At 41.9% G+C, this 869,258-nt stretch overlaps 38 protein-coding genes, 2 long non-coding RNA genes, 2 other non-coding genes and 2 pseudogenes across 85 annotated transcripts; 32 read left to right on the top strand and 12 right to left on the bottom strand.

Moving 5' to 3' along the window:
- The first annotated feature begins 10,865 nt into the window (after positions 1-10,865).
- On the top strand, positions 10,866-18,282 carry TAS2R39 (taste 2 receptor member 39). Its single transcript, XM_081533214.1, has one exon. The coding sequence runs from the start codon at positions 16,172-16,174 to the stop codon at positions 17,213-17,215; it is 1,044 nt and encodes a 347-aa protein (XP_081389340.1). The 5' UTR covers positions 10,866-16,171; the 3' UTR covers positions 17,216-18,282.
- Positions 18,283-44,014: 25,732 nt separating this feature from the next.
- On the bottom strand, positions 44,015-111,647 carry LOC145523707 (uncharacterized). Of its 18 annotated transcripts, XM_081534452.1 has the most exons (10): positions 110,999-111,574; positions 109,110-109,127; positions 107,948-108,393; positions 105,699-105,808; positions 71,230-71,298; positions 67,714-67,766; positions 63,092-63,289; positions 58,488-58,544; positions 57,938-58,021; positions 53,129-55,466 (listed from the first exon to the last, which is right to left on the bottom strand). In XM_081534452.1, exons 5-10 carry the CDS (start codon positions 71,255-71,257, stop codon positions 55,440-55,442), a joined length of 447 nt encoding a protein of 148 aa, XP_081390578.1. In that variant the 5' UTR covers positions 71,258-71,298; positions 105,699-105,808; positions 107,948-108,393; positions 109,110-109,127; positions 110,999-111,574; the 3' UTR covers positions 53,129-55,439. The 18 variants fall into 18 exon arrangements, 12 of the variants coding, with proteins under 12 accessions (XP_081390578.1, XP_081390584.1, XP_081390590.1 ...); XR_014066857.1 differs by lacking the exons at positions 67,714-67,766; positions 71,230-71,298 and adding an exon at positions 44,015-45,624 and having other exon boundaries at positions 55,291-55,466; positions 110,999-111,567; XM_081534458.1 differs by lacking the exon at positions 67,714-67,766 and having other exon boundaries at positions 110,999-111,567.
- On the top strand, positions 82,447-91,491 carry GSTK1 (glutathione S-transferase kappa 1). Of its 4 annotated transcripts, XM_081534447.1 has the most exons (9): positions 82,447-82,555; positions 83,036-83,117; positions 83,319-83,447; positions 84,051-84,151; positions 84,328-84,363; positions 88,853-88,969; positions 89,309-89,402; positions 89,683-89,759; positions 90,598-91,491. In XM_081534447.1, exons 1-8 carry the CDS (start codon positions 82,484-82,486, stop codon positions 89,730-89,732), a joined length of 681 nt encoding a protein of 226 aa, XP_081390573.1. In that variant the 5' UTR covers positions 82,447-82,483; the 3' UTR covers positions 89,733-89,759; positions 90,598-91,491. The 4 variants fall into 4 exon arrangements, with proteins under 4 accessions (XP_081390573.1, XP_081390572.1, XP_081390575.1 ...); XM_081534446.1 differs by lacking the exon at positions 90,598-91,491 and having other exon boundaries at positions 89,683-89,962; XM_081534449.1 differs by lacking the exons at positions 84,328-84,363; positions 90,598-91,491 and having other exon boundaries at positions 89,683-89,962.
- TMEM139 (transmembrane protein 139) lies at positions 108,033-108,876 on the top strand. The gene is made up of 2 exons (XM_081534451.1): positions 108,033-108,265; positions 108,483-108,876. Exons 1-2 carry the CDS (start codon positions 108,033-108,035, stop codon positions 108,874-108,876), a joined length of 627 nt encoding a protein of 208 aa, XP_081390577.1.
- A 131-nt stretch (positions 111,648-111,778) lies between the features above and the next one.
- On the top strand, positions 111,779-130,014 carry CASP2 (caspase 2). Of its 3 annotated transcripts, XR_014066853.1 has the most exons (12): positions 111,779-111,934; positions 115,407-115,557; positions 115,852-116,019; positions 116,181-116,262; positions 116,852-116,946; positions 117,228-117,404; positions 123,051-123,179; positions 123,331-123,421; positions 123,506-123,566; positions 127,226-127,375; positions 127,520-127,629; positions 127,777-130,014. XR_014066853.1 is itself a non-coding variant. In XM_081534436.1 (11 exons), the coding sequence occupies exons 1-11, from the start codon at positions 111,861-111,863 to the stop codon at positions 127,906-127,908; spliced, it is 1,359 nt and encodes a 452-aa protein (XP_081390562.1). In that variant the 5' UTR covers positions 111,779-111,860; the 3' UTR covers positions 127,909-130,014. The 3 variants fall into 3 exon arrangements, 2 of the variants coding, with proteins under 2 accessions (XP_081390562.1, XP_081390563.1); XM_081534436.1 differs by lacking the exon at positions 123,506-123,566; XM_081534437.1 differs by lacking the exons at positions 127,226-127,375; positions 127,520-127,629; positions 127,777-130,014 and having other exon boundaries at positions 123,506-123,570.
- Positions 130,015-133,983: 3,969 nt separating this feature from the next.
- Positions 133,984-171,345, top strand: CLCN1 (chloride voltage-gated channel 1). Of its 5 annotated transcripts, none has more exons than XM_081534473.1 (23): positions 133,984-134,259; positions 137,535-137,655; positions 138,044-138,175; positions 138,726-138,854; positions 139,154-139,287; positions 140,986-141,063; positions 141,478-141,556; positions 149,961-150,086; positions 150,544-150,628; positions 150,849-150,950; positions 151,278-151,362; positions 151,640-151,789; positions 157,695-157,764; positions 157,953-158,063; positions 159,955-160,168; positions 160,420-160,553; positions 164,076-164,320; positions 164,612-164,723; positions 165,063-165,142; positions 165,365-165,403; positions 170,041-170,145; positions 170,243-170,329; positions 170,854-171,345. In XM_081534473.1, the coding sequence occupies exons 1-23, from the start codon at positions 134,080-134,082 to the stop codon at positions 171,223-171,225; spliced, it is 2,970 nt and encodes a 989-aa protein (XP_081390599.1). In that variant the 5' UTR covers positions 133,984-134,079; the 3' UTR covers positions 171,226-171,345. The 5 variants fall into 5 exon arrangements, with proteins under 5 accessions (XP_081390599.1, XP_081390600.1, XP_081390598.1 ...); XM_081534474.1 differs by lacking the exon at positions 141,478-141,556 and adding an exon at positions 142,096-142,174 and having other exon boundaries at positions 170,735-171,345; XM_081534472.1 differs by lacking the exon at positions 141,478-141,556 and adding an exon at positions 142,096-142,174.
- On the top strand, positions 143,385-143,457 carry TRNAC-ACA (transfer RNA cysteine (anticodon ACA)). The gene has a single exon. It is a non-coding gene; the product is annotated as a tRNA-Cys (tRNA).
- Positions 150,441-170,377, bottom strand: LOC145523712 (uncharacterized). Its single transcript, XR_014066861.1, has 4 exons — positions 170,223-170,377; positions 168,596-168,850; positions 168,231-168,445; positions 150,441-151,519 (listed from the first exon to the last, which is right to left on the bottom strand). It is a non-coding gene; the product is annotated as an uncharacterized LOC145523712 (long non-coding RNA).
- Positions 171,346-173,812: 2,467 nt separating the features above from the next.
- On the bottom strand, positions 173,813-182,161 carry FAM131B (family with sequence similarity 131 member B). Of its 3 annotated transcripts, XM_081534478.1 has the most exons (7): positions 182,032-182,161; positions 179,453-179,562; positions 179,107-179,142; positions 178,726-178,819; positions 178,222-178,419; positions 176,309-176,452; positions 173,813-176,125 (listed from the first exon to the last, which is right to left on the bottom strand). In XM_081534478.1, the coding sequence occupies exons 1-7, from the start codon at positions 182,057-182,059 to the stop codon at positions 175,653-175,655; spliced, it is 1,083 nt and encodes a 360-aa protein (XP_081390604.1). In that variant the 5' UTR covers positions 182,060-182,161; the 3' UTR covers positions 173,813-175,652. The 3 variants fall into 3 exon arrangements, with proteins under 3 accessions (XP_081390604.1, XP_081390605.1, XP_081390606.1); XM_081534479.1 differs by lacking the exon at positions 179,107-179,142 and having other exon boundaries at positions 173,822-176,125; XM_081534480.1 differs by lacking the exon at positions 178,222-178,419 and having other exon boundaries at positions 175,345-176,125.
- A 22,203-nt stretch (positions 182,162-204,364) lies between these two features.
- On the top strand, positions 204,365-204,951 carry LOC145523713 (large ribosomal subunit protein uL23 pseudogene; annotated as a pseudogene).
- Positions 204,952-209,899: 4,948 nt separating this feature from the next.
- On the top strand, positions 209,900-218,944 carry ZYX (zyxin). 2 transcript variants are annotated; one of them, XM_081534487.1, is made up of 10 exons: positions 209,900-209,976; positions 210,119-210,332; positions 210,815-211,014; positions 211,178-211,270; positions 211,388-211,882; positions 216,107-216,227; positions 216,387-216,556; positions 216,692-216,870; positions 217,685-217,805; positions 218,351-218,944. In XM_081534487.1, the coding sequence occupies exons 2-10, from the start codon at positions 210,131-210,133 to the stop codon at positions 218,447-218,449; spliced, it is 1,680 nt and encodes a 559-aa protein (XP_081390613.1). In that variant the 5' UTR covers positions 209,900-209,976; positions 210,119-210,130; the 3' UTR covers positions 218,450-218,944. The 2 variants fall into 2 exon arrangements, with proteins under 2 accessions (XP_081390613.1, XP_081390614.1); XM_081534488.1 differs by lacking the exon at positions 211,178-211,270.
- Positions 218,945-219,431: 487 nt separating this feature from the next.
- Positions 219,432-235,276, bottom strand: EPHA1 (EPH receptor A1). 5 transcript variants are annotated; one of them, XM_081534485.1, is made up of 18 exons: positions 235,184-235,276; positions 233,910-233,977; positions 228,766-229,047; positions 227,383-227,788; positions 226,990-227,145; positions 226,327-226,671; positions 226,076-226,203; positions 225,664-225,814; positions 225,127-225,223; positions 224,836-224,903; positions 223,927-224,052; positions 222,875-223,060; positions 222,659-222,720; positions 222,328-222,534; positions 222,009-222,158; positions 221,556-221,749; positions 219,848-219,982; positions 219,432-219,764 (listed from the first exon to the last, which is right to left on the bottom strand). In XM_081534485.1, the coding sequence occupies exons 2-18, from the start codon at positions 233,967-233,969 to the stop codon at positions 219,686-219,688; spliced, it is 2,832 nt and encodes a 943-aa protein (XP_081390611.1). In that variant the 5' UTR covers positions 233,970-233,977; positions 235,184-235,276; the 3' UTR covers positions 219,432-219,685. The 5 variants fall into 5 exon arrangements, with proteins under 5 accessions (XP_081390611.1, XP_081390610.1, XP_081390612.1 ...); XM_081534484.1 differs by having other exon boundaries at positions 222,328-222,528; positions 222,650-222,720; XM_081534486.1 differs by having other exon boundaries at positions 225,127-225,216; positions 225,660-225,814.
- Positions 235,277-265,430: 30,154 nt separating this feature from the next.
- Positions 265,431-268,682, top strand: LOC145522506 (taste receptor type 2 member 134-like). Its single transcript, XM_081531184.1, has one exon. It carries the CDS (start codon positions 267,753-267,755, stop codon positions 268,680-268,682), a length of 930 nt encoding a protein of 309 aa, XP_081387310.1. The 5' UTR covers positions 265,431-267,752.
- Positions 268,683-277,404: 8,722 nt separating this feature from the next.
- TAS2R60 (taste 2 receptor member 60) lies at positions 277,405-279,528 on the top strand. Its single transcript, XM_081534500.1, is given in 2 exon segments — positions 277,405-277,978; positions 277,981-279,528. Coding segments are annotated over 2 exon segments (1,041 nt in total). The 3' UTR covers positions 278,448-279,528.
- A 3,227-nt stretch (positions 279,529-282,755) lies between these two features.
- LOC145523719 (C-terminal-binding protein 2) lies at positions 282,756-285,831 on the bottom strand. Its single transcript, XM_081534499.1, has one exon. The coding sequence runs from the start codon at positions 285,430-285,432 to the stop codon at positions 284,095-284,097; it is 1,338 nt and encodes a 445-aa protein (XP_081390625.1). The 5' UTR covers positions 285,433-285,831; the 3' UTR covers positions 282,756-284,094.
- A 22,058-nt stretch (positions 285,832-307,889) lies between these two features.
- Positions 307,890-310,742, top strand: LOC145523721 (taste receptor type 2 member 41-like). The gene has a single exon (XM_081534501.1). It carries the CDS (start codon positions 308,774-308,776, stop codon positions 309,767-309,769), a length of 996 nt encoding a protein of 331 aa, XP_081390627.1. The 5' UTR covers positions 307,890-308,773; the 3' UTR covers positions 309,770-310,742.
- Positions 310,743-318,392: 7,650 nt separating this feature from the next.
- LOC145522508 (olfactory receptor 2F1-like) lies at positions 318,393-319,068 on the bottom strand (annotated as a pseudogene).
- A 7,352-nt stretch (positions 319,069-326,420) lies between these two features.
- LOC145523728 (olfactory receptor 2F1-like) lies at positions 326,421-329,638 on the bottom strand. The gene has a single exon (XM_081534510.1). It carries the CDS (start codon positions 329,636-329,638, stop codon positions 328,697-328,699), a length of 942 nt encoding a protein of 313 aa, XP_081390636.1. The 3' UTR covers positions 326,421-328,696.
- On the top strand, positions 329,113-679,626 carry LOC145523729 (olfactory receptor 2A14-like). 4 transcript variants are annotated; one of them, XM_081534512.1, is made up of 12 exons: positions 329,113-329,525; positions 399,887-399,997; positions 491,435-491,498; positions 538,501-538,630; positions 547,405-547,546; positions 548,616-548,804; positions 570,556-570,786; positions 573,016-573,120; positions 579,935-579,989; positions 633,808-633,909; positions 656,813-656,942; positions 678,644-679,626. In XM_081534512.1, exon 12 carries the CDS (start codon positions 678,694-678,696, stop codon positions 679,624-679,626), a length of 933 nt encoding a protein of 310 aa, XP_081390638.1. In that variant the 5' UTR covers positions 329,113-329,525; positions 399,887-399,997; positions 491,435-491,498; positions 538,501-538,630; positions 547,405-547,546; positions 548,616-548,804; positions 570,556-570,786; positions 573,016-573,120; positions 579,935-579,989; positions 633,808-633,909; positions 656,813-656,942; positions 678,644-678,693. The 4 variants fall into 4 exon arrangements, with proteins under 4 accessions (XP_081390638.1, XP_081390639.1, XP_081390640.1 ...); XM_081534513.1 differs by lacking the exons at positions 538,501-538,630; positions 547,405-547,546; positions 548,616-548,804; positions 573,016-573,120 and adding an exon at positions 444,615-444,686; XM_081534514.1 differs by lacking the exons at positions 538,501-538,630; positions 547,405-547,546; positions 548,616-548,804; positions 573,016-573,120.
- On the bottom strand, positions 330,532-343,311 carry LOC145523738 (uncharacterized). 2 transcript variants are annotated; one of them, XR_014066863.1, is made up of 5 exons: positions 343,012-343,311; positions 341,552-341,748; positions 341,233-341,413; positions 331,175-331,478; positions 330,532-330,724 (listed from the first exon to the last, which is right to left on the bottom strand). It is a non-coding gene; the product is annotated as an uncharacterized LOC145523738 (long non-coding RNA). The 2 variants fall into 2 exon arrangements; XR_014066862.1 differs by lacking the exons at positions 330,532-330,724; positions 331,175-331,478 and having other exon boundaries at positions 341,053-341,413.
- Positions 347,645-354,824, bottom strand: LOC145522509 (olfactory receptor 10AC1-like). The gene has a single exon (XM_081531185.1). It carries the CDS (start codon positions 348,617-348,619, stop codon positions 347,645-347,647), a length of 975 nt encoding a protein of 324 aa, XP_081387311.1. The 5' UTR covers positions 348,620-354,824.
- On the bottom strand, positions 397,495-414,510 carry TCAF2 (TRPM8 channel associated factor 2). The gene is made up of 8 exons (XM_081534498.1): positions 414,420-414,510; positions 410,765-411,398; positions 406,521-407,506; positions 406,156-406,250; positions 404,645-404,858; positions 404,069-404,308; positions 402,220-402,557; positions 397,495-399,167 (listed from the first exon to the last, which is right to left on the bottom strand). The coding sequence occupies exons 2-8, from the start codon at positions 411,385-411,387 to the stop codon at positions 398,913-398,915; spliced, it is 2,751 nt and encodes a 916-aa protein (XP_081390624.1). The 5' UTR covers positions 411,388-411,398; positions 414,420-414,510; the 3' UTR covers positions 397,495-398,912.
- TCAF1 (TRPM8 channel associated factor 1) lies at positions 430,653-486,322 on the bottom strand. 6 transcript variants are annotated; one of them, XM_081534491.1, is made up of 9 exons: positions 486,166-486,322; positions 454,159-454,792; positions 442,991-443,985; positions 442,642-442,739; positions 441,198-441,411; positions 440,640-440,879; positions 438,815-439,152; positions 436,806-437,056; positions 430,653-433,357 (listed from the first exon to the last, which is right to left on the bottom strand). In XM_081534491.1, exons 1-9 carry the CDS (start codon positions 486,230-486,232, stop codon positions 433,348-433,350), a joined length of 2,847 nt encoding a protein of 948 aa, XP_081390617.1. In that variant the 5' UTR covers positions 486,233-486,322; the 3' UTR covers positions 430,653-433,347. The 6 variants fall into 6 exon arrangements, with proteins under 6 accessions (XP_081390617.1, XP_081390621.1, XP_081390623.1 ...); XM_081534495.1 differs by lacking the exon at positions 486,166-486,322 and adding an exon at positions 479,268-479,421; XM_081534497.1 differs by lacking the exon at positions 486,166-486,322 and adding an exon at positions 479,268-479,420 and having other exon boundaries at positions 436,780-437,056.
- Positions 486,319-717,419, top strand: LOC145523730 (olfactory receptor 2A12-like). Of its 2 annotated transcripts, XM_081534515.1 has the most exons (10): positions 486,319-486,455; positions 491,435-491,498; positions 513,721-513,870; positions 570,556-570,786; positions 573,016-573,120; positions 579,935-579,989; positions 647,110-647,183; positions 656,813-656,942; positions 683,954-684,138; positions 715,124-717,419. In XM_081534515.1, exon 10 carries the CDS (start codon positions 715,175-715,177, stop codon positions 716,105-716,107), a length of 933 nt encoding a protein of 310 aa, XP_081390641.1. In that variant the 5' UTR covers positions 486,319-486,455; positions 491,435-491,498; positions 513,721-513,870; positions 570,556-570,786; positions 573,016-573,120; positions 579,935-579,989; positions 647,110-647,183; positions 656,813-656,942; positions 683,954-684,138; positions 715,124-715,174; the 3' UTR covers positions 716,108-717,419. The 2 variants fall into 2 exon arrangements, with proteins under 2 accessions (XP_081390641.1, XP_081390642.1); XM_081534516.1 differs by lacking the exon at positions 513,721-513,870.
- OR2A7 (olfactory receptor family 2 subfamily A member 7) lies at positions 486,319-830,160 on the top strand. Its single transcript, XM_081531186.1, has 12 exons — positions 486,319-486,455; positions 491,435-491,498; positions 513,721-513,870; positions 570,556-570,786; positions 573,016-573,120; positions 579,935-579,989; positions 656,813-656,942; positions 683,954-684,138; positions 799,634-799,729; positions 801,125-801,235; positions 826,898-826,984; positions 829,177-830,160. The coding sequence occupies exon 12, from the start codon at positions 829,228-829,230 to the stop codon at positions 830,158-830,160; it is 933 nt and encodes a 310-aa protein (XP_081387312.1). The 5' UTR covers positions 486,319-486,455; positions 491,435-491,498; positions 513,721-513,870; positions 570,556-570,786; positions 573,016-573,120; positions 579,935-579,989; positions 656,813-656,942; positions 683,954-684,138; positions 799,634-799,729; positions 801,125-801,235; positions 826,898-826,984; positions 829,177-829,227.
- LOC145523726 (olfactory receptor-like protein OLF3) lies at positions 502,446-506,288 on the top strand. Its single transcript, XM_081534507.1, has 2 exons — positions 502,446-504,458; positions 505,109-506,288. Exon 2 carries the CDS (start codon positions 505,130-505,132, stop codon positions 506,078-506,080), a length of 951 nt encoding a protein of 316 aa, XP_081390633.1. The 5' UTR covers positions 502,446-504,458; positions 505,109-505,129; the 3' UTR covers positions 506,081-506,288.
- LOC145523725 (olfactory receptor-like protein OLF3) lies at positions 516,213-518,351 on the top strand. Its single transcript, XM_081534506.1, has one exon. The coding sequence runs from the start codon at positions 516,644-516,646 to the stop codon at positions 517,595-517,597; it is 954 nt and encodes a 317-aa protein (XP_081390632.1). The 5' UTR covers positions 516,213-516,643; the 3' UTR covers positions 517,598-518,351.
- On the top strand, positions 528,702-532,705 carry LOC145523724 (olfactory receptor-like protein OLF3). Its single transcript, XM_081534505.1, has one exon. It carries the CDS (start codon positions 531,541-531,543, stop codon positions 532,492-532,494), a length of 954 nt encoding a protein of 317 aa, XP_081390631.1. The 5' UTR covers positions 528,702-531,540; the 3' UTR covers positions 532,495-532,705.
- Positions 545,220-546,815, top strand: LOC145523723 (olfactory receptor-like protein OLF3). Its single transcript, XM_081534504.1, has one exon. The coding sequence runs from the start codon at positions 545,220-545,222 to the stop codon at positions 546,171-546,173; it is 954 nt and encodes a 317-aa protein (XP_081390630.1). The 3' UTR covers positions 546,174-546,815.
- Positions 553,749-556,174, top strand: LOC145523737 (olfactory receptor-like protein OLF3). Its single transcript, XM_081534524.1, has 2 exons — positions 553,749-553,840; positions 554,967-556,174. The coding sequence occupies exon 2, from the start codon at positions 555,176-555,178 to the stop codon at positions 556,109-556,111; it is 936 nt and encodes a 311-aa protein (XP_081390650.1). The 5' UTR covers positions 553,749-553,840; positions 554,967-555,175; the 3' UTR covers positions 556,112-556,174.
- LOC145523727 (olfactory receptor-like protein OLF3) lies at positions 573,213-575,479 on the top strand. Its single transcript, XM_081534508.1, has one exon. It carries the CDS (start codon positions 573,213-573,215, stop codon positions 574,152-574,154), a length of 942 nt encoding a protein of 313 aa, XP_081390634.1. The 3' UTR covers positions 574,155-575,479.
- On the bottom strand, positions 578,516-578,588 carry TRNAV-AAC (transfer RNA valine (anticodon AAC)). The gene has a single exon. It is a non-coding gene; the product is annotated as a tRNA-Val (tRNA).
- OR6B1 (olfactory receptor family 6 subfamily B member 1) lies at positions 583,236-585,080 on the top strand. The gene has a single exon (XM_081533213.1). The coding sequence runs from the start codon at positions 583,644-583,646 to the stop codon at positions 584,574-584,576; it is 933 nt and encodes a 310-aa protein (XP_081389339.1). The 5' UTR covers positions 583,236-583,643; the 3' UTR covers positions 584,577-585,080.
- Positions 610,544-616,886, top strand: LOC145522768 (olfactory receptor 2A5). Its single transcript, XM_081531741.1, has one exon. The coding sequence runs from the start codon at positions 613,220-613,222 to the stop codon at positions 614,150-614,152; it is 933 nt and encodes a 310-aa protein (XP_081387867.1). The 5' UTR covers positions 610,544-613,219; the 3' UTR covers positions 614,153-616,886.
- Positions 628,508-629,437, top strand: LOC145523736 (olfactory receptor 2A25-like). The gene has a single exon (XM_081534523.1). It carries the CDS (start codon positions 628,508-628,510, stop codon positions 629,435-629,437), a length of 930 nt encoding a protein of 309 aa, XP_081390649.1.
- On the top strand, positions 644,499-645,431 carry LOC145524030 (olfactory receptor 2A12). The gene has a single exon (XM_081535387.1). It carries the CDS (start codon positions 644,499-644,501, stop codon positions 645,429-645,431), a length of 933 nt encoding a protein of 310 aa, XP_081391513.1.
- Positions 667,213-668,145, top strand: LOC145523731 (olfactory receptor 2A12-like). The gene has a single exon (XM_081534517.1). The coding sequence runs from the start codon at positions 667,213-667,215 to the stop codon at positions 668,143-668,145; it is 933 nt and encodes a 310-aa protein (XP_081390643.1).
- On the top strand, positions 693,655-694,584 carry LOC145523946 (olfactory receptor 2A2-like). Its single transcript, XM_081535190.1, has one exon. It carries the CDS (start codon positions 693,655-693,657, stop codon positions 694,582-694,584), a length of 930 nt encoding a protein of 309 aa, XP_081391316.1.
- Positions 735,764-740,659, top strand: LOC145523255 (olfactory receptor 2A2-like). The gene has a single exon (XM_081533215.1). The coding sequence runs from the start codon at positions 737,193-737,195 to the stop codon at positions 738,123-738,125; it is 933 nt and encodes a 310-aa protein (XP_081389341.1). The 5' UTR covers positions 735,764-737,192; the 3' UTR covers positions 738,126-740,659.
- On the top strand, positions 764,655-766,343 carry LOC145523733 (olfactory receptor 2A2-like). Its single transcript, XM_081534520.1, has one exon. The coding sequence runs from the start codon at positions 764,672-764,674 to the stop codon at positions 765,602-765,604; it is 933 nt and encodes a 310-aa protein (XP_081390646.1). The 5' UTR covers positions 764,655-764,671; the 3' UTR covers positions 765,605-766,343.
- On the top strand, positions 791,411-794,713 carry LOC145523734 (olfactory receptor 2A2-like). Its single transcript, XM_081534521.1, has one exon. The coding sequence runs from the start codon at positions 791,411-791,413 to the stop codon at positions 792,341-792,343; it is 933 nt and encodes a 310-aa protein (XP_081390647.1). The 3' UTR covers positions 792,344-794,713.
- On the top strand, positions 809,794-811,745 carry LOC145524077 (olfactory receptor 2A2-like). The gene has a single exon (XM_081535599.1). It carries the CDS (start codon positions 810,354-810,356, stop codon positions 811,284-811,286), a length of 933 nt encoding a protein of 310 aa, XP_081391725.1. The 5' UTR covers positions 809,794-810,353; the 3' UTR covers positions 811,287-811,745.
- Positions 830,161-840,921: 10,761 nt separating the features above from the next.
- Positions 840,922-843,767, top strand: LOC145523735 (olfactory receptor 2A1/2A42-like). The gene has a single exon (XM_081534522.1). It carries the CDS (start codon positions 842,710-842,712, stop codon positions 843,640-843,642), a length of 933 nt encoding a protein of 310 aa, XP_081390648.1. The 5' UTR covers positions 840,922-842,709; the 3' UTR covers positions 843,643-843,767.
- A 19,017-nt stretch (positions 843,768-862,784) lies between these two features.
- Positions 862,785-864,957, top strand: LOC145523732 (olfactory receptor 2A2-like). The gene has a single exon (XM_081534519.1). The coding sequence runs from the start codon at positions 863,019-863,021 to the stop codon at positions 863,949-863,951; it is 933 nt and encodes a 310-aa protein (XP_081390645.1). The 5' UTR covers positions 862,785-863,018; the 3' UTR covers positions 863,952-864,957.
- Positions 864,958-869,258: the final 4,301 nt, after the last annotated feature.

Genomic DNA, 869,258 nt, shown 5'->3' on the forward strand with positions numbered 1-869,258 from the left:
ACCTCATTAGAACTGATTCGAATGTATTCTTTTTAATGGCTGAGTAATATTCCATTGTGTATATGTACCACAGCTTCCTTATCCATTCGTCTGCTGATGGACATCTAGGCTGCTTCCATGTTCTGGCTATTATAAACAGTGCTGCGATGAACATTGGGGTACACGTGTCTCTTTCAATTCTGGTTTCCTCAGTGTGTATGCCCAGCAGTGGGATTGCTGGGTCATATGGCAGTTCTATTTCCAGTTTTTTGAGGAATCTCCACACTGTTCTCCATAGTGGCTGTACTAGTTTGCATTCCCACCAACAGTGCAAGAGGGTTCCCTTTTCTCCACACCCTCTCCAGCATTTATTGCTTGTAGTCTTTTGGATAGCAGCCATTCTGATGGGCGTGAAATGGTACCTCATTGTGGTTTTGATTTGCATTTCTCTGATAATAAGTGATGTTGAGCATCTTTTCATGTGTTTGTTAGCCATCTGTGTGCCTTCTTTGGAGAAGTGTCTGTTTAGTTCTTTGGCCCACTTTTTTATTGGGTCGTTTATTTTTCTGGAATTGAGCTGCAGGAGTTGCTTGTATATTTTTGAGATTAATTGTTTGTCTGTTGCTTCATTTGCTATTATTTTCTCCCATTTTGAAGGCTGTCTTTTCACCTTGCTTATAGTTTCCTTTGTTGTGCAAAAGCTTTTAATTTTAATTAGGTCCCATTTGTTTATTTTGGCCCAAATTCATGTCCAATGAATCAGTGATGGCATCCAACCATCTCATCCTCTGTCACCCTCTTCTCCTTGTGTCCCAGCGTCAGGATCTTATCCAATGAGTCAGCTATTCACATCAGGTGGCCAAAGTATTGAAGCTTCAGCTTCATGCATATAGACATATATGCAATAGCACCTTCATGCATATACAGAGGAGTCCCTGGTAGCTCATCTGGTAAAGAATCCACCTGCAATGCAGGAGATCCTGGTTCAATCCCTGGGCCAGGAAGATCTGCTGTAGAAAAGATAAGTACCCACTCCAGTATTCTTGGGCTTCCCTGGTGGCTCAGCTGCTAAAGAATCTGCCCGCAATGCAGGAGACCTGGGTTTGATCCCTGGGTTGGGAAGATCCCCTGGAGAAGGGAAAAGCTACTCACTCCAGTATTCTGGCGTGGAGAATTCCATGGACTGTATAGAAAGAGTCAGACACAACTAAGCAGCTTTCACTTTCACGCACATAGTCAGAGACAGACATTATTATAAAGGAGCATTCAGAGGGGAGGGAAAACATGTCGAATTTTAAAAAATTATAGTGAAAATGAAAACACTCAATGGAATGGCTGGAAAACAAAGTCAAGGAAATCTTCCAGAACACAGTGCTAGAGAGATGGAAAAATGTTAAAGGCCAACACTGAACATTAGGAATTCTGAAGAGAGGGAAGAGAGAAAACAAAGTAAAAAGAATCATTAAATAAATGACCAATAGATTGTCTAAATTATAAGATGCAGTTTTCCAGATTAAAATCACGATCCAGTGGGTAAAAAAGGCATGCAGCAAAGCATATCATGAAATGAAAATTCAGGACACTATAGACAAAGGGAAGGTATTCATGATTCCAAAGAAAGAAATGTAAAGTAAACACAAAGGAACAAGACTGGGGTTAGATTCCTCAATATAAGCCCTGGAAGCTGGAAGAAATTCCAAGGGAAAATGTGTCCCAACCCAGAATTCTATTCACAGCCATATCATCAGCCAGGAAGTTAGAATAAACATATTTTTAACACAAAAATTTGAAGAAAAAAAAAAGCATCTCTCATGCACCCTGGTGACCTACTACAAATATTGCCAGTTATTTCTCCAGCAAAAAATGGATTTATTCAAAACTAGCAAAGAATTGGGCTTCCCAGGTGACACAATGGTAAAGAATCCACCTGCCAACGCAGGAGACTCAAAAGATGCAATTTGATCCCTGGGCAGAGAAGATCCCCTGAAGGAGAAAATGGCAATGTACTGGAGTATTCTTGCCTGGAAAATTCCATGGACCAAGCCTGGAGGGCTACAGTCCATAGGGTCACAGAGTCAGATACGATGGAGTGTGTGCGCGCGCGCACACATACACACACACACACACACACACTTAGCAAAGAATTATAATTCAAGGTCTGCAACTATGGTGAGTCATCTGCAAGTCCTCCACATAAATAGAGAGGATGACTCTTTTATAGAGGAGGTAAAGAAAGTTGAGAGAGCTATAGGAAGCCAGAGAGTGGCTTTTCATTGGCTGAGTTGTGACTGTCTCTCATTGATTAAATTCTTACCCAGTAAGAAAAGGAAATCTTTTTTCCTTCCTGTTTGGGCTCTGCTATCATCATGGGTTATGAGAGCTCCCCCTTGTGGCCTCCTGACTCTATTTTAATTGAGGTTTTTGTTCATTAATTTTTACAATCCTTTCTCGGGAAGCTATTGGAGTATGTGCTCTGCCAAAATAAGGGAGTAAATCAAGAAAGAAGAAAACTAGGAACCAGAAAATGGAATTTACCATAAGACAGAAGCAGAGAGCATCAACAGGATAATGGGGATGGGAGAAGTATGAGCAAGACAAGAACGAACCAGTCCAGGTTGGAGCAAGCAGGAAGGATCAAGGGGATACGCCTACAAGATATAGAACACCTGATGTGGCTGAGCATATTGAAAAAATATTTGGAAATTTAGGGTCAAATATGGAATAAATTGGTGACAAATACATTAACAACTAAGAAACAAAGTCTCTTTTTGTTATTCTCCTACTTGATCTAGCAATTAGGATTCCTGGTTTCATGAGTTTGAGCAAGCTCCAGGAGTTGGTGATGGACAGGGAAGCCTGGCATGCGGCAGTCCATGGGGCAGCAAAGAGTTGGACACAACTGAGCGACTGAACTGAACTAAAGGAGAATAAAAAGATGTATATGAAACAAAAAGTAATCACAGGGTATCTCAGGGATCAATACAAATTATATTTGCATTGTCATAACAATGTAAAAATTAAATATCATTTTAACTAGTATTAAAATGTATGAGAAGCATGGAGACTAGAAAGTATGTGTGAGGGTCGTGTGCCTGTGTGTGTGTGTGTGTATGTTTACTAAGCTGGAGTGTAGAGAATGAAATAGATAAAGCCTCATCTTGGACTTCCCTGGTGGTACAGTGGATAAGAATCTGCCTGCCAATGTAGGGGACACGGGTTTGATTCCCAGTCCAGGAAGATTCCACATGCCACGGAGCAACTAAAGCCTGTGCCCCACAACTACTGAGCCTGTGAGCTGCAACTACTGAAGCCCAAGTGCCTAGAGTCTGTGTTCTCTAACAAGAGTAGCCACCACAGTGAGAAGCCTGCATCTGCCAACGAAGAGTAGTCCTTGCTCACCACAATTAGAGAAAGCCTGCACACAGCAATGAAGACCCAGGGCCAACAATAAATAAATAAATGCCTCATCTTCCTAATTTGGAAATAAAAAAAAAACAACCCAAGACTGGGGGAGTGCGGTGGCGGGGGGGGGGGGGGCGCTGAATCAAGAGGTAGCAGAGTAAGTATGTTATTCAGAGGCATGGAGAAAAATATCAAATAAAACAAATAAAGGAGATGCAAATGGACTCCTCTGAGTAGGGAAAATGAGGTGGTAACAGAAAGAAGTTTTTTCCTAAATAAAAACCCATATAGAAATATGATTTTAAATTATGCATACACTGAAAAAACACTATAAACACTAAACTAAAAATATGTGACCTAGTTGCACTATTTTTTGCTGTCAAGGTAACTGTTTACAAGATCACTATCTGAGGTTAGCTGTACCAGGAACAAAGAGGGGTGATTTATGCACACACATACTAGACATTAATCGCGGGCTCACCTGACCAGGTTCATCTAGCCAACCACCGAAGGCAACGTGATCAGTAAACATTCAGGCTGATGCAGTCAGAGACCTACTTAACATGAAACACACATGCCACTAAGAGGAAATACCTCTGATACCTGTGAAAACTTTAAACATTGATCTTTAGAACATCCTGAGGGCAGGTGTGTTTCATTTCTGTATTGTGCATGACGGCATAAAATATGTGCTCAAAAATACCCTACTATGTGCATGTCTCAGCTATTCAAAAAATTCTCAAAGAGGAAATCATAAAGGAAGTTATAGAATATTTAGAAACACATGACAGTGGAAGCACTACACATGAAATTATGCAGGGTTCATGTAACCTGGTACTTAGCAGTAGATGTATATATTTCTTTATTTAAAAAAAATAAGAGAAACTGAAAGTGAGTTTGTTAGGTGCTCAACTCAAGAAACTTTAAAAAGTTGACAAAGTAAAACTAAAGGATGGTGAACAATTATATTAAAGATAATTGGAAAAATTAATTCAACAGGAACCAAAGAAACAATGGAGGATAAACAAAACCCAGAACTGAATCTTCAGGGTGAGGATGGGAAATCGAGTTAAACAAGCAAACCTCTAAACAGAAAGCAGTAAGAAAAGACACAGACAATATTAGAAAGAAAATACCATGTAATAAATATAGATATAGTAGAGATTTACTACGTGAGGTTTACCAAATATTCAGGGGAAAAAATAATCCTTATTTTAAATAAACAGTTTCAAAGACTAAAATAAGAGAAAGCTATCTAACTCATTTTATGAAATAATTATTTCCTAAGTAATGACAGTTCAAGAAAAGAACATTAAAAATAAGTCTAAGGTATACAGATGCAAAAATCTAAATAAAATATTAATGAATTTAATTCATCAGTATATTTTTAAATATATTATGATTCTAGCAGACACTGCTAGCTTTTCCTCAATACTCATTTTCCTTTATCCAACGTAAAAGAATTTTCAACCAGATACACAACTACCTACAGATTGCATTTCCAAGCCTCCCTTGCAGATAAATGTTGCATTATGACTAAAGCCAGCCAGTGGTATGCAAGAACTGCCACTCTGTAGTGTGTGGGAGTCTTCCTTTAGAGTTAACATTTTTTGTCTCTTCTTCTTTGCCCTTCTTCCACACTACCACCCTAATTGCAGATGCCACGATCTTGAATCTGAGGAGCAATGACCTGGAAGAAGTATTGTCTCTGAGGACTTGGTGAAGGAGAGTTACTGTCCATCGTGGACCACTTACCTTCAGACGTAAATATAATATAGACTAAGCCTCTCTTATTTATGAGTATACAGTGGAAGTGACAAATAGATTTAAGGGACTAGACCTGATAGACAGAGTGCCTGATGAACTATGGACAGAGGTTCGTGACATTGTACAGGAGACAGGGATCAAGAAAATCCCCATGGAAAAGAAATGCAAAAAAGCAAAATGGCTGTCTGAGGAGGCCTTACAGATAGCTGGGAAGAGAAGAGAAGTGAAAAGCAAAGGAGAAAAGGAAAGATATTCCCATCTGAAAGCAGAGTTCCAAAGAATAGCAAGGAGAGATAAGAAAGCCTTCCTCAGCGATCAGTGCAAAGAAATAGAGGAAAACAACAGATTGGGAAAGACTAGAGATCTCTTCAAGAAAATTAGAGATACCAAAGGAACATTTCATGCAAAGATGGGCTCGATGAAGGACAGAAATGGTATGGACCTAACAGAAGCAGAAGATATTAAGAAGAGGTGGCAAGAATACACAGAAGAACTGTACAAAAAAGATCTTCACGACCCAGATAATCACGATGGTGTTATCACTCACCTAGAGCCAGACATCCTGGAATGGGAAGTCAAGTGGGCCTTAGAAAGCATCACTACAAACAAAACTAGTGGAGGTGATGGAATTCTAGTTGAGCTATTTCAAATCCTCAAAGGTGATGCTGTGAAAGTGCTACACTCGATATGCCAGCAAATTTGGAAAACTCAGCAGTGGCCACAGGACTGGAAAAGGTCAGTTTTCGTTCCAATCCCAAAGAAAGGCAATGCCAAAGAATGCTCAAACTAGCGCACAATTGCACTCATCTCACATGCTAGTAAAGTAATGTTCAAAATTCTCCAAGCCAGGCTTCAGCAATACGTGAACCGTGAACTTCCAGATATTCAAGCTGGTTTTAGAAAAGGCAGAGGAACCAGAGATCAAATTGCCAATATCCACTGGATCATCGAAAAAGAAAGAGAGTTTCAGAAAAACATCTATTTCTGCTTTATTGACTATGCCAAAGCCTTTGACTGTGTGGATCACAATAAACTGTGGAAAATTCTTCAAGAGATGGGAATACTAGACCATCTGACCTGTCTCTTGAGAAACCTGTATGCAGGTCAGGAAGCAACAGTTAGAACTGGACATGGAACAACAGACTGGTCCAAATAGGAAAAGGAGTACGTCAAGGCTGTATATTGTCACCCTGCTTATTTAACTTATATGCAGAGTACATCATGAGAAATGCTGGGCTGGAAGAAACACAAGCTGGAATCAAGATTGCCGGAAGAAATATCAATAACCTCAGATATGCGGATGACACCACCCTTATGGCAGAAAGTGAAGAAGAACTAAAGAGCCTCTTGATGAAGGTGAAGGAGGAGAGTGAAAAAGTTGGCTTAAAGCTCAACGTTCAGAAAACTAAAATCATGGCATCTGGTCCCATCACTCCATGGGAAATAGATGGGGAAACAGTGGAAACAGTGTCAGACTTTATTTTTTTGGGCTCCAGAATCACTGCTGATGGTGACTGCAGCCATGAAATTAAAAGACGCTTACTCCTTGGAAGGAAGGTTATGGCCAACCTAGATAGCATATTTAAAAGCAGAGACATTACTTTGCCAACAAAAGTCCGTCTAGTCAAGGCTATCGTTTTTCCAGTGGTCATGTATGGATGTGAGAGTTGGACGGTGAAGAAAGCTGAGCGCCGCAGAATTGATGCTTTTGAACTGTGGTGTTGGAGAAGACTCTTGAGAATCCCTTGGACTGCAAGGAGATCCAATCAATCCATCCTAAAAGAGATCAATCCTGGGTGTTCATTGGAAGGTCTGATGTTGAAGCTGAAACTCCAATACTTTGGCCACCTCATGCGAAGAGTTGACTCATTGGAAAAGACCCTAATGCTGGGTAGGATTGGGGGCGGGAGGAGAAGGGGACGACAGAGGATGAGATGGTTGGATGGCATCACCGACTCGATGAACATGGGTTTGGGTAGACTCCGGGAGTTGGTGATGGACAGAGAGGCCTGGCGTGCTGTAGTTCATGGGGTCGCAAAGAGTCGGACACGACTGAGCAACTGAACTGAACTGAACTGAACTGCTACTGCTGTCGTTATTATGTAAACAATGACTTTAGATGAATTACTCTTAAGAACTGCAAAATGTGAAATGTTGGTTTGGGGGGACTTGCTTCATGGTCCAGTGGTTAAGAATCCACTTTGCAGTGCAGGGGGCCCGGGTTCAACCCCTGGTGGGGGAACTAAGATTTCCCACATGCCGTGGAGCAACTAAGCCCCTGGGCCACAACTACTGAAGCCCACGAAGTACAGCTAGAGAACCCATGCACCACAATGAAAGACCCCCCATGACAAATGAAGACCCTGCATGCCACAGCTAAAACCCAAGGCAGGAAAATAAATAAACTTTTAAGCTGGTTTTTTAATAGCATATGTGAACCAGTTATAAAATACAACTAAATGGCTTTTATCTAGGACAAAATGTTCATGATTCTTTCATTGCTTTTACAAGAAATTTTAAAACAATATATGTAGAAATTAGATATATAAAAATACTGAGTACAGTGGTCATTTCTGAGTCATGGAATCATGAGTCCTTTTCATTTTTTATTTAAAATGTTCTACATATTTCATATAAAAATCACTATTATTAATTGATTATTATAATTGATCACATAATATATTTTCATTGAATTCCTATAAATAAACAGAGTCATAGCTTGCACACTGAAGGAAAAGAACACAAAAACACAGAGCTTATTACATAATGAAATGGTCATCACGCCATAAGGGAAACAAAAACCTTAACAACAAGATAGACTATGGGGATCTCTTCAGTTCAGTTCAGTTCAGTCCAGTCACTCAGTTTTGTCCGACCCCACGCACTGCAGCACACCAGGCTTCCCTGTCCTTTGTTATCTCTCGGAGCTTGCTCAAACTCATATCCATTGAGTTGGTGATGCCATCCAACCGTCTCATCCTCTGCCGTCCCCTTCCACTCCTGCCTTCAATTTTTCCCAGCATCAGAGTCTTTTCCAATGAGTTGGCTCTTCGAATCAGGTGGTCAAAGTATTGGAGCTTCAGCTTCAGCATCAGTCCTTCCAATGAATATTCAAGATTGATTGCCTTTAGGATTGACTCCCTTGAGTTCCTTGCAGTCCAAGGGACTCTGAAGAGTCCTCTCCAACACCACGGTTCAAAAGTATCAATTCTTTAGCACTGAGCTTTCTTTATGATCCAACTCGCACATCCATACATGACTACTGGAAAAACCATAGCTTTGACTAGACAGACCTTTGTCGGTAAAGTAATGTCTCTGCTTTTTAATATGCTGCCTAAGTTGGTCATAGCTTTTCTTCCAAAAGCAAGCATCTTTTCATTTCATGGCTGCAGTTACCATCTGCAGTGATTTTGGAGCCCAAGAAAATTAAGTCTGTCGCTGTTTCCATTGCTTCCTCATCTACTTGCCATGAAGTGATAGGACCCAATGACATGATCTTAGTTTTCTGAATGTTGAGTTTTAAGCCAGCTTTTTCACTCTCCTCTTTCACTTTCATCAAGAGGCTCTTTAGTTCTTCTTTGCTTTCTGCCATAAGCAGGGTGTCATCTGCATATCTGAGGTTACTGATATTTCTCCCTGCCATCTTGATTTCAGCCTGTGCTTCATCCAGTCCAGCATTTCTCATGATGTACTCTCCATGTAAGTAAATAAGCAAAGTGACAATATACAGCCTTGACGTACTCCTTTCCCAATTTGGAATCAGTTTGTTGTTCCATGTCCAGTTCTCACTGTTGCTTATTGACCTACATACAGATTTCTCAGGAGACAGGTAAGGTGGTCTGGTATTCCCATCTCTTTAAGAATTTTCCACAGTTTTTTGTTATCCACACAGTCTAAGGCTTTAGGATAGTCAATGAAGCAGAAGTAGATGCTCTTCTGGAATTCCCTTGCTTTTTCTATGATCCAGCAGATGTTGGCAACTTGATCTTTGGTTCCTCTGCCTTTTCTTAATCCAGCTTGAACATCTGGAAGTTCTCGGTTCATGTACTGTTGAAGCCTAGCTTGCAGAATTTTGAGCATTCTGTAGAGTGCAACAAAAGTGAAAAGTAAACCCTTATTATCTTACAATTATCAGTCTAGATGATCATTTGCCTCTGGATTTATAATGATATAAATATAAAGAAAGAAAGACTGGGCAACTTCCTGGCCATCCAGTGGTTAAGACTCTATGTTTCCACTGCAGAGGTCACAGGTTCTATCCCTGTTCCTGGTTGGGGAACTAACATTCCACATGCCGTGCTGTGCTGCCACAAGAAAAAAAAAGAAAAAGAAAGAAAGAAAGAAGAGAACGTCACTCTGCTTTTTACTTCAGGCCAAAAGGCAGCTGAAAGATGTGGCAGTTTCTGTGGCTGGGAACAGAAACCACAGGAAGAAAATGCCCTTTGAAATGCTATGGTGGTTACCACTGGGAAGCATCAGAGCCTCCACTCACAGCAAAATAACTCTGAAAAACTTCCAGAAATTTGGAAGATTCACACTATCCAATTTCAAAACTTATTATAAACTTATAAAATGTATTCTAATTAATACGGGGTGTTATTTACAAAAGGATAAGCACATGGACCAACAGAATGGAAGAAACGGTTGAGAAGTAGACCCACACAAATACAGACAACTGATTCTGGACTAGGGTGCCAAGGCAATTCAATGAAGAACACTTACGTCAACAAACGGTTCAGGAACAGTTGGCTATCTGTGTGCAAAAAGTAAACTGAAAACCTCTACACATTCTCCACATTCTAAACAACAGTTAAGTCAAAATAGATCATTAGTCTAAACATAAAAGGGAAAATTATAAAGCTTCTCAAAGAAAGCAAAGGAGAACCTTTGTGGCCTTGGGTCTACCAAAGAGTTCTTCAATATAATAACAAAAGCATAATTCATAGTATAAAAATTAATTGAAACTTATCAAAATGTAAAACTTTCATTCTGTGAAGGACATTATTAAGAGAATGAAAAGCTAAACCATGGACTGAGGGAAAATATTTGCAAAGCACATAGGTGATAGAGAACTTATAACCAGAATACATAAAGAATTTCTAAAATTCAACTATAAGGTACCAACTCAATTTTTTTTAAACAGGCAGAAATCTGTGAACACTTGTCCAAAGAAGGTATACATGTGTCCAGTTAGTGTATAGACAGATGTTCAACATCACTAGTCATTAGGGAAGTGCCCATTAAAATCATGATGAAATACTACTACACATTGGGTTGCCATTCCCTTCTCAAGGGAATCTTCCCAACCCAGGGATCAAACCTGGGTCTCCCAAATTGCAGGCAGATTCTTTACCATCTGAGCCACCAGGGAAGCCCAAGGAATTTACCCAAATGAAATATACACATGTATATGTGAATGTTGATAGCAGGCTTATCAGTTAGCATTGCCAAAAATTGTGACTCAGATGTCCTTCAACAGAGAAAATATTCAATAGATAAAAAAACGGGTTTATCCAGACCATGAAATACTACTCAACAATAAATGTAGCTATCAATTCACACAGCAACATGGTTAAATCTTAAATACATTTCACTAAGCAAAAGAAGTCAGACTCATAAAGCTATATAGTGTACAAATTCAATTATATGGCATCTAAGAAGAGCAAAATATTGGGGCAGAAAAGGTAGTGGTTGTTAGAGACTTGGGGATTGGGTTGGGTGAGCAGGTTAGACAACTCCAGGCTAATCATGAGAAAATGTGAAACAAATCCAAATAAAGAAATACTCTACAAAATACATGACCAGTATTATTCAAAATTGTCATGGTCATAAAAAAAATGAAAGACCAAGAATCTATTACAGACTGGAGGAAACTAAAGAAACATAATGACCAAAGGCAATGCAGTACTCTAAATTAGATCTTGGAACATTAGTTGAAAACTGGAAAAATCCAAATCAAGCCTACAATTTAGCTAACAGTACTGTAATTAGGCTCTATACCATGGTTATTTATATAAGATGTGAGCATTAGGGAAGCTGGATGAAGGGTAGATGGGAATTCTCTGGACCATCTTTATAAGGCATCTCTACATCAAAAACTACTTCAAAATAATAAGTTAAGTAAAATAGATAGCTAGTGGGAAGTTGCTATAAAACACAGGGAGCTCAACCTGGTGCTCTGTGACAACCTAGAGGGGTGGGATGGGGTAGGAGGTGGGAGGGAGGTGCAGGAAGGAGGGGACATACATATACCTATGGCTGACTCATGTTGATGTATGGCAGAAACCAGTACAACATTGTAATGCAACTGTCCTCCAGTTAAAAATAAATTTTAAAAAATAATCAGTAAAAAATATAACCAAATAAACTGGACTTTTTAAAGTCATTCTCTAAAAATACCTAATGGTTCAGTTTTCTCCATCAGATTTCCATGGCTAGAAATACACTTGAATGTATCAGGATATATTTAGCAAAGTGGATGTCCATTTAGATAGTGGTCCACCAGTACTACTTTAAAAGATCACCTCTTCACTTAGAAATGTTACTTCACCCCACTTCAGATTACCCCTGGGAATTCCCATCAACAATATTCTTGGAACTTCCCTGGACGTCTGGTGGTTAAGACTCAGCACTTCCACTGCAGGAGGTGTGGGCTCGATCTCTGGTGAGGGAACTAAGATCCTGCATGCCGCATGGTGCAACCAAAAAAAAAATTTATTCTTCTTTCCGTTGCAGGAATCAATGCTGCCAGAAGGTATGGCAAATACAGCCTCTTCTAAAATGCCTTTGATGATTGCAGCAACATGAATGCAACTAGAGATTATCATACTAAGTGAAGTAAATCAAAAAGAGACAGACATTTACCATATGATACCACTTATATATGGAATCTAAAATATGGCATAAATGAACCTATCTACAAGACAGAAACAGACTCACAGACGGAGAACAAACTTGTGGTTGCCAAGAGGAAGGGAGTCGGGGAGCAAAGGAGTGGGAGTGTGGTATTAGCAAATGTAAACTATTATATATAGGACTGATAAACAACAAGGGCCTACTGTATAGCACAGGAAACTATATTCAATATCCTGTGATAAACCATAATGGAAAAGAATATTTAAAAAAAAAAGAATGCCTGTACATGCATAACTGAGTCACTTTACTGGATAGCAGAGATTGGCACAACATTGTAAATCAACTATGCTTCAATTTTAAAAATTAAATTAAACATGCCTTTGATGGTGTGCATGGTCCCTGCTCCTGCCCACTACCACTCTGCAAGACCCAACACTGTGAAACCCAGCCCCCAAGCTGAGGTCACTCCAGTCCTGTGTCCTTCCTTTGTCCTCTCTGCCTCCCACTGGTGCTTCTCTCACAGAAACACAAAGAACTGCTGTGTTTTCTCTCAGTCTCACTGTTCCTGTTCCCACGCTTGATTTGGGCATCAGACCTGCAAGAGTTCAAGACTTAACAGGTGGTAGAACTACTGTTTCTCTGCCTGTCTTTCAGTATCAAGAACTTCCCTGAAATTCTGAACTCACTAGTCTGGTCATTCATTCACCAGCAAGTATCCATGTACTGGGGGTAAGGGTCTCTGTTAGGAGCTAGGAATGAGATACAGTTGTTTAAAAAGAAACAATCCCCAAATGGAGTGTGCTAGGTCCTACATCAGCAAACTGAGACTTTAGATATTAAGTCCGCCTCTCAGGAACGTGACCTTTAACCAATCAATCAGCACTAGTGAGGTAACATACCTGATAGATTCCCCACCTTCCATCCAAAGAAAGATGACCTTATCTGAAACATGCCACTCTTATCCAGAAACTTCCTTTTCCTGGCCCCTCTGCCTATAAAATTCTTCCATTTTGTACAGCTTCTCTGAGCTTCTTTCTACTTGCTGCCTGATTCATAAATCACTGAGTAGAGCCAATTCCATTTCCAAATTTATTCAGTTTGAACCTTACTTTTTAATACAGTAATGAGCAAAACAAATGATAAGAGTGGCATTAAACTCTTCAGAGACTGTTTTCCATTATCCCTCACGCTCTTGGAAACCTGGGTCAGCAGAAGAGGAAGAGAATCGGTGACAAGAAAAAGTTTCTTGAAAACCAAATAGAAGGTCCCAAGATGCTACAGACCTACTTATACAAGTGGATGGAAACAAGCAGGGTAGCAGTTGTTTATGACATTGTATTCAAGGAAAGCACTTAAGAGTTCAGAAATAGAGATGTAAAGATGCGATGGTAAAATTCATAACAACATGCCTAAAACTATCAATCAGGGCAGAAAACTTTCTGAAATTCTTTGCCTTGTTTAAAAAAGTCCTGGACTTCCCTGGTGGTACAGTGAATAAGCTGCAGGAGGAAATGGCAACCCACTCCAGTATTCTTGCCTGGAGAATCCCATGGACAGAGGAGCATGGCAAGATATAGTCCATGGAGTCGCAAGAGTCGGAAACGACTTAGTGACTAAACCACCACCACCACCACAGTGGAATACGTCTGCCACTGCAAAAGACACAGTTTCAAGTCTTGATTCAGGAAGATCCCACATGCTGCGGAGAACCTCAGCCCATGTGCTGCAGCTACTGAAGCCCATGTGCCCAGAACATGTGCTGCATAAGAGAAGCCACTGCAATGAGAAGACCATGCACTGGGACTAGAAAGTACCACCCCTCTCCGCAACTAGAGAAAGCCTGTGCACAGCAACAAGGACGAAGAACAAACAAAAATTAAAATTACAAATAAATAATGAAGTCCTGAGTAAAGGGAAAACTAATCATGATGAACATTTTCAGAGACATCTCACCCATCAACCTTCTCTTTACTGGAATTACTTCACTATTGTAGTTATGTACACTCATAAAAGTTAACTGATTCTGAGTTTAGAAATCCATTTTATCATCCCGTGTACCATGCTCACATTTTAAAATCAGAAACAACTTCCCCGAGATAAAAGTGATTCTTTTCTTCATCTCTTTTGGTTTCAAAATTCCAAAAACAGATTACATGACTTGCGGTGCTGTTTTCACCCTTTGGTGATTTGCCTACCTTGTAAAGGAACAAGGAACTCTTCCTTCAATCCTCATTTTCCTAGTAATTTGTTTAAGGTGAAAGATAAACATGTGTTTGTTTGCATACAAGTGTGTGTGTGCAACCATTCGTATATAAATAGATTTATTATCTCTCAAGTCATTTATTGTGTAAAAACATTGGCCTCTGTAAAAAACTGTCTCTGAAAATCAGTGTCTTCTGGCTTTATTATTGTAATATGGTGATTTATAATAAGAAATACACCAGTCTTTATCCCCTTTTCTGGCACAGAATTCCTACAACCCTTGGAATTTCCTAAGTGACAAGATCAACAAAAATGTCTTTTGATAGGACTTCCCTGGTGGTCCAATGGCTAACACTCCATGCTCCCAATGCAGGGGGCCCTGGGTTGATCCCTGGTCAGAGAATTAGAACCCACATGCCACAACTAAACAGAGATCCCATATGCCTCAACAAAGAAGACCCTGAGTGCCTGAATGCCACAACAAAGACCCCGCACAGCCAAATAAATCAAAATACTTTTAAAAAACAGTCTTTTGCTATGTTACAAAGTGACTTTTGGAACACACCCTCAGAATGGGCACCAATTGCCAGGGGAACAAACTGCGAATACAAGGTTGGAAATTCCGGTCCCAATGTCTGGTTTCCAGGACGGAGAGAGGCTGGAGGTTGAATCAATCACCAGTGGTCGATGATTTCATCACTTGTGCCTATGCAACAAAGGCCCCATTAAACCCCAAAAGGACAGGGTTCAAAGAGCTTTCAAGTTAGAAAACATACAAGGTGCTGGGGGGTGTGGCACCCCAAAGAGGGCACAGAACTTCCGTGCCCCAGGTCCTCAACCTCTCTGTATGTGTCTCTTCCATCTGGATGTTCATCTATCATCATATCCTTTTATAATAAATTGATAAATGTAAATAAGCTGTTTTCTTGAGTTCTGTAAGCCACTTCAACAACTGAACCCAAAAAGGGGGTCATAACTCTAACTTAGAACCAATAAGACACAAGTATGGGTGACAACCTGTACTTGGGATGGGCATCTGAAGTGAGGACAGTCTTCTGGGACTGAGCCCTTAACCTGTGGATCTGACATTATGTCCAGGTAGAGTGTGTCAGAACTGAGTTAAATTGTAGGACACCCAGCTGGTGTTGCAGAACTGTTTACTATGGAGGGGGAAAAAACCACACATGTTTAGTGACCAGAAGTGTCCAAAGCGTTCTGAGTAGTAAAAAAAAAAAAAAAAAACAACTCATAGGTGAGGTTTTTTTCAACTCAATTATTCTTTCCTTAGGTAGTGAGGCCACCACAAAAGACCATCAGGATAAAACATCATAGTTAAGACAACCCTGCATCTAGCCTTTGGTGCACACAAAAGGATCCACACATGTAGGCAGTGTAACATAGTGAGTAGGAACAGGGCCTCTGGGGCCATGGGACTTGGATTTGAATCCCAGCTCTCTCTCCTTCTCTCTCTCCCTCTTTGACTTTGGACAAGTTATTTAGTTTCCTGACCTGCAAAATGGAGATAATAAAAGTACATTCTTCATAGGGCTGTTGTAAGGTTCAAATTTCATAATATATATGAAAGCGTTTGGACAGTGCCTAGCACATAAGAACTATATATATAGACAGAGATAGATATAAATATTTGAAGTTATTATTATTTTCAATCAGTTCCCTGAGGTCACAAGTGAAACAGTGAAACAGGGACTTTGCGAACAGATGGTTGACTTAACTGGAGCTATTAAGAAACACAGCTCTCAATTCTGTGTTAGTGATTTATAAAGGAGAGTCTTCTCAAGTTCTCCCCTGGGCCCCACGATTCAAATAACACACCAGCACATCCAAAAATATTTGGGAGGGGACAGGAAACAAATCCTTCCATCATTTGCAGCTCCAGATTTAGAATTTTAAAATAAACAAATGATGTAGATTTGGAAATGTTGAATCAACTGCTTCCTCTTGTGACATGATGGGTGGGAGCTATCACAGGCCCGCACATCAAGCGCTAAGGAGACATTTTCCTCCAGACATCGAAGAAGAGCAACCCCTCAGGATGACCCAAACCTGCAGTTCCTCAGAAAATGATCTGTCACCATCTCTTGTCACTTTGATATTAATAATTATCGGCACGGAATGCATCCTTGGTATCCTCGCAAATGGGTTCATTGTGGCGATAAACACAGCTGAATGGATTCACAATAAGGTACTCTCCACCAGTGGCAAGATCCTGCTTTTCCTGGGTGTATCCAGAATAGTTCTACAAAGCTTCATGATGCTAGAACTTACCTTAAGCTCAACATCCCCACAGTTTTATAACGACGACATTGTGTATCATACATTCAAAGGATGTTTCATGTTCTTAAATCATTGCAGCCTCTGGTTTGCTGCCTGGCTCAGCTTCTTCTACTTCGTGAAGGTGGCGGATTTCTCCTACCCTCTTTTCCTCAAGCTGAAGTGGAGAATTTCCAGACTGATGCCCTGGCTTCTGCAGCTTTCACTGTTTGTTTCCTTGGGCCAGAGTGTGCTCTTCCAAAGCATCGATACTATGAATTGTAACAATCCTTTTTCTCTCCCCTCCTTCAACTCCACTAAGAAAAAGTCCTTCGTGGAGGCCACTGTGATCAACCTGGTTCTTTTCCTTAACCTGGGACTCTTCATCCCTCTGATCATGTTTATCCTGGCAGCCACCCTGCTGATCATCTCTCTCAAAAGACACACCTTCCACATGAAAAGCAATGCCACTGGCTCCAGGGACCCCAGTATGGAGGCTCACCTGGGGGCCATCAGAGCCATCAGCTACTTTCTCATTCTCTATATTTTCAACGTATTTGCTCTCTTTCTCTACATGTCCAACTTCTTTGACATCAATAGTCCCTGGAATATTTTGTGCAAAATCATCATGGCTGCCTACCCTGTGGGCCATTCCATTCTACTGATCCAGGACAACCGGGGGCTGAAAAGAGCCTGGAAGAGGCTTCAGGCTCAAGTCCACCTTTATTTTAAAAAGTAGACCCTAAGATTCACACTCAAAGCACCTACCCCAACCAGCTCTGCCTTTTCCTCATCTAGACCTCTCTTTTCCTACCTTCTTTCTTCCCCAGACCTGATCTGATCCTTTCACTCGGTGTGTTTTTGGTATTGGAGGTGGATCTTCATTTCTCTCTTTTGCTTCATGGGCACAATCTTAGTGCCAGTGACAAATTCTTCACCTGAGTCTTCCATTTCTACCCCACCCCCTTCATCTGAAGCAGTGACTGTGGACATTGGCCACACATCAGAATCTCTAGAGGAAATTGTTTTTAATACCAGTGTCCAGGCTGGTCCCAAATCAATGAAGTCAAGATTTCCAGGGTTGGAACTTAGGCAATTTGTTCAGTTCTCCAGGTGATTCTGATGAGCCTGAGTTGATGTAGCCACCAAAATAAAGCAAGGCTTTGCAACTTGAACTTCTGGCAACTTCTCTCCTTCCCCATCCACATGTCTTTTAAACAGATTTAGATTATTCAGGAAGCTTTCTGAGTAACATCTGGAAATGCATTTTATCTCCATCCTCTAAAAACATAATCTGAGTAATTTGGAATATTTATCAAAATTAATGAACTGTGGTGTTGGAGAAGACTCTTGAGCGTCCCTTGGACTGCAAGGAGATCAAACCAGTCAATCCTAAAGGAAATCAGTCCTGAATATTCATTGGAAGGACTGATGCTGAAGCTGAAGCTCCAATACTTTGGCCACCTGATGTAAAGAGCTGACTCACTGGAAAAGACCCTGGTGTTAGGAAAGATTGAAGGCAGGAGGAGAAGGGGATGACAGAGGATGAGATGGTTGGATGGCATCACCAACTTGATGGACATGAGTTTGAGCAAGCTCCAGGAATTGGTGATGGACAAGGAAGCCTAGCATGCTGCAGTCCATGGGGTCACAGAGTCAGATACAACTGAGTGACTGAACTGAACTGAACTGAATCAGAATTAATAATACATAAAATATCTTTCAGGGCTGCCTTGGTACCTCAGTGGTAAAAACTCCGCCTGCCAATGCAGGAGACCCCCAGATTCAATCCCTGGATCGAGAAGATCCCCCAGAGAAGGAAATGGCAACTCACTCTAGTATTTTTGCCTGGGAAATCCCATAGACAGGAGCCTGGCAGGCTATAGTCCATGGGGTCACAAAAGAGACGCGACTTAGCAATTAAACAACAAAGTATCATTCAACCTAAAAATTATTGTCTAAGAACTTTCCCCAAAGATTTGGTCATATACATACAAGTGAAGAAATATTTGCAGGAAGATTATCACTGTAGGACTATTCACCAATGAGAAAAATCATACCTCTGAAAAGGATACACATGTATTTTTAAAATGAGACAAATGACTGTGTCATGAAATGAAAATATCACCAATACATTGTTAAGTTCAAAACACAAGCAGATATTTTATGATTCCATTTATGTGTTTTAATGGAATATAATGCATATATATATAAAATGTTTCTAGAAAGTGAAGGCGAAGTCACTCAGTCGTGTCCGACTCTTAGCGACCCCATGGACCTACCAGGCTCATCCATCCATGGGATTTTCCAGGCAAGAGTACTGGAGTGGGGTGCCATTGGATGTACCAAAAATGATTTAACATACGATTTCTGAATAGTGACATCGGGTGTCTGGGGATAATGAAATATTTGCACTCAATTTTAACCTTTTTCCATTGTTTGAACTACTTAGAACTTGTGTGCATTAATTTTAAAATTATAAGATTTATGTTGTTTCTTTAATTTCAAGGGTAAAGAATCCGCCTGAAAAGCAGGAGACCTCAGGTAAATTCCTGGGTCGAGAAGATCCGCTGAAGAAGGGATAGGCTACCCACTCCAATATTCTTGGGCTTCCCTGGTGACTCAGCTGGTAAAGAATTCACCTGCAATGTGGAAGACCTGGGTTCAATCCCTGGGTTGGGAAGATTCCCCTGGAGAAGGGAACAGCTACCCACTCCAGTATTCCAGCCAGGAGAATTCCATGGACTATACAGTCCAAGGGGTTGCAGAGTTGGACAGGACTGAGTGACTTTCACTTTCACTTTAATTACAAAGAGAACTAGGGAAATTATTTGGGAAATGGGAAAGAACTATGTATCTTAATTAGTTGATTGAACCTCTGTTTATTTTTATTAAAAATACAGACATCAATAATGATAAATTAAAAATTTCCTATCACTCCTATCACTCCCTCTTATTCTTCACTTTATTAGCTCAAGGGCTCCTATGGAGAGTCATCAGCTTTCAATCCACAGACATGGCTAGATTCTCTGTCCTTCTATTGGCCCCTCCTCTTCACTTTCCTTCATATCAGTTTGGATTACTGGTTAATCATACCCACATCTTTAAAAATGTTTTCAGCATTTACAGGTGAAACGAAATGATATCTGAGATTTGCTTTGAAATCATTTAGCAGAGGATAAAGGAGTAGAGAGGTTTAGATGCATCATATGTTGATAAGTTTTTTCAAACAAGGACTCAGGTGGTTCTTTATACTAGTCTATTTCAGGGTATGTTTGAAATTTTCCCCAATATTCTTCTATAAATGAGTTATAAAACCATATTAAACACTTTTAATTTCCTGGCCCCTGTTTGCCATCATGAATCTTCATCCCCATCATGTGGAACAATGGTACATCTAGGTGAACCCAACTGTTTAACACCCCATATTTACTTCTAAGTAGCCTGCTATTGCTTTAGATATCACATAACTGGATGAAGTTACGTTTCTACAGATTCATGCTCTTCAGCCTCAAATGAGTAACATCATTGGACATTTCCATCCGTATTTCCCTAAAGAGGTCTCCATTAACTACTCACAATGATTAGCTCATTTCTTTTCCTCAGTCCTGAACATCCAGTCTGTCATCTCTCTGCCTTATTCTCATCTGATGAAGTTGCCTTCACATTTTCTTTTTTTGATAGAAGAAAGTCATTAGGAAGTCATTCCTTCACCTTCCCCTTAGCAAATCTACAGAACTACAAATTTTCTCCAGCATTCCTAATGTTTCAATAGAAAGAATGTTCCTTTGTGAACATACATACAGAGAACAAATTGGTGGTTGCATGAAGTGGGGAAGGTGGGGTGAGAAAAATGGGTGAACTGGGGTTTTTTAAGTTTAAATAAAATTTAAAATTCTTTAAATAAATAAATCCAGGCAAAAGGAGATATTACAAGCAGATCATAATCACGAATTTGTATGTGGTACTCAAAATTCTAAGAGCTATTTTTCGATATCCAATTTCAAAATATACATGTTGAACACATGAGTACATTTCTGTTCAACATATAATTAGTAGTGAAATTTCACAGTTAGAGAACATGTCTATCCTCAGCTTTTACAGACAACACTCCCAAACTGTTTCCCAATAAAGTTCATTGCATTTTCATACACAGTGAACCACTGCATAGTACTGGAAGAAATTCAGATAAATCACAAAAATGAAATTTCATAAACACAGATGCAAAAGAGGATAGATGTAACAGTGCATTTTTAACAATGTAAGCACTACCAAAACTACTCTTTGCAATTTTAAGACAGGATATGTGGGGTGGCTATTGTCTGGAAAGAAGTAAAGGGGACTTCTGGGTGCTAATACTATGGTAATATTTTATTTCATGATCTGGGTGCAAGTTACATATTTTTAGTTGTGAAAATTACTTATTTTTAGTTTGAGTTACAATGCAACTTCAATAAAGAGTTTAAAAAATTAAGTGGCTGTAAATGTATATGTGTATTTGTGTATAAACACTTCAATTAAAAGGTTTTTTTTTATTTTTATTTTTTTCATCAATCCTAAAGGAAATCAATCCTGAATATTCATTGGAAGGACTGAGGCTGAAACTGAAGCTCCAATACTTTGACCACCTGATGCAAAGAGGTGACTCATTAGAAAAGACCCTGATGCTGGGAAAGGTTGAAGGCAGGAGGAGAAGGGGATTATAGAGGATGAATTGGTTGGATGGCATCACTGACTCAATCCACATGAGTCTGAGCAAATTCTGGTAAATGGTGAAGGACAGAGAAAGCCTAGCGTGCAGTAGTTCATGAGGTCGCAAAGAGTCGGACACGACTGAGTGACTTAACAACAATACACAAAGGTATAGAAATAAAAACTGCAAATCACTCATTATCCTTCAACCCAGAGACAATTTTTGCTAATATTTTTAAATGTATATATGTGTGGTTGAACAAAATTGGATTTATACTTAATATACATTTTTGTAACTTTTTTTTAACTTAACATCTTGATGTTTATTTCAAATTTTATTAAATTGCTTTCTAAAACCTAAAAAAAAAAATTAAGGTTTATGATGCTCAGTCATGAACATAACTTATAAAAAGTGAGAAATTAAGACTACCGTACTCTAATTTTCACTAATCAGATTAGCAAAGATCAAAAAGTTTGGTAACACACTGTGCTGGTGATTACAGGGACCAGGCAATCTCACAAATTGATGGAAGTGTTAATTGCTACTTCTTCAAACACACTTTAACAAGACCTATGAACATTATGAAGGTACATCAGTCATGAGAAAGACATCCTACCATTTGCAACTACATGAATGGACCTTGAAGATATTATACAAAATGAGGTAAGCCAGGCAGAGGAAGACAAGTACTGTTATGATATTATTTACATATGGAATCTAAAAAAAGCCAAACTTGTATAAAATGGAGAGTAAATGGTGGTTAGCAGAAGATAGGGAGTAGAAGGTTAAAATAGATATTGTTTAGGATACAAATTTGCAAGGAGTAGTAAGTCCTAGAGATCTAATGCACAGTAGTGAATAAAGACAACAATATTATACTGTAATTATTAAACTTGCTAAGAGACTAGAAATTAATGATTCCAAGCATTAAAAAGAAAGGATCATTATGTAATGTGACAGAGGTACTGATTATTGCTACAATAACAATCATATTGAAATTTATAAATGTATCAAATTAACATGTAGCACACCTTAAATTTACACTATGTTATATGTCAAATATAAAATAGATAACTAAAGAGAACCTACTGTATAGCTCAGGGAACTCTACTCAGTGCTCCATGGTGACCTAAATGGGAAGGAAATCAGAAAAGAGGGGATATACGAATATACATGTATATACATATACAGCTGATTCACTTTGCTGTATAGTAGAAACTAACAAAGCCTTGTAAAGCAACTAAACTCCAATAAAACGTACTTTTAAGAAAGTCACATTTCAATAAATTTTCATTTTAAAAAATAATTTATTTAATTTTAAATAAACAAAGAAGAGGAAATGGTAACAAGAAAACATATGGAGGTACATATTTTACTTAGCAATTTTATTTGGGGATTTATCTTACAAATATACTTAAACATACAAAAAGTAATATTTGTTGCAATATTCTTTATAATAGAAAAAAATAGTAAAAATCAAAATGTCCCTCAATAGACATCCATACAAAGAAAGAACAGAGGGTAAGGAGAAGAGAAAAGAAAGACATGAAGGTACTTATATGTGGATATGGAACTGCTTCCAAAAGTCTCATCAGGGCTAAAAAACAAATTCAAAATCCAGTGCCTTTACTCTACCATAATTTATATTTAAAAGGGTATTTTTTTAAAATACTTGAATGTGTGTGTGTTTTCCTATATAAATTCCCTCTGGAAGATTTTACTAAGAAATTAATAACATTATTTTCTTTCAAAGAAGTTAATTGTGTGTGGCTGGCAGACAGGAAGAGAAGGGAAGTTTTTCCTTGTATGTTGTTGCTCTCGCTAAGTCGTGTCCGACTCTTTGCAACCCCATGAACTGCAGCCTGCCAGGTTTTCCTGTCCTTTGCTATCTCTGGTAGTTTGCTCAAACTCATGTCCATTGAGTCAGTGATGCCATCCAACCATGTCATCCTCTGCTGTCTCCTTCTCCTCCTGCCTTCAGTCTTTCTCAGCATCAGGATGTTTTCCAAGGAGTCAGCCCTTCTCATCAGGTGGCCAAAGTATTGGAGCTTCAGCTTCAGCATCAGTCCTTCTGATGAATGGTCAGGGTTGACTTCCTTTAGAATTGACTCCTTTTGATCTCCTTACTGTAAAGGATTCTCTAGAGTCCTCTCCAACATCACAGTTCAAAAGCATCAGTTCTTCAGTGCTCAGCCTTCTTTATGGCCCGGCTCTCACATCTGTACATGACTACTGGAAAAACCATACTTTTTACTGGACAGATCTTTGTTGGCAAGTGATGTCTCTGCCTTTTAATGTGCTTGTCATAGCTTTTCTTCCAAGAAGCAAGCGTCTTTTAATTTCATGGCTGCAGTCACCATCCACAGTGCTTTTGGAGTCCAGGAAAATAAAGTCTGTCATTTTTTCCATTTTCCCCCATCTATTTGCCATGAAGTGATGGGACCAGGTGCCATGATCTTAGTTTTCTGAATGTCGAGTTTTAAGTTTTATCAAGACTCTTTAGTTCTTCTTGGCTTTCTGCCATTAAAATGCTATCATCTGCATATCTGAGGTTGTTGATATTTTTCATGGCAATCTTGATTCCAGCTTGTGATTCATCCAGCCTGGCATTTCTTATGTCTCATCTCTTATGTCTCCTGCATTGGTAGGCAAGTTCTTTACCACTAGCTCCACCTGGGACTTCCTGGGGGCTTCCCTGGTAGCTCAGTCGGTAAAGAAACTGTCTGCAATGCAGGAAACCTGGGTTCAATCCCTGGGTCAGGGAGATCCACTGGAAAAGGAAATGGCAACCCACACCACTATTCTTGCCTGGAGATTCCCATGGACAGAGGAGCCTGGCGGACTACATACAGTCCATGGGGCCCAAGAGTCAGACATGACTGAGCAACTAAACCACCATACCACACCACCACCTGGGAAGCCCTAGGTGGAGTTTGCTTATGTGAATGAAAAATATTGCCTGCCATATTGGTAAACAAAAGATGTGGCAGCCAGCAAGCCATCACATTATGGTCACCCCAATGGTGAGCCCTAAGGGAACTCAGGATGAAAACACGAAGTCCACCATCAAACCATTAGACACTGCAACCATTGTCTAACAATGCACCCTGAAAAAACTCAGGCTGAGAAAGCACAGGATACTGGCCCCAGATAGCTGAGGTACATGTCAGAAGAATGATTTCAGTGAACCCAGACTCCTGCATATTCATAGAAAAGTGTTAAATTTCTTAACTTGAGATATCTGTTTTTCTTTAATCAACAGTAATCTTTTGATGCTCTGACCTGTTTTTGTTGCAAGCACTGCTATATACCCTGGCTCCCTCACCATCTCTTAGAAGCAGTCTTTCTGAGTTAAGCTGTGTCCCAGGCTTAAGTTTTCAGTTTTGCTGCCGAAAAAAACATAACTCTCAACTTTTATTTATTTCTTTAAAGTTTTTTTAAAAATAATTGTATTTATTTACTTATTTATTGGCTGTGCTGGGTCTTCGTTGCTGAGTGGGCTTTTCTCTAGTTGCAGTGAGTGGGGGCTACTCTCTAGCTGCAGTGCACGGGCTTCTCATTGCAGTGGCTTCTCCTGTTGCTAAATACAGGCTCCAGGTATGCAGGCTTCAGTAGTGGCTCCCAGGCTCTAGAATGCAGGATCAATAGTTGTGGTACACAGGCTTAGTTGCTCTGCAGTGAGAGAGTCAATTCCTAGGTAGGTTGATAAGAAGTGCAGGGTCCCCAAGGAGGAGAAAGGGGTCTGGGGCTCTTGAGGAGGAGATAGGGGTCTAGAGTTGTCAAGGAGAAGAAAAGGACAATTTTTTTTTTTCTTTAAGCCCAGAGCTGATGATTATACAACAAAGCAACTCAGCTTATACTCTGTACTAAGGATTATATAACAACAATGTATCCTGCTGAGGACATGTTTCTCCTTCTTGAGAACCTTCTGACTAGTCCTGTCATCTTAAAATGTACATTATGGGAGTGGGTCTGGTGAGACCTTTCTATTGTTAGTTCTAATCTTCTTAATTTAAGATGTATGTTGTAGGAATGGGTCTAGTAAAAGTATATAAGGCCTTGATAAGACTATCGAGGGGGGCACTCTCCCCCTTCTGATGTCTATGTCAGAAGCTTCCTCTGTCCCTCTTCTTACTTTAATAAAACTCTGCTACACAAAAGCTCTTGAGTGATCAAGCCTGGCCCCTGGTCCCGAAGCTAAATCTTCTTCAGGGATCATGAATCCGACACTGTTCACCATAAGCTATCAGCAGCACATGGGATCTTCCAGAACCAGGGATCAAACCCGTGTCTCCTGCACTGGCGGGCAGGTTCTTTACCACTGAGCCACTGAGGAAGCCCAACTCTCATCTTCTAGGCTATGGATTTTTTTCAGTAGACACTTATAAATCTAAAATGGAAAACATCTCTCTGAGTTATACAAAAAAAAAAGTTTCTAATTTACCATCATTGTCAATATGACAAGCCCTGGAAAGCTAGCTCTCATTTCCAGAACATTTGTGATAAAGGCTCATGCCCCATATTGTGTGCTGTTTTTTAACAGAAAGAATTTCTTTTACTCGGCGCTGGAGCAAGGGTAACCTACAGTCAAGTTGAAAAGGATAGACAAAGATACATGTAAAAAACTAGAGATGAAAAAATCAACTGAAAACAAAATCTGAGGAAACAGCAATTAAGACTGCTCAAAGAAGAAAACTGAGTTGAATCTTTTTAAAAATTGGATTAGCTAGCAACAATAGTAGCAACAATGACAACAAAATACCCACAAGTGTGGAAAGTGTAAGGAATGGTAAAAATAGCCTGTTTATCCTTGATCAAACAGTTAACCTTTCTAAATTTTAACTTCGGGAAGATCCTTGGAGAAGGAAATGTCTACCCACTCCAGTATTCTTGCCTGGGAAATCCCATGGACAGAGGAGCCTGGCGGGCTACAGTCCATGGGATCATAGAGTCGGACATGATTGAGCAACTAAACAAGGAAAGGAATCTATAAAATAAGAGGGATAATAATGCTGATTTTACAAAGGAGTCCAGAACAGTAATTAAGATAATTTATACATGGTAATGAATGGTACAAGACAGCCATTTTGTTATTTTTTTAAAAAGCCATATCTGGGGTTGCATCTAAGTTGAATCACCAATCTCCAGAATTTCCAAGATAAATTCACCAAATAAAACTTATTACACCTTCTCTTCCTATTTTGCAAAGAACTAGGTTAAATTACTTCTGAAATAGAGGCACTATTTCTTTTTCATGTCAGGTAAAAGCAGAGGCTTTTCCCAAGGGTCCCATTTTCTGAACTTCAACAGCCATGGGCATGTAAGAAGAGAAAAATAAAAGTAAAGAGCAAAATCAATAAAAACCTTGAAACTCTCAAGCCATTAAAGAAATGCTACAGATCACTCAAAGCTATTCAGAGCAGGTCTAAACTTTAGACTGAGTCATTGCTCATGACCTAGAATGGAAAGAGTTGCTCTCCTGAGAGAAAAAAGGGTGAACTACCCTCCCCCATTTCACAACCAGTCTAGAGGACCATCTATAAACATGGACACCTCAGGGGTATCCTCACTGGGCCGAAGACTTGGCTGCACTGGCCAGCATTCCTCACACATGCCGTCCTTAAAAGCTATTACTAACAGGATTTTTGTTGACACCATGAAAGTGTCCAGGAAGGAACATGACTGGACCATGTTACTATCAGTTAGATGTAATCCTCCCCATTTTTTCCTCCAGAAGTAGCTCCCTCAAAGTCTCTCATCCTCTTATTCCATTCTCAACAAATGGTTCCTAACCTGAACTCACATCTGTCATCATTGGAAATTCTTTCACTGAATGTCTTTGTTATAACCATCAATTGCTTCCTAGATCTCATGTCTTACTCTTTTTCTAATTGAAATATATTTGACATGTAACATTGTGTCAACTTAAGATGTACATGTTAACTTGATACATTTATATATTGTAATATGATTGCCATTGTAGCAATAATTAACACATCTTTCATGTTACATAATTGTTCTTTTGTTAGCAGCTGGAATCACTAAATTCTAGTCTCTTCATAAGATTAATGATTATGATACAAAATTGTTGTCTATATTCACTATACTGGGCATTAGATCTCTAGGGTTTATTTACTACTCATTATAAGTTTGTACCCTTAAACAATGTCTGTTCAATCCCCCTAACTCTCAATCTCCTGGTATTAGAACACATTCTCAAGTCACTTCCTTAGAAAGCTGACCATAAAAAAGTGAATTCTCTCAGTCCTTGAATGGTTGGAAATGTTTCTGGTTGGTTTTTTCTGGTTTTGCGTTTTTGTTTGTTTGTTGCCCTCATTCTTGATTGGTAGTTTGATTAAGTCTCAGCCTAAAATTATGTCCCCTAAGTACCTGGAAGAAATTTCATTATCTGTGAGTATTCATTGTTACTAACTGGAAACCAGGCAACATGTGCCTTTGTCCTTTGTAGGTTTTTGCATTTATTTTCTTTCTCTAGAAGTTTTCAGGATCTTCTTCTTGTCCTGAGAGACTCACTAGCAGGGCACTACATCTGGATTTAACAGAAAGCAACCATATAATGACTAATGCTTCTAACATAACACCAAGTCTAGAGGCTAGAGAAAACACCCCAGGAAGTGATTAAAAAGCTTGGATCCTTCTAGCTTCTTCTCCAACCCACCCTTATCACATTGTTGAACCTCCCATTCATGGTCATAAGGATGGCTACGACATTGAGTTATCTCCTCTACATTACAGGCAAAACTGGGTATGTGGATACGCTCCCCCAGGAAATCTGCAGAAGAAATTATTTTTAACTGTGCATGCTTTTACTCTAAAGAAAACCAGAGAACTTCTAATGAGAAAGAGGAGAGAATGATCCTGGCTTAGGCAGTATCAAATGTTCCATTTGGTGAAAATTATGGAAGACTCAATTCAGGGCTTGTCAATCAAGATACCATGTCTTTGATCAGCACTAAAAAACCTTCTATTTTTAAAAAATAATTGCTTCCTCTTCATTTTCTCTAATCTTGCTCCCTGAAATTCCATTCAGTCAGATTCTAGACCTCCTGGATTAAACATCTGTGTCTCTTACCCTTTCTGTTCTCATTTTCATCACTGATTTTTGCTCTGCTTTCAGAGGAATCATCTTGACTTCATATTATTTTTACTGAAGTCATAGATTAACTGAATGCAATTTTAAATCACATTGTTAATTTCTAAAAGTTTATTTTCATGTTCAATAGCATCATCTTCTTATTTTATGAATACTATATTTTCTCTGCCTTCTCTGAGGATAGAAGTTTGCATTTTTAGGAAGGAGTTCTTTGATCTTTATTCCTTCAGGGGTCTGTTCTGAAACTTTATCTTGGTCTTCTCATTCAAGCTGTGGATTTTGCTATTTCTGATAATCCTTGATTGCTAATTCATGAGGGAAAATGAAAGGCTGTTTTGCATAAGAAATGTTATTCCCCAGGACAGTCTCCTGAATAGAAAGTCTAATGGAGAGCTCTGCTTTGTAACTGGGTCATCCATCCAGTTTGTCAGAATTGGCTTCTGACAAGTGGCTTTTCTTTTAGGTATGAGAGGGAGTAATCTGACATCAGCCTGGAACTCTAAAACATCATAGTAAGAAGGGATTTAATCTATGTGCCAACACCAGCACTAGAAGCTCAGGTTCTGAGAAATGTATTCAATTTCTCTAGAATATAATTGTCAGTATGGGGGCTGCCAATGGTTCTGTGTGCAGTGGTAGGGAAAGGTTGGAAGGGAGCACTGAAGCAGCTACCTGGCAGACAAAATTTCAATGATACCTCTGGTGTGCACCATGCCTCACTATCCAAAGCTGGGAACCCCACATCCAGGGTTCTGGATCTGGCAAGATGGTCAGCCACCACATCCTCAGAGGTCCACTGTGTTGAAATTCTGAGCATCCTCTCCCCACTTTGCCTACAGTACCTTTTCACTGACGATCCACATCCAAGAAACTGGATGAAATCTCTCGTCTACTGTTGGCCATCCCCACTCCTCTCTCTTCATTATTAAGAATTTTCCCCAAATGAAGTCTCAAAAGGAAGTGGGGAGGGGGGCAAATGCATCTGTTTGATCTAACATTTAAAATTGGAAACCTTCAACAAGTGTTTTTATTATACAAGAACTTGGAAGCATATTTCAGCAGTTTAAGCGTTGATGTCTACAATATATTATCATGGACAATCTTGTATTGCCCAAATCTTCATTTTGGATCATAAAATGCCTCCAAACTGGTTTTCTACATGAAATTTCTGAGGATATTTTTGAACTGGAGCACTAAGTCCATTGATAACAAGCTTCCCTTGTTTTTGTTTTATGCCAGCATTTTCTCACCTGTTAACAGACCTGCTAATTCCATTTTGTGACACTGCTCCTTCTTGGGAAAGTTTATCGACCCTTTAAGTTGATGAAACAGTGGCAGTTCCCAATTCCCTTTTCTCAGTAGTTTCATAACAAATTTTCAGAAAGCTTAAATTCATGAAAGCTGATTACTGGGCTGAAGATGAGAAGTTTTATGCATAAATTAAGTCATTAGTTAAATGATGTTTTCCTTAAAGAAAAACATCCATATGGGACCTCTTAGCATGTGCTCTCCAGGACGATGTGTATGTCCCTCACCATTATCTCAGGCGTTATCTCATAGGAGCTTAAGAACAAAGGGAGAAAACATAAAAGCAGAATGCAGGCCACCCAGCCAACTGTAAGTTGCCTGCCAAGTATATAAGAAGGCATGGTGGCTGATTCCCTGAAGTCTTGTGCCTGTATCACCATGGAGACACTCTCCCAGCCATCAAGCAATGGGATTCCATGCAACAAACCTAGCTGAACACAAAGATGGAGCTACTAGTGCCAGGAGAATGAGCAAGAGAAGGGGCCAGCTCAAGGGACAAGAAAAGGTGACATACTGGACATAGGTGTCACTGTCAGAGGAAAGAGGGTGCAGGTAGCAACTCCACAGATGGGAAGGATAAGCAGGTGACTGGACATTTACTTGGAGACCACCTTCTACCTTTAACTAGCAGCCAGGCTCAAAGCAGGAGAGAGTATCTTGAGTGGGATGAGAATAACATGCCATGAGTGCATTTTCTCAGAAATATGTTTTCATCCACCAGGTGCATGGGGGCGGAGGGGACTACTTGACTATTAAACCAATTACTTTTAAAATGTAAGCTGCTTTTTCACACACTCGATTTGCAAATTTTAAAATTCATTCCTACTTCCTGGGGGAGCTCATCTGGGATTTCACATATTCCTCACGGTGCATACATTTGCACATAAACCAGTTCCAAACCCTGGACTAGAATCTGGAATAAAGTCATCTCCAGGCAGGGCCCAGGATCAGTGAGAGGCAAGGAACAAGAGGCTGAGAAGTGATGAGAATAGATGACACGGACCCTCAGAAGGCATTGCGGATATTAGAAATGGGGATGATTTATAATGAGACTTTGAAAGAGAACTCCAGATGCTTGAAAGCCCAAAGCAGGTCCATGTTGCACTTTTTTCTCACTCCCTGAGCAAACTCCTCCATTCTCATCATTTAATTAGACCCTCAAAAAGTCAATGACCTCTAAATCTGTCTGCCTCATATCTTACTCTTGAAACCAAAGCTCTCTCAATCCCCAAAGTCTTTTATCTCCTTTTTGGATCCAGATTTTTGCTAAACTAATAACTCTTCTCTCTATCCTCTGCCTTGCAAATGAAAGCTCTTTCCATTTTAAGAACTATTATGGACTTCATTTATATCTGAGATTAAAAATAACCTTCACCAGGCTGCCTGGAAGATGTGGTTTTCTGAGAACCTGCAGGCCTTGAGAATGCAAATCAGAAAAGGATCCAATTGCCACCAACACTTCTAGAGAAAACTTGCATTTGCATCTGCACGCCAGATCCCACAAATCAATCAATGGCTCGTTCAAACCAGAACCTAGGCGGAGATGGAAAGCTCACATGGAGGTGGATTTGGAAAGAAGAGTGAAAAGGACACAGCTCTGGAAACTGGACTGAATGAGACCAAGTCCCTGTCAGAAGAGAAGGGAGCAGGGCATTCCTCCATGTCTAACCTCAATCTGACTTTGAACTGTCTTCACGCTATCCCTTTAAGTTCAATGGGTGTCATTTGTAACAGCTAACCCTTCATCCAGGGCTTCCCTAATGGCTCAGTGGTAAAGAATCTGCCTGCCAATGTAGGAGATGCGAGTTCGATCCCTGGGTCAGGAAGATCCCCTGGAGAAGGAAATGGCAATCCACTCCAGTATTCTTGCTTGGGAAATCCCATGGACAGAGGGGGCTGGCAGGCTACAGCTCATGGAATTGCAAAAGAGTCGGACATGACTTAGCAACTAAACAACAACAACACCCTTCCCACCCACTTTTGTTGAGGAGAAGGAAGGTTGGGAGGGTTAGCAGTTTCAAAAAACACCCATTGAACTAAAGGAACGTTATCAATACAGTTCAAACTTTCATTAACTATATCCTTTTTAACAATGTCATTGTTGCCAGGGACACATTGTCAGGCTTGGAACAAACAGAAGTCATTTTTCTGGAAACATACCAGTGTACTGTGATAGTAATAGCTCACCACAGGCACAAAGTAGAAACAAAGTCTGGTTTTATCTTGCTTCAGAAAGGTTTTCCTGAAGTCACTTCTGCCTGATCTCAGGTGGCCTCAGCCTGCAGCAGCTGGAATCGGGGTTTCAGTTTCCAGCCAGAGACTGAGTCTGGGCAGCAGGAGCACTGAATCCTAGCCACTAGACCACCAGGGACAGTGGCCAGTGGTGAGGCCCTACTAGCCCATCAGATGTGTAGAAATGAATTTCCACATAGAGACAGAAAGCAGTGAAGCAAGTAAAATGTTTACTAGAAAGTAAAAAAAAAGAATATGTGTGAATAGACACATATTCTGGGCTCAGGAAGAGAGTCACTCCCCATAGTAGTTTGAATCACTTTTATGAGGCATTTCTTCGAGGTTTCCTTTGGTCAATCATCTTCCTTGGCCTGGTCCTGAGTTCGTATTTGATATCTCTCAGGGTCCTCATGTGTGTGTCCACATCTTTTAGCCAAGATGGATTCTAGTGAAGAGGCCTAGGGGTAGTTGACATTACTTACTATGAGGTGACACCCCCTCTCTCTTGACCTTCAAGGAGCCTTGCTGCACATGTGTAGTCAGAGAGGTCACTTTAACTTTAAAAATGAGGAATATATGGATGGCAAAGTTGATGGCAGCCTCCAGGAGGGCTTACGCCAAGGGAGACCTTCCAGGACTACTGCTGCCAGTGCCCCTGTCCCTGTGGTGGACCTCTGCTGACCCACACCTCACAGGAGACCCTCCAACACTAGCAGGAAGAGATGAGCACAAGACCTTCTACTCCATCATCTTGAACTGGAAGCCCAGACTGGAACTTATGTCATCATTATTCCTGACTCTCAGTTCTTTGGACTCAGGCAGGAATTACACTGCCATGTTTCCTTGGTCTCTAGCTTGCAAGGAGAAGACTGTGGGACTCTTCAGCCTGCATAATCACGTGAGCCAATTCCTCTTAATAAATCTCTATGTTTAAAAAAACAAATGAGGAATAAGTGGCCTTTTATCTCTTATCTGGGCAGGGCTCAGCCTCCTCCATCACTTTGCTTTTAGGGAGTTTCTGCTATTATGGAGTTTCTGTCTACAGGGGAGAAAGTGTTCAGCCTGGATCCTAACTCTCTTCTGCCTCCAATCCCCCCCAAGAGATATGAACCCCAAGAAATCTTTATTGGGAAGATGAAGGACAAAGGTCTGTCTTCTGTAGCTTCTTCAGGCTGGCAAGGGGCTTGCAGACCCTACCTAGTTGGGATCACAGAGCTCTCGCCCTGTCTTGTTAAGAGGCCCAGGATGACTTCTGTTATTATTCCAGCAGGATCTTTTGCAAGGGGTGGCCAAATCTCTGCATCACCATCAGATGATCTGGGAAATCATTGTGTCCTTAGAAAGAACAAACTAGACAAGTAGATTAAGAAGGCAGAGGCCAAAGATCAGTAAAAGAATTACTGTAACCAGGGGCCCAAGCAGGAGTGAGAACCAGGTTACATTTCATAGCAATTTTGATCCTGGTCCAAGTAGAGTAAGCACTTGGGTCACCCTGTCCAAAGGAATGGAACCATTTGGCATGTATATGTACAGTTTTTATGTTCTCTTCTATTAGCCCAGTGTGATTGATGTAGGTATAAAGAACCTAGCTAGAAGTAGTTGGACAACCTGAATGTTAATAGACAAAACAGATGTCATTTCTTTCCAGGGGAATAAGTCTGAAACCCAGTCTGGATCTGGTGCTTTGGGGAGACTTGTAGCCAAGTAGCCAGTTGTCTAGTTTTATCTAAGCAGGTTTTACCTTTTGATGTGCTATTAACACAGAGATAACAGGTGCTATTTGTCACTACACATGTGTTTCCTTTTCTAACATATGTTTCAAAGCAATGCCACTGTCTAAAAATATAATAGTTACAAGAGGAGGCCTTTAAAAGGTAAGGTTGTAGTCACCAGTTGCTAGCAGGCATTGTTTTGAGAGTGACTAGTGGCATCTCAAGTCTGATACACCTCAGAAAACTCAAGTCCTTAGCAATACAAGAACTTGTCTGAAATCACAACCATAGTGTCACCTAATTATTTCCTTGACTGTTGGGATCACAGCTACTCCATTTTGACTTTTAATTGTAATTTTCTCCTTAATAGCCAAAGCAGATATCACCATCAATGATGTTAGTGTTTCTCTAGGTATGAGAAAATGCAAGAATTGGGACTCATAAAATCTTCTCCTGAAAATATCTATCTAAAGGCCTGTTCTCTCAGTTTCTTCCAGAGCACAGAGTTCCTCATTCTGATCTCCACCCTGAACTCCTTTTAGGGGATGTTGAAGGTCAGCAGCTGCAGTGGCCATGATTTAACCTTTGGAGAGGTAGATGGCAAGTGCCAGCTTCCAGCTGGCTGACCCCTTCAGGGTCATAAATACGACCATGATTTGGAGGGCATTTCATGATCATTTTGTCCAAAAGTGCTAGGAATATTCATTCTCAGGTCTGAGGAAGATTTCATTAATAGGATACTCAATGTGGTATTACTGGACTAGGCCTTGTGAGTAGCACAATTCTCTGGACCACCTACCTTAATAAGCCTCTTATGGTCCAGGAAAATATTTCCTCTTTTGCTTCTCCCCATATCTAGAGTTACACTGTTACAATTCTTGATCTCATATGGAACTACATATCATCATTTTATCAGAGGCTCAGTCACACATTTGGTAATGTAAGAAACAGCAAGTTTCTCAAACAGGCAGCATAGAAAATAATATAACTAGCAGTATTATTAAGGTCATAAAGAAGAATTTAAGTCAAGAACTCCCATTAGGTGTAGCCCAGTATATCCCCAGTACGACCTGACTTGGTCAGTTCTGTACTAGTTCTTATCTTTAAGGAAAATTATGTATTGGCATTGCCCATAGTCACCCAGCTTACTTTCCTAATGTTACTAGACTGATAATCTTTAGTATAATTTAATTGTTTCCAACACAGAGGAGCTTTTAAGCTTAAATTACCATAGCCTGGGTTAACTACATAAATCCATCCCCTAATTGTGCAAGGTTTAATTTTTCGGCTAAAATTTTGCCTGTTACTCTGATTGAAATTGAGTGAAAGAGAAAAACTCACAGTTATGGTCAAGGTCAAAGCAGGTATTATTAATTTGATGGGTGAGGAGATCCCACCTAGTAATATCAATAGTGACCTAAAAAGGACTATAATTTTTTTAAATTTAATTATTTTCTTGAGGCCAATGAGTTAGAGCCCAGGAGTGGAGAAATCCCCCAAGGTAACCCAGAAGTACTACACACAGGTAACTGGCTACAAACCCAGCAACTGGACTGATTGTTAAAACTAACAAAGGATCAAAGTAAAAGTAGCTCAGTCATGTCTGATTCTTTCCCATACCATGGACTATACAGTCCATGGAATTCTCCAGCCAGAATACTGGAGTGGGTAGCCTTTCCCTTCTCCAGGGTATATTCCCAACCCAGGGATTGAACCCACATTGCAGGCAGATTCTTTACCAACTGAGCCACCAGGGAAGCTCAAGAATACTGGAGTGGATAGCCTGTCCCTTCTCCAGTAGATCTTCCAGACCCAGGAATAAAACCTGGGTTTCCTGCATTTCAGGCAGATTCTTTACCAAATGAGCTATCAGGGAAGCCCGACATAGGATCATGCCTATGATAGAAAAACATTTCATTCATGCGCAAAGTTTCAAGAAGACAAGAAAACATTATAAATCATCATATGAGTCAGCTCAAGGACCTTGGGCAAGCTGTCTACTTCTAATGTCATCTTCTTCTCATCCTGCTGTGAGTGTCATCTCTCCTCTGAGCATTGTTTAAAGGTGATTTTGAGGTCAGCCATCCTCTCTATAGGGCAGTCCAATGCATGGGGCCTTTTGTGAGTGGAAATTAATCCAAGAGTCGATTTCTGTCAGTTTCACTGTGCATGAGGTAGTTAAGAGCACCTGATAAGGGTCCTGCAGTCCAGGTTGAAGATAGTCCTTTAAGTTCAGCTCAGTTCAGTCGCTCAGTTGCATCTCACTCTTTGCGACACCATGAAACGCAGCACTCCAGGCCTCCCTGTCCATCACCAACTCCCGGAGTCCACTCAAACCCATGTCCATTGAGTTGGTGATGTCATCCAACCATCTCATCCTCTGTCGTCCCCTTCTCCTCCTGCCCTCAATCTTTCCCAGCATCAAGGTCTTTTCAAATGAGTCAGCTCTTCACATCAGGTGGCCAAAGTAATGGACTTTCAGCTTCAACATCAGTCCTTCCAATAAACAACCAGGACTGATCTGCTTTAGGATGGACTGGTTGGATCTCCTTGCAGTCCAAGGGACTCCCAAGAGTCTTCTCCAACACCACAGTTCAAAAGCATCAATTCTTCGGCACTCAGCTTTCTTTATAGTCCAACTCTCACATCCATACATGACCATGGAAAAACCGTAGCCTTGACTAGATGGACTTTTGTTGACAAAGTAATGCCTCTGCTTTTTAATATGCTCCCTAGGTTGGTCATAATTTTGCTTCCAAGGAGTAAGCGTCTTTCAATTTCATGGCTGCAGTCACCATCTGCAGTGATTTTGGAGCCCCAAAAAATAAGGTCAGCCACTGTTTCTACTGTTCCCCCATCTATTTGCCATGAAGTGATGGGACCTGATGCCATGATCTTAGTTTTCTGAATGTTGAGCTTTAAGCCAACTTTTTCACTCTCCTTTTTCACTTTCATCAAGAGGCTCTTTAGTTCTTCTTCGCTTTCTGCCATAAGGGTGGTATCATCTGCATATCTGAGGTTATTGATATTTCTCCCGGCAATCTTGATTCCAGCTTATGATTCATCCAGCCCAGCGTTTCTCATGATGTACTCTGCATGTAAGTTAAATAAGCAGGGTGACAATATATAGCCTTGACGTACTGCTTTTCCTATTTGCAAACAGTCTGTTGTTCCATGTCCAGTTCTCACTGTTGCTTCTTGACCTACATACAGATTTCTCAAGAGGCAGGTCAAGTGGTCTGGTATTCTCATCTCTTTAAGAATTTTTCAGAGTTTGTTGTGGTCCACACAGTCACAGGCTTTGGCACAGTCAATAAAGCAGAAGTAGATATTTTTTTGGAACTTTCTTGCTTTTTCGATGATCCAACAGATGTTGGCAATTTGATCTTTGGTTCCTCTGCCTTTTCTAAATCCAGCTTGAACATCTGGAAGTTCATAGTTCACATACTGTTGAAGCCTGGCTTGGAGAATTCTGAGCATTACTTTACTAGAGTGTGAGATGAGCGCAATTGTGTGGTAGTTTGAGCATTCTTTGGCATTGCCTTTCTTTGGCATTCAAATGAAAACTGACATTTTCCAGTCCTGTGGCCACTGCTGAGTTTTCCAAATTTTCTGGCATATTGAGTGCAGCACTTTCACAGCCTCATCTTTTAGGATTTGAAATAGCTCAACTGGAATTCCTTTACCTCCACAAGCTTTGCTCATAGTGATGCTTCCTAAGTCCCACTTGACTTCGCATTCCAGTATGTCTGGCTCTAGGTTGGTGATCACACCATTATGATTATCTGTATTGTGAAGATCTTGTTTGCATAGTTCTTCTGCGTATTCTTGCCACCTCTTCTTAATATCTTCTGCTTCTGTTAGGTCCATACCATATCTGTCCTTTATTGCGCCCATCTTTGCATGAAATGTTCCCTTGGTATCTCTAATTTTCTTGAAGACATCTCTAGCCTTTCCCATTCTATTGTTTTCTTCTATTTCATTGAATTAATTGCTGAGGTAGACTTTCTTACCTCTCCTTGCTATGCTTTGGAATTCTGCATTCAAATGGGTATATCTTATCTTTTCTCCTTTGCCTTTTGCTTCTCTTCTATTCACAGCTATTTGTAAGGCCTCCTCAGACAGCCATTTTGCCTTTTTGCATTTCTTTTCCCTGGGGATGATCTTGATCCCTGCCTCCTGTACAATGTCACAAACCTCTGTCCATAGTCTCAGGCACTCTATCAGATCAAATTCTTGAATCTATTTGTCACTTCCAAATCATCAGAAATTTGATTTAGCTCACACCTGAATGGTCTAGTGGTTTTCCCTACTTTCTTCTATTTAAGTCTGAATTTGGCAATAAGGAGTTCATGGTCTGTGCCACAGTCAGCTCCCAGTCTTGTTTTTGCTGACTGTATAGAGCTTCTCCATCTTTGGCTGCAAAGAATATAATGAATCTGATTTCGGTGTTGACCATCTGGTGACGTCCATGTGTAGAGTCTTCTCTTGTGTTGTTGGAAGAAGGTGTTTGCTATGAGCAGTGCGTTCTCTTGGAAAAACTCTATTAGCCTTTGCCCTGCTTCATTCTGTACTCCAAGGCCAAATTTGCCTGTTACTCCAGATGTTTCTTGACTTCCCACTTTTGCATTCCAGTCCATGATGATGAAAAGGACATCTTCTTTGGGTGTTACTTCTAGAAGGTCTTGTAGGTCTTCATAGAACCATTCAACTTCAGCTTCTTCAGCGTTACTGGTCAGGGCATAGACTTGGATTACCATGATATTGAATGGTTTGCCTTGGAAACTAACAGAGATCATTCTGTCGTTTTTGAGATTGCATCCAAGTACTGCATTTCGGACTCTTTTGTTGACTATGATGGCTACTCCATTTCTTCTAAGGGATTTCTGCCCACAGTAGTAGATATAATGGTCATCTGAGTTAAATTCACCCATTCCAGTCCATCTTAGTTCGCTGATTCCTAGAATGTTGATGTTCACTCTTGCTATCTCCTGTTTGCCTTGATTCATGGACCTAACATTCCAGGTTCCTATGCAATATTGCTCTTTACAGCATCAGGCCTTGCTTCTATCACCAGTCCCATCTACAACTGGGTGTTGTTTTTGCTTTGGCTCCGTCTCTTCATTCTTTCTGGAGTTATTTCTCCACTGATCTCCAGTAGCATATTGGGCACCTACCGACCTGGGGAGTTCACCTTTCAATGTCCTATCTTTTTGCCTTTTTATGCTGTTCATGGGGTTCTCAAGGCAAGAATACTGAAGTGGTTTGCCATTCCCTTCTCCAGTGGACCACATTTTGTCAGAACTCTCCACCATGACACGTCTGTCTTGGGTGGTCCTACATGGCATGGCTCATAGTTTCATTGAGTTAGACAAGGCTGTAGTCCATGTGATCAGATTGGTTAGTTTTCTGTAATTGTGGTTTTCAGTCTGTCTGCACTCTGATGGAGAAGGATAAGAGGCTTATGGGAGTTTCCTGATGGGAAAGACTGACTGAGGGGAAAATGGGATCTTGTTCTGATGGGCAGGACCATGCTCAGTAAATCTTTAATCCAATTTTCTGTTGATGGGTAGGGCTGTGTTCCCTCACTGCTATTTACCTGGGGCCAAACTATGGTGGAGGTAATGAAGATAATTCTGACCTCTCTCAAGAGATCCCATGCATGTACTACTACACTCAGTGTCCCCAACCCTGCAGCAGCCCACCACCAACCCACACCTCCACCGAAGGCTCCCGGACACCCACAAGCCAGTATGGGACAGACTCCTACAGGCTCACTGCTCTTTTCTCCTGGGTCCTGGTGCACAAGGTTCTGTTGTGCCCTCCAAGAGTCTATTTCCCAGTCCTGTGTAAGTTCTGGTGGCTCTGTGGTGCAGGTAAGACTTCCCTGGTGGCTCAGACGGTAAAGCATCTGCCTACAAAGCCGGAGACCCAGGTTCAATCCCTGGGTGGGGAAGATCTCCTGGAGAAGGAAATGGCAACACACTCCAGTATTCTTGCCTGGAAAATCCCATGGGCGGAGGAGCCTGGTAGACTACAGTCCATGGGGTCACAAAGAGTCAGACACGACTGAGCGACTTCATTTTCAATTTCACTTTCATGGTGGGGTTAATAGTGACCTCCTCCAAGAGGGATTATGCCATAACCAAGTCTGCTGCACCCAGAGCCCCTGTCCGTGCGGCAGACCACCACCAACCTTCACCTCCACAGGAGATACTCAAATACATTTCTGTCTCAGTCTCTGTGGGGTCCCTGGGTCCTGGTGTGCACAACGTATGTTTGAGCCCTCTGAGCGTTTCTGGCAGGAATGGGATTTGATTCTAAACATGAAATCGCCCCTCCTACCATCTTGCTGGGGCTTCTCCTTTGCCCTTGGACATGGGGTGTCTCCTCACAGCCGCTCCAGTGCCTACCGACTTACTGTGGTTTCTCTGACCTTAGACGTGGGGTTTCTCCACATGGCCAGTCCAGCAAAGTGTAGTCGTTGCTCCTGACCTTGGACCTACTGTATAGCACATGTAACTCTGCTCAATGTCATGTGGCAGCCTGGATGGGAGGGGAGTTTGGGGGAGAATAGATACATGTGTATGTATGGCTGGGTCTTTTCATTGTACACCTGAAACTATCACAACATTGTTCGTTAACCAGCTATACCCCAAGACAAAATAAAAAGTTAAAAAAAAATTTTTCATGGCTTACTCTTAAAAAGGTAAATAGGTGCAATTTTCCTTTAAGAAAATCTTTACTTTGTAATATACCATTAATACTTTGATGATCAAAAATCTTGATAATTTTTCCCTTCGGTAAACACTGATAAATATATTGGGACTACCAAACCACTGTGAAGTAACTACAATTTGTCTACAACTACTGCATTTTTTTACACTTGAATATGTATTTGTACATTTTAAGAAAACATGGTATAAAAAAAATCATGTAAAGGAAAGCCTCAAAGAAATATGTCACTAATTTCTGAACTGAAGTGACCAAAGACCACAGTAAATAGAAACGTTTCTAAACATGATGTAAACATAAGTGAAGTACGCAAAACATCTAGGCGTTCACATCTACTATATTTCTATTTTCATTCTTAACATATCATTCTACACAGCTTTTTCCTTTGGGAAGAGTACTATAAGTACATTAGTCAGAGCAACAGCAACCTCTTCTGGGGCCAGAGAATGCAGATAACAACCCCCACAAAAAAATTTTTCTTTAGATCAATAAATAAAATGCAAATGCAGGGCACAAGGCGAATAGCATCAAACACCCAGACAGATGGGTGAGACTGAGGCTCCAGGGAGAGAGTGAAGTGATCTTAAAACAGGGCAGTAAAGGAAGAAAGCAAAGGGCCTCTTGGATCTGACTGATTTACGCTCCCAGAGAAAGGCAATTAAGCAACTCTGCACGGAGAATCACGTTACAAGAGTCCCGGAGCTCAGCGGTATCTCATTCCATCTTCATGGTAACATTTCTTACCCTCAGTCACAGAGTAAGGTTGGTTCTACTCCTCCCACCACAAATCTTGAAAATCTGGCACCGAAATAACCTCCCTGCTTCCTCCATCACAACCCATAGCCTTGGTGCTCACTTCCCAGAGCTAAACTGTTCCATAACTTTCTGGGCCACTTTCTGACGCAAATCCGTGTGATGACACCCCCAGCCCACATCTGAAGCATGACTTTATCTCTTGCCTTCTTCCAGCCTTCCCTCCTTCTCTCCTCTTTCCTTCCTACTCTCTTTCCTTCAACAAATCACTTACCAAGAGCCTCACATGTGGCTGGGCACAATCTCCTTAATTTAGAAAATAAGAATTTACCACGTTCAATTTTAAAGTACGAGGCACCCATTTCCAGGAAGGTAGCTAGAAATACAGAGAGACAGAACCCAGCTTCAGCTGGATATTTCTGCCCACCCAGGATTTTTTTTTCTTCATTGCCCATCCTGGGTAGAATTTGGGGCATGAAAACAGCGTGCACCCTAGAGGTAGATACATAAGCAACATCCTACTTCCTATATCTGCCAAGCACCTGGAGTAAAGCTTTAAAAGTTCATTCCTGGGATTCCCTGGTGGTCCAGTGGTTGAGAATCCACCTTGCAATGCAGGAGACTCGGGTTCAATCCCTGGTCAGGGAACTAAGATCCCACATGCCACGGACTGACAAAGCCCTCGAGCCACAACTAGAGATCCTGCATGCTACACCTAAGACCAATACAGACAAATAAATATTCAAAAAAAAAACTTCATTCCTATTTGAACCCGAAGGAAGGAGAATTCTGCTCCACTACTCCCTGCCTCTCCCCACACCACTCTTTTTTTTTAAGATTTATTTGTTTTAATTGGAGTATAATTACTTTACAATACTGTGATGGTTTTTGCCATACATCAGTCTGAATCGGCCATGGGTACACACGTGTCCCCTCCCTCCTGAAACTCCCCTCCCCCTTCCCTCCCCACCCCTTCCCTCCAGGTTGTCACAGAGCACAGGGTTTGGGTGCCCTGCATCATACATCAGACTTACACTGGTCATCTGTTTCACATATGGCAATGTACATGTTTCAACAATATTCTCTCAAATCATCCCACCCTCTCCTTCTCCCACTGAGTCCAAAAGCCTGTTTTCTGTGTTTCCTCTGCTGCCCCCACACCACTCTTGAGCCGTGTTTCTCCTCTCTGGACATGGCGCTCAGCTGAGGGCTGGGCCCACTCCTCCAGCTTCATATTTCCCCAGGCCCTACACTGATGCGGAAGGAACACACTTTGTCTTGTCTTACTGCCTTGTCCTCATTTCCTGCTGCACTCTTTCCTGACTACTCCACTCCATTCAAACAGACATACCAACACCTCTTCTCCTGCACAAAACATGCCTCTTGTTTTGCCATCATCTCCAAAACAGCAACAACAAAAAGAAAACCATCTGACCCTAGACCATTCTCTCTCTTCTTCAGAAACAACTGTTAATATCCTGGTCATTTTTGACTGCTTCACATAGTCGTTATAATCATATATAAACATCCCGTACAATTAAAAAAAAACGATTATTAATGATGTGCACTCACAGTTTTTAGTCTTTGTCCCCGGCCTGGTCCACTGTGTTCCAGGAAGCAGGCTCCTCCAGCCACGAGGAGAGAAACTTGGGTTTCACTGTCTCCTTGATGTCCTTAGGGAGCCCATGAAGATTTCTGGCGGTGGTTTCTGGGTTTGGGCAGGCCATACATTGACGTATTGGGAAGCATGTTGGCTGGGTTAGGAGCTACAGAGGTGTGACCTGAGCCCTTCCTTCGGGGCCACATGCCCCAGGTTTTCCTGCCAACACAAGCTGGAAAGGCTGTCTACTTCTCCTTCCCCCTGTAAATGCCAGAAGTCATCAGTCCAGGTCTTTCCAGCCTTGTCCCACTCTTCTCTCGTCTCCCATCCCCTCCTTCCTTCCCCAAATTTCTAGATGAGAGAAAAACCATCCAGGGTTCCTGGGGGAAACCATGGGCTTCCTGAGGACTCCTGAGCAGAAAGCTCCCCACTCAGCCGCCTCTCAGTTCTAGGAAGAGGGTTCATGGGGTGAGTCGGTAGAATTTTGAAAGCCCGTGTCCCTCAAAATCATCTTGTACTACGTTTCTTCAATGAGCTGGATTCTTCAAGGGACCCTGGGAAGTGATGTACTCTTGCCCCATCACTGCCTGTGGTTTTACAGTCTAAACAGTCCTTTTCCAGCCTTAAGCAACCTTCCAGGCAGACTCCGTGGCTTTCCAGACAAGTCAGGAATTAAAAGAGCATCCATTCAGTTCAGTCACTCAGTCATGTCCGACTCTGTGACCCCATGGACTGCAGCACGTCAGGCTTCCCTGTCCATCACCAACTCCCAGAGCCTACTCACACTCATGTCCATCAAGTCGGTGATGCCATCCAGCCTCTGTTGTCCCCTTCTCCTCCTTCCTTCAATCTTTCCCATAATCAAGATCTTTTCAAATGAGTCAGTTCTTCACATCAGGTGGCCAAAGTATTTGAGTTTCAGCTTCAATATCAGTCCTTCCAGTGAATATTCAGGACTGATTTCCCCTAGGATAGACTGGTTGGATCTCCCTGCAGTCCAAGGGACTCTCAAGAGTTTTCTCCAACATCACAGTTCAAAAGCACCAATTCTTCAGTGCTCAGATTTCTTTATGTTCCAACTCTCACATCCATACATGACCACTGAAAAAACCATAACTTTGACTTGACGGACCTTTGTTGGCAAAGTAATGTCTCTTTTTTTTAATATGCTATCTAGATTGGTCATAGCTTTTCTTCCAAGGAGCAAGCATCTTTTAATTTCATGGCTGCAGTCACCATCTGCAGTGATTTTGGAGCCCCCAAAAAATAAAGTCTGTCACTGTTTCCACTGTTACCCCATCAGTTAGCCATGAAGTGATGGGACCAGATGCCATGATCTTGGTTTTCTGAATGTTGAGTTTTAAGCCAACTTTTTCACTCTCCTCTTTCACTTTCATCTAGAGGCTCTTTAGTTCTTCTTCACTTTCTGCCATAAGGGTGGTGTCATCTGCATATCTGAGGTTATTGATATTTCTCCCTGCCATCTTGATTCCAGTTTGTGCTTCATCCAGTCCAGCGTTTCTCATGATGTACTCTGCATATAAGTTAAATAAGCAGGGTGACAGTAAACAGCCTCGACGTACTCCTTTCCCAATTTGGAACCAGTCTGTTTTTCCATGTCCAGTCTCACTGTTGCTTCTTGACCTACATACAGATTTCTCAGGAGGCAGAAAAGGTGGTCTGGTATTCCTATCTGTTGAAGAATTTTCCAGTTTGCTGTGACTCATACAGTCTAAGGCTTTAGCATAGTCAATGAAGCAGAAGTAGATGTTCTTCTGGAATTCCCTTGCTTTTTCTATGATTCAGCAGATGTTGGCAATTTGATCTTTGGTTCCTCGGCCTTTTCTAAATCCAGCTGGAACATCTGTAAGTTCCTGGTTCATTACTGTTGAAGCCTCGCTTGGAGAATTTTGAGCATTACTTCACTACCATGTGAGATGAGTGCAGTTGTGCTGTAGTTTGTGCATTCTTTGGCATTGCCTTTCTTTGGATTGGAATGAAAATGGACCTTTTCCAGTCCTGTGGCCACTGCTGAGTTTTCCAAATTTGCTGGCATATTGAGTGTAGCACTTTCACTGTATCATCTTTTAGGATTTGAAATAGCTCAACTGGAATGCCTTTACCTCCACTAGCTTTGTTCGTAGTGATGCTTCCTAAGGCCCACTTCACTTCCAATTCTAGGATGTCTGGCTCTAAGTGAGTGATCACACCATCGTGATTATCTGGGTCATGAAGATCTTTTTTGTATAGTTCTTGTGTGTATTCTTGCCACCTCTTCTTAATATCTTCTGCTTCTGTTAGGTCCATACCATTTCTGTCCCTTACTGTGCCCATGTTTGCATGAAATGTTCCCTTGGTATCTCTAATTTTCTTGAAGAGATCTCTAGTCTTTCCCATTCTATTGTCTTCCTCTATTTCTTTGCATTGATCACTGAGGAAGGCCTTCTTATCTCTCCTCACTATTCTTTGGAACTCTGCATTCAAATGGGTATATCTTTTTATTTCTGCTTTGCCTTTCACTTCTCTTCTTTTTCACAGCTATTTGTAAGACCTCCTCAGACAACCATTTTTCCTTTTTGCATTTCTCTTCCCTAGGAATGGTCTTGATCCCTGTCTCCTGTACAATGTCATGAACCTCCATCCATAGTTCTTCATGCACTCTGTCTATCAGATCTAATCTCTTGAATCTATTTGTCATTTTCACTGTATAGTTGTAAGGGATTTAAGTCATACCTGAATGGTCTAGTGGTTTTCCCCACTTTCTTCAATTTAAGTCTGAACTTTGCAATAAGGAGTTCATGATCTGAGCCGCAGTCAGCTCCTGGTCTTGTTTTTCTGAATGTATACAACTTCTCCATCTTTGGCTGCAAAGAATATAGTCAATCTGATTTTGGTATTAACCATCGGGTGATGTCCATGTGTAGAGTCTCATCTTATGTTGTTGGAGGAGGGTGTTTTCCATGACCAGTGCGTTGTCTTGGCCAAACTCTATTAGCATAACCTTCAGTGAAAAGAAAAGTTCAGTCCTATTGTCATCAAAACCAGTATCTCCCACCTAATTCAAATTGGGTCCTCTCTCCAACTAGGCCTGAGCCCCATAGCTGCTTGCCCCAGGGATGCAGGAAGAGAGGGGTGGAGTCTCTAATTCAACCCCATTTCCCACCAGCTCAGCTGCCCCTCATTCCTGGGAGGAGCCAGGAAAAAAGGAATAGAGTCAGCCCTCGGTATCCCCAGGTTCCTTATCCGCAGATTCAAGCAAACTCAGATGGGAAATATTCAGGGAAAAAAATTTCCAGGAAGTTCCAAAAACCAAAACTTGAATTTGCTAGGCTGGGTCAGGAAGATCCCCTGGAGAAGGAAATGGCAACTCACTCCAGTATTCTTGCCTGGGAAATCCCATGGACAGAGGAGCCTGGTGGGCTACAGTCCATGGGGATGCAAAGAGTTGGGCACAATTGAGCCACTGAGCACAGGAACTATTTACGAAGTATTTACATTGTATACTCTGCCTTTTTATACAAGGAACTTGGGAATCTGCAGATAGCTTGGGGCAGGGTGTTGGGAGTGGGGCAGGAGGCATAGAATCTCAAGACCAATCAAGGGACAGCTGTGGAAAGCTTGGATTTAGTCGCTCAGTCATTCAGACTCTACGACCCTATGGATTGTGGCCCTCCAGGCTCTTAATGTCCATGGGATCTCCCAGGAAAGAATACTAAGTGGGTTGCCATTTCCTTCTCCAGGGCATCTTCCCAACCCAGGGATTGAACCTGGGTCTCCTCTATTGCAGACAGATTCTTTACCGTTTGAGCCACCAGAGAAGCCCTTTAGTGGAAAGCATAGGGTATTATTTAACTAGTGTTGGAGCAATCTGACTACTCAATGCCCAAATATCGACTGTCATTGGCAGAATAATGTCTTCCCCAACTATAGCCACATTCTAACCTGTGAAACCTGTGAGTACATTACCTTCCACTTAAAAAAGGACTTTGTGGATGTGATGAAGTTTAGCATCTTCACTTGAGAAGGACTGGCCTGGATTATGCAGGTAGGCTTTATAACAGGGAGGCAGGAGGGTCAGAGTCAGAGAAGGAGATGTGATGATGGTGAAGGAGGAAACAGAACAAGCTCTGTCTTGAAAGCAGGACTCCATCTTGGGCCGGACTGTGGACTTTGAGCTATATGCCCGGTATCTATGGAAACGACATACCAACTGGAAAACCAGATCCCCCGGTTGTAAGAGCCCCAGGGCTCGTACCTAGACTCTCCAGCCGCCTCCAAGAATACCCTAATTATCTGTGTAACCAAATAGAATCATGCATTCTATTATGCTTATTGGGGTATGACCACAGGCCTATTAATAATTGTCCACTGTTAACTACTTAGGCTTAAGGCATATGAATCACAGGTTAACTTTGATTGTATCTTTCTTTTTCCTTTGTTCAGACTAGTTTCAGGGAATTTGGGGAGGTGCGTTTGGGCACGTACACTTAGGATATATAAGGTTTTCACAAAAACTGGTTGGGGTCCTTGGCTAAGAGGAGACTCTGCCTTGGGCCCGCCAGTGTAATAAACTGCACTCCACTATCTGCATTGTTCTTCTGAGTGAGTTTGTTTCCCAGAACGCTTGGCTACAACAATGGAAGCAGAGGTCAGGTGATATCCTTGCCAGCTGGCAGCTGGGAGCCAAGGAAGGGGAGCAGCCTTAAAAAGTTGGAAAGTTCAAGGACAGAAATTCTCCTCTCGAGTTCCCCAAAGGAACACAGACCTGCTTAAACCTTGATCTTAGCCCAGTGAGATCCATGTTGGACGTCTGACCTCCGGAACTATGAGGTCATGAATGGGTGCTGTTTTAAAGCACAAGTTTTGGGTAACTTATTACAGCAGCAATAAGGAACTAATGTGTTGACTCATGGGGAACCTCCCAGACTTCCACAGTGGGATTCCTGGCAGGTACTATATAGCCATGGAGAAGGAAATGGCAACCCACCCCAGTATTCTTGCCTGGAAAACCCCATGGAGAGAGAGGCTTGGCAGGCTATAATCCATAGGGTCACAGAGTCAGACATGACTCAAGTGACTTAGCACTAGCATATAGCCAAGCCACTCTGGGTAACCGTTCCATTGTTCTGTGTATATACCCTGCTCAACCAGTACCTGTTTCTCCTACACCCTACTCACATGACTAACCTTCCTACATACTTGCCCCAGGCCTCAGCTAGTGATTGTTCTTATCAAACGGGCTGTGAAAGGTGTGCCACTCTGCTGATTTCCCTGGTAACCAGTGAGTCAGCCTGACCTTGATTTCCCCATAACTGGCGATTTCTCTCCCTCCACCACCATCCCTCCACTCCCATTCCTTCTATGCCCCACCCCACCTCCCCACCCTGGCGTGTCTGAAGACAGCCCCCCTGTCTGTCCGCAGTCCACGCACACAGAGGGGTGTGGCTCCAGTACCTTGCTTCAGACACGTGTGCTTAGTCGCCCAGTCCTGTCTGATTCTTTGTGACCCCATGGACTGTAGCCCGCCAGGCTCCTCTGTCCATGGGGATTCTCTAGGCAAGAATACTGGAGCGGGTTGCCATGCCCTCCTCTAGGGGATCTTCCTAACCTAGGGATCGAACCCAGGTCTCCTGCATTGCAGATGGATTCTTCACTGTCTGAGCCACCAGGGAAGTTTAGACATGTAAGGTCCACCTCCCATTAAACCATTGATGTCTCTGTTGCTGCCTCTGGGCTCTTTCTTCAGTCTTGAAGCTGGCAGAGACCAGGCCTTGTAGGCCCACAGGGTGCAGCCCAACATGTACCTTTCTTGAAAGCAGTGCTTCTCAACCAGCGGCAATTTTTGCCCACCCACCCCTAAGTTGTCATTCAGTTACTCAGTCATGCCCGAGTCTTTGAGACCCCATGGACTGTAGCACACCAGCCTTCCCTGTCCTTCACCATCTCCCAGAGTTGGAACTCATGTCCATTGAGTCGGTGATGCCATCCAACCATCTCATCCTCTGTCATCCCCTTCTCCTCCTGCCTTCAATCTTTCCCAGCATCAGGGTCTTTTCCAATGAGTCAGCTCTTTGCATCAGGTGGCCAAAGTATTGGAGTTTCAGCATCAGTCCTTCCAATGAATATTCAGGACTGATTTCCTTTAGGATGGACTGGTTGGATCTCCTTGCAGTCCAAGGGACTCTCAAGAGTTTTCTCCAACACCACAGTTCAAAGGCATCAATTCTTTGGCACTCAGCCTTTGTTATTGTCCAGCTCTCACATCTGTACATGACTACTGGAATACTGTAACTTTGACTAGCAAAAGGACCTTTGTCAGCAAAGTAATGTCTCTGCTTTTCAATATGCTATTTTGTCATTGCTTTTCTTCCAAGGAGCAATTGTCTTTTAATTTCATGGCTACAGTCACCGTCCCCGGTGATTTTGGAGCCCAAGAAAATAGTCTGTCATTGGCAGAATAATGCCTTTCCCAACTGAAGCCACATCCTAACCTATGAAATCTGTGAATACATTACCTTCCACTGAAAAAAAGGACTTTGTGGACATGATGAAGTTTAGCATCTTCATTTGAGGACTGGCCTGGATTGTGCACATTGGCTTCATAAAGGGGAGGCAAGAAGGTCAGAGTCAGAGAAGGAGATGTGATGAAAGAATATCACATTGTTTCCATTGTTTCCCCATCTATTTGCCATGAAGCGATAGGATGGGATGCCATGAAGCGATGGGACGGGATGCCATGAAGCGATGGGACGGGATGCCATGAAGCGATGGGATGGGATGCCATGAAGTGATGGGATGGGATGCCATGATCTTCATTTTTTGAATGTTGAGTTTTAAGCCAGCTTTTTCACTCTTGTTTTTCACCTTCATCAAGAAACCCTTTAATTCCTCTTCACTCTCTGCCATGAGGGTGATGTCATCTGCCTATCTGAGGTTAAGTATTTGATAATGTCTGGAGACATTTTAAATTATTGTAACTAGTGGGGGGTGGGTTGCAGTGGTTTCTAGTGGATGGAGCCCAGAGATGCAGCTGACCATCCTACCAAGCACAGGACAGGGTCCTACAACAAATATCACATCCAAACTGTCAGTAGGGTCAAGGCTGGAAAGTCCTGATCTAAAGCAAGCAATGGACTTTTTGGGTACTTAGAAATCTCTCTTCTGTTCAACAGACAGCCCCCATGCAAGAAGGTCCTTTCACAACCACTTGAGATTCACTTCTACTGCCTGTGCCTGAGGTTCAGACATTACCCTTCTTGGTTCACCAAACATTTCCAATTCAGGCAGCCCCAACTGAAGGATCCTCTTTTTTGTAGGCTGGAGGTAGGGGATTGTACAGCTCTGGTCATAACTGATGCCATCTTGGGCCCATACAGTTCCTCCAGTCCTTACACTGATCCTACCTAGGACTGTGCTGTAAATCACCTCTGTGTCATCAAAGGCTTTGTAGTTAATAAACATTTTTTAATAATCATTAGGACTAAGTGACCTTGATGCTGTTAGTCCTCAAACAATGATGAAGAACTTCACTGATGTGTTCCCAACTCTTAAAGACTAGTTAAGAAAGAAAGTTAGTCACTCAGTTGTGTCCGACTCTTTGTGACCCCATGGACTGTAGCCCACCAGGCTCCTCTGTCCATGGAATTCTCCAGGCAAGAATATTGGAGTGGGTCACCATTTCCTTTTCCAGGGGATCTTCCTGACCCAGGAATCGAACCGGGGTCTCGCACATTGCATGTGGATTCTTGACCAGCTGAGCCACAAGGGAAGTACCCATTCATAAATCTTGGCTTAGGAATATACGTGCTGTTTCTTTCCAAGCACATACTCCCATAACCCTTTTAAAAGTAATTTTATTTATATTTGGTTATGCTGGGTCTTTGTTGCCACATGGGCTTTTTTCTAGTTGCGGGGAGTGGGGTCCGCTCTCCAGTTGCAGTACACGGGCTTCTCAGCTGCGGTGCTTCTCTTCTTGCAGAGCCTGGACTCTGGGGCACTCGGGCTTCAGTGGTTGCAGTATGTGGGCTCTAGAGCACAGGATTAGTAGTTGTGGCTCACGGGCTTAGTCGCTCTGCAGAACGCGGGATCTTCCGGGATCAGGGATCAACCCTGTGACCCCTGCATGGTCAGGTGAACTCTTTACCACTGAGCCACCAGGAAAGCCCTCCCACACTCTTTTATATGTAAGTATAAAACTGTCCCAACGGCCCCCCAGGTTTGTAGAGTGCAGCTTCAAATGCTTCTGGATCGTTGTCTGCCAGGCTCACCTGTAACAAACTGATCCATTGATGATGTGGAGCCGCCTGTTTACATGGTATCAGTCTCAAGACACCTTCTCAGTTCAGTGGGCGCTTTTCATTTCCTGTATTCTCCAACAGAGGTGAATGCAGAATTCCCTCGAGATTATATGGTCACTTATCACCAACTGTATTCCACTTGAACAGTTTGGAAAACACTCAAGAGACTCATTTAACATCCTCTTACACACCTTCCTTAAGACAATTAAGGCATTGTTAGAGCTCAGAGACATTCCTGTTAACTAATTCTGCAGGGAAGTATTGTAAGCAAGCATGTCCATGAAATAATGATTTTCATGTCCTGAATATGTCTTCCACACAAATCTGTAGACTTGGAATGGGTGGACAGACACTCTAACATTGTGTATATGAGAAAGGACATATGCAAACAAAAGAAGCAAGGAGATCAAACCAGTCAATCCTAAAGGAAATCAACCCTGAATATTCATTGGAAGGACTGATGCCGAAACTGAAGCTCCAATACTTTGGCCACCTGATGTGAAGAACTGACTCATTAGAAAAGACCCTGATGCTGGGAAAGACTGAAGGCAGGAGGAGAAGGGGATGACAGAGGATGAGGATGGTTGGATGGCATCACCAACTCGATGGACATGAGTTTGAGCAAACTGCAAGTTGGTGATGGACAGGGAAACCTGGCATGCTGCATTCCATGGGGTCACAAAGACTTGGACACAATCGAGAGACTGAACTGAAGTGAAACAAAAGAGAGAATAGGGAACACAGCGGGTTTGTGTGCTTCATTTAGTCATTCATGAATTCAACAAATATTCGGTTCGAGCATGACCTTCCCATCAAAACCTCCCTGATCAATGTTTAAAATAACCCACTATGGGACTTCCCTGGTGGTCCAGTGGCTAAGACTTCATGCTTCCAATGCAGGTGGCCCAGGTTCAATCCCTGGCCTATTTGGGGAACTAGATCCCACATGGACCAACTAAAGATCCTACTTGCCTCCACTAAGACCCAATGCAGCCAAATAAATAAATAAAAATAAAATTACCCACTACCACCATTTGCCCACTTTACACCCTCTTGCCCTTTTTCTTTCTTTTTCAAATTGAGATTTAACCCCATGACAGCAGGTTTTAGTATATTTACAAGATTTGTGCAGCCATCACTGCTATCTAATTCTGGAACATTTTCAACACCCCAATAGGAAACCCTGTTTGTTTAGCAGTTATTCCACATTTTCCCTCCCTAGTCACTTTCAATCACCAATCTACTTTCTACCTCTGTGAATTGGCCTATTTGGGGCATTTCATATGAATGGAATCAGGCAATATGTGGCCTTTTGTGTCTGGCTTCTTTTACTTACCCCTGGAGAAGGAAATGGCAACCCACTCCAGTATTCCTGCCTGGAGAATCCCACGGACGGAGGAGCCTGGTAGGCTACAGTCCATGGGGTCGCAAAGAGTCGGACACGACTGAGCGACTTCACTTTCACTTTCACTTTCTTTTACTTAGCATAATGTTTTCAAAGTGTATCCAGGGATATATCTGTATCTTCATTCCTTTTTTGTGGCTGAATATTTTATTGAAAGGATATACCATATTTTTAAAAAATTCATCAGACATCAGGTCGTTTTATCATCTTGACAATCATAAAAATGCTGCTATGAACATTCATGTTTTGGTACACATATGTGTGGACATATGTTTTCAGTTGTTTTATCCTACCTAGGAGTATAATTTCTGAATCATATGGTAGCGTTGTATTTGACTTTTTGAGGAACTGCTGCACTGTTTTCCAAAGTAGCTGCACCATTTTAAATTCACACGAGCAAAATATGAGGATTCCAATTTCTCCACATCCCTGCCAACACTTGGGATTGTCTTGTATTTTTGCCGTCCTAGTGGGTGTGAAATGGTAGCCTCTTGTGGTTTTGATTTGCATGTCCCTAATGACTAATGGGGCTGCATGCTTTTTTTCATGCACTTAATAGCTATTTGTATATTTTCTTTAGAAAAAGTATCTGCAAATCCTTTGCCTGTGTTTTAATTGAGCATTCTTTTTATTGCTGAGTTGTAAGAGTTCTTTGAATATTCTAGATACTAGACTCTTATCATATATATGATTTGCAAATATCTCCTCCCATTATGTGAGTTGTCTTTTCACTTTCTTAATTGTGCCCAGTGAAGCACAAACCTTTAAATTTTTACAGTTCAATATTTGACATTCTTCTTTCATTTCTTGTACTTTACAGGTCATATCTGGGAAAACTTTGTGTAATCCAAGTCACAAAAATTTACACTTACATATTTCCTCTAAGAGTTCAATCATTTTAGCTCTTACATTTAAGTCTTTGACCCATTTTGAGTTACTTTTTGTGCATGGTATGAGACAGAAGTTTAACTTCATTCTTTTGCATGAGGATAATCATTTGCTCCATCATTTTTTAAAAGACTATTCTCGCCACCTTTAAACAGTTTTGGAACCTTTGTTGAAAATCAATGCTTTATTTTCTCTATGGCACTTATCACCATCTGAAATTATATAATCTGCCCTGCTCAAATAATACCCTCACGCCTCTCCTCCCATATTTCCTACACACACACACACATAAACTAAACTAAGTTTCACAAATTTGTCTCACTTACTGTTTATATCTGATGTCTGTGATATAGTCTGCAATTAATCAACATCTGTTGAATGAATAAATAAAGGAGACTCCTTTTTTTTTTTTTTTTTTTTTTTAGAAAAATAATGGCCACTATACTTCCTAAGTGCAAGGAGTCATTTAATTTAAGGCAAAAGAGATTTGGGTAATGGGTTCAAATGAGATTGCATTACCACTTCCTGGATTGGATGAGAAGAACATAATTAGACAAGTAACTACCCATTGGTACAGAGAGAGCCTGCAGAGAACTTGAGTAGAAATCCAAAGGCAGGTGTAAAGGGACTATCCAAGATGCCTCACTTGATACTCAGCAACATCCTCCTGCCCTAAGGATGCCCACTCATCTTGGAATGGAGAGCTCAAAGTACTATACCAGCTGTCCGGCCAAACTCAGTGTGTACTGGTTTTCCAGTATTCTGATGTTTGGGGTTCTTTAGAATCAGCCTCTGTAGTCATCAAAAGTTAGTCTATTTAAGGAATGTAGTTTTTATTTGCAATATGTCTTTCAAAAATAAATATTAACCAACATGTTAATTAAAAGATACATTTTTAAAAACAGATATGAATTTTCTCAAAAAAGCTTTCTGAAATATTTCTGACCATGAATAAAAAGGTTCAGAAACTGCCCCTAAAAGTGAGTAGGTAAAACTCTTAGTCAACCACCTAAATATAATAGAAAAGGCTTTTAATACCTTCCCGAGGCTCCTACTTAGAAAGAAAGAGCACGTCCTCCCACTAGTGGAAGAATTAAGTAATTGCTTGATTTTCCAAGAAGGCTTCATAGGCTCCATCTTATGGTGAAAAATGTTAGCTAAGCTTTAGAGCCACTGCAAAATTCACTGCCCACAAAAGGACACAAGTTGAAAAAAATCCTTGAAAACTGCAGAGTCTACAAAAGCCAGGAACATAAAGGTCTATGTTGCTGGTAAGAAAAATAAGCCAACTGCCAGGAAATAATCAAACTATTTTTCTGAACTATGACTGCAACCAAGCCACATAATACATGCATGTATGATATTAACAACCGTATCTCAAATTCAAAATTGGGGGGAAAAAAAGTGAAAATAAAAATAGGAATATTTTACTTATAATATTTTCTTTCACAATTCATTGACTTTTATTTTGGTACCAGAAATCTGCAACTTTTTCTTTGGCACCAATGTGTCATTGTAAATCTTGTTTCAAGTCTGATATGAACACAGAATTCAACCTTGACAGATAGTCTTGACAAGAAGTGATGTTTAATAGTGGAAAGGAGCTATTGAAAACCATAGGTATTTTCAAAGAGCTTCAAAAAAAATCTTTGCACAATTGCTAAGATGTTTGCAAGAGTCTGACTTTCCAGTGTCACTATATTAAATTTTCCATCTTGTATGACCCCATGGATCATCTTCCATGTTATAGGTAAGGATTGACAAAGAGGCACAGAGCAGTGGGAAACTGTCTTCAGAATCTGAGATCAATAAGCCATGTCAACGGTCAGTGTATCCATCACGGAATTCAGTCCATCAATTATAGTTCCACCAACTAATTCTAGCACAGAAAAGAGGACCAGATAACACTATGCCAGATAACTGTCTCCATGTTTTATAACTACTGTGGATGGCTTTGCATTTGTTAACCCAAAAGGCCAGTTATGTGGTAACAATCTTTGCTGCTTAACATAAGCAAAGATATTTTTTTTCCTCAGATGATGTGAGTTTGTTTCAACAGTTCACCATTTCTCCTTACCTTCAGCTATGACTTAGCCTCCTCTTCTACCTGCAGGGAGGAGACTGCCATGCTGTGTCCAATCCATCAAACAGAGCTTGACGGTCCAAAGCCTAGGAGGTTACCCAGCTTACAGGTGCTGAGCTCTGTGTCTGTCACATGCTCCATTTTTAACTTCTAGCAGAGAGCAATTCCTGCTGAATAATGCAAATGAGTAGGTGAAACGACTGTGTCCTTAGATAACTTGCAACATGAAACTTACCTTTAAGGGCAAGTTCAATATTAGCATCATCTTCTATCCCCAAAATATCATCAACATTAAATTGTTTGAAAGTCTCCTCTATTACAAAAATGAATTTCTTAATTGCTTCCCCATGTTGTGCCTGTCGTGGGCACACTGTCCAAAATATTTTCAATCATAAAAATTCTCAAACCCACAGTGAATAAATGAAGCTAATTATTACATCTTAGTACTACTAAGTATGTACTCTTACCAGCTGCAATAGCAAATGTCACAATGTTTAAAACTTTTCACACAATTTATCTTTTCATGTCTTAGCCATATTTTCAGGACCTTGAGCAACAGTATTTGCAGTTACACTTATATTTGCACGTGCTTCTATCTTTTCAGGACTCAATTTCCGCTACATTCAAAAGACACTCTTTTACAACTTGTTGTCTGTGAAGAATTTGATGTCCCAAGCATATTTTTCACTTAAATATGCAACTGCTTATTTTATGAACAACCAGAACAAGCCTTGTTGACATTTCAGTTCTTTCAGAAGCCCATTAGGTTTTGATCACATCTCTTGCACATCCCTGGTCTTTGTTCTCACAGTGGTTTATTTCATGGGGCATCTAGACTGTTTTCTTTAATTGCAGCTGTCAGGGAAAGAAAAAAAGGACGCACAATCTAAAAGTCACAGGTTATATTTTATTCAGGGACATTAATGAAAGACTGACCATGGCCTGGAAGGCAGCCTCTCAGATAGCTCTGAGGAACTGTCCCAAAGAGGTAAGGGAAGAGCCAGGGTATATAGGAGATTTTGTTGGGGGAAAAAAAATAGGTAGTTCAACATCAAAAGATTACTGTTACTCTCTCTCTCTCTCTCTCTCTCTCTCACACACACACACACACACACACACACACACACACACACGTACAAAATAGACATCTCAAGTTAATGATATCAGTGCTTTTCTAGTTCTGCAAGTTTAGTCGCTTCAGTCCTGTCCAGCTCTCTGCGACCCCATGGACCATGGCCTGCCAGGCTCCTCTGTCCATGGGATTCTCCAGGCAGGAATACCAGAGTGGGTTGCCATTTCCTTCTCCATTTCTACATATGCTGCTGCTGCTGCTGCTGCTGCTAAGTTGCTTCAGTCATATGGGAAGATGCAAAAGTCTAGGCTCATTGAAATTATTCCTTTGATATGCATCTTAACTATCTAGGGACTTTCCTGGTGGCTCAGAAGGTAAAGAGTCTGCTTACAATGCGGGAGACCTGGGTTTGATCCCTGGGTTGGAAAGATCCTCTGGAGAAGGAAATGGCAACCTACTCCAGTACTCTTGCCTGGAAAATCCCATGGACAGAGCAGCCTGGTAGGCTACAGTCCATGGGGTCACAAAGAGTCGGATACGACTGAGCAACTTCACTCTGACTTTTTTTTTTTAACTATTTAGGGCATATCTTCTTTTCTCCATCAGGAATTTCCCCTCAGGGCACACCTTCGGGGGTGGCTATGGTGGCTGATGGCTTAATGGTGGGCATAATTTGTTGCTTGCTGGAATGGCAGGCAACATTCTTGGTTTACTGAAATGGCAAGCAACATTATTTTTTGTCCATATACTCTTTGCCAAATAAGCATATAGAATTGGCTTTAAGTTTATGAAGAACATTTGACCCTCTAGGTTTATCTTCTTTTTACTCCTTTTCATAGACATGAGAAATATTTTTGCTTTTTAAATATTATACAGTAGAATGATTTTCACAAGCACAAAACTCAGTTTTTAAAAATATTATAATTTTCTATAATTCAGCCTCTTGATCTGATATCCCTCTACATGATGAAGAACTGGCCTTCTTAGTCTCCCCCAGGAAGTCATTTGGTCAATTCCACAAAGATGTTGAGAGGTCAAGTTCCTGTCACCCCAGAATCGACCCTAGAGCCCATACTATAAACCATACAGGAAAGTACCCCTTACCTGTTGCAGTGGTTATTGTTGTTGAGTCACTAAGTCATGTTTGACTCTTTGTGATTCCGTAGACTGTAGCCCACCAAGCTCCTCTGCCCATGGGATTTCCCAGGCAAGAATCCTGGAGTGGATTGCCATTTTCTTCTCCAGGGGATTTTCCCATCCCAGTGATCGAACCCGCATCTCCTGCATTGGCAGGAGGATTCTCCCCAGCTGAGCCACCTGGGACGCCCACCCCTGACCTCCAGTGGTTCTCAACCTTCCCCTGCTCCATGTTAGACTTGCCATGGGGAGCTTTGGAGATGCCAATGCTTAGTTATTCTCCAGAGCAATTGCTCAGAGTTTCTGAGGATAGGCTCTGGCTATGGATTTTTTTATAAGCCCTTCAGGTAACTCAGGCAATTCTGCTATGCAGGCAGGATTGAGAAGAACCGATTGAAGAAAAAGTGCCAAGAACTAAGATTACATGCTTACCTGAAAAGTTGACCAAAAGGTGGAAACACCAGCCCTACTGTAACCAGCCACGATCACAAGAGCAACCCTCCACCTAGGTCTATGCTTTAAAAAAAAAAAAACAAAAATGAGGAGGGTTCCTGGGATCATACATCAGCTTCCCACTGGCTATCTATTTTACATATGGTAATGTATATGCTTCCATGCCAAAGCTCTGTGACAACCCAGAGGGATGGGGTGGGAAGGGAGATGGGAGGCGGGGTTAAAGGGGAGGGGACACATGTCATACCTATGGCAAATTCACGTTGATGTATGGCCAAAACCATCACAATATTGTAAAGCAATTATCCTCCAGTTAAATACATAACGTTAAAAAAAAAAAGCAGAGGGGAGGGAGGGAAGAGGTGGGTGACGTGAGTTACAGGCAGCGCACTGGGGAGTTGCCGCAGGGCCCTCTGAGGCACTCGTTCAGGGTCCTCAGGAGACAGCCAGCACAGGGACGCCTGCTGCCAGAGGCACCACGGCCAGATGGTGTAGGAGGAGCAGCAGCATCCTTAGGGAGCACACTTACCACGCCACCAGGAGAACAGTGAGACATCCTCAGTCCCCTCTCTCCCGTGCCAGGACCCTGGAGGAAGAAGAAAGAGAAACGGGTGTCCCCATTCCCATCCAACCCAAGCAGATGAGGTCTCAGCTCAAGCTGTGCTTGGGGAAAAGCAGAGAAGATAAGGTTAAAACCAGTATGAAACAAAATCAGATTGAGTCAAAGAAGACTAGAAAAGATACAACCTGCCTAAGATATCACTATGGGATTGAAACCGAGCAGGACCCTGTGGGGTCCTCCCAGGTAGGAAAACCTCTCCATGTCCCCTGTTTCTTGTTTGTAGGGAATGGTTTTAGACTCCTAGACCTTTCTCTGAGTTCCAAAGAGCAGATATAAGCAGTTACAGCTAGGGAAGTGAGGGAAAGCAGAAACAAAGGAAAATAAGCCCAATAAAGTTAATTTAAACTAATGTCTTGATTTATGACTCCACACTGCAGAGACTGCATCCTGTGGCTTTAACTAGCTGCCCCAAGCAGACTTGAAATTGATGGCACCTGGAGGATCAATTAAGAACTGAAGCTTCTGAACCATCACAGAAGCTCTAAGTAAATAATAAAATGCTTCAGCCATGGCTTCTGCTCTCTCCTGGAAAGAAGTTGCTACATCACAAGACCATGATTTACTAGTCAGCTTTGCAGGCACACATAGATCACTTGCAATCACCAAGGACACCTCGAATTACAAGACGGCGCCGGGAAGTCTGCGGCTGAGGCCTTATCAGGAAGGTGAAATCACAGAGACGTCTTCTTCTTTGCCTTTTTGCCTTTAAAAGCCTTGCGTCCCAGGCAACCAGATGGATCTGAGATGAGTCTAGGGCTCCACCCTCTGGGTTGGCACCTCCTCTACTAATAAAAGTAGTGGAGGTCTTCCCTGGTGGATCAGATGATAATGAATCTGCCTGCAATGCAGGAGACCCATGTTCAATCCCTGGGTCAGGAAGATTCCCCGGAGGAGGGCATGGCAACTATTCTTGCCCGATAAAGAATCTGCCTGCAATGCAGGAGACCCATGTACTATCCCTGGGTCAGGAAGATCCCCTGGGGGAAGACTTGGCAACTATACTTGCCTGGAGAATCCCATGGACAGGGGACCCTGGCAGGCTACAGTCCATAGGGTTGCAAAAGAATTGGACACGACTAAGGGATACTACTGATAAATCTTTCTCTGCTCCAAACTCTATTTCAGTTTGGTCTCATGGTGCCTCGGACACATGAACTTAGGTTCAACAATAGGATGAGAAAAGATTCAAAGGCAGAGGGTTGAACACTCTGATTGAAGGGAAAATCTTGTTCATGTTTATCCCTCTCACTGAATTGATGCTGCACCCTAAACCAATGATACTTTAGTGTTTTCTCAGTCATACTAGGCTTACATACTATGATTCTAAGATTTTCTTAGGATTTCTATACTCCCTGAGGTGACATATATGTTGCTTGGAGATCAAACAGAGACTTGGAGGGGGACAGGAGGGGAACAGGAGGTGGGGAGTCTCTTCCATGGATGTTCCTCTGTCCTTGCATTGGCTTTCAGCCATGAAATTAAAAGACACTCTTTGGAAGGAAAGTTATGACCAACCTAGACAGCATATTAAAAAGCAGAGACATTACTTTGCCAACAAAGGTCCATCTCGTCAAGGCTATGGTTTTTCCAGTAGTCATGTATGGATGTGAGAGTTGGACTATAAAGAAAGCTGAGCAGCAAAGAATTGATGCTTTTGAACTGTGGTGTTGGAGAAGACTCTTTAGAGTCCCTTGGACTGCAAGAAGAGCCAACCAGTCCATCCTAAAGGAAATCAGTCCTGAATATTCATTGGAAGGACTGATGTTGAAGATGAAACTCCATCAGCTGTTCAGCTGATGTGAACAGCTGACCCATTTGAAAAGACCCTGATGCTGGGAAAGATTGAGGGCAGGAGGAGAAGGGGACAACAGAGGATCAGATGGTTGGATGGCATCACTGACTCAATGGACATGGGTTTGAGTGGACTCCAGGAGTTGGTGATGGACTGGGAGGCCTAGCGTGCTGCAGTCCATGGGGTTGCAAAGAGTCGGACACAACTGAGCGACTGAACTGAACTGAACTGAATATGTGAATGCTGCTGACAAATATGACTCTCCTCTATTAGTAGAAGTAAGATAAGTTAATGACTCTGTTACTGAAAATGCAGAACTTGTCAAAGAATCTTATTTCCTGTCTCTAGCTATTATGAATAAATAGTCATTCATGTACCAGTCTTTGGCTTGACATGAATTTTCATTTCTCTAACCAATGCTTTCTTAATTTTGTAATATATGCTGTGTCTGGTGCTATTTTTATACAAATATGATTTAATAATACAATTTTATAATAAAAGAAAAATCCCTGTATTTGAAATAAAATTAATTTGGGGTTGGGGAAATCCATTTTATTACTCCTCCATTTATATTATAAAAATAGGACAAGTACACTGGCATGAAGCCTCAGGGTCAAGAAGACATTAGGAACTGGTGAATGTGTTAGTTGCTTAGCTGTGTCCAACTCTTTGCGACCCCATGGCCTGTAGCCCACCAGGCTCCTCTGTCCATGGGGTTCTCCAGGCAAGAATATTGGAGTGGGTTGCCATTCCCTTCTCCAAGGAACTGGTGAACACCATAACACTAAAAAGCACATACATGCGTTTTGCATAGACAGCCACTACTCTGCTTCAAACGATTCCCCACGAAGACCCGATAATGCCCAATTTTCTAATTTTTCAGAGAAGACAGATTTTTGTGTGTACATATAAGCAGTCTCCTAAATTTAGATGTTGTCCTATAGGATAAAAATCAAATGCCAGTGAACCACTGCTGTCCAACATCAGGCACTACAAGATAAAGTACAGCTTTAGACCAGATTTGACCCAAGACCCACTGGGCTCCAGCTAAGACCTTGGTTCTCAGTGGTGACTGTGAGATCTCTTAGCTTTTTAAAAACACAGCATGTCTGGGTCCTGTCTCTCTGATTCTTTTCCTCATTTTCTTGTGCTTTATTGTAAATACTTCCTAGATGCTATGTTTTTTTACAAATTGAAGGTTTGTGTAACCCTTTGTTAATCATGTCTATTAGTGCCATGCTTCTTTTTACCTCCCAGATTCTGACTAAACAGATTAGGAATGAGTCCTGAGCATATATATATCTATACACATATACATATAATATTTTATATTTTATTTTATGCTTCATTTATTATATTATACTTTATATTATATTTTATTGATTTATATATTTATGAAAGTGAAGGTATTAGTTGCTGAGTCATATCCGACTCTTTGCAACCCCATGGACTATAGCCCACTAGGCTCCTCTGTCCATGGGATTCTTCAGGCAAGAATACTGGGGTGGGTAGACATTCTCTTCTCCAGGGGAACTTCCCAACACAGGATCAAACCTAGGTCTCCCACATTGCAGGCAGATTCTTTACTGTCTGAGCCCCCAGGGAAGCCCATATATGTTTATAAATATTTTATGTTTTACACTCATATATATGTTCCAGAGTTCATTCTGTTACACAGCCAGGGCAAAGAAGTAGGGAATTAAATTTCAAGTAATGATGTTTTGTCACATTTTCCAACTTCAACACTTTGTTCAAAACACTCTGAATGCTTCCCAAGCTAAGTCTACCTGATTCTGGGCACAAATAGTGACATGGGTCTTGGTAAATTAGCATTGGTGATTAACACACAAACAATGAAAACTGTCATATGGGAGGTTTTTGTCTCTAACCCAAATGACATCCAATTTTGGCTTTTCTGAGTACTGTTTGAGGACACTATAATAGCTAGCTTTTCTGAAAGAAACTTGATTCTAAGTAAAAATGATCAGATATGAGCTGATGGGAAATTCTGACTCATAAACTAACCATAGGAAAAAAGCCTCTAACCAAATAAAGGAGATAACAAAGGAAGCAGAAGAAGGCAGATCGAAAGAATCTGCTCGCATTTTCATGGATAATTTAGCAGGTAGCAAGTCTTGGGAGATAAGAAAAAAAGCCTGTGATTCCTAAACTGGGACTCTTGCCCTGTGAAGTCAGTAAAATATGGACTTAAATAAGGTAGGTAGGTTGGAGAAGAAAATGGCAACCCACTCCAGTATTCTTGCCTGGGAAATCTCATGGACAGAGGAGCTTGGCAGACTACAGGCCATGAGATCACAAAGAGTCGGACACGACTGAGTGACTAAATAACAGCAAAGGTAGGTAAGGTAGGAGGGTACTGGGATAGGAATCTGTCTCAATTTTTTTTTTTTCCAATGAGCTCCTGAAAGCCCAAGACAAATGGGTCTTGATGAAAAATGGAGACAGCCAGCAACCAGATCCTCTCATCATTTGCATTTCAAGCCTCTAACTTGTGGTCACGTGAAAGCAAATGAAGAAAAATTGGCAATAACCATTAACTGAAAAGAAAAAACATAATTATACTGAGTCAGGATCAGACAGTTGCAGAGAAGGTACCAGTTCTTCAGGCAGAAATCTGAACACCAGAGCCAAAGAGGATGGTGACAGTGAACACAGATGCGATGGATAAAGACACAACCAGGTTTAAAATTGTCTTCACCTTGGTGATCTCTGCAATAGAGTGCATCATTGGCATCGCTGGGAATGGCTTCATCACCGTCATCCACGGGGCCGAGTGGGTAAGAGGCAAAAGACTCCCCATTGGTGACTGCATTCTGCTCATGCTGAGTTTTTCCAGGCTCTTGCTACAGATTTGGATGATGCTAGAAAACACGTACAGTCTGCTGTTCTGGGTCATCTACAATGAAAAAAGAGTATACATACTTTTCAAAACCATCATCATGTTTCTGAACTACTCCAACCTCTGGCTTGCTGCCTGGCTCAATATCTTCTATTGTGTCAGAATTGCAAGCTTTACTCACACGTGTTTCTCCGTGATGAAGAGGAAGGTCATGGGGCTGATGCCTGGGCTTGTGAGGCTGTCCTTGTTTTTCTCCTTTTGCTCCAGCTTTCCCTTCTCTAAAGGTATCTTCAATGTGTACGTGAACAATTCCATCCCCGTCCCCTCCTCCAACTCCACTAAGAAGGTGTACTTCTCCGAAACCAATATGGGCAATTTGGTTACCACCCTTTACCTGGGGATCTTCATCCCTCTGATCATGTTTATGCTGGCGGCCACCCTGCTGATCATCTCTCTCAAAAGACACACCTTCCACATGAAAAGCAACGCCACTGGCTCCAGGGACCCCAGCATGGAGGCTCACCTGGGGGCTATTAGAGCCATCAGCTACTTTCTCATTTTCTACATTCTCAATGCAGTTGCTCTGTTTCTTTCCATATCCAACATTTTTGCTGCCAACAGCTCCTGGAATATTTTGTGCAAAATCATCATGGCTGCCTACCCTGCTGGCCACTCAGTGCTACTGATCTTGGGCAACCCTGGGCTGAAAAGGGCATGGAAGCGGTTTCAGCACCAAATTCATCTCTACTTGTAAGAGCAAGCCCACAGGGGACCACAGAAAGTGACCCAATCAAGCTCTGCCTTCTCCTCTCCTTGACCTCTCTCCCCATCCACCTTTTCTTCCCTAATCTGCTCCGCTCTTCTCAGGTAACTGGATTCATTCATGAATGTGAAGCTGAATTTTTTTACTTGAGATTCTAAGTAGAAGTAGCTAAACCACTCTAAGATGGATTTATGAAAGCTCCTGAATCTATGGTCGTCTGAATCCTGTCCTTAGCTCTTCTCTACTTCCTCCCCCACTGAACCTTAAGGAGAGGGTGACCAGACATTTCTGTTTGCCTGGGACGAGCTCTGTTTGTGCCTGTGGGCATTTTTCATCCTTTAATTCCCAAGGATAGCTTGGTCTGGATGAAAAATTATACGGTCACCCTACTTAAGGAACCCCCCTGACCTACAGTCAAGAAAAAGGAAGGCTAGTAACAAGCACGGTGGGCATCTCAAGGGGTAGAAGGGACATCTGAATGACCACAGATAAAGGGGATCCAGGAGAGAAAATCTGTCCCAAATTTTCAAGTGGTGCAGAAGTTTCAAGGAAAATGAAGACTGAAGAAAAAGGCTTTGGACTTGGCTGAAAGAAGGTTGGGCTTCCCTGGTGGCTCAGTGGTAAAGAATCCTCCTGCCAATATAAGAGATGTGGGTTCGATCCCTGGGTCAGGAAGACCCCCTGGAGAAGGAAATGGCAACCCACTCCAGTATTCTTGCCTGGGAAAATCCCATGGACAGAGGAGTCTGGTGGGCTATAGCCCATGGGGTCGCAGAAGAGTCAGACACAGCTGAACAACTAAACAACAACAAAAGGTTAAGGATCGGCTGGCACTCAGATCACAGGAGTTTCCAGAGACGATGCGACGATGAAAACAGTGAGGCATTTTGTAAAGCCCAGTCTTTACAGGAGGCTGGTGGAGGTAAAGATGAAGCAGAGGGAAGCAGATGGGCAGTGGTGGCTGGTCAACTGGATGCTCTACGTTTCTAAATGATGAGGGACAACGCGAGAAGAAAGGAAAAGAAGAACACGGTAAAAAGAGTGATGTGAGCAGGAAGTAGAAAATAGAGAGAGGCCAGACTGGAGGGTCATCTCTTTTGCTTCCCTCCTGGGTCTGTGACAATACAGGCAGCACGGATGCCTCTGGCTTTACCAGTTCTGGGTCACCTGGCAGAACTAGCAGGGTGGGGCAGGGTATCTAGCAGAGGCTGCTGGATACGGAAACACTACTTACTGCTCACTGTCACTCTCCAGAATGAGACCCTCAGCAGAGCCTCAGAAGGCTGATCACAGAATAAGACAGCCCTCCTCCCAGATATCTTGGAACCAGAAGTTAGGAGATTGGGTTTTCTTATATTGGGTATTTTTAAAATTAGAATTACTAAGGTAACTGGGGAAAAAATGCTACTGATCATATCAATCTTAAGAGGCTAAGTGAAAATGTGAGGTCATCGGCAAATGCTAAATTCTGAGTTCCTGGACCTTTGAGCACTTTTTTCAGAGAGACCCTTACCTCCTAAGTGACAAAAAAAATCACACACACACACACATTCACTCACATTCATCCCTTTATAGTTCAAGTAGCTTGGTACTTACTCAACTGGAAAGGAAAATGTTTATAGAAAACACACTCTTTTGATAGCTTTCCTCAGTGAAATTTATTTAAAACTGTTTAAGGTTGGCATGACAGTTATCGTAAAAAAAAAAAAATAGATTTTGAGGTTTCATTTCAATGCCTAAAGAAAAGAGAAATATACATTTTTTCCAAATAATACAAGCACTCATATCTACTGAAAAACAGAAAATGGATTCAAAGTCATCATGTCATTAATATGAACACTGCCAAGAAAATAAACTGTATAATCCCTCTCTGTGCTTATTTATGAAGAAATAGTATCTCATTTGCAAAAGCCAAAGGAGGCAGAGAGCTAACAAGAGCTTTAAGGATGATGACATCCTTATCAATACTGTATGTTGCCCTACTTTAACCAGATCAGGTTCTCTCCTCACCACGCCTCCCTCCCTCCCCTTTTTTTTCCTGCTTTCTGTAGAATGCACCTAAAGTTCCACAATGGGCCAAACTACCCTGTCTTCGAATTTGCTGGCTTTGGACAGAAACTAGATGGGATCCACTTTGCAAACTCTGTGCAACACCCCTGTCCCCTGGGAACAGTTGAAAGTTATGGCAGGAAGGGTTTCTTTACCCACAAAGTCACCGCCCACATTATCCGCCATGTGGAGCAGTCTCTACTGAACAAGAGACCAGAAAGCATAAGGTAACAAGTCTTGAGATGAGCGAGGTGGAGCTGAAACCAAGGGCAGAAATCAGAAGCCATCAGGGAAGGTCAGGAAGAGACACTGCCAGAGAAGGGGGCCCTCCACCCAAAGTCCCCGTGGAGAGAAGCATACTCCTTACAGGAAGATGGAGAACGGAAATTTCTTACATACTCAGAAAGGTGGGTTTGTGGGAAGAGGTAGGATAAACAAAGTGGGGAGCCGGTCCTCAGTATGTAAAAGCTGGGGGGCTCTCTGGACCCCTTCTCTGGACCGAGAGGCACTGCCTTTTACAGGTGACATGATGGTTGTGGGGGAAACGGCCATTTCAAGCGTGCTCTTCAGGAAGGTCACAGGTTACTGGCAATTAGAAGTTTCTAAGAGGGAAGATGGACGCATTCTGGAGCCAGGGACGTGACCCAGATGGCCCAGGCAGGGCAGACTCAGGGAAGAAAACAGCACTGCCGAGGTGAGGGTAGAGAACAGAGCCGCAAGCACTTGGGGAGGGAAGGTGTGAAGGTGCTGAGTTCGGAAGGCAAACTTGGCCAGACTCCTTGGGAGAAGCCCTCTACTGACAACTCCTGCCCGGGCCTCCAGAAAGTGTTCCCACAAACCAGGGAGCAAAACGTCTTCAAGAGCTTTCTAGAGGAACTTCCTGGGTGAGACCCTTCCCATGGTGCGGTGTGGGATGGTAGGGGTGCTCTGTCTGCAGAGCTAGCCTGTCAACCAGCCTCACTGAGGGGAAACGGGTTGTTTTTAAGTTTTTGGTTTGTTTCTCATTTGGTTTTCCTCCTTGCTTTTAGTAAAGGGTCTAAATGTTCTACCCTCGCTCAGTTGCGTCAGGAGAAAATAAGAGAAAAGTGGTTTTGAAGTTACTCCAAAGCGAAACAGAACCAGTAATCCCCTGGGTTGGATTTGGTGCGGGTGTGGCAGAAGCAGTCACAGCGATTCCAAGGAAGGAAACAGACTCATAGGCTTAAGAGAAGCTACTATGACTGGGTGTGGGGGGAGGAATGGTTAGGGACTGACAGTACACACCGCTCCATTTAAAACGGACCCCCCCAGTGACCTACTGTATAGCACTGGGAACTCGGCTCAGTACTATGTAGCAACCTAAATGGGAAACAAATTTGAAAAAGAACAGCTACATGTATGTGTGTAACAGAACCACTTTGCTGTACACTTGAAACTGACACAACATCGTAAATCAGCGATACTCCAATAGAAAACAGAGTTTTAAAAAATAACCAAAATAAAATACTTTTTAAAAAAGGAAACAGCCATAAAATAAAACATTTTTAAAAAAGAATCCCAAGGTGGAACATTCACGGAAAAATCTCACCTCAGCAGCTGCACCCCTCTCCCAAGTCCCACCTTCCTCTCTCCTACCCTGTGGTCCCCAGTCAACATGACTTAAGCTTGGGGTCCTGGCTCGGCTACTTACAGGTGTGTGACTCAGGCGTGTTACTGCGTGTCTCTGAACCTCAGTTTCTATATCTGTAAAATGGGAATAACAATAAGAATATCTACCGCCTAGGATTTTCTGTCTCAGCCTCAGAAATGAGTGAGAGAAAACACCGGCCCAGAGTAAGCTCTCAGGGACCATTGGCTGTTCGTTGTCTAAAGGTGAGGGATGGGAGGCTGAGAGGCAGGGTGTTGGAGGATGAGGACACTCAGAGAGGGCCAGACGTGAAAAGGCCACAGCTCAGACTGAGCCGGATGCACACAGAGGACCAGTCCTGAACCAGGGACTCCGGCAGAACACAGCTTAATCTGTAGCAGCTCACCCGCCCCAGTGGGGAGGGAGGAAGAGGGGGTACCCTGAAGTGTCCAGCTCCTGCACCCACTCTTGACAACACCAGAAAGACTACAGACTAGCCCCTTGGCAGTGATTCAGGCCTCTGTTGGGAACAAAGCAGGGCACTGGGGCAGGGGTCAGCAAACCCTCGGTGGAGCCACACAGTAACTATCTGAAACTCTGTGGGCCCTGTCACAAGCCCTCCAGGTTCTCCTGCAGCACAAAACCCACCAGAGGCAACATGCATGGCTGTCCTCCAGCAACATTTGACATACTGGCACTGAGATATGAATTTCACATAATTTTTCACATGTCAGGAAATAGTCTCTTGATGTTTTTCAACCATTTAAACATGCAAAAAGCATTCTTGGCTCATGAGCTCTACAAAAACAGGTGGTGGGTTGGATTTGACCTCCCAAATCCCAGTTTGCCAGCCATGCACTTAGCACTTTCTCCAACCCAAGGGGGCAGCGAAACCCACCACCAAACTCCACTTATCTTCACTGTAAACCAGAGACACTCGTCATGACAACTTTTGCCATGGCTCGAACACGGCAACTTTCCGAATATTTTTGCCACTTCCAATTTCTCCAGCTTTCATCCACCACTTTGCAATCCCTAAAACACAACCCTTTAATCGTTTGTGAAAAACAAAGACTCATCTAACGCACTGGTCCCGCCTCCCCCACCACTTCCCCCATCACCAGGATGCTGTTAAGGACAGACATACAGGCCCCAAGTGAGTTTTTATCTAAAGCTCTGAGAGGGACCTCCCTGAAGCTATTCAATCGATAACAAGGAGTAAAGGCTGGCAGACAGGTTCCTACAGAGTCCCTGGGAATGTTGTGGAGGCTATGTCTCCGACTCTGAAATGATCACACTCCTACAAACTCCCGCTGTCAGATCGGACACTTGGCTGCCTTTCTCTTCATGGATCTGATCCAGGGGCAGCATTTACATCTCTGCATTCTTTCAGATGGTAGGTAACTGGCTGGTTTATTATACTGTGGCAGGAGAGGCCTAGCGTCTGTGTGGCACCGGAGAAGGACCTGGAAGATCCTTGGTGTCAAAGATCTAGACTTGAGTCTCCACTCGGGTGATCTTTGGAAAGTCACTAAACTTTTCTCAGCCTCACTTTCCCTGCCCAGGAAACAGAGATGATGGGAATATTCACTTCAAGGAGTTGTTTGGAGGTTCAGAGGAAATAATACATGTGTGCATAATAAACCAGAAACTTCCATATGAAGGTAAATGCATTTATTCATTCAACAAAAGTGTACTGTGTATGGGCTACTCCCTGAACTGGATGCTGAGAACTCAAAAGGTTAAGGCAACAAAACTTTCACCTCCCTGAGTTCAGAGCCTGGGAAAGAACAACTCGTTAAACAACTCGAAAACACTTCAGGGGAGGTCTGTGTACTGCGGGGTCAGCGCTGTGCCTCAAACTGCAAAGGTTCATAATTAAAACCCCTTCTCTACAAAATATTACAAGTCCTGATCTTCCTGATTATATCCTTCTGGGCTGGAGAGAGAGGAACTCAGAATAGAACGCTTATCTCTCAGTCTTACTGGCCAGTTAGGAAAGATCAGGGCAGAGAGATGAAATGTCCCGCTGAGCATCCTTGGAGATCCCCATCAGCGCCTAAGGATGTAAAACACAGGGGTCCTGTTACCTGCGGCCCTCCCTAGGGAAAGCTGCTGTTTGCATTTCTCTCCCCCAGAGCCCTCAGAGACTGCAAATAAATCCCTGGTTTATTCAAACCAGATGCTACAATATATCATGGTTGGTAGCCCGGAGTGCACCTGGGACCCTAAGTGACAGAAACACTTCACAGAGAGAGGATGGCAATTCGACTCTCAGGAAAGACAGGAGACCTCACCAGATCTGGTTTGGCTTCTAATCTCGTCTCACTTAGAGGAACGGGCCCTCAATTCACATTCTACTCATCAACACAGTGAGAAACATGTGCTTGCCTATGGATTCAAAGGCCTGGAAAGATGCCTTGTAAAACTCAGACAAGCCATGTGGAGGGCTCATCTGTACAGGGGCCTGCAGCCACCCTCCAGCACTTCCTCCTAGCCATGATTTGGCTTCCCAAGGGAGAACATAGTATCTGTCAGGAGATTGGTGTGGGGGTGTGGGCGAGGAAGCTGGACTCTGGATCCTTTGTTGAGGTTGGAGACAGAAGGAACCGTGGCTTAACTCCTACCCTCACCTGCTCACTCCCTGCCTGCCACCTCTGATCACCTGCCCTAGCAGGGGACCTATCCCAGGCTCCCCACCCCACCTGTGTTAGTCACTCAGTTCAGTTCAGTCGCTCAGTCGTGTCCGACTCTTTGCGACCCCATGAATTGCAGCATGCCAGGCCTCTCTGTCCATCACCAACTCCCGGAGTCTACCCAGACCCATGTCCATCGAGTCGGTGATGCCATCCAACCATCTCATCCTCTGTCGTCCCCTTCTCCTCCCGCCCCCAATCCTACCCAGCATTAGGGTCTTTTCCAATGAGTCAACTCTTCGCATGAGGTGGCCAAAGTATTGGAGTTTCAGCTTCAACATCTGACCTTCCAATGAACACCCAGGATTGATCTCTTTTAGGATGGATTGATTGGATCTCCTTGCAGTCCAAGGGACTCTCAAGAGTCTTCTCCAACACCACAGTTCAAAAGCATCAATTCTGTGGCGCTCAGCTTTCTTCACCGTCCAACTCTCACATCCATACATGACCACTGGAAAAACCATAGCCTTGGCTAGACGGACTTTTGTTGGCAAAGTAATGTCTCTGCTTTTAAATATGCTATCTAGGTTGGCCATAACCTTCCTTCCAAGGAGTAAGCGTCTTTTAATTTCATGGCTGCAATCACCATCAGCAGTGATTTTGGAGCCCAAAAAAATAAAGTCTGACACTGTTTCCACTGTTTCCCCATCTATTTCCCATGAAGTGATGGGACCAGATGCCATGTCGTGTCCTATTCTTTGCGACCCTATGGACTACCGTCCGCCAGGCTCCTCTGTCTGTGGAATTCTCCAGGCAAGAATACTGGAGTGGGTTGCCATTCCCTTCTCCAGGGGATCTTCTTGACCCAAGAATCGAACTTGGTTCTCCTGCATTGCAGACAGATTCTTTACCATCTGAGCCACCATGGAAGCCCTCACCCTACCTGAGATGGTTCTTATAGGCAGCAGCATCAGGAAGTAGGACTGGGTGAAGTCCTCTGTGCTCGTGGAGGCTGTGGAGACAGCAACAGAAAGGAGATAAAGTCACAGGTAAGCTCTGGCCACAGAGAGATTTGAGGTACAAGAAAGGAAAGGCCATGTGATCCAGTGGGTCTCTGGTTGAGCAGATGATGGAACAATGCTCCAGGGAATCAGTACCCAGACAGCTTGGTGGATGAAGCTCCAAGCTCAAGCTGCAAACAGACAGTTAGATCTACTCTCCACACTGCCTGAGGCAGCCTGCTGACAAAGGAAAACCAGCTTCAGTCATGTTGAAAGACTAACTCATCTATCTCTTACCTAAAACCTTGGGCCAGGACCTCCATCACATCACAGCAGAATGAAGGCTAAGCGTACGCCATCCATCAGTTAATTATGGTGAGGAAGATGAGCAAGGAGGCTAAAATGATTTGCTCTGGAGTGTGTTCAGTTACCCGTGCCTTTATGTTTTTTGTGGGTTTTTTTTTTTTTTTGCCTTTATGTTTTATAATGTTTATTTTTGACTAAGATTTGTTCAGCTTTATGTGAGATTTAGGTTAATGAACAAAAATTGAATATCTCCAAATACTGCAAGCTATGGTTTTAACCTTTAGGTGAACTAATCAAATTGTTAATAACTAAAACAGCTTTGCCTCTGCAGTTTACCTTATCATGAATTATTTAACTAATTTCTGTATCTGTATCTTAACATCACTTCATGGGAAATAGATGGGGAAACAGTGGAAACAGTGTCAGACTTTATTTTTTTGGGCTCCAAAATCACTGCTGATGGTGATTGCAGCCATGAAATTAAAAGACGCTTACTCCTTGGAAGGAAGGTTATGGCCAACCTAGATAGCATATTTAAAAGCAGAGACATTACTTTGCCAACAAAAGTCCGTCTAGCCAAGGCTATGGTTTTTCCAGTGGTCATGTATGGATGTGAGAGTTGGACGGTGAAGAAAGCTGAGCGCCACAGAATTGATGCTTTTGAACTGTGGTGTTGGAGAAGACTCTTGAGAGTCCCTTGGACTGCAAGGAGATCCAATCAATCCATCCTAAAAGAGATCAATCCTGGGTGTTCATTGGAAGGTCAGATGTTGAAGCTGAAACTCCAATACTTTGGCCACCTCATGCGAAGAGTTGACTCATTGGAAAAGACCCTAATGCTGGGTAGGATTGGGGGCGGGAGGAAAAGGGGACGACAGAGGATGAGATGGTTGGATGGCATCACCGACTCGATGGACATGGGTCTGGGTAGACTCTGGGAGTTGGTGATGGACAGAGAGGCCTGGCATGCTGCAATTCATGGGGTCGCAAAGAGTCGGACACGACTGAGCGACTGAACTGAACTGAACTGAACTGAAATATTGAAAACTACTAATACAGTTTAATGTTTTGGCACTGATTGTATTCATTGTACCTGATGGCTGAAATTTTTGTTTTGTTTTATTTCTAAGGCTAAGTAGTAGCTGAAGAAAGTGTGTGGCAACTCCTGACCTGAAGAGGTCATTCCACAAAGTCAAACCCTACGGCCTGAGTCTCCTTCCTCTGGGGTCCCCCGTGGCACAGGGCTTTGTGACCACCCCCTCTTTTAAAATTCCCCATCCTTGACTTTAGATCTGTTCAGCTGCCTGGTTTTTCTCTGGTTTCCTTATCCAACAAGCGCCCTTTAAACACAGAGCTCGTCACCATTTGTGCTCTTCATCTGCTACCATCACTAAAGTGACCAACCAGGCAGGTTTCAAAGCTGAACTTCCCATATCTCAGAAAAACCTTCGAATCTAGGCAAACCAGGGCAGTTGGTCACCCTAGCACCACCCAAATGACCAAGGCTATATTCAGATTTCAATTGCAGTCATGATATTCTCTCCTGTTCCCTTCCTTTACAAGCAGATATACACACACTTGAACTTCACAGGCACCTGCTGAAAAGCCTCCTGTTACTATAGGTCTTCAGACTGGCATCCAAAGCCCTGCACACTGCCTCTCAGGCCCACCTTTTCTGACAGATCTTGCTGCTTTACTTTTTTTCAGTCTACAGAATATAATCACCTACAGGGCCTAAAGGCTTGGTTCTCTTGTTAAACTTCAATTATGGAAAATTTCCAACATACAGAAAAGAGGAGAAACAGTACAAAGATCCTCTGTGTATCACAGCCTCAAGTGCTACCAACATTTTGCCAGTACTGTCTATTGAAGTACTTGAATAGGGTTACTCTATGACTTGGAGAAGGCAATGGCAACCCACTCCAGTACTCTTGCCTGGAAAATCCCATGGATGGAGGAGCCTAGTAGGCTGTAGTCCATGGGGTCGCTGAGAGTCGCACACGACTGAGCGACTTCACTTTCACTCTATGACTCAGATGTTTCTAGTAGCCTTAGCCCAAACGATTGTGTGGGTTCTAACGTAGGCAACTGTAGCAACTCTTGTGTCATTTCCCCTAAATGCCATGGCCATTCTCAGTCTGTGTTTTGATTGCCTTCAAATTGCCATTCGTGTGTTTGTCCTATGAATTCTGGCTCTTCCAGTTCTACTTTGCCAGTGTCAACAATGATCGAGCAGGCCCTGCTGCACTCCGCTTCCGTTGCGTGCATGCTCAGTGCTCCAGTCGTGATCAATTCTTTTTGACCCTGTGGACTGTTGCTCACCAGGCTCCTCTGTCCATGGGATTCTACAGGCAAGAACACTGAAGTGGATTGCCATGCCCTGCTCCAGGGGATCTTCCATATCCAGGGATCAAACCCGTGTCTCCTTGCAGGCAGATTCTTTACCCACTGAGCCATCTGGGAAGACAGAAATTAGCCAAGTCCCTCTAAAAATGGTTCTGCTTATTTTTCCTGATTCCTCTGTCTCTTTGGCCATTTGTAATGAGTGCTCAGCCACACAGACCCTGCAACTGTTCTGTTTTCTCATTAAGCAGTTGGGTAATTTCACATTATTCTTTATTTTAAGGAGTTCTTCATTAGCCCTAAACTACCTGTTTCTGTTCTCATATAAAAAAATCAAAAAGGAAAATCTTAAGATCCCTTTGTCCATTTTTTTCTCTCAAAACTAGCCTTTAATTACTTTCCAAATCTCTTTTCCAGCTTTCCTAAAGAAAGCTTAGGACTGTATCTCTGAATTCTCAGACATTCTCCCTCAGGGTATACTGGTAAAGTTGTCCTCTGGAAAAGAAAGGGAGGAAGGAAGGACGGGATATTAGGAGGAAGGGAAAGAGGGAGGGAAGAAAGGAGACAAAGAAAAGAAATCCCTATGTGTAGAATTGTTTTTATTTGCATTGTGCAAATTCACCCATGAATTTCATGATGAAATATGAACTAACAAGGAGATGTCACTGGACCGAAAGTGGGGGGAAGAGATGCACACCATCCATGCCCTCTTGCTGTAGGAATCAACTACAACTGCATACTCTGTCTTCTCGGGCAAAATAGAAGAAAGATTGAACTTAATGATTCCAGAGATACACAACCCAGATTTCAACACAGTACTAGTTCTGTAGATTTCAACACAGTACTAGTTCTGTGACCTTGGGCAAGTTGCTTAATTCCTGGGAGGCTCGATTTCCTCATCTTTAAACTAGAGGTAATAAACATCTCTGTCTCATGGGGTTCCTGATGTAACGCGCAAAATTCTTAGAATAGTGCCTTGCATACCTTAGCCACTGTAACGCGTTTCACGTTATCATTCGGGACTGAAAATCAACTGGTGTTATATAGGCTTACTGCCACTAGGTGGCACCCTCCTCACTTTTGCAGCACAAACCCTTTCTGCAGCGTTATTTGCTATTCGATATGCAAGAAGTCATTAATTCAATCATAAGAAAGAACTGACATTTTCCCCTCTTTCATCTCCCAGTTTAAGCTTCATATTTTCCTTTGAAAATCCATTAGGAATCCAGTTAGTGATCCTTGATTGCAGCCATCTGTAAAACTCCAGACAGAAGTTATTTTCAATCTTATAAGAAATAAAACCAAAGTCACAGTAGTTCCTGTTAGAGAAGGGTCAGCCCCCTGATACTTGCTTTCCTCGTCTCTCTCCTCTCATTCAAAAGAAAAGATGGCTTCAAATGTGACTCCATTTATCACATCACTCGATTCCCTGAAACAATCTCCCAGAAAGGAGACTGACCTAAATCACTTGAACAATAGTTCACTTCTACAAATATTTACTGAGCTACTGTATATGTGAGATACTATGCCAAGCAGTAACAATATAAGGTGAATAAGAACTATATAGAAAGGAACTTACCTATCACAAATTTACTAAATCTTTTTAGAAATAAAATATTAATTTTTAATCAACCCAACAACTTACTTTAAAAACTTACATAGAAGAACAACAGCATCTATGGTGGCACTAGTGGTAAAGGATCCACCTGCCAAAGCAGGAGACGTAAGAGACATGGTTTCAATCTCTGGGTCAGAAAGATCCCCTGGAGGAGGGCATGGCAACCCACTCCAGTATTCTTGTCTGGAGAATCCCATGGACAGAGGAGCTTGGTGGGCTACAGTCCATGGGGTCACAAAGAGTCAAACATGACTGAGTGAGCACTAGACAATAAGGCATACTAACCTCTCCCAGATATGAAAACATGCTAAGTTACAGTTAGACTAATAAAACAGAAAGATGAGCATGAAACTGCACGCATTTATCCATCGGAACTTAAGATATGATAAAATGTGAACCACATATAAGTGGGCAAAGGATAGATTATTCATTAAATGATCCTGCAGATGAGGCTCACTGTTTGGAAGAAAATAAAGTTGGCTTCCTTCCTCTTATTTTATACAAAGGTATCCAAATGGATAAAAGACCTAAATATGGAAGGTAAAATTACAAAATCATAGAAGAAAACACAGAACAATTTTGTGACTAACGGGTGGGCCAAAAGCTCAAAAATTGGTTGGAGTTCCATTCAATGAAAGACACAGATGATGGTCAAGGAGAAGACGTTCACAATATAACAGACCACTAGCTAGATTATACGAGGAAAACCAGGGTACACACACACACACACACACACTCAGAGGCAGAGGAAACTCAAGTGGATATCAGGAGAGGTCCTCACTCTCATTTATAACCAGAAATGTCCAACAATAATATACTATTCTGCACTCATCAGCATGGACCCAAATCACCAAATGTTGGTGAGGAAGTGAAGAAAGGAAAGCTTGGTGCCGCCAGCTGGAGTGTGAAGCTGTACCATCATCCTGGAGAGCAATCTGTCAGGACTTGGTAAAATAAAAGATTCACATATGCTTTGGCTCAGAGTCGCACTCCTGAGGACGTTCCCAAGAGAAACTGTAGCGCAAAACCAGGGGGACAGAGATGAGGATGTTCCTCACGGCACGGTTTATGGAGGTAGGACTCTGAGCTTTCACTATTGGGGGTGTGGTTTCAGCCCCTGGTTGGGGGAACTAAGATCCCTCAAGCCTCTAGGTTCAGGGGAAAAAAAAAAAAAAGGTCTCTTTAAGAACAGTTCCCCAAATTGCATATTGTCAAGCATGCGTGCATTATCCTAAAAGCCTGAAAATACATCTCACTGGTTTGTTTAGAGCGTGTGGTGCTCTTTTGCAATTCTTAGCAAAGGAACAGAATTGACAGCGGTATTAAATCTTGGAAGCAGAAGGGAGTGAAGACTGTGCTGGCCTTTAAAATCAGGAGGAATAACCAGGTAGATGCAAAGGGTCTTTTGAGCAATTGGGCAGTGAAAGTGAAAGTCGCTCAGTCATATCCGACTCTTTGTGACCTCATGGACATACAGTCCATGGAATTCTCCAGGCCAGAATACTGGAGTGGGTAGCCTTTCCCTTCTCCAGGGGATGTTCCCAAACCAGGCATCGAAGCCAGGTCTTCCGCATTGCAGGCGGATTCTTTACCAGCTGAGCCACAAGGGAAGCCCAAGAAAACTGGAATGGGTAGCCTATCCATTCTCCAGCAGATCTTTCGGACCCAGGAACTGAACCAGGGTCTCCTGCATTGCAGGCAGATTCTTTACCAACTGAGCTGTCAGGGAAGCCCTGAGTGGCTGGCTGCCAGTCGGCAAACATATGCCACCATCGACTTATGTACTGTTGGCTACCATAGGCTGCATTAAAAATTAAAAAAAATCCACCAGGCACACATGTCGAATCAGAAGCTAGAATGTTTTAAGGAGATGGTTCTGGGTCCAAGAAAGGGACTTGACCACTGGAGAGTTTAGAAATCCCAGTTGCAAAATACTCACTAGGTTTGTTCATTTTTCTCATGGAAGGAACACAAAGATAAAAATACTTGAGTGGCCTGAAATGTGCTTGGGAATGACCTTGGAAGTAAAGAAGGAAAAGGACATCACAGACATTCTTTCAGGCACAGTTCCCACGGACAGAGCTGAATAACAAGTTGTCTAGCAGTTTTGAAACTGAAATCTGGTCAGGGAAAGGTGATCAGGTGCCCTCTTTGAGAATAATTTCCAACCCAGGACACGGCCACCACAGTTTAGTGCTAAGTTCACAGAGGTCAGTAGCTAGAATGTTATTTTGTCCTAAGGAGCTGGTTCTGGATCCAAGGAAGGCACTCAACCACTGAAGGGTTTAGAAATCGTAGCTCCAATTTCCACAGGTTAATTCCCACCTCCACCACTTACAAGCTTTATGACCTTATGCAAGCTTCTGAATCTCTCCATGCCTCAGTTTCCCCATCAATAAAACAGGGACCGTGGTGATAATAGTACCTACCTGAACAGCCATTTTAGAGGACAGTTTATCAGTTTCTCAACGAGTTGAACATACTGATTGTTAGACCCAATTATTTCACTGCCAAGTATCTACCCATGAGAAATAAAAGCTTTCTCATACTAAAACATGTATGTAAATATTCCTGGCAGCATTGTTTGCAATGGTCAACAACTGCAAATATTCTAAATCCCCATCAAGTAGTAAATGGATAAACAGAATGTGGTATATCCATGCAATGGGGTGACTCAAACCCCTCAGGAGACATCTAGTGATCGTATGACCTCAGGAAGTTCCCCAGTTTTCAGACAGTTCCCACTTCTACTCCCAGCCTCCAGGAGAAACCACTGCTCTGTTTTCTACCTTCTCTGACAACTTCATATAAGTGAAATCACATGATATGGAGTCCTTTGCATCTGTTTTCTTTCACTGGGCATATCTTTGTCACAACTGGAGTTGGAACATGCCTCTGGCATCTAGTGGGTAAAAGTCAGGGATGTTACTAAACATCCTATAATGTATGAGAAGCCCGCCCCCCCAGCCCCCTCCTCAATCCCCCCACATCCCCACCCCCCACCCTCCCACACACACAGTAAGAATCGTCTGGTCCAAAATGTCAGTAGTGCTGAGGTTGAGAAATCCTGCACTACTGGGAAGTGTGAATTGATGAACCAACAAATTGTTCTCTAGACTTGAATTTAAGGATTGTCCTTTCAAATTCTGAGAAAAATCTCTAAATAAAAGTATTTCCACACCCTTTCCCCTTGCACAATTTGAAATTGGTCTCTCTAGTAGTGATATTTTTAAAGAAGTCCCCAGGATGGGAGAAATATCACAGTTATTATATCAGAGGCCCTGTGATGCTCTGCACAGATTCCCTTTCAGACATGACTGCCCCACAGCTCATGCAGTGTTGCCAGCAGACAGCTACAGCTCAGTCAAGGTCAAGCCCTCTTCCCAGGGCAGCTCACACCCTATGACAGCTTTATTGCAGGATTGGGGTGGGGGAGATGGTGAGTAAACAGCAACTTTGAAGGACCATCCTAGCTTCAGAATTCCTTGGAGGTTGGCTGGACCTTTGTTCAGACAGCGTCACAGCCCAGGGATACATTAAAAAAATCTAATCCAACAGTGACAGAAAAATTCATGCATACTAACTTCTAGTGACAGAAAGCCATCATTGGTTATTTTGGGATGGAGGTGGGGGGGTATTGCCAAGAGACACGAGGCACTCTGGGGGTGACGGGTGTATTCACTCTCATGATGGTGATGGTTTCACAGGTGCATGCATAGGTCAAAGCTCATCAAAGATTATACTTGAAATACATGCAGTTTGGGGCTTCCCAGGTGGCGCTAGTGGTAAAGAACCCGCCTGCCAATACAGGAGACGTAAGAAATTCGGGTTCGATCCCTGGGTCGGGAAGATCCCCTGGAGGAGGGCATGGCAACCCACTCCAGTATCCTTGCCTGGAGAATCCCATGGACAGAGGAGCCTAGCGGGCTACAGCCAATAGGGTCTCAAAGAGTCGGACACAGCTGAAGCGACTTAGCATGCACACACGTATGTGCAGTTTATCATATGTCAGTTATACCTCAATATAAAGCTGTTTTAGAAAGAAGGGGGGAAGAAAGAAATGATCAAAGCCTGAGAGGGATTCTGAGAAATTAAGAAAAGTATGTATAATCTCTACTACGGATATTTTCAGTTTTTCCACTGGTTTTTATTTTTATCCATGTCCAGTATGTATGTATTTTATGAAGGTATATGCGGGTTAAGTTGCTTCAGGCATGTCCAACTCTTTGCCACCTTATGGACTGTAGCCCACTAGGCTCTTCTGTCCATGGGATTCTCCAGGAAAGAATACTGGAGTGGGTTGCCATTTCCTCCTCCAAGGGATCTTACTTACAAAGGAATAATAACAGTATATATTAGTTGTTCTCAGCTACGATGTTGTCACACTGGTTTGTCCTGATGACCTGCAAGATGTTCCAACTAAATTTGTTATTAAATCGTGTTGAAAGTACCCAGTTTGCCAAGATTTATTTCTTTTAATATATCACAGCATACCCAAGATTAGAACCACAATAATGTCAGCTTGAGTCTCTTGCATTTGGATGTGGTTTCTTATGTGAGGAAGTTAGCACACAGAGTTTCACATCACCCTTGGCAAATCCTTAGGAAAATGTCAGGCACTGAGAACCAGTGATGTAAATACCCTGTTGTATCTTGGCAAATACAACAGCCTTCATAATTGACATTTTCCTTAAATCAAAGTAAAATATACAAATGCTCATAAATCTTATAAATAAATCTCCCCTCTCCTGCCAGTACAAGTTCCTAAAAGCAAATTCCTGCCTTTTTAAATTTTTCTTCCTACTTCCATCTCTCTGTCCTTCTTTTCGGATTGTCTTCCTTTGTGGGTAGATGATAGACTTACATGAGTTAAAAATCAAAAAGTGTTAAACATTAGCTACAACAAAAATTCTACATTAGATACAACAAAAACTCTCCCCTTGCCCTGATCCCAGGCACCTAGCTTCCCTCCTCAAAAGCAACTGGTTTTATCAATTTTTTTTCTGCCAGTATCAACAACAATATATGTGTGTATGGTATATTCACACACCTAGAGACTATTTAAACCCTTCAAAAAAAGATAACAAATTATTTGCTCTGTTTTACACCTTGTTTTTCCCTTTTTAATATATAGGATATCTTCCAATATTAACACACAAAGAATTTCCAAATTCTTTTATAGTTGAAAATATTATAAATATTGGTTTAATGAATTAGTCCTGTATGGATGAACATTTAGGTAGTTTTCCAATCTTTTGTTACTATAAACAATGTTGTAATAAATAACCTCACAGCTCATCACATTGCATGTAAGTAAACATGTTTATAGTATAAATTCTTAAAAAGGGAATTACTAGGTCAAAGGGTGTGTGCATGTTTAAAACAGAAAGGTACTGCTAAACTGACTTACACTCCCACCACTTACATAAGACAATGGTTTTCCACAGATCCCTGCCAACACCCTGAGTCATAAACCTTTTTGATCACTGCCAACTTGATAGATGAAAACATAGCCTAGTGTATTTTAACTTACAATTTTCATGTAGACAAGTAGGTCTGTATTTGAGAGCCGTCTATTTGTCTGTTTCTGTGAAAGCTCTGTTCATATGATTTGCCTATTTTCCCATGAACTTCTGTTCTTTTACTCTGTTGATTTTTTTCAACTCTTTCTACACTAGGATAACTAGCTTTTTGACTGTGAAACGAACCCAAATGTTTTTCCCAGTCATTTTTTTGACTGTCTGGATTTTGCCAGATTTTTTGTTTTAATTTTATGTAATTGTATTAAGTGTTCTCTTTTTACCAGAGACAAGGATAAGACAGGCTGGGACGTGGAATGGTTTACTGAAGTGCTTCAATGCTTGCACCTAGACACACCTCTCCTGGAGCAACAAAATACAAAGAAACTATATGGGACTAAACATAACTGCATGTATGCATAGAGCAAATTCTGGACAAAAGATACAAAGAGACCAAAAAAACCCAACTGCCACTTCTAAACGGCCTGGAGCAAAAGCTGGGGTTTGGAACCAAGAGCTGGGTACTGAGCATGCCCCCTGCACACACCACCACCTAAAGGGCGGACAAACCACCTAAGCTACTCCTCCGCCTTGATCCCTGGATACATCCCTACTTCACCCCATATTAGGAGCAAGCTTGGTGCTGGGAGAGGAGGGGGCACACTTGGGGAGTGAGCAAGGGAACCTATGGTTTGTTCTGGAACACCCCCTCCCCCCACCCCGCCAGCAGGAGACCCAATAACACCTTTCCTGAATTTTTTATCAGGCCTCTGATCCATTTCTATTGCCTAAGAAGCATCAGTGGTCAAGAACCCACCTGCCACTGCAGGAGACCAAAGAGGCGGCTCCATCCCTGGGCAGGGAAGATCCCCTGGAGTAGGAAATGGCAACCCACCCCCAGTGTTCTTTCCTGGGAAATCACACGGACAGAGAAGCCTGGTTGGCTACAGTCCATAGGGTCACAAAGAATCGGTCACGACCGAGCACGCTCACGTAGAAGTTCGAATGAGGCCAAAAACTCCGGTCAGTAACAAGCCTTCAACAGCTCAGAGAGGTCAACAGGCTTGCCAGAGGTGCACAGCTAAGTGAGAGGCGAGCATCTCAAACCTCGCCCCTTTGCCCCACACTCCTCCCCAGGGCAGGCTAGGGACGCGCCCCGCCCCCGAGCAGAGCGGGTGAGCACACCTACGAGCTCCCCAGGGGACCCCCTCATTCTCGCCCCCCGCACGTGCCCTCGGGGAACCCCCGCACACACCAACCGCCCACTGGACTCTGTTCCGGGGGCGGGTTTCCCCGGGAGGAGGCGTGGCCCGGGCGGGGCGGGGGCGGGGCCGCCGCGCTCTGCAGGAAGGACGCTTGCGCCGCGGGCTTCCGGGGGCCGAGTCCGCTTCGCGATCGCGCATCTGCAGCATGGGGCCCGTGCCGCGAACGCTCGAGCTGTTCTACGATGTCCTGTCCCCCTACTCCTGGCTGGCCTTCGAGGTGACGCCGGGGGAGCAGCTTCGCCCGGGTCTTTGGGAGACGGAGGCAGAGGGAGGGGCCAGCAAAGAGCGCGGGGACCCCGGTCTCGTTTCCTGGCAGTCCCCTACGCGGTTTAGGGCAAGCAGGTTAGAGAGCCAGGACTGAAGGTCACTTTGTTGATAAACGGGACATGATCGCTGGCTCCAGGTCGAACCCTTGTGTCTTAAGGCCGGGGTTTCCCACACTGGCTTGGAAGATGAGCAACTCCAAAGAATCCAGAATATAAGCCCTCCGATGTCAGTTTTGGGGGGTGGGGTGCAGAACAGATAAAAACTGTCCGCAGGAGCAGAGATCCTGGAATCGATAACTAGGAATTGAGAGAGTTTTGCCCTTTCAAACCAAATTTAGGGTATCTTTCTAACCCTTTCCCCGCGCCTATAGTACCATGAAACACCCTTCTCTCCCTCGGCGGTCTTCACTCTCCTCCGCCACTCCCTGCAGGTCCTGTGCCGATATAAGAACATCTGGAACGTCAGCCTGAAGCTGCAGCCGACGTTAATTGCAGGGATCATGAGAGACAGCGGTACAAAGGCAGTGGAGCTTTTGGCGGGGATTTGAGGGAAGACTTAATTTCAAACGTCCAGGGGAGCGGCCCCTACACTGGGTTTCCTTATTGGCGGCAGCAGCTAGTAATATGCCCACTGCCTGAAACCCAGGTAGGTGCATCCCCGGCCTGGGACCCTCAAGTGATCTCTCATCAGTAAGACCAACTTTCTACTTGCAGGAAACCAGCCGCCAGCTATGCTTCCCCGCAAAGCGGTATACATGAGAAGTGACGTTAGACTCCTGAGCCAGCATCTCCAGGTTCCCATCCACTTCCCCAAGGATTTCTTCTCGGTGATCCTTAAGAAAGGTGAAGAGAGTGGGATATGGATAGAGCATAAGGTTTGAGCAGTGGGTATGGAGATTGCAGGGCCAGAAAGGAGGGGTTCCGGTGATTCTGTTAAGTGCAGGAAGCTTTGGGAAAGCTCAGCATCAGAGCTGATCATGCAGAAGGTTGTGGGGACAGAAGCAGAGGGAGAGCAGGATGGATCAGTGATCAGAAACGTGAATGGGAGGCTGAGGGAGATGGAGCACTGGCAGGTGGGGGGCTGGGGGGAGATGCTGCTAAGTCACTTCAGTCGTGTCCGACTCCGTGCGACCCCATAGACGGCAGCCCACCAGGCTCCCCCGTCCCTGGGATTCTCCAGGCAAGAACACTGGAGTGGGTTGCCATTTCCTTCTCCAATGCATGAAAGGGAAAAGTGAAAGTGAAGTCACTCAGTCGTGTCCGACCCTTAGCGAACCCATGGACTGCAGCCTACCAGGCTCCTCTGTCCATAGGATTTTCCAGGCAAGAGTACTGGAGTGGGTTGCCATTTCCTTCTCCGAGGGGGGAGATGAGAAGGAGGAAAAACCTGGTCTTCATGGGAAACAAGCTAGAGGAGCCCCCCCTCCGAGTGCCTCTGCCCCACAGGAAGTTTGACAGCCATGCGCTTCCTCACTGCGGTGAAGATGGAGCACCCGGAGATGCTGGAGAAAGTGTCCAGAGAACTGTGGATGCGCATCTGGTCACGGGTGAGGGCTAGGCTCCAGGCACCCACTTTCGGGGAGACCCTGGATGACTTGGTGACCCTCCCCTAGGCCTAGAGTCCAGGTCCTGCCTTCCTCCTTGTTCACTGACCTGGTTCACTGGCCTCCATCTCACCCCTCACCGTGCCACACCCTCGTACTGACTGTCCTCCTCTTTTCAGGACGAAGACATCACGGAGCCCCCGAGCATCCTGGCTGTGAGTGTTCCCACTCCTCTCATGGGGAATCTGAGGACAGTTGACCTCTGGGAGCAGAGAGGACATCGTTTTATTATTGAGTGGAAGAGGTCATAGTTACTGCGGGAGAAAGGATGTTTAAGAGGCCAAATTACTAAACGGTTGGAACTAACAAAACTCAAAAGAATGTATCATGGGTGAAAAAGGAAATATGTATTTGATGAAGGAAGTCAGTAGGAGAGAGGTCGTACATGTGGGTGCCTGCAGATGGGGAAACTTGAAGTACTGGCAAGTCTTGGCCCTAAAGACTGCAACACAAACCTCACTGTCACATCCAAGAGGCAAAAAACAGGCTTTGAAAAGACAAAGATAACTGACTCAAGCCAGAAGTATTCAGAAGTCCGAGTGAGAAAACTGGAAATAGCTCCAAATGTCAAAATATGTGCCAGCCATATTTAGATATAAAAAAGTTTTTCTTCAGGATTAAATCAGAAATTTCAACACCACATTTTTTCCCCTTAAGTCACAAGGGTTTCCCTTGTGGCTCAGCTGGTAAAGAATCCGCCTGTGATGTGGGAGACCTGGGTTTGATTCCTGGGTTGGGAAGATCCCCTGGGGAAGGGAAAGGCTACCCACTCCAGTATTCTGGCCTGGAGAATTCCATGGACTGTATAGTCCATGGGGTCGCAAAGTGTCGGACATGACTGAGTGACTTTCACTTTAAGTTTACAAAAGATAGCTGAGGCATATTCAAATGTAATATATAAAATGACAAGTCACAAAAAACGTTAAATGTGTAAAGCGTGCCCAGTATATCCTCCTGTGTTTTTATTACTGCAAAGTCTATGCATTGGCTTGCTTTTTCACTTAATATTTAATAATCATTTCCCTTGTCATTTAAAACTGCTGGAGAGAATAATTGTTAGGTTCCACATCGCATTCCATTCAGTGGGTATATCTCTGTTCACTTAACCAGTTCCCTGTTGTTGACCACTTGGCCAGAATACACTTCTCTGATGTAACCGGGTCAAAGACAAGAAGTCATGCCTGACTTTGTATTTTCCACTCCAGGTCAAGGGGGTCAGGTTGCAATACCCGTCAACCCCAGCTGTGTATTAAAATCACTTGCAACACCTGGACACCGCCACCCAGAAATTCCCATGTAATTTGTTCTCAAGGATGATGTCCAAACTGAGATTTTCAAAAGCTCCCAGAGGATATTCTAATCTGTGCAGCCAAGGTTGAGAATCACTGATCCCAACAAACCCCAAAGTGAAACCTTTAACATTCTCTTGAAGCCAGACACTGGTGGCTGCAGCCATGTGCCCTGTCCAGAGTCCTCAGGAAATTCTATGGGAATCAGAGCCCAGCTCTTGGATTCGAGAGCTGAGAAGTAGGAAGGCACGAGCCCCCAGCTTAATGTCAGGGGACGTGGATTCTAGCATTGGCTCTGCTACTAACAAGCTCTTCAACACTGACAAAAATATGTACCGTTTCTGGACTGGAGGCTCCTTATCTGTTTTGTTTTGGCTTTTTAAATATTTATTTATTTGACTGCACCAGATCTTAGTTGCAGCATATGAACACTTCAGTTCAGTTCAGTCGCTCAGTCCTGTCCAACTTTTGCAACCCCATGAACTGCACCGCGCCAGGCCTCCCTGTCCATCACCAAATCCTGGAGTTTACCTAAACCCATGCCCATTCAGTCGGTGATGCCATCGAACCATCCTCTGTCGTCCCCTTTTCCTCCTGCCCTCAATCTTTCCCAGCATCAGGGTCTTTTCAAATGAGTCAGCTCTTCGCATCAGGTGGCCAAAGTATTGGAGTTTCAGCTTCAGCATCAGTCCTTCCAATGAACACCCAGGACTGATCTCCTTTAGGATGGACTGGTTGGATCTCCTTACAGTCCAAGGGACTCCCAAGAGTCTTCTCCAACACCACAGTTCAAAAGCATCAATTCTTCGGCACTCAGCTTTCTTTATACTCCAACTCTCATAGCCATACATGACTACTGGAAAAACCATAGCCTTGACTAGATGGACCTTTGTTAGCAAAGTAATGTCTCTGCTTTTTAATATGTTGTCTAGGTTGGTCATAACTTTCCTTCCAAGGAGTAAGCATTTTTTAATTTCATGTCTGCAATCACCATCTGCAGTGATTTTGGAGCCCCCCAAAATTAAGTCTGCCACTGTTTCCACTGTTGCCCTATCTATTTGCCATGAAGTGATGGGATGGGATGCCATGATCTTAGTTTTCTGAATGTTGAGCTTTAAGCCAACTTTTTCCCTCTCCTCTTTCACTTTCATCAAGAGGCTCTTTAGTTCTTCACTTTCTGCCATAAGGGTGGTGTCATTTGTATATCTCAGGTTATTGATATTTCTCCTGGCAATCTTGATTCCAGCTTGTGCTTCATCCAGCCCAGAGTTTCTCATGATGTACTCTGCATGTAAGTTAAATAAGCAGGGTGACAATATACAGCCTTGACATACTCCTTTTCCTATTTGGAACCAGTCTGTTGTTCCATGTCCAGTTCTAATTGTTGCTTCCTGACCTGCATACAGGTTTCTCAAGAGACAGGTCAGGTGGTCTGGTATTCCCATCTCCTTCAGAATTTTCCACAGTTTATTGTGATCCACACAGTCAAAGGCTTTGGCATAGTCAATAAAGCAGAAATAGATGTTTTTCTGGAACTCTCTTGCTTTTTCGATGATCCATCAGATGTTGGCAGTTTGATCTCTGGTTCCTCTGCCTTTTCTAAAACCAGCTTGAACATCTGGAAGTTCGCGGTTCGTGTATTGCTGAAGCCTGGCTTGGAGAATTTTGAGCATTACTTTACTATTGTGTGAGATGAGTGCAATTGTGCGGTAGTTTGAGCATTCTTTGGCATTTCCTTTCTTGGTATTGGAATGAAAACAGACCTTTTCCAGTCCTGTGGCCACTGCTGAGTTTTCCAAATTTGCTGACATACTGAGTGCAGCACTTTCACAGCATCATCTCTTACGATTTGAAATAGCTCAACTGGAGTTCCATCACCTCCACTAGCTTTGTTCCTAGTGATGCTTCCTAAGGCCCACTTGACTTCACATTCCAGGATGTCCTGCTCTAGGTGAGTGTGAGTGATCACACCATCGTGATTATCTGGGTCATGAAGATCTCTTTTGTACAGTTCTTCTGTGTATTCTTGCCACCTCTTAATATCTTCTGCTTCTGTCAGGTACATACCATATCTGTCCTTTATTGAGCCCATCTTTGCCTGAAATGTTCCCTTGGTATCTCTAATTTTCTTGAAGAGATCTCTAGTCTCTCCCATTCTATTGTTTTCCTCTATTTCTTTGCATTGATCGCTGAGGAAAGCTTTCTTTCTTATCTCTCCTTGCTATTCTTTGGAACTCTGCATTCAAATGAGTATATCTTTCCTTTTCTCCTTTGCTTTTCGCTTCTCTTCTTTTCACAGCTATTTGTAAGGCCTCCTCAGACAACCATTTTCCTTTTTTGCATTTCTTTTTCTTGGGGATGGTCTTGATTCCTGTCTCCTGTACAGTGTCACAAACCTCCGTCCATAGTTCATCAGGCACTCTGTCTATCAGATCTAGTCCCTTAAATCTATTTCTCACTTCCACTGTATAGTCATAAGGGATTTGATTTAGGTCATACCTGAATGGTCTAGTGGTTTTCCCCACTTTCTTCAATTTAAGTCTGAATTTAGCAATAAAGAGTTCATGATCTGAGCCACAGTCAGCTCCCGGTGTTGTTTTTGCTGACTGTATAGAGCTTCTCCATCTTTGGCTGCAAAGAATATAATCAACTGATTTCGATGTTGACCATCTGATGATGTCCATGTATAGAGTCTTCTCTTGTGTTGTTGGAAGAGGGTGTTTGCTATGACCAGTGCCTTCTCTTGGCAGAACTCTATTAGCCTTTGCCCTGCTTCATTCTGTACTCCAAGGCCAAATTTGCCTGTTACTCCAGGTGTTTCTTGACTTCCTACTTTTACATTCCAGTCCCCTATAATGAAAAGGACATCTTTTTGGGGTGTTAGTTCTAAAAGGTCTTGTAGGTCTTCATAGAATCGTTCAACTTCAGCTTCTTCAGCGTTGCTGGTTGGGGCATGAACTCTTAGTTGCAGCATATGAGTTCTAGTTCCCTGAACAGAGATTGAACCCAGGCCCCCTGCATTTGGAGTGCAGAGTCTTCAACCACTGGACCACCAGGGAAGTCTTTCCTTATCTGTTAATGAAGTGGTTGGGAAGCTGGCCTCTCAAGATGCCCTCTGGCGTTAAATTTCTATAATTATGCCGCTTTGCCACCCGTTCTTTCTACCAATCTCATCATTTTGAAGGCAAAAAACATAGCCCCTCTTGGCAAAGATAGACCTCCACTCGTGAGTAGGCAAAAGTGCTGCCAGGATAATGTGGTAGCAGAAAATAAAACGACCAGAGTTTTCTCCTGAGATTCCCACCTGCACTACACTAACACAGACGCACTTGTTTTCCCTACCACATCCCTTCAGGCTGCAGAGAAGGCTGGCATATCCATGGGACAAGCCCAGGAACTTCTAGAAAGGGTCTCAACACCACAAGTGAAGAACCAGCTCAAGGAGACCACTGAGGCAGCCTGCAAATATGGGGTGAGCAATTCTGTACCCACCTCCATGCTGAGACAGAGAATCTTGACCGGGTCCCCAAGCTCCTGTGCAAAAAGTTACTCCCCAACTGTGAGTCCTCCTAGATCTCTAAGATCACTCTCATCCTCTTCCTTCCTTTCCCTGGGCCCAAGGAAAGGAGGGAGAGAGATAGACAGTGAAAGAGGAGACAGAAATCTCCCCTTAGAACCCTGGAACCTCTCATCAAATACCTCTGGCTGCTTTGTGTCTATGACCCCAGACCAGTATTGACTTGCAGCCTTCAACCGCAGCCCTGTAACCACCTGCTCTGTCACCCTCCTTCCTGCCCTGTAACTTCTCCAGGCTTTTGGGCTGCCCATCACTGTGATCCACCTGGATGACGAAACCCACATGCTCTTTGGCTCTGACCGGATGGAGTTGCTGGCGTACCTGCTGGGTAAGTTACACGTTCATACTGACCTGCCCTTGAGCCCACCCCTGCATTATATGAGTTGCCCAGAAGGATGGATTCAAGAATAAAAAAAAAAAATGTTTAGGCACTTCCGATAATGAAACCTCATACAGAAGTAGGTGTGCTTGAGGTGGAGTAGGGAGGGGCCACCTTCTTCTGCAGGAGAGAAGGAAGCCTTCTGTAACCAGCACCCAGGAGCTCTTCCTGGAGAGAACCCCTGGGGGCTTGTGGGGCCAGCCTCTGACTCATGATCTTTTCCATCCAGGAGAAAAGTGGATGGGCCCTGTGCCTCCAGCTGTAAATGCCAGACTTTAAGGAAGCCCAGAGGAAGCAAGATGATTGGTATAAAAAAGCAGACCATCTGCTTACCCCTCCTCCACTGTGGGGCCCTGGGACTCTGGGCTCCTATCTGATAGAGGTTCTTGTCCAGCCCTGGGCTGTGCTGGGGGGTGGGCAGGACAATACACTGTCTGCTGATGGTCTCACAGTGCCTCTGAGAACCTCCAACTCTGCTTTCCACAGAATAAACCTAATGCCACCAGGCATCACGTTTCCGGGTCTGTGTCCTCCCTGGTGTTTATGTGTTCTTGTTCCTATAGCCACATCCTGGCCACTCTGGGTGTTTGAGGACAGTTCTTTGTGTGCCCCCAGCCCTCTGCCCCACTTCGGGGCAGCTTATGTAGAGGGAGCAGGAAATAGTCCCTCTTTCTCTTCTACAGAAGCTTCTTAAGTCTGTCAAAGACAGAAAGCTAAGCCAGATGGATTCTGCAACTAACCGGTTGGGCACTGTCTTCTGACCGGCCGTGGTGCCTGAGACAGGGGCTGGGGCCGGAAGCCCGGGGGAAGTGGAGGCTGGTGAGAACCCAAGCATGGCTAAGCTTGCATCCAGATGTATAAATGGGGTCCAGCTACTCTGACCAGCAGGGGCTGGGAGAGGCCATGCCAGGAGACTGCCAGAGCTGCCAGGGCCTGAAGAAGTTGCTCATCCCCTCGGGGTTCCTTCCCCTCGCCCACAAAGCAGATCCCAAGGAAAAGCCAGGCCTCTCTCCCTGGCCCGCTATGACCCCTGTTCCCTCCCCGACAAACCTATAGCCTTCTCACTCCCCCCAGTTATTCACTGAAAGCCCCTGCTCTTTCTGTGCCCACTGTGTGATCATCAGAATGCCTTGTGTTTCAATAGGGTCTGGACTTCTTTGAGAAGATTCTCTTCAGATGCTGAAACCACACTTGGATGCCTGAGTGGTGACTTCAATGGCTCAGAGGGCTTTCAGGGTTTAGATGCCTCTTCTCTTTGCTGTTTTCTCATCTCATATTTCTGGCTTTCTCATCTCCTATCCCATGTCCCCCTCTTTTCTCCCATCACTTCCAGTCTTCCTCTTCTCCCCCTTTTTTCCATTATTCCAGCGCACTCCAGGACTTCAACTCATCCTGACCATGCATACCTGTAATGTCATGTCACAAGTATATCCCCAAATAAGCACTCGGTTTCTCCAAAGGAGACCTGTGACAATGTGCAACTAACGCAAAACAAAAATATGAGAACCATAAGGGCAAATTAAAATAGAGGGGCTTCCCTGGAAGTCCAGTGGTTAAGACTCTGCACTTCCAATGCACAGGGCGCAGGTTCAATCCCTGGTTGGGGAACTAAAATGCAACATGCCGAATGGCGTGGCCAAAGAGTAAAAATTTTTTTTAAATTTTTTAAATGGAACTTGGCATATACTGAAGTTAAATATATTCAACTATATTGAAATTCTCATACAGTTGAGGGTGAGTAGAGACAAAGCTTTGTGAATAAAGATGCTTGTCTCACCATTGCTTGTTGTATCAAATAAATGTCCAACAGGAGGATTTTTGAATAAATTATGGTACATCCAGGATGTAATGTTTCATATCCATCAAAAATTATATTTGTGAAGAATTTTTAGCAACTTCTAGGAACTTTGGAAATTCTTAGGATATAATATTGATTGGAAAAAATGAGAATGATATGGTCTCAATTATGTCTTGCATAAAGATATATTACAGAGGACATTAATCTGGAATAAATCTGGACTATTAACCTGGAATAAAATATATCAAAATGTTTCCATTTTATTTGTATATGTTTTTGGAAGATTTATTTATTTATTTTTGCCTGAACTGGGCCTTCGTTGCTGCAATAGGGGGCCACTCTTTGTAGGGATGTGCAGGCTTCTCATCACCATGGCTTCTCTTATTGCAGAGCATGGGCTCTAGATGCGTGGGATTCAGCAGCTGTGGCACATGGGCTAGTTGCTCCACAGCATTTGTCATCTGCCCCAGCCAGGGACTGAACTCGTGTCCCCTGCATTGGCAGGTGGATTCCTAACCACTAAACCACCAGGGATGCTGACTGCAGCCATGAAATTCAAAGACACTTACTCCTTGGAAGGAAAGTTATGGCCAACCTAGACAGCATATTAAAAAGCAGAGACATTACTTTGCCAACAAAGGTCTTTCTAGTCAAGGCTATGATTTTTCCAGTTGTCACGTATGGATGTGAGAGTTGGAGTATAAAGAAAGCTGAGTGCTGAAGAATTGATGCTTTTGAACTGTGGTGCTGGAGAAGACTCTTGAGAGTCCCTTGGACTGCAAGGAGATCCAACCAGTCCATCCTAAAGGAGATCAGTCCTGAGTGTTCATTGAAGGACTGATGCTGAAGCTGAAACTCCAATACTTTGGCCACCTGATGCAAAGAACTGACTCATTTGAAAAGACCCTGATGCTGGGAAAGATTGAAGGCAAGAGGAGAAGGGGACAACAGAGGATGAGATGGTTGGATGGCACCACTGACTCAATGGACATGAGTTTGAGTAAGCTCCAGGAGTTGGTGATAGACAGGGAGGCCTGGCGTGCTGCAGTCCATGGGGTTGCTAAGAGTCGGACACGACTGAGTGACTGAATTGAACTGAACTGAAACCACCAGGGAAGCCCCCTTATTTGTATAGTTTTTCAAAAGATTGTTTATCCCAGTAAAAAAAAAAAAAAAAACTTCAAGAATTTCTAGAGTCACATTTGTGTACAATTGTGTACCCTTCTCATTGTTTTCTAAATTTGTATCAGTTGCTTAATCCTGAATGCTCAGTTGAGTCCGACTCTGTGACCCCATGGACTGTAGCCCACCAGGCTCCTCTGTCCATGGGATTATGTCCATTGATTACTCTGGCAAAAATACTGGAGTGGATTGCCATATCCTCCTCCAGGGGATCTTCCTGACCCAGGGATCAAACCCACATCTCTTGTAACTTCTGTATTGCAGGCAGATTCTTTCCCACTGAACCACCTGGGAAGCATCAATTGCTTAACTTAATCCTCAATCTTATATCAGTGTAATGTAGAATAATCTCTTATTTTAGAGGCAGATTTTGCAGCCCTGCCACTCCTCCTTCAAAGGCTCTAGAATCTTATTTTTCTAATCCAATAGCAGAATTTCATCTTCTCTGAAGGAATGAGACAATTTCTAGACTAATCCTTTCACATGTGATCTAGATTACAATGTCTGAATTTATGGCAAATAGAATAAAAATTGATTGTATTAGTGAGGGTTGTCAAAGAATAAAAACAGGATCAATAGGATATTGAACTTGGGCTCTCAGGCCTTTGAACTTAGACTGGAACTAACCCCACCACCTTTCCTGGGCCTCCAGTTTGCAGATCGCAGACTATGGGACTTCTCAGCTCCCATAATCATATGAGCCAGCATTGATCGAGCTAATCTCTTCTGTAAACACTCTGACAGGCACACCCAGAAATTATGTTTTATCAGCTCTCTGGCATCTGTTGTTGTTCAGTCGCTAAATCGTGTCTGACTCTTTGCCACCCAGTGGACTACAGCACGCCAGGCTTCCCTGCCCTTCACTGTCACTCAGAGTTTCCTCAAACTCATGTCCACTGAGTTGGCGATCTGTTAGCACAGTTAAATTAACAAATGAAATAACCATCACAGGGAGGAAAGGAAAAGCCTCCAAATGTACCCATTTTTTTTTTCCAATAAAGGAACACTTCTAATTGAAGCAGTTTCATACTTAATTTCTTCCTTTCCTCATCTTCTGATCAACGATTGACGTACAAAATTTGCAATTAGGTCAGTGCTCAGAATTAAATACTGAACCACTTCCTTGTGTTGTAATTCAAATTCCAAGTTTACTAAATAGTGTTCTGCTTCCAAAATGCAATGTTTTTAGGTAAAGTTCTTAAAAAGGATACTTTGTTTATAAAACCAAAATACAAGTGGTAATTAAAACAACAAAGTATTGCATGCATGTGGTAAAACAAAAACATCCAGAAAACTATGACTGTGATAAGTGAAGTCATCCCTTTCCAACTTTCCACTTTTCTGTATATGCTTCCAGAAATGCTTATGTCTGGGAGAGGCGTTTGGGGGAGAATGGATACATGTATATGTATGGCCAAGTCCCTTTCCTGTTCACCTGATGCTATCACAATATTGTTTGTTAATTGGTTATACTCCAATACAAAATAAAAAGTTTTTTTTAAATGCCCATGTCTTTTAACACAAATGTCAGGCATAATACAGAGATTCCATATACCCTTCATCCAGTTTCCCCAATGGCAACATCTGGCATATCCGGTACAATAATACAACCAGAAAACTGGCATTGTTACAGTCCATCAGCTTCATCCAAATTCCACCAGTTTTGCATGCACTCATTTCTGTGTCTGTGTTTAGTTCCATATAATTTTATCACCTGGAGGCGCATGTGCTGGAGAAGGACATGGCAACCCTCTCCAGTATGCTTGCCTGGAGAATCCTATGGACAGAGCAGCCTGGCAGGTTACAGTCCATGGGGTCGCAGAGAGTAGGATATGACTGAAACGACTTAGCATGCATGCAGACGCATGTGACCACAACCACAGTCTAATGTAGATACTGAATGCTTCCAACTTAAGGACCCCTCAATGCACTTTTCATAGCTACAGCCACCTCTCTCTTTTTCTCCCCACTTGGCTAACCCCTGGCAACCACTAATCTGTTCATATAGTTCTTATTTTGAGGGCTGTATGAATGGAATCAGAATGGCTTGTTTTCATTTAGCCTAACTCCCTGAGATCCACACAGGGTGTTGTATGTATTTGTAGTCTGTTCCTTTTACTGCCAAGTCATCGTGTTCCTTGGTATGGATGTGCCTGTTTGTTTAACCCACTGAAGGACATTTTGGTTGTTTCTAGTTTGGGGCTGAAAATCAGTTTCTGGACCAAATTCCAATGTGTGTGTGTGTGTGTAAGCTTCCTACACCAACCAGCAATTTTCAGATGCCAGCAAGGTGTCCAAGAATTCAACTCAGTTCTAACACTAACCAGAAATAGCATCACATTCCATACGTAAGACCACCCTCCTCTTCAGATGCTAGCTGCAAGTCCAGGTTGTCACTGGTTCTTCTGACAGACTGGTTATATAACCCATGACCCGCTCTTTGGGTTTGATTAATTTGCTAGAACAGCTCACAGAACTCAATAAAGCCTGTTTACTTACTAGATTGTCAATTTATTATAAAAGTATATGAAGGGATATGATTCAAAAGCCAGATGAAGAGATACATAGGACAAGGTCCTGAACAAGCTTTTGTCCTCACAGAGCTTGGGAACCAGCCCAGAGGCATGTGGAAGCCTCTCAGCTTCCCGATGTAGAATGAAGTGAAAGTCCCTCAGTTGTGTCTGACTCTTTGCAATCCCATGGACTATAAAGTCCATGGAATTCTCCAGGCCAGAATACTGGAGTGGGTAGCCTTTCCCTTCTCCAGGGGATCTTCCCAACCCAGGGATCAAACCTAGGTCTCCCACATTGCAGGCAGATTCTTTACCAGCTGAGCCATAAGGGAAGCCCAAGAATACTGGAGTGGGTAGCCTATCCCTTCTCCAGCAGATCTTCCTGACCCAGGCATCTAACTGGGGTCTCCTGCATTGCAGGCAGATTCTCCAGTCCTTCACCAGCTCCTGGAGATTGCTCAAACTCATGTCCATTGAGTCAGTGATGCCATCCAACCATCACATCCTCTGTCACCCCCTTCTCCTCCCGCCTTCAGTCTTTCCCAGCATCAGGGTCTTTTCCAATGAGTCAGATCTTCTCATCAGGTGGCCAAAGTATTAGAGCTTTAGCTTCAGCATCAGTCCTTCCAATGAATATTCAGGGTTGATTTCCTTTAGGATTCACTGGTTTTATCTCCTTGCTGTCCAAGGGACTCTCAAGAGTCTTCTCTACCTCCACAATTCAAAAGCATCAATTTTTTGATGCTTAGCCTGCTATATGGTCCAACTCTCACATCTGTATATGAATACTGGAAAAATCACAGCTTTGACTATATGGACTTTTGTCAGCAAAGTAATATCTTTGTTTTTTAATATGCTGTCTAAGCAGAGACATTACTTTGTCTAAGCATTGAGAATGATAAAGGTGTCTTTTTGTGAATGAAGTGACTTTTATAAGCACCTAAAGGTGGGGGGTCCGGTTGCCAGAAGAACCAACCAAGTCATCAGTGAGTTGTAATTCTCAGTTCTACCCCCTGATTTCTGGGGAGGAGAGAGGAGCCTGAGGTTGAAATCCCTCACTTTTAGGTGCTTCTAAAAGTCACTTCATTCACAAAAGACATGTTTATCACTAGCAATGCTTACGCAGTTTCAAGGCTTTTGGAAGCTGTGACCCAGGAACTATGGACTAAAGCCACATATATATGATAAACATATTTTGGTCATCTGAATATATATATATATATATATATATATACATACACATATATACTGTGCTCAGTCCTGTCTGACTCTTTGAGACCCCACAGACTGTAGCCTGCCAAGCTCCTCTGTCCATGGAATTTTCGAGGCAAGAATAATGCAGTGGGTCGCCATTTCCTCCTCCAGGGAATCTTCACAACCCAGGGATCAAACCCATATTGCCTGTGTCTCCTGCACTGGTAGGCAAATTCTTTACCACTGAGCCACTTGGGAAGCCCTATATATATTATCAATCACAATATCACAGGGGCTACTACAAGTAAAGTTGCTATGAATATGTACCTACAGGTTTTTATGTGCACATAAGTTTTCATTTCTCCAGGATAAATGCCCAGGAGTACAACTGCTGAGTGATGTGGTAAGTGAATGTTTAGTTTTGTAAAGAAACTGCTATATTTTTCCAGAGTGGCCTTACCATTTTACCTTCACACCAGCAATTCATGAGCAGTCCAGTTTCTCCACATCCTCACCAGCATTTGGTGTTACTACAATTTCTTATTTTACCTTTTCTGATTGGTGTGTAGTGGTAAGTCATTGTGATTTTAATTTGCATTTCTCTAAGGACTAATAGGGACTTCCCTAGTAACTCAGGTGGTAAAGAATCTGCCTGTAATGCAGGAGACCCAGGCTCTATACCTGGGTCAGGCAGATTCCCCTGGAGGAGGGAATGGCACCCACTCCAGTATTCTTGCCTGGAGAATCCCTTGGACAGAGGAGCCTGGTGGGCTTTGGTCCACTGGGTCGCAAAGAGTTGGACACAACTGAGCGACTAACACACACACACACAAGAGCTAATAATGTGAAGTTATCTTTTTGCTTGTAGGGCTGACCAGGAAGGGGAATGATGGAACTTTCTGGGTGTTAATAACGTTTCTCATCTTGATTGGAGGTGGGTTATACCAATGTAAGTTTTAGCCAGACTTGTGAAATGGTCCACTTAAAATCTGTGCAATTCATTGCAGGCAAATTTTACTTTAAAAAAAAAAAGGTTAACTGTAAAGTAATATTTGACTCTAGGTACTTTTACGCATGCTGAAGTACCTAGGTGGAAATGTGCTGATGACTCTGCAGCCTACTTTGAAATGAATAAAAAAATAAGATATATTGGGACTTCTCTGGAGGCACAGTGGATAACAATCCACCTGCCAATGCAGGGGACATGGGTTCAGTCCTTGATCTGGGAAGATCCCACATGCCTCAGAGCAATGAAGCCCATGTGCCACAACTACTGAGCCTGTGCTCTAGAGCCTGGGAATCGCAACTGCTGAGCCCGAGAACTGAAACTACTGAAGCCCGTGTGCCCTAGAGCCTATGCTCTACAACAAGAGAAGGCACTGTAGTAAGAAGCCCACATTCTACAACAAAGAGGAGCCCTTGTTTGCTGCAACTGGAGAAAGCCCGTGAGCAGCAACAGAGAGCCAGTGCAACCAAAAATAATAAATAAGTAAATAAAAATTTTTTTAAGTGTTACATTTCCTGGGTAGATAACTTTAGAGATTAGCAGAGGGTGATGTACAATAAACAGATGCTCTACAGTGAAAGAAATCCAGGCCCTGCGACAGGATGGTGGCCCTGTGGTGGATCCCTGGGTCAAAGCTAGGCTGGAAGAGCAGGATGGGAAAGCAGTGATAAGCTTGGGCTTATTTTCACCTTTACAAATTAGAAACTGAAGTCCTGAACGGTTAAGTACTTACCCAAGGTCACACAGTAAATGGCAGAGCTGAGATCTGGAACCTGGTTTGGCCACCTCCAAAAAATACATGATCAACTACAAGGTGTCTCGCTCCAGTATTCTTGCCTGGAGAACCCCATGGACAGAGGAGCCTGGCGGGCTACGGCCCACAGGACTGCAAAGAGTTGGACATGACTGAAGCGACTCAGCAGCAGCAGCAGTCCCTGTTTTCTCATGTGTGGGGACATATGACACGGGACGCTGTTGCTACTATCTGTAGACATTTGTAATCAACACAATGCTTTCTTGTGTCACTCGGCAACCGCCACACTCAATTTCTCAAATTCCAGTACTGCTTTTTGCGGCTTGGTGCTGAAACCTGACGGCACTGAATCCCACCACTCGCTCAGTTCATTGTCAGGGAGCTTTGTACTACATGACAATTAGCTGGTGAGGGTCATATTTATCCTGAAACGTTTGAGGATTCTTTGAAAGTATTTCCGTCCCCAAAATATCAACGTTTCTGATTTACTTCCTGTTATATCATTTAACCAGGGCTTCCGTGGTGGCTCAGTAGTAAAGAATCCACCTGCCAATGCAGGAGACTCAGGAGTCGTGGGTTCGATTCCTGATCTGGGAGGATCCCACATGCCGCAGAGCAACTAAGCCCACGTGCCAAAACTATTGAGCCTGTGCCCTAAAGCCCAGGAGCCGAAACTACCGAGCCCCCTGCCACCACTACTGAGGCCCGTGTGCCCTAGAGCCCGTGCTCCGCAATGAGAGACGAGCCCCTGCTCGCCGCAGCTACAGCAGTCCTCACAGCAATGAAGACCCAGCTCAGCCATAAATAAATAAATACGATTATTTTTTTTAAAAAGATTCTGAGTTTGTTTCTAACTAAAGAAAGCATAGACTTTCTCTGAGCTGGTTTCCTCCTCTGTAACATGAAAATTATAATCAGATCTACCCCACAATTGTTACTAAGGATCAAATGACATGTGGATTTGTTTCCACAATGTTTGTTGTTTCTACCATCAACACCTTGTTAGAAGTCCCCTGCACATGGGGCTTCCAACAGCTCTTCAGTTAAAGTTTTACTTTTTATAATCAGGCTTAATTAGCTCATAAAAGATGAGCATCCCGATAGTGCCTGCAATCTTAATTTCCCAATCTTGCTTTATAGCTCGATAACCTTATTTATCTCCTGATATTCTCTTTTGCTGCCTTTACTATCTGAAAAATTAGTCTTTCCCCAAGATGCCAAACAACAGGGAAAACAGCATCTACCTACTCCTCCAGGGAGGACCAGGGTAATGACCTTAGAAAGTCATAGGAGTTTTGTTAAATTATCATTATCAAGCAGCCAAAAAAAAAAAAAAAACACAGAAGTGTTTAGAGTAGGATGACATAGCAGTTAAGAGCCAGGGGTTCTGGACTGGGATGGCAAGTTCAAACCTTGCTCCCATCTCACCTACAAAATGATATAATGATAGTGACTCCCCCTTATTCCATTATATTTTAAATCACCTAACTTTGTATGTACAAAAGAGAGCATCTGTGCAAACATACAGAGAGCAGTAGATACAAAACACCCCACGTGGGTCGGCCACAAGCACAAAGCAGACCCAGGTTCAGAAATACAAGACTACAGAAACTGGGGTCACAGACGCACCGCAGCAGACACCCAGGGCCCTTCCCAGGGAGTCCGTGCATGTTCTCCACTCCTCCCTCTTCCCCGATCGCCCACGTTCCTGCACCTGCACCCTCCAAAATGAGGCCGCATAGTGGGCCAGCCAGGAGGGGTGCTCCAACCTCCAGCAAGGTGGTTTGCGGAAAGTGGGCACGTAGAAAGTGGAAAGACAACTGAATTAAGTGATAAACTCAGTTGATAAAGAAAAAAGGAAAGTAAAACCTCTGGAAAGGAGTTTGGATTCATGTGTTCAGGGCAATAAAAACTTTCACCTGGCTCGTCTCAATAATGTTGATCCTTAGAATTCAACTGGAGGAAATAATCCAGAAAGAAGGAAAAACTATACCTAAGAAGATAGCATTATTTTTTTAAACAGCTTTATAGACGTATAAGTCACCTTTTTAAAGTGTATAATTCAGTGGGGTTTTTTTTTTCTTGCTATATTCACAGAGTTGTACAAACATCACTACTACCTAATTTGAAAACATTTTCATTAACCCCCCAAAATAAATCCTCCCTCTCTCCAGACCCTAGCAACCATTAATCTACCTTTTTTGTCTCTTAAAGCATCATTTTTGATGACCAAAAGAAAAATTGAAAAAAATATACTTGATGTTATTGAATAATATAAAGGTATGTTAAATTATGATATATCCATTTAGTAAGATATTATATAGCTATTAGAAATCATTACAATAAAAACTATATCAAAAGGCAAACTCTCTCAGTTACAACATTTAAAAAAATATTTTTTTAAAGATAACAAAATGGTGAACATACTCTGATCTCAACTAGAGTATATTCTGGTTTGTGTGTGAACAGATTGGTAGAAATGTGCAGAAATTTAGGATATCCTAATATCCTAGTATCCTAGTATCCTAGTATACTAATATCCTAGTATCTAATATATCCTAGTATCCTAGTATACTAATATCCTAGTATCCTAATATCCATATTAGGATACTTAGATTGTGGATACTTTTTCTTCAGTCTTTAAATATTCTCTGACATTTTATATTTTTTAACAAATGGAATTTTTAGAAAATCTATGTAAAATGATTGGAATAGATAATATACAGTAGGGCACAGCCGGACAGCAGTCCAGCCCCATGAATCGGATGCAGTTCTTACCAACAAATCTTGCTAGCATACGTTCCCACCAGCAACTAAGAGCCCTGGGCCACAGAAGTCCCACCTCACCGGGACTGCCTGACCTTTCACACTGCAGACATTCAGGCCTTCACCCTTTGGCCCTCTTGCCTGCCGGCCAACCCTTCCTGTACCCTCCAATCCAGAACTCAGTCCTTAACTCAGTCCTCTTACTTATCACACATACCAATGACTCGGCCAATTTCCTGCTATTAACATATTTTCTGTGGATCCAAGTCCTTCTGATCCCAACCGTTGTACATTCTCCTTAGGAGCTGAATAGTAAGAAAATCGGTGGAAGCCAAATAGAGTCATCTCTCAGCAAATCCCAAGAGATGGTGAAGGACAGGGAGGCCTGGCGTGCTGCAGTCCATAAGGTTGCAAAGAGTCAGACATGACTTACTGACTGAACAAAAACAGCAACAACAGTATTGGTAGGGGATTGGTTAAGGACCCCCAAATGCTATGAATGTGGAAAAGCCTTCATTCAAAGCGCATCTCAGGGCCTTCCTGGAAATTCAGTGGTAAAGAATCTGCCTGCTAATGCAGGAGACACAGGTTTGATCCCTGGTCTGGGAGGATCCCACATGCCACAGAGCAACTAAGCCCTCAAGCCACAACTACTGAGCCTTTGTCCTAGAGCCCGAGAGCCGCAAATACTGAAACTCATGCTCCCTAGGCCCATGCTCTGCAACAAGAGAAGTCACCGTAATGAGAAGCCCACGAACTGCAACTAGAGAGTTGCCCCCGCTCGCCACAACTAGAGAAAAGCTCCTGCAGCAATGAAGAGCCAGCACAGCCAAAAGTAATAAATAAATAAAAATTTTAAAAGATTAAAAAAAAAGAAAGCTTACATCTCATTAGATATCATAGAGTACACACTGGTGTGAAACCCTATAAACGCTGAGTCAGAGGATGCTCAAGTCTCTTATATAAAATGATGTAGTAATGTGCATATAACTTGGTAATCCTCCTGTATACTTTAAATCATCTCTACATTACTTATAATACCCAATAAATGCTATATAAATAGTTGCCAGTACTCAACAAATTCAAGTTTTGCTTGCTGGAACCTTCTACATTTCTTTTCTGAATATTTTCTATGCTAGCTGGGATGGATCTGAGTGAACGCAGAGCCCAAGGATACAGAGAGCCAACTATAACAAGCAGGTCTCTTCCCACCCCATATTCCCACTTGCTAGAGAGACAGCTCATTTGGACTACCACAGCCTTCCTGTTACATCGATCACCTCCCTCTCTTCTCTGTCAACCAGGAACAGAGAATCGACATTGACACCCCACCACTACACACACACACACACACACAGCCCCAAACACACTCACTCTTTATCCATAACCTCATTCTTGTCCTCCTTTTCTCCCCGCCTCCCGCCGCCACACTCCACACATCCTCTGCTACGGTAGCACAGCCATGCCCCAGGACTGCTCCTCCTTTGGTTGGTCCACTATCAACACTCGGAAGGCACAGAGTCCAACCTTGTCTCCCGAGCAAAGTACTCCTCCAGCCACTCTGCACCTCCCGGCACCTGCCTCACCCAGACTCACCACCAGATCCAAAACAGAAAAGAATAGATCCCAGATCTCCAGTCTGTGGCGAGGCCAGTTGGATCGGTAGCCTTCTAACAAGAACATTCAACTGTGCTCGGTGAGCACCCACCATGTGTCAGGAAATGTGTTGGTTTCACAGATTCAGAGATGGTTGAAACTAATTGCTCACCTTGAGACACTCACAGCGGAAGTGTTGCCCAACACAGGTTCGCTTGCCTGACCCAGAGCGAGGCCAGACAAACTGTGACATGGGAATTTGGGACAGAGAAAGGTTTATTATGAGGGCCATGCAAAGAGAGTGGGCGGCCCATAGTCAAAACACCCAATGGTCTTTTGATGGTTTTGAGAAAGAGTTTTTAAAGGCAAAATAAGAGGTGAAGGTTGTAGGGTGGGTGACTTTCTTCTAATTGGTTGGTGGTGAGGTAACAGGGCGGTGCTCCAGGAATTTTGTTGCTGTTGTTTATCAGTACATAAGTCTGTACTGTACATGTTTCAGACTCTTTGTGACCCCATGGACTGTAGTGTTTCAGGCTCCTCTGTCCACGGGATTTTCCAGGCAAGGATACTGGAGTGGGTTGCCACTTCCTTCTCCAGGACATCTTCTCTACTCAGGGATTGAACCCGTGACTCCTGCATTGGTAGGGAGATTCTTTACCATTGAGTCACTAGAAAAATCCTAGAGCTATTTACCAATCTTTTAGCTCTTTCTCTTCTGCAAACCTACAATTACAATTGTCTAATCTTTTGATTTTGTTTTTGTTGTTCAGTCACTAAGTTGTGTTCGACTCTTTGCAACCCCATGGACTTTAAGGTTGCTGCTGCGAGCTGTGTGCTACGCGGGGATTTGTGACCTTTGGAGGAGAGGATTTTGATCTGGGGTCAGAGACCAAGCTTGACCACAGGAGCTTTTTGCTCCTGTGTTAATAAAATTAACAGAATTTTATTAAAGTATAAGAGAGACAGAAAAAACTTCTAACATAGACATCAGAAGGGGGCAGAAAGAATGCCCCCTTGCTAGTTTTTAGCGAGGTGTTTTATGTCTGTTAGCAAGCTCTTAATCAGATAAGAGAGACACCTCAAGGCTGAGGGAGTTTCACCAGGCCTCTCTCCTACAATATGCATTTTTGAGATAGAATAGCAAAAGGTGTGTCATCCCTGGCCATAAAACAATTGACACAAATACTGGTTTGTTGAGCCATTATCAGCCCAAGGTTGGAGAAAAGGGAACAAGGTTGGTCTTCAGTTCAGCCACTCAGTCGTGTTCTTTTGGCGACCCCACAGACTGCAGCATGCCAGGCCTCCCTGTCCATTATGAACTCCCAAAGCTTACTCAAACTCATGTCCATCGAGCTGGTGATGCCATCCAGCCATCTCACCCTCTGTCATCCCCTTCTCCTCCTGCCCTCAATCTTTCCCAGCATCAGGGTCTTTTCAAATGAGTCAGTTCTTCACATCAGGTGGCCAAACTATTGGAGTTTCAGCTTCAACATCAGTCCTTCCAAAGAACACTCAGGACTGATTCCTTTAGGATGGACTGGTTGGATCTCCTTGCTGTCCAAGGGACTCTGAAGAGTCTTCTCCAACACCACAGTTCAAAAGCATCAATTCCTTGGTGCTCAGCTTTCTTTATAGTCCAACTCTCACATCCATACATGATTACTGAAAAAACCATAGCTTTGACTAGATGGACCTTTGTTGCCAAAGTAATGTCTCTGCTTTTTAATATGCTGTCTAGGTTTCATAGCTTTACTTCCAAGGAGCAAGTGTCTTCATTTCATGGCTGCAGTCACCATCTGCAGTGATTTTGGAGCACAAAAAAATAAAGTCTGTCACTGTTTCCATTGTTTCCCCATCTATTTGCCATGAAGCGATGGGACCAGATGCCATGATCTTAATTTTCTGAGTGTTGAGCTTTAAGCCAACTTTTTTACTCTCCTCTTTCACTTTCGTCAAGAGGCTCTTTAGCTCTTCTTCGCTTTCTGCCATAAGGGTGGTGTCATCTGCATATCTGAGGTTATTGATATTTCTCTTGGCAATCTTGGTTCCAGCTTGTGCTTCATCCAGTCCAGCATTTCTCATGATGTACTCTGCATAAATAAGCAGGGTGACAATATACAGTGTTGACGTACTCCTTTCCTAATTTGGAACCAGTCTGTTGTTCCACATCCAGTTCTAACTGTTGCTTCTTGACCTGCAAACAGATTTCTGAGGAGGCAGGTCAAGTGGTCTGGTATTCCCATCTCTTAAAGAATTTTCCACAGTTTGTTGTGATCTACAGTCAAAGGCTTTGGAAGAGTCAATAAAGCAAATTCCATGGACCGAGGAACCTAGTGGGCTACAGTCCGTGGGGTCGCAAAGAGTTAGACACGACTGAGAGACTAACACTACACTACTTGATGCTTTTCTGGTACTCTCTTGCTTTTTTGATGATCCAACAGATGTTGGCAATTTGATCTCTGGTTCCTCTGGCTTTTCTAAATCCAGCTTGAACATCTGGAAGTTCATGGTTCACATACAGTTGAAGCCTTAGGCAGAAAGTTAGTCTTAGGTGGAACCATTTTGAAGAAAGGTAGCTTCCAAAGCAAATACATAGTTTCATTATCATAGCTTAAGAAAAACATTTCCATAAGAAAAACGCATTGGTTAGCTCAAGGCAGAAGCAGGTGTCATCAACACATAATTAAAAGAAACCTCTTTTAATTTTGTGTAGAGAAGGAAAAAAATGTCTGCCACTTGCAGTTTATTTCCTCCTGCTGCTTGGGGATCTCTGGCCTTTCTACCTGTTACCCTCTCAGACTACAGCAAGCCAGGGTCTTCTGCACTCTCTCCCCGAGTTTCCTTAAATTCACGTCCACTGAGTCAGTGATGCTTATCTATCTATCTCATTCTCCTCAGCCCCCTTCACCTTTTGTCTTCAATCTTTGTTGTTGTTGTTGTTGTTCAGTCACTCAGCTGTGTTGGACTCTTTGTGACCCCATGGACTGCAGCACACCAGGCTTCCCTGTCCATCACCAACTCCTGGAGCTTGCTCAAACTCATGTCCATTGAGTCGGTGATGCCATCCAACCATCTCATCCTCTGTGATCCCCTTTTCCTCCTGCCTTCAATTTTTCCCAGCATCAGGGTCTTTTCCAATGAGTTGACTCTTCCCATCAGGTGGCCAAACTTGTGCTCTGTCTAAAGTTACCATCCTCCACCTAGGTGGGGGCCTTAGTTCTGATAAAAAGACTCAAAGATATATTGTTACTATATCCCTTGAGGAGGAACCAGGACTCTGCTTAATCAAGGAACTATTGTTTCTTGACTGCTCTTCCTTTTACATTCCTTTACTCCCCTAATTTGAAACTGTTTGAAACTGCCCTTTGAAACTTAAGGAAGGTAGTCTGCCATTTTCTCGGGAAGCCAGCTCTCCAAATAAAGTCGTATTCCTTACCTCAACATCTCATCTTTCGGATTCATTGGTCTGCTGTGCAATGAGCAGAGTGAGCTTGGACTTAGTAACAAAGTAGGGGCTTCCTCAGCAGCTCAGCGTAAAGAATCTGCCTGCAATGAAGGACACGCCAGTTAGCTCCCTGAGTTGGGAAAATCCCCTGGGGAAGGAAGTGGCAATCCACTCCAGTATTCTTGCCTGGAGAATCCCCATAGACAGAGGAACCTGGGGGGCTACAGTCCATGGGGCCGCAAAGAGTCAGACACGACTGAGCATGCACACACTTACACAGCACATAAAGTACTATCTCATCATCCTCAATAAAATTTATAGCATTCAAATTTAAAACAAACAAGAGTTAACTGAGCAAAGCAGCATACACACAAACACATCTTACAGATCTTCAGAAAATAAAGAATTTATAGAAATGATACTTTGGTAGGGGAAGCAGGACACATCATTCTGTACCAACAGTAGTGCCTACAGTGTGCAAAGCACTATGTGATACACAGAGATTAAATAAACCACGGTCTCTTCTCTGCTTGTTGCCAAAATCTTGGCTCTCTGTGCACCAATGCCAAACATAAATATGGAGACAGTTATGGAGGAGAAAGAAAGAGTGGCTGGCCACTAAGGAACAGGGGGGGTCTCAAGAAATGTGCCCCACTCCGGGGTGAGTAGGGCGAGGTTATATAGTCAGGCAAGGGTGTGTGATAAGGATCTAGGCAATAACAGTCTTTCCTTCTTTCTTCTGCAAAAGGCTGAGGTTGTATGCAGGGTCTTAGGCAGTTGGGGTTCCTAACCTTGAGCCTCTCTGGTCCCTTTAATCTTGCCTCAGGTGGTTTCCTGACTGTTCCCTCCTTGATTAGCAACTGTTCTGCCCTTTGTAACTCGGAGAAGGTCATGGAGGCTGGAGTTTTGACTCTAAGAAATGGGGGACAAAAAGACCTCCGTGCCCAGGAGCCCCGCAGGGCCTTGCTTGACATCTTGCTCCCAGGCACAAAACATTATTACCTAAATATAAAGTAAACTGCTGGGAATACCAAGCGCCTTGAGAAGAAGGGAGAAGGAAAAATGAATTTAACTCTGATCCAAAGTACAAAGATCACTGGGGGTGAGGTTGGGGAGTACTCTCTCTAGGGCTCTGTGGGGGTTGGGGGATTGGGGATGAAGTAACCAAGAGCCAGAAAAATTCCAGGTGGGGCAGAGTAGGGGTTCAGCCTTGAGCAGAAAGGGAAGGAGGAAGCCTGCGAAGGAATGTAGGGATCTGGGCACAAAAGTGGGTGGAACCAGTGGGCTCCGCCCCGTCTCTTCCCCCCTCCTCCTCCCCCTGCCCCAACCTACTTACTGCCGAGTGCGCTGAGACAGGTGAGGAAGTCCTAGCGCAGGTAAGAGGGCGGGAGGGTTGTGCCTTTGGGGCTGGGGTGTAAGGAGGGCGTCTTGCCCCTTTCTAGAACCTGTGACTCCTTCCTGTGCAGAGTTCAGGGGACTCCCGACAGGCTGCCTGGGGGTTGCTACTGTGTTGCAGAGCAAAGAAAAGGCTTCTCCCCACCAGCCTCAGAGCCCCTTCGGTAATAACTTCAGGCAGGACACTTGAAGTCTGAGTTTACTGAGTTAGGGCCCATAGAGGGTGGTGGACCCTGACAGACATGGGACGGGGAGAGGTCAAGAATTAGCTGGGCCGAGGTCCATTGCTCAAGACCCTTATCTGTGAGACTCTCAGGTAGTTGTGTCCTGTGTCTGTGTACAGTTTTCTCCCTCCGACTGGAGCATGGGCTGACTGGAGGAAATAGGAAGACGGGGGTCAAATAGGGTAAGGCTGAGGTCAGACTGAGGGCTTGGGACTGGGGAGGGGGGGCGGAATTTAGAGGCCGCAAAAATAAGGGGCGTGGCCTGCCCATCACCTGGATTCCTGAGATGCCGTGGAGCAGAGCACGGAGAGGCCCCAGGCAGGGCCTGCCCACTACTGGGACCTGGAAGGCATAGAAATGTGGAGGTGGAAGAGAGATCACAGGGAAGAAAGAAAAAGGAAGGAACTAGGGGTCATGGCGCAGGGGCTGGGAGTCAGAACTCCTGGGCTGGTTTCCTGGCTGCTCCACATATATCGATACCCCAGGATCATTCTCCTAGGTGATCCTAGAGAAAATCCCAGAGCTGGGGGTGGGGGAACCCTGCAGATCATTTCTTTGGGCCATTTATTTTGATTTGAGATGGAAAGAACAAAGCCAGACAGACGTGTCTGATAGGCTTACTTTGAAATCTGACCCAGCCGTGATGCCAACTGCTAGTTTGGACACAACAGCTGTGTGTCTTTTTGCAGGAGCCTGGGGAGGGGCCATGGTGCCAGGCCAGCCATGGGGGAAACTGGAGAAGCCGCTTCTCCTCCTGTGCTGCACCTCCTTCCTCCTGGGGCTGGCTTTGCTGGGGATACGGCCGGACATCGCCCCTGTGGCTTATTTCTTTCTCAGCTTGGGTGGCTTCTTTTTGTTGTTCTGCCTCCTGGCCTGTTTTTTGGAATGGGGGTCTCGATCAGTGCAGACCGAGAGCCCAGGGGCCTCCAGCAATGCACGGTGAGTTGAGGGGTGGGCAGGACTGGAAGAGTACACGTGGACCCATTCTCCCTTTACGCTTCTGGCCTCCAGGCATACAGACTCTGCTTTCCCCGGTCACTGGTAGCAGGGAGTGGAGGGGTCTTTTGCTAGAAGACAGAAAAGGGAAAAAAGAGTCCTTTCAAGAAGCCACTAATGGCCTTATTTCCCACCCACACCCCCCACACCCCCCACTCAGGGACAATGAAGCCTTTGAGGTGCCAGCCTATGTCGAAGCCACAGTGATGGAGCCGCAGTCCAATCCCCAAGAGTTGGACCAACCACCCTCTTACAGCAGCATTGTAATCTCCCCAGGACTTGAGGAGGGACAGCCTAACCATCCAGAGGAGCCCAAGAGAGCCAGACTGGACAGGCGAGTGGGCTCAGAGGGGTCTGTGACCTCAGCAAGTCCTAGAAGACCTCCAGTCAGCCTTCGGCTTCGGTGGTCACGGGCTGCATCCACTGTTCCTGATCTGCAGACCTTGTGGACGCCCCCCAGATTGGAACCTCTGACTCCACCCCCTGCCTATGAAGTCAGCTGTGGTCACTCTGATGATGATGTTTTCTATGAAAACAACTGGACACCCCCCTAAAGGACATTCCGAGGATATATCATCTTTCAGCACCAGACCCACTTATTCTTTGGACCATCGCTTCCCAGTGCCTGTCATGTGTCAGGAACTGTGTCCCCACCTGGACATCACAAATGCAGACTTTGACCCAGAGAGGAGTCGGGCTGTGGTGAGCCCTGCCCGGTTTTGAGGTGGCCCATCCCAGAGTTGCAGGCGGCACAATTTGAGTCTTCAGGCAATATTCAGCAACCTACCCCATATCCAGAGTTACACTGAGGGTGAGATGAGGTGATCCAGAGAATCCAGTGAAAAAAGAAAAGAAACAATATGAGTGACCTTCTGATGCTTCTGTTCCAGGTGCTTTGGCTCTATTAGATCACAAAAAGGAGGTGTTATTGCCCTCATTTGTGAAATTAGGACCCTAATGGTCAGAAAAAAAAAATGGTAATTTTCACAGGAGCACTCTGCTAGTAAATGACACAAAGTCTTGAACTTTGCTCTTCAGATCCCATTGCCTCTGTCTTTTCTTTTTTTTTTTTTTTTGAGTTGTTTTATTTGGGACAAAATGAGGAGTATAGCCCAGGAGACAGCATTTCAAATAGTTCTGAGAAACTGCTCCAAAGATGTAGGGGGAGAAGGTCAGTATATATATATGATTTAAAAAAAAAAAATTTAATTGAGGATAATTGCTTAACAATGTTGTTTTGGTTTCTGCCATACAATGTGAATTAGTCCTAAGCATAGATATAGCCCTTCTGCCTTGAGCCTTCATCCCACCCCTCTAGGTTGTCACAGAGCACCACATAGCAACTTCCCACTAGTTGTTTACTTTACACAAGATAATGTATATATTTCAGTGCTACTTTCTCAGTTCATCCCATCCTCTCCTTCCCCTGCTGTGCTCACAAATTCATTCTCTACATCTGTCTCTGTTCCTGCCCTACAAATAGGTTCATCAGTACCATTTTTCTAGATTATGTGTATATATATATGTGTGTGTGTGTGTGTGTGTGTGTGTATATATATATATATATATATATGCATTAATATGGGCTTCCCAGGTGGCACTAGTGGTAAAGAACATGCCTGCCAATGAAGGGAGACACAAGAGATGCAGGTTCAATCGCTGGGTTGGGAAGATTTCCCTGGAGGAAGGCATGACAACCCACTCCAGTATTCTTGCCTGGAGAATCCCATGGATGGGAGTCGGGCAGGCTACAGTCCATAGAGTTGCAGAGTCAGACATGACTGAAACTATTTAGCATGCACAAACATGCACTAATATACAGTGTTTGTTTTTCTCTTTCTGATTTATTTCACCCTGTGTAACAGGCTCTAGATTCATCTACCTCAGTTTGTATTTTCAGTACAAGGCAACAGAAGCCAGTTCACCCAAGCATCTCTGTTCCTGTCTTGGTCAATGGCTGGTGAGGGGGTGGAGGACCCCCTGTATACAGAATGAGGGACCACTTGTGTCTGCAGACAGGGTGGGCTAAGTGTACCAGGAGTGTGCCAGCCTCCTAGAGGAGCAGAGGGAATTGCAACTGTGATGGTCCCTGTTTCAGAAAGGGAGCAGTTCCTGCGCTGTGGGGCTGGGGTGGGGGGGTTGGAGGGGTCTGGAGTGAAAGTCGCTCAGTCGTGTCAGACTCTTTGCGACCCCATGGACCATACAGTCCATGGAATTCTCCAGGCCAGAATACTGGAGTGGGTAGCCTTTCCCTTCTCCAGGGGATCTTCCCAACCCAGGGACTGAACCCAGGTCTCCCACACTGTAGCAGATTGTTTACCAGCTGAGCCACAAGGGAAGCCGAAGAATACTGCAGTGGGTAGCCTATCCCTTCTCCAGCGGATCTTCCTGATCCAGGAATCAAACTCCAGTCTCCTGCATTGCAGGCAGATTTTTTACCAACTGAGCTAACAGGGGGGCTGGAGAGCAGTTCCCAATGCAGGTCCCCATCTGATGGGGAAGCAGCGGGTTAAATTGCCCCAGGGGGAGGGACTTCTGATTTTCAGGATGGGTGGATATGATCATCAACCCGACCTTCTTGGTGAGAGGTGGTGGAATATCTAAGAAAGAAAGAAAGTGAAAGTTAAGTCGCTCAGTTGTGTCCGACTCTTTGAGGCCCCATAGATTGTAGCCTACCAGGCTTCTCCGTCCATGGGATTTTCCAGGCAAGAGTACTGGAGGGGGTTGCCATTTCCTTCTGCAGGGGATCTTCCTGACCCAGGGATCGAACCCGGGTCTCCCGCATTGTAGGCAGACGCTTTTACCGTCTGAGCCACCAAGGAAGTCGAATAACTAAGGATCCCTCATAAATCATCTATTATATGAGGCACTGGAGCCACTTGAGCACTGTCTCCGATTGCTTCACCCTCACCGCTGCGCTGTGACGCTGGCTTTTACCCCAGGCTCCCTGACCGGCTTCCTCAGATCCAAACAAAACGCCAGCTTCTCCGTAATCACAGGCTGAGCCTGTGACACAGGTTTGAGCCCGAGGGAGCGGCTCAACCATCGCTAACCCACGCTTCTCATTCTGTGCGCGGGGAGTCTAGCGCCTTCTAGCGCTTTCCTTGTCCTCCCTAGCCTGGTCCTAACAGTTCAATAAATTGAAAAGTCCGGCTACACCCATCTTCACAGAGTTCTCGCAATAGGCGGGTGAGGAGAGGTGGGCGGTGCCGGGGAGGAAGCTGTGAATTCCGCGGGAACCGTCAACCAATCGGATGGCCACGTAGGGCGGGGCGGCCCCTCCGCCTAGCTTCCCCTTCCGCCTAGAGCGCTCGCTCGCCCCATTGGTCAGCGAGCCCACCGTGCGGGTTCTGCGCCTGCGCGCGCTGCGGCGGCGGCTCCGGCGAGGCCGGCCTCGCGTGCGGGGGGGGCGGAGCTAGGGGAGGCAGTGCGCAGGCGCGTTGCGCGCCGGCGGACGGGGGAGGGATGCTGAGGACCCGGAGGCTCGCGGTTTGTTTGGGCTGTGGGGGGTGCGCGCACAGCCCGGGAAAAGCGGGAAATGGCGGCGCCGAGCGCGGGCTCCCGATCCGCCCTGCAGCCAGAGAAGCTGATGACTGCTGATAGGGGGCGCAGGTGAGTGGGGAGAGTCCGGGGGTCCTTGGTGGGTCCTAGGGGAGGAACGCGGGTTTCTGGCGTGTGGTCCTCGCGCCTCCTCACCTCGGAGCCCTTGGAAGCAGCTGTATCCGCGCTTCCAGCCAAGGAAGCATTAACCGAGGGGAGCGCAGGCGGGCGAATCTCTTCTGGGCCTTGTCCCTCTCGTGCAAAGACTCCCCAGCCTCCATTACTTCCAACCCACGGGGCTCTGAACCAGGGGAGCTCTTTTCAGTCCCGCCAAATCTTGGCTTCTCTTAAAGATTCTTTTTCTTTTTCCTGGCTCCCTTTTTAGGAACTAAGCTGCTCTCTTAAAAACCAGTGAGACCTGCAGACCTCTGCCTGGTGTGCATTTGTTTTAGGTCGAATAGATCATGATCTTTATTGCACTGGGTGTAATGACCAGAGTTTCAAAGCATTCCACAGAGGTGTTGGGATTTGAGTACTTTGAGACAAGGAGGTACCCACGCATCCGAGTGTGCCTCGGTCTCTGCCGTAGGTAAATCTTTTCATGGCAGGCCCAGAAGATTAACTGAGGGCTTTGGAACCAGACCTGCAGAAGGACACAGAATCAGGACTTTTAAGACTCACCTGTGCGTCCTTTTCTCCACTGCCTCCTCCCTTTCCAGATGTGTCTTAAAGTTCTAAGTGATTGTGGTTACTTCTGAAAAGTCCGTGTTTGAAACTGCCCAAGATATGGAATACTGGAAGGAGCAGGTGTGTGGAGAATGGGTGGTGCTTCAGATTAAACCCTAATAAATTAGTTGATTGAAAATTTAAGTACAGAACTTGGAGTTAAGAACTGAGTGTCGATTAGTGAATTGCGTGAATGAGATGGGACGGGGAGAGGCTTTTCGAGAGGGATTGTCAACCTTTAAGGGCAGATCAAAGGTCCTGTGAAGGAAAATGGGGACCTAGTAGGGAGAGAGGGAAACTAGAGAGAATGGTGTCATGGAAACCAAGGGAGGATAAAGTTTCAAGGAGAAAATACTAGTAAAGAGAAAAAAGTTGAGTAAACTGCCCCACCATTCATGTGTATCCTGAGGAAATATCCGCTATCCAGCTGCAATGTTATCTTGCAACTGACCTATTAACACTTATTTTTATCAGAGTTCATGCATGTCGTCATTGCTACTGCTTTGGTGTGTGTCCCAAGGTGATTCTTAAAAAAAATTATGTATTTATTTATTTATGGCCGTGCTGAGCCTTTGTTGCCACACTGGGGCTTTCTCTAGTTGCCTGTCTTCTCATTGTAGTGCTTTCTCTTGTTGAGGAGCACAGGCTCTAGGGTGCGCTGACTTCAGTAGTTGTGACAGGTCATCTCTGTAGTTGTGGTTCTTAGCTCTAAAGCACAGGCTCAGTAGCTGTGGCACACGGGCTTAGTTGCTCTGCTGCATGTGGGATCTGCCTCGACCAGGAATCAAACTGTGTTTCCTGCACTGGCAGGTGCCAAGGCGATTCTTAATGACATTTCTGATTTCTCTATAGATTGTATTGTTGTAGCAGGTTTTTAATGACTGTGTGGGGTAATAGGAGTATTACGGTAGAACAGAAACAAGAAGTTAAAGTGGAGTTTCAAACATCCCTGTCCCAAACCCCCAAATCAATGAAAGTTGGCTACCTGTAACCCGGAGCCCTGGAGAAGGAAACGGCAGCCCACTCCAGTATTCTTGCTTGGGAAATCCCATGGACAGAGGAGCCCAGCAGCTACAGTCCATGGGGTCACAAAAGAGTTGGACACGACTTAATGACTAAGCAGCACAACTCTGGGGGTGTTTTAATGGCTGGTTCCTCTGCCTTTGCATTTCTTGTGCCTCAGAGGCTCTTCCAAAGCTGCTTTTCCCTCCTCCAATCTAGAATTAAGCCATGGACATTCTACAAATGCGTGGTATTTCACTGATTCTGAGATGCATGTCCCGCTCACCCTCTACCCCCACACAAACACATTTTAACATCTTTGAAATCAAGATGCATTTTAAAATAGATTTTTACGTTACAAACTGAAGCTGTTACTGTATTCCTTTCGTACTGGCATCAGATCCTCACTGTGGTTATGTATTTGGAAACTGACTGAGCAGGCTGGCCAGTCAGGGATTTAAATATACTAGGCATATAGATGGCATATATTGGAAATAGGATTCTTTTAGTTCATCAGCAGAAGCTGATCTCTTTCCAAATGCATAGCAAAACGAAGGAGGCCTTGAAATGAAGGCATCCCTCATAAACTAAATTACCAAAATAATTTAGCCTTTACAGACTTTAACCCTATAAGTGACTTCAAGTTACTTTGATTGTTTCTGTCATTGACATTTATCTGCTGTCACTTACTGTCAGACTTTCTACTTAATTCGGTTCTTATAGGACTCTGATTGTTTCTGGTGTCATTTTGTCACAGGAACTAACAGCTCTAAAAAACCATAGCTATAGTTGGTGTAAGTGGGCTTCCCAGGTGGTGCTAGTGGTAAAGAACCTGCCTGCCAATGCAGGAGATGTAAGCAACACAGGTTCGATCCCTGGGTTAGGAAGATGCCCTGGAGGAGGGCATGGCAACCCACTGCAGTATTCTTGCCTGGAGACTCCCATAGACAGAGGAGCCTGGCGGGCTACAGTCCATAGGATCACAAAGAATCGGACTTGACAGAAGCAAACTAGCACAGCACGTAGCACAATACAGGCTTGAGAAGGTTTGTGTGTCTGATTTATTTTATATTAAAGTTGTCCGTTGACTTTTTGTCATTGTATTAAATTACTTATTTCTCACAAAGGATTATTTTAAACTCATGTCACTGTCAGCAACTTAGATAAGTAATGTGAAATGTTTTCTGAAGTACTCCTTAATTAAAATTGGTCTGTCAGAGGAGTATTCCTTATTGTGAATATGTGTACTTGTGTATGTGTTATTTTTGTCATGAAAGATGCTTATTCTGGAGAAGGCAATGGCACCCCACTCCAGTACTCTTGCCTGGAAAATCCCATGGATGGAGGAGCCTGGTAGGCCACAGTCCATGGGGTCGCTAAGAGTCGGACATGACTGAGCGACTTCACTTTCCCTTTTCCCTTTCATGCACTGGAGAAGGAAATGGCAACCCACTCCAGTATTCTTGCCTGGAGAATCCCAGGGACGGCGGAGCCCAGTGGGCTGCCGTCTATGGGGTCGCACAGAGTCGGACACGACTGAAGCGACTTAGCAGCAGCAGATACTTATTCTAGTCAGAACACAGAGGATGAGCTCAGCTAAACATCCTCCGTAAAGGGTTGTGTAGCATTTGCTTATAATCAGTGTGTTACTGCCTAATACCAATACTTCTGTGATTTTAAGCAGATTCTTAGTTATCGGAAGTCTTAGTTATGGGAAGTCCTGTTCTTTATGTTTTTCCTACCGACGCTTCTTGCACCCGACTCCTCTGTGCCAGATCTTGTATTGACGGCTTTTGTGTCTGCCTTTTATCTGCAGGATGTTGCGAGTGTGTGGCATGCATCCTGACCATCAGGAAGCTCTCAAAAAGAACCGAGTGGTGCTGGCCAAAGAGCTGCTGCTGAGCGAACTGTTAGAACACCTCCTGGAGAGGGACATTATCACCTTGGAAATGAGAGAGCACATTCAGGTATCTGGAGGCAAAAAAGGAAAGCCAAGGAAATATATTGGTGGTCAGAGTAAGAACAGAGCGCGATACGGTGGGGGAAAGATGTCATGCTTCACTAAGGCAGTAAAAATGCATTTCTGCCCTCAAGCATTTGACAGAAAAGATAGAATCATTGAGTAACAGGAAGGAGTTCACACATCCATTTCTCTCTGTGAAAAGGAGTTCTTGAGACGGATGATGATGTTAGTGGGAAGCTCGTCTGGAGAAATAAGATTACAGCTGGGTGAGTAAAGGTGACATGTCTTATTCTTATAGGCCAAGACGGGCAGTTTCGGCCAGAACGTGGAACTCCTCAACTTGCTGCCCAAGAGAGGCCCCCAGGCCTTTGATGCCTTCTGCGCGGCCCTGAGGGAGACCAAGCAGAGTCACCTGGAGGAGCTGCTGCTCAGAACCCTGGCCGGTCTTCAGCCTGTCGTCCCGCCGGTATGGAGCCCTAGGCTGTGTGTGTTGAGAAGGGCTAGTTTGGTGGGAAAGGCATCTCTGAGACAGCGGGGATGGGTTGGGGTAGAGGGACTAGGGTTCTGTATTACTTGATCTGGACCAGCTCCCCTGAGCCTGGCTTGGTGGGTCCTGCTTTCTTACAGCTGAGCTGCGACTACGACCTGAGTCTTCCTTTCCCGGTGTGTGAGTCCTGTGCCCCCCACAAGCGGCTCCGCCTGTCTCCAGGTAAGAATTGATGATGTAAAATAGCGCCCCACCCCGTCCCCCCTTGCAGATTGACTTTCGTTTTCTTGACTGGTATCTGACTTTGCCTAGGGTGATACTATTTTTCTTCATAATTGGCACAGTTTCCTCGGTGCATTTGTTAGAGACCAGCAGGACAGTTTAGGTGGGGTGTAGGTTGGACCTGTTTTCCTTCCATCACAGATGATTATTTTAATGGTGATTGGCCCTTGGAGCAACTGGTGCAGATAGGGGATTCCTGCACGTGCTTGGTCTGTCTCTTTATAAAGCTGAGTCACTTCACAGTGAGGAAAGACTACACTGTGGGCCTCTAGCCTGCCGACTGATTAGCCTAGTGATTAGAAAAAGACTTCTATCAGATACCCTATTCAGTCTTTCAGTGGGTTGAGCACCTACTACTATAGGCTAAGTGCAGAGGATCCCGTGATGAACAAAAGCAAACAGGGTCTCTGTCTCCATAGTGCTTACAGACACGGGGAGTGAGCAAGACCAAAGGGTACTTGAAGTTATATGAAAATTCTAAGATTGCCGGGTAGACGCTAAGCTAGTTTTTCTGCTCTGTGTGCCGCAGATGCGGTGGAACACTCCCTAGACCACGGAGATGGTCCTCCCTGCCTTCAGGTGAAGCCCTGCACGCCTGAGTTTTATCAAACACACCACCAGCTGGTGAGTCTTGGAAAATGGCAAGAGAGAAGGCACTGGGAAGTGAGATACCCTTCCTGGGCGTCTGAATGTAGCTAGCGTGTGTATATCATTTCCTTCTCACCTTGTTAGTCCCAAAAGCGTTGCCCATTGACTGTCTTCTGTCGGCATTTCTGTACTTTGACCTGGTGGGGCTACGAAGAAGAATGTGACGTCTTAGTTTTCTTGAAATGTCTCATTTCAGCGGGGGAGGCATAGTTTCTGTCCTCACGAAGCTGACGGTCTCATCGGGTGTCCCTCCCCAGGCCTACAGGTTGCAGTCTCGGCCCCGTGGCCTGGCACTGGTGCTGAGCAACGTGCACTTCACTGGAGAGAAAGACCTGGAATTCCGCTCGGGAGGGGATGTGGACCACAGCACTCTCGTCACCCTCTTCAAGCTCTTGGGCTACAAAGTTCACGTTCTTCTTGACCAGACCGCACAGGTAGGTACCTGAGGCAGGGCATGCTGACGTGTGCATCAGAGAACGGTGACACGGGGGCCAGACATGTCCGTGCTCCTATGCCAGGTGGGGCTGGGCTTTACTAGACTTATTCTCTCTGCCTGCTTTTTACTTATTGGATTCTGTCTCCCACCTTGCAATCTAGTTTTTAAAAAAGAAAAGAGGGACTTCCCTGGGGCTCAGTGGTAAAGAGTCCGCCTGCCAATGCAGGAGACGTGAGTTCGATCCCTCATCTGGGAAGATCCCACATGTCTCAGAGCAGCTAAGCCCACACAACTTCAGAGCCTGCGAGCCACGACCACTGAGCCCGAGGGCCCTGGAGCCTGTGCTTCCCGACGAGAGAGTAGCCCCCTGCTCTCCTAAATTAGAGAAATGCCCTCCCAGGAAGACCCAGCGCAGCCAAAAGAAATACATAAATTTTTAAAAAAAGAGATCTGGGCCCAGCCAGCTGCTGCAGGGTTGACCTCTCAGGGTGGCTGTGCTCCCTGAGTAAGAATGGTGCAGGGTCGGGTTCTCCCAGCTAAGCAACTTGTTTCCCAAGCACTCAGGAGGTGAGGAGATGCTGATACGCACCCAGCCAACCAAGAAAAGGTACATAAAAGTCAAGACTACACAGGACAGTGACTTCTTGATTGATATTGCTGCTTAGGGTTCCAGCTATTGTTCTCACAATGACGTTGGCAGATAAAAGTTTGCTAGAATTGTGCTTGTAAAATACTGTTTTGTTGCTGTTTCATGAAATAACATGACCTGTTGTTACAAGTTGTGTGACCACAAGACAGATCTTCGGGTAGATAACTTCTGAACTAGATTCCTGCAGGTCATCAGCATTTTTCTGATCAGTTAATCTCCGTTAGCCTCAATTATTGGCTGTACCACTGACTTTTTTACCTTTAGGGAGTTCTGTTTTGAAACCGAAAATAGTCCATTGGTAAATCGATACTAATTCTTTCATTTGATTCCAGGAAAACAGTACTCCTAAACTTACCTTTGGGAATGTCTATGGTAAAATTAAGGTTTCTAGGAGATTCTCTTTGATCTATTGAGGTAGGGTGGTCCCTGTCTGTCTTCAGCATTGTCTGTGGATTTCATTTTTGTTTCTCAGATGTCTTATTTCTATGAGATAGATTACATATTTGCTAAACTTTGGGTAAGGCCAGTTTCAACCTAAATGTTGTCCTTTACATGGTGTTGCCAGCTTCTCAGTGACAGCAGCTCCTACAAAGGAGTAAACTCACCCTTGCTTCAAAGCCATGGCTAGAACAGGTTCTTTGATCATCAGGTACTTTCTTGAGAGTCTGCTGGGCTTCGAGTAAGCGTGGGACAACAGTAATTCTTACAGAGGGAGTCCTATTAGAAGGTCATTTAACAAAATGAATGCTATTTAAGTTTCTTTAGAGGTTTTGGTCTAATCGTTCCTTTTACTAGGAATTTATTCTTTGTTTTCCAAATTTTATGCAGTTGATAAAGGATTTTTTGTGCTTGATAGTTAAAAGATACATCCCTAATCACCAAGTCAGCTGTGGGCTCCTGCTTCTTGGTGACGTTCAGTAGCTGTACATTTATTCTTTGTTTTCCAAATTTTATGCAGTTGATAAAGGATTTTTTGTGCCTGATAGTTAAAAGATACATCCCTAATCACCAAGTCAGCTGTGGGCTCCTGCTTCTTGGTGACGTTCAGTAGCTGTGATGGGCCTATGAGCCCACTTCACAGATTTCATTCCCTGATGCAGATTCAAGGACCTGTTGGATTCTCATTCTCTGATTACATTGTTCCATAACTTGAATTGCAGCAGAGTTCAGTTTTGAGCCCATTATAATGGGGAACTATGTGAGCTGCTAGAGCTTCCCTGAAAGTTCAATGGAGGGTGTGAGACTTCAGCTGTCCTTGGAGAGTGGAAGCGGCTGAGGAGAGAGGAGAGGTGAAGGGGTCTTATACAGGGGGGCACAGCATACAGATTAGAGCTGTGTGTGATGTTTGGGACCCTGTGGTGACCCAAGTGCCTGGGGCCCAGGAGTACCAACGACAGATTGGAGATCGAGGGACCAGAACGCCCAGGGCCTTGAATGTCTTCCCAAAGGAATTAGACTTCCTTGTGTTGACACTCCAACATCATTAGTAGTTTTTGAATAGAAAGGTGATGCATTCACAGTGATGATTCAGGAAGATTAATCTGATACCATTGTAAAGAAGGAAGTAGCTTCCCTGGCAATCCAGTGGTTAAGACTCATGCTTCCAACGCACGGGGTTGAGGTTTGATACCTGGCTGGGGAACTGAGACCGCACATGCTGTGGGGTATGGCCAGAAATAAAAAGAAGAGTAAAGTAGAGACCAGTGGCAGGGAATGCAGTTTGGAGTTAACATATTAACTCCAGGCGTTCCGAACAGAATAGCGGACCAAAAGGAAAAGAATACATGTGAAGAATGGTATAATGGCATGATTATACTGTCAGTGTTTTATAACTGAGTAACTACATATGGAAGAAGAAGGAAAACGTAAGGAATTGAGAGCCTCAGAGGAAGTCAGAACCAAAGATGTGAATTTGGGAACTACTTGTATAGGGAAAAAGACTTTTTAAGTAATGAGAGCCTATGATCTTCAAGAAAGAGAAAAAGGGCTAGGACTGAACCTTGAGGGTATCACACACACACACACACCCCATATCTGGTCCTCAGCAGCTCTGGAGGTGCAGAACAGGAGGACAAGGCAGGGTCAGTTTCTGACAGTGGCCAGGCAAACTTGCAGGCACAGTTGAAACCAGATGACGGCAGTGGGTGTGACCATTTGGTGCAGTGGGCATTTGCACAGGAATACTTTCTTCCCGATCGAATGTCCTCAGCAGGCCAGAGACAGAACCAAGAAAATTTAGATCCTCTTTTTCTCCACCTATTATTCCTTTTTTGCTGTAGAGATAATTTCGCTTAAACATCTGAGATGGTGTAGTCTTGAAGAATCGTCTTCTGCTGATGGAGCTGGCGAGCACGCTGGTGTCCTCCCTGCCCATGGAGGTGTTCGGCGCTTCTGTTCTTCATCAGAGTCTGTTCTCGTTGCTTCCATCTCATGAGGTTACTAGGTCTAGAATTACAGTTTATTGTATGTTAGGCAATGAGATACCCTTTAAAGTGGCAGATTTCTTTTCACCAGGTATTGGTTTATAGCTTGCATTTGGTCACAGATGGTTTTGAGAGTATAGCGATGAGCTATGGGTCATCTCTGGAAAATGCAGCTGCCCATAGGATTTTGTGTGTAGTTTCAGGGAGTTCACAGGTTATTCCCTTCTTCTGTGTCCCCCAGCCAAAAACACATACAAGTGTGAAGAGCCCTGCTATTTATAGAAGCACTGTAATTTTATCAAAAATAGATCTCGAGATCCTATTTTAAGCTATGCTACTTTCAGAAAAATTCCCCCAAATGACTAACCCCCATTTACTCGGTGGTTTAGTCTTATTAAATTTAATTACTAAGCCTGTCTATTCTTACTTTGGATTTTGTTGTCTTCTGTTTACTGATGTAATAACCTCAGTTAAGTTTGAAATGCTCCTGAGTGCCAAACTTACACTTTTATTCCCTTGGAGCAAAATTGACTTCCACTGTTACATGTTAAATTCTGTTATAGTCAACTCCAGAGGAGCAGTCATAACTTATATGTATTCTCTGGAGATTATATATTATTGAGTGGATTTTCGATATCTTTTATTACCTTAAGATCTCCAGAATTATGGTTGGGTTCTGTTTGCTCAGAAAGTATACATGCCCTTTCAACACAGCCAGTTTCTCCATTTCCAGTGAAACTGCAGACTTGCAAGTCTTTTATGAAACCTCAGTTATATGCAAACAGAAATGTTCCGAACAGCAGATAAGTTCTCACATGTTAGCACATCAGACTCACATGGAGGGCTTGTGGAGGCTCAGCTTGCCGGGGGCAAGACTGCGTTTCCTACAGATTGCCGGGTGAGGCTGATGCTCCTCTTTGAGGGGCCACCCTTGGAGAGCCACTGCAGTCTGTTAATACAAGTGGCGGCTGTGTGTGGAGCTGTTAGATACATGTGTACTGAAACTGCTCTGCTGTATAGCATATTCTTCATTATATTTTGGTCAAATTCATAGCAGAATGAACTCATTTTCTCCCTGCTCATCTCAGATACAATCTAGACATTTTGAGTTGTAGAGGGAGATGTAATTTTAACAATTTGTATCACGTTGGTTTCATTATGCTATTGGATGTATTATAACTTTCCATTGGATGGAGCAAATGCTTAAGGTAGAGTGTTACTCATATATGGCAGCCTAGCACAAGATCAAAAAGATTCTTAAGCTGGACTACAACGTTTCTTTGGAAAAATAATATTGCTACCCTTCATTAGACAGGCACAGTATGAAGGCAGATCTTTGCAGTATGTGCCAGGCATAGTGATAAGCCCTTTCTATGCAATATCTTGGGGCTTCCCTGGTGGCTCAGTGGTAAAGAACTCACCTGCCAATGCAGGAGATGTGGGTTCGATCCCTAGGTTGGGAAGATCACCTAGAGAAGGAAATGACAACCCATCGTAGTATTCTTGCCTGAGAAATCCCATGGACAGAGGAGCCTGGCGGGTTACGGTCCTTGGGATCACAAAAGAGTCGGACATGACTTAGCCACTAAACAACAGCAAAGTGCAGTATCTCATTTAATCTTTAGAAACTTGGAGAAATGTACGCTTAATTGTCTTCTTATAAAGTGGATATTAGAGCCTGTTCTAATTTATGAACCCGGGGGTTAAACCTAGGTCTCTCTGATCCACTAGCTCATATAGGTAGTCATGACCCTGTCCAGAATCCTCTGTAGAGTGTATTCTTCTGTGAGCAAAAGCATTCTGTACAGACATCATCACTGTCTCTGGGAACTTCAGTTCTGAGACAGAAAACAGCATAGAAGTACTGCTGTTCTCTGCTGTCATGATCCTCTGAGCCCGTGATCACAGAGCAGTTCTTACAGCTGTTACTTTGTTGTAAGCGCGTTACTTACTCATTCACAGTTTACCTGGCGGTCCCCTTTGTTCCATTAACATACAGGGGCCCATGTGCTGAAGAAAGAGCTGGTTGATGCCTGGAGAGTGGGTAAAGTTAACTAGGGTCTACATGATTAACTTCATTAATAACTTGGCTTCACTCCAGGAGTTCTTCACATATCTCAGTGAGTCTGTGAATCATTATATTCAGTATTTTGTCTAAGTAAGTAAGTGTTAGTTGCTCAGTCGTGCCCGATTCTTTGCGACCCCATGGACTGTAGCCCACAAGGCTCGTGTGTCCATGAGATTTTCCAGGAATGGATACTGGAATGGGTTGCCATTTCCTTCTCCAGCAGATCTTCCCGACCCCGGGATTGAACCCAGGTCTCCTGCACTGCAGGCAGATTCTTTACCAACTGAGTTCAAGGCATGTAGTTTTCTCTTGCTTACTTAGCTTCTGACTTAGTAGAGGACACATTTGATTTTCTAATAGCTTAGGGCTTCAGACACCAAAAGGAAGCTTGCATCGGTGCTGACTCTAGTGAGCAACCGTGAAAGGCATGTTGCTCCTAGGAAATGTAAGAGAAACTGCAGCATTTTGCCCTAGGCATCTTTCTGAAAGGCATCTTTCTCCTAGGAAATGCAAGAGAAGCTGCAGAATTTTGCCCAGCTCCCGGCTCACCGAGTCACTGACTCCTGCATAGTGGCGCTCCTCTCCCACGGCGTGGAGGGTGGCGTCTACGGCGTGGACGGCAAACTGCTCCAGGTGCGTGCCGGTCTGTGGCCGCGGCTGCTGAGCCTGGGCCACGCCACCTCCCGCTGCCCGTCTCTCCAGGGATGGCCGCTGTTTATGTGTACCGGACTCGGGGCTCCCACTGACCACCAACCCCCCCTTCTCCGTTATTTCTCTCCGGCAGCTACAAGAGGTTTTTCGGCTCTTTGACAATGCCAACTGCCCGAGCCTACAGAACAAACCGAAAATGTTCTTCATCCAGGCCTGCCGTGGAGGTGAGTGCCCCGGCGGACCGGCACCTGGGTGTGGCTCCCGGGCAGCCTCCCACCAGCTCTCACTTTCCTGTTTGCTCCTCTCAGGTGCTAGCGGATCCCTTGGGCACCTCCTTCTGTTCACTGCTGCCACCGCCTCTCTTGCTCTGTAAGTGTCTCCCGACGCATGGGGTGTGCTGGGACCCGGGCCGCCCCTGGCTCTCAGCTGGTCAGCTCTCTGTGCGCCGCCACGTCCGCCCCCAGGACGCTCTTGGCCAGTGTCTTCACCTTCTTTGCTGAGAACGCTTCCTTTTTTCCTGTGCTTATTAACCCTGGTGCGCTTTTCTTATCCCTCTTTCCGGTTCAGGGTCTGCCAGCTGCCTCTGCTTCCTCACCCTCTCACTTGATCCTCTTCCTCTGTTTCTTCCTCCACCTCTCCTCACCCTTTGCGCTTTCTCCTCCTCCTCCTCTTCTCACCCACACCCCATTCTCGCCGCCTCCTCTCCGGGTCCCTCCTGTGTCGTGCAGGAGAGCAGCGTGGAGGCCCCATGGCAGCCTTTGGCTCCTGCTCTTCCACCAGCTACTCCCATCCCTCTTGCATGCACTCTCCTTCACCCCTTGAAAAGCCGAGACTCCTTGATTACACTCAGAAGACATGCGGGCGTGCTTCTCATCTCAGGAAAAGAGTTAATGATTGAAAGCTCTAAACGTGGAGTCAAATTCTGCCTCTGCTACTGACTAGTCATGTGAAGTTATAGAGAAGTTACTCCATGTCCCTTCACCTTAGTTTCCTCGATATACAATGTAGGTAATCACATGTCGTAAGGTCATGTTGTTGTGATGGTTAAGTGAAGTGGTTCATATGAAAGTGGTTCGTATTAGCTCAGTACCTGGCTCATAGTAAATCCACAGAATACCAGCTCTGACTGTTAAAACATGGTCTGTGCCCTTAAGGGACTTAAAGTTTGATTTAAAGGTCCCTTTGTCCAAAGATTCAAATAATATATTTTTTACATGGGTATAGCAGAGAATCCTGGAGAAGGAAATGGCAACCCACTCCAGTGTTCTTGCCTGGAGAATCCCATGGACAGAGGAGCCTGGCGGGCATATAGTCCATGGGGTCGCAAAGAGTCGGACACGACTGAGCAACTATCACATAGCAGAGAGTGGGGCTTCCCTGGTAGCTCAGTGGTAAAGAATCCACCTGCAGTGCAGGAGCCACAGGAGACGCAAGTTCGATCCCTGGGTGGGGAAGATCCCCTGGAGGAGGGCATAGCAGCCCACTCCAGTATTCTTGCCTGGAGAATCCTGTGGACAGAGGAGCCTGGTGGGTACAGACCATAGGATTACAAAGAGATGGACACAACTGAAGTGACTTAGCAAGCATGCATAGCGGAGAACAGCAGTGGACTAGCAGATAGAACCTTTCAGGGAAAGAGGAGGAGTGCAGTGTGACAGGCACACCAAGATTAACAGGAACCCCCTTCCCCTGCCCCAAAGTGGGCTGAGCCAGAAGTATGCCTGGTTCTCCATCTGTGTCAGTCACATGTAGTGAGATGTGGCTGACCACATGCAACAGATCCTAGTGATCATAAACCTGTAGTCACAGCTGAGATTTTGGGCCTTGACAGATAATAGTACAGAGCTATTGGGAGCGCAAGTAAGAAACAATTGGATTGTTTTTTTTTTTCCCCAGGATGGTTACAGGGAGCAGTGCTGAGAAAAGAGTATGTGTGAGCAGGAACTTCCTTTTTTTATGTCTCTGGTGTATCCCCAGGCTCAGGGCACTGCCTGATACATAGTAGCACACCATAAATATTGACTGAGCAGATGGAAATTCAGTTCAGTTTAGTCGCCCAGTCATATCTGGCTCTTTGCAACCCCATGGAATGCAGCACGCCAGGCCTCCCTGTCCATCACCAATTCCCAGAGTTTACTCAAACTCATGTCCATTGAGTTGGTGATGTCATCCAACCATCTCATCCTCTCCCTCCTGCCTTCAGTCCCTCCCCTTCTCCTCCCGCCTTCAATCTTTCCCAGCATCAGGGTCTTTTCAAATGAGTCAGTTCTTCGCATCAGGTGGTCAAAGTATTGGAGTTTCAACTTTAGCATCAGTCCTTCCAATGAATATTCAGGACTGGTCTCCTTTAGGATGGACTGGTTGGATCTCTTTGCAGGCCAAGGGACTCTCAAGAGTCTTCCCCTACACCACAGTTCAAAAGCATCAATTCTTCGGCGATCAGCTTTCTTTATAGTCCAACTCTCACATCCATACATGACTACTGGAAAATACATAGCCTTGACTAGATGGACCTTTGTTGGCAAAGTAATGTCTCTGGTTTTAATATGCTGTCTAGGATGGAAATTAGTCTGCCTAAAAAGAGAAAACAGATACAGGGATATTGTGAGAAAAGAACCATTTGTTGATCAATAGATCTGAGACGCAGGGGAGGAGTCCCCTTTCTCTTGAGGGACACATGCAGCTTGGTCTGTTTCCTGTAGGAGGCATCACTGGCAAAGTGAAGTAAACATGTTCATGATCATTTTCTCCTGTATTCAGAGATGATATACAAATACCAGACCTGGAGAGGGAAAGATAGCGCTCTCCTGGGCTAAGCTGAATCTGTTCCCTAAAACCAAATCCTTCAAAGGATGACCAGTAAGCCAACTGTCCTTTAAAAGTCTGAGCTCACCTGTCTTCTTGTGTACTTAGTTAACATAACCGATGCCTCTAAAAAGGACTTCGCCCTGGTTGACTGGCTCCTAAACTGGAGTGTAAGCTCCATGAGGATGGGGACTTTCTCTTCACTGTATCCGTAGGGCTTAAAACAGAAACAGCACCTGGCACGTGGCAGTTGCACAGTAAATTTTTGTCGGATCAATGAATCTTGGTCATTTTCTGCACAGACCTTCAAGCTCCGCTCCCCTTTAAGGCTCTCTTGGGTGTTACATAGAGCAGGAGATGTAAAGAAAAAATAAGCTTACATACTCTGTTACCTTTGGCTTGACAAGCTGTGTGTCCTGTCTCTTTCCTACCACTCCCAAACAGCAGCGTCAGAGAAAACATGTCTAGGGGTAGGTAAGGCCCGGGTCAGAAAGTTGGGCATGTGCTCAGGGGATGTTGAGGATTTACTGCTAATAATTGAATAATAGTGTTCTTTTTACCTTGTTTAAGAGAGAACAGTCGATTATCCCAATTTTAGGTTTCTGTTAAATTTTGTGTGCCAGCTGTAATTTAGCTTATGAAATTAATAAATAATAAGTGACTTAAAAATATCAAAAATACCCTGGAAACCATTGATCATGCTTGGTTTTATAATTTGTTTATCAAAAACAAAATGAGGTTGTGTTTTTCAAACAGCATACTTGTAGTAATTATATTCTTGGTTTATTAACTTGTTTTTTCTTTTTTATGTAGTAAAACTGTCTCATTATTTTATCGTATATTGCAATAAGCAGCACTTTGACTTCCAGGTATACTGATAATTGGACAAGTGAATCGTGGACGCAGATGGCTTTTCTTTCTGTTTACAAGGAGTATTTGATTGAGCGCTTTCCCTGTCTTACACAGAGTGGACAAAGCTCAGACCACATATACGTGCTTGTGTGGGGGCACCCTCTGTGTGATCATTGCATAGCTGGCAGAGGAGTGGGAGTAATGGTGTTTGTTTTGTTTGTTTTTTAGTTCATCAGCCATAGGTTGGAGACAACAGCTGGAAATGGCTCTTCCCCCATCCCGGTTGCAGGGAACTTGGGCTTGCCTGTGACAGGCCCAAGAGAGGTGGGAGGAAATAACATCTTTGTCCACTCTTGTCTGCCTTTGTACAGATGAAACAGATCGGGGGGTCGACCAGCAAGACGGGAAGAACCATGACCAATCCCCCGAGTGTGAGGAGAGTGACGCCAGCAGAGAGGAGCTGCTGAAGACGCGGCTGCCTACCCGCTCAGACATGATTTGTGGCTACGCCTGCCTCAGAGGTATTGTGTGTCCCTAGGAGTGATCCGTCTTAGACTCAGGCTCTGTCACGCAGGGCTCTGACCAGGGACGGTGCGGGGGAGGTCCGTCCGCTGGGGAGGGTGCCCGTGGCCTCCGGTCGGTGCCCACTGCTGCTCTGGTTGCAGGGACCGCTGCCATGCGCAACACCAAGCGGGGCTCCTGGTACGTGGAGGCCCTCACCCAGGTGTTCTCCGAGAGGGCCTGTGACATGCACGTGGCCGACATGCTGGTGAAGGTAGGTGGGCTCCACCCGGCCCTGCAGTGTTCCACCCAGCTTCTCCCTCGCGCTGGTCTTCACGGTCTTCCCCACCCTTCCTCTTGTGCCGGGATCCTGAAAACACCCGATTCTCAGACCCCGGATGCTGGGTTTCTGCCTCGGCAGGTGAACGCGCTCATCAAGGAAAGAGAAGGCTACGCCCCGGGCACAGAGTTCCACCGCTGCAAGGAGATGTCCGAGTACTGTAGCACCCTGTGCCGCCACCTCTATCTCTTCCCAGGCCACCCCCCCACGTGATGCCAGCACCCCCCCAGCCATCCCACCCCGTCACCGGGCCACGTGGAGGCTGCTGGGCCTCAGGAGGCGAGGCAGAGCCTTTCTCTCCAGGATGTGTGGCTTCTGTGCCTCCCCTCAGGGATTGGGACTCCCCCAGGCTCCTTTCACACGCCCACCGTCTCTGCCAGTGACCTCGGATCGCCAGCCCCTCCCGTGTGCAGCTCTCCCGTAGAGCCGGCTCTGGCTGGCCTCCGTTGAGGGACCTGGCGATTGACACTGTGCACGCGGTATCTTGACGGGGAGAGGGCGTGTGGGTTTCCCCGATGTTTGTGTTCCGCTCCTGCCCCCAGCGCTCTTGGAGGAAGTGCCCTGGTAATTGCTTTTGTTCCATGAGCTGAGATGTCTCAGAGGTCACACCTCCCATCTCTCCTTTCATGTCCCAGCCTCATTTGTCCCAAAGTGGGGGTTTGGAAGGTGTTCCAGTTCAACACAGTTTTCGTTTGGCCAAGCACCCTCTGCTACTGTGGGTGGGCCCAGACCTGTGGGTTTGTCCCCTTCAGTTTTCCAGAATGTCTCCCCCGGGGGAAGGTCCATCTTCTCAACTCCGCTCTTGGCTCCTTGGGGCTCCGGGAATTCAGCCTTCCAGCAGAGGTCGGGATTTGGATGCCTTGTGTCTGTTAACTTGTTGATCTTTGCCCACGGAAGCTTCCAAGACCTTTTCATGGGTTGTTGGTGCCCTGAGCTTTGTACCTGAAGTGAGCCTTGCAGGGAGTGTCGGCAGAGGAGATAAGGGTGCTATGCTTGCTCTTGCTTGGCAGTCTGCCACTTTATCCTTGTTTTTCTTCCCGTGAAGTGTCCCTCCTAGAAAAGCTTCCTGGCTGTTATCTCTCAGCTTCCTGTTTCTCCCCTCTTTACCTTTGCCTCATTCTGTTTACTGCAGCCACCAGATCATCTAAAATACAGCTTAATTGGATCATTTGGCTGCTCGAGGATGTGATATAGTACCTTGTTCCGGCTTTCTGCTTCCGTATTAAATCCTCTCTGGATTTTATGTCTCCTATTTCCCCTTCCCATTGTGACTGTCCATTTCAGGGAGGTCAGTGCTCTATATGTTATTTATTTACCCTAGAAGCCACCTTTATAAGCACTTATATGAAGCCTTCTATTCTTAAAGGCCTTCTTTTTTGCCATATGACAATCTAATCTAGATTTTGATTTTGATTTTGATTTTTAAGTATAAATCTGATCCTCTTACTCCCTGCTTGGAACCCTTTGGTTTCCTGTCACACCTCTAGTCAGATCCAGACTCCTTTTGGCCTTCAGGGCCTCATGAGTGCTGATTTCCCTGTAAGCAACAGCTCAGTGGTGTCCTGGGTTTCTGAAACGTTCTGAGGTCTTTCCTGGCCTAGACTGTCAGACACTCTTCCTGGGTCCGCTGAGCCCCACCCTTCGCCACTCTTGGCCCTGGTGGATTCTTTATCCTTCAAGTCAGAGCTCAAATGCCGACCTTTCGTGGAGGGCTTTCCAAGCCATTCTGTCTCTTAAAAATCGAGTGTCGTTTTTAACTTTATTTCTGTGTTCTGTTTAATTCCCTCGTTGCACTTATCACACTGTATAATCACTCATTATATACGTGCGTGCTTCACGTGTTCATTTGCATCTCCCCTTTAAGCTCCATGAGGGCGGAAACCTTGTCTCTCGTTCACTAATACGCACCCAGCGCCTGGCACGTCATAGGTCTTCAATAAATGTTTGCTGAAGAAAGGAAGCAACCCTAGCTAGAATCCAACTCTTTGACGAAATTTCCCTTTTGGCAAAATACCCAGTTTAGTGTTTGTATCCTCCCGTGTGTTTTGTTTCATCCACTGGTATTCGCTCCCCAGGACGGAAGTCACATGCAGGGCGACTTCCTCTGCGTCTCCCGTGGCGCCGGGCACAGTGCCCAGCCTCTGGTAGTTCAGGTGCTCAGTAAACCCTCGTTCTGTGAGCTGGGGGCTCGGAGACTTGTTGCCAAGTCCTGCCCTTGGCTCAGTGTCATCTGGAAGTACTTAGGTGATAGAACCTTTCCAGTTCCCACTGCCAGGATTTTGTATTGCCATCTGGTGCCAAATAAATGCTCATATTTATTACCGGTGTGTGCCTGATGTCTGTAAATAAATCCATGTTGGGAAGCCCACGTATTTCCTCGGCTTCTTAACAGCGTTCCCCACTGCCTCACAGGGCACACCCAGAGCAGGACCGTCTTGTTTGGCTGCAAGATCTTTCTAATACCACGAGGTCCACATTTCAGACAGGCCCACCTCCACTGTCATGGCCACAGGCAACTGCCCCAGATACAGCTACCAGCGCTGGGATTCCTCATGGTCACAAGAGGTGGAAGAGTCAAGCAGTGTTGGTCCTAGATTATTTAAATCACAAGATGGAGGCTGGAGAAACAGATTGAGTTGGAATGGGAGGAGATGCCAAGGATCGTAGAATTCCCTATCTCGCATGGTCCAATTTGGATTTAAGTTTTGCCAGACTGGGTGTAGATGGTAAGAGAATTCTCAGGCAGTGGACTGTGTAACCTGGGGAATTCTTGGGTGCAATATGTCTACACCTGGAGAGGCAGGTGTACACATGCAGGTGGGCTACAGAGGGTTAGAGATGGGAAGTTCTGTGGGAGCTTTGTGGTAGGAAAGCTGATGAGGACCCTGGGGGAGGGAAGCTTGTCTGTGAACCTGGAGGAGGAGGAGCAAAGGGATGAAGTTGAGCTGAAGCATCACCGGGTGGAAGGAGAGGAACTGGCTGAAGAACACTGAGGGCAGACAAGGCCTTAGGAGCAGGCTGGCCCTGGGGACCTCTAGAGGGAAGGGCCCTGGAGTGGTGAGTGGGAGGACGCCTGTGGGAGCTGGGTGTGTCCAGGGCTTACAGAGCAGCATCTGCTGAGCTGGACTCCCTGTCCTCCCCGCCCCGCCCTTGGATAAGGGCGTCAGGTTGAATTTCACAGCTCCATGTCCTCTGCCAGGGGATTCTCTTCTAAAATTAAACCCCCTCCCAGAGCTGGGGGCGGTTCTTTGCTGCCCTCCCCCCATCCCGTCTCCCGTGAGAGAATAACAGGAAGAAACGGAGCAAGTGGGATACTCCGGCAGAAGGGGAAAGTGGTCTGAGGCGAGGATGTTAACAGCTCCAGCCGCCCGAGCACTCTGCGTCTCCCAGGCCCTGTGCCTGCAGCTTTACGCCGTCCTCCCACAAGCCAGGAGGGCGTCAGCGCCCCAGTTCTTTTCCAGAAGAGGGAAACGAGGCTCAGAAACTGCAATTTATACAGAAAAAGATGGAGCTTTAAGGACACAGACTTCAGAATTAACAAGATTTTGAATACTGGCTTGTCCTTAAGGGTTTAGGTACCTTGGCTAAGGTACCTAACCTCGCCCTTATTTAAACACGGGTAAATCGTTGCTGCCTTAAAAGGAGGAAGGATGCTACCCTGTGAGGATGAAGCAGGAGGATGCGCGGTGGATCACTTGGGGTTAACGCGTTACAGATGCTGTTAGCATCTCTGAGCATGAACTTCAGTTTAAGGACACAAGTTAACATCCGGCACTCACTTGGGGGCAGACACTGACTCTTACATCCATTCTTTTCTCCATAACCCTCAAGTTACTGCCTTTCTAAGGAAACGGAGGCCAGGATGGGTAACAATCTGTCAGCTTGAGTTCAACAATTCTGCTTCTGTGACTTTCTTTCTTAGCAAAAAAATTTTTTTTTTCCTCTCTCCTTACTTTTTAGGGCTATAGATTTTCCCCACTGAGTTGTGAGAAGGAGCCTGAGACCAAAGAAAAACTATTCCATCTTAGCCCTTGTTGGGCAGAGAACAGGGGAAAAAGTGTACCGTGTTCCAAAATCCAGAAGAGGGAGAAAGAGCCCTGTCCAGTGTTAGGAAGATGCAATATGCAGGGGAGGGAAGCGACCAGGCCTTTTTGAAAGATCTGGAAGGCAAGGTTCAGTAAGCATAGAGGAGAAATGACTGCCAGTGAGGACAACTACAAAGAGGTGTGTTCAGAGGAAGTTGCAGTTGCCTGGGGGAAATTTCAGAAAGTTGGTGGTCATAGGTCCCATGCTAGGACCATGCTTGATGCGGAGCGGGCAAGTCATGACTAAAAGCCCCTTGAAAATAATATCATGGTGTATTGTCCTAACAGTTGGAGAACCTAGACTTCAAGAGGTGGGAATCCGAAAACAAGGGTGTCACTCAAGGAGAAAGTTCCTGCTTAAATTGATACAAGGATCCCAAGGAGCGGGCTCATTCACAACCTTCTATACCCCAACACACTCCCACACACCTGTGTCCCAGACAGTCATTTCAGGAACCTTCCTTCAAATAGCAATTCCATAAGCCTATAGGTTTTAAGCTTGGACCTCAAGAAAATCTATTAAAACCCTCAAAGAATACATATCTTATTCAGTATACATATCATAGATAAATGCATGGTTGTGAATATATTTCCAAGTTTAGGAGCTTTTCAAAGGACACCCCAGAAACCCATCACCGGCCTTCCAAATGAAAGTATTGAGCCCATGGGGTGTTGGGGTGGGATGGGCACAGTTTATATTTTATTTTCTTGTTCTCTTGCAGGATGATAACCCAGGAGATTTTAATCTTCGAGCTAAGACTCAAGATCCTTACTCACAAATCCTTACCCTTCAGAGCTAGCAGCTGGAGAGCTCCTTGACCCTCCTGATTTCAGAGTCTGGTTTTTAGAATTGCAGCTGGTGCTTCCAGGTGGCTTGGTGGACTGGGAGGGTATTTTCTGCCTGCAGAGAAGGGAGATGTTACAGGAAGTCCAGGCCCTCAAATCACACATTTGTCATCTTTGTGGGTAGATTACAGGTCTTCGGATTTATGTTAGAAAAGGTGCTCTTAATGGTATTCACCTTCCCACCTGCTTTGGACAGTCCCATTTAGCCTGGGACAAATTTCAATTGCAGACCAGATGTTCAGTGTCCCTACCCTGCAGTCCCTGGGACAGACCTCACTTGGTGATGGATCCCAAACCACACATTGACTCATGTTTATAGCTTTCCTTCAATAGTGAATAGTTCACAAGGGAAGGACTGGACTAGGAAAATTGGTCTTAAAAAAAAAAAAAAGCATAATGCCAGATAGAGTAGTTTGGCCTTGGCCAAAAATTATTTATTGACCCGAAAAGGGAAGAATAGCAGAGTACTTCCCTGTCATCTCATGTCTGTCGGGCTCATCATGAGCAACGCCCACTCCCGTCTCTCCTTGGGCTCCCCGATTCCCTCGCCCCACTTCCCCTTCTCCCTCTGTTATCTCACCTGCCCTGACAGCCCTCCCAGGGATGCTCCAAGCTCTAAATGGAAGCTCAGTCCCTCCCGGAACATCCAGGCTGCTGGTGTGGCTGACATGTATCATTCCGGGAAGTAGGAGAAATGCCAGAACTCAAGGCTATTACCCCTGCGCCCCACACCCAGCGGTGATAAAGGTGGGGTCAAGGGTATGACCCCAAAGCATCACTAGCGGCCTCTGGCAGACAAGAAAAGGCAGAGCTGGAGGAGAAAGCTGGGCATCGGTTGGGTTGGGAGAGCTGGTCCGACAGATGAGGACTAAACCTGGGGGGCACGCAGAGCTGGGAACAAGCCCACAGGGGAGGACAGCAGAGAGGCGCTGCTTACTTGCCCGGGTGAGCCACTCCCCACTGTTTCCGGACCCTAGAATCACTCCACCCAGCTCCCAACCCTACCTCCCCACGGAAGGACGGGCTGATGGAAGAGAAGAGGGGGGCAGCTTAGAGGGTGCAGACTCGGGGAGCACGCAGGTTCGAAAGCGCTCAAAGCAGTCTTCCACCCTGATGTGGACGGTATTTATAGCCAGACCAGTGGCGTGGGGCTGGAATCCTCTTCATGACTCAGGAGGGGGACGGTGCCTGTCCTGCTGGGGGAATTCCCTGTGGGGCTGCCTCCCAGGTTCTTGTCCCCACTCCTCCCCCGCACGGCTCTCACACCTGCTTCGACCCCAAGCAGATCAGATGTGGCAGTGGGGGGGTCATGTGACGGAGAGGTGGCTATAAATAGCCAGGGGTGGGCACGCTGCCCCAGACGCCTTGGGGACAGGCAGCAGGACAGGCTTAAGGAGCTGTTCTAGGGGAAGGGTGGGGGCCGGCAGGCCGAGGCCTGGCCAGGGGTGGGAGCATGGAGCCATCGGGGTCCCAGCAGCGTGGGGGCGAGCCCAGCTGGTGGGGCAGCGCCCCCCAATACCAGTACATGCCCTTTGAGCACTGCACCAGCTACGGACTGCCCTCCGAGAACGGGGGTCTGCAGCACAGGCTCCGGAGGGACGCGGGCCCCCATGCCAACGCCCGCCCCACACAGGTAAAGTCCTCAGAGGAGGGGGCGGTGGATTCCAGGAGCCAGAGGAGCCATGGATTGGGGGAAATGGAGAGGCAGGTAGCAAGAGGGGGCAGTGTGTGATCTTTCTAACTTAAGAAAGTACATGGTCGTGTGTTCCAAATATGAACATTCTTTAAAGGTCTGGGTTCAGCCCGGTGGGCACCTTCTATAGAGATACACGTGTACCTGAACACAAGCTTTACTAACTGAACCCCCCGAATCTGGGGGGAGAAGGCAGAGCCACACATGGGTGCCGGTCTGTGCTTACATAACCTACACGAGGGGACTGGCAGAGGAGCCCACACCTCTGTGTGCCTGAGCCGTCCTCACACCCTCACCCTGCACACAGACACCACCAGATTCTCCCTTCCCACCCTCGGCGGAACACACACACATCCACACTTCTGCAGAAGGCAGAAAGGTGGGGATAAGTAGAGAAAATGGACTGAAAAGCGTATCAGTGATCCAAGACAGACCAGTGTCAAATGAGCGGAAGAAATGTAATCAAACTTAGAGGTGGGAGGATTCATCAAGTTAGGACCCACGAGGTGGTGGCACCTGGAGGGATACAGAGCTCTGATCTTGGTGAGGGGGGCAACTAGTGAACTAACCGGGGGTTTGTTGTTGTTCAGTCGCTCAGTCGTGTCCGACTCTGTGCGACCCCATGGATGGCAGCACACCAGGCTTCCTGGTCCTTCTCTGCCTCCTGGAGCTTGCTCAGACTCAAGTTCATTGAGTCGATGATGCCATCCAACCATCTCATCCTCTGTTGCTCTCTTCTCCTGCTGCCTTCAATCTTTCCCAGCATCAGGGTCTTTTCCAATGAGTCCAGGGTAAATATCCTTCAGGTGTTCTAGATGTTGAGGAAAGGGCCGTGATGGTGGGGGCATCCCTGAAGGACAGATTGGGAGCTTGTTGCAGATAAATAGCCTGGTTAAGATCAGTGAGTGAACATGCATGTAGAGGGACAGGATGGAACCTGTCAAGGGGGGACCAGGAAATCAGGATTTAAAAATGTTTTAGCTGATGAGGGGTGGACTGTGTTTCCTTTAGCGTGGGGGTCTAGGAAGGGCAGGGAAGCTGAGGGCTGGGCTGGGGATCTCCATGCTGGGGGTCCAGAGAATCCAGGTCTCAATCCTGAGCTGTCCTGAGAATGGTGGGTGGGGGCAGTTCCTGGAGAATCAGCTGGGGGGCGAGGGCACAGAAGCCAGGGGAGGTTCCAGTGGTGAGTCAGAGCAGGCTTCCTGGAGAAGGGAGCCTGGAACACAGTGCGGGGTTGGACAGGAAGACCCCTCCTCGTGGCCCGGGGCTCTCTGTCACCGGGTACGTGGTCTGAGTAGGATGTCAACTTAGTAAAGGTGCAGTTACAGTGACTTCTGGTGATGGCAAGCACACTAGCATGAAGACTCGGAAAGTCAGGTTGCGCTGGTGCAAAGAAGAGGAGCTTGGACTTATGTTTTTCTCTGCTTAAATCTTATTATGGAAATTTCACACTTATACAAGAATAGAAAGAGTGGTGTAATGAATCTCCAAGTACCCCTTGCCCAATGATTAATTATCAATTGTCAGCATGTTTGCATCCATCCTCCCATCCCCGGTCCTACACTTACGAATCCGGACAATACACCCCTTTCAGGCTTGACTTCCCCATCCCCTCTCAGCCCTGCTCAGATGGTGAGCACTAGCCCAGCCAGCACAGATTTAGCTCTTTTATTTTTATTTTAAAAATGTATTCATTTATTTGACTTCGTTGGGTCTTAGCTGCAGCACACGAGATCTTTCGTTGTGGCTTGGGCTCCAGAGTGCCTGCAGGCTCAGTAGTTGTGGCTTAGCATGTGGGATCTTGGTTCCCTGACCAGGAATTGAACCCGAGTCCCCTGCCTTGCAAGGTGGCTTCTTCACCACTGGATCACCAGGGAAGTCCCCAGATTTGACTTTTTCAGTGTTTCCCAGCCCAGGTTTGGTATGTAGCACCCGCTTCTCATCTCCTCCGGCCTGGGACCTAAGGTGGGCTGAGATAGCCCATGTGCTGGGTGCTGGTCCCCGTGGGAAGTGTCCTCTCGGGTCCGGGGAGGACATGGAGGAAAATGCGGCTCCCTTTGGTCACTAACCTCATCCCAGAGCAGGGTATTAGTGCCTCCTGCTCAGGATTCAGGCATAAACTCGACTGCTCGTATTGTGAAATCAGATCTCTTCCACTCAGGCTCTCCGAGAACCAGCAACGTGGCCTGGCCTGACCCTGGCCCCAGAGGACAGAGTTAGTGTAGTGGAGGTGGGGCAGGCTAAAAGGAGTTAGTATACCTTGCACACATTCAACACCCCCAACACACACACACACACACCAAACATAGACGCTCTACTTTGGGAAGAAGTAGACTGACCTGCCTTTTGGGGGCTGGGTCCAGTTTGTGCCTACAAGCATGGGGAGGGGACGTGGATAGGCCTTCTCTAAGCCCGGCAGGGCATCCGAGGAGCCTCATTAAAGCTAGACACACCAAGGCCAAGAGCCACCAGGAGTCACCTGCTAGCCTGTCCTCACCCCGTCCATGTCAGGGTGAGGGGGGTCTGGGGAAACGACAGAGGGGCCAAGAAGCAGGAAGCAGTGACATATGAAACATGCCATTGACGCAGATGCTCAGTCTTAGCACAGTTCTTGCATCCCTGCTTCAGAGTAGAAATTAGTTCCCTTGATGAAGGCTGCTGTTGAGAGAGATGAATATAGATGGGCAGGGGTGTGGATGGACGAACAAGGGTGAGGAGTGGGAACTGTGTAGACAGACGGTGGGGAGTGGAGGGCACTGATGACCCAAGTGACCCTGCATGAGGCCATCAACACCCAGGATTTTTAAAAATCTATTTATTTCTGACTGGAGGATCACTGCTTTACAATGTTGTGCTGGCTTCTACCATACACCAACATGAATCAGCCAAAGGTGTACATATGTCCCTTCTGTCTTAAACCTCCCTTCCACCTCCCACCCCATCCAACCCCTCTAGGTTGTCACAGAGCACCAAACACCCAGGATTTTAAAAAGCTGTTTGTTCAATTTATCTGTGGGTCTATATGAAGTGAAGTGAAGTTGCTCAGTCGTATCCGACTCTTTGCAACCCCATGGACTGTAGCCTACTAGGCTCCTCTGTCCATGGGATTTTCCAGGCAAGAATACCGGAATGGGTTGCCATTTCCTTCTATATACTTCCTTCTATTTCTTTTGACTCTTCAACGAGACAGACCTTCCTCATCTCCCTCTATCCAGATCTATGGCCATCACAAAGGGCAGTTCTCAGGCAAGGAGCAGGACACCGAGATGCCCACAACGATGGGCTCCAGCGCTTCTGTGGACAGCAAGGATGAGGATCACTATTCTAAATGTCAAGGTGATGGGCACTGGGGAATGGAGGTGTCTGGAGTGGAAAGAGGTACAGGGATTAGGGCAGTAACTCTGAAGACTGGTTGCGTATTTCTGACTCACAGTCCCCATCTGCACACCAAAGCTCTCCTCCAAGGAAAAGTCACGGCTCCCATGTCCTTCTCACGCTACCTTCCCACCGTCCCTCCCACACAGCCCCAAGAAACCAGAGTTTAGAAAGGAATCAAGTAGCTAGAGGGGAAGCGGACTCTGGTGTCTTCTGAAGGGCAGAGAGATGAGGAACTCAGGGAATGAGACATACAGACCAGACCCCTAGGGGCCCTCAGCTCCCAGCCCTAAGCCACACACCCAGAGCAGTGACTGGTTACCTGCTCCTCTGTCCTTTCTTTTCCTAGATTGTATGCACCGCTTGGGACTCATGGTGAGAAGGAAGTTAGGGGAAGACTGGATCTTTCTGGTGCTTCTGGGGCTCCTGATGGCTCTGGTTAGCTGGTGCATGGATTATGTCAGTGCCAAAACGCTTCAGGGTAGGTGTAACGTGGCCCTTTGCCCCCCAGCCCTCCCCATACTGTGGTTGTTCTAGAGTTTCCACCTACGGTAAGCTGGGGGAGCTTCGGGATGGTGCTCAGAGAAGAACAGGTGTGACTCTAGTCCAGGGACACCAGACCCAGATCCATTTTCCCTGCCCCTTTCTATCAGCCAGGCTGTGGGCGCCCCTCTCGTAGGGTGACCAGCTTGTGCTAGTTTTCCGAGGGCTTTGCAGTTCGGGCAACTGGAAACATGTGGAGTCCCAGGAGGCACTCGTGCCAGGGTAACCCCACAGCCTCTAAGGAGGCGCCCACACTGTGGTTCGCTGCACTGCCGTCCACTCGACCTCCCACAGGTGGTGGGAACGTGAATGGGTCGTGTCACCTTCCCCAGCTCAGATCCCCCACGAGTCAAATGAGAATAGAGCCACTTCTGAGGTCGAACGGGGACAGTGGCCACGCGAGCATGGTCTTAGCACAGCTCTCCCTGCTGCGGGCATCGGCATCGGTCCATCTTCATAAGACTGAGCCCGGACGCCTGTCTCCGCAGCCTACAAGTGGTCCTACTACCAGATGCAGCCCAGCGTGCCACTGCAGTTCCTGGTCTGGGTCGGCTTCCCCCTAATCCTCATCCTCTTCAGCGCCCTCTTCTGCCAGCTCATCTCTCCCCAGGCTGTCGGTGAGAATTTCCCAGATTCCACCGCGGCAGGCCATCGCCATAACCCACAGCATCTCAGGGGCCTGTAGACCTCGCACGCCCCTCCTCCCCTCCCTCCCAAGTCTGTTCTCGGCTCTGCCACTGTCCCCCTCTCCACTCCCTCTCCCCGCTCACCCCCCCCCCCCCCACTACCACAAGACCTCTCGCTCCATCCCCATGTTCACTGTCTGGATATCCATCTACCCTTAACCTCCAGCTTAAACTTGCACATAATCTCTTAAAACAACAACAACAACAACAAAACAACAACACGCTTTTAGGCTCTGGAATCCCTGAAATGAAGACAATTCTTCGCGGGGTGGTCCTGAAGGAGTATCTCACCCTCAAGGCCTTTGTGGCCAAGGTAGTGGCCCTGACTGCCGGACTGGGCAGTGGCATTCCTGTGGGGAAAGAGGTAAGACTCCAGTTCCTGTGGGGTGAGCTGGACAGACCTTCCAGCAGAGGGCGCCACGGAGTCTAGAGGGAGCTGGTGGGGGCGGGGAGATTAAGACCCTGGGGATTCCTAGGGTACCAGGGAAGGTCGTCACCCTGGGGCACAATGACAAAAAACATCAGAGCTGGGAATAGCTTAGAGCAGAGTCTCACCTTTGGGGCACTCACTGCTGGCATCTGGGGCTGAGTAATTCTTGGTTCTAGGGGGCCATCCTATGCATTGGTAGGATGATTAGCAATCTCCCTGGCCTGTCCCTCCTACAAGCCAGTAGCAGCCCCAAGTTGTGACAACTGTAAAGTCTCCAGACATCGCCAGATGTCCCCTGGGGGCAGAATCTCCCACAGCTGAGAACCACTGCCTTAGAGACAATCCAGACGAACCCTGTGAAAACTGAGACCTACAAGAGGCTGTGCTTTTTTTCAAGGTTACTTGTAACCTTGTAAGAAGTTACATGTAACTTCTTGCCCTGCTGCAACCAGAGTTATCCTTTCGAAATGGTATCAGGAATAACTGCCCTCCGGTTAGGAACTTCAAATGACTTTTCACTTCTTTTTTTTTTTTTCTTTTGGCCATTCGACATATGGGATCTTAGTTTCCCCACCGGGGATCGATCCTACACCCCTTGTGGTGGAAGCACAGGGTCTTAACCACTGGACCGCCCCCCTCCCGCCCCCCACCGCCCCGAGAAGTCCCTCTATTCCTTTCAAAATGAAGTCCAAACTTATTTCCTGGAGCCTGTGGTGATTAGGCTCCTCTCTGTTCTGGCTTCTGTCCTCCCAGGCTATTCCTCCTTCCTGGTGCTGGAGTGACAAGGCACTTTCTGCCACTCAGCCACCAAGTCTGCCCCCTTCTCCAGGTTCCTGCATTTGCTGTGCCCTCAGCCTGGAACATTCTTCTACTGAGACCCGCATGGCTCCTGCCTTCATGTCCATCAAGGCCTTACTCAGTTGTGACCTTCCCCACCCCACCCTGTCTTTCCTCTCTCTCTTCTGTTGTTCAGCCACTCAGTCATGTCTGACTCTTTGCGACTCCATGGACTGCAGCATGCCAGGCTTCCCTGTCCTTCACTATCTCCCGGAGCTTCTCAAACTCAAATCCATTGAGTCGGTGATGCCATCTAACCATCGCATCCTCTGTTGTCCCCTTCTCCTGCTTTCAGTCTTTCCCAGCATCAGGGTTTTTTCTAATGAGTCAGTTTTTCACATCAGGTGGCCAGAGTATTGGAGTTTCAGCTTCAACATCAGTCCTTCCAATGAATATTCAGGACTGATTTCCTTTAGGATGGACTGGCTGGATCTCCTTGCAGTCCAAGGGACTCTAAAGAGTCTTCTCCAACACCACAGTTCGAAAGCATCAGTTCTTCGGCGCTCAGCTTTCTTTATAGTCCAACTCTCACATCCCTACATGACTACTGGAAAAACCACAGTTTTGACTAGTCAGTTTCTTCCCAGCCCCTAGAATTTTCTGAAATGATAATGTGCTGGGCATCACCTCCCTTCCTCCCTGGGATGAACCTATGCGAAGGCATAACTTCTATCTTAGCTGTATTTCTAGCCCCTGGTACAGTGTCCGGAGAAACCTATGTCTGTCCAAGAATGCCACCAAGCCCCCCCCACCCGACCCCTGCCCCTGACCCCTCGTCCGTCTCCTCTTTCCCAGGGCCCTTTTGTTCACATTGCCAGCATCTGCGCGGCCATCCTCAGCAAGTTCATGTCGGTGTTCTGTGGGGTGTATGAGGTAAGGCTGAGAAGGGCAAAGGAGGCGGGGCTGTGCGCGCTGGCGGCGCGGGGCTGGGCTGCCTTGGCCGTGATGCTGAGCGGGGCACTGCGCTAACCCCGCCTCCCGCAGCCTGCATCCACGTGCCCCCCGCCCGCCTCCTCCAGCCACAGATGCCGCTGTTTAAGCCCTTGCTGGTCCCTTGACGCCCTCCCTCCCCGATCCGGCCCCTGCCTCGGTGGGGCGGGAGGTGGGGGGTGGGGGGGTGGTCGCACCTGGACCGCTCCTCCGCCGGCCTCCGCGTCAGTTCTCCTCCGCGTTTCCCTCGGGGGCCGCCCCGTCCCCTTGTCGTTCCTGGTCCTCCACCCCGCGTCTCGTGCGCTCCGGCCGCGCCCCAGCCCTCCACCGCCTCGTCCGCTCGCTCCTCTGTTGCAGACCGTGCCTGGGCAGCTTGACCTCCTGGTGTCGGCCTGCGCTGTAGGCGTGGGCTGCTGCTTCGCAGCCCCTGTCGGAGGCAAGTTTCACTTCCTCCCTATCCCAGTTGGCCTGAGGGGTTGTGGAGGGGGGTGTTCTCATAAGCTTTGGGGTGAGGTGGGGGTGGGGGGCTGCTCGCGGAAGGGGGATGGGGGTGGGCCTTTAGAGAGTGACCCCGAATCACAGCCTGCATCACTGACTTTCTTAAACCGGAGAGCTATGTGTTCTTTTAGAAGCTGCTGGCTCTTCCTTGCCGATTGTCCAAAGCCCTTTCCTGTTAACACTTCTGGCCCCGATTGTCCCCAGCCACCCACCCTCTCTAGTGACCATTAAGGCTTACCTGCCTTCCGTAAATTTGCCTAACCGGTTCATTTTCTATGTCTGGCTTTGCGCTATGAGATCACTTCCTGTTTGCCAAACTAACTGAGTTTCTCTTGGCCTGGGATGGCACTGGGGAGATGGGGGCCCTGTGATGGATTCCCTGTGACTCAAGTCTCTCCTTCTCTGTCCCCCCTCCTTGCCTGTTTTCCTTCCTCTCCCTGCCTCTCGCCCTCTGTCTGTCTGTCTGTCCCCTAGTAGCAGCCCTATTATTACACTGACATGCTGACGGTGGGCTGTGCCGTGGGAGTCGGTTGCTGTTTTGGGACACCTCTTGGAGGCAAGTGATGTACCCGCTCCTGCATCAGTGCCCTTGCCTGTTCTTGCTCCCAGAACAGTTACTGCCAGCATCCGCAAGTTTGAGTATTACCAGTTGAAACAAGGGTAAAGCAAGACAGCTTTTAGTGAGCATTTACCATGTGCAGGCAGTGTTCTAAAGACTTTACATCCCTTCCTGCCCAGAGCTGTATGAGCTTGATATTAAAGATGAGAGTGACTTGCTGTTAGTAAGTGGGACAACCAGAAAGGAAAACCGAGGTGGCCTCTGTGGGACCCCTACTTATATTGTGTTTGTGTGTGTGCTCAGTCGCTCAGTCATGTCCGACTCTTTGTGATCCCATGGACTGTAGCCCTCCAGGCTCCTCTGTCCATGGGATTTCCCAGGCAGAAAACTGGCATGGGTGGCCATTTCCATTTCCTCCTCCAGGGGCTCTTCTGGACCCAGGGATTGAACCCACGTCTCTTGTGTCTCCTGCATGGGCAGGTGGATTCTTTACCACTGTGCCACTTTACCACTTTACCACTGTGCCGGGAAGCTAGATAACCCTTTGTATTGTTGGATATTTTTGCCCTTCACTTATTACATCTTCTAACAGAGGACTTCTGTATATATATATTTTTGCTCTTTAATCATTCACTTTTTTTTTGTTGTTGTTTTAATTGAAGTATAATTGACATCTCTATATAGTTGACATCTATATGTATTTTCTTCTCCAAAGGAAGATTTATCTTTCCTTGTATGTTGTTAAGGGCATGGGATTTGCAGTTCAGTTCAGTCGCTCAGTCGTGTCTGACTCTTTGCAACCCCATGGATGGCAGCACTCTAGGCCTCCCTGTCTGTCCATCACCAACTCCCGGAGCTTACTCAAATTCACGTCCATCGAGTCAGTGATGCCGTCCAACCATCTCATCCTCTGTCATCCCCTTCTCCTCCTGCCTTCAATCTTTCCCAGCCTCAGGGGCTTTTCAAATGAGTCAGTTCTTCGAATCAGGTGGCCAAAGTATTGGAATTTCAGCTTCAGCATCAGTCCTTCCAATGAATATTCAGGACTGATTTCCTTAAGGATAGACTGGTTGGATCTCCTTGCTGTCCAAGGGACTCTCAAGAGTCTTCTCCAACACCACAGTTCAAAAGGATCAATTCTTCTGCACTCAGCTTTCTTTATAGTCCAACTCTCACATCCATACAAGACTACTGGAAAAACCAGACTTCCCTGATGGCTCAGATGGTAAAGTGTCTGCCTACAATGCAGGAGACCCAGGTTCGATCCCTGGGTCAGGAAGATCCTCTGGAGAATGAAATGGCAACCCACTCCAGTACTCTTGCCTGGAAAATCCCATGGACGGAGGAGCCTGTTGGGTTACAGTCCATGGGGTCGCAAAAAGTCGGACACGACTAAGTGACTTCACTTCACTTCACTTGAGTAGATGGACCTTTGTTGGCAAAGTAATGTCTCTGCTTTTTAATATGCTGTTTAGTTTGGTCATAACTTTTCTTCCAAGGAGCAAGTGTCTTTTTGTTTCATGGCTGCAGTCACCATCTGCAGTGATTTTGGAGCCCCCCAAAAACAAAGTTTGCCACTGTTTCCCCATCTGTTTGCCATAAAGTGATGGGACCAGATGCCGTGATCTTAGTTTTCTGAATGTTGAGTTTTAAACCAACTTTTTCACTCTCCTCTTTCACTTTCATCAAGAGGCTCTTTAGTTCTTCTTCGCTTTCTGTCATATGGGTGGTGTCATCTGCATATCTGAGGTTATTGATATTTCTCCTGGCAATCTTGGTTCCAGCTTGTGCTTCATCCAGTCCAGCGTTTCTCATGATATACTCTCATAAAAGTTAAATAAGCAGAGTGACAATATACAGCCTTGACTTGACATACTCCTTTCCTGATTTGGAACCAGTCTGTTGTTCCATGTCCAGTTCTAACTGTTGCTTCTTGACCTGCATTCAGATTTCTCAGGAGGCAAGTCAGGTGGTCTGGTATTCCCATCTGTAGAAGAATTTTCCACAGTTTGTTGTGATCCACACAGTCAAAGGCTTTGGCTTAGTCAATAAAGCAGAAGTAAATGTTTTTCTGGAACTCTCTTGCTTTTTCTATGATCTAACGGATGTTGTCAATTTGATCTCTGGTTCCTCTGCCTTTCTTAAATCCAGCTTGAACATCTGGAAGTTCACATACTGTTGAAGCCTGGCTTGGAGAAATTTGAGCATCACTTTACTAGCGTGTGAGATGAGTGCAATTGTGCGGTAGTTTGAGCATTCTTTGACATTGCCTTTCTTGGGAGTTTAAGTGGACCTTATTTAGATTAATGTGTGTGTGTGCTCAGTCATGTCCAACTCTTTGCAACCCCATCGACTGTGGCTCGCCAGGCTCCTTTGTCCATAGGATTTTCCAGCAAGAATACTGGAATGGGTTGCCATTTCCTCTTCCAGGGGATTTTCCTGACCCAGAGATGGAACCTATATCTCCTGCATTTCTTGCATTGGCAGACAGTTTCTTTACCACTAGCACCACCTGGAAAGACATTTAGATGAATAGTCAGCTTTATTTTTAAAGTCAGCATGCAGGATCTTCGTTCTCGGACCAGGGATTGAACCCAGCCCCCTGCATTGGCAGTGCAGAGTCTGAACCATTGAACCACCAAGGAAGTGCCAATGGTCAGCTTTAGATGAGGACTACAGATGTGAATTAAAGGCTCATTTTTCCTTGACCGAAATGTAAAGTTGAGTTTAGCTCAACTTTTCAGACTATTTCCTTGTCCTGGATGACTAACAAGGTGTGCGTGGTCAGAGACAGCTGCTGTATCTGTTTATTTACTCATTGATAACAGTTGTAACCAGATTAACAGAGCAAGGATTATATAGATCACTGGTTGGATTCATTGGTGATAAAAAAAGATATCATGTTAACAATTAGAGAAGCAGAATTGCAGGAAAGGCATCTGCTTCATAAATGCACCAGCTGTTAGAGGTAGCTTTCAATTATGAAAATGTAATCAGTCCTTTCATAGAAGAGTCTTCAGGAAACCAAGATGACTTGGCTCAGGAATGATACACAGATAAACATTAACAGTTAATGAAAATGTACCATGCTCACTTGAACTAATGCTAAAGCATTGCACACAGCATAAGGGAGATAGGTTGGCAAACGAGTTAGCTGGCATCCTGCTTGTACTACTGTTGTCAGCTCTTGTCATTAAAGTCAATGTCTCCAGCCGTGAAGGCTAGCCTATTGGAATTTCTGCACAAGTTTAAATGTTCACACTTGCATTTATACCCACTCTCACCTTTATTGAGTCTTTTGCCTTACAAATCCAGAAGGTCTGAAGAACACTTTTAGAAGAGTAGCATTTTTTGTTGTTTTGTTTTTAATCCAGATTCTTTTAAAGTGAAGAGAATATGAATTTTTTTTTTTTTTTGCCTAAAACTAGAACTCCTGGAATGAATGAGGAAGGTTCATGATCCTGTCTAGAGACTGGGAGAGGCAAATAGTTAAGTTACAGATAAAACATAACTGTTGACATACGTTGACCTAAGAAAATGTTAAGCATTGAAAAGTTAAAATGTTTTATTTTTAGGATGTTTGTAGTAAGTGGCAAATATTAAATGAACTTGCAGATAATCTTATTTGATAGCTTTATTTTACAAATATGGATTAATTCTAAAAGAAAAAAATTAGTATTAGAGTAATTTATTCACTCTGTTCAGTTCAGTTCAGTCGCTCAGTTGTGTCCGACTCTTTGCGACCCCATGAATTGCAGCATGCCAGGCCTCTCTGTCCATCACCAACTCCCGGAGTCTACCCAAACCCATGTTCATCGAGTCGGTGATGCCATCCAACCATCTCATCCTCTGTCGTCCCCTTCTCCTCCTGCCCCCAATCCTACCCAGCATTAGGGTCTTTTCCAATGAGTCAACCCCCCGCTTGAGGTGGCCAAAGTATTGGAGTTTCAGCTTCAACATCAGACCTTCCAATGAACACCTAGGATTGATCTCTTTTAGGATGGATTGATTGGATCTCCTTGCAGTCCAAGGGACTCTCAAGAGTCTTCTCTAACACCACAGTTCAAAAGCATCAATTCTGTGGCGCTCAGCTTTCTTCACCGTCCAACTCTCACATCCATACATGACCACTGGAAAAACCATAGCCTTGACTAGACGGACTTTTGTTGGCAAAGTAATGTCTCTGCTTTTAAATATGCTATCTAGGTTGGCCATAACCTTCCTTCCAAGGAGTAAGCGTCATTTAATTTCATGGCTGCAGTCACCATCAGCAGTGATTCTGGAGCCCCAAAAAATAAAGTCTGACACTGTTTCCACTGTTTCCCTTACTCTGACGAAATCTACTTCAACATTTGGCTAAAATGACAAACGTGTTTTTATTTCCATACATGCCCTCTGCCGTGAGCAGAGGCAGCACCTCTGGGTGCTGTGCTAGTTACCATGCTTGCAGGCACCCACAGCAGAAAGGGTAGACAGGAAGGCCAGCAGGCCATCACAGCCCACTCAGAGAAGCATCCCAGTGGCAGCCTGGGCAAAGTGCAAAGAATATTCTGGAGAGAAGAGACAGCATTGCAAAGTCAAGACGTACAGGAATAGAATGTCAATACATGAGCATTGCTAGAGGACACGGGAAGAAATGACAGGAAATGAGTCTGGACAGGTACTTGGGGGGTGATTCATGAAGGTCATCGTAGGAAATGCACAAGAATGTCAGTTTCATTCTCTAGGCTAGAGTTTGCCTGAATGTGTTGTACAGAACACAGTTCATGGTGTTAATAGACATAACATGTAAACAGTGTTCCAAGATCAGATATGTTGGAAAATACTGTGTTGAATAGATAGTTTTTTAAATGGGAAGAGTTCTCAGAATGTTCAGTATGCTGACATGCCCTGTGAGTATCCCACTTGTGGCTCAAAGACAGCATTTCCCGCAGAATCCTTTTTGCAAGGACCCTCTTTATGGAACTTGTAGTATCTCATGGACCCGACTTTAGGAAATGCTGTCCTGGGTGAAGGGGAGTCGTGGAAGAGTTTCAAACAAGGTAGTGACATGGCCAGCTTTGGCCGGATAGAACTGGCCTGTGGATTAACAGGATTTATCCAGGATTAACAAGAAGACTATTGTCATAGTCCTGATGATGCTAGATGGTAAGAGACCGAACTGGGCAGAGGCAGAGGAGATAGAGAACAGGATGACATATAAGGGTGATAGAAAAGAAAATGAATGGGAGCTGGTGGCTGATTTATGTGAGGTTACGAAAGATAAGGAGGAGGAATCTAGGCTAACTTTCAGTTTTATAAGGAGGAACATGCGGTGGATAGTGGTGTTGCAAGCAAAATAGGGAATATAAGAAGTGAAACAGGTCTAAGAGAGTTGATAAATTTCGCTTTGAATACATTGAGTTTGAAGTTCCTGCGACATCTCCAAGTGACGTCAAATAGGCAGCTGGCTTGCTGAGTCTGGAGTCCAGAAACTGAGCTGAAAGCGTGGCTTTGTTAACCAGTCAGTTAGCATGGGGGTGGTAGTTAAAGCCATCGGCATAAAATGAAGTTGAAAAAGTGGATCTACGAGTCGCAAGAGTCAGAGACCAAGGCCCGTGGCGCCAGAGGAGGAGACAGAAAGGAGCCTCCAGGGTGGGAAAGAGAGCAACGTTATGGAACCTAGGAGACCAGAGAGTTTCCAAATGCTGTTTGTGTTTGTAATGCTTTGTTTCCTTTTAGCGGCACATTTTCTGTTTGGCTCAGGCAAATATGAAAATTCACTCTCGTTCTGAAGTACACAGTGACATACTGTTAGAGAACGTGTCCCAGAACTCAGGAAGGGAAATCTAGCCTAGGATTTCAAAAGCTGATTGTCATATATTCCTAAGTTGGATAGTTTACATTTCGACAAATCAGAGCCAGCTTTGGTTTTGTTCAGTTCAGTCGCTCAGTCGTGTCCGACTCTTTGTTACTGGTGAAGATAAGGAGCAGTTTGTTCTGCCTGACGCCCCCACCCCTGACTCCCCAAATCCTCCTTTTAGGCCGAGGGAGCAGCTGCCGGACCTGATGAGATTTGGGGAGCAGGGGCGGGTGAGGGGTGGTTGCCAAAGTGCTGTCCCTCAGATTCCCTGTTTTCTGAAATTCCACTCATCTATGATCTCTTGCTCTTTTTCTTCCTTCCCGTCCCCCACTTCCCCTCCTTTACCCTCCCCTCCCCTCTCATCTATAGGACGAGGCTTTGAGCCCTGATGATGTACCAGACACCATGTTAGATGTTGGGGATCCAAAGAACCTTCAGTCCCAGGGGGACCTCAGAGATGTAAATAGAGAACTACCTCTGAAAGTGCTAACAGGCGCCCTGATGCCCCAAATTCCCAGAAAACAAGACAAGGGAGGGACTGTTTTTACCTGCAGAGGGGAATTGGGACTCCCAGAGAAGGGGGACCGGTTCCCAGAGAAGGAGAACCACAAGATATCCTCTGCCCAAAAGCAGCAGCTGTTCCACATGGGAGCAACCGTTAGGCCACCCTCACTGTGGCATAAATGACTTCCTATCACCACTGACTGTCACCTGCAGCAGAAAGGGCGGGAATCCTGAGAAATCAAGAGACATGGCTTTTGGAATCTAGAACAGCAGGAAGAAAATGGCTCGGATGTGAGAGGCCACGGGAAACGGGAAGCAGGTGGTGGGGTTGCAGGGGCGGCGGGGGGGGGTGTGTGTGTCTCAGCTGGCCAGTAGCCACAGAGGGCAAGGGACAGGAACCTGACCTAGTTCACAGGCTTTCCTGGGGCCAGAGCTCTTTCCACTCATGCAGTTATAGGCTGCATTTTTCGTTTTCCTTCTTCAGCTCTGACAAAGATGAGGCTTAGCCAGGTGTTAGGTAATTCTGTTGTCGGTTTCCACTTTGCATCTAATCACAGTCTTCTCCCCAATTCGTGGTTATGTGTAAAGATTATTTTCTTGGCATCTCTTGAGTCTTTTATGCCCTTGTTAGCTTCCTTCCTTTGTTTCCACCAGCTCTTGCTATTTTTCTGTTTATTTACCTTCTCATTTCTGCTCCAGCTTCTACTCTCAGAAACAGGACAACTTAGGACTCTGAATTAGCTTGCCTTCTACCTCACCCTCCTTTCTTGAGCATAATGGTTTGTAACTTCTTTGAGCTTCTTGGTTTCCCCCGCTGGATCTGGTCCTTTAAGTCAGGTTTTTTACATTTTAATTTCAAAAAATATTAATGAATCCTCTCTTGGAATACTGAGTACTGTCAGCTCTTACAAAGTCCTTCCTTTTTGTTTTTCTTATTTCTTTTCCCTAAACGTTGCCATGGTACATGGCACGTGGGAGAACGGGGGAGAGATTGTGGCGGAGGGAGGGCATTATGGGGAGTCCCCGTAAATCTTGAGCTCTGCTTGGTACTCTGGTGAGCACTCACTGTGGAAGCTTTCCCTCTTGTAACTTTTCTGCAGAAAATTTTCAGACCCCCATGGATATCAGACAACCGTGAATCCCACTCAGCCCTGATTTCAAAGGGGTGGAGCAGGCACAACATCACGTGTTGTGGGTTAAGCTCCCCTCATTTCCCATCTTCTCTGTATCTTGTTGAACCATCTCTCTGGTCTGCAAAAACTGCTAGCATGAGCAGGTATATGGTTTAAAGCATGGCACACTCCAAGAGACCATTCGTTCCCACTACTGCTACCCTTCGTGGCTCAAGGAGCCAAAGCTCCTGGGGTCCCCAGGGTGGGGGTGTGGGAGAGAGCCTCATCCCTGGCCTGCACCTGACCTGACTCCGTTGTCCCGTAGGAGTGCTGTTTAGCATCGAGGTCACCTCTACCTACTTTGCTGTGAGGAATTACTGGCGAGGATTCTTTGCAGCCACGTTCAGCGCCTTTGTTTTCCGAGTGCTGGCTGTGTGGAACAAGGATGCTGGTAACATGGGAAGCATCACTTGGGAGGTGGGACCAAGGCACAAGGGTATACAGAGGGCAAGGGTACAGGTCATGGGTTAGGGGAGTGTCTCTGCCAGTTGTTGTTTAGTCGCTAAGTTGTGTCTGACTCTTTTGCGACCCCATGGACTGTAGCTCACCAGGCTCCTCTGTCCATGGAATTTCCCAGGCAAGAATACTGGAGTGGGCTCCCATTTCCTTCTCCAGGGGATCTTCCTGATCTAGGCATCGAATCCGCATCTCCTGCCTTGGCAGGCAAATTCTTAACCACTGAACCACCAGGGAAGCCCGTCTCTGCCAGTAGTGTTAGTAAAAAGAAATTAAATAGAGGCGACAGTGGGTTTGGAGGAAGCTTTAATCCTTAAGGCTGATGACCTTGGGTCCTTCTCAATGGCTTCTGTGACACTCCCACCCATGACTTTGGCCTTTCCATCTTGTAGTCACCATCACAGCCCTCTTCAGAACCAATTTCCGAATGGACTTCCCCTTTGACCTGCAGGAACTCCCAGCCTTTGCGATTATCGGGTCAGTGGGCTTGGCTGCTCTGGGAGTGCGGGGCCAGGGCTGGGGCATAGCTTTGGATTGGGAAGGACCCAAGCTGGGAAGTTGGCGTGGGCAGGGGTAAGGTGGAAATTGTTGGGGGGGAGGTGGGTAGAAAGGGCAGGTGGGTACCTGGTATTTGTTTCCCTGCAGTGGCCAGGGCCGAGGGATGAGGGTTTCATTTCCGTATGGCTTACACCCTCAGGATTTGCTGTGGGTTCCTGGGAGCCGTGTTTGTATATCTGCATCGCCAAGTCATGCTCGGAGTCCGAAAGCACAAGGCCCTCAGCCAGTTTCTGGCTAAGCAGTGAGTCACTGCCCTACCCGTTTACTCTCTGGTTTCTCCAAGAGTTCCACCCTTTTAATCTTGGCGGAAGGCGTTAAATGCCTTTCGGTGGCTTGTGATAAAATACAGAAGCCCGGATACCCTACTAGGGACAAGCGGTGTGGTTTCCCCTTTAAAGATTGCTTATTGGTGGAGAGAGTGCTCTGTCTAATGGCCGGAAACCACAGAGGATGCCAGGAAACTTTGGATTTCCTGGGAAATCCAAAGGGTCCAGTGTGGCATCCACTGTGGGTTGGCCAAATTAGGATGAGGATTAATTCTAAGCAATTAATCCTGTTTCTTTTCCAGCCGCCTGCTCTATCCTGGAATCGTCACCTTTGTCATCGCCTCCTTCACCTTTCCACCCGGAATAGGGCAGTTCATGGCTGGAGAGGTCAGCTCCAAGGGTGACCTTTGAGGGTGGGGGGTCAGGTCACTGAGCACGTGACTGAGACTAAACCAGGATGGGGCCACGAGGAAAAGAGGAAACAGCGCAGGTGACCCTCAGGCTTCTGAGCATACGTGCTTTTGCCCACGGATGGCATCGCTCCCTGAGAAAAAAGCGGAAAGGGACTCATGAAAAATGAGACTGAGGAATCGGTTCTCTTTAAAAAAATGGAAGTACCGAACATCCCTAGAGAACTGCTCCCTTTTGCTTCCTCCTCTCACAGCTGATGCCTCGGGAAGCCATCAGTACCCTGTTTGACAACAATACGTGGGTAAAACATATCGGGGACCCTGGGAGCCTGGGCCGGTCAGCTGTGTGGATCCACCCCAAAGCCAATGTTGTTATCGTCCTCCTCCTCTTCTTCATCATGAAGGTACCTCTCCCTACACCCCTGGCTCCCTGAGCTTCTGTTTTCAACCTAGGAACCAGGGTTTGCATAAGGGTGTGTGTGTGTGTGTGTGTGTGTGTGTGTGTGTGTGCGCACGCTCAGTCGTATCCGACTCTCTGTGACCCCATGGACTGTAGCCCACCAGGCTCCTTTGTCCATGGGATTTTCCAGGCAAGAATACTGGAGTGGGTTGCCATTTCCTTCTCCGCATCTCACAGGTCTCCTGCATTGGTAGGCAGATTCTTTACCACTAGCGCCACCTGGGAAATCCTTTACCACCTGAGCCACTTTGCAAAGGGGCTCCCTTTGCATAAGGTAGGGAAGGGTAAAACTTGGCCTGGTCTTTGTCCAACCTAAAAAGAAACAACTTGGAAATCAGAGCCTAAGTATTAATAAGTTGCTCATCTAGAGAACTGAACCAATATCTGGGTTAATGTTCCATTCATGTCAACTTCATGATGTTGTCATAATTATTATAACCCTTCTAAAGGTTCCACTTGCTAAATTATTGAGACATCGCAGCCGCTGAGTCAATAGGGACAAGACAGAGCTTAAGCAATACAATAACTGTGTGAAGACCTCAGATAAATTAACCGAATCTCTCCACATATTAGATAATTAGGTACTTCATCTCCAGCATCTGATTATCCATTTTCAGATGATTTGCATATCCATTTTTCCCCCAGTCTGGTGGATAATCTCTTCTCTAGGATTACAAAAAAGATAAAATATTTAAATCCATTTTATTAGTGACTATAAATAATTTTTACAAATGTTATTATTCTCTATTGAGGTAGTGAGGCTGTGAGGATTTTGCTATTCTTAAACCATTTTCTTCTAACTTCAGCTAAGAAACAAAAGCTGACCTCTTTTAATTGGTTCTTTTTCATATCTGCCCATCAAGGATCACATGGTTATAGACTTCTCAGTTACTGCCTTATACAGGTTATTTTTATTTCTACTCCTTGTTGTTACATCTGTTATAATTGCTGATTGTCTTTTTCTCTCTTTCTTGATGATTGCCTCATTATTAGTTGTATGTCTTATCTGAATAGTCCATGATTTTCCTCTATATATTAGGGTTTTCATTTGATTTTTTTTTTAACAAATCCAAGTAACAATTCTATTTTAGTCTATAGCACAATTTTTTACATACATTTTAGTGGGTTTGACAGTACTTTTAGGCAGACTTTAGATGAATCCACAAAAGTTGATATGTTTAAAATAAAATATACACAATAAAGCAAGAGGCATCTAGATGTTCAGAATCATGCATAAGGAGTGTTCTGGTTGGTGTTATCACTGGATACCTTGCCTATTAAGAATTCACCAGCAAAAGGCAGTTCTTCTGTTCTTCATTCCCATATAATTTACCAAAGTCTGAGAGTTCTGTCCACATTGAACGTTCATGTTTATTAAGTTATTCTTTTTTAAAGAGAATCTTTTTTAAAAAAACTAATTATTTTTGGCTGTGCTGGGTCTTCATTGCTGCACGTGGGGTTTCTCTAGTTGCAGCGAGTGAGGGCTACTGTCTAATTGCAGTATGCAACTTATTCTTGATACTTACTGTGAAACTCTATTTCCATAAGATATGAGCCACTATTACATTGTAGTAGCTGTAGTGGGTTCTTTCATCCATTTATTCAATAAGTGTTCTAATTCACCTACTGTGTGTCAAATATGTGATACTTGATTATTGATCTTTGGCCTATCTAATGCTTGTGGTTGGAAAAACGTATTTAAAAATTTCTTCTTGGTTTTATGCTGCTCATTTAATATACTTGTCAATGGTCTGATGATTAGAGATACCGAGTACTTGACATACCAGGTTCCAGCTCTGTCACTTACGTTTTCAGGATTTGCTGTGGGGTTCTGGGAGCTGTATTTATGTATTCTGTTCCTTATTCCATTCCACATGGGCTAATTGGGTCTATGGTTTCCATATTTTGCACACCCACTTTATTAATTAGATCATTTTCATTTCTTCCTTCAATAGATTTGATATTTTTTATCATAAAGTTCTCAGTGTCTTGCTAGGGATATGATTTTTCATTATAGAGTTTATCTTCTCTAATTTATAAACCCCAGCTCCTTGTAATTAGCTGCTGAGCATACAAACCCATCTGCAGTAACCAAGTCCAAGTTTTGATGGCATCTCAGAATTTATTGTTCAATGATAATAATTCTGTTTTTGTGATACTCCTCTAGATTGAACTGTTTCTTTGAGATCATATATATTTTTGAAACATTAAGCATTTGAAAATTTTTGGAGAAACAAAATTGTGTATATATTTTCAACATCTTCTTCACGCCTCGCCTCATTTCCCCAGATATTTCCCCAGCACATCTCTGGATCCCACTTTACAGACCGTGGTTTCTTCTGAGAAACCTACTTGGATTATATAGAAGGACTAAGCTGTATGTCATTCATTACTTTCTTAATTACATCCTCATTAATGTCTACATATAAGAGAATCAAGAAAAGAAACTTGGGGCTTCCCTGGCAGCTCAGTGGTAAAGAATCTGCCTGCCAATGCTGGAGACACGAATTTGATCCCTGGTCTGGGAAGATCCCACACGCCATGGAGCAAATAGGCCCGTGTACCACAACTACTGAGCCTGTGCTCTAGAGCCAGGAGCTACCACTACTGAGGTCCAAGGGCCCTGGATCCTGTACTCCACGGTGAGATGCACTCCACGCATGCAGCACAACTAGAGAGGAGCCTGAGCAGCAGCAAAGACCCAATAAAGAAATCATTTTTTTTTTAAAGAAAAGAAACTCACATTTCTTGGGCTATATTTCAAGCCCAACAGTTTGCAGCAGGCCTGTACTATTCTATAATATTCTAAATGTAAAGCCATCCACTGCTATAAATCTGTATTACCTAGTTATCACTGCTTCCAGCATCTTCACTCTCCTATCACTGGACATATAACCATACCCTTATTATTTCCAAAATGTAGACAGTAAAGGTACCTAGCCACATTAAAACATAAAATTGAATAGAACTATTTTTCCACTGTCTGATTTTAAATTTAGCCCATGTGGTCTTCTGGCAGTATCTGTGTTCACAGACAGGATTCTCAGTTCAGCTCTTTTATAACACTGATGAAGGGAACTTCCATTTTCTTAATATTAAGACATGGAAAGTTATCATCTTGTTGTGTGTCTGGTATGTCTCTAATGAGTATGAATATGATTACAACATCTCCATTTCCTTTTTAACGAGTCTAACGTTATTAGCTAGTATCATTGAGTTCTCAATACGGCCCGTGGCTCTGGAGAATTCTTGCCTAATCTTCCTGTGGTTCCTCCTTGTGAAGCATCTAAATAAAACACAGTCTGTGAGAAGGGGTCTCTAGTTTCCCACTTCTCTGGAACTGGGGGTTTAAAATCTTGGGAGTAATTTGTGTTCCAGATCACTTGCCCGGCTTCTGGATTTTCTCTTTTGTGTGCTAACAACTCAAAAAGTTTGCTAGTCTCAAGTGTCCACTTCTGTGCTGCAGGAGTTGATAACTTTCAGCGTCCTGTGATGCTGATGCTGTTCTTATGCGTATCTTGGAGGATAATCTAAAGTTTATCCTCTGAAATCAGATCCATCGGCCACCTATTATCTGTATTACTGGAGCTTTCAGATTAACCTGAGCCTACAAAATCCCTTATGGCTTTCATGTACTTATTCCAAAGAGGTAGTACAGAATAGTTCAAGAGGTCTCCAAATGTTATGAGTCAGGATCCCTGAAGAAGCTTAAACTATCAGCATCTAGAACTCCATCTCCAGACAGTCCAAAGAGGTAGACTTCAGTGATGTCTGGTCATCACAGTTCAAACAATTTCCCCTGCAAGCATTACTGGTGGGTGTTTTAAGCAAATATTAGCTCTGAGAAGCTTTTCTGCTTTGTATGAATACTGTTTGACCAAACTCTTCTTTCTTTCCTTCCTTCCTGCCTGCTTACCTTACCTTCCTACCTCCTACCTACATACCACCTACATCCTACCTGCATTTACTGAGCACTGTGCTCGTACTGAGAGAAGGCAGAAACAACAAGGCGAACTCTTGTTACACGTGCAAGGAATTTGCAATCTGCAACCCTCTTCATTTATACATTTAACTCTGCTGTTCTCAACTTTGCTGTTTTAAACAGTTCTATCCTGACAATTGTAGAAGGAAATGACAACTCATTCAGGTATTCCTGCCTGGAGAATCCCATGGGCAGAGGAGCCTGGTGGGCAATGGTCTCTAGTGTTGCAAAGAGTTGGACACAACTGAAGTGACTTAGCATGCACACGTGCATTCTGACAAATATGTATTTAGCCTGATCTCAGAGCTTCTGGGACAAAGGCTTCTCAGAGCCTTTATCATTGTCTTTTTTTTAAATTTATTTTTAATTGAGGGAAAATTGCTTTACGATGTTGTGTTGATTTCCACTGTATGTTTATCATTGTCTTTTGAGGTCAGCCCTGGCTCAAGGGAATCTCTCTAAGGTTCAGAAAGTGAGAAACTTTATTTCTCATTAGTTTACAATAAAGTCGGTGCAGTTTTTCATCTTTGTGACCCCATGGGCTATACAGTCCATGAAATTTTCTAGGCCAGAATACTGGAGTGGGTAGCCTTTCTCTTCTCCAGGGGATCTTCCCAATCCAGCGATTGAACCCAGGTCTCCCACATTGCAGGCAGATTCTTTACCAGCTGAGCCACAAGGGAAGCCCATATTCCCAGCAGAGTAGGCAAAAGAACTGAGAAATAGAATGGGAAAAAGACTAGTGATTGAACTTTTGAAATATCTGTAAAAGAAACAAAAATATGCGACATAATATATAAATTAAGCAACAGGTTTACATATGACTTCCAAAATGAGTAAACCAATCTTAGAAAAAGGTCTCAAACTAATTTGGTGAAGGATGACAGCAGCTAAGGGTCAAAACAAATTACCAGGATAAAAATATTTACAACTGAAAAACTGCACCAACTTTATTGTAAACTAATGAGAAATAAAGTTTCTAATTTTCTGAACCTTAGAGAGATTCCCTTGAGCCAGGGCTGACCTCAAAAGACAATGAAAAATGTGCGGCAGAAACCAACACAACATTGTAAAGCGATTATACCTATTACTTTTGCTAAAATCATCCCAGTTCCTTTTGGAATACTACCTTGGCCTTGGAGTTCTTTTCTATGATGCTGGCTGGCTTAGCTGGCTCTTGTAATGTGCTATTGCAGCTTGGTCAGGACAGATCTGATTTTCTGATCTTTGTTGAAGGTGATGTGATGTTAAGAAAAATGTTAAAGCAAATGACTCAGGCAGGGCCATCTTCACTCCAGGTTCCCTTGTGAGGTTTGCTATGTAGATGGCTTTATAAATGACCTTACTGAAGCTAAGTTAGTCACACAGTAAGTCACTATGACTTGAAGGTGTCTGCCACTTGGAAATGAGGCTGTTTTTTAGAAACATAGTCTGGCCAGGAAAAGATATCCTCCAGCTTCAAGAGCTTCAGGCTGCTCTGCTGAGGTGACCTTTTGGGGTTGAGAGGATACAGTGGACTAGGGCCCTTTGGGGGCAGTGACAGAGGAGTCCCCTGGGGCCCCAATCCTTGTTTTGATCACCTAAAGGCAAATATTGTCACTCCAAGTAGGAGCGATTTCGGTTAACTGCCTCTAGGAACCTTCTTATAATGTTGTCTTTGGTGATATCTTAGCCTGAGTGCGCCATGCTTTTTTTGGTTCTGGGGGAAGGTGACAGACAAGATGACTTCCAGAAGGATTGGCTCTCCCAGGATTTCTGTAACTCTTGGAACAAGAAGCAGAAAAGTAGTGGGAAGGGGTGTGTGTGTGTGTATGTGTGTGTGTTGGACACAGTCTAGAGGGTGCGCTGACGCCTCTTTTCACCCCAGTTCTGGATGTCCATCGTGGCCACCACAATGCCCATACCCTGTGGAGGTTTCATGCCTGTGTTTGTGCTTGGTAAGTTCTGATGGGAAGCCTGGGATCTTACTGGTGGTTCAGGCTAGGGTACTGTGAAAACAAGGAAAGGCCTGGAATGCTGGGGGCTTGTGTTCAGTCTTAGCACCCAAGGAGGCATTGGCTCTTAAAAAATGGAGGATAAAGACCTTGAATCTCTCAACACCTTCCTTCCTTTTGTCTCTTCCTAGGAGCTGCATTCGGAAGGCTAGTAGGAGAGATCATGGCCATGCTTTTCCCAGACGGCATCTTATTTGATGACATCATCTACAAGATCCTACCTGGGGGCTACGCAGTTATTGGTAAGACACATTCCACCCTCCTGTAACCCCGGACACCCACACTCAGACTCTCCCATGATATCTGCATTCCAGGCTATACAGTAATGGTCTTCACTTAATGCTATTTAATTCAACTTTTATTTAAATAATCAGCCCTTGGCTCTGACTCTAATTAGCTCTCATTAAACATCTTTGAGCCTCCCTATTTCTTCACACTGAATAGGGATTATAGTGATTAAATGAGATAATAAGGATGAGAACACCTAGGATTGCCTCTGAGTGTTTGGTGAGGGCTTTTTCTTTTTCTGCGAAGAATCATGGAAACAACAGTGCTTGTGACTGGCTTGACTACTCCTACCTGCAGGTCTGCTCATGCTGACGAGACTCAGGAGCACGTGACTAAGAGCTCAGAAACGTGGGCTCTGGTCTCATCGCTACCTCTTGTCACTGGATGACCATGGGGCAGATTACCTGCCTTTCTGCACCTTAGTTTCTTTATTCTAAAATGACTTCTGAGACGTCTTATACTCCTAACAGTTTGAGAATCTGAGATTATCTTTTTCCATTACATGTATAGTCCCTTGCACCCAAAAACCATGTCTAACAAAATGACCAGGATACTCCCTAGAATTATTATGCTTCCTCCCTCCCTCTCCTCTTTAACAAAATCCCATGAAATCTAAGGCCATGCTTCCCTTTGATATAGAAGAATTAATCAGCTTTATAGAACATATGGTGACCTTAGTCCCCCATCACAGTTCTGTACAAAAACTTCTTGCATCTGCTATTATTCCCTATCTTCACGCTTCTCAGATATCCCTTCAACCTCCTTGGTAGACATTTCCCTTAGCATGCATGCGTGCTAAGTTGCTTCAGCCATGTCTAACTCTTTGTGATCCTATGAACTGTAGCCCACCAGGCTCCTCTGACCATAGGATTCACCAGGCAAGAATACTGGAGTGGGTTGCCATGCCCTCCTCTAGGGGGTCTTTCTGACCCAGGGATCAAACCCACATATTCTGTGGTTCCTGCACTGGCAGGCAAATTCTTTACCACTGAATTACCTGGGAAGACCATATACATAAATAAATAAATAAATAAATAAATAAATAAATAAATATATATCTCCTGTGTTAATGTTCTGAAGTATATTGCATGCACTATCCAGTAAAATCATTCCTCCCAATCTTTACCTTTTGTGACTTTTTCTTAGTCCATTTTCATGTATGGCTTCCCCAGCATCTTTTCTCATAGCATATCTTCCCATGTTTAAATAAGAAATAAAGTTAATGCACTAGGGACTTTTGGCTGGTGGGAAATCATAACCAAAAACAAGTAAGACAGATTCTATCTTCAAAGAGCTTATGGAATCATAATGTTTTAGACCTGCAAGGGCCTTAGAACTTATCTAATGACCCCTTTCAGCTTAGAGATGAGAGTATGGGGTTCCAGAAGGATTAAGTTCTTCTCATACAGCTGAGAAATAGAATCAGGATCTCATTGCTCCAAGCCCACAGCACGATTCTTGGGTTTTGAGTCCGCTCATAAATTGTTGGCATCAGAACCTGAGGCCCAAAATAAAATGCTGTAAATGGGTTTTTTAAATGCTCAGTTAAGGGTGATCCAATTGTTTAAAAAGCAAGGAACAGATAGCACATCACTATATTTTATAAATGAAAATTTGGACACACAAAATTTTTTAAGTTGCCAAAGGTCCTATAATGAGATCAAAATGATTTTCTAACAGCTCAGCATTCTAGCCCCTACCTGACACATGGTCATCTCAGGAGTGCTGGCACTGCCCAGGGTCACATCTCCCCACCTTGTTTCACTCCCGTCACACACCCCCACATAGCCGCCATGCCAAGAAAGGCACCCCTAACCCAGGGTGCACGTCTGGGTCTGATTCCAGGAGCAGCAGCGCTGACTGGTGCGGTGTCCCACACAGTCTCCACGGCCGTGATTTGCTTCGAACTAACGGGTCAGATTGCTCACATCCTACCCATGATGGTGGCTGTTATCTTGGCCAACATGGTGGCTCAGAGCCTGCAGCCCTCCCTTTATGACAGCATCATCCAGGTCAAGAAGCTACCCTACTTGCCTGACCTTGGTTGGAACCAGCTCAGGTCAGGGGCACCAGCTGGAATTAGTTCAGATCTGATGGGGTGGGGGTGGAAGTTTCTGAGATTGAGAATGAGGTTAGGGTCAATGTCTGGATGCACTGCTTTGCTTACTTATTTTTATATTCCCATGTACTTAATAATTGTTATGAGTGATCAAATGCATGGTAAAAACCTCATGGGAGGAGTGGAAGGGACAGCCAAGGGACAGGCATATATGGTGGGGCTAACCTCCCTGGTGCTTTCTCCCTCCATAGCAAATTTACGATCTTTGTTGAGGATATCATGGTACGGGATGTGAAGTTTGTTTCAGCTTCCTGCACATATGGGGAGTTGCGAAACCTGCTCCAGACCACCACTGTCAAGACTTTACCACTGGTTGAATCGAAAGGTCAGTGGGAGGGAAGGAAGCAGATTCCTGGGCTAGTGACCTGAACAAAGGTGCCATAGAAATGCAGGCAGTACTGGGGTGTGGGCTTGTCTTTAGGGGCCACCCAGTCTGCCACAGGTCACCCAGCCTCTGCTCCTTAGGGGAACACGATCGATCATCTTCAAGGAAGGAAAAGCACAGCCATAACATGAGCACAGGAAGACAGTTAAAAATCCAGTGAAAGAAATACAGTTGATTCTCATTATTCCTTGTAGTTATATTCTAAAAACTTGCCATGAACACTGAATTAGGGATACTATAATTATGAACCTTGTGGCTCAGCTGGCAAAGAATCTGCCTGCAATGTGGGAGACCTGGGTTCGATCCCTGGGTTGGGAAGATCCCCTGGAGAAGGGAAAGGCTACCCACTCTAGTATTCTGGCCTGGAGAATTCCATGGACTGTATAGTCCATGGGGTTGCAAATAGTCAGACACGACTGAGCGACTTTCACTTCACTGAACCATTGCTCCCAAAGGAAATCCAAGGTGAAGTTCCTGCAAGCCTCTGGTCACATTTTCTTCAAGTAGTCAAAGCAGCATACACTTGTCTTAAATGTGTTTCTCCTTGTGTGCATGCTAAGTTGCTTCAGTTGTGTCTGACTCTTTGTGACCTTGTGGACTGTAGTCCGTCAGGCCCCTCTGTCCATGGGATTCTCCAGGCAAGAATACTGGAGTGGGTTGCTGTGCTCTCCTCCAGGGAATCTTCCTGACCCAGAGATTGAACCCATGTCTCTTATATCTCCTGCATTGGCAGGCGAGTTCTTTACCACTAGTGCCACCTGGGAAGCCCTCTGTTTCTCCTTAAAGACAACTTATTTATATCTGTTGTTAATTCACTAACTTGGAACTCACCACGACCAACAGCACAATAGCTCATGGCTAAATAAAGCTTATCTAACACATGTATTTTCTCCATAAGGCACATCAAAGCCTTCTTGCTTGGGGGCAATTATAAACAACAAAATCACCATCATGAAACACAAAAATACAAAAATCATGGCATTCAATGGATCACAAAAGGAACACTTGTTTATAATATGAAGCTAGAAAAAAAAAGCGTATCATTCTGTTCAGACTCAACTGGGAACATGTGCGTGGGGCAGCTCAGATTTTTTGCTATTTTACTTGTGCATGTGAATGATGGGGAAAGCACAGCACGTATTGATTTTGGGTTACAAATATACTTGAGCCAGTGGGTGAATTCACAAATAGGTAATGGTAGTGGTTTAGTTGCTAAATTGTGTCTGGCTCTTGCAACCTTATGGGCTGTAGCTCACCAGACTCCTCTGTCCCTGGGATTCTCCAGGCAAGAATACTGGAGTGGGTTGCCATTTCCTTCTCCAGGGGATCTTCCTGACCCAGGGATTGAACCTGGGTCTCCTGCATTGTAGGTGGATCCTTTACTGACTGAGCCATCAGAGAAGCCTTCACAAATAGGAAATCTGTGAATAATGAGGCTCAGCTGTAAATCTTACACCCCCTGAGGTGGCTCTCTTTGCCCCATAGCTAAATGACAGCTGTTTTTTAATACCCAATTTAAGGAGCAGATGAGACTGTTCCATGTGAAGGAGTAAACATGTTTGATAAGTAGTGATTTCACCTCCTTCACCATCCTTTCTGCCCACCTCTGACACTTAATCTTGCTTCATATTACTTCTTATTGTGGTTTCTATATCCGTGTCTTATCTTCCTCACTAGATTCGGTATCCTTTGAGGGCTGAGACTATCACATCTGTCTCCCTCAGACTTCTTCCTTATAGGTATTTACCAGATATTAAATAAATATTTGTCTAATGTTTGAATTAGTGTGATGGAATCATAGGGCCGTTTGAAGCCATTTAAATTGTTAGTTCTAATTCCAGATGATTAGAATATCCAAATTACGTTAGTTTTAATATTTTCCCAAATCCCAAATACCTTTCAGTGGCCTCTAAAGCAGTGGCTCCTCATTGGAACAGGGGTACGGCTGATGGGTTGCAGGGTTTTAATAGTAATGACTAAGACTTAACAGTGGTAAAGAACCTGCCTGCCAATGCAGCAGACGTAAGAGATTCAGGTTCGATCCCTGGATCAGGAAGAACCCCTGGAGGAGGGCATGGCAACCCACTCCATTACTCTTGTCTGGAGAATTTCATGGACAGAAGAGCCTGGCAGGCTACAGTCCTTAGGATCACACAGCCAGACGGGACTGAAGCGACTTAGCACAGCACACAGCACAAGACCTAACAGTAAGATTTATCTCAATAACACTGCCTTAATCTTGGGCTTCTAAGGTGGTGCTAGTGGTAAAGAACCTGCCTGCCAGTGCAGGAGATGTAACAGACATGGGGTTCTATCCGAGAGATGTGGGTTTGATCCCTGGGTCAGGAAGATGCCCCGGAGGAGAGCATGGCAACCCACTCCAGTATTCTTGCCTCGGAAATCCTATGGACAGAGGATCTTGGCAGGCTACAGTCCATAGGGTTGCAACGAGTCTGAAGTGACTTAGCATGCAAGCAATCTTATGGCCTTAGAACTCAATGAAAATGTTAATGATAGTAACGGAATTCTAATAAATATAAAAGGACTTTTCCTGGAAAAGTAGGCATTATGTCTATGCCTAGAAGGACCCAGAGTATTTCAGTGACTAAACATCAGATACCCTTGTAGCCTTTTTTCAAAGTATTGGGTTCAAAAAATTCAAAAAGGTATTGGCCAAAAAGTTCATTTGGGTTTTTCCATAAGATGATGCGGGCTTCCCTAGTGGCTCAGATGGTAAAGAATCCGCCTGCAATGCGGGAGGCCTGGGTTCAATCCCTAGATTGGGAAGATCTCCTGGAGGAGGGCCTGGCATCCCAGTCCAGTATTCTTGCCTGGAGACTCCCATGGACAGAGGAGCCTGGCGGGCTACAGTCCATGAGGTCACAAAGAGTCAGACACGACTGAGCATAGCACACAGCACACAAGATGATACAGAAAACCCAAATGAACTTTTTGACCAGCCCAATATAGTCCCATCTCAGTATGAATGGCTTTTAATGTGTCTTCTTTTGGAGACAGAGTTGATTAGCCTATTTTAATACCTAGTTCACCTGTTTGCAAACTGTCTAAGTAAGGGCTGCATCAAAATAAGTACAAATTAGCACCAGTTAATATACTCTCACAGAGAAGGAAATGGCAACCCACTCCATTATTCTTGCCTGGGAAATCCCATGGACAGAGGAGCCTGGTGGGCTATAGTCCATGGGGTCGCAAAGAGTAGGACACGACTAAGCGACTAAACAACAACAATGTACTCTCAGTTGGGTCCCTAAATACTAAATGGGTGAAATAAAAGGGACTGAGTGAGGTCAATCCTGAAAGACTTTGGAAATGAGTTTTTAGGAAGAGAGGGTAAGAGCTGAAAAGAGTTGGGCCCTGGGCTGAGTCCCTGACTCCATCCTGTGGAGAGCGGGGTGAGGGGGTGATCGAGCTGCCCTCAGGCCAAGCCTGGGTCTCCCCCAGATTCAATGATCCTGCTGGGCTCCGTGGAGCGGTCAGAACTTCAGTCCCTCCTGCAGCGGCACCTGTGTCCTGAGCGGAGGCTGCGGATGGCCCAGGACATGGCGAGGAAGCTGTCTGAGCTGCCCTTCGATGGGAAGGTGCGGCCGGCTGGGGTGGGGCGCTCTGGTGTCTGGCCCCAGGGTCGACCTGAGTCCTTTGCCTTTGTGGATGAAGATGAAGATGAGGATCTCTACAGGAAGCCCGAGGTAAGTGGGCTGGGAAGGGTCAGGGGAGCAGGACAGATGGGGCAAAGGGAAAATAGGAAGAGAGAGGGAAGATGCTGATCATTGACAAAGTCTAAGAGATCAGTGCCCCTGCGTCCAGGGACTGAAGGAGATGAGGTTGCAAATTTTGGAGCCACGAGAATTCAAAGAGCTTTGAGGACTTCTGAACTGGAAAGAACAAGAGCATTAGATAGGTTTCCCAGGACACCAGCTGGTAAGGCAGGACGAGGTAGTCTCTTCTCTAGGACTGAGAATTTTTACTGTTCTCTACAGATGCCTCCTCTTCCTCCTCATCACCCCTTTCCTACTGATCCACTGCCCCTCGAAGAGCCCAATGGGCCCCTGCCCAGCCACAAACAGCAGCTGGAAGCACTGGAGTCTACAGGTAAAGATTCTCCCATCGTCCACCTCACCCTTGCCTCACACCTTGTGGGTTATCTCTGTGTGCTCCTCAACCTAAGGGCTCCTATTATGCGGAGGGATAGGCCAGGGGATGGTGGGAGGGGATTTCTATTCTTTGAGTCCATGTTACTGTCCCAAAGTGGGGGGGGGGGGCAAGGGCTGGATTTGGAGGGTGGGAGAGGGGAGGTCCGATAGAGGTGAGGCACCTAGAAATGTGGACCTGTTGTGACAAAGCATCAGGACCACTTGGGGCCCCTAACCATTTCCTCCCAGGATGGGTATTGCTTTGTCTCCATTTCCATCTGCTCACCCCTCCTCTCAGGTCCAAGACCCTCCATCTTTCGGTCCCTGCTTCGCTGCTTGCTAGGCAGAGCTCGCCCCCAAAAGAAGAAAATGACCCAGGTGAGAGAAGATGTGTTGGGAAAGGGAACTTGTCTTTGAGGAGTGAGAGACCCATGATCCTTAAGGTGGGAGGGAAGAGGTCCCACCAGGGAGGAGAAGCTTCATCATATGGAAGGGGTGATGGGATGGAAAGAGGCTTCTGTGGCCTGGCCAGGGAGAGGCAGTTATGGTTCTATGAGGAAGAAAAGGGAAGGAACTTGGACCTATGTCTTTCTTCTCTAGGATTCAACGGATTTAGTGGATAACATGTCTCCTGAAGAGGTAAGTAAAGGAAACAGGAAGCTGGGGTGAATCATTTTTCTGTTTTGTTTTGTTTTGCTGGCTGTGCTGTGTGACATGCAGAAATCTCAGTTCCTTGACCAGGGACAGAACTCATGCCATCTGCACTGGAAGCATGGAGTCTTAACCACTGGACCACCAGGGAAGTCCCTGTCTTGTTAAGTGAAGACATTGTTCTTTTTTCTTCAATCTTCTTCATTGTGTTGTTGTAAGAATAAGACGTGAACCTAGGCAGAAGAGCGCCTTGAGAGGTTGTTAGTGAGGTTTGACTACGGAGTGGTGCTGGGCGCATTGCTTGGAGGTGGGGAGACGTGGTGGTGTCCTCATGGGGACCAGTGTCACTTCACTGGAGAAGGAAGTTTTGAGCCGCTGTGTGTAGATGGGCCAATGGTGCTAGGACGAGCCTTAGAATTTTGAGATCTTAGGGGCGTTCTGGACCAGGTGGATGCTACGTGGAAAGGATGACATTTACCTGCAGGAAAATGGCACTGGGCAGCCAACTCTTAATGTGGACTGAGGTGGAAGAACAGCATTGAAACTAAAATGGGGAAATCAGTGCCTGGTGAGGTTACTATGTTAGGTTGATCCAGGCCCCGAGACAGTGGACAATGGGAAGATTCCAGGAAGCGAGACTGGGAAGAACCACAGACTGAGGGCAAATCTCGACAGTGGTGCCTCCTGGGGACAAATGCCTATTTCCGCAAAGAGGTGGCTGTTGAGTCCATGAGAGAGAAAATCAAGCACTGGCTGGAGCAGGTTGTGCTGAGTGACCAGAACATGGCACAGGGGACAGATTGGGAACACATGGCTGAGCTGTGCAGATCAAAACTACCCTGGGGTGTGGAGAGACACCAATAAAATCCATTAGCAATCATTCCATTTAGTAAAAGAGAAGGCAAGCTTGCTGCAAAGGCTGAAAGGTAGAGCTTTAAAAGTATGTGGCTGAAATATCAGACTTTTTAGCCTTCACAACTATGTAAGCCAATTTCCTAATTCCTGCTCACCCATCCATCCCTCTCTCTCTCTCTCTGAAATTTGATGTTGCTAATGGTTGAACATTTGAATGTACTAAAAGCCACTTAATTGTACACTTAAAATGGTTCAAATGGTAATTTTCATGGGAAATTTATCTCAATATTAAAATATAAAATTAAATATGCAAAATGAGCAAACAACAAAAAGTATGTAGCTGACAAAATACCATTATGTATATTATCTTCAAAGAAACCTCTATTGGATGTCCAGAATTTATGAATCCATGCATGATTATTTGCTCAGTCGTGTCTGACTCTTTGGGACTCTATGGACTGTAGCCCACCAGGCTCCTCTCTCCATGGGATTTCCAAGGCAAGAATGCTGGAGTGGATTGCCATTTCTTTCTCCAGGAGATTTTTCTCAAGCCAGGGATCAACTTGAGTCTCCTGAATCTCCTGCATTCTTTACCACTGAACCACCTGGAAAATCCTATCCAGAATACATATGTGCTAAAAATTAAAAGTACTCAAGATTGGAGGAGGGGGTGGTTAGTGACAAGAGAGAAAGTCTTCCCCTTCTCCCCTTGACAGCCCTCAAGACACACAACATTTCTGGATAAATGACCTGAAAAATCAAATGGATAATCACAGATGAAAAAAATTGAACTATTCCTTCCACCCACAAGCAGGAATCAGATGGGTCATAACTACAATGAAGGAGTGCTTTACTAGGGTGCTGAAACCAATAATACTTTTTTTAATGCACCAAAGAAAGCCAGCTAGTTGATCAATGAGGTTATTTAATAACCGCAGGAAATAAAATGCAACTAGGGATAAAAAGTGGAGAAGGCAATGGCACCCCACTTCAGTACTCTTGCCTGGAAAATCCCATGGACGGAGGAGCCTGGTAGGCTGCAGTCCATGGGGTCGCTACGAGTTGGACACGACAGAGCAACTTCACTTTCACTTTTCACTTTCATGCAATGGAGAAGGAAATGGCGGCCCACTCCATTCTCTTGCCTGGAGAATCCCAGGGACGGGGAAACTTGGTGGGCTGCCGTCTATGGGGTCGCACAGAGTCGGACACGACTGAAGCGACTTAGCAGCAGCAGGGATAAAAAGAAGATAGATGATACATTTTTAGCTGATATCTGTCTCAGGGAAGACTTTAAGCAGCTCCCAACTCCCATGGGACCCACCATGACTCTTTCGAAGGATAAGATACAATAGGAGTCAGACTTCAGAATAGTTTGAACAGCGTTTTCAGGCTGTAAAGAAATGACACCCTTGACAATATCAAGATGACACCTTTGGGAATAGTCAAAGAATTCAATTCTAGGTCATCAAAAGTCCTTGCTATGACTTGTCTAATTCCGCCACTCTGTTAGGAATACACACCTTTTAGAGCCCCAGTTTGTAACTGATGCTTAGCTTTTTAAAGCCGTGGATCACATCAAACCTAGAGCAGATGAAAACTGGGGTTCCTGGGACATGATGGGCAGTCAAGGTTGGAAGCCTACCTCTGTGTAATCTTAAGCATTTAAGGACAAACGCTTAAGCACCCTGTTCCTCCATTTTCTCATCTATAAAATAGAGATAACCATAGGGCAGAGGATTCGAGGAGTGACGCAGTTAGAATAATCTTGGCACAGAGAAGTGCTTGGTGCGTGTGCACAGGAAGTGGTTTGGCTACTGTTGTTCCCCGAGGACAGGGACAATGGAACCAGGGAGGCCAGAAATGATCAGAGCATACTGCAGGAGGGCAGCACCAACCAAACCAGCATCGGCAAGGGTCTAGCTCCCTGTCATCTAAGTAACCCTTGTCTGCAACATACCTGCTAACTGGTCATCCATCCTGGGCCATGAGTGCTGCCCAACTTTGGGTGAACCTTTAGTCAGGGAAGGCGAAAGTTTGGAAGAGGTGTGATTGTAGTCAGGAAAAAGCAGGATGGGACAGATGGAGAGAGCGCAGCCCTGTAGACCAAACACTGGACACAAGAACTGGGGGATAACCTTCAGTGATGTCCTCTGAAGCTTGAGACGTGGAGATCTGGGCAAACAGAAAAACAAAGAAAGTAGAACCTCACTCAGAGGTTGTTGTTCAGTCACTCAATTGTGTCCATCTCTTTGCAATCCCATGGACTGCAGCATGCCAGTCTTCCCTGTCCTACACCATCTCCCAGAGCTTGCTCAAACTCACGTCCATTCAGTCAGTGATGCCATCCAACCATCTTGTTCTCTGTCATCCTCTTCTTCTCCTGCCTTCAATAGGACAGGGTCTTTTCCAATGAGACGGCTCTTGACATCAGGTGGTCAACATTCTGGAGCTTTACCTTCAGCATCAGTCCTTCCAGGGAATATTCACGGTTGATTTCTCTTAGGATTGACTGGTTTGATCTCTTTTCTGTCCAAGGGACTCCTGAAAGTTTTCTCTAGCACATCTGGAGGGGGCTGTCTGAGAAGAGGTTACAGAAAATTTAAAATTCATTTTTGAGAGCCACAGTGATACTAGATTATTTGGAACCTTGGGGATTTGGGCATGCAAATCTAAAATCCAAAGCACAGTTGGACTTTGGCCTTATTGCTTTGGTCACAGACAAAGCAATACAATGTAGAACAAACCAACCAAACACGCACACAAAAGCGGCTTGTTTGAGTCAACAAAGTGCCATGTGACCCAGAACAGCTCTTTAAATCCAATAAAGTTTCACCAAGATCTGCTTTGTAAAAGGTCAGCCTGCAGCCTGCAGGTTTCTTCATGACACACAACGATAGATGCCTCACAGTGCTCTGGAGGGGTTCAGTCCAGAGCTAAGGCAAGTCTAAGATGGAGCAAGACCCACACTGGTTCTCCCAGAGTTTGCTCAGGCTCATGTCCATTGAGTCAGTGATGCCATCCAACCATCTCATCCTCTGTCACCCCCTTCTCCTCCTGCCTTCTATCTTTCCCAGCATCAGAGTCTTTTCCAGTGAGTTGACTCTTTGCATCAGGTAGCCAAAACATTGGAGCTTCAGCATCAGTCCTCCCAGTGAATATTCAGGATTGATTTCATTTAAGACTGACTGGTTTGATCTTGTAGTGCAACGAACCCTCAAGAGTCTTCTCCAACACCACGTTCGAAAGCATCAGTTCTTTGGTGCTCAGCCTTCTTTATGGTCCCACTCTCACATCCATATGTGACTACTGGAAAAACCATAGCTTTGACTAGATGGACTTTGTTGACAAAGGGATGTCTCTGCTTTTTGATACGCTGTTTAGATTTGTTACAGCTTTTCTTGCAAAGAGTAAGCTTCTTTTAATTTCATGGCTGCAGTCACCATCCTCAGTGATTTTGGAGCCCAAGAAAATTACAGGAGTGGTAGAAAATAAGATTGGAAAGATGGGTGGGGAATAGCAAGTGTTTGGGGCACCAGGAAGAAGGAGCGTGTTTTGAGCACCTGAAGCTGAAGGTTGATTTGGGGCTGGAGGAGGGAGGAGAATTTATTGGGGCAAAGGGAGGCGGACCAGCGACCTGGAGGAGCTGTGATTGATAGTTTCACGGCCTATTTCAGGTTTCTGGGCCGGGGATTGGAGGGCGGTTTGGGATCAAGGATCTGGGGTTTAAGGGGGCTCCGATATTGGGTGACGGCCCTCCTCTCTGGCAGATTGAGGCCTGGGAGCAGGAGCAGCTGGGCCAGCCTGTCTGTTTTGACTCTTGCTGTATCGACCAGTCCCCCTTCCAGCTGGTGGAGCAGACGACTCTGCACAAGGCAAGTCCTTGCCCACCTCCCACCGAGCAGGGCTTCCGGGAGGACCGGAAGGGGCGGGGCCCCCGTGCTGACCTTACCCACGGCTTTGTCCTCGCAGACTCACACCCTCTTCTCCCTCCTGGGCCTCCACCTTGCTTACGTGACCAGCATGGGGAAGCTGAGGGGCGTGCTGGCCCTGGAGGAGGTAAGAGCGACGTGTCCCCCCTAACCCCCGCCCCCCCGCCGTTGGAGCGGCAGTGGGAGGAAGGGGTGAGGTGGGGAGGGGGTGATTCTAACATCCAGGAGGTGCTCCGGGTTTCCCACCTGTTTCTCATGCAGAGACTGGAGGGGGTCGGGGGTGGCAGCCCCCCGATCTTCTCAGGATGGCATGGGCTTGGAATGGGGGTGCAGGGCCTGAGTCACGGTCTCATGGGGGTGTGCTGTGGAGGGGCGTGGAAAGAGTGGGCAGATGGGACGGCTGAAGGCGGCCTGAGGGTTGGGGACCGGGCGAAAGAGATCCTGGGTCAGGGCTCTTGAGATTTCACCGCTCTGCAGGTGAGGCTCTTTGTCCATCATGCCCGTTTTCCTTTTTCTGTCTTCTCCCTTGGAGTCATCCCTGCCACGCCGTATCTTTCCCATTCCTTTTCCTTTGATTGTCCGTTTGTCCACTGCTCCTGTCTTCTTTCCTGCCCCTGTCGTACCCTCTCTCCCTTTCCCTGTGCTCTCCAGCTGCAGAAGGCCATTGAGGGACACACCAAGTCTGGGGTGCAGCTCCGCCCCCCTCTTGCCAGCTTCCGGAGTACAACTTCCACTCGGAAGAACACCGGGGTCCCGCTCCCTCCTGCAGAGGGCTGGAGCCTGCCTGAGGACGGAGCTGGGGCCGCTGGGGCAGGGGACGTGACCCCTGCCTCCCCAGAGACCCCCGTACCACCCGCCTCCCCGGAGCACCCCCTCTCCCGGGCTCCGGCCAAGGCAGAGAGCGAGCTGGAGGAGCTGGAGCTAGTGGAGGGGCCGGGGCCGGAGGAGGAGCTGGCCGACATCCTGCAGGGCCCCAGTCTGCGCTCCACGGACGAGGAGGATGGGGATGAACTGATCCTTTGACTGCCTCCCGCACCTCCTCACGAAGGCTGTCCAGGGACCCAGGAGAGGGGGTGCACCATGTGGGAGAGGGTGCTTCCTGAAGCTGGTGGGGATCGCATCAATACATGGCCTCTCCTGGGAGTTTTTAAAAATGTGATCCTTGGAGGAGGAGCTGGAATTTGGGCAGGGGGTAGCCTTGGTCAGTCATTTGGGCCATGCCCTCCCATCCCCAGATAGGCGGTGGATCGGTGTGAAGGGCCCCTGATATTCCAGGGGCTTCCTGAGTTTGCCCGTGTGTGGGTGAGGAATACCTGCCTCTCGCATGCATCCCCCACAACCCGTCCTCCCCCTTCCCCCAGTGTTCCTTGTCCCGTGCCTTCCCGGCCTTGCCCATCCTCCCATCAGTTCCCCAGGCGGTGGGTTAAGGGAGACCCAGGATGACTGTGGTCCTGCCAGTGCCATGTTGGAGGAGGAGACGGGACCACCTCATGGCCTCATGGACTGGTGGCCCTTGAATATAGTTGCAAACTGTCCACAGCGCCTCCTCTGAGAGCCCTCCCCCCTGTCCTCCACTTGCCCATAGCCATTCCCTGAAATTTGCCTCCAGACTCCATTCAGGCTCCTTCTAGAAAGTGAAGTCACTCAGTCATGTCGGACTCTTTGCAACCCCATGGACTGTAGCCTACCAGGCTCCTCCGTCCATCGAGTTTTTCAGGCAAGAGTACTGGAGTGGGTTGCCATTTCCTTCTCCAGGAGATCTTCCCGACCCTGGGATCGAACCTGGGTCTCCCACATTGCAGGCAGACACTTTACCATCTGAGCTACCAGGGTCTGCCCTCAATTACTTGGGCGGGAAAAGGCCATTCCCACTTCCCCCTCCGTCCTCCATTTAGGCAGTGAGACATGGATACAGAGCCTATTCAGGGTAAGAGCCTAGAAGAGGGACGGTCACGGTCACAGGAAGGCTCTGTGTGGAAGGGGCGGTACCTTGTGGCTCAACAGTCACGCGGCCCTAATGGATTTATTTTACTCCCTCTGGCATCTCGCATTACAGCTTCCTCACCCTCCAGTTTCCAGGTCACTCCCTCTCACACTGTCGTCCTTGAGCTGATGTAGCCAGGGCTTCTCCTGCCCAGAACCGAGGCTCAGGGCACTGGGCCACTGGTTCACCCCCACGCTTCTTCGGGGCTGGTCCTTTGTATTCCTCTTCTAGAGGTTCAGTGTTGAAATAGCCCAGCTCTTTGATGCCTCCCACACTTGGGACGTCAGAGACCCTTATCCACCCCAAGCCAGTGACGGGGAGCCTGCCATTACCCTGCCTTTTCTACAAGTGGTCCCAGGTGCTCTTGATCTCACCCCCAAGGCTTTCGTCCCTCCCTTCTTTTCAGTTCAGTTCAGTCACTCAGTTGTGTCCGACTCTTTGTGACCCCATGGACTGCAGCATGCCAGGCTTCCCTGTCCATCACCAACTCCCAGAGCCTACTTTTATGCCTCATTTAATTCTTTAGTTGTGCCCATCCCTGCCATCCTCCTCCTTCCCACCCTGTGCCCAGCCTCCACCCCCCCCAAATAAGACACTCACAGCCAAAGGTGCCACCACAGTGTTTAGTGCCATTAAACACAGCCTGGAACCATCTCCAACAGTACACGCCTTCCGCCTCCCCAGGGCCAAGAGAGAGAGGCTGCAGCCTGGGGAGGGGGCCTAGCAGTGGGCCCTGGAGCCCCTGCTCCTGTGTATATAATCTATAATATTTATATATATATTTATATATAATTCTCTCTGTAATATATGTCATAGACTCTCTCTTGGGCCTGGGGTGGAAATGTCACATTAAGAAAACATGCTAAGACTGGCCGTAAAAATGGATATTTCCCAGACCTGGAAGACGGAGTATGGGATGTACAGGTGGGGGGCGAGGAGAGGTAATAACTCATTCACCAAGATTCCCTCCTTAAGAGGAAGGTGTGGGGGTGGGGTGGGGTAGGGTGGGGGGCGATGGGGGGAGGGGAGGAATGGAAGATTGCGACTTTACTTTAATAAAGTGAATTGAAAATGAAAGTGCGCCCCCCACCAGAAGAAAATCATTTAGCAAGAGCAGTTTCATTCACAATGATATAAAAACAGCCCCATTCTGGGGGCTGTCCTAAAACGTGCTGCACAGCCTTTAACCCCAAAGAAAAAGCAACCCTCCCCCACCCCCAGTAGCCTCTTCCGGCACATGCCCCTCCCCTCCCCCTAAAATAGGCTACAAGCAAACCCCATGCACCCTGCCCCCCAGCACCACAGAGGCAATCCCTCTCTCCAAGAGTCCTAAGAGGGTCCCAGGCCATCTCCTCGGGTCTTCTCCCTCTTCAGAGCGGAGGGGGAGCTGCTTGCAAAGTGCAGACCCCGCCCCACCCGACCTCTGGTCTGCAGCGTTGACAACGCCCCGCAGAGGCTGAGCGCCCCCCACCCCCCCCCACGCTCACATCTGAACTCTGCTAGAGTCGTTTAGAGTTTTAGCCATCTTTTGGCAGGACTGGCAGGGACCGTTGGGCTTCCTCGGGGAAGGAGGGAGGAGAGTAAGCCGCTTTAGATGACCTTTCCTGACTCCACAGGGCCCTGAGCGGAAAAGGAACTGTTGATGAATGAACCCGCTCCCTGGACTGGATGTCCCCTGCGGTCTGGGGGTGGAAGATGGGGCACGAAGCGAGTGAGAGTAAAGAGAAAAGGATGATGCCTTAGAGAGAGGGCAGGGTGCACAAGGTGAGGAAACAGGGACCCCTTGAGAAGAGGAAACCGTGACCCGCAAAACCCCAAGGACCTGCAGCAGGGGGTGCAGGGTGGGGCCAGCAGTGTCCAGTCACGTGGTCACACACAACCCGTAACCGCTTTGGATGAGGTGAGTTCACCTACCTGGGCTCACCCTGCCCACCCGTTTCCTCCGACCGACCTCGGAGGGTGGCCATCCTCCCCTCCCCCGGAAGACGTGGGACGTGGCCTCGGTTGCATTTCAGGGGCACGTGTGTATGACATTGGGGGATTGATGGGGGGCAGGGTCGTACATGGACGGAGCCACCCCAGCGCTCAGCCTCCTCATTCTGCAGCTAGGGGCGGGGCGGGGCGCTGATGCCAGCTCTCCTCGCTACCCTTCAACCCAGCCTCCTACCATCAGGCTCTGTGACAGAAGTCCTGGGGCTTCACGGTCTGCCCAGAGATTTCCCCCCATTCCCCGCCCCCCATAATGGAGAGTGGGTGTGGGAGGGCAAGCAGTTTCAGGGGCTTATGCCTCACTGTAAACCATCTTAGAAGGAAGAATACCGTGTCCTCCTCTCTTCCTCCTCAGGTCTGGAGAGGGAGGGGGGACACCTGTGAGGTCCTCTCGGGAGTCCTGGGAGGAGGTGAGGAGGGGCAAAGGGGGCCAAGCACCCACGCTGCTCCTCAGCCAACACCAACCCCCTCCCCCGCCCCAATGGGGGGGGGGGCCTGACAGCACCAGACCCCTCCCTCCACCCCCACTCAACCCTGAGTCCCCAAGAAGTTATAAAAATGTAGAAAAGGCAAAGAGAAAAGTGTAAACAGCTCCAGAGAATTAGGGCTGGATGGAGGGAGGCAGCCTCATGCTTCCTGTCTGGCCAGGACACCAGCATTTTGTGTCTCCCCTTGTGGGGGGCCAGGGCTCCCAGAGCAGGGGATGGAAGAAGGCAGAAAAAGGGAAGAAGAGCTGGAGCAGCCAGCCCTGGTGGGGGTCCTTTCCCAGGTCCATGGGGTCCTCCGTTCAGCCACAGGATATACTCAAGATCTCAAAGCACGTGGCCCATGTTTGTCCTGGGTCTCACCAGTGACCATCGGGCCCCTGTGCGTCCCAGCTGCCACGTCCACCTCCTCCGCGACCCCTCATCTCAGAAGCCAAGTTACCTATGAGGGCAGACTCTCCACCCTCCAAGGACACGTGGTCTGTACGTTGCTTCCCCCCGCCCCAGGTCCATCGAATCGCATCCTACAGCCCCCCAGGTCTGTTCCTCATAGGAGGGCTGAGCCTGGGCCACAGCCAGAGAGAAGAGTCAGGAAGAGCAAGAGTAACATGGAGAAAGGAGGCCTGCAGACAGCCACAGTGGAGGCTTCTGGAAGACGAGATCAGGGAGCAAAGAACGGCGATCCAGGGGACGGCGCTCCTGTGCTCGGGATGCACACGGGAGCTCCGCCGCCGCAGACCCAGAAGCCTGCAGGCAAGCGAAGTTCCGGGCCATCTCAGTTGCCCGGTCCTCAATTCCTGGACCTGTGGTCTCTACAGCGTAAGCCCAGATAATATTCCACCCCGGCCCTCCGTTTTGCTGGCGAGGACGCCTGGGCTCATCACGGTCTTCTTGCCCAGGTTTCAGGCGCGCTGCTGGGGTAAGGAGGAGGGTGTGGTTGCAGCCAGGCCCCTCAGGCGGGAGTGGATGGCTGGGCGAGGAGTGGGAGGAAGCTAGTTGTTGGCCTCGCCATCCTCCTCATCAAAGGACTGCACGCCTGACGATGTGACGTCAGACACCTTCCGGCTGAAAGCGGTGGACAACTCGGGGTCCTCACGTGGGGAGAGGGACTCCAGGTCCCGGCATCCCGCATCCTCTTCCTCCTCGGGGGCCAGCGGCCTCTTCTCCTCCTCCGCAGAACCCCTTGCCAGGTCCACCCCGCCCACCTCAGGAGCCCAGTCAGTGTCTCCCCCTAGCAAAGATGACGGCTCCTGAGCAGAGTATCCCGAAGCAGGTTGGGAAGGTCCCATTTCATGCAGGCTAGGCTGTGAGTCATCAAATGCAGGCCCGAGATAGGATCCCGTGGCCGGAGAGGCAATGAGGGACTGGTCACTCGCTTCCCAAGCATCCGATGACCCCAGACAGTACATGCCCTGGGACACATAGGAATGAGGCCAGCCATCCATCGGGGCTTGAGCGAGGGCATCTGGAAAGAGAATCAGGAAGGTAGGTGAGGTCCCAGAACATCATCAAAGGCAGTGACAGCAGCACAAAGAATTGAGGGTGAGATGGTGGGATGTGGCAAGCAATAGGAAAGCAGATGTGAGCACAAAGTCTTAGAGATGAATGGAGGTAGCCTCTGGAGTCGGATTCTGGAACTGTTCCTCACCCTGACTCTCCATCAGCTCCTGGTAGTTGTCACTGTAGTTGCAGCCCAGTGTTTCCTGGGTGGAGTTGACACTCATGTCCTCACCATCCATGGAAGACCAGGCCATGAGAGTGGCCTCAGAGATAGCAAACTGTTCCATGACACCTGGGAGAAGAAAGGTAGTTAGCACAAGCCACCTCCAGGAAGCCTTAGACCCATGCCTGGGGCAGGGGGGCATCACTGCGGTGCTGTTCAATAGGAATATAACATGAGTCATTTGTGCAATTTAAAATTGTCTAGTAGCCATATTAAAATGAAAAAGAAACAGTTAAAATTAATTTTAATAATCTTCTTTAACCTAATCTATATAAAACTGTCATTTCAATGTGTAATCCATATACAAGTTATTGAGATATTTTACGTTCTTTTATTCACAAGAAGCCTTTGAAATCCGGTTGATATTTTGCACTTATAGCACATCTCCATTTGAACTAGCCAGATTTCAAATTCTCAATAGCCACATGTGGCCAGTGGCTGCTGTATGGGACAGCACCGGTTTTGTATATGCCCTAAAACAAGGTAAAATCATGGGTGACTTTCCAGGTCAGACTTAGAATTCCTAGGGGAAAGAGTTGGGGGTCTTCTAGTGAGATATCATAAGGGATTAAAATTGAGGATTTCCAGAAGTTTATCTTTACAATTTTTTAGGAATGGTAGCTAGTGCTAAGTAGTCAAGGCCAGAGGAATCTAAATGGGAGGGATTGTAGGTCCACAGTGGGATCAGGCTGAAAGTTTAAGGTCTAGGGCGGTAAAGAAGCAAGGATAGAGTGATGAAGGTGCACAGACTTGGGGTTCACATGCTAGTCAAAGCCATGAGTAAGTTGCAGCTTACTTTGCTAGCTGCCCTGTTCATCTCCCTTCTTCACTGGTATTTCTTCTACTATGCATATCACCAGAGCCCAGATCTATCGTTTTTCCCAAAGTATCTTATTGAGACCTGCCACCAAATATTGGTGGTGTTTAGTTGCTAAGTTGTGTCCAACTCTTTTGCGATCCCATGGACTGTAGCCCGCCAGGCTCCTCCGTCCATGGGATTTCCCAGGTAAAAACATTGGAGTGGATTGCCATTTCCTCCTCTGGGGAGGGGGGAGGGGTCTTCCCCATTCAGCAATTGAACCCACGTCTCCTGCATTGGCAGGCAGGTTCTTTACCCCTGAGCCACCAGGGATGCCCCTGGTTAGTGTTGTAGGTACACCATATGCCTGCCTCCTATCTCTACAGAATAAAAACTCTTCTGTGTATACCCTTTGCTCACCCAGGTCCCTTGATCTTCTGGTGGTTGTACAAGTAAGTTGTCTGCAAGTGAATCCATGACAGCAAAGTGCTGATGGGCAAAGGCTAGAAGAGAACCCCAAGGCTTTTCTTTCTTTTTCATCATAAAACATAGTAGAGACAGAGACTGTTGAAGTCTAAGGCCCCTGCTTTTTTTCCCCCTGTAAGAGGGAATCCAGAGATTGGACAGTCCTGCCATGTGGGAGAAGACATCAGGTGGACCCACAATCTCATGTTAATTTCCCTCAACCTCTGAGATGATAATAAAAAATAAGTTTGAGGGACTTCCCTGGTAGTCCAGTGGCTAAGACTCCGAACTTCCGCGGGGGCCCTGGGTTCAATCCCTGGGAACTAAAATCCCACATGCTACAACCTAAGACCTAGTGCAGCTAAATAAATAAACAAACATTAAAAAAAAAAAAAAAGTTTGAGAGCACTTACCAGAACGAACAAGTCAGAGTCCTTGAAATTTGAGCTAGTTGGGAAATGAAGTCTGATAGTCATCATATGGACAGAGCCAGTCCGCCCACAGGGAACCAGGTTGAAGAGTGGGTGTTGGCCATCCTGAAAATGTGTCTCTCGAGGGGCTGGGGAATAAGTACCTGCAAGGAACCGGGCCTCCTTCTCACCGTCGCTGAGGTCGGAGTAGGCGTCTGTGTCCCTGCGGACGGCCTCGGGGCTGTGCTGCGGCTGAATGGCTGGCGTCTTCCCCCAGCCCTGCCACTCAATCATGTGGGCCACCCGGCCCTGCCCCATGGCTGTGGGCTTTGTCACGTGGTCCTTCATGCTTCTCGAAATCCCTGAGGGGCCAGACATTCCCCACGTCCTCCAGAACATCACCCAAGACCCGTACCAGACTCCCTCCGAACCCTGTTATCCCCACCCTAGCCCCATGGGATGCTGTCTCACGAAAAGGGCAGGTTATGCCCTAAGAACCGTATATGAGGGGCGGCCTGGAGGAATGGAGGGGCTTGACAGAAAAGGCAAACAGGCCTGGAGTATGGGGATGAGGGTGTGTTTTTCAGGCCTGAAGCGGCAGGGAGACTGAGACCAGGAGCCCACAGGTAGTGTCCTATCTGAAAGCATCCCCAGGTTGGGAGTCTCACCTGAGAATGATGACTTTGCCAGGGCCCCAATGCCATAGGCATTCGAGTTTCGCTTAAGCTTCGGAAGGATGGAAGTGGTGTCCTCCATGGAAAGCTGGGAGAGGGGTGTGGGAGGAGAGGCAGAGGGATAAGAGAGTATGGGATGCTTGTATGTTCAGGAGGAAGGATCTGAGCTAGGGCTGGTGATAGGAAACCCTGATACCCAGGAGGCCCATCTCCCAACCGCTCTTGGAAGTTTGGGGGTAGGTGAAGAACTGAGGGCTGCCGGGGCCTGTTGGAACCAGGGAGCACTGTGTTCTATGGCAGGCCTACGGGGGAGAGGACAAGGGGGAGGAGTTAGGGGGGAGGGGGGAGGTCGGGGGTGGGGGGAGCTGCACTCACATTAATGCCATCCCAGGAGAAGTCTGTCCGGGTTTGCTGTGAGGAGAAGAGGAGAGGGAGTGGGTACCCGGGGCACTTCCTCAGAGGGCCTTCCGGAAGTGTGAAGTAGGGAGGGCTTTTGTGAGAGTCACACTGGGAACTTGGGGTCTCGGTGTGGAGCACTGGGCTTGTATTTGAGGAACGGAGGAGGAACGTTCTGTGAACATGTCAGTCTGGGAGTGGGTCTGGGATGTTATCCTGGAATTCAGGAAGATGGCTGAAGGACCGGGTTTCTGCGTGGTGGTTCGAGGGTCTTTTTGAGGTCTTTCGGGAGGGCAGCTGAGCACGGGGGTTGGGGGAGTCTCACCTCCGTGGATGGCCGATGAAGGCTGCTTCCGTGCAGCGAGCTGGTGCTGTCCATGTTGATTTGGTCCACATCCTTCAGGCCCTTCCAGTCCACGGCGATCACCTCATTTCCTGCGGTGGCCAGATGGTGAGGTGCGTCCCTTTCACCCCCCTGTGCCTACCCCGAAGGCCCCTCCTTATTCTCTTCCTCCAGAATTCTGATGCCACAAATGGGGGGGCCAGCCCACGCCCAAAACCACTCTCTCTTCTGATTGCCTATTCCCCTGTACATCTCCCCTCACCCCCAGTTTTTGGCATGAGAGGTAACAATGCTGAGCTCAGTCAAGAACAGCACACTTAGGAAAAGGGTCCCATGAGCTTATTTGTTGCTGTTGTTTACATGGAGGGGCCAGTGGCCGGGTTTTAGCAGGAAAACAGCTCTCCATTCTGTCCCGAGGGATCTCTGAGGGCTTCTTTATGGGAGTGCCTGGGCTCTGTACTTTTCCTCCATTAGGTCTCTACAAACAAGGGCAGCACTTTTCTGGGGCCAAGCTTCCCTCCGTGTTGGCTTTATTACGTGTGAGGTGGAAGGATTGCATCTTCCCTGGTGGACTCCATGAGAGTGGGTGGATTTGTGTGAGAGGAGGGAGATTTGGTGGGGATAGAGGTGAGAGCTGGGTGTGTTCGCCTAGAAGCAATGAGAGCAGAGAAGCAAAGAGACTGGATCATTCTACCTGACTGTGGGAGACACGTGCTAAATGAAAGAGAGAAGGGGGCCAGAGCGAGGAGAGCAGGGGACTTTCAAAAACAGAAACTAAGAGAACAGGAATTCAAGTCAGAGAGAAGACAAAAGACAAGGGAGGGAGTGGACGGAGTTTGACGACTGATGGGGAAACGGGAGGGCCTAGGAGGACAGTCATTGTTCAGCTCAGGCCAGAGCTCCTTGTACATGGAGACTGCTGGTGTGAGGGCAGGGTGTGTCTCCTGGAAGGCTTGGGGAGGAATCACTTGGGTGGTAGATGCTTGGCGTTCAAGCATAAAGTTTTCTGATTCTGAGTTTAGGGTTAGGGGTCCACTCTTGAGAAGGGGTGAACTGAATGTGATCTTGGGCGGCGGCAGTAGGGACTAGGCATGCAACGACATAGATGCTGCAAGCGGAAGGACTGTGGTTGACAGGTTTGAGAGAGGAAGGACTCCTACAAAGCGGGCACTTTCTCCCTGGGGCTACAGGACAATGGTGCCATGGGTTAGAGCAGAGGAGGTGGCTGGGAGGGAACGGGAAAGAAGGACATCTGGGCGAACAGAGCGGGGAATGGGGCAGGCAGGGAACCACCTCTGAGGGGAAGGGAGATGGGGAGGGCAGAGTGGGAGAGAGGGGTGGGGGGAGGTGGCCTTTGCTAGAGAGGGAGAGCTGAGTCAGAGCCGCGGGGGGCAGGGAGGGGGAGGGAAAGAACCCCGAGCAGAGGTGAAAGCAGAGCAGGGGGGTAATCCACGGGAATAAATCGGGTCTCAGAGAAACCCGGCTTTTGGAGAGTGAGTTCGTTTGCAATAATAATACGAATTATTCTCTCGGCCTGAGGTCACTGGGGCATGCAGGCGGGAGAAATTGGGAGTTGGAAAAACTGGGGGGTTAGGGAGAGGGTTGTTGGATCAATCTGGTGAGCTGTGAGAGCGGAGTGGGTGCACGGGGTGGGGGAGAAGGGGTGGTAGCAAGGCAGAGGGGAGAAGACTTAGGAGGCGCCTGGCTTCTTTCCTCCAGCCAAAGGTAAATAAAGAGCCGGCCCCGCCCCGCCAGCCCCGCCGACAGGTGCAGTCGGGTCCCCGGTTCCCTCCGCCGCCGCCCCACGCTCCGGAGAGCCGGCTCCCGACCCTTCTCCGGCCCTCTAACCGCCCCCCACCTCCTCCGATGTCCCCAGCTCGTCCCCTCTACCCTAGCCCGGCCTGGCCCCATTCCCTCCGGGCGTGGAACCCGTTGCCCTCCCGGAGGCACCAGGCTCATCCCGCCCCCGCCCCGGAGGGAAAATGCACGTGAACAAAGCAAATCGGGGGAGGCAGGGACGACAGAAAAAGGCAACGGAGAAGGAAAGAGATGGGGGCAAAACATCCAAGCCGGATGGAGGCGGGGTGCGGTGGGGGGGCGCGTGCGAGAGAGACTCGGGGCTGAGACTGAGGCTGGGGGGTCCTTCGAAGGGGGAGCTGGCTCCGGACACGGAGTGGGGCGAGGAGGAGCTGGGGAAGGCAGGGCCTGGAGGTGGAGGGTGCGGGGACGGGAGAGTAGGGGAGAGCCACGGAGAGGATGCCGGTGGGGTATGATGGAGAGGGACCGCGCCTGGGGGAGGGCGGCGGAAGGAAGCTAGAGGGAGACGGATGCAAAGAGCCTGGAGGGATGCAAGCCCAGGAGGCGCGCGCGAGGAGAGCGGGGAGAGATGAAGGCAGGGACCGCGAGGGCTCGGAGGGAAAGTGAGGAAGCGAGGCCGGACCGGGCGGGCGCGGAGAGAGGGATCCCGGGGAGGGGCGCGGGGCGCGGTGGGGGAGGGGGCCGGAGGACCGGACCGGGCCGAGCCCTGCCTCCGCCCGCGCCCGCGCCGCCGCGGTACCCACCCACGGTCCGGGAGCCGATGCAGCCCATGGCTCCGGGCCTCCAGGCCGGGCCCTCACCGACGCGGGGCGGGCGCCGGGGGGAGCACCGGGAGCCGCGCCGCCGCCCCAGCCGCTCTGCAGCGCCGCGGCCGTCTCCGCTCGGCTCCGCTCCCCCCTCCCCTCTCCATCCCTCCCCGCGGCAGCCTCCGTCGCCGCCGCCGCCGCCGCCGCCGCCGCCGCCGCCTGGCTCCCCCGCCCCGGCTCGGCTCGCGGCGGCGGGGAGGGGGCGGCCCGGGGATTGGCTGCGCCGGCGCCTCCTGGCCCTTCCCCCGACCCCGCCGCTGCGCTCCGAGCCGCACTCCCTGGGGGAGCCACGCCGCCGCTTCCCTCCCTCGCCGTTCTCCAGCCCCGCGCGGGGGGCTGCTCGCCGGGTCCCCGCTGGGCTCGGGGCGGGGTGTGGCGGGGGAGGCTGATGGAAACCCGGAGAATGCCCGCCTGGGGTCTCAAGAGCCGGGCGGAGAGTCCCAGGCCCACCCTTCGGATCTGGGGGATTGATTTTGAGGGTCGGGGTTGAGGATGCTTAGAAAGTGGAATAAGAATAAAGCCTGGATTTATTGGGCCTTGGCCACCAAATTCCGCAAACACTTGTTTTTTTTCCCCGGGGTGGCCTCGGGGACAAACGGGAGCGTGGTTGGACGCGGTTGCAGCTTCCTGTTCGCTGTTTTATGCGCCCGAACAGATCGCGAAGTCTTTGCAAGCGGATCGTGTATTAGACTTCCCAGGGCTCGGCGCTCGCGGGAAAGTCGGGCATGCGGGGACGGTGCGGATGACCTAACTCCAGGTCTGATTGGGGAGGGGGAAATAGAAGATCCTTCAGTCCCATCTCCAGGGAAATAAAAATGTCAGGACCCGAGGCTAGCTAGAAGACAGTTTTATATCCAATGTAACTTTTCTGAGCCAGGGTCTTCTCTGACAAATGACCACAACCGTGTCAGAGGCGGTCAAGAGCCCGGAGGATTGAGGTCTGGCTGGTGGGGTCGGGTGAAGTAGGTACTAAGGGTTTCCTGGGTGACGAGGGTCAATGGGCACTATAGTTACAGCAGGGAAGAAGTGGAGTCCAGAAAAGTCACATGAGAAAGAAAGGAGACCCTTTTATGTAAGCCCAACTCGGTGAGCACAAATGTCAGAAGCAAATGCTAATCCAGGGTCTGCTTTCATGTGCCTCCTGAGGTTGAACAAGGGAGCAGGGCAGTGGACCAGGGGACTCTGGTGTGGGCATGGGACAAGGAGAGAGACCAAGTCTCATGGGTACAATCTTTTAAGCTTTAAATTATGAATGAGAAGCTAAACTTTAGTGTGATAACCACTACATTCTGTGGAATCCCAGATAAGAGATACAGGGAAAAAGATACTAATAATTTAATTGCAGATCTGGGAGATACGATGATGGAGATGGAACTGATCTTTGGTCTCTGCATGAAGAAATAAACTGGATCTACATCTATAGAACCACAAAAGAGAAGACAGAACAGTCAGTGGTCAGTAGGCTTAGATTTTAGTCGCCTTGTGTATTTTGTGGCAGGATTTGCTATCTTAGTTTAACAGTGGAGGGAATTAGAAAGTATTTCCCCCCCTGGTCACCTTTTGTTGGTTATACACAAGAAGGACCAAGTGGATTTTGCCCTCCTGAAGTATAGTGTCTAGCTGCAAAGGAAAGAAAATAGAAAGATGGTTAAAAAAAAAAAAAAAAAGATGAAGAAACAGCCTCCATTACTACAGTAATGCTCGCAAACCCCTGTTGTTTGAACAGAGAAAGCACTGACTCTCCAGGTCAGAAGCCGTGGACCAGGTGGCCAGCTCTGGTCATGGCTTCTCACCTGAAGCTGTTCTTCGCTTGGAGTGCTTTCTGATTCCACTGTTCTCATGAGTACTCTGGTCCAAACATGGATACAAACCCCTCCTTAAGGGCCCTTAGCACAACTGCATAAGGTTGCTGTTGTTGTTCAGTCACTAAGCCGTGTCTGACTCTTCTCGACCCCACTAACTGCAGCACGCCAGGTTTCCCTGTCCTTCACTATCTCCTGGAGTTTGCTCACACTCATGTGCATTGAGTTGGTGATGCCATCTAACCATCTTGTCCTCCGCCACTCCCTTCTCTTTTTACCTTCAATCTTTCCCAGCATCAAGGTCTTTTCCAAGGAGTTGGCTCTTTGCATCAGGTGGCCAAAGTATTGGAGCTTCAGCTTGAGCATCAGCCCTTCTAATGAATATTCAGGGTTTATTATTTAAATCAAGTCGACACAAAGGATCCCATATTCTGTCTTAAAGGTGTATCCAGCATCTGAGAAAAGGAATCTATCAGAGGCACAACACCAATACGCTTCCTTCCTTCTTGTACTGAATCATCTTACTTCTCACCATTTAGAGACATTCTCCCAATCTCTTTGCCATCTTCTAAGCCAAGGTCAAATACTCTAGTTCTGTTATGAACAGGAACAACCTTTCTGGAGGACAATTTGACAGTGCAGATCAAAAAAATCTTTATGCATTACTATTCTTACTATATTGTGACACAGCAATTCCATTTATAGAAATAGTCTAAGAAAATAAAAATAGAATGTGGACAAAGATTTACAGCACCCATCAGAGCACAATTTCATAAGAATTATAAAGACTGTACACAGCCCACATGTTCAAATGTAGGGATGAATTAAATAAATCATACTATATGCCTATAATAGAATATTTTGCAGCCATTAATACTATCTTATAACTGTATTTGTTGAAAATTACTCATGATCTATTGTGATATTATAAAAAAGCAGGCTATAATAATGACAGTACATCAATTTTTGTTTGAAAATCACACACATACACACACACACACACACACACACATAGATTCTTCTCCTGCCTTTTGTCAGGATTGCCATCCCGAATAATTTATGGGATTCCTTGAAGAAAGCCTATGTTTTACAAATGTCCAATTCCACTCATCAGTTACAGTTTGACTCTCAATGAAATTACAACATTAATCAGTCCATTTCCAAAGTCTAAAAATATAGGACTTTGGCAGAATGCCCCAGTAGGGCCCTGGCACATCCTTATTGGTTCCTTTTGGGGCACAGCCCCAAGGTGAAGTGATGTTTCTCTCTTCACTGTGGTTGCTGCTCTGTGCTCCTAATCTCTGTGGATAGAACTTGGACGGAAGGAACAAACTAAGTTTAGAGACAGTACTGCTGAAAATGGGGACTCTCGTTCCGGGATCCATGGACAGAATCCACAGGCCATAACCTTGGATGGGAAAAAAAGGTGTTATGTTCACTAACTTGTCACAGAAATTCTCTATGCACTTAAGTTAGGATTGTAGGCAGATGATTCAGTACAAGTAGTATTAGAAGTGCTGTACTGTGTCTATCAGCCATGAAAAGTGCAGATGCTTCTATGCTGTTGAACAGTCGCTAAGTCGTGTCTGACTCTTTGTGACCCCATGGACTGCAGCACACCAGCCTTCCCCATCCTTCACTATCTCCTGGAGTTTGCTCAAACTCATGTCCATTGAGTCAGTAATGCCATCCAACCATCTCATCCTCTGTCGCCCCCTTCTCCTCCTGCCTTCAATCTTTCCCAGCATCAGAGTCTATTCCAATGAGTCAGCTCTTGCATCAGGTGGTGAAAGTATTGGAGCTTTAGCTTCAGCATCAGTCCTTCCAATGAATATTCAGGGTTGATTTCCTTTAGGATGGACTGGTTTGATCTCCTTGCAGTCCAAGGGACTCTCAAGGGTCTTCTCTACCACCATAATTTAAAAGCATCAGTTCTTTGGTGCTCAGCCTTCTTTATGGTCTGACTCTCACACTCATATATGACTACTGGAAAAATCATAGCTTTGGCTAGAGACCTTTGACTAAATGTTGGCAAAGTGATATCTCTGCTTTTTAATACAGTATCTAGGTTTGTCATAGCTTTTCTTCCAAGAAGCAAGCATCTTTTAATTTTGTGGCTGCAGTCACCTTCTGCAGTGATTTTGGCATTCAAGAAAATAAAATCTGTCACTGCTTCTACTTTTTCCCTATTTATTTGCCTTGAAGTGATGGGACCATATGCCATGATCTTAGTTTTTTTGAATGTTGAGTTTTAAGCCAGCTTTTTCACTCTCTTCTTTCACCCTCATTAAGAGGCTCTTTCACTTTCTGCCATTAGAGTGGTATCATCTGCATAATTGAGGCTGTTGATATTTCTCTTGGCAATCTTGATTCCAGCTTGTGATTCATCCAGCCCAGAATTTTGCATGATGTACTCTGCATATAAGTTAAATAAGCAGAGTGACAGTATACAGCCTTGAAGTACTCCTTTCCCAATTTTGAACCAGTTTGTTGTTCCATATCTGGTTCTAACTGTTGCTTCTTAACCCGCATACAGGTTTCTCAGGAGACAGGCAAGGTGGTCTAGAATTCCCATCTCTTTAAGAATTTTGCATAGTTTGTTGTGATCCACACAGTGAAAGGCTTTAGCTTAGCTGATGAAGCAGAAGTAGATGTTTTTCTGGAATTTCCTTGATTTTTCTGTGATCCAACGAATGTTGTCAATTTGATCTCTGGATCCTCTGCCTTTTCTAAATCCAGCTTGTACATATGGAAGTTCTTGGTTCACGTACTGTTGAAGCCTATCTTGAAGGATTTTGAGGATTACTTTGCTAGCATGTGAAATGAGCACAATTGTACCATAATTTGAACATTCTTTGGCACTGCCTTTCTTTGAGATTGGAATGAAAACTGATTTTTTTCCAGTCCTGTGGCCATGGCTGAGTTTTCCAAATTTGCTGGCATATTGAGTGCAGCACTTTCACAGCATCATCTTTTAGGATTTTAAATAACTCAGCTGGAATTCCAATACCTCCACTAGCTCTGTTGGTAATAATGCTTCCTAAAGCCCACTTGACATCACACTTCAGGATGTCTGGCTCTAGGTGAGCGGCCACACATCATGGATATCCAGGTCATTAAGATCTTCTTTGTTTTGTTCTTCCGTGTATTCTTCCCACCTCTTCTTAATCTCTTCTACTTCTGTTACATCTTTGCTGTTTCTGCTCTTTATTGTGCCCACCTTTGCATGAAATGTTCCCTTGGTGTCTCCAGTTTTCTTAAAGAGTTTGTCAACTACAAATTGGTGCTTGCCAAGGACATTTGCTGTCTGTCTCTGTGGGGACTGAGTCCTGTGCTGCTGCAGCCCTGAAGGGAGTTCAGGGTGGAGAAAGAAGCACTCTGAGCTCTAGGGAAACTGGTGAAACAGGTCTTTAGATAGTTAAGATATTTTAGGAACTGATTTCATAATCCCAATCTTTGAATCTCCTCATATCTAGAAAAACACTAAATCCATTCATGGTGACATCAGCTTCTTGTGACTAGTAGAAAACCTTTTGTAGGATATGTGCTTGACTGCATGAACTCCCCCTTCCCCAAAATCACATGTATTGACCTTCCCCCAGTACCTCTTTGGAACAGTTTCTTAGAACTATCTGAGGTGCTATCTCCCAGACTGCAGTCCTCATTTTGCCCCAAATAAAACTTAACTCAGAACTCTCACGTTATGCATCATTTTTTGGTCAAGAGTTGCGGTGGTGACTGATGAAGTGACCCAGAGTGGACTTCCCTCCTTCGCCTGAACTCTATGAGAAAACAGAGCTTTGGTACCAGCAGCAGCCACTTGCACCCATCTGCCTCCTCGGGGAGACCAGATGAATTTGCATAAGTGTGTCCTGGTCCTCAGATCTGTTTTAGTTGATGATCCTGAGTTTTACTTGGCAGTGGAGCAGGTTACGTGCCACCTTCCAGTTGAAAGATACCGGGGCATACCTACTCATGATCTAGATACTGAGTGGGGCTTGGTTGAAAGACATCAAGGTTGCTCAATTGCAGGAGACTGAGTGGTCTGTGCTGAGTAGTTAGGTAAGAGGCTGATTGGATGCTTTTCCTCAGTTCGGCTGCACACACAGAAATAAGAGCCATTAGCAAACAGCCACTAACACTCCAGCCAGGGCTACGTATGTGCAAAATCAGTACTTGCAAGTACCTATTTCATTGAGGAAATTATACTAAAGGAGATATCAACCTAAAGCATCCAAATTTTGGGTCCTTTTGATATTCCAAAATTGATATTTTTGCATGTACAGTTAGAAAAAGCTGACCATAACATCAGACTGAACAGAATGCTTACTTTGATATATAGAAGATTCTAAAGGAGGAAATGATGGAGTAATTTCTTTGCAGGAAACCAACAAGAAGTTGCTTGAAAATGTATCAGAACTAAAAATGGCCAGTAGCACTGACTCTGCCAGGTCACAGGTCTAGTGGGACTGGGAAGTCATGTTTGGGGGATTTTTGCCACTTGGCTTTTGATTCCTGGGCATCTCTTTGCCATTTGTTTTATTTGGAGTGTGACTTCCAGCTGATGAGGATCTGGCTTGGTTGGTTTGGTTTGGTTACTTTGATTTGAGCACACAGATTGGTTTGAGCACAGAGACATCTGGTCCAAACTGCATGAGTTAAAATGGGAAGCGCTTCCTCTAAGGTTCTATACCTGACCTGGGAGCCTCTTGGGAAAGATTTTAAATGACTGATCAACCTATAGCTATGATCCAATGACAAAGAAAAATGGCTTGAAAATATTAGATCTTCATTGCCACAGGATGGGAAAATGGATTGAAGTTCCCTTATGTCCAGGACTCTTCTCCTGTAATCAACAGTCTAGGGCTGATCAAACTAACACCCACCTCCCCAGAGGGATAATCCCTGCTGGAACCACTCTGCCTTTGTTATCAGGGCCTATTGAGCACTATCTGGTCTAAAATTTTGGCTATGAAACTATGACCACAGAAAAATAAAGATGATTTTTGACAGTGTGGTCACAATATTCTTTAGGCTCCAGAGAAAGTTGATTAAAACTTTTTTGAAGTTGTCCTACTAGGAGAAGATGCTTTTCTCTCCCTGTACCTTGAGACCTTGACTTTCAGGGACACTTATCTAGACCATCTCTAATTTCTGAATCTAAAGGGGAAAAAGGAAGGAAAAGAAGTCTTTAAAAATTTGTCTTATTCCAACTGTTATAAACTAGTGAGCTTTGTATTGTGATATCTAATCCATGGCTAAGTTTAGAAAACAAAGCTATGAGATCTCTTGTTGTTTCTGTTTGGATATATGTATGGTGGGGGAAATATCAACAACCTCAGGTATGCTGATGATACCACTCTAATGGCAGAAAGTGCAGAGGAACTAAAGGACCTCTTGATGAGAGTGAAGGAAGAGAGTGAAAAGGCTGGCTTAAAACTCAATATTAAAAAAACTAAGATCATGGTATCTGGTCCCATCACTTCATGGCAAACAGAAGGGATTAAGGTGAAAGCAGTGACAGATTTCCTCTTCTTGGGCTCTAAAATCACTGTGGATGGTGACTGCGGCCATGAAATTGAAAGACAATTGTTTCTTGGCAGGAAAGATATGACAAACCTAGACAGTGTATTAAAAGCAAAGACGTCACTTTGCCGACAAACGTCCGTATAGTTGAGGCTCCTGAGGTTAATTCGTAAATGAGTTCTATGTAACTGGCTTAAAGAAGAGTAGGCACTTAAAAGCAAATAATTCTAAGTGCAAGAGAAATTAAGCTAAATTTGGATTTCAGGTTCATGTGAACTGGGAAATATTCAGTATCAAATTGACACTTGGTATTAATGTTTGTTTGTTGATGCATATGTGTTGGTACTCACACTGACAGTTGAGATGTCTTTAGCAACGAACAGGACAGAGCTCAAATGTGACACCAGAGAATGCTTCCTTATTGCCTCAGGCTCTGCCTGTGGTGGAAAATTGGTTGAGATTTAATGGACTTGAAAGTACATGCTTACAAATTAAATCTAAATATATAGAAAATTGGCCAAGATAAATTTTAGGACCCATCATATGGGAAATATTCAGTACTGAATTGGTATCTGCTATTGAAGGTGGCTGAAGTGTGTTGGCTTGATTAATATAGACATGTCTAGAGTTATCCATATTAAGCATAATATTTCTGTTGTATGTAAGTTTACTAGAGGTCAAATAAGACCTCATTCTATCTGTTAGGAATTTGTCAACAAGAAAAGTAATTCAATGTGGAAAAAATTTTAAGGAATCTAAGATACGTGTTTTCAGTAAAAGAAGATATGAAGAATATATACACACACACACACATATATATATATGTGTATATATATATAGGCAGATTCTTTACCAGTGAGCCACTGGGTAAAGAATATATATATATATATATATATATATACTGAAAAGAGTTATGCATATCAGGACTTCCTGAGCATGGATTGAATTTAGTTGGATAAATGAACTTTTTCCCCCAGATATGATTTTTTTTTCTTTTTTTTTAAATCTTAAACTTTTGATTTTATATTGGGGTATAACTGATTGACAATGTTGTGGTACTTTCAGGTGAACAGCAAGTGGACTCAGCCATTCATATACATGTATCCATTCTCCCTCAAACCCCCTTTCCCATCCAGGTTGCCACATAACATTCAGCAGAGTTCCACGTGCTATCCAATATGTCCTGTTGGCTATCCATTTTACCTATACCAGTGTGTACATGAACATGCATGAACAGTGTTCCCAAAGTCACTAACTATCCCTTCTTCCTGGCAACTGTAAGTTTGTGGTTCTCACTATGAATTGCTATCATTTTATAAATAATTTGTATTCATTTGTATCATTTCTTCTAGATTCCATATATAAAGGATGTCATATGATATTTCTTTTTCTCTGTCTAACTTACTTCACTCATTATGACACTTGCTAAGTCTATCCATGTTGCTGCAAATGGCATTATTTCATTCTTTTTCATGGCCGAGCAATATTCCATTCTATGTGTGTACTACAGGATTTCCCAGTGGCTCAGTGGTAAGGAAACTGCCTGCAGTACAGGAGCCACAGCAGGCACAAGTTCAGTCCCTGGGTCTGGAAGATCCCCTGGAGGAGGGCATGGCAACCTTGCCCTGCCCTGGCAAGGGCAGTATTCTCGCCTGGAGAATCCCATGGACAGAGGAACCTGGTGGGCTACAGTCCACAGGGTTGCAAAGAGTCGGACATAACTGAAGCAACTGAGCGCACACACATGCATATATGTACCACATCTTCATCCATCCTTCTGTTGATAGACATTTAGGTTGCTTCCATGTCTTGGCTATTGGAAACAGTGCTGCAATGAACATTGGGATGCACGTATCCTTTCGGATCATGTTGTTCCCCAGATATATCCCCAGGAGTGGGATTGCAGGGTCATATAGTAGCTCTATTTTTAGGTTTTGAAGGAACCTCCATTCTGTTCTCCATGGAGGTAAATGAATCTTGCTGAGAGTAAGCTGAGACTTAGATTTGGTTTTTTCTTTCTGTTCAGAGAAAAGTTTTCTTAGAATGCCATTTTTGATAACAGATTATATGAGTTTCTTTGCCTTTAAGGAGGGAATGGAGCAAGCCACAACCTTTGTAAGAATGACATAACCTGGGGACATTACATAGGCTGATTAGAAGCAAATAGGTGGACTAGGCAACTTCCACTAGACCTTGAGCCTCAGTTTACGCTCTTTGTAACACATCAGCGGACTAAGTGACCCACAACTGGGTGGTGGCTCAATTCGATGTAAAGAAACTTTTAGATAAAGAAACGTAAATGAAATAAAAAAAATTTTTTTAAGATAAGGAAGCTTTAAGGAAAGAAAATACAAATAACAGCTTTAGGTGAACTTTTAGAAATAATTACATTTCAGGATCTCTCCAGATATTCAACAAATTGAAAGGTAAAATTGTGCTAACATAAGTTAAGTGATAAGTTTAAAATAAGTTTAATTGAGTAAATGAACTTTGAAAGTAAGCTGGTACAAAACTTCAATATGGCTTTTGTCTCTGTTAAAAAGAGACAAGATTTTAAGTTGCCATTGATAACAGATTTTTAAGTTTCTTTACCTCTAAATGATTTGTTCTGTATTTGCCTTTGTAATCATTTATTGTTATTTTTGGCTAAATGAATAACTATTGTTTCACAATGACCCATGGTCTTATCTGAGTGTCCTAAACACTTTTGATATTTATTGACAAAACTTCCTTAATCAACTTCTAATGAAGTACTTTTGACCTCTAGCTAAGATTGGTATGCTTCAAAGGGCCTCTGAAACATCCCAAAGAGAGATATTAAACTAATTAGGTTCATTTGGTATGTTGAATTGCGTGGGAAGTATTGTGAAATGAGTAATAAATCTCCTCAGGTAATATAGTATGATAAATGTTACTAATATAGATATCCTAGAAATCATATGGAATTCCTAAAATTCTAATATATCCTGGTAAAATGTTATCAGTCATAATTCTAGTTACTATCTTAAAGTGTTGTCACAGCCATAATCAAGTTTCTTTGTCAACTGCATTGTAATCTGATTTTTAAAACATGCCTTAAGTCTTTTGTCATTACTGACAGTTATGGTTTTATTCTGATGTTTTTGCAAAAATGCTTCCTCTTCAAGAAGATTTATAGAAAGGACCTTTGGATAAATACAAGTTTCTGACTTTCAGACCATAATGCTGAACTGGGTAAGAAATAAAAAATTAATGGAAAACCTGATGGCTTCACAAAGATTAACAAAAGGACTGAATGAACTGGTGAATATGCTTATAACTTTCATAGTTTCTATCTGAAAAATTACTGGTTTGAATCTGTGTTTTTCAAGTGTAATAAAAAATCTTCTCAATTTAATTATGATTTACAGAAATTTGGTAACTTACACTTTTGTAAGCAAAATTGAAACATTTATCTTTTCTCTCTATCTCATCTGTCCAGAGATTGGAAACTGTTAGGTTTCCAGTAGGTTTAAGTTAGGATATCTATAAGTTAGGAAGGCCGTCTTCCAACAGGTACAGAAATCTCAAGGAATTTTGGAGACTTTGAGAAGGGAGGAGTTCACCTAGATCTGTTAGACAAAAGCCCTTGGCATTACTTTCCTAGCTCTGAGAGTTTTTTTTTTTAAGTTTAGTCTGACCTTCTTTATAAAAGTTTCAGAAGAAGCAAAAAATAAAATAAAATAAAGTCTATGATCAATTATGGTTATGTAAATCATCAGGTTGAGTTTATTGAAACCAGACATTTAGCAAACAAACTAGTCTTAATTTGGTTATATTTGGTAAAAAACAAGGGTAATTTTAGGGAGAAAAGATGTTTCAAAGAATGTTAAATTCCAGTTTGTTAATGGAGGTGTGTGTCTACTAAGACTCATTTCCTGGATAGTTCTTTGGTCTTATGGTATGTGTGTGCTCAGTCACATTAGTCATGTCCGACTCTGTGACCCTAGGAACTGTAGCCAGCCAGACTCCTCGGTCCATGGGATTCTTCAGACAAAAGTACTGAAGTGGGTTGCCATGCCCTCCTCCAGAGGATCTTCCCAACCCAGGGATCAACCTGGGTCTCCTGCATTGTAGGCAGATTTTGAAAGTGCTGAGCCACTGGGGAAGCCCTGTTATTGTATATTAATGTAAATTTTTGATTGACTTATTAAAGGACACTCTAAGTTTGTTTCTGAAGCTTATCTCAGTAATCTTTGGATGAAGATCAGATGCCTCACGACCCGCAACCAAGACTCCAACCAGGATGGAAAGACCTTTTTATCAGATACTCTTAACTAGCTCATGCACAGTGAAATTGAAGGGAATTTGACTGTTGGGTTAATTCTCACTTCTAAAGACCCCTGCACTGGTCTATAGAGAGGACTGCTGACCTCAAACTCGCCTTAAAATGACACTCAAACAGAAGAAACTATACTAGGAAGAGAAGAAGATGATATCAGAAGTAGACAGCTTAGCCAAGATGCTAGACCTGATTTTTATGATCATTTATAATGTTTTTTTGACTTTTTGACCTTTACATATAAATAAAATGTTTTCTATCATCACAGGATCCTATGTTAGTTTTAAAAATCAACCCAATTGTTGGGTTTGTGACCAATTACCTGTGTCTAGTACTTCTGGGTTGCCTTGATGGATTTCTTTCCTCTAAGCCTCTTATTGGATAGCCCTTAGGAAATTTATTTTAGAAGAAAGACTGTTCAGTCCTGTTTTGTCTATTCATGATATTATTAAGTGGGATCCTCCCACCTGGCCAATTAATAATACCTGCTCTGACCCTGGCCATAGATTTACATTTTCTTTTTTAGTCATTCAAACTCAATCAGAACAATGACCTAAGTCTCAATCAAAGACTGTAACCTTTCATCTATTTAAAGGAAAATTCCCATAATAATAGGATGGATCTAGATGGTTTACACCAGGATGTGGTCATTTAAATTTTAAGACCCCCCCTTTATCTTGGGAGCAGTTAAGTTATACTAAGGATAATCAGCCTAATAACACTAGGAAATTAAACTGTCTTACGAATAGTGCCAATATATAATTTTCCTAAAAGCAATAAAGATTGGTACAGAATAGACTAAGTAAAATGATCTAAGGATATATTGGGCTATACCTAATGGAAGTTCTTGGCTAAATTCTCACTTATGACTTTAATAATACTGTCAGTCATGTTACTTGTATTTGCCAGTTTTACAAGATTGTTGTTTGTTGCAATTACCCTACATGTAACTGAGACTCCAGTGAAAATAATGATGACTAGGAGAAGGAAATGGCAACCCACTCCAGTATTCTTGCCTGGAGAATCCCAGGGATGGGGGAGCCTGGTGGGCTGCCGTCTGTGGGGTCGCACAGAGTCAGATATGACTGAAGCGACTTAGCAGCAGCAGCAGCAGGTGATTTGCAGCTGTTGATGAAACAGATCGTTCTGTATACAATCAATGACTGTAATAGTGTAACTCTAGATATGGGAAGATGCAATAATAGAGAATGTTTTCCTGGACCATAACTAGAAGATAGATGTCCAGAGGTCTTTGGTTATTAAAACGTAGTCCAGTAATAGCACATTGAATGACCTATCAACAAAATCGTCTCCAGAACTAGGAAGGAGCCTTCCTAGCTGTGTGGGACAAAATGGTCATGAAATGCCTTCCAGCATATGGTCAAATTTATAACCCTGAGGGGGCCCTGTCAACTACAAATTGGCACTTGCCAATGGCATTTGGGGCTTCCCTGGTGGCTCAGTGGTAAAGAATCCACCTGCAGTGCAGGAGATGCAGGTTCAATTCTGGGTGGGGAAGATCCCCTGGAGGAGCGCATGGTAACCCAATCCAGTATTCTTGCCAGAAATATCCCATGGACAGTGGAGCCTGGCGGGCTACAGTCCATGAGGTCGCACAGAGTCAGACGCGACTGAAGCAACTGAGTACGCGGGCATTTGACATCTGCCTCTACGGACACTGAACCCTGTGCTGCTGCAGCTGTTGACCTTCGACCCACCCTGAGAGGAGTTCAGGGTGGAGAATGAGGCACTCTGTGCTCCAAGGAAACTGGTGGAACAGGTCCTTAGATAGTTAGATATTTTAAGAACTGATTTCATGATCCCAATCCTTGCATCTCCTTCTATCTAGAAAAGCACCAAATCCCTTCATGGTGACCTCAGCTCCTCATGATTAGCAGAAAACCTTCTGTAAGACATATACTTGATTGTGTGAACTCCCCCTTCCCCAAAATCAAGTATATTGATTTTGAAATATATTTTGAAACAATTATACCCACTGGGTATAACCACCTTTTGAAAACAGTTTCTCGGAGCAATCTGAGGTGGTCTCCTGGGCTGCAGTCCTCATTTTGCCCCAGAAAAACTTAACTTGAAACTCTCATATTGTGCATCTTTTTTAGTTGACACTATAATACAATGGTTGATGCAGATTTTTTTTTTTACAATATCCTTTACGTTTATCACTACTTTGAAATTATAGTAGTATTGAACCTGCCTCTACATTTTCTTACCTAATACTTTTATAAATAAGCAGATATACTATATTATATAACAATTTTATCATAACTATATTTTATATAAGTGGTTCCCTTAGTAATCTATATTTTGTTTTACACATTTAATATTATTCTGAGACTGAAACCATGTCTTTTCCAGATTGCCAAGGGATCCAGGGCACAAAAATGTTTAAGAACTCCTGGCCTCTAAATACATGTTTGGCAGTGATGAAAGTGAAAATCACTTAGTCTTGTCCAACTCTTTGGGACCCTATGGGCTGTAGCCTACCAGGCTCCTCTGTCCATGGAATTGTCCAGGCAAGAATCCTGGAGTGGGTGGCCATTCCCTTTTCCAGGGGATCTTCCCAACCTAGGGATCCAACTCAGGTCTCCTGCATTGCAAGAAGATTCTTTTATAATTTTCTTTCTCTATTCAGTTTTGGCTGTGCTGGGTCTTTGTTGCCGTGCGGGCTTTTCTCTAGTTTTGGCGGCTGAGGCTGCTCTCTGGTTGTGGTGTGTGGGCTTCTCATTGTGGCAGCTGCTCTTGTTGTGGGGCACAGGCTCTAGGGCACTCGGGCTTCAGTAGCTGTGGCAGCTGGGCTCAGTAGTTGGTGTTCCTGAGCTCTAGAGGACAGACTCAGTAGTGGTTGCACAAAGGCTTCATTGCTCCAAGGCATGTGGGATCTTCTCCGACCAGGAATCAAACCAGAGTCTCCTGCATTGGCAGGTGGATGCCTTACCACTGAGACTCCAGGGAAGCCCATAGGCAGATTCTTTAGAGGCTGAGCCTCAGACAAGTGGTGGTGATAGTGGGGGTGAAAGTAAAAGTGTAAGTGTTAGCCATTCAGTTGTGTCCTGCTCTTTGTGACCTCATGGGCTGTAGCCCACCAGGCTCCTCCGTCCATGGAATTCTCCAGGCAAGAATACTGGAGTGGGTAGCCATTCTTCTTCTCTGGGATCTTCCCATGCCAAGGATCAAACCTGGGTCTCCTCCATTGCAGGCGGACTCTTCACCATCTGAACCATCAGGGAAGTCCAATAGTGGTGGTGGTGGGGGTCTCTAATTCTGCAGAGCTAAACAGTCCTGTTAATAGTAACAACTTAAAAGACCAAGCAAGACACTTAAAGATCCCATTTTGAAGACCACGTCCTCAGGACAAAGATATGTCCCTTTTATCTGCAGGACCGAGATGCATCAAAGACATGCCTGCCTCAAACAAATGTAGAGAGAGGCAGCTCTAAAACTTAATAAAGGGCTGCTTTTGTTTTAATGGGAGACATTAGATCGTAATTAAGGGATTATGAAGAGGTCTGAGCAAGAGGGAGAAGGTCAACGTATCAGAGAGGAAAATTAATTGATACTGAGCACAAATTCCTAAGGCAGCCACAGGGATATGAGCAAAGTTCAGGGAGAAAGATTAGGCTTAGTGGGGGTGTCCTGCTCTCTCTTCTGGAAAGAAGCTTGGAGCAGATGCTGGTAGGTTGTGTGTTTGATGTTGGGAAATGAGGGGTCTCTGATGGCGTCTGTTTACTCTGAGAAATAGAAAGTAGGATCTAGGGATGGAGGAGATACAGAATAAAATAATAATCAGTAATATACGAATATCACTTTACAGTTGACAAGGAGTTTTCAGTCTCTTATGACAACAGTCCAATAAGGAAGCCACTGTCTTTGCCTTGCAGTTCAGAAAACTGGGGTTAGAGGCCAATTCACTTTCTTTTCCTCGGGATTACCCAGCTGGAAAGAGAAGGATCTAGAGCTTAAACTCAGCCCCTTGGATGGAAAATTCATCCTGGAGGCCAGAGGAAAAAGGTTTATTTATGTGGTTACTCAGTTTTAAAAAAATAGGTAGTGTGACTTGATTCTGGAAATTTTATTTGATATACATTTTTTTTCACTCATCTTTCTTTTTTAAGGTGGGGCCATTAGCTAAAGAGAGGGATACATTTATCTACATTCCTAAGGTGCAAAATGCAATGAGTGTTCCTCGGGGTGACTTGCAGCCCCTGCTACAGGTCTTGGTACTGTCACAAAGTAGTGGTGACAGGAGCAACTTGGTTCCTATTCCCACTGTGTATCACAGCTGAGTCTGTATCTGGAGACAACAAGGAGGTGATTCAAATTGCCATCAAATTTACTCAACTTGAGGGCAGCCCTTAGTGGCTCACGGGAGGCCCTATTTGCTTAAGGCACCAGATGTAAGCATGCTGGTACTGGGAAAATTCGGTTAAAGGGCTGGGGTGGATTATTTGGCAGAGCTTACCTGGAATAGCAAGGGGTCTGGGTAGAAATCTAAAGACTCTGAGGCAGGTGATGGAAGTCTCAGTCAGTTCAGTTGCTCAGTCGTGTCCGACTCTTTGCCATCCCATGGACTGCAGCACGCCAAGCCTCCCTGTCCATCACCAACTCCTGGAGCTTGCTCGAACTTATGTCCATTGAGCTGGTGATGCCATCCAAACATCTCATCCTCTGTTGTCCCCTTCTCCTCCTGCCTTCAATCTTTCCCAGCATCAGGGTCTTTTCCAATGAGTCAGTTCTTTGCATCAGGTGGCCAAAGTATTGGAGTTTCAGCTTCAGCATCAATCCTTCCAGTGAATATTCAGGACTGATTTCCTTTAGGATAGACTGGTTGGATCTCCTTGCAGTCCAAAGGACTCTCAAGAGTCTTCTCCAACACCACAGTTCAGAAGCATCAATTCTTCAGTGCTCAGCTTTCTTTATAGTCCAACTCTCACATCCATGGAAGTCTGGATTCATTTAAAAGGGGTTAATTTCCTCAAGACCCAGTGAACAGGAAGGCAAAGAATGGGACTTGGGGGTTGGGTTGCTGACACATGGAGGCAGACTCAGAGCTCAGTCTTGGATGGGTCTGTGTTGGGAGTGTTGCTAGTGTGTCAGCTGTGTTTCCACCGGGTAGGAAGTGGCCACAGAATCTGTGCTAGTGGTCAGTGGCACTGCCTTTCCCATGCCCCTATCCCTGATTGCCAGTATCATCAGTAGATGAGGTTCCTGGCTGTTGTGCTGGGGCAGGGTTTTCCTGGACAGAGTAACTTTGCTGAGGAAGAAAGGACTTCTCGGGGCAGCTAGTTATATATAATGACATAGTCCATAGCAGAAATGCTCTACTTTCAAATGAGCCCAAAGGCCTCATTTGACCAATCTCCGCTTTGTTGGACACCGAGGAAGATTAAAACCTTTACCACCAGCACAGGTCATTGTGAGTTTGACTTGTAGGTGAAGTTTGAAACCTTTGCAAAGTATTAGGGATTTAAGGTGAGCTCATTTCAGCGTGGAGGATGATAAAAAAGCTTAGTAGCATGGGCAGTGATGGCAAATTCCCCACTCACTCCTGCCCACCTTGGTGCTGTCCCCAGACACATACCTCTGTGCCTGAGCCAAAGCTTCCGCGGGCAGGTCAGCATGACTGCATCCACGTTACACAGGAAGGATCCTGTGGTTCCCATTCAGCGGAAAAGAATGCTTGAACAAATGTTTCCCTGGTGACTCTCATAGTCTATTCTTTAGATTATCAAGGGAAAGCATTTGCCCTGTCTTTTCTTGGAGAAACAGGACTGTGGGAAAGTCTGAAACAGAATCACTTCAGATTCGGGGCGCTATCCAAACATCCTGATGAGAAAAGCCAGGCCGGCGTTCTGTACTGATGGGCGCAGGGGCATCAGGCTGAGCAGATAAGCTGAAGTCAAGCAAAGAGACTGAGAAATATGGACCGAGGAGATTGAGAAAAAAGTATGAGTATATGGCATGCAGAAAGTCAGGCAACAAACGTTTCACAAAGGAGAGAGCAGACAACTGAATCAAATACAGCTGATACGTCAAGAAAAGTGAGAACTGAGAGCTGTTCATTGAGTTTAGCAATATGGAGGTCATTGCTGACCTTGAGAAGAGTAATTCTGGTGAAGCAGTAGGGGTAAAAGATGACCACAGCAAGTTAAGAGAAAATAGAAGATAAATCAGAGATAGCAAGTATAGAATATTCAAAAAGTTTTGCTGCAAAAATGAGCAGAGAAATGGAGTGGTAGCTGGAGAGGAAAATTTTTTTTTATGGTGGGGCAAACAATTGTATTAAATTAAAAGACACTTTTAAAAGAATATTAAAAGACAAAATTAAAAGATGCTTGCTCCTTGGAAGGAAAGCTATGACAAACCTAGACAGTGTATTAAAAAGCAGAGACATCACTTTGCCAACAAAAGTCTGTAGTCAAAGCTATGGTTTTTCTACTAGTCATGTACGGATGTGAGAGCTGGACCATAAAGAAGGCTGAGCGTGGAAGAATTGATGTTTTCAAAGTATGGTGCTGGAGAAGACTCTTGAGAGTCCTGTGGACAGTAAGGAGATCAAACTAGTCAATCCTAAAGGAGATCAACCCTGAATATTCATTGGAAAGACTGATGCTGAAGCTCCAATACTTTGGCCACCTGATGCAAAGCGCCGACTCTTTGGAAAAGACCCTGATGCTGGGAAAGATTGAAGGCAGGAGAAGGGGATGACAGAGGATGAGATAGTTGGATGGTATCACCGACTCAATGGACATGAGTTTGAGACAATTCTGGGAGATAGTGAAGGACAGGCAGGCCTGGTGTGCTTCAGTTCATTGAGTCACAAAGAGTTGGACACAACTTAGTGACTGAACAACAACAAAATGATAGCTTATCAGTATCCTGATGAGAAGGATCCAGTAAAGAGGGAAGACTAAAATTCAAAGCAGTGCATTAATTGCTGGAGCAACCTCCTAAAACAGGTGAGAAGGAACAGAATCTAACACGAGGGTGGCAGGGAAGGCTTTAAATAGGAATATAGGTAGTTCCTTCTACTGCAATAAGAGGAAGAAAGGCAAAGGGCAGGTGGGAGGGGGTACGTCAGGGGAGCCCAGGCAGTCTTTTCAATTCCTTCAGTTTTTCCACTGTGACAGGAGGCAAGATCGTCGGCTGTGTGTGAGGACGAGGAAGGAGAAGTTGAAAAGAGAGAAGTCTTTCGAAAGAGTGGGAAGTGAGTGGACAGGAGAAATTGGTATGTTTACCGGAAGTAGATTTTCTGGGTGGCAGCTGAAACTCATCATGAATTTCAAATGAGGCTGGTCAGGAGGTCTGTGTGTTTTCCTCCAGCCCCACGGAGCTGCCTGGGTGCAGGTGTGGGGTTGGTAGACTGGAGTTGAACCCAGGCTTGGCTTTGGTCGAATAAGTACCAAAGAGTGAGAGAGAGGCACAAAGGTGCTTAGAGCAGATTCAAGAGAGGCGGGGGTAGGGGGATGCGTCTCCTGACTGCCTAAGGAATTTAAGCTGGGTAAGGAGGACCTGATGGGGAAGGGGGAGAGAGAGAAGGTGATGTGAAGCGTAGGTTTCGCTGGATTCAAAGGTTATTAGGGTTAGGGTAAAGGAAGGGAGTGAACTGGAAAGACAGAAGGAGTTGGTTGGGGAGAAGGTTACTTAAAGTTAAGATTGTGAAGGAGTGGTGCAAGGTCTCTCTAGGACTGGGACCAGTGCAGTAGCCACCAGCAGTGTGTGACTCATCCAAACTGAGACGCACTTACGGTAAAGTTCATACCGAATTCCCTAGACTTAGTGCCAAAGAAAGTGATATATTCTATCAATAATTTAAAGATACTGATTATATATTAAAATGATAATATTTTGGATATATTGAGTTCAGTTCAGTTGCTCAGTCGTGTCCAACTCTTTGTGACCCCATGGACTGCAGCATGACAGGCCTCCCTGTCCATCACCAACATCCAGAGCTTGCTCAAACTCATGTCCATTGAGTCAGTGATGCCTTCCAGCCATCTCATCCTCTGTCATCCCCTTCTCCTCCTGCCTTCAATCTTTCCCAGCATCAGCATCTTTTCCAAAGAGTTGGCTCTTCACATCAGGTGGCCAAAGTTTTGGAGTTTCAGTTTAGCATCAGTCCTTCCAGTGAATATTCAGGACTGATTTCCTTTAGGATGGATTGGTTGGATCTCCTTGCGGTGAAGGGACTCTCAAGAGTCTTCTCCAACACCACAGTTCAAAAGCATCAATTCTTTGCTCTCAGCTTTTTTTATAGTCCAACTCTCACATCCATACATGACTTAAACTGTTTTATTAAAATTAATAGTTTCTTTTCCAGTTTCTTTTAAAATTACATATGCGGCTCCCTGGTAAAGAATCTGCCTACAATGCAGGAGACCCAGGTTCAATCCCTGGGTTGGGAGGATCCCCTGGAAGAGGGCATGGCAACCCACTCCAGTATTCTGGCCTGGAAAATTCCATGGATAGAGGAGCCTGGTGGGCTACAGTCCATGAGGTCACAACGAGTCGGACACGACAGAGTGCCTTTCACTTCACTTTACATGAGGTTCACACCATATTTCTATTGGTCATTGCTGGTTGAGGTATTACTAGGTTCCGGTGATGATTTCATGTCCTAAATAGCCCTCTAATCTATCCACCTTGTCCGTCTCCACAAACCTTCCCATTGCACCTGGAGGTCTACCGTAGCCTCTGAACTGGCCTGTCCACATCTGCACTGGACTTTCCTGTTATTTTCCATATTGTCCCAAGATATCCAACCTTGGGAGGTTTTCAAAGCTCTCAAACCTTTTCATGCCGTTCTTTTCAACCTGAAACTCTGCAGCAGCGCCTCACTCTTCTCAGAACAAAGACAAAATCCTTCAGCATGACCCGTTTCTCTGCACAGCCAGCCACCCCTCCAGCTCTCTGGCAGCCCGTCTTTGTACCTCACTCTCAGACACCCAGGTCACACTTGCCTCCCTCGGTGTAAGCATGGGGCAGGCTGTGCTCACAGCCATCACAGGGCTCTCAAATGCTGCCCCCTCCACAAAGAATGCTTCCCTCTCCCGCTCTGTCTGGTCAGCTCCTCCTTATCTTTCAGATCTCAGCTTGGACATCCCTTCCTTGAGCTCCCCGACCATGACACATCTCCCAGTTATGTGCTCTATCACTTGCATCATCTATCTTTCCCCTGAGGGCCTTGTGACAGTGGCAGTTTTACATTTTGCTTGTGATTATTTGGTTAACATCTCCCCTGGTCAGCTCCCCAAGGGCATGGGCCCTTCATGAGAGCTTACGAGCATTCTGGTATTGCTCAGTATTCTATCTCCAGCACCTAACAAAGTGTCCCACACATAGTAGATCCTCAATAAATACTTGTTGAGTAAACAAGTGAATGATCCAAGATGTTCTAAAACGCCTTTAAAGAAAGTGAAGTCACTCAGTTGTGTCTGACTCTTTGTGACACCATGGACTGTAGCCTACGAGGCTCCTCTGTCCATGGGATTTTCCAGGCAAGGGTACTGGAGTGGGTTGCCATTTCCTTCTCCAAAAAAGCCTTTAAACTTTACCAAATGCAGGGTCTTCAGAAAATGTATATGAGGTTCTGGCTTGGTGGTAGGCACTCTGTTAGACCTCCTAAGCTGCTGGGACTGAGTAGGTTGCTCCGTGGCATGAATGTCTTCTGGAAGCATCTCACACTTGGGTGACAAAGGCCTGTCTCCAATCTTTCTCAAGCATGTTGGGAAGCTTTGGTAAGAAGCCATCTATTGTCCTAGGTGGATCCCCTCCCCCCCCCCTTTTTTTTCTGAAACTGGGGGTCCATTTGGCACACTCACCACATGTCTGGATGACAAGGGCAGTAACAACTAAATGGGTGGCAAGAAGGTGCCCAAGGAAGCTCTTGCAAACTCTGAGGGTTGGCTCAAGGGCACTCACTTCCTGCGTCAGGCCGGCCTGGTGGGTTTCTTTCCATTAGGACCACCGTGTTAAAAGGAGTGCAGCCAGGTGGCGGAGCCGCTAGAGAAAGCTGAGGACTTCTCATCTCAAGCAGCTAGGTTGTCTGTCTATATTTAACCTTCCCACTCACTGACATGTTTACTTCCTGTAGTGACTTCGTTGGCTATTTTCAGTGATAAACAATTGAGCTTCTCGCTCTGGCTCTCTCTGAATGTTGGCTCTCCCTGGGTTCTTGGTGCCAGCAACCTGCCTGTGCTGCTGTGGGTACCCTGGGTCTCTTTTCCTGACTGCCCTTCCCAACTCCCTCAGCTGCTGACTCTTCGCCATCTGACCATCTGCTTTGCTTTGCCCCCCACAACCACCACATATTTCTGGCTGGCTGATGCTTGCAGAGTCTCTGGGTGCCCATCTGGCTCAGACCTAGGGATGTATGGAGACTTCCGTGCCTCCTCTGACCTCTGTTCCCTAAACACCCTATGCAGGCTTGGCTCCCCTGGTCCTGGAATCCTCTCTGCTGCTCAGACCTGGTGGGATAATAGTAACAATGAGGTTTAAACAGTGAGGAGGCCACCCAGCTATTGCAATTGGTGTAGCCATGTGAAGCAGGCACGAACGGGTGGGTGAAAACTTTGTAATCTAATCTTAACACTTTATTATGCTAAAATATCTACTTAAGCTTTTCATGAAGATGGCACCGAAGGCGAAAAAGGAAGCCCCTGCCCCTCCTAAAGCTGAAGCCAAAGCAAAGGCTTTGAAGGCCAAGAAAGCAGTGTTGAAAGGTGTCCACAGCCACAAGAAAAAGAAGATCCGGACGTCACCCACCTTCAGGCGGCCCAAAACACTGCGGCTCAGGAGGCAGCCCAAATATCCTCGGAAGAGCGCCCCTAGGAGAAACAAACTTGACCACTATGCCATCATCAAATTCCCCCTCACCACCGAGTCAGCCATGAAGAAAATAGAAGACAACAACACACTGGTATTCATTGTGGATGTCAAGGCTAACAAGCACCAAATTAAACAGGCTGTGAAGAAGCTCTATGACATTGACGTGGCTAAGGTCAATACTCTGATCAGGCCTGATGGAGAGAAGAAGGCATATGTTCGACTGGCTCCTAACTATGATGCTTTGGATGTTGCCAACAAAATTGGGATCATCTAAACTGAGTCCAGCTGGCTAATTCCAAATATAAAAGTTTTCACTATGTAAAAAAAAAATAAAATAAAATAAAATATCTACTTAAGTGTTTCTACTCTAAATGAAGAATGCTTTGAAGGAAGGGACTGGGCTTATTTATCTTTATATCCTGTGTCCTGTAATAAAGATGTTATTGGTAAATGTTGGTTGAACTGAGGTTGGGGAATGGAAGAGAAAAATGCACAGAGGCTGATGTTCTGATGTCCGGAAGAAAGAAGGAAAAGCGGGGTATTTGTGGTTTTAAGTTCATCCCTTCCATGGCGGAGGTAGGGGTAGGGTAGGGGATGAGGGGTGTGGGGTGTGGGTGCCCCTGGGCACAGCAGGAAGCTGCTCTTCCTTGGTTTTGCCACAAAGATCCTGGGGTGTTTCTGGGGGCTTCACCCTCCCCCATCCTCACTCCCACCCTACCCTCCATCATGCCTGAAGCCCCACGGATGAGGGATTCTTTTGTCCTGACAAGCAAATGCAAGTGGGACCAAGAGAGGAGTACGTTTGGGAGGAAGTGGGAAAGCTGCTGACCACAGTACCCAGTATTCAGTGGGAGGAAACACTGTGACATAAGCAAAAAGAGATGATGGCTCTGCCATTTCTCTTCTTTCCTTTCCTTTTTTAAAATAATGAAAGTAATACTTGTTCATGGAGAAAAGGACAGTTATAAAAGCCTTCTGTTGTTTAGTCGCTCAGTTGTGTCCAACTCTTTTGCGACCCCATGGACTGTAGCCCATCAGCTCCTCTGTCCATGGGATTCTCCAGGCAAGAATACTGGAGTGGGTTGACATTTCCTTCTCCAGGGGATCTTCCCAACCCAGAGATCGAACCCGAGTCTCCTGCTTGGCAGGGGCTTCCCTGGTGGCTCATATGGTAAAGAATCTGCCTGCAATGCAGGAGACCTGGGTTTGAGAATTCCATGGACAGAGGAGCCTTGCAGGCTACAGCCCATGGGGTTGCAAAGAGTTGGACATGGCTGAGTAACTAACACTTTCACTTTCACCTGGGAAGCCCAAACCTTCTGCCTTCCCCGACTTCTATATCCTAACACAAACTACTGTTAACAACTCTTTGAGAAGGAGCTGGAAATGTTCTATTATGCAAACATATATTTATATATATTGTATAATATACTATTATGTAAATATATCATACAAATATATATGTATATATGATATATATCATACAAATATATACATATCTCACATATACATAATGTGTGTGTATAAACACATATGTAGATGGACAGACTGACAGGCAGATACAATTTCATGGAAAAAGAAAATGGTGGCTCAGGGAACTGAAGTGGGGGATGGAGTTGGAAGTTGACCTGAAGAGGTTGTCCATGTACCAGGCTGGGGCTCCCCGGGGAGCAAGCAATGCACCACAAGGGTATAAGTAGGGTGCAGGGGTGTATTCAAATAATGAAATACCTGCATTGCAAAAAAATTTTTGCAGTTTAGGAGGTAGGAAAGCTAACATCCAGCTGGCCTCAGTTGCCTTAACTGAAAAATAGGATAATAAGGTACATTCCTCACAGGTTTATTGTGAAGATTAAGTGGGGTAATAGGTATTGTGCCTAGCACCCCTCCTAAACTTTATCTCAGTGTGTGCTATTGTTGCTGTTGTTATGATGGTTGCTGTATTGCAGGCCTAGCACAATGCTCAGCACATGCTTGATCCTCTGTCCATCTGTAGTCTACATATATTAAGAAGCTTGTGATTGCATTCCCCTTTTCATTTAGGAATTTTTTTTTCCATTGTCCTTTTCTTTTTAAGCAGTAAAGCTTATAACTTCTTACTTTATGTTGTGAGAACTTGAAGAAAATTTTCTGGCACCTGATGGATATAAATCCTTGGAGGTGTGTGGAGATATTTTAGATAGCAAAGGTGCCTGCCCATTTTCTTACTTTCTCTCTCTTGCCTGGCTCCAAGCTGTTGGAAATGATTAGGTGGGAACATCTACTTACTTGCCAAGGGAAGGACTGTTGTTGAAACTGAAGCTCCAATTCTTTGGCCACTTGATGCGAAGACCCGACTCTGGAAAAGACTCTGATGCTGGGAGATTGAAAGCAGGAGGAGGAGGGGGTGTCAGAGGAGGAGATGGTTGGATGGCATCACTGACTCAATGGACATGAATTGGAGCAAACTCCAGGAGACAGTGAAGGACAGAGGAGCCTGGTGTCTTGCAGGTCATGGGGTTGCAAAGAGTTGGACACAGCTTATGACTGGACAAGAACAACATCTACTTACTCACTACACTTTTACACATGCTACCGGAGGAGATCAATTAGAATTGCTTACTTAAGAAAAATACCTAAAACTCATTAGTGCTGCTCCTACTCATTGTGAACATTTTATTTATTTATTTAGGTTGTGTACATTTTAAAAGCATTGACCTTGCAGCTCCATTTGAGACATCCTGACCTAGTGAGTCTGTCCTTCTGAGATACTCTGGGTACTCCTTGTATTTAGAATGCCTGGCTTAAAACTCTTAGCTTTAATGTTCTGCATCCCGAATGCTCTTCGTTGTCAGTAAAACTGAGCCTGCCTACGCACTCTTCTATTCTTGATTTATAAATAGGTTCAGCTGCCTAACAATTAAACAGACTATATTTTGCAACATGCACATTCCTTAAGGAGATAGAGGGCAGATGGCTTTTACTCTTATGATGTTATCTGGAAACCATCCTCCTAACTTTCCTAAGTGCATATGTTTTGAAGGATTGGCAAGGAGACTTTTGCTCTCACAGGAAGTCTAGTATCAAATTTCTAGCAAATCTTCACAGGGACAGGCCAGGATCAGCTTATGCTGGTCAGAGAAGGTCTGTGCTGCATGCTTATATTATACATGGCTACACATGCTTGTGGCTGTGAGGAATACCAGTGACAAAGGCAATAAGACACCAGAGAAAAGAAAGATCAGTGGGATCTGAGGAGACAAAGATGTAGTCCTTAGGTAGAATTAAATATTTGATAAGATTGAAGGAAGGTGAAGGCATGCACATACCAAGGCCCGTGAGAGATGTACCTGGCAACCTGGAAGGGGACCTATGGGGGAAATGGCATTAAGGTACCTGTCAGAACTGGGACTTGAATAATAATACTGGGTATTATACAGCACTTTCAGATATGATATTTATTTTTCCATATAATGGGCTTCCCGGTGGCTCAGACGGCAAAGAAACTGCCTGCAATGCAGGAGACACCGGTTTGATCCCTGGGTCAGGTAGATCCCCTGGAGAAGGGAATGGCTACACACTCCAGTGTGCCTGGAGAATTCCATGGACAGAGGAGACTGCCAGCCTGCAGTTCATAGGGTCTCAGTTGGACATGACCCAGCAACTAACACCTTCACTTTCACTTCCATATAATACAATGCATGCGGTGGTGTGCTAAGTTGCTTCAGTGGTGTAATACAATGAGTACTGGGATTAAGTATCATCACTTTTTTTTCGTGGAGAAAATGATGTGGAGAGAAGGAAAAGACTTGTCCCTTAGTTGAGGCTCTCCAGCTGGGTCTCAGCCCTATGGCCTCATTCTGCTCTCGGTATCCAGGGTTACCCCATCTGGATATAGTGGGTGAGGAATAAGATCAGACGTCAGAGCCCTCAAAGAGACCCAGTTCTAGTCTAGCTCCTGCAGCCTACTGGACATGACCCTGGGCCGAAGTCTTAAGCTCGTAGCCTGTTTTCTCACAGTAAATGGAAGGGGTGAGTCTGGACAATCTCTAGAGTGTAGCCCAGAGGCTGGCTGACAGTAGGGTGTAGCCGAATCTGAATCGGAGGGTCAGGGACTGTAAATACTGAATAGCGTGTGCAAACGGGGACTGCCTTAGATGGCAGTAAAGGCTGAGAACACAGAGTCCTGGGTGAGGCACTGGACTCTCAAGCCAAAGCGCCTCGCGAATCCCGTTTGCAGGTAGTGAGTGTGGTAGAATTCAGTTGGTGATTTGGTTAAGTTTCCACGTTCAGTTGGAAAAAAAAGAAAAAAAGAATGAACAGGTCTGTCCCTTTCCTAGGACCTGCGGCCCAAGAAGGCTGAGAAATCCCGTCGGACCAATGGGGGGCTCCACCGAGCGCGGTCTGCGAATCCCTCGAGGGCCGCCCCCACCGCGCGCAGCTTCCTAGAGGGTCGGTCCTGGTGGGCGCTGAAGTACTTGCGAAGAGGAGTCGCCCGCGTCCACGCCGGTCCTCCCAGCCCCAAGTGTGAGGGGGCCGCCCGCGCCTCCGCCCCGCTTCCCCCACCTCCACGGCCCGGCCTCGCCCGCCTCGACTCCGATCCGCTGGCGGGGGCGCGGGTGATGTGAATTTCTAGAAGTCTTAAGTAGCTGCCCGGGCTCTGAAGTTAGGATCCCCCAAAGGATCGCTGAGGTGCGCACTCACCCCACCCCCACCCCTACCCCAGGTCACAGAGGGCCTGCGGTGGGGGGTGGACGAAGGGAGGGAGAACGTCTCTCCCCGTCCACCTAGGCCAGTCCCATCCCAGTCCTGCCAGTATGGGCTAACCCGGAGGGGATTTGGGGCGGGGGCTGGCGGCTGGGTGGGAAGGCGGAGGAACAGCTGGAGGTGGCAGGTAACGGCAGGCCAGGCGAGGAGGGGGCCTGGCCGGGGCGGAGGCGCCCCCGGGCCCCTTGGGCACCTCTAGGGCACCCGCCCGACCTCCGCCGGCTTAGCCCGGAGTAGGGACGGTGAGTCAGATCTCGGGCACCCGCGGGTCGGGCGGGGAAGGAGGGCAAGTCAGGAAATGACATCAGAGGCCTGTGTTTGGGGAGGGGGTGGTCTGCGCCCGGCCGGGGCGGCAGGGGCGGAGGGGCCCGCCTGGAGGGGAGGGGCCGGGTTGGGGCGGGAGGACCTCGGCGAAGCCCGCGGCCCCGGGGCCGGAGCAGGGCCCCTTCCTGGGGGAGTTTCCCGCCGCGGCCGCCTCCCCAGCTCTCCCCGCCCCCTCTCCGGGCCGCTCCTTGTATGGTCTGCGCGCCGCGCTCTCCCCGCCCTCTCCCTCCCTCCGTCTTCCCTGCGTCCCTCCCCGCCCGGCTGGACCGGGACGCAGAGTCCGCGGACTCGGCTGCGAGGCGGCCCCCGGCAGACGCGGCGCGCACGCTCCGGCCCGCGGTGAGGCGCGGGGAGCCGCCCGGCGGCCGCCCACGGGGTCGGGGAGCGGGGGCGCCGAGAGGAGCCGGGCCGCGGCGCCGGGGCTCGGTCTTCGGCCCGACTCGGCGCTGCGTAACCCCGGCTCCCCCTCCGCCCCCTGCAGCCCGGCCTGGCCATGGCGGCCCCCCGCCCTCCTCGCGCGATCTCTGTCTCGGCTCCGGTGTTTTACGCCCCGCAGAAGAAGTTCGCCCCGGTGGTGGCCCCGAAGCCCAAAGTGAATCCTTTCCGGCCCGGCGACAGCGAGCCGCCTCCGGCCGCTGGGGCCCAGCGCGCACAGATGGGCCGGGTGGGCGAGATCCCCCCGCCGCCCCCAGAAGGTAGGTGGCCGGGCTTGGGGGCTGGACCTCGGCGGGCGCCGGGCTAAGGGGGGAGTGGTTTCGGGAATTCGGGGGATGTCTGGAAAGGTTGCGGCAGAGGGGGCTGGGCGCAGACACCCAGTCCCGAGCAGATGTTCTTAGCTCATCGCGGAGCTCGTGGCTGGGAGCCAGGGCTCCTGGGACAGTTCCAAGTCCCCCCGCCTGGGGGTGGGAGGCGGGAATGTGGGGCACGAATGTTCCCCTCTGGGTCAGTTTTCCGAAGTGAAATGGGAGATGCACCCCTCTTTTCCTGACCCGGGGCTCTCAGGGCGCCCTGCGAGCACTCCCCTCACCCCCTTTACTTCCTTTCCCGTACGCTCCACGACCCTCGAGAGACTTCTTGGGTTAGAGGTTAGGGGTTAGAACTGCTTCTTCAAGGAGGGGAACTTGACGAAGGGTCGGGGGGCCCCTGCTGACCGCCCTCCGTCTCCTTCCAACCCCAGACTTTCCCTTACCGCCTCCTCCGGTGGTCGGGGAGGCAGACGACGCCGAGGGCGCCCTGGGAGGTGCCTTTCCACCTCCGCCGCCCCCGATCGACGAAACGTTTCCCCCCGCGCCTTTGGAGGAGGAGATCTTCCCTTCCCCACCGCCCCCGCTAGTGGAGGAGGGAGGTCCTGAGGCCCCCACCCAGCTCCCATCGCAGGTACGGAGGCCCCGGAGGGGCAGCTACAGTGGTCACATCCCCAGGGAAGGAGAAGGAGGGTCTTTTTCCGCCGACCTTGGCGGCATCTCGGCCCTCCAGGAGGGCGGAGGGCGGGGTGGCGATGGGGAACTGGGATGGGGCGCTCTGACCCCTGCCCCTCTAGCCCAGGGAGAAGGTGAGCAGTATCGATCTGGAGATCGACTCCCTGTCTTCGCTGCTGGATGACATGACCAAGAACGATCCCTTCAAAGCCCGGGTAAGGGGCAGGAGAGCAGGGAAGGCAGGGCAGGGAGGAAGGGCGTGGGGCAGGAACTCGCGCCAATGGCCACAGCCTCCTCTAAGGCACTTCTCTCCCCTCTGCCTCCCCTCACAGGTGTCATCTGGATATGTACCCCCGCCAGTCACGACTCCATTCATTTCCAAGTCCAATACTAAGCCTGCAACTGGGGGCACAGCACCCCTGCCTCCCTGGAAGTCCCCTTCTAGCTCCCAGCCTGTGTCCCAGGCTCAGCCTCAGAGCCAGACACAGTTCCATGTCCAGTCCCAGCCCCAGGCCAAGCCCCAGGCCCCTCCCCAGCCTGTGCCTTTGGCCACCACCCAGCCTCGGGGGCCCCCAGCCCCATCTCCAGCCCCTAAGTTTTCTCCGGTGACTCCGAAGTTTACCCCTGTGGCTTCCAAGTTCAGCCCTGGAGCCCCAGGTGGACCCGGGTCCCAGCCCCATCAGAAGTTGGGGCCCCCTGAAGCTCCCTCTTCCACTGGCACAGGCTCCCCTCAGCCCCCCAGCTTTACCTATGCTCAGCAGAAGGAGAAGCCCCAAGTGCAGGAGAAGCAGCACCCAGTGCCCCCACCGACTCAAAACCAAAACCAGGTGAGGGATGCAGGGAGACTGGGCTGATTCCCCTGGGGCTGGAGGCCAGGGAGGCAGGAATACCGGGCTGAGCCCTGGGGGCTGGAGGCAGGGCTAAATCCAGGATCCTGAGCCTGACTGGGGTGTGGGGTGGTGGGATCGTTTTCAGCCTCTAGGGATGGATGGTGGAGAAAGTGCTTCTGGGGGAGAGCCTGGCAGGGTCTGAGGCTGGGTGGGGCCTGACTGGGAGTAAGGTGAGCAGCACAGACTCTGAGTTAGGGGGAGGATTTGGTGCACCTTCCCTTATGCCCTGCCCCAGAAAGTTAAAGAGAAGGATGAGATCATCAGCAGTCCAACTTCAGATCTTCCCCTTTCTTGGATTCTTGAGTTAATCTCTGCTCTTCTACATGCTTTCCCTGCCGGAGGGCCCATCTGGTGATAAGAGCCACTGGCAATAAACACTGGTAAACACTGGCTGAGGGAGCCAGCTACTGCTCAGTGCCAGGCACTGTGCTCTGTACTCTGGAGGGAAGAGACCTCAAAGAGCTTGAGCCTAAGGGAGTCAGTGGACCTGTAACAGAATTCCTTGCTTACAAGACCCCAGGCAAGTTAGGTGAACTTTGAGACTCGGTTCCTATCTACCTTCACATTCACAATGGTTGTGAGGATTACGTGAGCCAGAGCTGATGCTGGGGGTCTGCATCGAGCACATGAATGCTCAAGGTAGAAAAGTTATCACTCCTGTCTAACCATTCCTGCCTTCCAGTTCAGGAGACTAATCTTCTGGGTTTAAGGGATCTTGCCAGATATCTGGTCCAAACAACCATGGAGTTAACTGACAACATGGATTTCTGTGTGTGTGTGTGTGTGTGTGTGTGTGCGTGCGTGTGTGTGCAAGGCACAGTATAGGAAAAGATGCCAAGTACCAATGAGTTTTGCAGAATTCCGTTGTTACAGGAACTCCAAACGGAGCCAGGGTGGAGGCTGGCACATTAGGAAAAGGCATCAAGGTGCTGGTGTGCCTTTAATGATGGCGGGATTTAAGAAACCAGAGAGGAGAGGGAAGGGCATTACGGTGGGAACAGCAGAAGCAAAACTCAAGGGCACAGATACACCAGGGGTGTCTGGAGGACAGAAAGGGGAAGGCCCCTGGGGGGAAATTGTAGAGCTATACTTAGAGAGGTGGGTGGGGACTTGGGGGGGGGGCAGCGGGGACGAAATAGTGCAGCCAGGGAGCCTGGGGGTCCTGGAGAGGCAGGAATGTTGTCTGAGTAGAGGTGTGGCTGCGTCCGGAGGTTTGGGGGAAAGTTTTTCCAGCAGTGGTGTGGACTAGACGCGGGCGGTCAGTGATGCGTGGGGGTGCGCTCCTGGGTGACAGTAACATTGGCAGAAATGAAAAATATGGCCCAGATCAGAGAGCTCTGACAAAGGAAGCGCCTCCAGGCTCACTAGCTGATAAGCAGTTGCAAGAGGATGGGAGAGGAGTTAAAAAAAAAAAAAAGCCCGGATGTGTTGGGGAATGACAGCGTTGCTGACAAAATAGAGAAGTCCAGAAGGGGAAACGGTGTGGACGGGAAGGGGAGGGTCCAGCTATCAGCATGTTGAGCAACGGGTTCCAGGAGGACCTCCTTTCAGCTGGAACTGTCATTCAGTCAGAAATGGGGGGGGGCGAGTGGCAAGAGGGGGCCAGGACGAGAGGTGTGTGAATGGCTGGCAGTCGTGTGCGGTGAGAACTGCAGCCCAGGGGCTGCTTTCACCGGAGGGGCTGGGAAGAAACCTGGGTGATGCTCCTGTGTGCCTGGGAGAAGTGGGAAGAACGGCAGAAGGAGGAGGAGAGTCACGGGTCAGGGTGGCACCTCCGAAAGAGTGGTGGCCAAGGAGCCCCTTCAGTGGGGCTCCGAGGGGGATGAGGGCTAAAGTAAGGCCAGGGATTGGACAATTCAGGATTTAGAAGCTGTGTCCTTTTGAGGGGCAGTGAAGGAGTGAGTGGGTGGTGAGAAACTTGCGAGTTGCCCAAGTAGCCTGTTCTTAGAGGTTGGCAGGGAAACACCGAGGGAAGACGTGCACATGTGCGTGTGTGTGTGTATGTGTTTGTGTGTGTAGGGTTGACATTAGGGGAGGAAGGCTCAGGTGTGTGTGTGAACCAGGAGGAAGAAGCCCTGGAAGAGAGGGCTTGGGGTCCCTGAGAGCTGGGCGCACTGTTGGTGCCAGCTCCACCCTTGGGGCATTTCCAGCCCAGAGACCTTGGATGGAGTGGCCGCAGGCTTTTGTGATGAGGGCTCTCAGGCTGGCTGGCTTCCAGCTCCCGGGTCACGTAGGAGGTGAGGTCATCTGAGAGCGAGGGGGCAAGGCCGCTGGGGACTGGAGGAGATGGAAAGGTTTGGAACAGCTGCTCTGGGGCAGGCGAGACTGGGAACCCGCAGCAGCCAAATACCAGCTAGCCGCGCCTGGATGGAGGGTGCGCCTGGATGGAGGGTGCGGAGGGCCCCCGCAATGTTTGGTGAACTCCCTCTGCAGTCGTCTCCCCACCTACTTTCTGCAGCTGGGAGGCAGAAACAGGAAGTGGGCAGTGGCTTGGGCCCAGGGTTGAGATCGGACTAGATAAGCGACTGGTGGCAAGGGTGGCTGTGAGAGCCTTGTGGAAATCAATGGTCAAGGGAACCGGGCCTGCGGGGAGGCCAGACGGAAGGGAGCAGATGCAGAAGGCATGTGGAGAGGGTTGGGAGTCAGAGGCGCTAAGGCTTTTCCGAGCAGGTTCCTTCAGGAGGTGAGAATGGGAAACGGGGAGGAGGTGATGGTCGGGAGGTCGAGCCCAAGGTCTTGGAGGTGGTGACCAGTAAATCTCAGGTCCGAGGGGTCCCACCATGGAAGGTGACTGAGCCGGAGGGACATTTGGAGCTGTTGGAGTTGAAGAGGCGTGAGTGCCGCACATGTCAAACCTGGGACATCGGTGCTGGCAGGCAGAGAGGGGGAAACAGCAGCTGGATTGTGTCGTGGAGTGTGGATACCCAAGGGGAGCTGATACTTGCAAAGAACAGAAGAGGCATTTAAGTGGCACCAGAGAGCAAGGGCTGGCTGTGTCCTCTTCCGCTGTCCCCAAGATGCCAGAAGGGGAAGACTGGGAGCGGAAAAGGTAAAGCTTACGTAGAAGAAGGGGCTTGCAGGAGACTCCCATGGTCAGGTAAAGACAGGAGGAGGCTGGAGTCTGGGGGAAATGGCCGAGAGCTGGAACGTCTATAGTGGATGCAGCTCTTGATGCAGACAGGTGTGAGGGTGGTGGAGCCAGGGCTGGGGGCAAGGTGACCGTAGGAAGAGGGGACTGGGTGGCTTTGAGGTTCCCCGTGTTAGGGAGTAAAGGCATTGGCAGGTAGAGCGTTCAGTGGTGAGGCCACGGACCTGGGTGGACTTAGCAGTGGAGACCAACTCAGCATTCCTGGGAGACCATGTCATGGAGATGCTCCTACAGCTCGGATAGCCCCTGTGGGGCCTCCTCCTGGGACATCTCTGAGTTACTGGCACTGCCCACCCCCCCAACTTCCCTCCCACCCCCAATCTCCAGCTGTCTCAGGACCCCCCTGAACAGGAGGGGCGGGCTGGGTGGAGAGGGGCCCTTCTCTGAAGCCTCCTGGGGAAGGCCTGGGGTCAGCCAGGTGGTCCAGGAACCCCCTCGAGAGAGGGACCCTGGGACCTCTGCATGGGAGCTGGGGGCTGGGCTCCTGCAGACGGTGCTGGGGTTTAACCTGACTCCCGCTGTGTTGTACCCTCACGCTGACAGGGGCTGCCGGGCAGCCGGCGGGACGGGTAGGTGTGTGTGCGCGGGGTTGCACCCGCCATCCTGCGCTGGTCTCTGCGTGGGGGCCGTGTCCCAGCATGCTCTGTGGGGCTGACACGTGGCCTGGCGTGCTTGGTGCTTCCGTGACCTGAGCTGCTGTGTGCGTGGCCTCCGTCCACTCAGTCGTTCCGGCCTGTCTGTGACCGCCCCCGGGGGTGGGGGGGCGGGTTCGGGCAAAGCGGGTGGCAGTGTCATCCTCGTCCCCTGATTTGTGTGGTGCTGGGGGGTCAGGGAGGGAGGTTGAGGAGCTTTGGGGGGTCCCACCAACCTGAGTATCTGGGAAACAGGAGACAGGGTGGGGGGCGGGATTCGTCCTTTTCGGGGAGAAAGCAGAGAAGCCAGCTGGGGTGGGTTCTTGGAGGGTGTGACCCTTGAGAGAGAGAGCGAGCATGAAGAAAGTGTTGGGATTTCAGGTGCGCCCCGCTGGGGCCCCGGGGCCTCTGACACTGAAAGAGGTGGAGGAGCTGGAGCAGCTGACGCAGAAGCTGATGCAGGACATGGAGCATCCTCAGAAGCAGAGCGTGCCTGTCAATGGTGAGAGCCCACCACCTCACCTGGAGGGATGGCCCCTCCGTTTCCAGGCCATTCCCAGGCCTGCGGCTCCCGGCCCCGTCTGTCTGATGCCAGCTGACCCTCGCGAAGTTTTATTTGCCCTTTTGCCTGTTTCATCTCCATCCTCTCTGGCCTTCCCAGAGTCCTGTGGCCGGTGTCACCAGCCCCTGGCACGTTCGCAGCCCGCAGTTCGCGCTCTGGGGCAGCTCTTCCACATCACCTGCTTCACCTGCCGCCAGTGTGAGCAGCAGCTCCAAGGCCAGCAGTTCTACAGCCTGGAGGGGGCTCCATACTGCGAGGGCTGCTACACCGTGAGTCCTGGGGTCGGGGTGGGGGTGGGGCGGTACCCGGGGCTCAGCCAGGCTTGGGGCGGGCACAGGGCAGACAGCTGGCCCTGGGGTGCTGGTTCCCTGCCAACCTCCAGCTGCTGCCCACCCCTTCCGCAGGACACCCTGGAGAAGTGCAACACCTGTGGGCAGCCCATCACTGACCGCATGCTGAGGGCCACAGGCAAGGCCTACCACCCGCAGTGCTTCACCTGTGTGGTCTGCGCCTGCCCCCTGGAGGGCACCTCCTTCATCGTGGACCAGGCCAACCGGCCCCACTGCGTCCCCGACTACCACAAGTGAGGACCCCCAGCCCACCTCCGGGCCCTTCTCAGGGTGCCAGCGACGGTTTCTTTGTCTGGGAGCCAGGCTGCCCCCGACCCCAAGACCGCTCTTCAGTCTCTGGGCTTGCTTGCGTCCCCACCTCCTGTCTGTGGATAGCAGGGACCGGTTCATCTGGACTTGGCTGTCCAGTGGCCTTTGGCCTGCCGGCTTGTCCCCTTCCCCAGCCCCGGGGTCTCCGAGGTTTCTTTCGGGTGTGGTCTTGCGTTCAGCGCTGGGCCCGAGTGACTTCATTTCACACGTAGTAGGCTGCATTCTCAGAGAGCCTTTGGAGATCAGCTGTTTGGAGCTCAGGGTTTCCCCTTAGAAACAGTGTTTACAAGGGAGCTGCTTTCTGAGGCCTGCGGCAGGGTTCCCATGGTGGAACCAAAGGACCGGAAAGCTCACACTCCGAGTGTGAGTGGGGTGTAGGTTTCCAGGGCTCCGTATCCCTCTGTGCCCCTCCCCAGGAACCAGGCCGAGCTTAGCGAGGGCCGGGGGTCTGGGTTGGGGTCCCGGATATGAGGCCCTCTGGAAGTGCTTTGGGCAGGGGCTGCAGTGGGCATGGTGGAGGTGGGGAAAGACTTGGCAGCGGTTCCTGGGGAGAGGTGGGACATTCCCGATGAGGACCAGGTATGGCAGCCAGCCTTCAGCCTTTCTTTTGAGCCTCCTCCACCGAGGGTTGTGGGGCAAGATGTACAAAGCAGTCTGCCATCTCATTTCCCTGCGCTTGGGAGGCTCAGCGCCGGGTGCTCCGTCCTGACGCATGCGCGCCGGCTTTCCGCCCCGCAGGCAATACGCCCCCAGGTGCTCTGTGTGCGCGGAGCCCATCATGCCGGAGCCTGGGCGCGAGGAGACCGTGCGCGTGGTCGCTCTGGATAAGAACTTCCACATGAAGTGCTACAAGTGCGAGGTCGGCTGCACCCCCGCCCCGAGCCCCTTGGGGATGGGCGGTTGGTGGGACGCTGCTCACGGGTCAGGCGGTGGACGGTGCTGGCTTGCAGGACCCGGGTGCTGCAATTTTGAGGGTGGGCAGCGGCGGCTCTCACACCCGCCCCGCGAAGATGCGTCCTTGGCTTCAGGATGGCGGTGTGGGGTTCTCTGTGAGGTCACTGAGTGATACAGCAAGAAAGGGGGGCCGACCCACGGGAGGGAAGGGTGCGGCTTTGTCGTGGGAGGTTGGGGGTCTCAGCGAGGTTAAAGGAGTCGGAAGAGCGGTGAGGCAGGTGGGAGACGCCCCACTGGAAGCAACCACTGGCCATCTTGGGGGAGAGTCCTCCTGGACAAAAGTGTGGGTGAGAGAGGTGGGGATAGGAGTTGGGGTCGGCTGTGGCTGGGCGACGCAGACAGAGAGGATAGGGCTGAGCTGTGAAGCATCCTGCCTCCTGATCTAAAGATGGAGGTGGGGCGCGTGGGTGGGGGGCCTCCCGGCCAGCGCGCTTTCTTTGCTCCTCCCAGGACTGTGGGAAGCCCCTCTCTATTGAGGCGGATGACAACGGCTGCTTCCCCTTGGATGGCCACGTGCTCTGCCGGAAATGTCACACCGCCAGAGCCTAGACTGAGTGAGGACTGGCCCCCTTCTCGGACCGCAAGTCCATTCCCCCATCAGCGGACCGCCCACGATGAGACCACCTCCCCTTCATCCTCCCCACAGTTATTTTTTGACGTTCAGCCCCTCCCTCCATACCAAACTCCACCCCAGTCTCCCTCATGCCCTAATCCAGGGCCCTCACGCGGCCTTGGGGCTGCAGAGTCCCAGCCCTGGGGTCCAGTCCCCCCAATCCTGCAGGGACCATCCACCATCATCCAGGTAACCCTGCCTGAGGGGCACCGGGCTGAGCACTGCTGCTTGCACTGCTGCACCGAGGCCCTAGGCCTGCCCTTGAGCAGCCCCGTCCTCTGCTTGCTAAGGGCCAGGAGATGCCCGCACCGATCTTCTGGGAGGCTGGGCTGGGCTCACCAGCCTGGACATTCCCCCCACCTGCCCACCCCTAGCCCCTGTGCTGCCAGGTTGTGGCTACAGCTACAAATAAAAGACAGTGTTTTCCAGAAGGCTCGCTAGTTGACTCTTGTGTACCTACAGCCCTCGAGGATGAGATGGAGGCGATGTTGTTTAATCGCTCAGTTGTGTCGACTGACTCTTTGTGACCCCATGGACTGTAGCCCGCCAGGGTCCTCTGTCCATGGAATTTCCCAGGCAAGAAGACTGGAGTGGGTAGCCATTTCCTTCTCCAGGGGGATCTCCCTGATGCAGGGATTGAACCTAGGTCTCCCTCATTGAAGGCAGACTCTTTACCATCTGAATCGCTAAGTTGTGTCTGACTCTTTGTCAGCCCATGGACTGTAGCCTGCCAGGCCCTTCTGTCCATGGGATTCTCCAGGCAAGAACACTGGAGTGGGTTGCCATGCCCTCCTCCAGGGGGATCGTCCAGATCCAGGGATCGATCCCACGTCTCCTGCATTGGCAGGCAGATTCTTTACCACTGAGCCACCTGGGAAGCCCGAGATGGAGGAGATAGAGGGATTAAAAAAAAAACCCTGGGGTGAAGTTTCTGTTTATTTACAAAAATATATATGTATATGTATATAATATATATTAAGCCCTCCCCCAACTCCCACAATTCACTTTTTTAGTTCTACCCCACCTCCCTTTTTAAAACAAAGAGACTTCAGAGAGCTTCACAGGCAGTTCCTCAGGAAGGGCAAGCAGGAGCAGCACCGAAGTCCTGTGGCAGGTCGAGGGACCTGGGTCCCATCCTTGCTCCCTGAGGACAGGGTCAGGGAGGGGAAGGCTCAGTCCTTGAAGCCCTGAATACTGTAAAGAATGCGCTTCTGGTGTCCCGGGAGCGTGATCCCCATCTGCGCCAGGTCCCTGTGGGCGAGGAGAGGGGCTAGGTGAGTCCCGGGGCTCGATCCCCAGCGGCCCTGCCCTGCCCAGGCCCCCAGGGTCCTCACTCGGCTGTCAGGTCCAGGACGCACTCCATGGTGTCCAGCCCGGCGGAGCGGAAGTGCAGGATGTAGCGCTTCATTCGGATGGACTCCAGCCACTCAGCCACGCTTCGGTAGGGAATCCCATCGGAGCCGCTCAAGCTGGGCAGACGAAGGGTCACCCTGTGGGGCGTGGGGGGGACCCCTCAGTCGCACGCAGTGGCAGATGCAGGGCTTTCCTGAAACTGGGGCTCAGCCTCCGTGCCTGTGTGGCTGGCCCGCAAGCTGGGCGTCTGACACAGAGATTATCTGGACTTTGTGGGTTAGCCCGGCCATTGTCTCTGAACCCATTTCCTAGCCTGTTGCCTGGCAACAGCCCCGGGGCAGGCTGACAGTCTTGCGGCACTGACAGACCTGGGGACAAGAGGCTGCCTTGGAGGTCCAGAGAGAAAGGGAACACCAGCTTGCCTGCACTGCAATGGCCAGCTCTGGGCAACTGATGGGGGCCGGTTAAGACATGAGGATCAAGTATCCCAGCTGAGAGGAAGCAGGCGGAGGAGAAGAACAGAGGCCCCAGAAGGTGGATGTGGCCTTGCCTTTTCTCAGGGTGGCCCCTGGGAGTTCTGGGAGCAGCCCCCTGCTTGCCACCTCCAACCTCCGCTGTTATTCTTGCACTCTGACCCCTACAATACAATGAGTGTTCCTGTCCTGAAGCCAACCGGGGCCAAAAACCATTAGCAAAGTAAATCTGCTGGGGGAAAAATGTCCAACATTCCAGAAAGATTAGCACATGCGGTCTCCAGTGCACGAGGGAGTTGTGCTCCAAAAAGATAGTTTCAAAAGTTGGAACTGGGAGCACGTTTTCTCTCAGAAACAAGGTTATATATGGCGGTCTGATACAGAGGCCAGCACACCAGGGTTGCTTAACCCGATAAAGCACTTGAAGCCGTGCCCATCTCTCCCACCTCACCCCCGCAACCAGTTGATTCTCCGTATTCTGGCACTGTTTTCGGTAAAATGCAATTCTGACCATGTCCCTCCCATGGACAGTTTGAAAAAAAAAAATTGGTCAGGATCAAGTCCAAACTTCTCTGCACCCTGCATTATTTGCAACTGGCACACCCTCAGCTCCCCAAGCCTTGCTGGCTACATGACCTGGGAGCCTTCCCAGACCCCACAAGGCGGCCCCCTCAGTCAGAACACAGATCGCCCAGCTGGCTCTTGTCGGTTTCTCTGTCTTCCCATTCTCAGGGATCAAGCCCCCTAGAGCAGGTAGCAGGCTGGCAGCCGCTTGCATATACTTTCTATCTCAGTGTGCTTGCTTTCTATGCTGTGCTTAGTCGCTCAGTCATGTCCGACTCTTTGCAACCCTGTGGACTGTAGCCCACCAGGCTCCTCTGTCCATGGGGATTCTCCAGGCCAGAATACTGGAGTGGGTTGCCATGCCCTCCTCCATGGGATACCCCCAACCCAGGGATCAAACCCAGGTCTCCTGCATTGGCAGGCAGATTCTTTGCCACCTGAGCCATCAGGGAAGCCTCCATCAAACTAGAGCTATCAAGGCTGAGACACTGCACCTCTTCCATCAGAACAGACTCTTCTCAAAGTGTAGACTGGAATCCTGCCTCTATGCCTGACTCTTGGGAGCTCCACGGGCCCGGCTTGGTGCTCAGTGCATGTGGCTGCTGCCCATTTCCATTCTCCCAGACTTGCCCTCCCCACCCAGCGTGGTTACCTGGGATCAAAGTTGGCAATGGTTCGCAGGGAGTGGGGGTTGGCGTGCAGATGCTCCAGCTGTGCCTTCAGGCGGTGGAAGGGGGGCCGGCGGGCACGGTCGTAGGCCCAGCAGTTCTTCATGAGTTCATAGAGGGGGGCAGGGCAGTCCACAGGCGGGGGCAGCCGGTACCCATCCTCAATGCTCTTCATTACCTACAGCGAGGAGAAGGGCAGGAAGCTAGCCTGGCAGCCCAAGAGGAATACCTCTGTGCACACAAGATCATTGCCATGGAGCCTCTGAACCCCTCTGACCAGGGTGGGCGTGGTCAAGACAACAGGGCATGAAGTGAAGGGGACCAGAGAGGATAGGAACTCAGATAAAGGGGCAGAAAGAAGAAATCAGGGTATTTGCAGGAAGGGGCCGTGGAGACTTTGGGGAGGGGATGGGAGGTGTGAGAAACACCAGGCTCACCTCCTGATTGCTCATCTCCCCATAGGGCTTGTCCCCGAAGCTGAGCACCTCCCACATCACGATCCCAAAGCTCCACACGTCGCTGGCCGTGGTGAAGATCCGGTGGGCGATGGCTTCGGGGGCCGTCCAGCGGATGGGGATCTTCCCTCCCTAATGGGGCACATGGGGCAAAAAGCTGAGGAGTCTCGGCACCGAAGGGCATGGGAAGCTACTGTGTCCCATGAGCATGCCTCTTGGGCTCTGTATGTACTGACTGCTGTACGTACAGCGTGTAGTTGTGGGTGTGAATGTGTATGTGGTAGGCGTATAAGGCTCTAACCTGGGTTTCATAGGTGCCATCAAAGTTGTCCAGGAGGCGGGTCAGGCCAAAGTCAGACACCTTGCAGCACAGGTTCTGACTCACCAAGATGTTCCTGGCCGCCAGGTCCCGATGGACATAATTGTGGTCACTGAGGTAATTCATGCCAGATGCTATGCCCTGCAGCATGGCCACCAGCTGCGCAGGCACTAACTGGTCCTCCTGCTCCTGCAGCAGGGAGTGGGCAAAGTCAGGGGCTGGACCGGGTCTCCTCTTCCCAGAGCCGGGGTCCATGCCTGGGCGGGGCTCTGTGGCCAGTCCCCCTTCCCAGCTGGTCCTGTACCCTGCTCACCCTTAGGAAGGCATCCAAGGCTCCATTCTCCATAAACTCCGTGATGATCATGATGGGTTTTCCTGAGACACAAAGCACACATCACCCCAGCAGCCTCCACCCCGTCTCCACCCAGAACCACACTTCCCACCTCTGACAGCACAGCCTCCCTCCACTTCCAGTGGTCTCAGGCCCCCCCGGACCCCTGCACGCTCTTTTGGACCCCACCCCTCATACTCTTTGTGACCACGCCTTCCAAGTGCAGAATGTGTGGGTGGTTGAACTGGCCCATGATAGTCGCCTCTCGAAGGAAGTTCCACCACTGGCCATCGGGAGATGTGTCTTTCAAGGTCTTAATAGCCACAATCTTGCAATCCTGGCTGGGGAGTCTCAGGGACCCCCGATACACCTCCCCAAACTCTCCTGGGTGGAAAGAAAACAGGGTCACGGCCGGATACACTGTCAGGCTCCCGAGGGGGACAGGCAGCAACCTCCCCAGTCCTCTAGGTCCCTTTTCTTCTCTGGCCCAGAGAATCAGAAACACAGTGTACCCTCCTCCCCGAGACAGGGCTTGGCTGTACTTTCCAGGGCCGGGGGGCCGGGAGCCTGAAACAGGAGTACAGCTCTGTAAACTATGTAGCACTGTCTCCCTACTTAGCACAGTTCCGGTGCTCAGGAGACACTGGGCAAGTGGGGAGTGTGCAGTGGGGCTGGACTGTGTTCACAAAGGGCAGGCTGGTCAGGGTCAGTACACAAGTGACCGGGAAGGCTGACCACTGCTGCCTCTCTTCCGCAAGCTCCTCCAGTCACAACTCGGCCAGCTTGGCCACACAATCAGCCAAGACACTGCTGAGCTTTGTTCTCTGTTCAGATCCATTTCCTCTGGTGACCCAAGGGATCAGGGCAGCCCAAGGACACTGGGCCCCTGGTGGGGTGGAATGTGGGAGGCTCTGAATCCCTCCCATGTTTGGGAACCCTCTGAGAAGAGCCTGAGCCCGGGCACAGTGACCCCTTCTCTTGACAAAGATGATGTGTCTAATGCTCTTTATCAGAAATTCCATAATCACAGAGACAGATGGTGCAGGAGGTGGGGGCTGCTCCAGGACACCTGATAAGGGGGTTATAACGTGAACATGGCGGTTTCAGGACACAAGGTACAATGGGGAGGAGACTCATCTGGGAGCTCCTGGGCCAGAGGAGAGGCCAGCTGGGCTCTGCAGGGAAGGGCCGGAAGGAAGGGGCCTGCTGGCAGCTCTGCATGGCCACACAAAGGGGACCACAGGGCTCACCTTCCCCTATGACGATGTCCACGACCAGCCAGGCTGGGTCCAGCTCCTGGGTGAAGTCCAGGGCTCCCTGGGCAGGATCTTCATATGCCTGGAGGTCGACGTAAGGCTTTAGCCACAGCTTGTCCTCTGCAGGCAGAACAGGGTGGACTCAGCCCAACTCTGGGGGCTCAGGGGTACCAGGAGGAGGGGCCAGCAGACCCAGGAGTCCTGGCTCTTCTGACCCCTGAGGAGCCCTGTCCTGGCTGAAGTGAAAGACAGTCTCCTCCCTCAGCAATGACGCCTCCATAGCCCAGTCACTCCTCCTGTGTCTACATGCAAAGCTCGTGTGTCCTCGCCTCCCAGGGCCCAGGGCAGCAGGCAGGAAGCCAGACTCGAAATGTGTTCACGGCCTCGAGTGACCCAGTCTTCCCGAGGCTCCTTGACCCTATGTCCTTGCCTCCCTCCTCCCCGCTGCTCACCACCCTCCCCCGGTCACTCACAGCTCACATTCCCAGACAAGCCTGGCTGCTGCCCCATGACTTGGATGGGCCCCAAACTCCCCCTTTCGTGGGGCACCTAATGAGGTGACCAGTGGGAAGCCCACATGCCTGGAAGGAGCCTTTTCCTCCCGCCTGGCCTCAGCCCACAGACCCGGCCAGGTGGGACAAGGAAGGTGGCCCAGAGCCTGGGCATATCCATACGGTGGCTCCGACAGCTCACAGGTAATTGCATAGAGCCTCTGGGGGACTATTAGTATGGAGTTAATTAACCAAAATTAATTAAGGAGTGAAACACCACAGCCCCGGAGACAGGAGAGTCCACTCGTGCCCCCAGAGCTGCGCTAGCAAACCTGGGTCCCTGGGTCCCATCCTAGGGGCACCTCCCAACACCCATGGGCACCACGTGTGCACACAGGTGCTCCCGGCTCACCTCGGTCCCCATCAGCGACGCGATCTCGCTGCCTCTGTGGCCTCTGCTGCCGTCGACGCTGAGCTCTCCTATGGGGGTGGGGACCAGAGTCTTCAGGGGCCCAGGACCACCTCAGGGGCCCAAATGCTCTTCAGCTGAGCTCTCCCCAGAAACAACAGGGGGTGGGGGGGAGGGGACACAGGAGCTTTGGGACTAGGGGGTGGGAAGGCTGTTGAGACTGCATTCAGGAGCTTCTGCCTGGGCACGGGGGACCCAGGGCGGGGAGTGGGGTTAGGGGCACAGGAGAAATACCTGGAACGGAAGACCAGCATCCCGAGCAGCAGAGCTACACCCAGCAGCAGCCCGAAGATGATGGCCACGATCTCACCTCCAGTCAGGACCCTGGAAACTGCAGGCCCACAGGGTGAAGAAGTCTGGGGGTGCTCAGAGCCCTCAGGGATGATAGAGGCTAAAAGGGAGCATGGGGGGTATGCATCCCCCAACCAGGAAGACGGGTACGGGTATGGGTGAGAAAGCCTGTGGGAAGGGCCCCATCCAGGGACCATCAGCTTGGGCTGCCAGCCAGTGGACCCTGACCTGAGAGGTTAGGAGACTGGACAGGATGCCGGCTGGCAGTATACGGCATCAGGATGTATGTCTGAGAAGGAGGTGCGGTGTGAGTCTGTACGGAGCTGTCCACCCAGGAAGCTTCTGTGTGTGTGTGTGTGTGTGTGTCTGTGTGTGTGTGTATAGAGGAAGGAGGTCACTAACTGGAACAGGGTCTGAGAAGCCTCAGGGGGATGATGGGTGTGTATGTGTTTGGGACAGAACACAGAATAACCCACCAACCTGGTGGGCTGGTCCGAAACTCATGGTCGGCGGAGAAGGGGCCGGGGCCCAGAGGGGTCACCATGCGGACTCTGACGATGTACGTGGTGTCAGGCTGCAGTTCTGTCAGCAGGACCCTGGGCTCTAGAACCATCTGGTACCGCTCTTCGTCCTGCGGATGGAGGTCTCATGTTATCTGGGCCGTGCCACACCAGACCTGGTGGAGGAGATGGGCAGTCCTGGCAACATGCGGGAAGGGAGACTGGGGCATGGGAAGGGAGACTGGGGCATGGTCAGGGCAGGGCTCTTGACAGGGTTCTGCCCTGAGGCAGCCACACCGGTCACTGCGGCAGTCTTCTCCCAGCCTGCACCCCAGACTAGGAAATGTGTGTGTCCAGGCACGGACACCGGAGATGTTCAGTTGCATTCTCACCTGGTTCAGCACGTGCAGTTCGTAGCTGAGGTTCCCCCCAGGGCTGCGAGGCCGGGACCCCGCCCAGGTCAGCTCCAGCTGCCGTGGTGCCTTCTTCACCAGTCTCAGGGACAAGCCTGACAGGGACTCTGTGAGTTCAGAAGGAGGAAATCACTTAAGTAGCTTCTGCTGGCTTTCCACCCATCAACTTGTCTCCATGGTCCTATGCCCCCCAGCCTTCTCCAGGCCATGCTGGCCCCCAGGCCCCTCACCTGCAGACCCCATGTTGATGCTGAGTGAGGCGCTGGCGGGCTTGGAGGCACCCAACCCCGACACTCCATTTTGGGCTTCCACGTTGAAGGTGTAGTTGGCGTGGGGTTCGAGGCCGTCCACACGCACCGAGGATGCGGTGAGCCCGCTAGGGCCTGCAGAGAAGCGTACACCTGCCCCGCAGGGCTGGCAGGACCCCCCGTCCTGTGCTGCTCCCTGACACTGAGAACACTCCACGTTGTATCTGACATCTTCGCGTTCCCCCAGGTCTGCTGGGGGTTCCCAGCGCAGGGAGAGCTGAGTCCCTGAAACGGAGAAGCTCAGATTTCGGGGGATTGAGGGGGGACCTGTGGGAAAAGACAGGTCATCAGTAGGGGTCAGCATTGCTTTCTCCCAAGCTGCTGGCTCCCAGCCTCCTCCCAACACCCTGATTCTCTAAGTCCTCTGAAGGTCCTGCCAGATTTGATTTCTAGTGAGGAAAAGGTAGCTTAACCGCATCTCTGTGCTCTTCTAGGAGAGCAAGGGTGCGGGCTGAGGGCATTAAGTGGCTGGCACCCTGGATGGCCCCCAGTATCTTATATGCTCTGGGAAGTTCTGACTCCAACACAGGCTTAGCCACAGTCCCGCACCTCCTCACAGACGGCCAGGCCCTGGCCCCGACTCACGTGTGCACGCAGCATGGGGGCCCTCCCCAGGAGCTCGGTAGTGCCCAGTCTCACAGGCACACTCTGTGGCCCCTTCAGCCTCAGCTGTGCTATGTTGGGGGCACTTGAGACACTGGGGCGCGTCCATATCACTCCGATAGGAGCCACTCGGGCAGGCTGGAGAGAGAATGCCACAGAGCCAAGGTTGTCCAGCGTTTCACAGGCAGAATCATATCCCTCCTCCCAATCCTTTGTGCTAGAAACACCCCGGCACATGTCTCCCTAGGGCCTTTGGACACTCAGTGTAAAAGTCAACTGAGATGGAGCATCGGCTTCCTTCCGGCCCTTGGCACCCGGGGGTCCCTCCCACAAGGGGCCCCTGCAGGTTCTCCCCACCTCCTCAAGTCTTCTTACCGAGGCATTCCTCAACATCACTGCCGCCCTCCTCATACCCAGGCTCACAGTGGCACCGCCCCACTGGTACCAACCACTCGCCGTCGGGGCTGCAGTGCATGCGGGGCGCACCCGAGGGGCCAGGGATGATGTGCGCATGGGGCAGGCAGGTCCCCGCCACTTCAGCCAGCCCCCCAGGTCCAGGCAGAGTGTCAGGGAATCGGGCCAAGCCGTGCACAGTCTCAGGGCAGCGCTGGTAGAAGACCCGGACGGACACCAGGGCCACACAGGCACCCGGGTTGTGGAAAGCGAGGTAGAGGCCTCGGCGGGTCAGGTGGCCCAAGGAGCAGTGCTCCACGTTCAGCTTCACGGCTCTGGATGCAAGGTCTCGGACGGTGAAGCTCTGGTCGGCGGCCACCGTGGTTACCTGGGAAGAAGGTAGGGGAAGAGGGAACAAGGCAAAGTCGTGCTTCATTCCCACATCACAGAAGCGACTGCTTGCTTAACACATCACAATTTATACAGCCATCAACGGAGGGCTGATTACATGGTAGCTACTGAACCAAGTATTTTTATGTGCATTAATCCTGCAAGGTGGAATGGATCACCTTCCCCATGTGACAGATGAAGAAATTAAGGCTAAGAGAAGTAGAAGAAACTTGGATAAAATCACACAGCTACCACCTGCTGGGGCTGGGATGGGAACCCAGGCTTTAGGACACTATAGCTCTGATACTTCCCTCTATTTGCAGGTGTTCCCAACCTCAGTGGCAATCAGTTATAAAGTGTGATCAGTTATAAAGTGTGTCATCGTTCATTTATTACTAATAACCCACTTTACAACAGCCGCTCTTTGGGAAAAAATGAGAGTACATCCTGTAATAATATGCTCCCTTTTCTTTCACATTCTCGTATGTTTTCTTGGGTAGGAAAGAAAGGGAAAAGATTAGAGAGTAGCCTGCAGAGAACTGTCTTCTTACACAACTCGAGGTATACTCATGGGTGTGTGTCACACACAGTTGTGGTGAGCACTGATGTAAAAAGTCCAAATACCTCTCCCCTGCCCCCACCATGCCACACTCTTATCTCAATGGATGCTCATAAAGGCCTCTAAAATAGATGAGGCTGGCACTCATTAATAATAATAAAATATTTTTATCACCATTTCAAGACAAGGAAAAGCTCAGAGAGGTTAAGTGACACTCCCTGTGTCGGGACACAGCTGAAAAGGTACTCGAATCCAGCCCTTCTGATTTCTAGTCTCATTATTCTTTCTGTTATTCCACACCTACATCCTCTTCCTGTTTCTGCCACCTTCTCTTTCTCTGAGTGGAGCAGGGTCATGGAAGGGAGGGGGGCAAGGATGAGCATCAGGGCTGAAGTGGCCACGAGGGGCAGGAGCACCTTCTGGAACAGGGGCCGCCGGAGCTGAATGCCTACGTCCTGGTCACTCTCCATGTATAGGAGGTTAAAGGTCTCCTTGCAGCCCAGAGGCCCTGCTTCCCCGGGGAAACTCTTGCAGTCCCGCACGGTAAACTGCAACTCCACGTGGACGCGTGAGGCTTCCTCTCCCCGGTAGATCCAATTGGTGCGAAGCCAGTGGTCAGTGTCTCTGCCTTCTTGCACGGGGCAGTCCTGGTACATGTACAGGGGTGTCCCGTTCAGTATCTGCTGCACTTCACTCCACTGTGAGAGGAAAATCAGAGTCAGCCTCCAAGTCATCATCACCTACGCCCTAGATACTCACTTTCTAGAGTGGAGGCGAGGAAGCTGGTGTCAGAGTGCCACAGGTTCACACTTCTTGTCCTGCTCTCTCTCAACCCCCCAAGCACCGGGATAGTAGGGTAACTGTTTAGGGTTGGGGACTTATTGGGATATAGCATAAGCAAGACAGCAGGCTTCCCAGGTGGTGCTAGTGGTAAAGAACTCGCCTGCCAATGCAGGAGATGCAAGAGATGCAGGTTCGATTCCTGGGTCAGGAAGATCCCCTGAAGGAGGGCAGGACAACCACTCCAGTATTCTTACTTGGAAAATCCCATGGACAGAGGAGCCTGGTGGGCTATGGTCCAAAGGGTTGAAAAGAGTTGGATATGACTGAAGCGGCTTTGCAGACGTGCAAGACAATACCTCCTTAACAATCCTGGCCAGCCAGCCCTGGACTCTTCAGTGAGTATGAGTACCATTTTCACCTTTTTCATCAGCAAAGCTGTCAGATACCCCAAAGGCAGATTTTGGTAGCAAAAGCTCATTCACAGAATCTTTCTGCCTATTTGTTTAGAGGAGTGAAAAGAAAGCGAAAGTGAAGTTGCTCAGTCGTGTCCAACTCTTTGCGACCCCATGGACGGTAGCCTACCAGGCTCCGCGGTCCATGGGATTTTACAGGCAAGAATACTGGAGTGGGCTGCCATTTCCTTCTCCAGGGGATCTTCCCAACCCAGGGATCGAACCCGGGTCTCCTGAATTGCAGACAGACGCTTTACCATCTGAGCCACCCAGGGAAGCCCAGGGGAGACTACATATGACATGAAGGCTCCTGACTTTTGGAAGGCAAGAGCAAGCATAGAACTCTTCTATATGAGGGAATCTCACCCTCTCCAATGTTCCTTCCAGTTATGGCCACTATCAAAATCAACAATGGAAAGAGCTGGTTGGACTTCTAGACATCATCCAGTTCACCTTCCTTAACTCTTTTAACATTAAAAAAATGTTTAATCTTAGTAATAATAATGGCCAGCACTAATATAGTGCTTATCATGGGCCAGTCACTATTCTAAGCATTTTGGATGAAGAAGCTGAGTAACAGTTAGGTTAAAGAACTTACTTGCTCAAGGCATCAGCTATTAAGAGGAGGAGCTGGGAGGTGCATCCAGGGATTCTAGGCTCCAGAGTTTATGCTCTTAATCATCATGTTTCTATGTGCTTATTACAAAAAGCCAAAGAATAAAAACCTACATAAAATAAAAAGTGAAATTCTTCTCGTCCATCCACCCATTCTTAACAACTTGGAATAAAATTTGCCAGATCATTTTCAGTGCTTCTATAGAAATACTTGAATATTTTCTCATGTGCATGCTTTTAACATAAGTTTTTTTAAACATATACATTTCATTTTATAACCTACTTTTTGTTTTTAACAAATAGTCTCTGAAAGATGTCCACAACAGTGTATAGATCTACCTAATTCTTTTCAGCAATTCATAAAATAGTATCTCATTGTATGGATGCACCATTATTTATATAATTATTTACCTATTGTTGGATATGTGGTAACTTCTAGCTTTTTAAAAAAAAATTTTAAGTAAATATGTTTAGATTTTTATGATTTCTTTTTTTTTTTTTTATAAATTTATTTATTTTAGTCGGGGGCTCATTACTTTACAATATTGTCATAGTTTCTGCCATACATTGACATGAATCAGCCATGGGTTTACATGTGTTCCCCTTCCTGGACCCCCCCCCCACCTCCCTCCCCATCCCATCCCTCTGGGTCATCCCATTGCCCCGGCCCTGAGCCCTTGTCACATGCATCGAACATGGAATGGTGTAGATTTTTATGATTTCTGTAGAACTACTGTATCAAAGGGCAACTACATCATAAATTTTATAAGATATTGCCAAACTGTCCTTCACAGAGGCTTTATGAACTTACATGTTCGCAGTGCAGGAGGTACATTCTCTCAAAACTTCATTAACACTGGACATTAATGAGCTTTTTACTTCTGGCCAATCTTATGGACAAAACAGCTTCTGGTCATTTTAATTTACCTTTCTTTTGGGAGGAGGTTGTGGGGTTTTTCTTCTGTTCACTGTCTATGTGTACTTTTAAGCAGTTATGTTCTTATAACTTTGCCCAATATTCTACTGTCGTCTTTTGAATCTTCTGAGCATCCACTTGGATAGATTTTTTTTTTACATTACAGATATTAATCATTTGTTTGAAATGTATATTTCATATACTTTCTCCATCAAACCATTTAATTTTGCTAATGATGTCTTTTAAAATTTTTACATAATAACATTTTTTCTTCTTTCCTTTTTCTGTGTTATGTAAATATTTTGCTTGCTCTCCCGTCCCAAATTATAAAGATCTTCTATATTTCTCCTAACATTCTTATAGGTTTGGTTTTTAGATTTAGATTTAAGCTTCCTAGAATTAATTTTTTTGTGTATAGTGGGCTTCCCAGGTAGGGCTAGTGGTAAAGAACCCACCTGCCAATGCAGAAGATGCAGGAGATGCAGGAGATGTGGGTTCGATCCCTGGTTGGGAAGATCCCCTGGAGAAGGGAATGGCATCCCACTCCAGTATTCTTGCCTGGAAAATTCTACGGACAGAGAAGCCTGGCGGGCTACAGTCCATGGGGCAGCAAAGAGTCAGACACGACCGAGTGACTGAGCACATAGTGTGAAGATGTAACTTTACTTCCTTCCTTAAAAAAAAATTATGGACACTGAATTGTCAATTTACCAACTAGGCTATACCTTACACATTGATTTGCAATTCCAATGTTATCACAGACTAAAATCTCAAGTGTGCAGGTTTGTTTGAAGACTTTCTATTCTGTTCCATTGACCTGAATATTCTTGTGCAATACCAAGTGTTTTAATTATAACTGATGTATGGTATGTTCTGATATCTGGTAGGACAAGTTTCCTATTTCATTATTCTTCTTTTTCAAAAGAATTCTCAGCCATTCTCAAGTATATTCTCTGCTAGATGAATTTTTAAGAAGTGCTCAAATTCTATAAAATATTTCAGCGATATTTTGGCTGCAACCCCCTTATTGTATAAAGCAGAGACTGAGGCCCATAGCAAGTTCACTTTCCTGAGGGGTTTCATCGCTACTTGCAGTGTTAGAAAAGGGAAGGAAAAGTGCCATGAACTTAAAGTTCGGGGTGGTGTGGGGCAGGCGCAGAAGCATACGTTGCTGGGAGGCACATATTTTTATATTAGGGTAGGGGGTGCAAAGATAGAACAAGGGGTGTCCCGGCTACAGTGATGGAAGGCAGCTAGGGCCTGTTCTTAGGGAGCTGTGGTGGGGAAGCTGGCATGGAAGGCTTGGGGTGGAGGTCAGGTGGAAAGGTGGTGGGTGGTTAACGCTCAGCTCATTAGCTAGGCCGCCAGGGCTGCAGCTGGAGCCAGGAGAAGCAGATGTTCTCAGCTGTACTTGCTTCCCCTGGTTCCAGCAGTGACAGATGTGGGAGAGGCAGCTGCCTGGGATCCACAGCAAGGATCCTTTCACTTATCACTCTGGTTGCTGGCTGCTGCACAGGTCTGTTCTGGGCAGGCTGAATCCGAATGTGTGTGTGTGTGTGTTTTGAAAAGATGGGGAGGGATGGAAGGGACGCGGCAGACAGCGGAAATGTGCCTGCTGCTGTCTTCTTGCCTTCCTAGTACACAGCTGTTTAGCCTGAGCTGCAAAAGGGGCCTGCTTCCACTCCAGCCCAGTTAGGGGAGACTTAATTGGGTGGGGGTGGCACGGGTAGCCCGTGGGAGCCAGTAGACGGATCTGTAGCCCTCACTGTGGAGCGATGAGCTGGTTTATGAGATGCGGCACCTATTACAGCTGGCCTACTCCAGGATTTTCCGAGCAGCCCCTCCTGTAGGATACCTTATGATTTAGTCTATTAATTCTAATTACAGGCCACTCCACAGGAGAGCCCAGAGTGGAGCCAGGACCCTGCGATCCAGAGGGAAAGAAACCAAGTAACCCCAACACTAGAAATGGAGGCTGGATTCCTACTGCCGTAGGAAAGAAAAGGGGACACCCAGAGACCAGAGTCCAGGGCCAGAGGGAAGAGGCCTGAGGCCAGAGTCCTGGAGGCTGTGGCGCTTGCGGAGGCTCCTGTGGTCCCAGCCCCAGCTCCGCTGAGTGGCAGCTCCGCTCTGGGACTCACAGGCTCCTCCCCCTGCTCACTGGGTCTTTGGAATATCCAACAGGGAAGGGGCTTAGAATGCATGGTGTGCCTGGGCTGGGGAGAACGGAGGGGCCAAGGGCTCTCTAATGGGGCAGCTTTTAACTTTGGGAGAGTCAAAGATGCTTTGAAGAAGGTGATGAAAACTCTGGCTCTCCTTCTCCAGAAAAAAACAAAAAGTCCACATATAGCTACCTAACTGAATACTCTTTGATGAGAGCCCCTGACCCCCTGAAACCTATCTGCACAACTCCACTGGGATGGATGGACCCCAGTTGAAGACACTCTTCTGTGTTTGGGTCTCAGCCCCCAACCATCCCAGGGATGGTCCATTCTCTTCCCAGGGGCTGAAACTCTCATCTTCCTCCAAGTCCTCGCAAGTATTGAGCCCTTCCTCGCTGGGGCAGGGAGAGGAGGAGCCAGGCATTGAAGCTTTCCCCATGGGGTGAATCCTGACCCCCCCCCCCCAACAAGTCCCATTCAGGAGGCTCTGACTCACCTTCCCTCCCCTCCCCCTCCCAGAGGAGACACTTCCAGTTTTTCCAGCTCTTTTCTCCACTCCTCCACCCACCTTACCATCCCATTTTCCAGTGGCCTTCAGCCTTGAGCCACCCCAGATGCTCCCTGACACTCACCCCATCCTCTGGGGGATCCAGGAGCCAGCCCAGCTCTTCCTGTGCCTTGCTAGTATCCATCAGAGTGACTGAAGGTGGAGAGAAAGGGGGCTGTCATCTCTGGGGGAGGCCCACACATGCAACTCACATTCCTCCTTCTGGGCTCCCAGCCCCGAGGCTTCAGCATTCTGTACCCTCACAGCTGTGAGTTCCTGAGGTTTAGCGGAGGAAAATCTCCCCGGAAGGAGGATTGAAGAAGAGCTCCAGGGCTTAGTCTGTCTTCCTCCCCAGTGTGAAGGCAGGAAGGCAGAGTGGGGCAAGGGTTAGAGGGCTGAACCTTTGGCCAAAGTCAACGGCAGGAAGAGCAGTCCCAGAGAGGCCAGACAGCCTCACACTCGGCAGGGACCATCGATGGACACGAGAGAAGCTTGGAAGCTGAGGGTCGCTGAGTGGGTAGGATGTGGACAGGGGACTCTGGAGGGGCATCCTGGGTGGGGAGGCTGCCTTCCCCTGGCAAAGGGCCTGGCCTGCCCTTCACTGAGGTGGTGGAGTGGGGTACAGGCACAGCCAAGAGTCCGGGAATCGGGAATAGCAGGATTACAGAGCATGCAAGTGTCCACAGGAAAAGCTTGACCTCTGCATCCAGGAGCTCCTGCACCTAACCCACCCCCAGCGGCAGGTCCCTCTGTCCCCGGGCTTAAGATGGCATAAAGGGACCTCCACCTCCGACTTCCGAAGGTTCAGATCTCTGGGTTGGGAGCCTGAGGCTGGGACTGCCTGGGAATGGAGAGTCCCCAAGATCGCTGGGGTGGGAAGCTGCTTCCAGCAGAAATTCACTCTTCATCCGCCCCCCACCCTAGGAACAAACTGCTGGCCAGCAGGGAAAGGGGTGAGTGACCCGGGAAAGCAGCTGTTTGGGGTTAAAGGCCAAAGACTGGCCTGGCCAGTCAATCGCCTGGCAGCCGGGCAAAACAAGAGCGCTGGAGAGGGGCTGCGAAGAGAGGGCCTCTCTGGAATGCCGGCTCCCGGAGGAGGAGGGGGTGGGGCGGGGCGGGGGTCGGTACCTTCCACGGCGCGCGCCCCCGGGGGCAGCGGGGCGCAGAGCAGCAGCAGCAGCAGCAGCAGCCCGAGCCCCAGGGGCCAGCGCCGCTCCATGGCGCTGGGCCGGGACCTGGGACCGCGGCCCGGACGGCGGGGCCAGGTCGCGAGAACTGGGCTAGCCGGGCCGGCCGGGCGGGGGCGGGGAGGGGGCGGGGCCAGCGCCTGGGGCGGAGTCCCGGCCTCACCTGGCTCACCTTCTTAAAGGGACAGGAGGGCAGGAAGGAAACTTGTAAAACAGGCCATAAACTTCAAAAAAACCGGAGGCGCCTTGACCGGAACGAGACTGCGGGCGCCGCCTAGTGGGTGGGATTGGGAATCGACTTGGCTCAGTGCTCCTTTGGACCCTAAACCCATCCCTGTCTCCAATCGGCCTTTGGCCTAACTACACCCTGATGTCCCCTCCCTTCTCCCTTTCTTCAGGGCCCAGCGCTGTAATAGACACCGGGAGGGGAAAAGCAGGGTAAAGAGACACGTCTTGATGTTCCCGTCGGGGAGGCTTAGGTGACCATCGTGCAAGGCGAGGTTGGTTGGAAGCAAGTCCGGGCGGGGGCTTGGTAGGTGAGTCTTGAGGGAGGAGACTTGGGTGAGCTGGGTTTTCTGGGTGGCAGAGATTAGGCAAGGCGTGAGCGAGGGCCCGAGGGCAGGGAGCCTCAAGGTGCCTCTGGGAGTGGTGAAGGGACCAGTCTGACTGCTGGGCTCAGGACTGTCGTCCTGGGAACCAGGCGGGAAAGGCAGGTGTGGGCCGGGCAGGGAAGGTCTTGGTACACGCGTGAAGGAGTTTGCACGTTACCGTGCACTTTACAGAGCAATGGGAGAAACTCGTGAGGGCTTCTGAACGGGAGTGCTAAGAGGAGCGACTGGTGTAGACCCACGGCCCTCTCTCCTGTCGGAGGCTTTGTTGTTTTAGTTGCTCAGTCACATCCACCTCTTTGCGACCCCATGGACTGCAGTTGCCAGGCTCCTCTGTCCATCGGATTTCCCAGGCAAGAATACTGGAGCGGGTTGTCATTTCCTTCTCCAGGGGATCTTCCCGACCCAGGGGTCGAACCCTCATCTCCTGCATTGGCAGGCGAATTCGTTACCACTGAGCCACCTGGGAAGCCCCTGTTGGAGAGTGCCTCCCAGTATATTCAACACATGTTTCTTCAGTTTCTACTCTGCTTGCGAACAAGCTCTGAAAGCTTCAAAGAAGAATCCTTGCTCTAAACAAACTATTGTCTGGGGCATAAATCAAGAGCAGAGATGGCTAAAGTGACAGACAGGAGGCACACGTTAGGGCTGACAGTGGCTCCAAAGGCAGTGATCACCCACTGAGGACCGGTGGTCAGTCCTATGCCTGGGGCCTGCCTCTCCTTCCTGCAGCCCTGTCTGGCTCCATCTCATCTGGCTGATTCATTCATAGTTTTTCTATCATTTGAATTGTTGCATGTTTTGGTCACCGTTGGGGAAGGGAGGTGGTGCATTTTAGGTGCTTATTTTGTTTCGAAAAACTAATCCTTCTCATGTTTCTTTTTTTACATACAGATAAGGACAGGAGGAAAATGGCTCATAATTTCCTGGCCCAGACTAGCCTCATTGGCATAAATAAATAAACGGAATCCAAGTACGTTGGTTGGAAAATTCACATGGAAGAGAAAAGAAACAAAGCAGAAAGTAGAATCCTCTCTCCTCCCACCCTCCAGTTCCTCACCCCAGAGTTACCCACCATCAATTGTTTCTTGTTCACCCAAGGTGCTTTCTCTATGGTTTTGTTGTTGTTGTCCAGTCACTAAGTTGTATCCCTATCTGACTCTTTGCGACTGCAGCATGCCAGGCTCCTCTGTCCTCCACTATCTCCCGGAGTTTGCTCAAATTCATGTCTTTCCCCTGTGGACACACCATCATATAGGGCTCTCTCTAGCCTCCTTCCGCCCCCATGGCCACCCTATCCACCGCCCAGCACACACACATGCTTTTAAGAATATATATATACAGAGGGGGCCATAGGATACAGAGGCTCTGCACCAGGGGCCTCTTTCTCAAGTAAAGGACTTTGGGAAGGAGGGGGAGGTTCCTGCAGGCTCCAAAGGCTCAGAGCTTTGTGATTTCAGCGGGGAGGAATGGGCGAAGGGTGCACAGCCAACAGAGGGGGGAAATGGAGCAAACTTTGGACAATCGTGCTAGGAAATAAGCCAGACTGCGGTGAGGTCATGCATGTGCTCCGTGATGTGGTTCATTAAAGTTACAAGACCCTTGGGACTCAAGGGGGGTGGGGTGGGGGCTGCCCATGCAGGGAGAGGTGGAGTCCAGAGGAACCTGGCTTTTGTGGTTGGATTGTTTCTCTGTCCTGAGTCTGGAAGTGTTGAAGAAGGGGAAGGAAAGCCCACATCCAGCTGCATTCAGGATGAACCCCAACTTGACAGTTCCTCATTCCCTTTGTTGTGGGAGGAGGCACGCCTTCAGTTTTGGCCTCTGTCCTTAACTAACAGTGTAGTTTTTGGAGTTATTTCCCCTCTATGGACCTTAGTTTTCTTAGACCCAGATGATCTCTGAGACCATTTCCAGGAAAGACGATGGGATATAGAGTCAGAAGATGAAGGCCAGCTCGTTCAGCCTGTGTGTCTCAGTTTCCTTAGCTACAAAAAGCGATTAATCATGCCCACCTCCTAGGGTGGGTGTGACGATCCCAAGGGGAGAAAGTACAGTACTTTGCTAACTGTAACATACTGAGCAAACATTACTGTGCTTGGAGAATGATAGAGGCCAGGACTTTCCTGACCTTCTCTTACCGGCCTCCCAGGTTACTCCCAGAGAGGAACAACCACAATGACTAAGACATTAGTTTTTCTTTTCTTTTAAAAGCAACCTTATTGCGGGATGCTTTGCATAAATCACACCCATCCCCGAGAGGGTACAGGTCAATGGGTTCTGACAAATGCATATATGCTGGTAAGCACTGGCTCAGTCAAATTACAGAACACTTTCTTCACCTGAAAACATCCATGCCCTTTGCAGTCAGTCCCACCTTTGGCTCCAGGCTTTCTCTTTTGCCCGATTCGAAATTTCACGTAGTCTCCAGAGTCTGGTTTCCTCCCTTCAGTGTGACATGTATGTTATGTGCATCAGTGGTATGCTTCTCCTGTATGGGTGCCCTATGATGTCAGCTGACAATACAACGTGCAGCCCGAACAGTGTTCCCCTCCGAGCCGTAGGCCTTTTAGCGTTTAGGCCTTCCCAAAGGGATTCCTGTCCCTTCACTCAGGCGAAGGGAACCCAAGTTGTCTGGCTCTGTTCTCATTCCGCAATCAGGAAGGGAAGTCTGCATGTCCCTACAGCCTTGGACTTGTGTGCTCTGGCTTCTGTCTTACAGCCCAACCTTAACACCATCCTCTTGAAGCTGTTCCCTGCATACCAGCCCATCTGGCTCCTTGGGGACATTGGCATAAGGTGATATCCACCCAGCCTGGGTCAAGACCTTGGACGTCCATAATGCTCTGGATAACATGCAGCTTAACCAAGAGGGTAACCCAGTAAGCTGCCAGCAACCACTGTGAGAGCATCAGTACAAATTGGTTTATCAGATTAGGATCAGGTCCCTAGCAAGAGCCAGCGTGGATGGGACCAAAGCAGCTTTTGTTTTGGCTGCATGGGGCTGGCCTGCGCCTGTTGGCGGCTGGATCCGCAGACTGTGTGGGCAGTAGGAAAGGGAACAAACAGCCCTCTCTGTGTGGCATTTGAGCAGATTCTGCGCATCTTTGATCACCAGGCTAGTTCGGCCCTTCCCTTTGCTTGTGTCTGAGCTCTTCCCCATCTGTTCTCTGATCCTGCTTTACCATCAGGCAACAGGGGCAGGATAATCATCATTACCGTTTATTACAGCACCTACGCATGCTGCCAGGGTATTTCACATACATTATTTCATTTACTTCTCACACCAACCCTTTGAGGAAGGTATTATTAGTCCCATTTTATAGATGCAAAAACCCGAGGCGCTGAGATTTAAGTTACTCGTTTAAAATCACTCAGTTGCAGAGCTAGTATTTGAACCTAGGTCTGCCTGACTCTGGGGCCCATGGCCTCTACTCAGGGTTTCCAGAAGCAAAGAAAGTAGGGGACCCCTAAATTTTTTTACTTTCCTCCATCCCCCACTCAACCCCTGAAAACACCACGGATTAAGTCTGCCTGTTGCCAACTTCATACAGAGGAACCATCTGATATGTATTCTTTGGTGTCTGAGTTCTTTCATTTCCTCTGCTGTTTGTGAGATTTCTTCATGCGGTTGTGGGCTGGTTCATTCCTCTCACTGTGTGGTATTGCATGTATCAAGAACATCTTATTTTTGAAGACCTCTTGACTTGTGGTTAAAGTACTACACTTGAATTGCTATACTGGGCAACTCCCAATGTTTATCCGGCTTGTCTGGGTGTCTCCGAGAGAGGCTTAATCTGCCCAGAAGGTACTTCCGCTTATGAAGAAGAAGTTTGGCTAGCCTCATGGCTCTTTAATTGATTAAATACATGCAGAGGTGGTCTGTGAGCAATACCACTGCCCCAGTCACCTCCTCTGCCTCCTACTCACCCCCCACCCCTCCCTTCTTCCTTGTCACATTGCCAAGAGGAAAACACCTGATGTTGTTTAAGTAGCTACAGCTCTTTGTACCAGAAGTAGGACTGTTTGGAGATAAAGGCAGTTTGAAGTTTTCTCTGAGATGTCAGGAGCACAGCTGTCTACTAGAAAGTACTAAAACTGTCACTTCATAGTCACGTGCTGTGCTGCTATGCTCAGTCACTTCAGTCGTGTCCAACTCTTTTTGACCTTATGGATTGTAGCCCACCAGGCTCCCCTGTCCATGGGATTCTCCAGGCAAAAATACTGGAGTGGGTTGCCATGCCTTCCTCCAAGGGATCTTCCTGACCCAGGGATCGAACCCCGGTCTCTTGTGCCTCCTGCATTGGCAGGCAGATTCTTTACCAGTGAGCTACCTGGGAAACCCTTGTAGCCGTGTGATCTAGGGCCAATCATCTAGCTTTCCTGAGCCTCAATTTCATCATCTACAAAATGGAAGAAATGGTGATCATGATGTTGGTTCTAAACAGCTACTCCATGGCAAATGAGAGTATAAGTATGATATAGCCTGCAAAAGGTTATTCCTGGAACCATGTAACTTAAGGACACTTCCTTTCCATTTTTACATCCTCCTATACAGGGTTCTTGGTGGCTCAGTGGTAAAGAATCCATCTGCCAATGCAGGAGATACAGGTTTGATCCCTGGGTTGGGAAGATCCCCTGGTTCATAAATGGCAACCCACTCCAGTATTCTTGCCTAGGAAACTCCATGGATAGAGAAGCCTGGCAGGCTACAGTCCATGGGGTCGCAAGAGAGTCGGACACGACTTAGTGACTAAAACAACAAGAAAAAGTACAGGGTTATTTGCAAGACAGACTTAGGAGAATCAAAGGCTAAGTCTGCTGGAGGATAGAGGAGTCTGAGTAGTGTCAGTCCCTGAATTAATAAGGATGGTTGGCTGAAGTTCAGATCTCAAGAAGAGGCAAGAGAAGCATAAAGAAAGACCTGGGAGAAATTGCTCTTGAGCCATTTAGAGTGTGAGGTGCTATGGGAATAAATACCACTCTAACACTTTCAGGCTATGTCGCAATTCTCCCTGCACTTAGAAAAAAAAAAAAAATCCCATCTCTCTCTGCCATGTTAACATACTCCAAAGCTTTCTGTTTGTTTTGGAGGAAAGAAGGTGGTGGAGAAGCTGTGAGCCTCCATTGCACTGCAGCACGGGCCACAGAGAAGAGCAAACTTGAAGAATGGATAGTAGCAGCCACCAAGAAGGAAGTCAGATTATTTCTGGTGCTGATGGGAGAGATAAAGTGAGTGAAATGGAAATTCTCACGGGGCTATACATTCCATCAAAGTGCATACTTAGGTACAAGCTTGACCACACCTTCCTCATTCCCATTCTTGGCTGATCTCACTCCAAAGTAAAAATAAAAGCAATTCACAATCATCCTATTATTTCCTTTTGCTTCTGGAGCAATGACAGGAAATCGTGGAGGGGTCAGTCATATGAAGGGGCCCTGACTCAGAATTCCTTGTATACTCATAAGTATGTGTGTCTCATGAGAAACGGTGGTGCTTCTACCTTACCTTGTTGGCTTGACTGCCTGAGAAACTGGTGTTGCTGACCTCAGAAGTTAATACTCTGCATGAATGCTTGGGCAGGTAGGAGGGAGGGAGCGAAGGAAGAGAACAAATGAGTCTCAGTGAACTGGGGCATGTCAGAAATTTAATAAGAACAAGTCGAGACAAGTGTTAAACCAGAATCCCCTGAGAGAAGAGAGGTAGGTTGGTCTTTGTCAAAAAATGTCTGCAGGTTAGACCGCAGGAAGGGAAGAGAAAGAGGTAAACTGTGTAGCTAGTAGGAGGGAGAAGATCGAAAGAAATTGTCAGATTTGGTTAACAGAGTTGATTTGCAAAGCTTCCAATTTTACTTTTAGCCTAGGCTGGGAGTTCTGGGGAACTAACCTCCAGCAGTTCTGGGGAACTAACCTCCAGATAGTCAAAATCCACAATTATGCTTTTCATTTATTGATCCTGTGGCCTGGAGGCAATACTTATTGCTGTCTTATAAAAGAAGTTATTTGATAAGTATGTGTGTGTGTTAGTAGCTTAATCGTGTCCGACTCTTTGCAACCCCACAGACTGTAGCCCACCAGGACCCTCTGTCCATGGGATTCTGCAGACAAGAACACTGGAGTGGGTCACCATTTCCTTCTCCAAGAGGAACTATAGAAAGAAAGAAAGTGAAGTTGCTCAGTCATGTCCGACTCTTTGCGACCCCATGGACTGTAGCCTACCAGGCTCCCGCATCCATGGAATTTTCCAGGCAGGAGTACTGGAGTGGGTTGCCATCATGGGCACTGTTAATTGAACGCAAATTTGATTCCTTTTAAATTTTGCTTTGATGAAGTTCTTACTAGAGGGGTTCTAATAGGACAATCTACAACATCTTCTAACAAGTTCTAGTTATGAAGTTAATGTTAGAATTGTATGCACATAGAAACATACATGTTTGAACGGTACAGTTACCCATCTCCTCTGTTATAAAAAGTTAATGCACGCTTCTCCAAATACATCGCTGAGTTTGGACGGTACCCAGACCCCAGGCCATAAAATATGAGCGCCACCTGGTGAGGAAAGTGGGTAACTGCCTCTGTATCTTCAAGTATGCGATCAACGGATGATTATTGTTTATAAAATCTTAGAACGTCCTGGGAATATTCATCAACATGACATGAAAGTGACAGTGATGTTTTTAAAAGTTCTAATTATTATGATAATGATAATGGGTAGGCTTTAGGCTAGAAAGTAGCTTTCTTGGCTTGTCCGAATCATCCCGGTAATGATGGCCTCTGAGGAGAGGGAAGGGAAGACCCAGCGGGGAAAGAAAGAAAGGGAGGGGCTCGCAGTGGTGTGATGAGGGGCTTGTCTTACTTTCAGGCTTCAGTTCAGGACGCACACAAAAGAGCAGAAATCAAATTGTCTAGGAGGTGCTGGCTGGGAAGAAGGAAAGACCATTATTTGCAAGTGTCTGTTGATAAAAGCTGGGGAGAGAGGCTTCACCCTGCTTTCACCTTCTTACTGCGAAGCTGCCGTCTCTGGACCGAGAGTCTCTGAAGCAAGACTGAGGACCTACTAAGCCAAAATGGCCGCACGGTTTCTTTTCCTTTTCTTTCTTTCTGCCACTCCTCCCTCCTTCCCTTCTTTCTTTTCAAATAATTCTTGGAAAGTGCTATTTGTGAGACCAAAGTTAAGAGCTGTGCTTATTATCCTGGGTGCTTAAATTAAAAATTAAAAAATTCCTGTATGTTTTTGACAGGCACTGAGGGTTACTGGAAGGGATGTTTAGATCCAGACTGACCTAGTTAGTAGACTTTAGGTCCAGAAATTAGAAAACGCTTGCTCCTTGGAAGAAAAGTCATGACCAACTGAGACAGCGTGTTAAAAAGCAGAGACGTTACTTTGTCAACAAAGGTCCATCTAGTCAAAGCTATGCTTTTTCCAATAGTCATGTATGGATGTGAGAGTTGGACTATAAGGAAACCTGAGTGCTGAAGAATTGATGCTTTTGAACTGTGGTGTTGGAGAAGACTCTTGAGAGTCCCTTGGACTGCAAGGAGATCCAACCACTCAATCCTAAAGAAATCAGTCCTGAATATTCATTGGAAGGACTGATGTTGGAGCTGAAGCTCCAATACTTTGGCCACCTGATGCGAAGAAGTGACTCATTGGAAAAGACCCTGGTGCTGGGAAAGATTGAAGGCAGGAGGAGAAGGGGAAGACGGAGGATGAGATGGTTGGATGTTATCACCGACTTGATGGACATGAGTTTGAGTAAACTCTGGGAGTTGATGATGGACAAGGAACCCTGGCGTGCTGCAGTCCATGGGGTCACAAAGGTCAGACACGACAGAGTGACTGAACTGAACTGAGGTCCAGATTGACCTAGAGTAGAATTCTGGCATTCTGCCTCCCAGGTGTAAGGCGAGGAGGGGTGTGTGTGTGCACTTTTCTTACCCTCTCTAAGACTCAGTTTCCTTTCGTGCACAGGGTTCCTTTCCTTCCAGGAGAACTTCTCTGTGTGTTCTTTGTTTTTTCGGGTGGTGCCCCCAAGTGGAAGGCAGCTCCCTTGAGCCCTAAGGTGGACACAGAAGCAAACAGCCATAGAATACAGGACGTTGATGTTGACAGGAATAATATGGGGAAAGGGTGGCCTTTGCATTGGGCCTGGCAGTGTGACTTCAATAAGGCATTTTGTCATTCACTCAATAACAATTTACGGAGCTCCTATAACGAGAAAGACATCATTTTAGGTGCTGGGGATACACCTGTAAACAAGGGAACAGAAACAACCAACTCTGCCCTCCCCTCACTGAGCTCACATTCTAGGGGGAGAAGCAATATTGCACACAGATAATGAACTATATATGTTTCTTAGGTAGTAAGAAACTCTGGGAGAAAAATTAAAACAGGGTAAGGGGATAGGTAAGGGTGTTATACCAGAAAGTCTTGATTTCATATTGATAAGTGAGTTTGGGACAGAGAGTTGAAGAAGGGGAGGGAATGTAACAGATCCAGATGGGAAGGAAAGGCAACTCACACAAAACAGTGTTGCTGCAAATGGCATTATTTAGCTCTTTTTCATGGCTGAGTAATACTCCATTGTATCTATGTGCCACATTTTCTTAGTCCATTCCTCTGTTGATGGACATTTAGGTTGTTTCTGTGTCTTGGCTATTGTGAATAGTGCCGCCACGAACACGTATGAGTGCTCAGTCACTTCAGCCATGTCCGGCTCTTTGCAACCCTATGGACTGTAGCCCTCCAGGCTTCTCTGTCCATAGAATTCTCTAGGCAAGAATATTGGAGTGGTTTGCCATCCCCACCTCCAGGGGATCTTCCCAACCCAGGGATTGAAGTCACATCTCTTTCGTCTCCTTTATTGGCAGGTGGCTTCTTTACCACTAGCGCCATCTGGGAAGCCCACTATGAACATAGGGCTACATATATCTTTTTGTGTTTTTTTTTTTTAAGTAGGCAAGATTTCTTTTCTTTTTTTATTTATTTGGCTGTGTCAGGTCTTAGTTGCGGCATGTGGCAACACCTTTAGTTGTGGTAAGTGGGATCTAGTTACGCGACCGGGAATCAAGCCCGGTCCCCCCTGCATTGGGAGCACAGAGTCTTAGCCACTGGACCACCAGGGAAGTCCTGCATATATATTTTTGGATTATAGTTTTTTCTGGATATATGCCTAGGAATGGGATTGCTGGATCATATAGTGCTGTGCTAAGTCACTTCAGTCATATCCAACTCTTTGAGCCCTATAGACCCACCAGGCTCCTCTGTCCATGGGATTCTCCAGGCAAGAATACTGGAATGGGTTGCCGTGTCCTTCTCCAGGGGATCGAACCTGCATCTCTTAAGTCTCCTGCATTGGCAGGTGGGTTCTTTACTAGTAGCGCCACCTGGGAAGCCTGGATCATATGGTAGCTCTATTTTTAGTTTTTAAAGAAACCTTCATACTGTTCTCCATAATTGTTGTACCAATTTACATGCTCACGAACAGTATGGGAGGGTTCCCTTTAAGGGAGATAAACATTGTGGCTCACCTTTTCAAGGAGTCACTCTGGGCAGGGTACAGAGAATAGATAGGGGTGGGGTTCGGGAGGAGGGCCAAAGGCAGAATCAGGGTCAAGTTAGGAGGCTTGGTCTTCGTCCTAGGAAGAGATGGGAGGGCTTGAGGCAGGGTGTTGATGGGTTGTGCGGGTGCTGGGGAGAGACAGGTGTATAGCAAGGGTGTTTCAGGTGCAGGCAGGCAGCAGCTGGATAAGTGTACAGTATGGGAAAATGGTGTTCTGTCCAGGAAATGGCCTGCGATGCATTGTGATGGGCTGGGCTTGGGTGAGGAGGGGGAAACCCGAGACAAGCTCAGGAAGGCAGGATGGTGTTGGTTTGGTGAACAGCTTATAGAGTTTGAACTTTCTTCTCTGTATAATCTGGAGGCAGCAAAGTTTCGTACATAAGAGCCACGTGATCAGACAGGGTTTTGAGCTCTGGTGGCCAATGGAGGTAAGACTACAGAGGGAGCAGAGAATTAGAGACAATGGTCCTGGGAAGAATAAGGTCCAGACTCAGGCAGTGAGTGGAAACGATGTATGAGTGATGTGTCACCAGTAGAACAACAGCAAAACGAGGGAAGTTAACCAACTGATATACAGTTGACCCTTGGACAACACGGGGGTTAGGTGGCACCAACCCACCATGCACTCAAAAAGTCCAAATATAACTTTACAATTGGATCTACATACCTGCGATTCTGCACCCGAGAATTCAACCAACCTCTGATGGTGTAGTACTGTGAAAGTGAAGGTGAAAGTTGCTCAGTCGTGTCCGACTCTTTGCGACTGTAGTACATATTCGTTGTAAAAAAGAAATCAACATGTAAGTGCATCTGGGCAGTTCAGACTCGGATTATTTAAGGGTCCACTGTATAATCATTGATGGGGCATATTTTTGATTGAAAAAAAAACATATCTCAGTGTGGAAGCAGGTGTGCTAGAATGAATGCCTGCTCTTCTCCTCCTCTGCCCCATCCAGGTTAAATGCTTTAGGTATAATGGTAATGAATCAGTATGATATTGTAATTTAACAAGAAATATACATTTGGTCTTCATCCCTGCTTCTGGCAAGCTTCTAAGACTCTTGGAATTTCTTATGCAGAGAGTGATTTAAATGTCTTTTGTTATGTTAATGAGGCAATTGGTGAAAAGCCCCTAGGGTAGTCTTAAGGTGGGGGAGGGGGTGGTTGCCAGGAGAACCCATCTAGTGATTAGAAGGTTGGAACTTACAGTCCCACCCCAATCTTTGGGGAGAAGGGAGGGGCCGGTCATTGGATCAGTCATTCATAGCCCACAATTGAATCAATCATGACTATGTAGTTAGTCAGTTTAGTCCCTCAGTCGTGTCTGACTCTTTGCGACCCCACGGACTGCAGCACGCCAGGCCTCCCTGTCCATCACCAACTCCCAGAGTTTACTCGAACTCATGTCCATTGAGTCGGTGATGCCAACCAACCATCTCATCCTCTGTCCTCTGTCCGCTTCTCCTCCCGCCTTCAGTCTTTCCCAGCATCAGGGTCTTTTCAAATGAGTCGGTTCTTTGCATCAGGTGCCCAAAGTATTGGAGCTTCAGCTTCAACATCAGTCCTTCCAATGAATATTCAGGACTGATTTCCTTTAGGATGGACTGTTTGGATCTCCTTGCAGTCCAAGGGACTCTCAAGAGTCTTCTTCAACATCATAGTTCAAAAGCATCAATTCTTTAGTGCTCAGTGTAAGTTAAATGAGCAGGGTGACAATATACAGCCTTGACATACTCCTTTCCCTATTTTGAACCAGTCCATTGTTCCATGTCCAGTTCTAACTGTTGCTTCCTGACCTGCATACAGATTTCTCAAGAGGCAGGTCAGGTGGTCTGGTATTCCCATCTGTTGAAGAATTTTACACAGTTTGTTGTGATCCATACAGTCAAAGGCTTTGGCATAGTCAATAAAGCAGAAATAGATGTTTTTCTGGAATTCTCTTGCTTTTTCGGTGATCCAACGGATGCTGGCAATTCAATCTCTGGTTCCTCTGCCTTTTCTAAATGCAGCTTGAACATCTGGAAGTTCACGGTTCACGCACTGTTGAAGCCTGGCTTGGAGAATTTTGAGCATTCCTTTACTATCGTGTGAGATAAGTGCAATTGTGCAGTAGTTTGAGTATTCTTTGGCATTGCCTGTCTTTGGGATTGGAAAGAAAACTGATCTTTTCCAGTCCTGTGGCCACTGCTGAGTTTTCCAAATTTGCTGGCATATTAAATGCAGCACTTTCACAGCATCATCTTTTAGGATTTGAAATAGCTCAACTGGAATTTCATCATAGTGATGATTCCTAAGGCCCACTTGACTTGGCATTCCAGAATGTCTGGCTCTAGGTGAATGATCACACCATCGTGATTAACTGGGTCATGGAGATCTTTTTGTACAGTTCTTCTGTATATTCTTGGCACCTCTTCTTAATATCTTCTGCTTCTGTTAGATCCATGCCATTTCTGTCCTTTATCGAGCCTGTGTAATATGTGTGCTAAGTTGCTTCAGTTGTGTCTGACTCTTTGCAACTCCACAGACTGCAACCCACCAGGCTCCTATGTTCATGGGATTCTCTAGGCAAGTATACTGGACTGGGTTGCCATTTCCTTCTCCAGGGGATCTTCCCGACCCTGATTCAAGCCTGTGTCTGTTACACCTCCTGCATTTTCAGGCAAGTTCTTTACCATTAGCTCCACTTGGACTGTAAAGAAGGCTGAGGGCTGAAGAGTTGATGCTTTTGAACTGTGGTGTTGGAGAAGACTCTTGAGAGTCCCTTGCAGTGCAAGGAGATCTAATCAGTCAATTCTAAAGGAAGTAAACCTGGGGAATATTCATTGGAAGGAATGATGCTGAAGCTGAAGTTCCCATACTTTGACCACCTGATGTGAAGAACTGACTCACTGGAATAGACTCTGATCCTGGGAAAGATTGAAGGCAGGAGGAGAAGGGGATGATGGAGGGTGAGATGGTTGGATGGCACCACTGACTCAATGGACATGAATTTGAACAAGGTCTGGGAGATGGTGAAGGACAGGGAAGCCTGGCATGTTGCAGTCCATGGGGTCACAAAGAGTTGGACACAACTGAGCGATGGAACAACAAATGCAACCTGGAAGACTGAGTACGTGATGAAGCCTCCATTAAAATGCAAAAGGATGGAGTCTGGAGAGCTTCTGAGCTTGTGAACACTTGGAAATTCTGGGAGAGTGGTGCCTGGAGAGGTAATGGAAATGTTTATTTCTATTCTTGAATTATATCCTTTTATTATAAACCAGGAATCTAAATAACAAATTCTTTCCCTGAGTCTCTGAGCCATTCTAGCCAATTAGTCCAACCTGAGGAGGGGGTTGTGGAAGCCTCTGATCTGTAGACTTGCTACAGGTGTTTGAAGTGGGGGGGGGTGGGGTCTGGACGGAATGAGCCCTTACCTTATGGAATCTGATGCTGGCTCTGGCTAGAAGTGTCTGCATTCAGCTGAATTATAGGACATTCAGCCAGAGTTGAGGAGTCGCTTGGTGGTGTGGGAAAAAACACAGGAATTGGGTGCAGAACCATAGCTGGACCCAGAGTCATTAACTGGGATTTTGCTTGGCTGAGTGGGGTATGCTAGCAGGAGAAACCAAAAAATGGGACTGGCGGTGGCAAGGGGAACCAGAGAAGCCTTGGAAAAAGGTGGCTTGAGAGAGAACAAGAGAGCAGGCAGAGATGTGGCAGGCGCCTTCTGTTACCCTTCTGAGTCAGTCCCAACAGGGTTTCTCTTCTCTGGTGTGTCTTGAGCTGATAAAATGAGGCCAAGTTTGGTTCCGAAGCAAAGGAAAGTTTAGTTTCTGATCAACAATGGAAAGATGCGAGTTCTGCTTTAGAGTACACATGCTCCCCTTACAGGCTGGTGGGTCGGGCTGCTTTATAGGGGTCTCCTCAGTGGGGAAGGGAAGGGAGGGAAGCAGGCAGAATTCTCCTCCTTCCAGTGTAGTGGTGCTGCTCAGGGATCCAGATGTCAGTGCTCCGAGCAGCCTCTCTACACACGGCCCCCAGCCGTCATCTTGGATTGCAGTGCCGTGAGCAGACTCCGTACACGGCCCCCAGCCGCCATCTTGGATTGCAGAGCCGTGAGCAGATTCCGTACACGGCCCCCAGCCGCCATCTTGGATTGCAGAGCCGTGAGCAGATTCCGTACACGGCCCCCAGCCGCCATCTTGGATTGCAGAGCCGTGAGCGGACTCCGTACACGGCCCCAGCCGCCATCTTGGATTGCAGTGCCGTGAGCAGACTCCGTACACGGCCCCCAGCCGCCATCTTGGATCGCAATGCTGTGAGCAGACTCCGTACACGGCCCCCAGCCGCCATCTTGGACTTTGAAACCACCTAGCTGAGGTGTTGGCATAGCCATTACGCAGGAGGAACTCTGTTCTGAAGAGCCGGATGCAAGGGCTCTGCACTTGGCCCCCTGTGAGCACGTGAAGCCAGACTAAGCACAACGGGAAAAAAAGGTTAGGTTTTATCTTATTACCCAGATTCTATTTTTTCCCCCTGGGAATTGTTAGTGGGCTGTGCCAGTGACCCTTCTGGGGCAGAACGCTGGTTAAAAACAGCCCAGATACTTCCAGGGGGCATCTGTGAGGCTGTGCAGTGAGCTGCGGTGGGGATTGCAGCTGCTGCCTCTGTCTCCCCAGAGAGGTTCTGTGGAAGCAAAGTCGTCTTATGGGGCTTTGGATTCAGACCTCAGTTTTCCGAGGAGAGGGTACTGAAGGCAGGTGCCCGGGAGCAGACCTGCCTTTTGTTTGCTCTGCTGCCAGGATCCTGGTAGGAGAATGAAGTGAGTGGATACTGCAGCCGCATGCTGGTATTTTCTCTAATGTATCCTGTTCCTGCTTCTGCTCTGCTGTGAGGCCGTGGCTCTATGTCCCTCCGCCATCCGGCTGGGCCGAAAACAAACGTCAGTCTTCCTGCTCCTTTGTCCTCCAGCTTGCTCCCTCGGGCTGGGTTCTCCGCAGGCTCCCTATGGGTCTGTCCTTCTGCCTAAAGCAGGGATTTGTCCTGAGAGGCACCACAGTTTACTCAGTCCTTTACTTGTCGTTTGCTTACTGGTGAGGATTTGTTTTTGCTCCCTCTTCCTTCGTCACCTTTCCAGATTGAAATACGTACCTCACTGTCATTTTGCGATTCTCAGAATTATAAAGAAAGCCAATAGGAAAATGGCATTAACCTGTTGTTATTGTAATTATCATTCCCTTGAGGAAGCATCTAATTGTATTAACTGGCCCGTGGTGACAACAGTGAACAAGCATAGTTTTCATACAGAAATGCCCTTGGTTCTTGGGCTTCCCCGGTGGCTCAGATGGTAAAGAATCTGCCTGCAATGAGGGAGATCCAGATTCGATCCCTGGGTTGGGAAGATCCCATGCAGAAGGGAATGGCTACTCAATCCACGATTCTTGCCTAGAGAATTCCATGGACAGAGGAGACTGGTGGGCTGCAGTCCATGGGGTTGCAAACAGTTGGACATGACTGAGTAACTTTCACTTTTTTCTTAGAGCATTAAGGGTTTGATACCAAGAACCATGGACACTCATATACAATGGAAGTGACCAAATGTCCTAATTTTGGGGGGTTGATCCTGACTTCTTTCTGTCTTTGATCCCCAGTCTTTTACTCTGAGACTCTAGGCCTGTCTCTTGAGCTCTCTTGGCTTCAAGTAGGGATCATGAGATCTTACCTGAAGTCAGGTGCTTCCCAGTTGGCCTAGTGGTAAAGAACCCACCTGCTGATGCAGGAGACATAAGAGATCGATATTTGATCCTTGGGCCAGGAAGACCCCCTGGAGGAGGGCATGGCAACCCACTGTAGTACTCTTTGCCTGGAGAATCCCATGGACAGAGGAGACTGACAGGCTACAGGCCATGGGGTCATAAAAAGTCAGACACAACTGAAGTGACTTAGCATGCAGGCACATGATGTCAGCAGCAGGACCATGTGATCTCTGAAGGCCCCTCGGTACTAAAATCCCCAATTCTATGAATACTCTTTATTCAAAGGTCCTCAAAACAAAGTCAAAGTCCAGCAGAATTTCAGAATTCCCACTCTCCAAGGAAGCCTTATGAGATAAGAAAACAGTGTTAAAGAAATGAGATAGTATATCCAAATGTGATTGTTGTGTAGTCACTCAGTCGTGTCTGATGCTTTGCGACCCCACGAACTGTACCCCACCATGCATCTCTGCCGATGGGATTTCCCAGGCAAGAATACTGGAGAGGGTTGTCATTTCCTCTTCCAGGGGATCTTTCCAACCCAGGGATCCAACCCTTATCTCCTGCATTGCCGGGTGGGTTCTTTACCACTGAGCCACCAGAGAAGCCCATACATCAGAATACAGTCTCTAAAATGTGCATCACTGCATTGGACAATTGCAGTGGGGGCTTCATAACTCTTTTTCAGGTGACCCTGGGACAGAAGTCTTATATGAACCAGGGCTGTGCTAAGCACTTCATATATGTTGCCATTTAATGTTTAGATGAAACTTGTGTGGTGTTCACATTTAGAAATGAGGAAGCTGAAATCCATGAAATTAACTAACTCAAGCTAAGTAATGGTAACGATGACCTTGAAACTCAGTTGGTCTGACACTAGCGCTCACACTCTAAATCACATTTAATGCTTGTCTCTCTGTGTAGACACCAGGAACCTTATTTATGGAAAGAGTCTGTTAGTGATGGCTAGGTTCTGGGAACTCGTGCATAAAAAATTAAGAATCCGTAAAGAATGTCACCTAACTGGATGCTTGGAAGGCAGAGGGGTTTGGAGAGAGTGGAGGTGTCTGAGCTTTCGTAGCACTCTGGTCTTGCCGTCAGGAAAGCTTTCTCAGGTGTTCTGGTCCTGAGCTATCTGTTTAAAGCGTGGCTAAGGTTGAAGGTTGAAGTTAAGATCATGCTCCTTGGAGGCAGGACCGTTCCGCTGGGAACCGCAGGGTGTGGTGGTGAGGTGAGGACACGGGCAGGCAGAACAGCGGCCGGATGGACGGCAGCAGCGGGGAGCCTGACAGAACCCTGCACAGCTGTCTGGGGGCGTGGAGGCCCGCGGGGCCGGGCGTGGAGATCCACAGAGCAGGCTGGCAGGGCACACAGGGCCTAGTGCCATTGCAATGTGTCATCTGTGTGCCAGGCTGCTAGGACTTGGGGAAATGACTGTTACCCCATGTGCAGATGGATCTGTTATGTTTAGAACATCTTCCTCCCAACGGGCTGTCTAAATGTACTCTTCTACTGCTGTAGCTGCCTTTCCACAAGGTGAGTTCCAAGTTTTCCGTTGTGTTTCGGGTGGACAGTGAGCCCAGTGAACTTTAGAGAGGGGCCTCTTTGTGCTGACCATAACCACCGAGCATTATGACTTAGTCATGTGGCACTGGAGGGACTGATGTTGAGGCTGAAACTCCAATACTTTGGCCACCTGATGCGAACAACTGACTCATCTGAAAAGACCCTGATGTTGGGAAAGATTGAAGGCGGGAAGAGAAGGGGATGACAGAAGATAAGATGGTTGGATAGCATCACTGACTCAATGGACATGAGTTTGAGTAGACTCTGGCAGTTGTTGATGGGCAGGGAGGCCTGGCATGCTGCAGTCTATGAAGTCGCAAAGAGTGGGACACGACTGAGTGACTGATCTGAACTGAACTGAACTGAACTGTGGGATCAGGTACTCACTTTCTTTCTCAGAGGACATTGAGTCCTTGACCCTACGGTGATGGCAGAAGGCCCAGGGGTTCTGATGCTCTTGTCCCCTTCCTTTCATGGGACTGGGGTCTCCTGATGCTTCATTGAGTCTTGGTCTGCAACAGACGGAGGGAGCCCAGTTTGGCTCCATCCTTTCTTGATGACTGCATGAAGTTGGCCTTACTCTCTGGTGTGGAAAGCCACAAAGTCAGGAGGTCTGTGTCAGGGCCTCCTTCATGGCTGATGGTGATCATGCAGTGATGCTCCCTGGAGTGGAAGCCTTTGGATTGGAACACCCATTTCCCACTGGTGCTGGGCTCAGTGGAGGGCTTCTCCTGGGCTAGGGGTGGGACCCAGGACAAATGTCTTCTCTTCTAGTCTCCCATGCAGGATGCAGGTATCTAGATACGCCAGCTGTTGCCAAGGGACCCATAGAGCCTTCAGATTTCCTGGCATGGGTGAAGTTCCTCTGCACGAGAGGCTGGCTCCTGGGGTGGTGGCCCAGCTGTGCTGAGGCTACTCCTGCCCTTGGCCTCCCTGAAGTTCAGGCCAAGCACATGGGGCTGACAACAGTGGGAACTCAAGCATGACTTTTTTCCCAGCAATTCTTTACAAAATTTTAATTTTAGCAGTTTTAAATTATGTAATGAACACCTGCATACACTCTCTGTACACTTTTAAGCTTTACAAAGTGGAAATCCACCTTGACTACCATTCCTGATTCCATCTCCTCGTTATCAGTTCATTTTATAGACTTTCAGATGTTTCCTCCATGCATTTTTTCTCTGTATATACATATATCATCTCACACAGTGTGGCTGTGTAATTGGTATCAGCTGTACATGCTGTGTAAACTTCTTTGAAACACTTTCTTCACTCAACTATCTTAGCAGTTTTTCCATGTTAGTATATGTGTGTTTAGTTGCTGAGTCGTGTCTGACTCTTTGCAACCCCATGGACTGCAGCATGCCAGCCTTCCCTGCCCTTCACTATCTCCCAGAGTTTGCTCAAATTCATGTCCACTGAGTCAGTGATGCTATCTAACCATCTCATCCTCTGCCACTGTCTTCTCCTTTTACCTTCAATCTTTCCCAGTCTCAGGGGCTTTTCGATTGAGTTAGCTCTTCACATCAAGTGGCCAAAGTATCGAATCTTCAGCTTCAGCATCAGTCCTTCCAGTGAATACTCAGGGTTGATTTCCTTTAGGATTGACTGTTTTGATCTCCTTGCTGTTCAGGGGACTCTAAAGAGTCTTCTAGTGCCACAGTTTGAAAGCATCAGTTATTTGGTGCTCAACCTTCTTTATTGTCCAGGAGGAGATGGTGAAGGACAGAGAAGCCTGGTGTGCGGCAGTCCATGGGGTTGCAAAGAATCAGACACAACTGAGCAACTGAACAATAACAACAACACATCCATACATGACAACTGGAAAAACCATAGCTTCAACTATATGGACCTTTGTTGACAAAGTGATGTCTCTTCTTTTTAATACGCTGTCTAGTTTTGTCATAGCTTTCCTTCCAAGGAGCAATCGTCTTTTGAATTCATGGCTGCAATCACTGTCCACAGTTACTTTGGAACCCAAGAAAAGAAAATCTGTCATTGCTTCCACTTTTTCCCCTTCTATTTGCCATGAAGTGATGGGACCAGATGCCATGATCTTAGTTTTTTGAATGTTGAGTTTCAAGCCAGCCCTTTCACTCTCTTTTACCATCATTAAGAGACTCTTTAGTTCCTCTTCACTCTCTGCCATTAGAGTGGTAATTCTCTTAACTATTGCAGAGTATTGCATAATATATCATATTAAGGATACTCTGGACCAATGTTCCCTTTTTATAAAAATATTGGAGAATGCCCCCATACTGACCTGAAATGAAATTCATAAATAATATGTTATATAATATGTGATTAAAAATCAACATAATGTTCTAACTGTAATAAAAGGATACAAAGAAAAACAGTGTATAATGAATTAACATATACTTTGATATACAAATGACTTGGGCACACTGAAGCAGATGACATGATCAAGTAGACAGATGCTGTACCTCTTTATAGACTCAAGTGAGTGCTACAGTCCCCAGTGCAGACAGATTTGGGTGTGATTTGTTGCTAAATTAAATACCCTGGATGACATTGCCAATGACTTCATAATTTTTCTGAGATGATGAACAACTCATGGTAAAGATTCAAACTAAACAAAGTTACAGTGTGTCTCAGTTTATTTGGTGGTTCCATTCTTAGAAATCATCATATATTAAAATTGTGCAAAAATTGATTTGTGTTTATATGTAGTGGAGTTAAGGTTTTGGCTCAGATGTTTTTCACCAACAAGACTGTGGCAGGACACCCAGAATCCTTGGTGGATAGGGAAAATTCTTCATTGCGTGAGATACGTTGTGGCCCCCAACCAATATGTACCCTTAGTAACCCCAAAGATCACGACAGTCAACACCTGCATAAATCTCCTAAACATCTCCTGGGGGGATGGCACTGAGAATCAGTGATTTAATGGAGACATTTATGCTTTTATTTTTTCCTCTAGGTTTTTGCTATTATAAACAAAGTAATAATAAAGAGTATCCTTATATTTTCAGTCTTGTGCATATGTCAGAACAGGTTTTCCCAGAAATAAAAATCCCCAAGTCATTTCAACTGAGGTGCCCTCACAGGTTGGCTGGAGTGTGAAGTGTGACTTCTCTGCAGGATGGCTCTTTCTGTTCTACTTTTTCTCCGTCCCAGGGAACTCCTGGCCTGGGTCAGAGCTGGTTCTCATTCACTGAGAAAATGCGGAGCCATGGCTTCCCCTCCATCTCTGGAAAGACAGCCCTCCTCTGGATCAGCTGCTCTTACCTGTCCTTCTTTTTTTTAAAAAATAATTTTATTTATTTATTTTTGGATGTGCTGGGTCCTTGTTGCTGCGTGCGGGCTTTCTCTAGTTGTGGCAAGAGGTGGCTGCTCTTCGTTGCAGCGTGCAGCCTTCTTATTGCAGTGGCTTCTCTTGTTCCTGAGCACAGGCTCTTGGATGTGTGGGCTTCAGTAGTTGCAGCATGCAGGCTCGGTAGTTGCGGCTCTCAGGCTTAGTTGCTCCTGGGCATGTGGGATCTTCCCAGACCAGGGCTCAAATCTGTGTACTCTGCATTGGCAGGTGGATTCCCATCTACTATAGTGTCAGGGAAGTCCTCTTTCCTGTCCTTCTAACAAAGGCGGCACCTTCATGATTTCCCAGAGTTCGCCCCACTCTCCCCACATATCAGATTCAGAATATGAACAGAGTTTGTTATTATCAGATTGATTTCTGGATGAATTTGATTTCTTCATTGTGCATATTGTTGCTGATGAGTCGCTGTAAGGCATTTCTTGGAGAGAGGGCTAAGTTGGACATTTTTCCAGAGAGACTGATGGAAAAGAAAGAGGTAAAAAGTTCTCCCACAGTGGCTGGGAAAGAGAGAGAAGAGTCAGGAACATGGACTCTCAGGCTGGCAGAGAACTTTGAGGACAGTTCGTCTGAGTCTTTGATGTCCATTCCACGAGAGAGACCCCTTAGGAAGCCTCAGATGAAGCAGGTGCTGCTGAATGTTCTGAGGGAAAGCAGCAGTTTCAGAACCTTACAAAAAAGATCGTGAAAGATTTGAGATTTGTTCTTTAGTAAGAAGCATAAAAGGCTTTTTATTTATTTACTTACTTTAATGAAGAAAGGCACTGGAACAGGGAAGTTGTGAAAATAGGTTTCCCTTCAGAAAAGGACAACAGTAGAGAACTTGAGTTTGCATTCTGTTTCTGTTGTTTTGTCTGCTTCCTCATTTGTGGGTTGTGCTTGTTTTCCTAAATAACTAATATGCAGGCCTCAGCAATGGACAACATATATTTATGTATATTGCCTGGTCTGAAATTCACAAACTTGCTGAGTATGTATTGTTAAATTGTACACGCTGAGGTTGAAAGCGAGGAGGAGATTTAATCCAACGTTACATGTTGAGAAAATGACAGAAGTAAAATCAAGCCCAGGTCTTCTGAAACTTAATTATGTGCCCTTTACAAGAAACTGGCTCTATGTTAATTTAACTTGTAGAATGTTAAGATGAGCATTTATTTTTGTAACTTTCTTTGGAATGTCATGATATTTTCTTAGATTCTCTCTAATGTTTGGGCATATTTATTCAGTGCCCAAATAAGAAATATTATGGAGAAGAGAGACAGGGAGATGACAAAGCACTTGTTAGTTACTCCAAACAGCAATCTTGATTCAGAAATTTGAGATTCAGTCACTGAAAAATGGCAAGTAGGTAGAACTGGTTTCTTTTGGCCCCACTGGGCAATGGAAAACACTGTCAAGCAACGTGGCTTTCTGATTTTCCATCCAGGGTAAAGGCAGAGTTATAGGAGCGTCATAATATTTTCCTGAGGGGGGAAAAAAACAACAAAGGCATAGACAGTGTATCTAATAATAAAGAGCAAAATCTGGAGCACATATGGCATCCTTAAATAAGATTAAATGAGAAAACGCTGTATGCAAACGTGCTTAGCTTAATGCCAGCCACAAATTAGGTTTTCAATGAATGTTGGTTCAATCTGAGGTTATATTGCTTTCCTAGAATTCCCTACTTAATAATCTGTGAATTAGAAAAATATTTCTCTCCTCTTTTTTTTTTGGCCTCACAGCTTGCAGGATCTTAGTTCTGAAACCTCACCCTTGGCAGTGAAAGCAAGAGTCCTAACTATTGGACCACTAAGGAATTCCCTCTCCTCTTAGTTTTATTACTGGTCAGATGGGGAAAAACTATCTAATCCAGTAACCTACCTGCCTGGGAGGCCAGTGCCCATTCCCTACTGGTTCTGCACTCACCTAGTCTTCCTGCCACCATCCTGCAATCCTTCCCTATGTTTACCCAGTTGGAAGCTATCATGGCTGCCAGCTGAAATCCCTTGTTTTCCTTCATTTCTGCAGATGCAGACAAAGTGATGGGAATTTTCTGTGGGGATTGTCAGGAGGAGCTGGAAAATTGGGAATGCCTTTTATCTTCCAGTTTTATTGAGATATAATTTGTGCACAGCACTGTATTAATATGTGTTTAAGGTATACAGCATAATGTTTTGACATACAAACATCATGAAGTGGTTATCACATTAAGTTTAGTGACCATCTGTCATCTTATATAGATACAAAATTAAAGAAATAGAGAAATTTTTTTCCTTGTGGTGAGAACTCTTAGGATTTACTCTCTTAACTTTCATATATAACATACTGCAGAGTTAATTGTATTTATCATGTTGTACTTTATATCCCTAGCATTTGTTTAGCTTATCACTGGAAGTCTGTACCTTTCAACCACTTCTGGTAACTACTTCTGATCTCTTCTTCTATGAGTTTGTTTTTGAACTAGAATTGACTTACGACACTGGGTTAGTTCCTGGTACACAACATAGTAATGCAATATATCTATACATTTCAAAATGATCACCATGATAAGTCTAGTTACCATGTGTCACTACACAAAGATATTATATAATTATTGACTATATTCCCCTCACTGTACATTTCATACCTGTGATTTTGTAATTGGAAGTTTGTACCTATTAACCCTCTCTCACCTATTTCCCGATCCCCACCAACAATCACATATTTGTTCTCTGTACTTATGACTTTTGTTTTCGCTTTGTTATGTTTGTTTATTTGTTTTTGGCTTTTTAGATTCTATACACAAGTGAAATCATACAATGTTTGTCTTTCTCTGAGTTAGTTCACTTAGCGTGATACTCTCTAGGCCCATCCATGTTGTTGCAAATGGCAGCATTCTGTTTTATTTTTGCTGTACTGGATCTTTGTTGTTGTACTTGAGCTTCCTCTAGTTGTGGCAAGGTGGAGCTAATCTTCATTGTGGTGTTTGGGCTTCTCGCTGCAGTGGCTTCTCTTGTAGACCATGGGCTCTAGAGCTCACAGACTTAGCTGCCCCATGGCATGTGGAGTCTTCCCAGACCAGGGATTGAACCCGTGTCCCCTGCATTGGCAGATGGATTCTTAACCACTGAACTACCAGGGAAGTCTGCAACATTTTTTTGATGACTGAGTAATATTCCACTGGATATATCACATTTTCTTCTTTCTTTATCTGTTCATCCTTTGATGGGCACTTTGGTTGCTTTCATATCTTGGCTATGCTTTTTAAAAAACTCTTTCCCTTCTCCATTGAGTTTAAGAGGAACTATGTGAGCTTCCATATCATGTGGGAACACACTGGAAGAACACAGTGTGTTCTTGCCTCTTTATTTTATCCCCCAATTCCCACTAATGGTGGTATATAGGTCAGTACATTTTGGCCTCATCCCAAGAAGTGTTTCACAGTCTCTGCCACCAACACTCCCTTCACCCTGCGCCTCCAGGAAGTTGAATGATGCTGAATGGTGGAGGTGGGGGTGTTCGATGATACGAGGAGGCACAAGATGGAAGGGGGTTGGACAGAAAAAAATCAGGAGAAAAATCACCATTTGAAAAATGGAAATCTTAGATTATGATTTTTTGAAGCAAAATGATTAAGCCATTTTAGAAACATGACTCATATTGACTTCTACCCTTTCTGCCTCCAAAAGATTATGAAAAACACATACTTGGAAGATTTTAATAAAATTATGAGTAATATTAGATCATTTTAATTCCTGTTTATGGAGGACAGCAGTCCAATACTTAATTGCAAGAGGAAAATGAATCCGTGCCTCTAAGAGGCACTGCCATTTACAAAAACCAAGGAAGAATCACTGGCTGTTTTAGTTTATAGCCTTCTACTTATTGTGTTTTCTCACTTTTCCTTAAAATTTCATCAAAATAGTGTGTCTCATTTAAAGAGGCAGATTTCTACCAATTTGTTTTGAAAAATAGTGGTTATTGCTCCCATCTTCTTCCATTCCCCCTTTCCCAAGGCAACTACTTTCACTTCCTTTCACATGTGTGCGTATATGTGTTTATGTGTGTGTTTCTGTCCTTGTCTCTAAACTAAATGTTTGCATTGCTACTTTTGATTTTTCAGTCGCAGGCATTCATTCCACTATGGAATGCCTTCTTTTCTTCATTTCCATGGCAGACCCTTTCATCCCACTTTTCAATATAATTTGTGATGTTGGCTAGATTAGTTTTCAGTGTTTGAAATATTATGACTGTGACATGATAAGAAATACATATTTGGTCCCTGCCTGCAGTTCCTGACACAGGATTCCTAAACCCTGTAACAGGGTTCCTAAACTTTATAATTTCCTGAGTGTTAGGGGTGCTAGGAGCATCTTTTGTTCTCATATATGGTCTTTGATCCCAATTCCTGACAAGGGAGTTTCTAAGATCCTTGGCATCTCTGGAGTGATAGGAGTGACTCTCTATGCTAATGAGAATGGTCAGGTGCACCAGCTTCAGGATGGAGTTGGTCACCAGAAAGACCCAGGCTTGATTAGAAGACTGGAATTTTCAGCTCCATCTCCAGCCTCAGGGAGGGAAGAGGGGCTGAAGATCGAGTTAAACACCAGTGGTCAAAGATTTAATCCATCTTACCCACATAAAGGGATTCTTAGGTGACACAAGGGTAAAGAATCCATCTGCCAATGCAGGAGATGCAAGAGACGAGGGTTTGATCTCTGAGTCAGGAAGATCCTCTGGAGAAGGAAATGGTAATCCATTCCAGTGGTCTTGCCTGGAAAATTCCATGGACAGAGGAGCCTGGTGGGCTACAGTCCACGAGGTTGTGAAGACTTGGACATGACTAAGCACGCATGAACCCACATTAGAGAACCTCCATAAAAACCCTAAATGGGGATTCGGAGGTTATCTGGTTGGTGAACACATCCGTGTGCTGGCACAATGCGGAACTACACTCAGAAGCTGTCTGCATCTCGCCTTGTTAAGAGGAAACAGGTCTCGAATGGAGTCATTGTGTTAAGGCCCTATATCAGCAAACCAAGACTTCAGTACCTAACCTAACCACAGTTACAACCTCTCCCAGAAATGTAACCTCTAACCAGTCAACCTGGAATCACCTGGTCAACAATAATGAGATATTCCACTGGATGGGCCCCTTGTGTTTCCCTTAGGAGGGCAACTTTGCCTGAAACAATGCATTCTTTTTGTTAATAATTTTGCTTTTTTCCTTCTCCTTTCCTCTTTTAGAAACCTTTGCTTTTCTATAGCTGGGTGGAACTTTCTTCTACTGCTGGAATAGATGGCATGCTGTTTGATTCATTGTTCAAGAAAATATTCAATTTTTTGAGTTTTTTCAAAGAACTTTTAAATTATTCAATTAGATCTTAAATTTTACTCTGATGAATTTTGTTTTTCTAACAGTCCTATGTAGCTTTTCGACTAGCTGTTCGTCTGAATCCTTTATAATGAACCCATAAATGTAAGTTAACTGTTCCCTTAAGTTCTGTGAGCTGTTACAGCAAATTTCTTGGTGGCTCAGCTGTATAGAATACACCTGCAATGCAGGAGTCATGGGTTTGATCCCTAGGTCGGGAAGATCCCCTGGAGGATGAAATGGCACCTACTCCAGTATTCTTGCTGGGAAAATTCCATGAAGAGGAGCCTAGCGGGCTACAGTCCATGGGGTTACGAAGAGTTGGACATGATTGAGTGACTGAGCACACAGTAAGCCTGAAGTGGTGGTGTGGGAACCCCTAGCTTATAGCTGGTTGGTCAGAAGTACAGATGACAAGTGAGGAGCAATCTTGTGGGACTAAACCCTTAATCTGTGTCTCTGCACTAGCTTCAGGTAGTCCCTGTCAGAATTCAACTGTAAGATCTCCAGATGATGACTGGGGATGGGAAAACTGGTTGGTATGAGACCCTCTCTAACCACCCCACCGCCTCAATTTGGTGTCAGAAGTGTGGTGAGTGGAGAAACTTGTTTTCTTTTCATGTTTATGTAAACGTTATCTATGATGGAACCATGTATTAAACAATATTTTTTTCCTCTGGCTTTGTGCTCAGCTAGTAATTGCGTTGTTTTGTTTGCTTTTGCTCTCAAACTCTTTATCAGTGGTTTAAATCTTTCTCAACAATTTTGGACTCATCAGATATTCCAAGATTTTATTTGTCTGAGACAGTCTTTCCTGGAGCCTCATGTCCTGCTTCTAAATGAATGTGTCCCCATGCCTGGTGCATCTCCATTCGTTTTGAGATCTGTCTTCATTCATCCTAGTGACTCCTTTATGTCTCTCTTATTTCAGATCTTGCATTGTCTGTACCCCGTGTCTTCTTTTACCATAATGAGCTCACTCGCTCTGGAAGGGTAGTTCCCATAGAAAGTAAATTTTTATTGAGACTTGGCTTCTCAGAATGGTCTTTATTTCGCCCTTGCACTTGAATATCCAGATAGAGAACCTAGGTTAGAGACAATTCTTGCATTGCTTTCTATCTTAAAAAATTCCTTTCAAGAAGACTAAAATCACTCAATTTCTAATATTCTGGATTTGGTGTTCTCTTCCCTCTTTAAAGCACGTAGGATCGTCTCAGTATTCTGAAATTTTATCATGATGTGCTAGATACTTGGTGGATCCTTTAATATGAAGATCCATATTCTTTAGTTCTGGGAATTTCTCTTCACTTATTTTGTTGATGGTTTTCTGCCCTCCATTTATTATTTCTCTCTCTCTCTTTTTTTTTTTTTTTAAGAATTCCTATTACTTGGGCACTGGATATTGTGGACTGGTGTTCTCTTGTTTTTCAGCTACATATTTTTTTGGCTGTACTTTCTGAGATACTTCATAGATTGTATTTTCCAGCTCTTCTACTGAGTTTTAAATTTCAGATGTGCTTTTGATTAAAAAGAGCTCTATTTTTGAAAAATTTGAGTGTTTCTTTTAAACAACATTGCATTATTTTATGTGGTTTTGTCATTTTCTTTTAATTCTCTGGGAATATTGATATTGGGGAGTGGAGGGAGGGTTATCTTACTTTGTTGTTTTCTCCAAGTAGCTGTTTTATTTCTTTGTTTTGGTTTTATCTTCCATCTTTTCCCAGATGTCCCAAACTCCTCATTGTCTTCTCTGTTGAATAAGGGATAGAGAGGTTGGTTGGGAACCAAGCTCATGAATGGGACTTGCTGATTTTCACTGTAAAGTAAGTAGTATTTGTCTACCAAATTTTCCAGCTTTTGATATACCTTTGCCTCATATGTATTTGGTATACACCCAGCTCAGAGATCCTGTTTCATTCTCTCCAGAGAATACACCTCCAGTGTTTTCCTGAGATAGGCAGGAGCGGTTGCCCAGTTATACCAAAGGGGAGAAGAGATCTCAGAATCTGAACCTTAATTGATTTTTTTTGCTAATTTTCGCCATTTTTCTTTGATGGTTCCTGGTACTAAATATCCTGAGTAAAAGATTATTTCTTGACTTTTCCTTCTGCCTACACAGGGTTCAATTTCCTCAGCTCTGCTCTATTTTACCACTCTTCCATCCACACTCTTTCCAGCCTCTCAAATGTTTGTGCTGTCATTATGAGTTGGTGCCTTGAAAATAATTTTTTAACAATTCTCCTACAGTCAATTTAGAAGAGTTTTGGAAGGAAGTGAAAGATGATGTGTTGACTCCATCTGTCTTTTTCCTTTCAGTAACTTTTGGTCTAGAACTGTAGTTTCAAATTTGTTTTTTTCAGTGGAGTTCTGTCTCCAAAATGAGAAACTGTGCCTCTACTTTCTCGCTTCTCCTTTCCCCTTTCACTGCTCTCTGGGGCCCATGGGAGGCATTGCTTGTAAACCACAGATTACAAGTTGTTGAAAATGATTTCTCTCTCCAGTAGACATTTGAGTGAAGCTTATGGCAGTATGGAAGGAGCATTGATTTATTCCTTAAGAGATTAGTTGTATTGATTCCAATTTGCTCAAATGGTGGAAGACAGAAAGAAATATTCAAAAATTTTTGACTTGGAATAAAATTGGACTCTGCACCTCCTTGTGGGCTAAACTCATCATCATAAAAACAACTTTAAAATGTTATTTTTATTTGAAAGGAAACTGTGCAAATTTATCTATATATTAAGCAATGTTTAACTTGCTTATGAATGTGAAAGTTGTTCAATTGTGTCCGACTCTTTGCAACCCCGTGGAGTAGTCCATGGAATTCTCCAGGCCAGAATGCCGGAGTGGGTAGCCTTTCCCTTTTCCAGGGGATCTTTCCAATCTAGGGATTGAACCCAGGTCTCCCACATTGCAGGCAGATTCTTTACCAGCTGAGCCAAAAGGGAAGGCCGAGAACACTGGAGTGAGTAGCTTATGCCTTCTCCAGTGGATCTTCCTGATCCAGGAATCAAACCAGGGTCTCCTGCATTGCAGGCAGATTCTTTACCAACTGAGCTATCAGGGAAGCCCAATTTGCTTATGCTGCTGCTGCTGCTAAGTCACTTCAATTGTGTCCGACTCTGCGACCCCATAGACGGCAGCCCACCAGGCTCTGCCGTCCCTGGGATTCTCCAGGCACGAACACTGGAGTGGGTTGCCATTTCCTTCTCTAGTGCATGAAAGGGAAAAGTGCAAGTGAAGTCGCTCAGTCGTGTCCGTCTCTTAACGACCCTATGGACTGCTTATACCTTTTGTTAATTGAGGATGTTGGAAATTCCCAAATTACATTCAGAGAGCTAAAATGCTGTTTCATACTGGATTGCTATCAGATCCAATGTTTTATCCAAAATTATTTCCCTAAATAGAAGAGTAAAAGGAAGGCTGTAGGGTCAGAAAATTAGAGCTTATTGTGTATGAACAGCATTAAAACCATGCATGATTTAGCTTCATATTTATGTGCAGTCTCATTAAAAGCATTGCTGTTTTCTTCCTTTTCCACCCTTCTGTGGCATAGACCATCAATTACCTGATGAGACTATGGAAGAATATGGGAGTTTTTGCACACTGAGTCATTCAAAGGTCCAGTGGGGAAAGGACACCAAGATTTACAAAACTTGCCAAATAAAATGTGTATTTTCCCATGTCTCTAAGATGATGACTCAATGACTATTTGAATGTAATAAGAAAAAATAAAAAATATATAAGCTAATGAACAGAAACCAAAAAAACTCCTTTACAAGTGTAGACCACCAAAATGAAAGAAGTGCAAATAGATCTTTTCAGAATCACCTATTTGGAATCTGACCTTCCAACATTACTGGTTTGACACTAGCATCATTTCACAGAAGACTCTGGCATCATCTTAAAAAAAATATTGACAACTGTGCTACAAGAAAGGATTTTTAAGTTTCATTTGCAAGCAAGACACTTTTAGAAGGAAGAAACATGACCAGAACTCTTATGAGAAACACTTGGTATTTTGATTACTTTTGTGTATTGGAAAGGTTCTCAAAAACAACTTGAAGTGTTGCTCTACCTGTGGCCTCTTTTGGAGGCAGACCGTGAATGGGATGTCGATTCAAAATTATTCACAACCTAGTGACGGACAGTGAAGCCTGGCGTGCTGCAGTCCATGGGGTCGTAAAGAGTTGGACACAACTGAGAGACTGAACAACAGCAACCTACAAGTTGAGAGTTATGCTTTATTAGGTGGGAGTTTTTAGACTTCACGCCTGGGAGGCAGCTGAGAGAGCTGCTGTGAGGAGAGGGGTGGGGGCAGGGTATATAGGGGTTCTGTAACAAAGGGCAGGTAGTTTGAACATGGAAAGGTTATTGTTAAAGAAAATAAAATATCTCAAGCTAAGGAATTTAACGCTTTTCTATACATGGGAAGATGCAAGAGTCTGGGCTCGCTGAAATCATTCCTTTCATTCGCACCTCAGCTATCCGGGTTCAGTATCCTGTGTTTTTCATATCCTAAGTTTCCTCAGGCCTCCTTGTAAGGAGTGGCTGCAGTCTGATCACTGCTAGATGGCAGGTATTCTTTTCCTTCCTGAGTTTCTCAGGGCTCGCCAGCTCATTATCGGTTGGTGGCTGTAATCGTTGATGACAGTGACATCCTTTGTTCACTGATGTGGTAGGCGGTATTCCATTTACTGGGGACATGGGACCTTTCTAAGACATGTCTGGTGGAGCACTGAGAGGTGGATGAGTAGGAACCTGAAGAATGGTATCCTTTCAACCTTCTTATAGAAGAGTATCGAAATGGGAGAAAACATTCACTTTATGCAGAGTCTTTAATGTAGAAAAGGAGAAGTCTTGGGAACGCATAAGCTTTTTTTGACAAAGCATAAGCTTTGATGACTGTGCAAGTCACATGAAGGTTGCCTGTGAAAGAAAGCACAGGGAACACTTGGTTACATGTGACCGCAACAGGGTGTGTGTGCCATGGCCTCAACTTGCTTCTTGATGACATCATGAAGCTGGCCTTTCACCAAAGGACTCAGAGAAGAGCCAAAATGTTATGAAACATGCAGAAACCACTCATTGCTGCTGTCTTTGAGGAAAACCGGCAAAGAACTAAATCAAGTTACTGAAGTTGTGTTGCAAAACCATTGATCAGATTGGATGATCTGCTCTTTGTCTTCTGAGAAGAATGAAGCAGCTCTTCAAGCAAGTGCCATAATCTCTTTTTTCCCCCCGAAGTCTCCACTATAAATAGTTAACCTTGGCTTTATTTACTTTAAATCTTTTACACATAGACCACTCCCCTGTGGAATCTTGAGTGAGACTATGTAAAGTGGGAAGCAAGGCTATTAGCTATGAGTTGTCTCAGGGCGGGGAGGGGCAGAAGGACCCTGACTCCAGAATCTTCCCTGCTTCTTCACCTATACCTCTGCTTTCTTGTACCTTCCTCTCTGTTTTAATTTCCCCCCTTTTTGTTTGTCTGTTTTTCACGTTCATAGGCATTCTTGCCTTTTACAACCCACTTTAGCTGGATCTTTTTTAATGGCTACCTGAGCTTGGGTTGGCTGATCTGAACCAATGTCCCTTTGTGTGGCTGGCAGTGGCAAAATGTAACATGTGTGAAGCCACTTTATAAATGGCAAAGTGATGTTCTAACAGGTTGGTTGTTATTATCTTCAGCATTGTTATCCAGTGTGGTTCATCCTACAGACAGCAGTCTCTCCCTGAGGGCTCATTCTGAGCATTGTTCTCAACTCCCCTGACCATCCTACCAGCTCTTGCTCCCCTGGCTCCTACTGTAATGTCCACTCTGGATCTCATCTCCCTGTTGACCTTCTCTGTCTTTCCCTTCTTCTCATTATGATATATCTGCTCCCTCGCATATCCTCAGAGGCTTCTTAGGAAATGATTGATTTTGGTTTTCCAAACACATTGACGCTAAAGTGTTAATGGATAGTAGATTTGATGTTAACATGTCAGAGAAACTCGGGTTTTGAGTCGAGACTCCTTGAACTCCAATGTGGAGCCTGCCAGTGAAATTTTAGGCCACAAGAGCAGTCACTGGAGGGGAAACGGAGCCTCTTCTTAGTGTTCCAAGACTTGTGCATAGAGATGGGTCTTGGAAGGGTCAGGGAAGGTTTGTGGTTATGGGAAGGAAACAGGGATAAGGACATCTTTTAAGGAAAAGTTAGGAAAGAAATAGTATAGTGAGAAAGAAACTGCAAAATATGAATATTCTCTATCACCCTTGGAGCCTCTATTCTGTTACCATTTCCCTACATCTGGCTCTGATAAAAAACCGGCAAATACAGGTTATGCAAACAGACAGGATATCATTGAGCCAGGAGTGATTTGCATGCCAATCGCAGGGAACCTCTTTTCAAATCCTGGAGGACTGATGGGAGTGTGATGGGTGTATGGGAGGAGAGGAGGGGGTGCGGTGATGAGGTTTGCTGGTAGCTCTGCGTTTGCCTGAATCCAAGGAGAGAGCCTCTGAATTTGGTTTCAACAGAGTGGCTTGGCCAGAGAGACTGTGCTTTCCTGTGGATGTACCTGGAGTAGAAGCTGGGTCTGAGGAGAGCCTACCTGGAAAAGATGCCCGCCTCGCCCATGTTGATCTTCAAGGTCATCGTTTTCCTGGAGTCATTGGCTGCCATGCTGCGGAATGGCTTCATAGTTACTGTGTTGAGCGGGGAGTGGGTGCGAAGCCGGACGCTGCCCGCCGGTGACAGGATTGTGGCCTGCCTGGCCGCCTCCCGGTTCTGTCTGCATGGGATGGCCCTCCTGAACAACCTCATGGCCTCTTCTGGCTTTTGTTCCAAAATCTACTATTTCAGCATCCCCTGGGATTTCATCAACTCCCTCAGTTTCTGGTTGACTGCCTGGCTTGCTGTCTTCTACTGCGCGAAGATCTCCCTCTTCTCTCATCCCATCTTCTTCTGGATAAAGTGGAGGATTTCTCGATCGGTTCCCTGGCTGTTGCTGGGCTCCTTGATCTTATCTGGTCTGACTGTCATCTCCTCAGCTGCTGGGAATACAATTCTTGCCCAGATGACTGCTGCCCAGAGTTCCCATGGAAAGGACACCCTGACTGGTAGAATACACGCTGTCTATTTGCACTTTTTTATACCTCATGTAATTCTCATGTGGTCAGTTCCATTCCTGCTGTTCCTGGTGTCCACCCTCTCACTCCTGTTCTCACTGCGCTGGCACCTTGGGCAGATGCGGGACCGCAGACCCAGCCCACATGATCCCAGTACCCGGGCTCACACCATGGCCCTGAAGTCACTTGCCTTCTTCCTCATCTTCTACACCTTGTATTTCCTGTCCCTAGTTATCATTATGTACATCCCAGCCCTCCAGAAATGCTGGCACTGGGCCTGTGAGGTGGTGACCTACCCGGGCAACTGTCTGCACTCCAGCATCTTGGTGCACAGCAGCCCCAAGCTGAGAAAGGCCCCGAAGAAGAGGCTTTGGAGAGCCCTGGACAAGGACCAGTTTGCCTCCAGTTATCAGTATCAATAGCTACTATCACCGAACAAGCCCTGAGCGGCAAGAATTCAGAAGGTTTGGGCGCTGTCTTTCACTTTTTTTCATTTCCCTCTTTCTTCACCACTCTTTCTGGGCCCCATTAATTCCTTTTCCACCCCTCTCTGTTTCTACCATCCCTTCCACTGCTCCTAGTCTCTCATCTGGGTCCTGAACCACCTTGGACTAGGATGGTGACCTCATTTCCACACAGGCCTCTCTCACTCTCTGCACAAGGAACCCTAATAACATTATCCAGTCCGTACTATCTTTACAGAGAACTGTGATGGTGGTCAGTTGTTCTGTGGCCAACCTAAAGGGTTTTTTTTTGTTTTGTTGTTGTTTTGAATGGTGGGTTCCCTGGTAGTTCAGATGTTAAGGTGTCTACCAGCAATGTGGGAGACCTGGGTTCAATCCCTGGGTCAGGAAGATCCCCTGAAGAAAAAAATGGCAACCCACTCCAGTACTCTTGCCTGGAAACTTCCATGGATGGAGGAGCCTGGTGCGCTATAGTCCATGGGGTTGCAAAGAGTCAGACACGACTGAGCAACCTCACTTTCACTTTCACTTGAATGGTGACATAGGTTGACCCACACACATCCACTGCCCTCTTCACCCTTTCTCTGAGCTCAGAGCTCAGTGTCTCTACTGCAGCCTAGGAAACTTCTTTCTGTCTCCCCACAGGCTCTTCCCTGCAGCCTGTGGTCTTGGCCTATCTGGAAATTCCTTCCTTCCTTTCTCTGCCAGTCTTTGCCATTCCTTACTTTTGTGCCCTGCTTAAGACTGGTCCCGCTCATGGAACTTTTTTGAACCATTGAAGTCTGAGGGCATATATGAGTTTTGTGCCACTATAGGTCCTGCCTGTGATTCTCTGTGTTTGCTCTATGTTGAATTAAAGCAAATTGTCTGATGTGGCAAAGCTTTTCAGTCTTGGCCAACAGAAGATAGTAAAGGAAAACAAAGGGAATTTGTTATAGTTCTTAATTTTGAGAGTCTTACTCTTCCTGTCCACTCACTCAGGACGTTGGCCTTGGATGCTGATGTCTAGGATGGTAGTCTATAAATTAGGGTGTTTGCATCCCCGAGTGTGTGCAAAATGATCCACTGAATGTAGAAAGGAAAATGTGACAACTTGAATATATTTTTACTCTCATCTTTTTAATTGCAATTTTGATATGTATTTTATGATGTATTAATACATATGAGCAGAGTATTACAAGCATATAATTAAAATAAATAAATATGCATATGTGGAATTCATGTTCATAGTTTTTTCCAACTGATAGAGTTTCCTATAAAAAAGTTTGGAGATCAAGAGACAAGAAAAGATTTGGAAAAGCACCCCACATGATTAACAGATTTATATGTCCAAGCTAACCAAAACAGGAGTAATAAACAACAGAACAGAAATCATTGCATTTATGGTAAGTTTTCCAACAATCATGGGAAACTGAGACCTCGAGACATTATAATACTAGCTAGAGGCTAAAATACAGTGAGAGGAGAGAGAAAGAGGAGCAAGCAGAGATGAGTTAAGAGAGTGAGGAGTTTTCACTTAGAAGAAGATTAAGGCTTTAAAAGAGAAGATCCCTAAATTGCAGGAGAGGAGTTAAAGGATTTTCCAGAGAGAGGGTGAAGCTGGACACAGGAAACTGGAAAGCTGGGAATACCATCAAGAAATCTTTTCCTTTTTTTAAAAAGCAGCAACATGAGTGAGCTGGGAAAGCAATAGCAAATTGCAGGGACTGAACTTTGGAACTTAAGCCCCAGAGGGCTGAGTAGAGGCAGCAAAGACAGAAGCATCAGCGATGTCACTTGGAACACTGGCTTTCCCTTGGTCAGAGCTCCAGAACTTAAATATCTTGGGTGGGAAGGGGATGGTCGTGCGAGTCCCATGTTCTGCAACATTTTCACAGTCTTTTGAGTCATGCCAGGTCTACTGGGCTTATCTCAGGGGTTTTTTAATTGGTTGTTGTTCTCATCCTCCCTTTCCTAGGCTCTAGCTCATAAGAGCCCATAAACATATGGTGGCTCCATCTTGACCAAGTTCAGTTCAGTTCAGTTGCTCAGTCGTGTCCGACTCTTTGTGACCCCATGAACCGCAGCACACCAGGCCTCCCTGTCCATCACCAACTCCCGGAGTCCACCCAAACCCATGTCCATTGAGTTGATGGTGTCATCCAAGCATCTCATCCTCTGTTGTCCCCTTCTCCTCCTGCCCTTAATCTTTCCCAGCATCAGGGTGTTTTCATATGAGTCACCTCTTCACATCAGGTGGCCAAAGTATTGGAGTTTCAACTTCAAAATCATAGGAATGATCTTGACCAAAGACACAGGCTAATATCTTATCCTGACTTTCAAGACATTCTGGGATCTCTCCCCAGTCTACTTTATCAGCCTGATATGCCACCATTCCCTTATGGAAATCCTCTGCTGTAGCCAAACTTATCCCTGTGCTAGACATACTCACACTTCCACCTCCTTTACTGATGTCATCTCTCTGTGCTTTCAACATACAAGGCACATCTTCGCTCTTCCATAATAAAGGGGCTGTTGCTGCTACTGAATCCCTCTCAGAATTCTTGGGATGGAAATAGGATGACACATACATTTAGAACTGCAGCCTGGGTGTCCTCCTTTTTTATCTTCTGAGAGATAGAACCGAGCTGTTTCCTACTCAGGGAATCTACTCAGGATTCCTACCTCTACCACCCTCATGATCATACATATAAAGACTGCCTGTTAGAATTTCAACGTTCTCAGACTTGACTTCTACCAGATAAGAAAGTTTGAATACGAGAAAGCAAAGTGTAACAAACAGCACAAACAACAAAAGAATCACCATAAAACACAACTGTATATTAAAATACAAATGATTATTCACCCTTTTGGATTAACTTAACCTGCACTTAGTATATATATGCCTAGTAAATGTTTGTGGTTTATGATAAGTGTATGAAAACACTTTCAGGGCAGATACTTATTAATGGCTCATTGTTACAGCCTAGTGCCTTTCACAGGGTTGTTACAATATATTAGAGATGCTTACTAATTGTTGTTAGTCGAATTGAAGAATAACAGTGCATCTTTCTCAGTATATGAGCCATCAAAGATGTAGGAGGCAGATGGGGAAATATGAGTTTTCCATATTGAGAGGTTGGTGGCTGGTCAGACTCCAGAGCTATAAGCTCAAAGTTCGCTTTATTGCTCCACGTTTCAGCAGGAAGCAGCCGAATGCCGCCCAGATGAGTGTGGGTTGGCAGGGTAGGGAGCAGTTGGGAACTCTGTCCCATGCAGTTTTGCGTCTTCTCAGAAAGGCAAAGTGAACGAATTACCTAAGTTCACCTCGGCTTTCCCCAGGAAGACAGTGTTCACTGTAGCAACACTTCTGTGTTTGAGGAACAATTCCACCTGGACCTTTGTCCCAGGTGAACTGGGAACTGGAAAGAGATGCTAGTGATCTGCATTCTGTTCTCTCTTGGTGGGGTTCTGTGCTTGGAACTGGTAGGATATGGTGCTGGTCGGGAGGTGAGTGTACTATCAAATACCCCCTCTCTCTCTCCTGTTACTTGATCGTGAGCCTTCACCCCTGCTGTGTTTGACCCAGAAGAATTTCTACTTGCCTTACTCCCTGTGACATATTAACCTGCTTATGCTCACCTGAGTACGTAAGCACTCACCTGATTGCTTTTTTTTTTTGATTCTTTGGATCTCATTCCTATTGAAAATGTGGCTTTTGCTTACTCCACCTTCCTCTAATTAAACTAGATGTCCAATATTTGGTGCCTTGGACCTCTATTGCATCCATGATGCTTTCCTGAATTCTTCTAGGACTACTTGTCGCACCACTGGATGGACATCATTATAATAACAATTGTCATCATCACCTTACTTATTTGTTATGAATGTGTAGAGATTTATAGTTTACATATACACATCCCTATATATGCATATAATATATTCACGTTTATTTGTGAGCCATATTTTACAGGTGAAGGAAGAGGGTTTCAGAGAGGTTAAATGACCATTCCAGAGATCCATAGATAGTGACTGGTCAGTTCAGTTCAGTTCAGTTGCTAAGTCATGTCCCACTTTTTGTGACCCCATGGACTGCAGCATGCTAGGCTTCCCTGTCCATCACCAACTCCCAGAGCTTGCTCAAACCCTTTTCCATGGAGTCGGTGATGCCATCCAACCATCTCATCCTCCGTTGTCCCCTTCTCCTCCTGCCTTCAATCTTTCCCAGCATCAGAATCTTTTCCATTGAGTCAGTTCTTCACATCAGGTGTCCAAAGTGTTGGAGTTTCAGCTTCAGAATCAGTCATTCCAATGAATATTTAGGACTGATTTCTTTTAGGATTGACTGGTTTGATCTTCTTGCAGTCCAAGGGAGTCTCAAGAATCTTCACCAACACCACAGTTCAAAAGCATCAATTCTTTGGTGCTCAGCTTTCTTTATGGTCCAACTCTCACATCCATATGTGACTACTGGAAAAACCATAGCTCTGACTAGACGGACCTTTGTTGTCAAAGTAATGTCTCTGCTTTTTAACATGCTGTCTGTGTTGGTCATAGCTTTTCTTCCAAAGAGCAAGCATCTTTTAATTTCATGGCTTCAGTCACCATCTGCAGTGATTTTGGAGCCCAAGAAAATAACATCTGCCACTGTTTCCACTGTTTCTCCATCTATTTGCCATGAAGTGATAGGACCAGATGCCATGATCTTAGTTTTTTGAATGTTGAGTTTTAAGACAGCTTTTTCACTCGCCTCTTTCACTTTCATCAAGAGGCTCTTTAGTTCTTCTTTGCTCTCTGCCATATGGGTGGTGTCATCTGCATATCTGAGGTTACTGATATTTCTCCCGGCAATCTTGATTCCAGCTTGTGCTTCATCCAGCCCAGCATTTCACATGATGTACTCTGCATATAAGTTAAATAAGCAGGGTGACAATATACAGCCTTGACGTACTCCCAATTTGGAACCAGTCTGTTGTTCCATGTCCGGATCTAACTGTTGCTTCTTGACCTGCATACAGATTTCTCAGGAGACAGGTCAGGTGGTCTGGTATTCCCATCTCTTGAAGAATTTCCCACAGGTTGTTGTGATCCACACAGTCAAAGGCTTTGGTATAGTCAATAAAGCAGAAGTAGATGTTTTTCTGGAACACTCTTGCTTTTTCGATGATCCAGCGGATGTTGGCAATTTGATCTCTGGTTCCTCTGCCTTTTCTAAATCCAGTTTGAACATCTGGAAGTTCATGGTTCATGTACTGTTGAAGCCTGGCTTGGAGAATTTTGAGCATTACTTTGCTAGCATGTGAGATGAGTGCGGTTGTGGGGTAGTTTGAACATTCTTTGGCATTGCCTTTCTTTGGGATTGGAATGAAAACTGACGTTTTCCAGTCCTGTGGCCACTGCTGAGTTTTCCAAATTTGCTGACATATTGAGTGCAGCACTTTCACAGCATCATCTTTTAGGATTTGAAATAGCTCAACTGGAATTCCATCACGTCCACTAGCTTTGTTTGTAGTGATGCTTCCTAAGGCCCACTTGACTTCACATTCCAGGATGTCTGGCTCTAGGTGAGTGATCATACCATCATGGTTATCTGGGTCATGAAGATCTGTTTTTGCATAGTTCTTCCGTGTATTCTTGCCACCTCTTCTTAAAATCTTCTGCTTCTATTAGGCCTATACCATTTACATATACATCCTTTATTGTGCCCATCTTTGCATGAAATGTTCCCTTGTTATCTCTAATTTTCTTGAAAAGATCACTAATCTTTCTCATTCTATTGTTTTCCTCTATTTCTTTGCATTAATCACTGAGGAGGGCTTTCTTATCTCTCCTTGCTATTCTTTGGAATTCTGCATTCAGATGGGTATATCTTTCCTTTTCTCCTTTGCCTTTAGCGTCTCTTCTTTTCACAGCTATTTGTAAGGCCTCCTCGGATAGTCATTTTGCCTTTTTGCATTTCTATTTTTTGAGGATGGCCTTGATCACTGCCTCCTGTACAATGTCACGAACCTCTGTCCATAGTGCTTCAGGCACTCTGTCTATCAGATCTAATCCCTTGAATCTATGTGTCACTTCTACTGTATAATCGTAAGGGATTTGATTTAGGTCATACCTGAATGGTCTAGTGGTTTTCCCTACTTTCTTCAATTTAAATCTGAATTTGGCAATAAGGAGTTCATGATCTGAGCCACAGTCTGCTCCTGGTCTTGTTTTTGCTGGCTGTACAGAGCTTCTCCATCTTTGACTGCAAAGAATATAATCAATCTGATTTCGGTATTGACCATCTGATGATGTCCATGTGTAGAGTCTTCTCTTGTGTTGTTGGAAGAAGGTGTTTGCTATGACCAGTGCATTATCTTGGCAAAACTCTGTTAGCCTTTGTCCTGCTTCATTCTGTACTCCAAGGCCAAATCTGCCTGTTAATACAGGTTTCTCTTGACTTCCTACTTTTGCATTCCAGTCCCCTGTGATGAAAAGGACATCTTTTTTGGGTGCTAGTTCTAGAAAGTCTTGTAGATTTTCATAGAACTGTTCAACTTCAGCTTCTTCAGCGTTACTGGTTGGGGCATGGACTTGGATTACTGTCATATTGGGTGGTTTGCCTTGGAAATGAACAGAGATCATTCTGTCATTTTTGAGATTGCACCCAAGTACTGCATTTCAGACCCTTTTGTTGACTGTAATGGTTACTCCATTTCTTCTAAGGGATTCTTGCCCACAGTAGTAGATATAATAGTCATTTGAATTACATTCTCCCATTCCAGTCTATTTTAGTTCACTGATTCCTAAAATGTTGATGTTCGCTCTTGCCTCCTCCTGTTTGACCACTTCCAATTTGCCTTGATTCATGGACCTAACATTCCAGGTTCCTATGCAATATTGCTCTTTACAACATCGGACTTTACTTCCATCACCAGTCACATCCACAACTGGGTGTTGTTTTTGCTTTGGCTCTGTCTCTTAATCCTTTCTGGAGTTATTTCTCCACTCTTCTCTAGCAGCACAGTGGCCTGCTGCAGGGGCAGGGGCTCTGGGTGCAGCAGACCTGGGTCACACAGCCTGTGACATAAGCCCTCTTGGAGGAGGTCACCATTAAGCCCACCATAGAGCCACTGAGCAGACGACTCACAAATGCAGAACAATTACACCAAATAGTGACTGTGACAAGACTCAGAACTTGGTCTTCTGACTTCATCTGGGGATGAAGAAGATAGGAGTACAAGATGTCCTGCTAACTATGCAAGGATTTCTGGTCCTGGAATCAGCTTGGGTCTTGGTCTTTCCTCCATTTAACTGTGACTTTAGGAGAGAGTTTTAATCTATAACTTGAGGCTTCATTTATTTCACCATTAAATTATTTAATGTCTTCTTTCACTCTGAAAACTGAGATTCTAGTCTTAGAATCTAGTCTTATCCTGTGCATTAGAAAAGATGATGCTTTTCACATCTTACAGATGAAGAAATTGAGGCACAGAGCAACCTACTGACATACCCAGTGACTCAGTGATGGATGGAACTAGGACTAACACCTGCCTGATTCCTAGCCCAGGGTTCTTCTTGCCATAGCACATTGGTGTTATAGCTATTATAGTAGGGTTTCCTACATGAAATGCCTTTTGCAAGTGAAAGTCAAGTTGCTCAGTCGGGTTCACCTCTTTGTGACCCTATGGGCTGTAGCCTGCCAGGCTCCTCCATTCATGGGAGTTTCCAGGCAAGAATACTGGAGTGAGTTGCCATTTCCTTCTCCAGGGGATCTTCCCAACCCAGGGATTGAAGCCAGGTCTCCTGCATTGCAAGAGAATTCTTTACCAGCTGAGCCACAAGGGAAGCCCAGAGATGCCCTTTAAAAGTCACTAGTAAAATATAGTTAAAAAATTCACTTGCACGGGCATTGTGCGCTCAGTCATGCCTGACTCTTGTGACCCCATGGACTGTAGCCCACAAGGCTCCTCTGTCTATGAAAGTTTTCAAGCAAGAACACTGGAGTGGGTTGCCATTTTCTACTCCAGGGGATGTTCCTGACTCCGGAATTGAAGATGCGTATCTTGCGTCTCCTGCATTGGCAGGCAGATTCTTTACCACTAGCGCCACCTAGGAAATCCTTTATTATGTATAATTCTATTTGATAATAATGGTCCCCACAAGTAATAGGATTTGAGTTAACCCAAGTAGAAGTGTTGCTCAGTTTTATGCCTGTCAAAGGAGTTTTCTAAAGTCACCTGCTTCATAGGGTCATTGTGAGAACTAAGGACAACAGAGATCACTTAGAACAGTGCCCAGAATACACCAGCCAACCATGGGTGTGAGCTCTGGATGTCAGATGGGGGTGTGCCCACCAGATTTCCTCCTGGAGCAGCCAGCAGGTGTGTGGTCATGTCTTAGGTGTCAGCTTAGAGAGGTGTAAGTTCCCACATGAGGGATGCTAAATGCAAGGACCTGATATAGTATCCATACCAGTGTTGACACGGGCAGAAAGTAGGCAGAGGAAGGACAGGCAATTTCAGGGACAGGCAGGGGGACTTCTGAAACTGAGCCTTAATGATATTTGCATCTATTCTGAGAAGAAAATACCTCTTCACCCTCCTCAGATAGCCCACATCCTCGACTTTATCCTCTGTACTGGGGCAGCTGAAGGGACCAATATTATCTAGGACCTTCCAGAACCGCCCTACAGGAAGGAGACCTTAAGTCTGCAGGAGAGATGAGTGGAGAGGACATGGTTCCAGGACCTCGGTTGGTTGATAAGACAGCCCTCATCTTCATTATTATTTTATTCCTTTTGTTGCTGGCAGCATTGGTAGGTAATGGCTTAATCATCATGGCACTGGGCGTCGAGTGGCTGCTGCGGAGAACGTTGTCGCCCTGCGATAAGTTATTGGTCAGCCTGGGGGCCTCTCGCTTCTGTCTGCAATGGGTGGTGATTAGTAAGAACATTTACATTTTCCTGAATCCAACGGCCTTCCCATACAACCCTGTGTCCCAGCTCCTGGCTGTCCAGTGAGACTTCTTTACCTCTGCAACACTGTGGTTCACCTGGCTCAGTGCCTTCTACTGTGTGAAAACTGCAACCTTCGCCCACCCTGTCTTCCTCTGGCTAAAGTGGAATGTATCTGGGCTGGTTCCTTGGATGCTACTCAGCTCTCTGGGGTTCTCTACCTTTACCACCATTCTATTTTTCATAGGCAACCAGAGAATGTATCAGAACTATTTAAAGAGGGGTCTGCAATCTTGGAATGTCACTAGGAATGCTGTGAGAACGTATGAGAGATTCTGCCTCTTCCTTTGAAACTTATTACTTGGACTGTCCCTACTGTTGTCTTCATCGCGGGCATGGTTTTGCTCATTACATCTCTGGGAAGACACACCAAGAAGGTCTTCCTTTCCATCTCCGGCTTTCACAGTTCCAGAGCCCAGGCAGACATCAAGGCTCTCTTGGCTCTGATCTCCTTTGCTATCCTCTTCACTTCCTCTTTTCTGTCACTGGGTCTCACTGCCTCAGGTATGTTTCCCTTTGGGGAATTCCGGTACTGGATATGGCAGACTGTGATTTATCTGGGTACAGCAATCCACCCCATTATTCTTCTCTTGAGTAACCACAGGCTGAAAGCTGTGCTGGGGGGGGGGGCTGCTCCTCAGTGCATGGGGCATCTTGAATTGCAATTGATGAAAAGCCTCAGATTCTACTGCAGGAGGCCTGCCTGGATGGAATGGGATGTTGCTTCTTTAAATTTCTTTGCCATGTAGTCACATTTAATTCTCTTTTCTTGTTTGCTGTGTTTCTGATTAGAAGAATAACTTCAGTGAAATAGGATTAAAGATGAAATAGAAGGTACTGAAGTAGTGGCCCAGCATCACTGACTTGTATTAATATTAGCAAGGGTGTAGCTGATATAGTTAATGTTCCCTGTGGGACCTGATGTGGCCAAAGAAGCAGGAAACTTTTATTTCCCTGTGACTAAACTCTTGGTGTTTAAAATTATCCTCCTGGAAACTGAATGCAAGGATCCTGACACATGATTCATTTTTTATCTGTTAAATCAGACTGGAGAAGATTTTTGGAACATCAATTTTCCTTTGACTTCATCCTGTAAAACCATGTTTCCGTTTTCAGCCTTAACTGATTTCCAACCATCTACTGCAATGAAACTCTCTTTCCTTTCATGCAAGAGTTCCTGGTGTCTGAACTCCCTTTACAGAGCATGGTGTAATTTGTGCGTGTCTGCAGCTGTGTGTGTTACCTGGGATTTGTATATTTGCAGATTACCTTTTGAGGACTCCTGAATGCTAGGAGTTTATGATTTATGTACCGCTTATGTTCTCTATTATAGTCCAACCGGTTAGTCTGCTCTATAATGATAAGGTTCATGAGCCAGATGTGACTTCTTTTATGTTGCTCTTGGGACCTACTAAAACTTTTGACATGGAGAGATTCATCTGTATCTGATACTTAACATTTAAGAAAACTCCTGGCTTGGTTTGGTGAAGCATGTAGGCTGCTTTTTTGCTTTCCACAGGTCTTCTCAAACTCTCCTTAAGATCAGTGACCTCTTGAACCAATCATACTGAGATCCTTCAATGTCCCTCTGTTTGCTTTAAAATCTCTCAGCCTCATTTCCTGTTTTTCCTCCCTTTTCCCTCTGTATGAGAAGACAGGTCCCTGTTTTTCACTTTTCAAGGCTAATGTTCACACTCTCCTAGCCTCCTTTATATCTCCTACTCAATCAAGAATTCCCACTCTACCCATCTTCAACCTTTTCCTCTTTATTGTCCTTCCCTTCTTCATTAAATGTGCCCCTTACTCTCTTCCCTAAAAAAATAAAATAAATCCCCTCCATGCTCTTACTGCCTCAAGTGATCAACCTGCTTATTAGTCACTTGCTAAGCGTCCCCTCCCCCTGCTCCTCCCCACCCCTCCTCCACAGACACAATCTTCTGATGCTCCTTCTGTTGAAATGTGTTTCTAAAGGACACCCATGAGCTCCTGATCCCTAAATATGATATCCTCAGCCGCCATCTTCCTATGTTTCTGTAAAATTTGCCCCTCTTAATAAAATATGATTTCTTCAAAAAATCTGATTAAAATATTTTACAAAAAGTAATACCTGATTTTGGTAGAAGGTTTTAAAACAGGAAACTCAGTGTCACCCATGACTGTTTACCCACACATCTTCCTGAAAATCTTTTTCCTCTTGGCCTCCGAGACGCTGCACTGGGTTTTGTCCCCTGCTCTGTGGCTCCTTGTATGTCTTCTTCACTATCTGCTACTCGTCTGACTTGGTTTTTTCCTTAGCCAGCTCCCTTCCTTCCTTGACATGAATTTTCTCCCTTTTCCTTCATGTTTACATCTATTTACATATCAGTAGCTTCAGTTACGACCTTTGTGTGAATAATCACCAAAGTCTTGACTTTCTCCAAGACTCTAAGCCTGTGTTTTCTTCTGCTTGCTGAGCATTTCTATGTGATAGCGCCATGAGCACTTCAGACCTAGCACGTTTGAAGCAGACGTCCCTTTATTCCTCCTCCTCTTTCTTTCCCTCCCCCATCCAGTTGGATCTATTTTTTCTGTTACTGATATCCAATAAGTCAGACTTACCGACTCTGAGTTAGTTTGCACTCCTCACTCTCCACTGAACCCTTCCATCTAATCAGCAACTTGTCTTCAATTGGCAACCCTACAGTGTCTATATTATCTGTTCCTTTCTTCCTGTTCTAGAAGATTCTTAGATTAGACTGTCCTCTTCTCCCACCTGGACTGCTTATGTTTATTTTTCACCACTTACTTTATTACAGTGACCCCCCTCCCCCCCACCAAGTCAAAAGTACCATTAACCAGATTAATCTCTTGACCATTTCACCCACACCCTTTTTACTTCTCAGTGCCTATCAGGTGAAACACAGGTTCATAAATTGGCATTCACCACAATGTGGCAACAGTTTTATCTTTGGCATGGAGAGATTCATCTGTACCTGATACTTAAGATTTAAGAAAACTCCCAGCTTCCATTCTAGTAGACGCAACCCTATGTTGCAGCAATATTTGGGTTATCATTATTCTGAACATGCCTGGAGTTTCTTCCATGATGTACTGAAATGTGCTCTCTTATCCCACACCTACCTGTCAAAATTCTATTTAATTTTTTTCCATTTAATTTTTAAAGGTTAATTCAAATGGCTTCTCTTCTGGGAAGCTTTTTTGAATGTGCCCCCACCTCAAGCTTTGATCCCTTTCACCTTGGAAGACACATAAATGAGATGTTGCTCAGTTGTGACATGAATTCTGCCTTGTAGTGGTATGATCTGTATATTCATTTTATCCTTGTGTGTGTGTGTTTGTGTGTGTGTGTAGTTTCTCAGTTGTGTCTGACTCTATGTGACCCTTGGGACTGTAGCCCACCAGGCTACTTTGTCCATGGGATTCTTTGGGCAAGAATCTTGGAGTGTGTTGCCATGCCCTCCTCCAGGGAATCATCCTGACCCAGGAATTGAACCCACAACTCCTGTGTCTCCTGAATTGCAGGTGGATTCTTTACCCTCTGAGTCATCGAGGAAGCCCATTTTATTCTCAGATTTTAAAGTTCTTAGAGGTGTGGGCTGCCTCATTCTCTTCCATGTGTCCCTGGAAGACTTATAAATTCTTGCTGCATTGAATGGAATGGTTCTGTTGCACCTGGAATCCCGCTGTAAGCACATACACTTTTGTCTGTATATGTATAATCTGGGCTACTTACTACTACCAATTATATTTTTATGGTTATATTTGAGCTGTATGCGCTTCACTGTCTGGCTAGCTTGTTTTTGGAGATCAAACATATCTCCTGTTTCTCTTGAGTTATACACAATGTAGGAATCATAAATGGGTGAGAGAGTAACATTTGCCTGATTTTTTTTGATGCCTTTCCCTTCTTTCTTCTGTGTTTACATGTTGCTAGGCAACTGTGAACCGCCTTCCTCTGGACATTTGCATGAAGTGCCATTTCTCCCCTTTGTTACTGACCCAGTGGCCCTTTCCTAGCACACTCTATCAGTTACTCTTTGTTCCTTCCACTGTTTGTATTGTTAGCCTAGGAGAATTCAGCATTTACCCCAATCTGAATGATCTCCCCACAGGAGAATGATCTTCCTTACAGGAGGAAGTTCCCTTGGAACTTTTTTTTAGCTTTTTATTTTACATTGGAGTATAGCTGATTAGCTATTAACTGACCATGGGGTTGCAAGATTCAGACACAACTTGGCGACTAAACCACCACCAGAGCTGATTAACGATGTTGAAATAGCTTCAGGTGCACAGCAAAGGGACACAGCCTTACATATACATATATCCATTCTCCCCCAAGCCCCTCTCCCATCCAGGCTGCCATGTAACGTAGAGCAGAGTTCCATGTGCTATACAATAGGTCCTTGTTGGTTATGCATTTTAAATATAGCCATGTGTATATGTCCATCCCAAACTCCCTAGCTATCCCTTGAACACACAGAAAAATATAAGAGAGATAATGTTTGTTGTATTTTTAAAATGCATAGTAATATTATCATTAATTTTTTACCTACAGTCTAATTTCATTATGCTTTATGATGGTATTAATGCAATCATTTATGAATGCTTATTTTGTATGAGTGATGGGGCCAGAAAATTTATTTACTTATATGCTTTATACATTGAATTCCTAAAACAACACTGCAAAGTAGAAACTGAGGCTTAGAGGAGTTTACTGAGGTCTCATGGGCAGTGTGTGATATAATAGAATTGGGATGTGTGTGTGTGTGTTAGTCGCTCAGTCGTGTCCAACTCTTTGTGACCTCATGGACTGTAGCCTACTAGGCTCCTCTGTCCATGGAATTCCCCAGGCAAGAATACTGGAGTGGATAGCCATTCCCTTCTCCAGGAGATCTTCCCAACTCAGGAATCGAACCTGGGTCTCCGGCATTGCAGGCAGATTCTTTACTGTCTGAGCCATCGGGGAAGCCCAGAATTGGGATACTTTAGTGCTATAATATGTAAAACAGTGTGACATTGGTGTAGCGATGGATAAGTACATCAGCAGACAATCCAGATAATAGTTACATGAAAAGTTATATTTAATAAGGAAAGCATTTCAAATCAGTGAGGGACAAGATGGTCATTTAATAATGTGGCAGCAAATATAGAGTCATCATTTTATTTTACATTCCAGACAGATGATCTTTTTTTTTTTTTTTTTTTATTACTTTTTATTGAAAACTGCACTGAACGCTAAATGTCCACCTTTACAATAAACAAATACAGTAACGGTAACTCACACTAAAACAAAACATATTTCTGATAGCCATTATTTTTCTTTTTGGGACAGTTTTAAAGGTTTTCTTTTTTGTCACAAAAACAGGAATGTACCTATACAAAGGCTCAAAATAGGCCATCTTTTAAACAAAAAGGCGATGATTCACAAAAGACTATGAATATAACATGTAACTAGTTGATACAAATCTAATAGGATTTGTTAAAATCAGTCACATCTAATAACACACCTGAAGTGTTCTTGTATAAAATATCACGTGAAGAAAAGAAGACTTTATCAATGTCTAAAAAAGTGGGTTTGTTCATAGACAATCTGACAAGTTACCATAAAAAGTGTTTCCTGAGACATAAGGAAATGCAACATTATTCTTCTTGAACCCTTTCAGTTCAAGACTTTCCACTCAATAAAATAGCTGAGGATCTGAAACTGAGAAAATATATTTGAGTACAAACAGCTTGTGAAACTTAATACTTTTTTCTTTTTTTGCATCATCAGAGGGTTTTACTGAACTCACAACCAACTTGCCCGCTCAGTACGCAGTTCAGATGGCAGAGAATTCTCTGTACAGGAGCCTGTGCTGTCTTCAATCCTGTGCTTGTGGTGTCTAACACAGGCAGACAGCTTCTCCCCATTTTGTAGTAATTTAATATCTTCCTATTAGCAAGAGAGGTAACCAGCCCCGTGGACCGAAGGGACTAGAGTCATAGGGTGGGGATTTCCTCTGAATATTTTATTTTGATGTTTGGAACTCTCGATGCAACATTCTAGAGCAAGGTGTTCAGGACCTCCTGTGCCCAAGGGACTGATAAAGGAAAAAGATCTATTTATTCTTTGTGATTTGATGCACAGATGAAAAACTTAACACACAATAACAGAAGTTGGTCGTTAATAAATCACGTCCTAGTCTCTCTCAGCGCTTCCGCAAGCAGACGACGACATCTTCAGTTTTCCCACGTCTCGGCTTCTAGCTCTTTTGTAGTTGTAACACTGCAACTACAATGATGCATATGTCCAGAATCAGTTTAAAAAGACTGTCAAATTCCTTTTCTCTGAGTTTTTATTTTTCACTGTCTCTTGGTCCCAGCTGCATCCGAATGATTAGCTTTTGTCACTCGCTGCTATTGCTCGTTGGGGTGCTCTCGATTGTCCCCGTGTTTCGTGGGCTGGTTGGGAGAGGGAGCTTGGGAGGGGTGTGCCACTGTGGGGAGGTTGTGGGTCACCGGGATGCCTCCGGGGATGATCCCTTCCATGGCAGCAGGAAGTCCTCCCGGAGCCACGCCCACGATGCCGGGCGGGTATCTGTATGTGGCACCATTGAGCTCTGGATGAATTGCTTGCTGATCTATTACTGACCAGGGAGCTGTTGTGACAAAGAATTCCTTGTTCACACAATTTCTTAAGCTCTCTGGGATGCGACCTGTGATGGCCCGGCGGATCTCGGTGGCGGCCGCCTCCCGCATCTCCAGAGAGGCTTGCTCACTATACCAGGCTGTGTGGGGAGTACAGATGAGATTCGGTGCATCTTTCAAGGGACCCTGAGCGAAGCTGAAAGGCTCCGACTCGTGCACGTCGAGGGCCGCCCCTCGTATCCTGCCTTCTTTGAGGGCTTGGGCTAAGGCTTTCTCATCCACCAGTCCGCCGCGGGCCGCGTTCACTAGGAAGGCGCCTTGCCTCATCTGCTTTATAGTGAAGTCATTGATGAGGTGGTGGTTATGTTCGTTGAGATTGCAGTGCAGGGAGACGCAGTCGCTCTGGTACAGTAAGTCCTGCAGGGTATAGACCCTCTGCACGCCCAGGGACCGCTCCGTCCCATCCTGCAAGTAGGGGTCATAAAATAGGACGCTGAATCCAAAGGCCTTGGCTCGAACGGCAACCGCCTGCCCCGTGCGACCGAAGCCAATGAGGCCCAGGGTCTCCCCACGGATGCGCGCGGCCCCCGAGGCGACCTCCCGGATCTGTTCGACGCTCTGCACCCGCGTGCCTTCCCGCAGCGCCTGGTACAGCCAGGTGTTCCGCCGGTACAGGTTAAGGATGTGGCAGATGGTCGAGTCCGCCGTCTCCTCCACCGCTGCGGACGGGATGTTGCACACAGCGATCCCAAGTTCACCCGCAGCTTTGATGTCGACGTTGTCGTAGCCGCTGCCTATCCGCACGATCACTCTCAGGGCCTTGAACTTCTCCAGGTCCTCCCTGGTGAGCGTGATGGTGTGATACATCATGGCGCCAACCGCCTCATTTAAAACCTTCTCGTGGATCTCCTGCGTGGACTGTGCGTCACAGAAGGCCACGGTGGCCAGGTCCTTCAGGATGGGCATCTCCACGGTGCAGTCTCTGCCGTCGAGCAGCGCCACCAGGGGGCGGGGGTGCAGGGGGCCGTTCATGATCTGGGGGCGGATACCTTCGCAAATTCTGTCCAATCGCTGCCGCTTGACTTTGTGCTTATCCACAAGGGCCATTCTTTATCGAACTTTGCACCTCTCTGATTCAAAAGGCAAAGCGGTCCTCTAAGAACTTAGGGGCCCTCGCAGGAGTCTGCGGGCATTACGCCACTACGCGCCCAACATAAATTTGTCCACAAACTCTATAGTTCACAGGATGGGTTGTCCGTCTTTTTTAAGAGAATCCAGCTTCATTGGTTCAAAACCATTTAAGGCGATGAAACCCTCGTCCCGGGCCGCCGGCGTCCACGGCGAAGGGCGCCCACCCGGGAGGCGGCGGCGGCGGCGGCGGCGGCGGCGGCGGCTCCCGCCCCTTCCACCCCACCCGGCGGCGGTGGCGGTGGCGGTGGCTGTGCGGCCCCCCGGGTCAGCGCGGCATGGCTCCCGGCTCCGTCCCTCGCTCCTCGGGCCGCCGTCGGCTCCAGACAGATGATCTTTAACATAAATGTTATTTAAGTTTCTTAAAGCTCCCCATTTTGTATAATTTAATTTTCCAATATTTTTACTCCATAAACATTGTCTTTATATTTTACAGAAATGTTGACTGTTTTCTCCCTAACTTTTTAGGTGTCATTGTAGACTATGTATGTATATCAGCTCCCATGATTCAAAATCCCTGTTTTCATAGGCCTTCTTTAGCCAGACTCAAAATACCGAGTCATAGTGGAAATCATCGTAAATTTGACTACAGAAAAATTTAAGACCTTTTAATAAAAAATTTTTATAAGTGTAGGGATCACTGAAATCCTTTTCAGTTTTAAAGGACAAGTAGTAAAAAGATAAAAGCTAATATCTCTAGTGTATAAAGAGCTTCTACCAATCAGTAAGAAAACTGCAGACAAATTGATAGAATGTTGATTAAATGACAAAAATAGATCGCCAAGTAAGCATGTGAAGTTTATCATCACTATTGACCTAGCTAAACAATGAGACTTCTGCTATGAACACAGCTGCATAAGCCAATGTTTTCCCCCTTCTTTCCCTGGAAAGCACATAAAAGCAACAAGAAAGTTGAAAAAGATTCTGAAAACTACATTTTCAACAAAGCTAAGAGACAGATAATCCAGAAGTTTCAAATTTGCAGTGTCACAGATCAGGTAGAGTCAAGAAAGACGATGAAAAGAAGTATGAAGAGACAGACGTGAGAGGGCCCAGCGGAGACAAAGGAAATATTCCAGCAAAAACACACTCTTCAGAAAAGAGACAACTAGAAATGCAAAAGCCCCTTAGTATGCTTGTGATAGCTATCTACTGATGCATAACAAATTGCCCCAACAGTTACTGGCTTAAAACAACCTTACTACAAACTCGTAGCTCTTGTAGATAAGAAATTGAGGTTTATCATAACACTGTTGAGAATCTCAACTGTATTTTCTGGCTCTGGGCCTCTCACAGGCTACAGTCATTACCAGGCTCAACTGGGAAGGAGCCACTTTCCAACTCACTCACAGAGCTATTGGCAGGAGTCAGTTACTCATGAGTTGTCGGACTGAGCCATAAGGTCCTCATGAGCTGTTGGCTGGAGGCCTCTTTAAGTTCCTGGCCACATAACCCTCTCCTTAGATCAGAGTGATCAAATGGGAAGGCAGAAGGTGTCAGCAAGAGAGAGAGTGCCAGCAAGACGGAAGTCACAGACTTTGTAACATAATTCATTATTTTTCTCATTATTGTTCATAGGAAATAACCAACAGATTTGGTCAAATAAAGTATAAGGAATGAGAAAATTATATAAAATTATATTTATAAAAGTAAGCACTAGAAGAAAAAGCCATAATTTTCTTAGAATTAATAGAGCCACAAACAAAACTGAAGAAACATACAATAAATATAAATACAATACAGATCCAAAAAAAAACCCTTTCAAAAACAGAACATAAAACTAAACATATTGGATATATAATTAAATAAAAATGGGCTTTACACCTAAAAACACTGGTCTTCGGATTATCTAAAGAGCAAAGCTCAACTTTGTGATATTCCTAAGATCCACAAAAAAGAGAAAGAGAAAAAAGAGAAAGTTTGAAAATAAAAGAATGAAAAATAATATGTCAAGTAAATGCCACCAAAAGAAATTTACACCTCAATGATCAATGAGATAACAAGAAAAGTTTTTAATGTTAAGAGACAAAATGCAAAATTAAGATAGAAATGGTATAAATATCTATATGATAAAAAACATAGCAGTCTTATTTATGGGGGCTTCCGTCATGGCTCATACAGTAAAGAATCTGCCTGCAATATGGAGACCTGGGTTCGATCCCTGGGTCAGGAAGATCCCCCTGGAGAAGGGAATGGCTACTCCCTCCAGTATTCTTTCCTGGAGAATTCCATGGACAGAGGAACCTGGCGGGCTACAGTCATAATTATAAGAAATACAAGCAGAATCACTAAAAGACTTCAGTTCAGTTCAGTTCAGTGGCTCAGCCGTGTCCGACTCTTTGCGACCCCATGAATTGCAGCACGCCAGGCCTCTCTGTCTATCACCAATTCCCGGAGTCTACCCAAACCCATGTCCATCGAGTCGGTGATGCCATCCAACCATCTCATCCTCTGTCATCCCCTTCTCCTCCCACCCCCAATCCTACCCAGCATTAGGGTCTTTCCCAATGAGTCAACCCTTCGCATGAGGTGGCCAAAGTATTGGAGTTTCAGCTTCAACATCAGACCTTCCAATGAACACCCAGGATTGATCTCTTTTGGGATGGATTGATTGGATCTCCTTGTAGTCCAAGGGACTCTCAAGAGTCTTCTCCAACACCACAGTTCAAAAGCATCAATTCTTCGGCACTCAGCTTTCTTCACTGTCCAACTCTCACATCCATACATGACCACTAGAAAAACCATAGCCTTGACTAGACAGACTTTTGTTGGCAAAGTAATGTCTCTGCTTTTAAATATGCTATCTAGGTTGGCCATAACCTTCCTTCCAAGGAGTAAGCGTCTTTTAATTTCATGTCTGCAGTCACCATCAACAGTGATTCTGGAGCCCAAAAAAATAAAGTCTGACACTGTTTCCACTGTTTCCCCATCTATTTCCCATGAAGTGATGGGACCAGATGCCATGATCTTAGTTTTCTGAACGTTGAGCTTTAAGCCAACTTTTTGACTCTCCTCTTTCACCTTCATCAAGAGGCTCTTTAGTTCTTCTTCACTTTCTGCCATAAGGGTGGTGTCATCTGCATATCTGAGGTTATTGATATTTCTCCTGGCAATCTTGATTCCAGCTTGTGTTTCTTCCAGCCCAGCGTTTCTCATGATGTACTCTGCATATAAGTTAAATAAGCAGGGTGACAATATACAGCCTTGATGTACTCCTTTTCCTATCTGGCACCAGTCTGTTGTTCCATGTCCAGTTCTAACTGTTTCTTCCTGACCTGCGTACAGGTTTCTCAAGAGACAGGTCAGATGGTCTGGTATTCCCATCTCTTTCAGAATTTTCCACAGTTTATTGTGATCCATCCAGTCAAAGGCTTTGGCATAGTCAATAAAGCAGAAATAGATGTTTTTCTGGAACTCTCTTGCTTTTTTGATGATCCAGCGGATATTGGCAATTTGATCTCTGGTTCCTCTGCCTTTTCTAAAACCAGCTTGAGCATCTGAAGTTCACGGTTCACGTGTTGCTGAAGCCTGGCTTGGAGAATTTTGAGCATTACTTTACTAGCGTGTGAGATGAGTGCAATTGTGCGGTAGTTTGAGCATTCTTTGGCATTGCCTTTCTTTGGGATTGGAACGAAAACTGACCTTTTCCAGTCCTGTGGCCACTGCTGAGTTTTCCAAATCTGCTGGCATATGGAGTGCAGCACTTTCACAGCATCACCTTTGAGGATTTGAAATAGCTCAACTGGAATTCCATCACCTCCACTAGCTTTGTTCGTAGTGATGCTTTCTAAGGCCCACTTGACTTCACATTCCAGAATAAAAGACTTATTCTTTGTCAAATAGAGAAAAAATTAAATATAACCAAATGTTAACTTTTATTGATAAATGTCAAACTGTACACATTCAGAAAACACAACTTCTTTGTAAATACCAGTGGAATAGTTGTGAAAACGAAACTAACAAAAATTGCATAAAGTAATTACAATATGATCTCACTTAAGCAAACAAAATCCTAAAAATAAATTAGAAGGCAAAGTCCAGCAGTACATTAAATCATTATCAAATAGAATTTAATCAGAAGTCCCTTGGCTGCCCAGTGGCTAGGATGCACTCACACTGCCAAGGGCCTGAGTTCAATCCTGGGTCAGGGAACTAAGACCCAGCGAGCTGCCCAGTGTGGCCAAAACCAAGGCAGAACACACAGAGGTTACCCTGAGAATTTAAGGATGATTCATTACTAGGAAATTCTCTACTATAAACTATCTCATTAATAAATCTAAAGTAAAATTCATATAATCACCTCCCAAAATGCTAAAAGGCACTTGAAAAAGCTTAATAGAAATTTTTGATAAACTATTCAATAATACATATATTCAATAATGACACATATATCTATCTCAACCCAAACCTGCAGCGTATTTGACATTCTTACAAAGTTCAAGATATTAAAATAATGAATATTATCACCAGTATTTTCATTTTCATATTATAATACCAAATATAATTAAGAGAAAGAAATTAGTTATAGACACTGAAAATAGGAGGTGAAAATATGTCTGCATAGTTGAAAAATCCAAACATAAATCCAAAAATAAAAGCTACTATAGAACAATAAGAATTTTGTAAAATTGTTGTTGCTGTTCAGTTGCTCAGTCATGTCCAACTCTTTGTAACCCCATGGACTGCAACACTCCAGGCTTCCCTGTCCTTCACCGTCTCCAGGAGTTTGCTCAAACACATGTCCGTTGAGTCGGTGATGCCATCCAACCGTTCATCCTCTGTCGTCCCCTTCTCCTGCCTTCAATCTTTTCCAGCATCAGGATCTTTTCTAATGAGTCAGCTCTTCACATCAGGTGGCCAAAGAATAGTGGGGTATAAAATAAATGCATGGAAATAAAAAATTTCTAATACATACAGATAATCAAAACTCAGAAAATAGAAAGAAAGAAAAGATTCTATTTGCAATAACGGCAAAAGTAAAATACTTAGAAATAAATTTTACAAGAAACACGTAAGACGTATATGAAGGAAAATTCAAATTACTCAAGAGGACATGGAAAAAGATATGAATCAATGGAATACAATACCACACGCTTGGATGAGAAGAGTTAGCACTGTAAAGATTTCAGCTACTCAAAAGTTAATTTCTTAATTTAATATAAGAAGTATAAAATCAAAATTTACCCCCTATTTCTAAACCTATAAAAAGAAGGTGCTAACATTCTAAGGTTATTATAGAAGTTGGAGGAACCCTCCCCACCAAAAAAAGGGTAGATAAGATCTATCATACATTAAAAAGCATGATTTAATTTGCCATATGAACCTCAAAATTTAAAAAAGGTGTGTGACTGTACAATAGTAGAATAGATAGTCCAGAAAGCAAACATTTGTAACATGGGAATTTAGTATAAATTCAGTAGATAAAAATTATATTTCAGATCAGGAATAAATGGATTATTCAATAATTGATACTGAGATAACAGGATAGCCATCTGAAAAAAATTTAAGGTGCTGCCATATAGTGAGATGAAGTCCAAGTGGATCAAATATTTTAAACTTAAAAACAATAAAGTTACTGGAAAAAAGTGAGAGGATGAAGATTCTTTTAAAACCTCAGGGTATGGAAAATCTTTTAAACTCTTAAAAGATCCATTAATTAAAATTAAATTCTGCATGGTAAAAATTCATAAGAGATTTGCAAAAAAAAAAAAATCTTTGAAAATATATGCTACTGCTGCTGCTGCTAAGTCGCTTCAGTGGTGTCCGACACTGTGTGACCCCATAGACGGCAGCCCATCAGGCTCCGCCGTCCCTGGGATTCTCCAGGCAAGAATACTGGAGTGGATTGCCATTCCCTTCTCCAGTGCATGAAAGGGAAAAGTGAAAGTGAAGTCGCTCAGTCATGTCGAAAATATATGCATTCATAACCAAAATTTGGTTCTTTAATATAGAAAGAGCTCTTACAAATGATAGGAGAAAGATCAACAACCCCAAAGCAGGACTTCCTTGATAGCCAAATGGTTAAGATTTTGCCTTGCAATGCTGGGGACATGGGTTCAGTCTCTAGTCAGAGAACGATCCTACATGTCTCGAGCTCACGTGCCACAAGGAAAGATCCTGCACAAGGCAACAAAGATCCCACGTGCCTATGACCCAAGGCAATCAAATAAATAATAAATATTAAAAAAAAAGAAAAGGAGAAGAGTCAGGTGACAATGAATATATAATTCACAGAGCAGGAAATACAAATAGTTCTTAAAAACAGAAAAAGTTGTCAAAAGAATTTATAACAAGAGACACACAAGTTAAAACCATACTGAGATACCATTTTTAACTATCCATTTGGTAAAACTCCTAAACTTTGGAAGTACTTTTTGTCAAGTTATTGGAGAAATATGTTTTTTGCACATTGCTGATGGAAGTATAAATCAGTAAATCTCTATGGAGGGCAATTTGGCAATATCTATCAAATTAGTGGGCCTCCCTGGTGGCTCAGTGGTAAAGAATCTGCCTGCAAATGCAGGGTACATGAGTTCAATCCCTGGGTTGGGAAGATCTCTGGAGAAGGAAATGGCAACCCACTCCCGTATTCTTGCCTGGGAAATCCCATGGACAGAGGAGCCTGGTGGGTTACAGTCCATATAGTCAGGCATGACTTAGAGACTAAACAAGAACAACCAAATTTACTTATGTGTGCACCCTTTGATTGGCAATCTCCCCTTAGGATTTTGGTGTATATTACCTTCTCATGGATCACAGTTAATGTCTTACTCTCTTGGGCATGCTAGGGCTTGAGTCTGGTTATAGTTCTAGAAGTAATGAGGGGAGAGAGAGTGTGTTACTAGTAGGCTCAGTAATACCTTTCAAGGAACTACCACAGAGGCATCCATGATGGGCTCTGCGGGCATGGGGCGACCAGCTTACTCAGATAAGGTAGGAAGAGTCGACTCTATTGATAAAGAAGATTTGACAGAATTTAGGGATTCAAGTTTCTAGCAAACTACACTCCAGATCTTCCTATAGTATCAGACAAAGATGACGCCTGATGTAAAGAGGCGACTCATTGGAAAAGACCCTGATACTGGGAACAATTGAGGGCAAGAAGGGAGAAGGGGGTGACATAGGATGAGCTGGTTGCATGGCATCACTGACTCAGTGGACATGAGTTTGAGCAAGCTCCAGGAGATAGTAAAGAACAGGGGAGCCTGGCGTGCTGGAGTCCATGGGGTCGCAAAGAGTTGGACATGACTTAGCAACAAAGAGCATATTAACCTTCGAACTCCCTGTTTTTTTTTGGTTTTTTTTTGATCTAGCTTCTTCCCCTTGCCCTACTTTATATCTCTTAATTTTCTATAGGTTTCTCCCAAAAGCAATTCCTTAAAAATCACTTGCACAGGGACCTTCATTGCAGGCTCTGATTCCGGAGAGCTTGATCTAAGTGGTTTGATCTTCAGGTTGTATCTCTCTGATCTACATTTGTATATCAAACTTATCATGTGCAGAACTGAACTCTGGTATCTCTCTCTTCGAGCTTTGGTTACTATTTTTCATGTTTCAGGATGTGGCCATTCGTCTAGTTGCTCTGGATAAAACTTTCTACATTTCAGTCATGCAGCAGTTCTATTGCTAAGCCATTTAACCTAGAGGTAAACCTTTTTTAGAGAAACTGCTTTTGGGTTGGGTTCATATGCGATAAGCAGCTCCTTCAGTGCAATCTGCTGAAAGTCAACCCTTGACACAAGGGTTTGAAAAAATTAGGGTTAGAGTTCCTAATTCAACTTCCCAAATGAACTTGTACCATTTACCACCACCTTCATTGCTACCACTCAGTGCAAGCCACTATTATCTCTTGCTTGCTTTATTGCAGTGGCCTTCTAATGGGTCTTGCAGCTTTTACTCTTGTTTGGCTTTGGTCTGTTTTCAACATAGCAGCTAACAAGATCCTTTAAAAATATGTCACATCTCTTTCATAATTCTCCACTTGTTTTTCAACCTGGAGCAAAAGCCTAAGTTTTCATGATGAACTAACATGCCCTTTATGATTTTATCCTCCACCTCATACCTCTAAAGTCATATCCTGCTATTCTGCCTTCCTCTCACACTGCTCTAGCCACTTTGTCTTCCTTTGATGTTTCTTGACTATGCCCGGCATATGATTCCCCATGGCCCCTGTATTTGATGATCCCTGGTTGGAATGCTCTTCCCCAGATACTGGCGTGGTTCACTCCCTCTCTTCTTTCTGGCATTGTCATTGTCATCCAAATTACAATCCTCCATTCCCTGCTCTGCTTTCTCTCTTTAGTGTCATCATTTGTATATTTGTTTTAATCATTTGTTTCCCTCAATCTAACATAAACTTCATAAGGACAGGGATTTGTATCTATTTTTCCCCCACTGGCAAATGGTAAACCATAAACATTTATCAAACACATGAATGCCTTATATTACCATAATTATCTAGATTTCTTTATTGTTGTAAAATTTCATTATTTCTATGCCAGTAGAAGTACCTATGGCTACTAGAAACTGGATCATCAACTGATATTCTCTTATAAAGTCAGACACTTCAGGGATTTTTGCTGGTTCACTAATAAAATATTTAGTCTTCGCATTTTTCTACAGTTGTTAGAGGTAATTGCTGCCATACTTCTTTTACATTTGAACAAGATTTTATTGACCATCTAGACATGTAGATCTAGGTACATATCTCCCTGCTAAGTGAAATGGAGATATGAAAGTAGGATTTAAACATTTAAATCTGTTGTGTTACATACTAAACCAGTTAGAGGAATATAGAATAGTTAAGAACTCAACTGACCATTGTCAAGTACTAGTAGTTCATATAGTAAAGAGAGAGAGAGAGAGAGTTTTCAGTAGAGAGAATTCTAAAATGGAAATTAATGAGACACAGTTGTCTAACATTATAATGTTTAGCCACAAATTTTATTTGTCTTGATTACATGATATTGGGGAGTTTCCATCTATATTTGATAATAGTCTTTGATTTTGACATTTTATACTATCACCAATGGCCTCCTTTCCTGAATTTTTATAGAATTAGAGCCTATATCACTGGCCACTCTTGTGTGATTCACTCAGGTGAAGAGTAATAATCTTGATATTAAAAAAAAGTCATGGGACTTCCCTGGTGGTCCAATGGTTAAGACTCCAAACTTCCAATGCAGGGGGCCTTATATGATCGCTAATCAGGGAACTAAGATCCCTGGCACAGCCAAAAAAATAGTCACAAGATCAAGGGCCTGCATGGGAGGAGAGTTGCGAAGGGAGATAAACAGTGAAATCAGATCAGAGTTGTGAAGCAGGAGTGAGCCAGGATGTGGCTTCTGGTGGCTGCTCATGGGGTTGGCCTCTGTCACAGGCTTGTAATGAATCTAAGTTCCAATGGTTTGGATGGTTGGCCTTGGTAACAGATAAAAGCTTTTGAAGCTGGGCTTTAGCAGCAGGCAGCTGAATGCATTTTGAGCTTTAGTAGGCTAAGCTGACTAACACATCTTTTAACTATAAATAATACTTGTTCTGGACTATAGTGATGAAAACTTAAGGCTTGGGGGGTTGGCCATTGGCAGTTTTTTTCTTTTCCAGACTTTTAGTTTCCTTTCAATGGACATGAGTTTGAGCAAACTCAGGGAGATAGTGAAGGACAGGGAAGCCTGATATGCTGCAGTTCATGGGGTTGCAGAGAGTCGGACATGGCTTGGCGACTGAACAACAACAACAAATTTTCCTTTCAATAAAATTAAACCATTTTAAAGAAGAACTTGATACACTATTTACAGAATAGTATTCATTCTCTGTTTTTCTCAAGATGATTTTTTTTTAATGAGAAAATACTCCTGTGTAATCAGATTATTCTATCACATTAGAACTAAAGTGCAATAAATTTTGAAAGCAACATGGAAACTCTGCCTTCAGGGAGAACTATAGTTTTCATAAGATAAGGGACTAGGACTACTTTTTTGAGGTTGGCAGGTTCCTATCCTGCTGACAGACTCATAGGGAACACTGAGATTTGGGTCAACACCAAAAGTAGGATCTATTCAATCCTGTAGGGATCAGATTCAAGGAGACTGTTGATCTTATTGCTGGACAGTTTCAAATGGAGAAGGAAAATTTAGACTTTTAGATTTGGATTCTATTAATTAAATTTAGATTCTAAATTCAAAGATTTACAACTGGAAAGCATTTGCATTCTGATTGCTTTGTACTGTAACAGAGAAATCCACCAAGAAGCTGGGGGAAAAGCTGCATTTCTCAAGTTAAAGCCAATGACTGTATTTATGGAAGTGAATAACAGTATACTTTCCTTCATCTGTGTTTGCAATTTTTTGTTACATGTATTATTGTAGTTGAGTTTTTACTAACTTGTTATTTTAGGGAAAAATCATCACCAACCTTTAGTGGCAAGACCAGACTTTCAGGGCTCTAACAACTAAGGCTGAAAACATTTTGTTTGTACAACATACGTGTTTCTTCTCAGCATTTCTAAGTTGGCTATAAGCATTACTACTTCTGTTATCATGGCACTTATGTAAAGTCTTGCTAACTCAATCTCCTCAAAGAACCAAATATTAAAGCACATAACAAAATATGCCAGTAATGCAACTTGTACAAGGATGACACAAAGATTATTTTAAAAAGAAAAAGCAATCAAGCTCATTCAACAAATATTTATTTCCTTAGTGCCCACTGTGTGGGAGGTGTGGGGGTTGGAGATGACAGTCTTTGTTCTTTAGAAGGACAACATACCTTTCTATTAGCCCAAAAGCAATGTCTAACATTCAGGCATGCATTTAAAAGACTTTTGCTGTGTCCAAAAAATATTCCTTGAGAAAATACTTTTTTACCATGGTGAGAATACACAAAACATAAAATTTACCCTTTCAGCCATTTAAAGGTTTGCAGTTCTGTGGCATTAAGTACATTCACATTGTTGTGCTGCCATTGTTACCACCCATTTTCAGAAATTTTTCCACCCTCTACAACTGAAACTCTGTGTCCATTAAACAATAACTTCCCATTTCCTTCTCCCTGCTAGTCCCTGGTAACCACTGTTCAACTTTCTGTCTCTCTGAATCTGACTACTTTAGGAACCTCCCGTAAGTGGGGTCATATAGTCTTTTTGTGACTGGATAATATCACTTGGCCAAATGTCATTAAGGTTTATCCATGTTGTAGCATGTGTCAGAATTTTCTTTTCTTTCATTCTTTTTTTAATTTATTTATTTGGCTGCATTTGGTCTTAGCTGTGGCACAGGGATCTAGTTCTCTGACCTACTTTGGGAATGGGGAGTCTTAGCAATTGGACCACCAGGTAAGTTCCAGAATTTTGTTCTTTATTATGGTGGAGCAATATTCCATTGTCTGTATGTATCACATTTTGTTTATCCATTTATTTGTTGATGGACACTTGGGTTGTTTCCACTTTTTGGCCATTGTTCGTAGAAGAATAATCCTTCTATGAACATAGGAATTATTGTAAGTCAGTCTTTGTTGTTCACTCACTAAGCCATGTCTGCCTCTTTTCAACCCTGTGAACTGCAGCACTCCTAGCTTCCCTGTCCTTCCCTAGCTCCTAGAGTTTGCTACAACTCATGTCCATTGAGTCAGTGATGCCATCCATCCATCCATCTCATCCTGTCTCTCCTGTCTCCTCTTGCCTTGATCTTTCCCAGCATCAGGGTCTTTTCCAGTGAGTCAGCTCTTTGCATCAGGTGGCCAAAGTATTGGAGCTTCAGTCCTTCCAATGAATATTCAGGGTTGATTTCCTTTAGGACTGACTGGTTTGAAGTCAGTCTTTAGATTAATATATAACTCTGCATAGTAGTGGTACCTTGAATACTACTACTAGTTCTATCTACCCTGCCTTGTCCTACACTATGCCAGATCAGTCAACTCTTTCTAGTTTTAAATCATAGGGTTTTGCAGGTCAAGGTTCATGTTGGAGACAAAGTAGTTATTTAGTCTCCTTTATTTAAATATATCACAAATTGTTTATTAACTTTAAAACTTTAGTATCTTTTTGATAATATATGATTATTGCAGGAAATTAGACTATTGTAAAAAAGTTTAAAAATCACTCAAACTTAGGCTTCCCAAGTGGCTCAGTGGTAAAGAATCTGCCTGCTAATGCAGGAGACACAGTTTTGATCCCTGATCTGGGAAGATCCCACATATTGTAGGATAGCTAAGCCCGCAACAGAAGAGTAGCCCTTACTCACTGCAACTAGAAAAAAGCCCGTGCAGCAACAAAGACTCAGCAGCCAAAAATAAATAAATAAACAAATAAACATTAAAAAAAAAAGTACTTTGGCTTCAAACCTGACACTTGAAAGAAAATCCTAAATTAAAAAAAAAAATCACTCAGTGTCCTTTCAGACACTTTTTTCTCACGTAGAGCTATATTTATATATATATGTCTCCACAGATATAAGTAACACTAATATCTCAGACATTTAAATAATTTTTGTAAAATTGGAGTAATAAATTTACATATTTTTGTGTATTATGAATACTTTCCTTTTATGCAATGACAGACATAGCCTTTAAATAAATATTGAAAGAGACTTTGAAATTTATAAGTGAAAAAGCATGCAAAATATAATGATTAATATAATGAATAATGAGAAAAGTAATCATTAATTTTTCATAAGGAATCACCATTTCTTTTCATAGATGGCAGTTTTCTAGGATATGCAAATGTTTTGTGAAAAGTATGGCATAGAATATGAAAAAACCATAAAGCTTAGGAGTAAAAATATTTTATTCAAAAACTTAGCTGAATGAGCAAGTTTTTATTATAAATCTTTTACAGTGAGTTTAAATGGAACTAGGACACAATAAACTTGGTGATGTTGTTTTATAATTATTCCGTCACAGTGGTACTCACCTTCTAGCACCCAGCAGGACAGTCTGAAAAGGCAGATTCTGTATATTTCATTGCAGAAAATATTTTTATATCTTCACTTGTTGTTTTGCAATCTAAATTGTGATGACTGTCATTTTAAATGTTCCATTTCCTCCTTCAAAAAGGGAATCATGGGCCAGTCCTACCTAGAATCTCAGTCCGTGTTTTTTGGTGTTATAGTTTATATCCCAAGTCATGTGTCTTGACTTAATATTTACTGTTTTTAGCCACTATAGACCAATGTTATATTCTCTAAGACTGTCCTAGAGACCATATTTATTGTCTTTGCCACTTTGAGGATATTTATTATGACTACTCTATTTTGTATCAAAAATTATCATTGGTTCTCTCTTTCTTATAATTGCAAGTTATGTGTTTATTTATGCTTGTTTTTATTCATCCTGTTGTAGGCACCTATATTTAAATGGTAACATAATAGCTAAAAAACATCATATTGTTCTACCCTTCTTAGTTAACATTCAACTATTTTTTGATTGGCTACAGTCTTTTCAGCTTTACTGAGGTATAACTGAAAAATAAAATTATACTATATATATAGTGTACAACATGATGATTTAATGCTGGGCTTCAATATCATGTGAACCAAGAACTTCCAGATGTCCAAGTGGGTTTAGAAAAGAAAGAAGAACTAGAGATCAAATTGCCAACATTCGCTGGATTATAGAGAAAGCAAGGGAATTTCAGAAAAACATCTATCTCTGTTTCATCGACTACGCTAAAGTCTTTCACTATGTGGATCATGACAAACTGTGGAAAGCTCTTAAGAGCGATGGGAATACCAGACCATCTTACCTGTCTCCTGAGAAACCTGTATGCCGGTCAGGAAGCAACAGTTAGTATCCTGTATGGAACAACTGACTGGTTCAAGATGGAGAAAGGAGTACGACAGGGCTGTCTGCTGTCTTCCTGTTTGTTTAACCTATATGCTGAGCTCATCATGAGAAATGCTGGGCTGGATGAGTTACAAGCTGGAATCAAGATAGGCGGGAGAAATATCAACAACCTCAGAAATGCGGATGATACCACTCTAATGGCAGAAAGTGAAGAGGACCTAAAAAGACTCTTGATGAGGGTGAGGGGGGAGAGTGAAGCAGCAGGCTTAAGACTAAATACTAAAAAAACTAAGATCATGGCATCCACCTCCATTACTGCATGGCATATAGAAGGGGAAAAGTGGAAGTAGTGACAGATTTCCTCTTCTTGGGCTCCAAAATCACTGCGGATGGTGACTGCAGCCATGAAATCAGAAGATGATTGCTTCTTGGCAGGAAAACAATGATAAACCTAGACAGTGTGTTGAAAAACAGAGACACTACTCTGCTGACCAAGGTCTGTATAGTCAGGCTATGGTCTTCCCAGTGGTCACATATGGCTGTGAGAGCTAACCGTAAAGAAGGCAGAATGCCAAAGAATTGATGCGTTCAAACTGTGGTACTGGAGAAGACTCCTGAAAGTTCCTTGGATAGCAAGGAGATCAAACCAGTCAATCTTAAGGGAGAGCAACCCTGAATATTCACTGGAATGACTGATTCTGAAGCTGAAGCTCTGATATTTTGGTCATCTGATGCAAACAGATGACTCACTGGAAAAGCCCCTGATGCTGGGAAAGATTGAGGGCAGAAAGAGAAGTGGGCGTCAGAGGATGAGATGGCTGGACGGCATCACCAATACAGTGAACATGAATTTGGGCAAATTCTGGGAGATGATGAGGGATAGGGAGACCTGGAGTGCTGCAGTCCATGGGATCACAAAGAGTCAGACACGACTAGGTGACTGAACAACAACAGCAACATTGTGAAAGCATTTCCATAATCAAGTAATTAACATATCTCTCACTTCATATATTTACCTTTTTTCTTGAGAATACTTAAGTTCTACTGTCAACAAATTTCAATTATACAATACAGCATTACTGACTATAGTCACCATGTGACTATATTATACTTTCAGATCTTATTAATCTTATAATGAAAAATTCGTACTCTTAGCTTTTAACCCACTCCCAACCCTTGGAAACTACCATTCTACTCTCTGTTTCTGCAAATTCAACTTTTTTTTTAAGACTCCACATTGTGAGTTCACACAGTATTTGTCTTTCTCTGGCTTATTTCAGCTAGGAAAACGCCCTTCAGTTTTATCCATGTTGTTGCAAATAGCAGGATTTATTTTTTTTATAAAAGCTGGAATAATACTCCATTGTATATTTATGTATATATATGTATCTTTATATCTATATCATATTTTCTTAATTCATTCATCCATCAACAGACACTCAGGTTATTTCCATACCTTGGCTATTGTGAATAGCTGGAACGAACATAAGAGTACAGTTATCTTTTCAGGTCAATGATTTAATTTACTTCGGATATATATTCCAGAAATAGGATTGATAGATCATAAGGTAGTGCTATTTTTATATTCTTGAGGAATCTACATACTGTTTTTCATAGTGGCTATATCAGTCCTCCATATCCTTGGCAGCATTTGTCATCTCTTAACTTTTTGAGGTGGCTCAGATGGTAAAGAATCTGCCTGCAGTGCAAGAGAATTGCCTGGAGAATCCCATGGACAGAGGAGCCTGGCAGGCTACAGTCCATGGGGTCTCAGAGTCAGACACAACTGAGCCACTAACACTCTCAGTCATTCTGATAGGTGTGAAGTGATATCTTGCTTTGGACTTGATTTGCACTTCCCCCTGATGCCTAGTGATATTGCGTGCTTTTTCATGTAAGTTTTCTTTGGAAAATATGTCTATTTAGGGGTTTTACCCATTTTTAAGTTGGAGTGTTTGTTTTTATATTGCTGAGGTGTGTGAGTTCCTTGCGTATGTTAGATAAACCCCTTATGGATTATATGGTTTACAAATATTCTTTCCCATTGCATAGGCTGTCTTTTGATTTTGTTGACTGTTTCTTTACTGTGCAGAAGCTTTTGAGTTTGATGTAGTTCTACTTGTTCATTTTTGCTTTTGTTGCTTTTGCTGTCAAATCCAAAGAATTCTTGCTGTAACCAGTGTCAAACAGCTTACTCCCAAAGCTTTCTTCTAGGAGTTTCATGGTTTCAGGTCTTACATTCAAGTTTTAATCTATTTTGGGTTGACTTTTGTGTATGGTTTAAGATGGGAGTCCAATTTAATTCTTTTGCGTACAGCTATCCAGTTTTTTATAGCACAATTTATTGAGAAGGCTCCCTCTGCCCTGAGCCCAGAGATAGCAATGGGAAGTTCTTGTGTGACCATTTAACAACTGTTTTGTTTGCTGCAGTCCTGTGGGACTTGTGAACCCAAGTCACATTAGCCCTTAGAATGAGGTGATTTGAGGGGGTCCTGTGCTTCGGGGGGCAGCCTGAAAAGTTGGAGCATTAGATGTGTGTTCCAAACTCTGTTCCTTTGGAGGAAGCTGGTAGTTGCGGGCTCCCTCATTGTTATAAGGCACTATGCCAGGGATGGGGTTTCTGGTGAGAAGAGTGTCTTAGCCTTTTGAACCCGTTTCCACGTAGGTATCTTCTTAGTCACCCAAAGTGTAGGAGTCATTCAACTAGTTTCTGGGCTTCTTTCAAAGGAATTGCCCCATGTACAGTTGTATATTTGTTGTATCCATGGGGGAAGGAAAGTCAGAGCCTCTTCTGTCATCATCTTGGTGATGTCACCTTAGTTCACTCTCTTTCGCTCTCATGGCCACATGTGCAGTGGTGCCGAGCAGATGAGAGCAGAGTGTGAGAGGACAGAGAATAGAACTCGGAATGAGAAAATCTCACGCAAAAATCTTCCTCTAGTGACCTTGAAGTAGTCACTTAAATTCTTTTTAAAAATTTACTTACTTAAAAAAATATAATTTTGGCAAGATATGCATAACATAAAATTGGTCATTTTAACCATTTTTAAGTGTCACGTTAGTAGGATCAAATATATTCACATGTTATGCAGCTTCATTGAACCTTCCCTGGTGGCTCAGAGGGTAAAAAGTCTGCCTACAGTGTGGAAGACCCGGGTTCGATCCCTGGGTCAGGAAGATCTCCTAGAGAAGGAAATGGCAACCCACTCCAGTTATCCGTGCCTGGAAAATCCTGTGGATGGCGGAGCCTGGCGGGCTACAGTCTGTGGGGCCACAAAGAGTCAGACACGACCGCGCGACTTCACCTGATCCGTGGTCTTGATCTTGTCATGCAGCTCATCTCCAGCGCTCTTTCAGTCTGCAAAATTGAGACTCTGTAACCATTCAACAAAACGTCCTCATTTCACCCGCTTCCATCCTTCAGCCCCTGGCAACCACCAGCTACTTTCTATCTTTATGAATTGAATCACTTTAGGTACTTAATATGTTAGTTACACATTACTTGTTTTCTTGTGATGGGCTTATTTCACTTAGCTTATTCTCAGTGTTCTCTCATTGTATGTCACAGTTTTCTTCCTTTTAAAGGCTGAATAATATTTCATTGTTATGTAAATGCCACAATTTTTTAATCCATTAATCTGTCCATTGATACTTGGGTATTTCTGCTTTTGAGTTTTTATGAATGATGCTGCTATGAGCAGGGGAGTACAAAAATCTTTTGAGATCCTGCTTTCACTTCTTTTGAGTGTATGCTCAGAAGTGGAACTGTTGGATCATGTGGTAATTCTATTTTTAATTTTTTAAGGAACTGTCATAGTGGCTGCACCATTTTATACTCTCCCCAGCAGAGCATACAGGTTCTAATTTCTCCCCATTCTCATCAAACTTGTTATTTTCTATTTTCTACCTTTTTTTTTTTTTTTTTTTGCTAGTAGCCATTTCAATGAGCGTTAGGTGGCACTTCTTTGTGGTATTGATTTGCATTTTCCTAATGATTAGTGATGTTGAGCATCTTTTCATGTGCTTGTTAGCCACATACCGTTGTTAGTATATTATCTTTGGGAAAATAACTATTCAGTCCTGATCCATTTTTTTTCTTCCAGTTTTATTTAAATATAATTGAATATAGCACTGTATACATTTAAGGTATATCACATAATTATTTGACTTATATATGTCATGAAATGATGACTATAATAAGTTTAGTAAACATCCATTATCTCATATAGATATAAAATTAAATGGAAAAAATAGTTTTTCCTTGTGATGAGAATTCTAAGAAGTTACTCTCTTAATGACTTTCATATATAATGTAGCAGTGTTCTTTATATTTATCATGTTGTATATTACATTGGCTCAGTGGTAAAAAATCCACCTGCCGACGCAGGAGATGTGGATTTTATCCCTGGGTCAGGAAGATCCCCCAGAAAAGGAAATGGCAGCCCACTTCAGTTTTCTTGCCTGGGAAATCCCATGGACGGAGGAGCCTGGGAGGTTATAGTCCACAGGGTCGCAAAAGAGTCGGACAAGACTTGGTGACTAAACAACAACAACAATGTGGAACCTGGTTGTCCCACTAGGTTTAAAACTCACTAAGTTTTAAAAAATTAATTTCTATAAAGTGCTTAGAATAGTACATAAGATGCAAGCAGCACTGAGTAAATACTAGTTATTATTTTATCATTTATTATACTAAATCATCATTATATGTCTACTTGTCTTTCCCTCTCAAGACTGCCTCAATCTTTGTACCTCCAGGCTTGGCCTAGCACCTGACAGACAGTACATGCTACACGGTAAATGGATTTTGTTGAATGGACGAGTGATAAACAGGACTTCTCTGTTGAGGCTGTAGGTAAAGCACAGGACAGATGCTAGTTTCAACACTGACATTCTTTATGAACTGTGGGTCCCAACCAGAAGGCCTCTCAAGCTTAGACCATACTAACAGTGTCTGCCTTAGGGCATCTTCCCAGAGAGCACAGCACACAACCCCTGGATGCAGATCACCTGGGACAACTAGAATCTCTTTTGCATATTTTTCATTCCCACATGGCCCTCCTCACTTGTTTGTTTGCCCTCCACTTGTCCCTGAGCGTGAACTCAGGGAATGGAATCCCTTCCTGATATTTGCTTCAGCCAAACCTCTTCTGCTGGATCCTTTGGCTTTCAGCCTCTAAAAGTTGAAGGGTTCAAGGCTTACTCTCAGCACCTTAACTATTTCTGTCTACATTCTTTACCTACATGATCTCATCTGGTTTAATGGCTTTAAATACCACCTAAGTGGTGATGACTCCCAAACTTGTTATTCCAGCCGTAAATCTTTACTGAGATCCAGACTTATATTTCAATTGTCTTCTTCACGTCTCATCTCAGATCTCTAATAGGCATCTCAAACTTAACATAAACGAAACAGCTTCTTCCACTTCTTCTCTCAGTCTTCCTCATCGTGGTTGTTGTTGTTGTTTAGTTGCTAAGTAGTGTCTGACTCTTTTGTAACTCCATGGACTGTAGCCTGCCAGCCTCCTCTGTCCATGGAATTTCCCAAGAATGCTAGAGTGGGTTGCATTTCCTTCTCTAGGTAAATGGCTACATAAAATTCTCCTGGTTGCTGAAATAAAAAGTTTAGGATTTATCCCTGATTTTTTTTCATCCCCATATCAAGCAAATCCTATCAGATCTGCCTTGCAAATATGCCAGCATCTTATGCCCGATCACCACCTCCAAAGCTTCCACTTGAGGACAAGCCCTCTACTTATACTCAGTTTAAGGCAGTACCCTCTTACTGCTCTCTTCCACTCTAGCCTCTTTCAACCCCATTCTTTACATAATAGTCCAGAAGATGTTTGAAAACATAAGTTATCCTGCCTCTCTGTTTAAAACCCTCTAATGGTTTCAGTTACATTAGGATGACATCCAAAATTCTTACCATTGCCCACATGACTTTCTTGATCTTTTCCTTTAAATAACAGCATGTTAAAGGCTGAAATTTCTACCAGGTGCAAAATTTAATGAAAGATTTCACACTGAGTTGCCAGTTCACAGTATGCAGGTGTTCAATGGAAACGGACATAAACCTTTCATAAGTCCTGAAACTCTTTGATAAAATAAGTTGAGACAGTAGAAGAGAGAAGGTTTTGTGAGAAATGTTTAGAACTCCGTATTCCACGAAGGAGGACTAGCAATGTCTCCTCCTTCCCTCACACCTGGTTGTGGTTGAGAGCTTCCATGGGGCCATGCACAAAACTTACTGGGTTATTTCTTCTGTTGGGAAATGGACTAGGGTCTTGCTTCTGCCTGTAGGACTAAGAGAATGAGAAAAAAGCTGGGTGATTTTGGGGACAGAGTCAGGAGCCTATGGCTACATTAGGACTTGGGGGCAGGGTTAATGGCCAGCTGTGGGCCTCAAGAGAGAGAGCTTGTGTGTGAGGGTGTCCTAAGATCTGACTAACAGGGCTGTCCAGTGGAGTGTGGAAGCTCCAGCTGCAACTCTTGGTGGTGAACACCCAGGAACTGAGGACGGAATCCTGAGGGATCACTCAAAATAGAGATTTTTTGCCCCAGCACACAGAACTACAGAGAGAGGGCTCAGTAGGGAACCTCCAGAGTTCTGAAAATTCCCATGAGAGAGAGAGTCAGCATTAAACTTCCACCAGGCCTGGGAAACACAAAGCCAGATTACTTTGGTTCTAGTCCAAAAAAGACCCTTCCTGCTCCTTTACCAGTCTCCATCTGTATCTGCCAATCTCAGAGGGGTCGAAGCTGTAGTTATCTAGTTTTCATCTACTGCATTGAAATGTCCAATTTCTGGCTTGAGGCTGTTTTGTGACTTCAAGCGATCTTGGGATGACCTGTTTGACAAGAGTGAAAAGTAAATTCATATGACATGCTGGAGTTCTATCTTTCTGGCTGGAGAAGTTTCCCTTGCTGAATAAAGTTGGAAGAAATAGTAGAAGAGAATGAATAAAACTATGGTGTGATAGCATTATGAGTACAGCCAGCTCCACATGGCAGAGGCTCTGCTTGTTTGATCCCTCACATTATCCCCTGAGAAACCCTTCCCCAGCCTATAGGTTTAAAGGAGCAACATTTTTTTCTCCAACTGTTCTTCAGCAGTTTTACCCCTCTTTTTTCTTCCAAGCACTGACTACAGTGTGAAAGTATCTTGTTCAGGTCTTTGCTTATTGTCAGTTGTCTTCCCTTGGTTCCATAAAAGCAGGAATCCTTTCTCTTTGGCTCACTGCTATATCCCCACTGACTACAATAGGTGCCCTGTGTATATAAGTGCTCACGAAGTATTTTTTGAGTGAATGAATGAATGAGTAAAAACTATAGGTCTAAGAGTGAGAAAAATGCATATTCATCCAACTTCAATGGGGTTTTTCTTTTTATTATGGATTTTTATTTTCACACAATTATTCATTCATCTTGTGGTGGTAACAACTGTCACATTATTTGTATGACTAACTTTTTTAGTTGATACTTTCATGAAAAAGTCATATTACAAAAGGAAACACAAACATTAAGGAAGTTTTAAATAAAACATGGAGGAAGGACAAATTTGAAGTATTAAACCAAAAACATTTGACTCTAGATCAATTCTAATGTATTTTTACTCAATAGTGTATTTTTACTTTTCAACATGGTCTCTCAAGCATCTCTCTTTACTGTTCGTATTGGAGGGCAGGACACACATATGCCCAGTAAGCTAAGGAATCTCAGTGTGGGGGACGCACTCTAAATTGGCCCCAGGACTCACACCCCTGGAAAGTGCACCTTTGTGGAACTCCCTTCCTATGCGTGTCCATGGTGACTACAACTTCCTTCTATCTAGTAGAATATGGTAAAGGTGACAGGATGTCATTCCCCGATTATGTTTTGGTCCTTAACCCACATCTTTCTAGCCAGCTCTTCTCTTAGGTCCTCTCTTTGCTGGCTTGAGCTGCTGTGTTGAAACAGTTCACTTGGTAAAGACTGAGGGTGCCCACCAGGATCTGAGGGCAGCTTTCAACTGACACCCAGCAAGAAGCAGATACCCTCAATTCCACAACAACAAAGGAAGAAATTCTCTTATTGGAAACATAAACTCCACTTAAACCATTATCAGTCATTAACACTTTAGGGTCCATGAAGGATTTAATAAAAGGTTTGATAGAAAGGTGGATCAAAGAATCTGACCTTGAAAGGGATGACTGCTCATAGGTGACAACAGATCTGTAACAGGAAAACTCAACTGGAAATACATTCCTCCAGCATCACCACTTGCCTAGGTCTTGGCTGTATGAGTTGTTGCCCGTATACTTAATGTCTTTGCAGTGATCCGATGAGGAGAGGTGTGTTTATGGGGCCCAAAGGTGGAATAATAGGGATGGGGTTGTCAATAGAATCAAGAAACAGTGTATCGTAGGAATTGAAAAGAATTTTATTCAAGCCAAACTGAGGACTATAGCCTAGGAGATACAGATTCAAAAAGCACTTGAATTGTGTTCCTCTGGACTAAAATATGGGAGAAGCTTGCATATAGGCAAAATCCACTAGGTTACATAAATTGTTTGTCAAGAATTAAGACTGGAACTGGCAAGTAATAGCGCTTGTTAAGCAAAAATAGTTTGGGCTCTGAAATGGTTGCAAGGGGAAACCTTGAGACGGTTAAGATTACAGTTGGCAGTTGTTAGCAGATACTGTTTTGAAAACCACTGTTGGTGTCCTTTGAATTTGATATAGTTCATAAAATTCAAGTTCTCGGCAAAGCAAGAATGTGTTTGAAACCCCATCCACAGTGGCCACCCAGCTCCATTTTGGATGCCTGAACCATAGTTTTTATCTTATCAGAACAAAGAACAAACATCAAATATGACAGGGGTACATTCCTTCAAACTTTCAGAAGAGGAGGATTAGCACGTACACAGTGAGTCAGCATGTCCTTGGTTCCTGGGAAGGGACCCTCATTTTTGAACAAGTAACTAACATTGGCATCCTAGGAAGAGGGCAGGGCATTTATTCCTATCTTCAAAGTGGACGTTCTAAATGATCTGCTAAATGTACTCTTTCTTTTTTTTTTTTAATGCTTAAAGTAGGTATACCATGCGTGTCTGACAAGCCCTACAACAGGCTGTTCTAGTTGGTATAAATTTCAAGCCAAATCATGGATAAGCCAGAATGACTTCCCCATACCTCAGTACATGAAAATTTCCTCCTTCAGACCTCAGTCACAGACACCCTGAAGAACCCTCTACATTGACACTAACCATGGCCACGTGCAGGCAAAACCAGAGAAGGCAAATGGGGGGCAGTCAGTGGGCCTAATGGTAACTGAGCTCTGGGGGAAATTTGCATCCTCACTGAGCCGAGATCACTTTCCTCTGCAGCTTGAGCATCCTCCTTCTAAGGGAGCTCTGGCTCAGATGCAGAGCCTGAGCTTTCTTTTTGCGTCCCCAGAAAAGAGGGACTCTTCTCACATTCCCTGAAACAGGGACTGTGGATGGAGGAGGCAGGAGGCCAGGGACCAAGGCCCAGGGTGGTGACCGGCAGACGGGCCAAGATGCATCCCGCATTCACAGTCCTCTTCACGCTGCTGTTTGTCCTGCTGTGTATCCTGGGCCTCCTGGCCAATGGCTTCATTGTGCTGGTGCTGAGCAGAGAATGGGTGCGACGTGGGAGGCTGCTCCCCTCTGACCTGATCCTCTTTAGCTTGAGACTCGCCCGCTTCTGCCTGCAGTGGGTTGGAATGGGGAATAACTTCTACTATTTCCTGCATCTGGTCGAGTACTGCAGCGGTCCCGCCCGGCCGTTCTTCGGTCTGCCCTGGGACTTCCTCAACTCCATCACCTCCTGGTTTGGCTCCTGGCTCAGCGTCCTCTTCTGCATGAAGATTGCTAACTTCACCCGCCCTGCCTTCCTCTGGCTGAAGTGGAGGTTCCCTGGGTCGGTGCCCTGGCTTCTGCTGGGCTCTCTCCTCACCTCCCTCATTGTCACCGTACTGTTTTTTGGGGGCAACCTCGCTCTGTATAAAGGGTCCTTCATTAGAAAACCTTTCGGGAACATGAGCTACCATCAGTGGAGCAGGATTCTGGAAATGTACTATTTCCTTCCCCTGAAACTGATCACTCTTTCCATTCCTGGCTCTGTTTTTCTGGTCTCAATGGCTCTGTTGATTGACTCCCTGAGGAGACACACGTGGAGGATGCAGCACAGTGCTCACAGCCTGCAGGATCCCAGCGGCCAGGCTCACACCAGAGCTCTGAAGTCACTAGTCTCCTTCCTTGTTCTTTATACTCTGTCTTTCATGTCCCTGATCATCGATGCTGCAGGGTTCTGCTCCTCAGAGAGTGACTGGTACTGGCCATGGCAGATTTTAACCTACTCGTGCACCTCCATCCATCCGTTTATCCTCATCCTCGGCAACCTCAGGCTTCAGGGGGTGTTCAGGCAGCTGATTTTGTTGGCCAGGGGCTTTTGGGTGGCCGAGGTGGTGTGATCCCCTTAACCAATCCATCAGAAGAGGCTCAAGTGAGGATGACAGAGCCACAGACCATTTACATGAAAATATCCTCAATATCTGTTGGATCATATTGTGGGCTTTCTCCTTTGGGAAGGAGAGGAGGGGAGTAAAATCTGGGAACTCGTTGAGCATAATTTCTTCCTGGAACACTATTAAAATGTGGCCCCAGAGGTCCCAGAGACCCAGCATCATCCAGAAGGTCAGAATATAAAAATTCTGTGTTAACTCTCTCTCTTTGTATCCCCTCTGTTACGTGGAAGCCTTTGGTTAAGAAGTCTTAACTGCACTATCTTTAAAAAAAGTAATTTTATTTATTTCTTTATCTTTGGCTGCGTTGGATCTTTGTTGCTGCACGGGTTTTCTCTAGTTGTAGTAGTTGGGCTTCTCATGTGGGATCCTCCTGGACCAGGAATCAGACCCGTGTCTCCTGCATTGGCAGGTGGATTCTTTACCAGTGAGCCACCAGGGAAGCCCCTTAACTGCACTATCTTATCTCAGTTGTCTGCTGGGAAATTAAGAAAAATCGTGTCTGTTACTGAACTAGTGTGTGGCTGGGGAAGCAGTGACCTCCCTGAGGATAATGTAGTGATCACTATGTGAGCCCCAGAGGACAGTAATTGTGGTGGATAGTGGCCTGGGCTGTGTGATCGAATAGTCCTTCTTTCAATGGAGATTCTTTTTCTCTTACCAAACTTGGATACTTCGATTTTAATTTTATTAAAACTACTAGGTTTCTTCACAACACATTTTCTCCTTAATATTTCTGTTGTTCTGGTTTTGATTTTCTCTCAAGTGGCAGCCAGACTTTTCCCATGTTTATTCTTCCTTTGGAATCACATGTTGTGATTCTTCTTCTTTTTCAGATTGTCTCAAACTTTTTCCTAAAGCAAATGTCTCAAAGTTACACGTGAATTAAATAAATGAATTTTTGTTCTGGAAAAAAAATAAAGAATTTCACTTAGTTTGTGTTCAAAACTGTTTAACAACTTCTTTTTTTTTTTTTTAAAGAATCACCCCATTAAATCTTATGTTTAACTATTTGTTTAAAACGGTTTGTTTCAATTACTATGCAGAAGTTTTTAGAAATAATTTTGGAAAAAATTTTAATTAGAGTTATGTGCCTCTAAGGCAGAATATAAAAAGTTTTTGCTAAAAGTATCAATGTGCATATTTCAGAGACTAACTGCAATTAGATTCCTGATAGAAATTTTAATCTCTGCTGAGAGTAAAAATAATTTCCTTACTGATCAGGGTATATGCTGTTGAGTGGGTGTACACTCATGAACTAAAATCTCTGGGCAAATTATTCCACACTTTAGCTTTAACTACTTTTTAATAGGTAATATGTTTACATTGTTAAAAATTCAAAAATTACTGAAGAGTATGTATAAAAAATCTCTCTCCTACTTTCCCCTTCTGAGGTATTCTTAACGGTTTCAAGTCTGTCCTTCTAAAGATATTTTATTCTACAACAGAAAGCTATGAATACGTAACAAACCTTTCAGCTAAGTTACTTACAAACTACTGTATTCCAGGCGCTATGCTTAGTTGCTCAGTTATGTCTGACTCTTTGCAACTAACTAGCCAACTGAGTTATTACCTATCACCTGTGGCCTTTATACAAACGGTTGTACATGATTCATGCTTCTCTGTACCTTACTGCTTCTGCTTAGCAATACATGAATCTTGGAGATCTACACATATGCACACACATGCATTTCCTCACTTTTTCAGATGTACCACAGTCTTTAAAATTGTCACCTGTTCGTGGTCAGTTACAGTTAATGCCTGTCTTTTGCTATTATAATAATGATAGCAATGGTGCAGTGTTGACTGTCTCTTGTACCTATGTAATCTTGTACCTGTACAAATTAACTGTAAGATAAAGTCCATGAAATGGAGTTACTGGGTCAAATGGCATGTGCATTTTTAATTTTGATGTGTTGTCCTCTATAGGTTTGGATCAATTTGCTTCCTCACTAGCAATTTATGAGAGTGCTTATTTTTACACTTTTCATTTTTTGGCCAGTCAGTGAAAGGTGGCATACTAATGTAGTTGTAATTTGCGAGACTTTTTATGAGTAGGGTTTATCATTGTTTTATATGTGTAGAGCCATTTGTTTTTATTCTCTGTGGAAAGCCTATATCTTTGCTTAATTTTGAATTTGGATTTTGACTTTTTTCTTCTTTTTTTCTTTTTGGCTGGACTGGATTTCGTTGCTGTGTGTGGTCTTCTCATTGGAATGGCTTCTCTTGTTGCTTAGCACAGGTTCTAGGGTATGCAGGCTTCAGTAGTTGTGTGGGTTTAGTTGCCCCATGGCGTGTGGAATCTTCCCAGACCACAGATTGAACTCATGTCCCCTGCACTATAGGTGGACTGCTAACCACTGGACCACCAGGGAGGTCCTAGCTTTTTTCTTATTGGTTTGTAAGAACTCTTTATATCTTAGCAAAATTAACTCTATATTTGATGTGAATGGCAAAACACTCCCCCACCCTCAATATTTTTATCTTAATTGATTCTAATATTAATTTTTAAAAGCATCTTTATTTTGAATAATTATAGACTCACAGAAAGTTACAAAAATTGTAGAGTCTTCTCCAATGATGACACCTTTTTTTTTATCTTATGCAGCTATAGTACAATATCAAAACTGTTAACAGTTTCCACTAATTTTTTTAACATGCATTCATGTATATATGTGATTAAATGCAATTTTTCCCCATGCATAGATTTGTGTAACCACAATCAAGACACAAGCCATTCCATCATCACAAAAGAACTCCCTCATGCTATGACTATGCATCTGTACCTACCCCTCTCCTTACCCTTCATGGTTTCTGTTTTGTTTTGTTTCTGTTTATGCTTCTTACTTTTGCTGGGAAGGATTGGGGGCAGGAGGAGAAGGGGACGACAGAGGATGAGATGGCTGGATGCCATCACCGACTGGATGGACATGGGTTTGGGTAGACTCTGGGAGTTGTTGATGGACAGAGAGGCCTGGCGTGCTGCGAATCATGGGGTCACAAAGAGTCGGACACGACTGAGTGACTGAACTGAACTGAACTGATGCTTCTTACTTTTATAATACCGGGTTTTGCCACACAGAATTTTTTTTTTTTTGCTGAATTTATTCAAATCAATTTTAATAAATGTTGAGATTTTGTCTCAGGAGACATTCCTCACTTTGATATCATAAAAAACTGCCATTTGGTTTCTTCTAGCACTTTAATGCTTTTATTTTTACATTTAAATATTTGATCTCTATGGAAGTTATTCTTATATAAATTATCATGTATAGGTGAAATTTGCTTTTTTCCAAATTATTAGCTTTTTGCCCTAACACTATTTATTGGTCTTTTTCTCCACTAATTTAAAATGTTACGTTATATCATTACTAAATTCCAGTATATGTTGGTTTATTTCCAGACTTTCTATTATGTTTCACTGCCTTGGTGTAATCATGTGTCATTATCATGGCATTTCGACTATTTTAGATTTATGATGTTTGAGTAACTAGTAAACTAATCTTTCTTCACTAATCTTCTTTTTCAGAAATTTCTTGGCTATTATTTTTAAAGTAGTAGTGTCTGATCTCAAACAAAACTTTCTTTTTTATTATTTAAAGTTGACCTTGTTAAACATATACTTTAACACAAAGAGACATACACATCCATGTTATTGAGTCTTCTGTTCAAGAATATGGTATGCCTTTCCATTTGTTCAAAATTTCTTTTATTACTTTCAGTAATGTTCTAAGTTTTTAAAATATAGATCTGCATTTTTTTTTGTGATAAGAATTCCTAGGTATAGTTAACCATTTATGCCTTAGTTTCCTGTACATTAAATTAGGTGGTACTATGTTCATTGGAAGGACTGATGCTGAAGCTGAAGCTCTAATACTTTGGCTACCTGATGTGAAGAGCTGACTCATTGGAAAAGACCCTGATGCTGGAAAAGATAGAAGGCAGGAGGAGAAGGGAACAAGAGAGGATGAGGTGGTTGGATGGCATCACCTACTCAATGGACATGAAGTTAAGCAAACTCTGGGAGATAGTAAAGGACAGGGGAGCCCGGCATGCTGCAGTACATGGGATCGCGAAGAATTGGACGTGTCTTAGTGACTGAACAATAACAACTAATTTTAGAATAATTGCAAAGATTTAATGCGTAATATATGTTTATGACATTAACAGTACTCATAATTTGTTAATAGTATTATAATAATGCATATTTAATGTTATTTTTAAAAATTATTTTCTGTATCTTCATCAGCATGGAAAGAGTAGAGGAAATGGGGTGTGGCAAGGAATTTTCTAGCCACCAGGAAAGACCAGTCTTTCTTTCTCTTTCTCTGACTCTTGTTTTTTTTTTTTTTCCAATTTTTTGAATTGCCAAACAGTGCAAATATGCTAAGTGTGACTGAGATAAAGAAAAAAACCACTTGTGGTGGATAAGAAATCACTGAGAAGGAAGTCTGATGCTGAAGAAGGCCACTGGAAGTTCACTAGAGGGTGTGACTAAGAGAAGAGTTTACTTAAGTAGCATTCTGACATCAGCTGAGGAAGTAAGAAAAGAACTAGAAGTTATTTTTTTCTATTTTTTTCCTTTGAAGAAATAAAGGAGAAAGGATGAAATTATAATGAATAGTGAGTGTTACTATACAATAGCTATTATCCTTAAACTTTATTCTATATTTTATTTTGTAAGATTGCTATGCTATGCTGTTATGTTAAAAATTGAAAAGACTAAAAAAAAGTGTTAGAAATCACGTTAGATCAATGGGAAATCAGATTGACTGGTGGACCCTTGATCATATCCTCTTTTTGAGCAATGTTTTTTTTTAAATGATAAGTTGGATTCTGTGGGCGTCTCAGGTGGCACTAGTGGTTAAGAACCCATCTACCAGTGCAGGAGACATAAGAGACGTGAGTCCAATCCCTGGGTTGGGAAGATCCCCTGGAGAAGGAAATGGAAATGCACTCCAGTATTCTTGCCTGGAGAATCCCACGGACAGAGGTGCCTGGTGGACTATGGTGCATGGGGTCACAAAGAGTTGGACACAACTCAAGTGGCTTAGCATGCACACAAGTCCAATTCTATAATGTCAGGGAAGCTTGTCTAAAACCCCCATCATATCAATCAGTGGCAAATATCACAGCTTACTACTAGAGCTTTTATAAAACATATTTTCTAAAATTTAAAAGCATGTTTAAAACCAGTACCTAAATTGGGATGTGTTAACCTTTTGTGGTGGCCACAGATTCTTTGAGAATATATCAGTTAACAAATATTTTTTGAGTGCTTACATGTAGACAACGCCCTGAGCTGGAGATAAAGTAGTGAGTATCACAGATTAAGCTTCTACCCCATGGGACTTTCAGTCCTGTGGGGAGTTGGGAATAGTGTCTAGTCATTCATGTGAGCATGTCATTACAAATTGGGACAAGTGTGAGGATGAGAACCCATGGTGTCCTGTGAGTGTGTAGCAGGAGGACTCAGGCATAGAGCTGGTGGGGGCAGGGAAGAGGCATGTACTTCCTCATGAAATGATAAAAATGGGATGAGATACCACTTTAGCACACACTTCTAGGGGCTCAGACCCCAAACCTGTCAATGAGTTTCAGACTCAGAAGCCCTGCTCTCTAGTGGTGTTCCTGGTCTTGAGTGTGTAAAGCGGAGAATGCTATGGAGGAGATTTTTTTCTTAGTAGAAGAGACTGGGTTAGTGTCCAAGGAGCAGAAGGTCCTAAAGTCAGAGGACCCTCTGTCTTGGAAATTTCCAGGTGGGTTCAGACAGATGTTATGTTGTCACATCGGTTTGTTATCTCCCTTTTCTCTAAGTGATTCCAGAAATACTCTCTTAATCTGGCTTCCATTTTGGACCCTGAATTTTGTTTTCCTGGGGTTCATGCACTGATTTATTCTCCATGCAAAAAGAAATTGAAGGCTTTCCTGGGCTAGTGCCTTGGTGAGAATCAGACTCATTTTGTGAACCGATATTAGAAAAACAGGCACCAAATCCCTCCCAACCAGGGCAGGACCTGTCTAACCAGGGGGTTGTTGTCTAATCCCGAGACAGAAAAACAGAGTTGTCGTCAGAGCTAACACTTAAATAAAACACCAAGTAAGCTCTGTTTATATTTGCTTGATCTTCAGCTGTTGCTCAGATGGCGTGGTTATCTTCTCCGTTAAAAAAAGGAAAATAGGAATCTCCACACTGTTCTCCATAGTGGCTGTACTAGTTTGCATTCCCACCAACAGTGTAAGAGGGTTCCCTTTCCTCCACACCCTCTCCAGCATTTATTGCTTGTAGACTTTTGGATAACAGCCATTCTGACTGGCGTGAAATGGTACCTTATTGTGGTTTTGATTTGCATTTCTCTGATAATGAGTGATGTTGAGCATCTTTTCATGTGTTTGTTAGCCATCTGTATGTCTTCTTTGGAGAAATGTCTGTTTAGTTCTTTGGCTCACTTTTTGATTGGGTCGTTTATTTTTCTGGAATTGAGCTACAGGAGTTGCTTGTATATTTTTGAGATTAATTCTTTGTCTGTTGCTTCGTTTGCTATTATTTTCTCCCATTCTGAAGCTGTCTTTTCACCTTGCTTATAGTTTCCTTTGTTGTGCAGAAGCTTTTAATTTCAATTAGGTCCCATTTGTTTGTTTTTGCTTTTATTTCCAATATTCTGGGAGGTGGGTCATAGAGGATTCTGCTGTGGTTTATGTCAGAGAATGTTTTGCCTATGTTTTCCTCTAGGAGTTTTATAGTTTCTGGTTTTACGTTTAGATCTTTAATCCATTTTGAGTTTATTTTTGTGTATGGTGTTAGAAAGTGTTCTAGTTTCATTCTTTTACAAGTGGTTGACCAGTTTTCCCAGCACCACTTGTTAAAGAGATTGTCTTTTCTCCATTGTATATTCTTGCCTCCTTTGTCAAAGATAAGGTGTCCATAGGTGCGTGGATTTATCTCTGGGCTTTCTATTTTGTTCCATTGATCTATATTTCTGTCCTTGTGCCAGTACCATACTGTCGTGATGACTGTGGCTTTGTAGTAGAGCCTGAAGTCAGACCCAGCAATCCCACTGCTGGGCATACACACCGAGGAAACCAGAATTGAAGGAGACACATGTACCCCAATGTTCATCGCAGCACTGTTTACAACAGCCAGGACATGGAAGCAACCTAGATGTCTATCAGCAGACAAATGGATAAGGAAGCTGTGGTACATATACACAATGGAATATTACTCAGCCATTAAAACGAATACATTTGAATCAGTTCTAATGAGGTGGATGAAACTGGAGCCTATTATACAGAGTGAAGTAAGCCAGAAAGAAAAATACCAATATAGTATACTAACGCATATACATGGAATTTAGAAAGATGGTAACAATAACCCTGTATGTGAGACAGCAAAAGAGACACAGGTGTATAGACAATCTTTTGGACTCTATGGGAGAGGGCGAGGGTGGGATGATACGGGAGAATGGCACTGAAGCATGTAAATTATCATATGTGAAACGAATCGCCAGTCCAGGTTCAATGCATGAGACAGAGTGCTTGGGGCTGGTGCACTGGGATGACCCAGAGGGATGGGATGGGGAGGGAGGTGGGACGGGGGTTCTGGAAGGGGAACACATGTACACCCATGGCAGATTCATGTCAATGTGTGGCAAAACCAATACAATATTGTAAAGTAAAAAACAATAATAATAATAATAATTAAAAAAAAAAGGAAAATAGAAGGTGCTTTATCTATCATTATAACCTATGTTCAATTATCAACTTCAAGACCTGATCATTCATTTTTATTTCTAACATTTCTCTGTATTGTAAATAACTTCTGGTCTGTGTCCACTAGCTTCCCAATTCTTGGTCTTTCAACCTTATCTTATAATAGTCTGCCCTAAATAGAGGAAGTTGAATTATAAACAGTTGATTCACTTACTCCCACTAGTGAAGCATGAAATGGAGAGTTTGCTGGACTGAAAGAAGAAAATAGTTTGTCTCAATTAGTCTAACAGGCCTGGAGGAGAAGAAGAGGATAATTTCTAGAATATTATATATTAAATGTGCTACTCCCCACTTAAAAAACTGTGCTCTCTTGCTATTGCCTCTAATGCAAATTCCATGGCCTTGTTTTCAAAGCCCTACTGTGCACACCACCCCCACTTTCCAGCCTTACATCCTCTTCACTGACTCCTCAAAATGAAATCTTTGCTCTATCCAAACTGGTTTGTTCACTCTTTCCCAGACAGACCTTGGTGTTTTCTGTCTCCTCACCTGACTTGCATCATTTCCCTGTGAGCCAAGAATGAACTCTCTCTCTCTCTACTCTCTCATCTATCCACGTTCTACCATTTTCTATGGCCATTTTAATTTTTCCTTCCCCATCAATTCTTTTGCAAACCACCTAGATTTTTTTTCCTCCATAAGGGAATTTTGTGAATTCCATGGGCTTTAATGTCTATCTCATATTTGGCAACTAACCAAATATTGCCTAATTGTACTTTGCCATTACTGGATTATGTTGCAATTTCTTTTCAGTATTTATCTCTTATCTTTTCATATAATCTCCAGGTTGTGGGGAAGGACCTCATATTAGATTGGGTGTGTCTCCTACAGCACCTGGCATGGTGTATTGAACACAGTGGAGCTTGACAAAAATCTGTTTACTGATTGATATTTCTTTCTGAGTCCTGCATGGTGTCCAGGGCCCCATGATGTTCTCAACACTAGGAGGGAACCCTGCGACATCCATCCAGGTCACATGGTTCAGCACACAGTGCCCACAGGTGGGCAAGTGCATGGTGACTGCCATCTCCACTACAAAATTAGCCATGCCCACAAACCAAGAGACTGCTGTCAGCCTTGGACTGATTGCTGCTCTGCAGTGCAGGAGGGTGACCACATAGTGATCATAGACCATTGCTGTCAGCAGTGAGAACTTAGTCCCTCCCCACCCGCCCAGGGCCAGGCAGAAGAAGTGCTGGGTACCACATTGGGTGGAGGAGATGGTCTTCTTCTCCAGGAGGAAGTGCGCCAGCATCTGGGGAACCCCGCTGGAGGTGGGGGAGGTTGCCGAGGAAGAAGTGCGTGGGCAGCTGGAGGCGGGGGTCCAGCCGGACCAGGACGAGGATGAGCCCGTTGCCCAGCAAGGTCAGCAGATAGGCGGCCCCAAACAGGACAAAAAGGCCAGCCTGGGTCTGCCGGTCCCCGGAGAGGCCGAGTAGGACAAACTCACTCACCCAGGTCAGGTTGTCCCTCCCCATGGAGCAGGCGGGTCAGGCTGCCTGAGGAGGTGGTGGCTTAAAGAGTCCAGAATCAGAATTCACAGTCTGGGTCTGAACAAAGGACTTCAAGTGAGACTGCAAGTGCTTGTATGTTTTCTCCATTAGACTCTGAGCTTCTTGAAGTCAGGGACATTTTCTGATTTTTCTTTTCATGCAAAGATTTCTAATGAATGTTTCACAATAAAAAACTTTGTGTTGGGGAAATGAATAAAACAGTTTTCAAGTGCTAGTGTTAAGGATTATTATCTGATCCCAAAACACAAGGCTTGCGTTCTGAAACTCTCCCTTGTCCTTATTATTCATTCTGGGGCTGGTGGTTTTCTGGCTTCTCCTGTAGTCCAGGCTGGGTCAGTGACAGAGAAAAAAAAATCCCTCATTTGGTTCTCAATGTACTGATTAAACAAGCTTAGTCCTAGGATGATAAGATCAAGGCCTCACTGTAGAACATTATACCAACTATAATTATGTCCCAACTTTTTGTGATTATGCTATTTCCTTGGTGAAACTGTGGCATTCATTTGAATGCTAAACTAAATGATTAATAAAAGATGAATGCACACACCACTTACTTGCAATAACAACATTTGGAAACTGACAGTGCCCACTGATGAAGTCAGTGAGGGAGTGCCTGTAAAGCCCTTGGAGCTTTGTTATGTGTAAATCTTTCTGTCATAGCAAAGACATGTTTGCCCTTGGAACACCTCCCTGTTTATTTTGCTGGTCTTTAACCTCTATCAAAAAGGTTAAAAAGACAAAGGTCTGTCTAGTCAAAGCTATGGTTTTTCCAGTAGTCATGTATGGATGTGAGAGTTGGACCATAAACAAAGCTGAGTGCCGAAGAATTGATGCTTTTGAACTGTGGTGTTGCAGAAAACTCTTGAGAGTTCCTTGGACTGCAAGGAGATCAAACCTGAATATTCATTGGAAGGACTGATGCTAAAGCTGAAGCTCCAATACTTTGGCCACCTGATGTGAAGAACTGACTCCTTCGAAAAGACCCTGATGCAGGGAAAGATCGAAGGTGGGAGGAGAAGGGGACAGCAAAGGATGAAATGGTTGGATGGCATCAACAACTCGATGGACATGAGTTTGAGTAAGCTCCGGGAGTTGGTGTGCTGCAGTCCATGGCGTCGCAAAGAGTCAGACATGACTGAGTGACTGAACTGAACAGAGGAAGTTTGAGAAGGAAGGAAAAAACTCCAGATTAAAGGGTTTGCCTATGAAAATCCCACAGGACCCATGGTGGGAACCAGAGCAGTGCTTTCCACATCAGCTATACCTTAGAATCACTGGGGTGCTTTGAGAACTCCAGAAGCCCAGACCACACTCTGAAGTAATTAAGACAGAATCTCAGGAGGGTGAAACCCAGACATTCATGTGTTAGTAACTTTACTGTTTCCTGTTAACTAAAGTGTAAAACTTTAATTACACATTTGAGAATCACTGCTTTAGTGGGAACTTTTAACCTTATTTTTGAAAACTCAAGATGTAGTTTTTTGAGATAAAAACCCAGAAGAGTTTTTGAGGAGGAAAAATCTTTGACCTAAACTTCTCATTCTTTGTTTGAAAAAGTTGAGGCCAAGGGAGTTAAAATTATTTGCCTCAAATCCCACTGAACCGGTTAAAAAGTGATCCTGGATATCTTGCCTTTTGTGTGCTGGGTCTCCCCTTAACTTTAGCCTTCTAAAGTGAAAGTGTTAGTCACTCAGTCATATCCAACTCTTTCTGACCCCATGGACTCCTCTGTCCATGGGATTCTCCAGGCAAGAATACTGGAGTAGGTAGCCATTCACTTCCCCAGGGGATCTTCCCAACACAGGGATTGAACCTGGGTCTCTTGCATCGCAGCAGGATTCTTTACTGTCTGAGCACCAGGAAACTCTTAACCTTCTAAGGTCTGGCCCAAAACAAATGTTTTAGAATATCTTAGATCCAGGGGAGAACTAGTTAGTGTCAAATGAGATGATATGTGAGAAAGCTCTTCATAACTCCAGTTCAGTTCAGTTTAGTCGCTCAGTCGTGTCCAGCTCTTTCGGATCCCATGAAGTGCAGCACACCAGGCCTCCCTGTCCATCACCAGCTCCCAGAGTTTACTCAAACTCATATGTCCATCAAGTCAGAGATGCCATCCAACCATCTCATCCTCTGTTGTCCCCTTCTCCTCCCACCTTCAATTCCCTGAATCAGGGTCTTTTCCAAGGAGTCAGTTCTTCACATCAGGTGTCCAAAGTATTGACTGGAGCTTCAGCTTCAGCGTAAGTCCTTCCAATGAATATTCAGGACTGATTTCCTTTAGGATGGACTGGTTTGATCTCCTTGCAGTCCAAGGGACTCTCAAGAGTCTTCTCCAACACCATAGTTCAAAAGCATCAATTCTTCACCGCTCAGCCTTCTTTATGGTCCAACTCTCACATCCATACATGACTACTGGAAAAACCATAGCCTTGACTAGACGGACCTTTGTTGGCAAAGTAATGCCTCTGCTTTTTAATATGCTGTCTAGGTTGGTCATAACTTTTCTTCCAAGGAGTAAGCGTCTTTTAATTTCATGGCTGCAGTCGTCATCTGCAGTGATTTTGGAGCCCCCAAAAATAAAGTCAGCCACTGTTTCCACTGTTTCTCCATCTATTTGCCATGAAGTGATGGGACCGGATACTATGATCTTTGTTTTTCTTCTTTCATTTTCATCAAGAGGCTCTTTTGTTCTTCTTCACTTTCTGCCATAAGGGTGGTGTCATCTGTATATCTGAGGTTATTGATATTTTTCTCAGCAATCTTGATACCAGCTTGTGGTTCATCCAGCCCAGAGTGTCTCATGATGTACTCTGCATATAAGTTAAACAAGCAGGGTGACAATATACAGCCTTGACGTACTCCTTTTCCTATTTGGAACCAGTCTGTTGTTCCATGTCCAGTTCTAACTGTTGCTTCCTGACCTGCATACAGATTTCTCAAGAGGCAGGTCAGGTGGTCTGGTATTCCCATCTCTTTCAGAATTTTCCACAGTTTATTGTGATCCACTGTTATTTGATCTCAGGCCAAACTATGGTGGAGGTAGTGAAGATAATGGCGACCTTCTTTAAAAGGTCCCATGCATGCACTGCCACACTCAGTGCCCCCAACCATGCAGCAGGCCATTGCCAACGCACGCCTCTGCCAGAGACTCCTGGACACTCATGGGCAAGTCTTGGTCAGTTTCTTGTGGGGTCACTGCTCCTTTCTCCTGGGTCCTGGTGCATACAGGTTTCTGTTTCTCCCAGAGTCTGTTTCCCAGTCCTGTGTAAGTTCTGGCAGCTCTGTGGTGGATTAATGGTGACATCCTCCAAGAGGGCTTATCCCATACTGAGGTCTGCTGCATCCAGAGCCCCTGCCCCTGTGGCAGTCCACTGCTGACCTGTACCACTGCAGGAGACACCCAAACACAGTTCCGTCTCCGTCTCTGTTGGGTCTCTGGGTCCTGGTGTGGACACAAGGTTTGTTTGAGCCCTCTGAGCATCTCTGGCAGGTATGGGCTTTGATTCTAAATGCGATTTTGCCCCTCTGACCATCTTGCTGGGACTTCTCCTTTGCCCTTGGATGTCCTCAAAGTCGCTCCAGCACAGTGCAGGTGCTGCTCCAGCGCCACATGGCACACATGGGGTATCTCCTCATCCTTGCTGCAGTGGTGCTTCAGAGCATTTAGTTAATGCTCAAACTTCAGAGCATTATTTAAATAAAAAGGATCTGTATCAGAGATATGTGGGATGGGCCATAGAATCTAATTAAATGGAAATGAAAACAATTCAACCCAAGTCATTCTAACATGGTTTGAACATAGGGCTCTGGCTGGATGGGGGTGAAGAGGGCAGAGCAGCTGTATGCTATCCTCTGTCTTTCCTATCGAGTTGGAACCTACCCACTTCCTTCTTTCAGTCCTTTTGTGGCTGGAAGGTGTCATTGTAGAAAATGCCAAAAATAGAAACTGGCTTTGGCACAATACCCAGCCCTGGCTTTCCACAGAGCTTATTTCTTTCATCAGTGCAGTAAGTAACCAAGCTATGGTCCCCAAATGTGGTTCATGAGTGCCGAGAACAGCAACTAAAATTCTTACCACTGAAGAAAGTAAAATGTACAGTGAGAGTCACAAAAAAGAATAAAAGCTGGGAGGAAATTTTAGGATCATCATCTCAACCTCTATGGTTACAAGTAAGGAAACTGAGGCTCAGAAAGCACAAGTGATTTGCTCAGGATTGTTCTGCCAGTTGGGAGCAAAAATTAAATTGAATCTGAAATCTGATGACCACAATCCCATGTTCTTCCTGTTACATCACATTATGTTACCATTTGGAGCATGAAGAGTGTATCACAGCCACTACTGGGGAGCAGCATCACCATAGAATGAAATGTAGGACAGGTTTGATTTATAGGGAAGTGGGTGTCAGAAAAGATGTGGTGTTTGGATGCTGCTCCTGGGGAGTCAGATGGAAACTTTGAACTGCCATAAAGGGCTCCAGAATCACTGCAGATGGTGACTGCAGCCATGAAATTAAGACAGTTGCTCCTTGGAAGAAAAGCTATGACCAGCCTAGACAAATATTGAAAAACAGAGACATTACTTTACCAACAAAGATCCATCTAGTCAAAGCTATGGTTTTTCCATTAGTCATGTATGGATGTGAGACTTGGACCATAAAGAAAGCCAAGTGGCAAAGAATTGATGCTTTTGAACTGTGAAGTTGAAGACTCTTGAGAGTCCCCTGGACCACAAGGAGATCCAACCAGTCCATCCTAAAGGAAATCAATCCTGAATATTCATTGAAAGGACTGATGCTGAAGCTCCAATACCTTGGCCACCTGATGTGAGGAACTGACTCCTTGGAAAAGACCCTGATCCTGGGAAAGATTGAAGGTAGGAGAAGGGGACAACAGAGGATAGGATGGTTGGATGGCATCACCGACTTGATGGACATGAGTTTGAGCAAGCTCTGGGAGTTTGTGATGGACAGGGAGGCCTGGCATCCTGCAGTCCATGGTGTCGCAAAGAGTTGGACACGACTGAACTGAATGCAGGAAAACAGACTGAAGAGTAGTTTGGCCAGATCAGTGGACTGGTGGTCCAGTTTGCCAAGTACCAACTGACCTCTTTCCATTTTATCTATAAAAGGGAAACATCCACCCCATAGAGAAGTAGAAGGATGGAGCCCACATACCTGGACTCTCAACTTTCTCTGAAGCCAGGAGGTAGAATTGGAAAACCCCCTCCACTAAGCCCAGCTCTTTCACTCCCCTTTTCTGACTTCTAACAAACAAACTGCTTAAAGGATAGAGAGAGTATTTTCTTTTTTTTATTGTGCCCTTTCTAGTTTGAACAGAGACTGGCATATAGAGCTGGTGGACTGACTGAGTGAATGAACATCATTTATTCATTGAGAAGTGGTTTCTTTAAATTTCATTGTCTTATCTAGGAGCTCAGTGTAGAACCTCACTGTTGATGTTTTCACAGAGTTCACTCTGTGATACCAGTTCAAGAATGACTCTAATCAGAAGGGTCTCTTGAAGGATAATACAGTTTTTGCCTCCTGATAGTAAGTGTCCTTTAAATACATTGAATTTCTCTTTAAAGACTCAAAAGGGCCAAAAAGACTTTAAAGGGCTGAAAAAAAAGTCCTAAAGCTCAAATAATGGAGTAGGAGCAAAAAATAGGAAACTAGGAAATTGAAAATATTTTGTACACTTTCCCCCTCTTTTCTAACCTATAATTTCATGAATTGGTATCTTCTTTGGATAAACTACATGTATGCACTACAACTGTGGACAATAGAAACTAAGTTTTATTTACAAAAAATATGTTTTAATTATTAAGATTAGAAGGTGTCAATAGATTATTGTCCCAACTATATCATAATTTGATGAAGAATTATAGCTCAACAAGTATAGAACCAACATCAGTTGACCCCTTTCAGCTTTTAATGAGTCTTTATCAAACCTCGTCCACAAAGTTTGCTCATTCAACTATTTGATGAGCATTTTTGTAGGCAGGTTATGTTTGAAAGTGTAGTAGAATATCACACTGCTCAAAGCTGCTTCCATAGACCTGTGACAAGGGTAAAGGAAAATATACCAAAGTACAAGTGCTTTCGGTTTGTTCTCACTCACTAAGGAGGAAAAACTCCTGAGGTTTCTTTGCTGTAGAAATCACAGACAGCGGGCAAAGGGCAGGCGGATGCCTAAGTGTGAAGGCTTTGGTTGGGGGAGAGACTTTTGAGAAGGAATAGAGAAAGGAAAAGATAATCTGTTGATCTGAGGGGAGAAATTGATAATATAAAAATGAGAAGAGTCTGAAAATGAGAGTTAACAAATTTTTCCCAGGGGGTAGGGCTGGGTGCCTCAGGTGGGAGTGGGAGTGGCAGGGAAAGGGGCTTCCTTAGGTGGCATTAGCATTAGTGGTAAAAAACCCACCTGCCAAAGCAGGAGATACGGGTTCAATCCCTGGGCTGGGAAGATCCTCTGGAGGAGGGCATGGCAACCTACTCCAGTATGCTTGCCTGGAGAATCCCATGGACAGAAGAGCCTGGTCTATAATCCATAGGGTCTCAGACAGTTGGACACGACAAAAGTGACTTAGCGCACACATACGTGGTAGGGGAAAGGACCAGGGAGGGAATTAGGAGGATGAAGGCTGGTGGTCATGGTCTTAGGGGGAGAGGGTAGCGGAGAGGGGCTAAGGCAAGGAGTGAGAGGAAGGGAAGGGAAGGAGACGTCTTCAATAAAATTAAAAATGAAAGTTTTGCTAGATACTTCTCTAAAGAAGATACACAACTGGCCAACACACACATGAAAAGATGCTCAACATCTTTAGTCATTAGGGACATGCAAATTAAAAACACAATAACATGTCATTTCACACACACTGGGGTGGCTACAGTCAAACAGAACATAAATGTTCCCAAGAAAGTGGAGAAATTGGAACTCTAATTTATTGCTAGTGGGAATGTAAAACAGTTCGGCTATGGTGAAGAGCAGTTTGGCATTTGCTCAAAAAGTTAAATATAGAATTACCGAATGACCCAACAGTTCCACTCCCGGGTATGTACCCAAAAGAATTAAAAACAGGTTTTTCTATTAATAACAAAAACTTGTACGTGAAAGTTTATAGCAGTACTATTCACAATAGCCCAAAGTTAGAAAAAACCCAAATGTCCATCACCTGATGGATAGGTCCAAACAATGTGGCTATTTCCATACAAGGGAACATTATTCAGACATAAGAAGGAATGAGGGCCTGCTACATTTGACAATATGGATAGATTCCAAAAATAATATTCTAAGTGAAAGAAGCCAGACACAAAAGATCACATATCATATGATTCCATTTATATGAAATGTCCAGATCAGGCAAATCCATAAAGACCGAATACAGACTTGTGGCTTTAAGAGCCTGGGAGGAGAGAGGAATCAGTTCAGCTCAGTCGCTCAGTTGTTGCTCAGTTGTGTCCGACTCTTTTTGACCCCACGGACTGCAGCATGCCAGGCTTCCCTGTCCATCACAAACTTTTGGAGCTTGCTCAAATTCATGTCCATTGAGTCGGTGATGCCATCCAATCATCTCATCCTCTGTCGTCCCCTTCTCCTCCTGCCTTCAATCTTTCTCAGCATCAGGGTCTTTTTCAGTGAGTCAGTTCTTCACATCAGGTGGCTAAATTATTGGAACTTCAGCATCAGTCCTTCCAAAAGAATATTCAGAACTGATTTCCTTTACGATGGACTGGTTGGACCTCCTTGCAGTCCAGGGGACTCTCAAGAGTCTTCAACACCACAGTTCAAAAGCATCAATTCTTCGGCACTCAGCCTTCTTTATGGTCCAACTCTCACATCCATACATGACTACTAGAAAAACCATAGCTTTGACTAGACAGACCTTTGTTGGCAAAATAATGTCTCTGCTTTTTAATATGCTGTCTAGGTTGGTACAGTTTTTCTTCCAAGGAGCAAGCATCTTTTAATTTCATGGCTGCAGTCACCATCTGCAGTGATTTTGGAGCCCCCCAAAATAAAGTCTGTCACTGTTTCCATTGTTTCCCCATCTATTTGCCATGAAGTGATGGGACCAGAGGCCATGATCTTAGTTTTTTGAATGTTGAATTTTAAGCCAGCTTTTTCACTCTCCTCTTTCACATTCATCAAAAGGCTCTTTAGTTCCTTTTCGCTTTCTGCCATAAGGGTGGCATCATCTGCATATCTGAAGTTATGGATACCTCTCCCTGCAACCTTGATTCCAGCTTGTGCTTCATCCAGTTCGGCATTTCCCATGATGTCCTGCTTAAAGGGTATGAGCTGCCTTTTGGGGATGATGAAGATGCTATGAAACTGTGTAAGCATGAGGTTCCATGACATTGTGAATATACCAAATGCCACTGAATTGTATACTTTAAATGGTCAAAATCTTGAATTATATGTGATGTTAATTTTACCTCAATTTTGAAAAATTGTTTTACTAGGAATTTTCAAAGGTACTTCATTTCCTCCTCCTCAGTCTTTCGATATTTTCTTAACAGACTAAGTTTGAATTATTCTCAATTTATATTTTGTTTGTTTGTGGGTAAGATAAACCAGAGAGCTGTAATATTTAGGTAAGAGATGCTTCATTCTGATTTTTAGAAGTTGTTTTAAATATTTGTCTGGATAAAATATCATGGTCTCACTCTATATTCTAGGATGTTTAGAGCTCAGTCATTAGTTTTTGTGTCAGTAGAGTGAAAGGATCACTAACAGGGAGTTGTGATCCCTTCTTTTTTAAGTAGCCTGACTTACCTCTGATGGTATGTGGCACAATTCTTAACCAAGCATGAATTCTGAATACATCCTTCAGTTTTCATAAGAGCATATCCTTAAGCCTGATTATGTAAAAAGATGTTTGCAGTTATGAACTTTTCACTCTTTGGCCAGCCACTTGCCACCATGGCAAGTTTGAAAGGAAAATGAGCGGCATGATATCCACTGACTCACATGGAGCCAGCCCTGCTCGTCAAAGATTTGCAGATAATTACTGCGACTTTGGCTCCAGGTCCCCCTGTGAACTCCCCACCCTACAGAGCTGAGCGGGACCACTGGTGATCACATGATGACCCTTTTACCTCTGGCCCAAGGCCTGTTTGATCCCATGGGCATGGTGAATCTTTTAAGTCACAACTTTTCCTCTCTTTTTTTCCCACTGATTTCAGAAAAGCTTAGACTTGTGGCTGTAGAATTTAGGAAATAGACTTTCTTGGCATAAATTATGTGCACTGCCCAAGATTTCGATTTAGTCTTCCTTTCTAATTCGTATATGCCAGTATATCTTTTTTTTTTTCATATAATTTTCTGTGGTCTGTATGTATTTCTAAGTGGCTGTAATTTACATTTTTTTTTAAGACCAAGTCAGGGACCAAAAACAGAGCCCAGAGATAAAATTCCATTTCTCTGTGACTTCAAACTGTGGTGCGGGATTGTGGCCCCTCCCATCTGCTCCCTCACACACACACACACGTACTCACATGCCCACACAAGTACATGCACACACAGCAGGCGGCGGGCACGCTGCACTGCCCACCGTCTCCAGAGCGAGGCCTTTGAACGACAAGGTCCCAGGCTACCGTTTTGATTCAGAGCTCCTCGTCAGAACCCGAGTCAGAGCGGCTTTTATCTCCTTGTTCCTCAGACTGTAGATGAGCGGATTCAACACAGGGGTCACCACCGCGTAGAAGAGCACCACCACCTTGTCCTGCTCGGCGGAGGCGGTGGAGCGCGGCTGCATGTAGGTAACCAGGGCCAAGCCGTAAGACATGGAGACCACGGTGAGGTGCGAGGCGCAGGTCCGGAAGGCTTTGCGGCGCCCCCCGCTGGAGCGGATCCGCAGGACGGCAGCCACGATGCGGGCGTAGGACAGTGCGACCAGGCAGCAGGGCGCCAAAAGCACCACCACACTGGACGCCACTATGACCGCCTGGTTGAGGGTGACGTCCACGCAGGCCAACCTGACGAGCGCCAGCGTCTCACAGGCCACGTGGTTCAGCACGTGGCGCCCACAGGTGGGCAGACGCACGGTGATCGCGGTCTCCACGGCCGCGTTCGCCAGGCCCACGAGCCAGGAGACGCCCGCCAGCCCTGCGCAGAGCCGCGGCCCCATGACGGCCGCGTAGCGCAGGGGGTCGCAGACGGCCACGTAGCGATCGTAGGCCATAGCGGCCAGCAGCAGGAACTCGGTGCCCCCCAGAGCCAGTGAGAAGAAGTGCTGGGTACCACATCGGGCGGAGGAGATGGTCTTCTTCTCCAGGAGGAAGTGCGCCAGCATCTGGGGAACCCCGCTGGAGGTGTAGCAGATGTCCACTACGGAGAGGTTGCCGAGGAAGAAGTACATGGGCAGCTGGAGGCGGGGGTCCAGCCGGACCAGGACGAGGATGAGCCCGTTGCCCAGCAAGGTCAGCAGATAGGCGGCCCCAAACAGGACAAAAAGGCCAGCCTGGGTCTGCCGGTCCCCAGAGAGGCCCAGTAGGACAAACTCACTCACCCAGGTCAGGTTGTCCCTCCCCATGGAGCAGGCGGGTCAGGCTGCCAAGGGAGGAGCAGAGGCAGGGAAGGGCAAGTAAAGGACTCTCTTTAGGAGTCTGGGATTAAGCCATGGGCCAGGACTGGAGCTGGAAGTGAGGCACCTCCCCTCAGGTTCCTTAACCTAGATGCTGAGGGGACAATGCCATGAGGCGGTAGGGAAAAGGAGATTTGAGTTCTCACAGTGGACTCAAGGATGAAGTCCCCATTCTGGTCGTCCTTATACATCTAGGATCCAACACAGTTACAATTACATAGGATTTAAGCGATCAGTGTAAAAGGAGAGATACAGGAAAAGGTGGTAGAGAGAAGGGAGGAAGGATGATAGGAAAGAAAAAAGCAAGTAAAAGAGAAAGAAAAGCTAGGGAAGGGAGGTAGGAAAGCCAAAAAGGAGGAAGGAAAGTGGAAGGCAGGGAAGAAAGGAAAGAGTCTCCAGTGTGGGGTGGCCAAAGAAGACACGTGAGACCAAGAGGAGCGCCTAGGGCTCGAGGCCTAAAAGTCTGAACTCATTTGCTCCTTCTGTTTTCTCTGGGGTTCAGGTCTGGGTCACTGCCTAGTCCTCTCACATAGCTCTCGTGCCCAACAGTCTGGATAAAGGTTAAATCAGTATCTCTAAGCCCCTGCTGTGTGCCACGGACTGTGGGAGACATCAGGCACCTGTCTGTGAAACAGAAATGTAGAAGCACAAGTTCTGTTCCTTTGGTTCTTATAATTTAATCAGGGACACAGACTAAATTAATAATTACAAAAATTAATTAAGTATAATTGTGCTAAGTGCCAGGAAGGAGAAGAACAAGGTTACTAGTTAGTTAATTAAATTTGCAGCTGTAATTATGACTGCAGTTGGGCCTTATTTCTCAATAATATGCAATTTATATAGTAAGTTGTGGGCATTTATTTAGGTGTTTAAATGGTAAACAATGTAATGAGAGCATTCATAAACCGTTGATACTTACATGTTTGTACTGAGTTATGAAGTGACTGACACCCGCTGATTTTTTTAGGGGGAGTGAATTCTTTCTCAGCTAAGATTGCACTGGGTTATTTTCCTTCCAGCACATCAACCAGTCTTCTGTAAACATAAATAAATGTCATCAGTTTTTTCTTAATAGAAACAGAATCTTAAGGTGTATTTCTTGCTCTTAAAATAATTAATAAATTAATTAATTGAATTCAATTCAAAATATTTATTGAGTATATGAGGCACTATGCTTTCAACCAACCTCTGGGAAATACTGCCTTTCTTTGTTAGGCGTTTGTCTTAGAAAATCAACAGTGCCACAGAATCAAATAAGAAATCTTAAAAATTGGATCTTGGTAAAGTCTATAAGAATTAAATGAGACAGTGTAACAAAGGACAAAGGCAATATATCAGTGTAAAGAAAACAAGAGTGGAGCCACATAATCAAATACAACAGGATTGAGAAGGGTAATCTAATTTAGAGTCTTTCTGGCTGGTAACAGGTCCTGGACTCTGGTGGAGGAGAGAGCCAAGAGCCTGGATGAAGCAGGCATCTCTTGCCTTCTGTTCAGCCCGGGCCTGCAGTGGCCAGCAGGTGTCACTGTAGAAACTGCGAAGAATAGATACTGGCTTTAGGGTCTCAGGATTGGAACCCAGTTCTGCGTCCGGAGTGCAATAGCTGGTAGCTGGGATTCTGAGCACTGCCCCAAGGAGTCCATGGTTATCCGCAGAGCCTAGTCCTTGGCTCAGTAGGGAAAGCACTTCAGCTCTGATCTCCTGCACTCTGGACGTGCTGCACCATCCAGAGTCCGCACCTTCAGAGTTGCTGTCATGGATTCACATTCCCTCCAGAAGGTCCCTGTTACTGTATGAGAAAGTTAAAAATGTTAGAAAGGAAAGAAACCACAGAGATCAGGTATTGCATCCATTTCATTCTACAGATGAGGAAACCAAGGAACAGGGGTAAGGTGATTGACCCTGGTATCAGATCTACCTGGGAACAAACCTGGAACCAGGCTTAAAGCTGTGCTGCACAGTCTCAGTTCTCACTGAGCCTGTTAGTGAGGGCTGGGAAGGGGTTCTAGAAGGATATGGTCTAGGAAGGGAGACACTTGAGGAATCTTAGATTGGAAACCCAGGACAGCTATCTTGCCATGCAGAGAAATGCTGTGTGATGAGTGGGAAAATCTTTGAATGAGAAATCAAGGGATCCAAGTTCTAGTTAGCCTGCTGTGTGCCCTGGGCAAGTTAGTTGACCTCTCTGAGCCTCAGTTTCTCCATTTGAAATGTGGTAATAATAATAATGCCCGTCTCACTGTATTTTGAGTAAGAACAGATAAAGATATGAATATGAATGTGCTTTGTAAAGTACTAAGTAAACACAAATGGCTATTTTATTATACTCAACAGGTGAGGTCAATTTGCTTGATGATAAGGGTATAAGAAACAATATGAATTTATGCTATAATGGCCAGAAAGTTAACAGAATGCGGGCCATAAAGCCCCTTTGCAATAAATCTTCTTACCTAAGTCACCTAATTAAAAAGATCCTGTTTAAATAAAGTGAAGAATTAAGGTCGAGTCTGTCTATACCCAGTGAGTATACCATGCTTCACATATGGTATAAGCACAATATCTTTTTTTTCCAACAAAAGTTTGGTGTTTTTCAGTTCATTTCAGTCACTCAGTCGTGTCTGACTCTTTGTGACCCCATGAACCGCAGCACGCCAGGCCTCCCTGTCCATCACCAACTCCCGGAGTCCACCCAAACCCATGTCCATTGAGTCAGTGATGCCATCCGACCATCTCATCCTCTTGTCATCCCCTTCTCCTCCTGCCCTCAATCTTTCCCAGCATCAGGGTCTTTTCTAATGAGTCAGCTCTTCACATCAGGTGGCCAAAGTATTGGAGTTTTAGCTTCAACATCAGTCCTACCAATGAACATCCAGGACTATCTCATTTAGGATGGACTGGTTTGATCTCCTTGCAGTCCAAGGGACTCTCAAGAGTCTTCTCCAACACCACAGTTCAAAAGCATCAATTCTTCGGTGCTCAGCTTTCTTTATAGTCCAACTCTCACATCCATACATGACCACTGGAAAAACCATAGCCTTGACTAGACAGACTTTTATTGTTTCTAGATGATGATAAAACATTGATTTTATTAATAGATGGCTTTGTTCTCAGCTTTTGAGGATAATTAGAGAATTTCTTTCCACTTTGTTTGACTTAGTGAATATTTACTGAGCACTGAGTAGAGCCTGGACCAGTGGCAGGTGCTGGGATGAGAAAGGTCAATACAGCCTGTTCTCCATCTCCAGGAACTCAGCCTGGCAGGTGGATAGAGAGGATAAGTTACCATGATCTTATCAGAGAACAGTTGAGTATCAAGTCTGGTAACTGGAGACATCAGCTCAGTTTAGTCGCTCAGTCATGTCCAGCTCTTTGTGACCCCATGGATGGACTGCAGCACGCCAGGCTTCCCTGTCCATCACCCACTCCCAGAGCTTGCTCAGACTCATGTCCATTGAGCTGGTGATCCCATTTAACCATCTCATCTTCTATTGTCCCCTTCTCCTCCTTCCTTCAATCTTTCCCAGCATCAGGGTCTTTTCCAGTGAGTCAGTTCTTCACATCAGGTGGCCAAAGTATTGGAGCTTCTCAGTCCTTCCAATGAATATTCAGGATTGATTTCCTTTAGGATTGACTGATTTGATCTCCGAGTCCAAATAGAGTTGGACTATGTAAATAGCCAGGAAGGTATGTAGAAATACTAATGTAGAAGCAAAGAAGCAAACAGTGCATTTGCTTCTTGAAAAAGTAGATATGGTTTATGGCATAGGTAGATTGGTAGTAAGGTGACTTGGTTTTCAATTGGTATCAATAAACCATCTAGGTATTGTTGTAAGTCACTATGTTTTCGAGCTGTAATTTCTTCATCTGTAGAATGAGTGAGTTAGGTAAAACTAAGATTTCTACCAGCTCTAAAGCTCTGCAATAAATCAATTTATGTAAGCTGCATGTAAGATCAAAATCTTTGCTTTTGATCATCCTAAATATGGGTAGCTAGTGAGACTGTAGGAAATAAGATTTGGGTGACTGAGTTTAGAGTTCAAAGCATTAATATCACACATAACTGTTTGGTGAGGTGCCAATGAATGAGACCAGGTTGACTTGAAAACCAGAGGCTAAGGAAATAGGGAAGAGACAAAACAAATAGAAACAGGAGAACCACTTGGGTCAAGGCTGAAAGACTTGTAGGCTTTAACATGAGTTTCTTTTCAAAGTTGGTCCCAGGTATTTCCTATAGCTAGGTAATTCCTAACACCAGATCAAGGTCCAAACCTGAGAAAAGAAGGAATCCATGTCTATCTTTGGTTCTTATACCAATCCTGCTTTCTCTGTTCCTCTTCAATATAATCCAAATGCCATAAGGCTAAGAAAAGAGTCTTATGTCTTTTGATCTCCTCTCTTTAGCTCTTTGAATGTATGTCTATATATACTGAGCACTTCAGTTTATAGGGGGGATTGGATGACTGACAAATACCAAGGACTTTGTTGAGTGGGAAGAATCAAAGTGCCTCCAACTGCAACCAGTGAGAAAAACCCAGTGGAGGATCCCAGGACAGTCCTGGCTGCTCCCAGGGGTTTGGGTTCTATTTTCTCACCTTCCTCCTCTTCTTCTTGGTGGAGGACTCACCAAGCCTTAGTGCTTACCCTATGCATGAAACTCACTTCAGATGAGGGGGAACCATCTTTCAGGGAGTCCTTGAGGCAGCTGTCCATCCTCTTCTTGGAAATGAAGCTTTACTTTCTCAGTCTTAGGGATAACTTTTCACAACCTAAAAATCCCCAGAGGGCAATTACTTGCTCTCACTGTGTTTTTTCACTCATTCTTCCCCTCCTTCCACTCCAGCTTCATCTCAGCCACCACAGCTCCCCACTGTTCTAAGTTCCCAGTGGGATAAACATTCTGAAAATGTTTTATCCCAACTTTTAATTGTCCTTCTAGTTTCCAAACTAATGAGCTCTTCCCTGACTTTTTTGGGTCTTTCACTGCTTTTCAAGGCTATGACATTGCTGAGGACTTTTGGCAGGAGTCAGGAGACAAGACTGTTTCCACCTCTGACTTGAGGGGGAGGGATTGAAGTTAACTGGGAAGAAGTAGAACTAAAATCCAAGTTTGAACTCCTAACTCAGAGTTAGGATGAATGCATCTTCATTAGTTACATGAATGCATCTTCTCCTCTCCTTCCACATATATAGTTTTAGTGACCAGGGAGTAGTGAGTAAAGTAAAAATTGTGAAAGAGAACCATCATGTCCCTGCCCTGGAAGCCTTCGAGAAGTCACAAGTTCACAGTCATTAAAATACTCCCACAGTCTTCTTGGTGGTCTCCCATATCACATTACTGTTGAGTTGTGTATTCTCATGCTATCAAAAACTTGTCCATTTTTCACTAAACTTGACTTCCCAGTTCTTAATCATCTTCCATGAAAGTTTCAGTCTCTTCACCAGAATTACTCCCAGGAGCAGAGAAAACAGTGGGTCAGTGTGGGAATTTCCCCCTATTTACTTATCCATTTCTACAACAATAGAACATGATTCTGTAGTATGATGGGAAGAAAAAAGAGAGACATGGTTAGCGAGTAATCCATTAGAGCTTTTCTGTAATAGTTGCTCAATATCAGCAAGGTAAATTTTTAATTATCTTGAAGGTTTGTCACGCTAATGACAATGGACTAAAGAAAGCTAGTTTCACTTCCTGCTTTTCCCTTTGTGCAGGACCTGTCCCGACTCAGGTTCACCTCTGCTCCTTCCACCGTTCAGATAAACCCAGGACTCAAAGGATGTGAAGCTTTCCCAGCCTCAAGCTGTGAAAACTGATGGGGCTTTTGGACTGAGAGTTTGAGCCAAAAGTTGAAGGGAGAGCAGAGGTAAAAAAGAAGTCTGAGGGTACCATGAGGGAGAAGAGAAAGAGAGACTGACAACTGACCCGTGGGACTCTTGATGCATACCGAAGACAGACTGAGTTATAAGCTAATATAGGTGACTCAAGGGTAAAATAACGGCTGGGTACTGTCTTTCAGGTGACACAGTGTGTGATCATCTAATAAAAATATTTCCTTGCTGTTAAAGCAAAAATTCATCTTTCATACTTTCGCAAGCACCAAGGTTACAGATGACATGTAACTGGATGAAAAGAAAAGGTTAAAGATAGTAGGTTTAGTAAGGGGACGACAGAGGATGAGATGGTTGGATGGCATCACCGACTCAATGGACATGAGTTTGGGTGGACTCTGGGAGTTGGTGATGGACAGGGAGGCCTGGTGTGCTGCGGTTCATGGGATTGCAAAGAGTCCGACATGACTGGGTGACTGAACTGAACTGAACTGAAATTAAAAAGAATAATACACATACAGTTAAATGTGCATAAAGACAAACACAGAGAAAGAACTGAAAGGATGATCATAAAATGTCAATGGATTTTCTGTGGTAACAGGTTTAGAAGTATTTTTATTTTCTTCTTTTTGCTCATCTGTAGTTTAAAAAATGTCTATAGTAAACATAATTGTTCCAATATGAATCCAAATTACAATTTGAGATTATTATTGATATATCACATTGAGACAGGAATGCTGGGAAGTTAGCTTGCTGGCTTAATGTCCCACACTACTGACTGGCCCTTGGAAAAACGGGTGAGTGTTACTGGGTGGAGAGAAGGAGTAATTAAAATTCTGCCTCAGCAAAGTAGATATGACTACAGGCTTTAATCATTTATACCATGAAAGGTAAATCTGTAAATATTCTATAACAAACACTCTGGACTGGGGATAGGATAATTGGTATTTGCTCTGGCTCCAGTGAAAATAGCTCTATGACTTTGGGCACGTCATTTACTTTCCTTGTTTTACACTTGTGAAACAGAGATTCAGTGAGACTCTAGGGACCCTGCAGCTCTGGAAGTCTGTGTCTTCCAGGGTGGACATTGCAGTATTCTCCCAGATACTGATGTCTGAGACTGGAGTCAGACCATCATGGGATCCAAACTGTGGTCATTGAGAACTGATATTTTATGTACTATTTGGATCCCCAGCCCTTGGAGATAATTCACTTCCCTGCAGTGAATTATCTGTGCAGCCCCAGGCCTGCTGCTTCCCTGATCTCTCCCTTCTCTCTGATGAAATTGCCCCATCACTGCTGTTTCCCCACCCTTATTTCTCCCCCAGGCTATCTCCTTGACACAGGACTTTCCTGTTACTAGGAATAGTTTAGTTTATTCCCAGTTATCTAGTTCTCAGTTAAGCACCTCCTTTTAGTTCTTTCCATTCTTTTTTTTTTTTTTCTTAAAGGAGAGGTCTCTCTCTTTAAAATTAATTGATTTACTTATTTATATTTTTATTGAGCTGCACTGGGTCTTCATTGCTGTGCACAGGCTTTCTCTAGTTGTGGCAAGCAGAGGCTACTCTTCATTATAGTGCGTGGGCTTCTCATTGCAGTGGCTTCCCTTGTTGCAGAGCATGGGCTCTATGGCGTGTGGGCTCAGTAGTTGTGGCTCATGGGTTTAGTTGCCCTGAGGCATGTGGTCTCTTCCTGGACCAGCGATGGAATCCGTGTCCCCTGCTTTGGAAGGTGGACTCTTAACCACTGGACCAATAGGGAAGTTTCCACTTTTTTTTTTTTTTCTTAACCAGGAGTAGCTTTCTCCCATGAAATGTCAATAGGCAACTTCTAGGAAGCAGGTTACCTGGGTTGATGACACTTGACAGAAGCTTCAATAGCTTTGGCTACAATTCATCACTAATTATCTCTGTCATGAGGGAGTCTGAATACTCTGATTCTTACCTCTAACACACTAAGCAATGTAAAATATTTCTGTGCTTTGGTCTCCTCTCTGTGCATAACCAACTGTGTGACTTGAGGGAAACCACATAAGTGGTATTGGCAGGGATGAGAAAGAAACGCTTGACAACTAACATTTAATGAGTACTCAATGCTTATATGAGTCATCTCCTTGAAACTTTATGTAATTTCCTCATTATGTATTAACATTGGGCAGGAACAGTACAGTCCATTTCTAGAAAGGAAGTCTTTTCTTAGTAGATCGCTAGCACACACACGGAGCATGGAGCCGTCTTTACTTCACGATGGCAAAACAACTTTAAATACACTCTTCATGGATGTTAAATGAAAATGCTGCTTCGTTTTCTACAATGATCTTATCATCCCAAGTCTATGTTCTGATGCTTTGTGTGGAACAAGCGGAAAAAAAAGCAAATGATATAATATGGCCTATTAAGGATATCTTTCCAGTAGTCATGTATGGATGTGAGAGTTGGACCATGAAGAAAGCTTAGTGCCGAAGAATTGATGCTTTTGAACTGTGGTGTTAGAGAAGACTCTTGAGAGTCCCTTGGACTGCAAGGAGATTCAACCAGTCTATCCTAAAGGAGATCAGTCCTGAATATTCATTGGAAGGACTGATGCTAAAGCTGAAGCTCCAGTACTTTGGCCACCTGATGCAAAGAACTGACTCATTGGAAAAGTCCCTAATGCTGGGAAAGATTGAAGGTGGGAGGAGAAGGGGACGACAGAAGATGAAATTGTTGGATGGCATCACTGAGTCGATGGACATGAATTTGAGCAAGCTCTAGGAGTTGGTGATGGACAGGAAAGCCTGGCGTGCTGCAGTCCATGGGGTTGCAAAAAATTGAATACGACTGAGTGACTGAACTGAACTGATATGTTAGTTTCCTACAGTATAAACATTATCTTTTGACTAAAAATAATTTTTCCAGGTAAATAATTAATTAAAAGTTCAGCCTTTGATTGGAATGGTTTATTTCTTTTCTCAAGGCAGCTTCTGGGTATAAGAGAAAACTGTTACTATGGGACAACGTGGAATGTGGGATGAGGGTATAGAGTCACTGTGTTTCAAGCTGATCCTGGCACTGGTCTTTGCAGTTGGGTGATGGACAGGGAGGCCTGGCGTGCTGCGATTCATGGGGTCGCAAAGAGTCAGACACGACTGAGCGACCGAACTGAACCGAACTGATCACTCTTATCTGTGCATACACACATGGCTGGTTTCTGTTGCGATGTGGTCAATCTGGATCTAGCCCATGGCATCTGCTATGTCTGTGGCCAATGGGCAGTTTGTTGTCTTGGCTTTGTCAAGGTTCAGTGACAGTCCTTTTGTTGGGATGGCTTTGTTTTAGGGTTTTCTGATGTGATTTCTCCCTGCTTCCAAGAACACACATCACCTCCAAGAACTGACTGTGATTCCTCTTGGGGCCATGGCTTAGAAAGTCCACCTGTAGGCCTTTTTCTGTACCTGATCCTACTCTGGCAGGTGCTCTGGTAGAGCTTTCACCTGCTTTCTGTACCTCTTATTTGAAATGTGCAGGAACTGGGGCATCCAGCCCATGTTCTAGAAGCCAGGAACATGCCCCAGACCTATTTGATGCCCTCTTCCCCTGCTGCACTGTGGCCTCCCTGAACAACTCTCTCCTGCTAGGTTTCCAAATGGGGATCAAGAACACATTTCTACCTTTGACCCTCCCCTACCCCTATTACTTCTCCATCCTTTAATCTCTGTGTTCCATATATATCCCAGCCATGATCTAGCATGCAGCTTCTCCTCCTTGGCCTTTCTCTGAATTTCCAGTCATTCTGTTCCATTCCATTCTTCCATGGGTGATATTGACTAGGACTGTGGAACCATGTGGGAAGAGGAAGGATTGAAGGAATATACCAGGACAATTCTGACCACAGGACCAAGCAGCTACATGACAATCAGATTGTGATCACTAGGCATAAGATGGGCTTCCCTCATAGCTCAGTTGGTAAAGAATCCGCCTGCAATGCAGGAGACTCCAGTTCAATTCCTGGGTCAGGAAGATCCGCTGGAGGAGGGATAGGCTACTCACTCCAGTATTCTTGGGCTTCTCTTGTGGCTCAGCTGGTAAAGAATCCGCCTGCAATGCGGGAGACCTGGGTTTGATCCCTGGGTTGGGAAGATCCCCTGGAGAAGGGAAAGGCTGCCCACTCCAGTATTCTGGCCTGGAGAATTCCATGGACTGTATAGTCCATGGGATCACAAAGAGTCGGACACGACTGAGTCACTTTAACTTTCACTTTCAAGCATAAGACATGTGAAATACTTTGCTTAAAGAGGCTGTTTGGTTCTTTTTGAGAGTCCCTTCTGAGTTCCCCTAGCTTAGTATGGGCTTGACCCTAAAGAGGGACTTGGGTATCTGCCATGTCGCAGGGAGTGAGGAGAGGATAACAGTGTTCTGTCAAATTCAGAGCAACTGTGATACAGAGTCGGCCAGAGCTAGGCTATTTGTAAAAAGCAGCTAAAGTGAAAATTATCATACGTCTGACGTCAAATCTTAGTCTCTTTTCACTAGACCGTGCTGCCTCTACCGTTCTTTTCCTTCTGAAATGAAGGGGTTGCAAATGGAAGAATAGAGAAGTCTCTTCATGCCCTGATGTTCTGAACTTCACTTCATAGAGGTCAGCAGAAGGGGAAGCAGTGTCTTCCTGAGTTGGGATCTTTTCCATGCCCCAGTTAAGAAAACCATGCCTCTCACTCAAAAGAAGCAGAGAAAAGTTCTGGCCGGATGTTTCCTGCTACTCTTAGATACAACTGGCTTCCTGGCTGTTAGATGAGGAAGCTGAAATGCCTTTTTCTCTAGAGTCTTCCTTCTTACTTACAGGCGTCAACATTTGCCTCGATTTTGCCCTACCAAAGTTGGCTATTTTTGATAAACTGAAATGGGGATGTTTAGGGAAATAAAAGTGATTGTGAAACTTTGTATTTTCAATGGGAACCAGGACATTATGCTCCATGCTGTGGAGGTGTGCCCCAAGGGTACCCCACAATGCAGATGTGAGGGTATGGAGGTGAGAAGGAATAAAGTTATTTTCTGCTTATACCTTGAGAAATCGGGATGTTTGATGAGCCAGTTCCTGTTAGTTCCCTTGAGATCCGGGGGTCTAGAGCCTGGGAGTTCCATCCTGGCTGTGACCTTTGCCTAAGACTTTCAAACCTTTTAAAAGTCTCAAATGGACTCAATGTAGCAGAAGTGGTTTTATCTACTTAGCAGACATGAGGTGGCTGGAGGCAGCAAAACCTGGTGGCTAAGAGTGTAAGTGCCTAAACCTGAATGCCAGCATCAGAATCTTGACTCGCCACCTTGTGTATTGATGACACTGGGCAAGTTAAAGCCTCTTTTGCCTCCGTTTCTTCGAATGTAAAGTGTTGAGAATGATAATATCTGTCTCATGTGGCTCTTTTGAGGATTAAGTGGAGAATATATGTAAAGCCCTCAACACAGGGTCTTATCTATGGTGAATCCTCAACCAATGTTATGTACTTTTATGTTTAAAATACTTTCGACACTTTAGAAGAAAGACGCTAGCCAAACCAGTGCTACAAATAGAAAACTACTTTTTCCCCTTCACACATTTACTTCTATCCTGTTGAGCCCTGCAAACTCAAAATTTTCTTGTTTTCTCTTTTGCAAGATACAAGCTGTTCCCACAGTTTTCTGCATCAGATACAGAATGTTTCATGCCACTTTGGGATTTTGTGAGAGATGTTTTGGAAGTACCTTTTTAGAAACGTCACTGGTTGGAACTGATGCTCAAGCTTTGGTATATGTGTAGAGAACTTCCGAGCTCCTGTTCTGTGGAGCTGGAGAGGGCAGTTGGGACTGAGCCAAAGGAGAGGACAGATTCCAGCCCCAGAAGCCTTCTTCTGACCAAGTGGTGTGGGCACGGGGACACTGAAGCCTGAAGGGAGTTCAAGAGGAAAGTGAGTGCAGGGGCCAGGAAGGATTGTTCAAGAGTAGATATGGGTGCAGAAGCTATTCACAGAGGCGACCAAAGCCCTTCCCATCTTGCCTCTGTTCAGGCTGATGGAGAACTTACTGCCAGTGTCCTGAAGAAAGGGTGAGCGGGTGAGGAGTGCTGCCCTGAGAAACTGCCTTGCACACTTCCTCCCTCTCCTTTCTCCAAGCCCAGTGGAAAAAAGTTTAAGGAAATTCCTTTGGCTCCCGGCTCCCGCTCCCGGAAGAAAAATTCCCCAGCTCCGATCTGGCTAGAAGGGCGTCCCTCTTCTCTTTATCCTGAAAAGAGAAAAAAAGAACTTACATTTGTATCATGCTTAATTACTTTCAAGCAATGTCACAGACACCATCTCATATGAGGAAGGAGAAAATTGAGGCTGTTAGGCTACACAAAGTGTGCCCATTATCAAGTATTTCCTGTCTTGCTCCAAGGCTGGTTGGTTGGTTCTTTTAAGAGTTCTAGTGGGAGAAGTACTGTAACCATGGTGATTATTATCACCATATCAGACATATATTTAAAATCCTCCTCTACTAGTTTTTATAGCGTTAATATCAGTGGAATGACTTTAAAGGTGTATTTTCATGCACCTGTTAAGTGAGCCTTAGTTTAGATATGGGCAACTGCCTCATACGTAGGGAAGTTTCACTAAAGACTTAATCAACATCTTCCATGCTCACTTCAGCTTGCTTTCTCTTCCTGGATGACCGTATTCTAGATCCCTCTGTCCATCCTCTTCTGACCAGCTTGTCCCTTTACCCACCTCAGGTGGGGAAGTAGTCATTCGTCTAAACACCACCCCGGTTGGAACTTGCCACTTCAAGAAAAAGGACCTTGCAATCAAAGTAGTCGGTATTTTCCCATCATAAAGATGTTTATACGCTCGAGTTCAAGGCATGGGAGATGTAGCAGTAAGTAATGTATGAGCTCTCTGAGGAAGCAGATAAAGATGGAATCTGGAACCCAAGCAGAAGGATTATATTTGTTCCACACATACAGTCTCAGTTATCGTTTGTCGAGTTTGTGTTTGTATTAATCATGTCTTAAATTTTTCATACTGTATGATGGTCTGACATCTTGGGGGCCTTGCTGGTGGGGGTAGGCTGCCCCCCTCAGAGCTGGCCGATTCCCAGACATTGCAAACCACCTTCCTTTAGCGTCCTTTTCATATGCACACCAGCCAATCCAGGGCCCACATCCAGTCACCTTTATTTAACTCTCAGACACCAAGCTACCATGCTCTATCACCCCAGAGCCAGGTCAACTGGGCTGGACAGCTGGAGACCCAGCCTATGACCCAGAGCTGCCAGAATTACCCAAATTATCCAAGCCTAAGTTTCCTCCAGCTTTCCTACACCGCCTCATTCGTCCATTCCTCAGAAACCACACGAGTGGCTGAGGGTCATGCTCTCTCCCTCTCCTTCTGCTTCCTAACTGACCAGAGCTTTCCCATGGGCCCCGCGTGGTGAGGCCCACCCCCTTCCCTTGCTGTAGTTAATGAACTCTTCTTTCAAAGGCAGTTGTCTCTATGTCTGTCACCTTACCATACTGGAGTAAAACAAATCCCAGGGACAGATCTTAAAAAGGTATCAATGATTTCAGCATTCAAAATGAAAGCCAATGTTACTTCCTACTCCAGTGATCAAACACGATTTGAGTTGGTTTCTTCAGGACTGACTGGAGCCAGGCAGGCCCTGCATGATCTCTGGCTATACAGCATTTCTGAAAGTGGCCTGTGGAGTTTGGCTGCCAGGCCTTTGCACATGTTTTGCTGAGGTTTGTGCAGGTGAGCTTGGTGCCCTTTGGGCCCGATTAGACATCTTAAAGTTATCTCTGGCTCCAGTATCATATTATTCTAGAACTAGAAGTATCATTTAGCACTGTTGATCCCTCTATCCTTGAAATTCTCTTTCCTTGGTTTCCATGACATCATGCTCTCTTGGATTTTCTTCCACTTTTTTGACTGCTCTTTTAAAAAACTCCTCTGTGCATTCCGTTTCCTTTGCCTAGCCTTTATTTTGAAAATATTTGTTGAGTAAATAGTGTATATATGTGTTTAAGGGAAATATTCAAAAAAAAATAAAAGTCTACTCCTCTTCTGCCGCTCAGTTGCCCAGATTCTTAATTTGATTATAATTTGTGTGTGTGTGTGTATAAAACTATAGTACATATATAAGCACACATATGTTTATACACACATGATATTCTGAGTGCTTTTATATGTATATGCTATCATTCCATAATATTTATTCACTTATTCTTTAACAACTTACTGCTGTTTACTAATGAGCAACTACTACATGCCAGACACTGTTTAGGCACAGGGAAGACCATGTGAGTAAAGCAGAAAATTTTAATAGAGTTTATATTCTGTTGGGAGGAACAGGCAATTTAAGAGAAAGTCAGATAATTTTCAGTAATGAGAGATGATTAGAATTTAAAGCATGCTCATGTGAGAGAGGGCAGAGAGATGACAATATATATAGTGTGACTGGGGAGGGCCTCTAGAAGGAGCTAATATTTGAGCCAAGACAGCATCTGAATGACAAAGAATAGGATTTCAAGAGTGAAAATAACAAGGAAAAGGCCAGAATCAAAGATGCACCAGAATTAAGCATGACTCCTTAGTACATACTGTCATGGACCTTGCTTTTTCATTTAATAGCATTTATGAGAGATGGCTCCAGGTCTATCACAGATAAAACTGCTTCATTCTCTTTAGCAGTTGCATAGGACTCCCTTACACAGCTAAACCACAATTTATTTACTCAGTCACATACTGCTATTTTAAACCATCTTTAATCTTGCTGATGCAAGTAATGGTGAAATGAATATTTTTGAATGTACATATTTGCCGACAAGGCAAATACATTGGCAAGGTCAAATTCTCGAATTGACCAAGAGTTATTGGAACAAATGATATGTCTTTTAATTCTAAATTATTTTAATTAATGTACCCAACTGGCCTCCATAGAAAATGAACAAATATATTCTACCACCAACAATATATGGGGGAGACTGTTGTACCTTCCAAACTCTGTGTTCACATTTTTGAGCAGGAAATGCTCTAAATAACATTTTCTAATTTCATGTTGCATTTCTCTCTAGTGAGGTTGAAACTCTTCTCCTATGTTTAAAAGCCATTTGCCTTTCCTGTTCTGTGAACTGTCTTTTCACATCCTTTGCCCATTTTTCTTTGGGATTACGTATTAAGTCTTTTCCTCAACTGGCCAAATTTCCTTATGTAGTAATGAAATGAACCTCTTTCATACATTAGATGTGATCTTCCCAGTTTGCCTTTGTTCTTTTCATTTTATTTAGGACAGTGTCCCAGGAGTAAAGTTTTTGCTTTATTAATGTAGTTAATCAATCACGCATTTTGTTTTATTCAGTCATCCATCCTTCATTGCTGGTCTTCCTCAGAGTCCTGTCTTGGAACTGCTGTTATTCCTCTGCTCACTCTCTGTGGACCATCTCAGCCATGCCAATTGCCACTGGTGTGTTGACGATTTCTAGATATGTTTCTCCCGACACATACTCACTGCCAACTATACATCTCCACAGCCCAAGTTAGCATCATCAGTACTGAACTCATCATTTCAGCTTTGTCCTGCATTCAAACTGATTACTCTTCCCACGTACTCCATCTCAGCGAACCCAATTATTCATTTTTTCCAGATCAGAGAGTCTATATCATCAATGAACCCCTTTTCTATTTTATCCCTAAGCATTCAATCTGCAAAGTTCTATTATATCTACCTTCTAAATAGTTCTTCAATCTGTCCGTTTCTCTCCATTTCTATCACCACTTACCTCAAGTGGGACAACATCATCTCTAACCTGTGTTTCTACACTAGCTGCCTAATAAATAAACTTTCTATCATGTCCTTCTCCAGTTCATTCTTTATATAGTAGTCAAAGTATTCAGACTGGATCACATCACTCCCCTGCTTAAATATTTTCAATGCTTTCTCTTTTTTATTCTTCTCCGGTTCTTCCTACTTTTCTCTCCTTTCACTCCTCTTTTTTTCTTCTTCTTCTTTAGGATAAAACCCAAACTCGTTAACATGGCATACAGAGCTTACATGATCTGGCCCACATTTGTGCCTTTAGCATAACCTCTTAATCCAAACAACACACAGCACTCCACTCCCCATCACCATCAGTAAGAATCAGTCCTCTTGACAAGTCCCTGGAATGAATCATGGTCTCTTACCTTGGGAAATATTTGCTCCTATTGTTTCCTTTGCCTGGACGCTCCTTCCTCAGCTGTTGTTGTCTGGCTCTAGCTATCTCACTTTCCCTTAGATCTCACACATTACTTCTTCCATAGCCTTCTGATTTCTCCCACCAGCCCAAGTCCAGGCAATATGCTTCCAACAGGATCTTGTCACACCATAGTACTCATCGCATGGTAATACAATGCCTATTTATTTGCCTGAATCCCCTAGCAGATTGCCAACTCCACATGGGCCTCACCTTCATTCCTTTAATAATTTAGATTGCAGTGCCAGGTATATAGTGGCATTTTGATCAGAGTTGAATCCTTAACTCTCTAGTCCTCAGCATGGAACCATCATTTAAAAAAACATTTATTTGCTGCACATATGGATGGAGGAATAAATTCTTGAATTTTCCTAATGTAGCCTAAGTTTTGTGCCAGTGTGTTCCCTTTACTATACTAGGATATACCGATGTAGTAACATTGTACAGAAATAGTCACATCAAGGGGATTCATTTACTGTAGTCAATTTTACAAGGCAATGTGGATTAGGAATTCTTCCTCTGAATGTCCCCTCACTTTATCTTTGACAGTAATATTTCCACCAAGCTACTGGTGGATGAAAGCACCTCTGTGCCCTCCTACTGTTGTACTAGATGGGTAGAGTTCCCTGCCACTTCACTCCATAGCTTTCAGGAGACAGCTTTCATGCATTTATCCTGGGGAGAGATGGATCAGAGGATCCCCTCTGATTCACTGAGGGGCTCCAATATTATTTGCCCTAAGTAATAATTTTTATTTGTGAGAGTAACAGCCTATGAAAATTATTATGAGATATTTGGAAAATATATAATCAAGAAAATATAAATCACCTATAATCTCATCACCTGGAGAGCAATGTCACTTCCTGATCTCGGTAGCTCTCTGCAATCTCAAATTCATCCCTCCTCTTGGCTCTCTCCCCTAACTCTAGATTGGTGCACTTGCCTCCTCAGTTACTGTCTTCATCCTGGCCGCCCTTTGACTCCACATGATCTAAGTGGAAACCCCCATCATCCCCCACTTCTCCCTTGCACCTGCTCCTGTGTCCTTTTCAGCAAATTGTCCCACTGTCCACCTGGTGACCTAGGTTAGAAGTGATCCTTAGCGCCTCTTTCTTCCTCACCCTAACACCTAACCAAGACGCTGTAGTTTCCTCTACCTGCATATCGTTTGGCTCTTTCCATGTCCCTTAGTCACCAGCGTCACGACTCTGATCCAGACTCCATCACCTCTCTCCTGGAATATGGTAGCAGCTTCTATGGGTCTCCATGTCTCCAATCCAGTCTCCACACTGCGGCCAGGGTGACCACACGACGAGGGGCAAGCTATCACACTGCCCCATGAACTCCGATCCTTCAGCTTTTTACAAGGTCCTTCCCCCAAATGCCCCCACCCCTGTTTAACCATTTCTATTTGGAGCAGTCTTCACTCTCCTCTTCATCGGGCTGACCTCTTCCCATCGTCCATTTCTCCACTGAGCCATCTTTGTCTCCCAAGAAGCTTCGCCTGACTCCCCTCTCCCCAGGAAAGGTCTGGCATGAGCCCACTCCATCCATCTCCTGTTTACTCCTTACGTCCTCCTCTCCCTGTGAGCTCTCTGGGGCATGCGTTGTGGCTTCTTTGTCACCCCAAGCCCACGATCTTGCCCCGGCCCGGCACGTGGGAAGAACTCGACAGGTATACGTCTGGAGCCGCTAACTGGGGGTCTAGGGTTCTCTTCCACACGGGAGGGGCGGAGGATGGAGCCACTGCTGGGAGGGTAGTCTTAGGCTGACACGCTTCCAGATTCTTTCTTCTTGAATCCGGTTCTTGAGTTCCCCGCGCGCACTCCACAATGCAGACACGTGCTGATGGGGGAAACTTGAGCGAGCAGAGCCGCCCACTCCGGCCTGGCCCCTGCCTGCGATCAGGGCTCACAGAGACAGACCTTCCTGGCCCGGGGTCTGGCGGGGTCGCCAGCGCCCCAGCACCTGGCAGATGGCCGCGGCGATCTCGCGGTTGCGCAGGCTGTAGATGAGTGGGTAGAGCAGCGGCGTCACGTGGGTGTAGACCAGCGCCAGCGCGCGGTCCCGCTGCGGGGAGTAGCTGGCTTTGGGCCGCGCATACATGAAGGTGGCGCAGCCGTAGTGGAGGAAGGTGACGGCCAGGTGCGAGGCGCAGGTGGAGACGGCCTTGCGGCGGCCCCGCGGGGAGCGCAGGCGGCTCAGGGCGCCGGCGATGGCGCCGTAGGAGGCCAGGATGAGCAGTGAGGGCAGCAGCAGCAACAGCAGGCAGGCGCCCAGCAGAGGCAGCTCCTGGGCGTAGCTCCGCGTGCAGGCCAGGTGCAGCAGCGCCGTGATGTCGCAGAAGTGCACCAGCAGGCGGGAGCCGCAGAAGGGCAGGTGGAAGACGGCCGCCGTGAGCCCCACGGACACCGCTAGGACCCCGAGGCAGCAGGCCAGGGCCAGCCGCGCGCACAGCCCGGGAGTCACCACCGCCGCGTAATGCAGTGGGTGGCAGATGGCCACGTAGCGGTCATAGGCCATGGCGGCCAGCAGGAAGCACTCGGCCCCGCCCAGGGCCACGAACATCTGCATCTGCATGGCGCAGCCCAGGAAGGAGATGGGGCTGCCTTGGCCCAGGCCCGGCGAGGCCAGATCGGCCAGGGTGCGGGGCACCACCACCAGCGTGTAGCCGAGCTCGATGGCTGACAGCTGGCACAGGAAGAGGTGCATGGGCGGCCGGCTGGGCGCCAAGGCCACGGCCAGCAGGATGAGCAGGTTCCCGCTCAAGGTGGCCAGGTGCAGGGCCAGCAGCAGCAGGAAGAGCGCCGGCCTCAGGTGTGGGAACTCGGCGAAGCCCTGCAGCAGAAAGCCGCGGGGCAGGGTGGCATTGCTGGGGCTGGCCATGCACTCGCCTGTCCAGGTCCAGAGGCACCTGTGGGAAAGAAGCGGGGCAAGGGGGAGTTTGTGGGCTCCACTCTTCTGGCCCTGCTGGTGAAGAAAGGGCTGGGTGGAATTAAGAGGGTAGGAGCCAGTAGAGCTTCAGAGAGGGGGGCGGGTTGATGTGTCTATTTCCATCTCCCTCCCCATGTGGTTATTGGCTCAGTCCTGTTCGACTCTTTGTGACTCCATGGTCTGTAGCCCACCAGGCTCCTCTGTCCCTGGGGATTCTCCAGGCAAGAATACAGGAGTGGGTTGCCATGCCCTCCTCCAGGGGATCTTCCCAACCCAGGGATTTAACCCACGTCTCCAGCCTTGCAGGCAGATTCTTTACCCTCTGAGTCACCAGGGACATCTTCTTGTCTTGTTCTGAAAATTGGTCCAGTTTTTCCTGCCTCCTGGACTAGAATTCTTACAACTCCCTTCTCAACATGCTCTTTATAAAGATACCTTGATTTGAGACCCTTTCTTTACTTTGCATCTCTCTTGACCTCCACCTAGGAACAATGCCCTTTCTTCAGACTCCACTTGCTTTGTGGGTCTTGTACAGCCCTTCAGCCTCTGCTGGCTGCCCGGAGGCAGGCACTGTGTCTTTAGGCTCTGCTTCTATTTCCTCCTTCCTGCCCTGTGCTGCTATTTCTGAGTTGCTTTTCTTGTGCCGCAGAATTACAAAAATGTACGGTTTCCCTAGTGGCTCAGGTGGTAAAGAATCTGCCTGCAATGCGGGAGACCTAGGTTTGATCCCTGGGTCGGGAAGATGCCCTGGAGAAGGGAATGGCAAACCACTCTGGTATTCTTGCCTGGAAAATTCCATGGAAAGAGGAGCCTGGCAAGCTACAGTCCATGGGGTCACAGAGTCGGATACAACTAAGTGACTAACACTTTAATGCAGATGAAGATCTTAGTCATCATCTCATTCAACCTCATAATTTTAAAAGAGAAAAAAAAAGCTGGGGAGGGACAGGATAAAGGGCTTAACTGTTGACAGATAATTAGAATCAGAATCTGCATTCCTGAGACTGAATCCAGAACTTCTCATGACCCTATATGAGGAGGTGAAGGGTCCCTGGGATTAGTCCGTCAAGCCATACTGATTCAGCTTTAAATAGAGACCCAAGTCTGTGCCTGGCATTAAGGCAGCCACTTAGCAGGCGATGGTTAGTGGAAAGGCCTGACCGGGCCCATCTGGAACAATACATCCTAACAATCTTATTAGTACTCCGTCAGCATGAGAAAAAGCCATGTACATCTGTTCTAACTTGCCCTTCGGAGGTAGCAGTACATTCCAGATCTGCTGTCAGAACAGTGTCTGAGTATTATCCGGTGACACATTGCAGGCAACCGTGGAGAGCATTGATAGCGTGTAGGTTGGCTGCAATTGTTATAAACCTCCGGAGTCAGGGACCATCAAGTGGTAAGAAATTCAGAGCCATGCCAACTAGAGGAGGACATCTGATTTTTCCAATAGTTATTAATGATATCTCTTTTTTAATTAATTTTAATTATAAGCTCAACCATTATTTCCTGTTAGTGCCTCTGAGTCACTGTTTCTAATCAGTGTTGGAAGTGGAGTTTGTTGTTATACTACAGAGTGCAACAGCAATAAAACTGGGGCACTGGCAACAGGTAAGCTGAATACAAGAACGGGAAGGAATGCAAAGAGCTTGCTCTTTGCTATTAACGCGCCTTGTTGAAGAGAGTTCTGGGGATTTATATCTATCAGTGTCAGCCTGTGCTCTTTTTTGTCATCTGAGGGGAATGCCTTCAAACAGATGTTTGCATTGTTGCCTTGATGGTGGAGGAATAGGGTGGGGTTGTGGGTGGGTCTGAGGGATGTAGAATCACTTCCCATCATTCCCTTCCTCTCCCTGCTGTATTCAGTCATTTGAACAAATTTAACAAACCTGTGTTGAGTTGGCAGCCTGGTCCCCGCCAGGTGTTGTAGCTGTGGGTGTGACCAACAGACAGAAGCCTAGTGTCCTGGAGGTTCAGACAGGATGAAGCTGTTGCAGGAACTGGCTCTCTTCACTCTGCCTCTGCTGACCCCCTTGGTCTTTTACTTCTTCCTTTTCATCGCCTTAGAGAGGCAGGGAGTGGAGGGCAGAGAGATGCAAACAATCCATCTCTTTCCCCCTCACGTTCATACTTCACAGAAATGGAGATGTTGCGAAAGGCTGGGTAGTGGCTCCAATAACCCTAAGCTCAAGGCGTATCATGTTTACAAACAAGGCCATGGAAAGCAAGCCAGACAGCTCAGTTCAATCAAAAGGAGACTGAGCAGTGTTTCTCCTTTGTCTAGAGTTTTTAGGAGGATTTCTCACAATCTCTAGGAATGTATGTTAGAAAAGTCTTTTCCCTGGGAGGGAGAAAGAGAACAGACACTTTCACAACTGCAATAGTTTGTTCAAAACTAGGCTCCAGCCTAGTAGGAGAAGCTACAGAGGGAAAAGAAAACCTCACCTCCCTCCTTCAGGGCCAGAAGGGCCATATTCTCACTCTTCAACAACCATAGCTGAGAGAGTATCAGGCAAATGCTTGTACAGACTTTATACATTTAACTCACTTAATCCTAGCAACAATCTAATGAGAGAGGCGAACTCTTATTGTACTTACTTAACAGGTAAAGAAATTGAGGACTAAAGGAGTTAAATGTCATAAAGCTAGTTAGCAGTAAAGCCAGGTTTTCACTAGTCCCTGCTAGTCCATGGATTTATCCACTATAACTGTCTTCCCTCTTTATCAGTCTCCTAAGAATTCTTCTCACATAAGACACACTCTGTCCCTCTACCCACTTCTCTTACCTCCCCCTGCTCAGAAATTACCTGCACCCTCCAAGACATTTCTGTCCTCAAATTTCCCTTTGCCGACATTTCTCTTCAGGACATGTGGATATAAGTAGGCATACAGATGATCTAAGACAGTAGATTTAAAAAGAATTTCCCCTTAGCCTTGACCTTCTTCATTCCTATTGTTACTGTCCTGGCAGGCCTGCTTTCCTGATTGTATAAGGCTCTGTGGAACACTCACAGATTAATGGCTGCCTGGTGGCCCAGGACATCTGTCTGGATGTGGCTGGGCTGGGGACAGCTGGGATTTGATTTTCACTATGTAGAATAAATAAAATTATCTGTAATAATGATGTTTTTAGTTGGTTATTTTAATAGCCAGTTGAAGCACTTCAAAGGAGAGGTTGTGGGGAGATTTGAAAGGCAGACAGATCAGGCCCCTCTTGAAGATTCCATAAAATACGATACTGAACTAACTTGAAAGTCAAATGGTCCACATCTTCATGTTACAGTGAGGGATGCTGCAGAGAGGTCATATAACCAGCCTGGGACCTCGCCACTATCTGTTGGCAGCAGAGCTGACTTGGTTCTGTTTGTTGCCAGAATTGTCTTCCAGAGTAGACCTGAGTCCATTTATCTAGTATTATTGTTTACAAAAACACCAGGGGAGAGGTCGCAGAAAAATCAGATCATTGTCCCATAAGAAATTAAATTTAGAATTGTCAATATGCCTGAATTTCCATTATTTGACTTAATAGCCTGTCATGAGCATCTGGTCTATGAATTTACACAAATTGTTCTGAAATCTATTTTCATCCAGTGCATCTTTTTAGGAAAAATACACACTGTGCATTCAAAGGGCTTCCCAGGTGGTGCTAATGATAAAGAATCTGCCTGCAATGCAGGAGACAAGAGAGGCAGGTTCCATCCCTGGTCAGGAAGATCCCCTGGAAAAGGAAATGGTGACTCATTCCAATATTCTTGCCTGGAAAATTCTATGGACAGAGAAGCCTGGCAGGAAAGATTGTTGTTTTTTTTTTTTTCTTTCCCTTAATCCTCAGTGAAGTAGAAAGACTCCCCACAGTCTAAATTTTTGCTTTGGTATGTGATGCTCAATTTAGGTTGCGGACAAGTTAATTAACATTCTGAAACCTTGCCTCCTTATGTTGAATGGGGGTAGCAAAGGAGGGACACGTGAGGATTCTGTGAGATAACATATAAAAGCTAGCACAAAACCCACACGTAGTAGACGCACAACAAGACCAAAAGCATTCTCATCTCTGTCCTTCATGCCTTGACGAGCTTAGATCACATTTCCTCTGAATATTCATCTTTCCACCATGAAAATCTCCTCACCCCTTGACTGTGTCTTCTCGGGTGACTTTTCTGTCTTTCTGGGATCCATGAAACAAAGGTGTGCATGGTATTCTGGATTTAGGGAAGAATACTTTTCTCACGGGGAAAAAGCAGAGACAGACATAATAGATAAGTCTCATCTAGCTATCATCGTCATTTTTCTTTCCCCCACCTCTCTTTCTATCTTTCCACTTTCTTTTTCTTTGGTTTCCCATCATCTTTCTAAGCCTGCACAGATTTTGGAAGAAGACATATGTGAATTCAAATCCTGGCTCAATCACTTACTAGCCACATTAACTGTGGGTGAGGTACTCAGTTTCCCTGATTTTCAATCTCTGTACATCTCAATGGAGGTAGTGGTGTCTAATTCATAAGCACCCTACAAAGGAAGCTCACAGCACAGTGCTGGGCACAAAGCAGTCATGAAGAGATGGTTTTTAATCCCACTATGCTATCACCCAACTTCTACAGCATCATGTCAGCATATGGGTGCCACCTGCAGAGCAACTGACAGCTGAAATTACTATAATGACTCTTTTTCCTATGTCATCGGCCTTTTCCTTGGTTTATGACAGGTAACATGAACCACATTAATTAACATATATTTGCATTATTATATATTTCAAATTCAGATTTGTGTTTTAAATTTAAAAACCCATTTACAAAAAATCTCATTTACCTTTTTACTGCTTTGTCATGCAAAATTACATTGTTTAGTGTGTGTGTGTGTTTTATTTTCGCATTAATTTGGTAATTTCTTTACTCAAAGGAGCTAAATATCGTCTTTGGTTGTAGAGATTTCACTGTGCTCCCTCCTCCAACTATTTATGATCTCAGCCTCGACCCCTGGGATATGAACCTCCTTTCCAGCGTGATGTTTCTGTCTTGTGAACCAGTTTCTCTTACATGATAAAGCAGTCTACTGAGTCCCCATGACTAAATTTGGTAAGATAGCTTGTCAAAGGCTTTTGAAAGTCTAAATAAAAGAAGTCCTTGCTAGTTTCTTTTTGGCATCTTTATCCCCTAAAAGCATTTAAGTAGATTTAATGGGGAATGTTTGCCTTATACAAACATTCTTGCTTTTCCCCCTCTACATGTTATAAAAAGGAGATGCTCTTGATATTTCCTGTGTCTACTCTGGACCCCTTCTTCAAATGATGGTTACAATTCTGGCTGTCTTAGTTCTCCAGTTCTGGGTCAATATGTTACCTTGGGTTTTGCATTTTGGTCAACATTTTGTCCTCAGTTGCCTGACAATTCAGAATCATGACAATGTGTGCACTTGTGTTAAGAGTTCCACTGCTAGTTGAATAGTTGCCGCTGTTAGTTCTCTTTTCTCCGAAAATCAATAGTGGGATTAGAAATTTGAGTGAAGTGTCATTTCAGGCTTGCTGGTCTCTCCACTTTCATCTGGAGAGGAGCTTTGAACCATACAAACCTAGGAGTCCTGCTGATTTTAGAACCGGCTCTCTGCCTTTAATGCTTTTAAAGAAACTCCCTGTTTGAACGAAGCAGCACCCATTTAAATTAATATCTCTTCCACCAGAGGAAGAAGGATATGCTTCAAAAATGAGCATTTTAATCTTCAACATCAAAATTGTCTGGCAAGGAGACTGTCCCAGTTCTGGGACCATGAAGGTCAGCTTGTCACACACAAATGCATGATCATTGTGCTGTTACATTTTTAAAAAGTATTCTAGGCCTTAGGGTCAGTTACTCTGTCTACTTGAGTAAATATTTGCATTTTCACTCTATAAAAAATCTAATTTGTTCTCAAAAATTTTTTGAAAATCAGCTATCATTTTCCATGAAGTTGGTTTTAGTAGGTTGGAAAGTATTTTTAATTTCCAACTTCATCTGGTGCTACAAAATAGAGAGTTCCCCCCCAAACCCAGAAGACTGTTTCTTGTTGGTCACAGACTGAGAGCTGAGACTAAGAAATGGGGGCAAAGCAACTGTATGGATGAAGAAATTGAAGCTACCTCTCTTCTGTCAGGATATTTTCATGATTCATTAAAATGCAAAAAAAAAAAAAACATGGTTAAGGGAAAATGTTGATTTCCTGAGCCAGCCACCTATCAGCAGACAGCTGCTGATTTCTTTGGAATATTGCCTCAGAAAGTCACAGGCACCTCAGGAAAACCATTATCTGCAAGAGTTGTGTGTGTACTTTTGGCTTCAGGACCTTTTTCCAATGGGACATCCCCTCACCATCCTCCTGCTTTAGAAGACTCCTGTGGTTGCTGAGAAGGAGTAACAAATTCCTAGAGGAAATCAGATAGAAATGCACAGGATTCAGCTAGCCCAAAGGTGGACTCTGATGGGGACCTGGGTCTTCTTCAACGGGAGGACCTGTGGTTGGTGTGTCTGGGGCCCAGGGATTTCGTTCTTTGTCCAGTATGGGAGGTGGCTATGGAGCCTTTCCTGTCATGGCATTGTCAGAGGTCAAGTTTTTCTGTTCTGTGAAGTAAAATGATAATCACCGGTAAAATGTTCTTGAGTACTTTCTTTTCTGCCTCTGAGAGCTGAAGAAATCCTATTTTCTTCCATTCTATTCTTACATGTTATTCTAGAGAACCGAAATATCACTGGATGCCTCTCACCGTGAAAACCTCTGTTCATTTGATAAGACAGAATTCTCCCATTTTTAGGTGAGAAGGCTGAGGCAGAAGAGAGGCATTTGGGCAAAGTCCGTTCAATAAAAATAGAAGCAGAACCTACCAGTCCCGGCATCTGTGGCCACCTCGTGTTTCTCAAGCCCTCTCCCCACCTCAGGTAACCCAGGACTGAAGGGCTTTACAGGAGACAACACCTTGAACATGGAGTGCTCCAGGGTTTACTGCTGTGGGGGCACCAGGTCTGATCTAAGGAGGGGGGTCTTCCTCTCACAAGAAGTGATCTCTCCTGGGCAAACCTACTTGGGAAGCATTTTGAATCCCTAATTTCCATGCTCTGCTCTCGGTGTTTCTCATCCTCTGCCCTCCTACCCCACAGGCTTCTCCTTACCTGGGCTCAGAGACAGGGGTGGACAGGAGATTCAGATCATGGTGCCTGGAGGTTAGAGAGGTCACAGGTAAAATGAAAACAGCAGACTCCAAAACTGCAGCAGGCAGGTGTGGAGGAGGAGGAGGGCTAGAAAGGAGACGAGTGAGGATGGAGAGGCTGCAGAAGGGTGAGTACCCGGAGGGGATTTCCACAGTGGCTTCTGATGAGCTGTATGTGGTCGGTCCTATAACCTTAGCTTGCTTTATATCCCTCGAGAGCTGGGGAAACAGGGAGGAGAGGGATACACTAGTCCCTTCCAGAGGGAGGGCAAGAGCAAAAGGATCCTATGATGAATTCTTTGGTCACAAAATCCCTCCTCAAGGTTGGACACCTAGGAGGGCTTGGTGCACACACAGTGACTCTGCAGCTGTCCAGAGAGAAATAGCTTCCTGTTTCATCCTGACCACCTGCCCAGAATGCACTCTGTCCCACTGGTGCCCACTCACTCCCTGGAGTGTTCCATGCTCCTCTGTCCTCACAGCAATTCCCATTCCCATCTGTGCATGCTGGACCAGGGGGAAGTTCTAGAACCTGTGGAGAAGGATCAGGTGCTCCGTAGGTCTAAGACGTGTTAGCCTGTCCAATGTCTAGAGCAGGGAGCTGGCTGTTGAGATGCATGAATGGATTGTCTTTATTAACTCTCCCATGTGTGCAAGGACCCCAAGAAATTGCACTGGGCCATTTCCACCGAAGGATACTCCTGACTCTGGAGTATGGAGCATGAACTTGACAACACTGGCAGGTCCCTCTAAGTTTGGGAGCTGAAGACTTGCTCTTGATTTTTTGGCTATTATCCCTCCTATCCACATATATATGTATATATGCACCAGCAACATAGGGCTTAGAGGTCATCTGTTCAAGTCCATTCACTCATTCACTTGTACTTTAACAATTTCGCACATGCTTATTGAGTACCTACTATGTGCCAGGCTTCAATCTAAGTGCTGGTGTGTAGATCAAAGGGCAAAACAGACAAAAATTTCTGTCTTCATGAAGCTTACATTTCAGGGAGAAGAGAGAAACAGTAGCCAAATTAGATAAATTAGATGGCATATTTGAAAGTAAGTGCAATGGAGAAAAATAAAGGCAGCTTGAAAATGTGAAGGAGTGACATGCAATTTTAAATAGGATGCTCAAGGAAGGCTTTAGTGGGAAGGAGACATTTGACGCAAAACTTGAAGGAGGTACAACAGTGAATCATCTGGACGTCTGGGGGAACGGTGTTCCAGGGAGAAGAATTAGCCAGTGAGAGATACTGAATGGGGAGCAGGTCTGGTGGGTCTGAGCTTCAAAGAGGAGCCCAGGGTGGCTGGGGTGGAGTGAGGACAGAGAGCGGCAGACAAGGTCAGAAAAGTTGTGGACGGCCAGTAGGAGGTGCCTTGCAGGGAGCTGTGAGAAACTGGCTGAAATAACTGTTATTAAAAAAAAAACAAAAATTAGAAAAAAAAACAAACCAGTCTGGCTGCTGTGCTGAGAATAAACTTTAGAGGGCCAGGTTGGAAGCAGAAATCAGCAATAAAATAATCTAGATGAGAGAATATATGATTTAGATGAGAAAAGCAATAGAAGTGGTGAGACAAGGTTGGGTTTTGAATACGTTTGATTTATTAATATTTTTTATAATTCATTTTAAATGTAGAGGCAGCAGAATTTCCTGATGGGTTGAATATGAGATGTGGAAGGAAGAGAGGGGTCAGAATGATTTTTCACCTGAGGAACAGGAAGAATAGAGGCATCATTACCTGAGATGAGGAAGGCCTCAGGTGGAGTGACTTTGGGGAGAAAGAGTGGTCAGAAATTCAATGATGGGCATATTAAGCTTGAGATGTCGTTAGATGTCCAAGTGGATCTGTCTAATCAACAGCTGGGCAGGTGATCTGCATTTCACAGGACAGGTTCAAGTTAGAGGTGTAAATTTGAAGTCATCAATGGTAGGTGATACTTTAAGCCATGAAACTCGATGAGATCACTATGGGAATGAGCATAGGTTAGAGAGAAAAAAGGAAAGGTCCCCAGACTGATTAAGGGGGTGCTCCAAAGTTAAAGGTTTAGGAAGATGAAAAGAGACCAGAAAGGGAGAACATGGTAGGGAGGCTACAGTCTCCATTTTTCAGCCAGGTAGATCAGATACTCGTGTCTGCTCATCACAAATTTGCATATCTCCGTCATGGAATATTTACATGGAAAATGATTCCATGATACTAAGATGTCTTCCCCCATCGATAACAAGCAATTATTTTAATCTCAACATAATTCTTCCATTAAAGGTAATGTGGAGGGTTGAATGATGGCCTTACAGGGAGCAGGGCATCTTTCCCTTCCCGTTTCCCCTTCTTCATAAAGTATAAGAAGCTACACCAGAGGCTGGAAGTGAGGGCAGAACCCAAACCCTATGGAGAAGGAAAGAATCAGAAACAAAAACTCTGGGTTCCAAAATTCTAGATTTCTTTCCCAAATTTGGTTTGTTTAGCTCAGTATACTTAAGAAGTAATTTACCTTCTCTGAGCCTTAGCTCACATGACTTAAATGTAAGAATGATAATACCTGTGCCTAATTAGCAGAGTTTGTTTGGACATTTTATTTTATTTTTAAATAGTTTTGTTGAGGTATAATTGAAATATAAAAAACTATGCATTTAATTTGTTCAATTTGATGTATTTGGACATAGGCACACACCTATGATACCATCACCATAATTAAGGGAAAAGACATACCTAACAACTCCCAGAGTTTCTTTGGGTCTCTCTCTATTCTTTTTTTTTTGTGTGTGTGTGTGTGGCAAGAACCCTTAGCCCAAGACCTACCATCTTAACAGATATTGAAGTGCATAATACAATGTTGTTATCTATAGGCCCGATGTTGTACAACAGATCTCTAGAAGTTGTTCACCAAACACAAGTGGAATTTTTACCCTTTGAATGACAACTCCCCATTTCCTCCATCCCCCTGCCCCTGGCAACTGCTGTAGTATTTCCTTCTTTTAAGAATTAGACTACTTTAGATTCCTCGTACATGTGTAATTAAACAAACTGATATTTCTCCCATCTTAAAGAAAATCTTTCTTGATCCTGTTTTTCTATCTAGCCCTGATATTTTTGTACTTGGAGAAAATCCTCAGGAAAGTTGTGTGTCCTTGTTGTCTGTATTTTCTCTCCTCTTATTCTTTCTTTTAAAAAATAACACTTTATTGAAAAAAGGAAAAAAAAACAAAAATTTCACTTTATTGAGGTATAATTGACATGTAAAATGCTGTTTGGAGATGAGATCTTAAATGAGATCTTACTTATGAAAACATTTCATAATTCCTAAAATACTCTATAAATGTCACTTATAATTATTATGACGTTGAAGAGCCGCGGTCAGCGTATTTTCCAGTGGAGAACTCGAGCCAGCCTTTCCCTGGCACCGAGCTTCAGCATGTAGAGTGCCCTCCCTTTCTCATTCTTTTGATGCACGCAGTTTCCCTGTAAGGAGAGAAGCAGCTGGGAAAGGACGCAGTCTGGACAGGCCTCCTTAGTGATCAGGACTCACGGATGTGGTGGTATTATTCATAAACAGCAGTGTAGTCATGGTTCAGAATTTTGGAAACAGCGCCAAGAGGCTCTTGGACATAATTTGCGGGATAGATAAGCCCTGACCTGAAGCAAAATTTACCAGTGACAGGAGTTTGGAGTTTTATACACAACATTTTCTTTGGCTGGAGTCTGGCTTTATTGGAAGGGCTGTGTCAACACAGGGATTGTCTGCTTGGGCCCAGGGATTCCTCAGAGTGGCGGTGCCTCTGTCCCTGCTTGGAGGGCTGGGGTGAGTTTTCTCAGACTTGGAATCATGTGGGATCTGTGTTTGAACAGAGACTGGAAATACTTACATCATCTCCACATTCCACAGCTGTTTGTCACCGGATTGCAAATTGACTGGAGGGATGCCTGTTTCCAGGGAGAAAAGACACTGCTGCTTTCTGGCTTCAGCAGAGAAGAGATCAGTTAGGTTATTGATTTTGATTAATATCTATGGCCCTAGGGAGGAAAAGTTAATTTCCTTGGGGGCTTTGCAAAATTTGGGGGTAAATTTATAGAAATATAAGTGAAAGGAAAAGAGTAATAGAGTAAACTTCAAGTATCAAAAATAAGTGAAATTATAATGCTAAATTAAAAAATCAAAGGCACAGAAAAAAACCAGAGCAGATCATAAACAAAACCTCAAGTTGATTGAAGATTATAAGAAGACATAAATTTCTATAATTTTCACCTAGGAAAAGTGACAAAAGATACAAATGAATTAAAAAATGAAAAGGTAGAAGCTAAAATAGATGTAGTAGAGATTAAAAAAAAGAAGATAATATTATTAAAAAGTATTTATGGTTGTAGTTGACACACATCTAAAAATAAAAGGCTAACTGGCCCAAGAAGAAATAATAATTTTATATACAATTATGATCATTAATAACATTGGATTGCTACTGAAAACATAAGCCCTCTGCCTTTCTCACTACTCCCATGGAAAATTCTTTTACTGGTGGATTTTAGCAGAGTTTCAAGGGGATATAAATATAATAATAAATGCAAATAAAATATACTATAAAGTATATAATCCACATTGGGCTTCCCCAGTGGCTCAGCAGTAAAGAATCCGCCAGGATTCTCCTGCAGGAGCTGCAGGAGATTTGAGTTTGATCCCTGGGTTGGGAAGATCTCCTGGAGGAGGAAATGGCAACCCACTCCAGTATTCTTGCCTGGAAAATTCAATGGACAGAGGAGCCTGGAGGGCTACAGTTCATAGGGCTGCAAAGAGTTGGACACAGCTGAACATGAACACATATAGTCCACATATGTTATATGTTTTTCCAGAAAATGAAAAAAGAAAAATTGCCCAACTCATTTTATGATAGTTGTATAAACTAAATTAAAATAATTCTCATTAGTATACTATGTAAAACATATGCACTAATTTTATAGATTAAAACATATTTAAATATTATCCAGGGAAATTTAACTTTTTTTTTTTAAAAAAGCAACATATTTTTACCAAGGAGCAATTGTCTCAGGAATATACAAATGATTCAACTTCAGAAAAATCTATAAGTTCACTCTCATGTTGGTTGAGTAAAGAAAAACAAAGTTATCTCAATACACTTGAAAAAAATGATGAGAATTCTTAGGAAGCTAGAACTAGAGAGGAACTTTATAACCTAATAAAAACTACATATAAAAATTCTACAACAAATGTATTTAATGGAATCTAAAGCACTTCTTGTAAAGTCAGGAATAAGACTTAGCAACACAGTACTTATAATTCTAGCCAATACAAAAGGAAAGAAAATAGTAATTTATAAAGAAGAGGATATATTATAATTATTTGCTGATGATGTGATCAGTTACATTTAAGGTCCAAGAAAATTAATGGGCAAATGAGTCACACCAGTAAGAAAGTTCAGCAAGATTTCCTAATGTAAGATTAACTTATAAAAATAAAGTTAATCTAAACCAGAAATAATCAATTAGAAAATATAATAAAAGTAAGATACCAACGCAGTAGCAACACAAGTCATAAAATATGTAGGAATTAATTTAATGAAACACACAAGAGATTTATAAATAAAAACTATTAGACTTTAATATAGGACAAAAAAGAAAATCTAAATGAAAGTAGACAATTACCAAATTCATGAATGGGTAAAAATGCCTTTTTTCTTTGTAAAAATGCTACCTTTTCCAAATTTAATATTATCAAATGCATTTCTGATAAAAATTATGACAGGAATCATGTGGCAAATTAGTACATTGGTTTAAATATGTATAGAAAAGTAACATAACTAATAAAAATGTAGGATTTTGGACTAAGGAAAAGATTAAAGAGAATGAGTACCCCTTCAGATATTAAGACATACTGCAAAGCAACAATTGGTAAAACACATTGATAAACATTTGTATAAGAAAAAATAGGCATTTGGTGAAAGATTGACATCTCAGAAACCGACCCAAAAATTCACATGAACTTGGTAAAAAAAAAATTGGTGGATTTGACTATATTAAAAATAAATATTTTGGCTAACAAAGGACAACCAATGTAAGTAGAAACAATAGTTCAGGTAGTGATACTTGTATACCAATAATAAAAAATACCTCGAGTTATATAAGGAAATATCACTAATTAATTTTTTAAAAGACAAGAAGAAAAATGCAGAAAGGATATGATTAAGCTGTTCAAGAAGAGAAATTTGAATGAATAAGGAATCACTGAAGAGATTGTCAGCATTGTCTTTAGCCAGAGATAATAACATTTCAGGGACTTCTCTTGTAGCTTAGTTGGTAAAGAATCTGCCTGCAATACAGGAGGCCTGGGTTCAATCCCTGGGTCGGGAAGATCACCTGGAAAAAGAAATGGCAACCTACTCCAGTATTCTCACCTGGAGAAACCCATGGACAGAGGAGCCTGGCAGGCTAGAGTCCATAGGGTCATGAGAGTCAGACATGACTTAGCGACTAAACCATGCCCAATAACATTTAAATAGCCAAGCTGTCCCTCTTTCATCTTTCTCCATTGTCCCTGGATGAGTTGAATACTTGGCTTCATTTTGTCTTCACATCAGCCTCTTAGGATCCAGTTGTCTTTTGTTAAGGAACAAAAGCAAAATTGTCCTATTTCTCAAGGGATTTGTATAAAAATTACTAATCAGAGCAGGTACAATGCTGAGGTAAGACATTAAGAGTGAGGTAGCTGGGTTTACATGAAGGCAGCATCTCACTTGTTTATCTCCATTGATTCCACGTTCTTACTAGGAGACTCCAAGCCAAGGACCTTTCATGGTAACTAGTTACCATTTGGTGGAAAATGTAACCCACTAAAGTTTTTTCCCCTGGTTTTTTTTTTTTTTTCTTTTGAAACTTAAACATATGAGATACTTTTTGAACTATTTAAAAATAGTTAAAAATAATTTTCCCACAGTTTGTGAAATAATCTATTTACCAACTATGAGTTTGAAGCTACACCCCAACCTCAGCCAGATGGCTTAATACATTGAACATCACACCTGCCACTTATAAGATGCTAAACAAACTATTAAATGAAACAAGCAAGTATAAATGAGAAACTCATTTATAGCCATCAGATTGGCAAAAATTAAAATGCCAGATAATATAAGTACTGGTAAAGTTGTGGAGAAATAGGAGCCCTCCTGCGGTGAGAGTGGAGGTATAATTTGTGCAGTTTTTATGGAGAACAGCTTAATGATATTCATAAAGTTGCCTCATGTTCATAGCCTATGTCTTTGCATTTTCACTTCTGAGAATTTACCCCACACGTATTCTTCTATAAAGAGAGGAAAGATAAGTTCTCAGATGTTTACTGTCACATAACTGGAACCAACAAAGGGCTGGTACATGAGTGCCCACTAGTAGATAAAGAGATAGGAAAATGTGCTATATGCAAATAATGGAATACCATTCAGGGGACTGGGCTTTCCTGATGGCTCAGTGGCAAAGAATCCGCCTGCCAATGCAGGAAACACAAGAGACTCGGGTTTGATCCCTGGGTCAGGAATATCCCCTGAAGAAGGAAACGGCAACCCACTTCAGTATTCTTGCCTGGCAAATCCCATGGACAGAGGAACCTAGTGGGCTACAGTCCATGGGATCGCAAAGAGTCATACATGACCAAGTGAGTGAGCACAGAGGCATACACATGCAGGGGGTTAGAAGTAATGAACTAGAATTAAATATGTCTACATTAATAAATCTCAAAATATAATGAGTTAAAAACACTAAGAAAAACAAATGTAGCATAATGCCAGGTATCTTAATTAAAACACACAAGTGAGTACCTGAATACAATAAGAATCTTAAAGAAGAACCTTGAGTGATTGATATGCTATTGTGCCACTAAATGATTCTGGTCAAGTTATATTTTTTGTCTCACTCCCTGAGAAGTAGTTTTTCCCTTGATCCTCTGAAATGAGTGGGAATGGAAAAGATATACTTGTTACAGCTAATTAATATCAAATAGTGATGAATCCTTCCCTTATTAACCAGTCTTCTCATTTAAGCTCTTTGGTATCACCAATTCATATCAGAAATTAGTGTCAATATTGTTAAATTTCTAAGATTACTTTTACTGTCTATGATGATTTCTCATAATAAAGACTATGTAGTGTGGGGATGAGGGCAATATTTTCAGCCTCCTTGCAGTCACTACACGAAGCAATAACATCAAACCTCATCCCTCATTTTCCTGTCCATTCACCTTCTGCTGAATTTTCAGTGACGTCAGCCCTTAAGTTGTACTAACCATGCTTCCCATCGTTGATTATTTCCACCTATTTACTTAACTAGTAGCAAAGAGATGATTGCTTCATGAATATCACCAACACTCCTCTAAGATAACATCTACTAAACCTTTTAACTACTGTAGTTGTACCCTTGTTTGTGTAGTATGACTGGCTGTGCTGTGCTTAATCTCTCAGTCATGTCCGACACTTTGTGACCCATGGATTGTAGCCCGCCAGGCACCTCTGTCCACGGGGGTTCCACAGGCAAGAATATTGGAGTGGGTTGCCATGCGCTCCTCAGTATGACTGCCTACTTATCCCAATTTCATCCAATCCACTAGCTTACTTTCTTTCTTTTTTTATTGAAGGATAATTGCTTTACATGATTTTGTTCTTTTCTGTTAAACCTCAATATGGATCAGCCATAGATATACATATATCCCCTCTCTTTTGAAACTCCCTTCCATCTCCCTCCCCATCCACCCCTCTAGGTTGATCCAGAGCATCTGTTTGAGTTTCCTGAGCCATAGAGCATATCCCCGTTGGCTATCTATTTTACATATGGTAATGTAAGTTTCCATGTTACTCTTTTTATACTTCTCACCCTCTCCTCCCCTCTCCCCATGTCTGTAAGTCTATTCTCAATGTCTGTTTCTCCACTGCTGCCCTATAAGTAAATTCTTAAGTACCACTCTTCTAGATTCCATATATTTGTGTTAGAACATGATATTTATCTTTGTCTTTCTGACTCACTTCACTCTGTATAATAGGTTCTAGGCTCATCCACCTCATCAGAACTGACTCAAATGTGTTCCTTTTTATGGCTGAGTAATATTCCATTGTATATCTGTACCACAACTTTATCCATTCATCTGTCGATGGACATCTAGGTTGCTTCCATGTTGTAGCTATTGTAAATAGTGCTGCAATGAACAGTGGTGTACGTGTGTCTTTTTCAATCCTGGTTTCCTCAGGGTATTATGCCTAGGAGTGGGATTGCTGGGTCATATGGTGGTTTTATTCCTAGTTTTATAAGGAATCTCTATACCGTCTTCCATAGTGGCTGTACCAATTTACATTCCCACCAACAGTGCAAGAGCATTCCCTTTTCTCCACACCCTCTCCAGCATTTATTGTTTGTAGACTTTTTGATGATGGCCATTCTGACAGGTGTGAAGTGAATCTCATTGTAGTTTTTATTTGCATTTCTTTAATAATGAGTGATGTTGAGCTTCTTTTCATGTGTTTGTTAGCCATCTGTATGTCTTTTCGGGAGAAATGTCTGGTTAGGTCTTTTTTCCACTTTTTGATTGGGTTGTTTGTTTTTCTGACATTGAGTTGTATGAGCTGCTTATATATTTTGGAAGTTAATCTTTTGTCTGTTGTTTCATTTGCTATTATTTTCTCCCATTCTGAGGGTTGTCTTTTCACCTTGCTTACAGTTTCCTTTGCTGTGCAAAAGCTTTTAAGTTTAATCAGGTCCCACTTGTTTACTTTTGTTTTTATTTTCTTTATTCTAGGAGGTGGGTCATAGAGGATCTTACTTTGATTTATGTTATCGAGTGTTCTGCCTATGTTTTCCTCTAAGAGTTTTATAGTTTCTGGTCTTACATTTGGGTCTTTAATCCATTTTGAGTTTATCTATATGTTTGGTGTTAGGAAGGGTTCTAATTTCATTCTTTTACATGTAGCTGTCCAGTTTTCCCAGCACCATTTATTGAAGAGGCTGTCTTTGCCCCATTGTATATTCTTGCCTCCTTTGTCAAAAATAAGGTACCCATAGGTGCATGGGTTTATTTCTGGGCTTTCTATCTTGTTCCATTGGTCTATATTTCTGTTTTTGTGTCAGTACCATATTGTCTTGATGACTATAGCTTTGTAGTATAACCTGAAGTCAGGAAGGTTGACTCCCCCAGCTCCCTTCTTCTTTCTCAAGAGTGCTTTGGCTATTTGGGGTCTTTTGTGTTTCCATATGGATTGTGAAATTTTTTGTTCTAGTTCTGTGAAAAATGCCATTGGTAATTTGATAGGGATCTCACTGAATCTGTAGATTGCATTTGGTAGTATAGTCATTTTCACAGTATTGATTCTTCCTACTTAGGAAGATGGACTATCTCTCCATCTGTTTATGTCATTTTTGATTTCTTTCATTAGTATCTTATAACTTTCTGTGTACAGTTCTTTTATCTCCTTAGGTAAGTTTATTCCTAGATATTTAATTCTTTTTATTGCAATGGTGAATGGGATTGATTCCTTAATTTCTCCTTCTGATTTTTCATTGTCATTATATAGAAATGAAAGTGACTTTTGTGTATTGATTTTATATCCTGCAACTTTGCTAAATTCACTGATCAGCTCTAGTAATTTTCTGATACTATCTTTAGGGTTTTCTATGTACGGTATCATGTCATCTACAAACAGTGAGAGCTTTGCTTCTTTTCTGATCTTGATTTCTTTTATTTCTTTTTCTTCTCTGATTGCTGTAGCTTGGACTTCCAAAACTATGTTAAATAATAGTGGTGAAAGTGGACACCCTTGTCTTGTTCCTGATCTTAGGGAGAATGCTTTCAGCTTTTCACCATTGAGAATAATGTTTGCTGTAGGCTTATCATATATGGCCTTTACTATATTGAGGTAGGTTCCTTCTATGCCCATTTTTTGAAGAGTTTTAATCATAAGTGGGTGCTGAATTTTGTCGAAGGCTTTTTCTGCATCTATTGAGATTATCATGATTTTTATCTTTCAATTTGTTAATATGGTGTACCACATTGATTGATTTGCATATATTGAAGAATCCTTGCATTCTTGGAATAAACCCAACTTGATCATGGTGTATGAGCTTTTTGATATATTGCTTAATTCTGTTTGCTAAAATTTTGTTGAGGATTTTTGCATCTATGTTCATCAGTGATATCAGGCTGTTGTTTTCTTTTTTTGTGTTGTCTTTGTTTAGTTTTGGTATCAGGGTGATGGTGGCCTCTTAGAATGAGTTTGGAAGAGTTCCTTCCTCTGCAAGTTTTTGAAAGAGTTTTAGAAGGATAGGCATTAGTTCTTCTCTAAATGTTTGACAGAATTCTCCTATGAAGCCATCGGGTCCTGGGCTTTTGTTTTTTGCGAGATTTTTGATCATAGCTTGAATTTCAGTGCTTGTAATTGGGTTGTTCATAATTTCTATTTCTTCCTAGTTCAGTCTTGGAAGGTTGAACTTTTCTAAGAAACTGTCCATTTCTTCCAAGTTATCCATTTTATTGTCATATAGTTGTTCATAATCGTCTCTTATAATTCTTTGTATTTTTGCACTGTCTGTTGTAACCTCTCCTTTTTCATTTCTAATTTTGTTGATTTGATTATTCTCTCATTTGTTCTTAATGAGTCTGGCTAAAATAAAGGTTTGTCAATTTTGTTTATCTTCTCAATGAACCAGCTTTTAACCAGCTTTTATTCATCTTTACTATTGTTTCTTTCATTTCTTTTTCATTTATTTCTGCTCACATCTTTATGATTTATTTCCTTCTATTAATTTTTTTTTTTTTGGTTTGTTTGTTTAGCCTACTTTCTGATCAGACACGTACCAAACTTTCCCAATACCAGTGCCTGGCTAAACTTCAAGTGAGTTCCTACAGATGCTCGATAATAGTCTTTTTATCCAATGATGAAATCTCCACAGCTTCCCTGTCAACCAACCTTCTTCTGTTCATCTTAAACTTACTTCTGCTTAAACTGATATTTCTTACTGATTACTGCCATTGCTGCTCCTTCTAATTCCACCGCCACTGCTAAAACAATAGCTTAGAAAAGTTCCTGGAATATAGTAAACACTCAGTAAATGTTTGCTGCTGTTCTTACTATCACCGCTCCTACCAACCTATTCAGTCTCCTAGGACCACCATATGTCAATAATTATACATTAAACCTGGTGCCAAGTATTCTACATATGTTATCTCACTTAATACATTTTTACTGAGAACATTGAAACCATTCAAGTAAAATCTTTAGGTGTTTCAAAATTGATCTCCTTAAAATTTGAACTCTTCGCTCATTCTATCTCAGAAAAGAGGTGTTGTCTTCCTCTCCCAAGCCAATACTTCAATATGTATTTCATTCCCAATCCTTGTCTTCACTCCCAAGACCATGTTTTCTTGTTTTCCGACTCCCTAGATTCTTCAGTCTCTCCCTTTCCCCTGGCTCCTTTCTCAGCCTTCAAATATGCTCAGGTCCGCCTAACTTGTCCTGAAACCCCCAAGTTTGAATTGATTTCTGTAAAAGATTCTATCATATTTTTCTCTTCATCATTGTACACATCCTTAGGTAAGTTTTCAGTCTATCTTGCACCTCCTCTTGCCTGAATTCTATGTTCCTGGAACCCACCTCTATCATTTCTGAACTAATCACAGTTGATTTCCAAATTACCAAAACCCTCTTCTAACTACTCATTCTCATAGATTTTTCCAGTGAATTTGCCCTTTTGACCTTTATATCCTTGAAAATCTTCTTTGGTTTGTATGACAGGACAGATTTTTGATTCTCACACACATTTCTATGCACATTCCTGACCTTTCCCTGCCTCTTTAAGGCCAGATGGTGAGCATCATGAGAGGGCATCATTTGAGGTATGTTGGAAACAAAGCATGCACAGAAGGTTAGGGTTGGGGCAGCAGGAGAGTCATTATTCACATTGTCAGAGGGAAGCCAAGAGGACACAAGAAGGCAGAGAAAGCCAGAAGGTTCGTATTCCTGGCATCAGTTGATAGCTGAGATAGCTGAAGTTGGAGGTGAAATATTATGAATGTTTGGGCATGATTGGTCAAAGGGTTTATGAAAACTGATGGAGCTGGAGCAAGGAAGGGCAGAAGGATGCATGTGGTTGCTGGGTAGGTGACAGGGAAGTAGGTTGGTTGATGGGGAGAAGAACAGATGGCGAGCAGGGAAAAAAAAGGAATAAAGAAAAGGAAACCTGGGCACCTTTCACTTACCTCCTCCGGGTGAAATTAATCCTGAATTGGCCTTGCTCAGAGACCTAGGGGTAAGGATAGCATGAAGCAGCAGGCTGAGTGATTGTGAGAGCAAGGTGAAGACCTGGGTTGGTCTGATTATTGGCAGTGGAAAGAGTGGAACCTGGCAGACACACAGATACAGTAAGCAAGGTACGTGGACCGTCACCATCCTTCCTCTTCAGTAAAATAGAGTAGTATTCTGCTCTGTTAGATCCTTCTAATAGATCCTTCATGTGTTCACTATCCAGGTCAGCAGTTATCAACACTTTGCCATTTCAGTTGAATCTGTCTTTGCCCCACAGTCTTTAGATATTTGTTTTAAAGCGAATCCAGAACATCCTATTATTTCACCCATAAATAATTCAGTGCACTGATTTATTTTGTATCTAAGCATCTGCACACACTGGAGAATTTTCTGCTTCTGCAGCTATTCATGTAGTTTCTTCAGTTATGATATTTGAGTACCAAGTGAGTCTTAAAAACGAGTGTAGCCTAAAAGCCCGGTGGTGGTTTAGTTGCTAAGTCAGGTCTGACTTTTTGTGACACCATGAACTGTAATCTGCCAGGCTCTTCTCTCCTAAGGATCTCCCAGGCAAGAATACTGGAATGGGTTGCCATATCCTTCTAAAGCAAATTTTCATGACCCGGGGGTCGAACTTGTGTCTCATGGATTGCAGGCAGATTCTTTACCGCTGAGCCACCAGGGAAGCCCCAAAACCCAGTGAGTTCTGCCAATAACTCACTGTAATAAGGATTCTGAAAGTAGTATGTTCTGTCTCCTTTAAATTTTGTGGCTTTTGAGGCCCCACTAATAACTAGAACTTAGTCCTTAAATTAAAGGAAATTCCAACACAATGGACATGAGTTTGAGCAAACTCTGGGAGATAGTGAAGGACAGAGAAGCCTGCCATACTGCAGTCCATGGGGTCACGAAGAGTCGGACACGATTGAGCGACTGAACATCATCAACAGCTTGTTTCTCAAGCAATCAATTTGATCTTGAAATTTGTATTTTGGGTAAAAAAAACTTTGTTATTTAAAAGTCTCTGAGCTAGTCTTGTAGGCAACCTTAGAATCATTTATAATCAGCCTAAGTTATAAAGCAACTAACTCCAGGAGATAAATAAGTGTTGGAGAAAATAAGCCAAACTAGCAGGAGCATGAAAGAATACAAGACATAACTAAAAATACAGTACTGCACACAGTGCCTCAAATAAGCCGTACAAAACATAAGTGTGCTCAATAGTTATAACAAGCCAACTATATAAATCAGAAATCAATATATGTTATTTAATAAAGGTTTTTTCCTAATGTGTGAATTTACTTACAATAGGAATCTCTCCAAAAAAGTCACATTTCATGCTATATTTGAATCATATTTATTAAGGAGAATAAATTGTATAAACCCAAGGTCATGTAGACAATCTGGGACAAGAGAGCTGAGCACTCAACAGACTTAAGGAAGTTAGAGAAAGATAGTGTCCCACATCAAGTGGAACTTGATCTTGCTTGGTCAGGAGTCAATTTAAAGGCCAGGAGGGATTTGTATAGTATACTAATGGAAGGTAAATTCAGAAAAGGACCTGGAGGTAAGGTGGTGGATGTCATAAACTGTGTTTTGTGGAACATTAGTGCCAAGCAGATGTTCCTAAGTTTCCATCCAAAAAAGTGTTCTTTTCAAAAGTGTATTTTAAAATACTGATTAAAAAATTGTTTCCAGTCTTGATCACATATTCAGGTTTTTAGGTAATATGCATGTAAATGGAGAAGAGATGATAGAACAGGTAGATTTCTTTCTTTACTTTTAAAAAATAAAGCATATATTATTAACATCCAAAGAGCATGTATTTCTCAACACATGGTTTGGGAAGCACCAAGTTAAGGAATGGAGAGCTACAAAAAGATTTTTTCAGGAGACGAAGTGACATGTTACCAGGATTACTCTGGTGCGGTTTTAAGATGGAGTGAAAAGGAAGAAAATGGAAACAAAGAGAAGGCTATAGTAATAGTTGAAAGGTGAAGTCCTGAGGGCCTGGATTTGAGCAGTGGTGTGCCAATAGAAAAATAAAGTTCACCTGTAGGAGATAACACAAAGAATGAACCTTTGTTTTCAATAGATACCCAAATGAGACTGGTGAGGGTGAGGGATAAATCGAGAGCTATTCTGTTTTCCAGGGCAGGCAAAATTTGCAACCATTGACAGAAATGGAGGTGTACACACACACACACACACACACACAGAGCTAGCGGGCTGGAAAGGATGCTGAGGTCAGAACTGGGCTCACTGAGCTGCACATGGCCATTCAGGTGATGAGGCACAACAGCTGCTGATGTGGGTATAAAGCCCAGGAGAGGAAGGGCAGGGCAGGACAAGGAGGCTTGGAAATTTTTGTGACTGGGTTTTGAGTGGTGGAAGGCTGATATTAAGAGTCTAGGCAGACTTTACAGGAAGTGTGGTATGCTGGAAAGAATACAATGTCTGGAGTCAGGAAGTCTGGTTTCTAGTTCTGTCTCTGTCACTAATTCTTTACAACTTTGGACAAATTATTTATCTTGTCTGAACCTCTCAGATAGATAGATAGACAATAAAAACGCCTGTCCCAAAGGACTGTTGTGAAGGTTGAATTAGATCGTATTTGTGCGGTATAAACTGTAAAGAGCTGTACCAGTATTAGTTACTACTATGAGTGACAGGTCCAGAGAGTTAAAAAGCTAGATTCAGAGATCAGTTCCAGAGTAAGTGGGTAGAGACCATTATAGTTCATGTCTATACAAGTGCCAGGATCTGAGAAACTGAACTGGTATGGGGGAGGTACAGTAGGGTGAAAGTGGGCAGGCAAATAGTTTGTAGGAAGAAATTCTGATAACGATTATTAGAGATCTGCTCATCAGGAATCTGAGGTGGACTGGTCCCTGGGTGCCCTATATGAGGGAAGGAATCTAAGCTGTCAGCCTGGGGTGGAAGACAAGGACACTCACTCCCTTGGAATGCCAAGAGCAGTAGCAAGAGTAAGGCTGGCAACAGCCAGAATTCATCTGACACTGGCTTACTTAATGGGGTCCTTCAGTAGTAAAAATACAACAGTAATAATTAACACTCTAGCATTTATTGTGCGCCAGGCACTATTATAAGCTCTCACCTCATAGTGACTGAATCACTTGGTCCTCAGACAACCCTACTTCTTGTTCATTCGTGTATGACTCTTTGCGACCCCATGGACTGCAGAACACCAGGCTCCTCTCTCCTCCACACTCTCTCAGAGTTTGCTCAGATTCATGTCTATCAAGTCTCATCAAAAAATTCAGCCTCGTCACATTAATTCCAAAATACTAAGAAAAACTCTTGCCTTAGACTGCTGACTTTAGGGCAGCATCTTCCAGCTCCTTTCTGTGATCTTCGTGGGAGAGCTGTCCAGCCCTTTGTAGCTCTCTGAAGGCTTCTCAGCAGGGTCTTTAGTTCAGTTAAATTGCTCAGTCGTGTCCGACTCTTTGCAACCCCATGGTCTGCAGCATACCAGGCTTCCCTGTCCATCACCAACTCCCAGAGCTTACTCAAACTCATGTCCATTGAGTCGGTGATACCATCCAACCATCTCATCCTCTGTTGTCCCCTTTTCCTCCTGCCTTCAATCTTTCCCAGCATCAGAGTCTTTTCCAATGAGTCAGTTCTTCCCATCAGGTGTCCAAAGTATTGGAGTTTCAGCTTCAACATCAGTCCTTCCAGTGAATATTCAGGACTGATTTCCTTTAGGATGGACTGGTTGGATCTGCTTGCAGTCCAAGGGACTCTTAAGAGTCTTTTCCAACACCACAGTTCAAAAGCATCAATTCTTGGGTGCTCAGCTTTCTTTGTGGTCCAACTCTCATATCCATACATGACCACTGGAAAAACCATAGCTTTGACTAGACAGACCTTTGTCGGCCAAGTAATGTCTCTGCTTTTTAATAAGGCAGGGTCCTTGGTCCTCTAGAAAAGCCCCATGGGGCACACCTCTGTGGCTTCACCAGTGGTGTCTGGCAAGTTGGTCTGCAGCCCCTTGACAGCCTGCTGCATCAATCTTACCACATACCCTACCTCATCCTCAAGCTCCTGGTTGGAAATGCACTTTTTTCTTTTTTTCAGTTGGAGTCTTACTTTTTTTTATCAAAGTTAAAAAATAATTATGTAAGACTGAAAAAAGTATGTCCCCTACTTTGTCCCTGCCTAGCTCTGATTTCTGCTCCTCAATCCCAACTCTTTTTATTACTTCTTCTGGCAGTGTACTTAAAAAGCAATCTTAATCTATTATTGGTTACTTTTTTTTTTTAGTTTTACATATTTCTCAACTTTCTACTGTGGAAAATGGGACTCTGACTTTCTTACATTCTTCCCCAACACAAACACACACAAGACAAACACATATACTTCCTTTTGCCGTAGAATAATTACATCGTTATCTTGGTATAGAACAATATTCACTTTGTACATTATTGTAATTATGTTAAGAGTATTCAAGGATGAGCCATAGATTATACTGTTATCACCAATTATTACATTTCTTTTCTTGTGAAACTTTCATTCCACCTAGAGTTAATAATTACTTCATTTTTGTTTGTTTGCTTAGCTTTTTCTATGTAGCCATCACTACTTCACCCCCAGAGAACTGAGCCAAAAGTGTAAATCTCTGAGTACAGTTAAACATACCAGCAATATGTCAATTTCATCATTGGCATGGAGATGTGAACCCACCGAAGCCCCAAACTCGTGCCAGCATGGCTAGTTGGTCTTTGCTCACTGTACATCTGTTTTCCTAACGTTGACCGCCCTTCAGCCACGTCCTGGAGATTACCTTCACTTCCTTTGGGTCCCTGTTCCTTGATGCTCAGTTTTTCTCTGTCTCCTTTTTTTCCCTTGTTTGTTGGAGAATATTCCCCTGGAGACTTCCTTAAGAAAAGGAATATGAGAAAATAAAGTTGTTGATGTCTTTAATGACTTATAATGTCTATTTGTCCACAAAGTGGATTCATATTTTTGGTAAGTATAACATCTTGTGCTGAAAATCATTATTTCTCAGAATTGTGAAGGATCGTTCTATTGTTGTGGCTTCCAGTGTTGCTTCTGAGAAGTCCAATCTCATTCTGATTCTCAACCCTTTTCATACAACCTGTTTCCCTTTTTCTTTCTGAAAACATTTGGTATCTTCTCTTTGCTCAGAATAACCTGACATATCATGGCACTGTGCCTTTGTGAGGGTCATTTTAAAAATGAATCACGAGCGCTTTGGTGGGTTCATTCAACCTTGAAACAAGGCTTTCATTTCCAGGAATACTCATTTCTTATGTTTTAGACAACATTCTTCCCTTCACTTGCTTTGTTCTTTTTTTTTTTGAAACTTCTCCTCAGGTATTGAACCTTCTGGACCACTCCTCTTCCATTTTTTTAAAAGTATGATTTTTCTCTAGTTTTTCCTCTATGTCTTTTTCTTTACTATATGAGAGATTTTCTTGACTATCTTCCTGTACTTGTATTGAAATTTTCATTTCTACTGTTAAAGTTCTGATATTAAAGAACAATTTATTCTTGGATGTTTCTTTTTCTTGTGTGATGTTCCATTCAGTTTCATCTGGTAGATGTGATATCATTTGCAATTTCTTTGGGGAGATGCATTATATACATTTTGAAATATTTTTCTTTCTCCTGAGATTCTTTTGTGTGTATATTTTCTCTAATATTAGAGGTTTTTAAAATGACCAGTGCTTCCTAGCTTTTTGTCATATTTATAAATCAATAAAACTGTTTAGAAGCACAATATGTACAAATCTTGCTGATGGGTGGGCTTCAACAATCAACTTGTGCCTCAGCTACTCCAGCAGGGGACCTATAAATATTAGGATCTATAAATTTCTTCTACTGACTTGTCGGTATACTCAGAAAGAAATTCGCTAGTCTCTTGTGGTATAGTATCAGTCTGGCTGCCAGCATCTAGGTGAAAAGGATTTGAGGGTGAGATGGAGAAAAAGCCTCACTCAATGTCCTTGTTTTCAGCATACTACCCCTGTTCTTCCCTGGTAGTTCAGCTGGTAAAGAATCTGTCTGCAAGGCAGGAGACCCCAGTTCAATTTCTGGGTCAGGAAAATCCCCTGGAGGAGGGAACGACTACCCACTCCAGTATTCTGGCCTGGAGAATTCCGAGGACTGCATAGTCCATGTGGGTAGGAGCAGCTCCTTGACTGTATGGATCTGACTGCAGACTTTTAAGCCAGACCTTATGTTCTTTAGCTTTCAAATCCCAACTCTCCCCCAATTCCAGAGACTTTCTAGTAATCTGCAGTATAAATCTAGCTTTTAGAGCTAGTATATTTTCAGCTTCAGTTTCCCTTGGTCTGCTAAGCTGGTTACCATCTGTTGTGCAAAGACTAACATTGTGTTGCTTGCATTTTCACTCCTCTCTTCTTGGTCCTTAAAGATTTACACCTTTTGTAATCCCTCCATTGTCATTTAGTGAGGTATGAGAGGAAGAAGAGGTAAATCTCTTGCATAAATGAAAGTTTCTTGAGAAGCACTTCACCATCTTCTGCAGGGCATGTGTGATTACCAAGTATAGAAGGTAGGTTTTGTTGTTTTCCCTTTTCATTTATTTTCCTTTCTGACAGTAGCCAGATCATCTTAGGATTTAACTCCTTTGTAGTCACATGACCACTGGTCCTGCTCTCTCCTATTCAGGGAACTGGGCACGTGGCCCCTGCTGAGCCTGACTAATTCTTCCTCTTGAGATTTCAGTCATCAGAAGATGTAAGACAAGTCTGAAGACATTTGTCATCCACCCATCCCATCCTTGGCATCCTAACTAGATTTCTTTTTCTATTAGACAATTTCTCATTTTCTTGCCTTCTAGATTTCAGAAATGACATTTATTTCTATTGATTTCAAATTTGATTCTATGGGCTTCCTGTCAATTCCACTAGCTTCTGATAACACTTTAATAATTTCACCCTTGATTTTGTCTTTACTCTGAGGCTGTGTAATAATCACTATACCTTTGATTTGGTAAGAAACTGTTTCATTTTCCAACCCTACACATTCTCAACTCACTAAATTTTTTCTGAATTCTTGCAAACTGAGCAGTTCTTTCCTTAGTTCAGCTCTTTCAGATAGCACCTTAATGTAGCTAGCAGCAGTCAGCTCATCTTTCAACATTCTTCTACAAAACATCGGTTGCCTAATGCTATAGTTTTGTTAGTGACAATTTCTGTCTTACAAATTATCGCAGTCATGGTTTATATCAAATGCCTTACTTCTATATAAAACATACCAGCATTTTTTCAGCATCCACCAACAGTCGCCTAATAGCCTAAAGCTAATGATGTATATTCTAAGTTTTTGTTATGGCAATACCCCACATTTGTGTTTCAGTGTGTGTTTCAGTCAGCTATTGCTGTGAAACAGACAACCACAAATCTCAGTGATATAGGACAAAATTATGTATTCTTCATTGAATTCCTTTTTTCATACCATATGAAAGATAAATTAATCATCTATTATTTTACACTGATTTCTGTGTGTATACTTGCGTCAACATTGCAGTCTTGATTAATGCAGTTTTATAGTAATCCTTGATATGAGGCAGTCCTCCAAGTTTGTCCTTTTCAAAATTGTTTCAGCTCTTGACTATAGCCTGCTATGCTCCTCTGTCCATGGGATTCCCCAAGCAAGAATACTGGAGTGGGTAGCCATTTTCTCCTCCAGGGGATCTTCCTGACACAGGGATCAAACCTTCATCTCCTGCATCTCCTGTATTGGCAGGTGGATTCTTTACTACTGAGCCACCTGGGAAGCCCTATTATACTGCTACTGTTTACAGTTTTTTATTTCCATGGGTCATATATAGAATATACACAGAAACATGATTGATTTTATAATTAAATAGAACTTGCATTGGCCTTCTATCCATTGACTTTGGTGAACTTATCTTCTAGTTCTATTAGCTTCCTTGTAAGTTCTTTGAGATTTTCTCAGTATATAACTGCATCATCTATGAAGAGAAACATTTTTATGTCTTCCATTCCAATCTACTTGTCTTCATGTCTTTTATTTCTATTTCATCTCTTTTGCAGTGAATAGAACTTCCAGTATTATGTCAAATAAGAGTGGTAAGAGTGGACTTCCCTAGCCTTGTTCCTGATGTTAGGGGTAAAACATTTGATGTTTCACCATTAACTGTGATGTTAGCAGACCATTTTGTAGATGCTCTTACTTAGTTTTAAGAATTCCCCTTCTATTATTAATTACCTGAAAGGTTTTTTTTTTTTTTGAATGAATAGATGCTGAATTCTGTCATGATTTTCTGCATCTCTTATGATGAGCATATGATCTTTTTTTCTTTTGTATACTGATGTGGTTAGTTAATTCAATTAACTTTGAAATGTTCAACTATCCTTGCAAGCGAGATAAACCTCATTTCATCATGATGTCTTTTTTTTAAACATACCGTTGGTTTGCAATTGCTAATATTTTATTTAAGAGTTTTGGATCTATGTTAATGAGGGATATTTGTAGTTTTCTAGTAATATGTTTTTAATATCAAGTAATGTCAGCCTCATAAACTAAGTTGGATAGCATTCCCTCCTTTTTCATTTCCTAGAAAAAAATTTGTGTAGAATTAGTGTTATTTTTTGAAATGTTTGAGAAAACTGGATGGTAACTGAAGATCTGACCTGAAGAGCTCTTCTTGGAAGATTTTTAACCACACATTCAATTTTTAAAACGTATATTAGGATATTGAATCTATATATTTCTTCTTACTATTTGTTACATCTTTATGGTTATAAATGTCTGTAGGATCTGCAATGATGTTCCCTTCTTTGTTCCTCTAATTAGTAATTTATATCTTTTCTCTTTTTAAAAATCTTGGTCAATATAGCTAGACATTTAATAATTTTTAATTTTTTTCCCAAAGGACCAGCTCTTTGGTTCATTGATTCCTTCTCTCTCTGTCTCTCTTTTAGTGTTTTTCCTTTTTTTTTTCTTTTCTGCTGCTATTTATATTATTTCCTCAGAATTCTAGATAAATTTCCAGGAATCAATACTCTAGGTCATTGTATTTAAAACTTAAAAAAAGTTATGCCGTAAGAAATAGTCTTTACATTATATCTTATGTGCATAAAAAGTCTACACACATATAATTAAAAACATACCTTCTTGTATTACATGTGATAAATTTCTTTTTCCCCTGATTTAATTCCACTCTGTTCTAGTCTAGCTATGTTCTCTTTTATTAAGAAAAACCTGTTTACAACTTTCTAGCTGTACTCGCTGACCACTAAGGGTTAGTGATATAAATTTGAGAAACTTTTCTGGAAATAATTCTGATAACAGGTCAAACTGGTTGAAACTAGTTACTTGGTGAAACTGGTTACTATTTCTTGATCCATGTCATTGATAAATAAGACAGGATATACTATTTAGTGCTACAGCATGTCCCTAGAAATCTATTGCCAGGTTGAAACAGAGCCATTAATGAATATACTTCACATGTGGTAGTTGAACTGTTCATTCAACAAACACTGAATCCAGGTATCAATACAGCAGTGAATAAAGCAGTCCTTTATCTATGATATTTCTATTTTAGTGGGTAAAGTAGTTAATAAACAGAATGTATATATATGTCAAGTGATAATAAGTGCAATGATGAAAAGTAAAATAGGATAAAGGAGAAAGATATGGGGTGCCATGCTATTTTATTTGGCCTGGTCAGTGATTGTTTCTCTTAAAAGAGAAATGAAGAAATGAGAAGTATCTGGAAAAATGAGTATTCCAAGCAGAGAAAAGAGCATGTGCAAAGGCCCTGGGGCAGGATCATGCTTAGAACTGGAGAGGAGAACATTGGGGGAAGAGGGTGGTAGAGATGGGAGCCAGAGAGGTCATAGAGTCCAGGCCATGGATTGCTTTATAGGCCTTGGCAATGACTGAACTTTTCTGAGAAAGGGGACACTATTGAAGTGCTTTTGTAGATGAGGTGTATGATCTTATAGTTCTCTAGTACAGTATTAGTTGTTCAGTTGTGTTTGATTCTTTGCAACCCTATGGACTATAGCCCACCACGCTTGTCCATGGAATTCTCCAAGCAAGAATACTGGAGTGGGTTGCTATTTCCTTCTCCAGGAGATCTTCCAGACCCAGGAATTGAACCCGGATCTCCTGCATTGGCAGGTTTATTCTTTACCATCTGAGACACCAGGGATGATCTTATAGAGTTACACGCTAAAAGACGCAGACTGCTGTGGGGAGAGTGGAACACAGGGAGGTAAGGTGGGGCAAAGGAAGGTGCTGCAAAGGTCCAGGCAAACGGTGGTGGTGACTCGGATTAGGAAGATAGCAACAAAGGTGGTGAGGAGTGATGGAACTCTAGGTGGTGAGGAATTCTACTTCTATTCTGCAGGTAATGCTCTTCACATCTGCTGGTAAATTGCATGGGTGTTCAAAAGAAAGGAAGAAGCCAACCTTTACTCCCTATCATTCCATTTTAGGTATTTTTATAGCATTAGTTACCATTTATAATTACACTATATATTTTTAAAATATTTTTAAAAAATGATTTTATTTATTTTATTTTTTGGCTGCACCGGGCTTTTATTTTGCACTGGCTTCTGTAGCTGTGGAGAGCAGGGCTTATTCTTCATTGTGGTGCTAGGTTGTGTCTGACTCTCTTGAGACTCCACAGACTGTAGCCCACCAAGCTCCTATCTCTGTGAGATTTCCCAGGCAAGAATACTGGAGTGGGTTGCCATTTCCTCCTCCAGGGGCTCTTTCTGATCCAGGGATAAAACCTGAGTCTCCTGCCTTGGCAGGCAGATTCTTTGCCACTTGAGCCATCTGAGTGCCTATTGCTAAGATGCTCATTACATATTTGCTTGTACAAATAAATGAAAGGAAGGCAATTTGACATCTGTATTGAGTCTTTAATATGTTTTTTGCCTTTCCACTCTAATTTCACTCCAGGAAATCTATCTTGAGGAAACCTTCACAAATACAAAAGCTTATCCCCATAGATACTCATCGGAACAACTGACTCTAATAGTGAAAAATCGATCACATTCTAATTGTTCAACAAGAGGAAAATTTGGGGCACTTCCCAAGGGTTCCAGGAAGACTTTCCCACTTTCAGGACAAAACAGTGGATGGCAGGAAATAGCTCTCTCTGCCCGGGCTTTGGAGCCCCATAGACCTGTGGGCAGAGGACCATGCCAGCTGGATGGCAGGGTGATGTTAGTTCACTTCAAATCATGCATTGTAATTACAACTCTTAAAATCCCGAGGGTTTAATTTTAAAAGTTTTGCAGCAGGCTTTGAACCAGTTCTTGGAACCTCATTATTGTCAGCTGTCTTCGCCATGGGCCTGCAGAGGGACTTAGGGGAAGGAGAGAAGTAACTAAGGGAGGAAGGAGAAGTGAACACGATGGGAAAACCCAAGGGGAAGTGGGGGCAGCACTTTAATTAAAACCCAGCTGGGCAATTTGCATCAGTGAGTTTAACCCTGGGAAGGAGAAGGTAGTCTTTGGGAATGCTATGGGAATATGGGTTTGCTTGGCCTCTCCGAGGTAACGCTTCCCGTAAGCCCATAAACCTTGCAGTAACCGCTCATGGCAGGAACTCGGGGTCTTCCTGTGGGAACTCATGCTTGTATGCTCAGACGTGACACACCGGCACGTACAATTTTACTAATTAATGAAATTTACATTTATTCTGAGTGCTGAGTGCCGGGGGAAAGGAACGAGATGTATGTATTTTCTCATGTCTATTTTTTTCTCACCAAAGAAAGAATCCTTTTTTTAAAAAAAAAAAACCAACTCTGCACATCAGAGTTCTGAGTCTTAGTATTTGATCTTCAGTATATTTATTCCCCAATTAAAGAATTTCTGAGATGAAAGGTAATCTGAGCTATTTTGCCTCTTCATTTTATAAATAAGGAAGCTGATGTCCACAGACTACCTCAAGAAAGTAGAGAAATGAAGAGAATGCTTTGTTTTCTGACCCTTCTTTCAGCCTTCACTTCATGATTCTGTACTCTCTTATTTTTTTTTAATGGATTTACTTATTCAACAAATATTTACTGAACACTTATGTGCAATGAACTGGCTAGCACTGGGGAAAGATAAAATGGGAATTTATTCTATTTTCTAGAGATGTATTCTCTGGATGTACATGCTCTTATACTCATTCTCTCTCTCTTCCCTCTGCCTGCCTCTAATACCAAATTCAGGTGCCTAAGGTTTTGTCATCAGGAGCCAAATAGGACCTGATGCAAAAGATAAAGTGTAGATACTATCTAGGCTTCCAAAGATTCTAAGGTTGGGTGGAATTCTTGGAGGAAGAGGCTGTGAGGTTGGTCAGTGTTCTAGTGGACAGCACTGGCTACTCTAGCTACAGGGTTGAGGGGAAAATATATGCATTTGACCCTTTTAGCTCATGTGCTATAAGGAAGGACAAGATATACCCACAGTTGTGGGTATATCTAGCGTAGCACTCAGGGATCTTGGCTGGAAAGCAATAGGAAAGAAAAAAAAAAGCCTTGACTAACTTCTGCAAGAAAGGAATTTACTAGAAATAATTTGGGTAATTCTTTTAACTGATGGCATGTATGGAGAACTGGGCCTGAATACACTAGGAACCAGCATCTAGATTTTCAGAAGTATGCCAAAAATTATGCCAGAAAAAGTATCTGGTTGGGAGCAGCTGCAGACACTGGTCATTGGATGCCACCAACAGAGTTAATTCCATACTTCACACTCCCCTTGTGTCATCTGCTTGCTATTCAATGTCCCAGTGGACACAACTGACTACTCTAGCTACAGGGTTGAGGAAAAAACTATATATACTTGGCCTTTTTAGCTCATGTGCTGTGAGGAAGGACCTTGTCTTCCACGGAGACTTGGACTACTTGATAAAGACCCCAAACAGAATGAGGATCCAAATGCTCAGCAGCTAGAAAAGGGGAAAAAAACACTAGAAAAGCCCGCATGCCTGTTTAAAATTCAATATAATTGGGTTGAGAGCAAATAGACAGTCTGGATAGTCACTGAGCATGGCGACTACAGCCATAAGATTTAAAGTGCTTGCTCCTTGTCAGAAAAGCTTAGACAGTGTATTAAAAAGCAGAGATATCACTTTGCCGACCAAGGTCTGTATAGTGAAAGCCATGGTTTTTCCAGTGGTCATGTATGGATGTAAGAATTAGACTATGACGAAGGCTGAGGGCTGAAGAACTGATGCTTTTGAACTGTGGTGTTGGAGAAGACTCTTGAGAGTCCCTTGGACTGCAAGGAGATCCAACCAGTCCATCCTGAAGGAGATCAGTCCTGGGTGTTCATTGGAAGGACTGATGCTGAAGCTGAAACTCCAATACTTTGGCCACCTGGTGCAAAGAGCCGATACATTAGAAAAGACCCTGATGCTGGGAAAGATTGAGGGCAGGAGGAGAAGGGAGCAGCAGAGGATGAGATGGTTGGATGGCATCACTGACTCAACAGACAGGAATCTGAACAAAGTTTGGGAGACAGTGAAGGACGGGGAAGCCTGGCTGCAGTCCATGGGGTCGCAAGGAGGCAGACATGACTGAGAGACTGAAGAAAAACAAAGAATCTGGATAAACTTAGTCAGATGTGCATTTCCTCATCCATAGAAGGTTTTTAGGTATGAACTAGTAAGTCTTTTGTTAATGTTGGTTTATCTTACATACCCAAAGCTATATTGTGGAATAAGGTGGTATTATTAGCAGGACTCCCGGATATTTTACTATTATGAAAATAATCCCTGAGCTAATTAGATATGTTTAAAAGAAAAATACCTTTTTACACATTGGTCTCTTAAATATCAAGCATATAACAAATTTCAAATCCAATTGCATTAATAGGAGTTTTGGATGGACATGTATACATAGCCATATTTAAAATATAATAACCCAAAGGGCTTGTGAAAAATAAACAAACAAGAATAAATGAAATATATGTATTTTTTTACCTAAAAAGGAAACCAATCTGGCAGTGCCTTTTAAACTAAATATGCAATTACCACACCATCCAGCAAGTGTGTTCTTGGGTATTTATCCCAGAGAAGTGAAGACTTTCTGTTCACATGAATACCTGTACATGAATGTTTATAGCAGCTCCACCCATAATACCCCGAATAGGTGACTGGTTAAACAATCTGTGCTACATTCACTCCCTGGAATACTACTCAGCATTGGACAGGAGCCAACTATTGGCACATACCAACCCGATAAATCTGCAGGGAATTATGCTGAGTGAAAAAAGCCAATCCTAACCATTGCATACTCTAGGATTCCTTTCACATGACATTTTTGAAATGGAAAAATTTTTTGAATTTATTTTTTAATTGAAGTATAATTGCTTTACAATGTTGTGTTAGTTTCTGCTGTTCAACAATGCAAATCAGCTATATATGTGTGTATATCCCCTTCCTGTTGAGTCTCTCTCACATCATCCCTATCCCAACTCTCCGTCATCAGAGAGCGCCGAGCTGAGCTCCCCGTGCTGTACAGCAGCTGCCCACTAGCTAGCTATTTTAAACATGGTAGTGTATATATGAAATGACAACATTTTAGAAATGGGGAGAAGATGAGTGGTTGCTAGGGTTTTAGAAATGGGGTTACAGGTGAGAGGGAGGTGAACGTGGGTATAGAAGAGACCTTTGCAGTGACAAAACTATTCAGTATCTTAAGATAGTATATAGTTTTGCAAAATGTTGCTCATTGGAGGAAAGTAGGTAAAGTATACATAGCATTGTCTCTATATATGTTTTATTCAAATTGCAGGTGAATCTATGATTGTCTCAATAAAAATTTCAGTTCAGTTCATTTCAGTCGCTCAGTCATGTCCGACTCTTTGTGAACCCATGAACTGCAGTATGCCAGGCCTCCCTGTCCATCACCAGTTCCTGGAGTTTACTCAAACTCATGTCCATTGTGTTGGTGATGCCATCCCACCATCTCATCCTCTGTCGTCCCCTTTTCCTCCTGCCTTCAATCTTTCCCAGCATCAGGGTCTTTTCAAATGAGTCAGTTCTTCGCATCAGGTGGCCAAAGTATCAGAGATTCAGCTTCAGCATCTGTCCTTCCAATGAATATTCAGGACCAATTTCCTTTAGGATGGACTGGTTGGATCTCCATATTTAGTTGAAAATAAAAAAAGAAAATCCCTCTGGCTGACCTATGGATGATGTTCTATCTAATTTCTTTCCTTTAACTTGAAAACTACTTCATAATTTCCTATCAAACTAAATTTAATTTGCATTTTCCTCTTTCAAGCACATGCCAAAATTTCTCACTCCAGAGTGGATTGTTCACATCTTCATCATAGAAATATTCTCTTGCATTTCATTATCTTAAAAAACAACCTTTTCTCTCTGTTATTTATCCCTCCAGTTTTCACCCTCTTTCTTTGCTTCCTTACCAAGAAAAGTGTGTCAAAAATGCTTAGATTATGGACTGTCTCACCTCCCATTCTCTTCAACTTACCCCCAATTTTTTCTGACCCAGCCACCAATTACACTGACAAGGTCACCAGCCGCATCCACAGGGACTGACCCCAAAGTTGCGTCTCCACCCTCATTTTATGCGACTTTTTCACGAGCATTCAGCAACTTGCCCATTGACATCTCCCCCATTCTTTGCTATAAAAAATATTTTCTTTTCCCCGGTTCTGTGATACTGTAATAAATTTGGGCTTTCTCCTTATCTCACCAAACTAGTCTTTCTCAATCTCATTTGTTTGCCTCAAAATAGTGGCTTGGGCACACTGGTGTTCTTCTTCCAGAGGAATTCAGTGTGGCCTAAAGTGCTGGATAGCATCTGTATTCTAATGAGTGCTAAATTTATATTTTCAGACTCGACCTCTGCTCTGAAGTCTAGACTCATCTATCACACTGCCTATCTAATATCTCCTCTTAATTCTCTACTCCAAACCTCTCAAGTCTAGACGCATATATCAACGTATCTCATGTTTTTTCTTAATCTCATGCTCTCATTTCCCACTATCTCAGTTAAAGTTATGAAAAACACTGAGGGCTCATTTGCAGCAACAAGGATGGACCTGGACATGGATAGATATTTCCATATTAAGTGAAATAAGTCAGAGACACATGTATCATATGGTTGTACATGGAATCTTAAAAACAGAAGATACCGGGTGCTCAGGGCTGGTGCACTGGGATGACCCAAAGGGATGGGATGGGGAGGGAGGTGGGAGGGGTGTTCAGGATGGGGAACACATGTACACCCATGGATGATTCATGTCAATGTATGGCAAAAACCACGACAATATTGTAAAGTAATTAGCCTCCAATTAAAATAAATAAATTAAAAAAAAAAGATATGAACGAACTTATTTCCAAAACAGAGACTCACAGACATAGAAAACAAATTCCTGGTTGCCAAAGCAAAAAGTGGGGGGAATAAATTAGAAGGCTGGGATTAATATATACACACTACTATGTATAAAAAAGATAACCATTATTTTATTACTCAGCCATTAAAAAAAATACATTTGAATCGGTTCTACTGAGATGGATGAAACTGGAGCCCATTATACAGAGTGAAGTAAGCCAGAAAGAAAAGCAACAATACAGTATACTAATGCATATATATGGAATTTGAAAGATGGTAACGATAACCCTATATGCGAGACAGAATAAGAGACACAGATGCATAGAACAATTTTATGGACTCTGAGGGAGAAGGTGAGGGTGGGACGTTCTGGGAGAATAGCATTGAAACATGTATATTATCATATGTGAAACAGAACACCATTCCATGTTCGATGCATGAGACAAGGGCTCAGGGCCGGGGCAATGGGATGACCCAGAGGGATGGGATGGGGAGGGAGGTGGGTGGGGGGTCCAGGAAGGGGAACACATGTAAACCCATGGCTGATTCATGTCAATGTATGGCAAAAACTATTACAATATTGTAAAGTAATTAGCCCCCAACTAAAATAAATAAATTTATTAAAAAAAAAAAAAAGATAACCATCAAGGACCTACAGCGTCATTGTGCAGGGAACTATACTCAATATTTTGTAATGACCTGTAAGGGCAAAGAGGAGCTTCCCAGGTGTTGCTAGTGGTAAAGAACCCTCCTGCCAATGCAGGAGACAGAAGAGATGCAGGTTCAATCCTGAGTTGGGAAGATCCCTGGAGAAGGAAATGGCAACCCACTCCAGTATTCTTGCCTGGAAAATCCCATGTACAGAGGAGCCTGGTGGGCTACAGTCCATGGTGTTGCAAAGAGTCAGAGATGACTGAGCACACACATATAAGGGAAAAGAACCTAAACAAGGACATGTGTGTGTATACTATATATATAGTATATATATACTATAAATGCTTTACAGCATATATATATACTATAGATGCTTTACAGTTTTCAGGAACACACATATAAATTGTTATACTGTAAGCCTGAAACTAACACAATATTGTAAATCACTATATTACAATAAAAATTAAAACAAACAGAAAAAAGAAAACCCACTGAGGGCTCAAGCCAAGAGCCTAGATGTCATCCTTGATCTCCCTTTACCTGTCCCCACCACGTCCACGTCATCAGCTGTCTATTAGGTCCACCTCCAAAATATAGAGGGTCATATTTTCTGAAAATGATGATTATTTTCCCCTTGCTCTCCAATTTGTCTATTTTTCTTGTCCTAATGCATTAGTGAAGACCTCTAAAGATATGCTGAAGGTAGAACTAAAAGTGCACTTTCTTCTGTTCTTGAGTTTCATGTGAGTGCTTCTACTCTTTTTGGAGTATAATTGCTTTACAGTGTTGTGTTATCCTCTTTTTGCTACTACTGTTACTACTGTTACCTACTTTTTACTGAGTATAACGCTTATGAAACGTCTCTGCTATGTACACAGTTCGTTATAGGAAGTTTCTACTTCGCTGTGCTGCAAAGTGTTTACTCATGGCTGTGTTTTGAATTTTCAAGCTATTTTTTGGCATGACCATAAAGATCTTCTCTTATAATCTGTAAATTCAGTGAACGTATTAGATATAGGAAAATTGCATCATCCTTGCGTTCTTGTGATTATCTGTTCCCCCAAGCTACTTTCTCTGGACTCGGAGAACTCCTGTGGTCCCTTCTGCTCTGTAAAGCACTTTGCACTGGGCAGGTTCTTGATTTTCTTCTACCTCGTGATACCGGCTCCCCACTCGGGTATTCTTGCCTGGAGAATTCCATGGACAGAGGAGCCTGGTGGGCTATAGTCCATGGGGTCGCAGAGTCAGACACAACTGAGTGGCTAACACACACATACACCATCTCGCTGGGTCTTTTAAGGGGAGCCCGCCTACTGGCTTTCCAGTGCTGCTTTCCAGTGTTAGAATAGATTCGGTCTTTCTAGAAATTCAGGCCCAAGGGTTGAAGACACTGGAGCCTGTGTGTAGTGTGCCATCTTGTGGACAGACAGGAAACGACTGGGTTATTTTGTTTGATATCAAGAGATTTGGGGATCATCCTGACTTAGAGGAATGCCCTTGATCCAGCATTTAATGACATACAGCAGGACTAGTGGAAGCGTTTATTCAGAGAAAAGAACAACTTCTCTGAAATTAATGTTGGACGAAGTTCAAGCGAGGAGAGAAAAGAAACAGGCGTGGGAAGAAGTGAAGACAGAGACCATACAATGTCAGGACCCAAGGAATTCACTTAAAAACTGATTATATCCCTTGAAAGTTTCCATCATAATTCCCCACAAAAATTTTGCTGAAAACATTCTCATAAGTATAGCATCTTAAATATATAAGAGCGCTGGGGAGGAGACCAATGGAAAGTTCCCACACATCCAGTCTGACCACAAATATGACCAAAATTTATGTAGACAGCTATGAGGTATAAAAAAATAGAGGAACAGCTTAAGTCATCTTGCAGCTTCCTTCTACAATAATGGAAGCATTTCTTGGAATTTCAGTAAATATAGGGGTCTGTGAGACGTTCAGTGGGTACAGGTGTTGGGAGTCCTTAATCAATCTTGTATGCCTTCACTGAGCCAAGAAATACTTATTCTTGAAAAACTTTTGATGCATTAGGAGCTGTGCTATGCCCTAGGGGTAAAGCTCTGAGAAATGCAGACTTCAGTCTTGCCTTCATGAAGTGTACAGTCACATTAAGCATGTATTAGACGGGAATGTGATGAGAAGTATCGGATGAAGCTTGGGTGGTGTGATTGCAGGTAAACAATGTGCATGGCCAAGACACAGCTGGGCATAGCATTTCTTCTAAGAAATGACCTTTAAACTGAGACCCAAAAGAGGAGCCAAAGAACCGTTGGTCAATCTTTCTTACCAGACTCCTGTCTTTCCAAAGCTGGAAGAAAAGTAAATTCTTTGTCTATCCTCTGTGTCCAAGTTGAGTTACACAATTGCATCCAACTCTTTGCGACCTCATGGACTGCAGCACGCCAAGCTTCCCTGTCCATCACCAGCTCCCGGAGCTTGCTCAAACTCATGTCCATCGAGTCCGTGATGCCATCCAACCATCTCATCCTCTGTCATCCCCTTCTCCTCCTGCCTTCAATCTTTCCCAGCATCAGGAACTTTTCCAGTGAGTCAGTTCTTCGCATCAGGTGGCTGAAGTATTGGAGCTTCAGCATCAGTCCTTCCAATAAATATTCAGGACTGATCTCCTTTAGGATTGACTGGTTTGATCTTGCAGTCCAAAGGACTCTCAAGAGTCTTCTCCAGAACCACAGTTCAGAGGGATCGATTCTTCGGCGCTCAGCTTTCTTCATGGTCTAACTCTCACATCCTTGCATGACTACTGGACAAACCATAGCTTTGACAATATGGACCTTTGCTGGCAAAGATCCAAAGGTGCTTTTCAAAGGTATTGTGTCCAAAGGTACTTTTAAAAACAAGAATTCCTTGGTGGTCCAATGGTCAGGACTCCACGCTTTCACTGCCACAGGCCTGGGTTTGATCCCTGGTCGGGGAACTAAGAACCCACAAACCAGGCGGCGTAGGAAAAAAAAAACAAAAACAAAACGGAGTGTATGGTTTTAAAATCATGCAATTCTAGAGGCGAAGGCCTTAGTGACTGTTGGTTATCTTCACCATCAGTGGAAAACTGGCTTGTGCTACCACTGTGTGGACTCAGGTTGTACTGCAGCTCACCCACTGTGAGTAGAGGAGAGAGATGTGAAACCAGGAGCCTCTATTTTAGGCAAGTCTTGTGGGAAAAGACAGGAGTCACAATTCTCTAACAGCAAGCTGGAGAGGACTAAAGGAAGGGGGAACTTTTAGTTGGATGTTTCTGATGACAGGTAATAGGAACTCAGCTCAAACTGGCAGAAGCACAAGGAGGAATTAATTGATTCAAGAAACAAAAAGTCTGGGCATTGACATGGAGCTTACAGCGGTACTATATCTAGATTCTTGAGCGATGTCCTTAGGGATATAGATGTTTGTCTTGATTATCATTGTTTTTCATTGTTCAAAAGGTTTCATTGTTCTACAGTCTCTCTTTATGCAAAGATGGTATTGCAAGGCAGCTCCTGGCTTAAATGGCTCATAGAAGCTGTGATCTAAGGAAAAAAATCATTCTTCCAGTAACTTGATTACTTATCAAAAAAGGACACTGCCTGGTTCTACTTAAGTCATATGAACACCCATGATGCAGTCAGCAGGTCCAGGAGATGGCGTACTCTGGTGTCCATGGTTTTGTGCAAACTCTTTTGATTCGAATGCCGTGGTCTCTTCATGGACAACCCCTTCCAATCACAGAGAAGGCAGAGGCAGCTCCCAAGAGGAAGCTTCATAGAACAGATGAAAAAAGTAAACAAGTCCACTAAAGAAAGGCACATGTATGTATTGTCCTTTTCCTCTTTGAGTTTATACTTGGCTCCTGTAATTAGAGGAGGAGTCGCTATGACCATATGTTCTTTCAGTTAATTCATTGATCTGTTTTAAAAGTCTTGCTCGCTGTTTGTTAGTTTTTCACTTCAAAATCTAAATTTCCTTGTGTGCCAATGAAGATTATGTGTGCACACGGTTTAGCAGTACTCCGAAATCTAAGTTTCCTGGTGTACCAATGAAGATTATATATGCACACACGGTTTAGCAGTACTCCATTCATCGTGGCTGTGCAACAATATTCATCTTCCAGCACAGAAGATTCTGATAAAAACTCAGCCACGCGTGCCATGCAAAGCTTTCATCACCATGAATGGAACAAGCCAATATTTCTTTTGTTTCTTTTGGCTTGCCTTGGTCTATCTTTCAGACACTAACATCGAATTTTCTCAGATAACAGACTTCCAATTGTCAGGAAATTGTTTGATTGTTTCCTAAAGGAACCAAAAAGGGTGTTTGGTAGGCTGTGTGGCAGCTCCTATCTGTGGAGGTGACATGGACTGATGTGGTCCTCTATGCTACAGGAATAATTCTAAAGGGTGCTGTGAAGTATAAACCAGTACCTTCTTCTCCATGCATATGGAATATATCGTCATGAAATTTAGCCTATTATAACATTAGAACTTTAATTTCTGGGAGCACATTCTCCTACTTGGAACAGGGCCTGTGATAGTACCTAACACATAGGGTCACTGCAGTCAGGAAATGACCTGGTACAGTTAAAGTACTTACTGGCTAGCACATAGTGAGTTCTCTACCGTTTAGCTGTTATTATTCATTTTAACAAGTATCTGCTGACCAACTACACTGTGTTCAAACCGTGCAGATCAAAGATGTTTGCAAAATACATGAAATGATTTTAGGATAAAAAGAAAAGTGCTCTAAAGGGATCCAGAGAACAACATTCCTGGGGTTAAGTCTTTGGGACTGAGTAGCTCTGGTCACGTAATAAACCAAATGTAAAACACTCAAAAAATCAGGAAAAAAAATCTCTTAGGATTAAAAAATAAAACTAGAGAACACATTGCTGAGTTATATAAAGTACTAATTTTGAAAACCACTGTCTAACTTAATCTCTATCTAGCAAAAGAATTAGGATATTCTGAACAAGATTAAAAAAATAAAGCTGAAATTTGGGTTGATTACATGAGGATTAAATTTGTTGCATCCAGTGATCTGTTTTACAGAGAACATTTCTACAGTTCTTCACTCCTTTCTATAAGGTGCATGTGATTTCGTGGGGTTTTCTTCCCACTCAGGCCGACAGGCCAGGCTGCTAGCCACTTCCTTCTGGACAGGCCAGCCCCAGGCCTCAAAGAACAGAGCCAGATTCTTCTGCACCTTTTCAGAGAACTTCCTCACCCACAGATTCATCTTGCCAGGGTTGTCATTGGGAGTGTCAGAGAGGGTCTGGTACTCAGCAAAGAGCTGGGTGAAGAGCTCCCACCCAAAGGCCTCCTGGAGCTGGAAAAGGAGGAAGGGGCAGAATGAGATGTCTAGTCTACAAAAGCCACCCTCTCACTTACACACATACAATTACATGTAATGCTTGTGTGTGTGTGTGTGTGTGTGTGCACACGCGCACTCAATCCCTTCAGTCGTGTCAGACTCTTTGCGGCCCTTTAGACTATAGCCTGCCAGGCTCCTCTGTCCATGGGATTTCCCAGGCAAGAATAAGAATACTAGATTGGGTTGTCATGCCCTCCTCCAGAGGATCTTCCCGACCCAGGGATTGAACTCAAGATTCCTGCATTGTAGGCAGATTCCTTTCTACTGAGTCACCGGGAAAGCCATTAGTCTACAAAAGCCACCCCCTCATATACACACATAAAGTTACATGTAGTGCTCAGTTATAAGCTACCTTTTAACATTGATTTAGTTCCTATTAGTGGCTCTCTTCTTCTCCATTCCCTTGACAGGTGTCATAGCTCATTATGCCTAACTCCAGTCTGAGATAGTCTGTGCTTGCACTTTGCCTGGTCTATAATGCGTTCTCAATAAGTGGTAGTTATTTCAGTATTATTATTCCTCTTACTCCTAAGCTTAGTGGTAGATAAAGATGTTAGTTTGACAGAAATGAGGATCATGTTGTGTAGCTGAAAAATGGAAGCCTTCCCTTTGAAAACACACAACCACCTAGACTTAATGATATTTTTATTCTGTGTTGAAGATTCAACTCTTGGCAAGTCTGCTACATCATCTTATGGACACGGGCAGGTGTGTAACAAGAATGCATTCTTTCTGGGTAGAGCTAGGAAGAAGGGGCTTCCCAGGTGATGCTAGAGGTAAAGAAGCCATCTGCCAATGCAGAAGACATAAGAGACGCAGGTTCGATCCCCAGGTTTGGGAAGATCCCCTGGAGGAGGGCATGGCAACCCCACTCTTGCCTGGAGAATCCCATGGGCCGAGGAGCCTGGCGGGCTACAGTCTATGGGGTTGCAAAGAGCGGCAACTTAGCACAGTACAGCACAGAGCTAGGACGACTCGGACACGGGGAGAACGAGCGCTCAGAGACGGTTCCTGGATGGCCCCCGAAATGGGTAAAGACTGTAGAACTTTAGAGCTAGAAAGGATGCTGTGATCCTGGTCCACCATTTAGGAATCTACGAACCCTGGAGGAGCACTGCCTTGAAGGCAAGTGAAAGGAGCATCTCAACCAGCACCCCGATCATTCTTTCTTTATTGCTCAGTTGCGATCACAGACTGAGCCACGGGGAGATATCTAACACTAATTATCGTCAGCTTATTAAATTAAACTTCACTAAAATTGAAATTAATTAAATTGACTTTAATTAACTGACAACCTGGGGTCATTCAAACACAAATACAACAGGGGGACTGAATAAATAATATCTCAGAGGAATGTATTCGGGGAAGGCTTCCTAGAGAAGGTGATGATGATTTGATTTTGAAAGATGAAAAGTTTTACTGCTCTATAAAGAAGGCAAAACTACTTCAGGGAAACGGAGTAATATTTGTAAAAGTACAGAGATACGTATCATGGTGATATACTCTGAAAGCTGTAAACAGTTTGGATTTGCTGGAGAATGAGTAAGAAGGCAAGAGCCTGGGCCTTGAGGCAGGAGAAGAAGACACAGCCAGTTACTGAAGAGTCTGGCCATCTCTGGGATCCCACCTATCATGGTCTTTCAGCTTTACCTTCCACTTCCCTCAGTGAGGACTCTGGTTTCCTTAGGAAATGTGAACACAGCCTGTGATTTTTTTTTGTCTCTTATTCTGAAGAACCCCATTTTCCTCTTCCTTTCCCTCACTTTCACCAACTCCCATTACAAAAAAATTTAAACTACTCGAAGGCAGGTGAAAAAGTTATTTATCCTGTGAATAGAGCCTTTTTCATAGAAGGCCCTGGCTAGGGTTGGGGGTGGGGTGGCGCCTAGAGAAACGAAACATGGTTTTGGTGCATTTTGAAGTCCGTTTGTGAGCAAGGATTTGTTGAGAGGCGTGCTCTACTGACTGCTCAGCCTAACTCAACACTATCTTCTTCCAGTTTCCAAGGCTGAATAGAGGAGAAATCTTATCACTCTGAGAAGCCAGGAGGCTTGGCAAAATGTTTTCATTTTAGCACCAGCCCAGACTGTGGATTATCGCAGTTGATTGGTTTTCAAAGTTAAAAGGTCTCATGTCCATCTGCAAGTCTGAGGAAAACCAGTGTATTAAAAAACAAAGACATCACTTTGTTGACAAAGGTCCGTATAGTCAAGGCTGTGGTTTCTCCAGTAGGCATGTACGGATGTGAGAATTGGACCATAAAGAAGGCTGAGCACCAAAGAACTGATGATTTCGAACTGTGGCACTGGAGAAGACTCTTGAGAGTCCCTTGGACTGCAAGGTGATCAAACGAGTCAATCCTAAAGGAAAAGAAAGTGAAAGTGAAAGTTGCTCAGTCGTGTCCGACTCTTTGCAACCCCATGGACAATATATTCCATGGAATTCTCTAGGCCAGAATACTGGAATGGGTAGCCTTTCCCTTCTCCAGGGGATCTTCCCAACCCAGGGATCAAACCCAAGTCTCTCTTCCGCATTGCAGGCAGATTGTTTACCACCTGAGCCACAGGGGAAGCCCATCTTAAAGGAAATCAACCCAGAATATTCATTGGAAGTACTGACGCAAAAGCTGGAGCTCCAATACTTTGACCACATGATTGACGTCCTTCAGTTCACAGTGTCGCAAAGAGTTGGGCACGACTTAGTGACTGAACAAAAACAAATCAAAAGATACCCTAAACCTATTGTGTAACACATGAAACTCTGTCCAATTGTTATGTGCCAACCTGGATAGGAGGTGGGGTTTTGGGGGAAATAGATACATGTATATGTATGGCTGAGTCCATTCAGTGTTCACCTGAAGCTAACATAACATTGTTAATCAGCTATACCCCAATACAAAATTAAAAGTTTAAAGTTTGGGAAAAAAAAGATACCCTAAGAAGGGCAACCCCGAGTGGGAGAAGCTATCGGCTACATAAATATTAATAGCTGACCAGAGTTATCTAACAGAAAAATGCATGAGAATAAAATGGACACTTCAAAGCAAAAACAAAAAAACATAATCTAAATGTTCAATTAATATATGCAAACCTATTTGGCCTCACCAGAAACCTCTGTGCTGGATCTCTGAAATTGTGAGATGTTGTATGAGCTTTTAAAGCAGCCCCTGTTTCCTACAGCACTCTAGCTATCCTTCGCACAAGCCCTGCTGGCTCAAAAGCCAGTGGGAGGCCACTAATTTATGCAGGTCCCCAAGAATTAGGCTGGAGAAGCCTGCCCAAATCTTGAATGGGCTACCTCTAGTTATAAGGCTACTAACTTTTGTATTATTATATATATTAATACTTTTTTCTTAGAAGAGAAAGTGTGATAGGTAATGTTTGCTTTTGGAGGATATTTCTCTGTGGTCTGGAATATCTAGATATCTCTAGGACCCTAACTGTGGTGTTGGAGAAGACTCTTGAGAGTCCCTTGGACTGCAAGGAGATCCCACCAGTCAATCCTAAAGGAAATCAGTCCTGAATATTCATTGAAAGGACTGACGTTGAAGCTGAAACTCCAATACTTTGGCCACCTGATGCGAAGAACCGACTCATTGGAAAAGACCCTGATGCTGGGAAAGATTGAAGGCGGGAGGAGAAGGGGACAACAGAGGATGAGATGGTTGGATGGCATCACTGACTCGATGGACATGAGTTTGAGTGAACTCCGGGAGCTGGTGATGGACAGGGAAGCCTGGCGTGCTGCAGTCCATGGGGTTGCAAAGAGTCGGACAGGACTGAAGGACTGAATTGAACTGAGAGCCCCAAAGGAATATTTTGAGAAGGACCTTGGGCTTGCTCTAATAATCATTTATTTTATGAAAGGCACAAATTAAATAAGTGTTAACTAAAACTTCATATGTGTAATTGATAAAGGCAATAACTCTTCCGTATGCCAAGAATCTAAATCCATTTTAACAACATTGTGAGCTAAACAGTAAATGAATTTGCTGCCATTCCGTTTCAAGCAAATTGATTTGGGTGATTTTTTTTATGGGTATTAAAAGTGAAGATCATATTAAAAAAGTGAAGACCACATTGACCAATCTGTCCCTACATGGGAAGTCACATAAATATGTTTTTTTAATCAAAACTAAGAAACTGAGTTTGCCTCCATTGGAATAATTTCACTGTTATAGTTGATGGTCAGAAGATGCATAGCTCAGTTGGTAAAGAATCCCCCTGCAATGCAGGAGACCCCGGTTCGATTCCTGGGTCGGGAAGATCCCCTGGAGAAGGGATAGGCTTCCCACTCCAGTATTCTTGGGCTTCCTTTGTGGCTCAGCTGGTAAAGAAACCGCCTGCCATGCGGGAGACCTGTGTTCGATCCCTGGGTTGGGAAGATCCCCTGGAGAAGGGAAAGGCTACCCACTCCAGTATTCTGGCCTGGAGAATTCCATGGACTGTATAGTCTATGGGTTTGCAAGGAGTCAGACAGCCTGAACAACTTTCACTTTCACAGGAGGTGCAAGGTTTTCTAGGTGGCCACAAGGGGGAGACAAAGAGTGAGCAAGAATCAGATTTATTCAAGATAGGAATCACTTTAATTCCTGTTAGCAGTGCTTATTATTTCAACAATATTCACCACAAGGATGAGGTTTTATGGTTCCATTTAGTGTGACCAATCACTAAGTCTTTAAATTTTTTTTGGAAATTAACTACCCATCCTTCCAATCAGTTGGCAATATTATGCTTGTGGGGTAAGAGAGAGGTATGGTCCTTTTGATCTTACTTTCTTTAACAATCCTACGGTGATCTGTTTCTTTTGTAAATTATCCAGTTTGCTAGAAGTTTGGATATTTCAGATATTAGATCTAATAACCTATAAGAATGTATGTGCTCCTTTGTCCAATAACTCTCAGAAATGAGGATGGAAGTTTGGGTATCCTTAAGAGTGAGCAAAGGTCACTTAGATACAAGCTCTTGAGTTTAAGACGAGCTTCCTCCTAGGACTCCATCAAGTTGCTACATGAAGCATGGCTCTTTAGAATCCTCCAGGCTAGGTCGGGCAGGTCTTGATATTGAGGGCTGTGTGGCTTGAATGAATGACACTTGTGTGTGTGTGCGCTAAGCTGTTTCAGTCATGTCCAACTCTGTGCAACCGTATGGGATGTAGCCTGCCAGGCTCCTCTGTTTATGGGATTCTCCAGGCAAGAATGCCAGAGTGGATTGCCATGCCCTCCTCCAGGGGATCGTCCCGATCCAGGGATCGAAATTTCATGTCTTACATCTCCTGCGTTGGCAGGCAGATTCTTTACCACTAGTGCTACTTGGGAAGCCCCTGAATGACCCTTATGGGTAAACAATTCCTATTTGAGTAACTAGAAATAACCTGTTTGGATTTTGGTAGTGTTTTTTAAATTATTTTTCATTGGAAGACAATTGCTTTATAACATTGTGTTGGTTTCCGCTATTCATCAGCATGACTCATCCACGGGCATATGTATGTTCCCTCCCTCTTGAACCTCCCTCCCACCCCATCCTACCCCTCTAGATTGTCACAGGGCACCAGGTTGAGCTCCCTGTGTTGTACAGCAACTTCACATTAGCTATCTATTTTACACGTGGTGATGCATTTTATTTCAATTATTTCATTTTATCTCAATTCGTCCCACCCTCTCCTGCCCCTGCTGTGTCCGTTTGTCTGTTCTCTATGTCTGAGTTTAATTCCTGCCCAGCAAATATGGAATTTTGGTAGTTTTCATCTGGTCATCTGGTGAGTCAGTAGCCATACACATAGTTCCATGCGAGGAGAGCGGCAAGTCGTGGCAGACCCAGTAATATCGGTCAGTATGCCCGTGAAAAATTTGGGTCCTGAGCTCAACTTCCAGGGGGGAAATGTGGTTTCTGTATCTCTGCTTCCTTCCCTGAAAGATGGAGACAGCCATAGTACTTATTCTGTCAGACTGTTGTGAGCATAAACAAGTAAAAAGTACTTAGAACAGTTCCCAGCAAATGGCATTTATTGGCAATTCACCAGAACTGCATTGACATCCTTGAGAGCAAGTGTGCTCTGGAATACAGAATACTCGGAGTGTTGCAGTTACACACAATGAATTCTGAACTTAGAAACAGTGGCAGGGACACAGTCTTCCTGTAAGAAGAAGGGTGCTAGATTCCACTCCAGAGAACCTGGGGAAAAAGTCAGGTTTTGTCTTTGTCTCGATGGCAATCTCTTCAACCCAGCTTTATCCATTCCTTTACTCATCCTTAACGTCATGGCTAAGAACACCAGTTCTGGTGTTGAATTGCCTGGGTTCAAATCCTTTCTCTCTCTATAGGGAGGCTAATCACATGCTGGGACAACTGGAAGATCAGGTACCAATACATTTTTGGAGGCTAAATTTGATATTCAACAAAAATTCAATAGTGAGCATGGGATAAGTCCAAATTTGGTTGAACTTCCATTTTTCTAGGTGAATTTTTTTCTAAATGGAAAATTATCCATGGAAGAAAGCTCCAATAGTGTTGTAACCTGCAGCTTGAGTTCACACCATCTCATTTGAGTTTACATCATTCCTGGGGTGAAGTTATACCCCAGCATCCTTCCAGAGGCAGGAGAAAGGACACATAGGCTGGGCTAGGATCTTGAAGACTATCACTGATACCACGTCTGGGCCCAACACTCTTGTTCACTAAATACTCTCACTCAAGGACTGAATGAAAACCTCAAGGAGGTAGACTCTGAAGGGAGATTGAGTTTTCAGGTTGTCCACACAAAACTGGGCAGACAGGTCACTACTGGGCTTGGTGATAGCTGAAGAGCTCCCTTATGTGCATATAGGTGGTGATCAAACATGTTAACCATCATCAAACAATAGATTTTTATCCCCATGTCATGAATAAGAATCCAGACGCACAGAAGAGTTGAGTGACTTTCCACAGAACCAAAGCTGGTTCACAGCCATCTCCATTAGAGCAGCCTGTCTCTCTTACAATCAGAAAGCTTTTGAGAGCTGGAGATAAGAGGTTTGTTCAGGGCCAGCTGGGGTGAGGGAGTGATATCAGATTATAATGCAACCCAGAGTCTTTAAAATTATTGGTCATAAATAGAAGCCAAGAGCTTGCAGAAACTCAAGGAAACATCCTCTGCAGGAGGGTGAGGATGGTGAAGCAAGTCTCTGGGTGGCAGTGAGCATAGAGGCAGAGATACAAGAAAAGAAGCACAGTGGTGTTTTCCTGAGAAAGCTGGTTTCGTTTTGTCTTAGCACCTTAAAGGACTTCCTGAGGACAGGCAGCGAAGGAGGATTCAAGCTCAGTGCACACTAGGCAAGAAACACAGGGAGACAGAGTGGGCGAGTGATCACTCCTGCCCTTCTGTGGTTACCCCTGTTCCAAACACACACCACTGGGTGCCCACTGTTTACATCTCAGTCTGGATGTACGCCCTCATGGGGTTTTCTTTCCACTCAGGCAGACAGGCCAGGCTGGTAGCCACTTCCTCCTCGACAGGCCAGCCCCAGGCCTCAAAGAAAGGAGCTAGGTTCTTCTGCACCTTTTCAGAGAACTTCCTCACCCACAGGTTCATCTTGCCAGGGTTGTCACTGGGGATGTCAGAGAGAGTCTGATACTCAGCAAAGAGCTGGGTGAACGGCTCCCACCCAAAGGCCTCCTGGAGCTGGAAAAGGAGGAAGGGGAAGAATGAGGTATAAGTCTGTGAAATACTGCAGCATACATGTTCATGAGTGTATCTCATTTCTTGTGATTTCTGTATGTGTGTGTGTTAAGTTGCTTCAGTTGTGTCCAACTCTTTGCCATCCCATGGACTGCAGCTCACCAGGCTCCCCTGTCCATGGGATTCTCCAGGGAAGAATACTGGAATGGGTTGCCATTTCCTTCTCTAGGGGATCTTCCCGACCCAGGGATCGAACTCGCATCTCTTACATCTCCCGCATTGGCGATGGGTTCTTTACCACCAGCGCCACCTGGGAAGCCATTGTTAGCTTTGCTTCTTTACTTGCCCCTGTCTCCCCATCTTACTTCTGATCATAAACACAGTCGTGCTGGCTCATTCTACTTCTTGGTCACCAACCCTATACCCTTTGAATCTAACAGGGGGCTACATGAGGAACATAATTGCTGAAAAGAGGTAAATCCTCAACAAATGACGGTTATCTCTGTTTTCCGTAATTTCTTTAATTACAAAAGAAAAACAGTATTCTCAGTTCCTAAGTGTTATTTTGACTTAGGCATCAGACAGGTTTGAGCTCCACTGAGATGGGAATTCAGTCCCCAAATCTGGGAACTTACAATATCTTTCAGACATAATAAAATCTTTTTTTTTTCAAGCCATCTCAGACCTGTGACTATTTTCAAGGCTACTGTTTTTCTCTACAGGATACTGCCATTGGAGCAAAACAAGAAAGAAGCAAGTATGTCACAAGCGGTTCGACATGCGAGTGAACTTCCCTCGTACTTCATAGGGAAGAGCGTACCTGAAAGCCATGGGTAGGAAACTCTTATTTGCTAAGATTATAGAAATTTTTGATTCCCTGGTGGCTCAGATGGTAAAGAGTCTGCCCTCAATGTGGGAGACCCGAGTTTGATCCCTGGGTCAGGAAGATCCCCAGGAGAAGGAAATAGCAACCCACTCCAGTATTCTTGCCTGGAGAATCCCACGAACAGAGGAGCCTGGTGGACTACAGTCCATAGGGTTGCAAAGGGTTGGACATGACTGAGCGACTTTACTTTCACGTTTCATAGAAATTTAGAGCTAGCAGCGATCTTGGGGTTTCCAAGATCTCCCCCTTTTATGGAGGAGAATCCTCTGAGTCTGGGGTATGAAACCACAAGGACAGGTGCACTTTGATCAGCTTCCCTGTGATCTCACGGCTGTGTCCTCACCACTGTGGCCTTGTGAGTCCTCCTGCTCATCTCTATTAATACATCACCACGTTGAACATATTATTACACATATAACATTACAAAACATCTACAGTGTGTCAGGTACTGCACTAGGCAAAAATGATTAAGGGCTCTTGTCCTTCTGGAGGTCACTGGTCAACCGGAGAGACAGACGTGTAAGCAAACAAATTACTAAAGAAGTTGGCTTGTCCAGGAGATGATGTCAGGAGAAAAGGACAAGAGAGCTGAATTCTGACAGGTGACATGACAGGAAACAGACAAGACGTTCAGCATGTTTCAGCTGCAGGAGGGTAGCATGGGGAGACACAGAAGCTGAATTGGCAGATGTGTTCCTAGTGGGAAGCAGCTCCATAAACTGCAGGATAATCAAGGAGGTGGGAAACTGGGAGCTGGAGGTGTTGGTGAAGGTCTGATGATGAAGGGCCTTCGACACCCATCTAAGCGTTTCCCCTTTCTTCTGAATGTGAAGGAGCACACTTGAGGGACTTAAACATGGAATATTCAGATTATTTTGGAGTTGGTGTGGAAGGTGGATTGAAGGTGGTTGAAGCAAGATGGGGGAAAAACTTAAGAGGTTTTCGGAGCAGACAGGAGGATGCTGAGGATCTGTGCTAAGGCAACGGCAGGAGGAAAGAAGGGGAGAAGACCTCCCGCGGGTTGAGAAAACAGAAGGTGCCCATCTGTCCTGAGACCAAGTCTTGGACTCCAGGATGAGAGGTCTCCCTAGAGCTTTTGCAGAATGATACTCAAGGTGAGTGGGTCAGCAGGTAGAGTGGAATTAGGGCTTTGCCTTACACTTCAGTGGCAACTACCATGTGAGGTCTGTTTCCCTGCAACCCTCAGACTGGCTCTGGAAGAATCCAGATCTGATGCAATGAAGTTATCTCATTGACTGGGGCTGTCTCTCACTCAGATCTTCAGAAAATCAACGAAAAAATAAAGATCAAAGCAAGGGTTTGGAAGTGCAAAAGCCTGGCCTTGTCACTGACTCCTGACCGTAGGTTCTGGGCCCATCATTTAAATGTGTGATGTTGGTCAGGATGCTTAGACTCTCCAACTCAGTGTGGTTGTGAAAAGTGAGCCATGACCACTATTTAGAGGGTCATGGTAGACAGAGCAGGAGATCTGACTGGGGAGTGGCTTTCACAGCTTGAAAAGAGTAAACTTCAAAGCAGGATGGGAGAGGAGAAAGGGATTTCTGCTTATTTCGCAGGAAATCAACTCACTTTGAGACTTTGGTGTTCTTCTGTTGGGTTGGTTATTTACTTATTCATTCTGAAGACACTTTGGCTTCAAGTGGGTGGTGGAAACCTGACAATTTTGTCGACAGAGTTACCTCCTAAAAGGTCTTGTGATGCAGTTTCCCCTAACACTATGAAGGGATGCAACACTCACTTGATCCGTAAAACTAAGGTGAGGGAAAGCAAAGAAAGACAATCTCCATTTCCGAGGCACTCATTAGGGGACAAAGGACAAGCCATTGAGTGGGAGAGACATGACTCAGTCACAGGGGTGTCTTACTCAGAGCGTCTGCTCTTGCCCGATATACCCAGAGACTGTATGTCTCTCTAGTTATTTTTCTCTCATAATAGTTGTCATTTTCTCTTACATATACAAAAGCACAGGAGGTGAGTGGGGCAGGTGTCATTATCTGCATTTTAGAGATATTTGAGAGACACCACAATGCAGCCAGGGGAGGTGGTAGGCAGGCTGGTGGGAGTGGAAAGGACTTGAGCTCCTGGGATCTGGGATGCCCATGATGGAGGGCCTGGGGACCCCCATCTCCCTGAATTTCTGCTCAGTACCTGCAGATATGTTTCCAGAGCTGTCCACACTTCCCAGTTGCATAGGGGGGCTCCGTTTTCCAGGTGTATTTTGATCCTGTTTTCCCGTTCTGGAGGGCTCAGAGCTGGGTGGGCCTGAGCCCTGGGGATGCCCAGGACCGTCTCATGCACATAGACTGACCACAGGTTGCAGGTGGCCTCGGTGGTGTGCGGGGGGAGCTCCCACTCCTCCCGCTGCTGGTTGTGGCCCAGCTCATGCACAGGGCCCCACAGCCCTCGGCTTCTCATGCCCATCTCATTGATGAGCTCTGGCACTGACTCCAGGTGGCACATGATGGGGTAGCCCGAGTGCATCCAGCCTGGGAACGCAAAGGGAGAATGAGGCACGGGGGGAGGGTCCACCCAAATCCATCTCCCTTCATTCTTCCCCACTGGGTAACATTTCCTCACCATCCCACCTGCACCTGATGATTCCAGAATCTCCTTGCTGACTTAGAAAGCTGATGCCCCCCTTGACTTGGTCCAAAGAGTGCCCAGCCTCCTTCCCAGACTTCAACTCTGGAGTTACGCCTCCTGCTTTCTCTGGCCCCAAAGAATATTAATTCTTTACATAGCCATTCTCATTATAATTCAGTGGTTCCTTTCATGGTAGTTTCCTTTGCACGCCAGTCTGCAACATTAGGTCTTGTATCTGAATCTGAGATCCTTGAGGCTAGGCAGTGTTATTCCTTCTCTTGTAGAAACCACTGTTGTCCAAATTCATGCTTTTTAACAATTAAAATCTTGCTCTTTGTTAGAAGATTACAAAATAGGGCCAAAGGAATTTTTTCCTTTTTTTTTTTTTTTTAAACAAAAGATGTTCTTCTTTTATCTAAACCACTAAATACTTAGTATAAATCTTTTTACCCCCTCTTTTCATTGCCAATCTGAATTATGGTTGAAGGAGGTATATCAGAGGTTTTAACCTCTCCTTGAAACAACCCTCACCAGCGTCTTGAAATCCTAGTACCAGTTTTTCTGAGACTGTTCCACCCTTCTGTGAATTCTTACCCTGTAGGTGAACATGATTTACTTTTTTGCATGTAAACATCTGTTCATTTCCATGTCTTCAATGTATTTTTCTCCCCTTACTTTACTGATAAAATTATGCCTTACACATAATGGAAATTTTAAAAAGCAAAATAAAAGTCAGCAGAAGGGAAGCAATAACAAAGATCAGGCAGAAAATAACTAAAATAGAGAGTTAAAAAACAATGGAAAAGATCAATAAAGCCAAGAGCTGGTTTTTTGAAAGGACAGTCAACAAACTCTGGCCAGGCTCACAAGAAGAGCAAGTGGACCCAAGTCAACAAAGTAACAAATGAAAGAGGAGAAATACCACAGAGATACAAAAAAAATCCTAAGAGAATACTATGAACAGTTACATGCCAACAAACTGGACAAGAAGAAATGGATGAGTTTCTTGGAGGACTTTCTAGAAACACACAGCCTGTGCAAACTGCATCAAGAAGAAACAGATAATTTGACCAGACCACTCACTAGAAGTGAAACAGAATAGATATCTAGAAAAATACCTCTGTACAAACAAGAAGTCCAGGACTGGATGGCTTCATTGAGGAACTCTACCCAACAAACACAGTAGAATTTATACCGATCCTTCTCAAACTCTCCCAAAAGACCAAAGCGGACAGAATCCACTCAAAGCCACTCTAGGAAGCTGTCATCACTCTGATACCAAAACCAGACAAGGACACTACAGAAAGGAAGGAAGAAAGAATGAAAGAAAGAAAGAAAACTACAGGCCCAAAGAAATGCAAAATAGTAAAGAAAAGGTGTCTACCCACTAGGAGCATCCCTCTGGAGGACCTACCGGCTGAGATCTGCACATCAGCAACAACCCTCTCTGGACGGCGGAAAGGGAAGGGCTGGGCCGCCAGCCTGGCTATAGCCTCCATCATCTCGTCCCAGAGGCGGAGCAAGGGCTCCGGGTCCTCCAGGGCCCGGAGGTCTGCAGTCGGCACCGTCAAGATGATGTTGTCTGTCGCCAGCTCTCCCCAGGGAGCCGGGCTCTCCTGAATACAGCTCCTCCACGCCTCCAGGGATGTCTCACCTGGGAATAAACATCGCCGGAACCTATCACCCACTTCCTCCACCTCCCTTGAGCTGAAAAACACAACTGGAACTCCAGGAGGACACTGAAATAAGGAACGATTACCATGCAGGTCTACATGCTGTGCAGAGAAGGACAGGCCCCCAGACCCTCCCCTCTGTTCTGCCCTGAAGTCTCCATGGACACAGGGATTTTTCACTCCTGCCTCCACTGCCATCTCCAGCAGTCCCTTCTCCTTCTGTCCACCAATCCTTTTGCCTCCACTCCTTGGCAACCAGCCCATAACTACATAGCGTCCCCTGTTCTTCTGCTCCCCTCCACGTTCAGTCCACTCACCCAGCTTGTAATATGGGGCAGGCACAGCCCTCTTGATGGTGACAGACATGGGCCCCAGGTTACAGCCCGTGGGCACGATGACATAGAGAAGGCCGCCCCAGAGGTTGGAGACCAACTGTTCGGTCCTGTCCATGTTGCACTGGTGAGTCACCACAGGGGCTCGAGACAGCTTGCTGGCACTCATCAAGTCATCGGTGTGGCAGCCAATCTGTAACTGGAAAGGCAATCGCACCATGCGTGGGCAGAGCTGGCTGCACGGGCTGTGGGTGTGGGGTTATGTGTGGTACTTGTGTGATGGAAGGAACTGAGAAAACTCCAGCTTCCCCTTTCTGTAAGTGGTGCATGCAAACCATGAGACGGTAGCACTCTAAAAGTCATATGCACTGAACGGTACGTAGAATCATATTTCTAGGGATTTAAACAGCTCCACAGTGGACTGACTTCCCTGGTAGCTCAGTTGGTAAAGAATCTGCCTGCAGTGCAGGAGACCTGGGTTTGATCCCTGGATTGGGAAGATCCCCTGGAGAAGGAAATGGCAAACCACTCTAGTATTGTTGCCTGGAAAATCCCACGGACAGAGGAGCCTAGCGGGCTACAGTCCATGGAATTGCAAGAGTTGGACACGACTTAGTGACTAAACCATCACCACCACCACCACAGTGGACCACCATCAGGCAGACCAGACATAACCCTGAGGCTGATACTGACTAGCGGCTCATGATGCCTCTGTACTAGACAGAACCTGGGCTCCGACACCAGGGATCAAGCCCCTGAGGTGGTTCTGATGCCGGGAATAGGGCAGAGGGAATCCTTGGCTGCCCTTTGTGCACAGACAGGAGGCCCATCCGGACACAGTGGGATACGGGATGAGGACTCGTCCTGGCCTCCCTTCCTGCTCAGACAGATTGAATGCATCTCATCTGGAGGCCTTGGGACTGCTTTTCTCAGGGTTACTGCAAGTGAGCATGAGAAGGGAGACTGACTCCCAAGAGACCCTAACTATGGTAGGAAGTGACCCTCAGAATTGAGGCAGGAGCAATTTTAATTTGGCACCATGGTCTATTTTGTGAGTGACGGGGTTATGCACACCCTTTAGGGATGAAGGTAAAGACGTCAAACCCAGAAAGGCCGTGCCGGGGAAATGCCTGAGGTGTTCCTTCCCCCACATTCCCGTCGGAAGGTGGAGAGCTGAGGGCTTGTCTCAGAGGACTGGGTCTGCTGTGAGGAGCTCTACACAAGCGCTCAGTTGTGTCCCCCTCTCTGCGACCCCATGGACGGCAGCCCGCCAGGCTCCTCTGTGTCCATGGGATTTTTCCAGGCCAGATTACTGGGAGTGGGTAGCCATTTCCTTCTCCAGGGAGTCACTCCCTTAGGCTCCCAGAAACTTAGTTGCTTCATCTGTAACGTGGGTAGGACGATGCCTTCCTGCACTCTGGTCGAAGAGCAGTGAGCTGGATGAGAATGAAAGCGTGAGGCTCTGAGGTATGGTAGTCGGAGGGTCCGAGCCTTACCTTCAGGCCGGCGCAAGCTGCAGCTTCACACAAGGAGACTTCAGTAAGTTGTCCGTTTGGGAGGTAGAGCCCTGTACTCACCCAGGCATCATCTCCTGGGTGACGAAAGGCACAGCAAAGGCTGAGTTCTTCCCGTGCTCAGTGCCTCACAGCGCCTCCCAGAGGTGCAGCCCTGCCCTGCACACCTCAGCTCAGCCGTGCTTCCTGCCTGAAGCCCACCTAAGCCCTGAGCAGAACCCCACTCCTATCTCCTTGAAAGTGCCTGATGGAGAAAGGAATTGGCCCACCAAACCTTCAGCCCCTAGAAGATCCCATGGAGCCCAGGAGCCCCCTGCCTCCCCCACCCCAGGCCCCTGGTGGCCTACCTGGGTTGCTTGCATCGATCTCCACTGTGTGTTCTGATGGGCACAGATCGGAGCCGCAGGACCAGGTTCGAAGCCCCTGTGCCAGCTCGGAGCAGTCAGTTCCGGAGCGCGCCAGCTCCGTGGCCAGGCAGAGCACCACCGCCTCACAGGAGTCACCGGCCACCGGGTTCTCCCGGCTCACAGCTGGGAACCCCGAAAGACGCAGCCGCTTCCTCAGGAGCCGGTGCAGGGAGGCATAGGCAGGGACGCCCTCTGCGGGAATCTGGAGGAAGGCGGCTCCATCCGCTCTCAGTTTTGCCAGCCAGTTCTTCTCCAAGTTGCCACCCTCAAGGTTCAAGGTAGCCTGGAATTCAGACAGCGCCTTGCGGAAGTGGTAGTTCAGGCTGTCCGCGGTAGGGACCGGGAAACAGCCTGGGGTCATGGTACAAGCTAGGATGCTGAGGCCAAAGCTGTTCAGTATGACGTTACCGGGGAAATCAGCCAACGTGGAGCGGCCGGGGTTCTGGGAGGCCCACCACCAGGCGTGGCCCCCGATTAGCAAGCCGCCCCCCTCAGCCACAAACTCCTGCAGCTGCTTAGCCTCCTTGTCGCTGTAAGCTGTACAGCAGTAGACGCACACGTCCCCCGTCAGATGGGGCTCGAGACTGCACTCAAGACCGTGCTCCGACAGCAGGCCGTGCAGTTTTCCTAGACTGGTGTTCACTCCAACTTTGCCTGTCTGGCCTTTGGCCAGCCAGCGCACAGCGTTGAGTAAAAAGGGTCCCAAACTGGGAGCAGAGAGCATGCCCTCATGGGCAGCCAGGACCACCCGGCCCTGGCCATAGCGGGCAGCTGCCAGGAAGCAGCGGAGAGAGGCATCTAAGCCCAGGGGGAAGGCCAGGGCCCCATGCACCAGCAGCTGCGAGGGGAGTCCCCTCGTCCCGATGTTGAGCTCCGATATCCCTTCCAGGAGCTGCTGCTGATCCTGCCTGAGGTCCTCCCCACACCTGGAAAAGGAACAAAGGGGCTGCAGTCAGATGGGGAACCACTGGGACCAGCTCACTGAATACAGAAATCTGGAGGGGCACAGAGGTTACACAGTTCACGCCAATCTTCTCACTCTCACTATAACACTGGAGATTTGAGTCACTCGTGTGACTCGCTTTATTGCAGTGGTCTGGAACTGAACTCACAGTATCTCCGAGGTACATCTATTATTGAATACAGAAGTGAATGAAGTTAAAAAATAGATCTATTCTTCAGAGTAACATTTCTGTAAAGAAGGCAGTATAGAACATCAAATCCCCCTCTCCACATGCTAGCTCTGATCTAGGAATGTGTTACAGGTAAACTCTTCATACTATACTTGAAGATTTACACACTCTTTTCAAAGACCTTCCCAGGTGGTGCCAGTGGTAAAGAACCCACCTGCCAAAGCAGGAGACATAGGAGATGGGGGTTCAATTCTAGATCCTGCCATGCCTGCAGGAGGGCATGGCGACCCACTCCAGTATTCCTGCCTGAAGAATCCCATGGACAGAGGAGCCTGGCAGGCTATAGTCTATAGGATCACAAAGAGCCAGACACGACTGATGTGACTTAGCACACACTCTTTTTAAAAAGTGTCACTTAAATGTGATGACTGCATTTACTACTTGTTACTGAGAAAAAGAAAGCTGACTGCCAAAGAATTGCTGCTTTTGAACTGTGATGTTGGAGAAGACTCTTGAGAGTCCCTTGGACTGCAAGGAGATCTAACCAGTCAATCTTAAAGGAGATCAGTCCTGAATATTCATTGGAAGGACTGATGCTGAAGCTGAAACCCCAATACTTTGGCTACCTGATGCGAAGAACTGACTCATTGGAAAAGACCCTGATGTTGGGAAAGATTGAGGGCAGAAGGAGAAGGGGATGACAGAGGATGAGATGGTTGGATAGCATCACCGACTCTATGGACATGAGTTTGAGCAAGCTCTGAGAGTTGGTGATGGACAGGGAAGCCTGGCGTGCTGCAGTCCACGGGGTCGCAAAGATTTGGACACAACTGAGTGACAGAACTGAACTGAACACACACAGGGGCCTGACTCACATGCCACAGTTTGTCAATCTCTGATGTAGAATCTAGATCAAACTTCTAATTTACAAGAAATATAGGGAACAAAGGAATTTATTCAACTTCACCGCAGGGATTCAGTCAGCAAAGCAGAGACTGTTTTGAAGGAAACACATTCTATACTATGGGGAAACTGTTCAGGAGAAAGTACCTAGTTTCCTTAAGGAAAAAACAGCAAGAGAGAAAAAGAAATGGAAAGGAAACTCAGTATTATGAGACACAGAAGTCTTATCAAGCTATCAAAATATTTGTGTTTTAATAAAAGATCAGTTCAAAAAACTGAAAAAAGACAATTATGGAAATGGATAATGACATTAAGAAATTATTACTTCTTTTAGATGTGATAATGGTACCTTCTGGTTATGTTTTCAAAACATAAACAAAACAAAAGATACTTCAGATTCCGTGGCAGAGGTGAAAAATATAGGCGTAGATGAAGAAAAACAAGAAAAAAGGTTTAGTTTGCTGGATAGGAGTCCTTCGGAACTATTAAGAGGAATTAGTTGGTGAGATTTACCTGTTTGTCCCTCAGACTTAAAGAGGAGTTGGAATGAATCAGATCCACCCTGGTTCTCTGAATAACTCATCACCTCCCAACCCTTTCAGAGGGAACCAAGTCTAAGTGTGCCAGGCCTTGGGGCTGAGGACACTGCTAGCTGCTTTCTAAATATGTGTCTGCCCTTCCTTGACTGGTCTGACCTCCAGTCAAGATCAAACAAGTCATTCCTAAACAAGTCAACCCTGAATATTTATTGGAAGGACTGATGCTGAGCTTCAATACTTTGGCCACCTGATACGAGGAGTCAACTCATTGGAAAAGACCCTGATGCTGGGAAAGACTGAAGGCAAAAGGAGAAGGGGGTGGCAGAAGATGAGATGGTTAAATAGCATCATCGACTCAATAGACGTGAATATGAGCAGACTCCGGGAGATAGTGGAGGACAGAGAAGCCATGTGTGCTGCAGTCCATGGGGTCGCAAAGAGTCGGACACAACTTAGCAGCTGAACAACATGCCCTTCCTTCCAGCAGCATCTTGACTTCCTCAGAGGTTCCAGTGCCCATTTAAAAATATTCAGCCCTTCAGGCCCTCTAGCAGCTAGAGTTGGCCAGGTGAGCTAATTTTGGCCACTGAAACATTACAGAAGTCTGATGGTCAGAGCTCCCAGAAAACATATTACTCTCTGCATTAAAAGAGACATATGCAGCAGGTATATTCATTCTAGCTTATTCTTGCCAAGGTGTAATTATATTGCCAAAAATAGCAGTAGCAAACTTGTAGTCATAAGGATAAAAGTGAAGCATGGAAGTGGTAAAGGGGAAGAGAGACAGAGATAGAAGGAGATTGAGAAGGAGAAAGAGAGAGTGAGGGAGGGACTGAATGAACATTCATGAATGAACCTGGGTTACCATGAAGCAGGGAGTTAATGCCACAGTCCTGATTTTCTGCCTGGACTTTTTTACACGAGAGAAATAAATTACAAGATCAGTCCACTACAGCAAGGCTTCTGTTACCTGTGGCCACGCACAGTGAGTCACTGATTTAACGAGTTACACAAAACCGCAAACATCCAAAGCTTCTGACCTCCTCTAATCTTTCCTTTCCTAGTCCTGTACAGCTCCTTCAGTGGCAACACCCGTCCTTAAAAGCATTTGATCACAGAAATCTTGACTCCTGTCTTCTCTCCTCACTCCAGTTCAGTCCACCAGCCAAGTCTGGAGGCAGGAAGGAGGCAAGGCATGTGTCTCCCTCAAGCTGTGTCTCTGGCCATCACTGTGTCTTCTCTGAGGCTCCAGTTCCCATCAGACATCCCTCTATCTGGACTCCCAGCTCTCCTGCTGAACAGGCCTAGCATAGCTCCAGCCTTGACCACTGAGCCACCCGGGAAGCCCCCAGCAACCCAGGCACCAGATAGACTGATGAATAAGATAAGCACTTCTAACAGACTGATTGCTGCTCTGGCCACAGACAGCAGGAGCAGCGAGAACTCAGCCCTTCCTGGGCTCAGTGCATTACAGTTGTCTCTTCCTTTCTTTGTGGTGGTTCTGAAAAGCAGTAGGAAATCACATGTATTAAAGTGGAAGCTCAGTGAAGAGGAGGATCAGGTTTATTGTGAACATGCATCAGACTCCCAGTAGGGAAACACCACTCACCTGACCTGGAGAGGGATCTTGGGCACCTTCTTGGAGACCTTGAAGCGGCCTTTGTCCCCATAGGTGTCAGTGAAGTACACTCCGGCCACGCTGGTCACCTGGTTCCCTGGGAACTTGGACAGCACCTTGTCACTACCGTGCTGACTGGCCCAGTACCAGGCCTGGCCCCCGATGAGCAAGCCCCCACCACGCTTCACAAACTGGATCAGCTCCGCAGTCATGGCATCATTGTAGGCACTGATGCAGTAAACCTCCAGGGGTTCTGCTGGTTCTGGGTGAACCTGGGCCTCCACCCCGGAGCCCTCCAGGATGTGTGCCAGTGATGCCAGGGATGGGTGCACACCGACAGGCGCCCCAGGAGAGGGAGAGAGCCAGCGCACTGCATTGAGAAGAAACGGGGCCAAGCCGGCATCCATCAGGTAGCCCTCGTGGGACACCACCACCAGGCGGCCTCGGCCATAGAAGGAGGCTGCAATGAGGACCTGGCCTTTGTCGTTCACCATCACTGGGAAGGCGGCCTCTCCAGTAAGAAGGAGTTCACTGGGAACGGGGCCTTCGGGTACCTCCCAGCTTGTCACTCCATCCATGAGGGCCTCAAAGGCAGCTGCAGGAGTTGTCGCCATGGTTCAATGAGCTGCAGGAGAAGAAAGCAAAGACTCAGCTTGGTTAGAATAAATGAAGAAACGTGAGGAAAAAAGAAAGAAAGAAAACTAAATGCATTCAGGCACTTCCTTGGTATTCCAGTGGTTAAGAATCTGCTTTGCAATACAAGGAACAGAGGTTTGATCCTTGGTCTGGGAACTAAGATCCCACAGGCAGCAGGGCCATAAGCCCCCCTTGAGTCCCAATAGTGAGCTGGTAGAGACTATCCTACATGCCACAGCTAAGACCTTACACAGCCATAAATAAATGCATAAATAATGCATTCAGATGAAAACCACTTGTTAGGTTCCCCAAGTGGTGGAAGGCCTGGGGGTTCAGCAAGGAACACAACAGATAAGGTCCCTGCTTTCACGAATCTAATATTTGAGAAGGGGAAGGACAATAGTTAGGTAGACAAGCAAATAAAATGCAGCCATTAATAATATTGTTGGATGAAAATAAAACACAGTGATGTGATGCCCAGCAACCAGAAAATTACTTTAGATGGGGTTCCAGTAAAGGCCCACATGAGAGAATGACATTGAAGCTGAGACCTGAGATTTAAGTTGAGACCTGAAATGCTGCAAGCGAGCATTTTTTTTTTTAACTTTTTATTTTACATTGTATTGTGGTATAGTCGATTAACAGTGTCGTGATAAGTTTCAGGTGAACAGTGATGGTAATGTAACTCAAGCATACGTATGCATGTATCTGTTCTCTCCCAAACTCCCCGCCCCTCTAGGCTGCCACATAACATTGAGCAGAGTTCTCTGTGTCATACAGTAGTTGTTTAGCCATTTTAAATATGCAGTGTGGACGCATCCATTCGAAACTTCCAAACTATCCCTTTCCCCCATCCTTCCCTCTGGGAGCATTTTAACAGAGAGAAGGCCCATGGGGGCTGGAGGAACAGAACCTGAGTGGTGTGAGGGTGGGGCTGGATTCCACAGGAGCAAGAAGATCAAAGTGAGAGTTAATCTGAGATGACTCAGTACATTATTTCTCTGGACAAAAAGGTCAGTTGACCTTTCAGAAACTAAATTTGTTCTGGTAGCTTTGACTAAATGAATTGGGAAACACCTCCCAGTTATTATGTCTGCCCTCACTAGGGAGTTCCCCACCACTACCTGGGGAGCATTCTGAGATTTACCAGAACTTTGAAAATTTGGTGTGCCTAAAGCTGAGTTCATTTTTCCCTTCAGAGCAGCTCCTCTTGGATAAACTGTTTATACGCCGGTCTTCCCATTTGTATAAAGAGAATAGTACATCCCTTGGAGGATTGTTCTGGAAGATGAAGAGAATGCAGATAAAAATGTTCAGGCAAGGAGAACAGCAATCACAAGTGTCTGTCTGTCCCTCTGCTGTACTTTCTGGCCTCTCCAAGCGACAAGAGGCAGGCAGCAGGCGCTCTGTGTGCCCCAGACCACCTCCATCCAGCAACTGCCCTGGAGGACTCTCCGGGGCACTGGGAGACCTCACCTGGGCAAGCGTCCAGGGCCAGCCCTGAAGTGGCGGGGAGCTGGTATGGGGCAAGCTTCCCCTGGGGCAGAGCCATCCTAGGTGCATTCTGGAGCCCCTCACAGGGTTACCCCAGGAATCGGGCCCCAGCTGCCCACAGCGGTAAACAGCTCAGCCTTGCTGGCTTCCCTTCCTTCCTGGTTTCTTCCTCGCCGCGTCCTCACTGGGCAGTTCTGGGCTCACTTCCCAAGTAAACTACCTGTGCTGAGGTCCTTCTATCAGGCTTGGCTTTGGGGAACCACCTAAACTGACAAACGCCAAACCCTTCCTTCCTCCTCCCTCCTGTTTCCATATACTGTCAGCCACCTCCATTTGCCCTTGTTTTTCCCACTTATCAAATACCACTCCCTTCAGTTTACATTCCTATCCAGAGGAGACCAAGCTGGTTTCTGTCCCCAAGATGCATTCTGCATTCTCATCTACAATCTTCCTCAAGCCATCCTACTCACATCTCATCAGTTTCATCCACTCCCCCACGTAAAGTTGAGTGCCCCCCCCCCCCCCCCCGGATTTTAAGCCTGCAGAGTCTGGGCTTTCCACAGTTTTCTAGATTTTTTTTCCTTTCACTTTCTCCACCAATTCTCTAGAAGGTTTGGCTCTTTAAGCATGCCCAGTATTCCCCATAAAACTCCAGCTCCTTTTCTTTCTTTCTTTTTTTTTAAACTATCCTTCCCATCTGAGGGGCTTCCCTGGTGGCTCAGATTGTAGAGTCTGCCTGCAATGTGGGAGACCTGGGTTGGAGCCCTGGATAAAGGAGATCCTCTGGAGAAGGGTATGGCAACTCACTCCAGTATTCTTGCCTGGGAAATCCCATGGACAGAGAAGCCTGGTGGGCTACAGTCCACGGGGTTGCAAAAAGTCGGACACGACTGAGTGACTCAACAACAACCCATCTATCGGCTTATTCTGAATATTGCCCGCAGGAAAGTGAATTCACAAAAAAGCACCAGTCCCCAGCTGGAGTATGAAGCCAGAGGGTGAATGATTTCAGTATGTGGGTTTGGGGTGGAAAAACACAGCGAGAGATCAGGAAGTCTGAGGTCAAGCCTCTGACAAGACAAGCGAGCTCTTTCACGAATCCGAGCCTCCCTAGTTTTACAGGAAAAGCACTAAAAAGCAAACAAAACAAAACAGGAGATGAGGAATAAAGACGTTCTCAAAACTCTGACTACAACTCTGTCACTACGTTCGCATGCATGCACACGCATCCACAAACACCCCCCCATACAATCACACAACTTCTGTCAAGTTCTTGACCCAGAAATGCAGAGGCGAGAGGAAAGCATTTCGAGATAAATGAAAATAGGGAAAGGAAGGGCGAGAGGAAATCAGAACGTGAACCTAAGGAGACCAGAAACACCGCGACTGCCCACTGCCTGGAAAGATCTCCGGCCTGCATCTGGCACCTGGGGGCGCACCGGTCTACCCAGGTCCTCGGCCCCCGCCCGAAGCCACCCACCCCACTCAACGGACGCGCTTGGACCCGCGAACTCACGCTGCGGCGGGGCGGGGTGTGGGACGCGGACCCGAGCGCAGGTACGGATGCGGGGTCGCGGCTGACTCTTCCTGTGCGCAAGGACTTGTAGGCCGGGGAGCGGGGCGGGCCGGGAGGGGGCGAGTCCCGGGGGGCGGGTCCCTTCCCGGAGCCTCCGCCCCGCCGCTCCGCCCAGCCCGCCTTACCCGGGGAGGTGCCCTGGGGGATGGGCAGCCCTGATCATGGGCACCCCTGGGGGTCAGAATCCCCGCTTCCTCACACCCTACGAGGGATCCTGCTGTGTGCGAGGGAGCTGCGCAAAGTTACTGTCACGTTTGATGAGGAAAGCACACGCCAAGTCTCCAACAAGCCAGACTCGGGGCGGACAAGCCAACACCGTGACCCTCGGCCCGGGGTCGGCTTTGGCCCCGCCTGGATCGGGGCCCCTTCCCCTCCAGTCCCGGGTGCGGCGCCCGAGAACCGAGGCTTCCGCGTCGTCCCCACCGGGTTGCTCCTGCGTTGAGGGCCTGTTCCCTGGTGGTCAGTCTCTGGCCGTGCACCGCGTGCCGGGAGGGATTCGCGGGGATCCAGGGAGCTCCATCAGAACCGTCTGGGACTGCAGACAAGAATGTTGCCCAGGGATGTGCTTGCTGGCAGGGAAACGGGCCTGTTAACACCACCAGACACGTCCACTCCAGCTGAAGCGATAGAGGGGCTGCGGCTTGAATTTTTACCCAAGAGGAGTGGGAAGGTCAAAATCAAGGTTAAAGAGGCCCAGATTTGCTGGGAATCTGATTTTGCAGTTTTGCTCAGTCGATACACTGTTTGTACTTTTAAGGATTTTTTGTTGTTTGTTTTGTCTTGTTTGTAGGAGGAGAGAGTGACAGTAGGGATGGGGCAACGCGTGTACTTGAGGTTGATTGTAAAGATGTGGACTTCAGATCCCTATTTTATAACCTGTCTCTCCTTCCGGGCAAACACTGGTGAATCATTGCTCTGTTTATGGAGTTACTGGATGGGTCTGTTTTTCTTAAAGGATCATGACTGTCTGTTTACAAAAATTACTTAAAAGCATCCGTTAATGTCACATCCTCATTGAATTTTCACATGTGCTCGACACTTCACTCATGTTCTCTTCTGTCTCAGATCTCGAGTCTTTGTAAAATAGGTGATACCTCCTCCAGTATCTTCCTATCCAGTTCCATTTTTTTATATTTTCATTTTTTAAATTTATTTCTAACTTCTTTGATAAAGATACACTTGGGCAAACTCCATTTCTTTAAAAAAAATTTTTTTTTTCTTTTCTTTTAGGGTATAGCCTATTAACAGACAATGTTGTGATAGTTTAAGGTGAACAGGCAAGGGACTCAGCCATGCATATGCATGTATCCATTCTCCCCCCCATGCATATGCATGTATCCATTCTCCCCCAAACTCCCCTCCCATCCAGGCTGCCACATAACATTGAGCAGAGTCCCACTCTTCGAGTGGGCTCAACCACCTATATACTCTTCCTCTCGGTAACCCCTCAAGATGAACGGAGGTTGCACGATCTTCCGGAAGGGAAACTGGATGGGCTGAACAGTGGAGAGAGAGAGAGTTAACTCAACAATTCCCTGAGGTATGGGTGGAAGACAACCCCCCCAGGCTTGCAAGACAAGTCCCAGTGGTAATGGAACTCAAACCTGGTACAATTACGTCAGCACCCGCCTTGGGCCTCCAGACCTTGCTAAGCCATTTCCTCTTTACATGACTGAAAAGGACAAGGTGGCTATGGGAGTGTTGACCCAGACTACGGGGACATGGGACAGACCCGTGGCTTATCTCCCGAAACCGCCGGACAGTGTTGCCACTGGGTGGCTGGGATGCTTTCGGGCAGTTGCTGCAGTTGCCTTATTGGTCCGGGAGGCAACCAAGCTGACTTTGGGCCAAGATTTGATCGTAAAAGTCCCGCATGAGGTCAACACTCTCCTGTGAGGGGACCCCCCTAAATGGCTTTCAACATCCGGGATTACTCAATACCAGGGATTGTTATGTGAGAACCCCCCTACCCCGCTGTTACTATTGGGCCTTGTCAGGCCCTGAATCCGGCCACTCTCCTTCCTGTGGGAGAAGGTGGGCCCTCACATGATTGCAAGGAAATCCTAGAAGAAGTTTATGCCAGCAGACCTGACTTGAGAGACCAGCCAATCCCAGACCCAGACTGGGTCCTGAACAGCAAAGGCACCAGCCTGGTGAAACAAGGACAACGACTGTCGGGATACACAGTAGTCACAGAAGAAACCATCGTTGAGGCTAGCTCTCTGCCATCACACTGGTCTGCTCAACAGGCCGAACTATATGCTCTAATCCGGGCCCTCCAGCTGTCTAAAGGTAAGAAGACAAACATTTACACAGAATCCAGGTATGCTTTTGCTACTTTACATGTTGCTGCTGCTAAGTCGCTTCAGTCGTGTCCGACTCTGTGCGACCCCATAGAATATATAAAGAGAGAGGTCTTCTGACAGCCAACAGAAAGAACGTTAAAAACAAGGAAGAAATCTTGACTCTATTAGATGCTGTATGGGAACCTGAAAAGGTAGCAGTGATGCATTGTTGGGGTCACCAAAAGGAAGACACCCCACAAGCACGGGGAAACCAACTAGCAGATAAAGCCCCAAAACATGCGGCTGAGAAATCTGGGGCTGCTGGTGGGGGATCTATCAGAACCTTTGTATTCTCAAAAATGCCTAGTTAACTTTGACTCTCCCAAAGTTTACCCCGGCCCAAGACCAGCTGGCTGAAGCAGAAAGGGCCACCAAAAATGAAAAAGGGCAATTCTGCCTCTGGACATAAACAAAAACCTATGGAATATAGTTAAAAGACACTCTAAGTGGACTTTAAACCCTGCTGACACTCATGATATGTACCTTCTCAGGATTGGGTGGAGGCCTTCCCCACCCGAACTGAAAAAGCAAATGAAGTGGCTCGCTGTCTGCTTCGAGAAATAATCCCCAGAATTGAGTTCCCAACCAGTACAGGATCACAGAGCAGCCCTGTCTTTGTAGCTGACTTAATTCGATAGGTATGTAAAGCTCTAAACATCAAGTGGAAATCACATACGGCATATAGGCCCCAGAGTCCTGGGATGGTGGAACGAACCAACTGGACACTTAAAAGAGACACTCTCCAAGTGGATCATAGAGACTGACTGCTCCTGGGTGGACTTGCTTCCGACGGCTTTGCTCAGACTCAGGATGACCCGACGATCCCATGGCTATTCTCTGTACGAAATTGTGTATGGGAGGCCTCCTCCCGTGATAAAACAGGTGTCAACAAATTTGCCTCAGGTAAGGGGAGATGAGATTTCCCAGCAGATGGAACAACTGGATAAGGTAGTAAATCAGGTAACTAAGTTTGTACAAGAAAGGGTGCTGTTCCCCCTTGGGAAACAGATTCTTGAATTTGTGCCTGGGGATCAGAATTGGGGCAAGGACTGGAAACACGACTCCTTGGCCCCACATTGGAAGGGTCCATATACTGTTGTTCTAACCAGCCCTACAGCAGTTAAAGTTGCAGTTGTCACTCCCTGGATCCACCACACGAGGCTGAAGAGAGCATACACGCAGACCCGGAGGACGCTGAATGGACTACACAAAAGGACCCCACTGATCCCCGTGAAACCAAGATCATCTTAAAGGAGAAAAAGAGATGAAGCTCTACAATCAACTGCTGCTACAAGGACTTGCCGGTATCATCTTGAGACTAACCATAGTTTCAGCACAAGGAGGGACCTGTGCTATAATTAAAGTTGAATGTTGTGTATATATTCCTGATTTATCTGGCTATATATCAGCCACCCTAGATGACATGAAAAGTCGGGTAAAAGCTATGTCTGATGATAATCTTCCTTTTTGGACTTCAGTCCTATCTTGGGTGAAGGGTGATTGGTGGAAAACTATGTTTACCATTGTTATAGTTGCCTTGATAGCTCTGCTTTGTGGACCCTTTATTTTACAATGTATTATGAACTTTGTAAGCCAAAGGTTGGTGTCGTTCTCCCAAATTGGTGGTCGGAGAGCCAGGGTGCAATATATCCCTATGAATGATGCTCATACTATGAGTTAAGAGCATCAAGAGCGGGGAATGAAGGAGGAAACAGAACAGGCTCCATCTTGAAATCAGGACTCCGTCTTGGGCCAGACTGTGGACTTTGAGCTATATGCCCAGTATCTATGGAAACGACACACCAACTGGAAAACCAGACCCCCCGGATGGAAGAGCCCCAGGGCTCATACCTAGACTCTCCGCCTAAAAGAATACCCTAATTATCTGTGTAATTGAGTAGAATCATAAATTCTATTATGCTTACTGGAGTATGACCACAGGCCTATTGATAATTGTCCACTGTTAACTACCTAGGCTTAAGGCGTATGAATCATGGGTTAATTTTGATTATATCTTTCTTTTCCTTTGTTCAGACTAGTTTCAGGGAATTTGGGGAGGTGGGTTTGGACACGTACACTTAGGGTATATAAGGTTTTCAGAAAAACTGGTCGGGGTCCTTGGCTAAGAGGAGACTCTGCCTTGGCTCCGCTGGTGTAATAAACTGCACTCCACTATCTGCTTGTCCTTCTGAATGAGTTTGTTTCCCGGAATGGGTGGCTACAACAACATAATGCTGTATCATTTGTCTATTTCCCTTTGGATCTCTACCAAAATATAGTTTCAGCACTTTAAAGCAGTTTTTTTTTTTTTTTTTAATTCTTTGAGAGTAGGGGCAAGCAGGAATGAAGTGCTGATATTTATTTTAGTATGTTGTGAAATGCTTCTCTGTTTGGCACTGGATTGTGTCTCCCCAAAATTCCATGTTGAAATCTCAATTCTCTGTACCTCAGAATGTAACCGTGTTTGGAGGGAAGGTCTTTAAAGAGGTGACTGAATTAAAATGAGGCCAGTGAGGTGGATCCCTAATCCAGTACTACTGGTGTCCCCAGTGAGAAGAGGATAAGACATTGGGAATGCTCTCACAGGGAGGACAAACCGTGTGAGCACATGGCGAGAAGCTGAGGGCCCTAAGCTGCAGACAGAGTCCTCAGGGAAACCGAGCCCTGCTGACACCTTATCCTGGACTTCTGCTCTCCAGAACTATGAGAAATCAATTCCTGTTCTTTAAGCAAAAGGCAATTCAGAATTACCTAATCGGTAAGTTCTAACTGCCAGTAAGTTAGTGGTTAAATTAGTCTACATCATACAATGTGTCAACTAAAAAAAGATGCACACCGTCAGAGTTTTCAGTTAAGTTTTTAGTTGGAGCAATATGAGAACTGCAGCCCGGGAGACCGCACCTCAGATGGCTCCGAGAAACTGTTCCAAAGAGGTAGAGGGCAAGGACAGAATATATGTGATTCTGGTCAAGGGCGAGTACATGCACTCAAGCACCTATTTTTTGTAGAAAGCTTCTGCTGGTCTCGTGAAGCTTCTGCTAGTCATGAGAAATAATCATCACCAAGAAGGATTTTAGTGCTTTTCTAGCGATGAGGAGATACAAGAATTGGGCTCATAAAATTGGCTCCTGAAAATATCTCACTATCTGAAGACCTGTCCTGGCAGTTTTCCTGGAGCATAGAGTGCTTCGTTTCTGCTCTCCACCCTGAACTCCTTCAGGGGGTGTTGAAAATCAGCAACTGTAGCAGCACATGATTTAATCCTTGTAAAGGTAGATGGCAAGAGCTCACGCCAAGTGCCAATCTGTAATTGACAAGTGGAACCCTTTCCTCCTGTTAAAAGAAATGGAGTAAATCTGCAAGTACTAGTATGAAAATGTTGAAAAGCCTCGTGTTTAAAATGTTTCGGTTATGGGACTTGCTTGGCAACCCAGTGGTTCAGACTCCCCTTTCCAATGTAGGGGGTTGGGAGTTCCATCCCTGGTTGGGGAACTAAGATCTCTCATGACTCACAGTCAAAAAACCCAAAACACATGACAGAAGTAACAAATTCAATAAAAGACTTTAAAATTGGTCCTCAAAAAAGAATCTTAAAAAAAATAAAATGTGTTGCTTAGTGTGTGTAATATTATCTTGTTAATATGTTATTAGAAAAAGATTTTATATAGATATGCAGCTGCTGCTGCTGCTGTTGTGTGGTGTGTGTGAAGAACTTGATAACCATGATTATCTCTAGGGTGTTTGGGAATGGAGAATACTTTTTATCTACTGTAGTTCTTTTTTTAAATATAGTTTTTATTTTTCTTTTGCTTTTATTGAGATACAACTGACATACAGCGCTATGTAAGTTTAGGGTGTGCAGCATAATGATTTGATTTATATATGTTATGAAATGATTATCACAGTAAATTTAGTGAACACCCATCATCGCATATAGATGCAAAATTAAAGAAATAGAAAAAAATTTTTTTTCTGTGTGATGAGAACGGTTAAGATTTACTCTCTGAACAACCTTCATATATAGGGTATGTAATGTGATATCTTTATCATATTGTACATTATATCTCTAGAACTTATTTGTGTTATACCTGGGAGTTTGCACCTTGTGACTGCCTTCATCCAATTTGCCCTCTTCTCATACCTGGCCTCTAGTAACCACAAATCTGATCTCTTTTTCTATGAGTTTGTTTGTTTAGAAGAAATGGAGTAGCCATCATGGTCAACAAAACAGTCTGAAATGCAGTACTTGGATGCAATCTCAAAAACGACAGAATGATCTCTGTTCATTTCCAAGGCAAACCTTTCAATATCACGATAACCCAAGTCTATGCCCCGACCAGTAACGCTGAAGAAGCTGAACTTGAATGGTTCTATGAAGATCTACAAGACCTTTTAGAACTAACACCCAAAAAAGATATCCTTTTCATTATAGGGGACTGGAATGCAAAAGTAGGAAGTCAGGAAACACCTGGCATAACAGGCATATTTGGCCTTGGGAGTACAGAATGAAGCAGGGCAAAGGCTAATACAGTTTTGCCAAGAGAACACACTGATCGTAGCAAACACCCTCTTCCAACAACACAAGAGAAGACTCTACACATGGACATCACCAGATGGTCAACACCGAAATCAGATTGATTATATTCTTTGCAGCCAAAGATGGAGAAGCTCTATACAGTCAGCAAAAACAAGACCAGGAGCAGACTGTGGCTCAGATCATGAACTCCTTATTGCCAAATTCAGACTTAAATTGAAGAAAGTAGGGAAAACCACTAGACCATTCAGGTATGACCTAAATCAAATCCCTTATGATTATACAGTGGAAGTGACAAATATATTTAAGGGACTAGATCTGATAGACAGAGTGCCTGAAGAACTATGGACAGAGGTTCGTGACATTGTTCTGGAGACAGGGATCAAGACCATCCCCGTGGAAAAGAAATGCAAAAAAGCAAAATGGCTGTCTGAGGAGGACTTACAAGTAGCTGGGAAAAGAAGAGAAGCAAAAAGCAAAGGAGAAAAGGAAAGATATTCCCATCTCAATGCAGAGTTCCAAAGAATAGCAAGGAGAGATAAGAAAGCCTTCCTCGGCGATCAGTGCAAAGAAATAGAGGAAAACAACAGATTGAGAAAGACTAGAGATTTCTTCAAGAAAATGAGAGATACCAAGGGAACATTTCATGCAAAGATGGGCTCGATAAAGGACAGAAATGTTATGGACCTAACAGAAGCAGAAGATATTAAGAAGAGGTGGCAAGAATACACAGAAGAACTGTACAAAAAAGATGTTCATGACCCAGATAATCACGATGGTGTGATCACTCACCTAGAGCCAGACATCCTGGAATGGGAAGTCAAGTGGGCCTTAGAAAGCATCACTATGAACAAAGCTAGTGGAGGTGATGGAATTCCAGTTGAGCTCTTTCAAATCCTGAAAGATGATGCTGTGAAAGTGCTGCACTTGATATGCCAGCAAATCTGGAAAACTCAGCAGTGGCCAAAGGACTTGAAAAGGTCAGTTTTCATTCCAATCCCAAAGAAAGGCAATGCCAAAGAATGCTCAAACTACCGCACAATTGCACTCATCTCACACACTAGTAAAGTAATGCTCAAAATTCTCCAAGCCAGGCTTCAGCAATATGTGAACCATGAACTTCCAGATGTTCAAGCTGGTTTTAGAAAAGGCAGAGGAACCAGAGATCAAATTGCCAACATCTGCTGGATCTTCGAAAAAGAAGAGAGTTCCAGAAAAACATCTATTTCTGCTTTATTGACTATGCCAAAGCCTTTGACTGTGTGGATCACAATAAACTGTGGAAAATTCTGAAAGTGATGGGAATACCAGACCATCTGACCTGTCTCTTGAGAAACCTATATGCAGGTCAGGAAGCCAGTTAGAACTGGGCATGGAACAACAGACTGGTTCCAAATAGGAAAAGCAGTACGTCAAGGCTGTATATTGTCACCCTGCTTATTTAACTTATATGCAGAGTACATCATGAGAAACTCTGGGCTGGAAGAAACACAAGCTGGAATCCAGATTGCTGGGAAAAATATCAATAACTTCAGATATGCAGATGACACCACCCTTATGTCAGAAAGTGAAGAACTAAAGAACCTCTTCATGAAAGTGAAAGAGGAGAGTGAAAAAGTTGGCTTAAAGCTCAACGTTCAGAAAACTAAGATCATGGCATCTGGTCCCATCACTTCATGGGAAATAGATGGGGAAACAGTGGAAACAGTGTCAGACTTTATTTTTTGGGCTCCAAAATCACTGCTGATGGTGATTGCAGCCATGAAATTAAAAGACGCTTACTCCTTGGAAGGAAGGTTATGGCCAAGCTAGATAGCATATTTAAAAGCAGAGACATTACTTTGCCAACAAAAGTCCATCTAGTCAAGGCTATGGTTTTTCCAGTGGTCATGTGTGGATGTGAGAGTTGTATGGTGAAGAAAGCTGAGCGCCGAAGAATTAATGCTTTTGAACTGTGGTGTTGGAGAAGACTCTTGAGAGAACCTTGGACTGCAAGGAGATCCAACCAGTCCATCCTAAAGGAGATCAGTCCTGGGTGTTCATTGGAAGGACTGATGTTGAAGCTGAAACTCCAATACTTTGGCCACCTCATGCGAAGAGTTGACACATTGGAAAAGACCCTAATGCTGGGAAGGATTGGGGGCAGGAGGAGAAGGGGATGACAGAGGTTGAGATGGTTGGATGGCATCACCGACTCGATGGACATGGGTTTGGGTAAACTCCGGGAGGTGGTGATGGACAGGGAGGCCTGGCGTGCTGCGATTCATGGGGTCGCAAAGAGTCGGACATGACTGAGCGACTGAACTGAACTGAGCTATTTGTTTTAGAAGTGATCTACAACATTATGGTAGTTTTCTGTTATATAACGTAGTGATTTCAAGAAAAGCTACAGTATTTTGTGGGTAAACTTGACACCTGGCTTCCCAGGTGGTGCTAGCAGTAAAGAACCCACCTCCTGAACAGGAGATGTAAGAGATGTGGGTTTGATCTCTGGGTCAGGAAGATCATCTGGAGGAAGGCATGGTAACCCACTCCAGTACTCTTGGGTGGAGAATTCCATGGACAGAGGAGCTTGGAAGGCTACAGTCCACGGGGTTGCAAAGAGTTGGACACGACTGAAGCCACTTATCATGCACACACACCTACATTTAAAATAATCACCTTGATAAATCTAGTTGTTATCTGTTACTGTACAAAGGTATTACATAATTACTGACTATATTCCTCATGCTATACATTTCATACCTGTGACTCACTTATTTTGTAACTGAAAGTTTGTATCTCTCAATCTCCCTCACCTATTCCCCCACACACCTTCTCTCCCCTCTGGCAACCACCTATTTATTCTCTGTATCTATGGCTCTTTTTTGGTTTAGTTGTGTCTGTTTATTTATTTATTTTTTTTGATTCCTCATATAAGTGAAATCATACAATATTTGTCTTTCTTGTCTAATTTATTTTAGTTAGTATAATACCCTCTAGGTCCATTCATGTTGTTGAAAGTGACAAGATTTCATTCTATTTTATGGCTGAGTAAGGGAATGGCAACCCACCCCAGTATTCTTGCCTGGAGAACTCCATGGACAGAGGAGCCTAGCAGGCTACAGTCCAGGGGTCACAAAGAGTTGGACACTACTGAGCGATTGAACTGACTGAGTGTGCAAAACTCCCTCCTACCAAAGTGCAATCTCCTTCTCGTAGAAAATGACTCTTCTTTCTTATCTTAGTTCAGTCATCACTTCCTTAGAAAAGACTTGCCTAATCTCCAGACTATACTAAATCCTACTCTTGATACGCCTACACTAAATACCTGTGCTTCTTAGATCTTATCCAGGCTGTAATTTTACATTCATTTGTATAATCATCTGATTAACATTATTCTTTCTCATTAAACATTATTCTTTATTTTTTTGGGCTCCAAAATCACTGCTGATGGTGATTGCAGCCATGAAATTAAAAGACGCTTACTCTTTGGAAGGAAGGTTATGGCCAACCTAGATAGCATAGACATTTGCAGAGACATTACTTGGCCAACAAAGGTCTGTCTAGTCAAGGCTATGGTTTTTCCAAAGGTCATGTGTGGATGTGAGAGTTGTACGGTGAAGAAAGCTGAGCGCTGCAGAATTGATGCTTTTGAACTGTGGTGTTGGAGAAGACTCTTGGGAGAGTCCCTTGGACTGCAAGGAGATCCAATCAATCCATCCTAAAGGAGATCAGTCCTGGGTGTTCATTGGAAGGACTGATGTTGAAGCTGAAACTCCAATACTTTGGCCACCTCATGAGAAGAGTTGACTCATTGGAAAAGACCCTAATGCTGGGAAGGATTGGGGGCAGGAGGAGAAGGGGATGACAGAGGATGAGATGGTTGGATGGCATCACTGACTCGATGGACATGGGTTTGGGTAAACTCCGGGAGTTGGTGATGGACAGGGGGGCCTGGCGTGCTGTGATTCATGGGGTCGCAAAAAATCGGACATGACTGAGCGACTGAACTGAACTTAACTGATTCTTTCTCGTAGGCTTGTATGCTCTGAGTGTAACATCTGTCTCCTTTTTGCCCACCATTGAGTCTGTTTCATTTCTGGCATGTAGTATCTTAATGAATACATTAAGTGTATGTTGAATAAACATGTATATAGTGAATGTTCAAGAAATGTCTGTTGAATTAGTGAATAAATAAATCTTTTGTCATTAGTAGAAACCTATTTGGCAGAGAACCAAATGCAGTCAGGTTTCAGAAAGAAAGAACATGCAGAAACCTATACAAGGAAGACAATCAGATAAGACAGATGGGAATTTCTGAATACTTCAACTTGGAAAGCAGATGTCAAGTGGGGTTAGTGGCATTCTTGATCTCATACCAGGAAACAACTGAGCTTTGGGAAACAAAGTGGGAAATGGACGCTGAGGGTGGTCAGGCAAGTTTTATGTCAGTGCTGAGTTCAAGGTCTCTTTTGTGAGTTTGTTCTCCTAAATTTTAACTGGTTTCTACTTATAGCAATCTCAGTCTTTATGGTGAAGTACTATATTTATTAATATTTTTACCATATTGTTCTTAAGGGCTAATAAGAATATTGTGGTGTTGATCTAATAGAAGAAAGGGTTTCAAACAAAGGTGGTTTTCCAGGGTCAGAGAGCAGAAGCAGGCCCACCATCACCAACGTATCTACCAATTGGGAGCAAGGCTTCCTGAAGAATGGAAACAAAGTGACACAAGGAAGAATATAAGGATCCATTTAAAAAACTGGGAAATGAAGGATGGTGCCCAGCATGGGTCCAACTAAGTCATGGGAAGGTGAGGCCCCTCCAGCCTTTCCTCCCACCCAGGAGAACACAGAAACTGGTCCATGAAAGCCAGCATCTTCTCACTGGGCACATATTCTGTGACACACTCTAGGAGATGGAGATGAAGCTGTGGCCAGTTAAGTCTAGGGAGGGGAGAAGACAGGAAACTATGGTGTCAGATGGATTTGTCTAGGTGCTGAATTGGCTGCAAATTAAGTGCAAGGGAACAGAAAGGAAGAAGCAATTATTTCTAATCAGGGTATCAGAAAAGAACTTACAGAAGTAACACTGAAATTTAGCTTTGGAAAAATGTGCATTATGATGTGAAGCCGTCATAATCCACAGCATGAAGGCGTGAGTGTGGAAAGCTTAGTTTGAGAAAAAGAAAATGTTCATTGTGGAGGAAGCTTATTAACAAGACGTATCCATAGTGGTAGCTCTACAGAGCTGGGCCAGGTTTTAAGTGATTTGGGCTGGTATGATAATGAGTTTGGATTGTAGCCTCCAGTTTGTAGGAAAAGGTTTTTAAGAAATGTCATGTAGGAAACACTGAGGTTTCCTCTTCAACATCTATTTCCTACCTCACCTCTCTTGTCCTTTCTAACCCAATTCCAATTTTATTCAGATAATCCACCTCTTCCCTGCGAGATTCAGGGGCATATGAAGCTAGTTCCAGTTCCAAGGTTAGATATGAATTTACTCAAGCCAAGCATGCTAATACATATCCTTTGCGCCTCAATGACTGGCTGTGTTGGGTTATAAATAATATAATACTTCATTGTCTAGCATATACAATAATTGTACACAAATCAGCATTGTCATTATTACTAGTGGCAGGTCAGTCCATTTCTGTCAAATAGAGGGAAAAAAGCTCTGCAGTAATTCCAGTTTCCCACATGTGCTTTCCAACTATGGGCTAGCATTAATAGTCACAGGCCTCCTGCTTCGATTATTTTTGGTTATGAGTTAAACTTAATGTGGTCCCATGTATTCTTTCCCTAAAGGGCCTCAAGGATTTGGAAAGGCTTAGGCACACTCTAATTTAGGAAGAAAGATGGATGAATCCACCTATGTGCATTTACTGGTATGAGTCACTGGAGAGGTTAATTAAGTCAATGAAATGATCCAGAACAGGTGTCTATGGCTGTTTTAAGAACGAGTGCTTTGATGGCCATGAAAACGCACGGCTCAGATCTCCGACTGCAGGGAGCGGGTATGCAGTTGACAGACGGCCCCAGCTGATGTGTTCTAGAATCCTCGGTGCCAAGGCCACACTGCCCAGGAGCTTCTGCTGGTCAATGATTAATTATGGTGGGGATACTAAGGAGGGGGGCTTCCCAGGTGGCTCAGGGGTAAAAATTCTGCCTGATAACAACTTAGCAACTGAGCGTGCACACTAAGGAGACATGGGACGTATTTGGTGGGTGACTTTTGCTCAAGGATTCTCCAGAGGCCTTGACAAAACTTTCTGAGACCTGCACTGCAATGTAAGTCATTCCTTCCTTCACTTTCTCCTTTACTGAGGTTACAATGACATCATTGTCTGATGGCCCTTCCAGTCTCTTCTGGCTCCCTTTCTATTTTCTCTCACAAGTGTTTCCATGAATAAACCTTAATAAACCTCCAGTATACCTGACCTTATCTGGCTTCTGTCTCTTGGAATACCCAGGCTAATAGAAGTAGTTGTATCTCCTAACATTAAAATGCTCAAGTGTATTTATTAAAATTGTGTTGTATTCTGAGTAAAGGGCAAAGTCATCAGCTTGAGAGTATTTATGAAAGACTCATCCACTACATTTTTCTTTCTGTAGTACATGTATGATAACTTCTATTCAAATTATGGGGCTTCCCTGGTGGCTCAAAGGTAAAGAATCTGCCTGCCAGTGTAGGAGACTCACATTCAATCCCTGGGTCGAGAAGATCTCCTAGAGGAGGAAATGGCTACCTGTTCCGGTATCCTTGCTTAGAAAATCCCACGGACAGAGGAGGCTGGTGGGTTATAGTCCACAGGAGCCTATGGCTACAGTCCATAGCATTGCTCAGACTGAGCGGCTTGAGTATGCACACATTCAAATTATAGCATGGTCTATTTCCAAGGGCAAGTTTCTTCCTGCATATTTATTTAAAGCAATGAAGCTAGAGTTTGCTGGCCATCTTGACAGGTGGCCAGCCTGAACTCAGAGTTATAAAGGTTTTCATATTCTCTTTGGTCTATGTGTGAAATTGATACAGGCTTATATTGGCTCCTGTTTAAATCACAGAGACTTCACAGATAATAGGAGTGGGCATAGGTACAGGCTGCTGTATTGTTGATGAGGAGGGGAGGGTCTTCTATTTCTCTGGGTCCTCTTCTTAACTTGAATGTTTTTATATTGCATCCTTGATCATTTTGCCTTCCTTCCCACCCTGTCAGCACTGTCTCAGTTCTCAAATTATTCTAAATGATTTTGGCAATCTGTGAAAGTGTATTTTATGTCCAAATTTAGGCAGTTCACGCAAAGAAATGTTTAATACCTTCATGCATATATTTCCTAAATAATTATATATGAGTTCCTATATAGTGCAGATGAATGGAATTAACTTCCTGGTGGCCCTGAGGTGTACATATTTGTATTGACACCATCCTTAGCTCGTGACACTATCATCACTTGTCAATGCATACCTTACTTGTATTTTACTTATTTACTTATTCTATTTATTTCTGATTTGAGACCTATGAAGCCAACCACCTAACATGACACTAGAACATTGGAAATAACTTATACTGCCCAAGCTTTTCTTTCAAAGAAATGCTTCTCTTTATAGCATTTAAATCACAAGAATCCAAATAAGCGACATTTCTATACTGTCTGGAATTAGAAGTGGAATTGTGCTTGTGTAGTTAGATGTCTGAGAAGTTTAGGATCACCCCACCTCTTCTCAGCAGCACTTGGAAGACTGACTCCAATCATGTGGGTCAGTGAAAGAAATCTGTTTCAAAATGGAAGCCAAGCAGGGGTCCAAAATCTTTGGACGAGTAAAGAACATAGGCATGAACGAGTCCTGAAAGTGTTACTTTTGTCAGCAAAGTGGCGCTACTGGTAAAGAACCCATCTGCCAAGGCAGGAGACATAAGATTCGATCCCTGGATCTAGGAGATTCCCTGGAGGAGGACATGGCAAGCCACTCCAGTATTCTTTCCTGGACAATCCCATGGACAGAGGAGCCTGGTGGGCTACAGTTCACAGACTCACAAAGAGTCAGACATGACTGAAGGGACAGCACACACTCAGGGCAATATTTGATTACTTACTGGCCTGTTAAGTACATACATGAGTGAGGTTGTGACCTTGAATGGGGACATCAGGTAAATCAGAGAGTGATGTTATGAGAGGAAACATGAAGAAGACGACTGCCGGTAAGGTCAGTACTCATTAGACTGCTCCAGTGACCTTGGAAGGTAGATGATAGAAGGAAGTAAATGATGAAGAAGGAAGAGCCACCGAGAGACTAGGCATAGCAGCAGACGTGAAACTTGGGAGCCCGAGGATGTCCGCTGGATGGCTGACTGTTTCTCTCAGCTGCAGGGATCCAGTGGTCAAGTATGGATGCAAGAGTTGGACTATAAAGAAAGCTGAGCACCAAAGAATTGATGCTTTTGAACTGTGGTATTGGAGAAGACTCTTGAGAGTCCCTTGGACAACAAGGAGATCCAACCAGTCCATCCTAAAGGAGATCAGTCCTGTGTGTTCATTGGAAGGACTGATGTTGAAGCTGAAACTCCAATACTTTGGCCACCTGATACGAAGAGCTGACTCATTTGAAAAGACCCTGATGCTGGGAAAGATTGAAGGCGGGAGGAGAAGGGGACGAAAGAGGGTGAAATGGTTGGATGGCATCACCGACTCAATGGGACTGAGTTTGAATAAGCTCCCGGAGTTGGTGATGGACAGGGAAGCCTGGTGTGCTGCAGTCCATGGGGTTGCAAAGAGTCAGACATGACTGAGCGACAACTGAACAGGGTAAAAACAGCTGAAAATCAATTGTAATGTTGAGGCAACAAGGCAAAGAACATGCCAAAGAGACTGACAGATGAATAGAAATCCTCTGATATCATCTGGTCTCATATACAACTAAAACTTATCAAAACTATCAAACAATAGTTCAGGAAAGCTTACATCATGGTCTTGAAACACTCCTAGATTAAGAGACAAACATCATGTACCTTCTTGGGAAAAACACTTGTTGGCAATTCTCATGAACACCCTGTTGAACATTCATTCACTTAACAGATACTTAATCAGCAGACACATGGTGAGTCAGGGACAGGCTTTGTTTTCTGTGGAACACCTGTAGAAACAAGAGAAGGGGAAGTGTGTCTGAATAGTTGGAGGGTATTTAGTGTGGTTAGAACTAGAGAGTGATCGGCAGATGTGATGAGCCTGGACACCTTGGGTGGATCCAGGTACTTGAGGGCCTTATAAGCTGTTTTAAGGGTTTTGATTGGATTGTATCTTAGTCAATATGTAGCCATGGAAGGATTTTTATTTGAGTTTATTAAAAATTTCTCAGAGTAATACATGCACAAGGTAAAAAATTAAATAGTACAGAAGGACTTAAAATGAAAAACACAGTTTCCCACTTCACCCTTTTAATACTAGTCCTATACCCTAGAGGTGATGCATTTAACAATTTCTATTTTTAGATATTCTGTTAACTAACTTCCTAACATTAAATAATATGTTTGCACAATAATTTCTTGACTTATTAACTTTAGACAATCTTTAATAATTCCCCATTACAAAAGATAAGGATTTAACTTACACTGTTCCCACCTTTCATCTGCCTATCCTTCCCCAGTTTTTTGATAGATGTCACTATTAATGCTTCTATTGGTTTAATTTATAATTTTGAACAGTAACTAATCCTTTAGTCCTTGTCCCATTAACTGTAGACTTTTCACCCCCTATTTTGAACAGACAAGTAATTCTACTCTTCTCTCCACCACTCTTCCCTCAATGTATTCTCAACCTCTTTCTGCTTTCTTTTTCTCTTTGTAAGATAGGTTACTTTCAGTTTCATTTCTGGATAAAAGATTAGGCCTCTCACATTTTGTTTATAGGCTGATCAGAGCACTGAATACCAATAAATAGTATCTACATTATTTTGGCTTTGTAAATACTGTTTACTGAGAGTTGGTGACTCAGCAGTAAAGAATCCGCCTGCCAATGCAGGAGACCTGGGTTTGATCCCAGGGTTGGGAAGATCCCCTAGAGAAGGAAATGGAAACCCACTCCAATACTCTTGCCTGGGAAATCCCATGGACAGAGGGGCCTGGCGGGCTACAGTCCATGGGGTCACAAAGAGTGGGACATGACTTAGCGACTAAACAACAACAAAGTAGAAGCTAGGATATTTTCTTCCAAACATATCCAATGTCATGATTCCTATGTCACTTGAAATGAAATATACCTACCGCCAATGACAAATCCAGTCTCTTCTTACATTCCATGAGTAATTTTTGTTATCATCATCTCATAATTGGACTTGAATTTGACATATTTTTGTTTTGTTTTCCTTTGTGTTTATTAAAGAATGCATCTCCTCCATTTCTCAAACATTCCAACTTCTTAAGGATAATGTCTATGGCACAGAATCAGAGTCTGAGACCATGTACTCTCATGTGAAATGGGTCTCTTGGATAATGGTCACTCTGGAGTGAGCCTTCCTATTGGATAATGGTCACTCTGGAGTGAGACATCCTGGGTGAGGTTCACTGTCTTCTGGCTTCCATTTCTTCCTCTTACCTGATTTTCATCCTCATTTTGCTGCAGAACTTCCTTAGCAGGTGAGAGAGAACTTCCTTTCCAAGTGCAAAGAAGGTAGATGTTCTGAAAACTTGCATGTCAGGAAATTTCCTTCATTTGGCTTGCTGTGAATTTGGGGTACAGAGATTTTCCATGTGTGAAGACATTCCTCTATTGGCCTATATCATTGTGTTGCTGGTGAAAAATCTCCGAATCTATTTCGCATCCCTTTTTAGTTGAGCTAATCATGATGGCCTAACTTTATCTTTTCTCTTGGCAATTCCAATATCTTTGCTCCATCCTTAATATTCCAAAATTTCACAAGATTGTGTCTAGATGTAGGTTGTATGGGGGTCTTCTCAATTTGGAGACTTAGTTATTTCTGTTCAATTGTTTTTCTTTTTCTTCACAACATTTCCTATGTTCTCTCTTCTAGAAACTCCTAACCATTAGATACTGATTGTCTATGTCTTTTCTCCCCCCTCTCTTAATATTTCCTATTTCATTTTGCTCCATATCTAGGAAGATTCCCTCAATTTTATCTTAGAGTCTGCTACTAAATATTTTTGGCAGCCTTATTTCAGTTTAAGGGTTCTTCTTATTTTCAAGGTTTTCCCTGTCTTTGTAGCATCCTGTTTTTAACCTTACAGATGCACCTCACATCTCTCCAAAGGTACAGATATTTTAAGTCATTTTTCCCAGGTTAACTCTGTTTCCCCCAGAATTTGTTATATTTTTCAAATCTCTTGAATCCGTGCTGTTTTCCTGGTCCCTTCCCCAACCTCTCCCCCTAAGGCTCAATGTCTGGGAATTCCTAGCTGACCATTTTCACTGAAGAATCACTATGACAGTTTTCTATAGAGTTGCTTGGGCTCCCTCTGTAGTTGTGTGGTCTGTCTGCTTCTGCAGGATGTCTTTCTGTGACTGAAAGCACTTGGTTACTTGAGTAAGGGATCTTGGCTGTCAGCAGAGAATTAGCTAATAGGCTAGGGTCTCCTTTATTTCCATAAAAGAGAAATTTACTTCGGAGCACCAACTCCTACCTCTCCTCAACCAGTTTATGTGATTACTTTACACAAACAATACCAACAGAACAACCACAATAACAACAGACTTGGAACCAATGGTAGGTTGCCTGTGTTCTGTGCACAGAGGTTGGGGTAGAATGGGAGGGGAATCAATTTCACAACTGATATAACTCTTTAGTAAATAGACTTTTCAGGTACCCAAGTCTCTTTGGGGTTATGTGTCCAGATCAGCTTATATTCTGCCTGCAAGAAGCTGTACTCTTTCATTATTGTGTCTTCCACTTTCTCTCTTCCAGGAATGTGTTGAGATCTTCTTCACTTACAACCAAATTCCTTCAATTTTCTTTGCTGAGATGAGTCAATTCTCTTTTATGTTTCTTGACTTCAGTTTCAGTGGGGCCTGGGGAGGGAGGGAAGTAAACTTACATGTTCAGTTCATCATCTTAAATTCAAAGTCCCGCCGGAAGCTTTTAGACAGGGCAGTGACATGGACAACTTGACATTTGTAAAAGGTCCCCGGGGCTATACTGCTGAGAATGGATTAAAGAGGGTAAGAATCAATATAAAAATAATTCTAAATGACTGAGGATCTAATTTTCTTTCTGAGAACATAGCAGGGTCTGGGACACCTGGGAGTCAAGATGCTTTACCGCAATAGCCTGTCGTTGAAAATCCAATAAGCTAGTACAACACTTTCATGATGCCCTTGAGAGGACTGAAACCTGATGATCCCAGAACCCAGATGACTGGGCTGATACTAAAGGGACCATCCCAGGACTGTCCATTGGGAAGCACTCCATTGGGAGCCGACCTCAGTCTTCCCTTGGACTGGCATTTGGGGTAAAAAAAAAAAAAGACTTTCTGTTCTGATAAAATTAGATGGGGGGTAAGTACATGCAGCCATTGTGCTGGCAAATAAGGACATAAAGGTCTATCTATTTGCTGCTTCATATTTATTTGCTCATTTATTTGCTTGTTCAAAGCATTGTAGCTACTAACACTCATTCTGTAATCAGAATGCCTGGGTTCAAATCCCAAATCTATCACTTACTCGCAATAAAGGCTTAGGCAATTTATTCAATCTCCATCGAGTTCAGTTCACTCATTTGTAAAATGGGAGCTGTAAGTTTCCATTCCATAAGATTATTGTGAGGATTAAATGAAACAACCTATACTTGGCACATACACAACAGCCCACTAATTGACAGCAATTATTTTAAGTGCTGAATGAATATTCAGCATCTGTGTTTAAAGAACCTATATGATAGATATTTGAGAAGGGAAAATAATTCTAGTATTGAGAAATGACACAATCAAAGAATCCAAAGAAAAACACTGTCTATGTCAAATCCTATTGTCTATGCCTCCATCCAATTCCTAATAAAACAGTGTCTTAAAGCAACTAAATCAAAAGATCTAGAAAAGAAAACTGGCTGGATGCACACAGCTTTTATCCTGGAGCTCCATCTCTAGCTGAAACTACAAAAAATTTGGAGGTTCTCAGTGAGATTGGAAGAAAAGTTAAGAAAATCTTTGAATGCACTATAGTTAAATAAAATCTGGGTCAGCCGGATCCAGTTATCTTGTTTCAGAGTAAATATTTCTATTTGTGCACAGACTTTGTCTGCCAAACAGCGACTGGAATCTGTGTCACTACGGAAACACAAACACCACCACTCAGCCGGCTGCTCCTTGTTTGCTAAGGACAAACATCCTCATGGTCTCGTTCTAGCTTTTCAAGTGATTTCCACGCTTAATGAAAGAAGGGATTGTACTTGAGAGATGGAACTGAAGGAGAACAAATAGGAAAAGAAGTACGTCAAGGCTGTATATTGTCACCCTGCTTATTTAACTTATATGCAGAGTACATCATGAGAAACACTGGGCTGGAAGGACAAGCTGGAATCAAGATTGCCGGGAGAAATATCAATAACCTCAGATATGCAGATGACACCACCCTTATGGCAGAAAGTGAAGAAGAACTAAAAAGCCTCTTGATGAAAGTGAAAGAGGAGAGTGAAAAAGTTGGCTTAAAGCTCAACATTCAGAAAACTAAGATCATGGCATCCGGTCCCATCACTTCATGGCAAATAGATGGGCAAACATGCAAACAGTGGCTGACTTTATTTTTTGGGGCTCCAAAGTTACTGCAGATGGTGACTGCAGCCATGAAATTAAAAGACATTTACTCCTTGGAAGGAAAGTTATAACCAACCTAGACAGCATGTTAAAAAGCAGAGACATTACTTTGCCAACAAAGGTCCATCTAGTCAAAGCTATGGTTTTTCCAGTGGTCATGTCTGGATGTGAGAGTTGGACTATAAAGAAAGCTGAGCACTGAAGAATTGATGCTTTTGAACTGTGGTGTTGGAGAAGACTCTTTGAGAGTCCCTTGGACTGCAAGGAGATCCAACCAGTCCATCCTCAAGGAGATTAGTCCTGGGTGTTCATTGGAAGGACTGATGTTGAACCTGAGACTCCAATACTTTGGCCACCTGATGCGAAGAGCTGACTCATTTGAAAAGACCCTGATGCTGGGAAAGACTGAGGGCAGGAGAAGAAGGGGATGACAGAGGATGAGATGGTTGGATGACATCACCGACTCAATGGACATGGGTTTGGGTGGACTCCGGCAGTTGGTGATGGACGGGGAGGCTTGGTGTGCTGAGGTTCATGGGGTTGCAAAGAGTCGGACACGACTGAGCGACTGAACTGAACTGAACTGAAACCCCAAGCACTTTTTAAAAACCCCACCATGAATACAGAGACCTGCCTCTAGGGCAGAGGGTAGGGCACCCGAATCCTTTCAGAATCTGAGTAGAGTGTAGGGTGGGGCAGGATTAATTCACGCATCTGTAAAAATGCCATCGCAAAGTGCAGCCCTGGTCTAAGCTGATGGGAGTTAATGCGATACTAACAGTGGCCGCTCGCACTTTCTCAGCACCTACTAACTGCCAGGTACTGTCACTTTTAGAGGTACTAAAATTTAATCCTCACAATAGTCCTATGAAATAGATCCCACTTTGTAGGAGAGGAAATTGAGTCACAGAGAAGTTGAGGAGCTTGCCCAAAGTCATATAACTGACTGGTGAAAGTCCCAGGACTTGGGTGCAGGGGGGTCAACTGTGAGAGACGATGACCTTAACTCCTGGGCTGCGAGCAGAGAATGTGGACCAGCACGAAAGAAAACAACCCCTTAGAGTGCGTGCCCAGTGTCCACACTCCTCCTCAGAATTACCAGTCTAGGTCTTCACTGTAACCCCATGAGGCAGGGATCTTTACCCTCACCCCACAGACAACGAAATGGGAGTTCAGAGATAAAACGACTTTCCCAAGAGCTAACCCTAGTTATATGGGCTCTTCAAATGGCACTAGATGGCTTTTCAAAGCTTTTGGAAAACTACCTAAGACACAAAATATATGCATCCTCAGGGAGCTGTCTGAATATCATGGTCAATTAGTGTTTCCATTGAGTTCTATGGTCAGGTTTGGGGGAAAATGATTAAAAAAAATCAAGTCCCAGGGAGTCCTCAGGGTGAATACCTATAGCCGGTGATAGTGACCCATAGGAACAGAGGCCAAAGCTCTCAGCACTGGCCCAGCTCAGGGTCAGGAGGGACTGATAGCCGAGAGCAGAGGAACGAGTTCATAAATGGAAGACCATGCTCCTGAGGAATTCTGATTCCTCTTTATGTTCTTAACCCACCCCCGGAAATGCTATGAGGATCCAGGGGCAATGAGCTAAGAGGGCAAGGCTAGAACTAAAAGACAGAGGTCGAGGAGTGAATCCCCATCTCTGCCTACCTCCCCAAACCTCTCTACCTGCCACCTCGCTGGGCACTCCTTACATCTGTGTGAGGAGGTACAATTTCATAATATTTTCCTTCCATTCAGGCAGATAGGCCAGGCTGGTTGCCACTTCCTTCTGGATCGGCCAGGCCCAGGCCTCAAAGAACGGAGCCAGATTCTTCTGCACTTGGTGGGAGAACATCTTCACCCACAGATTCATCTTGTCAACGTTGTCTGTGGGCAAGTTGGTCTGGTTCCTGTACTCGGTGAAGAGACGGATGAACGGCTCCCACCCAAAGGCCTCCTGGAGCTGGAAAGACAAGGAGCAAGCAGGTTGAGACATCTTATCGGCAAAGACCCACCGAACACTCTGAATGAATGAATGCATTTAACCCCTTAAACCTCAGCTTCATACCTATCGCTGACCCTCTCCTCTTTTACCTGCTTGCTACTTTCATATTCCGATGATGAGAAGGGTCTCTGAGCCAGCACAGGGCTCAACACAAAGCAGACCCTCAATGAATGACCGTCCAGTGGTCAAAACTGCACTGATTAATATCAAGATTTATTACCAATATCATTATTCAGCTGTCTCACTAGATTATGAAAGTAGTAATAGGATATTATATGAAGATTTAAAATTGGCTGAAGTACAAGAATCCATTGTCTCTCACAGTTGTAAAGTTAAACCCCCACAGCCTGGGAACTGCCACCTCGACCCTGCCATAATCTGTACTAACGGGAGGTCTCTATCTATTTGCAAGGTGACCAAAATGGTCTTTAGGAAAAAAAGGGAGTCCAGTAGAGGCAGAGGACAATATATACTCTGTGTGTGCCATGTGCTCAGTTTTTCCAACTCTTTGTGACCCCACGGACTGTAGCCTGCCAGGCTCCTCTGTCCATGGGATTTCCCAGGCAAGAATACTTGGAGTGGGTTTCCATTTCCTTCTCCAGAGCATCTTCCCGATTCAAGGAGCAAACCCACATCTCCTGTGCCTCCTGCACTGCAGGCGGATTCTTTACCTGCTGAGCCATCTATAGTCTAGGTCTCTAGAGTTAAGAGTAAGGCAGAATTTAGGAAAAGACAGCCATCTTGGTGCCATTGGAAACAGCCCGCAGTAGGTTGGGAGCTCATAGGGACATTAGCAGTTCCAACCTCAAATTGACTTCACCGAGGAGGAAGTTCTGTCCCGACACAAGGTTACAGCAGTCTCTTGGCAGTTTCCCTGTTGTTTTAGTGGTGGAGGGAATCAACAGTGAGAACTCAAGCAGGTGGAGGGACCAGAAGAGAGTGTGGTTGGCCTAAGGCTGAGTTCCAGGATCCAAGGTGATAAAACCCTCAACAGTGAGCTGGGAACGGATCCAGGGACTGGGGGGCTGAAACTGGGTGTTGGGTGATAGCTCAAAGGCAGGGGCCACCCCCACGTCCAGTCCAGTGAGGAATCATGGCTTGCTTGTAACATGAAAATGGAGGCACAGACAAGTCATAGTGAGAAGACAGTTTACTCACCTAGGGAAAAAAACAGCTCCTACCCCACACATTGTGTACGTGTCTGTGTGCCCATGGAAGTGTGACTGGCTTTAGGGAGCTATTTAGACAGCAGTTTGGTGTCAGTCTCAGGTGTGCCTGGGTTTAAAGCTGTGACAGTAGCTATATTTATAGTATTACCTTTGCCTCTACCATTTTTAACCTTTCTGACTGCTTTCTGTTATTGTTCAGTCGCTCAGTCATGTCCGACTCTTTGCGACCCCGTGGACTGCAGCATGCCAGGCTTCCCTGTCCTTCACTATCTCCCAGAGCTTTCTATCTACTCTCATAAATCTCTTCAAATCCCCAGGGTGAAGGGCAGGGCTGATGCAATTACGTCTGCTTTCTGGTGGTGCAAAGGGATGCCCTGAGGGTATCATCCACTAGGACCTTCACCCCTGGACTTTGTCAGAGCCTCCCGCAGCCTGGGGTGAGCTGCAGATTACTGGGAGGGGACCCCCAGGCACCACGATATTGTCTGCCCAGGGTCCCCCGCAGTGGGGCTCCCACCAACACCCCCCCTCCACGCTGGCCCAGTACCTGTAAGTACGTCTCCAGGGCCGTCCACGCATTCCAGTTTTTCACATTGGGACCCTTGCCCAGGTAAATTCGGACTCTCTTCTCCCGAACCGGGGGCCACAGAGCAATGTTGGCTCGTCCTCGAGGGATGCCCAGGACCGTCTCGTGCACGTAGACACACCACAGGTTGCAGGTGGCCTCGGTGGTGTGCGGGGGGAACTCCCACTCCTGCCGCTGCTGGTTGCGGCCCAGCTCATGCACGGGGCCCCACAGCCCCTTGGTTCTGATGAGTTTCTCATTGATGAGCTCCTGCACTGACTCCAGGTGGCACATGATGGGGTAGCCTGCGTGCATCCAGCCTGGGAAAGGCAGGAGTTGGAGGAGCGGGTTAGGGCGCTTCCCACCCATCTAATTCTTCTCTTTACGGTATCTCCCCAAACACCCAGAATGCTCAGAAAGGCAAACCTGGGCCTTTCCAGGCTTCTCTCTTTATCTTCTCATTCTGTAAGAATGCTTTCATCCTCATTCTGACCGGCTATAGGAATTGAGGCAGGTTTTGGATCACTGTTCACGTTACTATTCAATTTTTTTCTGTTTCTCTGAGAGTGCTCTGTCCACATGGACCTGTCATTATACTCTTTTCCTCAAAATTGGGAACTTGTGGTTCCCCTTCTCATTATTTACATATGGAGCTGTCCACGCTGGCACTTCTTTATGGTGATCATCTGAGTATGCCAAGGACACTAGGGTCCAGAGGGGATTTCCGTGGTTCTTTAATTTTCACATGCTCTTCATTTTTCAGGCCTCCTGACCCACTGGCAAATAGCCCTTTATTCAGTGCTTTCTCCCAACCCCTGTGACCCAGGAAGAGGCCCTCTGCTATCTTTCTCCACCCCCTAAACTCCCCTGACGAATGTCTGTGAAAGCCCAGCATTATTGTCTGCACCATTTCCACTGCTGGATAACATCTCTTGACATGCTGACTAAAACTGTTACATATTTTAACATACTGTGTATACATAGTTGTTTGTTGTTGAATCACTCAGTCATGTCTGACTCTTTGCGACCCCATGGACTGCAGCATGCCAGGCTTCCTTGTCCTCCACCATCTCCCGGAGCCTGCTCAAACTCATGTGCATATGATTCTAGGGCTTGCTTTTTATGTGTCACATAACGCTTCCCTGGTGGCTCAGACGGTAAAGAATCTGCCTGCAATGCGGGAGACCTGGATTCAATCCCTGGGTTGGGAAGATCTGCTGGAGAAGGGAAAGGTTACCCACTCCAGTATTCTTGCCTGGAGAATCCCATGGGCAGAGGAGCCTGGTGGGCTACAGTCCATGGGGTCACAAAGAGTTTAATACAACTGAGCGACTTTCACTAACTAATCTCATCATATTTTCCTATGCCATCAAAATATCTCTTTAAATGTCTTCCTAGTGTCCATCGAAAGTACATTAATTAACCATCCTGTAACCGTTGGACACTTAGGTAGTTTCTGATGTTTTGCTAGGGGAAACAGCCAAGTCTCCTTTTTAATGTATTTTTTCCCTTTCCACTTAAATGGCAAGGATTACATCACATGCGCTAAGTCACTTCCGTCGTGTCCGACTCTTTGCAACCCCATGGACTGTAGCCCACCAGGCTCTTCCGTCCATGGAATTTTCCAGGCAAGAATACTAGAGCAGATCGCCTTTTCCTCTGTCAGGGGAATCTTCCCAACCCAAGGATCAAACCCATGTGTCTCGCGTCTCCTGCATTGGCAGGCTGGTTCTTTCCCACTAGCGCCACCTGATAAAGCAAGGCCCTACGGGGGCAGCATGCACAGAGGTTTGCCCTGGGCACCCACCGACTGAGATCTGCACGTCAGCAACGATCCTCTGAGGCAGACGCAGTGGGAAGGGCTCGGCCCCCAGCCGGGCCACGGCCTGCATCACCTCGTCCCAGAGGCGAAGCAGCGGCTCGGGGTTCTCCAGGGTGCGGAGGTTTGCGGTCGGCACTGTCAGGATGATGTTGTCCGTGGCCAGCTCTCCCCAAGGACCTGGGTTCTCCTGGATCTGCCGCTTCCACTCCTCATGGGTTGTCTCCCCTGGAAGACAGGCCACGGGGCTTGAAGCTCACTTTCCCAAGTCCCTCCCATTAACACATACCACCTGAACCCCCCCCAGTAGAAGAACACCAAGGCCGTCAATAACCACATACCCCTCTAATCTTCTACAAAGGTCCCAGGGATGTGATGTGGTTTGGTCTTTATCTCCTTGGCCTCAGAGGCAAATCTAAGGAAGCGGACCTCCCTTCCCTCCGCCAGTCCAAACCTCTCTCTCTTCCTACACCAGGCAGCCCCAGAGGGCCTCCTCACCCCCAGCTCTCCCCGTGTCTTGGGGTTTGCTCCAAGGCGTCCACTCACCAAGCTTGTAATAGGGAGCATGCACAGCTCCCTTAACCGTCACAGGCACAGTGCCCAGCTTGCTGCTCTGAGGCACAATGATGTACAGGAGGCCCCCCCAGAGGCAGGTGATGGACTTGGTGGGCTTGTCCAGGCAGCAGCGGTTAATCACCAGGGGGCCTCGGAACAGCTTGCTGGCCCTGGTCAGGTCATCGGTGTGGCAGCCAATCTGTATCTGGAGCAGAGAGATCCCCGAGGAGTGTGACCCTGGGGCACATGTGGGCAGGAGGGAAGTGCCAGGGACAGGGGGATAGGAAGGGTCATGGGTCCAGGAACCCCAGGTAAGTCCAGGCATCCCACCATTTGTAAGCCCTGTGTTCAAAACCCATGAAATTGTACCATCCCTCAAGGTTGTATGGAACAGACTCTGTAAATCTACTTGCAAGGGGTCAAACAGCTCTACGAAGGGTCCTGCTGAGACGCAGACGCTAATTCCGGGGAGAGCCACTCCCATACAGAGTCCCTTGGTGTCTCTGTAACAGAGAATCCTAGGCTGCCTGTTCCCCAGCGGTGAATCTGGCTTTGGGAACGGGCAGAGGGCATCCTGCCTTCTGACCAGAAAGAAGGCCCAGTAGGAAGCAGTGTGACCAGCTGATGCAGTGAAGGATTGATTCAGTTCTTCCTATTCTCCAAGGCCCCCGTTCCTGGGCCAGTGGAATGACCCCTGTCCTCAGAGGCGTCCTGGGACTGTTTTCCAGGGTTTATGCTAAACAAGTTCCAGGATAGATAAAGGCACAAAATAGATGCTAACCATCACAGTGACCCTCAAGGAGGACAGAGCAGGACGGTATCTGAATTTTGCAAATAGAGTGTGTGTGTGTGTGTGTGAAAGTGACAGAGCCGGAGTGGACTGGGCAAGTGTGTGATGTCACAGGGAAGAAGCCTGAGTGTGTAGCACCTCATGCTTCCATGTGAGATGTACATGGGATGAAATGTGAACAGATTTATTGGATGCCACCGTATTCTAGGGCACCATCCATCTGGTATCTTTTTTCTCCTCACTTATGACATTTAAGCTAAAAGCACAACGCTTGAACCAGAAGTTGGTCAGGGTTGAGCCCTGGGGCTCTGAAATGTATCAAATCCATACATTTAAATCAATCAGTTAGATGTTCTGCTCCTTAGCTGTTTCATCCTAAGCAACTAAAGGGGCAGAAATATATGCCTTGTATTGCCAAGTGGAGAGGAAAATGCAACCCACTCCAGTCATCTTTCCTGTAAAATTCATGGACAGAGGTGCCTGGTGGGCTACAGTCCATGGGGCTGCAAAGAGTTGGACACGACTGAGAGACTTAACAACAACAACACTGCCAATAGGGTGTGTAGGAGGACTGAGTAAGATGCTGACTATGAAAGCAGAGGCATTTGGCTTCTGTGGTATGCGGGCAGATGGGGCATGCCTTACCTTCAGGTCAGCAGAGGCAGCGGCTTCAGGCAGGGAGACCTCAATAATTTGCCTTCCGGGTATGTAGAGCCCAGTACTCATCCAGCAGTACCTGGTACCTGCCAAGAGTCAGGGAAGAGCAGGTGTTATCCTACCCCACACAATTCCATCTGCACCCAGCTTCCAGAGTCCCTCCAGGAGCTCTGCCTCCCTGCCGCCCTGGCTCTCATCTTCCAAGCATTCCCTAAAACCCCAGCCTCCACCTCATTGAGACTGCGCGGCAGAGGCTGGAGATGAGCTCGGCTGAGCTGCGTAAGTCATCCCCCCACGTTCCCACGCACCGGGCTCCCATCCATCCGTCCTTCCTCACCCGGATTGTTGCAGTTGACCTCCACGGTGATGGGAGATTCCGAGGGGCGCAGATACGGGCTGCTGTACATGTCTTCAATTTCGGGGACTAACAGAGAGAGGTCGCTTCCCGAGTGAGCCAGCCCTGTGGCCAGGGAAAGCATGGCACCCCGGCAGCAGTCGTTGATGACGGGGTTCTCACGGGTCGCCACCGGGAGCCGATAGCGACTCAGCAGCTTCCTTAGGAGTCGGTGCACCGACATGTAGGCGGGGATCTCCTCCGCGGGGATTTGCAGAAAAGCTGCGCCGTCCGGACCCAGCTTGGCCAACCAGCCCTTCTCCACGTTTCCTCTCTTCCTGCCCATGATAACCTGGAACTCAGCCAGGGTGGAGCGGAAGTGGTAGGTCCTTATCCCCGCCTTGGGAGTACGAAAGGGCCCCGGGTTGAGGCTTTGGCTGGTGATGCTAATGCCGAAGGGGTTGAGGAGGAGGTTGCCTGGGAACCGAGCCAAAGGGGACACGCCTGGGTTCTTGAAGGCCCACCACCAGGCCTGGGCTCCGACAAACAGGCCCCCGCCCTCGGCTACAAACTCCTGCAGCTCCTTGACTCCTACATCACTCACGGGCTCAAAGCAATAGACACTGGCATCGCTGGTCAGATTGGGCTCAATGCTGGTGTCTATGCCCCCCACGGCGAGCAGCCCACTCAGAGTCCTCAGTTCCGTCTGCACCACGATCTTGCCTCTGCGGCCCGCGTCCAGCCAGCGGACGGCGTTGAGCAAGAAGGGGCCCAGTTTACCCACGGTGAATAGGACCTTGTGGCCGGTCACGACTACCCGGCCCCGGCCGTAGCGGGCAGCTGCTATGACACAGCCGTGGTAGGAATCCAGCCCCAGGGGAAAGGCTAAGGCCCCGTGTACTAGCAGCTGGGATGGGAAACAGTCCGAATTGGTGATGTCCAGCTCAGAAATCCCGTGCAGGAGCTCATCTCTGTCCTCGGACAGATCGTCCTCGCAACTGCAAAAGACACACGTGTTCTCTATTACAAAGCGCTCAGCACAGCACCCAGCATGTAGCAAGCGGCAGACTTAACGAATATCATCTTTAGCTCTTACCAGAGAACTAGGAGGACAGACCTGAGCTCACTGGGTGTGAAGACTTGTTGGAGGGAAGACAGAGGGCCTCGATATTGATTCTGCTCTATCATTCTCTGTGTACTAACCCTCCAAAGGAAATCTTGAAAGAAGTCCTGCTGGGTTTATTCAATACTGTACCTTAAATAGCCTGGACTTAAGTGTCTGTTCAGCCTTTTAAGCACTATATAAAGAATTGAATGAGAAATCATGGTTTCATTCTGCTAAGGGGGCTTGTTTATAATTTCATGCAACTAACTTTCTGCAAATAAAGCCAACAGAAAGCTGAGTTAGTTAGTAGTTCGAGTGCAGAACCACTATTATCTCAAAAAGTGGGGCAGGGAGCTGACTGGCCTCAACTCTTGTGAGACCCTCCTGTAACCTGAACCCAAGAGGACTCAGTGTCTACACCCAGAATTCCATACATTCACTTCCGGGCCAACAGGAGTGATATATATCCATGCTATAAGGCTTTTCTCATCACCAACTATTTCTCTCTGTGTGTGTGTGCAGGCTGTCGTGTTTGACTCTTTGCAACCCTCTGGATGGAACCCACCAGGCTCCTCTGTCCATGGGATTCTCCAGGTAAGAATATTGGAGTGGATTGCTGTTTCCTCCTCCAGGGGATGTTTCTGACCCAGGTATTGAACCTGCATCTCCTGCATGGCAGGCAGATTCTTTACCTGCTGAGCCATCGGGGAAACCTCAAGTGTTCCTATCTAAGGGTAACAAACTCCTATAAAGGCTTCAGGACACCTATAACCCCAAAATGGGGATTCAGCCCCAGACAGTGGGATTATGAAGGGAATGAAGTAGAGTGATCTCTCTCTCTAAGCTTGAGATCCCAGAGCTGGTTAAGCCCCTCTCATTAACTGTGAGTGACTATATGCTCAGAGGCACCTGTAAGGAAACACTGAAAAATGGGGGTCAGGTAGCAGCATGTTTGTAGTATTTGTATTGTACCCTCTGTGGTTGGCAGAGCTGTAATTAACTGAAAGGGAAACTACAGTCCTCTTAGCAGGCCCAAACCTTTCCTGAAGATAAAGGCATCACCCTACAAGATGGCTCTCCAGCTCCTTGAAGCACTAGCATTAAAACCACTCATCCAGCTGTTTTTGCTCTGATTCCAAAATCACCAGACAACCTTGTGATTACAATATTGTTTCCAGTCATCATTTGCCTAAAGAAAGAAGCCATTCTTTCTTTATAGAGCAGCCAGGGTGTTCTATTTTTTGTGACATTTATATTTCTCTGGCAACTTCTTAGTATATCTTTAATTTGCTGATTTTATTATAGATATTAATAATAATATCATTATTGTATATAAATAATTGTATTGTATATAATATACATTTGTATATATAATACAATGTATGAAATACAATATACAATATAATATATAATACAATATATAATTGTATTATATTGTATATAATATTGTATATAAATAAAATTATTATTGTATATAATTAATAATAATGTGTGCTTAGTTGCCCAGTTGTGTCCGACTCTTTGTGACTCCATGGACTGTACCCTGCCAGGCTCCTCTGTCCATGGGGATTCTCCAGGCAAGGATACTGGAGTGGGTTGCCATGCCCTCCTCCAGGGGATCTTCCCAATCCAGGGATTGAGCCCAGGTTTCCAGCATTGCAGGCAGATTCTTTACCATCTGAGCCACCAGGGAAGCCCAATCAATATTAATATATATATTAATAATATATATAATAAAAACCAGCAAATTATACACAAAGATTATGTATACAAAATTAAATAAAAAATGTTTTAGTTCTTATAATGAGTTCTGTTCATAAATTTCATGCAATTAATTGTCTTACAAGTGTAGTCAGTAAAGAGGTGATCTACATTGGCATTAAGGTTTATACACTAGCCTGTTACAACAAAATGAGAAACACTGAATGTGCCAAGTTGAGACCCAGACACTGTGTCAATAGTAGGGCTTCATCAGCAGGACCCTAGGTGAAGTCCTGCTCACCGATGAGGCTGGGACATTGTCCGAGTTTTGTCTGTTATTTCCAACAGCCATGATTTATGTGCAGGAGAAGACAAATGATTGTTTCATTAAAAAACCTGATGTGGATTTTTACTTTTCCTGTCCCTGTCTGTTCTGAAATGAAACAAAAGTTACATAAAAAAGAATAAAATCATGATAGTACTAGATTTCAAGAAAGGTACAGTCAGCAAACTGGGACAGGAGGAATTAACAGGAAAGATAAACCAAATGAAATCAGATCAATCAGAAACCCATGAGAAAAGAAGAATCTGGAACTGCACATAAGTGAAAGAGAATATCAAGAAAACAAAAACAACAGGGGTTATCATTTGTCCTGAGAAAATGTACTTCAGTAACAAATAATAACCAATCTATAAATTCAATGCCATTTAACACTTAAACAGAAATCAAAAATATTTGATGAAAGTTAATAGCATGAAATATAAGCACCAAACTAGACAAAGGGAAAACCAACTCCCTCTAAAATAAGTGATAACTGGAGAAGGTCCTAAACAAATATTGTATATCACTGGAGAGTTTTGAGATACATTATCTCTCTGCAGGAAAAAAAAAAAGAGACAGTTTGGTATAAAAAGCTATTAATCAGAATAAAAACATAACTGCCAAACAGATAATCCTATTTAATATGAGGGCAGAAAAATAAGTACTGATGTAGCTGAAGACTATGAAAAAACCAACAGATAGGTTGAGTGAAAGTGATTCATTAAGAGAAAACAAAGGATAGATAAGAAGACTAATGGCTAGCAAGAAGTTCTAAAAGCAAAGAACAAAGAAGAAATAAACATTTAATTTGATGAAAATTTCTTCGTGCTGAAAAAAAGATCTGAGTTTTTAGAATGAAGTGACATTACCGACTCGATGGACATGAGTTTGAGAAGGCTCTGGGAGTTGGTGATGGACAGGGAAGCCTGGCATGCTGCAGCCCATGGGGCCGCAAAGAGTCGGACATGACTGAGACTGAACTGAACTAACTATATGAATGCAAAGCAGTATAAATGAGATGAAGAAGGTCTGGTCAATTCATGGCAAGTTTATGAGCTTCAAAGTACAAAGAAAAGCAAAAAACCAAACTACCTACAAAGAAAAAAGTGAAATCAGTGCCCTAAAAATAGTATTTCAGTGCAATGAAAATATTCTGTATGATACATAGCTGCAGCAAGACTCCTCATTGCATAGGGAATACTGAAAGTGTCAAAAGGACTTATGAAATTTACCACTCACTAAAGTTTTTCAGAAAAGTTACTTGAGGTTATGCTGTAGGCCTAGAAAAACAAAAATGAATACAGTATAGGAACAGATTGTCTACACAAAGCAGTGGTGGGCAAAAGTGCCAATGTACTGTATAACTAATGCTGAAAAACTGCTGTTAAAGTTCTTGTGATATTTGGTGTGATCGGCAAGAAATCATTCTGAATTAATAGGAGCCACAGTGTTAAAAACAAAGCGAACAAAGAAACAAAGCTAAGGCAAAACCAAATTACAACCAGAAAACCAGATGATTTCAAAACAACTTGGGCAGTAAAGAGTGAGCACAGAAAAAGTGCAAGGATGGGAGAAACAGAATTCTTGTTTTGAGTGAAAAGGTAGATTATAAAAACAAGTTAATTCTCAACTCAGATAGAAAAATGTACATTTGTTAAAAAATTAAAGGCAACATGGTAAACATGGGTATTAGTGTATAATCAAAGGTGGCATTTTATATTATGGGAAAAGATGAACTGGATCCATACGCCACACAAATACCCAGAAAAATTTTCAAATGTATCAGAGATATAAATTTTAAAAATGAAACCACACATGCATTGAAAGAAACCAAGAGTGGAATCTTTCATTAAGTTTGTTGTTCGTTGTCCAGTCATGTCCAACTCTTTGCGACCCCGTGGACTGCAGTGCGCCGGATTTCCCTGTCCTTTTACTATCTAGGTGAGACGAAAGCATTTAATTATGACCTCAAATCAGAGGTGATAAAGGAGGATTGACAACTATTATACAGTGTGTTGATCACTTTAGCTTTCTCGTAAATCTGAAAATTACCTTAGTTACTTTCATTTGCATTTAATTTTAGAACCAGTTTGAACTTTGGTTGGGATTGCACTGAATGTATAGACAATTTGGGGAAAAACTGACGTATTAAAAATATTGAGTGTCCTGACCCATCACCATGGTGTATTTCACTATTTCTTTAGGTTTTATTTAATTTCTCGCAGTGATATTTTGTGGTTTTCAGCATACATGTGTGTGACATATTTCGTTAAATTTACTTGCTAGTATTTCATGATTTGGAGCCTTGTCTTAACAGATACTATAGTTTTAATTTCAATGACCAATTACTACTATATAAAAATATAATTTATTTTTGTATATTGACTTTATATCCTGAAACCTTGCTAAACTCAATTATTACAGTAGTTTTTTTTTTTTTGCAGAGTTTTAAGAATATTTTACATAGACAGTCATGTTTTCTGCAAACAAATATAGATGTGCTTCTTAATTTTAATCTCTATGCCTTCTTACTTGCCTTACTGCACTGGCTAGAGAGTTAAGTACAACGTTAAATAAAAATATCTTTCCTGGCCTTGTTCTCAATCTCAGGGTATTTCACCAGAAAGTATGTTCTTAGCTATCAGATTTTCAAAGAGGACTCATCACACTGAAAAGTTCCCTTTTATTTCTGGTTTGTGGAAATTCTGTCATGATTTGATATTGAATTTTGTCAATTTTTTTTTTCCCTATCTGTGCATCTATTGAATTATATGATGTCTCTCATTCATTTTGTATTAAGAAAATAAACTGTGAATTAATTTGATATCTGAATGTTAAACCAGCCAGGCATTTGTAAATAAGCCTTATTTGTCATGATGTATTATCCTTTTTACATATCATAATCTATTTACAATATTTCATTAAGAATTTTTGCATCTGTGTTCATGAGGGACATTGTTCTGAGTTTTCTTGTCTTGCAATGTCTTTCTTTGGCTTTAGTACCAGAGAAATACTGGTTTAATACATCAAGTTACAAAAACTTTCCTCTCCTCTTATTTCTGAAAGAGTTCATATATGAGTTAGTATCAAAAAAGATGCAGTGCAAACTGTAAGCTGTGATTATCTCACGCAGAAGCATTCATAAGAGGCAGAGGTGGGGGACAATGGTCTTTCACTTTTTTACTCTGCATCCTTTGGGACTATTTCCCATTATTTCAGTAAGCATATATTTTGAAATTGAAGAAGGGAAATGTTTATAAAAAGGAAAAGAAAACTGAATTGTGATTTAGCAATTTCTTTTCTAAAGTGGACATCTTCCTGCTTGAATTCACTCTTTAAAAACTTCTAGTTTATTTTGTGAAAACCAGTTAATACAATTTTATTATATATGGCTAGGAATGTAGTAAGAAGCACAGGGTTTGGTAGGTATGTATGTTCACCCCACCTCGCTGGGTCATGACCCTGACTTAACGTCAACAGTTAGCATTCTATCTATCCTAGCAATGACCTCCAAGGACTTGTGGATCCTTGTTACAAATAAGTTTATTAATATCTGTTCAGATATTTTATCTGCCTGCAATGCAGGAGACCTGAGTTCAATTGGTTTCTGAACTACTTGGGGAGTCATATTTATGTTGATTATCTTCAGTAATTTGGCAAGTTTCTTGTTTCATTTGAACTACTTTATTTCACATAGATAGTCAATTTTCAAAATTCTGAAATCCTCATAATCTGGAATTCAAAAGACTGTTTTATATATAATATTCCTTGACTATCTTTCAAAATGAAGTGGAGATTATCTATCTATATATGCCATCAATTTCTAATGTCTGCCAATTCAGGTTTCACAGGACTGTTTTCAAGCCAAGGAATTTGGAGCATGTGGACATTTCAAAGCATGACTGTTGTTTTACATTCTTTTCTCTGCATCTCTGATGATTGTGAAAACACACAGATCACTGAAGACGAAAACCAGTCTCAATGGAGTAATAGCTGAAATGAGCACAAGGAGCTTCTATTATACTCAAGTACTTTCCATTTAAAGGGAGAAAGAGAGAGGAAAGCACACGCTTAAGTCACAGTGTATAGTTGCTAGCAGCAACCTCAGGCTCCTGAGTTCTACTGAGCCTAGATATCACAGCCCTCTTCCTACAACAGGTACTTGTGTTTTGTATTTCCTCTAAGCCTGGTTATTAGAGATGTTTCTGCACTTCTAATTCTCAGATCTTTGGAAATCATTTTCTTGAAATAAGAAATAATGCCTGAGATTATAGCATATACTCAACAAAAACGCTGGCCTAAATGAATGGATGAATGAACAAACACAGAACTAGAACTCTAACAGAAGCCCGAGATTTGTGTTAAAATGAGACAAGGGCCTTCTTATCCAAAAATAGAGCAAACTATTGTGGTGGAGTCTCCTGAAACTTCCCTTAAACTGATTATCTAATGATATGTTTAATCAGTGTCAAGTCCCTTTATTGGTAAAGCCAATTCTGTGTCTAGTCCTTGCTTGGTTTAATGAATAAAGAGGATAAAACGTGGCAGCTGGTCCTGCTGCTGCTGCTTCAGTTTAATGGAGGAAATAGGAAAAGTATCAGTTAAAATATCAATAGCTTATACAACTGGAGCAGAACACAGGACTTGGGGCAAACAGCATAACGATGGATGCAGGTATATCTCAATGGTTGGAAACGATCTTCATGACCTCATATGCTTATATACCATAACATGAAGGCTGATATCAAAACAATTAAAGTGTTTTAGGTACTCTGAACATGTTTCTTAATTTATCAAATTCTTACAACCACCTTTAAAGGTAGTCATTATTAATCCTACTTTAAAGATGAGGCTTACCTATTGCTCAAGGTTTTAGAGCAAGCAACAGGCATTATTTAGGAACTTAGTAAGGTTGGCCTCCACTAAAATGGTGCTTTTCCCAGTAGATATGAAATCTCTTACTAGAATCCTGAGTCTTGAAATGAGGCTGTGTTTATGACAGTGGATCCAGTATTTGTTCAAATGAATACATAATAGAAAGGAGGTGGCTCTGCACACAAACCACAACAGTCATTGCCTTCAGAGCTGGAGGTGCAGCAGAGGCCAGTGAGGATAAGCAGAAGGCAGAGTAGACGTTGCTCAGCGGACAGAGTCCCGGTGGTGTGGTCATACAGACGACATGGTGGCTTCGCTTCAGCTCAGTCACTCAGTCGTGTCTGACTCTTTGCGACCTCACGGACTGCAGCACACCAGGCTTCCCTGTCCATCACCAACTCCCGGAACTTGCTCAAACTCACGCCCATCGAGCTGGTGATGCCATCCAACCGTCTCATCCTCTGTCGTCCCTTCTCCTCCTGCCACATGGTGGCTAGTGCTCCACCAGGAGACCGTGGTGCTTTCCAGGCAGGAAGTAAGGGCAGTGACTCTGAGGCTTGTGTCCTGACATCTGTGGGTGTTCTTACCAGGCTAAAAGTGGATCATCTGGCTTTATCACTTAGGGTTTTATTTTTATGGTCATAAAAGTAGTAATTTCTTCTGATGAAAATTTGATTCACTTTGATAAGATGTGTGGACAGTTTACTCTTGGAAAGCTTATCCCAAGATCTTATTTAGAATGTAATTTAATAAGAAATGTGCAACTAACAAAGTCAAAGCTATCTTAATTCACACTTGCATGTTCAAATGTGGGTTTAAAAATAAATAGCAAGGCATTTGGGCAGAGTAACTAAACCCACAGGGACTTTCAATGTGAACTTGATGGCCAGTGATGGAAATAATCTCTGTTACTGAATTCCAATAGAAGCATGTTGGTGTCTAGTGTTGTCTGATACTTCTAAAATGAACTGAAGATATGTAATACAGTATTACATAATTACAAATGACTGAAGATCCAAATCTTCAATAGAAACCAAATGATTAAATAAATGAGGTATATATTGGCATTCACATAAATGCCAATTTTAAAGATTACACAGAATATAATAATATATAATTATTTATATATATTTTAAAGATTACATAAAATGTAATCTTTCTATTTTATAATTTTAATAATTTTAAAGATTACATAGAATGAAAAATGTGTATGACCAGAATTCAAAACAGCATGTATATTAAGATGACAGGAGTATAAAATTATGAATAGGAAAAATAATGTACAGAGATGAAAAGAGTTACATTGTGGGTTTATGATTTAATAATTTTAAAATAAAAATTAGAGAGTAAGGGATCCAGCAATATTGAAGATGTAGTTTAAAAGAGCATTCCATGAAGAATACGGAGAAGGCAATGGCACCCTACTCCAGTACTCTTTCCTGGAAAATCCCATGGACGGAGGAGCCTGGTGGGCTGCAGTCCATGGGGTCGCTAAGAGTCGGACACAACTGAGCGACTTCACTTTCACTTTTCACTTTGATGCATTGGAGAAGGAAATGGCAACCCACTCCAGTATTCTTGCCTGGAGAATCCCAGGGACGGGGGAGCCTGGTGGGCTGCCGTCTATGGGGTTGCACAGAGTCGGACATGACTGAAGCGACTTAGCAGTAGCAGCATGAAGAATAATCATAATTCAAAAATACAGCTGGCCTTTGAACAACACAGGTTTGAAATGTGTGGGTCCACTTCTATGCACACACACACATGATTTAACCAAAAAGAAAAAAAATTCAGAGTCAGAGAGATAGGCATAACCTAAGAAAAAACAGGCATGATTTTGATAGAGAAAAACATCTTTTAAGGAAACTAACTCAACTAAAGGGGATTATGCTGTTAGTGGAATTAGGCTCAGGTTTTACCTTGCTGTTCCTTAGAATGGAGATCTTTGTAAGCAGAAGTTTGATCAACCTGATCAATCTCTGTGTCTCTGAACAACTCTTTTCTCACTGCACATGTGAGAATGGCGCTGTGGGGTGTTCCAGGAGTGCCATGCCAAGGAGAGGCCACAGCTCATCCCCAAAGTCTCTATACTAACCCTGGTGTGCCCTCCTCACCCAGTCCGACCTCACCTCGCTCTGCACCCATCAGAAATACCTATGCTTTTTGCTCCAAGGAGGCTGAGAGTTTTCATGTACAATATAGGACTACTCCAGCTTCTCATCTCTTTCTTCATCCATCCAATCATCCATCCAACACATGTTTACTGAGCACCTACTAACCATGTTCAACACTGTATGAGGTGCTGGAGGACAATGTGAATGGAACAGGTTGGGTGATGCCCTCAAAGAACTTTCCATGAAGCCTGTCCCTGTATCCATCACCTGCCTCCTTCATTCTCCATCATCATGTCTTTTGCTCCCAGAGATAAAATCATCTCTAAGATTTAAGATTAGCATATATGACTTGTGCCATCTTTCTGATATCTCAGCTTTTGAATTCTCTAGCTCTTACTTCCATCCTAATCTCATCTGGCTGGATGTTTCAAAATCTTTCCCACAGCTCTCTAGACTTTGTCTGTTTTCCTTTTCCTTACACTTCATTTGCAAGCAAACTTGACCTATGACCTTCCTGGATCAGTCATGCCAACCCTGAGATTCAGCAAAATATACATTTTACTAGGTCTTCCCTGTAGCTCAAATGGTAAAGAATCTGCCTGCAATGCAGGAGACCTGAGTTTGATCCCTGGGTCAAGAAGATCCTCTGGAGAAGGGAATGGCAATCCACTTCAGTACTCTCGCCTGGAGAATCCCATGGACAGAGGAGCCTGGCGGGCTACAGTCTGTGGGATCACAAACAGTTGGACACGACTGAGTGACTAACACTATTACACTACACTATACATTTTACTAAGCTAGATGCTGGGGGACATAATGGTTACTAAGAAGTTCTCCCATCCAAGAGCTAAGTAATCTGGTCTGAAAAGGTAGCAGCAACAAGGGACCCTGCCCTTCCTGTGTCTCAGGGTATTTTAACACTCTGGTTGATTTATGATGAATCTATGTTTGAATGCCAAATTCTCTTCTGTTAGCCTGGGAGTAGCCTGAAGACAGGAGCCATCTGTCTGCTTTTTAACCTGGGACCAGTGTCCCACTGGGCTAATGCACTCACCTCACCAAGACTGGGATCTTGGGCATCTTCTTAGAGACTTTAAAGAAACTCGTGTCACCTTTGTTGTCGGTGAAGTACACACCGGCCACGCTGGTCACGAGGTTCCCAGGGAACGTGAACAGAACCCTTTCATCATCGCCCTGGTTGGCCCAATCCCAGGCTTGGCCTCCAATGAGCAAGCCTCCTCCACGTTTCATGAACTTGACCAGCTTCTCAGTCATGGTTTCGTTGTAGGCATCAATGCAGTAAACCCCCAGGGAATCTTTCACTTCCGGCTCAACCTTTGCCTCCACTCCAGAGCCCTCCAGGATTTTGGCCAGAGGTGCCAGGGAGGGGTGTACACCCACGGGAGCCCCGGGGGAAGAGCAAAGCCAACCCACTGCGTTGAGGAGAAAGGGAGTGAGCTGGGCTTCCACCAAGTAGTCTTCATGGGACACCACCACCAGGCGGCCTCGGCCATAGGAAGAGGCAGCGATTAGGACCTGGCCCATGTCATTCACCATCACCGGGAAGGAGGCTTCTCCGATAAGAAGCAGTTCGCACGGGATGGCGTCTTCGGGGACATCCCAGCTTGTCACTCCGTTCATAAGGGCCTCGAAGGCAGCGGACGGAGTCGCCATGGCTGGACCGGCTTCTGCAGAGAGGAAAGCAAAGACTCAGCCTGGTGAAGAATGGGTGAACAAACAAGCCAAGCAGTTCACTCTTCCCTAGCTGGGGCAAGTCTTCCCACTGAGCAGGTGGGACCGACGCTGTGAACAGACTCAAGCACTCACCGGGGCTGTTGGCGTCTCCAAGCCAGGAGACCCTGTTGTGCCCTGTCCGTTAACACTCTTACTGTCAAACTAAACGAGCTCCACGCTTTTCCATTACAGAAGGAAACAAACAGAAGTGAAGAACAAAGGCAGAACTGTGTCTCCAAAGACATATGGTTCAAGTACTAACTCCCAGTACCTGTATGACCTTATTTGGAAATAGGGTCTTTGCAGATGTAACCATGCTATGGTGTGGTCATAACTGGGTTGGAGTGGGTTCTCATCTAATGACTGGACTTCCCTGATGTCTCAGCAGGCAAAGAATCCACGTTCAATGCAGGAGACAGGAGATGCTGGTTCGATCCCTGAGTCATGAAGATACCCTGGAGAAGGAAATGGCGACCCACTCTAGCATTTGTGCCTGAAAGGTCCTGTCAAAAATCCATGGTAGGCTACAGTCCAAAGGGTCTCAAAGAGTCAGACACGACTGAGCGACTAAGCACACAATTTAATGACTGGAGCCTTTATAAGAAGAGGAAATTGGGACACAGGTACCCAGGGGAGAGATACACAGGCTATGAGAACATGTAGGCAGGTGTCAGGGTCTCTGTGATGTCTCTATGAGCCAAGGAATGCCAAGGATTGCTGGTGAACACCAGAGGTAGGCGTGACACATGAAACAGACTCTCCTTCAGAACTTCCAGAAAGGATCAAACCTGTCAACACTTGGATTTCAAACATCTAAGCCTCCAGAACTGCTACAGAATACATTTCTGTTGTTTTAAGCTACTCAGTTTGTGATCCTCAGTTTGTAGCAACCACAGGAAACCAACACTTTGGTGCAGCACGCTGTCTCCCCACCCCCACTCCATCCCACTTGGCGCTCACACTGATCATATTAACCTCAGCTTGGAGCCAGAAAGCCCAAAGCAGAAAGTAATACATTATGAATTTACACCTGGACATAGCAGAAAAAGATGTATATGTCTATAGATGTGCAGTTACAAAAACCCTCTGCTTCTTCACCTTGAGCTGCCTGCTTCAAGTCACTCTGCAGTCTGACCTTCTCTACGTGCCCTTTACTGAAGCACTTCCCTCACGGACAGACGTGTTTAACAGTCAGGACCATCAGGCCTCACCATCCTCACTGACCTCTCAGTGGCTCTGGACAATGCTGCTCCCTGGTCCCCGAGGCTCTTACCACCGCTAACCTTACGGCCAACCTCATTGTCTGCAACCTCTCAACTGCTTCCTTCCCGGCCTGCCCTTCCCCCTTCTGAAATGCAGGCGTTCCTTGGGTGTTATCTTTGGCCCTTACCGCTTTTTTCTTGTCTCACCCAAGGGATGAAGGCAAAGCAATTATTACTACAAGCTTAGGCTCTGAGTTAGGCTGCCTGGGTTTGAATCTCAGCTCTGCTGTTTACTAACTGAGATCAGGCAACTTTTCTCAGACTTGCTTTCCTCATTCACTAAGTGGGAAAAATAGTATCTACTGCACAGGATTTTTTTGAAGATAAAAGAAATAGCATTGGTTAAATGCCCTTCCATTATTTATTATATATATTATACATTGCCTAAAATTACTTGAACAAGAGTATATTATATATTTATATATATATGTGTATATATATCTTTGCTTGAAATTACTTGATTAAGAGTAATTTTATACACACACACACATATATATGTGTGTGGGCTACAGTCCACGGGGTTGCAAAACAGTTAGACATAACTTAGCGACTAAACAACAAACTGCTATATATATATAAAGTATATATTTATATATATATATATATATAATGCATATAAATGCATGTGTGTGTGCTTAGTCACCCAGACTCTTTGTGACCCCATGGACTGTAGCTCCCCCAGCTTCTCTGTCCATGAGATTCTCCAGGCCAGAACACAGGAGTGGGTTGCCATTCCCTTCTCCAGGTGATCTTCCCAACCCAGGGATCAAACCCACGTCTCCTGCATTGCAGGCAGATTCTTTATGGTCTGAGCCACCAGGGAAGCCCATATATATATATTATATATTATATATATATTATTTATTATACATACATACGTGTGTGTGTATATATATATATGTATATATATATATTCTTTGCTTAAAATTACTTGACTAAGAATAAGCTATTTAAGTATGTGTATAATAGGGAATTCTTATAAAGTGAAAAAAATCTAATCTAATGTTAGATTTTTACCATCACTGGATTAAGTGTTTACTGACTCTGATTTTTACAGGTTTCATATTTTAGAGCCAATACTAACACTAATGATTATATTTAGTTAAGTATTTCGATGGGTTCTTGAAAAAATCCTTGGCATAGCCCTTGTCTGTGCCTTCCCCAAGCCAAGGATGCAAAGGCCCTGGTCCTGACATAACTAATAAACACAAGACCCCTACTGAAAGCACATTCTGCCATTTGTAACTGTCTCTAAAACTACAAAATCTTAACTTTCCCCCCTCCAAATTAGCTCCTCTTGGGTAAATTCCATAAGCTCGGAGGTCCCTAGTTGTTAAAGAGTAATCTGCACCCCACAGAGAAGATACAATCAGCAGACGGTTGGTTAATGAGGGCTTGTCCTGCCCCTGCTCCTCCTGGGGTCCACAAATAGCCCGGACAGCAAACCGCAAGGAATCACAGTTGTGTCTCCTCTCCCTCCTGCTCCACATCCAGCTGGTCACAGCGTTGTCCGTCATGGTTTCCAACACACACTGCCGCTAACCCAGTTTAGGTCCTCAGTAATTCATTCCTGGACAAAACGGATCTGGCTTCTACATCATCAGTATCTGTTCTCACCTTTATTCTTCTACAGTCACAGATTGTATTATTTCCCAGCAAAGAAGACCCAGACCTTTATCTTTGCCCACAGGGGAAAATCTGAGCTTCCTCCTGGGGTATAGGCCTCCAGGGCTGGTTGTTCTTTACTTTCCAGCGTGTCTCCAGCAGCTTCCAGATACTTGGCCTTCCTGGGCCTGCCCTGCTTTAACTTGAGATTCTCTTTCCAGTCTCTTTCTTCCTGTTTCCACTCCCACATCTTTCAAGCCACCAAAATCCTCCCCTTCCAAGAGAAGTTGGTTATAGAAGAGGAAACTTAAATAGCCAATTAATCTATGGAAATATGCTCAATCTCACAGGAAATTGAAATAACACATATGTTTTCCATAAGCTTATATGAAAATAAGTGGGTAGGGGGTAAAGAAGAAAGAGGAAGAGGAGGAGGAGAAGATGAAGATAATTCATGTCCAATGTCCCATAGGCTTTGGAAACACTAGCACTGTCTGTGAAAGGCTTGAGAATCTGAAAGCAATCTGACAGGGGCAACTCAGTTTCAAAGGAGTGCCCTTCCTCAGACCAGCAAACCTAGTAACCTTTCTTAAAAAATCAGAGCAGCAGTATTAAAGACATATGTACAAGGTTGCTCAGCACTACACAAAACCTCAAATGGAGATAGAGACATGAAAATCCTAGACGTGGAGATAGATGACAAGGAAGGTTTCCCAGAAGCATTTTTGACCCCTGAGGGTGCAGGATCGCTGATCCAACTTCCCCCTACCCCCCAGATAGGCCATGGTACCCACCGTGAGACCCCACCACCACCACCCATACACACTCTGTAAGAGCTGCCAGACTGTCGGTAGTGTTGATACTCCAAACTCACCTAGAGCAGGGGACTCATAATTTTCTCTCTCTAGCTGTACTCTGAGCTGGTTCATGGGAGAAGAAATATCTGTGGGGAAGTGACAAAAGGGGCGGACAGGTGGCTCGGAGATTTGAAAAGTAGGGAACAAGGCAGAAGAGGGGTGATTTCCTGCTGAGTTGGTTCCTGGGCTAGAGGGGCGGTGGCCTGAGTGGAGTGGGGTTTGGGTAGAAACACCGGATACCCCTTCTCTGTCAGTTTTCCCCTTTCCTGCACTGTTTGTGAGGCTACGGTGTCAGCCCTGATCTGACAGCAATGCTGTGAATGTGGCAAGACAAGTTTTGAGAGGGAGAAATGTTCGAGTAAAGTATGATGATCTGTATTACAAAGAATAGAGTTAAATCTAGTTTTCATCTACCTAGAAGAATGTCCTAGATACATCTGAAGTGAAAATTTCAAATCACTGTAATATGTAGGACACAAACCCAATTTTGAATGGATAAAGATACTAATAATAGTAATACTAGTAATCTTAGTAGTAGTAACGGTATAGTGCTTACCAGGCTCCAAGCATCATTATAAATGCTTTATATACATTATTTAATTGTGACAATAAACCACTGAGGTATGTGCTATCACTATTCCAATTTTTAAAATAGCCAAAACCAAACAACAAAGAAAACAAAAAGGTGCCTCCTTGATGTCCAGAGGATTTGTTACTTGCTTAAGTCACAAAGGTGGTAAGAGATCGATTTATCATTCAAACCCAGGAAGTCTAGTACTTCAGTCCATGTTCTTAAATACCAGAAACACATAGTCTGTTACTAGGATTTTATTGTTGTTGCACAGTTGCTCAGTCATGTCCGACTCTTTGAGACCCCATGGACTGCAGCCCACCAGGCTTCCCTGTCCTTCACTGTATGATGGAGTTTGCTCAAACTCATGTCTATTGAATTGATGATGCCATCCAACTATCTTATCCTCTGTCACCCCCTTCTCCTCCTGCCCTCAATCTCTCCCAGCATCAGTGTCTTTTCCAATGAGCTGGATCTTCACATCAGGTGGCCAAAGTATTGGAGCTTAAGCCCCAGCATCAGTCCTTCCAGTGAATATTCAGGGTTGATTTTCTTTGGGATTGACTGGTTTGATCTCCTTGCAGTCCAAGGGATGCTCAAGAGTCTTCTCCAACACCACAGTTCAAAAGCATCAATTCTTCAGCACTCAGCTTTCTTTATAGTCCAACTCTCACACCCATACATGACTACTGGAAAAACCATAGCTTTGACAACACAGTCCTGCAAATCTATGGATATGGTCCTGAAAATCTATGGAGGCCACATTTCAACAAGCACTGACTGCATAGGAATGGAAGAGGTGAACAGTATTCTTTCTCCTTATACAAGTCTGTTGTTGTTCAGTCACTAGGTTGTGCTTGACTCTTTGCGACCCCATGGACTGTAGCACACCAGGCTCCTCTGTCCTCCACTATCTCCTGGAGATTTTTTTTTTTAATTAACTTATTTATTTTAATTGGAGGATAATTACTTTACAATGTTGTGGTGGTTTTTGCCATACATCAAAACCGATCAGCCACGGGTGCACATGTGTCCCCCCTATCCTGAACCCCCCCTCCCACATCCCTCCTTACCCCATCCCTCTGGGTTGTCCTAGAGCACCGGCTTTGTATCTCCTGGAGTTTGTTCAGACTCATGTCCATTGAGTCCGTGATGCCATCTAACCATTTCATCCTCTGCCGCCCCCTTCTTTTGCCTTCAATCTTTCCCAGCATTAGGGTCTTTTCCAGTGAGTCAGTTCTTTGCATCAGGTGGCCAAAGTATTGGAGCTTCAGCATCAGTCTTTCCAATGAATATTGATTTCCTTTAGAATTGACTGGTTTGATCTCCTTGCTGTGCAAGGGACTATCAAGAGTCCTCTCCAGCACCACAATTTGAAAGCATCAATTCTTTACCACTCAGCCTTCTTTATGGTCCAACTCTCACATCCATCCATGATTACTGGAAAAACGATAGCTTTGACATATGGACCTTTGTCAACAAAGTGATGTCTCTGCTTTTTTAATATGCTGTCTAGGTTTATCATAGCTTTTCTTCCAAGAAGCAAGTGTTTACCTCCTTTGAATTGTTGTATATATTACTATTATAATTGAAAATAGAATGTACATGCATGCTAATCACTTCAGTCATGTCCAACTCTTTGCAACTCTATGGACCACAGCCCACCAGGCTTTTCCGTCCATGGGGTTCTCCCGGCAAGAATACTGGAGTGGGTTGCCATGCCCTCCTCCAGGGGATCTTCAAAGTCAGGGATCAAACCTGAGTCTTATTATGTTTCCTGCATTGGCAGGGAGGTTCTTTACTACTAGTGCCACCTGGAAAGCCCCAAAATAGCACAGATAATATAAATTCAATCAAGTAAACTCATTAAACAATTGAATATATAAATGATTAGATTCATCAACTGATTCTATTTCACTCATCCTAAAACATCTTTCTTTATCTCCCAAAAAGTTATGCATTTTTCCACCAATAAATCTGATTTCCTCCTCTGTGGAGGTTCCTTGAACCCTGCAGCTGATTCTATCCCCACTTTAACCAGCTAACAGTGACCCCAACACTTGATTTTTGAACCAAATGCTTCTTTCTTGTATTTGAATCCCTGCTTGCCCTCCTAGCTTGATGAGCACAGATGGACACAGCCTAGGGGAATCCTTATTTCTCCCCTTAAGTTCTTCATCTTTGGTTCTCCTTATGGATCTTGCTTTCTCTAGGCCCACTAGCTAATGAAACCCAAGGCACTTCTAAAGCAGAAAGCACCTCAGGCACAATTTGTAACTTAGGGGATAGAGCTTTATAAGTCCCTTGCCTCTACCACAAAGAGGCCCCATGGTACCTGCACAGGGTCTCCTTCTAAGAGCTGTATCTGTAACAGAGAGAAGGTAGAGGGCTTGCTTTGGATACTGTACCATACCTGCATTATAGCTTGATTCAAATCCCCAAAGTAGAGTAAGTATCTGAGGTCAGGGGACATGTTTTATATATTTGGACTCCCCCCAGGACTGAACAGGTACTCCACAGATAAATGACTGAATGATGGATGAGGGTATTAAGGGCAAACCTGGGATCACTTCTACAGCATATAGCTACTCTGGCCTTGAAAAATGATCCATATCACAGACACCAACTCTACAGGTCTTGGTGCATTTTTACCATCAACCTCTTGTTTCTTTTTCTTTGTATGTCTAGTATCTTTTCCAGTGTCCACCATCTTCTGCTGATAGTAGCCATAATCAGGGTGGGTTCAACACCTTTTACATTCTGTTTTAGATATTACCAGCTCAATCTATTGATTTGATTTTCACTTAAAATGGTTTAATCCATACATTTAAAAGAATATGTAACGCACATAGAGGGCTTCCCAGATGGCATTAGTGGTAAAGAATCTGCCTGCCAGTGCAGGAGATGCAGGAGACGTGGGTTTGATCCCTGGGTCAGGAAGATCCGCTGGAGAAGTGAATGGCAACCCACTCCAATATTCTTGCCTGAAAACCCCACGGACAGAGAAGCCTGGTGGGCTATTGTTCAATTTAGTTCAGTTCAGTCGCTCAGTCGTGTCCGACTCTTTGAGACCCCATGAACCACAGCATGCCAGGCCTCCCTGTCCATCACCAACTCCCTGAGTCCACCCAAACCCATGTCCATCGAGTCGGTGATGCCATCCAACCATCTCATCCTCTGTCGTCCCCTTCTCCTCCTGCCCTCAATCTTTCCCAGCATCAGGGTCTTTTCCAATGAGTCAACTCTTTGCATGATGTGGCCAAAGTATTGGAGTTTCAGCTTCAACATCAGTCCTTCCAATGAACACCCAGGACTGATCTCCTTTAGGATGGACTGGCTGGATCTCCTTGCAGTCCAAGGGACTCTCAAGAGTCTTCTCCAACACCACCGTTCAAAAGCATCAATTCTTTGGTGCTCAGCTTTCTTTATAGTCCAACTCACACATCCATACATGACCACTAGGAAAACCATAGCCTTGACTAGACGGACCATTGTTGGCAAAGTAATGTCTCTGCTTTTTAATATGCTGTCTAGGTTGGTCATAACTTTCCTTCCAAGGAGTAAGCGTCTTTTAATTTCATTGCTGCAATCACCATCTGCAGTGATTTTGGAGCCCAGAAAAATAAAGTCAACCACTGTTTCCACTGTTTGCCCATCTATCTGCCATGAAGTGATGGGACTATTGTTAGAAGGGTCGAAAAGAGTCTGACACCACTGAACACACACACACTAATGCACATGGAAGAATATGGATGTTAAAATAATCATAAAACAATAAACAAAATTAAACTTCCATATACGAATCACCTAGCCTAAAAGATAGACCATTACTAATATCTTTGAAGGCACTCTTGTGGCCTTCCATAATCAATTCCTTCCCCATCTCCATAAATGTAGGCATTCAAGATTTTGCTTTTTCTGTTCCTCCCGTTCAACCTTAATGCACTCTCTTCTTAATCCCCAAGTTCCCTCCGGGGGCTCTCTGTCTTTCTCTCACTCATATTTGCTCACTTTTCTCACTTGGTAATTCCCAGGAAAATCGAGTAATGGAGGAGTATGGGCCCAGGAATGAGAGCTGAGTTTTTTGTTTTTAAATCTATCTGCCGCTTCTTACTGTTGATCAGCCTGTTTTCCAGGGTGTCTAACACATGGACAGTGTGGGAGAGGGAGTCCTTAGCTCTGCCACGGCTGTCAGCGCTAAGTCCTGGTGTGGGATCCCTCTCCCACCTTCCCCTTCCAGGCTCTAGGTCGGCCAGATTTTCTTCCCCAGGCCCGGAGCCAGTCTGCAAAGAGCACGGCGGTGACGTCAGAGGAGTGGAGAGGGGGCTGAGATGGGGGATGCAGGAGGCGGAGGGGTGAGGGGAGGGGAGACCGCAGAAAAGCTCGCGTGCATTGGCATGGGATTCTCCAGGCCTGCTAGCAGGGAGCTCAGGGTGGGTTGGAGGGACACAGTTCACTCGCCCCTGTTAGACACACACATACACACACACACACATCCCAACCAGTCTCGGGGGGGAGGGGGCAATGCGAGTGGGCGAGGGATCTCAGACCCAGAGACAGTGTTTGCAAAGATCAAAGGGCAGGAGGACAGAAGTGATGTTCCATCCTCAGCTCCGAGTGTGTTCCAGAGCAAACCCTGCCACCACCCAGGGGCTACGGCAGGCTCAGCCGATAAAGCTGCGGGTGAGATGCTGTTTCTCTAAGGCCAGGCCTGCGCGTAACTCGACCACACAAAGCAATTAAACAAACATCAGATGTCAGAACCCGGGGAGGAGAAGCAATGCGGCAGGAGGGACGCAGAACCGGAGAACCGAGAACACTCACTCACTGGAAGGCGGACGCAACAGCGAGGGGTTCCGCCCCCTATTTTGGCACCCGCAACCTCGTCCCCCGCCGGGCCCGCGCCCCTCGGCCTTCGGCGCCTGCCTCCCCCTACCCGATCTCAGCTCACGGCCACTCGCCCCCGGTCCGGCCTGCGGGACGTTAGGAGAGGGCCACTCACCAGGTCGGCCCTGCAGCTTCCACGGAGGCAGCTGGAGCAAGCAGGGCTGCGTGCGCAGAGGGGGCCCTGGGTTCTGCGGGGAAGGGGCGTCCTCGCAAACAGCTCCGGGCTAGCGAGCTGGGCGGAGCCCGAGAGGGAGGAAGGGAGGGGCTCCCGACCAGTCTCCTCCCCACCCCGCCGCTTCCTCCTGGGCGGGGCCGCCAGCCCGAGGGGCGACGCTAGGCGGGGGACAGCACTTCTTTGTGTCGCCGGCCCAGTGGGCTTGGCATTGCAGTGGCCCCCATCCGGACCGTGGGGGTGGCCGTTTTAATAAAGACATATACTTCTCTGACTATTCATTAGTAAAGGAAAAGGCTGAACAAACCATAGGATACGGTCTACAGAATTATTATTCAATTCTTATGAAGAGCTTAGATCTCCAATTCGTAGGAGGAATGTACTGGACATATTGCCTAGGGAAAAATAAAAACGGTAGAAATTGTTGAATAGGCTCTCGTTTTTATAATAAAAAGCAGTCTTGCGTATATTTTTATTATGGTGCGTGAAAGGACAGATTCATCTCTCCCTGCTAATATTGTTTAATCTGAGGAATATTGAAGGGAAACTTTTACATACTTCTGCATCATATGCACGGTTATGTGTTACTTTTGTAAATTAAAAATAAGGGTATATTATATGTCAAGCTACCAAAATTGGCTGAAATTTATTCTGTGTACTTTTCAAATCCTCTGCCTTTCTTGAAGTCCTTTCTGATGACCAGCTGACAGTTGCTTTTCCCTTCTCAGAACTGCAAGTTCCTACTCTGTGTGGTGACTTCCCCAAGCTCAGGTGTTACTATGCAGTGGTTAGGAACTCAGACCGTCCCCAGATGATCTGGAATCCATCTTAGTGCTACAGTTCACAGGCTGGGTGACTTTGCACAAGTTACTTAATTCTCTCTGCCTCAGTGTCATGGCCTATAAAATGGGGATGATAAAATTGGTACCTATGTCACAGGCCAAGGCTTAAAGCTGTGAGTGAACACCTACAGAGTTCTTAGGTCAATGTCTGGCAAACAGTGAGACCATGAATGCTTGTTAAATAAAATAAATCCTCCGGTCACCCTAACCTTTAACAGCATACACTGTTTCAGGAAAATGCATACCTTTTGACCTTGAGCAAGATTTTGGTCCAAATCCAAGTCATTTTTTCTCTCCCCATCTCCCTTCAGCCCCCTTTTCCCAAATTGAATTGTATGAACAATATTCAATAGGATCATGTGTGTAGGTGAGCTCCCTGGCAGGATTTACATAGAAGTAACACCAGGGACAGAAATCAAGGGATCCAAAATTCAGGATCCTGCTCAGTGAAGGAGTGATGCCAAGAAAGTCTTTTTTTATCTTCCCCAGGGGCCAGGGTTCTCAGCTAAACAGGGAGGATGGCTGACTTGTTTGCTAAGACCCTTTTGGGTCTGAAATACTAAGATTAGTAGCACCAAGATAAAACCCCAAAACACCGAGTTTCATGAAAAATTTAAAATTCAAAACAAGAATGCATATATTGCTTACATACAAATAAATAATAGGACAAAATTATACATGGGAGGGATACCACCTAACTTACCTCTGAGGATGGCGGTGTGAGAGCTAGTGGAGAAACAAGTTTTAAAGGTCAGATTGTTTCTTAAAAAGAGATTCACAGAGGGAGCGAGGGAGTGACGTTGAGAGGGGAAGAGGGAGCTGAAGGAAAGGTGATCAGTTAAATCTGTTGTGTTATTTTCTGTACTTATCTGTCGTTTTGAAAGATTTTATTATGAAAAATGTTTGGAAAGGGCAAGAATGCATTAGACCCTTGATGGTTACCTTCCTGGAAGAGAAATATAGCGCTAAAGAAATGAGACAGAGTGGTAGAAAAAAAAAAAAGCAGAGCCAGAAACAGACATGGAGAAGCCTCAGGGAATCCTCTTTGAAAGACGTCTGCCTTTTTAGGCCCAAGTGGTCTCAGGCCGAAAACCCGATCGCTTTCTCAGTCCCGCTGGACTCACTCCCCCCGCGATCGCGGCCGCTTCCCTCTCCCAGCCCCAGCCCAGCCGCAGGACCTCCGTCTGTGCTCGGTGGCCAGAAACCTTATCTGTACAAGACTCACCCGTTGTCCAGCAATAACCACACCCGCTACTTCAGAGGCGGGAAGGGGCTCCTCTGCAGAGGTGTGACACGGAGAGGGGGCACACAGTCCAGGATTTGAAAACTGGGGGACACGGTGGTGGAACCTGCGGGTGAAGGTGGGCCGCGGTGGGCCGCGGTGGGCATGGGGGAAGGAGAAGGAGGCCGTCCCGGTAGCTGATTGGCGGACGCAACGGTGGGGGCGGAGCCTGGCCGACTTCCCCCCCACAAACCGCAGAGGCCCCGCTTTGTGTCTGCGCGAAGTTTCTGCGTGAAGATGCCCCCGCAGATCCAGAATGGAGACCCTTGCCCCAGCCCTGGCAGGGAGGCAGGGCAATTTGTCAAAAAAGAAATCCATGAGACTGTTTACCAGCCAGCGAGTTGGTTAATAAATAATGATAGATCTTTATATAAAATACAGCTGTTTTCAGTGAAACATTTATGATCCTACTTTTGTATGTTTCTGTTTTTCTAACAGGAAAAATAAGGCTATATTTGGCTACCTTAGGAAGTGGGAAGGATTGACAGGTAGTTTTTTTTCCTCTAGAAATTGTGTATTTTTTAAACGTTAAAAAAATACTTGGAAGTAAAAATATAAGACGGTTTAGTAAAACCACTCTTAACGTATATACCCAGCAGAAATGCATACATATGTCACCAAAAGACATGTACTAGAATGTTCAAAGTAGCACCATACCATCCTTAATAGTCTGGCAGCTACCCAAAACCTACCCTCCCTGCTTTCTCACCCCTACTGCCACCCTGTCACTATCTTCTATTATAAGAGTCTTAAATATGTTTTCAGACCAACAAACATTGAGTATCTATCATCAAAAGGTCTGCTTTAAAAGAAATTCTAAAGGATATATCTCAAGAAGTAATAAAATAATCTTAGATAAATAATCTGAGACGTAAGACAAAATGGTGAGAGACTTTCAGTTCTATCTCTGAGAAAATTCCTTGTTTGGAACAACCCTTCCATTAAAAACAGCAATAAAAGTTGGGTCAAATACAGGAAACAAGGGAAGACTTTGAAGAGCAAGCAATATAAACAGAACTTGAGAAGCTACAATCCTGAAGCAAGGAAAACACAGGATATGAACTGTACATCCGCTATGGCTTTTTCTTTTAGAGCATTTTCCAGTTCACAATGCAGGATAATTGAGGCCAAGCAGGAAGTGTCAGTCTTACTGGTTCAAGATTACTAAATGAACTGGGACTCAAAGGGTGAAATTTCAGACAAGAAGAAACCTCAGAGGAGAGAATCTAAAAATCTATGTACAAATTTCCCTTAAGTCACTGACTGATTTCTAAGCTATGCATGCACAGGGAGAGACCAAAAAAACTTGCAGAAAATAGTGGCTAAAATGCCAATCACCTGAGCAGTCATTTCAGTAGTTCTAGACTTATGGAAATATGGAGGTCAAGCCCCATCAACGTAAGTGATTCTTAACCAACACTCTCTGCTTTCAGTTGAGACCTGAGAAAAACCATGGCATATCCAGTGTCCGTGCCTGGAGAATCCCAGGGATGGGAGAGCCTGGTGGGCTGCCGTCTATGAGGTCGCACAGAGTCGGACACGACTGAAGCGACTTAGCAGCAGCATGAATAAGAACAATGCATAAGAAGTAAGGTCTATGCTCTTGGGTAGAGGAAAAATCTGAAATGGATCAGTTCTAAGACAGCATAAAGCTAACCTTTGATACTATCAAAGTAATCTTCTGTTACTTTATCTGTCTCCCACCTCAAAAAAAATCCTCTTTGGAAAAAAACAACATCAACTAGAACTTCCTGATTTTTCATTCATGATGTCTGTATCTAATAAAAAATTTAGAAGGAGGCTAAAAATAAGGATGAATTGTGCAGAACTCAAGAGAAACAACAAAAAATAGACTTACAAGTGGTTCAGACATTTAGTTCTTAGGAACTGACTTTAAAATAACTGTGATTAATGGAATGTGTTCAAAAATAAGAGAAACAGGCTGGAGAATTCCAGTATAGAATTAAAACTCATAAAATGTTAAAATAGAAATTTTAAAAATAAAAATAATCGTTGAAATCAGGAATTCAATAGTTAGCTGTAATAGCATATTAAATACATGTGACCAAAGAATTAGTGAACTGAAACAGGAATCAGTAGAAACTATTCAAAAACAACACACAGAAAGAAAGGATGATGATTAAGGAGATGAAAAGATATAGAAAGAATATAATAAGAACTATGAGACAAAGTAAAAAGTGATGATGTGTAATTAGGCTCCCAGAAGAAAAGGAGAAAGAATGGAACAGAAGCAATATACTGATAATTAATGACAGAAAGTTCCCCAAAGAGCTGAAAAACATCAAAACTCAGATTGAAGAAACCCTCCTCATTCCATAAACAGAATAAATAAAAAGAAAACTACACCTAGGCAGATTATAATCAAAATTGCTAAAAACCAATCTTAGGAAATCTGGAAGTTAGTGAGAAATAAAGGATGTTTTCCATTTAGAGCAACAATAATGCATATGGCTTTTCAAATGAAATGATAGAAACCAGAACACAGTGGTATTGCTTAAAAAAAAAAAAAAGAAGAAGGTAATCTGCCAACCTAAAACTCTACACATAGCAAAAATATCCTTCAAAAAGTGTAGGCAAAATAAAGATAATTTTAGATAAACAAAAGCTGAGAGAATTTGCCAGCAATACAATATAGAAAGCAGTTCTTCAAGATTAAGAAAAATGACCCCAGATGGGAGTACATAACAATAGGAAGGAATCAAGAATCCTGGAAAGAGGAAATACATGGGCAAATATAGGTCAATATTGACTATTTAAATAAACAAAAGCATTTTATGGGATATAAAAGCATAAAAATATATGATGACAATAGCACAACTGCAAGATAAACTGTTTGGAAGTTATTGCATTGAGCCTTACACATACCCTGATACCAAAGTCAGACAAGACTACAAGAAAGGAATATTATAGGCCAACATCCTTGATGAGTATAGATGCAAAAATCCCCAATAAAACATTACCATAGTGAATCTAACAGTACATTAAAAAAATCATACACCATAAAAAGTTGGGATTTACTACAGTGATGCAAAGATGTTTCAACATCTGGAAATCAACTTCATTTCAGTAACAAAATGAAGTATAAAATCATCTCAGCAGATGGAGAAAGAGCATTTGACTTTGTTACCCAGGCAGAGGGCGACAACCCTACTTGACAAAAATTGTGAACAAACTGGATGGATATAGAAGGAATATACATCGACATAATAAAGGCCATATATAACAAGCCTATAGTTATCATCCTCAAGAGTAAAAGATTGAAAGTTTCTCTTCCAGGATCAGGGACAAGATAAGGGGTCCCTCTCTCATTTTTTCCCCAATATAGCACTCAAAGTTCTAGCCATATCAACAAGGTAAGAAAAACATATGTCATCCAAAATGGAAAGAAGTTAAATTATTTTTGTCTATAGCTATGTCTAAATATGTATAGATATGTCTATAGATATGCAGATGACTAAATTCATTTATTAAGCTTTTCTATATATAAATTTGCAATCAGAGACAATTCAGCATTATTAATTCTTCCAATCCATAAACAGAATATCTTTTTATTTGTGTCTTTAATTACTTTCATTAGCATTTTATAGTTTTCAGTGTACAGATTTTTTACCTTCTTGGTTAAATTGTTGTTGTTGGGTGGGTGCTCAATCATGTCTGACTCTGTGAGACCCCATGGACTGTAGCCCACCAGGCTCCTCTATCCATGGAATTTTCCAAGCAAGAGTACTAAAGTGGGTTGTCATTTCCTACTCCAAGGGATCTTCCCCACCCAGGGATTGAACTTGTGTCTCCTGCATCTCCTGCATTTGCAGGCAGATTCTTTACCACTGTGCCACCTAGTTGCCTTTGGTTAAAGTGGTTCTCAAATATTTACTGATTTGATGCTATTATAAATGGGATTCTTTTTAAAATTTCCCTTTCAGGAAATTGCTAAATTGCTGTTAGTGCAGAGAAACAGAACCGATTTTTGTAAGTTGATTATGTATCTTGTAATCATACATTCAACTGACTTTCAACAAATGTGCAAAGCACACACTATGTGGAAAAGATAGTCTCTTCAATAAATGGTGTTGGAATAATTGGATATCCATGTGCAGAAAAATGAAGTTGAATGCTTCCCTCATACCAAATACCAAAAGCAATTCAAAATGCATTACAGACTCAAACATAAGATCCCAAACTGTAAAGTTACTGGAAGAAAACATAGGAAAAAGCTTAACATTGGGCTGGGCAATAAATTTTTGGATATGACCCCAAAAGCACAGGCAATAAAAGCAAAAATAAACAAGTGGGACTATGTCAAACTAAAAAGTGTCTGTACAAGGTAGGAAACAACAGTGTAAAGGGACAACCAACAGAATAGGAGAAAATATTTACAAACCATATATCCAACAAGGAGTTAATAATATCCAAAATACATAAGGAATTCAAACAGTTCAATGGCAGGAAAACAAGTCATCCCATTAAAAATAAATGAAGGACCTGAATAGACATTTCTCAAAAGAAGATATACAAATGGCCAACAGATATATAGAAAAGTACTCAAATCCACTAATCATCATGGAGGTATAAATCTAAACCACAAGATATTACTTCACACCTGTTAGAAGCACTACTATCAAAAAGAAAAGAGATAACAAGGGTTGGTGTGGATGAGGAGAAAAGGGAAGCCTTGTGCATGGTCGATGTGAATGTAATTGGTTCAGTAATTATGGAAAATAGTATAGAGACTTGTCAAAAAATTAAAAATAGAACTACCATATTATATAAAAAGCCTAGTTCTGGGTATATAGTCAAAGGAAAATAAAACCAGTATCTGGATATAATATCTGCACTGCCACATTCATTGCAGCATTATTCACAGTAGCCAAGATATGGGAACAACTTTATTCATTAATCCATCTGATAAGTGTCTATCAAATGGATTAATGAATAAAGAAACTGTGGTATATATACACAATGGAATTTATTTAGCTGTTTTAAAAAAGGAAATCTTGCTATCTATGACAACATGGATGAACCTTGAAGGCATTATGCTAAATTTTGAAATAATGCAGACACAGAAAGACAAATACTGTACCAACTTCATTTATATGTAGAATATAAAACAGTTGAACTTACAGAAGCAGAGAGTAGCATGGTGGTTACTAGGAGCTGGGGAGAGGTTGGAAATGAGGAAATATTGATTAAAGATTGCAAAATTTCAGATATTCAGGTTGAGTAAGTTCTGGAGGTCAAATGTATAGCACAATGACTATTAGTTAACAATGTTGTATTACATACTTGAAATTTGCTAAGATAGTAGACCTTAATTGCTTTCACGAAAAGAAAAGGGTAAACTATACAAGGTGGTCAATATGTTAATTAGCTTGATTGTTGCAATCATTTCACAGTGTATACTCATATCTAAACATCACATTGTACACCTTAATATGTGTGTGTATGAGTGTGTGCTAATTCGCTTCAGTTGTGTCTGATTCTTTGCGACCGCATGGACTGTAACCCTCCAGACTTCTCTGTCCATGGGATTTTCCAGGCTAGAATACTGGAGTGGGTTGCAGTGCCCTCCTCCAGAAGATCTTCCTAACCCACGAATCAAACCAATGTCTCCTGTGTCTCCTGCATTGGCAGGCAGTTTCTTTACCACTAGTGCCACTTGGGAAGCCCTCCCAAAACCTTAGTATATGCAAGTTTTATTTGTCAACTATACTTCAATAAATGTTATGAGTTATGTATGGTATACAATTAGAGTTACTACTAAAACATTGACCTAGAACTTTAGAACATGTAACTTAAAAATGAGAGGAGTAAAATAGTGGGAAATAAAGGAGAATAAAAGAAAGAATGGAAAGAAATGAAAGAGATAAACCAGAAAAAATTAAAAGAAAATAATAAGATGGTAAAAATAAACCTAATTCTATTACTAATTACAATAAATATAATTGTATTAAATTATTCAATGTTAAATTATAAATTGTCAAACATTTTAAAAACCTAGGCTTAAAAAATACACATATTTTTATGATATATATACTTTTTAATGTATTGGTATCTCATTATGGTTTTTATTTTTTTGTTTTTACTTATTTGTTTAAATTTTACTTTACATATGACTATAGTTGGTGTACAATGGCATGTTAGTTTCAGGTATACAGCAAAGTGATTCAGTTATACATATACATATATCTATTATTTTCCAAATTCTTTTCCCATTTGGGTTATTACAAAATATTGAGTAAAGTTTCCTGTACTATACAGTAGATCCTTATAGGTTATCTATTTTAAATATAGTAGGGTGTATATGTCAATCCCAAACTCCCAATTTATCTCTCCTCTCTACATTTCCCCTTTGGTAACCATGTTTGTTTTCTAAGTCTGTGAGTCTACTTCTGTTTTGTAAATAAGTTCATTTGTATCATTTTTTTTTTTTAGATTCCACATATAAGTGATATCATATGATATTAGTATTTCTGTCTGACTTACTTCACTTAGTATGATAATCTCCAGATATTCATGTTGCTGCCAATGGCATGGTTTCATTCTTTTTAATGGCTGAGTAATATTCCATTGTACATGTGTATCACATCTTTATACATTCATCTGTCAATGGACATTTAGGTTGCTTCTATTCCTTGATTGTAAAAAGCACTGCAATGAACACTGGGGTGCCTGTATCCTCTCAAGCCCTGGTTTTCTCTGGATATATGCCCAGGAGTGTGATTGCTGGATAGTATGGTAGCTCTATTTTTAGCTTTTTTAAGGAACCACCATACTGTTCTCAATAGTGGCTATACCAATTTACATTCTCACCAACAGTGTAGAAGGAGGGTTCCCTTTTCCCCACACCTTCTCCATCATTTATTGTTTGTGGACTTTTTGATTATGGCCATTCTGACTGGTGTTAGGTGGTATCTCATTGTATCTTTAATTTGCATTTCTCTAATAATTAGTGATGTTGAGCTTCGTTTCATGTGCCTGTTGGTCATCTGTATGTCTTCTTTGGGGAAACATCTATCTAGGTCTTCTGTCCATTTTTTGATTAGATTGTTTTTTTATATTAAGCTGAATGAGCTGTTTGTATATTTTGGAAAGTAATCCCTTGCTGGTAGCATGTTTTGCAAATATTTTATCCCATTCTGTGGGTTTGTTTTTCATTCTATTTATGGTTTCCTGTGCTGTGCAAGAACTTTTGATAAACAGATCTACAATGAGAAATTTTAAAATCCACCATAACAGTGAAAGATTTTAACGTATCTATTTTTGTAATGATAATTCAGGCAGATAAAAAATTGGTGCAGGTATGGCACATATGGATTGCATAATTAACACACTTGTTCTAAAGGAATATGTAGGACATTATATAATTAGAGATCACACATTATTTTCAAGCAAATAAAACTGACAATTTGCTAGGGAGAAGGCAATGGCACCCCACTCCAGTACTCTTGCCTGGAAAATCCCATGGACGGAGGAGCCTGGTAGGCTGTAGTCCATGGGGTCGCTAAGAGTCGGACACGACTGAGCGGCTTCACTTTCACTTTTCCCTTTCATGCATTGGAGAAGGAAATGGCAACCCACTCCAGTGTTCTTGCCTGAAGAATCCCAGGGATGGCGGAGCCTGGTGGGCTGCTGTCTATGGGGTCGCACAGAGTCGGACATGACTGAAGCGACTTAGCAGCAGCAGCAAAGCTAACTTCAATAGTCCGAAGGAATTGGTATCATAATTCTCCGATTTAATTATAAATTAGCTAGACAACATTTACTAGAAGATGATAAAATATTCTTTATGAAGAGACTGTAAATTAAAATACACATTTTAAAAACTTCATGGCTCAAACAAGAAACCATAATGGAAATGATAAATATTTAAAGCATGATAGCAAAATATTCATATCAAATCTTGTGACATCTAGCTAAAGAGCAGTGACACAAATTTATAGCCTGAAGAGCTTATGTAAGAACAACAGCTCAAAATTAATGAGCTAAGCATACACTTTAAAAGCTCAGAAAAGAAATAGAGAAATTCAAAGAAAGCAGGAAGAAGTAATAAAATAAATAATAATGAAAGAACATATAAGGGTTTATTTTGTATATGTATGTGAACAGATGTATGTGTATGTATGTGTATGTGAACAAAGTATTCCAAGTTCTGGCAAAATTAATCAAACCAAAAAGAGAAAGGAAATATATAAACATTAGTAATGAAAAGGCAGTCATAAAAATAGAAAATATTTAAAGAGATAATGAGAGAAAATGTGAACAAATCTGTTGCATTAATTTTGGTTAAATATTTTAGAAAATACAATTCATGAAAACTGACTCCATAAGAAAACCTAAATAGTCTTATAATCCTTCAAGTAATTGGACAAACAAGTTTAATGTCCTCTGACAAACTAAATTCCAAACCTTGAGTGTTTTGCTGGTGATTTGAAGTAATATTTGACCAGATAATTCCAATCTTGCACAAATTCTCCCAGAGAACAGCAACAGTGAGAATACTACTCATCTTATTTTATGAAAAGATATTGACAACAGGTAAGGTTAGTACCATTAAGAGTATTTACAGGCTAATCTCAATTCACACATATAGATGCAAATATCTAATGTTTATCATTATATCTATATATAAAAGTTATCACATATTTATCATAGTTTATTCCAGGAATGTAAAGTTGATTTAATATTAAAAATTGAATACTGAACCTCACTAAAATAACATACTTAAAGAAAAAGTCATATGAGAAAATCAATAGCCATAGCAGAAGCATTCAACAAAACATTTACTCACAATAAAAGTGCTTACCAAAAGAAGAATTTAACTTTCTTATCATTGGACAAAGCATTTACAAAATAACCATCTTGAATGCAATATTTAAAGCTGATATAGTGACATCTTTTACTTTATAATCTTAAGGATAAAACAAGATGCCCCTCCCTACTTTTATCTAACATTACACTGGAGGTCCTAGCCAATGTAATAGGACAGGAAAAAGAAACTGAAAGTATAAGGATTAGAAAAGAAGAAACAAAATTGTTATTATTTTCAGAAGATATGACTGCCTTTGTAGCAAATCTGATGCTATAGGTAAATTTAGAATTATTAATGCAGGTTATCATGTTTGATACATAAACAATATATAAAAGGCAATTGGATTTCTATACACCAGTAACAAACAATGAGCTACAAAATATAATCTTTATAAAACAAAACATTTATAATAGCAGTGAGAATATAATGTACTTATAAATAAAGTTAACAGAAGTGAGCAAAAGGGAACAATGAAAAATATTACAAAACATTACAAAACACTAAAAAAACTAGTGGTAAGCTAGTTTGGCATTATATACATATATATATATAATGGCATTATATACCAAGTTCATAGATGGAAAATTTCACCTTGACGAGGCCATTTCTCCTCATATTGATAACATAGAATTAATGCAATATCAATAAAAATTCCAACAAGTTTGTTTCCTTGCTTGTTTGTTTCCTGTTTTGAAGAACATGACAAGTTTGTTTAAATATTTATATGGAAGGTCAAAGCTCCAATAATTGATTTTTAAAAAAATTCCTTGAACCAGAAGAAAGATGTAGGAGAATATTTCCTACCAGATTTAAAGATTTATTATAAAACTACTGTAGTTAAAAGCAATTTTGTATTGGTAGAGTTAGACAAATAGATAAAGAAAGAGAGTAGGCAGTTTAAAAGAAACTCATGCATATATGAAAAACATGATTCATACAGATCACTGGTGCTGGGACAGTTAATTGTTCATATGGAGTAAATAGTATAACAAGAAACTTCCAGGTGGATTACGACATTACCAAATTCAAAACTTTAAAAGTTTTTAGAGGAAAGTAAAGTAAAATTGAAATTAAAATTCAAACTTAATTCACTGGCAGAGATAGAAAGACATACAAAGAAAGAAAACCTAAGCACCAACTAAAAGCAGATATTTGCAGCATATACAGTTAACTATGTATTGATTAGCATCCAGATTGTATACAGAAAGCATTCCAACAAGACAATAAGAAAAAGACAAACAACCCTATACGAAAATGAATAAAAGGCAGGAAGCAGAATTTCCCAGAGAGAAAGCACAATAGCTCATCATTATATGAAAATATGGTCAGTTTCATTAGTTATCAGAGAAATGCTGATTAAAATCAAAATAGAACACTATTTCATGCCTACTAGACTGGCTAAAAATAAAATTTGATAATGCCAAATTGTGACAAGTATGTGTAAACAGAGGAACTCTTGTCTGTTGCTGGAGAGCACAAGCTGGCCTAACACTTTGGAAACAGTTTATCAATCAACTAATAAAGTTGAATATAAAGAAATCTTATAACCCAGTAGTATAACCTAGGTGTACACTCTAGGGAACAAGAGTGAACAAAAGGCACGTGCACGATAGTTAGAGGGCATTATTTGTTAATATCCCCTGTAGTGTATGTGTGTGTATATGTTAGTCTCTCAGTTGTGTTCGACTCTTTGCGACCCCATGGACAGTAGCCCACCAGCCTCTTCTGTCCATAGGGTTTCCCAGGTAAGAATACTAGAGTGGGTTGCCATTTCCTTCTCTAGGGATCTTCCCGACCCAGAGATTGAGCCCCAATCTCCTGCATTGAAGGTAGATGCTTTACTCTTCGAGCCACCATGGAAAATGGGCCCCAACAATCCCTGCCTCCAGATATTCATGGTCTTGTGTAACCCTCTCATTTTGAGTTTGGGCTGGAACTAGTGACTCACTTTTAATGAAAAGAAGCTGGCAAAAATGATGAGATGTCACTTTTGAATTTAGATTACAAAAAGACTGTCTTTTGTCTTTGTCTCTGGAAGCCTTCACACTGGTGGAAGCAAGCTGCCATGGTATGACTAGGTCTTATGCAGAGGCCCATGTGGCAGAGAACTGATGTGTCCAACCAAAGCCAGTGAGGCCAAGAGGTCTGCCGACACTCATATTAGGTGAGCTTGAAAGGGATTTCCTTCAGCCAGCTTTGAGATGACCATAGCCGCAGCCAATACCTTGCTTATAGCCAGTGAGAGACAGTGAGTCAGACTCCCAGCAAAGCTCCTGCTGAATTCTTGACCTATTGAAACTATGAGATATAGCCTTTCTGTTGGTTTGTTTTGCTGTTTTAAGCTGCTAAGTGTTGGTGTAATTTGTTACATAGCAATAGATAGTATTAATAATACAAATCCCAAATGAGCAACAACCAATAAATGTAGAATGGATAAATTAAAGTACTTTGTTGTTCATTTGCCAAGTTGTGTCCAACTCTTTGCAACCCCATGGACTGTAGCATGCCAGGCTTCCCTGTCCTTCACTATCTCCCAGAGTTTGCTCAAATTCATGTCCATTGAGCTGGTGATGCTACTCAAACTATAAGCAGTGAAAATGAAGAAATCATCACCATGGGTGAACCTCAAAAACCCAAGAATACATATAGTATAATGCCATTAATATGAAAGTAAAAAATAGGGAAAGCCAACACATATATATGGTTTTGGAATATATTAGACACTTCCCTTGTGGCTCAGCGGTAAAGATCTTCCTGTCAATGCAGGAGATCCGGGTTTGATCCTTGAGTTGGGAAGATCCCATGGAGAAGGAAATGGCAACCCATTCCAGTCTTCTTGCCTGGGAAATCCCATGAACATAAGAGCCTGGTGGGGTACAGTCCATGCGAAAGAGTCGGACACAACTTAAGTGACTAAAAAACAATAAAGGAAAGCAAGGACATGATTAATACAAAAGTCAGGATAGATAGTATATCTCAGGGAAGAGAGAAGGATGGGCATGACCGAGGTTACAGAGGAGCTTCTAAGGTACAGATATGTGACCTAGGAGAAGGTCAGGCATTCACTTTGTATGTTTTATATACCCTTTATTTGGAGAAGGAAATGGCGACCCACTCCAATATTCTTGCCTGAAGAATCCCATGGACAGAGGAACTTGAAGGGCTACAGTCCATGGGGTCGCAAAGAGTTGGGCATGACTGAAGCGACTTAGCGCGCAAGCATACCTTTTATTAACGTTTAAAAAAATCAAACCGAAGAAAAAAAGAAAGCAAAGTATTGAAGTTAAGTCAGTTCACAAATAAACATTTTGAGGAATGGAAGGATGGATGGGTGGACGGTCAGCTAGACAGATTCATTCTGCCCTTTTATGTCTAGTTGAACTGGCACTTCTTCCAAGAAGTTTCCAAGATCATCTGATTCATAAATCTTTTTTTCCTATACGAAAGGACTCGCCATTGCAGAATGAGCCAACTCAGTGGCCAGCTGGGGAATGTTTACCTGGGAACTGTTGAACTCAGCACTGACTGCCTCAGGCCAAACGCATAGCAGACTAAGCTGTCCACCCGATTCCCCGCACCCACGCTCTGGCACCTCGCCCTTTCCTCCAGTGCCGCAGACACCCTCAGCGCCGGATGGCGCCTACAGCACTTGGGGAGGAGAGGACTTTCACCTTGGGTTTCTGCAGAAGCCAGCTACCCCCAAAGAATTCAAGAGCAAGTCCCCAGGAGGTGAAATGCATCGCCTCCAAGGTTCCTTTCGGTTCAGACCTCCATGGCTCCCTGCGGGAGCTCAAAAAAAAACAAGAAAAATAAGGGGTCCCTCATCTCCAGAGAAGCAAGGGTGAAGAACAATGCAGCAAGAAGGGAACTGAGATGGAGCCGCTAGGATTCACCATGGAAGGGGCCGAGAGGTAAACAGCAAGCAACCCCCGGTGAACTCGTCCGCTGCCCTCCCCTCGGGGACCGCAGAGGCCCCACGGCAGTCCCCACGCCTCCCGGACCCAAACGCACGTCCCGGGCATCCCCCACATCGCCCCGTCTCCCCGCGCGGCCACCCGCGCTGTGGCCTATGTCACCGCCGGGCCTCTCTTGTCCAGAACCCATCGCGGGCCCATACTCACCCTTAGCCCCGCTATTCCTTGCAGCGCGGGTTGGCGGCAGAGGGCACCGGCTAGGAGGGGGAGGCCGCAGTTCCCAGGGTGCAAGAGCGCCTCAGGCGAAAAGGGACTGGGCGGCTGACAGAGTCCAGGGACGAGGAAAGGACAGGGAGGGACGAAAAGGGGGCCGTCCCGGGATCTGATTGGCGGCCGCGGTGGTGGGGGCGGAGCCTGGCCCACCGCCCCGAATCGCAGAGGTCCCGCTTTGTGTCAGTTTCTGCAGGAAGATGCAGCTTCACATGCAGGATGGAGATCCCAGCCCCCCGCCCTGGGAGTGCAGCAGGGCAATTTGCTGTAAATCCGTCAGACTATGAACTAGTGAGCTGTTGAGAATGATAATGTATTTTCATAGAGCATAATGCACAATTATTTACAAGGACAAGTTAATTCTATGAGTCCTAGGCATAGTTTTAATTAAAAGAATAAAGTTGCATTAAAATGGAGAGTATAGTTACATTCTTCCATAAGAAGAAATCAATCTCACGTTGCTTTTATGGACAGAAGGGATAAGAATGAGGAAGTTGGCTATTGATACTTATCTTCATAACCACTGGATTGTTTTAAAATATCACGTGTTGTCTTATAAAGCAAATAAAAGGGAAGGTATGAAACATTTTTGCTAACCAACGGATAGGTGACAGATACTGGGCATGAGGGAGAGAAAGAAAGACGTGGCTGTTAAAAAACCTGGACTCTGAAGTGCCTGCCTCATCTTCTACTTACTAGCCGGATGTGCATTCCATTCCTATGGATGCCCTAACAAGTGACCACAAACTCAGTGCCTTGAAACAACACATTTGTTATCTTGCAGCTCTGTAGGTCAGAAGTCCAGAGAGTGAGTGAGCATTTCACTAAGGTAAATCAAGGTGTAGGCAGGGCTCATTGTTCCTTCTGGAGCCTCTAGCCGAGTATCCATTTCCTCGCCTTTTCCAGCTTTGAGAGGGTGCCCAAATTCTCTGGCTTGGGGCCCCTGGCTCCATCAGCTAACAATCTCATCCCTTGGATATCTGTTTCTGTCTCACATCCCCTTCTCTGCTTCTCCTCTTCCATTTATTTTTGAGCGAGTTTGACCTGCTAGTTCCTTTGTGCCCTGGATCCAATACGCCTCCTTCAATTATAAATTCTACTGCCCTTTTTATGCTCATTTCCCTTCAGTCTTTCTGTTCATCTCCCTTTTGCATTGTTCATCTTTGTCCCCCAGATAATTTGATTTTTTATGTAGGAAGTGTTGTTGGTAGAACATGTTATCAAAACACTTGCCTTGTTCTCTTACTTCCACTCAAAAGTCTGCTGCTACTCAGAGCTCAGAGTTGTTGACATACATGTGACATGTGTGAGAAAGGACGTCCTAAACTCCTAGGGGCTGTCAGTATAAGATCCCAGTCTGCGTGAGCTCCCCTCGCCCTCCTTTCCTCCCCAGGCCCAGAGCCAGTCAGCATAAAGCATGCTGGTGACCTTAGAGGAGGAGGGGTGAGGGGCCCGGGGTGAGGAGTAGCAGCAGGGGGAGGAGAGGAGCTGAGCAGAACAGCCGGGTCCCCATTGGCCGGGAATTTGCTGGCTGAAGTCTGTGTAGTCCGCTTGTGTTTGCAGGCTGGAGGAGGTTCGCAGGCTTCCCAGGCCTTGTTTCCTGCCAGCCCCCAAAACACACACACACACACACGCACACACACCCACACACACACACACACCCACACACACACACACACACACCCTACACACACACACACACACACACACACACACACACACACACACACACACACACACACACACCCACACACACACACACACACACACACACACACACACACACACACACACACCCTAAAGCCTGGAGGGCCAGTGATCTTGGCCTCAGGGATTTTGTACTGAAACCCTGTGGTCATACTGTGTCCCCACCCATGCTCACCCTTTCTGTTGTCTGTGTCTCAGTATTCCTTTTATATATCTTAGCTCTGAAACTCTGACCAATTGCACAGCAAAAACAACCCCAACGGAAAATGGTGGACTCTGCAGGTGTGTCTGGGGAGAGTATGTGTGAGCAGACATGTTGTCTGTGTGCTGTCCGTTTTTGGGAGGAGGAGGGATATGGCAAGAGAGAAATGCAGCTGTCTTGGCAGAGAGAATGAGAGAGAAAGCTCAAGGCCAAGTCTGCAATCTCTCAACACCCATCTGCATCCACCAGGTCCCCTAGCTGCCCCGCCTCTCAACTGCACATACCTGCCCAGACATTGCCTTTTCCTTTTACCCTCAAAGGACTCTGTAGTCAGAAACTACCTCTTTGGGCCTGGGTGGCAGGTTGTTCACTTCTGGAAACCTCTGAGAAGTCATCCCCCCTTGTCTGCCCTTCAACGCCAGAGCAGGCTTTGGCAGGGAAGTGCCACAGTCTTGCCTGTTTCCAGTAAAGGAGGCAAAGGAGAAGGGAGCAGAGGTTGTGAATGCAAACACAAAGGTTGACCCTGTCCTGTGTCAGGGGAATTCTTCCTGCCTTCAAACTGGGACGTGTGGCTTTTTGTCCTGCCTGTAAACTCCAGTTGAAACGTGGGCTCTTCCTCAGTGTTGTGCCTGTTGACTTTCAAACTGGAATTAACCATTAACTCTCCTGGCCTCCAGCTTCCAGACTCACCCTGAAGATTTTTAGGATCGCCAGCCTCCATAATTGTGGGAGCAATTCCTAACATTAAATAACTCTTCATCTATGTATCTGTATGTGTCTATCTATCCATCTATCCATCCATTCATCTGTCTATCCTATTGGTTTTGTTTCTCTGGAGAGCTCTAACACAGCCCCACCCTCCCCTGAGTTACTCATTTGGAACTTGCTGTCCAGCACTATGTACCCCCCTCAACTGCTTCCAGCTTCCACATGGCTCTGTTGCTGAAACTCCTGAATACAAGCCCCTCACAAGGGCTTCTCTTTATAGAAGTGAAGAATGAACTCAAGACAGGTCTTACTCCCTGTGTTTCCTTGTGCTGTTTTCCCCTTCACCACCCCTTAGAGATCTATGTTGTGTAGCAGAAGGGGAGATTTCAGTACACTGATTGTAACTCTTCACTCTAGTCTGGGATAAAACTCATAAATAAATCTACTCCTGGAGAGTCTTTATGGTTGCTTCCTTCTCTCCCCATTTTCTTCCTCATCTCCTCATATGACCCTCCCTATGAACTTTTATAGGGACTGAAATAGATGTTTAAAATGGAATTATTACAAACACCACTGAAGAAAGAATTTAAAGCTTATGTTTGGGATATTTTGTGGTTTGAAATCAAGTTGTCTCAGTCTTAAGTAACAACTTCACTGAGAAATAAATATAATTAAATTAGGAACAGTGGGAGGATGGGAGAAAGCTGGAGGAAAACTGATTAAACTGGAGAATGTTTTTTAAAAAGAAATATTAAGTGCCATCTCTTTTTTAGGATAATAACTTCCTTATTTTTATGAAAGCAATGCATTGCATAAAGAGATAGGCATAAAGGAAAAATAATAAAGAGGATCATATTATACACAGTATTTTTAATATAAAAGACATCGGTCTTAGATAGTTTGGGCTGCTATAACAAAGATGGGCTGGATGAATTAAGCAAGATATTTATTTCTGGGAAAGAATGAAGGCAGAAGGAGAAGAAGGTAGCTGAGGATGAGATGGTTAGATAGCATCACCAACTCAATGGATGTGAATCTGAGCAAACTCTGGGAGACAGTGAAGGACAGGGAAGCCTGAAGTGCTGCAGTCCACCAGGTTGCAAAGAGTTGGATACAACTTACCAACTGAATGACAACAATTTCTCATAGTACTAGAGGCTGGGCAATCTGAGCTCAAGTTGCCAGTAGATTTGGTGTCAGGTGATAACCCTCATCCTGGTTCACAGTGTCTTCTTAATGTCCTCACATGGCAGAGAAAGCTCAGATTTCTTCATCCCCTTCCTAGGGCAGTAATCCCATTCTTGAGGGCTCTACCCTCATGACCTAATGACCTCCCAAAGCCCCCACCTCCTAATACCTTCACATTAGGGTTTCAACATATGAATTCTGGTGGACACAAACATTCATTCCCTAATAGTATTATTTTTAACCTAAACTGAATTCAACAAAGAAGCTGAAGAACTGCTCAGGTAAACGTTTCACCACAAGAAGAACATCTGAATATTGCTAAGTGTTCTGTGCCAGGGTTTCCCCCACTGGGCCCAGCGTGTCCTGTCTTCAGAGCATGATACGTGTGAACCCTGGAAGGCCTTGAGGGCTGCAGGTTTCCTTTGCCAAGACCATGGTGGAGGTAGAGAGAAGTTTCTGCCTCTCAGATTGTACTCTGACTTTTTCCCAGGCTACCCCCATGTCATTCCACAGACTAGATAATATCAGAACTAGATAATATCAGTGAGAATACTTAGCATTTGGGACACTCACCTTCTTCCCTTAGTACAATTTCTCAATGATGGGGTTGTTGGAAACGTGAGTGAGAGTGGTGTTTAAGCATCATTCCAGGATGAGTCAGAATCTAATTTTTTATAGAGGCAGGATCTAGAACCTGGCTTCAAATACCCATTTTTATGTAAGACGTGACTTGAAGAGAGCTTGGTATATAGCAAGGGCCATGCATTTATTATTAAATTATGTTCACTATCAGAAGTTTATGAAATGAGGTTGTGCCCCATTCCTTCCTTGCTGTATGTTAAGAAATATTTCTTTTGTTCTGTTACACCTTTCTTTAAGTTAATTTCATTAGATATTGATGGAAGGGAATTTTGGGACCTGGTCTGCTTCTGCCATTTTTACTTGGAAATTCCTCCAGTCACCATCTAACAGAAGTGAACATTTATGTGAATCAGCATATTTCTGGAAAACATCTGTTTTCTTTTATAATTCTCAAGTGACCACATTTTTTACTTTAACTTTAAAAAGTCTTATGAGTCATTTTTCTCCTAGTCACTCAAATATATAGTCTGCATTCTTTTTTCTCTTGCTGTCTCTCTCTCTCTCTAAATCGCATTTGGAAATTCAAGTAAAGTAGTTTGGAGAAAGAAAAAATGACCTAGCATCCTTCTAAGGGAAGAGAAGCGACCTATTTTAAAGCAGGATCAAAAAAAAGGTGACACTCTTTTGGCCAGTGTTCAGGCTGGGACATTTCCTGGCTTGTAGAAGTTATTGATGATGGTTCTACCAGAGGCTGGGAGCGTGGGAACCTCCAGGTCCACTCAGTTTCTTCTGGCTAGCTTTCTGCCAGGTCCCCATTCCCTCAGATTCAAGGCCTAGATTTCAGGCATGTAACCCTGGGCACGGACTAATGCTAAAGCTGAAATTCTAGTGCTTTGGCCACCAGATGCGAAGAGCCAACTCATTGGAAAAGACCCTGATGCTGGAAAGATAAAGCAGAGGAGAAGGGGGTGGCAAGAGGATGAGATGGTGAGATACCGTCACTGATTCAACGGACATGAGTTTGAGCAAACTCTGGGAGATAGTGAAGGACAGAGGAGCCTAGTGTGCTGCAGCTCATGGGGTTGCAAAGAGTCAGATACGACTTAGTGACTGAACAGAAACAACAAATACTAAAATATATAAAATCCGGAATGAGGGAGGCATCTTACTCAATTTCTTCTGTTTTTTCTAATTGATCCAGTAGATTTCCAGATTTTAACTTCTTACGTTTGTGGAATGTATGTCCTTTGTTATAGTAAATTCTATTTTCAATAAGCTGTTATACATTTATTAAGCTGTTTATATTTATTTAAAATGAAACTTTTATTTCTGGTATACCTATTAAAATGTGTGGGACAGAGTTCTGTGCAATAACAATTGAGGACAAACTGGTCTATGGATTGCTTTTCTTGTTTTAAGTTTGTCAAGTTTAGTACTAGAGCTGTGTTAACTTTCTAGAATCTGGACATGAATAAAACTTTGTCAATATTTTGGTTTATTATATTAAAATAACATATGTTTCATGATTATAAAACTATCCTGTTCATTACAGAAAATTGGGAAAATATAAAAAATCAGAGAACAAAAATATTTAAGTCACCTAAATATATTCCTAATACTAAAGATAACTGTGGTTAACATTCTAATCACTTTTCATTTTTCCATATCTATATAGGTATCTTTCTTGGACTTATATATGTTCAGATACTTATGAAACAAATTCTTGTGTGTCTTGTATGCAGTTCTATATTCTGTTCTTTTCACCACAATTTCCCCATGACATTTCCCCATGACATTAAACGTTCTTTAAATATATTTTTGATAACTGTATAACAGTTCAGCCACTGAAATTATACTTAGTTATTTTCCATTTTGAAACTAGGTTATTCCAGAAATTTGCTAGTCAAAATAATCTTGTTAAAAGCATCTGTTTTACTTACATCTTGATCTGCATTTCTGATTATAGGATGGATTCCTTGAAGCAGAAGTAAGGAGCCAAAAGACATAGCATTTAGAAGGTTTTTGATACATAGTGCCAATTTATCCTCTAGAAATATTTTATATATTTATACTCTCAACAACCCAATATAAATGTATTCTTCTGGACTTCCAGTGGACTATCTTCTTTTCTAAACCTTATATAAGCTTTCCACATATTAACTGAGATCCCTTTTGGTACATGTAGAAACATGTGTGGCCTAATGGGCTTTCCTTTCCTTTTTTTTTCTTCTGAGTCCAACACATATAGAGCCTAAAATGAGAGAAAGGCGCATTTTCTAATACCATGTATGGCGAGGTTATGAAGATTTACTAGCTTAAAATCAGATTTGCAGCTCATATATTGGGTTAACCAAAAGGTTCGCTGGGTTTTAAGTAAAAATAAAAGACACATTTTTCATTTTAACCAAGACCATTATTGAACAAGTATTCCTTAACTAAACCCAATACCTGCTGCACAAGGCTCCAGATGGCAGCGCCAGTCAAGGCAGTCTCTCCACACGGCCCCTGGCGCCATCTTGGACTGCAATGTTGTGAGCAGCCTCTTTGCACACGGTCCCCAGCTGCCATCTTGGATTGCAGTGCCGTGTGAAGTGCTTCTGCACACAGCCACAGAGCTGAGCTGATGGCGGCAGCCGTTCCACACCAGGAACTCTGGTCTGAAGAGCTGAGTGCAAGAGCTCTACCTGTGGCCCCCTGTGAGCCTGTGAAACTGGACTAAGCACAAAGGGGAAAAAAAGGTTAGGGTTTATCTTATTACCCAGATTCTATTTTTTTGCCTGAAAATTGTTAATGGGCTGCACCAGTGGCCCTTGTGGGGCAGAACAGTGGTTAAAAATGGCCCAGATACTTCAAGGGGGTGTTTGTGAGGCTGTGCAGTGAGCTGTGGCAGGGGCTGTGGCCACCGCCTCTGTCTCCCCAGAGAGGCTCTGTGGAAGCAAAGTCGGCTTATGGGGCTTTGGATTCGGACCTCAGTTTTCTCAGAGGAGAGGGTGCCGAGGGCAGGTCCCCGGGAGCAGATCTGCCTTTTGTTTGCTCCGCTGCCAGGATCCTGGTAGGAGGATGAAGTCCATGGAGAGTGCAGCCACACACTGGTATTAATATTTTCTGTGTCTAATGTGTCCTGTTCCTGCTTCTGCTCTGTTCTGCCATGAGATCTTGGCTTTGTGTCTCCCAGTCCTCCAGTTGGGTTGCAAATGATGGTCACTCTGTGTGTGTGTGTGTGTGTGTGTGTGTGTGTGTGTGTGTCAGACGTGTGTGTGTGTGTGTGTGTGTGTGTCAGACTCTGCCACCCCATGGACTGGTCTTCTGCCTAACGCAGGGATTTGTCCAGAGAAGGCATCAAAGTTTACTCAGCCGTGTCTGTGTGCTTGTTTAGTCACTCAGTCCTGTCAGACTCTGCCACCCCATGGACTGTCAGACTCTGCCACCCCATGGACTGTAGCCCTCTAGGCTGTGTGTGTGTGTGTGTGTGTGTGTGTGTTTAGTCACTCAGTCCTGTCAGACTCTTTGCCACCCCATGGACTGTAGCCCTCTAGGCTCCTCTGTCCATGGGATTTTTCAGGCAAGAATACTGGAGTGGGATGCCGTTTCCTCCTCCAGGGGATCTTCACTACCCAGGGATTGAACCCACCACGTCTCTTGTGTCGCCTGCATTGGGAGGTGAATTCTCGACCGCTAGCACCACTTGGGGAGCACACTCAGTCCTTAACTTGTCTTTTCCTTCCTGGTGAGGGTTTTTTGGGTTCCTTCTTCCGTTGTCACCTTTCCAGATTAGGATACAACCCCTCCCTCACTGTCATTTTGCAAGTCTCAGAACTAGAAAGAAAACCAGTAGGAAAATCAGAAAATGGCATTAACCTGTACAGAAATGCCCTTGCTTTTCAGGGAGTTGAGGGTTTGACAAGAACCATGGATACTCACATGCAGTGGCAGTGACCAAATGTCCTAATTTTATTGGATTAATTCTAACTTCCTTCTGCCCTTGATCCTCCCCCTACCCCCAAACTTTATTCCGAGACTCTAGACAGGTCTCTTGAGCTCTCTTGGCTTCTAGTGGGGATAATGAGATCTTACCTGAAGTCAGGGGCAGGACCATGGTCTCTGAAGGCCCCTCAGTACTAAGATCTACAATTCTATGAATACTCCTTAAATTCCCAGAAACAAAGTCACAATCCAACAGAATTTCAGTATTCCCACTCTCCACCGAAGTGTTCTGAGATAAGAAATGCTAAAGAAATGAGACGGTATATAAGTCAGAATACAGATCTCTAAAATAGGAAGGACTGAGAAAATGTATATGCAGATTTCTGACTATCAGTGAATGGGCAAAAAATTCGAATGATGAAATGAAATTATATTGAATTTTCTGTATTTTTCTTTCCTTTTTTTCTTGATACACAGACCTAAAAATGTGGTCTGATTCAGCCAAGGCGCAGACAGGAGGCATTTAGAGTCAAACACAACTGAATGACTTGCTGGCATAACCAGCCTGGAAGCCATTTGGGGTTCTTTTTGCTAATGTATAATTGAAGTGGAAGAGGAGGAAGCCAAAGCCAGGGAGAAATATGAGACTCAGGATAGAATGGCTGAGGCTGCATCTTGGACCCAAGGTGACGTTTCAGAGTATGATGTCAGCTTGTCTGAAGCTGACAGACTGGCAGGTTGAACTGATGGTGGCTCTCTGCTTCTAAAGGCAGAGAGGACTGAGACAGCAAGACACACCACTTGGACCAGGAGAGGATGCAGGTAGAGAGGACATCTCAACTTTTATTATCCATGAAGACTGGATGGGTATGAGATCACAGACTTTACTCTCCTGGGCAGAATTCGAAGGAAGCTAAACAAAGTGTCTTAACAGTCCATTGGATGATTTTGCTAAATAAAGTTTGTTGTTGTTCAGTTGCTCAGTTGTGTCCGACTCTTTACCCCCTGGACTGTAGCACACCAGGTATACCTGTCCTTCACTATCTCCCGGAGTTTGCTCAAACTCATGTCTGTTGAGTCGGTGATGCCATCCAACCACCTCATCCTCTGTTGCTCCCTTTTCTTCCTGCCCTTAGTCTTTCCAGCATCAGGCTCTTTTCCAATGAGTCGGCTCTTCACCTCAGTTAGCCAGAGTGTTGGAGCTTCCTTCAGCTTCAGCTTCAGTCCTTCCAATGAATATTCAGGGTTAATTTCCTTTAGGATTGACTAGTTTGATCTCCTTGCAGTTCAAGCCACTCTCCAGAGCCATTCTCTTCTCCAGGGGTTCTTCCCAACTCAGGGATTGAACCTGGGTCTCCTGCATTGCAGGCAGATTCTTTACTGTCTGAGCCACCAGGGCAGCCCAAATAGAGGCTGGACATTTGAATGAGAGTCCTACCCAATTCATTATTGATCAGCCAACCTTCCTTGACCCTTTGGGATTCCATTATCTCCTCTGAAGGATATGGCAGTACCTACTTTTTTAAGTGAGATTATTACCTGGAATATGTGGCTAGAAATGGTTTTGCATGCATCTTGATGACAAAATGAAATGCATCTCTGTCTCTCTGTGTAAATCTACCTGTATTAGGTCCTATAAAGCTCTTGGTTGTTATAAGAAAATAAGGGAGTTTCTGAGTTTTTCTTGTTAAGAACACTTGCTTCATTTATGATCAATTTATTCTCCATACCTTGACTTAAATTTTATTCTATATAAACAAAAACTTCATTTCAATTAAAATTTCTATTGAAAGTTAAATTTCAGGGCAATATCTCTGAAGAAAAATGTAACTACAATTAGACTTCTAAGTTAAATTTAAAATTCAACTTCTCATGTTACTGTATATGTGAAAAACTCAACAAAGATGGCAAGGTGATTAAGGCCTATATTTCAGATGGGTGAATTTACACTCCTCTGCTTAGAAGATGATAGTAGAAGATGGTAGTTTCTTTTGATATTGGGTCCTTTAAAATTTGAAAAAAAAACAACTATCATTTTATTAGAAATATAAAGGAATATGTAAAATGGTACCCTGCATTGCTTTTAATTGTCATTATCCCTTTAGACTTCTTCAGTCTAGAAGAGTTCTTCAGTCTCTCACATTATGACCTTGAAACTTTTGAAGACTATACCAGGAATTTTATATATCTTCAATTTGCTTTTCTCTGCTATTTCTTTGTGATAGTTTCAGGTGATACATTTTGGCAGGAGTATCACAGAAGTGATACTGCTCTTCATTCTATTGGATGTTCCATGATTTCAATTTTTCCTTTTACTAATGATGTTTATGTTTATTACTTGATTAAGGTGATGTCTGCTAAGCAATTGAGAAGTTGTTTCTTTAGCAAAAATCCATTTGGTTCTCTTACGATACCATCCTCCAATGCTATTTTAATTTAGTGCACTCCACCTTATAACCCCACAAACATTGTTTCCAAATATGGTGGCAATGACATATCTAAGGTCACTGACCTAGCTCTGTTTGTATTTACACAGTTTTGAGGTCCTGTTAGCTTTCTTTATTTGATTATTAAGAACACTTTTCTTTCCTTTTTTTTCTTGATACACAGTATCACTTCTCTTTAACTTATATGTAGGAACATTGTACATTGGTTTCCAGTATCTCACTTTGAACATACACATTAAGGTACAGAAAGTATATTTCTTCAAGTTTACACTACCCATTATAGGGAAGACTAATTAGAAAAATCCTTTCAGTCTTTATAAAAACAAAATAAAATTTATGTATTAGAACTATTTGTCTAAAATAGGTTGTTGGGAAATCATATATAAAATGCAATTTTAATTCTTAAAAGAGATGAAGAAGTTGATGGGAGAGTAGGAAGAAAGTGGGATGGCCAAAGTAGACAAGGAGGGAAAGCTGTGTTCACATCTGCCATCATGAGTGGAGACTGCGCCTGGGTCTGGATGCCATGTGTATGAGTGCTGGGTGGTGATCACCATCTCCAGTCCCTCCAACAGGTATAACCAGGGGGTGAGAGTACTCAGCTCCAGACGTTGTGAAGTAGAAAGAGCAGATAGAAGGTAGTGAACTTGGAAACTCCTGCCTGTACCCTGCCCTTAATACTGATGTGATGCTGTCCTTTTTCTTCTCTGGACGTCAGTTTTCATGCTGTGGAGGAAAAAGGGAATATTTCAGGACTGCAGGATGCTGAGATGAGAAATAACGCACAAGAGTAACACAAAGGGAGTAAAACAGAAACAGATAATCAAGAAAACTTTTGCCTGCTTTGGGCTCACAGCGTCTTTAACCCATGGACACACCTTCCCGCGTCCCCCACATTCACAAAGATCTGATTCCAACCACAAAAGTTCTCTGTCTGCCTTACTCCCCACCCCCACCTAAGAAATGTCCATCTGTCCTCTCATTCTTGACAGCTGTGAAGCAACTTCAGTCTGTGCTTCTGTTCCTGCTCAGAATGTGCTTAGAAGGAGATTCATTGTCAGAGAAGCAATGAGGAGACAGATAATAAGTGTGGGGTTTAAAAAGTAGGAAAAGAGAGTTAAAAAGGAGAATTATTGCCCATAGAAACCTGTTTCATTCCTGTCGGGCTTCACTGAGGCCTGAGGAGCTGGTGCTTTGCTGTAGAGACACTTCTGATTCAAGAAGATTTATAGACGCACCTCATGAGGCCCTTATGCTTTAAAAACTCAGAGCTGGGTGAAAAGAAATTACATGACTATTAAAAAACATTTTAATCTTGTTAAAATGTGTTTTTCTTTCTTTTAAAGGATCAAGTCTGACATAGCTTTCTCACTGAGGTACTGTAAGAGACAGTCTGCACAGTTGGAGGAGGTGAGTTTCAACAGGCTTTTGAAAATTATCACGAGGGGCTTTCAGGTAAAGGAGCATACAGGAGAAGGAAGAGGTTGTTTTGCACTAAAATACATAAGTTCAGTTCAGTTCAGTCGCTCAGTCGTGTCTGACTCTTCGCGACCCCATGAATCGCAGCACGCCAGGCCTCCCTGTCCATCACCAACTCCCGGAGTTTACCCAAACCCATGTCCATCGAGTCGGTGATGCCATCCAACCATCTCATCCTCTGTCCCCTTCTCCTCCTGCCCGCAATACTTCCCAGCATTAGGGTCTTTTCCAGTGAGTCAAGTCTTCGCATGAGGTGGCCAAAGTATTGGAGTTACAGCTTCAACATCAGTCCCTCCAGTGAACACCCAGGACTGATCTCCTTTAGGATGGACTGGTTGGATCTTCTTGCAGTCCAAGGGACTCTCAAGAGTCTTCTCCAACACCACAGTTCAAAAGCATCAATTCTGCGGCGCTCAGCTTTCTTCACCGTCCAATTCTCACATCCATACATGACCACTGGAAAAACCATAGCCTTGACTAGACGGACTTTGGTGGCAAAGTAATGTCTCTGCTTTTAAATATGCTATCTAGCTTGGCCATAACCTTCCTTCCAAGGAGTAAGCGTCTTTTAATTTCATGGCTGCAGTCACCATCAGCAGTGATTCTGGAGCCCAAAAAAGTAAAGTCTGACACTGTTTCCACTGTTTCCCCATCTATTTCCCATGGAGTGATGGACCAGATGCCATGATCTTAGTTTTCTGAATGTTGAGCTTTAAGCCAACTTTTTCACTCTCCTCCTTCACCTTCATCAAGAGGCTCTTCAGTTCTTCTTCACTCTCTGCCACAAGGGTGGTGTCATCTGCATATCTGAGGTTATTGATATTTCTCCCGGCAATCTTGACTCCAGCTTGTGTTTCTTCCAGCCCAGAGTTTCTCATGATGTACTCTGCATATAAGTTAAATAAGCAGGGTGACAATATACAGCCTTGACGTACTCCTTTTCCTATTTGGAACTAGTCTGTTGTTCCATGTCCAGTTCTAACTGTTGCTTCCTGACCTGCATACAGGTTTCTCAAGAGACAGGTCAGATGGTCTGGTATTCTCATCTCTTTCAGAATTTTCCACAGTTTATTGTGATCCACACAGTCAAAGGCTTTGGCATAGTCAATAAAGCAGAAATAGATGTTTTTCTGGAACTCTCTTACTTACATAAGTAAGTACGATTAAAAAATTGAGCTGCCTTCTAGGAATGGAAAGACTTAGTCATGGTTATGGGCTTCCCAATGGCATTAGGAACACCATGTGTCTACCTGCCCACAGAACTCTGTTTCAGCAGGTGGGGCAAGGAGAAAATATTTCCTTTAGGCATACTAACACAAAATCAAACCTGTTCTTGCAATGAGCTTCAATTGCCAGTAAGATAATTTGATGACTGCAGTGGCAAAAGGCAGGAAAGCAGTTGGAAAAAGGCTGTCTAAAGAGACTATAATTAGCAGTTTCCCTAATTATCCACATGGTTCACCATGTTCCATGGCTGGGCTCTCAGGTTAGTGCAGTTTGGGGCTCAACTTAGGGCTGAGGGTGAGGGAGTGTTGATATCTTTAAATTTCAAAGATTATTAAAGGCAGGAAACTCAAAGACTATCTAAAGGAAAAATACGGTATGAACCCAAAATTAAAGCCCAAAGTGAAATATTTCCATTAAGAATTTAACCAGATAGGTAGAAAGATAAAAAGAAATCTCCCCTCATTATAAGATCCAAAGAAAGCTACTCTTAACATTAAAATTTTTCTTCCTTCTTCTCTTTTTATAAACATATTTGCAAATTGCACTTAATCAATTATTAAAAATAAGTTTTTGAAATAAAAAATAAGTTTTTGGAAATAATTGTAGATTCACAGGATGTTGTAAAAAAATTTACAGAGAGTTTCTGTGTATTCTTCACCTAGTTTTCCCTAATGGTAACATCTTATGTAACTATAGTACAATATCACAGCCAGGAAACAGACCTTGGTACAATCCACAGAGCTTAGTCCATTTTCACCAGTTCTGTATTCACTCATTTCTGTGTATGTATATAATTCTGTGCTGTTTTTATCACAGGAGTATATTCGCTTAACCACCATAATCAAGATACAGAACTGCTCCATCACCACAAAGCTTCCACATGCCACCCCTTTACAGTCACATGCACCCTAACAGCATACAATTTTAATTTTTGCACTCTTTCACTGTTATGGCCCTAGGAAAATATTACTGAACAAGCAAAAATCCCTGCTCTATTGAGAAAATACGGAAAATACAAAAATTTTCAAAATGAATACAGGTGTATCTTTGGGATATTGCATGTTCAGTTTCAGACCACCACAATAAAGTGAATACTGAAATAAAAAATAAACAAAACATGAATTTTTTGGTTTCCCAGTACACATAAAAGTTATGTTTACCCTATACTATTAAGTGTGCAATAGCATTATGTCTTAAAAAAGTGTGTGTGTGTGTGCGTGCACACACACTCAAGTATATCCAACTCTTTGAGACACCATAGACTGTAGCCCACCAGGCTCCTCTGTCCATGGAATTTTTCAGGCAGGAATACTGGAGTGGGTTTCCATTTCCTACTCCAGGGGATCTTCCCAACCCCAGGATTGAACCTGTGTCTCCTGTACTGGCAGGAGGATTCTTTACCACTGAATCACTTGGGAAGCCCAAGAAGAAAGGCTTTCCTGCCCTTGATTAAAAAATTTTATTGCTTAAAAGATGTTAAGCACCATCTGAGTCTTCAGGGAATCATAATCTTTTTGCAGTAGTATCATCGAAGATCACTGATCACAGATCCCCATAATAAATATAATAATGAAAAATCTGAAATATTGCAAAGATTAGCGAAATGTGACACAGAGACACAACATGAGCAATTGCTTTTGGAAAAATGGTGCCAATAGATTAGCTTAATGCAAGGTTGCCACAAAACTTAAATTTATAAAAAAATGCATATCTGGGAAGCTCAGTAAAATGAAATAAGCCTGTAGAAAAAAAATTAAAAGGACAGGGAAGCCTGGTGTGCTGCAGTTCATGTGATTGCAAAGAGTCAGACATGACTGAGTGACTGAACAACAGCTGGAAAGAACTACTCATGGGTGTTTTCATGACTTTAGGAAAGGCATGCCTCTACAAATTGAAGACGCTATCTTCTGGGTTTTAGGCAGATGGGAAAAAAGACTGAGGAGATTGAGAGTGGGAAATACTAAAGATTTTTTTCAGATAATGAAGGCAGGTAGAAAAGCAAACCAAATAGCAAACCAAAACCAATTCCACTTAGCTCTTGATGCTTAAGCTAGGAAATTGACTCTGGCAGGGACAGAAGGCAGGTGTTGAAAAATATCAGAGAGGCAACTGCTGACAGATAGCTTAGAGTACTTTTCCTGATTATCTGTGTGAGTCATCCTTTTATAGGTCAAAGTTATGCTCATGTTGGTGCATTCAGGTCAGGGCAGGACAGTGACTTTTACCTGAGACCGATGCCTTGAAGTTCCATGGGTTAATCTTTTTGACATTCTTTGAGGGTCTCCTCCCTATGGTTTTAGCCTGGGCACAAGCTTTATAAAGAAAAATCAAATAGACAAAAAAGGAAATTCATCATTTTTTTTTTCTTTCTTCTCGTATAGCATTTTAACAGAAGACTGGAAAGAAGGAAAAAACATTCATTATAGCACCCCTGTTGTTTACCAAGTTTGCACATATCATACTCATCCAGTACTGATAGTTGAAATTGCGTGCGTGCTTTATCACTCAATTGTGTCTGATTCTTTGCGACCCCATGGACTGTAGCCCACCAGGCTCCTCTGTTCGTGGGATTTTTCAGGCAAGAATACTGGAGTGGGATGCCATTTCCTCCTCCAGGGAAACCTTCTTGACCCAGGTATCTTACCTGCGTCTCCCGTGCCTTCTGCATTGTCCTGCTGAGCCATAGGCAAGGCCAAGCAATAGATGCAAACTTCAGCTAATTAAAGCTGAAAATGCATCTGTTAAGGGGTATGAAATAGCTCATAGAGTCTCTGAGAATCAGGCTTGGAGTTGACCCGTGTCATGCAGAAGGGTCAAAACTCATTCTGTAGAACTGGTCTGGTGAGGACACCACACCAAAGTTTTCCCTGAGCCTGGACAGTGTACTGTGTTGCAGATACCCCTGGGACAGTGTTATCACTACTGATTCTAGAAACTGGACCTGCTACTTCTTCTAGTGCCAGCCTTTGTTGTTGTTGTTCAGTCCCTAAGGTGTGTCCAACTCTCTGACCCCCATGGACTGTAGCACTCCAGGCTTCCTTGTCCTCCACTGTCTCTTGGAGCTTGCTCAAATTCATTTCCACTGAGTCAGTGATGTCATCCAACCATTTCATCCTCTGTCACCCTCTGCTCCTCCCGCCCTCAACCTTTCAGCGTCAGGGTCTTTTCCAGTAAGTCAGCTCTTCCCATCAGGTGGCCAAAAGTATTGGAGCTTCAGCTTCAGCATTAGTCCTCCCAATGCATATTGAGGGTTGATTTCCTTTAAGATCAACTGGTTTGATCTCCTTGCAGTCCAAGGAGCCCTCAAGAGTCTTCTCCAGCACTACAGTTTGAAAGCATCAATTCTTTGGCACTTAGCCTTCTTTATGGTCCATAAAGAAGCTTTGGACCATAGCTTTGACTAGATGGATCTTTATCAGCAAATGATTGCTCTGCTTTTTTAACATGCTGTCTAGGTTTGTCATAGCTTTTCTTCCAAGGAGCGAGCATCTTTTAATTCTGTGGCTGCAGTCACCATCTGCAGTGACTTTGGAGCCTGAGAAAATAATGTCTGTTGTTGTTTTCATTTTTCTTCCCATCTATTTGCCATGAAGTGATGGGATAGGATGCCATGATCTTAGTTTTTTGAAAGTTGAGTTTTAAGCCAGCTTTTTCACTCTCCTTTTACACCTTCATCAAGAGGCTCTTTAATTCCTCTTCACTTTCTGCCATTAGGGTGGTATCATCTGCATATATAAGGTTGTTGATATTTCTCCCGGCAATCTTAATTCCAGCTTGTGATTCATCCAGCCTGGCTTTTTGCATGATGTACCCTGTATGTAAGTTAAACAATCAGGGTGACAATATCTAGCCTTGACATACTCCTTTTCCAATTTGGAACCAGTCCATTGTTCCATATCTGGTTCTGTTGCTTCTTGACCTGCATACAGATTTCTCAGGAGGCCGGTAAGGTGGTCTGGTATTCCCAGCTCTTTAAGAATTTTGCACAGTTTGTGATGATCCACCACAATCGAAGGCTTTAACCTAGTCAATGAAGCACAAGTAGATATTTTCCTGGAATTCTCTTGCTTTTTCTATGGTCCAATGGATGTTGCCAATTTGATCTCTAGTTCCTCTGACTTTTCTAAATCCAGTTTGCATATCTGTAAGTTCTTGGTTCACATACTGTTGAAGTCTAGCTTGAAGGATGTTGAACATTGTCTTGCTAACATTTGAAATGAGTGCAATTATACAGTAGTTTGAACATTCTTTGGCATTGGTATTTTTTGGGATTGGAATGAAAAGTGACTTTTTCCAGTCCTGTGGCCATTGCTGAGTTTTCCAAATTTGCTGACATATTGAGTGCAGCACTTTCACAACATCGTCTTTTAGGATTTGAAATAGCTCAGCTGGAATTCCATCACCCCCACTAGCTTTCTTCATTGAATATACTGTATGATTTTGTCTATATATAATTCTTGAAATACTAAAATTATAGATTGAGAGAACAGATGGTAATAACCAGATGTTAAGGAGAGGGTAGAGGCTGGACAGAAATAGGTGTGGCTATAAAAGGACAACATGAAGGATTCTGTGGTGACGGAAATGTTCTGTATCTTGACTATATAAATGCCAATATGTTGTGATACTTTATTATTACATTATCATATTAATCATGCCACATGACTATAACTACATAATTACATTATGTATCATACTATCTTATGATATTGTACTGTAGCTTTGCAAGATGTTACCATTGGGAGAAACTGGTCAAAGGGTGTAAGAGATACTTCTGTATTATTTCATATGACACATTGATTCACTCTCTCTCTAAGTACAAACTTTAATTAAAATAAAGTTTGAAGAGGCATAGAAGTTTCATTCTTCTCAGTCAAGAATTTTGGGTGACCTTATTGCTTTTCCATTTTTTTGTTAATTGCTGATACTCTCTTTATCAACTTTTTGTAGATTTAGATTTTATTTAATATAAATATAATTTAATGGCTTATCTTAATGGATTGTCTTAATTTTATACAATTTAAAGGTTACTTTCCATTTGAAGTTGTTACAAAATATTGTCTATATCCCTCATGTTGTGCAGTATATCCTTAAGCCTATCTTCAGTTCAGTTCAATTGCTCAGTCGTGTCTAACTCTTTGCGACCTCATGGACCGTAGCACGCCAGGCTTCCCTGTTCATCACCAACTCCTGGAGCCTACTCAAATTCATGTCCATTGCATCAGTGATGCCATCCAACCATCTCATCCTCTGTCGTCCCCTTCTCCTCCCGCCTTCAATCTTTCCCAGCATCAGAGTCTTTTCTAGTGAGTCAGTTCTTCACATCAGATGGCCAAAGGATTGGAGCTTCAGCTTCAGTATCAGTGAAATGCCAGCAAATCTGGAAAACTCAGCAGTGGCCACAGGGCTGGAAAAGGTCAGTTTTCATTCCAATCCCAAGGAAAGACAATGCCAGAGGCTGTTCAAACTACTGCACAATTGCACTCATCTCACACACTAGCAAAATAATGCTCAAAATTCTCCAAGCTAGGCTTCAATAGTACATGAACCAAGAACTTCCAGATGTTCAAACTGGATTTAGAAAAGGCAGAGGAACCAGAGATCAAACTGCCAACATCTGTCGGATCATCAAAAAAGCAAGAGAGTTCCAGAAAAACATCTACTTTTGCTTTATGGACTACACCAAATCCTTTGACTGTGTGGATCACAAACTGAGGAAAATTCTTCAAGAGATGGGAATACCAGACCACCTGACCTGCCTGCTGAATGCAGGTCAAGAAGCAACAGTTAGAACTGGACATGGAACAACAGACTGCTTCCAAATAGGAAAAGGAGTACGTCAAGGCTGTATATTGTCACCCTGCTTATTTAACTTATATACATAATGCAAAATGCTGGGCTGGATGAAGCACAAGCTGAAATCAAGATTGCCGGGGAAAATATCGATAACCTCAGATATGCAGATGACACTACCCTTATGGCAGAAAGTGAAGAGGAACTAAAGAGCCTCTTGATGAAAGTGAAAGAGGAGAGTGAAAAAGTTGGCTTAAAATTCAACATTCAGAAAACTGAGATCATGGCATCCAGTCCCATCACTTCATGGAAACAATGGAAACAGTGGCAGACTTTATTTTTTGGGGCTCCAAAATCACTGCAGATGGTGACTTCAGCCATGAAATTAAAAGACACTTGCTCCTTGGAAGAAAAGCTATGACCAACTAGACAGCATATTAAAAAGCAGAGACATTACTTTGCCAACAAAGGTCCATCTAGTCATAGCTATGGTTTTTCCAGTAGTCATGTATGGATGTGAGAATTGGACTATAAAGAAAGCTGAGCGCTGAAGAATTGGTGCTTTTGAACTGTGGTGTTGGAGAAGACTCTTGAGAGTCCCTTGGACTGCAAGGAGATCCAACCAGTCCATCCTAAAGGAAATCAGTCCTGAATATTCATTGGAAGGACTGATGCTGAAGCTGAAACTCCAATACTTTGGCCACCTGACGCAAAGAAACAACTCATTGGAAAAGCCTCCTTTTCCAATAATTTGTACCTCCTTTTCCTATATCCCTATACTGCCCCTGCCCACTTCTCCCCACTGGTAACCACTGGGTTGTTCTCTATATCTGTGAGCCTGCTTATTTTTTGGTATATTCACTAGTTTGTTGAATATTTTAGATTTCACATGTAAGTGACATGATGCAGTATTTGTCTTTTGCTGTCTGACTTGACTTAGCATAATGCTCTTCAAGACCATCCATGTTGCTGCAAATGGCAAAATTTGGGGGTTTTTTGTGGCTGAATAGTATTCTATTGTGTATATATACACTTACATATACACCACATCTTCTTTATCCATTCGTCTGTGGATGGACACTTAGAGTGCTTCTGTATCTTGGATTTTTAAATCTGTCTATGTGATGCTATTGCTTTTGGAGCTTAAGTAGTATCATGAAACATGTACTAGAATGTCTGTCGTACTGGCCGTGCTCATAGAACCCATGAGACCATGTGTGCATACATCCAGGGACTGAAGCACATCTCTCCTGTCTCTAGGAGAAGAAATAAGGGCATCTGGAGCTCAACGGGGGAGAATTGGTATTTACACTAGATTTAGATGCAGCCCCTGTCAGTTCTTCCTAGATTGGGACACTGAAGGTTAAAGTTTGGTTTGGGTAACAGGAGAACATCCTAAAATCTCAGTGAGCTGGCTTCTGTGACTTTTTAGAATGACCTAGGGCTATAATGTAGATGTTGGTGGGAGAAGGATGGAGAACAGCCTTCCACAGGGAGAAGGGCAGCATGGAGGCCCTGCCCTTTTAAAGTGGGAGTGAGAATAGCAATTACCATTCTGACACACGGGGTCCCTGAGGGGAATCCATTGGTCCTGCATTGCCAGTGAAGCTGCTGCCAAAGCTCATTAGTCTGTGTTGGAGCTGATTTTGGAGCTCTTGTCAACTTCCTCCCGGTAGTGTCCCTCACAGTCACAATTAGTCCCAGGTGATTTACTGGAGCCTAAGGAATTTGGGAGTATCTATTCTAAATGATCCATCCTTTTATTGGAAAAGAAAACTCTTTAGATCAACTTAGAGATAAACAGTAGCAGAGATGTTTATTTTGTCAGACACAGATTAATGTTTGATAGGCATCAACATCATGTGGAAGTGTAGGTTTAGAAGATACAGAAACAGAAGTGATGTGATTTGTTACAGAGTTTGGATTAGGGATGTGAGGGATATGAAACATGACCAGCGAACTCTTCTTATTCTAAGTTTCATAGCAAAACTACATAGTAAAATAATTCTGCTTTGCAAAAGCAAGAGGCTTGGATATGATATTTTTCAACAGACTTCTCCCAGGTTTGAAACTGGTACAAAGAGATGAAGACACTTAAGGAAGAAACCCAGAATTATGAAACCTTCAGTTAGGTATTAGTATTGACAAACAGATGGTGGGGATATTAGCACATCACATTTTTAGACAAGAAAAGATAAATTGCTTTAAAGCCTGTCTCAATTATTTGTGAAGGGTTTGATACTCATGATACTGTTTTTCCTTTTGATAACAGGCAAATTAAAATGTAGGTTAGGTTTGGGGATGCTGACTGATTTTATTTGGAAAGGCCCCCTTTGCCTACCCTGGCATTTCAGTCTGAACTGTGGTCTTTCATGGAGCCCTCAGGAAGCCTGAGGATATTTTGCCGATTCTCAGAAATTAGGGATTGACTGCCTGCCAATAGTAGAGGTGAAAATTGTTAAGGAACTATCCTTGGTATGAACTTTCAGTGAATAGAAGCTGAGAAAAGCGAACTGGGTCTTGTTTATAGAGTAATTCGTCAGATGTTTCTAAGGAGTAAGCTCTGGAGGTTGAACATAAAGCAGAAAGTGTTTTTAAGAGGAAAGAAATGCTTTCTTCCTGGGTACATCCTGAGTTGGAGTTTTTGAGCCAGCAGAGACTGTCAGTGCTGTTTTTTCATTTAGAGTGGAGGGGGTTGGACTGAAATCACTTAGGATTTTTCTTTTCTGCGACACTGGTGAATTTTGCTTTTTTTGATACGCAGATATGTATATATTTTTTTAATCCTCTTTTTAAGAGACAGCCTTTATTAGGTGTGCACCTCCATCCCCAGAGGACATGGTTTTGCTATAAACTGGGTTAACCCAGCTGGGTTTAAAGCTGCCTGAGTTTTATAATAAAAGACTGTTGAAGTTTCAAAAAATAAAAAAATAAAAAAAAAAATGTAAAGCAATTAATGGTTTATGCAAAGACCTTTAGCACTTAGGGAGTGAATTGGACTTAGGTCTAGGTCTCCTAACTCTCATCCTAGGGTTGATTTCTCTAGAATTGGCTGCAGAGACTGCACTGTGGTGACTTGCCTGACAGAGGGAACTTGACTGCAAGAGAACCCTAGTCTTAGCAACAGGGGACAAGACAATATAAAGAAGGTGAGAATTCCCATGATGAGACCATAAAAAGTTATTTCACCAAAAGTGAATGTTAGGTTGCACATGTTTGAGAAGCTGAATTTAAAACATTGGACTTGATTAAGTGAAAACTCAGGTAACCATATCAGGCTTAAGAGGTTAACCCAAAGAGAAAAAACAATTAAGTGATCTTTTAGCATGTCAAACCCATTCTTGAGATATCAACCACCCAAAGGACCCTGGGCTCTCTGTTTCCCTACATGGAGATGACGAAGATATAACTTCTCAAGATGGATGCACTCAATGTCTACATCAATCAACTCTTGAGTCACAAGTCAGAAAACTCATTCTTTAAATGAGAGTGCCATTTCTATGGACAGCTCAGCTTTATAAAGGTATGACTTGCTTCTTTTGATCAACATGAAAGGAACATATCTGCAGGTATATAAGTATGTGCGACCCACAGTTGAGAGTCCTGCTTCTGTCCTCAGGACTTTCACTTGTCCTGTCCAGGACTGTTTAGAATCCCATAGATTCTGTTTAGAATCAAATAGGGTTAAGCTTAAACGGACACTTTTTCTTTATTTAAACAAAAAATCATAACTGACTAAATTGAGCTAGTTAGTTGTATTAAGTTACATAAAAAAATGTTGTATTAGGAATCTTAAAACTCATTTTCTGTTTCCATTTTTTTGTCATAGAGCGAAGGCATTTTGGTTCTATTTGTTGTATTAATAACTGGACTAATGGGAGAAGGCACATGGAGATACTTTTAATCAGGGTCACCAAAGGTTGTATTTTAACCATGAATAATTGGTCTTTGCTCTCCAAACCTCATATCTGATTTTTCCTGTAATTTCTGTGTTCCTCATCCCCACCCCCGCCTATTTGTAAGGGTCTCAGTTTTCTATTCTTTCATGACCTATTTTAAAGGAGCACAGTAAATTCAGTTAATTCATATTATAAAATCCTATTTAGAATAATTATGTCTAAACAGTTCACAAAGAAGACAGTCAATATAAAAGCAATAAATACAGATGCTGTATCTATTTTCTTAACCTACTAGGTGTCTGTGACTATAGGAACCAGGAGTATTTGGATACCAATGTATTAAAATTTAAGTAATCTTAAAACCAAAACAATGGATTTTAGAAATAAACACACTCTTTGATGGGTTAAATGTAATTTGCCAACTTATCCATGATAAGTGTTTAAGTATTAGTAGAGCTTTAATAATAGAATGCTTTGGTCTAAAACATGCACAGGATATTGAATGCTACGATTAATGTAAAATATAATGATTCTCCTACTCAGGATGTTTTAATTCTGTAAGCAATTACATATCAAAAGATCTGTTAGCTATTTAAGGCTATGATTAAATTTGCAATTTAGAATGATCAATCTGGTGAAAGAGTATCGGCTGCTTTCTAGTAGGCACAGGCTGAATCGAGAGGTTCAAAAGGAATTTGTTAACCCTTGAGCAACACAACTTTGCATTGCGTGGGTCTCCTTTTATGCAGATTTTTTCAGTGTAAATACTACAGTACAGTAAATGGTACAGTACTGCACCATGAAAGTATGGTTGAGTCTGCTGATGTGGAGGAAATGGGAATGCAGAGGGCTGCCTGTAAATTACACTTGGATATTCAACTGCACCAAGGCTGGTCACCCCTAACCTCCTCATTCTTCAAGGGTCAATTGTAGCTTCAAAGCAGGAACTGTTAGGCTTTAAAAGTCACCTTTCCCTCAGATGTGATGCTGACCTTCATTTGTAATCATGTGAGGGCTGTAGTAGAGAGATGTGCCGGTGAGTAAGAGGAGCACAGGGGGACTTGGGCTGCAGGCTCTCCAGGCAGCTTGTACAGCGCAAAGGGGAACAGATAATGTACTCCTCTGTTGTCTGCTACCTCCCAGAGTTTGTTCAAACTCATGTCATTGAGTCGGTGATGCTATCTAACCATCTCATCCTCTGCCAGTCCCTTCCCCTATTGCCTTAAATCCTTCCCAGCATCAGTCTTTTTCAGTGAATCAGCTCTTTACATCAGGTGACCAAAGTATTGGAGCTTCAGCTTCAACATCAGTTCTTCCAATGGATATTCAAGGTTGATTTCCTTTACTGGTTTGATTTCCTTGATCAAGAGTCTTTTCCAGCACTACAATTTGAGCAGAGGGGAAGGGTAATATTCACAATTGAAATTCCAACCTCCAGGGAAGATAGCACTTCATCCATGTTTGCAAAATCACTCAAAAACAAAATATCTACTTATTATGCAGATCTGCTAACTACTCAACAAAAGTTAAGATTTGTTTTCCTCTTTTAATACTAGAAAGCTTAAGCGATTATTTTCATACTATCAATTTTACTGAGATCATATATACATGCTAGATCATATATACAGGCTATGTATATTCCTATACGTATGGTATAGGAAAATAAAAAGAGCAAGTCAGAATGAGTGAAAAAATAAGGCAGAAAAATAAAAAGAACAGGATAAAATCGCCCTCTTCTCCTTCCGAAGATGGAAGACACGAAATCTCAAAGAAACTCATAATTTCCTGGAGTTTCAAAGCATTCAAGCCAACTTCTTAGACTTCAAATCTATTCAAGGTTTTGCTTCATTTATTTTAATGTCTGAAACTGTGGAGGGAATATGAGGAAAGCACAATACTTGTTGCTCTGTCTCTCACAGGGCACAGCTCATGTTATACCTGGTACTATGCCACTACTGAAGTACGATGACAAGTAAGTTTATAAAATACTTTCCCCATGTTATCTACACTTGTGCATACATACACTTTTAAGTTATGCAGCACTATCAAATTTTGTATGCAAAAGTTTAAATTTCTAACCCAATCTAGCATCTAGTAAGTCATAAAGAAAGATTTACATTCAGGTTCTCAAATTACAGATTTTTCTTTTATTTGCCAGTCTTACTTGTTATATATCTGCCTCTTACAAATCCTTTAAAAATATTTTATTTATACATTTTACCATATTTTGTGTAGTAGGTACATAGACGGAAGTCCATGAACTTCAGACCATGTTTACCTTCATTGTTAATCATTTTACTTCCCATTATCACCTGCAGTTCTCCCCTCTCTGGAAATTGCAGTAACTTAGAAAGATACAGAGCTTCCAACAATTGCTCGGCATTGTTTCCAGGACTTTAACTGACTCTGTGAGATCACATCATGTCCAGAGGAAGGTGCTAGCCTCTCTCTTACATAGAGTAGATATAATACATAGTAGAATCAGGCCTCTCTTCTTGGTCCATAAATGATCTAGAATATCTAGTCAAGGTTGGCCAATCATTACGATAAGCTTTCTTTTAAGAACTTAATCATATGATTCTTTCATTCAACAGCATCTGTAATTTCTGACTCTCTCTGCAGATTAATAATCCTCTGTTTTATATGGGCCCAGATAACCAGACTTGGGTGAGAGAATTCATTCTCCTCGGCCTGTCCAGTGACTGGGACACTCAGGTCGCTCTCTTCGTCCTGTTCTCTGTCACTTACCTGCTGACCCTGCTGGGGAACGTCCTCATTGTTCTTCTGATCAGACTGGACAGCCGACTCCACACTCCCATGTATTTCTTTCTCACCAACCTCTCCCTTGTTGATGTCTCCTATGCCACAAGCATCGTTCCTCAGATGCTGGTGCATTTTCTTGTGGACCATAAAGGGATCCCCTACGTGAGCTGTGCAGCCCAGTTATTCTCCCTGGGCCTGGGTGGGATTGAGTTTGTTCTCCTGGCGGTGATGGCCTATGACCACTATGTGGCTGTATGCGACCCCCTGAGATACTCGGTCATCATGCACGGAGGGCTCTGTGCTAGGCTGGCCATAACATCCTGGGTCAGTGGCTCTGTCAACTCTCTCGTGCGGACGACCATCACCTTTCAGTTGCCCATGTGCACGAACAAGTATATTGATCACATATCCTGTGAACTCTTAGCTGTGGTCAGGCTGGCCTGTGTGGACACCTCCTCCAATGAGGTGGCCATCATGGTTTCTAGTATTGTGTTGCTGATGACACCTTTCTGCCTGGTTCTCTTGTCCTACATCAGGATCATCTCCACCATCCTAAAGATCCAGTCCAGAGAGGGGAGAAAGAAGGCCTTCCACACCTGTGCCTCTCACCTCACAGTGGTTTTCCTGTGCTATGGCATGGCCATTTTCACTTACATCCAGCCCAGTTCCAGCCCTTCCGTCCTTCAGGAGAAGCTGATCTCTGTCTTCTATGCCATTTTGATGCCTGTACTGAACCCCATGATTTACAGTCTAAGGAATAAGGAGGTGAAAGGGGCCTGGCAGAAACTTCTAGGACAATTATCTGGATTAACATCAAAAGTGGCGACTTGATAAATCATGAGCATCACTTAAACAAAAGAGCTTTGCCTGTGTGTTCTCCCACTTAACTCTCATATGAAGCTTCAACTTCATTGCCCTGGCAACCAGGAATTGGTGATGCTGGGTAGGAGGCTAATTAGTTGGGCTAGAGTGTGGAACGTGGGCATATCTCTATGTCATGGCAGCATGTTTAGAGAAATAAAGCACTGCTATAATAGAACTGCTCAGTCTCCATTCATATGACCCTAGAGTAATGAAAAAAATACCATGTTTTGCTTTATCATTTTGTTTGTAATCATAGGCCTATTCATGGATCTTACTTTGGACTATTTGCTCTTTTTTTAAATTTAGAAATATGTGCTTTGATTTCCAAATATATAACTCTTTTGTAAAAACCAGGTGACCCACTCAAATGATTAAAATTAAGAATACTGATAGTACTGAGTTCTGGTACAGATATGGAGCAACGTGAACTCATTGCTGTTAAGAGTATAAAGTGGCAATTTCTTATAAAATTAACCATATACTTACCATGTGACCCAGCAATTTTACTCCTAGGAATCTTCCAAAGAGAAATGAAAATTGTCTACAGAATGACTTGTGTATAAATGTTCCTAGTATTTTTGCTCATAATATCACTGGTCCTTATTAATCCAAAAATTTTTGCAGCTTTATTATATTTTCATTGGGAACAAAAGCATTTTTACCTTTTAGACTCACTGAAAATAATGTGTGCAATATATATCCATATCCAGTAATTATATGAATTACTGTTCTGAGGAGAATGTTGCTATCAAGGCTAATTAAAAATGTTTTTGAGCTTGACCTTTGAGATCTGGAGATAAAACTCAATCTTTGGGTCCCAAATGTGACTCAGAAGAACAGTCAAGTAAAAGTCTTGTTTTACTTGGATAGAATATGACTGAAGGTGAATCACACATGGCTAGGACTGGCCCAGGAATGACTACATTTAAAACTCTTTCTGATAGTAATATGAACTGAGAGTAATTTAACTTCACAGTTTATGAAGAATTTGAGAGGGTACCACTTAAATATTAAAACTCTCCAGCCTCTGAAAAATATATTAGCTCTTTCCTAGACTTTAGACACAAAATAGGCACATAAAATTTGAAATAATATATAAAATTTTTAAGATGTATTTAATCTAATTAAGAAAGATTCCTCATCCAATACTGATGGGAAATAAGACAGATTTAATTTGGTGAACCAAGATGGTTGAGTCAGCTGTGCAGATGTCAGCTTCCAGTCTCCATATAAACACCTTTATCCATCCTTCCTCCTCTACACAACAGAGCCCTAGCTCATCTTTGTAAATCTACTGAGCTGAAATAGTTTAGAGTAGACCTCACCTCTGAGAGAAAGCCTAAATAAAAGAGGGGAAAGTAGTAATTGTATAAGAAATAAAGGGAAAAGGGGAGAAAGAATATGACAGCAACTCATCTTCACAGTCCCTTGAAGACTTCTCAAAGTTCTTTCTTCCATTGTCTCTTCGTTGAGTCAGTTGATGTGCAATTCTTCTACTTGTGAACACACAATCTCAGTGTTCAAACAGAGTTGATATTTAATTGTACCTTAAAAAGAGAAAGGATCCAAGTGGAGACCAGAAGAGTAAGGGAAAGTTATCCAGATGACAACAGTCCACACAAAGGTGCAGACAGCCTGGGAAAGGTGCAGAGCTGGGAGGGCGTGGAAGTTCAGAAATGTCCCAAAGCCTCACTTGCAGTGCAGAGAAGATAGAAGATTGAGGCAGTAGTGAAGGTGAAGCAGGCAGGTAGGCAGTGTCAGGGTACAGAGGGCACTGATGCCAAATTATCTTTCAACTTTATCTGAGACCAGTGGGGAGCTAGTAGAAGAAAATTGGTGAAAAATACAGGTATACGCATGTCAGTTATACACATGATGCTTTAAGAAGGGGAATTTCTGTGCCTGGTTGAGATATCTGTGACTCTTCTGCAGTCTTCATCTCACGACCCTTTTGGCTTCACCAGCCTCCACTTTGCTTGTCACCCGTTCTCCCAGCTTCAAGGTCAGCAGCCCAGTAAACCTTTCTCTGAGTTGATCCTCTGCCTCCATTTTCTTTTCTCCCCCCATATACCTTAAGCACAGTTTGTGTGCTGTGCTTAGCCGCTTAGTCGTGTCCAACTCTTTGCAACCCCAAGGGCAGTAGCCCGCCAGGCTCCTCTGTCCATGGGGATTCTCCAGGCAAGAATACTGGAGTGGGTTGCCATGCCCTCTTCCAGGGGATCTTCCCAACCAAGGGCTTGAACATAGTTTATCATATTTTTATTTTCTAGCACAGTTTACCATATTTTTATTTGTATGTATTTATTTTAGAAACTTCTTATTTTTTAATTATTTATTTCAATTGGAGGATAATTGCTTTACAATATGGTGTTGGTTTCTGCCATACATCAGCATGAATCAACCATAGGCATACATATGTCCCCTCCCCCATGGACCCCTCTCCCACCCCATCCCACCCCTCTAGGTCTGCCTCCATTTCACATCTCTTTCTCCTGTCTCTGTTCCCATCACTGTGCTCTCTTAAAGATCCATTTACTACATGGGACCCCTAAGATTATCCAGAGTAGCCTCCATGTTAAGATCCTTAATTTAAAACATGTGCAAGTAACTTTTAACATAAAAGACAGCATATTCACGCATTCTGAGAATCAGAGCAAAGACATCTTCAGGGGATCGGTCATTACTCAGCTTATCACAGAACCTATTCAGATTGGACACTTAGTTTTTCTCCATGACATGATACAATATACAATCCTGTCTTTTAGATTTCCTGCCTTATAATGGGAATTATTTCTTCAAGAAGCCCTGAAGAATTCCATTATCATTTCTTGAAATCTAGGTCTACTGGAAAATATTCATTCAGGTTTATTTGAAAATGTCTTTATTTCTCCTTCATTCTCAAAAGATATTTTCTCTACACAAAGAATTCTTTGATGACAGCTCCCCCTACCCACACCCACTACCACTACCTCAGAATTTAACTATATCCCTCCTTGTCTTCTGTTTTGCATAGTTTCTGAGAAGAATCCTACTTTGAGTTCTACTTCTGTATGTGGTGTAACTTTATTTCAGGCTCCCTTCTAGATTTTCACTTTACTTTTACCTTTTAGATAGAATACCATATGTCCATGTTTTTGTTTTTCCTTATTTTGCTGAATTTCTGGGTTTTGTGCTTTCGATTTTTTTCACTATTTTTTTTTCAGTCACTATATCTTCAAGTACTGATTGTATTCCTTCTATCTCCGTTTTTGTGTTGGGATTTTCCAATTTCACATATGTTAGATTGTTTGCTATTGTCCCACAGCCCTAGAAGGGTCTTTTTTCTTTTTATCATTATAATTTCTTCCTCTTTGTGCTTCAGTTTTGCTAATTTCTATCGGTTCATCTTTTTTCTTACTGATTGTTTATTGATTCTATTGAGTCTACTCATGAGCAATCGTTAGTTCTTTGACTATGTCCTTCACATCTAGCATTTCAACTTAATTTCTGTGTAGTTTTCAATGTGATATTGAAATTTCTCAAGCCTTTATGACACTGTTTATCTTTTCCTCTAGACCCTTTAACTTATTTATGAGTCATATTGTAAACCCCTATGTGATAGTTACTATAATCCAAAAATATCTGATTTTCTTCTGTTAACCTTTTATTCAGTGACATTTGCATTTTTTTTTTTTTTGCCTTTTCCTCTGGCCTTTCATTTGGATTTACAGCTTTCCTTTTTCACATAGTATAATAGACTCTAACGTAAATAGTATAATGCCTTGAAATGGACACATTTCTTCAGTTTGACACATGCTTTATAGATAGTATGGGAATCAACACAGTCATGGGATGAGCTGGTTTGAGTTTTGTGTTTCTGTGGTGATAATTTGGTGGTTGGCTGCAGTGGCCGTGGCCGTCTTCTCTTAGACCTGCCCCAGGGAGAGGGCTTTCTCTGGTTTCCACTTTCCTGCAAACATTCTTGCAAGGACAGTCCTACATCTGTGGAGAAAACATTGAGAATTGGTGGGAACTCCTCCTCTTTTTGCCGTGGCTCTCAGGCACTCTGTACTCACCACATCCCATGCTTGAGCTTTAGCAATTTGTTGAATCAATTTTCAGTCACTAGTTTGAGGGCCTATTTTCCTTCCATACTGTGACCCGTGTTAAGTCAGAGCTCACATCCTATCTTTTTCTGGATGGACCTATCCTTCTTGAGATTTTATGCTATTTGGCTGCCCTGCAATCTCAGTTATACAATGATCTCAAAGGTAGTTATGATTTTGTAGTTCACTGAAACTTTTCTTGTTTTAAGATGGAACCAATGCTCTTTCTAGCTTTCTGCAACCTAAGTGGAAGCTAGAACAATCTCAACTAATTAACTTGGTTTTTTTAGAGCAGTTTTAAATTCACAGCAAAGTTAAGCAGAAAGTACGGAAAATTCCCACATATGCCCTCTTGCTCCTTCCACCCTTCAACACACACACAGCCTTTCTAGTATAACCAATTTGCATCCAAATGGTATATTTTTATTTACTTTATTACTTAAAAAATTTTGGTGATTAAATTATCTTTAAAACTGAGGCATAATTGACACACAACATTATATTAGTTTCAGTTGTACAGTGTAGTGATTCAGTGTTTGTATATATTGCAAAATGATCACCACAATAAGTGTAGTTACCATCCATCACCATAGGTAGTTACTAAATTTTTTTCTTGATTGAGTTATGGGTAGCAAACTATCCTTGCATTCCTGAGATGATCGTGGTACATGACTCTTTTTAATATACTCATGTATTTCTTTCTCAGCAATCTCTCTGTTGCTGATGTCTCTATACCACAAGCGTTGTTCCTCAGATGCTGGTACATTTTCTTGCAGAACATCAAGTAATTCCACATAGGAGCTGTGCTGCCAGTAATTTTCCTCCCTAGGTTGGGTAGGTTTGGGATTTTTCCTCTGGCAGTGATGGCCTATGATCACTACGTGGCAGTGTGTGATTCCAAGTTACTGGTGAAGAAGACAGTCCTAAAGGAATATACTGTATGATTTTACTTATATGTAACTCTTGAAATGCTAAAATTATAGATAGAGAGAACAGATGTTAATAACTAGATGTTAAAAGAGGGTAAAGGCTGGACAGAAATAGATGTGGCTATAAGAGGACAACATGAAGGATTCTTGTGGTGATGGAAATGTTCTGTATCTTTACTGTATCAATGCCAGTATATTGTGATATTGTATTAAGACATTATCATATTATTCATACCACATGACTATAACTACATAATTACATTGTATATCATACTGTCTTATGATATTGTACTATAGCTTTGCAAGATGCTTCCATTGTGAGAAACTAGTAAATCAGTATAAGAGGTACTTCTGTATTATTTCTTATGACACATTAATCTATAGTCTCTATAAATATAAACTTTAATTAAAATAAAATTTGAAGAAGTGTAGAAATTTCATCCTTTGTCAAGAATTTTGGACGACCTTATTGCTTTCCATTTTTTTTATTAATTGCTAAAACTCCCTTTGTCAGTTTATTGTAGGTTTAGATTTTATTTAATATAAATATAATTTGATGGCTTGTAGGTGATTATCTTAATTTTTATACAATTTGAAGGTTACTTTCCATTTACAGTTGTTATGCAGTATATCCTTAAGCCTATCTTACACCCAATAATTTGTACCTCCTTTTCTTCTACCCTTATAGTGCCCCTCCCCGTTGGTAATCACTGGGCTAGTCTCTATATCCATGACTCTACCTATTTTTTGATACATTCACTAGATTGTTGTATTTTTTATATTTTGCATATAAGTGACATGATGCAATATTGTCTTTTGCTGTCTGACGACTTAGCATAATTCTTTTCCAGACCATCCATGTTGCTGCAATGGCCAAAAATTTTTTGTGGCTTAGTAGTATTCCATTGTGTATATATACATATATATCACATCTTCTTCATCCATTTGTCTGTGGATGGACACTTAGACTGCTTCCGTATCTTGGATTTTTCAATCTGTCTATGTGATGCTATCACTTTTGGAGCTTAAGTAGTATCATGAGACATGTACTGGAATGTCTATCATACTGGCCATGCTCACAGAACCAGTTAGACTGCACATACATCAGGGGACTGAAGCACATCTCTCCCATTTCTAGAAGAAGAAATAAGGGCACCTGGAGTCCAAAGGGGGAGAACTGGTATTTACACTAGATTTAGATGCAGCCCCTGTCATTTCTTCCTAGATTGGGACACTGAAGGCTAAAGTTTGTTTTGGGTTATAGGAGAACATCCTAAAACCTCAGTGAGCTGGCTTCTGTGACTTTTTAGAATGATGTAGGGCTATCGTGAAGATGTTGGTGGGAGAAGGATGGAGAACAGCCTTCCACAGGGGGAAGGGCAGCATGGAGGCCCTGCGCTTGTGAACTGGGAGTGGGGGCAGCAATTACCACTCTAATGCACGGGGCCGCTGAGGGGAATCTGTTGGCCCTATGTTGCCAGTGAAGCGGGTGCCAAAGCTTATTAGATCTGTGTTGGAGCTGTTTTTGGAGCTCTTGTCAACTTCCTCCCAGTAGCGTCCCTCACAGTCACGATTAGTCCCAGGTGACTTACTGGAGCCCAAGGAATTTGGATGTGTTTATTCTATATGGCCTTCCCTTTGTTGGAAGAGAGAACTCTTTACATCAACTTAGACACAGATGGTAGCATAAATGTGTATTTTGTCAGACACTGATTAATGTTTGAGAGTCATCAACAGCATGTGGGAGTGTGGGTTTAGAAGATATAGAAACAGAAGTGATGTGACTTGTTAGAGACTTCGGGTCAAGGATATGTAACATGACTGGTGAAATTGTTCACCCTAAGTATTGCTGCAAATGTATTAAAATAACTGCTTTGCTTAAGTTTTAGGCTTATGTACAATTTTTTCTGCAGGCTTCTCAACTCTAAGGTTTAGTACTGACATAAAGATGAAGTCAGGGAAGCCCAAAAATATAAAATTTTTGGTTAGGTATTGATATTAACTAGCAGATAGTAGGAATATTATATTACATTTCCAGAAAAGGCAACTGTCAATTGCTTAAAGCCTCATGTTTCAATTTTTCTGAAGGCTTTTGTACCCAAGATATAATTTTCCTTTTTAATAACAGATAAATTAAAATGGAAGACAGTTAATGGCTTATGCAGAAACCGTAGGCACTCAAGACAGTGAACTGGAGTTAGGATCTAGGTCTCCCAACTCATCCCAGGCTTGGTTCCTCAAGAATTGTCTGTAGAGACTGCACTTTGGAGATTTAGAGACAGCTGGAATTACCCTGCAAAAGAAAATCTTAGTGTTAGCAACAGGGGACAAAGACAAGAGACAAAAATAAGGTGAGTATTTATCCATTGAGGCTATAATGAAATATATCACCAAAGGTGAATGTCAGGATTGCACATGTTTGAGAAATGGGGTCTCATAATTGTTCTAAGATTGCGTGAAGTCAGGTCACCAAATCAGGTTGGAAGGAGATCACAGGACTTGAACGAGAATAAATTAATTGTTTTTTCAGTGTGTCAAACCCATCTTTGAGATATCAGCCACGCTGAAGACTGTGGGTTCTCTTTTTCTACAGAGTAAGATGATGCAAATACTCCTTCCCAGGTATGATATGCTTGCTGTCTACATCAAGCAACTCTTCAGTCATGAGTCAGAGAAGATTTCTCTAAATGAAAGTATGGACAGTGTCTATGAAAGTGTCTAAGGACACTTCAGCTTTATAGAGGTATGGGCTCTGAGTCATTTTGATCAACATGAAAGAAACATGTCTACAGGTTGTGAGAGCTACCTTAATGTGTTTTTGTATTCAGGATTCTTACTTGTCCCAGGCAAGATTGTCAAGAATTTCAACACTGAAGATCAAATAGCTTTAAGCTTAAATAAACACATTTCTTTATTTAAGTGAATCATAACTGAGTAAAGTTGAACTTTTTAATTTGTTGTTAAGACATGTAAAATGAGTTGTGCTGGGAACCTGAAAACTAATTTTTTATTTCCATTTCTCTGTCATAGAGAGAAGGCGTTTTGGTTGTAGTTGCTGTCAGTATTAATAACTGGACTAAAGGGACAAGGCACATGGAGACACTTTTACCTAGGGTCACCAAAGGGTATATTTGAACAATTAATAATTGGTCTTTGCTCTCCAAACCTCATAGTTGATTTTCCTTTAGTTTCTGTATCATTCCTCATCCCTTCTCCATTTGTACAGGTTTCAGTTGTCCTTCTTGCATCATCTATTTTAAAGAGTCACAAGATCAAGTAATTCAGGTCTTAAAACCCCCATTTTATGCTAATTATATCTAAAAAATTCAGGATAATATTAACAGAAAAGGAATAAATTATTAATATTTGAGTTTCAAGCATTCATGATTGGGAAAGATGGAGATAATTTGTAACAGAATATTTCAATGGCACCTTCATATTGTATCACTTACTGTGTCGCAATAATTTCCCTACATCCACCACAGACCATAAAGCACAGGCATGAAGAAGTCCTTCTTTTTTGTTGCTCACGTCTAAGATGAACCACAGGGATACATCATTCGTCAATACTATGTCTTGAGCAGGTAGCTTGAATTACTTATTTTTGACTAGACAAAGAAAACTCAAAACATTTTGAGAGGTATAGTTTGTAGCTTGTGGAGTATGAGGAAGATACGGCCTAAAGTATGCAAAATAGCTCCTTATCATTAAAGAAGCATTGCTTGTGTGTATGCTTTTAAGGCCCTAAAGGACCATTAGGTACCTGCGGAAAGATAAAGCAACTAGAGTTGGACAAGTACTTAAAAAAGAACACAGACTCTCTTGTGGGGAAGGAAGCATTAATGAGACCAACTCTTAACTGTGTTTATCTTCAAACCTGGCTTTTGAACAAGAGCTGTGTTCCTAGTTCCTTATGAGAAGGGTTTTGTTCTGTTGTTTCTATTACGAAAAGTGGAATAAGTACCCACAAAAGTCCATTTTACCTGTTGACATCAATGAACAACACACGTTTATGGATAGCATCAAATCTCTAGGATCTGTTTAGAGTTGAAAATACCAAGCTTTAGCTTTCTGACATCAAGCGTTTAGATATACACACACTGTCTACCAGTTATTTAATTGTGCATCCTGAGACCTACTAGGAATCTAGCTCTATTCAGCTGATAGTTGATCCAAGGTAACACTAACGTTGGAGACAGTGTTCATTGCAGTTATGTGAAAACCATCAGACAAGCCCATTTCCCTCCTTTATTCAGCTATACACTTACAGATGTTATTTCTATATCCTTAGTCTACCAGGAGTCTTAAAAGGGTTTCCATGACTGTAGAAAATAGGAATATTTTGATATCAATTATTCTGAATTTAAATTATTTTAAAATCAAGGAGATTGCCTACACACACACACACACACACACACACACACACACACACACACACACACACACACACACACACACACACACACACACACACACACACACACACACACACTGATGGATTAAAAATAACTAGCTGACATATCCATGAAAGGTATTTAAGTATTAACAGGTTATTTTAGTAAAATGCTTTGCCCTAAAAAGCATACATGATAATGAATGCTAAAATTAATAAATAAAAAACATAGCAGGTCCTAATGAATGAGTATTCAGACACCCCATGTCCATGATGTTCTTAATTCTGTAAGCACTTGTACATCACAAGATTTGTTTGTGCGTGAAAGAGGTATGATTATATCTGTATTTTAGGACAACCAGCTAATGATGAGTGTAAGGTGACGTGCAGTGAGGAAAGTACGTTTGTTTCTCTCCAAGGGAGGAACTTGTGTTACAACCAGTACCTATTCTGTTAAAGTCCTGCCACCAGTAATGGTTCAAAAAGTAACTTTCTCATAAATTTTTTACATTTGACCTTAAATACACATACTAATTATAAAATATGATCACATTTTCTACATAAAAGTTTAAAATCTCTAACCCAATCACACATCTGGTAAGTTCATGAAAACAAGATCTAACTTCAGGTCTCTCCATGAGACACTAGCCTTGTTTGTACTATCCATGTGCCACTTCTGAATCTTCTTTTTTTGGTAGGTTATTTATTCATTTTCTCGTGTTTGGTGTAGCAGATTTATGTAGGGTTATCCTTGACTTCGAACTATGTTTATCAGCATTGTTTATCAACTTACCTCTCATTGTCACTTACCATCCCCTCTTGTCTTGGAAACTAGTGTAAATTGGAAGGATATAAAATTGCACTGCATTATTGCCAGGCTATGAAGAACTCCCTCAGACCACTCTATACTTTAGAAGGCAATGGCTTGCATTACTTGTGTAGAGTAGCTATAATGCATACCAGAATCAGGCCTGCCGTCTTGGCCGAAAACACTCTGAAACATCTGGCTAAGGCTGGAAGGTTGAATACAGTATGCATTCTTTTAAGAACTTATTCCTACAGTTAATTCAACAGCTTCTGCAATTTCTGACTCTCTCTGCAGATTAATAATCCTCTGTTTTATATGGGCCCAGATAACCAGACTTGGGTGAGAGAATTCATTCTCCTCGGCCTGTCCAGTGACTGGGACACTCAGGTCGCTCTCTTCGTCCTGTTCTCTGTCACTTACCTGCTGACCCTGCTGGGGAACGTCCTCATTGTTCTTCTGATCAGACTGGACAGCCGACTCCACACTCCCATGTATTTCTTTCTCACCAACCTCTCCCTTGTTGATGTCTCCTATGCCACAAGTATCGTTCCTCAGATGCTGGTGCATTTTCTTGTGGACCATAAAGGGATCCCCTACGTGAGCTGTGCAGCCCAGTTATTCTTCTCCCTGGGCCTGGGTGGGATTGAGTTTGTTCTCCTGGCGGTGATGGCCTATGACCGCTATGTGGCTCTGTGCGACCCCCTGAGATACTCGGTCATCATGCACGGAGGGCTCTGTGCTAGGCTGGCCATCACGTCCTGGGTCAGTGGCTCTGTCAACTCTCTCATACATACTGCCATCACCTTTCAGTGGCCCATGTGCACGAACAAGTATATTGATCACATATCCTGTGAAATCCTAGCTGTGGTCAGGCTGGCCTGTGTGGACACCTCCTCCAGTGAGGTGGCCATCATGGTTTCTAGTATTGTGTTGCTGATGACACCTTTCTGCCTGGTTCTCTTGTCCTATATCAGGATCGTCTCCACCATCCTAAAGATCCAGTCCACAGAGGGGAGAAAGAAGGCCTTCCACACCTGTGCCTCTCACCTCACAGTGGTTTTCCTGTGCTATGGCATGGCCATTTTCACTTACACCCAGCCCAGTTCCAGCCCTTCCGTCCTTCAGGAGAAGCTGATCTCTGTCTTCTATGCCATTTTGATGCCTGTACTGAACCCCATGATTTACAGTCTAAGGAATAAGGAGGTGAAAGGGGCCTGGCAGAAACTTCTAGGACAATTATCTGGATTAATGTCAAAACTGGCAACTTGAATTATGAGCATTACTTAGAGAAAAGAGCTTTGCCTGTCACTTAATTCTGATATGAAGAATTAACTGCCTTGCCCTGGCAACCAGGAAGGAGATGACAGAACATATACTGGTGATGCTGGATAGGAGGCTGAGTGGTTCGGTTGAGGTATGGAATGTAGGGGTGTTTTTATGTCACAGCAGGATGTTCTGAGAAATTAAGCACTGCTGTGATAGAACTTCCCACACTTAATCTCCATTCATTTAACCCAAAATTAATGGAAAAAATAATCTGTTATTGTGAAATACCATATTTTTGTAATCATGGATCTATTAATAGATCTTACTTTGGACCACTTGTTCTTATTCATCTAAATTTTGTAGAAGGTTATTATGTTTCCATTGGGAACAAAAGCATTTTCACATTTTAGTCTTACTGAAAATAACACATGGAGTATGTGTCCACATCTAGAAATTCTGTAAATCACTATTCTGAGGTGAATGTTGTTATCAAGGCTGATCAAAATGTTTTATGCAGAGCCTCTGACATGTGGACATAAAGCCTTGTCTGAGTGCTAGAGGGAACTGAGTGGAAGAATCAACTAAAGGTCTTTTACACAGAAAGGATGTAACTAAAGATGTTTGTACAAATGGCTATTACTGACCAAGGAGATGATAAGTTTTAATCTCTCCTTGATATTATACAATTTAAGGGGAATTTTAATGCATACCTAAGGGGTACCATTCATATATTAAAACTGTTCAATCTCTGAACAAAGAATCTAATTCTTTCTCTAGGTTTAGATATAAAATTAGCATGTAATATTTGAAATATTGTGTAAGATACTGAAGATGTAGTTATCTATGAAAGGACAGATTCCTCAAACACAACTAATATAAAATAAGACACATTTAGTTTGGGAATCAAGATAGTTGAGTCAACTGTGCCCATGTCAGCTTCCAGTCTCCATATAAACACTTTCTCCCATTTCTTCTCCTCACCACACACTGCAGGGCCCTAGATATAAATCTGCTGGGTTTGGAATAGTCTGGAGTAGACCTCACCTCTGACAGAAAGCCTAAATAAAGTAAAGGAGAGGAAGAAGTAATTGTATAAGAGATAAAGAAGCAGAAGGGGAGAAAGAATATGGTAGCAGCTCATCTTCACACTCCCTTGAAGACATCTCAAAGTCCTTTCTTCCCTCGTCTCTTCTTTAAGTCAGCTGATATGCAGTTCTTCCACTTGTGGACAAATCTCAGTATTCAAGCACAGTTGAAGGCCCATTTAATACTGAATTTTACCTCAAGTAATTTAGACTTATAGTTTGTGTTATAGGCAAGCATCTCCAAACATGGGCTTATTAGGGTCAGTATTAGTGGGCTAAAGTTCTCTTGCTGTTAATTAAGAAATGTTAATGGAGTGTATACTGTGTGTGTGACCTTGAACTGTTTTTGAGACACAATAATCAACATGATGCATTTCTGGCAATAACATGATCCTAGAGCAAAGATGACAAATGATGAAACAAAATACAATGTAGTAAGTGTCGCAGAGAAAGCAAGTCTCCGGGGGTGATTTCAGGAGTCTTCTGTATGAAAGGACCAGAACAGGTCCAATTGGAGACCAGATAAGTGAGGAAAAGTTACTCAGGGGACAACAATCCCTACAAAGATGCAGACCACCTGTGAGAGTCTCGGAACCGGGAGAGCATGGAAGTTCAGAAATGTCCCAAACCCTCGCTTGCAGCTCAGAGAAGATTGAAGCTGTGCTGAGGGTGAAGCAGGTAGGTCATGAGGGGTCAGAGTATGGAGGGCATTTATGCCAAATTGTCTTTCAACTTTATCTGAGAGCAATGGCCTCTAGTAGAGGTTTTTAAACAGTGGCATGGCTTGATAAAATTTACATTTCTGAATCATCATTTTTGCAAAAGAGTCAAAGGAGAAAAGATGAGAGTCCAGGAGACCATCTAGGAGGCTGCTCTAGTGACCCTATTGAGACATAAAAATGAATCTGTTCTCAGGTTGTGGCAGTGGACAAGGAGAAAAGTAAAATCACATGATAAAAGATATTTCAGAGGCATATTTCCTATTTTCTTCGATTAGAGTTTTCTGTGGATCCACCACCTCCTCTAACATGTCATAATCCTGCATGAATGTTCTGTAAATTGTGGAGTAAAGTACAAAATTTACCACCATGAAAACACACTATATAAAATGGTAGGGGGGTGTGATGAAAGAAGAAAATTAGTGAAAAATACAAGTATACACATGTCAAATATACGCATGACAGTTCAAGAAGGAGAATTTCTGAAGATGCTGGTCCTCATTTCTGTGCCTGATTGATATACTTGTGAGTCTTCTCCACTCTTCATCCCACGCCCCCTTGCCTTCACCAGCCTCCACTTCTTTGCTCGCCACCCCCTTTTCCCAGCTTCAAGGTCAGCAGCCCAGAAAACCTCTCTCTGAGTCTGATCCTCTGCCTCCATTTTTACATCTTTTCTTCTGTCTCTGCCTCCATCACTGTGCTCTCATAAGGATCCTTCTTACTACATGGGACCACTAAGGCTATCTGGGATAGTCTCCATTTTAAGATCCTTAATTTAAAACACGTGTAAGTCTTAACATAAAAGGCAGCATGTTCACACATTCTGAGAATAAGGACAAAGACATCTTCAGGGGGTCGGTCATTTTACTCAGCCTATCACAGAATCTATTCAGATTGGACACAGTTTTTCCACATGACCCTAGTAATCTTCAGTAGCTCCCACACTTTCTGATATCACACAATATACAATCCCATTTTTTACATTCCTGGTTTATAAGGGGAATAATTTCTTCAAGAAAGTCTGAAGAATTCCATCAACATTCCTTTTGACCTAGGATTGCTGGGAATGTACTCACTCATTTTGTTTGTCTTAAAGTACCTATATTTTTTCCTTCATTCAAAATATATTTGTTCTACATGTAGAATTCTTTGTTGACATCCTCCACAGTACCCCTCCCTGGGCTCTGAAGATGTCATTCACTTATCTTCTGCCTTGCATAGTTTCTGAGAAGAATTCCACTTTAATTTAGATCTTTTCCCTATGTGGGGTATCTTTTATCTCTGGCTACCTTCAGTGATTTCACTCTGTTTTTGGCTTGTATACAATTAAAATGTCATGTAAACATGACATTTACTTTTTAATTTTTTTAGTTATCCTATTTGGCTGAATTTCTTGCATTTGTGCTTTGATTTCATTCATTTTTTTCCCAGCCATTATCTCTTCGGTATTTCTTGTACTTATGTCTCTGTTTTCTGTTGGGATTTTCCAATTTCACATATGTTAGAGTGTTTTCTGTTGTCTCATAGCCTTGGGAGGCTCTTAACTCTTTTTATCATTATATATTTTTTTCTCTTTGTGCTTCAGTTTTGCTGATTTTTTTGGTTTATCTTTATTCTTCCTGATTGTTTCTTGACTCTATTGAGGCTACTCATAAGAAATCTTTGTTTCTGTGACTGTGTCCTTTCTGTTTAGCATTTCCATTTAATTCCTCCACATAGTTTTCAATTCTCTTGAAATTACTCAAGCATTTATGAAAACATCCGTCCTTTCCACTAGACCCTTTACTTCTTTATGAGAGTTACTTTAACCCCCTGTGTTGTAGTTCCTATAATCCAAGTATATCTAATTCTGGTTTTTAATTTCTTTGTTCAGTACAGTATAATTTTCCTTGCCTTTTTCTCTGACCTTTAATTTTAATTGGTACCCAGACATTTTGTGTGCACAATGAGATAGATAGTATTATACTTTGAAATGGACACATCTCTACTGTTTATTCTGTAGTCTTGTTTTGTGAAGACTGTGGGAATCAATGTAGTCATGAGTAGAGCTTAGTTTGAGTTTTGTGTTGTTAGGGTTATCCACAGCACAGCAACAAATTCAATTTTTTCTATTATTCAGTTCAGTTCAGTCACTCAGTCATGTCCAACTCTTTGTGACCCCATGGACTGCAGCATGCCAGGCTTCCCTGTCCATCACTAACTCCCACAGCTTGCTCAAACTCATGTCTATCTAGTTGGTGATGCCATCCAGCCATCTCATCCTATATTGTCCCCTTCTCCTCCTGCCTTCAATCTTTCCCAGCTTCAGAGTCTTTCCCAATGAGTCAGTTCCTCACATCAGGTGGCCAAAATATTGCAGCTTCAGCTTCAGCTTCAGCATCGGTTCTTCCAATGAATGTTTGGAACTGATTTCCTTTAGGACGGACTGGTTGGATCTCCTTGCAGTCCAAGGAACTCTGAAGAGTCTTCTCCAACACCACAGTTCAAAAGCATCAATTCTTCAGCACTCAGCTTTCTTGATAATCCTATTCTCACATCCATACATGACTACTGGAAAAACCATAGCTTTGACTAGATGGACCTTTGCCAGCAAAGTAATATCTCTGCTTTTTAATATGCTGTCTAGGTTGGTCATAGCTCTTCTTCCAAGGAGCAAGCATCTTTAATTTCATGGCTGCAGTCACCATCACAGTGATTTTGGAGCCCAAGAAGATAAAGTCTGTCACTGTTTCCATTGTTTCTCCATCTATTTGCTGTGACGTGATGGGACCAAATGCCATGGTCTTAGTTTTTTGAATGTTGGGATTTAAGCTTGTGGGACAGTCAGTCATTGGAGGGTTTTTTGCAGTGTCCCTGTTCCTCCCTTTGTCTTAAGCTACCCTGTGAGACTGCATGTCCAGAATATCTTTCCCATGTCTAACCCATGGTAAACTGCTGTTACTTGTTCCTCAGTTCTTGCTAGTCTGGTGATGGAGGGACAACTTTCTCTTCTCCAGGGTCAGTCTCAGACTTAGGCACATCCTTTGTCCCCGTGTCTCAGGGTTGGGGCTTTCTTAGTGGTGAGAGAGTCAATTCCTAGGTAGGTTGATAAGAAGTCCAGGGTTCCCGAGGAGGAGAAAGGGATCTGGAGCCCTTGAGAAGGAGAAAGGGTCTAGGGCTCTTAAGGAGAAAAGGGCGAACGATCTCTTCTACATTGCTTTGTCTTAGTCAATATAACAATGTATCTTGCTTGAGGACTTGTTTCTCCTTAACAAGAACCTTCTGACTAATGCTGGTATTTTAGAATGTAAATTATGAGAGGGCTTCCCTGGTGGCTCAGACAGTAAAGCATCTGCCTGCAATGTGGGAAACCTGGGTTCGATCCCTGGAGAAGAAAATGGCAACCCACTCCAGTACTCTTGCCTAGTAAATTACATGGATGGAGGAGCCTCGTAGGCTACAGTCCATGGGATTGCAAAGAGTTGGACAAGGCAGAGAAACTTCAAGATTCAAGAGAGATATTATGGGAGTGAGTCTGGTAGGATCTTTCTATTGTTAAGTTCTAATCCTGTTATCCTAAAATGTAAATTGTGGGAGTGGGTCTGGTAAAATTTTTACAACCTTGAGACATTATTTTGATTAATTGTAATAACTAATTAAAAATGTATATAACTCCCTTGCTAACACTAGCGAGGGGGGCACTCTCCTCCCACTTCTGATGTCTATGTCAGAAACTTTCTCTGTCCCTTTTCTTACTTTAATAAAACTCTGCTATACAAAAGCTCTTGAGTGATCAAGCCTGGCCCCTGGTCCTGAAGCTAAATCTTCTTTCTGGAGATCACGAAATCCAACATCGTTCATTGGAAGATATCAGTGGTCTTGCCGCTTCTACAGAATAAGAAGGTAGATGGCTCATGATCTGAACACAGAGCAGCTTCCTGTCCCAAGGACCCCCGCATGGGAATTTATTTATTTATTTTTCTGTTTTCCTCTTTAATGAATCTTCAGCTGTCTCTGAGGAAAACAGGGATTGTTGTCCTTCCCCCGGTGGCTTCAGGCCTTTGTTCCCTAGTGGAGATGATTTGGTGGTTGGAGAGTTCTTTCTGCTCACTGCAGAAGCTGCAGCTGCCTTCTCCTCGACCTGCCTTAGGAAGAAAGTTTTCTCTGGTTTCCACTTTTCCCCAAATATTCTTGTGAGGACAGTTCTAAGCCTATGGAGAAAATACTGAGAATTCACGGAAACTTCTCTTTTTGCCATTGCTCTCAGCCATTCTATACTCACAGGACCCCACATGAACTTGAGCAGTTTGTTAAAGCAGTTCTCACTGGCTAGTTGTGGGGGAGGGGGCAGTTGCCCTATTTTCCTTCCAAGCTCTCATCAAGGTAAGTAAGAGCTCACATCCTATCTCTTTCTGGAGGGACCTATCTTTCCTAAGATTTCATGCTATTTATGTGCCCTGCAATCTCAGTTTACTGATGATTTCAAAGATAGTTATGATTTTGTAGATTATCGAAACTTTTCTTGTATTAGTAAACAGTCAAGCTGTCTACAACCTAAGTGGAAGCTAGCACAAGCTCAATTACTTTACTTTATCTAGGTAGACTCTTTTTTTAGAGCATTTTTAAATGCATAGCAAAGTTGAGTAGAAAGTACTGACAGTTCTCATATATTATTGTATCTGCCCCTCCTCCCTGCAACAGACACAGCCTTCCTATTATGAACATCCTGCAACACAGTATCAATGTTTTCAATTTTTAACAGGATTTTTAACAGATAAAGTAAAAAGTGGGAGAGGTGGATGATAATTTACAGATAAGGAATATATAACAATGGTAAATGATGATTTTCAAGCTAAGGAATTTTAAATCAGACCAGCTAGTTTTCTCAAAGCACCTTAACCAAATTATTTGGAGCAAATAATTTATGTTCATGCCCTTTTTACAAACCCAAGTCTAAACATTGATAATATATTACTGTGTCTGTCATAAATGCTTCTTGAAGGAACTATTTCAACTTCTAGGTAGGTGCCTATGAAATAAACTTTCTACTTAGAAGAGAGAGCATTTCCCATTTGGGGAATAGCAAGAATTTAAGAAGCATGGGGACTCGCATGGGAGAGAAGCAGGAAAACTCTTAGATTGTGTTTGACTTAAAATTTTTTTTCTCTCAGATGTTTGAGATCAGAGATTAAATTCATTGGAAACTTTAGATCAAATATTGTGAGGTGGGTAGTTGTAGAATAAAGTACTGGAGTGAAAGATTAATGTGACAGTGGTCTACAGAGTGAACTGGCCCAGTACTTAAATTTTATTCTCCAAGAAACACCTGAAAAGTGTTTCTTTCTATCAGAAACACCGGAGAGGCTCCTTACATCACAGTTTTGTTGTTGTACTCAGTCGTGTATGACTTTATGACCCCATGAGCTGAGAGAGCTGAGTCCTTTTTAGAAGCTTGGCATGTGGGAGTCCACCTCTGCTGTCTGCATACGAGGGGAGAAAAACAGAAGTGATGTGAAGTTCTGGATACTGTGCCCAGAACCCTCACAGCAAAGGAATTTTTCAAACTTTCCTGAGAAAAAATATGCAACCGATCTGTCGATTCTGTTGGAGTGTAGACAATCAGGTGAGGACTGAGAAGCCTCTCTACTTTCCCTTTCTGTTGCCTGGGACATCACATAAGCTTTGTCAGAGTCACTGGGGGCTGTAATAGAGAAGCCGTGGGAACACGATGGAATGTGGATGAGCAGAAGGATGATACAGTGTGTGAGTAAAAGATCTGGCAAATAATTAATGTGTATTAGGTAAAGAGATGAATTGACATGTGAGGGAGGGAATGCATAAATGGTTGGACTAGCAGTTAAGCAAACGGAGAAGTGAATATTGAGCTGGTTATAGACAGCTGGGTAAACAAGTGGCTATGTTAACGGTGGTGTTAAGAATTACTGGGTATATGACTTGGTAGATTAATAAATAAATGGATAAATGGTTCACTTAACAGATGCATGATGTCTAAAGAATATATCAGAGAATGATAATGTGACTGCATTCCGTCAGAATTACATTGAGTCTTTTCATAAATTATCAAAAATTTGAAAAGGTTAAGAAAGTAAACTCTGTTTTAAGAACTTGGATACTCTTTTTCCTTTTTTTTTCCCCCATGGAGACCATGAAACTATTGTTGTGTATTTTATTTGGAGTTTTAAGTCTTTCTATACCTTGCAGTTCTCATGAGCAGTGTACTCAGGTCCATTCAAAATGCAGTGTTCACAGCAGCTTAGCCAACTCAGCACATATCTCAGGGAAATGAAAACAGCTCTTCTGTCTCCAGAAGGAGAAGTTAGGTCATCATTGAGTAGAAGAGGATAACTGGGTTTTCACCAGGTGGACGCAGGCCTAATCACTGCTCACCAGGATAGGAGATTGAGTGCAGAAAGTCAGTTTGGGCTGTAGGAGAATGTCCTAAATCATCAGATATTCTGATGGCTTCAGTGCCTTTTTGGATGACCTAAGGCTTCAGTGGATTGCAATCTGAGGAGGACTGGATTGCACAGTGAGAAGGGTAGTCCCAAGGCCCTGCCCTTGAGGATTTGGAGTGGAGGCAGCAATTAACACTCTAAAGCATAAGGCTCCTGAGGGGAATCTGTCTGCCCACATTGCTAATTTAGCCACTGCTATACCTCATTAGGTTTGTGTCTGAGCCAATTCTGGTGCATCTGTGAACCTGCCAGCAGTTTTGCCATAGACTAAACTTGTCCCAGGTGATCTTAGCACAAGAGCCAAGGAGTGTTGACCCCTCCGATCTCTGGTCCATCACCTTGTTGGGTGAAAGTACTCTTCAGAGAGCAACATAAACCTAGATGGAAGGAGACGTGCCTGTTTTATCTGGCACTAATCAATGAGTTAGAGTTCTAACATATCTGCAGTGGGTCACGTGTAGACAGAGGCTTCCACAGGGTCAGAAATAGAACTGATCTGATTAGAGAATCAGAGATATGAACTATGAATGCTGAAATCTTTTCACCCTAATAAGTGTGGCAAAGCTCAAAACACAAGGAGAGATATGATTTGAGATTTGTTGAGTGTGAGCATGATATGACAGAAAGGATATAAAATAGAATTTTGTTTTTTATTAAAGGGGCATTATGAACCTGGAATAGATGTGAATTAGCCAAAATTAAAACAATACTGAGAAGAAAATGACTTTTACAGGAGGAAGAGCCAGATAGATCAGGCTGTTAACTGTGGTCATTGTTTAACTCTGGCTTTGACTATCAGTTGTGTGCCCAACCCTGCACTATGGGGTTTTTGTTGTTCTGTTTACACAGACAAATGGAAAATATTCCCAGATTGTTCTCTTAGTTGTTCGATCTCAATGAAAAAAGGGGTTAGAGAGCTACATATTCCACAAATTAGTTTGGGCTAAGAAGACCATGCTTTGGCTTCCTGATAGGAGTGGTGAGGGATGAAGGACATTCTCAGGCACTAGTTCATTCTCCACCATTGGTCAGGATTGACACTCATCTCTAATCCATTGGTGCTGACCACAAAGTAATATGGAGACAGTATTAACTTCAGGGAGTGTTAGAAGCATCCAATGAACACATTTCTTCCTTAATTTGGCTTTCCAAATGCTGATGCTATTTCTATTTTCTTTATCTACAATGAGTCCCAGAAGGGGCTACATTGAGTGTAGTTAAAAGGTGCATTTGGATATTAATAAATTTGAAATAAGACATGGTATTTAAAAATGAATAGTAGTCTTGGGTTAAAAATAATCAGGTAAAGTATCAATGAAAGATATTTCAGCTATTTTAATAAACTATGATAATCAAAAGATAATGAAATTTTGAAATAAGACAGGATAAGATTGGCGATTGGGAATTCTACTCAGGATGAACTTAATTCTGTGCACATTTAGGCATCATAGATCTGTTTGTCCATGAAAGTGATGTGAATAAATTTGTATTTTGCATCATTGATGTGGAGGCAGTGTGTAGGGTGTGTAGAGTGGGTAGAGCTTACATCAGGGAAATTTACAAAGAAGCTGTTACACTTCATAAAGTGAGATTGATGAGGGCAAACATAAATGTGAATGAACACTAAGTGAAGGCTGGAAGATGTGTAATTAAAACAAAGATTTATTTATTTGAGGATTAAATAAATGATGATTTATTCTATGGAGTAGTGAGGAGGAGGAAAAAAAATCAATCATGATATGTTGGAAGAGTGGGTGCACTTTAGTTCCACTGTCAGACGTGAAGTCAGGAAGGACATGAATACAGCATGTGGGGAGATGAATTGAGACATTGGTGAGATATTTGTGAAACATTTGTTAAGCTGTTGGGAAAAGCATCTGGAGCTTTGGAGGGAAGTCTAGGAGATAAAGGGGCTTCCCAGTGGCTCAGTGGTAAAGAATCCACCTGCAATGCAAGAGACCTAGGTTCAATCCCTGGATCAGGAAGATCTTCTGGAGGAGGGCATGCAACCTACTCCAGTATTCTTGCCTGGGAAATCTCATGGACAGAGGGTGGGCTACAGTCCATGAGGTAGACATGGTAGTCCATGAGAAAGAGTTGGACACAACTGAAGTGACTGAGCACACACGGTAGGAGATAAATGTAGAATTGAGGGTGAGCTACATGTGAAAGTGAAACTGTTAGTCACTCAGCTGACTCTTTGCAACCCCATGGACTGCAGCTCACTAGGCTCCTCTCTCCATGGGATTCTCTAGGCAAGAAGACTGGAGTGGGTTGCATGCCCTCTTCCAAAAGATCTAGTTAACACAGGGATTGGACCGGGCCTCCTGCATTGTAGGCAAATTCTTTAATGTCTGATTCACCAGGGAAGCCCTAGAAATCACAAACTCTTCCAGAAAGAAAAACTAGAAAGAAGAGGATAAATTGTAAGCAAGAAACTTGAAAAGTTCTCACAGTACTTGGGTAGGAGAATTTAGGAAATTTACCCAAGAATGCAGTTGAGAAATAACAGATTGGAGGAAAATCAGATATGAAGTGAATGACAGAGTTAAAAGTCAGAAAGAGGAATTAGTTAACATTCTTCAAAGTCAGCAATGAGAAAGAAATGAAAGTCTCTGGGTTTGATGCCTAGAAGGCCATGAGTGATCTTTAAGAATACAGTTTTCATGAATTAATGAAGGTGAAAACTCCATTTCCATGGCTTAAAGGATGAATGTTTTGAGGAAATGAACCCGGCAAGTGGACACCAATCATTTGAGAACTCTGGGTGGGAAAGCTGGATGTGAAAGAAGAAATAATTAAAATGGAAAATAGCAAAGATTCCTCTCTCCATGTTGAGAGATTTGTTTATTTTTTTATAATGAAGGAAAAGGAGTTTACCAGGAGTAAGAAAAAACCCAGAATGACCAAAAGAGAGGCTGAATGACGGAGTAAGATCATGTGAGAGAGAAAGCCTGGAATCAAAGCTTATATCAATTATGAGAAACAAATAGTGGGTATTTGTCCTATTTGGTCATTAGTATAGCAATGCTGGATCTTCAGCTCCTTAATTTCATCAGTGATCCTTTCAGTAGGCCAATATTACCCACATTGCATAGATGAGAATTATGAGACTCAGAGAGGGCAAGTGGCTTGCTTCAGGAAGTGGAAGAGAATGAACTCAAAGCAGAAACTATTAGACTCTGAAGCTCACACCTGCACTGAGAGGTGACCCCGTCCCTCATTTGTGTTTATAAGGAGACACAAGCTTTAGAAGAGAAATGTGCTGGATGAGTTAGAGTAACACAGGGAGTCACTGGCTGGCATGTTCTCCAGGCGGCTTGTGCACACACCAGTGGGAAAAATGATGTGAGGCTGACCTGTTTTGTGTCATTTCCTGTACAAATGGCTTAGGTCTTGAACACAGATAAGTGTAATATTCATCTTGAAACACCAGCATCTATCCAAGATGAGACTTTATAGATATTTGCCAAATTAGTAGAAAAACAAATGTCTACTTTCTGCTGAAGATCTGCTATATAGTCAACAACGGTTAACAATTTTTTTTAAGTTAAATATTTTCTTGCAGTTTCAGAATTATATTTGACAGCCTTTTTTGAGGCGAGTAGATGTTTCTTTTCAGCCTGACCATGTTGAAGAGAAGCAAAGCGAGGGGTGGTGCAGGAAGTGTCTTGACAGAGCAGTAGAGGACATCAGGTGTATGGACATTACGGAAAATGTATGTATCTGAATCGTGAAACATATGGCCATTTCTAGACCTACTTGCTTTGTTTTGTCCTTTAACAGCTTTTCAGTCTCAAAATAAAGCAGTTATTTTACCAGCAAAATGGGTTTACTTGGGAGTAGCAAGAGGAATTGGAATTCAGGGCATGCAAACTGTAGCAAAAGCCATTGTCACATACCACAAACAAAGGAGAAGAAGCTTACAGAGAAAAAGGAGGGTGTTGGGAGGGGTTGTTTTGAACCAAAGTCTTTTGGAGAGAATTGAGAACTCAGGGTGATGGCGGTGTCTCACTGGCTGAGTTGTTGGGGTAGGTGGTTTCTAATAGGAGATGTGATGTGTATATTGTATATCTTTTCCTGTTGAGGTTTGCAATTGATGATTCTTTCCTATTGATAATTCTTCTCTGGGGCCTAGTAATTGATGATTCATCCTCTAATTTATGTTGCTGATCTGCTTGAGACTTCCTATCTGACCTTCCTTAGTTAGGGTTTTCCTTTATTAATTTTCACACAGGTAAGAGAGTTGAAGCGTAGACAGTATTCAGTTTTCTACTCAGAGACCCTACCCCAACCCCTAAGGGTTTGCCGATGACACAAGCAGCTCTGTTTCTGCCCTCAAACCCTCTTAATGCCTTATCTCCTGCTTTATTTTGTGCACTGAAAGAAAAGGAAAGTTAGTGAATTGGGCAGGCATGGAGATATAATACAAATTAATCAATCCTATAAAAAATATTCTTAAAAATGTAAATGCATTCTTATTAATATTTAAAATTGATATTATAGCATATAATTCTACTGAAAAAAGCACTTTCTGGATGAAAGAAAGCAAAAAGTCAACTTCATTCTTCTGTACATTTACACGAATTCATACCTCCTTCTCTGCCTTCGACAATGAAGAAAGATTGTTAGGCATTTGCTTCCCTTTCTCTCTTGTAAATAAAAAGTCAATCATCCATATTCTCATTTCCTTAATTTTGAGCTGATATAAAAGGGTAGATAGATCTTTAACAGCTGCAAGTTGAAAGGAGAAAAATGAAAAGAACAAGATACAATTACAATCATCTATCCCACTGTATCTCACTGAGGCTAAACAGACAAGCCTGTCAGGAAGACAAACGGTCCCCAGGTTCTCAAAGGGACAAACTATTCCTAAGCCCTCAGTGCTATGAAAAATTGCCTCTAGTATTATTTGTGTCTGAATTGTTGTGGGGGAAGGGGCGGTGGGTTCATGAGAAAAATCATACTTGCTACATTATTTATCCCAAGGCAGAGATCATGCTACAACTAACACTAACACTGCTGTAGTACTACTACAAGAAGCCATTTACAAAGTACTTTCTCTGTAAGTTACCTACATTTGAACTTAAATGTACTGGTGAGTCTCATATACAAAACTTGCCACTGAACCAAAAATCACAGAGCTGGTAAATAAAATCAGGTTTCAAACCTAGATTCTCTGATTTCAGATATTTTCACAAGCACCTTGCTTCTTTTCAACATTTCCTTTTATAATAGAAATGTATAAACCTATTATTGTATCATGATGGGCCTAGTTGACATATTTCAGGTAAGTTTTGTAACTTTCCCACCAGCCTTTCTTCACTGTTTAAAAATTTGCTTGTTATTGTCACCTACTGTCCTTCCCATGTCCTAGAATCTGAGGTAAGTTGGCAAAGATGTGGAGCTCCTAAAATCATACTGTATTATCTTCAGGCTTTAACTGACTCTCCCAGGGACCACATTAAGTCCTTATGAAGGCACTGGCCTGTTCTCTGGTGCAGAATGGGTACCATGTACATCAGGAGGAAGCCTGTCATCTTGGCCCATGGGCGATCTGAAACATCTGACTAGGAGTGCCCAAATTCATACAGTATGTATTGATAAAAGTGATTTTTAGGGTTCTGTAATTCAATAGACTCTGTTATTTCTGACTCTCTCTGCAGACTAATCCTTACATTTTTTTCATGGGAGCAGATAACCAGACTTGGGTGAGAGAATTCATTCTCCTCGGCCTGTCCAGTGACTGGGACACTCAGGTCTCTTTCTTCATCCTGTTCTCAATCATTTACCTGCTGACCCTGCTGGGGAACGTCCTCATTGTTCTTCTGATCAGACTGGACAGCCGACTCCACACTCCCATGTATTTCTTTCTCACCAACCTCTCCCTTGTTGATGTCTCCTATGCCACAAGCATCGTTCCTCAGATGCTGGTGCATTTTCTTGCGGAACATAAAGGGATCCCCTACGTGAGCTGTGCAGCCCAGTTATTCTTCTCCCTGGGCCTGGGTGGGATTGAGTTTGTTCTCCTGGCGGTGATGGCCTATGACCGCTATGTGGCTGTGTGCGACCCCCTGAGATACTCGGTCATCATGCACGGAGGGCTCTGTGCCAGGCTGGCCATCACATCCTGGGTCAGTGGCTCTGTCAACTCTCTCGTGCAGACGACCATCACCTTTCAGTTGCCCATGTGCACGAACAAGTATATTGATCACATATCCTGTGAACTCTTAGCTGTGGTCAGGCTGGCCTGTGTGGACACCTTCTCCAACGAGGTGGCCATCATGGTTTCTAGTATTGTGTTGCTGATGACACCTTTCTGCCTGGTTCTCCTGTCCTACATCAGGATCGTCTCCACCATCCTAAAGATCCAGTCCAGAGAGGGGAGAAAGAAGGCCTTCCACACCTGCACCTCTCACCTCACAGTGGTTGTCCTGTGCTATGGTATGGCCATTTTCACTTACACCCAGCCCAGTTCCAGTCCTTCTGTCCTTCAGGAGAAGCTGATCTCTGTCTTCTATGCCATTTTGACACCCATGCTGAACCCCATGATTTACAGTCTAAGGAATAAGGAGGTGAAGGGGGCCTGGCAGAAACTACTAGGGCAATTATCTGGATTAACATCGAAACTAGCAGCTTGATGAATAATGAGAATCACTTGGAGAAGAGAGCTTTGCCTGTGAATTCTCACACTTAACTCTGTTATGAAGCATTAACTGCATTACCCTGGCAACCAGGAATGTGATGACAAAATGTGTACTGGTTATGCTGGGTAGGCGGCTGAGGAGTTAGGTTAAGGTATTTAATGCAGGAACATTTTATGTCACAGCAGGTTGTTCAGAGAAATTAAGCACTACGGTAACAGAACTTCTACTACTTGGTCTCCATTCATGTGAACTGATAATATTTTTAAAAATGTCATTTGGTATCTTGATTGGTCATATTGTTTGTAATCATGAGTCTATTCATAAATCTTACTTTGGGCCAGTGGTTCTTACACTGTACAAGGTTATTTTGTTTCCATTGGGAACAAAACCGTTTTCACATTTTAGACTTACTTACAATAATCTATGTGCCAATAATTGTGTGAGTCATTGTTCCTAGGAGAGTGTTGCTTTCAAGACTGGTTAAAATGTTTCATGCTGGACTTATGACATATGGACATAAAGCCTTTGACTGCTGGAGGTACTCAGTGGAAGGATCAACTAAAGGTCTTGTTTTACACTGATATAAATGAAGGTGTTTCTACACCAAGCTATTACTGTTCAAGGAAAGCTACGTTTCAAGCTCTTTTTTGATACTATGCAAACAGTTTGAGAGAAATTTTACTGCATATATAAGGGGTACCATTTAAAAGTTTAACCAATCCAACTTTGGAAAAATCTATAGTTTTTTTTTGAGATTTTAGAAACAAATAAGTACATAAAATATGAAATCATATACATAAAACAAAAGATGTAGTTAATCTAAGGAAGGACAGATTCCTGAGGCAAAGGCAGTGAAAGATAAGATAATGTTAATATGTATTTTGGAAATCAAGATAGTTGAGTCAGCTGTGCCCATGTCAGCCTCCAGGCTCCTTATAAACCCCTTCTCCCATCCCTCCTCTTCACTCACTGCAGGGCCCTAGTTGTTCTTTGTAAATTCACAGAGCTTAGAATAGTCTGGAATAGACCTCACCTCTGAGAGACAGCCTAAATAAGGAAAAAGAGGCAGAAGAAGTAATTGTACATGGAATAATGAAAAGGAAATAGGAAGAAAGATTATGAGGGCACTCATGGCCTCACCCCCTTGAAGACATCTCAAAGTCCTTTCTTCCATTGTCTTTTCTTTATGTCAGTTGATGGGCAGTTTTCCCATTTATAAACACTTTGTCCCACAGTCTTTGTATTTAAACAAACTGAAGTTTCACATAATCCAAAATCCATTTGATGTATTAAATTTACCTAAAACTATCAGTGCTAAAATTTGCAATGTTGTTCAGTCACTAAGTCATGTCCAACTCTCTGTGACTCCATGTTCTGCAGCACGCCAGGCTTCCTTGTCCTTTACTATCTCCCTGAGTTTGCTCAAACTCATGTCCATTGAGTCAGGGATGCCATCCAACCATCTCATCCTCTGTCGTCCCCTTCTCCTCCTGCCCTCAGTCTTTCCCAGTATCAGGATCCTTTCCAATGATTTGGCTCTTGGTATCAGGTAGTCAAAGTATTGGAGCTTCAGCTTCAGCATCAGTCCTTGCAATGAATAGTCAGGGTTAATTTCCTTTAGGATTGACTAGTTTGATCTCCTTGCTGTCCAAAGGACTTTCAAAAGTCTTCTCTAGCACCACAGTGGGGAAGCATCAAATCTTCGGTTCCGGCCTTCTTTATGGTTCAACTGTCACATCCATACCTGATTACTGGAAAAGCCATAGATTTGACTATATGAACCTTTGTCAGCAAAGTGATGTCTCTGCTTTTTAATATGCTGTCTAGGTTTGTCATAGCTTTACTTCCAAAGAGCAAGTGTCTTTTAATTTCATCTGACTCTTTACAACCCCATGGACTATATAGCCCACCAGACTCCTATGTCCATGGAATTCTCCAGGCAAGAACACTGGATTGGGTAGCTAATCCCTTCTCCAGGAGATCTTCCCGACCCAGGGGTTGAACCCAGCTTTCCTGCATTGCAGGCATATTCTTTACCGTCTGAGCCACCAGGGAAACGCAAATTTTGGAATACAATCAGGCATTCCTGAAAGTTGTCATTGCTACCAGGCTTGTTGTTAATTCAGAAATACCAGTGGAGAGTCTACTGTATGTCAGTAGCATGAATGGTTCTTGAGAGACAACGGTTAATACAGAACAATCCTGACAGGGATATGGCCACAGAGTTGGGATGACAGATAATGAAACAGATAAAATGCACTGAGTGTCACGGAAAGACTAAGGCTTCAGGGGTGATTATAGACATCTTCTATGTGACAGGATCAGAAAACGTCTGGATGGAGACCAAAGTGAGAACAAGTTATCTAAATGATGATCAACCTGAACAAAGGGGCAACTTGTAAAAAGTGCTGAGCTGGAAGAGATCATGAGTGTTCAAAACTATCCTGGAGCCTGGCTTGCAGTGCGGAGCAGACTGAGAAAGTAGTGAGGGTGAAGCAGGGAGGAGTCAGGTCTTGGAGGCTGTGAAATACTAAACTATTTTGAACTTTATCCTGACAGCAACAGGAAGCTAGTAAAGATTTTGAAGTAGGAGCCTGGGTTGATAAAATTTATATTTTTGAATTATCACTGTGGCAAATGAGTCAGAGGAAGAGAGGATTAGAGACAAGGAGACCAGCTAGGGGGCTTGCTCCAGTGATACTACTGGGACATTAGGGGACTCTGAAGTTAAGATAGGCAGAGATCTTGCACATGTACAAGCTGGATTTAGAAAAGGCAGAGGAACCAGAGATCAAACTGCCAACATTTGCTGGATCTTAAACAAAGCCAAGGAATTCCAGAAAAACGTCTGCTTCATTGACTTCATGAAAGCCTTTGACTGTGTGGATCATAACAAACTGTGGAAAATTCTAAAGAGATGTGAATACCAGACCACCTTACCTGCCTCCTGAGAAACCTGTATGCAGGTCAAGAAGCAACAGTTAAAACCGGCCATGTAACAACTGACTGTTTTAAAATTGGGAAGGGAGTGCAAGGCTGCATATTGTCACCCTCTTATTTAAATTTATATGCAGAGTACATCATGTGAAATGCCTGGCTGGATGAATCACAAGCTGGAATCAAGATTGCTGGGAGAAATATCAATAAGCTCAGATATGCATATACTACTCTAATGGCAGAAAATGAAGACAAACTAAAGAGCCTCTTGATGAGGGTGAAAGAGGAAAGTGAAAAAGCTGGACTGAAACTCAACATTAGAAAAACTAAGATCATGGCATCCTGTTACATCACTTCATGGCAAACAGATGGGGAAAAAGTGGAAGCAGTGACAGATTTTCTTTTCTTTGGCTCCAAAATCACTGCAGATGGTGATTGAAGCCATGAAATGAAAAGACAGTTGCTCCTTGGAAGGAAAGGGATGACAAACCTAGACAGTGTATTAAAAAGCAGAGCCATAACTTTGCTGACAAAGGTACATATAGTCAAAGCTATTTTTCCAGTAGTCATATAGGGATATGAGAGTTGGACTATAAAGAAGGCTGAGCACTGAAGAATAGATACTTTCAAATTGTGGTGCTGGAAAAGACAAAAGAAAGTCCCTTGGACTTCAAGGAGATAAAGTCAGCCAATCCTAAAGAGAATCAGTCCTGAATGTTCATTGGAAGGACTGATGCTGAAGCTGATCCAATGCTTTGGCCACCTGATGCAAAGAGCCAACTCATTGGAAAAGACCCTGATGCTGGGAAAGACTGAAAACAGGAGGAGAAGGGGGCAACAGAAGATAAGATGGTTAGGTAGCATTACTGACTCACATGAATGAATTTGAACAGACATGAATTTGAGCAAACTCCGGGAGATAGTGAAGGATAGGGGAGTTGGACAGACTACAGTCTTTGGGGTCGCAAAAGAGTCAGACATGACTTAGCAACTAAACAACAAAAACAACAACAAGGGATCTAGAAAGGTTATAACGTGGATGACTGATGGGTTGCATAGATGGTTGGATGAGCATATGACCAAGTGAGTGAGTATTGAGATGGTTAGAGACAGTTAGGTAGATGAGTAGATGTGTTAATGATGCTAAGAATTTTATTTGGGAGATAAATGAATAAATAATTCACTTAAAAGATGTGCAATGCATATAGAATATATTAGAGAATGTTAATGTGATTATATTGTCAACATTACATTGAATCTCTTCATAAAAATTAAAGGTTTGAAGAGCTATAGAAGTTCATACTTCTGTGTGGAGGATTTCAACTGATCTTTTTTCTTTCCCTCCTTCCCCCCTATAAATCATAAGGTTTTCTTCACTCCCTTTCTGGGACCTTATTTTGAGTCTTAAATCTTTCTGCATGGTATTACTCTTTTTAAAAGTTAAAAATCGATGTAAAATATGTACTTGGCTGTCCCTCTGTTCTTGCATTGCTCACAGGATTCCATTAGATTCTTGGCACATATCTCAGGGGAGCGAAGCACAACTCTATTTTCAGAAGGAGAGATGAAGGCATCGTGGAGCCAAAGGGAATAGCTTTTTTTATTTTGTCCAAGTTTGGATGCAGGTCTAGTCATTGTTCATGAGGAAAGGTGTATTGAGAACTAAATATCGTGTTTGGGCTGTACAAGATTATCCTATCTTCAAAAAGCTGCCATCTCCAGCTTCTTAGAATGACCTAAGGCTTCCGTAGTTAGTTGTAGTCTAAGGAGGATGGAGTACCATCTTCTGCAGAGAGAAGTGTGGCATCAAGGCCCTGCCTTGAGGCTTGGGAGTGGAGGCAACAATTAACACTCTAATTCTTACAGATCCCAAAGGCACTCTACCTACATTTCTAATTCAGCCACTGTCACATCTCATTAGGTTTGTGTCTGAGCCAATTCTGAAGCACCTGTGAGCTTCTTCTCATCAATTTCCCTTGCAAACTAAACTAGTCCCAGGTGATCTTAGCCCAGAAACCAAGAAATTTAATTCCTATGGTCCATCGCTTTTTTGAGGAAGAGCACTCTTCAGAAAGCAACATAAACCTGGACTGAAGAACACATGATCATTTTTTCTGGTACTAATGAATGTTTGTTAATAGAGGTACTAAGAGAAGGTGGTTGTAAGCAGAGGTTTTTTAAGAGAGGTAGAAATAGAACTGATGTGACTTGTCAAAGACTTTGGATTGAAAATATAAACCATGAATGTTGGAATCTTCTCACCCTGTATAAAATAGCAAAGATGGTAAAATAATACTGGTTTCCAGATGTTGGAGGCTTAATTATATTTTTGTTGTACAAGTTTCTCAATTCCAAATTTTAGTACTGGCAGAGAGAAGGAGAAAATATGAAATAGAGGGGAATAGTGGAGATGATTAATAATTAAAGATTGGAATTCCTATGGATGCTTTCTGCATCTTTTTTTCAGGAAAACACTTACTAAACAAGCCCAAATCTAAATGATTATTAGATATCGATGTTCTTGAACAAATAGGAGGAGTATATTACATCTCTGGACATAGCTTTGAAGTGTCTTTTTCTCATAGTATTTGGATTTTCCTTTCAGTGATAGGAATTTGAAATGTGAAATGATTAAATGGATTGCTTATGTTCATAAACAGCGAGACTATGAAGTGGCACTAGAAATGAGGTCTCCTGACTCTACAGAATGAGCTGTAGGGATCATACTGTGGAAAGCTGCCAGGCTTAGGGAATTATACTACAAAAGCATTCCCTAGTCTTACCTATAGGGAACAAGAGATACAAAGAAAGTGAGCATTTTCAAATGAAATCATGGTAACATATATCATCAAAGGTGAATTTCAGGTTTTCACATATTGGACAGTGTCTCAATAGTTGGACTCAGTTTACATGAAAAGTTAGGCAACAACAACAACAAAAAATCCAAATGTGAAATAGATAATAAAACCATGAAGAAGAAAAACTAGTTTCCCTCTCAGGGTATTAAAACATATTTGAAACTTCATCCAAGTGACCTTGGGATCTTTTGTTTCCAAACAACAGGTTGATGCAAATATTTCTGCTCATGATAGAAGCAGTTAGTGTATACAACAACCAAGTATTCACCTACAGGTCAGATGACTCTTTCTTTAAATTGAGGTGCCATTTCTATTGACAACACAACTGCAAAAAGGTATGATTCTTGTTTATTCTGACCGGCATGAAACAAAACATATCTTTAGGTTGTGGGCCCCACCTTCATGTGCTCTGCTTCCGCATTTAGGACTTCTATTTTGATTCTTACAAAAGATGATATTGAAACACTTGCAGGAGAGAAAAAAAGGTGTTGGCTTTTCATCCCTTAGCTGAAGGTATCATCTCGACAGTGAATGGGTAATGTGGAGAATATATGAGTCACAGGCTCACCTAGAAGCCTTCACACAGTTGGAGATTGGATTTTTGAGATTTATCCATCCACACAGTCTTTGAATTGGCAAGACTAATGGAAGAGATAGTTATTCTGAAATATAATTCTGGAAGGTATTACACTGAGGAGTTCTTCTGTAGTATATATACCTGCTAAGCTTTTCAAATTAATACTTCTTTCTAATGAGTGGGAAAGGAGCAAGATAATTTATGAAACTATCAGTGAATACAAGTAGAAAGTGTTGCTAGATAGTTTTAAATGTGTAATACACTGATCAGGGCAGGTTAATAAAATGTGACAATAAATGTGGAAAAGGAAAAAGTACCCACGTGTCAAGCCCTGGATACTTCCTTCCTTAACAAAGGAAAATCAAGTATTTTGGAGTATTGTTCCACATAGTAGCAATAGAAACTAAATGCAATTAAAATTGTTTAATGGGCTTCTCTGGTGGCTCTGATGGTAAAGAATCCACCTGCAATGTGGGAGATCCAAGTTCAAACCTTGGGTTGGAAAGATGCCCTGGAAAAGGGAATGGCTATCCACTCCAGTATTCTTGCCTGGAGAATTCCGTGGACTGAAAAGCCTGGTGGGATACATTCCATGGGGTCACAAAGAGTTGGACACAGCTGAAGCGACTGAGCACGTGTGCACATAAGCTGATACACTAGTTCATACTAAGATTAGATACTTTGTATTTTAAAATTCCTAATTACTTTTATCTTTAACCATTTCATGAAAAAGAAAATGCTAAACATAAAAGTAATAGATCTCAGGCATTAGTGGCAGTGCTTTCAGGAGGTGATTTTTCATCGACTATTTCAATGATATCTATTGGGTAATATCACATAGTGTATTCTATTAGTTACGGCCACAGTAACCACCCTACATCCACCTCAATTCATAACACACGAGCATGAGCAAGTCCTTCCTTCACGGTGCTCATGTTTAAGGAGAGGAACTACAGAGGTGTGTCATTGCTCACTACAATGTTCTGAGCAGGCAGGAGAGCTTGCTTATTTTTGAGTAAACAAAGAAACTCAAAACAGAGAGAGAGAGGTATGACTTGAAGTTTGAACACATGAACATATTACCCAAAGGATATAAATAAGATTTATTAGTTTTATTTTTAAAATAAAATTTGTATTATTTAAGGTATGCTAAAGTCACTTCAGTCGTGTCCGACTCTGTGCGACCCCATAGACGGCAGCCCACCAGGCTCCGCCGTCCCTGGGATTCTCCAGGCAAGAACACTGGAGTGGGTTGTCATTTCCTTCTCCAGTGCATGAAAGGGAAAAGTAAAAGTGAAGTTGCTCAGTCGTGTCTGACTCTCAGCGACCCCATCGACTGTAGCCTACCAGGCTCCTCCATCCATGGGATTTTCCAGGCAAGAGTACTGGAGTGGGGTGCCACTGCCTTCTCCGATTTAAGGTATACACCGTGATTGTTTATATCTATATACACACACACACACACACACACGTAGTGAAGTGATGACCATGATCAAGATAATTAACATATCGCTCTCATTGTTCTCTCACATAATTCCTTGTTTGTTTGTGATGAGCACCTAAAATCGAATTTCTTAGCAAATTCCAAGTATTAAATGTCATATTAATAACTGTAGTCATCACGGTCTACTTTAGATCTCTAGACTTTTTCACCCTAAATTATGCACCTCTGTATATTTGACCAACATTACCCCATTTCCTCCACCTCCTGGCTCCTGGTAACCAACCACCTTTCTACTTTCTGTCTTTGATGTTGAGATTCCACATATAATGAGGTCATGCAGTTTTTCTCTTTCTGTGTCTGGCTTATTTCACTTAGCATAATGTTTTCCAGGTTCACCTATGTTGTTACACATGACAATATCTTTTTCCTTTTAAAGATGAAAAATATTCCATTTTTGTATGTGAATATATGATTTTTTAATCTATTTAACTTTCCACAAATACTAAATTTGTTTCTATCTCTTATCTGTAATGAATGATAGTACAATGATTTTGGGAGTACAGATAACTCTTTGAGGTACTGATTTCATTTCCTTTGGGTATGTACAAAAGTAAAATTGCTGGATCTTATGATAGTTCTATTTTTAATTTTTTGAAGAATCTCCGTACTGTTTTCCACATTGACCATACCAATTTATATACCCATCAATGGTGTAAAAGGGTCCCCTTTTCTTCACATCATTGCTAACACTTATCTTTTTTTTCTTTGGTAATAGCTGTCCTAACAGGTATGAGGTTATATCTCATTACAATTTTGATTTTGATTTCCATGATAATTGGTGATGTTAAAGTATCTTTATATATATCTGTTAGCTATTTATATGTTAGCTCTCTAGAATTATTCATCCTCATAAATATGTCTTCTTTGGAAAAATCTCTACTTGACTTCTGTCATTTTAAAAAATCAGGCTGTTTGCTGTCCTTACTGTTTATTTGTGGGAGTTCTTTGTATATTTTGGATATCAGTGCTTTATTAGGTATATAGTTTACAAATTTTGTAGGCATTGACTTGGATCTTAATATTGCTTTGGGTGGTGTTGACATTTTAGCAATATTAATTCTTCTAAGACAAGAAATGATTTAGGTATGTCGTGTTTCAATTTAGGTATGTCTTATTTAACTTCTTTCTTCAATATATATGATTTTCAGCACACACATCATTTTTCTTCTTGGTTAAATTTATTCATAAGTATTCTTTTTGATGTGGGATTTTTTCCCTTTGATTTCCTTTTTGGATGGAGTGATGTTGCAACAATGCCAGTAATTTTTGTTTGTTGATTTGCATCCAGCAATTTACTGAACTCATTTTATTTCTAGCAGTGTTTTGGTAGAGTCTGGGGTTTTCTGTATAAGATTATGTCATTTTCAAACATAGATAATTTTACTTCTTTCTGGTTAGGATACCTTTCATTCCTTTTTCTTGTCTGATTGCTTTTGTTAGTATTTCTAGTATTGAAAAGAAATGAGAATGGACATCCTTGCCTTGTTCTGAATCTTAGAGAAAAAACTTTCAGGTTTTCCATGTTGTTTATGACATTAGCTGTGGGCTTTTTATAAATGGCCTTTGTTGTGTTCAGCAAATTTCCTTTTATACCTGTTTTGTTGAGAGTTTTAATCATGAATGGCTATTAAACTTTGCCAGGTGCTTTTTCTGCATTTTTCATTTTGCCGGTGTGATGTGTCATGTTGATTGATTTGGATATGTTGAACTATCCTTGCATTCCATAGATAAATCCCACTTGATTGTTGTATATAATCCTTTTCATGTATTTTTGAATTTTGTTTGCTGTTTATTAAGAATTTTTGCATCCATGTTCATTAAAGATGTTGGTCTTATCTCATGGTATCATCGTTTGACTTTGGTATCAGTATCGTGCTAGCCTGATAAAATGAATTTGGAAGTATTCTGTAGAGACAAGGCACAGAAAGTGCCTACTTCTTCAGTCTTTCTGAGGACTGCTAATTACCTGCCTTACAGGCTCACAGATGCAGGGTAATCAGAAGCTTGACCTTAAGACAGCAACTGGGAAAATACGCAGTTAGTCCTTTCCATGGAGGGCTTCCCTGGTAGCTCAGATGATAAAGAATTTGCCCGCAATGCAGGAGACGTGGGTTTGATCCCTGGGTCAGCAAGATCCCCTGGAGGAGGGCATGGAAACCCACTCTTGTATTCTTACCTGGGAAATCCCATGGACAGAGGAGCCTGGAGGGCTACAGTTCATGGGGTTGCAAAGAGTCAGACACGACTGAGCAACTAAGCATATGTGGTACTGTTGAGTGTTGAGGCCCCAGATCTCAGAGTCAGGAGATTGGGGAGCCAGTCCCTCAGGTGGCAGCCATCAAAGTTGGTGTTCCTAATGTGTGACCCAGGAAATGCTGGGAGTTGTGGGTTTCCTCCCATTTGCAAGGCAGTGTGTCAGTGGTGGGGTTCATGGCATGAACATGTCTCAGATTCTTCTACCTGTTTTGGTGTGAATGTTTTCTCAATCATTCAGTGTATAGGAACCTCTCAACTAGTTTCTGAATTTCTGTCGGAAGGAATTGATCTGTGTGTAAATGTTTATTTAATGTATCCATGGGAAGAGAGAAAGCTAGGAGTCTCTTATTCTGCCATCTTGTTGACATCTTTTCTCTGGTTTTATTATCTATTAAAGGAGCATTGGGGCTTCCCTGGTGGCTCAGTGGTAAAGAATCTGCTGCTGATGTAGGAGATGTGGGTTTGATCCCTGGATCAGGAATATCCCATGGAGGAGGAAATGGCAACCCACTCCAGTATTCTTGCCTGGGAAATCTCATGGACAGAGGAGCCTTGCAGGCTACAGTTCATGAGGCTCCAAAAAAGTCAGAGATGATTTAGCGACTACACAACAAAGGAGCATAAGGTACCCGGCAAAAATGTTTAAGTAGCCAGAGTTGCAGCAAACACTGAGAAGAGAACACAGACAAACAGAGGAGAAAGAGCTGAATAAAGCTGACACTCAGCTGTGGTCATTGTTCAACACTGGTTTCCAGGAAGTAGATATTTTCTCAGATGGGTCATGATTGAGGAAAGCAAAGTGAGGGGCAGTAATGAAAGTATCCTGATGTAGCAGAAACGAAGGAATTGTTGAAAGGGGCGATCCAGTTTTGAGAAGGATATCAGGAAAGATGTGTGTAAACATCTATCTGTCTAAATCATGAATAAGAAGGGCATTTATTGAACTGCTTGTTTTGTCCTGTAAGAGTGGAAGCATGAACACCTTTCTTCACATTTCTGCCCAGAAACCCTGGCCTGACATCTGTGTGGGTTCAGATATGAGGCAAGCAGCTCTCCCTCTCCTCTCCATCTCTCTCACTGCCTTTATCTCATGTTTTCTCTTGTTTTGCCCACTGAGAGGAAAGGAAATTAAAAATATGCAGGCGTGGAGTAAGAGTAAGAATGAGTCGGTGCTTCAGACATGGTAAAAAACTGTTTCTGTTGTTCAAAATTGATCTTAAAACATATTAGATCTACTGAAAAAGTGCTGCTAAGCAAAAGAAAACAAGATGGAGACTCGATTCTAATGTGTACCTACGAGAATCCATCCCTTCTCTGCCTTGAACAGTAAGAAAGGGTCCTTAACCATATGCTTTCTTTTCTTTCTTATATTGAGAAAGTCTAAACATTCATAACTTTCCTTGTTTTCTTTTGAGCCAATATAAAAATGGTAGATTATCAATAATAGTAAGTTGAAGAGAAAAAATAAAACAAGGCCCAACTACAATTCTCTTATCTGTCTCATCCCACTAAAGGCTAAGAGACCAGAGTCTAGTAAAAACACCAAAAGGAAGAACAAGTCCTCAGAATATCCCACTAAGCCCTAAGATTCATTAAATGTTGCCTACAGTTTTATTTTTTAAAGCATCTATGTCTGAATCTATAGAGGAGATCTGAGAAAAGTCACATCTGTTACCTTATTTACCCCCAGGCAGAGGTCATGTTACTACTACTGGTCATACTACTATAGTACTACTACCAGTAACAATTCACAAGTACTTTCTCCATAAGTTTCCTTCATTTGAGCTTAAATGTATTGTGAGTTGCATAAGTCCGTTTCATAAATAGAAGTTTGTCACTAAACTGAGGTCACATAGCTGCTAAATAAAATTAGGTTTCAAACCTAGGTTCACTGATTCCAGATCGTTCTGTAAGTTTCTCTCTATTCCCAATATTTCCTTTTATAATAGATTTATCCAGTTCATCATGATGGGTCTAGCTGATATATCTAATGCAGGCTTTTAAAAAAAATTTCCAACCAAGTTTTTCTTCATTGTTTATCATTTTATCCATCATTGTCACCTACCATCCTTTCCATATCCTACAATCTGTTGTAAGCTGGTTAAGATGTGGAGTTCTTAAAATTGCTATGCGGTTATCTTCAGGCTTTAACTGAATCTCCTAGAGACCACATCATGTTCTTATAAAAGCACTGGGCTGTCTCTGATACAGGATAGATATAATATGTATCAGTATAAAGCCTATCATCTTGACCCATAAATGATCTGAAACATCTGACTAAGGCTGGTCAACTTTATACAGTATGTATTGATCAAAAATTATTTTTATGATTCTTTGACTGAGTATTGAAAGCAAAAGGAGAAGGATGCATCTGAGGGATGATATGGTTAGATAGCATCATCAAATCAATGGACATGAATTTGAGCAGCTCTGGGAGGTAGTGAAGGCAGGGAAGCCTGGTGTGTTGCAGTCCATGGGGATGCAAAAAGTCAGACATGACTTAGCAACTGAACAACAAAAATGGTTCTTTGATTCAACAGCTTCATTATTTCTGAGTCTCTGCAGATTAATAACCTCACATCTTTTCATGGGAGCAGATAACCAGACTTGGGTGAGAGAATTCATTCTCCTCGGCCTGTCCAGTGACTGGGACACTCAGGTCGCTCTCTTCGTCCTGTTCTCTGTCACTTACCTGCTGACCCTGCTGGGGAACGTCCTCATTGTTCTTCTGATCAGACTGGACAGCCGACTCCACACTCCCATGTATTTCTTTCTCACCAACCTCTCCATTGTTGATGTCTCCTATGCTACAAGCATCGTTCCTCAGATGCTGGTGCATTTTCTTGTGGAACATAAAGGGATCCCCTACGTGAGCTGTGCAGCCCAGTTATTCTTCTCCCTGGGCCTGGGTGGGATTGAGTTTGTTCTCCTGGCGGTGATGGCCTATGACCGCTATGTGGCTGTATGCGACCCCCTGAGATACTCGGTCATCATGCACGGAGGGCTCTGTGCTAGGCTGGCCATCACATCCTGGGTCAGTGGCTCTGTCAACTCTCTCATACATACTGCCATCACCTTTCAGTGGCCCATGTGCACAAACAAGTATATTAATCACATATCCTGTGAAATCCTAGCTGTGGTCAGGCTGGCCTGTGTGGACACCTCCTCCAGTGAGGTGGCCATCATGGTTTCTAGTATTGTGTTGCTGATGACACCTTTCTGCCTGGTTCTCTTGTCCTACATCAGGATCATCTCCACCATCCTAAAGATCCAGTCCACAGAGGGGAGAAAGAAGGCCTTCCACACCTGCACCTCTCACCTCACAGTGGTTGTCCTGTGCTATGGCATGGCCATTTTCACTTACATCCAGCCCAGTTCCAGCCCTTCTGTCCTTCAGGAGAAGTTGATCTCTGTCTTCTATGCCATTTTGACACCCATGCTGAACCCCATGATTTACAGTCTAAGGAATAAGGAGGTGAAGAGAGCTTGGCAGAAACTACTAGGACAATTATCTGGATTAACGTCAAAACCGGCAACTTGATGAGTCATGAGCATCACTTAGAGAAAGAAGCTTTGCCTCTGTGTTCTCTTACCCATCTCAGATATGAAGCCTTATAACTGCATTGCCTTGGCAACCAGGAAGGGGATGACAAAACATGTGCTTGTGATGTTGGGTAGGAGGCTGAGTGACTGGGTTGGGTGTGGGATGTGGGGGTGTTTTTATGTCACAGCAGGATGTGCAGAGACATTAAGCAGTGCTGTAATAGAACTTCCCACTGTTATCCGCTCAATATCCATTCATATGGCCCTAGAGTATTTGAGGAAAATATTTATCGTTTTGATAGCAACATGAAAAATTGTTGCAATTATGGAACCATTCTTGGATTTTACCTTGGAATACTGATTTATTCAACCACATTTTAAAGAAAGCATTTCATTTCCACTGGGAACAAAATACATTTTCATCTTTGAACCCTCAAAACATTGTGTGTCATATATAGTCACATTTATTAATTGTGTGAGCCACTATCTTAAGGAGCATGTTGCTATCAAATCTGAAATGTTTTTTGCACAACCTATTGCATGTGGACATACAGTCTCTGTCTGAGTAATGGAAATAAATGAGCGGAGAAACATCAACTAAAGTTCTTTTTTTACTACAATAAAGATATAACTGAGTTGTTTGTGATTGACATTATTTAAGAAAAATTTGAGACAGCTACTTCTAAATAGCATATGAATAATTGGTAAGGAAACAATTGCATATATTGGGTACTTTTCAAAAGGTAAAATTGTAATTTCTGAAAATTCAGCAAACCTTTCTTTGAACTTTTGGAAAAAAATAAGCAAATAAACAAGAAGATAAATGAATACAATGCTAAGACACAGTTAATCTAAGGAAAGTAGTTTGCTTGGATAAGCCAATGAAAGGTGGTACAGCTTTAATATGGATTCTGTGCTATAAGGATAGGTCAGTCTGCTGTGTAGATGTTCTTCTGAAGTCTCCATATTAAAGGTGTTCTTGTACTCCCTTCTACACATCTCACACACAAAGACACAAACCCCTACTTAACTTCTGTAAATCTTATGAGCTGGCATTGCCTGTGAGTGCCTCTAAGGATAAACCTAAATAAAGTAAAAAGGAGGAAGAAATGATTAAACAAGGGATAGGTAAGAGAGGAGACAAAGAATATGATAATAGTAGATCTTCTCATTCTCTTCAAGGAGTCTAAAAGAGAGACTCTCTTTTTCTTTTTTGTCTCATTTTAAAGTCAGTTGATTGGTTTTTGGTTGATTTGCATTTTGGCAGTGGTGATCAGAAGCTGAGGGATTTCCATTGGTACCTATTCTTCTCTGTGAAACAAGATGGAGCACTCATGGCTGAGAGTGCAGAGGAAGGAGGAAGATATGAAGGTATGAGATGTGAGAATGGTGAAGGTTAACAGTTCACAGTGGGATACAGACAAATGTGCTTCTTTTACTTGTGGACACTCTCTGCCTAGAGTATCTTTAAATTTCAACTCAGTATCTTCAACAACAAAGTCACAAAGGTCACATTTCCCCTCTAATTTGACAAACTTTATTCTCAGCCTTCTCAAAGTTACATATAATCATTTTGTGGACATTGACTTTGTGGAAGACACTGCTATAGGCATTGTGTGATATCAAAGTTGTGTTTAGATATGGCCACTTGTTGTTGTTCACTGGCTAAATTGTGTCCGACTCTTTGCAACCCCATGGACTGCAGCAGCCAGGCTTCCCTGTCTTTCACAATCTCCCGAAGTTTGCTCAAATTCATGTCCGTTGAGTCAGTGATGCTATCTAACCATCTCATCCTCTGTCATCCCCTTCTTTTGCATTCCATCTTTCCCAACATCAGGGTCTTTTCGAATGAGTTGGCTCTTCACATCACGTGGCCAAAGTATTGGAGCTTCAGTTTCAGCATCAGTCCTTCCAATGAATATTCAGGGTTGACTTCCTTTAGGATTGATTGGTTTGATCTCCTTGTAGTCCAAGGGACTTTCTCTTTTCTTCTCTTAACACAATTCAAAAGCATCAGTTCTTCAGTGTTCAGCTTTTGTTATGTTCCAACTCTCACATCCATACATGACTATTGGAAAAACCATAGCTTTGACTACATGCACCTTTGTTGGCAAAGTAATGTCTCTGCTTTTTAATACTCTGTTTAGGTTTGTCTTAGCTTCTCTTCCAAGGAACAAGCATCTTTTCATTTCAAGACTGCAATCAGCATTCACAGTGATTTTGGAGCCCAAGAAAATAAAATCTGTTACTGTTTCCTCATCTATTTGCCATGAAGTGATGGGACCAGATGCCATAATATTAGTTGTCTGAATGTTGAGTTTCAAGCCAACTTTTTCACTTTTCTCTTTCACCTTCATCAAGAGACTTTTTAGTTCCTCTTCACTTTCTGCCATCAGAGTGGTATCATCTGCATATCTGTGATTGTTTATATTTCTCCCAGAAATCTAGATTCCAGATTCTGATCCATTCAGCCAGGCATTTCACATGATGTACTCTGCATAGAGATTAAATAAGAGGGTGATGATATACAGCCTTGCCATACTCCTTTCCCAGTATGGAACCAGTCCCTTGTTCCACATCTGTTCTAACTGTTGCTTCTTGACCTGCATACAGTCTTCTCAGGAGACAGGTAAGGTGGTCTAGTATTTCCATCTCTTTAATAATTTTCCACAGTTTGTTATGATCCACAGAGTGAAAGGTGTTATCATAGTCAAAGATTGAGTCAATGAGATATGGCCACTACCTCAGGAAATATACTGTCTTCTAGGGCAGGGATTGGGATACTGTTTCTGTATTAGGCCAGATAGAAAATTTTCTAGGATTTCTGGGTCATACATTGTACAGTACCTCTAATTCAGCTCTCCCATAATAGCACTAAATAGCCATAGATAATGTATAAAAAAAGAATGAGTGTGGCTGGTACCAATAAATCTAAATATAGGGACACTGAAATTTGAATTTTATATAATTTTTATGTCATAAAATCTTTTTTTCCCCAACCATTTAGAAATATAAAAAAATTATTTTCCCATGGACCATACAAAAACAGTGGCAGGCCAAGTTTGACCCATGGCAGACAGTGAAGAAGAACCAAAGAGCCTCTTGATGAAAGTGAAAGAGGAGAGTGAAAAAGTTGGCTTAAAGCTCAACATTCAGAAAAATAAGATCATGGCATCTGGTCCCATCACTTCATGGCAAATAGATGGGGAAACAGTGGCTGACTTTATTTTTTGGGGGCTCCAAAATCACTGCAGATGATGACTGCAGCCATGAAATTAAAAGGCGCTTACTCCTTGGAAGGAAAGTTATGACCGACCTAGACAGCATACTAAAAAGCAGAGACATTACTTTGTCAACAAAGGTCTGTCTAGTCAAGGCTGTGGTTTTTCCAGTAGTCATGTATAGATGTGAGAATTGGACTATAAAGAAAGCTGAGTGCTGAAGAATTGATGTTTTTGAACTGTGGTGTTGGAGAAGACTCTTGAGAGTCCCTTGGACTGCAAGGAGATCCAACCAGTCCATCCTAAAGGAGATCAGTACTGAATATTCATTGGAAAGACTGATGTTGAAGCTGAAACTCCAATACTTAGGCCACCTGATGCGAAGAGCTGACTCATTTGAAAAGGCCCTGATACTGGGCAAGATTGAGGGCAGGAGGAGAAGGGGACAACAGAGGATGAGATGGTTGGATGCCATCATTGACTCAATGGATATGGATTTGGGTAGACTCCAGGAGTTGGTGATGGACAGGGAGGCCTGGCATGCTGCAGTTCATGGGGTCGCAAAGAGTCGGACACAACTGAGCAACTGAACTGTATGAATTGCCACAATATTATTAGGGAAATAGAACAAAATTGCAAAATTGCAACACAAGATATACACATAAAGAGCACTAATATAAGAAGGAAAAAGGGATTCTTTCAGCATGTAGACTGAGGTCATGATGGTGAAGAGAAAGTGAAGTAGTTCTCACTTTGGTTTGCGTTTCAGAAAGCATCTCATTTCTCATCATCATTTAGGTTCATTTGCCCAAGATCTAAGGACTCCACACTAATGGGTGAATGCAGGACACCAATCACATATTAGCAGCATTCTTAGATATCTGCTGAATATGAGTTGAATGATTTATATTACTTCTTAACCCTAGCAGCGTTTAACTACAGTGATAGGTCTTCTGGGGACACAAGCTTCCGCTTTCACTCTGTACTATCTGTTATTGTGATATCTGGGACCAACAATCTCTCCCCTATTCTTCCCACTAAAATTCAGGATTTTGAGGCCTAATCCTACTGTATAAAATGTAGATACTATAAAATATACACAACCAAGTGGTTGTGTGTCTTGCCAGAGTGATGTGGTTTGGTTCTCCTTCTAGCTCCAAATTTGGGTTAAGCTACTCTCAGCGAAATCTGATCCTCAGTATCATGGGAATTTTTTCCCATTTCATGGAAATTATTGCCATATGCATGCTATTGCCTGACTTCTTTGAGCCTTCTACATAGTTCTCGTCAAAGTATAGCAGGATAACAAAACAAGAAGTGTGACCCTGGACAAGTCATAAAGCCTCTCTAAGAATCAGCTCTCTTTTTCATAAGTTGCAAAGAATAATAAGCTCCTTGTGAGAAGTTTGAGAGGATTCAATGAAATAGTATATGTAAAGTACTTAGTAAAATGACCAAGGATAAAGAATGGTTAGAGCAAAGAAATTTCATATAGATTGGGCATGTAATTGGAACATCTATTTTCACAAAACTGATAATATTAGCTAAACCTGGACACACACATAATCTGTGATATAGCAATTTCACTACTGGGGAACAGAAATGAGGACATTTGTGGGACAAAAGATGAGTGTGTGTGTATGTGAATTTTCATAGGAGTGTTCTTTTTAACAGCAGCAAAGCAGAAACAAACTGTCTATCAATGGGATGGCTATCAGATTTGAGATGCTTTCAGTGGGTAGTAAATTTTTGAAGTATTTTCAGAATGAAGGCAGACTTCTAGATACAAAAATGCATAATTTGACAATGACCAGTTAAAAGGAACCTCCCAATAGTAAGGCATAATGGGAAAAGGTCCCATGAAATAGCTGCATCAGTTTTGAAGATAGTATATGATTATAGCCCATGTATAATTTCAGAACCTTGTTACAGGACATATTGCTCAAAGATATCTGAGCAGTCCACGAATAACTGGACACTTTGGTTCAAATAGTCTCAATCATGAGTACATGGACAGAAAGTCATGGGCAAATTTTAACTTCCTTAAAGTGAAACTTCACCAAAGACAGGAGACTGTCTCCAGGGGAACCAGGGCTTCAGATTCTCATCTCTTTTCTGTCTCATTAAAAAATTATTCTCACTTGTAAATTCTTTAAAAGCAGGTAAGAGGTTAAGGTAAGAGAATTACCATATAGAGAAAGAGGAAAAACAACAGAAACCTAACAAGCACAGCATAATTGGCCTGCAGAGATTTTGTCTCTGAGGGAAAAGAAGATCCCACATCTTGCCCAGCCCAACTCTTCCTGGGGCAATGCTGGCCTCTTGTCCTGGAGGTAGGGCAGTCATGATCAGAGGCTCTCCATTGGGTTCTTAGGATTATGGTCAAGAAGCAATGGTTTCCTTAACACAGCTTTCTACGCTCATGTGACAGTTGGGTTGAGTTTGGTTAGTATAGAGATAAAGGTCACATTTGAACAATTTGTTGGAAGAAAATACATCTGAATAGCCAAACTAGTGAGAAATTTCTCTTGAATAACTCTGAGAAATGAACTACCTAGCATAGGGCTTTTACTGCATTCATGGAATCACTGAACATAAGTTACTATAGGCTGGGTTCCCTGTGTCACATTGCACCCCCAGCACCTGTACACTGCTGGAAATCTGGGCCAGAGGACAGGTTTGTGTTAACCAGCTCATTTGTAAACAATGATGGTCAGAAGGTGGTAACTTCAGCTGGATAACTGGCTTTAAACTTTCTGTCACTCCAAGCAGTGTAGGTATGCATTAGGAAGTAGGAATGGGGTGGGGATGGCAACTTAGCCAGTTAACATTTGGGAGAAATCTCAAGCTTTCCTGCCAGCTTCTTTTTTGAGAAGAACATTTCTTTAGGGAGATTGAATCGCAGTTCTGGGAAGGAAAGGTGGTTCAGGAATGCTGTTTGTTTTATTGCTATTGTCACTTATAACACCTCCACCTTATTTTTGAAAGTCTGTTTTTAACTTTTATTTATGTATCATGTTTTCAAAAGTTTTAAATGTTTTACTTGTTTTGCTGTTGAATCTTTATTTTTGGTTAAAAAAGTATTCTTTTTACTACTGATGTCATATCCTAATTCCATCACTCTTCCTACTTCCCTCACTCCAATGAATTGGGACAGATTTGAATGTATGCTGTGTTTAGACAGATGAAGAAGCTACAGCTAGACTCCCAAATTCGCAGATTCCACATCTGTGGATTCACTAACCATGGACTGAAAATATTAAAAATAATTCTAGAAAGTTCTCAAAAGAAAAACTTGAATTTGCTGCATACTGGCAACTATTTACATCACATTTACTTTGTATTAGATATTATAAGTAATCTAGAGATGATTTAAAGTGTACAGGAGCATGTGTGTGGGTTATATGCAATAACAGACCACTTTATATAAGGGAGCTGAACATCCATGGATTTTGGTGTTCACTGGAGTCCTGGAACCAATCCCATGGATACCGAGGGGCAAGAGTAGGTAATGATAGTTGAACTCGGAAATGCAAGTTCACTGACAAAGCAGTTCATTCACCCCAGGGCGTGGCACTTTAAAAACGTGAAAATGATACAGAAACATGACATGCTAACAATGAGTGTTTCTATTTGTATCAATAACTTGCTGAGCCTTTAAGGGGAATTACTGACCCAAGATCAGGATTACTATATTTTCTTTGTCAAGCCCTTAACTATTATTTGTGAAAGCCTCAAAACCACAAGAGATTATCATCAGATTTTTCAGCAAAGTCTTCTTATTTGGTTCCCGAGAATACCTTAAATAATCATCAGCTACCTCCTGGATTGTTTTTTTTTGTTTTTGTTTTTCTTTTAGCCCTCTCCTGGAGAACTTGTGTCACATGAATTGTTTTGTGTGTTATAGCAGGATTAGAGACTACCTCAGGTACCTTTCTAGAAATATTATCGATTAAAATATTATATGTATGTGGTCATATTCCACTGACAGGTCTCAGATTTTCCCCTTTGAAGTCACCTACCTCTCTCTGGTACCTGAGGTCTTCACCAGTGATAATTTCATATTCTACCTTTTCCCTTTTCACTGGGGATAAAAAGGTAGGTTTCCTCTTTCTTTGATAGAAATATTACAAACTGACTTGCTAATCTGAAGCTCTAGAGTAAATTCTAAAGAATTAAAGAACATTTGGTACTTTTATTGCTTCCTCTTGTAACTTACATAAATTATCTCTTGAAGTGGGAATGGTTTATCAAGCTTAATTCGTTCATAGACAATAGAAAAATTATCAAATGCAAATTTCCATAGACCCTTCTCTGCTGGGTGACACCTTTGGCATCTTATTTATCTGCAGTTATCTGCCCTGACTGTCATGAATACCCTCGAAACAAAGTATGATTTTCATCATATATTCAGTGACCCTCTCTGATCACAGGCAGCAAGCAGGTAACATTTTCTTGGGATAGCTGTGCTTACATTTCACTTTCTCTACCTGAAGGGCAGAGTAATTTGAGGGGCAGAGTATGTGGAAAATCTAGAGTGGGCTCTGTTCAGTCTGCGAGCTTCCTGGAAATCACTTGTGATTTGAATAAGCCCCAAGTAAGATTACTAAGAGTCCCAGAGATACTGCTCAAGCTCTTGCGCTTTCTGAAGTACTAATACATCAGCAGGATTAGAAAGTTTGGGGGTGGTTCTGAGCAGAGTAGGCTATTACTTTGTGGCCATGTTAGGCACAGTAGAGGGAGCATAGCACGAGGGTGAGAAAAGACAAAGTTTTCTAAGGCACAGGGGGCAGTCACGCATTTCAGACGGAGATAAAAGTAAAGAGGGTTCAAGGAAAGAGGTAATCATCGGTCATTTCACCGAGTTAACTTCAATTAATTTCTCCATCATATTTTCTCGTCTCCAAACCACGACAATCCCTATCCAGAATATATACAAATAGAATTGGAAGGAATGTGCAACCAGTTTCCCTTTATTTAGTTAATAGGCTAGCACATGTGGCAACTATCTGAGCTTTTATCGCTAAGGAAGATGGTTAATTCATCTTTGTTTTTCAACAGTCATCCTCTGTTGTCGACCCCATGCACTGCGGTTCTTTCAAGGGAGGAGAATTACAGTGTAGAAGATTCTTCCCCCTTATTCTCTCAGCCAGATAAAAGACAAATACGTGGAGGTTTCTCAAAACGGATTCTGATCACTCAGGTCTTTGTTTTTCATCTCACTGAATTGGAGATGTAATTTTTGACAATTTTTAGCTCCTAAAAACTGTTTTATATTTCCTATCTTCTAACTTATAACCCAAAATCTGTGATTTTAAATGGGTGGAAATTTAATATCTCATTTTCACGATCTAAGGATCCAGAAATAAAAAAGTGATTAAAGCCATTCATCCCTGTTAGGTTCCATTCAATATGGATTTTGAGATAATAAGAAGGGAAAAACTGGTATCTAACAAAGAAGTAAACAAACTCCACAGTTAGGAGTTGGCTTTAAAGAAAAAAATCACGTTTTGCAGTTAACATTTTTAACTCAATTATCTAAGCATTTTAATGAAAATCTTCCCCCTAAGGAATGAGAAGAGTTTTCTGTTCTCCTTGGATCTGAGCCACATCGTGCATTCTACGGTGGTCCCAAACCCAGAAGGAGGCACAGGATCTGAAAACGCACACCACTTAATATTGGACGGCTGTTTTGTCTAAAGGACCTCATGAGGTCCTCTGGCACCATAAGTATCTAGTATTTTTCGATTTATACCTTGGGTTTGGTCTTCAGAGGCCCATGGGCAGGGAAAACCAGACGTGGATGAGTGAGTTCATTCTTCTGGGGCTGTCCAGCCTCTGGGAGACCCAGGTCTCCCTCTTTGTCCTTTTCCTGGCCATGTATCTGGTGACCGTGCTGGGGAACTTCCTGATAATCCTCCTTATCAGACTGGACAGCCGGCTAAACACACCCATGTACTTTTTCCTCAGTGTCCTGTCGTTTGTGGACGTCTGTTATACCAACAGCACGGTCCCCCAGATGCTCGTTCACTTCCTATCAGCCCGCAAGTCCATTCCGTTCTACAGCTGTGTGCTCCAGCTGCTTATCTCCCTGGCAATGGGCAGCACAGAGTTCTTCCTGCTGGGGGCCATGGCCTATGACCGCTACATGGCAGTGTGCCACCCCCTGCAGTACACGGTCATCATGCATGGAGAGCTGTGCCTGGGGCTGGCTGCAGGCTGCTTGGTGGCTGGTTTCACGAATTCGCTGATGGAGACAATCATCACCTTTCAGCTACCTCTGTGCCGTAAGGTTGTCAATCACTTTGCCTGTGAGATGTTGGCTATGCTGAGGCTGACCTGTGTGGACACCTCCTTCAACAAGGTCATGGTAGCCGTCTCAGGATTTCTGGTCATCGTGCTTCCCTGTTTTCTTGTTCTATTCTCCTATGGTCACATAGTTGCTACCATTCTGCGTATTCGCTCTGCCCAGGGACGCCGCAAAGCGTTTGGGACGTGTGCCTCTCACCTCACTGTGGTTTCCATGTGCTTTGGCACAGCCATCTTCACATACTTGAGACCCACAGCTGGCTCCTCAGCAGAACAGGAGAAGAGGGTTGCTCTATTCTATGCTGTGGTGACCCCAATGCTGAATCCCTTAATCTATAGCTTGAGAAACAAGGAAGTGATGAGCGCCTTTAGAAGGGTGTTGGGGAAGTTTAGTGAAAAAAGGTAACGATTCAGAGAATTTCTCCTTCCCTCCAACAGCCCATAAAACAACATTTTAATCAAAGAAAAATTGATGGATGTGCCCTTTCTCCTCAGATTTGCTGATAAGGCAGATCATGGTGAACAAGCTTTTCTAGACTGACTTTCCACATTCATCCACATTTTGACTATGTGTGCCACTGCCGCAGTAAACAATCCGGCTGCAACGCAGGAGATGTGGGTTTGATCCCTGGGTCAGGACAATCCCCTGGAGAAGGAAATGGCAACCCACTCCAGTATCCTTGCCTGGGAAATCCCATGAACAGAGGAGCCTGGCGGGCTACAGTCAATGGGGTCACAAAGGAGTCAGATATGACTAAGCAACAAAACAACAACAACAACAATTTTTAAAGCCTGTAATTCCTACGCTGCAGTCTTCTGGATAACCTCTCCTCCTAGACTTCATATCCCCCTTTTTACTTTCAAATTCTTCTAGCATGTTCCCTCAGAAAATGCAATATAAATGGTAAAAAATTTCAGGGTAGGAACAGCCACACTTCATGTGGCTTTGAAACTCTCTAATCTCTAGTTTCCTCAATTATAAAAACAAGTGATCGTAACCAGTGATGTGATTATTTTGAAGATTATAAATGATCTATGTAAAATACCTAGTAGAGTGGTGGCCTAGAGTACATATTCAACTATTTTTTTTTTAAGTATGATGACACAATTGTAGGGCTACATGTTATGCAAACTTCTCTGTCTACAACTACTCAAAATGAGTTTTTTTCCTTTTGCTATGGCTCTAGTAGATCACTGTTCTATGTCCACTCCAAGTAATTACTTTACCCAGAACCATGGCATTTATTCATCCATCCATCCAGGCATCTATAGAGATAGATGAATTTCTATCAGGTAGGTAAAAGCATGACCATTTACCTACCTACCTACCTACATATCTATCTCTTATGTATTTTTTTAGCTCCAGGCCAGACAAAACCTTTCTCATGATCTCCAAACACATGTATCAATGTTTGATTGATGCCTTCACTTACATTATATAAATCTCATTCTTACCATAGTTAAAATAGAGCTATTATGCTTACTTCCTCTGTCCCAAGCTATTCCTTTCCTCTTGCCACCAAACATCTTCACTGTATTAGTAAAAGGGACCATTATACATCAGAGTAATTTCTGAGTCCTTTCTTTTACATTCTACCCAGCAATAGATTTCATTAGCTTGCCAACAAAATATGTGATTAACTGCTCTCTCTGTTTCCAGCTCTCTTTTTTACATTCTGTTCTGCACACAACAACTTGAAATTTTAAAATTATTGTTTGTTTTTTACTTTATGTTGTAAGCAAAAACACAGGCAAAACACAACACTGAATGTATAACTTAGTGAATTATTATAAGACAAACCTCTTGTAACCACCACTCAAGTTAAAAAAAAAAAAAAAATCTGCCTCCTGCTGCAACAGCCCCTCCATGTATCCTAATGACAACTCCTTTTTCCCAAAAGTAACTATTCTCTTGACCTTTGTAGTAATTACTGTATTGTATTTACTTATGGCTTTATTCCTCAAGCAAACATCCCTAGTCACTGTAGTTGAGTTTTTCCCAGTTTTCTCAATTTGATATGCTTAGAAATCTCTTTAATCTATAGTGCCCCTCTAACTCTGTCTTTTCCCTACAGTTTATTTGAGTGACCTGGGCCATTTGACCTGTAGAAGGCTTCTCTATCTTAGAAAACAAATCAGGTCACATCTTTTTCCCGCTTAGAATAAAATCCAAACTCCACATGTGCAGGGCCAGATATGGCCTTATGTGTGCCTGCTTCATCTGCATCCTGATTCCCTCCTCCTCTCTCTGATTGCTCTCAGGGAGCACTGTTTGTCTGTCAGGGTTGGAAGAAAATGACTGTCTCTATAAAAGGAAAATGTATTTATTTTTTACAAGTCATATGAATTCATGGAAAAAATAATTGTAGACCTGTTAGTTTTTGTATGTGAAATCTGAGACTTACCCAATGTATTAATAATTTACTAATAAGTACTCATAAGTTTAGTAATAAATGCTACCTTTCACTGGAAATTCTGAATCCTATTAAATAATATCATGAATAACTGGGCTCAAATTTCTAAATAAAATCTCAAGAGTAAAGATATTTTGATCTCCCACTTTTTAAAAGGAGAAAATTCAAGTGTTTGCCTTAGAAGGGGCAAAATATTATGTTCACCAGTTAAACTATAAGCTTCATGTGAGTAAGGACTACATAATTTATCTCATTTTTGCTCCCAGTGCCTTAACAGTGCCAATAAATACCTGCTGATTGAATAACTTATTAATTGAAACTTTCTTTACTATTATAGAGGTTGCCTTTTATGAAATATATAAAGATAATCCATATTATAATTTAGTATAGTGGTAAATAAGACTTTGAAAAATAGATGCAGAGTTAACTGATTTGTAATGCTTCTCAGTGGATGAAATATTATCATCCATACAAGGTTTCTTTCATTAACTGAAATTGATTAATTCTATTTTATCCTATTCTTTATTCTTAATTTTTCCTTGCTGTGTGGACAACTATTCTGATATGTTTAATGCATGCAATGATGTTTGAGAGTGTGTTTATGTATTTAGAAATATATTAACTACTCATACAATGTCTCAGTTTATTTTTTAAAAAAACCAAACCCTCTATTGCTTGTCTATTACTTCAAACTGTACAAAGTAATACATGGTGTTCACCATATTTTAGCTACCATACTTTGTTGTGGTACCCAATTCCCCCTCACCACATATGGCCCTATGATTTACATCATAATATATGTGCACTTAAAGACCTATGAGAATTTATTTAGGGAATATACACAGGAACCAAATAGCCTGGTAATGCATAATGCTCTCCAGAGTGGCTTTATCTACACTGTTACTTCAGTGTGTGAGGGTTCTTATCTAGGCACAGCCTGCTTGTTTTAAATTTTTTCTAGCCTAGAAGGTATAAAATTGTTTTATCTTGCATTATTCTTATAATTAATCAATATGAACATGTCTTCATATGCTGAACTTCTGATTTCATCTACCTTCACCCCACCCCATTCTATCCATGCCTTCCCCAACTCAGTTCATGATAATTCCATCATTGCAGTGATTAGGACATTTCTGTCTTTTTCTCATATTTGCTTTAAATGGGCAAGCGTAGCTTGTTGTCTCTATTCTCAAAATATATACATAGTATGATCACATCTCAACATCTCCTCTCTATATCCCAGTGTGAGCCACCCTTCCTCCCACTTGAGTTACTGCAATTGCCTACATCCAATTTCCCTGCTTCCGTTCTTATATTCCAGGATTCAGAGTGATCCATTTAAAACATAACTCAAATCATGTCCTTCCTCTTTCAACCTTGCACTTATTCAGAGTAAAACCCAAAGTATTTACAATGAACACAGGCTTTTCTTCTAACTATACTGTCTGCATGGAAAGCGTCTTTCTCAGGTACACACTTCTTTATCTCCTCCAGTTCTTCATTTAACTATCATCACTGCTCTATTTGATGCTGCGAACCTTCTCCTTGCCCCTTACTCCTATTTCTTCTTCAGTTCAGTTCAGTCGTTCAGTCGTGTCCGACTCTGTGACCTCATGGACTGCAGCAGGCCAGGCTTCCCTGTCCATTACCAACTCCCGGAGCCTACTCAAACTCATGTCTATCGCATCAGTGATGCCATCCAACCATCTCATCCTCTGTCGTCCCCTTCTCCTCCCACCTTCAATCTTTCCCAGCATCAGAGTCTTTTCCAGTGAGTCAGTTCTTCACATCAGGTGGCCAAAATATTGTAGCTTCAGCTTTAGCATCAGTCCTTCCAATGAATATTCAGGACTGATTTCCTTTAGGATAGACTGGTTTGATCTTTTTGCAGTCCAAGGGACTCTCAAGAGTCTTCTCCAACGCCACAGTTCAAAAGCATCAACTCTTTGACGCTCAGCTTTCTTTATAACCAACTCTCATATCCATACATGACTACTGGAAAAACCATAACTTTGACTAGATGGACCTTTGTTGGTAAAGTAATGCCTCTGCTGTTTAATATGCTGTATAGGTTGGTTATAACTTTTCTTCCAAGGAGAAAACAAGTTTTAATATCATGGCTGCAGTCACCATCTGCAGTGATTTTGGAGCCCAAGAAAATAGTCTGTCACTGTTTCCATTGATTCTCCATCTATTTGCATGACATGATGGGACTGGATACCATGATCTTAGTTTTATGAATGTTGAGTTTTAAGCCAACTTTTTCACTCTCCTCTTTCACTTTCATCAAGAGGCTCTTTAGTTCTTCTTTGCTTTCTGCCATAAGGGTGGTGTCATCTGTGTATCTGAGGTTGATGTTTCTCCCAGCAATCTTGATTCCAGCTTGTGATTCATGCAGCCCAGCATTTCACGTGATGTACTCTGCATATAAGTTTAGTTAGCAGGGTGACAATATACAACCTTGATGTACTCCTTTCCTGATTTGGAACCAGTCCTGTTGTTGCATGTCCAGTTTTAACTGTTTCTTCTTGACCTGCATACAGATTTCTCAGGAGGCAGGTCAGGTGGTCTGGTATTCCCATCTCTTTAAGAATTTTCCAGTTCGTTGTGATCCACACAGTCAAAGGCTTTGGCATAGTCAATAAAGCAAAAGTAGATGTTTTCCTGGAACTCTCTTGCTTTTTCAATGATCCAGTGGAGGTTGGCAATTTGATCTCTGGTTCCTCTGCCTTTTCTAATACTAGCTGAAACATCTGGAAGTTCATGGTTCATGTACTGTTGAAGCCTGGCTTGGAGAATTTGGAGCATTACTTTACTACCATGTGAGATGAGTGCAATTGTGTGGTAGATCGAACATTCTTTGGTGTTGTCTTTCTTTGGGATTGGAATGGAAACTGACTTTTTCCAGTCCTGTGGCCACTGCTGAATTTTCTAGATTTGCTGGCATGTTGAGTGCAGCACTTTCACAGCATCATCTTTTAGGATTTGAAATAGCTCAACTAGCATTCCATCACCTCCACTAGCTTTGTTCATAATGATACTTCCTAAGGCCCACTTGACTTCGCATTTCAGGATGTCTGGCTCTAGGTAAGGGATCACACCATCACTGGGTTATCTGGGTCATGAAGATCTTTTTTGTGTAGCTCTTCTGTGTATTCTTGCCACCTCTTCTTTATATCTTCTGCTTCTGTTAGGTCCATACCGTTTCTGTCCTTTATTGTGCTCATCTTTGCATGAAATGTTCCCTTGGTATCTCTAATTTTGAAGAGATCTCTAGCCTTTCCCATTCTATTGTTTTCCTCTATTTCTTTGCATTGATCACTGAGGAAGGCTTTATTATCTCTCCTTGCTATTCTTTGGAACTCTGCATTCAAATGGGTATATCTTTCCTTTTCTCCTTTGCCTTTCACTTCTCTTCTTTTGTCAGCTATTTGTAAGGCCTCCTCAGACAACCATTTTGCCTTTTTCATTTCTTTCTCTTGGGGGTGGTTTTGATCCCTGTCTCCTGTACAATGCCATGAAACTTCATCCATAGTTCATCAGGCACTCTGTCTATCAGATCTAGTCCCTTGAATCTATTTGTCACTTCCACTATATAATCATAAGGGATTTGATTTAGGTCATACCTGAATGGTCCAGTGGTTTTCCCTACTTTCTTCAATTTAAGTCTGAATTTGGCAATAAGGAGTTCATGATCTGAGCCACAGTCAGCTTGCAGTCTTATTTTTGCTGACTGTATAGAGCTTCTCCATTATTGGCTGCAAAGAATATAAGCAATCTGATTTCGGTGTTGACCATCTGGTGATGTCCATGTGTAGAATCTTCTCTTGTGTTGTTGGAAGAGGGTGTTTGCTGTGACAAGTGTATTCTCTTGGCAAAACTCTGTTGTCCTTTGACCTGCTTCATTTTGTACTCCAAGGCCAAATTTGCCTATTACTCCAGGTATCTCTTCCACGCCAAGATGGTAGAGGAATAGGATGGGGAGACCACTTTCTCCCCTACAAATTCATCAAAAGATCAGTTGAATGCTGAGCAACTTCCACAAAACAACTTCTGAACACTGGTGAGGGACACCAGGCACCCAGAAAGGCAGCCCATTCTCTCTGAAAGGAGGCAGGAGAAAATATGAAAGACAAAACAAGAGACAAAAGAGTTAGGGATGGAGACCTGTCCTGGGGAGGGAGTCGTTAAGGCGGAGAAGATTTCACACAGTAGGAACCCCTCTCACAGGCAAGTCTGTGGGGAGTTTTGGAATCTCAGAAGGCAACATAATAGGGAGGGAAAAAAAAAAAACCCAGAATACATGCCTAACCATAACTGCGGAAAAGAGAACTTTCCCTGTGAAAGGCTCTAACCTAACCACCTAAGGCGCAGCCTGACCCGCTCACAGAATAAAGGATTGAGCAAATACCAAAGGATAGCTAGCCAGCTCCCCTCTCGCCCAGAGACAGAGAGGCAGGCTTGTGACAGCCAGAGCTGGAAGGCAAGGGGCTGCTACTATCTCAGCCCCAGAAATGGCATCTTCCATGAAACTGTGCGCAGGCTCCCAGCTGCTAACCTCATCTTCCTGAGATCCGGGATGGTTGACATCTGCCAGGAGCGTCACAGCCTGAGATCAGCTCTCCAGAGGAGAGATACAGCACACCTGAGACAGTTCTCTCATGGAGCGCCCGGGAAACCGGAGTGTTTGGGACCAGGAGGGTGGTTAAGACGCACAGCCCAGGTGGGACAGTCACTCCCCAAGCACTTGGTCGCCTGAACTGCTCAGACCTGGGAAGGGCACGAAACGCATGCTCAACCCACAGAGACTGAGACAGAACTGTGTCTGAGTGTCTCCTGTGGAGGTATAGGTCAGCAGTGGCCTGCCACAGGGGCTCGGGTGCAGCAGACCTGGCTGTAGCATAAGCCCTCTTGGAGGAGGTCACCGTTAACCCCACCATAGGACCACCAGAACTTACACAGGCCTGGGGAAACAGACTCTTGGAGGGCACAAACAGAAACTTGTGTGCACCAGGACCCAGGAGAAAGGAGCAGTAACCCCACAAGAAACTGACCCAGACATGCCCATAACTGTCCAGGAATCTCTGGTGGAGGCATGGGTTGGCAGTGGCCTGCTGCAGGGTCAGAGACACTGAGTGCATGGGACCTTTTGAGGGAGGTTGCCATTATCTTCATTACCTCCACCATAGTTTGGCCTCAGATCAAGCAACAGGGAAGGAACACAGCCCTGCCCATCAACAGAAAATTGGATTAAATATTTACTGATGGGCCCACCCATCAGAACAAGACCCAGTTTCCCTCTCAGCCAGTCTCTCCCATCAGGAAGCTTCCATAAGCCTCTTATCCTTATCCATCAGAGGGCAGACAAAATGAAAACCACAATAACAGAAAACTAAACAAACTGATCACATAGACCACAGCCTTGTTTAGCTCAGTCAAACTATGAGCCATGCAGTGTAGGGCCACCCAAGATGGACAGGTCATGGCAGAGAGTTCTGACAAAACGTGGTCCACTGGAGAAGGGAGTGGCAAACCACTTCAGTATTCTTGCCTTGAGAACCCCATGAGCAGTCTTTCTTCTTACCTAGTTATTTATTTTTTCCAAAGAACTTATCTTTTCTAATGTATTTACAATTAATTCATTTTTTAATGTCTGTCTGTCACCCTTCCACTGCCCCCAGAATATAAGCCCCTTAAGAATAGAGGTCTTTGTTTGGTTCAAGAATATATCATAGTGTCTGTCTCATAGTTACCAAACAATAAATATTTTCTGAGTGAACCATATTGTCAGCCTTTTGGATTTCTATTGCTACACACTGTGTTCATTTTCCTTTGCTTTTCTACCATGTCCTTATTGGTGTGTATATTATAGATATGAATCCTTTTCTGTTATAGCCATTGCAAATACATACTTCTGATCTGTCACTTCTGTCAGTTTTATTCATGGAGTCCTTTGTTGAATTAAAAAATCTTCATTTTGATATAATCCAATTTATCATTATTTGTCCAATGATTTAAACTTATGAAATTTTGTTTTTCTAAAAACAAATTTTCAAATCTAGTTCATAAAATATTCTATTTTATTTAATTAAGTTTTCTATTTTCACCTTTCACAGCATTTCTTTAGTTTATCTCTAGCATTTTAATTTCTTTAGACATCTATTTCTACATATGTTGTTAAATATAGGTCTAGTGTTTTTCCCCATGTTGTGGTCGATTTATGGTCCTATATATGGATCTATCTTTGAATTCTATTCTTTTCTATTTGTTCATTTGTTTTTCACCATGCAAGTCTATATTCTAATCTCAAAAACTGATATATAGTTGACATATAATGGTATATCAGTTTCAAGTGTAAAACATAGTATTTTGACTTTTATATATGTTACATACTAATCACCATGGTAGGTCTAATAACCATCTGCCATGAGACAAAGCTATTGTAAATTACTGACTATATTCCCTATGCTGTCCATCACGTTCCAGGACTTATTTATTTTGTAACTGCAATTTCATCCCTCTTAATCTCACTCACCTATTTCTCCCAACCTCCCACTCTTCTTCCAATCACAAGTCTTTTTTCTCTTTTCTGTGAGTCAGTTTCTGATTTTGTTTTCCTGATTTGTTTCTTTGTTTTAGATTCCACATATAAATTAAATCATACAGTATATTTGTTTTTCTCTGTCTGACTTATTTTACTTAGCATAATATCCTTTAGGTCCATCACAAATGACAAAGTTTCATTCTTTTTCACAGTTGAGTAATATTTCATTTTGTATATACATATATACTGTATCTTCATTATTCATTCACCTGTTTATTAGAACTTAAGGTACTGCTGTACCTTGGCTACTGTAAATAATGCTTCAATGAATATAGGTGTACATATATTTTTTTGAAATAATGTTTTTGTTTTCTTTCAGAAAACATCCAGAAGTGGAATTGCTGTATTGGGTAGTAATATTTTTAATTTTTTGAGGAAACTTCACACTGTTTTCCATAGGGCTGCACAAATTTACATTCCTACCAATGGAAACTTCAATGAGGGTTCTTTTTTCTCCCAGTCCTTGCCAAGAATTGCTATTTGTTGTCTGTCTGATGATAACCATTCTAACAGGCTACATGAGGTGAGATGATATTGTGGTTTTGAATTGCATTTCTCTGATGATTAGTGATGCTGAGCATCATTTCTTGTGTTTCTTTGCTATCTGTATTTCTTCTTTGGAAAAATGTCTATTCAGATCCTGTGACCATTTTTTAATAGAACTTTTTTTTTATATTGAGTTGTGTGATTTATTTATATATCTTGGATATTAACCCCTTATCCAGTGTATCATTTGCAAGTATTTTCTCTCATTCAGTAGATTGTCTTTTTTGTTGATGATTTCCTTCCTTGTGAAAAAGTTTTTTTTAGCTTGATGTAGTCCCATTTGTTTATTTTTGCTTTTATCTCTCTTGTCTGAGAACATAGACACACAAAAAGATTGCTGCGATTGATGTCAAAGAGTGTACTGTCTATGTTTTCTCCTAGAGTCTTATGGTTTCAAGTCTTATATTTAAGTCTTTAATCCATTTAAAGTTTGTTTTTGTATATGGTATAAGGAAGTGGTCCACTTTAATTCTTATGCCTATAGTTTTCCAGTTTTCTCAGCACCATTTATTGAATAGAGTGTCTTTTTCCCCATTGTATGTTCTTCCCTCTTTTCTCATAGATTAATTGGCCGTAGATATGTGAGTTTATTTCTGGGCTTTCTATTCTGTTCCACTGAAATGTGTGTGTGTGTGTGTGTGTGTGCGCGCGCCTGCCTGTACCATACTGTTTTGATTATTGTAGCTTTGTAATATAGTTTGAAATCAGGGTGCATGATACCTCTAGCTTTGTTTGTCTTTATTAAGATTTCTTTGGTTGTTTAGAGTCTTTCGTGGTTCCATACACATTTAAAAGTTTTTTGTTCTAGTTCTGTGAAAAATGCCATTAGTATTTTGAAAGGGATTGCATAGAGTCTATAGATTTCTTTTGGTAGTGTAGACATTTTAACAATATTAATTCCTTTCATTAGTGAGTACAGCATACCTTTCCATTTATTTGTGTCATCTTCAACTTCTTTCATCACTGTCTCCTTGGTATTTTTATTCCCAGGTATTTTTTTTTTCTTTTTGATGCAATAGTAAATGGGGTTGTTTTTAAATTTCTCTTTCTGATAATTCTTCATTAGTGTATAGAAATGTAACAGATTTCTATATATTTTATTTTGTATCCTGCAACTTTACTAAATTCATTTATTAGTATTAATAGTTGAAGAGTGGGAGCTTACGGGTTTTCTATATAGTATGCTGTTTGTAGATAGTGAGGGTTTTGCTTCTTTCCTCCATTTTGGATGCCTTTTATCTCTCTCTCACTCTCATTTTTTTTTTTTTTTTTTGGTCTGATCACTGCTGCTATTACTTCCAATGTGTATGATCAGTCGCTTCAGTTGTGTCTGACTCTGTGACCGCATGGACCATAGCCCACCAGGCTCCTCTGTCCATGGGATTTTCCTGGCAAGAATTCTAGAGCAGGTTGCCATGCTCTCCTCCAGGGGATCTTCCCAATCCAGGGATCGAATCCACATCTCCTGCATTGCAAGTGCATTCTTTACTGCTGAGCCATGGGGAAAGCCCAATACTATGTTGAATCAAAGTGACAATGGTTGGCACCCTTGTCTTATTGTTGATCTTATAGGAAATGCTTTCAGCTTTTCACTATTGAGTAAGTTAGCTGTGAGTTTGCCAAATATGGCCTTGTTATGTTGACATGTTTTCTCTATAGTTAGCTATTTATAGCATGATATATTCCATGTAAATTTTGAGTAATTTCTTAAAGTTCCATGAAACATTCACCTGAAATTTTGATTAGGTTTACTTTGAATTTAGAGATTCACTTAGGAGCATTGACATCTTTATAATATTAAATTGTCCAATACAAAACATGAAATGCATTTATAATTCAGATAATCTTTATTGTATTATTTGGAGTTTTCACATATTCTCCATATTTTTAAAATAAATATCCATTAAATATATGTTATATGCCAGACAATCTTCTGGGTGTTGTGGATCCAACAATGAAAAGCACACAGAAATGTCTGCCTTCTTGGAGTCTGTGGTGGTGGTTTAGTCACTAAGTTGTGCCTGACTATTACATTTTACATAAAGGGAAATAGTAAATATAGGCAATACATAATAAATAAATACAGTATGTCATAATTACTATGGAGAAAAATAAAATGGGGAAAGTGGATAAAAAACACAGGAAGATTGAAAGTATTGGCAGAGAGTGCCATAGAATTCATGTATACACTTGCTGAGAAATTCCTAATTACTTTATAATTCCTAAATACTTCACAACTATTATATGGGGTATTTTATTTTACTTTTTTAGTTGGTTATTGATGGCATACAAAAATGCTATTGATTTCTGTAAGGTGGTCTTGATCTAGTTCTCTTTTATAGATTGTTGAAAAAATGTTCCTGGTTTATAATCATATCATCCGTAAATAGTGATAGTTTTTATAATCTTTTATCCATCTTAATCTATTTCCTTTTCTTGTGTCATAGTCTAAAACCTCTAAGATCATATGAAAAAATAGCCATGATGGCTGGTATTCTTTCTTGTTCCTGATCTAAAGGCAGGAATCTGCAGATTCTCCATTAAATACAATATTCTCTGTGGATTTAGGGTATTTAATTTGAATTAAGTTTTTAAGTTTGAAGTGTACTAAAGTAAGGGAGTAGCTTCTCTACAATATATCAAAGCATATCATAAGGCAACTACAATAAAATTATAGTATTGATGTAGAAAAAGACATGTGTCAATAAATCAACATACAAATTCAAAAGAAACCTTTGTATGGGAATTTAGTATATCATAATTGTATAATTAATTTAGGAAAACATGTACTACAAATAAATGATATTGGGAACAATTACCACCTTAGCAAGAAAAATATCTCATCTTTCCTATTGTATGTAATAAATGATCAATTCTTAATATCTAGAGGTGAAGTTCATTTTACAAATGAATTTATGTTCATTCCCTTTTAGAACTAAAGTAAATAATGGTAAAAGAATAAGAAACAAAGCAATAAATCCACAAAGCATAAAAGACAATAAATAATATATTTTATAGGAAATGCCAGGAACATTTTAGAAGTTAGAGAGCAGATTCTTTCTTATTTTTTTAAGGTCCAGAGATAATATAGGCTCTATGACACTTCCCCTTTCTTTTCTTTTTTTTTTAGTGTAAAAAGATACAGTGCCCACATAGGTAGCCATCTGTAAGTAGGCTGTCTATTCTTTTTAAAAAGTGGGTCTCAGGCTGGGAGAAGAAGCTATTGACACCAGCTCCCAATGCCTCTGAATGCCTCTGTGGCATTCAGAGGCAATGCCACATAACTGAGCGGAGGATGAGAACAGATTGGTTATGCTCACTTAGACAAGGCACACTGGAAATCTCCCCTGCCACTCTTGGGAAAGGGAAATGGGGAATAGAGCTATCACTGCACAATGCTTAGCATCCTCACTAGAGTATTTTTAACAGAGGGTAGTGGTGTTTTATCAAAGATTCTGAACACTAAAAATCCCTAAGTACAAACCAACATATGGAAGATCATCTTCCTTAAAGTGAAGGGAAAGGCCAGAGTTCTAAGGTTACAGAATGTGATGGTAGAATTACAAACCTGGACTGTGTGTGTGCGCTCAGTCATGTCCAACTCATTGCAAACCCCTGGACTGGACCCCGCCAGGCTCCTCTGTCCATGGAATTTTCCAGGCAAGAATACTGGAGTGGGTTGCCATTTCCTACTCCAGAGGATCTTCCTGACTCAGGGATCAAATCCACGTCTCTTGTGTCTCCTGCTTTGGCAGGCAGATTCTTTACCACTGAGCAACCTGGGAATCCTGGACAGCAGTCCAGTAATAAGTAACAGCTGTCAGATATTGGCATAAAAAATGTCTCCTTGCCCGACCTCAGGTTAGGTGATGTACCACAGACTATCCCATTGGTCCCCTGAATTGCCTGACCTAGAAGCTATTGCTCAAAGGGATGTGGTGATGGGTGAATTGGAATGGGGAAGTTTTGATGTAATTCCCATGGTCCTAACATGGGATAAAAATCCCCACAATCCAAAGGGGCTCAGTGGTAAAGAATCTGCCTGCAATGCAGGAGCCTCAAGAAACATGGGTTAGATCCCCGGGTCAGGAAGATCCCCTGGAGAAGGGAACGGCTACCCACTCCAGTATTCTTGCCTGGAGAATCCTGTGGACAGAGGAGCCTGGTGGGCTACAGTCCATGGGGTCACAAAGAGTTGAATACAACTCAAGTGACTTAGCATGGATGCATGCACAATCCAAATCTGGTATCACTGAAGACTCAGACATACTTCCCCTGAGAAATTAGTTTGGTGAGTTCCTTCTCATACTCCAGAGACAAGGAAACAAAATTTTCATTTGCAAAGTTGAAATATAGGTTAGGGTGTTAGATGCAGAAGTGACCAGGCAGAGGGAGAGAAAAGTTAAAAGAAATCTAATAAGCAAAAAATAATTGGCCCCTTGAGATTTTATCACTAAGTTATAGAAAGTTACCTGTTGCAACTGCACTTGATTCAAACTCCACAACTCTTCCAGCCCTGCCATCTTTCCAAGGCACAGGATGGCCCCTCCATTTTCCAGAGGTAACTCAGGCATTTCCAGCCTTTCTTCAGCACTTACTCAGCAACACAAACTGTGAAACCAATTTCCTGTAATCCACGACCTCTCAGAGTATAGTGGCTTGATATAGTTGTCCTCTGGTAGAAGTTAATCCTAAAAATTATGTTCTGGCTATTCAAATTATGTTTGTGAGTGTACAGCTAAGTAGGTTTGAAAAGAAGTTTGGGAACAGTTTAAACATGACTGAGTGCGTTTATGTGTGGGTTCCAAAGGGGCCACGATGGAAATTGATCCTATGAGTGGAAAGAATTCTGGGCTGTCTTCCATCTGTGTAATGATTTTAGCTTAACTACATGGCTACTGAAATTTTTACCTCTGCCTTTGGAGTGATTACCAAGTGACCTGGAAATGCAGTCCACTTTTTATATTACTGTGATAGTAACCATTTACACGAACAGTGGGGTATATGTTGGTTCTATTTATAAACACTCATCACTGCAGAGAAGAGATTCTGAGTTTCCCATGGGAGTCAGCTCAGAAGGGACAAATTTTCCCAATCAGATGAAACTCATACCCTCAGACCAGGACCCTTTATCATGTCTCACCTCTTACTTTTTAAGGACATTATTTTGTTTAAACAAAACTATTCTTAGGTTCGAACCTTTGAAAGCTAATTTTAAAAAATAAGCACTTGATTTATCCATTTCTGATATCGGATCATTTTTGTTTCCTTACTTTTCGTATTCAGAGCTCTTAATTTTCTCTTAGAAGAGGAAGAAAGGATTTCCTGCCATGAATCCACTATAAGAGACTGTTCATCACCATATCAGACACAGGGTAGAAGCATGATCACCTTTTCAAGTTTGTGCAAGAGGCCTTTCATGTACTTCAAGAATAGAGTCTCTAATGGAGGAGATGTGCTGTATTTCTCTTCCTTATGTTGCTGAAGTGGCTTGAAGGCCAGACCTCAACTTCACAGGTAAATGAGGGGGACCTACTCTGGCCCACCAGTACTTTGATAAATGGGCTTAAAAGTAGAAGGTAGGAACTCATTTAGTCTCCTTGATGTATCTCCTGATTTTCATGTTCAGTGTATCCATAACCTTAAAAAATGACTGTCACATGCTATACACAGGGTCTGCTATGTATAGGAGCAGCGAAATGGATGTGCCCCAGGTTATCAGATAATTCTACTTACCTGCTGACTCCTCCATTGTCTAGTCACTTCAGCTCTTTTTCCCATCTGTAAAACAGAGATAATAAGCCAAAGCTCACATTGTTGTTGTGAAGATATATTATATTCTTGTTGCTTACTCATTGTGTCTGACTCTTTGCCACCCCATGGACTGTAACCCTCCAGGCTCTGCTCTTTATGAGATATTCCAGGCAAGAAGTACTGAAGAGGGTTGCCATTTCCTTCTCCAGGGGATCTTCCTGACCAAGGGATGTAACTTGTATATCTTGCAGTTTCCTGCATTGGCAGGCAGATTCTTTACCATTTGCACCACCTGGGAAGCCCCATATATTAGTAGATACATAAGGTATTTAGTATAATGACTAGAACAGAGTAAGTGTTCAGCAAATAAAAATAAATTTAATTATGATTCTTATTTTTCTTTTACCATCCTTCCCACTCCAGTGGATTTTTGCACTCTAGCTGTGCAGAAGTGTTTCAGTGAAGGCATTACTTATATCTTTAAATATTGTGCCTTTTTTGCCAGTGTTGCAGCTGAGTGTCATGTTCCAATCAATTTTGATGCAAGTGACAGAAAGCTTTCAGGGCAAGGACTTTATTTAATGATCATTTCTAATACTTTCTGTGTGATATTAAATTTCTGAAAGTTCTCTTTTTAATAAATTCCTTGACATTTTGGACCTTATTCAAAGCAATACTAAATCCTGAATATTTTATAGTTAACCATATGAAAATAAACTATAATAGCAAGACCTCCAACCATCTGTGTTATAAGTGGTGTGATCTGTAAAAATCATCCTAAAAGATTTTATGCTAAAATTGTAAACTTTTAATAAATGTAATCTGCTGCCCATCTGCTGTATGAATAATAAAGAAGCCATTGGAATAATGACCCTCATGTGAAATTTTCAGGTACTGTCACAGGAGTATCTCAGAGACTTCAAACTCCCACCTGCATACTTTAGTTACGGATACATTTCTTTCTTTAAGTAGGAAACATAAAAGAAATTTTGGCTTGGGGTCAAAAAACTGTACTGTCTCTGTTATCATGTTCTACAATTAAGACCTGATTTTCCACCCTTCTGCCTTCACTGGTGAGGGGTGATTCCTGTTACGTTGTTGAATGAATGAGCTGTCCCTTCCTGGGGAAAATATTGTTATTAAGTTATAACATGACTTATTCCTTATTACATGACTTGCTACATGACAACAGGGCTTTCCTGGTGTCTCAGTGGTAAAGAATCCACTTGCAACGCAGGAGATGTGAGTTCAATCCCTGGGCCAGGAAGATCCCCTGGAGGAGGGCATGGCAACCCACTCCAGTATTCTTGCCTGGAGAATCCCCTGGGCAGAGGAGCCTGGTGGGCCACAGTCCATAGTGTCACAAAGAGTTGGACATGACTGAAGTGACTGAACACGCATGCACGTTAACATAACATCATTAAACACATTATTAAATTGCCCTTGGAGGGCATAAGAGATACATTTTAACAGGTATGTATACCTTCTCTTCATTTAACACCTGATTCTTGAAGTTGGCCATCTTGGGTTGACATGCCCACCTGGGCCACTGGTGTGAGGTAGGTGAAGATGAGATCTTCCACCTGACACTCTCAGATTAAAAGGGTAAATTATAGAAAACAAATTCAAAATCGCTTGGTAATAAGTATGAGAATATTACTTAAAATATTCAGGATTTCATGAATACATTACATTGAGGACGGGTGAGAACAGTTGTATCTGAGACATCCAGAGAGTAAACAAAACAAAAAAATTAAATGGTGCTGAACATCATGTAGAATTCAGAAGAAGATCTTTCATGTGGGCTAAAAACTTTATCACCAGAAAAACAGTAATTATCCCCTCTAATAACTACCAAGTTAACTAGAATTTTAAATCTAAACACTTCATTAATTTCCTTCCTCCATTTAAGAGTAGATGTTTGAGAGGAAAACTTATGTTCTAATAAATTGAATTTCAAGCATGTAACCTTTTTTCCCCCTTGATTTCCAGCTGCACAACTGGGTACCATTGCATTCCTTCCTCTACAGATACGTTAAGCAGAGTTTGGATGATGATCTGGCTGAGACATTCTAGGAGAACTTTAAGTTCAAATGGGTAGGTTCTCCATGTGGTATGAAAGCCACCTTCCAATTCTAAGTTTCTTCAATATGTCATTTTGACATCTTTAGTTCAATTCTTAGAAACTAATGGGTCAGGGAAATAAAACGCAGACATGGGTGAGTGAGTTCATTCTGCTGGGGCTGTCCAGCGACTGGGGGACTCAAGTCTCCCTCTTTGTCTTGTTCTTGGCCATGTACTTGGTGACTATTGTGGGAAATGTCCTCATCCTTCTTCTGATCAGACTGGACAGCAGACTTCATACCCCCATGTATTTCTTCCTTAGTGTTTTATCTCTTGTGGACCTTTGTTACTCAAACAGTATTGTCCCTCAAATGCTGGTCCACCTGCTCTCAGTCCAGAAGTCCATCCCATTCTACAGCTGTCTGATCCAGCTCTTCACCTCCCTGGCATTGGCTGCGTCTGAGTTCTTACTGCTGGTGGCCATGGCCTATGACCGCTACGTGGCAGTGTGCTACCCACTTCAATACACGCTCATCATGCATGGAGGGCTGTGTCTGCGACTGGCTGTTGGCTGCTTGGCGGCTGGTTTCACGAATTCACTGATGGAAACAGTCATCACTTTTCGGCTTCTCCTGTGTCACAATGTTATTAATCACTTTGCCTGTGAGACCCTAGCAGTCCTGCGACTAGCCTGTGTGGATATCTCTTTCAACAAGGTCATGGTGGCCATCTCAGGATTTCTGATGATCATGCTTCCCTTTTCCCTGGTTCTGTTTTCCTATGGTCGTATAGTTGCTGCTATTCTGCACATTCATTCTGCTCAGGGACGTAGCAAAGCATTTGGGACGTGTGCCTCTCACCTCATTGTGGTTTCCATGTGCTTTGGAACAGCCATCTTCACCTACCTGGGGCCACAGTCTGCCTACTCAGTGGAAGGAGAAAAGATGGTTGCTCTGTTCTATGCTGTAGTGGCCCCTATGTTGAACCCCTTGATTTACAGCTTGAGAAATAAAGAAGTTATGGCTGCTGTCAGTAAAGTTTTAGAGAAATTCAGAGACAAAGGGTAAAGACTGTAAGAACTTCTTGTTATCTATCATCAAAATAAAAAAGAAGATCATATAAGTGAAGGTGGGACTGCCACATTTACACTAAAGAAGACTATTATGGTCAGATCCTGGATTTCATATGAAGAATTTCTCCACATAATTAATGGATTTCCTTCTGTAGGCCAATACCAGGTGTTTACGTACCAGTGATTCATGAAAGGGCCTTTTCTTAGATCATCTTATCTCAGGTATCCAGTAGTATTTAGGATTCTTCTCCTATTTTTACAGTTTATTAGCTTATCAATGTTTAAAGGAATAGTGCAAGGCTTCATCAAGCAGACTTGGTTTGTGGATTGAATGGATAGATGAATTCTGACAATTAGGTCTACTTACACTTTTATGGACTAGAAGAGAGAATGTCTGTTTCTCTTTTTACATGGCAATACTCCAATTGTTTGTAGAACAGCTTTATTTCTTCCAAATGGTTTTGTCAACTCTTTAAAAGAATAACGTCAATTTTGGAACTTTCAGTACTCTCTATGCCTAAATCTAGACTGTGATATTATATTCTGAAATAATATATGACAGAATATTTGTTCAGACCATTGTGCTAGATCTTATTTGCTTTGAAGATGAGAAATCTGTGGCTTCACTATAGTCTTTTTTATTGTGGTAAAACATATGATATATAATATAAAATTTGCCATTTTAGTCATTTTTAAGTGTGTACTTCAATGGCACTAATTATATTCACAATGTTATGCAAACATCACCACTATCTATTTCCAAAGTTATTCATTACCATAGTCTTTTATTCAACTAATTTTCAAAGACCTGGTTCCTATAAACTGGTTACAAAAATTCCACACCCACTGTACTCTTTTTCTCTTAAACTTAAATAAATGTATGTGCATTTGTTTTGCTAATCATTATTGATTTTCACACACCAACCTGCCTAGATTATTTTGAATTTTGATTTTCCAATTCATTCCATTTGTTTACTTTGTCTTTCTGTTGATATAGATACAATAAATGGAAAAAGTTATAAAAATAAATACCAAATAGTACACATCAATTATATGTCACTGTAAACTTGGGGAGAAGGGGTCCACAATGTCTTATAATTGGAATCATACAGTATACAGCCTTTTCATATTGGCTTCTTTCACTTAGTAATTTGCATTTAAATTCCTTCATGTCTTTTCATGGCTTAATCATTCATTTCTTTTTGGAACTGAATAATATTTATTGTCTGCGTGTACCCCAGTTTATTCATTCATCTACCGGAGGACTTCTTGTCTGCTTCTAATTTTTGGTAATTATGAATAAAGCTGCTTGTAAACATTTGTGTGCAGGTTTTGTGTGGACATATTTTTGACTCCTTTAGGACTCCTTTAGGTAAATACCAAGTAGCATGATTGCTAGATCGTATGGTGAAAGTATGTTTTGCTTTGTAGAAAACCACCAAACTGTCTTCCAAAGTGGCTGTACCACTTGGCATTCCCACCAGCAATGAATGAGAGTTTCTATTGCTCCATATTTCTCCAGCATTCTCCAGTGTTTTGGATTTTGGCTGTTCTAATAGTGTGTAGTGGTATTTGATTATTGACTTAATTTGTATTTCCCTGATGACACATGATATAGAGCATCTTTTCATATGTGTTTATTAATACTAGTTCAAACTCTTCCAGAATGTAGAAAAGAAGTAAACACCACATTATTTTATGAAGTCAGGATTACCCTCATACCAAACCAAGCCAAGACATTATAGAGAGGAAACCACAGATCAATAACAATCATGAACAGCCACACAAAATTCTAAAAATATTGCCAAATAAAGTCCCATACCTTGCAAAAATATAATAGCTTATATTTTAATTTAGTTCCACATCCTAAAATAAATCAATGTATATATTTCCTTGTATCAGCAGACTAACAGGGAAAACTAGTTTATCACCTCAATAGGTGGCAAAAAGTATTAATGTTAGTAAAAAACATCTTTGCAAACTAGGTATAGAAGGAAACTTCTTAACCCAATAAAATGTATATACAAATAACTTACAGCTAACATCAATATTTATTAGCAAAAAATGGAATCATTTTCTCTTTGAAATTGAGAACAATGCTTAATGTCCATGATCATCAGTTTTCTTATCTGGAAATTCTGGCCAAAGTGATAAGGCCAGAAAAAGAAATGAAAGGAATACAAATTAGAAAGAAACAAATAGAATCTCAGGCAGCATTATCATTTATATATAAAATCTCTAGGACTCTACAACAAAGATCTTGGAATTAATAACGGAATTTGGCAAGGTTGAAAGATGCAAAGATAATATATAAAGTATGTGTGTGTGCATGCGTGCAAGTGAAATCGCTTTAGCTGTGTCCTACTCTGTGCGACCTTATGGACTGTATCCTGCCAGGCTCCTCTGTCTATGGGATACTCCAGACAGGATTACTGGAGTGGGTTGCCATGTCTTCCTCCAAGGAATCTTCCTGACCCAGGGATCAAACCCACGTCTCTTATGTCTCCTGCATTGCAGGTGGATTCTTTACTACTGAGCTACTGGGGGAGCCCACGTTTATGTATATACATATGTAGATTAATTAAATGTATACATATTTATATAAATAAATATAAATTATATACATATTTAAGGTAATGATGTTTTTGTAAACATTATTGAAAATTGTTGAGCAGGGAATTCCAAGACTTTATTTTTCCAGAAAACAGCAAATAAGCTGGCAAAAACTTTTGAAATTAACCTTTGCAGAACTCTGAAATCTAGTAAAAAACTGACTACAAACAGGGGAAAGATGAATAAAAACTGAAAATGCTGCATTATGGTAAAATAGTACTAGAGCATTTCAGCTGCCCACTTATTACCTCTCACCTCCCGAACTGGTGACAGCCTGGTGCAGGTTGCCAGTAAAAAACAGCAATCTGGACCTTACTCAAAGAATTCTGGCTGTTTCAACATATCTGGCAGCTACCTGAAGAGCTGGCATAAAGGGTGGCCTTGGTTTTACTGACTCAGAGTATTATCAGGACTGGGATGGCTTTCCAGGGAACATTTGCTAAAAATATTTAAAGGCAAAAGTATGGCAGCCTGACACTAGGGTTAACAATCAAGACAGCCAGCAACCAGACTGAACAGACTGGGAAGCAAGAGGCTAGAAAAGGATGTATATAGGGGAATAAGGGCTTTTAAAGGCTTCGCTGGTAGCTCAGCTGGTAAAGAACCCGCTGCAATGCAGGAGACCCAGGTTTGATTTCTGAGTCAGGTAGATCCCCAGGAGAAAGGATAGGCTACCCACTCCAGTATCCTTCTTCCCTGGTGGCTCAGACAGTAAAGAATTTGCCTGTAATGCAGGAGACCTGTGTTCGATCCCTGGGTTGGGAAGATCCTGTGGAGAAGGGAATGGCAACCCACTCCAGTATTCTTGTCTGGAGAATTCCTTGGACACATAGTTTACAAAGAGTTGGGCACAACTGAGGGACTTTCACTTTCACTTTTAAGGGCTTCCCGGGTGGTGCTAGTGGTAAAGAACAGTTAATAGGGCTGAAGTGTAAAAACCAAATTGCAACAACTAAAAATAAGACAAGTCTTTCAAATCCTATTTATCCTGAATCCTATTTATCCTAAAATCCTAGAACAACTGACATCCCCAAAATGTATCATTTGATATCACCCAGTTTTCCCAAATGGATCTTAAATATATCATGATGTGGCGGGCACTAATGGAAAGAAATGGCAGAAGGTCCACCAGACAATATCTGTGCTAACCCGGTTCTGGCCACCTGTTGTGCTGGCAGTGTGCCAGGGAGACTGAAAATGGGAGCACACTTCTCCAGAGATCGGGAATGTCTGTCGTCAGGATTCTATGAATTACTGTGTCTGTGTCTTCACACAAGACGTTTAGGGTCAGAATTCAGTGCAAATGATCTCAAATAGGTGGGAGATGTTCGTCAAATACAAACTGGCTATATTCCATAACACGCTGACACTATCTTATCCTAGAATTCAGCTATATGGTCTTTTCTTGGAGATATATATATATGTATATATATATCTATTTTAATACTTGCTGGCTGTTGCAGGTTGGAGAATTTTGCAGATCTCTGTCCAGGATATGTGGGAAGCATTAAGGAAACCCAGGGAACTCACTCTCTGTCCTGTTTTCCCTCAGGTCCTGAGGTCCCTCAGCTGTTGGGTTTTTTTTTTTTTTTTTCCGGTGTTTTCTTGTATCTGTTGTGTTCCATTTCCTTCTCCAGGGGACCTTCCCGACTCAGGGGTCGAACCAGGCTCTACCACATTGCAGGCATACTCTTTACTGTCTGAGCCACAGGGAAGGCCCAAAATAAGGATGCCTACCAGTGTTGTTTCCGCCTGGTTTCGAACCAGGGACCTTTCGCGTGTTAGGCGAACGTGATAACCACTACACTACGGAAACCTGTGTGTTATGTCTAGATTTTTTAATGGTAAAGGACAGTTCTATTTTTTTTTTTTTTATTGCTAAGTGGTAGTCCAGTATCTGGGTGTTTTCACTGTTCGTATATCACTGTTCATATAACATAGTATATCACTGTATATCACTGTTTGATATCTATTCATTCACTTCAGCCCTATAAACTGTGTTAAAGCCTGTTTAATTATCATAGACACATTGGAAGACTGAATTGCTTATAACTACTAATATCTCCATTTTTCATTTCAGGAAACCCCAATGAATTAGATAGCTTTTGCTTCTGTGAGGGTTACTTAAGAGTTCTTCAGATTTCAGACAAGTGATTTTAGTAAACTAAAATTTTGTCCTAGAACATGAAATACTGGTCAAGTGGTTCCCAAAGGTAGCTGACAAAGTAATGATCCCATTATGATAAATTTATTTAGCACACAATTACAGCAGAAGCATTTAAACAAAAACCTTTATTTAAAATTTTACTGAAATGTAGCAGTGTGTTTACTTTGGATATTAGTATCTCCCATGGAGTGCTGGTATGATTGTCCTGTTTTAAGTAACTGAAGATTGAATAATAATTGAAAAATCTATGAAAAGTGAAAGTGTTAGTCCCTCAGTCATGTCCAACTCTTTGCAACCTCATGGACTGTAGCCCACCAGGCTCCTCTTCCATGGAACTCTCCATGCAGGAATACTGAGTGGGTGGCCATCTTCCTGACCCAGGAATCAAACCCAGGTCTCCTGCATTGTAGGCAGATTCTTTACCATCTGAGCCACAGGCCATCCTGAAAATCTACAGATAGATTTAAAAGTAGTAATTTTTTTTTTCTCTTTGTGCTTCAGCAAAGAATAAATCCACAGGTGGTTCTTTTCAAAGCAAAGATTTCTTTCCCCTATGGAACTAATACTGTATAAAATAAGTTAGACTACCACAATAGGCAAATAGAAATTTCTCATGGCTCCCAGAAGAGACCTGAACTGCCTTGTCAAATTACTTTTCTCCTGGGTGTTTGCAGAGATGTAGGGCAAGTCTTAAAACTGTATAAAACCCTCAGAATCCAAAGATCTCCACAGCGTGGTATGCCTATGACCCACTGCAGCTTCCTGCAGGGAGGCAATGGGTGCTCTGGCCCCAAGATACTGGGAGAGCCATCCTGGAGCCACATCAGGCACAAATGTGTTCCTAGGGTCCAGGACTCACCTCTCCTCTAGTCCTGACTATCAGTTTGGAAGCAGTTGGGTAACCTGTGCCCGTTCACCCTTTGTAGGTTTAGAGAGTGGGCTTCTCACATCTATCCAATACCTGAATCTTTCTTTTCTACTTCTTCCTGTTTTAGAATCAGTGAAGAATTTCTTTTCGCATCCCATCCACTCAGAAGCTGCTGAGCCAAGGTAAGAGTTCCTTCTCAGAACATCACTTTTTGTTGTAGGACTCAGTCTAATGATTATGTCCTCTCTGATACACTTACCAAGCATTTCTGTATGTTCATTTCTGTTTTAACTGTATGACAGAATATGTGTCTATGTCACATTTCTTAAAATGTGGGCTCATCTCTAATAGCTTGTGCCTATAATGACATTTCAGCTCTGTTTCAGGTTCATATAGCACAGTGATGTTTAAATACTAAACATTTAATTCTGTTTAATTCTTCTTCCTTCTATCCACTCTCAATCTCCAGCAATCAGTCAAGGTGATAATCTCGTCTTTTGAATTCTAACTACAGCCAGATATGCAGTGAGCACATTCCTCCTACTACATTTGAGGGGCATCTCTTGATATTGGGTCAGAAATAAAAACCCCAGGCTCTGATCCCAACCTGCAGTTTCTTATTATGCCTTCTGAGAGCTATTTGCTTCTGTGTCTTTCTGGCAAGTCATTTGTGATGATGGCGGCTACAAAAACTGCTGTTGTCTTGACAGGGAAGGAGATTATGTTTCTATCATATCTGAATTACCTGGATCCTACCCTTGTACGGAATCCATACAGAATTAAGCAAAAGCATACACACAGCAGGCACAAGTATGGAGAGAAGAAGCTAAAATGCGTGATTCTGGATCATTGGTAAAAGTCTCACATGAGGGGGTAACAAGTTTGAGTACACTGTAGTGGAGTAGAAACTGCCATGAGTGAAAAGGTCCACAAAGTTTATGGTAAAATAATGCATTGAAAGCGCATGTGGTCAAGTTCTCCTATTCATGTGCAGTAATTAGCGCTTGCACCCTTCATTTAGTGGATGAGAAATAGGGAAATGTCTTTTCATTGTTGAGCTTCCTCTAGGAGTGCAGAGTTACATGTATAACTTGTGAACAGGTATGTCTAAATATGTTTGTCTTCTTTTCTTTAACAAATATTGTAACTGGGGTGATTTTTTTCTTCGTGTGTGTCTTTGTTAGCTATGAACGTCTATTCCAGCTAGTGTTTTCATCTCTGATTTGGCAACGGTGACCCAACCAAATCCACACCTCCCCCCATAACAAAAACCAGGGTGGAATGTGAGGATATTATCAGCTGCTGAAAACGTTCAATGATTACTTATTGTCTATAATATAGGATAACTCTTAAATACCTTAATATTTCATATGATGAATCTATAATCTGGTCCTTAACACTATTTTATCTCTTCCTCTCTCTCCCCACTCCCTTTCTCTCTGTCTCCCAATCCCCCCTTTCTCTTTCTCCATTTCTATTCATTCATTAACATTAACTTATCATTTTCCCACTCACAGAGCAAATAGGTCTTAATGAGATGCTTCCCTGAAAATGTCAGGCTATTTCATATCTCTTTGCCTTTGTTCACTCTGTTTCATCTGCCTAAAATATCTCGTCCTCTAACTTATTTTTATTGTCAAACTTATTTTTATTGTAATGATTATCTCTTCTCTGATACATTTACCAAACATTTCTATACATTCATTTTTGTTTCATATGTGTAATTGAACATGAAGTCTCTGTCACATTTGTAAAAATTCAGGCTCATCTTTAATAGCCTATGCCAATAATGAAATTTCATTACAATTAGAGAATATTTCCTAAAATTATCAGGCATTTAAAATATTTAAAAAGTGGTATTGAGTGCAAAATCTGGTATTCCTTATCTATATGTGAGACAGCATTGTGGTTGAGGCTGTGCTTTTGTAGTCAGACAGACGGTGTCTTCACTTTAATTCTGGTTTCATCACTCTCAAACTTGGAGATGTTACTTAATCAGTCTAAACTAAAGTGTCTTCTGTGAAATTAGAGTAACATTGCCTCATTCATTTGTTTTGTATATTAAATGGCATATTTGAAAAATACTTAGCAAGTTTCCCAGTACCTAGTAATAACTGATAAATGATTACTAGAGAATATCCTGGACAATATTGAACAGTATTCTGTTCAATATTCTGAACAATATTGTTCAGAATATTGTTTAGGCTTCATGTTAAAACTCATCAGAATAAAACCCTAACAGATTCTTGCCCATTGCCATCTCTTCAACTATGAGGAACGTGTCTGTGAACACCAAAGTTTTTCCCATTACAATAAACGACATCACTTCCATATAGTAAGCCATATATCTGAAATTCCTCCTTGATTTCCCTCTTCTCTTACCTCCCATATTTAATCCATCAATTACCATTAAAGATGCTTTTAAAATATATCTGGAGTCCACTCACTTCCGTGAAACAAGGTTTCCAGGTCACTGTCACCTTTGAGCAGCCACCCGCCGTCTCACAACTCCCACTCTTGCTCCCACAGTCTTTTGCAATGTCAGCGTGATCTTTCCAAGCGTGAGTCATACTGCGCTCCTATTCAGTTTTAAGCCTTCCACTTGCTTCTCAGAGTATTTAGACCACTATTCCGATCCCCTATTATGATCTGTGGGGTCTTACACGTGCTGGCCCTGCTTGCCTTTCCCCCCGTTCCTCCATTCCTTCTCCATCCATCACAGCAGGCGTGCCTCATCTCCGTGCAGCTCTCTCCCACCTCACTCTTCAGAGGGCTGAGGCTCTGGCATCCTTCTCTGTGTAAATGCCACCTCCTCAGAGGTCAGAGAGGCCTTCCCCCATCACATGAGTATCATTTCTTTAACCTTCATAGAAAATGCCTAAAATTTTATTATGTATTATGTATTTCTTATTGTTTGCTGATTAAAAAGAATCTCCTCCAAGAGACTCTCACCTCCACCCCCAAGGACTTCAGTCTCCCCAAGAGGAAGCTCATGTCTGCTTACTACTCTGGTTGGCCCACAGCAGTCACTCTCCTCACTCCTGTGAGCCCATCCCTGTCTTTTAATGCCCTAAGATGGGGGAGGAGCCCTTTCACACTCACTGTCATTTAGAATTTATATACAATTTTATTTACATTATTTCATTTGAGTCTTGATCCACATTGATGTAAGCTAAATGAATATTAATATTTGCATTTGCAGAAGAGGAAATTGGGTTTCGGAGATGATAAGATTTTAAGGTTCATATAGCAATTTATGACTGAGGTCCAGGTTTTTAATACTGCAAAGCCTAACTCTCCCCATCTCACCTTCTCATGTACCTCGCAGACAATGACAGGTTTCACTCTGTCTCCATGGATAGTCCTGGGGGAAAAACATTGTAAAGGCAGAACTTCCAGCGCTCTGGGTGGATGGTAGGCCAGGAAAGACAGGTGTATCCTTTACAGTTGACAATGGTAATATGGTCATTTGATATGATTTAATTTGGACATGATTGTGAAAGACAGTGTAGGGTCATAGATAGAGCACAGTGTTTAGATTTAGACTTGAATGTGATTCCTACCCTGCTGACAGTGGGAACGTGGTAGGTTACTAATACTTCTCCAAAACTCAATTTCTTCATTACTAATATGTATAAAAAGGCTATATGAGAATCAAATTACACTGTGTACATAATGTACCCAATGTATGATCTAACCTATAATGCACTATTAAAAATGATATCTGTTACTGTTGTTACTAGTTAAAGAAGGCAAAAGATGGAAGGTTCTAACTGGACCATGGAGTCTGACCAGTAATTTTTTCTCCCAGGAGAGTTAAGCCCTGTGTCTCCAATATGGAAGTGGAGAACCAGACACGGGTCACCAGGTTCATCCTGGTGGGGTTCCCTGGGAGCTGGGGCATGCGTGCAGCAGTGTTCCTCATGTTTCTCGTGGCCTATATTCTGACAGTGGCTGAAAATGTGACCATCATCCTGTTGGTGCAGCAGAACCGGCCACTGCACAAGCCCATGTACTTCTTCCTGGCCAACTTGTCCTTCTTGGAGACCTGGTACATCTCTGTGACTGTACCCAAGTTGCTGTTTAGTTTTTGGTCCGTGAGCAACAGCATCTCCTTTGCTGACTGTATGATACAACTTTACTTCTTCATTGCACTCATGTGTACGGAATGCGTGCTCCTGGCCGCCATGGCCTACGACCGTTACGTGGCCATCTGCCGCCCACTACACTACCCCACCATCATGAGCCACGGGCTCTGCTTCCGCCTGGCTCTTGGTTCCTGGACCATTGGCTTTGGCATCTCCTTGGCTAAGACCTACTTCATCTCTCGCCTCAGCTTCTGTGGCCCCAATGTCATCAACCATTTCTTCTGCGACATCTCTCCGGTACTTAACCTCTCGTGCACAGACATGTCCACAGCTGAGCTGGTGGACTTTGTCCTGGCACTGGTCATCTTCCTCCTCCCCCTCACTATCACTGTCCTGTCTTATGGATGCATCCTGGCCACCATTCTGCGCATGCCCACAGGCAAGCAGAAGGCGTTTTCTACTTGTGCCTCTCACCTCGTGGTGGTCACCATCTTCTACTCAGCTACAATTTTCATGTATGCCCGGCCCCGAGCCATTCATGCCTTCGACATGAACAAAGTTATTTCCATCTCCTATGCCATTGTCACCCCTGCCCTCAACCCTTTCATTTATTGTCTAAGGAACCGAGAGGTCAAAGAGGCTCTGAAGAAACTGGCTTATTGCCAGGCCAGATCTGACTAGTCTGTTACAAGTGATTAGAAGTAATTTGATTTGGAGCCTGCTCTTCAACCTCCATCCTTTCTCCTTTAATGCCTCAGCTGGATATTAACATATTACTCATGTTAATGTGACCTCACCACATCCACATTAACCACCGGCTCTTGGTTGTGTCCTGAGATCTACACCTGTGCCTGTGGTCTGTGTTTTAAGGGCATGTCCTTTGAACAGCAAATTCTCTTTGACTGTGATCCAAAACGGGGTTTCTAAGATTGTGAGTAAATTCCTAAGTTGAGTGGGAGAGAGATGGCAGCATATGAATTAGCTGTTTTAGGATCTAGCAAGCACTATACTCTCTGGGGAATTAGATTTGGTGACAGCTTCCTGACTTCTCAGCTTCCTGACTGAGACAGAGGTAGCTGCTCCTTTAATAATCCCATTCTGGATTTGATTCCAGGAGTCAATCTTGGTAGCAAAGACTAGAGGAACAGTCTCTAGCCTCTTTCAACACTTGTAAACACCCACTTCCCTGCATTAAATACTCTTCTGCTTCAAAATAGCTGGAATGCTTTCTGTTATCTGCAAGATGTTATCTATAAGTGAACTATACCTTTTATAGTTTACATTTTGTCTTCTGATATAACTTACTCAGTTGCTTTGTGTTGAATTTCATATTTCCTTCCTAGATGTCATAGCATATTTATTTGTATCCTTCAGTGGATGAGCACATTATAGCTAATAAATAAATGGATATCATCACATGTATCGCTTGCTGAAGGAAGCTTGCACTCACAGCTCTCTTTCCTTCTGGTCTCAGGCTCCTCTCAGTCCTCCTCAGCTTTCTTTTACTTCCTTTGGCCTCACTCTCTTACCTCACATACAAATAACTAGCCCAGTCTTAGAAATTAACGATTTTCATTCTATACCACAGTGATCTCTACTCTCCTACTTGTTTATCTGACACCCTACCCATGTAAGCTTTACCTTTTTGATAAAATGAGCCCACACACCTGCAGAAGTGCATATGGATATGGCTACTCTTGGTTCATAGTTCTGACAGAGGCAAAGGGAGCTATGCTTTAAGCTGTATTCAATGTAACATGCTGATGTCAGTAGGAATTTAAATATTCTGTTGTGTGTGTACTGTGTTCTCAGTCATGTCCAAGTCTTTGCGATCCCAAGGACTATAGCCTGCCAGGCTCCTTTGTCCATGGAATTTTCCAGGCAAGAATACTGGAGTAGGTTGCCAGTTCCTACTCCAGGGGATCTCCCTGATTCAAGGATTAACACATGTCTCCCTCATTGACAGGCAGATTCTTTACCACTGCGCCACCTATGAAGCCTCATACTGGTTCATATAATTACCTTATTTGGTAATAGAAGGAAGATAACACTTAAAAACAATGATTTTTTTTTTTTTTGATTTTCGATCAACTCACGAGGCAGCCACTTATCGAGCTTTTTCACCTTTCCAGTTTGTTTTAAATGCCAAATTCCCGTAGAATGGTTGGTGTTGAATTCTTCAGCAACTTCTCACATGGTTGTAAGAGGATCAGCTTTTATGACACTCTCAATCAGTCATTGTCAACTTCTGGTGGCCGGCCACTACGCTCCTCATATTCAAGGCTCTGATTTCCTTTGCAAAGCTTCTTGAACCATCACTACACTGTACATTTCTTAGAAGTTCTGGGCCAAATGCATTGTTGATCATACAAATTGTCTCCTCTGCTTTACCACCTATTTTTAACTGGAATAAAATATTGCTTGAATTTGCTTTTTGTCTAACCATTTCTATAGTCTAAAATATAAAATAAGCAACAAGCAATAAACCTTTAACAAAAAACATAAAGTGAGGAAATGCACATTAAAATGATGTTTAACATAACCACATTCATGTAAAAATAATCATACGGTAGCTTTATTTTTAGTTTTTAAAGGAATCTGCATGCTGTTCTCCAGATTGACTGCACGGATTTACATTCCCAACAACAGTGTAGGAGTGTTCTCCACACCTTCTCCAGTATTTATTATTTGTAGACTTGTTGATGATGGAATACTTTAGAAACAGTGGCCTAGGAATGCCTATGAGAAGGTAATATTTTACACAAGGCCTGAATGATGAGAAGTTAGACAGTCATGCCAAATAAAATGCAGTGACTGAAAAGCACAGGTTCTGGGGCCCCGCTTTGAAACCAGGTCCTGCTGGGTAAACTTGGGCAAGTTTAATTTTTCTGTGTCTGTTTTCTCATTTGTAAAATGAGGCTCATAACTGAACTTACTCCATTGCGTTAGTTTGAAGATAAGTAAATAGAAGTACTTAATCAGTACTCAGCACAGAGTAAGTGTTCTTACCTACTTAAAGGATTATTTTTATTTTTGTGTCAGGTAAAGTTTTATAGGCAAAACACATACTGAGTACAGGAGCTAGTAGTAAGAACTAGAGTAGCATGTTACATGAAGAAGGCTAATAATGCTGGAAGTAAAGTAAAACTTGTAGTATAACAATTCCAGTTTAGACATTTATACTGGGCTTCCCTGGTGGCTCAGCTGGTAAAGAATCTGCATGCAACCCAGGAGCCCGACCCACTCCAGTATTCTGGCCTGGAGAATTCCATGGACTATACAGTCCATGGGGTCACAAAGAGTTGGACACGGTTAAGGAAATGCATGCATATGGGAATAATTAGGGGGATGTTCATTGCAGCGTTGTTTATAACAGAAAAAAATGAAAAAAACCCAGCATGTTAAAAAAATAAGGGTGGATCGACTAAAATGTCCTTGTGATGGAAAATATTGTAGCTAAAAAAATTGCATGGGATTTTTTTATTGATAGTATAACTCACATTACACTATTGAGTAAAAAGCAGTTTGCAAATAAGTAATTATAAAAATGATGTACAGCATGATCCCATAAAATACAGGAATAGAAGGAAATGGCAACCCACTCCAATGTTCTTGCCTGGAGAATCCCAGAGACGAAGGAGCCTGGTGGGCTGCCATCTATGGGGTCGTACAGAGTCGGACACGACTCAAGCAACTTAGCAGCAGCAGCATATGGCATATGTGTACTTTTTTGAAAAGAGATAAAAGAAGGAAGCATTAATAATTTTCAGATTGCAGGGATGAGAGTAGATAGATCAAATATTAATCAAATGAAGGTTTAATAACCCAATAGTGTTTGAGAGAGATAGGCAGCTATTTCTTTAACCCGATTCTTACATTTTGTACTTGTGATATTATGCTAAGGCAGAATAACAATGAACAGCAAAATTGTTATTCTGCCTTGCTCTAATATGGTTTTCCTTTTTCCCTTTTGTTTATTGTCAGATTCTTTTGAGATCCAGAAGCCTCTGTGAGTTGGGCTGGTTATGACCCCATAAATGTATACGTAGATAAACATGCTATATTAAAATATGAAATTTATATAAATTAATATTTCTAATTTATAACAGAGTATACACAAATGCTATCTGTGGTTTATTTGATATTAAAAAATCTGAAGCCTCAAACAGCGAGGCAAAGGTTCTGGATCAAAACAACTTCATCAACCTTGCCTTTTGCTGTACAGGTTGTCATGGTAACAGGAGGGTGCAGAACTGAGAGCATGCTAAAGCAGTTATTATAACTCTACATGAAACATGTTTGACATTTGGAGCATTTCCCTTTTGATTCATGATTAGACTGAGGCACTGAAATGTCCCCATGGTGGGCTGAGATCATGTGGCCAACGGTAATCTGAAAAGAAAAATATCTAGAGATACAGATACAAAATAGAAGTACTTATCTAGGAGTGGATGCATTGCAAGCATTTGTGTCTCTTCCACTTCCCTCTAGTCCTCCTCCATTTTTTTTCTTACCTAATGTTTTCTTTTTTTAACTTATTTTTAATTGGAGTGCAATTGCTTTAGTTTTTCCTGTACAACAAAGTGAAGCAGATGTTTGTAGACATACATCTCCTCCCATCCTACCCCTCGAGGTCATCCCAGAGCACAGAGCTGAACTCCCTGTGTTACACAGCAGCTTCCCACCAGCTATCTATTTACACACATTTACTTCATGTTTTCCTCTGTTTTTCTACTTAATAAATGCTGTGTTGCTTGTTTCCTAGATAAAATAATTCCCCCTTAAGTGAAAATACTACTGTGCGCCTGTCCCTCTCCTCTTTAAAACGCTTCACTGTTTCTCTTCTCCGTCTACAAAGACGACGTCCTTAGCTTGGTCATAAAGCTCTCTGATGTCCCTCCCATGCTTCCCCATCAGCACCCACTTCTCCAGCACCAGGGCCAGATATTCCCACCTAGCACTTCTGTTCTCAAACGTCTTATAGTTTGTAAAACACAACATGCTCTTTTAGGCATGCCTGTCTTGTTCAGGCTGTTTTCCTGAATCTCTTTCAAGAATCTTAACAACAAGTGCCTGCACTTCCTGTCTGATGCACAATCAGCAGTCCTGTGCTCTCTTTTTGATATCAAAGGAACATTCATCTTTGTTCATCTTTGTCTCATTCATCTTTGTTTCCCTAGATTCTAACACAGCCCCTGAAATAGAGTTGATGCCTGATTAACATTGCTAATGTAAGCTGAACTAAGGGAGAGTGTTTCATTTTTTAGATTCCACATATAAATGATAACACAGTGTATTTGCCTCTGTCTGACTTACTTCACTAAGCATAATACTCTCTTGGTCCATCCACATTGTTGCAAATGGCGGAATTTCATTCTTTTCTGTGGCTAAGTAGTAGTCCATTGTGTGTGTGTGTGTGTGTGTGTGTGGGTGGGTGGGTGGGTGTGGGGGTGTGTGTATACATACCCGGCATCTTTATCCATTTATCTATTGATGGACATTTACATTGCTTCTATATCTTGGCTATTGTAAATAATGCTGGTATGATCATTTGGGTGCATGTATCTTTTTGAATTAGTTTTTATTTTCTTCAGGTCATATGGTTATTCTCTTTTTAGTTTTTTGAAGCAGCTGTGTTTCATAGTGTGTGTTAGTCACTCAGTCGTGTCCAACATTTTGTGACCCCATGGACTGTAGCCCACCGGGCTCCTCTGTTCATGAGATTCTCCAGGCAAGAATACTGAGTTTCCATTTCCTTCTCCAGGGGAATCTTCCTAACCCAGGGATCGAACCTGGGTCTCCTGCATTGCAGGTGGATTCTTTGCCACCTGAGCCACCAGTGTTACATAGTAGTTGCACAGATTTACAATCCTACCTACAGTATACACCAAATATTCCCTTTTCTCAACATACTCACCAACACTTGTAATTTATTTTCTATTTGGTGACGGCCATTTTGACAGATATGAGATGATATCTGTTGTTTTGATTTTCATTTCTCTGATGATTAGCAGTATTGATTATCTTTTCATGTTCCTATTGGCCATCTTTATATCTTCTTTGGAAAAATGTCTATTCAGGCTTCTGCACATTTTTTAATTGGGTTTTTTTTTTTAATATTGACTTATCTGGACTATTTTTATATTTTGGATATTAACCCCTCATTGGTCACATCATTTGTAATTATTTTCTCCTACCAGTAGATTATTTTTATTTTGTCAGTGGTCTCCATGGCTGTGCAAAAACTTTTAATGAGGTCTCATTTTGTTATTTTTGCTTTTATTTCTTTGGGATTAGGAGGCAGATCTGCAAAAAAGAGATATTGCTGCGATTTATGTCAAAGAGTATTCAGCCTATGTTCTCTTCTAGGAGTTTTATGCTTTCAGGTTTTACATTTAGAACTTTAATACATTTTGCGTTTATTTTTGTATATGTTATGGGAAATTTTCAAATCTCATTCCTTTACAGTTTGCCCAGTACCACTTATTGAAGATTGTCTTTTCTCCATTGTATATTCTTGTTGGGCTTCCCTTGTGGCTCAGCTGGTAAAGAATCCTCCTGCAGTGTGGGAGACCTGGCTTCAATCCCTGGGTTGGGAAGATCTCCTGAAGAAGCGAAAGGCTACCCACTCCGGTATTCTAGCCTAGAGAATTCCATGTATTGTATAGTCCATGGGGTCGCAAAGAGTTGGACACAACTGAGCGACTTTCACTTTCACTTTATTTCTTTGTCATAAGTTAATGATCATGACTGTGTGGGTTTATTTCTGGGCTCTCTGTTTCATTGATTTATGTACCAGTACTATGATTCTTTGATTATTATAGTTTTATTGTATAGTCTAGTCTCCTCAATTTGTTGAGATGAGTTTGTGGCCTAGCACGTGATCTATCTTAGAGAAAGTTCCATGTGCACTTGAAAAGAATGTGTATTCTGCTGTTTTTGAGTGGAATATTCTGTACCTGTCTATTAAGTCCAACTGGTCTATTGTATCATTTAAGACCACGGTGTCCTCTTTGATTTTCTGTCTGGATGCTCTGTCTATCCAGGTTGGTAGGGTGTTAAAATCTCCTATTATTGTTGTATTATTGTCAGTTTCTCCTTTTATATCTGTCAGTATATGCTTTTGTCTTGTATTGGGTGCATTTAGGTTAACAAGTGTAATGTCCTCTTGTATTGATCCCTTTATTATCACATGGTGCTCTTCTTTGTCTTTTGTTACAGTCTTTGTTTTAATGTCTGTTTTGTCTTATATGAATATTGCTACTCCTTCTTTCTTGCATGAAATACCTTTTTTGTCCCTTCACTTTCAGTCAGGCAAACATAACTTTTAAACATACTTCTGATCATGCAACTCTATGTGGAAAAAGTCTTCAATTTTACCTTATTGTCTTGTTTGACATTCAATATCCTCTACTATTTGCTTTAACATGCTTTTCTTTTTTATATGACACAATAAATTGAGCCCATAGCCTCAAAATAAAATGTCCCTATCCCCACGAAGGCCGATGCTGATTTCTGATCTGAAAGTAATATCTGCACCCTCTGACTAAATTCATTTTTAGTTTGTATTTTATTTTTAAAAAATTGTATCTGTTTCATTCTCTTCATAAGAGCATCCATGCATGGTTTACCTTTATGCAGCCTCAAACAACCATTATATTGTTGTGTTCAGAGTAGGAATTCAGGAAGCTTTTGTTTACCAATGTATTTTGTGTTGATTTCACAAACATCACTGCAAATAGTGTGTTTGGGAGGATATTCATTACTTATTAGCAAATAATTGTCTGCTTAAAAAAAGGAGAAAGAATTGTATGATTCTCTGTTATTTTTCACAAATTATAACTGGTATACATAACAAGCTACCTATTCTGATTATTCACTTTTACAACTCACCTAATAAAAAGTTAATTTTCTTAAGTAGTGTTTATTTGGTGTCAGTACCATCTAGTGGCAAATTTGAGTAATGCTCAGCAATTAAATTGGCATCGAAGACTTAGTACTAAGACAGGTCTTGAAGATCATCTGGGCTGAATAATTGTATAATTCATTATATAAATTAGTAAACTGAGGTTTTGAAAGTTTAGGAAGTTTCTTACAGTCTACATAATGCTGAACACCTATTATGTGAAATGAACTGTAAATGGGATATTAAGAATTATAAAGTGTGGTTCATGACCTCACATAATTTACCACCAGCACAGGAAATAGACATTAATATGTAAAAGATGACAATAAAATATTTAAATATTTCAACATAAGTTAAAATGCTTAATGAATTATCCAGACAATAGTTCCTATAAGAATTCAGAAGAATAACAAATATGTGCTAAGAGTGCATTGAATAAAAAGTAAAGTTTTTAGAAGGGGTTGAATTTGTGTTGTATTTTGATGAGGTTTCAGTATATTTATTGTGTAATCCATCTTTGCATCACTGATCTGAGATGCCATTTTCATCAAAAAATCCAATATATATTTATTTATTTACAGTCTTTTATTCTGATCCATCGATGCATCTCTCTAGTCATGTACCAGTAACACACTGTCTGATCACTATAATCCCATGAAGCTTGGAAATACAAAAAGTTTAGTCTTCCTTATGACTCTTCTTTTATAAAAATGTCCCAGTTGTTCATGCTTCTTAGTTTTCCATATGATTTTAGCACATCTAATCTAACTTAAAAATCCTGTTGCTACTTTGGAATTGCATTATACTTATTGAATCACTTAGGGGAATTGACATTTTTATAATGCTCAGTCTTCCTGTTCAAGAGCATGAAAGTTTTTCCATTTGATCAGGTTTGTTGCATCACTAAGCAGTTCTTTATAAAGTTTCTTTTGCACAGTGCTTACATGTTGTGTTAATTTTTTAAGATACCGTGATATATGATCTTTGTGTATATGAGAGTATTCTATTGGCATTTGAAAGGAAGACTCATTTTTTTTTCAAGATTCAGAGTCTCTGAAATATTAATAAGATATACTTTATTAATTATGCTATTTTAATCCTCTGTATAGTAATTTTTTCAATGATCTGATAGGGACTGAGGAAAGTGAACTAATGTCTCCTACTGCTTCTGTTTTTCTGTTTCTCAGTAAATCACTAGTAGTATGTGCTTTATGAAGAATGACTTTATTTCATTTGAAGTTACATCGTTATAACTACTATATCTTCTGTGTTAATTGCATTACTTGGTGTTACGAGTGCCCTTGTATGATTTATGCTGTTTTTTGATCTGAATTAAGCCTTCTCTGATATTTAGATTACAACTCATGCTTTGCTTGTGTTTGTATTTGCCCTGTTTGCCATTATGTGAACTTTTCTTTCTAAATATTCTGAATCTCTGCTTTGCCTATGTTTCTTGTGAACAGCAGAGACTTGAACTTTGTTTTTCTTTCAGGCTCTAAGTTTGAATGAATTCCATCATCTAATTTTATGTTAATCTTGATGGATTTGTAACCTTGAGAAACTATGCTGTATTTGTGTCATGTGCATATGTATTACGGAGAAGGCAATGGCACCCCACTCCAGTACTCTTGCCTGGAAAATCCCACGGGTGGAGGAGCCTGGTGGGCTGCAGTCCATGGGGTCGCTCAGCATCGGACACGACTAAGCGACTTCACTTTCACTTTTCCCTTTCATGCATTGGAGAAGGAAATGGCAACCCACTCCAGTGTTCTTGCCTGGAGAATCCCAGGGACGGGGAAGCCTGATGGGCTGCCGTCTATGGGGTCGCACAGAGTCAGACACGACTGAAGCGACTTAGCAGCAGCAGCAGCAGCATGTGTATTAATAACTAGGAGAGTTGTGGTTTCATCCTGGAGGTTATGCTTTACACCTACAGTTTTGTACAACATTTTAAATTGTCTATATTTTTACACTGAATTTAATTATCTGCCACAGGTAATAATTATCTACTGTGGGTAGTAATGAAATTTGTGTACTTACTATTCATCCTTCCTTTTTTCTCTCTTTTCTTCCACCTGCATTTAATTTATCTTATCATTCTTGATAATTACTGTCATCAGTTAAATGTACTTATAAATCTTTTACATGATTTTATTATTTCAGTGAAATATTTTTCTTCCTAGATACTAAAGAAGAGCAAATCAGCATTATTGAATCTCCTATCTACCTTTCTTTTCAACTTTTGTTATTTATATTTGTTTTCACATTCAGAGTATGTTTTAAGCATTTGAATTTTGCTCTATTAACATCATCTTAATCCTCATAATTATATTCATCATAGTCCTATAATTAAAAAGTTTCAATTTTAAATTCTCACTGGCATTTATTTTGTCATGGATTTTCTAGGCCTGACATTCTTTGGATTTTTTTTATCATTCTACATTTTGTGCTTCTGCGTTTGTATAACCACTGGGCTGTGTATACAACTTGGCTGAGTACTTCTTGCCTGGAGGATTATGTAGGTGTTGTTTCACAAACTTTAGCATTGGATATTGCTGTGGAAATGTGTAAGTCCAGATGGAACTGTTTTTTGTTTTATAAGTAGTTTTTAATTCAATTTAACTTTTTATTTCAGTTTGGTTATGCTGCTTTTATTTTTAAGCTCAAAGTTCCTTAGTGTGTTTACAGGAGCGTCTCTATTCTCTTTTCTCCATCGCAATTTCAACTTCTTATCTGCGACGCTTCCCATAGTTTTTCATTTATATTTTAAGCTTTTTATTTCCATACTTCATCTCATTTTGCTTCATCAATATATTTTTCCTAATTTCTTAATTCTCTGCAATGTTCTGAGTGTCTGCTAAGTTTTGTTTTATAGAGAAAAGAGCTTCATAACCTTTTACAGAGAAATATTTGTTTACCATTTTCATCTATTATGTGAGAAAATTTATCACCTATTAATTTTTCTAGTTTCTTTCCTTTTATCTTACAGAGTATTTTAATATTAATAGAGCCAATTTTCATTACTTGAAGGTTATGTATCTGTGAATTTGTCTATTTGCTAAAATGTGTGCATAACCCCAAATGAACATGTGGAATGCCTTGATGGTCATTCACAGACATGAGTAGAGTGGCCAAAAATTTGAGTTTCTCTATATACATGTTTCCAGCTAAGATGAACAAGCTGATACTCCGCCTTGTTACTTCAGGTCTCATGCTGTAAACTTGTTTCTCTTTTGTGGTCTAATTAATGCCACATTTTTCATATTTTGGTGCCTTTGTTGGTAAGTTCATTGTTTAAGTTGCTGCCCAAATGTAACACTGAAGTACTGTCTAGTGTCCCTAAGCACAAGAAGATTGTGAAATGTTTTATAGAAAAAATAACCATAAATTTGGTTGATGAATGTTAGATAAGCTTCTTTAGGCATGATTTATACTGCTCTTGGTCTTGAGTCCAATGTTAGTGAATCAACAGTACAATATATCCAGAAAAAGTAAGAGGTAATTTGCTGATGTGTACATGAGAACTCTCCTAAAGTGCTAAAGTAACAGCTATAGTGCATAATGAAGCTGTGGAAGAGATGGAACGTGGCTAAATTGTGCATTCATGAGATGAAAACTGATAAAAAAGAAAGTGTAAAATGGCAGCATTGTTGTGAGGCTGAAAGTCAAAGAAAATTGCGATCACGTTACCCATAGTCAGAAAAATGTTAACTTTCTCAGCTAGTGCTAGCTGACTCACAGTTTTCAAAAGGCAATGCAGAGTGAAAAATGTTACTTTCAGGCAAGATAATTCTCTGCAGATATGGAGGCTGTGCAAGAATTTTTAAAATACTTGCTAAGTGTTATACAAGAAGAAGTTTATATGGAAGAACAAGTTTTCAATACTGGTAATATGGGCTTGTTTTACAAGGATGTTGGTAAGAGAACCATATAATGCAAATGACATTTTGATTGATAAAAATGTTGTGACTAGAGGTTTACAAGAACCTAATACTGTATTTTCCCCGGGAGCACTAGTTCAGTATTTGGTAATTCAGTTCACATACAGTGTTCACAGTAAATCACAACGACTGCAGATAATGAGACTTGGCTATATTAGTCTGTTTTCTTTTGATTATCTTTGAAGCAGATGAAGATTTCCTGGACAAGTGAAGAAAAGAGCCAAAACCAAAAGAAAATTTTCTTGTGAAACAGAATAATACAGTTGATTTTTAATTATTTCAGTAATTGTGTTCTAAAAAGTCACTGTGAACAATGAATGAACAAATATAGAACTAGCACTTCTAGAGGAAAGACAGTACTGGATTTTTTTTGGACTTGCTTTTTTATTTTAATGCTTTATATGTAGAGTAGTTTTAGGTTTACAGCAGAAATGAACAGAAGCTACAGAGATTTCCCATATACTCCTTTCCCAACAGGGGCATAACATCCCCCTTTTGCAACATCCTCCACCAGAGTGGTACATTTGTTATAATTGATGAAAGTGAAAAAGTGAAGATGAAGTCGCTCAGTCGTGTCCAACTCTTTGCGATCCCATGGACTATAGTCCACCAGGCTCCTCAGTCCATGGGATTTTCCAGGCAAGAATACTGGAGTGGGTTGCCATTTCCTTCTCCAAAGGATCTTCCTGACCCAGGGATTGAACCCGGGTCTCTTGCATTGTAGGCAGATGCTTTACCTTCTGAGCTGCCAGGGAAGCCCAATTATAATTGATGATACAGAACATTTTCACTGCCTAAAAATCCTTTCTTCAACTATTCATCCCTCCCCCGTCAACCTCTGGTAACTACTGATAATTTTATTGACATCTTGGTTGCTTCTAGATTTTTGCAATTTTGAATAAGGGTGCCATAAACATCCATGCACAGGTTTTTGTTGGACTTGCATTTTCAACTGCTTTTGGTGAATACCAAAGAGTACAACTGTTTGATCATATGCTAAGAGTATGGTTGTTCCTTTAATATAAGAAGCCACAAAACTCTCTTCTAAAGTGGATCGTAATATTTTGCATTCCTATTAATGAATGAGAAATGAATGCAAGCTTCTTTTGCTCCACATTCTCACCGGCATTTGATATTGTGATTGTTCTGAATTTTGGCCATTCTAATAAGGATGCAGTGTAAACAGTGTCAGACTTTATTTTTTTGGGCTCCAAAATCACTGCTGATGGTGATTGCAGCCGTGAAATTAAAAGACGTTTACTCCTTGGAAGGAAGGTTATGGCCAACCTTGATAGCATATTTAAAAGCAGAGACATTACTTTGCCAACAAAGGTCCGTCTAGTCAAGGCTATGGTTTTTCCAGTGGTCATGTATGGATGTGAGAGTTGGACGGTGAAGAAAGCTGAGCGCTAAAGAATTGATGCTTTTGAATTGTGGTGTTGGAGAAGACTCTTGAGAGTCCCTTGGACTGCAAGGAGATCCTATCATTCCATCTTAAAGGAGATCAGTCCTGGGTGTTCATTGGAAGGACTGATGGTGAAGCTGAAACTCTAATACTTTGGCCACCTCATGCGAAGAGTTGACTCATTGGAAAAGACCCTAATGCTGGGAAGGATTGGGGGCAGGAGGAGAAGGGGACGACAGAGGATGAGATGGTTGGATGGCATCACTGACTCGATGGACATGGGTTTGCGTAAACTCTGAGAGTTGGTGATGGACAGAGAGGCCTGGCGTGCTGCGATTCATGGGGTTGCAAAGAGTCGAATACGACTGAGCGACTGAACTGAAATAAGGATGCAATAGTATCTTATTTCTTAATTTGCATTTTCCTGATGACATATGCTGCGGAGCGTCTTTTTATATGCTTGTTTGCCATCTATATGTCTTTTTTGGTAAGATTTTCATTGAGGTCTTTGGCCATTTTTTAATTGAGTTATTTGTTTTATAATTATTGACTTTTAACAGTTCTTTATTTTGGATAGCAGTTCTTTATCATATGAGTCTTTTGTGGATATTCTCTCCCAGCCTGTGGCTTGTCTCTTATCACTTTTATTCAGTATTGTACCGAAGTTTCCAGAAAGTACAATGAGACAGCAAAAGGAAATAAAAAATATGCAGGTTGGAAATGAAAAAGAAAAATATCTTTATCATCAGATAATATATGTGTGTGTATATACACATACACAGAGGGAAGGATTACAAAAAAAAAATCTACTAGAATTAACATGTTATTTCAGCAAGGCTATAGGACATAAGGCCAATATACAAAATAAATTATATTTCTAGATACTACAGCAAATAAAGATTGAACTTGAAAAACAAAAACCATTTATAATAGCAACACAATTATGAAACATGAGACAAAAGTTGTCTGAGACCTGTACTCTGAGAACCATATTTTCAAACAATTTAAAGGAAACCTTAAAAAAAAATGGGCATATGTCATGCCAAAAAAATTCAGTATTATTAAAATGCCAATTGATTTTTGACAAAACTGCTAAAAGAAGTAAATGGGGAGACAATTTTTCAATAAATTTTACTAGAAAAATTGGAGAGCCATATGTAAACAAAAAATAACAAAACTCAACCATCCTTAACTTATCATCACATAGAGAAATTAAATCAAAATGTATTATAGGTCTAAATATAACAGGCAAAGTTATTAAAACTTTAGAAGAAAATATGAGAAAATTTAGTGATATTGAGTTAGCAAAGATTTCTAAAATAATATTCAAGAAATAAATTATAAAAAGAAATATTGATAATTATACTTTATCAAAATTGAAATATTTTGGCCTTCAAAATACAGTGTAAATAAAATGAAAAAGCACTTTGTAAGTTGGGAGAAAATATTTGCAAAAGAAATGTATCTGGGCTAGATAAAGAATTTCTTCAGTTCAATAGTAAGACAAATGACCCAACAAAGTAGGCAAAAGATTTGAATATATACTTCATAAAAATATATACATGGAGGAATAAACATGAAGTAAGGTATTGAATATTATTACTCATCTTAAAAATGGTAATTCAAACAAAGAGATTGTAATATACAATTAGTGACTTGAAAGTCGCTCAGTTGTGCCTGACTCTTTGAGACCCCATGGACTGTATAGTCCATGGAATGGAGTGGGTAGCCTTTACCTTCTTTAGGGGGATCTTCCCAACCCAGGTCTGCCTCATTGCAGGTGGATTTTTTACCAGCTAAGCACAAGGGAAGCCCAATACACAACTATCAGAATAACAAAAATTTCAAAACTGACCATACAAAGTGTTGATGAGGCGATAGAGCAGCTGGACCTCTCATCATGTGGTAGTGAAAATGTAAAACGAACAAAAACTTTGGAAAACAGTTTGATAGTTGCTTAAAAATTTAAATATACACCTACTATACAACCCAGTCATTGTGCAAGAGAGGTGATCCTCACAAATACTTGTACACAAATGTCATGACATCTTTATTTTTTGCTTGAAGTAGCATAAATGTCTATCAACAAGTGAATGGGTAAACAAATTATGGTATATCCATACACCAAAATACTATGTAGCAATACAAAGAGTAAACTATTGATGCAAGCAACCGCACTTACAAATTTCCAGATAATTGTGCTGAATGAAGAAAGGTTTTATCAAGACTTTATACTGTATGAGTTCTATCCAGAAGAATATATACTGTATGGTTCTATTTATATAAAACTCTAGAAATGTAAATCTATAGTTGCAGAAAACAGAGTTGAAATTAACTGGAAATGAGGTGGGATGAAGGACAGATTTCAAAGAAACTTTTGAGGGTGATATGTGTGTTCATTATCTTCATTGTAGTAGTGTTTATGGGTGCATTTGTGTTTAGTTGCTAAGTTGTGTCCAGCTCTTTGCAATCCCATGCACTGTAGCCCACCAGGCTCCTCTGTCCATGGGATTTCTCAGGCAAGAATACTGGAGTGCGTTGCCATTTCCTTCTCCAGGGGTATTCCTGGCCCAGGGATCAAACCTGTGTCTCCTGCATTGGTAGGTGGATTCTTTACTGTGGAGCCATCAGGGAAGCCCTTTAGGGTACATACATATGTCAAAACTCATTAACTTGCTCTCTTTAAATATGTGCAGTTTATTGTTCTTCAATAATACTTCAATCAAGTTATAAAATAAGAAAAGAGTGACCTTAGTTTTTCCAAAATAGAGTTTGTAGCTTTTGGTTTTTATTGTCTTTGAGGTTTATGGAGAACTTCAAGGAAGAGAAGGTGGATATATCAAATGTTATTACAGTTTGAGGAGAAGGCAATGGCAACTCACTCCAGTACTCTTGCCTGGGAAACCCCATGGATGGAGGAGGCTGGTAGGCTGCCGTCTATGGGGTTGCACAGGGTCGGACACGATTGACAATACTTAGCAGCAGCAGCAGCAGCATTACAGTTTGAATATTTTTGTCCCCTCAAAATTTGTATATTGAAATCCTAATTCCCCAGGTGATGGTGCTAGGAGGTGGGGACTTGGGTGGTGATCAGGTCACGAGGACTGAGACCTCCCGATTGGCATTAGTGGCTGTATAATATCCCACAGAATGCCCTCACCACCAGATGAGGACACAGTGAGAATGCGCTTGCCTATGACATATAAATCAGGGTCACACAAGACACCAAAACCGCTGACACCATTATCTTGGACTTCCCAGACTTCAGAATTGTGAGAAACGGATACTTGTTGATAAGCCACTCACTCAGTGGTATTTTGTGACAACAGCCCAAACAGCCTAAGACAGATGCATGCCCCATTACTAGAACTGAAAGACCCCTGTTTACTTTTGAGATTTCTGGATAAAGAATATCCCAAATCTAAGATGACACTGTCTTTTAAATGATGTAACATTTACTAGTAACTTATTAAAATCATTTTGGTGGAATTTCAGTGAAAAGATTGTGTGGGGGGCAAATTATAGGAAGTGATCAAGTGTTGAAAAGTCCTTCAGCAATTCTGACAGTAAAGGGGACAGACAAGTAGTTGGTGAGATAGGTTTGTTTATTCGTGGTCCATGGGGATGGTGGGCTGGAAAGCCAATGGAGAGGAAAAAGGGGAAACCTGAAAGCGTCAGTTTTTTGAGAGAAATGAAGGGATGATATCAAGAGTCCTTGTGTAGAAAATTGGCTCTAATTTAAAGGGAAGACTTTCTCCATTGGTAAGTAAAGAAGAGGGAAAGCATAGATGTGGATGAGGAACATTTGAAAGTTTTTGTGTTGGGAAGGTGAAGGATTTCCATGTGAGGGTTTATGCCGTGGCTCTGTGAAAAGGAGACAAGTCATTTGTCCTGTGTGACTTGGAATGTTGGCCAAGTGTGGAGGTGGGGGCCTCGGAGGTTTAAATAAAATAGAAAAGTTTGAATATCAGTGTGCAGAATTAGAGAAAAAATTGCTGTGTAGAGCTGGTGGCTCAGATAAGGTTGCATATTATGAGTTTATATTGGAAACTGCTTCTCTAGTAGTCACATTTTCTTCACTAGTGCTCAGCCTGAGTCTGAAGGGAAAGAGTGAGATTGATCCAAGGACACTGTCTTCTCCAGGCAATTTCAGAAAAAGGACAATGGGACTGAGATTATTAAAAACATTGTTAAAAAGAGATGGAACATGGAGTGTAATTAGAGTGAGAAAATAAGTGAAAACAGATGAGACCAATAGAAGAAAGGGTGGAAAAATGGAAAGACTAGAGGAAATCAACCCTGAATATTCATTGGAAGGACCGATGCCGAAGCTCCAATACGTTGGCCACCTGATGCAAAGAGCCGACTCACTGGAAAAGACTCTGATGCTGTGAAAGACTGAGGGCAGGAGAAGAAGGGGGCAACAGAGAATGAGATGGCTGGATGGCATCACTGACTCAACGGATATGAGTTTGCGTAAACTTTGGGAGACAGTGAAGGACAAGGAAGCCTGGTATTGTGCAATTTGTGGGGCTGCAAAGAGTCAGACATGATTTAGCAACCGAACAACAACAGAGTCTCTCAGGAAGTCAGAAAATGAGGATAAGTGAATTTCAATGAATGGGAAAGCTGAAATATAAAAATCCACCTTGTGGATTTTTGTGCTTCAGAGATTATTTGTGGCCACAGGGCTCAGTGACAATGGCAGTGAGTGAGCAGAGGAGAGGAAATACAGGCAATTAAGCTGTACATATTGTAACTTTTTGTTTTGTTTTGTTTTGATCACATTAGTCTGATTCTTTTAAAAGCAGATTGGTAAAATTATTAATCTTTAGCTTAAATGACTGAATTACAATTAGCTGAAACTAAATAACCTTACCAGAGTCTTAAATGTGGAAGGAACAGCTTGAATAATGATTTTGTTAAACTCAGAGTTTCAGTATGAGAAGAGAAATTGGAAAACGAGAAGAAGGAGAGTTGGGCTAAGGGGACCCAAACAGGGTGACTGGGAAAGGTGTATTTACTAGACTGATTCTTACAATAGGGTTATTTTATTTGTATAGTAATTTATTTTTCATAAATAGAACACCATCTTCTAAAATCCAAAGCAGAACATGAGTAGGGATGATGCTGACCCTAAATGTTTCACAGTAGCAATGACAGCCCATGTTTGGTGGCTACCTCTGTGCCAGGTAACTGCTCTGTGCTAGAGAGTTTAAAAGTGTAAGAAATAGAAAAAAATATATGAACAGATTTTTTTGGTGATCTTTGGCTAGCAAAAGTAAATCAAAATGAATGATGAGAGAAAGAAATTGGGTCAGAGTCAGACTGGCAGATATAGACTGTTTTATATCTTAGATTCTTCTTTGTCTTATTTTCATATTACATCTTTTGGCCAATCTAGTTAATGCTTTACTTGATTCTATTTTTCTTTTTAACCAGTGTTTTATTGTTAAGTTTTAAAACTCACAGAATTTTGAAAAGAATAATATAGTGAACACCCTTATCTCTTCCTATATTTCCTAATTGCTAATTATTGGTATTTTGATATATTTTATCTTTATCTATCATTTATTTATCTATCTTACTTTCTCTAGATAGCTACCTAGGTCTATATATACCTATCTATAGCTACCTATCTATCTATATATAGATAGATAGCTATTCATATACATATGTCTGTGGCAGTTTGTGCCCCTTCCCCAAGGGATATATTACAAAGTCTGGAAATATTTTTAACTATTAAAATTGGAGAGGGATGGTACACTCATCTACTGGTTGAAGACCACAGGTGCTTCTAACTGTTCTACAATGTATCAAGCAACCCTCCACAAGGAAGAATTATCTAGTCCAAAATGTTAATAATGCTGAGGTTAATGAAAGGAATAACACTGCATGCTCACAACATTTATACATATATGAGTATATGATACAATATATACTCAAAATAAATATATAAAATTTAATACTGATACAATATTATTTTCTATCAATGGTTCCTTGGATTTTTTTTCAGTTCAGAGTCCAATCAAAGATCATGCATTGGGTTTAGCTTCTTATCTCTTTAGTTTCATTTAATCTCAGACTTTTTGTCTTTAACATCATAGGCATTTCTTAAGAGTCCAGGCTAGTTGCTTTGTGGAGTGTCCTGAAACTTGGATTCATCTTATTTAGGGCCAGATAAAACCTTTTTTTAAGGAATACTACATGGATGATGTTGTGTTCTTCCTAGTGCATCATAGCAGGGGCCCCATGACACCAGTCTGTCCCAATACTGATAATGTCCAGTTTGGTAATACGGTAGAATGGTTTCTATTAGATTACTCCATTGTAAAGGAACTTTTTCCTCCTTTGAAATTAATTAGTATTCTGCAGCATAAAGCTTAGATATTATGTGAGGATTCTGTCTCCTAACACTATTTTCAGCCAATTATTTTTGTATCCATTGACTGCCTGCATCAATTATTGTGCTGTACTTAGTCACTCAGTCGTGTCTGACTCTTTGCGACCCCATGGATTCAGGCTCCTCTGTCCATGGGGATTCTCCAGGCAAGAATACGGGAGTGAGTTACCATGCGCACCAGGGGAATCTTCCCAACCCAGGGATCAAACCCAGGTCTCCTGCATTACAGGAGGATTCTTTACCATCTGAGCCACCTATTAACTAGCCACAAAACAGTGATTTTCTAATTCTGTCCTTTTACAATTATTGGTTATCACTCTTTGCTGGGTTCAGCAGTAAAGAATCTGCCTGCAAAGCAGGAGCTACAGGGAATAGGTTTGATCCTTGGGTCAGGAAGATCCCCTGCAGGAGGGCATGGCAACCCGCTCCAGTATCCTTGCCTGGAGAATCGCATGGACAGAGGAGCTTGGTGGGCTGCAGTCCATGGAATCTCAAAGAGTTGGACATGGCCGAGCAACTGAGCACGCATACCCGCATGCGTTGCTCTCTTCCTGGTAAGACTGATCTGCATGTACTACATCCTGGGGTTTTACTGCCCTCTGGCATCTTGTTGGGTTTGTCTCATTGGAAACAAAGACAAAAGACCAAAGAGAGGGAGGAAAGTGAGGCTAAATATTTATTATTTTGTGCAACATCAGTATGGACTTGCCCAATCATTGTAAGTTTCCTATTTCTATCAGGGTACCCTTTCTGCACAGCCCTCTTTGTCTCCAGGCTCTAGTAACAGCAATCTCTTCTCCTTCAGGTGTAGAGATTATAAAAAGATTTATTAATAGCCCAGGTTCTGGCACTAGCCTAGGATATTGCACTTTCCCTTGTAGATTCCCACACCTGGCACATACATTGTAAATAGTCCCTTTATTAAACGTTCCTCAAATTATCACATTTGAGAGTATCATCTGTTTCCAGCTGTGGCCCTAAGTGATACACATGCTTTGAGTCCTCCTTTTTCCCCATCACAGGAATCAGAGAGGCATCATATGGCTCTTCAAGCTTTCATGCGATCCCTCCTTATTTTCCCTCCTGGTGTTTTCCTAATAAATCCCTTGCACATCTAATCTTGTCTTGGCATCTGCTTCTTGGAGGACCCAGACAAACACTAGCTCATTAACCTCAAGTGTTCCCCCATGCATTGGGCCTTAGTTAAGGCTCACAGAAGAAATAAGAGTGTTGAATAATCGGGCATCAATTCGGTATCTATTGAGATGATTCTATTGTAGCATATAAGCAAAGGTGTATTAATGGAATATATGGCAAAGAGATGGTTGAGTTAGACCTGGAGTTAATACCAATGCAGACAGACACATGATAGCAGCAGGAAATGTTAAAATGGAAATAATGTTGGAAGAAGTTCTAGGTTTTATTCTTTATCATCATACTTGCTTTAATGCTGCCTTGTTTTGTTTTCCTTACTGTTGCTAAAAATAAATATACAGGGAAGCATTTTGTGTAGTTGAACTAGAGAACTATGAGATGGTCTAGAGAGACCGTGCTTGAGTTCATACTAGACTCTATTAACAGAAAGATGGAAAAGGCTTCAAAATCAGTTTTAAATCAGGAGGCTGTCACTTGATGGGATTTGCTTCTTTTATAAAGAGGCAGGTAATAAATATATACTTTAAAATGCCATTTTGATGATTCACAACAATATGTATAAAGCTCTTAACAGTGTACCTGGAATAAATTGCAGTTATTTGTTTATTATTCTGTTATCTAAATGTGTGGATGGGAGAAGAGCTCAATCTATCGGTAAGACTCTTGGAGTCCCAGTCTCCAAGGAGGGTGTCCCCACACTCCACTTGAACATTAACTCTGGGGCCCCGCAGGTGAGCAGCCAGGACTTCCCCCCAAAACTCCAAACACCCCCATGCTTTCCTGTGCAACTGCCCACTGAGAGCTCCGCTGCTGTAATTAATAGTGGCAAAGTTTTAATGAACCCCACAAGGAGATTTTTACTGACACTTACTTTTTAGATCCTGAAATAGTCTCTATTCCTTTGAGATCAATTAAAAAGTTTTTGTTTTTTCCATCTTCGCCAAGATGCCTGAGGCAACTTTCCAGCTGTGTCTTTTTTTAATGAGTTCTCTAAGAGGCTCCTGCGCCTTGAGATTCTATAGTGAATGAACTGAAGTTGCAGGAGTTCTTGGGGAGTAAGGGTATGAAAACTGAGAAACCATAAAGGTGATTTCCCTGGACAGGCTCAGAGGTGCACACACCTTTTGACTTAGAATCTCTGTAGAATCATTTGCAGTCACTGAGGGAAGGAGGAAGCAAGAAAGAGTTCTTTGAAAGTCTTAATAAGTCACTGATAGGCAAGGCTCTTCCAATTAGTTTCATATTTGAGTACAGACTTTGGGCTTTCATTAACCTGATGACTCTGTCAGGTGATCCCCTCATCCCCAAGAATCAGCAAAGATTTAATGTATATATGTGTATATATATATATATATATGTGTATATATATATATATGTATAATGCTATATATGTATATGCTTTTGTTGTTCTTGTTCTTTAGGGGCTAAGTCATATCCGACTCTTTGTGACCCCATGGACTATAGACTGCCAGGCTCCTCTGTTCATGGGATTTCCCGTGCAAGAATATTGGAGTGGGTTGTCACGTCCTTCTCCAGGGGTTCTTCCTGGTCCAAGGATCGAACTTGTGTCTCCTGAATTGGCAGGCAGATTCTGTACCACTGAGCCACCAGGGAAGCCCATGTATATACTTACACATGCACAAAGCAGATTGAACATTTGATTGAACTAATCAAGCAGTTCATGATGAAAACCATTTAATTTAAACTCATTTGTAGAAGTTAGTTTGGGTAACGAAGAAAGTAATGGAAAGGACTGATATTTATTGCTGATGTGACCAGTTTTTCTGAATTCTTTGACCTCGCATTTACACTGATTTTCATACTTAACCATCTGTCAAGCATACCAATGGAGCAAGATTAGGATTAAGGTAAATGGAAGAAAGTTCAGTTCAGTTCAGTCGCTCAGTCGTGTCTGACTCTTTGTGACCCCACAAATCGCAGCACGCCAGGCTTCCCTGTCCATCACCAAGTCCCGGAGTCTACCCAAACCCATGCCCATTGAGTCGGTGATGCCATCCAGCCATCTCACCCTCTGTTGTCCCCTTCTCCTCCTGCCCCCAATCCTTCCCAGCATTAGGGTCTTTTCCAATGAGTTAACTCTTCGCATGAGGTGGCCAAAGTATTGGAGTTTCAGCTTCAACATCAGTCCTTCCAGTGAACACCCAGGACTGATTTCCTTTAAGATGGACTAGTTGGAGCTCCTTGCAGTCCAAGGGACTCTCAAGAGTCTTCTCCAACACCACAGTTCAAAAGCATCAATTCTTCGGTGCTCAGCTTTCTTCACCATCCAACTCTCACATCCATACATGACTATTGGAAAAACCATAGCCTTGACTAGACGGACCTCTGTTGGCAGCGTAATGTCTCTGCTTTTCAATATGCTATCTAGGTTGGTCATAACCTTCCTTCCAAGGAGTAAGCATCTTTTAATTTCATGGCTGCAATCACCATCAGCAGTGATTTTGGAGCACAAAAAAATAAAGTCAGATACTGTTTGCACTGTTTCCCCATCTATTTCCCATGAAGTGATGGGACCAGATGCCATGATCTTAGTTTTCTGAATGTTGAGCCTTAAGCCAACTTTTTCACTCTCCTCTTTCACTTTCATCAAGAGGCTCTTTAGTTCTTCTTCACTTTCTGCCATAAGGGTGGTGTCATCTGCATATCTGAGGTTATTGGTATTTCTCCCAGCAATCTTGATTCCAGCTTGTGTTTCTTCCAGCCCAGTGTTTCTCATGATGTACTCTGCATATAAGTTAAATAAGCAGGGTGACAATATACAGCCTTGACGTACTCGTTTTTTTTGGAAGAAAAACCTAGGATAAATTCAATTCGTTATAGACATCCCAGGCAGGAGAGACATTGATAAGATATTGCTGATGGAATTTAATAAAGAATATCTAGACCATTATGGAAAGATAAGTAATTTCCCCATTTCTCAAAAACCTCTCCCCCAAATAAGCCAGCAAACAACTAGTAGTCAAAAGAGCGTCCTCAATATGCTAGGATTAATTTCTTGTGTAAAAAATTAGATGAATTAAATTCAATTTATTTTAGAGAGAGAGAATTCTTAGGGTGAAGAACTACTTGATAGAAATAAAAAATTTGAAGTGTTAAGAACTCTTTTAGAGCAAGGAAGCTTTATCATACACGTGTATCTTTTCTTCCTTCGGAGATACCACTGATATTTCTAATGGAGCAAAAGGTATAATTCACAAGAACAAATAGAATGGCAGAGGAGACATAAGCAAACAAGAGAAATTGTAACATTAAAAATATATATATATAAAAGGTACATGGAGGAACGAGAGCTAATATATCAGAGAGGAAGCAACCAAATAACAAGCATGAAGAAGGGGGAGCCACTAAGCAGTAAAATGTATTACCGCTCACAGCCCCTGAGAGTCGGGAGACTTGAGGCTGGAGACAATGAAATCACCACATATTTTTATTGTATTTCTGGTTAACATCTTAATAACTGTCTCTTTGGAAATTTAAGTTTTCTATACATGTTGAATAACATTCACACTTGTACAGATCAATGTAAATGGAAAATGATGTGAAAAAGTATTGCTTGTCTTAAAGCATGATAATGCCTTTTTCTTAGTGACTTTGGCTTCACTTACTTGTGTCTATAAATATTAACTTCAGCGTAGCTATATGCAGAATATTCTTGTACCTAAAAAATAAAGTTAGAATTACTCACAGGATTAAGGTGAATAGTTTTCATCCTGGCATAACATATAACATAACTCACTGGTTTTTTTAAATTCATATTTTCTGGTTTGTTCCTCATCTCTTATCTTTTCTTAGCTCTCATTGGGAGATTAACTTCCTCTCATCATCTCTTAAATATTGGTCTTTTGAAAATTCAGGTATAGTTGATTTATAATATTATGTTAGTTTTAGATATACAACATAGTGATCTGATATTTTTGTATATTTTATTGAACTCCATTTAAAGTTTTATAAAATATTAGCTGCATTTCCTGTGCTGTATAATATATGCTTATACTTTATTTATTTTTTACATAGTAGTTTGTACCTCTTAATCCCCCACCCCTATTTTATCTCTAACCCCTTCTCCTTTCCTACTGGTAACCACTAATTTTGTTCTTTGTGTCTGTAAGTCATTTGAAGATTTATTACAGTTATATCCATTTATATGCTTTACTTTTTAGATACCAACATGTAAATTATAATATGTAGTATTTGCCTTTCTCTGACTTATTTCACTAAGCATAGTTCCCTCTAGATCCATCCATGTTAAAAATGGCAAAATTGCAATTTTTTATGGCTGAGTAATATTCCATTGTTCATATAGACCAGTCTGCTGTATCCATTCATCTGTCAATGGACACTTAGTTGATCCCGTATCTTGGCTATTATAGATTTTCCTACAATGAACATTGGGGTGCCTGTCTCATTTAGAATCAGTGAGTTAATTTTTTGGATATATACATAGGAATTAAATTGCTGGATTGTATGGTAGTTCTATTTTAGTTTTTTGAGGAACCTCCATGCCATTTTCTACAGTGCTGTGTGCTAAGTCACTTCAGTTGGGTCCGACTCTTTGTGACGCTGTGGACTGTAACCTGCCAGGCTCCACTGTCCCTGGGATTCTCCAGGCAAGAATACTAGAATGGGTTGCCGTGCCGTCCTCCAGGGAATCTGCCTAACCCAGGGATCGAACCCAAGTCTCTTATGTCTCCTGCACTGTCAGGCAGGTTCTTTACCACTAGCTCCTATACCAGTTTACATTCCCATCAGCAGTGTTCTAGGATGCCCTTTTCTCTACATCCTTACCAGCACTTCTTATTTGTGACCATTTTGATGATAGCATTCTGACCAGTATAAGGTGATACCTCATTGTTTTTTTTGATTTACATTTCTCTGATGATTGTGCATCTTTTCATGTGCTCATTGGCCATCTGTAAATCTTGTTTGGACAAATGTCCATTCAGATCCTCTTCCCATTTTTAAATTAGGGTTTTTTTTTTGACATTGAGTTGTATCAGCCTCATAAGCCAGACTCCTGGGATGCACCCAGGCTCTGCTTTTCTTCTCACCACACATCAAAAAGTCACAATCCTGATACCTGTGTTTCTTTTACATGTTTCACATACCTTATCTCCTGTCTAGGTCTATAGCTACCACCTTAACTCAGGTACTCCTTACTCTCACATGATAAACCTTCAGGTGGCTTCGCTTCATAGTCCCCAACCTTATTCTTTTAAATAGTACTCTACACTTAGCAAAAAGTATAACCATATATTTTGTCATATCATTATAATTATTTAAAATGAAGTCCAACATCTGACATGTTAAGGAAACTTGTCTGTGAGCCCCTTTCCAATATTACTCTTCTGCTGTGCCCTCTTCACACCCTCGGGTACAGTCTGGCATGCCATATTCATCTTACATCTTCCTGAAGAGGGTTTAAGCATCTCATTTATCATGAAGCATGTCCCACCTGCCTTTCAGAATAATCTAGCACCATTGTATACTGAGCATACTCCTATCACAGTTCCTTAAACATTTATTTGCCTGGCTAATTCTGTAGGGAGACTACAAGATCCTTGAAGACCAAGGTAATGTCTCACTAACGTTTGAATCTTTAGTGTCAAGGACAATGGCCGCATACAGCAGATACTCAGTAAATATAAATTGAATGAGTGAATTATAAATGAATGACATCTAAATTATTGTGATTCATATGAGTAATCATGGATATTAAGTGCTGCTGTATTCATATACAAATACTATGTAGAAATTAGAAATCATCTTGGCAGTATTTTATTTAATTCTCCAGTTTGGGGTAGTCAATTTCTTTTACGTTGTTAAGTTCTTCAGCTAGTTTCCTAGCCATGCAAAGCTTCTAAACTTTCTAATCACTCCTCCAGAGGTTTTAGGACAATTATTCCTTGAGCTTCTTTATTCTACCCATGCAAATGTATGTGCTATGAATCCTTGATTAGGCAACCAGAAACTATAGGCATATTTCCTTTCGTGTCTTCTTAACAGAGAACCACATTGCTCATATGTTAACAATCTCCTGGGCTGGCCCAAAAGTTCGTTTTATGGAAAAACTTGAATGAATCTTTTAGCCAATTCAATACTTCTCTTCAGTAAAGAACTGGCTGTGTTCTGAAAAGAGAGTTTAGGCTATTTCTCTCCGAAGCTTTGCCCAATAAATAAATGTGTATACAAATACACACTCATACAGACACACATACAAACACACACACACACACATATATATGTAGGCATGACACACATAAGAGAGACAATAAGACGAATTTTCAAGAAACCCTCTATTGTTTTATTGTTTGACTATAGAGACAACACCTCAGTCCAAGGCATCATTAATCAGAAGGCTCACTGAACTTTATGAGTGTAGCTAAGGATGTGAATTAGACATTTGTTGCCCTCTAAATGGCAAGCCTTCTACCAGATACCTCTTCAAGGCCAGCTCTACTCTGCTTTCCCTCCTTCCTTTCTCCTGACACCCTGTATCACATTTCACGTACAACCTGGAGAGAACTCAGCATCTTTCTCAGCACAGTGCAAGAAGGTTGGTAGAAGTGTTTTTCTTATCTATTAACACTAACTTAGAGTTATCGTAGGAGAAAAGGAGAAAGAAATTAATGCCCATTTCAAGTCAATTTCTCATTAAGAGTGATGTTCTGCTTCCTCCCAGCTCCACTAAATCCATCTGGGGTAAGCCTGAGATCTAGGAACATGTCACCATCCAAGTACCTGGGGAGTGTAATTTACAACGTGGCCCCAGGAGTTTGTTTGTTCTTACTACTTCATGACTTCCGTGTGTATGGATCCATCTGGGTATTAAGTCATCACCTGCCAGCTTCTTTTCTCCTGAACATCCATCCCCAGAATCCAGAGAAATGTAGACAAAGAGTTAAGCAATTTTTGTTCCCCTGCTAGAGATGGCATCTGTGTTTTGTAAGTCCTAGTCCCCTCCCCCTCAGGGACACTCAGGGGACAATCTGGGAGGACTTGGGCAGAGATGAGCATAAATCCTCTACTGCTGGTGCTCATAGTGAGCAGGGATCCAGTCCCTGCATCTGCCTGTGTGAAAAAAGCGGGGACAGCTCCTGCAGCTGCAGAGCCCCTCATTCAGAGATAGGTGGGGGAACCCAGAACCTCAGCTTGGGTCTTCAAAATCTCTCCTGGCATCTGTGCTGTTTCCTGTACATATAAACCTATCTCTGAGTTAAGACCAGAGCCACAGTGAGTAAAGGACTTTTGGCCAAGTGTGATCATTTAGAGAAGCTGGGATCTGGAGAAAGGAAGGACTCCAGAAATCAGCACACTGAATGGGAAGTTCAGGGCCAGTTTACGGGCAGACAGATTTCTGGGCTTAAGACAGCCTTGGGATTTGCAAAGCTGGGTCATAAGCTGCTCGTTGAGAATGATCATGTATATCATGAATTGTCAGGTAATAAGTGTATACTTCTATGGAACATTTCATGTTCTCCCTTTCTGTCACACTTGTCACCTTGTTAACCATGGGTGGCCATAAGGCAGGTAGAATGGTAACCAAAAAATTAAAGGAGAGTCAAAAGACGTGATTAAATTCCAGAATATACTCTGGATGTTATTCCTAAAGTAATACCTTTTATCCATCCATCCATTCATCCATTCAACAAATGCACTGTACAAATGCGTGGGCCCAGAAATAACATCTCCTTAGAACCAAGGAAGCAGTCCTGCAAGAAGGTGGTATAGGGCAGGAGTAGGAATATAATAGAGATCCTTGCCCTGATCATAGATCATAAACAACTTCTGTGAATGCTGACCAGATCAGTGATGTCACTCTGCTCATGCCCAGAGTGGAAAAATCTAGATTTTCCTGCGTAGTATCAGGAAGAAAAATCTTGGTGCCAATTTCATTTGCTAAAGCTTTAAAACTAGTGAACACAGAAGGAAATATACCTCCTTGAAGTTGCATTTGTAAATCTCATTCCCTGTCTTATTTATGTATTTACTCCAAGATCATGGTGTATTTATTCCATTGCAACTGCTGTATGCAATGTATCCTGCACAAACTTTAAAATAAGAGCGAATCAAATGATAAAGTATGAGCAAAATTTGAGAACTGAAGAAATAAGAAAGCAAAATGAGAATGTAACTATGGACCTTTCTTAAAAATAAAATGATTAGTCATTATGGAGAACAATTTATTCTGTGGCTACTATCTTGACAGTTATGAGTATAAACTTTGCAATCAGAGTTAAATAAAATTCTGTAGAAATGGAAATAATACATGACACCCTGTGTTCACTGATCCTATTTACGGGAGGCTTTCTGCTTTACTGTGGATTAAAAGACTTGACATGATGCATTTGAAAACGATTGTTAGCTGAGTCAGCACACGGTGCAGACCACAAACTCCCTCTTGCTGTTAATGGCTAATCCAGACCCGCATTGTTCCTCAGCCCACAGGGCACTGCAGCAGCAGTCAGTGATCAGCACAGGCACTGTCGCCAGGGCATGACGGAAAATCAGACATGGGTCACGGAATTCATTCTACTGGGATTTCCGCTCAGCCCAAGCATGCAGACGCTCCTCTTTGGGCTCTTCTCCCTGTTCTACATTTTCACTCTGCTGGGGAATGGGATCATCCTGGGGCTCATCTCTGTGGACTCCAGGCTGCACACCCCCATGTACTTCTTCCTCTCACACCTGGCCATCGTCGATATTTCATATGCATCAAACAATGTCCCAAAGATGCTGGTGAACCTTCTGAACAAGAAAAATACTATCTCCTTTGTCCCATGCATAACGCAGACCTTTTTATACATGGCTTTTGCACACACTGAGTGTCTCATCTTGGTGGTGATGTCTCATGATCGGTACGTGGCCATCTGCCACCCACTACGTTACTCTGTCATTATGAGCTGGAGAGTGTGCATCAGCCTGGTGGTGACTTCCTGGACATGTGGCTCCCTCCTGGCCCTGGTCCATGTGAGTCTTGTCCTGAGGCTGCCCTTCTGTGGGCCTCATGAAATCAACCACTTCTTCTGTGAAATCCTGTCTGTCCTCAAGCTGGCCTGCGCTGACACTAAGCTGAACCAAGTTGTCATTTTTGCTGCTTCTGTGTTTGTCTTAGTCGGGCCCCTCTGCCTGGTGCTGGTCTCCTACGCGCGCATCCTGGTTGCCATCCTGAGGATCCGGTCAGGTGAGGGCCGCAGGAAGGCCTTCTCCACCTGCTCCTCCCACCTCTGCGTGGTCGGGCTCTTCTTTGGCAGTGCCATCGTCATGTACATGGCCCCCAAGTCCCACCACCCTGAGGAGCAGCAGAAGATCCTTTCCCTGTTTTACAGTCTTTTCAACCCCATGCTGAACCCGCTGATCTACAGCCTGAGGAACAAAGAGGTCAAGGGTGCCCTGAGGAGAGTGCTGTGGAAGGACAGGCTAATGTGAGGGATGCCAGGCAGAGTCCTGAGGGTGGAAGATTTGTTCTCTGTGAGATTTGGGAGAATGGCAACGTATGTGCCTTAAAATCTCGTGTCTTAAATCTCTGGCATTAAGAATTTATATTGATCGGATACTGTGCCTAACTCCTAAACATGGAGTTCTGTGCAGACTACAAACATGAGCAGAAGTTCATGGAGAATATAGGCCACGAGAGAAGAATCGTGAGGTGGTGAATGCATGGCAGAGAGCCATCAATTCTCAGGGCCAGTTCCCAACACTAAGGTCTAGTTTCTTTTCTTTTGAGGTTTTGTTGTCTCAAATCTCGTTTTAAATTCTGCTGCAGTTTCCTCCCTTATAAGTATAAGCACATGCTAATAATGTCATAATAAACGCTGCTACAACAGTGCACTTCTAACAAGACAGAATAAGCACTGACCTTGGTTAAGCAGGATCCTATTGGGAAATGCAGTAAGAGCTATAGAAAGAGCCAACTACTTGTTCTGGAACTTAAAATCTAATGAGGATGCCATGTGTTCTGAAAAATCACCTGAATCTGAGCCTAATGAATTTATTTGTGTGAAAACAAAAGCTTAATTTTGAGAATTTTTTGATATGGGAGAAAAATATGAAGATCTTTGTTTTATTTAAGATTGCACCATTTAATTAGAAAGAATTTGTGTTTAGAATAACAGACTCTCATATTTATATGTGAGATATATAATGAGATAGATGTTTATATGCGAGTCTGTTATTATGGAGAGCTACCTTTTTCAGAGTTCAGGTTACAAAACTGGGAGTAGATGACAATTGATCCTTATGAAGAAATATTATAGGGTTTAGAAAATATTATAAAAGGAAGTATCAAGAGGTGCTAATAGCTTGACATAATGTTGTAGGCCCACATTTAGAACCAATAAGAAAACAAAAACTTGATAAAGACTTGCAGGAACCTCAACACAACTCCAAAGAGCACCTGCTCCATGTGATATAAGTCACATATTCTGGACCCAAGTGATCGGAATGATAGGGGAAGGTTTGTTTCCTTTTAACACAGGTTCAGGACCTAAGTGGCCAATACAGTAAGGCAATGGTGATTTGTTCAACACAGAAGGAATGATATCTTTTGAATTTTCTTCTCTTGTTTTTTCTTGTAGCATCACATGACATTTGAGTGTGTGATATATGATGACAGTATAAGTATCTTTCTGTAGATCTATGTTTTCACCCTAATTCTTTCTTGTGTCATTTCCATTCTATATCTTTCTTCTCCTCTGAAATTAAAGAATCAAAGAGGAAACTTTTCCCTTCCACCTTTTCTCCTAATGCACTGTTTTCCACTTAGTTCTCAGAAAGCCCAGTTACTGACTCTTCTCATTGACTATTCTGTTCATTAGTTCATTTGGGTAAATCATTTTTTCTCTGGCCATTATCTTAGTCTTCTTACTCCAGCAGTATCAGGAAATTGCCAACCCCCAGAAATCCACATTTACTCCAGTTCCCTCCCCACGCAAAAAGAATAATGTGAATAAAGAGATAAATATTAGCCCTAAATGTAACCTTTAAAGCACTATGTAATTATTGTGTATCCTCTTTTAAAGGCAGGAGCAGGTCATATTTTCATAGAAATGATTTTTTAAGTATAACTAGAAAAATTATGTTTTCTGAAATGTGTATGTGAGTGCTCAGTCATGTCCTGGTCTTTGCAACCCCATGGACTGTAGCCCACCAGGCTCCTCTGTCCATGGGATTCTCTAGGCAAGAATACTGGAGTGGGTTATTATGCCCTCCTCCAGGGATCATCCCAACTCACATACCCACATCTCTTAAGTCTCTTGCATTGGCAGGTGGGCTCTTTACCACTGGTGCCACCTGGAAAGCCAAATATGTATACCTTATATTAAAATTAAAACCCCCAAAAATAAGAGGAAGAGGAAAACATAGGATAATTTGCCTCATACAAAACATAAACCATTGATTTGAACTCAGAATTTTTCTACAAGGACTCATTAGAAAAATCAAGGGATTGTATTCACTCTTGTGTCAGTTCAAAAATACTTGAGAAAGTTTGCATTCCCAATAACAGTGTAAGAGGGTTCCCTTTTCTCCACACCCTCTCCAGCATTTATTGCTTGTAGACTTTTGGATAGCAGCCATTCTGACTGGTGTGAAATGATACCTCATTGTGGTTTTGATTTGCATTTCTCTAATAATGAGTGATGTTGAGCATCTTTTCATGTGTTTGTTAGCCATCTGTATTTCTTCTTTGGAGAAATGTCTGTTTAGTTCTTTGGCCCATTTTTTGATTGGGTCGTTTATTTTTCTGGAATTCAGCTGCAGAAGTTGCTTGTATATTTTTGAGATTAATTGTTTGTCTGTTGCTTTGTTTGCTATGGGAATGCAAACTAGTACAGCCACTATGGAGAACAGTGTGGAGATTCCTTAAAAAACTGGGAATAGAACTGCCATATGACCCAGCAATCCCACTGCTGGGCATATACACCGAGGAAACCAGAATTGAAAGAGACGCGTGTACCCCAATGTTCATCGCAGCACTGTTTACAATAGCCAGGACATGGAAGCAACCTAGATGTCCATCAGCAGACGAATGGATAAGGAAGCTGTGGTACATATACACAATGGAATATTACTCAGCCATTAAAAAAATACATTTGAATCGGTTCTACTGAGATGGATGAAACTGGAGCCCATTATACAGAGTGAAGTAAGCCAGAAAGAAAAACAACAATACAGTATACTAATGCATATATATGGAATTTGAAAGATGGTAACGATAACCCTTTATGCGAGACAGAATAAGAGACACAGATGCATAGAACAATTTTATGGACTCTGAGGGAGAAGGTGAGGGTGGGACGTTCTGGGAGAATAGCATTGAAACATGTATATTATCATATGTGAAACAGAACACCATTCCATGTTCGATGCATGAGACAAGGGCTCAGGGCCAGGGCAATGGGATGACCCAGAGGGATGGGATGAGGAGGGAGGTGGGTGGGGGGTCCAGGAAGGGGAACTCATGTAAACCCATGGCTGATTCATGTCAATGTATGGCAAAAACTATTACAATATTGTAAAGTAATTAGCCCCCAACTAAAAAAAAAAAAAAAAAAAAAACCTAGCTATTCCCAAAATTATTTCAAAATTGAGAAATAACTATATATCATATAATAAAAAACTATTGTTAAAAAAAAAAATACTTGAGAAAGAATTGACCAAAAAGACCAATCTTATGTGAAGGTAACTGGGGTAGACGAATTATGAAGAAATATCCTGTAACAGGTCTGAGGAGTGGCTCTGACTGAAAAAAAAAGGAAACAAAACTATATTTTGTTAATAAATTGCATAAAATGCTTAACTAGATAAGAGATTACTATGAATTGTTTCAATATTTGTGTTATGAGATTTTAATAAATTATATTTTGTTGTGATCCATTATATGTATATATATTAATGCTTGCCATAGTTTTGAAAAAGCTGAGAGCAAGAGGTAAAAAGGATACATTTACTTGATGCTTAGGAGTCTTCTTGATGTTTCCCAATGTTATCCTTCTCACCTTTCACCCTTAATACTATAAAGTAGATTTAAAAAATGTATTGGAGAATATTTGCTTTATAGTGTTGTGTTAAATTCTTCTGTACAGCAAAGTGAATCAGATATACATATATATATATATATATATACATATATATATATATATATATCCCCTCTTTTTTGGATTTCCTTCCCATTTAGGCCACCACAGAGCACTGAGTACAGTTCCCTGTGCTGTTCAGCAGGTTCTTGTTAGTTATTTTATACACAGTGTCATTAGGGTCTATATGTCAATCTCAATCTCCCAGTTCATCCCCCACTCTCATTCCCCTCTCAGAGTCTATATATTTGTTCTCTAGAAAAATGGCACAGATGACCCTATTTGCAAAGTAGAAATAGAGACACAGACGTGTAAAGAAGGTATTATTTTCTTCCTTTAATAAATAAGGAAACAAAGTTTAGAGTGATTTAGTAACTTTCTCTACACCTCACAGCCAATAATAGGACAGAGTTGGGAGTTTAATATCATTGTACTGATTTCAAACCCACACTGCTTATTAGTTTTCTTCCTGAAACATCACCAGTTTTACCTGAACCTGGCATAGGCTTGGCATCTGCATGACAGCAGTGTGGCAAAGAAATATATTATAAAAAGAGTAGAATGGAAATTTAAGTGATCACACAGTAAGATTACATGCTGATAAAACTCATGATTTAAAACCTACATTGTTTTGGAGAAAGTCTCATTCAAATGAAGTTGAAGAACAGTGCAGAGGAGCCTGGATCTAAAATGGTTTTCATTGTTGTTGTTCAGTTGCCAAGTCGTGTCCGACACTTCACTACCCCATAGACTGTAGTATGCCAGGCTTCCCTGTCCCTCACCATCTCTCAGAGATTGCCCAAGTTCATGTCCATTGAGTCGATAATGCCATCCAACCATCTCATCCTCTGTCGTCTCCTTCTTCTCCCACCTTCAACCTTTCCCAGCATCAGGGTCTTTTCAGATGAGTCAGCTCTTCACATCAGGTGACCAAAGTATTGGAGCTTCAGCTTCAGCATCAGTCCTTCCAATGTTAAGGACAGAGGGAGGGTATTCAGAGTTGATTTCCTTAAAGATTTACTGGGTTGATCGCCTTGCTGTCCAAGGGACTCTCAAGAGTCTTCTCCAGCACCACAATTCCAAAGCATCAGTTCTTCAGTTCTCCGCCTTCTTTATGGTCCAGCTGTCACAACCATACATGACTATTGGAAAGACTATAGCCTTGAGTATACAGATCGTTGTCGGCAATGTGATGTCTTTGCTTTTTAACTACTAGAAGAAGATGAAACTGTAAGAAGAATTCTACATAAACTGTACACTCCATATGTAGTGGCATTTGCAGAAGGATTCATGAGATAGCATCTAGGATAGGAAATACATACAAAAATCATCTCTCTGTAGTCTGTAGCTTTGTTACATTCACTTCCCTACCCACAACTAAGATGTCTCACCAGCTATATATCTAGAATAGCTCTACTAGGAAGTTTCAAGTTCTACATGTGGAAATATAAATTCAGTGTTGTTGTAACTTGCTCATTGGTTGAAATTTCAGCACTTTTAGAGGTGTGCTCATTGTATAGCTTTCTCTGTCCTTAAGATTGCCTGCCAAAAATTGTAGTGAGATTAGAAGAAGAATAAATAGATGAGCAAATAAACAAATGAACAGATACATTTTTTAAAATACTATCAGTGTTTAGACTGGAAAAAAGAAATAGAAGAGCTATTTTCAAATGTCCCACAGAATATCCTTTAAGAGGTAAAAGTGGTAGTTTATTGCTTCCCTGGTAGCTCAGCTGCTAAAGAATCCACCCGCAATGCAGGAAACCCCAGTTTGATCCCTAATTGGGCAAATCCCCTGGAGGAGGGCATGGAAACCCATTCTAGTGTTCTTGCCTTGAGAATCCCCATGGACAGAGGTGCCTGGAGGGCTACAGTCCATGGGGTCACAAAGAGTTGGACACAGCTGAGCAACTAAGCACAGAGGGAAAAACTAGAATCAATAAGTAGGTATATAAGGAGATGGAATAAAAATCCATGTGAGAAAATGTTTTCTAGCATTGCAAGTTACCCAACAATTATATCTTACTAATTGGTGTGCGGTCTTCTTATAAATATACAAGCGGAGGCTGAATGAATATGCATGGATTGAATGGATATTTGGAATATATTCTCTCCAAAGCCTCTTCAGTCTTAAAAATTTTGTTATTTCACAATAAGCTTTTTAATTTTATTTTTCACTGTGGGAAAGCTCCAATTGATTTTAAACAACTACTGCTGCTGCTGCTGCTAAGTCGCTTCAGTCGTGTCCGACTCTGTGCGATCCCATAGACGGCAGCCCACAACGCTCCGCCCTCCCTGGGATTCTCCAGCCAAGAACACTGGAGTGGGTTGCCATTTCCTTCTCCAAAGCATCAAAGTGAAAAGTGAAAGTGAAGTTGCTCAGTCGTGTCTGACTCTTCGCGACCCCATGGACTGCAGCCTACCAGGCTCCTCCGTCCATGGGATTTTCCAGACAGGAGTACTGGAGTGGGTTGCCATTGCCTTCTCCGAAACAACCAGTAGAGATTTTTAAATGGTAACAGAATTTTTCCATGTCAAAGTCCAAGCTACCTCATTCTTTCAATTATTGAGCCAGTTCATCAAAAGAAGATATTGAAGTAGGAAAGAATGGTTGTATAAGCTCCATACTGGTGGTTCTCTTACTTTAATTTTTACACTGCCACCATACTTGATTTCTGAACGTAGGTGGCTTCACATTTTAAAATACTAACTCAAACTCCAATCATAGTAGCTCAAAGACTTTTGCTTCAAACACAGAGCAGCAACAGATAAAGTATGAAAAGAGAAAATTAAAAAGACAAAATCAGCCTGCAAGGCGAGATAAACATCTGTGTGGACCATAAAGAAAGCATAAATGACCTGTAACTGATGCTGACACCATGGGTTTGCTGGAAAGCTGTCAGGAGAGGCAATATCTTTTCTCTTAGAAACAAAAGATACTGAAGTGTGATAATGAGGAAATTGGGTCAGGCTTCTTCCTTGAAAATAAGGTATGAGGAGGGCAGAAGGGACTCCCTTTGTTTGGTAATGGAGCTCAAAAATCTTTTCATTCAAAAACAGCTTCACAATACAGCCTTAGGAGAATTGCAGGATAAGAATGTCAGAACCTCCAGGCATAACATTGCAGCCTGACATGGAATCCAGCCACCCACTCTATCTGTGCTGGATCTCTGATATACTGAATATCACCTAGGGAAATAATCCTAAACAGTTAATGTAGGAACTAAGTCTGGATATGATGGCTTATAAATTAAGCTAAGACAGTCTGTAATCTTCTAGATGAGAGAGAGAGAGAGGAAGGAAGGGAGGAAGGAGGGAAGAAGAGAGGAAGGGAAAAAGAAAGGAAGGGAGGAAGGAAGAAAGGAAGAAACTGGTTTGAAGAATAAGCTTTGAATCTATTTTCATGACTTGAGGAAATCAGTGCCAAGAAAAACAACCAAAAACATCAACTGTAATATTAACTCACTTTTGATGATATTCATTTTGTGACATAAGGAATGAGCAACTTGACAAACACCTTAAATTTGTATGTTTCAAATGCATAAACAGACTTTTTAAAGCCACGACAACTGTTTTAAATGACCAGGGAATTAAAAAGATTAGAAAATAACAAGTAGATTTCAAAAAGAACCAATTAAAAATCTTAGAAATAAAACTATCATCCCTGAAATAGAACAAAAAAAAATCAACAAACAGGATAATTTTAGACTGAGCACATTAGAAGAAAGAGTTTGTGAAATAGAGGATGTGAAGTGAAAGTATTAGATACTCAGTCGTGTCCAACTCTTTGTAACCCCATGAACTGTAGCCCACCAGGCTCCTCTGTCCATGGAATTCTCCCGGCAAGAATACTGTAGTTGTTAACCATTCCCTTCTCCAGGAGATCTTCCCAATCCAGGGACTGAACCTGGGTCTCCTACATTGCAGGCAGATTCTTTACCATCTGAGCCACCAGGGAAGCCCCAAATAGAAGATACTAGTGAACAATTTACTAAAACATGCAGCATATTATTTTTTAAGAAAATTGAATAAAAATCACATACAAGCTAGACTGAAATGCAATATTCATTTATCTTATAGGAATTCCAGAAGAAAGGACAAAATGGGGCAGAAGAGTAGTTGAATATATCACTCTTGAGATTTTTTTTTTCTGATTGATGAATGTGGGAATTCTCAAATCAAGAGAGTACTCTGAGTATCAAGCAATGGTGAAAAAAATAAATCCATGTCTAGACATATTACACATAATTAAAGCTCAGAACATTAAGGAGAAGGAGAAAACTTGCAAAAGTTTCAGAGGAAAAAATAGCTACAAAAGAATAACAGAGTAATAGCAGACTTCTCCTCAGCAAAAAAGATGGCAGAAGAGAATTTTCAAAATGAATGAGGGAAATGTCAAATTGTGTGTCAAATGAAACTTGAACAACTGAATAATGATTTTGATGTCCTTTATTTAAGGGAAAACAACCCATGGATTGGAGGAATGCAGTGCCTCATAAACAGTGGAGCACTGTTCCCAAGGGATTTTGGACAAGAGAAAATCTTACAAAGTGTTAGAAGAGGTCATATAGGAAGAGGACTTGATTGACCAGGAGGCTGGAAATTTCTTTATAAAGCTGCTGCTGCTGCTGCTGCTAAGTCGCTTCAGTCGTGTCCAACTCTGTGCGACCCCATAGACGGCAGCCCACCAGGCTCCCCCGTCCCTGGGATTCTCCAGGCAAGAACACTGGAGTGGGTTGCCATTTCCTTCTCCAATGCATGAAAGTGAAAAGTGAAAGTGAAGTCGCTCAGTCGTGTCCGACTCCTAGCGACCCCATGGACTGCAGCCTACCAGGCTCCTCCATCCATGGGATTTTCCAGGCAAGAGTACTGGAGTGGGGTGCCATTGCCTTCTCTAGCGGGTTCTGTTTCCTAGGGTAAGGTAAACCAGCTAAAGCTGAGTTGTAGGACTGTGATTAATGTATGTTATGTCTCCTTGACAGGTGCTTTCCATAAGTACAGGCTGAATTAGGTTTATTTTGTGGGGTGTATCAGGCCACTGGGGTAGCCTACATTCTGTGGGTCTTGATACACAAATTAACTTTATCACAGAGTATGGTAGTGAGAGGGCTTCCCTGGTGGCTCAGACAGTGAAGAATCCACCTGCAATGCAGGAGACCTGGGTTTGATCTCTGGGTCAGGAAGATCCCCTGGAGAAGGGAATGGAAAGCGACTCCAGAGTTCTTGCTTGGGAAATCCCATAGACAGAGGAGCCTAGTGAGCTACAGTCCATGAGGTGGCAAAGAGTCAGACATGACTGAGCAACTAACGCTTCACTTTTATAGTAGTGAGGAGGTCCAATGGGATTAACCTTATCAAGGAGGCAGAATAAGAACAGTTTTGAGGAATTCTATTTTTCTTTTGAAGGCATTAATTCATGATGGAAGATTTTGCCTTTCATTAGAGGATTGATTTTGTTGGCCATGAGAGCAATGATAATGACAGCATTCAGCTCTCATCTTGAATGGATAACCACCCAGTTAATGTCATCAAAAACCTTCAAGGAAAAGGAGCCCAAATAAAGTGAAATTTATAATCCTAAAATAAAATATGTTGTTCTCATTAACCTGTTAGATATGCAACAAAATCTGTCAGTGTAGCTGACAGATGAACCTACAGAAAGTATAGTCAGTGGAAGCCAGGTGTTGAAAGGAGGATTCTGAAGAATAAGAAAGAAGGCAAAAACTGAGGAAAAGAAAAAGGAAAGAGAATAAAAAGTATGAAAGGGATTCTTGCCCTTGGCTGAACTTTGAATCACCTAGGAGCTCTGGAAAACCTGTGGGCACTTACAGACTAAATAAATCAGTCTCTGGTGATGGGTCCTAAGTGTCAGTATTTTTTAAGGCTCCCCAGGTACAAGATTTGAGAACCATGACTTTAATGAGAATATATATCACATTAATATCAGTATAAAAATGGCAAGAATCAAATGTATTAAAAAAACCCTTTAGATTTTCAAAAAATCAACACCACTAGAACTATACATTTACCACTATACATTTAAAATTAACAAAGAGATAAGACAAATATTTGGAAACCAAAAATATACTTCTGCATAATTTATGTTTTATTGACAATGTTAATGATAAAATTTCTGGATAACAAGATGTATAACTAAAATGGTATTATAAAGTGCAAATTATTTTTAAAAACCACACTTAATGATCAACTCAGGAATATACAATGACCAAGAATTAAAATAAAGAGAGGGTATAATTTATTTAAGAGCAGACTTTACTTATTTTTTTTTTTTTAATAAATTTATTTATTTTAGTTGGGGGCTAATTACTTTACAATATTGTAGTGGTTTTTGCCATACATTGACATGAATCAGCCATGGGTTTACATGTGTTCCCCATCCTGAACCCCCCCCACCTCCCTCCCCATCCCATCCCTCTGGGTCATCCCATTGCCCCAGCCCTGAGCATTTGTCTCATGCATCGAACCTGGAATGGTGTTCTGTTTCACATATGATAATATACATGTTTCAATGCTATTCTCCCAGAACGTCCCACCCTCACCTTCTCCCTCAGAGTCCATAAGACTGTTCTATGCATCTGTGTCTCTTATTCTGTCTCGCATATAGGGTTATCGTTCCCATCTTTCAAATTCCGTATATATGCATTAGTATACTGTATTGATGTTTTTCTTTCTGGCTTACTTCACTCTGTATAATGGGCTCCATTTTCATCCATCTCAATAGAACTGATTCAAATGTATTCTTTTTAATGGCTGAGTAATATTCCATTGTGTATATGTACCACAGCTTCCTTATCCATTCGAAGAGCAGACTTTACTTATAAAATAAGGAATTATAAAGATCATTAAAATAAAAACCTAGTTACAAATGCCACTAAAATAGGTAAGATTGATGACAAAATAGGGAAAAGTTCTATATATACAATATTAGTAATAAAACATAATATGACCCCAAATAAAAAATTTTTAAATGATAATATAGGGAGCAGCCTCTTTGCAATATGTGAGGGTATAATTTAGACTCTTGTCACCAATAAGCCTTTAACTGAATAGATTTGATGAGGAAAATCCTATTTTCCTACCTACATACCTACTGCAGGTCATCACTCTCAGGGTAAAAGATAATTGGCCTGTTATTTTCTTAATTTGTTTCTGTGTACACTAAAACAGCTCTAATTTAGGAAATTATATTCTACCTACTTTATTATTTGAATATAGGAATGATGTTGTTCAGTCGTGTCTGACTCTTTGCCACCCCATGGACTATGGCTTGCCGTCTCTTCTGTCCATGGGATGAATACTGGAGTGAGTTGCTATTTCCTACTCTAGGGTATCTTTCCGACCCAGGGATTGAACCCAAGTCTCCTACCTTGCAGGCAGATTCTTTATCACTGTGCCAGCTGGGTAGCCCATGGTGACTTGAGGTCAGTTAATTTCCATTTCAGGAAGAAGAGAAAATGATAGTAGTTACAGACCTAGGGGAACCTTGGTCTTTCTTCCCACAACTCCCTGGGCTCAGAATCTGTGGAAAATAAAGAACAGGATTTAACAAGTCCCACTGGGATACCTTATCCTCTTTCTTGACTCCTTGACATATTCTCTATAGCTTCTGTAGGTCCTGCTACCTGATCTCACTGTATGAATTGCATTCCTTGTGGTGATGATGGAAAAAATATACGGGGTATGTGTTCAGGTCAGGCGTGATATAACTCAAACAGTACTAGAGAGGATGTGAATAATATATGAGTCTCATGTGCCCTAAATACTACTTAATGTATTTGGTGGGTTAAAGAAGGGGGAAATATCAGAGTTCTTGAAACCACAAATGAGTACAGCCCTCGAGAGCCCCCTTTCCCTCGAAGAAACAGGTGGTGGTGTGCAGTGGATCTTTATCTCTCCCCTACATCAAACTTTCAGAAGTGTATTTAAGGGTAGTTGAGCTAGGAGAAAATAAAATCATCTCTTTTGAGAGATATCCTGTTGCCTCTATGGAGACAGTTTCTTTTCTCAGATAATCCTTGGAAGAAAAGAATTTCAACATTGATTTACAGATGCTATTTATTATATTCTATGGGTGTACTTTCACTTTACCCAATTCATGCTCATCTTGTCTTCTCATATTTAGGTGTGAATTTGAAGTAAGTTTGTTATATTATCTAGTCTTTGTTCATTATATAATTTCATATAGATTGTAATGAAAAATCACAGTTTTAAATGTAGTTGTTATTATCTGCTAATAGCAAATTTCTTCTAACAGATAGCTAATAGGAAAATTTTAAAGTTATCATCTCTTTTAGAAACAACGAATATAGGTTATTACTTTGATGCATTTAGTGTTGAATTTCTTATTTAAACTATAAGATAAATGGCTATTTGAGAGATTTCCTTACAAACCTTCCTATCACCTCATGAAATTAAGTAGTGTCTTCATGAAATAATGGGCTAAATTGACTACAAAATGAGTTTGTTACAGGTGAGTGTCCTGAAGGTTTTATTTTTAGCATGAACTTTATTTTGTTGAGTCATTAAATATGAGAATTTTCATCTTTGTGAGTTCTTTTAACAGTCTTATCATTCCAAGCAGGTTGTATACACCAGCAGTCAAGGACTATCTTGTATATACTTATCTGAAACATGTAGCAAGACATAGGATGTGTTCAGTAAATATCTGTGGATTTTATGTTTTGTGTTTTAGCTACTTGCAGATAGGAGGAAGATGAGGTGCCACTCTATAGTTCTTCAACTTTAGTTTCTTGTGTACTTTAGTATGTGACATTTTACAAACAGCATTGCTAACTTAAGTGGCCCCAAGTATTGCAAGCAAGTTGAAGTGAAAATGGTTAACACTTTTCTACACATTGAAGGCCAGTGAATCCTATAGTTGGAAAAGACCTCAGCATAACACAAGGAATCCCATCTTGAACAGATGATTAATCAATCTTTGATTTAAAACATTCACTGACATCAAGTTCAGTCCTAGTATAACAACCATTTTTCAAGGAAGTGATTCTAATTGTTATAAAGTTACTTCTTAGTAAGACAAAATCATCATCTCCCAGTAATTTCTACTTTGAATTTTGATTCTCCCTTTGAAGCAGGGTGAAAGTTTATCAACTTTTGTTTATGAAGCCTTTCAAACATTAACTTATCAGAAAATTTTAATGGGGACTTATAGAGAAGAACTGAATTAGGAATTTTTTTAGATTCATATTTTAGTGAAATTCAGATGGATTCTGGACTGATGAAGGCTGTAGAGTCAGACAAGCAAGAAAACAGACAGTGGTTTAAAAGTCACTAGGGTTCAAACCTACTCTATTGTGAAATGATTTTTAAAAATTTGATAAGCTACAACAAACTAAAGATTCATGATAAACAATAACTTTTACATTAGAGTTGAGAAGGTATAAAATATGTAAAAGGTTCTGTGACGATGACTCTACAGTTAGGGCTTTAGCCCTAGCCTTGGATATAGATCAATATTTTTTAAGTCCTAGGTTACAGCCCATCATGAAATCATTCAAACAGCATTTTTACTAATGAAATAGAATGGAATAATATAGAAAAGAAAATACCAAGTACACTGCACATAGTGGAGATTCAAAATATATATATGTGTGTATATATATATACATATATATATATTTATGCATATATGTTCCTAGCAGATGTTTTACTGTAGGATATGGTGAAAATATTGGGAAAAACTCAAGTATAGATATATGTATGTGTATATATAGAAACACACACATATGTATAAACACATGAATGTGGTATATATGTCTGTGTATATATGTGTATGTGTGTAAACATACTTAAAGATATAGAATATAAATATCCATATAGAATATAAGAGGGGTGGCAGGGGTAATGTAATGATCATGAGACAGTGCGATCAGAATACCCATTGTGGGTACAAAAATCAAAAGACAAAGGTCAATACTTTAAATATAACTGAAGTTGTAACAAACTGCTCACCTTGCTCTCAAATTAATTGTGTTATGCTATCAGTAAAGATCACAAGCCCACAAGTAAGTCACTTATGAAAGGCACAGATTTGTGAGACAACCTCATAGATGAATCACTGACATGTTCCTTATTCTTCTTCCTTCCTTCATATATAGATGTAAAGAGAGTAGTGCAGATTTACATACAGGTATATATGTACACCGGAGAAGGCAATGGCAACCCACTCCAGTACTCTTGCCTGGAGAATCCCATGGACGGAGGAGCCTGTCGGCTGTAGTCCATGGGGTCACACAGAGTCGGACACAACTGAAGCAACTTAGCAGCAGCAGCAGCATATATGTACACAGCAGCACAGGAGTCCACGCGGGCAAACATCTGATATAATCAGCACAGACTGAGAAAAACTCCACTGCTCTGAAGGCAATTTAAGTATTAATATATTTTGAGCTGTGATAAAAGTTGGTTTGGGAATAAAGATTTATTGAATACTTTAACAGAATACTAAGATTTCCGAATACTAGCATTTAGTATACCATGGTGAAAATGTTTCCTTCTGTCTCATGTGGCTTGCATAGTTTTCATTTATTAAATGACTAACAGGACAAAAATATCATTGAAGATGTTTTATTAGGGAATAAAGAGCGACTGACAAAGATTCAGCATGTTAAAACTCTTCCCTTGGACATTCCGATTTGGCAAGATTCATTGTCTCTTTCACAGGGAAATGGAGGGAAATCAGACCACTGTCACTGAGTTCATCCTACTGGGGTTTCCTCTTGAATCAAGGATGCAGAGGCTCCTCTTTGGGCTCTTCTCCCTGTTCTATGTCCTCACCCTGCTGGGGAACGGGGTCATCCTGGGGCTCATCTCACTGGACTCCAGACTGCACAGCCCCATGTACTTCTTCATCTCACACCTGGCCATCGTTGACATGGCCTATGCCTGCAACACGGTGCCCCAGATGCTGGTCAACCTCCTGAGTCCAGCCAAGCCCATCTCCTTTGCTGGCTGCATCACACAGACCTTTCTCTTCTTGAGTTTCGCCCACACCGAGTGTCTGCTCCTGGTGGTGATGTCCTATGATCGGTATGTGGCCATCTGCCACCCCCTCCGGTATTCTGTTATCATGAGCTGGAGAGTCTGCATCAGCCTGGCAGTGACTTCTTGGGTTTTCGGAGTCCTCCTAGCCCTCGTGCACCTGGTGTTACTCCTACCATTACCCTTCTGTGGGCCCCATGAAGTTAGTCACTTTTTCTGTGAAATCATAGCTGTTCTCAAGCTGGCCTGTGCAGATACCCACATTAATGAGACCATGGTTTTGGCTGGGGCAGTGTCTGTGCTGGTGGGACCGTTCTCCTCAATTGTGGTGTCTTACATTCATATTCTATGTGCCATCCTAAAGATCCGGTCAGGAGAAGGGTGCCAGAAAGCCTTCTCTACTTGCTCATCCCACCTCTGTGTGTTCGGGCTCTTTTATGGCACAGCCATGATCATGTATGTTGGGCCCCGATCTGGGGACTCTAAGGAAGGGAAAAAATACCTTCTGCTATTTCATTGCCTTTTCAATCCCATGCTCAACCCCCTGATCTATAGTCTGAGGAATAAAGAGGTCAAAGCTGCTCTGAAGAGAATGCTTGATAAAGAGAGAAGTTGATGAAAAGCTTAAAGAATAATAAAATGACTGAGTTTAAAGGGACCTAAGTCATCTCGTCCAATAACTACACAGATATCAAAACATACTTTAGAGCATTTTCTTCATCTTCAAGTTTTCCTAAGACTGTCTTCCAAGAAAGCCCAATCTACATTTCTGGCTCTGGTAGTGAAGCTGGTGCTGCACAAGAAAATGAAAATAGTTTCCAAATAACTGCACAGTGTATACGCTTTTAATGTGGTCATGTGAAATATTCTGAATAAGAGGAAATAAGTGTGTATATTTTTTGCTCTGTAATCAGAACTTATAGACAAAATGTTACGGAATAAAGCAAGGTATTTGTAGAATATTTAAGATAAAGGAGTTGCGAGAGATTAACAACATAGTAGTTAAATATTTTAAATTCAGCAACTATCATCTCTTTCAAAAATTGGTTTACATGTGAAATATTTCTTTACATTCTCATGATAGTGATGTTTCCTAAGGCATAACCAACTTAAATGAAGTAGAGCATGAGCAGTGGCTTCAAGTGAAGGAGAATTAAGACCACAGCTGTGATGCAACTAAGAGCAACAGGAAAACACCACATGATGTCATGCGAATAGATATATAGACACACCAGAGCTTTCTCAGCCAGTTTTTTCTCTACTTGTGGAGTGTGGGTGGCAATCCATGGACTGTGGAGGTGAGAGAAGAGAGCAGAATGGAAGTAACAAAGTCCTGGAAAGAACTCTCTTTTTTCCTCATTGGCTTGGTCATGGGAAATGACCAAATGACCTTGTCTCTTATGGGAAATGATCAAAATTTGGAGAAAACACCCTAGCAAATAAGAACACACTGTAATTGTGAAGATTAATTAACCAGGGATATTAGAGCTATAACTTAGCAGAAATCATTTGATTTTAAATTGATATTTGAGTAAGTTAAATAGCCGTTTTAATCAAGCATGAAATCCTAACACTTCATTATGAAGTGTTAGAAAATAGTTAAGAAGTAATGGAAAAGGATATATAGAGAGGCTTTTTTTGTTTTCATCCCTTTCTTCAAATTACATACTTAATTAAACCTTCTAAATATTTAAACTGTATATAAAGGAATTATTCAAATTTTAAAATAAGCTTTTTTGTGAAAAAGTGTTTTTGAAGATGAAAACATATGAACTTCTCTCTTATAAAAGAGCCCTTTTTAAGGATATCTTTTATGAAGGCATTTTATCCATACCCCAAAAATGGTTTAAAAATATTCATATTTTGAGTTCAGCTAGAGCTTGGTTTTTACAAAAGTCTTTCAATTGCTAAGTGCGCAACTTATCTAAATTCTTTGAAATTTAGTTTTAATATGTGCAAAAAGTTCACTGATACTAAGCTCACAGGTTTGTTGTGAAGAGAAAATACTGTATGCAAAATGCTTATCAGAATCCATGACTCATAGTGAGAGCTCAGCAAATGGTATTAATATCATCTACAACATAAACCTAGCATATATTTAAAGAACAAGACCTATAACCTATAAATAAGACAGTAGCAATTTAGATTTTCCACTGTACTAGAAAGAAGCAGGAATATTACAAAATTTAGCCTTTTACCTGATGCAAAATAATTTATGAAGTCAATGACTCATAATGTCTTTACTTTGCAATCTTAATTCTCTAAAGATATGATGAGTAGTTAAAAATACATGAATAAAATACAAGTCAAAATTGCTAAAATTCATTCACATGTGGGTATACTCACACACACATTTTGTGCTGTTAGGTCTGGAAATGAAACCATGAAAAGAATACATTTTCTACTATGACTTTATTCATTATCTAGTGGGGATAACCACAGAAATATAAATGAAATTAACCTTTACCACATACTAAATTAGTTACTGAGCCCGGCAGAGGCTAATGATAATGTAGCTCAGGAAAGTATAACTCACTTAGAGTGAGAGTGGCTAAGAAAGATTTCCAGGAGAATATCATCTTAAAGGATGAGTGAGAGCTAACGGGAAGTATGAGGCGGCATGGCAGAAATATGTATCCTGCCTAATGGGTAGAAGGAGCAAAAGCCCAAAGGGAGTAAGCGACATGTATGGGGTGGGGGAAACTCCAAAGCTCAGGGTGTTTTGACAGAAAAACACAAAGCAAGGATTAATGAGAAGCAAGGTTGGAGAGAAAACAGCATGGAAACCCTCCTATTCCAAGCTATTGATCCAGAAAATATGTCCTGTGTGAAATGTGAAGCCATTAAAGGGTTGTAAGTATGAAAATATCAAGTAGACAGACCTTAATTTGGGCTAGTTCTAGGGCTGTATGGAGCAAGGATTTGAGGTATCCAAACTGGTATCAGAGAAATCAGCTTAAAAGCTACTATTAGTCCAGGTAAGAAATGCTGGCTAGATGATGGCCTGGAGAAATACACATAGGTTAGAGTGGTAGTGATGGACCTGAGAGATAAGAAGGGAAAATATTGTTGCTGTTGTTCAGTCTCTCAGTCTTGTCCGACTCTTTGCAACCACATGAACTGCAGCGCACCAGGCTTCCCCGTCCTTCACTATCTCCTGGAGTTTGCTCAAACTCATGTCCATTGAATTTGATGACGCTCTGTCACTTCCTTCTCCTCCTGCCTTCAATCTTTCCCAGCATCAGGGTCTTTTCCATTGAGTCAGCTCTTCACATCAGGTGGCCCAAGTATGGGAGCTTCAGCTTCAGCATCAGTCCTTCCAATGAATATTCAGGGTTGATTTCCTTTGGATTGATTGGTTTGATCTCCTTGCTGTCCAAGAGACTCTCAAGAGTCTTCTCCAGCACCATAATTCAAAAGCAATAATTCTTAGGCACTCAGCTTTCTTTATGGTCCAACTCTCACATCCAGACATGACTACTGGAAAAACCATAGCTTTGACTAGATGGACCTTTGTCGGCAAAGCAGACCTTTCTCTGCTTTTCAATATGCTGTCTAGGTTGGTCATAGCTTTTCTTCCAAGGAGCAAGAGTCTTTTCATTTCATGGCTGCTGTGATTTTGGAGCCAAAGAAAATAAAGTCTCTCACTGTTTCCATTGTTTCCCCATCTATTAGCCTTGAAGTGATGGGACCGGATGCCATGATCTTAGTTTTCTGAATGTTGTGTTTTAAGCCAGTGTTTTTACTCTCCTCTTTCACTTTCATCAAGAGCTCTTTAGTTCCTCTTCGCTTTCTGCCATGAAGATGGTGTCATCTGCATATCTGAGGTTATTGATATTTCTCCCAGCAATCTTGATTTCAGTTTGTGCTTCATCCAATCCAGCATTTTGCATAATGTACTCTGCATGTAAGTTAAATAAGCAAGGTGACAAAATACAGCCTTGGCATACTCCTTTCCCAATTTGGAACCAGTCCATTGTTCCATGTCTGGCTCTAACTTGCTTCTTGACCTGCAAACAGATTTCTCAGGAGGCAGGTAAAATTATTTAAGTCCCTGCCAGAGGCAGCAAGGGTCCAGGAGAGCTGTCTCACTGCTCCTGGATCCAGACACAACAGTTCTTGAGCGCTTATCTCTCCTTGCTCAACCTTATGTGATGTTTTTATGCAGTTGCTTTGCACATTGTTCTCCAGCCAGAAATACTAATGGGAAATGTTAGGAAAATACTCATTTATTTTGAAATTTATTCTCATTGTATCCAACAACCCCGTGTCTGTGATTTCAAGCCAGAATGGGAAACTCAGGATATACGTACATCTGACCAACAATGTTTTCTTACCTGTCTTCCTTTCCCTTATATTTCAGTGGGACCAAAAGAACAGGGTTTCTTCCTCTCTGAAAACAGAGAATCCTCTTACATCTTAGGCTGGATTCTCTCTGCCACTAGATTTTTGCAACTTCAGTGGCTCCATTATCCTGGGTTCTCCAAAATAAAACCTTATGTATGTAAGAAAGTGTTAGTCAGTCAGTCATTTCTCACTCTGTGACCCCATGAACCGTAGCCCACCAGGCTCCTCCGTCCATGGAATTCTCCAGGCAAGAGTACTGCCGTGGATAGCCATCCCCTTCTCCATGAGATCTCCCTGACCCAGGGATCAAACCAAGGTCTCCCCATTGCAGACAGATTCCTTACCATCTGAGCCACCAGGGAAGCACCAACATTGAAAGATAAATAAGGAAAAAGAGGAGTGAGACAAAAGAGTAGGGAGAGGAAGTTCAAGGGTGCTTTACTGACGCTGGCATTACTTCTCGGTTTTAGAAACAACTAATTGTCCTACCTCATGGGATTGTCTTATGAGAAGCCTTATGAAATATATGTCTTAGAACAGTCCATCCAAGAACAGATGAGTGAACAACTTAATTGCTTGATTCTCTCACTGATAAATGTGTGTCTCACTCCATGGGGTATTAATTATCCTACCTTATAGGTTATGCGCACATCATGGTCACCAAGAAGTCCAGTGTGACTTTCTCCAGGGACAAAGGAAAACCTTGGCCCAGGAAGCAAGAGGCATGCAAAGTTACATGAGGTGAGGTGCTATTGTGTTTTTCTCAGTGAAGCCAATCAGGTTAGCCCAGAGTTAGTCACATGGATGGCTGAGGTAGGATAAGTGGACAAAGATTCCAGAGAGCTCAGACTGAGAGATGTGAGGAAGTGAGAGAATGATATCTGCCACAAGGGTTAAGTCCCAGGGAACTAAGTCTTGATTTATCCATGAAACACAATGATTTTAGAGAGAGTCTACTATGTTTTTTGACTTTTATATTGGTATGGACTTTTTTTGACTACTTTTATGACTGCTATATTGGTATGGACTCAAAATATTTATTTTAGCTGTCAAAATAAGAATATGGAATGACTGAGAATATGACAGGCTTGTCCATTATAGTTTGTATAGAATGTACTTGTGTGTTTAAAGTTACAATGAGTTGATACAAACTATATTGATAAATTTATCAATTTAGAGCTTTTTGGAGGAATTTGTGTTCATTTTTCTGAATCAGTAGTGAAAACACAACATCACAATTATCTAGCAGCAACGAAGTTCAGTAAAACTGCATGATAATGTATTCACAACTACTACATGATAATGTATTCAAAACTACATGATAATGGTAAGAAAAAGAAAGAAAAAAGAAGGAAGGTAAGAAAGCTTCCTTAGAAAACAAACTACCCTTCAGTTAAATTTCAGTATTCATTATCAAGCTTTCAGTTTTTACCTCTGTCTCTCCTCTAAATAAAGCTTTTTAACAACTAAGTTAAAGCTGTTTAACAGCTAAGTTTTTGAAGTGTTTCAAGAGCTTGAAGTAGAAAAACAAAAACTTGACTAGAACACAAAATTTAAGCTGTTCTTTAAGCATCTTCATAACACTTTAAAATTAATTTCCCAAATTATCATCATTCATATGAAAAATATAAATAATAATAAATGTTAAAGTTAAAAAGAGATACAATTATCTGTAATTAATATTGATGACTTTTTCAATTTTATTCTCTCTTTATGACAAGGCCTTAAGAAAATAGGTAATACTATTGTGTGTTCATAGGAGCCTAAAGCCCTATATCTTTCTTCAGGGAAATTTGATACAAAGAGATGAATGCTGTTAGTTTCAATCCAATAATTCCAATTTAAAGAATTTATCTGAGGACATAATTATGTGAGCAAAGATGCCTCATTGTAGCGGTACTTATAGTAGCTAAAAGACTGGAAACATCCAAAGTTTATACTATTAGGAGATAGATAAAACATGTACTTGTATGGGACATGCATTCAAAAGAATATATTCTTAAAAATTAACCTTTATCATATATGTATTGACTTGTAATATTTTTATTAAATTCATATTAAATGAAAAAAAGATCACCAATGCCATTCATATAATATGCATTTTTTGAGAGTAAATTCACATAAAGAAAATATTGTCTTAACCTGAATTTTTAAGTCCAAGTATGAGTATATATTAACTATATAATGAAGAAATAGAACGTTTTAGAAAGTATAGTTTTAAAAATGGAAAATCTATAATATGAAACACTTAAATTAAGGTTTGTAAACAATCTGATCATGTAGAGACAGGAAAAATTATGCACTGGAAAAATTGGGGAATACAAGAATCTGATGGGTAAATAAAAGAAACTGGAAAATGGAAATGGTGAAAATACTATGAAATAACACTTAAGTGGAGAAATTGGAATAGAAAATGTAGAATTGGCAATTCTCAGAAATAATATCTTCAAAATTTGTTTTATTCCTATTTTATCTTTTTCTTCATTAGTATATGTTAGAATTTTTACCATATTCCCATATGTCTTTCAGACTCAGCTCCATTTTTCACTACTTTTAATGCTATTGCTTATTAGTTTCTTGTTAATCTTCATATAAGTTCATTGGTCCTGCTTGCTGTTGGAGGCAGTCATCTGTTAAATCTATCCAATGTTTTCTTAATTTAAGATAATACATATTGCTGGTTCAGAATAGATATTTGATTCTTCTTGTAGACTGTAATACTTCAGTGAAATATTGTATTTTTCATTTTTGCTACCTTTGTTTCCCATTTCTTCCATATACATTGTAGTTATTTGGTAACTTTATTTGTAACTTCACTATCTGTATTATGTCTGGGACCTCTACTGTTGACTAATGTACCTCTTGAGCATTGATCATTTCTTCCTGATTTTCAATGGTTAAATGATACATTGTAGAAGCTATCAATTATATTATACTTCTATGAAGATTATTGAGGTTTTTGTGCTTTTCCCCTGAACAAACAATTATATTTGTTGGAGATCACCTTGTTTCTCTTGGGCCTTGGTTTTAGGTTTGTTAATATGGGTCTATTTTATTGTTACTCTTACTCCTTGGACATCATTTTTGCACCTAGATCAAAATCTTTATGAAGATCTCTCCAGGTTGGCTAGTTTATAACTCCAACTTCTTCTGGACATTTTGCAACGTCTGAAATATCTGTTCAGTTATGCTCAGCTCTTCTCACCTCTCAGTCCCTCAGCAACTGTTCCCTGTTAGGTTTTAACATTCATGTGCTTTAGGATTAAGAAATACCTCACAAAAACTCTTGCACAAATTTTGGTGGCTCCTTATCTACAGATCTTTCCTTTTCCAAATATCCCCACAACTCAATTCCTAGCCCTCTTATGCTCCATATCTCCATTTTCGAATACTTCCATCCAATAAGACTGTAGCTTTCTGCTCAGATTCCATTTTTATGGTCATCGCTTAGAAAATGCCTCTAGGAACTAGGCCTCTGGGAATGTGAGCTTAACTGGCAAGTCCTTTTTCTCAAGGATCACAGGTTATACTACTGACTCATTTGAAGCCTAAATTCACCAACAATTATCTTGATAACTTTACCTTGCTCAAAAAAACATTAAATATTATCAAAGAATTTTTTGAAGAATTAATCTTCAGCATGTAACAAATTTTTGTTAAATTCACTAATGATTAAGGCAGCCTGAAAGCCCTTGGAGAGGGTTTACACAAATGCCAATCTGCTCCAGTTAATGTTTTTATTTTTATACTGAGGTCTTTATTAGTAGGAAGGTAAAAACTGGGGCAATACAATCCTGAGCCATATTCCAAAAGAGATGATTATTATTAAATGTCAAGTCATATACCTGAAAGCCAATATTCAGCAAGTTGATTTGTGGCCATTAATCATGCACACCACGTGGTAACATTTCATTATCTGAAAAGTGAGTAATTAGCTACTTTGTACTGAGTTGTGTTCCCTTAAAGTTAATATATAGAAACCATGGCCCAGAGTACATATAAATGTGACTTCTCAGAAATAAGATTTATGGAGGTAATTATATTAATGTGAGGTATTTATAGCGGCCCTAATTCGAAGTGACCAATGTCCTTGAAAGGAGATAGAATATAGACCTAAACAGAGGGAAGACCTTGTGAAGACACAGGGAGGAGACAGTCATCTAGAAACCAGGAAGTGTGGCCTCAGAAGAAACCAAACCTGTCAACACCTTTATCTTTGACTACAAACCCCTAGGACTGTGAGAAAATAAATTTCTATTATCTATGTGGTAGTTAGGTTTTGGAAATCCTAGAAAACTAGGCCATTAGCTCAGAGTTATAAAAGACTCGAATGTTAGCGGAGAACCTATGGACACCCTACTGTCGGCTTTAAATCATCTCTAGATTACTTATAATACCTACTTGCAAGATTGTGTTTGACCTGGCTCATCCCTCTCATTGAGTACTTATAGAGTAGAGTGTTTATGGGAAAGAGTGAGAGGCACTTATTAAGCATCACAGCTGTCGGAGGTACTGATAACAGGCATTACGCATGAAGATATGGTGCCAAACTGTCTGACCAAAACACTTCAGAGGAAAAGCTGAACAATGAGATGGATACAGGTGGCTCTGAAAGGCTCCAGCATGTTCCTGGGAATATAGTGGACCATGCGTATGTGTAGGGATGTCTGCATGTCCAGGACTCTGGGTATCTAAGAAGAAAAAGTGAGAAGGTTCTGAACCCTCACCCCTACCGGACCTTAGGAGTCTGTGCAAGTATAAGAAGTGAAGACTAGTGTGGAGAGATGAACTGCCTGCCTTAGCACTGATATTTTGCTCTCCTGGTGGCCCATCTACTTTCTGGGTTGCTCCTCTTCATTTCCCATATCTAAAAACACTGGCATTTTTCAGGGTTGATTCTTCATATCTATTTTCTATCCACTTTCTATGGACCTCATCAGTCTCAGTGATTACAATACATTATATATGCTTGTGTTGTTGTGCTTAGTCGCTCAGTCATGTCCAACTCTTTGCGACCCCATGGACTGTAGCCTGCCAGGCTCCTCTGTCCATGGAGATTCTGCAGGCAAGAATATTGGAGTGGGTTGCCGCACCCTCCCCCAGGGGATCTTCCCAAGCCAGAGATCAAACCTAGGTCTTCCGTATTGCAGACGATGTCTTTGCTGTCTGAGCCACCAGGGAAGCCCATTATATATGCTGCTAACCCATGAATTATTACCTCAAGCCAGGCCTCTTCCCAAAACGCAGTGGTCCAGAACAGATGTTTGCCTACTGCACACTGGCATGAAACAGTATTGCCTGATGACTTTGTATTTCAAGAGAGTAAGCCCAGTATTCTTAAAGTCACAAAACATGCCCCAATTATAAGAGAATAGAGTTCAATCTTTATGAGTTTCTGAGTAAAAACAATTATTTGTAATGGAAGTTTTTGGTAGTTCATTTCATAATAACACTTTTCAGCAGACGAAGATTGTTCACTCTCCAGGGAGGATTTGGTCCTTTGAGGTGCTGTCTTAACAAGCTCCATGGGGTCCACATGCATCACATCGTGACATTTAAATCATTCCAAAAGGGGATATGGAGGCAGGCATGACTTGAAGATCAAGTACATAATAAGTCTAATTACTTGGAGATTGTTCTATGTGACATAATCCATAATATATGACTTAAGACTTGTTAAATTTTCATACCAAGATCCCTCTGAGTAGGATTACCCCAGCCATTCTTCCTGAGTTCTTATTTCTCTGCTTAAGTAGTTCCACACACACACACACACACGCACACACTCTCTCTCTCTCATGGATTGCAAACCTGGAGCGCAAAGAGGAGAGGGTAGGTTTTGCTCTACTCTGTAGGGAAGACATAGAATGGTGAGAAGATGCTTAGTAATTTGTTCCCTGGACTCGATAGGCATGTCTCTGGGGAGTGGGCTGGTTTTAGGTGATCAGACTCTAAAACCCTCACACCTCGAAGCTCCTGAGCACCCTGAGTCCTGTCCTTCCATCAGGACAGAAAAGGTGTCTGGGACTCCCCATCCACTGCACTAACTCCAGGGAGCAGGTGACTCAGCTCCAGCCGTTCCCCATCTCTGTGAGTTTTCCTCTACATTCAAGTCCAAGTTGAGGAAAAGATCAGAAATAGTTCCAGCCCACAGTTGTACAAATCATTATTTATACACTGGTCAGTGATTTACAGAAGAGGACAGAAGGCTGGCAGAAATCATCAGGTTTAGGAAGAAGAAAAAGGCACTTTTGTGAAGAAGACCCCTTTCTGGCTCTGTACTGGGGTCTCAGAGTCACATATGATCTACACTGACCCACACTGTCTAACCATAGATTCCTCATTCCTCTGACTAGTCCCTCCCAGGTCACAGGGTTCCAGCCTTATTCTCCAGGGGTGGTGGTTCTGATCCCAGGAAAACCCTTAATCAGATCCTAGAGTGGGATTATGTGGCTCCACTGTCACTTACGTTTAGAGGAAAGTATTTGCTGCTGAAAATACGGTAAAACGTTCTACTGTGAAAGCTGTTTCTCCATTTCACCTTTGTTCTGTATCTGGCATCATGTTCAGTAAAAACATTTGCTTTATAAAAACTTTAAAAATTTAGATGCCTTCTTTCTCTCTTTTTCTTAATCACTTTTAAGAAATGGTTGTTAAAAATATTAACCTAAGTGAAAATGTTCTTAAATTTAGAAAATACAAAAAGAAAAGGAAATCCAGTCAGAATGTATACCATTGATATGAGACAATCTTCTTCTTTTGGATTCTGTTTAAGAAATATTGCTACTCTAAGATCCTCTAATTTGTATTCTGGAAGATTTGCCTGTATCTTTTATGTTTAGTTCTAAAACCTACCTGAAATTTATTTTCTATATTATATATGGTAAGGGTCATGTCTTAGTTTTCTTCCTCATGGATAGCCATCCTACCAAGCACTGTTTACTGACAATACCAGTGCCACCTTTGTCTTAGATCAAGCATGTGTGTGTGCGTATTTATGTGTATGTATTCTGAATTTCTGAGTTAACCAAGCTGTTTCATTGGTTTATTTGTTCATCCTTGCCTCAGTACCACTTTGACTTATAGTTGTAGTTTTATAGTACATGATTATAATCAATAAATTCCTTTTATTTCATTTTTTATTCTCAGATATTTTGGCTATCCTTGATCTTTGACATTTTTGTATACAAAATTTAGAATAAGATTATTAATTTCCACAAATAAAGAAAATTTCCTAGAATTCTGATTTGGATTTCATTGAAAGTATAGATGAATTTGGAGAAGTTTAGAATCCTTACAAATTTTCCAATTTTTAAACATCTATATATTTTCATTTTTTGCATTGACTTTGAATCCAGAATATTTATAATTACACTTAATTTCAACAGTTCATCAATAGTTTTTTCTTCATACACAATTGGTATTTTGTATTTTCCATTTAATCTGCCCTTTATTCTTCTTTTTGCCTGTTGCTGACTAGTTATGAGTCAATGTTAAATAGAAGTGTTTTCAGTGGAGCACATTAGGTTTATTTTCTAACTCATAAGAAAAGATTTATTATTTTACCATTAAATATAATTTTTCTGTAAGTTTTGGAGATATTTTTCTCAGATTAAAGATGTTTCTTCCTAGTTGATGTTTGCTAAGTCTTTGTAGGGAATAGATTCTGAATTTTATCTTTTTGGTGGATTTACCTTTTCATTATTATTCTGTAGTAGTTCCCTTGTGTCTATAAATGCTTTGAAGTTATCTCAGTATTGCAACTATCAGATTCTATATGCTCAGACATGTTTTTCCATTATTTCATCTTTAACTTTGGTCTGTGTGTGAGAGAGACAGAGAGAGATGGAGGCAAGGACAGTGATAGAGAGTTTGTATGCTTGTATTTATGTTTAGGTGTTTAGGAAATGGCAACCCACTCCAGTGTTCTTGCCTGGAGAATCCCAGGGATGGGGGAGCCTGGTGGGCTGCCGTCTATGGGGTCGCACAGAGTCGGACATGACTGAAGCGACTTAGCAGCTGCAGCAGCAGCAGTTTAGGTATGACTCTTGAAAGGACTTTGTAACTTGATTTTCTTTTTTGCTTTTGTTATGATTAACTCTATCTTTTAATAGAGAAGGAAATGGCAACCCACTCCAGTATTCTTGCCTGTAAAATCCCATGGGCAGAGGAGCCTGGCAGGCTACAGTTCATGGGGTCACAAAGAGTCAGACACGACTGAGTGACTTCACCTTCACCTATCTTTTAATGTCTTCCATTTATGCATAATGTTTAATTTACATACATAGATATTAGTATCAGCTTAAATTGTGTTTTCTGTTCATTAAAAGATTATTTGCTCCTTTATTTCTCATTTTCTTCCTTCTGCCTGCTGTGGATTCATAATGCTTTTACTTTCTTTTCATTTGTCTTGTAATTTGGGGATCCATAGATTTTATGTCATACCTTTTCAAAATGATGTCCATTAATTGATAGTATCTAAATTTAATCAAGTGCTCTAACAAATTTCAAGTGATTCAGGATTCAATTCTTATCAAGAATATTAATATTAACTTTTTCTAGCTAATATCCCTTTCTCTGTTTACTCATTTTCAAAAATTTAATGTCTCCTTTTAAAATGCCAAAATAATCATTTTATAACCTATAGGTTACAAAACTTATCAATATAATTTTTTCAAATTATGTGTAAATCTACCTGTAGGTTACCTTTTATTATTACTGAGGAATATACTTTAATAGTACTCTGAGGATCTTCAGGTATGTAATACCATCTTATCTTCATATAAATAAAGTCTTACTTTTCTCTCATTCATTCAAAAGAATTCTTGAATATACATAATTTTAGAAAGACAACCCGTGCCCTCTTTGGCACATTAAATATAATAGTTTATTGCTTCTAGACCCTTTGTTGATGATGAGAAGTCGAGTTCAGTTGAATTGTTGTTCCTATGTGTATAATTATTTTTACCCTTGATAACTTTTAATATTTCCTCTTAATTTTGAAAAAAGTAAACTATAAAAGTCTAAGAAGGACTGTTTAGGAGACAAAAGAAATTATAACTTCTATTAAAAGTCACAGGGACTTCCCTGGTGGTCCAGTGGCTAAGACTCCATGTTCCCAGTGCAGGGGACCCAGATTCAAGCCCTGGTCAGGAAACAAGATCCCACATGCCGCAACTAAGAGTTCGCATGCTGCAATAAAGATTGAAGATTCCATGTGCTGCAACTAAGACCTGGCGCAGCCAAATAAATACATAAATAAATGTTTTTTTTTTTTTAAACCACAAAGTTTTAGAAGCAAAAAAGACACTATAATGAACCAAGAACAATGGATATGAATCAACATAAAAATATTTTAGAGGATAAATGCTTTGAAAAAATAAGTAGAGGGGATAAATGGTAACCTGGCATTGTTCATAGAATAAATGTGCAATTGAATTATAGTTATAAAATGTCTAAAACACGATGAAAAGAGTGAAAAGAAATCTAAGGGGGTAATTAAGAGTTTAAGATAGGTTGATTGACTATAGCATTGATTGAATAGGAATTCCAGAAGGTCAATACACAGTGAAATGTAGAGAATGAAGAAAAGACAATTGTCAAAGAGATGATTGTTAAGAATTTGCATTTTTTTGAGAATGTTTTTTATTTATTCTATTCTGTTCTCTGAGTACATTTTTATCTAAAGATTATATCTTCAGTTATGAAAAATTGCTTGAGTGTACATTTATGTTTATGTATTACACTCATTAAGTATAATAAATATTTGCAGTTTAAGGACTTAGGTCTATTTTTAATTCTGGAATGTTTATGGTGAAATCTCTTCAAATACTATTTCTTCACCATTTTCTTCATTCTTTTTTGCTCTGGAAACTTTATCTTTTCTAAGTACATCCTCTCATCTATTATTCATGTCTCTAAACTCCACTTTCAAAATATTACCCCTCTTTCTGTATTCAAGTCTGACTGGATTCTTAATGTGACCTCCCAAGACTCTATTTCCCTCCTTAACATTACGTCTGGAAATCATTTTCTTTATTGATTTTTAAAAATTGTGTGGCTATATTTCTTATTTCAGAGGTCCATAGCTGATCTATTTTTACACACTGATGTGTTTTCCTGACTTCCTTATTTATTTTTCTTAACTTATTAAACATTTGAATAAATAGCATACCCTTTATTAATCTGTTGGAACATCTTAACCATCCTTAATTATATTAGAGTTTTATGAAGATTCTTCTATAAATTTAGTTTCATCTTGAATAAATCAAGTTACAATCGTTTACTTTGTTTTCCTCTTTGGCATGAAATTATTTTGTATGTTTTTTAGGCACCCTGCTGAGTGAAATCTTTTTGTTTTTGCCAGCATTTTTATTTTGATTTGGTCTTTCCACATTTTCTTTCTTCCTCTCTTGTGGTTTTAAGTGTTTGTTGTTCTTCAGGTGACTTCATGGGCCCTTCACATAGAATCAGGTCCTATGCAATAGTGTCTCAGGCACTAGTGATCTAATGACAGAGCGAGCAAGCGTATTGACTTCCTTAGAATCACTGTATCTAGCAGCCCAACAGCAGTGTTTTTTGTTTTGTTTTGTTTTTATCTCATTTTATGGGCCCAATCCAAGCCTGTAGTTTCAATCAACCATATTCGTACCCCATATCCCAAAACCTGTCCTGACCACATACCAGGTGAGTTCCAGGTATGATTCTCTGATTTCATACTTGGACCATATCATGCTTCTGATTAATTTCTATTGTATTGAAGAATTGTCTCACTTTAAACTCTGGTTGTATATTTGAGGGGTTTCATTTTATATTTTATTTCCATGTGTTTGAAGTACAGGAGAACCTAAGAACTCTTCTTGAGGATGAATATTTACTTTCTCCTTAATAAAATATAAATCAATAGTTTAAGTATACTGATAAAATTGTTCAGCATCATTAAACTTCATTTTCTGTGGGAAAATAGAGATTAGTGAAAATAGTGGTAAATGAAACAGTCTGCCACTATCTTCTCATTAGCTTCAGCTAACGAATTTTAAGAAATGACAAATAATTTATTTTTTGAAAAGAAGACAGAGATCCCAATTTTTATGCAAAATCTACTAATTTTTAAAATTGGTCAATAACTAAAATTTTTAAAATATCAATAAAAGGCAAATTATCTAATCAATATCATAGGACTTTGGGCTGATGGGATCCAGGAATTACTGATTTGTGGCCTCTGGCATAAATTCTCAGTTTGTATGAGCAGACCAACTTTTTCCTTTTCTGCCCCTCAGCTCTAAAATTTCTGTCCCAAGTGCAGCATTTTATTTATCTGTCAAAAGAGCATGGGAAGCAATCAGACATGGATCTCAGAAGTCATCCTGCTGGGATTCCAAGTTGACCCAGAACTTGAAGTTTTCCTCTTTGGCTTCTTCTTGTTATTCTACAGCCTCACACTGATGGGGAACGGGGTCATCCTGGGGCTCATCTGCCTGGATTCCAGACTGCACAGCCCCATGTACTTCTTCGTCTCAAACCTGGCCATCGTTGACATATCCTATGCCTCAAGCACTGTCCCTAAGATGCTGGCGAATCTTATAATGCAGAAGAAAACCATCTCTTTTGCTCCATGCATACTTCAGACTTTTCTGTATTTGGCATTTGCTGTCACAGAGTGTATGAGTCTGGTGGTGATGTCCTGTGATCGGTACGTGGCCATCTGCCACCCCCTGTGCTACTCAGTCATCATGAGCTGGAGAGTGTGCACAGTACTGGCTGCCATGTGCTGGGTTTTCAGCTTCCTCTTGGCTCTGGTCCATATTTCTCTCATTCTGAGGCTACCCTTTTGTGGACCACAAAAAATAAACCACTTTTTCTGTCAAATCATATCAGTATTCAAATTGGCCTGTGCTGACACCAGGCTCAACCAAATCGTCCTCTTTGTAGGCTCCGTGTTTGTCTTAGTCGGGCCCCTCTGCCTGGTGCTGGTCTCCTACGCGCGCATCCTGGTTGCCATCCTGAGGATCCGGTCAGGTGAGGGCCGCAGGAAGGCCTTCTCCACCTGTTCCTCCCACCTCTGCGTGGTCGGGCTCTTCTTTGGCAGTGCCATCGTCATGTACTTGGCCCCCAAATCCAGCCATTCTCAAGAACAAAGGAAGATTCTCTCATTGTTTTACAGCCTTTTCAACCCTATGCTGAATCCCTTAATCTATAGTTTGAGGAATGCAGAGGTGAAGGGTGCCCTGAGGAGATTTCTGGAGAAGAAGAGATCATTGTGAGAGATGGTTTGAAGTATTGTGTGTGAGCCTGTCCTCGTGACTCTGAAACCTTGAATGTCTTTTTGAGTCCTTTAATTTAACAAACCCTGTACTCTTTATCTTTGGAATTCTTATAAAATGAGAAAATAAATACCTTTACTATTTAAGCTCTTGATAGTAGCCCTGAGTTAAACATTATGAAATAGAAAACACAGTCTAATCCTATTCATGAATACAAATGCAAATATCTTAAAGAAAATATTAGTGAAACAAGTCCATAAGAATAAAAGTAAATTATGATAAAGTTTTTATCCTGAAAATGTAATAATTGTTTAACATTCAAACAATGAAAAAAAACTGTCACATTAACAAAATATACAATGAAGAAATTGTTTGACAAAATTTAACATCAATTAATGGTAAAACTCTTTCCAACCTAAAGAAGATTTACCTCCCAAATGTAAATAAAACAACAAGAATAATAAATTAACTTATTAATGTAATCCATAATTAAGATGAAATTTTATAACATGCTACCATAAATAAAAAATTTGAAATGCTTAGAAATAAATCTAACAAAGGACGTACAAAACTATAAAGAGACAATTAGAAAGATGGTAACGATAACCCTATATGGGAGACAGAATAAGAGACACAGATGCATAGAACAATTTTATGGACTCTGAGGGAGAAGGTGAGGGTGAGACGTTCTGGGAGAATAGCACTGAAACATGTATATTATCATATGTGAAACAGAACACCATTCCATGTTCGATGCATGAGACAAGGGCTCAGGGCCGGGGCAATGGGATGACCCAGAGAGATGGGATGGGGAGGGAGGTGGGTGGGGGGTCCAGGAAGGGGAACACATGTAAACCCATGGCTGATTCATGTCAATGTATGGCAAAAACTATTACAATATTGTAAAGTAATTAGCCCCCAACTAAAATAAATAAATTTATTAAAAAAAAAAAAGAGACAATTAGAAAAATTATTGAGGCACTATGGTAACTAAATATACATATATACAATATGAGATATATCAGGCTCTTGAATTGAGAGACATAATATTGCAAACATTTAGCCTCTCCAAATTGATGAATATATTCAGTGTAATTCTAATAAATATCCTACAAGAAATGTGTGGGTATCTGCAGAACTTGACAAGCTGATTCTAAAATGTGAAGGTCAACGGCTAGACCAAGCACCATTAAAAGGATGAAGTACGAGGTGAGAGGATTTTACAACAAAATGTACTATAAAGTGCAAATAAGCAAAACAGTGTAGTCTTTATCCAGGGATTCACCAATAAACAAACTGAAAAAAAAAAGTAGAGAAGCTGACTCATGACTTCATAAACAGTTGCTATATGAGTGACGTGACATGGAAGATCACTGGGGAAAGGAAGGGCTTTGCAGGAGATACTTCCGGTGCTATTGAGTAACCATGCGCATGCTCAAGCATGCCCAAAACCATTCCTAGCATTTTCAAGTCCTGAGTGTCAAGGGCAAAACTATAAAGCTGTTAGAAGTATGAAAGGGAAGGATTTTTAAACCAATGTACAAATTAGCCACCAGAGAAAACATTAATAAATTTGACTAGACTGAAATTAAAAATATCTATTAATCAGCAAAGAGCTTAAAAAGACTGAAAAGACAAGACAGAGATTCCTATTTTACTGGATCTTCTAATTCGTCAGGTCTCAAACATCATAGACTTCAAATTTCTTCCTCAAAGACCAGCATATTTCAGAGTCCCACTTGTCGGAACTAGGTGAGTTTCATTCACATATCTCTGAAGTGTATCTTTTTCATGACATTTTTAAGTATCTGAAGTTTTCCTCCTTTGTATTTGTTCATAGGTTTATTTACAGTTTACAATCTCTAACATACAAAATCACTATCACTATAAGTATCCACTTTGTCTTCCTCATAGCTCTGTCTGTAGTAACTAGAGCAGAACAAGGCACAGAGAAAGCCCTCCTTAAATCTCTGTAGACAAACTGACCAATAGGCAGTTTGAAACCAAGGAGCACTCAAGTTAGGGGAGAAACAGATACATTTTAATTTTATACTTTTAATTCTCATATTTTTAACATGAGAAGACCAAGGAATAGAGAGGCTGAGTAATTTACCCAGAGTCATTGTTGAGGTAGTGTATGAAAAAGTTGGTGCTAATGTTGTAGCTACGTATTCTGGGAAACAAACTCACTCAGAAGTACAGTGCAGATAGTGGAGTGCAGTTTATTACACCGGCGGGCCCAAAGCAGAGTCTCCTCTTAGCCAAGGACCCTGACCAACTTTTGTAAAAACCTTAAGTGTACTGCTTAAGCATCCCCAAATTTCTTTTTTTTTTAATTAGTTTATTTATCTATTTTTTAACTTTACAATATTGTATTTGTTTTGCCATACATTGACATGAATCCACCATGGGTGTACAGGTGTTCCCCTTCCAGAACACCACTCCCACCTCCCTCCCCATCCCATCCCTCCAGTATGCGAGACAGCAAAAGAGACACAGATAAATAGAAGAGTATTATGGACTCTATGGGAGAGGGCAAGGGCAGGATGATATGGGAGAATGGCATTGAAGCATGTAAATTATCATATGTGAAACCCAAATTTCTTAAACCTAGCCTGGAAAGTGTTAAAGGGAAATACAATCAGGTTACAGCCATGATTCCTAATCAGAAGGGTCAGCTGGTTATATATTGTAGCCTACACCAGTTGGTGCCATAAAGATTACAAAGGTGATTGACTACATAGGGAATTATTACATTCTTTTTGGTGATGGGAAATCTTGGTATGGCATCTAATGTTTATCAGTTCAGGAGGCCAGTTCAGCTGTAGGTGTGTTATCCCCATGGCTACCTGGCACATGGTCCAAAGCTCACTGAAAGTGCAAGATGGAGTTTCCTTCTTTTTCAAGATAGAGTCAGCTCAGCCTGTTCCTTTCCTCTCTCACTAAAACATGGGTAATCTAGATCCAGAGCCTGTATTCTTAATCTAATTATATATGCAAGTGTAGTTTATACCAAGGATCCAATGATTCCACACAATACATAGATATTTCTCTCCTCTGTCACAAGGAGAAAAAGTTAGCAAAAATTACCGAAGGAGAATAAAGGTAAGACACAAGTAGAAAGAAAATAAGATATTTAATTCCCCAAACAATCTTCAAGAATGAAAGCAGTATGAATATTTATTTAGGGGAGCAATATGGTTAATAAACTATTTTCAGATGTTTTGGTGGTAGAATTTTTCTGGCATAACAATATTTAAAATTTATAAAGAAGCAAAGAGAAAGAAAGAAATAGAGGAAGACAGTAGAATGGGAAAGACTAGAGATCTCTTCAAGAAAATTAGAGATGCCAAGGGAACATTTCATGCAAAGATGGGCACAATAAAGGACAGAAATGGTATGGACCTAAGAGAAGCAGAAGATATTAAGAAGAGGTGGCAAGAACACACAGAAGAACTATACAAAAAATATCTTTATGACTCAGATAACCGTGATGATGTGATCACTCACCTAGAACCAGATATCCTGGAGTGCGAAGTCAAGTGGGCCTTAGGAAGCATGACCACAAACAAAGTTAGTGGAGGTGATGGAATTCCAGTTGAGGTATTTCAAACACCAAAAGATGATGCTGTTGAAGTGCTGCACTCAATATGCGAGCAAATTTGGAGAACTCAGCAGTGGCCACAGGACTGGAAAAGGTTGGTTTTCATTCCAATCCCAAAGAAAGGCAATGCCAAAGAATGTTCAAACTACTGCACAATTAAACTCAACTCAAACGATAGCAAAGAAATGCTCAAAATTCTCCAAGCCAGGCTTCAACAGTACGTGAACTGTTAACTTCCAGATGTTCAAGCTGGATTTAGAAAAGGCAGAGGAACCAGAGATCACGTTGCCAACACCCACTGGATCACCAAAAAAGCAAGAGAGTTCCAGGAAAACATCTACTTCTGCTTTATTGACTACACCAAAGCATTTAACTGTGTAGATCACAATAAACTGTGGAAAATTCTTCAAGAGATGGGAATACCAGACCACTTTACCTGCCTCCTGAGAAATCTGTATGCAGGTCAAGAAGCAACAGTTAGAACCGGACATGGAACAACAGACTGGTTCCAAATTGGGAAAGGAGTATGTCAAGGCTGTATATTGTCATCCTGCTTATTAAACTTCTATGCAGAGTACATCATGTGAAATGCTGGGCTGGATGAAGCACAAGCCAAAATCAAGATTGTCAGGGGAAATATTAATAACTTCAGATATGCAGATGACACTACCCTTATGGCAGAAAGTGAAGAGGAAATGAAGAGCCTCTTGATGAAAGTAAAAGAGGAGAGTGGAAAACCTGGCTTAAAACTTAACATTCAAAAACCTTAGATCATGGCATCCAGTCCCATCACTTCGTGGCAAATAGATGGGGAAACAATGGAAATAGTGACAGACTGTTTTTTGGGGCTCCAAAATCACTGCAGATGGTGATTGCAGCCATAAAATTAAAAGACACTTGCTCCTTGGAAGAAAAGCTATGACCAACCTAGACATTATATTTAAAAGCAGAGACATTACTTGGCTGACAAAGGTCCATCTAGTCAAAGCTATGGTTTTTCCAGTAGTCATGTACGGATGTGAGAGTTGAACCATAAAGAAAGCTGAGTGCCAAAGAATTGATGCTTTTGAACTGTGGTGTTGGAGAAGACTCTTGAGTCCCTTGGACTGCAAGGAGATCCAACCAGTCCATCCTAAAGGAGATCAGTCCTGGGTGTTCATTGGAAGGACTGATGTTGAAGCTGAGGCTCCAATACTTTGGCCACCTGATGTGAAGAGCTGACTCCTTGAAGAAGACCCTGATGCTGGGAAAGATTAAAGGTAGGAGGAAAAGAAGATGACAGAAGATGAGATGGTTGATGGCATCAGTGACTCAATGGACATGAGTTTGAGCAAGCTCCGGGAGTTGGTGATGGATGGGGAAGCCTGGCATGCTGCAGTACATGGGGTTGCAAAGAGTTGGACACGACTGAGGGACTGAACTGAACTGAAAGAGAAAGTCTTTTTTGTATGTCTTTCTCTTGTCATCAGGAAAGTATTTTCCAGAACTATTTCTTCTCAGCAGATTTTTCATTGTATTCCATTGGCCAGATTGGGTCAAATGGCTATCTCTAAACAAATCTCTGAAAAAGAGGATGAAATTGAGAGCTTAATTTAGATCAATTCCCTGTGAGTCAGGGGCTTCCTTGGTGGTTCAGATGTTAAAGAATCCGTCTGCAATGCAGGAGACCTGGTTCAATCCCTGGGTCGGGAAGTTCCCCTGGAGAAGGAATGCCAACCACCTCCAGTATTCTTGCCTGGAGAATCCCATGGACAGAAGGAGCCTGGTGGGCCTCAGTCCATGGGGTTGCAGAGTCGGACACAACTTAACGACTAAGCACAGGCAGGCCTGTGACTCATTGAGGCCCCTTTCTCTGATAACTTCACCATCTAATACCTGAAGAAGATCACTGCTAGGTCAGCAAAAGGGGATAATTGCCATAGGGCAGACAACTGGCAGTATCTGCTAACCAGTTTCAGTTCTGAAGCAAACTTTCTTAAATCTTGAGTAGAAAATTGAAATGTGCTAATGTTCTCTTCTTTCAGTTTTAGAGATCCAGCTGATACTCTCTCAAAATAAGGCAGTATGGTTAGAGACCTAATGGCTACAATCTAAATACAGTGAAGAATTATACTTATATCAAGGAGATTGCATTAAGAATTTATGCAGTTAAAGGATTCGGAAGTAGGTTAAGCATTTTAGTTTCATAATAGATATTTTTCCTTATGCTACATTAAAAAATATATACATGCATATACATTAAAAAAGCATGAGGAACATGAACCAACTTTTATAAAAATATTTCTCATTATCTGTTTACCTTTTTCTGTTTCTATTTTTCTAAGAGCAAAAGAAATGTAGAATTCTAGTAACCAAATGTGTGAGTGATATGGTAGTAATTCTCTGAATTGCTTATTTCATATTGGGAAAATATTCCCTTTACACACAAAAATTGTCAAATTACTTTTCTAAAACATCCTATGATTACATGGTGTTAAATTATTTGTCTATCTGTCCTGTTAGCCTGGAATCTGTACATATTCATGAAGAAATCACTGAGATGCTGAGCTGTTAACCATAATGGCTAGTTTAGGTGATCTGATATGGAATACTTTTAGATTTTTCCTTAGAATTTTCCAGAATTGCTTTATTTTGTATTATGAAGCTTATGTCCTTTTAACAACAAAAACCCTACATTTTTCCCCCCTAAAAGTGGTTGGAGAGAGAGAAAGGTAAAGAATGGTGGAGAATTTAAAGAAAGAAGGCAACATGAATGCAGCTTTCCTGTTTGCTCCTAGGATGTGAGTCAGGGGGATGCAGATTTGGCTCTCTGGATCAGTGATGTCCCTTAATGCCTTAACCTGGAGGGTGCCTGGCATTACTGGTGCATGATAAACACTTGATGAGGGTTAGCACCAACTCTTCGGCTTCTGAGCAAAGGGCAGCACAGTGTGCAGTCCCGTTAATCAGCCCAATCCAGGAGAGACAATCCCTGAAGACATCCACGTCTGTAACAGGGAGAAGCAGCAACCCCCCTTGGAGCCCATTCACCCACAGCACATCAGCCATGACAGCAAGTTTGAATAGAAAACCTTTTATTAAGAAATATTTTCTGCAGCCTGATTTTCTAAGCAAGAAGTATAGATGGATTAAAGACTTACAGCTGCAATAAGGAGTTGTTAACCAATTCCCTACTTTTTTCCCCTCTGCTTGGATTCTTTGTGCCAATGGCTAAGACTTTCTACACTTTACAAACCTCCTCAGTCACCTCTGATAATATACCCATCTCCGCAGAGATTCTATTTTCCTTCTGTCTGGATTGGATGTTTTCTAGGCACTTCATCTGCCTTTATTATGTATTTCCTTAGTATTTTAATCTCATATTTTTCTCTTTCCTGGTTATTCCTTTGTTTTGGTGGAGCACATCCTACAATAGCTTCCTCTGGTTAAAAAGGTGTTGTATGTCAGAAGTTGTGGTAAAGAGAGTCATCAACACTTATAATTTCTCATCATTTCTTGTAACATTTATCTGTTTTCAAATACCCCCACTGAAATACTACATGCTAAAAGGACTTCAAAAAAATAAGAAAGAACTCAATCCTGTGTAGGGAGAATTTCTGTCTCAGAGATAGCAAAACAATAAAATGATATTTAGGTGCAGCTGTAGATATGTATTTAAATGTAATCTGAAAACACTTGTATCTCTAAATTGACTTTCATTTAATAGGTGTCCATTAATGATTGAGTCAATTATGCTTTATAATATTTATTCTTACTAAAATATAAAATGTTAAAATGTTGATGAATATAAATATTAAATAAATACATGAAGTCTAAGACTTTTCAGAATAAATATTTTTGCCCTAGCCAATTCAAACATTTAAAGTAAAAAAAAAAAAATGGAGACAGATGGTTATACGTTTTTGTATCCACAAAAACCATATTGTCACCATATTGTCTTCATCAAAATAAATAAAGTTGTAATTATGCTCAGTCATGTCTGACTTTTTGCAACCCTGTGGACTGTAGCCCACCAGGCTCCTCTTGTCTGTGTTATTTTTCAGGCAAGAATACTGGAGTGGGTTGCCATTTCCCTCCTCCAGGGGATCTTCCCGACCTATGGATCAAACCCATGTCTCGTTGTCTCCTGTATTGGCAGGCAGATTCTATACCACTAGCGCCACCTGGGAGGCCCTAAATTCAGAGGCTCTATCTGACTGTTGGTGAAGAAAATTTATTTTTCTGTAATAATCTGGTTTCGCTTATAAAATATAGGAAAGATAGACAGTAAAATTACTAAAATGTAAAAAAAAATTAAATACAACCTTAAAGGATGCAATCAGTGTTTTTAGTAGACCAGAAAGGGAGTCCAATTTGGTCTGAGATAGTTGAAGAGGCTCCATGAGTGTTTTGAAGGATTAGTATTATGTTTGGAGTCAAGTGGGTAATACAAGGATAAAATTGACTTGAAACAAGAATAAAGAATTCCAGAGTAGAAGTACTGGGGAATTTCCTGGGGCTTCCCTGGTGGCTCAGATAGTAAAGAATCTGGCTGCAATGCAGGAGACTAGGGTTCAATTCCTGCGTCAGAAAGATCCCCTGGAGTAGGAGATGGCAACGCACTCTGGTATTCTTGCCTGGAGAATCCATGGACAGAGGAGCCTGGAAGTCTGCATACCATGGGTTCACAAAGAGTCAGACACGACTGAGCGACTAACCCACGTTTACTTTCACTGGGGAGTAGCCCTTGAATGAATAGAGTGTGCATTAGAGGATAAGGGATTAAGTAGACTGAGGCTCCAATGGACACACAAGATTACCAGAAGAAAAAAAAAATAACCCCAATTTGCCTCCTCTTTTTTGTCTGCTCTCTAATACATTAAATATATATCTTTTATGTTAAAGTGCTCCTTCTTACCCTGTTTAAGAACTAAGACATTCTAGAAAACTAAATTAAGATCAAAACCTAGAAAGTTAAAACTGTAAGGGCTTTGTAATCATCAAACAGTATCACTTAGTGCATCAGAAGGAGGACAATTGAAAGAGACAGAGAGATTGAAAGAAAAGTGTTAATTTCAACTGTATGGCCTTAATCTGCACTGAAGAAATACAAATGTAGCTCTGAAATCTAGAGATGTTTGAAAAGGAGGGCAAACTAAAGAAGATTAAGGAGAGGTATAGCTAAACTGCCAAGTCAGAAATATTTGAAAGTGATAAAAGTCTAGTGATTACTTGGCAATATTTTCTACATTGGGGATGCCTGTCTCCCTGAGATGATGTCTTAACAGGGTCCATAGCAGCCCTCCCATGAGAGATCAAGAAATGACAGCTTCTCCTTTACGAACAGGAGGAGTTAGAGGTAGAACAACTCTGAGTTTAACAACATAAGCATAGAGACAAATTAATTTATGACATGATCTTGATGTGTTTTTTTTTTTTTTTAATTTTCTGAGCAAAGTCTAACATAGTAGAGTGACATCTGGGCCTCACTCAGTCTCAGGAAGACACAAACACACACAAACAAATCCCAAACAAATGCCCATAAGAATTCCAATGGCATACGGAAAGAACTAAATGAATAAACATGGGAAATGCATTCCCTGCTCACTCGCTGATAGGAAAGCAGCAGACACTTTAATTTTCTCTGGGGAGGACATGAGCAGAGCTGAAACACAAGCTTCTGTCCCCTGATCATTTTTCATGTCTTTAGGGAAGGGGTTGGGTCCAAATGATAGAAAAAGCCTTCACTTGCAGGAGCACGTCTATCATACAGTTCTGTGTCTGGGCTTCACCTCTCTATGAGGCCCCCAAGGAGGAGAGTCAATCCTAGCCCGCCCTTCGTGTGAAGTTTCTTCTCAACCAGAGGCCACGTTGAAGAGGACAGCACGGATTCCACACTGTAAGAGGGTTCATTAGTCATGAGAGAGCTTGGCAGGTGGAAACAGGAAAGGGGGAGTGAATGAAACCACTGCCTTCAGGTATTAGAGACTCAAAGCCTTCCCCATGTCCTAAGCCTGTCTTTAGACTGTGGCCCTGAGGGTATTTCTAGGGACCACTACTTAGCGCCATTGGGCTTCCTTTGTGCTCAGCTGGTAAAGAATCTGCCCACAATGCAGGAGACCTGGGTTTGATCCCTGGGTTGGGAAGATGCCCTGGAGAAGGGAGAGGCTCCCCACTCCAGTATTCTGGCCTGGAGAATTCCATGGACTGGACAGTCCACAGGGTTGCGAAGAGTCAGACACGACTGAGCGACTTTCACTTTCACTTCACTTTATCTAGCACCGTGCTGTGGCCTTGATGCCTCTGACCCTCCAAGACTCCTGTCCATGTCCCTTTCATCATCTTTCTGAGGCAGCTCTTGGGTATGTCACGACTGTGTCAGACGAGAGGGGTAAGCTCCATGTAGGACAGGATCTGGCTCAAGGGCTACAAAGAACACCGGAGGACACATGGCCCATGTGCCTCTTCTCCACAGAAGAAATCCCGAAGGTAGAGGTCAGTGCTTCACTTACCCAGTGTCTGCTGGCATATAGATACTGTTCCTTATTTCAGCAGAGAAATATTATGAGTCTCTACCCTGCCTCTTTATGATATTAGATCCAGAATTTACTCTCCAATAATGACTTCTGTTCCTTATAGTAAATATTTAAATTCTAAGTGGCTTATGTGAGTTAACTCATTTAACTTTTCAAACATCCTATGAGTTAAGGTTTATCCACCCCTGTTTGCAGCTGCAGAAACAAAAGTACAGAGAGGAACAAACCTAACCTAAAACAGAACCAGGACTTGAACCCACGCAGTCAGGACCAGAGTCTGTGTGTGCTTTTTTTTTTCTTTTATACTAAGCTACTCATGAAGATTAAGCTGTGTTGAAGTTACTAACAGAGAGAGTAACTAATATCTGAGTAATTGTGAAAAATTGGACAAATCTGTACTTCCTCAGTGCTTCGGCTTTGACAACCCTAGGGCACACATTCTGAGAATGATCTACAGAAATATTTAATTTGAGTCAGTGTGGTATTCTAAATTATGCCCCTCTTTCTTTCATAAGATTTGCTGTCTCTCACATTGGTATTTTGGCATAGAAGAACTGCAATTTAACTATTAAAATATGTATTTTCTTCTTCAATCCAGAAGTGAGGTTACTTTAAAGGATTCTTTTATTTTTTAAATTCTATTCTAAGTTTAATTATAAAAATCAGAATATAAAAAATTAATAGAAATGAGAGTGAAGTAGTGTGTTTTCTATTTAAACTCAAAAATAACCAAAACAAGCAAGATAAATATGAAAGAATGTACATACCATGATTTTGTTGGCTCTTTAATCCCAGTGATTTATATTCTCTTGGAATTGTGGTCCCTTTAATAAAAGCTAACGTTTATTTCCAGCCTCCTTGGTGACAGTGGTTAAGAATCCACCTGCAATGCAGGAGATGCAGGTTCAGTCCCTGGATCAGGAAGATCCCCTGGAGAAGGAGATGGCAACCTACTCCAGTATTCTTGCTTGAAAAATCCCATGGACAAGGGAGCCTGGTCAGCTACAGTCCTTGGGGTTATAGAAGAATCAGACATGACTTAACAACTAAATCACCATCACCCAACATTTATTTAGCACCTACTGTGTGCCTGTTTAATGGTATTTATTCTTTTATCAGTCCCTTAGACCTTGCTGTCACCATCTTGCAGATGAAAACAATGAGGCTGAGAATCAGTGACTCAGGGTCACTGGTCTCCCTGCAGAGATGGGAGTGGTGGGCTGACCAATGCTGCTGGCCCTGATCTGTTCACCTTTTTTCAGGGATTTTGCTCTTTTCATGCTACGGAAGAACAGAGCAATGTATCCGTGAGACCTTTTACATCATTCTGTGCATTGAAGAATTTTCCTTAAGGGACAGCAAGATGGACACTTAAAGGCATCTTCATTTCAGGTATTTGTGTCTCTACTTTATCTGTCACAGGCTTTCTCTTATAGGAAAAAAAATCTGGCTTCTTGAACTGTGAAATTCAAAATGCAAAACCATACCAATATTTAAAGGGAGAAAAATCAATTTCACCTTACGCTACATTTTTCTACTTTTCTTGTCCTGACAAACGAGTTGATCAACAGCTATTGTGTATAGACAGCCACCATGGTAGAGCTGTCGCCTCATGACTTTCCTACAAAACTGCAAGAAGTGAACTTGACATCTGGTGGTTTGTCTGAATTTCACACCTGATGAAAAACGTTGTATCATAATTCATTCTATTTGCCTCCTTATTTGTTGCTGCCACTTGAAAATAGGTTTTTTCTAAGATAATAGCTTCTTTAAAAGTTTTCTTGCCAAAAATATTACATGTAGAACTGTGATTTAAGATTGTTTGAATTATGAACTTGTATTTGTCCAATTCTAGTCATTTGGGAAAGGGAGGCTAATGACTTGCCTATCCTTGTGCCTGCTACTCTAGGTCCCAGGTCTGGGTACAGTAGGAGCACAGATGCTCACAACACAGCTGAGCCCATGGGGCTTTTCCCTTGTTGCTCTCCCAGGATCCATCTCAGGCCCACACAGGCCTCCCTGGCCCAGGTCCTGACTCAGCCTGCCTATCCTTCAAGCTCTTACTCACACTTCCCCTGCCAGAGGTCTCCTGTGACTCGTTCAAACACTCTCCTTGAAAAGAAATTCAGTCTTTCCAGTTTCCTGTGTACTTATTAGCCCTAAAACCTGAATATGAGACTATTACTGAAGTAATTTAAAAAGTTTTGGTTATTACTTTTGTTCCTTCTTATTCAAAATGAACCTTAAAAAAAATATCACAGGAAGTTCATCCTCCAGGTGAACCAGAGATTAAGAGTTCTGAAACCCTCCTATTCAGCTTGAATCAGTGAGAGCGATCCACACAGTACTTGGTGTCTCCCCAAAGTGCCATATTCCATACTATCATTAAATTTGTATTGTCCAGGGACTTCCCTGGCAGTCCAGTGGTTAAGACTCTGCATTTCAACTGCAGGGGGCCCAGATTCAATCCCTAATCAGGGAACTAAGATACCACGTCCTGCAGTGCTGCACAGAGCAGTCAAAAGACTTTTAAAATTTGTATTGTCCTGGAAATTGGCAGTTTCCCATTTCATATTTGCTAATGGGACTAACTCAACTAGTATATATATATCCTTTAATTGTGCTCTGTATGTGTGAATTTTAAAATAAATCAGTTAAGAAGAAGCTAAACGATTTCTATCAGCTCAAATAAGATCAGTTCCATAACAATTCAGTGACTTGATAAGATACTTTATTGACCATAATTTGCTGCTATTTGGGAAGCTCTAGTGAAGTGAATACTCATAACTTTGGAAATTAGTGTAAGAGAAACACCAAATCCGTGTAGGCATAGACACAAAAGTTCATATGCAGGAGGGTAAATGTCTCTGAAATTTGCAATTTCATAGCACTCTAATCAAATGTGTCTTCTAGTGAGCATATTAGTCAATCCCAGGAGTATAAATAAGAGGCATTCACAGAGGCAAACACTGGACTGTGCCATTTGAGTGGTATGCAGGGAAAGTGGAGGCTTTCATGAGTCCATCTTAGATACGTGGTCCCTCTAGGAAGCAGTATGATACTAAGTGACTTTTTCTAAGTAATTGATATAAAAATTCCTGGACTAGAAGACTGCTAAATTCCCTGTAACTTCTCATTCTGAATTTACATGTATTGGTTTCATTATTGTTTTCAATGTTTTGGTTTTTAAATCTGAAATCCCCAGCAGCTACCTTACAGATAAAAGAGCATCGAAATATACTTCTTTGCATGACAAAGGTCACTTTCTTTGATCTGTGCAACAACAGAACTTAGCTTTGCCTGTGCTCCTCTTCACAATTTTGTCGATGTTGCAATAATTTTCAACCTGATTTATAATTTATTTCTCCTTTTATTCAATGGAAGATCTTAATCTTTTTCCCTATTTGGACAATTCAGAAAAAAAAAAATCTCTAAAGAAAAATGAGATTGAGGTTTTCAATTTCCCCTTTCCTGCCAAAAGTTAACTATATCAGAATGTCATGACTATTCCTCCCATATGAAGCTCTAAGAAAATCTACTCAAACTTGAGATTTTGGTTATACGTGGTATTAGTTGTTTTCAGCAGGAATATGTACAACTTTAGCCTTATATTGTTATTGTTGTTGTTCAGTCGCTAAGTCACGTCTGACTCTTTGTGATCCCATGGACTACAGCACTCCAGGCTCCTCTGTGCTCACTATCTTCCAGAGTTTGCTCAAATTCATGTCCATTGCATTGGTGATGCTATCTAACTATATCATCCTCTGCTGCCTTCTTCTCCTTTTTCCTTCAATCTTTCTCAGCATCAGGATCTTTTCCAATAAGTAAGTTCTTCACATCAGTTGGCCAAAGTGTTAGAGCTTCAGCTTCAGCATCAGTTCTTCCAAAGAATATTCAGAGTTGATTTCCTTTAGGATGGACGGGTTTGATCCTCTTTCTGTCCAAGGGACTCTCGAGAGTCTTCTCCAGCACCACAGTTCAAAAGCATCCATTCTTCAGTATTCAGCGTTCTTTTTGATCCAACTCTAACATTTGTACATGACTACTGGAAAAACCATAGCTTTGACTATACCGATCTGTATTGGCAAAGTGATATCTTTGCTTTTTAATACTGTCTAGATTTGCCATAGCTTTCCTTCCAAGGAGCAATCAATCATCTTTTTAACTTCATAGCTGCAGTCACCATCTGCAGAGATTTTGGAGCCCAAGACGAGAAAATCTGTCACTGCTTCCACTTTTCTCCCTTCTACTTGCCATAAAGTGATGAGACTGGATGCCTTGATTTTAGTTTTTTGAGTGTTGAGCTTTAAGCCAGCTTTTTCACTATCCTCTTTTACCCTCGGAGAAGGCAATGGCAACCCACTCCAGTACTCTTGCCTGGAAAATCCCATGGACGGAGGAGCCTGGTAGGCTGCAGTCCATGGGGTCACGAAGAGTCGGACATGACTGAGTGACTTCACTTTCACTTTTCACTCATGCATTGGAGAAGGAAATGGCAACCCACTCCAGTGTTCTTGCCTGGAGAATCCCAGGGACGGAGGAGCCTGGTAGGCTGCTGTCTATGGGGTCACACAAAGTCGGACATGACTGAAGTGACTTAGCAGCAGCAGCAGCAGCTTTTACCCTCATAAAGAGCTTTTTAGTTTCTCTTCACTTTCTGCCTTTAGAGTGATATTATCTGCATATCTGAGCTTGTTGATATTTCTCCCAGCAATCTTGATTCCAGCTTGTGAGTCATCTAACCTGGCATTTCACCTGGTGTATTCCTCATAGATGTTAAATAAGCAAGGCAACAATATATAGCCTTGATGTACTCTTTTCCCAATTTTGAACCAGTCAGTTGATCCATGTAAGGTTTCAACTGTTGCTTCTTGACCTGCATACATGTTAATCAGGAGACAGGTAAGATGGTCTGGTATTTCCATCTCTTTAAGAACTTTCCACAGTTTGTTGTGACCCAGATAGTCAAAGGCTTTAGCGTAGTCAATGAAGCAGAAGTAGATGTTTTTGTGAAATTCCCTTGCTTTTTCTATGATCCAGCAAATGTTGGCAATTTGATCTCTGGTTCCTCTGCCTTTTCTAAATCCAGTTTGTATATGTGGAATTTCTCAGTTCACATATTGCTGAAGTCTAGCTTGAAGGATTTTGAGCATAACCTTGCTAGCATGTGAAATGAGCGCAATTGTGTGGTAATGGGAACATTCTCTGGCATTGCCCTTCTTTGGGATTGGAATGAAAACTGACCTCTTCCAGTCCTGTGGCCACTACTGAATTTTCCAAATTTGCTGACCTATTAAGAGCAGCATTTTAACAGTATCATCTTTTAGGATTTGAAATAGTTCAACTGGAATTCCATTACTTTGTTCGTAGTGATGCTTCTTAAGGCCCACTTGACTTCACATTCCAGGATGTCTGGCTTTAGGTTAGTGACTACACCATCATGGTTTTCCAGGTCATTAAGACCTTTTTTGTATAGTTCTTCTGTGTATTCTTGCCACCTCTTCTTAATATCTTCTGCTTCTGATAAGTCTTTACTGTTTCTGTCCTTTATCTTGCCCATCCTTGCATGAAATGTTCCCTTGATATCTCCAATTTTCTTGAAGAGATCTCTAGCCATTCCCATTCTATGGTTTTCCTCTATTTTTTTTGTATTGTCCACTTAAGAAGGTCTCCACATCTCTCTCTGCTATGCTCTGGAACTGTGCATTCAGTTGAGTAGATCTTTCTCTTTCTCCCTTGGTTTTTACTTCTCTTCTTTTCTCGGCTATTTGTAAAGCCTCATCAGACAACCATGTTGCCTTCTTACATTTCTTTTTCTTTAGGATGGTTTGGTTACTGCCTCCTGTACGATGTTACAAACCTGTGTCCATAGTTCTTCAGGCACTCTGTCTCCCAGATCTAGTCCCTTGAATCTATTATTCAACACCTCCACTGTATAATCATAAGGGATTTTATTTAAGTCATACCTGGATGGCCTAGTGGTTTTCCCTACTTTCTTCAATTTAAACCTGAATTTTGCAATAAGGAGCTCATGGTCTGAGCCTCAATCAGCTCCAGTTCTTATTTTTGCTGACTGTATAGAGCTTCTCCATCTTAGCCTGCAAATAATATAATCAATCTGATTTCAGTATTGACCTTTTGGTGATATCCATGTGAGGAGTCCTCTCTTGAGTTGTTGGAAAAGGGTGTTTACTATGATCCGTGTGTTCTCTTGAAAAACTCTGTTAGCCTTTGCCCTGCTTCATTCTGTACTCCAAGGCCAAACTTGCCTGTTACTCCAGGTTTCCCCTGACTTCCAACTTTTTGTTTTCCAACCCCCTATGATGAAAAGGACATCTTTTTGGTGTTAGTTCTAGAAGATCTTGTAGGTCATCACAGAACCAGTCAACTTATATTAAATACTAGATTTTTTTAAATGAATGTCTTATTTTATCCTGTGATAATGCACAGGTTTATTAAAAAACAAACAAAACTATAGTAAGCAAACAATACATACAAAATGTAAGACCCTCCATTATGTTACTCTCTAGAGTTAATCAATTGAGATTTCATGTGTAACTTTAAGAATCTTCCTACATATATCTAAATAGGCCTTAAGGACATATTGTGTATGTTAGTATTTTAAAATATAAATAGAATCATATTACACATACATCCTTTGACTTTATGTGGAAAAATTTTCATTCCACCCTATAAAGATGTATATTATCCTTTTTAATGCATGGGAGGATGTTGGGTAGCGTCACCAATTCAATGGACTTGAACTTGGGCAAACTCCAGGAGATAGTGAGGGACAGAAAAGCCTGGCATGCTGCAGTCTGTGGGGCCACAAAGAGTCAGACACGACTTAGTGACTAAACAACAACAATGGTATTATATATTATACAATTAGCCAAAATTTCAGTTAATCTCCAGCTTTCAAACTTTATATCAATTCTAAATTTTCAAAACTATAAACTGGAAAACAGTGAATAATTCCTACCTCTTGGTCACTATGTTTCATGTAGATTAGACTTTTTTCTGTTCCCGTTACTCACCAAGCCCTTCCTGCCTAAGACTTTGCCTTTACTATTCCCTGTGCAGGAAGCAGTCCACTTTGGCTGTTGTCAAGTGCCGCTTCCTTTATCACTTATATTCCACCCACGTGTCTCCTCTTTAAGAAGACTTCTTCTGACAATCCCAGCTAAAGGAGCCTCTCCAAACCAAGTCACTTTCTATTATTTTCCCTGTTCTTTTCCCTTCGTAATGCTTTTCCATCAACACATATTTTATGTTTTTTGTACTTTTGGTGTTTTAAGGGTGGTAATTAACCACGACATCTCTTTGCTCCATGTCAGGCAGTCTCTGGAAAAAATGTGAGGAAATGTAAAGAGACAGCATCTGGTTACAAGGCTTCTCAGTGTAATGTTGCCACCCATCCCTTTCATGACCGCTCTCCTATGGATAGACCTGGGCACCTCCCAGGACAAGCTCCCTAGAGAGAACTAACCAATGGATGCTCCAGCTGACCCCACTCCCTGTAACTGGCTCAGAATCCACAGAACAGCAGTAGGTAGTCAGCATGGTAGCAGGTGATGAGGAAGAAATTCAGGAGATATGATGGGAAGATGCTGCAAAAACTGAAGGTTCTTTTCACAGCAGATTCTCAAATTGGCCTCTGTATTATGTTATAAAGGGAAAACAGAAAAGAGTTCAACAAAATGTAATTAAAAAGCAGGCGTCATCTTGAAAAACACCCACAGACAATGTAAGTTTATTTTCACCTTTTGAATTTCATATTCTAAAAGGCTGCAGAAATGTCACCATGCTGAACTGAATTTAAGACAATAAGTGTGCCTGTGTTCATTTCATCTACTCTAATACAGAAAGAAGGGATGGATCCAAAGCAAAAATAACACCCAATTGCAGATGCAACTGGTGATAGAAGCAAGGTCTGATGCTGTAAAGAGCAGCATTGCATAGGAAACTGGAATGTTAGGTCCATGAATAAAGGTAAATTGGAAGTGGTCAAACAGGAGATGGCAAGAGTGAACACCGACATTCTAGGAATCAACGAACTAAAATGGACTGGAATGGGTGAATTTAAATAGGATGAACATTATATCTACTATCGTGGGCAGGAATCCCTTAGAAGAAATGGAGTAGCCATCATGGTCAACAAAAGAGTCCGAAATGCAGTACTTGGATGCAATCTCAAAAATGACAGAATGATCTCTGTTCGTTTCCAAGGCAAACCATTCAATATCACAGTAATCCAAGTCTATGCCCTGACCAGTAACAATGAAGAGCTGAAGTTGAATGGTTCTATGAAGACTTACAAGACCTTTTAGAACTAACACCCCAAAAAGATGTCCTTTTCATTATAAGGGACTGGAATGCAAAAGTAGGAAGTCAAGAAACACCTGGCATAACAGGCAAATTTGGCCTTGGAGTACAGAATGAAGCAGGGCAAATGCTAACAGAGTTTTGCCAAGAGAACGCACTGGTCATAGCAAACACCCTCTTGCAACAACACAAGAGAAGACTCTACACATGGACATCGCCAGATGGTCAACACCAAAATCAGATTGATTATATTCTTCGCAGCCAAAGATGGAGAAGCTCTATACAGTCAGCAAAGCAAGACCGGGAGCTGACTGTGGCTCAGATCATAAACTCCTTATTGCCAAATTCAGACTTAAATTGAAGAAAGAAGGGAAAACCACTAGACCATTCAGGTATGACCTAAATCAAATACCTTATGATTATACAGTGGAAGTGAGAAATAGATTTAAGGGACTAGATCTGATAGACAGAGTGCCTGATGAGCTATAGACAGAGGTTCATGACATTGTACAGGAGACAGGGATCAAGACCATCCCCAAGAAAAAGAAATGCAAAAAAGCAAAATGGCTGTCTGAGAAGGTCTTACAAATAGCTGTGAAAAGAAGAGAAGCGAAAAGCAATGGAGAAAAGGAAAAATATACCCATTTGAATGCAGATTTCCAAAGAATAGCAAGGAGAGATAAGAAAGCCTTCCTAAGCGATCAATACAAAGAAATAGAGGAAAACAATAGAATGGGAAAGACTAGAGATCTCTTCAAGAAGATTAGAGATACCAAGGGAACATTTCATGCAAAGATGTGCTCAATAAAGGGCAGAAATGGTATGGACCTAACAGAAGCAGAAAATATTAAGAAGATGTGGCAAGAATACACAGAAGAACTGTACAAAAGGGATCTTCATGACCCAGATAATCACGATGGTGTGATCACTCACCTAGAGCCAGACATCCTGGAATGTGAAGTCAAGTGGGCCTTAGGAAGCATCACCACAAACAAAGCTAGTGGAGGTGATGGAATTACAGTTGAGCTATTTCAAATCCTGAGAGATGATGCTGTGAAAGTGCTGCACTCAATATGCCAGCAAATCTGGAAAACTCAGCAGTGGCCACAGGACTTGAAAAGGTCAGTTTTCGTTCCTATCTCAAAGAAAGGCAATGCCAAAGAATGCTCAATCTACCGCACAATTGCACTCCTCTCACACGCTAGTAAAGTATTGCTTAAAATTCTCCAAGCCAGGCTTCAGCAATATGTGAACCATGAGCTTCCAGATGTTCAAGCTGGTTTTAGAAAAGGCAGAGGAAGCAGAGATCAAATTGCCAATGTCCACTGGATAATCGAAAAAGCAAGAGAGTTCCTGAAAAACATCTATTTCAGCTTTATTGACTATGCAGAGCCTTTTACTGTGTGGATCACAATAAACTGTAGAAAATTCTGAAAGAGATGGGAATACCAGACCATCTGACCTGCCTCTTGAGAAACCTGTATGCAGGTCAGGAAGCAACAGTTAGAACTGGACATGGAACAACACATGGGTTCCAAATAGGAAAAGCAGTATGTCAAGGCTGTATATTGTCACCCTGCTTATTTAACTTATATACAGAGTATATCATGAGACACGCTGGGCTGGAAGAAGCACAAGCTGGAATCAAGTTTGCTGGGAGAAATATCAATAACCTCAGATATGCAGATGACACCACCTTTATGGCAGAAAGTGAAGAAGAACTAAAGAGCCTCTTGATGAAAGTGAAAGAGGAGAGTGAAAAAGTTGGCTTAAAGCTCAACATTCAGAAAACTAAGATCATGGCATCCAGTCCCATCACTTCATGGCAAATAGATGGGGAAACTGGAAATAGTGTCAGACTTTATTTTTTTGGGCTCCAAAATCACTGCAGATGATGATTGCAGCCATGAAATTAAAAGACACTTACTCCTTGGAAGGAAAGTTATTATGAACCTAGACAGCATATTAAAAAGCAGAGACATTACTTTGCCAACAAAGATCCGTCTAGTCAAGGCTATGGTTTTTCCAGTAGTCATGTATGGATGTGAGAGTTGGACTATAAAGAAAGCTGAGTGCCAGCGAATTGATGCTTTTGAACTGTGGTGTTGGAGAAGACTCTTGAGAGTCCCTTGGACTGCAAGGAGATCCAACCAGTCCATCTTAAAGAAGATCAATCCTGGGTGTTCATTGGAATGGCTGTTGTTGAAGTTGAAACTCCCTTACTTTGGCCACATGATGCAAAGAGCTGATTTCATTTGAAAAGACCCTGGGAAGGATTGAGGGCAGGAGGAGAAGGGGACAACAGAGGATGAGATGGTTGGATGGCATCACTGACTCAGTGGACATGAGTTTGGGTAAAGTCCAGGAGTTGGTGTTCGACAGGGAGGCCTGGCGTGCTGCGGTTCGTGGGATCGCAAAGAGTCAGACACGACTGAGCGACTGAACTGAATTGAACTGAATAATTTTTCACTTACGCTTAAGTTTCAGGATCAGGTGCTGACAAAAAAGTGAATAAGATAATAAAATAAAATTTCAAACTCTGGAGATGGGAAAGAGGTGCCAGAAGATGCTTCTATGGAATATTAGTCCACTGTTGAGAGGAATTGTATGCAAAGTTTGAAATACTACAAAATTGCGAGGTTATTTAATAAGGGAATTCAAATCTGAAATAAGTGGATAGAAAAGCATATAAGAAGGTAAGTGGAAAAATAAGCAACATGTAAATACCATAAACATAAAGTACCATAAACACTTTATTTCTTGAACCAAGAAGAGAAGCAAGATTAGGAAATGGAACTAAAGGGTGCTAATTTGTTAAATTAATGGTTTCAAAAGAGCATTCAAAAATCCAGGGTCATGAGGACAGGCTCACACAGGACACTCCAAACCATCTCTCACACTGATCTCTTCTTCACTAGAATTTTTGGCCTGTCAGGGTTATCTCTCTTCTAAGCACATTAATAATCAACACTCACACCTTTGCAGGGAAGCCAGGATACTTGAATTTTACAAATCAGTGCATGTCTGTATTTGTATGTATAACTATTACATAAAGTATATAATAATGCATTTATCGTTATCATATATTTTATTTTCTATAATATATTTTACATATCTTATTATCCATTGATACAAGGGGAATTTGTTTCTGATTTGTATGATCACGCCAAGTTTGTGTATACAGCATATCTAAAAATAAGTTATAGAAAACCCACCCAAAGTAATGCATTTCCAAATGCTCACTTTGTTACACTCAGAGGGTATTTTGTGTCTTGATTTCCCTACAGCTCTGACCTTCCTATTGAAGCCTTGGGCTTCTCTGTCTCTACCTAGGAGCATGGGAGGCAATCAGACATGGATCACAGAAGTCACCCTCCTGGGATTCCAGGTCGATTCAGCACTGGAGTATTTCCTCTTTGGACTTTTCTCTCTCTTCTTCACCCTCACCCTCCTGGGGAATGGAGTCATCCTGGGGCTAATCTGCTTAGACTCAAGACTGCACACCCCCATGTACTTCTTCCTCTCACACTTGGCCATCATCGACATGTCCTATGCCTCCAACAATGTCCCCAAGATGCTGGCAAATCTTGTGGGTCAGAAAAGAACCATCTCCTTTGTTCCTTGCATTATGCAGACATTTTTATATCTGGCTTTTGCTGCTACAGAGTGCCTGATTTTGGTGGTGATGTCCTATGACAGGTATGTGGCCATTTGCCACCCCCTACATTACACTTTCATCATGAGCTGGAGAGTATGCACTGTCCTGGCCAGTGCTTCCTGGGCATTTAGCTTTCTCTGGGATCTTGTCCACTTAGTTCTCATCCTGAAGCTGCCCTTCTGTGGGCCTCATGAAATCAACCACTTCTTTTGTGAAATCCTATCTGTCCTCAAGTTGGCTTGTGCTGATACTTGGCTGAATCAAATTATCATCTTTGCATCCTGTGTTTGCATTTTAGTCGGGCCCCTCTGCCTGGTGCTGGTCTCCTACGCGCGCATCCTGGTTGCCATCCTGAGGATCCAGTCAGGTGAGGGCCGCAGGAAGGCCTTCTCCACCTGCTCCTCCCACCTCTGCGTGGTCGGGCTCTTCTTTGGCAGTGCCATCATCTTGTACATGACCCCAAATGCCAGCCATTCTCAGGAACAAAGGAAGATTCTGTCGTTGTTTTACAGCCTTTTCAACCCTATGCTGAATCCCCTAATCTATAGTTTGAGAAACACAGAGGTGAAAGGTGCCCTGAGAAAAATTCTGGGGAAGAAGAGGTCAGTGTGAGGGATGGTGTGGAGTGTCCTGTGTGAGCCTGTCTTCATGACTCTGGACCTTTGAATGCTCTTTTGAAACCATTAATTTAACAATTAGCACCCTGTATTTTCGAAATTCTTAAAAACTGAGAAAATAAATACTCTTATATTTAGTCATTGATAGCAAACCTGAAATAAACATCATAAATAAGAAAATTATAATCTAATCCTATTCTTTAACACAGGTGCAAATATCTTAAAATATTAGTAAATCAAGTAATAAAAAGATACTAAATTATGATAAAGTTTTTAATCTTTAAAATGTAAAAATTGTGTAACTTTCAAAGAAAGAAAAAAATTAACCCCTTAACAAATGAAAGAATCCATTGTCAGTAGATCAAAGCAAGTGTTTGACAAAATTTAACATCAGTTCATGATAAAGCTCTTTACCACCTAGCATAACAATAAACACTCCTAGAAAAAGATTTATCAAAAAAAACCCCAGTACCATAAACATTCACGTATCAGACATTATACTTAATGGTAAAATGCTAGTATCTTTCTCCATAGAATAAAAAATAAGTAAAATAAGATGTACACCATCACTACTTGTTTTTCTTATTTTCAGATTTTTATTAGAGATATTAACATGTAGAGTTAAACAAAAAGAAGAGATATATATGTATGTGGGTATCTGTCACATGAGATACCCACATGAGAAGGAATAAATAAATTATGTTGTTATTGTTGTGTGGCTAAGTTATGTCTAACTCTTTTATGACCTCATGGACTGTAGCCCACCAGGCTCTTCTGTCCATGTGATTTCCCAGGCAAGAATACTGGAGTGGATTGCCATTTCCTTCTCCAGGGGAACTTCTTGACCCAGTGATTGAACCTGGATCTCCTGCATTGGCAGGTGGATTGTTTACCACAGAGCCACCAGGGAAGCCCAAACAAATCATAATCATGTGCAAATAGTGTGATGGCATTTGTAGGAAATCCAAATGAATCTTTTTGTATATTAGTGAAACTGTGAGAAATTTGAACAAGATAACTTGATATAAAATCGATATAAACATCTATTATATATTTATATAACAAATAATTAAAATGAATTTTTCCCAAAATGCTACCATTAAAAGCAGGACTTAATTTTAAAATACTTAGGAATATATCTAAGAGTGGGTGCTTAGTCACTTAGTCATGTCCAACTCTTTGCGACCCTGTGGACGGTAGCCCACCAGGCTCCTCTGTCCATGGGATTCTCCAGTCAAAAATACTGTAGTGGGTTGCCATGCCCTCCTCCAGGGGATCTTCCCAACCCAGGGATTAAACCCAGGTCTCCCGCATTGCAGGCAGACTTTTTACCATCTGAGTAATAAATCTATAAAGAGACAATTAGAAAAATTTATTGAGGCACTGTGCTAACTAAATAGATATGAAATGTGAGATGTGCCAAGTTTTCAGATTGAGAAACATAATATTTAAATGATTCAATCTCCTCAAGCTGATTAACATATTTAATGTTAGTATCTTACACTATCCCAGTGGAACCTGTAGGTATAAGCAGAACACTTTAGAATTCGACAAGCTGATTCTAACACACATGCTGCCATGGCTAGTCCAAATACATTTAAAAAAGATTAAGTATAAGGTGAGAGGAATCGATTCTCCAGGTAACAATATCTGCTACAGAGTGCCAATAAGTAAAACAGTGCAGTCTTCATCCTCGGGTTGACCAGTAAAAAAACTGAACAGAATATAAAGCATAGATGCTGATGTCTATGATTAGAGACTGGCTGTATGAAAGCTGTGGCATGGTAGATCACTGAGGAAAGGGAGGGGTGTTGCAGGCAACAGCTCTGGCACAACTGAGTAACCATGCAGATACTCAATCATGCATGAAAAAACTCAGTCGCAGTGTTTTTAAGACCTAAGTGTCAAAGGCAAAACTCTAAAGCTCTTAGGAAATACAGAAGGGAAAGATTTTTAAATTAGTATACAAAATTGTTAGTTGCCAGAGAAACACTAATACATTTGAATAGATTGATTTAAATAGATCAAGAATGCATGTTAATCAACAAGGAGCATAAAAAGAATAAGACATGGAATTCTCTTCAACGAGACTTCTGATTTATCAGGTCTCAAACATCACTTCCTCAAAAACCAGTGTATTTCAGAGTCTCACTTGTCTTGACTAGGTAATTTTCTGCCATGTTAACTCAGCTGGTGAAGAATTCACCTGCAATGCAGGAGACCCCGGTTCGATCCCTGGGTCAGGAACATGCCCCGGAAAAGGGAACGCCTACTTACTCCAGTGTTCTTCTTGCCTGGAGAATTCCGTGGATAAAAGAGCCTGGTAGGCTCCAGTCCATGGGGTTGCAAAGAGTCAGACACGACTGAACAACTTTCACTTTTCAGTCCATTGTATCTTTTTTCCATAGCCTTATTCATTAACTAAGGCTATCCTCCCTGTAAAGTTACTATTTTTAACATGAAAAATCACTGTAAGCATTAACTTGGCCTTCCTCATTGCTGTGTTCATCATATCTAGAGCAAAACTAAGCACAGACAAGGCCCTCAGGAAATCTTTGTTGATTAACTGACCAATAAGCATCACCAGAAAAGTGTAAGCACACCCTTTGTCTCCTATGTTTATTTTTAATATTTTATATTGGAGTGTAGTTTTATAAAATTTATTTATTTTTAATTGAAGGATAATTGCTTTACAGTATTGCGTTGGTTTCTACCAAATATCAACATGAACCAGTCATAGGTTTACCCATGGAGTATAGTTGATTAACAATGTTGTGTTAGCTTCAGGTGTGCAGCAAAGTGATTCAATTATACATATACCTGTATTGTTGTTGTTGCTGTTCAGTCACTAAATCCTGACCAACTCTTTGGGACACCAAGGACTGAAGCTCACTAGGCTACCCTGTCCTTCACTATCTCCCAGGGTTTGTTCAAATTCATGTTCATTAAGTCAGTGATGCTATGTAACTATCTCATCTTCTGTCACCCTTTTCTCCTTTTGCCTTCAGTCTTTCCCAGCATCAGGATCTTTTCCTGAGTCAGCTCTATGAATCAGGTGTCCAAAATATTGGAGCTTAAGCTTCAGCATCAATCCTTCCAAAGAATATTGAGGGATGATTTCCTTTAGGATTGACTGGTTTGAACTCCTTGCTGTCCAAGGGACTCTCAAGAGTCTTCTCTGGCACCACAATTCAAAAGCATCAATTCTCTGGTGCTCAGCCTGCTTTATGGTCCAACTCTCACATCCATCTATGACTACTGTAAAACCAGAACTTCGACTATATGGACCTTTACCAGCAAAGTGATGTCTCTGCTTTTTAACATGCTGTCTAGGTTTGGCATAGCTTTTCTTTCAAGGAGCAACTGTCTTTTAACTTTGTGGCTACAGCCACTGTCCACAGTTACTTTGGAGCCCAAGAAAATAAAATGTGTCACTGTTTCCACTTTTTCCCCATCTATTTACCATGAAGTGATGGGACAGGATGCCATGATCTTAGTTTTTTGAATGTTGAGTTTTAAGCCAGCTTTTTCACTCTCTTCTTTCACCTTCATCAAGAGCCTATTTAGTTCCTCTTCACTTTTTGCCATTAGAGTGGTGGAATTGAAAGAAACTAATTTAGAACATGAAATTAAATCTTCTAGTTTCTTTGCCAGAGTGTTATATAGTTCAGAGACATCTTGACTCATCCAATCCCAACACAAACACACACAAATCCCAAGCAACTGGACACAATAATTCCCATGGTATGCTGAAAGAACTTAATGAACAAACATGGGAAATGGATTCCTTGGTTCACCTGCAGATAGGAAAACAACAAACACTAAAATCTCCAGGGAGAAGATCTGTAGAGGTGATATATACAGTTCTGTACCCTGATCATGATTTATGTCTGCAGGAAGAAGGTTGGATTCAAATGAAAGTAAAAGCCCTGACTTGCAGAAGCAAGTCTGTCATAAACTTCTCTGCTGAGAGCTGTGTGTTTGGGCTTCACCTCCTGATGAGGTCCCTGTGGAGGAGAATCTATCCTAGTCCTCCAAGGCCATGTTGAGGAGGAGAACACAGATTCCACTTCTGAGTTCTAGAGAGTTCTAGGCCAGAGACTTCATTAGTTGTGAAAAGGGTTTTCAGGTGGAAATGAGAAAGAAGGAGGAATGAAACCACTGGTCCAGGTATGAGGGTCTGAATGCCTTACCTGGACCCTAAGCCTTTCTTTACAAGATCTTCTGGGCGTTTCTAAGGACCCCTACCTCTCCCCATGGTGTGGCCTGGACTCCTCTGACCTCCAAGACCCACGTCTATGTCTCCTTCACCGTCCTGCTCTGGTGTCTCTTGGTTTTCCTCATGACTGTGTCAGAGAAGAGGAATCAGCTAATCATCCATGCAGTGCATGATCTGGCTCAAGGGCTACAGTGAACTTCACAGACATGTGACTCAAATGCCTTTTCTACAAATAAAACAGTCCTGAAGGCAGAGGTAAGTGGTTTGCTTGCCAGTAGCTTGATCTTCCTTTCCCATGTGTTGACTCCCTGCCCTTGTGGATTTTCAAAAATATTTTCTGGCCAAACAGGTCCCATTTCTCATGTATTCAGGCAAGAGATGATATTTCTTACTGGAAACACCCAGTATCTGTTGCTGTACACACTCTCTGTTCCTTATTTCAGTAGGATATTAATGTTTCATTATGATGACTGGATCCAAAAGTTACTCTCCAATAATGGCTTTCAAATCTCTAATAATATATGTTTAAACTCTTATTAAGTGTCTTGTTTGAGTTAACTCATTTAAATTTTCAACTCTCCTATGAGATGGGGGAACTGAGGAATGAAGAGATACAGAGGGGTACAAGATTTGCCTGCCAAAGTTTTGAGTAGGTCTCAGATACTCAGGCCAAGAATCCAAGTTTGTTTTTTACATTATGCTACTCATGAGGATCAAGCTGAGTGGTAAAGTAACTAATTCAGATGATAAGTAATTTCTGAGTAAGTCAGAAGATTGCATAATCTGTCCTGCCCAAGAGCTTTGGCTTTGTGGGCCCCAGGGCCCTCACTCTGAGAGAATGATCAATAAAAACTTTTACTCTGGGTCAATGCAAAATATCCTAGGTATGGCCTCTTTTCATTTCATAAGGTTTACTCTCTTTCTCACGTTGGTATATTTGGTATAGTTGAGCTGCCTTTTGAGTTTTAAAACTGTATTTTCTCCTTCATTCCAAGAGTGAGGTTACTTTAAAGATTCTTCTATTTCTTTAAAATCCTTTTTAACTTAAAAATCAGCATATAAGACATCAATACAAATGAAATTAAAATCATGTGTTTTCTGACTTAAACATAAATAGCCAAAAAGGAAAGCAAGTGTGGAGGACTTTACAATATCATGATTGTTATTATTAATTACCAGTCCTAATAATTTAGATTTTCCTTGAATTTTGTGGTGTCTTTAATACTATTAGTATCTGCTGACATCTGGTAAACTCCTACTGTGTACCAGCTAATGATATTTATTCTTCACATCAGCCCTTTAGACCCTGCTCTCACCATTTTCCAGAGGAAACAATGAGGCTGAGAATCAGTGACTTAAGGTCATCTGGTTCCCCTGCAGAGTGGAGATGGGAGTGATGGTCTGCCTTCATCCTTATTTAGAGACCCTGGTCTTTTCAGTCCCTGCTGATTTTCTTGCTATGGGAGAACAAAGTGATGTATCCATGAAATGTTTTCCCTCATTCTGTGCGGGATAGAGCACTTTCCTTAAGGTGCAGCAAGGTGGACACTTAAAGGCATCTTCATTTCAGGTGTCTCATTATCTGCCACAGGAGTTTTCTCAGAGGAAAAAAAAAAATCTGACTTCTTAAACTATCGTTTTAAAAATGCAAGAAATCATTGCATGTTTAAAGGGGAGAAAATTGCTTTCTTTATTCTTTTTTTTCTATCTTTTTCTCACAAATGTGCTGATCATTAATAGTTTGAGCAGACAGCCACCACTGTAGAGCTGTCTCCTCACGATCTTTCTACAAAAGTGTGAAGAGTGCAGTTGGCACCCAGTGTTACATATGGTTTGTCTGGAGTTCATACCTGATGAAAGAAGTATTTCCACTAAGAAATTTTTGCCTTCTTAATTATTGCTGACATTTGAAAATAAAATTTTTTTCTAGGCTACTGGTTTCATTCAAAAATATTTTACCAAACTATTATATGTAAAACTCTATAATTGCAGGCTATTTGAATTATGAACTCAAACAATTCTAATCATTTGGGGAAAAGAGGCTAGTGACTTGCATATCTGATACTGAAGCATCCCTGTGCCTGTTTCCCGAGGCCCCTTTTAGGTGCAGGAGCAACCGAAATATCACATCACAGCTGAGCCCATTGGGCTCTGCCTTGGTTGCTCCCCCAGGATCCATCTCAGGCCCTGACTCAGCCTGCTCTTCCTGCCTCTTCAAGCTCTTACCTACCTTCCCTTTCAGGAGATCTCTCATAACTCCTTTAAACATTCTCTTTGGAAAGAAATTTAGTTTTTCCAGCTTTCTGTGTTGTTGTCAGCTCTTGTTGTTAAATCGTGTAGGACTCTTTGCAACCCCATGGACTGCAGCACACCAGGCTTCCCTGTCCTTCGCCATCTCCTGGAGCTAGCTCAGACTCATGTCCATGGAGTCCGTGATGCCATCCCACCATCTCATCCTCTGTCACCCTGTTCTCTTCTCCCCCTGCCATCAATCTTTCACAGCATCTGGGTCTTTTCCAATGAATCAGTTCTTTGCATCAGGGGCCACAGTAAACACAAGCATATGAGATTTTTTCTGAAGTTCGTTGTATAGTTTTCTGTTACTGCTTTTGTTCCTTGCTTTCCTTAATGACAAAACCTGCTTACTCAAAAAGAGTCTTAAAAATTTACAAAATATCCATAATTCTGAAAGTCTCAGATATTAAGAGCTCCCTGAGCCTTCCTATTTAGCCTGAGTCATAGACCTATTAATACAATATTTGATACGTCTCTAAAGTGCCAAATTCCATTCTGTCATTATATTTGTATCATCCAGAAAATTAGACATTTTCCCATTTTGTATCTGCTAATTAGAAGTTCTATATATATCCTTTAACTGCGCTCTGTTTACATGAATTTTAAAATAAATCAATTAATAAAAAGCTAAAAATATATCAGCTAAAAATTAGTTAATAACATTTGAGTGACTTGGTGAGATACTTACTGACCATAATTTGCTGCCATTTCTTCAGAGATACAGTAAAGTGTCGACCCTAGACTTTGGATTTAGTGTAACAGACCACCTCCTTCTAAAAGAAACACCAGATCCATGTGGGATGAGACACAGAACTCACAGGCAGAGGGCAAATATCTCTGGAATTTGCAATTTCATGGCAATGATCAATTCATTTCAGTTCAGCTCAGTCGCTCAGTTGTGCCCGACTCTTTGCGACCCCATGAACTGCAGCACACCAGGCCTCCTTGTCCATCACCAACTCCTGGAGTCCACCACCCAAACCCATGTTCATTGAGTCGGTGATGCCATCCAACCATCTCATCCTCTGTCGTCCCCTTCTCTTCCTGCCCTCAATCCTTCCCAGCATCAGGGTCTTTTCAAATGAGTCAGCTCTTTGCATCAGGTGGCCAAAGTATTGGAGTTTCAGCTTCATCAGTCCTTCCAATGAATACCCAGGACTGATTTCCTTTAAGATGGACTGGTTAGATCTCCTTGCAGTCCAAGGGACTCTCAAGAGTCTTCTCCAACACCACAGTTCAAAAGCATCAATTCTTCGGCGCTCAGCTTTCATTATAGTCCAACTCTCACATCCAGACATGACCACTGGAAAAACCATAGCCTTGATTAGATGGACCTTTGTTGACAAAGTAATGTCTCTGCTTTTTAATATGCTGTCTATGTTGGTCATAATTTTCCTTCCAAGGAGTAAGCGTCTTTTAATTTCATGGCTGCAATCACCATCTGCAGTGATTACCCCAGAAAAATAAAGTCAGCCACCGTTTCCACTGTTTCCCCATCTATTTGCCATGAAGTGATGGGACCGGATGCCATGATCTTAGTTTTCTGAATGTTGAGCTTTAAGCCAACTTTTTCACTCTCCTCTTTCACTTTCATCAAGAGTCTCTTTAGTTCTTCTTCACTTTCTGCCATAAGGGTGGTGTCATCTGCATACGGAGAAGGCAATGGCACCCCACTCCAGTACTCTTGCCTGGAAAATCCCATGGATGGAGGAGCCTGGTAGGCTACCGTCCATGGGGTCGCTAAGAGTCAGACAGGACTGAGCGACTTCACTTTCACTTTTCCCTTTCATGCACTGGAGAAGGAAATGGCAACCCACTCCAGTATTCTTGCCTGGAGAATCCCAGGGATGGTGGAGCCTGGTAGGCTGCCGTCTATGGGGTCGCACAGAGTCGGACACGACTGAAGCGACTTAGCAGCAGCAGCAGCAGCAGCAGCATCTGCATAACTGAGGTTATTGATACTTCTCCTGGCAATCTTGATTCCAGCTTGTGCTTCCTCCAGCCCAGCATTTCTCATGATGTACTCTGCATATAAGTTAAATAAGCAGGGTGACAATATACAGCCTTGACGTACTTCTTTCCCTATTTGGAACCAGTCTGTTGTTCCATGTCCAATTCTAACTGTTGCTTCCTAACCTGCTTACAGGTTTCTCAAGAGGCAGGTCAGGTGGTCTGGTATTCCCATCTCTTTCAGAATTTTCCACAGTTTATTGTGATCTACAGGCAATGATCAATTATGTCAATATTTTTCTCCTGTGCAACTTCGAAACAGTTCTTTTCTTGTGCTCCTCTTCACATTTAGGTGGATGTTGCAGTAATTTTCAACTTAATTTGAAATCTTTTTCTACTTTGACTCAATGGAAGATCATGATATTTATCAGGACAATTCAGAAAAAATATCTCAGTAAACAAATATGAGATTGAAATTTTCAATTTCCTCTTTCCCATTGTTTTTTAACTATTTTTTCAGTTAACGTAATATGGTGACTCATTTCCCCCATTTGAACCTCTGAGAATCTGCTCAGGTTTGACATTCCTGCTACAACTTCCTGAGTACTACTCTCGAATAAACAAGAAAAATATGCAACCTTGCTTCTATATTACACAGTAGATTTTTTAAATGTCTTCTTTTGGTAGTGCATATGTATTAAAAAACAAACAGTAACCATGCAATATGGAGAAGGCAATGGCACCCCACTCCAGTACTCTTGCCTGGAGAATCCCCATGGATGGAGGAGCCTGGTAGGCTGCAGTCCATGGGGTCGCTAAGAGTCGGACACGACTGAGCGACTTCACTTTCACTTTTCACTCTCATGCATTGGAGAAGGAAATGGCAACCCACTCCAGTATTCTTGCCTGGAGAATCCAAGGACAGCGGAGCCTGGTGGGCTGCCGTCTATGGGTTGCACAAGGTTGGACACGACTGAACCGACTTAGCAATAGCAGCAGCAACCATACAAAATATTCAAAAAGTAAGTTCCCATATAATCCTACTCTCTAGAGATAATCAATGTAAAGAGTTTCATGTTTAAGTTACAGAGTTTTCCTGCATATATACAAATAGACCCCAAAGACATTTGTGTATAGATATGTTAAATTTTGAAATATAAATCATATCATGTACACATGATTTGACTTTATGTGGAAAATTATTCATCACCATATAAAATTCTATATTATCTTTTTAAATGGCTATATAACATTCTATTATAAAAATAACAAAATATTTAAATATATTCCAACTTAAAAATCTTGTGTCAGTTCCAAATTGTTTAAAATATCAGTAAGATAACAATGAATATTTATAACCTCTTTGTCACTATGGTTCAGGAACATTGGACTTTTTTTTTTGTCTGTTCCTAGAACTCACCAAATCCTTTTTGCTCAGGATTTTGCCTTTACTTATTCCTGTGCAAGGAACAATTTGCTTTAAGAAGCTATCAAATATTTCTAAGGACTTCAAATCTGAAACTAATGGATAGAAAAGCAAGTGAGAAGGTAAAGGGATATGTAAACAAAAGCAACATATAAAGAACAGAGGACCCTAATAACTTCATATCTTAGACCAAGAATACAAGCAAGCCTAGAAAATAAAACTACCTTTTTTTAGAGATGGTTTGTCAGGGTTCTCTTTCTTCTAACTGCATTAATAATCAAGACTCATAGCCTTGAAGGGAAGCCAGGAAACTTGAATTCTCCTAAACTTTGTATGTGTGCATGTGAATGTGCATTCTGTTAGGCAGAGTATATAATAATGCATCCTATTACATTTTATTATCTATAATAAATGTTACATATATATGTATATGCTATTATTTCTTTGATACAGGATAACTTTTTCTGATAAATATGAGCACACAGAATTAGTTTTAACAAAATATCTAACAATAAATTGTAGGAAATCCATCCAAAGTAATACATTTCCAAATGCTCACTTCATTACACTCAGAAGGTATTTTGTGTCTTGATTTCCCTACAGCTCTGACCTTCCTGTCCCAGAGGTGCGCTGCTCTATCCCTGCCCAGGAGCATGGGAGGCAATCAGACACGGATCGCAGAAGTCACCCTCCTGGGATTCCAGGTCGATTCAGCACTGGAGTTTTTCCTCTTTGGACTTTTCTCTCTCTTCTTCACCCTCACCCTCCTGGGGAATGGAGTCATCCTGGGGCTAATCTGCTTAGACTCAAGACTGCACACCCCCATGTACTTCTTCCTCTCACACTTGGCCATCATCGACATGTCCTATGCCTCCAACAATGTCCCCAAGATGCTGGCCAATCTTGTGGGTCAGAAAAGAACCATCTCCTTTGTTCCCTGCATTATGCAGACATTTCTATATCTAGCTTTTGCTCACACAGAGTGCTTGATTTTGATGGTGATGTCCTATGACAGGTATGTAGCCATCTGCCACCCCCTACATTACGTTATCACCATGAGCTGGAGAGTGTGCACAGTCTTGGCCATCACATCCTGGGTGTTAAGCTTCCTCTTGGCTCTGGTCCACTTAGTTCTCTTTCTGAGGCTGCCTTTCTGTGGGCCTCACGAAATCAACCACTTCTTCTGTGAAATCTTGTCTGTCCTCAAGCTGGCCTGTGCTGACACAAGGCTCAACCAAGTTGTCATCTTTTCGGCCTGTGTTTTTATCTTACTGGGGCCCCTCTGCCTGGTGCTGGTCTCCTACGCGCGCATCCTGGTTGCCATCCTGAGGATCCAGTCAGGTGAGGGCCGCAGGAAGGCCTTCTCCACCTGCTCCTCCCACCTCTGCGTGGTCGGGCTCTTCTTTGGCAGTGCCATCGTCATGTACATGGCCCCCAAGTCCCACCACCCTGAGGAGCAGCAGAAGATCCTTTCCCTGTTTTACAGTCTTTTCAACCCCATGCTGAACCCGCTGATCTACAGCCTGAGGAGCAAAGAGGTCAAGGGTGCCTTTAGGAGAGTGCTATGGAAGGACAGGCTAATGTGAAGAGTATCAAAGGGCAACATGCAGGAGGAACTTTGTTCCCTCTGAAATATGGTGAATGCATGCTGAGTTGCTTTGGTTGTGTCTGACTCTGTGCAAACCTACCAGACTGTAGCCCACCAGATTCCTCTGTCCATGAGATTCCCCAGGCAAGAATACTGGAATGGGTTGCAATGACTTCCTCCAGGGGATCGTCCCAATTCAGGGAGCAAACCCGAGTCTCTTATGTCTCCTGCATTGGCAGGTGGGTTCTTTAGCACTAGTGCCACCTGTTAAGCCCCTGAAATATGGTAGGGGGTATTTGTTGCCTTTAGCTGTAATGCTACAATATTATAGCATACTATAGACCTAACTGGACTTCCTTTGTGGCTCAGCTGGTAAATCTGCCTGCAATGTGGGAGACCTAGGTTCGATCCCTGGGTTGGGAAGATCCCCTGGAGAAGGGAAAGCGTACCCACTCCAGTATTCTGGCCTAGAGAATTCCATGGACTAGACATGACTGAGTGACTTTCACTCACTCACTTTGTTTTGCATCTTAGCTATCTACAGCCAGGATCTTGTTTTTCTCCATCCTGAGTTCCCCTCAGGGTGCACCAACAGCTGTAGCGCTGATGGCTCGTTGATGATGTTTTTGGAGTTGTCTGATAGGCTGCCTCCCTGAGGCTATAGTCCTCAGAAATGTCCCCACATAAAACATAACTTGCACCTTTTAGATTGTATGATTTTTAAAAGAGAGGTTAACAGCTGGAGGGTGATTGTCTCTTAACACAATTATGCCAGATGCACAAAAATGGGAAGTCATATGTTTGCCAGCACCAACCCTACTTTTGGAATTTAACAAGGTCAAATGGAAGCATGCAATCCTGAGTGCCGTTGTACTGGCTGGTCTTATGATTTGAGATAAGATGTTGGTCTTATGATATGATGATTAACTGGATCCCTTGTTGGTGACTGAATAGAACTCTAGTTATGTAGCAGTAACTTTTGATTCTCATTCTTCAGGTTGCTTCTACTAGAAAAGATTTCACTGGGAAGAAAGTTTCTGGGAACCATTCTCCATGTGGCCATTAGACCATGTAATACAATTTTCAGCTGATGGATCACTGTGTTAACTATAAACCTTGATGATCAAATGCTTAGAAAGGTCCTTGGTTATAGTGGACAAAGTATATCAGTTTCATTCCTAGCAGACCACGGTGAGCTATGCACAGATACTCATCACCTCCTTTTTTGTGGATGGAAAGCTGTTAAAACAGAAGTGGAGAGACAATGGGTTTCTGATAGGAATAAATTATAGACTTCACATGGCATGTGTAAATTTCTTGGGAAATAGCCCCACCCCTGAAAGGAGGAAAATTTTAGAAGGCCTTGTGGCATGCTCAGACTAAATTACATCTAGGTAGGCTAGCAAGCCCTATATGGGGGACCCAACATTTTGGGGTAGCAAAACATACTTGTAACTGCACTCATGTTATTAGTACACAATGATAACCACAAGCATGGTGGATTGTTCCACAAAACCGAAGAATGGCTTTAAAAGAGAAAGGTGGCCATCTAGGCATCACTGAACAAGCTGAATTCACTTTTAATGAAATGTGACAGCCAGTTGAAAAAAATATTTTTTTTTTAACTAGAATGAGAAAATTAGAGGGAATTCTATTCTAGGAAAAAAGCAAGGGATAAGAGTCAGCCTGGAAATAGAATGGGACTTTAGTGAAATGGATCAGACAGACTCAGCAAATACAGCTATATACTGCTAGCACTCAGCCCTTACTCAAGACCTCTTGACTGTTTTGATCCAGATGGAGACTAAAGTAACTGTGAGGCAAAGCCTTTCCATTCTAGCTGCTGGAGCCAAAGGGACACAGTTACGGGGCTCTTACAGACCTTGGAACTTAGTTTCTGTGACAGCATTTGTAATTTTCACTGAAGCATAATGAGTGCATGCTCAACTGTGAAGAGTAGATCAGAAGACATACCTGTAGTACAGTTAGTCTGAATAGCACTGTGTCCTCCTCCTCATGGTGGGGCAGGCAGAGAAGCAGGCCCTACTATATAACAGCCCACAAAAGGAGTTAGCTTTAGTACAAGCCTCTAAATTGAGACAGGGTAACTGGCTTTGTCCCCTACTGACTTGGAACCCAGAAATAAGTGAGTCATGGCTAACTGTAATGACGGCTGTCCATAATGTTAATCTGGTATATGGACAAGTGCCAGATCTGTTGGAGAGGCAAAGACCTCTGATTCTTACTGATGGGTTCTGAAATGAAAACTGAATTGTACCATGACTGTAATATGATTTAACATTGCTGGTTACTAAGATTCAAATATATGTATGCTCAGATACTCCTAACTCTTTGTGACCCCATGGACTGTAGCCCACCAGGCTCCTCTGTCCATGGGATTTTTCAAGCAAGAACACTGGAGTGGGTTGCTATTTCCTTCTCCAGGGGATCTTCCCCACCCAGGGATCTAACCTGGGTCTCCTGCATTGCAGGCAGATTCTTTACCAACTGAGCCACCAGGGAAGTCACAAAGATTCGACTACCTTATATAAATAAGTCTACATTGATATTGATACTGATGATCAAATGTATTGGGAGGTTAGGTTAAAGCCACCTCAGACTCAAACACCAAGGGAAAATGGCTGGCCTGAAGAAGAACTTTATTTAGCTGACCATCAGCTCAATTCTAGGCCAGATAATTTTGCATAAAGTTATTATAAGCTCAAAGGGGAACAAATAGTCAAAATAGTACAAAAATATGAAAATGTACATCATGACTTTATAGGATATACATGTTCCTTTGAGGTTACTCTTATCCTACACTCACTCCTTCAAATGTTTGGCATTGTGAAATGAAGCATTGCCTGCCATATTGGTAAACAAGAATGTCACAGCCATCAGAGATTTTGGGCCTCCAAATGTGAGTTTCTGAGCCTGGGGAGGGAACACAAAAGGAAGAAGAACACCTGCTTTATAACAGCCATCAGACTGTAGCCACTCCCTACAGTGAGCCCTGAGGAAAGGAAGCTCAGGATGTGAAAACAGGATAGTGGCTCCAGATAGATTAGGTGCATATGAAAGAAATGGTTTCAGTAAGCCCAGCTTGCATCTTCCCACACATAGAAAAGCACTAAATTCCTTGAGATATCTGCTTTTCCTTGATTAACAATCAAGCACTAATCTGGGTACTGCTGTGAAGGGATTTTACAAATCGATTGATGTGAAGTATGGAGGCTCTCTTTTAGCATTGATAGTCAGATACAACTTAGTGACTAAACAACAAAAAATGGAGATTATCCTGGGGTCTGACCCAATCAGGCAGAAAGCAAAGAAGAACTTATGGCAGAAAGCGAAGAAGAACTAAGAAGCCTCTTGATGAAAGTGAAAGAGGAGAGTGAAAAAGTTGGCTTAAAGCTCAACATTCAGAAAACTAAGATCATGGCATCCGGTCCCATCACTTCATGGCAAATAGATGGGGAAACTAGAAATAGTGGCAGACTTTATTTTTTGGGGGCTCCAAAATCACTGCACATGGTGACTGCAGCCATAAAATTAAGAGACGCTTGCTACTTGAAAGAAAAGTTATGACCAACCTACACATCATATTAAAAAGCAGAGACGTTCCTTTGCCAACAAAGGTCCATCTAGTCAAAGCCATGGTTTTCCAGTAGTCATGTCTGGACGTGAGAGTTGGACTATAAACAAAGCTGAGTGGCAAAGAATTGATGCTTTTGAACTACAGTGTTGGAGAAGACTCTTGAGAGTCCCTTGGACAGCAAGGAGATCCAACCAGTCCACCCTAAAAGAAATCAGTCCTGAATATTCATTGGAAGGACTGATGCTGAAGCTGAAACTCCAATACTTTGGCCACCTGATGTGAAGAACTGACTCATTTGAAAAGACCCTGAGGCTGGGAAAGATTGAAGGTGGGAGGAGAAGGGGACGACAGAGGATGAGATGGTTGGATGGCATCACCAACTCAATGGACATGAGTTTGAGTAGGCTCTGGGAGTTAGTGATGGACAGGGAAGCCTGGCATACTGCTTTTAATGGGGTCACAAAGAGTCGGACATGACTGAGTGACTGAACTGAACCGAACTGACCCAATCAGATGAGCCTTCTAACCCTCATAGCTCAGTTGGTAAAGAATCTGCCTGCAATGCTGGATACCTGGGTTCGATCCCTGGGTTGGGAAGATCCTCTGGAGAAGGAAAAGGCTACCCACTCCAGTATTCTGGCCTGGAGAATTCCATGGACTGTATATTCCATGGGGTCGCAAAGAGATGGACAAGACTGAGCAACTTTCATTTCACTCCTAACTACAGGGAGTTTTCTACAACTTGCAGCAGTGGAGCAAGTCAGGGAGATCTGGTGTGAAGATGAATCTCACCTCATGCAAGGACCTCATATGAGGATTCCAGATCCAGCCACACCCTCGATTTCAGCCTGTGCAAAGAATCCAGCTGACCAGGGCCAGGATGGCTGACCAATGGAAACTGTGAGACAGTAGGTATGTTATTTTAAGGCATTAAACTTGTGTTGATAACAGCAGGAATAGAAAACAAAAACATTTTGGTATCAGATAAAATTCTTTATTTTCCACCTCTGGCTATTGCTGGATTGGTAATCTATCATTTAGTTCAATCTTTTTGATTCGGCATCAAAAAAGTTTGGGCATCAAACTTTTTGGCTGGGACCCCTTTGAACTCTTAAAAATTACTGATACAAACATTTATGTGGCTATCTTTATTGATATATGTCATAATAGAAACTGAGAATTTGTTAAATAATTACTTTTAATTCATTTAGAACTATTTCCATTATATGTTAATATACTATATTTTTATGAAAAATATCTTTTACAAGACAAAAAAAGTGAAAATGGTAGCTATGTTTTACATTTTTGAAAAATGTCTAAATAACTTAACAGAGAAGACAGCTAGAGGTTATATCGTCTTCTGCATTCTATGTGTTGCACCATTATATGTCATGATGCTTCTGGGAAACTCCACTAACTGAGAGTGAAAAAGGCAAGAAGTGTCTAAATATTATTGTAAAAATATTTTTGATCCCACAGACCCTTGGAAAAGTTCTCAAAAATTCCCACTTAAAGAATAAAAAACTTTTTAATCTTTTAAATAATTTATCTAAGTATATATGCTATATATTTATTGTATATTAATATATACAATTATATTGATAATTTATATGTCTGTATATGATAATTTAACTTAAATTTATATTTAAACTTCAGTCTCCACATCAGTAAAAAGATAATGATGATATTAAACTATGTAGTCCCAGGTGGCACTAGAGGTAAAGAATCTGTCTGTCAATGCAAGAGATGTAAGAGATGCAGGTTCAATCCCTGGGTCAGGAAGGTCCCCTGGAGTAGGGAATGGTAACCCACTCCAGTATTCTTGCCTGGAAAATCTCATGGACAGAGGAGCCTGCCAGACTACCCTCCATGAGGTTGCAAAGAACACACTGTCTGATATAAAGAATCCAGCACATTTTCTTAAAGCATAAGAAGGGCTTCATAATTATTGCTTTTGGCTGTTAGAATCCTTCCACATTAATATCTATCCACCGTTACTGCAGACAGAGACACACTTTGGCATGGGGGATCTGTTCTGTCTCAGGGTTGCCATAGCAGACTCCACGGAAAGTCATCTCTCAACCATCTAAATGTATACCTTCATGGGGATTGTAGAGAAGCATATGTTCTTAAAACCGATCACTTGAAGGGAGTGGGCAATGTAATTTATGATATCTGCCTCAGGTTTATAACCCTAGATGTATTGAAAATGTGTGTAGAGACAATATGATGCTAGTGTCTGCTCCAACTGTTTTCTAGAATTTTTCCTCCACGGGCAATTCAACACAATCTTAGCTCTTCTCCAGAGGGCAATTTTAGGGATTTCCCCACCCCCACTCTGCCTTAGAGAGAAGATAAAAATGTGTTATATCTTATGATCCTTCTGGGAATTTGAATTCTCAATAGAAACTCCAGAATGTTTTTAATTCATCTGATTCTAAAATGAAACCTATGCCCTTGGGGTTCTTTGAAGAACCTTGCTGAGTCCAACAAGCAACCCATCCTGTGTCTGGAATTCAATCCTCTGCCAACTGCTGAGGGAGCAGGGCACTGAACCATTTCAGAGGTACTGTGCTCACCCTTGTGGAGTTTTATTCTAGGTCAAAGAAGGTTCTTATGAGAAATGCAGAGCTAGCGTCTCCGTGAGTAGAAGAGATTGGTTTATGCTAGGAGGTGATTTCCAGTACAGGTAGATGAGATAGGACAGGTCAGCAGCAGACACCACCATTGCTCTGGGCACAAGAACGACATCCCTGGGTGATCTTTCCTCCCACTCATACTGTGCATTGTAGGTAGGAAAATAGACACTCACAGCTCCCTCCCTGACCTTAGGGAATTTCTGCCTACTAAGCTGTGTGTGTATGTTGAGGGGCTGGTGTTCAGCATCCCTCTCAAAGTCACCTCCCGGTGTAACTGAGTGGTGGAGGCCCAAGCTGGCCCCACTCTCAATGAGAAGGGGCTCAGAAAATGAGAGGCTCTATATCTAGGCATTGTCTCTGAAATAGCCAAATTAATAAAATGACTTTATGTATTAGCTGGGCTTTCCTGTTGGCTCATGGTAAAGACTCTGCCTGCAATGCAAGAGACCTAGGTTCAATCCCTTGGTCGGGAAGATCCCCTGGAGAAGGGAATGGCTACCCAGTCCAGTATTCTTGCCTGGAGAACTCCATGGACAGAGGAGCCTGGAGGGCTACAGTCCATGGAGTCACAAAGAGTCAAACATGACTGAGCAACTAACAAAGATATTGATGTCCAGGGAAGCCTCCCTTGGAAAGTGAAATTCTAGTAACAACGACAGTAAATCTTTTCTTTGCTGAAATAATGTAAGAGATAGGTTTGCCATATATCTAATCTTTTTGGAAGCATCCTTAGGGTATCACCCTGTTGTGATGATTATCAGATTTGAAATCACAGTATTTTATATAAATATCTTTCCTATCATGAATAGGATAGAATGAGTTCCATCACTCCTGACAAGAGGAAGAGAAATAAATAAAATCCAAAGATCATGAAACTTTCCATTATAAGACTGCCTCAGTAGACAGAATTACTCATACTGACCATGCAAAACTTTTCTTATCTGAGCTGTTATGTTTCATTTACTCTACTGGAAAGGTGAAGTTTTTGGCATCACTTTCCTTACATTTTCTTCCTCCTTCAGTACAGTATCTGCTTAAGAGTTTTAATCTTTATTCAATTTTATTTTTATGTTGTTTAATTTTAACAGCAACATGATAATAATCAAAATGAAAATTTTAAAAATTATTAATTCAGGCATAAAATTAACAAGACCAAAATATGATAAACGTACATTCCTACTGAATAGTAATAGACTGAGTTACCTTCAACAAATATAATTGTTCTTCATGTTCAGAGAGTAAATGTGTGTTGCTGTTGTTGATTAGTCACTAAGTCACGTCTGATTCTTTGTGACCCCATGAACTGCAGCACGCCAGGCTTCTCTGTCCTTCACTATCTCCCCGAGTTTGCTCAAACTCGTGTCCACTGAATCAGTGATATGATCCAACCATCTCATCCTCTGTCTCCTCCTTCTCCTTTTGCCCTCAATTTTTCCCAGCATTACGGTCTTTTTCAATGAGTCACCTCTTCACATTAGGTGGCCAAAGTATAGGAATTTAAAAATCCTAAGTAGGATTTTGCAGTAGAGATGTTGCCATCTCCACTTTATGTAATATAGGAATAGTCTTTCATTGTAGCAAAAATCAGTGTCACAAACTTAATATCATTTAGACAGAACCCCCCCAAAGGCAATCACATTGACGGAAATGAAGAAACTGTAATTTTGTCTCTGTTTCATTTCCCGGTAATCAGATCCTAACTATGAACTTTTCTGACAAAATAGAAGCCGTGTCTTGGTCAATTGAAAGTGGCAAATAGAAGATACTTACTATATGCATTTTTTGAATTAAAAATGAAAATTATCCATTTAACAAACATTTCCTGAGCCTGTTTCATCTAGACTTATATTAGTTATTATGAGATATAAAGAGGTACAAGACATATTCAGTTCAGTTCAGTCGCTCAGTTGTCTCGGACTCTTTACAACTCCATGGACTACAGCACACCAGGCTTCCCTGTCCATCATCAACTCCCAGAGCTTGCCCAAACTCATATCCATCGAGTGATGCCATCCAACTATCTCATCCTCTGTCGTCCCCTTCTCCTCCTGCCCCCAATCCTTGCCAGCATCAGGGACTTTTCCAGTGACTCAATTCTTCACATAAGGTGGCCAAAGTACTGGAGCTTCACCTTCAATATCAGTTCTTCCAATGAATATTCAGGACTGATTTCCTTTAGGATGGACTGGTTGGATCTCCTTGCTGTCCAAGGGACTCTCAAGAGTCTTCTCCAACACCACAATTCAAAAGCGTCAATTCTTTGGTGCTCGGCTTTCTTTATGGTCCAACTCTCACATCCATACATGACTACTGGAAAACCATAGCTTTGACTAGACGGACCTTTGTTGCAAAGTAATGTCTCTGCTTTTAAATTTGCTATCTAGGTTGGTCATAACTTTCCTTCCAAGGAGTAAGCGTCTTTTAATTTCATGGCTGCAGTCACCAACTGCAGTAATTTTGGAGCCCAAGAAAATAAAGTCTGTCAGTGTTTCCCCATCTATTTGCCATGATGTGATGGGATGGATGCCACGATCTTAGTTTTTTGAATGTTGAGTTTTAAGCCAACTCTTTTATTCTTCTCTTTCACTTTCATCAAGAGGCTCTTTAGTTCTTCTTCACTTTCTGCCGTAAGGGTGGTATCATCTGCGTATCTGAGGTTATTGATATTTTTCCCAGCAATCTTGATTCCAGCTTGTTCTTCTTTCAGTCTGGCATTTGATGTGATGTACTCTGCATATAAGTTAAATAAGCAGGGTGACAATATACAACTTTGACATACTCCTTTTCCTATTTGGAACCAATCTGTTGTTCCATGTCCAGTTCTAACTGTTGCTTCTTGACCTGCATACAGATTTCTCAAGAGGCAGGTCAGGTGGTCTGGTATTCCCATCTCTTTCAGAATTTTCCACAGTGTTGTGATCCACACAGTCAAAGGCTTTGGCATAGTTAATAAAGCAGATGTTTTTCTGGAACTGTCTTGCTTTTTCGATGATCCAGCGGATGTTGGCAATTTGATCTTTGGTTCCTCTGCCTTTTCTAAATCCAGCTTGATCATCTGGAAGTTCACGGTTCACGTACTGTTGAAGCCTAGCTTGGAGAATTTTCAGCATTGCTTTACTAGTATGTGAGATGAGTGCAGTTGTGTGCTAGTTGTTTGAATTCTTTGGCATTGCCTTTCTTTGGGAGTGGAATAAAAACTGATCTTTTCCAGTCCTGTGGCAATTGCTGAGTTTTCCAAATTCACTGGCATATTGAGTGCAGCACTTTCACAGAATCATCTTTTAGGAATTGAAATAGCTCAACTGGAATTCCATCACCTCCACTAGCTTTGTTCATAGTGATGCTTCCTAAGGCCCACTTGACTTTGCATTCCAGGATGTCTGGCTCTAGGTGAGTGATCACATCATTATGGTTATCTGGGTCAAGAAGATCATTTTTGGATAGTTCTTCTGTGTATTCTTGCCACCTCTTCTTAATATCTCCTGCTTCTGTTAGGCCCATACTATTTCTGTCCTTTATTGTGCCCATCTTTGCATGAAATGTTCCCCTGGTATCTCTAATTTTCTTGAAGAGATCTCTATACAAGATGTACAAGACTTATCCATAAACCATTATTTGATGAAAGTGAATCTCAGTTCAAATAAGTGACATTTTGTACAAATCTCTTTGGATCTTTGAGTTTATCTTGAGGATTACCATATATTCATAGTGAGGATATAACTCCTTTAACTTTTACTGTTGACAAAGCCTACACATATAACGGGTGCCTGAGGAGTCTCCTCATATGAATCTACTCTAATCCCAATACTAGAATATACCCCTTTTATATGTTGTCTGAATACTAGCCTTACAATGGGGATAGAGACTGAATGACTAAATTCATCCTATATGCATAAGCATTAAAAAAAAAATGCATGACCTAAAATAATATCTACCATCGTAAGAGACAACTCATAATTACTGGGAGGGAATATATTGTCTACTCTATTGCACCTTTAGTGTAAGCCATGTGTGATAAAATGCCATTATATTCATGCAACATTTTAATATGGTATGGTATTAATTATATTAAAGTAATGTTAACTCCAAAAATAATGTTGATTCCAAAATCACTGTGAATGGTGACTGCAGCCATAAAATCAGAAGACAATTACCTCTTGGCAGGAAAGCGATGACAAACCTAGACAGTGTGTTGAAAAGCAGAGACATTACTCTGCTGACAAAGCTGTATAGTCAGTCTGTGGTCTTCCCAATGGTCACGTACTGTTGTGAGAGCTGCACTGTAAAGAAAGCAGACCGCCAAAGAATTGATGCCTTCGAACTGCGGTGCTGGAGAAGACTCCTGAAAGTCCCCTTAAGACAGCAAGGAGATCAAACCAGTCAATCTTAAGGGAGATCAACCCTAAATATTCACTGGAAAGACTGATGCTGAGGGTGAAGTTCCAGTATTTTGGTCATCTGATGTGAACAGATGACTCGTTGGAAAAGTCCTGGATGCTGGGAAAGATTGAGGGCAGAAGGAGAAGAGGGCATCAGAGAATAAGATGACTGAACAGCATCACTGATAAAATGAACATGAACTTGGGCAAACTCTGGGAGATGGTGAGGGACAGGGAGGCCTGGCGTGCTGCAGTCCATGGGTTTGCAAAGAGTCAGACATGACTGAGTGACTGAACAACAACAACTTGTAATTATTTAACTTGTATAAGCAAAAACCTTTCTTTCTTTTACTGTAATGAATCAAATAATTACAGCTGGCATCACATACGAGAAACAGGAATCTCTCTCAAGTCAGAAACTGGAATTGAGAAGAAAACACTAGGTTAGACACAACATGAGAAATCTGTGTTTCTTGTTCTTAATAATGTAGATGTAAAGCTATCCAGGAGGGAAGTGTGAAGAGTGGTATCAGGGTGATTTCTTTCATGTGGAACCTGGAGAGTAAAACACAAATGAAAGTATTATAATGTATGAACTTAATTAGGAGATAAAATATTAAAATATTTTTATTCAAGGAAACAGTATTCAGCCATTCAAAGTATGCTTCAGAGAAATATTTTAACATGGAAAATCATTCCTGATGTTTATAAATGAAAGAAATACGTAAACTAACAACACTGATACATACATATATATATATATGTAGATGTACAGTAAAACGTGTAACTATATATACAGAACATTAACAATGATCATCTATGGTTGTATGTTTTAGAGTACTACCTCTTTAGCTTTTTAAATATGGTTTCACAATGTTTTCCTAAGAAGCTTTTGAAACAATGTCAAAAATTCATGCAAGGTAGGTACGACATTATTCACACAAGAACCATACTCTTAAAATGTTCAAAAGTCTGTGGTTTTCTGAATAGAAATAAAAGCAAGAAAATAGTATAAACTTTGTCATTAACAGGCTGCTAGTTACAAATATAGGACTTCCCAGGTAGTGCTAGTGGTAAAGAACCAGCTTGCCAATGCAGGAAACATAAGAGGCTCAGGTTGCATACCTGGGTGGGGAAGATCCCCTGGAGCAGGGCATGGCAACCCAATATTCTTGCCTGGAGAATCACACAGACAGGGGAACCTGGCAGGCTACAGTCCATAGGATCACAGAGCTGGACATGACTAAAGTGACTTGGCACGCATGCAGTTACAAATGTATATATTAACTAAAAAAAAGTACTGAACAATATCAAGACCATTTTCTTCAAAACTGTTATTCAATTTAGTGAAGTTGATTTGAGACCATAAAGGAAGACAGGTAAGATATATTTTCAAAGTAATTAAAAGAATCAGTTATTCTCTGTAACAATTTATGCACATTCCCGAATTAAATGCTGACTCTTTTCAACGAGGACATAAAAAATCTGGCAAATATCATGATAAAAGTATAAATTATTAAAATTCAGACACTGTTTTACATGATTTTTTTTACTAAAAGTAATCAGATCTTTTTGGAGAAATGACTGTGTCCATGGCTGAAGTGGAAAATGTAATAAAAAAAGCTTGAACTATCTTATCAGAAGTAAGAATGTACTCAAAAATTATGGGAACATATTGAAATAACAAAGCAGTGAGCTTTGAGGTTCATATCTAGAACAGTTAAGAATGTAATGATAAATAAATAATTGTAATCCCTTGATTAAAAAAATTCATGAGCCCTATTGAAAGATAGATAAAACAGAGAGAGAGAAGAGATGGATACAGATGCATTTGTTGTTGTTGCTCAGTCGCTCAGTCATGTCAGACTCATTGAGACCCTATGGATTGCAGCACACCAGGCTTCCCTGTCCTTCACCGTCTCCCGGAGCTTGCTCAAACTCATGTCCATTGAGTCAGTGGTGCCATCCAATCATCTCTTACACTGTCATCCCCTTCTCTTCCTGCCCTCAATCTTTCCCAGAATCAGGGTCTTTCTGATGAGTCAGCTCTTTGCATCAGGTGGCCAAAGTATTGGAGTTTCAGCTTCAGCATCAATCCTTTCAATGAACACCCAGGACTGATTTCCTTAAGGATGGACTGGTTGGATCTCCTTGCAGTCCAAGGGACTCTCAAGAGTTTTCTCAAACACCACAGTTCAAAAACATCAATTCTTCAGTGCTCAGCCTTCTTTATGGTCCAACTCTCACATCCATACATGATTACTGGAAAAACCATAGCTTTGCCTACGCAAACCTTTGTTGGCAAAGTAATGTTTCTGCTTTTTAATATGCTGTCTAGGTTTGTCGTAGCTTTTCTTCCAAGGAGAAAGCAACTCATAGAGACAGATAGATAGATACAGTACTTTTGCGTATACTAAAATTGACAACCCATAAATACAAAAGCAATGAATGAGCTCAAATGCCACATTTTGTAAACATCATTTCTAATAATTGAATCAGGCAAGTAATCAATAGATGCTCAAATTAGTTGCTGAAAGCTTTATGAGGAACAGAATCTTTACATATTAATTTTAATGGGTGTTCCACTAAATTACATTAGGAAAAAAAATGATCTTATAATGGAGATGGTTGGGATGCATCATCTTTACCAAGTGATCCAAGTTAGTGTCACCAACAATGGGACAAATTAATATCATGCACCTACTCATGGATAACCTGTTTTTCCTGAAGAGAGTGAATAATCTGAATCAAAAATGAGGAATTTTGTATCATTCAATTTGAGGAACACTCTGCTAAAGAAGTGCTCTTATTCCCTTCAAAAATATCAGTGTCATGAAACACAAAGAAAGGTTGAGTATTCCAAATGAAGGGAAACTAAAAACAGATTACACTAAATATAATATGTAACCTTGGGTTGGGTCCTAGATGGGGAGTAGGAGGACTAGAGAGAAAAAACTATAAATTAAAAGATCAGGTTGATATGAAATTGTCTGATTTTAATAATTGTATTGTGGTTAGGTTAAATAAATATCTTTTGCTCTTGGAGAAAAAAATGAGGAATTTAAGGCAAATATGCATCATGTCTCCAATGTAAACTTGGGCTCAGAAAGAAAGAATATGTTATATATAGAGAGAAAAAGAATAAAAAGGCAAACATAAAATAAATATTAAAATTCATTGAATCTGGGTTTTTGTATATGGGAGTTCTTTGTATAATTCTTAATGCTTTTCTATCTTTAAATATGTTTCATATTAAAAGTTAAAGAGGTCATCGATTTTGAGGAGTAAGTAGGACAAGGACACAACCTTTGTCTGAGCTCATTTTGAGATAAGTAACTCCAATTTCCCTTGATTCTCCAGCTCTGACTCCTCTCATCACATTTCATTCCTTGACAAGCTGTCATTAAGGAATGGGAAGTAACCAGTCATGGGTAACAGAATTCATCTTGGTAGGCTTCCATCTCAGTGAAAAGATGGAAAATCTTCTCTTCTGGATCTTCTCTCTGTTTTACATCTTCAGTCTGTTGGCAAATGGCGTGATCTTGGGACTCATCTGTCTGGACCCGAGACTGCACACCCCCATGTACTTCTTCCTGTCACATCTGGCCATCATCGACATGTCCTATGCTTCCAACAACGTCCCCAAAATGTTGGCAAACTTAGCAAACCAGCGTAGAACAATCTCCTTTGTCCCATGCATACTGCAGACTTTTTTGTATTTGGGGTTTGCTGCTACCGAGTGCCTGATTTTGATGGTGATGTCCTATGATAGGTTTGTGGCAATCTGTCATCCCCTCCAGTACACTGTCATCATGAGCTGGAGAGTGTGCAGGGTCCTGGCTGCCACTTCCTGGGCATGGGGATTTATTCTGGCTCTGGTCCATGCAGTTCTCCTCCTAAGATTGCCCCTCTGTGGGCCCTGGGAAGTAAACCACCTCTTTTGTGAAATTCTGTCTGTCCTCAAGCTGGCCTGTGTTGACACATGGATCAACCAAGTGGTCCTCCTTGCCGCTTCTGTATTTGTCTTAGTTGGGCCCCTGTGCCTAATGCTAGTCTCTTACATACGCATCCTCTGGGCCATCCTGAAGATCCAGTCAAAGGAGGGCCGCAGAAAGGCCTTCTCCACCTGCTCCTCCCACCTCTGTGTGGTTGGACTCTTCTTTGGCATAGCCATGTTGGTTTATATGGTGCCAGACTCCAATCAACGAGAAGAGGAGGAGAAAATACTGTCCCTGTTTCACAGTCTCTTCAATCCAGTGCTGAACCCTCTCATTTACAGCCTGAGGAACACTCAGGTGAAGGGTGCCTTGTCCAGAGCTCTGCAGAAGAGGTCCATGTGAGGGGTACATACAGTGTTGTTTGATAGGGGATTTTCTTTTAAAATGTGTGGTTTGCTGAAAGAAAAACTCAGAAAAATTTCCCAATGAGAAATCTGATATAAACATGGTAATTGTCCAAATTCTAGCTCAGACTATAAGGCAAAGACCCATGGAAATGAACATCTTTTGTCCCTTTATCTTTAGGGACAGCTAAATTATCAGATTATTTAGTCTTTCTTAAAAAATACTGAACTCTATCTTTTAAAGCTAGGAATATTAATGAATGAAGAGAAAATGTAAGAAAATTACATTCTTATATTTTTCTGGCTTTTGTACTTAGACATACATAATTTCTTATCACCTTCTAGTAGCTGGACACAGTACAGTAAAATTAATATCATAAGAGAAATCCTCCAAAGTAGAGTTGAAATTTCAATACAGAAAATACTGTAGTTAAATTATTCTACCTCACCAATTTTAAGGCCAATGGATGAAGCAAGAGTTTAGAGAAACTATAAATTCCTTATGGAATAATTTAGAAGTGAAGAGAAAAATTTAGAGTAAGTGTTAGTTCAACGAGAAACTATGTAAAAAATATATAAAAGTTTAGGATTTGATCAAATGAAGAAAATTCATTAGTAATGTTTAAATTATACTGGAAGTATGGGTTTTGAGTACTGCTCAAACTTTACATTTACTCTCGGATTATGATAATTTCTAATAAGGCAAGATTTAATCAGTTGTTGAAGTTCCTGAAATTTTCATCACCAATATTTTTGTAATTTTAATCAACCTGTCTGAAGATGGTTTAGTGTAGCACCAAGCAGAATGAGCCAACTATGATATAGATGACATTATTTCTCATTCATGGTGGCAAAAGTATCATGGATTTATGAAAACAGATTGAACAACTGTCTCCATGATGCTAACGGAAATTATTATGATTGGATGTTTGCATATATTGCAAAATTATCACCTAAATAAGTCTAGTAACATTCATCACTGTAGGTAGTTACAAAAATGTTTTTCTTGTGATGAAAACTTCTAAGATCTACTATCTTAGCAACTTTCAAGTATATAATATAGTATTATTAATTAAAGTCACCACTCTGTAATATGTCCCCTTGACTTATTTATTTTATAACTGGAAGTTTATCACTCTTGACCCCCTTAACTCATTTTGCCCACCCTCCACCCCCTTCCCGTGCCTCTGGGAACCATCAATCTATTCTCTGTATCAACGAGCTCAGTTTTTGTTCTAATATTTGTTTTAGGTTACACATATAAGTGAGATTATATGGTATTTGTCTTTCTCCCTGACTTATTTTACTTATCATATGCCTTCAAGGCCCTTGCATATTGTTGCCAATGGCAAAATTTCCTTCCCCCATTATATATACAATTTATTCATTGAGGGATGCTTAGATTGCTTCCACATCTTGGCTATTGTAAATAATGCTGCAATGAACATGGAGTAAATATATCTTTTTGAGTTAGTGTTTTTGTTCTTTTGGATAAATACTCAAAAGTGGAATTGCTAGATAATTTGGTAATACTATTTTTTGAGGGAGAACCCTCCATACTGTTTTTCATAGTGGCTATACCAATTTGCATTACCACCAACAGTGCGCAAAGGTTCTCTTTTCTCCCCATCCTTGTCAACACTTGTTATTTCATGGGTTTTTTTTTTTGGTAATAGATATTCTAATAGGTGTAAGATAGTATCTTATTGTGGTTTGTTTGTATTTCCCTAATGATTAGTGATATTGAACACCTTTCAATGTACCTATTGTCCATCTGTATGTCTTCTTTGGAAAAAGTATTCAGATCCTCTGCCCACTTAAAAATTAGTTTCTCTCTCTCTCTCTTTTTTTTTTTTTTTGCTATGAGTTGTATGAGTTCTTTATATATTTTGGATATTAACCTCTTGTAAGACTTCCAAATATCTTCTCTCGTTTGATAGGCTGCCTTTTCATTTTGTTGATGGTTTCCTTTGCTGTGCAGACTCTTTTCAGTTTTATTATTAAATGCATCATAATGACATTGATTATTCACTATTTTCTGACAGGTCATGAAAATTTTATTTACCTCAAGAGTTAAATTCTAGATTAAGTACAAAATTGATCATAATTAACTTACATTTTAAAAATATATAGTGCCCAAAGCATGAAATATATAATATTCAACACTGTAAGTAGATATAATAGGAGTTAAAAAAGACTACCAGCCAAAAAGGTGAAGTCCAGATTACTGCTCTAGACATTACACATAAATAAACACATAGATAGAGTTGCTTAGCCTGGTAGAAGATAATTATTTTTACAAAATTCTTTGTTGCAGGTTTTGATAATTATTTTTACAAACTGATTTGCTGCAAGTTTTTTCCATAATTATTTTATGCCTAAATTGTTCACATGCTGCCAATGTATAATTGTAATTATAATTTTAAAATAAAGAGAATCCTTAAAATATAAACTGCTACCATTTTTAGAGTTAGAAGTTCTTCAAATAAAATAGTTCTGGAGAAGATCAAAGTGTTTCAATTCAGTGCTCGCAGTGAGAATTAAAAAAACTTGGTTAACTGTTGCCCAAAGTCAGTACCTCAGATTCTAAAATGTCAGGCTATATATTTTGAATAAGTTTAAGTATATTCAGCAATACAAGCAATCCTTGTCTATAAAGTTATTCCAGCGAATCAAATGTTTATTTTCTCTGCATAATTGAAAATAGGAAAAATCATCATATGGCTGTAATATTAAACATAATGCATTTTTAGGTAAAAATATAAAGCATTTCCCCATTATATTATTTCTTTTACAGAAAGAATGAATGGAAAAAAACAGAGAATAAAATTTAATGCTCTTAAAATAAGGTAATAAAAACCAGCATCTCTAAACTATTATATGGTTCAAAATTAATTTTAGAGTATAATTTTTTAGCATAATTTTATTTTCACACTTGTTCTTAGCTATACATTTTCCCTTTCATTCCTGTAACACTGTCAAGATGTTAGAGCTATATTTTTGTTGTTCTGATGTAGCTGTGAATACTTTATTGTACATTGCATTATAGGAAAGCTATAGAACCTTTCATTACAGGAGAGGGCCAGTATAGGAGCCTTCTGGTAATTGGAAGTTATTAAGTTTCTACTAAGTCACAGTGGAGACAAGTTCTACCCTGTATCCTGACTGAAAGCTCTCATTCTCACAAAAAAGGTCATGGAAGAGGGAACACACACACACACACACACACACACACACACACACACATTTGGACACAACACTGGCGTTATACAAAACAATACAATGACCCACCAACAGTGTAAGGCTGCTTACAGAGTTTTGGATAGCAGCTTTACACTGTTGGTGGGAATGCAAACTAGTATAGCCACTATGGAGAACAGTGTGGAGATTCCTTGAAAAACTGGAAATAGAACTGCCATATGACCCAGCAATCCCACTACTGGGCATACACACCAAGGAAACCAGAATTGAAAGAGACACACGTACCCCAATGTTCATCACAGCATGGTTTATAATAGCCAGGACATGGAAGCAACCTAGATGTCCATCAGCAGACAAATGGATAAGGAAGCGGTGGTACATATACACAATGGAATATTACTCAGCCATTAAAAAGAATACATTTGAATCAGTTCTAATGAGGTGGATGAAACTGGAGCCTATTATACAGAGTGATGTAAGCCAGAAAGAAAAACACCAATATAGTATACTAACGCATATATATGGAATTTAGAAAGATGGTAATGATAACCCTATATGCGAGATAGCAAAAGAGACACAGGTGTATAGAACAGTCTTTTGGACTTTGTGGGAGAGGGCGAGGGTGGGATGATTTGGGAGAATGGCATTGAAACATGTATATTATCATATGTGAAACGAATCGCCAGTCCAGGTTCTATGCATGAGACAAGTGCTCAGTGCTGGTGCACTGGAATGACCCTGAGGGATGGGGTGGGGAGGGTGGTGGGAGGGGGGTTCAGGATGGGGAACACATGTACACCCAAGGCAGATTCATGTCAATGTATGGCAAAACCACTACAACATTGCAAAGTAATTAGCCTCCAATTAAAATAAAGAAATTTATATTAAAAAAAATTTAACTCAAAACTGGGAGAGACAGAGACTCAGAATAAAGCACTGAAAAACTACTAAAAAAATAAATAAAAAATAAAATAAAGTTTATTTTTTACTAAAAAAAATACAATGACCCAAATGTCAAAGATTCAGAGATACATCAGGTTAAAAAAGCAGACACTGCTAGATTGGAGTCAGAGAGACAAGTGAATGAATCCCATTTTCCCTATTTATTGTGTGGCTGGAGTCAGTACTTAAAATATAGGACCCTCATGGTGAAATAGGAACAATCTTATGTCATAGAAAATTAAGATCTGCCAATAAGATGCTGCATCAGCACAGAACTTAACACATAACATACACTGAGAAAATGCTGTTCTCAAGTACATAATGTCTGGAGGCCAGTGGTCAAGCCTGAAGCCTGAGAGTTGTCCCCAGTTGTGGACACGATATGAACAGAGTCGTGTGTCCAGCTGCCCAGAAGTAAGGCTCTCTCCACTTGAGCTCTGCCTCCAAATGCAGGGGTCCTGCTCTGGGGCCTCTCACAGCTGAAGAAGCAGTTGTGTTGGCAGCAGTTGTATACTTACTAGTTATCGCTATTATGCCAGATTAATATTGTTCATTTGCCTTCAGAGTCTCCAGAGATCTCTGGTTTCTTATCCCCAGCAAGGATCCTTTCATTCTTCTACTATCTGAGAAAACAATATCTTTTATGGCCACAAGACAATGGCAAGGGCTTTGAAAAATCAAGGGAATAGTATCTACTATCTGGGAAAACAATATCTTTTATGGCCGCAAGACAATGGCAAGGGCTTTGAAAAATCAAGGGAATAGTATCTTCTATCCAGGTATGGTACCTTTTTTTTCCTTAAGAATAATGTAAAGAACCTGCTAAGTGACCAGCAGCATTGACAGTTGATCCTTAAACAACATGGGCTTTTGAAAATCTGTGTATAAGTTATAGTTGGCCCTTCATACAGGTGGCTCTTCTGTATCTGTGGATTCAATCAACCACAGATTGTGTAGCACCATAGTATTTACTTTTGAACAAATTTGCATATAGTTGGGTCCATGCAGTTCAATCCCCATGCTGTTCAAGTGCTAACTGTACATGGGTAGGGAGCTCTCATTTGTCAAAAGAGGTGCTTCTTGGTCACTTTCTCTACCATTTTCTCAAATACTAATCTCAGTGCCTATGGTGTAGAACAGCAGTTCCCAACCTTGGCACCAGGGATCGGTTTCATGGAAGACGATTTTTCCACAGACAGGGTGGGGGGGATGGTTTGGGGATGATTTAAGCATGTTACATTTATTTTGCTTTCATTTATTTTACTTTATTTCAAGGGCTTCCCTTGTGGCTCAGCTGGTAAAGAATCTGGCTGCAATGCAGGAGACCTGGATTCGATCCCTGAGTTGGGAAGATCCCCTGGAGAAGGAAAAGGCTACCCACTCCAGTATTCTGGCCTGGAGAATTCCATGGACTGTATAGTCCATGGGGTTGCAAAGAGTTGGACACGACTGAGTGTCTTTCACTTTCTTATTTCTATTATTACTATATCAGCTCCACCTCAGATCGCCAGGCATTAGATCATGGAGGTCATAGAAGGTTCAATCCAGGGACAGATGACAAATATAAGTACACAAGAATCAGAGCAGGTAGTGGGCAATACAATTCAATAAAAGAAAATGACCTAGGCTTTAATTAGAAGCCCCAGTGGCTATAGAGGTAAAGAACCTGTCTGCCAATGCAGGAGACACAGGAGACATGGGTTTGATCCCTGGGTAGGGAAGATCCCCTGGAGAAGGAAATGGCAATTCACTCCAGTGTTCTTGCCTGGGAAATTCCACGGACAGAAAAGCCTGGTGGCCACAGTCCATGGGATTGGAGCCCCATGGAGGCTAGAGCCTGCCAGGCTACAGTTTAATTACCTGGTCCAGGTGGTTCATTCCCTTCTACTGGGGTTCTCTAACGTTTAACTTATTTACAATTATCTCTCATTGTTTCATCCCTGACAAGGCACAACCTGATTGGTGGTGAATCAAGCAGTGAGACAGGGTGTCAATTAATAACTGTTTATTGAGCACAGTTGTTGGATGCAGATTCCTGAGTTCAAATCCAAGCTCTGGTACTTACCAGACACTGTGTCTGGGCTGGTTATTTAAACAGTGTCTCAGTCTCAGTCTCTGTCTCAGTTCTATCACCTGTAAAATGGGAAGAATTGCACTTGCCTCATGGGGTAATCATGCAGATTGAGTTAACTTTTGTAACTGCATAGGGCATGCATAAACATAGCAGGAACTGTGTAAGTGTTTCACTGGTAAATCACATGGAATAAATAAATCTACCACAGCTTGGCATTGTCGTAGGATCAGAATCCAAGAATAGAAAACTTTCCCCTTTAATGTATCTTCCCAACCCAGGGATTGAACCCAGGTCTCCCGCACTGTGGGCAAATGCTTTACCCTCTGAGCCACCAGGGAAGCCCAGAGTTTTGATTAGTCAGTCAGAGACCTTGGAAGACTCTAAAGAGACAGTTGTTTTTTTATAGCCTTATTCTTTCATTTGGGGAAGAAATTATTCCCCCCACTTTATAGATGAAGCAATCAGGAATATTCAGGAAGTTCAAATGACTTATCAAAAGTGAAAAAAGTAAAAAAGAAACTCAATGAGAAGAGAAGAACTGGAAACTGAAGGAGTTGTCTTAAACCTGTGGTGAGACAGGCCTTTTTGGAAGAGGCAATTCACAGTCCCCTGCTGAAAGTGATTAGAATTCTGATAAAGTTTCAACAGTTTTCTAAGACACTTTGATAATCTTTCAAGATCCTTTCTGGGAATGTAGGGTTGCCCACTCAGCTGACTATCAGTTTTGGAACTTACTTACATTTTAGTCCGTTTTGAGGCTAATCAAATCATCTTTAACCAGACATTTCTTTATGGTTATTGCCTCCCTTTTTCCCTACAAAATGCTTTTACCAGCAGGGGGCATCTTTGAGTGAGGCTTATAAGGTGTCAGTCACTCAGTGCTGTCCAAATCTGCGACACCATGGACTGTAGCCCACCAGGCTCCTCTGTCCGTGGGATTCTCCAGGCAAGAATACTAGAGTGGGTTGCCATTTCCTTCTCCAGAGGATCTTCTCGACCAGGAATCAAACCTGGGCTTCCTGCATTGACAGGAGGATTCTTTACCATCTAAACCATCAGGGAAGCCCAGCAACTTCTCATTTACCAGCATATTTGAAATGAAACTGTGATGTGGGCACAAAATTATTTTATCTGAGAAGTTGTCTTTAAATATATATGTATTTCCCAACTTAATACAGCATTCCTTTCTATATTCTTAATGATTCTTACTCCTTGCTGCTGCTTCTTAATCCTAAAAGTCATGGATCCATTGAATTGGAAGAAATATTAAGGATCAACTTGGCCAAATTTTTTCATTGAAAGCATAAGCATCTTCTCAACTGCAGTCATGGAGACTCAAAGAGGTCTTTAACCAAATGCAAGTATCTTGAATAAGCCGTTATCTTTTTATATGGGCAAACTTGTTTTTTTTTTTCTATTTTCAGTGCATTTATTTATTATTTGTTTATTGTCTTTCCCTTTCCCATACAGTTTCCAGGTAAAAGCAAGTCCTCTTTGTTCTCTCTCTCTCTTCCAAAGGATAAGACAAAAGAAGACATGAGACAGCAGGAGTTCTCAAACCTGAGTTTGCACCAGAACCACTTGGAGAATTTTTAAAACTCTGATTGCTGGGCTTCACTCTGCGGCCTCTGATTCCATTAATTTAGAGTGAAGTCCAAGATTTTGCATTTCCAACAAGTCTCCAGGTGGTGAAGATGGTGCCAGTCAAGGACTAGCCCATAAGATAAGCTACCTCAAAGGAAAATCCCTCTTTGATCATCCCTGGGAACGGGGGTGGACTGAGAGAGATGTGCAATCCAAAGGCATGATGTTGGGAGACTCTCGGATGGAGGGGAATGTGCTGAGTAGATGGAGGGTTAAAAGATGTGGTGGGAGAGGGTGTCAGGAAGATTCCTGGAGGGCCTCCTCGGTGGGAAGTTCCATGTCAGGTTCTCACTCTAAGAAGCCACTTCTGATTCTCTACCATCTGGCACTTTTTGTAAGGACTGGATTGTATCAATGTAAACTGGGAAAAGAACTGGTTGAAGGTATTTTGAAACTGCCTTAGGAAAAGGTCAAGACTCCCCTCTTTTGAACTTCACAGGCAAAGTGGTGGGGAGACAGATCCACTCTTCAGTTCAGTTCAGTCGCTCAGTCGTGTCCGACTCTTTGCAACCCCATGGACTGCAGCACGCCAGGCTTCCTTGTCCATCACCAACTCCTGGAGTTTACTCAAACTCATGTCCATTGAGTCGGTGATGCCATCCCACCATCTCATCCTCTGTCATCCCCTTCTCCTCCCGGCTTCAATCTTTCCCAGCATAAGGGTCTTTTCAAATGAGTCAGCTCTTCGCATCAGATGGCCAAAGTATTGGAGTGTCAGCTTCAGCATCAGTCCTTCCAGTGAACACCCAGGACTGATCTCCTTTAGGATGGACTGGTTGGATCTCCTTGCAGGGGAAAGTATCTTCGTTGGTTCCTCATATCCAGAGTCCCCTCCCCCAGCCCCAAAGGCCTTGTTCAACAGGACAAAGGGGTAGGGAAAACGAATGCAACTTGATTATAATGTGGACTCCTTCTCCCCCTTCTAATTTCCTGCAGGTGGGATAGATCTAAGAAGGGCCAGGTTCTCTTAATCAAAATGATCCTCCCTAATGTTCTCCTATTTAAAGCTTATTTGGGGAACAGAATAAAATTAGCTTTATTTTACAAACACGTCGCTCCCCGCCCCCACCCCCAACATCTTTGTAGTTATTTTATCCAGTGTTCCCAGCCTCACCATTGTCACCACATCACACTGGGGGCCTGACAGACTAGCCGGTCAGGACTCTACCCCAGACCTGTGTCCTCAGAATGAGGACGCTGTAGTCTGGCATCTGAATTGTTAAAACTTCCCAGGTGATTATGATGTGCCCTTTAAGGGTCCAAAAAAAAAAAAAAAAACCCAAAAAAGTCCTCCCAAAACCCAGTAGCCAGTCATTGCTCTCTGAAGTCTTTAATCTGGGTAGGGAAGACTCTCCCACAACACCAGCCGGCTCCCACAACACCAGCCTGTTTAGGCAGCGGAAAAGCCGCAGGAGGTGCTGAGCTTAGGGAAAAAGAAATAAGACCGTTAGTGGGAGAGCTCTTCTGAAAAGGAGCCGCCATTACTGACCAAGGAACTTCGGTAGAAACATTCAGAATTGTACTAAAATTTGCTGCTGAAAGTCACCGGAGTCTTCAGTCCACTGTGGTCTTTGAGAAACATAACAAAACTTCAGCTTTCCCAAGTCCACCGAGTTTCCGTTCCAGCTCTGAATCTGCAGTGAGTGAGGGAGAGACTGAAGGTAAGGGCCTGAAACTTTTATCTCCAGTCTTTCTTTACTTGAGGGCATAGTTTGCGTTATTCAAAGGGCTACCCTAATTACGGCTTCTTTATAACTGGCAAACCGCTCTCGGGGCGCTTAAAGGCATCGGCGCTTGGAGGATGCCCGGAAAAGGGAATGGTGGTTATTTCACGTGACATGAGGTGTTGTTTGTTTTTTTAAGCTTTGCTAAGAGTTGTGGTTTGAATTTGTCTTGGAGGGAAATGGGATGCATTGATAGTAACTTTGGTAATTTGTACCTCTTACCTGGTGAATAGAACACAAATCTGAAATATTTGGTTAAAGTCTCTGCTTATTCAAGAATTTAAAGAAATAAATTTCACTGATTCACATTGTAAATAAACTCCACAGCCTTAACTGTAGAAGAAGCTCTTTCTTTTCTAATGCGTTTCTCTTGTGTAGCTGTTTTTGACTAGTTGACTCAGAGTCTGGATAAAATGTCTTAAAAAATGGTCTTCTATGGATAACATGTAATGCTTAAGTATTTTTCTTAATCTGTAGAAACTCTTCATCCTGGAGGTAGCTTTGTATTTTCCACTAATTATGATGGGCAGAGTTTTCCCTCCATATCTGGTATTCAGAAATTGTGTGTGTGTGTGTACATGTGTGTTTTCCTCAAAGGCTTAAATGCTTGGAAGTTTTCCCCCCTTCCCACAAAGAACATGTGGGCTTCCCTGATAGTTCAGTTGGTAAAGAACCCGCCTGCAATGTGGGAGACCTGGGTACGATCCCTGGGTTGGGAAGATCCCTGGAGAAGGGATAGTCTACCCACTCCAGTATTCTGGCCTGGAGAATTCCATGGACTGTACAGTCCATGGGGTCACAAAGAATCAAACACAGCTGAGTGACTTCCACAAAGAACGAGTGGGTTATCATACCAGAATTATTTTCAAAGTAACATCTCTATGCCTAGTAGTGACTCATTTATAAGCCAGCTGGTCCCTATTAATAAGTCTCTCATATAACTGTCTTTAAATTTGGGGCTTTTTTAATCCACATTTCTTTTCAAAACCCTGTAAATGATAGATAGCCAAAGTTCTGGTCCATCAAATCCAAATTCTAATTACAGGCATTCACGTTTCATCTTCTGGTGGCATAAGTTTCATTTCTTATGATCTTTTTCACTAGGGTGGTCTCCTCAGTGTTTAAACAGCAAGACTCTTGTTTATTCATTATCCCCTCATTCCTGTTGCTTCCCATGCCAGGTGGCCGCCACATCTTTCCTAATGACAGCTGCCTGTCATAGCTGCCACCAGCCCCATGAGTTCCACTGCGTCAGTTTAAATGCTCCCCCCGCCCGAACCACCTAAACCACCCACTTGTTTCAAGAAATGGAACATAGAAAAATACTTCTCTGTAAAATTGGCAACCCTTCTGCCTTTGAGTATCTTTAAAATGCCCCCTTGCCCCCTTGTAGCCAACCAAGGACTGCCAAATGTCCTTAAAGTCCAATTAGAAAGACTTCTCCACTTCAAAAATAAAATTCACGCCATGGTAGAATGTTTGCCAGTCAGAGACTTGTCTCGGCATTTCCTCTTTTTACTGTAAAAACTTACTCTCCTTGCTATTGTACCTCTACTGACATAAAGGTAACAGCAGATGGATTTGTGCCAAAAGTCTACGATTAAAACCCCAGGTCTCTTGCACTGCAGGCAGATTCTTTACTGTCTGAGCCACCAGGGAAGCTCACACTCTCAAAAATTGTGTCTCAGACTTAGTTTTGCCTTTGATAGCAAGCATCTAAATTCTGTCAACTTTTCAGAAGTCCTTTTGGTTCCACCCTCTCTATAGCTATCCAGCACTCAGCTTCCCCTTTCCTGTTACATACCTCACCCCACCCCACTCCCAGACTCACCCCTCCACACCCCTACTCCCCTGCAGGAATTGTGAAGTCGTGGTGAGGAACTGTAGAGAGGGGTGCTGTATCTTCTCTTGTTTTCTCCCTGTGTTTCCTCTCTATCACCTCTCTCTTTCCCCTTCCCTTATTTTCTCCCCACTTCCTTTTTCTTTTAAAATATCCATAAACCTTAAACTGAACCTAAGCATAAACACACAATGTCCTGTCAATAAATGTGTTTGAGTATGATCATACTCATCTTCAAGTGTAGTGAGAACAAAGCTAGCCACATTACCATGTTGTTTTGCATATGCGATATTTAGTCATGATATAGAACATTTAATATCCCTTATACATTATTTGGAGCAATTTCAGTAGTTCAAATACTCATGTAAATAATATTACATTTTTTAAAAACTTTAAAAATTTGTAAATATTCTTAAAAAACAATATTTCTGTCTCTTATGCTAATCAGTTGATCTGTATCTTCAGTGTTTGAATAGTAATCACAAGTGCTTGACCTATAGTGAAGTCTTACTAAATATTTTTGAATGAACACAGGTATGAAAAAATGGCTGAATGAATGAAGAAGTAATCATAATATATGTTATAAATGAGGAAAAGGACTTATTGATAGGAAAGTGTTAGGAGTTTGGGAGCAGGAATAAAAATAGAATTTGAACAGCTGTCAAGGCCAATATGGTGGTGTACATCTGCAATTCTAATTCAGTGTTTTGATGGACATTATAGTTAATGCTTATCAGTTGTGAAGGAGGCAGCTTGATGTGTATTACTTGATGTATATTACAATAAAACATCTACTGTCCTATAGAAAGCAACTTTATTCATTGAAATTACTAAGAATCCTGAGGAGAGAAAAGAGAAAATGCAAATATCAAGAATTTATTTTTAATGTAAAGTGTTATTATAATAATATCTAGAAAATATTACCTAGCTGGATTATTAATTTCAAAAATAGAAACACTCTTTCTAAAGGTTTACAACCCATGATATTACTTTGCATAATATTATACATGCAGTAGGACTGAAACAGAAGCTTTTTAAATAAAGGGTGGAGTAAATGAGATTAAAAACTCTTCCAACTCTGATTAGGGATTTATTTTCATAAGCTTTTTTGTTTGAGGTTGTATTACTTACTATAATTTTCTAAAATAATTTGCCTTTCATCGTATTTATTTATTTCATTGGAGGATAATTGCTTTACAGTGTGTTGGTTTCTGCCAAACAACAATCATTATATTTTAAATTGCAATACACTTGACATAGAACATTTTGTAAATTTAAGGTGTACAGTGTTCATTTGTTACATTTATGTTGTAATGTGATTGTCATTGTAACAATAATTAGCACCTCTGTCACAATACATAATTACCCTTATTTTATAGTGGTTGGAGTAATTAAATTCTAGTAGCTTACCAAGTTTGATTATAATACAGTGTTGTTGTCTGTATTAACTATACTGTCCATTAGGTCTCTAGGGCTGATTTACTACTCACTGTTAAATTTGTATTCTAAGCAACATTGATCCTGTCCTCTTGCCCAAATCCCCTGGTAGCCCCCATTTTACTCTCTTTTTATGAAGTCTGTCTTGTCGCAGTTCCTCATATCAGTGATACCATACTTGTCTTTCTTGGTCTGGTTTATCTTAGCATAATATGCTCACGGTCCATCCATGTTGTTGCAAATGGCAGGATGTCCTCCTTTCTCGTGGCTGCATGATATTCCATTATGTATATATACGACATCTCCTTTATCTGTTTATCTGCTGATGCTCACGCATGTTGTCTCCCCATCTTGGCTATGGTGATAATGCTGCAGTAAACATGGGAGTGCATGCGTCTTTTTGAAATCCTGTTTTCATCTCCTTTGGGATTATAATCAGAAAAGGAATTGCTGGGTCATATCATAGTTCTAATTTTAATTCCTTAAGGAGCCTCCACATGATTTTTCATAATGGTTGAACCAACTTGCATTCCCACCAAGAGTATACAAAGGTTTCCTTTTTTCCCCCACATCCTCTCGAGCACTTGTTATCTCTTATCTTCTTGATGATAGCCAATTGCATGGGATTCCTCACATAAGTGAAAGGCTGGCCTTTGTTAACCACAAACTGCTGCTGCTGCTAAGTCGCTTCAGTCGTGTCCGACTCTGTGCGACCCCATAGACAGCAGCCCACCAGGCTCCCCCATCCCTGGGATTCTCCAGGCAAGAACACTGGAGTGGGTTGCCATTTTCTTCTCCAGTGCATGAAAGGGAAAAGTGAAAGTGAAGTCGCTCAGTCGTGTATGACTCTGTGCAACCCCATGGACTGCAGCCTACCAGGCTCCTCCATCCATGGGATTTTCCAGGCAAGAGTACTGGAGTGGGATGCCATTGCCTTCTCCCAAGCACAAACTAGTGATTCAATAATAACAGCAGAGAAGTTGGGATAAATGCATAGATTTAGTAACTGTGAAAGCTCCAGTGCTTTGGCCACCTGATGCGAAGAGTCAGCTAATTCGAAAAGACACAGATGCTGGGAAAAATTGAAGGCAAAAGGAGAAGTGGGTGGCAGAGGACGAGATGGTTGAATAGTATCACTGACTCATTGGACATGAGTTTGAGCAAACTCGGAGAAATAGCGAAGGACAGGGAAGTTGGCATGCTTCAGTCCATGGTGTCACAGAGAGTTGGACGTGACTTAGTGACTGAACAGCAACAAATTGTGAGTGTGATGGTAGAGATTGTGAACATTGTCATATGGTTTCTTTTATGTTCTCAGCTACTATCATTTAGTTGCTGAAACTGTGAGTGAGAGAATAGGTGGGAGATTTAAAGAGTGAGAAAATAGGGCATTTTCATCTGGGAGAGAAGACTAGGGAAATTTAGTATGATTGGAAGGAAAGTTATGACCAACCTAGATAGCATATTAAAAAGCAGAGACATTACTTTGCCAACAAAGGTCCATCTAGTCAAAACTATGGTTTTTCCAGTAGTCATGTATGGATATGAGAGTTGGACTGTGAAGAAAGCTGAGCACCGAAGAATTGATGCTTTTGAACTGTGGTGTTGGAGAAGACTCTTGAGAGTCCCTTGAACTGCAAGGGGATCCAACCAGTCCATCCTAAAGGAGATCAGTACTGGGTGTTCATTGGAAGGGCTGATGTTGAAGCTGAAACTCCAATACTTTGGCCACCTCATACGAAGAGCTGACTCACTGGAAAAGATCCTAATGCTGGGAAGGATTGGAGGCAGGAGGAGAAGGGGATGACAGAGGATGAGATGGTTGGATGGCATCACTGACTCGATGGACATGAGTTTGAGTAAACTCTGGGAGTTGGTGTTGGACAGGGAGGCCTGGCGTGCTGCGATTTATGGGGTCACAAAGAGTCGGACATGACTGAGCGACTGAACTGAACTGATAGCAGTAAGGGCCAAATTAATGTGAATACTCATGAATTTGAAGGGATCTCAAGCATTATGATCACATGCTTTCTCTAGATCTGACAAAACCATCCATCATCCAAGTTTAACATCTAAATGTTTAAAGCAGAGCGATTACAATGGATTCTCTAAATATAGGATGTGTACTAAGGGGAAAATGTTTTAGAAAGTGGACAAATATTTGGGGAGTAGCTTGAAACCAAAAGAAGGCAGGAAAGCACTGAGGGACTGTATTCAATCTCCATTTTTTTCTGAGTAAAAAGTAGCATTTACAATGGGAATTAATAGAAACTTTCATATTAACACTTTTCAGCAAAACTGTACTCCCTAAGGAAAATACAGTGCTTGGAGGGGTTGGCTTAACAAGCTCCATGGGGGTAACATTTATTACATCGTGAAACTTTCCAAAAGTAGGATATGGAGAGGAGCAATTTCAAGAAAAAGTACACAATACACAATACATACATAGCCTTGGGGATTGTACTGTGGGACATGATTCATAATGTATGGCTGAGATCTATTGAATTCCTATGTCAACATCCTCTTGATGAAGGACACCCTGCAATTCTAACATAGTTCTTACTTCTCAGCATAAGCAGGCGCGCGCACACACACACACACACTCATACACTCATCACTCGTACATACACACACATGCACACTGACAGCAAGCTGAAGAGCCAAGAGGAGAGGGGTAGGTTTTGCTCTATTCTGTAGGGAAGTCAGAATGGTGAGAAGACGCTTAGTAATTTGTTCCCTGGACTCGACAGGAATGTCTCTGGGGAATGGGCTGGTTTTAAGTGATCAGACTCTAAAACCCTCACATCTAGAGGCTCCTGAGCACCCTGAGTTCTTCTCTGTCAGGACAGAAAAGGTGTCTGGGACTCAACCATCCGCTGTACTCACTCCAAGGAGCAGGTGACTCAGCTCCAGCCATTCCCCATTATCTCTGTGAGTTTTCTTCTACATTCAAGCCCAAATTGAGAAAAATACCAGAAGTCGTAGCAGCTCCCGGTTATATAAATCTTTATTTACATATTGATTAATGGTTTAAGAAGAGCAGGGGAGCAGGCTGGCAGAATCATCAGATTTAGGAAAAAGAAAAAAACACCATTTTGAAGACCACCTTCTTGCCCTGTGCTGGGGTCTCAGAGTCACATCTGATACCCATGCTGTCTGAACATAGGGTTCTTACTCCTCCTAGTCAGAGCCCCTCCCTGGTGTCCCACATGTGGACAGAAGCTAGTGAAACTCAGTGAATCGTAGTATCAAGCTAAAAGGGACATAAGATCATCTAGAGCGTTCGCCTCTCCTTACATGTGATGAGGCCAGAGATGGTATGTGACTTGTCCTTCACTGTCTTTCATTTCTTCCTTGGCTGAGAACCATCTGTTCCTTCTACATCGTAGATATGTCCTGCCAGGGAAGTGAGAACACTGGAGCTCCTTTCTTTTCTGCTCAGTAGGGAGGTGTTAGTAAGTGGCTGGGAGAAACCCTCTAGCCATTTGGTAAAGATCCTGTTATTTTTCCTTTTGTAGCAAGGAAGCAGGTACCTGTACCAATTTAACTTACCCTGGTTTGCTTCCAGAATTTCTCTTCAGGGATGGTTGTCCTCATCTGAGGATAGCTAAACCTGATATTCTTCACAAGGATATATAATAATTTCCAGAATATCTTAATTACTAATTCCTTCCATGATATAAAGCCCAAGCATAGGAATTAAAGCTATATGTATCATCTATCTTTATTTTTCTCATATTATTGAGGAATATGTTAGTTTTGTAGAAACTAGGCTTTGGCCATGAGTGATAAAAATCACATCACAGTTTGCAACATTTTGTAATTGAAAGTTATGATGTTAATTATTTTATAATATTGTTTAACCTGTAATAACTATGTTGGTAAAGACATCTCTGTGTAATGGATGGCGTAGGTCTTAAATAACAAGTCATTCCTTCTTGTTCTTCATCTAGGAAACAGGAGTACCTCTTTGAGCCCCAAAGTGAAATTAAGAAGAAACTATAGATTAGAAGCAAAGTGAGAAATTCATATCTTAGGGTTAATTAAAACCATATATGTAAAAAGATGTCTTAAGGAGAAAATGCCCGTAGAATGAACCTCAGGAAATGCATTTTATACCAGGTTTGGCTAAATTGTATTAAAATGTGAGAATCAACATGACAAAAGTAGGAAAGTTAAAGAGGAACAACTTCACAGGAAAGGTGAACTTGAGGTTACAGTTCTGATTGTTAAATTAGGATCTTTTCCCACTGAATGGTTTCTTCTAGTGCTGATATGTTTTGATTTTTTTTGACTTGTTTGCTTTTTATAAATGATGATGATGGTGATGGATATAGGTAGAAAGATGATAGAAGTCTGAGAACTCCCATGTCTAGGAATAGGCAATAAGAAAATAATAAAATACATATGCAAAAAATATGTATAAAATTAAATCTATGGCATTACATTACATTTAACCTGGTTAGAAGGTAATGTATTAAATCAATTAAAATATTTGTATACAATAAAATAGTATGCAAATGTTTAAAGTATATTGCATTGAAACATTTTGATATGGAAAATGTACCTGGCATGATTTAAATGAGAGAAATAAAACTGTTTATATAATTTAATTATATTTTTTAAAACATAGATACAGTGAATAATGAAAAACTATATGTACAAGTTATTAGCAATGATCACTTTGGGCCATAGATTTCATACATGTATTATCTCTTAAGCCTTTTATGGAATGACATGTTTTACTAAGACTTAGGAAAACTTGATATCAATATTTCCTATGAGGTAAATGCTAATTTGTTCACAGAATGAATCAGACCACTGAAATTTTAATTTGTAATCCTTAAATTTCTAAAAGCCTATCATTATCTAAATAAAAAGAAAACCAAAAAGTGTAAATAATTTTAATTCTAAATATACTTTTGCCTAAAAAGTAAACTTCTATATAATATTTATATCATTTTCTTTAATAGTAGTGTTAAATTAGTGATGTTCTCCAAAAGAAGTCAGTAAACGTGTGTTAGGATTAGACAAGTGAAGCTGAGAATTCATTATTCGATTGACAACTTAGGTACTCTCCCAAATTGTATATGGTTTCTGTTGAACGAGAATATTAGAAATTTGGCAACAATCCTGATAAAAATATTAATAACTTAATGTCCAATAAATCCCGATACTGATTTAAAAACATGATTCTTCAATAAGAAACCAAATTTCTTTTTTACTCATATAGATGTACTTTATTTTTTTCCCTTCTTTTTAAAAGTTTTAGCTGGAGGATAATTAGCTTACAATATTGTCTTGGTTTCTGCCATATATCAACATGAATTAGCCATAGGTATACATATGTCCCTTCCCTCTTGAACTTTCATCTCACCCATCTAAGTTGTCACAGAGAACTGGATTTGAGCTCCCTGCATCATACAGCAAATTTTATATACAGTAATGTATATGTCTCAATGCTACTCTCTCAAACTGTCCTGCCCTCTCCTTCCCCAACCCTGTGTCCACAAGTCTGCTCTTTATGTCGGCATCTCTTTTGCTGTCCTGCAAATAAGTTCATGAGTACCATTTTTCTAGATTCTGCGTATATGTATTAATATACAACATTTGTTTTTCTCTTTCTGAATTGCTTCACTCTGTATAATAGACTCTTAAGTTCATCCACCTCATTAGAACTGATTCCAATGTCTTCCTTTTTATGACTGAATAACATTCCATTGTATACATATGTACCACAGCTTCTTTATCCATTCATCTGTTAATGGACATCGAGGTTGTTTTCATGTCCTGGCTATTGTAAATAGTGCTATGGTGAACACTGGGGTACATGTGTCTTTTTCAATTATGGAGAAACTAAATGTTTTTAGTGAAATAACTTGATTCAAAGCTGAAGTAAAAAATCTACAAGATAAGTACAGAATAATTTAAGCCAGAAGGAACAAAGTACTTAAAATTACGAATTCAGTTCAGTTCAGTCACTCAGTCGTGTCTGACTCTTTGCTACCCCATGGACTGCAGCACACCAGGCCTCCCTGTCTATCACCAACTCCAAGAGTTTCCTCAAACTCATGTGCATTGAGTCAGTGATGCCATCTAACCATCTCATCCTCTGTCGTCCCCTTCTCCTCCCACCTTCAATCTTTCCCAGCATCAAGGGCTTTTCAAATGAGTTAGTTCTTTGCATTAGGTGGCCAAAGTATTGGAGTTTCAGCTTCAGCATCAGTCCTTCCAGTGAATATTCAGGACTGATTTCCTTTAGGATGGACTGGTTGGATCTCCTTGCAGTCCAAGGGACTCTCAAGAGTCTTCTCCAACACCACAGTTCAGAAGCATCAATTCTTTGGCGCTCAGCTTTCTTTATAGTCCAATTCTCACATCCATACATGACTATTGCAAAACAATAACCTTGACTAGACAGACCTTTGTAGGCAAAGTAATGTCTCTGCTTTTTAATATGCTGTCTAGGTTAGTCATAACTTTTCTTCCACGGAGCAAGCGTCTTTTAATTTCATGGCTGCAGTCATCATCCGCAGTGATTTTGGAGCCAGAAATAATGAAGTCTGTCACTGTTTCCATTGTTTCCCCATCTATTTGTCATGAAGTGATGGGACCAGATGCCATGATTGTAGTTTTCTGAATGTTGAGTTTTAAGCCAACTTTTTCACTCTCCTCTTTCACTTTCATCAAGAGGTTCTTAAGTTCTTCGCTTTCTGCCGTAAGGGTAGTGTCATCTGCGTATTTGAGGTTATTGATATTTCTCCCAGCAATCTTGATTCTAGTTTGTGCTTCATCCAGTCCAGTGTTACCCATGATGTACTCTGCATATAAGTTAAATAAGCAGAGTGACAATATACAGCCTTGACGTACTCCTTTTCCTATTTGGAACCAGTCTGTTGTTCCATGTCCAGTTCTAACTGTTGCTTCCTGACCTGCATAAAGATTTCTCAGGAGGCACGTCAGGTGGTCTGGTATTCTCATCTCTTTAAGAATATGATGGAATTAACTTGGAGATACCACCTTAACTAAGTAATACACAGTAGCATCACCTATATTGGGATTACCTATATTGGGATTACTTAACATTATTTGTGTATTCATGAAAAGTTTTAAGATTAATGAGGTTACATTTTTTCCTACCAAAAATTTATAATGTTAAATAAAACATGGGAAATCCATGGAAAACCCCAAGTGAGAGATATTATACAAAATAAGAACTCATACTCTTCAAAATATCAATGTCAAGGAAAGAAAACTGATTAACTTCAGACTAGAGGAGGTAAAATGTTATATGTGACATTGGACTTCAGTCTTGGACCAGAGGGGCTGAAATGCTATACCTAAAATAGTGAATCATGTTATCATCTCATGATTCTTGCTCTTAAAAAAATCAAGCAGTTTGGAGATAAGCTGGCCTTATAGTGCACTTAGTTATTATATGATTCAGAGAGAGAGAAAAATGATAAAGCAAACATGAAAAAATTGGTAAAGTATGTATACTAATATTGTTTATATTTCCGATACTTATCCTAAATTTTTATAACTCCACAATAAAGTAAGAAAAACAAACATGCTGAGAAATATTTTAGAGAATTCTCATTGAAGCAGGGACAAGCACACAAACTTCTTTTGAATTTATTTCACATAAGTAACTCTGATTTTCATTGCTGTCCAGCACTGCTGACCTTCCCGTCACACTTCAGTCCCTTAGAGACTGCCTTTGGGAATGGAGGGCAACCAATCACGGATCGCAGAATTCATCCTGGTGGGATTTCAGCTCAGTGAAGACATGGAATTGCTCCTCTTTGTTATCTTCATCCTGTTATATACCTTCAACCTGCTGGCAAATGGCATGATCTTGGGACTCATCTCACTTGACCCCAGATTACACACCCCCATGTATTACTTCCTGTCTCATCTGGCCATCACTGACGTAGCCTATGCATCCAGCAATTTACCAAATATGCTGGAAAACCTAGTGAAACACAAGAACACCATCTCCTATTTCTCATGCACTATGCAGATGGTTTCCTATTTGGCCTTTGCTTCTGTAGAGTGTCTGACTTTGGTGGTGATGTCCTATGACCGGTTTGTGGCGATCTGCCACCCCCTGCAGTACACGGTCATCATGAACTGGAGGGTGTGCACGTTCCTGGCCATCGCTTGCTGGGTATGTGGATTTTCCCTGGCCACAGTCCAAGTGAGTCTGTTTCTACGGCTGCCCTTCTGTGGGCCCCAGAAGGTGAACCACTTCTTCTGTGAAATTAGCTCTGTCCTCAAAGTGACCTGTGGTGAAACCTGGATCAATGAAATGTTCCTCTTTGCTGATGGTGTGTTTATCTTAGTTGGGCCCCTTTCCCTGATGTTGGTCTCCTACGTGCGCATCCTTTGGGCCATTCTGAAGATTCAGTCAAAGGAGGGCCGGAAGAAAGCCTTCTCCACCTGCTCCTCCCACCTCTGTGTGGTTGGGTTCTACTTTGGCATAGCCATGATGGTGTACCTGGCCCCTGACAGTAGTCATCTAGAGGAACAGCAGAAAATCCTTTTCCTGTTTTACACCTTCTTCAACCCATTACTGAACCCCCTTGTCTACAGTGTACGGAATGCTCAAGTGAAGGCTGCCTTCCACAGAGTATTGCAGAAAAATAGATCAATGTGAGACAGGGCAGAATTATGGTGTAGTGAATTTTTCTTCTAACGGTCAAGAAAATTTCCCATCAAAATACATGACTTAAGGATGAAGATTCTACAAAGTAACATCAGCAAGAAGGCATAATAGGAGCCCCCAACTCCCTTCCTCCATGGAGATAACATAATAAAGATCTAATTGCCTTCGTGGAACACCAGACATCACACAGGAGTTTGTAGCATCCCAGACTAGCACAAAGTCAAGAAGATATGCAGTGAATCTTTTAGGCAAACTTACGGCCTTTGGCCTTCCATAACTGCTTTTCTTCTCTGTCCCAGGGTAGCAGGATCAGGAGAAAATTCCCACTCCCAGCCCTTCCTCAAGAGGGAAAGAGAAGAATGGACCATGCAGACTGCTTTAGCTTTTCACGGAATAGTGTGAGGGTTTGTTAGTTGTCTTGCCTGTTGCTCAGAGCACTGATGTGAATGGCGGTTTGGATTCCTTGTTGGGACCACCAAGAAACATAGCAAGCACCCAGCTTTGATATACTGAGATATTTTGGATTTTCACAGTTCTGACCTATCTGCACTGGTATTTCATTCTTGTTTTAACATGAAATTTCCTGTTGACATTCAGTGTTGAGTTTCTTTACAAGTGCTTCTTTACCATCTGCATATCTTCTTTGACAAGGTGTTTCTTTATATCTTTTACTCATTTTTATGTAATAAACTTTATTTTTAAAGTAATTTTAGAATCAAAGCAAAATTGAGTGAAAGGTACAGAGATACCCCCAATACCCCCTTGTCTCCATACATACATAACCTCCCCCATTATAAACATCCTCCTACAGAGTGGTGCATTCGTTATCATTCATAAAGCTGTACTGATACATCATTATCACCCAAATTCCATAGCTTCCATGACGATTCATTTGTGCTGTTGTATATTCTGTGTACTGGATGAGTGTATAATAATATGCATCCACAATTATATTTTCATACAGAGTAGTTTGACTGTCCTGAGAGTCCCTCTCGGGGAGAGTTCCTCTCTCACTACTAGTCCCTGGTAACCACTGATATCTTGATTGCCTCCATTTTTTTGGCTTTTCAGAATATTGGAATCATACAGTATATAGTATTTGCACATTGACTTCTGTCACTCGGTAGAGTGTATTTAAGTTTTTCATTTTTCAGGTTTTTTTTTTTTACATGCTAGTTCATTTCTTTTTAGTGCAGAATACTGTTCTATTGTCTGCATGCACCACAGTTTATCCTTTACCAACTGAAGGACATCTGGATTGCTTCTAAGTTTAGGCAATTATAAATAAAGCTGCTTTAAATATTACTGCTCATGTTTTTTATGTGGACATAAGTTTTCAAATCTTTTGGGTAAATACATAGTAGTGCAATTTGTAGCTCATATAGTAGAGTATTTTTTAAAGATGTTTTCAACCTGTCTTTTCAAGGTGGCTGTACCATTTTGCAATGAACGAAAATGAATTCCCCTCTGCTGCTGCTGCTGCTGCTAAGTCGCTTCAGTCGTGTCCGACTCTGTGCGACCCCATAGACGGTAGCCCCCCAGGCTCCCCCGTCCCTGGGATTCTCCAGGCAAGAACACTGGAGTGGGTTGCCATTTCCTTCTCCAATGCATGAAAGTGAAAAGTGAAAGTGAAGTCGCTCAGTCATGTCCGACCCTTAGCGACCCCATGGACTGCAGCCTACCAGGCTCCTCCGTCCATGGGCGTTTCCCAGCAAGAGTACTGGAGTGGGTTGCCATTTCCTTCTCCGGAATTCCCCTCAGCAGTATATGAATCTTTCTGTTGATCCACATCTGAATTAGTGTTTGGTGTTGTCAATGGTCAGGATTTTAGCCATTCTACTAGGTGTAGAATTCAGGTTTTCAGCCATTCTACTGATGTTTCATTGTTGTTTTAATGTTCATTTCTCTGATCACATAGATGTGGACCATCTTTTCATATGCTTCTTTGCTATTTGTGAATCTTCTTTGAATAGGTGTCTGTCAGAGTTTTTGCCCATTTCTTAACTGACATGTTTGTTTTCCTTGTGTGTGTGTGCTTAGTCACTAAGTTGTGTCTGACTCTTTGTGCCCCCATGGACTGTAGCCCAACAGGCGACAGTCTGTTGTGGGATTCTCCAGGCGAGAATACTGGAGTGGGTTGCCGGTTCCTCCTCCAGGGGGTCTTCCAGACCCAGAGATCAAAACTGCATCTCCTGTGTCTCCTGCTTTGCAGGCAGATTCTTTACCCACTGAGCCACCTTTTTATTGTGTTGTAAAAGTCCTTTATACTGTTTTACAATAAAGTCCTTTTTTCCTACATAGGCAAAGATTTTCTCCCCAGCCTGTGTGTTGCATATCTTTTCATATTCTTACTAGTGTTTGTTTTTTTTTTTTTTTAACAGAGCAGAAGTCTTTCAGTTCAGTTCAGTTTGCTTACTCAGTCATGTCCAACTCTTTGAGACCCATGGACTGTAGCACGCCAAGCCCCCCTGTCCATCGCCAACTCCCAGTGTTTACTCAAACTCATGTCCATTGCGTCAGTGATGCCATCCAACCATTACATCCTCTGTCGTCCCCTTCTTTTCCCGCCTTCAATCTTTCCCAGCAACAGGGTCTTTTCAAATGAGTCAGCTATTCACATCAGGTGGCCTAACTATTGGAGTTTCAGCTTCAACATCAGTGCTTCCAAAGAACACTCAGGACTGATCTCCTTTAGGATGGACTGGTTGGATCTCCTTGCAGCCCAAGGGACTCTCAAGCATCTTCTCCAACACCACTGCTGCTGCTGCTAAGTCGCTTCAGTCGTGTCCGACTCTGTGCGACCCCATAGACGGCAGCCCACCAGGCTCCGCCGTCCCTAGGATTCTCCAGGCAAGGATACTGGAGTGGGTTGCCATTTCCTTCTCCAGTGCATGAAAGGGAAAAGTGAAAGTGAAGTCGCTCAGTCGTGTCCGACTCTTAGCGACCCCATGGACTGTAGCCTACCAGGCTCCTCCGTCCATGGGATTTTCCAGGCAAGAGTACTGGAGTGGGGTGCCATTGCCTTCTCCGGCACCACAGAAGTCTTTAATTCTAGTTAAATGCCAGTCATCAATTTCTTTTTTAGTGATGAAGAGTTTTTTATTTTCAGTTCAGAGTTTTCGTTTGTATTTTGAAGGGAGGAAGAGTGGAGTTGTTTTAAATCTCTTGTGGTTCAGACTGAGGCAAGACTTAACAGTGAATATCAAAAGCAGTAATCAGAGGTCCATACCATTTCTGTCCTTTATTGTGCCCATCTTTGCTTGAAACATTCCCTTTGTATCTCTAATTTTCTTGAAGAGATTTCTAGTCTTTCCCATTCTGTTGTTTTCCTCTATCTCTTTGCATTGATCACTGAAGAAGGCTTTCTTATCTCTCCTTGCTATTCTTTGGAACTCTGCATTCAAATGGGCATATCTTTCCTTTTCTCCTTTGCCTTTAGCTTCTCTTCTTTTCTCAGCTATTCATAAGACCTCCTCAGACAACCATTTTGCCTTTTTGCATTTCTTTTTCTTGAGGATGGTCTTTATCACTGCCTCCTGTACTGTGTCACGAACCTCCATCCATAGTTCTTTAGAAACAATAGACTGGTTCCATATCAGGAAAGGAGTACTTCTAGGCTGTGTATTGTCACCCTGCTTATTTAATTTATATGCAGAGAACATCATGGGAAATGTTGGACTGGATGAAACACAAGCTGAAATCAATGTTGCTGGGAGAAATATCAATAACCTCAGATATGCAGATGACACTACCCATATGGTTTCGAAGAAGAACTAAAGAGCCTATTGATGAAAGTGAAAGAGGAGAGTGAAAAAGTTGGCTTAAAACTCAACATTCAGAAAACTACGATCATGGCATCTGGTCCCATCACTTCATGGCAAATAGATGGGGAAACAATGGAAACAGTGACAGACTTCATTTTGGGGGGCTCCAAAATCACTGCAGATAGTGACTGCAGCCATGAAATTAAAAGACACTTGCTCCTTGGAAGAAAAGCTATGACCAATCTATACAGCATATTAAAGGAGAGACATTACTTTGCCAACAAAGGTCCATCTAGTCAAAGCTATTGTTTTTCCAGTAGTCATGTATGCCTGTGAGAGTTGGACTATAAAGAAATCTGAGCGCCGAAAAATTGATGCTTTTGAACTGTGGTGTTGGAGAAGACTCTTGAGAGTCCCTTGGGCTGCAAGGAGGTCAAACCAGTCCAACCTAAAGGAGATCAGTCCTGGATGTTCATTGGAAGGACTGATGCTGAAGCTGAAACTCCAATACTTTGGCCACCTGATGTGAAGAACTGACTCATTTGAAAAGACTCTGATGCTGGGAAAGATAGAAGGGAGGAGGAGAAGGGGATGACAGAGGATGAGATGGTTGGATGGCCTCACCAACACTATGGACAAGAGTTTGAGCAAGCTCCAGGAGCTGGTGTGCTGCTGTCCATGGGGTCGCAAAGAGTCGGATATGACTGAACGACTGAACTGAACTAAATCAGAGGAGCAGGGCTTACAAGTTACTCTCCTACTCTAAAGCAATTCAACTTGGTAGACTGATGCTTTTACATAACTTACTGTTAACTTAGATGAAATGAATAGTTGGATCTATATCTGTAACAGAAAGGGTGAATGAATGGTTAATGAAAGGAAATCTTTGAGAGTCTCAATTTGCCTATATTTACTGAGAAATATATCCAAGTAAGAAATAATTAGATAGGGCTAAATCTGATGGATCCAGTGTAGAAGAAAAAAATTAAGTGTTTATTGCCAGTTTATTGCAAGAAACACTAAACAAAAAAAAATTCTTTTCCATCTGAAAGAAATGCTTTCTGATGATAATAGGTATAAATATTTTCCCTTAGATTTGAAAGTATTTTCTGTTTGGTTTTCAGAATACTGTAATGTTTTAGCTGTCTTTAATTTCACTTTTCCTGCCTCCAATTTGTTGAGCTTTCTGTGTTCATGGACACATAACTTTTTATCATGTTGGGAAATACTCCAAAGTAATTCCCTCAAAATTTGCTTCTCTGCCATTTTGGTTTTTAATTTTAATTTTTCTTCCAGTTTTATTGAGATATAGTTGATATAGAACACTGTATAAGTGATAGAGCATAATGATTTGACTTACATAAAAAGTAAGTTTTTTATCACAGTAAGTTTAGTAAACATCATCTCATATAGATAAAAAATTAAAGAAATAGAAAAAGTTCCTTGTGATGAGAACTCTTAGAATTTTCTCTCTTAACAAATTTCCTATATAATATATAGTAGTGTTAATTATGGGGTTCCCTGGTGGCTCAGCAGTAAAGAATTTGCCTGCAAATGTAGGAGATGTGAGTTTAATCCCTGGGTTGGGAAGATCCCTTGGAGAAGGAAATAACTAACCTGCTCCAGTATTCTTGCCTGGAAAATTCCGTGGATAGAGGAGCCTGGTGGGCTACAGTTCTTGGGATCTCAGAGAGTCAGATATTATATTGTACATTGTATCACTAGTCCTAATTTATCTTACAGTCAGGATTTTGTAGTTCTGCCTGCCTTGATCCAATTCTCCCAGGTCCTACTGCCCCCTTACCTGATGATAACAAACCTGATTTCTTCTATGAGTCTGATTGTTTTTGAAGTATATATAATTGACCTATAACACTGTTAACTTTTGCTGCACAACATAGCCATTTGGTATTTCTGTACATCTCCAAATGATCACTGTGAGAAGTCTAGTTAGTATGTATCTCTATTCAAAGATATTATATAGTTATTGTCTGTATTTCCCATACCATATATTTTATACTGTGACTCACCTATTTTGCCACTGGAAGTTTGTGTGTCCTTATCTCCTTCCCTCTCCTGTTTCTTTCCTCCTCCCTACCCTCTTCCCTCTGGCCATGACATGTTTGTTCTTTGTATCTATGTCCCTGTTTCTGTTTTGTTGTGTTAGTTCATTTATTTTGTTATTAGTGAACACATACAACATTTATCTTTCTCTTTATGACTTATTTCACTTAGCATAATAGCTCTAGGTTCATCCATGTTGTTGAAAATGGCAAGATTTATGGCTGAGTAGAATTCTGTCATGTACATACACTGCATACTCTTTGTCCATCCATCTATTGTTGGGCACTTTAGTTACTTGGATATCTTGGCTATTATAAATAATACTGCAATGAACATAGGGGCGCATATATCTTTTCTAACTAGTGTTGCTGTTTTCTTTGGATAAATACCCAGAGTTGAAATTGCTGGATTGTGTGGTAATTCTGTTTTCAACTTTTTGAGAAGTTTCTCCATTGTTTTCCACAGTGGATATACCAGTTTACATTCCCACCAATAGTGAACAAGTATTCCCTTTTCTCCACATCCTCACCAACACTTCTTATTTCTTGTATTTTTTTATAATAGTCATCTAATGGGTGTGAAGCAATATCTCATTGTGGTTTTGATTTGCATTTCTCTGTCGAGTGATGTTAAGCACCTTTTCATGTGCCTGTTGACCATATGTATGTCTTCTATGAAAACAAAGTCTATCCAGACTCTGCCCATTTTTTAATGAGGTTGTAGGTTTTTGGATTTTTTTTGAGGTTGAGTTGTATGAGTTTTTTGTATATTTTGAATATTAATTCATTATTAGATCATTTGAAAATACTTTGTCTTGTTCAGTATGTGATCTTTTTGTTTTGTTGGTAGTTTCCTTTGTTGTGCAAATGATTTTTCATTTGATGCATTCCCATTTGTTTATTTTTTCCTTTTCTTCCTTTGCCTGAAGCAACATTCAAAAAATCAGTAAGATCAACATCAGAGTATTGCATATATTTTCTTCTATCTTTTCCTTTTTTTATTGAAGTATAGTAGGTTTACAATATTAATTAGTTTCAGATGTATAGCATAATGATTCAGTATTTTCACAGATTATATTTCATTAAAAATTGTTATGATAGTGGCTGCTATAGCAGAATACTCTGCTATACAATATATCCCTGTTGCTTATCTATTTTGTATATAGTAATTTGTTATCTCTTAATCCCTTATTCATAATTTGGCCCTCCTCTCTTTGCTTTCCACTTGGTAACCACTAGTTTGTTTTCTATATCAGTGAGTTTTTATTCTGCATATACATTTGTTTGTATTATTTGTTATATTCCACATGTAATTGATAATGTACAATATGTGTCTTTTTCTGTCTAACCTATTTCGCTAAGTGTAATGGTCTCTAGTTCTATCCATAATGCTGAAAATGACAGAATTTTATTCTTTTTTTTTGGCTGAGTAATATTCCATTACATGTACTTACTGTATCTTCTTATTCATTTGTTTGGGTACTTGCATTGCTTTTTTTTTTTTGGCTGTCGTAAATAGTGCTGCTATGAATATTGGGGTGAATGTTTCTTTTCAAATTAGTGTTTTTATTTTTTTCCAGATATACACCCAGGAGGAGAATTGCTGGATCACATGATAGTTCTATTTTCAGTTTTTTGAGGGAACTCCATACTGTTCTCCATAGTGGCTGCACCAATTTACATTCTCACCAACAGGGTAGGAGGGTTCCTTTTCCCCACACTCTCTCCATCATTTATTATTTGTAGATTTTTGATGAAGACCATTCTGACTGGTATGATGTAATACCTCAGTGGGTTTGATTTGCATTTCTCTAATAATTAGCAGTGTTGAGCATCCTTTCACTTGCCTATTGGTCATTCACACATCTTCTTTAGAAAATATCTGTTCAGTTTCCAGGATGAGTAGCTGTGGAACCAGGGATCCCAAATCTAGTGTCACCCTGTTGCTGGGTGGAGCCAGTTACTGACATAGCTGGCTGTAGGGTCACATGTGTTACAGAGCTTCCATTGGCCTGCTGGTGTGTAAGACTGTGGCCCAGGGGATCCTGGGCGTGTTGCCTGCACACGGGTGAATGAGGTGGTTCCCAGGGTTAGTGGCAGCTTTCTGGGATGTGGAGTCAGGTCCTGGGCCCTCTGGCGGGTAAGGCTGGCTTCCAGGGTGGCTGTGTGTTCAGAGGGTCTTGAGGCAGTCAGCTTGTTCATGAATGGCTCAGCATTGCTGCCTGACTTGCTGCTTGGCCCTGAGAATCGAAGGACCGGTGCTACTGGCAGGCAGTAGAGCCAGTTCCCGGGACTAAAAGCTGGAGGGATGGTTCCAAAGTGGTGCCAGCACCAGTGTCCTCGTGTAAGAATGAGCTCCCTCAAATGGTTATTTATAACGTCTATGTCCCCAGAGTCAGTTCTATTTGCCTCATACCTCTCCAGGAGGCTTCACAAGATTGGAGGTGTGTCTCACCCAGGTCCCATTTAAATGACTGCTTTTACTCTGAGCCACAGAGCTTTGGTGAGATTTCATGTATGCTTTTTAAGAGTGGAGTTTTTGTTTTTTATTTTTAAATCCCACAGCCCTATGGCTCTCCCAAAATTCAGCACTGCCGGCCTTCAAAGCCAAATGTTCTGGAGCTCTTCTTCCTGGTACAGGAATCCCAGGATGAGGAGCAGCTTGAGGTCTGGCTTACACCACTTGCTTTTCAAGGAGAAACTCTGAAATTGTAATTATTCTCCTATTTGTGGGTCATCCACTTGAGAATCTAAGTCTTGACTATATCATGTCACTACCCCTTCTGCCCATCTCATTGTGGTTCCTTCTTTACATCTTTACTTATAGAAGATCTCTGCTAGTCTTCTGATCTTTTATATTAATAGTTGCTCTATAAATACTTAATAATTTTGGTGTGACTGTGGGAGGAGGTGAGCTCAAGGTCTTTCTTCGCCACCATTTTTGCCACTCCTGTCCCATTTGGCAATTTTCTTCAGGATGGTTAGCTTCTAAAAATCACATTCCCATAGATCTTCCATATGCTACTCCATTTTCTCTCTTTTTTTTCTTTTAATGTTTTTATTTGAGTGTTTCCTGTTGATCTTCATTTGAATTCATTTATCTTGCACTAGACTGGATCAAGTCTGCTATTAAATCCACATGCTGTTTTCTTAATTTCACGTATTATTATTTGTTCCTTAAGATGGAATATCTGCAGTCTATCCTATCAGGAAGCTTGCACAACCCTCTTAGATGTAGCCTCATCCCCCAGAGGGCAGACAGAAAAATGAATATCTGATTATTTTTGTAGATTCTAATTTTTCATTGAAATATTGGTTTTTGTATTTTGTGTATCTTTTCCCCCATTTTCTTTGCTATAAGTTATTTTGAAGTCTTGAGGCTTCAGTTTCTGTGGTATATCTGAGACCTCTTCTATTGGCTCTTTTATTTCTTGGTTATTGATCAAGTCTTCCTTTTTAATATTTGGAATAATAAATCATAAAGACTATATATTATTTTATCATATATTAAGATTAATGAAGCAAAGCTTTGTTTTTTCTCCCTAATGACAATTAAACTTGTTGAAGTTCATCTTGCTCCTTTTAGGGGTTGTTCCTTTTAGATTTAAGACAAATTTCAGTTATGGTTTTTCATGTTAGGACTTAGGCAATGCCTACGAAAACCTCCACAGATATCTTTAGAATATTTTTCTACATATACTTCCTCTCTATAATCTCATCCCCTAAAATCCTAGCTTTCTAATTTGCCCATAACTCCAATCTCTGTTGGAGATTTCAGCTACATACTCCTTGGGAGAAAGCCTGTGTGAATGTGAAGCTTACTTGCACTCCCTTTAAACAAACTTGTCCTACATTGCTCAGTCGTCTCCAACTCTTTGTGACCCCATGGACTACACATTCCATGAATTCTCCTGGCTAGAATACGGAAGTAGGTAGGTATTCCCTTCTCCAGCAGATCTTCCTGACCCAGGAATCAAACCGGGGTCTCCTGCATTGCAGGCAGATTCTTTACCAACTGAGCTACCAGGGAATCCCTGACTTAAGCACACTCATTCAATTCACTTCTGACTGCATTAACAATTTTATATTTCTCAACAAAGTGTTTTGGGAAAAAATATTTTGGAAAATTGATGTTTTGCACTTAACAAGTATTTTTAAAACTCATAATAATTAAATCAGGAAGAAAATCGTAGATTGCATCAGTTTGAGGAGGGTTTGGCAAGGGCACATGTACATAGCTATACACCCAACAACCATATTAGATAACAGTTTTCTTTATATTTGATGCCTGTTTGAGTGGGTAAGTTACAGGGACAATATAATGCTGAGTTTTATCTTTGAAGATATAATTAATCTGAAAGATCAAATCAAGAACTTTCCTTGGTTGTTCAGTCAAGACAAGTCTCCACACTTGCACTGCAGGGGGCATGGGTTTGACCCCTGTTAGGGGGAACCAGGATCCTGCATGTCATGTGCCACAACCAAAAAGCAAAAGAAGTATCAAGTCATAAGCCTGAGAAGTAAATATTAAGCAAGGTGATTTGTGGCTGTTAAAAAAAAGTAGGGTAAAATAAGGGTAGTTATTATACGCTAAATTGTGTGCCCCCTCCCCACGCATAATGTAAATGTTGAGGTTTTAACTGTCAGAATGTGTCCATAACTAAGCTTGCATATTTAAAATGTAACTAAGCTAAAATGAGATCATTAGGTTGGGCACTAATATGATATGACTGGTGTCCTTTTAGAAGAGATGACTAGGCTACAGATATACATGAAAGGAAAACCGAGTAAAGTCATAGAGAAAAGATTGCCATTACAAGCCGAAGGAGAGGCTTCAGAAGAAACTAACCCTGTTGATTCCTTGCTCTTGGACATCTAGCCACTGGGGCAATAAGATAATGTATTTTTTATTGTTGAGTCCATGTAGTTTGTGGTGCTTTGTTATGGCACTCCTAGAAAACTAACACTTTAGCTCAGAGGTATAAGAAATAATCACATAAATGTCAAGTAACCTAGTGCCAAACAATATGTATGGAGTCAGTTATCAGGTATTATTAAAGAAGTAATTGAAGAAAAAATGACAAATAGTACATTGTTTTCAAGTTTGGGAAAAATTTCTTTCTTACTTAAAGGTCCTAAAAATGAGGTCTTCTAGAAAATGATATCTTCCTTTGAATACTAACACAAAAATCTCTTAGATATTTCCAGTTGAACTCACTTTAAGAAGTCCCAGTAATCATATCAGAATTTCTTATTAAGTTGCCCTTATTAAGCCTGCACTTCTCTGAGGTCCTCTAAAAGGAGCATATAATCAAAATTTACCTTAAAAATTAAAACTATGGGAAAATAAAACCATTCTGTAGACAAAAAGTGCGCACAGATGTGTGTGTGTGTGTGTATCCTTCAATCAGCAAACCAAGATGAAGATGAGCAAATTGAATTTAAAAGAGCAAAAATAAATCTCCTCTGTGTTAAATCTTCCCCAAATTTGTGACATAAATATGACACTGAGATATTGCTGTACAATTTGACCTGAAATGCAAACAGTCATCAGGACCACATACGTACTTCTCAGGCACCTAGACAGGCAGGAGTTTGTCATGTGAAATGTTCCTCAAATTTATCAAAGCTTATATTTTATAAAGAATAGTTTATGCTATCTCTGCATAGACAGAAAGTATATTCTTACTTTTAAAAAAGCACTGGTCAGTAGGAATAAACTGAGTAAAGACAACCAGAAACTCTGCTCCAGAAAAGCAAAAAGCACACTGACAAAAATCTGTCAAAATCATCTTTTTCAAAACCTAGAAGTTAAAGACTTGCCAAAATGTCAGTATTCATCCAGGAAAAACTGCTGACCTTGTTAGGAACAGTGAGGTCTGCAGGGTTTTGACTTATTCTATAGCCATCATCATCACTCCAGCTCTATGGTACCCTGGAAAACAAACAGCCCTGCAGCCATGGTGAGAACCAGCATCCTTACAGCCTATGGAAGGTGTAGCCAGGATTGAAGGAACAAACTAACTTATGATATGTGGAAAAGAATTTACCATTACAGTATAAAACTTGAGATTAGGATTAGAACCTAAGCATACCAGAGATTCTGAACTCTTAAACTTTAATATGAATTGTGGAATCATGACTGAATTTTATAACCAGTGTTGGAAAATACAAATAATATTTTTATTTATAACTGCAATATAAAATATATATGTAAATATATATGTATATATACTGCATATATATATTATATATATTATACATATATATATATACACACATATATATGTATATATACTTCTGTCACCAAAGACAGCTAGAGGAAGGTAAGAAATAAAGAGAAGCACTAAGCGTATACAAGTTAATCCTTAAAATATATGTATAATAGAATAGTATCTACTATTATAAACCAGGCACTTTCTTGACAATAGGCAAGAGTAATGCATGAGAAAAAAGCTTATAATCAGCTCCTTGTAGCTGGCTTTTGAGCACTGGAATTACCCTGCAACATAGAAGTCAGAGGACTTGCTGATTCACTCTGATGTGCAGTAGATAAGCATTTATTCTGGACCACTGCATTTTGGGAAGAGGCCTGGCTTGTGATACTTCCTTATGTTTTATCAGCATATGAAATGTGTTGAAATCCATGGAATTCACGAGGTCCTATAGAAAGTGAACAGAAAATAGATGGCTTCTACGATCTGATCACTGGACCTAGCAAATAGATAATTGGTATCATTGAAATGAAGTTTCATATTCCAATCAGATGTTTTTAAGACAAAATAGGAGCAGAAATTTTCCAGACAGAAATTGCTGGAGAAAAATTCTTGAGTAGGCAAGAGTGGTAGAATTTACAGAGTAAGTTTCAGACTGGTCTTCTCTGGGAAAAAACTCTTAGCTCCATAGTAACAACAGAGAAATTCAGATAAATGCACAAATCCAGTAACTCATTCAGTATGTTAGTGCTGTCTTTTGTTTTACTGCTTTCCTGTTCTCAGTTACTTACTCACTAGCTGAGACTATGGGTGGAAGGAATTATGAGAGATTTAAAGAAAGAAAATTTAAAAAATCATCTGGGAGAAGACTAAGGAAACAGAATGATTTCTGGAGCATCAAGGACCAAATTGATGTGAATACTCCTGAATTTAAGGGGTCTGAGTCATCACATTTGTGTGTTGTCTGTGGATCTGTGTGTGCAGGCAAACCCATCCATCATCTAAATTGAATGTTCATGATACTGTGCTCACAACAGAGAGGAGACAATGATATCTCTAAATGTAGGACATGTATTTAGGGGAAAAGTGTTATCAAAATGAGACAAATACTCAAGGAATAGCATAAAGCGGGGAAGTGAAATGAAAGTGAAAGTTGCTCAGTCATGTCCAACTCTTTGTGACCCCATAGACCAGAGAGTCCATGGAATTCTCCAGGCCAGAACTGGAGTGGGTAGCCTTTCCCTTCTCCAGGGGATCTTCCCAACCCAGGGATCGAACCCAGGTTTCCCACAGTGCAGGTGGATTCTTTACCAGCTGAACCACCAGGGAAGCCCTGGGGAAATCGGGTTGCATCTCAAAGAGTTTCCAAGTAATTGTTAATATTTGCAGTGGAAAATTTTTATAATTATTGCACTTTAACACTTCCCAGCAGACAGAGATTGTTCACTCCCTGAGAAAGATCCAATCCTTTGAGGGGCTGCAGAAACAGTCTCCTTGGGGATTGCACTTATTACTTCATGAATCTTTCCAACTGTAGCATACGGATGCAGGAACGAGATCAAGTGCGTAATACATATCCTTGGGGATTTTACTTATGGGACAAGCACTGAAGTGTGACTTATCTGTAAAAGTTTTATACTAAGATTCTCTTGAGTACAGACCTCTTTGCCATTCTTGAGTTCTTATCCCTCTGCATAAACCGGTTCACAAATGTGCACAGGCACACTCACACTCGTATAGATAACACAGCAGGAGACCCAAGAGAGGAGGGGCAGGCTTTGTGCTACTTTGTAGGAAAGACATAGAACAGTGAGAATATGGTTTGTCATTTGTTCCCTGAGCTCCACAGGAATGTCTCTGGGGGATGGGCTGGTTTTAGGTGATCAGACTCTAAAGCCGTCACACCTTGAAGCTCCTGAGCACCCTGAGTCCTGTCCTTCCTTCAGGACAGAAAAGGTGTCTGGGACTCACCATCCACTGCACTCATTCCAGGGAGCAGGTGACTCAGCTCCAGCCATTCCCCATCTCTGTGAGTTTTCCTCTACATTCAAGTTCAAGTTGAGGAAAAGATCAAAAATAGTAGCAGCTCCCAGTTATATAAATCCTTATTTACACATTGACTAATGTTTCAGATGAGCAGGAGGGAAGGCTAGCAGAATCATCAGGTTTAGGAAAAAGAAAAAAACTACCCTTTTGAAGACCCCTTTCTTGCTCTGTGCTGCGGTCTCAGAGTCACATCTGATACCCACACTGTCTGAACATAGGGTTCTTACTCCTCCTGGTCAGAGCCCCAGTGTATGGGAAGGGGCTGGTGAACTCCATGCCCCTGAACCGCGGTGGCCAACTGAAAGGGGCATAGGAACATCTAGGCCTGATGTCTCTGCTTACAAATGATGAATCCAGAAGTCTTGTGTGACTTGTCTTCCACTGTCTTTCATTTCCTCCCCTGCTGAAGACCATCTCCTCCTGGAAATGTCCTCCTGCCAGGAAGTGAGAACACTGGGGCTCCTTTCTTTGCTGCTCAGTGGGGAGGTGTTTAATAAAGAGCAGGGAGAAATCCTCTAGCTGCCTGATAAAGATCCCATTCGTATTTCTTTTGCAGCAGGGAAGCTGGTGCAGGTTCCATTTAGTTTAGCCTGATTTGCTGTCCAGAATTATTCTCCAGTGATGAGTGTCCTCATTTGAGGGAAATCCTGTGTCATCTTCTGTAGTGCAATAACCTGAGTACCACTGTCAAGTATCAGCTTTGGGGGAAAGTTCTAGCTGGTGAAAATATGGTGAAATGTCCCTACTACAATAACAGTTTCTCTATTTTCATGTCTGTGCACCTGGCAAGTTTTCAGTGAATATTTTTGTCTTACCCCTTCGCATTTTAGTCGGGTTTTTAAAATGGGATAAATGAAAATCTATCATTTCTAAATTTTGCCATTGAAAAAGAAAATTAAGATAATCCATAGTATTTCTATTGTTGTAACGAGGCATAGGATTTCTAATACTTTCCTCTAAACTGCAACAATTTGGTTGTTTTCATAAATATTTCAGCATTCTAATTTTTAATATTCAAGTTACTATTTCTGAAGCTAACAGTTTTCATATTCATATAATCTGACTTCTGTTTTATAAAAGATGAGAGTTGATGATCTGTTAACAGGAAATTACTGGAAAGGCATTCTAGGCAGCCTTGACCTGAGCTTATAAATCATCAGGGTCCACTGAGGTATGAGGTGTTGGAGCAAAAGACTTCACTTTAGCAGCAGGTCAGAAAAAGCAGTGATCACTCTGTAGACATGAAGCAGATAGGAGATGAGTGGATAGGAGATGTCCTAGGACTAATAAAGCCTTCTGATAATCTCCTGCAGGATACTGTTTACTAATGCATTTCATTATTTTTTAACTAGAAAAAAATCTCTAAGTACATGTTAAAAGTAAGCAGAAATTTAAATATATTAAGTGAATGTCCTTTAAGATATATTCTTATTATATATACAGTGTGACAAATGTATTCTTTTAACTTGTGGTGGAAACATGTCTGAAATATAGATTACATTTTCTAGATATTCAGGCTTTTAGAGCTGTATTTAGAAGCTAATATCAGATAAACAGGAGCTCCATGGAAAGATGAGGGAGAAAGACAGGCATTAGAGAGCATGAGTCTGGGAGCCAAAGAATCAGTGTTATTAGGGTATTGATAGTAAGAGGCAACAAGCTACTGGAGTTTTGATTTATGTGTAAATTTTCAATTTGTGTAGAAGGCTAATTCTACATTGAACTATGTTGCTAAGTCCCTCACTAGACAGGTCAGGTCAAGAAGGCAGGCCAGAACCAACTGTTAAACCAGGAGCCGCCATGGAGGCTTTGAATGCTTATGCTGACATTAGTAGCATTTGATGTTTCTGCTAGCGTGCATTGTAACATTAGTACCTAAAACTAATATTTTAAAGACATGCACCAAAATAGAAGAAGAGCCTTAGAATCATTTTACTAGCTGTCTCACAACCTGCTTTAGAACCTGATGCTATCCTATACTATCACTAAAGAGAAAAACCTCTGGTCTACTCTCCCTGGCACAAAACACAAATACGTGTCACTCGAAGAAGTTAATGATTCAATTCCTCCAACATGCTGTGTTTACTCATTTGATTTTTTTATTTATGGCTCTTACTTGAGATCAGTGTCTGATTATCTATTTGTTTTACCCCTATGGAGGTGATTAAAAATTAGACTTTTCTGCAGTTTCAAGCTTTGAATGGTGATTCTGTTCCTTGGTAAGTACTCTTGAAAGTGGACTTTATACTCAGTATATAATCATATTCCATCCTAAACGTGCCTTCCTATTTTTGAAAATCTGCTGAACACATTTCATGTGGTAAACAGACCAGAGACTTTAATTTATTTACATAACTTTGTCACATCATTCTTAACACATACTGATGCACTTAACTATTTTTCCCATATTATTTATGGTGAATAATAGAGCTAATATTGGATAGTTTGCTTCGATTCTATTATATCTAGAGAGAAGTGTTTTATAAAATTCCCTCAGGTGCAAGATACATAATATATAGGAGGCTAGTAGACTTAGTATAAATAAAGGCAGTTTTGACATTAGAAATTAAGCTTGCTTTCTTACTTAGCTGTGGGTTAACATCTATGCTACTATAATTATAAAATCATTAGAAAGTATTTATTGAATTTTTTCATAATCAATTATCCTCTTCAATTTAACACCAGAAAACTACATCCATCCCTCTGCCCGATTATGTCCAATCAGATTTTGGATTTCATAGGTGATATACAGACAAGGGACTTTGAAGCTAATGCTATGAATGTCCCATACGTAACACCTCGCCCTCCCACTTCAGAGCACATCGGCCTGATTTCCAAATGCCAGCAGCTGCAGGGTCCCCAGAAACCAGAGCCACTTTACTCTCCCATCACACAGTGAAAAGGAGCCCTAATACTTGGTCCGCCCACCTCAGGGCTCTCACCCAGTAATGAATGCTAGTTGGCACATAGATACATAGGTCCTCTAGGTCCCTTCTACTCCAAGTGGGTTTGCACTGAGATGCGTACTCTACACGGGCTCTAAGATTTTTCCGTTAGGATCTAATTTCACTTACTCCTATTTTGACCTACTGCAGCATCCAAACTTAAGCAGCTGCCTTTATGTGGCTGTGTCACTTTTCCAAAATCAGAGAACTTACTATGGAATTCAGTGTTGATCACACTATTTTGAAATGTGACTTGACTCTTATTTTCCCCTGTAAAATGACCTTGTAAAGAGATACCGGCCAGATTATTCTCATCAAGTGAGGTTCCCAAAACTAACTTTTTCTAGGAATAAGTAAATAAAATCATACATTTCTAAACCTATTATAAGAACCCCTGCTACATATATCTCTTTGCTCACATGAATTATAAGCTCAAGCAAAGAGACAAGTCTATGCTTCAAACTTTTTTCATAAGCTAAGATAGATATTTTACTTGGAAGATAGAAAAATTATTATATATATAATCTTATAAATCTATGTGAAAGTGAAAGTCTCTCAGTCATGTCCAGCTGTTTACTACCCCATGGACTATACAGTCTGTGGAATTCTCTAGGCCAGAATACTGGAGTGGGTAGCCTTTCTCTTCTCCAGGGGATCTTCCCAACCCAGGGATCGAACCCAGGTCTCCCACATTGCAGGCAGATTCTTTACCAGCTGAGCCACAAAGAAATTAATTTTTATTTTGATATCTTTGGTGACAGAAAATTTACTACCCCTTTACGTTTTAATGGGCTTGTGGGTCATTTAGATTATTTGTCATGTGAAGTAAGTTCAAGTAAATATTTGCACAATTGCCATTTGATTGTCTATTTTTCATTAGTGATTTGCAGAAAATTTTTTATATTCCAAATATGAGCCCTGAATTTATTGTACCTGTTATGAATATTTCATACTTTCTTGATGAGGCCTCTAGATAAATAGTAGTTAATTTCTTCATTTTATCACTCTTTTATGTTGTTTAATATTCCACTCAATTCAAGGTCATAACTATGCTACAAAGCTTTTTATCTTTTATATTTAGATCTACCTGTATTTCTATTTTGGTTTGATTTAATTTCTTCATGTAAATAGACAACTGATCCAGCATTATTATTGAAAACACCTGCGCCTTTGTTTTGGTTCAGATTTGCTTGTCGGGTGATGGGAATGTGTATTTTTGAACTTCTGGTTTAATCATGCTATTTCATGAGTCTACTTCATTATCTTTGTCCCAGCACAACATTGCCTGACTGCAACTTTATAGGTCTCAATATTTCATAGAGTAAATCCTTTTACTTCATTCTTCTTTATCATTTCCTTAACTCTTCTTGATCTTTTGTATTTTCTCATGAAACTTATGTGAGATTATCAATTTCTGCACATTAAAAAACCTCCCTCAAATTCTGATTTGGATTTCATTGAACCTACAGATCAATATGAAGAGATCTGAAACCTTTACAAAATGTTCATTTATTCCATAAAATGTTACACATGTTCCAGAATTGGATATTTGCTTATTATAATAGGTCATCTACAGAGATTTTAATGTTTTCAGCATTCATTAGTGTGTTGTCAATAAAAACTGAAAGTTATTTTCTGAATTATTTTATTTAGTTTGTTTACAATTATATTAGGTTCAGGTGTGTGACATGGTGATTCAATATTTTGTATTAATAGATTATCCTTCATTTAAAGTTATAAAATATTGACTATGTTCTTGTGCTCTACAGTGTATCTTCTTTATCCTTTGTATTGTAGTTTTGACCTCTAATTTCCTGTCCCTCTATTGCCCCCCATCCATCTTTTATTTAGAATAATCTTAATAAAGTTTGCGTATAGCTAGAAAGTACTTATTGGTTACACCTTAAATTTTTAAACTGAAATTTCAGTCTTCATGTCTATAAGCCATCTACTTCCAAATTTCAACCCTTTATTTTAACTCCCCACTTCAAAAATGTGGGGAATAGTTTTCTTATTATTCCTTCTCATAATTCATCTCCCGTATTAGTTGATTTTATAAACTCATTTTTACATTGTCAAGCTTGCAGTATAGTTATTTCTTACTCAGTCTCCCCTAAGCTATCATTTAATCTGGATAATCTTTAGAATTATAAATTACTGTATTTGATAGAAATATTTGTTTTAACACAAAATATGTTAGAATGAGTACCAATTCCACTGATTAGTGTTGAGGAAATAGCATAAATCTCTCTAGCTCAGTTACAGGATGGCCTGGGTAGAAAATTGTACATACTGATCAATGAAACCTTCATATTTTGAACGGCTGTTATTTTATTAGCTCTATTAGGAAGGAGAAATTCTATTTTTGGTATCAAAATTTTCTTCCATTTCACTGCTGTTTAATTTAAGAAATTTAATCTACCTTACACCCTAAATTGTTAAGATGTTACCATATTCATTTTTCACCATTTAATGTGTCTCAGTGGTAAAGTCTGCCTGCCAATGCAGGAGACTCAGGAGAGGTGGGTTCGATCCCTGGGTTGGGAAGATTCCCTGGAGGGGGCAATGGCAACCCACTCTTGCCTGGAAAATCCCATGGACAGAGGAACCCAGTGGGCTGTGGTCCACAGGGTCACAAAATGTCAGACATGACTGAATGACTGAGCACACATAGTTATAGCAAAATTTCATAATATTGGCAACTTAATATTTATATAAACCCTTCCAAATGAAATCACATTATAGAAACAGGCATCTAGGACCGTCCTTCAACTTTGTTCAAGCCATTGTTCCTAAAGGGCAACGGCCCTCTTAATTGTTGCCTCCCTTTCATTGATATTTTGCAAAGTTGAAAATCCTACCAAATATTTCTTCAGAATTCCTTCTTAGTTTATTTACTTTCTGGTAAATTTAACTTTTCCACAGAAAATTTCCCTGAAACTTTCATGTAAGCATCACTTCAAAGCAGGTATAAGATATTCTTTTGTTTAGGTGTTGCCATTTTCTCAACATATATTTTATGGTCCCTGTCTTTATGCATATTCAAGAACACCCAGATGAAACACTTTGTTTAAATTACATGGATTATTCATAGTATTTTTTGTAAGAGAGCAATTTTCAAATTATTAAATTTTCTAATTGTGAACCTTTTTCTGGTAATGTTGAATTCATGTCCAGATCAACAGACAGAAAGTAGTGATAAAAGATGCTTACATAGAGATTACAGAGATGAGTATAGGATAATTTGTTAAGCCAGAGGAAGAAAGAACTTAAAAATTATGGACTAATAACCTTATATTAAAGATAATTTGGAAACACCACCTCAGCCAATTAATCCACATTAGTATCACCTATATTGAGATTAGTTAGCATCATCTGTATGTGTATTCATTAAAGGTTTTAAGATTAGGGACATTTCTTTTCTAACAAAACTTTATAATCTGAACTTAAAATATGGGCAATCAATGGAAAAATCATAATTGAGAGACATACAAAACAAGAGCTCATACTCTTCAAAAATATCACTGGAAAGTCCAGAAAGAATAACTATTTCAGATTAGAGGAATATTTTATGTGATACTGGATTTGAATCTTAGACCAGAGAGGCTGAAATCTGTACCTAGAATAGGGAGTCATTGATGTCGTATCTCCTGACTTTGGTAAAGATAATGAAAATAAATTAGTGGATATCCTTGTTCTGGGAATAATAAACAGCCTAGGGATGTGTCAGCATTATGTGGTCCACAGAAAATCAACAAAATATATACAGAGTAAAAGAAATTATAAAACAAACATTAAAAAATGATAAAATGTACATACTAGATTTGTTTGTATGTTCTGATATTTTCTGAAAATATGAATTACTTCACAATAAAAAATAAAAAAAGGAAAAGAAGCACTAAAAAAAAAAAAAAAACTCAGAGATATAGTGTCAGGCACACAGGCATCCTCCAAATTCACTTTCCATAAGTAACTCTGATTTTCATTGCTATCCAGCTTGACCTTCCCATCACAGTTCAGTCCCTTAGAGACTGCCTTTGGGAATGGAGGACAACCAATCACGGATCGCAGAATTCATCCTGCTGGGCTTCCAGCTCAGTGAAGACATGGAATTGCTCCTCTTTGTTATCTTCATCCTGTTATATACCTTCAACCTGCTGGCAAATGGCATGATCTTGGGACTCATCTCACTTGACGCCAGACTGCACACCCCCATGTACTACTTCCTTTCTCATCTAGCCATCACTGACATAGCCTATGCTTCCAGCCATTTGCCTAATATGTTGGAAAACCTAGTGAAACACAAGAAAACCATCTCCTATTTCTCATGCACTATGCAGATGGTTTCCTATTTGGCCTTTGCTTCTGTAGAGTGTCTGACTTTGGTGGTGATGTCCTATGACCGGTTTGTGGCGATCTGCCACCCCCTGCAGTACACGGTCATCATGAACTGGAGGGTGTGCACGTTCCTGGCCATCGCTTGCTGGGTATGTGGATTTTCCCTGGCCACAGTCCAAGTGAGTCTGTTTCTACGGCTGCCCTTCTGTGGGCCCCAGAAGGTGAACCACTTCTTCTGTGAAATCCGATCTGTGCTCAAAGTGACCTGTGGTGAAACCTGGATCAATGACATTTTCCTCCTTGCAGATGGTGTGTTTATCTTAATTGCTCCCGTTTCCCTGGTGCTGGTCTCCTACATGCGCATCCTCAGGGCCATCATGAAGATCCAGTCAAAGGAGGGCCGCAAGAAAGCCTTCTCCACCTGCTCCTCCCACCTTTGTGTGGTTGGGTTCTACTTTGGCATAGTCCTGATGGTTTACATGATCCCTGATGATGATAATCGAGAAGAACCACAGAAAATCCTTTTCCTGTTTTACACTTTCTTCAACCCATTACTGAACCCCCTCGTCTACAGTCTAAGGAATGCTCAAGTGAAGGCTGCCTTCCACAGAGTATTGCAGAAAAAGAGGACAGTGTGACACAGGGCAGATTTATGGTTTAGAAAATTTCCCAACAAAATGCATGACTTAAAGATGAGAATTCTGGAAGAGTAACATCAGCAAGATGGCAGAATAGGAGCCCCAAGTCCCCCTTCCTCCATGGAGATGACGACATAGATCAAATTGCTGTCATGGGACACCAGAAAACATGTTGGAGTTTGTAGCACCCCAGACTAGGACAAAGCCAACAAGAGATACAGTGAAGCTTTTAGGCAAATGTATGGCACTTGACTCACCAGACCTCCTCCTCCTGCCTGTTCCAGTGATAGGATCTGGAAAAAATTCCCAACTCCCAGCTCTCCTGCAGGAGAGAGAGAGAGAAAAAGAATGGCCCATGCCTATCCTTTCTAGCTTTTCAGGTGGGCAGGAAGCCTGCAGGCTTGTTTCCTGTCATGCCTGACTTAGAGTACTCGTAGGAATGGCAATTTGGACTCCTTGTTGGGACCACAAAGAAACATAGCAAGCACCAACTTTTTACACTTATACAGAGATTTTTAAACATTCACAATTAAGGTAGATGTGTAGTGTTATCTCATTGTTGTAATGGGAGATTCCCTGATGACATATGATATTGAATGTGTTTGCATGTGCTTCCTTACCACCTGTATATCTTTTCTGGCGAGGTATCTCTTTGTATCTCTTGCCCATTATTATGTACTGTAATAAACTTTATTTTTTAGAGCAATTTTAGAGTCATAGAAGAATTGAGTGGAAGATACAGATATAGCCAATTTACCCCCTGCCTCTGCACACACAGGAGAAGGCAATGGCACCCCACTCCAGTACTCTTGCCTGGAAAATCCCATGGACGGAGGAGCCTGGTAGGCTGCAGTCCATGGGGTCGGGAAGAGTTGGACACGACTGAGCGACTTCACTTTCACTTTTCACTTTCATGCATTGGAGAAGGAAATGGCAACCCACTCCAGTGTTCTTGCCTGGAGAATCCCAGGTACGGGGGAGCCTGGTGAGCCGCCATCTGTGGGGTTGCACAGAGTCGGGCACAACTGAAGCGACTTAGCAGTTAGCAGTCTGCACACACATAACATCCCCCATATCACTATCTCTCCAGAGAATGGTACCTTTATTATCATTCATCAGCTTGCATTGACACAGTATTATCACCCAAAGTCCATCACTTACATAAGGTTTCAATAGTGGTGTTGTATGCTCTCTATGTTTGCACAGTGTATAATTATGTGTATCCACCATTATATTATCGTATAGAGTAGTTTTACCCCCCCTAAAAATAACCTCTTTCTTCCTCCCTCCTTGCTAATCCCTGCGAACCACTCATCTCATAGTTGCTTCCATAGTTTTGGCTTTTCAGAATATCATATGGTTGGAATTATAAAGTATGTAATTTTTTCTCACATTGATTCCCTTCACTCAGTTGTATGGATTTAAGTTTCCTCTGTCTTTTTTTTTTTCTTTTCTTTTGCTTGAGCATTCATTTTAGCACAAAGTATGATTCTGTTGTCTGAATGCACCACGGTTTATCTATTTTCTGACTGAAAGACATCTTGATTGCTTCCACATTTAGGGAATTATGAATTTAACTGTTTTAAACATTTCTGTCCAGGTTTTTATGTGGACATAACTTTTCACATTCTTTTGGGTAAATACCAAGCAGTGTCTTTAAAAAATTGTCAAACTGCCTTTCAAAGTGATTGTACCATTTCACAATGAATGAAAACGAATTCTGCTCAGCAGTATATGAAAGTTCCTGTTGATTCACATCCTGTTCGGTGTTTGGTGTTATTACTATTCTGGATTTTAGCTATTCTACTGAGTATAGTGATATCTCATTGTTTTTTTTTTTTATTATTTGCATTTCCCCAATGACAGATACATGTTTTTCATATGCTTATTTTCTACCTGCATCTTTTTTGAATAGGTATCTGTTAGGGTTTTCACCTATTTTTAAATTAGGTTGTTTATTTAATTACTGTTATGTTTTAAGAGTTCTTTGTATATATGTATATATTGGAATCCAGTCATCATCCTGTGTGAGCAAAGATATCTGGTCTGTGGCTTCACTTTTTTCACAGAGCAACAGCTTTTATATTTAATTAAACATAATTTATCAACTTCCTTCTTTAACGATGAAGAGTTTTTGATCTTCAGTTCAGGGTTGTCATTTTGTATTTTGGAGGGAGGAAGAGTGAGTGGATAGTTGTTCTAAATCTCTCGTGGTTTACCCTGAGGCAAGACTTAACAGTGATTATTGAAAGCAGTAATCATAAGGGCAAGGCTTACAAATAAGTCTCCTACTCTAAAACAGTGCATCTTGGCACACTGAATTATGCTTTTACATCACTTATTATTAACTTACATGAAATTAGTAGTTGAATCCATATCTTGGAACAAAGAAAAAGTGAATAAAGGGTCAATTAACAGAAATTTCTAAGAGCCTAGATTTGCCTATATTTACTGGGAAATAAATCCAAGGGAGGAAAAATAGATAGGACTAAATCTGAAGGATACAGTATGGACAAAAAAAAAAAAAAGAAAACAAAAAACCAAACAAGTGTTCATTGCCAGTAGGTGCACTGCAAGAAACTACACAAAATAGTTTTTCCCTTTGAAAGAAATGCTCCCTGATGGTAATGCGTATAGTTATTTTCTCTGAGATTTGAGCATGTTTTCTCTTTGGTCTTCTGAGTGTGACTATAATATGCCCAAGTGATGTTTTAGTTCTACTTATCCTGCCTCTGATTTGCTGGACTGTCTGCATTCATGGAAACATAACGTTTATCATGCTGGGAAATACTCCAAAGTAGTTCCCTCAAAATTTGCATTTGTGCCATTTTTTAATTTTAATTTTTGTTTTAGCTTGATTGAGACACAATTGACATACAGGACTGTATAAAAGATAGAGCATGATCATTTGATTTCCATACAAAGTAAATTTTTTGTCACAAGAAGTTTAATAAACATCCATCATCTCATATATATAAAAAATTAAATAGAAAAAATTTTTCCTTGTGATGGGAACTGTTAGAATTTACTCTTCAAAGAACTTTCATATATAATATACTATATTTAATAACTAAACATAGCTAAATAACTGAAATAACTATATAAACTAAATGTAACTAAATAACTGTTGCTGCTGCTGCCAAGTCACTTCAGTCATGTCTGACTCTGTGCGACCCCATAGACAGCAGCCCACTAGGCTCCCCCGTCCCTGGGATTCTCCAGGCAAGCACACTGAAGTGGGTTGCCATTTTCTTCTCCATTGCATGAAAGTGAAAAGTGAAAGCAAAGTCACTCAGTTGTGTCCAACTCTTCACGACCCCATGGACTGTGGCCTACCAGGCTTCTCCATCCATGGAATTTTCCAGGCAAGAGTACTGGAGTGGGTTGCCATTACCTTCTCCAACTAAATAACTAAAAATAACTAAATAAATAAGTATTTACTAACTAAATATAATAACTATATTTATTATATTGTACATCACCTCCTTAGTACATATTTATCTTATGAACATAAGTTTGTGACTTTTGTCTGCCTTCATCCAATTGTCCCAGTCCCCTCCGCCATATATAGTAACCAATAACTTGATCTCTTCTCCTATGAATTTGGTTGGTTGGTTGGTTGTTACTGAAGTATAATTGACCTATGTACTCAACTGTGTCCGATCCTTTGCCACCCCATGGATTGTAGCTGCCAGGCTCCTCTGCCCATGGAATTTTCCAGGCAAGAATGCTGGAGTGAGTTGCTATTTCCTACTCCAGAGGATCTTCCCAACCCAGGGTTCAAACCCATGTCTCTATGTCTCCTGCATTGGCAGGCAGATTCCTGACCACTAGCACTACCTGGGAAGCCTTAACTGACTTGTAACCCTATGTGAGTTCATACTGAAGAACATAGTGATTTGCTATTTCTATACATTTCAAAATGTTTACCAGGATAAGTCTGCTTGTAATTTATCACTATACAGAGTTGTTAATTGTTGACTATATTCTCCATACTGTACATTTCATGCCATGACTCATTTATTTTGAAACTGGAAGTCTGTGTGTCTCTTAATTCCCTCTATTACCTATTCCTTTCTCTTCCCTCATCTCTGGCACTCACCTGGTTGTTCTCTTTATTTATATCTGTTTCTGTTTTATTATGTTTGTTCATCTGTTTTGGTTTTTAAATTCCACGTATAAGTAAAAGCATACAATATTCATCCTTATTTGCCTGACTTATTTCACTTAGCATGATGGCTGTAGTCCCATCCATGTTATCAAATATGGCAAGTTTTCATCCTTGCTTATAGCTGAGTAATATTCCATTGCATATACCACAGTGTCTCTATTTATTCATCTATTGATAGGTACTTAGGTTACTTCCATATCTTGGCTGTTGTAAATAATGCTGCTTTGAACACTAGGGTGCATGTGTTTTTTATTAGTGTATTTTGTTTTCTTTGGATAAAAACTCAGGGTTTGAATTGCTGGGTCATCTGATAGTCCTATTTTCAATGTTTTGAGAAATCTCCCCATTCTTTTCCATAGTTTGATGTATTCCCATTTATTTAGTTTTGTTTTTGCTTCCATTGTCTGAGGGGATATACACAAAAAAGAACACTAAGATCAGTGTCAAAGAAAATACTGGGTATGTTTTGTTCCAGAATTTTTTTTTTAACTGAAGTATGCGTGCTCAGTCACTTCAGTCGTGTCCGACTCTCTGCGGCCCCGTGGACCACGGCTCCCCAGTCCATGGGCTTCTGCATGTAAGAATCCTGGAGTGGGCGGCCAGTTTATTCTCCAGTGATAAAGCATGAAGTGAGTGGAGTGAAGTCGCTCAGTCGTGTCCGACTCTTTGAGACCCCATGGGCTGTAGCCTACCAGGCTCCTCTATCCATGGGATTTTACGGGTAAGGGTACTGAAGTGGGTTGCCATTTCCTTCTCTGTAACTGAAGTATAGTTGATTATAATATTGATTTCAGGTGTGCAGCTTAATGATTTGGTATTCAGATTATATCCCATTAACAGTTATTACAAGATAATGGCTCTAATTACCCATGCTATGCAATATATCCTTCTTGCTTATATATTTTATATATAGCAGTTTATGTCTCTTCATCCCTTCCTCACGCTTTGCCCCTCCCTTTCCCTTCTTCTCATTAATAATGAGTAGTTTTTCTGTATCGGTGTTTCTGTTGTACACATATATTTTTTGTATTGGTTTTAGATTCCACATATAACTGATAATGTAAAGTATTGTCTTGGTCTAACTTATTTAACTAAGCATCATATTCTCTAGGTCTATCCATGATGCTGTAAATGACATTATTTCATTCCTCTTATGACTATGTACTATTCCACTGTATATATACGTATGTGTATATATATAGGGCTTCCCTGATAGCTCAGTTGGTAAGGAATCCACCTGCAATGCAGGAGACCCTGGTTTAATTCCTGGGTTGGGAAGATCTCCTGGAGAAGGAAAAGGCTACCCACTCCAGTATTCTGGCCTGGAGAATTCCATGGGGTTGCAAAGAGTTGGACACAACTGAGCTTTCACTTTTCACTTTCACCATCACCATATATGTATGTGTGTATGTATATGTAAATATATATAGGCTTCCCAAGTGGTTCAGTGGTAAAGAATCTGCTTGCCAGTGCAAGAGATGAGGGTTTGATTCCTGCATTGGGAAGATCCCCTGTAGAAGGAAATGGCAGCCCACTCCAGTATTCTTGCCTGGGAAATCCTATGGACAGAGGAGCCTGGTGGGCTATAGTCCATGGGGTCACAAAAGAGTTGGGCACAACTTAGCAACTAAAACTATATATATATCAGTTCAGTTCAGTCGCTCAATCGTGTCCAACTCTTTGTGACCCCATGAATCGCAGCACACCAGGTCTCCCTGTCCATCACCAACTCCCAGAGTCTACCCAAACCCATGTCCATCGAGTCGGTGATGCCATCCAGCCATCTCATCCTCTGTCGTCCCCTTCTCCTCCTGCCCCCAATCCTTCCCAGCATTAGGGTCTTTTCCAATGAGTCAACTCTTCGCATGAGGTGGCCAAAGTATTGGAGTTTCAGCTTCAACATCAGTCCTTCCAATGAACACCCAGGACTGATCTCCTCTGGGATAGACTGGTTGGATCTCCTTGCAGTTCAAGAGTCTTCTCCAACACCACAGTTCAAAAGCATCAATTCTTCGGTGCTCAGCTTTCTTCACCATCCAACTCTCGCATCCATACATGACTACTGGAAAAACCATAGCCTTGACTAGACGGACCTTTGTTGGCAAAGTAATGTCTCTGCTTTTCAATATGCTATCTAGGTTGGTCATAACTTTCCTTCCAAGGAGTAAGCGTCTACACACATATAAAATAACTTCTTTTCCTTAGTGATGTTGAGCATGTTTTCACATACCTGTTAGCCATCTGTAGGTCTTCTTTGGGAAAATGCCTTTCAGGTCATCTGCCCATTTCTGTTTTCTTTTTGGCTGCACCCCGCAGCTTGCAGGGTCTTAGTTCTCCAACCAGGAATCGAACCCAGACCACCTGCAGTGGAAGCACAGTGTCCTAAGCCCTGGGGAATTCTCACTGCCCTTTTCTTAATTGGATTGTTTGTTTTATTCATATTGACTTGTGTGAGCTGTTCATATTTTGGTTGTTAACCCATGTTAGTCATGATGTCTGCAAAAATTTTCTCCCATTTTGTGTTTTTTTTTTCCCCCATTTTATCCATTGTTACTTTTCTGTGCAGAAGCTTTTAAGTTTAAATCCCATTCATTTATTTTTGCTTTTATTTCCTTTGTGTTAGGAGACAGATCCAAAAAAAAATATTGCTATGATTTATGTCGGAGATAATAATGCCTATTTTCTCTTCTAGGAGTTTTATATTTTCAGGTCTTGCATTACTTGAGACATTTTAAATTATTTTTGTACATGGTATGAGAGAGTAGTCTGGTGTGATTCTTTTGCATGTAGCTGTCCAGATTGATGTAGGTCTCAGATTCCTTGCTTCTTAGGGAGAAATTCTGCAATGGTAATTGTCATCCCACTTGTGGGTCACCCACCCAGGGGTATAAGTCTTGATCCTACTGTGGCTCAGAGCCTCCTACCGGTCTCGTTGTGGTTCCTTCTTCTTAGCTTTAGTTTTATAAGATCTTTCCTGCCATTCTTCTGATCTTTCTCATCAGTAATCCCTCTGTAAATACTTAAAAATTGTGGTGTGCCCATGGGAAGAGAGGAACTCTGAGTCTTCCTCCTCCACCTTCTTGACTACCATTTTCCCTTTTAATTTGACTTTTTTTTGAGTATGGTTAACTTTTTTTAACCACGTCCCTATGGATCTTTCAGACTCTACTCCACTTTTTAAATTGTTTTCCTTTTAATGCTTTGACTTGAATGTTTTTTGTTGATCTCCATTTAGGTTCATTACCAGTGTTCTTGCCTGGAGAATCCCAGTGATGGTGGAGCCTGTTGGGCTGCCGTCTATGGGGTCGCACAGAGTCGGACACGACTGAAGCGACTTAGCAGCAGCAGCAGCAGTCTGCTATTAAATCTGCACAATGTGTTCTTAATTTCACCTATTATTATTTGCTCACATATTATATCTGATTATTTTTGAGGATTCTGATTCTTCATTTAAATATTAGTTTTTAAATTTTGTGTAACTTTGTTCCTATTCTCTTTGATATAAATGACAGTTATTTTGAAGCCTTGTAGCTTCAGTGTCTGTGGTATGTTTGAGACCTCTTTTGTTGGCTCTTTTATATCTTGATTATTGATAAATTTTCCTGCTTTTTTATATTTGGAATAATAAATTACAAAGACTATAGATATTTTATCATATATTAAGGTTAATGAGGCTTTGCTTTTCCCCTCTAAAGGCAATTAAACTTGTTGGAGATCATATTGTTCTTTTAGGGCTTGGTTTTAGATTTGTTAAAGCATGTGTATTTCAGTTACATTTTTGTAAGTTAGGACTTGGGCAATGCCCAAGAAAACATCTCACACATATTTTTGGGAAATCCTCTTCTACATATACTTTCTTTCTATAATCTCATCCCCTAAATCCTCTCTTTTTTATTTGCCAATAACTCCAATCTCTACTGGAAATTTCAGTTCATTTTCTTGAGCACTGTTTGGAAAATACCTGTTGGAAGAAAGTCTATGTGAAGGTGAGGTTTACTTGTACTTCCCTTTAAACAAGTTTCACAGCCTTGTCCTATCTATCTACTTGTAAAATACACTCATTCAAAGCCTAAACTCGTCTGATTCCATTAACAACTTGACCTTTCTCAACAAATCATTAAGAGTTGTTGGAAAATCCTGTCTCCTGAAAATGTAAATGTTGAAGCTCTAACCATCAGTACCTCATATTGTGGCTTTATTTAAGATTGCATATTTAAAAGGTTATTAAGTTAAAATAAGGTCATTAGGTTAGGCACAATATGATTTGACTGAACTCCTCGTAGAAGAGGTGATCAGGACGCAGACATATACAGAAGGAAAACCAGGTAAAGTCACAGTGAAAAGACTGCCATCTACAAGCCCAAGAGAGACTTTAGAAGGAACCAATGCATTAAATCCTTGATCCTGGACATCTAGCTACTAGGACAGTAAGAAAGTATATATCATTTGTTGAAGCCGTGGAGTCTGTGGTAGTTTGATATATATCCCCAAGAAAATTGACCCTTTAGTTTAAAGTTATGAGAGATAATCAAATAAATGTCAGTTAACCAAGTGCCAAGCAATGCCATATGGAAGTCAGTTATCAAATAAATTGTTTACAAATATATTGGAAGAGTCTCCACCATGAAATATAATTTTAAGTTTGAATATAGATTTATTTTTCTTAATTATAAGTCTTATAAATGAGATCTTCAAGGAAATTAGATCATCATTTGAATAAGACACACAAAAAATTCCAATTTAGCTCTAAGAAATCACAGTAATAATATCTAAATTCCTTATTAAGTTGCCCATGCCTGCATTTCTCTGAGATCATCTCAAAGGAGCACATAATCAAATTTAAGTAAAAATTAATTAAAATCACAGGGAAATAAATACCATTTTGTGGACAAGGTGTGTGTGTGTGTGTGTGTGTATTCTTCAATCCACAAACCAAGATAAGGATGAGAGATTGATTCAGAAAAGCAAAAAGGCATCTCCTGTGTTCTAAATCTTCCTCAGTTTGTCATAAACACTGACAATGGAACAGTGCTGTGCAATTTGGCCTGAAATGGAAGAAGTCATGAGGACCACATAACCTACTTCTCAGGCTCCTAGACAGGCAGACAATGGCACCCCACTCCAGTACTCTTGCCTGGAAAATCTCATGGACGGAGGAGACTGGTAGGCTGCAGTCCATGGGGTCGGGAAGAGTCGGACACGACTAAGCGACTTCACTTTCACTTTTCACTTTCATGCATTGGAGAAGGAAATGGCAACCCACTCCAGTGTTCTTGCCTGGAGAATCCCAGGGATGGTGGAGCCTGGTGGGTTGCCATCTATGGGGTCGCACAGAGTCAGACACGACTGAAGCGACTTAGCAGCAGCAGACAGGCAGGAGTTTGTCATATGAAAATCTATAAAATGTTCTTGAAATTAATCTAAGTTCATGTATTTTGAAGACCAGATATGTTATCTCTGCATAGACAGAAAATTTACTTTTCATTAAGAAAAAAGTACTGGTCAGTAAGAATAAATGAGTAAAGACTTCTAAAAATTCTCTATTCCAGAAAAGCCCACTGGACACTGACAAAATTTTTCAAAATCATCTTTTTCAAAACCCAGAGTTGAAAGCTTGCAAAAATTTCAGTGTTCATCCAGGAAAAACTGCTGATCTTGTTAAGGACAGTGAGGTCTGCAGGGTTTTAACTTATCCTGTTGCTATCACCATCATTCCAGCTCTGTGGTACCCTGGAAAAAAAACAGCCCTGCAACCACGGTGAGATCTAGCATCCTTACAGCCTCTGGAAGGTGTAGCCAACGTTGAAGGATCAAAAAACATTAAGATTTGATCCTAAGCAGACTACAGATCCTGTACTCAAATGCTAATAAAAATTCTGTAATCATGACTAAATTTTATTGTCACCATCTGAGACTGGAATGATCATTTTAGGTGCAAATAGCAATAAGAAAAAATATATCTAAATAGACAAAAATCACCAAAGACAGTTAGGATAAGAAAAACATAAATATAAGTTATATTCTTTGCAGCCAAAGATGGAGAAGCTCTACATAGTCAGCAAAAACAAGACTGGGAGTTGACTGTGGCTCAGATCATGAATTCCTTATTGCCAAATTCAGACTGAAATTGAAGAAAGTGGAAAAAACCATAGACCATTCAGGTATGACCTAAATCAAATCCCTTATGACTATAAAGTGGAAGTGAGAAATAGATTTAAGGGACTATATCTGATAGACAGAGAGCCTGATGAACTAAGGATGGAGGTTCATGATGTTGTACAGGAGACATGAATGAAGACGATCCCCAAGAAAAAGAAATATAAACAAGCAAAATGGCTGTCTGAGGAGGACTTACAAATAGCTGTGAAAAGAAGAGAAGCCAAAAGCAAAGGAGAAAAGGAAAGATATTCCCATCTGAATGCAGAGTTCCAAAGAATAGCAAGGAGAGATAAGAAAGCCTTCCTCAGAAATCAATGCAAAGAAATAAAGAAAAACAATAGAATGGGAAAGACTAGAGATCTCATAGAATGGGAAAGACTAGAGATCTCTTCAAGAAAATTAGAGATACCAAGGGAACATTTCATGCAGAGATGTGCTCAATAAAGGACAGAAATGGTAGGGACCTAACAGAAGCAAAAGATATTAAGAAGAGGTGGCAAGAATACACAGAAGAACTGTACAAAAAAGATCTTCATGACCCAGATAATCACGATAGTGTGATAACTCACCTAGAGCCAGACATCCTGGAATGTGAAGTCAAATGGGCCTTAGGAAGCATCACTACGAACAAAGCTAGTGGAGGTGATGGAATTCCAGTTGAGCTATTTCAAATCCTAAAAGATGATGCTGTGAAAGGGCTGCACTCAATATGCCAGCAAATTTGGAAAACTCAGCAGTGGCCACAGGACTGGAAAAGGTCAGTTTTCATTGCAATCCCAAAGAAAGGAAAGGCCATGGAATGCTCAATCTACCGCACAATTGCACTCATCGCACACGCTAGTAAAGTAATGCTTAAAATTCTCCAAGCCAGGCTTCAGCAATACGTGAACCATAAACTTCCAGATGTTGAAGCTGGTTTTAGAAAAGGCAGAGGAACCAGAGATCAAATTGCCAATATCCGCTGGATCATCGAAAAAGCAAGAGAGTTCCAGAAAAACATCCATTTTGCTTTATTGACTATGCCAGAGCCTTTGACTGTGTGGATCACAATAAACTGTATAAAATTCTTCAAAAGATGGGAATACCAGACCACCTGACCTGCCTCATGAGAAACCTGTATGCAGGTCAGGAAGCAATAGTTAGAACTGGACATGGAACAACAGACTGGTTCCAAATAGGAAAAGGAGTACGTCAAGGCTGTATACTGTCACCCTGCTTATTTAACTTATATGCAGAGTACATCATGAGAAACGCTGGGCTGGAGGAAGCGCAACCTGGAATCAAGTTTGCCGGGAGAAATATCAATAACCTCAGATATGCAGATGACACCACCTTTATGGCAGAAAGTGAAGAAGAACTAAAGAGCCTCTTGATGAAAGGGAAAGAGGAGAGTGAAAAAGCTGGCTTAAAGCTCAACATTCAGAAAACTAAGATCATGGCATATGGTCCCATCACTTCATGGGAAATAGATGGGGAAACAGTGGAAACAGTGGCTGACTTTATTTTTCTGGGCCCCAAAATCACTGCAGATGGTGATTGCAGCCATGAAATTAAAAGATGCTTACTCCTTGGAAGGAAAGTTATGACCAACCTAAGGAGCATAGAAGAGACATTACTTTGCCAACAAAGGTCCGTCTAGTCAAGGCTATGGTTTTTCCACTGGTTATGTGTGGATGTGAGAGTTGGACTATAACGAAAGCTGACAACCGAAGAATTGATGCTTTTGAACTGTGGTGTTGGAGAAGACTCTTGAGAGTCCCTTGGACTGCAAGGAGATCCAACCAGTCCATCCTAAAGGAGATCAGTCCTGGGTGTTCATTGGAAGGACTGATGTTGAAGCTGAAACTCCAGTACTTTGGCCACCTGGTGGGAAGAGCTGACTCACTTGAAAAGACCCTGACGCTGGGAAGGATTGAGGGCAGGAGGAGAAGGGGACGACAGAGGATGAGATGGTTGGATGGTATCACCAACTCGATGGACATGGGTTTGGGTGAACTCCAGGAGTTGGTGATCGACAGGGAGGCCTGGCGTGCTGCATTCATGGGGTCACAAAGAGTTGGACATGACTGAGCAACTGAACTGAACTGAACTGAACACTTTTCAGCAGACAGAGATCATTCATTCCATTAGAAAGATAGAGCCCTTTGAGGGGCTGCCCTAACAAGCTCCATGGGGATTGCATTTACTAAATCATGAAAATTTTCAAAAGTAGAATATGGAGACAGAAGCAATTTCAAGATCAAATACATGATACTTTCATATCCTTGGGGATTGTGCTCTGGGACTTGATCAATAAATTATGATTTACATGTAAAATTTTTATACCAGACCCTCTTGAGTAAAGACATCATTGCCAGTCTTTCTGTGTTCTCTCTTGTCTGCATAAGCAGGTACATATATTGTTTGTGTGCATGCACACACTTAAACACACACACCGATAACAAAGCTGGAGGCCAAGAGAGGAGGGCAAAGTTTTGTACTACTTTGTAGGAAAGATGGAGAATGGTGAAAAGACACTTAATAATTTGTTCCCTGGGCCCCACAGGAATGTCTCTGGGGAATGGGCTGGTTTTAATTGATCAGACTCTAAAACCCTCATATCTAGAGGCTCCTGAGTCCTGTCCTCTCTGTCAGGACAGAAAAGGTGTCTGGGACTCACCATCCACTGCACTCACTCCAGGGAGCAGGGGACTCAGCTCCAGCCATCCCCATCTCTGTGAGTTTTCCTCTACATTCAAGCCCAATTTGAGAAAAATACCAGAAGTGTACCATAACCCCCTCTTTGAACAAACTATTTTTATACTGGTTAAATTTATTTTTCACAGAAGGCTGGCAGAAATCATCAGGTTGAGGAAGAAGAAAAAGCTATGTTTGTGAAGACCCTTTCTCTTAGTAACATCTGATACTCGTGCTGTCTAAACATAGGTTTCTTGTTCCTAGTCAGAACCTTCCTGCCCCAGTACCATTTATGGGAAGAGGCTGGTGAAACTCAATGTCCCTGAGTCATGGTATCAAACTGAAAGACATCTAAAGCTGATGCCTCTCCCTACAACTGATGAAGCCAGAGGTATTGTGCAGTTTGTCCTTCACTGTCTTTCGTTTCTTCCTCAGTGGAGGACCATCCTCTCCTCCTGCACCCTGGAGATATCCTCCTGCCTGGGAAGTGAGGAACATTAATGTCGTTTTCTTTGCTGCCCAGGAGGGAAATGTTAATAAGTGGCTGGGAGAAATCCTCTAGCTACTTGATAAGGATCGCTTTATTATTTATTTTATAGCAAGGAAGCCAGTACATGTACCAATTTAGTGTGTCCTGGTTTGCTGCCTCGGTTTACTCTCTAGGGATTATTGTCCTCATCTGAGGATAAACCTTTGTCATCTCCTGGAGTGGGATAACATGACCACCATTGTCACTTATCAAATTTTGGGGAAAAGTTCTAACTGGTAAAAATGGAAAATGTCCTACTACAAAAGCAATGTCTCCATTTGACATGTGTTTGTAATGGCAGTTTTTCAGTGAATACTTTTTCATTTATTCTCTTTACATTTATGTAAGTCATTCTTTTAAAAACAGTACAATAAATGAAAATATATCATTCTTAAATTTTACCAAAGGCAAAAAGAAAAGAGAATCCTGTCTGTGTTGTAATGTTACAGTGAGGCATAGGATTCCTTCTACCTTCCTCTACACTGCAGCAATTTGGTTATTTTCATGCATGTTTCAGCATTCTAATCTTGGAATTCAAGTTACAGTTCATGGGGCTAACAGAGCTTTCATATTCATATTCATCTGTCTTCTGCTGTTTAAAAGTGGCAAATGGATGGTTTGCCAACAGGAAGTTACTGGAAAGGGATTCTCACTGGCCCTGACCTAAGCTTATAAGCTGTCAAGAGTCTACTGAGTGAGGTGTGGGAGCAAAGGGTTTCACTTCTTCTTTAAAAAATTTTATTTTATATTGGGATATAGCCGGTCAATGATGTAGTGATAGTTTCAGGTGGACAGCGAAGGAGCTCAGCCATACATGCAACAGTTTAGGGAAAGTGGTGATTGGTCTCTGTAGACACCAGGTAGGATGGGGAAAGTTTTAAAACTAATGAATATAAAGATACAGCCCCATAATTTTCATCATGTAATATATTTATTAATGTTCCTTATCATATTCTTACTAAATAAACATTTCTATGTATATGTTAAAATTAATTAGAATTTTAGAATATATTTACTAAGTTTCCTTTACAGCATGTGTGGGTGAGTGCTTATCACCCAGTCATGTGCAACTCTTTGTGACCCCATGGACCATAGCCTGCGAGGCTCCTCAGTCCATGGGATTCTCCAGGCAAGAATATTGGAGTGAGTAGCTATTCCCTCCTCCCCGGGGATCTTCCTGACTCAGGGATCGAACCCAGGTGTCCTACATTCCAGGTGGATTCTTTCCCATCTAGCCACCAGGGAAGCCCTTCTGTAAGGCATGTTGTTGTTATTCAGTTGCTTAGTTGTGTTTGATGCTTTGCAGACCTATGGACTGCATCACACCAGGCTTTTCTGTCCTTCACTATCTTCCAGAATTTTCTCAAACTCATGTCCATTGACTCAGTGATGCCATCCAACCATCTCATCCTCTGTTGCCCCCTTCTCCTGCCCTCAATCTTTCCCAGTATTAGAGTCTTTTCCAATGAGTTGGCTCTTCACATCAGGTGGCCAAAGTATTGGAGTTTCAGCTTTAGCATCAGTCCTTCCAATGAATATCCAGGATTGATTTCCTTTAGGATGGACTGGTTGGATCTCCTTGCTGTCCAAGGAACTCTCAAGAGTCTTCTCTGGCACCACAGTTTGAGAGCATCAGTTCTTCAGTGCTCAGCCTTCTTTATGGTCCAACTCTCACATTCATACATGACTGCTGGAAAAACCATAGCTTTGACTATACAGACCTTTGTTAGCAAAGTGATGTGTCTGCTTTTTAATATGCTGTCTGGGTTTGTCATAGCTTTTCTTTCAAGGAACAAGCATCTTTTAATTTCATGGCTGCAGTCACCATCCACATTGATTTTAGAGCCCAAGAAATGAAATCTGCCACTGTTTCCATTTTTTCCCCATCTATTTGCCATAAAGTGATGGAACAGGATGCCATGATCTTGGTTTTTTGAATATTGATTTTTAAGCCAGCTTTTCTACTTTCTTTTTTCACCTTTATTAAGAGGCTCTTTAGTTCCTCTTCACTTTCTGCCGTTAGGGTGGTATGATGGCACTAGTGGTGAAGAATCTGCCTGCCAGTGCAGGCGGCCTAAGAGATGCAGGTTTGATCCCTGGGTCGGGAAGATCCCCTGGAGAGGAAGTGGCAACCCACTCCAGTATTCTTGTCTGAGAATCCCATGGACAGAGGAGTCTGGCAGGCTACTGTCCATAGGGTCACAGAATTGGATGTGACTGATGCAGCTTAGCAAACACACATCTGCATATCTGAGATTGTTGATATTTCTCCTGGCAATCTTGATTCCAGCTTGTGATTCATCTAGCCTGGCATTTTGTATGCCTGGATTATAGAATAAAGGTTAGAAAGATAGACTCTTTGAGAGGTACATCTAAAGATAATATGAGATAATGGGGAGCTCTGTGCACATATGATGAAGAAAGACAGACATTTGAGAGTACAAGTCTGGAAGTCGAAAGAGTCAGGTAGTGCTGTCCGAGTATTATTGGTGACAGGAAAAAACTGCTGGAGATTTGATTTATATGTCAACTTGTGAATTGTATAGAAGGCCAATTCTACATTCAACTTAGTTCAGTTCAGTCACTCAGTCATGTCTGACTCTGTGACCTCATGGACTGCAGCACGCCAGGCATCCCTGTCCATCACAAACTCCCAGAGCCTATTCAAACTCATGTCCATAGTGTTGGTGATGTGATCCAATCATCTCATCCTCTGCCATCCCCTTCTCTTCCTGCCTTCTATCTTCTCCAACATCAGGGTCTTTTCCAATGAGTCGGTTCTTCTCATCAGGTAGCCAAAGTATTGGAGTTTCAGCTTCAGCATCGGTCCTTCCAATAAATATTCAGGACTAATTTCCTTTAGGATGGACTGGTTGGATCTCCTTGCAGTTCGAGGGACTCTCAAGAGTCTTCTCCAACACCACAGTTCAAAAGCATGAGTTCTTTGGCACTCAGCTTTCTTTACAGTCCAACTCTCACAGCCATACATGAGTACTGGAAAAACCAAAGCTTTGACTAGACAGACCTTTGTTGGTAAAGTAATGTCTCTGCTTTTTAATATGCTGTCTAGGTTGGTCATAGCTTTTCTTCTAAGGACCAAGCGTATTTTAATTTCGTGGCTGCTCTCACCATCTGCAGTGATTTTGAAGCCCCCCAAATAAGGTCTCTCACTGTTACTATTGTTTCCCCATCTATTAGCTGTGAAGTGATGGGACTGGATGCTATGATCTTAGTTTTCTGAATGTTGAGTTTTAAGCCAGGTTTTCCACTCTCCTCTTTCATTTTCATCAAGAGGCTCTTTAGTTCTTCTTCACTTTCTGCTATAAAGGTGGTGTCATCTGCATATATGAGGTTATTGATATTTTTCCCGGCAATCTTGAATCCAGCTTGTGCTTCATCCAGCCCAGCGTTTCTCATGATGTACTCTGCATATAAGTTAAATAAGCAGGGTGACACTATACAGCCTTGACATACTCCTTTTCCTATTTGGAACCAGTCTGTTGTTCATGTCCAGATCAAACTGTTCCTTCCTGACCTGCATACAGATTTCTCAAGAGGCAGCTCAGGTGGTTCTTGTGTTCCCATTTCTTTCAGAATTTTCCACAGTTTATTGTGATCCACACAGTCAAAGGCTTTGGCATAGTCAATAAAGCAAAAGTAGATATTTTTCTGAAACTCTCTTGCTTTTTTGATGATCCAGCAGAAATTGGCAATTTGATCTCTGGTTCCTCTGCCTTTTCTAAAACCAGCTTCAACATCTGGAATTTCACGGTTCACGTATTGCTGAGGCCTGGCTTGGAGAATTTTAAGCATTACTTTACTAGCGTGTGAGATGAGTGCAATTGTGTGTTAGTTTGAGCATTCTTTGGCATTGCCTTTCTTTGGGATTGGAATGATAACTGACCTTTTCCAGTCCTGTGGCCTCTGCTGAGTTTTCCAAATTTGCTGGCATATTGAGTGCAGCCCTTTCACAGCATCATCTTTCAGGATTTGAAATAGCTCAACTGGAATTCCATCACCTCCACTAGCTTTGTTCTAGTGATGCTTCCTAAGGCCCACTTGACTTCACATTCCAGGATGTTTGGCTCTAGGTGAGTGATCACACCATCATGATTATCTGGGTCATGAAGATCCCTTTTGTACACTTCCTCTGTGTATTCTTGCCACGTCTTCTTAATATCTCCTGCTTCTGCTAGGTCCATACCATTTCTGTCCTTTATTTTGCCCATATTTGCATGAAATGTTCCCTTGGTATCTCTAATTTTCTTGAAGAGATCTCTAGTCTTTCCCATTCTATTGTTTTCCTCTATTTCTTTGCATTGGTAAGTTAGTTACTAAATCCCTAAACAGACAACTCTGAACAGGAGGGCAGACCAGAGCTAGCAATTAAACTAGCAGCCACCATGTAGGCTTTTAATGTTTGTGCTGATGTTAATAACATTTGATATATATGTAAACATTGATTGTAACATTAGTAACTAAAATTTGAATTTAGAGAGATGCTCTGAAATAGGATGAGGGCCTTAGAATAATTTTACATGCTGGCTGACTCATCCTGCTCATAAACTATCAAATGATAAATCCTGTGGTCTACTCTTCCTGGCATATAACACAGAGACGTGTCACTCCAAGAAGTTAGTAAATCAATATTTGTGTTATGCTGTATTTGCTCTTTCTTAAATTTAGGGTTCATATTTGAAATCAGTGTCTGGTATCTATTTGTTTTACCCCAATGGTAGTGATTAAAAATTAGAATTTTCTGAAGTTTAAGGTTTTGAATGAAGACTGTCTTCTTTGGTGAGTGCCCTAAAAGTAGACTTTATGCACAATATATATTCTCCATCCCATCCTAAATATGCCTTCCTATTGTTGAAAATCTGCTGAACACCTTTCATGTAGTAAACAGACCAGAAACTTCCATTAATTTACATAAATTTGTCTCATTATTCTCAACACATACTAATGCACTTAAACATATTTCTCATATTGTTAGTGTTAAGTAACAAAGCTAATATTAGATGATACCCTTTAGATTGTATTTTATTGAAATAGAGTTTTATAAAATTCTTTCAGGTACAAGATAGGTGGTATAAAGAAGACCTGTATGTTGAATATAAGTAAAACCAACTTTTGAAATTAAATTAAACTTTATTTTCACTTAACTATGGATATCTATTCTACTTTACTTTTAAAAAACCGTTAGAAAATATTTAAAAAATTGAAAATTATCCTCTTCATTTAAAACCAGAAAACCACACCTATCCCTCTGCCTGATTACATCCAATCAAATTCTGGATTTGAGAGGTGATGTACAGACAGGAATTTCATAGCTGATGCTGCAGGTGGTCCATACATAATGGCCCTCCTACTTCAGGGCACACTGAATTGCCTTCCAAATGGCTCCACCTGCATTTCCTTTCCTGTAGCTTCCCCAGAAACCAGAAGCACTTTAGTAGCCCATCACACAGTGAAAAGAAGCCCTAATACTTGCTCTACCCACCTCAGAGCTCTCACCCAATAATGTATACTAGTTGGTATATAGACACTCCAGGTCCTTTCCTCTCCAGGGAGGTTAACAATGAAATATATATTCTTTTCTGGCTCCAGGATTTTTCCATTAAGGTCTAACTTCCATTAAGATCTACAATTTCATCCTATTTGATCATCCAAACTTAAGTGACTATCTTTTCTTGGTAGTCCCTCTTTTCCACTCCTCTAGTTGTATCATCAGTGATTACTTCCTCAAACGTACTTGTAAGTGAGTAATTGTCCTAGGGGTGGCTTCTGGGGGAACCCAAACCAAGATATATCTAACTAGAACCAATATTTATATTCCTTTAATTCATGATGGGAAAATATATGCACAGACACAGACAGTTTTTTATGTGGACAGAATCTTGGCATGATTGTTCATTTAAAGATATTAAAGGTATGTGTAGAAAATTGGTTATTCTACTACCAAAATACTTTGTTGTAAATTATCAGATTTCTCATTTATACCATTTCATTCAAGTTACAAGGGCAAACTAAACAATGTTAATTGCTATTCAAATAATTTGAAATCAAAGAACTTTTTATGGATTTCAGTGTCAATCACATAGTTTTGGGAATGCACCTACGACTCTTTTTTTTTTATTTCTAGAGAAAAAATTTTGCATGCAGAAATAGACCAGATTATTCTCATCAAGAGAGTTAATTTTTCTAGAAATAAATTAAATCATACATTTCTAAGACTAATTATATGAGCCCTGCAGTAAATATTTCTGTGGTCTCATGGACTGTATCATCAAATAAAGAGAGAAGTCCTTGTTTCAGTCTTCTTTAATAAGCTATGATAGGATTTTCCCTTTGAAGATAGTTAAAAAAGAAATTATAATTATCTTATGAATATTCATATACAATCTATATGCAATCTTTATATAAATTTATACACGTGTAAAATATATATATATATATAGGCAGTTATTTGGGGCATATCTGAAAGTAGAACCCATGAATTATTGGTATGCATATGTTAAAAACAGTCGGTTCTTCCAGAGTTTCCCAAATGGGTGCACAAAATTACATTCTCAATAGTAATGCATCCTTGCTCCACAGTCTTGTCAAGTCCCTGTACTTTCAAACTTTTGGATTTTTACTATCATTGTGTTTTGCATTCTAATTCTATCTCCTTGGTGACTTAGTTTAGTACCTCTTAATCTTTTAATTAGCCCATGGGTCATTTGGATGTTATTTCATGTGAAATGTTTGTTCAGGTATTTTGCCAAACTTAGATTGGATTATCTATCATTTCATTAACAATTTGCAGGAATCTTTTAAATATTCTGAATATAAGCCCTCAATTAGTTTTATTTTTATAAATAGTTCTTTCCTTTCTATGGATTTCATTTTTACCCTTAATGTTGCCTCTAGATAAACAGGCGGAGAAGGCAATGGCACCCCACTCCAGTACTCTTGCCTGGAAAATCCCATAGACAGAGGAGCCTGGTAGGCTATAGTCCATGGGGTCGCTAAGAGTCAGACACGACTGAGCGACTTCACTTTCACTTTTCACTTTCATGCACTGGAGAAGGAAATGGCAACCCACTCCAGTATTCTTGCCTGGAGAATCCCAGGGACGGCGGAGCCTGGTGGGCTGCCGTCTATGGGGTCCCACAGAGTCGGACACGACCGAAGTGACTTAGCAGCAGCAACAGCAGATAAACAGGAGTTAGTTCTTAATTTTGTCAATCTTTTGTTTAATGCTGTTTCAAAAATTTTCTGCTCCCTCTTAGATTTTTCACTAATTAGTTACTAACTAATGTTCTACAAAACTTGTTTTTAATCATTATAGTCTAAAACCTACCTAATTTTTTGTAGTATACTGGTAGAAGTCATGTTTTAGCTTTTATCCACATAGATAGCCAATTGAGCCAGCATTATTTATTGAAAACACCAGTACCATTGTCTTGATTCAAATATGTGTGATTGTTAATTTATATTTATTGAGAATTTATTTTTTATCATAATCTCAAATTTTTAATCTAAAGATTCATTTTATCTTCAGTTATCAGAAGTTCTTCAGTGTCCTTATGCACTATCTTTATTGCACTATTTCAGAATACATTTTTATCAGTTTGGAGACTAAGTTCCTTCAATTTGGAACATTTTTGATGAAACCTCTTCTAATACTACCTCTTTGCCATCCTTATCTTTCTCTGGAAATTTTATCATGTTTATATTTAGCTTCTCAATCTATCATTCTTGCCTATAAACTAAGATTTAAAGGATTTCTCCATCTGTTGAGCACCTAGAACTAACATAGTGTTGAAGGTCAACTATACCTCAACTTAAAAACAAACCAACAAAAAACTAAACACATAGGAAAGGAGATCAGATTTGTAGGACTAGAAGTGGCAATGAGAAAGGAAAAATGAGATGAAGATGGTCCAAAAGTATAAATTTTCAGTTATGGATCTAGGGATGTAATTTATTATACAACATGATTAATAAATACTGCTGTATGTTATATCTGAAAATTAACAGAGAAAATCCAAAAGTGCTCACAAAGAAAAATAATTTTTTTCTTTTATTCTGCATCTATATGAAATTTTGGATACTCAATAAACTTACTGTGGTAATCACTTCATGATGTATGCAAGTCAAATGATTATACTGTATGCCTTAAACTTTTGAAGTATTATGTCAGTTATAACTCAGTACAACTAGAAAAAAATGGGTAGAATAAATATAACAAAACATTCCCCCAAAATAATGTATCTCTTGTCTATATATGTTGAGATCTAGGTAAATTATTAAATGTAATCTTTCATGCATTATTTTCCCTCTACTTTATCCTCTTCATTGTGTTTGATATGCTTACATTAGATTATTTGTAAGTCTGTTCTTACATTCAATTTCATCTTAAGTAAATATAGGGTTCCATTGTTTAACTTGCGTATCTTTAGCACTAAACTGATTTGTGTTTGAAAATTGTTTTTTTAAGCACATTTTGAGTAGAAGAGTTTTATTAACATTATTTGACTTTAATTTGGCTTTTTTCATCCATTCTTTTGCCGTTTTGTGTTTTTGAGTTTTTATTTTTCTTCACCCTACTCCATGATCTCTTGATAAAGAATCATATCTTGTAAGGGTATTTTAGGCTCTGGTAATCCAATGAACAAGCAAGCATATTGACTGATATATATATATATATACATATCCAGCAGCTCTGTATGTATTTTCAGCCTCTTTACCTATTTTTGTAAATGACTCTCTTTATGTGTTTGGGACATGCCTTCAACCCTCATTCGGGTCATTTACAACTTGGACAGTTTCTTGCTTATACAATCTGAAGCTTAGACAGACATGAGACATCAGGACCTTTTTAGATTCCTTGTAAGCATTTTCCCCGTCCTGGTCAAATGTGCGGCCTTTTAGTTTCCCAGCAATTTCTTGGAGCTATTCAAATCACTTTTATTTCCAAATCATCTTATTTCCTGTTTTTCCACTCAGAATTGAAGTTAGTCTATAGTTTACTCCAACTTTTATTCCTTGTCTCATGTAGCCAGCAATGCGACAGACTCGAGTTGGATCCCTGGGTCAGGAAGATTCCCTGGAGAAGGGAATGGCAACCCACTCCAATATTCTCACCTGGAGAATCCCATGGACAGAGGAGCTTGAAGGGCTACATGACTTAGCCACTAACCCTTTCACTTTTTTTCAGTGGAAGCAGCTGATACTTTTGCCTTTAAATGTTTTTAACAAGTGCCTTCTGCATAGCTACATCAGCCCTGGGAGAGTTTTTGAGTGATTCAAAATAAAGCCAGGTTCTTTGAGATGATCCTTCAAGGCCTTCTATTCCTCAGTAGCTTTCTCAACATCACTTCCTAATGTGATTGAGTGGTGGTCCTTCATGTTAGCCCAACTGTAATTTTTGAGACTAATCTGGTTATAGTCTTCATATGTAGGCATTTCTTCTGGATAAGGCACTGACATGGTGAAAGAACAAAATGACCTTATAGTACGTAACAGATGAATATATTCGTAGAGTAACCTCAGATACTAGAAAACAGAACTCTGGTAATAGTTACAGTAAACTTTTTTCTTTGAAATAGGTAAAAGTTTTGCAGTATAGTTATTTCTCACCGAAGCTTTTCTATGCTATCATCCAATATGGATAATTATTAGACTCAGGATTATTGTTTTGATAGAAGTTATTGTCCTACTGCAAAATAGGATAGAATGAGTGCCAATTTCACTGACCAGGGTTGGAGAAATAGTTTAAAACTCCCTAGCTCAGTTGCTAGACTGCCCCGATAGAGAACAGCATATCCTTGTCATTCGTACCATATTTTCCTGAGCTGCTATTATTTTGTTGACTCTATTGGAAAGGAGACATTTTATTTAGACTAACTGGAAATAGATAGTTAGACAGAATGATAGGTAGGTAGCTGGGTAGAAAGAAGAATAAAAGGAAGCATGGAAGGAGAAAGGGAAGACAGGGAGGAAGGAATAGTTTGACCAAGAACTTCCTTGTCCTGGAATTTTGTATAAGAAAACAAGTATACACAAAAAAATGTATAAAATTTAGACACTGTAGTAGTACCTCGAATACAACTTAGTCAGAAGGTAATATACCAAATAAAATAATGTGTAACAAAATAGTGTGTGACTATTTAGAGTATGTTGCAGAGAAATATTTGACATGGAAAACAAACATGATGTTATTCTCAATGAAAGAGATAGATAAGGAATACTGCTCATATAATTTTAATTACATACATAAAATTTATGTATAGTTAATAATGGAAAATGGTATATACAAATTATTAGCAATGATCACTCTTATCTGTGAGTTTCATTTAGGTATTACTTCTTACCATTTTATCCAGTTCCATGTTTTTCTATGAGACTTAAGAACTTGATGTCAAAATCTCATGTCACGTAGATAGACGTCACTATGCTCATGCAGGTTTCCCTGATAGCTCAGTTAGTAAGGAATCCACCTGCAATGCAGGAGACCCCAGTTCTATTCCTGGGTCAGGAAGATCTGCTGGAGAAGGGATAGGCTACCCACTTCAGTATTCTTGGGCTTGCCTTGTGACTCAGTGCTGGTAAAGTGCTGAAGTCCAGCTCCAGCAGCCAGGGAAACGCCTTGAAGGGATGAACAGGGTCAACGGAGAGAATGTTGCAGCCTCTCACTCAAAGCACTGGGCTGCATGTTTATTTTAAGCATCAGGTTTTCTTTTATACTTTTACAAAAGCATTAGGTCAGAGGTATGACATCTTCAGTTTCCCCTCACCCAGATTTACTGTCTCCATAAATCATTGTTGTCCTTCAGAGTTCCCTCTTAAGTGTCCTTGTGATAACATTGTAACTCAAGTTTGTCTCTGGGCTGCATACCACATTCCTCAGTTTATTTCTTATCTTTCTAAATCCTACTATCCCCTAGTAACTTACGCTCATTATCTCCTAAAAAGGCTTTTAGCTATTAGTATCTCTAAAATTCCTAGTTTCTACAAGCTATAGTAAAATATGCCAACACTACAACATACCTTAAACTTTAAGCTTCTAACTATTCTTAATTATTCCCAAATCCTAAACTCAGCAAACTACTTTTGCCATAAACATTTCCCTTACAAGCAGGTTTCAGATAACAATGTTTCCCATGGCCTCAAGCTGCGGCCTATGTGCTCATCCTGGAACATTCTTTGTAAAGGTCCTTGAACAAATGTAACTTTATGGATTATTTCCTGGGCAACTGCAGAAGGCTTTGTGCTTTCTCATGCAAGAACAATAAGCACCTTAACATACTTTCCAGCCAACTCAACCGAAGGAAGGAAAGGACAAGTCAGAATCACAAGACCTAATTCCTTCATCCCGGGACCGTGCCTGCGGGATGAGGAGAGGGTTGGGGCCATGCCTCCATTTTGTCAGTAATGCCTAACGCGGCTCCTACCATAAAGAATCCACCTGCAGTGTGGGAGACCTGGGTTTGATCTCTGGATTGGGAAGATCCCCTGGAGAAGGGAACAGCTGCCCACACCAGCATTCTGGCCTGGAGAATTCCATGGACTGTATAGTCCATGGGGTCACAAAGAGTCAGACACAACTGAGCGACTTTCACTTTCACTTTTCACATGCTCACACAATGAAAAAAATTATTGAAACTTTAATCTCCAAGCATGAAATTTCCAAGAGCCTATAATTTTCTGAATACAAAGAAAAGAAAAATTGTGAATGTGTAGACTTTGCTTCTGTACTGTGCCTGATTTTGGTGGCAATGTCCTATGGCAGGTATGTGATGAACTGCCATCCCCTCCAGTACACTGTCATAATCTTGTTAGTAATAATGTTGATAATATTGAGATCATTTTCTTTAATATTCTTGTCAACTTAGTGAAATATATTTGCTTCTCCAAAAGAAGTCAGTAAAGATGTATTAGGATTAAACCATAAAGAATACATTATCCCCTTAACAATTTATATACTGTTCCAAATTATTTCCATGTTAAATGAAGATATTAGAATTTTTGTAACAATAATGATAAAAAATAACTAACATTCAATAAAGCAGATATTGCCTTGAAAATATGATTCTTCAATAAAAGGAGACATATTTTAGTGAAATAACTCATTCCAGGCTGAAGTAGGAAAGCTAAAAGATGAGTATAAGATAATTTGTTAAGGCTGAAGGAAGAAAGAACTTCAAAATTATGTATTAATAACTTTATAATGGAAATAACTTGGAGACAGCATCTTGACCTAGTAATCCACATGAAAATCACCAATGTGACAAATTAACATTATCTGTGTATTAATGAAAATCATTAAAATGACATGTTTTTCTTTCAAAAATTTTCATTTCAACAAAATACGGAGAATCAATGGAAAACCACAGTTGAGAAACATTATACAAAACAAGAGCTCGGAAGTATAAGAGTCAAGGCAAGAAAGACTAACTACTTAAGATTACAGGAAATGAGTATGATATGCGATATTGGATTTGAACCTTAGTCTAAGAGGCAGAAAATGCTGTATTTAGAATAGTGACTCATGTTAAAGTTATGTTTCATGTTAAAGTTACTCATGCTAAAGTTAAAGATTTTGGTAACTATACTGAAAACAGACTAGTGACTCTCCATGTTATGGAGAAAAAATTCAAGTTTGGGAATAAATTGTCAGTATGTGATTATGGTAGCATTTTAGTGATATGTGGTCTACGAAGAATTCATATTATGTATATATAGACAAAAGATATCATAAAGCAAACATGGAGAATTGGTGAAATGTATATATGAGTGTTGTTTATAGTCCCTGATACTTGTCTAAAAATTTGAATTACTTCACATTACATAGTAAAAGTAAATAAATAAATAAGGCAAGGAAACATTGGAGGAAAAAAAATTCAGTGATGTAGGGACAATATGAGCTTCCTCTGAATTCGCTTTACATAAATAATTCCTATCTTTGCTATCCAGCCCTGACCTTCCCATCACACTTCAGTCCTTTACAGACTGTCACTGGCAATGGAAGGCAACCAATCACAGATAGTAGAGTTCATCCTGGTCGGATTCCAGCTCAGTGAAGACGTGGAATTGCTCCTCTTTGGTATCTTCTCCCTGTTTTATACGTTCAACCTGCTGGCAAATGGCATGGTCTTGGGACTCATTTGCTTTGACCCCAGGCTGCACTCCCCCATGTACTTCTTCCTTTCCCACTTGGCCCTCATTGATATACTCTATGCTTCCAGCAATTTGCCCAATCTGCTGGCAAATCTAGTAAAACACAAGAAAACCATCTCCTTTGTCCCGTGCAATTTGCAGATGCTTCTCATATTGAGTTTTGGTTCTGTAGAGTGTCTGATTTTGTTGGCGATGTCCTATGACAGGTATGTTGCGATCTGCCATCCCCTCCAGTACACGGTCATCATGAACTGGAGAGTGTGCTCCATCATGGCCATCACTTGCTGGGCATGTGGATTTTCCTTGGCCCTCGTACAAGTAATTCTCTTGTTAAGATTACCCTTCTGTGGGCCCCAGAAGGTGAACCACTTCTTCTGTGAAATTCGCTCTGTCCTCAAATTGGCCTGTGGTGACATCTGGATCAATGAAATGTTCCTCTTTGCTGATGGTATGTTTATCTTAGTTGGGCCTCTTGCCCTGATGCTGGTCTCCTATATGCGTATCCTCTGGGCCATCCTGAAGATCCAGTCAAAGGAGGGCCGCAAGAAAGCCTTCTCCACCTGCTCCTCCCACCTCTGTGTGGTTGGGTTCTCCTTTGGCATAGCCATGATCGTTTACATGGTCCCTGACAACAGTCAACGAGAAGAACAGCTGAAGATCCTTTTCCTGTTTTACACTCTTTTCGACCCGTTGCTGAACCCTCTTGTCTACAGTGTAAGGAATGCTCAAGTGAAGGCTGCCTTCCACAGAGTATTGCAGAAAAAGAGGACAACGTGAAGGAGTGTCCAGTTTTGGTACAGTGCATTTTTTTTCCCTTAAGAGATGTAATTGCTGGTGCAAGAAAACTCAAAATTCCTCAGAAAGAGACATGATTTAATGAAGAGCAATAACATCAGCATGATGGAAGAATATGAATCCCTAAGCCTCCATTCCTCCATGGAGACAAGAACATATAGACCTAATTTCCTTTGTGAAACCACTGGAAGTCAGATAATAGTGGCAGCACCCCAGAAAAGCACAATGCCAAGAAGAAATACAGTAAGAATTCAGGCAAGTTTATGCTATTTTACACTCTATACCTAGTTCCCTTTCCTGGCAGTGTGTCAATATCAGGAGAACATCTCCAACTCCCAACACTCCCTCACAGGGGAAAAATAAGAATGGATCATGCAGGCTACTTTTGGGTTTTCAGGTAATGGCTTGAGGATTTGTTAGTTGTCTTGCCTGACTCAGAGCACCGATGGGAATGCCAGTTTGGACTCCTGGTTGGGATCACTGAGAAAGATGACAAGCACCAAGCTTTCTACAGCTGTATACAGATATTTTGGATTTTCACAGTTCTCATAAATCTACACTGGTATCTCATTCTTCATTTCAAATGAAATTCCTTGATGACATGTGATGTTGAGTTTTTAGCAGTTGTTTCCTTGCCATCTGTATATCTTCCTCGGTGAGATGTCTCTTTACATCTTTTCCCCACTGTTATGTAATAAACTTTATTTTTTTTTTAGAGCAATTTCAGAGTCACTGCAAAATTCAGTGGAAGTTGCAGATACCCTGTATAACGCTCTGCTTCCAAACATGTATAACCTCTCCCGTTATCAATATCCCCCTTCAGAGTGGGACATTTGTTATTTACACACCTGTATTAACACATCACCATCACCCAAAGTCCACAATGTACATTTGAACTCACTCATGGTGTTGTATATTCTGTGTGTTTGCATGGGTGTATACGTATGTATATCCACCATTATATTATCATACACAGTATTTTCACTGCCCTGAAAGATTATTCTTTTCCTTCCTACCTCATTGCAAATCTTGGGCAACTGCTCATCTCAATTCCCTCCAGAAAAAAAGAAAAAAGGTAGTCCCTCAGTCATGTTCTACTCTTTGTGACCCCATGGACTGTAGCCCACCAGGCTCCTCTGTGCAAGGAATTCTCCAGGCAAGAATGCTGGAGTAGGTAGGCATTCCCTTCTCCAGGGGATCGTCCCAACCCAAGTATCAAACCTGGGTCTTCTGCATCGCAAGCAGATTCTTTACCATCTGAGACACCAGAGAAGCCCAATTCCCGCCATAGTTTTGGCTTTCCCAAATATCATATAGTAGGAAAAATATGTAGTTTTTTTCACATTGATTCCCTTCACTCAGCTGTATGCATCTGTTTCCTCTGTCTTTATTTTTGCTTGATAGTTCATTTCATTTTCACACAGAATATATTTCCATTGTCTGAATACACCATAGTTTATTTATCCATTTACCTACCAAGCAACATCTTAATTGCTTCCAGATTTAAGCAATTATGAATAAAATTACTTTAAACATTTCTGTACAGGTTTTTGTGTTGACATAAATTTCAAATCCCTTGGATAAATACCAGGCAGTGCAACTGGTAGGTCCTCTTGTTAAGAGGATGCTTAGTTTTTTGAGAAACTGTGAAACTTTCAAAGTGACTATATCATTTTCTTGAATGAAAATGAATTTTCTTCAGCAATATGTGAAAGTTCCTGTTGATTTGTGCACTAAGCATTGTTTGGTGTTGTCAGTTTTCTGGATTTTCGCCATTCTACTAAGTATATAATGATATTTCATTGTTTCAATTTGTATTTTCCTGATGACAGAAATATGAAGTGTCTTTTCATCTGTTTACTATCTGTCTGTCTGTCTTTGGATAGATGCCTGTTAGGGTTTTTGGCCCATTTTTAAATAGCATTGCTTATTTTCTTACTATTTTAAGTGTTCTTTGTATATTTCAGAATCAAATTATTGTTCCTATATACACAAAGATTTTCCTCCATTCTACAGCTTGAGTTTTTATATTCTTACCAGTGTCTTTCACAGAGCAAGAATTTTTTTGTCTTTTGATCATTACTGATGTATAATTTATTCACAATATATTTCTGCCCTACAGCAAAGTGATTCAGTTAGACATTTGTATACATATGTACATTCTTTTTTCTATTCTTTTCCATTATGTTTTACCATGCGATATTGAATATAGTTCCTTGTGCTATGTAGTAGGACCTTGTTGTTTATCCATTCTATATATAATAGTTTGCAACTGCTAACCCTCAAATCCCACTTCATCCTTCCCCCACTCCCTTCCCCTTGGCAACCACAAATCTTTTCTCTATATTTGAGAGTTTCTTTCTGTTTTGTAGTTTGGTTCGTTTGTGTACTATTTTAGATTCCACATAAAAGTGATACTGTATTGTATTTGTTTTTCCCTTTCTGACTTACTTCACTTAGTATGATAATCTCCAAGTCCATCCGTGTTGCAGCAAATGGCATTATTTCCATTCTATTTATTGCTGCATACTATACCATTGTATATATGTGCCATATCTTCTTTATCCATTTATCTGTTGATGTATTTAGGTTGTTTCCATGTCCTGGCTATTTTGAGTAGTGCTATTGTGAAAATATGGGTGCATCTATTTTTTTTTAATTATTGTTTTGTCCAGATACATTCCCAGGAGTGGAACTGCTGGATCAGATGACACTTCTATTGTTAGTTTTCTGAGGAACTTCCATACTGTTTTGCACAGTGGCTGTACCAACTTACATTCTCCCCAGCACTGTAGCAACATTCCCTTTTCTCCATACCCTCTCAAGCATTTATTATTTGTAGACTTTTCAATGATAACCCTTCCGTCTGGTGTGAGGTGGTTGCTCCCTGTGGTTTGATTTGTATTTCTCCAGTAATTAGCAGTATTGAGCATGTTTTTGTGTGCCTGTTGGCCATCTGTATGTGTTCTCTAGAGAAATGTGTATTTAAGTCTTCGTCCCATTTCTTCATTGCTTTTTAAAAAATTCACGTTGAATCGTATGAGTTGTTTTTCCATTTTGGATAGGAAACCCTTACAGTCATATCACTTACAAATATTTGCTTCCATTCCAAATCTCTACATATTGCAATGGTTTTCAAATTTAATTAAATGCATCATATCAGTTTTTTATGATGAAGAGCTTTTGACTTTCAGTTTAGGGTTGTCATTTTGTGTTTTGGAGGAAAGAGGAGTGGATAGCTGTATGTCTCTGTGGTTCACCCTGAAGCAAGGCTTAAGAATGTTTAAAACAGTAATCTGAAGAGCAAGGCCACAAATAACTCTTCTACTGTAAAGTGTAGAATCATGGTAGACTGAAGGATGCTCTTACATCACTTATTATTAACTTGCACAATATTAGTAGTTAAATCTATATCTGGAAATAAAGAAAAGGTGAATCGATGCTTACTTAAAGGAAATTAGTCTAAATTTACCTATGTGTGTGTGCATGCTAAGTCACTTCAGCCATGTCTGACTCTTTGCAACCCTATTGACCATAGCCCACCAGGCTCATCTGTCCATGGGATTCTCTTGACAAGAATACTGGAGTGGGTTGCTATGCCATCCTCCAGGGGATCTTCCTGACCTAGGGATCAAACCTGGGTCTCTTAAGTCTCCTGCATTGGCAGGCAGGCTCTTTACTACTGTCTCCACCTGGGAAGCCATATATTTACTGGGAAATAAATCCAAGCGGGAATTATTAGATGGGGCAAATTTCAAGGATCCAGAATGGGTAAAATTAAAACCAAACAAAATTAAGTGTTCATCGTCTGGTAAGAAACGCTAAATAAAACAAACATTTTTCCATCCAAAAGAAATGCTTACTAATGATTATGGGTATAAATATTTTCTCTCATTTTTTAGAATATTTTATTTTTGGTTTTTAGAAGTGTGACTATAATATGTCCAAATGACATTTTAGTTCCACTTACCCTGCCTGTGATTTGGAGAGCTTTTTCTATTCATGAAAAGATAACTTTTATTGTGCTGGGAAATACTCTGAAATAATTTCCTCAAAATTTGCTTTTGTTCCATTTTTTTAACTTAATTTTTTTCCAATTTTACTGTGATATAATTGACACATAGCAGTGTTTAAATTTCGGAGAAGGCAATGGCACCCCACTCCAGTACTCTTGCCTGGACAATCCCACGGACGGAGGAGCCTGGTAGGCTGCAGTCCATGGGGTCTCGAAGAGTCAGACACGACTGAGCGACTTCACTTTCACTTTTGACTTTCACGCATTGGAGAAGGAAATGGCAACCCACTCCAGTGTTCTTGCCGGGAGAATCCCAGGAACGGCGGAGCCTGGTGGGCTGCCATCTATGGGGTCGCACAGAGTCGGACACGACTGAAGCGACTTAGTAGCAGTAGTAGTAGTAGTGTTTAAATTTAAGGTATAGAGCATAATGATTTGACTTTCATACATGTGATTTTATCACAAGTTTAGTAAACATTTAACATTTCATATAGACACAAAATTATAGAGATTTTTTTCTAGTGATGGGAACTCTTAGCATTTTCTCCCTTTAAAACTTTCATATATAACATACAACAATGGTGATAATATTTATTCTGTTGTACATCACATCCCTGGTACTTATTAATCTTACAAGTGGAAGTTTATAACTCTTGACTGCTATCATCCAGTTTCTCTAGTCTCAATCCCACTGTATCTGATCACTGCAACCTGATCTCCTTTTCTTTGAGTCTGTTTGTTTGTTTGTTTTTTTATATAATTGACCAATAACTCTATGTTAGTTTCTGCTACGCAACATTGATATTTCTATACATCTCAAATTGATTACCATGATAAGCCCAGTTAAAATTTATCACTATAAAACTTATTATGTAGATATTAACTATAAATCCCACACTGTTCATTTCATACTCCAGCTCACTTATTTTGCAACTGGAAGTTTGTACTTCCTAATTTCCTTCACCTACTTCTTTTCTTCTTTTCCCCCTTTCCCCCTCTAGCAACCTCCTGTTTGTTCCCTGTATCTGTATCTCTGTTTTATGTTTGTTCATTTTTGATTCCACATATAAGTAAAACCATGACTCTTTGTCTTTCTCTGACTTATTTCACTGAGTTTAATAACACTGGGTCCGTCCATGATGCTGAAATCGGAATATTTCATTCTTTTACATGGCTGAGTAGTATTCCCTCATTCATACATGTAAATACACAATCACAGATACTACATCTTCTTTATGCATTCATCTATTGATGGAAACTAGGTTGCTTAAGCATCTTTCCTATTGTAAATAATGCTGCAATGAATATAGAGGCAGATGTGTCTTTTCTAATTAGTGGTTTTTTTGTGTGTGGGGGGGTGAAAACCCAGGAGTAGAATTGCTGGTTGATATGGTAGTTCTCTTTTCAATTTTTTGAGAAATTTCTGTATAGTTTCCATAGTGGCTGTAACAATTTACATTCCCACCATAGTGAACATGGGTTCCCTTTTCTCTGGGTCCTCATCAACATTTATTATTTCGTGTCTCTGATATTGTCATGTCAACAGATGTGAGGTGATATCACTTTGTGATTTTTATTTGCATTTCTCCAGTAATCAGTGTGATACAGCTACAGCTAAGTCACCTCATTCGTGTCCGACTCTGTGCGACCCCATAGACGGCAGCCCACCAGGCTCTGCCGTCCCTGCGGTTCTCCAGGCAAGAATACTGGAGTGGGTTGTCATTTCCTTCTCCAGTGCATGAAAGTGAAAAGTGAAAGTGAAGTCGCTCAATCGTGTCTGACTCTTAGCGACCCCATGGGCTGCAGCCTACCAGGCCCCTCCATCCATGGGATTTTCCAGGCAAGAGTACTGGAGTGGGGTGCCATTGCCTTAGTGAGCCCTTTTTCAGGTGCCTATTAGCCATTTGTATATTTTCATTTTTAAAATATCTGTTCAGGTCTTCTCACCAATTATTTCATTTGATTGTTCATTTTATTCATATTGAGTTGAGTGAGCTGACAGATGGGGCTTCCCTGATGGCTCAGCAGGTAAAGAATCTGCCTGCAGTGTGAAAGACACAGGAGATGTGGGTTCAATCCCTGTGTTGAGGAGATCCTCTGGAGGAGGAAATGGCAAATGACTCCAGTATTCTTTCTTGAAAAAATCCCATAAACAGAGGTTTTGATATTAGTTTCTTACTGGTCAGGTTATTTACAAACTTTTTATTCCATTTCATAGGTTTTTTTTGTTTTGTCCATGATTTCCTTTTCTGTGTGAAACCTTGTAAGTTTAATTTGGTCTCATTTATTTTTGCTTATATTTCCTTTATATTAGGGGACGGTTCTTAAAGAAAACTATTGCTATGATTTATGCTAGAATATATTCTGCCTCTTCTCTCTTCTAGGAGCTTTGTATTTTTAGGTCTCCCATTTAATTATTTAAGTCATTTTTAATTTATTTTTGTATAGAGTTCTAGAGACTAGTCAGATTTGATTCTTTTGCATGTAGCGTTCCAGCTTTCCAAACACCATTTATAGATGAAACTGTCTTTTCCTCATTGTATAATCTTGCCTTCTTTGTCATAATTAATGGCCCGTATAACTGTGGGTTTATTTCTGAACTCTCTGTTCTGTGCCGTGGATGTGTGTGTCTCTTTCTGTGCCACTGCTATGCTATTTTCATTACTGTAGCATTGTAGTATAGTTTGAAATCAGGGACTGTGATACCTACAGCTTTGTTCTTCTTTCTTAAGATTGTCTTAGTTATTGGAATCTTTTGTATTTCCATACTAATTTTAGGGTTGTTTCTTCTAGTTCCATGAAAAACTCCATTGGTATTTTGATAGTTATAACATTGAATCTATGGGCTGTCTTGACTAGTGTGGGCATTCTATCAATATTATTTCTTCCAATCCATGATACAGTATATCTTTCCACCTGCTTGTGTCATCTTCAATTTCTCATCAGCATCTTACAATTTCACAAGTCTTGAAGTAGTCCACTTTGGGTTAATTCTCCTTGGCTCTCTCTGTGCTTCCTGGACCAGAATCTGTATTTCCTTTCCCAGGTTCATAAAGTTTTCAGCTATTATATTTGCAAATACTTTTTCTTCACTTTTCTCCTGTCTCCTTCTGGGACCCTCTATAATGAAAATGTTAGTACTCAATGCTGTCCCAGTGGTCTCTTATCCTGTTACCATTTATTTTTGTTCATCTCTTCTCTGTTCAGCTTCAGCAATTTCCACTAATCTGTCTTCCAGCTTGCTGATCCATTACTCTGTATCATCTAATCTTGATTGTTTCTAAGGAATTTACATTTCAGTTCTTTTTTTTCTTCAATTGTTTTTTTATACATTTTCTTAAACTCTTTGTTAAAAACTTTAAACTTCTCACTCTATTCATCCAATCATTTCCTAAATTCTTTGAACATCTTACAATCATAACCTTGAACTGTTTCTTGGGTAGATTGCTCATTTCCACTTCACTTAGTTCTGGAACTTTATCTTCTTCCTTTGTTTGGAACATATTTTCTATCTCCACATTTTGCCTCCACAATTTGTTGTTTTTATTACCATGTATTTGGTAGGTTGATAATGTTTCACAACCTTGGACATGTGGCTTTTCTAGAAAATGTTCTCTATGTCCAAGCAACACACTAACCTCTGATCACCAGGCTAGTACTTTGCTACTGCATCACTAGAAAACTGAAACTTTCGGTAAGAGGTTTAAGAAATAATTTTCAGTTTAAAGTGTACCAAGAAATGACATATGGAAGTCACTTATCAAATATAGTATTGGAAAATTTCCACCATGAAATGAAAAATGACAGATAGTACATTTTTTTCAAGTTATGGAAGAGATTTCTTTTTCATAATTGTGAGTCTTAAAAATGAGATCTTCCAGAAAATAAGATCATATTTCAATAATTACACAAAAATATCTTACTATATTTCCAGTACCACTAGTATTTTAAGATGTCACAATAAATCATATCAGAAGTCTTATTAGAACTCCTTATCAGAAGTCCAATCCCCCAAGCCTACACATCTTTGAGATACTCTAAAAGGAGCAGATAATCAAAATTCACCTTAAAAATTAATTAAAACCATGGGGAAATAAATACCATTTTGTGGACAAAGACTGTGCATGTGTGTATATTCTTCAATCCACAAACCAAGCTAATGATGAGCAAATTGAACTCAACAGAGCAAAAAGACAAGTCCTCTTTGCTAAATCTTTCCAACATTTGTGACATAATCATTGAGAAGGGGACATTTGACCTGAAATGTAAGAAGTCTTCTGAACCACAGAACCTACTTTCCAGGCTCCTAAAAAGGTAGGAGTTTGTCAGGTGAAAGTCTAGAAAAGATTCTTAGAATTTATCTAAGCTTATAGTGTAAAGATAGTTTATGCTGTCTCTGAATAGACAGAATATATACTTTCATTTCAAAAAACACTGTTAGTCAATAGGAATATCAGAGTAAAGATTTCCAAAAATTCTCTGCTCCAGAAGAGCAAAAGAAACACTGACAAAATTTGTTCAAGTCATGTTTTTCTAAACCCAGAAAGGAAAGGCTTGCAAAAATCTGATGGGTGTTCATCCAAGAAAAAGCTTCTCCCTTGATAAGACATGAGCCCTGTGGAATTTTAACTTGCTCCCTTGATCATCATTCCAACTCTGTGTGGTGACATAGAAAACAACAGCATACAACCACAGTGAAAACTAGCATCCTTAAAGCCTCTGGGAGGAGTAGACAGGATTACAGGGACAAAATACATATGATGTATAGAAAGAAAGTTACAGTTACAGCGTAAACTTTGATATTTTGATAGAACTTAGGGAGAGCATAGATCCTGTACTCATGAATTCTAATACAAATTGTGGAATCATGTCTGAATTTTACAACCAACATTGGAAAAGAAAATGAATTCTTTTAGTTATTATTAGCAATACAAAAACTTATGTAAAGTACAATCACCAAAGATAAAGAAGGTAAGAAATAAAAAGAAACATTAAGCTTATAAAAGTTAAGTTTTTAAAATACATACATATATGTATGTATATATAAATAATGGCATACATTGTAAACCAGACGCTCACTTGACAAAGGAGAGAGCAATACATGAGAGAAAATCTTATAATCAGCTCCTTATAGGTGGCTTTTGAGCATTGGAATTACTCTAGGAGATGGGAGGTCATAGGATCTGCTGATTCACTGATGCACAGCAGATAGACATTGGTTTTGGATGACTGAATTTGAGAAGAGACCTTGTGATATAAATTTATGTGTTATCAGCATGTAGAATGTGTAGAAATGCCTGGGATTCATGAAGTGCTATAGAAAGTGAGTAGAAAGTAGCTACAAAGTATAAACCCTGACAAATGCCAGTGTTTCTAGATCGAGGAGGGGCATAAAGATCCAGGAAAGGAGTCTGAGAAGGAGCAACAAGAAAGGTATAAAGACACTTGAGGAGTGTAATTGTATGAAAGTCAAGTGAAGAAATGTTTCATACAGAGAGAGTGCGCCAATGAATAATGTAAATGCCACAGGCAGGTCAAGTGAGAGGACAACTAAGAACTGATCCTTGGATCTAGCAAATAGATAATTCATCTCAGTACAGTAGCTCAGTCGTATCTGACTCTTTGTGACCCAATGGACTGCAGCACACCAGGCCTCCCTGTCCATCACCAACTCCTGGAGTTTACTCAAACTCATGTCCATTGAGTCGGTGTTGCCATCCAACCATCTCATCCTCTGTCGTCCCCTTCTCCTCCTGCCTTCAATCTTTCCCAGCATCAGGGTCTTTTTAAATGAGTCAGCTCTTCGCATCAGGTCACCAATGTACTGGAGTTTCAGCTACAACATCAGTCCTGCCAATGAATACCCAGGACTGATCTCCTTTAGGATGGACTGGTTAGATGTCCTTGCAGTCCAAGGGACTCTCGAGAGTCTTCTCAAACACTACAGTTAGAAAGCATCAATTATTCGGCGCTCAGCTTTCTTTATAGTCCAACTCTCACATCCATGCATGACTACTGGAAAAATCATAGCCTTGACTAGATGGACCTTTGTTGGCAAAGTAATGTCTCTGCTTTTTAATATGCTGTCTAGGTTGGTCATAACTTTCGTGTCAAGGAGTAAGCATCTTTTAATTTCATGGCTGCAATCAACATCTGCAGTGATTTTGGAGCCCGAAAAAACAAAGTCTGACACTGTTTCCCCATCTATATGCCATGAAGTGATGGGACCAGATGCCATGATCTTAGTTTTCTGAATGTTGAGCTTTAAGCCAACTTCTTCACTCTCCTCTTTCCCTTTCATCAAGAGGCTCTTTAGTTGTTCACTTTCTGACATAAGGGTGGTGTCATCTGCATATCTGAGGTTATTGATATTTCTCCTGGCAATCTTGATTCCAGCTTGTTCTTCCTCCAGCCCAGCGTTTGTCATGATGTACTCTGCATATAAGTTAAATAAGCAGAGGGACAATATACAGCCTTGACGTACTCCTTTTGTTGTTTGGAACCAGTCTGTTGTTCCATGTCCAGTTCTAACAGTTGCTTCCTAACCTGCATACAGGTTTCTCAAGAGACAGGTCAGGTGATCTGGTATTCCCATCTCTTTCAGAATTTTCCACAGTTTATTGTGATCCACACAGTCAAAGGCTTTGGCATAGTCAATAAAGCAGAAATGGATGTTTTTCTGGAACTCTCTTGCTTTTTTGATGATCCAGCAGATGTTGGCATTTGATCTCTGGTTCCTCTGCCTTTTCTAAATACACCTTGAACATATGGAGGTTCACAGTTCACATATTGTTGAAGCCTGGCTTGGAGAATTTTGAGCATTCCTTTACTAGCGTGTGAGATGAGTGCAATTGTGCAGTAGATTGAGCATTCTTTGGCATTGCCTTTCTTAGGGATTGGAATGAATACTGACCTTTTCCAGTCCTGTGGCCACTGCTGACTTTTCCAAATTTGTTGGCATATTGACTACAGCACTTTCACAGCATCATCTTTTAGGATTTGAAATAGCTCAACTGGAATTCCATCACCTCCATTAGCTTTGTTCGTACTGATACTTCCTAAGTCCCACTTGACTTCACATTCCAGGATGTCTGGCTCTAGGTGAGTGATCACACCATCATGATTATCTGGGTCATGAAGATCCCTTTTGTACAGTTCTTCTGTGTATTCTTGCCATGTCTTCTTAATATCTCCTGCTTTTGCTAGGTCCATACCATTTCTGTCCTTTATTGAGCCCATCTTTGCATGAAATGTTCCCTTAGTATTTCTAGCTTTCTTGAAGAGATATCTAGTCTTTCCCATTCAATTTTTTTCCTCTATTTCTTTGCACTGATCACTGAGGAAGGCTTTCTTATCTCTCCTTGCTGTTCTTTGGAACTCTGCATTCAAATGGGTATATCTTTCCTTTTCTCCTTTTCCTTTCACTTTTCTTCTGTTCACAGCTATTTGTAAGGCCACCTCAGAAAGCCATTTTTCTTTTTTGCATTTTTTTTCCCTTGGGGATGGTCTTGATCCCTATCTCCTGAACAGTGTCATGAACCTCTGTCCATAGTTCATCAGGCATTCTGTCTATCAGATCTAGTCGCTTAAATCTATTTCTCACTTCCACTGTATAATCGTAGGGGATTTGATTTAGGTCATACCTGAATGGTCTAGTGGTTTTTCCTACTTTCTTCAATTTAAGTCTGAATGGCACTAAGAAGTTCATGATCTGAGCCACAGTCAGCTCCCAGTCTTGTTTTTGGTGACTGTATAGAGCTTCTCCATCTTGGCTGCAAAGAATATAATCAGTCTGATTTCGGTGTTGATCATCTGGTGATGTCCATGTGTAGAGGCTTCTCTTGTGTTGTTGAAAGAGGGTGTTTGCTATGACCAGTGCGTTCTCTTGGCAGAACTATATTAGCCTTTGCCCTGCTTCATTCTATACTCCAAGGCCAAATTTGCCTGTTACTCCAGGTGTTTCTTGACTTCCTACTTCTGCATTCCAGTCCTCTATAATGAAAAGGACATCTTTTTTGGGTGTTAGTTCTAAAAAGTCTTGTAGGTCTTCATAGAACTAACCAACTTCAGCTTCTTCAGCATTATTGATCGGGGCATAGACTTGGATTACTGTGATATTGAATGGTTTGCCTTGGAAACAAAGAGAGATCATTCTATCATTTTTGAGATTGCATCCAAGTACTGCATTTCAGAATCTTTTGTTGACTATGATGGCTACTCCATTCTTTCTAATGGATTCTTGCCCACAGTAGTAGATATGAGGGTCATCTGAGTTAAATCCACCCATTCCAATCCATTTTAGTTCACTGATTCCTAAAATGTCGACGTTCACTCTTGCCATCTCCTCTTTGACCACTTCCTATTTGCCTTGATTCATGGACCTAACATTCCAGGTTCCTATGCAATATTGCTCTTTACAGCATCAGTCCTTGCTTCCATCACCAGTCACATCCATAACTGGGTGTTGTTTTTGCTTTGGCTCTGTCTCTTCATTCTTTCTGGAGTTATTTCTCCACTGATCTCCATTAGCATATTGGGCCCCTACCGACCTGGGGAGTTCATCTTTCGGTGTCCTATCTTTTTGTCTTTTCATACTGTCCGTGGGCTTCTCAAGGCAAGATACTGAAGTGGTTTGCCATTCCCTTTTCCAGTGGACCACATTTTGTCAGAACTCTCTACCATGACCTGTTCGTCTTGGGTGGCCCTACAGGACATGGCTCAGTTTCATTGAGTCAGACAAGGCTGTGGTCCATGTGATTAGATTGGTTAGTTTTCTATGATTGTGGTTTTCAGTTGTCTCCCCTCTGATGGAGAAGGATAAGAGGCTTATGGAACATTCCTGATGGGAGAGGCTGACTGAGGGGGAAACTGGGTTTTTTTCTGATGGGTGGGGCCATGCTCAATAAATCTTTAATCCAATTTTCTGTTGATGGGTGGGGTTGTGTTCCCTCCCTGCTATTTACCTGGGGCCAATCTATGGTGGAGGTAATGAAGATAATGCTGACCTCCTTCAAAAGATCCCATACATGCACTGCTACACTCAGTGCCCCAACCCTTCAGCAAGCCACTACGAACCCATGCCTCCTCTGGAGACTCCTGGACACTCACAGGCAAGTATGGGTCAGTCTCTTGTGGGGTGACTGCTCCCTTCTCCTGGGTCCTGGTGCACAAGGTTCTGTTTGTGCCCTCCAAGAGTCTTTTTCCCAGTCCTGTTTAAGTTCTGGTAGCTTTATGTTGGGTTTAATGGCAACCTCCTCCAAGAGGGTTTATGCCATACCCAAGTCTGCTGCACCTAGAACCCCTGTCCCTGTGGCAGTCCACTGCTGACCTATATCTCCACAAGAGACTCTCAAACACAGTTCTGTCTCAGTCTGTGTGGAATCCCTGGGTCCTGGTGTGCACAAGGTTTGTTTGAGCCCTCTTAGCGTCTCTGGCAGGAATGGGGTTTGATTCTAAACGTGAATTCGCCCCTCCTACCATCTTGCTGGGGTTTCTCCTTTGCCCTTGGTTACCCGGGTATCTCTTCACAGTCACTCCAGTGCCTACCATCTTACTGGGGTTTCTCTGACCTTGGATGTGGGGTATCTCCTCAAGGCCGCTCAAGCAAAGCACAGCCACCACTCCTGACCTTGGATGTGGGGTAAACAGATAATTAGTGTCTTTAAAATTAAGAGTTTTGCATCCTAACCCACTGTGTGCAAGTCAGATAGGAGCAGAGATTTTATTGCTGGAGAGAAGTGCATGAGAGAGGGTTTGAATTCATAGCATAAGTTGGAGGCTGCCCTTCACTAGGGAGAAAACTCATGACTCCTTAGTAAGAGAAGGCAAGTTGGGATAAATGCAAAGATTAATTAATTAATGTGTTAGTAGTGCACAAACCCATCTTATTGTTTCTGTGTTCTCAGTTACTCTCACTTACTAGCTGAGACTATGGGTGGAGTGACTTATAGAAGCTTAAAGAAAGAAAATAAGAGAAAAAGTCATCTGAGAGAAGACCAGAGAAATACAGTATACTTTCTTGGAACATCAAAGGCCAAATCAATGTGAACACTCATGAATTTAAGGGATCTGAGTCATCATGTTTTGTGTTGTCTCTGGATTTGTGGGTACAGGCAAAGCCATGCCTTGTCTAAATTCAGTGCTTACAACAATGTGTTTACAACAGAAAGGGACAGTGGCCTCTCTAAATGTAGAACATATATTTATGGAAAAAGTGTTTTCAAAATGGTACACATACTTAAAAAGTAGATTAAAGTAAGAAAGCACTGAGGCCATAGGATTCCATCTCCAAAGCTTCCCAAGTAATGATTAATATTTGCAATGGAAAATTTTTATAATTATTACACGTTGACACTTTTCAGCAGACAGAGATTGTTCACTCCCTGTGAGAGATAGAGTTCTCTGAGGGGCTACTTTCATAAGGTCCATGGGAGCCATATTTATTACATTATGAAACTTTTTAAAATTAGGATATAGAAGCAGAACCAATATCAAGTACATACTGCATTCTTATCCTTGGGGACTGTACTATGGGACATAATCAATAGAGTATGACTTACCTGTTAATAAATTTTATAGCAAGATTCTCTTGAATACGAGATCTTTGCCATTTTTCTTGAGATTTCCTCCTACATAAGCAGGTGCACACACACAGAGAGACACAAACTCTTAGATAACCAATCAGGAGACCCAGAGGGAAGGGAGAGTGTTTGTACTACTTTGTAGGAAAAAATGCAGAAAGGTAAAAAGAGACATAGTAATTGTTCCCTGAGCTCCACAGGAATGTGTCTGGGGAATAGGTTAGTTTTAAGTGATCAGACTCTAAAGTACTCACACCTAGAGACTCCTGAATTCTGTTCCCTCCATCAGTATAGAAAAGGTGTCTGGGACTCATCATCCTCTGTACTCGCTTCAGGGAGCAGGCGACTCAGCTCCAACCATTTCCATCTCTGTGAGTTTCCTATACATTCGACCCCAATTTAATTAATTCCAGCAGTAGTACCACAACCCCTTTTTACAAATTATTATTTTTACAGTGGTTACCAGGTACAGAAGAGCAAGGCAGAAGACTGGAAACAATTATCAGGTTTAGGAAGAAGAAAAAGCCACCTCATAAAGACCCTTTCCTTGCATTGTGCTGGGGGTCTCCGAATAACCTCTGATACTCATGCTGTCTTGCATTGTGCTGGGGGTCTCAGAATAACCTCTGATACTCATGCCGTCTATATGTAGGGTTCTTACTCCTCCTGATCAGAGCCCCTCCCTGGTCCTGCTTATAGGAAGGGGCTGGTGAAACTCAATGTCCCTGAGTCTTGGTATCAAATAAAAAGGGGCAGAAGAGCCACATAGAGCTGATGCCTCTCCTTACAAATGATGAAGCCGGAGGTGTTGTGTGACTTGCCCTTCATTGTCTTTCATTTCTTCCTCTGCTGAGGACCATCTCCTCCTGGAAATGTCCTCCTGCCAGGAGGTGAGAACACTGGGGCTCCTTTCTTTGCTGCCCAGTGGGGAGGTGTTGATAAAGAGCAGGGAGAAATCCCCTAGCTGCCTGATAAAGATCCCATTAGTATTTCTTTTGTAACAGAGAGGCTGGTATAAGTACCAGTTTAGCTTATCGTGATTTGTTGTCTAGTGTTACTCTCCAGAGATGGTTGTCCTCATCTGAGGGTAACCCTTTGTCATCCTCACACAAATGTGACTGTCATTGTCACTTACCAATTTGGGGGAAAAGCTCTAGCTGGTAAAAATATGGTAAAATGTCCCTACTGCAAAAGATATTTCTCTATTTTGTAATAGCTGAAATTAAAATAAATCAGTGTTAAGTTTTACCAAATGCATAAGGAAAATCAGGGTAATCCTATCTTTGTAATGTTACAGTAAGGCATAGTATTTCTAATAACTTCCTCTACACTACAGTAATTTCATTGTTCTCACCCCTATTTCAGCATTTTAATAGTAGAATTCTAGTTAATATATAGGAGGCTAACAGAGTTTTAATGTTCATATTGTCTGATTTCTGTTGTGTATAAGATGAGAGTTGATGGTCCGCTAACACGAAGTTACTGGAAAAGCATTCTCCATAGCCCTGACCTGAGTTTATAAGCTATCAGAGTCCACTCAGCTAGTTAGGTGTTGGACCAAAGGGTTTCACTTCTGCACCAAGTCAAGGAAAGCAGTTATTATTTCCTGTACATGTGAGGTAAGATCATTGGAAAAGACCCTGTTGCTGGGCAAGATTGAAGGCAGGGGAAGAAGGGGACGACAGAGGATGAGATGGTTGGATGGCATCACCAACTCAATGAACATGGGTTTGAGCAAGCTCTGGGAGTTGGTGATGGGCAGGAAAGCCTGGTGTGCAGCTGTCCATGGGATCACAAAAAGTCGGACACAACTGAGCGACTGGACTGAACTGAACTGAGGAGATGTTCTAGGACTAATGCATATGTAAAGATACAACCCTCTAATAGTCATCTTGCAATGTAAAATTATATATAATGCTTATTAATGCTGTTTATAATTTTCTTACTAAATAAACTTTTCTTGGTATATATGATATAATGTCAGTTCAGTTCAGTTCAGTTCAGTCGCTCAGTTGTGTCCGACTCTTTGTGACCCCATGAAAAACAGCATGCCTGGCCTCTCTCTCCATCACCAACTCCCAGAGTCCACCCAAACCCATGTCCATCAAGTCAGTGATGCCATCCAACCATCTCATCCTCTGTCGTCCCCCTCTCCTCCTGCCCTCAATCTTTCCCAGCATCAGGGTCTTTTCCAATGAGTCAGCTCTTTGCATGAGGTGGCCAAAGTATTGGAGTTTCAGCTTCAACATCAGTCCTTCCAATGAACACCCAGGACTGATCTCCTTTAGGATGGACTGGTTGGATCTCCTTGCAGTCCAAGGGACTCTCAAGAGTCTTCTCCAACACCACAGTTCAAAAGCATCAATTCTTCGGCGCTTAGCTTTCTTTATAGTCCAACTCTCACATCCATACATGACCACTGGAAAAACCATAGTCTTGACTAGATGGACCTTTGTTGGCAAAGTAATGTCTCTGATTTTTAATATGCTGTCTAGTTTGGTCATAACTTTCCTGCCAAGGAGTAAGCGTCTTTTAATTTCATGGCTGCAGCCACCATCTGCAGTGATTTTGGAGCCCAGAAAAATAAAAGTCAGCAACTGTTTCCCCATCTAATTGCCATGATGTGATGGGACTGGATGCCATGATCTTAGTTTTCTGAATGTTGAGCTTTAAGCCAACCTTTTCACTCTCCTCTTTCACTTTCATCAAGAGGCTCTTTAGTTCTTCTTCACTTTCTGCCATAAGGGTGGTGTCATCTGCATATCTGAGGTTATTGATATTTCTCCCAGCAATCTTGATTCCAGCTTGCGCTTCCTCCAGCCCAGCGTTTCTCATGATGTACTCTGCATATAAGTTAAATAAGCAGGGTGACAATATACAGCCTTGACATACTCCTTTTCCTATTTGGAACCAGTCTGTTGTTCCATGTCCAGTTCTAACTGTTGCTTCCTGATCTGCATACAGGTTTCTCAAGAGGCAGGTCAGGTGGTCTGGTATTCCCATCTCTTGAAGAGTTTTCCACAGTTTATTGTGACCCACACAGTCAAAGGCTTTGGCATAGACAATAAAGCAGAAATAGATGTTTTTCTGGAACTCTCTTGCTTTTTTGATGATCCAGCAAATGTTGGCAATTTGATCTCTGGTTCCTCTGCCTTTTCTAAAACCAGCTTGAACATCTGGAAGTTCATGGTTCACGTATTGCTGAAGCCTGGCTTGGAAAATTTTGAGCATTACATTACTAGCGTGTGAGATGAGTGCAATTGTGTGTTAGTTTGAGCATTCTTTGGCATTGCCTTTCTTTGAGATTGGAATGAAAACTGACCTTTTCCAGTCCTGTGGCCACTGCTGAGTTTTCCAAATTTGCTGGCATATTTGAGTGCAGCCCTTTCACAGCATCATCTTTTAGGATTTGAAACAGCTCAACTGGAATTCCATCACCTCCACTAGCTTTGTTCGTAGTGATGCTTCCTAAGGCCCAGTAATTTAAATATATTAACTGAATCACCTCTAAGGTATATTCTAATATGTGACAAGTATATTCTTTTAACCTATAGTGACAACATATCTGAAATACAGAATGAATTTTAGAGATATTGAATATTGTGAGCTGGACTTAGAAATTAATGTCAAATAACTGGGAGATCCTGAGAGACGACAAAGAAAGACAGTTTGAGGGCACAAGTCTGGGAGCCAAAGAATCAGGCTATGTTATTAGGGAGCTGCAACTTGTAAGATAACTCAAGCTACTGCAGGTTAGATTTATCTGCGAATATATGAATTTGTATAGAAGGCAAATTCTACATTAAACTAAGTTGCTAAGTCCCTGAGCAGACAACTCAAGACAGGAAGATAGACCAGAACTGGCAGTTAAACCAACAGCCATTGTAGAGAACCTGAATGCTGTGATGTTTATGCTAACATTTATTGTAACATTAGTACCTAAAACTTGAATGTTATAGGCATGCACTGATATAAGATGAAGGCTTTGGAGTCATTTTTTTTTTTTTTTTTTTTTAGCTGGCTGACTCAACCTGCTTGAGAGTATGTATAATTTCATGTATATATGATGTATGTTCACATATTTTGCCCAGTTTAAATTGGATTATCTATCTTTTCAGTATCAATATACAGAAATTTTTTACATATTCTGAATATGAACACTATTGATTGCATATGTTATAAATATTTCCTTCCACTCTATAGATTTCATTTTTATTCTCTTAATGATGCCTCTAGGTAGACAAGAGTTAGTTTCTTAATTTTATCAATCTTTTCTTTAATACTGTTTTTATTTTGTTGTAGAAACTTTTCCTCTCTCTGAGGCTTTCACTATAAATCATTAATTAATGTTATACAAAGCTTGTTTTCATCTTTTATGATTAATTCTAAAATCTACCTGATTTTTTATAGTATACTGGTGGAATTCATGTTTTAGGTTTTACCCACATTGATAGTAATTGATCCAGAATTATTTATTAAAAACAGCAGTGCCTTTGTCTTGGTTCAAGTATGTGTGTGTATGCATGTTTGTGTGTATACGTTTCTGAATTTCTGAGTAAACCTTGCTGTTTGATGGGTCTGTTTATTTATCCTTGTTCCAATACAATATTAACTGACTGTATAAAGGCACGCTAACCTTTGTAGATCTCAGTATTCCACAGAGTAAGTACTTTTACTTCATTCTTTAAAATTGACTTATTCTTCTTCATCTTTTATAATTTTATATGAAATTTATAGTAATGTTCTCAAATCCTATACATGAACTAACCTTGGACTCTAATTTTGATTTTATTGAGCCAATAGAACAATTTGGAGAGATTTGCAGTCTTTACAAAATGATCATTCCATAAACAAAGTATGTAAGTCTCCCCATTTGTACATCATCCTTGAACCCAAATTTTTGGATATTTACTTATTTGTAATAGTAGACCATCTATAAATATTTATTTTTAATTTATGCAAATGTGTTTTCAATAATCATATTTTATTTTCCATTTTAAATCCTAGACCTTCTATTTCTTCTTTTTGTCTTATTGTTAGATGGTTCCTGAATCAACATTAAAAAGAAGTGGTTTTAATAAAGAATGTTAAAATCATTTCCTAACTCAAAGGGAAAGCTTTTAAAGTTTTACTATCATTGATAATGTTTTTGTATGTTTTTCTGGGATAAACAAGTTTCCTCCTGTATAAAATTTACTTATTTCATAGGGAATAAGCACACCATGCATTTTCATCTTTTAGCAGATTGTTCATTTTATTATAACTTTGTAGTGTCTTTTATATGCCTACCTATGCTTAGGTCTTATACCGTTATTGCTACTACAGTCACTGTTGGCATAACCCCTTTTTGTTCATTATTTTATTATCAGTCTTTTTTGGTTTTGGGTGTTCATATATGTTTGTGTGCATTTATGTTTAGGTGTGAGTGTTGTAAGAAGTTTATAAGTAGATTTTCTGTTTATAATCTGATATGGTCATCTCTGTCTTTTGCTGGATGAATATAATTCATTTACATTTGATATATTAATGGATATAATAGACTTATTTATATCAGCATATTTTGTGTTTCTGAATATCAACAATTTTTTTGCTTATCTTTTTCTATTTTCTTGCTTTCTGCCTTCCTTTTGATTGATAATGCTTTAATGTTTCATTTGTTGGCACTTTAATTTGGAAATCATAGATTCTATGTCATTTTCTATTGATGCTAATCTATAAATGCTAACATGAACATAAATAGTTTATTGTAATGAACTTAAAATCTTTCAGTATTTTGATCCTCTTCAAAAATGTAGTATTCTTTATGTTCAAATACATCTCTTCATTTATTCTTTTAATTTTACTTTTATAGTTTTAAGCATCAAAATCATTTTATAGCTCATAAGTTATTAAATATAAGGTCATATTTTTATAATGTTAGTTCAATGTTGTTTATATGTGTTTGATTAGCTCTGAATTTACTTCTGTGCTTATTAAGTAATAATTTTTATTAAAATACTAAAGATATATATGCCCTAAACTTTTACAATTTACATATGAAAAATCTCTTCTTTTGTTCTTATATCTTCAGTAGAGTTCCTGCAGCTGTCACATTATTGACTGAAGGCTTCTCTGCCTTTTGGTGTATATTTATACCTTTTGCCTTCAGATATTAAGCTGTTGATAAGAAATCGGCTGTCAGTGAAATTGTTGTTCCTGTGTAGATACTTTTCTTTTACCTTTAATTTTTTTTAATATTTCCTTTTGATCTTGAAGCAATTAAATACTGAAATACTGTAAGAAAACTTTTAAAGAGGCAAATAAAATTAAATAGCTTTTATTAAATATTAAAACATTTTAAAAACTAAGATTAATTTGTAGGTAGCCCTAGGCAACTATTTTTTGTAAACAGGAAAATAATGGTCAAATATTTGTGTTTGTTTATATTTATTAAGAATTTATATTTAATCTATCTTAATCTCAAATTATTGATATAAAGATTAATTTTATCTTAAATTATCAGAAGTTCTTCGATGTCCTTATGGATACATTTACCTTTACTGTACCTTTTCAGAATACGTTTTTATCATTTTGGAGATTAAGTAAGGTCTTTCTTCAACCTGGAATATTTTTGGTAAACCTCTTCTAATACTGCTTCTTCAGTTCAGTTCAGTCACTCAGTCGTGTCTGACTGTTTGCAACCCCATGAACTGCAGCACACCAGACCTCCCTGTCCAGTCACCAGACAGGTCAAATCCAACATCCAGAATTCTGTGAGTGTAAAGTATATTCTGCTCCTTTTGGTAGTGAGTGTACATCAGAAGTGCAGACTGTCTTTTTTAGAACTGCTCCTGAGCTAAGGAGTGGGGAAAGGAATTAGGGCAAGTTAAAATGCTACAGATCTCTCCCGTTGATTTTCAGGTTGGTGGTTTGTTTTCCGTATTAAGCATGTGTGCTGCTGCTATAGCTTTTGATTAGATTCCAGAAGTCCAAAGAGGCTTATTTTGACAGGTTTTTCCATTTGATATGTTGCTTTTTTAGAGAGAAGTACTTTTTTGATTTTTCTATTCTATCTTTTAACCCATGTCTGTCTATGGAGTTAATAATTTCCCTATCTTACTCAGACATTTTAGCAAGTAGTCTGTACAGATATTTAATTTTTCAGTTAATGATAGGTTTCAATCCCTTATTTTTATTTTTTCTTAAAGCAGAACCTTTACATTTATATATGGGAATACGTACTGCTCATGGCTTAACTTTTTCAGTACAGTTGAGTGATTAACGTTGGGTGGAAAAAGGTAAATGAATGTCAGTAGTTATATTATCTGTCAAAATGCATGAAAATTTGAACTTTTAATTCCCATCAGCCTCTTCCCCATATATACACTGTGATGTATTTAGTTCAGTCTTGTTCTAGGTCCCAGAGGACACTGCTAGTATTGTTTGTACAGTCAGTATCTGCTTATTTTTATAAATGTATTGATGCTTTCTTGATCTTTATTTTTAGAATGTGAATTTTCTTTCTAGGATCACTTCTTTCCTGTTTGAAATGAAATCTTGGAATTTCCTTCAGTAAGAATAGTTGAATCCAGACTATCTCAGCTCAAGACTAGTTTTGTGTGCATGCTAAGTCACTTCAGTTGTTTCTGACTCATAGCTGTTTTTAAACAAAGAATGTGGTATAGAGTATGTAGTCTCTCATCTCGCCAGAAACCAAAGTCCAAATCTCAATGTTTGTAAACTATGTCCTTCAAATTTGAACACTTGATTTTTAACTTTCCATTTCACAATTGGGGAGAATGGTTTTCTAATGATTTCTCATAATTCGCCTCCCATAACAGCTGATTTTGGTTGGCTTTTTTAATATTCTTTTTACGTTGTTAATATTTGTACTGTTTACATTCTGTTTAATCATTATCCTTACCACAATCTTGACCATTCTTCCCCTACTAAAATGAATTTAATGCTGCATGGTAGTCTCTAATCACAATTCATGTATGTATCTACAATATACAATTGACTGAAAAAGATTTTTTTTCAAGATATATCTTAGGGTCATATTTTATGAGTTTATACATACATCAAAATTACATATGTGTATGTGTATCTCTGAATGTATATGTAGTGACTATATTTTACTGTAATAATATATTAATAGCAATTTTGTATATTATACATAATGATATATATGGGGCTTCCCAGGGGGTGCTAGTGCTAAAGAACTCACCTGCCAATGCAGGAGACGTAAAAAATTCAGGTTTCATCCCTGAGTTGGGAAGATAGATCCCCCAGAAGAGGGCCTGGTAACCTAGTATTCTTGCCTGGAGAATCCCATGGATAAAGGAGCCTGGTGGGCTACAGTCCATAGGGTCACAAAGAGTCAGACACGATTGAAACAACTTAACACACACACAATGATACATGTAAATGTGTTGTTGTTGTTCTTGTTTAGTCGCATAGTCCTGTCCAACTATTTGCAACCCCATGGAATACAGTATGCCAGTCTCCCCTCCTTCACTGTCTCCGGTTGTTCAAACTCATATCCATTGAGTGATGATTCCATCCAACCATCTCATCTTCTGTTGCCCTCTTCTCCTGACCTCAATCTTTCCCAGCAGGGTCTTTTCCAATGAGTCAGCTCTTTGCTTCACGTGGCCAAAGTATTGGAGCTTCAACTTCATCATCAGTCCTTCCAATGAATATTCAGGGTTAAGTTCCTTTAGGATTGACTAATTTGATCTTGCAGTCCAAGGGACTCTTAAGAGTCTTCTCCAAAACCACAGTTCCAGAGCATCAGTTTTTCAGCGCTCAGCCTTCCTTATGGTCCAATTCCCACATCCATACATGACTACTAGAAAAACCATAGCTTTAACAATACAGATGTTTGTAAGCAAGGTGATGTCTCTGATTTTTAACATGCTGTCTAGGTTTGTCATAGTTTTCCTTTCAAGAAGGAATTGTCTTTTAATTTCATGGCTGCAGACAGTGTCCACAGTGATTTTGGAGCCCAAGAAAATAAAATCTGCCACTGTTTCCATTTTTTCCCCATCTATCACCATGAAGTGATGGGACAGGTGCCATGATCTTCGTTTTTTGAATGCTGAATTATACGCAAGTTTTTTCACTCTCCTCTTTCACTTTCATCAAAGGCTCTATATTCCTCTTTGCTTTCTGCCATCAGGGTAGTATTATCTGCATATTAGAGGTTATTGATATTTCTCCTGGCAATCTAGATTCCAGGTTATGATTCATCCAGCCTGGCATTTCAAATGATGTACTCTGCATGTACGTTAAATAAACTGGGTGACAATATACAGCCTTGACAAACTCCTTTCCAATTTTGAACCAGTCTGTTGTTCCACGTCCAGTTTTAACTGTTGCTTCCTGACCTGAGTACAGGTTTCCCAGGAGGCAGGTAAGATGGTCTGAAATTCCCATCTCTTGAAGAATTTTCCACAGTTTGTTGTGATCCACTCAGGTATGACCTAAATCCAATCCCTTATGACTATACAGTGGAAGTGAGAATTAGATTTAAGGGACTAGATCTGATAGACAGAGTGCCTGATGAACTATAGACGGAGGTCCATGACATTGTACAGCAGACAGGGATCAGGACCATCCCCAAGAAAAAGAAATGCAAAAAAGCAAAATAGCTGTCTGAGGAGGCCTTACAAATAGCTGTGAAAAGAAGAGAAGCCAAAAGCAAAGGAGAAAAGGAAAGATATTCCCATCTGAATGCAGAGTTCCAAAGAATGGCAAGGAGAGATAAGAAAGCCTTCCTCAGAAATCAATGCAAAGAAATAGAGGAAAACAATAGAATGGGAAAGACTAGAGATCTCTTCAAGAAAATTAGAGATACCAAGGGAACATTTCATGCAAAGATGGGCTTAATAAAGGACAGAAAAGGTATGGACCTAACAGAAGCAGAAGATATTAAGAAGAGGTGGTGACAATACACAGAAGAACTGTACAACAAAGATCTTCATAACCCAGATAATCATGATGGTGTGATCACTCTCCTAGAGCCAGACATCCTGGAATGTGAAGTCAAATGGGCCTTAGGAAGCATCACGACGAACAAAGCTAGTAGAGGTGATGGAATTCCAGTTGAGCTATTTCAAATCCTAAAAGATGAAGCTGTGAAATGCTGCACTCAATATGCCAGCAAATTTGGAAAACTCAGCAATGGCCACAGGACTGGAAAAGGTAAGTTTTCATTCCAATCCCTAAGAAAGGCAATGCAAAAGAATGCTCAAACTAACACACAATTGCACTCACCTCACACGCTAGTAATGTAATGCTCAAAATTCTCCAAGCCAGGCTTCAGCAATACGTGAACCATGAACTTCCAGATGTTCAAGCTGGTTTTAGAAAAGGCAGAGGAACTAGAGATCAAATTGCCAACATCCGCTGGATCATCGAAAAAGCAAGCGAGTTCCAGAAAAGCATCCATTTCTGCTTTATGACTATGCCAAAGCCTTTGACTGTGTGGGTCACAATAAACTGTGTAAAATTCTTCAAGAGATGGGACTACCAGACCACCTGACCTGCCTCTTGAGAAATGCAGGTCAGGAAGCAGCAATTAGAAATGGACATGGAACAATAGACTGGTTCCAAATAAGAAAAGGAGTACTTCCAGGAGATCCAACTAGTCCATCCTAAAGGAGATCAATCCTGGGTGTTCATTGGTAGGACCGATGTTGAAGCTGAAACTGCCATACTTTGGCCACCTGATGTGAAGAGCTGACTCATTGGAAAAGACCCTGATGCTGGGAAAGATTGAGGGCAGGAGAAGGGGACGACAGAGGATGAGATGGTTGGATGGCATCACCGACTCAATGGACACGGGTTTGGGTGGACTCTGGGAGTTGGTGATGCACAGGGAGGCCTGGCGTGCTGTGGTTCATGGGGTCGCAAAAAGTCGGACATGACTGAGCGACTGAACTGAACTGAACTGGACTGATATACTATAAACTAGTATGGTTTTATAATCCCTAATACTTATCTGTAAGTTTGAATTCAGTTCAGTTTGAATTAATTCACAATAAAAAGTCAGTAAACGAAAAGACAAAGAAACTTTGAAGAAAAAAACCTCAGTGAGGTAGGGACAACACAAGCTTCTGAATTCACTTCACAAAAATAACTCCTATTTTCATTGCTATCCAGTCCTGACTTTCCCATCACACTTTAGTTCCTTGCAGATTATCATTGGCAATGGAGGGCAACCAATCACAGATCACAGAATTCATCCTGGTGGGATTCCAGCTCAGCAAAAACATGGAATTGCTCCTCTTTGGTATCTTCTCCCTGTTATATATCTGCAACCTGCTGGCAAATGGCATGATCTTGGGACTCATTTGCTTTGACCCCAGAATGCACTCTGCCATGTATTTCTTCCTCTCCCACCTGGCCATCATCGACATATCCTTTCCTTCCAGCAATTTGCCCACCTTGCTGGAAAACCTAGTGAAACACACAAAAAACATCTCCTTTGACCCTTGTGCTGTGCAGATGCTTTTCAATTTGACTTTTGGATCTATAGAGTGCCTCATTTTGTTGGCGATGTCCTATGACAGGTATGTTGCGATCTGCCATCCCCTTCAGTACACGGTTATTATGAACTGGAGAGTGTGCTACATCATGGCCATCGCTTGCTGGGCATGTGGATTTTCCTTGGCCCTCGTGCAAGTAATTCTCTTGCTAAGATTACCCTTCTGTGGGCCCCAGAAGGTGAACCACTTCCTCTGTGACATTCGCTCTGTCCTCAAATTGGCTTGTGGTGACACCCGGATCAATGAAATGTTCCTCTTTGTTGATGGTGTTCTTATCTTAGTTGGGCCTCTTGCCCTGATGCTGGTCTCCTATATGCGTATCCTCTGGGCCATCCTGAAGATCCAGTCAAAGGAGGGCCGCAAGAAAGCCTTCTCCACCTGCTCCTCCCACCTCTGTGTGGTTGGGTTCTACTTTGGCATAGCCATGATCGTTTACATGGTTCCTGACCATAGTCAACGAGAAGAACAGCTGAAGATCCTTTTCCTGTTTTATACTCTCTTCAACCCGTTGCTGAACCCTCTTGTCTACAGTGTAAGGAATGCTCAAGTGAAGGCTGCCTTCCACAGAGTATTGCAGAAGAAGAGAACAGTGTGAAGAAATGTCCAGTTTTGGTACAGTGCATTCTTTTCCCTTCAGAGATGTGATTGCTGGTGCAAGAAAACTTAAAATTCCCCAGAAAGCAACATGACTTAATGATGAGCATTACTCCAGCGTAACATCAGCATGATGGAAGAATAGGAATCCCCAAGCCTCCATTCCTCCATGGAGACAAGAACACACAGACTTAATTTCCTTTGTGAAAATACCAGAAGTTGGGTGATAGAGTGCTGCACCCCAGAAAAAAAGCACATTACCAAGAAGAGATACAATAAGTGTTCAGGCAAATGTATGGTATTGTAACCTCCATACCTATTTCCCTTCCATGGCAGTGGAAGAAAATATCCACCTCCCTGCTCTCCCTCAATGTGGAAAAAGAAGCATGGATCATTTGGACTACTTTTAGCTTTTCAGGGAGTGACCTGAGAGTTTGTTAGTTGTCTTGCCTCTGAAGCACTGATGGAAGTGGCAGTTTGGGCTCCTGGTTACGATCCCTATGAAAACCTGCAAGGAATGAAACTTTTTAAAGATAGAGAGATACATTGGATTTTCAAAATTCTCAGAGATCTGCACTGGTATCTCCTTCTTGTCTTAACGTAAAATTCCTTGTTAATGTGTGGTATTGAGTTTCCTTGCAGTTGCTTCCTGGCCATCTATGTATCTTTGATGAGCTGTCTGTTTAGGGTGGCAGAGGATGTGATGATGGTTAGATAGCATCACTGACTCAGTGGACATGAATTTGAGCAAACTCTGGAGGTGATGAACGTCAGAGGAACCTGGCATGCTCAGTCCATGGGGTCATAGATTTGGACATGACTTAGCAAATGAACAAAGCAACAACAACTCTACATCCTTTGCCCATTTTTATATAATGAATTTTATTTTTAAAGAAAGTTTTGATTACAGCAAAATTCAGTGTAAGGGACAGAAATGCCCTATATAAACCCTACCTGCCCACATGTATAAGCTCCCCCATTACCAAAGACCCTCCTTAGAGTGGCATGTTTGTTATTATTCATGTACCTATATTAACAGATCATCATCACCCAAAGTCTACAGTGTCCATTCGAATTCACTCATGATGTTGTATATTCTGTGTTTTGGACAAGTGTTTAATTATGTGTATCCACATTATATTATGTGTATCCACATTATATTATCTTTTCCAGTAGTCATGTATGGATGTGAGAGTTGGACTATAAAGAAAGCAGAACGCCGAAGAATTCATGCTTTTGAATTGTGGTGTTGGAGAAGACTCTTGAGAGTCCCTTGGACTACAAGGAGATCAGCCCTGGGTGTTCATTGGAAGGACTGATGTTGAAGCTGACACTCCAATACTTTGGCCACCTGATGCAAAGAGCTGACTCATTGGAAAAGACCCTGATGCTGGGAAAGATTGAGGGCAGGAGGAGAAGGGGATGACAGAGGATGAGATGGTTGGATGCCACCACCAACTCAATGGACATGGTTTGGGTAGGCTCCAGGAGTTGGTGATGGACAGGGAGGCCTGGTGTGCTGCAGTTCACAGGGTTGGAAAGAGTTGGACATGACTGAGTGACTGAACTGAACATTATATTATCATATGCAGTATTTTCAGTGCCCTAAAAATCACCTCTTCCTTCCTCACTTCAGTTCTAATCCCTGACAACCACTGATCTCTTAACTGCTTCCATAGTTTTGGCTTTTCCAAATATTTGGGGAGGAATTATAGAGTATGTATATATAAAGTAATTTTTCATATTGGCTCTGTTCACTCAGTCAAATGCCTTTAAGTTTCCTCTTTTTTTTCTTTGCTTGATGGTTCATTTCTCAACTCTATTCCATTGTCTGCATGCACCCCAGTTTATCCATTTACTAACTGAAGGATACTTTGATGGCTTCCAAGTTTAGGCAATTATGAATAAAGTGGCTTTAAACATCTCTGTGCAGGTTTTTGTGTAGACATGTTTTCAAATCCTTTGGATACATACCAAGTAGTGTAGTTGGTAGATTGTATAGTAAGAGTTGGTTTAGTTTTTTCTTAAACTATGAAATTGCCTTTCAATGTGACTGTATCATTTTACATGAATGAAAATGAATTCCACTTCAGAAGTGTCTGAAAGTTCTTATTGATCCACATCATTATCAGTGGTGTTGTCTGTGTTCTGGAGTTTAGCCATTCTACTAGGTGTATAGTGATAATACATCGCTGTCTTCATTTATTTCCCTCATGATAGAGATATGGAGCATCTTTTCATGTGCTCATTTGCAATCTGTCTGTATTATTTGGTTTTTTCTTCAGTAACTGATTTTTCATTTTCTAAATGTGTTTTTAAATTAAAATAAAAATTGGTTTGTTTTTTTTTTAATTTTAGGGTTGGAGGAAAATTGCTTTACAGTGTTGAATAAACATTGTAAGCGTGCTGCCATACAACATGAATCAGCCATAAGTATACATACTCCCCTCCTTCTTGAGCCTCCATTCCCTGCTGCTGCCCAGTTCCATCCCTCTAGTTTGTTGCAGAGCAGGCTGAGTCCATGTTTTGTACAGCAGCTTTCTGCTACCTGTCTATGTGGACATGGTAATGTGTATGTTTCAGAACTACTTCCTCATTTCATCCCACCCTCTCCTATCCCCACTGTGTGCACAACTCCGTTCTCTATGGCCGCTTCTCTAGTCCTGCCCTGCAAAGAGGAACATGTTTATGGACAGTTTTTATCATAAATGGATACTGAATTTTATCAGAAACTTTTTCCTCATCTACTGAGATAACAGTATGGTTTTTATTACTCAGTTCATTAATGTGGTGTATCATGCTGATTAATTTGCTGATATTGAAAAAATCTTTGCATCCCTGGGATAAATCCCCCTTGATCATGGTGTATGATCCTTTTAATGTACTGTTAGATTCGTTTTCTGGTATTTTGTTGAGGATTTTCTGTCTATGTTCATCAATAATATTGGCTGTATTTTTCTTTTCTCATGGTATCGTTGTCCAGTTTTGGTATCAGGGTGATTGCAGCCTCATAGAATGAGTTTGGAAGTATTCCTTCCTCTGAAATTTTTTGGAATAACTTTGGAAGATTAAGTGTTAATTCTTTTCTACATTTTGGATGAAATTCACCTGTGAAGGCAACTTATGCTGAACTTTTGTTTACTGGGAATTTTTAAATCAATTATTCCATATCAGTACTTGTATTATAGTGGGTCTGTTCATATTTTTTTTTCATATTTTTTTTCAATTCTTCCTGTTCAGTCTTGAGAGATTGTATGTACCTTTCTAAGAATTTATCTGTTTCTTCTAAGTCATATATTTTATTGGCATATAGTTGTTTATGGGCCTCTATAGTACACAAATATTTCCAACTTTTTAAGCTAGAACATTGGTCTTTTGCTGCTGCTCTCAGACTGCAGCTTACACTATCAGCTATCCTGGTAACCAAATCTTGGGATTCAGACTGAACTACAACACTGGTTCCCTTGAATATCCAGCTTGATGAGTGCAGACCTGGGGGCTTCTCAGCCTCAAGCAGGAAGATATTAGACATTGGACAGGGAAGCAGGGGCTGACTTAAGGTTTCTGCTGTGCTGTCTTTTCCACCGCTGGCTACCAAGCTGCGGAGAAGCAGTATCTGCTGCTCCTGTAGGCTGCCCTGTTCTCCCTGAAGAGTTTCACTTTCTAACTGGTTGTGTTCAAGAAAACATAGGGGTAAGACATTTGAGACAGAAATTGCTGGAGAGAAGTTCTTGAGTTGGCAAGAGGGATGATATTTATAGTATAAGTTGCAGACTGGCCTTTGCTGGAAAAAAGCTAATAACGCCATAGGAAGAGGAGATAACTTAAAATAAATGCACAAATTCGGTAATTTTGTCAGTGTGTGTGTTAGGATTGAATGAACTGTCATCTGATTGCACCCATTTTCTCAGTTACTCTCACTCAGTAGCTAAGACTATGGGTGGAAGAATTTGTGGGAGATTTAATGAAAGAGAAAAAAAAAAAAAAACACCTGAAAGAAAAGACTAGGAAATACAGTAGGATTTCTGGGAACATCAAAGGCCAAATCCATGTGAATTCTCATGAATTTAAGGGATCTGAGTCACCATGTATGTGTGTTTTTCTGTGGGTCTGTGGGTACAGGCAAAGCCATGCATCATCTGAATTCAATGCTTACAACATTGTGCTTACAACAGAGAGGGGACGATGGCCTCCATAAATGTAAGATGTATATTTAGGGGAAAATGTTTTCAAAATGGGACAAATACTGGAGGAATAGGGTAGAGCAGGAAAGCATTTAGGCAATAAGATTCAGTCTATGTGATTTTCCAGGTAGTGAGTAATATTTGCAATGGAAAATTTTGATAATTATTGCATATTAATACTTTTCAGCAGATGGGGATAATTCACTCCCTGAGAAAGATCCAGTCCTTAGAGGGGCTACCTTAATAATCTCCATGGGAAGTCACATTTATTGCATCATGAATCTTTCCAAAAGTAGGATATGGAGACAGGATCCGTTTCAAGATCAAAGACATAATACATGTATATCCTTGGGAATTCTACTGTGGGACATAATCAGTGAAATGAAATTCATCACTTAGATTTTTATTTCAAGAGGCTCTTGAGTACAGACACCTTTGCCATTCTTCCTCAGTTCTTACTTCTCTGCAAAAGCAGGTTCACACATGTGCACACACCTGCACATACACACACATTCACAGATAATAATGCAAAAGACCCAAGAGAGGAGGATAGGAAAGACACAGAATGGTGGGAATATGGTTTGTAATTTGTTCCCTGGACTCCACAGGTATGTCACTAGGGAATGGGTTGGTTTTATTTAATCAGACTATAAAGCCCTCACATATGTAGAAGAGCCGGAGCACCTCTGAGTCCTGCCCTCTCTGTCAGGGCAGGAAAGGGATCCGGGACTTACCATCTACTGCACTTGCTTCCGGGAGCAGGTGCCTTAACTCCAGACGCTCCCCATCTCTGTGAGTTTTCCAGGCCAGTTTGAGAAAAATAGCAGAAGTAGTACCACAACTGCTCTTTATATTAATTGAAATCATTACTTTTATACTGGTTAATAGACTGACAGAGGAGCAGGGCAGAAGGCTGGCAGAAATCATCCGGTTTATGAAGAAGAAAAAACCACCTTTGTGAAGACCCCTTTCTTGAACTGTGCTGAGGTCTCAGAGTCACATCTGATACCCATGCTGTCTAAACATAGGCTTCTTTTTCTTCTTAATCCGATCCCCTCCCTGGTCACACTTATGGGAAGAGGCTGGTGAAACTCAATGTCCCTGAGTCGTGGTATCAAGCTGAAAGGGATGTAAGAGACCTCTGACCCAGTTGCCTCCTGAAGATGGAGGTGTGCCATTTACTGCTTTTCATTTCTTCCTCTGCTGACCGGCCTCTCACACTGCACCTTGGAAACATCCTCCTGTCAGGGAAGGGAGGGAAGCTAGCATCCCTTTCTTCTGCCCACGAGGGAGATGTCAGTAATGGCAGGAGGAAATCCTATAGCTACTTGATAAAGATCTCATCATTATTTCCTTTGCAGCAGGAAGGCGGGTACAGGAGCCCGTTTAGCTTACCCTGATTTCTTTTCCAGAATTTGTCTCCAGGGATGGTTGTCCTCATCTGAGGAAAATCCTGCATCATCTCCTGGAGTAGGTTCACATGACTACCATTGTCACTTATCAAATGTGGGGGGAAAGTTCTAGGTGGTGAAAATATGGCAAAATATCCCTGCTATAAAACCAATTTCTTGGTTTGAAAAGCGTTTGTACCTGGCAGATTTTCAGTGAATGCCTTTGCATTTATTCTCTTCGCATTTATTTAAGTCAATTTTTTAAAACAATGAAAATATATCATATTTAAATTTTACTGAAAGCAAAAAGAAAGGAGAATCCTGGCAGTGTTTATAATGTTACAATAAAACACAGGACTCCCACAGACTTTCTCTAAGCTGCAGTAATTTTGTTGTTTTCATCCATATTTCAGCATTCTAATCATCTTAGGATTCAAGTTTTATAACTGAGGCTAACAGAGTTTCCATATTCATACTAGTCTGGCTTCTGCCGTGTAAAAGTGGAGAACTGATGGTTTGCTAACAGAAAGTTACTGGAAGGGCATTCTAGGTATCCCTGACTTGAGTTTGTAAGTGTTCAGAGTCCACTGAGGTGCGAGGCATTGGAGCAAAGGGTCTCACTTCTGCAGCAGGTCAGAGAAAGCGGTAATCTCTCTCTGTGGACACCAAGGAGGGCGGGAGATGTTCTAAGGCTCATAAAGATAAGCATGTAGCCCTCTGATAGTCATCTTGCAATATGTTTATTAATGTTGTCTATTATTTTCTTACTAAATAAACCTTTCTAAGAATATGTAAAATTGTATGGAAATTTAAATGTATTAACTGACTCTCCTCAATGGTATATTACTATATAATGTAGAATGCAACAAATATTTTCTTTTAACTTACTATAACAACATGCCTGGACTGTAAAATAAATTTTAGACATATTGACTCTCTTAGAAGCTGGACTTAGAACCTAATAGCCGATATCTAGGAACTCCTTGGAGAGGTGATGAAAAAAGACAGGCATTTGAGAGCAGGGGTCTGGAAGCCAAAGAATCAGGCAGTGTTACCAGGGTATGAATACTTTTAAGATAACAATGGCTACTGGAGATAAGATTTATCTGCAAATATGTGAATTTGTTGAGGAGGCAGATTCTTCATAAACTCAGTTACTAAGTCTCTCCGTGGACAGCTCAGGACAGGAGAGCAGACCAGAACTAGCAGTTAAACCAGCAGCCACCATGTAAGCTTGTAATGCTTTTACTGACATTTATAACATTTGATGTTTATGCTAAGGTTAGTTGTAACATTAGGACCTAAAACTTGGGTGTGAGAGACGCGCACTGAAAATGGATGCAGGCCTTGGAGTCATTTTTACTCGCTGGCTGACAAGCTGCTTGAGAGCCTCATAAACAGTCATTCAGTAGAAAAATCTCTGGTTAATTCTGCCTGGTACACAATACAGAGACTTGTCACTCTAAGAAGTTAGTAAATCAATGCCTGAAATATGCTGTGTTTGCCCATTTGTTTTCTTTTAATTAATTAATTTATTTTAATTGAAGGATGATTGCTTACAATATTGTGGTGGATTTTGCCATCCATCAACATGAATCAGCTACAGGGGCCCATCTGATTTTTAACTTAGGGTTCATTTTTAAAAGCAGTGTCTGATTATCTGTTTGTTTTACCCCAACAGCAATGACTAAAAATAAGACTTTTCTGCTGTTTCAGGCTGTGAAGGATGTGAGTGGCCCTGAAGCTGGACTTTGTACAGATTATATAGCCTACAACCCATCCTAAATGTGCGTTCCTGTTGTTGAAAATATGGTGAGCACTTTTCATGTGGTAAATGTGCCAGAAACTTTAATTCATTTACATAGATTTACCACATAATTCTCAATACATAGTGATGCACTTAAATATTTTTCTCATATTATTTATGCTGAACAACAGAGCTAATATTCAATAATATCCTCTAGATTATGTTTTATCCAAATACAGAAGTTTAATCAAATTCCTTCAGGTGCAAGATAGGTAAAGTGTGCTAGTATGTTGGGTGTAAGTAAAGTCAACTTTTGATATTAAAAAATTAAACTTTCTTTTTACTTAGCTATGGATAAATGTCTGTGTTGCTCTAATATTTAAAAATCATTAGAAAATATTTTTTCAAAAGGGTTGGCAATTGCCCTCTTCATTTAGAACCAGAAAATCACACCTGTTCATCTGCCTAAGTTTGTTCAATCAGATTTTGGATTTCAGAGTGATGAACAGAGACTTTCTAGCTGACGCTGTGGGTGCCCTGTCCATGACACCATGCCCTCCCACTTCAGTGCCCACTGGCCTGATTTCCCCATGCCAGCACCTCTATTTCTTTGCCTGGACAGGTTCCTGAAAACCAGAGACACTTTACTAGCTTCTTACACAGGGAAAAGGAGCCCTAATATCAATACTTGGTACACCCACCTCAAGGCATTTATCCAATAACAGATACTAGAAGGTGTATAAACACCCCAGCTCCCTTCCATCTCCAGGTAGATTAACACTGAGAAACATATAATACCCTGGCTCCAAGAATTTCCCATTGGGATCTAACTTCAGTTACAATAATTTTGATCTACTTGGTCATCCAGCCTTCAGTGACCGCCTTTTCTTAATTGTCCCCCTTTGCCCATCTACCTGTGTTTCCTGGGATTACTTCCTCAGAACTATTTGTAGTTGAATAACTGCCTCAGGGGTTGGCCTCTGGAGGATCCCAACCAATGTTTCTCTTTAACTGGACCAATATTTATATGTATTTAATTCATAATGGGAAAAGATATTCACAAACATTAGTAATTTTGAACATGCAGAGAATATTGACATGGTAGATTTTATGTTTACAAATATTAAAGATATTTATAGAAGACTGGTTATTTAACAACACAATGTTTTGTTGTCAGAATATAGTGCACTACAAGTTCAAATTCCTCATTTATACCATTTCATTTACATTACAAGGACAGACTAAACAGTTAATTGATATTCATAGATTTTGAAATCAGAGCACCTTTTATAGAAATCCTTATTGAGTATATAATTTTGGGAATGTGCCTTTGACTAATTTTTTTTTATTTCTAGAGAAAAATTTTGCATATAGAAATAGGCCAATTATTCTCACTGCGTAGTTTTCCAACACATATATTCTGTTAGGAATAATTAAATCATTTATTTCTGAAACTATAGGAGTCCTCCTATAAATATGTGTGTGGTCACATGGATTGTAAAGTCAAGCAAAGAGATAAGTCCTTGTTTCAATCTTCTCTAATAAGCAGTGATAGATGTTTCCTTTGGAAGGTATGAAAAAAGTTATTACAATTATTTTAAGAATATTCATATATAAACTTTATATATAAATCTAAATATGTGTATGATATATATATTTAGGCCCCTATTGGGGGCATACCTGAAAACAGAACCCATGAGTCATTGTTGTGCAGGTGTTCAAATATAGTCAGTTCTTCTTGACTTTTCCAGAATGGGGGCACTATATTCTATTCTCAATAGTAATGTATCCCTGTTTCTTATCCTTGCCAAGTCCTTGTAGTTTCAAACTTTTGGATTTTGTAAATCAGTGTGTTTTGCATTTTAATTTCAATCTCTTTGGAGACCTAGGAAGGTTAGTATCTCTTAATCTTTTAATGTGCTCAGGGGTGATTCGGATATTCTTTCCTGTGAAATGTTTGTTCAAGTATTTTGCCCATTTTAAATTGAGTTGTCTATCTTTTCATTTAAAATGTGCAGAAATTCTTTAAGTATTCTGAATATGAGCCCTGTATTGGTTATTTGTTAGTTGCTCAGTCTTGTCCAACTCTTTGCAAACCCTTGAACTGTAGCACACCAGGCTCCTCTGTCCATGGAATTCTTGAGGCAAGAATATTGGAGTGGGTTGCCATTCCCATCTCCAGGGGATCTTCCTGACACCAGGAATCGAACCTGTGTCTCTTGGCAGGTAGGTTCTTTACCACTAGTTCAACCTGGGAAGCACATATTGGTTATATATGTTGTAAATACTTCCTTCCACTCTGTGGATTTCATTTTTACTCTCATGATAAACACAAGTTAGGTTCTTAATTTTATCAATCTGTTCTTTAATAGTGTTTTAATTCTGTTTCAGAGTTTTTTTCTCCCTCTGAGGTTTTCACTATGTCATTAGTGTTCTACAAATCTTTTTTAATATTTTATGCTTAGATCTAAAACCCATCTGATGTTTTTAGTGTATTGGTAGAAGTCATGGTTTGTTTTTATCCACATAGCTAGCCAACTGATTATTTATTAAAAACACTGGTGCCTTTATCTTGGTTCAAGTATATATGTGTGTGTGCATGTGTGTGTACACATTTCTGAGTTAATCATGCTATTTCTTGTGTTTGTTTATTCTTGTTCTGATACAACATTGAATGATGCATAAAGTCCTGTAACCTTGTAGGTCTCAATATTCCATAGAGTGGGTCATTTTATTGATTCTTCATTCTTCTTCAAGATTGCTTTGTCTCTTCTTGGACTTTTGTAATTTCACATCAAATTTATAATGAGATTCTCAGTTTCTATACATGAAAAATCTTCTTGGATTCTGATTTTGACTTTATTGAACCAAAAGAACAGTTTGAAGAGATTTACCATCTGTATAAAACGTTCATTCCGTAAACAAGGTATGTAAGTCCTCCCATTTTTGTACAAAATCCTTGAATGCTGATTTTTTTGTGTATACACCTCTAATAATAGATTATCCATAGAGATTCTGTTTTTAACATACACATGTTTTATCAGTAATTATATTTTATTTTCCATTTTAAATCTTAGCCCTTCTTTTTCTTCCTGTTGCCTTAATGACAGCTAGTTCTTAGGTCAACATTAAAAGAAGTGGTGTTCGGGGAGCATGTTAAAATCATATCCTAACTCTAAAGGAAAATTTTTAAAGTTTTACTGTTACTAATGAAAAAGTAATGTTTTTGTTTGAATAGATGAAAAAACTTGTCTTCTATACAAACGTTGCTAAATTATTTTATAGTGAATTTTCTTCTTTTGGCAAATTGTTCATTTTATTACAACTTTGTAGTATCTTATATGGGCCTCCCTGGTGGCTCAAACAGTAAAGAATCCTCCTGCAATACAGGAGACCTGGGTTCGATCCTTGGGTTGGGAAGATCCCCTGGAGGAGGGTATGGCAACTCATCTCAGTATTCTTGCCTGGAGAATCCCCGTGGACAGAGGAGCCTGGCGGGCTACGGTCCATGGGGTTGTGAAGAGTCAGACTCGACTGAGTGACTAAGCACAGCCCAGTATCTTATACATATCCTTCTATCCTTTGGTCTGATATCAGTATTGCTATCACCAGCCACTGTTGGCATGAAACATGTTTTCTCATCATTTTACTATCAATCATCATTTTTGGTTTTGAGTGTATGTGTATGTCTCTGTACATTTATGTTTAAATGTGACATCGTAAAGGTTTGTATGTGGATTTTCTGTTTTTAATCTGATATGACCATCTCTATCTTGATGGAGATTTAATTCATTTACATTTAATGCACTAGCTGATAGACTTATTTTTTATTTTGTTTTTTCTAAATATCAACCATTTTTTTCTCTTTTTCTGTTTTTTCCTTGCATTCTTCCTTCTTTTTTGATTGATGATGCTTCAATGCTTTTGCAGTATAATTTTTAAAATCATAGAATCTATCGTTTTTTGATTGATGGCTTCTTGAAGTGCTAACATAAAAATACATGATATATGGTAATAAATTTAGTATCATTCAGCATTTTGAGCCTCTTCAAGAATTTAGCACTCTTTTTTATCAAATATTCTTTCTTTTTTCATTTATGTTTTTCAAATTTTACTTTTATCATTTTTAAATATCAAAATAATTATTTCATAGCCCATAAGTTATTAAATATAAGACTATATTTTATTACTTTGATTTCTGAATTCATTTCTACCATAATGGGGAATTTTCTTTATTGGTTTTCTAAATAGCTATAGGCTCTAAACATTTAAAATTTACATGTGAAAAAATTTCATTTTGTTCTCATTCATTCAAGAGAGTTCTTGCAGTTATAAAATTCTTGATTGAGAGATTCTCTGCCTCTTGAGACATTAGAGATAATACCTTATTGTCTTCATATCTTGCTGATAAGAAATTTACTGTTAGTCAAATTGTTGATCCTATGTAGACACTTTTATCTTTAGTGTTTTTAACATTTCCTTTTGATCTTGGGACAATAGTGCAACAAAATACTTTAAGAGACAAATGAAACTATCGCTTTTATTAAAAATTGCAAAACTTATGAAACAAAAACTAAGATTTTAATTTGTTATGGCAGCCCTAGGCAACTATTTTTTGTAAAGAGGAAAATGATAGGCAAGCATTTGTTAATTGATATTTATTGAGAATTTATTTTTAACCAATCTTAATCTCAAATTTTTGATGTAAAGATTTATTTTATCTTTAATTATTAGAAGTTCTTCAAGTCCGTATGGGTGTATTTACCTTTCCTGTATTCTTTCAGAATGCATGTTTACCAATTTGGAAGTTAAGTCTTTGTTCCATTTGGAACATTTTTGGTAAAACTGCTTCAAATATTGTTTTTTTTTAAATCACATCCCTTATTATCTCTCTGGAATGTTTATCTTGTTTATATTTCACCTCTCAGTCTTTATCGTGCCTGTGAGCTAAATTTCCAAGAATGTGTCCCTCTGTTGTCCACCCAGCACTAACGTAGTGTTACAGGTCAATTTTCCTTCAAATAACAAAAAAGCAAACTCGTAGAAAAAGACACCAGATTTGTAGGACTGAAGGTGAGGAATAGTTGAGGAGGACATGGTGATCCTAAGGTACAAACTTTTAGTTATGGAATAAATAAGTCTTCTAGGAATGTAATGTACATGGTGAATATAATTAACAGAGCTGTGTACTATATGTAAACATTAATAAGAGAGTTAATCCAAAATTCTCACAAGAAAAAAATATTTTTGTGTCTATATGAGATGATGGATGTTTACTCTGCTTATCATGGTCAGCAGATCAGAAGGTATGTAAGTCAAATTGTTATGCTGTACACCTTAAACTTATAAAGTGTTGCATGTCAATTGTAATTCAATACAATTAGAAGGGAATAAATGAATAAAATAAAATATTCAAATGAAGAATCTACCCCTTGTCTATATATGTTGAGGTCTAGGTGGATTCCTTTTTATATAAATTTATTTATTTTTAATTGTAGGATAATTGCTTTACAGTATTGTGTGGTTTCTGCCAAACATTAACATGGATCAGCCATAGGTATTAAATACAATCTTTCAGTGTATTATTTCTCTTTTAATGTCCAGTATTTTATCCTCTTTATTGAGTTTTTAAAAGTGAATGGCACTACTTATTTCCTGAATGCCTCATAGATTCTTTTTTCATGTGCAGTGACTATTTTTTCACCCCCATTTTCTTTACTGCTTATAATTTATTGAAATTTTAATAAATGCAGTACTTTCATTGATCTATTGGAATATTTAATCATGCTTACGTTAGATTCTTTGTAAGATTGTTCAACACATTCAGTTACATCTTGGGTGAATATAAGGTTTCATTGTTTAACTCATACACCTTTAGCACTAACTGGTTTGTATTTCAATATTGTTTTTCTAATCACATTTTGAGTAGGAGAGTTTTATTAATATTATTCAAAATTAATTTGATTTTTCATCCTACCTTCTCTCTGCTTTGTGATTATGAGTTTTTGTTTTTCTTCATTCTATTTAATAATCTCCTAATAGAGAACCAGATCTCATAAGGGCATTTCAGGTTCTGGTAATCCAATGAGCAAGCAAGCATATTCAAAACTATATATATGCCTATAATCCAGCAACTCTGTCGGTATTTTCAACCTCCTTTCACATTTTTATGAATGGCTCTCTTTATGTATTGGGACTTGCCTTCACACCTCATCCAGGTCATTTACAACTCTGACAGCTTCCTGCCTGTGCAGAGTCTGGAGTTTAGACAGAGGCAAGGCATCAGGACTTTTCGGATTCCCACTGAGCATCTTCCCAGCCCTGGTCGTGTGTGTGGCCTTCTAGTTTCCCAGCACTATCTGGGAGCTGTTCAAATCATCTATTTACCAAATCATCTTATTTCCAATTCTTCCACTCAGGGTGTTATGTTAGTCTATAGTTTACCCCAACTTTTGTTACTTGCCTCATGTGGCAGCAGCTGATAGTTTTGCCTTCAAAGGCTTTCAACAAGTGCCTCTGGGTAGCCATCTCAGCGGTGGGAGAGTTTTGAGTTAATCAAAATAAAGGCAAGTCCTTTGAGTGCATCCTTCAAGGAGTCACCAGACAGGTCAAATCCAACATCCAGAATTCCGTGAGTATAAAATATATTCTGCTCCTTTTGGTAGTGAATGTCCATCAGAAGTGCAGACTATTTTTTGAGAACTGCTCCTGAGCTAGGGAGTAGGGGATGATATCAGGGCAAGTTAAAATGCTGCGGATCTCTCTGGTTGATTTTCAGGTTTGTTTTCCATGTTAAGCGTGTATGTGGTTGCTATAGCTTTTGGTTAGATTCCAGAATTCCAAAGAGGTTTATTTTCACAGGTTTTTCCTTTAGATGTTGCTTTTCTAGAGAGAACTACTTCTAATTCTTCTGCTCCATTTTGCTCTTACCTGTGTCCCTCCACAGAGTTAGTGTCTTCTTGATCTTCTTACTCAGACGTAGATTTAACATGTTGATTTGTAAAGACATCTGACAGGCTTTATTCCCATACATTTTTTTTTAAAGAATAATTCTTAAATTTTTGAATGGGAATATGGACTGCTCATGGGCTAAATTTATCAATAAATTAAGTAATTAATACTGAGTAGAAGGAAAGGCTAATGAAAGTCAGTAGTTCTGCTTTCCTGTCAAAGCGCATGGAGAATGGAACCTTGTAACGTCTGTCAGCCTGTGCCCCGCCTGTGTGCCATTGTTATCTGTTTAGTTCAGTCTTGTTCTAGGAGCCAGAGAACACCACCAGTATTCTTCACACCATCAATATCTGCTTAGTTTTACAGACATATGTACTACCTCCTTTGCTCTTTATTTCTTTTTTACAATGTGAGCTTTCTTTCTGGGATCACTTCTTTTCTGCTTGAAATGAAACATTAGAATTTCCTTCAGTAAGAAGAGTTGAATCCAGAGGGGCTCTGGATTAGTGTTAGTTGTTTTTAAGAGAAGAGTATGGAATAGGGCGTGTAGTCTCTCATCTTGCCAGAAACTGAAGTCTCGATCTCAGTGTTTGTAAACTGCCTCCTTCAAATTTGTACCTTTGGTTTTGAACTTTCCACTTCAAAAATGGGGAGATTGTGTTATGATTTTTCATACTTCTCCGCTGACAGCTGATTTTTTTGGTTTCTCTAATACTATTTTTACATTGTAAGTGAAAGAAAATGAAAGTGTTAGTCACTCACTTGTGTCCGACTCTTGGTGATCCCATGGACTGTAGCCCACCAGCTCTTCTGTCCATGGAGTTCTCCAGGAAAGAATCCTGGAGTGGGTTGCCAATCCCTTCTCCAGGGCTTGTCCCAATCCAGGAGTTGAACCCAGGTCTCCTGCATTGCAGGCAGATTCTTTACTGTCTGAACCACCAGGATTTGTGTTATTTCTGTTCTGTTTATCCACCATCGTGCTCACACTTTTGACTGTTTCGTCTCTATTAAATGAATTTACTGCTGCACAATAGTCCTGCTATCACAGTTTATGTATATATCTGTAATTTACAATTGACTGAGAAATAATTTTTCAGAATATCTAATAGGGCATGTTTTACAAATTCTTGTGTATATAAAATACATATATATGTGTATACATATATTTATTTAATAACTATTTATTATTCTAATCATATTACTAAATGTATTACAGTAATGACTACCCCCATCCCAGCTCCTGGAGCTTCTGACTGCTGGGCTCTGGGCAGCTGTCTTCTATTCCTCAGCAGCTTTCTTGCCATCACTTGCCAGTGGGGTTGAGTGGTGGTCCTTCTCAGCCAATACACCAACTGTATTGTTTCGAGAATAACCTGGCTACAGGCTTTATAGGCAGGCATTTCTTCTGAATAAGGCTCTGACATGGCCAAAAAAACAAAAGGACCTTATAACCTAATAAATATATTGATAGAGTAACTTCTGATCCCGGAAAACAGAATTCTGGTAACAGTTATAGTAAACTCTTTGCTGTAACAGTGTAAGAGTTTTGCAATAGAGTTATTTCTTACTAAATCTTTCCTATGCTATCGCCTAATATGGATAATTATTAGACTCAAGATTACTATTCTGATAGAAATATTTTTCCTACCACAAAATAGGATAGAATGAGTACCAATCCACTGGCTAGAGTTAAAGGAATATTTTAAAGCTCCCTAGCTCAGTTACTGAGCTGCCCCAGTAAAGAATAGCATGTCTTTTGTTTACTGAGCTGCTATTATTTTAATGAGTCTATTGAAAAGAAGAAATTTTATTTAGGCTATTTTAAACTAGATAGGTAAACAGAAATATAGATAAATAGCTAGAAAGAAAGGAAGAATGAAAGGAAGAATGGAAAGATGGCAGGGAGGGAAGATAGGAAGGAATAGATTTGACCAAGAATTTCCATGTCCTAGAAGTTAGCATAAGAAAATAAAATATACATAAAAATATACATATAAAATTTAGTCACTGTAGCACTATAATCCACACAACCTAGTTAGAAGGTGATACACTAAATAAAATGTTCATATGCAACAAAATAGTGTATAGATGTTTAAAGTATATTGCAAAGAAATAATTGATATGAAAAATGTACATGATGCTATTCTAAATGAAAGGAGTAGATACACAGTATTCTCCATATAATTTTAAATACATATGAAAATATAGGTATAGCGAATAATGGAAAATTGTTTATACAAGTTATTAACAATCATCAGCTTTGGACATATATTTAACATATGTATTTTCTCTTTAATGTTTTATCAATTTTTATGTTTCTCTAAGATACTTAGAAAACTTGGTGTTAGAATCTCATATGAGGTAGATGCCCCTTCACTCACAAAGTAAATCAGATCATTGAAACATTAATCTATAACTCTAAAATTTCCAAAAGACTAAAATTCCCTGAAAACAAAGAAAATCAAAAAAGGTTAGCAAGATAATATGACTTGGGGATACTAAATCTACTTTGCCAAAAAAATTACTGTATAAGAGTTGAGATCATTCTCTATGATGTAATGTTAATTCAGTAAAATAGGTTTTCTTCCCAAGAGAAGTCAGTAAAGATGTGTTAAGATTAAACAAGTCCAGGTAAGAATCTATTATCCACTTAGCAATCTATATACTGTCCCAAATTATATTTTTCCCTATTACATGGGGATATCAGAAGTGTAGCAACGGTGATGATAAAAAAAACTATTATTCAACACCCAATATAAGCAGATATTTTAAAATGATTCTTCAATAATTGAAGACATATTTTGAGGGAAATAATTGATTCCAAGCTAAAGTGGGAAATGTACAAGATGAGTATAGGATAGTTTGTTAAGCTAGAAGAAACAAAGTACTTAAAAATTTATGGATTAAAAACTTTATAATAGAAATAACATGGAAACACCACCTAGCCAATGATCCACCTGAACATCAACATTACTGAGACCAATGAACATTATCTGTGTGTTAATGGAGGGCATTAAGAAGGAAACATTTATTTTCTGCTAAAAAAATGTTTAATCTGAATTAGAACATGGACAATAAATGGAAAACTGCATTGAGAAACACTATACAAAACAAGAACTCATATTCTTCAAAATAGCACCATCAAGGCAAGAAATGCAAATTATTTAAAATTAGAAGAAATGGTTAGTATATGTGATGTTAAATTTGAACCTTAGACTACAAGGGCAGGAAATGCTGTATTTAGAGTAGTGAATCGTATTAATGTTACATCTCCTGTTTTTGCTAATTATACTGAGAATACATTAGTAACTATACATGTTATAGAGAAAAAATATCCAAAAGGTTTAGATATAAATTGCCAATAGGTGACTATGGTTTCAATTTTGTCTTGTTGGCTCTACAGAAAATTAATACTATGTGCACACAGAGAAAATAAATGATAAGGCAAACATGAAAAAAGCAATGTTTTTGCTTTTTGGTAAAATCTATATACTAGTATAGTATAAAATGGTAAATCTATATATTAGTATAGTTTATACTCCCTGATACTTATCTGAAAATCTGAATTACTTGACAATAAAAAGAAAACAAAAAGAAAATTTGGAAAAAAGTCAGTAATGCAGGGACAAGTATACCAACTTCCTCTTAATTCACTTTAGATAAATAATTCCTATTTTCACTGTTATCCAGCTGTGACCCTCCCATCACACTTTAGTCCTTGACAGACTGTCTTTAGGAATGGAGGGCAATCAATCATGGATTGCAGAATTCATCCTGGTAGGATTCCAGCTCAGTGAAGACATGGAATTGGTCCTGTGTGGTATCTTCTCCCTGTTATATACCTTCAATCTGCTGGCAAATGGCATGATCTTGGGTCTCATCTGCCTCGACTCCAGACTACACACCCCCATGTACTACTTTCTGTCTCATCTGGCCATCATTGACATATCCTATGCTTCTAGCAATTTGCCCAATTTGCTGGCAAACCTAGTGAAACACAAAAAAGACATCTCCTTTGTCTTATGTACTTTGCAGATGATTTTTAATTTGATTTTTTCTTCTATGGAGTGTTTGATTTTGGTGGTGATGTCCTACGACCGGTTTGTAGCGATCTGCCACCCCCTGCAGTACACAGTCATCATGAACTGGAGGGTGTGCACATTCCTGGCCATCACTTGCTGGGTATGTGGATTGTGCCTGGCCATAGTCCAAGTAAGTCTGTTTCTACAGCTGCCTTTCTGTGGGCCCCAGAAGGTGAACCACTTCTTCTGTGAAATTCAATCTGTCCTCAAAGTGACCTGTGGTGACATCTGGATCAATGAAATGTTCCTCTTTGCTGAAGGTGTGTTTATTTTAGTTGGGCCTCTTGCCCTGATGCTGGTCTCCTACATGCACATCCTCTGGGCCATCTTGAAGATCCAGTCAAAGGAGGGCCGCAAGAAAGCCTTCTCCACCTGCTCCTCCCACCTCTGTGTGGTTGGGTTCTACTTTGGCATAGCCATGATGGTGTACTTGTCCCCTGACAGTAGTCACCGAGAGGAACAGAAGAAAATCCTTTTCCTGTTTTACAGTCTTTTCAACCCGTTGCTGAACCCTCTTGTCTACAGTGTAAGGAACGCTCAAGTGAAGGCTGCCTTCCACAGAGTATTGCAGAAAAACAGGACAGTGTGAGGGGTGTACACTTTAACTGTAAATGGACTAAATGCTCCAGTGAAAGGACAGAGGATGGCTCAGTGGATTGAAAAGCAGAAAACAAGCAAAAAAGAGAAAAGAAAAACACCAACAGCAACAAAAAATACCCCCACCAATCTATATGCTACTTACAAGACATCCAGAACGGAACTAAACACACACAAGGACTGAAATTGAAGAGATATCCCATGCAAATGGAAATGAAAGAAAGCCAGGGTAGTAATGCTCATATCAAACAAAATAGACTTTTTAAAACATCTATAACAAAAGACATTAAATTAAGAAGACAGAAATCATATCAAACATGTTTTCTGACTACACAGTATTAAACTAGAAATAAATTATAGGAAGAACACTGGAAAAAATACAAACATAAGGAGACTAGACAACATGCTACTAAAAAACCAAAGGATCAACTTGAAAAAAAAAAAGAAGAAATTTATACAATACCTTCAAGATGAATGAAAAGAGAAACACGGCTTTTCAAAATCTATGGAACACAAAAAAAGCAGTTAAAAAAAGAATACAGGGCTATGTCAAGAAACAAAAATCTCAAGCAATCTTAACTTTACAGCTAAAGCAGTTAGAAAAAGAATCATAGACTTCCCTGGTGTCTCAGTTGTAAAGAATCTATCTGTAATACAGGAGTGAAGAAAGTGAAAGTGAAAGTTGCTCAGTTGTGTCGGACTCTTCGTGACTCCATGGACTATACAGTCCATGGAATTCTCCAGTCCAGAATACTGGAGTGGGTGGTCTTTCCCTTCTCCAGGGGATCTTCCAAGCCCAAGGATTGAACCCAGGTCTCCCACACTTGCAGGTGGATTCTTTACCAGCTGAGCCACAAGGGAAGCCTTGTGCTTTGGCTTTATTGACTACACCAAAGCCTTTGACTGGGTGGATCACAATAAACTGCAAAATTCTTCAAGAAATGGGAATACCAGACTACCTAACCTGCCTCCCGAGAAACCTGTATGCAGGTCAAGAAGCAACAGTTAGAAGAGGACATGGAACAACGGACTGGTTCCAACTCGAGAAAGGAGTACGTCAAGGCTGTATATTGTCACCCTGCTTATTTAACTTATATACAGAGTACATCATGTGAAATGCCGGGGTGGATAAAGCACAAGCTGGAATCAGGATTGCCAGGAGAAATATCCATAATCTCAGATATGCAGATGACACCACCTTATGGCAGAAAATGAAGAACTAAAGAGCCTCTTGATGAAAGTGAAAGAGGAGAGTGAAAAAGTTGGCTTAAAACTCAACATTCAGAAAACTAAGATCATGGCATCCAGTCCCATCACTTCATGGCAATAAGATGAGGAAACAATGGGAACAGTGAGATACTTCATTTCGGGGGCTCCAAAATCACTGCAGATGGTGACTGCAGCCATGAAATTAAAAGACGCTTATTCCTTGGAAGAAAAGCCATAACCAACCTAGAGAGCATATTAAAAAGCAGAGACATTACTTTGCCAACAGAGGTCTGTCTAGTCAAAGCTATGGTTTTTCCAGTAGTCATGTATAGATGTGAGAGTTGGACTATAAAGAAAGTTGAGCACCCAAGAATTGATGCTTTTGAACTGTGGTGTTGGAGAAGACTCTTGAGAGTCCCTTGGACTTGGAGGAGATCCAACCAGTCCATCCTAAAGGAAATTAGTCCTGAATATTCACTGGAAGGACTGATGCTGGAGCTGAAGCTCCAATACTTTGGCCACCTCATGTGAGGAACGGACTCATTTGAAAAGACCCTGATGCTGAGAAGATTGAAGGCAGGAGGAGAAGGGGACAACAGAGGATGAGATGGTTGAATGGCATCCCTGACTCAATGGACATGAGTTTGAGTAAGCTACAGGTGTTCATGATTGACAGGGAAGCCTGGCAAGCTGCAGTCTATGGGGTCGCAAAGAGTCGGACATGACTGAGCAACTGAACTGAATGCAGGAGTCTCTGGTTTGATCCCTAGGTTGAGAAGATCCCCTGGAGAAGGAAATGGCAACCCACTCCAATATTCTTGCCAGGAGAATTCCATGGACAGAGGAGCATGACTGTCCATGAGGTTGCAAAGGTGTTGGACAAGTCTCAACTGAACAACAAAAAACCTCAAAGTTAGTGGAAGAAAATAATAAAGAGCAGAGTGGAAATTAATGACAGAGTGACCAAAATAAATGAGTAAATAAAAGGGATCCATGAAATTAAAAGTTGGTTATTTGAATACATAAACTCAATAGACCTTTAGCCAGATTCATCATGAAAAAAATAAAGAGGGATTAAATGAATAAAATCAGAAATTAAAGAGAAGTTTCGACTGATATCACTGAAAAGCAATACATCTGGAAGAAATAGGAAGCCTTCACAGGTCAATTACTAATAATGGTGTTAAATGAGTAATAAAAATCTCCCAACAAACAGAAGTCTGGTAACAAAGGGCTTTACAGACAAATTCTACCAAATATTTAAACAGTTAATACCTATCCTTCTCCAGCTATTCCAAAAAATTGAAAAGTAGGAAACTTTCAAATTTCAGAAACTTGGAAAGGGTTTCCCCAATAGCTCAGTTGGTAAAGAATCCACCTGCAGTGCAGGAGACCCCAGTTTGATTCCTGGGTCAGGAAGATCCCCTGTAGAAGGGATAGGCAACCCACTCCAGTATTCTTGGGCTTCCCTTGTGGCTCAGCTGGTAAAGAATCCACCTGCAATGTGGGAGGCCTGGGTTCAATCCCTGGGTTGGGAATATCCCCCGGAGAAGGGAAAAGCTACTCACTCCAGTATTCTGTCCTGGAGAATTCCATGGAGTCACAATGAGTCAGACATGACTGAGTGACTTTCACTTTCACTTAATACCCGTACTTCTCCAGCTATTCCAAAAGTTGAAAAGGAGGGAACACTTTCTAATTCATTCTACCAGGTCAGCAATACCCTGATACCAACCCTATATAAAAATACTTCAAAAAAATAAAATGAAAATTACAAACCATTATCCATGATTAATATAGATGAAAAATCCTCAACTAAATATTAGCAAGCTGAATTCAATAATTCATAAAAAATCACACATCATGTTCAAGTGGGATTTACTTCTGGGATGCAAGAAGGATGCAGTACGTACAAATATATCAACATGAGACACCACATTAATAAATGAGGTGTCATTTTGTTAATGACATGAGATGACATGGTCATCTCAATAGATGCAAGAAAAGCACATAACAAAATTCAACATCCTTTCATGATGAAAACTCTAAACAAGGTTGATATAGAGGGGATATACCTCAGCAAAATAGAGGCCATTTATAACAAACGCCTGGTGAACATCACACTCAATGGTGAAAAGCTGAAATCTTCTCCTATAAGATCAGGAGCAAGACAAAAATGCCCACTCTCACCATTTCTGTTTAACATAGTACTGGAAGACTTAAACTCCACAATCAAAAAGGTATAAAATGCATCTAAATTGGAAAGAAGTAAAACTGTTGCTGTTTGAGATGACATGATAATATATACAACTCTGAAGACTCCACCAAAAAACTATTAGAACAAATAAATGAATTTAATAAAGTTTCAGGATACAAAATTAATACACACTAATGTGTTAAATTTCTGAAACTAATAATGATCTCTCAGAAATAGAAATCAAGAAAAAAATCCCATTTACAATTGCATCAAAGAGAATAAAATACCTAGGAATAAATTTAACCAAGAAGGGGAAAGATTTGTACTCCATAAACTAAACATTAATGAAAGAAACTCAAGATGATAGAAATAAATTGAAAGATATCCCATGTTCATGGATTAGAAGAATTAATATTATTAAGATGCCCATATTACCCAAAGCAGTCTACAGATGCAATGCAATTCTTCAAATAACATGGTATTTTTCATGGAACTGGAACAAATAATTCAAAATTAGTATGGAACCACAAAAGATCCCCAAAGACTCAAATCAGTCTTGAGAAAGAAAAGCAAAACTAGAGATAATCACATTTCCTGTCTTCAGACTATACTACAAAGTTATGATAATGAAAACAGTATGTACTGGCACAAAAACAGACACACAGATCAATGGAACAGAGTAGAGAACCCAAATATAAACCTGCACATGTACGGCCAATTTATGACCAAGGAAGCAATAATATAAAATAAAGAATATTGATCTCTTCAATAAGCAGTATTAGAGAAACTTTACAATTACATGCAAAAGAATTAAGCTGGACTACTTTCTCATAACATATGCAAAAATAAATTCAACATGGTTTAAAGACTTAAATGTAAAGCCAGAAACCATAAAAGTCATAGAAGTAAATGAAGACAGTAAGCATTTTGAAATGTCTTAATATTATTTTTTCAATCTGTCTCCTCAGGCAAATAAAGCAAAAGTAAAAATAGATAAATGGGACCCAATCACAATAAAGAACTTTTACAGAGCAAAGTAAAGCATCACCACCTGAAGAGCAACTTATTGAATGGGAGAAATTATTTGGCAAAAAAATATTTCAGATAAGAGGCTAATATCCAAAACATATAAATAACTCATACCACTCAATATAAAAATAAACAATACAATTAAAATATGAGCAGAGGACTTCAATTCTAGTTTTTTTCCAAAGAAAACATACTGATGACCAACAGACGTATAAAAAGATACTCAACATCACTAATCATCAGGGAAACGCAAAACAAAACCACAATGGGGTATCACCTCACAACTGTCAGAGTGACTGTCATCAAAAAGACAAGAAATAACAAGTGTTAGTGAGGATCTGAAGAAAAGGGAAGCCTGGTACAGTGTTGGTGGAAATGCAAATTAGTGCAGGCACCATGGTAGACAGTATGGGGTTTCCTCATAAAATTAACAATGGAACTATCATGCAGTTCAGCAGTTCCACTACTGGATATTTACCCAAAGAAAAGGAATACATTAATTCAAAAAAATACGTGCACCCAAATGTTCATAGCAGCATAGTAGATACAATACCTATGAGATGAAAACAATGCTCATTGACAGATGAACAGATAAAGAAGATACAGTGTGCATATATACAATGAAATATTACTCAGGAATAGAAAATGAAATTTTTCCATTTGCAGCAATGTGAATAGAACCCAGAGATTATTATGATTAGTGAATAAGTCATAGAAATACATCTTACATGAGATCTTAGATGTCACTTCCATCTAAAACAATGAAGCAATGTGTACAACAAAACAGAAGCAGATTCACAGATACAGGCTTCAGATAGAACCAGGTATAAGGCAGAGCTTTCCTTCTGCTTTGTGACTGTCACCACCCTATCAGGGACAAGGTCAAGTTCCACACTGCTGGAGCAGAAGCCCTGGGGGAGCTGATTCAATTCACTTTGTGTGTGTGCTCTTCCTGTACCCAACAACTTCTTGCCCCAGAGGGGAGCAGTGCTGGAGCAAGAGGGGCTGGTGGGGGTATTCCACAAGGGTCATGACATAGGCCATTACAGTTTGATCACCATCAGAAATGCAGATGGTCTCTGATAGATGACCCGTGCAATCGTCCTTGGTCATGGCATCCCTCACTTTGGTGCTGGAGTATTTGCTTGCCTCAGGCTGGGCCAGGCACCTGCCTGGTCTCAGGAACCAATCAGATCACTCATTTGGTTTTAACCTATCCTTTCTGCCCTGCTTCGGGAGCAAGCAAGTGTTCACACTCCCTGCAAGCAGAGTTCAGGCGTCCCCTGGGCCATCAAACAACCAAGGTAGCCTGTCTTCCCTTTGTCAGACCCCAGAGCCCAATATGTGGTTCTAACAGCTCACTCACAAGGGAGGGTCTCCGCTAATGTAATTTGCCATTTCCTCTGAGCTCCCTCCCAAGGGTGTGGGTCCTGCTACTACTTCTCTGCCCTTCCTGTCTGATTCTGTATGGATCTTTCTTGCAGCTTTGGTTGTACAGGAGTCTTTCTGCTAATCTCTAGTTAGTTTTTACTGAGAGTTGTTCCACACATAGATGTGTTTTTGATGTGTTTGTAGCAGGAGGTAAGTTCCACATCCTCTTACTCTAACATCTTGATTTGAGTTCTAATGGATTCTAGTGCACTTTTAGGTTTATAGAAAATTCGAGTGCTAAACTCAGAGTTCTGTATATTCCCTCATTCCTCCCCAGTTTCTTACATTGTTAATATCTTGCAATGTGTGTGGTATATTTGTTAAAACTGATGAGCCAATATTGATAGATTATTAACAAAATTTCATAGTTAATTTTAGAGTTCACTCTTTGCATTATATATTCCAACAGTTTTGACAAATGTATCATGACATATATCCACCGTTATAAAACCATACAAAATAGTTTCACAGCCCTACAGATCTGCTATGTCTCACCAATGCATTCCGCTTTTCTCTCCCCAAAACCCCTGACAACCACTGATGTTTTAAATACTTCCATCTGATCAGTCGCTCAGTCATGTCTGACTCTTTGCGACGCCACGGACTGCAGCACACCAGGCTTCCCTGTCTATCATCAACTCCCGCAGCTTGCACAAACTCATGTCCATCAAGTCAGTGATGCCGTTCAACCCTCTCATCCTCTGTCGTCCCCTTCTCCTCCTGCCTTCAATCGTTCCCAGCATCAGGATCTTTTACAATGACTCAGTTCTTTGCATCAGGTGGCCAAAGTATTGGAGCCCCAGCATTAGCCCTTCCAAAGAATATTCAGGGCTGATCTCCTTTAGGATGGACTGGTTGGATCTCCTTGCAGTCCAAGGGACTCTCAAGGGTCTTCTCCAACAGCACAGTTCAAAAGCATCGGTCTTCGGTGCTCAGCTTTCTTTATAGTCCAAGTCTCACATTCATACATGACTACTGGAAAAACCATAGCTTTGACTAGTCTGACCTTTGTTGGCAAAGTAATGTCTCTGCTTTTTAATATGATGTCCTTGCTTCCAAGGAGCAAGCATCTTTTAATTTCATGGCTGCAGTCACCATTTGCAGTGATTTTTGAGCCCCCAAAATAAAGTCTCTCACTGTTTCCATTGTTTCCCCATCTATTTACCGTATCTCCGTAGTTTTACCTTTTCCAGAATGTCATATTATTGAAATCTTCCAATGTATATAGCATTTTCAGTTTGACTTCTTTTACACAGCAATATTCATTTAAGGTTTCTCCATATTTGGGGAACTTAATTATTATTGGGAAATAATATCACTGATAGTATTATATGGGTGTACATTTTGTTTATCCATTCACTTGTTGAAGGACATCATTGTTACTCCCAAGTTTTGATAATTGTGGATAATTTTGCTATAAACATTTGTTTGCAGGGTTTGTGTGGACATGTTTTCACCTCCTTTGAATGAATGAATACCAAGTAGGGTGATTGATTGTTCGTATAGTACGAGTATGTTTACTTTTTCAAGAAACTACCAAACTGCCTTCCAAACTGACTGTACCATGTTGCAGTGAATGAAAATTAATTCTCTGAGTAATGGATAAAATTTCCTGTTGGTCCACATCCTAAACAGTGTTTAATGTTGTCCATGTTTGGATTTTAGCCATTTTACTAGGTCTATAGAGATATCTCATTGTTATTTTAACTTGCATTTCCCTAATGACATGGATGTGGAGTGTCATTTCATATGCTTATTTACTGCCTGTATATTTTCTTTAAAGGGGTGTCTGTTAGGGACTTTGGCCCATTTTTAAATTGATTTTTTTGTTTTCTTATTGTTTTTTTAGGATTCTCTTTATATTTCGGAATCAAGTCATGTTTCCAATATGTGCAAAGATCTTCTCCAGACTTTGGCTCAACATTTAATACTTTTTCACAGTGTCTTTCAAAGAGTAAAAGCTTTTTTTTTTATTTTAATGAAATACAAGTTATCAATTTTTTAAAATGATGAAGCCCTTTTCATTTTTTAGTTTCATTACATTTTAGCAAAACTATATAGGACCAAGTGTTATGTACTATGACTTGTGATACTTGCCTCAGGTTATAGCCTTTGAGATGTTTGAAAATCTTCTTAAAATCTGTGATAACATGTCTACTCCTGAGTTTCATCCAAATATTTCCTGCACAGTCAAACACAGGCAATTTCTGTTTTGCTCCAGGGAGAATGTTCAGGAAAATTTTTTCTCTCAGGAAAGGTGTAATGACTAATGGGACCCCTTGGAAAATCTAAATTCTCAAAAGAGTCATGAGAATTGTTCGTTTTGATCTGATGGTAAAATACAAACTTTGGTAGATCTCAAACATTACATTTAGAATGGATTAGCAATAAGGGTCTACTGTATAGCACAAGGAACTGTATTCCATCCCCAGGGATAAACCATAATGGAAAATAACATTTAAAAAAAGGATTTATGTGTGTATAACTGACACTTTGCTGTACAATAGAGACTGGCACAACATTGTAAATCAACTATACTTCAGTTTACAAAAAGAAAAAAAAAATACAACCTTTGCTCCCCAAAGTGCAGACAGCAACATTTTTATTATTCTCCAGCATCATCAGAAAGTGAAGTAAACATGTTTAGCCCTGGAATTTCTCAATACAGAACGTGAAAGTGAAAGCGCTAGTTGCTCAGTCTTGTCCAACTCTTTGTGACCCCATAGCTGATCCACTGGGGCTCTTAGAAGTTGGAACAGTCTACCTTCTGTAGACTCTTAAGGTAACAGCCAACCCCTAACACCATCATGTGTAGCTGAGATCTGTCTGCCCTGGTAGGTGGTTTGGGATAAGAATTATTGTATTAGGACGAGGAGGCAGCAGAATTCACCTGGGCTATGGTGAGAGGAAAATTAGGTCCTGGGTGTCTGTCTTTCCGAGCCAGAGTTTGTATTCAGTGCAGCTGGATTGGCAAATAAAGATGTTCTCATGGGGAGCTCTTCTTAGCTGAGCTGTAAACATGAGCCTCTTGGATCTGGTTCCCATCCTTCTCCTCATCACCTCCAATAATGTGGTTAAGGATGGAGGCCAAAGCTGGCACTAATGAAAGGAGACAAAGAAAATGAGAGCCTCCTTGCCCAGGCTGTGACCTCTGCATGTGGCTCTCTGAACCCAGCCACGGAGGGAAAAGACTCTTTAGGACTATGCTAAATACTTTGTTCCTCCTTTATAAATGTGGTTTTAAAATATTTGCTACATTCAATTCAGTTCAGTTCAGTCGCTTAGTCATGTCCAACTCTTTGCAACCCCGTGGACTGCAGCACACCAGGCCCCCCTGTCCATCACCAACTCCTGGAGTTTACTCAAACTCATGTTCATTGAGTCGGTGATGCCATCCAGCCATCGCATCCTCTGTCATCCCCTTCTCCTCCCACCTTCAGTCTTTTCTAGCATCAGGGTCTTTTCAAATGAGTCAGTTCTTCGCATCAGGTGGCCATAGTATTGGAGTTTCAGCTTCAGCATCAGTCCTTCCAATGACTATTCAGGACTGATTTCCTTTAGGATGGACTGGTTGGATCTCCTTGCAGTCCAAGGGACTCTCAAGAGTCTTCTCCAACACCACAGTTCAAAAGCATCAATTATTTGGTGCTCAGATTTGTTTATAGTCCAACTCTCACATTCATACATGACTACTGGAAAAACCATAGCTTTGACTAGATGGACCTTTGTCAGCAAAGTAATGTCTCTGCTTTTTAATTTGCTGTCTAGGTTAGTCATAACTTTTCTTCCAAAGAGCAATCGTCTTTTAATTTCACGGCTGCAGTCACACTCTGCAGTGATTTTGGAGCCCAAAAAGAGAAAATCTGTCACTGTTTCCACTGTTTCCCCATCTATTTGCCATGAAGTGATGGAACCAGATGGCATGATTGTAGTTTTCTACATGTTGAGCTTTAAGCCAACATTTTCACTCTCCTCTTTCACTTTCATCAATAGGCTCTTTAGTTTTTCTTCACTTTCTGCCATAAGGGTGGTGTCATCTGCATATCTGAAGTTATTGATATTTCTCCCAGCAATCTTGATTCCAGCTTGTGCTTCTTCCAGCCCAGTGTTTCTCTTGATGTACTCTGCATAGAAGTTAGATAAGCAGGGTGACAATATACAGCCTTGACGTACTCCTTTTCCTATTTGGAACCAGTCTGTTGTTCCATGTACAGTTCTAACTGTTGCTTCCTGACCTGCATTCAGATTTCTCAAGTGGCAGGTTAGGTAGTCTGATATTCCCATCTCTTTAGAATTTTCCACAGTTTGTCGTGATCCACACAGTCAAAGGTTTGACATAGTCAGTAAGCAGAAATAGATGTTCTTCTGGAGCTCTCTTGCTTTTTCGATGATCCAACAGATGTTGGTATTTGATCTCTGGTTCCTCTGCCTTTTGTAAATCCAGCACGAACATCTGGAACTTCATGATTCACATACTGTTGAAGCCTGACCTGGAGAATTTTGAGCATTACTTTACTAGCATGTGAGATGATGGCCATTATATCCACTACTGTGGGCAAGAATCCCTTAGAAGAAATGGAGTAGCCATCATAGTCAACAAAAGAGTCCGAAATGCAGTACTTGGATGCAATCTCAAAAATGACAGAATGATCTCTGTTCATTTCCAAGGCAAAACATTCAACATCACAGTAATCCAAGTCTATGCCCCAACCAGTAATGCTGAAGAAGCTGAAGTTGGTTAGTTCTATGAAGACCTATAAGACCTTCTAGATCTAACACCCAACAAAGATGTCCTTTTCATTATAGGGGACTGGAATGCAAAAGTAGGAAGTCAAGAAACGCCTGCAGTAACAGGCAAATTTGGCCTCGGAGTACAGAATGAAGCAGGGAAAAAGCTAATAGAGTTTTGCCAAGAGAGTGCGCTGATCATAGCAAATACCCTCCTCCAACAACACAAGAGAAGACTCTACACATGGACATCACCAGATGGTCAATACCAAAATCATATTGATTATATTCTTTGCAATCAAAAATGGAGAAGCTCTATACAGTCAGCAGAAAAACGACCAGAAACTGACTGTGGCTCAGATCATAAACTCCTTATTGCCAAATTCAGACTTAAATTGAAGAAAGTAGGGAAAACCACTAGACCATCCTGTTATGACCTAAATCAAATCACTTATGATTATACAGTGCAAGTGAGAAATAGATTTAAGGGATTAGATCTGATAGAGTGCCTGAAGAACTATGGATGGAGGTTTGTGACATTGTACAGGAGACAGGGATCAAGACCATCACCAAGAAAAAGAAATGTAAAAGAGCAAAATGGCTATCTGAGGAGGCCTTACAAATAGCTGTGAAAAGAAGAGAAGCCCAAAGCAAAGGAGAAAAGGAAAGCTATACCCATTTGAATGCAGAGTTCCAAAGAATAGCAAGCAGAGAGAAAAAAGCCTTCCTCAGTGATCAGTGCAAAGAAATAGAGGAAAACAACAATGGGAAAGACTAGAGATCTCTTCAAGAAAATTAGAGATCCCAAGGGAATATTTCATGCAAATATGGGCAAAATAAAGGACAGAAAAGGTATGGACCTAACAGAAGCAGAAGATATTAAGAAGAGGTGGCAAGAATACATAGAACTATGCAAAAAAGATCTTCATGACCCAGATAATCATGACGGTATAATCACTCACCTAGATCCAGACATCCTGGAATGTGAAGTCAAGTGGGCCTTAGGAAGCATCACTACAAACAAAGCTAGTGGAGGTGATGGAATTACAGTTGAGCTATTTCAAATCCTAAAAGATGGTGCTGTGAAAGTGCTGCACTCAATATTCCAGCAAATTTGGAAAACAGCTGTGTCCACAGGACTGGAAAAGGTCAGTTTTCATTCCAATCCCAAAGAAAGGCAATGACAAAGAATGCTCAAACTACCACAGCATTGCACTCATCTCACAGCCTCTATATAGAATGCCTGCAAATCATTAAGAGAAAAAAAATAAAAAACTCAAAAGATGGGCAAAAGATTTAAATAAAGTCTTCATACAAAAGGTTATCCAAAGGTCAATGAGCATATGAAAATGTGTTCAATACAATTAGTCATCAATAAAATGTAAATAAAATCACAGAGATATATCACATTAGTTAAAATTACAAAATTAATATCAACTGTTTGTAGGAATTTAAAATGATAAAACCACATGGAAGACTGGCAATATTTGCCATTAATAAAAATAAGCATGTGCCTATCCTATGGTTTGGTAATTCTGTTATATCCAGTGAAAACAAGTATAAGAATATTCATAGAAACTTAAGTCACAATAGCCAAAAACCAAAAAGAACCCAAATATCCATGAAGAGTAGGATAGGCAAATGAAATTTAGAATGTTAATATCAAATATTATGCAGCATAAAAAAAAGTGAACCTATGATATGCAAACAGCATGAGTGAATTTCAAAAACATTTTATTGAGTCAAAGAAGCCAGAAACAAAAGTGTTCGCTGTGTGTAACTTATTTATAAAAGTTCAAAAACAGGCAAAACTAATCTGTGTGACAGAAGTGAGAATAGTGGTTACCTTGGAGTAGGAACGTGATTTCTATTAACAGCAATGAGAGGGGTCACAGGAATTTTCTGTGGTGATGGAGACATTCTATACTTTCGTCTGGATGATACTTAGATGCATGTATTGATATATGAAAATTCATTGAACTACACACTTTATATTATAGCTCTAGCACTTGGAACTTTGGACTGGCAGCCCACATGGATCTGAAGCTTATCTCTGGTAGATAAATATGACTCTGCTGAGCCCATATAGGTGAATCGTGGGACAGTCCACAGGGACTCTGCATCAAGGCTCTCCATGTACACCAAAGACAATACACCTTCCAGAAACACCATTCTTCACGTATTTCTGAGACTTAGTAGAGACTAATCAAAGAACAGCAAGTTACTATAAATCCAGAGTTGCCTGTTTGAACTGAGATGCTGTCAGACCCCTCCAAATCATGAAAGAGTGTCATCACAGCAACTATGCATCCTACACTGAATGTGGAATAACTTAGGCCAAGAATACCTGCAGAAGACAAAAGCAAGTGGATGAACAGTTGGTCCAGACCTCCACATCACCTGTATCACTCATGCCTCCCTCTAACGTGTGTGTGTGTATGTACGCGCACACACACACATGTGAATAATCTTCAAGAGATTTCTACAACCAGTTGATAGTTTAGGAAGAAAGGCTTGATATAAGGATGACTTGGCTTGATATATTGGTGCAATATATGTAACACTCAGGTGTGGGCCCTTAAAGGTAATTAGAATAAATTTCTCATTGTCCATAGCTAGCCATTCAACTATTCATCTACCTGTGGAGAGAGAAGTTTCCTGAGATAAAAACATTCACGGTCTCCTGGAAATGGCAAATGGGTTGACTGGTTGATCATGGACCTGGAAGGAGCACAGTTGGGATATTGGGTGAATGGAGGTATGGGAAAAACACGTGAGATAGTACACAAAGTATCTGAATCTGTGCATCCCACACTCATGCCAGCCAAAGACATCATTGCAGAAGAGGCATTAAACAACCAGGTATAGGATGACTCAGTAGATGTCAGGCAGCCTCTGCTTTTGGCCTCTCCACTGACTGCACACTGAGCACACAAATGCAATAAGCAATGAGATGGGGGCTTTGCCTGAAAATAACGGCATAGGCTGCCTCTCACCAAGGCTGTTCTCCTAAGCTGAATATCTGTCCTGTTAGCAGCAAAGCCCAATGCTGAGCCCTCAATATGGTACCTTCCTCTTAAGGGAACCAGAAAGTCAATTGATTGGAGAAGGAAATGGCAACCCACTCCAGTATTCTTGCCTGGGGAAACCCACGGACAGAGGAGCCTGGCATGGGGTCGCAAGAGTCAGACACGACTTAGTGACTAAACCACCACCGCCACCATGTCAGTTGATCGTGTACTGAATCCTCCCACCCTATATAGGGCAATGATCCATTGGGTTGCAGATGATATCCATCACAAGTATCAATTTCCCTTTCTTGTTCACAGTATCTTAATCAGTACCTCCACTGAGTGCTGTTAGATCATGTGATTTCTAATATATATAATATCACCTCAGTCCAGTAGGCTCATTTCACAGCAAAGGAGTGACAAAGGGCAAATGGCCAAGGAATTAACTGGTTCCAATAAATATTGTTATTCATTGGAGGGACAGATTGCAAAGCTCCAATACTTTGGTGACAGAGGATGAGACAGTTGGATGGCATCACCAACGCAATGCACATGAGTCTGAGCAAACTCCAGGAGATAGAAAAGGACAGAGGAGCATGGCATGCTGCAATCCATGGGGTTGCAAAGAGTTGGACACGACTTAGTGACTGAGTAACAACACTACATATTGTATTACTCAGAACTTGTAGATCAGATAGAAATTGTAACCTGCCATGCAGATTTGGAGTACTGGGTTGTTGATAACACTCTGAAGAATTGGAATACTATTCTTCAGTATATACTGATAGTACTATACGCCTGCTCTGATAGGTAGAATACATATGCCCCACCATAATGATTAAGAGGACATGAGTTGGCCCTCTGCTTTTATAGAGCTTATCTTTTCCATAAGGGCAGCAGCAGAAATTATCAAAAGTTTTTCAAAAGTAAACTGTATCAGCCCTTGTGCTTTATTCATTCGTCCTCCAGACAGATCCACAAGCTGCAAGGCATGTCCACACATTTCCAGATTGGTGCTCAAGGATGTAGGTTCTGAGTTGCTATCTAAACTGATGTGATGATTAAGACGTTTTTATTCTACTACAAGGTTCACCACAGTTGCAAAATGAGACTAAGTACACTAAAAGAAATACAGCTTCAGGAATTCATGTCGAGCTTCTGTTTCACTATCAGATAATAAACAGGAATCAATCTCTGCATCTCCCAAGTGCCTCTTGTATGTTTGGGAGCTGGGCCGACATAAAGATTCATGAAACTATAACAAATTTCTGTATTTGGGTAGCAGTAATATTCATGGGGTAACCAGAGAGTGAGAGTTGGACCATAAAGAAGGCTGAGCACTGAATAATTGATGCTTTTGAACTGTGGTGATAGAGAAGACTCTTGAAAGTGTCCCTTGGATTGCAAGGAGATCAAACCAGTTAATAATAAAGGAAATCAACCCTGAGTATTCACTGGAAGGGCTGAAGCTGAAGCTGCAATAATTTGGACACATGCTATGAATAATTTGGCTGCTATGAGCCAACTCATTGGAAAAGACCCTGATGCTGGGAAAGATTGAGGGCAAGAGGACAAGGGGGCGACAGAGGATGAGGTGGTTGGATGGCATCACTGATTCAATGGACATGAGTTTGAGCAAATTCCAGGAGATAGTGAAGGACAGGAAAGCCTGGTGTGCTACAGTTCATGGGGTCACAGAGTTGGATATGACTCAGTGTCTGAACAACAACAACCAGAACATAACTTAATATGTGTGTATTCCTTTCGTTATTAAGGCATTACCTGTTCTTAACCTCTAAAGATCTCGCTATTTCTCGTTTCCTCAGAGACTACAAATCCTCTTCTGTCCCAGAAGGGGGGCAGTGGTTGGCTTCTGTATGTCTCTATAGGGAGCACACTGGTGTAAGTGAGACCTACTGTGCCCTACACAAACCCTTATGACAATTGGGAAGGAGCCCTGTGGATATTATAAATGAATAATGCCTTCTCTTCTCTTAGGCAGCATGAGAAACCAAGACCCTTTTTCGACAGTCCTCAGAAGAGAAGCAAGTCTTTCAGAATCATCAGGAAATTTAGCCACACCAGGTATGTTTGCTTTTTTTCTGCATGAAGGTATTGTGGGGTCCGTACATCATTCATCTCTAGACACACAAGTTTCTTAATTGACTTTGTGACTTCTGGTCAAATATATTTGAACATCATTTTCATTGCTTGTTAGCCTTTGCGGTCACTCTTCAATAACATGCAAAATTGTATTTGAATTCACATTCAAATTTTACTCATTGATATTATATTAAGCAAAATATCAATGTGTTAATACAATCAGTATCTGAATGGTTATTTTTGACTGGTAGCTATCTATAAGTAAGGAGCAAAGTGTGTGTGACTTTCTGCTAAATGTTTAACATTTTTAAAGACTAATACCTTTTTATTAAAAAAAAAAAAAAAAACTAGGCTTGAAGTATCACATACAGAGAGAAGTCAAATATTTAAATATTTAAGAAAGGATATTCCGTTTTTGGATTCAGTTCAGTTCAGTTGCTCAGTCATGTTCGACTCTTTAGGACCCCATGGATTGTAGCACACCAGGCTTCCCTGTCTGTCACCAACTCCCAGAGCCTGCTCAAACTCATGTCCATTGAGTCAGTGATGCCATCTAACCATCTCATCCTCTGTTGTCCCCTTCTCCTCCCGCCTTCAATCTTTCCCAGCATCGGGGTCTTTTCCAATGAGTCAGTTCTTTACAGGTAGCCAAAGTATTGGAACTTCAGCTTCAACATCAGTTCTTCCAATGAATATGCAGGACTGATTTCCATTAGGATTGACTGGTTGGATCTCCTTGCAGTCCAAGAGACTCTCAAGAGCCTTCTCCAACACCACATTTCAAAAGCATCAATTCTTCGGCATTCAGATTTCTGTATAGTCTAACTCTCACATCCATACATGACTACCAGAAAGACCATAGGTTTGACTAGACGGACCTTTGTTGACAAAGTAATGTCTCTGCTTTTTAATATGCTGGCTAGGTTGGTCATAGCTTTTCTTCCAGTTTTTGGATAAGTGTACAAAGAGTTTTATTTTTATGTGCAAAAACAAGGGTCTGAGCCATGCGTATGAGCTTAAAGTTCCTATCATTGATTACTCCACCCTCAGAACAATGGTAGGTAAAATGGAAATTAATAAACGTAAAATGATTTATTTTCAACCTTCTGGATATGACACTTATCACTGGAATAGTAACAGGGGTGTAACAATGGAAATGGGATGATTTGTAAATGTTTATAATTCTATTGCCATTTAAATTGAGATTTATTATTCATTCTTGCTCTCTCAAGACAAGATGATCTTACATAAAAGATGGAAATGAAATTAAACCAAGAGGGGCAATATTATATTTACACTTGCATTCTAATGTGGAATCTTAGAATAAGTGAGATTATTTAGTTCAATCTTTCAAGGAATTTAGAGACCCGTTTCTAGCATCCCTCTCAGAGGTCCTCTAGTTATTGCCAACCACCTCTAGAGTCAGTGTCTGAAACAGACTATTTCTAGAGTATATATCAATAATGAGTCCTAGTCTAACGAAATTATTGATTTTGTTTTTATGTGTAGATAAACAGCACAGTACAAATCTATTCAGTCATTCATATAAATTTTCATCTGAATATTGTGAAAAACTCAATGTGAAAGAACAGATTGTAGGCTGAAAACAGGTTTTTACACTCGAACAAGCAGAGATTTTGTGCAATATTAGTTGTGGAGATAACCACTAAGATGCAGAAGTGGAAAGTGTGTCTCAACAGGCAGGTAATTGGTTAAGTGCTAATGATGTAGTTTGGAAAATGGTACATCTACCCTTAGCATGCACTGTCCTTGATAAATCCTTCTAACTCAAAATATGATGTATTGCAGCTTAAGGACATTTGCATGTATATCAGGTAAGGGTCATAGTTTCTGGGAAAAAATAATAGATAACATTAATATAAGCAGAGAAGAATAGAATTTATTTCAATGATATGAGGTATTTCACTGAATGAAACAAAAACTATATATTTGATTAACATGTGGCAACATACTTATTTTGAAAATTTAGCCTCTTAAAAACTTAACAAGAAAGAAAATATATGTATATATGTGTTTATGTATATGTATGCATTTTAGGATTACCAAATAAATTATTTAAACTTTCATTTACAAACACAAAAATTCACTGCAAGTGTTTCTGAATACATTTTTACACCACAGAAAAGTATAAGTTGACATAAATCTATTTTCAGAGACTTCTCTTTAACCCTGGACATCAACTCAGTTACTTCTGAAGTAAGGGTATGGGAGACAATATGACCTCTGTCACTGAGTTCATCCTACTGGGATTTCCTCTTGATACAAGGATTCAGATGCTCCTCTTTGGGCTCTTCTCCCTGTTCTATGTCCTCACCCTGCTGGGGAACGGGGTCATCCTGGGGCTCATCTCACTGGACTCCAGACTGCACAGCCCCATGTACTTCTTCATCTCACACCTGGCCATCGTTGACATGGCCTATGCCTGCAACACGGCGCCCCAGATGCTGGTCAACCTCCTGAGTCCAGCCAAGCCCATCTCCTTTGCTGGCTGCATCACGCAGACCTTTCTCTTCTTGACATTTGCTGCCACAGAATGTCTGCTCCTGGTGGTGATGTCCTATGATCGGTATGTGGCCATCTGCCACCCACTCCGGTATTCTGTTATCATGAGCTGGAGAGTCTGCATCAGCCTGGTGGTGACTTCCTGGACCATTGGAGTTCTTCTGCCTTTGGTTCATCTAGTGTTACTTTTACCCTTACCCTTCTGCATAGCCCAGAAAATCGATCATTTTTTCTGTGAAATCATGGCTGTTCTCAAACTTGCTTGTGCAGATACACGTATCAATGAGATTATGGTATTGGCTGGATCGATTTCTATGCTGTTGGGACCCTTCTCCTCAATTGTAATCTCATATATGTGTATCCTCTGTTCCATCCTTAGGCTCCAGTCTGGAGAAGGGCAAAGAAAAGCCTTCTCCACCTGCTCATCTCACCTCTGTGTGGTTGGACTCTTTTATGGCACAGCCATTATCATGTATGTTGGACCCAGATATGGGAATCCCAAGGAACAGAAGAAATATCTTCTCCTGTTTCACAGCCTTTTCAATCCCATGCTCAATCCCCTTATCTATACTCTTAAGAATTCAGAAGTAAAGAATGTCATGAAGAGAGTGCTGGGAATAGAGAGAGTTTTTTGAAAAGATGATCACATCAGGGTTGACAATGACCTGGGAGGATATTATTTCAAAAGCTCTCAAGCCCAACCCCATATAAGATTATCTGAGATGCTTATTAAAAATAGAGTAAATCTCCTGACACACCGTTAGATCACTGATTGAGTAGATGTGGGAAGTGTTTTAGAAAACTGCACCTTTAAATATTATCATTATCCAAATATTACCAATAGCAATTTGTGATGCTACTGAATGTTATAGACCAATATTTGGAAGTCACAGCTCTAGAATAATAGTCTTTGTAATTTCTTCATCAAGCTCTGTTCCAGCCCCATATCTCCCAAAATGTTTTCCTCAAATCTCCAGCTCTTGAAGAGGGCTTTAAAAATAAATTCTGGGGTCAAATGAGTTTGAGAGTTATTGCATATTAGATGATTCATTTTAGGGGGCTCACAATTCATACTATCACAGTAAAAACTGTAAAAATTCCTACATACAGAATTTATTTAGGTAAATACAGAAAAATTCTATTCCGGTTGTCAGCCAGTGTTTTCCAAACTTACTTGGTCACATGAAATTTTTTAATAACATTTCATTAGAAGTTTACTAGAACCGGAAATCTTGATATTGATTGATTCATTGTGAACACTTCCTGTAACTGTCTTCTCGAGTCAAATAATTTTTGTTCCTGCAGAGTGATCCTGTTAAGAGGATGTAGGTCTAAATACGCAGTGCTCTTCTCTATTATCTGGAAATGATAAATCCAACCCTCTACTTGTTGGATAAGTATTTCAAAATACATCTCAGGGAATGACCTCATTCAGTTTCACAGTCTTCTAAACCTGAGATTTAAAAAATTTATTCTGTATATATTTTCCTACTTACCCACTATATGAAATCAATCTATTTTTCTCATTCAAGGATGTAAAGAGAAAACCAAGTTTCTCAAAGGAATCTGAAAGAATTTGCAAAGCTGATTACCTAACTAGTGTATAAGCTTTAGAAAAGTTTTGATTGCTGTGTTTAGAAAATAGAGATACATGGGAGAAGTTCTATAAGAGAATATTCATAGGAACAGGTGCAGGATAAATATGATGGGTGAAAAGGAAATGAATAAAGACAGAAAGCCTAAGGGGCTAGTCGATCGTTTGGAGATTAAGAACAAAACAAAATAGGGAAAATACATGATTTATTACTAATTGGTTATTCTTACAATGAAAAAACCTCAAATGATAGCAACACAAACAGAAATTTCCCGATACTCTATGTAGAATATCATATACATTACTATAATCTCAAAAGACAGACTTAAGCGAGGTGTTTGTACAGTTACAAACATTTCCTCCTAGTGAAAAAAAATTTTTTAAGTGTCAGTATTTTGTGGCTAGATACATAGACAAACAAAACTTTAAGAAGTTTTTTAACCCGAGTTTTCTACTACTGGAAGAAAATAATACTATTTTAAGGGATATAAAAATAAATTGCATCCTTTGCTGATTATGTATTTTTAAATGTTATTTTGGAATATAGTCAAGTCCCAACAACTTGGAAAGTGATAAAACTTGGAGGTAAGTAAAGGCTTTTAAGCACAGTTACAGAAATGTTTCGACTGTAGGTTAAACCCTAGAGTAGACTGAAGAAATAAGTTCTGTCAAACTTTAGTAGCATTAAGCTCTGCTGAACAATTAAGAATTTGGGAGATTAAGAGAGACTGACTTCCCTGGTGGCTCAGACAGTAAAGTGTCTGACTACAATGCAGGAGACCTGGGTTCGATCCCTGGGTCAGGAAGATCCCCTGGAGAAGGAAATGGCAACCAACTCCAGTACTCTTGCCTGGAAAATCCCTTGGATGGAGGACCCTGTTAGGCTACAGTCCGTGGGGTCGCAAAGAGTCGGACACGACTGAGCGACTTCACTTCACTTCACTTCAAGAGAGACTAGTTAATAGTATCAAAGTTTTATTTATATTATTGAACAAATATCATTTCAACAAGGGAATCACTGTTCCTGTTTAATGTTTGTTGAGGTTAATGTTTAGTCCTTAATGAAGTTTATACTTAAGCCAGAAAATACTGTTCTAACCCTGTTAGTACAGTGATATCTAACTATATCTATGGGATATCTAACCATATCTGTGGGAATTTTTGACGATCAGACTATGAGATTATAATTAGAACATTAGTATTTATCCAGTGTGGGAATTTTTGACTGGGAGGTCATGGGCACTGAAGAATTGACTGACTCTCACATAACTCACAAGATAATCATGTTTAAGGTGGATGTCAATTTGAACCTTTATAATGATGGATATTTCTTCTCAGGAAAAGAATTACCTATACCCATTATCCAAGATCCTCCAATTTTCCTTTCAAAAATCTGAGAAATGAATAAAAAGAATCATGCTTCAATAAGCTTGGAGTCAGAGCTAATGCATTTCAATAATTCTAAAGGGTATTTTCTAAAATTAGAATGTTGTTCAGTTGCTCAGTCATGTCTGACTCTTGGCACACAACGGACTACAACAAGTATCCTCTGTCCTTCACCATCTCCCGAATCAGTGATGCCATCCAGCCATCTTGTCGTCTGTTGTCCCCTTCTCCTCCTGCCTTCAATCTTTCCCAGCATCAGGGTCTTTTCAATGAGTCAGCTCTTCGAATCAGGTGTCCAAAGTACTGGAGCGTCAGCTTCAGCATCAGTCCTTCCAATGAATATTCAGGACTGATTTCCTTTAGGATTGACTCCTTTGATCTCCTTACAGTCCAAGGGACTCTCAAGAGTCTTCTCCAACACCACAGTTTGAAAGCATCAGTTCTTCAGCGCTCAGCCTTCTTTATGGTTCAACTGTCACATCCATACATGACTACTGGAAAAACTATAGCTTTAACTATACAGACCTTTTTCGGCAAAGTAATGTCTCTGCTTTATAATACACTGTCTAGGTTTGTCCCAACTTTTCTTCCAAGGAGCAAGCATCTTTTAATTTCATAGATGCAGTCACCATCTGCAGTGATTTTGGAGTCCAAGAAAATAAAGTCAGTCACTGTTTCTACTATTTCCCCATCTATTTGCCATGAAGTGATGGGGACAGATGCCATGATCTTAGTTTTTTAAATGTTGAGTTTTAAGCCAGCTTTTTCACTCTCCTCTTTCACTTTCATCAAGAGGCTCTTTAGTTCTTCTTCATTTTCTGCCATAAGGGTGGTGTCATCTGCATATCTGTGGTTATTGGTATTTCTCCCAGCAATCTTGATTCTGGCTTGTGCTTCATCCAGCCTGGCATTTTGCATGATGTACTCTGCATATAGGTTAAATAAGCAGGGTGACAATATACAGCCTTAAGGTACTCCTTTCCCAATTTAGAACCAGTCCATTTTTCCATGTCTGGTTCTAACTGTTGCTTCCTGACCTGCATACGGGTTTCTCCGGAGGCAAATCAGGTGGTCTGGTATTCCCATCTCTTGAAGAATTTCACACAGTTGTTGTGATTCACACAGACAAAGGTATTAGCATAGTCAATGAAGCAGAAATAGATATTTTTCTTGAATTCCCTGGGTTTTTCTGTAATCCAGCAGATGTTGGCAATTTGATTTCTGCTTCCTCTGCCATTTCTAAAGCCAGCTTGTTCATCTGGATGTTCTCGGTTCACATACTGTTGAAGCCTAGCTTGAAGTATTTTGAGCATTACCTTGCTAGCATGTGAAATGAGCACAATTGTATGGTATCTTGAACATGTCTACTTTGCATTTGAGAACTTGTCACACCTGGTAATGTATTTTTGGCATGTTTATCATATATGATGGAATTCTCCATGCAAGAATGCTGGAGTAGGTAGCCATTCCCTTCTCTTGGTATTCTTCCCGACCCAGGGATTGAACCTTCATCTCCTGCATTGCAGATAGATTCTTTACCATCTGAGCCATGCTGGAAGCCCAAATTTAGAATAAATTGTGCCAAATAGGTCACAAGTCTCGTAATCAAAAAGCAATATCTACTAAGTAAAGTTTCTCTTTCTTGAGCAATGATCAGTAAGCAAATTCTGCTTTAAATTCCCATTTCTTAGTATTCCAAATGATATATTGAACTTTTGATCTTTCAACACATAATTACTCCAGAAATACACTTAATAAAAATGTTCTACAATTGTAACTTTCCATAAATTACAATTCCAAGACTTTCATGACTTTCTGAAGATAGGTTCATCCTTGACTTGGATATTTATTTTAGCAATTAAAAGCCACTAGTTATTTTTCAAAAACCATTAATTTGCAAACCAATTATTAAGATAATTTGGGAGGTGTTTATATTATCAATGTGTTGATTTTTATTTATTCTACTTTCAAATGGAAATTATCTTCAAATCCCAGTGGACCTTGCTATAACCATAATGGTTATTGTTGTTGTCCAGTTGCTAAGTCGTGTGCTACCCTTTGCAACCCCATGAACTTCAATGTCCCGGGCTTCCCTGTCGTTCACTATCTCCAGGAGTTTGCTCACATTCATGTCCATTGAGTTCATTATTCCATCCAACCATCTCATCCTCTATCACCCCCTTCTTCTCCTACCCTCAGTCTTTCCTAGCATCAGAATCTTAAGATCCGTGATTATAGAAAATGCCCAATGCTGACAGATAATATAAATTTTTGAGAACATATTTAGTGTAATTAAAAGATGACTATATTATGTATGTTATTTTCCTTTGTATACATTTATGTTTTGTATATTGTTACTCTGATCACCTTTAGAAGTTGTCCACAAGTTAAAAGCTATATCACCTTGATATGTAGAAAAATATTGTAATTTTGGGATGATACATTTCCCTACAGATTGTTTGGTATCATAAACATTTATATTTATTATTGTCTTAGTTAAATTTTTTACTTTTTATAATGGTCAAAAGAACATGGATAACTATGTCCTAATCTATTGTTTTCACAGTATTTTATTTTTCTTTTATGTATTATTTTCCTGATTTCCACATTTCCACAGGTCACCTGGAACATTAAAGAAAGAAAGGTCCCAATATTTATGGATTGTCTAATATGCACCTGGAATTTCACACAATTAGGAGCCAGCTTTGGTATCCCCAAATGTGTGTTTCTTCTCACAGTGGGTCTGTAGAGCAGGAACACAGGTGGACACGTTCTCAAAACTTGGTAACTGTGCCCAGTTTCCCCCAAGTTTACGTCACCATCCCAGCAAGTCAGGAATCACACTATAATGTACTTATTAGTTCTTAAATTGCCTGATTGATTGATGTGAGATTTCCAAAATAGCATTTTAACTCATTTATGTTCAGTAAAAGAATGCAGGAAAATACAAATAAATATGACAACATCTGAGATACAGAATATTCTCTCACTCCCAGAAGGGGCAGGAGATTGCTAAGGGAAGCTGTCTTGGGAAGGGTCCTTTCCTCCACTCCTCTTAGGGACTGGACTCTGAATGGAGATTAGAGTTTCTCAGAAAATCCTCCCCTGGGCAGTATCTAATAAGACCCCCTGGGAAACCTTTTCCCTGTGGACTCCCCAATCCATTCCCTGCCTCCACAACCAGCTCTCTGCAGTATCTCCACACTTGAGTGGTTACTTGGAATCAACTGCTTTTTCAGGGTGCGTTCTGCCCACCTCTGCTCCACACAAGGGACCCCGATCACACTGGAAGAAGTTGAACTACAGAGGTTAATGCCAGGAGCTTATTCCACGTCACATGAGTTCAGCTTCCTTACGGGTTCAGCTGAACCATCTGGAGACTTGAGAACCACAGCAGTGCTGGGATTCATGAAATCCAAATAATGCCGAGCATTCAGGGACTGTAATGAGTGATGTTTTCTCAGGGGTGTGCCCTGGGGCTGTCTGTGTTTCCTAATCTTGTCCTGCTGGGGATGAGAAGAGACACAGAAGAGGAGAGTTGCTCTGTCCCCCTCCCCAGGGGAGGTGGGCACGCGCTGCATGTCACAGACCACCCCTTCCAGGGAACCCTCTAGAGCTACAGCAAGGTTGAGCCCATCAGAGAATAAACCTCCTTTTCTGAGGATCTGGTCCCATTTCCAATCTGGAATAGAGGTGAGGGCTCTACAGCTCCCATAGAAGCTCCCCAAGGCAGGACCCCATCCAGCCTTCACGTGCTTTCCTCTTCTGAGATCTTGAGTCCAAATGGGGGTGCTAACCAGGTTGCCTTATTTTATTTTACCATTTATTTATCTTAGATTTGATGTGGCATGTAGTTTTTTTATTATTATTATTAACTATCACTGCTACCACTACAAGTCTCAGAAAGAGAAATAAATATTCTCTGTTAATGCTAAAAATACATGCTCATCATTCATATTCTGTATGAGTAGCGTCAGTAGGAAATTAGATGTAGATTTTATAAACAAAGGATGTAAGGGTGTCTAGGATTTGGCCAATTTTGTGTTATTGGTGGGGAAATATCCATGCAATAAAGATTTACTTGAAAAAGATGACACTAAAAAATAGAAGTAAAAAATTACTGTATTGTGGATTTAGATGGAACATTTGGAAATTTTCCAAGCTGAAGAAAACCATTGTAGGTATATTATGGAAAGGTGTTGCTTTTCAGGATTATAAGAATATTGTTTATTGTATAAATTATGCATTTATAATTATTGTGGGCATAGTCATAATATATACTAAATCTATGAGAACATGTTTATTACAATGCATTTGGCTTCATAGCCAAATGGACACTAAATTCATGTCTTATATTTATCTTTCATTAAATGTAGCATTAAAGGCTATCAGGCAGCTAGAATGTACTCAATAAGTATGAGTAATTTACATTTTCTATAGGTTGGAGGATAAGTTTTTGTGATGGGGATGGAAAGAAAGGGACCAAGATGTTAAGAAGTGGAATAGCAAGGAAGGAGAAGGATGAGATCATCAATAATTCTTTATATTTTCTTTTTATAGGATGTTTCCATTTTATGTGCACATTTTTAATTTATATCCCCACTCTTTCTCCTGAAGCATATTTTCACAGTCATGTCTTCACAGAGCCCAGAACCATCAACCTGCTTCATTATGTACTTCCACAGTACCTGGTATATAGAAAGCACTCAATAGTATGATCAGTTATGAAATTGACAGTTCTTCTCTATGCTTAGCAGTAGTTCTTGTATCTGGGAAAAGTCACTTATCAGTCCTTACCCCATACAACAACTTTGCGAGGCCTTGGCTTAGCCCTCGTAAGCACTAAGATGAATTAGTTTTCAGTTCTTCCTTGTTACTTGAAAGTAAACACCCTTGCAGTTCAACTGAGCTACCGATAGATATGGGTGATCATCGTAGGAGTTCTGCTTCACACATGCCTGCTACTTTAGAAAAGAACTTTCCAGCTCCCTATTGCTTCAAGATATACTTTTTAAGATACAAATTTCATCAGGTTCTGATGTTTTATTTATATATGAAATGATTTCCTACTTAAATATTTACTTTAGAACTTTAGAGTTGCCTGATTATTTATTAACCAAATAATCATTTGCCATTTTTTGTAACTCTAGGACTGTACATATATAAATTAATAGACATCACTATGCTTGTAAGGTATGTTTGGGACTAGGATACTTCCCCTTTGACCCCACCAGCAGTTTAATCTGTTTGCATCCCATTTGACTGTCTTTAACTAATATTAGATATGTAGATAGCAAATAAAAATAAGAAAAAATAAAGGAGAAGTGTATCCAAAATTTACTTACTTAAAACACTTTATAAATTCTTTAGTTATTCTTATTAAAATTTGAAAATTCTATTTTAGTTCAAATCATCAGGGTGAAATTGTTTTGAATTTCTATACTTTCTTTGGGACAAATGAGCTGAACTTGAAATAATGATAGTAGAATATATTTTAAAAGACACTAGATCTGAGATAAGGGCATCACGATTTAGATGTTTACTCATTTGTTTATGTTTATTACTTTGTCATTCAACAAATATTTATTAACTGCCAGGGGTATAAAAATGAATAAGCCTATTCTTGTGCTTTAAAGTAAATCAAATTGGAAATAAATATGGCTACCATGATTAAAAGAATATTCATGCATTCTGATCTTTTTTATCTGTCTTTCAATTTCACTATAAAAAAAATCATGGTTTGTACTGTATTTCTTTTTCCATTTATATTTACCTGTGAAGGAAAACTGGAAAAGGAAATTGCTGTTTTAGGAGGGGATGGATTCAAATATATTGTATATCTTTCACAGCCAAATATTCTTGCATGTTTTATGTGCTTAAAAAATATAGAAAATTTGTTAATCACAGAAATGTTTAATATTAACCTAAAATCAAATACTATAAAGAAAGCTGAGCACAGAAGAATTGATGCTTTTGAACTGTGGTGTTAGAGAAGACTCTTGAGAGTCCCTTGGACTGCAAGGAGATCCAACCAGCCCATCCTAAAGGAAATCAGCCCTGGGTGTTCATTGGAAGGACTGATGTTGAAGCTGAAACTCCAATATTTTGGCCACCTGATGCGAAGAGCTAACTCATTTGAAAAGACCCGGATGTTGGGAAAGATTGAAGGCAGGAGGAGAAAGGGATAACAGAGGATGAGATGGTTGCATGGCATCACCAACTCACTGGACATGAGTTTGGGTAAACTCCGGGAGTTTGTGATGGACAGGGAGGCCTGGCGTGCTCCGGTTCATGGGGTTGCAAAGAGTCGGACACGACTGAGCGAGTGAACTGAACTGAAAAGTCAAATAATCCCTGGTCATATATAAGGACTTTTTACTGTATTCCTTAGGTTACTTTTGTGTCCAGGCAACTTGACAACTTATGAATAATGCTTAGGAGGAAACAGACATCTCATCTGTAGTTGTTAGGAATGGATCCATTTCTTTCCCTGAGTTTTGCTTTAGTGAGGTTACCTTGGTCCAGGGTCTGGTCCTCACTTTTTAGATCCAGCTTTGGAAAGTGTTCAGGAACTACATCCACTATGTAAACCACAATCAGATAATGCATAAGCCAGAACATCTAAATGTTCATTCATTTAAAATTTGAAATGCAGTTGCATAATAAGCAAACAACTTTGCTGATTGATGCATTCCTCTTCTTCCTTAGTGGCTCAGCTGGTAAAGAATCCACCTGCAGTGTGGAAGACCTGGGTTCGATCCCTGGCTTGGAAAAATCCCCTGGAGAAGGGAAAGGCTACCCATTCCAGTATTCTGGCCTGAAGAATTCCATGGACTGAATAATCCATGGGGTTGCAAAGAGTTGGACACCACTGAGCATTCTCTTAAGTGTTAAGACTTAAGTTAAGTGGTAAACTGGTGAACACAAAATCAGAGCAGGAAGGGCTAATAAGGAATCTTACTGACTAGCGTTCTTGAGTACTGGTCGTCCAAACCATCCATCTAGACTGTAGACATAGAATTGCCTGATGCGTAGACTCCTGTGTCAACTGGTCAGGCTTTCCTTTCCCTGAAGGTCTTTAAGATGCACAGACAGCGCCGCCTCTCTGACCTTATGTCTGTGCTCTGTACTGAGCAGCTTCTTTCTTTCACCCACAGTCTTTCTCTAACAGGTAACTCACTCAAGTGACTACATTTGGGTTCAGTTGCATCTTTCTGTCCTGCCCCCCAGATACTGTTTCAAAGCACCTTAGATGGACTTCTGGAGACTCCCCAAACTCTTTAGTCATATGTTTCTTGATATTATCTTGTTTTTACCTATAGGTTGTTATTCTCATCACTTCAGTATACGTTTCCAAGTTGCTCTCTCAAAATTCAATTCCATCTCTTACATCCATGTTGATATCTCCACTGATATTGAGGACAGCAAAATTAGGGCATGGCCAAAAACAGCACCTTTTTTCACACTAATCCTAAAAATGTAGCTAAACCTCAAATTACTTTTTTTTGCAATGGCACTGACAAATGTTTGCACTAGAAATAATGTTGAATTTTGACATAGTTTCTTGAGGAAACTATTATCCAAGATACAAGGTAAGAAAAAAATGTTTAATTTACCAAACCACAAATTCATAGACTAGATATCTTAGCACTAACATACTAATGCTGCCATTAGTCAAGAGGCAAGCTGAATTTATCATTGTTTCTGTTAGATACTTATAAAGAATGTATCAATCTGTATTGCTGATTTCAGTCACTATTTTTTTTTTGTTTAAATGGTAATATGTTTTGGATTTCAGATATAAAACATTTCCCAAATATGAAAGATTGAATTAATAGCAAGATGAGTCTAGTTCCTGATTCTAGGCTATGATCAATCTTATTTTCTTTTAAAAAAATGTTTTCCAGTTTTATTGAGATATCATTAACATATAGTATTATCTAAATTTAAGGTATATACTGTAATGATTTGAGTTACAAATATTGTAAAATGATCACCACAATAAATCTAGTAAATATCTATCATAGCACATAGTTAATTAGTACTCTAGTATAAAATAATTTTTTTTAATTTTAAAACTAAAAAATAAATTTAAAAATCCATCTCACATACTGATAACCGAAAAAAGAGAAACTGTGTTTTTGCTTGTGGTTAGAAGTCATAGGGTTTTGACTCTCTTACACCTTTTAAATACACCATAGAGTAATGTTAATTATATTCATTATGTTAACTATAGTCACTAGTACTTATTCATCTTATAACTAGAAGTTTGTCCCTATTGAGTGTGTTCATCTAGTTTCCCCTCCATACCTACCCTTCAATCCTGGTAACCACAAATTTAATCCCTTGTCTATCAGTTTGGTGGTTGTTTTTTAGCTCCTGCATATAAATGAGGTCATGCAGTATTTGTCTTTCTCTGTCTCATTTATTTCACTAAGCATAATGCCCTCAAGGTCCATTCATGTCAGAAATGGCGAGATTCCCTTCTTTTATGGCTGAATACACACACACACTCTCTCTCTCTACTTCTTTATCCTCTCATCTGTTGATGAACACGTAGGTTATTTCCATGTCATGACTATTGTGAGTAATGCTGATGTGAACATGGGGGTACAGATAACTTTTTGAGTTAGTGTTTTTTTTTTCCTTCAGATAAATGCCCAGGAGAAATTGCTAGATCGTATGGTAATTCCATTTTTATTTTCAGGGAAAACCTATTGTTTTTCACAGTAACTGCAAAAATTTTCACTTCCACCAACAGTGTAAAAGGGTTCCCTTTTCTTCACATCTTTGTCAACATTTGTCATCTCTTATCTTTTTGATCATAACCATTCTAACAGGCATGATGTGGTTTGTCACTGTGATATTGATTTCATTTGTCTGATATTGAGTGATACTGAGTAACTTTTCAGGTAACTGTTGGTTATCTGTATGTATTTGGGAAAAAGTCCATTCAGGTTCTTTATCCACATTTAGATTGGATTATTTGCTTTTTTGCTGCTGAGTTGTATGGGTTTTTTTTAATATATATTTTGAATATCAACCCCTTGTTCAATATATATGGTTTGAAAGTAGCTTTTCCCATGCCTTATGTTATCTTTTCATTGTGTTAATCTTTTCATTTTTTTGCTGTGCAGAAACTTTTTAGTTTGAGGTAGTTCCACTTGCTTATTTTTTATTTTGCTTTGGATGTTATGTCAAAAAATTCATTGCCAAGAGCCATGTCAAGGATCTTTTATTTTATGTTTTATTTATTTCTTTGTAGTTTCAGTTCTTATGGTTAAGACTTTAATCCACTGTGTGCTAGTTTTTGTGAGTGGTATAAGATAGGAGTCTAATTTAATTCTTTTATATGTGAATATCCAATTTGCACATTTACTGAAGAGACTGTCTTTTCTCCACTGAGTATTCTTGGCTCCCTTGTTAAATATTAGTTGAATATATTTGCAGGGATTTATTTCTGTGCTCTCAATCCTGTTTAATTGGTCTGTGTTTCTGTTTTTATGCCAGTAATGTATTGTTTTGACTACTGTAACTTTGTAATATATCTTGAGATCTAGCAGTAGAAAGCCTTAAGCTTTGTTCTTCTTTCTCAGGATTGCCTTGGCTATTCTGGGATTTTGGCAATTCCTTAAAAATCTAGGATTATTTTTCTAGTTCTGTTAGAAATACCATTGAAATTTTGATAGGGGCTGCACTGAATCCACCTATGGCTTTTGGTAACGTGTACTAATTCTTCTAATCTATGAACATGGGATTTAGATGCCAATTATTTATGATTCTTTCTACTACTGGGTAGTCTCCTACTGATTTGGACATAAGTAGCTCTGAGACAATCCATATTTCATGATCATCTTCTTTGTAATCTAGTTTGATATTTCTTAATTTCAGGACAGTGTCAGTGGCTCTAGGTAAGTCTTTATTGATGACATATTTCTCTTCTGTAAAACTGAATATTAAGATTGAGAATTTAGTTGATTGAACACTTAACTTTATTTAGATAGATAAGCCTGTCTTTCTTTCCTTTTTTGCTTCCTTCTTCCTTCCTTTCCCCCTTCCCTAACCTTTCTATTATTTCTTTCCTTATTTATAATTCAATCAGTTCTTAAAGATGTTTATTAATAGTTCTCCATATACTAAAAATATATGAAGTATTAAATAAAATACATGTCACATAGCTGCCGGGTTCTCTCTTAATAGTGAAATGGAGAAAAATCAGACGATGGTTACAGAGTTCATCCTACTGGGATTTTGTCTTGGTCCAAGGATCCACTTATTCCTTTTTGGGCTCTTCTTCCTGTTGTATATCTTCACCCTTCTGGGGAACGGGGTCATCCTGGGGCTCATCTCACTGGACTCCAGACTGCACAGCCCCATGTACTTCTTCATCTCACACCTGGCCATCGTTGACATGGCCTATGCCTGCAACACGGTGCCCCAGATGCTGGTCAACCTCCTGAGTCCAGCCAAGCCCATCTCCTTTGCTGGCTGCATCACACAGACCTTTCTTTTTCTGACTTTTGCTCTGACAGAATGTCTGCTCCTGGTGGTGATGTCCTATGATCGGTACGTGGCCATCTGCCACCCCCTACGTTACTCTGTTATCATGAGCTGGAGAGTCTGCATCAGCCTGGTGGTGACTTCCTGGACATGTGGCTCCCTCCTGGCCCTGGTCCATGTGGGTCTCGTCCTGAAGCTGCCCTTCTGTGGGCCTCATGAAATCAACCACTTCTTCTGTGAAATCTTGTCTGTCCTCAAGCTGGCCTGCGCTGACACTAAGCTGAACCAAGTTGTCATTTTTGCTGCTTCTGTGTTTGTCTTAGTCGGGCCCCTCTGCCTGGTGCTGGTCTCCTATGCGCGCATCCTGGTTGCCATCCTGAGGATCCAGTCAGGTGAGGGCTGCAGGAAGGCCTTCTTCACCTGCTCCTCCCACCTTTGCGTGGTTGGGCTCTTCTTTGGCAGTGCCATCGTCATGTACATGGCCCCCAAGTCCCGCCACCCTGAGGAGCAGCAGAAGATCCTTTCCCTGTTTTACAGTTTCTTCAACCCCATGCTGAACCCGCTGATCTACAGCCTGAGGAATGCAGAGGTCAAGGGTGCCCTGAGGAGAGCGCTGTTCAAGGAAAGTCATCTCTAACTGGAATGATATTTGAATCCACAAACGTTCTCTGCTCTCTTACCTATGCCTTGATGACACAAGAATAACACTTCCCTCTTCCTTTGAAGGAAAAGTTTTAAATATATTGCATTCATTGATTTTTCTATCAGATGTGATTTTATTGTTGTTTTCAGTTGCTAAGCATGTCCCATGAACTCCATGAACTGCACTCCAGGCTTCCCTGTCTTTCACTATCACCCAGAGTTTGCTGAAACTCATGTGCATTGAGTCAGTGATGTCATCCAACCATCTCATCTTCCGTCACCCACTTCTCCTGTCCTCAGTCTTTCCCAGCATCAGAGTCTTCCAATGAGTCAGCTCTTCCCACCAAGTGGCCAAAGTATTGGAGCTTCAGCTTCCGCATCAGTCCTTCCAGTGAATATTCAGGGTTGATTTCCTTTGGAATTTACTGGTTTGATCTCCTTGCAGTCCAAGGGACTCTCAAGAGTTTAAGGCAGCAACACAATTCAAAAGCAAGTTCTTTGGCACTCACCCTTCTTTATGGTCCAACTCTCACATCAGTATGTAACTACTGGAAAAAGCATAGCTTGGCTTATACTATGATCTTTTTCTTGATTGCTCTGAATTTAATATCTCTGAAATTAACATTTATTTAAATTGATTTCCTGAGTCTTCAAAGTTGAATACAGTCTTTCCACTTTCCTGCCCTAACTGTATTAGCTCACCAGTTTAATAGGTCACAAGATTTATAAGAAAAAAGAAAGTTATGAAGGGAAGTGATCTTCAAAACCTGGAACCACACTTGTCCACTCTACAAAAATTACACTCCCCCTGTTCAAGAGTAAGTCAGAGATGTCTAGTTAGTTGTGCTACATTATGTTGAAAAATCTCATATGAAAATTACTGAGTCATATTAGGGAGTTAACAAGCAGTCTGAATAAAGGAGCATAATTAATACAAGGTATGTTGGAGAAAGAAGGCAAGATAAAGGAAAAGCTTGCTGATTGGGTGGAAACAGTATGTTTTTTACAGCTTTGAGGGTAAACTGATTAGCTCATGGCTACTTAAAGAATAAAACTAGGCTGATAATGGGTGCAAACAAATAATTTCTGTTGTTTTTTAGATTCCCAGAAAATTTCTTTGTTGAGTGTAAGTTATGTAGATGTACAGACTATCTCTGTATATTATTTTCTAGTGTCTTTTCAACAGTAATTTCATAGGAAATTTTACCTGATAGTACAAGTGGCTAGTATGGTATGACTGGCTATTCTGCCTGGTGGTAATTAATTCTGTTTTACAAACCTAATGGTCAGAGTTGTGTCCCATGTATTTGACATAATTTTTTCAGGGTGTTACTTTTAAATCCACTTTATAAGTTGCCCTGAGACAAGTATGGCCACTTTCCTCCCGACTCTTCCTCAATTTCACAGTAACAATGGACATAAGGGTTGTTCAGTAGAATAAGGGTGTGTGGTTCATTTGAGGTTTAATAACTTCTCAACCCTACTCTTAATTACTGTGTGAGGGCAACAGCACTTACTGAATATAGAAACAAAGTGGGTTTTTATAATAAGAGTTAAGGTTTGAATTAATCACTCAGTGTTGTAGACTCGATAGTTATATCGATCATTTACATGTATCATCTCGTTCAGTCATCATAACATATCCTGGAAGAGGGCCCTATTGTCAGTCTGTGTTATGTGTGCATGTACCAGAAAATAGTGTCAGGCTTTCACCTGGACAGTCTGACTCTCGAGTCTTGTGTACTTAACCATAACAATGTCATAGGTCAATATCACTGTAATTCAATAAAGAAGTCTAAGCTATCCCAAGGAAGAATATGTTAACTGAAGAAGTATCTCTGCACTGTCTCATGTATGCAAAGTGAGCTGCTCTTTGCTCTCCGAGGCCTGGAAGATCAGAGACCATTTATGAGAGGTTGGTTGTCCTGGACAGTAAAACCTATGGACAGAGTTGCAAAAGGTATTGGACTTCTAGAGGAATACATACAGACCATGAAGAAGGTGAGAATTAAGTCTAGTCTCACTGAGATTGGTGATTTAGTTCAACTAAGATCAAAAGTCATTACAAAGACATCAACACCCTCTGTCTTTCTCTCTATCTCCATCTCTGATTTTGTCTCTCTGTTCCTCTCACTACAGGCCAGGCACTGCACTTTACAAGAATTATTTCATTTCATTCTCAAAATAGCCCTTTGAGGCAAGAGACGATCCCCACTTTACACATAAGGAAATGGAGGCAGAGGGATTGAGTAACTCACCCAGTTCACAGCGAATGACAATCCAGTTCAGAATTGTACTAAGACAGTCTGATTCTTGACCCTATAATCGTTACCATTGGGTAATGGCCTCTTTAGAGCAGATCTATGAGTAAAAATCAGGGGAATCGAGAGGCTGAAACAAAGCAAGTGACTCATACCAGTGAGGGCATTGGGCTTTTGAAAGAAAGGACTTGCATTTGCCAAAGAAAGCAGCTTGACTCCAAAGAGATATGTGAACAATGGGTGTAGTAACAAGGAAGAGCTGTGGCTCCAAGGGTCAGGGATGGAGGCGGTTCTCTGGGAATGAGCTGAGAAGTGAAAGAGAGCCAGTGCGAGAGAAGACTGACGCGCTTGTTCTCACTGGCTCCTCAGCAGCAGAGAACAGGCAGAATGGACGTTTGATAGTGTTTTGTCTAAAAAGAGCCCTTTCCCAAGACACATGTCCCATTTGTTAATTTTTTTATTTTGCTTTTATTTCCGTTACTCCAGAAGGTGGGTCAAAGAATATCTCCCTGCAGTTAATGTCAAAGAGTGTTCTGCCTATATTTTCCCCTAAGAGTTTTATAGCTTCTGGCCTTTCATTTAGGTCTTTAGTCCATTCTGAGTTTATTTCTGTGTATGGTGTTAAGGAGTGTTCTAATTTCATTCTTTTACGTGAGCTGTCCAGTTTTCCCAACACCACTTATTAAAGAGACTGTCTTTTCTCCATTGTATATTCCGATATCCTTTGTCAAAGATAAGGTGCCCATAGGTGTGTAAGTTTATCTATGGGCTCTCTATCTTTTTCCATTTGTCTATATTTCTGTTTTTGTGCCAGTACCATACTGTCTAGGTTACTGTAGCCTTGTAGTATAGTTTTAAATCAGGAAGGTTGATTCCTCCAGAGCCATTTTTCTTTCTCAAGATTGCTTTGGCTATTCAGAGTCTTTTGTGTTTCCATACAAATTGTAAAATTTCTTGTTCCAGTTCTGTGGAAAATGCCATTGGTAATTTGGCAGGGATTTCGTTGAATCTGAGGATTATTTTCTGTAGTATAGTCATTTTGACAATATTAATATTTCCAATCCAAGAACATGATATATCTCTCCATCTGTTTGTGTCGCCTTGATTTCTTTCATCAGTGTCTTAGAGTTTTCTGCATACAAGTCTTTTGTCTCCTTAAGTAGGTTTATTCCTCAGTATTTTATTCTTTTTAATGCGGTGGTCAATAGAATTATTTCCTGAATTTCCACTTTTGACCTTATATTGTTAGTATATACAGATGCAACAGATTTCTATGTATTAATTTTGTATTCTGCACTTCACCAAATTCATTGATGAGCTCTAGTAGTTTTCTGGCAGCATCTTTAGGATTGTCTATGTCTACTGTAACGTCATCTGCAAACAGTGACGATTTTACTTCTCTTCCAGTTTGAATTCACTTTATTTCTTTTTCTTCACTGGTTTCCATGTCTAGGACTTCCAAAATTATATTGAATACAAGTTTCAAGAGAGGAATCCTTGCCTTGTTCCTGATCTTAGAGAAAGTGCTTTCAGCTTTTCAGTGTTGAGTGTGATGTTAGAGTTTGTCTTATATGACCTGTATTATGTTGAGGTGTGTTCCCTCTCTGCCCACTTTATGGACAGTTTTTATCATAAATGGATACTGAATTTTATCAGAAACTTTTTCCTCATCTACTGAGATAACAGTATGGTTTTTATTACTCAGTTCATTAATGTGGTGTATCATGCTGATCAATTTGCAGATATTGAAAAAATCTTTGCATCCCTGGGATAAATCCCCCTTGATCATGGTGTATGATCCTTTTAATGTACTGTTAGATTCATTTTCTGGTATTTTGTTGAGGATTTTCTGTCTGTGTTCATCAATAGTATTGGCTGTACTTCTCTTTTCTCATGATATCTTTGTCTAGTTTAGGTATCAGGATGATTGCGGTCTCATAGAATGAGTTTGGAAGTATTCTTTCCTCTGAAATTTTTTGGAATAACTTTGGAAGATTAGGTGTTAATTCTTTTCTATATTTTGGATGGAATTCACCTGTGAAAGCAACTTATGCTGGACTTTTGTTTACTGGGAATTTTTGAATCACTGATTCCATATCAGTACTTGTACTATAGTTGGTCTGTTCATATTTTTTTCAATTCTTCCTATTCAGTCTTGAGAGATTGTACCTTCCTAAGAATTCATCCATTTCTTCTAAGTTATATGTTTTATTGGCATGTAGTTGCTTATGGACCTTTATAGTCCACAAACTTTTCCAATTTTTTAAGCTAGAACATTGGTCTTTTGCTGCTGCCCTCAGACTGCAGCTTACACTATCAGCTATCCTGGTAACCAGACCTTTGGATTCAGACTGAACTACAACACTGGTTCTCTTGACTATCCACCTTGATGAGTGCAGACCTGGGGGCTTCTCAGCCTCAAACAGGAAGATATTAGACATTGGAAAGGGAAGCAGGGGCTGACTTAAGGTTTCTGCTGTGCTGTCTTTTACACCCCTGGCTACTGAGCTGCAGAGAAGCAGTATCTACTGCCGCTGTAGGCTGCCCTGTTCTCCCTGAAGAGTTTCACTTTCTGACCGGTTGTGTTCAAGAAAACATAGGGGTAAGATATTTGAGACAGAAATTGCTGGAATTTCTTGAGTTGGCAAGAGGGATGACATTTATAGTATAAGTTGCAGACTGGCCTTTGCTGGAAAAAAGCTAATAACTCCATAGGAAGAGCAGATAACTTAAGATAAATGCACAAATTCGGTAATTTTGTCAGTGTGTGTGTTAGGATTGAATGAACTGTCATCTGATTGTACCCATTTTCTCAGTTACTCTCACTCAGTAGCTAAGACTATGGGTGGAAGGATTTGTGGGAGATTTAATGAAAGAGAAAAAAAAACACCTGAGAGAAAAGACTAGGAAATACAGTAGGATTTCTGGGAACATCAAAGGCCAAATCCATGTGAATTCTCATGAATTTAAGGGATCTGAGTCACCATGTATGTGTGTTTTTCTGTGGGTCTGTGGGTACAGGCAAAGCCATGCATCATCTGAATTCAATGCTTACAACACTGTGCTTACAACAGAGAGGGGACGATGGCCTCCGTAAATGTAAGATGTATATTTAGGGGAAAATGTTTTCAAAATGGGACAAATACTGAAGGAATAGGGTAGAGCAGGAAAGCATTTAGGCAATAAGATTCAGTCTATGTGATTTTCCAGGTAGTGACTAATATTTGCAATGGAAAATTTTGATAATTATTGCATATTAATACTTTTCAGCAGATGGGGATAATTCACTCCCTGAGAAAGATCCAGTCCTTAGAGGGGCTACCTTAATAATCTCCATGGGAAGTCACATTTATTGCATCATGAATCTTTCCAAAAGTGGAATATGGAGACAGGATCAATTTCAAGATCAAAGACATAATATATGTATATCCTTGGGAATTCTACTGTGGGACATAATCAGTGAAATGAAATTTATCACTTAGATTTTTATTTCAAGAGGCTCTTGAGTACAGACACCTTTGCCATTCTTCCTCAGTTCTTACTTCTCTGCAAAAGCAGGTTCACACATGTGCACACACCTGCACATACACACACATTCACAGATAATAATGCAAAAGACCCAAGAGAGGAGGATAGGAAAGACACAGAATGGTGGGGATATGGTTTGTAATTTGTTCCCTGGACTCCACAGGTATGTCATTAGGGAATGGGTTGGTTTTATTTAATCAGACTATAAAGCCCTCACATATGTAGAAGAGCCTGGGCACCCCTGTGTCCTGCCCTCTCTGTCAGGGCAGAAAAGGGATCCGGGACTTACCATCTACTGCACTTGCTTCCGGGAGCAGGTGCCTTAACTCCAGACGCTCCCCATCTCTGTGAGTTTTCCAGGCCAGTTTGAGAAAAATAGCAGAAGTAGTACCACAACTCCTCTTTATATTAATTGAAATCATTACTTTTATACTGGTTAATAGACTGACAGAGGAGCAGGGCAGAAGGCTGGCAGAAATCATCAGAGTTATGAAGAAGAAAAAACCACCTTTGTGAAGACCCCTTTCTTGAACTGTGCTGAGGTCTCAGAGTCACATCTGATACCCATGCTGTCTAAACATAGGCTTCTTTTTCTTCTTAATCAGATCCCCTCCCTGGTCACACTTATGGGAAGAGGCTGGTGAAACTCAATGTCCCTGAGTCGTGGTATCAAGCTGAAAGGGATTTAAGAGACCTCTGACCCAGTTGCCTCCTGAAGATGGGGGTGTGCCATTTACTACTTTTCATTTCTTCCTCTGCTGACCAGCCTCTCACACTGCACCTTGGAAACATCCTCCTGTCAGGGAAGAGAGGGAAGCTAGCATCCCTTTCTTCTGCCCACGAGGGAGATGTCAGTAATGGCAGGAGGAAATCCTATAGCTACTTGATAAAGATCTCATCATTATTTCCTTTGCAGCAGGAAGGCGGGTACAGGAGCCCGTTTAGCTTACCCTGATTTCTTTTCCAGAATTTGTCTCCAGGGATGGTTGTCCTCATCTGAGGAAAATCCTGCATCATCTCCTGGAGTAGGTTCACATGACTACCATTGTCACTTATCAAATGTGGGGGAAAGTTCTAGGTGGTGAAAATATGGCAAAATATCCCTGCTATAAAACCAATTTCTTGGTTTGAAATGCATTTGTACCTGGCAGATTTTCAGTGAATGCCTTTGCTTTTATTCTCTTCACGTTTATTGAAGTCAATTTTTTAAAATAATGAAAATATATCATTTTTAAATTTTACTGAATGCAAAAAGAAAGGAGAATCCTTGTATTGTTTATAACGTTACAATAAAACATAGGACTCCCACAGACTTTCTCTAAGCTGCAGTAATTTGGTTATTTTTATCCATATTTCAGCATTCTAATCTTAGGATTCAAATTAATATTACTGAGGCTAACAGAGTTTTCATATTCATACTAATCTCGCTTCTGCCGTGTAAAAGTGGAGAACTGATGGTTTGCTAACAGGAAGTTACTGGAAGGGCATTCTAGGTATCCCTGACTCGAGTTTGTAAGTGTTCAGAGTCCACTGAGGTGCGAGGCATTGGAGCAAAGGGTCTCACTTCTGCAGCAGGTCAGAGAAAGCGGTAATCTCTCTCTGTGGACACCAAGGAGGGCGGGAGATGTTCTAAGGCTCATAAAGATAAGCATGTAGGCCTCTGATAGTCATCTTGCAATATGTTTATTAATGTTGTCTATTATTTTCTTACTAAATAAACCTTTCTAAGCATATATAAAATTGCATAGAAACTTATATGTATTAACTGACTCTCCTTAATGGTATATTATTATATGATGTAGAATGTGACAATTGTTTTAACTTATAATGACAACATGGCTGGACTGTAGAATGAATTTTAGAGTCACTTGGAAGAGAATTTTAGAATCTCTTGGAAGCTGGACTTAGAAGCTAATATCAGATAACTGGGAACTCCTTGGAGAGATGATGACAACAGACAGGCATTTGAGAGCACAAGTCTGGGAGCCAAAGAATCAGGCAATGTTACCAGGGTATGACTATTTGTACGATAACAATGGCTACTGGAGATAAGATTTATCTGCAAATATATGAATTTGTTGAGGAGGCAGATTCTTCATAAACTCAGTTACTAAGTCTCTCAGTGGACAACTCAGGACAGGAGAGCAGACCAGAACTAGCAGTTAAACCAGCAGCTACCATGTAAGCTTGTAATGCTTTTACTGACATTTATAACATTTGATGTTTATGCTAAGGTTAGTTGTAACATTAGGACCTAAAGCTTGGGTATGAGAGACACGCACTGAAAATGGATGCAGGCCTTGGAGTCACTTTTACTCGCTGGCTGACAAGCTGCTGAGAGCCTCATAAACAGTCATTCAGTAGAAAAATCTCTGGTTAATTCTGCCTGGTACACAATACAGAGACTTGTCACTCTAAGAAGTTAGTAAATCAATGCCTGAAATATGCTGTGTTTGCCCATTTGTTTTCTTTTAATTAATTACTTTATTTTAATTGAAGGATGATTACTTACAATATTGTGGTGGATTTTGCCATCCATCAACATGAATCAGCCACGGGTGCCCATTTGATTTTTAACTTAGGCTTCGTTTTTAAAATCAGTGTCTGATTATCTGTTTGTTTTACCCCAAGAGCAATGATTAAAAATAAGACTTTTCTGCAGTTTCAGATTTTGAAGGATGACTGTATTCCTTGGTGAGTGGCCCTGAAACTGGACTTTGTACAGATTATATAGCCTCAACCCATCCTAAATGTGCCTTCCTGTTGTTGTTGAAAATATGCTGAGCACTTCGCATGTGGTAAATGTGCCAGAAATTTTAATTCATTTACATAGATTTACCACATAATTCTCAATACATAGTGATGCATTTGAATATTTTTCTCATATTATTTATGCTGAACAACAGAGCTAATATTCAATAATATCCTCTAGATTATATTTTATCCAAATATAGAAGTTTAATCAAATTCCTTCAGGTGAAAGATAGATAAAGTATGCTAGTATGTTGGGTATAAGTAAAGTCAACTTTTGATATTAAAAAATTAAACTTTCTTTTTACTTAGCTATGGATAAATAGCTGTGTTTCTCTAATATTTAAAAATAATTAGAAAATATTTTTTCAAAAGGGTTGGCAATCGCCCTCTTCATTTAGAACCAGAAAATCACACGTGTTCATCTTGCCTAAGTATGTTCAATCAGATTTTGGATTTCAGAGTGATGAACAGAGACTTTCTAGCTGACGCTGTGGGTGCCCTGTCCATGACACCATGCCCTCCCACTTCAGTGCCCACTGGCCTGATTTCCCCATGCCAGCACCTCTATTTCTTTGCCTGGACAGGTTCCTGAAAACCAGAGACACTTTACTAGCTTCTTACACAGGGAAAAGGAGCCCTAATATCAATACTTGGTACACCCACCTCAAGGCATTTATCCAATAACAGATACTAGAAGGTGTATAAACACCCCAGCTCCCTTCCATCTCCAGGTAGATTAACACTGAGAAACATATAATACCCTGGCTCCAAGAATTTCCCATTGGGATCTAACTTCAGTTACAACAATTTTGATCTACTTGGTCATCCAGCCTTCAGTGACCGCCTTTTCTTAGTTGTCCCGCTTTGCCCATCTACCTGTGTTTCCTGGGATTACTCCCTCAGAACTACTTGTAGTTGAATAACTGCCTCGGGGGTTGGCCTCTGGAGGATCCCAACCAATGTTTCTCTTTAACTGGACCAATATTTATATGTATTTAATTCATAATGGGAAAAGATATTCAAAAACATTGGTAATTTTGAACATGGATAGAAAATTGACATGGTGAATTTTATGTTTACAAATATTAAAGATATTTATAGAAGACTGGTTATTTAGCAACAAAATGCTTTGTGGTCAGTATATATTGCACTACAAGTTCAAATTCCTCATTTATACCATTTCATTTATGTTACAAGGACAGACTAAACAGTGTTAATTGATGTTCATAGATTTTGAAATCAGAGTACCTTTTATAGAAATCCTTATTGAGTATATAATTTTGGAAATGTGCCTTTGACTCATTTGTTCTTTATTTCTAGAGAAAAATTTTGCATATAGAAATAGGCCAATTATTTTCATTGAGTAGTTTTCCAAAACATATATTCTGTTAGGAATAATTAAATTAAGTCATTTATTTCTAAAACTAATTATAGGAGTCCTCCAATAAATATGTGTGTGGTCACATGGATTATAAAGTCAAGCAAAGAGATAAGTCCTTGTTTCAATTTTCTCTAATAAGCAGTGACAGATATTTCCTTTGGAAGGTATGAAAAAAAGTTATTATAATTGTTTTAAGAATATTCATATATAAACTTTATATATAAATCTAAATATGTATATGACATATATATTTAGGCACCTATTGGCAAATCTGAAAACAGAACCCATAAGACATTGTTATGCATATGTTCAAATATAGTCAGTTCTTGTCTTTTCCAAAATGGGAGCACTATATTATGTTCTCAATAGTAATGTATCCCTGTTTTGTATCCTTGCCAAGTCCTTATAGTTTCAAACTTTTGAATTTTGTCCATCAGTGTGTTTTGCATTTTAATTTCAATCTCTTTGGAGACCTAGGAAGGTGAGTATCTCTTAATCTTTTAATGTGCTCATGGATTATTTGGATATTCTTTCCTGTGAAATATCTCTTCAAGTATTTTGCCCAGTTTAAATTGGGTTATCTATCTTTTCATTAAAAATGTGCAGAAATTCTTTAAGTACTCTGAATATGAGCCCTGTCTTGGTTATGTGTTAGTTGCTCAGTCTTGTCCAACTCTTTGCAAACACTTGAACTGTAGCACACCAGGCTCCTCTGTCCATGGAATTCTTGAGGCAAGAATATTGGAGTGGGTTGCCATTCCCGTCTCCAGGGGATCTTCCTGACACCAGGAATAGAACCTGTGTCTCTTGGCAGATAGGTTCTTTACCACTAGTTCAACCTGGGAAGCCCATATTGGTTATACATGTTGTAAATATTTTCTTCCACTCTGTAGATATCATTTTTACTCTCTTAAAGATGGCTCTTGATAAACATGAGTTAGGTTCTTAATTTTATCAGTCTATTCTTTAATACTTTTTTAATTGTTTCAGAAATTTTTTCTCCCTCTGAGGTTTTCACTATAAGTCACTAATATTCTACAAAGCTTTTTTAATATTTGATGCTTAGATCTAAAACTCATCTGATTTTTTTAGTGTGCTAGTAGAAGTCATGATTTGTTTTTATCCACATGGCTAGCCAACTGATCCAGCATTATTTATTAAAGACACTGGTGCCTTTATCTTGGTTCAAATATGTATGTGTCTGTGCATGTGTGTGTACATGTTTCTGAATTTCTGAGTTAAACATGCTCTTTCTTGTGTTTATTTTTTCTTGTTCTGATACAACATTGATTGAAAACATAAAGTCCTGCAACCTTGTAGGTCTTAATATTCCATAGAGTGGGTCATTTTATTGATTCTTCATTCTTCTTCAAGATTGCTTTGTCTCTTCTTGAACTTTTATAATTTCACATCAAATTTATAATCAGATTCTCTGTTTCTATACATGAAAAAATGTTCTTAGATTCTGATTTTGACTTTTTTGAACCAAAAGAAGTGTTAGAAAAGATTTGCAGTCTTTACAAAATGCTCATTCTGTAAACAACGTATGTAAGTCCTCCCATTTGTACATCATCCTTGAATGCAGATTTTTTTGTGTATACACCTGTAATAATAGTAGAATCATCTATAGAGATTCTGTTTTTAACATACACAAGTTTTATCAGTAATTATATTTTATTTTCCATTTTAAATCCTAGCTCTTCTTTTTCTTCCTGTTGCCTTATTGACAGCTAGTTCTTAGGTCAACATTAAAAAGAAGTGGTTTTCAGGGAGCATGTTAAAATCATATCCTAACTCTAAAGAAAAACTTTTAAAGTTTTACTGTTAATAATGAAAAAATGTTTTTGTTTGAATAGATGAAAAAACTTGTCTTCTTATAAAATTTGATAAATTATTTTATAGTGAAGTTATAGTGAATTTTCTTCTTTTGGCAAATTGTTCATTTTATTACAACTTTGTAGTATCTTATATGGGCTTCCCTGGTGGCTGAGACAGTAAAGAATCCTCCTGCAAAGCAAGAGACCTGGGTTCGATCCTTGGGTTGGGAAGATCCTCTGGAGGAGGGCATGGCAACTCACCCCAGTATTCTTGCCTGGAGAATCCCCGTGGACAGAGGAGCCTGGCGGGCTACGGTCCATGGGGTTGTGAAGAGTCAGACTCGACTGAGTGACTAAGCACAGCCCAGTATCTTATACATATCCTTCTATCCTTTGGTCTGATATCAGTATTGCTATCACCAGTCAATGTTGGCATGAAACATGTTTTCTCATCATTTTACTATCAATGATTTTTTTTGGTTTTGAGTGTATGTGTATGTCTCTGTGCATTTATGTTTAAATGTGACTGTTGTAAAGGTTTGTACGTAGATTTTCTGTTTTTAATCTGATATGACCATCTCTATCTTGATGAATGTATTTAATTCATTTACATTTAATACACTAATGGATACACTTATTTTAGTTATTGTATTTTGTGTTTTCTAAATATCAACCATTTTTTTCTTTTTCTGTTTTTTTTCTTGCATTCTACCTTCTTTTTTGATTGATAATACTTTAATGCCCATTTGTTTGCAGTGTAATTTTGAAAATTATCAATTCTCTCATTTTCTGATTGATGGTTTTTTGAAGTGCTAACATAAAAATGCGTGATGTACAATAATAAACTTAGTATCATTCAGTATTTTGAGCCTCTTCAAGAATTTAGCACTCTTTATTTTCAAATAGTCTCTTTTCCTTCATTTATGTTTTTCAAATTTTACTTTTATCCTTTTTATAAATATCAAAATTTTATTGCATAGCCCATAAGTTATTAAATATAAGATTATATTTTATTACTTTGTTCAATATTATTTGTATGGATTTGATTCATTCTTAATTCACTTCTACTGTAATGGGGAATGCTCTTTATTGGTATGCTAAATAGCTATAGGCTCTAAACATTTATAATTTACATGTGAAATAATGTCATTTTGTTCTCATTCATTCAAGAGAGTTCTTGCAGTTATAAAACTCTTGATTGAGAGCTTCTCTGCCTCTTGAGACATTAAAGATATTACCTTATTGTCTTCAGATCTTGCTGATAAGAAATTTGCTGTTAGTCAAATTGTTGATCTTATATAAACACTTTTGTCTTTAATGTTTTTAAAATTTCCTTTTGATCTTGGGACAATAGTGCAACAAAATATTTTAAGAGACAAATGAAACTATTGCTTTTATTAAAAATGCAAAACTTATGAAATAAAAACTAAGATTTTAATTTTTTATGGCAGCCCTAGGCAACTATTTTTTGTAAAGAGGAAAATGATAGGTGGACATTTGTTAATTTATATTTATTGAGAATTTATTTTTAACCAATCTTAATCTCAAATTTTTGATCTAAAGATATATTTTATCTTTAGTTGTTAGAAGTTCTTCAAGTGCTTATGGGTGCATTTACCTTTACTGTATTCTTTCAGAATGCATTTTTAACAATTTGGAAATTAAGTCTTTATTCAATTTGTAACATTTTTGGTAAAACATCTTCAAATATTGCTTTTTTTAATCACATGCCTTATTATCTCTCTGGAAAGTTTATCTTGTTTATGTTTCACCTCTCAATCTTTATTATGCCTGTGAGTTAAATTTCCAAGAATGTGTCCCTCTATTGTCCACCCGGCACTAATGTAGTGTTACAGATCAATTTTCCTTCAAATAACAAAAATGCAAACTTGTAGAAAAAGACATCAGATTTGTAGGACTGAAGGTGAGGAATAGTTGAGGGGGACTTGAATGAAGGTGATCCAAAGGTACAAACTTTTAGTTATAAGATAAGTAAGTCTTCTAGGAATGTAATGTACCTGATGAATATAATTAACACAACTGTATACTATATGTGAATAAGAGAGTTAATACCAAAATTCTCACAAGAAAAAAATACTTTTGTGTCTATATGAGATGATGGATGTTTATTGTACTAATCATGGTCATCAGGTCACAAGGTATGTAAGTCAAATTTTTATACTCTATACCTTAAACTTATAAAGTGTTGCATGTCAATTGTAACTCAGTACAATTAGAATGGAATAAATGAATAAAATAAAATATCCAAATGAAGAATCTCCCCCTTGTCTATATATGTTGAGATCTAGGTAGATTCCTTTTTATATAAATTTATTTATTTTTAATTGTAGGATAATTGCTTTACAGTATTGTGTTGGTTTCTGCCAAACATTAACATGGATCAGCCAGAGGTATTAAATACAATCTTTCAGTGCATTATTTCTCTCTTTTAATGTCCAGTATTTTATCCTCTTTATTGAGTTTTTTTTTAATTAGTTTATTTTTTATTTTTTAACTTTACAATACTGTATTTGTTTTGCCATACAGTGACATGAATCCACCATGGGTGTACATGTTTTCCCCTTCCAGAACCCCCCTTCCACCTCCCTCCCCATCCCATCCCTCAATGAATAGCACTACTTATTTCCTGAACGCCTCATAGATTCTTTTTTCATGTGCAGTGACTATTTTTTCACCCCCATTTTCTTTACTGCTTATAATTTATTGAAATTTTAATAAATGCAATACTTTCATTGATCTATTGGAATATTTAATCATGCTTACATTAGATTATTTGTAAGATTGTTCAACACATTCAGTTACATCTTGGGTGAACATAAGGTTTCATTGTTTAACTCATACACCTTTAGCACTAACTGGTTTGTATTTCAATATTGTTTTTTTAATCACATTTTTGAGTAGGAGAGTTTTATTAATATTATTCAAAATTAATTTGATTTCCCATCCTACCTTCTCTCTGCTTTGTGATTATGAGTTTTTGTTTTTCTTCATTCTATTTAATAATCTCCTAATAGAGAACCAGATCTTATAAGGGCATTTCAAGCTCTGGTAAACCAATGAACAAGCAAGCATACTGAATATTATATATGTATATTTCTTTAATCCAGCAACTCTACAGGTATTTTCAGCCTCCTTTCATATTTTTATAAATGGCTCTCCTAATGTGTTGGGACTTACCTTCACCCCTGATCCAGGTCATTTACAACTCTGACAGCTTCCTGCCTGTGCAGAGTCTGGAGTTTAGACAGAGGCAAGGCATCAGGACTTTTCGGATTCCCACTGAGCATCTTCCCAGCCCTGGTCGTGTGTGTGGCCTTCTAGTTTCCCAGCACTATCTGGGAACTGTTCAAATCATCTATTTACCAAATCATCTTATTTCCAATTCTTCCACTCAGGGTGTTATGTTAGTCTATAGTTTACCCCAACTTTTGTTACTTGCCTCATGTGGCAGCAGCTGATAGTTTTGCCTTCAAAGGCTTTCAACAAGTGCCTCTGGGTAGCCATCTCAGCGGTGGGAGAGTTTTGAGTTAATCAAAATAAAGGCAAGTCCTTTGAGTGCATCCTTCAAGGAGTCACCAGACAGGTCAAATCCAACATCCAGAATTCCGTGAGTATAAAATATATTCTGCTCCTTTTGGTAGTGAATGTCCATCAGAAGTGCAGACTATTTTTTGAGAACTGCTCCTGAGCTAGGGAGTAGGGGATGATATCAGGGCAAGTTAAAATGCTGCGGATCTCTCTGGTTGATTTTCAGGTTTGTTTTCCATATTAAGCGTGTGTGTGGTTGCTATAGCTTTTGGTTAGATTCCAGAATTCCAAAGAGGTTTATTTTCACAGGTTTTTCCATTAGATGTTGCTTTTCTAGAGAGAACTACTTCTAATTCTTCTGCTCCATTTTGCTCTTACCTGTGTCCCTCCACAGAGTTAGTGTCTTCTTGATCTTCTTACTCAGACGTAGATTTAACATGTTGATTTATAAAGACATCTGACAGAATTTATTCCCATACATTTTTTTTTAAAGAATAATTCTTAAATTTTTGAATGGGAATATGGACTGCAAATGGGCTAAATTTATCAATACAGTTAAGTAATTAATACTGAGTAGAAAGAATGGCTAATGAAAGTCAGTAATTCTGCTTTCCTGTCAAAGCGCATGGAGATTGGAACCTTGTAACGTCTGTCATCCTGTGCCCCGCCTGTGTGCCATTGTTATCTGTTTAGTTCAGTCTTGTTCTAGGAACCAGAGAACACCACCAGTATTCTTCACACCATCAATATCTGCTTAGTTTTACAGACATATGTACTACCTCCTTTGCTCTTTATTTCTTTTTACAATGTGAGCTTTCTTTCTGGGATCACTTCTTTTCTGCTTGAAATGAAACATTAGAATTTCCTTCAGTAAGAAGAGTTGAATCCAGAGGGGCTCTGGATTAGTGTTAGTTGTTTTTAAGAGAAGAGTATGGAATAGGGCGTGTAGTCTCTCATCTTGCCAGAAACTGAAGTCTCGATCTCAGTGTTTGTAAACTGCCTCCTTCAAATTTGTACCTTTGGTTTTGAACTTTCCACTTCAAAAATGGGGAGATTTTGTTTTCTTATGATTTTTCATACTTCTCCGCTAACAGCTGATTTTTTTGGTTTCTGTAATACTATTTTTACATTGTAAGTGAAAGAAAGTGAAAGTGTTAGTCACTCACTTGTGTCCGACTCTTGGTGATCCCATGGACTGTAGCCCACCAGCTCTTCTGTCCATGGAGTTCTCCAGGAAAGAATCCTGGAGTGGGTTGCCAATCCCTTCTCCAGGGGATTGTTCCAGCCCAGGAGTCGAACCCAGGTCTCCTGCATTGCAGGCAGATTCTTTACTGTCTGAACCACCAGGATTTGTGTTATTTCTGTTCTGTTTATCCACCATCATGCTCACACTTTTGACTGTTTTGTCTCTATTAAATGAATTTACTGCTGCACAATAGTCCTGCTATCACAGTTTATGTATATATCTGTAATTTACAATTGACTGAGAAATAATTTTTCGGAATATCTAATAGGGCATGTTTGACAAATTCTTGTGTATATAAAAATTACATATATATGTGTATATATGTATTTATTTAATAACTATTTATTATTCTAATCATATTACTAAATGTATTATAGTAATGACTACCCCCACCCCAGCTCCTAGAGCTTCTGACTGCTGGCCTAGGCAGCTGTCTTCTATTCCTCAGCAGCTTTCTTGCCCTCACTTGCCAGTGGGGTTGAGTGGTGGTCCTTCTCAGCCAATACACCAACTGTATTGTTTCGAGAATAACCTGGCTACAGGCTTTATATGCAGGCATTTCTTCTGAATAAGGCTCTGACATGGCCAAAAAAACAAAAGGACCTTATAACCTAATAAATATATTGATAGAGTAACGTCTGATCCTGGAAAACAGAATTCTGATAACAGTTATAGTAACCTCTTTGCTGAAACAGTATGAGTTTTGCAATAGAGTTATTTCTTACTAAATCTTTCCTATGCTATCACCTAATATGGATAATTATTAGACTCAAGACTACTGTTCTGAGAGAAATATTTGTCCTACCACAAATAGGATAGAATGAGTACCAACCCACTGGCTGGAGTTAAAGGAATATTTTAAAGCTCCCTACTCAGTTACTGAGCATGTCCTTTGTGTACTGAGCTGCTATTATTTTAATGACTCTTGGAAAGAAGAAATTTTATTTAGGCTAGTTTAAACTAGATAGGTAAACAGAAAGATAGACAAATAGCTAGGTAGGAAGAAAGAAAGAATGAAAGGAAGCATGGAAGGATGGAAGGAAGAGAAGGAAGGAAGGAATAGATTTGATCAAGAATTTCCATGTCCTGGAAATTAGTATAAAAAAAGAAAATATGCATAAAATATATGTATAAAATTTAGTCACTGTAGCATTATAATCCATACCACCTAGTTAGAAGGTGATATACTAAATAAAATGTTCAGATGCAACAAAATAGTGTAGAGATGTTTAAAGTATATTGCAAAGAAATAATTGATATGAAAAATGCACATGATGTTATTCTAAATGAAAGAAATAGATACACAGTATTGTTCATATAATTTTAAATATATATGTGAAAATATAGGTACAGTGAATAATGGAAAATTGTTTATGCAAATTATTAACAATCATCAGCTTTGGACACATATTTCGAATACATATTTTCTCTTTAATGTTTTATCAATTTTTATGTTTCTCTAAGATACTTAGAAAACTTGATGTTAGAATCTCATATGAGGTGGATGCCTCTTTACTCACAAAGTAAACCAGATCATTGAAAGATTAATCTATAAGTCTAAAATTTTCAAAAGACTAACATTCCCTGAAAACAAAGAAAATCAAAAAAGGTTAGCAAGATAATTAATATGATTTGGGGATACTAAATCTACTTTGCCAAAAAAACTACTGTATAAGATTGAGATCATTCTTTATAATGTAATGTTAATTTAGTAAAATAGATTTTGTTCTCCAAAAGAAGTCAGTAAAGATGTGTTAAGATTAAACAAGTCCAGGTAAGAATCCCTTATCAACTTAGCTGTTAGTCAAATTGGTTATATGTATCCATATTACATGGGGATATCAGAAGTATGGCAACAGTGATGATAAAAAAAATTATTATTAAACACCCAATATAAGCAGATATTTTTAAATGATTCTTCAATGAAAGAAGACATATTTTGAGTGAAATAATTGATTCCAACCTGAAGTGGGAAATGTACAAGATGAGCATAGGATAGTTTGTTAAGCCAGAAGAAAGAAATTATATAAAAATTTATGGATTAAAAACTTTATAATGGAAATAACATGAAGACACCATCTTAGCCAATGATCCACAAGACCATCAACATTACTGGGAGAAATTAACATTATCTGTATATTAATGGAGGGCATTAAGAAGGACACTTTTTTTTCTGCTAAAAAATGTTTAATCTGAATAGGAACATGGACAATAAATGGAAAACTGCATTGAGAAACACTACAAAACAAGACCTCGTACTCTTCAAAATATCACCATCAAGGAAAAAATGCAAATTATTTAAAATTAGAAGAAATGATTAGTATATGTGATGTTAAATTTGAACCTTAGACTACAAGGGCAGGAAATGCTGTATTTAGAGTAGTGAATCGTATTAATGTTACATCTCCTGTTTTTGGTAATTACACTGAGAATACATTAGTGACTATACATGTTATAGAGAAAAAAATCCAAAGGCTTTAGATATAAATTGCCAATAGGTGAATATGGTTTCACTTTAGTCTTATGTGGTCTCCAGAAATTAATACTATGTGCAAAGAGAGAGAATAAATGATAAGGCAAACACGAAGAAAGCAATTTGGTAAAATCTATATACTAGTATAGTTAATAGTCCCTGATTCTTCTCTGAAATTTTGGATTACTTCACAATAAAAAGAAAACAAAAAGGCGAAGACACATAGGGAAAAAAATCAGTAATGCAGGGACAAGCATACCAGCTTCCTCTTAATTCACTTCAGATAAATGATTCCTATTTTCATTGTTATCCAGCTGTGACCCTCCCATCACACCTCAGTCCTTGACAGACTGTCTTTAGGAATGGAAGGCAATAAGTCATGGATCGCAGAATTCATCCTGGTAGGATTCCAGCTCAGTGAAGACATGGAATTGGTCCTCTTTGGTATCTTCTCCCTGTTATATACCTTCAACCTGCTGGCAAATGGCATGATCTTGGGTCTCATCTGCCTCGACTCCAGACTGCACACCCCCATGTACTACTTCCTGTCTCATCTGGCCATTATTGACATATCCTATGCTTCTAGCAATTTGCCCAATTTGCTGACAAACCTAGTGAAACACAAAAAAGACACCTCCTTTGTCTTATGTACTTTGCAGATGATTTTTAATTTGTCTTTTGCTTCAATAGAGTGTTTGCTTTTGGTGGTGATGTCCTACGACCGGTTTGTGGCGATCTGCCACCCTCTGCAGTACACAGTCATCATGAACTGGAGGGTGTGCACATTCCTGGCCATCACTTGCTGGGTATGTGGGTTTTCTCTGGCCATAGTCCAAGTAAGTCTCTTTCTACGGCTGCCCTTCTGTGGGCCCCAGAAGGTGAACCACTTCTTCTGTGAAATTCAGTCTGTCCTCAAAGTGACCTGTGGTGACATCTGGATCAATGAAATGTTCCTCTTTGCTGAAGGTGTGTTTATTTTAGTTGGGCCCCTTTCCCTGATGTTGGTCTCCTACGTGCGCATCCTTTGGGCCATTCTGAAGATCCAGTCAAAGGAGGGCCGCAAGAAAGCCTTCTCCACCTGCTCCTCCCACCTCTGTGTGGTTGGGTTCTACTTTGGCATAGCCATGATGGTCTACTTGGCCCCTGACAGTAGTCACCGAGAGGAACAGAAGAAAATCCTTTTCCTGTTTTACAGTCTTTTCAACCCATTGCTGAACCCTCTTGTCTACAGTGTAAGGAACGCTCAAGTGAAGGCTGCCTTCCACAGAGTACTGCAGGAAAAGAGGACAGTGTGAGAGAGGGTACAGTTCTGGTTCAGTGCATTTTCCCCCAATGAGATGTGATTGCTGGTATAAAAAACTCAAGAAAATTTCCCAAGAAGATGCATGATTTCATGTTGACAATTACTCAAGAGTGACATCAGTATGATGACAAATTAGGATTCCCTCAGCCGTTGTTCCTCCATGGAGATGAGAATATATTGGCCAAATTTCCTTTCTAAAAATAACGGAAGTCAGATAATAGGTGTCAGCACTCCAGACAAGCACAACACCAAGAAGAGATATAGTAAGTGAAGTGTTTATGCAAACTGATGACATTTTACCTCCCATAGCTACCTCCTCTTTCTGCCACCACGTATCTGGATCAGGAGAAAATTCCCAACTCTCATCTCTTCTTCAAAAGGGAAAAAGAAAAATGGACAATGTAGACTCTTTTGTAGCTTTTCAGAGAGTGGCCTGAAGGTTTGTTAGTTGTCTCATTTGTTTCAGAGCACTGATGGGAATGGCAATTTGGATTCCTTGTAGGGGCCATGAGAAAAATAGCAAGTATTCCAACTTTTCATAGTTATATAGAGATTGTAGCATGTCAGACAAACATCAGGTAGAGCAAGTCTGTACAGGCTCCAGAAAAGAAAAATTGGACAAACCTCTTTAACTGAGAAAATACATGAACTAATTCAGAGAAGCTGCATCCACAGACAAGGTTAGGAGGTCCGCAGAATCTCTAGGAGAGCTTATTGCTGAAGATCTTCCCCTTCTCAAAGTCAGTCAATAGACTGGGAGAAGTAGTTCTTTTTCCAAACATCCACATCTCAGCTAAAGTTCACAAGATATACAGTGAAACAGGGAAAACATGGACCAATTAAAGGAGCAGACTAAATCTCAAGAAACTATCCCTAAGGAAATGTGATATCAGTCACCTGGCAAAAATCCAGTATCATCATTTTAATGATATTGAATAACCTGAAAAAATACCTATAGACAACAAAATAAAGAAAATGATACCTGAACAAAATGAAAATATCGCAAAGAGATAAAAACTGTAAGAAGAAGAACCAAACATAAATTCAGGGACTGAATTGAAAAACTGATTAGATGGTTTCAAGAGAGAAATTAGGAACTGGCTGGAGACTGATGAAAACAAGACGCAACATGCCAGAAATTTGTTGCTGCAAAAGCACTACTAAGAAGTTAGTTTCAGTAACATATCCTCATGCATTGAAAAAGAGAAAAGATTGAAAATCAACACCCTCACTTTACGTCTGAACTAGAAATAGAAGAAAAATCAACCCCAACATGGCAGAAATAAGGAAGTGATAAATATTGAAATGTATATAAGCAAAGTAGAGAATAGAAAACAGCCAACTGGTAGAAAAAGAAGTGAATGAAACTAAGAAATCCTGAGTTATCCTGAGAAATTCAAAATTTTGGCAAACCCTTATCTAAACTGAAAGAAAAAGAGATATATTTAGGATATTCAGATACCTAGAAACATGAAGTAGAATAGTGGTTACAAGCGACTAGGAGACAAGAATGAGAAGTTATTTAATTGGTACAGAGTCTCAGTTTGAGGTGAAAAAGTTCTGGAGATGGATATTGATGATGGCTCCACGCAGTGCTATTGACGGTATCACTGAAGTGTCTATTTAAAATTGTTAGAAGACAAGTTCAAGAAGGAAGAGTGGTAAGACCCTGAGTTTCTCTCCCATGAACATTACCAAAGGTAAAACTATGTATAAAAGGGCTCTCTTTGAGAACAAACTTAAGTAAAAGAACAACTTTTGTACAACCAAGAATACAAAGGAAAAAAAAAATCCACACCAAATATGTAGGAGAGAAAGAGAAGCAATCTACTTGGGACCCACACACCCAGTGGGCATCCTGGAAGGGGAGGAGGTTATCACAAGATGGGCATCCTCCCCAAGGAGCAAGGAGTTCAAGCACCATGTTGGGTACCCCAGCCCTGGGGCCCAGCACTAGCAAGACAAAATGCTTTTGCTGGTTTAGAAACCAGTGAGAAAGCCCAAGGGCTGTTGGAAATCTAAATTTCCCTGTTAAAGATAGACTTGCTTCCTCCCAGGTCCTGTGCAGGAACAGCAAGATGAAAAGTGCCTGGTGCTTTGGCCAGCTTGCCAAGACCACCCCGGTGGGCCCCACCCCCCAGCCCACATGGACCGTAGCTCTAGCCCCTCTGGCTCTGACCACATATCCCACTAAGGCCGTGGCCACCAATGCCCTCCGCCCCCAGGAGAAGAAGCAGCTCTCATCAGTCTCCAGCCCCAGCCATTTCATCTTTGGTCACACCCCCAGTCAAGGTAGTGGCCACGAGCACACTCTGGTGGTCTCATCAGGTAATGGCTCCAGTGCCTCCAGCTACATACAGCTCTACACTCACCAAAATGGTTATTCCAGTGTGATCCAGGAGAAGCCTCAGCCCCCGATGAGTCCTAGGCCTAGTCCTCTGTGTCAGCTCACCCCTCACTGGGGCCACTGCTCCCAGTGTGCCCTCAAAAGGGCCTCAGCCTACATCAGACTCTGGCTCCAGCCCCACCCAGCCCTGGCTCCAGTTCTAACCCCTACAAGTGGAGGCCCCAGCAGGCCCTGAAAAAAGCCTCAGCCCATACTTGCGTCACTTCCAGATTTGCCAAAAGGCACTGGGCACATGTAGACTAATAAGGAGTCTCCCACACAAGACACACCTTTAAGACTGAGATAGGAAATGATTTTGTGTAATTTGAAAGACAAAGTCAAACAAAATAAGAAGACAAAGGAATATGTTCCAAATGAAAGAACACAATGAAAAACCAAAGGAAACCTTAATGACATGAAAATAAATAATTACGCTGGGAAAGATTTCAAACACTGGTTATAAAAATGCTCATTGATCCCAGGAATAGAATAGAGGAACACAGTGAGAATGTTAAAAAAAATTGAATAATATAAGAAATACAAATCAGAGCTGAAGAACACAATGCCTGAAATCAAAAATACACTGGAGGAATCAACAGCACAATAGTAAATACATTAGGTAATATAGATGCATAAGTGATATGGAAGATTGATTGGGAAATCACTCAACCAGAACAAAAACAAAGATAATTAAAACAGGATAGTTTAAGGGACATCTGAAACAACAATAAATATACTAACATTTGCATTATAGGAGTTCCAGAAGGCAAAGAGAGAAAGCGGTAGAAAATATACTTGATGAAATAATGGCTGAAAAATTCCCTAACCTAAAGGAACTAGATATATAGGTCCAGGTAACACAGAGTGATCCACACCAGGACATATCAATATTAAAATAGCAAAATGTAAGGATAAAGAATCTCAAAGACAATAAGAGAAAAACAAAGAGTCACATATAAAGGAAACTCCTTAAGGCTATCAGTTGATTTTTCAGCACAAAATTTGCAGGCCAGAAGGGGGTGGCATTATATAAAGTGCTGAATAAAAAACCCTATGACCAAGGATACTCTACCCAGCAAGGTTATCCTTGATTTGAAGAAAAGAGTTTCCTAGGCAAGGAAAAACTGAGTTCATCACTACTGAACCAATCTTATAAGAAATGTTAAGTGGCCCTCAAGTGAAAAAGAAAAGACCATAACAAGAAATAAGAAAATATATGTTAGAAAAATCTCCCTGATAGAGGTAAATACACAGTAAAGATAGTGTATCAACCACTTTAATAAGGTAGTATTAAACTCGAAAGACAAAAGTTATAAAATCAACTATAATTAAAATAATCAGTTAAGCGATACAAATAAACATGTAAAATATGATACCAAAAGATAAAACTTGTGGGAAAGGGAGTAAAAATGTAGAACTTTGAAAATGTTTGAACTTGAACAGCTGTTAATATAAATATTGATACATATTTATATAGTATGTAAACATATACATATATATGTAAAGCTCTACACTTATATACACACACACACACACATATATATATAAAAGAAGTGAAAAGACATTTAAAAAAAACAGAAAATGAGTAACAAAATGGCAATAGTTGTATACTTCAGTGGGCTTTCCTGATGGCTCAGCTGGTAAAGAATACGCCTGCAATGTGGGACACCTGGGTTCAATATCTGGGTTGGGAAGATCCCTTGGAAAAGGGAATGGTTACCCGCTCCAGTATTCTGGCCTGGAGAATTCCATGGACTGTATAGTCTATGAGATCACAAAGACTCGAACCCGACTAAGTGACTTGCACTTTCATATACTTATCAGTAATCACTTTAGGTGTAAATGGACTAAACGCTCCAATTGTAGGACATAGGATGGCTCAATGGATTAAAAAGCAAAAAAACAAGCAAAAAAAGAGAAAAGAAAACCACCAACAGAGACAAAAAAAACACCAATCTATATGCTACTTACAAGACATCCACAACAGAACTAAATACACACAGGGATTGAAAATGAAGAGATATCCCATGCAAATGGAAATGCAAGAAAGCTGGGGTAGCAATACTCATATCAGATAAAATAGACTTTTTAAAGCATCTATAACAAAAGACATTAAATTAAGACAGAAATCATATCAAACAGGTTTTCTGACTACACAGTGTTAAACTATAAATAAATTATAGGAAGAACACTGGAAAAAATACAAATATAAGGAGACTAGACAACATGCTACTAAAAATCCAAAGGATCAACTTGAAATCAAAGAAGAAATTTATAAAATACCTTCAAGATGAATGAAAAGAGAAACACAACTTTTCAAAATCTATAGAACACAGCAAAAGCAGTTAAAAAAACAATACAGGACTATATCAAGAAACAAAAATCTCAAGCAATCTTAACCTTATAGCTAAAGTTGTTAGAAAAAGAAAAATAGACTTCTCTGGTGGTTCAGTAGTAAAGAATCCACCTATAATGCAGGAGTGAAGAAAGTGAAAGTGAAAGTTGCTCAGTTGTGTCCAACTCTTTGCAACCCCATAGACTGTACAGTCCAGGGAATTCCCCAGTCCAGAATACTGGAGTGGGTACCCTTTTCCTTCTCCAGAGGATCTTCCAAACCCAGGGACTAAACCCAGGTCTCCCACATTGCAGGTGGATTCTTTACCAGATGAGCCACAAGGGAAGCCTTGTGCTTCCACTTTATTGACTACACCAAAGCCTTTGACTGTGTGGATCACAATAAACTGGAAAATTCTTCAAGTGATAGGAATACCAGACCACATAACCTACCTCCTGAAAAATCTGTTTCCAGGTCAAGAAGGAACAGTTAGAACAGGACACGGAACAACAGACTGTTTCCAAATCGGGAGGGGAGTACGACAAGGCTGTATATTGTCACCCTGCTTATTTAACTTA

Source organism: Giraffa tippelskirchi, chromosome 10, assembly GCF_054371585.1.
Source record: "Giraffa tippelskirchi isolate mGirTip1 chromosome 10, T2T-mGirTip1v1.2.pri, whole genome shotgun sequence".
In the NCBI taxonomy this organism is placed as follows: domain Eukaryota; kingdom Metazoa; phylum Chordata; class Mammalia; order Artiodactyla; family Giraffidae; genus Giraffa; species Giraffa tippelskirchi.

Coding starts and splice junctions, on each gene's coding strand:
- TAS2R39 (XM_081533214.1), top strand. CDS start 16,172: ATGATGGGTGGGAGCTATCACAGGCCCGCACATCAAGCGCTAAGGAGA.
- LOC145523735 (XM_081534522.1), top strand. CDS start 842,710: ATGGAGAAAAATCAGACGATGGTTACAGAGTTCATCCTACTGGGATTT.
- LOC145522506 (XM_081531184.1), top strand. CDS start 267,753: ATGCCCGCCTCGCCCATGTTGATCTTCAAGGTCATCGTTTTCCTGGAG.
- LOC145523730 (XM_081534515.1), top strand. CDS start 715,175: ATGGAGGGCAACCAATCACGGATCGCAGAATTCATCCTGGTGGGATTT.
- GSTK1 (XM_081534447.1), top strand. CDS start 82,484: ATGGGGCCCGTGCCGCGAACGCTCGAGCTGTTCTACGATGTCCTGTCC. Junction 84,152..84,327: donor GGATGCGCATCTGGTCACGG/GTGAGGGCTAGG, acceptor TCCTCTTTTCAG/GACGAAGACATCACGGAGCC. Junction 89,403..89,682: donor GTTGCTGGCGTACCTGCTGG/GTAAGTTACACG, acceptor TTTTCCATCCAG/GAGAAAAGTGGATGGGCCCT.
- LOC145523719 (XM_081534499.1), bottom strand. CDS start 285,432: ATGGCCCTTGTGGATAAGCACAAAGTCAAGCGGCAGCGATTGGACAGA.
- LOC145523946 (XM_081535190.1), top strand. CDS start 693,655: ATGGGAAGTAACCAGTCATGGGTAACAGAATTCATCTTGGTAGGCTTC.
- LOC145522768 (XM_081531741.1), top strand. CDS start 613,220: ATGACGGAAAATCAGACATGGGTCACGGAATTCATTCTACTGGGATTT.
- TCAF2 (XM_081534498.1), bottom strand. CDS start 411,387: ATGGCGACAACTCCTGCAGCTGCCTTTGAGGCCCTCATGGATGGAGTG. Junction 407,507..410,764: donor AAGATCCCTCTCCAGGTCAG/GTGAGTGGTGTT, acceptor TTCCTTTTCCAG/GTGTGGGGAGGACCTCAGGC. Junction 404,309..404,644: donor TGCCCCATATTACAAGCTGG/GTGAGTGGACTG, acceptor GTTTATTCCCAG/GTGAGACATCCCTGGAGGCG.
- LOC145523729 (XM_081534513.1), top strand. CDS start 678,694: ATGGGAGGCAATCAGACACGGATCGCAGAAGTCACCCTCCTGGGATTC.
- LOC145524030 (XM_081535387.1), top strand. CDS start 644,499: ATGGGAAGCAATCAGACATGGATCTCAGAAGTCATCCTGCTGGGATTC.
- TMEM139 (XM_081534451.1), top strand. CDS start 108,033: ATGGTGCCAGGCCAGCCATGGGGGAAACTGGAGAAGCCGCTTCTCCTC. Junction 108,266..108,482: donor GGGGCCTCCAGCAATGCACG/GTGAGTTGAGGG, acceptor CCCCCCACTCAG/GGACAATGAAGCCTTTGAGG.
- LOC145522509 (XM_081531185.1), bottom strand. CDS start 348,619: ATGGCCAGCCCCAGCAATGCCACCCTGCCCCGCGGCTTTCTGCTGCAG.
- CLCN1 (XM_081534473.1), top strand. CDS start 134,080: ATGGAGCCATCGGGGTCCCAGCAGCGTGGGGGCGAGCCCAGCTGGTGG. Junction 138,176..138,725: donor CAGTGCCAAAACGCTTCAGG/GTAGGTGTAACG, acceptor CTGTCTCCGCAG/CCTACAAGTGGTCCTACTAC. Junction 141,064..141,477: donor TGTTCTGTGGGGTGTATGAG/GTAAGGCTGAGA, acceptor CCTCTGTTGCAG/ACCGTGCCTGGGCAGCTTGA.
- LOC145523728 (XM_081534510.1), bottom strand. CDS start 329,638: ATGGGGAGGGACAACCTGACCTGGGTGAGTGAGTTTGTCCTACTGGGC.
- LOC145523734 (XM_081534521.1), top strand. CDS start 791,411: ATGGAGGGCAACCAATCACAGATCACAGAATTCATCCTGGTGGGATTC.
- OR6B1 (XM_081533213.1), top strand. CDS start 583,644: ATGGAAGTGGAGAACCAGACACGGGTCACCAGGTTCATCCTGGTGGGG.
- LOC145523723 (XM_081534504.1), top strand. CDS start 545,220: ATGGGAGCAGATAACCAGACTTGGGTGAGAGAATTCATTCTCCTCGGC.
- ZYX (XM_081534487.1), top strand. CDS start 210,131: ATGGCGGCCCCCCGCCCTCCTCGCGCGATCTCTGTCTCGGCTCCGGTG. Junction 210,333..210,814: donor CCCCCCGCCGCCCCCAGAAG/GTAGGTGGCCGG, acceptor TTCCAACCCCAG/ACTTTCCCTTACCGCCTCCT. Junction 216,871..217,684: donor TGCGTCCCCGACTACCACAA/GTGAGGACCCCC, acceptor TCCGCCCCGCAG/GCAATACGCCCCCAGGTGCT.
- OR2A7 (XM_081531186.1), top strand. CDS start 829,228: ATGGGAGACAATATGACCTCTGTCACTGAGTTCATCCTACTGGGATTT.
- LOC145523724 (XM_081534505.1), top strand. CDS start 531,541: ATGGGAGCAGATAACCAGACTTGGGTGAGAGAATTCATTCTCCTCGGC.
- LOC145523721 (XM_081534501.1), top strand. CDS start 308,774: ATGGAGGAGGCAGGAGGCCAGGGACCAAGGCCCAGGGTGGTGACCGGC.
- CASP2 (XM_081534436.1), top strand. CDS start 111,861: ATGGCGGCGCCGAGCGCGGGCTCCCGATCCGCCCTGCAGCCAGAGAAG. Junction 116,947..117,227: donor ATCAAACACACCACCAGCTG/GTGAGTCTTGGA, acceptor GTCCCTCCCCAG/GCCTACAGGTTGCAGTCTCG. Junction 123,422..127,225: donor CATCCAGGCCTGCCGTGGAG/GTGAGTGCCCCG, acceptor GCCTTTGTACAG/ATGAAACAGATCGGGGGGTC.
- LOC145523731 (XM_081534517.1), top strand. CDS start 667,213: ATGGGAGGCAATCAGACATGGATCACAGAAGTCACCCTCCTGGGATTC.
- LOC145523736 (XM_081534523.1), top strand. CDS start 628,508: ATGGAGGGAAATCAGACCACTGTCACTGAGTTCATCCTACTGGGGTTT.
- LOC145523255 (XM_081533215.1), top strand. CDS start 737,193: ATGGAGGACAACCAATCACGGATCGCAGAATTCATCCTGCTGGGCTTC.
- LOC145523707 (XM_081534452.1), bottom strand. CDS start 71,257: ATGCTGCTGCCTATAAGAACCATCTCAG. Junction 63,290..67,713: donor CACGCCTGAGTCACACACCT/GTAAGTAGCCGA, acceptor TTTTCATTGTAG/ATGACCCAGAACAGCAGACT. Junction 58,022..58,487: donor ACTGTTCTCCTGGTGGCGTG/GTAAGTGTGCTC, acceptor TTTTTTTTAAAG/CATAGACCTAGGTGGAGGGT.
- LOC145524077 (XM_081535599.1), top strand. CDS start 810,354: ATGGAGGGCAATCAATCATGGATTGCAGAATTCATCCTGGTAGGATTC.
- LOC145523733 (XM_081534520.1), top strand. CDS start 764,672: ATGGAAGGCAACCAATCACAGATAGTAGAGTTCATCCTGGTCGGATTC.
- TCAF1 (XM_081534491.1), bottom strand. CDS start 486,232: ATGGCGCCAGGGGCCGTGTGGAGAGACTGCCTTGACTGGCGCTGCCAT. Junction 443,986..454,158: donor AAGATCCCAGTCTTGGTGAG/GTGAGTGCATTA, acceptor TGTCTTTTGCAG/TTGCGAGGACGATCTGTCCG. Junction 439,153..440,639: donor TGACGTGCAGATCTCAGTCG/GTGGGTGCCCAG, acceptor TGCCTTTCCCAG/GCTGGATGCACGCAGGCTAC.
- LOC145523732 (XM_081534519.1), top strand. CDS start 863,019: ATGGAAGGCAATAAGTCATGGATCGCAGAATTCATCCTGGTAGGATTC.
- LOC145523725 (XM_081534506.1), top strand. CDS start 516,644: ATGGGCCCAGATAACCAGACTTGGGTGAGAGAATTCATTCTCCTCGGC.
- LOC145523737 (XM_081534524.1), top strand. CDS start 555,176: ATGGGCAGGGAAAACCAGACGTGGATGAGTGAGTTCATTCTTCTGGGG.
- FAM131B (XM_081534478.1), bottom strand. CDS start 182,059: ATGGGCTGCATCGGCTCCCGGACCGTGG. Junction 179,563..182,031: donor CATCGGCTCCCGGACCGTGG/GTGGGTACCGCG, acceptor TGGCCACCGCAG/GAAATGAGGTGATCGCCGTG. Junction 176,126..176,308: donor GGAGCTGATGGAGAGTCAGG/GTGAGGAACAGT, acceptor TTCTCTTTCCAG/ATGCCCTCGCTCAAGCCCCG.
- LOC145523727 (XM_081534508.1), top strand. CDS start 573,213: ATGGGTCAGGGAAATAAAACGCAGACATGGGTGAGTGAGTTCATTCTG.
- EPHA1 (XM_081534481.1), bottom strand. CDS start 235,043: ATGGAGCGGCGCTGGCCCCTGGGGCTCGGGCTGCTGCTGCTGCTGCTG. Junction 233,978..234,952: donor GGGGGCGCGCGCCGTGGAAG/GTACCGACCCCC, acceptor CTCCACCTTCAG/TCACTCTGATGGATACTAGC. Junction 226,204..226,326: donor CATCAACATGGGGTCTGCAG/GTGAGGGGCCTG, acceptor CTGAACTCACAG/AGTCCCTGTCAGGCTTGTCC.
- LOC145523726 (XM_081534507.1), top strand. CDS start 505,130: ATGGGCCCAGATAACCAGACTTGGGTGAGAGAATTCATTCTCCTCGGC.